This window comes from Acanthochromis polyacanthus, chromosome 10 (genome assembly GCF_021347895.1).
Source record: "Acanthochromis polyacanthus isolate Apoly-LR-REF ecotype Palm Island chromosome 10, KAUST_Apoly_ChrSc, whole genome shotgun sequence".
Lineage (NCBI taxonomy): Eukaryota > Metazoa > Chordata > Actinopteri > Pomacentridae > Acanthochromis > Acanthochromis polyacanthus.
This window is the reverse complement of record NC_067122.1, coordinates 36884276-38000857: the sequence shown is the minus strand read 5'-3', so window position 1 is coordinate 38000857 and position 1116582 is coordinate 36884276. Positions and strand designations below refer to the sequence as shown.

General features: G+C 39.9%; 3 protein-coding genes and 1 long non-coding RNA gene across 4 annotated transcripts; 3 read left to right on the top strand and 1 right to left on the bottom strand.

The window, feature by feature from the left end:
• Positions 1-364803: 364803 nt before the first annotated feature.
• Positions 364804-957675, top strand: il1rapl2 (interleukin 1 receptor accessory protein-like 2). The gene is given in 20 exon segments (XM_051954972.1): positions 364804-364921; positions 463388-463496; positions 702939-703108; positions 708407-708510; positions 753609-753795; positions 753888-754041; positions 845017-845091; positions 897038-897170; positions 908092-908237; positions 932327-932467; positions 933836-933896; positions 936621-936730; positions 946934-947077; positions 947171-947250; positions 947349-947375; positions 947378-947446; positions 947448-947468; positions 952869-952991; positions 955126-955365; positions 955813-957675. Coding segments are annotated over 19 exon segments (2172 nt in total). The 5' UTR covers positions 364804-364921; positions 463388-463408; the 3' UTR covers positions 955912-957675.
• Positions 957676-958524: 849 nt separating this feature from the next.
• Positions 958525-970774, bottom strand: LOC127535936 (uncharacterized). The gene is made up of 4 exons (XR_007944865.1): positions 969466-970774; positions 968698-968780; positions 959326-959496; positions 958525-959241 (listed from the first exon to the last, which is right to left on the bottom strand). It is a non-coding gene; the product is annotated as an uncharacterized LOC127535936 (long non-coding RNA).
• A 9712-nt stretch (positions 970775-980486) lies between these two features.
• Positions 980487-1000489, top strand: LOC110968583 (beta-1,3-galactosyltransferase 1-like). The gene is made up of 4 exons (XM_022218490.2): positions 980487-980967; positions 985533-985713; positions 992455-992706; positions 999546-1000489. The coding sequence occupies exons 1-4, from the start codon at positions 980942-980944 to the stop codon at positions 1000143-1000145; spliced, it is 1059 nt and encodes a 352-aa protein (XP_022074182.2). The 5' UTR covers positions 980487-980941; the 3' UTR covers positions 1000146-1000489.
• Positions 1000490-1015140: 14651 nt separating this feature from the next.
• On the top strand, positions 1015141-1115523 carry LOC110968584 (mitogen-activated protein kinase kinase kinase kinase 4-like). Its single transcript, XM_051954958.1, is given in 35 exon segments — positions 1015141-1015342; positions 1016399-1016464; positions 1030443-1030499; positions 1035627-1035752; positions 1035963-1036073; positions 1038395-1038485; positions 1038673-1038803; positions 1040860-1040914; positions 1041116-1041194; positions 1044972-1045144; positions 1049701-1049773; positions 1050324-1050447; positions 1051639-1051755; positions 1053091-1053225; positions 1059625-1059690; positions 1067247-1067567; positions 1068922-1069056; positions 1069170-1069248; positions 1069251-1069306; positions 1070817-1070868; positions 1070871-1070886; positions 1072866-1072939; positions 1085921-1086000; positions 1086294-1086388; positions 1088301-1088385; positions 1092635-1092802; positions 1094145-1094253; positions 1095246-1095401; positions 1095713-1095856; positions 1096223-1096357; positions 1096536-1096636; positions 1097609-1097758; positions 1106104-1106263; positions 1108941-1109080; positions 1110316-1115523. Coding segments are annotated over 35 exon segments (3801 nt in total). The 5' UTR covers positions 1015141-1015285; the 3' UTR covers positions 1110400-1115523.
• Positions 1115524-1116582: the final 1059 nt, after the last annotated feature.

Sequence of the window (1116582 nt, the reverse complement as noted above, 5' to 3'; positions counted from 1 at the left end):
GCTTCTTGAATAGTCTGAGCACTGGTGAAGATGACAGCATCATCAGCGTACATTTGAAATTCCACATTAGCAACATGAATTTGGCAAGTCATTAATATACATAGAGAATAACAGTGGGCCAAGTACTGAGCCCTGAGGAAATTCAACAGGGACGTCTAGAAAAGTTGATTTGATACCATTAATGCAAACATACTGTTTCCTGAATTCTCAATAAGATTTTATCCACTGAATAGTATCCAAGTAAAAGTTAATATCAGTTAATTTAGTCAGAAAAATTTCATGATTTACAGTGTAAAATGTCGTTCTCAAATCTAGCCAACGCAAGCCTTAGTGTCCAGAAGTTACACATTCAGATGTTTTTTTCTGTGGAAACAGGCCCGGGGTGGCTAATCGGGAGGACCAGGACAATTTCCAGTGGGCCGGTCTAATGTTTGGGCCGCGAGGGCCGGTGTTCAGTCATGGCACTGGGTTGATCATTATGCTGCTACCGATGTTCCTGGGCCGCCTCCACTGGCAGCTCTGTTTTTTTTTTGTTTTGTTTTTAGCAGACGCACCGTGACGTAACATGTCTGTGCACACGGTCAGAGATGTTTGAAAGATGGAAAACAGGAGAAAGGATGGTGCGGAGAAGGCAAGAGTTAAAAACAGGAAAGCTCTGGAAACAGACGCAGCCGAATGTGCAGAAATTGGAAACTTTTTCACTAAAGCTCGCGGTTTGAAACGACAAATGAGGCCGAGGAAACGGGTACAGACTTTGTTGAACTTTGCAAACCACCGTTCAAGTTAATCATCAAATCAATTAATTGTGTGCCATTGTGGCATAAAATATAATGTTATATAATTTAAATAATAGTATGATGCGACCACATAACTGGGAAACTTTGTCCTGCAGCCCCTCAGAGTCAGAAGAAAGATCCAGCACCAAGCAGCAGCCAAGAGCCACAAGTCCAGAGTGGGAGGTAGGATTGTTCATTGAGTGAATATTGAGTGAATATTATTAGAATGAATATAATGAAGAGTCTGGTCTATATGAGAAGTGTCCTGAGATGCAAGATGATTCAGCACTACATGAATGAAACTGACCTGACGGCTTTGTAAAAAGGGGAGGTTTGTGCTGAGAATTTTGACCATTTTAAAAATGTGATTAGTGTGAGAGGCAGAGCCAGCAGTGATGAGGGGATTACTGCAGTCAGTGTGGAAGGAACAGCAGAGCTGTTGAAACAGAGCGAACAAGCAAGCATTAGTTCCAGTACTTTCTATGCCCAAACGATAGTAGTGACCCATTTTATTTTTTATCATTAAAAGACAGTAAATCCATAAAGCCCACAATGGACAGGGAATAGGGTGAGATAAAAACATTTACTTTCATTACTGATGTCCAATTTTAATAAAGTTCATGCTACTTTTATAAAATGATGAAGGTGAATAAATTGTATTTCTGTGGCCTGTGATTGATTTCTGTCTTTTCTCCTGTCATCCAGATGTTCAGAGGGAGCTGATGCCACATCTGGTCCAGCTGATGGAAGGTCTTGAAGTTCTCTGACTGGCCTCGACTGAAGATTTGTCCTCTCACTGGATTTAAGGTTCAGATGCTCAGGGACAAACTCCACCATTGAGCCAACAAGGAAGCTTTAGGTTTATTAAATGTTGCTATGAAGCATGAAGACTAAACTCCCAACAAGGATACAAAATAAGTTGGACTTCTACATGAGAGCTTTTGTTATTCTTCATCTACGTCCTGAAAAGTTTGGTCAATAAAAAAGACAAAAACTAATATTTTCAGCTGAACTACAGACAGACTTTGTGATTTTTCTGCTCACATGTTGTGTTGTTGTAAACGTACTCTTTCAAATAAATAGCCTCCTAACCCCCTGGAAACCAGCATTTGTCCTGTTTTTGTGTCACTCGTTGGTGACCCTAGACAGCTGGTCATAATGTTTTTGAGCAACACACCATACTATGACGTTTTTACAGTGAAGGTTCTACTATGGAACCAGTTTGACATGTTCATGTGTTCTATGTGTGAAAACTCAGAAATTTCAGGTACCAGAAGGTGGTTTTCAACTTTCTTTGTGAACTTTCTGCTTAAACTTTAAACTAAGCCAGCCCTCTGGACTTCCGGTAAGCTGTGTTCCTATTGGCTGTCCAGGTGGCTGCTTGGTGTTATCAGGAACACCTGAGCAGCTCAGTGTCTTCCTGCTTTATGTCTGCAGTCAAACATTTCCTCTGCTTCTCTGCACTGAACCGGGTTTGACTCCGTTGCTTTAGTTTAAACTTTAGGCATTGGCTTGCAGCAGTAAAATCGTGTTTAGTGTGTTTCTTGGTGTGTTTAGGGCTTTGTACTGGATAGTTGTCTTGGTAAATGTGGTTCTTTAGCCACAGTTAGTGATGGTGAAATCGAAGCTTCATGAAGCAATGAACCACTTTGACACATCTGCTTCAACAATGACACATTGCTTCGAAGCATTTGACACAACCAGAAGAGTGACATCTGCTGGTCCTGTGTCAGAACTGGATCTAAGTGGAAAGAACTGAAAAAGCCTCAGGACTGCTTGTCTCACACTGCTTTGTACTTGTAATAAATGTTTTAAAACGGTATATATGTATGTTTGTGTGCATATGTGTAGTGTGTTTCTATGAATGCATGTGTGTTGTGTATGTGTGAATATATGCTTATGTATCTATGTGTGTTGTTTAATGTATGAAATGCAACTAGATATATCTAAACTAAATTCTAACTAAATGTATACTCTCCTTAACTTCTCTCAAAATGACAAATGGCAAATGCGCTAGCGTAATCTCCTCTTCTCAAAAACCTGCAGTTTAAGGAGTGAATCAGACCCCTATGCCTTTTAAGACCTGGACAGATTGAAATGTCCCACCCCTTCAAAGTTCACCCGAAGCACCACGACACGCGATGTGACGTAACGAGGCCTCACTCTCGATAGTCATGTGATTATGGGTGTGCTGAAGCAGGGATTGAAACACCGTCTCGGAACACTTCCGCTTCAAAAGCTCAGCACTGTGTCAAGCAAACTGGCTTGAGCATAACATCACTAGCCACAGTTAGCACATGGTGCTAACATGTGCAGTAATTAGTGGATTTGGTGCAGCTGAGTTGTGTCTTTATCTTGGCTGTAGTGAGTCTTTAGAGGTTTTTGGTCAGACACATTCTGTGTTCTTGTTTGTGAACCAACGTTGGTTGTCCAGAAGGTAAGAGTTCCTGTCCTGATTCTCTGTTTAAAGAGCTTCTCTGGTAGGCTGCAGGAGACTTTAGTGTTTGGGTTGTGCTAGTTTGGTTTTTGTACGGTTTCATTTGGACGACTATCTTGAGGCCCCTCCATGTGGTTTAGTGAGGTTTTCTGGAACAGTTCTACAAAGCAACCTGCAGCAGAAGAGACTTTGAGAGTTTTTAGGAAGTTCTGGAGACCAGACTTTGGAGCAGCAGAAACATTTGTCAGCAGTTTGAGCAGGAGAAGGTGAGCTTCAGAGTAGAAATGAGAAGGAAACCTTCTTGACCTGTGTGGTGAGATCTTGTACCAAGAGATTGAGCAGGTTGTGAAGAGTCTGTAGTTCTTTGGTCTGAGAGCACAAAGAGTCGATTCATGAAAGAAGAAAACAGGAGATATTGTTGGTTCTTCTGTCACTCTGCAGTTTCCTTAGACTGAATATCAAGTTTCTCCTTGTTATATGTATATAACAGCCTACAGAGAGAAATATTAAAAAATTATAATTGTGTTGTTTATTGTAAATGTCAATAAACTCTATCCTGTTCTAGCCTATATGTATGTATATATATATATATATATATATATATACACTAAATAATAATAAATTAATATTAATTCATAATTGATTAGTAATAAATAAATAGATTATAGCGTATCCAGTTTTCTATATATATCTATGCTTCTCTGTGTGCCCTGTCCTATGGTCCTTTCACAGGTTGCCTGGTTACAGACGCTGCTGCGCACGTTTAAAAATGTGTACACCCGAAACTCCACCACATCCAAAGACGCAAAAACGTTTATTAATTCCTCAGCCCCTCCACAGTCACACTGAAATCAGTTTTCTTAAAATGCCGACTACAAACCCGTGTGTTTTTTTTGGTCGTTTTTGGGCGTTGAAGTGATCTCGCCGGATCTTCTGCATTCACTCAGCTCGCACTGCAGTGTCAACGGGGATTGTATGGAAACTTACCTCCTTGTTATGACGTGACGAAGCGGTACATAAAGGCACACAACAATGAAGTGCTGAAGATCCCACTCTCTGAAAGGTGAATCATCTCCCTTGAACGCTAAAAACACTCATTGCAAAAATATATCTCTCTCTGATCGCTGTCTGCTCTCCTGCTCACTATCTCCCGCTCTCCTTCTCAAATAACCGGAAGTTTTGACCGGAATTATCCACCCACACCCTTCAGTTCGAACGCCATTGTTGTGCAAGGAGCCCATTTGCTTGATGTTTGATATTGCAAAAAAGGACATTGTGATGTTGTAAAGAATAGTGTTGGAGATTAGCCCTTTAACTGATGTTCTCATATTTGTGAAATTTAAGTTGTGATGGAACTGTTTCCTTGCAGAGGAAAAAGAGATGATAGTGTTGTTAGAAAGTGCGACACCTTTTATTTTATTTTTTTATTTTTTAAATTTAATATTTTTATTTCTTCTTTTATTTCATCTTTAAAGTTTGGATACCCTTGAACACTTATTTGAACCGAATATAGATTCTGATATTGTTGTAAAGAATAATGTTGGAGAAGTGCACTCACGTTGGAATAAATCTTCATTGTGAAGCAACCCTGACTTGCACTGAATTGGAAATATTTTAGAAAAACACACTGAATTACAAGACAAGGCTAGAATTAAATAATTTTAATAGTAATAGGTCGTGATCTAAAGTGGGCCAGTCTGAGGCATGAAAGTCCAGGGCTGAAAATGAGTCCCACTCCGGCCCTGTGTGGAAATATTCCCTTCCCTACAGTGGCTAACATGTCATTTTACACCTCTGCCTCCTCTAGATTGTGTTGTTATGCTGCAGTCTGAGTTGACTACTTATTTTGCTCATGATGTGTCATCATGTACAAGCACTCTAGAGGGGGTCTTGAAATATGATCGCTGCAGTCGTTTAGCTTGGCATGAAAACCTACTCAGCAAGAAGACTGTTAAAATGCTATTACAGATTATACCTCTACAATCAGACCAGGAACCAGCTGCTGATAGTATACTGACAGTCAATAGAAACTTTGAGGTAGAAATGTACGCAGAATTCTACTTGTAGGGGGGTTGTAATTATTCATTGTGGATTTACTGATGATCTAGTGCCCTGGTAGTTGAGATAATGATGAGTTGTCATTTTGTCATGATTCATTGCACATGGGTTGGTCACTTTGCAAAAGTGAACCAAATACACATCAAGCAATACTCAGTGAGTATCTGCACAATTTGAGAATGGGTTTTGAAGGCCTATATAAAGGCCCAAAAAAGGCCATCATTGTTAGTCCAGTGAACAGCATCATGCCGCTTCTATCACATGAACGTCTCCGGGCACTGGGTATGGTGGAGGCCGGTTTGAGCTACAGTGATGTAGCCAGGCGTATGGGCTGTTCCCAACCCACAATCAGAAGCCTGGTCCAAAGCATGCGCCGATGGATTGCTGCCTGCATCGAAGCAAATGGAGGCCGTACTCGGTACTGACTGTTGTGACTTTGTGTTTGGCAGGTGCCATTTTCTTTTGTGAAATTCTTTATTTTGAAATCATTCTTGAAACTTCAGATTTTTGTTTCCGTATGCCAATATGCTAAACAAATGATTCATATGAACAAAAACCAGTTTCGGGCTTCAAAATAAAAATTATGTTGAAAAATATGGTCTCAAAGTTTTTAATGACTGTCAGTGTACTACAATAAGTGCTGCTGGTTCTCGAGGACATATCTGAGCTTGCCACGGTACAACGGAATCAGAAGGACCAGGATTTGGATCATAAGTTAATTCATGGTTGCTAATTTTCCAACCTCTCTGGCTTTTAGGAGGTACTGAACAATGTTTGAGGAGGAGTTAGCTGGACTAACAGCATGGCAAATGGATTCAGGTGAGGCTGCAGTCACTAAAAGGCATAGCAGTCATGGAGTTACTGATGGATATGATTCGTTGTCTGTTGCATTGTATGTGTTTCAAGACAAGTTTTGTGGAAGTGAGCTTCATTAAACCTAATTTAGATAACCAATACACCCAAAGTGAACTGACAGTGCACTATCCCAGTATTGCAACTTTACATTTTTGTGTAAATGAGAGCATAACACGCATGGTTAACATTACCTGATCATCGTCGGCATGAGCTCAAAGCATCTGTGTTATCCTCTAAGTGTTGCTGACATGGGTGCAGACATTTATTTTACAGATATTTCCCTGAGCTCTACATTATTTGGGGCTTCCAGCTGTGAAAAGAAGCAAATGTTCACATATCCCATTGGAATCTTGTGCAGTCAGTCTCCACTGTCTGTACAGCAGCTCCAGGGCTTGTCCTGGAAATTACAACCTGACTAATGTTTGTTCTCCACTCTTTGGTGACAATACAGCCTGGCACACATTAAAACTGACCTCTTTGAATTATAGAAAGCCGATATGTCAGAACCTTTTTAGGTCGGATTGTTTTTCTCTGTGTCTTGAAAGGCCCCAGGGTGTCGTTGCTTTACTGTTCCTCATCTTCCGAATCAAAACAAGAGCAAACAATAGCGTGAACAGCTGCAGAGCCTGTAGCTGTTTGTTTATCATTTGTCTTCTGGGTTTGATTTTCTGACAAAATACTGCTTGAAAGCGGAGCTGTTTACCATTGAAGTTCTGGATGTCACTCTGTCTCACTAGCACACAAACGCAGCAGAGCAGACACAGCACAAAACAAGCAGTGGCACAAATCCAAGATGTGGATTACTGCGCCAAAAGAGAGAACGTCTGGTGATCTGTCCACCGAATTCAGCTAAAATCTGTATTTAGACAAGTGTGGAGTGGCTGCTGTGTGTGATGGAGCGTGGATTAGATGGCTCTGAGTGGAGTGTCGGTTGTGCTTTAGACAGGCTTCAGAGCTTTGCAGTGGTCTAGCTGGTGGCTCATCACAGCACTCGTGTATTAAAGCGTTTCTCAGTGCTGGGAAGCAGGTCAACATATTCCACTGTGACAGTACAGGGATGACAGAGGACTGTCAGATGATGTCAGCGGTCTACTGTAGGTATCGACCAATATGGGTTCTTTAGGGCTGATTGCGACTGGGTCAATATGTAATTGAGGGACTTTTGAAGTCCATGGGATATGTCTTGCATACATTTTTATTAAAAGTAAAAAAATAATGTTTTTTATGTTCATTATGATGATATGTTTAAGAATTCCATAATTATTTATTATGGAAACAACCACTTATTAAAAAAATGACTGGATATCACTAAAATCTCAACTAAATTTAATAACAACCACCTTCTGATTAGCTAAAAATAATCAAATGAGCTTATTATCTTATCTTATTCATAAAATGTTTTGATTATTCTTTTTATTAAGTTGAGATAATCTTGACAGATATTTCTTTTTGACAATATATCAATTTTTATATGGAAAATAACAAATTGTATCCGTGTCTGAGAAATTACTTTCAACTAAGTTACTCATTACACAAACACCTCTGAAAGAAGTGTGTTAATTCCAGATCACATGACCTGCACGACATGATGTCATTTCCCTCTGAACAAATGACTGGCCAGACTCCAAGGTTTTCTGAGTTATTTAATATAAAATAGTTTGTGAGTCAAGTGTGGATTTATGGCATGTCAACAGGTTTACTACAATATCTGTATAAATAACTTTCAATTTCAATTTTACTTCATTGTATAAACAATATTTTAGAAGAATATTTCTGTAAAAATGCCATGTGGTGTTTGGTCATAGTTGGCCATGCTGATTTCCCGTAATTACATATTGACCCGTCTATTGATAGTCAAGAAAAGCCAATAACTGATATTTGAAACTAATATACATTAAATGTATTGTTTTAACAGCATGTGGGAGCAGAGAACCTGTCATTCATAACTAGACTTCTTAAATAATAAGGGTGATTATAACTGAATATGTAAAATAGAAATAGGAGTGATTAAATTAGGATGATCCCCTCTGTTTATGTGGAATCCACTGAGATTGATCAATTTCTCTCCTGTAGTGATGTCTACTTTTCATCTCTGTTTACTTAATCCTTTATCGTTCTGTCACTTTTATTGCTCAGATTTTAGATTTTTATATTAGTTTTTGTTTCTCAGACTCTGTTTCAGGTCAATCTGTGGCTGCCTTCTGACTTAGCCGCTAGCCGTTAGCTTAGCCTTAGCCAATGTGAGAGAAGCCAATTTCCTCGTTTCCTCGCACACCTTGTGTTTCTTGTTCAGTTTTTGCAGATTCTGCTTGAGAAACATTTCTGAGACCACAGAGTGACACCACACTGAAAGAAGTACCTGAAGTAGTGCATTTAGTTTGCTAATAATCAGTCAATAAAAATACAGATAATGATAATCAGAAAAATGCCAAATATTGGCTACAATAATCAATCTATCCCCAGTCTACTGTTTACTGTCCATAAGTTTAAATATTTTCCCTGTAAATGTTGCTGATGTGCACATGTTTAACCACAGAGCCCCCTCATTTCACAAATGCCAATTGAACCCTTTAGTCAGGACGTAATGTAATCAGTCTCTTTTATTTTTGGACTCCATATGCCTCAAACACTGTTGCCAACTCCTCAGTAAGGAAAGTCGCTGTTGGCTGTCCTAAAAGTCGTTAGAAGTCACTAAATGATGTCATCGCCTAATTTGCATATTTCCCAGTTTGCATGTAATTGTAATCAACGTTGTAGGAGAGAGGAATAACGTTGTGGAAGAGACCAAAAAGTGAATATAAAACACCCAAAATATGTTTTTGTACTAGACGCTAAATGCTGTGGTTTATTTTAGCATGACAGTGAAGAAACATTTTCGTTTATATGGCTCCGTAAGTCTGGATGCGATCTGTAGTGACTGCGCATGCGCGATTCATCTGTCGCCTGGCTGCGGAGTGATGTGGGTCTCCCCTCCCCTCACTGGGACTGCTGCAGGGTTACTGGACTGACAGCCTGTGCTCTGGGAGGGGGAGAAGTAGAGTGCCTGTATAATCAGAGTGGCGACAACTGGGGATTTGACGCCATTTTGTTTCCATTCACTCAATATGGGACGCGCAGCGCGAGGTGCACATTCACGAAAACTAGCCATTTGTGGATTGCTTACTGATTTCAAGACATGTTTTGGACAAAATATTTTACTGGCTTGTTTTGTCTGGATGTCCAAGGTTGGGTTATGGCCGTTTTTTGTGGAATATTTTCATCTGTGACTAGTTATGAGCCTTCAAAGGTGAGTTGTGCTGCTTAGGTTGTTTGCTGTTTGTTGGACAAATGTGTTTATATTACCTGCGGTGGTAATCACATCTGAAAGTGGTTTATACCGACGGATTCATGAGAATCTAAGCTTTCCATGGGTGTATAATGTTTCTATCATCGCATTTGCAGCTTTGGTCAATTTAGCAAAATACATTTGTACATACGGGCCGCTGAAGTTTAACGGGTTACCCCTTTAAACTTCAGCGGCCCGTATTTCATGCATCTCCATGCATGAAAATGGTCAAAATCAAAATAACCACAACTGCCTAAAATCACATCAAACTTTTCTATTTGTCATTCACCCATACATCATAACATGAAAGTACATGGGACTAACCTGGCTCAAAAACGATGATGAAGTCGGTTTCCATCCCACTCTCCGGACTTTATTTTCCCACACTTTCCTTCTTTCACTATTACTGGGAAACCTAAACATGTGGAATCCCTTCTCTGACCGATTTGTGCACTCAAAGGCACAACAGCCCGTCATTTTTCTGGTATTTAGGGAGCAAAAAAAAGACCTAGAATTACACTCTGCGGTGTAAACAACGTTAAAAGGAAAACCCGGCGTTCATGAATTGGAAACAAAATGGCGCCTATAGATCACGTGACCAAAATTTTTTGGACCCGTCATGTCGCCACTCTGGTTATACAGGCACTCTAGGGAGAAGCTCACAGCAGCACCTGCTGCTTGTTGAAAACAGTAACTGCAGAATGAGCCGAGTTTTCCTATCAGAGTCTCCACAACGGCAGAAAAAGAATGACATTCTGCTCCGTGTCGGGTGGCCATGCTTGACTTATATCCTGTTTCTTGATGTGGTTCCTCAGCTGCATCGCTGCTTCAGTTAGAACATCCCTTGAGTTGGCATTCCTTGCTTCTTGCAGATCCTTCTTCATGTTGTGGACTTGTCTGGCAAGATCATCCATGGAAAGGCTGTCTGGATAAAGGAGAAGCTTGCCTTTTTCATCAGAGACAAAGTGCAATGTTCCTCCAAACTCATTTTCCAGCTTACGTTGAATGTGTTTCTTCACTGAGGGTTTGATCTTAACAAGATCATCTTTGATGCCGTAGCTATGCTTTTATGGATCTCTCTAGCTTAGATGTGAGGTGTGTCATGAGCAGTATTTCAGGATTAGGAAATAGATCATTTCTGATGTACAAGAAGAGATGGTCAGCTGATCATGAGACCACTGATAGCTGCGCAAGGTGTCGTGATTTCAAAGTAAGAGCCTGTACTAACAGTCTGTATATAAAATAATTGAATAAATCATAATAAATAAACTAATTGATAAACAACAGGCCGAATTCAGTATTCATTACAAACAAAAACATACGCAAACCTAAATAATTTCAAAAACATCAGCAGCAAAAATAAGTGCAAAGAGAAAAATAGAATAATCAATTAGTAAAAAATAAATTAAAAATGAATACAAAAATTTCATCTAATATCAAATATCCATTATTTTTCATTTTCAAATATTTATGTTTGTTGTTATTGTTCTTGTTGTTTCAACTAATACCGTAGTTCTATTATTAATATGCAAATTTTTATTATTTCATTTTATTTGTTTATTATTTTATTTTTATTAGTTGTAGCAACTGTAGTGGTTAATAAACATAAAAATAATAGCAACAAGAAAAGGACCAATTTTTATATTAGTATTATTAATGGACTACTAGTATTACTATTAATACTAATAATGAAAGAGTAATCAGAGTGTATTATTATTTTATCACATAATTGTATTTGAACATTATTAATAATTTCATTATATTTATGTTTAATATAAATTATATAATAATCTTTATTATTGGCAAAATTTTCTATTGTGATTATTGTGAGTATTTTGGTACTATTATTGGCTGTGAATACATTTTCTGTAATATACTGTTGTTGGACAATTGAACTGGATCAACAGGAAACACTTGTAGAAGTCTCAGATGAATGTGGATCTTTTTAAATTATGGATTTACGCTTCAAAAAATGGAGACAGACTTCAAATATCTGTTATATTCACACTGCAGCTTTATTACAGACAGTGCATGCTGAGATTCATCCATCCATCCATTCTCTATACACCGCTTTATCCTCACCAGGGTCATGGGGGGTGCTGGAGTCTATCCCAGCTGACTCGGGTGAAGGCAGGGGACACTCTGGACAGGTCACCAGTCTGTCACAGGGCTACATATACAGACAAACAATCACACTCACATTCATACCTACGGGCAATTTAGAGTCCTCAGTTAACCTCAGCATACTTTTGGACTGTGGGAGGAAGCCGGAGTACCCGGAGAAAACCCACGCATGCACAGGGAGAACATGCAAACTCCATGCAGAAAGATCCCAGGAAGAAAATCCAGTTTCGGGCTTCAAAATAGAAATTATGTTGAAAAATATGGTCTCAAAGTTTTTAATGACTGTCAGTGTACATAGCATGAGCAGTAACACTACTGAGAGTCTTGTGGTGGTACTACCTCTGTTTAAAAAAATGTTTTTTTTGTGTAACTGTTTCACTAAAAGAATACATTCTGCACCACTCCTTACAACGGTTATCCCACCCAAATAGTATGTTGATTTCATTCCGCTCAAAAGGCTATTTTCTGTTCAACTATATATAGTTTTAAAGGTATATTCTACCAACTACACAACTTCCTGAAAGTCAGTTAAAATCAGTGTCCTACCTCGTGGTCCAGATCGTACATTTCGGACACCTTTATGCTCACGTGCTCTCCGGTTTCTTCTTTCATGCATTCCATTACTAATCCAAAGCCGCCTTTTCCCAGGACTCTCACAAACGTGTATCCTTTTGGGACTGGGACCCACGACGGCTTTTTGGTCCTCTCAGGGGGAGATGATGAGAGTAAACATTGAAGGCACATTTTTATCTTGTTACAGAAGACTGAAAGGGAAACAGACACAAAAGAAAGCCATAATATATGCATGTCCTGTTAAACCATTGGTAATCTACCACACTGCTGTGATCTCAGTTTTCAATCAAATTTGTTAAATCTTGAACCAGTTATCACAAAACAACAGCAGTGAGTGTTACACCCTGTTCTGAATTGTGCTATAAGGCATATTGAACAGTACTGTAGCAAAATTACATGGATGCTTCCTCAGAAACTCCAAAGTGTTTACTTCATTAAACAGAGGAGTGGAATTACTGACCTCACAAAAGTTTGCTTATCTGGATTTTGTTGAAATGTGGATGTCTCCGAGTTTGGTGTTAAGCTGATCTCACTAAACTACTCAAACTAATAAATAACTCAACAAAATAAGATGAAAGGCTGATTCCACTCTGAGTGTGTTCGGCAGGAATTCTAGAATGCCTTTAAAAACAGTCAGAAAGCATTGTATATTTTTGAATATGTCATGTTAAATTACAAAAACTGGCGCTGTTTTTCTCATCTGTCTGCACTTAATAACCTATAATGACATGCTCTGATTAATGTTAGTATAAACTGCTGGAATCTCAAATTTGTTTGAATATTTTCTGCTCAACCATGTCTCATTTGCATGATTTTTATAGCACAAAATATGGATATTTAAACCTGTATTTGTGTTTATTTTTCATTGATATGAAGTACTTTCAGATAATTTAAAAACATAAAATGTTTAAATGACAGTATCTCAGGAACTAAAACAGATAAAAGCTGAATTTTTCACTATTATTTCTCATCTACTACAGGACAAGTAGATGAAATAATCTCTGATTATAGTTGAATTGAAATATGAAAAACAATTGAAGCTGTTATGGAAAGTCCCATCTTTGAGCACACATTACCCCAAAAAATTATTCGACCAGTGATGTTTTCTGCCACGTGTAGCTGCATGCCAGGATATTACAAAACAAACAGGATAATTTTTTAACATTAAATGCTTGTTCACAAAAATGAAAAGAAAATGTGACGAACTTCAGTAACTGATTGAGCAGATATGACAAGTTGTACCACAAAAAAAGAAAAATATTGCTGGATAGTGTAATCCCATTTCATTTTTGTATTCCATGTTGTAAGTTGGGGAAACAGAGTGAACTGTTACCTTACTTATTACACTTATTGAATTAATTTACTTAGTGGAAGAGAATTTACCTGAAGTCTTGCTCACATCAACACATCAGATTATCATTAAATACTCCAATATGAATATTTCCCAGGAGACAAATCCTGCTATCCCAACATATCTATGCATTTGGTCATGGTTATTCCAAGTTTGGGGCTTGAAAACCAAACTTTTTATCAACAAAAAAGTGTTTTTCTGCACTTTACAGGAGTAGTGGTTGGTTTTAATTATCCAGTTATGATCAAACCTGAACACATCACTTACCTACCACACTGTTGAAACCTTAGTTTTTCATAAAAATATGTTAATAACTGTAACCAACTACAAGACAACAACAAAACTGAGTGTTATATCTTGTTCTGACTCACATTTTTAAGTACAAATTGGACAGTATTGTTTAAAGAAAAAACAGATTTTAAAAATGACTTCTGAATGTTTCCTCTGCAACAGAACAGTGAAGTTCCTTAACTCAAAAATGCTTGCTGATTTTGTTGAAAGGTTGGCGTCGTTGAGTTTAATCTCAATGTCCTGCTAGTTTCAATGTAGTCCTGTTGTCCTGCTGAAATCTGTAAGACACTGTTCAGAACTGCCTGCACACTGAGATTTAAATGATGCAGAATTCTAGAATGTCTAATTCGGAACTATTTTTCAGAGGTGTTCCTTCCGCATAGAAACCATTGCATATCTTGACAACGGTACATCAGATTAGGTTCAGACTTGGTGGGAGTATTGCAGAGGTCCTGAGGAAGCGCAGTGTGGAGTTTGAAGCAGATTGAATGAACAGGGGTTGTTTTTTGGGCTCCTTAACCCCTTAAGCTTCAGTGTACCGCCGGCGGTACACCTACTAATTTGCATAGGAATTTCAGGAATGTCCGACGGCTGCAAACACGATTATACAAACACTATACGCCGATGGAAAGCTCAGATTCTCATGAATCCGCCGGTATAAACCACTTTCAGATGCGATTACCACAGCGGGTGAGAAAAACACATTTGTCCGACAAAAACAAATATTCATCCATCCGTTCTCTATACACGGTGTCGTTGTTTCTCTCTCTGGTGTCCATGATGTGCAGGTGAAGGAGAAAATGTCCGTGACACTGACTTTCTTTAAAAGTATTTTATTAAAAGAAAGAGCAGCATCAGTACAGACAGAACCTGCCTGGAAGGAGCCGGCCAATTGAATCCTCCTTGCTTGACAATAGCCAGCGATCACTTTTATAGGTTTTAACATGTAAATGAGTACAACATATGGTTCTTTATTGTCTAACACATGGGAAACAAGTGAGGAGTATCCCCAAACAAACCCCCTGTGTCTACAACAGCTGAAGAATCCCTAAATCAGTGTTTTGGACAGAAGAACCCTCATAAAAACACCTCCAACAGGGCTCTGTAAACAGGAGAACACTTTCCCATGGCATGGGTTGAATATAATGCAGGTTCCATCTGTGGTCAGAGACACCAGAGCAAACACTACATAAAACAAGCAACTCATATCAAATACTAGAACAAACAAAACAGATTCTATTCTACTAACTTATTAGGTAATACATGAACAGATCAGATACCACAGCGGCTTCAACGCACACAGCGCGACTCACATTTCCGGGTTTATTATTACACACAAAAAAAAAGATTCCACAAAAAACGGCCATAATCCAACCTTTTACATCCAGATGACACAAGCCAGTAAACTATTTTGTCCAAAACATGTCCTGAAGTCGGTATAAAATCCCCGAATCGGTCATTTTCAAGGAAATGCACCTCGCGATGCCCGTCCAATATTCCCTGTATTTTTCGTAATTTGTTTTATTTAAAAATAGAATATTAGCGATTTTTTGTACTGAAAACGGCTGGAATTGACTGAAGCTTAAAGGGTTAAATGCCTGCCGTGCTTCAGCATACGTTTCTGCAACAAAAGTGTTCCACCGAGGTTTGCCATGACAGGCATTTTCCTTATGTTTACCCAGGGGTCTGCCTGACTCAATTAAAGAGTTCAGAATGGCACCATACAGAATGAGCAGTTGCGTGCTATGATTTAAATCTTTGCAGTTTGCATCCCTGCACAAAATAGCATCTTTTCGTAGCTCAAGGCCATTCAAAAGCCGTTCAGTTCTCTGTGTATATATATCAACTCCTTCATGGGCATGATTGGACCAAACAGGCTCGTCTTCATGTATACTGTTTACAGGACCGCTGCATGAGGCATATTTAGGGATTACATCAACATTTAAGTGTATGGTGAAAGGCATATGAGCAAATGTGGCATGACCAGAGGCGTGCAGGGGCAAAATTTTGGCCCGGGAGAATTAGTACTATCGCGGCCCACAGACTCTTTTGCCTGCATGTGGCGATAGCTCAACAGGTTGAGCCTCCGCCTTTGGTGCGGTGGTTGTGATTTTGAGCCCAGCTTGTGGCATTTTGCTGCCGTTCTTCAACATTTTCTCGAAGTGCTGTCTTACCAACCATAGACATAATAAAGAGTAGATGCCGCTCGGGGTGCTGCACAGCGAGAAATACGGCCGCCATCTTAGTCCGGTCACCCGCTCCACTCAGCGCTGTTTGACAGCACATTTAATCCATCTTAACTCTGAATATTAAACTGATTTTCACGCGTTTTTTATTTTTATTTTTTTGCTGCAAACGTCATACATGTAGCTATGATACAGGACAAATGGTTCAGCATATTTTAATATTCATAGCGGGAATAATAGATAATAATAATAATAGGTAATAGAATATTCTGATATTAAGCTCGACTGTAGACAGGTATTTTGCAAACACTGTAAACACACACACACTAATATATGTTAGAGAAGCAGATAATGGTAGTAAAGTCAATTATTTTAATAATTTGAAGAGACAATATATGATTACACTATATATACAAATATAAACAAAATACTGACTAATGAACACATTAGTGAGTTTTCTGATATATTGATTATATTGATACTCCATACATGATTTATATATGTAGTATGATTTTCTCTGATATATAACTTTTATCTATTATAGCCTGTATATATGTGAATGATGTTGATACTCCATCTATGATTTATATATATTCATTTTCTCTGATATATAGCTTCTGTCTATTGTTTTATATAGAAATATGTGTTCATTAGTCAGTATTTTGTTTATATATGTATATATAGTGTAATCATATATTGTCTCTTCAAATAAAGCGGCCCACCGGGGTAAATCCCCGGTGTTCCCGATTACCCAGCATGCCATTGGGCATGACCATAGTCAATCTTCATATTTACAATGGAGGCATGACCATCCACAGTGCTCACACAGTGGTCAAGCCATGATGTAGTGTGCCAAGCATCACTCACATAAGTGTAGCTATTAATTGGAAGCGTTGCCTGGCTGGACAAAAATCAAACCACTATAATGACAGAACTGCTTCAAATGATTGCCAAACATGGATCTAGTGTCAGAAATGTCGGTATTCATATCCCCAATTATATATATGCATGAGCAGTCCATATCTTGCACAATCATGTGCAGAAAGGCTAATCTGTTTATGTACTCATCTTCATTTGGCTCTCATTGTCTTTGTCCCTCTCAGTGCCGTCGCTTCGTCTCATTCATGCTGTCCTGCTTGTTCACGCTTCCTCCTTCCTGCCTGGACCAACTCTGTCATGCTTCCCCTCTCTCTCCGTCTGTATGAGTGATGACCTTCTCCAGCATTGGATAGGAAGGAGGATAGAAGCCATCTAAACTCTGCTACGCCCCCATTACTCAACCAGACACCCCAGTGTCAATATACCTACACACACACACACACACACACACACACACACACACACACACACACACACACACACACACACACACACACACACACACACACACACACACACACACACACACACACACACACACACAAACCCTGCATCCCACTCAGCGTTAAACTGAGTCAGGAAGGCCGCAAAAAATTGACTGTCCAGGCAAAAATCCCCTCAGCTGGTTGAAACTATTTATTGCTCCAAACTAATTTTATGGTTTTTAGCTTTTCCAGCGGTCCAACTCAAACCACAAGAGGAGACCAGGAAGCCTTTTTTGCTCCCCTTGTCAGCATCCAGCCTGCAGCCAGCTGAGTAAATGCCCAATTTTCATGCTTGTAGCTTTTATGATGTCAAAAAAAAACAAAAAACAAACAAACAAAAAAAACGCCATCATTAGCCATTGTTAAATGGAATTGCACAATTTTTTACATCTAAAAAAATCAGTTAACTGGTCACAGGGACTCAGCCTGTACAAAGTTGCTCTGGAGGAGCTTGTAGACTGCAGCCTTTACACATAAAGTGTGGTAGAAATAGACTTTGAAAGACCAGTGTGTTTAAGAAGCAGGCAGGGTCCAACAAAAAGAGATGGATTTACATTATGTCTAGAGGACTCGGTGGTTCCGGGTTGCCATGGATGCACATGTATGTGCACATCAGCGACATTCACAGGCAAAATATTTCTGCATACAAATGCTTGAATCTGATTCAAAATGTATGTTAAAAATAGCCCTTTTATTGATTTAACTTGATAGAGTGAATATAAAACTTAACAAGGTCTGATCTGCTTTAAATGTGTCCATATATAGGATTGGTGGTGAAAGGACGCCACTAAATGTGGAGGAAATCTGATTATGAATGCATGGACCAGCTCTTTTATATTAAAGTGAATCATTTTACATTCTACATTATTAAAATATTCACAGGCATTAATGATTTTAGAGCTGAGAAATGAGCTGCTCTCATATTCTGCTAAAACCACACAAGGTACCCTGAAATTCTGATTCAAACCTGCCAGTTATCTTAATGTAACAGTTTATCTCAAGTTGGCTGATGTTTTGTTAAATAACGTTCAGTAAAAATGGGATGTAGTTTAAGCAGAGTATCAGACAAATTTACATTCAGTTGTGAAGCAGAATGATGTCTGCACCAGTTAGTTTGGAGTTATTGCACCTAATGGTATGAGTGAAGACCCATTTTAGTCATTGTTTAAATTGTTAAGACAGAATTGTAAAAAAAAAAAAAAAAGTATATTTTGAAGATAGGCTACCCTTGAATGATGAAACTCTTTGCCTTTGCTTAGTTCATTTTGACCATTAACAAAAAAATGTCAATTTCAAATCCCTTTATTTGTGTAAAAAGAATCTGTAATTTTAAATATTTTGCACTTTCCTAATTGAACTAGTATTGAACTAGTCATTTGGTCATTTTACCTAAAGTTGTATTTCTTGTTAGCAGACCTTTAGACCCACCAAGAAATGGGGGTCTGCAAGTCACTTTCCTTTTGTCTCTTTTTTGGTCTCCACCAGCTTCTGAGGCAAATATCTGTGAGCTTATTTGTTGGCTGTTTGGTGTTTGCACTTTTTTTTTTTGCTAGAGTGACTTGAACCAGTGAAGTTGTAAAAACCAAAACACTGAACTAAAAATGCTGAGTGGATCTGAACCTGTAGAGCAACATGATAAACATGATGTGAGGGTTTGTTCAGATTGATGCCTTACACTTTAAAGCTAACAACATGATCCATTATTAATATTTATAGAATAATTAGTGCAGCTTGAACATGGTGATTGAATGAGTTTTTAGGCCCCCAAGCTGAGCATTTTAAGCCAATGTTACCCTTTTCAAACATGAGAGGCATATTACTTCTTGAACATAAATCACATTAACAAATCCATGACAGAGAGAGAGCCAAAGGTATGCCTGATATTTACTGTATGCATGAGATTATAGAGCACATCAAGGGATGCATGAGGGGAGTTTTCTTACTACAACATGACAGATAAATATCATTATGTTCCAGGAGAATTTATTTTTCATGTTTTGGTGTTCTTCAAAGCAACAGATGGAATCAGATTGCAGCCTAAACTTTCCTGTTCTTCACTGTATGCATCAACATTGCATCAGTACACTGTAATCTTGCTTTTTTGCTAGTGTCACTCCATGTAGTTCAGATTTGTGCTTTACAGAGTAAATGTTACTAAGTCTGACACTGTATTATTGCTGTTTGTTTGGACTTTTACGGAAAAGCGACATTCAGAGATGAACCTGACACTTCAGATTAATGGAAAGCAGTGCATGTTTGAACCGAGCAAAAGAAATCTGGAGCACCAAAGCATTTCTAGCAGCCCACTTTGTCGTATATTTTACTTTTACTTTTTAATGCAGTCCATTTCAGCCTATTATGGCCCATTTTATGTTTCAGAGACAGATAAGTTCCTTAACAGCCCGCTACGCTGGATATATCTATATCTCATCTCTTCGTAATGTTTTATAACCATACATTCAGATTTACTCTCCATTTACCTCAAAAATACCACAAAATACATCTCCATCCACCGCACTGAGTGTGTGTGTGTGTGTGTGTGTGTGTGCGTGTGTGTGTGTGTGTGTGTGTGTGTGTGTGTGTGTGTGTGTGTGTGTGTGTGTGTGTGTGTGTGTGTGTGTGTGAGTGTCAGTGGAGGGAAAACACTGCCTATGTAAATGACTTCAGCGCTGGTCTCGGACAGCGTGCCAAGGATCCCATTCATTTTGGTCAGCGTTATGAATCCTTGATAAGGCTAATGAACGCCATAGCTCACTTATGCTAATCAGTCTCTTGAATTAGCCTGCCACTGGAGTGGCCTATTAGTGGAGATCACAGCATAATGGATGATATTAGGACTGCTGTGCCCTGAAGACTGTGTGAGAATGTGTGTATGAATGTGTCTTCTTAAAGTGTTTGCATCTTTGTGCATCTATATGTGTGTATTTGAGGGAACAGTGGGGCCAGTATTGGTTGTGCAGGCTGAGCATAGATAAATATTATGCCATTTTGTGTGTAATTGAGAGATTTTTTGTTTCAAAATTGGTCGTGATTCGGTTTTCTCACCACTGGATGGCAGTAGTGTATTTGAGGTGACTCAAAAGTCTCTCCATAGAATAAACCTCAGACTGTGAGATAACATATTCACACACATGAGCCAGACAGGACTCATTTCACCAGCAACAGTGTGATTAAAAAGATGACAACATATTCAAATATATTCAGACGGAGGCTCTGAGCTCACACTCTCCGTTAGCACTTGCAGAACTCACTTATTTGTCTCTTCGCCTCTTATTGCCTCCCTCTTGTAATTTACCTTCTCACCCCCCTCCTCCCTCAGCTGCTCTTCAAGTTCAAGCCAGGAAGCATCAAACTAAATTTTGAATCAATTGTTTGATCATTCCATACAACATCCCTGCTACGCCCAATTTAGCTGACACACACAAACACATGCACACAAACACACTGACACACACTTGTGTGGCCTATCCCTTATGTTACCTCTGGGATGTCGCTGACAAATGACAGCACTACTCATCTGCCAACCCTGAGTCTCCTGCTCGGCAGGATATGTGCGTATATGTGTGTGTTGCTGGAGGAGAAAAAAATCGTTGAGGGACATGGGGAGATGCAGGGAAGCATTGGCAAGATCCTCGCTTTCTGATTGGTTGAAGTGAACATCCTGCAGAGTTATGGATTTTTGACAGAAAAGATAGTTTGCTTCGACCATGTTGCTCAACAGACTATGAAAAACAGGTTATTTTTATTTTCTATCTGAGTACAAACCAAATATTTTTGCTGGTAAAATCTGTTGTTTGGCCATTTATGGATTTTCCCAATGGAGTGCAGGAACAGAGCAACACTACAGCACCTGGGAGGAGAAGAGGAGGAGGTAAAACTAAGAACGAGGGAGGCTAAAGCTGCCAGTAGCTGTACTTTGTAGGTAAATATGTCAGTTTTATCAGGGTAAACTCCCAGTACCTTCTTAAAATACATAAATATGTATGAACACCACATACGTTTGGTCAAAAAATGACTTTCAGACATTTTTTTGAAGTCTGTGACAGAAAACATTCAAGTTGGAATTAAATCAAAGCTCTGATAATCTGATCTGGGCCTCAGTTTCAGGACAGATGTTCCATTAAACCTGTTTGTCAGCACTAATCTTAGTGCTAGTCAAGGTCATTGTGGCAGAAGGGGAAGAAAGATCCTTCTCACCAGACGCATCTTCTAATTCTTGGTTGATCCCAGTTTTCTCATGCTGCATGGGATATGTAAACCCTCCTTTGTTGTGTGGATCAGTAACCAGATTTCCTGTCAGTCCTCTGAAATGGCTGCACAGGGATGTGTTATGAGGCACCCAGATCCTACTGGATGTCTGGGAGCTTAGATTGTATGATTCCAACAACCTTTCAAACTGATTTTGTCCTCTCGCATATGTGATCTCAGTCTTCCAGTCACCATCCAAGATCCATGACCACAGGATAGAGTTGGAACAGATTAATTGGTAAATTGCAAACTTCCCCTCAGGCTCTATTCCTCTAATTCCTCACATCCAAAGGTCAACTCACTGGTGAACAAGAGCTCCAGAGAGATCAGGACTTGCAGGTGGTTGGCTCTGAGATTTCAGCAGTGAGACTTTATTGTTTCAGAAAGAGAAGATGAGCTTGTAGGTAGAACGCCTTGAGGTGGGAGATACTCTGCATCCAGTGGGACGGACTGATCTTCTGATCCTCACGACAATAAGACCAGCCGCCTGATATTGTGTAGGTTAACTGAATGTTGGCACTGGATTCTTTGGGTCCTGTGGTCGGATCAGGCTTGTTTTGATGCATCCCTGAGATGCAATCAGATTGGGATCTGCAGTGTATGCTTTTTGTTGGGTTCTTTGGACCATTCCTGGGCCATTTTTGTTGTTTAGTGCAGCTCATTGTCTGCTGGGGAGGTGTGCCTGGTCTGCAGCAGTGTTTAGGTGTTTAGGTATGGGTCAAAGCAGCATCAACATGAACGCAGGCTCTAACTTTCCCAGGAGAACACTGAGTTGTAACAAGATAAATGTTGTTTGTAGTTGTTTTGTAGTCATTCACACCAATCACAGATCACTTCAAATGCAATAATCTTTGAGCACATCCTCCTTGAAATCAGTTGTGAAGATTCTAAAACCTTGAAAATGCCACATCCTCTTGTAGGTTAGCTTACACATCGTGTATACACCGAGCTGATTCTCCTGACTGTTTTTATTGTACCTTCTGTGCGACTTGTGTAACATTCACTTTTTGTTCTTTATTTCAATCCCACAACCTAACAGGTTTTAGTAATGTGCAAAGAAGCTATTGTCAATGTCCCACATCTCTAGAATCAGTTTGTTAAAAAGACTCTTTCAAATGATTTGTTCAGTTCTTGACCTTAGTGTCGTAGATCTACTCGCTGAACTGAAACATGGCTGAACGCTCTATATTCCAGACATGTCTGTTGCTTTGAAAAACATTTCAAACTCTGTTTATAAAAGTTTTTTTGATATTGCTATCAAATCAAATGTCATATTTTAATAATAATAATAACTTTATTTATATAGCACTTTCAAATCAAAGTGCTTCACAGAGCAAGCAACAGATAAAATACAATAAAATGATAACGGATAAAAACAATGGCCAAGAAGACACAATAACAATGACAATAAAACTGATAAGAACAATATCTAAGAAGACACAGTAACTCACAGTTAGGATTCATATGCAGCGGAGAACAAGTGGGCCTTCAGCTTTGCTTTGAACACCTCTACTGAGGAAGCTTGCTGAATGTCAGATGGAAGAGCGTTCTATAAAGACGGTGCATGGAAATAAAAAGGATGCACACTGACTGTCTTCTTTTTAACTCTTGGGACAGTCAGCAGATCCTTCCCCTGGGAGCGCAAGGACCTTGCTGGTTCATATGGGACTACCAGCTCCTGTAAATATGATGGCCCAGTGCCATTTACAGCTTTACATGTGAAAAGAAGAATAGAATAGAATAGAATAGAATAGAATAGAATAGATCAGAATAGATCAGAATATGCTTTATTGTCATTATGCAGTGTATAACGAAATTTGAAAGCTTCTCCTTTTCAGTGCAAGAAAATCTTAAGAAATAGTGTGAAACTAAGGCGTCACAGGAGTGCCAAATCAAAATATAAATAAATAAATAAATAAATAAATAAATGTGGAAATATAAAGAGAAATAAATAAATAAATAAATGTGGAAATATAAAGAGAGAGAAATAAATAAATAAATAAATAAATGTGGAAATATGAAGAGAAATAAATAAATAAATAAATAAATAATTGCTCTTTGCTTTTACCTTTTCTGTTTTTTCCTTTTATTTATTTATTTATTTATTTTGTTTTGTAAGAAGAATTAAAACTAAGAGACAGCAGAAAAAAGACAGAAGATCGGGAAAAAGGTGTTAAAGATATAAGATACAATAAAACTGAATTAAAATTACGTGATTAAAAGTGCAGACAACTTTAATTAAAGCATAGGCAGGTTAAACCACCTAGCTCAATTAAAAATAAACATTTCTTTTAAATGAGATTGTGATGATTAATAAGTGTTTATGTTCCATATATTATTAGTCAGAATGAAAAACAAGTTGAAACTAACAATGTCTCTGTTCAGCTTACCGAAGTGAACCGAAAACCCCAGGTGACCCAAAAGCCGCGATATGAGTCGAACTGTGAATTTAGTGATCCGTTCCACTCCACCTGTTACCCACAACACCTTTTCCTGCAACATCTGCCGAAGCGGTTAGGTGTCAAAGCATAATTCTGCCCTCAGTTTCCAGACTTTACTTCTTTCCCTCTGCCTCCTGCTCCGTCTCACAGCAGGACTCGGTGATTTTCAGTGGTTGCTAAAAGCTAAAATAAATAAAAATGATCACGTATGATCCCTTTCAAAAGCTACATGAGGAATATCATAGTCTTGTTTTGCCCGTGTGGAGCCCAGAAGAAGAAGAAGAGGAAGAAGAAAGACATTTGTGGAGTTTTTATGCATGTCAGCATTAAAATTTGACAACCTCTTTCATCATATTGCTCCTTTGATTAGCCACAATGAAAAAAAAACAGTTGACGCTTTTTAGCAGCTGGCTGTCAAGTCAGCAGGACACTTTAATGAATACTGGGAAACAGCTGCTTTCATTGAGGAGAATTTAAATGGATTTATGTGGAAATGCATTTAGCTGAGGAGTTTTGAGATAAAATGAAGTTCTGGGGTTGAATCCCAAAAGGTTCTGCTTGACTGTAGCCAGGTAGTAATGATGACGGAGGATGGGAGGCAGTGAAGTACTGCATCAAAAAACCTGAATCCTAATCCTCATCCTTGTAAAAAACAACAACAAACAAAACGACACCAGCTGATGTCAAATGAAGGAGTAAAAATAGGAGAAGCACTCAAAGCCGAGGCAGCCAAGACCAGGTAGAAGCAGATGCTTTAATTAGCAGACAGAGAAATGCCTTTAGCTCTGTGTGTCTGTTTGATGGCTTTAATTAGTTGAAGTGTAAGATGAAACAGAGGAAAATCAACAAAGTGGCATCTCCATAAAGGTTAACAACCGCCCACCTCCTTTGCGCTGCTCCTCTCCTCCTTTCTCTTTCTTCCCTCTCTGATCGTTTCTTCCTCAGTAAAGGAGGCAAAGAGGAAATGGGACACGGAATGAGAATGTAGCAGCAAAAGACGAACTAGAGGACAGAGTGACTGTTTTTTTATCAGAACGGTAGCATCAGCTTTATTAGCTCCACGCACACTCACACAGTCTGTTGTTCGAAGGCATACAAATTGAAGTCTGCCCTCCAGAAACAAGGGAGAGATTTAGTTTCAAGCCTGTGTCTCACTGTACAGATTACAGGTAGAAGCACAGAGATTACTGTGGAGCTAAAATTGAGTGTCTAGTTTCTGATGTCTCACCTGCGGCCTGAATCACGAAAGAGTTTTTTTTCTTTTTTCTCTTTTTCTACTCCACTCTGACTGTTTCTCAAATATTATTTAGGTGAGAGGAGAGGAGAGGAGGTGGGGGGGGGGGGGGGGGCGTGCGTGCGTGGTTTGTCCCGGGCAGACGAGCGGCGGCAGGTGTTAGCTGACCAGCTAGCGGGGAAGACCGGGTGAGAGCAGCCGGCGGACCCACACAGTTAAAAATGACAGCTCCGGTGCCTTTTTTGGCGCGGACCAGTGAGGCGGTAATTTCGGCAAAATTGTAGTGAGACGGTGGCCTATACCAGCGAGGCAGCCCGCCTCGTCGGTCATATAGGAGGGGAAACACTGCGATCGTGTAGATGCTGCTATTAAGTCAGTTTTACTTTGACCACACCATAGCACCTGCACGCAACCCGATGACGACATATTAAAGTTTGCTGCGATTGGCTAAAAACAAACCTGTCAGAGGCGGGACATACTGTTACATTGTCCAATCCGTGCCTCTTTCCTCCAAACGGATTTACATGGAGCGGTCCCAGATTGATATTGTGGAGTACTATCAAGTACTACACAATTATTAATCTGGCTATTGCCAGGTTAGGCATCCAGTGTACCACCACTATACTGCTTCCTGTCATTCTTTTCATTCCAATACAGCAGTTTTTCTTTATAAGTAATGTCTCTTCTCTTTTCTGGTTCATGTTAAATATTTCATTGTTTCAGGTACTGTCTTCTTGCTCTTTCTTGACTAAAACTGATTTATGTACAACTTTCTGACACTATAGCCGTATTCACACGGGATTAGTATTATTTCTGGACCAGTGGTGATTTGTAATAATCGCGGAGAATGTCAGTAATTAGTAAAGTAAAAATCATCGTATGATTGTAAAAAATATTGTCATAGTTATCTTTTAGCTTTACTGGAACATTAGATCAACTGATCCTTAAAATGTTCTTTGAAAGTAAGATTGAAATGTTTTTTTTAGGACAATAGAACTCAAAAAAATTTATTATTTTTATTTTATGTCTATATTTGGTAGGGACAGTGCACGTTAATAAATGCCCATTAGTTCAGAAATGGGCGTAAATATGCCGGATTATAGCGCAATGCTAATTTACATCCGCAGTCCCTAAGAAAAAAAGAACATAACAGTGATACATAAAACAATAAGTCACAATAAAAACACATTACAAAAAGTGCACAAAGAAAACATAACAGTGAAACATACAATAAAACATAGGACAATAGGTTGTAATAAAACGGCAATAAGTCACAATAAGAAGGCAATAAGTCACACTAAAAGGTCAGCAGATCTCAATAAAAGGACATTACAAAGTGTACACAAGGAAGCTATAAGTCAGTGGTCACAGGATTGGTTCACTTTCAGGCACTGCTTAAGGTGAGTTTTGAAGGTTGATAACGTGGGACACTCCCTTATGGAGAGATGAAGACTGTTCCAGATTTTACTGGCCTTCACAGAAAGAGCATTTTGTCCAAAGCAGTGTTTCTGTTTGGGACCCCACAGTCCCCTCTAAAGGAAGCTCTGGTCCTGAGACCACTGAGAGTCCTTCTTTTCATAAAGTTAGACATGGGGGGCGGGGCGAGTCCATGGAACACCTTGTAGATCAAACAAGCACATTTAAAAAATTTTAAATTCTCAAAGCTCAATAGGTTGTGCTTCTCTAGGAACACACCAACCCAGTCTCATGGCCAAATGTGAAATACCTACGTTTGTCCGCAGAATAAAACGTAACAGTCTCACAATAAAGGTCTGAAAATTGTAAAATGTTTACGTTTTTTCTCCCTATTATTTTCTATTGGCCTGACGACAGGTCATGTGACTGCTTGCTGTGGACCTCTCAAAATGAAAACATGGCGGCATTTCCTTTCATTCTCGGTGGAAAATGCATTATTTCAAGACAGTTTGGACTTAAAAAAGCATTTGGTGACATTTCTAGCGAAAAATATACATTGTAATTTCACAATATTCGTTCAGTTCTTGTGTATGATCTTTGGTTTGTTATTGCGATGAATCTTTCACGTCTCCGAACGGAATTGTTACACTGTTACGTTTTCCTGCATTGCTATGGTGGTTGCTAAGGACGCTTACACGGGCTCAACCAAATGGTGTAGGCCTATATGTTATTGTATTTATTCGTTACATTGTGTCGTTATCTGAGCTCTTAACGTATTTGTGTAGTTACTGACGATATCTATTATTAACCTTTCCTGCTGTCTGCTTCCTGACCGTGGTCGGGAAAACACAGGCTCCACACTTGTTGCAGCGGTGGCACAAACACACGCAAAAGACAGAGGCCATTTTGCCGAAGAGAGGGGCTCTTTATTAACTAACTGCACTGTTATCAGCAACATGCCATTGCTCACTACCTGCTCCGGTCACCGTCTTAGGCTACGTTTATACGAGGGCCATCTTAACAGAAAACGCAAAAGTGGCGTCTTGTCATTTCACGTTTAGACGAGCGGTTTTGAACAAAATCTGCGTATATACGGTGACTCTATAGTTTGTGGAATTCGATTGGATATGCATGCCAGGCAGCTGGGTGGCGCTGTGATAAAACTCCGCCATGTCTATGCACATGCGTACTATCTCCCTTTTCGGATCTCCGCCATGGTAAATGTTCATGAATGGAATCTGTACAGATTCCGCACGTTTGTTGGTACGACTCCTGTAGTGTACATAGAGCTGCCAGAGTTGCTTGAAGGTACGAAGGATGGAAATAATGACACATCTTTGTTTACTTCCTTGTACCGGCCGGCAAACCAAAGCACCGGCGCACGTATGTGACGTAATCGCGTACGCGACGTGGTCAGATCTCGGCAAAGTTTTGCGTTTTGCTGTTTAGACGGAAACGTAACGGCGGAGCGTTTTCTACTTTTCCACTCTGGAGGCCGTTTTCAAATTTTTGCATTTTTAAGCCCCCAAAACGCCGTCCTCGTATAAACGATAGGGTGTTTTGTTGAAATATTTTGACGTTTTTACCTGCAAGCGTCCTCGTGTAAACGGCCCCTTAGTCGTCTCTCCTCTACGTCTCTCATACACACACCGGGCTTCTACCTGCTCGCCCCGCTCGTGCACCCGCAGTGCGGCTCGTGCACCCGCACACACTCACTCGCATTCACTCACTAAGCTGCCTGAGCTACACTTGACAATCAGACACATCTCACAACACTATTCAATAAATAAACAACCTCAGAGGGATTTTAATGCCCCGGGGATTACAAATATATTCTTCCTTGGAATTCGGCACCCCCGTTTTTGAGACAATCCGGATGTTATTGCTCGCTCCCGACAAAAGCATCAGTTTTTTTTTAATATTTTGGATTTCGATTAATTAGATAATCAACAAATTGATGTAATTTCCTGGTGGATGTGTTTATGTATCCTATTAAATACTTTCTTCCCCATGAAATAAAGTACAATCCATACATCATGGTTCAGTGTTCATTGTTTGCTTTGTTCACTGACATAGTGCAATAAAGTTTTGTTTTTTTTAAACTATCCAGTACCGTAATGAATATTGAATGAATATGGCATCTCGTTTACATCTCTTATTAGGGAGCAAGAAATTTACTGACGTTGATTTATGATTCAAGACAAGCAGAGGACACACTGTGTGCCCCTTTAATGTCCAAAAGGCCAATTAAGGTCAAAATCTCACAGATTCTTTGACCAATTTGGACCAACCTGCACATGCTTGATTTGGGGTCCTAAAGTAATACTGGTGTACGTTTTCAGACCACCAGGACGTAGAAGGGCAAAATAGGAGCAAAAAAGACACTGGAACAGGGGCCTTTGTTAAAATGAATGAGAAACAGTGTGAGAACAACAATCAAAGTGCACTAAAGTGCATAAAGTCATAGAACAGGGTGTGCTGAATGCTCTGGGAGCAAGTCTGCTGGAGTGAAAACACCTTTGAAGGAGTCAAAGGTCACTAAATCTGAAGACTTCAAATGAAGGAGACATTTTGTGTAACATATCAAGTATCATAAAAGTCATTCCCAGTGGAATTCAAGTCTGATATTGTGTGGGACTATTCAGAGCAGTCACACGAAGCACTGTATCTGTTTTCAAGGGTCTAGCCCCATGGGAACCTGCTTTTTTCAGCAGTGAGGCCTACTAGTAGTGATGAAGCCTGAGGCCTTCAAACATGTAAAAAAAAATCCTGCTCAGTCATTTTTGGGTCTAGTGACACCAAATCGGACACACTCCTACTAGACCACCCCCTGACCTTCCATATTTTTTTTCAGAGAGTTAGCTCAAAAGGGGCCCAAGCACGGCCGTTTCTTACTCAACGATTAACCCTTTAATGTCCAAATGCTTCAAAACAGGCTAAAAAGGTCAAAATCTCACACATTCCTGAACCAATTTGGACCAAACTGCACAGGTTCTATATACAGAGGCTAATGTGAACGCTCATGCACATTTTCAGACCTCCAGGGGCACCGAAGAAGGAATGAGGGCCAAAAAAACACGTTTTTTCATAAATGTCCCTCTTTTGCTCTCATTTCTCTTCTGTAACACTCAGAGAGCTGAAACCTGGGATCTGGTACCTCTGAAACATCTAAAGTCTAAATCCACTGGAACTGTTTTGCTAGCCCCTCCCAAACCGGAAGTAGCTCCAGGAACAACCTAGAGACTTGTGCTTTAAATCAGTTGTTCACCAATGTCACCTGAATCACCCCTAAAAGTTTCAGCTCATTTGATGCAAAAAATATTAATTTATGGGGGTTCAATGTCCAAAAATGTGACATTTGACCCTGCGCCAGGGGTCACAGGAAGGTCATGGAGACACCAAACCACCACAGTTCAGCTCCAAATATAGCCTAGTATAACATACTAAAAGATCAGCCCCAGGGTCCCAGTAGAAAAATCTGACGACGTGTTCATGCAGGAAAATCAGGTCTTGTCACACTCGTAGACCCTGAGAGCCTTCTGCCAGTGGAATTAGACCCTCACCCTTATTTTTTACCTGAATGGGATGAAATCTCAACCACAAGTACTAGGGCCCCCGTGAGTCAGTATGTACAATATCAGCCTCCTAGGTCAACAGGGGGCCAGATGGTATCATGTTGAAGTTTGGAAGTGTGTCCCTTTAATGTCCAAAAGGCCTACAACGGCAAAATAGGAGCAAAATGTAAACTTAGACATTTTAACACAGGAATCCATAAAGATTAACTCGTTTTTGAAGCAGCTTCAAGCAGACGTTTGACAAACTGTAATTTTCTGCATTTCCATGTTGTCTTTATTGTTCATTCAAAGAGTTTGCTGTTTGGTTGCAGCACAATTTCCTTGCAGTCATTGTACAAGTGGAAAAGAATATTCCATCACTGAAAAATCTTTGTTTTATTCATCATAACATCTTAGCATTTAGTCATCATTTTATCATTAATTTTCTTTGGTGCACTTCACTGTGCTGCGCTGACTGACTCTGAAAAGAACACTTTGCCCACACACAAAACACAAACTAATTAAACCCTTTCTACTTTACTGGTAGCAGATGAAAAACTGTAAAAAGCTTTAATGTAGGGTGACCATACGTCCTCTTTTGCCCGGACATGTCCTCTTTTGAGAGACTGTCCGGCCTGTCCGGCCTGTCCGGCCGGCGTTTATAAAGTCCTTCAAATGTCCGGGTTTTTGATCTTGCCTAGCTTGAGCGCGTCACAGACCAATGTATTTATCATTCACGTTGAATGGTTCCTTTGGAAACACGCTCTGAGAGGCGGAGTTTGAGCCGAACCCCAGAACGTGCCTTCACAAATCAGTACAGAGGCGCTCCACGCTCCACTCTCACTGGCGTTCTGACAGGCAGGTAGGCAGACTGCAAGAGAGCACGAACAGAAAGAAAATGCTGAAACGCAAATGTCAATTCACTGATGAAATGCGAAAGAAGTACGCCTGTTTTCGTCTGGGTCGTGACAAATGGGAGGCAGAATGTACAGTCTGCAAAGCTGGAACTTATGTCTCCGTGGCTAATAAGGGTTCCAACGATCTGCAACACAAAACAGCTGTGTAGGGTGAGAGCTCAAGTGGAAAAGTCACCAAATACTTTGTGAGACCTGGCAAAAATGAAGACATGGTGAATGCAAGCGAGGGTGCTCTGGCATTTCACACAGTCAAACACCACAGCAGTTACAGGTCGATGGATTGCACTAGCAATTTAATGAAAAAGGCATTCCCAGATTCAGATACTGCAAAAAAATTCTCAAGTGCACGCACCAAAACAGAGGCCATTGTCAACAGCGTTATAGCGCCACACTCTGTTGAAATCGCACTGGAGTCGCTCAAAGAAATTGAGTACTGTGGCATTTCTACAGATGGGAGTAACCACGGGCCAACAAAAATATTCCCAATAATAATCCAGTTCTTTGACTGGAAGAAAGGTGGTGTACAATCAAAATTGATTGAGGTAAAAGACACACCTAATGAGACAGCAGACACAATTGCACAGTACTTGATTGATACATTAAAAAAAAAAACAATTTGTCAGAAAAATGCATTGCATTTACTGGTGACAATTGCAACACAAATTTCGGAGGAATCATACGTGATGAAGGAGGGAAGAATGTGTTTGCAAATCTGAAGAGGTTGCTGCAGAACAAAACTCTGGTGGGTGTGGGTTGCCCAGCACACATATTGAACAATTGTGTTCATCATGGTGCAGACACACTTAATGTGGAAATAGAGAATATCATGTTCAAAATCTACCAGTATTTCCACATTTACACAGTGCGCACTGAGAATTTGAAGGAGTACTGTGAGTTTGTTGACATCCAGTACAGAGTGCTCCTTTCCCACAGCAAGACACGATGGCTGTCATTATTCCCTGGAATTGAAAGGCTGCTGCAGATGTTTCCAGCATTGAAGTCATTCTTTCTGTCTCAGGAAAAACCACCTGTAACGATCAAGAGGTTTTTTGAAAATGACTTCAATGCTGGAAGTGAGATTTACCTCTGGCACATGCACTCACTCATGAGTGTGTTCCACTCCCACATTCTGGAAATGGAAAGGCAAGACAATTCCATTGTGGAAGTGAGGAACATCCTAGACAAAGTATACACTATGCTGGAGGAACGCATGAGAAACAGCTTCATGTCCTTGAAAGTGAAGGGACTACTGGCACAGAGGCGCAAAGATGGTCTTGGTCAAGAATGTGACAAGTTCTGTGCAGATGTACAAGGCCTGTACAGTGCATGCCTGCAGTACCTAGAGAAGTGGATGAAGCCCATGGAGGAATTCACCCAATTCATGTGGATGGATCTGAGTCAGGCACCAGATTGGAATGATGTTGAAGCCTGCATCAAGTACCTAGGAGAGAAGGGGGTGCCAATTGATGATACGAAGTGTTTTGATCAGGTCACCAATCTCAAGAAGTTCACTGAAAGCAGCAGTAGTGATGATGGAGAGTTCAAAGGCCTGCAAGTGCACAAGAAGTGGGCCACATATTTTCAGAAAGCCAAAAGCATAGGCTGTTACTTAGAACTACTGAAGATTGCACAGTTTGTCTTTGCCCTTCCTTCTCACAATGCAAATGTTGAGAGGGTTTTCTCATTGATGCAGAGCCAGTGGACCAAGGAAAGAAACAAGCTGTCTGTTGAGTCACTGAAGGGGCTGCTATTTGTGCAATATAATTTCCAAGAAATGTCTTGCAATGACTTTCACACCTACTTGATGAGCAATCCGAAAATGCTGAGAAAAATAAGCTCTTCAGCTAAATATGCTTGGACAGAAAAGGAAGACCAGGGAGACAAGGAACGAGACAAGGAAGGAGACCAGGGAGACAAGGAAGGAGACCAGGGAGACAAGGAAAGAGACTAGGGAGACAAGGAAGGAGACTAGGGAGACAAGGAAGGAGACTAGGGAGACAAGGAAGGAGACCAGGGAGACAAGGAAGGAGACCAGGGAGACAAGGAAGGAGACTAGGGAGACAAGGAAGGAGACTAGGGAGACAAGGAAGAAGACTAGGGAGACAAGGAAGGAGACAAGGAAGGAGACCAGGGAGACAAGGAAGGAGACTAGGGAGACAAGGAAGGAGACTAGGGAGACAAGGAAGGAGACCAGGGAGACAAGGAAGGAGACTAGGGAGACAAGGAAGGAGACCAGGGAGACAAGGAAAGAGACTAGGGAGACAAGGAAGGAGACTAGGGAGACAAGGAAGGAGACAAGGAAGGAGACCAGGGAGACAAGGAAGGAGACTAGGGAGACAAGGAAAGAGACTAGGGAGACAAGGAAGGAGACCAGGGAGACAAGGAAGGAGACCAGGGAGACAAGGAAGGAGACCAGGGAGACAAGGAAGGAGACCAGGGAGACAAGGAAAGAGACTAGGGAGACAAGGAAGGAGACTAGGGAGACAAGGAAGGAGACTAGGGAGACAAGGAAGGAGACAAGGAAGGAGACCAGGGAGACAAGGAAGGAGACTAGGGAGACAAGGAAGGAGACCAGGGAGACAAGGAAGGAGACCAGGGAGACAAGGAAAGAGACTAGGGAGACAAGGAAGGAAAATTTTTCGCGCGAAAGTGTGTCCTCTTTTCAGAGAAACAGAATATGGTCACCCTATTTAATCAAAGTTGTACTTTTTTTTTTCCATTTTGGGTCAAACACATATCAGGTATTGGTTGTAAACAGGTCCATTACAGTATGAGTGCTATTGCTTAAAGAACATGCTGTAATGGATGTTTTCAGTCACATGGAGGTTGTTTGTCCGATGTGTGTTGCTACCACTGAACATAAGACTCCTAACAAGCTAACTCTCTGAAAAAAAATATGGAAGGTCAGGGGGTGGTCTAGTAGGAGTGTGTCCGATTTGGTGTCACTAGACCCAAAAATGACTGAGCAGGATTTTTTTTTACATGTTTGAAGGCCTCAGGCTTCATCACTACTAGTAGGCCTCACTGCTGAAAAAAGCAGGTTCCCATGAGGCTAGACCCTTGAAAACAGATACAGTGCTTCATGTGACTGCTCTGAATAGTCCCACACAATATCAGACTTGAATTCCACTGGGAATGACTTTTATGATACTTGATATGTTGCAGAAAATGTCTCCTTCAGTTGAAGTCTTCAGATTTAGTGACCCTTGACTCCTTCAAAGGTGTTTTCACTCCAGCAGACTTGCTCCCAGAGCATTCAGCACACCCTGTTCTATGACTTTATGCACTTTAGTGCACTTTGATTGATGTTCTCACACTGTTTCTCATTCATTTTACATTTTACACCAGTATTGGTTTAGGACCCAATATCAAGCATGTGCAGGTTGGTCCAAATTGGTTTAAAGAATCTGTGAGATTTTGACCTTAATTGGCCTTTTGGACATTAAAGGGGCACACAGTGTGTCCTCTGCTTGAATCATAAATCAATGTCAGTAAATTTCTCGCTCCTTAATTAGAGATGTAAACGAGATGCCATATTCATTCAATATTCATTACGGTACTGGATAGTTTAAAAAAAACAAAACTTTATTGCACTATGTCAGTGAACAAAACAAACAATGAACACTGAACCATGATGTATGGATTGTACTTTATTTCATGGGGAAAAAAGTATTTAATAGGATACATAAACACATCCACCAGGAAATTACATCAATTTGTTGATTATCTAATTAATCGAAATCCAAAATATTAAAAAAAACTGATGCTTTTGTCGGGAGCGAGCAATAACATCCGGATTGTCTCAAAAACGGGGGTGCCGAATTCCAAGGAAGAATATATTTGTAATCCCCGGGGCATTAAAATCCGTCTGAGGTTGTTTATTTATTGAATAGTGTTGTGAGATGTGTCTGATTGTCAAGTGTAGCTCAGGCAGCTTAGTGTGTGAATGCGAGTGAGTGTGTGCGGGTGCACGAGCCGCGCTGCGGGTGCACGAGCGGGGCGAGCAGGTAGAAGGTGTATGAGAGATGTAGAGGAGAGACGACTAAGACGGCGACCGGGGCAGGTAGTGAGCAATGGCATGTTGCTGATAACAGTGCAGTTAGTTAATAAAGAGCCCCTCTCTTCGGCAAAACGGCCTTTGTCTTTTGCGTGTGTTTGTGCCACCGCTGCAACAAGTGTGGAGCCTGTGTTTTCCCGACCACGGTCAGGAAGCGGACAGCAGGAAAGGTTAATAATAGATATCGTCAGTAACTACACAAATACGTTAAGAGCTCAGATAACGACACAATGTAACGAATAAATACAATAACATATAGGCCTACGCCATTTGGTTGAGCCCCTGTAAGCGTCCTTAGCAACCACCATAGCAACGCAGGAAAACGTAACAGTGTAACAATTCCGTTTGGAGACGTGAAAGATTCATCGTAATAACAAACAAACCAAAGATCATACACAAGAACTGAACGAATATTGTGAAATTACAATGTATATTTTTCGCTAGAAATGTCACCAAATGCTTTTTTAAGTCCAAACTGTCTTGAAATAATGCATTTTCCACCGAGAATGAGAGGAAATGCCACCATGTTTTCATTTTGAGAGGTCCACAGCAAGCAGTCACATGACCTGTCGTCAGGCCAATAGAAAATAATAGGGAGAAAAAACGTAAAAATTTTTCAATTTTCAGACCTTTATTGTGAGACTGTTACGTTTTGTTCTGTGGACAAACGTAGGTATTTCACATTTGGCCATGAGACTGGGTTGAACACACACTTTGCATGCTGCTCATCGGGTTTTCTACAGGTTCCAGCTAAGGTTAAAAAAAAACACAGCAATTATTTTCTAAAAACTGATTTGTTTTGTTCTGAGTGACTGTGCAATCACACAAAAACGCAGATGCACAGACCGGCCAACTGTAAATGAACATGGTGATTTTCAGACCTTATCACAATGATTTTTAAAATGACAAATGAGCAGAACTAAAGGAAAGTTGTGGGTTCCCTTGGGTGGTGTCTCTTAAATGCTGAAAGACTTGTTATAAACAAAATAAGCAGTCAATGCCATGGCTGAGGATATTTTTTAAACCTTAAAACTGCAGATGATAATCTAAGAGATAAGACAAGATAAAACAATTCTTTATTACTCCACACGTCAGGGGAAATTTCCTGTGTTACAGCAGCAAAAAATCTTTCAAACACAGATTCAGACTTCTGGAGGTTCATACATAAGAAACTGAACATCTTTGGTTAGCGCAGGTGAGCCAGTGTGTTGGAGAAAGACAGTGAGTCCATATAGATGAAGCCTTGGTGTAGTTACATCTAAGGCATGAAGGGATCATTTTAATGGAAAAAATATTTAAATTTGTGGCTGTGATACACAAATATGAGTTTTTAGGGGTTAACACAATGACCAGAGACTATAAAAGATGATTTGTCACTTTAACCACAGGCTCAGTACTGTGTTTCCCTCCAAAACCTGATTGAAGTTATTCTTAAATGTTATGTTTTAATACTTCAAAAGTTGCACTAAAACAATCTTCTCAATGAGTTATTAGATAAAAGGTAATTTTTGAAATGACTCTGTAATTGCTGCATTCTGATGGGATGACTTTGGGTTTTTTGATGAGTCGTTGCACACAGACAGCCTTTGAATGCTCTGGAACGCAGCCAGAACATAAAGAATTTTTAATTATTGAGAGAAACCCCTGGGCGGTCACATTCATCACTATACAGAGGCATTTTGGAGGCGTTCTATCTGCAGAGCTCAAGGAACAGAATTCTTAAAATGTATGAAAGGGACTGGTAGAAAACTTAGCATAGCTGAGGCACAGAGCATCAATAAAAAAATAGGGAGCCGCAAGTTTTGATTGTATCATACTGATAGTATCACTGAAGAAAGATTGAAAATGGAGATTACTTTTGCTGATTAAACTGTGCTGGATTTAGAAGATCTAACAGAAAAAAACACTCTGGGAGAGAAAAAGTTTCACCGACACATCTAACCTTTGCAATAAAAAAAATCAACAACTCTTTCATTTGTTGTACTCTACCTGAAGCCTCGTTTTAATCAACTTTCATTTCAAAAACCAACATTTCCTTTGATGAGTGCAGATGTCAATTTTCACAGATAGATCAGGTTTACTGTCCAACTTTGGACCCGAAATCAACCTGTTCTCTTCTTCTTCTTCCCAGGGCATCAAATACCGCCACTGACATCTGAGAGATTTGCTCAAGGTGTCCTTTGTTGTTGATGCCAATATTCAATGCAGATAGACGGACAGGAGTTCTCATGAAGAGCTTGGAGGGGTGATGGTGCCGTAAATCACAAGACTTTCACTTAGCAGGCTAAAGTTTGTGTCCGGTATTATTTTATGGCTTCAGTCTCATTCTCACTTGTTCTTTATTTTTCTTTTAATACACAGTTTGGTTTAGTTTTAGAAAACATCATGGTTCAAAATAAAAGACAGCCTTTCACATGTTACAACACAAACTTCTTACCTGAAAAAGAACACCAGCTACTACACACTAATGATTTACTCCTGGTGTCCATTTCTAACATTCAGGGAATTCTGTGGTAAATTGAACAACCCTGCACAATGAAAAATGAAAATGAAAAGGGAATCTTTTACATGTGATGCCAGGATGCCCTGACAAAGCGGCTGTAGGTGGCGGATTGGGATTGGGCTCAGCGCTTAGTGCTACAAACAGGCTGGTTTCAGATGTCTTGGTGTTGATTCAAATCATTTTTTGTCGATATTTTTCTTTACAAAGAGAACTGAAGACAGGAGCTGAATGCAGTAATTCATCCAGGGTGTCAGTCCTATTCTATCCCAGGTGGTAGGGAGAGTTCCCACAACAATGGGGAGCATTACCTATGTGTTTTATTTATTCTATAAAGAAAATGTCTTAATCAGTCAATCTATATAAACAATATTCTGGGGAGATTTTTAAGGATGTTGTTGACATAACACATTATAGAATCTATAAAGCATTCCTTCAATGTTCTGCAGTATTACATGACAACAAAGGAAGGACATTTTTAGTGTAACATTCAGCTTTGAGAACGTTATACCATAACAGTTCGACAATGTTATCACCAAACACTTTTAGAACGTCGTTAGTGTTGCTACCTTTAAGAAGAACATTCTGGGAAATAAAAGAAAATTTTGTGAAATTTTGCAAAATGTTTGTGGAACAAAAAATTCTAGCTGAGCTGTTTAGTTCTTGTCTTAAAGCACGCAACAGAATATGAAATAAATGTTCAAAGTTGATTGAAATCACTGATCAGATTGACGTCGTCTGAGGAACTGGGTTTACTGTTGGTCCACTTTCCTTGATACAAGTGTGTTAGTGTATTGTTAGTTACTGAAGAACATGCGGCCAACTAAAACATACAAGTTGTATGGGGCCAATACTCCACAAACCACAGACAAACACTAGGTCCAAAGCATGGCTGCAGTATTTTAATGGCGGTGCACTTCAGTGGACGGATGTGGCTGAGGATCTGATACAGGTTACTGAGGAGAACAGAGGGTCCAATGACCTGAGGCCATGCTCAGACCAAATCCCCAGGCCACAGCCTCAAAGTCTCTTTTATCGATGCTGGACAGCTCCATGGGTGTGTGTGTGTGTGTGTGTTGTCTGCTCTTATATATATCCCTGTTTTTATTCCTCTATTCTATTTTCCTGTATTATCGACATTTTTCTACAGACTGAAACTCATATTTGAAGCAAATCTTGCACGCATTGTTAGTTCACTTTGTATTAAATTTCAGGGCAGTTGTCCAGCTCTGTATTTGTTTATTTATCGTTATGCTTTGATCTATGACAGTCTGAAGCAATTTGTGGCAAATAGAGATATGGTTTATGTGTGTATCTCTGTGTGTGTGTGTGTGTGTGTGTTTGGCCTGTGAGGCTAAGTGTGTGGATTTTACTGCTGCTTTATAGTCCATTACAAGCTCTTTACTGGAGCCTCATGGCCCCATTCTGTTCTTTTTATTCTGTATCTCTTTATGGCGTTAAGTAGCTAAATAATGATAGCAGAAGGGGCCTCAGTGCTGCACACTCAAAGACACAGGCAGGCAGTGTTTGGCAGGAGAGACAGCAGACAGCACTCAAACTGCCTTTCCATCCAGCTGTCACACTGTCCAAACCCAAAGTTTTGAAATGTCTGAATTAGGTTTGTTTCCATCCGTTTGCTAGATGCAGATAAATGAACTGCCTGAAATATGGGACAGAAAACAGAAAAGCCTTTCAAACACAGATTACTGCTCAAGTTGTTTTCATACCTTAGCGACAGCTAGCGTTGGTCATATTTTAAGCTGTCTAAAGATGACAAACTTTTCTGTTGCACCTTTGTACTGGCCATGCATCCATAAGTGAGGCTTTACACAGACAACCAATATATGTCCTTGAGATGTGCCTGAAAGTTGATGGAAGTTGATCTGCTGCAAATTTAATTTGGAAAATCACACACCTGCGTATAAAAAGCCTCATGCACATTGCATGCCAGGACAAATAACAAAACAAAACAAAACCAAGGGTTGTCTCCAGACCTCCAGAATAAAGCTGTGAAGAGGCACAGATCAGGGAGAGGATGAAACCATTTCTAAAGCTTTGAGCAGTCCCACAAGCTCAGTGAAAAATGGAAGAAGTTTGAAACCATCAGGGCTTTTCACCAAGTTGACTCTCCAACAAAACCAAGTAACCAAGAAAGAGAGTCCTTTGTCAAGGATGAGACCAAAATCCCAGTGGCCACTCTGACAGAGCTTCGCAAGCCTTCTGCAGCATCAATGTCAATCCCTTTGGTTGCCCACCTGTTTAATCCGACAGAAAAATCTGTAACATTCATAGGAAGCTGGTGCAATGCCTATAAACAGCAGCAAAATTATTAAATATTAACTCTTTGTTTAAAAAATAAAATAAACAACATTACATTACATTACATTACTGTATGGGGCAAAAAATAAATAATATGCATCAAGGTGGAAATGTCTGATATGTACGATGCAAAGGTAAGGCAAGTTTATTTGTATATCACAATTCATACACAAAGCAATTCAAGGTGCTTTACAACTGCAAAGAAATACATTCAGAAAAATGACATACATTAAAATCATAGAAATAAAACATTAGACACTAAGAACAGGAAAGTGTATTCAAAGACAAGAAAATAGATTGAGCATCTAGGGGAATGCTGCAGTAAACAACATGGTTTTCAGGCCTGATTTCAAAGAGCCAACAGTTTGAGCAGACCTCGGGTGTTCAGGAAGTTTGTCCACAGGTGAGGAGCATCAAAACTGAATGCTGCTTCACTAGTTTTGGCTCTGATTCTGGGAACACACAGTAAACCTGTCTCTAATGACCTGAGGGCTCTAGATGCTTCATATGGAGCTAGTAAGACCAGGATGGATTTTGATCCAAGACCATTCAGTGCTTTGTAGCTCAAGGCCCCATCCACACGAAGACAAACCGAGGTCTAAACGCATGTTTCTTGCCAAATCTGCGTATCATCCACACCAAGACGGCGTTTTGGGGGTCTGTAAACGATCATTTTTGAAACCAGGTTCCAGAGTGGAAAGATTTTGAAATGCCGTGTTTACTGGCTCTCCGCTACTTTTCAGATATGCTTGCGTCATAGTTTCGTATCTTCATTGACACGCATGCGCCACACGCGGCAACGACAACAACAATGGCGGCGTACAGTGTAGCAAATGTGCTGATGAAGCTAGTGACCCCACTATCCCCGTTGCAGCAAAATCTCCTTCTTCTCAATCACCACCGAGTTGAACAAACAATTATCGAGGACACATTACGACACTTTATGGATACACCCCAGAAAAGGACCCACTATTTTTTCTTCTGTTTGCGCGTGTTTCCGTCATATCGTTACAGCGCCCCTAGAGGTCTGGCATGTGTTTTACAGCGTTTCCATGCGTATCGAGTGCATTCATGTAGACGCACACATTTTCTGAGAAGCCTTCGTCTTTATGGCGATCGTTTTTGAAACTGTTAAGCATTTTGGCTTCGTGTGGATGGGGCCCAAGAGTCAGATTTTGAACTCTATCCTTTGATGAACAGGAAGCCAGAGTAGTGATGTAGGAGACACGACGTAAAGTATTTTATTATTGCACTCGTTATATAAACGGGGGGCACCACCTTACTTTGTAAGGAATTAATTAATTAAAATGAATTAAAAATTAATTAATTAAAATTTTGATCAGTTGATCAGTCTCATATCAAAAAGGCTGGAATTCTCAGTTAAATTGACCCACAGTTCTTCACAATGAAACACACAAGTCTTAATTTGGTCTAAAATGAAGCATTTATTTACTATTCTATTCATAATACCAGTGAACTATGTACAGTGAGAAATGTGACATACCGGGCTTTGCAAAAGTTCTGTTACACAGGTTCATGATCTTTAGATCTCACTGGTAAGCAATCGAAGACTCTAATACTTCTATGTTGGGTGTTCTTACAGTTATTACAAAAAATTCTAGAGAACAAATATGAAATGCTACTTTCCAGCTTCACTGTCACATTGCTGTTTTTGGAGATCTCATTCAAATGAGCTGTGGCACTGAGCCTATCTAATATCCACATCCTGGATTAAAGCCCAGCTACAGATGATCCACTCACTGGGCTGACCTCTTCTACAGTTGCCATCATTGAAAGCATGAAATTATGTCATTAAATCATGTGCACTTAACCACTTAAAGCATGATACACAGCTGGAAGATGGCCTTCTGCACGACCCATAACCTTATGGTTATTAATTGAAAGCTCTATCTGGGGGCCAATCTGCAGGCTTCAACTTTTATTGGTCAAATGTAGTAGCGGCTGTAGATGGGATGGAAAGAGGGCAGACAGCCAAGCAGTTGACAGGACGGATTTAATGTGACCAAGGTTATATTTCACATAAAAAATATTCCATCATTTATTTGATTGGTTTCAGGGAACGCTAATTTTTCTGCAGTTGAAAGACTTGTTGCAACAAGTCATCGCTTACAGGAACATGCCGTGAATCCACAAAGGCTGTTTCCTGTTGATTTTAAATGGAGCAGCTCCAGGTTTTGTCTGTGTGTGTCATTATGAAGCATCTGTTCAACAAACAAGAAACTAAGGGGAAGAGCAGCTATACTCTGCCTGGGCTGGGTGTAATCCATCAACACGCATCATGAACTGTGTGTGTGTGTGTGTGTGTGTGTGTGTGTGTGTGTGTGTGTGTGTGTGTGTGTGTGTGTGTGTGTGTGTGTGTGTGTGTGTGTGTGTGTCCTGGTGACGGTGGTGGTGTGTGCCACAGAAGTGATTAGGGAGTGTTTTCAGCTCTCAGACATGTCACGAAGGAGGGAAGTCAGTCCACGCTCCTGAACGCCCACACACATTCAGCGCAGCCCAGCACAGTTTGACCCTAGTCTGTTGTCATCAGGATAGGTTGCTAATTAAGAAGAGATTCTCTCACACTGACACGCACACACCCTGACAGCTTGTCGCTTGTCTACCCACCCGGGAGTCTCGTGAAGATCCTGGGTATGTATATGTGTGAGTCAGAGCACCGTTGTGTGACAATTTCTTCTCTTCTGTCAAAGAGCTGTCCCCTGCTGTGAAGGGCCAGAAAGGTGATTTGTCTCCCTCAACCGTGCTCAGTGTGAGACGACGTTAGTGTGTCTGCATGCTGCAACACATGCGCATGTATGTATTGCAGAGTGAAATTCACTTCAGTGATTACAACAGAACACTTTTTATTCTAGACTACAAAAATTCCTGAGATACTTGAACACGTTCTCACGATGCAGCAGCTCTCCCCAACTTAGAAAAAGCAGTTCATCAACAAAGAACTGTGACCTCAGACTTGGAGTTTGTTGACTCTCATCATGGCAGAACCACGCTGTCTGCAAAAAGCAGAGCTCTGAGGTCTCTAAATTGGAAACCCTCCTAATCTTGGTTGCATCTTGAGATCCTGTCTGTGAATGTCACAAACGACCAGGGATCTTGGTCATGAGGGACAGGAAAAAAGACTGTGAGATAGACAAGCCACTTGGGACAGCATGAGCAGTAATGTGGATGTTACAATGGACCATCAATCTATATTGCAACCCTCACCTATGATCATGGGCTCTGGGTAGTGACCGAAAGAATAAGATCACAGGTAAAAGTGGTTCATATGAGTATCTCTATAGCTGAGCTCAGGAAACTTCTAGACTCCTAGACAACTTCCTTTGGAGGTTTTCTGGGCATGTATGGTTGTGAGGAGACCCAAGGGCCAACCCAGAACTTAGTGGTGGGATTATATATCTCACCTGACCTGGGAACACCTGAGGATCTCCCAGGAGAAACTGGATAACAGACGTCTTGATTGGGTCTTCTTGAAACAATGGTCATTCAGCCTAATTATGTTTGCGGGGATGCCTTCAGTCCAGCATATAGTAGATACTGAAAGGTCGCATATAGCTAAGGGACATAATGAAGCATTTGGGAGCTAAAAAGCCAGAAATTTTTGATCATGCTAGCAGTAGGCAGTGCTAGATTGTTGGTTGTGTGGCCCACTACTCTGATCCAATATTCTTTTAAATATAATAGGATAAAGGTGAATTGCCACAAAATGTAATGGCTCCCAGAGGTTGAAACTTCCTACAACTCCTGCTTTTAGTAAAATATTGAATAGCTATATATAATATTATATAATATCCCAGTCATGTCGGTCATAGTTACTACTTCAAAAGAAGGGAACTAGACTCTTGTTGGTTCTCGAAGATGGTTCACCTCTCATCTATTCAGCTTCCTCAGTTCTTCCAGTGAGGACTCCCAGGTATTTGTTTTCAACTCCAAATCACATGGCTCACTGGCTGTTAACCACATAAGATTTTATATGGGATAGACTAAATTATAGTTTCACAAGTGCCAGGCACAGCACAGGAGAACCAGAACCTCCTTGGTCTGCAGCAGTGTCAACATTCTAGACAGAAAACAAAGATGGTTTGAGAGGGAAGTGAAGAAAGAGATCTGTGTTAATCTGGAACAGCAATCTCTAAATGGAGGAGGAGGTCTACAACACCACTTATCACCTTCCTATAAAGCAGTCCTGAACCCAGCAGTTTCAACACCACTATCATATTGAGCCCTGTGAGTTGAGGAACTGTGATATGATTTGAATCCTCAAATCACATGGCTTGGAGTGTTTTTTTTCCCCCAACAAATGTTACTAAGCTAGCATTGCCCTCTAACTACCACAGTGACTAATACAGCCTCACAGAATAGTTAGCATGATCTTAGCCTGCTAATCGTGTTTATTTGAGGTTTATGGACATCATTCTAGAAGTAGAACTATCACTAGGTTGACACAAAAACAGCTCCAAATGAATGCTAATGCTGCTTCATACTTATTTATCACAACATTTTCATATACGTGACTTAGTGTTGGTGAAACAGCTTTATTCTCTTGTTTCCCAGATGATAAAAAAACAAGTATATATCTCTTAAGGTGTTAAGATAGCACAGGTGTAAACATAAATTTGTTTTAGTTTCAGTGTGCCAATGGCCTTAACAAAAAATTGACATAGGCCTATTTTAATTACTCAGCTGTTTCCCAATTTATTTAACCCCCTAATTAATGAATCATTATACTAAGTCTTTATAATTAGTAATTTTATTTGGTTTATTTTAAGTCTAGTCGAAAAGTTTGTACAATTTAATCATCAATCATTTTCTTGTCTGAATTGTTTTCTTACACTGTAAATTGAAGCAATGTAAACATTAATGATACATTTATTTGAATAATAACATCATTATTCACTTCATAGATTTTCTAAAATGTCCTTTCTCTATCTGCCGTTCCTTCTAGGTGCCACCAAACTGAAAAAACAAAAACAGGCCAGAAGGTGAAAAAAGAGAAGACACAAAGAGATGAAGGATGAAGTGATGAAGAAATGATGAATGAGATAATCATCAGCAAATCCCACCACTTGTCGCCCCTCCTCCTCGCCTCTTTCTCATTCTGTCTCTTTGAGCAAATTAATGTCTTCCCCGTTCATATAATAAACTGTTGCACTGCTGTTCTGAGGCTCCTCATGGGAAAACACAAAGACAGGAAGAGGAAGGAAAATAATCTTTAAAAGGAGCTGAACTGACAAACAGATGAGAGAGAGTGTTTGAGTATGTAAGTGTGTAAAGAGACCGAATTAGAACTACAGAGACTGAATGAGCCTCATCCATATTAATAAACTGCAGGTCTGTCGCCTCACTCCTGGGACCAATGACTCCCCTCGCTCTAATAGATCACATGGCATCTTTGATCACATGGCTGTTTGTTTTCATAATTAACGCAAATTCAGCTCTGCCTGTGATATTTCAGCTTTATGATATTTGCTTGGCATTTTAACTTCATTACAGCGCCCTCTGTCTTTACTGGTGGACAATCAGGATGGGGCGTCCCAAAAGGAGTTCAATAATGCAGAGTCAAGTTAAGTCTTTTCTTTACTCCCATGCATCTAGTTGTTTCTCATAATGGCTTTAATATATGTTATTCTACAGAAAATGGCGTGGTAGTTGGCTCCAGTAGTTGCATGCTAAAAGTGTCAGCACCTGAAGGATTATTCTGATGGTTCATGTGATGTAATGTATCTGCAACAAGAGGAAACATCTGCCAATGTCCTTCCAGCAGAAATGAGCAAGTGTTTCAGATCTTTTACCTTCTCTTGAAAGCAATGACAGGTTCAGGTTTGGTGCCGCAACATTGGCACCAAAATAACCCAACCGCCCAAAAGACAGAGTGTCAGGGCCAAAAACAAGCACCGTGCATGACAATAAAAGATTCGATCCAATATAGTGTGTCATATTGTCTGTGAGGCCTTCTATAATGTGTCCAAACAGGAGTCCAGCATGCTCTTTCGGGCACAACAGGGTTGGGCGATTGGACAAATACATCAACTCTCAGTGACTGCCCATCAGCATTTGTTTGTTCGAGGTGACTTCTGTTTTTGAATTTTGCAAATTTAATACTTTCCATTTTTAGAAAATTCAGCTTCATAGTTAATTTACTGATAAAGTGCAATTCAAAGCATACTTTATTAAGAAGTGACATTTGGAGTTAGGTACATATGCAATAAGTTAGCAGCATGTTGCTACAACCAGACTGAAGTCCATGACAGAGATGATCGAGCAACTGTCACGCTGAGCTTAAAACTAAAGTCAACATGCAAAGAAAACAAGATGATGTGTTTGGTGACTATGTCTGGTAATTACAGTAAAAATAAGCTAAAACTCAGAATCATTGGAACATTATTAGTGATAAATGAAAGAACCTGAACAAACTAAAATGACTTTTCTTTAATGTCTGCACCAAATTTGACGATCCAGCCAATACTTTCATTACATTCTGGTCTGGACCTAACAGAAGAGCCAGACAGCTGATATCATCACCACCATCACACAGCTGTTTGTCATACTTGAAACCTTCCCAAACTCCAAGTCGCTGCTGGAATCTACTATAACTGTTGTATGTGGATCCAAGCTCAGTACAGCCGCTTCTATACAAAGGAATGAGCTGCCATAAACTTTATAGAGGCACTTCTCAGGAGGTAAGTGGTTGATATGCAGAGGATGTTTAGGCCAACTTTTCCATTTGCACCTCATGCGGAAAGCCTATGTAATACTGACAAGTTATTGTTGGATGTAGAGCAGCTGTGACAAAACTAAGTGGCTCCGAATTAGGGAGAGAAATTATGGACTTTGTGCGGGGGTTTTCACATTTATTAGAGTTCTGTCTGCGGATACATACAGGCTGTTATTTTCTCACCTTCGTGTTAGGAACATGGGACTGAAGCATTTTGGTTTAAATGTGCTAATATTCAATCTTACAAACAGTACAGAACATCATCAGCCCAACTGATACAAATGTTTTATCAGCCGGTACACCTTGCACCAAACCGCACCTGTTGATTACTTCAAAGGTCCATGAAACTCACATTATTCAATTTGTAGCTTGTGTATTAATGTGTTAAAACTCTGAAAAACTCCTTGCTGTAAATTGCTTAAATGTTAGTGGGTTTGTTTTTTTTTTCAATTTTAAAGGTGCATTATGCAAGATTGTAAACATAAATACAGCATTAATATATAATACTATACAGGGAATGACTATCAGCTATGTAAAGCTTTAGTAGGGTAATAGCAAAGAGTGACGCCACACTATCTCTATGTGTTTTGTAATTCGAGCTTCTCTGTTCTGTGTTTTGGCATCTAGTCCAACAATGTGTGCATGTTTTTGTGTTCGTGCACATGAGTCCTTCCCGTTGAAATTATGGTCCTCCATAAAAATGCTTTCAAATACACTGAAAAGTGTAGGATTATTACAGCTGAAACATACATTTGGAGGATTTTGCACCATGAAATTTCCACAGAGCTTATTCCAAATGACAAAGAAATAGGAGACGTGTGTGCATCCTGAATTTTAAACAGAGGTTTGGACAAAACAAAACAGTTTTATTTAAGATAAGGTCAAGACAATTTCACTGCTGTTGAGAAAACACACAAAGTGGTGATCAGCTGTTATTATTATTATTATGATCCACTTGAATGGCTCTCTCTAACCAGTGGTACACTTTTATTAATAAAGCAATCCTAGGTTTACTTCCACGTTATTTATGTGACTACACTTCCAAAACGTACAGCAATTACTGTTTACGTTCCATTGACTTATATTTAACGTGCCAACGGTGCTTTCTGAATTTTAAGCATTCTGCACCTGCTACCTGGAACTCACTGCAGAAGACCCTGAATCTGAAGGAACTCATCACCATTGGAACTTTTAAAAATTGTATAAAAGATCTTGCAGCAGCTGCTTTCACATTTGTTGTTTGAATGTACAGTGGGTACGGAAAGTATTCACACCCCTTGAAATTTTTCACTCTCTGTGTCATTGCAGCCATTTGCCATAATCAAAAAAGTTCATTTTATTTCTCATTAATGTACACTCAGCACCCCATCTTGACAGAAAAAACAGAAATGTAGAATTTTTTGCAAATTTTTAAAAAAAGAAAAACTGAAATATCACATGGTCAGAAGTATTCAGACCCTGTGCTCAGTATTGAGTAGAAGCACCCTTTTCAGTTAGTACAGCCATGAGTCTTCTTGGGAATGACGCAACAAGTTTTTCACACCTGGATTTGGGGATCCTCTGCCATTCTTCCTTGCAGATCCTCTCCAGTTCTGTCAGGTTAGATGGTGAATGTTGGTGGACAGCCATTTTGAGGTCTCTCCAGAGATGCTCAATTGGGTTTAGGTCAGGGCTCTGGCTGGGCCAGTCAAGAACGGTCACAGAGTTGTTCTGAAGCCACTCCTGTGCTTTAATCTTGTAGAGTGAGTTAGTGTTTGGGCTGCACAGTGGGGCAGTGGTTAGCACTTTTGCCTTGCAGCGACAAAATCCCTGGTTCACTTCCCGGCTTTCCCGGGATCTTTCTGCATAGAGTTTGCATGTTCTTCCTGTGCATGCGTGGGTTCTCCAGCTTCCTCCCACAGTCCAAAAATATGCTGAGGTTAATTGATCACTCCAAATTGCCCCTAGGTGTGAATGTGAGTGTGATTGTTTGTCTGTATATGTAGCCCTGTGACAGACTAGCGACCTGTCCAGGGTGTCCCCTGCCTTGGCCCAAGTCAGCTGGGATAGGCTCCAGCACCCCCTGCGACCCTAGTGAGGATAAAGCGGTGTATAGAAAATGGATGGAGTTAATGTTTTCTGTTTTTAATTGTTGCGCTTTCAGTGTTTCTCTGGCTGCTGTCTTGTCCAGGCTTCCCTTGAAAAAGACGTCATTGTATCTCAACGGGACCGACCCAATTAAATAAAAGCTAAATAAATTTCAAATAAATAAAATTATGGGAGGCTCACATCTACATATGAGCTCACAGTAGCTTCATAATAGCCTGCACTTCTAAGCCTGTTTGGATCTGCTTCAGTAAAATAGTGATGTAAAAATCAAAGTTACAACTAAATTTATGCAGAAATCTGCATGTCTTCAGGCCCATTTTTCTGCTCGACCAGCTGCAAATATAAATGCATAATAAAAAGTCTTCAAACAAGAACAGTATTTGCGTTCTAAACAAGCTGCTGCACCTTAAAGACAGTTAACTCACCTCGGTGTCTTTCTTCATTGACTTCATCACACCATCGAAATGTTAGCTTCAGTTTAAGCTGGAGTTGGTATACACTTCATTAGATGATTATCTAAACATCAAAAGGCTGGAAAATGCACACATCCCACTTTTTACAGTTTCAAATAAATGTATTTTTATCATATGATGGATGTTTTAACCAACACAGCTGTAACTTAAACATCATTAATGGCTGTGATATCTCAAATCAGGAGCAGGTCCACTGTTACAGTGTTTGCTGTTGTGACATAATTTAAGGTGGACATAGAAACACATGCTGCAGTGTTTATTCACATTCACAGCTGACCTTTATCCTCCGTACAACCTTTAGAATGAAATAAATCAAATCCCGGGTTTTCTTCTGAATTGGCTATTGTGGGTTATTTTAGAAATGATCCAGTTCTGAGATTTAGGGAGACTTTTAGACAGCAGGAGAAGAATGCCATCATCTTAGTAAGAATTTTCCCATCATTACTCATCATCCTTGCAAAACGCAATGAAAATGGAATCGGTTTTAGTAAGTTAACAAAATTAATATGCTAATAAATTTTGAAATTCTTTTGGTTGAAGCTTCTTACAAGCATCATTTCAACTTTTACAATATTTTCACATTAGGCTACATATGATAGCTTCACATTTTCTTTAAAATTCTGTAATATTTCTGTCTAAATATAAGTTAGAGATCTTTGTCATTTGCTCCTGTATGGTGTCAGCTCGCACTGATGCTGTTTCTCATGCAGCTGCTCTGATTGTTGGTTGTCTTCAACCTGCAGCTTGATTCAGCAGCATGAACAAGTGCACAAATGTACCTTCAAATATCCAGCAGCATCACTGTAATAGTCTATTGGGACTCCTAGTGTCTATTTAAGGTGTTCATTTAATATTCTATCAGTGTAATAGTCCCATAGAGAGTATTTGGTGTTCACTTCCTTCATTTACTTTAGTATCTTCATGAGCGATAAATTGGAAAAAAAATCCCACAGTAATCCCAGAGGTTTACACTAGGATAAGTAAATTATTTAGCATCCTGTTAAAATTCATAATAATGTTCAGAAACTTTTTAGATGAATTAATAAAGATCTCTTTTTACTAGTGTCATTATTCTGTTGTTCTTTCTATTGTTTTGTCTCTTGTTTGTCTTTTGTGTGTGTTATTGTGGGTCTTTGGCCTTGTACTCAAACACAGACATTTTCCCCAGGTACAGCATTTTTCCACATCCATCCATCCATCCAGCCATCTATTATCTATACACCGCTTATTCTTCATTATGGTCGAGGGGGTGAGGTGAGTCTATCCCAGCTGACTGAGGGTGAAGTCATAGACTGGTGACAGGTCAACAAACAATCACATTCACATCTACAGACAATTTAGAATTATCAGTTAACCTGAGTATACATTTGGACTGTGGGAGAAAGCTGTCGTACCCTCAGAAAACCCAGACATGCACAGGGAGAACATGCAAACTCCACACAAAAAGATCCCAGGCCCAAGCTGGGGCGTGAAGTGGGCATCTTTTAACTGCAAGGCGGCAGTGCTAACCACCGAACCACTATGCAGCCCATTTTCCACATTATTAAAAAAGATGAAAAAACAAAAAACATTGTTGTTTTCCAGAATATTTTCATGTAAAATGACCACAACGACTCTAACACTAAGCATGCTGGCTCACATCAACATCAGCCAAACACCATTTCATCTTGGACTTTAAACTGTGAATGCAGTTGATCAAATAATATTTGACACAGACGCAGAAGATTTTGCGTGCCAGTGAAATGTTGCAGCAGTGCCAAGTTATAAAGTTGATACTGCCAGTGCTAAACAAGTGTAAAGAAACTAGTGTGTGTGTATGTACACACACTAGTTTCTTTACATATACACTGAATGCCAATCAGCCACAACATTGTGACCACTGACAGATGAAATGAATAACTTAGATCATCTTGTTATAATGCAACGTTCTGCTGGGAAACCTTGAGTCCTGACATTCATGTGGATGTTTGACATGTATCACCCACCTGAACATTGCAAGTCAAGTAACCCCTCAGCCCCCATGGCAACAGCAGTCCTTGATGCCAGTTAATAATAAAAAAATAAAAAAATAAATACATTTTATTTGTAGTGCACTTTTCATTTAAGCAAAATCTCAAAGTGCTACACTGACGATATAAAACGGATAAAAACAAAACAATCAGATAAAATACCAATAAAAAATAAAACAGAAATTTCAGGGGCACATTTTATTACAAGCTTTGTTAAAAAGAAAGGTCTTTAGGCCTTTAATAAAAACATCCACTGTCTGTGGAGCTCTCAGGTGTTCAGGGAGGGAGGTCCATATGTGAGGGGTGGCTGAGGTGAAGGCTCTGTTTCCACCGGAGACACAGCCTTCTGGGCCGGTGGAGGAGGTGACAGTTATTGGTAGGGAGATTTCTTGTTGACCATTGATGACAGATGAGTTCTTTAAGGTAATCTGGAGCATTGCTGTAAATGCACTGATAGGTGAGAAGAGCGATTTTGTAGTGAATTCTGGACGATATGAGCAGCCAGTGGAGTGAATGGAGAAGGGGTGTGACATGGTGTTGCTTCTGCACTCTCATCAGGATCCTTGCAGCGCTGTTTTGAATTTACTGCAGCTTTTGCTCTTGCTAGGGATCCCTATGAGCAGTGTGATGCAATAGTCCAGCCTGGAGGAGACAAAGGCGTGGATGAACAACTTTTCCATTACCCTTGAAAGGAACGAGAGATTGGAAATGAGCCTGTAGCTGGTAAGGGCTTTTGGGTCTAGGGTGGGTTTTTGAGAAGTGGTTTAATGACAGCAGTGACAGCAGTTTCCACCCTCAGCAGCACAATGCACCCCGACACACCACAAAACCTGCTCATGTCTGGTCTGGGGAACACGACAGAGTTAAGGTGTTCACCCAGGTTCCACACTCCGCAGATTTAAATCTTCCTGAGCATCTGTGGGATGTTCCAGGATCAACCTGATCTAGGTAGGTCCCACCCTGCAACCCACAGGACCCATAGAATTCACTGCCACCATCCCGGTGCCACAGAACATCTCCAGAGGTCCTGTGTCCACGTCCCTCTGGGTCAGAGGAGTTTTAGCAGCATAAAGGAGACCAATACAAAATTAGGCAGGTGGTCATAATGCTATACCTGATTGGTGTATATATCTCTGTTTTACTTGTTCACACAGATAGGTCTATCAGAGTTTTCTTTTGAAATTTTGCTATTTTATGACATAAACACTGTGTTGTAATTGACAGGCCCAAACGTAGAGGAAAATGTCTGTTTAGCAAACCACCCATATTAATGTGGACAAGGCCTTTGCCTGAGCTTCTCCTGTCCACAGACAATCACCTGACACACCTGAGGTCCATCCACTGATCAATACATAAACTCCAGCTCGTCCCTCCACTCCTCTCTGGATAGTACTGGTGTTGTTGGTCAGACTTTGCTTGTAGTTTGCTTTCCAGTGTTTTTGCTCTCAGTCTAACTCGTTCAGTTGTCTCCTTGCCAACCCACTGCCACAACCAATGAGTAAAACTCAGTTTTTTTTCTTTTCTTTACAACAAAACCCTTTAACTATGCCACCAAGTCTATATGTTGTGCATTTGGGTCCAGAAATTGCTTTGATGGCTTCATGGCAGTTTGTACTTTACAGAACTTTCCAGTTTTGCCCACATTTTGTGACGTGTGCAGAAAATCAAAACTCTCAAAAGGAACCCAGGAGCCACAATTTCATACAGTTTATTCAATAATATTTCATGATTTATGTGCAGAAGCATCAATAAAATATGGAAAGATAATGGAGTTTTGCCTTTTTATATCTAAGATTCATTTGAATTGTATGTTTCTGTCATGTTCACAGAGATAACAATGAACCCACTCGAGAAATTTGGGTAAGACACTGAGCAAAAAGGCACAAAAGCATTTAAATTTTTACATAAAGCTGAGCTGAATTTTTGAGTCACATCTAGAATGTGAACAATAGTCTGCCGTCAAGCCACATTTGTAAGTATTTGTGTGTTTCAACAGCAGTGATATTGGTTCCTTTTAAAATTTTAATGGCAATAAAGCCGGAAACCGTGTTGGATGTGGAGAATATCATGTATTTGGATTAATTTGCATTTCAATCAATCTTATATTTGGGCATATAAAAGTGTCATCCACCTTTAAACGACACTGAAGCAGTGATTAGGAAGTATGTTAATTGAATTATACTGTACCAAGAATAGACTGCTTTGGCATCTCATTAGTGATGGTAAGGAATTCATGGCAGCTGCAGTTTAACTATCTGTTCTAATCCCATCAGTGTTTCTTTCCAAACAGTTTTTCAATACTATTTCGAGACTACATGTCACATCTGTCTCTCTTATGAGCTACTATCTATACATGGCTGGCAGCATCAGCTACACTACCTTTAACAGACAAACCAGTGACTATTCCACCACTTTTTCCTCCGTGAAGCATGATTCTTTGTCACAATTTCTCCCACAATTTACTCCTCTGCGTAAAAACAGCACAAAAAATAATGACTGCAGAAGGAAAAGAGTGAAAAGTATGAAGGTATTTCAGGTGCAAAATGTTTGAGCACCTGTAACATCGAATTTGTAGTTGTGTACATTGAATTCGTATGTGTATCAGCAAATATGATTTCCCACACTCTATGAGTTGTGTACTTGTAAAATAATTTCTTGTATGTGTCGATTTTTTTTCTTCCCACAAATACAACACAAAAATAGACATTCACAAAATCGTAATTCCAGGTGCACAAATCACATTTACAGGTGCACAAATCACATTTACAGGTGCACAAATCCTTCTCTACAAGTCACATATTTCAACACTGACACGCTCACATTTTGCACCTATTGTTGCAGCACACTAAGTGCAAAACATACTTGTGCACCTGTATTGTACGAAGTGAAGTTGAGGTGAGAATTTGAATATGTGCAAATCTGAATGTGAACTTGTGCAATAAGTATGTGCAGCCAGGTCACAGTGGAAGGCTACGACCCTGCGAGCGGTAAATGCTGCTCACGAAGGTGAGTTTTTAAGACACATAAATTACAAAACCGCATCACGAAGCCACAGAAATTAGCGTCCAGTTGTTTTTCCTCTAAGCGCAGCCAGACGTGTGCGTCTGTTTTCATGAAGACGTTGAGTTGAGAAATCAAAACGTGGACGTTATTATGCAATTTCGTTGTGTTATTAGCCATGTTTCCATGTCAGAGTTATTTGAGAGAGTGTAGGCTTTGATTTCAATATACTAAGAGGAATGGATAAGTTATTTGAGTCATTGGGAAATGCGCATTATAGAGATTCGAGCAGACCAGCCGTCCAAAACAAGAACTGTAACGATGACAACTATAGCCTAGTTTTAAAAGTGGCTCTAACTCAAGTTGATAACAGAGTCATAGCTGTTAGGATTTCGTCTGCACCATCGAGACTAGCAACATGTTGGCATGATGTATTAAACTGATTATTACTCTTTTCCTCCTCTGTCTACTAGAAAAATGACGGATCCAGGTGGGTGTAATGTGTGTAATAAAACTTAAAAGATATTAGCTTGCTAAAACAAAGAATTTGGAAATGCATTTTGAAAGTATTTCGGAGAGCATTTACGGTTTTTCAGGTACTCTTATTACTGTTAGTTCAATTCAGTTTTCAAACTTTCATCACCAGGACACAAGCATTGAAAATGCAGTGCGCTTGCTCTTGGCCTCAATCAGAGAAACAAGGGCTAGGACTTCAAGAGTCACCCCTCAAGTTTCAGGGATAACCCCAGGGTCTTCAGGAATCTCCTCTGGGATGTCTGAGATCACCCCAGGAACTTCTCGGATCACCCCTCAGGTTCCAGGGATAACCCCAGGTACTTCTGGGATCACCTCAGGGACTGCTGGAACCACACCTCGGATTTCTGGGGTCACCCCAGGGACTTCAGGGATTGCAGCCGGCAGACCAATAACACTACAGAATGAGATGCAGAGGTAAGTGACTGCTTACCAAACTTTGAATTGGAAAGAGTAATAATACAAAGATGCCTTGGCCTTCTCAGCAGCGAGTCATTATTTTTAAAGTTTGATATTTACAATTAAAGGAATATTACACCCTCAGAATGATATGCCTTCATTTTCTACCCACCCTCATGCTGAGTACATCTAATGAGCACTTTTTAAATGTGGCAAATGCAGCTGGAGATCCAGGGGTGTTTTCCCTTTCCACCAAGATTTGTATAGGCCTCATGGGGGTGAACAGTGCCCGAAACAAAAAAGGTCCATAAAAGTCCACAAAAACTTCGTAAAATGCTCGTCAAGTGTAATCCAAGTGTCCTGAGTGGCTAACTTCCATAATGTACTCCACATCATTTAGTGCAATTTTATAGCCTAAACAGTGCTACAGTGCATCTTCCCGAGGCGCGTCCATGCGCTCTGCCAGCACCACGGAAGCCACGGCAGACGGGAGCGCGCAGCTGTTAAGTGCCTACTCAGTGAGCTACACGAGAGCAAGGTTAATTTCTCCCTGAATTAAAAAAAACAAAAACGTTTTGTTATTCCTTTGCAATGTCTTCTACGATTGTATTTACAGAGTAAACCCACACTTGCTTTGTGTCCCATCTTGGCCATCCCAGTAAAAATGTCCTGGATACACCACTGCCATAGTGCAGTCAGACCTTGGTTGCCAGGTTCGCCAAATATCCAAGGTGGATAAGCCATGATCATATTATAGAGTGTGCCGTGATGTCTACCGTCCCAGATAGCAAACTATGGGTGAATCAATGTTGAATCTATGTTGAGACCTAACGTAGAAATTATACAGAAAGCGCAAGGTTGATAAAATGTTGAGTCAACGTTTGCTTTTCAACCATAAATCACACTTTACCCAGATAGCAAAAGATGTTAAATCAATGTTGAATTAGGGTTAAGAAGGTTGAATTGTGGTTACGGTTGAAGATTGATGGTTGGATCAACGTTGATTCAACAACATTTTGTCAACATTGAAGTTTGTGTTTAAAAGATGCCATTGAATCTACATTGTATTTTGGTTTAATTAAAATATTTGACAGGTCAATGTTTAATTAATGTTGAATCTGTTTGCAAACATGTAATCTATGTATGCAAACATTGACTCAACATTTTATCAACGTTGCGCTTTCTGTATAATTTCTATGTTAGGTCTCAACATAGATTCAACATTGATTCACCCATAGTTTGCTATCTGGGGTCTTATTAGTAGACCTCTTTAGACGTTCAGTGGATGCATTCATGAAAAAAGAAAATTATACTTTTTTATAAAAATGTTCTGTAGAGCACCTTTAATAACTGTCTACTCTCTTCATTAAAAGGTGCTTCCCCTCCATGTTCTCCAGCCATGGCCAGAAGCGAAAGAGGAAAGGAGGAGATCCACCCCATATCTCTGTGTGCAAGCACACAGAGATACAGTTCTGTCTGCTATCACAAAACACAGATAAAACCCCCAAAGATGAGGTAGCCCTCCTCTTAGCCGGACTGGGTCTAAGGGCTGTCAATATTCCAGACAATGTCAACCACGCAGATGTGAGTTTCACTTACAGCATAATGAATTATATTACTGTCAGCTGCTCTGACCAGAAACAGACCATACACCGGCCTAATAATGGCAGCTAGCCATAATGTTCCCTCTTTGCTTCTGTTAAGCTTTCAAATACACAACAAATCTGGATGCATAGTTTATTGTAACACAGTTATAGCACAGCAAAAAAAACAGTTGCAATCAGAGCAACATAAGCCTGTCTGTTAACAGGGACCACCCCTCACTCACCACGTGTATAAGTCAGTTAGCTGCTTATGACCCTGTCCATGGTCGACTTCCATTAAATTCCAGTTCTGTATTTCTTAATTTAACAGATCAGCAGAACACTGCTTCAAAATTATCCAAAAATGAGGAATCTTTGTGGTGGCTGGCTTCTCCAAGAAGCTTCAGGTAAGATTATTTTATATACATGTACCAAATGTTACCTTTACCAATGAGTATAATGTTGTAATTAGAACTTGACCCAATTACTTTAATTGACCACTAAAATGTTTGACCCAAAGTAAAAATGTGTATGCTACAAAGTAGTTTGTGTATATATTTATTATATGTGAAATTGTTTTACATGAATGTAAAATTGAATACGAACCTTCTCTTTTCAAAAGGCGGCAGTGGGCAACGCTGTGTAACCCCACTCTCACAGGGGTCAGAAGGCCACAAGGCAAAAATTTTGAAAACATCATCAAACAATGGAAAGAATGTTATCTACATAATTCCACTCCAAGAGAGAATTGACAGCACTCCGCTGCCCTATGGTGCTGAGGAGTTCCAACACATGCCCAAACATGCATGCATGACATGTGGGCAGTCAGTTCCCCTGCCGCTGCTACAGTTCCATATTGAGTCCTGTGATCATGTAAGTTGCTTATATAAAAATAATTACTACTACTATTACTAATAATAATTAATCATTGGTAGCAACAGCTTCCTCCACACACACACACACACACACACACACACACACACACACACACACACACACACACACACACACACACACACACACACACACATGTTTGTACTTCTATCTTAGTGAGGACATCCATAGGCGTAATGCATTTCCTAGAGCCTTACCCTAACCTTAACCATCACAACTGATTTCCTAAACTTAATCCTTACCCTAACCCTAACCAAACCTCAATTCATACCTGTTCTCTAAAAACAAGTCTTCACCCTCAAACATGGCTGTTTCAAAGTGAGGAAAAATGTCCAAAATGTCCTCACTTTGTAAAAATGTCCTCACTTTGATAGTTAAATGCAGAAAATGGTACTCACCATGTAGCAAGTACAAGAACACACACACACACACACACACACACACACACACACACACACACACACACACACACTATGTTTTTCTATCATTGTGGGGATCTACCATTGACTCCCATTCATATCTAACCCCTAACCCTTACCCTAACCCTAACCTTAACCAAACCCTAACCTAAACAATGGCTAACCCTAAAGAAACGTTTTTGCACTTTTACTTTTTTCAGTAACAACAACATGGCCAAGAAAACACTGTTTAAACTTGTGGGGCCCGAAAGATGTCCCCACAAGTGACATAGTTTTCGGATTTCCTACAGTTGTGAGGACATTTGGTCCCTACAATGTAGCAAATGCTAAAACACACACACACACACACACACACACACACACACACACAAATTAATCTTTATTATGTTGCAGTTGGATATATAAATTTTAATTCAGATGAAAATGGCTATTTTAAAAAGTATCACTGACGTTTTCCAATTTGTCTTGAAGAAAATCGACACTGACATGGACATTTTATCTGATGGAGAGGACTCTGAGAATGTCCCTCTGGTAAGTTATCACTGAAGTCTCAGTTTGATATTGCTGTATTTCATTGCACAAAAGTATTACTCACATTTCTGTGCATGTCACAGCTGCATGAAGATTTAAAAAGACACTCAGTTGTTATTATGGACAGTATTGCTTTGAAATAAATTTCATTCTAATAAATGAGTGGTGGATAACAATTGTTCTTGAAGAGGATGTGCCCTCGCAGTGATTTGTGTTGTGGTGCTAAACCAAAATCTATCTCAGTTTATTGTTTGATTGAGAGGTAAATCTTGAGGATATTTCTTAATTTCACCAATCTATCTGGCCATGTCAAACCACATGTTAATGTTTTGGCCTGCTGGCCTTTACCAGACCATTAAACTAACGTTAGAGATAGCATCATGTTTAGTATAATGTTGAACTTACAGGTTGTCATTATCAACAGCTAACAAGATGGATAACTGCCTGCACAACAGTTGTTGATAATAATCCTATTTAATGGTGATTATTATATCAGGTCTTTATATCAGTATAAAACAATCAATTATTAAACTCACTTATTTCCCCCCCCCCCCCCCCTTTTTTTAATTGTAGCCTGGTGGCCCCATATTTGCTGCCTGTTTAATTTTGTTTACAGCTCACGTGTTTTGGTGGTAAAATGACATTTGACTATAAAAATTGCGTGTGAATATTTTGTTGCCCAAACAAAAAAGCTTTTTGGTGCAAGAATTTAGCTCAAAATAGTGGTAATGATTACAGTAATTCCTGCAGCAACTCTTACTGGACATTTGTCATTTAGAGTTTAATTTAAACTTTAAATTGTGTTGTATTATAACCTTTTGTCTGATAGGGAACTTGTCAGATTTGTGGTAAGCAGGTCCCCATAACAGTCATTGAACTCGACGCAAGCACCTGTGGAGAAAGGTATAGCTCAAAGGATTTCTTTAAAAAAAAAGGTGAATAGTAATAAATGCATATTTAAAAAAGCAACAATATTAAAATAAGAAAAAATACAGGTCACTTGAAGTGGGGTAATATGATATTTGACTGTTATTAGACAATAATGGTAAAATGTCATATAATGGCTCTGACAGTGCATGATTATACAGGAGATGGGAACCACAAAACAATGTTAAACCATTCTACTTTGGTGTGCCCTTTTGTTTCCTTCTCTAATTGTGCTTAATTTCACCTGTCATCATTGAAAATGTTTCCACTGCTTCTAGGACCAGCACTGTTGCCTCTATTTCTGTTGATGGAACACTTGTTACTTCAGCTGCCCTGCAGATGGAGGACATGCCGTTATCCACACCTGATAACACAGATTTTGGTTTGCTTTTTTTTTTTTTAACCTGTTTGTTTTGTTTGAATTGCTAGAACAAACTTACTCATGACTATGGTATTTACCTTTACAGACTGGAAAAGCATTGTGGACCCAGAGCAAGCTGCAGATGAATACAAAAAACAATGTCTGCACAATAAAAAGGACTTAAAATTCAAATAAAAATTGACATCAGGGAGGACATAGAGGAGCAAGAAAGCACTATTCTCAACTTCTATAAGGCTCGTCAGACTGACTGGGCCAGGCCTTTTCAAGCAAAATTACAAGGTACTCTAATATCAACCAAGATTTCTCAAAATTGTAGATTCTGAGCTTGATATGATGTTTGTTGAGGCATACTGGAGAGGCGGCACCTATCTTCCTGTCTTTTAGTTAGTGTGCATTAGATCTATATTTGTATTTGAATTTTGGAAATCAACCATTGATGTTTTTTTTGGTTTGTTTTTTTGCAGGAGATGTAGCCATTGGAGATGGAGTGAACCGCCACTTCTTTAGCATGGTCATGCACAAGGTTCAGCATGGTTTCAAGACTGATTTTGCTAAGTTATTTATATTTCTTCCTTCCTCCATGCTGAAAGATGCTTTTACCATCGGATGATTGATAAGTAAAAAAACCTTAACAAAGCATGATGGAATCACATCAGCTGCAATTCCCATGAGCATGTTGAAATTCCAATACAACTACTGCGCACACCCTTTTCAGAACCGTGTCTTCTTTTTGATCTTAACAATGGGACCCTTATCTAACTATCTATGGTTTTATCTCTGTTTAGGAAATGCATGTGGTACTATGCTCTTCGAAGGCCAACTTGACCACCTAATCCCTTCCACGTCAAAAGTGTTGGCACAGAATGACTTCTTTGTCATGGCAGGAAGAATGATTGGACTTTCTTTTCTTCATGGAGTCCCTCGTCTCACAGGTGTTCGCCCAGCAGTGCTACATGTGCTGTTTGAAAATTCACCCCAGACAGCAACCATCAGCTTCAAGGATGTGGCAGATCTAGATATCAGGGAGACCATACAACTGGTAAGACCACCAGAGAAACATCATGCAGTTAATTCGTGTCATTTTTCATTGTTTGATCTCGATCTGCAGTTATGTTTGTCTCTAGATGTGTAAGATCTAGATGTTTATGTTTTGAGTTCAAACTTTGGGCTTTAATGCTTGCATTTAAAATGGCATGTATGTATCATAACTTCTTTTAAAATGTGACTAAATGTGATTGCCATGTTTTCTTTCTAATGCTTAGCTTGAAGATGGACAAGGTGAGAAGAGGGTTCTCACTGAGAATGAGCGGGCAGCTGTGAATAGTTTGGCACTGGCATGGGACCTTCCTGTACTTACACAAACCAACCACACCTGGCTCCTGCATAATCTTCTCCAGCATGCAGTAAGTCTATACGTATGTCTAGTTCACTTTTGAGAAGGGACTTTCTCAGGTGACAGCAAAAAGTGTGTTGATACACAACATAAACTGAAAAATGTCAACATTGTCAAGCACATTTAGACAAACAGTTCATATATATACATATAAAATTTATTTATATTATATTTTATGTCTCAGCAGCAGATAAAAGCACATACCTATGTCTAGATGGAAATTAAAAGAGAAAACAACATGGGCTTGACAAGTAAAGCTCCCTTCATTTTATCCCTCTTGCATCAAAGGTCCTTGGGTGAAACTTGTCCCAAATAAAGCAGCTGCGACAAGGGCTGAAAGATTCCTTGGTCTGGCCGGATGATGTTGGTTGCGTGTTTCCGAGACAGGCATCAGCAGGGTGCAGTGCAGAGGTATTCAACAAAATAAACAACTATATGTATTCCAAGGACAGTTGCTTGATTGACTTTGTTTTACTGCATGAGAATGAAAGAATGAACCCTGTGTAGATATGCCATACATATACAGTGGGTACAGGAAGTATTCAGACCTTCTTCATTTTTTCAGTTTTTCTTTGATTAATGTGTGTGAGTACTCTCTGTTCCTACTTTATTTTTTTCCTACAGGTCCATCTCCAAAAAATTCAGTGGCCTGAAGAAGGTCATGTTGAGGATGAGAATGGGGTCTCTGTGGAGACCAAGGGTCGGGTGATGGGATACTTGCGCCACTTTGTAACAGCAGGTGAGTAGTACCGATATTCTGTTAAATTGGAAAAAGTTTGCCTCTATTTACACACTTTTACAAGGACAATTGAGTAGGGTTGGGAATATTATCAAATTATTTTGATGAACAAATATTTTATATTAATGCAACTACTGATGTGACTCTCCACTTTTAGTTTCACAAGATGAGCTGAAGCAGCTGGTGAGGTTCTGGGTGGGATGGGAGATACCCATGGCAGACATGAAAGTGGAAGTGGTGCAAGCCGAACTTCCACCTCCTCAACCTGCTTCCAAATCCTTCGCCTGCCTGGCAGTTACAGCAGCTACGAAGTGTTCAGTAATCACCTGAAAGCCTGCATTGGAACATGTGAAACTGGTTTTGGACTGATATATAGCCCATTTTAGTTTATCTATGCATTTTCACGCTCTCTCTCTCTCTCTCTCTCTCTCTCTCTCTCTCACACACACACACACACACACGAAAACAGACACATAAAAAATAATCATAAGTTTCATGCTGTCCTCAGACATTCTTTGTCATTGAAGTTCAAATTAACATGGGCAAATGTTTCATAAGTGTCACTTTTTTCTTTAACTCTTTCACTTCACTCCCATTTAAAAAAACTCCACTTTCAAAGGTCCAGACCAGTAAAATGTTTCTGGCTGTCCTTAGACATTTTTTGTCATTGAAGTTCAAATAAACAAGGGCAAATGTTTCATAAATGTCACTTTTTTTATTTAACTCTCTTTCACTTCACTCCCATTTAAGAAAACTCCACTCTCAAAGGCCCAGACCAGTAAAACTCGCCACATGTCCAAGATTGGTGAATGATGGAATTCGATACAAAAAGGTGCTGACCCTTTCAATCTCCGCCCCCATCAATACAAAAATTGTGGTTTTAGTCTCAAAACTCTTGTAATATACATGGAGTTAAATCTTGCAAAGCAAAAGAAAACACATTTCTTTTTGATTGACGAACTGACGAAAATATAGGCCTAAAGTCAAGATGATTCATCCTGTGGTGGGTTTACATAATTCACCCACGGAACGTTGGTTGTTGTTGTGTTGGTTCCGCACGGACTGTTTTAGGGTGGTCGTACTTCCTGGTATCTGGCATTCATGTTTACTGAGTTTTTGGAGAGAGTTTTCTTTAATGTCAGTAAAGAAGTTAGCTCCTGTGTTTGACACTCTGCCTCCAACTCCTTTTCTTCGGCGCTACATTGGTGACCCCGACGTCAGTCCCATTGAAGATTCAGAGACTGAACCAAACTTTAAACAGAGCAGCATGGCAAATACCGCCATTCTGAAGCTACCGGAGTTTTGGGAGACATCCGCAGCTGCGTGGTTCGTGCAAGCAGTGGCTGAGTTCGCCCTCCGCGGTATTACGGACGATGCCACGCGCTTTTACCACGTTGTGTCAGCGCTCGGGAGCTCCACTGCAGCCAGGGCAGTAAGTTTCATCACAGCTCCCCCCGCTCAGGATAAATATACAGGGCTCAAAGCTTACCTCCTGAAGATTTTTGAACTGTCATGTTCGGAACGAGCCCGACGTCTCCTCGCTATTCAGGGCCTGGGGGACAGTCAGCCTTCTGAGCACATGGAGATGATGCTTAACCTGCTGGGTGCAGAGGAACCGAATTTCCTCTTCATAGAGCTGTTTCTTCGACACATGCCGCCACACGTCCAGACGGCGCTCGCTAATACGTCTATCACTGAGCCCTGCGCCCTGGCAGAGGAGGCTGACCGATTCTTCCTGGCGACCCAGCGCTTCGCCCCCGAAGTGCTGGCCCCGACGCGCAGCTATACGCCTCCACGCGCCAGCGTGCGCCCTGGCAAAAGTCACACTGCCACCGACAGCCGTGCCAGCGCAGGTTTGTGCTACTTCCACGCACGTGTTGGCGTCAAAGCTAAGAGGTTCCGTTCTCCTTGCAAATATGGTGCAGGGGGAAACGCCAAGGCCTGCGCTCAGTAGTGGCCGTGAGCGCAGGTCCGGCGAACCGGCTGCTTTTCATGAAAGACACTCTCTCCGGGCGCGGATTCCTTTGTGACACCGGCACCCAGAGGAGTGTGCTACCAGCTTCAGCAGACGACGCTGTCGGCAGGGCGCACGGCCCGCCTTTGAAGTCTGTCAATGACACCCCCATCCGGACGTACGGCATGAGGACTGTGGACTTATGTTTCAGGGGTCAGCGCTTTACATGGGACTTTGTTACGGCTGACGTCTCCTTTCCCCTCCTCGGCGCTGATTTTTTTGTGCGCCCACGGGTTGCTCGTTGATGTCAAGAATGGGCGCCTGGTGGACGCGCTGACCTTCTCCTCCTTTGAGTGTGTCCGTGACGAGGGGACATACGACGGTCTCTCCGGCTCACTCTCTGAAGGTGACAGGTACCAACCGCTGCTTGGTGAATTCCTCGGCCTGACTCGGCCCACCTTTTCCGCCGCCATGACTAGACACGGAGTTGAACACCACATCGATACCAAGGGGCCCCCCATCCACACTAGGGCCCTGCGGCTCAACCCGGAGAGGCTGGCGGCGGCCAAGTTGGAGTTTGCCAACATGGAGCGCCTTGGTATCATTCGTCGTTTGGACAGCCTGTGGGCCTCGCCACTCCACGTGGTCTCGAAGTCGGATGGTGGCTGGCGACCGTGCGGTGACTACCGCCGTATCAATGATGCCACCACGCCCGACTGATACCCGGTCCCCCACATTCAAGACTTCTCTGGGCATCTGGTGGGGAAGTTCCTGTTCTCCAAGGTGGACCTGGTACGGGGGTATCACCAAGTTCCCGTTCGCCCTGAGGACATCCCGAAGACGGCTGTGGTGACGCCTTTCGGGCTGTTCGAATTCCTGAGGATGCCTTTCGGTCTGAAAAATGCAGCCCAGTCGTTTCAGCGGCTGATGGACTCGGTGCTGAGGGACATGCTTTTCATTTTCGTCTACCTGGACGATATCCTCGTTGTCAGCTCCTCGGAGGAGGAGCACATGACATCTCCGGGACCTCTTCACGAGACTCGACCGGCAAGGCGTCATCATTAACCTGGCGAAGTGTGTTTTCGGGGTGCTGTCCATCCAGTTCCTCGGGCATCTCATCAACAAGGATGGGGCCGCCCTCCTCCCGTGGAAGGTGGAGGCTGTATCAGCTTTTCCCCACCCATGTTCAGCCCGGGGGCTCCGAGAGTTTCTTGAGATGGTCACGTTCTATCACCGGTTCATCCGCCAGGCAGCGAACGTCATGCGCCTACTGTACAAGGCCCTCGGGGACAAGAGCCCTAACCAGGACGTCGACTGGACAGCTGAGAGGATAAAGGCATTCGAGGATACAAAGACCGCGTTGTGCCAGGCCCCCATGTTGGTCCACTCGTCTCCCGGCGCCCCGGTCGTCCTCACGACCGATGCATCTGACTATGCCGTTGGCGCTGTGTTGGAGCAGTGGGTCGATGGTGCCTGGCAGCCACTCGCCTTTTTCAGTCGCCAGCTGATACCGAGAGAGCGTAAATACAGCACGTTTGACTGGGAGCTGCTCGGCGTCTGGCTGGCGGTCCGCCACTTTCACATCTTTCTGGAGGGCCGTGAGTTTATGGTTTTTGTCAATCACAAACCCCTCACGTTCTCCATGTCCAAGGTGGCCGAGCCGTGGTCCACCCGCCAACAGCGCCAGCTGTCGTTCATCTCTGAGTACACCACGGACATCCGTCACGTCTCTAGCAAGTCCAACGTGGTCGCAGACTGCCTCTCCAATGCGGTCGTCGGCGCAGTCCATGTAGAGCTCGACTACGCATGTATGGTGGCAGAGCAGGCCTCCGACCACGAGGTTCTGAGCCTCAGAGCTTCAGAAACGGGACTGCGCCTGGAGGAGGTCAGGGTCGGCCACTCGGGTCCCAGGTTGCAGCCCGATCTCACGAGGATTCGTGAAACTGTCACGTAAGTTTTAGTTTCAGTTTCGTGCGCACCAACACGATTTCGTCATGTTTTTCGTGCCGCTCACCACGGAATGCGCACCAATGTATTTTAAACGGCGGACTTTTCGTGCCACTCAGAACGTATTTCAAAAGAATGTGTATATTATATTTTTAATGTAAAACCGTGGCGAATCCAACGCTATATTTTGCATGACATCGTTCCTAAACATAACCCTAACCATAACCATAACCATAACCTAACCATAAGCCGGTGGTACACTTACCAATTTGCATAGGAATTTCAAGAATGTCCGGCGGCCGGCGGCCGCAAACGCGATCACACAAGCAGTATACGCCGATGGACAGCTTAGATCGTCATGAATCCGCCGGTATAAACCACTTTCAGATGTGATTACCACAGCGAAAAACATTTCGTGGTGAGCGGCACGAAAAACATGACGAAATCGTGTTGGTGTGCACGAAACCGAAACTAAAACTTACGTGACAGTTTCACGAATCCCCGTGAGACCGGGTTGCAGGTTGTGGTGTGACCTTTCTACTGGCCAGCCTAGGCCGCTGGTCCCCGTTGATTGGCGACGGACTGTTTTCGAGGCGGTGCACGGCCTCTCCCACCCTGGCAGGAAAGCATCGGTGAGGTTGGTGGCTCAGAAGTTCGCCTGGAGAGGGCTGAAGAAGGACGTGCGGGCTTGGGTCGCACCTGTGAATATGATTTGTGCACCTGTAAATGTGATTTGTGCACCTGGAATTACGATTTTGTGAATGTGTATTTTTGTATTATATTTGTGGTAAGAAAAAAATCGACACATACAAGAAATGATTTTACAAGTACACAACTCATTGAGTGTGGGAAATCATATTTGCTGATACACATATAAATTCAATGTACACAACTACAAATTCGATGTTTCAAGTGCTCAAACATTTTGCACCTGAAATACCTTCATAGAAAAGCACTGAATGCTGTTTTTTATTTTTATTTTAAGCTTTCACCACCTCACCTCTGCACCACTAACGACGAATCTAGTTTAATGTCACCTTCCAGGTCAAAGAAGGTGTTACTGGTGTTTTAGAGGCAGCAGAGCTTTAATGACCTTCTCACATAAGATTTCAACTTGTTTATCTGCCAGTGGAGACTGACTGTCTCTATTATTTCGTTCCATATGTTTTGTTATTATTCATACAAACAATCACAGCATTGTCAGCACCTCCTGCAGGGTGGAACTGAATCCTGTAACCTGCTGCTGTTAAGAATTCTCACAACAATTATCAGCTTCACTTAAATCCTAAACACTTTCAGACTCCTCTTCTTGATAGTCTCTCCATCCTTGGAAGGATGGGAGAGACCCTTGTTGCTATGGGGATGTGTTGCCATGACAAGCCAGTTGACCTTCTGATAACCTTAACCAATGATATGGTTTCCTACAGGGATGGACTATAACTTAACTAAGACCTAAGATAAGCGTATCTACAGGAAACAAAACAATTATTGTTGTTCATCCCATCAGCTGATCCTCAGTAGTTATGTACACATAAAAAGCTTATCAATAAGGGATGGATCAATGGTATAGTATTAGTAAATATATCAGAAATATTTTAGAATAAGACAAGGCTTTAATAATCCCACACGTGGGAAACCAGCTGAAACCAGGAAAACCTGGTTGATATTGTATGCAGTTGATATTGTACACTTTCTTCCATATATAAGTAATTCTCATATTGCATAGATTCATCTGGTTATGGGAAATAACAGCATTGCACATATCTAAATAATGAAAAACAATGATATTACACAGATTCTTTTATGAGCATAACTTTTGATATTGCACAGATTTAATCTGCATTGCAAAGATTTTTCCAAGTAGAAATGCACATAATAGTCACAATGCAGGGCTGCACAGTGGTTAGGCGGTTAACACTGTCGCCTTGCAGCTAGAAGATCTGCAGTTTGTGTCCCGGCCTTCCAGGGATCTTTCTGCATGAAGTTTACAGCAACTCTAAATTGTCCGTAGGTGTGAGTGTGAATGTAATTGTTTGTGTCTATGTGTAGCCCTGTGATAGACTGGTGACCTGTCCAGGCTGTCCCATGACTGGGATAGACTCCAGCCCCCAACGACCCTAATGAGGATTAAGCTGTGTATAGATAATGGATGGATGGATGGTCACAATGCAGAGATTTGAAAATGTTGATGTTGCACCAGAGAGAAATCTGTCAGTTTCTCCATGTGAGATGAACTGGGAGCAATTCTGGTTGTTTACGTCTCACGGCAGCAGAAGGAAGTTCCAGCAGTTGTTGTTAGACACATTTTGTTGTTGAACGTTATTTTTTTCTGATTGACTTCTAAATAAATGTTACACTTGGACAGGATTCAGTGCAATAAAAGAAAAAACAGCATACAGGATATAAGGCGCATTTTCGATGCAATATTTCAGAAGCAAGCTGTTCAGAGCTAAGCTCTCCTTATGAAAGGTCCTTATGAAAGGCCTACCTTACAGAGGTTATGGCGCACATGCTTGACATGAGTGCTCTTGGGCAGAATATGTAAATACAGCCATGGCCATAAGTTTGGACACAGCATGACTTACTATGTCTGTTTTGATGTCTATTACAGAACATAACTAATATTTTTTGACAGCACCAGTTTAATTAGTCAACAAATCAACAAGGGATATAATATTATCAATAAATTCCAACAATTGGAACAACTTTGTTCCCAAAACATAATATTAGAAGAAAATAACAAAAAAATGCAGTACTTTCACAACCGAATTTGGTAAGAATAACAAAATGACACCAAACTCTTTTGATGTTTTTTTAAAATATGAAACTTAATATAGTTCTCAGGAGTTGTGTACTGTATTGTAAGTGACAATTTTGTGGTATTTTCTGAGATTCACAAGCGTCATGGTACTTGTGTCCAAACTTATGGCCATGGCTGTATGACCTAGTGCAAATGTATAGACAGAGTCCTCTAAGCAGATTCATGTGGACTAGAAAAGTAATAATGTGCATGACACAAGTAAATATCATTAAGATTTACAATGGGCAGAATTTCTAGTATGAGGGCTCCTCTTCACATTCATTCAAGTCTGACTCACCAAATGTGAACTGTGGATACAAGGCCACCATTTCACATGACTCTCTGCTTCCCTTCTGCTATCTGCATGCTACTGTTTTCAAAATCAAGTTCACAACTGGAGACAACAACCTCCGGGCTGCAAACTACCGCATTGAAAATTTCACATTTTGCAAAGAATTTGGATCATACAGTAAGGCAGTGATGCAGGTTTTTCTTTTGGTGGATTAAACATTTTAGTTACAGTTCTCACCTTCATGCATTTAAATGTTCAACCAAAACAAGCCAGAGCATTTTTTTTTTTCGCTTTTTGAAGAATGACATGCAGCCAGCTGGCAAAACAAATCTATCATAACCCTGGTTATAAACACATCCATCGCTTATGCATCTATTCTCTGAAACAGGAGTAGCAGCATAATACAGCTAGCCGACAGTCTCTTGTTCTAGTTAGGACAGTAATGAGAATTTTATAAAGGGACATAATTAAGACAGCATCCAGAACATTGACAAACTGTTCTGATGCACCTCAGGGTGTAAGTATAATATTATATAAAAGATATCTGCTGGCGATAAGAACTCTGGTTTAACTAATGACTGAAATTATGTTGGCGGTGTTGCTGCAGGATTTAACAAGCATGTGGAAAAACTAAAAGAAGCTGTTTTCTGTGACTGCGCAAAGTATAATTTTAACAATTTAAATACCTCTCATTCTCTCGCTGGCAAAATTACATGTTTGATTCAGCCTGTCATCAAAAGTCCCACAAATGGAGATACTAAAATGCATCACCAGCATGAGTAAAAGCTATGAGCTCAGTCAGGTGAACTGAAAATCCGCTAAGTTGTAGTAAATGCATTTGCTTTCAGGTAATTATTGGCTTACATGTGTTTCCTAACATGGAAGATCAATGATTTTGAGAAACGTGTATCTCACCTGTGAGTCACTGAATCTGAAAATCCTGTTTCACACTGATGGCTTGTTAAAAACAGGAACTATTCTGAATTCCGCCCTGGTACGGCCACAGGCCGTCTTGTTTCTGTGGTGGACTTTAAGGGCCTTTGTATGGGGAGATGGCATGTGTAGGCCCAGCTACAGTAAGTTTGAGAGCCTTTCCAGAATCCCAGCTACTGGAGCTGAGACTTGCACTCTGCCTCCCGACCCGTCTGACTGGGCCACCACCCAGTTCCCTCCACCTTAAGCCAATAATTCGCAGCCATCATTACACCTGGAGAAGATGAATCCTACAACAACTCTGTCGGGGCAGCTGGGATTTAGTGTTCCCAGTTTGTCAAGCCTCTGTTAGCAGGTGACTAACTGAGAAGCTACGTGTCTTGTGTGTGTTCTATAGACACTGAGAGGTGGTGATTTTTCTTACTAAGTCTTGTGGGTAATGTGTGTTTTAACGCACCAGTTTTGTTTAGTTAATTCTGTGCACGAGTCACTAGTTTGTATTAGTTTCTGATGTTTGTGGTAGGTGTTGTATTGGGATTAGATTTGGCTAAGCATTTTAGTTGTGTTTAGCTAGTATAAAAACTCAGTTAGCCTTTGTTTGGTTTTATTTAGTTCTTGGATTTAGCAACATCGGGCTGCACAGTGGGGTAGTGGTTAGCACTTTCGCCTTGCAGCTAGAAGATCCCCTGTTCGCATCTCGGCTTTCCCGGGATCTTTCTGCATGGAGTTTACATGTTCTCCCTGTGCATGCTTGGGTTTTCTCGGGGTTCTCTGGCTTCTTCTCACAGCCTCAAAACACGCTGAGGTTAATTGATTATTCTAAATTGTCCGTAGGTGTGAATGTGATTGTTTGTCTCTATATGTCGTCCTGGGACAGACTGGCGACCTGTCCAGGGTGTCCCCAACCTTCACCCTAAGTCAGCTGGGATAGACTCTAGCCACCTATGACCCTGATGAGGATTAAGCGGAGTATAGATAATGGATGGATTCAACATCCACCAGCCCTGTTTTCTAGTTGTTTGACCACTTTTGTGTTGCTTGGGTAATTGAGCAATAAATTGTTTTACCGTACTAATTACATCTGGTTGTTGTTGTTACACTCAGCTGTGTTACACAGCTGAGCTCTCACGTGTAGACAACGAAGACACGATAGGCAAAGCTGTATTAATGATTTATTCACAAGAGCAACAGAGCAACAGAATACAAGAAGGCAGAAACAGGCACTGAGCTGAGCTAAACAAGGAGGGCCCTCTAGGGGTAAGGCAGAAAAGGAGAAGCCACCAGAATACAGCCAAGATATGAGAATTAAACTATACCGAGCCAGGTAATACTGGGAATGGGGAAGTAACCCAAAATGCACACACGCTGCAAAATGAACCAGGAGACAAGGAAAATCAAGAACTAAAGAATGCTATCAACGTTGCGAGGCTGAACGAAGCGCTAATGCTACTGTCAGCAGGCGGTAAGCTAGAAAATGCAACACTAACGCAGAACTGAGTGCGGAGATGGAGCAGGGAACTTAACTGGAGCATGACTGGGAAGGCAGGCGTAGGTGGTGTGTGGCAGGAATGGAGGCAGGTGCTGCAGACGGAGGAGCGTGGGAGTGAGGTTATCTAGGCGGCAGAGACGACGGAAGGCTGACGGAGGATCCAGGAGGTAGTTGAAAGCAGGCGGAGGTCCAGGACTACAGGAGCAGAGAAACAACTGTCAGCGGTAACGTAGTTCTAGGGAGCGCTAACGAGAATTGTTCAAGAGTCCCGCGAAGTGTAGCGAGGAGCGTCTGGCTTATATGCCGAAGTGAGTATTGGCAGCTGATCTTCTCCACCTGTTCGTTGTCACGGATTGGCTGCACCTGTCCTTACCACCACACACCATGCTCACACCCACCTGAGGAAGAGGAAGAAAAACAAACTGCCACTAACTGGTGTTAGATGTAGAGGGAAATAGAGGTAGGGTCATAACAAGCCCAGATTTATTTTCCTGTTGCTTTCTCTGTGTGTTTTACAGTGTTCCACACATCTCAAACTAGTGCTCAACAAAAACACAAACACAACTGAATCTACTGTATACTGTCCTTCATCCACACATTGACCTACATGTTGAACACATCTCTTTACAGAGACAAAGACTTTATTCTTGGCTCCAAACTGATGCCAACCTGAATCATCGGCGCCCCCGGTATGCTTCATGTGTGACGTCGTGCAGGGCATTCGGTCCGGAAGAAGACGGAAGCAATCAACCCGATTAGGGGTACAACGGATTCACAAAGTGTTTGACACCTTCAAGGCAACTCAAGGTGCAGGAAGGGAGACAGTGGTGGTGTCTTGTCTCGCGTTCTCTCTGACGCAACGAGTTTTAAAATAATCTCAGCCTGACAAGAAGATGAATAAATGTGTGTGTGGACGAGGAGCTCATTGTACTGAGATGTCATGATGTTCCACCACCTGGAGTTGGGAGAAAGATGGGAGAAAATGGTAATTGGGAGGCTGAAGACGTGACTTGGAAGGAAAAAAATAGTTGGATGGAAAAAAATGAGTTGACATTGGAGGGGGAAAAAAAAAGGAAAATGGCTTATCATTTCTGCTCCCTGCTCATCCCCCAACACTCACAGACCTTCACACATGGATATTTTGTAGCTGCAGTTGTCATCCTGCTGGTCATCATATGCCTAATTCAGAGGAACAACACAGGTCAGGAAACACACACTCCCCCACAGATGTAGCTCGACTTGTCATGCTGTGACGCAAGTCTGCTGATCGTAACATAACTAATCCTGCACAATGAAGCAGGTCAGCCAACACAAATGTATACGGAGAGAAAAGCAGGAGGAAGGCAGGAAAGTAGAACAGTGAGGTGATGCTTTTTGAGTGCATTCGTGCTTTGACTATCACATTTCAAAGAATCAAGACTACACAACCAAACACATTAGAGCTAATATTAAAGTTTTGCAATTCTCAAAAGCGAAACATTGAACTCCCCACCCCAGTGCAGCTTTTAAGTTATCAGCATTTTAAGCCATTTAGATGCTTAAACAGTTGGTAATATGTTTTTTTAAACCTTGTTAACATGTCTGTCCAACCCGGTCTCACGAAGAATCGTGAAACTGTCATGTAAATTTTTGTTTCGGTCTCGTGCGCACCAACACGATTTCGTCATGTTTTTCGTGCCGCTCACAACGAAATGTTTTTCGTGTTGCTCACAACGAAACCCGCTGTGGTAATCACATCTGAAAGTGGTTTATACCGGCGGATTCATGACAATCTAAGCTGTCCATCGGTGTATACTGTTTGTGTACTCACGTTTGCAGCCGTCGGACATTCTTAGAATCGCGTTTGCACCCTTTGGACATTCTTTAAATTCCTATGCAAATTGGTAAGTGTACCACCGGGTTATGGTTAGGGTTATGGTTAGGGATGATGTCATGCAAAATATAGCGTTGGATTCGCAACGGTTTCACATTAAAAATATAATATACCCATTCGTTTGAAATACGTTCTGAGTGGCACGAAAAGTCCGCCGTTTAAAATACATTGGTGCGCATTTCGATGGAAGCGGCACGAAAAACATGACGAAATCGTGTTGGTGCGCACGAAACCGAAACAAAAATTTACGTGACAGTTTCACGAATCCTCGTGAGATCGGGCTGGTCTGTCTGGTGCTTTTTGTTTGGTTGTTTGTTGGTTTGCGCTAAGACATTGAATGAAATAAGTAGTGAACACCATGAATGAGAGTTTCTACTTTAAAACTGCAGTGTTCATGTGACAAAGACACAGACCCAGACTTTCAACAATTCTAACAACTTGCAGGTCTGGCTTTGTGTATCATGATTCCCCTTCAGAAATGCTTTCTGGTGCTTTCATAATGTCCTCAAACTGGCAATTTATTTGATTTAGAAGTGTCTTTGGCTTTGCAGAGACCCGATAGCTGAGTGGTTAACATGCACACTACAAAGGTTCAAATGTCTTCAGTCAGTCCTCATCAATTCAATTCCAAGTGGCCAAGACCATCACTGCATGTTGAACATCCGTTTTCTTCTAAAATTAAAAATCCAAACCAAACTAAAACGCTTAAAGGTAAACACAGGTTGCTATAAACTCTCCCTGTTTTCTCTATCAAAGCTCATTGTTTTATTCATCCTTTAAAGAGGATGTATGATCATTTTTGTGGCCATTTATCTACTATTTTGACATCTGGGGTCAGAAGTCCAGGCTCCAGTCTGAACCCAGTGTTACCTCCATCAAAGTGACTTCTGTTTTACATTTCTGAATCTATTCCATGGGTTGCTTCCATCATCCACTGTCATACTTTGAAACAGATACAGGCTTGTATGGATGCATTTGAAAAGTTGACATTTTGAGTAAAGATTGAGAAAAACAAGTGAAATCTGATTGCTATTTTGTTTTCATCCCCTGGAGTTTCAAGAGACAGGAGTGAAACCAGTCTGTTTCAGAGGATGAAGTGGAAACGTGCATGAAGGGCCAGTCTATAATAAATATGGATTTTAAAAAAAAGGGAATCAAGCAAAGATACACTACCATTTAAAAGTTTGAGGTCTGTTAGAAATGTCCTTATTTTTGAAAGAAAAACAGTTTTTTCCATGAAGATAACATTAAATTGATCAGAAATACAGTCTAGATATTGTTAATGTCGTAAATGACTATTCTAGCTGGAAACAGCTGATTTTTAATGGAATATCTCCATAGGGGTACAGAGGAACATTTCCAGCAACCATCACTCCTGTGTTCTAATGCTACATTGTGTTAGCTAATGGTGTTGAAAGGCTGGTTGATGATTAGAAAATACTCGTGCAATTATGTTAGCACATGAATAAAAGTGCGAGTTTTCATGGAAATTCTGAAATTTTCTGGATGACCCCAAACTTTTGAAAGGTAGTGTAGGTCAGAAAGAAAATATCAATATTATCGAGCATCAACATTTAAATTTTGAGCAACATATTGTGAGCTTAAATATTTTATAATCTAACAAAAAACATCCTTTGCACTTTTTTTTGCATGTTTTCTAACTTAAATAATTCCAGATTTTTTTCATGCACTAGTTCTGTATTTTTGTGTTTTTCAGCCTCTCAAATATGCAAGGAGTGCTTTTTTTTTAAACAATCAACTTGCTTTTCAGACCTAGTAGAAGATGCAGATATCATGATGACAGTTGTCTGAATGGCTACACCCAGCCAGCGTACTGCATCACCCCATGAGCAGTTAGTTTGTCTTCGATTACATAACTGTTTCTGGATCTTTGGGTGCCCTGAGCATGAGTCATCATTTGCCTGGGGTTCAGTCTACTCTGGCTCCTGGTTTGCCCACAACTGAACTGCTGACATGCAGGAATGAGGCTGTGTAATGCTTGTTTTGCTCGATGCAGTGTCCTTGGCAGTAGGGTGCATCCACCCAGAGTAATGTCATTGTACCTCTTGCGACGGGCGATAAGACTCTGCAAGCTGTTGCAGCGCAAGAACGTTGTGCCACTCAATTACTGGGACTCATCACCCACCTTGAATGTGGTGCTTCTCATTAAAAGACCGAGGGGTCAACTGGCTGAACAGGAACATTTGTGTGACCCTTGTACGAGATACCACAGGAAGTGTGAAAGGGAAAGAGTAATTAATTAATAGAAAACTACTAGGGATCAAATTTAAAAAATACAGCAATTTACAGTATGCTACTATAGTTCTTGGAAGTCTAGGATAAGATATGCACGTATGCAAGCAATACAACTTATAATTGAACAGAAAAGCAATTACGGTAATTCAATTCAATTCAGTTTTACTCATATAGCACCAATTACAGTCAAATTATCTTAAGACGCTTTACAGAACCCACATGCCTGACCGCCAGAGCGAGCCCTAAGGCAACAGTGGCAAGGAAAACACCCTTTTAACAGGGAAAAAACCCCCAGCAGAACCCCGCTCTTTATATCGGGGGGGACCCATCTGCCTGCTGGTCGGCGGGTTGAGAGGGACAATTAAAGCACAGACAAATGAAAGGAAAAACATGAACCCCACAGTGAGGGGATCTGGTGGCCCTGTTAAGCTGTGAGAAAGATTTTACTGGCTTGGTTTGGGTCCACTCGTTCTCTTGGGGGGAAGTGTAAACGCAAATCAATACAAAGTAGGTCTGAGTGATCACCTTTATTCTAATGAAACATTTCTGTGCTGATTTGAGTGGTCTCTTCCAGGATGACACCACCTCCTTTCATAGGACGATGAGTATGATGATGAGTATGAAATTCATATGCTGTGACCGTCACAGACGCCAGACCTCAACCCAGCTGAACACATTTTGTGGTAGGCAACACTCTCCAACACCATCATCAAAACACCAGATCAAGGAATATCTTTGGGAAAAAATGGTGTTCATAATTCCAGAAGATTTCTAGACACTTGGAGACTCAGCTGAAGAGCACTGAACCTGCTTTGGCTGAAGAAAATAACCCTGTGTGTATGACACTTTATGTAGATCTAATTCATCACCTATCTAGTATATATACACGTATATATGGACAAAATTGTTGGTACCCCTCAGTTAAAGAAGGAAAAACCCACAATTCTCACTGAAATCACTTGAAACTCACAAAAGTAACAATAAATTAAAATTTATTGAAAATTAAATAATCAAAATCAGCCATCACTTTTGAATTGTTGATTAACATAATTATTTAAAAAAACAAACTAATGAAATAGGGCTGGACAAAAATGATGGTACCCATAACTTAATATTTTGTTGCACAACCTTTTGAGGCAATCACTGCAATTAAACGATTTCTGTATTTGTCAATGAGCGTTCTGCAGCTGTCAACAGGTATTTTGGCCCACTCCTCATGAGCAAACAGCTCCAGTTGTCTCAGGTTTGATGGGTGTCTTCTCCAAATGGCATGTTTCAGCTCCTTCCACATATGTTCAATGGGATTCAGATCTGGGCTCATAGAAGGCCACTTTAGAATAGTCCAACGCTTTTCTCTCAGCCATTTTTTATGAGTTTTTTTCAGCAGTGGTGTCCTCCTTGGTCGTCTCCCATGAAGTCCACTTTGGCTCAAACAACGACGAATGGTGCGATCTGACACTGATGTACCTTGGCCTTGGAGTTCACCTTTAATTTCTTTGGAGGTTGCTCTGGGCTCTTTGGATACAATTCCAACGATCCGTCTCTTCAATTTGTCATCAATTTTCCTCTTGCGGCCACGTCCAGGGAGGTTGGCTACTGTCCCATGAGTCTTGAACTTCTGAATAATATGAGTCACTGTTGTCACAGGAACTTCAAGCTGTTTAGAGATGGTCTTATAGCCTTTACCTTTAAGATGTTTGTCTGTAATTTTTTTTCGGATGTCCTGGGACAATTCTCTGCTTCGCTTTCTGTTGTCCATGTTCAGTGTGGTACACACCTTTTCACCCAACAGCAGGGTGACTACTTGTCTCCCTTTAAATAGGCAGACTGACTGATTATGAGTTTGGAAACACCTGTGATGTCAATTAAATGACACACCTGAGTTAATCATGTCACTCTGGTCAAATAGTTTTCAATCTTTTATAGAGGTACCATCATTTTTGTCCAGGCCTGTTTCATTAGTTTGTTTTTTTAAATAATTATGTTAATCAACAATTCAAAAGTGATGGCTGTTTTTGATTATTTAATTTTCAATAAATTTTTATTTATTGTTACTTTTGTGAGTTTCAAGTGATTTCAGTGAGAATTGTGGGGTTTTCCTTCTTTAACTGAGGGGTACCAACAATTTTGTCCACGTGTGTATGAATCTTCAATTGCAGCAAATGCAGGTTGCCAAAAAATATCACCAAATTTACATCCATCCATCCATTCTCTATACATCGCTCTATCCTCACTAGGGTCTTGGGGGTGCTGGAGCCTATCCCAGCTGACTCGGGCGAAGACAGGGGACACCCTGGACAGGTCGCCAGTCTGTCACAGGGCTACATATACAGACAAACATTCACACTCACATTCACACCTACGGGCAATTTAGAGTAACCAATTAACTTCAGCATAATTTTGGACTGTGGGAGGAAGCCGGAGTACCCGGAGAAAACCCACACATGCACAGGGAGAACATGCAAACTCCATGCAGAAAGATCCCGGGCTCAGGCCGGGACTTGAACCAGGGATCTTCTTGCTGCAAGGCAAGATCCAAATTTACATATATATTAGATATATACTAAACTTTTCTTTGACCATTAAGTTAATTTTGTCTGCAAGATGAAGTAGGTGACAAAAGATGGTATGACAGTGAGCTAGAGATGTTAATCATATTTTTTTGTTACATTTTTATATAAAATGCTGCTTCCAGAAGTATTCATGCTCCTAATAATATTCAGTAGCGAACTCTTTATTTGCTGTCAGAATAATGAAATGGTTCTTATAATTGCTAGCATGTGGAATCTTGTTCCACTGGGATATTGTGATGATCTCTTTAAGGTTGGTGAGTAATTGTAAATTCTAGGTGAGGTTTTGTGTGTCCGTCTTTGAGAAGTGAAGTCCCACTTGGTTGGCATCCATGAAGACTAGTTTGTCCAGTGTGCACGTTAAAATGACATTGGTGTCAGAAATTTGGAGCCTAAGTGTATATAAATGCAAAAATGCCAAAGATTTAAGATGTGGACTAATGAAAGATGTGCTGAGTCAAAGGGATGTTGTGGCACAGCAGCTGTTTTTCACTCAACAACAACAACAAAAAGGTTTGCATTGACATTTTCTTGTAAATGCTCAAACTTTACCATCCACTTCTAGGGTAACCTGGGTGTACAGGTGTAGGTTCATCTGGCATCACATGACTGTGGCTGGTTGATCAAAAACCTCTAGAACGACTGACAAACTGGCATTTTGGGACACCGTATTCAATCACCTTAATCTGTCCGTGTGTTGATTTATACAGTATTCTGCTTCTGCCATCTGCCTTACGTTTTGAGTGATGGTGACTTGTCCTGATCTTGCTCCCTCTTAAAGACATCAAACGCCCACTATTCATTTTTTTCCCCCTATGCAAATCATTTCCTTTTGTGATGCTGAAACCACTGCGCTGAAAGTCGAAGAAGGATTAATTGCTGTTATTTTCTTAGACCTCGACTCCTCTCTTTAGCTTCAATCTTTGCAGAACAGCAAGGAGTTTTCTTGCTCTGGGCACCTGGTATTTTTCAGTACATTTGGTAGTCAGATACAGGTTTTAATTTTATAATATTGCAATTTTTCACCAGAAATGCCACTCCTATTCTTCCAAAGCGTTCTATATCTGTGATGCGATAGTAGATGCAGCTGCATCTTCTTCAGTTTTGTTCTGGCTGTGGGATGGTTCTTCTGTCACCAAACTCTCTTCAGTTTATTTCCAGCTTCTGTTTGGCTCTTCTTCTCACATCACTTCTTCTCTGTCTGAATTGGACCACTATTCTCGAAAAACCAGAGCTGGCTATTCACTAAACTGGTTGCCTCCTTCCAAGCTAATTTAACCTCCTTTGGCCTTGGTGGCTTGTTTGTAGGGCAACGTCTTTGCTCTTGGCGAGGTTGCACTTCCCGCACAAGATCATCAGTTTCTCCCTGGGAGAAAAAAAAAGTTGGCAAAAAAAAGTGCACAAAAATTGGTCATGTTGCAGATTGCTGCTCCCTACTACATCTGTATTGGTGTTTTACATAAATTTATTGTGAACACAATGTTTATCTGCTCCTCCTTGAGTCTTTTACCTCAGTCGGCTTGGCTTTCTGTTCCTTAGCAGTCTCGTCTCTGGTGAATGTTCCAGTGCACCTATTTTGCATTTGAAAGCATGCTTTGGAGGGAAGCTGCCACACAGATTATGCTCTCTGGCACTGGCAGTTGAAACGAGGTCAGGGTTAATGACTGGGCGAGCAGCCTCACCAGAAGGTGCAAAACTGTGACACTGAAGACTGGGTGATACATGCCATCTCACATTTTCCACGGTTTTCCCCAGCCTCATTCAAGTATTTAAATTTCCCAAAACAACCAAATGCCTGATTTTAGCTGGAATGTTCCACTTTCAAAGAGTAAAGAAAAAAACTGACACACTCCTGCACCAGTAATGATAGTTACTGTTGTTGTACTGAAGATAATCCTGGATATAGACATTGCCTTTTATTATAGGTGCATGCAATAATAAAGCATTGCCAGTGTTTTTGAAGACCCAAACATTGAACATTCTACGTTACATCTAGATTTAAAAGAAGGTTGGGGATGCTTTAAAGAATTTAAATGTGAAACAGTGACTGTAATGTACAACAGTGGACATTGGCTAATAAGAAAGACTCAAAATAAACCCAAATGAGCACACATTTAATCACCATTAAGTCACAAAAACCAACTGCAAATGTACACTAAGGACACTTGCATTTTTCCTTGGCAACTGTAGAACTCTGTACACTGTTGTCTACATTAAAGCTAGAGTATTCAGGATTGTAGAAACCAGAAAGAGATAGCAGTTGCTTTTAAAATCCAGTTTACTGAGTACTGCAAGAGAACTAACCCACTACACAGAGTGAGCGAACTGTTATCCAAAAACACACAAGTAGGCTACAATACAGCATTTGCAAAATGATCAATTCAAAGCTAATATCGATAAAAGAGACACTTGTTTCAACTTCAAATCAATGCAGTCAAGTGGCTGATATACACGTAGAGAAGCACAACTTAATCAAAGAGGGTGGAGACTACAAAAAACACTGAAAGACACAAAAATGCACAAAAGGAAGGACTGTCCAGAATGAGAATCGTAGGTTTAGGTAGCGCTGGGAAATGTTAGTGCATTTTGTCATCATTCCAGTGTCCAGAGTGTCCAGACAGAAGGTATGTAATTACACAGATACATCGGCCACCCAATCATTTTATGTTGACCGAACGCACTGATCCAACAAGCTTTTCACAGGCTATATAACAAACTTTTTTCTTTTTACTATCAGAGTACTTCATTTATTGATTGCTTTTGAATACTTGTGGATTCCATTGCATACTCCAGCTTTAAAAGTGAGCTAAATTAAAACTACGGCCTGCATCACTTCCTTGGTAACAAAGTATATGTTATGGCATCTGCATCTAATGCCACGTAGTGACAGCTTCTCTTCCCTGTCTCTCTTTCCAGGTGGGCGTGAGCTTGGTGTGTGGCACTGTAAGCAGGTGCTGCTCATTGGTAATCACAGGCAGGTGGGAACAATCAACAACTACCACCTTCTCTACCATATAAGCTGGGCATTGCCATCACTCATCACCAAAGTGTTGTACAACTCAGTGTTTTCGCTCCTGGTTCTTTGTCCAGCTCCTCAGCCTACTGTCGTACTAACCCCTTTTTTCTGTTTCCCAGTTCGGATCCTGCCTGCCTGTGGTTCAGCTCCATTCACTGCCATCCATCTATTCTGGATTACGTCTGGTACGTCTTTCTGCCGCTCACCTCTGCAGCAACAGCTCGTCTCCGTCTCAGCTCCAGTCACACACCGGAATGCCATTCCTCCACTCATCTCTGCAGCTCCTGGTCATCTCTGCCACTGCTCCAGCCATATACCACCTCCTAACTGATTTAGTCTTTCCTACCACTGTGTTACAATGTTTGGGTTAATGACGGTTTTTCTCTGGTTTTCTTGCACAGCATACCTGTTATTTAGCCTCCCACCATTAGAGGTCCTCGTTGAGTTATTGGTACCTTTGTTCAGTTCAAGTATTTTTCCTGTAGTTTTATCTCTCTTGTAATGTTATTGTATTGCACCTTCATAATCCTCATTGGGGTCGTGGGGGGACTGGAGTCTATCCCAACTGATTTAGGGTGAAGGCAGGGGACACCCTGGACAGGTCACCAGTCTATCACATCGAGACAAACAAGCACACTCATGTTCACACCTACAGACAATTTAAAATCACCAATTAACCTCAGCTCGTTTTTGGACTGTGGGAGGAAGCTGGAGAACCAGAGAAAACCCACGCATGCACAGGGAGAACAAACTCCATGCGGAAAGATCCAAGACCGGGATGCAAACCAGGGATCTTCAACATACAAGGCAATGGTGCTTGAGGTGTTTTGCATACTGATATTACTTTGCTATGGACATTTGATCATGGTCCTGTTTTCAATTGCAGTTTTTACTCTTTCTTATATTGGATTTACAACATCGTCCACCACAAATTGTCAGAGTTTGCTGAGTTGTAATTGGTAGGGTAACAATCTCACTCAGTGCTGCCAACTAAATGTCAATTCAATTCAATTCAATTCAATTTTATTTATATAGCGTCAATTACAGTCAAATTGTCTCAAGACGCTTTACAGAACCCATATGCCTGACCCCCAGAGCAAGCCCAAAGGCAACAGTGGCAAGGAAAACACCCTTTTAACAGGGAAGAAACCTCGAGCAGAACCCGGCTCTATATAGGGGGGACCCATCTGCCTACTGGCCGGGCGGGTTGAGAAGGACAGAGGAGGGCAAGGGGGAGGGATGGGAGAAGAGGGAGGGGTGGGAAAGCAAGGAAAACACAACACACATTTGACACGTCAATTTTACTCTTAGCTTCATCTTACTGTTTGACATAATACACGTCATTCAATCTTTGCCCAGCGGATGTTGCCTCGAAAGCATGATATCTTGCTGTTGGGCTCTTGAGAAAAAAAAGTTGACTATAAAGAATTTTTAAAAAAAAGAAAATCTAATGAATTTACTTTATAGAAAAAAAAGTCTGTCAAAAGTGTTCAATTTCCATTTTGTTGTTCCACTTCTGGAAACAAACTTTAGTCACAGAGTGATGAATTTCCCTCCAATTAAAGTCAGGAAAAATGTGATCTCCACTTTCTGTCTTTCTTCTAACTCTTTTCTGATATTCATTCCTCTCATTTTCAACTTTTTCTCTTCTTTCCTTCCTGATCTTTTCTTTCTTCTCTTCCTCCTTCTCCAAACTAATTATGTCTGTATTAGACACACAGATTGGTGTCTGCTGAGCTGAGAGAAATAAGAAAAACAGATACCAGTAGAGAAGGAGAGAGAGAGAGGACAAACTGTAAAATGGAGACTAGTGGAGAAGTCAAAAGTGACAAAGTAAATGAGACAGATCAGCAAGCAGCTGGCCTCGACAAATCTCAACTCCTCCTGTCTCCAATGTGATAATTACGTCTACCTATGCACCTCTGTATCCGCTTATTTTCTTTCTCTCCTTCACTCCTGCTCCTCCACCAATCCTCTTAACAATGATTATCTATCGCTTAACCTGTCTTCTACCATTCGGTCTCTTAAAGGCTTTATTCTTTGTATTTCTTTCATACCATCATCATCCCTACATTCTTCCACCACGTTTCTATCTTCCTCACTTTCTCCCCACTGAGTGAGCCACAGAGAACAAGACACTCTGTTCTTGTTGTCCTGCCCTGGAAGCCGTAATGAAACTTTAATCTGTTGTGTTTGCTCAAACCCAGATTTGGGTGTAAGAAGGACACCATCAACATGTACAGTGGGTACGGAAAGTATTCAGACCCCTTGAAATTTTTCATTCTCTGTGTCTTGCAGCCATTTGCCAAAATCAAAAAAGTTCATTTTATTTCTCATTAATGTACACTCAGCACCCCATCTTGACAGAAAAAAACAGAAATGTAGAAATTTTTGCAAATTTATTAAAAAAGAAAAACTGAAATATCACACGGTCAGAAGTGTATAATATACAGTGTCTTGTGAAAGTATTCGGCCCCCTTGAACTTTTCAACCTTTCGCCACATTTCAGGCTTCAAACATAAAAATATAAAATTTTAATTTTTTGTCAAGAATCAACAACAATTGGGACACAATCGTGAAGTGGAATGAAATTTATTGGATATTTTATACTTTTTTTAACAAATAAAAAACTGAAAAGTGGGGTGTGCAATATTATTCGGCCCCTTTACTTTCAGTGCAGCAAACTCACTCCAGAAGTTCAGTGAGGATCTCTGAATGATCCAATGTTGTCCTAAATGACTGATGATGATAAATAGAATCCACCTGTGTGTAATCAAGTCTCCGTATAAATGCACCTGCTCTGTGATAGTCTCAGGGTTCTGTTTAAAGTGCAGAGAGCATCATGAAGACCAAGGAACACACCAGGCAGGTCCCAGATACTGTTGTGGAGAAGTTTAAAGCCGGATTTGGATACAAAAAGATTTCCCAAGCTTTAAACATCTCAAGGAGCACTGTGCAAGCAATCATATTGAAATGGAAGGAGCATCAGACCACTGCAAATCTACCAAGACCCGGCCGTCCCTCTAAACTTTCACCTCGAACAAGGAGAAGACTGATCAGAGATGCAGCCAAGAGGCCCATGATCACTCTGGATGAACTGCAGAGATCTACGGCTGAGGTGGGAGAGTCTGTCCATAGGACAACAATCAGTCGTACACTGCACAAATCTGGCCTTTATGGAAGAGTGGCAAGAAGAAAGCCATTTCTCAAAGATATCCATAAAATGTCTTGTTTAAAGTTTGCCACAAGCCACCTGGGAGACACACCAAACATGTGGAAGAAGGTGCTCTGGTCAGATGAAACCAAAATCGAACTTTTTGGCCACAATGCAAAACGATATGTTTGGCGTAAAAGCAACACAGCTCATCACCCTGAACACACCATCCCCACTGTCAAACATGGTGGTGGCAGCCTCATGGTTTGGGCCTGCTTTTCTTCAGCAGGGACAGGGAAGATGGTTCAAATTGATGGGAAGATGAATGGAGCCAAATACAGGACCATTCTGGAAGAAAACCTGTTGGAGTCTGCAAAAGACCTGAGACTGGGATGGAGATTTATCTTCCAACAGGACAATGATCCAAAACATAAAGCCAAATCTACAATGGAATGGTTCACAAATAAACGTATCCAGGTGTTAGAATGGCCAAGTCAAAGTCCAGACCTGAATCCAATCGAGAATCTGTGAGCAGAGCTGAAGACTGCTGTTCACAAACGCTCTCCATCCAAACTCACTGAGCTCGAGCTGTTTTGCAAGGAAGAATGGGCAAGAATTTAAGTCTCTGGATGTGCAAAACTGATAGAGACATACCCCAAGTGACTTGCAGCTGTAATTGCAGCAAAAGGTGGCGCTACAAAGTATTAATGCAAGGGGGCCGAATAATATTGCACGCCCCACTTTTCAGTTTTTTATTTGTTAAAAAAGTTTAAAATATCCAATAAATTTCATTCCACTTCATGATTGTGTCCCACTTGTTGTTGATTCTTGACAAAAAACTAAAATTTAATATCTTTATGTTTGAAGCCTGAAATGTGGCGAAAGGTTGAAAAGTTCAAGGGGGCCGAATACTTTCAAAAGGCACTGTATAATGGGGTGCCAATGATGGGTAACGGTTGGAGTGGAGCTCTGGAGGGAGTTTTAGCAGATGTTATTTGGCACTGAGGGCAACTTCTACAGAACTGAGCGCAAGCCAGGCCAGTGAAAATGATGTTCGATGCGTGATGTGGTTTTATGCTTTCCCAGGTGGCCAGCCCAGGGAACACAATGCCCCAGGATGAGTATTGTATCTCTAGCTGCTTGGGGAACCACCAGCTGCAACACTGACCCCTTGTGGTGATACAGCCGGCCATTTTGCAGAACATATTCATCTCTGTTGAAGTCTAGCTCATCTCCTGGCTTCTTTTCCTTCGCCTTCTGAAAGAGAGACACTAAAGATGGATCACTTTTCTGCATCTCAATGATATTAACTGGAATTTGAAATCCCACAGGTAGCTCTGGCTCAGTGTGGGTTAGTTGTTTCACCACTGTATGTTGGAACTTCTCCTGCCGCCGCTGTCTACGGGTTTTCCGAGACCTCACAGGTGTGGACTCCAGCTCCTCATTGTAGAAAGGCAGGGCACTGAGAGTCTCAGAGTGATCAATGGATTTTTTTGACTGTGCTCTGGTAACAGTGGCATTACATTTGCGACTTCGGACTAAATCCAATAAATCAAAGAGCACCAGAAGGTCTCGTCCCAGCACAACAGGAAAAGGTAAGTTATCGCCCACTGCAACATTTAACAGGTAAGTTTGTCCATCTACTTTTAGGTACATATCTGCTGTTGGACAGTCCTTCTCATCTCCATGTACACAACAGACAGGTATGGTGTCTCGGGTGTTAATTATGCTGGGGGGTACAAACTCCCTGTGAACCAGCCCGGTCTCACGGGGATTCGTGAAACTGTCACGTCAATTTTTGTTTCGGTTTCGTGCGCACCAACACGATGTCGTCATGTTTTTCGTGCCGCTCACCACAGAGTCTGATCACTTCCACAGTCAAGTAGGGCCTTGAGAGTAGTCCCATTAATTTCAATGTCTATTATTTTAATAGACTGATCTTTTTCCAGCTTAGGTTCCACATGATGGCGTGGTACAAAGCACATCAGAGTCATTTTGGCTGAATTTTTAGGGCACATGGGTTTAGTATGGCCTTCTATTCCACAAAGATAGCAGATTGGCTTTTTACCAGTGGATTTGAATGGCCTATTAGCTGGTTGGTTCTCTTCTATAGGGGGCTTACCAGTACCCATCGTTGACTGTTGGGCTGGTTTGCCTTTGCTGTTCTCCATGAGTTGTTGCTCCATGGTTGTCCCTTCCTCCGAGCAGCCACAAAGATATCAGCCAGCTTAGCAGCCTCCAGTGCTGACTCAGGGTCATGCTCTCGAATCCAAACCTGAAGCTCAGAGGAAAGCATTCTCAAATATTGCTCTAATATGATCATCTCACCAATTTCCTGGACAGTTTTCTCTTGTGGTTGAATCCACTTCACATAGAGTTCTTTGAGCCTTACATACAATTCCCTGGGGCTCTCATCAGGGTTAACCTCTAGTGAGCGAAATCTTTGCCTGTAGGTCTCAGGGTTAATGTTGTATTTCGCAAGAATGGCAGATTTTACCTGTTCATAGTCATGTGAGTCATCAATGTCCATATTCACATATGCACTTCTAGCTTTGCCGGTTAGCAGTGGGATTAAATGAAAAACCCAATCTGATTTCTGCCACCAGCAGGCTACAGAAATGCGTTCAAATGTGATGAGAAAATGTTCAATGTCATCACTGTCAGTTAATTTTTTCAATCTGGGCATATGGTGTGAGTGAATCTGACCTGCAGGAGCTGCCGTAGGACTGGTCATCCTGGTTTCAGCTTGGGCCTGAGAAGGTTGCCAGGTGGAGGATTGAACCCCCAAATCTGCTGGCTCAACGTCTGCTGACTGAGGGTCTACCACTGGAGATGTTTGCTTGTGGACTTCTGACTGAAGAAGTTGGAGCTGATGTTGCAGCGCTTTGGGTGTTCTCCAGGTACTCCAACTTCCTCCTACAGTCCAAAAAAGTGAGGTTAATTGGTAACTCTAAATTGCCTGTAGGTGTGAATGCGATTGTGATTGTTTATCTGTATATGTGCCCCTACATTAGGTTGGAGACCTGTCCAGGGTGTCCTCTGTCTTCGCCCTAAGTCACCTGGGATAGACTCCAGCTCCCCCATAACCCTATTAAATGGTGTATAGATAATGGAAGGATGGATGGATCTACAAGAGTTGTGGAGTTAAAAGACTGAACGAAAGCCCTGAGGAGTATTACACACGTGGACAAAATTGTTGGTACCCCTCAGTTAAAGAAGGAAAAACCCACAATTCTCACTGAAATCACTTGAAACTCACAAAAGTAACAATAAATAAAAATTTATTGAAAATTAAATAATCAAAATCAGCCATCACTTTTGAATTGTTGATTAACATAATTATTTTAAAAAACAAACTAATGAAATAGGGCTGGACAAAAATGATGGTACCCATAACTTAATATTTTGTTGCACAACCTTTTGAGGCAATCACTGCAATTAAACGATTTCTGTATTTGTCAATGAGCGTTCTGCAGCTGTCAACAGGTATTTTGGCCCACTCCTCATGAGCAAACAGCTCCAGTTGTCTCAGGTTTGATGGGTGTCTTCTCCAAATGGCATGTTTCAGCTCCTTCCACATATGTTCAATGGGATTCAGATCTGGGCTCATAGAAGGCCACTTTAGAATAGTCCAACGCTTTTCTCTCAGCCATTCTTGGGTGTTTTTGGCTGTGTGTTTTGGATCGTTGTCCTGTTGGAAGACCCATGACCTGCGACTGAGACCAAGCTTTCTGACACGAGGCAGCACATTTCTCTCCAGAATGCCTTGATAGTCTTCAGATTTCATCGTACCTTGCACACTTTCAAGACACCCTGTGCCAGATGCAGCAAAGCAGCCCCAAAACATTACTGAGCCTCCTCCATGTTTCACCGTAGGGACAGTGTTCTTTTCTTCGTATGCTTGGTTTTTGAAGTCTATGAACATAGAGTTGATGTGCCTTACCAAAAAGCTCCAGTTTGGTCTCATCTGTCCAAAGGACATTCTCCCAGAAGCTTTGTGGCTTGTCAACATGCATTTTTGCAAATTCCAGTCTTGCTTTTTTATGAGTTTTTTTCAGCAGTGGTGTCCTCCTTGGTCGTCTCCCATGAAGTCCACTTTGGCTCAAACAACGACGAATGGTGCGATCTGACACTGATGTACCTTGGCCTTGGAGTTCACCTTTAATTTCTTTGGAGGTTGCTCTGGGCTCTTTGGATACAATTCGAACGATCTGTCTCTTCAATTTGTCATCAATTTTCCTCTTGCGGCCACGTCCAGGGAGGTTGGCTACTGTCCCGTGGGTCTTGAACTTCTGAATAATATGAGCCACTGTTGTCACAGGAACTTCAAGCTGTTTAGAGATGGTCTTATAGCCTTTACCTTTAAGATGTTTGTCTATCATTTTTTTTCGGATGTCCTGGGACAATTCTCTCCTTCGCTTTCTGTTGTCCATGTTCAGTGTGGTACACACCTTTTCACCAAACAGCAGGGTGACTACTTGTCTCCCTTTAAATAGGCAGACTGACTGATTATGAGTTTGGAAACACCTGTGATGTCAATTAAATGACACACCTGAGTTAATCATGTCACTCTGGTCAAATAGTTTTCAATCTTTTATAGAGGTACCATCATTTTTGTCCAGGCCTGTTTCATTAGTTTGTTTTTTTAAATAATTATGTTAATCAACAATTCAAAAGTAATGGCTGTTTTTGATTATTTAATTGTCAATAAATTTTTATTTATTGTTACTTTTGTGAGTTTCAAGTGATTTCAGTGAGAATTGTGGGTTTTTCCTTCTTTAACTGAGGGGTACCAACAATTTTGTCCACGTGTGTATGTGCTGTACTGTAGTCAGTGAGAGCCTGTGGACAAAGCAGGCAGAGGTAGCAACATGATAGTCATGGTCTCCAGAAGATGAATATTACTGACTTTCAATCTAGTGCCACTAGTGTGTTTCACTTACTGTGCATGGTGCAGTCAGTATGTTCTTAGACTGACTGCATCACGGCAACATGTGTGAGCTGTAGCACTCACAAGAGACCACATGACTTCATGGTATTAACAGTGGAACCAGAGTTGCACACATTTTGTGACCACTGGTTGGTTTACATATATAATTTCTCTATGAACTGGAGCAGGGAAGAAAACATCACACTGTGTATGAGTCACCAGCAGAGATGATCCAACCTTTATGCAGTCCCTCCAGGAATTCGCGATGTTGCGATTGCGCGAATTCAACCAATCTCCGTGAATTTTGCGCAGCCTTGCAATTTTTGTCCAATCACCGCAACTTTCCCGCAATTTTGGCCCACCTCTGGTGAGTTCCACCAATCATAGCAGCTCCCAGCTCAAACGTAATGCACGTACGTCATTGAATTCACTTCCTTGTTTATGGTTTGAAGATGCAGACATGTGCGATACTAATGTCTCTCATGTGCGATACTAATGTCTTACCAATAAAACATATTGCTGAAGACCGTGATAAACAATTAATTCACTGATGTTCTTCACCAAAGTGGAGCTAAACTGCTTTACAACTGTGCAATATTGTGGTGGAATACAAAAAAAGAAAGAAGTCATCGATTGATACACACTTTAAAAAAAAAAAACACGAAACATATTAGAACGGCTGAAATGAGCGGACAACAGACCACACAAATCAACATGATGGGAACTATTGCATCCAGATCCTTTAGAGCACTGAAAGAATTAAGGTAAATTAGATTAATTATTCCACCAAAGAACACGGCGGAGTTATGTGACGATCAGCGTGTGTGAATCTTTCCTCTGTTACCAACATCACCCAAAAACGGACTCAGGGATTTGAATGAAATTTTCAGGGTCAGTCAGAAATGACACAAAGACCAAATGATTAGACTTCGGCAGTGATACGGCTTAAAGTTTGGCTCCACAGATTTGTTAAGGATTTCCCATTGAGGTAGCGGCACGGCATCTGATAGCAGCATGGTAACCATGGCAACAAGTGAACGCTACCTCAGCAGCCTGTTGACGATCACATCATTGTGATCCGACAACAAATCTACCACTGTGGACGTATCGGAAATGACACAAGGAACAACTGATTAAATTGTGGGGGTGTTTCTGAGTCTCATCAATTCCCGTTGCCCACTACATATTTAGGTTACGCGATTCGGTATGTACACATGCAGAACACACACCTGTGTTCAGCGCAAATTTTACACAAATTCTAACATAAGATGCTTTATTGTTTTTGTGCATACAAATAAATAACAGTCTGAATGCCTTCCATCAATTGTAAAAAGAAACACAAATAAATAAATTACAATTAGACATACATATAAACAGCATAATACCAGGTATTGTACTTATAAAGATAAAATAATGAGTCACCAGAATGCTGTAGTAAACATATATATTGAACTGAACTTTCACAGTGATCTGAAATCACTAGTTGTTTATTTGTGTCCATTTATATTTAATTTTATATATGACTGTGTAAACTGCCCTATTTGATATTTAGCAATTGCTCAAAAAATTGGCTGTGAATCTGACTCTGCTGAACGACAGACAGCTACAGGCTAAAAGCAGAGAGAACACCTCTGCTTCCACTTTTATGCCAAGTTAAAGATAATTAACTTCTGGAGAGTGGTGTTAATCCTCTCATCCAACTCTGTCAAAGAGTGCAGCATTTCTACAAATGTCACTATGTTCTGATTTCAGGCATTAGAGACTTATTAAACCCTGATTTTTAGCTGCTGGTAATGTGCGCCTTTTCTTCTCCCGTATCTGCTGCAGATCATTTAGACTGTATGCAGTGTGGTTTTAATAGTCAACTCTGATTACAACGTATTTTATGGAATCTGATGAACACCTTTATGGTAGAAGCATCTTAAAAGTAAACCAGCACCTCTCAAGACGGCAGGGTATTCACTGGTATATTGATGGTTATGGGACTGTAAAGCTGCTTAAGGGCCAGCAGCAGCAGACTGTGATTGCAGCAGGCAGCTCAGCTGTGATGTGTGTAATCATGAGAGTGGAAAACAAGGCGTTGGTGAGAAAAAAGAGCCGTCTGCTCAGTACTGCCTTCTCTGGAGGAGGGAAGCTTTTTAAGTCCAACTCTCAATCCTGTTGTCTGAACTCTTCCTTCACAGGCTGGTGGGTGTGTGAACGATACTATTACCTCCCTTTTCCCCTTTAGATTTAATCTCTTGTCTGGACTTATTGCATTTGCTTTTTGCATTTGTGAAGATGGCATTTCTGTCAGTATTCTATTATTTTATCTGAGCATGATAATACAAGAAGGAGGAAAGTAGTTGCTATGGCAGCAGAGATAAAAAGGCAAGATTTTCTGCTTAGGGTCTGAACTGATCTTACAAGCCAAGGCGCTACTCTGGAGATACATTTGATTATTTATAATACAAAGTACCACCATCCTGTGAAATTCATTTTGATTTAATGGTAACATTAGTGTGCCAGATTCCCTGAAGTCACTGTGATATTAACCAATAAGTGACAACAGTTAAGGCCTGAACAGCAGAAGTGGAAGTCTAAACGGGAATGACATCAAATCTGAAGATGCATAATTGTTTTTGTGCAACTTTAGAAAGCAAATTATCAAGTGAAAGTTAAGCTTTTTGCATGCTGTCAGTGTCTCTTATTGTAAAAGAGAAAAATCAGCTTGTTTGTATTCATATCTTGTGAATATCAATACGGCCTTTATTCTGTCATCTACTGTATAAAGAATTGATTCAGTGAATGCCATGTTTGAAGAAGCTTATATAAATGGTCCAATAAAAATGTGCTCATATTGCTGCCATGGTGTCTGTAAATCAGTCCTCTAATCAATATTAATGAGCCCACTTCAGGATTTGTCTCTTTTTAAAATCACCTGAGAGTCTTGACTGTCAGGTTTTTAGCTTTAGAAAAGCTGGGAACAAACCAAAGGACTTTAAAAATTCTGCCCAACTGTGCACAGGCTTGTCATCACACATTTATCAACTGACTGCTGCAGATTAAAAGGGGCCTCTTTTCAGATCAGACCTACAAAACTCATTAACCAGCTCTAACAGCTTGTCCCGATTTGTAAAAATGAATTATGTTTATTATACTGTTAAATAAAAGATGCAGGTCATCAACTCAATTTTTATAGAGCAGATTAAAGAAGGAGTAACATTTACTGCAGCGATTTACAGAGAAATAATAGGTATATGACTGATCAGATAAACTTTAATGGATGTTTGGATATAATCATAGCAGCCACTGCACAAGCAACAAATAAAACATAGATTAAAAAAAACATGACTCTGGTAATTATTAGTGTCAAACTATCCCACAATTGGTACCACAAGTTGGTATGTCATGTAAACTGTTTTAAGATGCTTGAACTGAGGCTTGAAAGTGCATATTTTTAAAAAGTTATTATCTCAAACTTCACTTCACACATTGCTCAATTTTGCTTTGTGTACTGACAAATGTATACTGGAGTCACATTCGCAATTATCACTTCACAACTTAACTTGACAAGCCTGCTCTTTGCTGGCACACAAAAACCTGTGAGCAACATTAACTGACCCACGGCTTGGATGGTTTAATGTCTGCTAGACACAACAGATTTGTATCTGGTCCAGTCAAACCAGTAGATGGTACGAGGATTCATCAACTGGGATTGTTGTTGATGAGGAGTGGAACGAAAAACTTTATATCTTTACATTGACGGTAAATCTCCAGTAGGCATTTTCTGGAAAGGGCAGACTGTACACTTTGGAAAACTGCAAGCAGTAAACACCTTTGCCTTGTTGCAATAGAGTGTCTCAAACATTGAAGATGTAACAATTCACGCCAAAGGTGTACTGCCGTGCTTTAAAGCAATCAGTGGGACTCATAGTGAATATAAGCAGCCACTTATCAACCTTATAGACTTTAGAAATGGAAGGTTTACCTTCAAACTGCATGTACAAAGTTATTGACCTGCAAACATTCACAATGCTGGAGTGTTTACAGACTCCCCATTCATTTCTGCCTTAAAAAAGAGATGGAAGACAGCTCATCCTTTATTACTCCTTCTGACCAACCAAAGACGTGGTTCAATGGTTGAGTGTTTTGTCCACTAATCTGAAGGCTGGAAGTTTGATCCTCAGCCCCTCCATGCACTGAAGTGTCCTTGGGCAAGAAACTGAAGCTCATGCTGCTCTCAGTGGAAGGCTTGAGGCTGGTGTGTGAGTGTGTGAATGAGAAACGCATTGTAAAGTGCTGTTTAGAAGCCTGATTGAAAACATGATTTACTGTTTACCGTAGAATAATATCCAAATGGTGACTGCAGTGCTCCACTGGGTAATTTAATGTGTTTTTTGGGAGATTTGGAGTGCTTACAAGGACTGTGAGTGTAAATTTTCATGGTCTCCTTTTTGCAAGGCATGTAAAGAGATAGTTATGACAACAGAACAATGACAGCCGCACCACTGGACCAAAGGAATACCAGAAAAACTCTCATCAAGACAGTATAATGTGGTATCATGAGAACCTTGACCTCTAACTGGTGATCTCACTGATCGTTTTTCACAGTTTTCTAAACAAAGATTCACATAAACATGCTAACACAATGATGTTAGATAAGAGTCATATGAAGAGTCTGTGTAATTAGTCAAAATGTTACAGATTTTGTTGTAAATGTCAATTTTCTGCAAAATCTTTTGCTGCAAACACATTGAGCTAATAAAAAAAGTTATCTCTATGCCAACGCAAGTTTTTCTAGGTTTTCTTTTGTTTCACTTATTTTGCACATAAGACCACATTGAACGAACAGCATATTTAGGATATTGCACTTGACAGCGTAAGTTCTAAGTGCAATGCAACAAAACTATAAACAAAGCATTTCTTAGTGTAATATTAGTAAAAAAATAATCTAGGCTTAAAGGGGAACTTCGGTTTTTTTCAACCTGGGGTCTGTTTCCATATGTCATTTCATGCATGTGAGTGATGGAGAAATGAATTTTCGACATAGCTCCAGTATTTAGTCAGGCAGGCAGCTTAGCAGCTCAGCTAGCGAAAAGTATGGGGCAACTTGCCCCCCCGCGTCAAAGTCCGCCCTAACGTGCTTTTTTCCCCACACTGACCGGCTCGGATAGTCTCAACGAGTGTCCCACAGCATACTAGAGATGAGAAGTGAACGAAAACCTCCACATTACTTGGCGATTGCTCTTTGTTATGGTCTGTATCCAAATCTTAGGACGCTAGAAAGCAAATCTCGTTCCGAAATCGTGCAAGCTCGCGCCAAAACACCGGTTTTGCCTGCCTGGCTAAATACTGGAGTTATGTCGAAAATTCATTTCTCCATCACTCACATGTATGAAATGACACATGGAAACAGACCCCAGGTTGAAAAAAACTGAAGTTCTGCTTTAAGTGCAGCATGATTCTTTTACCTATTAAAATGTGTTCCTAAATGCAACAATAGTATTTTCTCAAAAAGCTCGATGTCATCTTAGCAGAGAGCCTGTGTGTAGGAGCACTGAGCAGGATGTTGTGGTATTTGGGGGTGGAGGTGAGACTCTGTGTGATTGCCTATGTGGAGGTGGAGTTGGGGGTGTATGTATTTGCGCATAAGCACTAGTCCTACTTCAGGGTTGTGTGTATTACGTTGCCATTTTGTGGATAGTTTGCTGAATCATTTGCCTCAGAAGACAAAACTCTTCAGTGAGCTGTGCCGTGTTGGAGGTTATTTTGTTGAGATTCTTCATGTTTTGTGTTTTCCAGCACACTCCTCTTCACTTGTTGGTCTTCTCGGGCTGTGTTCTCTGCCAGAGGCCTCCTTTTGAATACCAAAGCTTAATATTCAGTGTATTTAAATTTTTGCCATGAATATTTCACTCATGCTTTAAATTTACTTAGATGTAACTTACCACCATTGCTTCCTCTAGAAAGTAAGGATATATAAAGTCCCTGCTAGTCCCCAAACAATGCAAAAATACTCTGTGCTACACAATGGCAAACTGTAATTTTGGAGTATTTCAGGCAAAAATGTTTGAACAGGAACCTTAGTGATGATAAAGAAAGCATATTTATCTTCCAGCATATCGAAACACCAAATGGACAAACTTGAATCATATTTTATATATTTTTTTGAAATAGAACAAGAGGAGAATACATGACCTACAAATAGAAACAAGCAATTCAGAGCAATGGGCTACAAGGGTAATAGTAGCATCAGCCACCATCAAAATGCTGGTAAAATATAGAAGTCGTTGACAGATTTTAAACACCACGAAATAATGTATTAATAGTAACAATACTACATTTTATTTGAAGGTGCCTTATATACACAATACATATTAAAAACGACAAAAAGAATAGAGACAGGGAAATTGGCATTAGATGGAATATGCAGTTTTGAACAGATGTGATTTGAGCTGTGATTTGAAATGGAGTGGATCGAACCTCAGCTCTGTTACTGTTTAATTATAGGAAGTTTCAAGTGAACCAGGTTTTTATTTCAGCAATGCAATCAGTGAGGGAGGTGGGCGGGAGAGTGGAGGAGGCTTTACCGGTGAGGTAGAGCTGGGTGTCATCTGCGCAGCGGTGGAGATGAATGGTGAATTTGCAGAAGATACTGCAGAGGGGAAGGAGGTACATGATGAAGATTTGCTGATGAATTGGAGTTGTTACCAGTCAGTGACTTTCCATCCATCCATCCATCCATCCATCCATCCATCCATCCATCATCTACACACCCACACCCACACACATCTTTTTTTCTCTGTACGGTTATGACAGGGCTGGAGTCTATCCCAGCTGATTTATACTGGAGATCTGTTCAGGTTGTCCACTGCCTTCACCCTATCTCTGGTATATAATCTGTGGTATATTCTATGTACAACACATCACTGATTTTTCTTGAAGTCAAATGCACTTGAATTAAAGTCCATTGATACTTCACAACTGAGGTAGACACTTAAACAGATGTGTCACAATCACAAGACGTATCTAGACTGAACAGAACCAGACAAGTATCAGAAGTCTAGTCCATATCGGTAATATTTACTGACTCAATGTGATGAGCTAGAGGAGCTGACATGCAGCAACGCCATTCTGCTGGTTCATACTTTGCCATGAATCTTCGACTGAAACGGCACCAAGAAAACAAAACTCCTAGTCAATATTGTATTGTTTTCTTTCAATACCTTGCATTGTAGTGTAACGCTTAGCTGAAACTCCACTTTGTTGTCTGTTCACGCTTAACAATCATATTTTGCTTTCAGTTGTACCTTGACCTGTGTGCCACAAATATGTATGAAGAAACAGATGTGAAATTACTACAAATGAATTAATACTTAGCTACTGTTGTTTTCATTTAACCACTATGAAAATAAAATCAATTTTGTTGATGTAGATGGAATTGTACCTACTGGCACCATGTCTGAGTGTTTGTGGAGAACTGTGTGTTTTTCTGTGTGTGTGTGGAGATATTTTGTAAAACAAAGCCTTTGTGGACAGAGTTTTTTAGAGAGAAATATCCGCATTAGTGAGGACACGGCCTGAGGAGTCTGCAGGTGGAAGAGGGGAAGAGCAGCTCAGAGAAGTAACTGGATGCCAGTCCATGTACTGCTTCAAAACGAAATGAAAGCATCTTAAAATCGATTCTGTGCTTCACTGGTAAGCAGTGAAGAGGGGCCGGTACAGGGGAGATGTGGTCTCTCTTTTTGGTACCACTGAGGAGTCTCACTGCTGCCTTTTGAACCAGCTGCAGGCGAGAAAGTGCTAACTGACTGAATCCTACGGAGAAAGGATTGAGGCAGTCAGAGAAAACTCGAGTAGGTAGGTGAGTGTGTTCAAGGCTCTTGATTCTTGATAATCTTCATTCCAACTTTTCAAAATCTATACAAGCTAAATTTATTTGCTTTTGACCAGTCTGGCCCTGATGTTGAATATAAAGCTGGGAGTTTGTGTTTCAATTCGTCCCAGAAGAGTTGATGAAGTTGAACCCAGAACTGCAGGTTCTTCCACACTAAGCATGTGCTTTTTTCTATTCAGTTTGATTTTTACTGATATGCTGCCAAAACAGAACATGACTCATCTCATGGCAGTTTACATAGTAAGGTGAAGACCTTACAGGATTTCAGAGAGAAACTGAAAGAAACAGTTTCCCCTTGAGCAGTAGTTGGAAAAAGGATCTTTTTCTTCCCCACCGTTGCCAAAAAGCCCCAGACAGAACCAGTCAGGGCGAAGATGAACTAAGATGAGCAGTGAGAAGCAACAAACAGTTCCTGGGACCAGAAACCACGGATCAGAATATGCAGCTCCAGAACCACCACCAACAGAAAGATACAGGGAGGAAGATGACAAAACCCAAACTACAGGAGAAAACACAGCCACAAGCAGCAACGTTTGAATGCACTTGTGTGCTCGTTTTTCATTTGTTTCCCCATCAAGGAATGGAGGAATTATGTGACGATCGCCGTGTGTCTGTCTGTCTGTTAGCAACATTGCTCAGGGAAGGTCAGAAATGACACAAGGACCAAGTGATTAGATTTTGGCAGTGATGCGGCTTAAAGTCTGGATCCACAGATTTGTTAAAGATTTCAGTATCATTGCGAGATAGCGGCACGGCATTACTGTAACTACAAGGAGTGAACGCTACGTCAGCTGCCTGCTGATGGTCACATGATTACGATCCCACTACAAATCCACCACTGTGGACTTCTCTGTTGGAAATGATGCAAGGAACAATTGAGTAAATTGTGGGGGTGTTTCTGAGTCCCATCAATTCCCGTCGCCACTACATAATTAGGTCAGTTAGATGCTTCTCTTGTAAAAAAAATGTAGTAATAATAATAATGACACACTGTCAGTCCAAAAACTTTAGTATTTAGCATGAAGATTTCAACAATTAACCTTTGGACTAAGAAATAATCTCCAGTTCACTGTTATCACTGAGTTGCACAAACACACCAATGCAATTAAAAATAAATCCTCATTGTTATGTAAATTTTTCTGTCAATCTGTCAATTTTTTGTGCTTTCTCGGAAAAAAGAATTCAGTGAGAAAACACCACAAACCTGAGACACAACTACAGTAATGCAGTTTTTTAAGATAATGACTCTCGCTGTGGTTTGCTGGAGTCCTAAAGCTTTAGAAATGGCTTTGTAACCCTTTCCAGACTGATAGATGTCATTTACTTTATTTCTCATCTGTTTTTGAATTTCTTTGGATTGCAGTATTTTGTTGCAGCTTTTGGAGGTCTTTTGGCTGATTTCATTTTGTCAGACAGGTTCTGTTTCAGTCATTTCTTGATTGAACAGGTCTGGAGATAATCAGGCTTGGGAGTGGTCAGCGAAAATGAACTTGCTTTCCAAAAAATGTGATTAATCACAGTTAATTCATGATTTAGCCGATGTCATTTACTTTTTTTTACACTGGGCCAGGTAGGTTTGCATAGCTTTTTCACTTAAAAATTAAATCATCAGTTAAAGATTGCATTTTGTGTTTACTTTGGTTGTCTTTGTGTAATATTTAAGTTTGTTTGAGGGTCATTGAAATAGGGGGAATATTAAAAAAAAAAGAATTTGAGAAGGGGGCAATACTTTATCATGGCACTGTACATAGTCCACAGCCTGAATGCTGAGCTGGAACAACAGGAAGGTTTACTGGTTCTTCACATAACGATGAGAACTAATAAGACGATGACATCAAAACTCACAGTCCAGAAAAACACACCAGATAAACTGGCAAGCAGCTGCATTGTAGTGCTGCAGTGACACTGGGTTTACTGTTGAAGTTGGGAGGCAAACATTGTGTGTGTCTTTGTGTGTAACTGTAGCAAGACCAGACACGAATCAATCCATGACCAGCACACCAGCTGGTCCTCCTCTCAAAGATAAGATGAAGATGATGAAAGAAAGGGAAAAAAATCAGGTAATATATCTAACTACGAATGGAAACCAAGACAACAGAAATAGCTCCATTTATTTCTTAACTGGGATTACAGGTACCTGCAAACATATGGTCATTTTGGAAGTCTGGAATCACCAAGTACCACTCTTTGGAGTAGCTGTTTGGCTCCTCAGCTGACAGCAGAGTAATGAGCACAAAAATCATCAGTGTCCTAAAGTTTGCATTTTTTGTTCTCTATTTCATTCAGAGTTTTCACTGTTCATTTAACTGCAGTGATTCCACAAAGCCAGCCTCACACGTGTATATGAACCAACTTGTGCAGAAAACTATGATCTGATAATCTGCTGATTAGGTAAGCTGGAAAGTGCAATAATCCATGACTTAAAAATAATGTGGAACAGGGTGTAGTGGGTTTTTTTTCAGCTTCACAGCCATGTTTTTCCTAGCTGCTGGAGAAAATTATTTACGCTTCTGTAGGTTAAAGATGAAAACATGATGTTATTTTTCTTCTTTAGTTTGTAAAATGGTGTTGAAATACTGAGAATTGTCTCTGTGGATTTAGATCATAATCGTTTTCTCCTGTTTCTTTTAATTCTAGATCATTCTCATTTGTGTTCCTAGCAAAAACTATTGAAATGGACTATAAAAGATCCAAGAGTAATGTGAACTGCTGCCCTATTTGTATGTTGTAGCGTCACGGAGATTACTGGTTACACCTTGATACAGGGTTGTAAAAAATGTGGGATAATAGTCACTTATCAGGTGAGGTTGTATGTTTGCCATCCTACTCTGGTAACACAAATGAGCAGGTTTCATTCCTTAGATTAGATGCACATAAGCTGAGAATATGTGAGACCACAGATGTGTTGCTTATCAGTGGCCAGAATAATGTAGTATTGATGAACCTGGTTCAACAGGTCAATCATCCTCCACCCACTGTTTAGTTTCCTTTTGCCCACTTTATGCTTTTTGCTTCCATTGTTCTGTCTTGGATATTGTATTTTCTTCGAAACTCTGATTTAGGGCCAGTATTCCAGAGCTTCTTCACTGCTGATGATGGGACTGATGTTTTCTGGCTGCTGTGTAATGAAGCTGCCAGCTGAGGCCATGTGAGACATGCTTTTCTCAAACTAGATATTCTGATATTTTTATCCACCTGGTGTCTCTGCCTCTCTAACCCTACCTAGAGTTGTTTGCTCAGATCTGTCAAAGACGTGCACACCTTTATTGTTTAGTGTTACTTTAAATCTAACAAGTAGCTCTAGTACCATTTTCAGATTAATTTTGATTGTATATGGTGATATAAAGAACAGATGAACTCGATCTAATTTGATGAGTTGAATCTGACCAGCATGTGAAAAAGTAAGAAAAGCTTTCACAGCACGACATTGTTAAATGTGAATAGCACAGCGGCTTAGTGATTAGCGCTGTCACCTCATATCAAGAATACAAAAACATCAGCTTAGCATGTTAGGAAGCTGCTATCAGTGCCGGCTGTACAGTTCCTAAGAGCTTTAGTAGAACACTAATGGACTTTTCTTTGTGTTTCTAGAAGACATTTCTCATTTGCGAGCTTCCGACATGACTTTTATGTCTTTAGCTCGTCCACTTTCTATCAAAACCACTTACTGTTGCGTCAACTAACTTTAAATTAAATTTGAGAAGCACAGACCTAACTGACCTTCTGACTCAGCATGAAGACCACATGATGGAAGGCAAGGACAAGACTTAAACCTGGAATCTTTGAATTGGGAGACAACTGCTTTCCCACTTGAAAGGTTAATGTTGCCTCTCGTGTTTGCATACAAATTGTATAAATGACCAGACATTTTCTGACTCCTGTTGCACATTATGAATCTAATTAGTTTCAAAATGCAGAAAGGCAAGTTACATGTATGCTTGTCACGGCCTCAAGTAACTGTGTGCCATCTTGTTCGCTGGATGGATTCCTTTTTGGCTTTGCATGGGGAAATTATATGTATGGGTTCAGCTGTGGCCGGTTTGAGAGCCTCTCTGCGGTAAGAAATAAACTATTACCTTCGGTGTATTGTAGCCCAGTAGTATGACAAGCACGGCAGGAATAGGTCACGTAACAATGCCATGCATCTTGACTTCTTTTACAGTGCGATCGGCGTGCAGTTACTGAAGCTGCTCAACATTTCATGTCTGTGCTCAGCAGAGTAATACCTGAAGGACAGGGTCAGAGCACCAGTAGGGAGAGGCCGACAGTGGAGTCCAAGATGGCCAGGTGTTAAAACAATAAATTACATAAGCGCTAGTCTATATGTGAAACATTGTCATTCACATTGCAATTTCAGATATTTGTAAGTTTTTTTTCCATGAAGTGTAAATATACTTTTTGTCGAACATCATCCTTCAGATCCTTTCCTGGGTATTTCAAATGAAGAAATAAAGGTCCACCTACCAGAGGTTACAAACAAGCAAGAACTGTGAAGAAGTGGAATCCACTTGATATTTCTTTTTTTTTTTTAACTTTCCTCCAAAACGGAGACAACTCCATCCCCCTCTGAGGAGCTGCAGCTCATTCAAGCAGGGCTTGGAAAGCGTACGCTGTCTTTTACATCGGATGTAACTCACGTAGAGGTGGGATTTTTCATTAACTGAAGCATACATATGTGGTTTAAGTAGTGTCTTAAGAATGTTGATTGCATGGCAGTGAGTTAATGCTGTTAAGTGAAAGCTATTTTTATTCATTAGTTAACAGTTTACTTGAGGCAGCATATCCAAAGATGAATGTTCTTGAGGACAGATGGCTTCTTTTCAAAGCAGCAGGTGCACTTCAAGTTAAAAAAAAGGATAAATCAAGAAAGTTACAGAACTTCATGGTTATCTACTATTGTTTTACTTGTTTTGAAGGTGGAAATGGGAGAAGGAAGATGTCTGCAATTGCTTTAGAGGCAGAAGGTTACACAGGTTCTGTCATCAGAAGAGCCTCAATTGGAGGAAAAATTTTGTTATATGTGGTGCCCCTCCAGGATGAGCTGGATTTATCACCTCTCCCGGCAGATGCACCGGAGTTTGCTCTAATGCCAAAAACAACATGCAAACAGTGCAAGGCATTGATGCCACTCCAGATGTTGGCACTGCACATTGATCAGTGCTCCAGCAAATCGGACCTGGAAGATGAGGTAAACTTGTTTTCTCCATTTCTTGCAAATATAGGGTTAACTTTTACAGCTTTGATCTCAGATGCTTAACAAAAGAGTTATATGTCATGGTGAGCTTTATGCCAAACCTTGGTATGTCTTTTCTTCTTCTTTGCTTAGGAGTCAGAAGTGGTGCTCTTGGATGAGGCAACATCTTCGAGCCCAACCCCAGAATCTAACTCAGATGTGCCACAGTCCTCCTCGAAACATTGCTTTCAGCAGGTGCAGTAATTCCATCAGATAACATTGAGAGGGGTTTCAGGGTGATATCAAATATTTATTAAGTATGCATCTGAAGTTATTAAGTTAGACATTTTAATAGTTTCTAGTGTATTATTCAGATTCATACTTCTAAAATGTTTTAAAAATGTTTATTGGAGCTCATATTCGGTTAATGATACTTTGTTGTATGTAAGCACAAATGTGATTGAGTTAGAACTTAGTAAGGAAAAGGGAAATTGAGAGGAAAAAGTTCATATTGAATCAACTGTTTATTATAGTGATTGGTTCTTTCTGACAAACTTACTCCTATTTGATACCCTAAAGTAGTTTATCACATTGCAGGACTGACATAATCTCTTCTGAACTTTATTGTGTCTGCACATAGGAAAGTGAGGTCAAATGTCCAATTTGCATGCAAACCTTTCCAGTGTCAGACATTGAGCTTCATGCAAGCCTCTGCAATGAAAGGTAATTTCTGTTAGATAATCTATTGTATCTCTTTATCTTAAGGTTGCTATGACAAAGGTTGCATAGGCAGCTCCTAGATGAATTTGCGTTACTAATGGAGCCTGTATCAGAGTGGCCAGATACTTGTTTGAGGTCCATTGTTGCATCAGTTCTTTTTCTTTCTTTTGTAGCAATGGTTGCTGGAATCGAGAGACGACTCTTCGAAGGAGAAAATGAAAGGGAAAAGTGCCAAAATACTCTCTCAACGATTTGGATGATGAACTTTTTAATTATGTTGCCCTAAACACTTTCAGTCACCAGTACTTTTTATCTGATCAGAACAATTGCCAGACTATTGATAGTATTGTCATTAACACAGTGGCTTTTATTTTGCATCAAATGTTTATGTATTTTGCAATTGATTTAAAGTACAATTACTGCATGGCAGTCATATGCCTCTACAATTGTAAATTAAGAAGGGCCATGGTGGTTGTTGTGAACACTGTATTATAGTGCTCTGACTTGATTTAACCAAGTCACATTTAAGGGAAAATGTGACCAGAAGAATCTATTTTTGGGGCTCGTATGCTTTCAGGTCACAGTGATGTTGACATCCTCTGACTATCTTAATCCAGTTCTTGCAATTTCTGATTCCTTGGAATTTCACTCAGAGTTGCAGGTGAAATATTTGCAGTGAGCATTGCCCAAGGAGGACCAGCACCAAGATTTCTGCAGGAGTGGTGTTACCACTATCTTGTCACTGGAAACCTTAAAACTGAGGGAACTCATGACAAGGAGTTGTCACCATTCATCAAAACAGTAGGTTTGGGAAATTGTTCAAGCAATCTCAAAACTACATTTTGTTTTTCCATCACTTTTGCACTCCTTTTATGTTTAATGTACAAATTAAGCCCAAATTTCAAAATGTTTTTTTTCTTGTATATCAAGTAAATGGCACACTTGCCCTTCATGTAAATGTACATGATACATATCTGTTAATATGCAAAGATGTATGACTGCAGATCTGTGTGGCTTTAAAATATTGTACACAGTTGAAAGCTTTATATTTTTGTTATTTTTGTCATTTCTTTAGCTCGAAGATGCATCTGACCTGTTCCCCTATGTAGAAGAAAGTCTGGAATGTGGCTACAGTGGTCCAATCAGCATTGACCATAAGGACCGGATAATAAGGTCTCATTGCATGTTGATGTATTTTTGATGTTTCTGATTGTCAACAATTTGGAAAATATCAAGTTTACTGTTGAGTCCATTGATAGCTATTGGATGACTAAATAGTGTAACTCAATGATCTCAGGCCCATGCAGTCTGTGTATTAATGTATTATTGAAGAAGGTGCCAAGTCCCAAAAATGTCCACTGATGTGTGTGTTGTGTATAATTACTGATCCTAATGATCAAGTGGCACCCTGTAAGGCGGTCACTGCCAGTGAGATAGGAATGTGTGTGTGAATGGATGAAGACTTGTGTGAAATGCTGAATTGTCAAGTAGACAAAAAGCACAGTGGTAAATCAGTCATTTTACAATCAAGTTTGGGTGCAATTTTTACATTTATAGTGCTGTGCAAAGGTTTTTGGATTTTATCATAATTTTTAAAGTTAAAATGCTTCAAAAAGACTTCTAAATCCTAAATTTAAAAAAATCAAACATCAAAATAATATTTAATATGGTCACCTGAAGCTTACAGTGCTGTGTAATATAATGTTTATTGTCACTAAATTTGATATATTTTACACTTTTTCATTTAGGGCTGTTGTTCTGCATATGACAACAAAACATATACCAATGCTGCAACAGATCCGTGAGGGCCTTAAAGCTCGTGTCCGGAGTTTCCGTTTGTTTTCAATTTATGTGTCATTGTTTAACAAAGCTTAAATGGGTTAGTCTAGTTCGATGCTATAATATAATGTTAGTATGACGTGATATGAAAATTTATTCCTGAGCTCCGCCTTCCTCTCATAGACCCCCATGTTATTCCAAAAAGCGCCGGTCGCTGCCGACCAATCAAGTTCGAGCTTCAGCTTTGTCATGCTGTCAATCAACAGTTACGCGCACAGCAAGCAAGCCCATGCAGAGGTGGGCGAGCTCCGCACTACGCAACCGCGCGCATATTTGTTTTGCTTGTGGAGGAGAGAGCATCAGGGATCAGCAACTTCCAGAAAAGTTACCAATCCCACGGCTTGTCAGGCCAAGAGACTGCAGGACGTTTTTTGGCTCGGGGTGCTCGCGTCGCTCCCCGACCACGGCCTCCATAGCCCACCTGACGGCTTCGTTTAGAGGCCTGACCCTCTGGAGGAAGATGTTGGGGTGTCTGGGACATACTCTTCGTCAGAGGAGTCATGCAATTGTAACCCTGAGAAAAATACAGTTGGTTTTACTGGTTATTGCACTGTTTGTTCGCTTGTTAAGTTTATGTACAATGTTTCCTATAAGAAAGTGATTGAGATGAACTGTGTTTTGGGGTGGTTGTCGTGACTCAGTTTAGCCACCAGAGGGCACTTGGTGTACAGGCAGCATGTAATTCTTCAGACAGGCGCATTGCATGCTGGGAAAGAGACACTTCGGCTAAGAATGTGGTAATGATATAGCGAAGATTGCTACGATTGAAATTTAAGATATTTTGGAGGATAAAACTGTTAGTTCTTTGAGTGCATGTATCTGCACGCTGTCATAAGGAAGTGTTGGACCACTGTGACCGGGGAACTTTGTTTTCTTTTGGTCGTATGGCCGAGGACTCCGATTGGTTTTTTTGTTGATGCTGGAATCCCATTCCAACACCTTTGATGCCATCCAGAGTTCCTGTTCAGCGTGAAGCAGGATCAGAAAGGATTTGGATTCGTCTTCTTCGTCACTTTCATCGTTTCGTTGTCATCGAGAGGGATACACGAGTGTAATCACACACTGAAACTTTACTCATTCGTCCTAGCAGATTCATGTTATTTTGGTATTAGGACAAGTTAGACTCAATACAGAATTCTAACGTAATTCCTTTATTATTTACTAAATGTACTAAATGTAGAAGAGTGGAAAACAGCAAAACAGGCAAGATGCTGCAGCACTCCGGGCACTCCTCTCAGGTACTGCGCATGTGCACAAATAAAGGGGCGAAATCAGAGGGAGGGACCAACAGTGTTTTGGGAGACGCTGCGATTCAAACTCCGGACACGAGCTTTAAGGTGTACAATCTGATCAAGGTCATGCAGCAAAAGCCAAACGAATGTCATGATCTTTTTGTGACAGGATGCGATGACAAGGTATGTTGAATTTATTTAAATTATTCCCATTTAATATTCTTGTCTTCAAAGGCTAAATGGTATTTAAATATCATTGATACACATTAATGATTTTAATATTTTCTAAAGGGGAAAAGTTCAATTATGCAGTCATCACTTCATAAGTTAAATCTGTACAATCCAATGCAATCAAATATAACTTTTATTTCAGAGAGAGGGTATTTTAACTCTGTGTTTAGTTTTGAGGGTGAAAACTGCAGAATGGGGGGGAGTAAACATCCTTATTCCTTTTTTAAAACGAGTATTAATATTTGCTTATCAGCAGAAGGGTGCAGCATCCAACAGAATCGCATCCCTTGCACCTGTAGTAATACCCCACTTTGGGTTTCTGTGTATGTGGAATATTTGGTTATGATCTTATTTGCTTTGATTCTTTGTTCACAGGTGGATTCGCATTATATCCTTTCACACATGGCCCCTGACATGAGTCCACATAGTTCAGGAAGGAGGAGTCCAAAATTCTGGAATACTTCCAAGATTTCCTTCTTGAACTTGAGGGTACGTAAATCATTTTACAGAAATTCTGGTCCTCAAAGGAAGTTGGATAAAGCCCCTTCTACTTGAAATATGGACTAAATGCCTGATGACTTGATATCCAGATTGCATAGCCTTTGTTAGATGAAAGGTATTATTTAGCAAATGATTTAAAATGGTCTTTGAACTTAACACTAACATGAAGAAAACATTTATGATCTGACAACCATACTGCTGGCCAGAAAATTTCAGTTTCATCAATAAGTTATTGTTTTGTTTTAGTTTCCCTATTTGCCTAATAAATATGTGTTTTGTTAAAAGATACAGCTTGTCTTAATAAAAAAGTCAAACAGTTCTGACTTAAGACTAAGACACTTATATTTTCTTTTTGTTTAAAGATGCACAACCAGAAGATGAGGATGAAGAAATTCCGTCTGTTCCTGCAGTGATGCAGTGGATGACTGGGCAGGCACACAAATATCTGTTTGTCTCTGAGAGAGAGCAGTTTAAAATAGCCATAAGATTTGACCACAACTGTGAGGAGCACATGCCAGGCCACACCATATGTTTTCCTATTGTTAGTGCCTGCACCAACACAGTTATGCTCCCGACAGCACATTTGGGGAATTATGAGTCCTTTAAGAGTAATGTGCTGACTGCCATGAAATTTGGGGCCAGCTTTGACAGGGTGTAATTTCTGGAAGGCCTGTTTTTTTTATTTTGTTGAAAAATGTTGGTTGTTTTACCAAGTTGATTTTGAATGGTCATTGTTATGACTACCTTTTCACCATGGCAATTGCCAGATTAAAATGTGTTGTATATACTGCACCGTATAAGTATTTTAGGCAGGTGTAAAGTTTACCAAGAATTGTGCAAGTGTTAAGGCAAATTAGGTGCCTTGTTTTCAGACAGGGTTATTAGTTTTAAAATCATACTAACTGTAAATCCCAGCAAATTCAAATAAAAGTCAAACTATTTCATGTGAATCACATGCAAATTTATTCTGGTCTGTTTCAAAAAATGGCATGCCACTTTGATCCAGCCTGCTTCTTTCATGACTGTCCACTAGATTTTAGAAACCACTGGCAACATTGAGAGCCTGCAAGTATATGTCTTGACCACAGCTGGATGACTCAGCATTCGGATTTATTTGTTGTAGTGCCAAAAGCCTTTTCTCTGACAGGGGGCATTGGATGTCTGGAACAACCACTCCATGTTCACTGGTGTCATCGTCACAAGGGGCACAAGGAGGCTGCTCTTCAGTTTGCTGGATCTGTAATGTCAAGTTTCATTCATAAATCAGAGGTACAATAACTGCAAGCAAGTGGAGTCATGTCTTTACTGAAATGCTCTATTATCTGAAAATTGTGATTTTATCTAAGGTCATTTGAGGGAGAATATTATGTATTATAAACTCGTTACAGAAGCAATGATGTTTCAGGCCTTTCACTTTGTTTTAAATAATTTTGCCGTCCAGCTTTAAAACCACAGTATCAGATTTCTTTTACAGTAGTTGCTCGAGGTACGGACCCGTACCCGTAGCCTGTGGCCTACGGATACGGCACTTTCCATTTGCCAATCAGATCCGCGAGATCTGGTCACGTGACTCCCGGTAGATGCTAGCGGTACGGACCCGTAGCATCGGTACTACAGGTACGGACCCTAAACCTGACCCTAACACTAACCCTAACCCTAACCTTTGCTTACCTTTCAACAGTTTGCAGTGGTTAGCAGCTTCTTGACTCGTGAGACTCGCGTACGGGTCTGTATCTGTCTGGCAAATGGAAAGTGCTGTATCCGTAGGCCACAGGCTACGGGTACGGGTCCGCGTCTGTAGACACTACCTTCTTTTACTGTAACTATCAAAAAAGGGGAAAAAAAAAGGCGTTTCACTTCATGGAAACTAGGATGCAGGTTTCAAACAAATTACACAAAAAAAAGTTTTTTAGACATACAAGTAGATTCGACTTCTCATCTTAACCTTTGTACCAATTAATGTATTTATTAATTTGTACATACCTCTACCAGGTCTGCTTCTGCCACAGGTGCTTGCAACATCCCTATCATCCAGAGTTGATTTGACATCAGATTTCCCTCGGTGCGCAAGGGGTGGCAGTTCCAGCTCTCTGTAAAGTGATGCAGATCTGATCGGAGTCGCGGTATAAAGACATATCCAACACAGTAGAGATGGACAGTATTGGATAGGTCTATAAACCCCTCTTCCTCCAAACTGTGGAGTACATTGTAGTACTGGTATGTTACACTCCAAAGGTCTCTCCATAGTCGTTCCACTCTTGGACAAAGAAAAAGGGACAGGATCGTATGAAAATGCTGTGCAGGCTTTCATTCACAGGATTTTTCCCAAAAATGCACACTTGTCACAAAACATCTAAACAGCCTAAAATATGATTTGAAAATGTTTATAGACATAGAAATTGATGATACTGATAATATATTTAGTTATATATTTAGTTACAAATTATAAGTTAAAAGCATTTAAATGTCGTCTGAAATAATCTAGTTGTGATATGCCAATTACTCCAGCACCATCCACACGCTGCAATGACCTCTCAACCCGTCTCCATGGAATGCGATGCCCCAGTGCTTGAAGAGCACTCTAAGTCTATAACCTGCATGAGGCATACGTGCTTTGATAGACCTAACTTTCTGATCCAGCACATCATCTGTAATGTCAGAATAACATTTCCTGACAGAAAGGTTATTGTCTTTCATTCTTCTGTACAACGTTGACCTGGAAATCCCATGGAGGTCAGACAAAGAAGTCAGGGGTAACCCAGTGCTATCTAGAAGAGTCTGGCTTTCTATGGATATCTGAGGTCGTCCCACACTGAACCTTAATTCAGTCACAGCTATATCATTAAACAGTGGTGGGATGACCCTCTGTGACAGATAGTTGCTAACAATGTCAGAAAGCTGCTGCAGACTACCGAATACACTCTCAGGAATGTCCATATATGATGCCCCAGCTCGAACAAACTGCAGCTCCTGAGCACAAACAAAGTGCAGGTATTCATAGTCTACAGGATGTCTGTTAAGGATAGAGGCCACTCTATCCCTCTCTCGATGCAGAAGGTGCCACTGCATGGGTTCCTGCAACACAAGAAAACAAACTTCAGATAGTATGCTTCTGAAACAACCAAAAGGATAGATGAACAAAATACATTGATTTCATTTATAATTCTCTAAATTCGAATGTACTTCCAGGATCATAAAGTTATGTGTAGGGATGAGAATCAAGAACAGGGCCCAGCTCAGAACAGTTTTCAAATGGGAACCACAATCAATGTAATTTTCCTTTGTGCTTAACAATACCCTTATAGATGACTATCATCATCTGAGTGCTGAGGATGATCTCAGGATGGAGATTGTGTTTTAAGTAAGAGTGAAAACAGCAGCAACATACTGAAACATTTGTCGACACAGCCCAGAATTCAACATCACTGGTAGAAATTGATGAGGAAGGTTGATTCAATACAGCAGGAAGATTTAATCAAACAACTGCAGAACTCGTATTCATTTTACTTGTTGATCAGTGCACAAAGGACTTGTTTTCTCCATAAAAATATCTACAAGGGAATTAGTTAAGAATTGAATTGATCAACAGAATCTACAATGGCAATTGTATACATAAAACCCAATCAATTCCCACCTCTACCTATACAGGGATCCCATGACAATACTATGATAAAATGCACATGAAAATGAAGGGAAAAGCCTACCTGACCCCGAGGTCCATCAGGATGGTTCTCCATCCTCCTGTGAAGACAAAGGAAATGATTCTACATGAGTAAAGAAAACACTGTCATAATAACAAAGAGTCTGTCATTAATTCAACATCAGGAGACCAAGTATATATACTGTTAAAACTCTAAAGGATAAAGATCTCTGAAAAATGCTCCTTTTATAAGTCTTACTAAATTTATCAGAGGAATGACTCAATAATCCACACACACACCTGATGGCTTGTTTTGATTATATATCTAATTAAAGTTACTTGATATATACATAAAAGGCCGAAATTTGTGAGATTGAGCCAACTGTCACCGAAGCCAGGACCGTAATGTGCTCGTCAGTCACTTATGATGGGTGCATAGCGGTAAGCTAGTAAGCTAGCTAGCCGTAAATTAAGAGCGTTCATGTCTGATAACGCGGTCTCCACTAGTTGGGGAAAACAGCCCAAGAAGAGCGACAAGTGTAACCTTAATAGCATCAATAAGACAGGAACGTTACGCAAAACATACCTGTTACGATCAATGATTGCCTCCTTCAGTCAACTCCTCGCGTCTCCCGTACCGCCATTAGAATGTGGGGACGGAGGTTGTCATTGCTTCTCTCTGAGGTGGAAGTTGTCATTCCGTCTCTCTGAGGGACACTGGCCAATCAGGAGGCTTCTTACAGTTTTCAGAGGAGGCCCTGCCCATGAAGGTTAGGACGAAGCGCAAACAAAACTTGAGAAGCGCAAACAAAACTTCTGGAAGCGCAAACGAAAGTTCAGGAAGCGTAAACGAATCTGTGTTTCATGAGAGCAAAATTTTGATTTGTAAATAAAACTCATGAATTTATGAAGATTCAGTTTTAATCACAAAACATATTTTTTGGATTTTTGAAATTCTAATTTTGTTTGCAAAGTTTTCTTTTGTTTTCAAATCTATTCTTTTTGATTGCATAATAAAGACACAAATTAGGCTCAATAGGTGAAAAGGTTTAAATTTTCATATAAACTTGACATTTCGTGACGTAATTTTTTGAAAAATCAGCGTCATTATCATAGTTTGGGCTTTGGTAACACTTTATAATAACTATACACTATTAAGAATTAGTTAAGCATTGGTTCAGCATAATTTAAGCATTAGTTAATCCTTAAATCCTCATGAACTCATCATGAATTCACCATTAGTAATGCATTACAAAGCATGAGTAAAGAAAGTTTTAAATGTTCAACTAACACATTATTAAGCATTAGTTAAACATTAGTAAAGTGCTTAATTCATCGTTAACTCATCATTTGTAACTAATTAGTTATACCTGCTTAATTAATCATAATTCATGATCTGTATGGCATTTATTATGCATTACTAAGCACTTAATAAATGTTTTGTTGCTCATTGATAATCTCAGTTGTTAATACTTTATAAAGGGTTAGCAACTGTGTTAGTATATGATTTACAAACACATATTCATACTCAATGAATAACTTATTAATGCGGTTACTACTCATTAGTTAAGTATATTCCGTGAGCCCATCTAAAGTGAGGACTATCTATGCTTTATAAAGCATTTATAAATGACACAGAAGCAAAGACATACAAAGTGTCAGTTTTATTGGTCCCAAACAATACAAGCTCTTTTAAATACACACTTTAAACAAATACAATCTATAAAATTTCAAGTAAACTTGACAAACATCTTCAAATAACAACAGTCTGTGATCATATAAAATAGAAAAATAAAATACAAGCTCTTTTAAATACACACTTTGCAATCCTTAACATTTCAAGTAAACTGGTGAACTATCCCTTTAGGGCACACACACACCAGAGGTAAGTGGCTGCCTGAATCAGGCAGCCACTTACCTGGCAAATTAAGCACGTATTAATTAAGCACGTATAACTAATTAGTTACAAATGATGAGTTAACGATGAATTAAGCACTTTACTAATGTGTAACTAATGCTTAATAATGTGTTAGTTGAACATTTAAAACTTTCTTTACTAATGCTTTGTAATGCATTACTAATGGTGAATTCATGATGAGTTCATGAGGATTTAAGGATTAACTAATGCTTAAATTATGTTGAACCAATGCTTAACTAATTCTTAATAGTGTATAGTTATTATAAAGTGTTACCTGGGCTTTTAATGGGGGCTGTTTCTAGCCTAGCCGCGCTAGACAACCCACGGCAACGAATTTAATTCTCTGCCAGGGAGGGTCTAGTTACCCTCCATAAGGCTCGAGGCTGGATTCTCCTAAAACTGGCCGGACCAATCACCATGAAGTGGAGAGTCAGAAGGCGGGAGTAACTAAGTGACGACAGAGGCGCGATGATTCTGACAGAAACAACCAGCGCACAATAAACAGTTATCTTTCAACTCGGCTTTGGCCACAGCCCTGAAAGATTTGAAGCTAAAATTCAACTTGAAAGATAAACAAAGGACGGCACTTAAGTGTTTCATTGAGAAGAAAGACGTATTTGGACTTATGCCGACGGGATATGGCAAATCCTTAATATACCAGTTGGCTCCGCGGCTCCGCTGGTTGGGAAGCTAATGGGACTTAGCCACAATCCGGCCGGTGCTCTCGGAACCATGTCAGCCTATTCGTTGCGTTGATTGGTTGTATACCTACCCAATTGCTGCAGAGGAATTTGATAGACAACCTTTTAGCCCTCCTCCCTCCCTGTCGAGCGTTCCTAGACCCTTGTGCCGTCAGAAACATGGGTGTAGCATGGCTAGGCTAGGCTGTTTCTGTTTTGATTTGGAAAATCACTTTCTTTCCATGTCATTGTTTGTTTAACTTCCGTCCTTTGTGTGCTTCTCAACCGTTCTTTTCATCTCTAATTTGCCGAATCGGTCCTTTGAGTGCTTTTAGTGCAGCATCTTCTCTTTCAGTTGGACTGTGTCCTTCTTGCTTTTGCTCACCACTGTTCTCTGCTCTTACTAAGGATTTTTTTTTCCTGCACATTGTACCTACACCTTGGACTGAGAGTTAACCTCTTCTGTTTTGTTCGACTGCCAGTTATTACAATTTTGCAGCAGCTTTGTGAGTAAAGCTTGGTTTTTAGGATCTGTACACCTGCTTCTCTGTTGGCCATTTGGTTCCTTTCTAAAACAGACTGAATGTAGTATTTGTTTAGAAATCATTCATTGTTTGACTGTATTTCTACATCTCATTTTAGATTGGTGCCATAGAGGAAAATCTCCAGTGTAAGTCAGAAGTTGTTTCACCTCTAAACATCACATTGATTTCTTTTGAATTTATTCTTCCTCCAGGTCCCACTATGACCTGTGATGAAGGATCTCACAGGGCCAACTGGAACCTAAACGGCACAATAATTTGCCTGAAGGAACTCTGCCCTCCAGGTCTCAACATGACCCATGATGAAGGAAAGACACCTCATGAAGGTTTACAGGGTCAGCTGCCTCCTAAACGACTCCCTGCAGCGTTACGTCAAACCTTTGGCGAATCAAACAAAAACTCTGACCCAAAGCTCAGTAAAGCTGCTCTCTGAATAAACTGTTCAGGAGCCTTCAATATGTGCATAAAGTGAAATATCTTTTCTTTTCACTCTTGTGGGATGAATCTACTGCACCTCCGTTTGTTAATAAAAAAAAAGAGTTATATACTGTGTGATCAATGTTTCTATACAAGGTTCTTTCTGTAACAGGCAGCTTTACTTGTTGGGAATGTAACGAGCTACAAAGTCCACACTGAAGGAGCCACAGCATAAATGTGTGGCTAGTCAGTGCTAACAACCATCAACCTCAGTAACAATATGTACAAAATTAATGAATGTTAGCATTAGGAGCAAGATTTCAAGATTTGGAAATTTGACTACTTGTGACCTAACTGTATGTCAGTGAAAGAAAATAACAAGAAGAGCTATAAGCCTCTTTAAAAAGCCTTTACAGCCTGTGTGGACAACCAACACGGTCTCACGGGGATTCGTGAAACTGTTACGTAAATTTTTTGTTTCTTTTTCGTGCGCACCAACACGATTTCGTCATGTTTTTCGTGCCGCTCACCACGAAATGTTTTTCGTGTTGCTCACAACGAAACCCGCTGTGGTAATCACAGCTGAAAGTGGTTTATACCAGCGGATTCATGACGATCTAAGCTGTCCATCGGCGTATACTGCTTGTGTGATCGCGTTTGCGGCCGCCGGCCGCCGGACATTCTTTAAATTCCTATGCAAATTGGTAAGTGTACCACCGGGTTATGGTTAGGTTATGGTTAGGTTATGGTTAGGGTTATGGTTAGGGTTATGGTTAGGGACGATGTCATGCAAAATATAGCGTTGGATTCGCCATGGCTTTACATTAAAAATATAATACACACATTCGTTTGAAATACATTCTGGGTGGCACGAAAAGTCCGCCGTTTAAAATACATTGGTGCGCATTTCGTGGTGAGCGGCACGAAAAACATGACGAAATCGTGTTGGTGCGCACGAAACCGAAACAAAAATTTACGTAACAGTTTCACGAATCCTCGTGAGATCGGGCTGGGACAACAGATAGGGAAAAGATTGTCACAAAAAAAGTGACTATTGTGTCAAATCAGCTTCTGTCTGATTTTGTTGCCCAACACCTGTGCACCGTGGAAACTGAAAACAAATGCTGGGATCTTCACTGCACCTACTGCCTCATTCTCAGAAACCACTGTTTAAAGTTCATTATTTGTCTTGTTGGCTAAGTAAATGTATAAAGAAAACAATGAGCTCACTGCAGTCAGTAAATATATTAGCAGTCATTTCTTCTACTGGAAGTCAGAGGACATCAGTTTCAGTGGGTTTAGAAGTGTGTAAAGGTTGTTGTGCCAAAAGACCTTTGTCCTCCAGAAACTTGGCTGTTTACAGAGTGAGGACAATGGCTTCGTATTTCAGCATAAAACAAATATTCAGACTTCACCAAAGAAGAAGGTAACAGTTACGCATCGCTCATTATTTACTTTAAGATGACAGACAAAAGGATGATCTAAAAACTGACTGCTGACCAAACAGAAAAGCAGCAAATCGGAATCAGCTGCCAAATGTTTTTACAATGCTTAAACTACTAAATTGAAGACATAAATTTTTAAGTCAGAAGTTGGTTTAAAACTACAGTTTGTTTAAAGAAGCACTGCAGAAAGCACTTTGGTTCACAGGTTTCACATCTCTCATGTAATCACACTCTTTTATGTTTTGATGACATTAGTTCTTTTTCTTGTTTCTACTCACAAAACTTACTTGGAAATGTGTATTCTATTTAACCAGCGCCTCATACAGTTATAGCCTCAACAAATACCGATGTTACACTAGAATTATTGCAATTATCATAGACTATGTCTACTCATACCTTCATTTTTCTTTTTTGTATTATGCTGATATTCGGTTTCAAGCTGTGTCTTGGTAGATTGTCTATTTCATCTTCTCAAATGCAAAAGTACAACTTTCTTCAAATTGATTCTTTTTTAAAAGTGGTGTCACAGATTCGTAGTGAGCAGGACACCTTAGAGAGTAAAAATCAACTTGTCAGTGCTCTTAAGTGGACAAATGATGTAATATTGACCACAAATAGGACAAAGCCAACCAACCCTGGGGCTTTTAAAGTTCATACATCATTCGTGATTTCTGGTCCTCTGCTGTTTAGTAAATTAGCTACTGGGCAAAGTAGAAAGGTTGTGCAGATGTTAAAGATATTGTGCTTACCCTATGTGTCTACATGCCCATTTCCAGGATGATATATTTCAGTCAAACACTAAAAATCATATTGTTGACAAATAAACTTTTATACAACAACAACTATTTGCAGTGGGATTGCAGCACATTAATTGTGACCCTGTGATTTTCTTTAGGTTTCCAGCTTTTATCTCTGGGACAAATGGGATTAAAGACAGAATAAATAAATAAATGAATGAATAAATAAATAAATGGCTGAAAAACATTGCAGCTGAACAAAAAATAATGTTACCTTTTATTTGCACTTTTCAATTATAGCATCATAATATCCATTTTATTGGTCTAAAAGACAAATTAGCGAGGGACACAGAGCAGGAAACTCTAATTAAATGTAGTTTATCTACTGCTAATTCATGTGCAAACCTCCTCCTTTAACCTTGAAAAACATTGTGTCATTTTTTAATGCATTTGTGTGTGTGTGTGTGTATGTGTATGTGTATGTGTGTGTGTGTGTGTGTGTGTGTGTCTGTGTGTGTGTATTGTGTATCAGAATCAACAAATCTCTACAAAACCTTTTAGTGCCAATACGGTTTAGAGAGGCTGAATAATTTAATTGCTTGCTTGTATCTCTGCAGAACAAAGTTCGAGTATGTGGCAGAAGCTTGTGTCTAAAGTAACTTCAAATAAAGAACAGAACAGTTTATTTCACTCAGTCTATTTCATCTGTCTTCAGGGATAATTAGGGGACGTTTTCTCAGACAGCTGCTGATACCATGGTGAAATATCTGTCCACAACATATTCTAATGTTAAATATGACTGTGGTGTTTTATAACAGATCAAAGATTTTCATTGTGGATGGATTTATACACTGTGAATATTTTGTCTTTGCTGTGTAGTGGACAAGGCTTGGCTTTCTTTGGAATGCCAATGAACCAGGTAACAAACCCTTGTTTTTTAGGTTGTGGACCTAGAGCCCACATAAAATTATCACCCCGTACACGTACCCGTACACAGAACGGGGAGCCCTCCCACTCTAAGGAAGAAACTCCATTAGTGTCAGAGGTGAATTACAGCAGGACCGCTGTGATTCACCCTCACTATGTACAGTCCTCTGGAGCAAACTGAGCTATATTCATCTCTTTTGAGCATTAGTGTGAATCTCAGACCTCCTGCAGAGGGATGAAGCTTCGTACAGGACAGTAACACTTTGGAGGAACACAGCTTAAAAGACACGATGACTCTCATGCAGTTGTGAATGTTCCTGATCCCCAGTTTATTCCTGTAATTTGTCCAGTTTGTTCATTGTTCGTTCGCTATCTACCCTCCTTTCACCATAATCCTCTTTCTTTAGCCTGTTAATCACATGTTCACCACACATGCACACACACACACACACACACACGCACACACGCACACACTACGCTTTTCTATCATTGTGGGGACATACCATTGACTCCCATTCATATCTAAACCCTAACCCTTACCCGAACCTTAACCAAACCCTAACCCTAACCAAAACAATGGCTAACCCTAAAGAAACGTTTTTGCACTTTTACTTTTTTCAGTAACAACAACATGGCCAAGAAAACACTGTTTAAACTTGTGAGGCCCGAAATGAGGTCCCCACAACTGTAGGAAAAGCTAACACACACACACACACACACACACACACACACACACACACACACACACACACACACACACACACACACACACACACAATATTTTTCACTGTGTATAGCTCACCTGTATTGTCTTAGTAGAATAATTAATAAAAGTTTTTCATTTAGACCAATTCATGGTCTCGTGCATTTCTTTGTGTGGAACTGAGGTCAATTTAATCAGATTTCTGGACTTTCAGATATCAGACTGATCAACTTAATTAAAATCAAAGGCCCCTTGAGATTTTGTTTAAATTAATGATTTCCTCAGACAAACTGAGGATGGTGCCCCTTTATTAACGAGTGCAAAAATAAGTATTTCCGCTACAGCTGCTTTAAAAAAAAATCCAGTTTTATTCTAATTGTTCTCCACATTACTCTGTTTTTTAAAATAATTTTCTGACCACTTATTCTGGTTGTTTCAATTTAGTTTAATGTTTAATATTTTTAATATAGTAAATTTTAAACTGCTAGTTTTTTTATGTGACACAAGAGCAAAGAATCTACTGATCAACTGAAGATAAGACAATTACTGTTTATTGTTTATTCATCATCCTTCTCACTTTTATTACTTGTAGCTTTTGCAATGCTTTTTTATGGTTTCACATCATGTGTGTTGTAGATCCCAGTATATGTACATTAATTAAAAACTACAATATAAATGCAACTAGTAACTTAACTAGACCATAAAACTGCAGTGAAACAACTTTGTATTTGTGTGTATTGAGCTGGCATTGACAAATATTGGAAGTTATGTTGCAGAGGCAACAAGACAAAGATTTTACCAGGAAGCCCTAGTACTTGCTTAATGTGTTTATTCATATGCATGTTATTAACTTCAGCTGTACTTATTATGCACTGAAGGTATTTATCCACAAGGACACTTTGGCAATATAGTTTACGTGATATTTTTGCTAACAACATATTCATATAAATACTAAATTGAGCTATCACTAAGAGGTGAGCACCAGATAAGTATCGATAGTGCAGTGTTGATGTTGGACATATGAATAAATTTGTCATTGAAAACAGTGTGCTTCTCTGCAATATTTTATTTTATTTTCAGGCCATTTGATATAAATAATCACCCTGTACACAAATTACTTGTGCATATTTCAGTTGAATGTTTTTAACCATTCCATCACGCATGGTTCATCCAGGTTCATCCATCCATCAATTTGTCTCCTGCTTGTCAGGGGTCCAGTTGAAGTGGCAGCAAGCTAAGCAGTCCATTCCAGATGTCTTCTTCCCTGGCAATGTTTCCTGTTCCTCCTGAGGCATCTTGATACATTCCAAGGCTAGATGAGATATATAATAATACCAGTGGGTTCTCTGTCTACCCAACGTCTTCTCCAAGCTCGACATCCGAGAAGACCTCCAGAGGAAGTTTCCCAGGATGCATCTTAATCCGATGTCTAAACCACTTCACCTGGCTCCTTTTTACACAAAGGAACAGCTCCTCCACTGCGAGCTCCCTCCAGATGTCTGAGATTCCAGATGTCTGAGCCACTTTATGGAGGAAACTCAATATGGCTGCTTGTATCTGTAATCTCATTCTTTCTGGAGTGAAGACAGAATCAAGTCTCTTCCCTACAGTGGACTGTTTACAACAGCGACATTACCACTGCTGTCCTTCTGTCCTTCTCACGCTCCATCTTCCCTTCACATATGAATAAGACCCTGAGGTACTTAAACTTCTTTGTTTCTCTTCTCTTCTCAGTGGGAACAATCCATTGGTTTCCTGCATAGAACAAAGACCTCAGGCTTAGAAATGCTACAAACTGCCCCAGTGCAGGCTTAACGTTGCGGTCTGACGAAGCCAACAGAATCACATCATCTGCAAACAGCGGAAACGTGACTCTGACGTTCCCAAACCAGACCCCCTTCTCACCTCGACTGTGCTTTGAGATCCATCCCTCAAAATTCAGACTATTTTAACTTTTAAAGACACTGAGAACGTTTTACATCTGTCTTTATGTCTGAGGATTTTATGGCTCATTTGTTCTATTTTTCTGTCGTGTGAAGTACTTTTTTAAAAGTGCTCCAAAAATATAGATAATTATTAATATTATCCAGGTTTCACCACAAAGTAATGACGGTGAGTAAAGTCTGGACTTGGAAATGTTCTTAACCTGTATTTAACCTTTTGCGTCTCGTCTGTGTAAAAGCTGGCTGACGAGTTCCCATCTGTTCATCATTCAGTATGAATTCTAACTTAGTGTACAGTCTCACTCTATTTCAATGAAGCTGTATGTTTGAACATCAGTCTGTTCTTCTGTCTTTAGCTTTTCTGTACAGTGAGATACAGGAGATCACCACGTTGAGTCTGAGGTCTCATGATCAATACATGAATGCTTCCAAAGCTATTGTCTGAAGTTTTTTTTAAAAAAATTGAGCGACTGCCCTAAAAACTGCTTTTTTATTTGTCTGCACATTCTCATCCACTTAACCTAAATAAATAAATAAAAAATTAATCTTCCCCATCTGGCACTTAAAAGAGCCAAATGAAATCACTTTCTAAAAAATTTGCTTTACCTCTCTTCTACGCTTTGGATAAACTTGTCTGCCAATTACTATGTGAATGTGCTGAACAAATCCTGCTTCTCTGTCTGCTGGGCTCTGTCCAAGGTTTCTCTGCATGCTTGTTTACTTCACTAATTTGCTGTTCAGTACTATTTTATTATGTAACAGCTGATGTCTTTTTAAAATATGGTAATCAATATAGTTTAGGCAATATTATTGTTTTTAAATAAAACTATATACTTATTTTGATGTGTCGGTATTTAAGAAGCATTTGGTTTTACAGATTCTATGAATGAAAAGTTAATTCTGGTGATTTTGTCAGTCTTGACTGCAGTTTCTGTTTTTCCCTTCATACTGTCAGTGAGCCATTGGTGCTCTTTAATTGCAGCAAAAATGATCAGAATGAAAAATATATTTGGCTTACAAAAAGACTGTCTACAAGTCTCCTTCCTGTATTTTAATTCTTAATTACCTCCGCCAGGAGGTTATGTAATCACCGGAGTTTGTTTGTCTGTCTGTCCGTCTGTGTGTGTGTGTGTGTGTGTGTGTGTGTGTGTGTCTGTGTGTGTGTGTCTGTGTGTGTGTGTGTGTGTGTGTGTCTGTCTGTCTGTCTGTCTGTCTGTTAACAGCATAACTCAAAAAGTCATGGACGGATTTTCACCAAATTTTTACAGGATATCCGGAAGAGCATGAGTAAGAATCGATTAGATTTCGGAGGTGATCCGAATCACCGTCTGGATCCAGGATTTTTTTGAAGGTCGAAGGACAATTGAGAGATGGCCGCCTGGCGTAAGAAATAGAGAATATATGAATGTTTACATTTGTGAATGACAAAAAGGAGAACTTCTTCACCATATTCTAATGTTTGTGAAACACTAGTTTAATGTTTTAGTGTGTTTTAAAACAACAAATTCTCTTCAGAAACTTTCGTGATCAATAGACTATTCAAACTGATATTTAACAGAAATTAAACTGACTAGGGTGAAAGCAGAATGCCTCTCAGCATGCATGTAGCTTCCTACCTGATGGACTTTTGAGCTAAATGTTGACTCAGTTATGACAGTAGATGCTCATATTCTGAAGCCTGAGTTGTGAGAATAATCTGGGACAAAGTGATGAAGTTTCATGATTTTGGGTCTACGTTTTTTTTCGCAGAACCAACACTTTAAGATTAGAAAAAACAAATGAGAAGAGTTGGAACAATTATGATATGGAGAGAAGAGGTGCTCAGAGCACCACAGTCGTTCTTTCAGCTACAGAAGCATGAGGCTCATTCCAGAATTGGAGTACATTTTATGTCAAATTTCAAATAATCCACGTACAAAACATTAAAACATGCAGTTTTGTGTAAGTTTACTTATCCTGAGACCAAATCTAAAAAAACTGGGAGAAAAGAATGCTTGAAAACATTTTTAAAATACCAAATACGTCTGGAGTTCCCCCTAAAATGCCATTTTTCTCTTGTCCCGCCCCTTTGATGACCAAATTGAATCTCAAAACAGTTAAAATGAAATTAAATTCTCTGTTTTTTGGTTTCATTTTTTTCACTGATGTCTCTTGTAATTGTGGGAACTCTTTTTTTTAAAATCAACATAATATTTTAAATAATAATTATGATGCTTGTCCCACAACAAACCTGTTAGCAAAACCTTTTTATCTGGTAGAAGAAGAAGAAAGCAGTGAATCACATGAAACACTGGAATCAACATCATCAAACAGTTTTCCTAAAGAATGGGCATATTTTCATAACATGGTCAGTCTTGATTGATTGTATCACTCTTCCACTTATTATCATGAAAAGACAAATTCTTGTTACTTTTTTCTTTACTACTTTCCATCAGTCAGTTTGCCCTCTTGGTCAGCAGTGATGGCTAGCTAAATATCTAGCTTCTACTCCTGAGAAAAAGCTAACATTAGCATGGATTAGCAACCATGTTACTGTGATTACAGTAGGGATAGCAAACAATAAATAAAACATGGAATAAAAATAGTACCATTGATGTGTAAGCTGAGCCAATCAAGCTTTTGGTAGTTTATTACCTATTATTGATCAATATGAAGCAGAAAATTGTAAAAGGTCTAATATTCAAAAATTTTGAAGCACAAATGTCTTCCAGTTCTGAAATGACTCACAACTATGTCATGTTCAGGTTCACCTGACATGCTCAAACTACAAGCTTAATCAAAAAGGAAAGTTTTCAGAGAGTATCCGCCTCCCGAACGCAAACAAGGAGCTTGTTCAGGAGAGAAGCCTGAATGTGAAAAGCTTGGCCTCTCATTTGACCTTTCCAGTAGCTGCTATCAACCATTTGGTGCTGGGAGGTTGGTGTGCACTGGGTCAGAGCTTATTTCCTTGTGAAGGCTACCTACTGACCTTTTGTGCTTCAGCAACAAGGAAGCTCCAGCTCTGTAACTTTGTCTGCAGCGGATATAGGAATGCGTCACATTGTGTAGATTAGCATCTGTTGCTTGTCGCTGCCTTGTGCCTGTGTTTTAGCAAACATCTGGCCATTTTCCTACAGGCCATGTTGTAAAGAACTGCCAGAAATGAATGAAAATGAGTTTCTCGTTCTTCAGCTACAGCTCTTCTAGAGCTGCCTGAAAAAAGCTGACGGATGTTTACAGGTTAGAGGCGTCCTGCACAGATCTGAGATCAACTGGTGAAGTTACTTTTAAAAATTGTCAGTGACAGGTCAGAGTGGTGGTATATTATATAATTATAACACCAAATACATCACGTATTAATGAAAAATCACAACAGACTGCAGTAAAACCATGTGCTGCTAACAAATGTGCAGTGATTGTAGCAATCAGATTACAGTAAATATAGAAAATTGGAATGATTGAAATGTTTCTTACCCCCTTTATTTTTACCCCCAGGTGATGTAAAACTCACTTTTCAATCATCAACAACTACTTAAACCTTGAAATGAAAATGTGGTAAAGATGCATTTAAAAGCAGCTCAGTTTCATCAAATCCCAAGTTGTTTCTCTGGGAGGATCTAATGTGCAGGAAACACGACCAAACACGAATGATACTCTGGCTAGCTGCCTGTCTCTATTTGGCCTTGAAGAAACAACAACCAGGGCCTTTGGTGCCAGAGTGTAAAGGCATTTTAGTCCTGCTGAAATGATGCGATGAACATTTGTGCATGTGTGCATAAACGTATTTGCAAGCCTACACGCAAGCGTCATATTTTCTTGTGATGCTTTTTACTTACAGATGCATGCGTGTGCTTGTGATCCATGTATGAGCATTAGTGCGAAGTGATGCTGGCAGAGACGGAGGACAGGTGATGCTGTTGTGTCATTTTAGGTAAACAGTCAAAAAACAGAGCAGATTTCCAAAGTTAACTCAGGCAGGAAATACTGAGGGTAAAATGAGGGGGCGGAAGACGAGATGCAATGAAAATGAAGGATAGAACCGGATAGGAAACTGTAGATGTTAGGAGAAAAAGCAGCTTTACGACCAGGAAGGATGAGGAGAACAAGAGGAAAGATGAATGGAGGAGACTAAATAAAAAGGACGTGGCAGGAGGTGTCACACGCAACACTTTGCTCGTGTCAGACCGAGGGTGAGCATCGAGTGTGTGAGACGAGAGGTTAAAGGTTGACAAGCTTATGATGTCATCAGGCGACATTTAGCTGACAGGGGCCACGCAACAGATGGGCCCGCCAATTGAGAATCAAAGTGTGTGCGTCCTCACCTGTGTCGGTGTGTGCGTGTGGAGCGTCTGGGACACCTTCAGGTTTCAGAAGTGATGTGACACTAATTGGTCCGAAAGGTTGCCGAGTTCAAGTTAAACGTTCATCACGTAAGCGCCATGTCGGCTTGCCATCACGGTCAAAGTTTCCCGTTGCCTTTCAGTCAGGTGAACTTTTTAAGCTTCTTTTAGGTGTCGACCCTTATGGAGTTCCTTCGTCAAGACAAGTACAGGGTGAGGAGGTCAAAGGACACAGCTGGAAGGAAGGGGAAGACTCGCACCGTAAAGAACGCTGTAAGGAACAGCTTCTGGATGTTTTCCAGTGGTGACTTTAGAGGTTTGGGTGCCCTGAGCAAAGTCAGACTCAAGGCCTCCCTCATGCCTTCTCCTCACGTATTAAGAATGCTGCCTAAAGCCCTATTTGCCTATTAGCCCTTATTTAGTTTAACCTGGTAATTTGTAATAACTGCAGAGGAGGTCGGTGATCTTACTCCCTTGCGAATATGCCGTGTCAGTATTTGGTAAAGTAAAAATTCAATGCAATTTCCATCAACTGTAGCAGTTCATTCACTGTTTGCACTATTTTGTACACTGTCATCTCCAGTGTGTAACCTGGGAACAGCAGTTTTTTGATTGTTTCTTCAGTTGATGCTTAACACTAAAGTTATATTTAGCCTCCATTTCCTTTATGATCACTCTATCTTCTTCTCTCTGGTGTCTTTACTTGTTTATCAACTATAAATGCAATTTGTTTCTCCCTGCAGTTTAATACAAACTTCCTCAAGATGGATTTTCACAACAACCAAACACTTCTGTTTTTATTGTGTTTATATTTAGTAATTTGAACATATGGAACCCCAGGTATGGAGACATAAAGCCTGGAAATGACTAGAAGAGAGGTTGAATGTGAATGCATTAGAAATTACCATTACAATACAGCACCACACAGGGCACATAGGGCAAAACAATCAAGCGCACCTGAAGTCATTAGCAAAGTCATTATGCTCTTAATTGATGTCAGTACACAGAACCTGAGAGGTCTCCTGCAGTGTTTGAGGAGAAACGATGTGGTTTGAATTAACAGTAAGTTCTGCTTCCCCAATGTCATATAGACAAACTGAAACAATGAGTTTAATTACGTGAACATACTTTAAGACCTCAGATGAACTTTCTGGAAAAACAGCAGCAGGACAGTGGTCAAAGGCCCTTATGCATTATCTTTTATCCTGTTTGACAACATAAGCAATCCAATTACTTAGCTAGCGTTGCCCAACATGTCCAAAGTGAAAGGTTGCTCATAAAATAGTCTGCCTATCTGTCTATCTGTCTATCTATCTGTCTATCATCTATCTGTTCATGTTGCTTATGTCTCTTACATCGTGTGCTACCTATGGAGAAAGTTAATCATGCTAGTGGTGTCAGCGGAAACGTTAGTCTGGAGCCCTGCTCATTAAATAATTCATAAAAATGTCAAATGAGTTTGAATCAAACTTTAAAAAAAGAAAAAGAAAAAATGAAAATGCATATTGCCCTTATTTCTTTTAACTGCATTGGAGTGAAAAACTAGTCTCATCAGAAGGTCTCGCGTTAGGATACATTATGCAGGGTCATAATTAACATAGTTGAAGAAAGAATAAACCTAGGATAGTATGCAAAATTGTCTTCTACATGCTACTGACAAATGTCATTTATGCCCTTCTAATGGTAACAAGAAAAGCACTCAGAGAGCGCAGTACTCTGCCAAGGCTGTTCAGTCGTAACATTTCTGACGGCTGAAAAAAAAATTGTGAGTAATCATGGCAACAGAGAATGTGGCCATTTAATATAGATGTATAAATGTATTTAATATAGATGAATCACTTGACCTAAATATGTAGCGGCAGCGGGAATTGATAGGACTTGGAAACACCTCCACAATTTAATCAATTGTTCCTTGTATCATTTCCAATGGATAAGTCCCGGTAAGTCTGCAGTGGTGGATTTGCAGTGACGCTATCTTCCAATGATACAGAAATGTTCAACAAATCCATGGATCCAAACTACAAGCTGCATCACTGCCAAAATCTAATCAATTCTACAATTCTACAAATCATTTAGCAGACACTTTTGTCCAAAGCGACGTACAACACAAGCAAGAATTCAGACATAAGGAAAAACCTGTAGTAAGTGCAAAAGTGCTTCAAGTGTGATTGGTCAAAGGTGTTGCCATCAAGTTACAGAAGAAGTGCCAATCACCCCCCTCCTTTTTTTTGTGCTAAATAAGTGCTGGGTTTTGGACCACCTGACTTATTCTACCCCTAAGGTGGAGTCGGATTAAGTGCCTAGGTGTTCTCTGAACAATTGAGTCTTCAATTGTCTCTTAAAAGTAGAAAGGGACTCAGCAGAACGCACAGAGTTTGGTAGATTGTTCCACTATTTGGGAACAACCGAGGAAAAGAGTCTGGCTAGAGATTTCGAGCCGTGCTGGGCTGGAAGCACCAGGCGTCTCTCACATGCAGAGCGAAGTGGGCATGAAGGGGAGTAGACCTGGATCAGGGAATCCAGGTAGGCTGGGGCAGTTCTTGTAAAAGTTTTGTAAGCCAGGAGGAGAGTTTTGAATTTGATTCTGGCTGCAACTGGAAGCCAGTGAAGGGAAATGAACAGGGTCCTTGTGTGACTTTTGACCTTCCCTGAAAATTTTATCCAAATCCGTCAGTCCGTTTTTGAGTAATGTTGCTGAAAGTCACATTACACACAAATAGACGATCAAACGTACGGCAATTGTCACATAAATTTACTCTGCCGTGTTCCTTAGCAGAGTAATAATAAAACTGTATTCAACACATCAGTTGCTAAGAATTGAAAGTGTGCAGTTGGGTTGGGAATATGAGCAGTCACACAATCGCAGAGGTTTTTAACTGTAAGGCTCAGTTGGGACAAGCATGGAAAGACTAATTTTTTTTAATGTTGTTACACTCCCTTCGCACATTGTCATTTAAAAAAAGCAACTAGTACATGCAAACTGCTTGAATATTTACATACAAAGCATCTTTCAGTTATTGAGTTATGTCCAAAGATGCTGCTCATTTTAAAGAATAAACTCATTTATCAGATTTATTTTGAGACTTTAAGCTTTGTTTAAGTTTATTGATAGTCTTTGGAAGTTAGAAGTCGTCTGTATGTGTCTTTGGGTCAAACTTTTCTAAATATGCTCACAAGTAATGCACAGAAAAATGTGGAACAATACAGGCATTCTCTCTCAGATGCTGCCAAACATACATCTTTGGGCCATTCAATAAAAAGGCTCGTGTCCTACTATTCCTGCTCGCTGTGAGAAGGGAATGGCTCAGTGGTTTGGAAACAAAATGATTCCCTAGAGTGATTAGAGGGTAAAACACTGTGGGATACTGCAAGGTAGAAAACTGAGAGACACATTTTGAATTTCACTGTGTTGCACATTTTGTTGGAATACAGTAATGGTAATAAAAGTCAATCTCATAGTCCATGAATGAACCCTATAGTACAGTCCTCTACTCTCATATTTGATTCTATTTTGCTTGGAAAAACTTTCAACCACTGACTGTATTACATTTCAATTCAGTAGTTCAGGGCTTGATAAAATGATTGGTTAAGCTCTACAGTACAAAATCAGAAGGACCAGTGGTTTAAACTTTGACAAAAACCAGGCCTGTGTTGAATACATGGCACCCTTATTTACATAATGCTGTACTTTCTTTCTAATGGAGCAACTTACTTTCTGTGTCAGGCCATGGCATAGCACTTACCAAAGGCAAAAATAGAAAAAGGAAGCTGAAACATTAGCAAATATTGCTTTTAATGGTTACCTGGGGTTCAGTGTACCGTATGATGACGTACAACTAAGAAATGGAAGAGGTACATTTGTCGTGAACGATCAAAAACACATCTTTTCCATAGGTGTATTGAAATTGTAAGTATTAGTGATAAAATGACTCCATGTAGAAACAGCTGAGTGTAACAGCTTCCATCAGCTGGGTGCAGAACAGTGTATATGAAATCACTGCTGTTACATTATTTGATGGACAGTGGAGCTGCAGCAAAAACGGAACAACATTAGCATTAAATTGAAAGCATTTTTGTGTCCGCCTAATGAATGTAGGTCCAATATTCACTCCCCTGTAGCCCTGTTCTGCATCCAAATACCCCTTTTGCCAGCTAATTGCTAATTTTGTCTGTTTGGTGCAGGGTATATAGCGTCAGTTCATCAGACATTTTGATTGCTGATCCAAGACAACAGACTTTGTGTTCAAACTGGGAATCGATATTTAAAGCATGATGTGAGCAGCACGTAAGAGTTCGATCAGTTAAATCCACACTGACACCAGCCTCAGTTCATCAGCTCTGTCCTCACAACCTGTCAGTCTGTCTGTCAGTGGAGGATCTCAAAGGTCAAACAAACTGTGTTCACACTTTTACTGCATTAGAGTAGTTTGAAGCAGGAAGACGTGTTTATATGTACGGATTCATTGCTTTTATTGGTTTTCTCTGTAAGCAACAGAATGTAGGGGTAGTAAAATCAGAAAGCTCACAGTTACCGTGCAGGTCATTAGAGGAGCAATTAAAAAGAGAGTGGGTTTATAGCACCAGATTTGCATGATTTAACCCCACTTTGTGTCCAAATTCACATCCCTTCTTCTCAGTTAAATGCCTTTCAAATGATTCATTGCAGCGAGGTGTACCACATCAAATTATACTGCATGAACTTCACCTTTTCAGCAGCGTTCGTTACAAATAAAAATAATACGGAATTGACAGAAAAATGAATCAGTTACTTCCTGCAAACAATTCTACATCCATTATTCTTGTTGGAATTACTTCTGAACTCCTTCTTGCATAAATTCATTAATATCTAGATTCATATCCTGTTAGACCTTTTAAGAGAGGTGAACTCAAAGCTCTTGATTCTCCAGTCAGTCTACGTTTCCACCCTCATCTATGGTCATGAGCTTTGGGTAATGACCAACAAAATAAGACCACAGGTACAGGTGGCCAATAAGAGTTTTCTCTGTAGGGTGGTTGGACTCAGCCTTAAAGATCAGGGGCCTCATTTATAAAACATTGCGTAGGATCCATACTAAAGTTTGCGTACGCCGAAAATACAAAAAGGGCGTATGCCCCTCGCCCCTGATTTATAAAACTTTGCGTAAGCACAGCTGCATGCAATTTCTTGATAAATCACACACCAGCTGGAAGATTGCACAGGTGGATCCACCTCACATTCCGCCCACAACACACCCACATTTTACCATGAATGGTCAATGCAAAGTAACTCATGAATGTATCTGTATATAAATAAGCTGCTGATCCTCGGCATTTTATGCAGCGCCGGCCGGCAGTCTTTTCACTGCTGTGCGTCAGGATGAATGAATCATGTGTTGATCCAGGCCACCCTGCCACTAAATTGGTTATGATCATGTCCGATGTACAAATAATTTGTAAACTGATTGAATGTACATTTTTTCGGTTCACATAGACAAATTCATTTTCACTCGGGGGTTGTGGTGTGAAGCATGTGGGCCTGCTTGCCTGTACAGGGCTGATTAATGGTTGGACGCTCATCCCATTCGGCCGCATATGGATAAATAAACAAAATTCTTTACTTTTTTTTTTTGCCTTTTTACTGTGATAGTTGCAGTGAAGAGTGACAGGAAATGGGGAGAAGAGTAGGGGAAAGACATGCATAAAAGTGCCGCGGGCAGGAATTGAACCCGAGCCACTGCATCGGAGACCACCCCTGCAAATGGGTCTTCTGCTTTCCCCGATGGCGGATACGGGTGCCGGGTGATCAGGAAACAATATTATTTAATAAAGATCACCGCACCGGCCCCAGATGTGGACTGGCCCTTCGGTCAAACGACCGAATGAAATAACGTTCAGTCCGCCCCTGTTAATATATGAACATAGTTCTGCAAATACAGTCGTAGACCGAATGACGCACTATATGAACATCTACAACAATGAGGGTTTATGATTATCCGGCTCTACAAGTCTAATATGTGATAACAATAAAGGTTTGAGATCAATCTGGTTTCAATTCGCCACTTCACCCTCCGGCACTGCCGTTCCCTCTGTCTCCAAAATGTGCTTAAGCAAGCATCAAAGTTGGCGCACCGGTGCGCACATTCTCACGCCAAGTTTGTTTTAGAAATCACAACGAACATAGCGTACGCCACTTTCTACGCAAAGTTCGTGATTTACGCCCTGTTTTGTGCGTAAGGAAGCATCAAGAATCAAGGTTGGCGCACCGGTGCGCACATTCTCACGCCAAGTTTGTTTTTATAAATCACAACCTTTGCGTAGAAAGTGGCATATGCCACTTTCTAGCCCTGTTTTGTGCGTACGCAAGCTTTATAAATGAGGCCCCAGGTGAGGAGGCTGAACATCCAGAGGAAGCTCAGAGCAGAATCGCTGCTGCCTGTTGAGATGGTTGGGGTATCTGATTACAATGACATGGGAGTGACTTCCTTTGGAGGTTTTCCAGGCATGTCCAATTGGATGGCAACCCAGGGAAGACCAAGAACTCGCTGGATGGATTATATATCTCATCTGACCTGGGAACATCTCAGAATCCTCCAACCTGACCCTGAAAAAGCAGTTATTGCAAAATGACATAAATACTGTTGGTGGCAAACTTCATCAGTTATGGGTAGCTAGCATGGGTTAATGCTAACAGTAAGAATCCAAGAGTTTGTCGAAAAGAGTTGGCTGTTTCCAAGCAATTCAGTTTCAATGGACAATTCTGTATAAGGGTGCATATGATGGTTACTTTTAATTATTTGATGTCAAGATCAGAAACAGAGAGTCAGGTAAGAGTAATGCCAAATTGCATCTTAGCTCTGACAGGGTGAATGTTGATGTCCTTAACAGGGATTTTTTGTTAGCATAAAATGTGAAATAATATAGTTAGCTAATGATATGCCCCTTGTCTCTTATTGTAGATAAGTGTAGCTGTACATACCATTTTTTGTAGCTGATAAAGTCTTCCAGCACACTGTTTAAACCAATCTTGACAATTTCTGCAAAGGTTAAGAAATACTAACTCTTGAGTTGCGGCTTTCATATTGGGATTTAGTAAAAAATCCGTTGTTTTTTCTTGTCTGTTATGAAAAATTGCTATCACAAATGCAGCGGTTTAAAAGTTTGGGGTCACATAAAATGTTCTTATTTTTGAAAAAAAAAGTATTTATTTTCAATGAAGATAACATTAAATGAATCCAAAATACAGTCTAGTCTAGAGATTGTTAATGTGGTAAATGACTATTCTAGCTGGAAATGGGTAATTTTTTATGGAATATCTGCATAGGGATACAGAGGTGGCTGGAGTCTATCCCAGCTGATTGAGGCAGGGACACTCTGGACAGGTCACCAGTCTATCGCAGGCCTACACATAGAGACAAACAATCACACTCACATTCACACCTACGGGCAATTTAGAATTATCAGTTAACCTCAGCATGATTTTGGACTGTAGGAGGAAGTCAGAGAACCCAGAGGAAACCCACGCATGTACAGAAAGAACTTGCAAACTCCATGCAGAAAGATCCCAGGAAGGCCAGTACGCAAACCAGGATCTTCTAGCTGCAAGGCGAAAGTGCTAACCACCGAACCACTGTGCAGCCCGTGTACATGTATGAGTTTTCTTAACTGTACTCTTACAGTGTGTTGGTAAACCAGTAAGGGCAAACATCCCACCTCATGTTGACCTCCGTGAATATGTATGACAACTAACATCATTTAAAATGAATGGGAATATGTTTGTGAAAATTCATCTTAATAGACACATGTGGGTTCAGTTTCCGCAGATCTTCCATTGACCTCGGTCAAGAAATACAAACTGTCTTCTTTGTGTTGTCAGAGTCATTCACATGGACAGAGATGTGAGATGACACACACACTGATTGGAGAGATGTTGGGATGAAAATGTGTCATGGCATGTAGATCAACTGTGACTCCCTGACTGCTTTGACACCTGTCACTTTCTTTCTTTTTTCATTCTTCCATTGATAGTTTCTTTCTTCACATAGCTGTCCTGCTCTGCTGGTCTCTATTTACAGTCCTCCTTCCTCTCTTTTATACTCTCCTCTTTCCTCAGACACCTGTCACTATCTTGTCTTTTAACTGTCCCTTCAGCCTACAGAACGTGTCCACTCTCCTCACTATCACTGTGTGTAGATGCACGTGTGTGATTAAACAGAGTGTGTGTGTGCAGCTGCACCAGAGTGTATTTGTGTCTGGTTGTGTCAGCCATCCTGTCTGTTGGAAATCATATTTCAGTCATTGAAGGCTGCATAGTAACTTCTTCACACTGAATCTGCAGGCTCGTCACTTCAGCAGCGTCTCACTCTTTCGCCTTGTAGACATGTCTGTCTCGCTTGGTTAAATCTGAAACCTGGTTTACAGTGTGTCTCTTCTGCACTCTGTCTTTCAATGACCTTCTGTATCTGTTTCCTTCTAGTGGCTGTGTGATTATTAGAGGCCTTTAACACATTGCAAACATGTGTATTGGCTAAATGTCACTTTTGGTCTTGGAAGATGACCAAATTTTACCACCTGCATACTTACCGAGTAATATAGAGACGTACAACAAAGACTCAATGCTGAAGTTAGATTTTATTTATTTTAATTATATTGAATCCAGATGGATAAACAACTTTCAGAGCCTGTTAATAGTTGCCTGTAGGTCAGTGTATACCACATATGAGGGTACTTCTTGGCCTCACTAGAAAACTAGAAACATGCTTCTTGTGTTATTTTTCAGCATAGTCTCCTTTAACTTCAATGCACTTAGCCTGCCCATGTTTAAGCACTGCTATCCCTTCACAGAAGAAGGTCACATCTTAAGCATCCAGATTCTCCTCAATAACATGGATGACTGCATCATCACTCTGAAAATGACCACCACACAAGTGGGATTTCAGTTCAGATGATGCAGGTGGGGTGATTGAGGTTCATGGGGCAACAGTTCAAACCTTCATTTGGTTGCTCCTGCCACCTGGTGCTTTGCGTATGGATGCATTTTCCTGGAGCAACAGCAGCCAGCTTAGAACTTTTCTCTCCTTCCTTCTTTGATTGCTTCATACAGTATGAGGCGTTATAGTATACAGTTATGCCCCGAAATGGAAGTTACACCCCTAGTTTCCTAACCTTGCCAGCAAGTTGATTTCTCGCGATATTTGTGAGTTCACAAATCTCTCAAGAAACCATCTTGCCCCGCTCCCGCATTCACTGTTCGTACAGAGCCAAGTTGGCACGGGCCAATCACGCAGCAGTATTCGTGTGTGGGGTGGGATATCCGGGTGTGAAGACGACACCAAGCGCCAGTAGATCAAAACAAACATGGCAACGGAGGACAACGATCGTGTAGATGCTGCTATTAAGTCAGTTTTAGCTGAATCTCCTATCGCTTCTTTGAAGGAAGAACAACGAGAGACGCTTTGCGCATTTCTGGATGGTAAAGATGTTTGTGCTTTTTTACCTACGGGTTTTGGTAAGAGTTTAATCTACCAATTGGCTCCGCTCGTTGTGAAGATCCCGCGACTGGCTTAAAACAAACCTGTCAGAGGCGGGACATATTGTTGCATTGTCCAATCCGTGCATCTTTCCTCCGAACGGATTTACATGGAGCGGTCCCAGATTGGTATTGTGGAGTACTATCAAGTACTGCACAATTATTAATCTGGCTATTGCCAGGTTACTAGTTTCCAGGTGAGACCAAGAACTTTTTGAAGCATCCTTGCAGTTGATGGTGCATGCACACTGTGGTCTGATACCTGCAGTTAATACCTATAGCTTATATTAACTACAATTACGAAAACTAAATATCTGCAGCAGATTTTCACCAAATGTGAGACATTTTTAGACATTAGTCTGCAATAAACTGCTTTCATAAGTTTGGCCACTAATGGAAAACATCCAGCAAAATTCTGTCAGTCATGAGAAGTTTGTCACTACTGGGAAACTTAGTTTACCACCACAATTCCTCAGGAAAGCTAAACTTCTCTCAAACCTTTGTGAACAAGCTTTCCACTTGTGGCAAACGTCTATTTTTTTGTTGCCATAAATACCATTCGTATGTCTTCCCACTGTAAAGAAGTTTGATTATATTATATAAATATAGCCATGATGGAATCAATAAAAAGAAACAACATGCAACTGAATAAGCTCAATGTCTTTGTAACTAACTGTTTTGAGTGCAACCAGCTGGTCAAAAAACAGCATTGAGCTGAAAAAACATTTTTTAGGACTTCCAAGAGACTGAAGGAAAGCTGAAAGGAAAGTGAACATTGAGGCATCTCTCCACTAAGCAGAAACTCGAGCAGTCGTTTGGCTAACATATGAAATTATCATTTTATGTCCTCCAGAGACTTGGCCCATTCATTTATGTCCTCTGTAGTGGACATTTGGTTTTGATTGATGTTTCTGACCTTGAGCTACCCTGTTAAATCCTGATGTGCTCCGTAGAGAACATCCTGGCATTTCCAATCAGGTCTTATGTAGGCCTCCTGACTGTGGAGAGTTTAATTTCTGTTCATGTTCAGTTTAATTTAGTTTCTTTACCCTCCTGTTAGGTTCATTTCTTAGGAACAGCGAAAATGTTCCTATGTCATGTTTAATTATCCAAAAGTGTCAGAAATCAAAAAATCCCAATAAAGGTGGTTTGTATCTCATCGTTACTCCATTATTAACTATTTACACACGTGGACAAAATTGTTGGTACCCCTCAGTTAAAGAAGGAAAAACCCACAATTCTCACTGAAATCACTTGAAACTCACAAAAGTAACAATAAATAAAAATGTATTGAAAATTAAATAATCAAAAACAGCCATTACTTTTGAATTGTTGATTAACATAATTATTTAAAAAAACAAACTAATGAAACAGGCCTGGACAAAAATGATGGTACCTCTATGAAAGATTGAAAACTATTTGACCAGAGTGACATGATTAACTCAGGTGTGTCATTTAATTGACATCACAGGTGTTTCCAAACTCATAATCAGTCAGTCTGCCTATTTAAAGGGAGACAAGTAGTCACCCTGCTGTTTGGTGAAAAGGTGTGTACCACACTGAACATGGACAACAGAAAGCAAAGGAGAGAATTGTCCCAGGACATCCGAAAAAAAAATGATAGACAAACATCTTAAAGGTAAAGGCTATAAGACCATCTCTAAACAGCTTGAAGTTCCTGTGACAACAGTGGCTCATATTATTCAGAAGTTCAAGACCCACGGGACAGTAGCCAACCTCCCTGGACGTGGCCGCAAGAGGAAAATTGATGACAAATTGAAGACACGGATCGTTGGAATTGTATCCAAAGAGCCCAGAGCAACCTCCAAAGAAATTAAAGGTGAACTCCAAGGCCAAGGTACATCAGTGTCAGATCGCACCATTCCTCGTTGTTTGAGCCAAAGTGGACTTCATGGGAGACGACCAAGGAGGACACCACTGCTGAAAAAAACTCATAAAAAAGCGAGACTGGAATTTGCAAAAATGCATGTTGACAAGCCACAAAGCTTCTGGGAGAATGTCCTTTGGACGGATGAGACCAAACTGGAGCTTTTTGGTAAGGCACATCAACTCTATGTTCATAGACTCAAAAACCAAGCGTACAAAGAAAAGAACACTGTCCCTACGGTGAAACATGGAGGAGGCTCAGTAATGTTTTGGGGCTGCTTTGCTGCATCTGGCACAGGGTGTCTTGAAAGTGTGCAAGGTACGATGAAATCTGAAGACTATCAAGGCATTCTGGAGAGAAATGTGCTGCCTAGTGTCAGAAAGCTTGGTCTCAGTCGCAGGTCATGGGTCTTCCAACAGGACAACGATCCAAAACACACAGCCAAAAACACCCAAGAATGGCTGAGAGAAAAGCGTTGGACTATTCTAAAGTGGCCTTCTATGAGCCCAGATCTGAATCCCATTGAACATATGTGGAAGGAGCTGAAACATGCCATTTGGAGAAGACACCCATCAAACCTGAGACAACTGGAGCTGTTTGCTCATGAGGAGTGGGCCAAAATACCTGTTGACAGCTGCAGAACGCTCATTGACAAATACAGAAATCGTTTAATTGCAGTGATTGCCTCAAAAGGTTGTGCAACAAAATATTAAGTTATGGGTACCATCATTTTTGTCCAGCCCTATTTCATTAGTTTGTTTTTTAAAATAATTATGTTAATCAACAATTCAAAAGTGATGGCTGATTTTGATGATTTAATTTTCAATAAATTTTTATTTATTGTTACTTTTGTGAGTTTCAAGTGATTTCAGTGAGAATTGTGGGTTTTTCCTTCTTTAACTGAGGGGTACCAACAATTTTGTCCACGTGTGTATATCAATATTTAGTGCAGAGGAGTTCTTCATCTCTCCAGTTCATGGTTCAATGAGGACAATTCATTTGCTTTTCAAAAAAAGGAATGTTAAAGCTATTTTTAATGTACATTGAAAAGCCCAAATACAAAATACAATAGTTTTACATGACATTGATTTTTTTAAACATTTATTTTACATTTAGATCTTTTTCTTTTCATGGAGTTGATACATTACCATAACTCACCTCTTCTGATCAGGGTGCTATTGCAATATGTGAAATGAACCATTTTCATTTTAGATGTTGATTACACTTATTAAACCAAGCAGAAGAAATTTCTTACTGAAAACACACAATGTTTAATTTAAAATGGGTCAATTTGACTGCTAACATAACAGGAGGGTTAAAGTTTCATTAGAAAAAGGATTGACATTCTTTTTTTCTTGTCAACCTATTTTGATTTCGTTTTTTTTGTTGTTGTTCTGTTGTCCACTACAGTGGTCATGCTGTAAAATCTAAAATAAAAATATTTTTATATTGTGAGTCGTTTTAGCTCCAAAAAGCAGGAAATCCCAAAAAAAGTTAAATTGAAAGATGCTGTTTTCCTCAGTCCTGAGGAGGATATTTATGCAATGTTTGTGCCACCTCGTGCCTGCAGCGTAAAGATGCATAATGTATGCATCATGTATGTTGAGATGTGTTCTGTTAGCATGTTTGAAATCTTCTGTCAGTCTTTGTTTCTGTGTTTGTAGCCTCCAATATCCACACAATCATGTCACAAACCCTCCAGCTCTTCACCATCCACTCACTTCAACACTGTTTTCAGCATCCGTCCATCCCACGCTGTCTGTCTTTGTTTGTCTTGTTGTCTTGATGAAGTTTTAGAATGTGATTCCTGTAGTTTAATGTCCGTGCCTTAGTTCCTCATTTCTTTTTCTGTCAATCTTTTTTTTTTTTTATCTTTCATCACAATCATAATGTGTAGAAAGTAGATGTCAGGAATTTTCTTTTTCCATATTACAAGATGTTATAGTTTGGTAAGTAAAAACAAAATGACTCTTCCTGTGCTGAAATTCCATTTTTAGAAAAAGTAAAACCACTGTAACTCTATTATGGAGTATTATTGTCTGTGCCGTTTCTGAGAACCTCTGTGACCAGCATTCTGAAGGGTGTGAAAGGTGATGACAATCTGCGACTCATGTTTGAAGAGAACCCCCACAGGACTACGACTACAACTCCGGCTAACATCCAGACTCTTTGATCTTGCTAGAGGAATATTCACAAAATAATAAGATCGCACTCTTGCTGCCAGGTATCTCTTTTATTTTTGAATCAGAGTCCAGTTAAAGATTCAATACACTTAAGTTGGTGAAAGACCGTGCAAGCAGATATATGCAGAGGAGACTGTGTGGACCCTCATGTTCTTTGGCAGATGATGAACTTTACATCATGCTGGTCTTTGTAGAAACACAATTTACCTCTAGCCAGAAATGCACTAGGAATGTGCAGAGAGGTTGTTGCTGCGATAAACACAAGTTTCCCAGACACTGATTCAACATAGTTCAAAACTAGAAGAAAAATTAAATGGAGATATCTCTTGAGAAAACCTTTTTGTCTAGGACTAGACCTAAAAAATGAGTGAGAAACTGAGCCTTAATTTTATATCGATTCTCACAAAAATACCCTCCAAGATGTCAATCATATTTCCTCTGAACAGCAGCTCTGAAGCTCAGTGTGATGATTCCAGCTGTGGCCATCTTGGCTTTACTTTCCTTAACTCCTGTTTAATCCAAAAATGAGTAAAGAGGTGGGGCAGAAGATGACATCCAAACATCTCTGGGCCATTGACTGTTCTGTGGCTATACAGCAATACCATTAATTATACATAACTTTAAGCCTTAATATAAATTAAATGCTGAGCTACACACTATTTCACCCGTTTCGAATGTGGAAATTGGTTTTGGAGACCAAAATCCTTTTTTGATGCCAGACTGTGAACATGTTTATGTCTGCTGTAAAGTTAGACATTTTAATGGGGATTGACTCATCTTTGAAGCCAGACTCAAGTGGACATTTGAGGATTTTTGGCACTTCTGCATTGTTCTTCTATATTAGCCCCACATATTGCTATTTTGTTCATTTTTGGGTGATCTGGTAGCCTAGCCATGCTCGATCCCATGTTTCTGACGGCACAAGGGTCTAAGGAAGCTCGACAGGGAGGGAGACGGGCTAAAAGGTTGTCTATCAAATCCCTCTGCAGCAATTGGGTAGGTATACAACCAATCAACGCAACGAATAGGCTGACGTGGTTCCGAGAGCACCGGCGGATTGTGGCTAAGTCCCATTAGCTTCCCAACCAGTGGAGCCGCGGAGCCAACTGGAAAATTAAGGATTTGCCATATCCCGTCGGCATAAGTCCAAATACGTCTTTCTTCTCAATGAAACACTTCAGTGCCGTCCTTTCTTTATCTTTCAAGTTGAATTTTAGCTTCAAATCTTTAAGGGCTGTGGCCAAAGCCGAGTCGAAAGATAACTGTTTATTGTGCGCCAGAATCGTCACGCCTCTGTTGTCACTTAGTTACGCCCGCCTTCTGACTCTACACTTCATGGTGATTGGTCCGGCCAGTTTTAGGAGAATCCAGCCTCGAGCCTTATGGAGGGTAACTAGACCCTCCCTGGCAGAGAATTAAATTTGTTGCCGTGGGTTGTCTAGCGCGGCTAGGCTAGTGATCTGGTGTACTGGTTTGATAAATCCCTTTTGTTTAATTTGCTGTACTTTGCCTACTTCTTGTCTTTTGCTTCTGTCTGCATTGTGCATAGTTTCTAAAATCTCATATTCTTGACCTTAAGATAAAAAAATGAGAAAATCCTGCATGCATTTTGGAACTACTCTCATGCTTAGAGGGGCTTGGGTCATGCAAACAACATATTGATGCTATGGAATCCAAGCTACAACATGAGTTCCATTTCAAAGCAACTTTTTCCTAAAATAATAATTACATAAGACAATTTAACTTTTGACTGTTTGTATTTGAATTGCAATAACGTATCACTTTGGAACACTTCAGCTTTGTAGAGCACTTTAAAATGTGATAATTTTTTTTTAGCAAAGGTAATGAGTTAAATGGATTGTTTTAATTTTTGTGTTTTTTAAGCTGATTTTTGTACATTTATTCACAAAGGCTGTCAAATCGAGGGATATCCTGGGGCAGTGCTTGCAACTTTTAATAAGTAAAATATGTACGTTGTGTCTGTGTGTAAAAGAGTATGAATTTTGATGTGACCTCCTCTCTGCAGGATCTGCTGTGTGCTTTGTGTTGGCCTCAGTGGTACCTCATGAAGACACGCTGCCATTGTGGTAAACCGCTCCTTGTTAACATTTAAAGTGTGTTGAGTGGCAGGTAAGGAGATGCAAACATGAAAATTAATCAACTAATCCACAGTGGAACAGTACTGCACCACATACAGCACAGTGAATGCACAACTGTTGTCTTTGCAGGCATTAAACATTAATTAACAATCCACTGGTTTATGATGTTTATTTCAATGTTTACTTGCCCTCTGGTACTGTGCGTACATGTGTTTTCCTACCAGGTCCTGAGGGAAATGACATCCTGACCCCGGCAGTGTGGGTGTCTTGCCCTGCCCACTGAATTATGAAAACCTTATACTTTCATAATGTCAGTGCAATGTGTTTGTAATGGACTGATTGACTGCTGTGACATTTGAGAAAAGTCTCGATGCGTGCCACTCCAGGCAGGTGAGAGCTGCTGAGTTAGAATCTGTGAAAGCAGGATAATATTAATTTATTTTAACCTGGATATGTCTGAGTTAACTTGATTAGAGGTGGACTGCGGCCTCTTTCTCTCTTTTCCTCTGCCTTCATTGCAGGTGCAGAGGTGTGTGTGTGTGTGTGTGTGTGTGTGTGTGTGTGTGTGTGTGTGTGTGTGTGTGTGTGTGTGTGTGTGTGTGTGTGTGTGTGTGTGTGTGTGTGCGTGTGTCAGTGATGGATGTATTGCAGATGGTCTAAGCTCCATCTAATTATGCTGTGGACACTGGAGGAAGTCCCGCACAGAGGTCGCTTAGGACATACAGAGAAAGAGAGAGTCTGCGAGTGGGCATGCTCCAGGTGCTTCTGTTAAATGTACTTTTTCTTAAACAGTCTGCAGTAGTTGGAAATGTCAGTGTAATCTACACACATTTACGCATCGAGGTTATTGCACACACGCCTTTAATGTATGCTGACTCATCTTCTTTCATTTTCAATAAATATTTGGAAAAGTCCACATATGAAGCCTGGTTAATCTTTATGGTGACCTTAAGCCACATACACCTACGTGTTAAAACACCGCAGTTGAGTAGCACTGGATAAAGTTCTCCTTCACTGCCAATATAAATATACTGTGTAATGCCGTTCTCCACAAAATGTAGTGTAAATGGTTAGGCTTTACATTTCAGTTAAGTAGCCTGCATCATGATAACATCATTCAACCTTGAGGTCCAAATGTTATGAAAATCACTTTTTATGGCAAATCTCATTTCAACGACAATGAGCCATCTGTTTAATGGCCACACACTCTGCTAAATGGACTAAATGTTGTCGTACAGTCCTCATAAACTTAACTTAAATGACTCTAACTCACAACAGGAAGGTAATGAGTGTATATCTACATAATGCTACCTTTAGTACCTTGACTTATATGCATATTGTTGTGTTGCAGTTTGCAACAATTGACATTGCTTTTATCAGTGTTACTCATATGGTGAGGTGTGAAGTGCTACAATTGAAAAGTCCATAAAACATCCACAAAAAGATGCAAAAGCTAAAAAAAATAAATCTACCTAGCAAACAGAAAGCAGAGTCATGACATAAACAAGTAACATGACCACATGAAGCCACAAAAAAAACCCAAAAAACCCCAAAAATGACCACATGGAGATTCAAAACAACCACAAATTAAATTCCTGCTTTCAGTTTGGATGTATTAACCTTCTGCTGTCAAATTTTGACTCATTGTGGGTTCAGTTTTTACTTTTTCAATTCCTGCACCTCTATGAAAGCAACACAGCTGTGGGGTATTTTGCAAACAGTTTACTTTTGCTGGTTTCTTAAAAATGAAGCATGTTGAATAAAGTGATTCTGATAAGATATGATTTTAATTGTAGATTTGGTGAATTGTCTAGGTCAAAAATACAGTTCAAGGAATAACAGAAAGCTGGTTAGTCTGTTTTTAGAGTTTCAGGCTCTGAAGAATGTTGTTATTTTGGCAGTGATTTTGTGAAAGATTTGCCTGCAGGTTTTGGGGTTCAGAGGGTTCAACCTGTGAAGACAGTGTTGGACACATTAACCATACAACCTTTTGATTTTACTTACACTGAACAATTAGTGAAATGAAAAACAGGGAGATTGGAAAAGTAGTAACCACCACACATCCATTTTGACTTTACAGGAGACTTAAAATGTAAAACTTCACCTCAAAAAAATCTAGTGATATAAAAAAACACCCCAAGAGTGCAATTTTAAGAGACAAATCTTTCATTTGAGGAAATATTAGAGTTGCACATAAAGAAAAAAATGACAACAAACAAAGCAAAATTGAAGGTTCTAACAGCTAGTAAAAATATAAAATATAACAGTCCCTGCTGCTTGGGTCAATCTACACATAAAAGACAACTTGTTGGTGGGACAAGAGGAAAAGTCTTGAACACCAACTGCATTTTGTATCAGTCCTACAGAAACACGCTGAAGTTCTACACTGTGCATATTTATGTGCTCGTTTTGTTTATACAAGTCTGGATATGATTAGTATTGGGACTCTGGATATTTTTCTATTCCTGTATTCCATCTTACTTCTTTGGAAAGGAAGCTGGTGTGTCTCCTGGGATCTTAACAAAAAACTTTCCACAGAACTTTTAACAGCCATAATTTAAATTAATGTTGCACTTTCTTTACACCCAGCAGTCCCAAGATAAAGGAGATAATCAAATCTCAGTGGTACGTTTTGGGACGTGACACAGTGGGAACTCCTCTATTAAAAATCTGATTCATGGTCATGCACGGTATAAGCAAAGTGGTGGAAGTAGACACCTTTTAAGTGCCTAGACAGGTCCCCCCCCCCCATCTAATCCTAAAGATAGTGAAGTGTACCTGAATCTTTCCTGTTTTGTGAACAGAAGGAAAGAGATTGCACAAAATGATCTGAAATAACTTAATTTTTAACTGGAATGTGGTTCAGAAAGACCAGTTGTAATGGCTGCAGCTTTCTTTATCTTTATATTATCTGTGGCTTTTGCACTAGACCTTTGTTTTTTTTAATGAATAACCCCTAAAACTCTGTTAGAAATAAGATAAGATAAGATAGACTTTATTAATCTCACAAAGGAGAAATTTAACATTACAGGGCTCTTAGAAACAAAAACAAAAAACAGGAGTGCAAAAGTCACGAAAGTGCAAGAACAAGATAATAAATATTGCACATAATAACAACTACACAGTAGTGTTATACAGTCTGATGGCAGTGGGGATGAAGGACCTGTGGTAGCGCTCCTTCTTGCACTGAGGGTGTCTGAGTCTCGTGCTAAAGGAGCTGCTCAGCTCCAGTACAGTCCGGTGCAGTGGGTGGGAGCTGTTGTCCATGATGGATGAGAGCTTGGTCAACATCCTCCTCTCACCCACATCCATCACAGAGTCCAGTGGGCAGCCCAGGACAGAGCTGGCCCTCTTGGTCAGCTTGTTCAGTCTCTTCATGTCCCGCTCTGTGCTGCCCGGGGCCCAGCAGACGACAGCGTAGAGGAAAGCAGAGGCTACCACAGTGTCGTAGAAAGTCCTTAGTAGAGGTCTGCACACTCCGAAGGACCTCAGCCTCCTCAGAAGGTGGAGGCGACTCTGGCCCTTCTTGTACAGAGCATCGGTGTTGTGGGACCAGTCCAGTTTATTGTTGAGGTGAACACCCAGGTACTTGAAACTGTCCCCTGTTTCAATGTCCTGCCCCTGGATGTTCACTGGTGGATGTGGGAGTGTCCTTCTCCTGAAGTCGACCACCATCTCCTTCGTCTTACTGGTGTTGAGGCACAGATGGTTGCGCTCACACCAGTCCACAAAGTCCATGATGACCGACCGATACTCCAGCTCGTTCCCCTCAGACACACGGCCCACAATGGCGGAGTCATCAGAGAATATTTGGAGATGGCAGCTGTCCGTGTTGTAGGTGAAGTCCGAGGTGTAGATGGTGAAGAGGAAGGGCGAGAGGACGGTGCCCTGGGGCGCCCCCGTGCTGCAGACTACCACCTCTGACTCACAGCCGCGCAGCCGCACGTACTGTGGATGGTCAGTGAGGTAGTCAGTGGTCCAGGCAGCGAGATGTCCATCCACTCCCGCGTCCACCAGCTTCCCCCGCAGCAGCGCCGGCCTGATGGTGTTGAAGGCGCTGGAGAAGTCAAAGAACATGACTCTCACAGCGCTGCCGGCGCTCTCCAGGTGAGTGAGCGCTCGCTGCAGCAGGTAGATGACAGCGTCTTCTACCCCCATGTTGGGCCTGTAGGCAAACTGCAGCGGGTCCAGGTCGGAGCTCACCACTGAGCGGAGGTAGTGGAGGAGGAGCCTCTCCATGGTCTTCATGAGGTGGGAGGTGAGGGCGACAGGTCTGTAGTGGGCCAGTTCCTTGGCGTGAGCTGTTTTAGGGACTGGGACCACACAGGAGGTTTTCCACAGGACGGGGACCCGCTCCAGGCTGAGGCTCAGGTTGTAGAGGTGGCAGAGGACCTCAAAGAGCTGGTCCGCACAGGTCCTCAGCAGCCTGGGGCTGATGCCATCTGGTCCAGCAGATTTCCTCTGCTTCAGTCGCCTCAGCTCTCTCCTCACCTGGTCCGGTGTGAAGGAGAGGGGGGAGTGAGGGGGGGGAGTGAGGTGGGCTGCAAGGGGTGGGAGTAGTTCGTGTGGGTGAGTTGGGGGCCGGTGAAGGTGTCGCAGGAAGGGGAGGGTCTGCTGGGCTGGGGATGTGTGAAGAGGGGGGAGCAGGAAAGGGGGCAGAGGGGGTGGGGGGAGAGTCAAATCTGTTAAAGTACCAGTTCCGCTCGTCCGCCCTGCGCTGGTCTCCATCAGCTGTCCCTCTGGCACTCTGTCCATGTCCAGAAATGTTCTTAAGTCCTCTCCACACGTCCCGCGCGTTGTTCTGAACCAGCTTCTCCTCCAGCCTCTTCCCATAGTCCTTCTTGGCCCTTCTGATCCGCCACTGGAGCTCACGCTGCACTCTCTTCTGCTCCTCTCTGTCCCCTGAGATGAAAACCCGTTTCTTCTGGTTCAGGAGGGCTTTGAGCTCAGGGGTGACCCAGGGGTGGTTGTTGGAGAAGCACCGTACCGTCCGAGTTGGCACAGTGCTGTCCACGCAGAAGTTGATGTAGTCTGTGATGCAGTGCGTGAGGCCATCGATGTCATCTCCATGAGGACTGTAGAGCACGCTCCAGTCTGTGGTCTGGAAACAGTCTCTGAGTCTCTCACTGGCCTCATCTGTCCATGCCTTCACAGTTCTCTTCTGCACAGGTCCTCTTCTCACCTTGGGTGTGTAGTGGGGGAGCAGATGAACCAGGTTGTGGTCCGAGCGGCCCAGTGGGGGGAGGGGGGCAGCGGTGTAGGCGCCTTTCACATTCACATACAGTAAGTCCAGTGTCTTGTCGCCCCGCGTGTGACACGTGACATACTGTGTGAAAGTAGGGAGAAAGGCAGAGAGGGAGGCGTGGTTGAAGTCTCCACTGATCAGGACGAGCGCCCGGAGATGGCGGCTCTGGGCTTCGCTCACGGCACTGTGGAGTCTTTCACACGCTGTCCCTGCATGAGCTGATGGTGGGATGTACACGCAAAACACAATCACGTGCGAGAACTCCCTCGGTAGATAATACAGCCGCAGCGCCACCGTAAGCATCTCCAAGTCCCGCGTGCACAGCTGTTCCTTCACATGCACGTTTGCTGGGTTACACCACCGCTCATTCACGTACACAGCCAATCCTCCCCCAGACTTTTTGCCGCTTCCCACCGCGTTCCGGTCCGCGCGCGCGAGTGTAAAACCGTTCAGGGAAACCACAGAGTCCGGTGTATGTCCATTCAGCCACGTCTCCGTGAAACACATGAGGCTACACTCACGATGCTCCTTCAGCCGCGTCAGCGTGGCCAGCTCCTCTACCTTGTTGGTGATGGAGAGGACGTTCCCCATGATGATAGAGGGAAAGTAAGTCCTGCGCTTTCGCCGTCCTCCTCTGCAGCCTCTTCTTTCCTCCGTATCTCCGCGGGGACATGGGGCCTCTCCGTGTAGAGAAAGGATGAGCTGTGGAGGCCGAGAAGGGTCTCAGTGTGTAGCGTCTTTGTTCCTCAGAGCGGCCGCCGCTGTGCCCAGAGGGCTTACCTGAAGCAAGTCCAAAAAGTGCAAAAAACAGCACAACTCCGAATAAAAGTGTGACAAAAGTGGGTTTCCTATATGCACGATTGCACAAAGCTTCACCCACTTTAAGGAAAAATAGGAAAAAGTGCCTATTTACAATAGAAAAAACGAAAAGTAAGAAAAAAGGGTTGAGAGCTCCCGTAACCAGTGGTGGGAGAAATATTTAGATTGAGTAACAAAATGCGGCAACACTCCACTGTGACTTAAAGTCCTGCATTTATACTTAATTAAGCATTTTTTGTTTGGTAAATCTCACTGCGATCAAGTCATTTTTGGAACCAGAGGTTCAGGAACCTCTGAACAAATTATATATATGCAACACACGCCCACATTTAGGGAAACATTCACAAATGCCATTAGAAATATGACCTAGCAAGGCTTTAAAGCCAGAGGAATGCATGTTTGAAGTGTCAAGCAGCATCTCAGCTCATTCCAAGAGTAGGATACATTGTACTGGGAATTACTATGAAAATGTGTAATGACCCTTCAGAGCCTCTCTTGTGATCTGGTGTCACGATCACTAACTCTGAACTGGACTAATGATGGTAAATATCTTGGCAGCTTAGACAGCAAAGTTCTATTAATGAAAATGCAGATATGCCAATGTCTTGGATGACAGTGATGACCGTTCAGCCTTTTCATAAACCTTACGATGTGGAGTGTGATGGCTGTCCTGTTCACTGAATTAAATCACATTGTGGTAGATGGCGTCCTGGGTATGTGGGAAATTTCCATAATCCAATGTGAACAGAATGCTGGATGGTATAATGCAGATTTTTTTTGTGTGTGTTTTAAAAGAAGAAATAAGGTTCGTTTTGACAGGAGACTTCAGGATGCTCAGCATGACTTTTGTAAAACAGTCTGCTGTCCATTTAGCATTTGTAAAGAACACTGGATGTTAAAAGAAAACTAAACTGGGAGGTCTGCAGGTAATTTAAAGCATCCTGCAGTCTGGAGAAGGCCTTGGTTAAGCTAAGGCTGATAGCAAAAAATGATGGTAAAAAAATGGTATCATCAACATAAAAAAGTGAATACATTTCTGAGTTGGGAAATGTTAATTGTGTCCACAGTAAAATGCAATGAAACTAACATTGATCATTGATAAACACCTTTATCAGCCATCTGGGATGGATATTTGGATCAGTTGTAAGGACAGTCATAAAAACTCACAGAAATTTCACAAAGTGCTGCGATCAACAGTGTCGAAAGCCCGGACAGATCTACAAAGAGTACTGATGCTGTTCTATGAGCAGGTCTAAAGCCTGACTGCTGAAGAACATTATTATTCTCCAAGAAATAACGTTACATTGATTATTCTAGTGTGTAAGATTCTGGACAGGACAGCTTTGATATACTGTAGGTCGACAGGTGTTTAGGTCAGAAGGTCACAACCTACAATTGAAGCACCTCAGCAGTTTTCCATATTCAAGGGATTTTGCCTAAAGTAATATTTAAGTTAATATGAATGATTCAGTACCAGGGGCACAGAGTTGGAGCAGTTGTCAGTCAAAGCTGACCTCACTAATCCATCTATCCATCTATCTATCTATCTATAGTTCATCAGTGGGTATGCGGAAGGTTTAATTGCAAAATGTGCATGTACAGTGTAAACTGTTGCCTTTGACTCATGGTGTAGATACAGTATCACATTAAAGACTAAAATAATGATTAAATTCTCCAGTTATACCCTTTCTGCTTGTATTATCATACCTATAGTAAATCAAGCAGTACCAAAGTTTCATCAGCAAAAGTACTCAAAGGATAAAAAGTTAAAGTATTTATATAGAAAAAAATACCTCGATAATTGTTTATATACTCTGCTTTTAGGAAATAATTGCCAACACTTAAGAATTTGAGTGCCGTTGCTATTTTATTCATCCACAGAATGTATTTATTCCATAGACATTACAATTAAGTTGATGCTTATATGTGAAACTCCTATTGCAAAAGCAGCAAAAATACTGTGGTATAAAATGCTGCTGACTGAAATCTAGTGAAGCACTTCACATTGAAATATGAAGTGCCCTATAATAATACTCTGTACAATACTTGGGTAAATGGACATACTTGCCTCCCACAACTGGCCAGCACAATAGTGAAAAGATGTCAGTCACATACAGGCTAGTTATGTACATTTCTTTTAAAGCTAACAATATTAGGACTGCCACTATTCAAATCAGTGAATCAATCTAACTGACCATTTCAGTTCATTTTATTTTTGAGCTCTATGAGAGTGTTTACAAGAACAGAAGAACAGATGAAAGCTATTGTCACTAATAAACAGAGGACACTTGGTTTTACCTTCCTGTCAGTGCATCTTCCAGAATCAATGTTGTATTTTTTCTGTGTGCTGCTGTGGTTTGCTATCAGAACTATGTCCAAACCACCTATTTTGTTTTGTTATAATCAGAGCTACTCCTGTAGTTTTGTGTTCTTGAGTCTTTGGAACATTTTACACTGAACTGAGTCACACTCTGCAGCAGAACTGTAGAGCTGAGTGCTGGATGCCAAAATGACTGACACCATGCTGCAGCATTTGTGTGGTGATACTGAAGAAAAGCATTTGTTGTAATCAATCAAAGCATTTCAGATAAAAAAGTCACCTATTAAACCTACAACAATCTAAAGCCAGCTGTGCCACACAAATACCCAACAACAGTCTTTGATTTTATATACGGCAAAAACAGTTTGAGGTGTTCTGAAACAGGCTGAAATTATAGACACTTGAAATTCATGAAACTAAAATGATGGAAAGAAGAAATCCATGCACATGATGTTGTCTACCATGCAGCTGTCCTCAGGGTCACCCTGGATGGCACCTTGTGTCAAGTTAATGGGAGTGTCAGTGAATGGAAGAGTGAAAATATCCTGTAGCAATGCATCATTTCTGCAGGTTTCATCATAATCTAATCACTGACACCTGACTTATCCTTCATGCATGACATCCACATCCAGCTTCTCAAAAATAACACCGATTTACATGAGAAACAAGAGAAACTATGTCAGCTCTGTGGAGGTTGTTCCTGTAAAAATAAAAAAATATGGACATATTACAGATAAACTGAGGTGTTGAGAGGGATGGTTGTACTTGTCTGGTTAATTTATCTTTAATAAGAAGTGTACTGCTCCTGGTGGCTCAACACCCTCTGTTTTTTCCCCCCTGGGTGAAAGTACTTTAATCTGTATCCAAGTACATTTACAGCTTAAACTCTGAAGGAACATTTGGGATTAGATGGTCATAAGAAATACAAATTCGACTCTGCAACTTTTAAATTCAAGTTAAGTGATTCTCAAGCGTAGCTTAGAGAGCAATTGCCCTAATTTCTCCTGCAACGAAAAAGCCAAGCTATTAATGGCTTAGCACAGATAAGCCCAAACGGTGTTAATAAAAGATTGGATAATGATTTTTAAAGAACGGTAAGGGGACAGCGCATAGGGCAGAAATAATTAATCACCTTGAATGGAGGGAGGGAGAAGAGATGCAGAGCAAAGAAAACCGTCGAGATATAGCAAAGGCAAGAGAGGAGGGGAAGAGTAGGGATGACGAGAGGAAGAGAGGGAGGAGAGGGTAAAAGGTTAGGAGAAGAGTGATTAGATGGGAAAAGATAATATTATATATAAAAGAGACTGACACCGAGCAGCAATAATTAATCACCAGGAGTGAATGAAAAGATAAGGACAAGGGGGGAGAAGACAGAAGCAAAGATGGAGTGTGGTGAAGAAAGTCGGAAAGTTGAGAAAGCAATTTGGATATTTTCTGTCAAGAGTAGTTTATAGAATGAGCTTAAAGGTCAGCATCACCAAAATTACAGAAAACCAAAAATAAAAGGCGCGACAGTGTGTCCTCGGTGCCCAGACGGTACTTTCGTGGCCATGTGATCGCGGTGATTAGACTGAGAGCAGCAGATGGAGTGAACCAGAGGGGAAAAGGTGATATAACAAACTGTTTTTTTTTTTTTTGGAAAATGTACATCACCACAGAAATTGTACAGATTCTGCAGTTCGAATAGAAATGTCATCCCCGCAGAGTTAACAAGGAGTGGATTAAGTACCCTCACAACCCTGACAGATGTACTCAGGTATGACCTCAGCTGTACTACCTGTTATGTTCCAAATAGGAGTGGATTATGACTGTACAACATTATGCTGTACAAACATAGTTCTTGTTTCAGTAACTTTTTTTTTATTTTTTAACAAGACCTACTGCAAGGGTCGGCAATTAAGTTTGGCCTCTGGCCAGATTTTTTCCAAGCCATTACATGGCGAGCCACAACCAAAACAATGGTTAATTTATTGAATTAATAGGGGAGGATGAAAATGATAGGCGCTTGTGAAATGACACAACAGACGTACTGAGACATTCAAGCTGGCTGATGTAGGTTAAATTTGCTGACTGGCCATTGGGGGCACTATTAATTATCTGCACGTTTGTTAAAAAACAACAACAACCACCCCACACACACATTTCCACGTGTTGCTATTAGCTGTGGAAAAAATGACACTATCAAAAAATCTAAAGAGAAAAGTTAGCAGTGAAAACAGGATCTTTCATGACGAATGGACAGAGAACTATGCATTCATCCTGGCCAGTTTTATTAATGCAAAGTCCACCTGCCTGATCTGTAACGAAGTTGTCTTGGTATGCAAAGAATACAATATTAGATGGCACCACGAAACGAAGCATGCTAACTTCAAGGTTGCGTTCCCTCAGAAGACAGAGGCACGAAAGCGCAAGATCGAAGCCCTGAAAAGTGCTTATGGACACAGCAACAGGATCTTGGTGCAAGGTCTCACATCCCAACAGAAGGTAACTAGCGCATCTCTAAAAGCGTCCTGGGTGCTCGCAAAGCACAACAAGCCATTTACTGACGCAGAGGTCTTCAAGGAGATGATGGTGACAGTTTTGGAGGAACTTGATGCCAACAAGTCGATGGATGGTGTGATCCAGTCAGTGAAACAGATGCCGCTCTCTGCCAGGTCAGCTGCCCGCCACATAGAAGCGCTGTCTGATGCGGTGCAGGGTGTAATTATTGACGGTGTCAGTCACGCAAACTACTTTTCCTTAGCCATTGATGAGAGCACTGACAACTCGGATGTAGCCCAGCTGTGCGTTTATGTGAGATATTTTGATGGGAAGGATTTCAAGTTCCCTTCCACCTACACGTGCGAGTCGTCCTTCTCAGCAATGAATGCAATAAAGACGCAATTGTGCAATGAATGTGGCTGGACATAATTCAGGGCTACTGTAAGCATGTCTGCTCTGTCGTTTCTGGGCCGATCCCGGCAGCCCACGGTCGAGTGGATTCAGCCTTTTTGCTCTGATTTGCTTCCGACAGTGCAATGCATTATCGGTTTATATTTGTTGTGCCATCACAGTCATATAAAGGCCTAAATAAGACGCAAGTTATGTTTGAAACTCGTGCTACTCACATTTCTGTACACCTATGTTTGATGTCTGGCCTGTTTGAAAGAAGTGTTTTAATTTTCATAATAATATGATGCCTATGACCGTTGTTTGAGTGACAACTTGTGTTTTAGAAACTATTGGAATTTCAGCACCAGGCGCTGTCCGCTGACGTCATTTGTTTTTGCATGTTGCGCGTCCACGCTGCACCTCACTGATGTGCTTATTCACCCTCATATCACAAATAAGAATTTAGATAGATTGAAATGTTTCTGTTCTGAAAAATGAAGTTTCCAAATAAAGAGCTTTTTGAGACTGTCAGTCCGATTTTTAAAAAGTCTAATTTATTTTGTTATTTTCATTCTCTAGTTCAAACAATCTCATGGGCCAGATGTTTTTGCTTTCGGACTTCTAATTGCCGACCTATGACCTACTGGTTCAGGTTTGGTCTCTTATTCCCCATTCTTGGGGTTGGCGAGCTCATTTCAAGCAATGATTGGTCAACTGTGCAAAAGGTGAAACAATGTGTAAGATTATATCTAACTCAAGCTTTGTTGTTGTTGTTGTTCATGACATGATTATTTGAGACTGTCTAGAAATGCAACTGCAATAATCCTGCATCTTCTTCCTCTTTGTGCTGGTCTCCTTTACACCACGCTTATCGATGTGGCCATTTGGAACAGGCATGAACCCTTTTGCCTGGTGACAACACACTGTATGAACTTTTTCCTTTAAGTGTAATGTGGAGCACATTCTGGTTTAACACTGCAGAGAACTGAGTAGTCAGTTACTTGGACTACTGGCAGTTCTGACAGATCATTGTGGGAAAGTAGGTTGTAAAGAGGCACCATGACAAAGACTTCTGTGACAGCAAATGCCACCACAGAATCAATTCTGTCATCTGAACAGGGTGGAGCTTCCTGCATCATTCATTTTTAGTTTTTGGTTCAAACATGTTTGACTGAATTCCACCAATATTACAACTAGCCAGTGTATATATAGTAGTTTTATAGTGTTTAAGCAGCACTGTAGATGAGCTGCAACAGTTGGGGAGGAGGAAGTGGAGAGCGAGGCAGAGACTTCACATCTGCACTTTGTAGAAGAAGCAACAATGCAGAATTAGACATTTTAAGGTAACAAGGGTATGTTTTCATGACAAAAGAACGTCAAATTATCCAATTTTGGCACAGAGACGAGCTTTTAGTGGTTAACAATCGACAATACAAGATGGATCTTTAAAAAACAGGTAGTGTGAGAGACTTAACAGATCTTTAGTCCATATTCTATTAATTTTATAGGCTACATTTCACTGAATACTCTACAAACTAATTTTTTACAGTGACGCTACCAAATCAATCACCTTCAGATACCAGTGAAGCCATTTTTTAGTGGTGACTGAGGACACTGTTGTCAATTCAACTGTGATATAAAGTCCAGCACATTGTTAAATATTAACCTAAAATGCTTTTATGGCTGCTAAATGTTGTACACAGTATTTGAATGGGGCTTTGTTTATACTGAACAGAAGTAAAAAAGACAGAATCATTGGGTAATAGTGATGTTTTCACTACCTGATGGATGTACTGAGATGAATTTGAGTGATAATATGACTGCTGAGTGTACAAAAAAATGAAATCACCGAGTTGGTACCACATTCTCAATAGCAGAATATGGTGTTGTTCTGATTTGTGGCCTATGTGGTGACTGCTGAATCCAGCACTATAGGATCTGATTTATTGCTCATTTTCAGATTTGCCTCATTTACAGAAACGCTGCAACATAATCAGGCTGTACTGTGTTGTAATCACATTCTTTTAACTGTTAAGATTATTTTTTGTATTCTTACCATAGAACTGATAGTAGAACGTTCTGTCTGCATTCAATCACACATATGAGAACATTATATTATTGCTGTATTTACGTTCTTTCATTCACTTAGAGAAGGAGAGTTGCACTGAGCCAAAGCTTTGTGGTGGAATGGATTTAGAAGATGTGAATTTTAGCAGATTACTAAGCGTTTCCTAAAATTTCTGCTTTTGGCTCCAATCTGATTGTCTGTTGGCAACACAAACCTGTAAGAAAAAGGACAAGCAGCACAAGCTGACAAGTCCCAGTTCTGGTGGTCTCCACATGGTATCATGTAGCCCTGATGTGTAGTTACCGTTTTAAGGAGGCACTGGCCAGCTGTGGAGTGTCCCAGGAGTCGGCTATTAGTGGGCCAGTCTTGGCCCAGTTTTTTCATTGTTATTCATTTTGCAGACTTGGTGGTGGCAGGCCTGCATGCTCTCCACTGTGTCCTGTTTAGTCCTTTCCTTTCTTTTAATTATATTACGAACTCTTTATGTTAAAATTCTATCCAATTGCAGATGTCATTTTTCCAATTAGGAAGTTAGACCTACAGGTCATTTTAATATCATTTGGCAGACATGACTTAGAGTGGCAGACAAAAGTTTTAAAACTCTGTTAGTGTTGCAGTTATGTGAGTAAAAGATGAACCAATTAATCTTTTTCAACACTTTACTAAATTATTTCTGTTTTGAACAATTTTAGAGTGAAACCATGCAGATGTTTGGCCACTCCAAGATATCTGAGCTCTGAGAAAACTTTAACGAAGGTCTTAGAGCTTAATCAGCTCATTAGAGCTGTTGCCTGTCCAGTAACCAGTAGGAGAGGCCAGGTATTGCAGATTTCAAAGTTCTATAAATATTACGACTCACCAGGGCTGGACTGGGAGTCAAATTTGGCCCGGGACTTTTTAGACTAGACCAGCACAGTTGTGCAATCGACAGCCCCCCCCCCAACAGCACTGAGATTTCTCAAAGAAATGTAAAGTAGCCTACTTTACAAATGAAATGCATTATTATTATTAATATTATCATTATTGCTACTACTACTACTACTACGACTATTATTATTATTATTACTATTACTACTAGGCTACTAATACTGCTACTACTATTATGTAGCACTACACTGTAGTCTTCTTTATCCATTCACACACACACACACACACACACACACACACACACACACACACACACACACACACACACACACACACACACACACACACACTTTAGACACCAGCTCATAGAGTTGATTACAATTCAGACCAAAAAAAAATCCTTTTTCATACATTTTACCTGTGAAACACACATTAAGGGTGCTTTCACACCTGTTAGTCCGTTAGAGTGGTTCGCTTGGACCCAAAAGTTGTTACAGTGTTGCTAATTTCAACTGGTTCGGTTCGCATTCACACCAGTGTTTTCGCAGTTAAACCAACTACGATGAATGTTATATCTCCCCCTAGTCGTTTGGCGGCGCTGTTCACAAAAATAATGACGTAGGTGAACACTGATTGGCGCAGCATGTGAAGAGGGAAAAATCCCAGAAGAAAACAACAGGCTGGTTTATTCGTAAACAATGAACTGTGTTCTCCTGTTCCTTCTTGTTGCCATATATTCGTATCATTGCTTTATGCAGCAAGCACAAATAATGCTGCTGTTGTTCCAGCATGAAGCTCACATTCGGTACGAGAACATTACACAGTCGTTTTTGGCACGGAGAAGATGCATTGCAAGACATTATCGTTATCCCAAAATTCCCCCTGCAGGTTGCTACGGCAGCTCCCGTACACCAAAAAGTCTGCTGCGCCATCAAGCCGGTCCGAATGGAGACAGGTTTGTGTTCTCACCAGGAGCGAACCGAACTGGAGTTCACATAGAAGCGGACCGAGACCACCTCTCGAAGGTGGTCTCGGTCCGGTTCTTTAGTCCGCACCAAAAACATCTCGTCTGCTTTCACACCAGCCGAAACGAAGCGTACTTGCTGGTGTTGCGGACTCCAGTCCGCTTTAAGCGGACCAAAAGGCGTATGTGTGAAAGCACCCTAAGACCATCGGGGAAAAAATATAATATGCAGATGGAAGAATATAAATCACATTTGAACATTTTGGCAGCTTAGTTTGAACAGCTACAGTCAGCGGATGCGTCCATGGAAACGACTCGAAAACACATGAGGACAAGACAAGTCAAAGGCTGTGTCCGAAATGGCATACTAACGTACTACATACTACATACTCAATGAGTATACACTGTATACTACGTACTATAAGTATGATTAGAATGCCGACCATTCACACTGTAGTATACTACTACGTTTCCCATAATGCATTTCAAACCTCCGACGACAAAAACCGGAAGTATGGCTATCAAATATCTCGGCTGAATGCCGGCTTCAGGTCGATTTTACGCTAACAAACAGTCGCATAATTAATGTGGCAATTTCAAGCCGGCACTCCTCATGCAGTTATTAGCCAGATTATGCGAATCGTTTCAATTGTAGCTGCAGGCTACTGGAGGTAGCTGCTACTTGTTCTGTATGCTAAGCGAGCTGCTGCAACTAGCTGCTAGCATTCAGTAGCACGTTGTGAGGCGTCTGACAAATTTAAAACGTTGGTCAGAAAACACCTATTTCTCAAATCTGTGGGGTGATTAGGATGACTACTTAACCACATAAAAAAAATAAAAATCGCCCCCGTCCGGCCACAGATCCCGCAGAGGCTTCCATTTCGGTGGGTAGCTCGCAAAGCATTATGGGGTGGTTGAGTTTGACTAGTGTGGTCACCGCGCATACTTAAAAATTTTCCGGAAATAGTATACATCCGGGTATTTGTCGCGTACTCAATCTTTTCATACTATCTAATGTGAACACACTACATACTTATTTTGACGTCACACTTAGTATGAGTAGTACGTTAGTATGCCATTTCAGAGACAGCCAAAGTCTTGTGTGTCGTTCAGGTCCTGTCGTCAGGGCAATGCTAACTAGCCAGAGTGCGCTTGAGTGTGTGACTTCTTTCAAGTTCATGCAATTCTATACCATGGCCGAATGAATTTGTTTTTGTTGTTGCACCCAATACGAGCTGCGTTTGTATTGCAGGAGACAGCTACATTTGGCTAACTAGCCAATTAGCTTCTAAGGCTACCGTGGATAGACCTTGGGCGTAGGCTAAGAGTTTACACCACCGACGCTAACAGCTTGATATTTCTCTACTAAAGGCAACATATTCATATTCTTTGCCTTTTTATTGTGATAGTCGCAGTGAAGTAGGGCTGCAGCTAACGAAGCCTCGAGTAATCGTCAAAGCATTAAACGGCATCAAAAGCGGACGTGAGCGCGCAATGCAACAGAAATCATCATCTGACCGGAGCGCGGAATACCGATGGACGTCGGTGCATATATTATGTATGCACGATGCAGCGCGGATGTCCGCATTTAGATACAGCTGTATAGTAAACGCTGACATCTGTTTTTACGATAGATCGCGGATGTCCGCGCTGCGTCATGCATACATAATACATGCACAATGCAGCGCCGATGTCCGTCCGTGTTCCGCGCTCTGGTCGGATGATGATTTCTGTTGCATTGCGTGCTCACTTCCACTTTTGATGCCGTTTAATGCTTTGACGATTACGCGAGGCTTCGTTAGCTGCAGCCCTACAGTGAAGAGTGACAGGAAATGGGGAGAAGAGTAGGGGGAAGACATGCAGCAAAGGGCTGCGGACAGGAGTCGAACCTGGGCCGCTGCGTCGGAGACCAGCCCCTGTACATGGGTCACCTGCTTAACCTGATGAGCTACACGGGTGCCGGGCGCCCAATAAACAAAATTATTTAATTAATACTAGCGCACCGGCCCAGATGTGGACCGGCCCTTCAGTCAAATGACCGAATGAAATAATGTTCAGTCCGCCCCTGCGACTCACCAAACCTTGTCCCAACAATCAGAAGCTGCGGTTTCCTCCAAGCAGCTGCCCAGGACTCTAAAAAATAAACTAATTGATGCCCACAATGATTGCTGCATCCTTTGAAAGCATTTTCAAGAAGTCATTGCCTTAATTCCTAGTTAAATTCATTATTGGCAGCTCACAGGAAAGGTGGAGGTGAAATTGAGGTCTGGAAAGCCAATAAAACTTGCACAGAGAACTGCTAGTAGAATTACCAGCAAAGCAAATCAAAACTCTGTCTGACTACAAAAGGCCTTCAAGAAGACTACAGACTCTGGAGTGATGGTGCACTTTTCTTCCAATGTGCTGCAAAAATCTGTGCAAATATGACCTTGTGTCATCAGAAGTTAACCTTTCCTGCAATCTCCTCACATAACTCAACATCAGGTGTTTGTAAATTAGGACCTGACAGATCTACAACTGTTAAGCTTAACGGTGGATTGATCCTGCTTTGAGCTGGTTAACATGGGGAGCATTTCACTGGTCGAGGGTAGAATAGATTCAGAATCAGAATCAGCATACAACGTACACAGCATACATGCAGTTTAGTTTCGGCTGTTGATGTCACTCTAGTAATAATAAAATGAATTTAGAAAAAAAATATGTTTACACATCTAGAAATGAATATATATACATAGTAGTTCAAAAAGACATTTGATTCTGTTAAGTACCACTAAATTCTGGAAACAAGCATCACATTGTCTGTAAAAAAAAAAAAAGCTGAAGATGAATAGAGGATGGTTTCTACAACTGGATAAAGATGTGCAATCCTCCTCAGAATCCACATTAGACCACTTAAAGAGATGCAAACTGAAGGTGTTACCATGGCCCTCAGTCCTTCAACATGAACACTGAAATTCTGTTAACAGACCTCTACAAAGCAGTGCATGCAAGACCACCCAAAAATCTAAAAATAACTTAAAATAATATAATATAAATAGATTTATAAATTTTAAATATACATTGTTTTTGCTCAACATTTTAGAAAAATTTGACATCTTATGGATTTCAGAAATCATATGATTGTTTACTTTTACATGACATTATGAACTTCCTGAATTTTCTAATGAAAAATAAATGCAATTTCAACAATATTATGCCTTAGTTTATCATTTCCACATCTGCATTACAACTTTTAGTCACAGGCATCCAGAATCGAATAACATACTATTTTACTTTATAATCAAGACCGCTTGTCAAGGTCTAGAATTTGTTTAAATTTACAGTTTTACATATTTACAATTTGCATTAGATGTCATCTCTGTAATTTTTACATTCCCGGACTAGACCCTCTGGCGGGCTGGTTTTTACCCACGGGCTGTATGTTTGACACCCCTGGTCAAGAGAGATAAAACTACAGCTGCCTTGTGTCTCCTGGACACACTGCTGACTGTACTGTAGTAAAACAGTATAGTCAGGCACAAATGTTTTACTCCACAGCAAAGAAATATGGATCCTACCGAGGACAAATTAATGCAGCACCCAAAATAGCAGCTATATACAAAGTAGACTGTTTTCCTTTTTACAGCTGCAATTTACACATCAATCATAATGCAGTTTCAATATGGAATGAAAGCATGAAATGGTGTTTGTGCTTAGCATGCTGCTTTATGCATTCTCCTTGATGTGGATGTATATGTGTGTTGTTTTCTATTCAGAGTCCCACTGTGGCAGAAACAAACAAGTTATTACTCCTGCTGCTTTCCTTCTCTGTAGCAAATCTTTAAAACAAATAGATGGAAATTTGAGTTTTATGTAGCAATCATTTATTTACACACACACACGCACACGCACACACACACACACACTGTGTTTTTCTATCATTGTGGGGACATATCATTGACTCCCATTCATATCTAACCCCTAACCCTTACCCTAACCCTAACCTTAACCCAGACCAAAACAATGCGTAACCCTAAAGAAACGTTTTTGCACTTTTACTTTTTTCAGTAACAACATGGCCAAGAAAACACTGTGAGGTCCCCACAAGTGACATTGTTTTCGGTTTTCCTACAGTTGTGGGGACATTTGGTCCCCACAAGTATAGCCAGCACCTGACCACAGTCACTCGTATTCTCGTAGTCTGAGCCTGTGTTGGGTGGTTTTGATACTATATAATAAATCTGAAAGCACAGAGGCAGCATGGTGGCCTGTAGTGATTAGAGTGTCAGTTCTGTAACTGGAAGGTTAAAGGTTCAGCTCTTCATGGCCTCCAGTCTACAGAAATATCCTCGGTCATCTAACATGCTCTAGCAGAGGCAGTTTTCTAATGGCCAGAGGAGCGCACTCCCTCCTCGATGAGAAAATCTGCACTGCGACTATAGAAAATGATACTGAAGAGGATGTCTGTACTCATGTGCTCCAAGATTTATGATTAAAATGTTTTCTTGAAAAAGTTTTTTTTGCTCAATTCATGAATATATGGTAGAATTTATCAGTTAGACCTCATACAATAGCGGTTTGCCACTGAGGTGGTGCAACACTTTGTTCTTTTTTCCTCACCTTGAAGATCGGGAGTTCACAAGGGTCAGAAGATGATGAACGGGATACAGAGGCAGAGGAGTTTTTTTTTTCAAGAAAAACAGTACAGTTTGCTGTTTTTTTTCTCAACTACAGCAACAAAGCAGCTTGAATTTGTAATGGTAGTACCCAATTGGCCACTTCCTGGTGTTCAGACCTGTCTGCTATGTTTGAATAGATTCTCAGTCATCCAGCTCATTGTAAGCGAGGAAACCTCAATACAAATCAACTGAAGTTCTCTTTTAAGTTTCTTGAAGACAGACAGAGGTGAAACCTAAAAGAAGCTCAGTTGCTTTTTTTGCTGAAGCGCCAAGGACTACTAGTCTGCTCTGCCAAAAACAGACAAAGCATGAATGATAAATTAAAAATGAGAATACAAAATTTCCATGAAAGACCTTGGGGGAACCTGTGGCCCCTCCAACTTTGCAATTCTGCTCCTGAATAATGCTTCCTCTAAAAACACGAGCAAAATAAAGCAAAACACTGATTCAGTCGATCTTTGGCTGCACTGATCACATCTACTGAACATATTCACAAAAACACATTTAATAGTAAGGTAGTCATGAAGTGATGAAGCCATCTTTGTATTACCTCAGTTTAAAACATCACTTTTTGTAAAAATACAGTATAAAGAACTGTGTTGGGCAGGATAGCTTTGCAGCAAGTGGTAGTTTCACTGCATTTCTGGGTGGTGGTGTTGTAGCACTGCTGAATCAAATGGCTCTACAACAGCAAAGTTTTTTTTTTTACTGATCAAGTAGTACAGCAACATCCAAACAAACTACACTTCCCCCCAAAATTCTAAAACGACATGAAAGGAAAGTAAAGATCAGTACATTACACCGCTGCCGTACATGGACCTATATGCATACAAATGGCAGCTTTCAAGTGGTTTGCAAACTTTTTCCATTAGAGCGTAAAACTTGTGGAAAATTATGCATCAACTTATATATGTTTTGTTTGGTTCCTTGAACATTTTCAGAAATTAAGCCATCACAAAAATCCCATGTCATTTTACTTTTCGCCATGAGAAAATTATGTACAACATGTCCCAAATGTTTGTTCTATCCACTGGACAACATGTTTGATTGTTTGTCACCAATATGGGTTCCACCTGGTCAATCAGGTCCTGTTTGGTTGTTTGTCTGGTCAAACTGTAGGGTCCCAGTATATAAACTTCTTGCTTGACCAAAATGCATTATACTCACAACCAAATGTTGGAAGTGTTGTTACTATGGCCAAAAGTAACAGTGGAAAGGCTACTGATTCAGAGTCTGAGATTCGTGCACAGGCAATTGGTATCTGAAATGCAGGAAAAGCTCATCAGCAGGTAGCTCAAGCTCTCTGCAGATGTATCCGCTGGGTGCAGAAGTGGTGGCAAAGGTACAACAAAGGAGGATACATAAAAGACTTGACTTGCTCAAGATGTCCATCGGGCCTAACTGCAAGAGCCAAGCATCTGATGAGAAAGGCCGAGGGTAAAAGACACCAGTCATGCTGGCGACTCAGACAGAGGCTGAAAAATCTTAGAGAAGATGTTTCTAAGAGCTCTGTGCATCGTTATTCAACAGGAACATTCGGGCTGAAAGCTTACAAGAGGCAATATACTCCACAAGTCACCAAACTACAAAAGGAGAAAAGACCGACTTTCGCAAAGAAGAACATAACTCTGACTCCAAAAGACTGGGAGAACTTGATTGTCTCCGATGAATGCCTTCTCTACTTTTTTCTGACACCCAACAGCCAAAAGAACCATGTCTATACAGATGATGGAGAAAAACGTCCATCTTCTGAGCAAATGAAGTCCAGTGCCCATAGTATGGTTTGAAGGGCTAACTGCTTCAGGTCTCTCAGAGCTGCACATTGTTCCTCTACGTACCACTGTTAATACAAAAAAAATTTTCCAAGAGCATTTTAGAAAGGTTCTACTTCCAGTTTTGGCCAGGAGGAAAAATATCTGGGCCTGTTGCTGAAGAGAAAGTGTTCAGCAGACATTTGGAATTGGTATTTATGCAAGATTTTTATGGATTGTGAACTTGTCTCTTATGTCAGGTGTTTTTCCTCAGGCTTTAAAAACTGCTGTGATTACGCCACTTTTAAAAAAGAGCAGCCTCGACAAGTTACAAATGAATACACACGTGGACAAAATTGTTGGTACCCCTCAGTTAAAGAAGGAAAAACCCACAATTCTCACTGAAATCACTTGAAACTCACAAAAGTAACAATAAATAAAAAATTCTTGAAAATTAAATAATCAAAATCAGCCATCACTTTTGAATTGTTGATTAACGTAATTATTTAAAAAAACAAACTAATGAAATAGGGCTGGACAAAAATGATGGTACCCATAACTTAATATTTTGTTGCACAACCTTTTGAGGCAATCACTGCAATTAAACGATTTCTGTATTTGTCAATGAGCGTTCTGCAGCTGTCAACAGGTATTTTGGCCCACTCCTCATGAGCAAACAGCTCCAGTTGTCTCAGGTTTGATGGGTGTCTTCTCCAAATGGCATGTTTCAGCTCCTTCCACATATGTTCAATGGGATTCAGATCTGGGCTCATAGAAGGCCACTTTAGAATAGTCCAACGCTTTTCTCTCAGCCATTCTTGGGTGTTTTTGGCTGTGTGTTTTGGATCGTTGTCCTGTTGGAAGACCCATGACCTGCGACTGAGACCAAGCTTTCTGACACTAGGCAGCACATTTCTCTCCAGAATGCCTTGATAGTCTTCAGATTTCATCGTACCTTGCACACTTTCAAGACACCCTGTGCCAGATGCAGCAAAGCAGCCCCAAAACATTACTGAGCCTCCTCCATGTTTCACCGTAGGGACAGTGTTCTTTTCTTCGTATGCTTGGTTTTTGAGTCTATGAACATAGAGTTGATGTGCCTTACCAAAAAGCTCCAGTTTGGTCTCATCTGTCCAAAGGACATTCTCCCAGAAGCTTTGTGGCTTGTCAACATGCATTTTTGCAAATTCCACTCTCGCTTTTTTATGAGTTTTTTTCAGCAGTGGTGTCCTCCTTGGTCGTCTCCCATGAAGTCCACTTTGGCTCAAACAACGACGAATGGTGCGATCTGACACTGATGTACCTTGGCCTTGGAGCTCACCTTTAATTTCTTTGGAGGTTGCTCTGGGCTCTTTGGATACAATTCCAACGATCCGTCTCTTCAATTTGTCATCAATTTTCCTCTTGCGGCCACGTCCAGGGAGGTTGGCTACTGTCCCGTGGGTCTTGAACTTCTGAATAATATGAGCCACTGTTGTCACAGGAACTTCAAGCTGTTTAGAGATGGTCTTATAGCCTTTACCTTTAAGATGTTTGTCTATAATTTTTTTTCGGATGTCCTGGGACAATTCTCTCCTTCGCTTTCTGTTGTCCATGTTCAGTGTGGTACACACCTTTTCACCAAACAGCAGGGTGACTACTTGTCTCCCTTTAAATAGGCAGACTGACTGATTATGAGTTTGGAAACACCTGTGATGTCAATTAAATGACACACCTGAGTTAATCATGTCACTCTGGTCAAATAGTTTTCAATCTTTTATAGAGGTACCATCATTTTTGTCCAGGCCTGTTTCATTAGTTTGTTTTTTTAAATAATTATGTTAATCAACAATTCAAAAGTAATGGCTGTTTTTGATTATTTAATTTTCAATAAATTTTTATTTATTGTTACTTTTGTGAGTTTCAAGTGATTTCAGTGAGAGTTGTGGGTTTTTCCTTCTTTAACTGAGGGGTACCAACAATTTTGTCCACATGTGTAGCTACAGACCAATCTCTAATCTCCCATTTTTAAGTAAGATCATTGAAAAAGCAGTTTTTCAACAGCTAAACAATTACTTAATAAAACAGCTTCAATGTTTTTCAGTCAGGTTTTCGATAGCACCACAGCACTGAGACGGCTCTCATCAAGGTAATTAATGACATCCGCTTAAACACAGACAGCGGCAGGATGTCGGTCCTAGTTCTGCTGGATCTGAGTGCTGCGTTTGACACAGTCGACCACAATATACTACTTACCCGACTGGAGAACGGGGTGGGACTATCCAGCACAGTACTCAACTGGTTCAAATCTTACCTAAAGAATAGGAATTACTTTGTGTCTATAGGTAACTTCAGATGACACGCAGATCTACATTACAATGTCCCCAGGAGACCATGGCCCTATACAGGTGCTGGGAAAGTGTATTGAACAGATAAATGAGTGGCTGTGTCAAAACTTTCTTCAGTTAAATAAAGACAAAACTGAGGTAATGGTTTTTGGAGCCAAGGAAGGGCGATTAAAGGTGAGCCTAGAGCTTCAGTCTTTACAGCTAAAAACTGCAGACCAGGCCAGAAATATGGGTGTGGTGATGGACTCAGAACTCAGTTTTGGAAAACACATTAAAGCAGTTACAAAGTCGGCTTACTATCACTTAAAAAAATATCTCAAGAATTAAAGGGCTGATGTCTCAGCAGGACCTGGAAAAGCTAGTCCATGCATTTATTTTCAGTCGGCTTGATTACTGTAACAGTATCTTTACAGGTCTACCTAAAAAAACACTCAAACAACTGCAGCAGATTCAAAACTCTGCTGCCCGAATCCTCACGAAAACCAAGAAAAGAGATCATATCACTCCAGTTTTAAAGTCCTTACACTGGCTTGCTGTCACTCAGAGGGTAGATTTTAAAGTCCTGCTGCTGGTCTACAAAGCTTTAAATGGTCTAGGACCAAAATACATCAGAGACCTCCTGACTCAGTATGAATCACCCAGACCACTCAGGTCATCTGGATCAGATCTTCTAGTAGTTCCTAGAGTAAAAACCAAACACGGAGAAGCTGCATTCAGCTTCTATGCCCCATATATATGGAACAGAATGGAACTGAATGGAACTGAAACTCTCAGCACATTTAAATCCATTCTTAAGACGTACCTGTTCTCAGCTGCTTTTGATTAAAGTATTTTAAATTATTTTAAACCTTATTTTATGACAGTTACTTTTAACAGTTATTTTAACTCTTATTTTATGACAGTTATTTTAAACAGCCCTTGTTTTCTGACTCTTGTTTTTGATCTTTTTACTGTTCTGTTTTTCTTTTAACAATTGCCCTTGTTTTCTGACTTCTGTTTTTGATCTCTTTACTGTTCTGAATTTTTTTTAAAAATGATTTCAGAAATGCTTTCTTTTGTTTTTCTTTTAATAATCGTCATCCTCTGTTCTTAATGTCTTTGTGAAGCACTTTGAATCGCCTCGTTGTTGAAATGTGCTATATAAATAAATTTGCCTTTCCTTGCCTTGCCTAAGATGGTGCCAAGCATCTACCTGGCTTTAAGTTAATAGAGATAACTGCTAGCTTTACTTAATGCACTTTGGAAGCAGTTTACCAACACTGATACAGAAGAAGACTGTATTTTTGCCACCCAGCAGCTAATTCAGGATAAACATACTTGAATCCTTAATAAAGTCACCAGTGAGTAGAGTAACAAATACTAATGAGAAGCAACTGTTTCATTAACTAGTTGTGTGTAATCTTCACAGACATCACTATCTTAATCTACTGACTAGAGTCTGATTCAGACAATACTTAGACATTATTTCTGAGTTTTCTATTTATTTTAATGACTGGGTTATTGTGGGATTTAAGGGCCTTTACTGTAAAGTGTCGCAAAGTAAATAATTAAAATCACTGGGTCGCTGCCAGATCTGGGTACAGTTGGGCTGCTGACTTTGCACTTTGACAGGGCTTTAACAGGCACAAAGCCAACTTCCACTTTCAACATTTAGAAAGATCTAGGAAATCAAACGAGGAAATGAAATGCTGAACTCATTATTCAAAACAAGCTTTTGTGGATCCCTTTGAACCCATGTAACTAAAAATACCAAAAAATGTCTGGTTTTTAGTAGTAGTATTTGTGAATAACCCATATCGACTCAAAATGCTTGTAAAATTAACTGTCACCTGCTGTTGGATCCATATGAAGAAAAGGTCAGTGTGAAAGAACAGCTAACATCCAGAAGGAATAAAACAGTGAGACAACTTCATCCACCATACTGACTTTAGGATGCATGCAGGGCTTTGATTTTTGTTTTCATAGTTACACTGTTTACATAGTTACATTCGTTACACCACATTATTGGTTCTAGATGTGTGTGGAGACTAGTCAGAATTGGAATAACCTATACTTTAAAAATAAAGTCATTATGTATTTATTTTCTCAAAAACTTAATGTTTCTGTAACAGAAGAGAAGTTTGACCTTGTTGTTAAAATGTGTCTGAATTAGCAGCTTATTGACAGGTCTTCATAAATACTTGACAGTGTTGGTTCCAGAGAGCAGCACCAGCTGTCTTTGTTTGGCATCATGTAGTTCTTGATACATCCTGACAGCTTTGTGCTCTGTTGTGGTGTTTTATTGAAAACGTCTTTTGGTATCAATTCCTTACAAATGTTTGACATTTCTCCAAAGTTGTGTTTTTGGGTTATTCCATCTTAAGTCATCAAATTTTCTGGAACAATTTCTCTTCGACCATCTTGGATTTGTCAGATTTTTTTCTTAAAAATCATGTACTATGGATATGTGGAATGAAATCTGTGAAATTCTAGCTTAATAGATCAAAGATTTTCCAAGATATATAGCCATAATTATTGGCACCCCTGGTTAAGATGTGTTTTTTTTCTAAGTAATATAGGACCACAATGGAAAAAAAGAGGAAAATCCAACCTTTAATTCAATTTATTCAGTGGGAAAAAAATCACACATTAAAAAAATAATTCTTTTACTTCAAATCATGTGTGCCACAATTATTAGCACCTCTAATTTTATTACTTTGTACAACCCCTTTTGCCAACAAAACAGCACCTAATCTTCTCCTATAATACATTTTGGATGTACTGCCAAATTCTCTGAAACGCCTTTGGAGACGGCTTATGGTAGAGAAATGAACATTCAATACATGAGCAACAGCTCTGGTTGACATTCCTGCTGTCAGCATGCCAATTGCACGCTCCCTCAAATCTTGCCACATCTGTGGCATTGTGCTGTGTGATAAAACTGCACCTTTCAGAGTGGCCTTTTATTGTGGGCAGTCTCAGGCACAGCTGTGCACTAATCATGGTGTCTAATCAGCATCTTGATATGGCACACCTGTGAGGTGGGATGGATTATCTCAGCAAAGGAAAAGTGCTCGCTATCACAGATTTAGACAGATTTGTGAAAAATATTTGAGAGAAATGGTGATATTGTGTATGTGGAAAAAGATTTAGATCTTTGAGTTCATCTCATAAAAAATGGGAGCAAAAACAAAAGTGTTGCGTTTATATTTTTGTTGAGTGTATGTTGATGGTTAATTTTATCTTCCACAGTGCATTCCAGAAAGAAACCACAAAGCTTAAAATTCTGTCACCAAAAAGGGTTTACTGAAAACTGAACACAAAATATTTTATTTTATTTTTATTTTATTAGTTTATTTGAACAGGGACAATGCACATTAATCAACATTTCTGTAAATGTACCAGTTTTAGCTATAAAGCTAGTTTCCAAATATGCGGAATTAATTGGTCGACTTTGTCAAAGTTGTGCCAAATTTGATTAGATTCAGCCAACAACTCTTAGGTCAGAGTGTTTTAAATTCTGTTTCTTGCCTCTGACTTCTGTGAGGCTGCATTTGGCAACAGGATGATCTGAACTTAATGCTCATGGCAGCATATAAACATGCTCACAGCATGCTATGCTAAAAAGCCGATCTTTTCCATATATGTTTTGGGTGTCTGTGTGCTATCACTTGCTCAGTAGTGCTAGTTTAAAGTACAGCTAAAACCAGCATCATTAGTTCTGCTAGTGTTGATATTTGGTCATAAACCGAAGGAATAAAGACTGATCATGGAACAGGATTGAAGGTCAGAGGATCACCAAGAGTATTACAACAAATCCATGAACATCTGTACCATGTTTCATTGTAATCCATCCAATATTATCAAGACATTTCTGTCAAAACCATGACATCAACCTGCTAGTAGTGGAAAGAAAGGGGATTGCCAAAGTAATTAAGATTCATCCACTGGGAACCTCAAATGGATGTGTGAATGTATGAATGTAAAATGCTCTGAATATGTCAGATGAGGCAACCTTTTCATCCTTAGAGCGGTGTAGTTTAAATATGTAGCTTTGGTTGTGTTTCGGCGTCAAATTTGAGGACAAATTTATTGACTATGAGAACATTTGATATGGGACATGAGAAGCATAGAGATTACATGATTTTCTTAAAAGCTTTGGGCAAAATTATTGGCTTATTTCAGCAGTTAATTATTTAAGTGACCCAACTTAAAGATTTAATGTGAGGCACGTTCACAATGATCCTACAGTTCGAACTTGCAACAGAAATTCAGTGCTTCCTTTAAACCGTATTAGACTTCTTAGATCCAAGCACTAATAGAGGCACCTCATTAAAATTTTCTCTTTATCTGTCAGTCTTCATTAACAGAGTTCTGCAGTTCTGTAGTGTCCTGTTCTGATCTTTCTGAAAACAAAATGTTTTTCTAAGTAGGGGGTTAGTTCGAACCTAAAATTCTTTTTTTTTTTTTGTCTGCCAGAACTTCTTTCCAGTGACAGTTTCTGCAGTCTCAAGCTTATTAATGGACACTTAAGTAGAGCAAGCAACATCAAGTGGGTTGATTGATGTCTATGATTTGATTCTCTTCATACTTCCCCTAACTGGAAACTTAGAATGAAAGGCAGAAAGGTCTTAAAACCACAAAATATACATTAGCATTGGGGTAAAGAACAAACACCAGCTTGCTAGAAAAACCAGCACAGCATTTAAAAGTTTGTCATACTTTCTGTGGAGACTGTTGCATGAAATAAGATAAATACATTTGTCAAAAGTTGTTTGTTTCATTTCTGCTTCTATTTTGTAAATGCTGGTCCTCATTTTGATTTTGGATCTAGGATCAGAGAAAGTGGAATCTGGATCTCCACTGTCTGCCAAAACGTTAACTGGTATGAAGCAGAACGTGAAGTAGAGTGAACATGAAGGACAAAAAACAATATTGAATTAAAAGTAAGTTTAATTGGCAAAATCTGTTTAACTATCATTGATTCAAAGTGTATCTATATGTAAAACTGCCACAAGGAGAATTTTTTTCCAGTGGAAGATCCTTCACTCCATTTTCAAATAAAGCTGGGTAAAAACATTCTAGTTAAAGGGGAACTTTGGTTTTTTTTCAACCTGGGGTCTGTTTTCATATGTCATTTCATGCATGTGAGTGATGGAGAAATGAATTTTTGACATAGCTCCAGTATTTAGCCAGGCAGGCAGCTTCGCAGCTCAGCTAGCGAAAAGTATGGGGCAACTTGACTTGACTCTGATATTGAAAAAACAACAACATATACATACTTTCAGTAATGGCTAAAACAGTCTTTTTGTATGGGGAAAAATGCAGCCACACAAATCTTTCTTATCAACAATTATGGGAGTTAATTCCAATATTTCTCAGCCATACATGCCCCTGAACTTGTGCACCACTTTAGGAGTAAAGCAGTGGACAAGACAAGAGACACCAACAGGAATGAGGGACGGTAATTACTTTGGTGTTCAAGGAGGAATATTCATGGGTTTGAGAATTTCCATAATGTGACCAGCATACTATCAACAATATACTATGATGTCACTCTCAGGTTTGAGAGACATGTATTCTGTGCACAATTCTGTGCAGAAGAGTAAAAAATAAAAACACAACTAAACTCTTAAAGGAAAGGTTTGAGGGGCACCAACACCTGGTGTCCACTTCTTTTTCTTTTTTTCTTTTTTTTGTCTGCATATCCGCTCACAAATGACACCAACCACCCATGGTGTCATTGCTTAAGCTTCATGCAATTTTTTTCTTATTTGTGACTGTGACTATGGTCATCTCCACCCGGGCTCTGGTCCTGCAGTGAGCCCGGTTGAAGTTCTGTTGGGGGCCTGGTTCAGGGTCAGGGTATGAGGTCATCAGCCTGGGTTGGCATGGTAACCCCTGTCACCCAGCAGAAGGCCATCAAACTCTCCTGTAATGTATTGTGGATACATCAGAGCATATTAAAGGAGGGAGACAAGAGAATTCTATTGTGAAAATCTTTATGCTGCTGACCATGCTGCAGTCTGTTGATCAGGTTAGACTCTCCATAAATCCTGGAGTCATGAACAGACCCAGACCACTTGGCCTCCACATTAGAAATGATGTATGCAGCATCACATATGATCTGGACAGTGCAGAGAATGACAGATGTTGAACTATGATGCAGTCTTTAACATTTAGAAACAGTAGTCAGTCTACCTGTAGCCTACCTGCACATTTATGCTGTGAATGGACTTCCTGTTCATGATGTGAGGGAGCTGTGATGGGGATGTGTGTGCATCTATGCAGCCAATCACACTGGGAAATCCTAAAAGAAATTAAAATGACTATTCCCAGTCTGAGGCTGCAGCACAATGTCATTAACAGAATATGATTTAAAATGAATTTAACAGATCTCTACATCATTCACCTGCAATCCCATGGATCCTCCTTGATGCTCTGACAGGTTTGTGTCCAGGAAAACCACAATGATGGTAAAAGTCGTTTCAGGACCAGGAAAACTTTTCTGACTGTCCTGCATACAGTTGTCTTACTGTAGTGCTCTGCATCTCCGACATTATATAAAAACTTTCATTTGCAAAGAACCACAGCGCAACACACAATATCTGCTGGATGTGAGAGCATGACTGCGGCTGGTAATGTAAATGTAAGGACGGATTATGTTGTTTATGTAGATTATGGACTTAAAACGATTACAAAACGGTACCGCTCAAACCGATAATTGTCCGGAAATGAGAGAACATTTATGCTTGGTCTGATAACAATCTACCGACGAATATTTAATTATCTGTGCAGTAATGCTGCTCCTTTATCCACTGGATCGTTAATAAAAGCTGTTCTACACCAAAACTCGCTCACTTACTGACTGAATGAATGAATGAGGAAATGAAACAGCGTGTGTGGTTGAAAGAGGGCGGAGACAGAGAGAAACTCGAGGTTTTCTCAGATAAACCTGCTGGTGAGCAGGTTAGAGTCATAGAGTCTGTTACTGCGGTAACTGACCGAGAGTTGAAGTTACCCATCTTTGTGAAACAGGCTAGAGTTACCCCGCATTCCCTGGTTAGAGTTACCTCGCTTTGTGAAACGGAAAACTCTGAGTTTCCCTCATTTCAGGGTTAACAAACTCAGAGTTTTCACTAAACCTGCTTCGTGAAATAGGCCCCTGGTGTCCACTTCTGTAAACAGATCAGAGGTGAAAGTTTCAAGTGGCATGTTCATGTTAGCGGCCTCATTTGAAATTGTAACTGACCTTTTCAAAGATTTACAGAAGTGAAGTAAATGTAAAGTGTTAAAGAAAAAGTAAGCACAGTAAACACATTGTGATATTTTAAGAGTCCTTTAGGTAATCCTTTAAGGACTTTGTGTGTGTGTTCAGCTTTTATTTAACATTAACCTTTGACTGCAGAAACAATCACAGTAGCCTGGATGTTTGATCACAGTTTCTCCCCCTTTTAATGTCCCAATATATCCAGCACAATGCAAAGAGAGAGAAAAAAAAACTCCTGCATGTGGTCTCTGCCTAGTTATGACATCATTATTACATGCACTGACAGATAAAAGATTATTCAGTCTAAGATGTGCATGTAGTGTCCAGTATATGACTTTTGTCTTCATTAATCTGAGTCAGTTCAGGCCATGGCTGCTGACACCATGATCAGGTGCCCACAAGAGCAAATTTTCATAGAGCCAGTAAAAACATGCATAGACATCACAGTACTTAAGTATGGCACACTGCTGCACACTTTACTGAAGCACTTACTGTCAAGCCACTGAAAATACACCCGTCTCCTGAAATAGTCTGTGAACAGAGTGTCTCTAAGGGCAGTTCACACTGTAGCCGGTGTGCTTCACGTCCTTCCTGGACTCCCTCTTCATTGGGGATAACTGAAAAAAAGCACAATTTATCTACTTTAGAATAAAGATTAGCCAAGATCAAACTCATTTCATACACAACACACTGACTAAACTGCTGCCAGCATAATGGGACTCAATGGGCAAAAGGTAGCAGAAACTGAACATTGAAAATTAATGGTGAAGAAACTCAGAGCACATTTCTCCAATGTTTTCTCTCATTTTTAACAAGGTAACAAGTGCCCATATTCATGACACCATTTGGTTTGAAAAATATTCCTCTTATGAATGTCCTTAATACAGTGAAAGAAAGCAGTGGGTGATTATACTTTAGTAATTTATCTGTGTCTACCGGCTGTCCTTTTAAAGTAGAAAAACTTTAAAATATTTGCTGCATGGCAGAAGTTAAAGTACCTCATTCAATATGAAACACCCGTCAGTCTTTTTAAACTGAACCTTTTGGTTTGTTGTTCACTTAGATTGAAACAAAGCTTATTATGAATAATGTAAGACCATCTACAGGCTGATTCTGTTCATTTATTTACAGCACAAATACAGAAAGAGTGACACATTTTACTGTCCTTGGTGTGGTGAAGAGGATCAATTCAACATCTCCTCACCAGCTTCCCAAAAGCCACTACAGTTGCCACTATAACCAAATGCTCAGATGTCTGCAGATGTGGTCCCCAGAGCCATTCAGTCCAACAAACGCCTTTCAGGAAGAAAACCATCCCCTTTCTCAGAGTCATAGAGAAATCCAATCCTAAACATGACACAAACACCAGACATTGTCACCTTCTCAACCAAGCAGGTGACCATGTGGGTACTAATAATGACGGGATAAGTATTAGTAAAGAAGCTTGCCAAATAGCTGGAGCTTGATCAGTGCAGGCACCTAGACTCGAGGACAAACCAGATGAATTAAGCTGCTGGGGCTTGACAGGATGATCCCTCTGCAAAACTCGCACTGGGTTTGGAATCATCGGAGCAGCAAAGAGGCCATATGTTCCACCACAGAAGTCACAGAGAGAGCAACCAGGTGGCTTTGGATAAAGATGGCAGGCCAGGGACTTATTGCTTCTGAGGTGCAAGTCGAGACTTGATCAACCCCAACTGGGTCACCTGGCTGATGGGATCTGATAAAGACCATCTGTGACCTCCAGAACATCACTGATGATGTATCCCACCACATCCAAAGAGAAACATCTTGAAACCTGAATGCATATACTGAATAAGCAGACTTTCTTTGAGTCTGTCACTAAAGGCCCTGTCACACTCTAGCATATAGAACCAGCGTCTGAGGAACGTATGGACTTTTTGGGGATACGCTGACATATGCTGAAACACGCTAGGGGTACGCTGGAATATGTTTCTACTACGCTGGGGTATGTCGGTGTACGCTGATGTACGCTGACGGGCAAAAATTTTTTTGAACATGCACAAAAAATTTTCAGCGTATGCCGACGTATGAATTTTACACTCCTCATACATTTCTCATACGCTGAACACGCTAGAGGTACGCTGAAGGTACGTTACTCATACGTCGAGTATGCTTCTCATACGTTGAAATTGAGTGGGTTAGGAAACCTAGCGTTAGAGGAGCGTATAATGAACGTGTGTCTGACGTGTGTCTAACGAATGGCTAACGTTATGATGGTAGTTCTAACGACAGTCTAACGTGCTCAACTTATGCCTAACGTGTTCTGAGCGTACAGCCAACTTATCCCATGCATATTACATGCGTATTTCCAGCGTATGGGGGGTATATAAAGTCTCACATTTCCAAATCTGTATCAGTTTGTACCAGCAGTTCAGAGATGGAGGTTGCTGTGTTGCAACATCACCAAGATTTGTTACAGATGGCAGTTGAGTATGCTAGACACAGAAGAAGAAGGCATAGAATGAGACGTGCAATCTGGGTGAAACCTTGGATTGGAAGGTAGCATCAATTTGGCCTTTATGACCAGCTTATGGTTGAATTGAGAAATGAAGATCAGAGAGCCTTCAGGAACTTCCTGCGCATGCCTCCAGAAATGTATGATGAACTGCTGGACAGGGTTGGTCCCAACATCACCAGCTGTGTACGCTCCTCATACGTTAGGCTGACGTTCCGCATATGTTTCTCATACATCGGAGGTACGCTGATATACGTTACTCATACGTCGTTAGACGTCCAACTCAAATACACATCACATCACATACGCTCACATACGCTGACATACGCTATGCGTATGCTACTCATACGCTACTCATACACTGACGGTACGCTAGGCTCACGTTACTCTAACGGTCATTAACCGAAAATCAACCCCATACACTGAAAAATTGTGCATATAAACAATTTTTCGAAATATTCGATACGTTCCTCAGACGCTGGCTCTATACACTAGAGTGTGACAGGGCCCTAACACAAACATGTCCTGGATGTCCTAACATCATGTTTGCCTTATGTTTTTGTTTCTGGCCTTTGGGAGCCTGTGTTCAGGATGCAGCGATGCTTGAAGAGGCACTCTGGTCTCACTGGTGCCACAAGCAAACCTCTGAAAGAGGTCAGCCAATAAGCATCCTCTCAGTTATGTTTAAGTTTAAATCTTGTGAGTTTTTTTGATAAACACTGTCAGCTACAAGATTCCGTCCTGGGAATTCTTCTGCGTGGAGTCTGCATGTTCTCTCTGTACATGAGTGGGTTTTCTCTGGGTACTTGGGCATGCTGATGTTAATTGATAACTTTAAATTGTCTGTAGGTGTGAATGTGAGTGTGATTGTTTGTATCCATGTGTAGCTCTGTGATAGACCGTTTACCTGTCCAGGTGTCCCCTGCCTTCACCCTAAGTCAGCTGGGATAGACTCCAGCCCCCCATGACCTTAATGAGGATTAAGTGGTGTATAGATAATGGATGAATGGATAATATTTTTAATGATTTTTGTCCATGGTATGACTGGACAGATGGATGGATCCAGGACTCTTTCTTTTGAATCACTCTTATTCTTAAACTCATGGATATTCATAAAATACTCAGGGCTGTAGTCTTGAGCAACAAAGCCTAACGATGCCACAGCTGCCGAGTGTGTGGGTGCAGGTAAAGATGATGATGGTTCTGTTAAGCTCTTAATTCAATTTTATTTTCATTGATAGATGCATAATTGGAGAGCTTTTACTTCTGTTGTTCCCATTGTTGCTACTTTAATCTCATACCTTTCTTCAGCAACAAATACTATTATGCTCAAATAAAGCTTATTTAAACTTCTGGAAATCCTCTAATGCAGATAAGAGTTATGTCTAAGTATTGCATTTGTTGGACTTTGTCGTTTATGTATTCAAATACTTCCAGTGGGTAGGATTTTCTTCACAATGCCATTTTTAGCCTTTATATATGTGCATTTATTGTATAATCACTTTGTTTTGTGTTGCCTCGTTGCATCCTCACATTGTTGCAATGAATGATGGGAGTTCTTTCTCCCAAAAGTTCAGTTTAGAAGTATCCAGAAACCAAAGACTTGCAGAGACTTGAGCTGATGTTGCTACCAATGGCAGCCATGCAAAAATAAAGTTTAATTGGTCAACTTTACTCAAGCAGTAACCTCTATGTGTGACCCTTCCCGCTGGTAGGAACACAAGCTTAAAATTAGACCTGTGTGTCCTAGCTGTGACATTAAGGGGAAATGCTCTGCAACGACTCCATGTGTTTCACTTTTCTTAGAGAGAAGACGTAGAAGGACAAGCTCAAACCTCACCAGCTGGCTGTCAACCCATAAATACACCTTTTGACGTCTGCCCCTGTCAAGACCTGCCCACAGGAGAGGCCCGAACTGTCACAGTGGAGCTGCAGTCCGGGAAGTGTTTTCCCGTCCATGTTTTACTGTAGGTATATGACGTGAGGAGAGATGAAACTTTAATGATCCCTGCGGGGAAATCGCATAAAAACAATGATCTCTGCACCATCAGGGAATCAAATCTCAGCTTCCAGCATGACAGTGAAGACGCTTAACAGCATGAAATGATCCAATGCTCTGCAGTGTTTTCTGTATTTTTGTCACCTTTTTTTTAATGGGCAGTCAAAGTTTGATAAAGTTTGTTGAGTTGCAAAATAATGCAAACTTGGATTACCATTGAAATTAGACATGGTACAAGTCAAAACATCAAACAGAAATGTACTTTTTTCATGTGTGGCCATGTAATTCAGAGTCTGTTCTGTTGTTTTTATGGGGGTTTTTTTGGGTGAGGAAACCTGCACAGACTTTCCTGTGGGTGGCACAAGCAGAAGGAAAACAAAGGAAACAGGTGTACCATGTAAGGGAAGAATAAAGAGTACACACAATGACACACACACACACACACACACACACACAAAAGCAAACAAAGAGGATGCATACGTGCACACGCCGCACATAAACCTAAATAGATTAGTTTACACGTTGTAGCCCACTGTAAGCCGCATTGTATAATCCATTCACTGAGAGGAAATGAGAGTCATCAATATTATATATTGGGCTTTTCCATTTTGCGTGTGCTTGTGTGTGCACATCTAGTCTCATATTGATTCAGACTGCAAGCTACAAACCAGTCAGCTAACATGCCTCTGAATAAAATAAATCTGGCCTTAGAGGCAAAGGCTCCTGACACAGAGCTGTCATATCCCCTTACTCTCCTTCTGTCTCACACACACAGTGATGTTCATCTACACACCAGTGTGATTGCGGCAGCGCCACTGAATGATTAATCGCACCTGAGTTGTGTGTTTGTGTGTGCAGACAGAGAGGCTAGATGAGATCAGATGAGGGAGACTGATGTGTGCTTGGTCTCTCAGCTCTTCTCATGACCCTCAACCTTTCTGAGAGGAAGATGGGAGACAGAACTGAAGCACAAACATGGACATAGGCATGACACCGTCCCTTAAACTAACTTGACTCATTGGTGAGATACTTTGGGGCCTTGCTTCCTTTGTTAAAGGTAGTGATGTGCAAAAGCTTTGAACAGGACTTTGCAGATGGGCATCATGTGTACATGTTATTGTTTCAGCGCTGTTGTCCTGCTGGCGTATCCTGAGCAGGAATCATCTCTACTGGTTGCAAGACATCCATTATCTAAAATAACAATGCCCATATTCACAGTTGAGCTATAACCTTGATCAATACAATTACTTTTGTTTGATGCTTGAATACTTTTAGAAGAATAGAATAAAAACTGCATGAATATGGTTTAAACAAAGTAAATCATTAACATGATAATGCACTTTCATTGTACCTCATCATAATATGTTAATTATGCAACAAAATTCGTCCATGTAGGTAAGGTCGACATTTTCTGGAAATCCCTTCAGCCAAAACTTGCTACACTCATGGTTTAATGATGAACCGGTGAAGAAATACTTTTCTCCTCAGGCTTTGAAATACAGTACACATGATGAACTTTCTAATGCTGTAAAACCTGCAGTTTGGTGCAATAGCGATAGATAGATAGATAGATAGATAGATAGATAGATCCTTTTAGAAGAACAATGAATAAATACTAAAAGATGCAAAGTTATAACAGACTTCCTGTACCTCTCAGATTTCCACATTGGTGCAATCAGTCTCTGACTGAAGGTGCTGCTATTGATCACCTTTAAGGCGTTGAGTGAAAGTGAAGGGTTGATCATTATTGAATCTCTTTTGTTCAAAGTTCTGGCCTCTGTCACCTTTCTGTGGCATGAATTTGAACAGGTGGTGAAGACATTCTTCTAGCTAAAAGTTCCTGTCCAAGTAATAACGTCACAGTCCAAATTCACCCTCACGTTGATGTTAAAGAAACCCCAAAGCTCTTCATTTATGGAAGAAAAGAAGTCTTGTTATACTCTATACTTTTTTAATAAAGAGGCTTGTTTTGCACACAGAACAAAGGCTGAACATCAACCTTTTTCCATATATCAGTATAAACATTGGTTCAAAAGGCACATTTTTCTGTCTGAAATCTCAAAACATCTTTCATGCATTTGAAGCTTCAAGCTTCATCCCCTTTGCTCTATTAGAGGTTGAAATGTCCAGTAAACATTCAAACTTTGTACTTAGAAAAGAATCTATGACAGTCTAAACTGGTGGAACTCATAAATAACATCTCCATGTGGTACTGATGTAATCCAGGTTGTGCTACATTTAACCAGTGTTAAAAAAAAACAAAACTTCAGATTTCTTGGGGAACTGCTGAATGCTCTGATGCGGTTTTGCTTTCCCACTGCAGTGTGTGAGGCCAATCTGAGTCTGTTTATAAGCGCATGGATGCCAACAGTTTCAAAGGAAGGGACTCACATGCTTGAAAAGACAGCTGGGACTGAGTAAGAAGAGATGATTGTTTTTAAGACTATGTTATTGGTACATACACAAATACCTATTAGAATACATTATCTTCCCTTGAATGGATTTCAATGCCTTTTAAAAATTTTCAGTGTCAATGTCATTGCCAGGGATGACAGAATGTTTCTGTGACATTAATTTTAAGAATTTCTCATTTTCTGGTCTTGTTCTTATGTACTGATTTTTATCTTCATTTTTACTGAATCTGTGCAGGGAGTCAGAGAAAGTCAGTGAGGTACAGCAACAGCAAAGTCACCTTTTAAAATCAGAACTCTGCAGCGTCGGAGTGGGTATGGACAATGCTCATAGGGAGACATGGAAAAGAAAAGGCAGAGGAGATGAATGATACACTAAAGAGAGAGAGGAAACAACAGTTTATTGATAGTGAGGAGGGCATCAGTTCTGACATAGACAGGCCTGACCCAGTACATGGCTCCCAACCTCTTATGCACTAACAGGATTTAAAGGTTTAATATGTAACATATCTGCATGTCTTAAAGCTTCTACATGTCTTGTGTACTGACATGATCTCAAATGCTTCCAATAATGTTCAAACCCTGAAAACTTTGTTATTTTAGTTTCATTTTGGTTGCCTATCACATGTAGTAGCTGGGCAAACACAGTAAACCCTGTATGTCAGAGAGCGTAGAAAGAAATCCACGAACTAGTTAACTTGCTGTTTTTTTCTTTCTATTGTGTGCATTGCTCATTTGTGATAGATCACTATTATTGTAGTGTGGTTGTTTTGTCCACAGATAACAGGACTGTGTTATCTTATCATTGAATTTACCACATAATGCAAGCTAAGAGTAGTTGAGTGGTCAACTTGTCTATTATTAAGCTAACAATTAACATTACCTGAGCTACCGTTATTTGCAGCTATGTTGTGAATCCATAAAAGATGAATAATGTGAATACACAGTTGTGAACAAAAGTTTACATACACTTGTAAAGACCATGTATATCATGGCAGTCTTGAGTTTCCAATGACTCCTGTAAGTAGGGTTGCCGTATTGATTCAATACGGGACGCTAATTGTTCTATATTTTCATAAATGTCCCATACACGACTGTCACACACGCATCAAAACTGCATAATAAACAAAATAAAACACAGGAAATATTAAGGGCAGCCAGTTTCATCTTCCTTAGACCTATGTAGTGAGGACCCGATGCGAGGTCCAGCAGGTCTGTTTGCCGGTTCTGCTGCGGATTTCCTGGTTACAGACGCTGCTGCTCCCGCGTGTTTAAAAATGTCTACACCCAAAACTCCACCATGTCCAAAGAAGCAAAAACGTTTTCAAAAGCACAGGCGTGAGTGGGAAGACTGGAACCCTGGCAATAGGTACAGGGCAAACTGTGTTTTCTGTTGCTCATAGGCTAGCTGAAGTAAGACAGCATCAGGAGACCAACATGTAAGAAACATGAGAACAGAGAGAACCCAACCAGCAGGTCACAGTTTACCATCATCTAATCTAAACCTGAAGTCCCTTTGGGAAGAGACATCAGTACATGGTTGTGAATTCACCAGAGGATGATTATAGTCAGACTAATGCGGCCATAGACTCTACAGTATTTTAGTGACTCAATAAATGCCTAAGTTGTTTAATAGGGCGAATTGCTGAATTCAGATTTGGGTAGCTTATTTTATGCTTATTTTTCTTGTTATAACCAGAAGTGTTGATGAGGCAAAAGTAGCAATCGTCTATATGATTCTTCGGCTCTTGCCACACCATAGGAATGCCAAATGCTAGTTTCTCCCTCTTTCCCTTGGTCCATTGTCTCAAATTTTCAATGCAAGGCTTGCACACTTTATGTGGTGCCCAAGACTTGTCCTGGTCTCCAAGTTTGACCTTAAAGTAAGCCAAGTAGGCTCGCTTCACAAAGTCACCAATATTCGCCCTTTGAGATGATACAGTAAAATTTCCACAGATATAACAAAATGCATCTGGAGTATTCACACACTTTCTACGAGCAGTAGCCATGCTTGACTTTCAATCTGAAACACAACAGGAAATTAAATTAATTCGGGTTTAAGCTGGCATTTTCCCAATTAAACATGATGGGTGTGGCAGCCACCGATACGACAAGTCCAAATGCCACAGAAAAAAAAGTGACGTGATAGGTAAAAACTGATGTCATTTCTGAAATCAGGACCCCAAAATTAGGTAAAAACAGGTGTTAGTTTTCAGTCAGCAGAAAAAAAGTTAAAATTTGTTGGGCAGTGTAAGTTAATACATTAACCATGTAAAGATAAGATTTAGATGGGAAAAATATCTGTAGAGAATTTCTTTGTCCAGTATTCTGCATTCAGTTGTTTGTTTTTGCAGAATCCAGAATTACACACTGGTTGGCCATTACATTTTATTAGTATGGTTTCACTGTTTAAAATGATGCCACATCTTTTTAGACAGAACCTGTGATCATAAAACAATACCAAACTCTTAGTTTTGTGTTAATAAAGCACTTAAAGCTTTAAGTATGACTAAATGCTTTTTTCAAAATTAAGTAAACCACTCCTTGGGTGGTTGTGGCCCCGCGTTTGGTAAAGTTGGAAAGATATTCACAGATTCAGACTTCCAGCATCAAAAACTCATGAGATATAGGTTGTCAAAACATAAACGATGCCTCTTTCCCATCGTTGTAAGGCAGATGTTGTGCTACAAGCCCAGTTTTATCAAAAGTAGCTGTCTTTCAAGTTGCAGTAATAACATTGGTGTCTATGAGCAGCCGGCTGTGAACAGGGACCACCTGCAAATTGCAAAACTGCTGCAACAGCGATGAGAGACACAAATATTCAATAACCTCACTCTGATACACTGTAGTGTCACCAGAATCACTGCAGCCTTCAACTGGCTCCAGTTGACACCAGTGTTATTCCTGCACCTTGATAGACAGCTACTTTGATAAAACTGGGCTTGTAGCACATTGTCTGCCTTACAACGATGGGAAAGAGGCATTGTTTATGTTTTGACAATGTATGTCTAATGAGTTATCAATGCCGGAAGTCTGTGAATGTCTTTTCAATTTTACTGAACTGTGACCCCCAGGAGTCGTGTTGGGTGTCCTTTATTTTCGTTTCTGAAAGGTGGCAACCCTACCTGTAAGTCTTAATTTTAAAACCATTGAAATGTGTGTCTTTGTCACACAAAAACAATCAGAAACCGTTGTTCTTTCACAGATTTATTATAGGTCTTCTGAAAATATGCCATAAATATACATACGTTAATGTTAATATTTAGTTAATAGTCCTGTAGCCATATTTTCACCTCAACTAGGTGCTTTTGGTAGCCATCCACAAGCTGCTGGTTGTATCTTTGACCACTCCTCTTCACAGAATTGATGCAGTTCAACCTAATTTGTTGGCTTTCTGACACAATCTTGTTTCTTAATCACAGTTTGCAGGTTCTTGATGGATTTTAAATCAAGGCTATGGCCAGATCAGTCTAAAACCTTTATTCTAGCCTCATTTAGCCATTTCTTTACCACTGTTGAAGTGCGTTTGTGGTCATTATATTGCTGAAAGATGGAACTGTGTCCCAGATTAAACCTTCTATTAGATGATTCTGGGTTTTCCTGAAGAATGTGGAGGTAATTCTCCTTCTTCTTTATTCCAGTTACTTTGTGTAAAGCATCAGTTCCACTGTCAGCAAAACAGCCCCAGAGCATAATGCTGCCGCCACCATGCTTGACAGTTACTTTGTTCATATTTTCTTGGGGTTAAAGGCCTCACCATCCCTCCTTCAAACATGTAACTTATAAATTCATAGCCCAGTTTTGGTTTCATCAGATCACATAATTTTCTTTCAAAAGGCCTTTTCTTTGTCCATGAGATCAGCAGCAAACTTCAGTCAAACTCTAAGGTGCTGCTTCTAAAGGAGGGCCTTCTTTCCAGCATAGCAGCCTATTAAAACACACTTGACTGTGAACGCTGACAACTGTGTTCTAGCAGCTTTTAATTCATTGCAGACCTACTTTTTGGTCATTCCTGGTTGACTCCTGACGAATTGTCTCAGAAGCAGGTGATAGCTTGTATTTTCTTACCTATTGTGGCAGTGACACAACTAACTTTATCATATTTCCAGAGGACCTATACCAAATGAAACAAAAGAAACAAAATACATGATTGTTTTTGTGACAACGACATAGTTAAATCATTTCATCATAAAAAATTAAGAGTTGTAGGAATCGATGAGCCCAGACTTCCGGTGGTGCGTTCTCCAGGATGGACGCCTAAAGAGTTGCTCTCTGACAGCAAGCTAAACCCCCCAAATTCAAAGTTTTTTTAAATAACAAGCTACCCAAATACACTTGGAAATGGAAGGGGGGGAAGGAAAAGGGCCGTGGGAGGCCACAAAGAAGAACTAAGAAGGACGATTTTGATCGGGAGATTAATGGTCATCTGTCCAGGACTTTACATTTACAACGAAGATGTCGCCAGGGCTGTCCTGCCAGTCCAGGACTCTTTAACTTGTTTATTGAACCACTAGCTTAATTAATAAGGCAGGAGACAGCCCTTGAGGGCATTATGATAGGAGGTACAGAACATAAAATATGCCTGTACGCAGATGACGTCCTGGTAGCTTTGAAATCACCAGCATCAAGTGTACCACTGCTTATGGATCTTTTAACAATGTATGGTACATTTTCAGGTTATACCCTTAATATGGAGAAAACTCAAGCTCTGGTCTTTAATTTTAATCCTGGTCAAGAACTTGAAAACAGGTACAATTTCAAATGGAACTCTGAAAGCATAAAATATTTTGGTGTGAATTTGACAAAGGATACAACTCACCTTTAAAATGAGAACTCTACAGTGGTTAACAAAAAGATAGGAGACGATTTTAACAGGTGGGGCTCTCTCCCCCTCGATTTCGGCAGCCGAATAATGACCATCAAAATTAATATCTTACCCCGGTTATTATATTTATTTCAGTCACTTCCAATTAAAATTCCAGATTCACAGTTTAAAGTATGGGACAAACAAATTTCAAGATTTATATGGGAGGGCAAAAAACTACGAATAAGATACCGTATTTTCACGACCAAAAGGCGCACTGTACCAAAAGGCGCAGTCTCAGTTATGTGTGCCATTACTGTATTTAACACACACATAAGGCGCACCTGATTATATGGCGAGGGTTTTATATACAGTCCACGCCCACACTTCCCCCTTTAACGTTCTCATGGTGTCCTCTACTACGTCGGCCTTACAACAACAACACACACACAAGCATACAAGTGTGCTTATTTAAAAATAGAGCGGGAGCAAAACTGAGTTTGGTTGTGCTTTATTTAAGTATTGATTACAAAGTACTAACATTTTTTTAATCATCAATAGTCGCGGGCATGGTAAAACACACGGATAAAACAAGCACACAAGTGTGCGTATTTAAAAATAGAGCGGGAGCAAAACTGAGTTTGGTATTCACATTTTTTTTTTTACCGGTAATCGTCATCAATCAAACCCATGGAAGTCCTCATCCTCTGTTTCTGAATTGAACAGCTGCGCTAAACCTCCATCAAACATGCCAGGTTCACTTTCTTCACTGTCAGAGTCACTTTCCGTGCCGTGCGGCTCCTCGGAAATGATGCCGGCTTTTGCGAAAGCTCGAACAACAGTGCCAGCAGACACGTTAGCCCAAGCATCTACAATCCATTCGCAAATTGTGGCGTAACTCGGCCGGCGCTGCCTTCCACTCTTAGTGAAACCGTGGTCTCCATCGGTCATCCATCGCTCCCATGCCACTCGCAGCCTTACTTTGAACGGCCGGTTCACACCGATGTCCAGCGGTAGGAGTTCCTTTGTCAGGCCTCCCGGAATGACAGCAAGCTCAGAGTTCATTTGCTTCACTTGTTTTTTCACATCAGCTGTGAGATGGGCACGCATAGAGTCACAGATCAACAGCGATGGTGATGTGTGGAAAAACCCACCTGGTCTACGTCCGTCTTACAACAACAACACACAGGACGCACTGCACCATAGGGCGTGCCGCACAATTTGAAGAAAATCTAAGACTTTTATGTGCGCCTTATAGTCGTGAAAATACGGTACAATACATTGCAGTTGCCGAAGGAGGAGGGGGGGGTGGCTCTCCCATGCTTGAGGGATTTTTATGTGGCAGCACAATTGGGACCTTTGATTTTCTGGTGCAGTCCTGAATATGAAGCCAACTGGAAATACATTGAATTATCGGTAGTAAGTAGACCTGTACAATCTCTTTTAGGCTGTCCTCATGTTTATAGGGACTTACCTGATCTCCAGAATCAATGGGTTTGTTTTTCATTGAATGTGTGGTTAGATTTTGTGAAGAAATTTCAGATTCAGAAAGAAATAAAAATATTGAGGTGGCCGGCGTACGACCCAGACTTTAAACCAGCATCCCTGGATTCCAAATATAGACAGTGGATAAGGTATGGAATAACATCATACTCCCCACTTGTGATAGATGGAAAATTGATGGACTTTCAGTCCATATCTGGAAAATATGGCCTAGGAAGACAGGATTTGTACAGACATACACAAATACAGCACTATTATCAAAGCAAGGTGAAAGGACAGGGTACAGAAGAACGATCTGGGGTCACACAAATGTTCATAGGAGCATATAACTCAAAGCCCTTTTGACGAATTACTGGGAATCTGTACTTGAGTATTTTATCGATGAGATCTGGCTCAACAGAGTATATTAAACAAAAATGGGAAAGAGAGCTAGGAATTGTAATCTCCCTGGAGGAATGGACAGCCATAATACACACTCAGATATCAACCACAAACTCACAGTATTGGAGAGACTTTTGTTGGAAGAATTTGGTAAGATTTTTTTATAACCCCTAAAATAAAATGCAAACAAACAGGCCTCTCAGCCCAATGCTGGAGACAATGTGGTCAAACGATGGCAGATCATACCCATATTTTTTGGTCCTGTTCTGCCTTGCAATCTTTCTGGTCCCAAGTACATGCTGCAACAAGGAGGATTCTGGGATTTCATATTGACTTTACTTGTGTATCATTTTATTTGGGGAATATATCAAGAGACCTGCAAAACAGAGATAGATATTTACTAAAGATCCTCATGGCAGCAAGCAAAAAGGCAATAACCAGGTGCTGGCTTCTCAGAGAACCTCCCACTCTGAACCTATGGAAAAATATAATGACTGACATACACAGTATGGAGTGTATAACTTTCAATTCGAAATTACAGAAAGAAAAGGGGAAAGACTACCGGGCTAAATGGCTTACGTACCTAGCTGACATAGAGTGTGATGGCTGAAATTGTTGTGGACTGTGAACAAAAATCACCCTGTGGCAAGCACCTCTCTGTTCTGTACATTGTGACTGAATGTTTCTATATGACCTCATGTCTATGTTGTTATATTATGAAAAGAAAAAATAAAGTATAAAAAAAAAGAGTTGTAGGAATCACTGAAGCTGACGGCCATGATATACATGGTCTTTATACAAACTTTTGTTCACAACTCTATGAGACTGAACAAGAATAAAACTTTAATATGTTACCTGGGATCATATTTTATGTCTTTTCATCACTCTTGTATCAGAGAAATAACTTAATAATAATCTTTTTGAACATTTTTAACTGTTTGGCCAAATTTGCCCGAATTCTAGTCCATAGGTTAAATTGTGACTCACATGCAGGAAATTATGTCTGAGAGAAGAAAGTTAAAGAAAATGATGTTTCAGTATAATCTGTCCAATATTTTGAAATCCAACAGACACAGTAACACAACACAGCACATTAAAGTGCATTTAGTAGAAGAGTCACCGTCAGACAGTGTCACTGCTTCATTATACTTAACCTGAAATGATTACTTCCAGCAGCTCATTGTTATGTAAAAGTTAGAGGTTAAAGGGAACTGTCAGGAAGCTGTAAACTACTGAGCTAATATTATTGAACAAGTGCTCACTAAAATAAGGCCAGTACATCAACCTGACCTTCACAGCCACAACACAGAAGCATCTGAAATTCTAAAAGAGTATTTGGAGTTTAATCTTTCTTTTCTCATTTTGTGTTATGAGCTACCTGGGACTTTGATCTCTTGTCCACGTGGCTCATGATTTTCTCTCTCACCTCTATATTTTACAAGTCCTATTTTTGCACAGTGCACTGTTGCATATTTAAGTACAAAGTGTAATTTTTAATTCATACCCTCCGAACATCAGCATTTTGTTGAACAGCTGCTGTGGAAATTAACATTGTTGTATTTTGTAGAGGAGACATTTGTTTTAAAATGTTAAACTGGCTTTTGCATGGGTCAGTAGTAGGTCTCAGTGTGCTACATTCAGCATGTTACATCTGCTTTGTGATTCAGTATTAATGTGGTCTTAAACACTTGAATCATTTATGCGTAATAACCTGAAATTCCCTACCAGTAATCTAAAAGGCGCACATGATGTGCATTAGAGGTACGAGAATTCCAGACGCTGCACAAGCTGAGAAGTCTAGATATAAACAACGCAATTTTAAAATTAAATAGGCAATGGAAATTTTCCTTGAGCTGAAAATTCAGGTCCTCGCTGATATAATCGCATTGCGTGCGAGGTCCAGCTTTCACTTCATGCTGACTAAACAAGCCTCATGCCAGACTTAAGGCTCTTCCTTCATGAAAAAAAGTAGATTCTTTAGTGCGCTGGACAAAATCACAACATCAATTTTATTTTTCATATTTCAGTGGTAAAATATTGATCCATAAACAAAAGGCACAGTTTATGCAGATTTAGTTGATAGTTACACACAATTCTCAAAATGCTAAACATACTGTATGTTCATGGATTCATAAAAAATGAAGAGAAAGTGCTGACAAGTGCAAACTAGAGTAATCCAAGGCTCAAGTCTTTTCGCAAAAAGTTAAAAAGTCTTTATTCACATTGCTATTTAATAGTTAACTGACAAAAACACAGACAATCCGTGATACGACCCATTCCCTCAGACAGTTATCTATCTAACTATCTATCTATCTATCTATCTATCTATGTTTGTGTGTCTATACATATATATATATATATATATATATATATATGTATATATCAATATGTCCTCAAATTCATACGACCGCATAGGTCGTTTGCACCGTGCACCGGAATACGACCTATGCGGTCGTATGAACGTTTGCGCCCCTACGGGGAAAACGAACGCATTACGGGATTTAATTCGTGAAACGGCTTTTCCATCGCGAAACGGCTTTTTTCTCACTTTTGCAACACGGGTTTAGGGTTATGGTTAAGGTTCGGGTTAGGGTTAGGGATAGGGACAGGGATAGTGTTAGATAAAAGTTTGTTCATGGTGACGTTTCAGCTGACACACCGGAGTGTCGATATTTACTCAACCGCTAGAGGTCGGAAACGTCAAAACGTAACATGCGGTCGTAATACGGGCATGTACAGACGACCTATGTGGTCGTTTTTCTTTTGAGGACAGGCTGATATATATATATATATATATATATACACAGTGCCCTCCATAATTATTGTCACTCCTGGTTAAGATGTGTTCTTTAGCTTCTAATAAATTCATTTTTTTCTAAATAATATAGAACCACAATGAAAAAAAGCAAAATCCAACCTTTAATTAAAATTCATTTATTCAGTGAGGAAAAAAATCACACATTAAGAAATAATTCTTTTACATCAAATCATGTGTGCCACAATTATTAGCAACCCTGATGTTAATACTTTGTACAACCCCCTTTTGCCAACAAAGCAGCACCTAATCTTCTCCTATAATACATTTTTCTACAATTTTCAGTGTGAGAGCAGACCTGCCAACCTTGGCGAAATATTTTGAGTACCACTTGTGTAGCTAGCTTAGCTACTTTATTCTATCTCACACACGCACGCGCAAGCACGCACACATGCACACACACACACACACACAGAGCTTGCGCTCATGTCGATAGGAAAAAAACTCTTGGCGCTTATTTCCCTGATATGACATCGTATTTTCAACGTGAAAGTAACGTTATTAACAGTACATATTTGCCAAAAGACACACACGTACACTCACTCGTGCACACAAACACACACACACACAGAGACACACACACCATTTTACCGTTTTAACCGCCAGCTGCAGCGGGTGGGGGCACAGGGAACAGGGAGAGAGGCGGAGGGAGGCAGACAGGAGAGAGCGGGCCAACAAGGGTTCGGCAGACTCGTTATTCTCCGCTACTCTATGATTGGTTGAAATTGCACCACTACACTGCTGCATCGTGTTGTCAGGCATGAGTATTGCACGTCCACATTTCTAACAGCACTCACAGATGTCTGCAGCTTTTTGAGTAGTTTAATGAGGCGGAGCGTACCAGCGTATTTTGATGTCAAACTGCGTACCTGCTACGCAAAATGCGTACAGGTTGGCAGGTCTGTGGGAGTATGCTTCTGCAATAAAAACTGAATTTATTTTAGGGCTTTCAACACATCTTAACCAGGGGTGCCAATAATTATGGAGGGCGCTGCGGATGTTCATTATAATTATTTTCTACATTGTAGATTGATACTGAAAACATCAAAACTATAAAAGAACACATATTTAATCATTTTGTAAACAAAAAAGTGTTAATTTTCAGTATTAATCTAGAATGTAGAAAATAATACAAATACACACGTGGACAAAATTGTTGGTACCTCTCAGTTAAAGAAGGAAAAACCCACAATTCTCACTGAAATCACTTGAAACTCACAAAAGTAACAATAAATAAAAATTTATTGAAAATTAAATAATCAAAATCAGCCATCACTTTTGAATTGTTGATTAACATAATTATTTAAAAAAACAAACTAATGAAATAGGGCTGGACAAAAATGATGGTACCCATAACTTAATATTTTGTTGCACAACCTTTTGAGGCAATCACTGCAATTAAACGATTTCTGTATTTGTCAATGAGCGTTCTGCAGCTGTCAACAGGTATTTTGGCCCACTCCTCATGAGCAAACAGCTCCAGTTGTCTCAGGTTTGATGGGTGTCTTCTCCAAATGGCATGTTTCAGCTCCTTCCACATATGTTCAATGGGATTCAGATCTGGGCTCATAGAAGGCCACTTTAGAATAGTCCAATGCTTTTCTCTCAGCCATTCTTGGGTGTTTTTGGCTGTGTGTTTTGGATCGTTGTCCTGTTGGAAGACCCATGACCTGCGACTGAGACCAAGCTTTCTGACACTAGGCAGCACATTTCTCTCCAGAATGCCTTGATAGTCTTCAGATTTCATCGTACCTTGCACACTTTCAAGACACCCTGTGCCAGATGCAGCAAAGCAGCCCCAAAACATTACTGAGCCTCCTCCATGTTTCACCGTAGGGACAGTGTTCTTTTCTTCGTATGCTTGGTTTTTGAGTCTATGAACATAGAGTTGATGTGCCTTACCAAAAAGCTCCAGTTTGGTCTCATCTGTCCAAAGGACATTCTCCCAGAAGCTTTGTGGCTTGTCAACATGCATTTTTGCAAATTCCACTCTCGCTTTTTTATGAGTTTTTTTCAGCAGTGGTGTCCTCCTTGGTCGTCTCCCATGAAGTCCACTTTGGCTCAAACAACGACGAATGGTGCGATCTGACACTGATGTACCTTGGCCTTGGAGTTCACCTTTAATTTCTTTGGAGGTTGCTCTGGGCTCTTTGGATACAATTCCAACGATCCGTCTCTTCAATTTGTCATCAATTTTCCTCTTGCGGCCACGTCCAGGGAGGTTGGCTACTGTCTCTGAATAATATGAGCCACTGTTGTCACAGGAACTTCAAGCTGTTTAGAGATGGTCTTATAGCCTTTACCTTTAAGATGTTTGTCTATCATTTTTTTTCGGATGTCCTGGGACAATTCTCTCCTTCGCTTTCTGTTGTCCATGTTCAGTGTGGTACACACCTTTTCACCAAACAGCAGGGTGACTACTTGTCTCCCTTTAAATAGGCAGACTGACTGATTATGAGTTTGGAAACACCTGTGATGTCAATTAAATGACACACCTGAGTTAATCATGTCACTCTGGTCAAATAGTTTTCAATCTTTTATAGAGGTACCATCATTTTTGTCCAGGCCTGTTTCATTAGTTTGTTTTTTTAAATAATTATGTTAATCAACAATTCAAAAGTAATGGCTGTTTTTGATTATTTAATTTTCAATAAATTTTTATTTATTGTTACTTTTGTGAGTTTCAAGTGATTTCAGTGAGAATTGTGGGTTTTTCCTTCTTTAACTGAGGGGTACCAACAATTTTGTCCACGTGTGTATATAAAAAGCATTGAATGAGAAGGTGTGTCCAAATTTTTGACTGGTAGTGTATATATTTTGTTTTTTAGTAGTTTTTATTTCCGTACCTAGTGGCCACACCGTACATTTATCACCTGCAGGTTTATTGTCTTCCTGCTCAGGTGTTTGCAATCATCCTTCATCCTCAAAAGACGAATGCTGTGTCCTGTGGATTCCACCCAGAAGAACACTGTTTGTGTTGTTACACTTTCTTTTTTTGAACCTTCATCTATCTTAACTCTGACCTCATTCCTTTATTTTTGCTTTACAGTTCCGTTACAGATTGAAATGTCAAATAAAAGTACAACTTTGTAATTAAAACAGAGTCTGTAACAGGTTAGATAAATGAGATTTGTCAATAATATCTTCATCATACTGAAAATAATCCTGGTTTTGATTTTAAAAAATGACAGCAGCTGGAGTTTAGTTTGTTGCTTCCTGCTGCTTGTAGGAGTCTTTCCTTTGAGTTTATGAAACATCAGACTGTTGCACAATCCATACCTACATCTCCAAAGTGAGAGCTGAGGAAGACATTTACACCACATGGCACACTGGCAGTTACTTCATTATTAATTAATAATATGTATGCAATTAATTATTTGGTGGTGCAGCGGTTAGCGCTGTCTCCTCACTTGAACTCACTTTGAACTAGATGTGTGGATGGTGTTTGAATGTTCTTCCTCTGCCTGAGTGAGTTTTCTCCAGATGAAACAAAGGTAAACACAAGCTTGGTGGGTTAATTGGTCATTCTAAACTTCATAGGTCCTCTACAGGATTAGGTGGCTAATGAATAGATAATTAATTATTGCCAACACAAACACAGGTTCAGTCAGTATCTAGCAGCATATGGTATTGTGTATTTGTCCTCATACAAAAAGACATTCACACGCTCTCACATTCTCACCTACAACCAACACAGAATCACCAGTTAACCTACCAAGCTTGTCTTTGAACTTTGACAGGAAGTCAGAGCCTCAGCCTTCAGCACCTCAGTCTGACCTCCGCAGTCACTACGCTGAAGTATCTCAGATTCCTGAAGGAGTGTTTGTGCTTTAATCTTTCTTTTTCCATTTTCTAAAGTCACATGCTCACTCTCATTTTACGTTACAAGCTCCCTGGGACTTTGATCTCTTGTCCACATGGCTCCTGCTTGTCTTTCTCACCTCTGCATTTTACAAGTCCAATTTGTGCTTTGCATACTGTTGCATATTTATGCACAAAATGTAATTTTTAATTTATGCCCTCAGAACACGAGCATTTTGCTCAACAGCTGCTGTAGAAATTAACATTGTCGTGTTTTGTAGATCCTTTATAAAGTTTAAAATTGGCTTTTGCGAGGGTCACTAGTAGGTCTCGGTCTGCTACATTCATCACGTTGCTTCTGCTTAGTGATAATTCAGTATTAATGTGGTTAACGCATTTGAATCGTCCATTCACATAAGCCTGAAACTCTGTGCTAACAGCCTGGGATGTGCACATACGCACAGCAGAGGTACAAAGAAAACACTCCTAATGGTGTTCATAGACAATGGTCGGCCAAGTTAATCAATTATTTTCTCTCCTTATCCACTCTGTGAGGATAAAAGAATCCATTCTGTGTAATGGCTGTGGCCAAGCCAAATAATTAGTGTGTGACTAATAGCTTTGTGTGGCCATAGTAGCTTAGAATCACTGACATGGTAATTATACATATTTCTATATATTGTAGAGCCTTAACTGTAAATAAATGTAGTTACTGTTTTGTTGGTAATATACAGCATAAACCGTATAGTATAACGTGCATTAAGAAGCTCCTTTTTGCGTGTGTTAAGGGCATAATTGAAAGTGTATCTTCCACTCAGAATGAAATATCTGCTCTGAGATATTTTCACTGCAAACCTGTTTCTATTTTACATTCATCTATCAATTTTTATATGCTTTTTTAAATCATGAGAAGTGATGTTACAGACCATTAGTGCGTGTTTTGAAAGAAGGCAAAGAAAATGTTTTCCCTGTGTTATCCACATGAAATCAGACACTGGATGATCTGTTTCTATTCAAACCAAATGACCAAAGTATAGATGTTAGCTGAAAGCTTCTTCTCCAGTCATTGCTTCATCCAAAATTCTACAATATTTTGCTGAAAAATAATCCCATCCTGCCTTATATTGGCTCAGATTCGAATTCACATCTCTGTCTCCTTTAGAATGTGCAGCTCTGTAAAGTGCCTGCCTCCTTCTCCACTCAATTATTATTCTCTTCACTGCAGCTTGGGCACACCAGCTCACCTGCAACTCTGTTTAAACATTATAACGTTTTTCTATATTACACAATTGCAAATTGTGGGGGTGTTTCTGAGTCCCATCAGTTCCCGCCGCCCGCTACGTGTTTAGATCACGTGATTTAGTATCCGTACATTACGTAAACATGCAGAACACACGCCTTGTTATGATCCTTGCTCTGGCCCCGGTCCTTCTCCCTCTTTCCTTCTCTCCATCTCAGTATCTGTCTGTCATCTGTCTCTCCCTTTTCTCTCTCTCTTGCTGTCTCTCTGCTCCTTGCATCTCTCAGCTGCCTGCTGATTACTGCAGTTAACAATCATTGCAGTAATCACTTCACTCAGCTCACCAGCTCACTATATAAGCCCGACTCATGCATTCATTCCCTGCCAGACCATAGACTGCAGAACCTCTTATGGACCTGTTCTCCTTGCTTTCCTCCAGACTGCAGTGACTTGCCCCCGCCTTCCCACCCCTTCCTGTCTGTTTCCCTACTGCCATAGTCCTGCTTACTTGCTCCATCTCCTGCCTGCCATTCCCAGAGTCTTATCTTGCCTGCTGCTGGTCCTGGTCCAGACCTTCTCTGAACCTCTTTTGCAGTGGCAGCTGGTGAATTTTTCTCTTGGGGGGGGCACACTTAATTTACCAAACCAAATAGCAGAGTCGGCAACACCGGAATACAAGAATTGATGTAAATTATGTTCACAGCCATTTGATGTGCTATTACTATGCACCACTATGAGGGTACACCTAAGCACTACTGCTGAGTCAAATAGACAATTAAATGCACGTAAATGTTACCAGCTAGTGAATTTGAATTTATCTCCCCAGTGTTTGATATGATTTGCTCCAGATAAGGTGTAATTGGTACACACAAACCCTTAAAATTTCCTTTTCTATAATTAAACAAATTAAGAATGTATAAATATGCAAATCTATTTTTTACTTCAAAAGTAAAAAGAAACAATTCATTTTTCCAGCTTCAAAGAGTGCCAAGTGCTTCTTCTGTCCAGCAAAATCTTTGGAACAACATATTTATATTTACATACTCAAACAAAAACAAATCCATACCTGTGAAACCAACAAACATTGGACATTTTGTTTAAAAAAACCTAACTATAAGGCTTAAAGCAGGCAGTGCTTCTGTGAGCTAACTTTTACATTAACAACCTTACATGACAATGAGAAAACAGCAAATCTGCATATTTAAGATCAAAGCAATAAAAATTTGTCACTTTGCCTGAAAAAACAAATACTGAAACCATTAGACATTATACTATGTATAACTGTGCATGTGACAAATAAAATCTTATCTTATCTTAGACTTTGAGCCCAAAGTGCTTCTGTCAACTAACATTAAATATTTACAATAAAAATAAAGAAAAACATTAATTCCTCAGATTTCAGAACATCTGAAAATCAACAGGCTTTCAGTCTAAAGTGCGGGTGGTCGTGGGGGAAGTGGGGCTGTGGGCCGGTGGGGCGCCGTGGGGGTCTGCTATGGCCCGTTCTGCTGCGCGGGCCTTGGGGCTCTGGCTGTGTCGGCGGGGGTCGCTCCGGGCTCCTGGGCTGGCTCCTGCGGGGGGGCTGTGTGGACCTCCTTGGGCTGGAGGAGACAGCTCCCTCCTTTTGGTGGAGGTTTTCATGCATGCCAGACTCACCACACCGGCACCTACCAAAACTCAATAGAGTTTGTTCCTCCGGTCGCTGAGTCAGTGGAGGTTGCTGGGTTAGTGTCTGTGGATCTCACTCTGCTTTATCTATCCTTCTTGTGGTCTCCTGACATCTTCATGATTGATCCAGTTGGGACTTTGTCGTATTAGGTGTTTGTGAAGGGTTTTAGATTTGTAACTGGTTTTAAGGTGGGAATTAAAGAGTACAAACAAATAAAATGCACCTTTTCTCTTAGAACACTGTCTATGCCTCACCTTTCTGTCTGTCCTGTGTTTGTTTTATGTTTCACTTGGGTGTGCACAGCCCTCAATGGCATAATGTAGGAAACAGCTTGAAATAAACATGATAGGTTAATTTGCCATGAGGGCAGGTGATGGTCACAGTCACAAAGAAGAAAAAAATTGCACATGAAGCTTAAGCAATGACACCATGGTTGGTTGGTGTCATTTTTGAGTGGACTTGCAGACAAAAAAAAAAAAATATATACATTTTAGTAACTCTCTGCAGGCCCTATTATCCATTTTGTTTGTTAAAAACATAGGGTATACATATACATGTAATTTTAAAAACATTTTATTAAAGGAAGAGCTGTGACTCTACATGATGTGAGACAGAGGGGGCGGCGCCCTATCGCCCTCTATTGACCAGCCGCCCCTGCTGTTTTGCCAGCCATCAGCTCCCACCATTCTCTGGATTTCCCAAGCCTGCTTTTCACCTTTCCCTATTCCTGTGAGTACCCGTTCTTAGCTTAGTTCTGGTAATTCAGCTTTAGTTTTTGTAGATTTCCATTGTTGAGTTTAGTAGTGAATTTTTGTTGAGTTTTTTTTTTTGAGTAGCTTGGTTTAGCCTCTCCCATTCAGTTGCCTGCCCCCCCCTCCATGTGTATCTGCATCCGGGTTCTGACACGCCTGTGCTCAGGGCAAGGTCATTTTGTTTGTTGGGTACATCGATATTATTATATTAAATGGACACATTCTATGTTGCAGAATGGACCACCCTGGTGGAGTACTGCTAAGCTGTCATCGGTACACTGCAGCTTCAAAGTTGAAATGCTCAGCCATGCTATTGGCTGCTTATTTTGTCCATGATGTGCAGATTAAAAAGACAATGTAGACACGGTGACAATGTTCAAACACAGCTTTTCATTGAAGGTGGTCACCACACTGGCAACGTGAGATCGACCATGTGTGGGAGTTTGTCTGTGTGAGTTTAAACTCACCATGAACCCTGTGCTGTCTGCTTTTTCCTTCTCACGTCAGTATGTTTAAAAATTAGATTCATTCAGTGTCATGTTAGGTTCAGGGGATCTCCTCTGATACGACTCATCAACATGTGTTACAAGTGTGGACAGCATCACTGGCTTTGTGTGTCCATTGAGAGCTGTTCAAAGTCGGCCTCAAATGTTGAATCACTTGAGTCAGTGTTGGTTTGGAATAATGGTTAGAAAGCCAAAACATGGGGAAAAAATCTGTGGGTGAGACCTCTGTTATCAGCTCCTCATCATTTTTCTGACTGTATTTTGTTGTCTGAGTACTTGCACTTGTTCAGTGATGATGGAATCACATCAAATTTAATCTTAAGAGAAACTAGATGATTTATTTAAATTTACTATATCTTTTACTTGATAAATTCATCATTGTCAGATTTTGCATTTGATGCCAGAGTGAAGGATGCAGAGAGCAGCTGTTTGTAGAAGAAAAAAATACAGAAAATCAAATTACAGTAGGAACAGATTTGTCAAACCTCCTCTATCTGTATTTGTGCAAAAATGTAAGATGTATATAGGATATGGTGATCACCCCTAATATGATTAGCACAGTACATATGCTCCTGTGATGTGTCGTAATGTTTGCAGTAATTACTTCACTGTAAATATAACGAGCCAAAACAGGGCCAACTGCCAGCAGCTGCAAAAGGCAAGTTAGTTGCTAATTATACATGCAAATCATAAAACACACATGCAGAGGTGTAACCGAATCTAGCAGATTTAATTAACTGAAGAAGTTTAAGAAGATAGACTATGAAGCATCCCCTCGTTTCGTGTATCCTAATACGTAGAAAAAGCTATTTGAAGGAATTATAGTGTGTTTCTCCAGATTAACACCTCTTAAACCCCACACAAAGGCATTGTTTCTGAATTAGTGATTCAGAATTGCGAGAGGCAAGTGTGTGACACTTGAAGATGTAAGCTGAAAGCTACATTATTACATCCTTTTGTGAGAGTGTCTTTGTGAAATTATTACATTGAGAAGCTGCAATTCTTTTAAAAGAGTAGTGTAATAAATGGTAATAACAGCACTGTTTCATAGTCAATTTAGAGTTGAAAGGTATGTTAAGGAGGTTTTATAGCAGTACAGCAGACTGAGCCATCAATCATTTTCTCAATCTCTGAACCTCAATGTCAAAAATGAAACATGTGGAACATTGCTTAAAATCAAACTCATTTAAAATAAGGAGACATGCAATGCAAATATATGCAACAACAGATGCATTTCCTGGCCATTCAGCTGTTAGCATGATTTAAATACCCTAAAAATCGCATCTTTTTTTTTACATAAATGTTCATACAACTCTGATTTGCTGTTTTACAAATATATATATTAAAATGCATCCATATTATTAGATTTTTGACTGCTTAGGAGAGCATAACAAGTTGTTATTTCAGCTCTTTACAACTAAACTGTATTCTCAGTTACGTTCTGAGGGGAAATGTATTTTCTGCTGCATTGTTTGTGACTTATCACAGACAAGTTTCAAATTAACTCACCTTCGACATTGCTTGATTACTTTACTGTTGCTCCTCTTTAGCCAACTAATCATATATTAGATGAAGCAGGACTCATCACACTGGTAACGACAGAAACTGAAAGAGAAGTTTCAAATATGTTGTGACGCAAACCTTAGCCCAACCGAATACTTTTAGTACTGAAACCAAACAAACAAGTGAAAACGTAAGATAAATGAATGAAAATTTAATTAAGTTCAATAATAAGAGAAATAGTCCGAAGTTAGGCAGAAATTGCTTTCAGCATTTGACATAGACAGTGAAAGGAAAGCGGTAACGTGATGATACTGTGGACCTGTACTATCAGCCTCCATCAACTTCTCCTAGCTCCTTACAAGGACTTTGTAGCCCATTAAAAATGGAAGCCTTTCCGACTGCATCACAGTCTCACCTTTTGAGAGGAAACAGATTTTCTGTCACAAAAGTAAATGAGAATGCAGTTTAGTTCTGTGGGAACATAATTTTTGGGAGACACTGTTAGACTAAAGTGTCTTTATAAAGTTGGCACAGCGTACATCTGTCAGCAATTTTGTCAACAAATGCATTTAAATAATTGCATGTCCGTGCTGTTTGACTGAACCAAACCTACGATTAGTCTTGTGTGATGCTGTGTTGTGCAAACCGAAACAATCAGCTGAAAGACATTAAAACACACCACAGAGGTGAGTCAGGTGATGCTTTTCTGTGGGTTCACCATTACAAGCAACTCATGCCACATTACTCATTTAATTAGCTATAAACATACACACATTGGTGCATGCAGCTCCACTGCTGTGCTTTTCTTCTTCACCAAACTGATTCTTACAGATCCTACCGAGCTCTCACTGGCTGCATGCATTTTTTCTTCACTGCTTTGATTTGTTCCTTGGCCTGGATTCCCTTCGAGTTAAGATTTAAAAAAAAAAAGGCAAACCATCTCATGCTCTAAGATCAAAGTCATTGTAAATATGAGCGTTTTGTGGGTGAAAAAAAAAGACCATGAGCTTTTGACATTTCATGACTGCAGTTAACCTCTGCGACTGGGTCATGAAACATTGAGGAAACGTTTTCAGCTCTCATTTGCTGTCAAATAATAAAACTAGAGATTAAAGCCTTCCGTTGAACACCAGCATTCTGCCAAGCCTTTTTTTTTATGTCCAATGACGCACCAGTGACTCACCCCAAAGCCCCATAGTCCTGGAGATGGAGCTGCACCAAAGGGCCTATGGTGTGACTCACATTTAAAACCACTAGGTTTGCTCTCAGAGCAGCACGACAGGGCTGATTGTCATGAGTCATTTGCGACACCAATATGCTTTTCTTTGAATGAAAGCATTAATTATAGAGTCTGACAAAAGCCTGTAGCATATTGTAAAGCCTACAACATGGCAGGCTAAATGCGTTTATGTAATCTCAATAACAGAAGGTTTGTTGAAATACGCATTTAAAAAAATGTCACCACTTCCTTCGCATACGCATAAACTAGGAAGATGTCCAAACCTGACCTACTTGAAGGCGAAGAGATATTTCCTCTCATGTTTGTGTACAGTGTGCATGCATAACAGAGAAAAGACATTTAAAAATTACATAAATGTTTAAGCTGTGGAGCTGAAATGTTCCCTGGAGAGGAAAAAAACCCAGGAGAGCACTCTTTTTTTAATTTATGTTTTATACTGTATTACACTTTTTCCTCAGTCGCTTTGATCAGAACTGAAATTCTCAAAACAGCTTGTTCAATCTTCACATCATTGTGTCACTTGTGCACATCAAAAAAGCAGTTTCTCATTTCTTTGAACAAGTTGCAAATGCTTTGGTACATCCATGCAAATGATTATGTACAATTCTCTGTTGTTTCCTACTTATTCAGTTGCTTTTGTGATGTTGATCAAAATGTATTGTAATGAGTCTCTGTTGTATAGCCTCACCCTCCACAACATTTAGGCATTAGTTCATCATGTCAGTCTTTACATGTAAAACGGTTGAACAAGTTGTCAGAATATGTCAAAGATATTTCTGTACAATTCCATTAGACTTTTTTTTCTAAATCTGTCCTGAACTGGTAAATTGCTCCCAGGTGAATCTTGAATTTCTCTACGAAGGGAAATGTGTGACGGGTTAGGGTTTTCTGAAATCACTCAAAGGCACAGGAGAAGATATTCTAGATGTGGATGAGAATTTGTGGCCCAACAGACAGGAATGTCAGGAAATGTAGGAAGACTGCACTGTAATTCCTACAGCACTGCATGTACACTTTTCCCTGAGGAGATTGTTCTATATGCACATTTCTACTTTTGTTTTTTTCTTTGTGCTATGCAGTGCTGTTTTCCTTTCTTTTTCTGTCAACAAATTACAACAGTAAAAGCACAAATGTGAATCTTGTCCAGTCTTTTGCATTCAATCTCCCACATACATTAAGGTGTAACTTACAATTTACAATAACTGTCATCAAAACTTTAGCCATAGTTTACATCAGAACATCCCTCCAGAGTACACTGTTATAATGATAACATGACTAAGCAATTTGACTGTCTTGTCCACACAATGACACAAGGACTGGTCATTCTGATGGCACTGACATGTTCACTGACACAGATATTTACTTTTGAGAGATGAACTAAGGATTTTGAGCAAGAGACTGGCTTTGGTAGGTAATTCATGATGTTCTAGTATTGGTAAAAAATTGTTTTGAGAAATACACTTACTGTTTTGCAAATGTCAAGGATGATTCAAGAAATGTAGCAAAGCAACTGAGAAAAATTGTAAGAGAAAAGCCATTTTGGATGGACTGTTTTCAGTTAAAGATGTACTACACCAAATTTATTCAAGAGGATCATTTTTTAAATTGCCAAGTGCAAAATGAACATGAGACAAGTTAAAAACACAAAACACAGTAAGCACATTTCTTTTCTTCTTTTTTTTTTTACAGCTCCAGATTGAGTCTCAACAAATTCAACATTTTTGAAGGCAAGGATCTTCCAGGATGGTTACATCTCTCCAGAGTCTTTGCTGCTGACCCCGACCAACCACAAGTGGGTGCTGCTTAAACACTTCAGTTAAAGTGTGACCTGAAAGCCACAAACTGTTGGATACAGTTTCTGGCGCATTTATGTTTTCTAGAAAGCATTTCTAGGGTTTAGGGATACTTTGTAAACCGTCCTTATAGCTTTACATTCCTCCTTACCTCTCTTCCACTGAGATGTAAATACCTTTATTATCTGCATGCATACTAATTCTGCAGTATCACTTTGTGCATTTTCTTTCATTTCACTTTGTCATTATGGGCTATTGAGTGTAGATTCAATATCTGTCTGACACAGTGGTTAGCTCTGTTGCCTCACAGCAACAAGGCCCCTGGGTTGAACCTCTCACAGTCCAAAGACATTCATGCTACATTATTTGATGATTTCACAGTGGCCCTAGGTGTGAGTGTTTGACTCTTTGTGTTAGTCCTATGATGGACGGAGGACCTGCCCAGGTGGTAATCTGCCTCTCACCCAGTGCTGTGCACAATGTTTAATTTTAATCTACAACAAAATGTTTGCAAATACTTAAATTACTACTAACAGAACAATGAAAGCACACTCTCAGGCTACCTGCAGTTACTGCACTTAGCAGGACTTTACATTATAAGTCTTTCTGTGTATTTTAGGATAAGATCTTTTACCACGTCATGATTCAACCCAAACATTGTTCTGTAGCTGCTTTGACATGCATGAAGAGTATTAACCTTGCTGATGTAGTAATAAACTGCCAATAAACCAATTTAGATAAACCTGTTGTTGCTACACAAAAGGCGGATAATGGTTTATTAGCTTATGATCTTAGAAAGGTCACCTACTTTTAAATAGTTTTTTTTATTCCTATAGAAGTGTCACAGTTTTTCAAAGGGCCAGACATCTGATCTGTTTTACCAGTCATATATAGATGTGCTTGACTTTTGATATATTTCTAGTTTGCTTGACAGTTTTAGTTTGAAACAGTCTAAAAATGTGGATATTTGATACAAAGGGTGATTTGGTTGCATTCTAGGAAATATTGGATTGAGCAGTTTTATAAGTTGAACCATGTCCAGAGTCAGGACATCTCTGCCACTGCTGCTTTGACCATCCTTTTAAAAATCTGTCCTTTCAGGAGTCCCCTTACACAGTGAAACTGCAATTCTAAATCAGTGGCTTAAGGTTGAAATTCAACTAATATAATCAATCACAGATGTCAGAAACATAATGACTGCTGAAGTGCTTTGGGCAAGCAGAAGCTGCATCTGAGGGTTGAGAAAACAAGCTGTTTGTTTGGCAGAAGAAATTGGCAACCTACAATATACTATCCCTATTCATGGCAAAATACCACAGAGTCACTATATCAATGGCTCAATGGATATTCATGAAGGCACAAGGCAGCCTTGGATAGCAGCCAGTCCCTGCTCCATCTTGGCTGTCAATAATGGTTTGTTGACTTCAAGCCGAATGTATGTCAGCGGCTTTCCTACACCTCAGGGGTCCAAAGACTGTAAGGCAGATCTCAGCATGTATTCACTGTCAACTTTAAGTTCCAGTCATTTTATTGTTACATGTGAAGAAACACTGAGGCAAAGGTTGAAAAGACGTTTAAAAAAAATTAAATGAAAATACAAGCTTTTAAAAACAGCAATAATAGATAATCGTTAATCGTCAAGCAAGTCGAAAGTAGTAAAGAGCAGTTTCAGTGGTAAAAATGTGCAAAATCTAAGTTGTGCAAATGAGCTTAGAGTGCAAATGCAGAATGGAATATGCAAATCCAACAGATTTGAATGTTGAGCACTTGGCCTGATGGGTTGTGGGACGTAACTGCCTCTGAATGGTGCAGAGATGCTGCATGCAGTTTTTACCCAGAGGCAACAGTGAGAAGAGAACACTAGGTGGGTGGTTGGAGTCTCTGATGTGTCTCTTAAGACAGCAGGTCAAATGTTGTGAAGGGAACAGAGATGTGCATCACTGATCTTGGTGCCAGTATGAACAGTCCGTTGCAGCAGATTGAAGTCCTTGGCAGTCAGGTTAACCAATCAGACTGTGATGCATCCAGGCAGTTGGCTCTGTATGTGCAGCAGCAGAGGTTCCCACCCCAAAGCCCTTCAATCTCCTCAGAGACAACTGTCTTTGCTGATTTCTTTCTTTCTTGAAGAAGTAGCTGGAGTTGAAGGACCAGGCAAGGGAGTCAGTGAGCTGGATACATGAGATCTTGAAGTGGTCCGTTGTCTCGACAGCTCAAATGGAAATTAGTTGTAGGAGGAAAAGCGACTGTTATTTGATGGCTGATGAGGATTTTCTTTGAGGGAGAGCAACACCCTTCACAGGATCCATCACTTTAGCACTAAATATTCATTGTCTATGTGAGATGCCTCCAATGCATTCTGATTGCGTGCCGAGAGACAGGGCATTGCATTGCTGCTCATTTGCATAAAGTTGAGGTCTTGGATCCTTTGTGCAAATGAGGAACATTGAGCATGGGCCCAATGCCTCATGAAAACTTTCAAAAAACTTTTAAACTAAATGTTGTTCATCTAAAATGAAGACAGATTCAGCAGCTTATTTCCTGCCTCAAATATTTTAAGGAAGTCATTTCATTAAACTGGTTTTGGTAATGAAAGAGGAAGTTTCTGAGCGATCTGCCATGTTGGTCTGGTTTGAAATCCAAGGGCAGGGAACCTCCAGTCCTTCCATCCATCCATCCATCCATCCATCCATCCATCCATCTATCCATCCATTCACCCACTGCTTAAGACTCATTAGGGTCACATAGCAGCTAGAGTCTATCCCAGCTGACTTAGGGCGACGGCAGGGGACACCTCGACCAGGATGATTTAGAATCATCATATTTGTGGACTGTGGGAGGCAGCTGTAGTACAAATACAAAACCCACGCATGCACAGGGAGAACATTCAAACTCTATGCAGAAAGATCCCAGGCCCAGGCCGGGACGTGGACCGAGGATCTTCTACCTGCAAGGTGACAGTGCTAACCACTGATCCTCAGTTTAATCAGATGCAGCCAATGTTTGCTTGGCTGTAGGGGTTGAATCATATGTTAATTTAGAGTTCAAGAGGAGCTGTCAGTGATCTGTTGTGATCCGCCCATCTGAAGTTGTGGACAGGTCACAGCATGTCACTATGGGCTGTAGTCATTGTGAAACTTCTACACATTCACAAGACATTTTCGGCTGCAATTAACAGTATTCAGTGGAATAACAAGTTATCTAGAACCTTTTTATATGCAAATTGTGACATGTTACATTAGAAAAACGTAATAGAAAGGGCAAAATTCTAAAAAGAACACTGCAATTTTGCAAAAAGATTTTTACACCTAAGGTGGTTGTTGTAAGAAGAGTTAGTGTCATGGCTCCTCCCACTCCTGCTCGGCACTCCAGCTCATCAGAGGCGGCTGCGGAAGAGCGCAGCTGAGCGCGATCAGTAATCAGCCGCAGTTAAAGCCTGGCTCTGCCAACAACTCTCTGCTGGATCATTGCTTACCACTCCCTGTCATACACACATCGCCTTTGGACTCTGTCAGACTTCCTCGCCTGCTCCGTCCTCCTCCCTGGAACGTACACTGTAAAAATCCCAACTACTTATTAGTTAGTTTAACATTTCTTTCTGAGTTAGGTGAGCAAATAGTTTTAAAACAGTGGTGTAGTGGTCCCTGGAGAAGTGGGTATACTCTTAATTTTCACCTTTTTTTTTTTAATTAGTCCAGAAAACCGCCCAATTTTAGAAACAGTGACATAGAAGACTACTCTATTCAATTTATTCAGTCATTTCTACTTGCCCACTATTATAAAATGATCATGACTTGATTAGGAGCAGTTTGTAGTTATTACTGGTCACACAAGCAAACTGGATTAATGTAACATGTATTCATCATGAGGCAAACATGGTGTTTCAGTTACTTTTGAACATTTATTTAAATAAAATACTTCAAATATGAAGTTGACAGTGCATCCTTGTTCATATTTAATCATGAATAAAACCTCAATATTGTTTTAGGTCGAATCTTAAACTACCTGTCCCCATTCTTGTGTTTTTACTTACTTTAAAATCAACTACCAGCCTAGAGGTTTTCCCACATTATCCCAATCTAGCTAGCTTCAGACTTACGTTAGAATAACGTTAGCCTTTCAAAACGTTAGTCAGACTCGGGCCGACACTCAGTTTAACCCGTTGCGCTTCAGCTACGCTTCAGTGTCCCGCCCGCGATACACTTTGAGATCTGCATAAGCAATTTGCTAAATGTCTGAAACTGCAAACACGATTATACAAACACTATACGCCGATGGAAAGCTTAGATTCTCAGGAATCCGCCGGTATAAACCACTTTCAGATGTGATTACCACAGCGGGTAATATAAACACATTTGTCCGACAAACATCGAATATCCATCCATCCGTTCTCTATACACGGCTTCAACGTACACAGCGCGACTCACATTTCCGGGTTCATTATTACACACAGATGAAAATATTCCACAAAAAACGGCCATAATCCAACCTTAGACATCCAGACGACACAAGCCAGTAAACTATTTTGTCCAAAACATGTCTTGAAGAAGGTATACGATCCACGAATAGGTCGTTTTCGAGGAAATGCACCTCGCGATGCGCGTCCAATATTCCCTGTATTTCTCGTCATATTTTTATTTACAAATAGAATATTAGCGATTTTTTTGTACTGAAAATGGCTGGAATTGGCTGCAGCTTTAACCACTGGCGACAAAATATCCTCTCCTTGAAATGTGCAGTCATGTTGCCAGTATTTTAAAACAATGATTCATTTGGAAACCACCTTAAAACTTATCTGAGAATTATATCGTTCATGAAAGTAGGTTCGCTCGATACGTGCCACTCACTTGAAAGGTGTTTATTCTGACTTTCTCGCATTTCCGCGCATCTTTCAAGCAGACCTGTCAATCAACTGGAGTGCCACAGAGGTGTTAGCAAAATTTTCCTCTGTATGACCCGCCCTACTCTGCCTCTGATTGGCTCATCCCTAAAGTTAACCAATCGAATCAGTGAAGATAGCATGTACCAGCCAATTACAGGCAGAGGAGGGTTGTTCATGGCTTCATCGTCGTTAAGCAAAAGAGGGCTGCCTGGCACACAGATATTACTGAATGATGCGCACCAGGGAGCATTAGAAGTGGGTATACGCAATGCTAACTGAAAAATAAGTGGGTATACGCCGTATACCCTGGACTACACCACTGTTTTAAAAAGAGTTGAGCTAACCCAAAATTTATAGTTTACAAGTCATTCGTGCAATGTAATAAAATTCTTAAGTTGAGTAAACTTCAGATAATGAGTTATGCATCCAAATGTGCAACTAAGGAGTGATGTCACTACTCCAAAGCCGCGACCACAGGACGCGCATGTGCAGTTCTTCTCATCAGCGCCCCTGGTACCCCAGAGGCAAGGCCTGCTGTCTCGGCCGGAGAACGCCCGCCGGCGGGCAGGGCAGGCGGGATTGCCCTTGCACCTGACGGACCCCCACCGTGCAGCTGGAGGGCCTGGGCGTGCGATCGAGGGGTTCGCCGCTGTCGCGCTGCGCTGCATCTGCAGCAGCGGTACGCGGTTTGGGAGACGGAAACTGAGCCGACAGAAAGGCATGGCGAGGACACCACTGCCCTGATTTCGCAAATTGGGCCCGAATATCCAGAGCACAGAAATTGCTATTTGGACCAGCCCCAAACATTAGTGTCCTGCTACGAGTAACAATTATGTATTTAAAATGCAACTCTGTCAAATATGACATGTTTTGAGATCTGAGAAAGGCGTCTCTGGTTTTTATTTTGGTTCATATGAGTCATGACTTCATGGCAAAGAAAATAATGGAGTAGAGAAAATGTGATGTACCGTTAAATGGCATCAGAGGGCTGCATAAATAATGTTTTGCCAGTAACTTTACTCATTATGTTGCTCATATTCAGCATACACCTATGGCCTAAATCTAAAGATGAATTCATCAGTATAACCGGTAGCTATATTCATGCATGCTCCATAGGAAAAAAAAATGCACAATGCAAATTTAAAATAAAATAAAATACCCCACATTACTCAAAAATTCCTCTCTGTTGTAAAGTTAAACAAATACGAAAGGACAAAGTATTGTAAGAGAGTAAAATGTTCTGTCTGTAATTCATATCTTTGTTGTTGTAAGCGTCAAGGGACCAGAAAAGAAGTTATTTTATTCATCGTATATTTTTTAAAATGAATTGGCCGAATAATCGGTAATCACAATTTTTTTCTGCCAAATATTGGAATCGGCATCGGTCTCAAAAAATCCATATCGGTCGGGCCCTAATGTATATTCCCTTTGTGGAGACCTTTGCATTGTGAAACACTTTTAATATTAATTCTGTTGGTGAACTGTGGAAACAGTTTTAACTTACTGGCTTTTAAATTACTATTTTTAGTTTGTTACATTTTAATCTGATGCCAAATACTGAAATTTGTGTCAAATTGAATTTTATTTAGGACTGAATTGTAATGGAACAGAGATCATGGGGGACACTGACACCATATTTTTCAGAACTACTGAATTCAGTCTGACGTGACAAACTGCATGCATGAAATACATTCTTGCTGTGTATGTTTTGTGTATTTTAGTGTGTTAATTGGCCACTGAATTGATAAAATTGCATCGTGTATTTTGAATGTTTTTCTTTTTTTTCTTACAGGTTTTGATAGAGACAACATTGAATAATGAAATTGTGTGAGAAAATGGGATTTTTTATTTTAGCATGTCAATAATTTTTTTATATATTTCTTTTAGACAACTGATGTGCTGGCCTACAGGAAGTCTACAGCTCTTCGAGGCCAACCTTTATTTCTGAAGGAGAGGCCTGATGGGTTTCTGAAGACGTGTGGTAAGATCCATTGTTACTAACCTTGCCAGCAAGTTGATTTCTCGCGATATTTGTGAGTTCACAAATCTCTCAAGAAACCATCTTGCTACGCTCCCGCATTCCAACACGGTCTCACGGGGATTCGTGAAACTGTTACGTAAATTTTTGTTTCGGTTTCGTGCGCACCAACACGATTTCGTCATGTTTTTCGTGCCGCTCACCACGAAATGTTTTTCGTGTTGCTCACAACGAAACCTGCTGTGGTAATCACATCTGAAAGTGGATTATACCGGCGGATTCATGACGATCTAAGCTGTCCATCGGCGTATACTGCTTGTGTGATCGTGTTTGCGGCCGCCGGCCGCCGGACATTCTTTAAATTCCTATGCAAATTGGTAAGTGTACCACCGGGTTATGGTTAGGTTATGGTTAGGTTATGGTTAGGGTTATGGTTAAGGTTATGGTTAGGGACGATGTCATGCAAAATATAGCGTTGGATTCGCCATGGTTTTACATTAAAAATATAATACACACATTCGTTTGAAATACGTTCTGGGTGGCACGAAAAGTCCGCCGTTTAAAATACATTGGTGTGCATTTCGTGGTGAGCGGCACGAAAAACATGACGAAATCGTGTTGGTGCGCACGAAACCGAAACAAAAATTTACGTAACAGTTTCACGAATCCTCGTGAGATCGGGCTGCGCATTCACTGTTCGTACAGAGCCAAGTTGGCACGGGCCAATCACCGGGTGTGATATCCGGGTGTGACGACGACACCAAGCGCCAGTAGATCAAAACAAACATGGCAACGGAGGACAACGATCGTGTAGATGCTGCTATTAAGTCAGTTTTAGCTGAATCTCCTATCGCTTCTTTGAAGGAAGAACAATGAGAGGCGCTTTGCGCATTTCTGGATGGTAAAGATGTTTGTGCTTTTTTACCTACGGGTTTTGGTAAGAGTTTAATCTACCAATTGGCTCCGCTCGTTGTGAAGATCCTGTGATTGGCTAAAAACAAACCTGTCAGAGGCGGGACATACTGTTGCATTGTCCAATCCGTGCCTCTTTCCTCCGAACGGATTTACATGGAGCGGTCCCAGATTGATATTGTGGAGTACTATCAAGTACTACACAATTATTAATCTGGCGATTGCCAGGTTACATTGTTACTGCCACCAAATTAACTGCGGTTTTAGACAGTATCATTTTGTTTACAGAACCTGATCATGTTGTTTTTGTTTTTTAATACTGTCAAAGGAATACAGACACTGATCTCTACAATATGAACAGTCTATACTGATGGAATGCCTCTTTTAAGCCTACTGTTGTTCTCAGGGAAGCTGCTTTGTGTAAAGTCCTTAGTATTTCTTATATTAGTTCATTTTATGTGGCTGTGATTCCAGTGATTTGAAATAATTTTAGCTGGCTCCCGAGTGAAACAGGTTTCTCAGTTTTGGCCCCTAGATCTCTCTGAAAGATGGCACACAGATGCCACCAAAAGGCTTGCACCCTTCTGTTAATGACAGAAAACCCAAAATGGTCACTGACATAACTTGAAACCTATTCTAGTAATAATAAATAAAAAGTTCATAGTTCATGAAAAGTTGACATTGCTTTGAAATCGTGCTTCCACAGAATTATTGAAAAACAACTATAACAATGAGACTTCTGCACTTGTCGACAGGTACTTGGACCCAATACTCATGAGCAAACTGCTCCAGGTATCTCAGGTTTGAAGGATTTCTTCTCCAGACTGCATGTTGCAGCTCTTTCCACAGATGTTTAACAGGTTTTAGGTGAAGGTTCAGGGAAAGTCACCTTAGAATAGTCCAGTGTTTTCTTCTGGTCCCTTCTTGGTTGTTTTCAGCTGCGCGCTTTGGCTGATTATCCTGCTTGAGGATCTGTGACCGGCGACTGAGAAGTTTTCTGACACTGGGCAGCACATTTGGCTCCAGAATGGCTTGATAGTCTTGGGATTACATCATAACTTGCACAGATTCATGACACCAGAAGCAACAATCTACAATCTCTTTTTCTTTGTAGACTTCATTGTCTCTGTAATCATGGAGCTGACATGACTTGCCAAAAATCTCCAGTTTTGTGTCCTCTGTCTAAAGGGCATTGTACCAAAAACTTTGTGGCTTTTCCGTATGCATTTTTATCCCCCGCCGGACCGTAGGCATGAAGGGGGATATTGGCGTGGGCACGTCCGTCCGTATGTCCGTACGTACGTACGTACGTACATCCGCACATCCGCATTTCGTTTCCGGAGCGTATCTCAAGAACTACTTGAGGGATTTCATTCATATTGCACCCCGGCCATCTCTATGTAGTATAGATGTGCCTTTTGGGGTGTATGACCTTGACCTGATTTTCAAGGTCATACTGAGGCACTTCAAATATTTTGTCGTTTCCGGAGCATATCTCAGAAACTACTTGCAGGATTTCATTCATATTGCGCACACTAAGCCTGTTGGTAATGTAGATGTGCCTGTTGGGGTGCGTGACCTTGACCTGATTATTTTTATTGTAGTGAAGATGTATCATTTTGTTGGTGTATCGTCCAGTATAGATTATTATTTCTTGCACTTCGAGGCACTATATATAAGGCGGGGGATGTTTTAAGCGGAGCGTGTTTTTTATTATAAGGAAGCAAACATTATGTTAGTGTTTGTGTTTTGTTTTTTATTTTGGAGGGGGTGGTCTAATAAACCATATTTTGCATATTTTGACTTTCTTATTCTTTTCTGCAGGACACTGACCTGGAGGAATTGTCTGTGAAAGGCTTGGAGCTAGGTATACTCACCGTTGTTGAAGATGATGTTGGAACCGTCACCTCTGCTCCAACTACAAGAAGCATTGCCTTGGTTATTGAGGAGCAGATTGTTCTAGATGACATCAGCGACTTCCCCACAGCATTTGCCCTTCTCTTTGGCCTTACATATGCTCTGAACTTGGACTATCCAAAGGAGCTGAAGTATACTTTTGAGGCAGTTCAGAAGGTCTTCATGAACCTCGGTACCCACTGCTCAGCCAGGGTCCAGGCCCTAAAGAACAGTTTGCTGAAATAGACTGTGATGATGTTTCTGATAATGGGCTACACTGGTAAGTTCTGACCAAAGTGGTCACTAACAGGTTAGTGTCAGAAAGGCGTTGTACAATATCCAGAATTGCATAATTGGAGTTATTGTTGTACACTGTTGTTTGTTGTAAAAACAATAATCAAAACATTTTAGTATTTGTTGAAGGATTTAAAAAAATTCTTGTGTTTTTTATTCCAAGTTGATATTGGCAGCTGCTGGTTTGTTTCCCCCTTTTGTTTCTTGAAAGGTCCAAGTAGGGGTAAATGTTACTGAGTAATACAATTTAATGTAAAATGTGTTTTGTTTTTTTAACTTATCCCATGAAGTGCCTGTCATGCACATAATAGTTTATTTTCTTACTCAGAGTCATCTATACTGTCCAGGCAAACTAGGTACAGCTCTTTGTTTTCTTTAATTTTTTAATTGGATTTTTGATTATTTAATTTGGTAATTGCTGATATTTGATCGTGTAAGAAGAAATTATATTTAACAACTTCATTATTTTTTAGTCCTCTTTTACAAGGTGGCATTTGTTGTGAATAATTCTATAAAAGTATATCATGCCCTTTGATGTGTTCATGTTAAGTAGCACTTGAAACATTTAATGTTCACTGCTAATGTTCAATTTCTGTCAATAAATGACATGATTTGGAAGGGGTATTTGAAATTTTAATTACAGTCTTCCCAACTAAAGAATGAGTAGTTGAGCCAACTTAAAAAAGTAAGGCAACCAGCTGCAAAGCATTTTTGAGTAAACTCAGTAAACAGGCTTGTGTTGAGTGAACCTACATCAAGAGGGTAGATCAAAGTTGAAATATTAAGTTAGGCTAACTTAAAACTATGGTTTAGAGTTATTCACACAGTTAAGTTGAGCCAACTTGTGAATATAAGTTGGAACTTTTTCAAATATATTTTTAACTTAACAACATGAGTTGTTTCAGCTCAAAGACGCGAGTAGACCTGACTAACCATCTTAAGTTCATTGAATTTAAGATTCTGCTTTGATTTACCCTCTCAGTTTAAGTTGACACAAAGTAGAAGCCCTTAGTTGAGTTTACTCAAAAAAGCTTTGCAGCTGGTTGCCTTACTTTTTTAAGTTCAGTCAACTTTTCTTTTTTTTAGAGTGTACGACTGCTCGTCTTTCTCCCTCCACTCCGCACACCCCTCCGCCTGCCTTAGGTTCTGCCCGTTCTGCCGCCTCAGTCACATCTCCGCCACCAGCTTCGTCAGCTCTGCCATTGCCCTGTCTCCAGATCTCCCAGACATTTTGTGAGTTTCCTCTCCCCCCCAACTTTAGTTTGGGGGGGGAGAGGAAACTTTTAGTCTTTTAGCCTTCATCGTGGCCCTAGGCCGTCACCCTTAGTTCTGTTTAGTTTACCCATTCTGTTAATTCCCCTGTGCCTCCCTCTTTGAGTGCTTTCTGTTTATTTTATATATATATTAAATAATTATTAATTCACCTGCCTGTCCGCCGCCTGCTGCTTGGGTTCACACACCTACTGTAGTTTGTGACAGTTAGTGCACATAATGGGTTTTTATGATTTTTTTTTTTTTTTTTAGACAAGTGTTTTGTTTTCTGCTTCTTCTACTCGTTTTTTTTGGAGCCATGTCTAAAGTAGTCTATACGGTCACACTCTACACAGCCTAGTTTATTTGGTCCAAAGAAACTAATAGAAACAGGTCGTTTCATTGAAGAAGTTCACTTCCCATTCACTTAAAAATTATATTGCAACATGGGTAGTGCAACCAGAAAAAAATGGAAAAAAACAAGAAAGGGGAAACAGCACTTCTTTCTCTTAATAAAAATAAAAGTGTACATGATATGAAAAGCCTCCTCCATAAAGAAGAAGCAAAGGTCCAGCTAAGCTCAGTAAAAACAGGTGGATTATTTTGCCTTGAAGTGAAATTTGTTGTTGACGTTTATTGTATCTATCCAGGCATTAGATTCAATTCAATTTAAGAATAAACTCTGCTACATAATTTGAATAAAATTTCTTTCTTTCCCATTTCAAACACAACATGAAGAGCTCCCACTTCAAAGTGAAAAAAGTAGACAAGAAATGAAAATGATGCACTTTTGTTTGCCCGCAGGATGAGTTCAGTTGATGAGTCAGACATCAGTGTTGAATGGTCTGTTGAACACCAGGTGCAAACTGCTGTGTGGCTCATACACTTGGCCTGATCAGTTGGTTCTGATTTTCCTTTTGTTCCTCCAACATTCAAACAAGATTACACAGTGAAGGATAGATTTTTCTGGACAAACAGGTTGATGAGCACAGGTTGAATACTGTTTGCTGGGGACTTTACTGTATGTAACTAAATTCTCTTAGAATTAAGGAAATTGTGGATAAAAGCATCACAAATATTTATTACAGTTACAATCGCATGAAAAACTCAGAGGATGCATGTCAAGATTTTGACTTTAATGTTCAGCAAAAGTCTTCATAGATTCTGTATTTATAAAAGCAGGACAGACCAACTGAATTTGAGAAATATTAGAAATGTGGCTTGAGCTAGAAAACTTGTTAGTTGTCCTGTGACTGTCAGTTTCTTTTTGACTTAAATCAAATAGAATCGACATGCTATTAGAAGATCAAGATCACCTGAATTTTTCTAATCTCAACTGAAAGACAAACTCCAGTTTTAGTGTAATAAGTGAAATATAAAGACAGTTAAACTTGGCCATAAATCTTGTGTATTTCTGGGACATCATGACTAAACATGCAAAAATGAAAGCTAATCAATATTACCTATTAATATTTTCCATTTTGCTGAACCCTCAACTAATCTGCTTCATCAGGACTGTGTATGTAGAACTCAAATACAATTTATTCCTGAGTGGTGCACAGAATTAAAGCTATTTTTGGAGCATTATTGTGCTTTCATTGCAAACAGTAGAAAAATGAGATGAGCCAGAAAATATCTTTAACTATGAAACTCATACACAACATTTATACTGTAACTATGCATACAAGATCCACTGTTTTCAACTTATGATTTACACTACTGCATGAAAAAGTACAACTGCATCTGCCCGTAAACTGAGCAATCAAAATGGAACAGTGCAGTAGCTCCTTGTTCTGTGTCCAAACTGCATTCACTATTTAAATTGCTTTAAAAACACACTGCCACATGACAAGAATGACTAATCCACTGCTGTGCGTCATTTCTGTTGTATGAAATTTGAGCTGCAATTGAGAATTTTTAGAACTTGCTCAATAAATCAGCATAGGCTGCAATTTACTCTCTAATTTACCCTTTAGATGAGATGGAAATAAAGATTTTTTATTTTTTTTTCAAATCTCAGTCAGGTGTGCTGATTGGAACAAGAACATGATTCAGATTCTGTGCAGAAACTGGATGAAGTTCTTCCTGGCTTGTGAAGCAGGGAGGCTAGTTATGGTGGGTTGGGGTTCTGGCTGTTCTAAGTAAATATGCTACGTAGCGAAATATCAATAAATTTACTCCAGAAAAGTCCACCTTTAACACAGTAACCAACATCTACTCAAGCCAGGTTGAAACAGATAAACTTTTATCTGTATTTGATCATTTTATTGTTAAACGTTGCATTTACCAGCACAACACAAATGTACTTTTGTTGGAGGGAAAACACTCACCTATAATGTCTGTAGTTCAGTCTAAGATCTTGTGTATTTTGAGTCAATTTTGATTGTCCTTAGTAGATAAATCAAATCTTCAAATGATAATTTCAAACCAAATCTGCCAGTTTGATGCAAGTGTTTGATGTGATTTCGGGTAGATTCAATTTATTTGTCAGATTGTACCAAAAGAATAGCTGCAGCAAAGAAATAAAATGAGACAAAAAGAAATTCTTTTGCCAGATATTGCCTGGGAAAAACAAAATAACACAAGTATTACACATGATACTACAGCCATGGCCATAAGTTTGGACACAAGTACCATGACGCTTGTGAATCTTAGAAAATACCACAAAATTGTCACTTACAATATAAATACCAGTCATAGCCATCAACCAAAATGAAATATATTTTCATTGTGGTATTTTCTAAGATTCACAAGCGTCATGGTACTTGTGTCCAAACTTATGGCCATGGCTGTATGTCTAGGTCTTTGGCCAGCTCCTCATAGCTGCCATATGTTCGGGAGATGCTGTGCTTCTTGGCAAACTCCTGTGCACTTTCCAGTTTGCGAGCTACCATGGCCACAACCTGATGTTCTTCAGGTGGAAGAGTTTTCAGAGCCACAGTGAAGTCATGGCTGATACTCCCAGCGCCGCAGATTACCCACCTGGTTGCCATGTTGGACAGAGACAGACTGATATACTGCCATAGACATATACACTATATGTCTATGTATACTGCCCCCTTATCTCATTTCACTTTTCTCACAGCCTCAACTCCTCTCCTCTTCAGTTCCTCCCATCAGATTCATGTACAGGGATGAAAAAAAAGATTTTGGACACCCCATGCATTTGTTAAATAATTCATTAAGAATCACTCTTAGATCTTCAAATGCAATTTGTTTTAGTACAGTTACGGCCAAAATACCAAATAAATCCCAAGAAAGGCATTGAAAACTTAAAATTGGTTGGTTCCTTAAAAATGCACAAGAAGTATTGGGTCATTTTGTGACCTGTGATCCACTAATGAAGGTCGTACTTTTTATTAGAACACACAATTTTTGTTGCCGTGCTTCGTGTCGGTATAAATCCAACACATTTAAAAGTTCATCAGAGATAAAAATGGGCAAAGCAAGGAAGATACAGATTCTCAGCTAGAAAGGGACCATTGCAGGAAGTGCAGATGCAGTCCTTCAGAAATTGGATACACTCTGCAGAAACACAGACGAACCAACAACTTGGAAGACAGACCGAGATCTGGGCATCAAAGGGTTTCCTCAGCAAGAAATTACCGCATCCTGATTCGCATGTGCAGGAAAAACCATCGAATGACATCACAGGAGCTTAAGCAGCCGTGGTCAAACCAAACTGGTGTCCAGTGTTCCACCCACACATTAGTATCAGTTATGTACTTGTAGTTATGTGACAATTGGCGTACAAGAATCCTTTCTTCTTTCCTTCCGTCTGTCAACAATACTTCAAAATGGACAAACAAATTTGGATGAAAATATCAGGGAAGGTCAGAAATGACATAAGGACCACCTCATTAGATTTTGGCAGTGATGCGGCTTATCGTCTGGATCCACGGATTTGTTTCAAATCGAGATAGCGGCACGGTGTCTGATAGCAGCACGGTGTCACTGTAACTATGACAACAAGTGAATACTACCTTGGCTGCCTGCTGATGATCACATGATTGTGATCGTACTACAAATCCACTGCTGAGGACTTATCGGAAATGATACAAGGAACAATTATTTAAACTGTGGGGATGTTTCCGAGTGCCATCCCGCCGTTCGCTACATATATAAATCAGGCGAGTCGGTATCTGTACATAACGTACACACGCCTGTGTTCAGTGCAAAGTCAGGGAATGAACAGTCGTGGCAAAGTACTGCACTCTGAGTTCTTTTCTTGTTTGTGTCTGTCTTATTCAACCACACCTTTTGAAACACAAAATAGATTTTTCTGCAAATATTTTATGATAATATTTGAGATTGTGTCAAATTTTAAGGGTGTCAGAAAACCTTTCTCCACCACTGTATGTCAAAATGTGTGAAAGAGAAGAGAAGGGAGACAGTGTGTGTTCGGGTTAGTGGGCCAACCTCATTTTCACTGAGTGCACAGGTTGAATGGTGTCAAACGATTGGTCACCCTATGACTGCCCCTAAGGCGAGTTCACAGACCGCACCCTCACACAGTGAAGGCTGCAGCCTCTCAGTAGTAGCAGTTCGGCTGTTCGCTGCTCAGCGCTCGCTTTCTTTCAGCCTGCTGACTTGTCACTCTCCACACAGCGCCGCCGCCTCTGCTCCCCTGCAGGGGAGATGAGGAGTTGTTTAGGCTCCTTTCAGCTTGTCCAAAGCCTCTTCAAACACCAAGGCTCGCCACTCGCTGCCTCCCTGCAGTCCCAGACGACAGCTGGCCTCTTTGCAGTTTCAGGTGAAGCTGCAGGGGATCAGGAAAGCACTGAGAGCCCAGCAGTGTCCGTCAGCCTCAAGAAAACTCACGGTAAATGTGAAAAAGAAATGGGGTTCATTTGGTCAGGGCAATGCACAACATTAACATGACCTAGACTCCGTTAGAGGGAATCTGACTTTGTTTTCAGCACCATGGTCGGGGAAGGCAAAAGGTCAAACTGCAGGAAAACAGTAATTTATTAAAACTTCTAGAATTGCTTAATTTCATTTCCGACCAACTAGGAAGGTTTGGTGACAAACTATTAAAGTTTACAGCCAAAAATAGACATATTAATGCACACAGAGATGGGATATTCTCTGTTTTCTTATCGATGCATATTTGTTGGTTCTCTAACTGGAAGCTGACAAATCGCTTTTGAGTGCATTTGCAACTAATGTGGAAGCGACCATGACAGCGGTACAAAATCTTGCCAATAAGCACATAAACTGCCAGAGTGTGGAAGATAGAGCCGAGGCTTAAAGCTTTGACCTGAATGTATTCTGGAGATAATACTGTAAATGTTGCATCATCTAATTTGCTCAATGTGCGTTTCTAAATGATGGATGTTGTACTAAAAATCACTGTTTTCGCCGAGATAAAAGACTCACAGGACCTACTGTTCCTCTAAGAAATGGAGAAAAACTCATAACTGCCAGTTCTGTTTCCTTTCCCACGGCTCGAATAGGTTACAAGTAATTGAACTGTTATATATTTTGGTATATTGTAAATAGCAGGATATCACGATTCAGAGACTGTCTCCCTGTCACTGCCTGTACATTCCTACACACTATTTCTCAGTCACTTTGAGACTTTTTTTTTAAATGCTCTAAACCTTAAGGAAAGACACAGTGGACAAAAACATTTAGTTTTTTTCCTGAATAGGTGAATTTTGAATTTTTTTTCCATTTAGACTAAAAGGAAACATTCCAAACACACACTTAGGCATTTGATTACATATTTTTGTATTGAACATGGATGCATTTAAATCATATCTAATGCGATAATACTTCATTTTTCCATTTACATTTGAAATTATGAGTACAAAACTTGTAAAACAAAAAATATTTGTCTTAATGTAAACACTCGATTGGGGAGGTTTCATGATGATATCTATAAGTTTATTTTTTAGCCGTTTCACTTGTAGCCTCTTCTTCAAGTACTGAGAGCAACTGTTTCAACAAATATTAGATGATGTTTAGACAGTATTCATCTCTAAAGCAGAAAGTGTTGTCTTTTGGACACTCCTAAATCACAAAAGTGTAAAAATAAATTGGTTTGTGCTACGAAAATGGGCACTCATCTTTAATAAATGTCCAGACCCTATTTGACAAAAGTGATAGATGAGGAGTCTTCTTTTAATTTAGCTTTTTTAGTGTCAGTTTAAAAGGGCACTCCTTAATTATTTCTCATCTACCACAAGTTCTTTGCAAACTTTCTGTACACAGTGAAGCAAATTATGGTATTACCAGCAAAATAGAACAAAACAGCCACTTATTTATGTGCTACAGTGCCGCGAAAAAGTGTTTGCCCCCTTCTTGAATTCTTGTTTTAAATATTTCCCCCACTTAAATGTTTAAGAGTGTCAAACAAATTTAAATATGAGATAAAGATAAACACTGAATGCAGTTTTTAAATGATGATTTCTTGTTTTAAAGGAAAAAAGCTTTTCAAACTTACTGGAGTTAATTCATGTTAAATCATGAATTAATTGTGGCTAATCACATTTTTAGGAAAGTGAGTTCACTTTCACTGACCACATCCAAGGCTGATCACCTCCAGACCTGTTCATTCAAGAAATCATTTAAATAGAACCTGTCTGACAAAAAGAAGTCGGCCAAAAGATGTCAAAAAGCTGCAACAAAATGCTGCGATCCAAAGAAATTTAAGAACATGTGGCAATGCTATGAGGGCTCAATGTGTTTTGGTTAGCTACTCAAGGACCGACAACGCCACCTGACGGAATTCCACCCCCAGGAAATCTGGTTAGAGGGAACCACCACTCCAATACAGACAAAAGGTCAAACAGGTACGAGCAACACTAGAGACAGACGTGACTCCAAAATATGCACAAAAATCAAATTTATTAATATGTTCTTTTTGTTAAAATGACAGTATTTAACTGGCTCAGCGGGCCGGAATCTGGCAGACACTGGACGAGATGCTGTGAGATCGCGAGATTCTGCGAGAGTGACAAAATTCAACATGGCGGCCCCCAGCTGCTAGATTAGAAGTAAACAAATCGCCGTTTTCTCGACTAATTTATATATTAAAAAAAAAACCTAACTAAGTAGCCTGCTCAAGATCGCAGAAGTAGTGCTAAAAGTGGAGGACCTCGAGAGATTTATCGACAACTACTTCGTCCGGTGCACTATGGAAGACCCAAACTCCGCTCTGGTCACCCAGAACTCAAACAAGAAGAAGAAAGTCGACTCCGTGACTGACACGCTAGACCTGCAGACCACGGATATCCAGGTAAGTGTCCTCGAATCTATTAATAAAAAACTCGATATCCTTGGTCTGCTTCACCAGGAGATTAAGGACCTGAAGGCAACCCGAGAGTTCACTCACCAGCAGATAGAGGACCTGCAGAGAGACAGCTCGGAACTCCGCCGTCACTTCAGAGGTGACTGCACTTAAAAAAGAGAACAAAACCCTGAAGGAGACCGTCCTGGACATTCAGTCGAGGAGTATGCGGGAAAACCTGATCTTCTCTGGCATCCCTGGGTCCACACTAGGGATGGTTCGATCCAATCCGCTGAATCGATATCGAGTTCGATCCAGGCCAAAATGACTGGATCGAGCGTCGGAGTTTTATATTAGAACTCGTTCGATCCGATCCATAAGCCCAGTCTGTCTCATATATCCTCATCTTCACTTTTCACGACATGCCGTAACACAGACGAGCTATTGCCATGGTTGCCATGTTCCCGTGTTTTCGTCACGTGAGCAGAGAGTGAACAGAAGCCGGCTTACAATATGCGAACGGAGGAGAAAAGTACAATAGCTGAGTGCAACGTTTGCAAAATGAGTGTCTCAAGGGGTGGCAGCAAAACCAGACATTTTAACACAACGCACTTAATAAAGCATCTGCAGAAGCATCATGAAAAGCAGTACGGAGACTTTTTACAGGCGAGTGCAAAACAAAAAGTGATCCACGGCAACCATTGTTGCAGGAAGCACTACAGAAGAGTACAAAACTCGCTCCAACGCCAAAATATAACAGAGAAAATTGTGGAGTTCATTTTTCTGGATGACCGACTACCTTGTGTGGTGGAAAATGTGGATTGTTGTAGTATTTTCGCGGGAGCGTGTGCGCCTTACATTTCACTCTGTGGCCGCTTGACAGCTTTTCTGTTGTACGTTTACTGTTTTTTTTTTTTTTTGCTGTTTTCTACTGTTTTTCTGGTTAATGTGATAGCGAACTGTGGACATGTTTTCGTGTTACATATGATTAGGTGACAGGTCTCTCCTCTTCTCATCCGCGCGTCCACCCACCGGTGTCTAAATGGCATCAGGGGAGATCCTACGCTGCTCTCAGCTTCACTCGCATGAGAACGTTAGGACAGGGTTTAATCCCCAGATATTGTTTATATTCCATCAGTATTGTACACGTGTCAATAAAATAATTGTTCACTGTGTTTTACATACAGTACAACATCAGCGGCTGCATGCAAAAGAAGAAAGACACTAGATTGCACTGTCACTGTTTACCCTTGTTTTTCTGTTTTTGTTTTGGTGCAGCAAATCAGGTGTATAGCCTAGATTTTTATTGTTTTGATTGTGTGTCTTGAGAAGCCATGTGCAACTTGGAGAGTACTACCTACATTGTTCATAAAATTATTTATTGCAGCCTTGCAATGCCATTGAGGTGTAATGTGGCTTTTCTGTTTATACACTGGGATTATTAAGTTTAAATATGTGCACCAAGTTGCAGTTTTATTTCAAACATTTGAATGGTGCAGCTGGGCCTGTTGTGTTTACAAACGCTGTTAAAAGCGATGTGAGCTTTAAGTTTTTGTTACATGTTTTCCTTCTTTCTTTAGGGGACCACAACAGGTGTTGTACAATGAACGTGGTGTTTTTAGATGTCAGTGTCAAGCAAATTCCATCCATGTATTATTAACAACTTTTAGAATGACAAAAAGAATCATATCGGTATCGGATCAGTATCGCCGTCGGAATCGGATGTGAAAAAGTGGTATCGAGCCATCCCTAGTCCACACCGGATAACCCAGAGTCCCTTGTTAAAAACTTCATGGTGTCAGCGCTTAACATCCCTACGGATACGGTCAAAAACATTAGCTAATACAGGCTAATACAGGCTAATACACAGCTAAGTACACAGCTCGCACTTTATTCAGCATTGCTTCTCTCTTGAGAAGCAACAAGAATCTCACAGCGAACCCAGACTGACGTGGATTACGGACCGAAGTCGAGGTTTGTGAGCGCTTTTCTGCGGGAGGACAAGGCGGCCTCCGATCACTTGTGTCTGGGCAGCCGGCCCGTCGTTCCGAGATACTAGCAAGTGCTAACTAGCAGCAAGATGCCTCCCGTTTCCATGAATGATTATCACAAATTCCTCCAGAAGATAACAGTCCTGGAAATGAAAATGCACCGATTGGAAGTGAAAATGGAGGTTAATGGACACTATGGAAATGAGACCACTCTACCGGTGATTCAAAGCAGTGGACAAGAGAAGGCCAACAGACAGCTAATTAGCACCACCGCCAAGGACGAGGAGGCCTGTCGAAACAGCCACATATCAGCCAGCAGTACTCCCTGGAACTTGCTTGGAGCAAAGCCAAAGCAGACCTCAGGTATGAATACAGCTGATATGGAAAGGCAGACTACAGGCAGAATCCAACACACAGAGATTAGTGACGAAACTGGTTGGCCGGCTCTGCCATCCTGTAGCAATATCTCTTCCACACCAATACAGAGAAGTAAAGAGCCCTGGACAGTGGCTACAACCAGGAATAAGAGTAAACAAAACCAAGAAACAGAGGTTCAGTTGGAGAACAGGTTTGCTGTACTGCAACAAGATTCTGACACCCCCCAAAAGAGTTCATCTCCTGAAAGAAGACTAAGGTATGGCACTAAAAGGCTGCAGAATGAGCTAACTGCTGAGCCATAAAGGTTGAGGAAAGAGCTTACTACTGGGCCTCAAACTCTGATAGTGGGTGACAGAGCTATGAATGATCTAAAGCATTTTTGTAGCAAAAAAAGCACCAAAGTGTTGTGCTTTAACAATGATACGGTGTCTGACATTTCTAAGAAAATTATGAGGATCACTGCTGAGCATCCCACAGCTAAATCCCTTGTCATACATATGGGAGCCCTCGACATAGAGAAGCAGCAGTCAGAAGTGCTGAAACAGGACTTCATGGATCTGCTGAACAGAGTCAGAGGTCTGAAACCTGTTGTTTATGTGAGCGGTCCACTACCTACAGTCCGGAGAGGAGATGAGAAATTTAGCAGGCTGATGCTGCTAAACAGATGGCTCAAAGCTACATGTGCTGCTCAATCAATAAACTTCATTGACAATTTCAACATCTTTGGGGAACGCAGACACCTCTTTAAGGCAAATGGAATTTTCCTTAACAGATCAGGACTGCTGCTACTGTGCTCAAACATTTTCTACTCCGTGCGTCAGACACCAGCCACAGTCAGAGATAAAAGCCAAGGACATTCAAAACAACAGATTGCACAGCACGCTGGAGAAGAACTGTTGCTGCTGGAGATAAGGAATGACCAAGGACAACAAGGAACCCAGGAAGAGCCCCCAACTACGTCACCACCTCCTGCCCCTCATCCAACAGATCAAAGACAACAAGAAACCCAGGAGGAGGCCTCAACTACGTCACCACCTCCTGCCCCTCATCCAACAGATCAAGGACAACAAGGGACCCAGAGAGAGGCCTCAACTACATCATCGCCTCCTGCCCCTCATCCAACAGATCAAGGGCAACAAGGGACCCAGAGAGAGGCCTCAACTGCATCACCACTTCCTCCCCTTCATCCAACAGATCAAGAACAACAAGGGACCCAGAGAGAGGCTTCAACTACACCATCGCCTCCTTCCCCTCATCCAACAGATCAAGGACAACAAGGGACTCAGAGAGAGGCCTCAACTACATCATCGCCTCCTGCCACTCATCCAACAGACCACTGTCCATCTTCACCCCCACAGCAAGAGGAAACCTCCCCTAACTCCTTACCCTCCCCAGCCAGTCTCTCTCCTTCCCCTACTCATCTGGATTTCACAGATGACATGAAAAGGCGTGTTAATGCTGGAACAAAACTGACACCACGCCGAAATCCCATATGCTTGCCAACTAGTCTTGTCTTTGAAAATTCAGTTGTTTCTGATGTCTGATATGTGCCAGGTCCAGGCTTCAAAGCTGATATTAATGTCATCAACCAGGAAAAGCCGGGGCCTTATGGAAATCAGGTAACCAGTATTTCTGTCCTAGTAGGCAACAGAAAAAGAAAGGTGGCTATGTCAAGACACAGAAAGAAAAAGCTCTTAAATATATTACATATTATTTGTGAACCACAAACATCTTCCGCTCACATGGCAGGCAAAACTCCTCAAACATTAACGATGGCTCTATTAAACATTAGATCTTTAGCTGGGAAGACATTTTTAATTAATGATTTTATTATTGAGCACAATCTTGATTTTATGTTTTTAACTAAAACTTGGTTAGACCAAAATAACAGTACAGCTGTTCTCATCGAGTCGACCCCTCCCAACTTCAGTTTTATCAGTGAGGCCAGGGTGCACAAGAGAGGGGGCGGTGTTGCAATTTTATTCAAAGAATCTTTTCAATATCAGCAGTTATCCTTTGAACATTTCTCCTCGTTTGAGTACATAGCCCTTCAACTGAAGTCCTCATCTCGAGTTGTGCTACTTAATGTTTACAGGCCTCCTAAATACTGTGCAAACTTTTTTGATGATTTTAGTGAACTGCTGTCTATGATCTGCATTGATTTTGACTGTGTAATTATTGCTGGTGACTTTAACATCCATATTGACAATCCTCAGGGCAGAGGGACTATAGATCTATGTAACACTCTTGACAACTTTGGGCTGGTTCAGCATGTAACAGAGGCCACACATGACAAAGGGCATACGTTAGACCTACTTATCTCCAAGGGTCTGAGTATTTCCAATGTTACAGTGTCTGACGTTGGTCTTTCTGATCATTCCTGTGTTTTCTTTGAGAGCACTGTCTCGGTGCAGTCAGCAACTTTCACGGAGGTAACCAAAAAACGGTGTATTACTGAAAACACCTCTGAAATATTTAACCAGGCTTTTTCTTCTACACCAGCTCTATCTGGGGCTTCAGTCGATGAGCTGATAGGTAGTTTTAATGCTAAAATTGTAAACATTATGGATGTCATTGCTCCAACTAAGGTGAAAGTTATCTCTGGTAAGAAAAAATCTCCATGGAGAAATGCCACACTGGTCAGAAATGGCAAAAGAGAGTGTAGGAAAGCTGAACGTAGATGGCGAAAATCAAAACTCCAGGTTCATTATGACATTTACAAAGAGAAACTGTGGACTTACAATTTACAACTTAGAAATGCAAGACAATCTTATTTCGCAGATATAATCACCAAAAACAGTCACAGTACATGAGCCTTATTTGCTACCGTGGACAGACTAACAAACCCTCGTGTGTCAGTAGCCCCTGAGCTGCATTCTACCAGGGCCTGCAACGACTTTGCATCATTCTTTATAGAGAAAATCCAAAACATTAGACAAACAGTTAGTGCCCCCACAGCAGGTTCAGGATATGCCCTGTGTCAGCGTAAAACCATTTTAAACACCATGACGCAATTTAATCCTATTAATCACAAAACCTGGAGGACATTATACATCAACTAAACTCCTCCTCCTGCTGTCTGGATATTCTGCCAACAAGGTTTCTCAAAAAAGTCTCCCAAGTACTGCTGGTGGATCTTTTATGGATTGTGAACTTGTCTCTTATGTCAGGTGTTTTTCCTCAGGCTTTAAAAACTGCTGTGATTACACCACTTTTAAAAAAGAGCAGCCTCGACAAGTTACAAATGAATAGCTACAGACCAATCTCTAATCTCCCATTTTAAAGTAAGATCATTGAAAAAGCAGTTTTTCAACAGCTAAACAATTACCTAATAAAAAATAACAGCTTCAATGTTTTTCAGTCAGGTTTTCGACAGCACCACAGCACTGAGACGGCTCTCATCAAGGTAATTAATGACATCCACTTAAACACAGACAGCGGCAGGATGTCGGTCCTAGTTCTGCTGGATCTGAGTGCTGCGTTTGACACAGTCGACCACAATATACTACTTAACCGACTGGAGAACTGGGTGGGACTATCCAGCACAGTACTCAACTGGTTCAAATCTTACCTAAAGAATAGGAATTACTTTGTGTCTATAGGTAACTTCACGTCTGAGCAGACAGTAATTACATGTGGAGTTCTCCAAGGTTCCATCCTGGGGCCTCTTCTGTTTAACATCTATATGCTCCCACTGGCTCAGATTATTGAAAACAATAATGTAAGTTACCATAGCTATGCAGATGACATGCAGATCTACATTACAATGTCCCCAGGAGACCATGGCCCTATACAGGTGCTGGGAAAGTGTATTGAACAGATAAATGAGTGGCTGTGTCAAAACTTTCTTCAGTTAAATAAAGACAAAACTGAGGTAATGGTTTTTGGAGCCAAGGAAGAGCGATTAAAGGTGAGCCTAGAGCTTCAGTCTTTACAGCTAAAAAACTGCAGACCAGGCCAGAAATATGGGTGTGGTGATGGACTCAGAACTCAGTTTTGGAAAACACATTAAAGCAGTTACAAAGTCAGCTTACTATCACTTAAAAAATATCTCAAGAATTAAAGGGCTGATGTCTCAGCAGGACCTGGAAAAGCTCGTCCATGCATTTATTTTCAGTCGGCTTGATTACTGTAACAGTATCTTTACAGGTCTACCTAAAAAAACACTCAAACAACTGCAGCAGATTCAAAATTCTGCTGCCCGAGTCCTCACTAAAACCAAGAAAAGAGATCATATCACTCCAGTTTTAAAGTCCTTACACTGGCTTCCTGTCACTCAGAGGGTAGATTTTAAAGTCCTGCTGCTGGTCTACAAAGCTTTAAATGGTCTAGGACCAAAATACATCAGAGACCTCCTGACTCAGTATGAACCACCCAGACCACTCAGGTCATCTGGATCAGATCTTCTAGTAGTTCCTAGAGTAAAAACCAAACACGGAGAAGCATCATTCAGCTTCTATGCCCCATATATATGGAACAAACTCCCAGAAAACTGTAGATCAGCTGAAACTCTCAGCACATTTAAATCCATTCTTAAGACGTACCTGTTCTCAGCTGCTTTTGATTAAAGTATTTTAAATTATTTTAAACCTTATTTTATGAGTTACTTTTAACAATTATTTTAACTCTTATTTTATGACAGTTATTTCAAACAGCCCTTATTTTCTGACTCTTGTTTTTGATCTTTTTACTGTTCTGTTTTTCTTTTAATAATTGCCCTTGTTTTCTGACTTCTGTTTTTGATCTTTTTACTGTTCTGACTTTTTTTTTAATGATTTCATAAATGTTTTCTTTTGTTTTTCTTTTAATAATCATCATCCTGTCTTTGTAAAGCACTTTGAATCGCCTCGTTGTTGAAATGTGCTATATAGATAAATTTGCCTTGCCTTGCCTTGCCTTGCCTTGCCTTGCCTTTCCACTGCATCCACCAGCTCGGACCCCGAGGAGGAAACCGTCCCCGTTCTATTATCTCAAAGTTCGAGCACTTCCAACAGAAAGTGCTCGTAAGGAGCAAAGGACGGGAGCTGAAAGGTACGTCTTACGGGATGAATGATCAGTTTCCCAGAGAAATAAATGAGAGGCGCAAAGTTTTATACCCCATCATGAAAGAACACAGGCAGAAAGGTAAACGGACTGCACTAGTTGTGGACAAACTATACATAGATGGGCAGCTATTTCGGGAATCTTCCATTACCCCCTGGCTCTTCTAATAATAATAATAATAATGATGTCTTAAATACTTAGTATACCACTTAGTAATTTAGTTTAGAAAAAAAAATCAAAATCACACTCCCCCTATCTAAACTCCCCACTGGAGAACCCCCTCCTCCCCCTTTACCCCTCTCCCCCTCTCACACACTCACCCCCCTCACTTTCACTTACACCCTATGTACCCCCCATGTTTATTGTGCTTGTATGTTTTATAATGTGTTTGTTGATAGTTTTTCAGGCAATGTTGTGCTATTGTATAATGCATATACAGATCCTGACTTGCTATGTACATCACTCTCCAACACTCACAGCTCTGAGACAGCAACAAACAGCTCACAAGGACATACACAGACAATATTCTATATTGCTACTTATTCAATGACTGAACTTCTCTCTCTATGTTCAAGTTAAATATCGTAGCCTGGAATGTTCATGGCATACGCTCACAAACAAAAAGAGTTAAAATTATGGATTATGTCTCCAAATTAAAAGCAGATATTTTGCTCCTCCAAGAAACACATTTACTACAATCAGAAGAAAAATCTCTATTAGATTGTAATTATAATATCATCTTTTCATCTTGTTATAACAGCAGACAAAGAGGGGTCTCCATTCTAATCCATAAGAGAGTACCATTCACTTTAAATAGCACAGTAACGGACTCAGAGGGCAGATATATTATTATCCAGGCAACAATCTTTAATAAATTATATTCAATTGTTAATCTGTATGCCCCAAATAATGATGATCCAGCCTTCTTTCACATGGTTTTCTCCCACTTAGCAGACTAATCTGCTAACTCAACAACCATTATCGGTGGCGACTTCAACATAGTATTAAACCCGTCACTAGATCGATCTAATAGTCCAATACATGCAAAACAACCACAATCAGCAAAAGTCAGGCAGGATTATATGAAAGATTTTGGACTAGAAGATGTCTGGAGACTCAAAAACCCAACAAAGAGGGACTATACTTTTTTCTCTCAGGTGCACCAAACATTTTCAGGAATTGACTTTTTCCTTTCAAATAACTCTATCGCACACAAAGCTACTACTAAAATTCCCCCAATCATTATCAGCGACCATGCACCAATATCTCTCAGCCTGCAAACAGATTCCATCCCTAAACCTCCTCTGACTTGGCGCCTAAACATCTCTCTACTCGAAGACCAGGAATTTGATCGAATAATAAGTGAGTGGGCAGACTTTCTAAAAAACAATGACTCCAACGATGTATCTCCATCTTTACTTTGGGAAACTGGAAAAGCCGTAATCAAAATAATATTGTGCTCCTCGTACAAGAAAAAAAGGATCAACAACTACAGGAAGAAACTGAGGAAAAAATTAAAGAACTTACCGAGAACTATGCAATAAATCCAAGTGATCAATTATGGTCTGAACTACAAAATGGTAAACTAAAACTCGATAATATCTTATCAAAGAAAACAGAGTTCTTATTACAACAGCTGAGATATAGTGATTTTGAAGACAACAATAAATCAGGAAAATTTCTTGCGAACCAACTCCAGCACAATAAAGAAAAATCCTTCATAACAGCAATTCAGGATCCCTCAGGAAAATACAATCAGTCACCCCAGGAAATTAACCAAACTTTCTATAATTTTTACCGAAGTTTATACTTATCAACAGTTAACCCAAACGAAGAAGATATTCATATCTTTCTTGACAATCTAAACTTGCCCGAATTAACGTCAGATTAAAGATATACACTAGATGCTCCATTGTCTATCAAAGAATTACAGAGTGCATTAGACAGTATGCCAGCAGGCAAGGCACCGGGTCCTGATGGTTTCCCTGCTGAATTTCTTAAACATTTCTGGTCAATGTTAGCACCGCTTTTCTTCAGGACAGTGACAGAGATTAAAAATAATGGTTATATAAGTTTGCACATGAATACAGCTGCAATTAAATTATTATTGAAACCAGACAAAGATCCTACACTACCCTCCAGCTATCGACCTCTGTCACTAATCAACACTGACATCAAAATTATCTCAAAAGCACTTGCCTCTAGGTTGGAGAAAATTATCCCGTCAATAATCCACTCTGATCAAACAGGTTTCATAAATGGCCGACACTCCACCAACAATATCAGAAGACTTCTAAATCTAATCTCTTTGACGCAACACCACAACAAAGAAGCTATCGTTATGTCACTGGATGCAGAAAAAGCCTTTGACAAAGTTAATTGGTCTTTTCTCCTCGCTGTTCTCTACAAATTTGGCTTCGGAGAGTCGTTTATCCAGTGGATATCGGCTCTGTACACCTCACCCAAGGCTACAGTCACCACTAATGGCATCAGTTCACAAAGTTTCAGTTTGCAAAGGGGAACGAGACAAGGATGTTCACTCTCTCCTTTATTGTTTGCGATCTTTATCGAACCATGAGCACCAGCTAATCAAAGAATTTCAGGACATGGGCAGAGAGAGGAGTCACCCACCTCCATCACCTTTTTGATGATAACATATTTAGGACATATACAAACTTACTCCAAACATTTGAAATAAGAAATGGAAACTTCCTCCACTACCTACAGGTAAAGAAGACGCTTACCATCACTTCAGTCTACTTCACAGCCAACTGACTTACAGCCACCTGAATTTGTCAAATACATTACGAAACTGTATCCAAGAAAAAAAAAGAACTTCTCAAAAATTTATAGTTTACTTTCTAAGACAGATTATTCACCTACCAACTCAAAAATGGGAAAAAGACTTATCCAAATCCTTTGACTCTGATTTTTGGACCCAGATCTGTGAAAACACATTTAAAATGACAAAAAAAAAACACCAACTTACAACTGATCCAATTTAAGGTTCTTCATAGAACGCATATAACCCAATATAAATTATATAAAATGGGCTTCTCACACTCAGACACATGTACTCAATGCACCCAAAACATGGCTGACACATATTTTCACGCTCTTTGGCTATGTGCACCCGTCTATCAATTCTGGGCACTAATCACACAGAAACTCTCCGATATTTTGGGCTGTGGGATTCCACATTCCCCGAACATTTGCCTAATTGGTGACCTAACGTTAACAGCCTTACCAAATATTCATATCCAACCCACACTTGCAGCTATCATCATTGCCAAAAAAAACAATTTTAGTAAACTGGAAAGATAAGAAAGCCCTCAACATCATCCATTGGCTGAACCTCCTCACAGAACACATTTCACTGGAGAGAATGTCTGCTACCTGGAAAAAACAATTGGACTCATTTAAAGAAAAATGGTCTCCATTTATTAATTCATTAAATATTAACCTATAGCTCCTGCTTGTATGTGTGTGTATGCCACTGCCCTCATAAAAAAATAATGTGATACCTGTTCTGTCTGTGCGTATGGTCTAACTTTCCTCTGCTTTTTTCAGTTTATTAACCCTCCAACTCTCAATGATTGATTGCACCATGGACTTCAAGGCCGTGTGAATTCACTGGTGGTGTCCTTTCCCTATGGTTCCCAGGGTTGCTCTCTGGCTCTGCGGAGTCGGGGTGGCTTGGGCCCCTCTCCCTGGGGGTGGGTGTCTCTGGTGTCTCCCCTATTGAGCTCTGGATCTGCTGGGTCTGCTGGGTCTGCACGCTTTCCCGGGGCCTCGGGGGTGTCGGCGGCTGATCTCTTCTGAGGCGCCTGGCTGGTCCTGGGGTTTGTGGTGGGTCGGTCCCTCCGTTGCTCCCCTGTCCCTTCCCGCTCCGCTTCCCTCTTCCTCCCACCTCTCCTGCCTGCCCGCTCCTCCTCGCCCCTCTCCGTCTCCTGGGGGGGCCTGGGGCCCTCTGCGGCCGGGGGGTCTGGCGTGGGGGCTGGGTGGTCTCTCTGGAGGGGTGGCTCTGGTTCATCTGGGCACAGGCCTTGATCCTGGCCTGTGCCCGGACGGGGGGTCTGGGTGGTCTCTCTAGAGGGGTGACTCTGGCTGGCAGCTGTCCCGTGTTGGGGCTATGGTGTCTGCCGGGGCACTGCTCTGATCTGCAGCTCCCAGGGGTTGTTGTGCTGGCTGGGCCAGTTGGTTCATGTGGGCCCTCCCTGGTCCCTTGCCTCTTGGCTCTGGGGGCTCTCTGCATCAGTACCAGTGGTCTTACTCACTGCTCTGTCCTCTTGGGCCGGATCCACACCAGACTGCCTCTTATTGTGCACTTCACATTTTTCACACCTCACTGTAAATAGCAACCTTTAGGCACATATAGGGACACAACAGTTAGGGCCCCGAGGGCAGGGGGGTGGGAACGATGGGCACTGTGGTGGGGCAGGTGGCAAGGCTATACGGTCCTGTCTCCCCCGCATCAGCCTTTTGCCTGCCTCCCCTGCTCTCCAATCTTTTTTTAATGCACCACACACACTCACCTTGGAGGTAGGTCTGGGTTGGCTGACGCCCCCACAGCCTCCCCACTTTTAATGCACCACATGACACTCAGTGTTACACTATCACAGTGCTGGGATAATGTTTCCTGTCAGGGATTGCGAAACGGAGTAATGGGTGGGTTTCACAGTTATGGCCTCGCTGGTGGGATCTGGCCCTCTCACGGCTATGGGGCGGCAGGGTGTACCATCATCTGTGTCGCTGTGGCTGGGGTCCCCGGGGCCGGGGGGTTGTGGCCTGTGGGGGTTCTACTGCGTGCCCAACGGGTCCCGGTTGGTGCGGTGGCTCTTGGTGGGCTGCGGGGTCTGGATTGGCTGTCATGGTGGGCACTGTGGCTGTGGCGTGGGCTAGTGGTGGCTCTGTCCTGGTGGGGGGGTCAGTTCGCGTCGTGGGACGTAGGGGCCTTGGGTGTGTTGTGCTCACCTGGGGGCTGGTGCGGAGGGGTATGCAGGGTGCCTCCCCGTTGGCGACGCCGGGCCCCACCGCTCTGTCCATTTTTGCCCTCTGGACACTCATTGGGACCCGACTCCAGTTCCCTCTGGCCGGCCTCCGGTGACTGGTTGCCGTCCCTTCGGTGGGGCGCTACACCCCTGTGTCTGGCTTCCTGGCTGCGTGGGGCCGTTGGCCCCCTTGGGGGTGGGGTGTGGGTGGGGTGTGGGGTGGTGGGGTGTGAGGTTCTGGTTGGGGCTGGGGGGGTGGGGTTGGGGCTTGGGTAGCGGGTGGGTCCTCTTGCCCCGGGCTGCCTGGGTCGGTTCTGGCGTGCTGGGGGTGTCGGTAGCTGCTCCCTGTTGTCCTCGGGGTCCGTGTGGTACAGGGTGGCCCCGGTTGCTCTCTGGGTGTGCCGCCCCGTGGCTTCTGCGGCCTGGGGGGGGGCACCTTGTCGACTTGGCCCTGCATTGCCGTAATGGCTGTTCCGGGCTTCGGGATCTTTCACACTTGCATGTGCATGTTTGTTTAGGTCCCACCAGCTCCGCTGTTGAGCAGTGATGGGACCCGCCAGAATGTGCTGAGACTCTCTCCAGAATCTAATCTCACACTAAACCCACTCTCCTTTTCTCTAGTATCTTCTTCTGGCCTATTCCACTCTATACTGACATGACAACCACAACTATGGTGTTTAGTACTGTCTGGTTATTTATTCATTTATTTATTCTTTTGTTTGTTAGGTTTTTCTGTTTTTTGTGTGTGTGTTTGTTTGTTTGTCTTATTGATTGGTAATTAATAGTCGGGAATAACAGAGCACCTGATATTCTTCAGATGTAATAGCACCGCTTGCTAGTCCCTGTCCCTGTCCATCCTGTCCACCCTTTGTTTCCCTTCACGTCACCACTTAGGTGTAGCACTACCCTCCCTGGCTCTTAACAGGGAACTGTAATAAAGAGTGTCAGCTTAGCTTTCAGGGAGGGCTGGTGATGGTCACACGCATGCACTAAATAATAAAATATTTGGCTGCAAGACTAAAATATGCATTAATTAAAGTGTTGACACCCCTTCCGTGGAGTTAAACAATGAGAATAAATGCAGACAAAAAAAAGACAATATTTCAATTTAAAAAACCTTAGTGGCGGTGTCACAAAACAACTCAATAGTCAGTGACAAAATAGATGTAGTCTTTTAGGACCTCCAGGGTGCAGCCACACATCTACACACTGAACTCAGGGCTGAGGGCTTACCAGACCGGGATGACTGACTGAAAGGGGAAAGGGGAGGGTCCGGTTTTCACCACACGTGAAAAAAAACAAAAACACTGATGGACACCCAAGTGCTCTACTGTACAGGGAGTGAGGGGACCACCACCTCGGGGGGAATCAGCCAGACACTCATCATACAGCCCAACAGCTCCTGTCCACAGAAAAAGAAAAACGGTTAGCCACAGGAACAGAGGTCTCTAGAACTACCCTAACACCACACTATACTGAACCCTGGAGGTCACCACCAAAGCTAATAAGGCCACCTGCTCACCTAGTCACCCAACAAATCAAGAACCACAAAAACAAAACAAAAAACAATCTTACAAATCACAAAGAAATAATAGCAGAACTAAACACAGAATCACAAAAAAGAAGAGTAAACAATAAACAGATCACAAGATCAGTGGAAAGTAATTCAAATTATAATTCTAATGCTAATAATTTTAATACAAACAATAACAACGGGCGTGCCAGGCGATGGGCACACGCACACCAAGATTGTCTTTAAAACACCATACAATAAGACCAATGCAGCAATTCCTGATGGGCAGAGAGCTTGCTGCAACGAACACGGAGACAGAACAGCAGCAGCTTGCTTCAATCGTAGAGCCACTCGTCAATAAAAACACAGCTCCTCAGGCATCAGGGGAAACAGCCGCAGAGAAACCGCACGATTACTCAAAAATCCAACGCGATGCATGGGTTATTCCCAGCTCCGAGGCCATGCACCCGGCTCCCAGCCTTCGGCCAGGATACGGGCTGACTTCTGCTAAAAGCAGAGAGCAGATTAGACACAGCACGAACGTCGCTTGGAGACGCAGTGACCGCAAACCACGCTGCTGAGATGACACTCCAGCGCCAGGTAGAGGACGCACGTGGAAAACGCCCAGCCCTCTCCCAGATATAACGCGGTATGGCACTGCCCAGTAAACCTGGTGCATCAGGATGATGACTCCCAGCCGCGCAAACCTGATCTAATACGCCTCTGTGGAGACAGACTGGGCCGTCCTACCACAAACAGATGAGAAATAAAGGAATTGACATCTATCAGTCTCGAAATGGTTACAAAGCAGTTTCTAAAGCTTTAGGACTCCAGTGAACCCAGAGAGAACCTTTATCCACAAATGGAGAAAACATGGAACCTTCCCAGGAGTGGACCAACGACCAAAATTACCCCAAGAGCACAGCAACAACTCATCCAGGAGGTCACAAAGGAACCTAGTACAACATCTAAAGAACTGCAGGCCGCTGTTGCCTCAGTTAAGGTCAGTAATCATCACTCAACAATAAGGAAGAGACTGGGCAAAAATGACATCTATGGCAGAGTTTCACAGTGAAAATCACTGCTGACCAAAAAGAACATAAAGACTTGTCTTATTTTTGCAAACAAGGATCTGAATGATCCTCAACAGTTTTGGAAGAATGTTCTATGGACTGATGTAATGAAAGTTAAAAGTAACAAAGCATTTCAGAAAAAGAACAACATACCAGCAGTCAGAAATGGTGGCGGTAGTGTGATGGTCTGGGGCTGCTTTGCTGCTTCAGTAATTGGACGACTTGCTGTGATTGATGGAACCATGAATTCTGCTCTCTACCAGAAAATCCTGAAGGAGAATGTTTGGCCAACAGTTCCTGACCTCAAGTTGGAGTGCACTTGGGTTCTGCAGCAGGACAATGATCCAAAACACACCAGCAAGTCGATTTCTAAATAGCTTAAAATAAAACAAAATGAAGGTTTTGGAGTGGCCTAGTCAAAGTCCAGACTTTAATCCGATTGAAATGCTGTTGCATGACCTTAAAAAGGCAGTTCATGCTGGCAAACTCTCCAGTGTTGCTGAATTAAAACAATTCTGCAAAGAAGAGTTGGCCAAAATATCTTCACAGAGATGTGAAAGACTCACTACTAGTTATAGAAAACAATTTATTTCAGTTGTTGCACTGAGCTACTTTTTCACACAGGGCCAAGTAGCTTTGAATAGGTTTTTTTCCCTTAATAAAGAAAATAATAATTTAAAACTACATTCTGTGTTTATTTAGGTTATCTTTGTCTTATATTAATGCTTGTTTGATGAAATAAAATACTTTTTCACAACACTGTACATGGTAGACAATACTCCAACCTGTGCATTAGAGAACCTTTCTCTAAAAGGATGATGAGCTTTAAGCAAAGTAAAAATCAATCTTCACTCATCTGAAACAACACTGTTAAGTCAATGTAAGTTTATATCAATGATAGACTGTGAATGACTGATGCATGAACACCTAACACACCTCATTATCTCTTAATCAGATCCATTTTTCTACTTTGCAGTTGCTAGTTTTTTTACTGAAAGCAAAGCTGCAAGGCACAAACTGCTAATATTTCCAATTTCACTATGTGCAAATCTCACTGCTTGGAGACTCCGCGGCCCATAAGGCAACACTCAGGCCAGTCAAAGCTGCCTTTAGTGTCAGTGACTGGGAATGTTTGTTTACAGTAATTACTTTAACATCTCAAAATTAACATAATTTATTGCTGTTAAAGTGCTACTCATAGCTCCCTTTACCTCCTGTTTACAGCCAACAGTGTCTTGTACTTGGCAGATGCTTGATGAAAGCTGAACAAAGAGGAGAATGACTGACTGGACTTTATCTCCGTCCGACTCATTATATCATAGCAGCCGTCCTCTTGCCATGTTAAGCCTTGCCATCTGCAGACCAGTCCAGAAATTGACTGGTGTTTTGAGTAAAGCTCGCTTGCAGTACTCTCGCTCAGTTAGCTGTGGTGTTTTTTTGTGTTTTTTTTTACTTATTTTTGGGTCTCCCTCATAGTGCTTCTGATGTTTTCCTTCAGCAATGCAGCAGGCATTCAATAAAACATCCCACTCTGAGGATACGTAGAGATTTATTGGTCCACATGGCCGGCTGATGGACGGAGGCAGAGATGGGGAGATCTCTGAATGTCAATTGACAGGAACACACATGCGCTCAAGAAGCTCCACGTGCATAATCGCCTTTTCGCTGTTTTCTCACACCAACACAGTCGTATTGTTGTTCTCCCCACTCCCACGCCATCGCTTGCATTGCACACACACCCACACACATATTGGACCCGTAGCTCAGGGAGCGAAAGGTGCTTGCGTTAACATTCCAATCTACATTCAAACGCCAGCAGCAATTTACTTTAATGTCACCAGCATCATTTTCCTTGCACAAGACACAATGTGGATGCCTCAGAAAGGGTGCACATGCATGCCACAAATTAATAAAGCGCCTCATTGTGTGTGTGTGTGTGTGTGTGTGTGTGGCCTTTGCAGTAATCCATTCTCCAATGCAGAGTATTTTTAATTAGTCAGGAAAGCCTGGAGAGGACGGGAGGATCACTGGGTCTTGGTCAATTTACAGCACTGACAGTGACATTAAACAAAGCCTCGACACACACACACACACACACACACACTGTGTATTCCTATCTTTTTGGGGACCTACCATTGACTCCCATTCATATCTAACCCCTAACCCTAACCCGAACCTTAACCCAGACCAAAACAATGCCTAACCCTAAAGAAACGTTTTTGCACTTTTACTTTTTTCAGTGACAACAACATGGCCAAGAAAACACTGTTTCCATTTGTGGGGGCCCAAATGAGGTCCTCACAAATGACATTTTTTTTGGTTTTCCTATGGTTGTGAGGACATTAGGTCCCCACAACCCCTATAATTACCCGTCCACACCGTCCACACCTACACACACACACACACACACACACACACACACACACACACACACACACACACACACACACACACACACACACACGAATGCACACACACGAATGCACACAGACAAGTAACAACCCGGTCTCACGGGGATTCGTGAAACTGTGACGTAAGTTTTTGTTTCGGTTTCGTGCGCACCAACACGATGTCGTCATGTTTTTCGTGCAGCTCACCACGAACGAAACCCGCTGTGGTAATCACATCTGAAAGTGGTTTATACCGGCGGATTCATGACGATCTAAGCAGCCGCCGCCGCAGCCGCCGGACATTCTTTAAATTCCTATGCGAATTCGTCGGATTCATGACGATCTAAGCTGTCCATCGGCGTTTGCTGAATCCGCCGGTATAAACCACTTTCAGATGTGATTACCACAGCGGGTTTCGTTCGTGATGAGCTGCACGAAAAACATGACGACATCGTGTTGGTGCGCACGAAACCGAAACAAAAACTTACGTCACAGTTTCACGAATCCCCGTGAGACCGGGTTGCAAGTAAATGCAATCTCTTGAGAACACTGTAATTACACACGTACACGCAAAATCAGCACACAAACGCACTCAGAAACCATTAGAAGCTGGTCATAACGGCTACAATCTAAGAGCTTTGTCCTCTTTCGCACTAGTGCTCACTAAATGTGTAAGTGTGTGTTGTTGTAATAGTTTATGTGCATCTTCAATAATCTGTACATTGACTTACAGACATAATAAAACACACCTTGTTTGCAGTTTGGGAGCTCAAGGCACTCTGGATTCATCCTGTTCGTTTTATTAAGGGATCTGTAACCATCACTTAGTGGAAAATATCTGTTTGCAGGAGCTGCTTTGTACCAAACGCCAACGAGGGAACATAGAACTGGGCTTTTAAGAGAACAGTTTTTGACTACAGGGCTCCACAGCGTATCACTCTTTACTCATAATGAGTAAGCCAAATGTCGTTTTCCATTATTAATACATTTGTTACACTCTGTTCACAATAAGCGTTGTCCCCCACTAATGTGTGCTTCGGTATTCAGGCAATTTAACACTCCTCAGAACAGGAACTGATGAACAAAATAGTCCGGCTGCTTTGTCAGGGGAGAAACTGTGGATGGAAAAAACAGAACAAACACACTAACAAGGACAAGGATGGGTTTCATATAATTTGCAATGAGCATTAGGCTGACAGGAAATGCTTTAAATTACACAAAAATGTCTGGTTTATGGACAGACAAACAGCATTAAGGATAGTCAGGGAACATGAAGTTTTAGATAGGAAGGTAGTGGCTTTTAAGGAACTAAGTTTGCAGTGGAGAAACAAAACTAACACAACAGTCTCCAAATTAGAATGTGTATTTTAGTTCCTTTATCTGTTTCCCAGCAAATATGTTTGTTTGCATGAAATTAAAAAGTAAACTGGATGAAGGTGAAGAAAAACTTGCTGCAAAGGGCAGACTGGTAACACAGGGCAGCCCCACTTTGATTCACCTAATCTGAATTGACACAATGTGTTTGTTAATCAATGAATCCTTAATTAAAAAGAAACACACACACGCTGTTAATTTGTATTGTTTGTGTTAGGTTAAAACGTAAAACAATGAAACTAATTGTCCAGTGTTTTCCTCCTGATGTTTGTGTGCACAGTAAAATTAGAAATTCTGAAATGAATTAATGAATTGATCACCTGATGCTTAAAGTCTGTTTTCATAATCAGAAATATTTAAAAGATTCCAACATGTTGCTATTCAATTAACCGAGTGTTATTATCTTTCTTTTATTGATCAATGCGGCTGCTAATTTCTAACAGACAGCCGCACATCAGAGCTGTTCAACTCAAAACTTCATATATTTAAACGTGATATTGAATTAAAGCCCATTTAGGTCTGGCACTGTCCCAAAATGCAGGATATCACTTTAATTTCTGGCCAAATCAAAGTGAAATTAATGTTACTGACTGAATATTCTCTGTGGTAAATACTGGTAGAACAATCAATTTTCTAATTTGCGTTCTATCAGCAGCAGTGTAAATGGACAAAGCATAAAATCACACTTATGTGTTTTCTGCATCACCAACTGAATCGTGGCATTGGAATACACACTGTGTGTGCTCGTGAAACAGTACAGCTTCATTCAGTGGATTACTAACATACATTTCAACTTGTTTGTAGATGTAGAACACATATTCCTTCAGCTGAGAATCTGTATCGCTCATAGGTGATCATCAGGAAGGGCTTTGATTAAAGGGAGACGCTTCTTACAGCCGATTTAAGCAGAAACTTTGAACATAACCTGCCATTAACCAGGTTGGCTTTGCAGCATCAGGTACCATGGTGATTTAGCCAGGTAATAAAAGAGAGCCACCTTCATGATACTGAAAACTCTGACTTTATACTCAACATACCTTGCTAACCTGCTGATCTCGCTTTGCGTTACAGCCCTCTGGATGCTTCAGCCATCTTTTATGTGCGGTCTGACTGCATTCTACCTGCACTGTCTTTATCCAAGAAGTCTACAGTTTTTGTACTACTCTCCCTAAGGCTAGCTTAGGCCAAAAGGGGGAATTGTGGGAAATGGTGTGTTTTATAGTTTGCTAAGAGTGCATATTAAAGAGTTGTATTGGTTCTGAGGAATAGAAAGGTCAAGAGCATCATTACCACGGTGTGACTGTAATGAAACAAAGAGAAGAAAAGTCCAGAATCTATAAGAAGGAGCTTATGCTTTATTTTTCTTATTACTCGTGTTTGAATGCAAGGATGATCAAGACATAAGGTGATTGATAATAAAAGACAGACAGTTTGATATAAGCCATAATCAGTAAAGAACATGAGCTTGTTGTGTGTGCAGTCTCTAATCTTGCTTTGCAGAGGTGAAGTCATTCGGGGCGGCTGTGGCTCAGGTGGTAGAGCGGGTCGTCCAATGATCGAATGGTTGGCGGTTCGATTCCCGCTCTCGCCTAGTCATGTGCTGCATGCCGAAGTTTCCTTGGGCAAGATTCTGAACCCCGAATTGCCTACCAGTGACTGTTCCACTGGTGTGTGAATGTATACTGACTGATGTTGCAGGTTGATTAGCAACCTGCACATTAGTGTGTGAATGTGTGTGTGTCTGGGTGAATGGGAGCAATTGTTGTAAAAGCGCTTTGAGTACTCTGATGAGTAGAAAAGCGCTATATAAGAGCAAGTCCATTCCTATGAGACCAATAATGACAAAACATCTGCTGTGACAGAGGAGAGCGGACCAGCACAGCACTGGAGGGGGCGGCCAGCAACGTGACCTGGATAGCTGCACACGTTGTTAGAGTATAAGAAGACTGGGCTAGGTACAGTTAGTGGTCTGATTCCATTCAAACTCACTGAACACTTGTTGTTGGTTAGGGACAGAGGATTCAGGCCCAGAGCTCTGTATCGCACATTCAATTTTGCTGTAATAAATACTCTTTTTGATTCTAAGAAGAAGTCTCCTGGCTACTCCATCAAAAGAATCGGGCGGAAATAGCCTCACACATAGTCTGTTTTGTGCTATTCATAGAATAGGCTGATTTCCAGCAGTATCAGTATTGCCTTCCAGTGGGCTGAAGGAAAGATAACCCCATTCGGTAATTCAAGAGATGTTCAGCTTTTATAACTGTGCAAAAAAAATTCATGAGCACCGAAACCAAGCACACAATGAAGCAATTAAGATTCTTCAGACAGCAAAGAAAGACATTCTTCTGAACATAAACGCCACGAGTCAGGAGTCTGCATTTGAGTCCACTGCCAGGGTATTCAGGACAGCATATTATGTGGCCAAAAACAATAAGCCATTCACTCACTTTAAGAGTCTGATTGAACTGCAGCAAGCTAATTCTACTGATTTAGGTCGTGTTTTGCACAGCAAAACTGTCTGTGTTGACATAATTGATTATGTATCTTCACAGATGAAGAAAGAACTGCTGAAGAAGATTAAAGAAAATAGGTGCAAAATCACAGTACTAGCTGATGAGTCAACCAGTGTAGGGCACAAGTCAACATTAATAGTGATTTTGAAAGCCAGTGTTGATGGATAGACAGAGCCCATTGCTTTTCCATTGGACTATATTGAGCTAGATAACCTGTCTGCAGCTCATATCAAAGAACAGCTTATGAACTGCTTGTTCAAGAGTGGCTTCACAACTGAATTGCTGCAGGAACTTCTCATAGCATTTTGCAGCGATGGGGACGGTGTGATGCTGGGAGTGAAGTCAGGTGTTGGAAAGCTGCTCCAGGATGACTTTCCATTCGTTGTTCTGTGGCACTGCCTTAATCACAGACTGGAGCTGGCTGTGGACCAGGCACTTGAGGCAACTGTAGGAACAAAAGACTTCCAGGCATTCCTTGATAGCCTATACTCACTGTATAGCCAGTCACCAAAAAACATGCAAGAGTTAAGTGAATGTGCTCACAACTTACACATCCAGCTCAGAAGAACTGGAAGTATTCAGTGTTCGCTGGGTTGCTTCTTCCTACAGGGCAGTCACTGCAGTGTGGCACTCTTATCCAGCACTGGCACAACATTTTTGTGAGGCATCAGAGGATGAGACAAGGGACAGCAGAGAGAGGGCTAAATTCGACGGTCTGCTGTCAAAGCTGTGCTGTGTAAACTTCTTAAAAGTCTTGCACTGATGGCAGATGTCCTGACTGAACTGAAGAACTTGTCAGAGTTTCTTCAGAACAGGAAGACCACATTTCCAAAAGCTCCTCGATATGGAGAAGCTGAGGTGAGGGCTTTGTGCCATGTCCTACATCTGGATGAAGAAGAAGCACACCTTGGATTCATTGAGTACAAGGCCAGTGGAGGAAGAAGCATTCCTAACAAGCTGAGCAAGTTGCTTGTGGCAGTGGATACGTTGTCAGCAAGTAATGCAGATTATGAGCAGGGGTTCAGTACCATGAACAATATCATCACTGAGTACAAGAGCAAACTGACCGTAAAGAATGCTGCAGACCTCCTCTTCATCAGCTCAGTTGGACCACTATGCATGCCTTATGTGAAGACCTGGCTGGGCAAAGGAAAAAAAGCAGCTTGCACAACAAGTGGTATGGCTCGCTGCCACTCAGAGGAGTATAACTACTTTAGGCCTCTTTGGAAATTCTTTTAGGTGATGTGTTTTGATGTTTAGTTCCATTTTGAGTGTTTGCTGATGACCTCATGTCTGTTCTTAGAGTCTTGTATTCTGGATGTTTATCAGTGTTAAATTGAAGCGAAAAGTTTACCATATTTTCAAGTGTTTTTAATTCCTACCTATTCCATTGGCCTACAGTTAAATATTAATGTTTTTATTTGTTTGCGTTTTGACTTTGCTATTTTAAAATGGATGAAGTTAAAGCGAGATGAGGGTTTTGGTAATGGTACCGGCAAGAATTTAAAACTACTTTCATCCCTGGCTGTAAGTAATTGTTGTGCTCCACCTGGAATACGCAGACATGGTCTATTGCTGGTGTAGTAACTGAGTTCCGCCCCAAGTTGGGATTTACTGAGAGTTGCCTGGAGTTTGTGAACGTTATCTGTCAGGGGAAAGACTACAAAACATTTACATTGTCGTGCAGTATTGATGAGAATATGATCATGATGCAAACAGCATCGCTGATTGTGTACATTTACAGGTAAGCAAGTGGTAAAATAAGCTACAATGTACATGTTAATGAGTCAAGCACTGAGGGTCACGGTGGATAAGGGAAAGCTGATCGTTTCTCCCTAAATTGTGTAGTCACGCAAAAGTGGGTTGTTCGAAGTACCATGCTAGCAGCTAAGCTAACATTTGAGCAGTGTTAAACTGACCCTGCAGTGATGCTTGAATAACACTGCTTAGTATAGTGTGGTAAATGACTATTCTAGCTGGAAACGGCTGATTTTAATGGAATATCTACACAGGGGTACAGAGGAACATTTCCACAACCATCACTCCTGTGTTCTAATGCTACATTGTGTTAGCTAATGGTGTTGAAAGGCTAAATAGGACATGCCCCGAGCCACTATTGCTCTCCCGCGGGGTTTCTTATTCTTCTTCCGCCTAAAACTTTGGCTCGCTACTCCTCCTAGGGCTTTCAGAAATCACACACAAATTATATATCAGCTCGTGCGGTTTTATCGGGAATCGATGACTATGACCTTTCTAAGACATTCATTCATATTTGGCAGAGTCATGAGCAAAAAACTGCATTGATTTTCACATACAAAATGACTGGGGAGACTCAATCACTCAGACTTAAAAGTCACCTGTTTTCACAACGCTACTGCTTCACCATACCTTCACCTACACACTTCATTTTAGTCTTAAAAACAAACCCCAAGTCTTTTCTTTTCAGGCATGTAAATATTGTAACGGTGGAATTTATGGTCCTGCAGTGTACAGTCGTGTGGTTTTTTTGGGTTAAATGGTAAATGGTCTGTATTTATATAGAGCTTTACTATACCTACAAAGTACCCAAAGCGCTTTACATGATACATCACATTCACCCATTCACACACTAATGGCGGAAGCTGCCATGCAAGGCACTAACCACGACCCATCAGGAGCAATGAGGGGTTAGGTGTCTTGCTCAGGGACACCTCGATATGAGCATGACGGGCCGAGGATCGAACCGGCAACCCTCCGGTTGCAAGACGGCCACTCTACCCACTAAGCCATGCCGCCCCATGGCTAAATCGCCATCCTGGCCAAACGGTACATACTACATGGACAATCCTTTCGCAGACTATAGTAAACAATCTCTATATTCATATGAGTCCGACATTATTCACCTGGCACATTGTTACGTGACGCGCCAGCCCTTAATTGACGTGGGAACCTCAATCGCGCCCCATAAGGCTCAATGCAAATTTAAGCCTCCTTCTTCTTCACACACAGTGATTTGAAAACTGACGTTTCTCGGTCATTCTTCACTCTACAGAAAAATTAAACATACCGACCTCTTCCGTGACTCATCCTGCCACTTACCAGCCGGTTATTTCTGTGCTAGCATTCACGGTTAGCCCGTCATTAGCGCCACAACACGACGTCGGGTGCTGCCGCTTAGAAACACTACACTGCCGTCTGTGTGCGCCCAGCCCGAGCCCCTCCCACGATTTCCGTGAGCGGGAATTGTCAAGTTGATGATTAGAAAACTGTTGTGCAGTTATGTTAGCACATGAATAAAAGTGTGAGTTTTCATGGAAAACATGAAATTGTCTGGGTGACCCCAAACCTTTGAACGGTCATGTACATTGTTGTGCAATGTTGATGAGAGTACGAGTGTGATGCAAACACTGTCGCTATGCCTTTGTATATTTACAGAACCCAACTGAAGTAAAAATAATGTCCAAAGCACACTGAGTGGCTCATTCAAGTGGGCTTCATAGACTTGCAATGGGTATAAAGATGGAAATGCTTGGATTGTCTCTACTCAGAGAACTTTTGGTGTTGCACTCACATGTAATCACAAATATTGATACAAGTAGTTCAGTCCTGCATCCCCAATGAGCAAAAGGCGGTGTATAGAAAATAGATGGATGGAAGTAGTTCAGTAAAAACAAAAGATAACTCAAGAAAGTCCGATCCAGCCTACTTTCTCACTTCTGCACATCCATTCAATCATTTTGTGTTCTGTCTGATTGCTGGATTGCCAGCTCACAACTTTCTTCCTTTTTTTTCTTCTCTTTTTAATGCAGAGCCTTTATTCTGATGCTGCAGTCACATCAAGCAACACCACAAATGACTCAATCTGTGATGGCTTTAATTTTCCGGATCGTGCATGCCAAAGAAAACATTTTATGCCCTCACGTCTCCACTGGTGCACATATAAAGCCAGATTGCACTTTAGTCCTTCCTGTTTAGTCAAATCTGTGCTCTATGTCACATTCCAGCAGCTATTACAAATGGTTAGCTGGCTTGTTATGGCCACACTGGTGGCATTAGGCATATGCAAGTTACCACTCTGTAATCGCCCAAGCAGAAGTAATGCAACAGCAGCCCGAAGTCAGCCAATCAGACATAATGTAACACTGGTGCCAAACATGTAGAGAAGAGTTCCCTGCAGATTTGTATTTGTTTACTTTAAAAAATATATATATATTTGAAATTCAGTAAGAGTTCATACTTCAACTTGTAACGCCAAAGTTACAAGCTTAGTTTGAAAACTTTGTCGACCTAAACGGAGATCTCACTTTTGGCGCTTGTATGTGTGTGTGTGTTCTCTGCCACATGCTGTGGGTTCCACTCCTGTTATTTCAGTGACCATTAGAGAAATGGTGACCACTTATACAGCAACGCACACACACACTTTCACACCAGGAAAGCCACATAAACATCCAGTACACGCACACAAACGTCCATGTTCGAGCAACACTTATGCATGAGTACACACACACACACACACACACACACACACACACACACACACACACACACACTCAGAACTAAATGTTGTGCATTTGCCTCTTTCAGTCAAGTCCTTCACTGCTGCTCTGCTCTGATCCACTTTTCTGTGACTGGAAGGTGACCAGTTTATGCAGAACACAGAGCCATAAGTGGAGCTACATGCAGCATGTTAACGGTATTTGATCCTGGGAAATGCATACATATAAAAACAAAGTTATGTTGAACCTCACTTGTTTTTTGCAATGAGACGGAATGAGATGCTGGTTTGTTGTTGAGTATTCTCTGATCTTTCACCCCTCAGATCTACCAATATAGGTCATAATGCTTTGCAAATCTGTTGTGATTTGCTTTATACTGTACATGACTGTACGTACAGATTAACAAGGCAGCAGTGAGCTTGTAGTTATTCAAGTGAAACACAAGCAAGCAAATGTAAATGTGTCACGATTTTTCCTCCCTGGTTAGATGTTCCTGCCCTTATCTCCCTCCTTGACCTTTCTTTTTTCGTGTCACGGTGTTCCAGTAACTATTTGAACTTGTGGTCAGTGGTCACCAACTGCTCTGAAGCAGCCCATTTTCTCACTCTAAAACATACATTTTTCTCTGTTTTATTTTTCAGTGCCCTTGCAGCAGTTTTTGTACAACTCACAAATAATAAACTACTGTTCCTCACTCAGTAATACATTTATTTATTTACACCGAGCAACCACAACAAAAAAAAACACTGACAGATGAAGTAAATGCTATTGATCATCTTGTGACAGTGCAATGGTTTTTGGTAAAACCTTGTGTTCTAACATTCATGTGGATGTTACTGTGACATGCATCACCCCCTCAGTAGTGTCCTCCCCCAGCAGGATAATGCCTCTCACCACACAACAAAAAATGTTTATGACCAGCTTGAGGAACACGACCAAGAGCCCAATGTGTTGACACAACCTCAACCTCCCCAGATCCTAATCTGACTTGATGCCACAACCATTTAGCAGTTTAATATTGGGGCTGATTGACACACATTCAGAGGAAAACATTCATTTATCAAACTATGAGGAAATCTAGATAGTTCTGATATAAATCTATGAACAAAATGCCACATTTGAGCTTCTACGAGGACCAGCGTCTACTAAACAGCCAATCAGAATCCAGCATGGAGCCACTGTCACACCTCATGATCACACTCTGCAGGTTTTGAGGTCTATTTGTTCATTCTGCTGCTTCAGTCTGGACTGGAAGATGTGATGCAATGCTATGACTTTCATTGTTTCTAGATGATTCGTTTCATTGATCCCTCAACTTTTAGTCCAGCAGCACCTTTTCTGCTTTTGAATCAAATGTCTCCACAACTATTGGATGGATTCCAGTGAAATATGGCTCAAACATTCACATCCCCTCAGAATTAATCATAATTACGAGCACTTTTGTAACTGTGTCACTTTTAATTTCCAATGCCATCAATTTAAATTTGAATCTTTCACCACTTTGGTTCATGCCCTGCAAATCTAATAAGCTTCTCTTTAGTTTCAGCTGTATTGTGTTGTTCTCTAATGTGCTCACTAGCAAACATGCTAACACCTTAAAACATTAGCATGCTTCATTGCACCGCTCTGCATGCTACCCAGATTTTATTTGGCCCATCTCATACATGTTGTATGGGCATGTTATTCATTTACAAGGTCTTTCTTCTTATCATACACTGTCAAGTCATTGAAAGAAATGCAACACATCCAGTACTCATTACCACACAGGTCTTGGCATGACCAGAAAACTGAATCTGTAACATGGATTTCTATTTTGGTGTTTGTCCAGTGTGAGTTTGGTTGGTTTTCTATGGCAGGTTTTATGTATGTATGTGTGAATTATATCCTTATCTTGTCCCAACAATAACCATGTCTCCAGCAAGACTTCTCATTCCCACTGTTGGGAAATAGGATTAGTGTTCGCACATCGACTATCTCTGGCAAGGGTCAACACACACACCAAGCAACTTGAGGCCAATATTGGTGAGCTAAGAGATCGCTGCAGGATGCGACTATTAATGTCTTCCATTTTTCTCTTGTTGCACAACCGTAGCTGATAGCGTTTACTCAAAAGTCAATAAATAGGTGCAGCCATTTAACCTTTGGACGTGCTTGGTCGTATACATGAGAAATTAGCTGCCTTGCCCCGCTGTGTGTTGTCTCCATTTCACATGCGAAATGCAAACTCCTCAAAAGAATAATCATAATGCGTGATGCAACAGTTTACGTAGGTGTGATCCTGAGCAGAAACCATTGATTACCTCAGAGGCTAGCACCACATTTGCACATCACATATATCTGAGAATAAAAATAAATCTTCTGTCAGCTGCTTTTAAATGTATGAAGACCAGCGAGAGCAGGAGTCTTGACGTAACGGAAGCAGGCATGTGACCTGAAGGGTTGAAACTTTGGACCAGATAGAAAAATGTGGGAGGGGAGAGGGAGTAATGATGGAGTTTCCTCTCATAAGTTACATATTTAACTGCCAAAACTTGAGTTTCTCGGTTCAGTTTCTCAGTTGCTAAAGGGGGAGGAGGGTAAATCGTCCTCCTTAGAGCTGTTCCTTCTGGCCAACTACACCACCTTAGTAATATTTGGCAGATTTTCCTACATTTTTCTGCATGTTTAGTTTGTTGTTCTAGCTGTTTCAACATTTTTCTAGCTTTAATGAGTTTGTTTAGCGTGCTATAACTGAGTAAAAGTGACATTGAGTAGAAAAAAACTCCAACTAAAGTCACAATTGGTGTGAAAGCTAATTTTTACAGCTACATTGTTTAACAGAAGTTTGGGGTCACTTAGAAATGTCTTTATTTTTGAAAGAAAAGCATTTTTAAAAAGAGGAAGATAGCATTAAATGAATCATAAATCCAATCTAGACATTGTTAATGAAATCCAGTGTAGACATTGTTAAAATGACTATTCTAGCTGGAATTGGCTGATTTTTAATGGACTATCTCCATAGGGGTACAGAGGAACATTTCCAGCAACCATCACTCCTGTGTTCTAATGCTACATTGTGTTAGCTAATGGTGTTGAAAGGCTCACTGATGATTAGAAAACCCTTGGGCAGTTATGTTAGCACATGGATAAAAGTGTGAGTTTTCATGGAAAACATGAAATTGTCTGAGGGACCCCAAAATTTTCATCGGCAGTGTATGTAAAACAATGGAGGGAATTGCACATAATTGTTTCCTGTTATCACTTCAACATAATAAAACACAGAAAAGATTTAATTATTCTTAATTAATGCTCAACAATTTAACAGCAAGACCGTATTCATAGTTTTTGTATGATTATTCTTATTTTTTTTATTTCATAGACTAAAAACCTTTTGGTTTGACATTTGAAACAGGAACTTGCTTTGGGCACTTTTACCAATTTCCAATTCTCTTATGTTGATGATTAAATAATCAATGATTAAATGGTGACTCAATAATGAAAAGCCAGACAACTTGTGGAGGAAATAAAAGTGAAAGGAAAGTGAAGATCCAATTATCTGTCATTGGGCATAAAGCATATGTAGAATAAACAGACATATATTACAAAATATATGACATCAAACAACTTACTCAAGGGGCAACACGGTCAGAAATTCTAAAATAATTATTTTTATCCAATGAAATCATACTCACCTTAAAAGATATACAAGTTTTCCCATTTCTATTGTGTTTTGTGGTTGGCTAGAAACTTGGAGGTGTAAAATATAAACTATTAGAACATTTATTATTTAGAACAATGACATTTAATTCAGAAATGCCTCTAGCCCCTCAGCTTTACAAGCCAGTAAGAATTGGACTTTTGGCTAAATAACATCTAATTAATTTCTATCCAGCTCAAACACAGAGACAGTTTTCTTCCTGAAGGGGGCGGGAGCAGCAGCACCTCACTGGTTTTCAGGGCTAAAGTTTAGGGAAGCTCTAAAACCAGGAATTATCTACAATTTTGGTAAAATGAACAATCTTTGTAGTATTTTGAACAGAAAACGCACCGTGTAACACAAACATGTGGCCTGCGGACCAAAACCAGCCCATCAGCGGGTCCAATCTGGCCCACTTTGTAAAGTACAAAAATTACAGAGGAGACATTCACTGCGAATTGTAAATTTCTAAAATTAAAAATTTGTAAATAATTTCTAGTTGTTTTGATCACAAAGTTAAATACTAGATTGCTTATTGTTCTTTTGTCATTTTTTTTAATATATTGCCTTGTTTTTGTGTCTTTTGCCTTTTTTTTGCCTGAGTTTGTCACATGCTTTTGTCATTTTGTTTCTCATTTTTGTCATTTTGTCTCATTTTTGTAATGTTTTGTATTTTTTTATCTGACTTTTGTCATTTTTCCCATGTTTTGTGAACTTTTGTTCTCGTTTTTGGCATTTTTATAATATTTTTATAATATTTTGTCTTGTTTTTGTAGTTTTCTATCTTTTTTTGCCTGACTTTTGTTGTTTCTCGTTTTTGTCATTTTGTTTTTTCTTTTTGTCTTGTGTTTTTTGTATCTTTTGTTTTGCTTTATTCATTGTTTTGTGTATTATTTGTCTTGTTTTGTGTTTTTTGTCTCCCTTGTGTTGTTTGTCTACTTTGTGTTGTTTTTTGCTTTTGTCATTTTATGTCTGGTTTGCGTCATTTGCATTTTTTTGTCTCATATTTGACATTTGTTCATTGCTTTGGCACTTTTTAACTTTTTAAAAAAAATGTTGACCCTTTTTTTGTTTCGTTTAATGTTATTTGTCTCATTTTATGCCATTTTGTGTCTCGTTTTTGTAATGTTTTGTCTTGTTCTTGTCTCATCTCATTTTTGTCTGACTTTTGTCATTTCAATTACGAACTAAAATACTATATCGTTCAGTTCCAGACACCTGTGACTAAATGTTTTGTTCCTTTGTAGAAATTACAGTGCCTTGTGAAAGTATTCGGCCCCCTTGAACTTTTCAACCTTTCGCCACAATTCAGGCTTCAAACATAAAGATATAAAATTTTAATTTTTTGTCAAGAATCAACAACAACTGGGACACAATCGTGAAGTGGAACGAAATTTATTGGATATTTTAAATTTTTTTAACAAATAAAAACCTGAAAAGTGGGGCGTGCAATATTATTCGGCCCCCTTGCATTAATACTTTGTAGCGCCACCTTTTGCTGCAATTACAGCTGCAAGTCGCTTGGGGTATGTCTCTATCAGTTTTGCACATCCAGAGACTGAAATTCTTGCCCATTCTTCCTTGCAAAACAGCTCGAGCTCAGTGAGGTTGGATGGAGAGCGTTTGTGAACAGCAGTCTTCAGCTCTGCCCACAGATTCTCGATTGGATTCAGGTCTGGACTTTGACTTGGCCATTCTAACACCTGGATACGTTTATTTGTGAACCATTCCATTGTAGATTTGGCTTTATGTTTTGGATCATTGTCCTGTTGGAAGATAAATCTCCGTCCCAGTCTCAGGTCTTTTGCAGACTCCAACAGGTTTTCTTCCAGAATGCTCCTGTATTTGGCTCCATTCATCTTCCCATCAATTTTAACCATCTTCCCTGTCCCTGCTGAAGAAAAGCAGGCCCAAACCATGAGGCTGCCACCACCATGTTTGACAGTGGGGATGGTGTGTTCAGGGTGATGAGCTGTGCTGCTTTTACGCCAAACATATCGTTTTGCATTGTGGCCAAAAAGTTCGATTTTGGTTTCATCTGACCAGAGCACCTTCTTCCACATGTTTGGTGTGTCTCCCAGGTGGCTTGTGGCAAACTTTAAACGAGACTTTTTATGGATATCTTTGAGAAATGGCTTTCTTCTTGCCACTCTTCCATAAAGGCCAGATTTGTGCAGTGTACGACTGATTGTTGTCCTATGGACAGACTCTCCCACCTCAGCTGTAGATCTCTGCAGTTCATCCAGAGTGATCATGGGCCTCTTGGCTGCATCTCTGATCAGTCTTCTCCTTGTTCGAGGTGAAAGTTTAGAGGGACGGCCGGGTCTTGGTAGATTTGCAGTGGTCTGATACTCCTTCCATTTCAATATGATTGCTTGCACAGTGCTCCTTGAGATGTTTAAAACTTGGGAAATCTTTTTGTATCCAAATCCGGCTTTAAACTTCTCCACAACAGTATCTGGGACCTGCCTGGTGTGTTCCTTGGTCTTCATGATGCTCTCTGCACTTTAAACAGAACCCTGAGACTATCACAGAGCAGGTGCATTTATACGGAGACTTGATTACACACAGGTGGATTCTATTTATCATCATCAGTCATTTAGGACAACATTGGATCATTCAGAGATCCTCACTGAACTTCTGGAGTGAGTTTGCTGCACTGAAAGTAAAGGGGCCGAATAATATTGCACACCCCACTTTTCAGGTTTTTATTTGTTAAAAAAGTATAAAATATCCAGTAAATTTCATTCCACTTCACGATTGTATCCCAATTGTTGTTGATTCTTGACAAAAAATTAAAATTTTATATCTTTATCTTTGAAGCCTGAAATGTGGCGAAAGGTTGAAAAGTTCAAGGGGGCCGAATACTTTCACAAGGCACTGTATGTGATCTGTAATGTGTAAGTGATAGAATGAAACACAATGTTGCTGAAATTGATTTTTTTTTTGTAAAAAATTTCAGGTTATTCATAATGTTTTGTAAAAAGATAATTCCTTAAATGTGAACATTTTCAAAATGTACTTTTTTGCACTGAAACAAAGGAAAAATATGGAGTTGTATTATGCTCTGATTTTAGTGGTTTGGTCAACTTGGGCTGAATTGGCCCCTGAACTGAAATGAGTTTGACACCTCTGGTATAACGTGATTGATATGCTGAAAAGAGACACAACACGGGACCTTCAAGTGTGTTTAGTAACCCATTAAAATAATTTAACTCTATTGTAAACAAAGCATTACTGTCCTGTTTTTGTGCTTTTTTTTTTCTGGGGTCAGAGCTTTTTTTAGTTTGTACCTGGAGGAAGAGATCTAAGGTGTGTGAGTCCAACATTCAGAGCCGACTGGACTCCAGCCTCCTCTGCCAGTGAGTTCTTTGTATTATCTGTCACATACTGCGCCTTGTTTCTTCTCCATTTCCTCCCACCATGAGTGTTTTTGTTCCTGTCGGCTCTGCATTGAACTCTCCTGTCTGCAACACACTGTTTTCTTGTTGTTGTTGTTTTTTTTTAAAGTAATGCATTGTGATTGTAGTTGTCAGTGGCACATTACGTGGTCATTACCACATACTGTGCAGTTTCAGAAAACCATCCATTTATTTTCTCAGGTGCATTGCCCAAGTGAGCTGATAATTTATTTTGTAACTTATCAGATGAGTCTGTGTAGTATTTTTAGCAGCCTCAGGAAGGCTATGTTCTTGCATTGCATCTCAACAGCTTCAGTATGTTTTCATGCATGAAAAGACAAGCATTAATGTGTAGAGAATTTGGGAGGAAGGTTGAAAGAGGTTGATCCAAGTATCCACACAAACATATGTCTGCTTTAGTGAGTGGTCAAATCAGTCATCTTCATCAGAGATTAGAGGTTCCAGAGACAAACAATGAGTCCTCTGTTCTCTGTAACACACTTGTCCTTAGGATGCAATAACGGGTGAAATGACCACATGCTAATCTGCACAAATCAGTTGATAGGTTCATTTAATTTATATTTAGTTTATCTATTCATTTTACCACATATACAGCTAAGAACAACCACCATCCCTGAGATTTAGGGCGACTCCAGTGTGGTAGCATCAGTTTTTCTGGTTTCACAGAAGTTCACAAAAGTTTCTGTTCTCCATTTTAACATACTTCTATGCTAAAAGAGTTATGCCATTTTCATATTATTATTAGAAATTAAAGAAAGGATAAAAACATGCAAAACCTTGAAAGTCAACTAAAAAAATATTTAAAGACTCTACTGGATTGTTGATGAAACAACTAAAAGCTCCTCTATGTCTATCAAAGTTACGTATTTCAAAATTTTTCCATGAACATATAATGAAATCTCTCTCTGACTTAAAAAGAGTTGCTTCCACTAGAAGTCCCCACACTTTCTTCATCCTACTCTGCCAACTGCATCTTTTGTACACCTACAAATCTGACCAAACATTGGTTGTAATATCGGATTAATCCAGTCAAACAGGATCAAACTGGAAACATTTTGAAGAAGTATAATGATACAGAAATCTCCCCCCTCAAGCTGACAGGATCGATTCCTCAGGTGTCATCTCAGTCGGTGTTTTTTAAAGTGCCATTGGTGGACTGCAGTTTCAAGGTAGAAATGTTCTGCCATGACTGTTTACTCTGCGCATGATATATCCGAAAGCTAGTCTGCTAATAGCACCGGGACGTGTTGACAGGCTGAAATGGTTTACATTGGAATAGGTCTTCAAACATGAAGATTTTATGAACACTGGGTTCATGCTGGGAGGAGGGAGCAGCTTATCCACATTTCACGAGGGTATAATGGAGGAAAAAGTTCTGTGGTGTGGTGCCACCCCTGATGTTCTCCTCAGCGTAACCCAATATCACGTATTCAAATTTTATGATTGGTTTAAAATGTCTATAAAGTCATGTGATTGATACACATGGTAAATGTGGGCATATGTCATGAATCCTGCCATTGTATTTCCATCCACTAGATGCCCTCTAACTGCCTTCCCCATTCATTCATTCATTCATTCATTCATTCATTCATTCATTCATTCATTCATTCAGTTGGTCGACCTTGCAGTAACTCCTGATCTCCAGATTCTCCACTTCCCTTCACGCGCCTGCTTCCCATTTCCTCATCATCTCCTTAGTATATTGGCAGCACTCCTTCCCCTGTTTTTTGTTCAACTTTTTTTTATGTCTTTCATGCTGTGGATTTTTCTTCTTGCCTGTTGTCTGTCTTCATCAAATCATATTTACTGCATCTGTCGTCCTTCTGCATTTGGGTCCTCCTTCCTGTGTTTTGAATACCAAACTATGACAGCATACAGGACACCTAACACCAGAGGGACTTGACCAGTTGCTGCCAGTCAGTGGAGTGCGTGGTACCGCCAACATTAAAAGGCATAGCATAGCATAGCAGTGTTATTGAGCCTGAGAAACACCTGTTTTCTTTGGCTGACCTGTTCTCACCCATAACATTTACCATAGTTTACCTGGATGTGAGACAGAGTTGAAGTGATGTGGCAGATGTGCTACAACACAACAGTCATTTTTGAGTTGGTTATGTTCGTGTGTGACCAGAGGGAACGTATTATCAGAATGTGGTACTTCCAAGTAGCAACAGTACATCAGTTTTATTAGGTTGCTACTTTTTCCTTTCCTGCATTTTGTGTTCACATCACATTTATTTTAATAAAAGTAATAGGTGCAGACATTTGATTGCACTTTTTTCTTTCCAAAAGAGTCTGATGTTGTCCTAAATTGGAGGCACATAAAGTTTGCAATTAGGGTGATGTACATTCAGCAGTGAAACAAAAGCATCTGACACACAAACAGTGCTGCTGCATCGCCCTCGAACTGTGTATTCCCCAATTTAAAGCTGAATGTAGAAAACAAAAAGCTAGTGTGGTCTTTGGATCAAAAAAATAATACAAAAAAGCCACAGAGAGGATGCAAACATAGGAAATGGATGAGTGCACTGCAGCCATAATTGGAGTTGTTTCATTGACAGATGTGAACTCCCAGCTGTCCCCTGGACTGAACATCAGGCAAACAAGCATTAGCAGACAACACACTGCTGGATCAATTACTGTATGAAGAGCTCCGAATGATGTTAGACAGCAGACAATTTATAGATCCTTACAGCTTCGCACGGATTGGGTATTTATTTTGCAGCCTTCGGTCTCACATCTTGCTCAAGTTTGAAGCGGAGGAGGAAGGGTTTTCTTTGCACTTTGTGATGCCTGTTGTGGATATAAATAAAGCTGTTTTTGCTTTGTTACACCAACCAGAACGGACATTAAAAAGACATTTATTGAATTAAATGGAATTTTTTTTTTTATCTGTCTGTCATCAGAAAAAGGTGAATAGAAACTAAACTAATTAGGCAACAAAAAGCACTTGAGGATTAGATAATACACTGTGATGCTGAAGCTGACATAACAAAGAACTTCAGGGTCAAGCCTGTGTTTACTTCACGGTCTAAAATACATTTCTCACTCTGTTTAGCAAAAATAAAACGACAGTAAATAAGCTTTTGTCCATAATCATTTAGATTTAAAAGTGGAGTTGAGAAATTTGGAAAAAGCTTGTTAATATTTGGCTCATAGAGCCATCTAATATAGCAGTCAGACTAATATTAAACAACCCGGTCTCACGGGGATTCGTGAAACTGTCACGTAAGTTTTAGTTTCGGTTTCGTGCGCACCAACACGATTTCATCATGTTTTTCGTGCCGCTCACCACGAAATGTTTTTCGCTGTGGTAATCACATCTGAAAGTGGTTTATACCGGCGGATTCATGACGATCTAAGCTGTCCATCGGCGTATACTGCTTGTGTGATCGCGTTTGCGGCCGCCGGCCGCCGGACATTCTTGAAATTCCTATGCAAATTGGTATGTGTACCACCGGCTTATGGTTAGGTTATGGTTAGGGTTATGGTTAGGGTTATGTTTAGGGACGATGTCATGCAAAATATAGCGTTGGATTCGCCACGGTTTTACATTAAAAATATAATATACACATTCTTTTGAAATACGTTCTGAGTGGCACGAAAAGTCCGCCGTTTAAAATACATTGGTGCGCATTTCGTGGTGAGCGGCACGAAAAACATGACGAAATCGTGTTGGTGCGCACGAAATCGAAACTAAAACCTACGTGACAGTTTCACGAATCCTCGTGAGATCGGGCTGTATTAAAACATAGTGCAATTTCTGAGTGAATTTCCAAAAAAAACATTTCCAAAAGAAATGAGGATTAATGCACAGTTTATTCACTGATATTCAAACAGTAACAGTTGGTGGTCTTCCTTCTGTCCATCTGTGTCTTGATTTTTTCAACAGTACAGTAGAGTTTTGTCTCCTGTGTGTTGGTGTAGTCTGTCTACTTTCCAGGTTTCTGTGTTGGAAAGGAGTTTGTGTAACTCAGCTTCTGAAATCTGCTTAACTGTATATTCACAACATTTTCAGGATCCAGTGTATGGCCATACTGGATGACATTTTCAATGAGACCCTGTGTTTTTTTCTTTTGACAGGTAACAGATGTTGATGTGGTGTCTAAGTGTGCTTTCTCCTTTGTACTGCTGAAATGAATGACAGAGGATTGAATGATGCATTTTTGTACTGTGTGGATGTCTACTACAGCTCATTACATGTGAGGCTTGAGTATATTTCATTTATTTATTTTCATCCCATCTGCTGCCTCTCACTTACCATTTCCTGTCTGGCTGGGAAATTTCTGAGCAGAGACCTCTAAGATGGAGCCAATATCCATCAATATTGTTACTGGTGAGTTAATCTTTTAAAGTGGACTTCTGCATATCATTAAAGGAGGCGGCATCTGGACAAACCTCTGTTGGGGAGGGCTTAAGTCCAGATGTCCCTCGCATAATTACATTTGCAGATAATTTTGTGGAAATCTATAACTCCAGAAATATAGTAATTTGGTGAACAGGATGTACCTAAGTGCATTACTGACAGACAAGTGATCAGAACGATTCCAAGTATGATCATGTGAATGACAGACGTACTACGAATTATCATATGGATACCAATCAGGAGGAATTAAAGACTGAAGGCAAGGCAAGATGTGGACTGACCATAAAGTCATTGAAAAGTTAATTTGTCCTGTGAAATGGATGTATATAAAATGGAGTTTTGTTCAGAATTGTGCGATGATTGTCTTTGTTGAATCTGATGTGAGTCCAGAGTTCCTTTGTGAGTGAGCGGAATGTCTTTGAAGCTGTTGCCCAGGTTCCTGAGCACCCCTTCAATGGTTCAGGAATTAGTCTGAATGTTTATTGGCAGCCATTTGGTCCCTTGTAGGTCTGATAGTGGCAGGGGGTTTAAACCTGTCTCTTGGCTGAGGCAGGCCTAATTTACATCCTGAAGGTCTGTGTAAGGGACTCTTTTAAAGTCTGATCTAGTGCTTTCCTGCTGATTCGTTACTTTGCACTTTGCACCCTCATACCAGATCTGGAAAACGTCTTGCTTGCAGTGTCTTGGTGTCTCAGCTCCACTGATCAATGCGAGCCTTGTCTGCAACCTGTGGCTGTGAAGGTGTTAAACCCAGAGCAGGAAAAGGACAGACAAAATCTGCTCTTGTCCTGTTCCACTGTGAAGTAATGACTGGTGGATCCTACATATGAAGGTAGTTCAAAAACTTCTTGGCCTCACCAGAAACATCACAAGAGAAAGACTGCTCTTGCTTTATTTTTCAACATAGTCTCCTTTAACGTCACTGCACTCGGTCCACTGATTTTCAAGCTTTGCTATCCCTTCATGAACAAAGGTCACATCTAGAGCCTGCAGATTCTCCTCAGCAGCATGGATAACTTCATCATCACTCTGAAAATGGCGACCACACAAGTAAGATTTCAGTTTGGATCACAGAAGTCAGACAGTGCAGGCTGAGTAAGGTTTATGGGATAATAGTTCAAAACTTCATTTAACTTCCTGTGCTTCTGATGCTTTGCTCCAAGTTTTCCTCTCTTTGCAACGAAATGATGATAAACATTTGAATGTTTGTGGACAACGATGTAAGGCTTTTTAGTCTGCAGTTATGTCCCAAAATGGGCATTATTCCTCTTGTTTTTGGGTGAGGCTGAGAACTTTTTGAGCTGTTTAAATTTTGTCATAGTCAGCCTGCAAAACATCGTCTCTTACACTCAAAGGGACACATATGAGAAGTCAGTACTGGCTAACCTCTGTCTAATATTCCAGTTATAGCTTGACAATCATATGAAGACACAGCAGATTTGTAAAGCCTTTGTCACATGTTAAAGTGGTGTGTGTGAGTGTGTCATTTGAGAAATACTTGACATCTGAAGAGTTTAAATGGTTTTACAATTTTTTTTTTCCCCAAACAGTAAAGCCAAAGTGTGAGTAATGGATGAAAGATTTAAATATCTATTGTAATTGGTCGAGGGTCTCTGTGGGGTGCTGTTGAAATGTGGGGTACCAGGGTCCTTGCTACGAGCCATCCAACCCACGTATAACCAACGAAGAGCTGTGTATTGTCTGCACAAAGCCCAACATGCTTCTTTAATCTTTAAAAGATGGGATGTCAAGATGAAGCTGGGGTCATGCTGGTGTCTCGTTTGTGAACCTCAGAGGTGTTTCTGAGTTTTTTTTGCAGATAATGTGGTTGTGTTAGCTGTATCAGACAATTGACTTTAGCACATTCTGGAGTGGTTTGCAGCTGAATGTGAAACAGCCACGGTGGGAGTCAGCACCTCCAAATCTATGGGCTATGGTTCTCTGCTGAAAATTGGTGGACTCTCCCTCTTGGTTGGGGGTGAGTTTCAGCCCCAAGCAAACAGTTTAAGAGTTTATCTTGGGATCTTATCTGTGACTGATGGGAAAGGGGAGCATGAAATGTCCAAATGGATTCATGCTGCATTAGCAGTAATGCAGGTGTTGTACTCAACCATTGTGATGAAGAGGTAACTGAACCAGAAGGAAAAGTTCTTGCTGTAAAAGTCAGTATACATTCCAGACCTCACCTACAACCATGAGGTCTGGGTAGTGACAGAAAGAACAAAACTGTGGATACCAGCAGCCAAATTGAGTTTCCACTGTGTTATGTTTGAAATGTTCATTGATGTGGTTATAATGTCCTGTTGGACTCTGTACATTGTGCACTGCAGTTTTACGGCAGTGAGGGAGGTTTGCGGCAGTTTGCTGCAGTTGAATTAAAACGCGTGTTAACACAGCTGGACGGTGTGGTTATTGTCTGTGGCAAACACAACACACTGTAGGGTGGTTGGGCTTGGACATCTGGAGGGATCTTGGAGTAGGTTACTACTCCCTTGTGTCAAAAGGAGGCTGCTGGGGGCACGCAGATACCTCCACTGGTTGAGCAGGCAATCCATAAACAGGGGTTATAGTCTTCGACACAGCGGAGTCTGTTTGATTCCAGCTCACGGCCCTTTACTGCAGGTCTTCCCCACATTCTTCTCCCCTACTTTCATGTTTGCATCTCAACTGAACCTGTTAAATAAAGCCAAAAAAGGGGGTAGGGGGGCTGCTTAGGTGGTTTGGACTTCTAATTTGAATGACTCCTGGGTGGCTTCCTCTGGGAGTTGTCATGCAATCAAGAGTGGGACTCATGTTAAAGCACCAAAAATCAAGTTCTGTGTCAATCAGCACCAGGGCTGAGCCAACCTTCATGTTGAGGAACATCACTAGTTACAAGAGGTCAATCTGCAGCTACTATAGAGAGAACATACAAGTTTTCACAGTGGAACAACCCGCAGTTTCCAAAACCAGACAGGCCACATTAGGTCAGGGACACAGCAGTAGCATGTTTGTCATTTTCTTCAACATTTACTCAGTTGTGCACTGGTAATTGGTTTTCCAAGGTCAGGGTGTCAAGGCAGAGTTCTACTGTAATGTCCTGAGGGAGAACATTCAGCATAAATGTCTTGAATGATGGTACAATGACGCACCAATGTACTGTATTGGCAATTACGCATGTTTTTTTTTTAACCACAATACCACAATCATCAAGCCCCACCTGCAATGCTTGCTAGATTTAGCTCTCTGAAACTCTTCTCTCTTTCACAAATTAATAATCAGGTTCAAAGGGCATTTTGACACACTTTAAAAGATTCAGAACTCATCGCAGGTAGTGCTTGAGGCTTCCACGGAGGGTTACAAGCATTACAAAATGCTGGGAGTGGTGTATTTTTCACTGCACAAGGAGACTATTTCAATGGAGATAGCAGCCAAACACAAACTGGGTACATTTTTTAAATTTTTATAGATACATGCTGAGAAGGTTTTAATCACCCCTTGTATCTAGTCATTTAAGACCCGCTTTTCAGGTGTACTATTTTAAAGGTTGAACATAAATGGCATTTCTGACCAATTTATGCATCAACATTAGCTTCATGGAGTTTGAAATAAGAATCTTTCTTTTGTCTGCTGTATTGTTTCAAAAAGTATTCGGAAGTTTGTGCAGCAATCGTCTCCTCTTAGAACAGTAAATTACATGTGTGCTGTATGAAATTAGAGAGCTTGACAGGGATAACTAAGGAGGTGAGTCTTGATAAATGGCCAGTCAAGGAGTAGATTACGTAGAATATAGGACTGACTCATCACCATCTCCTAATGATTTGACTTGTGATTTGAATAAAAAAAATGGATTTACATAATCCAGAAAAACCTAAACCAGGACTGGGCTAAAGACTTGGAAATGTAAACTCATTTCTAAGTATGTCGTCTGCATCTTATTCCCAGCTCTCTTTCCCTCAGTCGACCATTTTATTCTTTCAGTCTTTCTTTTCTGTTTGTTTCAAATTCCCCCTCTCTCCTCTCCCCTCTCATGCCCGCTATAATCCAGCCATCTAGGGATGCTCTGGACAATAAAACTGTCACGAGTCAATCTCACTCTGTAAAGCAGTGCTTCCTGCTTTACAGCCAATAGGGGAGGTTTGCTCTGCTCCCAGACTCTCTCACTGGATAAGCTCCAGGAAGTGTTTGGACGCCGTTTTGTATATCAAGTCCTGCTCTGGGAAATGGGCTTACAGTGCTCGACATGCAGTGCCAAGAACTCTGATGTGCACGAGATCACATCCACACACACACACACACATACATACACACACATACACACACATACACACACATGTTTGTACTTCTATCTTAGTGAGGACATCCATAAGTGTAATGCATTTCCTAGAGCCTTACCCTAACCTTAACTATCACAACTGATCGCCTAAACTTAATCCTTACCCTAACCCTAACCAAACCTCAATTCATACCTGTTCTCTAAAAACAAGTCTTCACCCTCAAACATGGCTGTTTCAAAGTGAGGACCGGCCAAAATGTCCTCACTTTGATAGTTAAATGCAGAAACTGGCCCTCACAATGTAGCAAGTACAAGAACACACACACACATACACACACACACACACACACACACACACACACACACACACACACACACACACACACACACTGAGATGTTTGCAGTTCATTATGACACAGACAAATGCCCACTTTCTCACATGCAAACTCACTTTGGACCACTTAGGCTAGAAAGCTACAGTGATTTACATGCACAATAAAACACATCAGGAAATCTGTGTTGAACAGTTCCATGGTAAAATGATGTATCTCTAATGTGTGTGTGTGTGTGTGTGTGTGTGTGTGTGTGTGTGTGTGTGTGTGTGTGTGTGTGTGTGATGGATGTGTCTCATTTTGTCTGTGAGCTGCTCCTTTTGGTACATCGAATCAAACAGCCTTATACACAACACAATGAGGACACCAGATACAGAGAACAACTGAAAGACGACCACAATGACACTAAGAGCAGTGACAAAAACAGCAAAATCATCATGTAAGGAAACAATGCAAGTACAAGACCGATGATGGCAACATGAACGAGATTCATGACAGTCCGCTCCCAAAGGATCCAGTGTATTTACATAAAGCCAATTTTCTCACATTACTTTTTGAGGAAACTGAATGCTCTGTACTTCTAAGGTTAGACAAACTTATCATATTCTCTCTGCATATGTTTGTGAAACAGAGCTGGAGCACATAATGTGCTGCATGGTCATTAGATTTAAAGGGATACTTCACTGATTTTACACATCAATGTCAGTTTATTTATCAGAAGAACAACTGTGGATTGAGCTGCAGACGGTCCCACAGATTAAACAGTGAGCAGAACAACACTCAAGACCTAAAATAATAGCCCCACATGGTGAGATTTCTGTTGCAGACCTGCTAACATGGACTCTTTTTCAAACAAAAATAATTTCCTACCTGGTCAAAAGCTTCCCTGTTGGATAGAAAATCCTGCATTTTAAAACCTAAATGCAGTTTGGTTGTTTAGAAAGCAGGCTGCAGGTTGTCGCTGTCAGGGCTCCCTCCTCACCCCCGTCCTTCCCACCTGACATCCCCAAATACCCCTTTTCCCATCTGTTTCCTCCCGCTCATGCTTCTCTCCCCTCTCCTGTTCCTCTGCCCTGCCTGTCTCCCATCCACTCCTCTGTCCTGTCTGTCTCCCATCTGCTCCCCTGCCCTGTCTCTTCCCTTGCAGCTCGGTGCCTGAGTGGAGTCTTGCTTCTCAGCTGACTCCACTCAGGCAATCAACCTCCTCCACGGCTCCTGGGCAGCTGACAATCATCATGCTAACGACTCACCCCTACAATAAGTACCGGCTCAGCCTTCCACTCCCTGCCAGAGTATTAAACAAGAACCACGCAGTTCGGTTTGCTCTCTAGCCCTCTACACGATCTGTTTTTGAGTTCCTGCCTTAATTTCTGACCTTGTTTTCTCCTGCCTCCCTCAGTTCAGCTGTCCGGGATCCCCCGCCATCCTCCTTCCCCTCCGGCTCTCCCTGACAAGCCTTCACCGGTTTCTCCTGCCTGGACCCCCCACTCCTGCCTGGACCCCCACTCCTGCCTGAACCCCCACTCCTGCCTGGACCCCCACTCCTGCCTGGACCCCACTCCTGCCTGGACCCCCACTCTCGCCTGGACCCCACTCCTGCCCGGAACCCCCCGCTCCTACACCCTGGTTTTCCCCCACCTAGCCACCATTTTCACCCCCAAACAATAAACCACTTGCATTCAGCCAGTCCTGGTAGTGTGGCTTTCTGCTCGGGTCCACCTGCTCAGTCCGTGACAGAATACTCTGGCCAACAAACGGACCCGGAGAGCCCACTACCGGGGTTTGGACCAACCCTCTCCCCTTCACAGCCCTCGCCGTCCTCGTAAACTGGAATCCCTCTGCTCTGCTCCTCGTCTGGTCACCCATCAGCCCCTGTGAGTAATTCTCCTTCTGTTAAATCCAGTCCAGCTCAGTACACCCCACTGTTAATTTTGTTGGAGCCACCCTGTTTAGTTCTCAGCCACCATGCCTAGCAAGACCACTCAGCCCCCACCTGATTCTATCACCTCCCGAGAGTTATGTGACTTTTTGTTAAACCGGTCCCTGGGTTTGGACCCCCCCAGCTATCAATCAGAACCAGTTCCCCCGCCGACTGTGGAGCCAATCGTCGAGCGACGAGGGTGCCATGCCAGGAGGCGCCGTGGCTCCCAGGATCCCGGTCCATCCAAGCCCCATTTCGACCCTCCACCTTTGGTTTGCACGGGGTCCATTCTCCAGTCCCCTGTTCCCCAGACCCTTAATCAGACCTCCATTCCCCTCAACCGGACCCGGATCCAGTCTTCAGCCCCCCAGAACCAGACCTCGACCCAGCCCTCCGGCCACCAGAACCAGCCCGCTGACCCCCAGAACCAGACCTCCGTTCCCCCCAAGCAGACCCAGTCCTCGGTACCCCCGAGCCAGGTGCCGACCCAGACTTCAGGTTCATCCTACGTGTTCTTCTTTTCATGTAAGGAGAACAGCATGTTTTTTTTATGCTGTAAACGACCTCTGGTGGGAATGGAAGGAGTCTGGCAGGGAGAGCACGGTAGCCTTGGCGCGCAGGTTAGCAGCCCAGAAGCCCGAGCTAACCTGCCGCCTACCTAAGGAGATACAGGACTTCCTGGACACTCCTCCCCGCACCCAGTCCCCGGCTCCTGTTCCGCCCCCGGAGGGGCTCCAGTCCCCCAGCTCCAGGCTCCGCCCCCGGAGGGGCTCCCGGCTCCGCCCCCGGAGGGGCTCCCGGCTCCGGCTCCGCCCCCGGAGGGGCTCCCGGCTCCGGTCGACGATGCTCCGCCCCCAGATTCAGTTCCCGCGGAGGTCGACGACGCTCCGCCCCCAGTTCCCGCGGAGGTCGACGACGCTCCGCCCCCAGTTCCCGCGGAGGTCGACGACGCTCCGCCCCCAGTTCCCGCGGAGGTCGACGACGCTCCGCCCCCAGTTCCCGCGGAGGTCGACGACGCTCCGCCCCCAGTTCCCGCGGAGGTCGACGACGCTCCGCCCCCAGTTCCCGCGGAGGTCGACGACGCTCCGCCCCCAGTTCCCGCGGAGGTCGACGACGCTCCGCCCCCAGTTCCCGCGGAGGTCGACGACGCTCCGCCCCCGCTCCCTGAGGAGGCCGTCGACGCCCCGCCTCCTCTCCCTGAGGAGGCCGTCGACGCCCCGCCTCCGCTCCCTGAGGAGGCCGTCGACGCCCCGCCTCCGCTCCCTGAGGAGGCCGTCGACGCCCCGCCTCCGCTCCCTGGAACCTCGGCAGCCTTAGAAAGGACTAAGGTCTTCCCCGAGTCCATGAAGAGGCTTTGCGCCTCCCATCCTGCGCCGCCCCCGGAGGGGCCCCTGGATCCTGCGCCGCCCCCGGAGGGGCCCCTGGATCCTGCGCCGCCCCCGGAGGGGCCCCCGGCCCAGTGTTCGGTCCTGCCCCCGAAGGACCCATCGGACCCGGCTCTGCCCCCAGTCCGGCCTCCAGCCCGGTCCCTCTGCCCTGTCCGGCCCCCGGAGCCGTCCGCCGGAGCGGCCCCTCTGCCCTGTCCGGCCCCCGGAGCCGTCCGCCGGAGCGGCCCCTCTGCCCTGTCCGGCCCCCGGAGCCGTCCGCCGGAGCGGCCCCGCCTGTCTGTCCGGTCCCGGAGCCGTCCGCCGGAGCGGCCCCGCCTGTCTGTCCGGTCCCTACCTGCCCAGTCCCTGGGCCGTCCGCCGGAGCGGCCCCTCTGCCCTGTCCGGCCCCGGGCCGTCCGCCGGAGCGGCCCCGCCTGTCTGTCTGGACCCCGGGCCGTCCTCGGAGGAGGACCCTCCGGCGAGTCCAGCTTCGGCCGGCCCCGCCTCCAGGCCTCCCTCTGAAGCGTGCCCTCCGCCCTGTCCAATCTCAACCCGTCCCGCCTTCTGGCCGTCCCCCAGAACGGGTCCTCCGGCTTGTCCTGCCTCGACCAGTCCGGTCCACGAAGCGGATCCTTAGGCCGGTCCGGCCTCGACCTGTCCCGCCTTCGGGCCGTCCCCCGAAGCGGACCCTCTGGCCCGTCTGGCCTTGGCCTCTACCGCCACCGGGCCGCCCACCGGAACGGACTCTCCGTCCTGCCCACCCACGGCCAGTCCGGCCCCCAGGCCGCCCACCGGAACGGACTCTCCGTCCTGCCCATCCACGGCTAGCCCGACCCCCCCAGGCCGCCCACCGGAACGGACTCTCCGCCCTGTCCATCCCCGGCCAGTCCGGCCCACGGTCCGTCCTCCGGAGCGGATCCTCCGGCCCACTCATCCCCAGCCAGTCCGGTCCACGGTCCGTCCTCCGGAGCGGACCCTCCGCCCTATCCATCCTCGGCCAGTTGAGCCTTCGGGCCGACCCCCAGAGCTACTGCCCTTCCCTTCACTCAGTTCAGTCCGGCCCTTCCCTTCCCTTCACTCAGTTCAGTCCGGCCCTTCCCTTCACTCAGTTCAGTCCGGCCCAGTTCGGTTTGCTCTCTAGTCCTCTACACGATCTGTTTTTGAGTTCCTGCCTTAATTTCTGACCTTGTTTTCTCCTGCCTCCCTCAGTTCAGCTGTCCGGGATCCCCCGCCATCCTCCTTCCCCGACAAGCCTTCACCGGTTTCTCCTGCCTGGACCCCCCACTCCTGCCTGGACCCCCCACTCCTGCCTGGACCCCCACTCCTGCCTGGACCCCCACTCCTACACCCTGGTTTTCCCCCACCTAGCCACCATTTTCACCCCCAAACAATAAACCACTTGCATTCAGCCAGTCCTGGTAGTGTGGCTTTCTGCTCGGGTCCACCTGCTCAGTCCGTGACAGTCGCGCTTCCCAAATTCCTCAAATTTTGCCCTTCTCAAAAGGGAAACTAGAGAAAAGAGAGTTTAATTCTCATTTTGAATGAATTCTGTCCAAATAAACATATATACTTCGCCTAATTTATCAGCTAAACATTTCGTGTGTGTGTGTGTGTGTGACCTCTGAGCTTGCATTGTGATAAAGGGGATCTTTTTAAACTTGAAAAAAATGTAGGGAAAAAGAAAACATACACTGGAAGTCATAGTGGCTCGGTGGTTAGCACTTTCACCTTGCAGCTAGAAGATCCCTGGTTTGCCTCTCGGCCTTCCCTGTATCTTTCTGCGTGGAGTTTGCATGTTCTCCCTGTGCATGCATGGGTTTTCTCCAAGTTCTCCAGCTTCCTCCCACAGTCCAAAAATATGCTGAGGTTAATTGGTAACTCTAAATTGTCCATGGGTGTGAATGTGATTGTTTGTCTCTCTATATAGCCCTATGATAGACTGGTGACTTGTCCAGGTGTCCCCTGCCTTCACCCAAAGTCATCTGCGATCGACTCCAGCCCCAGCGACCCTAGTGAGGATTAACCAGTGTATAGATAATGGATGGATGTTTAGAAATGGAATTTTTCTGACAGATCTGCTATAGCAGGAGGATTTTAAAGTCTGCTAAAATAAATCTGATAATATCAAAGGAAAACGTCTTTACGTGAACAGTCTTTTAAAAATAACCCCTTTGATGGTAATGGTCTAAAAGTCAGTGACTGATCAAATTTAAAGGCACAAAAGAAGAGTTTTTATTTCACTGCTTTCTTTTTCATATTCACTCCAGACACAAAGTCAGCTCTTCAAATGGTTTATCCTGGCACTGAAAGTCAGGATATCACAACCTCTGACTCTGCCTTTGGTGCATTTTGTGTTGCATTGTAGCCTGGGGAGATGAAACTAAACTGCAGTGCACAGAGAATTTTCAATAAAGGAATTTTTATATCAGGAAACCATCACATAACCTTTTCGATTAATCTTTTAACCCTTCACCCTTGAACCTCAGGCTGAAAACCACTGATGTCCAGTAAAGAAGTTCATCCTGGATGATATTCAGTATCCTGACTGCAGCCACTGGCAATCTGTCTGATGTTTAACTTTATCCTCTTATTTCGTTAGATGTGAAATGACTTGCTGAATACAATAATACAGTCCCATTCTGCAGTGCAGCCACTTTGCACGAAACACATGCTGCAGAGCTAACTGCTGAGTTTATGTTGTCAGTTCAGTGAAATGAAGACATTTATTCACCCATCTAACATCCTGATGTGTTAATGTGAGCACAGCATGCAGTGGCATAATGTGCAGTCCAATGTTTTTCAAGGCGATATGCAGTTTGGAGAAAAATCACTATTTTCAATTACAGAGGAACAGCTGAAAAAAAACCATGATGCACATGTTACAGTGTACTAATGCTGCTTTAAAGATCTGTCACTTATCAGCATCAAAACAACATGTATTTTCTTTATCATTTTCACATGTTCATGAGTCACTTTAATGTTGCATTTTGACACAGTTTACATTACAAATGCATCAGACTTTTCACAGCTCCACAACAAATGTGATGCTTCCGCCTGACTGTCAATTTCAGATGAAAAGAAATGAGTTGAAACAAAAATGAACCAGAGGAATGTTTTTAATAATTTACATACACAAGCAGGCACCAGTAATTCAAAAAGTTTTCCAAGTTTAATTGAACAAACTACGAAATGAATGCTGTTCCTGTCGTTCTCCCATTTGAAGCAGTGATGGACAGGTTTCTCTTAACAGCTGGACTGTTGAACTTGACTGCCAAATCAAACTTCAAAGAGAAAAAATGTCTGAAACAACAGGAGTCGTATAATGAGTCTCACATTAATTGCACCGTAATGTTTTAAAGGAATATCTTTTTTGCATTTCCACGGAGTGAAATAACTCAGAAAGAGGCGAAAACAAGGAAGAAACATTGGAGACAAAAAAATGGGAAACTGAAAAATTGCACTAAATTTAAGGCAGGAGGCAGGAACTAATTAGGTAGCAGGCAACAAAGGAAAACTGTGAGGATGAAACTTGAGTTTTTTCAAGGCATAATCTGAATCTAACAAATTCAATGCTGTAGTAAAATGACAGATATTTTGATACATGAGGCAGTAGTAATTAAACAGTTTCCTTAGGTTTCTGCAAAACAGACAGATTAGTTTTGTTTTAATCAGTTGAGAAACACATCAAACATACACTACTGTTCAAGCATTTGGGGTCGCATAAGTGTCCTTATTTTTGAAAGAAAAACATTTTTTTTCAACGAAGATAACATTAAATGAATCAGAAATACAGTCTAGCCATTGTTAATGTGGTAAATGACTATTCTAGCTGGAAACAGCTGATTTTTAATGGAATATCTCCATAGGGGTACAGAGGAACATTTCCAGCAGCCATCACTCCTGTGTTCTAATGCTACATTGTGTTAGCTAATGGTGTTGAAACGATAACTGACGGTTAGCACATGAATAAAAGCGGGAGTTTTCATGAAAATCATGAATTTGTCTGGGTGACCTCAAACTTTCAAACCTGTAGTTTGGTTCATGTAGAACAAGGAGAAAATGATACATTAGGCCATTTTACACAGCAGTAATTTATGGGACATTTTATGGCAGCACGAACCACAGAAACCACCTCTGTAGAACTGCTTTCATGATCGTATTTGGAGGATTAAAAAGTAGCTAGCTCTTGACGCTGTTTAGATACCTTTGGTGAAGACAAATCCTGACTAGTAGAAGTTGGAGACGGCTATGAATCTCATTTTTCTCATCAAGTTGGAGTCTTCTCCTCTCTAACATTGTCATTGACTTGTCAGGGTTTCAGAAGGTGAGCTCAAATGCAGGGAATGAACAGGTAGGCCGAGTGATAAGATTTAGAGGCTTTATTTGCCAAAAATATAATAATCAACACAGGATTCAGTTAGCAGACAGAGGCTAAGCGGAACTTCAGAGTGGTAGAAGACACGCTGCTGCTACTAGTGGCTAGGAAGACGAATGACAACCCGGACCTACGGTAAGTATTTCTCCGGTATGAACTGAAGCACTGTAAACCTAAACGAAACCAAAAGAATAACTAAAAGCGAAGCCGATGGCTGATAACTCTGAAGATTAAACTGAAAGTCACTCAAAATCAAAACTTAGCTCAAAATGCAAGCGAGAAGCAAGAATAAACTCAAAGCGCAGCTTAAGACTGGTACAACTCAGAACTAGACACTAAACTTGAGAGATAACAAGACGTAAATGAAAAACTCGAAAGACTCTGGATGCTCGGACTGGGTTCCAGCCATGAAGTAGTCTGGGGTTGACTGTGACGGAGGGGATGGCTGGTGTGGACGCTGGACGGAATGGTAGGTGGTTGCCGGGTGGCGTCAGAGGAATCCAAATGGAGGATGGAGAAAACCCAGGCGGCATTCAGAAGGTGCTGGCGATCAACAACTGCAGCAGAGAAGAGAGCGGAATTACTAGAGGCACACAAAGAGACTGGAACAAAGACTATAACACGAGAGTTAGTTACTAGTGGCTTTTCACGATCCAGCACAGGAGGACGAGTGGCGTCTGCTTTTGTGGTTGCGGTGGCGGAGGCTGATTGGCTGGGACCACACGTGCCTTCAATCCAGCAGCTGATCTTAATCAGCTGCAGCTGTTACTGCAGCCACAGAGTGCAAAACACCTTAAAAGGAAAAAAGGGGAGGGGAGAGACACTAGACAGACCTGTCAGCCGTCATTCTGACATGACTATGTAAAATCCACCATATATGCATACCAAACCATCCGTTGTTCAGTTTTATGTTCAACTGGAGTTTCAATCAGTAAATTCTCACAATGGAGATGAACATCAAAGCCATAGTTCATACAAACTTGCTGATTAGACTGTTCTTGTGATGTCATCCTGCGCCATCAAGACCCATGTAAAAAATTCTAATTGCGACATTTAAAATCCAAACTGGGGCAACTGACCAGGGGCCTCATTTATAAAACTTGCGTATGCACAAAACAGGGCTAGAAAGTGGCGTACGCCACTTTCTACGCAAAGGTTGGGATTTATAAAAACAAACTTGCCGTGAGAATGTGCGCACGGTGCGCCAACCTTGATTCTTGATGCTTGCTTACGCACAAAACAGGGCTAGAAAGTGGCGTAAATCACAACCTTTGCATAGAAAGTGGCGTACGCTGTGTACGTTGTGATTTCTACAAACAAACTTGGCGTGAGAATGTGCGCACCAATGCGCCAACTTTGATGCTTGCTTACGCACATTTTGGAGACAGAGGGAACGGCAGTGCCGGAGGGTGAAGTGGCGAATTGAAACCAGATTGATCTCAAATCTTTATTGTTATCACATATTAGACTTGTAGAGCCAGATAATCATAAACCCTCATTGTTGTAGATGTTCATATAGTGCACCATTCGGTCTATGACTGTATTTGCAAAACTATGTTCATATGTTAACAAGGGCGGATTGAACGTTATTTCATTCAGTCGTTTGACAGAAGAGCCAGTCCACATCTGGGCCGGTGTGCTGGTCTTCATTAAATAGTTTTGTTTACTGAGCACCTGGCGCCCGTATCGCTCATCGGGTTACGCAGGTGACCCATTTGTAGAGACTGGTCTCCGATGCAGCGGCCCGGGTTCGATTCCTGCCCGCGGCACTTTTATGCATGTCTTCCCCCTACTCTTCTCCCCATTTTCTGTCACTCTTCACTGCAACTATCACAGTAAAAAGGCAAAAAAAAGTAAATTATCTTGTTTATTTATCCATATGCGGCCGAATGGGATGAGCGTCCAACCATTAATCAGCCCTGTACAGGCACGCAGGCAAGCAGGCCCACATGCGTCACACCACAACCACGCTCAATGTAGGGAAAAGACTGCAGGCTGGCGCTGCGTAAAATGCCGCGGATCAGCGGCTTATTTATATACAGATACATTCATGAGTTACTTTGCATTGACCATTCATGGTAAAATGTGGGTGTGTTGTGGGCGGAATGTGAGGTGGATCCACCTGCGCAATCTTCCAGCTGGTGTCTGATTATAAAGGGGAAATTGCATACAGCTGTGCTTACGCACAGTTTTATGAATCAGGGGCGAAGGGCATACGCCCATTTCGGATTTTCGGCGTACGCAAACTTTCGTATGGATCCTACGCAATGTTTTATAAATGAGGCCCCAGAGGTTTTTAGGATCTTTTGTTTTACAGAACCATGATTTCTCGAGGGCTTTTCCTCTACTGCTACCATAAGGCAGCTATGTGTAGGTTGTTTTTTTTTGAAACTACCAGATGGATTACCTTAATTACCTCCATAGTATGAACACTTTGCCTTATAACCCTTTAACTATTTCATCAAGTGTCATCAACAGTCAGTTGGGAACAGCTTAGAACAGAGAGGGAGAAGGGAAGAGCTGCAGGAGGATGACTATACATTATATATATATATATATATATATTTTTTTTCCTTTTTCAAATTTCAGCCCAAATGCAGCTGGGTGGATACTGCACCCCGGTATTAAATTAAATGATAATAATGTTGAAATACTGCAGGATCTATAAGCTCCGTTAGCAATTCTGCTAAAGGTACTTTAGAAAGTAGGAATAACGTCGTGCTGTACATTCTGTCTCATGAATGGAAGCCATTGGTCTGAAGTGTATGTGTCTGATGCACTTTTACTTTGTAAATCCAAAACAGTGTATGAGGGGTAGAGCCTCTCTGTCATTCACAACAGGTGATGATAGTGACGTGGAAACTGAGTCCCAAATCATGGGCCAAAGTCTAAGACAAGACCGTGTTCAAATGTCCCAAAAGTTTCTTTAAAGATCTTCAAAATCACCAGGAGAAGCCAGCATTCAGAGGCAGCAGGATTTATTGTCGACAGAAAATACAGCAGTAGTTCTTAGCAGTGATAAAACCCCAAACAATGCTGAAAATCCTGAGCTGTGCAATGTCTTTATGCTGTAAGAGTTGGTCATTTCTTCACACTCATAGTGCGTAGTATTGGAGAGACCGTTTTGACACCATTATACTTTTCTAAATCTTTTGGTTATATCTTGACATCAGGTTATCGTATTTCACCCTGAGGTCTATGGAGTAACAGGAGTGCCAAATCAAAATATAAATAAATAAATAAATAAATAAATGTGGAAATATAAAGAGAAATAAATAATTAAATAAATAAATAAATGTGGAAATATAAAGAGAAATAAATAAATAAATAAATGTGAAAATATAAAGAGAAATAAATAAATAAATAAAAATGAAAATTTTGTCTTTGCTTTTACCTTTTCTGTTTTTCCTTTTATTTATTTATTTATTTCTCTTTATATTTCCACATTTATTTATTTAATTATTTATTTCTCTTTATATTTCCACATTTATTTAATTATTTAATTATTTCCCTTTATATTTCTTCAGTCCACCAAGAAAAGGAAAAATGCAAATCAGTTTGCTCTGGACAGGGATTCTGAACACAGGAGTCCTGCCTGACACCAGCTCCCAGCACGGCAGAGAGAGGCGTCGCAAAGTAGGCGTGTCGCCAAGCTCGCCTCACTTTGCGACACGCCTACTTTGCGACACGCCTCTCACTGGCAGTCACGGAGAAACACGCGAGATATGAGATTTGAATCTTCAACCATGGCCGGTCGTGTCCACACCGTAAGTTTTAGCATATTTCATGTAATAAATGTGAACGACTTGCTGCATGTTGTTGTTTCATAGCTATGGTGATAGGCGATATTATAGTATGTAATATTATTTCATTGAAGAAACAGAAGTACACCAGCCTGTTGCTGTGTAAACGTCACAAAAAGAATGACTGAACGTGGCAATGTGTGTTGTAATAGGGTGACCAAACGTCCTCTTTTGTCTGGATATGTGTACTATGTGTACCGAGGGTGTTTTATAAATTCGTGTAAATTCTCTACTGTGCTCAGTCCGTATGTTTCGGTGTTTGATATATGTTTTTTACATTATTTCATATTACGTATTTATGTATTTGTCAAGTAAGACTTGAAAAGAGAGCTATTATTTTGTTTTAAGTTGATATGCTAATACAGAAGAGGCATTATGTAACCGTATTTTCTTTAAATAACAGTGATCTTGCAAAGCAGCTGGTTCCAGGTCCCTGGATTGAAAAAACAGGCAAAGACATAGAGGTAACAGTGTTCAAGATTGCATTACTTCATTAGAAGATACAACTGCATTTATGGGAATCAAGTGTCCTCTGTTGCTGTGTCCCAAAAAGAGGGTGGCCTGCAGTGAATATTGTAACTATTTTGCTCAAAACTTTTTTAGTATTAATATACACCCCCATATAGTTAGTTAGTTAGTTAGTTAGTTTCAAGTTTATTTGTAAAAGGACAGCGTGCAGTTACATTAAAAAGATGGTTGCACCAGATTTAGCTGGTATAAACTGACTTGGCCCATCAAAGCAATATCATGATACCATGCTTTTTAAAATAAATTGTATTAGATAAATTTTGATATTTGTTCTACTATCGTGGTGCAGGGGCTTCTGAGACAGACACATGCAAATGACTGGCATTTTTATGATAAGCTTTCAAACATGGAACTTTCAAATTAGCTGAACATATTTTCAGTACCTTAACCTGTTTAATGTTTCTGACACAGTACGCCTGGTACCTCATTCTTAGTGATCCATTTGACTTCACTGTTGTAAGCTGAACCGATAATTTGATCATTACAGTTCCTGTAAGTTTGACAAACTAGTTTGGATATTTAAAGTAGCAGCAACATACATGTACATGAAGTTAATCATTGTGGATTTGTGGAATGTGTTCTTCCTATAAGGACGACATGCCAGTTCTGCGGAGATGGTGGTGTTCCGTTACTATGGAAAACCTAATCCTGGAAGAGTATGATTGATTTAACCTTTGTTAGATCAAAAAAAATCTAACAAAGGAGATTACTGTAGATTTCTTTGTTAGATAAAAATATTGTTATATTGTATCCCTAGCTGGCCGTTTCAGCATTATGACTATTTTTCTTAGCTTATTTTTTGTTTCTTCAGGCATGGGAGAAGGTTTGCCCATTTCACTAAGGAGGGAAAGGACATGATTTCTGGCCGTCTTTCACCTGTTTTCTGACTGAAGCGGAAAAGAACAGATGATGAAGACACAGATGTAAGAATATGTGACAACAACACAATGAGTGATATAATATGGCAACTTTACATGTATGTGTAATTAAGACCTTCTTCAAAGGACAGTGTTGTCACCAATAACAATAACAGGCAGCCTTGGTTTAAGGCCCCCTTGAATGGTCTCACTAGGAAGCACACCATAGTATTTGTCATGTTTGTCCTTTGTTTCATTTTATTAGTAAGTTTGAACCACCGGTCATAAGCCTGACACACAATAATAAACAGTTACATTAATATTATCAATCGTACATCGGCATTGCCGATCAGAGACCAAGGGCTATCTAGAAATAATATCAGAACTAACTGAGATCTAGACTGTAATAAAAAAAATCCCCACAGTTGAACAGAGACAGAGATGCATATTATAATAGATGATATTTGAAGACATATTAAGTGTTTTCTTTTTTCAAATTTCACTTATTGTCACCATGAACTTGTGAAACTCTTGCTGCTTGCATCAACAGCATCCTTTACAAACTGACAAAAAATGGACATTTGGAAGACCACCGACTATATCAATAAAGATTTAGTATAGTTTTGATATGTTTATCTTGGAATGTTCCATCTATTTAGAATCATGACTGGAAAGACAATGAGGGGCTGAAGGTTGGTGAAAAAGTTCACTTGTTTATTTGTCTTTTGGTTGATAGATTTCATTTTTCAAATTAGAATGTTGACAGGAGCATGTGCCAGTGGATGCAATGAGCTCTTAATCAACTTTGTTTCTCAGCAGAGCAACACATATTGAAAAGGTGATGAATGTAATTAACTTCAATTGTCATGGTTTTAAAGCTCTGGCTGACTATCATTCTTCATCAGTAAATGAATGTAGTTACCTGACTATGAAATTCAAAAGCAGTCTTATGTAAGTTGTTGACTGTTCTCATCATCCAACCAAATAAAGTCTGACGCAAAATGTTACACTTGTGATATAAATTATTTATTTACATTTACAGAAAAATGACCCCATCAAGACAATGTAGTAATAACTATTAGAAATAGAACCCAAGATACAGAAGCTGACCTCTCTGAGGCATTCCTCCAGAGACTTTAGATTTTTCATCCCACACACACTCATACCTCACCACTTTGTTGTGCTTTGAAGAGATCTATATTTGGTATTATTTGTTATTTAAAAGATGCTATTTCACTGATGTCTGACTGGGGAGTAATACAGACATTATTAATGAAGCTTCGTTTAAGGCAGTAACATTTTTCTAGATGTTCATGTGGCAATCATTGCACATATAAAGTGTGGCATTCATTGTACTTAATTTAATTTACATTTCATTTAGCATACTTTTGTATTGTGTGTGATTGGATTTTTACGGATATTTTATGTTAAATTTAGAGATTGTGTGTGTATTATTGTATTATCCAGCTTCAGTGGCTAACTCTGACCAGCAGAGGGCACGTTCGCTACACAGTAGAGTGGTGATAACAAAATCTCGCGTGTTTTCTGACGTGAACCAGATCACGAAATCAGCTGTTGCTAAAGTAGGCGTGTCGCAAAGTGACGTCACTTTGCGATACGCCTACTTTGCGACACGCCTCTCTCTTGCAGCCTGCAGACAGATACTGTTGGGAAAGAAGCCTGTGTGCGGTACGACTCCCCACCCTGAAAAGGAAGCCCCGCCCAGAGCAAACTGATTTGCATTTTTCTATTTCATGGTGTCAGGCCATTATGAAATAACCACCATGAAATAAAATGCAAATCAGTTTGCTTTCACTTGGTGGACTGAGCTGTCAATCAAATGGCTCTAGGCGGGGCTTCCTCGTCATTCCTGATCACGGGCATATGAAGAGTAGACACGACACGCCCCTCTGAGCGGCGTCCCGACGGAGACGCTAAGCTAGTGGGGGCAAAGTTTCAGTGTTTTCCACTGATGTGTACGGCACGAAAATTAAAACAAGAAGAATGCCGGCTCATTGTGCGGCATACAGTTGCACACTACATCGGACGATCAAGACAAGGAAACTTGGAATAACTTTCCACAGGTAAGAATAGTTTTGGGCTCGTTTTTTATTATTAAATCTTGTTGAGGGTCTATGAGAGCTAACTAGTTAGCCATTAGCAAAACACTAACATGAGCTAACAGCTGGACAACCAAATACCAGACGATTAATAGTAGCTGTAGTATAGCTGTACAAGCAGTACAGCCACATTTCTATTACATGTTAAATGTCACACAACAATTTGAGCCTGACAGCAGCAAAAACAAGAACTGTTGTGAACCTTCTTCTGAAGCATGTATTACCCTCACAAGCTTACATCACATCAGAACAATTGTCAAAACAACTAAACATATCTGTTTTAACATTTTATGTGTTTTGGTAGCATTATTTGGACTCTCACACAACATACGAGATGGTAAGCCATACTGAGCAACAGCTGACCTGAACAGTGGTGGATTTGTTGTTTGTAGCTGCTGCTGTGTAAACTATGAGCCTGCTAAATCCATCCACTCCTGCATGGATCACGATTTGCCGTATATAAAAGTCACAGTGAAAATATGAATAGAAATTTATAATTATAAGTAGTTACAGCAATGCTACAGTAATAAGGAACAAGGACAAATTATCTCAATAAATGCAACGTAAAGACAACCACAATTACAATAAGCAGAATTATTATTAATAATAATTATTATTTATTTATCTCTCTCTCTAGGCTGTTATATAGTTGCAGCAAACCCCTCTCTCCTCAGAGCTGCTTCCCACTTCTTCCTCAACCCATAGTCTTTGGGAAACCTACATGGAGTAAAGAAAAAGTAGACAGAGAAGTAAATAAGTATGTACACAACAACATATTTATAAAGAAATCATGCTAATAAATTAAGTACAAAGAACTGAATTAGCCAATATACTGTAGACCAAAGCTATTTAATTTGATAAGTATAACATTGTTTGGTAACATTTCAATTATCTGAAAGCAGTCCTAAAGAATTGCCTATAATCCCAATCATAAAATGGGTTTTGAGGAAGAACATAGATGCTAATCTGGATATATATGAGTTAGGCTTTATAACTACAATTGGTAGTATTGGTGGTATTAATAGTAATGCTACTACTAGTGGTAATACACCAACTACTGCTGCTGATACTGTCACTGCTACTACAACTTGTACCACTATTACACATGCTGATACTCCGTCTACGACTCTAACAGCTACTTATACTACTACTGCTGCTTGTACTTTTCGTATTACTGCTTGTACAGCTATACTACAGCTACTATTAATCGTCTGGTATTTGGTTGTCCAGCTGTTAGCTCATGTTAGTGTTTTGCTAATGGCTAACTAGTTAGCTCTCATAGACCCTCAACAAGATTTAATAATAAAAAACGAGCCCAAAACTATTCTTACCTGTGGAAAGTTATTCCAAGTTTCCTTGTCTTGATCGTCCGATGTAGTGTGCAACTGTATGCCGCACAATGAGCCGGCATTCTTCTTGTTTTAATTTTCGTGCCGTACACATCAATGGAAAACACTGAAACTTCGCCCCCACTCGCTTAGCGTCTCCGTCGGGACGCCGCTCAGAGGGGCGTGTCGTGTCTACTCTTCATATGCCCGTGATCAGGAACGACGAGGAAGCCCCGCCTAGAGCCATTTGATTGACAGCTCAGTCCACCAAGTGAAAGCAAACTGATTTGCATTTTATTTCTTGGTGGTTATTTCATAATGGCCTGACACCATTACGGAAGAGTATTAGGGCCACCCGTGAGAAAAAAAAATGAGAGGGGGTAGAATTTTTTTTTTCAGCATGAATTTTGAGAAAAAAGTCGAAATGTCGAGAATAAAGTCAAAATATAATGTCGAGAATAAAGTTGAAATATAATGTCGAGAATAAAGTTGAAATGTCGAGAATAAAGTTGAAATATGATGTCGAGAATAAAGTTGAAATAGGATGTCGAGAATAAAGTTGAAATGTCGAGAATAAAGTTGAAATAGGATGTCGAGAATAAAGTCGAAATGTCGAGAATAAAGTCAAAATATAATGTCAAGAATAAAGTTGAAATATAATGTCGAGAATAAAGTTGAAATGTCGAGAATAAAGTTGAAATGTCGAGAATAAAGTTGAAATATGATGTCGAGAATAAAGTTGAAATAGGATGTTGAGAATAAAGTCGAAATGTCGAGAATAAAGTGGAAATATAATGTCGAGAATAAAGTTGAAATAGGATGTCGAGAATAAAGTCGAAATGTCGAGAATAAAGTCAAAATATAATGTCGAGAATAAAGTTGAATTAGGATGTCGAGAATAAAGTCAACCTTTTGGAGGTCTGCAGCCAACTGCTCTCGCCTTTTGAGACTAACAACCAGCGCACTGCTTCTACAAAATGCCGTTCAGTCAGTTAGATGAACTAGTGAAATTATACTTCACACTTGGCTTTCGTAATAAAGAAATACTTTCTCTTTTAGCCCACAGACATACTGTAGTGATAAGTGTTAGAACTTTGAAGAGACTTTTCCGAAAACTGCGACTGTTCCGAAGGATAAACCACACACGGTTGGAAGAGGTGGCCTCATTCGTGCAAGCTGAAATAGCGGGTAATGGACAAATGCAAGGCTACCGATGGCTGCATCTGCGCGCAGTTCAGAGGGGATATGTTGTATCACAAGATACAATAAGACAGCTAATCAAGTTCTTTGATCCTGAAGGTGTGGAGCTCAGGCGGGCGTGCCGTTTGATAGATAGATAGATAGATAGATAGATAGATAGATACTTTATTAATCTCCAAAGAGAAATTCACAAAATGTTACAACTGGGTTTCGAACCCGCGCCACCCGCACCAAAAGCAACAGCTCAATGCACTGAACTATGAGAGACACAGGTATTACTGCAACAAAGGCCCCAACGTGCTGTGGAACATGGACTCGTATGATAAATTGAAGCCATATGGAATTGCCATTAATGGCTGTATTGACGGTTTTAGTCGCTATGTCGTATGGATGGAGGCATACAGAACAAACAATGACCCCAAAGTGATAGCCAATTACTTCATCACATCAATTTCTTCAAAGTTCTAACACTTATCACTACAGTATGTCTGTGGGCTAAAAGAGAAAGTATTTCTTTATTACTAAAGCCGAGTCTGAAGTATAATTTCACTAGTTCATCTAACTGACTGAACGGCATTTTGTAGAAGCAGTGCGCTGGTTGTTAGTCTCAAAAGGCGAGAGCAGTTGGCTGCAGACCTCCAAAAGGTTGACTTTATTCTCGACATCCTAATTCAACTTTATTCTCGACATTATATTTCGACTTTATTCTCGACATTGTATGTTGATTTTTTTCTCGACATTTCGACTTTATTCTCGACATCCTATTTCAACTTTATTCTCGACATTATATTTCCACTTTATTCTCGACATCTTATTTCAACTTTATTCTCGACATTATATTTCAACTTTATTCTCAACATTTCAACTTTATTCTCGACATTATATTTCAACTTTATTCTCGACATTATATTTTGACTTTATTCTCGACATTTCGACTTTTTTCTCAAAATTCATGCTGAAAAAAAAAATTCTACCGCCTCTCATTTTTTTTCTCACGGGTGGCCCTAATACTCTTCCGTACACCATGAAATAGAAAAATGCAAATCAGTTTGCTCTGGGCGGGGCTTCCTTTTCAGGGTGGGGAGTCGTACCCGCACACAGGCTTCTTTCCTGACGCCAGCTCCAACCACGGCTGAAGTGAAGCCGTGTCACCGTGGAGCTTCGGCTGATTCTGCCATCAGACACTGAAAGGACGCTGCTAATTCGATAAATTAATGTTTATTTTCTTATCAGTGGCAGAATAAGCCGAAGCTCAACGGTGACATGGCTTCACTTCAGCCGTGCTGGGAGCTGGTGTCAGGCAGGACTCCTGTGTTCAGAATCCCCGTCCAGAGCAAACTGATTTGCATTTTTCCTTTTCTTGGTGGACTGAGGAAATATAAAGGGAAATAATTAAATTATTAAATAAATGTGGAAATATAAAGAGAAATAAATAATTAAATACATAAATGTGGAAATATAAAGAGAAATAAATAAATAAATAAATAAAAGGAAAAAACAGAAAAGGTAAAAGCAAAGACAAAATTTTCATTTTTATTTATTTATTTATTTATTTATTTCTCTTTATATTTCCACATTTATTTATTTATTTATTCATTTATTTCTCTTTATATTTCCACATTTATTTATTTATTTAATTATTTATTTCTCTTTATATTTCCACATTTATTTATTTAATTATTTATTTCTCTTTATATTTCCACATTTATTTATTTATATTTTGATTTGGCACTCCTATTACTCCATAGAGGTCACACAGTGCAGAGGACAATAGGTTATCATGAGGTCATGCTTCACAGAGAGCATGTCCAGACATGTTCAGACTCAGCCTCAGCGCCCCTGCACATTTACACCTATTATTTTGTTACAATTTTAATGCTTATTATATTTTTTATGTATGGTTAGGTTTCTTATACATTTTAAACAGTTATATTGCCTTCAATGTACACCATTATGTTTTGAATATTCCATATTTCATTTTTCTACAAAGCATGTGACGTCTTTACTTTATGATTTTCCAGTTGTGTGTTTGTGTTATCCACACACAATACACAATACCATCAAAACATTAGTAATTAATAGAATAGTCCTCATTATATATTTGATACGCATGTCTTAACTCTATTCTTCAGTTTATTAGCATTTGCCGTAATCATATCATCTTTTACTTTTAGAAAACTGTACCCAAAAATATTACACTACAATAGAGGAGAAATAAACTTTTAAAACTATGATTAAACTTCAGTTGATGCAAAAAATGTTGGCCACAAAAGTAACAAGTCTTTTGCATGTCAGAGCAGAACCCTGTAAAAGTATTCAGTAAAAGTTCATCACGCACAGATGGAGAAATATTAAACTTCTGAGCTCATAGCTCATCACTTACCAGGTATGTTATGTTTGCTAGCAGCTGCCTACAGAGTTAATTACATTACACGAACACAGACCGATGATTAGAAGTGAATATTCCCCAACTGTTTGTTTAACTGGCTGTGTTCATCTATTAAGTCTGAAATTCAGAGCATCATCTGAACTGCCCATCAGAATTTCAATTTACTTTCAGAGCACAGAGCAGCAGGATTTAGTGATGTGGAGGCTGCAGACTCTTTATTTCCACTGTTTGCTACACTCTTAAAATCACACAGTAAAAATACTGTTAAAGTCCTGCATTCATTTTGTACTCAGAAGTGCAGAGTGGATAGAGGTGCTGATACTGGCCTACAATCTGTACAGAAAGATTTAATTGTCATCAGCCGCCACATTCAGAGCAAATCAGATCTCATTAGTTTGTTATAGCTGTCAAATGATGTCAATCATAGGTCTAATTTTTAATCTTCATAAATAGTTTGTATGTACAATTTCTGCCTGTCTCTTTTGCTGATGCACACGCACTACAAATCCCAGTTCAACCCCTGCAGATTTACACTAATGAGCAAATTCAGGTCTGCTAACATTCTTTAAACAAACTAATTCTACATCATTCCATGTTGCTATTTTGTTCTATTTATATATCATAAAATTTAGATTGTGTTTTAACTGACACTGAATTTTTAGATTGAGGCTGAAGCCGGCAGATTTCCACACACTTTCCTTTATTTTAGCAGACATTGTGGTAAAATAAAGCCAGTGGAGGGATGTTAGTGTTTCAACAGGGGGCACCAAAATGCAATCTGTAACTGCCTCAAATATCCACATTTTAAGAAAGCTGCGGCCCCTTTGATACAAGCTACCATCATGTCTGGCCTCGGGCTGATATGCTGCTTACAAACACTGTTTCTTCAATCAAAGCTGAGAGCGCCCCCCCTCCCATTTGCTTCTGTTTCCTTCAGCAAGTCGGATAAACCCTGCCGGCTGCAGAGCTGCTGTTGTGTATCTGACCGTGACCCCTGACCTCCCTGTAGAGCGCTCCTGCAGAGAGCGTCACTGATACTACAACACTTTCTGACTGCAAACAAATGTGACAGGAGAGGTTCTGTATTCTCAACAGCGATAATTTACATCTGTCATTTTTAAAACAAACACTCTGTCCTTTTTGCCTTTCTTTTTTTTTTTTTTTTACATATTTGATGAATGTCAGCATTAAATAAACATGTCTATCAGATGCAGAACATGCAGAAGAGAGAGGCAAGTATGAATTATTCACAGCAAACAGAAACCACCATCCGAAAATTAGATGTGAGAGCGTTTTTGTTCTGGTTCTCCTCCCCTCTTTACCTCTCTTTTTCTCTCTAATGCTTCCTCCCTCTCCACTGCTCTGTCTTTCTCTCTCTGTGTTTCTCTCTCAGCCCACTCTCTATCTTTGGAGTACCTGCCAAATTCTCTATGATATTTCCCTTTGAGAGGGATAAAGAGAGATGAGAGGGAGGGAGGGATGGATAGATGGATGGATGGAGGGAGATTTGAGGAGAGAGGGAGACGCAGAGGGACTGAGGAAAGGAGGTGATGGAGGGGTAGAGAGGAAGAGGAGGAGGAGGAGAGGGTGTAGGCAGGCAGAGGCACATCGACTGAGGGAAGTAGTGAATAAGGAAAGAAAAATGGAATGAGAAGGTTAGTTCCGGATATCTATCAGTACTTTTTATTACCTGGAAGGGACGAACAAAGACGAAGAAGAACAGAACTCGACCTCATCCCTCTTCTCTACTCTCATGCACATTTATGTGCATGAGAGTAGAGAAGAGGGATGTTCGTCACTTATTACATGCCCTTAAACTGGAATGTAATAAGTTACAGCTTGTTACATGTGACTGTACCAAAATTGAAACATTTATCAAAAAAAGAAACCCCTGCACTTTTTTCCATTTATGCTGTGCAATTTTTTACAGAGAATGCAAAAAAAAAAAAGCTTTTAAAAAAGCCAAATTTGGGTGAAACAGTGGGTGTAGAGACGTGGGCTAGAAGAACTGCAAACTGCAGACAGAGTTGGAGGTGAGTGAACTTCAGGTGAACTCCAGTTCAGCTGCACTGAAACCAACTGAATGTGATTCTAAAAAATGATGTCTGTTGTGTAATTACACTTTTTTTGTTTTATTTGCATTTTTAAACATTAGTTCTACTGTAATGTCGACTGCGGTAATTTCAACAATGATTCATATGAATTGAAAAGAAATCAGATTCAGAAAACTTTATTTGTCTCCAAGGGGCAATTAAAGAGGCACGGAGAGCAGGCAATGCAGCAATGGCATAAAAAATTGAGTGAAAAACAAGAAATTAGAGGTAAGCAATGTAAATAAATCAAATAGGGATACATACATATATATGTACAAAGGTAGAATAAGTAATATATTAGTAATAAAGATGGATTGAAAGAAAGAAAAAAGAAAAAATACACAACTTAGTAACATACTAGTGCAAATACAAATGAACAATGTAGGTTCAATATGCAATGAATCAAAAGCCAAACGCTCCATGATTGACTGGACACACAACTTGAATATTAACAGCAGTTTAATAGACCAATATCAGTTGTCTTTTTATGGTTCAGACTGGGCAGACTACAACTAACTAGTAATCCATAAGGTGTGTTGTCATCAAACAGTAGCTTCCAGGGCTGAAAGTGAAGCCCATGTGGAAGTGTCAGAAACTGCAGTTCCTTAAATGGCCACTTGAGGTTGGTTTCAAAAATGAGTCAAGTCTCACAGACCTGCATGTTAAAATAACCAACTTTACAGCTCAAGAAAATCTGTTTACAGTCTGGTATAGAAAGTGGTTTTGGTCACTTTAGTATTTTACTTTGTTCATGACAACAGCACAGGAGGTGAACCTTAATATGATTCATCTGTTTAAATTTTATTATGGCTGGAAGTTACACATAATAAAGGGCCAGACTGTTTTAAATGACCGGTGGGTATTGTTCATGATCTGTAGATGTTTCCATGGTCCACCTCAGCTCTATAGTCTCTACCTTTTTGCTCATTTTTGGATCCACTGGGAGTGAAGCTGGGCACTGCAAAGATGGCGACAGCTAGTACAATACACTGTGGTTCAAAACCACTGTTCAGTAAACCTCTGGGTGGCTTCATGGAGGGTTTGTTCATCTTTATATAGTCTATAGTCTGTAGTCTACTGCATATAATCCATCATTTTGGTCATTGTTAAACACAAAGGGTCTCAGATTATGAGGATGGCCTCTTGCGTTCAAAAGAATAAGCACATGTAAATTCTCAACTGGTCTCCTCCAGGGTGATATCACGGCTAATATGCAATGCTGGTCTACTTTAAGTTACCTTGAAACAACTTTCTTTCAGACAAATGTCACCCTAAATTCGACTTTAAAAAAAAAAATCTAACTCAGCAGTTTTGTTTCCTAAACCAAGCAAAACAAAAAATCAAAATGGAAAGTCAAAAATGAGGTGCACACAGGGCAGGTGGAAGTTTGGCAGTGACAGATGTCTCCACTGACTTTTCCACCTCCTTCCTCTCAGCAACACTCTGATCAACAGTCCTCTGAAAGTAATTACACAGATTCCATGTAAATACTGAAGGGCAACAATGACATAAATGTTAAAAAAGCAGAATTACATCCTTGCTGGTCCAATCACAAGATTTGCAGAGTAAATCTGGGTGAGGAAAGACCTTAACCCCCTCAGTGGTCAGTCGATCAGATTAAAGTTACATTGGGCTTTAATCTGGGTGACTGCATCACATCTGACACATCAAACTAAGATTATGCAATATTCTGAATTTGTTCAGAACTTCTGTCATCATTCTTGAACTTGGAATCAACACAATCTGAAATTCCGATTAATTGTCTCGCTTGTTCTGGAGCTGTAATATATTTAAGGTATGATGGAGGTTCCTTCCTGGCCACATCTGAATGTCTTATCAATATTAAAGCCTTTAGCAATATAAAAAAAATATTGAGGAAGACTATGAAAACAGGCTGAGCTGGTCCTCCTCTCTGACTGGCCCTGTGATGGCAGATTATTTATTGACAGAAGACTTTGGAGACGAGATCAGGAATGCGTGCTTCTATCCAGCACCTGTCCGACCAGACATATTGCATCTTAGGCAATTGGCGGGCTGCAGCAGCACATGTCCACCTCTGACCCGAGCTTGTTTAGGCTGTGAAATGAGTGACTGAGCACAACACTACATATTGTACAGGTAGACAGAAATCATAGTGGTGTGTATAAGACCAGTTCAAGCGTAGATTTATCCATTCGTCTTAGTTCTCTCTTCTTTTTGTGTCATTTCCCTTCGGTGGATTTTCATTTAAGCTCTGCAAGTGCAGCAACAAACCAAATGAAGGTGTCATTAGCAGTACCAGGACACACAGTTGTTATTTTTAAATGTATCTACACTGTAGACATGTTGTTGTCGCTGTTTTAGTCAGTAGAACTGCTCATATTCTATCCCTTTATCAAATATACCTCTGATCACGTTTGAATTTGCCTTCAGAAATACATCATAATGTGAAGTTTTAGGTTTTTATGAACTGTTTTTATGAACCTAAAGTGGCCATGAAAAGCGGGTGAACAGTGACAACTTTAACTGGAACATGAAGATGAAACGACATTACATTTGGCTCACATATCCAGCACATCCTCTCCTGACAAATCGGCCTCCATAGGATCATAAATGTTCTCCATTATGGATTTCTCATGAGTACTGTGTGCTGAAAACCATTTGTGTGTCTGAGCTGCTAATGATGAAGGATTTTGAGTCTGGGACACTGTGTATTTATTGCTCATCATTTCTCAGCCTATAGTGGTAGAATTGCTTGTTTCAAAAGAGATGAATACTAATAATCCATTCAAATATTAATTATTGTAATGGTTTTCTTTTTACAATGTTCTGCTTGCACCTGTGTGTTCTCACGGCCTCATTTTTCTATGGAAAATTGTATGCAATAGTTGTAAAGTCAGGTCCCTCCTGGGCAAACAGATATTAAAAATCCCCTGAAATGTGAATGCGCCAACACTTTTTATTTTATGAATGAACAGAACATTTTATAACCTTCCTGTAATGTAAAATAAAGGTGGAACATTTTTCCTTTTTTTTGAGGAGACACAGTAGATTCTTATGTGAAATGTTTCCACAGTGGCTATAAAGGGAGGATGTTGCCAACACAACATTTGGAGAAAGTTTTCAGAAAAAGTGGAGCATTCTGGCTATCATGTTCTCAGGACCTTTTGGGGATGTTTTTTTAGGAACAGATAGAATCTATGATGTGTTCCCACGATGTTCCACGATAAAGGAAAGCAAATGTCAGTGTAACAAGTCTGGAGAACATTGGAGCATTTGTCTAAAAATGCTCTGACGCCTTGATAGCAAAATGCTACCAAACATTTTTAGAACGTGTTTAGGTATCCAACCTTTAAGAATAACTAAACTAAAATAAAATAAACTTCCTGTTGAAGATAATAGTAGAACATTGCAGAACTTTCTCTGAATATTTTTAGAATAAAAAAATCAGCTGGCCACTCTACCAGCACTTAAGTATCCCAGTCTTGGCAGAGATCACATGTTCTACTGTTGCTTTAGGAATTCTTAGCCATGGTCACATTAAATTCTGAATCATTTTCGGGATGTTGTACACACAAAGCAGTCGTACGAAGAAACCAACTTTTGTTCACTTTCACTTTATGACTGACTGCATGGCATTTATCTCCAGATTTTCAGGTAAAGTTTCCTTCTGGTGACTGTTCCATGTAGACCTGGTTAGTGTGTGAAAACAATACACCTTACTTACGTCACTTAATGACCATTTTTCAAGGACAATTCAAGCTGTGAAAATTGCAAGCTGAAAGCACTTTAATATCTTTTTATAGCCAACCTTTGTTATGAAGGCATCAATTAGTTTCATTTTAGACCCATAGCCATCTGCCCGGTGGAGCCTGTAGTGGTAGACTGCAAGTGTGAAACTATCTCAGATTCATAAGAAAATGATTCTGTAACCTTTCCTGACAAGTCAGTTCAAGCCTAATTCAGAGACTTTACATGTAGAAGTTTGGTAGATGTCAAGTATACACCTGAAGTTTTGAAATAACTTTGAGGAAAGGCTAGTTTTTGTTGTCTCTTTGCTGCTTTTTTACGTGACACATCAACAAAATGTGTGATTTGAACGGATTAATAATAATTAAAAACACCAGAAACATACATGTTAAAGACTTTAAAAGAAAGAGTCTCAGACTTTGACATACAGTCTGAATACATACAGTTTGACATACGGTCTTTTATGGACCTTCTCGATAAAATGCAGTACAGTTTTTAAAATTTTGAATTTCCTTGTTTAAAAAAAACCTGAATCACAATAATTTATGTCACAGATAATTTCCCCTCCAGCTCCTAATGCTTCCCCTGAATTTACAGGTTTAAAATATGTTGCTTGGTGGCACTGTTTGTACTGCTGTACCAACTACAGTCTACTAATCTACAGTAGATGCCCCAGAGACAAAACAGTGCCTCAGGATTGGGACACGTGATTTACAGGAATAAATAACTTTACTTTCTGAGAATATTATGCCTGAGGACAGATGATGATGGATACTGGAGGGAAAGTTAAGTTTTGGATATTCATTACACACTTAGATAAAGAAGAAAGTCGAAGATGCAGAAGGTATCGCCGTGACATTGTGTCTAACTCTAACTCCAGTTCATATAACTCCTTTCTGCTGTTGTTATACTAACCTCACCTGCAATCTGCATTAGGAAGCAGGTTCATAGTCAGGATTAGTTTAGCCAGGTAACAAAAATATGTCCAAACAACTACAGTCATCCGAAGTGGTCACGCATGGCGTGACCAATCGCAAACATGGACATGTCCAGAGCTGCATATTTCTCACAAGATGAACAAAATAGAATCCCAAGCTATTATGAGGACTTTAAAAATATAATACAGGATAAAAGTAAAACAGTTGTTGCAGCTCGCGGGGGAAGGAAAGCTGTCAAAAACAATTACCCGCTGTGAATGCACTCGTTGCTCAACAGTATCTCTTTCCTATTATTAAGACACAAGGAGATATGACTATAATCACAGCTGTGTTTTCCATTAAATTACTGTGTTGCTTAGATGTATTCTGATGGTGTGGAAGACAGTTTTAACCTTTTCTTTTAGCCAGTGTAAAATGATCAAGGCAGCAAGTAGGGAACAAATATTACTGCATTTTTCAAACTGTTCGAAGGCTCACTGCAAATCTTAAGGTCAACAAGTACAAGACTTTAGGACTTTAATCAGTCTCCGATATATTCCGACACAAAGGCCAAAAGACAATGGAATAGCTTTAAAGTTTCTCACAGTCAAAAGCAAAAAATAAAGTTGGGAAAACTGAAGCACTTTCCACTAAGAGTCTATATCTCTTACCGTCAAGGAAATGAAAGTCTCCAAAAACTCCTCAGAAATCTTCTCACTGAGCTCCATAAGATCCTCTGGGAATGGTGATGCCATTTTCCAAGAGAACTTATTATTTGTGGTGCTTTAATATGCATTAACCTGTTTTCTGGAACACAACCTGCTCTAAATCAGCTACCATGGTGATTTACCCGAGTAAGACATGCACTACTGTCATATTCCTGAAACACCAAGTTAAACCTGAACTTACCTTTCTAACCCTAAATCCTGGCTCTTAGTAAAGGCCTCTGAATGCCAGTTTTCAGTCTTAGTGTTACGATCCAACCTCTAGGGTCAGCTGAATGAAACAAAATAACCAGATGTTATTTGGTTCAGGTAAATTAAGTTATTGCTCAGTAGCAAACTGAACATAAACGTGGTCAAACAAAGCAAAACAAGGCTGGTGGGTGCTGCCAAATTAAAGAACAAAATAAAACCAAACAAAGGCTAACAGAGTATCTAAATCTGGCTAAGTAAAACAACTATACTCCCTAGTCAAACTTTAACACAGAGGCAACACCCACCATCACAGAAACTAATACAAACAGTGAACAGAACTAACTAAACAAAACTGGTGTCTCTAAACACAGATATCTTACACACAAAAGCTATTTGTTATTCAAATAACAAATAGCTTTTCACGAATTTTGCAGACTGCTAACTGGAGCAATTGTCTCCACTAAGACTTGAGGTTCCACAGCGAATTAGCAGCCACCAACAGAAGCCCTAGATCAGGGGTCGGCAACCCGCGGCTCCGGAGCCGCATGCGGCTCTTTCAGCCCTCTGGAAAATAAATTGTTCTGCCTTTCAGGCGTGTTTCAATGCATTTTAATATAGACAATTTTATTGTGAAATTACCGCTCTTATTTTGACGTGTCACTCCACCGGATGGGCTGCTGGGGTACTATTACATGAGAGTGCAGAGTTGAAGCAGAGAGACAACACGGAGCTTCCGATTTCCACACGTTTCATGCCTTTTTTTGTTTTACTCCTGGAAAAGCAAGGCCTGCAAGGGCGTCAGTTTGTTTTTAAAAGTGGGGGGGGGGGAGGTGGAGACCACAGCCATTGTCAGATGGAAATGCACACCCTGGGTGGCGTGCTGGGTAATCGGGAGCACCGGGGATATCCCCGGTGGGCTGCTTTATTGTTGGGCCGCTCCAGTCATAAAATAATAATAATAATAATAATAATAATAATAATGCTTTAAATCATGGGTCTCAAACTCGCGGGCCAACTGCGACCCGTGGGACGATATTTTGTGGCCCTCTACTTGAGATCAAAGTTTAGCATTGGTGTGGCACGCCTGCTTTTCTCATATGCTTCTGTGTCGTTGGTAAGACAGCACTTTGAGAAAATGTTGAAGAACGGCGGCACAATGCCACAAGCTGGGCTGCTATAGCACTAATTCTCCCGGGCCGAAATTTTGCCCCTGCACGCCTCTGGTCGGAGCTTCCACTTGGCACGGACGCAAATTTAGCATCTGCACGTTTTTTTTTAACCTCACGAAGGTGTGCTGCATGTCTGTGCAACTCTCGGCCGAGTGCGGATGGTACGTTCAGGAGCGTCGGAATTTTCTATACTGCTGAAAATAACTGGGTTTACAACGGCTTACATGTGAAGAATTTGAATGTGTTGGAGACAAAATGACCCCTGACAAAAAGTGGGGGGGACACATCCCCACCGTCCCCCCCTAAACTGACGCCTATGAACGCCTGTAGTTTCACATCGTTTTGTAGTCAAGAATGGCAAGCCTGTATATTAAAGCTCCACTCCAAGAAAGACACATCTTGTCTTTGAGTCAAAAGTACTCATGATAGGGTAATACACGTTACTCGCAAGAACACGGCTCGATGTCCAGGCAGCAGGTCAGAGAGTCAGAGGAATGTCTTCTTGGAAAATAGGGCAGCGACTTACCGGAGAAAAGTTATTAGCTTAAGATAAATAGATAAATAGATTTTACAAGTTAAATAGACATTCGCAAAATATTGATTTCCAGCTAACGTTATGTAACATATGAGGTCCAGGAGCAAAAATGACATTAACCAAGTAAGATAAATTTTAGTGGAAGGACACGATTAAAAAAATGAATCTATCTAATTAGAGGCTGATTAACAAGGGCGTAGGGGTAAAAAGTGATATGTGCAGTGTTGTCCTGCGGCTCCCGGTGTTTTCTTTTCTGTGGGAAACGGGTCAAAATGGCTCTTTGAGTGTTAAAGGTTGCTGACCCCTGCCCAAGATTGTCCATAGTCACCCCTCAGTGACTACGAACCCAATGAGCCACACACACAAATATACACAGAGGCACCAGGGCGAACTGGTCACAAATACCAGCCACCTCGACTAAGCACTTGGTTGCAGTTTTATACTCATTTGTGGTGATTGCTGTGGTCTTCTGGGAGGAGGAGGAGTCATGGTGGTGGAACAATCCGATGTGTCGGGAGGTGGGGAGATCTAGGGCTGGAGTGCAGGTCCTCTACCCAGACTCATCAGCTGTGATGAGTTGCAGCTGGGGTTCCAGAAAGGCTCCCAAACCAGCCATAGTTGGGCCCACACATGCCATCTCCCTATACAAAGGTCCAGAAGGTATCCAGCCCAAGAACAAGACGTCCCACTATTGCCTGTGGCCATAACAGTTTGAGTTTCAGGTTGAGTTTCAAACCGCAGCTCGTCACAGGCTGCCACTGCTCTCCATCTGAGTTTCTGTGTAGTCTTAACTTAAATCTGCTTTTCTGGTGACCACCTGCTCTTTTTTGTCTTTTCCGTGACTGACTGACAAGCTGCTTTTTGATCAAGCAATCAGAACCGCTGTGACACACACCTGCCTTCAGCTGTCGGCCGCCAAACGTGTGATTGGGTGTCTCGCACCAAAACAGAGCGTGTTTGATCATGTTATGTAAATTTGGTAAAGCGTCTGCTTGTAGCATTACGACTCTCCTGTTACATAAATGGCTTCATTTAGAAGAGGAGGTCGAGACAGAGAGTGAAATGAGAGTGGGAAGCATAGGGAGCCAGCGAGTGTAGTGAGAGAAGAACGGATATATACACAGAAAAGAAAGCAGAGAGGTGATTTTCTGGAGAAATCCTAAACAAAGGGAAAGACGCTGTTAGTGTAAGAACTACTGCTGAAACATTTGATGCTTTGATGCAGATTTTCTTATTTGCAAAGCTCATTTTCCAAAGATGCTGCATCATTTGCATCTAATGAGTGCTCAGTTCAGTCATTTGTCGTGGTTTATTGAAAATAAGAACACCTGAGATGATGTTAGCACTGATAGTTAAGGCTACTGAAATGTCATGCAAAAGTGTGTTTTAAATTCAGTAAACACTGAGCAGCACTTACATGCCTGAAACTTTAATGCATTATTTGCAATTAAAATGAATTGCAGTAATGAAGCTGGGATGGTTACGACAATAACTTGTGGACATCTTTATACAAGCGTGGTCCTTCAAAATGAAAGCAGGATTTCAAGTATTCAGATTTTCTATGCACTTTCTCATAAGTGTATAGGTGCATTCCAATATCCATACCACCATGCTATATAGTATACTATACAGTATATAGTATACTATACCATACCATACTATGTAGTATACCACAAAAAGCTTTTTTATGACTCAATCCATAGTAAGGTAGTATGTCAAAAATAACAGGATGTCCTACTGCATTCGGTCACATTTTGTGGCGTGCAAGCATTCTTCTCTGACCACTCTGACAACCTCCAGTACAATATAACTCACTAACATCACAGTGTCTCACAGCAGTACAAACAAGCTCGAGCCACAGTTTATGGAGAAGTGTCAGTTCATTTTGCACTAAAAACAGATATGCTGTAAGAGCAGCATGGTCAAAGTCTAAGGTGCAATACTATGACAAAGTAGTATGTTCCATTTGTATCCATACTGCATGAAACATACTTTAAAGAGCAGCTGTAGTACAAAAGAAAAAGTATGTGATTTGGATCAGATCTGCTTGCACATAATGTACTTTCTGTGCTCCAGCTTAACCTCACCTCCTTCTTGCACTCGGCTTCCTTCTGTTCTCCAATGAAACTTCAGATTTCTATGCAACAAGTTATGACTCAGTGGTAGCTGTTCAGATGGCTGCCACATGGACACAAATTTCCTGAGGAGCAGGTCTGTTATTTGATTTCTATAGCCTTAGATTTCAACTGCGAGTTTTCCCCCTGCATTTTCTCACTAACTTTACATTTCTGACCTTAGTGTTTTAAAACTATTTTTGTGTGACCACTGGGGAAGTCAAATCAATGAAGTACATTTTTCACTAATTGGTATCTGTACAAGAATAAGCCCAATGCTTTAAATTCGCTTTAAAGTTTCTTAACAAATACAGAACTATCATTCAGTAAAATAAGCCACAGACACATATATACAGCACCAGGATATGGAAATGCTGTCCTAGCTGTTTCAGGCTTGATCAGTTGAACACATGTGCTTGCTGGATGCAATTAGGCATCCTATAAGACTTTGTCATGGTGTCCCTTTACAAACAAAATCTCTGCAATGCTCTCTGCTTGCCAACAGGGAACTGAACACCGTCTACAATCACTACAACTAAACAGTACATACTGTACCAGGTACCACAGCTAATGTACAACTTCGTATTATGTAGGAAAATGGTATCAAGTATTGGCAGATACTAAATATTAAATGCTTGGATTGGATTTGGAGCTCAAAAAATGAAAGAAACAAAAATCCGGGTATTTCTAATAACAGCATCAAAATTCCCTCAGCAGTGTAATACCAGATATGTCGTTGACATGATTTCCCTGCTACCTTGCAAGTAAACTTGTTTCACTTAGAGCGTCCCCTACGGATGAGTGCCCTCCCTTTAAATGAGTTTATCCACTCTGTTCTTTTGAGGTTTTTTTGTATTTACCTCCAGCTTGTACAACATTTTGAAAATGTTATATATAAGATATTGTGTGGAACAGCTCTGCAACATAAAGTAGCCTTGACTTGTATCTATTGCACAATGGTGTCCTGCTGGAGGAAAAACATCTTCATAGCTATTCATGTCAGTTTTATTTATAAAGCATCCATATGTCATCTCAAGGCACTTGGCACATGAAGACCTAACAAATGCAGAGCTTCCTTTGGATTCCCTTTAAGCAGCACTTGACCTTTAATAGGAAGAAACCTTCAGCAAACACTGGTTCAAGGAGGGCAGACATCTGTCTTACCCAGGTGGGGTGAGAGGAGAGAGAACAGGATAGCAGATAGAAGACAAACATTGCATAAGAGAACAATAAACACTGGGGAGGTTGCTGAGGTGAGTAACTGTAGATCAGAAACATGTAGCTCCACAGTCAGAGATACTTACAAGGAGGACAAAACACAAATTATAGGAGAGAGAATACTTAAATTTAGTGAGAATCAATAGATTTATAGAAAGAGAAAGAGAGGAGAGTAGAGGTGAGGCGCTCAGTGCATCATGGGAGTCCTACAGCACTCTAGACTTACAGAAGCATAACTAAAGGATGGGGCAGCATCACCTGAGCGAGTCCTAAGTATGAGCTTTATCATAGAGGAAAGTCTAATATTAAAAATAGAAAATGTGTCTGCCTCTCAAACACAACTGGGAGCTAATTCCACCGGAGAAGATCCTGATGGTTAAGATTTTGCCACATAATTTATGTTTTTGAAATCTGTTTGCCAACACCAAGCTACTAGCCATACTGCAGAGGCATTAAAACACCGGAGTGTAATCAACTGAACAACTGCTTATTAATGCAGATTTGTAAGAGTCTGACTTTCAAAAGTTACGTCATCTTCAATTAACTCTATTGCTACATTTTCAGTCCCATTTCGCTGCTATTTTTATTCAGGCTTCAATCAGAAACCTGCACACTGACTCTAAGGTCTTAAGGCTGTCCTAAGCCATTAAGGCTGGGTTATGCTTTCCAGATGAACAAGCTGCGCAGAAATGAGACGCTTGAAATCCGCTCATGAGACGGTGTGTGACTTTATGCTCCATGCGGTGTCTGCTCTCAAACTGCAGGAGGCAGTTTATCACAAACACACGTCTACCTGATCAATTCAAGTACTTAACTAGAGTAGAAAATGTTTGCCATTGCTTACACCACTTACAACATGGCATTTTACTGAACAGTTGCATTTCAGCAGTTAATTTCAATTTCACACCATGAATTGTTCAGAACCCGGTTGTCACGGTTGTCACGGTGATCTCTGTGCGATGAATCGTATAAATGTCAGAATTTCTGAACTTCTGCTGCTAGGACCTCCTGTTCTTCTGCCAGTTTTCCATGTGTCTCTGTCTGCGTAGCTAGAAAAATTCGGAGGTGTGCAACACGGAAATGTTCCGCTTGAGAAGGAGGGGGTGTGTCTTGTGCAAAGGCAGTCACAGATTATCATGGTCTTTTTAAACTCTTTCTCCAGTTTGGTCAGTGTTGCTTCAGTCAGATTCACAAAGTGTTCTGTTGTGTGTTGTTTATTCATGAGTAATTTGCTAAACTGCATAGGTTACTGCTGGAATCACTCCTTACTTTCCTTTACAAGTAACCCACCGCTGCTCAGTCATGGAAGAAATATTCCTTTAATGAGTTTATTCTTGGCAGCGGCAGCACTCACTTGCAGGGTATCAAAGGTTCATGTAAACAGCTTAAAACGAATAAGACCTTAACCAGAATATAGCCCAGAGCCAACTTACTCACTGCAAGTAATCATAGCTTCACTCAGTACTATTATTACTGTGTGTGTGTGTGTGTAGTGTGGACAGTTGTGTAATTAAATATAAAATTGACAGGAAAAATCTGTGTGGATCCCGGGAAAAAAATCTCCTCATGCAGGTTTCTAGAGGCCTTAATGTTGGATTGAAGTATTTGGATCTGTGACATTAAGAAATGTTCACAACTGAAAGGTTTCTAAGAACATAAAGCATGCTGAAGGAAATCCAACGCTGAGAGTACAAAACGGCACAGACTGGTTACACAAGCGTACAGCTGCTAAGTGGCTGTGCAAGCGAGGCGGAGAAAATCAAACGGCTTTGGATCAAAAGACAAAATATAATTTTTCCTCTGTCTCAGATCACTGTGTGTGTGTGTGTGTGTGTGTGTGTGTGTGTGTGTGTGTGTGTGTGTGTGTGTGTGTGTGTGTGTGTGTAGGTTTATCCACACATAGAAAACAGTGTGGGCTGCAAACACTCTGGGCAATTCCGCTTTTTTTTGTTTAGTTTTTTTTCTTTTTGGATCACGTTAGTATGCATGTTTGTGTGTGACAGAGAATGTGTGTGTAAGAGAAAGAAAGAGAGGTATTGCTAAGTGTGGGCGTATGCAGTGTTTTCCGAGCGTGTATGTGCATGCAAGTGAGTGTGTATGTGTGTGTTGTGGTAGTGGTGTGGGTGTGTGTCGGGGGGGGCGAACAGGTCTTTTCTAAATGAGGGGGAGACGGAGAGATCAGGAGAGAATTAGTCACACAAGCAGATCTCCTGTGCCTCCAGTATCCAGTATTTCCATCACCTGTCTCTTTTCCTTCCTCCCTTTTCCTCTACCAGTGTATTTATTCCATGATCAAGCTGCCGAGCCTTCTGTTTTCAGCCTTATTACACAATTAATCTGCTTTGAGGTTTATATATATATATATATATATATATAAGCCTAATTACATGGTCAAAACAATTTAGCTGTAACTATGCTCCAATTATGGGAAACCTGTTTAAGATGCATAGCTTTCTTCTGTATTAAACAGGTCAACGTACTACTGTATATTGCGCGAAGCAGCAGTTCCTATTAATCTCTTTCCGCTGCATTAAACATAAGCTACTGTTGCTGAGTCAAACAGGGAAGGGAAATATTGTGTTACAGTAGGTGGTTTATTAATGACAGCGGGGAGAATTGGTAGCAGTGCATCAAGGCTTCATGTGAATATAATCTATATATTTTTGTAGCTCAGGATAAACTGTGTTTCGAAGGCTTTGAATCTCGCTTTGTCAAGTTTACTATTTTGTTGTGACACTGGAGGCACTGTGCGTAGCTTTCTTCAGGTTGGAATACAGAGCCAATGGCAAATATATCTACTGCCATTGATAATATAAATATCAATATCAGTATTTCTTATGTCATTATTTCTACTTATATAAGAATCTTTGCCATACCATTGCTATACATTGATATATCGTCACTTTTCATATCTATAAGATTTATCTATTTTTTTGTTCAATATCTGAATATCTACACATGGAAGAATCAGTACTCCTGAATTTTTTTTGATTATTTTAATGTTCTACTGATGTTTCCGACACATTTGCACTATCCCATTTGCGGCTGTATCACTGAACATTTCCCCACTGTGATGTTATCTGAAACTAGTGTCCTGCCCAGTAGTTATGGTTGTAGTTGTGACGGAAAAATTGCTGTCTTTCCTCTTATCGAGGTATTTCTTCACAGCTGTTAGCTGAAGACATACCAGAATATCATGCAGGTTGCGTCTGTCCACTACAATCAATCAATCAATCAATCAATCAATCAATCAATCAATCAATCAATCAATCAATCAATCAAAGTTTATTTCTGTAGCCCTTTGCAACAGCCCAAATGGTGGCCAAAGTGCTTCACAGTAAAAAAAAAAAAAAAAAAGCAAGAACATAACTTAACAACAATACAGCAACTTAAAACAGGACAAACAATCACAATCACCCACCAAAACACAGCAGGTCAAGCAACCCCCCATGTCAACAGCAGTCCTTGATGCTAGTTGCCATCCTTGATGCTAGTTGCCACCCTCAGCAGGACAATGCACCCCGACCCTCCGCAAAAACTGCTCAGAAGTCAAGAGTGGCCTGGAGAACATGACAGAGTTAAAGTGTTCACCCAGGTTCCACACTCCCCAGAGCCAGATCTTGTTAAGCATGAGTGGGATGTGCCAGGATAAGCCTGATCTAGGTAAGTCCCACCCTGCAACCCACGGAATTCACTGCCACCATCCTGGTGCCACAGGACAATCCCAGAGGTCCTGTGTCCATGCCCCACTGGGTCAGAGGAGTTTTAGCAGCATGAAAGAGACCAACACAATGTTAGGAAAGTGGTCATAATGTTGTACCTTATTGGTGTATAGATGTATTATATCTGGGTTTTTCAGTCCAGTTAGTAGTATGTGTGCATGAAACCAGCAGAGATGCTACAAGCCACATTGTCAGACCCACAAATGACATGACTTCAAACTGACATAGCAATGGGAAAATTAGTTTATTGCAACAGGAGAGTAATGTTTAGCGGAGTCAAATGGAGACTTCATAAACATTACAGGTAATTTCCAAATATTAAGGGTAAGTTAGGGATATAAACAGGTGTCTGCATTACTAACTCATTAATATTAAATGTTTGAATTGTGGGACTTTGTGCTTTCAAACCATGTGGACTTGTCAAATTAGATTCAGAATGGGCCAAAGCCATTCAAAACACATGTCTTTTCTGCAAATACATGAGCTGGTGAGTCAGGAGAGTCGATCCATCGAGCACTGATCATCATTGGCCAATATCTGTTCTAAATAGTTTGACGGCTGTACTCCTGTTGCGTGACGTATTGCTCTTTTATTACTGTTTCCAGGTCTGAGCCAGAAACAGCAGTGCATGAATATGATGCACTGCTGTTTGAGTTGGAAAAAAAATGCCTTTTGATTGTCATTCTGCTGCTATACAGGCATTTGTTAGCACTATTCAATTATAGTACACCATTAAACTAAGCTTTTAAAAACCCCTGTAGCACACATTGTCCCAGACACCAATATTTTAGCATTTGTGAATAACAAAATATTCCATTTGGAGATTAAGCTTGGAGTTTGGATTTTTCAGTCGCAAATAAGTAACACTACTCAAGAACATCTGCATCAATTTATTATGAAACTTGTGTTGTAGATGTTGTCGTCTCGGACTTTGTGTTGGCTGTAATTTTTTTTATCTTCACTGGAAAGATATGTTTGTGAAACTTAAGGCTGTTTTCAATAACCAAACTGCCTGTTAACATGTCATACTTTTCACCTTTTACTTAAAATGCAATGCTGTTAAAAATGGGAAATTTAACAGGTAAATCATGCTACGTGATAATTTAAGGCTTCATAGGAACCCTGTGATCAGCGGTGGCTGCTTTTAATCACTGACTGATGGTCTGACTGGTGAATGGTAAGATATTAAAAGTGTTTAGTATGAGTGAAAGTTTTTTGCTCTTTGGTCTAATAATGAGCAAACTATTATACATGACGCACATATAGTTTGAAATAAGGTCAGACTGCTGCTTTTGCCAAAGCAGAACAAAGAAGAAAAGAAAATTACTTTATGACTGATGTTACATTTATAACCATGGCAACAATCTATCAGTATGGGGGTTTAACAGACCACAGAGGATTCAAGTTTTAATTCTAAATACCGTCAAGCTTGCCTTATGTAATTCTGAGCTAGTTGATGGAATACGAATATAAAACTATCAACACCTTTAGAAATCCTGTTGTGAAAAAAGTGGAATTGCATGCTGTGAACAAGCAAATTCAATTCTTATATATCTTCATTTATTTCTGGAGACTCTGCCTCTGTTTCTTAGAAGCTGCAGGGATGACAACTCCTTTTAAGCAACATTTGAAATGCAGGACTTTGATTTTTTAACAGAGTTGTGTGTTTGTACTTTTACTCAAGAAAAAGATCTGAATACTTCTTCCACCACCATATATACTGGTCAATAACGATAAACAGTACACTTTAAAGCTGCTGCACCAAAATCCCTGAGTGTAGTAAACTACATAAGATATTTATTTCGTTTTTTGTCCACACATTCATACAATGTTATTTAATCTATCTGCAGTGACAGTGTCTTGCTTTGACACATTAAAGATTCATTTTATTGAAACACCACTTTGATTGTGCTGCCTGAAAAACAACCAAACCTGTCACTCTGATCTGTATGCAAACCACCAGTGTGTTGTTTGGTGTGGCAAGGTTAAACCTGCACCAGGACGCCTTAAAGTGAGAAGAAAACCCCCCAAAAAAGCATGATGAAATTACAAGCAATCCAATTTGGTTTTGACTAGAATTCCTTCTGGTCCCCGCTGACTTGTTCTAACACTGCTAATGAATGCTAACAAGAGATTTCACTGCTGATGTGTCAAAAATCTGTCACAGGGGAACTGAGGGTTTTGGAGAGCTCTTAAAAGAGCTACAACCTGTGATCAGTGAATTAAATGCATTAAAGATGTTGAACCTGCCCTCGTGCTAAGATGAAGCTTGTGGAAATTAGAGTGGTAAAACGACAAGTCAATTGAAGCAAAGGCAGGAGATGAAATCACCGTCGACTGGTTCAAAAGAAAACGAGGATTAAACAGATAGACGTGGAGGATGGTTGGACAGAAGAGAAAGAAACAAAGAGAAAAAACAAGTACAAATGTACTGATTACATGAAATCATTGAGTAATGGATGAAGAAAGAAAAGAAATACAAATAGATTTTCAAAATGGTAGAGACGACAAAAGCGATAAAACAAATGGTGTGAAAGCGGTGTCTAGAAAATGAAAGCAGGTAGAAGACAAAGGATGATGACGAGAGGAAGGCAGAGGGAAAGGAGTGCTAAGTGGAGGACAAAATGAGGAGAACAGGTTGGATTAGAGAGGCCTGCATCAGGAGTGGATGTGAGCTTGGATGGAGGGATTGTTGGCTGACTATAGGTATTCGAGGAAGAGCGAAAGCCTTTAGAAGAGCTGTTAGGGGAGCTAAAAAGACATCCGTGCTAAGGAACAGAGGACGAGCAAGTGGGATGTAGTTCTTCAAAGCATATACTCTTTTGGGAGGTTTGTGAGTGTGTATGTACCATATGTCTGCACAGCTGCCATTTGAAGGCAAGGTGAGAAAGGGAGGCAACACTTTAAAATCTGTCTTATAGCACCAGTTTGTGCGGGCTTTAAAGATTTCTGTAAAAAGTAGGTAGTTACTCCTTGTAAAGTCTGTCTTCACTTGTTGATTTAATGCCGAAAAACTCATCTCTGTGTGTCAGGTACATATTTAGAGGTTGTTTTTTCATGAAAATAATCTCATTATTCTTTAAAATGGCTTGAACTCTACACTATTGTTTCCAGATCTTTGAATCTCTTAGCTTTCTCCACTCTTCATTCCCTGCTAGCTGCAGCTCAAACACACCAGCTCACCTACAACTCTGCTCAAAGACTGCGAAACTACCCTACACTACACAATGGCAAGCGGTAATATTAGAACAATTTGACCACATACATCAATGTCCCCAACCACTGGGCCATGGACCAGCACCGGGCCGTGGGTCAATTGGTAATGGGCCACACTGAGAGAATAAAAATGATTTGTTTTATATTTATGTCTGACGGTGTCTGCAGGGTGTTGTATTTTGAAAAATGACTAGAATGTCTTCCCATAGCTTCTGTCTGTGTTTGTTTCCCACATTTGAAGTTAAATGAAGCCATCAATCTGCCAAAATTAATTTAAAAAAATGTCTCTAGAGAGCGTCTTTTAAAAGAGGAAGAGACTTGATGCTGACACAGAAGTAAAAGCATGTAACTATTTAGTAATAACAAGTACTTTTATTTGTTTAGGACTCTTTAAAAAAATCATTATTACTCCACCAAGAAACGCGCCACAGTTGTGTGACGATCCATCTGTCTGTCTGTCTGTCTGTCTGTCTGTCTGTCTGTCTGTCTGTCTGTCTGTCTGTCTGTCTGTCTGTCTGCTAGCAACATTACTCAAGATTGGACAAATAGATTTATATGACATTTTTAGGGAGGGTCAAAAACAACACAAAGACAGCGTGATTAGATTGCAGCAGTGACTGTGGCTAACAGTCTGGATCCATGGACTTGTTAAAAATTTCTGTCTTGCCAGATCTATTAAAGATTGTATTTGTCCAAAATGATACGACTGAGCAGCCTTGGTGGAGTACTGCACTCTCTCTGAGTGTTTTCTTGCTGCTCATGTGCACGAGGACTGCTCCGTAGAGAACTGTCTTGCATAAATGTGGTCCGTGGTGCAAAAAAGGTTGGAGACCGTTGATATACACTATCGTTCAAAAGTTTGGGGTCACCCAGACAACTTCATGTTTTTCATAAAAACTCACACTTTCATTCATGTACTAACATAATTGAAAAACAAGGGTTTTCTAATCATCAGTTAGCCTTTCAACACCATTAGCTAACACAATGTAGCATTAGAACACAGGAGTGATGGTTGCTGGAAATGTTCCTCTGTACTCCTATGGAGATATTCCATCACAAATCAGCCATTTCCAGCTAGAATAGTCATTTACCACATTAACAACGTCTACAGTGTACTTCTGATTAATTTAATGTTGTCTTCATTGAAAAAACTGCTTTTCTTTCAAAAAAGTATGGACATTTCTAAGTGACCCCAAATTTTTGAACAAGAAAGTATGTTTGAATCTGAAACTGAAGCAACTAAACTTTGAAGAGGAATAATGATACAGAGAGCTCCACCCTGCAAGTTGACAGGATTTGTTCAGTGTATTTGTTACATATTTAAAAACTTCAGAAGTCTCCATTCTTGTATCCACCAGCTGAGCACTCCAGTTTCAAGGTGGAAATGCTCAGCTATGGCATAGACTGTTTATTTTGCCAATGACATTCCTCTCAGTGTATAAAATACACCATAATGACATGCTAACAAGATAAAAAAAAAAAAAAGTAACTTGATTGTCAGTGGACAGGGTCCATTTGTTACAAAAACAAACCATCTCACTTTTCTAATATCCACTCGGAAAAATAATGTGTCCCCTGCTTTTAGAGTAAAAGACACAAAAACATTTCTAAACACTCAACAATATTTTGAATACCAAAATGTTTGCCCCATTGTAATGCCAGCTAATGCAGCAGAGTAGTTATGTAATCCTTTGTAGGCAGTTGGGTGCAGCACAAACCTCACAAACCCAACATATAATCACTGATGTCTGTCTGACAAACAGATGTGATGCAACATAATTATTCATATAAAGTTTCTGTTCACCTGTTGACTACAAGTCCAACATTTACTTAGTTTTTAGCTCTGTTTTGGTCTCAACCATCTCCTGAGAAAAATATGTGGGTTAAAAAGGAGGCATGTTTATTACCTGTTGAAAACACTTGGAGGTGCAATATATTGTGATACTGTCTCCACAAAATGATGTTCCTATATGGCTAAACTATATTCTCGGCTGAGAAGAACAGACTTTTGCTTTGAAATGAACATAATTTGTTAACCTTGTAACATTAACCTGTAACATTGTTTGGAAGGCGGCCAGTTTGAAAGAGTGATAAAGTCCATGCTGATCTTGTCTAGTTCTTTCTGTGCTGTGTGTGTGTGTGTGTGTGTGTGTGTGTGTGTGTGTGTGTGTGTGTGTGTGTGTGTGTGTCCTCTGGTTTATCCTATCAACTATGCAAATAGGGCTGCGTCGCACCACCACCAGGATTAGATGCCGGAAGGACAGGTCGGTGCCAGGTTGGTTGGGAACACCAGGAAGGTTGCGATAAAAACGCGGGATGGTGATGTCATCTCCGAGTTGAAGGGTCAGAGGGTGTGGTAAGCCATATTACCCTGCTTTCAACCGACACACTTCGTTTAGTCTGTGATTTGAAGAATATAGCATTACAGGAGTGAGCCGCCACGTTTTCGTTAGCTGATTTTCTCTTGCTTACATTAAGATAGAGGTCTAAGAATTTGTTGTTCTTTTACCACCTTTTGTTTGGTAGGTCATTCTTCGGTAACAGATTAGTGGGGTTTGTTTGTTGTTTTTGCTTTTGCTCATTCTAGTTTTTAGTTACACATTATCATTGTTTTTGTTTGGAACCACATCCTGTGTTCACACATTTCTTGTAATTAAAACACTTAAACTTCTTGAGACGCGTGTGTAGCTGCTTGGGAATACTGGAAGGATAGTATCTTCATGTAACGTTCAATGACTCCTAGGCTGAGCATAATACGGATACTCAGAGAGAAGTATGAACGTCTTCATAGTTGTTTAGTCATTGTTATGCGCAAGTAGGGTGTAATGGTCGGTGGGTTTGGTATTTGTCCCGCCCCCTGTTGCATTGTGATTGGATGGTCGTGTAAAAAATGCAGCGTTTCACGCAAAGCTGAACAATTTTCAACTTTTGGCGACCTGGGAAAAACGTCGCACATGCAGAGCCTCATCACATTGTTTTCAGAATAGTGGAAACATGGTGTTCCCACCCCAAAAAAATGGTGGTAATGAAACAATAACTTGGTAAATACAGTATGGTTTCACAAACATAACATACATTAAGAGGATGATTGCAGAGCAGTGTAACATAATGTACCTGAGCTGATAATGATCTTTCTGCATACAGTATTCCTTGTTTGTAATGATGTTCACCAAAGCACCTTGCAAGACATTGTTTAGAAGATCACTAAACTGTTTGTTCTTTTAAAAAAAAAATCTGCAGTTATAATAATGATAGAAACTCTCAAAGCTGCTGAGCACATTTAGTACTCCCTCTATTAAATGCAGCTTCTGGGGGAATACAACAGAAACAGAGAAAACTTCAAGATTTTACCGGGCGGTCTTCATTTAGGCTAAAGATGAGCATCAATTAAATATGTGGAAGGAAGGAAATTAAATATTCTCACAACCACTTTGATACATGTCTTTGTGTGCACTGTTGGAAAGTCTTTTACTATAAGTGGGTTACCTCAGGATAGAATTAGAACAATGATAATCAAAGGTTACAGTTAATGATGTGACTTATTGTTGATGACTAAAAATCAGAAAGCATGATTAACTTCATGTCTCTGGGCATGAAAACTGAGTTACCTGTGTCCATTTGCTTCTCCCTCTGTCTCCATCTCTCTCTCTCAATCCTCCCACACATCCCAACGAGACACAATTAGTGTTCTACCAAATGCTGCTGTCACTAAGAATAAAAGCAGGAGGGCAGATAGCATCTCAGATGGGTACCTTTGTTTTGTGCGGGAGAGTCCACTTGACCTCAAAGTTACTAAAAAAGCAAAGAGAAGGAAACATTAATAGGATAATTAAGTGATTGTAAAAAAGTGATTTTTTTTGTGTGAAATGATCCACCATATTAATGGCTACTTAATTCTCTGGATACAAGGAGTCTCTCAGCTCTGTTCTGTGCCTCTTTCATTTAGATCACCAGTGGCCCACACAGTGCTGCTGCTTCCTTGTTCCTGGTATGTTCACGTTTGATCAAAGCCACAGAGAGCTCATGTGGGTTTCAGCACTGCAGGCAGAGAGCAGCAGGAATTGACACTACAAACTGAACAGGTTCTGGTTAGATCCAGTTAGGTTACATGATTAGTTCACTGATGTGATACTGAATATCAACAGGCACGGAGATACTGATGTGAAAGCCTTGATTGTTGTGGGTGTAAGTGCTTTGCAGTTTGCAATTTTCTTGGCCAGCTCTAATGCTAAAGTACTGCACCTCAGAGTTGATCAGAGTCTGTTAAATTCTTCATGTCTGTGAGTACACAATGATCTGAGGACATTTTGTCATCGTTCTACATCTGCAAGAGTCTGTGTAGTAAATGGTCCATGCAGCCACAATGCTAGAAGCACACTAGTGCTCAGTAGTAGTGCACATGCAGAATATGTCAGTGCAACCTATGGTGCATGTTTGGATCAGAGTCCTCCCAGCAGACTCCCTTGGACTGCAAAAGTAGTGAAAACAATAAAAGCACTCAGAGAGTACAGTACTCTGCCAAGGCTGCTCAGTCATTTTGTCATTTCCGACACCTGAAATCTTGAAAAAAAAATCGTGGCAGAAATCACAGCACCATGGAATGTGGTAATTTAATATAGATGTACCCGCAAAAAAAATGATCTTGCGTTGAGCACAAGCGTGTGTTTTCCATGTGTATGTTATGCACAGATACTGAATCGCGAGATCTAAATATGTAGCGGGCGGTGGGAACTGATGTGACTCAGAAACGCTCCCAAAATTTAATCAATTGTTCCTTGTATCATTTCTAATAGATAAGTACTGATAAGTCCGATTTGTAGTAGGATAGTAATCATGTGATCTTCAGCAGGCAGCTGATGTCATGTTTACTTGTTGTCATAGTTACAGTGACGCCATGCAGCTATCTCGCAATACAGAAATCATTACCATGTCCATGGATTCAGACTATAAGCCAGATCACTGTCAGAATCAAATCGATTGGTCTTTGTGTCATTTCTGACCTTTCCTGAAAATTTCAGCCAAATCCGTTCCTTGGCGGAGTAATAACAGCTGCACATCGCTGCAGCTGTCCATTTGCATCTCCACAAAGAAGTTGAATCAAAGGTCAAGGTGTTGTCAAACAGTTCCCACTTTTTAAATGTCTTAAAACTATGATGCAACTTTAGCTTTCATTTGTTGTTTTAAGGCTTAAAATAGACTCCTTTACTGGACTTCACTACATTCATGAGAGTATATGTCTGTCGTCTTGCCACTTTAATCAGTCTGCTATGTCTAAAATATCAGGCTGATAAGAGCATTTAGAGAAAAGTTACAAACTGTAAAATGAATTAAAGTCGCAGTAAAACTCAGTGAACTTGCTGAATCTGTAGTTTTGTCACTATGAGCAGTCATTTAATCCGTTGTTAATGTTAAAATGTTTATCAGTTAAGCTTTAACATTTCAGTCTTTTATCTAGAATCCAATGGAATTTGATAAATACTGAATTTTACTGTATATTTCCTCAGCTCACAATTAATAATATTTTCTTTGAAGTGCTCACACCTGTGTTCACACATTTTTGTCTGCTTGGTTTTTAATGTTTCTCATTTTCACACCATTTTGCACTTTTTTTTATTGATTGCAAAGCCTGTGATGTATTTCTTTTAAAGAAATGTGCCAAATGGATAATGCATCATTGTTATCCTTAAACCTGTATCTCCCTGCTCTGCCAGTCAGACTCTTCACCTCTCTTACTTTCTATCATCTTCATGCATACTAATATACACCGACCAGCCGCAACATTAAAACTACCTGCTTAATATGTAATAGGTCCCCCTCATGCTGCAGTATTTTTTCTGTCTTTATTTTTTATTTATTGGAGAGCACATGGGGACAATGCTTCATGATTGTCCTTAAGCCTGGATCTCCCTGTTCTCTTAATCAGGCCCTTGACCTTCTAACCCCTCATACTAGCTTTCTGCAAGGCGTGGTTGTTAAATAATGACAACTGGGCAAGTTAAACACATCTGGTATACTTGACGAGAGAGTGAGCTTATTAACTAACTTCTGAAATTTTCAGTCCATCCATCCATCCTCTATACACCGCTTTATCCTCATTAGGGTTGCGTGGGGGCTGGAGCCTATCCCAGCTGACTCGGGTGAAGGCAGGGGACACCCTGGACAGGTCACCAGTCTGTCACAGGGCTACATATACAGACACACAATCACACTCACATTCACACCTACGGGCAATTTAGAGTTACCAATTAACCTCAGCATATTTTTGGACTGTGGAAGGAAGCCGGAGAGTCCGGAGAAAACCCACGCATGCACAGGGAGAACATGCAAACTCCATGCAGAAAGATCCCGGGAAAGCCGGGACGCAAACCAGGGATCTTCTTGCTGCAAGGCAAAAGTGCTAACCTCTACGCTGCTGTGCAGCCCCGTTTCAGTCCACTTGAGTTTAAATATATTTGCAATAAAATAAAATGAATTCCAGCCTTGGCCTTATTATTTAGAGGCTCACCGTGTGTCAACTTCTTGCACTTTGATATTCAGCAAACAAACTACAGCACAAAATTACAGCATGCAAATTGTACTTTTTCCTCAGAATGTACAAAGAGCAGGGGAAAAAAAATCACAGACAGAGCATTTAATAAATATTTATAGGACCCGAAGATATAGAAGATTAGTGAGAAGTGTCCGGCTCAAGAAGTATGCAGTGAAATGTTTTACAGAAATGCATAGTAAGTTATTAAAATTAGCATGCATGCCTCTGCAAAAACCATCAGTACGTCATTCACTACCAGCTTTCAGAGTCGCTCTCAAGGGTGAAAGACTGAGACAGACACCCATTAAACAGTACCTGCACCCAGTCTTTAAAATTCTCGTCACTCTGCCAACTAATGGTGACATTGCTTCATACATGAGTTGTGTATTAGTGCCGTAATCTTAAAAAGCAGATAAATCCGATGGCTTTTTTATGTGTTGGTGCTTTTAAGCACCATTACTGCTGTGGCAGACTGAAACTGAACACATTTTCACAGACAGTGCAAAACAGAGATGCTAAGATGAATCACAGTCGGCAGTCGCCTCCACTGACAGATGAAGGAAAACTGTGGTAATGTGTAATTGGTTATGAGGAAAGCTTTGGGAAAAAGCTGACATTAACATGCAGCTTCTGTCTGACGTCCACAGCCTGGATATAAAAGAGCAGTGTGGAGAAGCTAATTAAACCCAACAGGAGTGACCTGCGGAGCTTCTGGTTTCAACCATCAAACTTCATGAAACATTTGAAACACAAAGTTTTTTTGGCTTTTTTTTGGTAGGGGACACAGCTCTCAGCTAGAAATCCATAAGAGGTAGTTAACTGCTCAACGCTGGCCTGAGTGGGCAGATTGCTTTGTATTTGGTGCTCCGTTTTTGTCACTAAACTTGTTTTAATAATGAAGATTTAGGAGAATATAATTAATTTTTGGAAGGCAGAGTTAAGTTGCATTTACTTTTACCAGCACAGAGCAGACGTCAGATAAAACTGGACTAAATTCTGTAGATAGGGTTAGGGTTAGAATAAAACCTGTAGTTTTGTAGTACTCAGTATTTTCAACATAGAGCAGGTTTGACAGAATTCTGGGCTTAGATACTTAATCAGTTTTTTCTGCTTCTTGGCATGTGAAAAAGATGTTTTTTATACACACTGGAGGACATTTCATGAATGAAATAAGCAGTCAGCACCATGGTGAAGTATTTCTACCTTGACACTGCATTGTACCAATGACAGTCTCAAAGCCTTCAGACTTCAAGGGTTTCATGAACCAATCCAGTCAGCTTGCAGGGTGGGACTTTTGTGTCATTATTCTTCTTCAGAATCTATCACTTTTTGGAAAATGTATGGCAGAATTTCACCTTTATTGCAACTTGCCAGTGTGCAATGAAAAGTAGTTTTGTAGTGTGAAAGCAGATCTGTGAGTGGGAAGAAGTAGTTGGGTCAACAATGGTAACAATGGTATTGATAGAAACCACCGTTTCAAAGTTTGGGGTCAGCCAGGCAATGTCATGTTTTCGATGAAAACTCACACTTTCATTCATGTGCTAACATAAATGTACAAAGGCTTTCTAATCATCAATGAGCCTTTCAACACCATTAGCTAACACAATGTAGCATTAGAACACAGGAGTGATGGTTGCTGGAAATGTTCCTCTGTACCCCTATGGAGATATTCTATTAAAAATCAGCCTTTTTCAGCTGGAAAAGTCATTTAACATATTGACAATGTCTATACCTTCGGGTCGCTAGTTCAACTGACCTGCACATCATGGACACCCATGCAGCCTGCACCCGGGCAGTGCACTCTAACCACACTCATGTTTATCCAGAATTTATATAACAATTACAGAGGAAAAAAAATGCTGTCTTGAACTACCTATTTAGTAGGAAAATATCATAAGAAAAAGCAACAAATTGCAGCTTGAACCAACATTGCTCCACAGCTAGAATAAGAACTCTGTCAATCTGACTGTTTGTTCCTGAATCAAGACACTGCTGCTGTTCTCCACCAAGTGGGAAAAAGATGGTTTGTTCAGTAAGTAATCTAAAACATGAGCTGCAGAGACGTGATGGGGTGACCTCAGTGAGAATTATATCCATTTTCACACGTCTTCTATACATTAAAACGTCGGGATGGTTCATAAGGTGCAAGTAGTCATTTAATAAGCAGTGTCAGGCCACTCTGAAAAAAATTAATTAGTATAAAACACCCTCTGCACAGTACATATGGCGGCCGGGTATGTCATGGAAAGAATACAGATGAAAGAGAGGGTATATGGGAGGAGAGTTGGATTAGAAAATATGTGAAGAGACACACACAGGTGCACACACACAGCTCCGCTTTCCTAATGAAATATAGTTTTGTAATTACCATTTTACATTTCCCACAAGTGAGCTCTTAATGGCACATCTCACGCCTCTCTTCTCTTTACACATTTTACAAAAAGCTTCGCTCGGACAAGCACAGTGGAGGAAATGAGGAAAGTGCTGGACAATCAATCAAAAAGAGAAAGAAACAGATCAGGAGTCAAAGTCTTACTAAGCTGCAGGAGCTGTGTGCGGTGAGGAAATAGATTTTTTTTTAAATGCCTCCTAAAATGAATCAATGGCAGCTTGAATAGAAAGACATTTAATAAAGCAGCTTCTTATCTGTGGAAGTTAAGAGGAGAGGTTTTAATAAGAGCCCCGGCTCCCTATTGTAAGTGAAATATCGCTCTCCGAGTGTGTGGAGCAGCGAGTAGGAGAAAGCATTCATGTGTGTGTTGAAGTGAAGTGCGAAGCCTGTGCAAACTAATTAATTTCCCGATACATGTGTGGGCATGTGATGGTGTAATCACTGAGCACATGCTGCACTGTACAGGAACTGTGACTGTACATAAGTGTTTGTGTGGCTCTCTGCTGCACTTTAACTTTGTGCTGCGTTGAACACATTCATGAAATTTCCCTCAATGTTAACACGTTCTGTACGTCTGCCTGCATCCACTGTATGCTTTTTGTTTGTGCATATCATGTTTCCATACATGTCCTTGTGCATAATGTACATTCTATCACCATGGTTCTGGATTTAGTTTAGGACTGTTTGCAGTTTTATTTTGAAATGATCTTTGCTCGTGAGTCATGTTTCGTTAATTTCAGCTGTTTTTGGTTACCCTGCTCTTCCTTTACAGTGTGTCAGGTGGTCTGTGTTTGAACCTTGTGCAGCTGGCATCCCATCTTCAACTTTGACTTTCCTTGAGTTGGATTTTTCCCTGTTTATTCTTGTTTTCTTGCTCACTGCATGCTCCCTGTGCCAGTTCCCTGCATACATGTGCTCTTCTCCATGTGTACTTCTTTAGTTTCTTGGTTACCTTTCGGCCTTACTTGTTTACTTCTTGGATTTTCCTGGACTTCTGCTTTTCCAGACTTTTCAGTTAAAGTTTCCTTCTCTGCCAGCCTTTGTGTCGCCCCCAGTAAGCTTTTTTTCAAGTTTACTTTTGTTTGCTCTACCTGCCTGTGAGTCTCCTGTGCCCTGCATTTGGGTACTTTCTTTTGAACCTCACAGCACACACATATGTGGCTCAGGCAATATTCTAATATTTAGAACTTCTCCTGGCTTGCAGAGAGACTCAGGAAACAGATTTACACAAGCAGCAAAGACATCTCTGCCATGGATATATGTGAAAGTTGATTTTTATGCAGATCACCACAAGCTAGAGCATAGTCTTCATATTTTACCAAAGGTATATTTGTCTAAAACTGTATACTAATGAATATTACACATTTCAACCAACAAAGACCACGTATGATGAACTTGCAAGATTAACTGCTTTCTGTACTCTCATGTTTGTTTTCATTACTCTGAAAAGGAACGCAGTGGAGTGACGTAACCATCGACGTACGTTTGTCCTTCCATCTGTTAATCTACCTGTTAGCAACATTAGTGACAAACAGATTTGGATTTTGATGAAATTTTCAGGGAAGGTCAGAAATGACGCAAGGACCAACTGATTCAATTTTGGCAGTGCTGTGGCTTTGCGGATTTGTTAAAAATTTCTTTATCATTGCCAGAAAGAGGCACAGCATCAGTGTAACTATGACAACAAGTAAACAATACATCAGCTGCTTGCTGATGATCACATGACTGCGATCCTAAGACAAATCCATCGCTGCAGACCCATCAGGGCTTATTCGTCAGAAATCATACGACTGAGCAGTTTTGGTGGAGTACTCACTCTCTGAGTGTTTTTCTTGTTACTCTTTTGTTCATTGTAATGTGCAAAATGTGTGAAGTGGAAAGCATATTTGTGCACTTTTTCATCTCTACTATTAGTCAAATGTGAAAAGTGCTCAGCCCAACGCCCACCTGTTTGTTCTGAGTTCATGCATCAAAGTATTTTTGAAGTTTTGGGGATCAAGCCGGTGAATCTGCGAACACTCACCTTGCTTGAGCACCCTTGAGCAAGAAACTGGACCGATCCTGATCTAAGCACCTACTCCTGCTAAGTTCATGAAGGCTTGTTTCTGTCCCACACTGTCAAATCATGAGGAGCATAAAGGCTCTTATGCAGCCATCTTGATCCCACAGCGGGGAAATTTACAGTGTACAGCAGCAAATAGAAGACTTGAAACAAAGCAAGAGTGCAGCACACAATGCACACAGTATATATATATATATATATATATATATATATATATGTACAAATAGAAATATTTTCTTCAGAAGAAGAAAAGAAAGCAATATTTACAGTAATTTTTTTAATGAAATTGCACAGCATCATTATTTACATTTTTTATTACACAGTTTGTAAGTGGGTGAACTGAACTACTGGGAGCAGGCTTGATTGTAAAGTCTGACTGCAGCAGGAAGGAAAGACCTGCGGTATCTCTCCTTTAGACACCGCAGGTCACTGAAGGAGCTGCCCAGTGATCTTACTGTTTCCTGCAGGAGGTGGGAGGTGTCCTCCATGATAGAAACAGCTTTGTCATCATCCTCCTGTCTCCCACCACCTCCATAGGATCAAGGGGGCAGCCCAGGACAGAACAGGCTTTCTTTACCAGTTTGTTTAGTCTCTTCCTCTCTGCAGCCGTGATGCTGCTGCTCCAGCAGACCACTCCATACATGATGGCTGATGCCACCACAGAGTCATAAAAGGTCTTCAGAAGTGCTCCCTGCATCCCGAAGGACCTCAGTTTTCTGAGCAGGTGGAGTCTGCTCTGACCTTTCTTGTAAAGTACGCTGGTGTTAGTAGTCCAGTCCAGTTTCTTGTTTAAGTGAACACCCAGGTACCTGTAGGAGTCCACAATCTCAATGTCCGTTCCCTGGATGTTCACTGGTGTAGGAGAAGTGTGTCTGTTCCTGCTAAAGTCCACCACCAGTTCCTTGGTTTTCACTGCATTGATCTGGAGGCAGTTCAGCAGGCACCAGTCCACAAAGTCCCGGTTAAGTTCTCTGTACTCCTCTTCATCTCCGTCCGTGATGAGGCCAACGATGGCAGTCGTCAGAGAACTTCTGAAGATGGCAGTTTGTGGTGTGATGGGAGAAGTCTGCAGTGTAAAGGATGAAAAGAAAGGGGGCAAGGACAGTCCCCTGTGGGGCCCCTGTACTGCAGACCACAGTGTCGGACACACAGTCCCCTGCCTTCAAAAACTGTGGCGGTTGGTGAGGTAATCCAGCAGCCACACTGTGAGGTGAGAGTCCACTCCAGTCTGCTCCAGCTTGTCCCCCAGAAGCGCAGGCTTGATGGTGTTGAAGGCACTGGAGAAATCATAAAACATGATTCTCACAGTGCTCTTTGTCTTCTCCGGGTGAGAGAGACATCTGTGCAGGAGGTAGGTCACTGCATCATCAACCCCGATGCCGGGCTGGTAGGCAAACTGCAGCGGGTCCAATGATGAGCTCACCAGGGGTCGCAGATGACAAAGGACCAACCTCTCCAGGGTCTTCATCAGGTGGGATGTTAGTGCCACCGTCCTGAAGTTGTTGAGGTCCTTGGGGTGCGATATCTTCAGCACCGGTCCCATGCAGGACATCTTCCACAGCTGTGGTACTCTCCCCAGCTTCAGGCTCAAGTTGAAAATATGTTCCACAATCCTGCTCAGCTGATCTGCGCAGGACTTGAGGAGCCTGGAGCTGATGCCATCCGGACCCGTAGCCTTCCTGATCTTCAATCTGCTCAGTTCTCTCTTCACCTGGGATGTTGAGATGAGTGTCCCTGGTCCCAGAGCTGGATGCTTCAGATCTGCAGTCGATGTTCCACCAACTGGTCTAGTCTCCACCATGTCCACTGTGGGATGCTGCTGCTGACCTTCCTCCAGCCCTCTGCTTCCAACTCCCCTTTTTCCACCAGTCAACTCTGCATCGCCGTCACTATACTTGTTATGCTAACTTACATACTGTTTGAATTTTACTGCTAGCTATATATGGAGTATGTTTAATGTCAGAGCCGTACATCATAAGAGTAAACTATGAGTCATTTTTCAATGTTAGCTTATACTTTGTTTGTGTCACATATCTTGTCATACATGTATCCAAATGTGTGTTGTGTTTTCCTTGCTTTCCCACCCCTCCCTCTTCTCCCATCCCTCCCCCTTGCCCTCCTCTGTCCTTCTCAACCCGCCCGGCCAGCAGGCAGATGGGTCCCCCCTATATAGAGCCAGGTTCTGCTCGAGGTTTCTTCCCTGTTAAAAGGGTGTTTTCCTTGCCACTGTCGCCTTTGGGCTTGCTCTGGGGGTCAGGCATATGGGTTCTGTAAAGCGTCTTGAGACGATTTCACTGTAATTGACGCTATATAAATAAAATTGAATTGAAATTGAATTGAATGTTGATAGAGACAAGCTGGGGCAGGGGGGCTGTGTGCTGGTTGTGAGTGTGGGGCCCTGTGGAGGAGGGGAGGTGTGATGGTAGGAGAACTGTGGAGCTGTAAGGAGGGGGGATGCAGCGGGGGTGGTGCAGTCAGCAGGGGGTGCAGACAGATGCAGTGGTGGCTGCTGCAGGGTGGACTGGTCCGGGGGAGGGGTGGCTGACTGTTCAAACCTGTTAAACAAGGTGTTCAGATCATTCACCCACTCCTGGTCCCATCTCAGTTCCGTCTTGGGATCTTTGTGGCCAGAGATGGTTTTCAGGCCCCTCCAGACCCCGCTGACATTGTTCTGCAGCAGCTGATCCTCCATCCTCTTCCTGTAGCTGCATTTCCCCTCTCTAATCTTCCTCCTCAGTTCTCTCTGTGCTGATCTCATCTCCTCCTTGTCTCCTGACCTAAAAGCCCTCCGTTTGTTCTTTAGGAGAGCCTTCATATCAGGAGTAATCCAGGGTTTGCTGATAGCGAAACAGCGTACAGTCCTGGTGGGCACAGTGTAATACACACAGAAGTTGATGTAGTCCGTAATGCAGTGAGTGAGGTTGTCGATGTCCTCCCCATGATCCTCATAGAACACTTCCCACATAGTCGTGTCGAAACAGTTTCTGAGAGCCTCCTCAGCTTCCTCGGACCATCTCTTGACCATGCGGGTGACAGCTGGCTGTCTGTGTACCAGAGGTTTGTACACAGGAAGGAGATGAACTAGGTTATGGTCAGATTTACCCAGTAGTGGAAGAGGAGATGATGTGTATGCTTCCTCGGTGTTGGTATAAAATGCACCGTTTCCCCTAGTCTGTATATCTGCAGAGGTTTATCTTTAAGTGACAACGTATGATCAATGTTGTGGTTATTTATTTGCACAACGTGTGCTGTTGTGACAGTTTCTCTGATTCCTCCTTTTAAAAAAAACCCATCTCACTCACTCAAACACTACAGCAGGGACATTGATAAAGTCTGTTAAGGATTACTGCTGAGGCCTTAGTAGAGGGTGGACACTGGGACCAAACCACTGATTCTCTACTAGCTTCAGGACATAAAAGGCAATTTAATTTCATTGGATCTATTCACATTTTAGCCATGTTTGATTTGGTTTATCGTGAAACCCAGTCTCCTAAAAATCTAATTTGTGTTGGACTAATGTGTATCAGTGTTGACATGAGACATTTTTTGTCAAACATAGCTGAAAGAATGATTCATACACCAATCACGCATAACATTCTGACCACTTACAGGTGAAGTGGATAACACTGATTATCTCTTCATCATGGCTTCAGTTAGTAGGTTGGATATATTAGGCAGCAAGTAAACATTTTGTCCTAAAAGTTGATGTGTTAGAAGCAGGAACAATGGGCAAGCATACGAATTTTAGCCAGTTTGACAAGGGCCAAATTGTGATGGCTCGAGGACTGTGTCAGAGCATCTCCAAAACAGCAGCTCTTGTGGGGAGTTTCTGCTATGCAGTGGTCAGTTTCTATCAAAAATGGTCCAAGAAAGGAACAGTGGTGAACCGGAAAAAGGGTCATGGTGCACGTGGGGAGTGAAGGCTGGCCTGTGTGGTCCGCTCCAACAGACGAGCTACTGTTGCTCAGAGTTAATGCTGGTTCTGATAGAAAGGTGTCAGAATACACAGAGCATCCCAGTTTGTTGTCTATGGAGCTGCATAGCTGCAGACCAGTCAGGGCGTCCATGCTGACCCCTGTGGACCACGAAAAACCAACAATGGACATGTGAGCATCACAACTGGACCATGAATCAGTGGAAGAAGATGGCATGGTCTGATGAATCACGGCTTCTTTTACATCATGTGGATCAGGGCCGTAGCCAGGATTTCGGAATAGGTGAGGTCCATGATGTGCGCGCAAAGCGCGCGGCAAAAGTTTTTCAATGTTTTTTAAAAATATTTATTTTTATATTTTTTTTTAGGCTATACAAGTCACACAAGATGTTTGTTGTTTAAATATCTTTTAATGATGTGAAATCAGCATTTTCCAAACAAAAATGTATATTTTTTTCAAAAAAACAAATCAACTTTTTACATCAAAGGCTAGCTGAATCCTCCTGTGACCAGAGGCATCCCACCGTCGAAGGATATTCTCCCGGTTCACCTCCACTTTCTGATGCACATGCATCATCGCCAGGCCTGTCAGTCTGTCGTTGGACATGGTAGATCTAAGCCATGTCTTAAGTCTTCGCATGGCTGAGAATGACCTCTCACAGACACAAGTTGTCACTGGCAAGGTTAGAAATATCTTCAACATACATTGTATGTTGTCTGATGAGCCAGGCGCTCATCAAAAAAAAAAAAAAAAAAAAAAGCGCCGGACGCGCTCTCCGCTGTGGATAAAAGTAATTAAACTCTTTGATCAGATGATCTGACAGGCCGAACTAGTGCCGAATTATCTAAAAAAATATATTGTGGTCACCTTGGTGTAGATGGGCGGGGATGTGGTCTACAAAGTGCTAATAATAAAAACACTAGTTTTTGAACGGGGTTTGGCCCGCTGCCAAGCGCGTCACAGGGCGCATTTGCGGGTACGTGCATCAGCTGATCAAACAGCTTTTCACCGCAACACGCACACAGGCACAAACAGAACACAAAGCCCATGGATGTTTACCACAATTTACAAGCACGTTTCACAGAGAGGTTTCAAGTTTTTATGAGTTTATGTTTTATTCAGTTGGGCATATTTGGCGAAAAAAAAAAACTCGGAAAAAACAGGTGAGGTCCGGACCTCGCTGACCTCATACCTGGCTACGGCCATGATGTGGATGGCTGGATGTGTGTGTGTGTGTGTGTGTGTGTGTGTGTGTGTGTGTGTGTGTGTGTGTGTGTGTGTGTGTGTGTGTGTGTGTGTGTGTGTGTGTGTGTGTCACTTACCTGAGGAACACATGGCACCAGGATGCACTATGGGAAGAAGACCAGCCTGTGAAGATAATGTGATGCCTTGGGCAATGTTCTGCTGGGAAACCTTGAGTCCTGCCGTCCATGGGGATGTTACTTTGATGCATAACACCTACCTAAGCATTGCTGCAGATCAGGTACACCCTTTCATGGAAACGGTATTCCCTGATGGCTGTGGTCTCTTTCAGCAGAATAATGCACTGTGCCACAAAGCCAAAATGGTTCAGAAATGGTTTGAGGAGCACAACAATGAGTTTGAGGTGTTGACCTGGTCTTCAAATTTCCCAAATCTCAACCCAATTGAGCATCGGTAGGATGTGCTGGACAAACAAGTTCATCCATTGAAGCCCTACTTTGTAACTTCCAGGACTTAAAGGATCTCCTGCTAACATCTTGGTACCATATACCACAGCATACCTTCAGAAGTCTAGTAGAGTCCATGCCTCCACGTGTCAGGGCTGTTTGTCAGCAAAAGGGGGAACAAGACAATACTAGGCAGGTGGTCAAAATGTTAAGCCTGATCAGTGTATTTTTGTAGTTAAAGTTAGTTTGTTAAAGACCTCATATTATGCACATTTGCAAGTTCACAGTTTTCTGTTTGGAATCTACTAGAATATGTTTACACAGTTAAACTTTAAAAAAAACAACACATATTTTTGGTGCTGTATATTGCTGCAGTCTTTCTATACCCTGACTCTGTTTTAGCTCCTGTCTCTTTAAGGCTTCCCTCCTGAAAAGCTCAGTCTGCTCTGACTGGTCAGCTGGATGTGTTGTAAAAATGTTCACCTGATGTCTCGATAGCATCTTAAAAAAAGTTTTTCAGATGTTGCATTAAGAACATTGGTATCATTGTGGAAGCATTTTGTAAAAGAGCATTCTATGATTTGTTCCCTCACTAACATCCCTACAACATCCTGAGGACATTACAGGAAGAATGTTCCACCTTTGTTACTACATCACATTACAGTAACATATAATGAAGCACAGTCTGTCATTTGAGGCCTCAACGACATATGAAAAATATTTTTTGAATCGGTTTGACAGCGTATGTCGTGTGTTATCGTTGAACATATTCTGTGTTCCATCCTACGAATGTTGACGTTAAAAAATTATATTGACTTCATAGAAACATTATGGGAAAGGAAAATATTCCTAAAAGGGGCTTTGAATAATTGATTAAAATGTTCCTTGAAAACATATGATCAAACTTGTAGGTAATGTTATCCAATGTTATACTAGCAGGAACCATGCTGAAGAAATTGGAGGCCTAATATGGACTCTTCAACATGTTTCAATTACACAAAGCTGTCACATTCACAGCTTGACAAAGTCAGCACAGTTGTGTATTATATACCTAGAAAGGGCTATAAAGAACCCACTGTAGTACATCGAGCCACTTTACTTTCATAAAACAAGTGTTGAGAGAGTGGAGCTGCTCTGTCTAAAGTGAGACATGTACACATTTTCCATTAAAATAAAGTCGTAACGCATAAATTCTGCATACTATTAACTGTTCCCAAAGAAGGGCCATTAATCTGCACATGTACCTCCTCAGGCACTTGATTATAAATGCAAAACCAGACATATAGAAAAAACGAAAAGCCCTGTGTGTGCGTTGTGTCAGTATGTGTTCCAAATTAATACTGTGTTCTCCTTGCAGCTTCAGGGCCAGCGAGTGTGTGCAAGAATGTTTTGTGAGATTGTTTTAATTCAGATGAAGCCTACACATACATGTGCAGTGTGAGGGTATGCTCATATTTTTAGCATGAATTAGAACAATGTTTCATCTACGTTGCTGCAGGATTAGCGCCAGAGAAGGAAGTGTGGTATGTTGGCGTGGGCTGAAGCGTGGCAGGGTTAGGGTTAGGGTTAGGGTTGTATAAGCCCACATCACATGTGGGCTTATACACTTGGTGGCATGTCATACATCTTCCTTTGAAGATTTTCTTTTAACTCCAACTCATTTAAAGTTTTAAAATGATTGCAACATCTCTTCAGTGGGGTCACCAGCTGTGGCTATCATCAAACTCTAATTCAGGTCAACTGTAATCCCTTATGGAGCCCCAAAGTATAACATGTATATACGGATTTGTCTGAATCTGATGAGGAGTTGGACTTTGCCCACTTTTAGTTTTACCTCTTCTCATGTGACTGCCAGAAAAGATGGCAGATCAATTACACTAATAGCTATGTTGTAGATGCAGGATGTTGTAGTAGAGAATGATTACACATTAAGTTAAGACAAAAGAAATGACATTTTTTACAGTGTAGAGTCAGATATACTGTTCTGTTGTTCCTATGAACAAAATTCATTCATGAGTGAAAACACAAACATTAAAGTGACTTTTTGGTAAGTGAATAAACTCCCGAAACTCCCTCTGTGTTAAAATTATATAGAATCTAGAATTGCCTTCCATGAAAACTTCCTTCTGCTTTAAAATGGCTTAACTATAATTCAATCTCACTCCTCCATGACACACTGCAGCTCCAACACACCAGCTCACCAAAACTCTATTCAAACACAGTAAAACTACTCTGGGTTAGATGTTTGTTATGAGACTGAGGTAAAACAGCCATATATTCAGATACATTCAGACCTGGAAACTCATTCTTCTTGTTGGGAAAGTTTATTAAGACAAAATCTACTCTGAAATCCTCCATCTGCTGCAACTTCAAACATACTGAAATATGAAAGTTTACACCTAAGCCAATGAATGCACTAGTTTAAATCAATGAAAACAGTTTTAACCAACAAATAAACCAGTCTAAACCAATTAAACCACTTTAAACCACCACATACACCAGTCTAAACCAATTAAACCCCTTTAAACCACCAAATACACCAGTTTACACTTCTTATGAAAGTCCCACTCTAAAGGTTGAAACCCTCAAAGTCTGAATCCTTGTGTTTGAGATCATCATCAATCTGCAGTTTGTTTCACATTTTCAAGTTATATCAAGCTATCTTACCTCAAGGTTGACATTTTTCTTTAAAAATGCAAAAATCTATGAGCTACTACATCAGCCTCTACATGTGTAAAAAATGCATTGGATGGTGTAGCAATTAATATATGAGTAATTCAACAAATGTGGGAATGATTCTTGTTTAAAATGATTTCAGCACTCTTTTTAGATAAAATGTGACACTTTTCAAATGCTTCCCTTCTGCATTTTTCTTTTCGTCTTCCTGTGGTTTGCTATAAAGTGTACACAGTGCGATCTCTCACCTCACTGGTCACTGCTGCTTTTAAAGGCACGTTTAAGGTCAGTCGGGAAGCTTAATAAATATGAAAGGGGGAGAAAAAAAACTAGAAAATGGATGACGAGGCAAAGTGAGCCGCTAGCTAAAACAGCAAGTCACCCTGCTGGACAGCTGAGCTAGCAATGAAAATAAAAACCACAGCTCGGTAGGGAGAGGGAGGGAGAGAGTTGGAAGGGTTCAAAATAAGCGAAAGGGGTAAGGAAAAGAGAGAGAGAGAGTCAGAGAGGAAGTGTGCATGTTAAAGAGAAAGAGGTGCACCTGAAGATGCTGACGGTGGAATAAAACTCCAGTTGATAGGTAAGTGGATTTCTGCACCTGACTATTCAGTAGAACAGAGTCCACACTGCAAAAAATGACAAATCACAGCAAGCCATGTAACCCAGCATTAGAGATATTTAGAATATTGTACACTATAATAGTTTATATATCATTTAATCTAAAACTCCCCTTCCCCCTTTGCTAGTTTTCTCAATTTATTGATTTTCAACACTGAATACCGATCAGTTTTATTTGGCTTATTAAACGTGAATTTCCAAATTAGCCTCTTTCACAGTTAATTTGAAATAAAACATGTATATTAAGTATTAATCCATTTTAAAATTACTCACATAATTAAACACAGTTGCAGATAGCTGGTGCTAGAAGTCATGCAATTAGTGAAATGAAAATAATGTGAATGTGTCTCAGACATTTGTACCTGGAACAGGGACGGCTGGTATAAATGGGCTAACAGGGCTAAGCCCTCCCAGGCCAACACAAAAAAGATGAGAAAATAATTTTTCAAATAACTTACAACAGATTGTTTTAAGTTTAGGTGAAAACAAAGGTAGCAACAGCACCAATCAGTCAAAAGAAAAACACAGAATATCACTAAATGGGCTTATTTTTTACAGCCCCAGCAGATACAGTCCGCTTTCATTCATTTCGTTCGTGTAAGTGATTGACAGGTGTCGTGTCCTGCCCCCGTGATTTACTGATCATTTGGGCTAACTTCAAGCAGCCCACAGGCCTTTGACGTAGCGAGAAAAGGTTAAGCTATGGCGGGCGTTAGCATGAACGAGGTGGATTATTTGCTTTCATGTCCATTTTCCTCAATGTCTTTGGAGAAAAGCTGGAAGTTAAGAGACTGGGATCACATCGGCCGTCGATGTGAGCTTCTTTTCAAATAAGGTAAGCCCATGTTGACCTGTTAAAGGACTGTGACACCTTGTTTTTGCTGAGGTCATCTGTTGTACTGAAGGCATGTTTTGCACTACATGTCGCCAAACAGTTGTAATAAGACAGTTGCAGCAGGCTATCTGTGGGTAGTAATGCAGTTGGAACACGTTTTGTAGTGGTGTGTGTGTGTGTGTGTGTGTGTGTGTGTGTGTGTGTGTGTGTGTGTGTGAGAGAGTGAGTGAGTGAGAGAGAATGTTGATGTAGAGCACTAAAAAAGTATAATGTACCTGTAATTGATGTAACTGTGTGTATCATAGGTGATGTTGCTTTTGCAGCTGTGTTAACCATTTAATCGATATTATGCATTTGTTAGCCCACCTAACAAATTTCACCACCAGCCGCCACTAGACCCAGTCACTGGTTAATCAGTACTCCTGGAACTACACCAAAAGACAAAAGAACACTAAGAGCAACTCTGTGAAAAGGTTATTGAGAAACATACACTATCGTTGAAAAGTCTGGGGTCACATAGAAATGTCATTATTTTTGAAAGAAAGGCAGTTTTTTCAAAGAAGATAACAGTAAATGAATCATCAGAAATTGGAACTACAGTACAGTCTAGACATTGTTAATGTGATGACTATTCTAGCTGGAAACGGCTGATTTTTAATGGAATATCTCCATAGGGGTACAGAGGAACATTTCCAGCAACCATCACTCCTGTGTTCTAATGCTACATTGTGTTAGCTAATGGTATTGAAAGGCTAATTGATGATTAGAAAACCCAATTACGTTAGCACACGAATAAAAGTATGAGTTTTCAAGGAAAACATGAAATTGCCTGGATGACCGCAAGTGTTTGAACGGTAGTATTATCAGGGGAAGGACACAATAAATTTAAAGTACAGGTAAATAACTAAATCCATGATGACAAAACAGAAGGAATATGGCATTTATGTGAGTCTACCTTGGGAATGCCGTCCCCCAAAAAACTGAGTGACTGTGCAAGAAAGAGAATAGTGAGGGTGGCCATCAAGACACCTATGATTCCTCTGAAGGAGTTACAACTATTCGAGACTGTGCATAGAACAGCTGTTACCTATTCTTTACCAGTTTAAGTTTCATGGGAAAGTGGTAAAGAGAAAACCACTGTTGGAGAAAGCTCTTAATTAATCTAGAGTTCACCAGAAGGCATGTGAGAGACTCAAGTCAACTAGATGGTGGTCTGATGAGACAAAAAAATATCTTTTTGTCCATCAGACTTGTGCAATAATTGGCAGACAACAAATACGGCACATCATCACAAACACACCATCTGTGAAGCACGGTGGTAGCAGCATCATGATGTGGGGATTTTTCTCACCAGCAGACCCTGGAAGGCTTGTAAAGGTAGAGGGTAAAATGAATGCAGCAGAGTAAAGGGAAATCCTGGAAGACCACTTGATGCAGTCTGCAAGAGAACTGTGAATTGGGAGAAGATTTATTTTCCAGCAAGACAATGAGCCAAAACTACATAGAAATGTTTTGAGAACAACAAGGTGTAAGTTCTGGAGTGGACGAGTCAGAGTCCGGACCTCAGTTCAACTGAGAATTTGTGGCTCAATTTTAAAAAAGCTGTTGACATAAGATCCCTGTGCAACCTGACAGAACCATAGCAATTTTGAAAAGAGGAATGAATGGGGTAAAATTTGACTGTCCAGATATACAAGGCTGATTGAGACACATCCTCACATGCTCAGTGCTGTACAGTAATTGCAGCCAAAAGTGCATCTAATTGTTGAAATACTGACTTGAAGGGGGTGAATATGCATGCAATCACTATATTGCATTTTATATTTTAATTATGGGCTGCACAGTGGCTTGGTGGTTAGCACTTTCACCTTGCAGCTAGAAGATCCCCAGTTTCCGTCCTGGCCTTTCCAGGATCTTTCTGCATGGAGTTTACAGGTTCTCACGGTGCATGTGTGGGTTTTTTTCTTTTCCGGCACTCCTGCTTCCTCTTACAGTCCAAAAACATGCTGAGGTTAATTAGGAATTCTAAATTGTCTGTAGGTGTGAATGCAAGTGTGATTATTTGTCTCCATGTGTAGCCCTGTGATTGACTGTTGACCTGTCCAGGGTGTCCCCTGCCTTCACCCAAAGTCAGCTGGATTAGAGTCCGCTCCACTGCGACCCTAATGAGGATTAAGCCACGTAAGTATAATGGATGAATACTTTAATTTACACACTTAGTTTGGTGAAATCAGTTTTCACTGTAACATTAAAGGATTTATTTTTTTTGCAAATTTGTGCAAAAAAATTAATTTTATTGACCACAATTAATTTTTGAAAAGAAATAGTAGGGGAAGACTCCCAATGGGGGTAAATAGCTTTTAGAGTCACTGTATATTAGCCAACTGAACCAACAGGGAATCTGAAAAGCACTAAATAATTCCAAATACAAACCACCTTATTCCTTCATAATTTGAATGTAGATCTTCAACAAAAGCCCATGAAAAGAAAGTTTTTAAGCCCTGGTCTTTTACCTGAAACCTGAAATGTCCAAAGTGATGTTTCAGTATAGTTTTTGAACTAAGATGAAACTGCAAGTTCCTCTGACTAGTACAGCTGGGTTACAGTGGATGATGCTGCAAGTTCCAAAGTTCTCTTTTTTTTTTCTTTTTTTTTTTACAGTGTATGCTTTTAGCTGTAAGTGGTGCAGGAGGCACTATCTCCGAATCATCAACTTTCTTACACGAGAGGGTTAGGAGAGCTAATGCAGACATGAGCAGAAAGGCATCTAAATATGGCTACAAATATACGAGCAAGCCCATGTGTGGTTAATATATTTTGACACTTAAAAAGAGTCGAGAGCCAACACACTTCACAATGCGGTATGAGAGGATAGCTTCTGTTACAAGAAACCTCTAAAGAAGTGGAACTGCAATTTACCTTGGATGAGTGGAGTTGTGTTGTGATTGGTGTGCTCATGCATTTCCTTGTTAAGTCAGATGAGATCTTTTTAGAAAAATGATATTAGCCAATACGTTTATATTTTATTCACAAGCCTTATGAATTAGGGGGAGTCTTTACATGCATGTCCAGTATTCCACACTCACTATGTCAGATCTAATTTGCAAAATGTGTAACCGGATGGTCTACAACATGCCAGACTTGGTCATTTTAATGGCTTGAATTGCACACATGTATCTACAATATGCATGAAAAAACAACAGGAAACTTTTTAACTTTTCTTTTCAACTAAAGTTTGAGACTCTTATTTGGTTGTATCTGTCAGTCTTCAGTTCTTTTAGCTTCGTTACACTCTCCACTGCACCAGACCACACTACAAAGAAACTGCTGTAAAACATTAGAATCCACCTTTACCCTTTTTTTCTCCAGAATAATTCCATGACTGACTTCAACCTTCTTGTGACCTAACAATGGGTCCTGGTGGAGTCTGTAAAAAGCTCTGGTGCAGAAGACTGAGCTGTTATCATCAAAGAAAGGAATGAACTTCAAACTCACAGAATACGTTGACACAGATCTAATGGCAGCATCATCTCAATGACTGAACACTGATTGTTCCATGGATCAGCGAGTAAAGACACAGAACAAATGTTGATTGTGAGTATACACTATACTATATACCCTGTATTAAAGCTTGTATGTAAAAAGTCTTAAGACATCTTGAACAAATCTTGAAGCATTAGATTTGCTGTATTCAATTAGTCTTGGTTTCATCTTTCGTCAATGAAAAGGTAGGGCCTACCAACCATATGGTAGCTTCTGAGTCTTGCTGGATTAGCTTAGCCTCAGCTACCCTGCAGTGTCCTTATTTCACCCAGCTGCTCCAGTGAACTGAAGGTTAATACTTCCATTCATGGTGGAAAATTGAGGTCGAAAATTCAGAATTTGAGCTAGAAGCATTCTACCTCTCACAACAAAGGCAAGTAAGGCAGTAAATTGATATTTGCAACATCAACAGAGTTTCATTGGATACATCAGTGAATGATAAATAACAGATATGAGGCTGACAGTGACAATATAATTGTGAAACCAGAGTTACCTGGAACACAGAAGCATCCAGAAGTCTGAAGTTCTCGGTGTTTACTGAAGTTTTGCTGTTTCCTTTGGAGAACAGTTGGTTTGTGAAGTTGAAGAAATAAAAATTCTCTTCTTGTATTGTTTTCTTGACTTTTATAATTGTTCTCGTGTCTTGACGCTAATATAGTCAGCAGCTGCATAATGTGACACTTTGTCAGCAATTATAGTGGCAGTGCAGTCCCTCTCAATGCACTCACCTCCTGCTCTGGTTCTTTTGGACCACTGAGGCAGCCAAGACCTGACAGCAACGCATGTTTGCTTAATTCTGATTCACCTTGACCAGCCTCATCTGTTTTGTTGTGAAGGGCCCACTCCTTATTCTGTGATTTTTGTTTTGACATTAAAAAGTTTCAGACAGTAAATTAGCTCTGAAGAGACTGGATGCATTGGTTAGATTGAACCAAAGAGCCTTTACATTTTTAGACCAACCACAGTAACCAAAGACAGGCCAGATGTGTTACCATGCTGATTCCGCCATTATTAAACCTAATCCTTTGAACCAATCTCTCCAACCCAGTCTTCACAAAATTACATTCCTATACAACTAAACTGCAACTGTGTTTTGATGGAAACACATTTTCTCCTGGATTGCATGTGTTTGTAAGGTATCGCAAGTACCTTTCTAATCAACATATCTTTGCCACGTATTTTACTGATTCATTGTTGCTCCTTTTCAGCCAACCAAGCATATATTCATTGAGGTAGGGCATGTCACCTCAAACATGTAGTGAAAGGGTAGTATTTTTACTCAAACTGACATTCAAATATGTAAAAGTATTTAACAGTGTGATATTTTCCTGAACCTAACCACAAAGTTTTTCATGTGTAAACCTAACCAGAAAGCAAATGAAGCAATGAAAGAGAACAAAGCGTCTGTTTCTAACTGGTTACACAGTTTTGTTTATTTCAAAAAGAAATTGGGATCCCTTCAAATTGTATTCAAAATTGCAGTTTAGTTGTATAGGATCAGAAGTTTGTGGAGACAGAATTGATCTCTCTTATTCCTTCAAGCTCCAAGGTTTTCTTTATTGCTGCGAATGGAAATTTGTTCAGCAGCAAGAGTTCAGCAAGAGTTTCTGGTCTGGTCAGTGTCACTTAGAACATTAAATGAAGTGTCAGAGGTCACCACAGTCACCCCCTGTGTCCTGACAATTCTCCATTCACTGAATTTGCTCTCAGGTTGTCCAGCAGGCAGCATTTAACCTTGAACGTGCCACCTTGGAATCCAAACCATCGTGTCTTCTGTTTTAGTCTGCTTATTTTATGACCAAATCACTTCATGTAGCTCATATTTAGCCCCGTGAAAGTTCTTCCCTTACCACGTGTACTCTGGGCTCACTTCTCTATTGATTTTTATCAGCTGGCTATTCCTCCATCCTGACTTTTGTGTATTTGTTTTTCAAGAAATCTCATTTCATTGGCTTGCCTAAGCTTCTACTGTGCCAATACAACCATGTGGCGCAATAGTTCCTGAAGCCATTTGATGGCTTCTTTGTTCCTTTGTAGGCTTGTCCATTTGTTTCAATAATTTTATGTTTTTTTTGTGGTCATCTACTCTGCACTGCTTGTGGGTACCAACATCTCATAACCACCACTGTACTCCTCCTTTATGTCACTGTATAGGAAACAAAACCTGTTTTTCTGGTGTAGACTTCTTCCCTCCAAGTTATGTTTTTACACTGATGAATTTCCAATTGTTAGCCCTTCCATAGTCTATGTCAACACACCATGAATATTTACACCACAATTCAAATCTCTAAGGTTAAACCTGTTGTGGTCAGCTCTGTTTCTTGCCTCAAACTCCTCACCACCTCTCCGCCTTATCGACAGTCGCTTACACACTTATTTAATGTGTCTGCTGCCATAGCAGCGGTTTCTTTGATCCTAACCTGATCCTAACATGTTTAAGTTACACCATTAAGTTAAACCATGTTTTACGTTTAACCCAGTTTTAAGTTAAAACATGTTTAAGTTGCATGTTTGGCTGATAGGAGTATTTGATGTCCTGTCGTGGATGAGTTTTATATATTGCCTATCCAGAATCTCCATGGCCTTAGTAGTTCCATATCCCTCATAGCTCCAGCTCTTCCAGATTCCTCACTCCAACCTCACTCTAAACACTTCTCCCCCGTGTTTCTTGAGATCACAGTCAAGGCTCATCTCTTTTTTAAGTCTTCCCTAGTTGTCAGGTGCACCTCCAAACCCCTGGAGTCAACCGGCTTGTACTGCCAGCCGAGCTGCTCATACCCTCTCCCCTCGCCAAGTTGATCATTAAAGTATCCTTAACACTGCCGAGTTATGTCTTATTGCATTTTGTCATCTTCAGTAAATTCTGTCACTTTTTTCTTTGTCTTACCTTTATGATAAATCGGTAACACTTTATAATAAGTGCACACTATAAAGCATTAGTAAATCATTAATAAAGTATTTGTAAATATCAACTCACTATTAATTGAACATTTACAAAGCATTCTTTGACATTAGTTAAGCATTTATAAGTACCTAAGTAGATGCCTTACTAAATATGTATAGGCACATATCTAGTCTCTTTATAAACATTAGTTAAGGGTTTTTTAATCCTTAATAAATTATTTAAAATGCATTCATAATTGATGACAAACTATTTATAAGAGCAGAATAACATATGTTGTTCATTATTTATAACACTTTTGCAAATCATATTGAGCCGAAAGTAAGTTTAAATAAATCATTAGTTAATAGTTAAATTATGATTTGTGAAGGATTTACAACGGACTTAACACTTCATTCGTGGTTAACAGAGCTACTGTTGTTGCTCCACTAGAGGTAAAATATATCACTTACTGTGCTGCAGAAGAGTTTCCAGGGGAGATGAACCATCTCACGGGTGTCTAGATAGCAAGCACCGCTTTCATGAAGTGAATAAAGGTTAAATCACTATTGTATGGTATCAATCAGTGATAGAAAGAAGCAATAGAAGTTGGAGGTTATTACTTTAAGCTTCTCTCATAAAGAAGAGAAGCTACAAAAGTAATACTTTTGCCCTGCTCATCTTTTTCTTAAGACGAGATATTGTGCATCTCTGTGTTAAGAAATCCATACGAGTGCACAGACACCAAGATGGAAGCATCAATGTGAAAACAGCTCCTACAGCAGAGGGACCAGAGTCCGATGTGTTGATCTATGGGGGCTATCAGCTTTGATGAAATCAGCCATGCAGTGTAGGCAAGTCAGAACAAAGGCAGGGTTACTGTAAAGACACAAGGACACACACATGCACACACAATGTGATAAGGGTATTTCCTAAATCCTATCCCAATGTACTTGTACGTCCCTCAAATATAGAGTATGCTCCCTAAATGGATTAAAGTGGTTTGGAGAAAGCGTGTGGGACCCTTCAGCTCCATTAGATTGGCTGAGATCACAATCTCTCACTTCTTTGGCATCTCGGAATAACCTCCTATCTGGACACACAAACACTCAGCTGCACATGACTTACCGCCTGTGTGACGACAAGGACAAAGACAGACAGCAAGTGAAAAAGGAGAGGAACGGGGAAGGGGGGCCCGAAGACTGTCACTAAACTCTGAGGATGTTCAAAATATTGTTGACATGATTGCGATGATTTGTGTGATATCAACTTTATCTTGTGTGCTTATATGAGTGGTATGCATGTCCCTATGTGTGCGTTTGTGCCTTCTTGAGTGTTTATCTGTGGGTGTGCACTTGTGTCTGCATGCGAGTGTGTTGATAGCACAGTAATGGGTTTTAGCGCAGTGCTGAAGAGGGTTTTTAAATGGAGTCAGAGGGAAGCAGGGAGGACAGGACAGACTGCTGATGTCAACACAGAGAGATGAGATAAAGTCTGTTTAGAGGTGGATGAGGAGGGAGGGAGGTAACAGCACAGGACTGGACCCACCGGAGAGGCTGCTGATGCCAAAGATAAGACTGAACTCTGGATGCTCAAATCTCATCAGCATCAGGAAGAGGCTGAATACCGGCTGATGGGCTCACTGAGTTACCGTCGCTGTGTCTCACTGCCTGGTTTCCTGAATACTAATAGAGATATTTGACTCACCAGTACACTGATTAGCTGGCTGCTCGATGGTGGCTCTTGTCAACCAAAAACTCTGTAAAGAGACACAAACAGAAACTCAAAAGTAAAACAGAACTCCGAGTGTCCTTTTGTCCTTGTACTAAAAAGTGGCAACATTTCACGTTTGAATGGATACTAGTAAAGAGATAATCAGAGATGAAAAGGGAGATTAAAACTATTTGAAATGCAAAGCACCTGTCTGTAGAGGCTGGTCAATTCAGTTTATGCAGTTGCATTGAAAACAAAAAAGTAAATAGAGTAATTCTATCCATTTTTCATTCTACCTAAACATCAGTTAAAAGAATTTTCTCACCAAAACCATAAATTTGCTTCTAGTACTTTGAATAAATCCTAGATATACATTCAAATGAGTGTTTCACCTAGCTAAAGCTAATGGACTGTAATATAAAAGACTTGCAATAAATCCTCCCTCTGTGAATTTTATGGTGTTTGCTTTTGTTACAGTTGTTATAATGAGGAGTTGACTGATCTATTGTCATACTGACTGAAATAACACAATCTGGCTATTTGCTTCTCTGTTTGAGTGGCTTCATGCAGATTATTAAAGCCTCCGTATCTTTCTAGTACAATTTCCAAAAGAAACAGCTTCATCCCTGGAGAAGCTTTGTTAACATTGTTGGTTCAGGGATCGATAAACCATTAAAAAACATAACAAAATGATGATGAAAAACAAAAGCTCATACTAAAGTATCAGACATTAAATTTTTAATTGTAGTTTTTCATTGTCTCAGTGTTTCTGTTTTAATAACTGACGAGAAAAGTACTCAGAGAGCGCAGCACTCCATCAAGGCTGCTCAATCGTATGATTTCTGACGAATGAAATCTTTAAAGAATCCGTGGTCTGCAGCGGTCGATTTGTAGCAGGATCACAATCATGTGATGATCAGCAGGCAGCTGACGTAGTGTTCACTTGTCATAGTTACAGTGACGCTGTGCTGCTGTCTTGCTATGATACAGAAATCTATAACATATCTGTGAATCCAGACTATAAGAAGCATCACTGCCAAAATCTAATCAGTTGATCCTTGTGTCATTTCTGACTTTACCTGAAAATTGCATCCAAATCCGCCAGTCCGTTTTTAAATAAAGCTGTGAACGGACAGACAGACAAATGTAGGCCGGTCATCACATAATTTTGCCATGTTCCTTGGCAGACTTAGCCTAGCCGCGCTAGACAACCCACAGCAACGAATTTAATTCTCTGCCAGGGAGGGTCTAGTTACCCTCCATAAGGCTCGAGGCTGGATGCTCCTAAAACTGGCCGGACCAATCACCATGAAGTGTAGAGTCAGAAGGCGGGCGTAACTAAGTGACGACAGAGGTGCGACGATTCTGACAGAAACAACCGGCGCACAATAAACAGTTATCTTTTGACTCGGCTTTGGCCACAGCCCTTAAAGATTTGAAGCTAAAATTCAACTTGAAAGATAAACAAAGGACGGCACTGAAGTGTTTCATTGAGAGAAAGACGTATTTGGACTTATGCCGTCGGGATATGGCAAATCCTTAATATACCAATTGGCTCCGCTGGTTGGGAAGCTAACGGGGCTTAGCCACAATCCGCCAACGCTCTAGGAACTACGTCAGCCTATTCGTTGTGCTGATTGATGGTATACCTACCCAGTTGCTGCAGAGTGATTTGAAAGACAACCTTTTAGCCCGCCTCCCTCCCTGTCGAGCGGTCCTAAACCCTTGCGTCTTCAGAATCAGAACATGGGTCTAGCACGGCTAGGCTATGGCAGAGTAATAATAACTACTAAAAGCACATAAAATATCTATCAATTTACATGGTAACTGTTAAAAAAACAAATTAAAATAGCATTCTTGTTAAAAATCTGGATTTTCATAAATGGAGATTAGCTCTTTTTATATAATTTGACCATGAAAATATTCTTCAAGTATTATGGAGTATTCTGAATAAAATATTATTATAAGAAAAATATGTATATTAAGAATTGAAAAACAGTAAATAATGTTTGAAATCTTTATGTATTTTCCATGTTTTTCTATCCATCCATTCTCTATACGCCGCTTTATCCTCATTAGGGTCTCAGGGGTGCTGGAGTCTATCCCAGCTGACTCGGGCGAAGGCAGGGGACACCCTGGACAGGTCACCAGTCTGTCACAGGGCTACATATACAGACACACAATCACACTCACACTCACACTCACACTTACGGGCAATTTAGAGTGATCAATTAACCTCAGCATATTTTTGGACTGTAGGAGGAAGCCGGAGTACCCGGAGAAAACCCACACATGCACAGGGAGAACATCTTGCTGCAAGGCAAAAGTGCTAACCGCTACTCCACTGTGCAGCCCCCATGTTTTGCTAAATTAAATAAAAATTACAGAAAAAATATTGATGTGCATATTTAGTGAAAAAAAAAAACCCAAATAAACATACAAAAATAACAGGGTAAATTTGTAGATAATGTCCACATCCAAAATTTGTATTTTTACTATTATTTTGTTATTCTTGAAAAACATTTGACTGTAAATATTAACTGTTTTTACTGTTCTTAAATTAGCAAAAAAAAAATTTACATAGTAAATAATTGTTAACTGTTATTTTACAGATTTATCTCACCAATCAAATATTAATTTACGTGTTAACAGTTTAAAAAAGCAGGTCAAAAGTGTAAATAATTTCCACATCAGAAATTTGAGTCACCATAAAGTTCCAGTCTTTAGATCTGATTAAAATGTCACAGATATTTAAAATAAACCTTGTTAATTTTTATGTATTTTTACAGTTTTTGGAAATTGTTTCACATATTAAATTTTTTTTTGAGGACTCTTACAGCTAGATTTTCATGGTATTTTTATTTTCATGCAGACAAGTCAACAGTCTGGTGTTCTGTTTCATTTCTCTCATGTCCACAAAATGACAAAAATTACTGTCAACACATGATGGTCCTTTTCTATAGAGAGTATAGTGCCCCAGTGTAATTACCTTTAGGAAGCTGAGTTCTGAGTCCAATCGCGCCTCACTAACCAGCCAGATGTCTCAAAAAGTTTCAAGTTTGGATCGACTTTCTCCAAGCAGCTAGAGGAGGGAGAGTTGCAAATGCAGTTTCCTTGTCATGCTTCCAGAAAGTTAAATAGCCGTTTTAGCATGCAACTAAATCACCTGCTGATCAACTCACTGTGAGACCGACTGACCAAAAGAGCTGCTTCTCTGACTGACTGACAAATTAGAAGGGAAACTCTTTGTACCGCTGTAACGCACCTTCTTTGTGTTTTTGGCTGCAGATTTAGAGCAAAACAGTGAGAGGAGAAAACAGCATTACACAACAGATCCTCTGCAGGGGAAAGAAAGTTGGAAAGTTTGCAAAGACCGCCTTCTCCTGAAGCCATCTGTCCCTGTGCAACCTTTTGTGCTGCACACTGTACTTGGCCTCTGTCACCGTACGCTGCCTATCTCCTCCCTCTATCACTCTGGCCCACTCTCCATTATCGCTCTCTCATTCTGTGCCCTCTGTCCAGCTCTCTCGCACTATTCCCTCTCAATTTCTCCCTCCTTCTCCACCTGTCCCATCCCCTTCTATATCTTCCACCGCTCACCTCTCCCCCCACTTCTTTTCTGTTTGCTTCTCTCTCTTTATATCCATAGGAAGACGTGTCAGTGTCCAAAATAGGGGGCTCTGACCCTGACTGTGATATTCAAAACACACTGAGGACATCACACATTTCATGTCCCTCCCTCTATGAAATATATTCTGAACTTTTGCTGCCATCTCTGCCTCCTAAAACACCCTCCCCTGTCTCTGTGCTGTTTCACTGTGTGGGTGGAAGGTCGACCAGCTATTATGTGGAACAGAGGAACTCAATATGATGCTGTTTTCAACGTCTGAACTTAAATCTGCAAGTTTCACCAAGAAACCCACTAAGATGACCACAGCTACGAGTGTTTTTAAAGTGGAGTTCAAGAGTTCAGCCATTGGTGGGTGACTATGAGGAGTTTTACAAAATTCTCTGATCTTTAAGACTTTCTAAAGTTTATAAGGCTTAAAATGAGGGAGTGTTAGAGTCTGAAATCCCCACAACTTTAGTGTTGGTACAGCCTGTGTTAGAACAGGAACAGGATGCATTAAAATTCTACTTGGACCAAAGAATCGCATTCCTTTTAAGTGAGATCAAATGAGTTTTGCTCAAATAAAGCACAAACTTACCCTCTGTTGTATCTTGGAACTACAGTATGTACACTACTGCTCTAAAGTTTGGGTTCATCCAGACAATTTCATCTTTTCCATAAAAACTCACACTTTCATTCATGTGCTAACATAATTGCACCAGGGTTTTCTAATCATCAATGATCCTTTCAAAACCATTAACTAACACGATGTAGCATTAGAACACAGGAGTGATGGTTGCTGGAAATGTTCCTCTGTACCCCTATGGAGATATTCTATTAAAAATCAGCCGTTTCCAGCGAGAATAATCATTTACCACATTAACAATGTCAAGACTGGATTTCTGATTCATTTAATGTTATCTTCACTGAAAAAATAAAATCTTTCAAAAATAAGAACATTTCTAAGTGATCCCAAACTTTTGAACAGCAGTGCACATACATAGGCTATGCGAGAGTTCTGACACTGATTCTACTTATTGAATTTGGTTCTTAACACTCAGGTATTCTGATTCTTTGGGTCAAAACAGGTTGCATGGTCATTTCCTGTCATTGGAAACTATTTTCATAATTCTCCTTTTACATGCAAAAACATTTCATTGTTCCAGCTTCAGACATTCTCCTTTTTCTTTATTATATTCTAATAATGCTGATCTTTTAAAATTATTTAAAGGTTTTTTTTTAAATTGATTGGACAAGACACACATTCTAAAGGTGTCCCTTTGGACTTCTAGAGATCAGCTGGATATCTTGAACTAAACTGGGTTAAAGCTAGATCCTGAAATACTTTTAAACTTAGTCAGCTCCTGTGTCTCAAAGATAAGAAAATACATCCAAAAGGCATTCAGGACAAATTTACAGGCGAGCCAGATGTTGAAAAAGTGCAGATCCTTCAGTTTTTGCAGGATGCAAATGTAGAATTTAGTCCTTTCATGTTTGTAAGAGCGAATCTGTAATAACAGAGCTGTGGTCACATTGAAACGCTGAACTCATCTGCCACCCTCTGTGACATAGAAAGGTGACAGTAAGAACAGGACCCAGTAATTTAAGCATATACAGCAATGGATGAAATTATTGGCACCCCTGTAATTTCTCAGAAAATATGCAATTTCTCCCAGAAATTGTTGCAATTACAAATGTTCTCCATGCTTGGTGTGACGCACATAGGCACACAACACAAAAGTTGAGTCAACGTTTATACATTCTAAATGGCTTCAGGTGGGATTTCTTTATTGCCAGCACCTATTACTGCCACAGTTGAGTTTAAACGAGCATCACATGCTTGAAATAAAAATGATTTTACAGTCTTAAAAGGGTGCCAGCAATTTTGTCTGGTCCATTTTTTGAGTTTTGTGCAAAATTATGTCAATTATGGCCTTTTTCTTCAGTTTTCTTTTCAGTGCACACCAAGGAAATAAACGTGTATACCAAAAACATTTGTGATTGCAACAATTTCTGGGAGAAATTGTGTATTTTCTGGAAAATTTCCAGGGGTGCCGATAGTTTCGTCCATGACTGTACACTCATACGTACAGTTCATTGAGACATTGTGACTTTTATTTGATCTGTGATTAGAACACCTACACACGTGGACAAAATTGTTGGTACCCCTCAGTTAAAGAAGGAAAAACCCACAATTCTCACTGAAATCACTTGAAACTCACAAAAGTAACAATAAATAAAAATTTATTGAAAATTACATAATCAAAATCAGCCATCACTTTTGAATTGTTGATTAACATAATTATTTAAAAAAACAAACTAATGAAATAGGGCTGGACAAAAATGATGGTACCCATAACTTAATATTTTGTTGCACAACCTTTTGAGGCAATCACTGCAATTAAACGATTCCTGTATTTGTCAATGAGCAATTCTGCAGCTGTCAACAGGTATTTTGGCCCACTCCTCATGAGCAAACAGCTCCAGTTGTCTCAGGTTTGATGGGTGTCTTCTCCAAATGGCATGTTTCAGCTCCTTCCACATATGTTCAATGGGATTCAGATCTGGGCTCATAGAAGGCCACTTTAGAATAGTCCAACGCTTTTCTCTCAGCCGTTCTTGGGTGTTTTTGGCGGTGTGTTTTGGATCGTTGTCCTGTTGGAAGACCCATGACCTGCGACTGAGACCAAGCTTTCTGACACTAGGCAGCACATTTCTCTCCAGAATGCCTTGATAGTCTTCAGATTTCATCGTACCTTGCACACTTTCAAGACACCCTGTGCCAGATGCAGCAAAGCAGCCCCAAAACATTACTGAGCCTCCTCCATGTTTCACCGTAGGGACAGTGTTCTTTTCTTCGTACGCTTGGTTTTTGAGTCTATGAACAGAGTTGATGTGCCTTACCAAAAAGCTCCAGTTTGGTCTCATCTGTCCAAAGGACATTCTCCCAGAAGCTTTGTGGCTTGTCAACATGCATTTTTGCAAATTCCAGTCTCGCTTTTTTATGAGTTTTTTTCAGCAGTGGTGTCCTCCTTGGTCGTCTCCCATGAAGTCCACTTTGGCTCAAACAGCGACGAATGGTGCGATCTGACACTGATGTACCTTGGCCTTGGAGTTCACCTTTAATTTCTTTGGAGGTTGCTCTGGGCTCTTTGGATACAATTCGAACCATCCGTCTCTTCAATTTGTCATCAATTTTCCTCTTGCGGCCACGTCCAGGGAGGTTGGCTACTGTCCCGTGGGTCTTGAACTTCTGAATAATATGAGCCACTGTTGTCACAGGAACTTCAAGCTGTTTAGAGATGGTCTTATAGCCTTTACCTTTAAGATGTTTGTCTATAATTTTTTTTCGGATGTCCTGGGACAATTCTCTCCTTCGCTTTCTGTTGTCCATGTTCAGTGTGGTACACACCTTTTCACCAAACAGCAGGGTGACTACTTGTCTCCCTTTAAATAGGCAGACTGACTGATTATGAGTTTGGAAACACCTGTGATGTCAATTAAATGACACACCTGAGTTAATCATGTCACTCTGGTCAAATAGTTTTCAATCTTTTATAGAGGTACCATCATTTTTGTCCAGGCCTGTTTCATTAGTTTGTTTTTTTTAAATAATTATGTTAATCAACAATTCAAAAGTAATGGCTGTTTTTGATTATTTAATTTTCAATAAATTTTTATTTATTGTTACTTTTGTGAGTTTCAAGTGATTTCAGTGAGAATTGTGGGTTTTTCCTTCTTTAACTGAGGGGCACCAACAATTTTGTCCACGTGTGTACTAAAATCAGTGTTTGTGAGAAAATATTGACCAGTTTGGGAAATCAGAGCAACACATCCATGTGTTTTTGTTAATTTATTGATAGTTATCAGCTGTATAATTCAACCAAACAGAGATGCATATATGTGACTAAGTGTATTCTCTTCTGGATTCGGTTTGGACTGAAGACACTTTGAATATTAAATGTAAATGAGACTATGGTTAGATTTTGCCATTTGCACCCGTTTTGAGTCAGTGAAGATCGATAAACAGGAAAACTACTCATAGACACATGGAGTCTGAGCGGTAGCTCGGTTGTGAGCGCAGCTATAAGATCTCTGGTTCGTGTTCCGGCCTGGGTCTGGGATCTTTCTGTGGAGGACATGCATGCTTTCATGTTCTTTCTGTGCAGTGTGGGTTTTCTCTGGGTGCTCCGGCTCCCTCCCACAGTCCAAGAACATACTGAGGGTAATTGGTGATTCTAAATTGCCTGTAGGTGTGAATGTGAGTGTGCATGGTTGTCTGTCTCCATGTGGCCCTGCGATAGACTATCTGCAGTTCAAGAGTAACCCTCCCTTTTGCTCTAAGTCAGCTGGGATAGACTGCAGCCTCCACACAACCCTACAGAGGGTTAAGTGGTGTGTAGATGATGGATGGACAAAGACAAGGTAGCTCTTGTTCTGGAAAAAAAAAAAAAAAAAGGAAAATGAAAGTAACTGTCCACACTAACAGAAAAAAAGAATATTGAACAGAATATTTTGAATAATAAAAGAGTTCTGTAAGATAAGTAGCTACAACAGGGTGTTCAATTTTAAAGATGCAAAACCCTATTTTCTACCTTGTAGAGTGAAATTTCAAATATCTTTCATGATAGATGCAGTCTTAGTAAAGACTAGTCAGTGAAACTCCTGCTGGTGCCTCGAAGATCTCCTATCAGTACATTCAGTCTCCATCACCATCATAAATTACCTTTTACTGAGGACACGCCCTGATCACTTCTTAATGTCCACAGTCATTAGCACTGTTAGTGTGGCTAATCAGTTAGCTGTACCCCAGATGTTCTGTGCATCCAGGGGTCATTTTGGCTCCAAACTATCTCCTCGAGTCTCTATCTGTTCTCTTTTAAACTGTGCCAAGTTTGGCCCACTTAGAATGTGTTAAATAGATCTTAGAGAGCCAGCCAAGTGTGGGTGCATGTGTGTGACTGTAGTAGACTGTGTGTGTCTACGTGTGCATACATTATACGTGCATATAGCTAAATGTAGGTGGATCCGTATTAACTAAAAGGTACATGATTGGCCACCTGCCCTGCAGAGCCTCTGGGGCACAGCCAGTCACATTAGCAGTTTGGTGTCCCTCCAGGAAGCAATGGGGCAGATGAATTGTTGTTTGACCTGACGGTTATTTAAAGAGGCAAAAGTGAGGAAATGACTTGGAAATCCACCAGCTATACAGTTCAAAAAGCAATAGGTGACTGTGCAGAACCACTCTGACAACATAAAGAAAAAAATCTGCCGCTGCAAATCACTGTGAAGTTTTGCCAGCAAGGATTTGACAGATGGTAGTGTGCAGGGGATGGCCAAGTTCAACATCCACTCAAATAAGCACAATATTTTCACAAAATGATTTATAATGTTACAGTAAAGCTTCAGTATCAAGTGCTGTGCAGGCTGGTTTGAATAAATATCGAGACCTAATTTAGGTTACAAAGAAAGAAGGAACCAGCTCTCAGTGAAAGAGGCAAGATTTAGATGATCCTCCCCTAAAAAAATGTATTGCTCAGTGACCCAGTGAAATGTTAGATAATAAAAGGTGTAAACTTACCCATTCTCCTCAAACATATCATGAACACAGATTTGCTGACACTGAAAACAAAGCTCCAATTAGAGGATGCAGAAGTCCAGATTTTTAGGGAGATTCACTCACATTTACACTACCATTCAAAAGTTTGGGGTCATCCAGACAATGTCAAAGGTTTTCATGAAAACTCACATTTTTATTCATGTGGTAACATAAATGCACAAAGGTTTTCCAATCATCAACGTAGCATTAGAGCACAGGAGTGATGGTTGCTGGAAATGTTCCTCTGTACTCCTATGGAGATATTCCATTAAAAATCAACTGTTTCCAGCTAGAATACTCACATTAACAATGTCTAGACTGTATCTCTATTTAATTTATTATTGTTTTTCACTGAAAAAATGGCTTTTTCTTTAAAATAAGGATATTTCTAAGTGACTCCAAACTTTTGAACAGTAGTATATGCTCAGCTCTTGCATGCGCAACCCCTTTCAGTCAATTCTTAGATCATTTTAATATGATAACATTTTTCCCAAAGAATATACAAGGAATAAGTTGTATATTTTTTCCCAACATTGAGTTTTCTACTATTAGTGTATGATTACACTAAAACATAACGCTAACAGACAGAATCAGTGAAACCCAGATGGGTGTATCAGAAATGTTGCAGAAATGAGTGCAGTCTTTGCTTTTATATTAGACAAAGCAGCCTTTTAAGATAAGAAATCTGATCATTCCTTATGATGACAACTCAATTTCCAGGTGCAGACAGACCAGGCTGAGCTGTAATTTCTGCATTATTGATGTTAACATCATTGAAACCACTTACATAGTTTGGCTTTTTGCAAAATACCGATAATGTGACAGAGTCAATACCAAAAGTAAAAGAATAAGTTTTTATCCATGTGTGGTCTAATGTGTGTCAATTGGGTATCATCTGCCAACTACTATATATACTATAGTCGAATCAGTGACATTGGATTTATTTCAGAAGTGTGTGTGTGTGTTAACATGTGTGAGGCTGTGCATAGCTTTCTATTAGTGCTGCTGCAGAGGTCCTACAAGATGAGATATCCAGAGCGTAAAATGAAATTTTCCTTGTTGTAACAGCTTTTAGTGACCATATAGAGAACTCACTGTTCAGTCCATGTGCTCTTTCTTCCAGTTGCTCAGCTGAAACAGCACCTCCAGGGTGTTTATCAAAGCTGCAGATGTATTGGTTGAAGTTCCACATCTGGGATTTCTGTTATCCATGAACACATGGAGGTTTTCCCAGTCTGCCATCAACAGGTCCCACTGCATCTATCACGTTTCCTCCAAAATATTTTGTTATAGAGGTGGTTTGGGTGTTTAGTCAACGGCACAGACAGCACTGAAAGATCCCAGACTAAATCGTCACAGCAAAGAGGCCTCAAGAGACTGATTAGTATAGCCTTTTAAAGAATTAGATTATAGACATATTACAGGTGGTAATGTGTTTCTCTGATCCTCTTCCACAACTACATGTTTCTACTTGTCAATGAAAAAATATAGTCCGGAGAGATGTGTGATGGATGTCTTTTACCTTCCAGTTCAGTAATGCAGATTATTCACATTCTGCATGTGTGTTTAAGTGTGAGAGAGATGGAGGGGGGAAGACAAGATGTAACAGAAAGTGGACTATAATCACTGCCTGGCATGCTGCATGCAATGTTTTTATAAGTTACATAGAACTTAGTTGGAATTCTGCTTTATCCCTTTTTGACCCAACTCAGCAAAACATGTGATAGTTCCTGTTAAGATTCTCCAAACTTGCGTGATCTGCACATCACCAGACCTGACAGCCAGTTTAGTAAAGCATGTTTCTTTCTGCCTCCATCCTCCAAGTCTCATCTTCATTTGATTTAGAGAATCATCTTGGGACTCTGCTTCCAGCAAGCACAGCCAACCATCAAAGAGAAATTTTTTACTCCTTTAATCGTTCAACGAGGTAATCTCCCATCTCATTGAGCTTTTGAGTTGAGAATCAGACTCGTACATGTAAACAAATTGATGTGCAGGTGAAAATAAAAGTGACTGGTGAGGCCAGTATGACAGGCTGTGATACAGTGAGTGAAAAAAGAATGTGGAAAAGGGACATAAATTAAGCAGACCAATGTCTTTTCAGTAGACAGCACAACTCATCAAAATCATGGTTGCAACTTAAATGGTTTACCTAAATGAAAAAAAAGATTCATCTTTTTCTTGTAATCATCTATATAATAAAATTGTGCCTTTTAGAGTTTACAGGGAACTACAAGCTGGAGCCCCCAACTGTTCTTCTCCAATGCTGCATCCAAAAAAAGTAAAAAAAAATAAAAGTAAAAAATTGGCACACGTACGCTATATGCAAAAGCCTGAAGGCAACAAAAGAAACTAAAGGCTCCTATTACTGTCTTCATTTACCGTGTTAACTCACACAATCACCATCAGCATTGTGCACAAAGCTGGTGTACATGCTTTCGCTGATATTAATCCATCAAGTAAACATTTGAACATATGGACTTTATGTGAATATATTTTTTTACACACTCCAGGTACATCCTGATATTTTGAAACTTTACTGGATTATGGCTTCCTACAATGTAATTTAATAAAAACCATTAATCCATCCATCATCTATACACAGCTTAATCCTCATTAAGGTCACAAGGGAGCTGGAGTCTGTCCCAGCTGACTTACGGTGAAGGCAGGGCACACCTGGACAGGTCCACAGTCTCCCAGAGCTTCATATAGAGACAAACAATCACACTCACATTCACACCTATGAACAATTTAACATTTCCAGTTAACCTGTTTTTAGACTAGATGGAGAAAATCCACACATGCACAGGGAGAACATACAAACTCCATGCAGAAAGATCCCAGTCCAGGATGTGAAATAGACCTTCTAGCTGCAAGGGAACAGTTCTAACCACTGACCCACTGTGCAGTCCTTGTTAAAAACTAATTACCGGGCTTTGCAAAAGTTCTGTTACACTCGGTTTCATGATCTTTAGAGACGTTTACATGTCGGAGTGAAAAATTCCATTAAATAAACTGAAAGTTCTACCTTATAGGCAGGTGTCAATAATACAAATTTTGTTCTCCGGTGAAGTTGTATCAAGATGGAAGTCAAAAGAGTTGAGATATCTGCTCTCCTTTGTGCTGAACATCAGCCGGATGACCGTCCAGAGTCGCGGAGAGGCTAAAGAATGGGGAAGATCCTTCAGGTCTTCACCATTCTTGAAAGATCACTGAAAGATCTTCACCATTCTTGAGCCTCTCCGCGACTCTGTGGACGGTCATCTGGCTGATGTTCAGCTGCTTGGCTCTGTCAGACTTGTTGTGGTCAGCATGAAGGAGAGCAGATATCTCAACTCTTTTGACTTCCATCTTGATACAACTTCACCGGAGAAAAAAATTGTATTCAGGACACCTGCCTATAAGGTAGAACTTTCAGTTTATTTAATGGAATTTTTCACTCCGACATGTAAACGTCTCTAAAGATCATGAACCCGTGTAACAGAACTTTTGCAAAGCCCGGTAATTAAAAAAGAATAATTAAAAATAAATTGGAATAATTTACATTAACATACAAGAGCTAGAAACACAAGGTTAAGGTTACATTGACACATTTAGCTTTTCTTTTTAAAGTTATTTTTAAAGGAAAATAATATCCGTCCAGATTTAGCACAGTTTCAGAAAAAATCTCTGTCCAAACAAACACATGAAAACACATACTGCATGACCACATACACTGCAGGTGTAAACATTAAGCAGGGCGTTGGTCGCTTAGGTGTAGAATGTACTACTGTAGAAAAAGTGCAATGGTAAGATCAGATATTTTTTAAGTGCACAGCAGCTGCTAGCACAGACAATAAAGTCAGTGGGTTTGATCCCCGCTCTGTCCTAGTCATGTGCTGTTGTGTCCTTGGGCAAGACACTTTACCCGCCTTGTCTCCAGTGCTCTCACACTGGTGTATGAATGTGTGTGAATGTTGGTGGTGGTCGGAGGGGCCGTAGGCGTGGATTGGCAGCCACGCTTCTGTCAGTCTGCCCCAGGGCAGCTGTGGCTACAAATGTAGCTTACCACCACCAGAGTGAGAATGTGTGAGTGAATGAATAATGGATCCATTGTGAAGTGCTTTGAGTGCCTAGAAAAGCGCTGTATAAATCTAATCCATTATTATTATTATTAATTAACCAACTGGAGTCAAGGCTGATGTATTTTATTCCTTCAGAAGACACATCTGGTTGTGGCAAATCAGAGAATGACCAACCCGGTCTCACGGGGATTCGTGAAACTGTCACGTAAGTTTTAGTTTCGGTTTCGTGCGCACCAACACGATTTCGTCATGTTTTTCGTGCCGCTCACTACGAAATGTTTTTCGCTGTGGTAATCACATCTGAAAGTGGTTTATACCGGCGGATTCATGACGATCTAAGCTGTCCATCGGCGTATACTGCTTGTGTGATTGCGTTTGCGGCCGCCGGACATTCTTGAAATTCCTATGCAAATTGGTAAGTGTACCACCGGCTTATGGTTAGGTTATGGTTAGGGTTATGGTTGGGGTTATGTTTAGGGACGATGTCATGCAAAATATAGCGTTGGATTCGCCACGGTTTTACATTAAAAATATAATATACACATTCTTTTGAAATACGTTCTGAGTGGCACGAAAAGTCCGCCGTTTAAAATACATTGCTGCGCATTTAGTGGTGAGCGGCACGAAAAACATGACGAAATCGTGTTGGTGCGCACGAAACCGAAACTAAAACTTACGTGACAGTTTCACGAATCCTCGTGAGATCGGGCTGGAATGACACATACAGTTTAGTCTCAATTAAAATGCAAACATAGGTATCGCCGTTTCCAAAAGATGCATTTGTTATAAAAGCCATAAAACACCTGAGTTGTGTGGACACAAGGTGAAAATATAGCAGAAGGGAGAAGTTTTAAAATAGGAATACATTAGTTTGGATGTAGCCTAAGAAGGGCCTGTCTCAGATACGTACTACACAAACCAGCACAGGGAACTATACTTTACTTTAGCCAGAGCTGCAGCTCCCCTCAGATGTATAATCTACCATGCTAGAGCCACATGTGTTCAAAAATTCTCATACACATTTTCTGGCCAGGAGCCAAACTGAGCTAGAAATAAAGAAGGGGTGTTCCTACATGATTCCTAAACGCTTCAATACCCCAAACAAAAACAAAGAGAAAAACACATGAAGAAATGCACACAAACATGAAAAAAGCAAACTGACACATGTGCACACTCACACAATCATGCTCCCTCAGCAAATCAGAAGTGACGCCTCCGCCTGTGCATGCCAGGAACATGCAGCGAGCGGCGGGAGAGCGAGAGAGGAGGATGGGGAGAGCGAGGTTACGTCTGTATGGGATGTGACATGCCCGCCAGTGCATGCCAAGATCATACAGTGCCCATTCCAAGCACAAAAGCACATATACAAGAGAAACAGGATCCAAGCAGTAGGACGTCTAAGTGAGTGGGATACTGAGGCAGAACCTATCTTTTCCTGCTTTCTGTGTGTATGTGTTTCCACTGAGACACACTAAGTAAAGCACTGACAGGTGTAAGAGTGTGTTAAAGCACACGGAGCACACTGACAAGTCCTCTTAAGGACAAAACAACGCATTTATTTGACAGAACAGAAGTCATTACTCTACAAGACAAAATAGAGGAACAGGAGAAGGAAATGGTTTGCAACTGAGCGTTGAATACACTACAACTTCCTGGTCTTTCAGGAAGAAATAAACCAATGCATCCATGGTAAACTAGGATTATCTGCATGTTCTTGTTCACATAAAGTGTCACATCCAATTTCATAAATGTTGTAAAGGACATGAATTGAAATTTTGAGGTTAAATAATTAGAAAAGAGAGATTCTAATGTATGCATAATAATAATAAAAGTACGAACTGTTTGAAATTTTATAGCCCGCAGGCTTAAATGTCACTGTTTGTGATTCAAAGCTTTTATTAACTGCTTAATCGGTACAGTAGAAACTGTAATATTGGACCTCAAGTGAGTGAAAGTTCCCTCAGCCATGACCTAGAAGAAAAAAAAAACCTCTCTGGCATCAACCCCTGTGGACCAGTCAGATATGTTTAAACAAAAAAAAAATTGCTTGTTTTTCCAAAATCAGACTGTGACAGCGTTAGAAAGGCATTGCAGCAGCAATATATTCTGGTTTCTCTAACCTGCAAATTCTGTTTTGTAAGACAGCACTGTGAATTCCAACTGAAAATAACTGTCATCAAGTCAATTGCACAAGATATTACAGTTTCTACATCATAACAGACAGCAGTTTTTCATCCGAGGGAAAGTGTTTTGCAGGAGGCTTCATAAACAAGACAGCTTAGTGGCTCCAAACCTTGTCATATGCAGGAACAAATGTGTCACTATATGCATAACAATGCAGATCATTAGCATCTCAGCAACTCAAAATCCTATTTAGTGGGAGTACATTTCTGCTTCTGGAAAAACAGTGGGCCTCCACTGTACAACTCTCTCTATATATAACGTAATGCAGGTAACGTTGACTGAACATTTTGTTCTCTTCCAGCAGCACAGGTCCACATATTCACATCTGGGAGCTGCTTGGAACAGCCAAAGTCTCCTATTGCTGCCTCTACACCAGCAGTTCACTGTTAATGATGGTTTCTAAGTGCTTTGCTCAAGGGTACTTTGATGGTAGATTCTGGGGAAGGGGAGGGATATTATCCAAAATGAGCCTGTTGGAGCAGCCACCTTTGGGTCGCAAATGTCTTTGAACTCTAAAAGTGTAATACTCAGCAAAACTGTTCAGGGATTTCAGACTGCTAGGGGTGGTCACTGCCATTTTTAAGAAAAGCATACAACCCTGTGCAGAAACAGTGTAAAGAGCAGCCTCTGTTCCCTTTAGCCTTTGAGCTACTATGTGGAATTTTTCATTTTGCACCAAGGCGCCTTCCTCCAAGGGTGCTCTGAAACAACTTTGATATTGCAAGATACGTAAAGAATGCATTTAACCTTGGAAACACAGTGAGTCACACCTTGGCATAAATAAAGCAATAACTATAAATAGTCGTTGGGATATTTGCCATCAGGTTGTTAGTGCACCTATACTGTATGTGTGCTACTCTACTTTCTGCATCTCCACTCATTATTGCAAGTTCAGTGCAAATTACCTGATTATGAACAGGTTTCTTTGTTAAGCAATGTTAACTTTCCATCCGCTATGTGTTTAATTTTTGTTCTCAGTGTAGGTACAACTGTATAATATAGAGTGTAACTTAAAGGACAAGTTCAACACATTTTTCATGTCTGTGCATTAAAGAGCCCATATTATACACATATGCAGCTTTATCATTTTTATTTTTGGGGTCTACTACAGTATGCTTCCATGTTTTCAAAACACACATTATTTTACTGCAGAATTTCCTCTCATATTCTGTCTGAAATGTTCTGTTTCTCCTGGAAAACCCAGTTTGCTTGGTCAGCTGGTCTGACGAAGGTGAGGACTTTGTTGGTTTCTACCGACTGTAAACTCAGATCTTTGAATTTAGGGATGTACTGTATGTCTGTATTTACTCCTAGAAGAAGCAGTTTTAGTGAGAAAATTAAGGTGGACTCCAGGAAAGCTGCTCATGCCTTGTTTGAGGTTGTGCAAAACTAGTCATGAGGCCAACGTTTTGCAAATATGCTACATGGTGACATGAATAGGGGACTTTTAATGTCAGGCGAGCAAGAAGCAGTGATATCTCTGGATGAGAATAACTCCCCTTTGGCTTTTTAAGTTTGTAGAACTACCACGTACACATGAAAAGAAAAAAAAATACACACTGAATGAAAGGGAAAAACCCAAAAGTATGATATAGGTTTATTCATTTGGAAGCTCCAGTAGAGATAGAGATACTGTTAGCCTAGCTTAGCATATAATATGGAAGCAGGTGGAAACAAGTAAAAAAAAAAAAACACCTACCAATACTTTTAAAGTTTAATGACTGTGGATTGTTTCTTTCCTCTCTCCCATCACCCCAACCAATCAAAGCAGGTAACTGCCCTCCCTGAACTTGGTTCTACTGAAGGCTTCTTTCTGCAAAAAGTACTTTTTTCTTCCCACTGTTGCCAATGAGCTGCTTAAAGTGACTCATTTGAATTTGTTGGGCTTCTCCCTATAATATAATAATGCAAGATCTTGACCTCTATGAGTGCCGTGTCCTGTGGTGGCTTATTACTCCACCAAGGAATGCAGTGGAGTTATGTAACGATCGGCGTATGTCTGTCTTTCTGTGTACAACATAACTCAAAAACAGAATAATGGATTTGGATGAAATTTTCAGGGAAGGTCAGAAATTACACAATGACCAAGTGATTAGATTTTGGCAGTGATGCAGCTTATAGTCTGGGTCCATGGATTGTTAAAGATGTCTCTTATGATGCAAGATACCGGCACAGCATCACTGTAACCATGACAACAAGTGAATGCCAAGTCAGCTGCCTGCTAAAGATCACATTGTTGTGATCCTACCAAAAATCCACTGCTGTGGACTTATCCATCCGAAATGATATGATTGAGCAGCCTTGGCAGAGTACTACGTTTTCTGAGTACTTTTCTTGTTTTGTGAATTGTTGCTATAATAATAAAGCTGATTTCAATTTACTATGGACTTGTTGTCACAGTAAAGTTACAAAAACTTAAACAGTGCCCGTGGACTGTATATAACAACCTGTACTGCAACCAGAGATCTATTCGAATGGATTTGAAGAAATTCTTTTTGCTTGTAGCTTGTTCTGAAACTACAATTTCAACATTTTATCTCAGTGAACAGTATGATTTAACAGGTAATTTAGTGGTGCTGGCCAGAATGTTCTTTCAGATTTAACAACCACTGCAGGAATTTGCATATGAATAGTGACATGTTGCAAGTGATACTGTGTGCAGTGCATTTGTCATTTGGTGTTTCATGGATTGTGGAAGGAGAAACAGAAATGCACATTATCTCATGCGGAATGACTGATGCAATTCTGAGAGGCATCCTCGAATCCGTTGCAAAACAACACAGTAGCGATGGCAGGTTTCTGTGACTGCAGCGGGAAACTGTCCAAACTGATAATTGCAGAGGTGGAAGATCTCTGCCACACAATCACATTGTTAAAGTGTTTATTCCAAACAGTTAACGCGAATCATCGCTGCGATTTCACGGTGTCTTGTTTTAAGGGATTCCTCTGCTAATCTCTGCTCTCGTACCAGAAAGATTCTCTTGCAATAACGTGCAAATATTTCCTTTTCAATCCAGTGGAAGTCAAACCGAAGTGGCTTTGCTGATGTGAGGATCCTCAGGTATGAGGGTGGCTGTGTGCCAGCGCTTAAATACAGGAAATAGAGGAACATTTTTAGTATTTGTCTGATATGACTGAAATTGCTCTGTCAGCTGTTGACTACAGTGGGAGCACACATAGAGGGCTGTTCGAACACCTTCCTACGCACGCACGCACGCACGCACGCACGCACGCACACACACACACACACACACACACACACACAAACTGCACACACAGAAAAATACACAGTGTTCAGCGTAGAGCTAATCAGCTGTCTAATCGTCTGTCAGTTCTCATATTCATCAGCAGGCTTTGGACATATGGCTCAGCTTTGATCAGGAGACTGTGTATTTTTGTACAAGTGTGTGGATTCTGACACCAGAACTCAAGCACAGAGACTGCAGAGAGGCAGAGGATGGCGTTAAAAAGGTTTAACCCTTTCGTGCATAAAAGCTGAGTGAGAATTTTTGTTGGTGTCTCTTACTACTCTCAAACAAGACTAAATCTTTTTTTAATCTATCATTTTAAGCAAAATGCATAGCTGTCTATTGTAATTGAACATCATAGGTTTAAATGCAGAAAAAACTAAACAAAACAAGTCTCGTCTGATGACATCAAGACAATCATTTTCTGTATGAAAACGTCTTTTTGTACCTGTATGTTTCTGTGAAATCAAATATTTTAACAGATATTCTACAGGGAGCAGGCATCCCTTCTATCACCATCTGCCATTTTGGATTTGTAATACAATTCTTCAGTTTGGCAAATAATGATACAGACGGTGATTATCTAGCAATGCAGAAGAGGTTCTGGAGATCACCCACTGCTGGTTTTGAGTAATTATTGCAAAACAAATATATAAATAAATAAAAAAAAGGTAGTAGGCATTGTAGAAGACACAAAACCACAGCAGCACCAAAGCATCGGAAGCTTTAAGCTGTCTCACCAAAAGCTGCATTACAAAACTGCATTTCACTGTTTAAAGATTAACCTTTTTCATGACATAACCGATGCTGAGGTTCAGCTTTAGTAAGATTTAGACACAAAAACAACATTAACTCACAGCAGGGAACAGGAAAGAACAATGGACTTTTTGTTCTGAATGCTTTGACGACTCAAGGATCCACTGCAACATTGTCACTCTACAATGAAATTTCAGACTTCCTCTTTCCTCCTATATTGTTCTCCTACATAATTACATGGTAAGGACCAATGCTCTTCTTCTTGGGGGGACAGTATCCAAGAATCTGCAATCTGAGGATTAAGCAAAGACAGAAAAATAGCAAACACACGTCATCTTTGTTTGCTGATAATAGAGGTTTTTAAAACATCATCAGCATGAACACTAATGCACAAGTAAACAGCTTCTCTCATTCAAATCCCTCACAGTTTGTATAGATTTTAAGGTTGTGCACATGGCAGCAGTCCAGGATATGACAAAGAGAATACAGAGGGTGCCAATCATTTGAATCTTACATTGTTTGTGTTATTCCAAATCACCATGGGTTATATGAAAGTGGTGTTGTCATTGCCAGGATCACTGAGAATCAACAGTTGCATCACGAAAAACAAGAACATCGCATCACACAACGTGATCCTAAAAAACCCAGGATTTTAATTGCATGCTCTTGTATCTCCAAACCAGCACTGCTCTCTACAATGTCTGCACATGGCAACTAGAATATAATTAAAGGTCATGTGTTAATTGCTGCTCTGCGACATGAACTGTGGTCTTGTGTATGATAGTCTAACAAGCTACCCATGAACACATGACATAAATTATATGGCCTGGAAATCCCAGTATAGAAATAATTCCCATGGTAGTTCTGTGTAGCAGATGATGCAAACTGGACTTTCATTTAGTATCCAGAAAGAATGCTCCACAGTGATGTCCTTATTCATAGTTTTCACTAGATGTGCAAGAAAGCAGAAAAAGGCTGACAGCTGGTCAAAGCTGACAGTGGCCCAGAGGTGTTAACCTCCATGTTTGTGAATGTGAAAGATGGCCAGAAGCTGAAAGTGGAGTCACATTGTTCAATAAACATTTGGCTGTCTTAGGAAAACCACTACATAAGCTATCAAGAGCATCCAAGGATCCAGTGACATGAAGTGGTGGCAACAGGCACAGATGTTTTGAAGGTGGGAAGAACTTCTTGCTTATGTGAACCTATCCCTGGAGATCAGAGCAGAAATGCAGCTCCTTTGTATTGAAAGAAGCTAATAAAGGTAGTTCAGACATTTGGTAGAGATGCCTTCTGGTTGCGTCCTCCAGAGGTCTTCATGACATGTTCAACTGGAAGGAGACACAAGGCTAGACCTTAGAGCACATTGGAGAGATTGTATATCTAATTCAGTGTGGGAACATCTCAAAATCCTCCCGGAGGAGCTGGTGATGATGTTAGAGGGGAGAAGTACACTTGGACTTCCTTGCTTTTAGTGCTGTCTCCACAGTGTAGTAGACAATGAATGGACATTTAAGTGTATGAAGAACTAGACTCTGTTGCACCAATCTAAGCTGTTGAGACAGTGTCTGCACTAATGCATTTTGGGTCTGTTCCTAAGACTTTGCCAGTCCGTTCTGCCATCATTACAGAGTAATGGATCAATTGACCCTAGAGTGAATGTTGTTTTAACTTTTTCTAGAAGTGTTTAATGATAACTGGTGCTTTCTTACTATGATGACATTGAAGGTAAGGAGTTGATCAGAAAGTTAAGACTGTGACGACAAAAATCAAAAGCTGTATCTGATTTAAATTTGGCCACCAGCTCTATCAAAGGAGTCTCCTTACGTAGTGACCAAAGCATTTCTGCATTCAGTTCCCTTTTATAGCCATGTCAACCACCACAGATGATAAGCATTTGCCTCTCTAACTGTGTCAAAATAATGACAATTCAACTTGAATTTCATTTTTGGGAAGAAGAAGAAATCCCTTGTGAGTAGGGCAGATGGGCAACAACCATTATGTTGTGGCAAGAAAAACCAACTACGCATGATTTCCTTGCTGTAACTAGTACATGGCACATTGGAGCATCTACACGTCCTTGATCTACAGTTCAGGTTGCTTGATTCAATTTCTGTCAGACATCTCAAGACACTACAGTAGAGATCTGCCTTAATAGTCCAACCTGGAGCCATAATTCATGATTAATGTTGACAAAAACAACAAGAATTCTCCTAGTGCGCTTGACTTTATTTGTCGTGTTCCATTTTGGAAACTGTGGGCTCTTCCACTGTGAAAAACGATTGTTTCTTCTCTAAAAGGTAGCCACAGACCATCATATCAGCACCAGCAGTGATCCTTAACATGAAGGAAAAATCATCCGTTGACACAGAATGTTGTGCTTTCTTCACTCCTCTAGTGTGAGGTTCAAGGAGAAATCCTAAATGAGCACCTAATAGGGATACACAACCTGTATGGGTACTCCTTCAAAACAAAAGAGTTCCCTGTCTCACCCAGAATCAAAGGGTGTAACTCCCATTTTGAGGCAAAACTATACTCTAAAGCCTTCTATCACTGTTTATGAAACTCAAGTGTTTGTTGTCATTTCATTGCAAGGAGAGGAGAACTTGAAACTGGTTGTTGATGCTGGATGAAAAGATTTTTCTCCACACAGCACAGGCTGTAGAAGCAGCCAAATGTAGCTTTTAACTTTACTCACCAAACCTGCACCATCTGACTTCTATCTGTTTTCCAAACTGAAACCCCACTTGTGTGACTCCTTTTTCAGTGTAGTGATGAAGTTATTCATGCTGTTGAGGGAACTCTCTAGGCTCAAGATGTGACCTTCTTCCATTAAGGGATAGTGAAAATTAAACATCAGCGGTGCATTGAAGTCAAAGGAGACTATGAAACATAATGCAAGAACAATCTTTCTCCCATGATGTTTTTCTGATGAAGTCAAGAACATTTTGATAGAGCATTGTACACTATTTGTGGAGAGTCAAATGCATGAATTCGCATCTGTGATGTATTCTCCCATGAACAAGAACAGTGGCCACTAGCAGGAGCACAAACGTCAAGTCCAGGCAAAATCAGCACCATGGACAGCGTCCTCTTCACTTACTGCAGCAACATACTGTGTGTGTGTGTGTGTGTGTGTGTGTGTGTAGGTGTGTGTGTGTGTGTGTGTGTGTGTGTGTGTGTGTGTGTGTGTGTGTGTGTGTGTGTGTGTGTGTGTATGTGTATGTGTGTGCGTGTGTGTGTGTGTGTGTGTGTGTGTGTAGGTGTGTGTGCGTGTGTGTGCACTCATTTGCGTATGTGTGTGTTTGTGTATGTGTGTGCGTAACATCTGGATTCAGACACATCTGTTTTTTAAACAGCTATGAAATGTGCTTTATTTTATTTAAGCTGGTCACTTGTCCATGATATCATTGTCATGCTTGCTCGTCTCAACACGCACTGTGACATCCACACACACATTCATATATGACACACTTTGTCCTGTCATTAGCAGGTTAGCTTGGCACTCTAAACTGGAAACTCTCATTACAGAATGACTGAACCACTAACCTCCAGCAGAACTTGATTGGGTATGTACGCTCAGAGGTCTGTGTCAGATGGATGCAGTGTGTGTGTCTGTGTGTCTGGGTGTATATGTGCATGAGCAGTGTGGGCACACTGGCCACTTTTCACAGAGCTCAGTGGTGGTTCAGTGCTCTAAGTGCTCATTAGGTGCAAAGCAGTAACGTGTGTGCAAGTGTTTGCGTGCATGTGAGAGAGCGTGAGCCACTTTTGGAGAGTGCAATTTAAGTCTTTCAAATGCCTGTTTACCCTTTAACCTCTGTTTCCTCCTTGCTGTCTTCCTCTGTATGTATCTGAAACTGTCTTGTCCCCTCCCCTCCTCTCTACCATCCTCTGCCTCTAACTGTAAACCCCTCTTCCCCTCCAACAGCTTCTCAGTTCACTAATTGGACAACCATCTCTAGAAATCTAATTATAATGTTCTAAAATCTAGGGAGAGACAGAAAGACACAGCAGTGTGTATGCATGCATGTATGTGTGTAGTCATACAGTCTGTTGAAGCTGCTTAGAGACGTATCTCAAAATTTCATTTCAGATTTTTCCATTATTAGGATGACGCTAGCCACATACTGTTAATTAACAAACGCTGAAGCTCTTGCACGAACTTTGGGCACAGCTTTGAAAAACAGAACTGGTACCAAATTGTTTCTCAAAACAAAACTTCTCATCATCCATCAAGCTTAATACAATATGAAGTGACAGGTTTACCACTTGAAATGCTTTAGTTTCCACACAGAAGAAAACAAAAGCTGCATTCTCATTTCTAACTGATGGCTGAGATGATGACTGTCACTTCCAGAGTTTATCAATTGTAGCTTCTTAATGCTACGTCCATGGGCTGGTTAGAAACAGCCTCCAGCAGTCTTTTTGGATGCATCCAGCTGTAAAAAAATTTCCATGTAAAATGTGCATTTTTATGGCTCATTACATGTTTTCATGCTGAAAGACTGAGGCTGAAGCTGCATGTCCCAGTCAAACATCCATAAGGCATGAAACTGAATTATTAAGGAGGAGCTTGGCTTTTGTAGTTCGAGGTTCTGCTAGTTAGACACAGACCTGTCATACAGTACAATAAAGAAAAAAACTCTTGGCTGCAGACCTTTGGGTCTGGTGTGTTGTGGGGTGAGATCTCCGTGGATCGGGGCTGTTCTGGTGCATCTCTTTAATGTTTGATTCCATTGCCTCTTTGTTGTGGTTCTCCAGTTGTTCCTGAATAGTTAATAGATCGCATTTTGTACTTTTTGCTGTTTGGGGAGGCCGCGTCCTTCAGAGAATGCTGTTGTAATTGGAAGAAGGAGGCTGTGCTTGGTGTGGAACAATGTTTAGGTGTCATAGTTTCCCAGCAGAGCACTGTATTGTAACAAGGCAATTAACAGTACTTACTTCCTCTGTTTGTGGTTTTATTCTGTCTGATCAGCATGTATAGCAACATAAAGTTTGGAACTAGCTTAATTGTTCATGATTTTTCATTAATGCAAGAGAAAAGACATTGAAAATCATAACTTGCAAACCAATAACTTTGTCATGGGAACACCAGTTCATAGAACATCCATCCATTATCTATACACCACTTAATCCTCATTACGGTCATGGGGGGCAGTATGTTTTTGGACTGTAAGAGGAAGCCAGAGTACTTGGACATGCAATGAGAGAACATGCAAACTCCACATAACTCTAAGAACCCAGGCCCAGGGCAGGATGTGAACCGGGGATCTTCTAGCTGCAAAACAACAGTGCTAACCACCGATCCACTGCGCAGCCCTCAAAAATCCAAATGAGGAGCCGGACAGAACGGCTACCATTAAAACAACCTCTGATTGTCTTGGCTCACACACTGCTTTAGTATCCAGACCTTCAAACAAATATAATAGGAAGTTAAAAAATGATTTTCTCTTTGGATTTGAAAGAAAATGTGTGGTGCGACGTTCTATCGCTGCAGGTGTAGAGAGATGTTGAGGTATAATGGCAGAAATAGTTACTGTAAAAAAAAAACTATTTAAAAACTTAGACATCATAAATAGTAAGTGCATTCTTCCTTATCTCTTTGTTCTCTTTATATGTCTTACAACAGTACATCAAATTGTTCTTTCCTGTTGACCCGTCACGTTTTTCATTAATGTATCTCACTGAAGCTAATTTTCCAAAACATTAATGTTGTCAGAGACATGCAGCTGCGTGGGTGAAGTCAAGCAGTGAACACAATTGGACACAGTTGTTGTTGCATTTTTCAGCTGTTTCAGGTCATTTGAAAAATGTGTCTGTTCAGTTGGTGTTGAAATCGTTGTACTGCAGGTCACATGGATGATGTTATTATTTGTACTTGGTGTTGCAGAGATTGGAATCCAAAAGGAGAGAGCAGGCTAGCTTGGGTCGGTTAGAATAATTCATGAGCTAGAGATTATGTTCTATGAAAGTGTTTTATTTATCAAAAATGTTGTCATGTGATCCTATTAAGATGATTAAGGAGACGTACAAACAGCACAGCAGACAATGACATGAGTCACATGTATGTGGTATTTTCATCAAAAGTAAGTGAATGAGTCATTTTACATGGAATTACAATAAACTAATTTAAAGCACAATAACAAACATCTACTCAAAGTAACTCAGGTTTAACTAAAGTCATCAACCCCCACACTGATGATAAGATGTCATGGAGGTCAATTAATCTCACTGGCTGTTGTCTCTTTTCACACTTCAAACAATATGTTGACATTTTGACAATCACCCATTTCACTCTAATGCTGGCTGACTGACTGATGCTCCTCTCATATCTGTGCTCTAAATATGAAGCTGCTTCTAAACATTTTGGGAAATACACTTGTTTGTTCCAACACATATGAATTATCCTACTTTGGGGCCTTTTCTACAGTTAATGCTGGCAGTAACATGAGAGGCTATCTGTATTTTGGATTTTGAACCAGTCTGTCCATTAAACAAGAACCAGAACATGATTAGATTAGCTTAGCTTATTAGGGAACAAACCAAAAAACTCTAAAATTCACAGTTTAACACAATGTGTGTAATTTAGTCCATATAAAACTTATTTGGAAGAGTGAAAACAACAATTTTAATCACAAAGACTGCAGCTGCAGCATTAAAACCACCTAAATCAAACCGTTTAGGTCCCATCTGACCATCTAAACAGTTAAAAGAGACAAAACAGGAGCTCTGTGGGTGTCCTGTGGATGTTGGATCCGTCTGGTTCCGTGGGTTGCTGGTTGGGGTCTCTTTGGTTAGGACTTGTTCCTGTGCATACTGTGAATGCTTGTTCCAGTTGAGATTTGGGGAGTTTGGAAACTGAGTTAAAACTTTGAGCTCTGTGTTGTCTTTCTCACATCAGTACTGAGCAGATTTTGGAACTGTATTTTGTTTTTTGTTCTGCTGGAGGACACTGCTGTCTCTGGGGATTGCTGTCGCCATTGGGGGGGATCTGCTGCAACAATGTTTTAGTGGGTGGTCCACGTTAAAGTAACTTTGTAATGAGACTATCGCTGTTATTCATTTCACATGTCAGCAGTTTGAATGTTGTGGCTGATCAGTCTAGAATTATTGTTTGGAACACCAGATGCTGCTTTCAGCTTCTGGCTCCCAATTAATGGACAGACATCAGAGTGGTATCAATCTTCAAAACTCTCTGCAAGAAAATCTGTAAACATATTTCCCAAAATGGCAGTTTAGTATTCCTTATAACATATAATCTCTACTGGGACTCGTAGAGCTAACCATTTTTGATAAACTCAAGTAATCATTCCTTTTCTCAAAAGAATTTCATATCTGTCCTCATCACTTTCTCCCATTAACTACACTGACTTCCACTTGGCACTGTGCAGTCCTACTAGATTTGCTGCTTCTGAGTTATGTTTTTCTTTTCTCCACTATGGGGATCCGCCACCGAATGCTAGTTGACACTCTGCCTGCTGGCTTTTATACACACTTCTGAGCTCTCCCTTGGACATTTTAACCAACAGCTGCTGATGAGATGTGGATTCCTTCCCCCAGATCTGTATAATTGGAGCCTTGAGAAGGAGAAAACATACTGAAGTGCATCCCTGCTGGAGGGCACAAAAGTTTCCATGCCGTCCTTCCTAGAGTACGCTCTCCAATGTTCACACCCAAAGCAACAGAATGAATAAATTACAACTGCTGACCAGGACTAACATTGGCTTCACTTCAGCAGTTTATTTTCAGGGAAAAATGGATTCTCTCTTAACTCTGAGCTGCAGGAGTTTGCGCTGATTCAGATGGTCTGTGACGCACAAATCAGGAGCCAAACAAAAGGAAGGGGATCTATGTTTTAATATCAAAAACAAAGAGGTGCACAGTCGCGCCTGTTGAATCACGACTCTGCTGTCTCGTACTGAAAAAGCTGCTTCTTCTCTGTGAGCCATTTTGCTCACTCTGGGAGTTTGCTTCGATCATTCTTGTGTCTGTGTACGTCCCCCTCAGGCAGAAGCAAATGGCATGCCATGCCTACTATCAGGACAGATAATAAAAATGAAAACCAAACATCCCGACTCTGCAGCCCCTCATTCATGCCAAACGGAGGAATGAATTCCCCTCCCAACACAGGAGAGAATACAAAATATAGAAGAGCCTGGTTTGCTCACCCATTAAAGGTTCATTCCCCTCATTCTCCATGGGCCTTCATGGCTGTTATTCCAGGTAAGGTGGTTCCAACATACTAATGCTCCAGACAGACATATCTACACTTCAGTTTGAAAGTAGACTCTAGACGCTGACTGAAAATGCAATGACTCCATCATCACTACAGACTGGGTGTCTCTCAGGTACCTGCCAACAATTGTCAGTGAGCTCGCCTGCTGAACACTCAACACCGAGGGCTGATTTCTGTGTGAAGCCACAGGTCTGCTCAGATTCCCCCAGAGACCAAGAGCTCAATTGTCACGCCAACCGAGTCATTTCAATTTTTGAAGAAAACCTTCACCGACAACCTGAAATGGGATGAAAATTTATCGCACAGAGTTCTTTCTCAAAGGAAAAAGTCTGTTCTCATTTACTCTGTTGTCTCAAAGGTGTCTCAGAGTTGGTAAAACCATCAACATACTATTTTAGCTACATCACACCAGCTATTACACTTAGAGGGGCCTGGACACCTCATTGCCTAATGACCACTTAGCTTGGTCATGCTAATGTTGTTTCATAAAATGGGAATGTTGGCCAGGTAGCATTTTCTTAAAATTTTGCACAATCTTCACACACAGTGGGTTAATCCTAGTGAGTTTGGTAATATATTTGTGGTTGAAATTTTCACCCATTTTGTCAATGTTCATAGAGAGTTAATCCTATTCACTGGTTTCCTCTAGAGCCACCAGCAGGTTGACATTTGCATTTTTCAGTGAACTATTGGATGGACTGCCACACAACTTGGTATAAGACAAGACAAGATAGCACAAGATAACATAAAATAAGAAATATAGATATGCATACACTACCATTCCAAAGATTGGATTACTTAGAAATGTCCTTATTTTTTTTGAAAGAAAAGCAGTTTTTTTTCCAATGAAGATAACATTAAATGAATCAGAAATCCAGTCCAGACATTGTTAATGTGGTAAATGACTATTCTAGCTGGAAACAGCTGATTTTTAATGGAATATCTCCATAGGGGTACAGAGGAACATTTCCAGCAACCATCACTCCTGTGTTCTAATGCTACATTGTGTTAGCTAATGGTGCTGAAAGGCTCATTGATGATTAGAAAACCCTTGTGCAATTATGCTAGCACATGAATAAAAGTGTGAATATTCATGAAAAACATGAAATTGCCTGGGTGACATCAAACATTTGAATGGTAGTTTATGTATACAGACATCAGTACAAAAATACATAACATAAACACAAAGTATTCATAACTACTGTTCATACTGTATGGATTATTTTTTATGTGGAAATTCAGATATTGCACACTTTCCTTTGAATGTAGAAAACAACACTATTGTGCAGAGCTATTCTATACATATAAATTTATTAGTATTACATGATGTTTCCAGGAGTAGAATCTTCTGCTATTTAAAAAAGGTTGTTGCTAGAGGTACGGACCCGTACCCGTAGCCTGTGGACTACGGATACGGCACTTGCCATTTGCCAATCAGATACGCGAGATCTGGTCACGTGACTCCCGGTAGACGCTAGCTGTACGGACCCGTAGCATCGGTACTACAGGTACGGACCCTAAACCTGACCCTAACACTAACCCTAACCTTAACCTTTGCTTACCTTTCAACAGTTTGCAGTGGTTAGCAGCTTCTTGACTCGCGAGACTCGCGTACGGGTCCGTATCTGTCTGGCAAATAGAAAGTGCCGTACCCGTAGCCTGTGGGCTACGGATACGGACCCGTATCCGTAGACACTACCTTAAAAAAATATAGACATAGATTCTTGTTAGTGTTTGACATGTACAAAGCATTCATATCACACAGGTTTAAATTCATTGATGTTGCACCACAGTGAAATATGACAGTTCTTCTGTGTGTGGTCTACTGGGAGCAGTGCTGGTTATAAAATATCCACCAGAGGACTGCTTTGGGATCAGGATCCCCTGGGTTCTGCAGGACCAGACATTATTATTTTCAACTTTAATGTGTGTGGGGCAGGAGTGGCTGCTCCAAAAATAAATAGTGTGTTTCAGAATTTAACGGTAACCAGAAGGAGGGAGTTAATAATTGGAGTCGAAAAGAAGATTAAAATAGGTTTTTACAACACAACTGGATAGCAGGCAAATCTGACATTTCCCAGTTGGAAAAGAACTGGAAACAAATGTCCAAAATTTTTATATAGAGTGGATACAAGAGGTGCACCACTGGGTTTAGGTGACACCTGCTCTGCTCCCCAGGTCAGTGTAAGCTCTTCCTCAAAGATCAAACACTTCTTCTTGCAAATGTTAACCGAGATGCTATTGAGAAAAGTTTTAAGTGTACCTATTGTACTAGAATAACCAATTCTTCTGGATGCATCAGTGTCAGATATACATCTCTTTATTAATACTAAACAGCAAAACAACATGTTTTCCTTGGTGGATAGAGGAAGACACAAAATCAACAAAACTCTGCTGTACAGATGTGAGTGGTTGAAAGTTTTGCAGCAGCAGACAGGAGTGGACACACACTGCGAGAGCATCTGTCCAGAAATCCGGATTAAGGAAACAGTTCCACACAGGGCTCTGGTTTATAATAACTGTAGCGATCAGATCACTTTCCATTTAACATACTCATCATCACAACACAAATTCAAGTTGTCCAGAACTTTATCAGTACATGCCAAAATAATGACATTACCAGTATGCTCAGCTGTGATTTGTGTTTAGTGCTCATTAGCGAATTTTAGTGTACCAACATGCTAGATTCAGATGGTGCTTAGTGTCCTTTGCTCTTACCAACAGTGAGATTACAGATCATTACTCAAAAGAAGTGTATGATACATTACCCTAAAAGTAATGCATGACATCACTTGTTCACTCACACGAGAAAGTAATTAATCTCACTAGTCCTTCTGATGCTGCTGCATTTTTCTGCTAAATCAGTTCATTAGCAGTTACCAGTAGAATCTTACATTTGTCCGGATATCAGCCCAGTTTAAATGAAGAAGCACATAAATATCTTTTATTTCATGCACTTTAAGTATTACCACAAAGCAAGTTGTTAAAAAATCATCCCAAAGAGAATATTACCGAAAAATCTAGTGGTGAAAACGAGGGTGAACTCTGCAGTTTGTCTAAGAAAATCAGGGTTCCACTGGTAGAAGGCGATACTCCAAATAAAAATATTAACTGTAGCTTATTAATTAGTAAGAGTAATGGGATTATTGAAAATAATTTATAAAATACATTTCCCAAAATATATAAAAACAGTAAGCAAAATAAAACTTCTCATAGTAGCTTGTGCAGTATAAAATAAGTGTTATCTTTAAAGTTTATCTGCTTTTTCTTGTCAGGCAAAAAGGCCAATATGTATGTAATGCAGAATTCAAAAATGTTAAAAAACAAACCAAAAAGAAACACAGAACACAAACACTGCATAATTAGTAACTATAGTGTATAATTAGCCATTCATTTCATTTATATGACTCGTATTTACCTCTTGATTTGTATTATTGGTAGTATTTTCTGACTTGTGCTCATCATAATGTATTCAACGACACATCTTTTGGATATCAGATACAAAAGGAAACATGGTATTAATCATCATTGTCTTCACATCTTCTGGCTTCATACATGGTGAAACATATTGCAGGCTTCATTGGCTACTACAAAAGCAGTGTTTTGTAGTACAGAATGAAGTAAATTCAAGCCCTTAAAAACCCTTAAACAAAACAGACTGCAAACGTTGAAAAGCGATTTTTACAACTTTAATCAACCGAGCCTCATTTACGTTTTGTCAGTTTTTAGAGAAAGGTAACACTGGGATGCTTTAGTGGACAGGCTGGATTTTTAGTATGAATGCTTCCTTCAGGGTAAAACATGATGATTTAGTCCACATAAGGTCTCAAATTTAGATGCCACTAACCGAAGGCATCCTCACCCTGTCCGCCCCTGTTAAAACAGTCTCCCTGCTCTTCCAGGGACGAGTTCCAGCACATTTTCCACACTGCTGAGTGGCTCATTGGCTGTCTGCTGCCTTCTATCTAGGAGCTGCGTGACACCAGGGTGAGGAAAAGGGCAGGAAGGATTGCCGGTGACCCCAAACATCAAGTTAACCATCTGTTCCAAAGCCTTCCATTTTGAGACGGCCCAGAGTCACCTGTCCATACCAACCGCCTCCGTACACAGGCCATCAGTCAGGATAACTGGCTTTAACAAGACTTGGCACACACACTCCTCCTCACTGCACAACAGAATTAACAAATCTTACCATCTGTTATTATTATATACATGCACATTTGCATTATTCCACAATACTTAGTGTCTGTGTCTGTTCAACCCCGTGTAGCTGCAGACTCTGGCACATTTTACCCTCAGACAGTTTCCAATGTGCATAATTCAGTCCAGGCATGGCAGTCTGTTCACTGTGACTTATTTTATGGGATGCTGGACCCATACACTAATGAATTCTCATTATACATCCTCCTAGAGCTACAGCTGTACTGTTTGCAAGACTGCCCAAATGCACATTTTTAATGAGACCTGGATGTAGAGTTATATATAGACTCATGTTTTTTGAATGTCTCACCTTTTTTGTCAGATGTGCAGGTTCAGGTTCTGTTGGTGCTGTTTCTCTGCACAAAGGTTAGTGAGGCAGATCCGATGACAGTTCGATGGCAGCAACCTAGATTAAAGAAAATTCATGTCAGTGGAAGGAGTGAATAGACACAGAATGCACTGAGATCGGTGGCAGTTAGACCAAACAGACAGGCAACATTTGGAGGCGATTAATATCTCAGACAATTATGTGGAAATGCAGCATGATTGCTTCATTTGACCTGTGATGTACCATGTTTGTTGAGAAGTCAGACAGCCACAAATACATTAATTTACACATTCATTTCTGAAGGAATTATGATAATAAGAGCTCATTTGAATATGAGGTGTCAGTGCAAAGGAACAGACTGGATGCTGTTATCCAGATAATATCTCTACATGATCAGAGGTAACGGCGGTGTTTAGACTGAATAAAGGAGGTATTTTAGCTCAAATCATAATGTTTCCCCTAACTTAACCAAACCTTAACCACATCTGTGTTACATTATAATAAATATATATATATATATATATATATATATATATATATATATATATATATATATATATATATATATATATTGGAACACTTCTTAGTGTTGCAAATAATTCCATTTAGATGACCTAGAATCAGAAAACGCAGAAAAGGTGGTCAGATATTATTCACAATAATGCCAAAAATAAGATTTGTAGTGAAGTTTTATTTGATCAACGGGTTTCAATGTGGAAATTAGCATCAAAAAACGATAAGACATTGTGTTAGTAAAGCTAAACATTAATCTTAATAACATTGCTTTCTGTACATTGCATCTTTTAAGCATTTATTTTTACAATTTTACTTGTCCAAATTTATAAATAAATACAATTTATTTATATTTGAAATTGCTGCAAATTTTTTGAGAAAATGCAGCTTGAGAACTGCTGATCCAGCTGTTTATTAGTCTGTAACTAGTCACCTGGAAGTCGTGGCTAAAACAAAAGAACTTACTGAGCTATTTAATGAAGTGAGCTTCTTAAAAAATGTCCATCCATCCATCTCCTATACACCACTTAATCCTCATTAAGGTCGTAGGGGACTGGGGTCTATCCCAGCTGACTTAAGGCAAAGACAGGGAACACCTGGACAGGGAACAGTCCATCACAGGACTACGCATAGACAAGCAAACAAACCCACACCTATTCATGATTGAGAGTTACCAATTAACCTCAGCATATTTTTGGACTGTGGGAGGAAGCTGAGGTACCCGGAGAAAACTCACGCATGCCGAGGGAGAACATGCAAACTCCATGAAGAAAGATTAGAGGAATGCTGAGACATGAACCAGGGATCTTCTATCTGCAAGGCGAAAGTGCTAACCACCAATCCATTGTGCAGCCTTCTTGAAATATATATTTTTTTAAAGTAGAAACAATTCAAAGTTATCATTAGCATCTCTAACATCTCTAATATGATGTCCTACCAGCTTTTGTCACATGTTTGGGTCATTTCCAGCCGTAGGAAGCCTGAAGGTGGAATAAAAAGCATCAAATTTACTTTAACACTAGGCTTGAATGTATTCTGGAGGGTGATTTGAAACAAAACTATATTGATTTGAGTGTAGATTTAAAAAAAAAACATCTCAAAAATATAATATCTGTGTGAATTTTTATATTCTGGTATAATTTTTTGATTATTTTCCCCATTTTTTGCCGTCATCATGGAACTGTGCTGTGTTCCCCTTTCCCCTGTATCACACCTTCAACCTTTTCTCCTTTTCATCCCCCAGATAATTTCTCTCCACGGCCAAAAGAGGGCAACAATGTGGCACTATTCACCACCGAGAACCACCAAAACCCAGCAGCACCACTTACATATCCTCACACTCTCCCTCCCACACCCTCTGTTCCTTATCTCCTTTTCTTATATTTCCTTCTTAAACCTCTATTATTTCTTTAAAAATACTTCCAGTATCTTTTTTTCTTCATTTATTCCTGTCAATAAAAATCTGAGTTTAGAGTCCAAGGGAGCAAAACAGACACACACACACACACACACACACACACACACACACACACACACACACACACACACACACACACACACACACACACACACACACACACACAGAGGGAGAGAGAGAGAGAGAGAGAAAATAAAACTTCAAAATACACCCACAACTCAATAAAAGAAAAATAATCTCGGCATCTGTGTCATTGTGTTTTTGCGGGGCTGTGTGCTGAAGGAACAGCGCCCTTCACATGGGGAATGAGAGCAGCTGTCTGTCCCATTCATCTTTATTGGTGTCTTATCTCCAACAGCACAATCAAACCCTTCTTTTATCAAGGACAGGAAACTATCTGGGATCTGGAGCCACGTGAAGGTTTGAATATCAAGACGCACAAGAAGGATATTTCTTTAATTTTCCTATCTTTGCGCACAGCTCCCTCTTCCTCCCCTTCTCTCTCTCTCTCTCTCTCTCTCTCTCTCTCCGGTTTCTCTGCGCTCTCTTGTGGACTCTCTTAAGGCACTTTGGATAAAAGCCTCCGCAAGGAATGGCAGATTTCATGTCTCTTATCTGTCCTTCTCTGGGCAGGTGGTGAAGTATCTGAGGGGAACGAATAAGGATCAGGAGATATTTTATGGGAATAATAAAAAACAAGAAACACGCGCATCAGCTCTCCAGTTGCCACCGAGCCAAAAGTGGGGGTTTCTCGTTTTCTGGTTAAACCACAGGAGCGGACACTTTCCTCCTCACATCCTCTGGTGTCTCCGTCGCTTTGGTCCGTTCTGTGGCTAAACGGCAAGGGGGAGACCCAGCTCACCCCCTCTTCTATCTCTTCTTCTCTCCCCTCCCATCTGTTTGGAGGACAACCCAAAAGAAGCGACTGAAGGCTCCGCGCATCCCTCTTCTCTCCCGCTGCTCGACGCGCTGCAGGAAGGTTTTCCAAAACTCATTTGAAGTGGACTTTTTCTTTTGTCTGTGATTTCAGCAGTAAAAGTGCAGTCCGGGGTATCGCTTCCAGGCAGGATAAAAGGAAGGTAAAGCAACTCTGACCTGTGAGGGACACGTTCCTGGAGAGGAGGGGAGGCACAGAAGGACGCAGAGAAGAGGAGATAAGAGAGGAGGGAGATGGAGAACACACGCGGTCTCTTATTTCGGGTACATTAGGAATAAAAAAGAAAAACAACAACCTTCTCTTGCATTATTGCATTTTAAAGAATCGGATTTGGACTGAGTTATTTTATTGATCAGCTGATTGTTTGCTCGATTGACTGTCGGACATCTTCACTCCGCAAACTTGGATTTAAGAGGAGAGCTGAACTCTGCACTGCAGCCTGCCTCGTTTGGCAAAAGACTCTCCAACTGGACTGATTAACTGATTAATCGATATATCGAAGACAGCAACCTGCAAAGTTAACTTAAATCATCATTAAGGTTCAGTTTACTGCTGATTTCTCTTTAAATATCCTGCAGTAAAACTTACAGTAAAGGTTATATACACCGAGAAATGTTTAACTCCACTTAGAGATCATAAAATATCAGATATTAACTGGAGATACACTGAAGCCACTGTAGGACTCTTACAGGGAACCGTAAGGGTGCAAAAAAGTACCATAAAGTAGTACAAGAACGAATACGGACTCGCGATTTCGTCAACAGCTGCTCTGTATGAATATTGTAAGAAATTAATCGAGATTATTTCAGTGCAAGTGCTTCTCGGGATTCCAGTTTGGAGATTGGAAGTTATTTTTGGCTGCGCGAAAGTAGAGCGACTCTTCCACACCACAGCCCGGACAGACTGAACACAGAGGTCTACCTGTGTGTCCCTGTCTCATATCCCGTCCTGAAAGACAGGGGAGAGAGAAAAGAAGAAGAAAAACTGACTGGAGGGATGCGTAACTGCGGTTAACTGGAGCAGACTTTAGCCTTCTACATGTTGGAGTAGGAGGGAGAGAAGAGGAGAGGGAGTCTCTGCCTCTCGCAGCCACAAAGGTTGTCTGTTAGAGGTTGTAAATCTCGTTTTTTGGGCAGAGAGGAGAAGGAGAAGCGACCTCTTAACCGCTGTTTGTTTACCCTTCTGTTCGCTTTGGAGAGGAGACGTTTATCTCCAGATCTGTTACGGAAGACAGAGTCAGAGGTGGGATTATTTCTCCAGTTTTTTTTTCTCCCTCAACTGGCCAAGATTCTGCCATCAGCGCCGCTCGGATTCAGGATTAGTTCATCCCAAACAGCAGGTAAGAGGATGCCACGCTCCGATTTTACGCGTGTGTGCGCGCATGTGTGGTGAGTTTACTTCATCTGCGTTTGATGCGGAGTAGGAGAGAGGAAGAGAGAGGAATAGTTCTCCTCTCCACTGGCAGTGTGCGTGAGCTTGGTCCGTGGGTGTGTGTTAGAGGTGAGAGACCGAGTGGCGGAGAGAGCGTTTTTACGCACGATAGATGGAGAGCGAGGGAGAGAGTGTGTGTCGTCTAATGGAATGTGTGTGTCTGCATTCGTGAGAATAGCAAAAACTTCGATTGACTGCCAGTGAAGTCTTTAACACTTTGATTTTTTGGGCTTTGAATTTATTCTAAGCTGCATTATTCTCTCATTAAACTGCGCTTGTCCATGAAAAAACATGAGTGCGCTAAAAGCTGGACATCCCCACTGAAATATGTTCCCCTCCAGGGAGCATCAGGGACGTTTAGTCAGAAATGTGGAGCATGATAAACATGTCTAAGTTGAAAACGCAGCCCATGTATGTTTCTTATTTTAAATTTGAGCTCGCTTTCCTCATGATGAGCCCCCTTTCCCTTTAATACCTTTACTCATGTTTGGACAACAGGCCACTGAGCTCAGACACATAAAAGCTCCTCGTCCTTCCTCCTGTGGAGTTACAGACAAGGAAAACAAAATAGTTGTCTCTGCAGTCGCTAGTTGTCATTTTGTGTCTACATGTTGCTCATTCCTGTGTCTTTGCATCTGTTTCTGAATGTTGAACATCAGCTTTTTACAGCTTTTTTCTGAATTTTCTGGTAGCTGTATGTCATAGTTGTTTTTTCTGGTAGTTGTGTGTGTTTGTAGTGATTTCACGTGTCATTGCTGGAATTTCTCATCTCTTTGTGGTCCATTCCCTTCTCTATGTAACACTTATAAATCCATCTTACCATTACTGGGTGTCCCTTAGTGATTGTATTGCATGTCTTTGTCATGATTTTGCATCCTGCTGTAGTTTTTTGGTGTCTTTTTGTTTGCAGTTTGACAGCTCTTTGTGTGTTTCATTTTTGTAGTGACTTTACGTTTCTTTGGGGTTGTTTTGTGTTTCTTTGCAGCCATTTGTCGATCATCACAGCTCGTTTCAGTCTCTTTATACCTGTATTGCATCTCTTTAGAGTTGTTTGGTGTCCCTTTGGGTTTACTTCATTTCTCTTTGCAGCTGTTTGAGTCTCTTTACAGCCGTTTTGCATCTCTTTAGAGTTGTTTGGCGTCTCTTTGTGTGTGCCTCATTTCTCTTTGCAGCTGTTTTGTGTTTCTTTGCAGCTCTTCTGAGTCTTTTTGCAGGTGTTTTGCATCTCTTTGTAATAATGATGGAGTTGTTTGGTGTCTCTTTGTGGTTATTTAATTTCTCTGTGGTTTTCTTGCACCTTGCTGTTGTCACATTATTTCTTTCTGCAGTTATTTTGCATCTCTGTGTAGTCATCCACGTGTCTTTGTAGTTATTTTGCATATCTTAGTTTGACTTTTGATCAAGATTGATTGTGTGGGTTTGTGTCCATTCAATAATTGTCTTAATCTGAAATTATCTGCTCTAATAGAATAATTGTGTACTCTTAACACAATGATTAACTCCCTAAAAATAGTGAAAATTCGGCACATTGTGAGTTCTTGTGAGTGTTCAAATCCCAACCCACACTCTACTGGATAAAAAAGTCCAAAAACAGTGGATTTACGCTCCAAGAATTCCCTTCAGCTGGTCCTGGGTAATGCACCTTTGGGTGAAAGAGTGCCGTTTAGGTTCCACTGTATAATTTTCCCATTTGTTCAAGTCTTCCCAAACACAGACGCCGTTTGTCTGACTGCTTTACAGCCCAGCAGGTGCTTTCTCTCGCTCCATCCCTCCCTCTCGCGTTCTCTCTCTGTGAACAGAGAAAGAGAGATTGTATGTGTGTGTTTGTGAGCCAGAGGGCACCGGCAGAAAGTGTGTGTTTATAGTGTTAACAGTGTGTGTGTTCGAGGAGGACAGAGTGGATGTGTGTCGCCTAATCGTAGAGTGTGTGTGGGGCTGTGCTACAATGCAGCAGAAGGGCATCCACACACACCCACCTGCACACACAGGGGAGGGATGCATGGGGTTTAATTATCTCGGCCGTTTAGCAACAAGGTGCACATCAATCGTCAGAACGGAGGGAGAGCGAGCACCCACCAGAGGCTGCAGGTGTGTGCTGATTTATTATGTGAAGCCGGCGTCGTATAGATCTGACCAGTGGGTGGATTAACTGGCAGCAGAGCGACTCCGTCACACTGACCAGCATCAGCCATCTATTACCCGGATGCAGGGGATGGGCCAGTGGTCGACATATTCAGATTCTTTACAGAAAAAGACGGCAAAAGAGGTAAAAGTCATGAATTTATAACATACTTTAGTAGTGATGCCTCAACATATAAACAGCATTTTGTTGTTCGAGGTGGAGCGAGTGATCTGTGTTTATAAGATGAAACTTTATTAACTCTGAAGGAAATTCTTCTGCTATATATTGCTCAGAAAACATAGTTACGTAACAGTAGAAATTGCAATACCAAGTAGAAAAGCAATAAGGTATAAGTATGATACATTACTGAAAATCAAAAAGTAAGTTAAGACAAGGCTCATATAGAAAAGTAAGAAGTAACACTGGCACGACGACAAATAATATAATACTGCACATGAAAATCTATCTATCTATCTATCTATCTATCTATCTATCTATCTATCTATCTATCTATCTATCTCCTTGTACCTATGTGTACAATGAAAATACAGCATATTCATCTTTAATATAGCATACTGGGCAGGTGGTGACCAACTTAGGGGTCAGGTCCCCTCCAAAGGGTCTTGAGATAAATCTGAGGGGTCGTAAGATGCTTCTACTTTGTTCTTTCTAACTAGAGATTTGTGCTAATTTTTTTGATGGCAAGCAACTCCCAGACACCTAAAATGCATCAAGAGGCCCCAACTAGACACTGCTGTTCCGTCAAGGTGATGTTTCGTAACCTGTAGGGCGAAATCTCCAAAGGGTTGCATGACAAATCCAAAGGGTCCCCAGATGATTAACAGTATAGGAAAAGTGAAAAATGCACAGCTGCTATGCATTTTTCTTTCCATTTGCAAATCTTTACATATCGATTGTGGATTAATGGAGAATTTTTACATCTTCAGGCCTCTCAGAGACCTTTATACAACACAGCCCCCAACACTGATTGAGCACATGTGCAGCTTGTGAGGAGTGGGTTGCCAGGGGTCACAAGGCAGTGCATTTCAAAATCTTAATCTAAAAAGTATGGAGTTCCTGTAGATGTCAAACAAATGATGTGGACTGAAGGATGTGAGAATTGCACTTCAGTAAAGTACTCGAGCCAATGTAATTAGTTACTCTCCATGACAGAGCGAGTCGAGAGAGATAAGAAAGAAGACGGGATGAAAGGAGAGATCAGGACTGATGTAGTCACAGCAGGCAGCAGTGAACAGAGAGGTGACAGAAAGTGGCAGAGAAGGAGGAAGGAGAAAACGAAGGGGAGAGGAGGAGCATCGTGCAGAGGGAGTTACTGCTGTTTTCTCCATTATAATTGCTCCGTGGTAAAACTAATTCATTTTGTCACCTGGTGCTCCTGTGATATATTGAAGCCCTGCTAAGCCAGTGAAAGAAACTCAACCGAATTTAAAGTTACAGAAGTTGTTTTAACCCCTGTATTGAGCAGAAAAATGTATATAGATAAATGGTTGTATTTATATAGCGCTTTTATCCAAAGCACTTTACATGATACGTCACATTCACCCATTCACACACAGACGGTGGAAGCTGCCATTCAAGGCGCTAACCACAACCCATCAGGAGCAATTAGGGGTTAGGTGTCTTGCTCAGGGACACCTCGACATGAGCACGATGGGCCGAGGATCAAACCGGCAACCTTCCAGTTACAAGACGGCCACTCTACCCACTGAGCCATGCCGCCCCAAGCGATAGATATTCTATCTATATATTCAACACCATGGTTTCGAGAAGCAACGAGCAAAGAGATAAAAAAAAAGTAAGAAGAGGAGAGTGGAATGGGAGAGGAGATATAGTGAAATAAGTAGGGAGGACAGATTTAGAGACACGAGGACAGGAGAGACGATAGGGGAGAGAGGCAGCCATAAATTGTGGAAGGGATGACGAGGCACGAAGAGGCGCTGAAAATATACGAGAGGAAGAAGACCGGCTGGGACGACAGCAGGATGGACGAGGGAGAGAGAGGCAGAGTCAGAGCCAGGATGCTGCTGAGGAGCTGTGAGCTGCATTACTGTACATCTGAAATACGGAAAATTCTGCCTGTTTGCACCAGTTATTCTAAGTCTGCTTTAGTTTATGGTCATTTAGAATATTTTAACCTAATTCCAGGAGCTTTCCTGAACAGCATTGGGGAGACATTTTCCTTCAAGAAAGGCTCACCAGTATTACTCACCGTTGGTTTACCCCTCCAGCCCTTGCATGAAATATGACACACTCTACGCCATGCTTAGTAAACAGAAGTGTGTGCAGTTTACTGACAGTCACCTCTAGCTGTTCTTTGGGACCACCACAGTGCAGCTTTAGATCAAACCTTGAAAAATCCCAGATTTGGTTGATAAAACTGTTTCGCTATTCTGAGCACATGTGTAAATTGCATGAGAAACTCCTTGCCCATTTTCTAAGGATATGAACTACATTTTCTATTAAAATATTGAGGAAACATTATTGTCGATTGCTCAGCTTTCGTGGATACGCAATAATAATACCAGAGCTATTAAAGGATTTGAAAACACTGTGCATTTATTTTCTGCTCATTTAATCCAACCATAAACTCTCCCCAACCTTTCCCTAACTGCTTCTATAGACCCCTTGCAGTGTTTACTAACACAAGGTATGCGCGCGCAGACCCGGTGCAGGAGCTCCTCCACATTCCACTTTAATTTAATGGGTGAGCCAGTGTCTGACGACTGGGGTGTCTCAGAGTTCCCTGAACAAGAACAGAAAGATAGCGTTTAGGAAATCTCACGTCTCGGCTTTGGCCGCATCAATGGACTCGCTTTGAGAAGGCGGTGGTGGCTGTTGTTTGGGGCTGCCGCCGCCGACAGCCGCCTCCTGCTGCCTGCCGGACACAGCCTCTTGCTGTTTGGATGCAGCAGATGGTGTGCTGTACTGTTGCTGCTGGCCTGGTTCCTTCAATGCGTTATCAGGCACTACTTTGACATACTGCACTGTCCTGCTAACCAACACGGTCTCACGGGGATTCGTGAAACTGTTACGTAAATTTTTTGTTTCTTTTTCGTGCGCACCAACACGATTTCGTCATGTTTTTCGTGCCGCTCACCACGAAATGTTTTTCGTGTTGCTCACAACGAAACCCGCTGTGGTAATCACAGCTGAAAGTGGTTTATACCAGCGGATTCATGACGATCTAAGCTGTCCATCGGCGTATACTGCTTGTGTGATCGCGTTTGCGGCCGCCGGCCGCCGGACATTCTTTAAATTCCTATGCAAATTGGTAAGTGTACCACCGGGTTATGGTTAGGTTATGGTTAGGTTATGGTTAGGGTTATGGTTAGGGTTATGGTTAGGGACGATGTCATGCAAAATATAGCGTTGGATTCGCCATGGTTTTACATTAAAAATATAATACACACATTCGTTTGAAATACGTTCTGGGTGGCACGAAAAGTCCGCCGTTTAAAATACATTGGTGCGCATTTCGTGGTGAGCGGCACGAAAAACATGACGAAATCGTGTTGGTGCGCACGAAACCGAAACAAAAATTTACGTAACAGTTTCACGAATCCTCGTGAGATCGGGCTGTGCTAACGGGCTCAGGGCTTCTCCGGTATATCAGCAGGAACTGTGATATCAACGTAACGACTGCTCCGGAGAACGCGGAAATCAGTATTAAGTAAACCAAATGTTTAGCCGTGGTAACAAAGCAAGTTCCACCTGGTCGCTGTCACAGCTGCCATATCATCTGCTTTACTACGATTCTGACAGCCGACAGCACAACAAGAAGGCATATTTAGCGTAATATGTGCTTGCAATATCACGCCTTGGCCAGGTAAACAGGCTTTGTTTTGAACCGGGTCTGCGCGCGCAGCTGCCTAATTAAGTATGCATACGTCATGTGAAAGGGGTCTATTCCCTTTGCCTTTGAGTGTGGGAGTCTAGTGCTATGTGTGCCCTCCATCCACCCCAACCACCTCCATGTGTGTCCTAGTCTATATCAGTGCTGGAGAATGATCTGGCTGCACCTCATTATGATTCTGCTCTGACTTGTTTGTTCACAATTTGCATCCCTGGCTTGAAGAAAGACAGTTTTCTTCACTGACAGTCGGCATCCTTATCAATCAATAGTCAACCAGATAATAACACCAGAACGACTAAATGGACATCATTCCATGTTCTGATCTAACTGCTTTGAAGACAGTCACATAACACAGCCTATGTTACACCACACTGGACACTCTAATGACATGAACAGTCAGTCTTTGACTCATAGCGACGCTGTGACAGCACATTTCAGCCTGTCCATGAGACGATTGTACTGTGGCTGGTAGGCATTAAACGCCACAGGACACTTTCTCATTGTGGCACTTTAGTAGCTACACACATCACAATGCTCCCTGCTTTACAAACATCTTTTTACAACTGACTTAAGCTCCTAGTAGACTATGGATTGAATTAGAATCATGACCTTTACCGTCACACTGGTCTTTGTCATGCTGCCCCTTAATTCCCATAATGCTCTGTGCTTTTCAACACTGAACTGCCAGTAGTCTGAGTGACTACATCCTCAGGTCACAGCAGTATTAAACACTAAGACACTCCACCTGGTGGTGCAACCAGGTGCTACAGCTAATCTACAATGCATTTTTGAGATATTCATGTTGTTTGTCTTCTGCCTTGTCGGTTAACACATATTGAATCGGTTACATTATTATTATTATTGGCAATCAATGAATTACTGATTAATCATTAACATTCCAACTTTAAACCATTCGCAATTTGCCCAGGATGCTCTATAAAATAGTGGTGGAGGTGAACACTGTCATCAAAAAGGCTAATTGACAGAGAAAACCATGCACGCCTGCTTTACTGCCTCATCTAAATCTTTGGCAAAACCTGCCATTTTCAGCATGTAGATTGCAGCTTGGAGATTTTTGTTGTCGTGAAAGGGATTCTGAAAATGGTAACTCTCAGATAGCAAAAGTGGAGGAGAAGCTTTGTGAAATCTGAGGCAGAAATGGCAGACTTTACCCACAGTTTGCATCCGGTGAGTCAGACTAAGCAGACGTAGATGCAGATCACAACAGTTGCCTCTGAATGTTTCACACTCGGTGACTGTGCAACATCTGAATGTAACAGAGGAAGTAATTCATGTAGTGCATAGAAACTGTGTGTGCTATATGCTGAGCAACATCATATGAGTTGATTAAAAGCTCGAGAACACCTACTGAATAGGCCTCTCCCTTCACTGTAAGGTTTTCTTTAAGACAGTTTTTAGTAATATATGTTATGTACATTATGGTTAACCCTTTCCATCCTGTAAGTCTCCTGGAACCAAGCTGTATCCGTCATTAAAATATTCACCATCATTTTTTTTCATGTTGGTGAGTGTGAGACATTTAGAAGTTCTACACAATTACAATTTAATGGAATTAGTTGCTAAACATAACACAGTGGGGTTCCAGCTTAAAAGCGGGTTGTTATTTGCTCCACATCTTGAAACCTGGTTTCTTTCTTTTCCTCTCTGAGGCTCTGCTGGTGGGTCTTCTGTTATACATAGAAACCTCTGATTAGTCATGTGCTACATTGGATGTGTGATACTATTATGACAAAATATCAAAGAGCAATTTTGATCAAAGTTGTATGCCATTCAATATAGGAATCCTTATACTTCTGTGAATTTAATGCCATGCATGCTGAAATGATCAAAGAGCCTTTATTTCTGTGTCATATGAAAGAACGCAATGGCAATCTGGCAAGAGGCAGAAATACATTCTAGCGCTTAATTACATTCTGAATATATGAAAACAGAAAGCTCATTTCATTGAGAGTGTCTGTAAGGGGCAAAGCTATACAAGTCCATTTTAACTTGTTCTTAAGTTGACCTTAAGGCAGGGATTTTCCATAAGGTATTTCACTCAGTCTTTTTAAAGCAGAATTTCTGCAGGTAACTCTGTCTCATTTGCATCATTATTTTGAAGATGCAGCTGTCTTTTCTGAGTCAAACTTTACTGGACTTTTTAATGGACAAAACCGCTTTGGGCTGCTTCATGTTTTTGTTCAGCATGTTTCCATATCATGACAGGTTAATCAAACCATTTTTTTAAGAGCATACACTGTGCAAAAGTGTGATTACATCATGCACTGTAAATTTAATAAACTGCTCAACATTACAGATAACGAGATCGGCATTACTCTCACACGTCTGTTAAAGACACCCTCTGGGAAAAATCAAGCTTTTTGTCTTGTTAACATGTCCATATGGTGTTTTTCAGTGCAAAGGGGAGACATCAATGAGAAGTTAACGCAATGGAGTTTTGCAAAACTCAAAGACATACATTTGGACTTCCTGGGTTTCATTTGTAATTAACATAATCAAACAATCCTGTGAATTTGCAGGGTCGGACTTTTGAGTTTCAAGCTCGTATCACTAAATTACTCCAATTATTCCTACTTTCAATTGTGCAATGTTTTAGTTTTACAGAGCTGAAGGTGAGCTGGTGTGCTTGAGCTGCAGTGAATGTGACGGGATGGTTGGACGGACAGACAGGGACGATGTAATCTGCATATTCTAAAGGAAACAACAGCATAAAGTTTAATCTGAGGATAGGAAGGCTGCAGTCTTACGAACTAAATATCAAAAAACACTTTGCTGAATTATTGATGGATTTGCTATTATATGGATTACTATATGGAGAATAATTGTTCAACCACATTCTCAAAATTCATCAGCTTTTATAGCAAACAGAAAGTCAGGCTTTAATATCGTTGAAGAGTATTACACCCTCTAAATCAAACCCTGCAATCAGTTTTCCTCCATATTAGAGGCTCTAAGTCCAACATTCCTTAGACAGAGAGCAACATCTTCTCACTGGAAAGTCATTCCTCAGGAAGGCCTCACAGTCCCTCCTTCAGCTGTGCAACAGACTCATCTCACATTACTGAAACACTGGTCAGAACCTGGAAGCTGGAATCGGGAGATTTGCTTAGTTTACATGAAATCAGCTGAAACTGTTGTTTGTCCAAATATCAAAAATGCCTGTCATCCACTATCTGGAACTTTGTTGTAGCTGTGATGTTCTCAAACAATCGAGATTCCAGTCAGTCCTAATAGCCCAGGAATATACCAAACCTCCAGACCTAGTAAGGGCTAAACAAGGGGATTGCATCATGCTGATTAGTCAGATGCTGGAGATGCTGCTGGGTGCATTTCGTCACCTTTGGTCAGCAGATTCACCTGTTTCCAGTTTGTTCAGCTAAGGGAGGCTTGCCCAGGGTGACTGTGGCTCAGGTGACACAGCGAGCTGCCCAATAATTGCAAGGTTGGTAGTTCAAGCCCCTGCCTTTCCACATGCCAAAGTGTCCTTAACCCAGAGCTGTGCTCAGGAACCTTGCATAGCAGCTCTGTTCAAAATGGTGTGTGAATGTGGAAACACACTGTCAAGAGCTTGTGACCGTATTCCTTCTAAATCTTAGTAAGATAGTGAATAAGCACGTTTTCTGTGTTCTCTATGATAAAAGACGTGTGCTCTCAGTCCTTGGAGTTTCTGATACCAGAAGTTTAAAATTCCCTTCACTAACATGACAATTTGAGCAGGAAGTCTAATCAGATTAACTACCGTATACCTGTGGTGAAAGTAGGAAGTTTTACTCTGTGTTTTTGTGTTCACAAGAAAAACAAGTTTCCTCATAATTAGACCAATTAGCTCAATAATTAGCAAAGTTTTTCATGCAAACATGTTTGAATTTGAATGTTGCATATCTGGCATTATTTTGAACTAAGCTTATAGTTACATTAATATGCAAATTTATGCAGCAGGGTGCTCTGAAAGCTAATCAGATCATTTCTCTACATGGAGTATCTGTGGTGTAAATATGAAATAAGAGGTATTTCTCTACAGAGTCACAAAGTAACAGATGTCAGCATGATGCATAATGCCCCATTTACCGTGTGCCATAGTGGCAGGGCATTTCAAAAAACACTTGTTAGGAAGATTTGGTTCAAATGTTTACTTCAGCTTTCAGAGAGGGGATCCAATTCTGTCCAGGAGCTCTGCCAAACTGCAACACATTCAGTGCTTCTACTGCTAGTAGTACTTCTACTGCTGCTACTAATACTGCAAGTACTGGTATTGCACATGGTTACGGTGCCTGCAGGTCAGTTCATATCTCTGTGGAGGTCAGCCTCAGCTCACATTGGAGCCCTGCAGCTGATAAGGATTCAGTGACTCAGTGTCTTGCTCACAGTCAGCAGGATAGGGGTCTGCTGACATGAGGGTTTGAATCAAGATCATCTGGCTGAAGGTTGGTGTGCTTCACATGATGACCTCCAAGTGTGGTGCATGTGAGTGATCTGATTTTGATTACCTAACCTCAACACAGACATGAAAAAAATGGTATTTTTTATGGATTTGGATAATATTTGTGGCTTTTTCAAGCCATCAGACTCCAGTATAAATGCAGACAGCCAAAGAGCAAAAGTCCTACAGCATCCCTGAAAGCAGACACCACCGTCCCTCGCAGCATCCGTCATCCTGTCAGTCACAGCATCTGGATTGCAACGATTAACTTTGCCTGTGTAAGACATTTTGGTCACTAGTCTCTTTCTGCCGTGTTGACAAAAGAGGCAATATGCTTTAATGAGACCGGATCCCGGAGTGAGACCACATTTTTCTTTTGTGTCTCGGGTACGAAAAGTTGAAGCAACCTTGGCATCGGTGCAGCACTGAAGTATTTTATTTTGCTGCTGTCTTTTATCACATTGCATTTGTTCTGGTGGAGCATAAACACTTTTCCTGCATTTAAACCCCCTTTGTCCTAATAAGATATAGACTTTCACCGTGAATGCTCAGTACAATAGAGATTTAGTCGTCACAGTGAGCGCTGTGCAAGCTTGACATTTGCTTTTTTCTGTGTGAAACAACTTGTAGTTAAACCTTAAAAGCACAAAACCTTTGCTAGCTGCAAGACATTTTAAAACACCGACAATAAATGTGAAGAAGTCCAAAAAACTCCATGTGTACTTTGAGTAAAAGTACTTAGAGAAGATGACTGTTATTATGTGTGTTACATCATCCCCCTTATTCTATTAATAGGATTATAGTTAAACAGGGTTGCAGCCGAAATAGAAAGCGTCTGTGTTTCTCTGTCACTTCATGAATTTCTGATGTTTCTCTGCCTAAATGAAACGAGGACCTCTGGGGTTAAACAGAGCTGCTGCATCACACGACACACTAATTTATCAATTACAATAATTAATGTGATGCTTGTTGACTGCCTGTGTTTGTGGTCACAGCATTACTCATGTGTGGGTTGGAGTGGACGGTGGGAGTTGCTTGGTGGGGCATCCAATGGGGAATTCAGTCCTCATCAAACAGAACCACACATCAGCAGTGATGGGAGCAGGGCCGGTCAAATCACAGGCCAGCTAATGTGGACTCAGCACAGTGTGCACAGGCTTAAAAGGCATTAATATCACAGGATATTTGCTTTCTTTCATTTTATGTCTTTCTTCAATTACAGAATATCGATTAAAAAATATAACACATTTTAACCAGACGTGCATCCTGTAGAATAAAGGAGTACTGACACATGATACTTTTAAAACAAGCAAGCCTTTGCACTCAGATGAATCAGCCAGTTGGTTCTTTGCTAACTAAAATATTTATTGCACTGCAATGAAATTTTGGACAGACTTTCCTTGTTCCCGAAGGATAAACCTTAATGAATTTAAAATATTTTTCTTCTTCTCATCTGGATGAAACATTTCATCCAATTCAGGTGTTATTTGTGCAAATCATTCCCATATATATGGACGAGTGGGAACTTCCTTCACCTTCTTGGCATTATCATTCATTCTGATAATTAATAAATAGAAAGTAAATCTGACAACATCTAACTGTCATGAGAATATTGAATGCATGTGAGATCTCTAGTAAACATAGCAACAATGTGGTTTTTAAACCAAACCATGATCTTTCTCTGTCTCTAAACAAGTTTTTTTTTCCTTTTTCGTAAAACTTAATCCAAACATCAATTGAAAACACCAGGACATAAGTGAAAAAACACATGAAATTACAGTATGGCTATTGTAAGTACAGATATTAGAATGCATCTTCCAGGTCTTCTTCCTTCAAGGGGTGTCCACAGCAGCAGCTCGGTTGGATTTAAAGCCACAGACACTGAAACAGCCTCCTTAGAACAGGTCTAAAACCAAGAGTAGAATCAGCAGCATTGTTGAATTAATAAATGTATGCGGCATTTGAACTACAATAAACATTCCGAAGCATGTGAGACTTATATTAACCTGTTAAAATCGGGTATAATATGAGATTTTTAAGTCTAAGAACAATCCAGAGCTGCACAGTGGCTTGGTGGTTATTACATTCGCCTTGCAGCTAGAAGATTCCCGTTTCACGTCCCGGCCTTTCTCAGATCTTTGCATGTTCTCTCTGTGCATGCATGGGTTTTCTCCAGGTACTCTGGCTTCCTCCCACAGTCCAAAAACATGCTGAGGTGTGAATGTGATTGTCTTTGTTTGTCTCTATGTGTAGCCCTGGTGACCTGTCCAGGGTGTCCTCTGCCTTCACCTTAAGCCAGTTGGGATAGACCCCAGCCTCCATAGGATCCTAATGAGGACTAAGCGGTATATAGATAATAGACGGATGGAATAATCCAAGTCTCTCAGGTGAAGCGTCTCTTGCAGACTAATGACTCCACCTACAACCTCCAAAGGTGGAATTTGAAACTCTGACTGCTTACTTTCGAGGAAAAAATATGTTTCTAAACAAACCTAAATGAGAATGCAGCTAACTGGTATAAAAAGGTAGTTTTTGTGAGACAGGTTTGCTTAATGCAACCACTTACTACTTTTGTAAGACATGTCAAGCCACGTAACAAATTCTGCTTACACTATAAAGCACACTTTTTCATTGCAGTTTTACAAAAGTTTGATTCAATTCTGGGACTACAGTAGCAGCTCTGCGATTATCTTACATTAAACATTACTGATGAGTCAATCTCTAGTTAACTAAATAAAATAATAATTAAAAAACAACTTCTACCAAGAACAGCTTTGTAAGTATCAATTATATGTGTCAGCATTTTGTAAAGGCTTTGACGCTTTCTTGCAGGACTGAATTCAATTTTGAGCATTCAGTATGGTGAGTCAAAAAGGCTTAATGCAAATACAATAGAGGGAAAAATACATGATCATGACACAAACAAACAGATGAATCATGCGTCATTTTAAAGGCGATTACGCCGCTTTTTAGGAACACAGCTGAAGACATGAGGTGCAGTTATCACAGCTCTTCAGTTCTGTTTCTTTTGTCTCTGCTCTCGTTCTCTCTCCCACTCGTTCTGTTTCTACCATTCCTCTTCCTGTACATTCCTCCGGGCTGTCAAATCTCTCGCTACACTCTCGTGCATGTGTGAGTGAAAAAACGTAAGAAACATATAGAATGAGACGTGTTTTGTTCCACTTTTATGCCGTTACGTGTCTATTTCTTCCCCCTTATCTAATCTTCTCCCCCTCTCCTCCACCTCCTCCTCACTGTGACTCTCCACTTCACCCTTCAGCACATCTACCAGTGTGCGTAGCCAATCCTAAGTTGACTTAACATGGTCTGACAGGCCAATCCCTATGGATTCTGATCAAATAGAGCAATAGTGTACACAGCGGCAACAGTGCAGCTGCAGCCCGCTAAAACAGCAGCCATAATATGGCAAAGATCAGCATCCTGCAGGACTGATTCGACACGTTTAGCTGCTGATTCCACTTTGTTACACACACAATTTTAAAGAAGAAGTGAGGCTGGTATTAAGCTCACAACATTTGTGTTTGAGCACAATGCAGAGCTTCACTACATGACTGTACTGTTCATGTTTTAACAGTAGGTTAATCATGCATACCTGACATTACTGCCAGCAATGTTCCAGAAATTACAACCAATTGTTAGACAGCAGAAACTGTATTTACATTGACAGTCAGTATTTATTTTGCTGTGGTTATGTAGTTGTCAGTGATGTCAAGGATGTTCAAACTAGAACCTGTTGAGCTACGATTTCAGAAAAAAAGGTGAAAAATTAGCAAACAGGGTTGTTGTGAATAGGCCTGTCACAACTATGACAGACGTGCCTGATGACAATTATTCGATCTGACTGCAATCAAGCCTCATAACTGTAAGAACCTTTTCCATTCACCTGCAGAAAAACAGCAAGATGAAACTAAAACAAGCATGTATCAGTCACCACATCCACACCATTTTCCATCATTTGCACTCTGTTCTTCTGCTGAGGTTTAATGACACCAATCTGGAGGCGCTGAACATCTAATATTTGACCAGCTGCATTTTGATGAGCATCTGTTGAAATTAAAGTCATGGATTTAGTTTGAAGCCCAAACGTCACAGCACCATTGTGAGCATATTCTGTTTTCAAGCCAAATGTAAAGCAGAGAACAATAACTTAGAGGAGGCCATTTGTTGAATTTGCAGCAACAAGCTGGCACTTAAAGATGCTAATACCTAAGCTCTAAACTAATACATGTCTAAAATTAATATAAAAACATTTTTTTATTGAATAGTTATTAGTTATTGCAAATATTTGTGCACCACTTAATTCCCAACAAAAATTGCATGAGCGTGATATCACCAGAGAAACCATATTATATATTAGGCCACTTTCAAAAGAAACATTGCTCTTCTCCAAATTTTAAATAAGTTAAAGTTTTACACATTCCACATAACTTGTTGCTAAGGTGAGAAAAACAAATACGAGGAAGTCTTTTTGTCGTTCCTGATAACTACGATGTAAGATATAAACAAGTAGGGCAACAGATGCAGGAGGAACTCAGAAAGACTGGAATTCAATCTTGTATTAAACCGTTCATGATTCTTTCAAGTGGAACAGCTGGTTGGATTTTCTTTCAGTTTTAATCAGACAAACAGGATTAATAAATTTCATTTACTCTCTGGTCTGCACTCCAAAGCAGCAGGTGGCAGTAATTCACCTACATGCTGGCTGTCAACTGAACTTAAGTCAAAAATCTGATATCATGGTGCTCCTGAAGGCACCTCCAGGAAGGGTATTCACATATCCATCCATCCATCCTCAATACAACACTTTGGCTGAATCCCAAACCGCCCCCTACACACTCCTCCTACACTACCGAGTGTCACTCCAAAAGAAGTCACACTCGCAGCTGTGGAGGGCACCTATTATTGAAGGGGGAGGGTATAAATACGATCGTCAGGAATGGGACGCCCTGTCGCCTCACCGGAAAACGGAAGACGTCATTGCCATGGTAACACAAAGACGCCTACTGTCATGGCTGTAGCGCTGCGGCACAGGTTGCAACTAACAAGGATCGCTGCTGCTTCCAGAAGACGAAAGCATCCCACTTTTTTTTCACTCACATGTTTTCCAATCCTATTATCTGGCATTTCAAATCCAACAAATGAATAAATGAACAAATGAATTCTGTCAGTTGTGTTCAAATTTTAAGGTGTCAGGGGGTGCACAATTAAATCAAACGTCAGCAGAGAAGAAGATTTGTTTCTTTTGTTTTATCTTTTTACACCACTCTTTGTGATGCTCTGTCAGTGTGAAAAAGGCGTGGGAGAAATAAAGAACGCATGTGGAACTTACATCGATATGTTGTTTCCTCCTCCATTTCGACGTTGCACTTTCTGAAAAAGTTGTCCAGAGTGAGCATCGATGCAGACTCGCTATTTAAGGGCTGAACAGTCCACTCCCCCTCCGCACTACGCGGTTTGGGACGGCCCTTAATATGGAGGACCCTCCGCGGGAACGCGCAAACGGAGGGGTAGTGTGTAGGGATAGTGTGTAGGGGGTGGTTTGGGATTCAGCCTTTATCCTCACTAGGGTCGCGGGGGGCTGGAGCCTATCCCAGCTGACTCGGGTGAAGGCAGGGGACACCCTGGACAGGTCGGTTTTAACTTATGTCTATGCTAGAGACTGTACTGTCATAAAATAATTTAATATGAACATCAATGTACTGTTTGACTGCAAGTGGGTTTACAAAGTACTGTCTCACTGGACTGCAGGAATCTAAAAGTTCTAGCACGCTTGAAAATGTTTAGTAACTAAAACAATGAAAAAGCACAACATGCTCCTTTGAATGTGGTACAGCACAACTTATTTTTGCACACAGGACTTTATATATCTGATGCTCAGTCATGTACATTCAACCAAACACTTGGGACTCCATGTTTAGAGGGGATGACAAAGGCACTGTTCAATTTTCACATCTTGTGCTTGCAGTCCCAAATCAAATCTAAAACTTTGTGTTTCCAGTTGGAAACATTATTTGTCTGCTGCAACATTCCCAGATAGCAAACTATGGGTGAATCAATGTTGAATCTATGTTGAGACCTAACGTAGAAATTATACAGAAAGCGCAAGGTTGATAAAATGTTGAGTCAACGTTTGCTTTTCAACCATAAATCACACTTTACCCAGATAGCAAAAGATGTTAAATCAATGTTGAATTAGGGTTAAGAAGGTTGAATTGTGGTTACGGTTGAAGACTGATGGTTGGATCAACGTTGATTCAACAACATTTTGTCAACATTGAAGTTTGTGTTTAAAAGATGCCTTTGAATCTACATTGTATTTTGGTTTAATTAAAATGTTTGACAGGTCAATGTTTAATTAATGTTGAATCTATGTTTGCAAACATGTAATCTATGTAAGCAAACGTTGACTCAACATTTTATCAATCTTGCGCTTTCTGTATAATTTCGACGTTAGGTCTCAACATAGATTCAACATTGATTCAACCATAGTTTGCTATCTGGGTTGTCAGATGCTGCAAACCCAATAATTCTAGATGAACTTAAGGATTATCATAATTTAGCGATTGTACATTCAAAATCCTGACTGAGGTCCATAAATTATGCCTCTGGAATAGACTTCTTAAACTCTACCAAAGTATGATATTGGATTTTTGACTTCTGAGCTGCTGATATTTTCATCTTGACCAACTGCAGATACAAATGTATGCAGTTTTTTTTTCAAACCTAGTTGCAGAGAATATCAGGTCTCTCCTGTAGAGGAATCAACATCTTATCATGCTTACTTTTAACATGATGGCTGTTTTTTATACATTCACCAAACTAACATGCAACATGCCATTTATTTATTTTTATGTAAAATTCCTTGAAGCTTTACCCTGACAAGTGTAATCTGCCTGCCAGTGTTCATTTTAAAGCCTTGTCTTCCTGTGTTCCTGCTTCTTTCCTTTCAGCAATATCTGAAGCTGGTTTCACTCTATGGAAGCACATTGGCTGCACCACTTGTGTTCAGTATACCGGCAGGTATTCTACCACGCTGCTGCTCAGTTTGACTGGTTTCTGTTCATTGCCTTCTTTTTTTTACCCTGCCACCAGTCCTCACATCATACAGAGATTTCTGTGTAGTGATAATGATCATGAGCCGGGCTGTGCTGGGCTCAGTTTGCATGCAGACCTTCCACAAGGTTGTACTTCTTGTCAGACTTCTTAGCTGTTTCAATGAGAGGTGTCACGGCACTACTCTGATCAAAGACAGCTACAACTATATTTAAATCAACAGGGATTATACGTGTCGCAGCTGGTTTGAAAAGCTTCAAATCAACAGTGGGGCAATTAAAGCCAACAGGCACGACACAGTCACAGCCTGTTAAGTGCCAATGTTAGTACATTTACTTATTCAGAAATCAAGCTCATTTGACAGTCTGTGTCAAGACACAAAATGCTCTTGCATGTAATTACTTTGAGCTTTGATGTACCTTTGATATATATTTTTAAAAATCTCACAATATAGAACGGCATTTCCCAAACTTTTTTATACTGATTTCCATTTTGTTTAACTTCCCGTAATGATTACTTTTGTTTAATAGATGAGAAGAAAAAAGGAGCAGCATATTTTGAAAACTCTGACTCCCTCCTGACTGTAATTCTCAATGAAAACATTCAGGAGTGCACCAACTCTCTGCGTAGATGTGTGTGGAGGCTTTAAAACGACAGGTTAACCTTTCTGTCCTCTGGGACTCTTCTTTTTCAGTCCCCTCAGCTCAAGAGAAAATAGAAAAGGTGTGTGTATGTGTGTGCCTGTGAAAATAAACAATGGAGGCTTCTTCCAGCCCCAAGTGTCCTGCTCTCGAGCTCTCTTTTCTCTCCCTCCTTGGCTCTCTCCTCCTCCTCGCTTTCCATTTATCTCCGTCAGCCTCTCTTCATAGCAGCCGTGGCTTTATTAATGGAGAGAAGAAGAGAGACGCAACACATTGCTCGTTTTACCGTGCTACAGTGCAAACTATCAAAGGGATTTATGAGAGATGTGGTTTACGTGACTTAAAATATGAAGAGTCATTGGATGATACTGAAAATTGCCTTCTTTTTAGCCGTTGTCACTTAATTTAAATATACGCTCGAGGCCGAGACAAGTTGTGATCTTAGAAAACAGCTGAAAAAAAAACTAAATCTGGGTAGCCACACTGTGTTGACTGCAGCTGGAACATTATAATGCTGAGCTGCACCTCCTTCTTGGCCACTGAGTCCACACTGGCACAAGCTCTGGTGACTCAGACAGTGCCACAGTCTGAATGGAGCTATAAGACTTGAGCTCAAATTGTCTCTTTTCTTGCCAGGAGGTGCTCTCTGTGTTCTGTTTGCCATTTCAGGATTTTTGGGGAGGATAATGTGTCGCAGATCAGAGCGTTACAGAAATGAAGATGTGTCTATGACCGTGCAAAACGTGATTATGGAGCTTTTTAAACAGGGAGCAGGGCCAGATCCAATGCAAAATGTTTGACTCTTTAGTCAGTGTTATCATAGCAGCATAAGAGAAGTATTAAAAGGGCCAAGCTGCCCTGCAGAGGAGGGGCTATGGAGGGATCCTTCCAGTGTCCACTGCATGTGTTCAGTGCCAGCTCATCTGCGCTGGTGCAAATGTTTGTAATTGCAGCAGTAATGACTTTTTCCTGATGTTTGAGTTGTTTTTGTGTCCACAGCCTACATCAGGATATGGATATAAGATAGAAGTCGACTGATCTCATATACATTACCTTTCAAAAGTTTGGGGTCATTTAGAAATGTCCTTATCTTTGAAAGGAAAGCATTTTTTTCAGTGAAAACAACATTAAATGCATCAGAAATACAGTCTAGACATTGTTAATGTGGTAAATGACTATTCTAGCTGGAAATGGCTGATTTTTAATGGAATATCTCCATAGGGGTACAGAGGAACATTTCCAGCAACCATCACTCCTGTGTTCTAATGCTACATTGTGTTAGCTAATGGTGTTGAAAGGCTAACTGATGATTAAAACACCCTTGTGCAGTTATGTGCATGGATAGGCAGAGCTAAGGCCAGGATGCAGCACCGGTGTCCCCTCAGAATAGTGATGGGGAAATGGGTTTGGTGGAACATTTGCACACAGACTTGGTCATTAAAATGGCTAATTCCCTGGTGGAAAAAACCCCAAAAACTAACAAATAACAACAAAAAACAAACTAGCAGAGCTTTTCAGTACGGTAGATTGTTCTCTGGAGGTTGTGATGTGAATTTTGAAAACAGTAATGCACTCTGGAATGTGTGGCCAGAGGCAGAATTATACGCACAGTCTACATTTGGTGAGTCAAAATAGTGGCCAGTCTGTTTATCAGACCATAACTCCGTCAAAGAACACAGCGAAGTTATGTGACTACCCTACATCTGTCTCTTTGTCTGACTGTGCACAATATTACTCTGAAACGGAATAATGGATTTGGATGAAATTTCCAGGGAAGGTCAGAAATGACACAAGGACCACCTGATTAGATTTTGCGGTGATGCTGTTCATAGTCTGGATCCATGGATTTGTTAAAGATTTCTGTATCATTTTGAAATGGCGACATGCTAAGTATGACAACAAGTGAACACTACATCAGCTGCCTGCTGATGATCACATGATTGCCGTCCTACTACAAATCAACTATTGCGGACTTTTTGGGACTTATTCGTCAGAAATCATACAATGATTGAGCAGCCTTGGCAGAGTAATGAGCTCTCTGAGTGCTTTTCTTGTTTAAAAATGTGTTACTTTGGCTCTGATGCAGCAGCTTCTTTCTATCTGTAGCCACACTGGGATTTTAAGGAATGTCTCACCCTCAACAACATCTTATTGGTTACAAGCCTATCAACACTGAAGATTAAATGTTGAAAAGGTCCCTTTCATTTAAACTATGAAAAAAAAAACATAATAAGCAAATGCATTTTAACAAAGTTTTGTGTTAAAGACACCAAGGTTTTCCTCTTTCCTACAAATAAGTTTTGGTTCTAAAAATGAGATAGCTCTTTATTGGCCCTGAAAATCAAATATGTTTTTCAACCACATAAAATAAGATTTGTCAGAAGAATAAATTTCTCTCAGCCTTTTCCCTTAAGAAGCATATAATTAGAGGAGATAATGTGTGTCAAGCAGATGTGTGTATTTAATTAATTTATAATCCATATGTTGTTGTAGAGTGGCTCACATCACCATCTCATAAGGAGAAAGTGCGTAAGTTTGCGTGGAGCTTTTAAACAGACATGTTTAAAAGCTCCACTTTCCTCCCACAGTCTAGTCAAAAGCAGATTTGGTGAACTAAACGACCCGTAGGCGTCTATATGTGCAGCCTTTTGACCGCTATGTGTCGGAACAGACTCCATTCTCCTGCAGCTCTGCACAGGATAAGCAGGTGGAAGTGATGGATGGATGGATGGATGGATGCAGGTTGTTGTAGACATATTTTTTTATACCCTCAGTTGGCATTTTATTGGGAACTCCCATGCAATTTAATGCAACCCCACAGCTCTGCCATAAATTATACTTTCATGAAGTTTATGCATTGTCTTTGACAGAAAGGTGATAATTCTAGTTCAGGATATGTGTTCCATTGAAACTTTGTAAGGCCAGAATTTTATTTCACATTGTTTTCAAGACATAGTTTAATAGTTTTTTGTGGTTTTCTGCATAAAATAAGGCTGCTTTGTGAAGATGATTATGTTTGTTTGGCAGTAATAATGAAAATCAATGTTCTGTTGTAGCTTCAGTGTGACTTCTCAGACTGAAATAAACAGCTTTAGAAAACAGCATTCATTTAAGCTAAAGTGATGTTATAAAACACATTAGCCTCCGCTGCATTATTATTAAAAATACATTAAGTTTTGAATTAATAAATGTTGTTTTCACAGACAGAAAGGATGAGACAATGAGAAAATAAATCATTGTTTAAAAGCAGTTTGAAGCTGTTGGTGTTTCCAGATTTAACAACTGTGGATCTGTTTTCTGTCATAATGAGTGTTTACTTGAGGTTACTTGAGATTGAATTAAGATGAAGTGGACAGGCTGTAGCTCTGCAAAACATGGCACAGATTGATTCAGGATTGTCTTATTAGAACTGTAAGTTCCTCCAAATGAATGCCAAGTCAATTTTACAGGCAGAGCATACAGCCAAGCAAACATGCAATTGGACATGAGTAGCTGCAAGGTACAGTAAAAATGTCTTTGATAAATTTCAAATTTTACTCCACATACAGCACACAGGGTTGTAGAAGAATAGACACATTGCTAAATACAAGTATCTGTACAGTAGTTATGTTGGAGGATCTGCTGAGCATATGACTATTTTTGGTAACTGCTTGTAGAAATTGCTACGTGGCTCACAGATCAGAGCAGCTCTCTGGTTTGGATCAGCATTAGACTTTGACTTATCAGTTTAAATTACTACAAAATATCTGGTTCTTTTATTAAAAATAATCAAGGGTACAAGTTTGTCCATGTAAAACTTTCATAATCAGGCATTTGTGGACTCTATTTTGACAAGGACAGTGGAGAGAAGGACATGAAATATGTGTGAGAGAGCAGGCGAACAACAAGCTGCAAATGGCCTCCAGCTGGGATTTCTGCCCACATATGCCCCCTGTTCATCGCATATGTGCCCATGTGGTATGTGCGCTAACCACTTGGCCATCAGGTTGCCCCGTGGAGAAGTTCACTCGAACTCTCAAGATACATTTTGGCACAAAAGCATCCAGTCACCAAGCTTGATCTGCCTCATAAGAGATAAGATTATGCTGTCTGTAGTTCAAGTCAGTTTGCTTTTAAACTGTGTCAGCTTTGATCAGATTTCTCTCGCACCCATCTGGGACTTGTTTCAGAAAATTAGAAATTGAGCAGTTTTCCCAATTCTCCAGTGGACTGTTCACCTCTCTGCCCTCTGGCCAACCAGCGGAGGACTGCCAGGATCTGTAAGGGCTTCTTTCCAGAGGCTATTAAACACCTCAACTCGCTTTCAATATAGACCATCAAGAGATTTTTGCTATCAAAAATGTTCTCTTTCACTCACCCAAACCTGTCTAGTTCTATGCTGTTGTTATTGTTTTCACACCATTAGCTACGTTAGAAAATGCTGCAGTTTGGTGTTAACGGCCAAAAGGAGTTTCAGGTGGAGGAGGTCAGTCATCTGGAGGGAGACTGGAGTAAAGTCGCTACTCTCTGATTAGGATGTTTTCAAGGCAACTAAGAGGGGACCTCTGGATAGTCCCAGAACTCGCTGGAGGGATAACACATCTCATCTGGCATGGGAACCCCACTGGATCCCCAGGAGCAGCATCAGATAAGATTACGCAGTCTGGTATAATTCAACTCACCTGTAAACTCTGCCAGTTTTGATCAGACTTCTCTCCCATCTTTTCTGGACTTTTTTTTTTTTGTAGAATTAAAGGAATCAAGCAGCTCTCCCCGCATCATCAGGGAATCCTCCCAGTCCTCCAGTGGACTGTTTACCCCTCTGCCCTCTGGCAAACAGTGATAGCAGCGTATGGTTCAAGACTGCCAGAATCTGTCAGGGCTTCTTCCCACAGGCCATTAAACTCCTCAACTCCCATTAAATACACACTCCCTACTAACACATAGACCTGACTAGTGCTATGCAGTTATTATTTTTACACTGTAAGCAACAACAACAAATGTTGGTGTTAGAGGCCAAAATGAGCTGTGGGTGGAAGACCTCATACATCTGGACGGTGAACGGAGTAGAGTTGCTGCTCTTTTGTATTAAAAGGAACCAAGTTTAGGCATCAGATTAGGATGTTTCTGGGTCAACTGAGAAGAAACTTTGGCTTAGACCCAGAACTCAGTGGAGGGATTACATACCTCATCTGGCCTGGGAATGCCTTGTGATTCCCCAGGAGGAACTGGGAAGTATTGCTGAGTAAGGGGGTGTTGGAGTTGGATGTTAACGGCCAAAATGAGTTTTGGGTGGAGGTGCTTTAACATATGGAGGGAGATTGGAGTACAGTTGCTGCTCTTTTGACCTGAAAGGAGCCAGCTGAGGTGATAGGAAGGATCCCAGGTGGCTTACTTTTGTTTTGTTTTTTCCATGCAATTGTGAGGAAATCTTGGGGTAGACCCAGAACTTGCTGGAGGGATCACATATTTCATTTGGCCTGGGAATGCCTTGTGATTCCCCTGGAGGAACTGGAAAGTGCTGCTGAGTTGGATGTTAGCGGCCAAAATGAGTTTTTGGTGGAGGTGCTTTAACATCTGCAGGGAGATCAGAGTAGAGTTGCTGCTCTTTTGTGTTGAAAGGAGCCAGCTGAGGTGGTAGGAAGGATGGCTCGGGAATGCTTTTGGGGGGTCCCCCAGGAGGAATTGGAAGGCATAGCTGAGTTGAGGGCATATCTCGCACACACACAACCCAACCCGAGATAAATATTAAAAAATGATGTCTGGATGGATGGAGTTAAACATGCTGGTAGCTCAGTGAGGTAGCATGTGGGCCCAAAGCTAAATGCTGCTCTTCAACAGGTAAAATGTTATCATGCTCAGTTCAGCTAAATTTTTGTAATTAGCACTAAACATAACGAGCATCCTAAATGTGTGTTTCTGCATTATAATATGGGATTTATATTGGTCCTCAGCACTTATCTCTAAACATGACAGTCTGGTGGGATGGGAACTGGTTATTCGGTAATCACATTTTCTTTGCTTAGACTTCATTTACCCTATTTTGTCTTCTCACTGGAACTCATTTTAAAAAGCAGAATACGTGCTACTGTGTGTGTGTTTGTGTCTGAGTGTGACACATTAAAACAAAGGCATGCAGGCGAAATGACGAGAGGCAGACTTAAGAAAGAGAATCTGGCAACTGAACCCATACCTGTTTATGTAAACATTAATCTTAGCTAAACTGCTGATAGATTGGCTTCACAAACACACACACACACAGGCGAGGTAATAGCTTCAATCCCACCTTTTCTCAATAGATATACTCCCATGAATACAACACACAGAGAGAAGCGAGGCCGCTTGTAATTAAGTTCTACATGTGCAAATCCGGTTGTGAAGCATTGCTTATGAGATCGGCTGTAAAATCACATCGCCCCAAAAGGGAAAGACTGCTTACTTAGCATTTAAATAGGTTCCTTCCCCCCATGCAACTCTGTGTGTGTGTGTGTGTGTGTTTGTGTGTGTGTGTGTGTGTGTGTGTGTACTTGTTTATCTATACCGGTGGGGACCCGGTGGGGACTTCAACCTGACTATGTGCTATATAGGTGGGGACTCGTCTCACGGTGGGGACCTAAAATGAGGTCCCCACGGGTGGCAACAGCTTTTTCTTGGCCATGTTGTTGTTACTGAAAAAAGTAAAAGTGCAAAAACGTTTCTTTAGGGTTAGGCATTGTTTTGGTTAAGGTTAGGGTTAGGGTTAGGGTTAGGGGTTAGATATGAATGGGAGTCAATGGTAAGTCCCCATGGGGATATAAGAACCAGACATGTGTGTGTGTGTGTGTGTGTGTGTGTGTGTGTGTGTGTGTGTGTGTGTGTGTGTGTGTGTGTGTGTGTGTGTGTGCAGCACAAATATCGCACAGCACTGTATTTCATTGTGTGTGTCCATCTTGTGAAAGAGGAGCGTGCACGTATGATTGAGAAGGTGTGTTTGCATGATAAGCGCTGCCATGTTGTATGTGTGTGTGGATCATAATGTACCATTTTAGTGTGTTCCCAGGTGGGTGTGAGAGTGTGCGATAACCATATTCTCTCATTGCAGTGTGTGCTACAAATCTTGGCCGCATATTATCTCTTAGGGTTCCCAGCGGAGCATTGTAATGTCAATAGAGCAGGTTTTAAAAGGGGTGCGGTGGGAATATTTGAGAAAATTAACTGTGTGTACGGGTGTGCGTGTGCTTCCTCTCCACATATGGCGACTCTAGAAAGTAGCGGGAAACTCATTTAAGCCTTCTAAAAGTTAATAGTCAAATTCATGGGAAGGGTTTTATGATTTAAGGTTAGGTAATTAATTCATGTCGATGAACAAAGCAAAGGGAAACATCATGTTGTTTGTTTTTTTAGCATCTGTGTATCAGAGTGTGTTTCCCACTGGGGATATTGCCAAGGCAGTCGACTTCACAGAGGCTTTGTTATTGAAATGAAACATCATGTCAACTTGTGTCCTGAAGCTCATCTAGTCTACTCATGCTTGGGGATTTGGCCTTGTGAAACGCAACAGTTGTTCTATTTTCTTCTGTCCGTGTTTATTTCACTGAGTCTGCAACACAAAATGAGTTGGCACTGCTCCCTCCTGGAGAGGAGGGAGCTTTGGAAATGGATTACCTAATGGGTTTCACCCTGTTGCACAGTCCTTACGCTTGTCAAGAAGTAAAAATTGTCCTATTTGACATTTTTCTTCAAATCTGAAGTCAATCAAAGCAATCTGTGCTCCCCTGAATCCGTCTGGCTTTTAGAATCACATGAAGATGAAGTTTCAGTGGTGAACATTGCAAGAAAAAAAAACAATTATTAACAGTATTTATGCATTACTTTTCCTTAAAAATTAGATAAAATGAGTGAAAATATCTCTAAGTTGATTTAGCTGAACTTGTTTGTTTTGTGCATTAGTCTGAAGTTTCCTAGTAGTGCAAGAAGTGGCCCTTTTCATAATTTCAGTCACATCAGGTGGCTTTTATTATGAAACTTATTACGTTTTCATGCTGTGAACCACCGAACAGATGTCTCACGACATTCGTTATTTATTGTTTTACTGCCTTATTGTGAATTTTTGTGCTTCACTTTTAAGATTTTGTCTCATTATCATTTTGTGTCTTTTTTTAAACACAGAATTCAGATGTTTGTGGCAATGAACTGTGTATCTCGCTTTAGAAGAAAGCTTTGAATCTCTTCAGATGGAGTTTGCCAAAAAATCGACAATCTCCTTCCACTGACAAGTCTGTGACATGAAGTTGAAATCTTTGGTGAATGCTAGAAAGTACTTCTTTTTGGTTTGAAGCGATAAGAGTTGCTTTCCTCTGTGATGTCAGGTTTGATGGTTGACTAAAACGCGGTGATGGTCTGTCCAATGCAGCCCTTCACCCTTTTTTAAATGTCATCAAAGCTGCCTGAATGTGGCACCATGATAATCCAGATCATCCTGAAAGAAAGATGGTGTGAGGTTTGCTTGCGACAGTCGTTGGTGTCATTGCTGCAGGTTAAGATGTTTTCACAGAGGAAGTTGACCACTGTTCATTTCCAGCAACAGTTGGCAAGTGTTGATCTGAGTGTTGTTGGTCCACTAATAGAGATGATTAAATTGAAATGAAGTCTTGTGGGTGTCGACTGATAATAACAGATATTTTTTACACATGAACATATTACTGCCGTTGTTTTTTTCTAGGTATGAAAAAAAATGTATATGTACACTTGCACAACCATAACAACTCTTAACCCTCAAACAGCAGCGTTGATGTAGGACTACATAACTGAATACCACAGTGATAAAAACAGAAGCATGCTGCGTTTCTTAAAATTTTTCTGCAGTTGTTTGTTTGGGTTTTTTTCTTTTCCTTTTTTAAACTGACAGTATGTCCGATGAAAAGTACAGAAAGCAATGTTGTAATTCCTAGTTTGTCCTCATGGTGGCACTGTTGTCCCTCTGATACCGTGTCCGAACCAGACAAACTGATACAGAAGTTTGTCTATTTGGCTTAGTAGTCACGTGTTCAATAAAATGATCTTTTAAGTAGAGCAACAACAAAAAAAGAGAGAAAAAATAAAATACAAACTAGGATTGTTTCGGTTAACTGCTTTGAAGCCAATAATCTTGGTTAAATAGTGTTATCATAAGGTGGCAGAATAAGCTATCATGAACTAAAGTTTTTATGCACTTTTTATAATAATAATAATAATAATAATAATAATGGATTAGATCTATATAGCGCTTTCTAGACACTCAAAGCGCTTCACAATGAATCCATTATCCATTCACTCACACATTCTCACTCTGGTGGTGGTAAGCTACATTTGTAGCCACAGCTGTCATGGGGCAGACTGATGGAAGCGTGGCTGTTAATACGTGCCTTTTAAAGACCATGTACATCATGGCAGTATTGAGATTCCTGTGACAGCAGCAACTCATAATTTTCTGCAGTGGAATGATTGAAACATGCATCTTTGTTATAAAAATAACAATCATGTATTTTGGTTCTTCCATAAATTTATAACCTTTTTTTTCTCAAAGTATGACAAAATCTGCTGGTTCAAAAACTCACATAAAGCAATTTGATTTAGAATTTTTTGTCTTTACAGTTGTATGTAAACTTTTCTTTATGGATGTACTTCAAGCATGACTGTCAAAAGAACTGTCCTGCTTAGTCATCCCATTCTGTACGACATATTCCTGGCTGAAACTATTGTTCTGCTATAGGGTAAAAGTCTTCTGGTTTGTTGAGTGGTCTCAATTTCAAGGGCTCTTATTTTGTAAGATTAATCATAATATGCTGCTAAAGCATTTCCATTTATTAATTATTCATTATTACACTCACTGTCCATCATGCTTTGATTGACAAATTGACTGATGGATATTTGATTCATGGACAAAGCTGCATGTCATAATACATTCCCCTGCAGAAGTAAATTAATGAATGTCAGAATCCAGAGAGAGGAGAATAAATAGGTGATATTTCAGCGATGACAACCTACACACCCTGTTAAGATCCTCACTGCAATGATAACGCTCATTTTACTGACATAATCTCAGAATAAATATGACACTGAAGTCACATTGCATTATCATGTCGGTCCTTGCTCTGTAAATGTCATGAAGAATGACCCTGCAGGTAGAAAAAAAAAACAATCTGACATCTTGCTCAGGTGCTTGAAGGATTTGTCTTTTTAGTTTTTAAAAGGATGTGCTGCAAAATACATGGTTGAACAACAGAATCATACAAATCTGGTATTCTTCACTCATCTCCACTCATGCATAACATACCATAGTGTTCAGTTTTGACATGTTACTAAGCCCTGATTGTTCTGCTCAACTATTTGTCCTTCCGATGATCCCCAGAAGGAGCCCGAACAAATCAGCTGAAAACATTAACTTTGTTTTTGACTGGAAATCTCCCCAACTTAATTGAAAGTAAAGTAAAAACATTCTTACAAAGGGAGAAGATGACATGATCACACTGACACTCTGCCAGTCCTTTTATCCCCTTCATTTATTTGAGTATGACATAAGATGTCAATAAGTAATAGGAAGTGGGAGAGCATCCATTTATTATTCATAAATGTCTCGTGTTATCAGAGAAGCATGCTGGGAAGTTGATTTACGACTGCTGAACATTATACGAGAAGAGAGGAGGAGATGACAGAGGAATCAGCGGTGGAGAGCAGAGATGGAGATGGAGGGATGTGCTGAAATTAATGTCATATTAAGTGACATTTTTTATAGGCTCCTTAAGTAAAAATGATATTTTAAAGGCTAACAGTGTGAAGTTGATGGGAGTATTCTATGGGTTTAAAAAAAAACAAGGCTTATAACAGAAAAAATAGACAGAAAATAACTTTAAAATGTTATTTGCTTTTGATTCTGGATGTTGTACATTTTAATTGGGGAACAAATGATTGGTCAGCATTGTCCATTACTGAGGAAAAATCCTGATAGCAATTTGTAGCCAAAATTGCTAATAAGATTTAGATAAGAGATCAAGATTAGAAGACAGATGAGATAACCTCTATGTAGCTTTAAGCCTCAGAAGGTAGAGCACAAAGAGTTTGTAGAAACAGGTGACAAAGTAAAGGACAAACCAAAAAAGAATGTCTTAGTAAGATGTTGTGCTTCATAAACTATTATTTCAATAGATGTTAGAGGCCAGAGTTTCAGCTTTTTCTTTTAATTAGTTATTCATTGATTTCACTCGTCTGTAGCAATCTGCACAAAGAAGTATGAAGCTGTTAATGCAGATAAGACACAATGTTTCAAGTGACCGGCGTTTACTGCATTTACTGTATCTCTATGCAAACCCCCAAAATATGCTTGATGGCCGATGTGCGTCAGTGAGCAAACCTAAGTCATCAGTCAGCGACAAAATGCTCAGAAGAGCTTTCCTGACTTCCACAGCTGGGAATACGTTCGCTCGACTCGACCGTTTCCACAATTACACCTTTAACCGGGGTGTCAAACATAAGGCCCGCGGGCCAAAGCCAGCCCTCCAGAGGGTCCAATCTGGCCTGCAGGATGACGTGACAAAGGGCAAACATTACAGAGAAGACAAAAATTATAAATTGTAAATTTGTAAAAGTAAAGATCCAGACAAGTTGTTTTGTTCATAAAGCAAAATACTATGTTGTTGAGTTCTAGATATACTATGATATGTAAGTTATAATGCACTTGTGTAAACGATAAAATGAGGTATAATATTGTTGAAATTGCCCTTATTTTTCTTCAGAAATTCCAGGTTTTCCATAATGTTTTGTCAAAAGATTATTCATTAAGTGTGAACATTTTCAGAATTTACTTGTACTTTTTTTGCACTAAAACAAAGGGGTAAGTTTGGAGTTGTTGTTATTTATAGGTGGTTATGCTATTATTTTACCCACTTGAGATCAAATTGGACTGTATGTGGCCCCTGAACTAAAATGACTTTAGCACTCCTGTCTTAAACTATTAAAGTCAGGAATTCAGTGCTGTTAATGAACATTACAGAGTTGCTGCGAACACCTTCTAATTTCATTTTCTTTTCAATTTTATATCCAAAACAGGTTAGATACTGTACAATCTGTGAAGCAAAACCTGTAGTAAATCTATGAGTTTTCATTGTTTGAGCCCTGATAAATGAAATTAGCCATGGATTTATTTTAAATGATTTCCATCTAAGAGTTATGAGACAGTACGGAATGTCTTTGGAAAGAGATGGAGGAAGGAAAGTGCATTTAGTTATAGTCACAGAGGGAAACGCTGCGAGGATCAAGGCTGCTGCTCGTGTGTGTGTGCAGGTGATAAATCATATCACCATTTAGACTCCTTTTTCTGTTCAGCTTCTTTTACCTGCCTCTTATTTCACTGCTCTCTCCCCTCCAGTGCTGACCCTGATCATCTTCTCATTTTTTTCTGTTAACCGTCTTCTCTCAATACATCCCACTCTCTTTTACCTACTTTCCACTCCTACTTTCTCGTACTCATTACTGTCAGTGTGTGACCTTAAATGACATAAAGGTCCAGCAAATAGATAGCTGGAGCACATATGCACCATACATGCAAAGAACATAGTTTAAAGTCTGACAGTTGTGTGAAAGTAGGTAACATGAATTTGTGTGTTCACAACTTGTATGTTTGTCTACTTATATTATGCGAGAGTGTGTATCAAGGACAACTTACACAACAATGCCAATTAAAAGTGCATTTGGTACGGCTGTGACCTCTGACCTCTGCATGATGCAGCCCACACTAATAAAAGAGGATTTGATCCACAGGCTGCAGGCGAGGATTTGAGAACTAGCTTGTCCTCATTTTCTTCTTCACAAGGTTAAATTCCATTTACTCAATTTTACATGTGGAAGTAGTTAGTGTTCTATGGCAAGATGTGTCGCTAGAATATGGTTGATGCAGCCATAAGGAAACTTACATTTTGCAGTACTAAAGTAGAATACTGTAGCTGAATAACCATTTTTGTGTACTATGTAGCTCAGTAAAAAAAACAAAAAACAAACATGTCACTGCAATACTCTGAAGGAGCAATGCAATGACCAGAGTAATCATTCTGTTTCACTACTTTGGAAAATGTTTGGCAGCAAGAAGTCTATAAATCAAGACTCATCTCATCTCATCTCATCTCATCTCATCTTGTTACTGTATCTTATCTAAAGAGAAGATAAAATAAGATAAGATGGAATACAAACAGTGGCTTGGTGGTTAGCACTTTCACCTTGGAGCTAGAAGATCCCCGGTTTGTGTCCCAGCCTTCCTGGAACCTGTCTGCATGGAATTTACATGCTCTGCTGTGCATGTGTGGGTTTTCTCCGGGTTCTCTGGCTTCCTCCCACAGTCCAAAACAAGCTCAGGTTAATCGGTAACTCTAAATTGACCGTAGGTGTGAATGGGAGTGTGACTGTCTGTATATGTAGCCCTGTGATAGACTGCCAGCCTGTCCAGGGTGTCTCATGCCTTCACCCTCAGTCAGCTGGGATAGGCTCCAGATCCTCTGTGACCCTGATGAGGATTAAATGCTGTATAGATAATGGTTGGATGGATGGATGAATACAAATACCAGACCACAGTTTCCAACTGCATTTTTCTGCTTTCTGGACTTCCCAAGTAAACATGATGATGAGAAATGATTAGATTTGGGTTTTTTTCTCCATGAAACCGGTCTGGACTTGTAGCTGTAGTCCAAGTGGTTTGGAGGCTGTGCAGCTTATAATATGTGTCCAGAGGATCCGTTAATTTCACACATCCCGTACATTATCTGTGTGAAACACACCGTGTTGCATGCTGATTCAGTTGTGGTGTGTTTCGAGCTGTGAACCGGTGCGTCTGCCCGCAGCTTATTTGTGTAAAGTAGACTTGACTTCAACTTTATGCAAATTTGGTGTGGCGATCGGAGGTCCGGCGTCTTGCTAAACTTTCATGAAATGTGTAAAGTTGCCATCGCTGAACTAAAACAAGGACAGATTCAGCAACTGTACAGCTTATTTCTCGTCTCAAATACTTTTTGCTGAACCATGTTGGTCTGACACATCTACTGAAACTCAGGCATTGTCATGTGACCACGTAGTGTCCCACAAGTGACACACCCACCAATGGGGCGATTTTCACATGCGTTGTGTTTACATGTGAGAAAAACGGATCCAATGGACATGTACCATTAATACGCTGTATTTTTAGCATCCTGCAAGCTAATTGCATTTTAGTTACAAATTGCTGTTTTTAGTGTCAACCAGCTCATTCATGTCAGTTGCTACTATGTCACGAAACTTTTCGCCCATGCTATCTCTGAGAAATAATTGTTATTTTTTTATTAGGTAAATACTCACTGACTGCAAATTTAATTAGTTTTCTACCAAAATATCTGATTTTGATGTACATTATCAACTGTCAGTGCCTAAAGCACTTGGTTGAAAAGGATAAGATCATGGTCTTGGTTTCATATTTAAAACGTTTCCCATGACTTGCAGCAGCAGTGTGTGACAGACAGCCCAGAAATCTCAAAGAACTGGAAGATTTTTGTTAGGAAGAATGGGCAAAGATACCTCCAACAAGAATTGACAGACTCTTAGCTGGCTACAAAAAGCATTTACAAGCTGTGATACTTGCCAAAGGAGGCAGTACAAGGTATTAGCTCTGCAGGGTGACCAAACTTTTTCAGACGCCATTGTTGTGTTTTCTGTTATTTTGAAAGTGTAAATGATGGAAATGAAATCTAACTTTTTTTTTTGACATTATGAGAATGTCTTATCTGTAATTTGATGCCTTTTGGGGATTTTTCCATCTTTCCTTGGCTTCTTTATGAACATTAATACAATTTTTTACCCGGGGTGCCCAAACCTTCGATCCCCACTGTATTGCCTACAACAAATGACAGAAGGAACCCAGGACGTGAAACCTCGAACTCTGACATAAAAATCCAGCATTCTGTAAATCCACTAACACTCTTGACCTTTGAACAAAGATGCCTCGGAACAGAATACAGGCAGCAATTATGTTGCCACCTCTCTGTAGCTGAGGAAAACTATTAAATAATAAATAACTGTTTGTAGGAGACAGACTTCACACTTGGATAAACTTTGTTGTGACACTTTCTGATGCAGTGACACCTTAAATCTGTGCACGAGGTTCTAAATGTGCAGGTATCTGCCATCTTAGACCAGTTATCAGTGGTAAAAATGACCTTATCATGGCTTGCACCATGGATGAGGACGTGCACACAACAAATCAAGGTGGTGTAAGTGTCATAATACTTTCTGAGTGTCCTTATGAACAAAATGTGAGGCTCAGTAGAGGAAACATTACCTCATTTTGCATTATGCTATTTTTCACTATGCCTCTGCCATTTATTTCAATTCAGGACGCCTTTGTGATTCAACTATATTGAAGGAATAAGCAACTGGATTACTGTAAAGTTTCCAAGTTTAGTTGGGAGTTTCTGATTCCTGAGTTAAAACAGAATTTGCATCATTAAATTGGAAGAGGAAACTACAGAAAAAAAAGTTGTAAAAGTGCACACAGCATTAAAGTACAAGGCGACTGCAAACTCAGGATAAACAATAATGGGGAGTTGTGCAGTGCTACTCTGGCTTTTCGTATTTTGTGCACTCCACAGGGGTGGTTTTGGGAATGAACCATTATGTGCAAATGGATTATGTGTGCTTTGTATTTATTAAACAGAGCCGTGCCCTGCAGGCCTGCTGGATGCACATCGTTACCTTTGCTCCTACTGTATGCCCTTTATGTTTCTAACTTCGGAGTGATGAAAATGAAATGTCTGAAGCCTCTACTCTCAGCAGGAGGTAGCCATCATTCTCTTCAGACTGCTTCCTGGTTGATAATGACAGAGCAGAAAGTACAGGCTGTCACTGTCTGATCCTCTCTCGCGAGCAAGAAGTGAAAATATAAAAAGCAACATGACTGAAAGGATAATTTGGGAAGATGTGTTTCTTTTTTTCTTCATGTGTGGAAAAATCATTTTTCATTGTCAGTGACTCCAGGACTTTTATTGCACTTTCTGAGACGTTATTATGACTTTTTTTTCAGTAGAAGTTTGAGTGTCGAATAGTTGGGTGTTTTTTGCCTCAGTTAAAAAAAAATAAATTCCTCTCCGTGTTTGTCAGTGTACAGTAGATAGTGACAGGAGGAACAGGGAGGAGAGAGAATGACAACACAGTGCTGGAAGAGGACAGGTCATTGGCTGTAAGTGCTAAAGAGGATCCTGCCTTGCCTGTTTGCTCACTGTGGCAGGGAGAAAATTACTAACATCCCCGCTACAAGTCTTCATTTGCTAAACAGATGCTGCTCAATGCCAAATGGGTCATTACGCCAACTAAACTGTGTGGGTGTGCGCTTGTGTTTATGTCTGTTCCGCCTTGATGTCCGTGTGTGTGTCACTGCTGCTTGTGTCATTTTGCAGACCGTGTGTGTGTGTGTGTGTGGATGTATTATGGATTAGTATGTTGTATTGATGAGGACATATGGTGTTTCCATATGGGAGTGTCATGGTTTGTGAAGTCTCAATACTGCGGCCGCTTGTCGATGTGTTTCTTCTGCTAATGTCTCCATTGTACTCTAGACTGCTGTTCATTTCTCCCTCGTATAATCAGAAGCTAACAGAGTCTTTCAGGGGATAAAACGAGCTCAGGGCTCTCCAAGTACCACAAAAATAAGGGGACACATTTTTTATTGACTTTTGGCATATTTCTCCATTAGCTAAGTGTTTTTATTACAGTAATTCAAACAATATCAAAAGAGAAATGTTATTATACCGAACAATAAACCAGTAGAGCTCATGGAAACAGTTCAGTCAAAGCCTCTTATTTAGTTTCACAGCCAGATCCATATGTACTTTGGACAGTGATACATTCTTTTTTGTCTCTACACCATCCCAATTGATTTGAAATGAAGAAGCCATCAAGACACAATTAAAACTTAGAAAGACAGCCATTTGTTTCACAGTCACTCCAGTTTCACCGGCTTAAAGTAACTTGACAAACTCACATCATTTTCAACATAACGATGAGCTTATTTTTCAAACTTGGATACAAATCCTTTGGATTCAAAGTCTGTAACCTATGGTCATCATCACCAAATGCTGAGTTTTCTCCTTTGAAATGCTTTGGCAGGATTTTACTGCAGCCTCCTTTAGTTGCTTCTCTTTATTCTTTCTTAGATCTTTCTGCCCTCAGTTTGGTCTTCAGTGACTGAAAAGCCGCTCAGTTGGGCTGAGATCAGGCCACTGACTTGGCCATTTAACAATATTCCATTTCTTTGCCTGAAGAAGCTCTTTGGTTCTGTTTGGTTTGTCCATTTGTACTGTGAAGCACCATTCTATCAGTTTTGCAGTGTTTGAGCGAATGTGAGCAAAAAGTATAGCTATATACACTTTAGAATTCATCAGCCCACTTCTACCTGCAGTCACATCACCGGTAAATACTGCCTTTGTGAGGCTTCACAGAGGAAGTGGTATGTCTTAGATTGCAAACCTTTCTCTCCCATCATTCTGGTGCAAGTTCATCTTGGTTTCAACTTTCCAAAGAATCTTTTCCCAGAAGTGTGTAGGCTATTTCAGACATTTTATACCAAAGTCTAGTCTGAGCCTTCTGTGCTAATGCACCACCAGTGATTTACATACTGAGATAAACCTTGTGTTTACACTCATAAAGGCATCTCTTGATTGTGTTCTTGACAGTGACACGTCTACCTCCTCAAAAGTTTTCTTGACTCGACCAGAAGTTGTTTCGCAGAAGTTTTTGTTCACAGAGGAAAGAATTTATCAATCATCCACTTTAAGTGTCTTCTGTAATCCTTCAGGCCTTTTGCTGCTGCTGATCCTACCACTGCATTCATTTTTAAAAAATATATCAAGAATTAATTTGGAAAAATGTTGATTTAGCCACTAATAGGTCTGGTTTAATTTATAAGGCTTATGATGGCCTGCTTCACTTCCATGGATTCTTCTTCACACTGCATGAAGTTCCCATAAGCAGCCAACAATGCAAATTCACAAAGACTGAAAAACACTTCAAATTCAGATGTTTCATCTTCTTAAACTCCATTTTCAGTCAAGTTTGAACCCCTAACAACTCATCTCTGTGTACTAAATTGACATACTTAGAAGTTTTATTTTTTCCATGAAAATATTCTCCATAATTGGGTTTAGATCTAACTCTACATTTCTTTCTTCTCCAATGTGCAGATCTATGAATTCCCCGCCTCTATTTCCACCCACCTCTCCCCATTAGCTGCAGCTTAGCAGGTCGGCTCACCTACAACCCTGCTCAAACTCTGTATTAAAATAATTCAGCCATGCAAGTTCCAATAATAAACCCATTCTGAAGCAAAAATAATAACACAGAAAGTCCTTGCAAAAGCACTGATTGCTTTTTCCACTTGTGATGTATTTTCCAACATCAGAAACAAAATCTTAACATGATAGGTCACAGAAGAGTTCTTAATTTTTCATAGAATAACAAGGAAATTTGTGACACCCATTAGACTGCTTTTCGGTCAATTGTGCGATTACTTTTGAGACTGTTAAAATTGAGGGATAAACGGTTCACACAATATTTTTGCTATAGCCCTTGAGTTGAAGCTGAAAGTCTACACTTCAATCACATGTTGATTGCTTCATTTAAAATCCACTGGGGTTGCCTAAAGAGGGAAAATAATGAAAATTTATGTTACTGTTGAAATACTTTTGGAGCTGACTGAAATAGAAATATCACTAGGTCTTTCTGTCTGCTATCACTGCCACCCTTCTTTAAAGTTCCAGTGCAAAATTACATATTGGATTCAAAAGTAAACTCCTTTGTATCTAAAACTGCCCACTTGTGATCGGATTCTTTAAGATGTGTTGCGTAGAACAGCTTGAACAGGGAAAACAGACAAAAAAACTCTTTGAACTTAGCAAATGGGGTGCTGTATCTGGAATAAGTTAATGACTGCTGACATCACTCCCTTCGATGTATGAAAGTAATTTCTTAATGCAATCCCACAAATACTTGTTCAGGTTAAATTCATTTGACAGACTTGTCAGTACAGAAATGACTTTATATTCTCAGAGTTTTGTGACATATTCATACCTGCAGGAAGAAAACAGACATTTTAATGAGAAATTGAATATTTTAGTTGGCTATCCCTAACCCTCATTAACTTTCACTGTGTGCTGCCCTCAAGCAGAACAGATCTGGTTGAGACCTGAGAGACATTCACTTGTTTCAGCAGCTGCCCATGACAGATTTCTTTGCAGTTTTGAACCTATGATCCTATAAAATCACAGTCAGCGGCATATATCAGTGTCAGTGCAGTGGCATTGCTATCATTGTTGTGCTTTGTGATTATGTTTGGCTGTCTGTCTGGACAGGTAGGGAGGAAATTCTCCACACTCAGACGCTATTTAGCTGGAAATTGCAAGAAGACTAAATGCTGACACTTTAAACCCAAAAATCAAGATTCTGTAACTTGAAGCCACAAGATTCAAATCTCTAAGAATAGATATTCCTTTCAAGGCTACAAAAAGGAGACGCACTATAAGGAAAGTAGAGGATGGGTATAGGAAGGATGAAAGAGATGCAGATAGCAAACAGAGACTCCTCCATTAAGTGAAGATTAAAATGTGTCTCTCAGCAGAGGTGGAAAAATGAATCATGGCTTTGTTGTGTCTGAACTTAGAAATAAAAGCAAGTTTGTGCTATACAGTCGAAGTTTTGTACATTTATGACGCATTTAGCAAAAAAAAAAAAAAAAAAAAACACAGTCAGAGTAGTCATAGAGGTAAAATTGACCTTGATTTATTGACCTGTGTGGGTAAGCTTTATGTCCTAATCTGCACACAGTATATATGCATGCTTATACTAAACATATACCTAACACAAATATATCTTTTGAAGCACACAGACACTTAGCCTGAACCACAGTCAACGTAAGAATAACCTGAGCATAGCATACACAAAATCACACACGCATGCACTCAGAAATACACATGGGATATTCTTACACTGCTACATTCCATACTATACCTGCAGATATACTCACATAATAAATCCACCTACACAAATGCATATATAGTATGAAGATGCCTACACACACACACACACACACACACACACACACACACACATTCGCCCAGGCCAGCACAGAGACCACTGTGGTCTTCGAGGCTCCGTACTGAATGTGATGTTATTAGAAGTGGCTTAATGGTGCCATATTGTGTCCCTTCTCAGCCACACAGACACTCACACACAGTTGAGCACACACACACACACACACAGACTCAAGACGCAAACCATGCACTTTCCCATGACCACAGCGCACACACACGTGCACACGCACACTGCCGGGATTCAGCAGTGTCTCTGATTTTATTTATTCAACAAGGAATACCCACATTCGGAAGCGACATGATTCTGTGAGGTAAATGTGCTAAATTTAGCCCTTTATTAAAAAATGATTATTGCTTGTGTCATCTTTTGACACTGGAAGAGTTTTCAAATAAATGCAGTATTAGGTGAATGCAGAGAAAATGATACAGAACCGTTCATCATGTACAGAATTCAAAGAAAAAACTGCATTTCATTTCCCAACGTAGCTGAATAGCTTTCATTGGTTTAGACTCAGATCTTGTTTACGCCGTTACATCCTTTAAAGTATATTCATCCCATGAAGTAAATGCTTATTCGTAGTAAGTGGCATGTGGCTGAACTGTTGGCATGACGAGATAATTTGGTGACTGACGTAGTTATAAAATAAATGGCAAGGTGAAAGTCTGGCTCATTGACTAAACTGAATGTGTCAAAAGATGGCCAGCTAGTTACCTGTCTGACTTGTCAACCTGACAGCTAACTCAGTGAAGAGAGAATGAACAAGATGATTTAATGTACATAGATGACTCAGCTTATGTAAGCCAGGTGACTTAATGACTGACTACCTGACAAGATGAGTGACTAATTGACTCTTTGACTTGTTAACAAGATAACTGACTTAGTGAAGCACAGCCATTTTTTGGTGTCTTACTGACTGCAGATGACAAGTTTGGAACAAGAAAACAAGATCTAGGTGACTGACCAGGTGATTGGATGACTGACTTGATGACTTAGAGACTAACTCAGGTGACAAGATAATTGTGTAGTTGACTACTGTAGAAAGAAAAACTTGCTAACTAAGCTCGCTGTCTGACTGGGATACAGGATGGATGAGAACTTAATTTGGGTGACAAGATGTCTGACTAGCTACCTGTCTGACTGGTTGACTAGATGACCGAGTGAGTGAAGAAAAAATCAATATGGTGACTTGAAGACTTAAAAAGTTGCATAGATGGCTCAGCTTAGGTGATCTAGATGACAGATTTACTGACAAACTGGTGAAATGAGTGGCAAGCTGACTACTTAAATTGTTAACAAGACGACTGACCAGAACTTATTACACTACTGTTCAAAGGTTTGCTTCTTTCAAAGATAAGGAAATTTCTAAGTGACCCCAAACTTTTGTAGGTGTCTTGATGACTGTCTAGAAAACCTGATGAATGAATAGATGTACTCGATTCGAAATGACCGGATATGTAACTACAAAACGCAATCATTAACCCAATCAATGTCTCACTAGATACTGTGAGGACTAGAAGTTTACACACTCACAAACTGACTAGATATCTTGGTGACTGACTGGATGACGGAAATACTGAGTGAACTATTTAAAAAAACTGACAAGATGACTTGATGACTAAACGAGTCACAGAATCACTAATAGGACAACTGATAGGATGACTTGTGGCCTAATTAGATGACTTTAAGACTGGGTAGATGACTTGGAGATTAACTACATGAATTTGAGATGGACTAGATGACTTGGAGATCAACTGGGTAGGTGACAGTACAACTAGATCACAGGATGAGGGTGATTTGTTGATGAGTGACAATGACTGACTGGATAACCTGATGATTGCTGAGGTGACAAGATGATTGAACAATTTTTACTGAGTAATTTAATGAATGACGAAATGACTTGATGACTAAAAGGGTGACAGGAGATGGAATAACTTTTAGAATGACTGGATGATGTTGAGACAACTAAGTCTCCAAGTCTAAGAGATGACTAAGGTAATCACAAGATGACTGACCTGATGAAGAAAGGACTGATTGAGCAACTTACAGACTGTTTAGATGACCGTGCGTGACTAGTTAAAACAAAGACTGATAAGTAAGCAAATGTGTATTAACTAGTCACATATACACCAGTCTTTATTTTAACTCATCAAATAATTGCTTTAAGTAGACTGAAGTGTGTGTAACTTGTTAAAACAAAGCCAGATTGGTTGACTCAGTGACTGTCCTGTCTGCTCGGTTAGAGTCATCTTACTGGTTAAGTGGTTTTCTGACTTGAGGTAATGAGAAATTCAAATGACCAAAAAGAAGGGAATAATGAAATCTCCGGATTGAAACTGGCTAAAAAAGCTTTGGGAACTGACTTTGTCGAGTGACTCATCGACTGTGTGTGTGTTTGTTTGTGTGTGTCCAGTCTGGTCTATAGTGAGGTAAATGTAAACTATATTCTGTAATCCAGGCTGACTAGCAAGCAAGTGATTGATGCTGTGCTGAATGCTGAGCAATAACCATCGATTAACGTCCTCCTTTGTTCTTTTTATTTTTTGCTCCGTCATGGGTGTAAATGTGTCCCATCCATGCCTCTCTGCCCTTGTATGTCTTCCTTTTACTCTCCAATTTATTTCTCTCTGCCTGCTTCTTGCATTGCGTCCCGCACTCACTAATCCCTTTTCTTTGGTTTGCTTGATGCTGTGTCTCCCCCTCTTCCTCCCCCCTCCTTGCCGAGCAGTGACCATTTTAAAGAAAAATCCATTTCTCTTTACCCAGATTATCACATTGCTCCTCTTAGTAATTGAACCAGGCTGCCAAGTCAATGGGATTGTATTGGAATACAATACCATGCTGAATGGAGCAGGGCTGGATCATGAATAGCCAGAGGTACCACTAAAACTGTCTGGCTGTTGTACTGTACTCTAAAAGACACATTAGTCACATTTTTAACAAGGCCACAGCTTAAAATAATTACTTCCTCCCCAAAAGAGAGGCTTCCCTGATCTCCTCGCCTTTTCAAGCTTTTCCTCTCCAGAAAAATAAAACAAATTGAAGCTGTTTCAGGTGATTTGGCCACATGCCCTCGCTATAGAAGGTACATTGTTTTACATGAAGATCCTCTTGAATACAAATCTGCTTTTTAACAAGAGCTTTCAGACGAGATAACAGGCTTCTGCTCTAAGAGAAGCCGTAGCAGCGGTTGTAAAAGTCACCCATGACTTTTACAGCAAAGTCATGGCCGTTTCTATAATAGGCTGATTTACTAGACATCCTTTTCAATAATTCCCACACACATTTGACTAAATACAGTATTTATCATGTAATATGAGGGTACATTAAAAAGTTCTTGGCCTCACCATAAAACATAACAGGAGAAAGGTTATTTCTGCATGATTTTCCAACATAGTCTCCTTGAACTCCGTTGAAGCTTCGCTGTACCTTAGCAGAAGTAGGTCACATATTGAGCCTCCAGATTCTCCACCCAAGATTTAGAAACATAACTCAGATGATGCAGGTCTGATGAGTAAGGTTCATGGAGTAACAGTTCAAAACCACATCTGGCCGCTTCTACCACCTGATGCTGTGTGGACGAACATGTTGTCCCAAGATTTCCTCTCCTTTTTTCTCTGATTGCTTTAAACGTTTGAGTTTTTGTTGCCACTCATGTAAGGCTTTATAGGATACAGTAATGCTCCAAATTGGGACTGAAACCCCTTGTTTCCTGGTGAGACCGACAACTTTTTGATGTGTCCTTGTAAATCTCATTTACTTGTCTCTCTGAAGTGGAACCTCCATGTAGGCATGGTAATTTTAGCTATTTTTCTTACATTTTCAGCCTTTTCTCCCTTTGCATGAGGGTGGCAAGTGTGCATTGTGTGTACTGGTGACTTTGTGTAGGCAGGGGTGTTTTCTTTTGCACCACAGGGACCAGGCTGAAAAACATCCAAGAGAGACCCTGAAAAGAAAGAAAGGAAAAAAAAAGGTGGTCATTTTCCAGCCTGTGTTTGTCACAGTTGCATGTAAGCAGCGACTTCGAACCAACTCAGCAGCTTCTAATTACTCTGACAGGAAAAAAAAATCTTTTCGTTCTTCAATCAATACTTCCTTTCTCTCCATTTGGCTTCCCCTCTGTCGTTGCTCTTTCTTTCTCTCTTCTCATCTTTTTCTCACCTTCATCACTCCTTCCCAGTTTCATCTTTTAACTTTTCTCTCTCATATGCTCCTCTGTCCATGTCTTCTCTGTGTTTCTCTTTGGCCTTGTCGTGCTGCAGCACTTGTCAACATTATTTGGACTGAAATCCTCCTTTTTTTTCTCCGCCATTTCTTTCCTCCTCCACCTCTGTACACTACTCCTGTCCCATTTTCACTCAATATTTTGTGATCTCATCCTCCCACTCTCCTGTCTTATACTTTTATACTTGGTTCTTTTGCTTTTTGAACCTTTAGCTATATTGCCACCGGTAGGAATTAAAAATGCATGCAGGGGAAATTTTAAGGGGCACGAGAGGAGAGGAGAGTACACTTGATAAAAATACAAAACACTCTTTGCTTTACTGTTTTTCTTCCTCCCTCCCTCCATTGGACTCTCTTGCTCTCACCTTTCTTATCGTCTTTTCCAGCATTTTCTTCTGAAATATTATGATGAGGAAGCCAAGAAAAAAAAAGACAATGAAGATACTAAATTAGAAGTTAATGCTTTCTCCGAATGCAGCTCAAAAAGATCCAGGAATCGAGACAAAATAACAATTTTATCAAGCTTTGATTTTGTGAGTTCTACATGCAGTGCTGACAGATCATCCAACAGTGTTTCCAACGCAAATCAGCAAGAGAATTTAAAGTGACATCTTCTTTCCCGTCTATATTTTACCAACAGAAATAAAAATATTCCAGCTGCTAAAAAAACAGTCCCATAGCACTCTTGTTGAATCCGACTCTCTAACTGAATGTCTGCAGATTTTGCTTTCACAGTATATGACAAATCCACGATCATGTCTGACAGGCCGAGGAGGCAGAAGCACTGCAGTTTGGAGAGGGAACCTAATTAATGTTCATAACCTGTAGCTGAAAGCAGCATAAGATATGAAATTTGGATTAAATCTGTATCTGGCACTGAGAGCTCTGTGAAGAAAAAACAAGGGAGTCCATTTCACCTTTTGTAGTTTTCCCCTGCTCTGCCACAGAGGATTGTCCCTACGAGAATTTGTATGATTGATTCGCAGTCAGTGCTAATTTAATCAGTTCAATTCATTGTAATTCGGGTCTTGGCAGTTTGTGTGCCAGGTCGCAAACTCATCAATTTTCTTCAAAAAATTTCGTATCTGTGTGTGGTACAAAAATAATCAAATAAAGACAATACTGAATTAGACTGAAATACTTTACAGACGCATTTAACATACCTGCTGAGCTAACTGAAGCGCCTTGCAGACATGCACAACTTTCTGTTGATCTGATTGCATCTGAATGTATCCGGCTCATGCCCAATGTTTGCTGTGGTAACTCTTCTATAAAAGCTGTGACTGCAGTCTCACTACGGCAGACCTACCTTCTGTATCACTTTCAACACCGCACACATCTGAACTGAAAGCCAAAAAGACATACAAATTTAAATCCTTCAAGTGGTGTGAAGTGATTTCCACAATTCAGTCCCAGTATTGGTTCTACAAACATCACAGAGAATACTGAAGACATTGTTCATGTGCCCAAATGACAAAACTCTTTCTCACTCACTTTGTCTTGCAGTCTTACACATTAATACAAAGTGAACTGTCCATAAAAATAAACTTTTGCTGGGATGATAACAACAGTGTGTAACAGGTCAGGTTATCCCTCATCAGTACCCCTGGGGTCCATATAACTTGTCATACTTTTTTATTTGTAATTTGGATTTTTCAGTCCCTTTAGGTTGTTGTCACCCACACAGTTGCCATCATATAAACCAAAGCTTAATTGATTCCAACCAGGTTTGTGGTGTGTAAATCAAAAAGTCATTTGGGGTATATGCAGACCTCAGCCAGACTGTGCATCTTTTATTTATGTATGTTTGTGTTTTGTTGCTCTTATGATGACTGCTTCAGTTGCATTGTGTTTCATTTCGATTCAGGAGTTCTTACACTAATATTGCAAGCAATACATATCAGTAATCATCAATAGTAATTTCATTGTTTCTTTCATATTTGTATCTATAGATGACACATGTTTTAAGAAAACATATATTGATAGTATATGGTCAGGTATAGAAATGTGAAACAGATGAAATACTACTGGGGTCCACAGCCAAGTATATGGATTAATAGGCCACATGTACTGATGAGGGTTAATGAGACTCACCAGTGATGGATGCAATCTGAGGAACTAACAGGAACTCAAGTATATTTTGTTGCTTCCAGTTGTTTGTAAAAATCTTTCTTTTGAGTTGAGTATCTGTAGCATCAGACAGCAGCAAGATCTATTTGAACATCTCTGAAGTGAGAGTATGGCTCGTGTTTACTCATTATTATATATTGTCTTTGGATTGTTTGTGTTCATTTTGTCATCTTTTCATTAGATTGCCATTTTCTTTTTATCCAACAACTTAGTAAGGATTATTAAGGATGTTTTTACCTTTGCATGTTTCAACTGTGTCTGCAGTCTTCCTCAGAAGCATCACCCGACGTGTTGACGACGTGTCTTTTATGAGGTGACTGGCCTGACAGATTCTGACAGATGTGACAGTTCAGTCACACTCCCCCGCCGTCGGATGGTCAACACGTCATCAACACGTCATCAACACGTCGAATGATGCAGTTGAAACATGTAAAGATAAGAACATCCTCAACAATCCTTACTAAGCTGTCGGATTGAAAGAAAACACTAATCTATACTGTTTTTATTAACAAGTTTTCAAAACCTTTAATCAATTCAGCAATCTCTGAAAGACCCCATTGGTAAACTGTTGAATTGAATTGAATTTATTTATTTGATAGGGACGATGCAGTTTAACATAGTTTCATTACTTAGCATGAATCTGATGTGCTGCACAGAGAGTTTATAGCAAATGCTAGTTTCCAACTCTTGTCCCTAGATGGGCCTTTAAATATAAAAGTCAGAATATATAACATCATAAAATAACAGAAAAGTTTACAAAAGAACAATAAAATACATGTTCACATAAAAACAAATAATTACACAAACCAGTTCAAAAAAAGTTAATAAAAAAAACATGGCAAACTAAGAATGATTACAGCTCTGATTTGCTTTTAGCCAGCACTTGACCTTTGCAGAGAAAGGTTTTAAATCTGTGATTAATTTGATATCGGTTGGTAATGAATTCCAGAGTTTAGAGCCTCTAAAAGAGAAAGCTGACTGTCCAAATGTTGCCATACAGCTGTTGTGGTAAATACACTGACAGTCATTAAAAACTTTGAGATCATATTTTTCAACATAATTTTTATTTTGAAGCCCGAAACTGGATTTTCTTCATATGAATCATTTGTTTAGCATATTGGCATACAGAAACAAAAATCTAAAGTTTCAAGAATGATTTCAAAATACAGAATTTGACAAAAGAAAACGGCACCTGCCAAACACAAAGTCACAACAGTCAATACTGAGTATGGCTTCCATTTGCTTCGATGCAGGCAGCAATCCATCGGCGCATGCTTTGGACCAGGCTTCTGATTGTGGGTTGGGAACAGCCCATACGCCTGGCTACATCACTGTAGCTCAAACCGGCCTCCACCATACCCAGTGCCCGGAGACGTTGTTCATGTGATAGACGTGGCATGATGCTGTTCACTGGACTAACAATGGTGGCCTTTTTTGGGCCTTTATATAGGCCTTCAAAGCCCATTCTCAAATTGTGCAGATACTCACTGAGTATTGCTTGGTGTGTATTTGGTTCACTTTTGCAAAGTGACCAACCCATGTGCAATGAATCATGACAAAATGACAACTCATCATTATCTCAACTACCAGGGCACCAGATCATCAGTAAATCCACAATGAATAATTACAACCCCCTACAAATAGAATTCTGCGTACATTTCTACCTCAAAGTTTCTATTGACTGTCAGTATATATTAGCAAAGTGTTACCTATGTTCCCGTGCCACTTGTGTTTCTGGTCAACTGGTAAATGAAAGTTCAATACTCACTCTTCTTTTTGCTGTGTTTTGACCTCCACCAACTCCTGTGGCTATTTAGCTGCTAAATGCTTCTCTATTTTCAGCGGCTAGCTGCTACCATCTTCTGCTTTTGGTGCTCAGCAGGTAGGAGCAAGTATTTAAGAGTGTTTAAATGGAGCCGACGGCTGTAAGCTGTGAGGCAACACTGATTGTAGTGGTGAAAGAAAGCCCAAATTGGTGCAGAGGAGCGTCATAAAAAGCAAGACAGTTAGCTAAAAGATGCTAAAACACTGTGCAGATATGTACCACAAAATTGGAAGCATTTTTTTCCAGATTTTTTTGGGAATAAAAAACTGCTCGCAATTAAGTCATACTTAATAAATGTGAGACGAAGAAGCAGGTATTGAAGAGTCCAGATGGCACGAGCTAGCCTGAAGCTCTTGTACAGGTTTATTGGGTTTTTCTTGTGATTATTCAACTCCTTCTTCCAGTTGGGTTGCACCATCTGACAGTATTTACTTATTTTTATTTTTTTTTAACCAGAATATCATGTTGTGGACATTTTCTGCTTGTCTGGCTCAACCTGGCAAATTGCATTAACCCAAAGCTCGGACACGGATGCCTCGTATATGCGGCCGTCCATCAGATGCATACTCAGCCCGCTTCATCTCTCCGTCCTCATCTGTCTCTTCTACATCCAGATGAGAAGACGATTGGCCATATGCTCCTCAGATGTAACCTCAGAGAGAGGAAGCGAGAGCGCAGAGGAGGCGTGATATCCAGGCAGAAGCTCCTCTCTGCTCTGTCGCCCTGGGGGGAAATAGTGTTCCACTCTCTTCCTCTCCTTTGGCCGAAAGAGTGAGAGATACTCAAGGAAGAGAAGTAAGACGAGGAAAAAGAAGGAAAGCAGCAGGAGGAGGAGGAGGAGGAGGTGTACAGTCTTGGCACACACTCCTCCCTTCTTCTCTCCTCCTGGCAGACAAGCTATCTGACACAACTGATTACTCATCTCATTACAGTCAGCGCTTAACCTCTGCGAGTGCGTGTGTCTTTGTGTGTATGAATGCTGCCATATACACGCTTAATTGTGTGAACATGCTTGCGTGCCTGCTCCTATGTGACCTTTTGTGCATGTTTGTGTGTCTGGCCTCAGTACATTCATTGGACTCCAGGAAATACTTGAGGATGTCATTTGATCAAATAGCATTAGATTTGACATATGTGGGTTTAGTGCGTTTAAGAGTGCATTTAGCTCTTGTGTTTTTGTATATGTAAGCACAGTTTATTCGTCATGTGTTCATAACATGCTAGCAGTAATGTCTTGAGGCTTGTCAGAGTTGTAGCAGCTCTTGGTGTGTGTCTTTGGGGTTGATTTGTTTCGCATGCCAAGTGAAGTGTCCTGAAGCTCATGATGCGCTGCAGTAAACGCAGCGCCTACAGTGTATTATGTGTTTGTGTTAGCGGAAAACTGTAAACTGTAAACAATAGAGATTAATGTTGCTGCAATAGGGGCACACTGACAGTCACCTTATGTGATGTAATCTAGTGCTGTGTACTTGGAATCAGGAAAGCAAGAGGAACTCTGAGGATGTTCAAGGAACTCTGCTTGCTTGAGGGGTTCCTGGAGGAACCTGTAAATGCTCAATTCAGAGAAGAGATTGCTTGAGGAACCTTAGTAAATGTTAAATGGTAAATGGTCTGTATTTATATAGCGCTCTACTATACCTGCAAGGTACCCAAAGCGCTTTACATGATATGTCACATTCACCCATTCACACACACATTTACACACTGATAGCGGAGTTGTTAGTGTTGCATATATATATATATATATATATATATATATATATATATATATATATATATATATACACACATGGACAAAATTGTTGGTACCCCTCAGTTAAAGAAGGAAAAACCCACAATTCTCACTGAAATCACTTGAAACTCACAAAAGTAACAATAAATAAAAATTTATTGAAAATTAAATAATCAAAATCAGCCATTACTTTTGAATTGTTGATTAACATAATTATTTAAAAAAACAAACTAATGAAATAGGGCTGGACAAAAATGATGGTACGCATAACTTAATATTTTGTTGCACAACCTTTTGAGGCAATCACTGCAATTAAACGATTTCTGTATTTGTCAATGAGCGTTCTGCAGCTGTCAACAGGTATTTTGGCCCACTCCTCATGAGCAAACAGCTCCAGTTGTTTCAGGTTTGATGGGTATCTTCTCCAAATGGCATGTTTCAGCTCCTTCCACATATGTTCAATGGGATTCAGATCTGGGCTCATAGAAGGCCACTTTAGAATAGTCCAACGCTTTTCTCTCAGCCATTCTTGGGTGTTTTTGGCTGTGTGTTTTGGATCGTTGTCCTGTTGGAAGACCCATGACCTGCGACTGAGACCAAGCTTTCTGACACGAGGCAGCACATTTCTCTCCAGAATGCCTTGATAGTCTTCAGATTTCATCGTACCTTGCACACTTTCAAGACACCCTGTGCCAGATGCAGCAAAGCAGCCCCAAAACATTACTGAGCCTCCTCCATGTTTCACCGTAGGGACAGTGTTCTTTTCTTCGTATGCTTGGTTTTTGAGTCTATGAACATAGAGTTGATGTGCCTTACCAAAAAGCTCCAGTTTGGTCTCATCTGTCCAAAGGACATTCTCCCAGAAGCTTTGTGGCTTGTCAACATGCATTTTTGCAAATTCCAGTCTGGCTTTTTTATGAGTTTTTTTCAGCAGTGGTGTCCTCCTTGGTCGTCTCCCATGAAGTCCACTTTGGCTCAAACAACGACGAATGGTGCGATCTGACACTGATGTACCTTGGCCTTGGAGTTCACCTTTAATTTCTTTGGAGGTTGCTCTGGGCTCTTTGGATACAATTCCAACGATCCGTCTCTTCAATTTGTCATCAATTTTCCTCTTGCGGCCACGTCCAGGGAGGTTGGCTACTGTCCCGTGGGTCTTGAACTTCTGAATAATATGAGCCACTGTTGTCACAGGAACTTCAAGCTGTTTAGAGATGGTCTTATAGCCTTTACCTTTAAGATGTTTGTCTATAATTTTTTTCGGATGTCCTGGGACAATTCTCTCCTTCGCTTTCTGTTGTCCATGTTCAGTGTGGTACACACCTTTTCACCCAACAGCAGGGTGACTACTTGTCTCCCTTTAAATAGGCAGACTGACTGATTATGAGTTTGGAAACACCTGTGATGTCAATTAAATGACACACCTGAGTTAATCATGTCACTCTGGTCAAATAGTTTTCAATCTTTTATAGAGGTACCATCATTTTTGTCCAGGCCTGTTTCATTAATTTGTTTTTTTAAATAATTATGTTAATCAACAATTCAAAAGTAATGGCTGTTTTTGATTATTTAATTTTCAATAAATTTTTATTTATTGTTACTTTTGTGAGTTTCAAGTGATTTCAGTGAGAATTGTGGGTTTTTCCTTCTTTAACTGAGGGGTACCAACAATTTTGTCCACGTGTGTAAATAAAATGAACAAGACATGCTGTTGATAGCATCTGTAATACAAATGATTTTATCCATTAACTGATTTATTGCTTTGTCCATACAATGTTAGAAAGTGTTACAAATAATACCTGTAATAATTTCCAACAGTGATAAATGCCTTGTTTTATTTTACAACAAAAAACACCAAAAGCATCTGTGTATAAGAAATCAGTGCATTGGATTTCCACATCTGCAAAGCTAGAAAATCACACATCAGAATTTTGCCTTGAAATTAAGAAAATAGCTGCAGATTACCAGTACTCTTTACTTCATTGTGTTAACTTGATCATTTGAATCAGTTTTTTAGACTTGTATTACTGATACGAAACATAATCAACACATAAATTAAAATGTGTTCGCAAAGAGTTCACTGGTTCTTCAAGGAAAATTTCCATGATAACCATATAGTTCAGTAATATGTTTAATGGTCCATTGTGTAACAGCGTGGGAGGTTCTGAATACAGGTCTTGGACTGAAATATTGCTGCTGCTTTCCTCCGGTTTTATAAGGAGTTGTTTCATAGCTTGTTAGCTTACCAGCGGCTAACTGGCTAGCAAACAATAGTTCAACGCCAACCTCTAATCAGTGATCCGGTGTCCGGACCGCGTTAGCTGGCGGAACGTTCATAATACTGATGTGGGACTGTTGTAGCTAGCGTATTCATAGTAGGATAACAGCAGGATGTTGAAGAAATAAAATTTACCATTATCAGGATCGCTGGTCTGCATGGCAGACTCTTAGCGCATCGCACTGCTTGAATGTCTGTGTATTTCAGGCCGATTTCAAAATAAAACTCAATTAAATTCTCGTCCGGGTGAGTGTCCTTCATTGTCGCTTCGCCATACGGACATGTCCCTTCCGGGGCTCGGTAGCAAAAAAAGATTTGATATATATATATATATATATATATATATATAATGAAAGTTGATATATATTGAATGAAAGTACAAATATATATTGAATGAAAGTCGATATATATTGAATGAAAATCGGAATATATTGAATGAAAATCTGAACATTATATATATATATATATATATCGACTTTCATTATATATATATATCAAGTTTCATTATATATATATCGACTTTCATTATATATATATTGACTTTCATTCAATATATAATTTCCTAAACGGCATGCCATATATATATATATATATATATATATATATGCAACAATAACAACAATGGCAGTAAACAGCAAGACTCCAAAATCAGTCATCCTCTCAATGAACCTCTGCTGCAGGGGTTCCTCAAGGAGCCATTTTGAGCTCAGTGGTTTCTCCAGAATGGCAATAGTGAGGAACCTCAAAAGGTTCCTTGAGGCTCTTTTGTTTCTAGGAGTGTTGTATATTCTTTATTTTGCACATTCTGTCTGTGTTGAAGTGATCTTGGTTTCTCTCATTGAACAAACCTGTATTGATCTTCCGATGGTGTGCCAAGTTGGGCTCAGGATACAACTGATCTAGTTTCTGCTAAGTTTTTTTAGTGCTCCATGCACTGCCCCGTGAGGAATATTCAGTTCAACCATGATCTGACTCTGAGCAAGCACCTCTTTGCTCAAACTAACAAGCAGACTTCTGGCACTTTGACTAAGTTCTGATTCCATTTTCCCACTACCACAATGTTACTTAGTCAGCAATGTTCTGCTGGAAACTTGAGGCAAACTAGATTTCTAACAGGTGAACAATAACTGCAAGTTGATTGTCTCTCCTTTACATATTTCGACAGTTACACACAAAGTCTACTTCAAGCTTGGCAGCTGGGCACCCAAGCAAGTGCAGGGATAAATTTGAAATAGTCTGGATGCACAAAAGCCATTCTTAAGGTCTTTTTTCCGTAGTTTAACCACTTCATGTGGCATGTACCACTGTTGATGCTAACATGCTTGTGACACTGAGAACTACTTTGTGGTCTTTGTGTAGCTGTGATGGTGCATCGCAGATACGTACAACAAAACAGCACATTTGCTTTCATCTTCCTTTTGAAGATAAGAGTTTTTGTAATATTGGTTCTTGAATGTTAAAGGTTTTTTGCATGTGGGTTCAGTGGTTAGCTCTGTTGGTTTGAACCTACTGGTCCATTTGTGACTTCTTTTGTAGGGTTTGCATGTTCTCTCTGTGCGACATGTAAGGATGTTATTGGTGTTTATGACTTGGCCGTGCGTGTGAGTGGTTGTCTCTTCCCTATATGTTCTCTGATTTTTCAGTTATTTGTCTATTTATTGCTTCATGACATTGTTAAAGAGAAAACTCTGAGAAGCCAATGAGCACAGAAAATAACTCTGAATTCAGTGTGTTGCTCTTGTTATTCTCAAACTGAAATAATGTGTCTGAGATTGATTTGTTCTTTTAATCCTTAATTGAATGACATGATGAACAATCCTGAGAACAAAATGCCAGTGTGAAGTAAATGACAGCACAAAGAAAATATTAAGACAGTTCGACCTATGACTGACTAAATTTGTCATGTTACCAGCTGGCTTAAGTGGTACCTCATCTGTCACAATACTTCAGCAACTTATGCCTTGGGTAGACTGTACATTAGAAATCATTATGTGTTTATTCAAGAAGCTTTGATGCACATGTTTTGAGTTTTGGGAAGCAAAGTACACAATCGCTACAGGTATATAAGTATAAAAAGACAAACTTGTCCTTCATCCCTCCTCTTCTGCAAATACTTCCCATCACTTGCTCTCAAATGCAGGAGAAATAAGCTAGTAAATTGGACAGTTTACAGTTTACATATTTTGTGCAGTAAAATGGCTAAAACGTAGCATGAGAAACATGATATCCTGATGTTGTGTCTACCCCTGGATGTGCAAATTGTTTTGTGTGGTGATGATATTCTGCCCTTTAGCTGAAATGGAGTCTCTCTCACCCCATCCTCTGTCTCTCGTTTTCCTCTGTCAGTTGCTCTGTGTCTTTTTCTCTCATCGTCGGCCAAAAAGTCACTTTTTACCTGGAGCCACACAACATAATAATCTGAACCTGACACAGAAGGCTCATGTGTGCATTTCTGAATTTGTGTCTCTTTGGCATTACCCAAGTGTGTGTGTTTGTGTGTAAATGTGTGTGCAGAGCTGGCAGAATTTAATTCAGGAAACCTAGCTGGCCTCCAATCCCAGTTGAACCAAATGTGAATTTCCCCTCAGCCTTCAGGAGACACAATTCTAATACCTCAGGATTGGCACCATGAGCTGAAGCTGGTCTTTTTTGGCTCCATCTGTCATGACAATGTACCCTGATCCCTGGAAAATCCCCATGGGTTCTCCCATATAGTCGTCTCCACCATCTTTTTCAGTTCAGTCACTAGGAGGCTGTACATTGACGTGATGTTACAGATAAAGGGAGGAGACAAATCTCCCCTGTTGTTCGTGGCTGGGGGAGACAGGGGTAAATGTTCAGCTTTATCAAATCTGACTGCTGGAGTCATGCAGGGAGCTGGGATAAAACACCTGCTAAACGCCCAGCTTGGACTGGATAGCAGTTGATTTGTATATTCATGCCATAACTGGGGGTTTTGGGTGAGAGGGCTGGTGGACCGTGGTGGTACATAAAGGAAAATGTAGACATGCACGAGTACATACAATGCAATGCAGGTGACCTCGTTTAACAGGCTGTGGGCTCTTTTTCAAAGTCCATATTTGTTGTTGGGAAAAATAAATCATTCACTTACTGTTTAGAGTTTATTATTATTCCTGACACAATAACACACACTTGCTATTCAGTTAGCACAGTCTTCTGCTGTCATAAGTCATTGCAGTGGGTGTTCAGGGTGGGCGGAGAGCTTCTACACTCACTACATCTCAGTCTCACACAGTATGTGCTATTTATCATATGCTGTCAGCACAGAGGATCGTCTTAGACTTGTATCACCAATGTTTCACAATGTGTTTGAATATTTTGAAACTATGAGTGACCCCTGTTCTTTCTTGCTTTGCATCATGGGAAAATAGCAACAAGACGTCAAAAATTAACAACTTAATAGATAATTTGTAACTAATTTCCAAATGAGTTTGTATAATCATTTTGTTAAAAGTTCAAATACACTTGTAAAGACCATGTATCATCATGCTGTCTTGAGTTTCCAGTGACTCCTACAACTTTTAACTTTTCACGCTGGCATCTTTGAAACACGTCTTTGTCACAAAAAATGAAAATATGTCGGAATTTGCTGGTAAAAAAAATCCACATGCAGCAATCCTAATATTTGGTTAAATATTTTGACTATTTTCACCTCAATTACATACTTTTGGTAGCCATCCACAAGCTTTGGGTTGTGTCTTTAATCACTCTTTTTAACAGAATTTGTTGGCTTTCTGACACAGTCAATTTCAGTTTCTTCAGTACAGTCCACAGGTTCTAGATTGGGTCAGAAAATTGGGGAGCGTTACAGGAGTCACTGCAAACTCAAGACTGCCATGACATACATAATCTTTACAAGTGTATGCAAACATTTGTTCACAACTGTATCTGCCGCTTCAGCAGGATGGATGCCAATTTAACCTGTTAAAACTCATATCTGTGTATCAAAATTAAATATTTAGATGTGTTTCCCATGAAAATATTTTTTACATGTTACTCTACACCATTGCTTCTTTCGCTGTCTTATACTCACAGCTGCTTGAACTCAGTAGCTAACCTACAGCTCTGTTAAAACTCTGTAAAACTAATCAAAATGCAAAGTTAGAATACTGGATTCATTCAGTCATACATTATAAACCAGAAACCAGCTCTCAAGAGGAATAAAATTATGGAAAGCTCCACTGTGCATGTAGATAGGATTGGTTCCCTAGGTTTGTGACGTATAAAACTGAAAGTTTGAGGAAGCATAGGAAAACACCATTCACATCCAGTTTTAACAAATTTTCACCAGATCAGTTCTGTAAGGATGCTTCTGGTGAAAGACCAAAAATAGCAATGAGCTGAACAAGTATTCAGAACATAATATATCTCATTCTTCTGTGCTATAGAACTCCACTATCGTCCAAGAGTATTAAAATCACCAGATGACATGCTCATCCTTTAAGATGAAAGTAGGTACTACGATTTATTTTTGAATGAATCCAACATTCCCCATCCTGCTGGCTGAAATTCTCACCATCTGACTAATTCTGGGGCCCAGAATTGTCTCCAAGAAATACACCACAGTGCCCAGCTATTTTAGTAGATTACTTAGCCTTGAATTAAAATGAATGTACAAGTTCTTGACCCATTTGAAAAGATTTACATATTCAGTAGGATCCAGTTGGCTTGAGGCTGAGAGCATTCTTGGGCAGGCAGAGGTTGTTTAGAAATGGACTAACACACTGTTGGCTTTGGTGTTTTCACAGGATTTTCTGACAGCAGCATACATGCAGAATATCAGCAGTGGAATTTGGGTTTTGGCAAGTGAAACTACAAAATAAATATATTTTTTGCCACCAAACTCACACTGGTTTCAAATTTGATTATCATTTTCATCCATGTGACACAAGTTCTGAATTGATAAGAATATTGATATACGCACTTGGGTCACCTTCAATTACTTTTATTGTGAGTTGTGCCAAATTTATTTTGCACTGTTTGCCCCTAGTCTTTCTTCTTGGGTTATATCCAAACAAGTCTACCACAGCCTGAGCAAGTAGTAAAAAAAGTAAGAAATATCATGCAAAATTGTGCTGCTGCCCATTCTGCATCTTTTTAGTGGAAAAAAAAAAGTAGACCTAATTCCTTAAAAATGCTATAATTGATCAGAGATCAGCTGCTACATAGAATATTTAAGAAGCAAATTATAAGTGCTAAATGGAGATGGCCTTTAACACACTGATCCTTTCTTCATTATTTGGAAAAGTACAGCCTATTTTATCACAGTTTTCTATAAATAAATGTACAAAAATGCAGTACATTTTTCAAAGACTCGTCCAACGAAATGGATGCTTGATTATAGGGTTCATTAGCAGCAGCTTCGAGCTATTTTAAGATGGATTATACACCTAATTTTGTCACTTTTCCAGTGTGAGTGTGCTACATTCTCCAGACCTGCTCAGAATCAGTATGTATTTAGGATTTGGGACATGGCTGCTGTGTTCTTCCTGTGGCTGGGTGGAGATTTGGATTTTTGATGGTTGGTTGGCTCGGTGCCTCCGCTGCTGCTCCTGAGAAGTGAAACCGCAACTGGGACTTCTCTTGAGAGTGTTTTTCTTAGCTCATAAGGGCAACCCTGAGTGGCTTTGTGCTTAACCAGTAATTGAGTTGTTCTAAGGCACCGGAAAAACATATTAGAGAGCTGGAATTATGTGGCATTCCCCTTGAAGTTCTGCTTGAGCAGCCCTTTGCCTTCATTTCTTTATCGATCGTCTTTTAACGCTCTGAAGAAGAATATTGACTGCTGAGTTAGCCTCCGATTTGTGTAGCTCAACACATAATGTGCATGTGCATTAGCTTGGATTGCATCTAAGTGTGTGTGTGCTGCTCTTGCATCCTTAATCAAACCAAATAAATTTTAAGAAAGGGCATAAAATGGCCGTCACAAAACTGTGCCGCATATAAAAGCTGCAGCCCTGCACAGAAATCAGCAAGACAGTGAGAGTGGAAAAAGCTTGGAAATGCTTCAGAGCACACTCTTGTTTGCTCGTTCCCTCCAAAACAAGTCAAACTCAGCAGTTCACAAGAGGTGGCATGTTCCTCTGTTGTGATTTCACTCCCTATTCTTCTCTCAGGTGTTTGAGAAATGCTTCAGATAAATATTGGATGAGCAAACGTCAGCACAACAGCTTCAAATGTTGCGGGGGGGTATTCAAACGCCAGCCTGCACCGGCAATTGGGGCATTTGTGATTTCTGATTCTCCATTTTAAAAGCAATAAATGGGGCTTTCCCTTGAAAGGACCACTCCTGCTTTAGTTTTTGGAGCACATGAAAGAAGAAGCGAGCCCTTCCAAAAACTGTCGTGCAAACTGTTTTTTGCTCCTTTGAATCTGATGGAGCTCACAGAGCGGGCTTTTTCAGCATCGAGTTTGTTGTTTTGTTGACAGAGAAATCAGAAAGAAATGGAAGATGAAAAATTTACTCTATGCTCATTTCTTCACTTTTCTGTATGCATATTTGAAAGGGTTGGCAAGAAAGTAACAGCAGAAGAAATGAAAAGAACACAAAGCAGGAAGGCTCAAAGAGGGATGATTAAAATGCCAGGACAGAGTGAGTAAAGAGCTGTTCAGATTTCTCTTCTGTGGTAAAGACAACTGTGACAGCTTTCAAAATAGGACTTAAGCTGAAGAGTTTCTAAAAAGCAATAGTGGAGACTTGCTGTTGCCACAGTTTACAATGATGCCAACTATACATACATATCTGCACAGTTTTTAGCTGCCTCAGTCTGTGATAACACGAGGCAGAAGAAAATGTTGCCTTTATTCAGTGGATTTTAGGTTTTCAGCATCTGTGTTAACATTATATAAATTTGTGAAGTTATGCATACAGGGTTAAGTGGGTGGCTGGTGAATAGAGAATTAAATAACATCTGTGCATTTAGCCTAGACTACCTTTGATTGTTCAAGTCATACTGAACACAATCAAACCTTTTTTATCTATTACAAAATGACTTATACAAGAAAACGCTTATAGCATTTAAGTCTGTGGAAAGTAGTAGCTATAATCAAGTCTCTAGTCTTTTTTGCCATTTATTTATTTGCTTTGCTGTTGCTCATTATCAGTCAACCAATTATATATTGAATGGAGTGGAATTTGTGACCCTGGTAACCCAGAAAATGGAGGAAAAGCTTCAAACATGTATTTTTAACCTAAACCATTATATCGTTCTAACCAAGTAGCTTCAATGCAGAAACTTAACTGAAGAAAAAATGACAACCAAAAGTAAACAACAAGTGCAAACAAAAGCTAGATCTAAGAATAAAGATCCTACATGGCACATAATTATCTCTGTGTCCTCGGTTAAAGTGCTGTACTGATGTAGGACCCACTGATGCTTCCTGTGTCCGTGTGTGCAGGCTCTGTTCATGCTACAATAACACTGCTCTGGTTTGCCAAGATGGTCACTTTGCTGCTTGTATTCAACACATAAATAGACAAAAAGAAAAAAAAAACACACACACAAGGCAGTTTTTTTCAGGATAGCATCTACTTACAGACTGGGCTGGACCACTGTGTCTGTGATTATACCTGAGATGTACCTAGCACAGTGGGTGGATATAGTAGGAGGGTCGAAGTTCTCCAGAAATTGTGTGCTGTATTGGTGCTCCATTAGTGTAAAGCATATACCAATTAAAGTCTGGCAGTTTGTTAATGATAAATCAACAGTATTGATGGCCAAGAATCTTCTCAAATGAAACTTTTGTTTTAGGCACTACTTGTTTTCCTGTGACATTCGCAGTCAGCATACTTGTAGTGCAAACGGTCATTCGCAGATTTAGATGGATGACGGAGTTAACATCACGCTTACTTTTGCAGACCTGGAAAGCATGAATTGACCGTTATGCCTCCATCCTTCTTGCATGGACTTTGTGACTCTTGCAACCTGGAGGACTTTCTTACATCAGTTTTGAGAAATTCCGTTAGTTTTAATCAAAAATCATATAAAACATGCAGCTTAGTTATAATATGAACTTATTTTACAGCAACAACGGCATTACAATCTGTGACAATAAATCACAGTACATCAGTGTGTCCATTCTGCTTATTGTGCTTAAGGTGGATTCAGACGTGTGACACTGGTCTATAAATTCAGCCGACATGTTGTGTTTCATATGTTCCCCAGAAGAAACACCACACGTCTCAGTCACCCTCACACAGTGTCAGGATGTCAAATAGGATTGTTTCTCCAGCAACTGCAGCGACCATTTCTTGGTGTGGCATCAGCTCCAGCGTTCCTTCGCCTTCACCTGTGGCAGCGACACTGCTGATGTGCAATGACGTGGGTTTTTTTTACATCCACTTTGATGTCAGACCATTTTTAAAAAAATCTATTTTGGCTACTGTGTGGGCTGGCTGCAACGCCGCTGTGTCAGTTTGTGGTTCTTACTGGTTTTGGAGGGCAAACCACTAAAAAATAAAATCTTTTGGTGTTCACCTAAGCAATCAACGCCCCAATCTTTTTGATTTACTGATTTATTTTTGTTGCTATTGTTTTGTGTTTTACAGCACAATTGTTTTTTTGGATAATAGATAACAAGAGGAGCATATTGAAAGTGATATAAAAAAAAAAGGAGCCACGCTGGAGTAAGTGGCTCATGTACATGGACTCAGTTTCATATTGACTGGAATACATTAAGGGAAGGTCTGCACAGTGGGGTAGTGGTTAGCACTTTCAAATCCCGGTCTGGGCCTGGGATCTTTCTGCATGGAGTTTGCATGTTCTCCCTGTGCATGCGTGGATTTTCTCCGGGTACTCCGGCTTCCTCCCACAGTCCAAAACTATGCTGAGGTTAATTGGTTACTCTAAATTGCCCGTAGGTGTGAATGTGATTGTTTGTCTGTATAGGTAGCCCTGTGACAGACTGGTGACCTGTCCAGGGTGTCCCCTGCCTTCACCTGGGTCAGCTGGGATAGGCTTCAGCACCCCCCGCGACCCTAGTGAGGATAAAGTGGTGTATAGAGAATGGATGGATGGATGGACATTAAGGGAAGGTGAACAGGACCTGGTGTTCACAGTTTTTTACATGTGGAGATTTTCTTTTTAAATTTTGTCAGCATGCTATGTTTCTGCATGAAAGCTACACAGTCTTTTATACACGAGGCCTCTGGAGAATAAAAGTCACTTCAGTACAGCTGGTTTTTGAGTGTAGGTATTCATCAATTTTGTATTACACTATGTCACCAATTTTCTTGGAACAGAGGCTGCTGCAGAACCAGGAGTGCAGATACTGTAAGTGCTTTTGGACTCAAATTGCATCAGGGTACAAACGTTTGAGAGGCAGACAATGGTGAAACAAATGTAGGAACATCATCTGTCTGAACTAAAGGTCAATGCAGTGTAATGAAAATGGACCCGTACTGTTATTTTCATGTTTTTGCATATCTGTGTTTGGCTTGGCTCTCGTCACATTAACACAGTGTGCAGGAATGTATGAGTATGGTAACTTCTCACGTCTAAGACTGAGCACACTTTCTCTGATCACATCCTATTGGCTTATGCTAATTTTTGCCGCACAAAAACAAAGTCAGTAATGAATAATTTCCCCAGACATTAGTCAGAGTTTCTCAGTCATATTTGTTTTGTTATTTCATCTTGGTTTAAGTGGAAGAACAGGAAGGATTGTTGTGTCAAGGGGGTTTGTTCTCATTTGTTCTGTACGGGATCACATCAGCGACTTGTGTTCCATGTGTAATGATCGAGACAAAGAGAGAGAAATGTATTGATGGTTTCAGACACTCAAGCATCTTGATAGAACATTAACAGGTTCAACATTCTGTCATGCTCAAGTGCAACTGGATTAAATTACGAGGTATGATCTTAATTACTGCATGTAAACATAATTATTGCATGTTTACACATACATACACTCACCAACCACACTTGATTTGCTTTCCAAATAGCCTCACTTCTTGGTGCCATTAATTCTTCGAGTTGTTGGAAACTTTCTTTTGAGGTTCTGGTTTGCATTGGCTTGATAATATGATACAGTTTTTGCAGATTTTGTCAGCTGTAAATTCATGCTGTGACCAAACTCATTGTCACATTCGTGGGAAGACTTTTGCTTCCTGACATTGTGTGGTAATTATCATGTTAGACATAGTCAATAGAAGATGGTCCATTTTGGCCAAAAAGTGATGCACATGGTAGGGATGAGTACTCAAACTGTAATGTTCAAACCATGATTGTTTGGTATTAAGGACTCTAAAATGTGCCAAGAAAACCATTATACCACCTCCTCCATCCTGGATTGGCGATACAAGGCATGTTGGATTCATGGATTCATTCTGTTGACATAACATTCTACCATCTGCAGCCTCAGCAGAGACGGAGATTCATCAGAGCATGTTTTTGAAGTCTTCAGCTGTCCAGTGTTGGTGAGTCTGTGTCCACTGCAGGCTCAGGTTTCTCCTCTTGGCTGCAAGGATTAGAGCATCATGTGGTCTTTTGCAGTTGGAGCTCAATGGCCTCAAAGTGTCGCATTTTTCAGAGATTTTTCCTACTCTCTACAGTTTTAAAGAGTGGTTAATGGAGTCATTTTGCCTGTGGATGCAGAATTCCAGCTCATATCCTACTTGAAGTAAACAACTCTCTTTTAATTGTTTTTTAATTATTATTATTTCCAAAGCAGTCCTAACTAAACTATCATATTAACTATCGTCACTTAGAAATGTGTTTCTGTACCCGAGCACAAATTTGACAAAGGTTGAATAAACATTTATGAATCCAACATTGAAGAAAAACTGCTTTCACCTGCTTTGCTCCTAATAGATGGAACAAACTTTAAGGACTTCCTTAACTCATTTTTTATTTTACCCTTACAGTTTAAGCTTCTGGTGAATGATTGGATGTTGATTCCACATTTTTTTGTAACTGTATACTTATTTCAATTATGTATTTTCAGGACACCATTGTAAATGAGAGCCTTGCTCTCAGTTTTTTTGCTTGATTTTTCCCTGATTATTAAAACCTCAAGCATCCAATAAATCAATCAGTTAAAACTGCTGCTCAGTTGATGCTTTTTTTTCTTTCTGAATATTCTCTAGCGACAGTTGTGCATGAACATCAGCAGATTCAGTTAGAGTGAATCTAAAGCACTTATTAAGCCAATGAATTAAGTTCAAATAATCACTCTATTGCTAAAAAAACATTTGTATGATCTTTGACGACTTCTCATTTGACTGACGGATCAGCTCAGTGGTCAAAAACAGCTTTTTTCCAGGTGAGACTTTAAGCATAAGTAAAGCCCTATCTCACTCTTAAACACTTTGAAAAAGTTGTCCATGCGTTTATCACGACACAGTTAAACGGTTTTTGTTACATGCTTGTGTCAAGCACCTGGTTTACAATGCAGAACCTCGTTTACTGTGTTAAGGTGAAAAAGGAAAGGTAACCACACAACTGAAGTACTGACCTCCCTTTACTGACATCCTGTCTGTTTCAGGATTGATTTTATTATTTATTTTATAACATTTCAAATGGGTTGGTGCTACCTAGCAGAAATCACAGCCCATTTAGAGCGCTGAGGTTGATTAACCAGGTGTTTTTGAATGTTTAAAAAAAAAAAAAATAGGTGGTGAGGCCTTCACAGAGGCCGCTGGTACTCTCTGGAAGAGCTTTTCTTTCCATGTGTGAATTTCTCAGACTACTTCTGATTTAATTTAAATTTGTCGTTTAGTCAGTGTATTTAGTTATTTGAACTTTGAATCGATTCCTGTTGCTTTTCAGTGTGCTTTTCTGATACCTTGACTTTAACATCAAAAACAGCATGTCAAGTGTCATGCCACTGAAAAGTTATCGAGATCACATTTTTTCCATTGTGATGTTTAATGAGTACATCAGCTGAAGGACCTGACCTGAAGTATATCTGTCTGATTTTACAGTGGAGAATTCTGCTCATACAAGCTGAACCAGTCATCAGACTACCATTCATGTCAGTGCTTTCCAAAACTGTGACAAAATACTGTTGCAAAATGAATCTATTGAATCATATAAAGTTTCTGAGGAAAGATAATTAGTGTTGGTTATTTTTTTTAAGTGAAACTAGATTTAGATTGGGGCTGCACCGTGGAGTAGTGGTTAGCACTTTCGCCTTGCAGCAAGAAGATCCTGGGTTCAAATCCCGGGGTGGGCCTGGGATCTTTCTGCATGGAGTTTGCATGTTGTCCCTGTGCATGTGTGGGTTTTCTCCAGGCACTCCGGCTTCCTTCCACAGTCCAAAAATATGCTGAGGTTAATTGGTTACTCTAAATTGCCCATAGGTGTTAAAGTGAGAGTAGCTGCTTGTCTGTATATGTAGCCCTGTGACAGACTGGCGACCTGTCCAGGGTGTCCCCTGCCTTGGCCCGAGTCAGCTGGGATAGACTCCAGCACCCCCCATGACCCTAATGAGGATAAAGTGGTGTATAGAGAATGGATGGATAGATTTAGATCGAGGCTGCACAGTGGTTTGGTGGATAGCATTTTCGCCTTGCAGCTAGAAGATTCCTGGTTCTGCATGGAGTTTGCATGTTCTCCATGTACATGCGTGGGTTTTCTCTGGGTTCTCTGGCTTCTTCCCACAGTCCAAAAACATGCTGACGTTAACTGATAACTCTAAATTGTCCGTAGGTGTGAATGTGAGTGTGATTCTTTGTCTCTATATGTAGCCCTGTAATAGACTGGTGACCTGTCCAGGGTGTCCCCTGCCTTCACCCTATGTCAGCTTGGATAGACTCCAGCCCCCCATGACCCTAATGAGGAATAAGTGGTGTAAAGATAATGAATGGATGGACAGATGGATTTAGAGTGCCAGGTGAGCGACAACAATAAAATCTCCATCAATCGCTGAACGCTCTCTCATTCCAGTTGTGGCGTCCTTGTTGTAATTCAAGCTGGTTTTTAACATGTTGTCAGTTAAAGTGACTGAATATTGCTTGCCAAAGAGAAAAATTTTAAAAGCAAGCAACTTTCTGAAAGGTTTGTGTTTGTTCTGTCAGACATAGATTTCACAATAATATCAGTGTGACAGACATACCAGCGTTAGCTATCTAAGATAAAAGCCACATCCAGCTGCTTCTGATTCAGAGTGCTGCCATCTTTTCAACAACTTCAGAATTCCTTAAACTTAAATGTAAAGTCGCAAAATAATCACCCAAACACTATAAGAGACCTTGTGCTTTTATGACAGAAACCTCTTTAATCTCTGCTTTATTTTTTTTTGTGTTCTTTGCACGTCTGCCTACACAAAAACTCTGCTGCATGCATCTTGTGTATATTTACACAAACTTTCTGAGAGGACTGTCTCCTTGCTGAATCGTGTCTGCATGCTTATTCCTGTGTGTGAGTGTCTGTGTGATGTGTGCGTATGTGTATGTTTGTCAGTGGTGGGTCGAATCAGCGTGGCTGGTGCTTTGTGTGGGTGGACAGGCAGACAGCACCCTGCTTCCAACCTGACAGCAAGTATCCAGAGAGAGAAGGAGGGAGATGGGGAAGAGGCAGGCATGGAGAGAGAGACCGAGATAGAAATACAGAGGGAGAATAGCGCTGGAATGCTGCATGTTTTTTTTATGGGCTGGAGAGTCTTTAATTCTAAAATGGCAACAGGAACTTTTATTTTACTCTTTTATATGTATGGTTTGTCAATATTTGGTTAAAAGCTTTAGTTTGGGGCTCAACTGGTTGAGCAAGTGACCCACAAAACAAGGGCTACTGTCAGCGGTCAAGGGTTTGAATCCAGCCCATAACCCTTTGCTGCAGGTCCTCCCCATCTTCCTGTCTCTTTCCATTGTCCTATATAGTAAAGGTCAAAAAATCTTTAGTTTGTTTTCTTAAAAAGTGGAATTTTTTTGATTGATACGAAGTTACTGTCAAAGAAACTTTACATTAAAGACTACTTGCATTGAAAATCAAAGTTTTTGCCTTGTTAACATGCCCATACAGTGTTTTTTTTAACATGTTAGAAGACGTGTGAAGAGCAAAATGAGCAGTTAATGTCGCAAGTATTTCCACTTTAAAGCTGCAGTGTACTGATGACAAACCTAAGGAACCAGTCCTGTCAACTTGGAGAGTGGAACTTTGTGTATTATTATTCTCAGAATTAGCTTTCCTTTTCAAGATAGATTGTATTAGAAATTAATATGGTGTATTGCAGAGTAGTTTATAATGTTTGAGCAGAGTCATAGGTGAGCTGGAGTGCTTGAGCTGCAGCTGGAGTGAAAAGGAGAGACTGAAGATCTTCATAGATGAGTGGCTCATAAAGAATAATCTCTACCTTTCATGGCAGGCTTTTATTGTGAAAACAAAGTGCAAGGATGCTAAACTGAGCGTGAAAAACATACAATAAAAACAGCAAAATGTGTTTAAAATATCAAAAGTAGTCATCATGGCCCCTGTGAGTATCACAGTTTAAAAGTGTAATGTCATTAATGTGTACTAATTTTAACTGTGTAATCTAATAAATAAAAATGCATCATAGCTTACTACTAGCTACTATTTCATACTGCATAGTATGTAACATATTGTGTTATACAGTATTTGAGTGCCTTTTTACATGGTAATACTTGACAAGGATCACAGTTTTATCAATGAATTGCTCTTTGACACCAACACATCATTAGGACGTGTATATCTGCGCCACTTGTCAGTCATCCCGGTCATGGGAATCCTGTATACTTGAATAGAAGGCAACTAGCCTTCTCTTTTTGGTCCATGAACATGTTTCACTTCTCATCCAAAACACTACTTTACTTCTAACAGACTGATGGGGGGCCTCAAATAACTATTTTTATTGTTAAAAAAAAACATGGCAAGTGGTTCTTTAATGACCCAAAACTGCCATGCCTCAAGGGGTGAATGGTTGTCAGACTGACTGGAGAGGGAAGACTTAGGTTATCAGTGGTGAAAACGTTCTGGAAAGAGATCTTGAGAACATCCTCAGATGAGTGACCCTTATTCTTTAGATGCAAGTTGACTGTGTGACTGAGTTTATACTGCTGATAACAGTTCAGATTGGTACTCCTTTCTTATGAGTCAATGAGATGTTTTCTACCACAACAATTTGCAGCTCATTTTAGGGTTTTGGATGAACTTTCTAGCACAGAGATGCCACAAGAACTGCCCCAGTCGAACCTCTTTCAGGTTTCAGTGCTGAGTAAAAGTACTTATCTGGGGTAGGCCCTGAAAAACTGCTATGAAGAGTGCTTCAGCGATTAACTAAATCTGCAGAGAACAGTGTCCTTGTCCAGTAGAAGTCTTTTCTTCTCGTAAAATTCATCATGAAGACTGACAAAAGTGACCTCCATTTCCTGCAGTTTAACATAACTGGTGTTGTAACTACTATTTGTCCTTCTTATGATAATATCTGACATAATGTTGTGGTTGGAGCTGTTAATTCTACTGATCCTGAGAAAGGAAGAAAGAGCAGTTTAGGGGGTTGTTTCCATCAACACTTACACCACTTCCTGTCCGTTCCTGCAGCAGAAAGCTGCTTAGTGGCTTTATTTAGTTGCTGCTGATTATAATTAGAGTGTGACTGTGTGAAGAAGTGACACACTGTAAAGTGTATTGTAGAAGCTACAGTAGCTACAGTGAAAAAGTGTGTAAGTGTGGACCAGTTACCATTCTTTGTTGCTGTAATTTGCATATTGGCTGTTGCTGTGACCTGTGGAGTAAAAACAGGGAAGGAGTGAGAGTGTATAGTTTGTTAAAGACAGGAAGGCAGTGGGAGGGAAAGATGGAAAGACAGATTGAAGAGGAGGACAGAGAGAGACGGAGGAAGAGATGCTGCATTCGGCCTTGACAGCCCATATTGTATCACTGTGATCCCAGCTTGACTCAGATTGATGGCATAATTACAATATGGATATGAGATATTTACATAAGGCAGCCACAAATATACTCAGCCAAATACTTCTCTGTGAACACATGACCCCCAGCTCTTCATAAAGCATGTTGTCGGAACATGAGTACTGGTTGAGAGACGCTCCCTGTTTACATAAAATCACTTACACTGAAATTTGTTTGGAGCCTTTGAAGAGGGGAGTGTAAGTGATCCTATAATTATACAGTATGTGTACATGAGATAAGCCTGTGGACTGTTTCTTTGGTTTCACCGGAACACTGTTTGGCATTTTCACCATCCCTGGCATTTTGCTGAGACGTTTTATGTCAAAAGATGGAAGGATGCTGTATGTCATTGATTTGTATGTTTTCATGTGCTGCCATTATGTCAACATGGTTTTCACTCTGGAGGAATTGTAAAAGCAAAAGTGGAGGAAATTTTCCAGCATCTTTTAAAAGCTCTGATTTTATGCCTCCAAGCAGGAAGGAGATGATTTAAAAATACTTTTTCTTTTTAACAAGCATTTCTAGGAGACAGGTGATGATTACATGTACTCTGGCAAAAATCCACAATGTTGAGGTTGACACCACATATGCTTGATTTCCCTTTTATTTAGAACAGCCACAAATTCATGAAATTACACCTGACCATGAACTGTTTTTGACCCTTGATGACAAGACACTCAGAACACAAAGGCCTACGTGTGCTTTCGGTTTGCGGAAAAAATGAAATATGTCAAATTTCTAAATGTCAAAGTTATCAGGGAAGGTTAGCGAGGGGCGGCGATAGCAGCATGTTATTCCTACAGTTTCAGACAGGTCCAGTGATATTTACGTACATGAACAAGCCTGTCTGAACCCGGTGTTTATTTTCGGTGAGGGTCATGGGGTACCATGAAAAAGAACAAACCCCATCACAACTCATTTCTGTCACTTTAACTTGTACAGACACATTAAATCATGCTTGAGGAAGTCACTGCTGATGTGGCTGCAGAAGAAGATGCTGCTGCCAAACCAGAGTACTGCAGTTCAGAATTATGCAATTGTTTCCCAAATTTGATTTTCCATTGCTAATCAGAGACTAATGGACAGCCCAACCGTCCTGTCCATAGCACTGGATTCAAATGGATGGATTCAACAGTCTCCAGCACGGCAGCTAATCCCCATTCCATCCTTATGGTCATTTATTTGGTTCGATGCAGGAAGTGTAACATCCTGAAAGCTCATTCAAATTTACAGGAGCAGTGAAAAAAAAATCTTGCATTTAATTTATTTATTATAATTTCATTCTAAAAAGAAGAATAATGTTCATAAACTCTATATTCATTACATGCTAAGTGAAATATTTCAAGCCGTTTTTGTTATATTTTTGGTGATTATGGCTTAAAGCTCATGATCCAAAGATCTATCAAAAAAGAATATACAGCAAAGAAATGTCTGCAACTTCTGCAAAGTATGTATATTTATGCACTTCAGCCCAGATTGCTTCGATAGTAGCCATCAGCTTGTCTGTGTTTTAGGATTGGGTGTTTCTCATCTTTATCTGGTACATGCCCCGTATGGGGTTCAGATCACTTGAGTTGGCTGGCCAATCATACACAGTAACATTATGGTCAAAGAACCATTTGGTAGCAGTTATGGCTCTATGGACAGGTGCTAAGTCCTGCTGGAAAAGTAAATCAACATCTCCATAAAGCTTGCCAGCAGAAGGAAGCATGAGGTGCTCTAAAATCTCCTGTTTGCCTTAACTTTGGACTTGATGAAACACAGTGGACCAACGGCATCTGGTGACATGTCATATTAAATCGCCACAGACTGGGGAAACTTTACACCGTTTTTTTTTTTAAACATCTTCGATTCTGTACCTCCACACTCTCCCTTGAGACTTTACGACCTTCATTTCCAAAAATAATGTGAAATTTACTGCCATTCTAAAAGAGGACTTTGACCCACTGACAAAAAGTCCAGTTCATTTTCTCTCTAGCCCAGTTAAGCTCTTCTTGTCTTTAGGAGAGTCTTGATATTAGGAATGTGACAGTTGTAGCTCTTTTCCTGAAGACATCCATGCTTTGCGGGCTACACAGTGGGGTAGTGGTTAGCACTTTTGCCTTGCAGCAAGAAGATCCCGGTTCAAATCCCGGCCTGGGATCTTTCTGCATGGAGTTTGCATGTTCTCCCTGTGCATGCGTGGGTTTTCTCCGGGCACTCCGGCTTCCTCCCACAGTCCAAAAATATTGGTTACTCTAAATTGTCCGTAGGTGTGAGTGTGAATGTGACTGTTTGTCTGTATATGTAGCCCTGTGACATCCCTGTGACCTGTCCAGGGTGTCCCCTGCCTTCACCCGAGTCAGCTGACATAGACTCCAGCACCCCCCATGACCCTAGTGAGGATAAAGCGGTGTATAGAGAATGGCTGGATCTATGTTTTGTGGCTCTTGACGCATTGACACCAGTCTCGGTCCCTGTGAAGCTCTCCCACATTCTTGAATTGACTTTTTTTTAAGGCTGTGGTCTTTCCTATTTCTTGGGCAGCTTTTCCTATCACACTTTCCCGCCTCCAAAAAACTAAGGCATATTTCACTTTACGTGCAATGAATTTCAGAATATATTACATTTTTGAGCTGCATCTGCACTTGTAGGGTTAGTTGATATTGTCTTCTATTTACTTCCCCCTAACGTTTTGCAAATTGCTCCTCATTTTCCTCAAAAAAATGTACTGAAAAGGAGCAAAAGAAGCTAATGGCTCACCAAGCTTGTTCCATTTTACTAATGGGTACTTAGGAACAGTTTGCTCTAAAACATCAGCCCCTGTCTATTATCTTCCTGCATACAATTACTTTAAAACGAAGGTTGAATAAAAATGCTGACACACAACTTTCTCAGTGTCGATAGCTTTCTTTTGTAGACTGTGATTCTTCCTCCGAGCACCAAGTGTCTTTTTTTGTCTGGAGTATCAGGAACTTCCGTTGGAGGCTTTTTAGTTTTCATCGCCACAAACTTACTCTTCCATGTTGTACCCTGTTGAGTCTCTGGTGCAGCTCTACAGGAGTGTCACTACAGATACCAGATGAGATTTAAAACGCTAAGAAATATGCTGTTCGGCTCAATCAGTGTTGTGTGAGCTTTAGTGTGAACTTCAGTGTAACTTGCACTGTTGAGTCGGTCATAAAAAGTAAATATTGAAAGACCAGAACCAAACATGTTCAACAAAAAATGTGCTTATCATTTTGATGACAAACATACTTTTTATGCACAAGCTGTATATCTTATACAACAACATAAAGACTTTATAGACTTCTGCACTGAATAGCAGTAACATATATATGTGGGACGGTGACATACTTACATTTAAAGGGTAACTCTTTCCTTTTGCCAGTAACATCCATGACAGGAGTGAAACCAACAATGTATCGATCCAACCAACAAGTTTTCTTTGTGTATCCAAATCCCCAGTGCCATAGAGCTCCACTGATGTCCAGAAACTGTTATGAACACATCAGTGAGCCCTGCTGTTGCACTGGGTGACATGTTTGTTCATTTTGTTCAGAAACAGCCTCACAAAGTAATAACAGTCACTAGAAAATGGCTTTTGGAAAGTGAAAGTGTAGCAGCGCTGCTGAACGTCTGGTCCTCTGATGCGATTCTAATAGTTTTTGGACTACAATGGAAGTCTATGGCACAGAGGAATACGCTGAAGCAGGCTTTGGATGTACACACAATACTTGTTTGCTGGAGCACGCATTGTTGGATTGGGAATTTGCGGACTATAAGAAAATTGTTAAAATTCACCAAAGTTTAAGGCTTACATGTTCCATAATTAAACTGCAGCAGGTTACGGTGACATGCATTTATTGTGTTTTTGTGATTGTCGGTTCAGATTTGCACATTTATACATCAGAAGGACACTAGGGCATGTGTCCATCTGCTTTGTCTGTGCATGTTGGCCAGTGGGCCTGGTGGACAGCCCTGCACACTGTGTGTGTGTGTGTGTGTGTGTGTGTGTGTGTGTGTGTGTGTGTGTGTGTGTGTCTGACCAGAAGAATGGTACTTAATCGATTCGATGGAGCCACTGCTCAACAAATGACTTTTCCCCTCTCCAACCTAACCTCATTTCTTCATCCTTTTTATTTCCTTCTTTCAATCCTTCTTCCTTTCTTTTGGCCCTTTTACTTTCTTTTACAACATTTCTTATCCCCCTCCCAACCACCCACCCATGTGAAGAAGCGCCCCGGTGCTCTCTGACGTGACGGGGGACGCTGTTAAATGTTAAATCAGTGGAGGTGTGAGGGAAAGGATGACTCTCTGCAGCAACCTTTCTTACCTGCTAAATGGTGCTGTTAAACAGCGTAATAGTGAGGAAATGGGATCTGCTGAGAGCAATTAGATCATTCACTGAACAGGTGGTGCTGCATTCATTAACACACACCCCGTGCAGTGCATGTATGTGTGCGTGCAGTTGTGCATGCGCCTTTCTGTCCTGCAATCTTGTATTTCCTGCACTGTCTGCAGAAGAAAACAGCAGGCACTGTGGTAGACACTTGTTTTTGCAGTTTGGTGCATTTCTAAAATGTAATATTCCTGTTCTGCCTTCCCAGTGTGAATAATTTGTAAATATTTATACTAATTTATTATTTAGTGTCCCTTTTCCCACCAAAACAGGGAGGCCACAGGAGACTGTTGTTCCCTGTGTGCTGACTGGAAGGCAGCTGCCTCCTCTGGTACCGTCAGCCCAGTATTAATAACCATGAGAAGTGCATTGAGCCTCATGTTTACACAAATTCTAGGCAACAGTCAGTTTGAATTGATTCATCGACTTGATTTCGTGATGCTCCCCACACGATTTATTCACTAATTTAAATTACAAAATTTGTAGTAGTAGTTCAACATGCAAAAAAAAAAAAGAAGTACTATCCAAACCTAGTCACATGTGAGTAGAGACTTTGAGAACTGACTGGGATAAAGAGGTAAAATGTTGCTTCTTCATGACTCAGTAAAAGGTGTAGTGGGAAAAAGTATGTTCTCACTGAGGCAATACAACATTCTTTTTTTTTTATAACTGCCAGAAAAGACTGTTTGTGCATTTTTTATCTCCAAAGTACGAACATTTGTTATATTGTATGAACAAATAAACACAATATGACTCCTATCTCTAATAATATAATCTTTTTTTTAAAGTCAAGTGCTTTAAATGTCTATCGAATTTAATCACAGCAGGTTTTTTTTTTAATGATTGTTAAGCATTGTAGTTTGAAATCAATTCGCTGTTTAAGCCTTCAATTCAAAGCTGCACCAATCAATACTTTTATATCTACAATAGTTTAAATGACTGTGTGCAGTCTGAAAGGACTCACTGGTAAAGACAAACTCAGACAAATGTTGACTGACTACACCTCAGTTGTACACTTGGTTTGAGCATTTTTGGCTAATTTCTGATGTTTTTTGTCCTTTGTTTTCAGCCAGAACAGCTTCCAACAGCTTGATTTGCTGTCCCTAAAACGCTAACAATAATCAGAATAATATAATCACCATCATTCCTTCCTCAGAAACTTAGAAGATTGTTTTCTGTTAGTGTGACTAACAATTACAGTGATAGTTCTTTCCCCTTTTTTAACAAATGTATTCTAAATATTTAAAAATATATATATAGTTCTTTCATGTTAAGAAAAAGGATCTGTCATGCAAATCTGTCATGCAGGCCCATCAAACAAGCTTCTGATTGCTCCCAAATTCATTCTGCAGCATGGCAGCGAGCCCAAACAACCAGCCAAAATTGTAAAATACTATCTTAAACTACAGGGGAGTTTTGCCACAGATCGTCTGGCCCCCACAAAGCCCTGATCTCAACATCATGGAGTCACTGTGGGATTGCATGAAGAGACAGAAGACATTAAGACAGAAAAACTGTGAGTCCACAGAAGAACTGTGACCAGTTCTCCAATTATTGTTAAAAACTGTGTACCAAAGACAACTGGTGCTGTTTAAAAGCAAACTGTGGTCACTTTAGCTGTTTATTGCAGCCTTTATGAATAAAACCTGATGGTATCTTTGAAAGCATCCTCACTTTCCTTGCATGTGTCAAGTGCACCAAAAGGAGTTCAACAGAAGTGGAAAAAAACAGCAGGCCGACTGAAATGTTGTAGATAAATGGAGCAGCAGTAAGAAGGACAGTGTATATTTCTTTAATTTTTTTTTGCGATTTACAAATGAAATGGATGATAATCCAAGCAAATTAAAAGACAGTTCACAAAATACTACAGCAAGTTTGGAGACACATTAATCTAAAATGTATGAAAAATGATAGTCCAATATTGCGCCATGTCATCCTTCTAATCACTCTTTCTTACTAAATTATTTATATAAAAAATAAAAACAAAACCAAAAAACCCCACTGGCTTCATTGAGAAATACTATATGAACACCAGCCTTAAGGGTTACAGTACACAGTGAAAAAGTGAGAAAAGCTGATGCTGAGACAAGCACAGGGAGGACTGGATGCACAAAAGATATAACTGCTTTATTGAAGGGGGATGCCAAACTGCACATGGGGCAGAAATCACTGAGAGCATCTGCCGGACAGGTTTGGCTTCATGCAAGGTCAGAATGTCCAGAGGAGAACACACATGGGAGACACCATGTGGAAAACATAACCAGTGTGTGTCCTCAGCACACATGTATTACAGCCGAGGCTCCCAGCGATCCAATCCAACACGGGAATTATGATCCATCCAGCACAGACCCAGGAATCAATTGACCAAAAATGTTTTTATTCTATCCCTTGCAGACACTGATTCACCCGGCAGCCTCACACACTCAACCTTGAAATGTGTCTTTGAAACCAACTATATGCTACGATCAACCACACACTCAGAAAATCACCTCAAACCAGTGTTTTCCTCCTAACAACCGTGCAGTGTTACCTCCCCACACTCCGACTGAAGCGTTTCACTCACTAAGGAATGCGATGTAAGTGATTTTGAATGTTATCACTGGTGTCAGATGGGCCAGTTTGAGAGTCTCAGAAATAGCTGCCATTCTTCCTCAATAATGTCTGGGATTTCCAGAGATTGGTGTGATAAGCAGTTGCAGCCCCGAGGGCACAGCTTCCCATGTTGATGAAGGATGTCAGAGAGAAAAGCTGGGCTCTTTCAAGTTAACAAGTATGCAAATAAAACATCCCGACAGTGACGAGCACAAAAAAAAGAGAGTTTAAAATAGGCCTACAGCTGTCAGACCTTGAAGTGAATGGACTCCAGCAGCTGGAGACGATGCCGGCCGCTGGTCCTGTCAGTTAATAAGAGGAGTATGAAATGAAGCTGATCCCGGACAGCAGAGCAGAGAGATGCTGCCTGGTCCTTCTGTAGCTACACGCCGATGATGTGGTCAGGAATTGGCATAAACTGCATAAACGGTTCCAACCTTCCCGCTGTCAGAAGCACAGACTGCCGGTGGGGTAATGATGTGGGAAATGTTTTTCTTGGCTCACGTTAAACCTGATTAGCACCAACAGTTGTGCTTGACTGTGCAACCTGGAAGTCCTCAAACATTAGTGCTGACCAGGTTTGTCCTCTTTTTGGCTGCAGACCTTTTTAAACTGCTTTTAAAGGACACTTCCAGCAGGTCAATCCATCATTGTCCTGTGACAGAAGTGGTTATGTCACTTCGCTAATATGACAATTACATGTCATAGTATGTAGCAGAGTCAAAAAGGCAATTATGGAGATGCTTGAAAAAAAATGGTTATATGTAAAGATATTTATTTTCATTTTTTGTTGAACATAGCAAGAGCATAATGGATACAACATTCTTTGGTAAAAGATGGGAAAACACTGCAAAAATTACACCTATGATTAAGGACAGGGGTTGGTAGATATGACCATACTACATTAAAGGCACCATGCAGAGTTGTTGACCATTTGTTGCTCTAAAAAGCATTTTTTTAGACATATGACTGGCTTAGCTTTGTAGTTTGTGTGCACAGAATGCCTATAATAAATGCCTATGTCGATGTTACATTTTTTTCATCAAAGGAACCTGCAAAAGTTCAAGGGAGTTGATTGCAAGTGACCAAATATAACTGTAGATTTGAAAATTTTTGGAAAAACATCAACGTTCTGCTAATTTGACATCAACATACACTGTATTACCATGATACATCCCGCACCAAATAATACTTTTGCAGCTTATTCTGGCATTAAATGATAATTTGCTTAGGAAAACTGACTTAAAAAAAACAGTGTTTCAATTTAAAAGAACATGATCATTTTGTCTCAGTTTGAATCCACTAGAAATTAATAGACCACAGTGCATTTACTGCCCAGTCACAATTAGCACTACAATGTCATTTGTCACATGCAAAAAATCTTCTCATCAGAGAAAGTCAGCCTGCAGTCATAGTCCAAATCAACAAGGTGGTCAACAGGGACTTCAGTAAAGCTGTGTGTATCCTGTGGTCTTAAACTGATCGCGCTCCGACTGAATTTTTCGTGCTCTAACTTTATAAAAGCCTGCTGAGTTGTAATAAGCTGGTTTGCTGCTCACACAAGCCACAGATGTTCCTGTGCTTATTTTGTGAGAGCTTGGTGCTGCTTGTGCAAGATTTAATCAAGGCACTCACATTAGAAGAGGCGTGCATAATTGCGCGGGGCTTGATGAGTGTGCACCACATCTCTCAAATTAGGGACTGCAGATGGAACGGTCATACCTTTCACGCCTGCTGCATTCGGGCGGATGGAGGGACTTCATCAACTAAAACATATACTTGAAGCATTTGTGAGTGACAGATGGTGGTCAGAGGCAGCACCTGAGCTGACTCAGTGCAGCCCACAGTTCATTTCTACCTCCACAAAACGTCAGCAGACAGGATGTGATTTGAGTGTACGGTACATGGTGTATCTGCAAATCTGTGTGGATTATATGTTCATGGTGCTAGTGATTATACTAATCAGTAATGCTTCATTCAGTTAAAGTTTCCCACATCACATTATCAGACTTACATAATCAAAGCATCATGTTTTTATGGGTTCTGCTGTAGACATTGAATCATTTTATAATATATGCATACTTATCAATTAACTTGAGGTCACCCCAGCTAATGCTTTCATAGTACACAAAGCTAAGGGTGTTTATAACGGACAAGCTTGACTCAATTTGCTATTTGCATGTCAAGTTTGGGGCTGGTTAGCACTTTCGCCTTGCAGCAAGAAGATCCCTGGTTCAAATCCCGGGGTGGGCCTGGGATCTTTCTGCATGGAGTTTGCATGTTCTCCCTGTGCATGCGTGGGTTTTCTCTGGGTACTCCGGCTTCCTCCCACAGTCCAAAAATATGCTGAGGTTAACTGATGACTCTAAATTGCCCGTAGGTGTGAATGCGAGTGTGATTGTTTGTCTGTATATGTAGCCCTGTGACAGACTGGTGACCTGTCCAGGGTGTCCCCTGCCTTTGCCCGAGTCAGCTGGGATAGACTCCAGCACCCCCTGCGACCCTAATGAGGATAAAGCGGTGTATAGAGGATGGATGGATGATGTCAAGTTTGGAATCAGATATGGATTTAGTGTTCTTCTTTTGATGAAGATGTGGATCTTTTGAGTTTTATTCAAATTTTAATCCTTTGGTTTTATTACTTTTAGCCTTAACCTCTCTTTCAAAAGATAGATGTAGTGACTGTGAAGTCAACCATGGGTTTGTGGAGGGCTGCTATGAAAATTTGAGTTTGGAATTTGGCTGGCATTAGATCTGATTAGAGAACCCAAGAACACTACACATGGTAATACAGAAGCCACCGGTCAGTTACAAGATAGCTCTACCTTGAAAAAATAGCCGGCTTTTTCATCTATTTTCCACTAAATGTGACAAGGATTCACAAAATGAGATTCATTCTGTACTGAAGGAGACTTTAAACTAGCAAATGAAACCATAAACTCATTAGGAAAATATTTCCCGTGGCGTGGTAGCAAATCAATTGAGATTTCTTCTCATACACTTTTATACAATATGACTCCTTTTTGCAAGCAGGACACATAGACTGCAGGGTTAAAACTGTTTTGCTTTGGCTTCACTTTTCAGACCAGGAGACCTCTTCCATCTTTTGTATGTAGTTTATAGTTTTATCATTTTATCATAGTCTTTGTCACTTACCTTTTGGTCTATGTTTTGTATTTCTGATATTCAGGTATTTCTCTCAATATTTTGAGGCATTAGCTGATGCCATTTTTGTGTACTTTACTACACGGTTCTAGATATTGCTCTCATCTTCACAACACACACACACACACACATCAACATATTTGGATCCCTACCTCTATCGTGTAATGATAAAATAAGTAAAATGCATAGGATGTATGAATGACGGCAAAATGTATCAGATGATAACACATTAAAGAAAATATAAACTTGTCCAACTAAAACTACTGTGTTGGTAAAAGTTTAAATACACATCAGAGGGAGAATTCACCACAGATGACGATGTTTGAGTCCCAAATCTGATGCACAGACAAATCTGATGAGCACTGTAATTATATTTTACAGCTCAAGTTATGAATTTATCAAAACATAATCTGCTAATTACTGTAGCAGATCACCTGACTGAACTTTACCACAAATATGCTAATGTAGATTTATATTTTTATTTTTTAAAAGGGAAAAAACATAATTCACAGATATTTGATAAGCATGTCCATGTGCACTACCAGTTTTTTATTTATTTTTTCTTTATATTCTACATTGCAGATTATTACTGAAGATAAACGATTTTTTGTTCACAGCATAATTTCATATGTATTCTTTTATAGTTTTGATGTCTTCAGTCATAATCTGCAATGTATAAAATTATCAAATAAAATCCATTGAATGAGAAGGTGTGTCCAAACTTTTGACTGGTCGTGTATGACATAACCAACGCTCCATTTATTGAAAAGGACTTCGAGCTTTTTTGACTGTTTATAGATTTTTCAAGGTTATAATTTTCTGAACTCAGTAGTGCACAAGAAAAGCTGCTAAGACTTATGTAAAATGAGAAATGATGCTTCACACATGCAGTGTTATCACAGTTGTAATTACCTTCAAAAAATGGAGGAGGAAGTGATTTTGGTTGGTATTAAATCAGGAACAGCTTCGCAGATTACAAGAAATCTGCATTGTTTCAAAAACAAAACAGCACTTACATAAAATGAGTCACATCTGATCTGCGGATCTATAATAATATGTTATTGTTGGAAATTAATAACAGCAGTGAGTCATTTGTTTGTTCCGTCGTCATTTTTCATTCAGCTGCTTTTGTTCCTTTTGTGCTGTTGCTGCTTTTTCGCTCATTTCGAGGGCCGCCTCAAACTTCCAGCCTTACTCTGGGTCACGCTCAGCAGCTGAATTGCAACTCTGAAGATTTTGTGGTGGAGAATTTGCAGCTCTGCTCAAGGACACTTTGGTGAAATAGATACTTGACAGAGGGACTTGAGTCCAGGTTGTCCATCTGAAAGAGCTGCTTTGCACAAAGAAATAAAATACAAGATGTTCTATTGTGCTTTGCTGCAGAAATGTGCTTTTCTCCTCTTAATTGTGCTGACAGAATTCTGGAAATATTTAGAAGTGGTATTGAAAGGTGCAGCCTAGAGCTCTATAAACTGGACAACAAGAGTACACCAGACTGAAACCAATCACACCTCCTCTTGCAGAGATTAAAAGGAAGGATATCAAATCTTTCATAATGATGACGAGGCGGCTTATGTTTCCATGTAAAACACAGACTCCCTCAGTAACCAAAACAGCATGACTCATGCAGTTTGGGAGAGACAGATAGTGTGACAGAATAGGGCTGGAGGCTGTCTTTAATATTGGATGTGTGGCTGAAGCGGCCTAATGGCTTAACACTGGTCTGTTTGGGACAAGAATAGCCCGCTATCTGTATGAGTGTGTGGGTGTCTGTGTGAGTGTGTTCGTGCATGTCTGTCCAAATGTTTGACTCAGAATTTAACCAGTTATTAAAATTTGCATATTTGTTTACAGTCATGACTTGAACTTTTAACCTATCGCCCAAAAAAGTCAAAAGTAGAGGCAACAGAATTTGGGAGGATTAACAGCTTGATTAGAGTCTTTCTTCTCTGAAATGTCACAAGAAAATAAAAATGACATGAAATGAGAAATGTAATTAGCAGCATGCGATAAGATGTCATGATTCTGCCCATCTTGCTTCTACACACAATATCCACATCTCACAGACATTTAAACAGACACAGAATGTGGACCCCAGGGTGATAACAGTGTGTTCTTGGGACCACAGAATGGAAAGCATTGACACACACACATCCCTACAAAGGCATATTTTTTTCGTCAACCTTTCTGAGTGCATGTAATGTGTGACACGATGCATTATACACACTGTGACCCTGCTTAGATCTCCCTCTGCTCTGCTGTTGGAATATCATTATCAGAGACAGACAGACAGAAAAGCAAAGTGACAGAGAGGATGAAAGATATGGGGGTTTGTAATGCTCTAACAGTGTTCGTTCTGTGCTGCACTCTCACTCGCTCTTTTTCGTGTGTGCATCAAAACCCAACGCATATACTTTGACCCTGAGCTAATATCCATTTCCTTCATCAACCCCTTTTCTCCTCATTTTATCTCATTATATGTTGTATAATTACTTTATAGGGCATTAGGGTTTGGCTTAAACACCTTTATCCCTCTTTTATCCCTGCTCCTCTACACACGTGCGCCATCAGCCTCCGTTTACATGCTTGAATTCATAGTGGATCAAACATCAAACAAGCTGCTGCTGCTGCTGCTTTCTTAGTAAGTGTGTCAGGGTTCATGTGTGAAAGAAGGAGTGAGACTGACCTTGTGTATGTATGTGACAGATCTGAGGCGGTGTAGAGGGGGGCGACAGAGAGGATAAGATAAAGAGAGCTCAGTGCTCAGCGATGAGGGGGCCTATGTGAGAATAAGAGTGCTAGATGAAGACTGCAGCCTCTATGAGCAAATCTCTGTGAAAGAAGGATGGCTTAATGTGCATGCACGAGCAATAAAACGACTTGTAGGGTCCTCAAGGTGAAGCCAAGCAGCAAGTTATGAAAATATGCATGATTAAATCATTACGGCTCCGTCTTTCTCTGCCCGTCTGGCGTTCTCAAAGCTTTTAAAACATCTTTCTTCAATCAATAAGCCATATGTTAGGATCAATGTCCCAGCTTGACCCTTAGTGAACTTATCCTGCTACATGTTCTTGGTGGATAATTGTCTCAACACCAAGTACAGTGTGGCTGCGCATGCACTACAACAGTAATAAGAGAAGTAACCTGAAGCGGATAGACACAGATCCATTTGTAAATCTTTATGTCCAGAGAGAATAGACACAAAACTCAAGCTTTTTAAAATGCCTCTCTGATCATTGATTTACCTCCTAAAAATTCATATTTGTGTATCAAAGTCACATACTTAGATTTTTTTTTCTTTAAACTAATCCCTTTCTGCCTTCAATTGGTTTAGATGCAACTCCAACCACTGGAGTATTTCAGCCATATTTGTTCGGACCTGATTCTAAAGTAGAACAGTGATACAGAAAGCCCCACCTGTTGGAGTTTTTCCTTAGGTTTTTTACAAATGAAACCACAGAAGCCTCTGCTTTTAAAACTATCATTGGTACGCTGCAGCATTAAGGTGGAAACGGTCGACCCTGAAGGGACCTTTTTTAAGATGGCAGCACAACAAATGTCTCTGTAAGGTGTCTGTCTGTTTTTAGTGTTTTTTAGTCCTTTTCTTTTGGATTTTAGTATATGTTTTTTAGACTCTTTCATCTGAGGCGTTTGGGATTAATTTGTATCAGTGGATTGGCAACTTGAATGGTGATACTTGGTGGATTTCAACTAGGCCTGTCTAGCGGCCAAGCCAACAGCCTTGCTGTAGCCACCATTTGCCTTGGGCTCCCTGCTGCCACCCATCCATCCACCATGCCAAGAAAGGCCAAGGTCCTGCTGCAGCCCATCCATCCACCAGGCCAGGCCCAGGTCCTGCTGCAGCTCATCCATCCACCAGGCCAGGCCCAGGTCCTGCACCAGCCCATCCATCCACCAGGCCTGGACCAGGTCCTGCTGCAGCTCATCCATCCACCAGGCCAGGCCCAGGTCCTGCTGCAGCTCATCCATCCACCAGGCCAGGCCCAGGTCCTGCACCAGCCCATCCATCCACCAGGCCAGGCCCAGGTCCTGCACCAGCCCATCCATCCACCAGGCCAGGCCCAGGTCCTGCTGCAGCTCATCCATCCACCAGGCCAGGCCCAGGTCCTGCACCAGCCCATCCATCCACCAGGCCTGGACCAGGTCCTGCTGCAGCTCATCCATCCACCAGGCCTGGACCAGGTCCTGCTGCAGCTCATCCATCCACCAGGCCAGGCCCAGGTCCTGCTGCAGCTCATCCATCCACCAGGCCAGGCCCAGGTCCTGCACGAGCCCATCCATCCACCAGGCCTGGACCAGGTCCTGCTGCAGCTCATCCATCCACCAGGCCAGGCCCAGGTCCTGCACCAGCCCATCCATCCACCAGGCCTGGACCAGGTCCTGCTGCAGCCCATCCATCCACCAGGCCAGGCCCAGGTCCTGCACCAGCCCATCCATCCACCAAGCCAGGCCCAGGTCCTGCTTCAGCCCATCCATCCACCGGGCCAAGCCAGGCCCAGGTCCTGCTGCAGCTCATCCATCCACCAGGCCCGGCTCAGGTCCTGCACCAGCTCATCCATCCACCAGGTCAGGCCCTCTAACTGGCGAAATTGCTAGCCTCCTGCATTTGGATCCTGTCAGCAGCTGGGTGCCAGGAGGTGGACTGAAACGTAACAGCTTGATGTGCTTCAAACGTCTTGTTATTGATTATTGTTGCTTTCCTTAACAATAGATCCTGAGACTGTAGCTCTTTTTTGCACTGTTTCTTATATTTTCACTTGCTTCTCATGGGTTGGTGTTGTCAAACCATGTTAGTGGGAGATACAGTCATGCCCCCCTTACACCTGTGGTACCTTCCAGGTCCGTGACCTCCACCTGGTCACTGGCTGTTGATCAATTGGCCCTACATCCGCTGCTGCCCTGCTGCCGATCAGGATTAATTCATGTAACTCTTCCTTTGATGTGTTTATCTGTCTTGCAAGACAGTTTTGTACACACAGAATTTTCACTCATTGCCTTGGTAAATTCCAATATTGATGACAGGGAGTCGATTTGTAATGTAAAACGAAAATGTTTTATCCTTCTTCTTCTTTTACTTTGCGGCAATGTTCAGCCTAATCCAGGCCCCTCTTTGATGAATATTAGTACCCCTGATTAATTCAGAGCCAGATCAGGTCTTGGCATATTTCATTTAAATGTCCGTAGTCTGCTTCCTAAAATTGATTTTGTTAAGGTTTGAGCACAGACAACTGAAACTGATATTCTTGTGTTGTCTGAAACTTGTTTGAGTAAATCTGTCTCAGATAAGGATATTTCTATCAGTGGTTACACTGTTTTCCGCTGTGATCGTCCCAGAAAAGGTGGTGGTGTTGCAATCTACATAAAAAACAAGTTTCATGCTACTCTCCTCTCCTCTGTATCAGTTAGCAAACAGTTTGAATGTTTGGCATTGAAACTTGAATTCCAACAGACACGGTCCCTTACAGTCATGGGCTGTTATAGGCCTCCCTCAGCCTGCAGTGAATCACTAAGCTCCTTAAATAACTGTGTCTTAGGGCTGAATTCTGGTAAGTTTTAGTGGGGGATCTAAATCTTGATTGGTTGTCATCAGTCTCAGATGGCCTGAAATCTATCTGTGACTCACTAAATTTAAGTCAATTAATAGACAGCCCAACTCGGCCTAACATTAAATATCCTTCGAGATCATCACTCCTTGACCTAGTAATAACAAATGCCCCCCAAAATTATACTGATGTTGGTGTTTTTGGGAATGATTTAAGTGACCATGTGCCATTGCAGTGGTCAGAAATACCAAACTCCCCAAAACGAAACCACGTATTTTACTCAAAGGAGACTTTAAACATTTTCATGGGCAGGCTTTTTTGCATGATCTGTCTAATTTTGAGTGGAAACAAATCTCCCTTTTTGATGATGTTGAGCTGGCCTGGAATTTCTTTCAAACTGAATTCTTGAAGCTAATCAATAAACATGCTTCCTTACGTAAGTTTAGGATAAAGGGGCGAAACAATCCCTGGTTTTCAACTGAAATTGGAAACCTCCTCAAAGAAAGAGATTATGTCTGGGCCAGAGCACAGGAAACTAAAAAAGAATCTGATTGGATCACTTTTCATCAGCTCCACAACAAATGTACCACCTTAATTAAGAAAGCTAAATCAGATTTTTATTTACCTGAAACCACCAAAAATCTAAGTGATCCCAAGAAATTTTGGAATGTTGTGAGATCTGCTTCGGGTGCTATGTCTTCTGATGAACTGCCAAATTTTTTGGTCAAAGATTCTGTAAACTTGACTGATAAATCTGACATGTTAAATTATTTTAATGAGCATTTTATCACCACAGGGCATCTGTTTGATTGTTTAAACAGTGATTTTAAGAACACTGTCTTAGATAATGAACCTGCTGTTGTAAGCCTTCCCCCTACTGAACGTTCTTTTCATTTTGAACCTTTGTCTATTTCTGAGGTCAGTAGTGCACTGAAAAAGTTGGTTCCAAAAAATCAGCTGGTCCTGATGGTTTGGATCCATTTTTTCTGATACTGGCTGCTGACTTCATTGCTGAGCCTTTAACTTGTATTTTTAATCTAAGCCTCAGGATCAACAAACTTCCTAAAGTTTGGAAATCCGCTTTTGTCCTCCCACTGCTAAAAGGAGGTGATCCCTCAGTTGTGAATAATTACAGGCCTATTTCCAAATTATGTATTCTCGCCAAATTATGTATTCTCGCCAAAGTATTTGAAAAATTGGTTTGTGATCAACTGAAGGAATTTTTAGAAGTCAACAACATTTTAGACCCCCTTCAGTCAGGTTTTAGGAAGCAGCACAGCACTACAACTACTGCTCTTAAAGTTTTAAATGATGTGTTTGAGGCATTTGACTCAAAAAGGTTTTGTGTTGCTCAGTTCCTCGTCCTATCTAAGGCATTTGATACTGTGGATCACAGTCTTCTGCTAGAAATTCTCCTCAAGATTGGCAACTCCAAACAAGCCGCCTCTTGGTTTGATGATTATTTGGCAAGTAGGACACAGTGTGTTCAAATGGCTGGAGTTAGTTCTACCTTTCTTGAGGCCACAAAAGGTGTACCTCAAGGCTCAGTCTTAGGACCCATTCTGTTTACAGTCTACATTAATGATCTGTGTGCAAACTTGCCAAATGTCTCATATTGTCTTTATGTGGATGCTTCTGTAATTTACTGCTGTTCACATACGATTGCACAGGCATTTGAATTCTTGCAGTCTGCCTTTGATGCCGTGCAGATTCATCTGGAGAAGTTGAAAATGGTTTTAAGTGCAGAAAAATCCAAACTGATGCATTTTTCAAATTTTTCTGTTCACTCTGAGGGTATCCCCTCAATTAGAACTGCCCATGGAAAAATTTTAGAGTTGGTCACCAGCTACAAGTACCTGGGATTAACTATTGATGAGGACCTTTCCTTTAAAGTCCATATCAAAAACTTGATATGGACTATCTCTAAATTAAAGGTGAAGCTCGGTTACAGCTATAGAAACAAGTCTTGTTTTTCCCTCAGAGCTCGGAAGCTTCTGATGTCAGCTACTTTTCTGCTGATACTTGATTATGGCGATGTTGTGTTTATGTGTGCTTCAACCAGTTGCCTACAGTCCTTGACTCTGGTCTACCACTGTGCTCTGAGGTTTGTCACTGGCTGTAGCCGCCTCACCCACCACTGTGAATTGTACGCTAAAGCTGGCATGCCTTCCTTGAATGTAAGGCGATATACACACTGGATGACTCTGGTTTACAATGCACTTCTTGGTGTGGGTCCCACTTATTTATGCACTCTTCTTCAGAGAACTAGAAGCTGTTATGCCCTATGATCTTATGACATTTTACATCTCTCTGTTCATTGTGTTCGAACTGAAATGGGTAAAAAGCTTTCAGTTACTCGGCTCCCTCTGCTTGGAATGCCCTCCAATCCAAATTGAAGTTGTCAAAATTTGTTTCATTGGAGGCTTTCTGCTCTATTTTAAGGTATTGACAATGTAAATCCTTTGAACAGTGCCTGTGTTCTTAAGTTATTATTGTAAATATGACTCCTGTATTTTATGTATCTAATTACTTGTATTTAATATTTTAATGTATGTTGTTATCTGTCTGTTTTGTTTACTTTGACGTTTGCTGCTGCCTCTCTTGGCCAGGTCACCCTTGCGAAAAGAGGTCTCGATCTCAATGGGTCATTTACCTGGTTAAATAAAGGTTAAATTAAAAAAAATTAAGAACATTTAATATAAACTACTGTTCAAAAATTTGGAGTTGCTTAGAAATGTCCTAATTTTTGAAAGAAAGCTTTTTTTCAATGAAAATGACATTAGATGAATTAGAAATACATACTAGACATTGTTAATGCCTGGGTGACCCCAAACATTTGAACAGCAGTGTAAAAGCATACTCTAATGCAGTCAGGCCATTCTCAAGTTATGAGACAACGCTGTGTAGATTAGTCTGACTGCACCTCATTATTATTCTGCTAAAGGGGCAAAAAAACAACAAAAAGCTCTTTGTGGCCCTCATCCAGAATGCCGTGACAGTGCCACTGCAAAATAGTGTTCGGGAAATCGTTTTAATGGAATATTTGCAAACAGTTAGGCGAACACTGTCATTGAAATCACAAATTCACCGAAAGAACCAAAGTAAGGCTACCTTACTGCACATCCATCGTAAAACTTGCCAGTTTTGTAGGTTGCTGCTTGGGGGTAGTTGTCGTTTTCCACAGTGACGAGGATAAATGACAGCTTATCCCCAAAGTCTCTATCTGGGAAGTCACAATGATCAAAACACCACGGGGGATTTCCAACCAAAGAGCACATCACAGATGAGTAGTTCAAGGACCATCAGAAAGTTCAAATTATGATGATTCTCTCTGTTTTTATACTTCCATGCTCTGATAAACGGTTCCATTTTGTAAAGACAACTTGCCTTTCAAACTCATCGGTGAGTTTTGGGGTTCAGAGGGTTAATGCATTTACATAACATGTGAAACCCCTTTTTCATTTAAAGGTAGGTGTTCTCATTTGCCAAGCCATCATTGTACAGATTAAAAGAACACATACACACAAATACACACAGACACAGACACACACAGCCTTTAGCAGTTGCATTAGGCCTCTGTTTTTCAGACTAAAAGGTTCAGAAAGTGGATCAAAAACAACCCCCGCATATCCTACTCTTCTATCTCTGTGATGCTACAGGGCCTGTGTGCAAGTGTAGGAAACGTCTTCAGCTCTTTTGTGTTGTGTTCATTTAACACACCCTTGGCCTGTCGTTTCAATTCCATCTTTTATTATATCTTCCTCGGATAGTTTTAGGCAAGTTAGTACAGGCTGTCTACTCCCACCTAAATTAAATATATGCTGTTCTCTCTAATTACCCATTTAAAAAGCTCAGTTAATTGTCAAATTAATCTTTGACATTGGTCTTGGTTGCTGAAGTGTTTCTTTAGCAGGACACTGAGTCTCCAGCAGCTAAAAGCCTATTCTGTAGCCGACTCTGACGTCAGTGTTCGGAGGAGGAAACCGATAATAGAAAGTATCCTGCAATGATTTTCTTTGTGTTTGTGTCTCAGACATGTAAGATTTTGAGTTTAAGCTCCACTAGGATTTCAATTCTCTCACTTTCTTTATATTTTGACTTTTCCAGAAAAACCTTACAATGCTTCCCACATATTACTGCCTCACACTGATTTTTCATGCTGTTGTCCATCAGACACCGTCTGCCCTACCACCTTTACATGAAGACAACAGCTCACTTTAGCATTTCTTTTGTAGTGTAACCTTATAGCTGTTATCCTCCTGTTGGACAGGAGGCTGGCTGTAGCCTGAGAGGTCAGGAAAAAGCAAATGTGCAAGTTTAGGTTATATTTGGCCTTACTGTGTTGTTTTTAAGTCTTCAGATGTTATGACTTGTATTTTTAGTATTTTCATTAGCAAATACGGCTAATTAATCACACATTTTTAAAATGGATTGTCTCATAATATTTGCTAAATAGCACTACACTGGTTTTAGGAAATGCTAAATGCACTGTAAATACAGATTTAGGACAACAACTTTACACATTATGACTAATTATCTTGTTTTACTGCTGGTTAAACATCCAGCTTCTAGCTTGTGCAATGATTGTTGAAATAAGAAAAAAAAAACAGTCAATGTAATTACCTTTTTTCAGTTTTGTAAGTTGGAGGCGCGGACTCCTACACAAGGAGCTCTTAAAACTTGGTTCCGAGAAAAAAATGCTCTTTCCTTTCACACTACATCTATCTCTTGCATATGTACATCAAGATCTCAAAGATATTTGACCCTAGATCATCTTACTGCAACCCCTGTCTCCAAACACTGTGTTCCTATAAAACTGAGCTTGAGTCTCAGGTTTGTTCTAATAGAAGAAACACACTTTCTCCTTGTATGGTAACAGTATGATGTGGTAAGAGATATTTCCATTTTCGAGGTGCCACAAGGTTGAAAAGGCTGTGGTGGCATACTGTATTTCTTTTTTGTCTGCATTTATTCTCATTGTTTAACTCCATGGAAGGGGTGTCAACATTTTATAAGATTAATGCATGTTTTAGTCTTGCAGCCAAATATTTTATGATTTAGTGCATGTGGTGGCATACTGTAAAGGCTGGGTTATGCTTTCTCACACGAATGAGCTGCACGGAAATCCGCGCGAGAGACCATGTGTGACTTTATACTCTGTGTGGCGTCTGTTCCCAAACTGTAGGGGGCAGTGTATCGCAAACACATGTCTACCTGGTCTACTCCAGTACTAAACTAGAGTAAAAGAAGTTTACCATTATTTACACCACTTACAACATGGCATTTTACCGATTAGTTGCATTTCAGCAGTTAGATTTGAAGTCACACCATGAATTGTTCATAACCCAGTTGTCACGGTGCTCTCTGTGTGATGAATCGTATAAGTGCCTGTATTTCTAGACGTCAGCTACGAGTAGGTCTTGGTCCTCTGCCATGTTTAATCGCACAGCTTCGTCCGCGTAGTCAGAAAAATGTGGAGGTGCACGATGCGGTAATTTTCCACATGAGAACAGCCGCTTGAGGAGGCATGAGTCCTAAAATGACGTAATTTGTCTGCACGGACCTGCACGGACCTCACGGATGCGGGAAGCATAAATCAAGCTTAAAGCTGCTGTCCGGAGTTTGAATCGCAGCGTCTCCCAAAACGCTATTGGTCCCACCGTCCCTCCCTCTGATTTCGCCCCTTTATTTGTGCACGCGCGCAGTACATGAGAGAAGTGCCCGGAGTGCTGCAGCATATGGCCTGTTTTGCTGTTTTCCCCTCTTCTACATTTAGTACATTTAGTAAATAATAAAGGAATTACGTTAGAATGCTGTATTGAGTCTAACTTGTCCTAATACCAAAATAACATGAATCTGCTAGGACGAACGAGTAAAGTTTCAATATGTGATTACACTCGTGTATCCCTCTCGATGACGTTGTTTATCAAACTTAGTGCATTTACGCGTGTATATGTGTTACATTGTTTATTTATTTCTATCTAGAGTTCAGAATTGCATGACTCCTCTGACAAAGAGCATGTCCCAGACGCCCCAACATCTTCCTCCAGAGGTCGGGCATCTAAATGAAGCCGTCAGGCGGGCTATGGAGGCCGTGGTCGGGGAGCGACGCGAGCACCCCGAGCCAAAAAACGTCCTGCAGTCTCTTGGCCTGACAAGCCGTGGGATTGGTAACTTTTCTGGAAGTTGCTGAGCCCTGATGCTCTCTCCTCCACAAGCAAAACAAATGTGCGCGCGGTTGCGTAGTGCGTAGCTCGCCCACCTCTGCATGGGCTTGCTTGCTGTGCGCGTAACCGTTGATTGACAGCATGACAAAGCTGAAGCTCGAACTTGATTGGTCGGCAGCGACCGGCGCTTTTTGGAATAACATGGGGGTCTATGAGAGGAAGGCGGAGCTCAGGAATAAATTTTCATATCGCGTTATACTAACTTTATATTATAGTATCGAACTAGACTAACACATTTAAGCTTTGTTAAAAAATGATACATAAATTGAAAACAAACGGAAACTCCGGACAGCAGCTTTAAGTCAGCTGGGATAGACTCCAGCCCCCTGCGATCCTCATGAGGATTAGGCAGTGTATAGATAATGGATGGATGAAAAGGAGCAACAGTTGAAAAGCAATAAATAGGAAAAGATAATTAGCTTAGTTAGAAAGGAATGTGATTTTAGGGAGGCAGGGCTCCTTATGATTGACTTCTGTGACTTTCTTTGAAATTTCAGTTTATGACAATGAAATACAGTGAACCCTCGCTATAACGCGGTTCACTTTTCACGGCTTCGCTGTTTCACGGATTTTTTTAGGGCAGTTTTTTTTATGCTTTTTTTAAACGGTGCATTGTGTTCTGCATCCTGATTGGCTAAGGAACTGACCAACGAGAACAGTCTCCGCGCCTCGTCTCCTCTGCCGTACAGGCCAGCGCTGCCTGCTGTGGAGCGCTGGATCATTTCTCTCCTTGGTCTCCATGTAGTGAGACACCCTGAAAGACGGAGCCGACAGAGCAGCCTTCTTTCCCCCCGCCGTCAACCGGACAGTGGACGTGGTCCCCAGCCGTCTCTGGCCACCGCAGCCGCGCTCCCCAGGAGAAGAGCGCAGGCGCGAGCCTTCCCCACCCCCGACTGCTCCAATTGATTCAGCGGCCCGCTCTCTGAGGCAAGAGTACCGCCGCGGCGTCCACCTGGCTGCAGCGCTCCCCCAAGTGCAGTATTGTATAATAACTGTAAAAAATAAAGCTGACTACTTCACGGATTTCACCTATCGCGGGTTCTTTTTGGAACATAACCCCCGTGATAAACGAGGGTTCACTGTAATTAAAAAAAAAGGCAAGTGATTGAGTTTAAAGTAAAATGAACAGTTTAAATAAAAAGAATGAAGCGATTATTACGTCTATCAGGTTATATTTTCACTGCCATGTGTTTTCCTGTCTTTAAACAAGTTTATTGTAAAACAAATAAGTTGTATTTCATGAAATTTGACAGATAAGTGAAGTAGAGGAAGAATTAAATACATTTTGGTGCAAATCTGGATCACTTTCTTGATAATCGACCATACATTGGCCTTGGCGAGGGTCTGCATTTTCTGAGTGCCCTTCAACAGCAGTTGCTTTCTATTGTCATATTTGGCTGCTGGATCTTATTGCCATGTCTTATGCTTTAACTGTGTTTTGAAATGAAGAGATTCTTAATCCTTACCGGCTGTGTGACTAAAGGGATGGGATACCATTTTTTTTCCTCCTCCTTGGTGGAGGAGGAAAAAGCAGCTAGTGCGTTAAAAGTGCGTTAAAAGACTGATTTGGTCATTAATTATTCTACTATTACACGTTTAAAACCAACATGAAGCTAGTACAGGTGCTAAGAAGGGAAATATGTCATTTCCATAAGAGTCACAGCTGTATCTTTTCCATTTGAAGAAATTGCTGTAAAATGTGATTCATATCTCTTGATTTTAAAATTGGCTTAAAGTATAAACAGACATCATTGCTGTGTATACAATGCTTTTTTAAAAATGTGCCTGTTATTGTTGTTTTACATTGAAAAAGAAGAGACAACCATTTTAGGGAAAAATGTCAGAAAGACTCGATTTGCTCTCAGCTGGCTGGAGGGGCTGTTCAGCGTCAGTGTCCATTCAGACTGACAGCTGCAGCAGGGGAAGGAAAAGAAGAAAAACACTAACTTACTGTAGCTGACAAGCTATGAGCAGACTGTTTGTTCAACTGCAGAGCATGAAACACAAACCTACTTGACCAAAGTGGCATTTGCAGGTGCATTTACATAACCTTTAATGTGCTGCAGCTAATTAGCTCAGCAGCCAACAGACTGGCATCAGCAGTGAACTTCTCTCTAGTGATTGTTTGCCTGGTGACTCCTTCAACAAGTTTAAGTGCAGGTGTTGGATAAGAAGGCTTTAATGTTTGTTGCTGTTCAAGGTCTGTTTTTAATTCTGCCAAGGAACATGGTGGAATTATATGACAATCGGCGTATGTTTGCTCATCTGTTTGTGTGTCTGTCCGTCTATCTGTCTGTTATGTTACTCAAAAATGGATTAATGGATCTGGATGAAATTTTCAGGGAAGGTCGGAAATGACACAAGGACCAAATGATTAGATTTTGGCAGTGATGCACCTTATAGTCTGGATCCACAAATTCCTTAAAGACTTCTGTATCATTGCAAGATAGCAGCACGACATCACTGTAACCATGACAACAAGTGAACACTACGTCAGCTGCCTGCTGATGATCACATGATTGGGATCCTACTACAAATTGACCGGTGTGGACTTAACTGGACTTATCTGTCAAAAATGATATCATTGATTAAATTGTGGGGGTGTTTCCAATTTCCCATCAATTCTTGCCACTACATATTTAGGTCACATGATTCAGTATCCGTACATAACGTACACATGCATGACACACGCCTGTGCTAAGCGCAAGGTCATTTTGTTTCTGGGTACATCTGTATTAAATGGACACATTCTATGTTGCTGTGATTTCTGCCACAACTTTTTTTTAAAGTTTTCAGCCATCAGAAATGATGCAATGACTGAATGTAAGCAGTTGTTTGCTCTTTTTCTGATGCTTTGATAACATTCCTGCATGAATTAAAAAAAAAACATCCAACCACTAAGTTTAAAATTGTATCATATGATCAGTTAACAGCAGGCAAGTTCTAAACATTATGCTGGAAACAAAATCTGCTGCTTAAACGGTTAAAGTCCTGAGAATGAGTGACTATTTTGTTGTTATTAGCACAACTGACGTTAGTTAAAATGTTATGCAGTGGGCAGTGGAGGTGAATAATATTTTATTGCACTGTTTTGACAAGGACATTTTTGTCCTTGGTGAACATGTTGATTTTTAATCTGACACTGTCCAAAAATACTAATACTTCAGAGTCAGTGTCATTAATTAATCACTGACATGTCTTAGACTGTGATACTCACAACATATTCCTTTTAAAATTTATTATATTTAAAACAATTCATTTTTGTGTGTTTTTTTTTTTTTTAACAAAAATATTTGTGGCATAGTCCAAACAAAGTAGTATATAAAGAGTTCAATACTGGAAAATGAATGAATATTTGATAGTTACGATCTAGACTAAAGTTAAAAAAAATGTTACTCAGTGACTTTGGAAAATAGCATAAATGAATATTTTTATAGCAATTTTTTGACTAGAATATCTTTGTCCTTAAGGTCCTCAGTGTGATTTTTTAAAAATGCTTTTATCCGACACTATCTGACGGACAATGTTGCCAATCACTGGTGTATACCAGATTGATAAAAATAAATGCATAAAAAAATCCCCTTAGCAGTCCTTAAATGAAAACTTTAAAGAATAAAAAAAAAGCAATGGCATCATGTAAATGAATTAGTGTTTAAAGGGTTGAAGTCCTGAAAATGAATCAGTATTTAGTAGATATTGAGACTCTCATTGGTTGTCAAATATTGACAACCAATGACAACCAAAAACTGAAAGTGTAAAATAATATTAATATGTAATATTTTCAGGGTGGACATTTTTGTCTTTAAAGCTGCTGTCCAGAGTTTGAATCGCAGCGTCTCCCAAAACACTGTTGGTCCCTCCCTCTGATTTCGCCCCTTTATTTGTGCACGCGCGCAGTACCTGAGAGGAGTGCCCGGAGTGCTGCAGCATCTCGCCTGTTTTGCTGTTTTCCACTCTTCTACATTTAGTACATTTAGTAAATAATAAAGGAATTACGTTAGAATTCTCTATTGAGTCTAACTTGTCCTAATACCAAAATAACATGAATCTGCTAGGACGAACGAGTAAAGTTTCAATATGTGATTACACTCGTGTATCCCTCTCGATGACGTTGTTTATCAAACTTAGTGCATTTACGCGTGTATATGTGTTACATTGTTTATTTATTTCTATCTAGAGTTCAGAATTGCATGACTCCTCTGACGAAGAGTATGTCCCAGACGCCCCAACATCTTCCTCCAGAGGTCGGGCATCTAAACGAAGCCATCAGGCGGGCTATGGAGGCCGTGGTCGGGGAGCGACGCGAGCACCCCGAGCCAAAAAACGTCCTGCAGTCTCTTGGCCTGACAAGCCGTGGGATTGGTAACTTTTCTGGAAGTCGCTGAGCCCTGATGCTCTCTCAGCTCCTCCACAAGCAAAACAAATGTGTGCGCGGTTGCGTAGTGCGTAGCTCGCCCACCTCTGCATGGGCTTGCTTGCTGTGCGCGTAACCGTTGATTGACAGCATGACAAAGCTGAAGCTCGAACTTGATTGGTCGGCAGCGACCGGCGCTTTTTGGAATAACATGGGGGTCTATGAGAGGAAGGCGGAGCTCAGGAATAAATTTTCATATCGCGTTATACTAACTTTATATTATAGTATCGAACTAGACTAACACATTTAAGCTTTGTTAAAAAATGATACATAAATTGAAAACAAACGGAAACTCCGGACAGCAGCTTTAAGGGCCTTGGTGTAACTTCTTGAAAGAGAAGTTGAATCCGTTCATTTTTCCACTTGGTTCCAGTTTTTGACAGAATTCAGCAGCTGCAGTGCCACATTTCAATAAAGCAGATATGATGCAGTGCACAAAGCGAAATAAATGAATAAAAAACATGTCCCTGAATGTCAGCTGGACTTTAAATTACCCGTCGTGTCATTTAGTCATAAACTAAGACAGAAAGAAAAGAACTCACTTCATTGTTGTAAAGTCAACAGAAAATGAAATGGTGCTTTTTAAAAGCCTCCGTGCATTGTTAAGAGAATAGTTGTTTTCATTAAACAGTGGGAACACAGCATTGCATTAGTATAAAAAGCAAATGTTCATTAACTCTTTTAGCTATTTAATTGCATAAAAGTGGAGTACTTTAGTTTCACCACACAGTAAAGTTTTTGACAACATTTTTAGCAGGCAAGCTAGTGCAACCGCTAATCATTCTAATGGCCTCGTTCCAATTAGAGGTTCAGCCGCAGTGGTCTGGTCCAGAGTATGGAGGCTTATTGGGACACTTCATGGAATTTAGCAATCATTAGCGCTATTAGATGCACCTGTGTGCTTCCTATTGTGACAGATGTGTCAAAATGTTTGCTGGGAGGAAGGTCTATTGTTTGTTTTTTGTGTGATTTATGGCTTTGACTTTTCCTCAACAAACGTGTTAAAGAAATTAGCCTCGATTCAAACATTCCTTAAGAAGCACACTTGTTTTTATTTGAAATCAGTACTTAGTTATGTAACGATCAGCCTTGGTTTGTCTGTCTGTTCGCAACATTACTCAAAAACGGAATAACAGATTTGGAGGAAATTTTCAAGGAAGGTCAGAAATGAAACCAGAACCAAGTGATTAGATTTTGGCAGTGACGCGACTGATAGTCTGGATCCACAGCTTTGTTAAAGATTTCTGTATCATTGTGACTTTGACTGTAACTTTGACAACAAGTGAACACTACGTCAGCTGCCTTATTCATCAGAAATCACTTTGCAGCCTTGGTGGAGTACTGTGCTTTTCTTTTTGTACAATTGGTGACTTTTCTAACCTAATCTGAAGTTTAAAAAAATGTGATAAATACGAACGGTGACAGGCAGGATGACTTGAAATACAACAGAGATGAGTAATTCCCAGCAGTGGCACTCGTCATCTTAATTTTTGGCTTTGTTCTCATTGTTTTCTCATCACATTTTTTATTATAAATCTTCAAAAACAAGTCCACAAGTGGCTCGTCTATCAACGCCATCCAAGCTTCTGTCATTAGCTGTCCAACTGTTCATGTGAATATAATGTTATTTCAATCAGGACTCAGGCTGACTGAAGTTTGAGTTCCCCTTTTTTGTCCTATGTATGAAGAAAAAACAATGAAGTGACTGCAGGCATGACTAATCTTCTTTGATCTTTCCCTTTTTCACTGTGTGTGTGTGTGTGTGTGTGTGTGTGTGTGTGTGTGTGTGTGTGTGTGTGTGTGTGTGTGTGTGTGTGTGCAACATGCATACACTACAGTCTGCACACAGAAAGCATGAAACAAGTGTGTTCTCTCAGTGTGATTTCACATGGTTGACTCAAAGGCTGTGAGTGTGTGTTTGTGTCAGTGCCTCTGCAGCCTTCGTATTCATGGCCTGTGGTTGGATCTAATTTAGTTCCATTATTTTGATTTTAATCAGTTGAAAAATAGATGTCTTTGAACCCCCGCCGAACCTGTGTTTGAGATCAATGTTAATATTTTTTTTCTGCTGTTCTTGCTGTCACTGTTGTAATAAAATGCTTTGTTTCTCTGTTTGTGCAGCATATTGACCCACACTCAGGTATGTTTAGAGGGGTTGCCCTGATTGTTTTTTTTTCTTTTCATTTCTGGCTTGTAAGGACTGTTAAAAGCAGACATTTTAACATTCATTCAGTCTGATCAGGTGTTGGTTCAGTGGAGGAAACATTGAATCCTGAACAGAGCTGTTTTTGTTGTTCTCTTCTATAAATTTAGCAGAAAATCCAAAATGAAAGCACCACCTTACTCCTGATCCTCACATCTAAATGCATTAACCTGACTAGCTAATGTCGGGAGCAATCTTTTGTATGTTTAGCACAGTAGGTACACATACTGTTCTGTTTCATTGCCCTCAGGCATTATTTTTCATTTTTAAATTTTAGCATAATATTTCTTACTGTATTCACTTCTACTGTACATTTTTAGCATGTACCCCACATGTAGTTTAACCCAGTGGTTGCCAACGTGCTGGTTGGGACGCACTAATGGGTCATGACACATTGAGCTGAGGTCACAATATGATTTCTTTAAGTGAAATACAATTTTTAATTGACAGGAAATTGCAGATTTTGGCCATAGTTGTTACAAAAGATGGAAAACCTGCTTCTCCAAGTGATACATGTCTATGTAGATTATCTGTCATTCAGGTCATGGTAATCCAAACTTCATCTCAAAAGATTATTAAAACGTACAAATTATATATGGAGATTACTTTGACTGATAGGCTGCACATTGGCAAAGTAGTTAGCATTTTTACCTCAGAGGGAGCAGATCCCCGATTTGCATCCCGGCCTGGACATGGGATCCTTCTGCATGGAGTTTGCATGTTCTCCCTGTGCATGAGTGGGCTTTCTCTGGATTCTCCGGCTTCCTCCCACAGTCCAATAACATGCTGAGGTTAACTGGTAACTCTAAATTGATGTGAATGTGAGTGTGATTGTTTGTCTGTACATGTAGCCCTGCGACAGACTGGTGACCTGTCCAGGGTGTCCCCTGCCTTCGCCTTAAGTCAGCTGGGATAGACTCCAGCCTCCCTTGACCCTAATGAGGATTAAGTGATGTATAAATAATAGAAGAATGGATGGACTTTAATGGCTACAAAAAACTAATGTCATGGCTGCTAGGTTGCTGGGTTCTTTTGTGCTGTCATTTTGCCTAACCCTAACCCTGTGTATGACCATGTGCAACATTTGTGTATTTCTCCAGCTCTGTGGATAGTCAGGGTCTCTTGCAAAGTTAATTTGGAAATCATGAGCTAAAAAAAATTAAGAACACCTGTTTTAGCTGAGCAAAAATATTTGTCTCCACCAGAAAAATGGAGATGCTGTCTTAATGCTTAAAAGATCCAAGATATATAAGACACCATCATGTTTTGTGGTAACAGAGCACTGAAAGGGCTGAATTAAAAAATGTACTTCACTAATCCAACTGAATAAAATACTCCCTGCTCATACTACCAACTTTTAGCTGAAGCTGATTATGTTGTCAGCTAAAAGAAAAACAGTCAATTCATATAAAATGTTGCTAACTAACACTAAGACTTAAATTAACAGTGGGCTGAAAATCAACTTTGTGGCTGCTGAAAATACAATGTTGCATCAACTGATTGCTTATGATGGCAACTATGAATCCCTCTATAACACCACTGAACATGGACTGTTGACGGAAGACTGTATTTGAACTTGAATATGTAATTCATGCTGGAGAGGCTCTCCAGATCCTCCACAAACATTCCTGCCACAACAGAATGACACACACAAAACACTATTGGACACTATAAAAATACTGGAAACCATTTTACACGCCCTCTCCCAGCCACTACAAAAGTCTTGCAGCACTCCTAATGTGGTTTGATTCAACCACTTGTAGAAGAAGATTGTTTTACTTTTTTTTTGTTGATTTTTTTAACTGCATGTGTGTTCGTTGTCTTGGTTTAAAACTTCACCGTGCTCTTCCGTGCAAATTAAGGGACACAGCAGTTATTGAAAAAGTGCTCTACAGAAAAGTCCAAATCTGAAGGGCAATGTCAAGATATCAAGAAAGTTTAATGCAGTGATGCCCACAGGCTGAGCTCAGAGTTGCATATTATGTCATGCATTGTTCAGTTGATATGACAATGTCACACTTGTCGCTTTTCCGTGAGAAACGTTCTGACTTTTGAACCGATTCCTACTTGAGAACCAGCACACATCTCATTAATATGTAGCAGAACTCTTGGTTCACGATAAAAATGGTAAAAAAAAAAAGTTTTTTCTTTTTTCTTTTTACAATGAATGTTGGTCAGAGGAAATTATGTTAGCTGGCAAACCTTGTATTGTTTACCTGCAATCTTTTAGCATCATATTTCCAGCATTTACTCCAATGCAACAGCAGCTTTGGATAAGATAAACTCACTGACATTGTCTCAGTTCATGTTTCAGGATCTGCTATGTTGTGATTTGCTGTGGAAATGGCTTTTCCTCAGTTCTGAACCTCTCTCTTATTATTATTTTTTCTTTCGATAGAGACACAAGGAATGGTTTTAATTTTGGTTTGCAAACTAGGATTAAAGCGATTCTCTGTTTGCAGAGGCTGCACAGTAGAGTGGTGGTTAGCACTTTTACCTTGAGGCTTGAAGATCCCTAGTTTTCGTCCCGGCCTTCCTAGGATCTTTCTGCATAGAGTTTGCATGTTCTCTCTGTGCATGCATGGGTTTTCTCTGGGTATTCCGGGTTCCTCCCACAGTCCAAAAACATCTGTCCATCCATTCTCTATACACCGCTTAGTCCTCATTTGGGTCGCAGGGTAGCTGGAGTCTATCCCAGCCGACTTAGGGCGAAGGCAGGGGAGACCCTAGACAGATAGTCAATTTATCGCAGACCTACATATAGCGAAAAACAATCACACTCACATTCACAGCTGCGAACAATTTAAAGTTACAAGTTAATCTTACAATGGTGTTGGACTGTTGGAGGAAGCCAAAGCAGCTGTAGAAAATCCACACATGCACAGGGAGGACATGCAAACTCCATGCAGAAAGATCCCAGTACGGTGGGGATGTGAATTAGGAATCTTCCTAGATGTAAGGTGAAAGTGTTAACCACCAATCCACTGTACATCCAAATTCAAAAACATGTTTGGGTTAATAGGTAGCTCTAAATTGTCCGTAGGTGTGAGTGGGGGAGTGTTCATTTGTGTAGCTCTGTGACAGACCTGTACAGGTTAACCTTCACCCTATTTGTCATATGTCAGCTGGGACAGACTCCAGCCCCCCTGTGACTCTACTGAGGACTAGATGGTGTATAGATAATGTATGGACGGATATGTTTACAGAAATTGCTATTTCTCATTTGTCCATAGATGCACAGGGAATTGTATTTGTCAAATACAAAATGTGTGACAACGCTCAGATGACCATGGATCATTTTAAGTTTGATTTAGTGGCAGAGTTTCTTCAAAACTACTTGTAATTAGCTTGTGAGGACGACAGAAGGATGAGCTCAACACACTAAAATGTCAGCGGTCATTGGAATGTTGTTGCTTACTTGTTGTTGACACGTTTAAACGAGAATCTGATCAACACTGTGCATGATATGTCATCTCTCACACTTTATTCCCTCTCTGTTCTGTTTCCTCAAGGTGCCAGTGGAGACCAGAGAGATGAAGACTTTATCCCTGCTCTTCCTCATCCTCCTCCTCACCTCAGGAGCCTGTGATGACGTCAAGTACATCTCCAAGAGGAACTCAGGTAGGATGAAGAGCCTTGGTGTGTGTTGTCTCTAGACGCACTCTGTTCCACTGAAAAGGAGCCTCAGAAGTTCCCAGGCTTTTTATTCTTTCTGAGCTTTCTGTCGACTTACTGATATTCCCTTTGTTTTTGTGTCTTTGTCACACTGCCATTCTTTTTCATTGCAAACACTCTTCTGCCTTCTCTCAATAATGCTACCTCTTGTCTTTTCTCATTCCACTCCTTCTCGCGCTCAAATATGCGCTCTCTCTCATTTTCCCGAGCAATTTTCTATGCTCTTGTCCCTTCTGATGCACTGACGTCTCTTAACTCGATGCAGTGGATATGCGCTTATACTTTGCTCCAGCCCGTCCTTTCTTTTCTTCACAATCACCACCTCTGCCTTTCTCAGATAACACTCCTCTCCAAACTCTATCTCGGAGCTCAGATGGCTGTCTCTCCATTTCCATGCCTCTCCTCTTTCTGCTGAGGGGGTGTAATGATCAGCCCGTCTGACTGCTGCTGTCATTGCTGCTGCCGCTGTGCTCATTTGTGCACCAGCAGGCCAGCTGATGACAGATCTGCTGATGGTCTTTTATTCATAATCGATTTGTTGTGTCTCACTGATCAGCTTGACAGAGAGAGTTTGATTGGGCTATTGATGTATGGGATGCGGCCTCGATAATGCTTTGTGTGATACTGTATAGTGAGTATGTGTGACATAGAGGTGAGCTTTACATTCCCTACTTGGCATTGGGATTCAGTTTTTTATCCCGTCTTTGTGCTTGAATAGAATATCTGATGTGCAGCTTTACATGCAGAGGATCTGTAATTACAAATATTTCCAACAGCATCTGTAATTTTATTGTCACACACCCCTGCCAAGAAAGTGAAAGTGATAAAAGCACAGAAAATTACTTAGCGATTTTTAGCAAACTCAGGTCATCTAATTATAACAATTCAGTTAGAATTGATTCCCCTGTAATGTAATACCATCTCACAGTGGTGCTTGCTTATAAGTGAAAGTGTTGGTCCTGGTTGTTTAATCGAGGGAATTTGAGGGCAACCATAACAATCCTTTAGGGATTCTTTGTAATTACACACACTCAGCATCTCCGAATTACATTACAGAGCTTCATGTAGCTCCTGTAAGAAGCTAAAGCTTGTATCTTCTGGCTGTGTATGATTACATCCTGCATGAGCACACTAATTGAAGAAAAACAGACTTTTTTTTCCCTGTTTCACATCAGAAATTCGTTTTTTTTCTCCATAGGTTCTTAATAGGATCCAGTTGAGAAAAGGCAATGACACAAATTTCACTGTGCAAGTTAGAATTTAGCAGCATTTGAATCAGAATCTATCCATCCATCCATCCATCCTCTATACACCACTTAATCCTCATCAGGGTCGCAGGGGTGCTGGAGCCTATCCCAGCACCCCTGGGTCTATCCCAGCTGACGTGGGGTGAAGGCAGGGGACACCCTGGACAGGTCACCAGTCTGTCACAGGGCTACACAGAGAGACAAACAATCACACTCACATTCACACCTACGGGCAATTTAGAGTAACCAATTTTCCTCAGCATATTTTTGGACTGTGGGAGGAAGCTGGAGAACCCGGAGAAAACCCATTCATATACAGGAAGAACATTCAAACTCCATGAAGACAGATTCCAGGAAAATCGAGACGTGAACTGGGGATCTTCTTCTAGCTGGAAGGCGAAAGCACTAACCACCACACCACTGTGCATCCTGAATCAGAAGCTTGGGATTTTTTTTTAACTGTTGTCAGTCAGATCTGATTAAACTACATCCACATTCTGGTAGGATGATTTTAAGCGTTTAATGTATTTCCAAAGTTCCAGAAAATTCCTTTAAGGGCTGCACAGTGCCTCAGCGGTTAGCACTTTCGCCTTGCAGCTAGAAGATCCCTGGTTTGTGGCCTGGGATCTTTCTGCATGGAGTTTGCATGTTCTCCGTGTGTATGCGGGGTTTTTCGCCACGGTCTCCAGCTTCCTCCCACATTCCAAATGCATGCTGAGGTTAATTGGTGATTCTAAATTGTCCGTAGGTGTGAATGTGAGTGTGACTGTTTTGTCTGTATATGTATCCCTGAGATCACCCTAAGTCAGCTGGGATAGACTCCAGCCCCCCGTGAACCTAATGAGGATTTATCGGTGTACAGATAATAGATGGATGAATTAAGATTCCTTTAGAGTTTTAGTTAGTTGAGAACACTGATGCTATTCCTTGCATCTGTATGTTAGGTTTGCAGCTGTAGCCAGCAGCTGATTAGCTTAGTTTGGCATTTAGCATGGAAATTGGAGAAAAATAATTAATTTAGCTCTGTCTAGGTAACACAACCCTTTTGGTAGCTGGGACAAGGAAGTTGTGAATCCTGAATAAGAAATCTACTCACCCACAACCCCTTGCAAAATAGAGAAATTCACACACTTTGGTTTTGCATGGCTTTGATGAAACTATATAAGAATATAGTGGATGTATTGTAAGAACTAGATATTTACCTGATGTTTGCCCTTGCACTTCAGAGTTTCTCCTGCTGATCTGTGCATTCCTGCTCAGCCTATATGAAGCCATTTTATTACAAATGTACAACTTAAGCCTTGATCACTATCCCCTGCGGAGGCAAACATGAACATCTGCAGACACCATGGAAGACTAGTTGTACCTTTTTTTCCCTTGGAGTCCACTCTGTTCCACACATGCAGCGAGTTATTTTTGCATATTCCGTACATGCGTGCTACTGCAGAGCATGCTAACTAGCTGGTGCCCTTGTAGCCCAGTTGCTGATGATTTGAAAAGTATAAATCCGGCCTGGTAGTTTAAGCTTTTAAAATAAAAAGAGTTATAATGAACCTTTTGTGTAAGTCCAGCAGTTCTGTCAAAAATGTACAGAAACCTCTTTTATAACGTGATCTGAAGGGTGGATACAATATTTTAATCGGACAAATTGGCAGCAAAGTGATGACTGTTGCTGCATGTAAATCTTCCAATGTATCCATGAATGTAACATGTTAATTTGTGAGCTTTAAAATGAATGCCAGAAGGTGTACTTTTTAAAACTTTTGTAAAGAAATAGACTAGTTCTTTCTCTCAGTTTGCACCCTTTGTGCTAAGCTAAGCTAACTAACTGCTGGCTTCACATCTACACATTTACTCGGCATGGAAGTGATAACAATCATCTCATCTTCATCACTGACTTTCCCAAGATCTCAGGCTTTAATACCAAAACATTGTTTGTGATCCAGATGTAACTTTTGAAAGATACTTCGTCCTGGTATTTTTGCCGCAGTGGTATAGTTTAAAAGCAAACATGAAGAGAGAGATGCAACAAAGACTGAACTGAACCAGGGACGTTGCAGTTCTATGCCTTCTGTTACCAGAGTGCCTAGAATATGAATGTTTAATGTTACAGAGAAACACTCCAAAAAGTTTAAGAGTCAAGTTTTTAGGGGCTTTAATATTTCACAGAAGACGCAAAAAAAAAGAAAAGAAGAAGAAGAAAAAAAAACATTTTAGCAAATTCATGACAATTCATGTACGAGTGGGTGTAAAAGTGCTTGTAGGGAAATCCTGACCTCTGCTCACTTTCTCTGAAACCAGGTCAAGAGTCGGGGTCATCTACATAACTGCAGCCCTGCAGCTGACAGAGATTCACTGATGAAGTTACAGTCATACATATCAAAATCTTCCAGGTTACGCAGACCCTCACACAAAGCTGATCCCATACATATTATATTGTAAAACACCCATGCTGCACTAATATGGAATTTTAATGGGAATAATCTGACAAACAGACAAAAAAAAAAAAAAAACAGGAGTGGAAAAACATGACTTTGTTGAATTTGTTCTTTCGTGCTTGCTGAGGGTGAGACTGCAGTGTTCGCTGCACTCACTCTTCACTCAGTCTCAGCTTTTACCTTTTTCTCTCTGCACGTCTGCGTCTCTGGCTCCAGTGTGCTGGTTGTGTGTGGGTGAGCTGGTGGGAGTTTCGGTTCGGTGTTTGGCAAGTGTGTGTGCGCGTACGCTCGCAGGCAAACCTGCATGTGTGAACGGTGTGCTTCTTGCCATACTGAACAGCGACTGCGTGTGTGTGGGAGCTGTACATATCCAGGTTTTAAGAGTACGTATGTGTGAACTCCCCGAGTGCGCTTCAGTGTATTCTCTCTGGATGTGCGCTCTCCTTGTGTGCATGTATGTGTGTGTGGGAGAGGTGTCCACAGAGCAATTATGTGATCAGAGCAGAGCCAAGCGGACATTTACGTGGGCGAGTGCTACAGTCGGCCAAAGATAGCCTGTTAGATCTTTTCTCTCTCGCTGCCTGTGTGTGCGTATAGCTGGACACCGTATGAATAGGAACTACCATTTCCTCTTGTCGCTCTGTCCCGCTGTGCTGCATTGCTTTGATGCAGCACCTGCCGCAGCTAAAGGGGACAAATTGTGATGAAACAGAGCAGAGAGCAGGGTGGTGGTATATAATCACTCACTTTGAAGAGTTTTTATACAGCTCAAGACGCAGAAAATAAATATTAATTGTAGAAAGAACACAGTGGCAGTTTGATCGTGTCTGATCCCTGTAGGGAAATCCTCACCCGTCTCCGTCACTTACTGTACATCATCAACGCTCATCACGTTCAGTCCTCGCTTTGACTACACTTGAGTAGAATTGATATTTGCTGACAGGAAGATTTTTCACACTGACAGTGTATTCAGAGAACGGCACATGAGAGTTTGATGGGCGTCTTTACGCCAGCCGAGAGTGCACAAACATGTTGGCAGCCATCCATCTTGGCAGCTCAGAGCAGAAGCTGCATTATGAGGAATGCATATTAGAATGCATTGTAAACAAGTTACAGAGTCAAATATACACAGAGCGGCGGATACATTATGAAGCAATCTGAGCTGGGAGAGTGCCGTAATTCAAAACTGAGGTCAGAGTAGAAACTAATGGAGTAATTTTGTATACAAAGCAAACACCTACATACTGCAGGTCACTAGCGACCTTCCACTTAAGGAATAATTAAACCATGTGTTAAAATCATATATTTTGCAACCTCTGCAGATTAAAAATAACAAATCCTGTGATATTTTCAGTACATTACCCATGTTTCCACTGTCTTACCCTGTACACAGCCAGCTGGAACTCCTCACACAGCGGCAACTACAGAACCCTAAATTAGTCAGCACAGTAATCCCTAATCAGAGTCACTTGCTCATGGTTATTGCAACATGGATATTCCACAAGTCGCACACAGCTCCACTATTTTCAGGTCAAGCATGCATGAACAGATGAGGTGACTGCAGGGTTTTCTTTTGGAGAAAAAAAAGCAAGAGGTTTCATAGCTTTCAGCCATAGCCACAGCAGCTATGTGACAATGTATTGAGATCTTCAGCATAAAAACCATCTGTGTCCGTTAATAGGAGCAGAAGTGACTATATGGCATTGAATCATTAATCTTTTAATCTTTTAAGGCTGTTATTGGATGTATTTTGACCACTGAGAATACTTTTCATTACCTTGTACATTAAGATCCTAAAAATCAGCAGTCTCAGGTCCAGATTTATTTGCAGAACCCTTGTTGTTAAAGAAAATGCTGCTCTGAACTAAGCTTGTTACCAGATGCTATGACATCATGCATGTCTCAAAGGCCATTTCTTGCTTTTCACATCAGTGTGTCTGCAAGGATCTGTGTGGCGTGAAAAATGTCTTCTGCACAAATAAATGTGGACCTCTCTGTGGGCAAACAGGAGCACTTCAGAGTTTGGAACAGTCTGTGTGCCAGAAAAAAAAAATCATGTGAAGCTATATGAAGAGATTCTCTCCTTTAGAATTCATCTTTTAAAAAGTTGGAAATAAAAAAATTGCTGTCAAACTTGGGTGGCCCCCTGTTTTGTACATCCATCCATCCATTAACTATACATCACTTAATGTTCATTAGTGTCGCGGTGGGCTGGAGTCTATCCCAGCTGACTTAGGGTGAAGGTAGGGGACACCCTGGACAGGTCACCAGTCTGTCACAGGGCTACATATAGAGACAAACAATCACACTTACATTCACACCTTTGGAAAATTTAGAATCACCAATTAACTTGAGCATGTTTTTGGACTGTTGGAGGAAGCCGGAGAACCTGGAGAAAACCCAGATGTGCACAGGGAGAACATGCAAATTCCATGCAGATCCCAGGACCAGGCCGGGATATGAACAGAGGATCTTCAGCAGTGCTAAACACTGAGTCACTGTGCAGCCCTGCTTTGTACATACCTTCTATCAATGCTGCTCCAATACAGTGCTGCGAAATTCTAAATTCCCCAGAAATCTTGTGCAGTGTCCGCTCTGCAAATCTCAGGAATAATCACTGATATGGTGGTACAGTCCAAACTATAGCTAGCTGCTATATCCTGTAAAAAAAAAGTGCAAGCCGTAGCCTTTCAGACATCTACAAGACTTCTGTGCATTGTTCTTGTATTCAGTGTGAGGGGCAAAGCAAATGCAGCAGACCTATGCAAACATTTAGATACTTACGTCCGCTGTTGGTTTTCACATTTCACCTGGATTAACACATGGATAAACTGGGACAGGCATTAAACCATAAACCATGAAGCCAAATTAAAGTCCTGAAAATGTGCCAAATAACAATACTGTGTTTAGACTTTAAAATAAAAGCAATCATTATCTGACACCAGAACGTTGCTGTAGACTGAGAATGAGACATTAAGAGATTAACTGAGAAAAATAAATTAACTACACAGGATATTATAGAGTCTTGAGTCACTAATAATCCAAGGTATGCATTAAAGGCTGATCATCAATCCTGTTGTGTTTTCTCAAACCTTTCACACTCTTAGAATGAAAATTATTCAGTGATAGAGACTCAGTGCATCTCACTTCATACTGCATTGTACATTCAATACATCATTTGGCGTTATTTGCTCCAGCCCTTCAGTCTTACCAACATCTGATCATTACAATTCAATCTATTCTTATTTATCTGAGAGACTCTGCTGTGAAAATCGTGTAAAGCTTTGTTCAATGAGGCACTAACACGAAATGGGGAGCTAAAAGCGGTCAAACAGTTACAGTCTACTAAAAATGATGAATATTTCAGTTCTGATGCAATGAAAATGAATGAGAAAATATCTTGTATACAGACCAACAACTGCAAAATTTGTATGATGTCAGCTACTTTTTTATTTAGTTATTTAATTCTTTCTAAGATGACATATAGATTTAGTAAATAATAATCCAGAAGTCAGTCAAAACAACTCTTATTATGTCACATTAGATTTTCTTTTTCTATTTTTAAAATGCTTTTTGTATTGTTGGCTTTGGAGCTACAAAATAAGTTCATTTGGCAATTCTATACATTGGAGAGCTGAGTTAATATACATGTTTTTGTGCATTTTGATATCCTAGCTACATTTCTAACTTCTTACCCTCATTTTTTAAAAATTTACAGTTATTTTCTATTTCCTGTTTTTACTTTCATGCTAAATATTTTCTTCACACTCATCAAATCTTACCTGACCTTATTTAAGAGTCTTTTCTTTGTTGATTTGATTTCATGTGGACCTCTATTTGCAAAATTCAACCCAGCAGACACAGTGAACTGTGAAATAAAAGTCACAGTGCAGCTAATGGCATTAGAGCATTTACATTTACACACAGGCAGAACAGTTTCTTACATTAGCTCGTTTTACTGAAAGTGCTAATGAGCTCGACAGTTGCAACACAAGCATGGCGGTGCTGGAAAGAATGCCTGGAAGTCTCACAGGCGCATTTCTGCATATCCATACTCACACATTCACACATGCTGGCCACACTCAGGCAGAATCACACTCACTCTTTGCACACACTCTCCCTCTTGTGTGTGTGTCTGTATACACACACAGCTGCAGAGGCGCTGACAACACCACATTTAGATGTACATATACTTACACACACATATGGCTTCAGTGTGTGAGCTGTCTCTCTGTAAGTTCTGTCTGTTGGTCAGCAGATCTTATTGGCTTTGTCCAGACAAAGTCAATAAATGAACCAAGATGGTGAGCAGAGAGATAATATCGACTCTGTTCTAGATTCCTACTGGTCTCATTGAACAAGAGAGGGAGGAAGAGACAAAAAACACAAAGAGAGTGGTTCTCTGTATACGTGTATGGGATAATTCATCATCTTGTTTGAGGAGTTAGATGTATTTCAATGTGTTCATCCATCCATACATCATCTATGCTCAACTTAATCGTCATTAAGGTCATGGGGGGCTGGAGTCTATCCCAGCTGACTTAAGGTGAAGGCAGAGGACACCCTGGACAGATCACCAGTCTATAATACAGCTACATATAATATATGACAATTAACATTCACACCTATGGACAATTTTAGAGTTACCAGTTAACCTCAGCATGTTTTTAGACTATGGGAAGAAGTCAGAAAACCTGGAGAAAACCCACACATGCACAGGGAGAACATGCAAACTCCATGCAGAACGATCCTAGGCCCAGGCCAGGATGCAAACTGGGGATCTTCTAGCTGTGAGGTGGCAGTGCTAACCACCGTTCCACTGTGCAGCCCCTCAATGTATTTATTCCAGTAAGAAATACACCAATAAACCACTACATTCTTACAATTTGCCCAATTTTATGTGTTGCAAAAACACCTCTGATCAACAGAGCTCCGGACTCCACAGACCTCTGAAGTTGTCCCACAGTATAAGCACTAAGAAGCTGGCCTCAGAGCCTTCAAATCCTACAATTCGCAACATGGAACCTACATGGATTTGACTTGTGTTTCCAGCACATCCCACAGATGCTCAATGAGACTGACATCTGTGGAATTTGAAGGCAAAATCATCCTGGATTCTTTGTCATGTTACTTAAACTATTTTTCCTGAACAATGTTTGCAATGTGATAGGGAGCATCATCCTACTGAAAAATACGACTGCAGTCTGGGAATATTGCTGTTATGAAGGGATGTCTGTGGTCTGCTGCAACGTTTAAGTCATTCCTTCATATCAAAGTAACATCCACATGAATGCAGGACTCAAAGTTTCCCAGTAGAACACTGTCCAGAGCATCACAGGGCCTCTGCTGCCTCGCCTTATTACCAAAATTATCGGTTCTATTCTGACAAGATCATCAATGTTTGGGCTATACAAATATACTTTGATTGATTGATTGATTGATTGATTGATTGATTGATTGATTGATTGATTGAATGTTATTCACTTCACTTCTCAGTTGTTTAAATGTTGCGGCTGCTCAGTGTATTGTGCTAAAAATCCTTCATATCATTTATTTTCCTTCTCTTACACTTTATCATTGTTATGTTCTGAGTCTCTTCCTCCTGCCCTTTCTTCTGTATCTTAACAGTCTTGTGGCTGGCCTTCCCATGATGCTGATTCAGGTATTTTGTCTCATATGTCTGCATCAGAGCAACTGAATGTCCTTCGATGTACATATGTATGTGTGCGTGTTTGTCTCTGTGTGTGTTTTCTGATGTAGCTAAAACCTGAGATCAGACAGCGATAAGATCTCAGTGTGATCTAATCGCACATTAATGCCTTAGCATGCAAAGCAGAGCAAAGATAACAGACTCTCATGTTTAGTGTGTGTACTTGTGTGATATGAGGAGAAAGAGGGATACTCTGTTTTGTGTGTGATGTACCTGCATTGTACGTAAGAAACAGAAGGGCAAAACACGCACACACACGCACACGTGCACGCACACACGCACGCATGCACGCACGCACACACACACACACACACACACACACACACACGCACACGCACACGCACACACGCACACACACACACCGTCCCTCTTTCTAACTGCACCCTGCAGCTAATTTTGCATTAGAAAGCATGTGAAGTTGAGCAGATTTCCAACTTCTGATGCAGACAAAATTTTCCACACTAAAACGTTGACGCACTGAATTTTCACGCTTGGCTGTGATCGACTTTGCTGCACAATGAACACGAATGTCAGACTCTGTAAAACAGTGACTTCTCTTCAAAATCACTTTCCTGGAAAAACCCACATAAACTTAAAAAATAAGCTAAATAATTCTATCACCGCTTTCTGATATGGTGCTATGTATAAATGGTTGATAAGCTGTAATGAATGATTTTATTAATGGTATTTTTTAAAAACATTGTTTAATTGTAATTTATAGATATATACAATTATAATTCAAAACAGCCAGAAAGTCCTCTTCCGGCACACACGTTTGTTGTATTTGAAATGAAATTTTAATGTAGAAGGGAGACCTCTCCACTGGACTATTGGGCTACTTATGCTTTGGAAAACAGCTGTGCAGAGTCTGTACCAAAATCCATGTATAAATGCTTTAACCCTTGAAGCCTGACAGACGCACTTTGTGTCCAAATTCACATCTCTTCATCTCAGCAGAAGCGTTCTCAAAGTGATTATTGCATTGAGGTGTGGCAAATATCAAATTTAACAGCACAATGCCAACTGCTTGTCTGTGCGATGAAATCTCGCAGACAAAAATATATTTGGAGTTTACATCAAATCACATCCTAGTTACAACTTGAATAAGGCTGCAAAGAAATGTTAATGTCCTTTCACAAGAACAAAAAGTCCATCTTAAAAACATTGACTTTTTTCTATGATATGAAGGCTAATGCAAAACCTAAACTGGAGAGCTTGGGCTGCTCTGAAAAAGTAAACATGATACAGGATAGAGAGATTTAAAGTAAAGTTAGCAAACTTACCCTCAAAACAGTCAGAAATAAACCCATCGTACATATAATAGCAGTGAAAATATCAACTAAAAGGCTACCAACATAGAAGAAAGCGCCAAAACACAAAGTAGCATCCTATTCTGGAGACCTAGAATGACTTCATCTTCCACTGACTGGCAATGCGAAGCAATGCGATTTTCATTGCCACTGCACTTATGTTTCTCAGCGTGCTGAGGGCAAAAAGCCAAATGACTTATTCACTATTCTGGAGAATGCAGACAGCGACAGAGAACAAGAAAATAGAGCAGGGAATGAGAGATATTCAACATTTATGAGCTCTTATTGTACTACAGCAGCTGGAGAGAGTCGCAGAGACAGTTTGGGTTTGCTTTGGCTGCTGAATGGTGCAGGTGAGTGATGTATCAAACAAGTTACATCATGATGCATTTGTTCAGTTAGTCTCAGTTGACTGTTTTCAGACACGTAAATGTACAAATATTTGCTAATTAGCTGAAGTATAGATAATGTAAGTGTCAAAAGTAGTGACTCGTAGGTTTAACAGTCTACATTTTCAGTATTTGCAGTCGTCTTCTACAGCTTCACACATCTTATTGTGCTTCAATGAAAAGAATTGACATCACAGCCTGAATGTCTGCTTTCTGCAAGAGACTAATGAGCAAAAAAATGAGCAGCAGCTCATTTCCACTGTGATCTGGCAAACAGGGCAGAGCGTCATCTGGATATGATATAATGTGGTGGTATTTTGAAGACGTTGTCAAAGTTCTTGCTTAACTCTTTAGCAAACTCAGTTGCAAGGTTCAGAGGTGTCCAGTCATACATAACTGCTAGTTTGCAGGTTTTTCTTGGTTGTCTCTTATCCCTAAATATCAAATATTTCATTTCCACTGAGTGCTGCCTGAACAAATTGGTTTACTGTAAGATATCAAAAAGGCAGAGAGTAAATGCATTGGAGGAACATAAAAGATGGACTTAAATCTGACTGGTCAACCACCACTGAAAGATGGTTTCTGAAGCATGCAAGCCTAATGCCAAAAAGGTACTTCTTCTACATGTAACTAAGTCAACAAACTGCCTGTAGAAGCTGAAATCTCTACAGTGTCTTCCAAAGTGCAGACGTTATTCTTGTTTTGGTGTTTTTAGCAGAAACTAAACGACTTCAGGTTCATTACCATCACCCTCACTGCTGGAGTAAACCGAGAATGCTGCAATCAGATTTGCAATGCACACAAAGAAGATGCATGTAAGTGGCTAAGTGGAAACAAACTCTTGCGTTGGATGTTCATTTTCAGCTGGATTTGAGGCACTTTAAATTACAACTAAATGGTTCATTATTCTTGAAGCCTGAGCTTGTAAGATTTGGCTTTGCAGCGTGGTAACCATGGATCTGTATAACTGTTCAGAAAAACAAAAAGATTCATTCAAAACGTAATATTTGGCAGAACCAGACCTATATTTTATATGATTGGAGATTGCGTTCTTGATGGATGAAGTCCTCAATTTAATTACCAATACAATAATGTAAAACTGCTTCCTCACAAGGAAAAGTCAAGACTTTCAAAAATCATACCTACATTAAAATGCATGAGTATTGTCAGAAAAATATAGTTGAACGGGTCAGAATGACATCAGTAGGATAAACAGGTCCTAATGCAAAACATATTGTCAGTTTTTGTAATAAATTCTTTTTTTTTTGTGAAGTAATAGAACCTATTATCTCATCCTCCCCGTCCAACAATTGTTAGAGTTAGATATGGTGTTTGTAAAATGGGATTCAACAATAAACAGCTTTTATGCCACAACTCAAATATGAACTCTTTGATGGATATTATTATATTACATCAAGTATCAAAAATGGAAATACTCAAGTACAAGTTTGTCTTTAAGTACAATAATTAAGTGCACCTAGTTATATACTAGTAAAATGATGGAAAATAGAATGATGAGAAATTACATAATTTTACAAACTGAAGGCTGTAGACGTGGAGTCAGGGGTCCGCATTGTAATACATTTGAAAATAAAGACAGTACAGTGTTTTATATTGATGCTTCACAGCTTCTTCAGTCACACAGCAACACCATTTGGACAAATCACACAAAGAGTTGCAGTACTTCATAATATTAAAATCAGTACTAGCAATAATGGAAGATTGTTAAGTTTGGCTACAACCACATCTGTCAGTCAAGGTGGCACTAACATGGAACACTCTTGAATTTAAATCTCGCCACCATGAAGACTTGATTCAATAAAATAAGAGAAACTCATCAACTCTGTTGTTGATGTTGCATTCCATCCTGAAAATGCTTCAGATCTCACTGCTTCACTCTCTACATGAGGCAACAGGTCTTCAGAGACCGGAACAACATGAAAACCAAATGTGTTATCTCCTCCCAAGTTAATAGAAGTGAAGGGGCTGTTTTCACAGCTTTCACCAACAAGGACATGATTTGTCTCTCAGGAGAAGATTTGTGGCAGAGTCTGTGTCTTTCTGTGCACCCCGTGGCACACCAAAGGGAAAAAGCTGCTTGGATTGGTGAAGACTGACCCCCTCTATAGCCACTGATGATGTATTTCCAAATCCCAGTTTGTTCTCCACGCTACCATAGATATAAAAAGCACATTGGAAGTGGCTAGAAAGGAATCAGTGCATTTTAATGTAGCACTTTGGTCTCATCTGGCTATTTAGGCAGTGTTAAGTTATGGTGATTCTCCTAAACGAACATTTTCCCATCATTTTTGGAAAGTACATGTATGTACCTTAAAGTTGGAAGTCTTGTCCCCCCACTGTACAGCCCAAACTGTATTTGAAACCTGCTGTACATCATACAGAACACTAGGAAAATGAAATATGAAAATGTTCACAGATTTTATTCCATAATTTGCTTTTTGTGTCAGTTGCAATCTACCTATGTTGAATTTCAATCCCGCATTATTTTTCTGCTGCTTGTTCCTGATGAATTCACTGCGCTAAAAGTCTTAACATTTGGAATCTTCTTTTTATTTACTTAATCTGTGTCTGTTTCCCATCTACAATGTTTCAGTTCGTACTCTGAAACTTTATCTCTGCAATGTCATTCTTCTGTCCCCTCAGTCTTTCTCGCAGCTTTTCCACTTTCTCTCTCATTGTGTAATCGGCTTTAGAGGCGCTGATCTGTTGGTACCAGGCAGTAATTTCATTTAGAGGGGACTGTGGAAGTCAAAAGACATAAAGATGGTCTACTGTTTGTTTCCTTATTGTCTCTGTCAAGTTGGAAAAATCAAAACTGAGAGTTGAAGAGTTGAACTCCACTTTGTCTCTCTCACTTTGCATCACTCTCATCGCCCCATCTCCGCTCACCTCCCTTCCACTCCCCTCCCCCGTTGTCACCCATGTCTCTATGTCTTTGCTGAGCTCCAAGGTCATATTAAAGATTCATCCATTCTCTGGTTGTGCAGTCAAATATTGATAAAGGCTGACACCGCTTTGACTCGGTACACCTAAAGGGATTCTATTCTGCATGCACACTCACACACACACACACAACCTTGACTACACTTATAGTGCACACAAACACCAATGTGGCTGCCGTATAAACAAGAGCGGGAGCAAACACAGGTATTAAAATACAGTGTAAACACACACTTGTTGGAACTTGGATTGCTAAACTGATTTGGTAAGATCGTCCTCTTTTTTACATCTTCATTTGGTCAGCCAAAAACAGGTAAATAAAAAAAAAAAATAAAGTATGTATTTATATAATTACCAAGCAAAAAGTAGAGTAATAGCTGCGGTAAAAGAAGAAAAAAATGTAAAAATAAATAAATAAATAAATAATACACTTCAGGCATGTCTGAAAACATCTACTTTGAAAAAGATTAAGTTTTTATTGGTTTTTACACAAAAATGGTCAATAACCTAGTTAAATATTCTTAAATTGACGTATAGATGGGTTTTTTTTAAAGCTCAACTGCTTCAGAAAAGCCTACTGTCAATGTGTTTGCAATGCAAGCTTCACATTTCCATGCTAGACCACCACCAGCTGCCACACTAGCTGTGAGGCCCACAGCAATTTTTGGAAATTTAATTCCAAAACTGTAAATTTGAGCATGAATAGCAGCTGTACAACGATGAGTCAGTAAACACCGGTGCTACTGAACCTTTTCTAAAAATTCTCCACTGTAACGCCATCAGATTTGATGACAGAAATGATGCACAGTGAGATTATTATCCATTTTGATCAGTACCAACATCGGCCTCATCTGTAAATTTGCCACGCTCAGCAACCTTGTGAAAATGGCAGCAGGTTGAATTTTTTTATTAGATACATGCTGAATGTGGCACTCCGGGGTGGAAAGGGTTAATTTCCACTGCACAATCAAAGTCAATTATGTGTTCTTCCTGAGATTTGGATTGGAGGTATGGACAAATGAGCTGAATTTGTGAAATGGTCAATTACTGAAATTGGAGACTTGTTTGAAGTAGATAAAATAAGAATATGTGAAAATTCAAAGCAACATTCAGTGCATTCAGGCCTTATTTTTCTGTAATTTACTGAACATTTTTTATGGAAAAACATGCTGGATCAATTTTTAATACAATATAAAATGTGCCTAGAGAACACAGAACAAAGTCTCACCTTCAATTGGGTATTTTGAGCATCAGTAATGTCTGTCTCATGTGCACATGACAGACTTTAAATGGCTTTCAAGCTTCTTTCCTGAATGCTTGTAATCCACTATACCGAGAAATTGAATGTATCAGTGGGCACAAATTTGCAATATCAGAAGTCATGAGCTTGTATGGATAAAATGACACAGCCCTTAAGTGGAAAGGGAAAACTTCTAGAGCACAACCACTGAAAACAGATTTTGTTTTTTCTGACGTTGGTGCCGGTTTGTGTCTGATTGTTTAACCAAAGATATTTACAAGTTCATCCAGTTTGCAATTTTAAATAAGAAAGAAAAAGGAGATTTCCTTTAAAGTGACATTTTTCTGTACTTAATAATACTTAAGAGGAGCAACATTTTCTTATCTGAGCAGTATCTCAAACTTTTGTTTTATTGCTTTCACACAAAGCTGCAACTTCTGTGGTTTTGTTGTTTTTTGGTTGGTTGATTGGTTGGTTGGTTGGTTGGTTGGTTGGATGGTTAGATTGATGGACGGATACGTTGTTCATACTTTGGGGAAATTCAGGCAGTGGTAGCTCCTACATATCAGATATTTTACAGGTAAGAAAAAGATCAAGCGATAATGTCTAATTGGAGAAAAATGCAATGTGCAGGTTCTAACAGTGGAATATGATGCATAAAAGGACTCAGATTGGTACTTCATATCCACCGTGGAGCCTAAAATATTCCCCCAAGGAGCCCCAGTGTTGCTCACCATCATCCCAGAGATAAAGTTCCACAGTCTGACAAACTGTAAGATAGTCTGAAATTCAGGAAGTAAGGGAGGAATCCACCTCCATCCTTTTTAGCTTGTTTCAAAGTATGAGGGTTTGGATGGTGTCAAATGTGCTCAAAAGGTTGAAGAACATAAATCAGACAAATCAGCCTGGTTCTTTCAAGTGAGAATAGCTCTGGTAGAGCATGTAGAGAATTGTTCAATTCAACATTTTTTTCTGGTAACTGCAGAGGGTCAAGTTCATCTGGTGGTCTCAGAAGTTCGCTGCAGTATCTTCATGATGCGTGATGTGTCGGCCACTGGTCTGTAGGCCTTTACAACTATGACAAGACTTGATGTTTTCCACAGATTCAGATTTGAAGACCCTCTGGAGCTGCACAGCCAGTTGAGCTGATGTGTGTGTTGTGAACACCGCATGGCAAATTCTCTGGAGTTGACTGATTATAGCCCGACTTCATAATATCACATATCACATATATGTGCATGTGTGCAGACCACATGTAAAACCACGATAAAGACAATTCTGGCAAACACTTGAGGTTTGTGTGTGAGAATGAGCAAGTGTGTGCAAAGTTGATAGTAATTAATTTTGACAGAGAGCCCAGGGGAAAGAGACTATATGCAGCCCCTATTAATTACCCCCTTAACACACACTTCGAAGAGTACACACAAACACACAATGTCACAGCAGATAAGAGTGTATAACACATACACAAATATGGTATCACTAACATTTTTCATAAGTTTGCTTCCTGCATCTTTTCCTCTTTTTCTTTAACTTTCTTTAACTGAACCTCTTCTCTTCTTGTCTCATTAATGATTTCTTTGCTTTATATCTTTTTGGATTTAAATTATAATACTATTTGCACCTTACAGACACACACACACACACACACACACACACACACACACACACACACACACACACACACACACACACACACACACACACACACACGAACACAGCCTCCCTCTGTTTGACCCCAATGTCTCCACGTCTTCATCTCAATCTGAAGTAACATAAATTTATTATAGAGTGATAAATTATAAAAACGTGACCCCACAGCCGGAACTCACACACCTCACATATGTACAGGCAGATATGTACATTAAGACCCCCTCCGCCACACACACACACACACACACACACACACACACACACACAAATAAACATAGACAAATAAAGATGCATAAGCACATTCGTGATGGCAGTACTAATAAATAAACAGATTACATTTGCAGTGGACAAATAAGGCTGGAAACAAATTATTGTTGGAACACCTGCCTTATGCAAAAACAACAACAACTAGCAGACTGTAGGAAGGAATACACACAAGCTCAGCATCTGAAAACCGACACTGACCTACAAAAATATACTGACAAAAAAACACCACACTTGTAGTGCATACAAATGTACACACATTCAAACGCACTGCTGTATGCAAGCTCGAATACATCTATCTATCTATCTATCTATCTATCTATCTATCTATCTCTCTCTCTCGCTCTATAAATGTATGTATATGTATATATATATATATATATATATATATATATATATATATATATATATATATATACACACACATACATATACACTGCTCAAAAAAATTAAAGGAACACTTTGAAAATACATCATATTTCAATACAGGGAAAAACAAACTGGATATTAGCATTATTATGGACTGCATAATGTGTTAGGAATGAAAAGTGCCACATTGTTTGATGGGAATGAAAATTATCAACCCCCCAGGAGGGCTAAATTCAAGACACCCCAAAATCAAAGTGAAAAACCGATGTGGCAGGCTAGTCCATCTTGCTGAAATTCCTTGGCAGCAACTCAGAATGGTATTCAGTAGTTTGTATGGCCTCCATGTGCTTGTATGCATGACTGATGATGCTGGGACAAGCTCTGAATGAGACAATGGATGGTGTCCTGGGGTATCTCCTCCCAGAACTGGACCAGGGCATCACTGAGCTCCTGGACAGTCTGAGGAGCAACCTGATGGTGTCAGATGGAACAAAACATAATGTTCCAAAGGTGTTCTATTGGATTCAGGTCAGGTGAGCATGGGGGCCAGCTAATGGTATCAGTTCCTTCATCCTCCAGGAACTGCATGAGTTCTCTTACCACATAAGACTGGGCATTGTCGTGCACCAGAAAGAATCCAGGACCACTGCACCAATGTAGGGTCTGACAGTGGGTCAAAGGATTTCATCCTGATACCTAATGGCAGTCAGAATGCCGTTGTCCAGCCTGTAGAGGTCTGTGCGTCCCTCCATGGATATGCCTCCCCACTCCATCACTGACCCACCACCAAACCGGTCACACTGAACAATGTCACAGGCAGCATAACGTTCTCCACGGCTTCTCCAGACCCTTTCATGTCTGTCACATGCGCTCAGGGTGAACCTGCTCTCATCTATGAAAAGCACAGGGCACCAGTGGTGGACTTGCAAATTCCTGTGTTGCCAGCCGAGCTCCACGGTGCCAGTCAGCGAGCACAGCGGGCACTAGAGGACGCTGGGCCCTCAGAACACTCTCATTACATCTCTTTCTGATTGTTTGATCAGAGACATTCACACCAGTGGTCTTCTGGAGGTCATTTTGTAGAGCTATTGCAGTGTTCATCCTGTTCCTCCTTGCACAAAGGAGCAGATACCTGCCCTGCTGATCGGTTGAGGACCTTCTACAGCCCTGTCAAGCTCTCCCAGACTAACTGCCTGTCTCCTGGAATCTCCTCCATGCGCTTGAGAATGTCCTGGGAGACACAGCAAACCTTCTGGCAATGACACGCATTGATGTGCCATCCTGGAGGAGTTGGACTGTCAGTGGAACCTCTGTAGGGTCCAGGCAGTGGCAGCTGGTGGTGAAATTTGTTGGGTGGACTAACAAATGCATAATACCAATTAAATGGTTAACACAGCTGCAAAAGCAACATCATCTATGATAAACACAGTTACATCAATTACAGGTACATTATACTTTTTTAGTGCTCTACATCAACACTCTCTCTCACTCACTCACTCTCTCACTCACACACACACACACACACCACTACAAAACGTGTTCCAACTGCAACAACTGCCCACAGATAGCCTGCTGCAACTGTCTTATTACAACTGTTTGGCGACATGTAGTGGAAAACACGCCTTCAGTACAACAGATGACCTCAGCAAAAACAAGGTGTCACAGTCCTTTAACAGGTCTATGTTTTTCTTTTGACTGATTGGTGCTGTTGCTACCTTTGTTTTCACCTAAACTTAAAACAATCTGTTGTAGATTATTTAAAAAATAATTTTCTCAACTTTTCTCACAAATGGGAGGGCTTAGCCCTGTTAGCCCATTTATACCAGCCGTCCCTGGGTCCAGGTATCGCCTCATGCTACCAGAAGTGACACTGACCCTAGCCAAATGCAAAACTAGTGAAAAACAGTCAGAAAACATTAGGAAGGAAAAAAACTGTCAGTGACCTTCACCTGTAAACTCATTCCTGTTTTGGGGGTCGCCTCATTGTTACCCCTCTCGTGCATCTGTTGTTAATTTTATGAACACCAAAGCAGCTGAAACTGACTAAAAAGCCCCTCAGTTACTTACTTGACCAGATCAGTATCCCACATGTTTCACTGATTTGATGCAATACTTAGATAAAAAAAAGTGTTCCTTTAATTTTTTTGAGCAGTGTATATATACTTACTCATATGAAGCCCACATGAATGATCCAAGGTAATCTGTGAGCTAAATGTAAACGGCTTTTTATGTTTGTTGTACTTTCATGCTGTTTTTGAGCGTATATTACAGAACTTACAAGCACACAGTGTAATTAACCCGTTTAATCCCACTGGCAACAATTGTTGCCGCTCATTTTTCTAGTAACTTTTACTCTCTCAAAAGTGTTGTTTTGGCTTTGGACAGCTAATGCAAGTTTTGAAATCAAAGAATAGGTTGCCTTCTGTAACTAGTGTGAATGGTCACATGACTAGGCCTCTTTACTTCCTGCCTATGCCTATGGAAGGAGATGTCTGCTTCAAACTTGTACAATAATAATTTATTTCAATACCTTTATTAACAGATATAACTGAGACATTTTATACATACATTTTTAAAAGGGTCTACTACTGATATATAATGAGAATTTTATGCCTGCATGCATCTGTTGATCACAAGAAGAGTAAACGTAAGCATGGTAACACTTGTTGCTGCTGGCATAATACATAGTCCAATACATACAGACATCGTCAATACATAGTCCATCCAATAAACCAGATTTTGTGACCTGTGGAGCAACAGCAGCAGACAGCATGAAACAAACTAAAGCAGACCCTGTTGATTTGTTCCCTCTCATATATCCTCTAACTCTAGGGGTGTTCACAAGATGATTCCATACACAAAACAGCTATCAGTTGCATGAAAGCTTTATGTACACTCATTGCCTGGCCATGATGTTAGTGTTCAGTAAATAGTCAATCTAAGCTACTGCCACAGTGTAAATTTATTTTGTTTTTGTAAGCTATGGTCAGTTCTTATTTTGTAATTCAAGCACTCGTAGCTCTACGGTTATTAAACCGTGTTATTAGACTGTGAAATGCAGAAATTGCAATGTTGTCAATTTTAGTTCTCTTCAGTATGCATTGCCATGGTATCTTTATGTATCTTATAAAGTTGTGAACACACTTATAACCATGCCTAGTTATGATATATTACACTTATTAGTGTTATTCTTCCTTAAAAAAAAGTGTAAACAGATCAAACTGAAGAATTTGTGTAAATTTAGACTATGCGGTTTCCCACCGGCAACAATTGTTGCCGAGTATAAAATCTAACTTTTCACTCATAAAGTCAACATGAAATGAAAAAATGTATGCATATTATATGCTAGGGAAGTCTAAAGAGTAAAATACATGCACTGATTTTGCAGGGAAAAATTTGGGATTTAACAGGTTAATGGTAATCACAAGACTAGTTTATTGCAATATGGGCTGATCAACTGAAAATATAAGCATCTATTATTTTGATCTATTTATGTACAACTGCAGAATGTAAGCTTTGGATTTCAGATTTACAGAGAATGTTTGTTCAATCATTTCCTTCACAAATGCCAAAACAACCTGATGTCAATACTGAACCCAGTGGCAAGTGTTGCAGAATATACATTATGAAGTGAACATTTTGTTTAAATTCGCAGCATTTTTATGATGCAAGGCAATTAAAACTTGACAAAACATTTGTTCTCTTTCTTACCATGAAGACTAAAATCCTGGCAGCATTTTATTCACCAACACAGTGATCCAGCAACTATGTGCACCTACAGAAGGCGGGAAAAGTAAGAAACAACCATGTTGCTTTGTAAGTACAAAGTAAACAACTACTGTTACTGTGGTGTTGGGATCTTAAATTGGTTTGCACTGGCAGTTTGCATAAAGCTTTCATCCTCATGATTCAGTATATACTTTGTCAATTTAGATTCAGAAGGAGCTGATGGTGTCCAAAATACAGTAGCAGAATTGTCACTCAGTGTTTATGTGAGCCGTTGAGCAGAGAGGTTAAACTAATCTGACTGTTTACTTCTGTAGGGCTTCAGTGAAGATGAGTAACAGATTATTTCTCACTGGCAAAGCACATGGTGCAAGGTGCAAAGGGCACAAAACTCTAAGTTGCTCTACGGTAAGGTTCAACATCTTTATTTGCCCTCAAGGAAAAAAATAGCTAAAAGTTGACAATTCTAGAGCTTTATTCTGAGCCCTCTTTTGGATGAGTTATGCCCTTTACGTTTAATGCAATTCACCTTTAAACCACTGTCATAAATGCAAACTGTGTCCTGACATCACATTTTCTCTCAAAAGTAACTTGTATCTGCAGGATTTGATGCTTTTCCCAGCAGTGTAAAATTTACATGGCACTGAAACCAAAACCTAAGTCATCCCATAAATAGTAACCACATATTTGCAGTAAAGAATTATGGATCGCTTTGAAATTAGGTTAAAGTTTCAGTTTGAAAGTTTTGGTGATATAATTCCTGTGCACACTTTATCTTCCCCAAACTCTGCCAGCCAATAATAAGCACATAGAACCAGCAAGGAGCACAGTGCCTTAACCAGCTATTAAAAAGTGGGAGAGAGACAAAAAGACAAGTCGGGGGAAAGAAAAACAAGAGAGGAAATGAAAAGGAAACACAAGACACAAAGAGAAAAGGAAAGAGATGAGGGAGCGGGGGGGAGTCGGTGGGGAAGAGCAGAAAGGGGAGAGAAAAAGAGCAAATCTAACACGTAGTCTTTGCTGTCAGCCAGTGTGTAATTAAGTTCTGCACTCTGTCACCATCGCTCTGTAGAACTGGTAATTTAGCTGGGCCTGAGCCAGGAGAGCAGATCAGAGGAGGGGAGAGCAGGGACAGACGGACAGGGGAGGGGAGGGGAGGCAACCATGGAAAGCCGAGAGGGGAGAAAGAGGCGAGGAGTTCGGAGAAATTATCGGAGGAGATGACTTGAGAACAGGGAGAGCAAATGGCGAAGGAAGAGCAATGCAGAAAGAGTGAAAAGAAAAAAAAATGGGGGGAAGAGGTGACAGCAGGGGAAGGGAAAAAGGAGAGGACAATGGGGAAAAGAGGAGAGGGGCGACGAGTACAAAGCAGCAGAAAATTGAATAGAAAACTAGATTTTCCAGCTGGCTTGTACAGACTACAAGTGTGTCAAAGCTGCCAGTTGGCTGTTCACATTCATTTAGCATTCGGAGTGTTGTCAGGTCAGACTACTTAGTGGCATCAGCTTAGGGAATTAGCAGATCTGACAATTTAAGTAGAAGAGAGTGAGTATTATTGCTTCTGAGTGTAGAAGCCAGCTTCAGCCTTCATACAGAGTTTGTATTTCTATAGACATCCCCGTCACAGCAGCAGGCTTCAATGAAATTAAAGAAATCTTGAACTGGTTTGCAACTATTCTGATGGAAAAATATATGACGTTTGCAGCTCTCTCTATACATACACTACGATTCAAAAGTCTGGGGTCACCCAGAAAATGTCATGTTTTCCATGAAATCTCACACTTTTATTCATGTGCTAACATAACTGCACAAGAGTTTTCTCATCATCAATGAGCCTTTCAACACCATTAGCTAACACAATGTAGCATTAGAACACAGGAGTGATGGTTGCTGGAAATGTTCCTCTGTACCCCTATTGAGATATTCCATTAAAAATCAGCTGTTTCCAGCTAGAATAATCATTTACCACATTAATAACGTCTAGACTGTATTTCTGTTTAATTTAATGTTATCTTCATTTTAAAAAATGCTTTTCTTTCAAAAACAAGAGCATTTCTGAGTGACCCCAAACTTTTGAACGGTAGCATATACAAAGAACAAACAAAAAAAAACACTTGTTTATTTTTCAATTGGAACAAAGACAACATTTTCTTTAATTACATCATAAAGTGCTTACCAGTAAAACACAATTACAAGAGATGCTTGTGCAACATATTAAATACCAAATACAGATACAGATAATTGGAAGAAGATTATACAACCAATTACTCTGTTATAAAAGAAGAAAGCATAAAATGCCACATTCTGTAAACCGTGACGCCACATTCAGAGGATAGAAAATCCTAGTTGAGAGATTTCCTGAGCTCACTAATGGTAAAGTGTGTCTCTTGTCCAAACAGCAGATCAAATCAGACCAATCGAAGGATAAACAGAAGGAGATAATGGGCCGTATATTCATGCCGCCGTGTTTTAGTCCCATTTATCTTCATTCCGTTGCTAATTTCATTGCCCCATTGTTTCTGTAATGGGTTCGATCACAGAAAAGTGATCACCGTAATAGACTGTCCAGAGAGAGGAGAAGAGAGAGTGAACGAAAGAGAAGATGCATTAGAACCAGACAGAAATCTGTAATGGTAAATGGCATCAAATTGAGAAAAAATATGAGGAAAAAGTGAGGGTGGTGAGAGGCAGAGTGCGAGAGGAGAGAGTGGCCATGGAAAAGAAGGAGAGAAAAAGCCGGTATCAGAGCTGTAGTTAAGCAACAGAGTAAATGGCTTTTCAATGTGCAAGTGTCTGGGGACGAGACAAAGAGAGAGAATAGTGGGCGAGATGTGACACTGATGACCCTGCTACCAAGCCTCTGACCTTGCATGCAAGTGTGTATGTGTGCGATTGTGTGTGTTTGTGTGCGTTTAAACACAGTGGGTGGGGGGTGCTGGTGGTAAGAGTGTGGCAGATTGACTCTGTGGGGAGTCTGAATGGACGAATGCACAAGTGGGACTGTGTGTGCGTGAAAATAAGTGTGAAAGCATTTGAATGAAGGGCAATTAAAGGATAGTGTGCGTGCCTGTGTTTAATATATACTGTGAGGCCACACTGCTGTGTAGCTGTATATTGACATTGTAATTACCAGAGAATAATGTAGCCCCTTTTGTTAGTGCATGAACACGTGTGTGTGTGTTTTTGGGCATGTTAGTATGTGCATCAAGTGTCTCGCTTGGGGAGACATGCTATTGACATTCTAATTAGACTGAATGATATACTCTCCCTATTAAGACCAAAGCAGAGCTAGACATGGTGGCTGCCGGGTATCACTGCATGTTCACTCCAGGTCCATGACTGTTTCTAAATCGCCAATGAGAGTGAGACATTTATCACAGATTAGACCGGCTTTTTAACTTTGTTTTCCTTAATTAAGTTATCACAGTGGAGTTGTACAGGAACAGTGTTGATTTTTTGGAAAATGTGTTCACCTTTTTCAGATACTTGCATGAAAAAAATCAATGCACTCTTATGCCTGTGCTTTAAGCATAAAGCACAAAAGGTTTAAGCTAAGCTAAGCTAATAGCCTCTAGGCTCCATACTTAACATAGAGACATCAGAGTGGTATTGATCCTCTTTTCTAACATCTCTACAGGTATTTAATCTTTCCACATCAAGGTAGAAGTAGAACCCGAAGGAAATTAGCTTAGCCTTTTTTACAGACTTAAAGAGCCGGACTCTAAGGCTTACAAATAACCCTTTCCTAGCACCTCTAAGACATAATTTAAGAATTTGTTTGGTCGTAAGTGATCTTCAAATGTGTTCGTAGCCATACTTTTTAAAACGTTTGTTTGGTTCCACTTCAAGTGTTTAAGCTAAGGTAATTGCTTCCCTCCTTTACTTCAATACTGAATGCACAGACATTAGAGTGACAGAACTTCTTTGTATCAAAAATTCAAACTTTACCCATGAAACAATGGGATCCAATATAACTCATAACTTAGAAACCTGAAGTGAAATCCCCAGGTTATGTTTTTGAAATGGGAAAATTAATAGTATGAATTAATAGTATTAATAAAGGCCTCGATGTGAGATTTCAGTGTACAGAAGCCAGTACAAGAGTGATTACTCCAGATGTGACATCAGAGCTTTGGCTCCTGAGTAAATGTATAAGTAAAAAAATAAGTATGCAACTCTAATTTTGAATGAAAAATGTGGTGTGTATGCATTATAGCATGATTCTCTTCCATGAAGCAACGTATAGTGCTACAGGACAGTTGTTCCTTCGTCTTGGGGTTCAGCCTGTATCTGTTTTGAACTTGTTCTCAGCCCATTTTTCATTTTTCTGACTACCAATTTTCCTCTTGTGGTCACATCCAGGGAGGTTGGCTATGGTCCCACAGACTATACACAATTGTGATCCCAGGAACATGACATTGCAAGTGGTCCTCCAGCCTTTATGCTGAGCACAGTTGGCAGTGATGCTCTTCCTTTATCCTTCTTTTCTTTCTCCATAGCTACTGTGGTTCACATAATGTTCCTGCTTCCCAGGTTTCTCAATTTAAGTAGAGTAAATGACCTTCAAAGACACTTGTGATACTTACTGAGAACAATCGTGTGCTCGAAATATCAATAAATAAATAAATGGTTTTTAGTGGATGTCACTAATTTCACCCAGATCAATTTGGGTTTTTGTAGAATTAGCAATAGTCTAGCTCTTTTCACAACTTCTTTGTTTGCTTCAGTGGCAAACCAAAGGCAAAAAGGACAGTTTTAACAGTTTTTGAGAAGAATGGGGCATTGGGATGTGAGGCTTGTTTAATACTACTTCCTATCTCTAACACAATGGGAGTGGAAAAAGCCCACTAGAGTTGAGGCAAACCTTTCTGTGTCTGCAAGGACTGTCTATGCAATGACGTCACAAGGACTGTATTGTACATGCTTTGCAACAGTGTTAATGAGCCAAAATATGAGCTACTGTGTATGTATGGTACAGATTTCTCCCAGGAGGCCTCACGGTATGTCTCTGTAGTGTTTCCAACTGTCTGTGTACTTCACCAGAGTATAATCAAGGCTTAAGAGTGCCAAAAATTCTGATCATGCCTGTTTCTAATGTTGCCTTCCTCTCTCGCTCTCTTTCTAACTCTTGTGTCTTCCTGTCTTTGCCCTCCCACTCTCTTTTTTTGTCCCCTCGTTCATTTTCAATAGAACTTGACAGGGAATCATTAGCTGCATAATGAAAAGCAGCAGACCAGTAATATATACCGTCACTGTCTATTACAGCCTCCTTAGCCTAAAGACCCTGAATGTAAATGAGGTTTGCATATTATGGTCTTTTAAAGTCAGAGTGGAGGGTATAAGTGCCACTGAAAGGATTTTGGGACACAGCACAGACGGTAATTGTTATTGCCTTCACAGTATGTGATGAAAAAAATCTCCTTGGTATATGCAATAGATAGTGTGCTGGTGTGAGAAAATGGTTTAATAATTATCAGCTCTTTTGTACACAAGTGATTGGATCTGAATGTGTTGGTGTTTCAAGGAGAAGGTCCTGTAAAGGCTCAGCGACTTAATTTTTCAGATGTTATGTAACAATTAGATTATTCTAGTTTGGTTGTTACATTCCAGATTTCAAATGTCTCCATAATTAAGTGACTTTCACTTTTCAAAGCTCAAGTTATTCAGGGTCTGAGAGGTCAAGAGCTTTGTAATGCTCTGGATTTGTTTGGCTGGCGCTCAAATCAGCTTGGCCTGTCAAAAACTCAAGTGCTCAACATTAGCTTTCTATCTAAAAACCTTTAACATCAAGTCCTTTTTTAATCTACATGACATATAAAAGAATGCAAGCAGCACAGTAGAAAACAGGCAAAGTGTAAGATAAACCTCAAATCTTGGCTGTAAGTCTTGAGTCTGTGACAATATACTGTCAAAATCTGTGAGTGCAAATGAGATTCATGCACAGGGATGAAGGTGAGCCGTCCACAACTCAATCAACCATGTATGCATATTATTTTTGCAAGTACTTTAATAGTACCCACATGCAGTATGCACTGTTTGTATAATGTCTGTCATGGTCCAAGGTATTTAAATTTAAGTTAAGTCCCCAAGAGCTAACAAGAATCCCTCTGCTGATGTTTGTGAGCATCTCAAAGTTTCTATCTGACACTATGACACAAGAGTAGTAGTGTACATGGAATGGAATCCTGCAATGAGTGCAAAGCAGATGAGAAAGGAGGTCCACAAAGGAATATAATACAGGCCCATCTCTACCCACAGGAGCAATATTGTCAACTGCAAGAAGTAAATTAAGCTTAGAGGAATCTGAAGGAATGCATGGCTGTGATCCCTTCAGTGCACAACTACCATTGTTGCCCTCCTGCTTGCAAATCCTTTACCTGCTTGTTTGCAAGAGTATTTTTCTTTTTTGTCAGAAAGTGCATGGACCTAGTCACCATTGTGTACCCAAATACAATTAGTGGAATGGGTCTTTCATCTTTAATAGGTAGGTGCAGTGATGCCAGTTGGAGAAGTCATAAGTCCCAAGTCAGATCCTGAACTTTGTGTTGTACTACAGTCAACATGTGGCCTTCATCAATCTAATCAAATTGCATACAATTTTATAATACTAAGCAGCGCACCAATTAGTTCTTCTAAACAGATAGTAGAGTCTGGGTTAAGGAGTATATCGTCCTTCAGCATTTAGTAAAATAAAAAAGAATGTTTTACCTTGACTGACTACACAGTGCAGTCCATGTAAAGCTATAAACTGTTGGTGGTTAAGTTTACATGAACTTTTTCTAAAGTTATAACATTTATGAGTCTCGTCTAAGTCATATTGCGAGTATAAACTGTGCAACAAGATTACAACTTATCAAGAAACACTTCATAAAAGAAATTCTGATTTTATATTTGTAGAATACTGTTTGCCTGTTTGTCAAGTAAGCACCAGTAAGTTTTCTTCCTCACAGTGCTTTCAGTTCCACCTACTCAGAGCATTTTGTCTTAGCAATTATGCTCTGAACACAGCTTTAAAACAAAGCTCTCCAAATAGACACAAGACCTACAATAAGTACAAAATGCAGTTGAACCTTTCAGGTTTCATCTTATGCATTCATTTTCAAACACACGGCAAAAGGTGCACCTGCAGCCTTTGTAGATGGTTGATTGATGACCTCAGTGAGAATATCCACATGTTTTCATTCTTGTATCTTTTAAAGTCCTTAGCAATGATAGCTGTGTTATGTGTATAGCTGTCTGTGTGCAAGGAGGATAAACATGGTCCTGCACACACAGAAACAGGACTGGACGAAGAGTTGGAACAGGTGGGGAATGGAACAGTAACAGAGGTATCAGCAGAAGCTATCATGCTCACTGTAGTGGAATACACAGACACATAGATTCATGGACACTGTGTGTGTGTGCAGATACACGCACAGATACACACTGAGCTGATTAAACTGGTGTCGGAGAACAAAAGATTGGAAAACTATTAGCTGAAATGTGATCTTAGTGTCTCCATGGACATTGCAATCTTTCTTTCTGTCTATAGTTCTAGGCTCCCACTTGGACTCTGTATGCACACACATGTACACGTTGACACACACCCACAGCCGTGCACAAACAAAATCTATTTTCTTGTCTGCGTCCCAGTATTACAGTGGTGTTATTGAGGAGCCAAGGGGCTCAGGGGGAAAGCGAGACTGAAGAGGTTGGTGGGTTGAGAGAGATTGAGAGCACATGTAAGAGAGCGAGAGAAGGCCAGACATGAGTAACCTCAGCTTTCTGAAGATGAAACTGAAGAGAGAACAACCTTCCAGCCATCACAATTGTTTCCAGCCAGCCAGTTAGGACTTGTTTAATGCAGAAAAAGATAACAAAAGGTGAACCATCAATGCTCTAAAATACATGAGAGTCCTCAGTATGAAGTGTCTGCGGTGCATATGGAGCAAACTATTCTTGAGGCAGGTATAAGAGCCAACTTTAAGAGCTAAATTCAGCTTGAGCAACTGGGAGTGAGACACTTCACTCCTCCATTCCAGGGTGTTATGAAACTTTCTTATTGTGTAACCGACTAAAAATAATTTTCTACAACATTCAGTCTGCTTTGAGCACCTTTTTTAATGACTGAAACAAACTGAACTAAGAACTTTGGCTTTTGATTTTATTGCTGGTTGTAATCTAGAGTGTATATGAATTCTGAAATTCTGAGAACATGAAACAGTTTCAGCAAAATAATTTCACCAGTTGACCTATTGATTAGTTTTATTGGTTTAGAGTTTTAGGACACATTCCTGCTATGTAATTAAAGTTTTATTGGTTTAGAATTTTAGGACACATTCCTGCTATGTAATTAAAGAACATTATCAAGTAGTGCCATGATGCCACAAACATGTTTGAAATTTTCTTTTGAATGCTTCTGTGTATATTGGGTTTCTCTATATAATATACAGTACCATTCAAAAATTTGGGGTCACCCAAGCAATTTCATGTTTTCCATGAAGATTTAAACTTTGATTCACGTGCTAACATATTTACACAAAAGTTTTCTAATCATCAGTTAGCCTTTCAACACCATTAGCTAACACAATGTAGCATTAGAACACAGGAGTGATGGTTGCTGGAAATGTTCCTCTGTACCCCTATGGAGATATTCCATTAAAAATCAGCTGTTTCCAGCTAGAATAGTCATTTACCACATTACCAATGTCTAGACTGTATTTCTGATTAATTTATTGTTGTCCTCATTAAAAAAAAATGCTTTTCTTTCAAAAATAAGAACATTTCTAAGTGACTCCAAACTTGAATGGATTGTAGTATTATTGCAATTTGTATTAAATTAATTACTGAATTAGCTTTAGAGTAGCTGAATCATCATGGTTATTAGGGGTCAGCTCATATGATTTGATTATAATGGCTCAGAATGATTCTTAGCAATAAAGGGATCATTAACACGTTTGGAACAAATACACATGTGCAGTAAAAATAACAATCCTTGAGCCAAAATCTAGAATGAAGCAAATTCCAACACTACACTTTGTTAAAATGCTAATTTATTTATTATGTTTCCTTCTAATTAAAGAGAACTTTTAAACATTTGTCCTTCACTGTTAATAGGTGACGACTCATCATGTGTAAACTTTAAAGGTGAGGATGGGACACTGCTCAAGGCCACAGAGTGTTGTCATTTCCAGGTTCTGCACATGTTCATGTTAGTGTTCTAGTGGCTGCTGCTTGGCACATGGACTTCACATTGCAATTCATTTTTACTTAGGGGTAAATCTCTTGAAAATGTCACAGTAATACATAATGGGGTGAGATGTGACAGAGAGAAATTATATCCTTCACAATCTTGGTTCAAGTATGTTCTTCTTCTAAATGAAATAATGCATGTGACACTGAAGGGGAAAAGCCCTCCTCACATTTGGGGAAAGCAGTGTCAGAAATAAGTGGGTCGAACTGGGCTGGTTCCATTTCAGCTTTTCCCTTTCCCATTGTCCCGTTAGGTTTGGATACACCGTCCAATATTTCCCTCCAAGATTGATGAACTCATCCTCAGAGGAGGAATGTGTAGCCAGGATTCTACTGGCACACACACACACACACACACACACACACACACACACACACACACACACACACACACACACACACACACACACACACACACACACACACACACACACACACACACACGTCTGGTTCTGCTATTCCCGTGGGGACCTAACATTGACTCCCATTCATATCTAACCCCTAAACCTTACCCTAACCCTAACTTTAACCCAGACCAAAACAATGCCTAACCCTAAAGAAACGTTTTTGCACTTTTACTTTTTTCAGTAACAACAACATGGCCAAGAAAACACTGTTTCCCCCCGTAAGGACCTCATTTGGTCCCCACCGTGACACAAGTCCCCACCGAGATAGCGTGGAGTCAAGTCAAATTCCCCACTGAGATAGCAGAAACAAGTACACACATACACACACACACAAACGTATAAATGTTTGCATTTGGACTCATGGTTGTCCGTCCAATCAAGTGAATCTAAAAAGGAGAGCCTCTTTGATCACTGCACAATTCAATCTGCTAAACCCGCCTGTATTTAGCTCAAGTGGCAGTTTCCTGAGAATCCCTGCTGTCTGTGTGTGGGGTGGACGTGTTTCACTGTGTGTGTGTTGAGCTGTTTCCTGGCTGTTTTCTTCTTCTGTGTGTCAGGCCCTTCCAGGCAGCATCAAAATGTTGCTGGTCTTCAGTTCTGATTACACACTTCCTTAATCAAGGCTTCAGATGCTCTTTGAACCACTTCTTTTCTCTGGGGGCAACACACACTCACATTGTCACACATGCAGACACACACATGCAGCTGGCAAGGCTATTTCTTTACAAGGTACCTGGCACTTTAATTTATATCTGGAACAGACAGACTCCTATTGGCTGGGAGCTCCGGTACACACATGCACATGTTCTTGAGCTGATCATCCACATGCATTTAAAGCTCTGACGCAAATGTGAATGATGCTAATTCAATGACACTTAATAGCACATTTAAACTGCGCTAATAACTATTTCTGCATTAACAACACATCCGATTAGACATGTAATGTGGTGGGATAGTAGTGACACACCCACAAAGAGTTATTTAATTTTTAGGGGCATCTTTTGGCTCACTGTTTTGAAAAAAAGCAATGACAACGGCACTACTGTCCAGGATCCAGTAGCAGATGTGCACAGCTAGTGAGCAGCAAGTAAGCATAGCATTTAGCTCTTTAATAGTAGGGCTGCAATTAATGATTGATTTAAATATCAAATAAATGGTAAGGTGTTTCATCTTAAAATGGCAAAAATTAAAGAAAAAAATAAACAAAAAGGCACTCAGAGAGCACAGTACTTCACCAAGGCTGCTCAGTCGTTGTATGATTTCTGACAGATAAGTCCTGATGAGTCTGCAGTGAGGGATTTGTAGTAGGATCGCAATCATGTGATCGTCAGCAGGCAGCTGATGTAGTGTTTTACTTGTTGTTACACATGTGGACAAAATTGTTGGTACCCCTCAGTTAAAGAAGGAAAAACCCACAATTCTCACTGAAATCACTTGAAACTCACAAAAGTAACAATAAATAAAAATTTATTGAAAATTAAATAATCAAAATCAGCCATCACTTTTGAATTGTTGATTAACATAATTATTTAAAAAAACAAACTAATGAAATAGGGCTGGACAAAAATGATGGTACCCATAACTTAATATTTTGTTGCACAACCTTTTGAGGCAATCACTGCAATTAAACGATTTCTATATTTGTCAATGAGCGTTCTGCAGCTGTCAACAGGTATTTTGGCCCACTCCTCATGAGCAAACAGCTCCAGTTGTCTCAGGTTTGATGGGTGTCTTCTCCAAATGGCATGTTTCAGCTCCTTCCACATATGTTCAATGGGATTCAGATCTGGGCTCATAGAAGGCCACTTTAGAATAGTCCAACGCTTTTCTCTCAGCCATTCTTGGGTGTTTTTGGCTGTGTGTTTTGGATCGTTGTCCTGTTGGAAGACCCATGACCTGCGACTGAGACCAAGCTTTCTGACACTAGGCAGCACATTTCTCTCCAGAATGCCTTGATAGTCTTCAGATTTCATCGTACCTTGCACACTTTCAAGACACCCTGTGCCAGATGCAGCAAAGCAGCCCCAAAACATTACTGAGCCTCCTCCATGTTTCACCGTAGGGACAGTGTTCTTTTCTTCGTATGCTTGGTTTTTGAGTCTATGAACATAGAGTTGATGTGCCTTACCAAAAAGCTCCAGTTTGGTCTCATCTGTCCAAAGGAATTCTCCCAGAAGCTTTGTGGCTTGTCAACATGCATTTTTGCAAATTCCAGTCTGGCTTTTTTATGAGTTTTTTTCAGCAGTGGTGTCCTCCTTGGTCGTCTCCCATGAAGTCCACTTTGGCTCAAACAACGACGAATGGTACGATCTGACACTGATGTACCTTGGCCTTGGAGTTCACCTTTAATTTCTTTGGAGGTTGCTCTGGGCTCTTTGGATACAATTCCAACGATCCGTCTCTTCAATTTGTCATCAATTTTCCTCTTGCGGCCACGTCCCGGGAGGTTGGCTACTGTCCCGTGGGTCTTGAACTTCTGAATAATATGAGCCACTGTTGTCACAGGAACTTCAAGCTGTTTAGAGATGGTCTTATAGCCTTTACCTTTAAGATGTTTGTCTATCATTTTTTTTCGGATGTCCTGGGACAATTCTCTCCTTCGCTTTCTGTTGTCCATGTTCAGTGTGGTACACACCTTTTCACCAAACAGCAGGGTGACTACTTGTCTCCCTTTAAATAGGCAGACTGACTGATTATGAGTTTGGAAACACCTGTGATGTCAATTAAATGACACACCTGAGTTAATCATGTCACTCTGGTCAAATAGTTTTCAATCTTTTATAGAGGTACCATCATTTTTGTCCAGGCCTGTTTCATTAGTTTGTTTTTTTAAATAATTATGTTAATCAACAATTCAAAAGTAATGGCTGTTTTTGATTATTTAATTTTCAATAAATTTTTATTTATTGTTACTTTTGTGAGTTTCAAGTGATTTCAGTGAGAATTGTGGGTTTTTCCTTCTTTAACTGAGGGGTACCAACAATTTTGTCCACGTGTGTATAGTTACAGTGACACTGTGCCGTTATCTCATATTGATACGGAAATCTTTAACAAAGTCGTGGATCCAGACTATAAGCCTCATCACTGCCAAAATCTAATCACTTGGTCCTTGTGTCATTTCTGACCTTCCCTGAAAATTTCATCAAATCCGTTATTCCGTTTTTGAGTAATGTTGCTAACAGACGAACAGACGGACGAACATATGCCGATCGTCACATAACTCTGCCACGTTCCTTGGCAGAGTAAAAAAATGGTGAATCTGTAGGGATGTCCCAATTCTGTATTTTTTGGTGCCAGTCCATTTCGAGTCATTTAATATTTAGTACCTGATACAATTTTCCTAGAGAGGGAGAGGGTGGGCAGTTCCATGTTGGCAAGCATAGCATTATTGGAGTTTGGCCTAGTAAAGGAACACCAAGACAGAGATTTCTATGTGGCTCATTGACCTCGGGCCAACAAACAAGAGATATATAATAAATTTGACTTAAGTAAGATAGGAGACCAACATCTGAGAGGAACATCTAATGGCTGCTCTTGTGACTTTTTTCATTGTTTTGTGTAAAATCATATATAACAAAGTGTTGGACATAGATATGTAGAGACATCGATCACACCAAAATCCACGATTGTTCCTGTCAAACAGTGTTTCCAAAAACCCAAGATGATATCCTCATATGTCTTGTTCTGAAAGTATACTGTCATAGTGGTAAAAAGAAAGCAAAACATGCTCAAATTTTAAAAGCAGCAATCAGATAATTCCTCCTTTGTTCACTTAAAAAAATAAGTGATTAACTTAATAGCTTAATTGTTGACACTCTACTTAAGATCAAAGACTTGCCTTGTGTAGATGATGAAGCATGGATGCCAGTGCTGCTCTGTGTCTGCTGCATTTTAGTCAAATCAACTTTTTAAGGCAACTGTATGTTTGTGCTGTTTACAGTTTTTGGCATTGTTGACAGTGTGTTCAAAAAATGTGATTGCATTGGGGTTATTTGTAGCTCACGTACACGGAATACGCTCAACAGAATAATAAAGCAGTAATGTTACAGATCCCATGTCTGAAAAGGGTTTTATAGTGCAAATTACATATTAGGATAATTTACAATTGCAATTTAATTTAGCAAACACTTTTTTTTCCAAAGTGACGTACATCTGAGAGTAGATATGACTCGAGGTAGGTAGGCGGGGCAGCGCTAATGAACTTGCCTAAAGGTCATCGCTGAACAACTGTATCCTGACTTATTTTCATACAAACTTTAGAAATCATTTCTCCTAAAAATTAGACCCTGATACATATATTTTGCATCATAAAATGCAGTTTTGTTAGAAATGTGATGCTGTTCAGCTCAGGTTGTCTCTGAACATAACAGCTTGTCTAAACAGGTGGTGTTTGGGCTCGTAATGGTTTGTGTTTCACTCATGCTTTATGTTGTAAACGCATCAAAATGTCTTTTTAGTCTTTTTTCTTACATTTCAGGCACATGGCTACAGTAATTGTGTAATGGGCTATGTGTGCTGCCAAAACACAGGTGACCTATGCAGTAATAGCGTGCCTGAATGCATCTTGTGTCATTGCTGACAGAGGGCTGAAGCTGCTGCTGCTGCTGTGCTGCTAATGTGCTGCTTTCACTGCACAGTCTGCCAGCATATCTGCTAAACAGTCACTGCCAACGTATTTCATTTGCTTCCTCTACAGTATCCACAACTGGCAATTAAAGTGTGATTGACATTCATGTAGCCATGTTTCAATGCATGCGGCTGAGATTAGGAAATGACTGCGGCCTCGGCAGCTGAAAGCAGAATTTCACAGTGAGATGGAAACTCAACTGAGTCGTCTTCAGGTGAGTTTTTTAAACTCAGACGGTAAAAACAAATCAGCTTCCTGAATGTATATAAAACGTCCAGCACAAAAGGAGAAGTAGTTTGATAGGTGTCTGCTTAATGTGACACAATTTGATGCTAGCTAAGGAAATCGACAGTTGTCACTTTATCATTTTCAAACTACAAAATCTATCAAAAAATACAGAGAATTAACTTCTTTGCATTACATATGACTCAGTATAAGTGGTAGTATGTGCAGTGTGTAAATTTATTGTTCTGTCACGAATTATCTGCAGTGCTGGGTCTCCGCTTGGTGGCTCCTGCGGGGGGGCTGTGTGGACCTCCTTGGGCTGGAGGGGACAGCTCCCTCCTTTTGGTGGAGGTTTTCATGCATGCCAGACTCACCACACCGGCACCTACCAAAACTCAATAGAGTGTGTTCCTCCGGTCGCTGAGTCAGTGGAGGTTGCTGGGTTAGTGTCTGTGGATCTCACTCTGCTTTATCTATCCTTCTTGTGGCCTCCTGACATCTTCATGATTGATCCAGTTGGGATTTTGTCGTATTTGGTGTTTGTGAAGGGTCTTAGATTTGTAACTGGTTTTAAGGTGTGAATTAAAGAGCACAAACAAATAAAATGCACCTTTTCTCTTAGAACACTGTCTATGCCTCACCTTTCTGTCTGTCCTGTGTTTGTTTTATGTTTCACTTGGGTGTGCACAGCCCTCAATGGCACAATGCAGGAAACAGCTTGAAATAAACATGATAGGTTAATTTGCCATGAGGGCAGGTGATGGTCACAGTCACAAAGAAGAAAAAAATTGCACATGAAGCTTAAGCAATGACACCATGGGTGGTTGGTGTCATTTTTGAGCGGACTTGCAGACAAAAAAAAAAAAAAAAATATCTGCAGTTGTTACAACATTTAATATACATCCTAATGTTAAGTGTATATCTGGAAAAACAGTCTTTACCCCTTGTGTGTTCTTACTCCTTGAATACGACCCTCTTTTCCCTTCTGACCATTTTTCAATTAAAAAACACTAATATCCCCAAGACTGCTTTGCCCTAGTTATTAGACAACCACACACACACAAACACACACACACATACATAGTTGCAGTTTATCTGAGTCCTGCGCTGCCTCCAGCACCATCTCCCACTCATGCCTTAATACACACACTGCTTGATTGTGTAACGACAATAAACAGCGTTTTAACTAAGCAGTGCACAGATTCTTCGTGTCTACCTATGTGTGTGTTTATTTTTTATTTACTTATTTGCACCTGTGTGTGTGTGTTTATCACACATGTCTTCTGGCGTGTTCCCTCTGTCTTTGTCTCAGGTTGGATGCTGCTGCTTATTGTCAGCGACATAGAGAAAGAAACATCTGTGCAAGAGACTGCTTTTGTGTCTTTGTGCCATTCTATGAGGGTATTTTTAGAATTTGCCTGTTTTTGTTGTTTTTGGGTAAGTTAATGTGTGTACCTCCATATCTCGTTCAGGAGAGTAGATCCATCAAATAATCATTGCAGTAGTTTGGTCTCCTGCTTAAGTGTCCTTCAGTAAGACAATGAACACCAGGATGTTCCTGATGGCCATGAGGTCCAAAGTTTTGCATGACAGCTTCATCGCCACTGGTGTGTTAATTTTGCTGACTCAATTTGTCAAGAGTTAAAAAGCGCTTAAAGTGATGTATATTGAGCTTGAATGCTTTGTCAGTGCCAGCTGATAAATAAAATGCAATACAATGGGAACGCAAAAAAAAAAAAAAAAAAAGACTACAGAGAGGCGAGAGGAGCTTATGTCGATGTTTGAAGCCAGCGACTGATCTTTTCCTCATCATTCAGCTAGATGAATCATCAACTCACCAAACTTGGCTGTTCATTTGGCGAGTCAATGAATTTACATCCCTCTCTCAGTAACCCACTGGAAATATATTTGAATTCAATTTTCATGAGAGTTGCTTTGCCAGCCCATGCTGTAGTACATAATGGTTCAGTTGCACCACGAAACCATACTGCTATGCACCGATCAGGCATAACATTCTGACCGCCTGCCTGAGATTGTGGTTGTCCCCCTTATGTCGTCAAAAATGCTCTGAACCATTGGGCCTGCACCAGAGGACATGTCATGGTATCCTATGGGGTCCGTCTACAAGTGGAATCGTTTCTGCAGTGGTTTGCGAGTGCAGGAGACCATTTAATGCTTTTCTGTAGAGTTTCAGCACCAGTGAAGTAAATCCTGTGAGTATTAATACCTAAAATAGCTAGAAAGCTGTAGTGAGAGTGAGTTTTCACAATACTTAAATGACTTCATCATTCTTCATTGTTCAATCCAGGTCACATTTGTTAAATTCATGATATCATTAGAAATTATTGTCATACACTGCTGGGAAGTACTGAAAAGTGTATCTAATGATGTAACGATGGATATTTCTAGGACATATTATCCCTCTTGGTTTTCCATCGTGCTTTTATACTTTGGCCATTCTAATTAAATATGTATTCAATTGCAATCCATCTGGTTTAAAACAGTCCTTAAAAAAAATCTTAAACAGAATTAAGTAATAAAGAGTTCAAAAATGTTCAGCTTGGGGAAAGGAAGTCAGTTTTTTATCCTCTTTTTTTGGGAAAGTAACACACACTCACATACATCAAGCAAATGCAAACACAGCTTCTCTGGATAAGAAGGTAAGCTAAATAGTTGGTGGAAAACTTACAAGTAGAAGCCTACAAACAGCACTCCATTCTGCTATCAGATCACAATAATGTGCGTATTGGAGTCACAAACCCTTTCACAGAGTAAAGTGACACATTCAGATTCAGTGAAACTATTTCTAATCATCGCTATATAGTCAGTTGCTTTCAAAACTCCGAAATCTGCCGCTGCTGTTTTCATTTCACAGTGAATGCTGCTTGGCAGATGAGACAGAAAGACAGAAATCCCACACTTTGGAGAAAGACTGATTGACTGCAGAAGGATTATTATATTCAATCTTTTCAAGTGCCAAACTGGATTCAGAACATTATGTCTTTTTTGCCAAACGATCTGCACAAATCTAATTAGCATCACAGAGGCAGACAACACTTGGGGTTTCTTTTTTCTCTTCTGTCTTTCAAAGTGTTTATTTGAAATAAACTGACGGTTTTCTGTCCGAATGAGTGATAAAGTAGACGGCAGAAAACTGTTTATTTCTCTATCTCGCCATCGCTCTCTCTGTCTTTCTCTGTAATGAGGTTCTTCTTAATTACATTTTAATGGGCTGGAAACAGCTGCTGCCGGTTTATATCTCGCTCCTCCTTCATCTGTCGCTCTGCTTTGTCTTTTCGCTAAGCCACCTCTTCTTGTGTCAGCTTACCTGCACTCTTGTGTCCTTACAACAGGGAGCATTTTACTGTATGATCCAGAAACCTAACATGTAACCAAGGAAATGTTTAAAAATGCTTCTCAACTTTTTCTTGACTGATTCTCAAGTCATGTGAATGAAGTTTTAGTGTCACATGACTTAGAACTTTCTACTGTTAAAGGAAAAAAAAAAAACAGCCTGCACAAGGAGACTGGAAAGATTGAGGAGCCATAAACAACGGAAAATCTGAGGAAAGTCCTGTGCTGGATAACAGTTTGTTTTGTTGTTTTATTGTTTTGGTATTTTCAGATACTTTTTGTTTTTGTTTATGCTAAAGAACAACTTTGTCAAGTTTAGAAAATGTCATTTTCTTGGTTTCATTTAAAACAAGAGCATGGTTTGGGTTGAAATACACGCATCCATTATCAGTTGCTGTTTTAAGTCATTTTCTGTTATTGACTTTCATTTTCTGTCATTTATTTTCATTTTCAGTTTGCACTTTGAGTCAGTCTGATTTGCTGTTTACTTTTGTTTTCAATCAGTTTTCCACTGCTTCTTTCTGTCTTTTTTTTTTTTTGCTAAATATCATTCAGTCAAACTCCAGAAAAGATTGTAGTTTGGGTAAAATGAATCTGTGCGATATAAACCCCAAAGCTACAGTTGTTTTCTGTCCTGCTCGGGTGTCTGCCTCATAAAAAAGTCCCCCTATTCAAAAAAATTGCAACTAACTATTTTACTATTTTTTTGTGAAATAATTTGTGTTGCACCATGGACCAACACACAGTAAACACTTTTTTGGTGAAACTGGGCTGAAATATGAATCACTGAGCCTCAGTCTGGAGCGGAAGTCAAGCAAGGTAAGTGAAAATGTTTGTTTTAAAATTCCCAATTTTTAACCTTGTTAGAATGTTGTTTTTTATTTGCTGGAAGACGCAACATGAGAGAAAATTAGTTGTCAGTAAGCTGAGCAGTTTCACCTTGAGTGTATCGATCAAAGTTTCAAAAACATGGATTTAGTCCACCTGAAAAAATATCCCAAAATTCAGTCAGTAGCAGCTTCACAACTGTAAGGTGTTACCCTCCAGTGCAGGAGCACATTAAGGTGGAAGGATTAGCTTGCCTTACTGGCCCCGGCTCCAAGGACACTTGATGAAAAAGCAACTCCCTTCTATTTGAAAACTTGTTATAGATGCCGGATGTTATTTAAGCTGAAGTTTGCTGCTAAGAAAACATTACTTTAAAAGTCTAGTCTACCCGACAAGAGCCTTTATCCATGGACCTGACCTAGGTGCACACAATTTGTTCTTTTACAAGTAGAGGCTATAAACACTTTAAGAAACCTTCAGGCAAGAAACAATAAAGCTTGGAAACCTTTACTTTAAAAGCAGATAATGTGCTTTATTTAATACTTGGAGAAGCTAACAGCATTAGGCAGTAAAACTCAATATAAAGATTTAAAAAAAAGAAAAAACAAAGCAACCTTGGGTTCTATGGATAAGAGACGCTTGGGAGAATTCTGAAATACAGTGTCTCACTGACCTTATCACTAGTCTAGAAAGAGATTAGAAAAACTAAAAAATACTGTTTTTGTATCTGCTTAAAAGTGTAGACCAGAGAGTGAATAAAAGCCTTAGGAGTCAGTGACACAGATGTTTATCTTTTTCTTAAAATTATCAAATTCAACTATATCAACATTGACCCAATAAATTCTATGTACATTTTAGCCACAGTACTTGCAATTCCCCCGTTAGTGGTTGTGCCACATAGTAACCTCAGCAATCCAAAAATGTTTTTAAATACAGCATAATTCTGGGAAAAGTTCCTTTCAACTGGAAAGGGTTAAAGGATGTTTAGTAAAACCCTTTTAGAGGAGACTGATATGTCCCTGTAATGGACGGTGTTTCCTGGAACCTGCTGTGTAATTTGTCTATATTATGAACTGATTGTTTTACAAAGAACTGAACAGTTTCTTTTGTAGTTGTAAATGACAAATTGTGAGACATAAAGTTGAGCTATGGCTGCAATTTGGATTCCTTATACCTAAACAGTCGTATTAAGTCATGTGTCCTCAGGCAACTGGTGGATAATTGGACATTTCTGCTGATACCTGTGGTGATGTTGATCTCTCTTTTGTGCAATGTGTCAAAGCTATGAAGGTTTTCGTACAGGACTTCATACCAGTGACTCAGGCTCTTATGATGGATGACCTGTTGCTGCTCAGGTGGAAAACAAAGATATTGGAGAGAATATCGTGGAGGACGGAGGGAAAGGGCCAGAGGTCACAAAGGTGACTGAGGGTTGTGGAGGATATTTTAGATGGGAAATCAATATTCACCACATTTTTTGGAAACGGTCCTTGTTATTAAATGATTCACGGATCTGTCAACTTCTCCCTAAACTGTCAGTGCCATGTTGTCAGTTTTACATTTTAAGGATTCTACCATGTGCTGGAAGCATCATTTAAGATTGTTATTTCAATTTGATATGGTTTCTGACGATTTATTCGCCCTGCAAATCTCTCATTCTAGCACATCTGAATACTTTGTAGGATTCAAATCTGTCAAATGGGTGGCCACTGAACTCATCTTTACATTGATGAAACCAGTTTGAGACCAGTTTTGGCAGTGTGATGCTGTGATAATTATCATGCTGGAAGTAGTCATTACAAATAATTGTCGCCTTAAAAGCATGGGCTGTGGCATTCAAACTGCGACTGACTGGTAAGCAGGCCAAGAAAACATCACCAGGTTGTGTCCATGGATTCATGCCAAATTCTGAAACTTCCATCTGCAGGCTCAGCAGAAATGGAAATTCATCAGCTGTCCATTTTGGTGAGACTGTTCTTCCACTGCAGCCTCAGATTTCTGCTGTTGGTTGACAGGAGTGGAAGCTGATATGGTCCTCTGCCATTCAGACACATCCGCCCCGAGGTCCAACATGTTTCTGGGATGCTTTTCTGCTCACTGTAGTTGTTAAAATTAATGATCAGAGTTAGTGTAGCCTTTCTGTCAGCTCCCACCAGTTGGGCCATTCTCCTCTGACCTCACTCCACCAACAAGGCATTTCTGTCCGCAGAACTGCTGCCCTCTGGATGCAGTTTTCTGAGAAAACTTCCCAAACTGTTGTGGTGGTGAAGATCCTAGAAGAGCAACAGTTTCAGAAACACCCAAAGCAGCTTCAGGTTTTTTTCTATTCTGCTGATTAATTTGAGCGTTAACTGTAGCTACAGACCTGCATTTGCATGATTTTATGCATTGCAGTGATTGGATATTGCAAGAATGAGCAGATGTACATGTGCTCCCAATAAAATGCGTGTGTTTCCATGATAAGGTGAGAACGCATTGGTTGCACTGGATCGTCTCAACAGGCCAATGTCTGCCATCTGGAGCGGGGAACGACTTCACAGCACATAGATTCAAATACAAAACCTCTACAGACACACCTGTGGGGTGAAATCTATAAAACTCTCTCTGATTAGAGACTGCCTTTGTTCTGCTGAAAGCGTTGGATGTCCACACATACTCTCTTTACCAAAGTTTATCTTGACTTAATCTCAGTCTTTCTTACAAACTCTCCATCTTCTCTCTTTATATCTCTGATCAGTGGGTTTTATTGTAAAGGAAGGACAAAAGCAGATGGACAGTAGCAAACACAGGGTAACACTGGCTGGATAATGGCCTTCATTTTGAGCAAAAGCAAGAGAGACCGTGAAGAAACAGGAAAGCATGTTTGTGTGTGTGCCAGAAAGAGAAAAATTGTTCGCTGCCTCTAACAGTCTGTTGTGATTGAACGTGAGCATACAGGTGTTTCTGGTCCAAGCAACCAACAAATCTACACACTGTACACACACAAACACACACCGTTAGCGAGTCTGACGGTCGTAATTAGGCGCTCCAGGAGAAAAGAAGACTCAACTGTCTGATGCTACACAGCAATTAGCCTGTATCGATCTACCAAAGGAGAGGGAGCGATAGAAAGAACTGGAAAGTGACAGAGCAGGAAGAAGACAACAGACATGCAAATTAGAAACAAATGGCAAACTAAAGAGAAATGAGGGGGTGACAAAGTGTGGTGCAAAGTGAATTCAAAAGCAGACAGAAAGAATACACACAGATTCCCAATAGGACGTATACAAAATCAGCTCACCACATTGTTAAGAGTTTAGTCCATTGTTGGCTCCTATTGTCTCTTTCAGCAGATTATCTCCAGTCAACAAACCACATCAAATCATTTCATACACACATGAAAACAAAAATTCTCTCTTTGATTCTCAAACTTCGACAACTTTTCCAAACTATTATCTCATCAGATTCAGTTTGCAGTGTGTTAAACACTCACACACAGGTTTGACATCTCGTCACCTTTATCTTGTTGTTGTTCATGTATTAAGAGAAGATTTCCCAATTAAATTCAATTATGCTTTTAATCCATCCCCGGTATGTGCCTTTAAAATGGACCGTGCAGACGCTTCACATAATTTTCCGTTGCCAGCGACGTGATAACCTTTGAGTGTCACTTTAAATGGACTAATCTTAAACTAAGCTGCTAATCTTAAAATGAGGGGATAATCTCTGACTGCCTGATAATCCAATATTAGGATTAACACTTCATGCCAATTCATGTGGAGGGGCCGGGTCACAGCTGACCGATAACTATGCTGTGTGAGTTTGGAGAGAAGGTGTGTGTGTGCGCATATGAATGGGTCAGTGCTGTTTCGTAGTGTGTGTGTGTATGTCATTGTTTCTGTGTGTGTGTGTGCGTCAAGGTGACTGTCTAGGGGTTAATAACTACTGACCCATAGAGGCGACCAAAAAAAAAAAGGGTTTAAAACACACTCACACACATACACTTATCAATACACACTCTCTGCTTGCACACACACACACTCTCAGGCTTGTTTAATTCCCATATTACCCGTTTCTCTTAAAGTCTCCCGGTTGTGGCCTGTCCAAATTGACTTTACACCATTCTCATCAAGGTTTAGCACAAAATTGTGTGACCAAAAACATCATAGTTCAGGCTGGCTTAGCGAATAGATTCTTTGACCTTCCTGAGTTTTCTTCATCTTTTCTTCATGTTGGGTTTTGATGAAGCAGAATACTTTTGATGAGAGAAAGTTTTCAGATATGTAAAGCTGCATGTGTGTGTTTTTTTTTCTTTTTTAAATAATTGCATTCCTGCACTACGTCTGTTGGTTTGATCAACCAGTCACAATGAACACCTGAATGGATTCTTTTTCTACTTAGAATGGATTTCCAGCATAATAGATGTCTAACTTACTAACAGAACAGGTTTCTTTCATGACTGTATTACGTTTTGTCCACTGACAATTACAATACCATGACCACATCCTCAGAAAACAAACACACAGCTTTAGTTTTACTTGTGCTTTACAAAGATACATTTTACAAGACTGCCATGTTTTGTTCTGCTTCTGTACTTGAACATGTGCCAAATTTCCAATGTGCCAATGATCTACAACAAAAAGTTCAAAAGGTCAGAATAAAGACCAGAAGCAGAAGAAAATTGTTAGCTTTACTTTGCCCAAAGTTCAAAGGACCTTAACAAACTAAACAAAATGTAAAAGTGATTCGTTTGTATTTTTACTGAGTGTTTTGTGCTGGAACAATGTTTTGCCAACTAGTAGCCAGACTTCCAAGAGTCTCTACAAGATGTCGGTAATGTCTCCATGATGACAAGATTTGAGGTTTGGATACAAACCAACAAGATGCCACATTTTTACAGACTCTATATAAAAATAGCTACAGCCATGTCACGGATTGGTTTGTAGGTGACCATTATGAAACCTAAATTTTGGAATGTAGTTGTCACCATCTGTTAAAACCTGATGTGAAAATCGAGATGTGGATCTCACTCAAGAAATTGAGAACACTACACACAGCAATATGGTAAGAATCTGTCAATCACAAGGTAGTCCCATATAAAAGCAGACTCTGCTGCATTGTTAATAATAGCATATTTTTTTCATAATTTTTAAAATAAGCATCATTCTCTATTGAAGCAGATACAAACTAGTGATTTAGACCATAAACATAACAGGAAATGTTTACTGATGTAATAAAGCAAATCCCATGGAGTTCTGTGCAAATGGACATCTTTCTGCAATCACAGGAGTCGCCCCCTGCTGGCTGTTAGAAATAATGCTATGTCCATCTCTTATACACACTCTGTGCAAGTTCATTAGTGTGCATTAAAAAAAGGCAGACTTTATAGTTTAGGTTAGAGCTTGCAGATTAATGCTTGTCCGAACTACCAGATTTTATGCTAAGCTAAGCTATTTAACTTCTGACTTTTAGCTGTGTTTAAACCATGTAATTGATTTGTGAATCTGAGTCTCTTTCAAATATCCCCTGCTTGGTGAAAAGGACTTAAACATGTCAATAAACTGTTAGCAGAATGACTGGAAATGCACCACTCTTTGTGAATGGTAAGTCCAGTTTTCTTGTAAAGCCGTTCCAGCTGTCGTCCTTGGGATTTCAGCTGACGGAGGGCAGGGGTGAACCAGGGTGCAGAGTGAGTGAAGGAGACAGATTTGGTTTATAGTGGAGCATGGGTGTCCAGGAGGGTATGGAGGTTTGTGTTGTAGTGGGAGACCAGGTCATCGGGTGAGCTGTCGGCACTTGTAGTGGGGAGGTTATTGATGCCAGATGAAAAAGTGTCAGTACTGATGTCCTTGATTTTACAGAAAGGGATAGTGCGGGGAGAAATTATTTTAGACAGAGAGAGGTTGACATTGAATGTGATGAGCTTATGATCTGTGTATGGGAGTGAGTGAGAATGGAAATCAGTGGGGGTGGTGCCAGAGCAGCAAACTAAATCCAGAGTATGACTTTTACAGTGAGTTGGAAAATTGATGTATTGTAGTAAACCAAAACTGTCTAAACAGGATGAAAAATCTTTGGTGAGAGTGTTATTGCAGTTATCCATGTGAATATTAAAGTCCCGAGGATTATTGCAGTATGAGATATAGATGAGAGATAAGTCGTGATAGATGAGAAGTCGGTAATAAAGTCCTTGATGTGTTTCGGTGGTAGGTAGATGGTAACAACGGATGTAGGAGACGATCCAGGCAGGAGAGAGGCAGTGCACTCGAAAAAGGAGAGCACAGGTGCAGCAGGCAGGGGCACGACTTTCCAACTCACGTTGTGCAGTATCGCGAGACCGCCTCCGCGACCACACATACGAGGCTTGGCGGTGTAAACAAACCCCGGTGGAGTTGAATCGTTGAGAGGAGAAAAGTCGTTTGGCTGTTGCCAAGTTTCGGTTAGGCACATAAAGTCCAGCTTATGGTCAACAAGGAGATCTTGAATGAAATGGCCTTTGCTACTAAGAGAGCGGATGTTTAGGAGACCAAAGCGAGCTGTGATGGTACTACTCTTAGCCACTGGGTTAGCCGACCTAGCCAGGCTGGCCAGGACGCTATGGTCAGCATTCTGACCAGTGACACGAGAGCAGTGGCGAATGGCAGACCAGACAGTCGGAATAGCAGTAGAGTCATTATAGTGAAACTTACGGCGGCATGCACGATGGATGTATCTCCGACGAGGCTGGAAAGCGATGTCTGGAGAGATGTCAAGCACCAGTGTTATATATGGAGCTGAGATGTGCTGCCGAAGTTTCAGGTTTCTGCTGCAGAGTACTGGAAAAGGGCTTCAGCTTGCATATGGACCAGGGATAAACAGAGCCAGAAGGCGGCGAACCGGTGTGTTGTCTGGCGAGAAATCCTCATGTCGATTCCCAATTAGGAAGCACGAGCCAGGGGGTCCCAGGTAAGAAATGGTCCAGGTTGCCGCAAAAGTGGATGGCAGCTAGAGACCGGTGGTGGTGGAGCATGTAGACCAGTAACTCCGTAATCCTTGGGTAGTTGTGCCACGCAAGCTCTACGCTCGGGCGTGAGCTGCACGCTCGTCCCGTCTGGGCTACCTGGTTGATCCTGCCAGGAGCATATGCTTGTCTCAAAGATTAAGCCATGCAAGTCTAAGTACACACAGCCGGTACAGGGAAACTGCGAATGGCTGGTAGCACAATAACAGTAACATAGCCTTGTTTATCTGCTGTGAATACAAGGTCAAGACTAAGGCTAACTGCCTTGCAGTAATGAAAACTCCCTAGTTGGAAAAAGGGATGTTTTTCTTCTTCTTCCTCTTCTTATGCCACCATTGTGTGAATGAAGTATTTGCAATGTGGGTAAAAACGCACACAGTGATAGCATCTAACTCTTGGCAAGAATGAGCATGTTTAAAAGATGTTAAACTGTTTCTTTAAAGTTTAAACCAAAAAATTGTTTGAATGAAGATGTTATTAATTATATTAAACATGCAAGTTCTATGAATTGAGAATCCACTTTTTGTCTAAAAATAAAATGATGAGAACTAAAGTGTTGGCCGTTGGTCTGCAATGGGACTGGTCAACAACTGAAGGTCAGGTTCCTATTAAAGTATGTTTGTAAATATTAGAATTTAATTTTTTCTTTTGTTTTTCATTTTTCTCATAGGCTAAAGTAAACCATCAGAAATCAGAATGAGGTTTTCTTATTGAGTGACTCCATGCTTGGACCTCATGCCTGTGTGTGCCTGTCTATGTGTGTTGAGAGCGTTGTGTTGTGTAGCATCAAAAGCACACACACACACACACACACACACACACACACACACACACACACACACACACACACACACACACACACACACACACACACACACACACAAACACACACACACACACAGGCTGCACACAAGCAGTGTAATTAGGTACATGCCATAGAACAAGCTTTTTCGTTTGGAACCCCAGAGTCCATTTAACACTGGAAATAGCTGCAGGTTAGGGAGCTAAAACACTGGCCCGTGTGTGTGTGTGTGTGTGTGTGTGTGTGTGTGTGTGTGTGTGTGTGTGTGTGTGTGTGTGTGTGTGTGTGTGTGTGTGTGTGTGTGAGTGCCAGTATCCACGTCAGTGTGTGAGACTGGTAGGTTTTTGTAGGTTTTGCCCCCCAGTCTAATTGAGTTTTCAAGGAGCTCTTATCCTTTAAAAGAATAGTGTGTGTTTGCGTGTGTGGGAGGCTTAGAGGTTACCGCTGCATGGTGGGCATCTATAGAAACAAACATGCAACTTTGGTGCTTTTCTACTTAGTTTTTATATTCTTGCAGATATGTTTTATTCATTTATTCATTTTTTATCCAAATAGTAATGAAATGATGTAGTAACAAAAACCTACAGAAAGAGAAGATAAAGACATCACTTTATTTCAGAATAGAAGTGACACAATTGAAGTAGATTACGATCATCTCTCCCTTCACCTCTCTGTCTTTTTCTTTCCTGTGTGCTCTCTTCATATATTTATGTTCTTCATATTTCAGGGAAACACAGCAAAATGTTATTTTTTCCATTTACTAACAATAGTTAGCATCTCCATTCCTTCATTTATCAGCGTATTTATCCCTTTATCTCTCTGGGATGCCATGTGATTCAAGAGCCATAAAACGGTTCCAGTATTTCATAACACATCTACATACTGGATAAATACACATGTACGTAATATGTACGCAACATACAGTAACACACACAATTAAATTGATAGAGAACCTTGATGTGGCCTGGTTATTTGGTGCAGTTATCCTACAGATTCGTGTGTCTGCTGTTGTTGGCTGCATGGTGATTTTGAATGTCACTCTGCTTCAGCAACAGGCACCTGCTCTACCTGAGACAAAATATATTGTGTGAATGTTTCACTGTGTAACAGTGTGTATTTCTGCTAGAAAGGTCACCATTCACCCCCAATTGGTTTTTTTTTCTGCTAAACTTCCCTCCAACTGTTTTCTAGTATCAGTTTGTGCCTCCTGTGTGTAATAACTGACACTAAACTAGACTCCATTCACTGATACTTGAGTCATCAGCTACCAAACATCACACACAGAGAAAAGTCTGTGAGCATTTTCCAGCAGTTTCTACCTTCAGCTGTGCTACATTTGACTGTGTTACAGTCTGAGTAAAAAGTGCTTTGTGTCGACCACTGCCACTTTAACTTCAAAAATGGTGTTTCTTTAACTATACAATAGTTAAAGAGATGTTGCTGTGCTTCACAAGTCCACATCTATTCTGTTTTCCATAACAGAGACTTTCTAAAATACAGCCAGCATTGCATATTGTTGGTGGCAGCCCTTTTAACATGTTATTATTTTTTGGCAGTGATGCAGCTCATCGTCTTGATCCGTGGATTTGTTAGAAACTTCTGTATAATTGCGACATAACGGTACAGCATCACTGTAACCATGACAACAAGTGAACACTATGTCAGCTACCTGCTGATGATCACATGATTGTGATCCTGCTACAAATCCACCGCTGCAGACATATCAGGACTTATCCGTCAGAAATCATACAAGGAATAACTGATTAAATTGTGGGGGTGTTTCAGAGTCCCATCAATTCCTGCAGCCCGCTACATATTTAGGTCACATGATTCGGTATCCGTACATAATGTACATAATATGCATAACATGCGCCTGTACTCAGCGCAAGGTTATTATCAGAAATGATGCAACGACTGAGCAGCCTTGGTGGAGTACTGCACTCTCTGGGTGCTTTTCTTGTTTTACATCATGTTTTGGCTTCTTGAAAAACAGAAATCAAGCTGAAAACACAAAACTGTCAAATTGTGATGCAACTGACATGAGCTAACAGTTCCTTGTATAAACTTTGCTTATCTTTCCTTGTGGATGCAGCAAAGGTGTAGCTGTTACTTTACTATTTTCTGGTTTACCTAGAATCTACTCTGATTCATACACGCACAGTAGATCAGTATCTATATGTTCTATGCATGCACAGTACAGCCGAGCAAGACAACTACTGCCTCTTTGCTGCCAATGGACGTCTTCAGATAGGTCTATGCAGACTATCACCTACACAGAAAGAATAACAATACTTTTACACATCCAGGAAATGCATATTGGCAACATCAACATTCATTTGAAGTCTCATTCCGTCTCACTTTCAAGTTCTTTTTTGGTCTCCACCAGCTCCTGCCTGTTTAGCCACAAAACGCTGCACTAGGCTCATCGGCTTGTCACTAATGTTGTGTGCTGTGTGTTGCTGGGCAGGTGGTTTGCAGTGAGTCATCAAACCTTAAAACAGCTGCTTTCATCTGGAAGTGAGGTTAATGAGAGAAAGGATGACCAAAACTGTAAAGGTGAGGAACCATAAAACCAAAACAATGAGCTGAAACACATTAAAACGCTCTACAAAGCTGAGAGGAACAGAAAACAGGGATGATAACTCTTTCACATTACACTCAGTCAGTGAATGCATGTTGGTTGTTTGGCCTCTCAGTTGTTTTCATCTTGGTTGTATTTTGTGGAAAATGTGGTCATTCAGAATCATAGCATAAGTACATGATCATCTTCCACAACAGCACTATAATGGAAAAAAGAAAGAAAGAAGCAACATCCTCTTTTTGACAGGATGCAGTGTGGTTTATTTAAAAACATAGTCATTGCTGTTGATGTCTCCGGTCAGCTAGACCTCTGTTTCATTCAACTGAAGCAGGCATAGGTATTGAAATTAGCATGACAATGACATAATGACGTATAAAAGTACTCCTTGCTGCGCCTTCAGATTGCTAATTAACCAACACCTACTAAAACCTGCATACTGCTGAAATTCATTGGTCAGTAGGTGAAATATATTTTTGTCCTCCTATTCCGTCCTCCACCTTTTATCTTAAATACGCAGAGCAGACATTTTCCTCGGTGATTCATTACCATGCTGTTGGATTATTATTGTATCAAATCAAAGTCTTTTCTAATCTCCTTTTAATTCAACCCCTATTGCTCACATTAAATCACACACACACACACACACACACACACACACACACACACACACACACACACACACACACACACACACACACACACACACACATGTTTGTACTTCTATCTTAGTGAGGACATCCATAGGCGTAATGCATTTCCTAGAGCCTTACCCTAACCTTAACCATCACAACTGATTGCCTAAACTTAATCCTTACCCTAACCCTAACCAAACCTCAATTCATACCTGTTCTCTAAAAACAAGTCTTCTCCCTCAAACATGGCTGTTTCAAAGTGAGGACCGGCCAAAATGTCCTCACTTTGTAAAAATGTCCTCACTTTGATAGTTAAATGCAGAAAATGGTACTCACCATGTAGCAAGTACAAGAACACACACACACACACACACACACCTCTCGCTGTAACCGATGAAAAACATATTAACTAACTAACGTCTACACCCCCGGTGGCTATTGATCAACAGCATTCAATTAATCTGATTAATTAGGCCGCCATGGCAACGCAGAGGAGCGGTCAGCGAGTCTCTGTAGCCGCTCAGAGGGTTGTTAATTCACACACCTGTGCACATAATTAGAGTTGGTTTAGATATCGCTCAGCATGCAAATATCAAACACAAATGTCCACATAAAAGAGATGTAACACAGAAAGAAATACAACAAAGAAACTGATCTCAGATAGAGAGAGAAAATATTTCTGTAAATTAAATAATTACTGGTAGCTGCTGTAATTCAGACTTTTAAAAAAGCTGGATCTGTCAACGCAGGCATTTGTGATTTATTTCATTGATTTGACACCCATTACAAATTGACACCATTAACAAGATATGGATGAACTACTAAGAGTTTGGGTGAGTGAGGTTAACTGGATTAATAAGCTGCAGTGTCTGACCTTGTAATGGCTCAGCTCACACTGTACGTTATCCACGCTAATGCCGTGCAGTCAGAGCCAAATACACATACATGGCTCTGGGAGATTCTAATTATGTTCACTACTGCAAACACTGACACGTTCTAAACGTGCCATGACTTTATTTCTTCTTTTCTGGACAGAGTTTTCAAGTGCATTTTATAGTTCTTCTCAGGTAAATCATTTTTTTTAATATCATAATATAAGTGTCAGTTTTGGCAACTAAGCAAACTCTGTTTCCTGAAGAAAACCATGAGATCCAGTTGAGAACTCCAGAAAAATGCCAGTTTTGCAAAATAAATATTTTAATGGTCAAAACACCCATGTTAGGACTAGCTACAGAAAACACTAAGAAACACAATAATGATAAAAATAACAAGAAAAGCACTCAGAGAGCACAGTACTTCACTGAGGGTGCTTCGGCCTTTGATCATTTCCGACGGTGAAAATCTTTTTAAAAACTGTGGCAGAAATCACATCACCATAAAATGTGGCCATTTAATATAGATGTATCCACAAATACAATGACCTTGAGCTGAGCACAGGCATGTTATTCATGTGTACGTTATGTATGGATACCGAATCACGTGACCTAAATATGTAGCAGGAATTGATGGGACTCGGAACCACCCTTACAATTTAATCAATTATTCCTAGTATAATTTCCAACGTATAAGTCCCGAGAAGTGCACAACGGTCAATTTGTAGTACGATTGTAATCATGTGATCATCAGCAGGCAGCTGACATAGTGTTCGCTTGTTGTCATAGTCAGCTGTGATGTTATCTCGCAATGATACAGAAACCGTTAACAAATCTGTGGATCCAGACGACAAGCCGCATCACTGCCAAAATGTAATCACTTGGTCCTTGTGTCATTTCTCACCTTCCCTGAAAATTTCATCCAAATCTGTTTTGGAATAATGTTGCAAACAGGCAGACAGACAGACGGACAAACCAATGCTGATCATCATATAACTCCACCAAGGCTCTCCTTTCTTAGCAGAGTAATAATATCAGTACTATCAGTCAGTCATAATAATCAATGTTCCTACAATAAACTATCAAAAGACAACCTCATTTATCATAAGAGCCAAATCAGAAACCACTGCAGCTATTTAAACCAATAACGAACAACCAATGGACTAATAACAACCACAAAACCTATAAAACACAATAATAAAATCGGAAAAAAAATAGAGAATAAGCTCTCTAAGACTGATTTCAAAAAGAGGGATCAGCATTAAAGTGTGAACTGTTTCATCATCACTCTGGGAAACATTGTGGCTGTTGTTCAAAGATCTTGGATGAAAGAATACAGCAAAGGATATGTGAACTTGGGGTACAAAAGAAAGAAAAGGCCTTTTTTTATATAGCTGTTAAATAGAGGTGTAGAAAGTAGACGGAATTTAAGGATTTAGGAATTAAAAAGCAACAATAAAAAGAAATGTGAAGTGAAAAGAAAGTTTTGTGACAAAGTACAGAAAAAAGTTGTGAAACTTCAAACAAAACTGCTTGAAAGAAGAATCCCACTCTGAGAAACTCATGTAAGCTGGGGGGAAATAAACGCAAACTGATTATAATAGCGAAGCCACAGAAGACAGACCATTAAGCTGCCTTCATGATTTTGAGTCTATCTCTCGCTTGTCTTGACAAGTTTATGACTTATGACAAACTGAACTGAACATTTGTCTGGTTGCTCTCAGCATGCTGCCTCTCTAATGGCCTGTAGTGTTCACCACTAGAATTACATTACATACAATGACATCATTTCATTTTTTCACTAAATGTACTGAATCAACTATGTGTGGTACCGTGTACAAAACAGGCTTATTGCATATAGCATAAGTGCCTATGCATATATTGCAATGCATTATTTAAATCTGTAATAATGTATCTGCGAACAAGAGAAAGCTCTAGTAGAACCAAAGCTTCCTGTTATCCTCTTTGTAGTCTATTGTTTGTCCTTCGTAAAGCATCATTTTACGCTGATGACATGCTGTTTTACGAGTGAAGCCTTGGCAATCTTCAAATATGTTTACTTTACACAATTATATTCGGAATTGTAATTAGATGGCTCATAGTTTCCTGTTAATGAGTCACAGTGTAAAAGAAAAGGATTCATTTGCTGCTAATCAGAACCTTGAAATGTCCCAGCAGTATTTGAAGAAACCTCCAGGTATCTTCAAGACCCTGCTATTGAAAATGAAGTTTCCTATCTTGTCCCCATATTGTTGTTTTTTTTTTTTTTTTAATTTGGACGTCATACCATGAGGAAAATAAGCAATCGACAACATGCCTGGGTATCTCTGCCTTGTAACAGTAGTGTTAATGACAGTCTCAAAACATAGATTCAGACTTCCAGAGCTTCATATAAACAAACGGAGGACATCGGTGCTTTCAGCTCTCAGGGTGGGATTCATGTGTTATTATTCTTCTTCGGAATCGTTGTCCAGTTCAAATACATATGGCTAAAACTCCAATATCACAACTTGCCATTATGAGACATAGATTAATGTCACAGTGTTTGAGCAGAGTTGTAGGTGAGCTGGTGTGCTCCAGTTGCAGTGAATGGGTAGGGGTGAGTGGAAAGAGAGGCAGGGACTTCATATCTGCACAATTTAAAGGAAGCAACAGTGCAAAGTTACATGTAAGCTATTTAATGTATGAAGGGGTTGTTTCCCTGGAAAATAACTTCTAAATATGTAACTTTGACACACAGAGATTAGTTTAATGACTTAAAAGAATGAGCTGAACCAGAATTTTACTTCCTGGTTGAATTTTTGAAAGCATTTGTAAGCCAAGTTGTTATGTCTTGTTATTTTCAGTCAAGAAACACTTCCAAACTGGATCCTTTCTTAGTGTTCCACTAGCTAGAACAAATTGTCCATTACATTGTTTCCTCACATACGGACTATTGTCATGCATTTTATTCATTTTCAACCCAAAAGCTGTAACAAGCTTACAATTAGTTCAACACTCAGCTGCCTGACTGCTAACAAAGACTCCACAGCAATTCTGATGACTCATCCGAGGTGGCCTCACTATGCATGGGCCTCTGTTAGTTTAGGATTAATTCACTTTTAAGCCATTACACAGCAGGGAAATGCTGTAAATCACAGAGTTACTGACCCCCTATAAGCCCACCAAGCCTCTCTGGTCATCAGGTCAAAGGCTTGTGGTTGTGCAGCGCTCAAAGTTCAAGCTCTCAGGTGGCTGAGGTTTTGCTGACCTGGTGCCCAGGTTATGAGCAGTCTCCCCCTGAGGCTCAGGTCAGCAAACTTTGTTTTAAATCTCAACGGCTATCAATGCTTTCTTTCCCTATTTAGTTCCCTCTTGTTTTTATTCCTTTAAAAAAGGCTTTGATCAAGTCCTTCATTCATACACTTTTGTCACTTGTATGGTGTGAAAGCAGGTACAAGGAAAAACCTATTGCTTGTTAAACCGACCAGCCAGCTCACAGTCACACTACAGAAGTCACTTTGCACTTAGAGGAGGGAAGATATTCACCTCAGCATCCATCCAAACTGTCTCCTATAGAAATTCTGTTCAAATGTTTATTTTTTGTTTTTTTGCCAAAGATGCTTTGAGGAGAACATCATTACTGACTGGATTACGTGAAATTCTTGCTTACAAGTCATAGGCAAACCGCAGAACTTTGAAACTGCAGACCCGAATTCTCAAGCAGACAACAAACAGAATGTTAAAGACTCATCAATACTGACACCTCGCAGTAGGATGGTGGTGTAAAGACAAAGCAGAAACCTTCACGGTCTCCATGTATAGACTTATACAAAAATACGAAGCCACTGAATAACATTGCAGATTTTGTGAATTGCCATTTTTGAAGGCCACGTGGCACTGTTTATGATTAAGATGGCTGTACTGTTAAAAACTATATCAAGTGGGCAACCAATACCCTGTCACTCCCTTCGCACTTTTATGATGTTTCTGAAAAATATCTCTCTGTCTCTCTCTCTCTCGCTCTCTCTCTCTGAAACCCTGGTGGTCTCCATGTAGAGACTCATTTAAAAATACAAAGACACTGAATAACATTAATTTATGGCATCTGCTGGCCAAAACACAACGATAACGCACGTTATGCAAAGTCTGTACTTGTATTGTTTGTGTCTTGGTGGTGATTTCCAAAAGCCATCATTGCAGAGCTGTTTAGACTTTATGCTTCTGTACATGTGTGTCTTTAGTGACAGTTTGGTTGTTGACAAAACCACTATTTGTTAGTTTCCAGTTTCACTCTCAGTGGTGCTCTGCATTAGTGTAACATCAAGGCACGGTTTTGGCAGGAAACAAACAAACAACAACAGCACAGTACAGGTATAGGCTTTAATGGATCTCAAAAACATTTTTTTTCTACCTATATTATTTCATTTTTTTAGCAGCAGAGGTAGCAGAGCGCAGCGAGAATGCTTGTTGCCATAAAATGAAATGTCACACTGTGGCATCAAAAGAGGTTTGGACATTGCAACCATCTACAAAAATGTAAGAAAGATCAGAAATCTGAAGAAAATGCAGTGAGCTGTGTGACACAGTCACCACACAGGTACAAGAAGTCATTAAAAGAGCAATTCTGTTCCGTGTCAAAAGGATGAGTGCACACACACGAGAAGGTAGGATGAGGTGGGAAGAAATCACAAACTAACACACACTTACAAAGTGACACAAACTATTTAAATGTAACTGCACCATGTGACTCAAAAGACCATGTCTGTGTCTGTCATATGCTTATACACAGGCACTAAAGCATGGCAGTTTTGTAATGCAGCCTCCAGCTATGAGAGGGGAAAATGAGTTAAACATCACAGAAAACTGTGAACCGAGTTTAACCTCCTACTGTTATTGGAGAAAGAACCAAAAAAGAGAAATCTGCAACTATTACTCCAGCTGAGAGAAATGAGAGAGAAAGACAAGAAAAGAAAATCTGAGAGAAAAAGAATAAATGGAAAGCAGGTGAGAATCAGAGGAAAGAGGGAAAGTGACAGATAGTGAACGCATCGATTGAGAAAAATGAATGGGAAGAGAAAGAAAAGAGCCGGAGGTGGTAGGTGTTCCTTGTGCACACGTAAAGACACATTCTCTTCAAAACCCGAGGTCATTTTGACACCCGGCGAGGTGTTATTCTGGCATATAAATCTGGGCAAAGAAAAGATATGAAAATATTGAGGTCACATTAGTGTCCTCCCTCAGGTGTTTCAGAGGAACAGAGATAAAGACAGAGAACGAAATGAAGCAAGACCCACATCAGGAAAATAGAGATGAAGGAAAAGCATAGAGGGAGAATATTTTCATTTGCTGAAGTTAAATTGCATTAAATACTTCTAGAATGTCTTCTGTCTTCTCTTTTTTAGTGTCTAACTCAGCATGGTAGCTGGAACCCCCCTTTTTGGGCAGTAAATGGTTCGTTCTTGCCAGTAAACAACATGAAAGACTAGTGCAGCTGGGTCAGTGGACTTTGCACAAGTTGGAGTGTGAGTTGTGCGTCACATTTACAGGATTTTTTGCAAATTATGGAATTTAGTCAAATTTATTGGCATTTTCCCTAAATGTGGTGTGAAAAGGCTGCCACATAATAACTGCTGAGCCTGTTGAAAGACAGAAAAATGTTCCTTACCACATTCTTTCATGCATGTTGTCCATCTTATCATCCTGAGTTTCTGCTTTGACTTGAGCTTCCTGCCAATGTGTTTCCCTGCAGTGTACCTTCGTGACGTTCTTGAATTTGCATCCAATATCCTGTCCAAACTTTCGTTTATATTCACCAATGCAGCCTCCATAATTCTCAAACAGAAAGGAGGTTAATGAAAAAACAAGAAACCCTACAAAAATAAACAACTCTAAACCAGAGAGATGCTGATTTACACCGAGTTAATATTGTCTCTGGACCTCAGTGTTTGGGGAAATTCCGTGGGTAATTTGCGGTGGGGTTTTTAACATTACAAATTACTACAGATCCCAAGGTAATACCAGCCCAATCCCAGTAGGGCTTTAGACAGAATCATGACTTTATTACGCTCCATGAATAACATCCAATGTAGTTTAAAAGACATTTGAATAACTAAATGTACTTCCATCTGCCTGTGCACATTAAATAGTGGCAAAAAAAAAAAAAGACTGAATGGAAACACACAGAAGCTTTTGCTACCAGGGAAAACAAAGTCCTTTTGAGTCACATCATTTTGTTTTTAATGGTTTTAACTGCCTCCTCTTTAGGGCACTTCTGTCTCAGGTTTGATATTTGCAGTGTGCATTTGCCTCCCTAATAGTTTGCCCAGTATTTGTATCATGCAACCTACTAGAAATAGCATTTGGATTATCCAGCTTTTTCTAAGAGAAGAGAAGCACAATGAAAATATGAAATGCAGACGTTGGGAATATTAATTTGTGACAAAAGGCCTTAAAAGTGTAGTGAAATTTGGCATGAAACATTTTTTTTAAAAAGTAGGGAAAAAAGAGTAGAACCAGGCTTTTAGCTTTTATTTGCTCATACATTTTGTCATTTTTTATGAAGTTATAATAATGTGTGCCCTTTCTCAGGTCTGCAAAAGTGAATTAACAGATGAATGCCAAAAGAAACAACAGCAGTGGTCTGATATTTGGTTGTATAGTTCTTTGATGCAATGACGGCATCAGTTCTACAAACCACTGACAGAACTAAATGTTAAGTATCTACTTTAGAAATGTGTTTTTTCAGGCCTTCAAAGCAGCTGCCTCGAGTTGATGTCAACCCTGTCTTAAATCTCCTCCTCAGCAGGTAAAATGCTCAGGCCAGTCTGAAAGCTTCCAGTTTTCACCACTGATGAAAGCTTTGGTTGACAAGCAGTGCATCTGGGGTCAGCGTCGTATTGCTTTGGCCAGCCACAGGGATTTCTTTGTACACAGCCAGACAAAGTGTCTCTGTAAACTTCTGAATCTGTCCTGCTGATGCCATCATCTGTTCCGTCGTCACTGAGGACCAGTGAGTTGGTTCCAGCAGCAGTCGAACATGTTTAGGTCCTGACAGTACCTCGTCCATGTTCCCCTGATGAGCTGGGTGCTTTGGATCGTGGCCACCTCTCGTCTTTCTCCACAGTGACTGTTGTTATGGCGTTCTTTACACCTTTAAGGATTCTTCTGTCATCAGCTGCAGCTGTTTTCCATGGGCAGCCTGTTCTCTCACCTTTTTTTTAAGTCCTCTAGTGGTTTCTTTTTTTCTTTCTTTCCAGAGCTTTAACTCACTGCAGTACTTGTGCTGTCAATCTTGATGACTTTTTCTTCTTGTTTCCTTACAGTTGAGCTGTGTTGTTTGTTTGTTTTTTTTGTCGTGTCAGTTTGCTGGTCTTCATTTTGGGTTTGCTGACTCCAGTTCTAATCTAAGCATCTTAAAATATTGTCTGAAATGAACTGTAGGTACCCAGTGGAGTTACACCTGTAGGTCAGCGGTGGGGACAGTCGACACAATGCAGCCATTTCTGTGACTTAGTAAATGCTTTTTTAGTCAATAGTCAAATCAAATTAAAAACTGTAAACATGCTTAAAGAGGACACTGTAAATAACCAATATTGCTGGTTAACTAACCAACTGACCCACAGTATTACTATTCATGAAGCTCTAGTTCATCTATAATTCAGGTAGATGGCTACTGGAGGAACTGTAGCATCCAAAGTCGCTGATATATACATTATGTCATGGTCCCATCTCTGCTACCTTTATGCTCCTATCAGCACAAATTCAGGGTTTCAGGAACACATCAGCTGTGTAACTCTTGCTAATTTTCAAATTCACATGTCAGCAGCTTTAGATGCTACGGTCTCACTCTTAACAGTATATCTGAATGATAATATTTTATATGAGGTTTATATATATATACCTTTATATTCATTTAGTTGATTCAAAAAAGCTCAATTCTGATAAAATGAACCAATTTACCATCTTGGGCTTATAATCAGTATATGATGTTTTATAATTACATTTGAATTATTTTGTCCTAAATTGTCCAGAAATAGTTCTGTGACATTCTAATAAGAAATACTATAAAAACTGATGTGTGTGTTTGCACAGTCCTAGTGACAACATCGATTTTGAATGACTGGACTGAATTCAATTTCATTTTTCCCTGTTGTGTTCATAAAATCTGTCCATATACTGACTTATAAACATCTGCCAATCTACTAAATCGCCTTTGTGGTATTTTGTGCTACAGCAGGAGCCCCTAGGTCGACATTTTACAACACACTGACACACACACTCATGCACTTACACTCAGACGAACTCACAAGGTGAAAACAATTACCAGCAATGCTCGTGCGGCTGGTAATTAATCAAACGGATGGAGTGATCACTGGGCGTAGTGAGTAGTTTTGGGCCTGTGGAACACAAGCAACTCAGATCCAAAAAGTTGGTTTATATAAAGTCCCAGAGTGAAATATAAACCTCGACAACCCGCTAAACGCAGTTTTAACTGGTCAAACGAACTGGAGGACAAAAAAACACATCAGTTAGCTCAAGTTACCAAAGCTCCCACATCTAGGCATTTCTTTTTCCCCCTACGCGTCATTTAACACCAAATTTATTTTGTTATGAAGTATTTTTACCAAGGGACCCATTCAAAAGGGCAGCCTCACCGCCCACTATGTCAGTTTAGCTTGTGTACGCCTGAGGCTAACTGAGACTGTCAAACTGGAAGCAGATTGTGGCCACATATTGTTGGAGTTAAGAGGCCAGCAGACACAGATGATAAGGGAGGTGGTGCGTAGCAGCAAGTGAAGGAGGAGAAATCACAGCTGAAGGGCTGGAAAAGTGACAACACAGTAACATTTTTACATTTAAAGCAGCTCAGCGCTTTCACAACTTCATACTGTTAATAGTGCTGTTGTTAGGCTTTTCAGAATGTCAACAACAGTGGAGCTAGTGTTCTATAGCAGGAAGGGATGACTGTAGACACAACAGAAGATAATATTGTTAAGAAGTAATGACATACTAGCAAACCATTAATGTTTTAAACATCCAGCAGACCTGGAGCAACATTAGCAGTAATTTAAAATGATTTTTTATTTATTTATTGACTAATTTATTTGTCAAATATGTACTCTGCTTTGAGCTTTTGTTGGGTTTCCACCTGCATTTGGGTAAAATATTCGATTTTTTTATCTGTGAAGTGCAACACTTTATCCACCAGCTACTTGCTAAATTGGTCTTTCTGCTGACCAGTGCAGGTACTGTGCAGCTGTAAGTTTGTAAGTGCATTTTCTTTCTAAAAGCAGATGCTAAAAGAAGAGAAAACAGGCTACTAATATCCAGAAATTTCACCTGTAGAACCAAGGGAGTGTTTTGGTAATTTGTCACCATGACCTAAGTCCGTCCATTGCGCACACTCATTTAATCTGTAGTTAATAACTACTAATAAACTGCAGCTTATCAACATGTAAAGTTGTTTGTAAAGGCATCTTATTTTAATTAAAAACACACCATTTGCAAAACTAGGAAAAATGGAACACTCAGTTAAAGAAATATGTACATCTGCTTTTGTGTAATAACAAGCCAAGTTTAAAATTGACTAAAATATATATATTGTATATATTTTGCACAGATACAATGCATTGTATATTGTGTGTCCCTTCTTCCCTGGGTTCAGTGTGAAGCACTGATATAGCAGTCTCCACTTCTACAGATCCATTAGAGCAGTGAAGAGAATATTTCAAACCTCTCTTGCATGCAGTATACAGTGTGCACTGAGAGTGTAACTGTGTGTATATGTAAAGGTTTACAGCATGTGATAGAGTCACGCACTTATATGGCTCACTGCATGCTGATGCTATTGCCCCTCTTACACAGTGAGGTTTAAAGTCAAAAACACCAAGACTGAAAAATATATATATTAAAGATTTATTCAGACAGCAGTCAACAAACTTTAGAGGCACTGAGTCAGTACAAAGTGCTTCAGCAGTTATGGAGGAAAAAACACAAATTGTGAAAAGTCAAGCAGTTGAATTCACACGAAATTTAGCTGTAAGTGAAACAGTGCATTGTACCTATTGCAACAATGGCTAACAGGTTGCAGTGACCAAAAAACTTAAAGCACTAATTACTAACACTGTTCGAATAACAACATTAACATTCATACAGACCGCATCATCATCTCAAAGTATTATGGTGATATTTTATTTTAAAGTAGCTGAAAAATGACTTTGGATCAAGTTAGCAGTTTCCTTACATTAAAATTAAGATTTTATAGAAACTGCTTACAGTCTCAGTAGATCATTTTCAGGCTTTGTAAAACAATGTGTTATCAGAGCACACCTAGTTGACTTATTCGAATATGAACAGCAAACTCTCAGCTGGTTTGTTAAGCATATGGTCTCGGCTGTAGAAATTTCCTTAAAACTCTTGGTAATGAGTGGAAGACCAGTAACCAGAAAGCAGAAGATGTTAGCAAATGTTGCACACCAGTTGTACAAATTAGCAATAGCTGGAATTATCTTTAGGAGTTTTGAAAGATCTAATGGATGGGCATGCTGATGTTGAGTGAACTGAACAATCTCCATGCATGATCTCTAATTTTAAACCTGCTTCATTGCATCAACTCATGTCAGATGCAGAGTTGGCAGCTTTTCACTGAAAACAGAGATGATGCTTTTCAGGAGAGGGAGCTGTGGGACATATGTTATCAGCAGGTGTTGTAACGGGATTGAAAACGGTATTACTTTGGATTCAGTGACGGCTGGGTGCTCCTGCAAAGACACATGATAGTGAATTCTTGTAATGACTGATTTCTGTAAGAGACACTGAACATCGACAGAACCTCTCTGCAGGTCAAAATGTGTTTGCAGCCATGTAGCATTACAGATACAGTAAGAGAATGGTGACTGTGGGAGGCCTGGAGATGTTGGTTTCCCCAACAACCCACTGATAGAACATTATTCTAATTGTTCTATGAGTACATTTCAACTCCAGATGTTAGTTCAGATCAAGAGTGGAAGTTAGGTGGACAAATTTGTCGATTTGAGATTTAAATGATTGAAAAGAGCCACACTGGTGAAAAAAAAAATCTGCTTAAAGGCTAATTCAATTGCCTGTTGAGTAATTTCTGTCTAGTGCTCGTAATTCAAGCGAATGCCTGTTGAATCTTGCCAGACCACAATGAGCTCACTGGAATTTGTGGTCAAAGAGCACGTGGCCAATTTGTATCCCTACTTTATTTCACTTAAAGAGGCAAAATGGTCTGTGTGGAGGTAACCTAATTCATCTGCAATTTAACATATTCTACCAGCTTGTCCCTCACACACACACCCCAGCACGCACAAACTCACAGCTCCAATATAAGATAAATTGGCTGCATATAAATTCATGGGGGAGACAATACATCTTTGTTTCACAATATTCTGACATGGATTGCACACACACACACACACACACACACACACACGCACACACACACACACACACGCACACAAGCATGATACCATTAATGTCTGCATAAACACACATACATACACACATACTGTAGACAGAATGATTAGTCCACTGCCAGATTTACACGCGATGCTAATTTGTTACATGGAGAATCGTAAGTTCAAGAATAGTGTGTGTGTGTCTGTGTGGTTTAAGCATCTTGATGAACATGTTTCAGGGCAACCCTTGACTTTCCTTTGAACCTTTGTTCACATACAACCCACATGTGTCCATCTGTAGCTTTAATTTGTCTTTGCATGAGCTTTGATAGTAGTTTAGAAGAAGTACTTCTCCTGCAAAAATCCAAGTATAGTTCCTTTGTTAGTCTGTCATATTGTTGGTGTTGCTGTGTAATTTCATCTGTACCAGCATGATAATTTCAGGTAAATGTGGCAGGACAGGTTAGTAATAAGATTTACATTTATGGAAAGACATTAACATGCGTTTCACAAAACATAATCGGGGGAAAAAGAGGATGTGGAGCTGAAAGAAGTGGGAAAGAAGTTAATCTGCCCAGCATGTTGCTGCAGAGTCAGGCTGCTAATCTGTTCTGTGAAATAAACCTGCAGTGGAAGCTGCTTTTTCTTTGTGGTTGTTAATACAAACATCACCATAACAGCCATAAGAAGTTAAAAAAAAAAAAGAAGAAAAAACAGATGTTTAGATTTGGGTCAGTTGTGATCTAAATGTACTTTATAAAGAGGAAATGGCAGCAGACGGATTTGGGGGTTTAAAATTTTAGGGAGCTGTATAATTAGCTATGCTAGCAGCACAGCTTTAGGGATTGGGTTGTCGGCTGGCTGGTCTGGCGATTAGGAGCAAACAGAAAACTCTCAGCAGCTTTTGGATGGACTGGAATGAATCCTTGTACAGACATTCATGGTTCCCAGGTGATGCATTCTAATGACCTCTGTTAACCTCAGACTTTTTGTCAAAAGGCAGTTTTACAGCAGCAGGTCAAGATCAGGTTTCCAGAGAAATATTTTAAAGTCTACAAGACAGATTGTTGGTTGATAGATTGGATTTTTTGTTATGTGGTCTGCAGCTTAGGAGATGAATCACAATAAACTCACACATTCATGGTCTCCAGATGATGAAACCTCATGACTTTGCCTGGTTGAGAAAGGCCAAAGACTCAGCAATTTCACATTAACACAGAACATTTTTCACTTTTCCAGAGAAGCATTTTCAAATCTGCTTGATGTATTGCCAACAAAATTTTGCACAGACATCCGTGGCCCCCAGATAAATCCTGGTGGGTTCATGTTCCTGTGGTGTCTTTCTAGCCTCACCATGAGGTTGGCATTTGAGAATTTAAAACATTCAAATCACTACTTGATGGACTGCCATTAACGCAATCCTCCTTAATGTGTTTGAAGGTCGTTTAGCATACAGATAAATATTAACAAGCAACCATACAATGGACGAACTACCTGTTTTGCAGCAAAATGTGACAGTCCTCTACTTTTAAATCTCAAGCCGTAAACATACCAAAAAACCTGTGAACAATAGTTCTATTACAACAAACAACCACTTCAATCCACTGCCAAGAAGGAACAAATGGATCAAAAAAAGTTTTAAAAGTCATACATTTTTCAAAGAATTGCTTGGGAAAAAAAATCCCCATTTAGTTTTAACTTGAAGTTACAAAAGTGAAAAAAATGGCCCTTTCCAAGTTTTCTGAGCCAAGAATGAAAGACGGCAGAGTGTGTCGTCGCAGGCAGTGGCAGCCAACTGCGCTGCTGAGGTTCTATACGTTTTCATCGGCCAACTTTTGCTGTGAAAACATACACAAAGACAGTGCTGGATCCGTGCGTGTCTGTGCATGTGTTTGTGTGCGCTTGAATGCACATTCAAAGGCGTGTGTGATTGTACGTTTGAGATGAGCGCTCATTTGTGTGTGTGTGTGTGTGTGTGTGTGTGTGTGTGTGTGTGTGTGTGTGTGTGTGTGTGTGTGTGTGTGTGTGTGTGTGTGTGTGTGTGTGTGTGTGTGTGTGTGTGTGTGTGTGTGCACTTGGATGCTGAACAATCAGCAGCATGGAAACAATGAAGCCCACTCATTCAGTTGTATCTTGTTGAAGTTTCTACCTGATGGCACCCTCACGCACGCACACACACACACACACACACACACACACACACACACACACACACACACACACACACACACACACACACACACACACACACACACACACACACACACACACACACACACACACACCCTTTCATAAATGGGAGAATGAACACATACACATAGATGTAACATGCCATGTACTGAGGCTATAGTCCAACCAGGCAAAGTGTGAGTTTGTGTGCTCAGTCGCACTCGGTCACATTTGGTCAGAGCTGAGTTCATCTAACAAGAGAATGGAAGATTTCTTTGTGGTGTGTATGTGTGTGTGTGTGTGTGTGTGTATACGCATGCTTGTGTGTGTGTGCGATTGTGTCTGGTGTGAAACACAATGCTTGGCTCGCAGCCTGACGATTTTAGTGGAAGCCCTGGATCCAGATCACACTCACGCTGCGAGTGAGAACAATTCTGCAAACACACACCCCCACACGGATACGCATGCAGCACACACATGCACACAAGCACATGTAACAATGTGGGAGGAACACTTTGTCTTTGTTTTACCCTTTTCTACTCTCACTACAGATCAGTGTTCATTTCTTCTTTGGGCCTGACTGAGCAGTGTATATAAGCAAGGTATTAAAATTACTGATGCTGGTCTCAACTGTAATACATCACACATTTTATATTGCATACAGTAGCTTTGTTTTAGCTTGAGGGCCCAATTAAAGTCGGGACAGAGCAAACAGAGTATTCTAAAGTACTAGAAAACCCCCTCTAGTCAATATTATCTTCTCAGGCATGCATCCAATTACAAAACAACCTCATTATCATTAACAGAAAAAAAAAGCCTGTGTATTAATTTGATAAATTGAACCCAGTACTTAATCTATCAAATCCCATAAGCTGCTGGAAATACCACATTCAGTCACCAGCAAAAGTCATCACAGAGAAAGAAAGTAATCTGTCTCATCATCAAGATTAGAACCAGCAGTTGCCTTCAGCTACACAATCCAACAGGTGGCGTGTTTCAGTGGATTTACTTCAGTTTATCATCAGTTCATCTTTTAGCAACTTGCTCCAGAGTTCTGCATCTGTAAGTTTCATGTGTCTGGGTAGTTTCAGATGAGGGTGTCAACAGATAATTTAATCTTATTCGTCTTTGAAAACAGTTGTCTTGATTCATTAGGAAGCAGTGATGTCATACCTTCATTTAATCATAATGAATCCATTCTTACTGTGCTCTGACAGATTTTATCTCGTAGAACTACTTTTGAACAGTGAAAGTCAAGGAATTCATGCTGTCTCAAAATATCTGTGTCTATCTCAACAAACCATTTTTCATACCATGCACTCCACTGCGACCTGTCAGTACTTATAAAGCATCTGGAGGTTGCTCAGATTGTTCTCTAAAGTACAGCTTGTAACTTTAACAACTGCTGAAGCCAGTGGAATTATATGATTTCTGTCTATTTCATATCAAAATATTTCATGGCTTGTAAAGTGTTCCCATATTCCTTTTAATTCTACTTCTATGTCTGCGATGAATGCTAGTGCTATTTGATTTGTTTCATTTGATGCTTGCAAAAACTCTTGAAGGAATGTCCACTGGGAATTCACAGTAGTAGGTGAAGGTCTGACAGTTGATCCTGATCTATTTTCTTGCTGTTACATTTTTTCTTGCTTGGTTCCTGGGCAACACTGAGATAAAGGTCAGACAAACTGATCCATCAAGGACAGATCATCTTAACAGAACAGCTATGTAGGCCAGTTGGTCAATCTACCACTATTGTCCAATTATTTTTTTTCTGTTTATGATGTCCAGATAATGTATCATATCTTAGGTTTCCTTCTAATGCCATTATTTTTTATTTTGACTGAAAGGTCTCAGCAACTGATGGAGTTCGTAGCCTCATCAGGATGAATTCTAATAACTTTGGTGTCTCCTTTACTTCACCTTTATCAGGTCACAAATCTTTGACTTCATGACCAAATATCTGCAAACAGATTCAAACCTGACACTCTGCCACAGATCCACTTTGTCTTCAGTGCTAATTAGCAGATGTTAATATATTAACACACTAAATTGAGATGTTAATATGGTAATCAACATCGGCTAAACAATTCCATATATTAGCATTGTTAACATGATAGCATGCTGACACTTGCATTCAGCTGACTGCACCGCTGAACCTAAGAACATTTTCACAAAAGCACCAGCATGCCCGTGGCCTCTTTATGTTGCTAATGTTCACATTAAAATTGTTCAGTATACATAAGAGCCTGTTATTTTACACCTCTCTATGTATATATATGCATAGCACTGCTATGAATAACACGGATCATTGTGTTACGCTGAAATGTCCTGCACACCTTGGATTCTGGCATTTATGGAGATGTGACTTTGACATGCATCATTGTTGCAGATCAAGAACACTTCCCGAGTACAATTTGCACTGTTGCATTATAAAAAATGCACCAGGACTGGCTTCCAAACTACCTTGTATCCCAAATTTGATTGGATAGGAACAAGCCAGATCAATGGAGGCCCCATCCTGTCTCCCACAGATGCCAACGTCCTGGTGCCAGACAGCACAGGACACCGACAGAGGTCACTGCCCGATAATTTCGAGCTGTTAATTAACAATGTTACACTGATGGTGTTGTATTGTGGCTGCAGCAGCGTGCAAGTGTAGAAGGAAAACAGTGTCATTTTAATGGTGCGTCTTGAAAACTCATGAAAAAAAGATCACACCCTTTCACCGTGAGCTCAAAAGAGGCTTCTGCCATGTACTGACTTAAGACACCCTACTGTTATCATGAGACAGTTTTACTCAAACACAACACTTTGATCATGTCTCACACAAATCACTGATTTTGAAGTAAACTTACTCTTGACTGACAAACTAAATCAAAATATGCTCCAGCGATGACAGACAAAAATAATAATAGTTAGAATCCACATGAATAAATAAATGTGATTTTTAGCTGTCACATTTGGCTCCCAAGCTCTAAACTATTAAATAAAGGTACTGGGGATTTTTTCCCCCTCTAACACACACATTTGCAGAAGAATGGACTACATTTTCAGTCTGTGTCCAGACAGGTATGTCAGTGTCTCTGTCTACATATGTCGTGTTATATCGTCTCTCTCTCTCTCTCTTTCTCTCTCTCTCAGTCTCTCTCTCTCTCTGTCTGTCTGTGAGTGTGCGTAGATAAAGCTGTCCTTTTCCTTGCAGACAGGTTCACCAATTACCTCTTCATCTCTCTCTCTCTGTCTATTCTGTCTTCTTCTCTCTCCCTCTACCTTTCCCTACCTTTCCCTCCGTTCAAACCAGCTAATTATCCCTATGTGTGTGTGTGTATATATATATATATATATGTGTGTGTGTGTGTGTCAGAGAGAGACATCCCATCTCCAAGAGTGAAGTGACCTTATTGGGTCCAGCAGTAGCCTTTTCTCTGTGGCCACACACACACACACACACACACACACACACACACACAGTACATGCACAAACACTGGACACATTTATTCAGCTGGTGTCACTGCAGGATCAATGCAAGATGCTAATTAGGAAAAACTGTTTTCACAACCAGCGGTGGCTCAAGGCTCATAGCCTCCTGATTACCTCACGCATACATTTACCAGCTCACTCATTCAAAATTAAACTAGAAAAAGCTCACAACAAAAGGTCATACGACTTGCCATACAAGGAACTGTGCTATTCTCAGCAGAAGTGCATTAAAGTGAACCTGTTTCATTCCGAAAGAAAAGAGTGGTATTTTTTCAGCAGGAGGTCACATTGACATTCTCTTCATCTTACTCACTGTGCTGAACTTGACAGAAAAACACCATCTGATGCGGTTCACCTTGTCATGAGCAAAGCACATGAACAAACAGAACAGTTAACTAGTGCTGTCTAGATGCTTTAAATAAAACAGACAGATGCAGGTGACAAAGTTCTGGATGAAGTGACAAAAAAGTAATTTTCTTTAATTGAAATGAACAAAGTAGTAAAGCCCCCTGAGTTAATTGCATCTTTGAAAACTGTGATAAAATGTATTTTTTAACCTATTTTTTTTACGTGAAAAGTTTATCAGACCAAGTGTCCTTTGCTGTCCAAAACATCTCTAGTTCAGTAAGTTCATGTATTTCACCAGTTGCAGAGCTGTTAACAAGAAGTCACTTAAATTCAGTGACATTGAACTGAAGTGCCAGAAACTGCAGTTCCCTAAATGACCACTTGAGGTTGATGCCAACAGCCAGTCAATCCTCACAGACCCTCGTTTTAAAATGTCCACCTTTACTGCAGTTTACAGCCTGATTCCAAATACTGCTCTGGTCTCTGTAGCTAATTTCACTATTAATGACAAATGTAACGTCGGTGAATTTTTATAGAACTCATCTGTTTAAATTGTATTAAATCATGATTAAGGGTGTGTTCATTTTAAGATAGTTGTTCGTGCTATCTTGTGCCCAGTTTAGATACATGTCCAGCTGCATTTATAATATGCAAATGCTCTTAACTTTATTGTGGCCAAATAATTGTAATTAAAGAAATGCTTGCAGTTTTTACCGTAATAACATTTCAGGTCACATGTAAAACTGCATGAATGCTTGAATGGATCCTTTAAAGTGACATGATCCCATAGGAAGAAATGAATTAGTTATAATCCAGGACACAGAGCAGGTAGAATAATGTAGATACATAAGAGTAATTGTAAAAGAAATACTTTGTTTTCTGTTCAGTCCAGACAAAAGCAGTTGTAAATGTATGTAGATACCTCAACAAGATAATACAGTACTACGGATGGTACTTACTATGTATAAATGTAATTATCTAATAACCAAATGACATGTAAACAGTATTGTTCGTCCATGACTGAATGAGTGTCAGCACTTTCTGTAGAGTTTCAAGTGTTTTGTCTCGTCCTACGACCAACCAACCAGTCAAAACTTGTCCTGCTAAGACTCTTCTTACTGACTGACATTTGGTCAGCCCCACTAACTCCAGTTCTAAGGTTTGACAAAGAACAAGGTCCACTTACTACCTTTAACCCCAGGCTTTCAAAGACATCTCTCAAATGATGGATCAAAGTTGAGCGGGGCCCAAATTACGTTGCTATTGTACTGTGAGAGTGGGTTCGATCAGACTTGCTGTCATCATCACAGCAGAAAAAATGTCATTTTTGATCTCAGGCAGAGAGTGAACACTTAAGTTTATGGCGTGTCTTTCTGCTCTGTGTTACCGCTGATGCTGACCATGTGTTGGATCAAAGCGTACTGTCTTAGATTAGTTTTTGTTGTTGCTGCTGCTGTTGTTTTAAAAATGCATCTCTGGGTGTGGTGTTTCAAAAGAGAAAAATAAATGACCTGAAATAAGTGAAATTATGCAAACAGCCAGAGGATTCCCACACCAGACAGTCAGAGGGTTTGTCAGTAATCTGGGTCAAGGGGTCGGATATCTTCTGTGTGCTAAGAAGGCAGAGTTAAACAGAAAGTGACGTTCAGTATTTGGCAGCTAAATGTCAGCGACTGAAAATATGCCCGGCAACACACACAAACACAAGACAGAAGTCACAGCATCTCCTCTCACCCTGTTCGTCTTCTCCCACCATCTCCGAGCTGCCACCATGTCCTCCTCATTAGATCATCTCCGTCTTTTTCTCTCTGTAAAGGTCACGGTGAATAAGTGCGTTCCGTAAATAAGTGCGGCATTAGCTGCCAGCAAGTAAATGCTCCTCTATCAGCATGTTTGCTGCAAAACCAAGACAGAGAGCGGGATGGAGGACAGAAGATGAGTGGGAGGGAAATGGTAGAAAAGAGACTGGCGTTTTCATTTTCTTGCAGAGACATACGGAAGATGGAAAGACGCTGTTATGTACAATAACCAGAGAGCACACATGCACACACCCTCAGTCACAGAGAGATACGGCATTTAGCAGCCATTGTCTTTTATAAGCAGAGTAAATCTAATTCATGGACGGGAGTGCGATGCCAAGCAATGTTAGTTTGTCATCCAAATGTCAGCTGTTGGATCGTTGTATGCAAATTGCCAGATCAGGAGGACAGACAGGCAGAAGGCGGTTTAATTCTCCGAAGGTCCGTCGTTCTGCTTGCAGGGTGGAAAAAATAAATTAAAAATTGAGAGGCTTAGTTACTGCAGGACACCAAGCTGCATGTTTATGTCCGACCCTTCTCAACCCCGGCGCAGCGCAACGAAGGGCCAAAGAGTGCCACAAATCAAACACACAACGGCGGCGAGACGGAGAGACAGAGCGGGTCACAAATCAAACACGCTCTATTGCGGGGACAGAGGGTCAGAGCGTGCTGCAAATCAAAGCGACTCCTTCAGCAGGACGGCGGGTGAAACAAATCAAGCCGACCCCATCTCATCTGCCGCTTGTCCGAAGAGTGGAAGATGAGGAGGAGAGTGTGTGTGTGTGTGTGTGTGTGTGTGTGTGTGTGGGGGGGGGTTAAAAAAAAGTTGCGCTATTGCTGCTGACATTACAGAGGCAGAACGAGTGTGAGAATGACTGACAGTGTGCCTGAAAATGATGAGCTCCACACGCACACATGCATGCGTTCATGTGTCTACACATTTCTTCATTATCGCCATTGCAGATGACTTGTTTGTTATGCCGTGTGTGTGCAGGATCATTGTGTGCACCTGCGTGTGTGTGGCTCGATTTTAATGGTATTCCAATTGGGAGGTAGCCATGCAGAACTGGTGAGTAAATGCCTGGAGATTCTCAACCCAACATGCTGTCGATTAAAAAGAGGGAAGGAGGAGAGAGCGTTTGTTGATTTGTCCATGAGGGCTGAAATTTTTCCACCCGTTTCCCTTTTCTCCCTTCTCATTTCCCTGGAAACCTCGCTTTGTGTGTGTGTGTGTGTGTGTGTGTGTGTGTGTGTGTGTGTGTGTGTGTGTGTAGGTGTGTGTGTGTGTGTAGGTGTGTTTGAATGTGTATTCACCTGTGAAATATCTCCTATGTATCCAACACCATGCTTGACAAGCTGTAGAGATAGCCTGTGGCTGCTGACCCTTTCCTTCCACAATGGTTAAAGCTGCTGAAACACGCACACACAGGTTAATACATTTTTATATGGAGAGAGAGATTGGTACCAGCAGCTACATCTTTCCAGAAACAGAAAATAGAAGGAGTGTAGAAAAGAGACAATATCAGCTCCTAAAATGTGAAAATTTCATGGTAATATAAATGCATTTTATGCGGCCTTGGAGTCTGTGTTGTGGACCAACAGATGATTTTCATGGCAGATGGGTTAAATTGTTGAATTGCAGGAAAAGCACTGGTCAAACTAATTTTATTAACAATATCTCAGGTTCATCAGCTGTCCCGGTCAGCCATGACACTGAGCCAGCATTCACACTTCCAGGACCAAGGAGCTATTTGTTACTCTGCCAAGGAACACGGCAGAGCTATATGATGATTGGTGTACGTTTGTGAATCTGTCTCTCCGTCTGCCTGTGCGCAGCATTACTCAAAAACAGACTAATGGATTCGGATTAAATTTTCACGGAAGGTCAGAAATGACATTTGGATCACCTCATTAAATTTTGGCAGTGATGCGACTAATAGTCTGGATCATTGCAAGATAGAGGCATGGTGTCACCGTAACAATGACAAGTGAACACTACGTCAGCTGCCTGCTGACGATCACGATTGCACAGACTCCTACTGCAAATTGACCACTGTGATCTTATCGAGACTTATCAGTTGGAAATTACACAACGACTGAGTAGCCTTGGCAGAGGACTGCACTCTGAATCCTTTTCTTGTTGTAAATGTCAACACTTACACCTGTTTTTCCAGGAATTTTCATATCAGAATGTCTGCTGGAAACAAAGTATATCAGATCATTTTCTGCTGCAGAAACTTGGGGGCTGTTTCACGGCCACTCAAACCTTGTTGTGTGTTCTGATTGCAAGATATGCTTCTGAAGAACCTCTTTCAGGACAATCTTTGAGTGAGAAAAAAAGTCTCACCTCCAGGTTTCGAGTGGCCCCGAAAAACTGCTGTGCAAAGCTCAGTGCTGATTGGCTAAACTTGGAGAAGACAAATTGTTGATTTGTTAAATTTGGAGAGGACAGCAATGCCATTACTTCTGCTCTCTTAATGACTTTGTTGAGTAGAGGTCTTTTGGTCTCAATGACCTTAAATTCACCACAGTGATTAACAAAGCAAACCTCCATTATTCAATTTGTATTTATTTTTCTAAACTCAAGTTAAATTCATGGTTGGATCCTGAACCAGCGTTGGTGCTGATATGTGTAAAATATCTGTTCAGACTCTGTCCAATCTGCAGAAAAAGACAGTTAAATCCATATTTTCTCTTGAAGGAGGTGCTGTAAGATTTATTTGGAAGTGTGACCCTTAAAGCAAAAATGTGACAATTAGCAACGCTGCTGTAAATCCAAGACTATTAAGACTCATCGAGTGCTCAAACAGGAGTTTACAATACTGTCACATATTATTTTATCTTCTGTTCAACAATTACATGTTGTGGATTAAAAATTAGGTACATGTGACTGGTTAAAGCAGCGTGTGCCAGATCTCATGTCTCTGAAAGAATGAAACACTATAGAGAAGAAAGATGGAGGGTGATATTACACCTTCTTGGAGGCTTCATTACCCACATTTGTAAAATAGCATTCTGTGTAAGTGTGTTTGTCTTTGGTTTGGTGTCACATCTTGACAAATCCCCTGTCATGTTATCCGATCAATACGCTGCATAATTGGTACAAATCATATCAATATAGAAGATTGAATCCAAATTACCGCATGACTGACTGACCCGAACAAGGATGCTGGAAACTTTTTTGCTGCTTGTGACCCAAATGGGGATTTTCTCGCTTAATTCTTTTGAGCATTTATTTCACTTCACAGTGTTTCAGTCAGTTTGCAATGCAAGAACAGGACAGACTTATTTACATGTTGTTTAGGCTTTCTTTGAACACCAGAAATGTTTTTTTCCCCAAAGCTCAGCTCATGCTGCAGCTTAAAACCAAGGCTACTGTGGAAATGAATTCAGTTTAATCATCATTTCAAGAGCGGTTACTCATCAGCTTTGTCTGAAATACATCTTATTAGTATGACTTCATAGTAAATCTCATGTAAGTAAAATGAACTTGGGCTTTTGATGATTTTAATTTATTGCCAAACTGATTTTGTAGCAGCACTTAAAGTTGAGGCTCTCTGCTTATTTGAATCTGCTAAAGACAAATAACTAGACCTTAAAAAAAACACAGTAATTTGTGCTGCCTCCAGCTGGATATTAATAAAACATTCTTTTCCAGATTTCATCATACTGTCTTATGTAGAGGAATACAAAATTACTTAATGAAATTGATGTTTTTCATGGGTTCTTTATTTATCCTCACTTTTAAAAAATACTTCCACGTAATGCATGAAGTGGAGAGCAGTGTAACTTTGCATTTCTGAATTAATCTCACCAAAATATATGATTACATCTCATCCTAAGAGTTCTCCAAGGAACTGTTTTGGGGGCTTTAGCAGCCAATTACTCAACCAAACCTAACCTCAAAAGAAACTTTCTGCTTAGTGCAGCTGGTACTTATCAGGCTGGGTTCTCTTGACTGCAGCCAAACAGGACAGAAGCTTAACAAGCGCAGGAGGAGCAGGATAAATACATTTTAATGGATGCAATGCACCTCAAACCAACAACAGCGACAATAAATGCTAAAGGATTATTAGCGATTTGTAAATCGGTAATGCACGAGCGAGCCAGAGTGCGTTAATCTAACATGAGCATTCCATATTTGACAAACCAACTCTTTGCAGCTTCCCCACAAACATACACAAACACCACAAACCTGCCAAGAACTGTGTGCATCACAGTGAGGACACATGATTCGCTGCCACGCTGTGACCATATGAGATGTAAATTATTAGTGAATAAACATCACTATTACCAGCATAGTGACATGGCTACTCTGCTGCAGACACTATTCTTGTTGTCTGTCACTCTACTATAGAAGCTGGAATTAGCTGCACTATAAATAAATAAAAAATTCTGCAATTTTGAGACAAAAGGACCATGCAGTTGGGGCGCTTTGTGTTGCACCTACAAAACATAGTTTTTGCTCGTACAGTATTTAGTTTAACTTCTCTGGGATTATGTACATAGAAGTCCCTTTCCTTACATTCATCCATCTTCTAGCCACTTATCTTGGCCAGGGTCATTGGTGAAACAGGAAGCAGAGCATTTTAAAACATATCCTCCATCTCTCAGCAGCTTCCGGGGGAGGTAGGAGGTGAAACCCCTCTAGTATATCCTGGGTCTGCCCCAGGATCTGCCCTCAGCCAGCAACACAGAACCACCTCCACGGACTCCGCTAAATAGGATGTAGCAGCGGCTCGATACTCCGGTCCTCCCATATTGCTCTTCTGTGGCACAGCTCTTCATTCTGTCCCACAGAGCAAGACCAGCCGCCCCGTGGAGCAACCTCGTCTCGGCTGCTGGTTTCTGCCATCTCATTTGTTCATGATTACCTGTGTTCCATAGATGAGGAGTGGAATCAAGATTGGCTGGGGAATTCTGTGTTGCATTGCGGTTTCTTCAGCTGCAAAGTGTGGTTGTTGAATTTGTTGCTTTTCAGGTTTCCTAAAATGTTTTTCTGTTGTTGTTGGTTTTAAAAATGTCTTTAATTCACAGGTTTGTTTCAGATGTCATGCTTGACTAAGATAACACTAGAGAAAGAAAAGCATATCCTGCTGCTCTACAAGCAGCACAAAAATATTTCACTGTAATGCAGTGGCGGCTGGTGGTGAAATTTGTTGGGTGGGCTAACAAATGCATAATACGGATTAAATGGTTAACACAGCTGCAAAAGCAACATCACCTATGATACACACAGTTACATCAATTACAGGTACATTATACTTTTTTAGTGCTCTACATCAACACTCTCTCTCACTCTCTCACTCACTCACTCACTCACTCACACACACACACACACACACACACACGCACGCACGCACGCACGCACGCACGCACGCACACACACACACACACACACACACACACACACACACACACACACACACACACACACACACACACACACACACACACACACACACACACACACCACTACAAAACGTGTTCCAACGGCAACGACTGCCCACAGATAGCCTGCTGCAACTGTCTTATTACAACTGTTTGGCGACATGTAGTGCAAAACACGCCTTCAGTACAACAGATGACCTCAGCAAAAACAAGGTGTCACAGTCCTTTAACAGGTCAACATGGGCCTACCTTATTTGAAAAGAAGCTCACATCGACGGCCGATGTGATCCCAGTCTCTTAAAGGGGAACTTCGTTTTTTTTTCAACCTGGGGTCTGTTTTCATATGTGATTTCATACATGTGAGTGATGGAGAAATGAATTTTCGACATAGCTCCAGTATTTAGCCAGGCAGGCAGCTTAGCAGCTCAGCTAGCGAAAAGTATGGGGCAACTTGCCCCCCCCACATCAAAGTCCACCCTAACGTGCTTTTTTCCCCACACTGACCTGCTCGGATAGTCTCATTGAGTGTCCCACAACATACTAGAGATGAGAAGTGAACGAAAACCTCCACATTACCTGGCGATCGCTCTTTGTTGTGGTTTGTATCCAAATCTCAGGACGCTAGAACGCAAATCTCGTTCCGAAATCGTGTGATAGTGTGGGAAAAAAAGCACATTAGGGCGGAATTTGACGCGGGGGGGCAAGTTGCCCCATACTTTTCGCTAGCTGAGCTGCGAAGCTGCCTGCCTGGCTAAATACTGGAGCTATGTTGAAAATTCATTTCTCCATCACTCACATGTATGAAATCACATATGAAAACAGACCCCAGGTTGAAAAAAAGCAAAGTTCCCCTTTAACTTCCAGCTTCTCCTCCAAAGACATTGAGGAAAATGGACATGAAAGCAAATAATCCACCTCGTTCATGCTAACGCCCGCCATAGCTTAACCTTTTCTCGCTACGTCAAAGGCCTGTGGGCTGCTTGAAGTTAGCCCAAACGATCAGTAAATCACGGGGGCGGGACATGACACCTGTCAATCACTTACAAGAACGAAATGAATGAAAGCGGACTGTATCTGCTGGGGCTGTAAAAAATAAGCCCATTTAGAGATATTCTATGTTTTTCTTTTGACTGATTGGTGCTGTTGCTACCTTTGTTTTCACCTAAGCTTAAAACAATCTGTTGTAAGTTATTTGAAAAATAATTTTCTCATCTTTTTGTGTTGGCCTGGGAGGGCTTAGCCCTGTTAGCCCATTTATACCAGCCATCCCTGCTGTAATGGCTGATAATCAACTGGTTACCAATTTTGGAGTAGGTCCCACTTCTAAAATCATTTATAGTTACTAAACCATAATATTGCCCATGTCATGCATCACATCCTGTATAAAAACCTCAGTCTTTAGTGGCACATTGTAGGAAATGTATTCATTTGCATTCTGAGAGTTACATGAGAAGCTCATTACATACTACTAGATGTGTGTAGCTCTGTAGAAAAAGACTCTGGAAGTGATTATTCTAGCTTAGAGACGAAGAGTGATAGTATGGGGAAGTAGCGAGTCAGGCTCTGTGCTAAAAATGAAAAATATGCCCAGCAACCATTTCAAAAGTCACTGATTAATACATTGTGTGTCCATTGTTCCATTGTCCAGCACAGAAAAAAAAATGTTGAAGCTTTGTGTCAAACAGCAATCAGCAGCTCAGTATAGCAACTTGGACTTAGGAACTAGGAATTTTGTCATTACTTTGATATCACTGTTGCCAGGAAACTAGAGCAGAGAAACAAACAAGTGACAAGTATTCCCCAAAACATCATTCTTTTTCTTTAACAACTAGTATTTTTCCTGTAGATGTTGAGGTTGTCAGAAAATATTTAGAACTAAATGCATTTTATGACCTTTGTGACATGGGAGGGATGGAAAGTGACTCATTTTCTGAGTTGCTTTATTTTGACATGCGTCTCCTAAAGGTTTTGAACATAAATAAAGCATTCACTTAGCAACCAGCTATCTGCTATGTAAATATATAGTGGAGTAATGGTATCCAAGTGAACTCACACTCCCTGTTTGGGTGTTATAATCCAAACTTCTCTGTCGTATTTTGGTAGTTATTGTATGTTAATGCATGTTAGTGCATGTGACTTCCTCAATCTGAAACTGTTGGTCCTTCTTGCACTTCTAAACACACTGTGACCTCCTCCTAAAATTCCTTACCATTGGCATAATTTATGGGTAATGACTGTATTTTTGCCCAGTGTGAGATTCTCTACTGGAGTTTTGAGGCTCTCGTCTGCTTCTCCGTCCCTATTCGTGTTGATTTTGGTCTGATCTTTAAGTGTCTATTTCCACACGAGTCTACTTCTGTCCTGGTGAAGTGAATATATCACTACCTTAATTGAAAACACTTCATTGGCTAATCACTGTATTTTACCACACCAGCGTGGGTTAATAGTTGAAGCTAGATTATCCTTTTGGGAAATACGGTGTTCACAAATTCTCTGAGTGCAAAAGAATCGTAAAGGGAGAGGGTAGATGTGGCCAACATGACCAAATGTATTGGTCTGACATGCTACTAGGTTGCACACAGAACCTTTAAAAGTTTAAATAAAACAGGTAAAATGGACTATTTAGGAATTAAGACATTTTAATGAAGACTGGAAAGTCTAAAAAGTGGATTATCTTAGTTATGTGAACTGTAATCCTTTACTTTTGGACTATCTTTTGGGTTATAGCATTGTGTGTAATACTGAAAGGCCTGTGACCAGGGCATCACTGCATAGTCAAAACCATTAAATCCAACAGGCGGCAGTATACAGCGCCCTCCATAATTATTGGCACCTCTGGTTAAGATGTGTTGAAAGCCTTAAAATAAATTCAATTTTTATTGCAGAAGCATACTCTCACACTGAAAATTGTAGTAAAATGTATTATAGGAGAGGATTAGGTGCTGTTTTGTTGGCAAAAGGGGGTTGTACAAAGTATTAACATCAGTCATGCTAATAATTGTGGCACACATGATTTGATGTAAAAGAATTAAAGAATTTTTAATGTGTGATTTATTCCCCACTGAATAAATGCACTTGAACTGAAGGTTGGATTTTCCTCTTTTTTTCATTATGGTCCTATATTATTTAGAAAAAAAACTGAATTTATTAGACGCGAAACAACACATCTTGACCAGAGGTGCCAATAATTGTGTAAATCTGTATATCTACTGTATTAAATCAAACAGGCTGCATGTTACGTACACATAAGCTTATTTTCTGAGCAGACTGTCATCCTGTGACTTAACAAACTGGGAGAAATGACAAATAACACATCTACTGTAATTGTTGGCGTCGGATGACTGCTACAATATCAATGTGCTCATTATTCCTCAAGACACAGTTGTGATAGAGTGAATTAGTATGCTCATCTTGTCTCTCCACTTGTGCTTCATCTTCCTGTTTCCAGCGCTGTCCATCTTTGTCTGGCTCTACCTTCGTCTCTTTCAATCCACCACCACCTCCCCCTCTCTCCCTTCTCTCCCCCTTCGGCCCCTCTCTCTCCTCCCCGCTGTTTGGTAAAGATGACTGAGTGTGAAGACATGATGGAATATTTCCTGTCATCATTATGAATTGGCCTCCGCACGGATCCGCACACATACACTGCTGCAGATGCACACACACGCATGTATACACACCTGGAGAGGCCCATGCATCATATCAAGGTCTCTTGAGTCAGTCTAACAGTGATGTCATTGATCTCGGTTGGCTATCAACGGGAAGACCGACACACACTGCGACTAAGCACAGCCGGGACATTTTCATGAGACGAGATCATGATAAGAGGTTTCTGTTATTATATGGAAGAGATTTTGCTGCATATACATAGTTATATACAAGATAGAGAAGTAGGTACTCCAACATAATAATCTGGTTTGAGCCATTTTTGGCAAGACAATAAAGCAATATCATGTTTTGTTTTTATTTCTGTCAACTATCCCATAAGACAGTCTGTTTTCATGTGAAAAATGTATGACTAGTTGAATGCGGGGGGAAACAAGATTAAATATTGTGTAAGAAATTCTGTCTCTTCACATTTTGCAGTTTAAAAAACAATGAATTTGTAACATTGAAGACGTCTTTCATAGAAATGTTTGCATCTGAATTTTTTGCCACTGAATTACATAGCAACAATTTAACACTGTCTCACTAAAGCTCAGCATTGATATTGTCCATTTAGTTCTGTCATTGTGCAACCTGTGTGTCAGGTGTTACCTACTGCCTAATCTAAGTAAAACAGGCAACAAAAGGTGATAAAGAGGTGGTACTCTCGCCGAAGTGCCACCATTTGTTGCTGGCCGTTTTCATGTAGTTAAACAATATTCATTTTTGACAGTTTGGTCAACATTTGTGCAATACTTCTCTCACTGAAATCGGGAATGCTCTTTTAACATGCATTTTTACATAGATTTTCTTTGCATAAAGTTACTTTAGCAATGCTGAATACATTATTTTTTAATGTCCATTTTGATCCTCAAATTTGCTCCAATGGTTGTTGTCTGTTAATATTATTTGATTGTCAATGTTGATCCAATATAGGGACATTCATATTAAAATCTGGGAATCTGAATTTCAAATTTGACCCTGATAGGTGTGAACAAGACGAATATAAATGATTTGAATAATTAAAATTCTGATTCTGAATTTGTGAAGATGGTGAAAAAAATGAGATCTTGAGGAATTGGATTTAGTAGCCAAAAAAAAAACCCAAAAACAAATAATTCAGTGGATTTCAAGTTTTAAAATGTTTTGAGACACATTTGCTTTCATAGTTGTTCTATCTGTAACAAACTGTCTATGTCTAGAATCTCAATCCTTAGTGCAAAAGTACTGCAGGTGAAAAAATAATAGTTGTTCTTCATACTTACAAAGAATTAGCCATGCTGCGTAAAAAATCGTATGACAGCACACCCTGTAAGAAATATTGTTTGAAGCAATTTGATTTATTTGATTTACTGTACATAGCATACACGTCAACCACTTGTATCACCCAACTGAAAACAATCCTTGTCAAGGTTGCAGCGTTTAGAAGTGTGATAGAAAGGAACATGTTCAACTGAAACTGCACTAAAAAGAGAATCAGTCACAGATGAAGATGTTTGCATGTCCCAAGTCTGATACCCAAAACAAGCGCTAAAGTTGTACTTCATATGAATATAATGGACCACCTGACTGAACTTTGACCATACATATAATGATTTTGTTTTATGTTTTTTAAAATGTTTATTCAATTTAATTTTATCTGTAACTATAAGCAATTTAATTGGGGGAATATCTGTTACATTTTTGGACAATCTGGTTAAGTTGGCATGTATGACAGAGAAACATATGTGAAGCTAAGACTGTTTATTGCCTTGTAAATATGAAAGAGCCATTACTAGTTGTAATGTTGCTACAGCAACAGTCTTAAATCACTTGTTAGCTAGTGGTTCAGTGGAGGAAATGATGGCAGTGCAAATGAAAGAAGCATTTTTTTTTTCAGTTTTCAAGATAGTTTTGATTCTATGTTTGAATTAAGTTGACAAAAAGAGAGGGGAAAAAAGCTAGGAAGTGAACTTTTTAAATGTTACTGCTTGTATATGAACTCCAGGATGCTAATAATGTCAGGATGCCAAGTGACCATGTGTTTGATCAAATGTGTGTCACCGCCTGAAGAGATACATGTCTGCTTAGGTAAAAAGCAAAGATTAGCTAAAATCCGGCATATGACATGTAGAGTAAACTCTGTGTTTCCTAGCACTTTAGAACATCATTTAAATGGGATTCTCCTCCAACAGTCAAGTCAAATCATCCAATATGGCTCCAATATGTCTGACACAGGGGGAGTGATGCTGCTTCAAAACTTTCTAAAAGAGTGATATGTTCTGACTCCTACCATCTGTTTCTGTCTAACTCTTCAGAAAAGTTGGACAGACTGAAATGTGCATCAGCTGGACTAAACAGGCAGGCTGGCGCTACATGAGAGAAATCCAATCTTCCTGATGGAGAAAAAGAACTCTTTTGTATGGCTCGTATGTGGCCGCATGCCCTTTTACTTCAGTGTCAGGTAATGCTGGCCGAGTTTCAACAATGAAAGCGTAGAAACCCATCATGCTTACATACTGATGAATGAATAACTCCAACAGCATGACATACTAATGAAATTTTGTCATTATATGCTTGACAAATACATCTATCATTATGGATTCCCTCAACTAAAGGATTTGGCTACAGAAATACAGAGAGAGGCTTTATATACTGCACGGGGGAGAAACTCGAATTATTCAGGCCAGTCTACGCTGCTGTTAAAGACTGGCTCTAAAAGCCACAACACAACAGCTCATTCACTCATGCATGCCCTGTTAGCCACAACATGCAAGCCCTTTGGCATGCAAGAACTGTAATACACACAGTTGTGATTTGAAGCAGAGGTCTTAGTTTAAAGAAAGCACAGTCTTGTCATGCAATATTGAGACATTTGCTTTCAGTGTTATTAGCTCAGGCTGGACACTGAAGGCAGTGATAGAAAAATAGTAATGTTTTTTTAATTGTATTATGAGAAAGGTTTTTTTTGCACTAAGTGGTTAAATCATTATTTCTTGAGTTGATTTGTTATAGGACCTTTGCATTTTGAATCAGACTCATAACTGTAATGCCATTTTGGTCATTTAGTATGCAGTCTTGTTTGTCTTCCCTCTGTGAAAACTACATTTTAATGCAGTGACTAAAAATGTGTAATACACGAATAACAAGTAATAAATGAGTAAAATGTGAATAAATGAATAAATGTATTTACTTAAGTGGCTTTTTGTTTGAGCAATGACAAATGTCCAACTTCAGCCATGAATGGGTTTTAGCAGCAAATATGACTGAATTGTCATATTGAAATGTCAGTTGTTGCTCACATTTGGTCATCTGCTGCAGTATCTCCTGTAAAAAAAAAAAAAAAAAGACACTTTTTACTGTCTACTTGCATTAGTGAAGATAAAAATAAAACTGTGTCAAAGAAGCATTGTCTGTTGTTAAGGTGGAGTTTGCCATTCAGCTCCTTTAAAATTGTGTGCAGTGGAAAAAATCAGGTGTTGGTCCACTGTCCTAGCTCTGGGGAAACTCTGGGATCCATACAACATTAATCCTGTGTATGCATTTATACACAAAAAACATACACATGATTAGTGCACAAAAAAGGTAGTGGAGATGGAGGTAAATCAGATACATGCTAACTGTCTGACCATGCTAACAAGCTGAATATCAACTTCCTTAGGGAGTATCCCACATTCACGTTAGAAGTCATCTATCATATAGCGTAGTAACACAGATGTGCTTTATCATTTCCCTTCTGGTGCTAAGTGTGCTATTTTCAGCATGACCTTGCAACCGGCTCTTTTCACACATATAGGTCTTGTATCACAATATGCTGAGTTTTACGGAGTCGAAAACTGCTCACAGCATTTTACTCACCGTGTTTCAATGAGTGGGTTCACTGACTCATGCATTGACTATTAGCCTCTAGCCAGAAGGCATGTTCAGATTTTTGACCCTTAGCCAAGAAATGCAACAGCCACTGGCTAGCATTTTAGAACACAGACATTGACTGGTTACACTGTCTTTTACAGGCCTCTATTTGTCTTACACATCCTCAGTACAGATTTTAGCTCATTCTCAGTCGTATTTCTCACTAAATAATTAGTTTCCTTACTAGTCTGCCTGCGCGTTGTTTGCCTTGTGTTGTTTGTCATGAAACATTTGACAGCAGATAAAATATTAATGTCCGCACTGTGCGTTGCATGCTTTACAGACCATTGGCATATTTCAAAACCATCTCTTTTAAAAGCAGCAGCACAGCTCTCTGCACAACATGACTTAAATGCATGACCAGTGTCACTTTCAATAGCAGCTTTATCTCAGTGTTTATGAGTAAAAAACAAACCAAAATAACAGCCCAACTAGCAAGTTCTACAATGATTCCAACTGTAGCATTGGTTGCTACATGTCGACTGGTTTCATGATCAACTTTTATCTTATACTGGATCCATTTTGGGGTTAAATGGATGCAGAGATGTGATTGTTTTACATTTATTAGTGGGGTGCGTTAAAAATACTCAAGGAGGGGATGATGAGTTTGAACTCAGCTGAATCTAAAATGCAACACTATTTTGTTTTCCACATCAGTTGGTCAGAAAACAGATGTTAAAAGTCAGAGTTATTGATGAACAGGGCTTGAGAGAACAAAAGGAAGCAGAGACACTGGGCAGAAAATAGAAATGCATGAGGTCAAGAAAACTCTTAAGGTTAGTGGTTGTGTTAGTGTCAATTATCACAACAGATCCATACACCTGTCTGATAAATAGTGTGGTTAATGGCTGGTGTGTGACCTTCCTGGAGAGCAGAATTGAGAGTACTTTATTCCTAGACATGAAGTTTGCATAGATATCTTCAGCACTTACACTTAGAGTGGTTACATTGTAATTTATTACCATTTTGACAGCAGAAAGAGATGTGAAAAGTGAAATGAAGGGTGCAGATGGGTTTCAGTTGCCAAAGAAAACTTTTGGTTTGTGTTGAGGTACATCAAAAGCATGTTGTGGTACCTTAGGAAATAGCTTACTTATACTCCGTGGCAACAGCTTTGTCTACGACTGCTCTTTCTTTTTTCAAATAATGCCATCCTCCAGAGAAGTAGCAGTAAATGTCTTCTGAGATAGAGATTGCTGGGGCAAACTATCAGATGGCCCACTGTGGAACTTGTCTGTCAAATGAGAAAGCTTAGAAACCCCCGGATAGAACCACACAGTATCTGAAGTCAGAGGCAGGAAGAAGCACATTTTCTGGTGCATGTTGACACAGGAAGGGCCAGTGGGGTTCTCAGGAAAGGCCAACAAGCCGCAAATTGATGGCAAGCCATTTCACCTCTCCATGAGTCAAGCACATTGGTGGCTCTGAGTTTGTTGCCATGGGAACGGGCACGTCAAGGCGTGCTATCGAGAGAAGGCAGCCCAGGAAATAGAAGGTATAACATAGTTTATCCAGGGTGGTGGAGGAAAGTGAACCCATTTAAAATCATGCGCAAAAGCGTTTAACATGGTGTTTTAGAAACATATTAAAACTACAACTCGTCATTTTGATGTGTGATATGGCTACCTTTATTTGCTCAGAAAATAACATTCTACAAATGCCCAAACAGCTATCAACATCCAAAACTTCTAAATAGAAAATATGTCAAGCAAAGAAGATCTTTTTTGGAATGACCATTTTTGCACATGCCCAGAGGGACAAAGCAACACATTGCACGGCACAAAATACCCCATATTCACTCGACAAAAGATTTTCTTAATGTTGTAATCTGTCAAGTGAAACATTCTGCCCTTTTGTGCTTCATTTGTACAATAGCTAATAGAGCTCAGCTGGAATTTTAGTTTTATACCTGTCTTAACATTTGTAATAAAGAATCCAGTTTTCCCGTTGGCTGGACGAAAATGACTTGGGGAAATAAAAAATCTCCTAGGTAGGAAACTGAAGGGAGAGTGACACAGTAGAGTTTGATTTCTCTGTCAAAACAGTAATAGTGTAGTGTCTGACACAAAAGTGAGAGAAATTGATGGGGAAAGGACAGGAAGGAAGGGTGACCTAACATGACCCAAAGCTTTTGGACTTTAAATTGGAGCAGAGAGCAGATGATGTATGTATTTGAGACAGGCACTGTAGAAGTCACACGGTCTGTCACTACAACAAGACTGTATGTCATTTTAAGGAAAGGTTTGACTGGAATGAGGAAACTGAAAGGTTTCAGAAACATCTTAATTTTTATTTTGTCGATTTAGTGTGTTGAACATTTGCACAACAGTCAAAATCATGTAGGTGCTGCTACTATTCTGCCTTTTTGAATCATCCAAAACACTACTTCTGTGATGTGTTGTAATGTCTTTATTTTAGCCTGTAGCCTGAAGTGACTTATTTTGTAAATTCTGAACTAGACTGAATTGAAATGACTTTAATTAATTAATTAGACCACTTATGTTTCTGAATTGCCTACACAGACACAAATGAACCTCTTATAGAGACAGAACCAAAATGTTAGCATGTAGACCTAAAGGAATCCTTTGGTGATATATCAGAAAGCAGTAAAGCAGTCTCTGCAACACTAACCCCTTTGTTCAGACATGGGTTTGTAACATTGTTGCTTCATCAGTCTGTTAAAGCATCAGAATTCAGACATGGGTTTATGGTAATGCTCTTCATGGCTTCTTACAGTCGAATCCACTACAATGGCAGAGAAAGACACGATACATGTGATATTTGTCATTTACATGAGAAGTTAAAGTAGATGCATACTCTATGATACACTAAACATGCAATACAATACAATAACTTCATTAATCCCCAAAGGGAAATTCAATTGTCTGGGGTCACATCTGCTTACTTTAGAATTAATTAGTTTAATTGCTGATGGTAAGAAAGATTTTCTGAATCTTTCTGTCCTGTAGCGCAGGGATAGGAGCCGTCCACCATGTTTCGTTGTTCATCAAGGCAGATATGGAGTGGATGATCCATGTTTGTCAGAATGGCCTCCATCTTGCTCAGTGCCCGTCTCTCCACCTCATCCTCCAATGTGTTCAGTCTGATTCCAACCACAGAGCCAGCTTTTTTAATCAGTTTGTTCAGACGCCTTGCATCCTTCTGTTTTATGCTGCCTCCCCAGCAGACTGCAGCATAAAACAGGACACTTGCTAGCACAGACTGATAAAACATCTGCAGCATCTTACTGCAGATGTCTAGTAATCGAAGTCGTCTGAGGCAAAAAAAAGTCGGCTCTGGCCCTTTTTGTAGATGAAGTCTATGTTTTTGGACCAGTCCAGCTTATTATCAAGGTGGACACCTAAATATTTATATGATGTCACCATCTCGATGTCCATGCCACAAGTGTTCTCTGACTGAAAAGGGGGTTTGGTTCTGCGGAAATCTATGATCATTTCCTTTGTCTTTGAGACATTGAGTAGCAGGCAGTTTTTGTGACTCCAGTCACTGAAGGCACTCATCACATGTCCATATTCAGCTTCATGTCCATTTCTGATACATGCCACGATAGTAGTGTATTTCTGAATGTGGCAGGACTCAGTGCTTTTATTTGAAGTCAGATGTATACAGAGTGAACAGGAATGGAGCCAGGACTGTTCCTTGTGGAGCCCCAGTACTGCTCATTAATGTCCCAGAAACACAGTTCCCCAGTTAAAAAAAGGACTAACAGCTCACCTGTCTGAAGTGAAGAAAAGTTTGCAGTGTGATATGCTGTTAGATCCTGGCCTATCCGGTCTCCTTGTCCAGGTTAATTTAGAATTACAAATAATTAATCAAGTGAACAGCAAATGTGTATCAGATTTAGATAGTTATACATACCAACAGTGGCAAAGCTTCCATGCAAGGTGCTATGAAGTTACCGCTGTTGTTCCACGTGCGTAAATAAATGCACCTTTCTCTCTTTGGAGATGACAGTATGGACCCTGCTGCTGTTTGATGCTGCAGGTATTAAATAAACCCAGAGGAAAGACTCTAACAAAGAGCTGGAAGTTCATCAACTGCGTGTGCGTGTAAATGAATGTGATGGCATGCTATTTGAACTTGTGCCGTAGTGGTGTTTCCAGGTCCAACATACTAAGATTGATTTGTAACTTTTGTAGAAAAAATTATCGGTGTACCCATTCACTCTTGAAGCTGGCAGGTTCAGTTATCATTGGTGTAATTGAAAAGTATATATTTAAAAGAGCCTTCAATGATTAAATGTTATTATTGAAACTGTAGCTAGAGTGGTAAATGTGTAAGCGGTGAAAACAAGGTGCACAGCACAACACTTCTGTAGTTCCTGTTTGAATGTGAAAACAGCTTTAACTATGAGCTATGAAATGAATATTTTACAGTCTGTGCTCCTTCTGGTAATGTGACTGATTGAGAACACGTTTCATCCATTTGTTACATGTCTTTTATTAAGTATACTATAGTTACAGTGCTGCTTGGCTGGTTCTGGTAAATATCGGACTGCATTTACTGGACTGTGGACGACTCACCAAAATATAGCAAATTGTATACACATCACTGACAGTGACCTTGTTTTTTTATGCAATATTTGTAGGAGGATCTCTATTTATTCCCCAGTGGGCGACAGTCGCTTTATAATCCAGATTTTAATCATTGATTTGTTGATGGTGGCTGAGTGAAGGTGTTTTTATAAGTTACGTACCTCTGCCAGCGTCCCTCTCACTCTCTCTAATGACTTTGACTGCAGTTTGTGCTGCTTTTCATTAAGTTTGAAAGACTTCACAAACAACACGTACATCCAAGCTTCTCTATAATTAGGGTCATAAACGCTCTGTTGAACCATGTAATTTTTCAAGCATTGTGTGACAGTTGCAGAGGGCATTTTGAGAACTGTTGCCCTCTCCTCTGCCTACCTATGTATTATTTAATATTCATGACTAAAGAGTATAAAAGAGAGGCATTTGACAAACTGAAGTTGTTGTGTTTCAGAGGGCAAAGCACCATAAATGTCTTTTTCCCTCATATAACAGGTGTCATCAGCACCTGCTGTATGAGTCACCCTGAAGACACCAAATACAAAATAATAGAAAGGTCTTTTCTCTTTTAGCCGCCACAGCACTTGCAGTGGAGGTAATTGGTGTTGAAAGTTGTTTACCCCTGTGAAGGTCTGCTTTCATGTTACACTGTGCTTTTCTGCTTGAGTGTAGGAAGAGGAAAGCTTTCCTGCTGCATGTTTTAATGCCAGTTGAGTAATCATCTCAGTTTGATGTGGATGCATATACTGTTCTTTGTTCATAGGTACAAAGTGGCATTTTACATTCAATTCTGGCAGAATTGTTTCTGATATAGATATAACAATGCAGCCATTTTTAGTGTTCTGTAGGCTGTTTGTTTTGGAGGGTCTGCAGTGGTTCCTGTGAATTTCTTCCTGTCTCTTTCTGCAAGCTGCCCTCTCAGTCTTCTTTAAGCCTCAGGCAGGAATCCATAAAAGCTGTTGTACCGTGTTTTGATAAACTATAAGTTTGCCGTCAGACATTGAGGGGCGCATGTGGGTTGAGGGTGGATGAGATAAGGAAATATTCAGATTTGCTCTTTGGTAGACTGCTTGATGCTGCCTGAAAGTACCAAAAAAAACAGTCATGTTTGGATCAGCAGCACACTGATACCCTGGCTGGGTTACACGGAAATACCTCATTTCGAGTTCAACATTTGGAACAGTAAAGCACTAGTTTACATTTACCATATACAAAGATCTATCATACTGTGATTTTGTGTTTTACTTGTGAAGTCATTGTGATTTATCCATCTGTCTACTAAAGCTGGCAAATGGTTAACAGGACATAGAATGGATCTCACATTTCTGCAGCATTTGATACCAAAGTAGAAATAAACAAGTATATTTTTTGAATGTTGTGAAAAGATGAAAGAATAATCCAAAACCCTTGAAGAGATCTGATGGATCTGTTATGTTGCGGAGACATTTCAATCCTGGTGGTAGTGGTGTCTTCTTGGATGACAATGCTCACATCCATTGGGAACATGGAGTCACTGAAAGATTTGATGAAAATGAAGAGAACCATGCTGTGGCCATTACAAACACCAAATGACTTAATATCTTTTGGAAGATTGGTGTTTTGTCACTCCTGTAGAGTTCCAGTGACTTGGGGAATCAAAGTGTGTTGACAGTGTTATGGTGACCCAACACCTTACTAAAACACATAAGGTTGTTTTTGCCTTTACCCTTAAGCTTCAGTGTACCGCCAGCGGTACACCTACTAATTTGCATAGGAATTTCAAGAATGTCCGACGGCTGCAAACGCGATTATACAAACACTATACGCCGATGGAAAGCTTAGATTCTCATGAATCCGCCGGTATAAACCACTTTCAGATGTGATTACCACAGCGGGTGAGAAAAACACATTTGTCCGACAAAAATGAATATTCATCCATCCGTTCTGTATACACGGCTTCAACGCACACAGCGCGACTCACATTTCCGGGTTTATTATTACACACAGAAAAAAAGATTCCACAAAAAACGGCCATAATCCAACCTTTTACATCCAGATGACACAAGCCAGTAAACTATTTTGTCCAAAACATGTCTTGAAGTCGGTATAAAATCCACGAATCGGTCGTTTTCAAGGAAATGCACCTCGCGATGCGTGTCCAATATTCCCCGTATTTATCGTCATTTTTTTAATTTAAAAATAGAATATTAGCGATTTTTTTGTACTGAAAATGGCTGGAATGGACTGCAGTTTAAAGGGTTAACTTTTCACCCGTCTGTATATAACACGAGAAAATATCCAGCACTGTGCAAATGTTTCTGGCACTCTATGTATGAATGTTTAGATTCTTACCCATCATGGAATGCTGACACGGAAGCATCACATCGGTAACAAATTCCCTTTGGAGCTTGACAACAAGCCCAAACATATAGCCGGAATTATTAGGGTGATCTTCAGGTGTAGGAAAAACAAGAAGTCTTCCAGCAGATGTCTTGCTTCCCTGCAGAACTCTGATCTCAACATCATGGAGTCAGTTTCATGTTCATTGATAATATAAATCCACAGAGGAACCATGCCAATATCTTGAAGTTGCTCAGAACAACTTACCTGCCAAATACAGCAGAATAGGTGCTGTTTTAAAAGCATGAAGAGATAAACAACTGTGCTACTGAAGTGAACTGGACACAGCAATGCATTTTAGCCTATGAAATCTGAATTAAAGAATACACTGTCAAAAATATTAATACTTCAATGAAGTGTCACCTTCGGAAATATGTACAAATCCGTGATTTTATGTTCAAGTATGAAGAAAAATATTTCAAAATTCAAAATAACAAATTTCTGTTTATGTGTATTCAATGAAGTACAAAACCTGAAGGCAGTGAGAGCTTTTTTCTTTTACAGTTTTGTTCCAGATGTTTTTTCTGACATGTCTTTCAATGGAACCCTGACCCCTGAGGGTTTTTAATGCAACATATAGATACTCACCTCTATAACATGCTCTTTTAGAGAGGTAAATGCCAAGGTGCACTTATCTAGATATCTAGATACAGTTCAGCTGCTAATGCTACATAGCAGTTACGTAGCATTATGGGGAACACAGGAAACACTCGTGAACAGTTACTAACTCTGATCTCACTTCTCCTTACAGATTTCCTTTTTGTCCTATTTTTCTTTCTGAGACTCTTTATATTATTGCCTTCCCCTAGCTGAAAGATATTTTTCACTCTCTATTACCATGTAAGTGAAACTGGCTGTTTTATCTCCTCCCCTCCTGAACCCTGAGACAGCTCCATTTTCGCGATGTGTTTACATCAAAAATAATACGCTACTTACTTGACACCTTTTCTCTTAATGTCTGTTAGCTGGAGGCTTGTATCAGAACCGATGAATGCGTACAGCAGATGTGTTGACTGTGGGATCACATCTGTAACCCTGGCAGTCTGAATAGTTGTGCACAGAGACGTGAATTTCTCCCCATTACAGTCTGACTCTGCACTCTCTCTGCTCTTCCTCTCTGGAGTGATGACTTGTGTCAAAGTCCCATCTGTGTTGTTTATTTTGTCATGTATGATGCTGAGTAGCGTTGACTGCTGTCTGTCTGTGGGCGACTCTCGTCCAAACCTCATGATGTCCTCACTAATGGATCCCTATCAGCTCCAGTCACATCACAGCAGACTGGCTGTGCACTTCAGCTCCAAACTTTTCCTCTGCCTGCTCCTCCAGGGGAGGCTACAGCTTGGTGCATGAATAAATCCACATACACAGAATAACCTCATGACAGCCTACCTAATGGCATTATGATCTGATACGTATCCCTGGGTTTAACCACAACGTCGCTATAATACTGTCTGAGCCTGCTTGTTGCTTGTGTTGCAGAACAGTAGCAGAACATGTGACTTTACTTTGTGCAATGCATCATAGAAGTTGGCAGAAGTGTCAATAATCCAATGATTATATAGCAACCCCAGTGTGAAGCAGAAAAAACACTCCTCCAATCACAGACAGGCAGTCACTCTGTTGTTGTCTATTTCCTATAAAATTGATAATCAACAATGAACAATAAATAGATGTCAGACTCTTACTAATAATAGTCATTTTATATCAGCTCGATGGTCATTTGGGCACCTGTAAAATTCCACACAAGGCAATGCAGGATTGTTAGCATGAAAGTAGTGCACATCAGTGGATAACATCACAATGTTGTTAGTTGAATTTATTCAAATATTTTGACCTTTTTTGTTTCTTTTCTTTAGTTTTTAGTCTGGCTACTTTGCTGGTGACTGTCCAGATAAATTCTGCAGTGATGAGGGTGAAGACAGAGTTGCAGTCTTTATTTCCTTTCTTTAAAGGCAGTCAACAGATTATGTAATATCCAAAAAGACATTTTACAGCTAAATACAGTAACTTAGCCACATCTGTCTGCACACACTGCACATTGGTTGTGGCTATGTGCTGTACCAGTTTACACAACAGCAATGCACCTACATCATACACAGGTTAAGAGTCGAATACTCGAAGAATCTAAGTTGAAACATGGATCTCTGACTGATGGTGAAAGCACTGACACCGTGGACATTATTTTTGGAGGGCAACACACTTCAACACTTAAATAAATTAACAGCCATTAAATGTAGAGCACTATATAGTCAATAGGAAGTGATTTTAGATACAGCTTTAGATTCAGTATTTGGCTTTCCACAAGTCAATGGTAAGCCATTTAGATTATTGCCAGTGTCATTTAAACACCTGTGCTCTTCCAATTATAGACCTGTCGGTTAAAATGACCATTATTTTTTTTAATCTTAATCCCAATTGAAGCCATCCATCTAACCATTCTCTATACACCGCTTTATCCTCACTAGGGTCGCGGGGGGTGCTGGAGTCTATCCCAGCTGACTCGGGCGAAGGCAGGGGACACCCTGGACAGGTCACCAGTCTGTCACAGGGCTACATATACAGACAAACAATCACACTCACATTCACACCTACGGACAATTTAGAGTTATCAATTAACCTCAGCATATTTTTGGACTGTGGGAGGAAGCCGGAGTACCCGGAGAAAACCCACACATGCACAGGGAGAACATGCAAACTCCATGCCGAAAGATCCCAGGCCCACGCCAGGATTTGAACTGGGGATCTTCTTGCTGCAAGGTGAAAGTGCTAACCACTACTCCACTGTGCAGCCCCAATTAAAGCCAATTCCTTTAAAATGACATTACTTTATGTTTAACTTGTGGGGTGTTCTAACATTTTTAAGAATATTTACACTTAACAAACTTACCAAATTAATCTAATGTTGACAAGGCTGAAGCCATTACATGTAGAGCGTTTCTTTAGCCTCTTTCTTACGCCAGAGCAAAGCAGAGTAGAAGTTCTGATTGATTTTTGTGAGTCTGTTATGGTTTGTAAAATGATATGCGTATTTGCCAGTTGACCCAGTATAACATTATACACAAAACTGTGGAAGTATGTAAGTCTATAGGTTTCTAAAGTGCATACCATGTATACTGTGAAAAGGCCTGTAGACCTGGATTTTAAAATGGAATTTCAACTCGCGGTCTTTTTGATATAGATACCAATACAGGAGATTGTTCCCTATTCTAATATAAGCCACAGTCGCCCCCCCTTCTTTTTTCACCAGCAGCATTGACTGCATTGATGTATCGTTCTCACAGATTCAGTTGTATGTCCCTTTGTTGAACCTTACAAAAAAGACATTTTCAGTTTTGTATTCTCATAAGCTTTACAGAAGCTGGTTTCCCCTGGGCTTTCATATAGCCATGTAAGCACTGTTCTTTATGTTACATTCACACTGTAGAGGAACAGGCATGCGGCATGTAAAAGTAATAATGTCTTCCATCCTTCTCATTGTGCTCCACTGGGTGTTGACTTGATGAAATGTAATATGGAGATCGCCTGAAGTGATTTATTACTGTTTCTTAAATTGTCGAACATGCACAAAAGATGCAGTCGTCATTTTCACCATAGTATATTTCATGTTGTCATTCACACTTATCAAAGCTGTGATGATGTTTTGATTCTTCACAGTGGAGAGAACATACCCTTAGTAATAAGATACAACCCCGTATGGTTTTCTCCCTGAGAGGATGTAATAGAGTTCACTGGCAGCCTGTAAAACCGTTGTCAGTGTGAGGACATTTTCTCACTGATTCAAAATCAAATCTCTGGGCTGCAAAGTTTTGATCAAACAGTAGTTTTTTTTCTTCTCTTCTGAAATGTTGACAGACAAAGTTAAATGAGCAGAGGTTTGGTGGAATTGCTAGTTTTTGATTCTATATGTAAGTTAAGGAACCACATGTTATCCAATATGGGTTTTTAATGTTTACTATCAGCTGATACAAGATACTATTTTCCCACATCATACACACTTGAAGTATTACTGATTATCTTACACTTTAGTACTGTAGCAAAATGAGGAGGCGGGTACTTCCTTGTTGACAACCAGAGTACCTTGTGGGGGTGGTAACTAGTAAAGTGGCACGATGATAAAGGCTTCTGTGAGACTTAATGACTTCAAATCATGAATCGTCCACAGCTAAACCACAGAAATAAATCATGAAGAGACAAAATGTAAAAACTGACTGTCCAAAGCATATTTAGTTATTTGTCTTTTAACTAAAGTTTCTGATTTTGGCAAATGACTCATACTATTGAAACCAACAGCCCACTTGAAATAATCTTCCTTAAGCATTAAGACCTTATAATGAAGTGCTGATCAACATACTGTACGCTTAAATTTAAACTTTTACTGATATTGCCTGAGTGGCCCTGGCATCAGAATTGCTCTCTTAGCAGTTTTTCAGGCAGAATATGACGAGCTGAACAGCCACATCACACACACAACCAGTGTTATGCATTTCTGTATTGTAACAGATCTGTACCTGCATGCATTTCAGTAATCTTATTATCATTTTTAATATTTGTAATGCAATGTTACTTTGACTTATTTGGATATCAGCTGTTGTTGACAGCTTCTCAATAATCACTACAAATTAAATGCCTCAAAATATAATTGAGAATGCAGTTTAGTTGTATAGATGAATGTAAAACAGGACTGAGTGGATTCTTTAGCTGGCACTCTGGTACCAGAGATTCCACAAATAAATTTGGTCTCGAACCAGAACTTCTTGTTCAGAAAACAGTTCAGTCTAAGAGGACTGAACTGGTCACCACTGCGAGCCTAGCCGTTAAAGGTCAGTAAACACTTCTGAACCAGAGTTATTAAATCATGACATTTGGAACAATTAGCAAATGCAAAACCACCTTCTTAATGTGTAATATTTGATGAGTAATTGATTACATTTTTTCAAGAAACTATTGTCAGTAGCATGTTTTCCTGAAAATGCTAAGGGAAAACTCAGCAACACAAAAGAAAAGTGAGAGATTCAACTCAAAAGGGAGGCAATGCGGTCACCTTTTGAATGAAATTATATGTCTTTGCCTGTGACATATTTGTTACATATTGCTGAAGTTCTCAAGTTTCCACCAGTACTCATCCCACTTTTAAAACTAAACATTTGCAGTGATCTGCTTGCAGAAGCTTGAAGGTCCCATGCCAGTGAAAGCTTACTGTTCTTAATGATTTTCCATCCAGCAGCTGTTCTCATACTATAGAAGAATCAGGACTCTGGATCAGGAATCTGGTGTCTTGGGATTGAGAAGTAGCTCAGTATGTACGCTGCACACATGAGCTTCTGCATGATCTGGCCTAATCTACAGGGGAACAATCTTTGATCAGTTTTGGAACAAGGAGCCAAGCATTTTGAATTCTTTTCATTTTCAGACACTATGTAAGGCATCGCCCCGCTCAGATCAAAAGCTAACCTCTGTGTGGGTTAGCCTGTGATCTGAGTGCATGACATATCGTACGCATGTGTGAAGCATAACATTAGGTAATTATGCAAATGAATCCCCTTTATATGGGAACCAATTACCCACCAAGCTGTCACCAGGAAAGAAGAAGAAAGTTTGAGAGGGAGGGATGGAGTAAATGGGTTAAAACAGAGGGAAAGAAGGTCAAAAAGAAAGTGGGGGGATGATGTGATGAAGCTGTATGGAGTAAAACAGTAAGAACAGAGCAATAGGAAGAATAAAGGAGGAGAGGGTGAACCGAAAGTGAAGGGGGAGGTAAAAAGAAAGATGGAGTGAATGGATTAATGATGACAGAAGAAAAGCGAGAGGAAGATGGACGTTTAAAGCAGAATAAAAGCAGAGAGTCCATGTTTTCTTGTCTCCTCCAGCTTGTTTGAATAACAGTATTGATCTGCTGAGACCACACTGGTGCTGTATTAGCTTTCTATGAACTAACCTTCACACACACACAAACACACACACACACACATGACAGCAGACATGTCATCAGTGCAGTACGTTTTTGAATATGTCACACCAATGAGGGTATTTATGTGTGAGTGTTTGTATGAGGCCCCAGAGAGTGTGTTAGATCCGAAAAAAACAGGTCAACCTGGAGGTCAAACTGATCTCCATCTGGTGAATGATACACTCCTGTGTCAGCGTTTACACACAAACATGAGAAACTACCTCATATTGAAAGACTTGTGTTTTATCATGGATATGTGTGTGTGTGTGTGTGTGTGTGTGTGTGTGTGTGTGTGTGTGTGTGTGTGTGTGTGTGTGTGTGTGTGTGTGTGTGTGTGTGTGTGTGTGTGTGTGTGTGTGTTGTACTTGCTAAATTGTGAGGACCATTTTCTGCATTTAACTATCAAAGTGAGGACATTTTGGCCGGTCCTCACTTTGAAACAGCCATGTTTGAGGGTGAAGACTTGTTTTTAGAGAACAGGTATGAATTGAGGTTTGGTTAGGGTTAGGGTAAGGATTCAGTTTAGGCAATCAGTTGTGATAGTTAAGGTTAGGGTAAGGCTCTTGGAAATGCATTACGCTTATAGATGTCCTCACTAAGATAGAAGTACAAACGTGTGTGTGTGTGTGCGTGTGTGCGTGTGTGTGTGACTGGATGAGGAGCATATTTGCAGTTGTTTCACCTGGGAGCGCTGAGGCGGACATTTCTTGCTCCCCAGAGAAAGAACCCTGATGATATTGGTGATCTCCTGACTTTTCATCCGGCACCACCAGCAGGTCAAACCTTTTTATTTACGTGGTGGAATAATGCAACATTTTCTCGATGTGGTTTATGTTCTCTACCAAAACTGTATAGATTGTCATGAGATTTGATGCAGAAATTCTTTTACCCTCCCCGAGATAAATGCTGATAACACTGGTGATCCCTTAACTTGTCATCTTCCATCATCAAGTTAAAATTAGAATCCGTCCAGTACTTGAGTTGTTGACTAGATTAATGGTATTTCTGTCAGCTTTAGTTGGTCTTTGTGTTTCAGCACTTTTGGGAAGTATATCTCATCTGGTGTCACCATGAAGTTCAGCAGATAAAGCAAAAGAAATTCAGAAAATAGCATCTTTAACTTTTTAAAAATATAAGCATTCACTGCAGATTTTTCCATAAAGTATTTCTATCAGCATTTTAAAGTATGACTGTGGAAAACTCGAGAAAATTTTAACGCTTGCTGGAGGTGTTTTTACATTTTTGGAGAAAGAGTTAATGCACATAATGGGAGATGGAAACACCTTTTGCAGCTGTTTCCATTTTTTCATGAAGTATGTCCAATACCAGCAAACATCACAGAATATTTAAAACTTCCCTGATTGAAAACAATTCCTGAAGACCTTTCATTTTTTCTCCCATAGATGCCCTAGGTTTTGCTTGTTTTTTTGTGTTCAAATTTTTTTTTTTTTAGCAGTTGGCAAACAACTGGTTTTGTTTCTGGCTTCTTTTGCTCCATTTATGACACCATGAAAAAAATGCTCCTAAGCAAGTTTTTTCGCAAACCAGCCTAATTTGCATCTTTTTTCTTTTTTTAAAGTCTTTTACAGCTTTTCAGTAGTTTGCTTAAGATTCACTTGACATTTGTATGGAAACAGGACTAATGTCTCAACAGCCATAATTCCTACTCCAGTTTCATATAATCAGATCTATCTCCACAGCTGGATTCACCCTGGAGAATGGTCTGACTGCATCCGTTATCATTCCGCTGTAGTGGGAGAAGTAAACCTCTGGCTTGTTTGTTTGACTGTAAACCAATCACATCATCTTGGGTGGGGCCAAGCCCAACATACTATCTGCATGGGGCCCCTTGAACATAGTGGGGAATTGTTGTAGTGGAACATCTGCACAAAAGTGTGTTATTTGGTGTTGATTACATCCAACTTGGTCTTTTAATTCTTTCCATCTGTTATTTGATTTGTACAGATAAGGTTAAGAAAGACCATTTGATTTAATGTTAGATTTACTGACTTATTTTATTTTAATTTGTTTTAATTTATCTTTAATTGCATGACAATGTTTAAATGTCTTAATTAGCTTTTTGACCACAAAAGTTTCATCACAGTATATCCTTAATCTACAGTACATGTGTGAAGCACTGATGTACTTCAAACAGGAATATGGCAGAGAGGATTGGTGTTTTTCTGAATTCAGACGTCTCCCACTTGAATCCCAGTCACCCTGACCCCTGCCTTGTCATTAACATGCCAAATATGACTCTCACAGCAGCCTGAGATGCAGAAAACAATAAAGACTACACTGTTGGTCTTGACTGTTTACTTGAATCCAGCAAAAATGCATCAAAATGAACACAGTCAACATTCCAGAATGAAGTGAAAATGCAACATTTGGCACTTGTAGTTGCAGATTCCTGCATGTAGTAGCTCAAAAATGCCTCACCGCCTGTTTATTTTATTAAAAAAAAAAAAAGATGAATACAGTGAAAGTATTGGGACTGAGCAAATATCTCATGGGTTTGTGGGTTTTTTCTGACAGAAAAACAGTGTAAATCCTGAGGGAAAATAGCATCTCACTAAAAGATTGACACAATTTCTTGTCAAAATATATATGTCTGTATTCTGATTCGCATAATGCTGCACACAGGCAGTATATGAAGAAATATATGTCAGACATCTCTCCAAGTTTTGTCAGCTTCACCCTCTCTGCAGTGATATGCCCTGGACACTCAGAACACACACACACACACACACACACACAAAGCAGTGAAACCACAGAACACACAGATCCAGACAGAAACACACATCTTCCTTTGTCTCTGCATACACACACACATATAAACACAGTGAGTCTAGTGGGAGGCTGGTTGACTGGTAGAGATTGTGTCAGGGCTGTCTTTGTCAATCAGGATCAAACTCCGCCCCCGAACCTCTGACCTCATCATCGTCGTGAGGCTGTCAGACAAGTCTGCTGAGACGGCAACTTTACTGAGGCGTGGACCTTGTGTGTGTGTGTGTGTGTGTGTGTGTGTGTGTGGGATGAGGTTCACATGAATCTGTGTGCATGAAATCACTGGTGTGAAACATGCAGATAGATAAGCATATACTTCACTCGTCTCCCTGTCCATCTCGCGCACACATATTTTAGCGTTGTGTCCTCACATTACTACATAAACAGCAGAGATGTACAATTTTGTAAATAATGATTCATTAGGACTGGCACGCTGTTTTCAGATTTTCTTTATTTCCCCTGGCACTTGCTTTATGACCTTTTATTAAAGTAATATGGATTCTAACTGAGACTAAAAATATTAATTTCCTTCTAGAGAAACCTGCCAAAAAGAGGAGCAACATTTAAACTGTCTTAATATGCAGTTTTGTCATCCTGCAGGAAATTAATCTGCTTTTCACACAGCTCATAGCTCGACTATGCAAAAAGATTATTAAAAACTCTGCATTTATAGAGACCAAAATGTTAAGGAAAATGGCCTGCCTCTGTTAAAAATGTGGCCAATCAGTCTGAGAATGAAACAAAGGTCTGTCAAATACAGTCAAGCCTGAAATTATTCATAGCCCGAGCAGTTTTGGACATGAACATTTGAACTTTTGTTCAAATGTAAATAAAAGCTGAGAAATAGTTTTTTCCACAATGATACTCTTGTACATTGTTATATAATCTTTGGGCAGGAGCCTTTGTCATTTTCAGTCCAAAAAAACTTGCTGGTTGAATAAAAGTCACTTAAGTCGAAAATTTGCCAGGTCGAATAATTTCGGGCTTGACACTAGCTTCATTTTTTAATAACGCCTACAGGGACCCCAACTGTTGGTTACCTCATCTCTTTGTTGTCTATTTCACTCTGAACAGAACCATCATTGAATAAATGTACATCACCCTGTATTGAAGGATATTTAAAATTTATACCATAAATCATTCTGAAAATATTTACTTAACCCTTAGATACACGAGTGATTGGACCCTAAACTCTTCCAAAAGTGGGTCAAAAATGACCCGTATAAGAATCAGTATGTTTTTGTACCATTTTTGTCATTTTGGTTAAGAATAATAGTTTGGATTATTGTTTGTTTTATATTTTTGTCCACACAAGAATGATTCCATGTTTGAAATCTGTTTATTTTTCACTTTATAACAGAGTTTGAACCTTTTGATAATTAAAAAAGAAGAATTTTACACAGAACAGCAATAGAAGAATGTCAATAGGCATTTTACTGATGCTTTTCCACACTTTTCCTCCAGCTGTTGCTTCTCTCTGTCCTTCCAGGTTTGTGTGCTTTGTCACTTCTTATATGAGATTATCAGTGACAAAGAGCGTGGGGTAGTAATACAAATATTACAATTTCTTTAAAAGTATAAATTGTAGCTGAAAATTTTCAATACAATGACACCAAAAACATGTTTTTTGAGAAATAGTGGGAATATGAAATGTAATAAACTTTTCATTGAAAAGATATTGCAAGAAAACAATCTCAGCGGATCATTTTTTCACCCACTTATGCATCTAAGGGTTAAGCAGAAAATCGAAGTAGAAGTGTGTTCATTTCTGAATAGATTTCTATACAATTATGCGTTGTTTTGCAAAGACTGGTGTTAGAAGGATTGCAAGTGTCAGCGCCTGACAGTAGACAGTAAGTACACAGCAAAAATGTTATTTCAATTCTTCTATTTCTTTGGTAGTTAAGCATCAAATAAAGGAGGTTTAGATAAACTAAGCTTTATCTCATGCATTTCGTTTCTGATACCAGATAAGACAAAAAAGGTAAATGACAACAGCACCACCAATGATCACAGTGAACCAAGCATGAAACAGAGTGACCTGAACTACTCTGAAAAAACTATAGAACTGGTTGTGGGGCTCTGTCTTGATTCTGATACCTTATAAAGCACAATCAAAAAGTTCCAAGATTGGACTTATTAAAATCAAAAACCAAACGTGATTTAAATTTTGGTGTTATCCCCACTAAAGTAATGTCTTTGTGCAATGACACACCGGTCTTAGTGCTCCTGCAACACTTGTAACGCATAGAAGTCAAATGACAAAATGCATAATGTAAAAAAAAACCTGTGACGAGTGTTAAAACTCCTAAACTGCATCAAAACAGCGACTCTGTAACTTGAACTTCAGTCTCAAGAAGCCAAATCTAGTAAATAGTGACGATTGTGTTGGCTAAAAAACACAATCATGTCGCTACGGCGCACAGTGAAATGAAAACTTTTGATGGCATGACACAATCTGCTATTTGAGGAACTGTCTATTTAACATACAACACTTTTAAATATTCAAATATGTTGTCTAGTCAGGTTGCTGGTTCCAGACTGGAAGTGACCTGAAGCACAAAAACTAATTCACTCTCAGCATATACAAAAACAATTCATAAAGAGAGTTTATGAACTGTCTTTATGGCAGCCGTGACCTTAAATTGGCATAGTCTGTCTTGTTGTATAATCAACTTGTCTGTAAAAACCTCATAAGATGTTTGACCATGTGAGAATTCTACAGAACTGATCCTATTAATTTTGTTGGTTTTTCTTTCTGGCTGCGTCTTGATTCTGTTGTCTGGAAATGGCTCTTCCCTCCACTCTCCCTCAGCTTTATTCTCTCCTACATTGCTCTGAGCTTACTTCACCTATTAAAATACATGACGCCACCATTCCGGATCACGGTGTCCTCTCATCTCTGTTGTCTCTGAACAACCTAAGGCCACAGAGCAGTGTTTAAACCACCATCTGACCTATTTTTAGCGGGATAATGTTTTGAGATATGAATAGCTAATGGGTAGCGTGCTAATCTGTGTTCCTCTCATGCCTCTTGGTGGCTGGTTGTTTAATGTTAGCTTGCTAGCATGCTATCTATTTTTGTTTGTATGGTTTGTAGGAGGCAAGCTGTCTTTTTAATGCTAGCATGAAACAGAAACACAAAACTGGGCCTGGTGTTCTGTTGTGCCCCCCAGGCAAAAACTCTGAGTCAGTGTGAGCCCTTTTTTTTTTCTTCCTCCAAACATCTCTGCATCAAATACCACGATACTCCGGCAAAATGTTACCTCTTAACGAGCACGTAAATTTCTCATTCCTCCTGATGAGCTTTGAACAAGCTGTCATCTGCAGTGATCTCACATTGCATTTTTCATTCCACTTTGTCTTTAGACAGGTTAAATGAGCTACCTTATTTCATAATTCAGTGCTCCAAAGGCCAAACTATGAGTAACTCCTTCAACCTACTTTCTAAAAGCATTGCAGCCCTAAAGGCCTTGTTATACTGGCAGTTTTATCCCCCTGCAATGAATGTGCTCAGTGGCCGAGCGTAGAGGAGGGTGACTGTGCTGGGCAGCTTTGATTAGCCAACAATAAATGAGTAGCTAGCTACTTGATGTCTCCCATGGATGAATAAGTGCATATAAATGTGAATCAGGGTGCTGAATTTGTAATCTTTATGAGCTTCCTTCAGCAGCAAATGTGGAAAATTAAGGTGTGATAACATAGTCTGCTATAAGGGGTTTAATGCTGACATCGTAGAAATCCACAGCTGCTTGCATGATCTTAGTTTTAGCAGTGCAGAAAGTGTTTGCTGGGCTTTTTTTGATGATGTAACTGTGTTGATGTTCGAAATGAGTGCAGCGCCAAGAAATCTGAGCGAGTTCCAGATGAATATGAGATCAAGCCTGACAAAGGGGACCCTGGTAAGGCTTTATGTCAGCTTGGCAAAGTGGGAAGAAGCCCAAATCTGAGTTTAATCAAATGACTTACCAAGTGATTCAGGTGACCTGTAGGACTCCAGCTGTCATGCAAAATTTACTGAGCATACTGTACTTAGTGAGTTCTTTGAAGGTGAAAGGGTTTGTACAAAGAGAGAGAAGATTGTCTGTTCAGTAGGGGCCCTTAGCTCAGTTTTGGCCCAGGGCAACCTCATGAGTTAATCCAGCCATGTTCACTGGAGAGGGTCTGGGCTGATAGATACAGTTTGTCTTGGAGCAGAAAGCCTCAGAGACAGAGCAGCATCGTGACCAGGCACTCATTACGTGATTAGCCCTAGAATGTGTAAGTAAGTAATCTAATTTTTAACATAATATCAAAATCAATAAAACATATTAATACAGCACTTTCCCACCATTCATCCTAATATCCACCAAATCTAATTAAGGTGATTGATGTATTTGGTCATGTATGTAATGAGAGTCAAGGATTTTGAGGTAAATCTAGATGGAACATTTTTCCTACCATTGTTATCAGAGTACAGAGGGAGGCCTGCTCCAGATACACCGTGGGACACACAGTGGGAACTACTGTACTGTACTTACTACATCTGTTTGCTGATCTCTGCTGCATCCTGCCTTTTATTATTTATCAACAGTGATATGATGGATGTCCTACTTTTACGACATCTGCAGATAAAGTCTGTAAAAGCTGCAATAATGTTGGATATTCTTTACATGCTTAGTACTGCTGTGGTTATATTTGTATCCTGTGATTTTGTTTTTATGATATATATAAAGCTTGGGTCAAGTCACACAAAATAATATTGATTTTTTTTTTTTCATATTTTAACATTTTGTTCTAATATTGAAAATAGGAGATCCAGGCCACGGACCGGAGTTGATTTTGAGACTGAATATGTCCAATTTGTGTCACTACTGTAGGGAGTCATTTCAGCAAATGCTGTGATGAGAAAAGTGTTCTTGGAAAATCAACATTAGAAATCCTCACTTGTGTGAATAGAAAACCTTCTACAGGAAACAGAAAATACAATGTTGCCACAGATATAGTGAACTGCATTGTGGGCTGGAACAGAAACCCTCTTATATATTTGTTCACATTTTGGAAAATGAAACTTGCCTGATTAGTGGTTTGGAGTTTCTTTTTCCTGTGCAGCAATAATATATTGACAGATATCACTGACATACTTTGAAAAAGGAACCAATTTTGGGTTCGCAACTGAACATGAAAAAATGAAATGATTAAAGTGTTATGCAGCCTCTGTGTTTATGGCTTGTAAACTTTTATATCTTAAGGAAGCAGTATGCTTAACTTTCTCTTGTGCACTCGTGTAATTCTTCCTTTGTTTTGTACCGTCTGGTTCTCTTGACACTTGCCTGGAACCTTCTCGCTTTAATGACCTTTCTCTCTGCACAGGGGACTATAGTTCTTAAACAACTTTTTAAACTCCTGCTATATTCTGTTTAGCTGAGAGCTCTCTTCAGTTCTCTTTACTTTCATAGTCACATTCATGTATCTATGTACACACATACACACACATACAGGCCTCCCTCTATACAGTAAGTCCTCTCATCCCCATGTGTGTTTCCCAAAAGACAGAATCGAGTAAAACTGTCAAATCCCAGAGACGCAGTGGTGTGCCAGGCTGGTCGGTGTAGAACTCCAGGGATATACGAGTGCACACACACAGACACACACATCAGGCCAGAGTGCCGAGGTAAGCGGGTATTTGACAGTAGACCTTCAGGGAGATAGAAGAGTTCTCGCTGTCCAGAGGGAGGAAGGGATGGCAAAGAGAGAGGAGGGGCAGGAAATGACAGAGAAGCAGGAAATGAAGGGATGAAGGCTAAAAGGAGGAAAGACTTTGTCCAATGATTACCCAATGATAGTGAAATTTTCTTCGTGCTTAGAGGCTGAAATCTGTTAGAACATTGTTTCTTCAGTATGCCGATGCTGTTGGTTCCATTGCCTTATCTTCTTTGTTTGACTCTGATGACTGTATTCTGAATTTTCATTAACTGGGCCCAGGTATTCAGCAGCATATTGTACAAACTGTAGCCCAAAAATCTTCAAGGGCCCTTGAAGGTAAAAGTCAAATAATTCTAAAATATATTGAAATTAAAGTTTGAATTAAAAAGAAATATCACTGTGCTGCAGTTCAAGGTTTCACTCATCGCTACATGGCATTGCAGTCACTTGTGCAGTTCAGAGAAAAAAGTTTTTTTTTCACATTTTTGCAGAGGGTGTCTCTAGTTGGTGATGTATGGAGGACAAAACTGATATTTAAACTCTCTGCATTCTTGAAATAGAACAATTTGAATAATGCATCCGGAGACCATGCATTTATTTTTATTTAGCACTAATTCACAGCAGATGTCATGTGATAGCACTTCACATAATAAAGTAAAGACCCTACAGAAATTAGGCAGAACCCAACAAATCCAAAGATTCTATTGGATTGGTAAACAGTGGTGAGGAAAAAAAAACTCCTTTAACAGGAAGAAAACCTGTGGCAGAACCAGGTTCAAGGAGGGCGGACATCGACCTCAACTGGTTGGGCTGAGGGGAAAGAAGAGAGAGAACAGGACAGCAGATAGAAAACAGACAACACTGAAGTGAACAGTACACATTTTAGAGGTTGGTGAGGTTAGTAAGTGCTGATCAGGGAGCTCAACAGCCAGAGGTAAAACCCAAACTACAGGGCAGATATATTAGTTTGAGAAAGCTAAACTCTAAGTCAATGGAAAATGTTTGCTTTTCATATCCTCAACCCCCTGCACCTCTGTTCTCCTAAAGAACCTTGTGAGTTTTGTACATTTCTGATTTTGATACAATGAGTTGGTGTCATGGACTCTCCTTAAAACCATTTATAGCATTATACTTGGTGAAACACACAAAACTCATACAAACAGTTGTGTGAAAGATGTAAAAATATTGCTTTTAAGACAAGTTCCATCCATGGCTACTTTCATATATATATATATATATATATATATATATATATATATATATATATACACACACACATATACACACATGGTCAGCAGCTGCTTGAAGTAAGCCTGACTGACAGATTTGCAGTTTTGGAAAGCTACAAACTCCAGTTCCAATGCTGAAAGGTTTGGACTTTCACAACTAAACCTTCCTGTCAGGAATCTGGGGTGAGGTGAGGTCATTCTATAAATAAAATCCTAGCTAAGGAGTACAACAGAGCAAAACAAAAGACCAAGAAATGACAATATGTCTGAGGTCACACCACTGGAAAGGTTATCTGTCCCCTCCAGGAATAATTGTTTTGTTGCTTGAAACGAAGGAACAGTATTTGGTCAGTCGAAACAGAAAGTGCAACAGAGTAATATGATGGTGTTCTATGGTACTGAAACATATTGCATCAGAATTGTTCTAGAAGGTACCTTGTGCATGTTAGTAATGATGTTTTTTTTTTCCAGATTTGTTCAAGGATTCATTTTGTACATTCAGGAAAAACACTGGATAATTGTATAGGATGTATATTTAACAGTATTTAATGTTTCTCAGTTTTGAACTAAGAACTTGAAAGAAAAAGTCATCCAGGAGGAAATGATTATACATTAAGAATCTGGGGTTAAATACATTACACCTACAACTTCAGGTACAACAGTACTGTCTAATATTTCATATCTGAGTAACTTTTCTCCTTCATTGCAAGATTTGGGTTTTAAAGAAGAAATCCTCTTGATATTTTTCATCAAGGGATGTTGAATAATGATCAATCGTTTCGTTTTTATTCAGTTTTGGCCTTCAAGATGTTTCTGATTGGACACCAACAGGTACAAAGCACATTAGAATTACCGCCTTAGTTTGTATGACTCTGATAAGTTGCAGTTTACATCCATCTTCACTTCTGCTCCACATTTATGGCGTTAAATAGTGTTTTTTTGCAGAACATTATGGCATCATGCTGAAGTTGACCTTTGACTTTTGTGATGGAAAAAGTCATCACTTCATCACTTTAGCACATGAATTCTGGATTTATGGACAAAAATGTGTTGTGTGATCATGGTGATCTTCACCTTTGACCAACAAAATCAGCGTTGGATTCCAGATAACTCTGTGGCAAATCTGAAGTAATTGCTTTGGTTACATCGCAATCATAAGAATGGGAGTAATGGGCATATGGACAACCCAAAAACACAATGCAAAAATAAAAATAATTATCCCTGACTGAAAAAAATGCCGTCGCTACACAGAGTGGAGTAATTAATATTAAAACACCAACAAAATTCTATCAAGTCGCTGCTTGTACGTACACAGCAGTACTCTGTTAATTAGAAACAAGTGGGAGTGGGAACTTGGAGAACATATTGAGAATGAAACAGAAAACAAACTAAATTAAAATGTCTGTGTCACTGCTAATACACATACTTGAAATGAATACCAATGGAATTATCAGCAGATGCTTTTTATACCCAAACAGACCTCCAAAAAAAGGCTAACTGGATCCTGCTGGAGGAAATATGAAGAACAATCTGAAACTTGATTGTTTTCTAGTCATTTATGGAGGTGACAAGGTCTCAGATTGAAGTTTTTCTTCAGAAAAATACTGTTTTGGAGATTTGCATGAAAATTGCAGTTTGAAATTGCAAGATTGTTAAACATTCATGCATTTTAGACACTCCTCTGGCAACACCAAAGAAATACAGAGTTGTACCGTCGAACAGCAATGACACAGCAGGATGACTTCTATTTAAAAACAATCTATAAAATGAAATGAAAGAAATGTCTCCAACTATTTAGAAACAAACAAAAACAATACCTTAATACAGTCTCATATTTAAATCATGCCATCATCTTCATTATAGTCTTAATTTTTCTTTATCATCTGTTTGTCTCACTTTTAGAAATTACTCCCTAGTTATTCTTTTACATTGCTGTGAGTGAATCAAAAGAATATATAAAAAGTCGCAATTTTCTCAGTTAAAAAAAACACTATGTAATAGCTTCTCAGCCTTTGCAGTGCTTAAAATAAGCATTAAATTAAACACACACATACATGCAGAAAAACTGCTTCAGTGGGAGAATATGTGTCATATAAAGAAGAGTGACTGATAAACAATGAGGTGCTGCTGTGGTTGGATGAAAGAAGGACTCAGAAAGAGGGTTCAAGGATAGAGACAGAGTCATGGGTGTGTGTGTGTGTGTGTGTGTGTGTGTGTGTGTGTGTGTGTGTGTGTGTGTGTGTGTGTGTGTGTGTGTGTTACACCCCCACAGTGTGTCAGGCTGCTGTCCTCCACCTGTGTCCTGAATATTAATGAGGAGCTCACTCTGTCTGAGCTGTTGCTTTAGTTGTTGCTTGCGCTGTTGTTTGCTCGTTCTTGTGTTTACACAACTGAACCCGGAGCCAAAGACCTGCCCGTGAAATTTATCATCGGTATTTACAACCGCACAATCTGTTTCCTTTGGTGGTTTTCTTAAATTAAGTGACTACTACCTTCTTTCTTCATAATTCTCTGTTTTAGACAGAGCGGTGTTCCCAGTTTGAGATGGTAATTTTAATGTTAAACTTTTAAAGCTCCTAGTTACACCTCAATGGAAGAAGCTGTTAGGCAAAGAGACCTTTGGGAACTAGAGTTTTCCTTTGAAAAAAAAAAAAACAACAACTTTTAAAACAGCTAATGCGAGCTACTTTGTAACTGATGATCAAACACAGTAAAAGGCAAGGATTCTTCAAGTGTTCCTCAGTTTGGGCAGATTTATTTTAATGAGCTATAATGTTTCAAAGGAGCCTTTGAATTTTCTAGATGTTACATTAAAAAAGTAGAAAGTCATGTCAGAATGTTGCTTTTCATACTTTTTTTTCTATATTTTCTTTCAGTGCAGTGTCCTCATAATTCATTATTGTACAATGAGGCACTGCTGGGATTGAGTCAAACTTTTAGCTCAATAGTCTCATGATTATACTGAGTGACATTGAATCCAAAGAGTGAAATTCTCACTAGAAGTTAATGGTTTTGTTAAAAGGTGGAAGAGGATGTTCATTTTGTCATTTTTAAAGACCTTCTCCTGTGAAAGTCCACAGTTTTACCTTGTTAACATGCCCATATGGTGTTTTTTTTATATGCTAGAAGACACATTGTGAATAAAATAAACCTTAAACTCCATGACTAAGTATTTCTAGCTTGAAAATGCAGTGATGGTGGTCTCAAAAACACTGATTCCAACTTCCAGGGTTTAAGATAGAACAACCTTAAGAAATCACTTTTGTTTGCTGGTGGGATGGAGGTTTGTATTTTATTATTCATCTTCACAATTGGTTTCCAGCTTGAACATGTATGGCAGAATTTCTCCAATATTGCAACTTGCCATTGTATAACGTAAAGTAATTTAACAAAGTCATAGGTGTGCTGGTGTGCTCAAGCTGCAACGCCTAAGAGAAGGAGGGATTCCATAGATCAGTATATTCTTAATTAAGCAAGTGTGCACTGACAGCTAAGCAGCCTTAAGAGGGACTCTTAAAATTTTAAGAAAGAAATATTTAAATGCAATAACTTCTAAATATGTAACTTTGGATTTTACAGATTTAATCAATCACCAGAGAGTGACGTAAACCCACCAGTTGCTGGCCAATTCAAAATACGAATAATCTTTATTAAAATTGCTGCAATTACAAATGGAAAAAAAAAATCAAAGGATTTTCAACTTTCTAACAGTTTGTGAAGAAATACAATTAATCAAAATCACTTCATTTTTATGTCTCATTTAAAAAGTCACACGAAATAATTAGTTTGCACCAGATCATGTAAAGATTCTTGTTATACAATGTGCTCGAACTACAGCGCTTCGTCGCTACGTCGGAACTGGTTACATGGAACTAGTTGGTGAGCAGAGTGAATGAATACGTCGTCACGTGGTGCTATAAGACGGCTTTGTTTACATTCGACTGTTGTACGTCACCTTGGATTGTGCTACATTTGCTAACTTTTTGTCCTTCATTATGACTACCAAGTGTAAGCCAGACTCTTCTGATGGCAGCAATTCGGACAAAAGGAGGTCATCTCCATGGAAGTGAAATTCTATTCTCTGGTTATTTATTGAACCTTCTTGGTCCTACTGTGGACCATAGCTCACACAAAATAACTAACTTTATTTTTTTTTAAATAAAGCAATAAATATTTCAACTGTTTCATGCTGCATAAAAGACACATTTGAGTTTTTTCTACTTATACTTTGTTCTGTTTTAATTGAGATGCAGGATTTCATACTGCAGTGAAAAATTAACCCACAGGATCCAATCACAGTCAGAAATGCTCTTAGAGTTCAGAGCATTAACTAAGCTGCCACTCCTCATCCAATCTAACCAGTGCATATTCTATATATTTAGAAAATAACACGACTGAAATGTAAAACATGATGCACATGATACCCAGTGGCTTTTAGGAAGTGGATGGAGAGAAAAACACTTAACCAAAGTACAAAAAGCAGCAGAAACATCTGCATAGAAATAGAGACTCCATTCAGTCCAGTCATCTCTGTCTTGAAACAAACCTCATAGCTCTTCTCTTCCTCACTCTTTCTTTCCTTCTATTTGCCGTTTAACCTCATAGCATTTTGCGATTTTTTTTCCCTGAAGACTTTATAGGTTCATAAACTCTGTCCCCACCACATCAAACCCACATACACACCAAGATACGCTGGCCTGGGCTGCAAATCTTTCACTCTTTATGGAGCTATCTATTCCTCTGTCCGATGCTGAGACTCTAACATCCCTCATCTCTGTGAGGAATGGATGAGAAGTTAACTTCCAGTGGGTGGAGGTGTAAGAGAGGTCAGTTGCATCGCTGTGTTGTTACAATTCACTACTGAAACAAGCATTACTCTTACAAAATGTGGGCCTGCTACTGTTTTATTACCTGCAGAGGGGTGAGCAGAAAACATACTGCACATGTGATATTTTGTCTCAATGGCCAAAAGGTGCAGTTTATGTGCAGCAACTAAAAGAGTGACATTTACTGAGTTGTTGATTCAGCTTCCATATTTGTTGCCATCTAAATGTCACATCTACTATTTATCTTATCATGAAATGTACTTGCTCTGCAGTTCTCTGAACCAGCAATGTAGTGATGAATGAAAATTTGGGGAAAACATTGGTTTCCAGTCATTTGTCAACATAAAGTAAACCATCACTGACATGAGCACACGTTATTCATTGTTCTGAGTCCACATCCTTCTATAGCTGGTTTAAAGAGTTTGTTCAAACAAATTACAGAGAAAAATATCTTCTCGTTTGCCTCTGGTGTAATCCAGTCAGGCAGATATTCATCTTATTTTAATAGGAAACTATGTCAGTAGGACAATTGTGCATGTTGTATAAAGGAACTATTTTGACTCCATTCAGTGTGTTTATATTCTGCAGTTAACTTTTTAAAACTGACTTTAAGCAGGATTTGAAGGAATCTTTAGGATGACAGCTTTTAGATTTTAGTGGTTGTTGTGGGGCTGCACAGTGGATTGGTGATTATCACTTTTGTCTTGCAGCGAGAAGATCACAGGTTCACGTCACGGCTTTCCCAGGATCTTTCTGCATGGAGTTTGCATGTTCTCCCTGTGCATGCATGGATTTTCTCTGGGTACTCCAGCTTCCTCCCACAGTCCAAAAATATGCTGAGGCCAATTGATTATTCTAAATTGCTGGTAGATGTGAATGTGAGTGTGATTGTCTGTCTCTATGTGTAGCCCTGTGACAGACTGGTGACCTGTCCAGGTGTCCCCTGCCTTCACCCCAAGCCAGCTGGGATAGAGTCCAGCCCCCATAGGACCCAAATGAGGATGAAACGATGCATAGATAATGGATGGTTGGTGTGGTGGCATGTGTTGTTTGTGGTTCAGCCCATATATCACGATCTGAATGTTATCATCAAGCAGCAGCAGGACATGTCACATGTCAACTGACAGTAACTCTGAGCAGCTTTGACATAGTTGTTGGAGAATGAGCAAAAAACCACTGAGACTGTTCTCAAAGACATAAAATTATAAACTGTAACACAGAGTTAGATGCATGAATTGTTTGCAGTGAGTCTCCTATGCATAGGTTGGTCATTTGAATCTCCTTCAGAAGTGATTTTAGTTTCCACCACTAAAAATGGAAACTTCTACAAGGAGATGAAATTATAGGGTATTATTGAAAATGAAAACATATATAACAAGAAAAGCACTCAGAGAGTGCAGTATTCTGCCGAGGCTACTCAGTCATTTCATCATTTCCGACGACTGAAACTTAGAAAAAACTGTGGCAGAAATCACGGCAATATAGGCTGTGGCCATTTCATACAGACGTACCCACAAACAAAATGACTTTGCGCTGAGCACAGATGTGTGTTATACATGTGTACGTTATGTACGGATATCGAATCGCATGATCTAAATATGTTGCAGGCAGCAGGAATTGATGGGACTCATAAACACTCCCACAATTTGATCAACTGTTCCTTGTGTGATTTCCAACGGATAAGTTCCAGTAAGGCCGCAGCGGTGGATTTGTAGTAGGATCAAAATCATGTGATCGTTAGCAGGCAGCTGAAATGGTGTTCACTTGTTTTCATAGTTACAGTGACGCCATGCCGCTATCTTGCAATGACACAGAATCTTTAACAAATCCGTGGATCCAGATTATAAGCTGCATCACTGCCAAAATCTAATCAGTTGGTCCTTGTCTCATTTCTGAACTTCCCTGAAAATTTCACCAACATCTGTTCGTCCGTTTTTGAGTCATGTTGTGAACGGACAGACCGACAAACAGATGGACAAACATACACCAATTGACACATAATTCCGCCTTTTTGGCAGAGTAAAAAGTCAGGGGACTGGAGACCTCTGCAGCCTTCTCCTTACTTACTTACTCCTTGAGTCTACCGGCTGAAGGCTACGTGAGGAATCACTAGCATGACACACCAACATATCTACCTGAATTATCAGTGATCGAATTGCATTGTCGGTAACAAAGAGACCCAGAAGGAATCAAATGTAGAGTGAAAAATATCTTTCTCTCGATTTGGGGCGGTATGTGTCTCTGAGTAGATATTTCATTTTCTCTCAGTCACTTTGCTTTCTCTTTGTACCATCAAATACAAAAATTGTGTTTGCTAAAAGAATTAAATAATTTTCTTGTGATTCTCAGAACAGCACAGGATGAGTCTTTAAAGTTTCAGCCATGTCTCAGTTCAGAAATCGTCTCACAGTTAGAGTTTTCATTGGAACTAAAGCAAATCCTACCACGGTAACATTAGATTTTTTTTTATTTTATTTGGTGCTATGTCTATGGTGCAATTACAAAAAACCTTTTATGTCAGACCACGTAAGTTGTTTTCCGTCGTTTTGCCACTTTCACATGCTGTTGGTGCTCAGTTGATTTGTTACAGCAATATTTCCAACAACACTTAAACGCAGCATAAGATGCATGGTCAGTGAGTTGTCTAGTCCAGATAGTGTGTGTGTGTGTGTGTGTGTGTGTGTGTGTGTGTGTGTGTGTGTGTGTGTGTGTGTGTGTGTGTGTGTGCGTGTCTGGGTGTTTTGTGGCAGCCATTAAACCACTCCAAAACAAGAAGAACTAGAACAGGCCAGAGGGTCTCTCTCTATCTTTTTGTTTCTATCTTTGCTCTCTCGCTCTCTTCTCTCCTCCATGTTTTATATGCTCTCTCTCTCTCTGTTCTGTATCTCCTCCCACTTCTCATTCATTCATTCATCCATCCATCCATCCATCCTCTCTACATCAACCTGCTCTCCCTCCACCCTCTAAGCTATTTCCAGAAGAGTGACACAAGACAAAACTGTCCGACTGAGTTCATGTATTTTTAGCGCACACATGCATACACACTCAGTCAATTGCAGCGAGGCCTTATGAGAAGCCTTTTAGTGAGTCTGACACAATTTCACCTCAAAGTCTCATAAAGCTCTGCACACGCTGCCTTCAAGTGCTGCAGGAAATATGATCACTGCATGAACATTGCAAGAAATATGCATAAATTTGAGCAAGAAGCTTAAAAATAACAGGAAATAATCATGCCTGAACACTTCTGTCACAGTGTTCTGGTGCATTAGGATTCTTTTAGTGGATGATGAAGGTTTTTTCGTCTTTTGCTGCTGGACAGATGTGCCCACACACGGCCTACGCCGCAATTGAAAAGTCCATCACCAGAGAATAGCAGCTCGGCTGGTGGTCGGCACCTTCAGATGGGATTATGTCACGAAGCTTCACAGATGATGTTTTATTCATTAACCGTGTTTTTAGCTGTCAAGGAAAAACCACACACATTCAAAGATGGTCCGAGGTATTTAAATGACCTGCACAATGTTTCAGTCTGAGGCAATTGACCTCACTGACTGCACACTGACTTCCAAAGTCAGGATGGATTATTTCCACCCAATAAAAGCTGCGTCTTAGCACACCTCCGCCCACCCCGTAACAACATTCAAAACCAAATTATGACAAACCTGAACAAGATAGATGGAAAATAGTTATTTTAATACTGGGGCATGTTTACACCTCGTCCCATTTACTGTTTATTTTCACCCCCGCCTTAAGCCTTGTTTGCATGGTAATAATATTTGGTGTATTTATGTATAACTGGGATATGAAAATTCACATGTAAACAGATTAGCCTGTGCAAGACTTTAGAGGAATATTAGCTTTTATGTGCAAAACTGAGTGCTTATGAACACACTCGCTGAACGTCACGCTCCACTGATGTTGTAAAGAAGTTTGTAGGTGCTTTCATGGCATGTGGGAGAAAGCAGTTCCTCAGTGGCTGAAAGCAGACCTTGTTGTTGTTCATGCAGCTTTTCCACAAACATGAAATCGCCATTTTGCCAGTCCACTTTCATTTAGTTGCTGTCGGTGATCCTGTCAGTGGTGTTTCATAACCACCTTTACATCCAAATTCACATCCTTTCTTCCTGTTAGAATCACTATTTAAGTATTTATTACAGTGAAGAGAAGCACATATCAAGCTAATCTATATGACTTGACCTGTCCAACAGTTCCAGTCGCTTGTCTGTGCGATTAGGTGATAAAAAATCAGATTAAATTTACACCACATCCAGTCATGCATGTCATTCCTCTTGTTTGAATTACCCATGAACTCATCATTGCACAGATATGATAATATCTAGAGATCTTAATATGTGAGCGACGCCTTGCATGTTCATATCCTATCACAGGAAAGAGCAGAAATGGAGCTTGGCACATATTTTACATATCAAAGTCATCATCGCCCATTTTCTTCTGGATTGAATCAGTTCACAGTGTTCTGGTGGTTAGCATTTTAGCCTTGCAGCTAGAAGATCCCCAGGTCACATCCCCACCTTCCAGGATCTTTCTGTATGGAGTTTGCATGCTCTCCCTGTGCATACGCGGGTTTTCTCTGGGTTCTCCAACTTCTTCCCACAGTCCAAAAACATGTTGAGGTTCATCGGTAATTCTAAATTGTCCATAGTTGTGAATGCGGGTATGAATGTTTGTCTCTATGTGTAGCCCTGCAGAATTTGTATTCCCACCTTTTTGCATGTATCTTGCTAAATGCAGGATTGCAGATTATTAATGCTGTTATTAAAATGAGTGTTTTTTTGTTTAGCCTCGCTTTAAATGCAGCTTTGGAGTTGCTATAACTGATGCCATTTATAAATTCATTTTGTCTCATTTCCAAGCTTTTAATTTGATACTCGTGTATATCATGTTGCTCCACCAGAAAGTGTTTTATCGTGTCTCGATCATATCTGCCATTTATCGTGCTTGAGAAATATGTATTTGACAATTTGTGAGCTTAAGGCATGACCATGACGTCAACCAAACTGCCTACTTGGCTGTTTTGATTTTACCCCGAAACTCAACATATAAGGATGCTGCTGCCTAAACTACTCGTTTTTAGAATTCTCCTGAGTGAATACACTTGAGCTGTAGAGAGTGTTGCTTCAACAAGATGAATTATGTGATTATTTGTTGATATGTGCCTGAATATTAAATATTTGGTGGTGATGGGTGACCTGTACAGGGTGTCCCCTGTCTTCACCCGAAGTCAGCTGGGATAGACTCCAGCCCCCCATGACCCTAATGAGCATGAAGCGGTGTATAGACAATGAATGGATGGATGGATGGATGGATGGATGAGCTGATGAGCTGGTGACCTGACTAAGAAACTCTTTGTAACCATGTAAGGAACTGCCACAGCTTCAATAGGAGAAATCTAAAGCATGATAGGCTTGACATAATAACATCATTATACACTTTTTGTTCACCTGATATACTCTTCTCAGGCTATCGCTGTATGTGATGTATGCTTGGCTCATCCTCCTGCACAAACCCACCAGCAGCCATCTGAAGCCCCAAACATTACAGACTGCCGGGGCCATCAGATTGCATTATGTACCGAGGCTTTATACCTGATGTTTTATTCACTAAAGGTGTTTTTGGCTGTCAGGGAAAAAACAACGAGAAGAGGAGGGCACACACCTGCATGCCTATCCTTAAAACCATAAAGGTAGACAAGATGTTCTTGCCCTCATCGACTTATTAGTGCCCACACATACAGAGTACAGCTGCTCTTTCACTTTAAAAATCATTTAAAATGCAAGCCGAAAGTGGACCTCGCCTTCCAAATGGAGCAAGTTGAAAAGTTGAGGATGCCAAATTGAAATAAGGAAAAGCACACACACACACACACACACGCACACGCACACACACAAACAGACTATGAAAGCAGCAGCAGCATGGAAACAAGTTTACGGCTCAGTGAGTGCAAAACATGATGTTTTTTGATTTCTAATAAAAAAAGTGTGGAACTTTGTCCAAACCAATCTGAGAAAAATTCCCTGTAGGTGGGACATGTTTGGATCAAAAGTATTCTTGTAGCCTGGCTGATATTTTGAAGTTTAGGAGTCAGCAGAGATCAGGCAGTAAGTGTTTGTATGGAGTGAGATGATGTGGAAAGCTGACAATAATTTCACTAAAATGATTAGTTGCTTTTTTGCATCTGTAGAGTGAAGCTTTGTGGCTGTAATGTTTCCATCAGAATGAACATTTTTTAGATGAAAAAATGTAAATGAAACCTGGATGACTGCTCGTTCAGTACTTGGAATAAATGGAACCAAAGGTGACAAAAACACATCATTCCCACCAGGTCATATGTCACTTGACTGTGATGAAGAATATTTCAACTTTATTATGAGTGATGTTCTGTGTTGTTCATTTATTATGTATTTATTCATTTTAGATGATAGTTTAGAGAGGTGTGCTCATATAATTATTGTTATTATTAGGGTAAATTTCTCACTCTGAGATATTACTACACTCAACAAAAATATAAACGCAACACTTTTGTTTTTGTTCCCATTTTTCATGAGATAAACTCAAAGATGTAAAACTTTTTCCACAAACACAATATCACCTTTTCTCTCAAATATTGTTCACAAATCTGTCTAAATCTGTGATAGTGAGCACTTCTCCTTTGCTGAGATAATCCATCCACCTCACAGGTGTGCCATATCAAGATGCTGATTAGACACCATGATTAGTGCACAGGTGTGCCTTAGACTGCCCACAATAAAAGGCCACTCTGAAAGGTGCAGTTTTATCACACAGCACAATGCCACAGATGTGGCAAGATTTGACGGAGCGTGCAATTGGCATGCTGACAGCAGGAATGTCAACCAGAGCTGTTGCTCGTGTATTGAATGTTCATTTCTCTACCATAAGCCGTCTCCAAAGGCGTTTCAGAGAATTTGGCAGTACATCCAACCAGCCTCACAACCGCAGACCACGTGTAACCACACCAGCCCAGGACCTCCACATTCAGTGAGGTTATGGTATGGGCAGGCATCTGTTATGGACGAAGAACACAGGTGCATTTTATTGATGGCATTTTGAATGCACAGAGATACCGTGACGAGATCCTGAGGCCCATTGTTGTGCCATACATCCAAGAACATCACCTCATGTTGCAGCACTTTTGTATGTTATTTACACTACTGTTCAAAAGTTTGCAGCCACTGAGAATGGTCTTTTAAAAAAAGCAGTTTTTTTCCAATGAAGATTACATTAAATTATTCAGAAATCCAGTCTAGACATTGTTAATGTGGTAAATGACTATTCTAGCTGCAAAGAACTGATTTTTAATGGAATATCTCCATAGGGGTACAGAGGAACATTTCCAGCAACCATCACTCCTGTGTTCTAATGCTACATTGTGTTAGCTAATGGTGTTGAAAGGCTCATTGATGATGAGAAAACCTTTGTGCAGTTATGTTAGCACATGAATGAAAGTGTGTTTTCATGGAAAACATGAGATTGTCTGGGTGACCCCAAACTTTTGAATGGTAGTGTACTTCTTTTGAGTCACTGCTATGTATTTAAAGATTTATAGTTTTGTACAAATTATCACCAGCATCTAATTTTTTTTTTGCATCAAAAGCTGAAAAATACTAAACAGTACATAACACTATTTAGAAAACTTATACAGTACTTGACAACAAAATGTGAACCACCTTACCAACAGACTGTCATTGATCTTGAATTAAGTTATTTTTTACTAAAATCTGAAAGTGTCATTGAATCTTAACCCTTTAAGTCCCAATGGTGATCGTCACATTTACTCCAGTGATCAAAGCCAGAAGCTGTAACAACATATTTTTATATTTCCAACAGTCCTTAAACTACTCATCTGTGATGTGATGTGATGTGCCGTCCCATCAGAAAACTTAACCAAATCTAATCTTCTCGTCATCATCCTTCCCCTAAAATGACTGCATTCCTTATAAGCGCTGTACTCACTCTGTTTTTATTGCATGACCACTTTGCTGCGGTTCTTAAAGTGCATTTTAGTAATAACAATATTACGTTTTCTTCATCACAGACATCATTGCTGGTCATGGGCTGTTTTTTTATTGAGTGATATCACTACTGTTAATGAAGTAAAACTTCTCAGTACTTCCTCCACCACTGCAGCTCCCAGCAGCAACAGTTAAAAATCCTCACCTTGTACATGCACAAACACTTTACGTCGTGAATATTTTAGGTCTTCTTTTCTGTCAAAGCCACACTCATTAAAATGTATTACTGTTATTCCTTTCCTGAGGCAAATGGACTCGACAGCCCTCGGCTAATGGAGAAGGTTTAGAGAGTGTGTGTGAGTGTTTCTGTCATGCAGACGCTCGTGGACATCCTGACCAACGCAACCTGATGCATGTATTCAAATGTGGCCTTTGGGCTGCAGTTTGGCCTTAGAGAGTGCGTATATTCACATGAGCTTGAAGCCAAAGAAAGAGAGAAAGTGTGGATTTTTTTTTTCTCCAAAATATGCAAATGTAGAATATGTACGTGCAAACAAGAGCTTGGGGTTTATATGCAGGAGCCGTCGCGTTGAGTTGGGTCACATTTGTTAGACTGTGTTTTGTGGCGTTTTTTTCCTCTTTTGGAATTGAGTCATGGTTGCTTTCACATAAAGTCCTTAACCATCATGGTGTGTTTAAATTTGCAATGCATTATGGGAGTTTTAGTTTGGGACTTAGTTTGGATTGGCAGCTTGGAGTGTTGCTCAAAGGCAGGCCTGTGAACCCATGTGAAACGGAGGAACCAGCATGTCGAGCGTCTTCGCTCATGTTAAACTGTGTGTGTGTGTGTGTGTGTGTGTGTGTGCGTGCGTGCGTGCGTGCGTGTGAGCTCCTGAGCAGCTCGTTCATGTTTGTGTCGAGCCGCCAAGTTTGCCCGCTTGTTTCAGAGCATCAAAGATTCTTTTCAGATGATTGTAGTGGCGTGTAGAGGCCTCGCTCGCAATAATTAGCATCGCAAATCTCCCGGCTTGTTTGGGAACATCAGCTCATTTTGCTGCTTTTAATTTACGAGGTCTTGCTTCTTCCTCCTCCTCCATTACCACATCTGTCTTTGAATTCGCTGGTGTCCAACTCAAAAACGCTGGGTTTGTTTAGATAATCGGATCATTTAGCTGTTTTAATTTCAAACCTCAAAATGAATTTATCCAGCCTTCTCTCTTCCTTTCTTCTATCGTGGCTTCCTCTTTCCCTCGGGGCTTTCTCTTCCTCCTTCTCCCTCTCTCTGTGTTTTCCTCTTAAATTTCAAAGCTTATTTATATAATTAACTCATTTAGCTGGTTTTATTTTAACTGCATTTGGAGACTCTTTCTTTCTCTCTCTCTCTCTCTCGCTCTCTCTCTTCCTCTAGCGGGATGTTTCCTCTGTCTCTTTCTTTTATGACTCACAGCTTTGTATCTGTTTTCTGTTGCACTATTTCTATCCTCTTTGCTTTCATTTTCCTGCCCCTGTCTCTCTCTGTGTCTGAATCTGCATCTTCAAGACAGTCTGTTTAGCCTTGATAGCGTCGAATTACGCACATTACGTACGTAACACTCATCCCTGTTGTCTCTCTTAATATGTCAGATGCATTTTTTGCAGCATCTCGGGGCAACGGCAGAAGTTTTTTGAGGTTAGGATTTCGATATGCAGAGTAGAGAGAGTGCACATAACAAATGCTAATCACATCGCTGTAATGTCCCCGTGGCCTGATTTTACTGAAGTAGAAAGACATTAGCAGGTAGAACAATGTGCTTAAAGGTGACATTCACCAATTTTAAACGTCAAGATCAGTTTATTGAAACTGAACTCAAATTTCAAAGCCTGGTTTCGGCATGAGTGTGATTATATTCCAGTTTTATCTACAGAATGAGAGCAAACTCTACACATCCAAACACTCCAGACTCTAAACTGTATCAGTTGAACATTTTTGGCAGGACACTATTAGTACTGTAAGTCGCCAACATGGCTTTCATCCACTGACCCCCTGGCTCTCTCTTTTGTACCAGTTTCAACAACTTGCAAAGTAATCTCTGTGTAAGTGTTTCTAAAATTCCAGGCCAAGGACTCAGTAGAAGTCTGTTAATATAATATCTGATTGCAGCATTTTTTCTTGCCTACAAGTACCTGAGATCTTTGGAAAAAAAATAAAAAGAAGAAGAATTCATAGAAATGTTTTCCTAGTGTCTGTATTTTAAGATACTTATTTTGTGAGTTAAACTTGTGCTTGTGTTGGGAATTTGGATTTTGTAAACTACTTGATGTCAGCGCACAAGAAAGTTTGATGAACAGTGAAGGAAAATGAGACCGCATTGTTGGGCAGAAAGTTTTCTTTTAAAAATCTTCCTGATGTCAGCTTGGATAAAAGCCTGGTTGTGTGTAAATTGTGCAACAAAGAGTTTTGTTCTCACTGCAGCACTTCAAGCCGCCATTATCACCTCAATGCAAAACATGTTGCTGTTAGCACCAGAATGACCTGCGACAGTCCTGATACCAGAAAACGGTGAAGCCATCCCAGAATACACCATTTTTCAAGACACTGAAAGTGCTTGAGTTTCCAAAAGTCCTAAAATGTTGCATATAATCGCTATAATTGCGCTTTGAGCTTGCAGTAATCTGTGAATGTAGCAGACAAATGAAAAATGCTGACAAATATAAATGAAACAAACATTTTTGTTGTTTAAATTCACACATATGTCTGTTCATCGATTCAGTCAAACAAAATGTATTTGAATTAAAGAAACTCTGTTTACTGTGTCAAATATTGTTAATTGACAAAAATGTGATTAATCACAATTAACTCATTACAAAGCCTCTAATTAATTAGATCTATTTTTTAATTGCGTCCGACCACAATTTAAAATTTATTTATAGTAATCAGTTGTTCAATATGCTATACTTATTTACACAAAAGGCGCCATCATTGAACCATCAATTGTGCCACCTAGAACAATTTACAGTGCATTTATATGCGATTTGTATGCAAAGGTCATGGTGTTAAGGATTAACTGTATATGATCTAACATACTTTGTGTTTGTTATTGAGATCATAGTGGGTGGTGGAGTGGTAATGGATTGTGTTACATTCAGAAGTGCTCCTAATGTTTCATTGCCCCCTTTCATGTACATGAAGGGAGCAAAATACCATGCAGGATTGCAGTGCAATGGAAAATATTGATTTTTTTCACATTACTGCTTGAAATAGAGAATATTGTCAGTTCTGTTAGAACTGTAGACCATCATTATTATCAGTCCTGCACATCTGAGCTTTTAGCAGTGTGAGCACCACGGACAGCTCCAGAGTTCAGCACATTGGACAGCAGCCCCCACACACTGTAGCAGAGCGGAGTAAAAGATCCACGGATGTATACAAAATACTTTTGACCAGCAGATTGAAAAGATGTGATGGCCTCATAACTTTAATAATCTAGCTTTAATTAAGGTTGTAAGCCATTCACAATGAGCTAAAACGTCTTGTGGCATCATCCCTCTACAGAGACTGCTGATGAACTGAGGAACATACTGCTCCAGTTCAACTAGTTTATATACACGGCTGGTTTTATCTTTATCATAGCAAATTGTAAAAATGTGTACAACAAGCACAAGAATTTGGGAAATATTGTTGCACATATGAGACCATTTTCAAGTGCATGAATTTACAAGTGTGGCTCAAACCTTTGAACATCTCCTTGCTGCACGAACTCTCCTCTTTAGTCCGTCTTTCAGGGCCATTTGTCAATCAGAGTAAAGTACGTACTGTGGAGTTGCTACTTCTGAGCAGCCCTGACAAACTGCAGTGTGTGGCTTCACAGTGAGTGGTTAAACTCAGAGAGGACAAATGTAAACTGAAAACCTGGAGAGCACAACCAGTTTAATTTATTCTGTCCTCTGATGTCCTCACTGAGTAGCACTTTTCTCCTCTGTATCATCACCACCAATAACATAGCATTGAGTAACTACTATTTGTTGTAGTTTTCTTACACTCTCAGTTGACACAGCAGTTGAAGCTGGTAAAATACACCGCATTGCAAAATGAAAGGCTGAAAGGACCAAGCAGGGGTTGTTCTTGTAAATGTTTGCACCATCTCAGGCTTGCTCCGAGTTCCTGGAAAGGAAAGCTGCCTTTGGTCACAGTTATTTCCATATTGTTCTGTTTGCTGTGTGGGTTAAGATCCACAGCTGTAAACTGTGTGTAGGAGTGAGTTTCAGTCATTATCACATGCGGGTACAAATCACTTTATACATCAAGCTTTATGTGTTTATTGATTTTATTGATTTTTGGTCCGGCTGTTACATATTTTGTTTTACTATGCTCTCTGATATGCAGCTTGGCTTTAGAAGTTTCATCTAATAGGAGCAAGACAGCACAAAACCACACTTTGCCAGAATCTTAATCCCACCAATCTGTGGACGCAGCCCCAGACCGCTAAACACAACAAACACTGTCCAAGCTGTGACACAGTAGTGAGCGCCTCATGGAGTCCAGAGCAGCTCAGGGAGAGGAGGCATTCTGGCTTGTCTTCAAGATTTCTATTCACTGTGTGCTCAAACAAAACCCACCTGAATGCATCATCAGGTCACTGTAGCTACGCACACGCTGAGGTCATGCATGTATTTGAGGTCAGGGTCACATGTGGCCCTAAGTGATGCAAACACACACGCAAGTCTACATATGGTACACACACACACACACACACACACACACAGAGACACAAATACACAGTCAAGTATTATCTTTCCCTCTCTCTCTCTCTCTCTCTCTCTCTCTCTCTCTCACACACACACACACACACACACACACACACACACACACACACACACACACACACACACACACACACACACACACACACACACACACACACACACACACACACACACACACACACACACACACCTATTGTCTGCATCCATTAGCTTTGCTTTGCTGCACTGACCCAGCATGGCCCAGACCTACTTTGTTGTTTTTTGTGTGTTTGTGTTTTGCTCTGCTTTCTAAGTAGAGCATATCTGAAGGTATGAGGCACTGTTGCTTCCTGCACGTGCTCAGAACCACCTCTCCTGGTTGGATTGTTGTCTGTTTGGATAAAGAACACGCTGTACCTGAAGGGGAGCATCGCTGTTTGCGTGTCTGTGCGTGTTGCTGGTGGCGACGTGGCTCTGAGAGTGGAGACAATCGCTCCAGGGTGAAGCTTTTCTTAACCTTGATTAAAGCTCACTCTGAGGCCGAGGCTGCTTTCTTCTAAGCAGGCTGCAGCTGACAAAAAAGAAAAAAAGAAGTCCATGTTCTTGTCTAAATGAGATGAGAACACAAAAACAGTGGCAGAATAAAGGTGGTCTGAAAGTTTGATTAGGTTGTTCCAGAGGTGGACACGTCGTATGTTGCCTCCATGTTCTTCAGCTGCTGGACACTTTGAGAGTAACTTCAGTCCTCAGGAGGCTCTTAAACATGGACTATTATTTTTTTTATTGCAACAGCTTGGGGAGTTTTTGTGCAGGAGGAAGGATTGTAAAGCTGCGGAGAGAACCATAATAACATGTACTTGTGTCAATTTTCCCGTCTGAAGTTCTAGCGTGATTTTTGGTAAGTTGTGAGAACCATTAAATTAGATATCTGTGGAGTTTTAATCCTTTCAACACTGGAACTCACCGATGGATTTGAAAGACATGTTCACTTTAAATTAAAAGAAAAAATCCACATTTTATTTTAGCTAGAAACAAGAATAAAGCCAGCAAGAATAACCAGACTTTCAACTTTCTGATGGCTTTTGAAGTTATCATGAGCTTACACACGTGGACAAAATTGTTGGTACCCCTCAGTTAAAGAAGGAAAAACCCACAATTCTCACTGAAATCACTTGAAACTCAAAAAAGTAACAATAAATAAAAATTTATTGAAAATTAAATAATCAAAAACAGCCATTACTTTTGAATTGTTGATTAACATAATTATTTAAAAAAACAAACTAATGAAACAGGCCTGGACAAAAATGATGATACCTCTATAAAAGATTGAAAACTATTTGACCAGAGTGACATGATTAACTCAGGTGTGTCATTTAATTGACATCACAGGTGTTTCCAAACTCATAATCAGTCAGTCTGCCTATTTAAAGGGTGACAAGTAGTCACCCTGCTGTTTGGTGAAAAGGTGTGTACCACACTGAACATGGACAACAGAAAGCGAAGGAGAGAATTGTCCCAGGACATCCGAAAAAAAATTATAGACAAACATCTTAAAGGTAAAGGCTATAAGAGCATCTCTAAACAGCTTGAAGTTCCTGTGACAACAGTGGCTCATATTATTCAGAAGTTCAAGACCCACGGGACAGTAGCCAACCTCCCTGGACGTGGCCGCAAGAGGAAAATTGATGACAAATTGAAGAGACGGATCGTTGGAATTGTATCCAAAGAGCCCAGAGCAACCTCCAAAGAAATTAAAGGTGAACTCCAAGGCCAAGGTACATCAGTGTCAGATCGCACCATTCGTCGTTGTTTGAGCCAAAGTGGACTTCATGGGAGACGACCAAGGAGGACACCACTGCTGAAAAAAACTCATAAAAAAGCCAGACTGGAATTTGCAAAAATGCATGTTGACAAGCCACAAAGCTTCTGGGAGAATGTCCTTTGGACAGATGAGACCAAACTGGAGCTTTTTGGTAAGGCACATCAACTCTATGTTCATAGACTCAAAAACCAAGCATACGAAGAAAAGAACACTGTCCCTACGGTGAAACATGGAGGAGGCTCAGTAATGTTTTGGGGCTGCTTTGCTGCATCTGGCACAGGGTGTCTTGAAAGTGTGCAAGGTACGATGAAATCTGAAGACTATCAAGGCATTCTGGAGAGAAATGTGCTGCCTAGTGTCAGAAAGCTTGGTCTCAGTCGCAGGTCATGGGTCTTCCAACAGGACAACGATCCAAAACACACAGCCAAAAACACCCAAGAATGGCTGAGAGAAAAGCGTTGGACTATTCTAAAGTGGCCTTCTATGAGCCCAGATCTGAATCCCATTGAACATATGTGGAAGGAGCTGAAACATGCCATTTGGAGAAGACACCCATCAAACCTGAGACAACTGGAGCTGTTTGCTCATGAGGAGTGGGCCAAAATACCTGTTGACAGCTGCAGAACGCTCATTGACAAATACAGAAATCGTTTAATTGCAGTGATTGCCTCAAAAGGTTGTGCAACAAAATATTAAGTTATGGGTACCATCATTTTTGTCCAGCCCTATTTCATTAGTTTGTTTTTTTAAATAATTATGTTAATCAACAATTCAAAAGTGATGGCTGATTTTGATTATTTAGTTTTCAATAAATTTTTATTTATTGTTACTTTTGTGAGTTTCAAGTGATTTCAGTGAGAATTGTGGGTTTTTCCTTCTTTAACTGAGGGGTACCAACAATTTTGTCCACGTGTGTAAGTGAGTCCGAACTTTTCAGCGGTAGTGTATGTGACAAACATTCAGGAACTACTCACCTGAACTGCAGGCTGTGTTTTCACAGAGACAAAAATAGAAACAACTTAGGCATGATTGCGAGCAACAACAGAGGAACAAGCCCTCAGCAAGCTGCTGGAGGATACATTCAGCTTGGTGACATATCTTTCTAGTGTTGCAGCATAGTGTGAAAAAATGCCTCATTTGTTGAAGTTGGAAATTTCTGTAGTATGCTTAGCTACTATTTTTCAAGTACCAGTAACACCTGTGGGCACTTTGGAGAAATATTGTACTTGTTGATTGCAGGTTTTCAATGTTATTAAAATCCAATATCAAAGAAACTCAACATTCTTATTCTTCTTCTTGTTATTATTATTATTGTTGTTGTTGTTATTCTTGTTATTATTATGTCATACAGACATTTTTGACTTCTTTTGACTTCAGATTGTGTAGTTTCATTTGACGTACAATGTTTTATATTACAGTGAAAAACGAGCCCACAGTGAGAGAAAACAGAAAAGGTTGCTGCCGGTTCATTCTGACAAGCTCAGTGTGTTTCTTTCATTCTTACTTTATTGTACAAAAAAACGTAAAAACCTGGAATCAACAAGAGCTGCCAGGTGATATCAATACTGGAGAACAAAGGTGTGCTACAAACTTTAGATGTCTTGGTTCCAGCGTTTTTAGTGTCTGTTATTGTCTCCTGCTCTGTAAAATCACCGCCTCCAGTTCAGCCCAGTTCTGCAAAAAGTTGCAGAAGTTTTATCATGTGATTGTTGGTCACAGCCGACTCACTACTGACTTCACAGATCAGGAGTACAGAATTCTTTGTTTTCATAGAATCTGGTTAGAGCTAATAATTAATTTTCAGATGGTTTTTAGAAAATCACCCAGAGAGGACAGAACTCCACCAAGGCTGCTCAGTTAGTGTTTCATTTCCAACGGCCGAAATTTAAAAAGAAAATTGTGGATTCAGACTACAAGCCACATCACTCCCAAAATCTAATCAACTGGTCCTTGTGTTATTAATGACCTTCCCTGAAAAGTTCATCCAAATCTGTTTATCCATTTTTGAGTAATGTTGCTAACAGACAGACAAACCAACACAGACGGTCCCATAACTCCACTGAGGTTCCACCTCCTTGGCGGAGTAACAAAGTGATCTCAATGAAATATCATGATTTTAAGCTTAGATCTCAAAAATTTTCCAGTTCAAGGACCATCAGGAAGTTTATCGTTTGATAAATTGGGTCCTTTTGGTACCTTTAAAAGAAAAAAAAAAAACCTTTCAAACCCTCTGAAACTGCTCTTAAAATAGCTGATTCACAAAATGGAGGCGAATGGACGATCCAAACACAGCATAAATAGAGTTCAGTTAACCGGCACCTGTAAAAGATCAGCCGGACCCTGTCTGGCCTCTGTGGTTTCAGTGATACACACTTTCACTTTATCTATCAATGCTGCGGTTAATGCAACGCTGCTCTGAGATGATTCTCATCTCCTGCAATCATACACCAGCTGATTGGATTATTAATGGTATGGATTAGTTTATAGCTGTAATCTGAATGCATTATTGATTCTGAAATAACTTTAATGAGAATAGTGCTATTGATTACTCAATAACCGTGACAGTGCCCATGGGAGGAATGCATTGATTGTGCGTGCATTGAGAGAAACACAGCACCACGTTTCGGCCACAAGACACAAACCAGAAATGTAGCAGATATAATAGCATGAAGTTTAATTGGAAAATGAATGTGAGTGTATCACACACACAGTCAGACTGAGTGGAAGTGGAGAAAATAGGTTGAACTTTGATCGAAACAGCTCTCATAGTTGCTTGTGTTCTTTCTCCAGATGATACAAGCGCAGCCCCACGGTGAGAAATTAAAACTCCTCACAGTGGAGCTGGGGATGTTTTAAGGTGTCTAATATTTTTAGTGTGAATTAATGTCCAGCCATTTCAGAGGTCCGCTCGAGTGAGGAGCCGAGAGCCGGACTCCACCAACACAATTAAAGTCAAGGAAGTAAAGAGTTGTGCCCCTTTTCTTCTCCCCTATGAGAACAAAACAACAATAACTGGTAAACTGGCACACACACACACACACACACACACACACACACACACACATAGAGAGAGAGAGTACCATACAGCTATTATTGTTCCCCGCTTTATTGTTACTTGACATTTATCTCTTCACTTTCTTCACTCTACTTTTATAGCGTTTCCCTTCCTCCTCCCTACCTCGCTCGCTGTTAATGTTGCTTTAGCTGGTGTTATTCCTGCATTCACATTCCTCGCAGTGCTTTACATTTACTACTGCCACAGAAATGAGGCTTCATTGAGTGAAACTGAAGGTTAAGTGAAGAAAGCGAAGGATTTGAAGGGGAAGCTGAGGGAGAAGAAGGGAAGAGAGTCAAGAAAATGAGGCTTAATAAGAGTGAGATGAGGTATAGCAGCATAGAAAGGGGTGAAGGGGAGAGGTTAGAGCAGGGGTGTCAAGATCCGTTCCTGGAGGGCCACTATCCTGCATGTTTTAGATGTTTCCCTCTTCCAACACAGCTGATTCAAATGATCAGGCTCATTATCAGGCTTCTGCTGAGCTTGATGATAAGCTGATCATTTGAATCAGGTGTGTTGGAAGAGGGAAACATCTAAAACATGCAGGATAGTGGCCCTCCAGGAACGGAGTTTGACACCCCTGGGTTAGAGGAGAGAAAAAAGGGGATGGAGCATAAAAGGAAAAAAAGCGTTAAAGTAGTCGTGGCGACCGTTCTAGCCCTAGGAAAAGATTAACATTTCATACACAGTACAGTCAATATAGTGAAATCCTTTGACAATGAAATACATCGATCCCTCTGTCATGACTGTATGAATGTAAGAAATATGTTTGCTAATGGTTTATTTGAAGCTGACAGGCTTTTCCGGCTCGAATCACTTTGAAATCCAATTAATTTCACAAATGCTCGTTGGGACTTCAGTCTAATCTGTGAGATTTCACTGAGACAAACACTTCAGGTCCCAGAAATGTGGAAGCACCAAACTCCCATCCAGCAGCTAGTTTGTCAGGAAAACATTCCTGCTGATCTAATTTTGAACATCACATCAACCGGTGTGTCTTTGCACACTTCAGCCAAACGAGCCCATGTTGTTTGAAGTCCGTCAATTATCTGCCTTTTCCTTTTTCCACAAGCAAGTGTGATTTGTGTTCATGCTGCACACAAGCATTCCACTGAAAGTAATGACTACCTTGCTGAGGATTTGTAGCTCCATTACTTTCTGCAGAATAATATAATAATGATACACTGGCCATGCAAAACAAATAGTTGCACACCATATTTTGCTGGACTGTCTTTAGCTTTGAGTATGGCACACACTTGCTGTGGCATCATTTCAGTGAGTCTCTGCAATGTTACAGCATTTATTTCTGCCCAGAGTTGGATTAATTTTTCACCAAGAGCTTATATTGATGATGGGAGAGTCAGACCGCTGCATTAAGTCTTCTCCAGAACATCCCAAAGATTCTCAGTGGGGCTGAGGTCTGGACTTCTGTGGAGGACAATGTGAAATGCTCTTACTTTCACTATTAAACATAAAAGATGTCACGGAGAGGAGTCCAGGTAACACCAGCATCGATGAAAACTGACAAGTTAATAACACTCACCTGGAGCTGGTTGAGACAGACTGATCAGCTGAGAGCTCATTGTTTGCTACTTTTGTGTTACTCTTAATGTGTGACAGTGATGTTACTGTGAGTTCTACTGTTGATTTCCTATATGATATGATTTTATCCAAACATTTATCGATCATCCAAGACTTTGTTCCGACCACATTTATTCCTCAAAGATGATGGTGCACCCCTCTCCTACCAGGTTTTAATAATGTGTTGGATGGTTCTTAACCGGATTTTAGAAATTTCAGAAACCTCCTTAGTTCTTTTCTTTGCTTGATGCAGGTCAATAATTTGACCCTTCTGAGACAGATTCACATCCTTTCCATGACCACAGGATACGTCTTCCAGCATGGTTGTTTAGGAAATGAGAAGCTCCTCACTGCATCAGCTATAGGGTTAAAGAAGTTGTTGCAGCTGAAACATATTCATCACTGCAGTAATTATCTAATGGAAGGCTCTTAGCTCTTTGCTTAGTTAAATCCAGGCGTTAATTTCTCTTTTTTTGGACAGGCAGTGTATGAATATGCCATAAATGACTGTTCAGTGTTTTTCTTTTGAAGACACAATGGTGATTAATAACGGAGCACTTTAGCCTCCTAAAGCCACCAAAGGTTGATAGGAAAAATACAAGGCATTTATGAGAAAGTATTGTGAGTACAGTGGGGGACAAACTGACAATAATAACTGCTATACAGACATAACAACAATATTGTAGCACACTGAAGGCTACTACCATCACTGAAGAAATGTATCATAAATAATACCAAAACCAGGGTTTTATTTTTAATGAAAATGTCAAGGATTATAGCGAACAGCAGAGACTGTGTTTGCAGAAGCCATTGGTCACGGCTCCATTTCAGTCAAGTGTAAATATTTATCATTTTTTGCATAATTCTCTGAGCCCCAGCAACATTTTTTTCTCTACTGTAAGCAAACAGTAAACATTCACCACCCTGGAACATGAATCACAATGTACTGCACACCATCTTCACAACATACAAAGCTGTTTTTGTTAGGTTCATAGTAAATAATGTTTGTTCAAAGATCACTTTCAAATGGAAAGTTTGTGCGGAAAAGTTATGTAGCAGCTGCAATTTCATGTTCTTTGTAATTAACTTAAAGCCAAATGCTGGTGGGAACCAAATAAGCTCGAGTAGTTTCAACATTAAATTTATAAAAAGTGTCACCATAATGACACTTTTTTCATGCCATTAAAAAAAATATGCTGCTATGTATTATAAGAAGAACAGAAATAGGAATTGGTTTAGCTATAAAACTCATTTTAAAAACAAAGTTACAAAGTCCTTTACAATAAAAAAAAAATTAAACGATTAATGAAAACAAATTCAGCAAGAAAAGCACTCAGAGAGCACAGTACTCCTCCAAGCATGCTCAGTCGTATCATTTCTGACGACGGCTGAAATCTTGACAAACGTTGTGGCAGAATTCAATGACTTTGCCCTGAGCAGAGGCGTGTGTTATGCATGCATGGATACTGAATCATGTGACCTCAATATGTAGCGTGCGGCGGGAATTGACGGGACCCATAAACACCCCAACAATTTAATTAATCTTTCCTTGTATAATTTCCAATAGGTCCACAGTGGTGGATTTGTATTAGGATCATAATCATGTGATCATCAGCAGACCGCTGACATAGTGTTCACTTGTTGTCATGGTTACAGTGACACCATGTCACTATCTTGCAATGAACCAGAAATCTTTAACAAATCCGTGGATCCAGACTATAAGCAGCATCACTGCCAAAATCTAATCAGTTGGTCCTTGTGTCATTTCTGACCTTACCTGACAATTTCATCCAAAGTCCATTTACAATCAATGTTGCGAATGGACAGACACACAGACAAACATTTGCCAGTCATCACATAACTCTGCCACGTTCCTTTATGGAGTAAAAAATATATAAGATCACGAACGTGTAACATAAACAAGATTAAATTAAGTCAAGTTTTTAGACAGCATATCTAAGAGAACAGCCTGTGTGTGTCCTCCAATGAAAGTATTATGAATAGCATCATGAAAGTAACTTAAAAAGACTAAATACTGCAGTTAAGACCCAGTAGAGTTATTTAGGTGTGATTTTGCCTGAGTAATCAACCAGTGAGTAATGTACATAATAGGGACTAAACCCTACATAAAATATATAAAATATTACTTTACTGGACTATTATTTGTTATAGAGAACAACCAATCTAACGCAATAATGTAACTAAAACTGCTAATATAAATATCGTGGCCCTATAATTTTGTTAATTATTGAGATCAACCTGAATAATTTAGAGGTAAATTATTATTACTTTTTTTTAATAATCTCATTTCCACTATCAGTATTGAGATCAAAGGCCACTATTAGTTAGAATGTACAAAATATACTTATTTGTCAGTGTATGTTCTCGATCATCCCCCTTTTTTTATCCTTTCGCTCATAATATTCATTAGAATGATATAAACACTGCCTATTTGTGCATTTTGTACTATTTTATATATTTGGGAGTCTTTATGAGAGTTCGAAGTGAACTTCTGTGAGTTTGAAAAGGACATTTTTGGCTGCAAATGTGGACTTCAGGCAACACTCTTTGTTCTGAAGTGGGCATTGTGAATTACAGTTGAATCAAAAGTTTGTTTATTTGAATTGGCTTGTTTCACCGATGATACATTGTTGTTTTTTTCCTTTTTTTTGTCACTAGTACACACTCACAAATAACACCTTTTTCTCTCTCTCTCTCCAGCTCATTATCCCTTTCTCCCCCTCTGCTTTGCTTTGGATAGAAATCGTGTGTCTTTCCTGTCAATACGGCATCTACCCACGCTCACCACTATATATAGGAACTGCCGCCTTCCCACAGTCCCCCTCCTCTCCTCCTCCACCTCTTCTATTCAGCTTCCCATCAAATGCGCTCATTTCACTTCAAAACAAACGTGGTGCGCTGGGGAGGAAAAGATGAAGGAAGAAGGGAGGAGGAAGGAAGGGAGGAAACAATGCAAATGGGAAAGGAGAGAAGAAAAAAAGGAATAAAGTGGAAAATAAGTCCTGAGTCAGAATGAGAGGAGATGCTTAGGGAGAGGCTAAGGAAGTGGGTGAGTTAGCGTGATAAAACACAACTCTCCTCTCCATCTTTTTATGTCTTTTCCTGGCTTCGTGCTCTGACATGATCATTCAGCAGTCACCTCAGACCTTCCTCCTTTTGGCTGCCTGCAGTGCTGCTGATCAGGGAACTATGTAAAACCAACCCTGTCTTTCTGTGTAGTCATTCTGCTGGCAGCCTCATGCAGATACAGTTTCAACAAAAGAAAGAGAAGAGCAGAGTTGTTGCACAGAAGAGCTTTTGGCAAGAGCTCCTCCTGCTGAAGTGTCCTCGAGCAAGTTACCAAAGCTCTTCCCACTACAGGATGTTCTGACCCTGAACTCCCTGCAGAGGTAGGCGAAAGGAAAGAGGAAAGAGGATTATTCTTTCTGAGGATAGCAAGAAAACACAACCTAATTTAATATTCGTTTGAAATCATTAAAACTGAAGACTTATCTGCTTTTAATTATGAATTAATTGCCCACAGAAGTTATCATGTGACTGAGGCTGTTTAAACCAACCAGTGGTGTCTCTGAGGTCCATTTAGCCATCTGTACGTAGTGAGTAACTGAATAAAACTGTGTGAGTGGGTCACAGTTGTGCAGAGGCTATTAAATAACTTCATTTTTACATTTGGACAGTTCTGTGATAACTACAATAAATAAAACTTATTTAGAAATTCTCTTTATTTCTTTTTGTGCATTTTTTGCTGCTGAAGTCAAGGTTCAAATCTTTCATGAAACTCGATATTAATACAAATATCTGAAGTACTTTAACTCCTCATTGACTGCCAAAGCTGTCAATGAATTAAATGAACAATGAATGGAAAATAAAAGCATTTCAAATGGTGAACTCCTGAGGCAAAGCCAATTTAATTCACCAAAATCACCTTCTTAAGTGGTTTACTCAGGCCAATTTTTTTGTGTCAAGTTCAATTAGAAGTCGACATTCAAATTCATACCTTTGAGCAAAACCAGGGTTTCATTACCATGATGACTTATGAAGGGAGCAAAGAGTTGGAGGGTCCAAATCGGAGTAAGCTATGAGAGTTAAAGCTGATTGAACTCATAAAAACTCACCTCAGTGTATCCAAGTTGGATATTTAGAAAATATTCCAAGAAAATAATCCTGTTCTCTCCGACGACGCAAACACTGAAGCTGCTCTAGGCTGCACAAGTTGAACAACTGGAGTAGTTTAATTCTGAAAAAGAATCACGCAAAAAAAAAGTTTCACTTATGATATGTTGTCCAGTAGATATATTAAAAAAAATGCTACATGAGCATGTTAACAATTAAAAAACACCTTGAAGGATCTTTAAACCTGCTCCCCAAAAGAAGGTTGCAAGCTTGGAGAGTCCATCTCAGGCTATCCTTGTGTAGACAGTCAACAATACAGAAAACTGAATAAAAGCACCACTACAACATTTTACTTCAGAAGGTGATAGTCCTCATAGCCATTTTGTTCTTAGGAGTCTATATTATTTACTTGGCATGGATACATTTAGATGTGTTCAGACATTTAGTCTGGAGCAGAGTTTCACTAACTGCAACTTTAGCCTGCAGTTTGTGTGAACAATGGCACCTCCTCTTGGCGACATTACTAACCCAAATTTAAACTCACAGACATGATCCACATTTTTTTTAGTGTGACTTAACATTTCCTAAGGGTATCACTATATTCAGTTTCCCCCAGCAGACACCAAATGAAATACATTCAAGACTCCCAACACCAGAACAGGCCATGACTCACTGTGTTTCTTTAGAATTAAAGTATTTTTTGAAACGGCTGTCTGTACATCACTTTGGTTATCTGTGTAGATCATCAGTTATCCAGGTTATGGCAATCCTAAACTTCATTAAAAAGCAAATGGACTTCTCTTTCCTGTTCTTAAAGATATTTATCCATGAAGCTTTTTCAGTTCCATGAAGCCTCAGATTAAAGACAAAGCATCTTCGAGAACCAAAACGAGAAATCCAGTTGCTTTTTTAACAAAGTTCTTAGGGTCAGTGTGTACTCTCACACAGGTGCTACTTATGTCTGACTCTTTTAAGTATGCCAATTTGACAAAATGCACGACTATTTTCTAACAAAGCTGAAAGAAACAAAACAGAAGTGATAATGGAGCTCTGCACCACCAAACTTCTGGTGTATAAATGCAGATCTGCTCTTCTGGGTGAACCAGTCAATCACATTGAAACATTCACCGAGGCTCAGTCGTCATTGTTTGCATAAACCTGATAATGCCCATCAGGGATACTTTCAGGATGGGTTCATGTATTTCCATATATAAACCATCCACCCAAAAAAAAATTTACAGGAAAAGAGAATTTAAATGTGCATCACAGCTGAAAACAACAACAACAAATGGACACATAAAAATACTTCAAAAGAAGAATGAACATTACAGTGACAGTGATATGCCTGATTGGATACCAGCAGTTAAATGTCAAGATGGGAACAAACACAACAAAATGCACAAATGTTAAATTGTGATCTGTTGTAGTCTATGTTTGAAGAGTACTTTCAGCCACATCTTAAATACTTCTTTTTCCCGAGCAGCTGTGTGGGACACGGAACTCAGAGTCAAAGTGCTGTTTGTTTCTGGTTACATTTTCATGTGTAAACTTAGAATCTGATTTCTATAATTAATGTGAGAACTTAAAGTGACCCCAGAAGTACAGTATGTTAACCTCTCTCAATAATGAATACACCAGGAGCTGTGTGAGTTTGTGTGTGCATGCATGTGTATGCTGAAGGATTTTCATGACTCTCTAACTGTGCTCACTTATGCTTGTATTTATATATTTTTACCTTCCACAAATCCAAATGTTGCTCTGTTAGCTGCAGGTAATAAGTCCTCGTATTGAGTCACATTCTGTAATCTATTTACTCATCTGGCAGATGCTGTTGTGTATAAAAGGAGCAGTGGAGAGTCAGATTTGAAGGTGGGATGTGGCATGAGTCTTTTCAATGAAGATAACATAAAATGAATCAGAAATCCAGTGTAGACATTGCTAATGTGGTAAATGACTATTCTAGCTGGAAACAGCTGATTTTTAATGGAATATCTCCATAGGGGTACAGAGGAACATTTTCAGCAACCATCACTCCTGTGTTTTAATCAAGGGCGTCAGTTTGTTTTTAAAAGTGGGGGGGATGGAGACCACAGCCATTGTCAGATGGAAATGCACACCCTGGGTGGCGTGCTGGGTAATCGGGAGCACCGGGGATATCCCCGGTGGGCCGCTTTATTGTTGGGCTGCTCCAGTCATAAAATAATAATAATAATAATAATAATAATAATAATAATAATAATAATAATAATAATAATAATAATGCTTTAAATCATGGGTCTCAAACTCGCGGGCCAACTGCGGCCCGTGGGACGATATTTTGTGGCCCTCTACTTGAGATCAAAGTTTGGCATTGGTGCGGCACGCCTGCTTTTCTCATATGCTTCTGTGTCGTTGGTAAGACAGCACTTTGAGAAAATGTTGAAGAACGGCGGCACAATGCCACAAGCTGGGCTCGAACTCACAACCACCGCACAAAAGGCAGACACTCAACCTGTTAAGCTATCGGTACATGCTGGTAGAGGGGTCTGTGGGCCGCTAAAGTACTAATTCTCCCGGGCCGAAATTTTGCCCCTGCACGCCTCTGGTCGGAGCTTCCACTTGGCACGGGCGCAAATTTAGCAGCTGCGCGTTTTTTTTAACCTCACGATGGTGTGCTGCATGTCTGTGCAACTCTCGGCCGAGTGCGGATGGTGCGTTCGGGAGTGTCGGAATTTTCTATACTGCTGAAAATAACTGGGTTTACAACGGCTTACATGTGAAGAATTTGAGTGTGTTGGAGACAAAATGACCCCTGACAAAAAGTGGGGGGGACACATCCCCACCGTCCCCCCCTAAACTGACGCCTATGGTTTTAATGCTACATTGTGTGAGCGAATCTGCTAATTGATGATTAGAAACCCTTGTGAAATCATGTCAGCACATGAATAAAAGTGTAACTTTTTATGGAAAACATGAAGTTGTCTGGGTGACCCCAAGCTTTTGAACAGTAGTGTATATCTTCTCAAGACTCTACATAGTAAGGTGAAAACCAAACAACAATTTAAGAGTTTAGTAGCTGCTTGACACCAGTCATTCCAGGTGAAATGACCAGATATTCCTTGGGGGTGTTGCTGCACCATCTTCAAATTAGTCCTAAATTTGTATGCCATTAGACAGTTACAAAAGTACTTTCTATGCAAAATTGTAGGCCTGTAGCTCAAATAGTTTCTGAGTTGTGGGGGTCTGAAATTTTAAGAATTTGGGCTATACAAAGCCTCGCCAGCATGCTAGGTTTGGGACCTTAAAAGTACTAGAAATACTGCACAGAAGTGTTCTAACACTTACACTTTTTGAAGGTAGTCACCTTTAACAACTAACATTTCAAAAAGAGCAAAACATACATAACACTACCATTGGAATGACTACTAGTACTGAAAAGCAAAAAAAGTGTAATGCCCTTTTTGTGTCACAAGGTCTAGTTTAGAGCCATACCTGTAGATATCATGACATGCTGACACCCATTTGCAATGCATACATGTAATTATAACATACACATACAAATTACATGTACTAACTTGAATTCAGGGAGCTCTGTAGTAGTTTATGGTTGATTAATTTAAAAATAACAATAATGTTGAATTTTACAGTATCAGTGCAGTGGGATTAAACATGTTAACTTTAATTGTACAATTTCATGTTACAAGCAAAATAACCTATACCTAAGTTATAACTTAGGTATACCTAAGTTATACCATTACACTTTTTGAAGGTAGCCACCTTTAACAACTAACATTTCAAAAAGAACAAAACATACATAATACTACCATTGGAATGACTACTAATACTTGTATCCCAATTTAAAGTACTGAAAAGCAAAAAACGATTTTGACATCACCCATGCCATTTTGAGTAAGAATATCTCAGTAACTACAAATATAACCCTGCTGCTTTTTTGTACAGTGATAGAAGACAGATGGAACTGTCTTGTAGAAAAAGTTGAGGTCTCTGGTACCTGTCCCACACTGAGATTTTTGCCACCAAAAATAGCCAATTAAAAATCTCGTCCAACTTTGGGAGCTCATATTTTCCAAACTGAGGTACCGAGAAAGCTCCAGTTTGCTAAGTTATCACACAAGTTTGTGTAGAATGGAACCCAGGGGTGTTAGAACACTTCTGTGCAGTATTTCTAGTACTTTTAAGGTCCCAAACCCCACTCGTGAGTAGGTATCTCTTAATTTTTAACATTTTTACCAAGCCCCCATGGCCTGCAGAGTGTAGGGAAACACCTGGGGATGTTTGTGGGGCACTAGCTACATGCAGAGGCCTTGTTTACCAACTCACAGCTCTCTGGTATGTCTAGAGGCTGAGAAATAACCACTTAAAGATGCAAAAAATGCTGGCAAGGCTTTTTATAGCCCAAATTCAGAAAATTTCAGACCCCCACAACTCAGAAACTATTTGAGCTACAGGCCTACAATTTTGCATAGAAAGTACTTTTGTGACTATCTAATGGCATGCAAATTTAGGACTAATTTGAAAATGGTGCGGCAACCACTATCTGGTGAAACCACACGGAATGACCCACATGATAAAAAGATTTTCTGCACCTGGATGTCTAATGCCATAATGTTTAACAGTAGTAGAAGTACAGTGGTTTACTCCCCATAGTGCATATTTAGCCTACTGTTGACCAACTGATTTTGAAATTCCTTCAATATGTACAGAAGACCCCTCAAAAATTCCTCAGAGGAACTGAGAATTGCACTACACAGATGCACCTGTATGCTGCTTTCCTGCTAACAATCCCACAATGCAATGAGCCACTATTTTATAGATGCCACAATAATCTTTTGCACAACTCACCAGCTGTCAGCAATGACGCAACATTACTATGTTAATGTGTGTCAAAATTTCAGTTTACAACTGACTAGCGAGTGAATTTTTGGAATATAATACCAAGCAAAAAAATTATTTTATGCCTAAACTGTATTTAAAAGATAGGAGCAACCACAGTGGTGTATCCAGTTTGCTGTTTCAAGTTTAACATCTGGATCTTTTGAAACCAGATGTAACAATGAGGAGTGGATCTGCTTGAGGATGCTACACAAGGTGACAAAATAGTGACCTGTCAATCAAAGCATAGCCCTGTCCTAAAGCAAACCCTGCATTAGCATTTGTTTTATTCAAAATGGGACCATAATTTACAAAATGAACGGCATGTTGTGTTCCAAAAGTCTACGAGTGATTTACACCAAAAACTCATTCGGAAGTAACAAACCAAGGAAGAAGTAGCTCAGTTTGCTCTTAGACTTCTTTACAATATGATTTCTTTTTGTATCCAGAGACCTGGTCAGGTGATGTGTGTGTGTGTGTGTGTGTGTGTGTGTGTGTGTGTGTGTGTGTGTGTGTGTGTGTGTGTGTGTGTGTGTGTGTGTGTGTGTGTGTCCCTTTGCCTACAAATATGTCTTTATTTTCTTTCAGAAAGCAGTCTTGTGAGAGGAGTGACGAATCAAAGAACGACATGTAATAGGGACAGTTAAGGTCCAACCAGACAGCAGATTTTAGAGCATGTATCATTGGCTCCTAAAGCTTCCAGAGTTTTAAAACTAACTGGATTTGTATTTCCAAAAGTTTCTCTTTAAGGATTGAAACGTATTAATGTGGGTATAACCACCATAGAAGGTTAGGAGTTTATGTCCAGTGTGTCCTTGTAGCTCCTGGGTTGAGCTGTGCAGTTCTATTTACCAGCATCACTGAAAAATTAGCATGTCAGCTGTCAAGAGCCCTGGGTTATAAACATTGTATACCGAGTATTTTTCTCTTCAAGTGGTTTTAAGTGCCATGAAAGAAAAAGACATGACGCATTAAGTGCTGCAATGTGCTCTGGAATGTCTCCTGAAAATGTCAATTGTGCCCTTAATGTATGTGCAGTGAGTGTGTAAATGTGGAAATGTCAGATAGCTAGAGTGAGCATTCTGAATGTGTGTTTTAAAGCCTTGATTTGCATGCCCTGTGCTGTGGTAGACGTAAATGTAGGGACAATACATGTGGACATAAATAAATAACCCCTCTGTACATGTGACCTCTTCCAATATTGAATGTATCAGAAACTATGGAACATGTAAGTCTCAGCTTTGACTGGCATTTAAGAAGAAGCTGTGGTTAAACCAGAGCACCTCCATACTCACCCACATGCATGCACAGGAAAAAAAAAAATGAGTGAAGTTCAACTGATCAAATATTAAGGGTAAAGCCTCTGAGAAACAACCTTGTCCGTAGAGTTGAATCTCAACAGGCACTGGAGCTACTTGAAAGGTTCTTTCGGATATTTTCTTATGATGCGATAAAACACCAGAATCAGCCTGATCCCTAATGATGCAGCTCTGCAACCAGTGGAGCTGAAGTGATGCTAAATGACATCATGTGTGCATCTTTGCATGTTGCTGTTGATCTGAGTCGTGTGATGAAAGCACTTAAATTGAATTCCAGATGCCCTGGGAATCTCAGACTAGTGTGACATTATTTGTTTAGCACACATGCTAAAATGATTACCATGTTTGTTTTCATGCGTAATACAAACCCTTTATGATGGGCTAAATTGTCATGAGTGAGATCAGATATATAACTCTGAACATATTGAGGTCAGTATGGTTTGTGTTAGGCTTCAGTGGGAGTTAAGAATAGAGAAGAAGATACTCAGTACTCAAAGAAAGGTTCAACATTTAAAATCAGCAAATGTCAGGAGATGTTTTAACATCATTTATTCGTCATTAAATTGTAATGATGCACTGTACTGGAAAGCAGTCTTTATAAGTTCAGTTTTTTAAAATCTATGGTGTTTCAGCAAGTAGCCAGATGAGATTTATGTATGATGTTATGAGAAACCTCAGAAAATTACATTCAATTTAAATATATAATCTATATAATATTCAAGTAAAATTACAAAGAAAAACAGTGTTCACTCTCTTCTTTTTTACTGGTATGAACCAGCCTTCCTTTCTTTTATTCTTTGTTCCTAAATGTAAAAGGAGCAAACACAGAGCCTTGTGGTACTCCATACATAGATTTGCACAGAAGAAGGCACAGCTTTTAAATTATTTAGTTTCTGTATTTGCAGTTGTGAACAAAAGTTTATACATGCTTGCAAATACCATGTATATCACAGCAGTGACCAAATCTACTTTGGAATATATATTTTTCAATCCTTTCAAACTGTAAAAACAAACAAAAAACTCCTCTCTTTCAAGTCATTGGTTGGTTGGTTTGTATGTTCTCACAAATGCTTATTTAATGAGTGAAATGGTCTCATTAAGACATGAAGTGTCCCCATTGGCTACATGTTAGGGTCGGCTGATATGGATTTTTCAGGGCTGATATCAGTGCCAATTATTACTAATCAAGGAGATTGATAATCCATATTTAGAACTGATATACATTTGTAGTAAAAAATAAAATAAAATCTTGGTGTCGAAATGTAGAACAACACAAACCTCAGTTTATTTGCCTTTATTTATTTATATTTTACATTTCTGACCAACAGACAACTTCAGCATTCATCATTCAGTGCTGATAGGCTGTTACTCTTCAAATGACTGGTATGACCCTTTTTTTTCTAAAATGGAATCATTGAAACATGCATTTTTGTCATAAATATATGCATTTGAATCAGATTTATTATAGCTCTACTGGAACTATGATGACATCTGCTGACTCATTTATCACTGTATTTTGAACAAATCCTTCACTCAGTGTTCCTTGAATTTTGGACACAACAGCGTTTTCTACAAACTTTTGGAAGAACACACATACAGCGCCCTCCATAATTATTGGCACCCTTGGTTAAGATGAGTTGAAAGCCTTAAAATAAATTTTATTTTTATTGCAGAAACATACTCTCACACTGAAAATTGTAGAAAAATGTATCATAGGAGAAGATTAGGTGCTGTTTTGTTGGCAAAAGGGGGTTGTACAAAGTATTAACATCAGGGTTGCTAATAATTGTGGCACATCTGATTTGATGTAAAAGAATTATTTCTTAATGTGTGATTTTTTTCCCCCACTGAATAAATGCACTTGAATTAAAGGTTGGATTTTGATCTTTTTTTTAATTTTGGCCCTATATTATTTAGAAAAAAAATGAATTTATTAGAAGCTAAAGAACACATCTTAACCAGGGGTGGCAATAATTATGGAGGGCGCTGTACTCTCTACCAGTACTGTAGAGACTTCTGTTTTTCCATTTGTCTGAATGCATTCAACTTGTGCATCAGATAGAAAGAATCTGTTAGTTGGACTAGCCAAAGAGTTTTTTCATCAGCTTATGACAGTTTCTGTTCATAATGTTCTTCTGACACTGTCAAAGCATTAAAACCATTCCACCAAGAGATCTAAATAAAAGTCAATTTGAAATAATTGGGAACAGGACTGTTTGAAACACAGACAGAAAACACAAATGAAATATGTCTCAGTGTGGTCAGACCACGACGACTTTTGATGATTTATTTATTTATTTTTTGTAATGTAACAACTCACTATAGAGCAGAGGGCAAATGAGATAAAACCTCCCACGTAACTCATCGGCTGCTGTAACAGCTATAATAACCACAGAGGTAGCCTGCCTCACAGGTATAACTGACATTTAAACACAGGCGAGACTGTATCACTGCCAGTGTGGTGCAGTCTTTGTTGTCTTAATATTCACAAATGAGGCTCGTTCCTTAGACGTACAGTTCCTGTGATCCACCCTGAGGTGAGCAGACGACCCAGATAACCTCGTGGCTGTAGGTTAGCCACATGGTCAGCTCTTCAAAAGGAAGGAAAGAAGGAAAGAGGGAGGTAGATTAAGGACAGAGAGACACTCATAGCATTTAAAAGATGTGCAGTGAGCCATGTCTCACAAAGCTTCACTGCATTCTCAGTTAGATTTTTACAGAGACATGCTTTCTCCAGAATTACATGTTTGTTATGTATGACAAATCAATTTCTAATCAATATATCATTAGCTGGGTTTCCATTACAGTTTTTCACAAAATAAAAGCGGTATTTCTAAAATTTCGACAAAGTATATTTGCGCTTTGAACGTGTTTCCATTGAAGGTTGTTCTAGGCAGAAGCATCGAAACTCTCATAAAATATCATCCCGCAAGATTTCACTGCAGGAAGACGGACACCCAAAACCTGTTTCTATCTCCTTATAACACTCTGCATTCCTCTGCTGTTTGCTGTCTAGTATGGCAGTGATGCTTTTCTCAAGAATAATGGCAAGAAAAGTCTTGGTCTCCTCTTCTGTCCACACGTACTGCGCCATGTTTACTCCGAGAGAACTGGTCATGTGACCAGGTACGTCACGTCCAGTGACATATAATTGCGGAAAGTGTTTTCATTGCGCTTTTGTGATATTTTTCAATATCGAAAAGTCTGAAAAACCACCTCATGAGAGCGTAAAAACTTTTTGCGATATTTTAGTCCTTTTTCGAAATTCAGGTGTTTCCCTTACAGGTTTTTTATTGCACTACTTACATTTTGCACATATCTAAGGGTAATGGAAAGCCACCTATTGACATTTATCTTATTCCTCTCCAATTGTTGGTGCTTTCAACCAGTAAATCATGTATTAAAGGAGGCACGACTCTGGTAATCCAGAAAATAACATGTTGTGAAAGGGTACCCAAACTATGTAAATCTGAAAATGTAGTTCTGGGGCTTAAACTTTATCAAACAAGAGAAAATTCAACTTAAATCTACAAATGCTGGTTTATCCTTGAACATAAACCCTGTCATCAGGGTGAAAGACTGATGATCCCACAACTCCTCAAACCTCCGAACACAAACTTTATGGGCCTTATATTACTGGGATAAAATTTTTTTTTTTCAAAACATACCTTAGAGTGCAATTCAGTTGTACAGGAATGTCAGTTTTAGGAATCACGGTTGGTACACTATGCTGCAAAAGTTTTCAGTAACTTCACTCCCAATGAAAGATTAGATCCAAACATCTGATGTGTCCAAAACTTTTGCAGAACGCTCCAGTTGACATGTATGTGGGATTTATTCAAGCAGAGATCTATATTTAACGATAAGCTCACAACAAAGCCTCTGGTTATCAATTCTAATCTGTCTTTTTTTTTGATGGTGGGTTATGATTGAGTACTCTTTAGCCCTTTAGCAAAAGCCATTTATCTGGGTCACAGAGAAAGCTGGAAATAAACAAAGGAAGAAACCGAAAAAAGAGCAATGAAAAACCAAATCCAAAATCTTTTTTTCTGAGTACCAGTGGCTCCACTTTTTATTTACCAGCAGTGAGACACAAGTGCACTATGGGGGCATGACAGTGCACTGTGACTTCATTGACCATCTCAGCCACAACCAGACATATTTGAAACCTCAGCTTTTGTCTTTAAAGTTGCATTCTTCCTACATTTTTCCATTGTTTATGGAGTGTTATGGCAAGTGAGTTAGCCAATTGCTGCTTACTGACACATTAGCAGACAATTAAAGTTGTGTTTTTCACTACCTGAGAAATAAAAGTGAACAGTTTATCTCTTTTTTTGTTCTGCTTTCTGCTAAATGCTACAAATACATTACTTACTGCTTGGTTCACTAACTCACAGTAAACAGAAGGTTAATGAGAGCAGAGCTTGTGGGAAATCAAAATGATGAGCTCAACTGCAGAACTGATTGAATAGTTTGCTGGAGGTTTGAGTTAACCTTTTGTAGTTACACAAACTAACTTGATCCTTTGTTAAACAAAACTATTTTTAATTACAGTCATCTATACTAACAAGAAGAAATAGAGAGAATTCAAAAATGTCCTCTGTGCGGTACGACACTGTTAGAATATCATGAATCTTAAACAAGAAGGAAACAAAAGTTCTAATATTCTCTATTTTTGCAAGAAATGAAGAAGACTGTATCAATAGTTACCAAACTATTCACGTTTTTTACGGTCTCTACAAACTCAGTGTTTTTTCCAACAATTATTTCAGCTTTAGAATTTCACCATGCTGAATGTATCGTCCAACAAGTTGTCGACAAGCTGCTCTGATGTGTACTGTTGTTGAGTCATGGTGCGTTTATTTTATTGCTAATGCAAGTTTCACTTTACTCTCAGTCTCTCTAAAGTGTTTTCATACTTGTTTCCTCTCAGCTCTGTGGATACACAGCCTGGAATTCAGCTGAAAAGTCACTAAATTTATGTCACGATTGTTGATCTCAGCTGAGTCAGTCATGACTCCATAGTTGTTCTGATTCTTTTCTTTTTCACTGAATCTGATTTTGATCAATTGTTACAATTTTAAGCTTATATTTGGTTCATTTTCCAGATGTCACGCACGATCCAGTACTTTTGTTTTTTTCATATATTTTTTGTTCATTTTTATAGGCAAATTCTCCCACTGTGGGATTAATAAAGGCTTATGGTATCGTGTTAATCAGAGGACCATTTGAAAGTTGAAAATCCAAAGAATCTTTCTGTTTTAATAGTTTCTAGCTGATAAACAGTGTAATTTTGGTGAGTTTTTAAAAAAAGAAAATATACCCTTTAAACCCAGGTTGGATAAGGTTATGTTGAGAATCGATGCCTTTTTAAATGTAACACAACTAATGTGCTAGTTCATCTTTTATAAGATACTTTGAAGCAATTTTTTCCAACTACCATGGTCTATGGGAAGTGTGGTCTTTAATTTTAAAACACAAATGTCATCATTCACCTTTAAGTGAAATGAAAAAGTTTTCATTTTTGTCCGCTGGACCTTGCTAATGGCAAGTACAACTCCCACCCTGGCATGATGATGCGGAATCCTGAACACACAATAAAGCAATCATCTTGCTTATTAGCATATATCCTGCAATTCCCGCAGCTAAAAGACTTATAGTTTGAACATTATTAGCCACAGCGGCTAGAACACCCACCTAAATGACCTCAAGTCCCACAGGAGCAGCACTGAAAGATCCATTTTGGTTCACCCTTTCATTTTTAAAAAAACACTGTGTTCAAATCGATGGTAATATTAAGACGCAGAGACACTGTTCGCTTCATTAATATGTGTCCTCCAGCTAAAATAATCCTGCAAGTCAAAATATTTCAAAGCACTGCACAGCTGCACCCGGACAGTGGGCTGATACAAGGTAGAATAGGAGTAAATGTGACAATAGAAAAGATGTTTGTGTGTTTTGGGAGGAATCACCTGAAGTAAAGTCTTGCAGGACAAACATGCAAACTGTACACGGAAAGAAAACGAGCCGTGAACACACAACTTGTTTGCTGCGAGGCACCACGATGCCGCCGTTTTGGGTTAATAAGTGATTCCAAATTAGCAGTAGGTGTGATTGACGGCCTGCGATAGACTGGCAACTTGTCGAGTGTGTGTCCCACCTCCTGTCTGATTAAAATAATAAGATTGTGTATAATAATCCGGTAACAATGAGGCAATAATCAGCAATATGGACCGGACCACTGTAGCTAAAACAATAGAACTCTAAAGCCCCTGTGGAGGCCAGAGTGAGATAAATAGACAGTAGAATGGGGTTGAGCAAGGATAGCGTTTCTGTGTGAGTGTGTGCACTTCTAGTCCTGCTGGGAAGGCTAATATATTTATTTAACACGGACAAGCTAATTGTTAGACTCCTTTGAAGCTTAATGAGATTAAAAGAGCAAAACATATTGAGCAAGATATTTCTCCTCCTCTTCATCTCTTCATCTCGCGGTCTTTTTCCTCTCTCTTTCATGGTATCTCGCTCTGCTACCCTTCTTGTTATCTCCCCCTTTTCTCTCGTCTTCCCTCCCCGCCCTCGTACTCAAGGGCTCCTCTTCTTTTATCCCCCCATTCTTCTCTTGTGCCCCTCCTGCCGTCCACTTGTGCCGGAGAAAGGCAGCGAGCATTTCTTTCATGTAAATGCTTAACTAATGCTGACCTTCTCTTTTGAGAACGTGTGCATGTGCAGGGGAAGCATGTATTTGTTACTCTGCGCGAGTATTTGCTCCCATGCGTGTGCTTTTCACTGTGTGGGTGCATCGGGAAAATGTGTGCCGGCTTCGATTGCTGCCGAGAATCACTCCTTGGAAACAGAGACAATAATCTCAGTCTCAGTCTCAGTCTCAGTCTCTCTCTCTCTCTCTCTCTCTCTCTCTTCCTTTCACTCACACACACATAGGACAAGCCCATTGTCTCTGTTCACAGTGTAATGAGGCAGAAATCAGAGTCAAGCTGTGAACTTACGAAAAAAGATGTAGATGAACGGAGGCCTTGCCAAGACGAGAAGGCCATCAAGCTGTTCTGTTTATTGCCGTCTCATCCCACTCACATATACACGGCTGTATTGTCAGTGAAATGGCTGTTAGTCTTTAAAGGCGCAATCTGGAGCGCCTTTGGATTGAAGTATTTCCCACTCGTATTTCTAATGAGTTTGGGTTGCGCACAGAAAATGAGCTTTTTGGAAACTTTCATGTCCATTGAGGCTAAAGCTGTCAGTTTAATACAAGTGTTTATACATGCTGCAGGCGCTAGGGAGCATTCCTGTGACAGGACGCACTTTAACAGCGTTTAGACTGTGATGATCAAAAGGCCTCATGAGCTAACATACACATTTTTTTTTTTAAAGCAGTAGTTGGATGCATTAGTTTATTAGAAATACCCAGACTTTATGCTCTTTGCATCAGTTTGTCTACTTATCATGACATACGATGCACAACTTGTATTGTTATTACTCACAGCAGTCTATAGAGGTAGGAATAGAGCTTGAAGCATGCATGTAAAATTCATTGACAGTCCTTATAAATATAAAACAGATACTTCAGTCTTCAGTGCAGCAGATCAGAAAATCAAAGGAATCCTTGTAGTGGGAGTGATTTAAAAGAGAAATTATATCAATAGGTTTTTGGAGAAGATTGAAGCCTACACTGAAATCTAAACCAATGATGATTTAAATCCATCTGTGGGGTATTACTGAGATCTTTTTTTTCATAGTTATGTCTATTTATAAAGAAGGAAATCTGAGTATTTATGATAATGAATTTGATTTTTGTACCATAGCTTACAGAAAATCACATTTTTCAAGTATCATTTTCTATGCAAACAACTTGTAGTTGTTGTTTACATGTCCCAGTTTGATTCCAATCCTTCTCTCTCCCTCTCTCTCTCTCTCTTAGTATTTTTTTTTTTTGCAGTATACACACTGCACATCTAATAAAAGCCAAATGCCAAAGTGAATTTAAAAAAAAAGTTGCTAATCCGCTTTAGTCAAACCCAGGTATTTCTGAATGAAAGGAAGCAAAAAGCAAAAATAGCTAAACACATACATATGTGTGTGGCATGACTAACACCTGTCAGAGTAAGTCATAGACACAATAATGGTTAGTTGTCTGCATCCAATTTGACTGTGAGACACTGCCTGTCCAAAAAAAGTTGCCACTTGGATTTAACTAAGCAATTAAGTAGAAATGACAAACAGCCTTCCATTGAATAATTACTGCAGTGATGAATACATTTCAGCTGCAACAACTTACTGAACCCTAGCTGATGCAGTGAGGAGCTTCTCATTTCTTAAACAGCCATGTTGGAAGATATATCCTGTTGTCATGGAAAGGATGTTAATCTGTCTCAGAAGGGTCAAATTACTGATCTGCATCAAGCAAAGAAAAGAACTAAGGAGATATCTGAAACTACTAAAATCAGGTTAAGAATCGTCCAACACATCATTAAAACCTGAAGGATAGTGGAGAATCATCATCTTCGATAAACAAATGTGGTCAATAATGTGGTCTGACGAGTCCAGATTTACCCTGTTCCAAAGTGAAGGGGGCATCCGGGTAAGAAGAGAGGCAGATGAAATGATGCACTCATCATGGCTGGTGCAGACATGTGGGGGTTAGGGTTATGATCTGGGCTTGCTGCAGTTGGTCAGGTCCAGGTTCAGCAACATTATGTGCCCCTTAAGAATGAAGTCAGCTGACTACCTAAGTACAGTAAAAAATACCAGGTCTTTCCATCAATGAAGTTTTCATTCCTGATGACACAAGTATATTCCAAGATAATGATGCCAGGATTCATGGGGTTCACATTGTGAATGAGTGGATCAGGAAGCATGAGACATCATTTTCACACATGGATTGGCCTCCACAGAGTCCAGACCTCAGCTAGATTGAGAATCTTTGGGATGTTCTGGAGAAGACTTTGCACAGCGTCCGACTCTCCCATCATCAATACAAGATCTTGGCAGAAAATAAATCCAATTATGGACAGAAATAAATGCTGTGACTTGCAGAAGCGTATCGAAACAATGCCACGGCAAATGTGTGCCATACTCAATAAAGCCGACTTTTTTTGGACTGGCCATGTACAAAGCTAACGCATTGCCGCCTATTCTACAGGCACTTTATTGGAGTCACAGTGTTTTACTGTTACCACAACAGATTTGTTAGCGGTCAGACAATGTTGATGGTAACATATGGCATGACCTGTGTTTAAACTGTGACCTAATGATTCTATGTAGAACTGGAGTCACGTATTGACCTGTTCAGAGTTTAGGATGACATGGGATTCAAACACTCTTGATATGCAGGTAATACTATGAAAATAATTCATGAACTTTTCTTTCTAACAGTAAGACACAAATACTTTTCTCTGTTGTCAGGGCAAAACACAGATCTGAAGGCCCAACGTAAAGTCTGTGATTGCAGCAGAATCAGAGACACACTTTCAAGAGAAGTGATTGCAAGTTATAAACAAACACTGATTCCATTTTCTTGCCACTCAACTCTCTATTTCTGCCTCACTTCCTCTTTCTATTTTGCCTGCATTTTTATAATAGTTGCTGAGGTGCCTGAGATTGTTAGATGTTTTGTCCAGTCTCGATCACAAGATGCATTGTAGCTCTTGTAAGCAAACAAACTGGCCATGTTTAGGTACTTCAGATATGCTTTCTTAAAATCCAACATACTGTTTACGTTGAAAAGATTCTATGCATTTATCACACTGGGTGCTTTCTAGCGCACAATAATTAAAATTCCAGTTCAGGTGGCTTGTTTCACTTTTTTGCTCGCTGTAAACACAATGATTTGTACAACATGCACGAGGAATGGACTGAAATGACTTACCCACTTTCTCAATCTCTCTTTCTGCCTCCAGACTGTGAAACAAAGTGCTTCATGACCCTCCACCAGACTGCACAAGCTGGATCAATACTCAGACCATGTGTGTGATCAATACCCAATCTGATTATAATTAATGTGGGATTGAGTGGGGTTCGAGTATACACGTACACACATACATGTAGTGAGATATGCAGGACCGTGTCACAGGTGATTTGGGGAGAAAAAAAGGTAGCGATGTGAGCTATGAGCAAATCTCTATTTCTTTTTTTTTAACCATTACTCCTATTCATGGCCCTCTCAGCCTGTGCACTGTTCAACTTCTTTTGTTCTTCAGTGCAAGAAGAGAGAACAAACAGGAAATGGTAATCATTGTACAGACAGAGGGATGAAAATACATACGCAGACACTCAATTCCTGAATTCTTTTTGTTACGGATAGCTGTAACAGTTTGTAGTTTATCTTTGCATCTTGTTACATCCTTCAAAAAGCTCTGACCTGGCAACAGAGCAAAACAAAGCATTTTAAGCCAACCTCCTCGATTGTCAAATTTATTTGGCAGATAAAACAAAGGTACAATTGTTGCCTTTGTAGAAATCTTCCACAGTTTTCCAACCCATCTGCCTCGCTGAAAATTAACTTCCTCTACTTGCAAGTTTCTAAACTAAATTCAATTTAATAGCATTTTTCACAAGACAAGTTCTTTAAGAAGAAGAAGTAAATGAAAAGCAAACAAAGGGGATAAAAGAGCTTACATATTTGTGATAATGGGATTACAGTGTGGCTAACCAGGATAAAGATTTGTGTAACTGTGAATATAACGATACCTTGGCTAGGAATAAGTGTTAGCGCAGCCTTAAATACAGTTTTGAAACAATTTAAAGAGATAAAGTTGTGTGTCATCAGCAAAACAAGAGACATTCAGAGAAGAACAACTTGAGCATGTGCACAGATCAGATCTGAACTGGATAAATCATGTGGCCACTTAGTAGTATGCAGACATAGATGGTTTGAGCACAGCCCCTTTAAAGACAGGCATATATTTGCTCAACCATGCTGTCAAACTTGACATGAGAACGAAGTGAAAGAAAGTTTACAGATTCATCACAAGAGTCTGGTACAATACAGAACATTTTCTCATCGTCCTTTAACCTTGAATGCTATAAGCTGTAGAATTTATGGATAATTTCATTCACTAAAACATAGGAAGAAGTCAGGTAGCACATTCGCCTTAGCTAGGCTGTTCACACATCTACTAGCCATAGGAATAACATAGAAACAACCAGATTATGTTCCATTTATCAGAGGTCATATTAACTAGGGGTAGTTAGAGATGAAAGTTCAGGTTTTCGACTGACCCCTATTGTGACACAAGACGATTGATTCATCTACAGAACTATTAGGCAGGATTTAGATTTATGTGTAAAAAATCTTTCTTTAACAAAATGTAAATTCTTCTTGTATTCATCTCACAATTACTAATTGAACTTCAAGTGTACGACTGATTCTGATTACAACTACAGATCGTCTGGACGAACAAGATTTAAGCGTGTCATATGTAGATATCCCGGTCACAATCATCGGGGTTGCACACATTTTAACATATGAGATATTACTATCAGCATGCAGTCATCTTTAGTTTTATATCTAAATGAAAATGTCCTAAAATCTGAAAATAAGACCACAGTTGTAATAAAATGGTACTTTTTAATTTGTAGTAATAAATAAAGTCATATATTATATTACTCCTCCCAGCTTGTAATATGCTCAGCAATATTGTCATTTTTCACATTTCCCTGAGTTTTTCAATGTATAATTTCTGTAAAGTTAAAAGGTCACTACTGCATATGAATAACTGGAGAATCTGCAGATGTATGAGACACATATTTGATGGTTCATAACTGGTTTAAATGGTTAATGTGCTTCATGCCTCTGGGAGAAGATAAAGGTCACGAGTGATTAAAGAATCATAGAACTAATCAATAAAGCATGGAGGGAAAGAGAGGGGAAGAATTAAAAACGGTAGAGAGCGGATGAGTGGGAGAGGTCATGATTCAGTCCTCAGGGAAGAATGAACTCTGACTCCTATGATAAATGTTACAGTACAAGCTTCCGTCAATTTTCGCCTAAAATTTCTACTGAAGATGTACGGAAAGTAAATTGAATGCTGTTCTTGAACTGATTGGAGTACAGGCATGGTTGGGGTCTCCTTTGAAAGCTGACAACCTGAATTTTCACCCAGTGCAGTCAGAATTACTATAGGTGCTACTGGCACAGAGTACTTTATGTTGGAACACACTGAATCAGGTTGAAATTTATTCTCGCCTAAATTTTTTCCCTAATAAAACACCTGAAAATAATTGTGGCAGCACTGTGACAGCTTGAAAACACAAAAAGGCAACAGCCTGGGGTCTTACATAGTTCAGGTCAAAATTTCAGAGCAATACTGCAAGAAATGAGTGTTTCACACATGTATTTGTACTGCTATGGCCAGGCGCTGTCAATTTTGGACACACTCTGTACACCCTCTGCACACCCTGGGCAAAAATGGTATATGTTCGTTTTTCAGCCCGTTTTCACATTACTTTCACTCCAAAAACTCATAAAGAACTCAAAAAAGGCACTTCAGAGCAGCTCCAGTGTGGATCAGACACAGAGACTGGACGGGACAGACAGAGAGGCTCCTGCTGCAGCCGGAGCAGGCGTAAACAAACCGTAACGTCATCCGTTGGTTTCAACGCCGAGAAAATGAAGCCCGGATTTTGCTACTTCCTGGTCGCCGTTTTGGATTTTTTGGAGCCAGTGACGTAAAAAGCGTCATCAAACAGACTGGACCGGAGAGCAACTAGGGGCAGGATTGGCTGAGGACTCTCTTATCCGTCCCACATTTTACCGCAGAGGCTTCTGTTGCTGTCCATCAAGTATAGCCACGCCCCCTGGCTCCGCCAACTTTAACGATTTATTTAAAATTCAGTATTGATTTATTGATCTCTCATTTTGACCATGAAAACTAACAGGAAAAAAATCCTGAGCTGTGGAACATCAGTCTATCAAATTTTATTTTTTCCAAAAATGAATTGGGGTCTATGGAGAAAAAGCTTTTTGGAGCCAACCCTAGCAGATGGTGTGATATTGCAAGTTTTTGACACTTCTGGGTGGACTTCAATTCTGGAGCCAGATGCTACGTCCACTATATATACAGTCTATGAGCCGGAGCCAAGGTGTGAAGAGTCACAGAACCCTGCTGGCAGAGGCTCTATTTATATCCTGCTATTCAGCAGGCTCATTGGCTATCAGCCCTGTCAGTCAAACGTTTCCTCCGACGTGATTTGCTCAGAATTTACTGACGAAATGAGGTAGGTCCAGATCGGTCAGTCTCGGCTACGATTGGCCGTTTAGGCCTCGGAGGCAGGCCAGAGTCACTTGATTGGTTGAAATGCGGTGTAAACATAAAAGGAAAGACTTCAGTCGCCATTTTGAGTGCAAGACCGCGTGGATCTCTGTATGCTGAATAAAAATATGGACAGAAATACAGTGAATATGAAACGCGCAAGCGCCACCATGCACCGCGTGTGCGCGCACGGAGCCGAGCTATTTGTGGATTATTTACTAATTTCAATACATGTTTTGGACAAAATATTACACGTGGTAGTTTTGTCTGGATGCCGAAGCTTGGATTCTGGACGGTTTTTGTGGATTATTTTCATCTTTGACCAGTAAAAGAGCGTCCAAAGGTGAGTTGTGCCCTTTAAATGTTTTATTGTTTGTTGGAGAAATGTGTTTATATTACCCGCTGTGGTAATCACATCTGAAAGTGGTTTATACCGGCGGATTCATGAGAATCTAAGCTTTCCATGGGTGTATAGTGTTTGTATAATCGCGTTTGCAGCTTCAGACATTTAACCCGTTAAGCTTCAGTGTACCGCCGGCGGTACACCTACTAATTTGCATAGGAATTTCAAGAATGTCCGACGGCTGCAAACGCGATTATACAAACACTATACGCCGATGGAAAGCTTAGATTCTCATGAATCCGCCGGTATAAACCACTTTCAGATGCGATTACCACAGCGGGTGAGAAAAACACATTTGTCCGACAAAAACGAATATTCATCCATCCGTTCTCTAGACACGGCTTCAACGCACACAGCGCGACTCACATTTCCGGGTTCATTATTACACACAAAAAAAAAAGATTCCACAAAAAACAGCCATAATCCAACCTTTTACATCCAGACAACACAAGCCAGTAAACTATTTTGTCCAAAACATTAGCCTAGCTTAGCTAGACTGTATTCCCGTTATAAGGGATATACGGGAATACGGTCTAGCCCTCCTCCATTGACACATTTTGACAGGTTTTCAAGCTCTGAGCAGATCAGACCGAACCAATCAGAGCACCAGAGGCGGGAGTTAACGATGCCTCATCTTCAGGGCCGAGTTGGCGACCGCAACAGAGCGAGGTTTCTCTCGTGCGCTTTCCTCTGTTTTGCACTGGCTGAATTTGTCCTTAAGACCTCAACAAGAAGCAGCTCTTAAAGCTTTTCTTTTTAAAAAGGATATATTTTTAATTCCGGCAGGCTGTACGATAGAATGCGTAATGCTGCCCTCCACTGTCCTCAGGACCCCTGTACGGCGAAGGAAGCTGTTAAAACTACAAAACATCATGGCGGAAAGGCAATTGTTAGGTCGCTTAGTGATTGCGTCTAGGCAACCAAAACATGTCCTGAAGTCGGTATAAAATCCCTGAATCGGTCGTTTTCAAGGAAATGCACCTCGCGATGCCCGTCCAATATTCCCCGTATTTTTCGTAATTTTTTTTATTTAAAAATAGAATATTAGCGATTTTTTTGTACTGAAAACGGCTGGAATTGACTGAAGCTTAAAGGGTTAAAGGCATTATGGAGGATGCTTTTGTTGTTTAATTTGTGTGATTCACATAAAATGAATATACTGACCTTTTGTGGACTTGTATGTATGGTTTCTAAAAAAAAAAAAAAAAAAAACTGTGGACATGGCAGGACCTGAAAAACATCAGCCAATCAATGCGCTCGGAACGAGGCGTTTGCTTTGCTCCCTTTCCTGTCAATCAAAAATCTTCCGGCTCAGGCCTAGTTACGTAGATTACGTACGCCTTGGACTTACGTGTTTTCTGTATGTGTTGCTTTGGTATAGCTTCGTAGTTAGCTGGCGACTTGTTTTGCTCATCTTTTTTGACATAATGGCAGATAAAGATCCAGGGGGACCCAGCCGTAAAAGAAAGGCATTTTTTTGAGGTCAGAGAAAATAAAAGACAACTGGATCGCGAGAATGCAAAAACAAAAGTGATTATTGGCGAGTCATTTGGGCGATGGCGTCAGCTCAAGCAACAAATGGACCTAAAGACAGATGCCTTGGTTGCTAAATTCCCTCTGGACAGGTAAAATGTATTATTGTATTATACTGCGGCTGTAGGCAACTTCACGAGTCCTACGCAAGTTTCTGGAGGGGGGCGTTTCTTCGTAAATGTTAAGAGGGGGGAGGTTAGATGGGGGTGAGGGAGAGGTTGTATGTGCGCATGCTACGTTCAAAGTCGTAGGAAATTAAATCTCCTCTAATGCCTTTAAGGAAATGCCTATGCAGATCTCAAAGCGTCCCGTGGGCGGGCCGGTGAAGCGCAACGGGTTTTAACGTGTGGTTATGTAATAGAAAACGGCAAAATAAAAAAATGAAGGGAAAAGCAACACATCAAGCAAATGAAGGTTGAATTCTTGCGTCTTTCTTCGGTGTTACAGTGTTTGATGACACACTCACATGCCTGCACACAGTCAAAGTCAGTGAAGCGCCTTGTCAAACTGTCGCTTTCTGCAGCTCGTCTTCTTTTTTTCCCACTTCGTTCCCTTTCTCTCTTAATCCATCTCCGTCTTTTCCTCATGTGCACATTCATTCTTTTCATCCTCACTTCTTCTCTTTTTTGTCTCCCAGAGGCTTATAAGTCGTTTCCTTCTCACCTCTTTCTTCCTCAACAGGAATGAATTGTTTCTTTTTTCTTACTGTCTAGTGTCAGTCTTCCTCATATTTACGGGAAAGTGCGTGTTAGACAAGAACAGATGATTTTTACATTCTCAGAGAGACAAATACAAGCCATGCAGGCATTGTCATTACTGCTTCTTGCAAGTCACACAGCTCGTTTTGAAACTTTCAAGAAAATGTTAACATGGATTACAATGTAAGACAATTCATGGTTGGCAAATTATCTTCTATTCCTTGCAACAGCCTAAAGTGATGGCTAATGTATTACACTTTTTGCTTCTTGCTGAGATCTTTTGATTTCAGGCAGTATTTACATTTACTGTGGCATTTTTCTAGGATTTTTTCACAAACAAAATACAATACTACATGTCTCAAAACTCTTTGTCACCCTTTTGCCAGCTACTGCCCAAATCACTGACAGACAAATAAACTGCTGCAGCCAATGAGACTGTTCCAATTGGACACACATAATGTCCATTGGGATTTAGAGGGTTCATCTCCTCCAGGAGTTGCATTAAATTGCATCAGCCCTTGAGGTAACAAAATGGTGGAAAGCCAATCAAATTTGGCAACTTGTGCCACATGTGTCTTGACATGGCTTTACACTCAGTCTAAATAGACAATATAGTGGACCAACTATTCTCAGCTTCATGAAAAAGTGATGCAAAGCCTCTGAGATACCTTGAGTGTGAACAGTTTTGAACTGGTGTAATTGAGAACAAAGTCTTCATAAGGTCTCAGAGACACTGACAGACATTTTGTTCGTGATCTGCACAACATTTAAGATTCTGTGGATGCAGCTGTTCCCTCTCTGTTCCTGTTTGGCCAGCTGAAGCCTTTTACATGGAGGTTCCTTCTTCTCCTTTGTGTGTAGGTTTCCTGTGTAGAGGCTTGTTATGCTTGGTATTGAGGTGAAGTCTGATTACAAATGTGTTTATAGCGGTTCTGAATGACCACACTTGAATTGAGTGCCGACCATGATAATCATACAGATCAGGCACACTTTCAGGTTGTTGTTGGATGCACAAAGTGTGACACAAGCAGGTCAATAAAGAATACCTAAACTTGTTGATCAAGTGTGAGAGGAGTGGGTTTTGAGACTGATTAAGAAACATGTACTTTACCTGAAGCATACATATCCCTTAAATTGGTATGAAGTTTACCTCTAAAGATTGACACCAACCCAGTCCTCACATGACTAAACCGATTCTCAAATACTTTCAAGGAAACGTGATTTTGTTTTAAAGAGAGAAAAGTCTAAAGAGGCATGAGGTGATTGGTGGGATAAATTCATGACCAGAGTTTCATCTAAAAGACTGGAGTTATCATACTGTGCTGGGAGAGATACCATCATTGAATTTTGTTTTCTTTTATGTCTTTGTTCACTTTCAGTTTTTAATGTCTTTCTGGTTAATTTTAGGCACAAAAGCTACACACTTCAATTTAGGTAACATCACACTCGTATATGTTAGAAGTTTGGTCAGGGTTAGGCACCAAAACGACTTGGTGAAGGTTGGGGAAATGTCATGGATAGGGTTCAAATATGACCCTTCCACTGCATGTTTAAGGCATCTCCTCCATTTTCTGGATTAACAGCCTGACAGGTTGGTTAGCTGTAAAAACATTGGCAAAGATATGTGAAGTAGAAATGTGATACATACTAAGCAAATATAATCTGTCAGAAAATATGTTCCCTTTAAATAGTAACTGAGACTGCAGTTTAGTTGTATATGAAAGCAATTTTATGGAGAGTGGTTTGTTGATACTAAGTTAACTGAATGACAGACCAAGTTTCTTTTGTTTGTAGTTTTAAAACAATCAGACATGCATTTGTTTTAGATGGAAATACAGGGTGACACAAAAAACAGGAACTTTTTAACAATCCAATAAAACCAAGAGTGATGGAAAAAAAAAATTTGATTCATAGTAATTGAAATCTTAAAACATGCCATTTAAGAAACAATGATGGAATTTTCATTTTTTAAAAATTACTTCCTGTAGATGGCGTCCTCCTGTACGAATGCATTCCTGAAATCTACATGGGGCTATCTCAAGAGTAAAGTGCACACGACTCGACCAAGAACTCTGGATGAGTTAAAACAGAGAATTCAGGATGAAATTCACAGTATCCCAGCTGAGATGTTGCAGCGGTCAATGAGGAATGTCAACAGCAGATTTCAGGAATGCATTTGTACAGGAGGACGCCATCTACAGGAAGTAATTTTTAAAAAATGAAAATTTCATCATTGTTTCTTTAATGGCATGTTTTAAGGTTTCAATTACTATAAATAAAATATTTTTCTTCCACCGCTCTTGGTTTTATTGGATTGATAAAAAGTTTCTGTTTTTTTGTGTCACCCTGTATTTCTTTCACAACTTGCATGTACATCTTCTGAAACTATGGCACATATTTGAGAGAATGAGAGGGGTATTAGGCCAAGGTGGATCTTTTCTCCACATATTATGTTGGATGACAGTGAGGTAGAAAACAGCTGATTTATTATTCTCATTGTGTGTAAGTGCAACGCATATCCTGACTTGACAGCAGACCTGTGGAAACCCTGACTGAGGCTGAATTATTGTTCGCATTTAGTGCCTTTATGCACCGACACTCACCAGAGATCTTTAAACTGCTGCTCATATGAGGAGACACTCAACAGTCAAGGTGCTAAAATGCTTATGTTCCAATCTCAGCTGGTGCATCTTGTGGTCTCCTGGGACTCAAGAGTAGCACACATACATTCACAGCTTATCAAACCCATTTACATCCCGTAAAATACGCTTCAATATGTAGCTGTCAACTTAAAATCAAAGCTGATTCTTCGTTTTGATTCGCTAGAAGCGAAGCATTATGAAAATGTGACAGTTCCTCTTGTTGTTTTTCTCTTTACCTCTTTCTTTCTCTTGTCTGTAATGTGCTGCGGTTCCTATCTGAGAACAAACAGCCTCCTTCATCAACTTCACGTCACATCTGTCAGCAGGGCCATTCATCTAACTGTGTTCCGTTTGTGTGTCTGAGCATTTATGTGTCCTTGTTTGTGATGTCTTAGGTGAGTCATTTTGGGTGTTTTCTGTGTCTGGATGTACATTGTGAGTCTTCAGAAGTGAATCAGTGTTTATAACGTGTGTGCATGTGTGTGTTTCATCTCTTAGCGTGTCATTGCAGCACTCTTTTGACAGACGTCACCTCACACAACAGGAAGATAGTAAAAAATTAAGCATCCTGATTGTTTGATTCAATTACACAGCTGATCATATGCAAAGCTCCGGGTGATATTTGTGTGTGCAGCGGAAATCAGCTGCGGTCTGACTGGAGAGAGAGACACTGAATACGCACATTTCTCAACGAGCATAAGGATGCATTCGCCCACTCTTACGTATTCACACATACAAATATACACATCCCACCCATACTGAAATGAGAGCATATACTTGTACGTGAGTAAAAATAAACACACAGTGTTTGTGGGTGGGATGTATATCTTAAAATCTATTTTGCGCTCCAAGTCAAAAGCTTCCAAAAACGACTTCCCAGCAACACATATAAGCAGCTCCTGGGGGATTACGTGCATGTGTGAACAATCTGGGTGTTCTTGAATGTGTATGTTTATACCATATCTGTATATGCATTTGTTCACTGATCTAATCCTCTAAAATCTGCCTGTTCGGTATTATCCATCATATATCTAGAAGCACATACTCTTACTCTGAGCTGAGGGAGAAAGCCTTTGATTCACTCATTCTTGTCTACATAAACACTTATCATGAGTTTGCCTCAGTTGCAGCATCGCCAAGTTCTCTTTAGTACAAACAGAGACATTTTAAATTGTGTTAGGAGCGATGTCATAAAATGTAATATCCGTACTCATAGAGGGCGATGTGATATTTTAAAAAATTGCACAATTACACAAGAAATGAAGACTGCTGGGCACTGTGACACCTTTATGTGGCACAGTGCTGCACTTGGTCCCAGTTTCATAAAAGTTTCTATTCACATGGGGTACGATGACTCTAGAAAAGATTAGATCTGAATGTTCTTCATTTTAAACAGCAAATAAGGGAATACAGAAAGAATGAATACAAAATGCATGGTAAAAGAGAGAAAATGCTGGGCAGCGAAGTTGCATAGATTTAAAAAAACAAACAGTATATCAGTTTATCCATCCAATTTTAGGCCATTTGTTACAGTCATGGTGGCCCAAACATCTACGCCACATGCTAGTCCCCCATTTCTTCTTGGGGGATCTGAAGACATTTCCAGTCGAGAATAGGGCATTTAATGACAAGACGATGTTCTCGGTTTTCTTCATGTTCTCTTCACAGTTGAATATTCACCCTGCCAAGAGGAGTTCTTGTTAGATGCTCAAATTAATTGGGCCTTCCATTTTGATCTCCCCCTCAGTGTTGGAGATCCACACCCAGTCCTTGAGGATAAATCTAGACATTGACAGGAATTCATTCCAGCTGTGTATATCTTGTAATCTCATTCTTTCTGGTAACTCCCTAAAGTTCATGACCACAGAGAACCTCTGGTCAGTTAACTTGTGTAACTCGATGGAAGCTGTGATTTTTTTCCAACAAAATGAGAACACGATTGATTTGTTTGCATCTAAAAAGAATTGAAGCTTTTTAAGTTGTCCTGTCAGAGCAGGTACTTAAATGTTCACAGCTTCTTTTGGTGCATCACCACGTTTTCTTCTCAACACATTTTCCCACCTCTCTATCTTAAAGTTTCTACTGCATTCAGACCTCTCAGTCCTGCTGTCATGAAACATGTCAGAACTAATCATGATCCCTGAATTCGTGCACAGACTTCTTCTGCAGTTGATGCATTTTAGATTGTGTGATTACACAGATTGTGTAATTTCCAAAAGCAATAAGGTTTTGAGTAACATTTTCTTCCTTATTGAACAGAAATCTTTTGCAACATACCTTGACTGGTAGAACTTTAACTTAAATCTACAGTGCACAACTGTTAGATTGCTTGACAAACACTGTTAACGCCTGGAACGCTTTGTTTTTTAGACTGTAATGCTTCCTATGATTGGCAAGTTTCTTTTTTTATCAAACCATCAGACACTTGCCGACTCTGTCTCCATGGCTATGGCTGCTCCTCTCTTCAGCTCTGGCAAACCAATGATTGCTGGTTAACATAAAATGCATGACTACCCACACACCAGTGTTGGAGAGTTGCCACAGAGCTTTGATTTTTAAATTTTGAAGTTTTACTTTCTGCTGGGAGGCAAAGCTCTCATTTTATCAGTTTACCTGCTTTTCAAAGATCACCTGTAGTGACCTCTGCATAGTGACCAAAAGTTTGAGATGGTGGATACAAGCAGCCAAAATGAATTTCCTTTGTATAAGTGGCTGGGCTTCACCTTAGCTACAGGGATAGAAATTCAGACATCCAGAGAGAGCTCCCACAGATCGAAAGTAGACATCTGAGAAGGTTTGGGGATCTGATCTGGATGCCTCCTGGGTGACTTCCTTTGGAGGTTTTCTTGGCCCGTTCAAATAGGAGACTTAAGGGTAGACCCAATAACTTGCTGGAGGGAGTTTATGTTTAATCTGATTGAGAACATGTTGAAATCTCCCTGCAAAAATTAAAAAATGTTGCTGTGGAGAGAAATGCCTGGAAAAATTTGCTTAGCCTGCTGTCACCATGACCCAACGCTAGATAAGTAGCAGATAACTGATGAATGGAGGGATGACAAGAAAAGATCAAAGTGTGAAATGATTGTTAAACACCTTCATCAACTGAATCTTTAAAGTACAGAAGTAGATTGATTTCCATGTGTGTGTCTATACTCAGCACAATGATAAAGATGTTAGAGGAACAATTAAAAAGTGCATGAAAGTCTGAACACATGCAGTCTGAAAATAAACTCTAAAGTCTGTTCTTTATTCATGAAGGATGGTTAGATGGAGAAAAACTGTAAGCAAAGGTTTTCTTCAATCCAGTGGTGTTTGTTTTTGTCAGTTACACAAGCAGCAGCAGCCAGATTTAGCCCCCAGTTTGACTGCTGTTCACTGGAGAAGTATTGCAGTTGTATAATCACAGCCAGGCCTTTTCAGCTGTATGAGTGTAGCTCTAGTGAAAATACGCACTCGACTGTACCTCGGCAAGGAACCTAACCGAGTCAAGGGCCTTCCTCATCAGCCTGCACTGCTGCTGCTCTCCTTTCTCCTTACTCTTACCAGCCTGCTGTACTGAACACAAGGGACCAGGAGAGCCCTTGCAGAAAACACAAAGGTTTCACACTTCATGTGAGACACAGTATTATTCTTCTTTCCTTTGACAGTGCTCTCGGCTTTATACTCATACTGCCATACAATACTGTACTGGAGCATGGTGCTGTAGTGTAGTGGATGTACAATGCTTACATTTCTTTTTGTTGTGAACCCTTGAGAAAGAGAATTTCTTGAGTGTATATTTTTTTTCTATAAACGTCAACACATCAAAACTTTACAATGTTGTTCTAAATCATATGTTCAAAAATTCAACATTAGCAATACTGGACTGCAATACTTTGTAATACAATTTGAAAATGTACAATTATTGTAGCCGTTACAAACACAAACTGAGATTTGAAACTTTGAAGTTCTGCTCTCATAATCTCTTGTGACAGCTCTGAATAAAGCTGAGAATGAACTCCAGACAAAGAAACAAGAAGAGAAACCAGCAATTTGTGTCTGTGTCGGGTCCAGAGTTGACTCTCTGTGAAAAGATGAGTCAAGGGTCTGAACAGTTGGGGCTGAGAGACAAGATCGGCAGGCGAAAAGAGAGAGAAATCTGAGAGCAGACATAAAGTGAGTCAGAGAAGGATGATATATGGGTCATGACTCCTTGGGTTTTCTGTGAATCTGTCTCTTCCTTTTCATTTCTCACATGACCTGAGCCGACTGGTTGCTTTCACCGGACTCAGCACTTGCTGACTGGATGGATGGATGGATGGCTAATTGACTGGCTAACTGATGAATGGGTGACTGATCTAGTATCTGTATTACTTTATTCTGGGTGAATGGAGAAGGTTGATGGATGATGGATTGATGAATTAATAGGGATGCAGAGATTAATGGAAGTGAAGATATGGACAACACGCATCAATAAATAACCCAACAGATTGAGTTAACATTGTGTCTACTGGCATCTAGCATCTGATAATATGTTTGTTAATCACGGATCAATGAAAGCCTCTAATTGAATCAACACCATTTATCGTAAGAGACTTGCAGTGTCATGTCTGCAGCTGGTGAGTGAACACCATTTACTAACATTGGCCATTTAATATTGTCTCTCCCAGCTTCTCTTGTTTATTTGCTACAGTTTTTTTTAATCCTCACAAGCCTCAACAGCATTGAAATTGAGTATTGTTTTGAGGCTAGCTGCTTCACGAGGATCAGCTGCAGAGGAAAGAAACAGGACTAACACCTTTTCTCAGCAGCACAAAAGCAGCAGCTGCAAGTTGTCCATCACTGTCTACACAGAATTCCTTCAGTCATGCTGCTGCTGTGTGCTCAGGGGAATTTGACAAAGCTCACAGCCGCATTCACATCATGTAAGGATAAAATAGAAAACAAAACACCTTCTGGAAAGATGCCTACTATATTTGTGCATGACTTTTGCGGTAAGGGTCATGGCAGGAAAAGATGTGGTAATCACGGCTGACAGAAAGCTGACGGTTCTCTCTGTGTCAGCTAGTTTAGGTTTTTTTTGTGTGATTTTAAGCTTGAAAATTAGCTTGAGATCATGCTTTACAAAATGATCTTGTGAACTTGTATGGGGTCCTATGTCATAATAAGTGGTGCACCTGTAATGTTTCTTGTGGAAAGCAGAAACCGCAAAGATGTCTGCAGGAAAGGCTTTGTAATCAGTTCGTAAGCAGGATTACCTACCTTGGAGTTGGTATTTCTTTCTCCTCTGAAAACAGCTCCAAAAGATGTTCTACAGGGGCAATTCTTGCGGTTGGAACAAGCATTCAAGTCAGTTCCTGCAGCAGAAAATGTTGCAAAATCTCAAGTTGGAATACTGGGTGTGTACAGAGCTGCTCTGATGTGGTCTTGACTGATAAAGAACACCGAATGCAGTCTTGTGCTCCCCTACACCCAGCCATGATGACAAATTACAAAAAAAATAAAGTAAGAAATGGTTAAGGGTTAGGGAAAGGTTGTGTTTGAGGTTTGATGTTCTGCATAATTATAAAATACACTAACGCAATATCATGGAATTGTATATAAATAGCACACCACTTCTTGCACATTTTGCATGTCATTTCTATACTTTTTAATGTTTAAATTAACATGTGAGATGGTTCAGATTAGAGTGGGAGGGTTACATGGCATGCAATGAAAAGCCAAATGCAAGAAATGCATTCCGGTTCAAAACACGTCTTTTCAGTATACCACGCCGAATACCCAAAGCCCTGCTTAATCAGTACAGAAGGTGTACACTTCTTCTTGCACGAGGCAGTAACCATGATCTGCAGAATTATCCAGTTTGAATATAATTCAAATGAATTACACAGCTGAAAATGCATCTGTCTCATACAGAGAAAGAGACTCAAATTCCAAATTACAAATCACAGTAATTTCCCTCGCTATTTGTTGATGTTCTCTCTTTTCCTTAAAGTTGTTTCAAAGTAAACACATACCCTCCAGCTCAGCCCTGCTGCTAGTTTACACAGGTACTATGATGACTCATGAGTTGGTTGATAAACCTGTGCTGTGTTTTTTGGCAGCAATGTGATACCACACCAAACATGTCTGTTGGGGCTTTTGTGTGTTCATGTAAATGACAGTGTAATGAATTGGCAGTTCTAAGGTGTGGGAAATTTGTAAAACATTTTGAAAGATGAATTTGTCATACTTGCTTCAGGTAACAGAGACATATTGGTGTGTCTGCCGACTGCAACTTCTTAGAATGACTGCTGTACATCTCTGTTAGTGCTGTCTGTTGTAGAGTACTTCTTGAATGGTTGGAGTGTCAGTACATGTCTTCACAATGTCAGAGTTCACTTCAAGTCTGCCTGGCACTTGGATAGAAGCTTGCTTTGCATCAGTATGTGGCTCTGGCTGGAGGAAGGGGGGATTAGTGGGAGGCTGAGAGGCCCTGACCTATATGAGGACTGCAGCCCAGTCTCCCATCTGCCCTTCACCATGAAGAGAAAAGAAAGCCAGGGAGGTGGAAAGACATAAAAAGGGATAGATCACTAGCAAGGCGCTGCACTCACTTCTATCACATCTACTTTCCTTTTCTTTACTCCCCACCTCCCACCATCTCTCCCTTGTTTGCCACTGCCCTCTTTCTCTCTGGGCGTCTCATCATCCTGCTTTATTATCAGGGTCTGCGAGTTCATCCAGACCGGCAGACGTAAGTGTATCAGCTTCTCATCAGGGGAATAAACACTGAGGTTTGTCCTCATGTGGCACTCAGGGATGACATACTGCTGAACCCTGGGTGACTCAGGCAGACGTCATTCCGTGGCTCTAAAATGAAATATACTACTAAAGAGAAAACACCATGCCAGAACGGTTGGCATCGCTGGATGTCAGTCAGCTGCATCGGCAAATTGCTTTCCATTTGCCTGAAGGTGATTTTGATACACAAGGGCAAGAAGGACAACATAATGGGGAAAATGTTTTAAGTAAGGTGGGACGTATTTTCACTGTGATTATACTCTTTGTTAAAGGGTACATAGCAGTGATAAAATGTCTGCTGGTGGGGCTGAGGACATTTATATGCCTTAATAGCATTTCTATAAATTAGATTTTTTTCTGTGTAGGACAAATCATGACATTGTACGATCTTTTTGGTATTTTCGTTATATGTCCATCACAGATTTTGTTTGCATACGGAGATAGAGATGGCAGCAAATGGAGGACATGGAAAGATGGAAGGACAAATTTGTGCAGAATGCAGCTAAAACCATTTTTAAAAAATTAGCAAAATCAGTTATGTGTAAATTGAAATTTAAGTTTTATTTTGGAATTCTCACCAAAAACCTGCTCAAAATTCTCGACAAAACAAACTTTCTCAGATGTTTTAGAACTCAGTTGCTTGGTTTGAGACCAAAACAAGACAACATCCCCACAATACCTTTGTGGTTCGTCTGCTGGAACTCACCACTGATCACAAGGGTCACCTGAAAAGCCTTGTCATTGTGGAGATACTCTTACCCAGTTGTCCAGCCTTAATGATATGACCCATGTTCAAGTTGGTCAGGTCTTTACACCTGCCCATTTCTCCTACATCCATCAGGTTGAGGAGAACATGGGTTGTCTTTTCACTTACCGGATATAATACAATAACACATTTCAGATCTTGATACGTGCAGTTGTTACGAGATAATCATCAGTAAGTCATTGTTCAGGGTCATCAGTGTGTGTTTGCATGTATACTAATCAGCCACAACATTACAACCACCTGATTTATCTTCTGTAGATGCTCCTCATGCTGGTGAAACAGCTCCCACTCATTAGTCCGTGGAGATTAGACCTCTGGAGGTGGTCCAGTAGTGTCTGGTACTGGATGCAGATTGACACCCTATGGATCAGACTAGGATCTAGGAAGTTTGGAGGCTGGTTCACTCCCTTAGCCTCTTTGTTGTATTTCCCAAGTTGTTTCTGAGCAGTTTTTGCAGTGTAGAGGGGTTCATTGTTCTGCTGGAGCATTCAGATGCTGTTAGGGTGGGAGGTCGTCATTGCGGGTGTACTCATGAACAATGTTTAGGTGGATGATACGTGTTAAAGTAACATCCATGAATGTCCAGACCACGGTTTCCCTGCAGAATGTTGCACTGTAACAATATGATGGATGTCATTCATTTCACCCGTCAGACAGCTCATTGTTGTGGCTGTATTTCGAAGACATTTGTATGAACTGATATAAAGATGCCTTCTCCAAACGTCAGCACATCGCACACAGCTTTCAACAGTACTGTGACCATAAAATGCCATTATCAGCATAATAAAGCTGGATTTCACTAGCAGGTTTCTTCCAACTACATCTAATACTAAAATTGCAGCTTGCAAGTGGAACTGCAAGACATAATATTTCGAACAATCCCAGCTCATAGATCTATCCACTTTGGTTCAGATTGCAGTGTTTTAACAACTATTTGATTAATTTCCTTGATATTTAGTGCAGCCATAGGATAAACTGTGATCTCCTGATTTTTGCCTAATGACATCATCAGGTCAGTTTTTAAACTTATGGAATTGTGCAAACTCTTCTTAAAATTATGCCCTGTAATCTTAACGAGCCATGTCCTCCATCTGACCTTAACCCATGATCCCATGGTATTATGTTGCTATGTTAATCTCCAAGGCCCTTATTGTACACATTTAATGTGGAGTCCCTGCAACACTCACATGTTCATATTCCAGTGGCACGCATATTATCTTTTTGTACAAGGCCTATTGAAGCCATGTCATCGGCAAATTGAAAAAGGCTGCACTGAGACTTTGGATCCAGAGTTCATTAAGCTACAGGGAAAATAAAAGTGTAGATAACAGGCATCCCTGTGGAGCTGCCTTTGCTAACAAGGCTTTGTGCTGACATACCGTAGACCCACTGAAACAGACCCTCTGTGCTTAAATGAACAGAAGGTCTCTGATTCAGACAATGAGGCATCTGTTAACAGCCGGGTCAGCCCATGTCTCAAGTAAAATGTCAGATTTCATTTGGTTTAAGTAAATTTTAAGAATAAAACTCAACCAATCATTGTAGGCCTTTGAAGATGTTACGAATAAACATGATTAAAACCATGTCAGTTGTGCAACAGAGCCTGTGATCTGCTTCATTCAAATGCTGTGAGAATATTTAAAGTATTTACATTTAGGTTTAAGGTTTCCTTGAAGTTCATCATGACAAACCACCTGAAAAGATGAGAGAAACAGCAAAAAGAAGAGATGGCAAAGCCTGATAGAAACTTTTTTTTAAATCTCTACTCAAAAATACTGTTATCTTGTTTACTAAAGCTTTTAATTTAGATGTTGGCCGTCTTGCCTCTGTGAAGCCTCCATTACACATTTTTAAATTAATTACTGAATCAATACAGAGAGAACAAAGGGAGAGAGGACAGATGGAAATAATGAAATAGTGAAGCATGGAGTGGAATAAAGGTAGCGAGACAGATAGAAAGAGCAGAGAAGATGAAAGCAAAATTTTCTCTTCCTGGACCACATAATGATGTTGTGTTACCTGACGTCAGACACTAGAAATCTGTACTGTTTAGTGCAAGGAAAACAAGATAATGACTGTGTGTTTGTCGTCTGCATCGATGGTGTCAACACTACTGAGAATGTTTTCTGATTATAAACAGTGATACATTCTGCAGCAAAAATAAATGTTAAAGCATTTTCCAGGCAACAAACTGAAAAATGTATGTGCATATTTTTGTGGCGGCATCACCAGTGGTGGTGTACGATGCACAAGCAGGAGGAAACATAGAGAAGTCCATTCAAAAGATGCAAAGCATTTCAGTTCATGAATTTGCGTTGCAAAGTGAGAACTTAGCACTTGAAGCAAATGCCCAGCAGGAACAGAGCAATGCTTAGAACATAAATGAACTTAATTAAATGACATCACATGAGTTTTTTTTTTTTTTTTTGCTGTTTTATGCAGTAAAGTAAGAACAAGAGCAAATCAGTCTGCATTTAATTAATATGGGTTACAGTTCTTACAGTGTCTGTTGTTCGCAGCTGCTTTATGCTGCATAAAAAGTTTCTCCTTCGCTTCATTAAACCCCTGCAGCCATTTGAAGGCAGCAGGACAGATATGTTAATAAATCTTCAGCGCACAATGCCATGTCGCACGGCCATGCTCTGTGTTCACGATCATTAAATCTCACACGAATGACACCAGGCAGCTACAGAATCACCACATACATATCAGACAGGTTGGTAATAACACGACATTCTGCTGTTTTCCGGGAGACATCAGATAGAACTCATTAATCCTGTGCATTACTGCTTCCTTTACAAAGTATATTGCAAAAACATGCTAGATGAAAGTATTTTGGTGGAGAGATGTGACAGATGAAGGTAGGAGATGAGGACAGAACTATGAATGCTGGTGTTGGCCATGGTGCAGCAAAGTGAGCAGATGGCTGATGGAGACTGTCTAACCTGGACAACCTGGATCAGGGAGAGGGTTCCAGGATCGGAGACCTCGAAGGAACAGTGACAAAACTACAATAAATGTAAAACAGGGTCTGGAGTGGCCTGGTGAGTGCAGGCAGATAAATCACTGGAAGAATGTACGTTGAAATTTAGTGTGAAGTCATGTTGACAATAACGGAAAACTCAACTTAACCAAAAGAATAAAGCAAGAAGAATAACCTGTACTCATTAAGAGGAATATGGACATAAAGCCAGTGAATAGACTTTTCTTACTGGAATTACGTATAACTTTCATCTATTGTAGCACATTTAAAACAACAGCAGTTCAGCCAACATGCTTTCCAGTAGAGAAAAACAATTATGAATATATCCAAAGTAGTTTAAATAAATTCACTGGACTTTAAGAAAGTTCTTTGAAGACGTTTCACCTCTCATCCAAGAGGCTTCTTCAGTTCTGGTGGTGGTTGGCGTTGCCTCAGCTTTTATACCTCTGTGAGGTGTGTCCAGGGCTGTTATTCCAACGACCAATACCAAAACTCATCTGACTACTCAACGATGGTCGTTGTGAGTATCGGTGGAGGTCGGTGAAATGCACAGATGTTACTGAGCCCTCGTGTGCTAATGGTGGTCATTAGCATGAGTCTGCTGAGTAGTTCTTTAGGGAGTTTTGAAAGGACCTGATTGTAAATTGGTGAAAGATGATGTCGCAGACCCCCCCCTGTTCAGAGATGGCTTCTCTACTTTGACATGGATGGCTTCTTTCACTCCTCTCTCAAACCATCTGTCCTCCCTGTCCAAAATCTGAACATTGGTGTCCTGAAATGAGTATCCTCCTTCCTTAAGGTGAAGGAAGACTGCCGAATCCTGTCCTGAGGAATTGGCTCTCCTGTGTTGAGCCATGCGCTTGTTAAGTGGCTGTTTGGTTTCCCCTATGTAGAGATCTGAGCATTCCTCGCTGCATTTAACTGCATACACCAGGTTGCTCTTCTGGCTGTGTGGTGTGGGGTCTTTTGGGTGGACCAGTCTTTGCCTTAGGGTGTTATTTGGCTTTAAAAAGACAGGAATCTGGTGTTTGTTGAAAATCCTCCTCAGTTTTTCAGACACATATGGAATCACTATAGTGTTGCGCCTGCTCTCCTTCTCTTCTGTCTTCACTGGGATGTTCTCCTTTCTGGATCTTGTGTGAGCCTTCACAAAGGTCCAGTCAGGGTATCCACAAGTTTTCAGTGCCCCTTTCAGGTGTTTGTGTTCTTTTTACTGGCCTTGGGTACTTGTGGGTAATTTGTCAGCCCTGTGTTGCAGGGTCCTGGTGACTCCTAGCTGGTGCTCCAGTGGATGGTGAGAGTCAAAAAGCAGGTACTGGTCTGTGTGTGTTGGTTTCCTGTGTACCCCAACACTCAGACTTCTGTCCTCTTCAATGCTGACCTCACAATCCAACTACTTTGGATAACCATGACCTGGATGAATGAGAACCTGCACCAATTATGAATATACATAACAAGAATTATATGTGTTACAAAATTACAAAACTAGCTTCAATGCTAAGTTCAGAACCTACATTATTCAACAAATAAATTATCTGAGTAATTCAAAAACTTAGCATAATATCCTACAAATCTTTACAAAACCCAACTAATTCAAAGATTCTCAGCATGTTTGCAGCAGACCGGACATCTTACGACAGTTAATTTTGGAAAATGCCTAATCATTTTGACACTAGATATTTTCTTCATTGAGTCTTGATTTCACTGGCATTTCCACTATGTATTAGTCTTTCCTTAAACATTTCTTCTCCTCTCTGTGCACCTCTGGGTTCTGTCCCGTCTTTCACCTAGAAAAAGCTCAGACCTAATTAGAGGTCTGGGTGAACATATTTGTGTTCGCAAGACTGTGTAAGCTTCTGTCTGTCTGGCCTGCTGGCCAAAAGTTCATTAAATTGGCGACTTTGTGTTCCCAGTTTGCATATTACCTACACACACACACACACACACACACACACACACACACACACACACTGTGTATTCCTATGTTTTTGGGGACCTACCATTGACTCCCATTCATATCTAACCCCTAACCCTAACCCTAACCTTAACCCAGACCAAAACAATGCCTAACCCTAAAGAAACGTTTTTGCACTTTTACTTTTTTCAGTAACAACAACATGGCCAAGAAAACACTGTTTCCCCCCGTGGGGACCTCATTTTTGGTCCCCACCGTGACACGAGTCCCCACCTATATAGCACATAGTCAGGTTGAAGTCCCCACCCGTATAGATAAACACGTACACACACACACACACACACACACACACACACACACACACACACACACAGTAACACAGCCAAAAGGACAGGCAGTATGATTATTTCAAGGTTACCTTGTAACATCTTAATGCTGCATGAAAAAGGGCATTTCACCTGAACTTAAAGTCATCATTATGATTAAACTCCTAACTGAGTTCCATGTGAGCGTGAACTGTGTCATAATTCTTGAAGTTTGTATTTAGAAGATGAATGCTCAGGAGACATGTTTGTTATAGGTCAGCTGCACTTTCTGCTTTCAGTTGAATAGCAGGCATTGAATTTCAAGCTAGTAGGCGTTTAAAGCATCATAGCAAGATGCACGAGTAATAATGAACTGACTCTGTAAGAAATATTTTAATGTCACAGAGAAAAATGCCAGAACTTTCAGCAGTTTCGTGGTCTAAAGATCATTGACAAACTAAAGATAGACGTCTTGCAGAAATTTAAAGTTGTGCCTTTAAAATGAAATAACTGAGAGATCTTGTCTGAACAAAGAAAAGTTCATCACTTCAGAAATTGGAAATTTCAGTGACTTCATGGAACTGAAGCTCAATAAAAAAAACATTATAGTGAAGAGGGTTTAAGTATCATGACTTTAGCACTTCTGCACTGTTGATCTAACTCCCTTATGCATTCAGAAGCCTTGAGGAGAACAGAATTATTTTCTTCATCTTGGTAACCTGAGAAATGTGCAGAAGCTGCAAAAATGAACAGTGGAAGCGAGGGAAAGTCACATCACCTCTTCATTCAAGTTGGGTCTACCGTCTATCACTTCCAGCCTCACCTGACTCAAGCAATCGTGTTGCTCTGCTGCCTTTACTTTATGAATTTTGGTGATTACAGTTCTAGTAATTTCGAACATCCTCGTCTCCTCACAGGGTTTGAAGAAGCTGTGCTGATGTGTAGTACTGCAGTAGTGTGTGTGTCTGTGTGTGAGCATACATACGTGATATCTGTCCATCGATTGTATAAGTGTGTCTTTGGCTGCAGAGGCTTATTCACCTGTGTATGAGTGTCCTTAAGCTTGCAAAGAGTCACTGTATGGATCATAATTACACAGACGTAGAGAGGAAACAGGGAAAGTGAGGATGAAGGAAAAAGAAAAAGAGAGGATGGACACCAGCATGGAAGTGAAAATGGGCAAAGAATGATGCATAACAAAAGACAACAAGGAAAGTACTCAGAGAGCCCGGTAGTCAGCCAAGACTGCTCGATCGCTGTATGATTTCCGATAGATAAGTCCACAAAAGGGGCTGCATAGTGGAGTGGTGGTTAGCCCTTTTGCCTTGCAACTAGAAGATTCCCAGTTTGCGTCCCGGCCTTCCCAGGAAGGCAGGGATGCTAAGTCACCCTAAGTCAGCTAGGATAGACTCCAGCACCCCCCATGCTCAATCCTGATCCTAATGAGGGTTGAGCGGTGTATAGATAATGGATGGATGGAAGTCCCGAAAAGTCTGCAGCGGTGGGTTTGTAGTAGGGTCGCAATCATGTGAGGCAGGTGAGGTAACGTCCACTTGTAGTCATGGTAACAGTGATATTGTGCCGCTTTTTCACAATGATATAGAAATCTTTAACAAATCCATGGATCCAGACTATAAGCTGCATCATAATCAATTGGTCCTTGTGCCATTTCTGACCATCCTTGAAAATTTCCTCCAAATCCATTAAACTGTTTTTGAGTAATGTTGCTAACAGACAAATAGACAGACAAACAGACCGACAAATGTACGCTGACCGTCACATAACTACACCGCATTCCTTGGCTGAGTAAAAATGCACAGGAAGAAAACAATAAAGGGAATAAAAGGAATTACAGAGGGAAGAAAAACAGAAGAGTTAAAGACCACCAGCTCCTAAATACTTGGTGTCGATGAAAGCTGAACTAAACAGGCTGCCGTCACTACTGAAAAAGAAATATATATATATATATATATATATATATATATATATATATGTATGTATAAAGTGAATGGAAACAGTAGAATTAAAAAAAAATCAAAGTTTTTCTTGTTTTGGACCTTTTCACAAGGGTTCATAGGAGATGGAAACACCACCAAGCTCTGTCGCAAACATTTAACTTACATGGCTGATCAGCTGTTTCTGCTTCTTTTGTTGCCTCCATCATGACACATGGCCAATAGCAGTTGACATAAAAGGATAATTACAGCTTCCCCCAATTAAAGAAATTGCTGAAGACTGCATTTTTCTCTTGTGGTTGACCAAAGTTGTATTTGTTTCTTCTTGCTTGATTTTTTAGTAAGGGAAAAAAACACTAGTTTTCCAACTTCTACTACTTCACTCCATCCCAAATCATGTCACCACAAAACAACGCTCTTACACAACTTAACTGCATTCTCGAATACATTTTAAAGAGAGCATAATTTAGTTTGGAAATTAACTTAATTTGTGAACTCTAAAGTAGTAGGAAAGGCAGCCAGTTTGAAAGAGTGACAGAGACAAAAGGGATTGTTGGTGGTATTAAAACTTAGGTGATGGACCAGAACGCATCAGTTCAGAATTAAGTTTAGTTTTCTGTTGCCACTATCACTTTGTTCATCACTTTAATGTATTAGAAGCTTAGTTAAGTTTAGGCACCAAAGTTACTTGGTTAGGGTTTGGGGAAAAAAATATCATCATTTGGGTTAAAATCCAACCTTTTCATTAAATGTTTGAAGCTTCTCCTCCATTTCCTAGATTACTGGGGTGATGAGTCCCTCCCCATCTAATATATGGTTAGTTGAATGATAAAGAGCAACAGTGAAGCAGTAACATAGATGGCAAAGATATGCTGATTAGAAACATATTTGCTGTGTGCTACAAACAAACAATCTGGCAGAAAATGTGTTTCCTTCAAAATGTAATGGAGAATACAGTCTAGTTGTATAGGAACGCAATTTTGTGGATACCGACAACACTATGCTGTCTAGTTAATGGACTCCAAAGCAGTGAATAAGCAGTAAATGGATACAAGCTTAATTCACATCTTCATTCAGATGTTTTATAAATAGTGTTTAAGGTAAACTTTTGAAAGAAGAAACAACACTTTTTTCCTCTTTGAGACACTGAAGTTGAATTCATTAGCAGTAAAAGACACTGTTGCTCCATTCAGTTCAGTCAGAGCTTTTGCTGCTGCAGCTTGACCTGGTTTGTCCTGACCTGCAGTTCATGGTGGTAAGTATTTTCTCAGCAAACTCTCAGATACATACAGTATTGCTGTGAATGGCAAGCGAGTTCACCGCCTTTGTGACTCTTGATTACTTGTACTATTCTTACAATAGATTTTAGCCTTTAGTGTCATCCCACAGCTGTCCCTCGACCCACACTGGCTGCAGTTCAACAAATCATAAATATCTCACTTTTGTTCACTTCCATTAAAACCTCTCATTTAAATTCCAAGCAGCAAGTCGATGAGGGATCCAACGTTCTTGTCTCTGATGTCTTCGGTTCACTCTGCCTGAAATGTTTCACATTTGCATTAAATGATGTGTTTGCTGAGAATCACTTATTCCCAGTTTCCGATTGCAAACTCACAAAGCAGCTAGCGATGCTGCCCGGCCTTGTCGTATCCAGACTGTAAAGACTGGACAAAAATGCTCTAAGCCCAAAGTGTGTGTCATAACCAATTTCACCTGAGTGACTTCAGAGTGAATGATTTCAACATTCACCTTCGCTGCCTTCATCTGCTGCGAGGGCTGATTGCTGACCGTAATGAACCCAAATATTTCTGCATTCGATGTCACTGTAAATGTGTTTTTTGAACTCTGCCACAGCAGTAATGGCAGCAGCAGACATAAATCAGCCTGGACAGATGGGTCCATATTACACACTGTGGAAGTTGCACTTTATTTGCTGAGTGTAGAGATTCATCATAGAATAGTCTCAATTTCAGATTTAAAATTGATTACTATGTTTTAATATGCATATTATCAGACTTATTTTCATTAGTATGCAATGAGGTTTTTACTCTCAGTTGAATATAGAGTAGAGTCGCTTGTATGATACACCTTTTTTGTTTTGGTAATTACAGACAGACTTAATTTCTCTAAACAGTTTACTTCCTGATGCCCTTTTTCTTATTTTGGTCATTACAACCTTAATTAGCTAATCTCAGTGGACTTTGTTTACTTCGGTTTAAACAATAAGATTTGCTTTAAATTCACGTCCAGCATTCAGAAGTGTTCAATTTGGTTTCCTGAATGGTACATAAATGGTAAAAGGGACTTAGAGTTGGGAACTGATGGATGAGGTAAAGCAGACTGGATGGGACTTTCTGATTTGATTTTCTCCGCCGTGCACATCTTAAATATTTGAATTTGCATTAACTCCACTGCATGCGGACCAAACATCGATATTCACTATTACAAATTCATATATTTAGCGTGCGAGTTGGAATTCATTACATCATCAGCCCAAGATAAACAGAGAAGGACGAGGAAGAGATTCACAGACCAGATCAAATACTTTATGCTCTAATGAGTTTTTCCTACACACACCGTCCCTCCCTGCAGATATCAGTTTGTAGTAATATGGTGTGAGATCAGTGTGTTTAATTTAGAATCAACACAGGAGGAGAGAAATAAAACCATAAGAAATAAGAGAAAAATCCAACACCGTCTATTTTTCTTGCTTTTTATTTTTCTACTGATATGAAATCTGTATTCTGCTGAAAATTAACAGCCAGAAAAGACTGAAGGCGAAATTACAGGTATTAAAATGTGCACATCTTTACTATACTGACACAAACAATAATCAAGTTTTCTACATGTTGTTACTGTACTGTATAGCATTTTAAGATGTAAACTGAAAACTGCCCATACTATTATGTGTATCCAAATGATTTAAAACACAGCAGACGTTTGCATTAAACTGCATTTGGTCACTAGGCTCCTTTTCAAGATTTCAGAATGAGAAAAAAAAAAAAAGTATTCTCCACCTTTGGGACATTATCACTTCAGTTTTTATTATCCTTCAGTGATGCATATATATTACCAAGCAAATTTGTAATTGCTTAAATGTAATTGCCACACAGATAACATAAGACCTTTGGAGCCCTTTCAGATGAGGTGGGACCCCAGAGCTTTGCCTGGTTCCCTGCTTAAGTTTGCAACTATTAGCTGTAGATCAAACACAATATGCACTGAATAGATGTTGTTTGTTGAGATGAACCCACAGATAATAATCACCAGACTCCAGTTCCTCTCAGCTCCACAGAGGTTTTCCATATTCAACTTGTGTCCTGGTTTTATGGCCTGTAACTTTGCTACTTTGATTCACACTCTCTGCCTCTATCATTATTGTTTCTGACCGTAAGCAGCTGTTTACAGTGATTGGGCGCTGACACTGGAAAGACAGTTGGTGAATATAGTGGCCTGTTTCCTTCAGGAGCTGGTGGAGACCAAAAACAAAGCTAAAAGAAGTCAATGTCATACCGAGTGATCACTCGACTTTAAAACCACAAATTTTAGATTTAATGTACTGTAGGCTGATGTTAACATAAATGGATTCCACAAAATAAAAAAAAATAAAAAAAACATCTCCTTTGTGATTCCGATTACATTAAGTTGTACCAGTAAACCTCAGTGACTAACACCCCTGATTTTGGCACGAGTTTGGTGGATCAAATCCTGGTTAGGGTGCAGTTGTCCAGTGAGGACCCCTAGGCAAGGTCCTTAGAGCCCTACAATTTCATGTTTCATTTACTCTAAAATGTATATTGCTTTGCATAAAAGCTAAATGAAGCTATAACTTTGTAGCCTTGATTGCATCACATAGTCTGTAGATTTGCTGTGAATCTCCTGTTTCTGATTCTAAACTGTTGATTGGGGAGGCTCCTGTACTGTCATGCCATGTTCCTTATTTCACTTTTGCTATGGTGTTTAATCATAGTTTCTAGAAGATGGATTAAAAGAGTTGTTGAGTAACTAGTCTGGCATTTAAACTGTGACTGACTGGCCTAAAGTAGTCCAAAATGTGCCAATAAAACATTCCTTACACACCTTTAAATCACAACCAGCAGCTGCATTGACTGTTGACACAAGACAGGATGGTTCCATGGTATTGATGCTATTGATACCAAACCATATTTAGTGTTAGTGGAAACAGAAATCCATCAGACCACCTGACATTTTTTTCATCTTCAGCTGTCAAGTATTGGTGAGTTTGTATCCAGTGCAGCCTCAGATTTCTGTTCCTGGCTGACTTGGATCTTCTGCTATTGTGGTTCATCCACGAGTGGTTGGATGAGTTAATGTAGCCTTTCCGTCAATGTCGGCAGAACTGCTGCTTGATGTATATTTTACTGTTTCTCCCATTATTCTGAGTACATTTTGAAGACTGCTGTGAAAATTCCAGGAGATCAGCAGTTTCAGAAAAACCCAAAGCAGCATGTCTGGCACCGACATACAAAGTCATTGACATCCCCGTTGTTTTCCATTCTAATGGATGACATGCACCATGGATGGGGGTCATTATGAAATCCTCAATGAAATAGCGATGTTTCTACGTCTTTATATGTGTATTTTAAAATACTGCATTAGACTAAGGTTCTGGAATTGGAAAATGTGGAAAAAAATTACAAAATTTTGCCTTAAAAATTTATGCTTTTGAGGTGGTTTTCCAACTTAAAAATAAAAAATATATTAACTTGCATAATGTAAGGTTGATACCAGTTCTCTGAATAAGTTACACTGAAAATTGAACTCACATGACTGATTGGCTGTTTCTAAAAAAATTACAAATTTTCCAACTGAAAGCGATTCACAAAGATTTTTGCTCCATTTTTCTCTCGTAGATGCAAAAGTTTGCTTTGCTTCTGTTTCATTTTTTTTTTAATGGTTGGTGAACAACTGTTTTTTTTCCCAGCTTCTTCTATTCCATTTACTTGAGCTATATGCAACTTAGCACTCTACTGCCACCTTCTTTTCAAACTTGTCTGAAGCATTTCAAAAGTTTGCCTCAATTTCTTTTGACAATCCTAAGGAAACAGGGCTACAAACAGAAAAAAAGAGAAATGGCAGTCAAAAAGACAGATGGGAAGTGAAAGAGGAGAAAAGCTCACCGCCTCTCAGTGATTTTCAGTTTCTCCTCAGCTGTATAATTTAGACCATCTGCCATGAGCCACATAGACAAACTCCTCAAAGACACTGCATGTGTGTATTTGTGTTTACCTAGCTAATGATGACAGCGGTGTGGTCATTTTTTTATTTTTTTTTTTACATTTGCATCTGAGTCTTCCCATACAACTATGTGACTTAATATTGTGAGCTCACAATGACTTTGATGTGGCACAAACACAGACACACATTCAAGGACAGTCACCACAAAAAACTAAACTCAAAGGCAGCAGCCCTGACTAGAGAGTGACACTGTATTTGTTTGATTTGATGAAGGCATTTTAATTTGACTGTACGTTCTCACACAGGGATAGTCGGCTTTAACAAGCTCAGATAATCACCTTGGCTCAACTTATTCCCAAACACGTTTGGTTTTAAAGGCGGTTTTGTGTTGCGCAGCTCCCTTGTTGAAAACAGGATTGGATGTGCTTTTTATTTAACAAAAAAAAAAGCCTGTTAATGAAAGCCTCCATAGCTCAGGTACTGATTCTGTTGGGAATCTTTTTGTGAGTTTATCTTTATAGGTAAGGTTTGACTAGGCTAGAAAATACTTTCCACCAGAACTCTACCATAAAACTTCAGATTTCACCGGTTTCCTCCTTCCAGCAAATATTTTGAAATTCCTATTTTTCAGCAAACAAAAATAAAAATCGCTCTGCAGCACATATTTTAAGCCCAGTGCAGTGCAGTGAAAGAAAGTAGTAGTAGAGTAAAAGTGTGCAACATATTTGTATACACGAGGGAGAGTGGGGTAAGATGAGTCAGTTTTTACTTTGAGGTGTCATTACAGTGGAGGCATGATAGTAATATCTAAAAATCAAACGTACGTATACTTCAGGGCATCCCTGGATATAATTGGTTTGGATCTAAAATAAACTGTTTTTAAAATATAAATTTTTAAAAAAAAAGTATTTTTCTTGTCTCAACTTGCAATAGGTAAGGGGTAAATGAAATGCTTGGAGAAAATATGTTGGGGTAAATTGTGCCATCAGTTATGTTGAAGTAAAATAGAAAATTTTGTACCTTATATAATGCTATATCAAAGCAAGACAAATTCAATGCCAAAGTTGTATTTAAAGATAAAAATATACACATTTAAAGCCAAAATCTTGTTCAAAATAGAACATTTTTCCTGTCATTTCTACAAACCTGGGCTCTTGTTCAACATATAGCTATAGATTTACAGTAATGTCAGTATTTACTAATAATCATAGGTGGGAGCCAATGGTGCAACTAACCCCACTGCCACCATTTAACAAAAGGCATTTTAGAGTTAACTTCAAGCAAACATTTCATCCTCACATTGTAGCTTACTAATGCACTAACACCTATGTGAAATGATTTCAGATGTCTCCAGAATTGTTTCGACACAACTCCCGTAAAATGAAAAACATGAAAAATTTACTTTGTACTTTAACTAGAATTTGGTGACCTCATACTCCATGTGTTCCTTCTGTTCACTGAGAGAGTGGAATGAATAACTCTTCAAAAAATATTTGGTCACACAACCAGTTTCTTCCATGGTTTTCTAGAAACAAGAGGTGGCTCAACTGACACACAGGCTCATCTTACCCCACTCTCCCCATTTGGTCATTGTAAACAGTGTATCAATTCACAAAAGGGTTGAAAGTATTTAGTTTTTTGAGCTCTCATTGTGAAAATAATGTGCAGCACATAGTAATTTCAACACATGCCTCTAGAGACAACAGAAAAGGTTAAAAAAAAAGTAGGATTTTGCTGTAGATGTGCACTCCTAACACAAACTAAGGATCTATTGTTGCTAGTTGGTATTATAAAATGGTTCATACTGACTGAATTGGAAAACTTTTGCTTTCAGTGGCTGTATAGTTTGTTGACCCCATAGATGCCATTCAAAACACATCAGCAGGAGTTTTCACACTGTGTGTATTTGTCCTGATGAGTGTTCAAGGTCTGAGTAATCCCAAAACCGATGGCATTTTAAAGTTCCACAGTGAGCTCTTGCTTTTATTAAAAGTAAACCCCGACTAAATCACAAGGAAGGATGTACAGATCAGTGTTTGTTTGTGGAATAAACACTCTGGTTTTAGATTCACAGACAGTGGTCCTCACTGCAAATACAAAGTGGCTTATATGTGTTTTTGATGCAAACAAACAAACAAAAAAGTACGAGTGATTATTTGCCAAATCACATTGTATGTATCCTTGTTGTCTAACAAATGTGATAAATGCATTTTCTTGCTCATAAAACACTCGCAAAACAAGCATTTTAAAGACACTCTCCTGTTAAAATCTGTGTTTCTACCTTCACACTGGTCCATATGATGGTTTCTATATGCTAGCAGACACATCATGAGGCAAAGAAGTTTGAAGATTTGAAAGGTTTCATTGGTAACAAACCTTAGAAGTCCTTCCTGCCAGGGTGCAGGGTGGGACTTTCTGAATCCTTATTCGTCTGGAAAACTGCAGTTTAAACATACAGTGAAGCCCCAAATTAGTCATACCCCTAGAAAATTTCAACTTAAAGTTCCTTAAAAATGTAAATACAAGCTGAGAAACTATTTTTTCCACAGTGATGACTCTTGTACATCATCTTATCTTTTGGGAAACACCTGTGTCATTTCCAATCAAAAAAAACAAACAAACTTGCTCGTTGAATAAAAGTAACTTTAAGTCAAAATTTGATGAATAATTTCGGGCTGTACTTTATTTTGCTGAATTACTTCAATATTACAACTTGCTGCTGTCCACTGTAGAGTAGTTTTACAGTGTTTGAAGTGAGCTGGTGTGCTGAGCTGCAGTGGGAGGGAAGGAATGGGCAGATAGAGGCAGGGACTTCACGACTGCACATTCTACAGACATTTATATAATACATAACTTTGATATACAATGATAAGTTTTTAAGGATTAAATCAGTAACTGGAAAGGAAACGTATGCTTCTTTGTGGAATATCACTTAAATGGATGGATATCTCATCACCTGCCAACACAGGCTCCACAAAATTCCCTTCCTATGCAACTAAACTGCATTCTCAGTTTGGCTCTAATGAAAAAAGCATTTTCTGTTGGATTATGTTTGCTTGTAACATATCCCAAATACATTTCTAATCAACATATTATCACCGCGTATTTTACAGCATCAGTTTCGCTTCCTTTCAGCCAGTCTATTATAAATTAGTTGAAGTTGAACTTCACCATGGTAACTCAGAAAATGAAGGAGAAGCTTCAAATGTGCAGTGAAATGCTCATATTCCATTCCAAAACATGACATATTTCCTGTATTCTAATTAAGTGATTTTGTTGCCTGATCTTGACAAGGCACAGTAGAATAACTACTCGGTTTTCGTGTCTAAACTAGGACTTTATCGTCCTTTCACATTGGCTGCCTTACCCACCATGTCCAAGGTCACATACTACATTTATTTTGAGACAAACATCTCTGAGAATGGGAATGTAGAGTTTGGTTTGCACTTCTATGCGCATGTGGACTTGTCCTTGTGCACATCCACAAGCACGAACAAAACAGAATCCCCACTCATGAAACATTTGGCATATAAGCAGTTAAAAACAGTCAATTAAGGATAAAGTCAAAATAGTTTAATTGCTCCAGTGAGAGGTGAACTACTTGTCCTGCTCGGTGTAGATAGAATAGTAAAGATTATTGTGCTGTAGGCAGTTTTCAGACATCACCTTATGAGAGCTCTGGGCTGTAGACTCTTGAATCTCAGGTACCTCAGCTTTTCCTGCTACTACTTAAGATGAACTTATGCATCTTGAGAATCAGCCGGTTAAATTAGGCATCAATAATTACGACGAGTCTAATTACCTTAAGCTCATTCATGCTTTCAGGCAACAATTTTTGCAAACGCACGGGTCACTTGATGCATCAGTGTGTTTCAAAGAAGCTTTTTTAAAACTTGTATCTGAGGGAAGGACGGATGGTGAATTGCTAAACATTCTCACTCACAGCTTAGACATTGACCCTCTTTGACTAAAATGAAAACCATTATGGTCCACAGTGGTGGATTCAGTCCCCTCTGCCTACTAACGTCACATCCCTCAAAATCATACACAAAGTATATCTGTGTCCCTCTTTTTCGTTTTCGTGCATCCACTCGGGCAGTGTTGTGTTGAGCAGATAGTGCAGTGTCAGCAGCAGTGACATGTTATTAGCTGGGAGAGGGGAGGCTTTTGACATGTGGCTATGTGAGCGTGTTTTCATTTGTTTGGCTTCCACTGTCGCTTGACACAAGACTGCTGACTCTTCATTAGGGATCCAATGTGTTTATGTGTGAGCGTGACAGACAACTGCAGGCCCTGTAATGGCAGAGCGACACAGAATCAATCATTAGGCATAATTAAAATGGACATAAGAGGGGAGAGGACAGGTACACAAATACATTCAGAGGAAGAAAGAAAGAGGGGAAGAGACAGAAAGATGGAGAGAAAAGTGAAAGAGAGGGATAATGGATGCTGAGCAATCATTACCACTTCTATAAATGTAAAGTACTGCAGTTTGAGTAGTGAGCTATCACCCATACTGATGTTAATGCTGCAGTCATGCTAATTTGATTGCACTGACAGCCATGACAGAGATGTGGATGCAGAGGACATTATCCATATGATAACTGACTCGGCTGACACCCAGCGGACTTATTAAAGTGCTCCCCATACAATTACGGGTGATAAGACAGTGAATATCAGGTTGATATTCTTTGCTGTGCCCTGACACGACTGACGCACACTTTAAATTAGGTCAGGAGAATCAGTGTAATACCTGTCGTTTTGCATAGACAGCCACTGCCAGGGCTAATGTTGCTGCTAAGTGGTGTTGTAACGCTCAGGTTATTATGGTGGCAGTCATGTCAGCGGCTGATGTTGGAGCCATTAGCAAAGTGCTTAACAGAATTAAAAGGGACAACAGGCAGCTTATTAAGGTCAGTCCAGGCACTTGTATCTGCGCGAGCTGTGATGGTCCGACTGCGTGGTGGATCCAAGAGGAAGAGATGCCAGGTATGGTTTATTCATTTAAAAAAATTACTTGGAGATAGTTGTGCTGTGAAAACATGTAGGCAGAGTGGATGTTCACTGTCTTTGCCAGATTTTCTTCTCATAATACAATTCAAAATAAAGAAACATTTTTAAAGAGTTCCTTCAATCTATTCAGCAATTTTTATGTGCCTGAGAGAAATAAACATTCAGTGCCATGGATGAACATTTCCATTTTGAAACTGCAGTATACTGGTGACAATCTCAAAAACTCAGATTGTGACCTCTGGGGTTTCATATGTAACAAACCTAAAAAACTAATTCAGTCAACCTGCAGGGTTGGACTTTCTGTGTTTTTCTTCTTCGTTAGAATTGGTTTCTCATTCGAACATGTTTGACTGAATTACTTGTCTTTGTTTACCAAAGAGAAGTTTTGCAGTGTTTAAGCAGAGTTGTGGGTGAGCTGGTGTGCTTGAGCTCCCGTGAGCGAGGAGGCGTGAGCGACGAGAGAGGAAAACACTTCATAGTTGTATTTTAAAGGAAGCAACACAGAGAGGGGGTTTAATCAAAGACTAGAGAACGCTTTGCAGGTTTAGTTTACACGAATCACAGAAATACTGTGCTCTAATATAGAAACAGTTGGTCTTTGGAGAGAGCTGTTGTAGGAGTGAGATTTGCCACATAATGAATCCTGAACAGTAAACAATTGGACAAGTCTGTAACATCAAAGATGGTGGTTGTATGATACATGTTCCTGTCCTCTGGCAAAAAGCCAGTCTTCTGCTTTTTAACAGCCAAACTGGAAAACATCCAGTCAGTTGTGTTTTTGCACTAAAGTAAAACTATTGTAAGCATTGTGGGCGTTTGGGTGCATAAAGGAATCACTCATCACGCGTTCTGGATCATCTCAAAAACTTTTACTGAGCTGTTCATGCAACACACCAAGTCCATTCTAGCGACCGCAACCCCTGCTACCTCAACAGCACCCCCTAGGCTCACTACCATTTCTTTAGAGCACGTGAAACCAACCCCAGAACCATAATAAAGAATAAACACATCTCTGACGTTACAGTATTTGTATTGACTGCATTCTAACATATCACACTGTTCGTAAACCTTGCACCTGGTGGCTCAGTCGATTGAGGGATTGTCATCTGGTTGCAGGTTTCTCATGTGCACCTTCTGAATGGTACAAGCTCAGCTGCAACAGCTTTCTGCAATCAGAGGAGCAATTTCTCCAGAAATTGCCAAAGTCACCAAACTTTCCAAGTATTTAGTAGATTTAATTGATAATTCTAGATATATAGACGCGTAACTTGTTGCTAAATGTCTTTAGATCAGTGCAGCAGTTATTCTTGTTTGTGATTTGAGCTCATGCATTTCTATGCAGTTTTCTTGGTGATCGTGGCAACAGAGTCTTCTTTCATTTTGGCAAGACGTTTTTTGTCTACTTTTGTATTGTTTTTAAAGAATCTTACTGTTATTGAACAGTCTTGAGGGATAGTAACTTGGCATTTCACCGCTCATATTGTATGTGACAAACAAAAACTATTCAATCCTAAATCTAGACCACTGTGCTGGCACACCGTAGGGGACAAAACACAAATCATGTATAGCAAACAAGTTTAATTGCAACAATCCTTCAGCCTGATTCACTTTTCCTTGACCGCATCATGAATTACACCCCAGAATGCAGTGTTTTGCTTGATTTTAAGTCAGAAAGTAAGCAGATGTTCCAGGTAGATGAATGAGTATCTGGAAGAAAGATGTACAGGAATGACTGGCATGAATGGCTGCCAGCAAACCTTTCTTGCCTCCTATTAGGCCTGTTTATAGTTTTATGGCATTTGTTTAGCTTTTAAAGTCTTGAACTCATCGCACAACAAGACTTCTAAAAGCAGAAACAACACTAACACTGTCATGTTTGTTACTTAACCAATTACTTGAAGACACGTCCACACCAACACTATTTGTCCCTGTCTTTTCTTTGTTTGTTTGTTACAGTATATGGAAACTTGTATCATTAAAAGATAATATCTCTCATATAAATCTTTTGATGGTTTTGGTGTTTACAGGATGTCTGTTGCTGTACTACTGCAGCTGCCTGAGGCCACGGGGCCGCACACATTAGGCCAGTGAACAGGTGTTTAATGGAGTCTGGACAAATACACTCAGACCTCTGCACTCACACCTATCTATCACACACAGCAACACACACACATACACACACACACACTCAGCAAACAGAGTGGAGAATGAGAGGGAGACCTGCCGGTGACATCTATCCATCATTTATCTCAGATACACACTGCAGCGAGGAAGGCTTGCACACACGCACACACACGCACGCACGCACGCACGCACGCACGCACGCACGCACGCACGCACGCACGCACGCACGCACGCACGCACACACACACACTTTACTGGTCAGCATTTGTGTGTCTCACAGAGGGAGGAGCAATAATGAACAGCAATATGGTCCGTCCCAAATTATCTCCCCCTGTCCACCCCATTAAAATGTCATAGGTCCGAGTGTTAATATCTCCCCGCTGTGGTTTAGCAGGATGACATTTCACGACTGTCCCTTAATTTTTTCCAAGTGCATACTAATGATCTTATTTTCGCAGCTATTTCTTTGAGTTATACTTGTTTATCTATAAGGAAAGTTCCAATTCCAGAAAGTTCAACAATACTTTTCAACTCTGAGCACACAATATACTGTTATATGCACTCATATGCTACTTTTTTCCATTAACTGAGCTGGAAAAAGTAAATATGACAATAATCAGGACTGAATGAAGTAGGAGATCTTGCTAGTGACAGATAGATGATAGAAAGATGACAACTGAAAATCATGAGATTGCACTTGCAGTACTTGATTACTGGATGAATGCCACCTAACTACAAGGAATAACTGTTGCTGCAAAATGTGAAAGGAACAATAGAATGTTTTATGTATAAACTGGCATCACTGGTGTTTGATTACACCAGCATTTAATACAGTGAAAGCTCACTGTGAAATAATTTAGCTCCAATGGTATGGAAGTGATCTGTAAATCTGCACAAATTCTTCACATTAGTTACTTTTGATCTGTGAATTTGTGCCAGTGGCAAACAGTCTGACAATGAGAGACTACAAAGGAACACAAAGCCAATAAGGTCATAGAGCCTATTATTGTGTCGCACCAAACACTCTTTATCTTCTCTGTCGGATTCAAATGTCTTGACAAAATAGGAAAGGTTTGCAGACAATTATGAGAAAGGAGCAGATGGTGCAAATACAACCCACTCCCAGGGTGTTGAATACTGATGTTATGTCAAAACCGCTGGTGTTTGTGAGATGCCCTCTACAAGGTGCCCTTCAATGTCACCTGCATCAGTATTTGACAAGAACAGACGTATAGCAGTGTTTTCCACCTTAAAAGAGCCTTACGCTGATGTTTGAAGGGTGAAGGCAGAGTACGTCACAGGACTTTCACCCAGCAAACCAAGACTTGTGTCTTTCTTATGTGAGTCTCATTTTTACTTGCAGTTCAGTTAAGTTTAGGCACTAAAACTACTTGGTTAAGATAAGGGAGAAAAATGATTTAGGTTAAAATACATACAAAGTAGCAATGATTACAAGGAAAACTTACAGTTACCTGAAACAACAGTGATGGCAGCTAGAGGTGGGCGGATTGATCCAGATATCGATAATATCGATACCAGTGTAGGTATTAATATCGGACGATACCAGTGTAATGAGATCGATACTTCAGTTTCAATTTCTCTTCTGTATGCCTGAACTGATGCGGTACGACTAGTGCTGTAGCAGGGACACACAATTAAATAATCAATAATCACAATCATTATTTTAGCTTCTAACCACAATACAAAAATGACTGACTGCAGCATTTAAAATTTTAAAATGCACTCCACTCTTAAAAGACGTAGTGCAGTTATATGCACTGTTTTCTTCACACATAGAAAACGTGGATGAAATCAGTCACTTTCATCTTGGACTAATCTGAAATGAGGACACTTTATCTCATTCTTTTAATAGTAATTTTTGCTCACACACCTGTCTGGAGCAGCATCAGTCTGCAATATGAGGCGTTGAGAGAACATTGATAAATGTAGTGTCTGTTGATAAGCAAATCTTCTGCTAGTGAGATGTTTCACCTCTATCCAGGTAGGAGCCAAAAACTGACAATGTCTGTCACACTAGTGTGACGACTGAAAAAGTTAGTCTGGAGTAACGGTATCAATATCGGTGATACTGGCCCCGGATTTACTTGGTATCGGACCGATACCAAATCTTGCAGTATCACACATCACTCATGACAGCAGCAGAGAAAATCTGGACCGATGGCATCTTTTTTCTGATGTTCTGGAATTTTAATCACTCAATATGACCTGTATGCTGGAATGCCAGGGTTCCTGTCAAAGTGGCCCAATGTGATGAGTTTGGAGTGGTATCGGATTCACAAAAATGTATTTTGAGTAGAATGCATTAACTACACAGTTTGCTAAGTGGCATTATGAAAGCTCTAAACCCGTTTCCCTCCTAAATAGCTCTTTATTTTATGAAATGATGTACACTCCTGAGAACAGAGTGCAACATTAAGCAAAAGGTGCAACTCAAACAAAACAGAAAGACACTAAGAGAGATATCTTTGCTGACTAGAGCTAGCATGTTCCCAGCTGTCCAGAAATCTATCTGCATTGGTGTGGACGAGGCCAGAGACGGGCTGAATACTGCACAGCCACTTTCTGGTGTGACCAGGCCTTCAGGCAAATGTCTATAGAACTGTATAAAGATAAAGTAGCAGAAGATCAGCACAGCATGTATTGAAGTGATGCAAAAGAAGCCGCTTTCATGGCAGCTGTGGTGGCAGCGAAGCTACCAGTGACTGACCTAAATATTTTGCAGAGGGAAGATTGTGTTTTTGAAGAACGTATTTGTGTTCCTGAATAAAGATGGAATGGGATTATGAGAAAAAAAACAGCAGAAGAGGGGCTGCCTTGTGTGAGGTCTGAGCTAAGATACTAAGCAGTGTGTTTACAAAGACAACATTGAGATTGGATGCAAGAAATGGTTACAGATTAAGCACTGTGTGTTCCTTATTATGAGGTAGACGGAAATGTGGATGAAATATAAGGTCAGACGAAACATCAGATAAAACCAACAGCACAATAACTGAAAAAATGTAATAGAGGAGAAAATGTTTCATCTGTTGAGGTGTAACATGAAATCCAAAATACACGAAATAATAGACTGAAATCTAGAATTGATGTAAACACATTGACAGTGGCATAAAGCTGTGATTTTACTGCTGGTTGGGAAAATGGGATACAGAAAGCTTAGCTGTAGCATCTTCCACAACACACAAATGTAAAGAATTATAATCTTTTTAATTCTTAGCATGATTACAGACATTAGAGCTATTAATGAGAGCAGAATAAATAAACAGCCACAGACTGACTTCAGGGCTGTCCAATCCAAGCAGAAGCCAGAATGCACAAACAAACACACGCCTGGAAACCACTGATAGCAATGATGGATGAAACACCTTTATTAACAAAAGTTGTTTCAGTGCAATAGCTGACTGCGGTATGTTTGCAGGCCTGCTAAAGATATGGTCCAATCAAACTTTCACATCAGGGGGCCTCATCTGACTGCTGAACCTGAAGAAACCGATGTTCTGGAGCTGTGTTGTTCCTCTTTTGTTCATAGAAAGTGGAAAGCCATAATGGCTGCGTACTGGCTTAGATAAAATCCACTCCAACATTCATCTGTTGTCATAGTTACAGTGATGCTGCGCAATGATACAGAAATCTTTAACAAATCCGTTTATCCAGACTATAAGCCACATCACTGCCAAAATCTGATCACTTGATCCTTGTGTCATTTCTGACCTTCCCTGAAAGTTTTGTCCAAATCTGTTTTTGAGTAATGTTGCGAACAGACAAACAGACAGACAGACAAATGTACACCGATTGTCACGTAACTATGCCGTGTTTCTTGGCGGAGTAATAAGATCATTTGCAATATCACGTACTATGACCTAAATTCTACAGTATGCAGTTGAATTACACTGATAGTTTGAGCTAATCCTGATATCATGTAAGGGGACGTTTAGCAGCACTCGGATTGAATTGTAATCAATTGTACCGGTGTACCTAATAAAATGGACACAAAGGAATACTCCTACATTTACCCAGTAAAACCTCAGTGTGTTAGTTTTCTACTTGTATGATGGGTTAATCAGTGAAATTTAGAATTACTTGTTACTTGATTTCCAGTGTTTGTGTTTGTGCTAAGCTAAGCTGTGGGTTTATATTGTATTTACCATCAATGCTTTTTGATATAATTCTGTGCAATCAAATAGAAAGTTTGCATTGCTTCCAAAAATATGGGTTTGGCACAGTTTGCAAATCTTTGCATCAGTTTCTGTCTTTCTGAAAGTGTTTTTTTAGTCACTGGCTGTGCTCACTTAATGCACAAGTTTTTTTTTTTTTTTTACCAGTTTAACCAGCCAGTATACTGATAAATCCTCTGATCAAGGCACAGGAAGCATTGGAAAAGTTATACGAGACAAGTCGGAATGATGTTTTTGATTTGAATAAAATATGCCCTAACACAAAACAGCCATATTCCTAATTTTATATTTAGGGAGAGTAAATAAGTCCAAATGGAAGTTATTTAGCCAATGATTAGAAGTGCAATAAATTATTAAGGGCCTGACATTGTTACTCACACAATCATGAGATCTATCTCGCCAGCTGCCTCTGAAATCAATGAAATGGCTGTTGCAATAAATCAGCATCAGTAAAAATGCCATTATAAATGGCCCAGGGTTAGCTTAAGAGATAAACATCACCAGCACATTATCTTGCAATTCTCTGGAGATTGTCTTCCCCATTCAAACAATGACAATGTTAATTAAACTAAACTCATTTGGAGAAAGAACTCTTTCTCAGTCTTCTTCTCTGTTTGCGTCTTTCCCTGTGTGTGTCTGTTTGAAAAGGAATAAATTGACTTTTAATCCTCTTGCTACAAAACAAATCAATGAGAAGATTAAATAACTTTTAACCCTTGTGCTTCACAAATTATGAAGCTATTCTCTGCCAAAGTTAATGTCAAAGGATATTGTAATATCATGCATCATAATGAGGATGGGCAAGATTTAATATATATATATATATATATATATATATATATATATATATATATATATATATATATATGATTAAAACAAGTAACCAGTAAGAAACTGGCTTTAAATATGATTATTCAGTGAAATTATAACTATACTTTAGAACATGTAATGATAAACAGGAAAAATCAACATTAATTCTTGACTAAGATAAGCAGAAAACTTACATAGACTTTCAAATTTTGCATCTCTTGATACCACTTTCTAATGAGACACCCAATAGGGATATCTACATTGTATGACATGTCATTTGTAGGAAAGTAATTGCTTTTAACTGGTCTATATATTATCAGTTGGTTACTTAAATGGTGAAAATTAAATAGTGGTACATTTATTTTTTTCAAATCCATGCTGACCTGTTTATGACTTCTAGGAAGCCACTGTCTTGGTCAGTCACAGCAGACATCAAATACACTTTCATGTATGTTAATGCAGCACAGCTTTATAACAACAAAAGAACTTTTGACCAAACTTAATGCAGACTTGTAGGTATTCACAATCTTCCACTGAAACTGTAGGTTTTTATTGCTAAGTGATATTAAAACCACAGATGGCTGCTAGGAAGCCAGGAAAATTTATCATTAACAAAACGTGTCAAACCACTGCTGGCCATGAGGCTTAAAACAACAGCGATTTATATCATGTTGAAAACACAGCCGCCAGGATGCCAGTGTTGGTTGTCTTTACCGCTTTAGACAGAAACATCCCTATAACTATCAGGTGGATGGGCATTTGTTCAGACACTCATGATCCCTACAGGATGAATTCCTATGACTTTAGCAGCTCCCTGGTTTTCCTTTAGTGCCACTACGAGGTTCTCATTTGGGGATTTCTGCAAAAGCTTTGAGAATTATTCAATTTGGTGCAGATATTCATGTTGCAATCAGGATATGTTGTAATGATCTCTTTTTTTTTCCTCTGGTGTCATCATCAGAATTAAAACTCAGGACGATGGAATCATTTGAATTAAGTGCATCCTCACAGGGCCATTAGCATCAATGTAGACTTGTTTTGATATGCACATTTTAATGTACCAATGTGTTGATTCTATATAATTATTTTAACCAGACCCAAGAAATGTAATAACTTTACTTTAGCCTCATTACACTGGCTCTGGGTATGTTTTAGGATAGAGGCTAAGAGTTTTCTGAGTAGTTTTGAGGCCTTTCATGGTCTCTCATATGCAAGATATATCCAAGAAATCCTCAGGATGAGGTCTTTAGTCTATCCCAGAGGCCCTGCTGATAGTCCCTTCTTAAAACAGACTTCAATCTGAGAGCCTTTCCTGATTTAATTTCCAGTTTTTGTGTCCATTGAAAGGTTTTTTTATTTCTTTCAGTATTGTTCCTGATACTTGTGTCTGTTTTATTTTGCTGCCTTGTGAAGCCCTTGGATTTTCAAAAGGGCTGTATAAAAATATTGGTATTAGTATTATCGTGTATGTATATTAAAACCCTGTTGAGACTGCTTCCTGATCTTAAAGAACAATGCTACACATTAGTATTCATCTAAGCAAGTCAACAAACTTCTGCCACTGGCCATAAACTCATCCAGCCCTTTTTCTAGCAGCCTCTTTGTTTGGTAAACTGTTGCTTTGGGATCCTCATTCAGGAGGAATTATTATTCGGCGTGTATGCAAAGCCGCCGTGGATAATAAAAGGAAAGAAAAGTGCCACAAAAACTATTATTGTGATCGATGCCGAGAATATTGCTCATCTGAGTCGTCTCAAAGTGTGGCCGGTCTGTCGGGACCTTAAAATCCAGCTGATAAATCTCAGCGAAACTGAGGAATTCTGACAGCCAAACAGTTTGAGCATTCTCTTCCACTGATAAATATACTGCAGCTGTTAGGACATTGGGAGCTGGAAGTGAGCGTGCGTGTGTCTGGAGGGCTTTAGCAGTGTAAGCCAGGTTTTGAGCCTGTCAATGTCTCTATAGCCTCTAATCCATGTGTGGAGTGAAGGGTGACCATCTCTCCCTTGCTTTCTCTCTCCTTTACTCAGTCTCTCTATCTCTACCAAAGCCTCTTTTCACCCCAATTTAACACCAATCGTCCCTTTCACAATGCTGCCCACAGCCCCAACGTAACCCCTGCATGCATGCACGCACACTCACACACCAGCTACAGCCCAACTCTCATTCCCTACAATGGTAGCAGCATCATTCTCCTCCTCTGTAATCGCTTTTTATTTCGACCATTTTCTCCCAATATTACTCTCTCTCCATTACTATCAATTTATCTCACTCTCTCTGTCAGTCATTGTTAGTCTTTTATTTGTCTCTCTATCAGGGGAATGATGAAGGAGTGAGTGAATAAAAGGAAAAGCAGAACGTGGTTTAGGGATAGGGGTAGTTTAGATGAATGCTGGGTCATTGTCATTAGAAGGAGCTGGATTGGAGAAATCAGGTACCCAAAGTCACTCCTGATTGTATTTTGTGTAAACGTTGTGAGCCTGTGGAGCTTGTGTAACTCATATAAAGGAAAGAACTGGGTTTCATTCCCTTACAGATGTGCGGTTTCAGATATAATCCTTTCTGGTTCGCTTCAAATCCACTCAGAAGAAGTGTTCCATGTGTGCAGTAGATCTGTATGCCACTACAAGTCAGATCAAAATGTTGGTAGCATCATGGCAGTACAACTGGAAAGGAAGCAGAAGTCCACACAGGACCTTGTGTTCACCTTGTGATGATGGAACTTACATCCCTCTGGACCTACCCTTCCAAGAAATGTAACAGTAGCTTCAAAGTTTGACTTCATTGTTACAATGAGATGTGGATTTCCGAGAGTTTTTGAGAACATTTCATTTTGCATCTTTTGTCTAAGAACAGCGAGGAACATCATTTACCACAAGAATGGATGAGGGTAGAAGTTTAAGGCTAATTTAGTTGTCCATATAAACACAGACATGACTTCTATCTTGAGATAGTAACACTGATTACCAATACCTTCGAAAATGTATGCCCTCAAAGATGAAAAAAATCACTTTAAAATGCGTTCAAATCTGATGCAGTAGAGGCCTAAATTTTAATCTGTAACTGTCTGCAGCTGTAGTATCCCCAATGAATACTGTTTAATGTTGGGAAACCCTTTAAAGCAAGACACAAACCCATCTGTAGGAAAAACTGCAGCAGTATAGCTACCAGGCAGGAGGTAATAAGGGGTAATAACAACAATGAGACTCATCTTGTAGAGAGGTTCTGATTTATAATCCAATTTTAAGGCCTTGATGTGAATTTTAGAACTAAATTAGGGTTATTTAATAAAGTCTGGAATATTTGGTACCTGAATTTGCTGCATTTATGAACCCTAAATATACCTGAAGTAGAAGTTTTGAAAAAGAAACCTCAACAAATTAAAACTGACTGTTCACATTTAGCAACTATGGTGCCTGATAATTCAATGCTACATATTTAGCAGTACTTTAATTTCAACTGGGATTAAATTTCACAGTTTCAATTAACAAACATCTTGGGTAATTATTTATGAGTGAGAAGGAACTACAAGAAGGAATGCTACATGTATAATAAATCATGAGTGGAAGAAAGTCAGTTCTGTGCAGAGTGAGACTGTCTGTATTATTAGTCTTCATCAGAATTGGTTTCTCTTTCTAACATGTATTTCTAAATTACTTCAATATTGTTACTATCTTTGTGTAGCATAGAGTAGTTTTACAGTGTTTGAACAGAGTTGTGGTGAGCTGGAGTGTTTGAGCTGCAGGAAACAGTGGGTGGAAAAAGAGGTGATGGCACTGAATCCACACAAAGGTGTAGAGTTAAATAAAAGCCATTTAGCCCTCCTGTCGTCCTGCAGGTCAAATTGACCCGTTTTAAAGTTTGAAAAATTTGGAATAAAAATATATATTTTCACATTGCACATTTAAAAAAAAAATTAGGAAATTTTTTTAACACTTTTTGGTGGAAAAAAAGACAAATTAAAAAAATGTTTAAGAACATTCAGAAAAAAAATCTACCAAAATCCTGTGAATTTCGCTGTAAAACTTGGGGATTTTTTATTTAAAAAGATAAAACTGTTGAGGGAAACTTTTCAGGAATTTTCCTCCTGAAGATTTTGAAAATTTTTATACATTTGAGAAAATTCTTTCTGAATTTTTGGGCTTTTTTCAGACAAGGCAACAACATTTTTTGGTAAGGACAACACGAGGATTAATAGCTTGAGAGGCTTATTTCCAGAGAAAAAAAAATCTTCTAAGCATGCACTTTTTATAAACAGAGACATGTTTTAAGTATTTAATTAATGCTGGGAGAGATATTTTTAATGTATTTAACCTGAATTATACAAAGATGTGATTTAGATATGAGATGCAGGTTAATGGAAGATGAAAGACTGAACTTGACGCAGACGCAATGTGAAGCTTTTAGAAGAACAGCTGACGATTATACAAGGCCCAACATAATGTGTCTCCCAAGAATGCTTCATCATATGAACATAAATTTCAGCTTCTACTTAGAGCCCCCGGGTTCTATGAAAAATGTAGCGTGTGTGTGTGTGCGTGCATGTGTATGTGTGTGAGAGAGAGAGAGTGTGCAGACCTTCCTACAGAATCTATGAATTGGAAAAATGAGGCGAGGTGTTAAGAGCATCACAGACGATTGCAGAGAAACTTTGTCTTCTATTTCAAACTTGTCTCCGTCTCCTTCAGGTTGCAGAGAGGAGGTATCTTTAGCAGTTTAGAGAGAGGAGTATTTAAAGAAAGACCGTATCGACGCACATAAGGGAGATATAGATGTAGAAGATTAAGCGAGCGAGACAGGAAGAGATGCTGTGAAGAAAACTGGATACAGAACAGGCGAGCAAGATGTAAAGGGGAGATGTTTTGTGTTTCAAAGTTGCCCTCTGTGTGCAGTTAGGAGGAAGCGACTCTTGATGCCTCCCACTCAGTTTGGCCTCGGGCCTCAGTATCTGTGTGAACATCCCCGTGTTCAAACCCAGTCAGATCACTCCCAGTGCTGCAGAGGACTGCGGGGTTTGGCTGGAGACACTGGGTGAGAACAACTCTCTGCGGTTAAAGTATCTGCGAGACGCTCCTCTTCTTTACAGGGAACAGGCTCTGGATGGAGCCCAAATGGAACTTTTCACTTGGTTAGTCACACTTTGTTGTGGTATAGCATGAATGTGCACGGATACACAGAGGAGGTTTAGGGCACAGGCTCTCACAGAGGGATGCTTTTGTGACTCCACGCCAGGTACTTTAACATACAAATGTAGCTACAGTTGAAATCGGACTTTTTAAAGCAGCAGGGCTCTTGGAGTTGAGTTTCCACTTGGTTAGCAAAGCTTCCTTCTGCATATAAAAAAGGTACAAGGACAGAAAGAAGGTTTCAGCTGCACAAAGCTACAGAGCAATGTGTGGCACTTTTCAGATCATTACAGACAGAACCCAGAATCAGAGCCATGAATGGCAGTTTCATGAGAACAAAGCTCCAAATGACAGCAGGAGGTATTGGGGACTCCATTCCATGAAAATGCAGACAGTGGATGTGTCTTTCTGTGGTTAGGGTGGGAGTACAGGGCAGCAACTGACCTATATTCTTTATCAATTATCGTTAATAAACTACGGATATTGTTTTGGTATGACAGTTAATGTTGTGTGTACATTTTTGTGATAAAATGTTTAAAATGTCTAAAATCTACATATATATGCTTATAAGTTTTCTTCCTACCTACTCCCTTTTTCAGGCATTCTATGCATATGTTATCATATTGGAATGTTTGTTCTTGTATTGTTATTGAAATCGCCTGAAAATGAATGAATAAAATAAAAAATATATATATATGCTTTTTGCAGTAGCATAAGAGTTGCTGAACAGTGGCTTGGTGGTTAGCAGTTTTCCTTTGCAGCTAGAAGATCCTCGGTTTACGCCCTGAGTGCATGAAGTTTGCATGTTCTCTCTGTGCATGTATGGGTTTTCTCCGGATACTCCAGTTTCTTCCCACAGTCCCAAAAAAAAAAAAAAAAACATGCTGAGGTTAACTGGTAACTCTAAATTGTCCATTGGTGTGAATGTGAGTGTGATTGCGTGACTCTATGTGTCGCCCTGTGATAGACTGGTGACCTGTCCAGGGTGTCCAGAAAATCAGGAGCAGCTACTTTCTGAACATCACTGATGAATCATTGCAGCTCAGGAGGTTGTAAAAGCTGTCATCAACAAGGAATTTGTGACAAAGCGGCAATGTAATGTTGTCATGGAGAAAGGTTTATATTTTGCCTTAAAAGGACAGTGCTTAAAAACAGTAACAATCTCTTTTTTAGGCCACTTGGAGGCAGCAGAGTCAGCTGTAAGCACAACAGTGACATGTACTGCCGATCCAAAAAAAAAAAAAAAAAATCTGTCTCAGAAGGGTCAAATTATTGATCTGCAACAAGTAAAGAAAACAACCAAACAGATGTCTGAAACTACTAAAATCAGGTTAAGAACTGTCCAACACATTATTTAAACCTGACTGGATAGTGGTGAACCATCATCTTCAAGGAACAAATGTGGTTGGAAGAATTTGTGATTTAGTGAAATCATATCACAAGAAATCAACAATAGAACTCATGGCTATGTTTAATAGTCAAAGTAAGAACTTTTCCACATGTGCAATGTGAAGAGAGTGGTTCAGGGAGCATCAGGCATCATTTTCACACACGGAATGTCCTCCACAGAGTCCAGACCTCAGCCCCACTGACAATCTTTGGGATGTTCTGGAAAATACTGTGCAGCGTCCGACTCTCTCATCATCCATATAAGATCTTGGTGAAAAATAAATGTGTCTCTGGATAGAAATAACTACTGTGACATTGCAGAAGCTTATCGAAATGATGCCTCAGTGAATGTGGCAAAGCTAAAGGCAACTAAATATTGGAAGGTGCCACTTTTTTTTGGACGGACAGTGTATTACCACCTCATGAACTTGTTGTGCTAATTATGCTGGCAGACATGTATAGTAACGTTAGCATTCTTTTGAAGGTGTGTTTTTAACCATCTAGACAATGTAAGTCCAATATTCAGTCTACTTTTAACTTATCTTTGGGCTCTTTAAGGAGCTGGTGCAGGTTCTTTAGCTGTTCGACGTTCTACCACGTTCTACCACGTTCTACTACGATGCTAAAATGCTGCATAGCTAGGAGATAATTCTTTGTCGGTTTATTATTAGCAACCTATTTTACATCACACACAGTAATTTCATTCATTAACCAGTGGCAATTATGCACTGTGGGGAGGAACAATGTCTTGCTAATTTATTTTTTCACCCTTTCTTGCTGTGGGCCAAATAGTCACTCAATCTTATTATTTGCTAATGCAGGTAAGACTTCCACACAGAAGTACATAATAAGGCTTTTAATGTGACCTTCAACTGATTGAGCTCCTCAAAGTAGGTTTCATCCCTACAGACTTGAAGAGTGAGGACAAGAACTTCAATGAACTCCAGCGCTAAACCGAAGTCATAACCAATTTACTTTATGAAAACATGTACAAACACATTACTCTCTTATGCATTTTTTCAATGGCAATAAAAATTTGCCAGAAAAACAGCCATTATGGGATGTAACCAGTGGTGGCTGGTGGTGAAATTTGTTAGGTGGGCTAACAAATGCATAATACGGATTAAATGGTTAACACAGCTGCAAAAGCAACATCACCTATGATACACACAGTTACATCAATTACAGGTACACTATACTTTTTAGTGCTCTCTCTCTCTCTCTCTCTCTCTCTCTCTCTCTCTCTCTCTCTCTCTCTCTCTCACTCACACACACACACACACACACACACACACACACACACACACACACACACACACACACACACACCGGTTGTCTCAGCTTACACAGCCACAAATCCACAATTCCTTGTTGAGTCCATGCAGTATCTCCTCCAAAAAGTAAGCATGGGAAACAGAAAAGTGAATTCTTAGCTATACTTGCCGTTAGCCAGTCCGTTCTGTCAAACCAAGAAACGCAAAACTTACGATTTTGTCGTTTGTCCCATTATTTGAACATCGTTTGGCCAACGTGATCCCAGTCTCTTAACTTCCAGCTTTTCCTCCAAAGACATTGAGGAAAATGGCCAAGAAAGCAAAAAATAATCCACCTCGTTCATGCTAACGCCCGCCATAGCTTAACTTTCTCTCCCTCCTTCCAAACTCTGCCACAAATGGCAGCACCGCTGCGTTAACTCGCTGTTATTGGTCAAAAGTCAGCGGCCTGTGGGCTGAGTGAAGTTAGCCCAAATGATCAGTAAATGACAGGGGCGGGACATGACACCTGTCAATCACTTACAAGAACGAAATGAATGAAAGCGGACTGTATCTGCTGGGGCTGTAAAAAATAAGCCCATTTAGAGATATTATATGTTTTTCTTTTGGCTGATTGGTGCCGTTGCTACCTTTGTTTTCACCTAAACTTAAAACAATCTGTTGTAAGTTATTTAAAAAATAATTTTCTCATCTTTTTTGTGTTGGCCTGGGAGGGCTTAGCCCCGTTAGCCCATTTATACCAGCCGTCCCTGAATGTAACTCTAGTTGTATGTGGCTGTCTAACAGGATTCACTGTTAGTTGTGTGTTGGTGGCCAGACTTTACTCTATGGACTCTGCATTTGATCCATTGTTAACTCAATTTTGCAATGTACCCAGCAGCTACATTTTGTTTTCATGTTAAACAAGTTGCAGATTCACCACAACTACAGACTGTAAGACAGAGAATGTTGGTCAGTGCAGTTTTAGGAGTCTGTACTTCCCAAAACTTCAGAATTGTTTGAGAAACCTGTGATGTTTTTACTCATTAACTGACTTCTTATGATATTTGCAATGGTGTAACTTTTAAAAACACCATTTTCAAGGATATCACTAGAATTATAATACAAACTCAAAGTCGAGCACATCTAAAACTAGAATTAGATTCGGACAAACAGAGCTTTTCTGTACACCATCAGAAGCACTGAAATTCCCACCAAAAAGTGCTGTTTGCCTCCAAAAAAAAAATGTATGATGAATTAGCGATGCATCACACCTCAGAGGAATTCATTACCTTTCAGCAAATAAGATTTCTGATCAAACTGGTGCTGTGTGGCAAAAGGATTGGTAGCAGTTTCATGTCACCTTGTCTCGAGTGAATGATGTCACCTCAGAAGTGTACATTCACTGTGCAGTATGAGAAAAAAAACGGCTTTTGTTCTCACATCTAGTAAACGAAGCTCCTACATCTTTGTGGCTTTCTGCTGTTTCCTACAAATGAACCACATGAGCAGGACTGAATAGGTCTAAAAGAGATAATCAATGCTGAGGACTTGCTGTTGAGTATTTAAATGTTAAATTAAATTAAATGACGTCTTCACTCAGCAAAATGTCGTTTCCTCAGGTGAGGAAATTTGACCACCGTGACATCTTTGATCAGTCAGCTCTTAGCCAACCAGCAGGAGATAGGAAGGAAGGAAGGAAGGAAGGAAGGAAGGAAGGAAGGAAGGAAGGAAGGAAGGAAGGAAGGAAGGAAGGAAGGAAGGAAGGAAGGAAGGAGCATCGAGACCCCTGGATGGTAATTGGGTTCTCACTGTCTGCAAAACCAAGGAAAAAGAAACCAACATAAATAGACAAACACTATAAAGAAAAAAAAACTTGTCTGTCTTTAAATGCTGTGAGAATAGATTTCTGAATGAAAAATGCTGCTTTGACGGTCACATATTGGGCCGACGTTAGCTGCAGCGCCCACTAGACGACGAATGTGTGTGTATGTGGCGTTGGATTGTGTGTGTGGCCTCTAATTGGCTACTGTAACTGGGTTTCCTGCAGTGATTCAAGCTGACTGCAGGGACAGTGATACACAATCGCAAGCGCAAATCCACACACACAATCACAGACGAAGCTACAATTAATGATGGCAATAATGTCAACACAGAGCCAAGGCCAGTAAAGAGAAAATGAGAGGAAAACAAGATGAGACGGGGAGGAAGAGGGGAGGAAAGGGAGAAAGAATTTAATGATTTGATCTTAAAGTGTCTCTTCCTCGACCTTTCTATTCGACGGAAAAGAAAGGTATACAGCAAAGAGGAAATGGGAAATAAAAATGAATGCCGTGAACCAGACAGCGATAATCTAAGGAACACTGTGCAAATATCACAGTCATCTTCTATCTCTAGACGACTTCATTATTAGGTTGCATCACTCTTCTTTTCTTGATAATATATTGACTTCTGCCGTCGACATTTCAGCAATCGAAATTTATCTCCCTATCATTTTCCATTAGCTTCACAGTGGGGATTTTCTCACATTTTCCATAACAATACAGCCTGTACTCACTGATGGATTTTTAAATATAAAAGCACACTAGTTCCTTAAAAAGTCTCATCCCACATCTTTCCACACAATTACACAGCGATACACTCGTATTTGAAATGTGCCAAAACTGTCTTTTAGGCGCTACTGGCACATTTTACATTTTACTATTCTGCAAGCTGCGACTCTCTCCAACGCACCAGAACTTTTCACAAGCTGCCGGCAGTCTTATACGCCCACTACAATTTGTAATAGCTACCACTGAGTAAATTACATTCCCCAGGGGTCAAGACATTACACTGCTTGGATCATTTGTTTCTGCTTTCACCTGCTTTGGTAATACACAAAGGAGTCAATTGATGATGAAACACTTTCAAATTCTACTCAAGCACAGCTAAATTCAGACAGGAAGCAGCCTAAGGTCAGTGTTATACTCTCTGCACCCGCCAGTATGTGAGGGTTGATGTGACGTAAATTTCGTCATCTTCCCAGTCCACAAGAATCCATGAAAACTCATTCTCATGCCCACAATTTGATGCCATGCAGCAACTACATTACAAAGGCAGCAGTGTGCATGTTTGGCAGTAGTGTTACGATCTACTATGCATCTATTGTGGACAAGAAAGTAGTATAAAAGCAGCAATGCCTGTGGATAGTATGCTAATATTAGCACTGCCTCTGACAGAGAAGGTGCTGCATGCTGCTACTCAAAAAATTCTTTTCATATTTGCATATTGTCGGGTTTTTCTCAGTGACGAGACAACCAACTCTTGACAGTGCATGGAATAAAAATGTCAAACCCCAAAAATCTGCTGGGTCATTTTAAAATTAACACTAGAGTCACTATTTTTAGCCAATCTGTCAGCATGTTGTTGTAGTCTGTTGGCCCATCCATTGTAAGGATGTGGTTGTCATTCTGTGTACATATTTATGGTGCCCTTAAAACATTGATCGCACAACCATTGGTGCAGAGTTCAGGAAGGTTGCAAAGGATACATCCCCCTCAAAATTTAGAACATGCCCCTCCAATAAGAACTTCTAAGATGGTGTCCTGGTAGCTGGTTGAGCAGGTGACTCACAGCAGTGCGATCAATCAATGGCATGATTTGCTTCATGCCACTCTTCCACCTCTCCACCTTATAACTGTTTCTAAATAAAGGCTGTAAAATGCCCCAAAATAATCTTGAAAGAGAACGAAACCTGTAAAAAAAACAAAATACTTTTATTTTGAAAAATTGCTGGAAATACATTACTAGTGAAAAGTTTGTGCACACCTTCTCATTCAATGGTTTTTATTGAATTATTTTCTACATTGTAGATTAATACTGAAGACATCAAAACTATAAAAGAATACATGTGGAATTACGTTGTCAACAAAAAGTGTCTTAATCTTCAGCATTAATCTACAATGTAGAAAATAATCCAAATAAATAAAAAAACACTGAATGAGAAGGTGTGTCTAAACTTTTGACTGGTAGTGTATGTTTGTGCCTGAAATTCTGTCTTCATTTACAAAAAATATTTCCACCAAAGTTGATGCAAGACAGACCAATAATTTATTTATTCTGCTCTGTGTTCATACAAAATCTATGCCCCTGAGCATTAACATAGCAACGCTTTGGTTTGTAACCAAATAACTGCAAAATTGATGACATGTGTTAAGTGCTAATTAGCCAAACTGTGATGGTGAACAAATGAAACATGACACCTGATAAATGTCCACATGTTGGCTGCTAACATAGCTGCAGATTCTTCGTTTTTAAGCTGTGAACATAACAGTAGAATTTCTTTATAATTAGTCCTAATTTAATGTTTTGCTGAAACACACTCTAATATGCTAGCTTTCTCATGAGATCAACAGGATAGTGGAATCAAATCTCCTTCCTTCTGGAGGAGAACCACTGCTGCAGCTCTAATGCAGCATCCTGCAGTATATACAGTATTAGTCTCCGCCAGTGTCTGCAATCCTTTAAATATCTAATTTTTTTTTTGGCTTTGTGTACAAACAAAGGCACAGAGAGCACACTCTCATTCATGAACACAAACACCCTCAGCTGACCTATTTACCTGATCAAAGCAAAGTGTGCTGACGAGGGAGGATTTATAGTGGACCTGGGGATTCAGCGAGCGTGGATGTGTTTAGGGTGAGTGGGTGCTAACTAAGCAGTGTTCCCTCTGCAGTTAGAGGACCAGACGGCTCCTCCATGTATATTTCATATACATGGAGGAGGGAGGGAGTGTGTATGTATTTGCACATGCACATCTTCACTTCACATATGTGAGGAGCTACACGATTTTGCTCTGTGAACGTGTTTGTACACAGGTTTTCACTGTCTTGTCCCCTAATGAAGCTGCATTTGCTGTCAGGCAACAAGTTGTGATTTGAAGCAGTAGTACTATGCTTAGGCCTGTGTGTGTGTGTGTGTGTGTGTGTGTGTGTGTGTGTGTGTGTGTGTGTGTGTGTGTGTGTGTGTGTGTGTGTGTGTGTGTGTGTGTGTGTGTGTAGTACATGGGTATCGATAAAAAGCTGTGACTTTTTGGATGTACAAGGTTGTCATCAGCCCCTAGCATTTCATGGGACTGAGCGGATTTTCTGCTTCTCATAAACCAATTAAGAGTGTAAAAGGGAAGTCCTCTTTTTCCTCTGCTTCATTTCTCTCTTCTCTTCTCTTCTCTTCTCTTCTCTTTTTTCTCACACCTAACAGTCACTCTATTGCTTTCCTTTCACTTTTTCTCCCATTTCTGTCTTCCATCTCCCCCTCTTCTACCCCATTTTCTTTCCTCTCTCTCTCTCTATCTCCTTCATTTCCCATCTATTCTCTCCTCCAGAATCCGTCCCCTCCTCTCCTTTCCCCATCTCTCTCCTCTCATGTGTTTTAGATTAATTTTATCTTCTCTGTATTATGTTGTACCCACAGGGGAGAGTGTGTGTGATAGTAATCTCAGCCGTCCGATTATATCTTGTTGCTCCGTGGCTGAACCATGAGATGGTTTATTGATATTTTGTAGGGGAAGATATTTTCTAAAGACGAGTGTGTCTTGATTTTATCCCTGATCTAACTAGGCAACTTGGGGATTAACAGCTCCTTTCAACTAAAACTTGCTGCAGGGCTCTTTGTTCAAAAAAAATTCCAGCACTTAAACTGTGAGTGGGTTTTCATTTTCCGAAAAATTTGTGAATTGCATACCAAGAGCTCTTAGGATGCAGTCAGTTTGAAGAGATAAAAGACTGTATTAGTTTGGAGTGCAATCAAGTTAAACTTTAAATAGTCCAAAGTAATTTGAGGTTTTACAGATGATAAATACAATCTATGCAGCCTTTATTTAGTGCTAATTAGGACATGTTTGCATAAGCTAAATTAAGTTGGTAAATACAGTCAGGATTATTATGTGCTCAACCTATTGCCATAAAAACGCATCATTCACAGCATTTTAGCAAGTTATTATTAACATTTAGCTCGAAGTGCAACATTGCTGAAGACTCATGTCTCATTTAAGTAACTGAAAATAACATTCATACTTTTGTAGTGAGGAGCTTTTGGTTATACAACTGATTTGCCATGGCTTTTCAAATTGAAACTTCATCCAAAGAACTAATCATGTTCTTTAGTGTGCTTTGTTCTGGACCAATGGAAAGACAACATTAGTGAGGAGAAGTACACTCGTGTTCAAAGAAAAACATCACCCCTTAAATTAACATACATATGCAGCCCGATCTCACGAGGATTCGTGAAACTGTCACGTAAATTTTTGTTTCGGTTTCGTGCGCACCAACACGATTTCGTCATGTTTTTCGTGCCGCTCACCACGAAATGCACACCAATGTATTTTAAACGGCGGACTTTTCGTGCCACTCAGAACGTATTTCAAAAGAATGTGTATATTATATTTTTAAAGTAAAACCGCGGCAAATCCAACGCTATATTTTGCATGACATCGTCCCTAAACATAACCCTAACCATAATCCTAACCATAACCTAGCCATAACCTAACCATAAGCCGGTGGTACACTTACCAATTTGCATAGGAATTTCAAGAATGTCCGGCGGCCGGCGGCCGCAAACGCAATCACACAAGCAGTATATGCCGATGGACAGCTTAGATCGTCATGAATCCGCCGGTATAAACCACTTTCAGATGTGATTACCACAGCGAAAAACATTTCGTGGTGAGCGGCACGAAAAACATGACGAAATCGTGTTGGTGCGCACGAAACTGAAACTAAAACTTACGTGACAGTTTCACGAATCCCCGTGAGACCGGGTTGACATATGTCATGATTTAACGTTGTATCAGCAGCTTATTTCAGCTTTATAAACACACTCTGCAGGAGGTGCACTTATCCTTTTCTTATGTCACAGCAGCACCTGGTTCATTTTCCATTGGTTTTCCATTTAAAATGTTAAACTGAAACAATTCAACAGCTTCAGATAAAATCTCCGGCATAAATGTCATGTTTATCAAAACAGTTGTGTAAATGTTACAAATGCTCATTGTGAAGTATTTCAAGGGCACCTATCATATATTATCTGGCTTTGCCTCACCTTTTATTCTGTAACAGTGAATAAAGTGTTAGAAATATGAAATTCTAAAGGTGGTATTCTTTCTTTGAACACCAGTGTGGAAGACAGAAGGGATAAAGAAAAGAATGAAAGCAAACTACATCAAATACCTGAGAATTTAGCAACTTCGTGGTAGATTTGAGATCTCGAAAGGCAGAGTCGGCGATTTATGGCACTTTTTGTCTAATTTAGTTGGAAGCAGCTGGTTTTCTGTTCTGTGTGTGTGCTGAGAGAAAATCCAGTTTTCCGACAGAACCCTGGCTCTATAAAGGGGAAGCAAAGAAAATGGCTTGAACTGATCTGTACAACATTATTCCAACATTTCTCATATTTTTCTATACAGGAGAAAAAGGTAAATTTGGCACATGCTCACTATCTACTCCACCATTGTTTGGGGTCACCCAGGCAATTTCATGTTTTCCATGAAAACTCACACTTTTATTCATTTGCTAACATAATTGCACAAGGATTTTCTAATCATCAATGAGCCTTTCAACACCATTAGCTAAGTGTAGCATTAGAACACAGGAGTGATGGTTGCTGGAAATGTTCCTCTGTACCCCTATGGAGATATTCCATTAAAAACCAGCTGTTTCCAATTAGAATAGTCATTTACCACATTTACAATGTCTAGACTGTATTTCTGAATGATTTAATGTTATCTTCATTGAAAAAAAGGAGGATTTTATTTCAAAAACAAGAACATTTCTAAGTGACCCCAAACTTTTGAATGATAGTGTACATAACAACAATCCTTCTCTGAAATCATAGACTCGGCCCTTAATCTGTCCTCAATTTGATTTTAGCAAAGAATTCTGGCTAAATGTTACATCTTATTCTGAACAGCTGCAGAGCTTTTCCAGTTTGAGAATCATACTTGAAGACCAGTGACACTTCAGTGAGCAGTGTGGTCATTTGATGCTACTTAAATGGTCAATTTGACATTTGCCTGTAGAGGATCGTCATAAGTTATCTGTAATAGTGTAACAGTGTAACTGTAACAGTGCAAAATCTGTTGACTGGCATTCCAGAACAATAATCATTGACATCTACAATATGCAAAAGATATTTGCTGAAGTGCAAAACTTTTCCTCTGCTAAAAAGTTTTTCTGGAATATACAGCATCCTTCACTTAAATTCTAATGCGCTCCAAATGTACCTCCTGAGTTCCTTAAGATGCATTTGATTGTGTTCTCCCTCCCACCACCTGGAACCACTGGGTTTGTTCCCAAATGTCCTCACATCCACCTGCTGTGCAGGAGGGAGGAAATGAGGCGCTCCCAAAGTAAAAGAGTTTGGCAAAACTAAACTTATCATATTTTTGACCTCAGCCTCGCCATGCCCCTTAATGCCCGGCCCCCTCTCTGCATCCTCGGCTCGCCATTTCAATCTGCTTCCTCTTAGCCTCAACACACACACACACACACACAGACGTGCACACAGGGGAGGAGGTGTCAGTCAAGATGGATGTTTAAGTTGGACCAACATCCCATATGGCAGCGTGTCCTTTATGTGTGTGTGGAGTGCTCGTCCCAGGGGCGGCGCCACAGAATTGGGCACCGTTCAGCTCCGCTACATCCAGTCTGCTACTGAGATGGTTAAAATATGCACACACACCCTCCACTGCAACACAGAACACACACTCACACATCTCCATCTCACTGCTCAACAGCTCTGGAAATGTTTTTGGAAAACATGCAACTCAGAATTGAAAAGCTGCCATAATTGTTAAACAACATCACATGTAAAACCGTTCTGATTAACGCTAACTTTAGCTTCCCTGACACTTTGCTCATTTGCTCAGATGAGACGGAGTTGCAACTTCCTGTGAGATTATTAGGAATGCAGAGTGAGCCAACATACCTTTTCATTTGCAGAACAGAGCAGGATACCTGCTTTTTAGACCCAAATACATCAAACTTCGAGAAATACGTGAAAATTGAGCCTTTTTCACCTGCTCCAGCGCACTATTTCCATCTGTTTCTTGTTTACACCTGCGGCTCTCATGATCTTAAGTGATAATGATGCATCCTTTTAACCTGACATCTGACACGATCTCCTCCTATTAGTTCATCCACTTCTTCATCTTTATATTCTGATTGCATTTTGTGTGTTTCTCCCAACAGCGTCCCAGAGTTCAGCGTTTCTAATTTCACTGCAGAATCCATCATTTTGCAGATCTGATGTTACACATTCATAAATTATTCAAAATATACTTGCTGTGTGTCAGCGCTGATTTGACAGCTTCCGCCTCGCATAGCCACACACACACACACACACATATACATGTTTGATTATCTATACCGGTGGGGACTTACCATTGACTCCCATTCATATCTAACCCCTAACCCTTACCCTAACCCTAACCTTAACCTTCACCAAAACAATGCCTAACCCTAAAGAAACGTTTTTGCACTTTTACATTTTTTAGTAACATTTTTTAGTCCCCACCATGAGACGAGTCTCCACCTATATAGCACATAGTCAGGTTGAAGTCCCCACCGGGTCCCCACTGGTATAGATAAACACGTACACACACACACACACACACACACACACACACACACACACACACACACACACACACACATACATTGAGTCTAAACCTTGATGACTTGGTCTTTTCCTATCTGATTGGAAGTGCAGTGTCTGCAACTCTTCCTCTGTCCTTCAGAAGCAAAAAGAGAATCGCTCTCTCGCGCCTTCCCTCTCTGCCTCCATATATCTCTTCAGCTCTTCTGCTTCTCATATTTCCGCTGCATCTTCCTCCACCGACAATTACTTTTTTTCCCTCCACTTCTTTCCTTAACTTGTACCTGGCAAAGTAAAAGTAACAGAGTTCTGTTGAAAATGTCAGGCTGCCTCTTTAATATAAGAGATGGATTTATTTTAGGGACAAGAAAAAAAAGTTATATAAGCCAGATTTTTTTTGTTTCATAGAAGCACCATGAAGGGACTCTTCCATGGTTTTGCACTGAAAATCACTTCATTAGAGCCTTGTATGCAAATAGTATTAATAATGATCTGAATTAACTTGTTTTTTATGTGTATGTACAGTAGTAGGTTTTTTAGTTACAATGAGACAGTGTGAAAGGGGCATTTATAACAATCAAGTTTGGAATCTGCAGCTCCATTGACAGGTTGCTTTCAGCTGCAGCAGGCAAACATTTCATACTGTAAACCTCTGACACACACTAAATAGCAGACACACAATGTTAGTGACCAGTCAGTGAACATGGCAGAATATTTAGATCCTGAAGAGCCAAATAGTACATTAGAGTGCTGGTACAGACCAAAAATAGAGGTAAAACAGAGAGAATATTGGAGTTTGCATCAAAAGTTTGTGTCCTGTGATGGAAAAGAGACCATCAGTCTCAGAATTTAGATTTTAGGTTTAATATCACACATTGTTACACACTTTCACATCTTAGGAGCTTGCTTAATGTTAGACACCAAATGTACACTACCGTTCAAAAGTTGGGGGTCACTTAGAAATGTCCTTATTGTTCAAAGAAAATCAATTTTTTCAAAAAATGATAACATTAAATGAATCAAAAATCCAGTCTAGTCATTGTTAATGTGGTAAATGTCTATTTTAGCTGGAAATGGCTGACTTTTAATGGAATATCTCCATAGGGGTACAGAGCAGTTTAGTTGTATAAGAACATAGTTTTGTGGAGAGAGCGTTTAGGATAGGTGACCTCTTGCTGTTACATTATTAAGTACATGTAAAATGTCTGAAAGTCTCAGAAGGATGGCTGTGTGTTACTGTTTTTCCTCTGAGATAGGGTGGCACTGGTCACCATGGTAACCAAGAAACTGAAGAAGCTTGTTGGAGATGTGAGAGGGTCTGTTTTTTCCCAAATGATAATTTTTTACAAACTTAGCTAGTCTTGGTTGCCAAATCTAAACAAACAATGACTACAAAGTAAAAAAATAATGATTTAAAATCCGTGACTGACGAATCCTCTGCATTTTAATATAGCGGAACCACATAGAACTTGAAACACGCTCTCCAAAATCTCAGTCATTTGAAAAGGAACTATTTTGTCATTTAGGTGGGAGGTCATCCTGAATTAACCATGTTGCTGCATTTATGTAATCCAAATTAGAATTTGTCCAAAAGTGAATGCTTACTAAATATGCAAGCTACCTAACGAGCTAATGAGCATTCCAGCTACTGAGCTAAATAAGACACTAATTACATGACTGAACTTTCACCAAAATCTTGAACAGACTTTATCCTTTTTGCGCCTTTTTTTTGTCCTACATATTTAACAGTAGTGATTTTTTCTGATTAAATACCTTACACAGAAAAAAAAGTTTAAATTCCTCGGTGTTGAACTGACAGCATTCAATATGGCCGTCAGTGACTCAACAGCTTAGCATAATAACATGTTTTCCACAAACCAAACTGCACCAAAACACTCTGATTGCACAACACTATCTCACTTGAGAGAAAGATCGAAATATTAAGAGCTTGAAAATGTTTTTTCTGTTCTTTTTCTTTTTTTTTTCAAACCAGGACCACTGGTGTCTGAAAGTGCTGCAGACGTGTAAAATGAAAAGGATGATGTTTTCCCCTGACAGGCATCATTTTTCGATCCATCTGAGCAACATTGTTGGCATAGAAATGGTGCTGACAGCTGAGATGAAGCTTTTTTCCACTGATTTCACTGTACTGAGCCTGAGTGAAATTAATGAGAGTATTTCTGATAAAACAAGACTTATAAAGAAGCCATTACCACATAAATGCCTATAGATCCTTGTACAAAAAACTGCTAATTAGTCGTGATGGATTGAAATCTAATATTTTTTTCTAATTTGAATAAAAATGTTTACTTCTACTTGTTGATTTTTTTATAGCTGCTCCTTCCACTTAACTTTTTTTTGAGTGTGTTTTCAAGAAATGTCTTTGGATAACTACAGTATGCACCATTCAAAGCTTACCATGAAGACAATCTGTCTCTCCCTGTCTTCTGCGCACCCTCTCTTTCCTCTTCACACTCTTTTTTCATCTTTTCATCTGTCTTTTTAGGTAAACACCTCCCTCTATCATCTGCCATTTCCTCTCTCCACTCCCCTTTGCTGAAAAGTCCTGAACCTCTCTTTTCCCTCCTCCAATTTCCATTTCTTTCATTGTCGCCTCTCTCCTCTCCATGCAGGACATTCTGTGACACATTGTGTCTGTTAATCAGCAGAGCATTGGACACCCATTCACAATTCACTCAGCCATTAGAACAGTCTATTTCTGACCAATGTGACACCCAGTATTACAGACCCCCTCAGCTGTCGGGCTACTCCTGCCTCCCTCTTCTGCATTATTCAGATTGACAGACACAGTGACAGCCATTTACAGCGGTGAGGCTGGGATCGAGGCTGAAGGTGCCAAAAAATACCCAAAAATGCTGAACAATTCAGTTCAAAACTCAAAGTAATTGGATGTTTTAATGCTTTTAGAGCTTTAGTCTGATTTGGATAATTGCTAGATTTCATTGTGTGTGTGTGTGTGTGTGTGTGTGTGTGTGTGTGTGTTTTGTGGGTTTTCTACATCAATCCAACTTTTTCTAAGACACTTCACAGTCCAGCTTTCATTTTCTGTTACTGCACAGCCTTGAGGACCAACCTTTTTTCCATTTGTTTGGTGCTCGTCAGTGGCTGAGAGGTCTGACCTGTAACTGAAAGAGGGGCGAGGTGACACTCTGATGTGTCTATTTGCTGCTCATGTGTACCTCTGATCATCTGAAAAACTTTTTTTTTTCAAAACAAAGCATTCTTACTGCAACTAGAAACATGAGCACATCAGCTTATATTTGCCAGAAAATACAGAACACACAAAACATAATCTCAATTTGTTTTTTTCTTTTCCCCTATGTCTGGAATACAATTTTATTAAAGTTTAAACCTTAAACAATCTGAAACCATGTTAGCTCACCACAGTCCTGCACAATGCTCACTGATGCACAAAATCCCTCTCAAACTAATGCATGTATGATGTTCTACCTACAGTGCATTACAGGAATGAGTATGCCCCCCCTCTTGACCACGGATAGGACATCTACACAGTCAACTGTACTGCCATGCTTTTTTCCTTTTTTTTTTTTTTTTAATTGTTTACACATTTCAGAGTTTTGCAGTTAGGTGCCATTTATAGCAGGTTTTCACTCCATTATGGTGAGTGGTTTTCACCAGGAAAGACTTTGGTGTGTTGGTTTTGTGAGGACACCCTTGATGTGGAAATACACGAATTGAAGAAAAATCTAAAGATATATCAACCTTTTTTCACAATTTTTCATAATATTCATTTATTTCACACAAAAGGGAGAACATTTATTGAATAGATTATTTAGTTTTCTTTCCTGCAACAATGTGCGTGTCTCAAATTGTTAGGTGTGATTTATTGTTGGAATATTGTGTTCTCCGCTGCATCGCTTTTTGACAAATCTTTGGTTAACGTGGCTTTTGAACTGGCACACATACAGAGCATGTCAGCAGTCAAAAATAAAATAAAAAATTGCATAAATACATCCACGATTTAATAGAATAGAGAACTAGTTGACAGCCTTGGTGCCTCTTGGGGAGACAGTGAATGAGTACCCAAGGTACATTATTACAATCCCATTGTGTTCTAAATGACACCTATTGACCTCTGCTGAGAGGCAATTCAAAGTTTAACAACATCAGTGTATCTGAATATATTAAAATATTTTTCACTTATATTGAAGCTCAACAGGAGAATTTCTTCCTGATAGATTATGTAGATGAAGTAGAGGCAAATCTGTTGTGACATAGCCAGTAAGTGAATGGATGCAAGATAGTGTATATTCTTACGCCATTAGAAAGTGTCTCTGACTTATATGTGGAGCATCAAGAGTTGTCTTTGTTAAAGAGAATTCTGGTTTGTTTCAGACTGCTGTGGCTGTTGTTGCTCTAAATGTCATATTAAGTTTAAGGAAATCTGCATTTATCAGAGAGCAACTAGCATGAGATCCTGGTAGTTTTCCAAAAAAAAAAAAAAAACGCTGGTTGGTTTTCACTTGAATCATTTTACACATTCATCTGTATCAATCGGCCAAAATATTTTTCCACCTGTATTAGCTTCAGTTTTTTACTCATTTTGTGGTTGTGTTTAGTCGCCAAAACTGCATTGTTAGGTTTAGAAAAATATCACATGTTGTTCAACACTTCTTATGTCTGAAGCCTGGTTTAGATTTGTCAACAAATTATTTGGCATTTGAAAAAAGGTCATGGTTAAAGTTCAAACTCGACCCTTTTACTACACGTTTGAAGCATCACCTCCATTTTCTGGCTTAAAAGGAGTGACACTGCAGCAGTAAAATATATGGAAAAGACATGTTGTTTTGAAAGCTAAATTCTTACATGAGTTATTTTCAACATTTGTATCAGTCGCATCGAACAGAAACTTTTCTAACTGTTTGAGCTTTTACTGAGCGTTCAGGATTCAGTCAAGCTTCTTGTGATCTTCTCTTCCAGTTGATTTTGGGGAAGCAAAGCATCATCTGTAGACCATCAGTGTGTACCAAAGCTGTAGATTAATGTATGATTCTTCTCATCTGTGGACACATTGAGATTTTCAAAGTCTGGCATCAAGTTGGTTCTGTTAGATAAGGTCAAAAATTCTCAGAAGATCTAATGTAGATGACAACAATTTACAGTAAATCAACTGCACTTTAATTCATTTACTTTTTTATGTTATTTATACTGTAATCTATTGCATACATCTTTTTTTCTCATTCCTTGTTCTTATTAGCTATTGTAGTCAATCAGATGAGCTCTTCTACTGTTCTGCTGTACAGTTTAATGTACTGATTACTCAACAATTTATGATCAAAATTTTCCTTATAAATTTTATTTCTTTTACAAAACATGCATTTGATAAAATGCTATAAACAAATTTGCTTGTTTACTTGCTAAAGAGTGCATAAGCAGCAGTTTGGACAGACGTGAAATGTTTACAAGTCATTGTATACAGAATATAATCATCATAACTAAATTATTGAAGGAGAAAACCATTCACTGTTATTTTTGGTAAAAATGACATTTGTACAGTTATGTAATCTTAATTTGCTTGTGGGCATGGTTTTGTTGTGGTCCTACATAAAGAAATAGTCAAAAAAGCAGTTTTTAATTTCGAAACCTGAGCACAAAGTTGAGGAGGTCTAGCTTGACGCATCCATAATATATGATTATTTGTTTATGTGACTACATTATATAATATATGTTTGTGTATGTGCTGACTGGTGGTAAACAGTAGTCTCCCAGAGCTCTGAATGTCCCGCTTAAAGAAATGTATAATGAAATGTTATAAATAAAAAATACACTGTACTAAAACGAGTGAACACACTGAGAGAGGCTTGGTGTGGCAGCAGAGAGCGAGCTGTGTGTGATTTATTGTGATGGCTGTAAACTGGTCTGAACATCTACTGGGAATATTGAGTAATTAGGGCAGAACTTCCTCTTCAGAGGAGAAACAGGTGCACATGCACACATGGAGGCATGCACACATGTGATACGCTCACACACACACATGCATCACACTAACACACACATGTTTGTTTTTCTATACCGGTGGGGACTTACCATTGACTCCCATTCATATCTAACTCCTAACCCTTACCCTAACCCTAACCTTAACCATCACCAAATCAATGCCTAACCCTAAACAAACGTTTTTGCACTTTTACATTTTTTATTAACAACAATATGGCCAAGAAAACGGTGTTGCCACCCGTGGGGACCTCATTTTTGGTCCCCACCGTAAGACAAGTCCCCACCTTTATAGCAAATAGTCAGGTCAAAGTCCCCACCGGAATAGCAGAAACAAGTACACACACACACACACACACACACACACACACACACACACACACACACACACACACACACACACACTATGTTTTTCTATCATTGTGGGGACATACCATTGACTCCCATTCATATCTAACCCCTAACCCTTACCCTAACCTTAACCAAACCCTAACCTTAACCCAGACCAAAACAATGGCTAACCCTAAAGAAACGTTTTTGCACTTTTACTTTTTTCAGTAACAACAACATGGCCAAGAAAACACTGTTGAAACTTGTGGGGACCGAAATGAGGTCCCCACAAGTGACATTGTTTTCGGTTTTCCTACAGTTGTGGGGACATTTGGTCCCCGCAAGTATAGCCAGCACCTGAGCACACATACACACACACACACACACACACGCATGCACACGCACGCACACGCACGCACGCTTGCACGTACGCACGCACGCACGCACGCACGTCCGCACGCACGCACGCACGCACGCACGCACGCACGCACGCACAGAAACTCAGTGAAAGTAGATGCATGATTCCACTTAAGACTGAAAAATCCAAACTAACAGTACAAGAGGGAAACAAAAGTAGCAAGAAAAAAGAAAGTAATAAAAAATTCATAATTAATGAATTCATAATTAAAAATGGAGGTTCCTTCATTATCAGTGTCAAGAGAAACTTTAGAAAAAAGTTTGGAATATAAATTTTATTAAAGAAAGCTTTTGAAAAATGGCAATCTGAGCTGGATTTTTTATATATATATATATATAAAACACCAGAATAACTACACGAGGTACATTTACTCAAGCACTGTACGTTGGTGCAATTTAGAGGTACATGCATTTTACTTGGTTATTTCCATTGTGTGATACCTCACTCTTCCACTCCACTACATTACAAAGGGAAAGGTTGCACTTTCTACTCCACTGCACCTTTAAGATGAAGATTCACTCAATGGATAATGTGACATGCAGCTAAAACACAGCACAAGAGATAAAGATTAAACATGTTTCCAGCCTTCCAAGCTTCTTACAAAAACCCATATCTAGTTGAGGTCATATTTCTGATGTCTTTGAGTTGTTAACAGCTCCACCAAACAATGATTTTTTTTCTGTAAAACGTCTGATATGGTTTGATTTTCAAATGTTGAAATAATCGAATATCTCACCAAAAGTTTGAGAAAAACTCCAAAATCTGGTAACAAATTTGACAACGCCTTTCCTTCTTTCCTATCCCATTCATTCTGTAATGACGCCTCACTTTTATCAGCTGTTCCTTTATGTAAAATTAGCTCCACTTGCAGCAGTTCTAACATGAACATGCTAAGGATGCTTAACTATTAATAATAAGGCAGCAAATTCTTACATACTTTTACTTCAGTAAAATATTCTTTCAGTACATTTACTTGCACTGGAGTACTTTTACTTCAATATATGCTTTGAATATTTGCCTTAAGTTCCTCTTTAATACTCAATGCAAATTTTAAGCTGCAATAAGTAGAGTTTTGGAGACTTGAAGCTGATATATTCTTACTTTTTCACCAAATATCTTCATATTTAAACATGTTGTCCATATGGAGCAATTAGCATTAGCATCCACTTCAAATTGTGCTAGTGTTCCCCCATTAAATTTAAGCCCAATACTCTGCTGCTAAAAGCTCCATTTTGTTCATCCTTTTTTTGCAAACATGGTTTTGTGTTTGGTCCATTATTAGCATAAAGACATTACCTATGGCAGCTTTAACCCATTAAGACCTAATGTAGTGTAAGTACCTGCATTTGTGCGCATTTGAGGGCACTTTAGGTCTTAAATGGGTTGAACTGGCTTAATGGTATGACAAAAAAATTCTGTTCATGTCTGTTTTCAACAGCATTTCAAGTGCAGCATAAATTCATGATCCGTCAGTAGCGAATCAACATCCTTGGTCACGTTACTCAAGTCAAATAAAGAATATCAGCTAAATATTTTATGTTTAGAGCCTTGAGCAATGTTTTCAAAGGAGAAGGTTCAAGCCAACAACCTGACAGAAACTGTGCCCTCAAGAAAAATATGCTGGAAACATCCCAAGAACAAAGTTAGCTCCTCAGTAACTGTCAGTCAACAAACAACTTGGTGGATATATTTGCTGGTACCTTCAAATCATCTGAGGTTCTGAGATGGAGTTCATCTCAAGTAAATGTAAAATGTAAAAAAGTGATAAGAAAGCAGCGCGAGAGTCAACGCAGGTAAATAAATCAGATACAGAATTATATGTCAGGCCGTTTGTTTTACCACCTCGTCCTCAAATAGAGGCGTTTTTACCCTCTGAGTGTCATTGAGTTTTCCTTTTGTCACCACACTCATCACCTCCATGGCGCCCCCTAATGCTGGACTCTGGCCAACAGCTTTCCTCACCAGCTTCTTTAACTGGATCGCTTGTCATACTAATTACATCAAGGGCATACGCAGACAAACAAACACGGTCCGTAATGAGCGCATGAGTTATTAAACATTTGTACTGTCAATTACATGCATCTCATTAAATAACAATGACAATTTGTGCAGCACTTCACTGAACAAAATGCTTGTGACAGCATAAGTGCTATTTATGGAGCAGTGCAATGATTTTATCTAAATGTGGAATAAATTAGCTGTCTGGGCTGCGAAGTGAATTTTCCATCTGGTGGAGAAGGACATGACAATGAGCAGCGAAAGGAGAGTCTTCTGTTCTGTCCTTTGCTTAGGTAAACGTAGAAAAGGTTTTATATAAAAATATTCCGTTGCAAGTAGAGTCCTGCAATCCAAGTCCTACTTGTGTAAAATTGTTGCATATACTTCAAGGTGTAATCCATAATATCCATCCATTATCTATACACAGCTTATCCCTCATCAGGGTCATGGGGGGCTGGAGTCCATCCCAGCTGACTGGTGACCTCTGGAAGGGTCACCAGTCTATCACAGGGCTACATATAGAGACAAGCAATCACATTCACACTTATGGAAAATTTAAAATCATCAGTTAACCTCAGCATGTTTTTGGACTGTGGGAGGAAGCCGGAGAACCTGGCGAAAACCCACACATGTACAGGGAGAATGTGTAAAACTGCATGCAATAAGATCCCAGACCAGGCCGGGACGCAAACTGAGGATCTTTTAGTTGCAAGGCGAAAGTGCTAACCAATACAAGTACCTGGAAGTATGTACTGATGGAGAAGCCCACATACGCACTACGTCAGCACTGAATGTGTGGGTTTTTGTGTATTAGAGGTGACTGTGGGGGTAGCAGCAGGTAATCAAGGTGACCGGACAAGGGTGAGGTTGCCAGGTTTGGTGGCACAGTATCCCCCTCCTGCATGTCCAGACTTCAGAAGAACTGGCAAAAACACACTCGCACAGCAAACCCACAGCCAGCGAACGCCTGCCAAATTTAGTTTTAAGGTACACTTGGTTCTGTGGACACATTTTCTTCCACAGTCATGACAAAAATGGATTGCATTTATGTAACGAGTTGCATCTGCAGAAGCTTTTCTCAACATTTAAACCAAAATGCCAACCTTTAAATAACATTTTCAAGTATGGTCAAATTCAGAATTGGTTTTGCAGCATTTCAGCATCTTGCAAGGACACTTGGTTTGAATCGCACAAACACACACTGCAGCAATTGCAGATTCCATCTTCCAGTGTTAAAATAAAGTCCTTGATATGCTCTGGCTCTGCTCAGCTAACCCCTCTTCCTCTTCCTCCGTCTCCAAATATTTCCATCCTTTTTTCTTCCATGCACTTTTCACCTCTTTTTGTCCTAAAGATAAATTCTGCTGCCTTCACCATGACCTTTATGGAGAGAGTACAACACATAGCTGCCTCTGAGGTTATTTCTCTCATTGTTATTGCTTTATTAAAGAAGCAGAGATTTACAGAAACCTTGGGGCTGAACGTGTACTTTCAGTAAGAATTCCCTGCTCCTCTTTCAGACTGTGTCTGAATGTGTCTTTAAAGGCCCTGACAGCTGGCATGTGCTGTATGTTTGCGTCGGATTAAGACATGCACCGTTCAGCAGTTTTACCATCAAACTGCACCATGGTTCATTTGAAATATTCAGCAGATAGGCAGGTAGAGAGGCTGAGAGACACAGGCAGAGGAGAGGGAGCTACAAAGTGATGGTGGAGAAGGAGCAATCGCTCGTTACAGTAGATGAAGTAAGAGGAAGATGCAGAGAACGGGCTTGAAACAGAAAGACAGATAAAGTGATGCTACCAGGAATCTATCAGCAGCACATGACAGATGGAGGAGTTCTTTATTCTACTCACTTTACATATAGCATGTACCTTTTACTCTATATGAGCTCTTCCTGTTCCAGAAGTTTGTAAGAAATGTTTTCCATTCCTTCTTTTTCTTTGTGCGTTTCCTATGACTCATCAACAGGCCAAACCTCATCCCTCTTTCATGCAATCGTCCAGTTAACCCGTCATGTATTAGCAGGTAGTATTCACATCAAGCATCAGAACGGCCATACACTGCAATTTCAGTGACCCTGGCATGGTTGTTGGTGCCAGGCATGCTAGCTTGAGGATTTCTGAAACTGTCGTGTTGAGAATCCCAGGAGAAAAAGAGTCTCTGGAGTTTACTCATCCAGTGTGCAGCAGACAGAAACACCTCCATGAGGCGAGAAGGTGGAGAAGAATTTCTATCAGGGCAGTCTCGATTTGCAAACCCGTTCTGCAGAATGTAAAGGTCCATACTATTATTCTGCTATAAGGGATAAAAGTTAAGGTATGTGTGTATTTCTTTACACCAGTCACAGTCATTATGGGCGACAGTAACAAATGACTAGCTATGGTGTTCCCTTAAAATATGCCAAAAAAAAAAAAATGCTTTATTGCATCATCCAGATTCTATGCAAAACTTGAAATTTTCAATGTTTGCTGCTCAGAGGTTGTTGTTTTTGTTGTTGTTGCTGTTGTTTTTGTTGTTGCTGCTGTGTCCTGTAGCCAAGAAAACTGTAACATGCAGATAAATAGAAAGGAAGGACAAAGCAATGTGAAATAAGCAGCCAATGGCAGGCTTATACCTGCATCCTGCATCCACAAACTTATAAGTCTCACCCACCTAATACAGTAGATGATTGGTTGGTTGACAAGGAGCAACAGTTGGACAGCAATACAATAAATGGAAAGCTATGATGGGTGAAATGTAATTCTGATACTCACGAATAAAAGTTATCCAGTAGAAAATGCATTTCCATAAAAAGATTAGCAAAAGTTAAAGCGTTCATTTGTAGTCACAGTTACAGCGACACCATGCCACTATCTCACATAACACAAAAATCTTAAACAAATCCGTGGATCCAGATTATGAGCCATATCATTGCCAAAATCTAATCACTTTATCCTTATTTCATTTCTGACCTTCTCTAAAAATTCCGTCCAAATCCGTTAGTCAGTGAGTAATTTTGCTAACAGACAGACAGACAGACAAACCAGTGCTGATCATCGCAGCACTGGTTTGTGTCACATTGTCGTATACTTTGGCCGAGTATTAAATTAGTTATTATGATTTCCTTAATAATCATTGTGAAACCAACACTGATGGAAATTCTTGTATTAAATAGTGCCAAAAGTCCCTTTTTGGAGCTGCAGATCATGTTTTAATGACTTTTCGAGTTGTGAAACTGCAGAAAAATATAATAGCCCTACAGGGAAAGGACTGGATAACCTACATAATCTTAGGAAATTTCAGTTTTTATCGGAAAGTTTCCTTCTTATGTATTAATTATTCTCCCCCAAACTCATCCTCCTTTACCTTTTTTCCAAACCTTGTCACACTCTTGCCCGTCTCGCTCCCTCTCTCAGTAGGGTGCTGTCAGCGAACAGGTGTGCAGCCACTTCTCTTTATTAATGACGGGCAGGAGGAAAGCAAAGGGGACCCTGTGTGTCGGAGTGTGTGTGTGTGTCGGTTACACACTAGAGAACTGACAAATGCCAGAACGACTGCTCTGTACGCTCCATCGATACGGTGACAAATGGAGCGAACCGGAGACGTGAACATATAAATACACACTACGAGACAAAGAAGCAGTCTGACAGAGGTCAGTGGTCTGGTTCGGCTTGGAGGACAGTTTTCTCACATTCACTCAAAGCTGAATTGTCTGTTGTTTTGATTGAGAATTGCACATGTGCAACCCGTCAAGTCTCAGTTGAGTTTGTGCAGTTTAGTCAGTTTAGTCAGTTTGAAGTTGTCTGTTAGTTTGTCTGTTAGTCGTCATAAAATATTGAATTTAGCTTGAGAATGTCTCATGACCTGAGTGAACAACGCTTAGTTAATGTTACGTAAGATTTTAGCTGTACTTTTCCTGTCCCTCAGATTGTGGAGGATCGTGGCCAAATTGGCCCTCGTTCTCATGAGGTGAGAGCAGCCAGAGAACCATCCTAAATTAGAGCCAAACTAAAAAAAAAAAAAAAATCTGAGGTGCTCTTGGAGTTCAAGCAACTCGAGGACAAGCCCTGGCATCGGCAGCAAGTGACCCGATCAGAGCTGGACCCTGAAGGGAGCTGGGTATAAACAGCATCATGCCTCCCTCCCCTTAAATCAGGCAACAGCAGTCATGAATCTGAGCCTCTTGCATGAGCATGAGTACAGATTCTACATGTCTCTGAGGAGAAACAAAACGCAAACTGGGTCACAGTGTCAACAAGACTGAAGATACAGGAGAGCAGTTAAATGATTTCAGTCTTTCTCAAGTCTTGCAGCTGAAATAAGAAGGTGTGTGGCATGGTAAACAAAAATAAACAGCAGACAAAGCTACAATCCAAAACATAAGGCGAGCCACAGAAGATATAAAACTTAAATGTATCTGATACAGTAAATGAAAAGCTGCACTGAGTTGTACCTACCCTCTGTTGATCATTTCTCAAAGCCATTAGATAATAAAGATAGAAAAAAAATAGAAAAAAACCCACTGTGAGATGCCACAGACTGTGTATTATATATATATACTATACAGTTTATGGGAGATGCCAACTGTTGGCACATCTCCTCTAAATGATTGGACTTGAAGGGACTTCTTTTGGCCCTGCTTTGGTTCAGTGCAAAAACAGGCTGCTGGAAGCACATTAACCAGACAACAGCCAAAAAATCATGATCATTTTACCCTCTGGGGTCTGCTCCATTTATTTTCTAGGACTTAATATATGAAATGTGTACAAATTCAGGTGAAAGTCACAAAAAGGTCATTGATCTTGTATTTTCAGCATAACATGAGCTATTTGAATGATGTACACTACCAGTCAAAAGTTTTTATGGCCACTCAGACACTCTTATTCATGTGCTAACATAACTGCACTAGGGTTTTCTAATCATCAATGAGCCTTTCAACACCATTAGCTAACACAATGTAGCATTAGAACACAGGAGTGATGGTTGCTGGAAATGTTCCTCTGTACCTCTATGGAAATATTCCATTAAAAATCAGCCGTTTCCAGCTAGAATAGTCATTTACCACATTAACAATGTCTACACTGGATTTATCATTCATTTAATGTGATCTTCACTGAAAAATGTTCTTTCTTCATGGATTTTACATGTTGTCCCTGTGCATGTGTTGGTTTTCTCCGGTTGCTCCGGCATCCTCCCACAGTCCAAAAACACACTGAGGTTTACTGATAACTATAAATTGTCCGTGTTTGTCTCTATATGTAGCCCTGTGACAGACTGATGACCTGTCCAGGTGTCCCCTGCCTTCACCCTAAGTCAGCCGTGACCCTAATGAGGATTAGGCGGTGTATAGATAATGGATGAGTGGAAAGACCTACATATCAAATACAATAGTTTTATGTGACAGAGATTTTTAAAGAATGTTATTTTACATTTTGAATTTTTTTGTTTTATGAACTGATGCTGATAAATTAATACTCTTCTGTTCAAGATCAAATTGACTTGCTGACTTAAAATCAACATGAGTGGGTCATGAGAATTTGTACTGAAAGTACACTTTATTCAAGCACTAATTTGGAACCTGAAATGTGTGCAAATATGTGAAATTAATCGTTTTCGTTTTATATGTTGATTATGCTTATTAAGCCAAGCAGATGAAGTTTGAAACTGAAAAAAATACTTCAAGCATTTTTTTAGATTGTTTTTACACTTTAAAATGGGGCAACTCAACCGCAAAATAATAGAAAAGTTAATCTAAATTGTTTTTTAAAAATAGCATCCATAAAAACTGTAAAATAGGCTGCAATTGTTAAGTTCTAATGGACATTTTCCTTGTGAATGGTGGCAATGTATAACCACTGTCGAATGTTTGATATCTACAGTTTTATTTATGACCACATTTCAATTTTAATTTTTTTTATATAGCCCCAATTATAATTCAAATTGTCTCAAAAATGCTTTACAGAACCCATATATATGCATGTAGTGGTTCTACACATATTCTGTTTTAAGTGTCTGAACCAAAAAAAACAATATTACCCTTTTCTCCTTATTTTGAGTTATGTAGGTGCACCCAGCACCTTCCTCATGGTGCTGCTTACAACAGCTCATAATAATGATAAAGACACTGGGGACCTTTCATTAACGGCCAGCAAGATCAGCAAGTAGTACAAACTATCATTATGTGAATAAACATGAAATATATCATCAGTTTTTCTGCCCATGAGCCAGTCCAGCCAGCCGAGATTAGCTTCGATTTTAATGATCAGCAAGAGGGAGGTAAATGTGATACAAACAGCACTGTAGTAAACACAGAGAAATACATACAATTAGGTGGAAATAGTAGACACTCGCACATCCGCAATTCAGATGCAGGTAATTGATTAAATTCTGGATGCAGCTTGTAGTTTTTCTTCTCATCGCCTTTGTCTTTCCCTTCTTTCATCTCCTCGTGCTTCTTCCGACCCAATTTTCGTGTTTCCATCAGATTCGTAAAACCGTTCTCCCTTACATCTCTCCATTGATCTGGTTGTATACACATCCTCCCACGTGTTGTCTAAATTGGCTGCATGTATTTACATTCCATTGAACATTTCTGAATGTTGTCTTCTCCCATTTCTGTTTGTTTCTCTCCCCTCCTTCATCCTTTGGCAGAATTTTGGGCATTTTCCCAACTTAATTCTGCTTCATTCTTTTTTTTTTTCAAGAATCTGTTCATTTGAATGACAAATAGTATGTCCAGTGTAGTCAGTGGTACTGCCTGACTCATACAAAAAAACTGATTGTCATTTTCACAATTTGTATTGGTACTGACTTGTTTTTCTTTCTGTCCTGAGACAAGGGCAGTGTCTTTACAGCATAAATGAAGCTCAAAAATGTGTTTACATGGCAGACAGACAAACTCTTAACATTGAGAAAAAGAAGATGTGTGTAAATTGTGCCAGGAGGTGTTTGGTTTAATGGAATATATTGTGTTATTTTTCAGAAACAGCACCATTTCCTCCAGGGTCAGTCATCTCCACCTTGATCTCGTTTATTATTTTAATTATATACCCAGATACCACATTTAATTTGACAATGATTTATATATGTTGCAAATGCTACAAACTACTTCTTCGTATCATCCTCTTCTTATCTTTGCCCTTTTTTTAACCTCTGTTTACACTGTCATTATTCAGTGAAAAGTAGCTGAATGAGGAAACATCGTCTATGTTATCTCTCCTGATACGAGCCTTTTTGTCCTTCCACAGGCGCTTCCTTTGTTTCTCCTCTTCATCCTCCATGTATACCTCCCTCTATCCATCCCTTCATCTATCCATATAAACTTCTACAGGAGTTATTATGGTTAATAGGAAGGCCAATGTGTTCTGCTTCCCAGGGAAATGGGACTCATTACTTTTCATTAAGTACTTCTTGACAAAACTACTCCCTCATCTTCTACGTTTCCTTCCCATTCTTTCCTTTTCCCCCTCTTCTTCCCAAACCATTCGTCTCTTTGCTCCCTTGCTCTACCTACTTCTCTTTGTGTTTCATGACCTGATTTGCAAATGCTAACAGCCAACCAAAGATGTTGTGGAAATTTCCAATACTCTGAGCTTTATTTCCACGAATCAGCTGCACATGGCACAAGCAGCGACTGTGTCAGGAGGCCCGTGGCGGGACTATAACTCAGTTGGAAATGGTCTTGATCCTCGCCTCCAACCGGACCGTTCAAATCACATTTTTCCTCCTCTGTAAGATGGTGCTGTCTGTTGCGGGACTCACTGACTGTTTGCTCCAAAGCAGTTCCACAACAAAAGCTTCTTCTGGGGGAAAAGTGATGTCGCTAGTTTACTAAAAATGGAAAACTCTATTCCACTCAGATGGAAGAGTCTGTTCTGTTTGATAAACCAGTTCATGATTTAGATAGAAGAGATGTACAGTACAGCTCCTGTTGGTATCTATTGAACACATGGTATGATATCAATGTTTCCAGCTAGAATGGAAACAGAGTGTGTGTCTGTGTGAGGTTTGACATCCACAACCCTCAGTAGTGAGAATAGCACAAAACACAAGCACACCTTGTAGTGGTTGACCTGTTTGTGGTTCACCAAATGACTAAAGTAGCAGAGCATCAGGGCAGAGAAATGGATAGAAAGAAAAGGAGATCGACTGTTTCACCAGATAATCTCTCTACAGCAGTTAACAGTGAGTTTATGCCTGCTTTCAATAATAATATGGGTCTTTGCATTTACACCTGGCAATGAAAAATGCTCTCATAATCTTGGTAGCACCCACAATTGTTTCATTATGTCTGTTAGTTTATGTCGCTCGCTGAGTTGGCAACAAATGTGGTTACTTTGGTTTTCATTTCCATCACTGAGCTAATTTAATGTCTAGTTCACAGTTTCTGCTCTAAAGGGGTTCAGAGGTGAACACATGTAGCACTTCGGCCACATTGCTGCTCATACTGAATGCAGAAGAAAACAAGAAGCTCCTGTAGATGTTTCTGAATGGCTTTGGCTTTCCAATTTTGAAAGGACATAGCAGCTGGTTGTAGATAGAGCTTTAGCTTAGTAACAGTGGGATTATTCCTTAGGAGGACCGACCATAGTGGGTGGACATAGCACAGGGTATCTGGAGAAGTTAGGGCTTCTTGCTGTATTTAGGCAGCAGCATTAAATGTCATGTACAAATCAAACCTTCTTCAAAGTCCACCAGCGAGTACTTTAATTACAATTTTTAATTATGAATTTTAAAGGGCGGCATGGCTCAGCAGGTAGAGTGGCCGTCTTGTAACTGGAAGGTTGCCGGTTCGATCCTCAGCCCCTCGTGCTCATGTCGAGGTGTCCCTGAGCAAGACATCTAACCCCTAATTGCTCCTGATGGGTCGTGGTTAGTGCCGTGCATGGCAGTTTCTGCCATCAGTGTGTGAATGGGTGAATGTGACGTATCATGTAAAGCACTTTGGATAAAAGCGCTATATAAATACTACCATTTAAAGGTGTGAATGATGGAGAATCCCCTAGCACAGTCAGTCCTGAAAACAAGCATTTCTTTTAACAGCACATGTACACTAAATACTGACAGAAATGCAGTTCAAATTTGATCCCCTCCAAATGTGTCCCGGCTCATCTGATGGCATATATTTCCATTTCCATTAACATGTCTTTTCCCATATTAAAATCACGTATTAATACTTGGTGTACAAAGGGTGTCTTAATTCAGTCCAATTTCAGCTGTACTGCAGGATAAAACTCAAAAGCACCACATTTGAAAAAGATCATATCAAATGTCACATGAAAATGAAACGAGGGGTTCATGAATTCACTGACAGACTGCACGTTTGCATCGTCTCTGCAATCAGTTTGGTTCATAAAACCTGATTGCGACAATGACTGAAACGTACTAAAACTGCATCTAATCATTTAGAATATGGCACTCTTTACTCCAGAACTACACATAACCATTTGAGGTTTATGTCATTTATACAATAAAGAACACATCGAAACTGCTCAGTCATGATTATTTCTGATAAACGCACAGAAGTCACAATGTCAGTCAGACTGAATAAATCAACTAAAATGGTTGTTCATATGCTGACAATTTAGAGCTTTTTCAAGTTGATAATCATTGTTTTTAATGCTCTGTCACAAATATATGTTCCCATTTGGACATCTAAATCCATTCTAGTTTGTAATCCAAATCTCATACAGTGCTGGTACACAGTGGCAGTAATACTGAAAGACCCAACAGCACTAGTTCATTTTGTTACATCTGTTTTTTGTCTCCATTTGTCTCTGACTCCCAGCACAGGCACAGGATTGTCTTCAAACCATCATAAAGTTAAAATAAAATACGTTCTCTCTGGTAGAGGTTCCTCTCCTTGCAGTTTTTTTTGTTTGTTTTACAGTTGTTTCAACATTCTTTCTGAAGTTTTTGCTTAATATTTGTAGAGTTTTGTGTTTTCAAGAAAATGAGCCAATGGAAACCCTGCTTCAAAACTGTTTTGTCTTATTCTGTTGTGCATCATCATGTATCGTGTACACTACCATTCAAAAGTTTGGGGTCACTCAGGCAAGTTAGTTTGTTAGTTACTTAGTTCGACAAATGAAAAAAAAACACTTCAGTACAATACAAAAAGAAAGATTTCCAAACTTTTCATCTTCTAATTTCATGTTTTCCATGAAAACTCACACTCTTATCCATGTGCTAACATAACTGCACAAGGGTTTTATAATCATCAGTTAGCCTTTCAACATTATTAGCAAACACAATGTAGCATTAGAACACAGGAGTGATGGTTGCTGGAAATGTTCCTCTGTACCCCATGTAGATAGTCAATTAAAAATCTGTCATTTCCTGCTAGAATAGTTATCTGTTTTTATTTCTGTGTACAGCACTTTACGGAAAGCGCTCTATAAATAAAGTTATTATTATTTACCACATTAACAATGTCTAGACTGTATTTTGGATTAATTTACTGTCATCTTCATTGAAAAAACTGCTTTTCTTTCAAAAATAAGGAGATTTCTAAGTGATCCCAAACTTTTGAATAGTAGTTTACATGACAATAAATCTTTGTACCAAACACAGTGATGTGCTCAATAAGAAAATAAATACTATGAATGTCTCATCAGAAGGTTTATACCTTTTGCATTTTCAGTGTTACACTAAAGATTGTCATAAAAGATCGATATAGTAAAATTTGTCTGCTACATAAACACGCAAGTGTATTTTTCCCCCAAAAATAAAGTATTTGGGAACTGATACAAACCTGGAAAAAATAAGATAAAGGGTTTCAGCATTGCATTAAGCATATAGTAGCAGGAGAGGCTGCACAGTGGTTCAATGGTTAGTTCTGTTGTCTTGCAGCTAGAAGATCCCGGGTTTGGGGTCCACGGTTCTTTCTACATGGAGTTTGTAAGTTCTCCCTGTGCATATGTGGGTTTTCTCCAGGTATTTCAGCTTCCTCCCACAGTCCAAAAACATGCTCAGGTTATCTGATAATTCTAAATTGTCCATTGATATGAATGTGAGTGTGTTGTTTGTCTTTACATGTAGCCCTGTGATAGACTGGTGACCTGTCCAGGGTGTCCCCTGCCTTCACCCTGAGTCAGCTGGGATAGACTCCAGCCCCTATATAACAGTTCAAGTTGGGCTGAACTCTCTGTCCGATCTCCCTCATACTCAGTCCTTTGTTGAGCACATGATCAGCCACTGCGGCCCTGATGTCACCTGAGACAACAGTCTTTCCTCATGCTTTACCTCCTCCTGCTCTTCCTCTTTAACTTCCAGCTTCACCATTAACCTCCATTTTCCTCCGATACCCAAAGCTCCTCTGTGGTCGTTTCATCTTCCAAAAAGCTCTGATTTCTAAGTCAACAACCAAGCAACTCATGTTTACACCTGTGAGGAGCGAGTGTTGCCAGTTGGTAAATAAAGCTTGGCAATGGGATCGGCGCTGCTTTCCAAAGGAACACAGGAGATTTTCATTGTGAATGTTGTGGCTAATGTGGAGAACTGTGAGTAGTGTTTAGCAAAAAGTGTGATTTGGAAATGAAAGTGTAAAGCAGACTTGGTTTAGAGATTTGGTAGATGAGTTTCAGGTTTCAGTGGTTGGGTTTGAAGTTCCAATTTTACTGTCTAAACAACTGTGGCAAACACTAGTTTGTTTTGTGGACTGGTGAAATGATAAACAGAGCCCGGACGCTTCTGGATCTTATAATTATTACAATAGCTTCAGTTGAAAAATGTAATGATTGCAGTGGTACATTATTTATGAATGTGTGTACACAGTTTGTGTGTTTAGTACTGTTTGGGAAATGGGGACCCATGTAGCTGCACTGCTCAGTTTACCTGCCTTTTGTAGCAGAACAATTGATCCACTTTTCAATGAATTTAGATATACTGAATATCTTTCGGCTAGGCACATGCAACAAGACCAGCTACTCCTGTGAGTAAAGATGATTTTGCAGAATCAACATCACAACGTATGCATTTTTGTGGCCACTTGCTGGCACAGATTTGTGATTTCACAATGGATCCGCAGAAGGAGAACTATGTCCAAGTCTTTTAGGGTCTCTGTCAACAGACTTGGGATGCACCGACCTTCATGTTGAAGATCAAGTGTTGCATCTATGATATGTCTATCTATGATTCAAGACCAAACAGCAGTTTTCTGTAGAAGAAGCTGCTGAAGACTGATGAAGTGGTGTAAAATTAGCACCAAGAGTGTGCTCTCTCTCTCTTATCATATGTGTCTACAAGGGTTTCCCAGCATTGTACAGCATTGATGGATGTACAACTACATAGTGTCACAATGAATAACTGAAACAGGAATCCAACACAGGGCACACCCCCTACAATGGTGCAAACACCTATTTGGAGATGTGTTCAACTTGTAGGTTATCTACTCCCCAATTTTAAACCAGACCAACATCGTGGTTTGTTTGGAAAATTTTGCATATTTTATATAAAACAATCAACAAAATGTATTTCAGAAAGCATTTAAGACAAGAAATAATCCATGAAGATGCTTTAGTTAGTTAGTAATTAGTTTAAAGATTTGTTTTTTTAACTTTCCAGAAGTGTTGAGTGGCAGTCAGATGCCCTTGACTTCCATAAACTAGCCGAGAACTCAACTTTTAGCAAACAAAGAGAGAGCAACCTTCTGTTGAAATGCATGACAACACAACCAGAATGCACTGTAGAGCTGCTTACAAAAACAAAACAAGAAAAGCACTCAGACAGTGCAGTACTCCACCAAGGAGTCAGAAATGCAGCATATTTTTGTTGAAATGTAGCATTTGTTTATTAGTTATTGATGGTCAGAAATTACACCAACATAGAATGTGCCCATTCAAAATAGATGTACCCACTAACAGAATGACATTGTGCTGAGCACAGGCATGTGTTATGTATGTGTACATTATGTAGAGATACCGAATCACGCAACCTAAATATGTAGCAGGTGGTGGGAATTGATGGGACTCAGAAACACTCCCACAATTTAATCAGTTGTTCCTTGTATCACTTCCGATGGATAAGTCCTGATAAGTCCACAGCAGTGGGTTTATAGTAGGATCACAATCATGTGATTATCAGCAGGCAGGTGATGTAGTGTTCACTTGTTGTCATAGTTACAGTGACGCCATGCTGTTATCTTGCAATGATACAGAAATCTTTAACAAATCCATGGATCCAGACTATAAGTCGCATCACTGCCAAAATCTAAGTTGGTCTTTGTGTCATTTCTGACCTTAGTGAAAATTTCATCTGAAATCCTTTGGTCTGTTTTTGAGTGATGTTGTACACAGACAGACAGACAGACAGACAGACCTACACTCACCGATGGTCACATAACTCCACCGCATTCCTTGGCGGAGTAATGAATGGGAAAAATAAAAGTGATAGATTCTATTACCACGGATCAGACCATCAACACAGAGTTCTACTGTAATGTTTTGAGGGAGAGCTTTCGGTTGCACCATCATGACAGCACACATGCTCATCGTGCACTGAAATTGTATAAGCTTTTTAGTCGTACAAACAGAATCATCACTCCTGGTCCATCCTAGTCATCAGAATCAGTTTCCTACAACTTCTTCGTCTTTTGTACTCGTCATGGATGGTGCTTATACATCCAGAATAGGACTTTCAGGTAGAGCTACAAGTGTGGCATTAGCACTGGGAGCAGTTCACTGATGCACAAGGTGACTACCTTATAGAGGAAGGTAGACAAACTTTAACTCAGGCACAGTTTAGCTTCATATAGCTGAAAAATTTGTACTTTTTGATTGCACCCCATACTATATTGGACTCTATGATGAATAGAGGTTATAGCTCCCGTCTCCTTCACCTCCCGGTATTTATGTACATATTTTATTAATTTAATATTATTCTTCCAGTCACCTCAGGGTCTTACTGTGTGCAAAACACTGTGTTATTATATGTTGTCATTGTTCAACAAAGCCCACCGTCCACTCACGCTCTCAATCATCAGCACAATACACAGGTCAAGCCAAACAGTGTTTTTGCTGCTGCAGTTTTGGTTTAATATATGTCACATGTTTCTCTCTTTTGTTCAACAATATTGTTTGAAAGAATAGTTGGAATGTGTGTGTGTGTGTCCGTGTGTGCGTTTCCTCATATGAGAGTGAATATATTTCAGTCTGTTTGGTAGCATTAGACAGAGGGCAGATTGTGGTCAACTCCATTTATTCAGGCCTGATGCAAGTGTGTGTGTGTGTGTGTGTGTGTGTGTGTGTGTGTGTGTGTGTGTGTGTGTGTGTGTGTGTGTGTGTGTGTGTGTGTGTGTGTGCGCGCGCGCGCTGTGGTGCTACAAGCCTTGTGTGTTGATAAATGCTGTTGTAACGCCATAGAAATGAATGAAGGCCATAACCCACACATGTATTACCATATTCATACAGCTCATAAAATAGATTGCTTTGGTGTGTGCGCGTGTATGTGGGTGGATATTACTCATGTTGTGGGGACCTAAATCTGTTTATGCAGTCACGTTATGGGGACGTGTCTTCCTTATGGGGACAAAAAGCAAATCCCTGTGACATAAATCATTAAATTTCTTTTAAGGATAGAGTGCGATTAAGGTTAGGCAAATTGTAATTGTGGTTAAGATGAGAATAAATCTCCAGATCTCCACCAAATGGATGCATGTCAACGTAAGGTACTCTAAAGTCATAGAAACATGACTCTGTATGTGTGTGTGTAGATTTCTAGTTTCTGCGGGAGTGCACCTTATTTTGAGGAGTCATTTTGCAAATGGCAAACACTCTTTCTCATGCTTCTCCTCACTCCCCTTCACACACACACGCGCGCACACACACACACACACACACACACACACACACACACGGATACAGTTTGTCCTCGAGGCATATATATAAAGCTCTATCTCGGCTAAAGCCTAGTCACATAAATGTGTTGGGAGAAAAAGAGTAACCATCAAGTTGGTCGTGTGCTGAAATTGAACATCAGCACAAACCACTGGCCCAAATGACTGTCACTCTCTCCTTCTCATCTGTTCCCTCACTTTCTTTCTCTGTTTTTTTGTTGTTGTTTCTCCTCTTCTTTCCCTCTATTCTTTTCCCTCTCACCAAGGGTGTAAATTGCCCTGCAGTGGTGATAGACTTGCGTGTGTGTGTGTGTGTGTGTGTGTGTGTGTGTGTGTGTGTGTGTGTGTGTGTGTGTGTGTGTGTGTGTGTGTGTGTGTGTGTGTCATTCTGTGTTTTTTCTTTTTGGTGCGTGTCTGTTTTCTTTTTTTCTTTCTTTCTGCATGTGTGTGTGTGTTTGTACTGCTTTGTGAATGTCAGGATCATTACCTGTGCTTGTGTGTGACTATGTGTGTGTATTTGTGTGTGTGTGTGGGGGGGGTCAGGTCAAGCTATTATTATGGCAGCAGCTGTAGTGGTATTGCAGGGGATTGTGGGAGGTGTGCAGACAGGCTGGAGGCTCTGAAGGGCTTTATGTTTGAGTGACATGCCTGAACTAAAAAAAAAAAATGCTGCATCTTGCACAAACTGCATAAGTCACACTCCTCCAGCTATTAAATAGAATAGAATATATGCACTTACTATTGTCACTATCACTCCTAAGCTACATTCATGTAATCTAATGGGGAGTCTGTTTGGAAAACTCCAATTTATGCAGTATATAAAAACACTTCTCAAACAAAATAATGATTCAACCTTTGGGCAATTTATGGCAGCATTTATCCATTTATTTTTTCTTTCTTTCTTTCTTTCAAGTTTCTTTCTTTAAAGTTTATTGGAAAAAGGACAGCGTGCAGTTACATTAAAAAGATGGCTGCACCAGATTTAGCATCATGCTTATAATTTCCTGGTGTCTATTTAGGTGATTTTTTTTCCCTGAAAACAAAAGTCAGTGTGAATGAAGTTCCACACTTCTTCTACTGCAACACATTCACATGTTTGATTCTGTGCTGGTTATTTCATTTTGTGGTTATTTACTTTTACTTCCTGGGTTTTTGTAATCACACTTGGCTGATTAGACGGAGCATGAAATAAATTGAACTTTTGTGGGAAAAAAATCTAAGCAAAAATTGATCCGCAAGCAGCATATTAACAGAGACAGTTCGACAAAATAAAAAGATGTGGCAACAAGCCAAGTTAAGAAGAAAATAGGATGTTTGGTTTAGCTGCTTTTAAATAATTCCAACATGTTAACCCAAAAGCAGAAAGAACAAATATTGTGTTATTACTGCAGAAAACATGCAGCCAGACAGATTTAATATACAGTCAATGAAAAAATATTTTTAGGGATTAAATGTAATGTTTAATCATATCCTCCACTTATTCTAAAAACCATTTAGTCCACTTCAGGGGAATGTAAGATTCCTCCCTGTTTTCAGCAGCTTCCTCCAGCTCTTCCTGAGGCATCCTGAGCTGCTCTCAGATCAGCTGAGAGATATAATCCCTGCAGCAAGTTCTGGGTCGGCCCTGAAGCCTCCATCCTGCTTCCCATACCTGGTAGACCAGAGCAGACACTGAGGCACCCGGGGGGCATCTTTATCACATTCTGAAAAAAACAGTTCCTCAAAGGTTTCCAAACTTCTCAAGCAATTTCAGAGAGTTAACCTACTAATGCTGTGGAGATCAGCTGCTTGTATTTGCCGATGTTGTTGTTTCTGTCTGTTTATCCAAAGTTCAGGACTGCAGATCAGGGTAGACTTACTGATAAATTGGGAACTTTACCTTTCGGCTCCCTCCTTACCTCTAAGGTACAACACAGCATTGCAACAGAAGCTGCACCAAATCTACAGTCATTGTTACTTTTCCTGTCCGTCACAAAAAAAAAAACAGCGAGATTGTATTACTGTATATCATCAAAACATAAAAATGAAAAAAAAATCACATCCTCTGATCTCATTTGAAACTGACTTAAAATAAATAATGAATAAATCTTTCATCAATCACAATATGTAAAAGTTTCATATCATGCCCCATTTGAAGTATTATGTTCAGCACCATGGACAGCGACACCATCAGAAGAGTTGGTCAGAACTGAGAGCTTCTCTTTAAATAGTAAGATAGTGTAGATTCACTACATCTATTCATGGTAAATATAGACTAATCATTATTTCCCCTCCAAATGTGCAGCCCTTTCCCGCTTGTTCACTAATTTAAAAACTTTTTCAGTTTACAGGAGTGACATTAGACATATGAGAATGCACACAGATGGCACAGTGTAAAGTTCCCATCCATCACCTAAAGACCTAGTATCAGTTCAACATGTTCAACAAATGTTAAAAAGGAGAAGAAATAAATGACAGTAACCTTGATAAAATTCCCAGTGCTTTGCTTTGCTATTACACCCATCCATTGCCGTCCCACACATCCCTATACAGTGCTATTAAAGCTCCTTGGCAAATAAACAGAATGTTTGAGGTATTCTATCCAAATAATTCTCCATTTTTTCCTCCTGGAAACAACATCTACTACAAAAAATACTCACTGTTTTTCAGTTCCTGTGTTTCCAGTCAAAACAAATCAGAAAAGCTGCGTTTTCTGCAAAAAAAAAAAACCTAACTTTTTAAAGCAATTTTGCAGCATCAGAAACACAATAATTGCTCTGATATGACAAATTAATCTGCTGTCATTGAAATCATATCCAAATACAGTTTTCTGCATTCACATATTTGTTCTTGAACAAAATCATATCATGCACAGGGGGAAAAAAATGACAACCCACTATTTGGGCCTGTGACTCTGTGTTTTTTTTTTATTTATTTTTGTGGCTGTGTGTCTAAATGTGTTTGTGTTTTGCCTAAAACTCTCTGCTCTTTTCCAAACTCTGAAACTTTGCCATTTATCCAGGGTTATTTTCATTCTGCTGTTTGGGAGCATCCGTATGCAGATAGAGCTGACGGGAATGATATATCTGCCCATGCTAACACCTCGCCCACACATTTAATATGTCTACAGATGCAGGCAGCTGCACTCCACTGTACACACTTACACTCTGAGCTTATATACACACACCCACACTCACAGATTAACACACATGCACAAGCACGTGTAGAGGCGAAGATGAATGAATTATCAGGAGTTTGCTTTGGTTATGGCTCGCAGCTACATATGGCCCCATTGTTCTAATGTGTTAGAGTGTGTATATGTGTGTGTCTGACCTGTGTTTAACATGGTCGGAAACAAAAGGCATTAGTCCACTAGACCAAGCTAATGTGATTTTCTATTAATGTGACGCCCTGGGTGCATCCTGTGTTGAATGGACTGCACTCACACCTTCACTTTGTGTCAGCTCATTAATTTACAACCACAAAGTCAACACTGAGCTATTTATTACTCACTTTTTTCTTCTTTTTTTTTTAAGCGCATGTTTTCGTTACCATTCAGATTTGTTATTTCGCTTCTTGCACACATGCTCAACTCATAAACCCACACACATTGTGCTAAAACACACACACTCAGCAAGCTTTTATGACTGTAGTCTGAGTATCTGTCAGCCTTGTCAGTGATTAAATGTCTGCTGTTAAATATGGTGTTTGTGTGTGCGTGTGCATGCATGTGTGTGTGTGTGTGTGTGTGTGTGTACTGTGGATAAGTACTAATTTGTGAAGGAGTGATCGTGTGTGTCGTAAATCTACTTGTGCTAGGTGTGTGTGAGTATCTACACAGTGATGCTAAATCTCTCCTGTCACTGTATGACTTAATGCATATTACTAAATCTATAAATGTAACCAATTAAGTGTGCAGCTGTAAATTTGAACCGCAAGCAGATGAAGTCTTTAAATCTTCAGTGGTGACTTACCTCAACTCAAACTGCACCTGACACGTTTTACAGAGCGCTAAAGCATGTTTACATTGACTTACAATGGTAGCCATAGTAACCGTCTGCATCTTGAGTCAAAAATCTAAAAGGCACAAGTGAAGCAAATTTAGTCGGCAATGGCTCAGTTCTATTAAAATCATCTGGACAGCACAATGCAAGGATGCAGAGACAAGTTTTCCTAATTGGAATGCTGTTATTTTTAATGTTAGCGGTTTCATCTGAGTTTGTCTTGTCAACATGTCAAATATTTGCGGCGAAAATGTCTGCTCTTGTCTTTTTATTCTTTTTATTTTGGAAGCAAGTTATGCTTTTAATGCAAATTTCATCGTAAAGATAACATTGGTTTCTCCTGTTTCATTCGCTATGTTATATTGCTCCTCACCCTGTTAGTAGAAATATATAAAATATACACAGTCTTCTACGTGTTTGTTAACAGTAAAGTGAAGCTAATATTTTTCAGATTTATATTGTAAATATATTTAATTTTATACAGATGCATACAGAAAACAACTATAGATATCCAAAAGCATGCTAAGCATTTATCTGAGTCAAATTTTAAAACTAATTCCGCTAAGTTTTTTTTCTGTTTTATTTGTTTCTGTTGTATCTATTAATATTTGCAAATCATATTTTTTAAAGTAATTTTTGGAGGTTTCTAGCCTTTATTACAGTTGAAAGTAGAGAGGAAGAGGGAGAGGGAGGACCATGGGGAGAAGAGTGAGGGAAGGACATGAGGCAAATGGTCATGGGTTGGACTCAAACCCATGACATTTTGCATTTTTGCATTGATTATTGGCCGCTAAGTTATTATTATAATTACGCACAGTGACAAGTTAAATGTTCTGTTTGCTCTACTGACTTTTCGAGGGCACTGCACACATAAGCTGGCAGCAAAATAGATTAAATGACAGTATTTTAACTTAATTGATAAAACATTGCATAGAAAATGAGTTTGGACGCAATCTATAGTTTTTATTCATCAGGAAAAGTCTAAATGGAATCTTGTTAGATTTTTCTGAAGCATAATATAGCAATAATCTAAAAAGAAATACTTTTCTAGCTTTTCTGGCTGACCTGTTCCACATCTGACTACACCCCAAAACAATGTTTGAATGGAAATTGGGTCTGAAGTTATATTGTTTCTTTTTAGAGATATTTTCAGATATTAATGCTTTTATTTTGACAGGGAAAAAAGAGATAAGGGGAGAAGGCCCATAAAGAAAAAGACATGACATGTGGGAGAGTGAAGAGGAAAAAATATCCAGAATGAAAATAACGAGAAAGTAAATCTTATTCACTACTAATTAATGTTAATAGTCAGGTTAAATGTGGCATCTGTGAAACATCAGTGAAGTTTTTGCATCAACAGCCTGACAAGAACTCTGCCAAATGTCTCAGGATGAAAATCTATCTGCACTTTGGAGTTTTCAGCCTATTTGTTTACATTTTCTCAAGTCTGTAATACAAGAACTCCTGCTGCTGCTTCGACCCTGAACAGCTCCTGTTCACACAATCACCTGGATTACTGCATAGAAAGTCAGTGGAGTGCTCTTTTCTGTGATTTCTTTGGCTTTATTCTCAGAGGCATCCAAGATCTTAACATCGCTGTGGGTTAGTGGTTTGAAGCTCAAACGGAATAACTGATGCGCGATCTAAAAAGATGACATCTGGAATGCATGCTAATAGTAAACTGTTTAATGTACAGTGCATTGTTCCACATGCTGCTTCTTTAGATCAAAACATGGCATGACATTTGTGATAAACCGTTTCAATCGAGTGCAAAAAAAAACAGACAATATTACAGCTGAAAAAAACCTGAAAGCTCTTTAATTTGGTTCCGAGCCTATTATCTGTTCATATTGAGATGACATACACACTAGTTCCTGCCAATATTGCATAATAAACAAGAGGAGACAATGAGGATGTGAGGCTGAGGAGGACTTCTGAGGCGGATCCAGAGGCTTCATAGCTGCAGGGGAGAGGATGTAATTCAGAGGGAAGGCCTCATGGCGAGAGCCTGGAGGGTGACAGTTAAAAGAGAGAACATCTATCTGAGCCTCAGACCATGAGGAGAACAAAGAAGCCAGAGGAAAAAGAAGAAGAAGTCAGAGAGGAAAGAAAAAAGAGAAGGAGCCAGGAGGGAGAGGAAGTCCATTTGGGACAGCTCCTTGTCATTTTCCATACTGACCTCTACGTCACACCAGCTCTGACTTGTCTTCCATCTACAACTTGTTTTCTGTTCCTTCCAGCTGACCTGGTCTCACCTCGACATCCCCGCAGCACATTTCCTCTCACTTCTTTTCCCTTTTCATGTGGTCTCGACCTCCTCCTCTTTCTTTATTACTCTGAATGTCTATTGTCACTTCTCTCTGTTATTATTACTCTTTTTATCTTTCAAGAAATATACCGCATTGAGAAAAGCAATGTGGGAAAAACAAAGTGGGCAAACATTTGGTTGTAAGAATAAAATCAAAACAAGGAAAATGAATTAAGTTTGTCTGTATTTCACCAGAAGTTCAATTCCAACTCCTACTTTTATATTTGTTAGAGGCACAAACAGTGGTAGTGACAGAAATATAAAAGAACATGTAGAACATTTTCTCTGTATAACTCTTTTAATCTTCTCTTCTATTGCCACTTCTGCCCCAAAACAAAAGAAAACTCACGAACACCTTTAAAATATAGATTCAGGCTTATATTGCCTTGAAGGTAAAGGAACATATTGCCAAATAAAACAAGATAAAATAATCTTCCTGTCACTCACATTTTCCCTCTTGCATTCTCTTTCCATCTTTCTCCCTGTCAGGCATTTCTCTATACCTTACAAAGCCAGTGTTATATCTTATATAAAGTCTTTTATAGTCGTTTTCATGAGTGATCATGTTTTGTTTTAAAAGCTATTTGGGTTTCTAATCTTCTTCTCTGTTTCTGTCAATGTTTCTTCCTCTTGGAGTTCAGAGCAGAGTGGTATTTGTACTGTGTTGGATATACGATATAGCCAGCGTCACATTCTTAATTTGTTTTTCTCTTTCATTCCTCTTCACAGTGGACGGCTGCATAGACTGGTCGGTGGATCTGAAGGAGTACCACGTTCTGGCCGGTGAGCCTGTCCGGGTCAAATGTGCCTTGTTCTACAGCTACATAAGAACCAACTACACCATGGCCACCAACGCCAAGCTGCGCCTCATCTGGTACAAGAACAAAGGAGATGCAGAGGTGAGCTCACTTGACATAGCTGCACACAGTCAGATTTGTTTGCTTGCGTGTTTGTATTTCTTTCAACAAATCACAGTCATTGTGGGTGGTGCTGAGCCCAGGATGTATGTTGGTTCCCCAACAAAATAGCACAGGAAGTCGAGCTCTGAAAAACAGCTGTGTCTCAGGAAAAAAAAAAAACAAGCACTGATGTTATTGCACGGTCTGAATCTTTGGCAGAATTTGGAAATTTCAGCTTGCATTAATTTTATTTAATTCAAGCAGCTTCATTTATCCCCTATGGCCCAGTTTCACTTTGGCTTCCATTTGAAGCAGCTTGTTGTAGTTTAAACAACACACAACAAAGTCTACACACCCCCACATATGCATATACACATACTCATCATGATAGAAAATTATATAAAATTCAGTGTTGCATTGCTGTCTATGAAGTATTTCAAAGACAAATGTCAGAAGGAATGAATTATTTGGATGTCGGTTAGTTTCAAACGCAGGTAAAGCAAAACAGCGCCTCAATGGCAGCAGAGAGCAACGACGTGACAAAGAGAGACTAAAATACTTATTGTTTTCTCAAGGATTTGTTGGTTCGAGAAAAAAAAATCACTACTCTTTGCTTTACTTCATTGATCTTATAACAGATTTACTGTTCAGACGCTGAAGGTTTTGTAGGTTGTTGCTCAGAGATTGTTGTTTTTGTTGTGGTTTTTTTTTCATAGTGAAGGGAATTTTTAAAATGGTAGCATGCAGATAGCAGAAGGAGAAGACAAAGCTGCATTAAATGTGCAACAGAAAGTCAGAGTTATACATGAAATCTACATCTGTTGAGTAAGATTACAGTTGATGAGAGTTTTAGGATCAGAGAGTTAAAGGAGGGAAGGTAGTCATAAAAACAAGAAGGTTGGTGGATAAAGAGGTTCAAGACTGTCACAAGAATATGTCTTATGTGGGGCAGATCAAATGACAGTTTCAATAAAAATATCACAATTGTGTTATTACTACTAAAATTAAGGGAAACATCCCAGCAGAATTATACTTTCTGCATCTGTGAAGGTCCATGTGACATGAATCTGAATAAATTCACAATACTTTGCGCCAACCTCTCCATGGATGTTCATGTGCAGTCCAAAGTTTCTGCATGCAGTGCCTCCACTACAGGGGCAATCATACACATAGACAGCAAATATGTACACTACTGTTCAAAGGGTTGGGGTCACCCAGAGAATTTCATGTTTTCCATGAAAACTCACACTTTTATTCATGTGCTAACATAACTGCACAAGAATTTTCTAATCATCAGTGAGCCTTTCAACAGCATTAGCTAACACAATGTAGCATTAGAACACAGGAGTGATGGTTGATGGAAATGTTCCTCTGTACCCCTATGGAGATATTCCATTAAAAATCAGCCGTTTCCAGCTAGAATAGTCATTTACCACATCAACAATGTCTACACTGTAATCCTGATTCATTTACTGTTATCTTCATTGAAAAAAATCATTTTCTTTCCAAAAATGGACATTTCTTAGTGACCCCAAACATTTGAACAGTAGTGTACATGCCAAACTATTGCACATGGATGGACTCCAAAACTACAAATTAGAAAAGCTGTCAAGTAACAACCGCTACAGTGCCTTGTGAAAGTATTCGCCCCCCTTGAACTTTTCAACCTTTCGCCACATTTCAGGCTTCAAGCATAAAGATATAAAATTTTATTTTTTGTCAAGAATCAACAACAATTGGGACACAATCGTGAAGTGGAATGAAATTTATTGGATATTTTAAACTTTTTTAACAAATAAAAAACTGAAAAGTGGGGTGTGCAATATTATTCGGCCCCTTTACTTTCAGTGCGGCAAACTCACTCCAGAAGTTCAGTGAGGATCTCTGAATGATCCAATGTTGTCCTAAATGACTGATGATGATAAATAGAATCCACCTGTGTGTAATCAAGTCTCCGTATAAATGCACCTGCTCTGTGATAGTCTCAGGGTTCTGTTTAAAGTGCAGAGAGCATCATGAAGACCAAGGAACACACCAGGCAGGTCCCAGATACTGTTGTGGAGAAGTTTAAAGCCGGATTTGGATACAAAAAGATTTCCCAAGCTTTAAACATCTCAAGGAGCACTGTGCAAGCAATCATATTGAAATGGAAGGAGTATCAGACCACTGCAGATCTACCAAGACCCGGCCGTCCCTCTAAACTTTCACCTGGAACAAGGAGAAGACTGATCAGAGATGCAGCCAAGAGGCCCATGATCACTCTGGATGAACTGCAGAGATCTACAGCTGAGGTGGGAGAGTCTGTCCATAGGACAACAATCAGTCGTACACTGCACAAATCTGGCCTTTATGGAAGAGTGGCAAGAAGAAAGCCATTTCTCAAAGATATCCATAAAAAGTCTCGTTTGAAGTTTGCCACAAGCCACCTGGGAGACACACCAAACATGTGGAAGAAGGTGCTCTGGTCACATGAAACCAAAATCGAACTTTTTGGCCACAATGCAAAACGATATGTTTGCCATAAAAGCAGCACAGCTCATCACCCTTAACACACCATCCCCACTGTCAAACATGGTGGTGGCAGCCTCATGGTTTGGGCCTGCTTTTCTTCAGCAGGGACAGGGAAGATGGTTAAAATTGATGGGAAGAGGAATGGAGCCAAATACAGGACCATTCTGGAAGAAAACCTGTTGGAGTCTGCAAAAGACCTGAGACTGGGATGGAGATTTATCTTCCAACAGGACAATGATCCAAAACATAAAGCCAAATCTGCAATGGAATGGTTCACAAATAAACGTATCCAGGTGTTAGAATGGCCAAGTCAAAGTCCAGACCTGAATCCAATCGAGAATCTGTGGGCAGAGCTGAAGACTGCTGTTCACAAACGCTCTCCATCCAACCTCACTGAGCTCGAGCTGTTTTGCAAGGAAGAATGGGCAAGAATTTCAGTCTCTCAATGTGCAAAACTGATAGAGACATACCCCAAGCGACTTGCAGCTGTAATTGCAGCAAAAGGTGGCGCTACAAAGTATTAATGCAAGGGGGCCGAATAATATTGCACACCCCACTTTTCAGGTTTTTATTTGTTAAAAAAGTTTAAAATATCCAATAAATTTTGTTCCACTTCACGATTGTGTCCCACTTGTTGATTCTTGACAAAAAATTAAAATTTTATACCTTTATGTTTGAAGCCTGAAATGTGGCGAAAGGTTGAAAAGTTCAAGGGGGCCGAATACTTTCACAAGGCACTGTACATGTCTATGATGTCTGCAGCTGCCTGTGTGTGCATCCACAAGGAAGTATATTTAAATCATAAACCATAACCTAACTATGTTTAATGAAGCTGAAGAGTGCTCATCCAGGATGTGTAGTTTGACTGACAGTTACATTTACAGTTGATCTTCATATCCATAACTCTGTTTTGGGAGAAATGTTAAAACTACAGTCTCAGTAAGTTACCTTGCAAACTGTGATGCAGGAAAAAATCTGACTAAAATGACCCTGTGTGTAAAAATGAAAGGACAGTACAACATTTCTCCTACACTCAGCAGCTAGAGTGATGCTCGTTCACCACATGACCGGTGCTGCCCCTGGTGGCAATTTCCGTTCTATTTACTGTCGTGTTTTCTTTTCCCTTGTCTCCCATTTGCTCCTGTTGGTGTCTGTCTTTGCTTGTCTGCGCACATTAATTTGAATATATTTCGTCGGCATTTACCTTGTGTTTCATGCCTTTGGGTGTTTTTGATTTGCTGTCTCCACCTTGATCAGTTTGAACCATGTCTCATTACCCAGTCAGCCCCTGTATGTTTGTATATAGCCCAGTCCTTTCCTGTGTCAGATTGTCTATTTATCTATTCACCTGCCTTTCTATCTAAGCATCCCATTGTCTCTGCATTGCTCCCTTGATTTCTCTTTTTGTTTAAATTTTGCTTCTGGACATCATTTGGACTCTATTATTGCAACCACAACTTCTTTTAAATTCCATAGATTTATTCATCCTGTATGTGTCCTAGTTCCTGCTTTTTGGTCACTTTTATTTGAACTCCTCAGGGCCATTTCTCCACAATACATTTCACAAATTAAACAGTCTAAATGGTCCTCTGCCTCGCTGTTAAAACATCAAATCAATTGTCATTGCTGGTGAAAGAGCTCAAGGGACATCTCAAGATAAAAACTTACATTATTTGTGAAGAGAGAAGACCTGACATTCAGTATTATTGTACTATTGTGTGTCTCATGTGGAGAATTCTGCAGATTTTACTGTGCAGATTCTCAGTCATCCAGGTCATGGTAATCCAAAGTGCTTCAATAGACGACAACTGGACTTCTTTGTGATGAGTGCTGATTTTTCACCTCTCATCCAAGAGGTTCACTGAACTCTGTATGACTTATGGGGACCTCTAGGTATTTATTCTCACCCCTAAATCACATGCCTCATGGCTCGTGGCCTGTTGACAACCCCAGACCTGTTAATGACTCAAATGTCATTCACACCTCAGAGCACGTGAGACATGAGCAACAACATGAGCCATGTGATTTAGGGCTGAGAATAAACACCTGAGACTAAATCAGTCAGGAAGCCTCATGGATGAGAGGTAAAACATCTTCAAGAACCAAAAACAAAAAAAGTCCAGTTATCAACAGATTCATCCATTTTCACTGCAAAAAAAGAGAGAGAGAATTCATTCTAGCGTGTTCACTTTTGTCATTTGCTAACTGGAAATCACTCCAGGTCTTTGATCAATATTGCCAGATAAAATGCACTTTGTTGTTCTAGAAAGTCACTTAAAAGTAAAGCTAGCAGCCTGGTTGCAGGACGACTTACAGCCGTCTTTACTTTCTTTGCACTTGTTTGTGTCTGGCTGAGTAATTGCCAACACATACAAAAGCAGAAGGACTGATAAATCATACTGTGCTCCCACATGCTCTAATAAAATAAAACCCCAAAACATCCACCTTTCTCAGCAGAGGGGATGATGTCTGAACAGTAAGGCAGCATTTAGGTAGATTAAAAATAGACTTTATGATCCATGTTATATATACCTCTGTAGCATTTACAGTGAAATACGGCACTTTTATTGAACCTTGGGTCCATTTAAATTAAGCAATTTGCTGTTTTTCTAAATATAATCATTCTCATTTTATTACCTTTGTCAATTCCAGATACAGAAAAACGTTTTATTCGAAATGAATGGTTCAATGTTTGTCATTTCCATAGCAGATTTGCAATAAATACACTTTTTATTTCTTTTATTAATGGAATCTATCATGCTGTATTCTTTGTATTGTCTCCTTTAGGAGCCCATCATCTTCTCAGGTCACAGGCTGAGTAAAGAAGACGACTCCATCTGGTTCAGATCTGCTGAATTAGAAGACAATGGATTCTATACATGCGTTCTAAGGTAACCCGAGTCCTCAATAACACATAAACTGAGTTCATTCTGACCAGTAACTTTGCAGAGCCATGCATCAACGCCCAAGTAAAATAGCTGCAACCTAGATTCTCCCAAGGAAGTCTGATTATTTCTGGTTCAGTTAGGTGCATTGTTGATAACGCTTTTTGAATATCACATAAATACAGCTCCTCTCCCCAAATGGGAGTTGGGTCAGAGTACACGGAACAAAACACAGACTTTATTTGGAAGTTTCACTCCCCGCCCCAAAGCATTTTCTTCCTAAACACTAAATAAACACTGAGAGGGTTTTACCAGCGCACGAACAAAACACTTTTGGCCCGACTCTGACCCGCAGTATGCAGTGCTCATGGAGTTGCCTCCGTATTGTTGATTTCATCACATGGGAACAACCCTGGAATAGATTTCTGGCTCTGAGTGTGTCTCTGCACAGGTGGTCCATTTACATTGCATGGCCAAGAGGCAGCTCTGTTGAATAAAAAGAATGTGGAGTTTTATTCAAAAGTTCTCAATATGCATTTATGGAAAATCTGCCCTCTGCCCTCAATAATCAATACTGCAAAACACAGATGAGTGAGATTTCCAACAAAAATGTACTCGCCATCAAAAATATGAGTTGCTATGTGTTTGGGCTACTAGTCAAAGTAAACTCGGAGCTTTTGTTCTCTTCTTTAACATTACTTCATTACGTTTGTTGAGGTCTGGTCAGAATAGCAAAAACATTTTTCTCAGGTGTGTTTGTGAGGACATGTGTGTTGTCGCTCTGCCAGTTCTGTGGGACGCTGCCAGTTTAGTAAATTGAATATTTACAATATGGCTGTTGGCACCACATCACAAACTGGCCTGAGTCCTGTGTGAGCCCTTTAGGGATGTGTGTGTTTGTGTATGGAAGCGTTTGATACTACAGTGGTCTGTGTGTGGGAGAGGAATAAAAAAACTTATGTGTACCGGTTGGCTTTGTAGCCTGGAACAAGGTATACAGTCTTGTTTACCTGCAGGTGGAAGCTGTGTGTGTTTCTGCATAATGAACTGAATTAAAATATGCTCTCCTGTAATGGTAGAAAACATAAATATTTTGTCAGCCAATAGCCACGGGCCTCATCTCAGTTCTTGCTTTTGAATAAGCATGCATCATGATTGATCTCTATGGCCAAGGTTATTTTAATAAATCACACTTACAAATTGCAGTCATTTTAAACCAGGGTGATTTATGTGATTATTTTGGTCAAACACAAGCATTTGAAAGTGCTGACTTGCACAAAAAGTTTTGGTTTTATTATTGTTGAACTTATACTGCCATTAAAAAGTTTGGAGTCACTTAGAAATGTCCTTATGTCTGAAAGAAAAGGTTTTTTTTTTAAATGAAGATAACATTAAATGAATCACAAGTGCAGTCTAGACATTGTTAATGTGGTAAATGACTATTCTAGCTGAAAACGGCAGATTTTTAATGGAATATCTCCATAGAGGTACAGAGGAACATTTCCAGCAACCATCACTCCTGTGTTCTAATGCTACATTGTGTTAGCTAATGCTGTTGAAAGGCTAACTGATGATTAGAAATCCCTTGTGCAGTTATGTTAGCATGTGAATAAAAGTGTGAGTTTTCACACTTTTGTCTGGGTGACCCCAAACTTTGAACGGTAGTGTATATCAGGAAAACCTGATATAAAGTAACTTTCCTGCTGTATGTGGTCATGATCTCTACAGCCAAGATTGTTTTAGTTAGTGATAGCATGAATAATCAAATGGAGCACAATTATGGAATAATGATTCCAAATCTCGCTTCTGTGACTGTCCTGTCCATGTATTAGACTGAACTAAAAGCACAATGGAAATGTACACTTACTGTACATTACTAATATTTCTCAAAATAAAGACATCCTTTATCGGTTGACAATATATTTTTCATGGAAATAGCTCTGTTGTGCTCAGTGGAATAGTGGTTAGCACTTTCGCCTTGCAGCAAGAAGATCCCGGTTTGAATCCCGGGGTGGGCCTGGGATCTTTCTGCATGGAGTTTGCATCTTCTCCCTGAGCATGCGTGGGTTTCCTCCGGGTACTCCGGCTTCCTCCCACAGTCCAAAAATATGCTGAGGTTAATTGGTTACTCTAAATTGCTCGTAGGTGTGATTGTGTGTCTGTATATGTAGCCCTGCGACAGACTGGCGACCTGTCCTGGGCAAGGGTGTCAGTTTGTTTTTAAAAGTGGGGGGGATGGAGACCACAGCACTTTGAGAAAATGTCGAAGAACAGTGGCAAAATGCCACAAACTGGCCTCGAACTCACAACCACCACACCAAAGGCAGAGGCTCAATCTGTTGAGCGACCAGCACATGCAGGTAGAGGGGTCTGTGGGCCGCTATAACACTAATTCTCCCGGGCCGAAATTTTGCCCCTGCACGCCTCTGGTCGGAGCTTCCACTTGGCACAGGTGCAAATTTAGCGTCTGCACGTTTTTTTTTAACCTCACGAAGGTGTGCTGCATGTCTGTGCAACTCTCGGCCGAGTGCGGATGGTGCGTTCAGGAGCGTCGGAATTTTCTATACTACTGAAAATAACTGGGTTTACAACGGCTTACATGTGAAGAATTTGAATGTGTTGGAGACAAAATGACCCCTGACAAAAAGTGGGGGGGACACATCCCCACCGTCCCCCCCTAAACTGACACCTATGGTCCTGGGTGTCCCCTGCCTTTACCCAAGTCAGCTGGGATAGACTCCAGTGACCCGAGTGAGGATAAAGCGGTGTATAGAGGATGGATGGATGGATAGCTCTGTTGTCATCATATCTAAATATGGAGCGATGTGATGTTATCATATGGTCATATATGATACACTACACACAACATTATTTTACGTGTATCACCATAATTATGGCAGTTTGATTTCCTAAAAATTGCACTCCTATAAAACTTAACTGTACTTTCAGTTAGGTTTTGACAGAACAGTATGCTGTAATAGGAAATATTTTCAGACATTTTCACTTTCAAAATGCGACAAAGTTCAGTTTTAGAAGGTGGTGTCTTTAGTAATTTTCATTTTTATTCACTGTTTGATTAAGCTTAGGAACCAAAACTACTTAGATTAAGGAAAATGTCACATCTTGGTTAATATAAAACCTTTGAAAAGATTTTCTGTTACCATCGAGATGAGTCCTGCTCCATCTAATATATGAGGAGTTGACTTGAACACTTGGAATGCAACACAGTAAATTGTAGTAGTAGTAAGATGGCAGAGTACATGTTTCCCTCAAAACAAAATTGCAGATATTTAGTTGTACATGAATGCATTGTTGAGAAACACAACTCTATCATGAGGTTTGTAACAATTAAGCATTTTTTCAGTTAAACTCGATCTTTGTGGAGCATCTTCATTAGTGGTAGAGCCTCAAATATCCATCAGAGATCAGACCCTGTGTCACACAAAGACTGAGGGTCATCTGATGATGGAAAGATGGCAAAATTGCAGAAGCGCAGTTTTGTTTTGTTTTTAAGAATTATATCCTTTCTGGATTGAGTTGAAGACAGGAATTGCAAGTTGCCAAAACTTTGAAAATATCTAAAATTCATCATGATACTCAGGGTGTTTCAATCTGTGTGGGGATGCCGTGAGATGTGGTTGAAAATCCCCTTTTTCCTGTGGTTTTCTGTTCTTAAAACATGCTCCAAGTCAAAAGCAAACCTGTACCTATAGTTTGGGCTTATTTTTGGTGTTTTGGCTTTCTGTAACAGCATAAATAGCACAGTGGGACTGCTGTGCTATTTATGTAGAAATACTGCTACAGTCAAAAGAAGCAGAAGACAATTTATAGAACATAAAGATTTGCCAAATATACAATGCCTGTCCAAAAAAACAGTCACCACCTGGATTTAACTAAGCAAATAGTAGTGGTTAGCACTTTCGCCTTGCAGCAAGAAGATCCCTGGTTCAAATCTCGGGGTGGGCCTGGGATCTTTCTGCATGGAGTTTGCATGTTCTCCCTGTGCATGCGTGGGTTTTCTCTGGGCGCTCCGGCTTCCTCCCACAGTCCAAAAATATGCTGAGGTTAATTGGTTACTCTAATTTGCCTGTAGGTGTGAATGTGAGTGTGATTGTTTGTCTGTATATGTAGCCCTGTGACAGACTGGCGACCTGTCCAGGGTGTCCCCTGCCTTCACCCGAGTCAGCTGGGATAGGCACCCTAGTGAGGATAAAGCGGTGTATAGAGAATGGATGGATGGATGATGCAGTGAGGAGCTTCTCATGTGATGCACTCAGCATGCCTAGTGTCTACCCACCTGTGGGGGTTGTGGTTATGATCTGGAGTTGGTCAGGTTCAGCAACATTATGTTCCCAAAGAATGAGTTCCATTGAGAATCTTTGGGATGTGCAGGAGAAAACACTGCACAATGATCCAACTATCCCATCATCAATATGATATATATGAAAAATTAATGCATCTCTGGACAGAAATAAATGCTGTGACATTGCAGAAGTTCATCGAAACTATGCCACAGCAAATGAGTACCAATGAGTACCATATTCAAAGCTAAAGGCAGTCCAACAAAATATTAGAGTGCAACTTTTTTTTTGGCAGGGCAGTGTATTTAGAAGAGAAAACAAAGGTAAAAAAGTAAAATTGTGACCAAAATTTAAAAAATAAATAAAAAAATACGTGACCAAATCTGCTGCCCTGTGTTGGCTTTAACAGCCCATATGGCACTTAGTTTGGCAATCAATCAGTTCTCCTGTTCAGTGAGGGTTTTTTGGCAACATCTCAGATGACGTGTAGAAACTGTTCACTAGCTTTGTAAATGTCTCACTGCTTGTGCTTTTCGCCTTTTTTTTTCACAATGTCACCATGTTCTCACCTCTCAGCAAGTTGTAATTAGCCGGTTTTATCCTTTAACAACAGAAGATGAGACGCTGCGGCTGCACCAGCACCAACAGAGCAGCTCTCCTCTTGTTTTTATGCCATAAATCACCATCTCTCCCCGTCGATACTTGATCCTGCTTGTCTTCCCTCCTCTGCATCAGATACCTTCACCACCTTCGCCAACTCCTGTTTCTCTCCCTTTGCACCTCTTTCTCCATCACCTTCCCCTCCCACTCATTTTTTCCTCCCTCCCACACCTAATCTGCTTTCCCTTCATCTCGCCGGCTGTCTCCATCCCCTGCACTTCTTTCTCCTCCACCTCTTGTTTTTCTTCTCTCTCTGTCTCTTTCTCGCTCTCTGCATCCTGTCCCTGTTCCATCTTCCTCCCATTCCCACTCCAGTTTCTCGCTGTCAGCGCCACCGATTCCCTCTCCCCCCTCTTCATCCTCCCTCCTTCTCCTCCTCCTCCTCCCCCTCCTCCGCTCTCCTCCCGCCTCCTTTTCCTGCCAGAGCTTGACACCTATCCTCCTTAACAAGCTCTCTCTCTGGCTCTCTCTCTCTGGCTCTCTCTCTTTCTGCCTTTGCCTCGCTCTCTCAGCGTGACAACCTAATTAGGGCTTGGTGTCTGTCATTGTCTCAGGGTCTCTTATTAACACACACATGCACAGAAAGGCTCAGCACCTCCTTTCCTAGTGGGGAGCCACCAACTGGATTATATTACTAGAAGCCTGTATCTAGAATGTGTACAGGAAAAGCCACGGGGAAACTGTACTTTCAAATGTGTTTATTCCCTTTTATCTGATGTATATCACTGCTGCTGTTACAGGGAAGTTGCCATATGTTGCCTTTAATTTGCGCTCAACCAGAAACAAAAGTCACTTTTTCCAGGTTAATTGCGCTTTACCTCCTGATACACACAGGAAGAAAAACATCGAGTTAATTTCAGTTGGACTGACAGCCCAACCTAAAGATGAAACGGGTGTGATTTTGTGGGAAAATATTTCGAAGAGCAGTTGGATACTTCATTTATCTCCATATGCCACCAAGGTTCCAAGATATATCCCCTCTCCAGTATGTCAGCTTCCCAGGAATTAGTGTGATGTTTCATCCTGACGCCAGCCCTGCCTTTAGATTTTGTAAATGGCAATAAATGGTCACCAGATTTGGATGTTATCAGTCCATTGGATGCACATATATGGGCCAGTAGGGACCTATTCCACTGTCTAGTAATCCAGAAAATACATTATCATCCATTCTGATCCTTCATGAACAGGAAGTAACCCTGAAAACATTGGCGACTTCTCAATCATGTGAATAAATGCATATAATCTAACATAATAATGCATATATATATATATATATATATATATGTCAGGGTAGAGACTGCGATTTGGTAGAATTGGAGTTTCTACCAGTAGAGTTTGCGATTGTAATCTCTACCAGTAGAGATGGAACTTTAAATCTGACCCCTGACCCTAACCTTAACTGACCCTGACCTTTTAATCTAACCCCTGCCCTGACCCCTGACCCGAACCTTAAAAGTCTAACCTTAGCCCTGACAAATCACTACTGGTAGGATTGGAGTTTCTACTGGTAGAGATTGCGATCGCAGTCTCTACTGGTAGAAACTCCAATTCTACCAAATCGCAGTCTCTACCCTGACATATATATATATATTTAACCCATGGCCCGGTCCTTATCTGAACTTCGCTGAGTGATTTTGATGCCTACACTGAAGCAAACACTGAGTGGAAAAAAAAAACAGAATTACAGCAAAAGTCAAAAGGACACAAAGGAGTCAAAACATAATATTTTAAAAATAGTTGTTAGTGAGTCTCCACTGACTTCGTAAGTGACACAATGCAGCTAAACCACCATTAATGGTCAAAACAGCAGACTTAATCCATTACAATATGAAGATCCCTACTAGTCTGAAGCTATGGGAATGATCTGCCATGTTAAGGGGAGATGTAATGGGAGAATAACATCTGAAAAAGGTGAAAATAATAACTTTTTACCCTTTAAGCTTCAGTCAATTCCAGCCGTTTTCAGTACAAAAAAAATCGCTAATATTCTATTTTTAAATAAAAAAAAAATTACGAAAAATACGGGGAATATTGGACGGGCATCGCGAGGTGCATTTCCTTGAAAACGACCGATTCGGGGATTTTATACCGACTTCAGGACATGTTTTGGACAAAATAGTTTACTGGCTTGTGTCATCTGGATGTAAAAGGTTGGATTATGGCCGTTTTTTGTGGAATCTTTTTTTTGTGTGTAATAATGAACCCGGAAATGTGAGTCGCACTGTGTGCGTTGAAGCCGTGTATAGAGAACGGATGGATGAATATTCGTTTTTGTCGGACAAATGTGTTTTTCTCACCCGCTGTGGTAATTGCATCTGAAAGTGGTTTATACTGGCGGATTCATGAGAATCTAAGCTTTCCATCGGCGTATAGTGTTTGTATAAGCGCGTTTGCAGCCTTCGGACATTCTTGAAACTCCTATGCAAATTAGTAGGTGTACCGCTGGCGGTACACTGAAGCTTAACGGGTTAACTGTTTGCTTACCATGCTTGAAATGTAATTAATAAATACAATCGATTCATATTCTGTAACAAAACCATCAGGATGGTCAAGGAAGCCGTAAAGTTTTAAATCTTCTCCTTATATCATTGTTTCATTTTGTAGTTTGCAAAACCAGGAGATGGCAAACCAAACAGAATGTGTCAGAACTTGTGCAGAAATCAACATGAGGAGTTTTTTTTTTTTTTATCATAAACTGCTCTCTGTAGAAAATTTCAACACCCCAAGGAATAAACTCAAGTTTTAGCCCAGAATGCATGATTAGCTGCTGTCAGTTTGCTCTCTGGTCAGGGACCTCAGTTTTAATTAGTTGGTAGATAGTTTTTCACAGAAATCGGTAAAGAAGAAACCTCCTCTTTCATGTCAGACATCCCACATTGCATTGCATGTTTATGACTGTTGAATGAATATTGCAACAGTTTGTCAATTTCTGTGATCGGTGCTTTGGTGATTAGTTTGACGGGTGTTCAGAATTTCAAACAGCTCACGAGAGAAGAAAATAAAAGAACTTTGATACTAGATATCATGTTGGTAGAAGACTATATTCATTATAAAGTGCAGCAGATAAATAATACTTACAGCATAAAGTATTTTTCAAATCACCATTTAGTGATGTAGGGTGATGCAATGGAACACTAATCTAACACACCTGGTGTAGTTTTCTTTTCGTTGCAGCTCCTTATTACTATTTCTCACTGGGATTCCTTGTGTTGTGTTTCGTAGAGCCAACAGATGCCCATTAGTGTATATACAAGATTTGGACATGCCGAGATGAACCATTTCTAAATTTACCTTTGAACAGTAATTTTACGGGTTTCCAACAGGTTGCTTAAAGCTCCCATGACATTGTGGTAGCTGCTGTAGATTTTTCATTGTTTGTAAAAGGCAGTCTCCATTCCCTGATAACACTTTCTCTGTTGCGCTGTCCATTTGTCCATTCATCTACAGCCCTCCCTGCTCTCCACCATCCATCACGCCATTCATCTTTTCAAGCCTCGTGCTTGTCAGTGGTGATATATGTGTGTGATGAGATGTCTGCGTCGTCTTTAGTGAATTAACAAGTCGTGACAGAGAGGGTCAAGGGGAAAAGGATGAACTCTTCTCTGGAACTTTCCTTTCTATACGTCTCTTGGTTCTTCCTTTTTCTTATCCTGCCTCCATTTTAGTGATGTGTCACACTTATACACATAGTAACATCTCTCAGATTGTGAGCCTGGGCTGTAATCTAATTTTCTTGGTACAGTTCAGTGCCACAGTCAGCCATTACAGCTGTGACTGCTCAGGCTAACTTCTCATCACATCTCAGAGAGAGAGACAGTTGCACGAAAAGAATAAGGGACTTTTGCTGCTTGTGAAACAGCAAATGTAATAAGTTGGTCTATACAGGTGTCCTTTCTCTTTTCTTTCAGACAATGATGACTGGTTTAATGTGACAGATTCTTCTCATGATTTCACACAGGAGCTAATCCCAATGCAGGGTATAAAACAAATTCTAAGAAGGAAAGTAAAATATCACAAGAACTACTTGTCTCAACTTGTTTTTAAGGGGGGAAACTCAAAGCTGAATTTTTAAATACATGCTAGAACTCCACTGGCCCAATGCGAGCTGATTGTCATGCATCGTGAGCCATGATCCTTTTCATGACCCCTACAAAGAGGTCTGGTTTCTTTAATTCACACAAAATGCCTTGGGTCTGCCCCGAGGTTTGGAGCTGGTTGCATGTTTGGTTTTCAACTTTTTCTGGAAGTGGGTATAAGTATATTAACAATCAAAAATAACTGTGAAAGCAATGTGACAGTGTGAAGGAGGTCGCTCGTGGTGACAGACATAGAGCAACTTATCGTACGCAGACCGAAGTGCTTTGCATGCAGGGTGAAATTCTTAAAATATAAAATATGACATTGAATAAATTATAAAACAGTGCAGAGAGGCTGAATAAATTCCATGCAAAGTTTATAAGATAAAAACAGCAAAAAAGGCAAAGATGAGAAAAGTAAAAAAAAAAAATCTACATATAAAATCTGCAATAAAATAGAAAAGAATGAATAAAAATTGTGAATTAAAGAGTAGACATGTTGAATGAAAGTACAGACAGTTTAGACTGACTCTACAAAGTAAAATTAAATAAGTTAAAGCAGTGGAAAAGATGCAGTTTTACTGTGTCTGATCCGAACTCTCGGCTGCACTATCTGACCAGTCCCTGGGCACAGACCATTGAGAGACTTGTAGACAATCAGTAGAGCCTTAAATTAAATTCTATATTTAACTGGAGGCCAGTGCAGAGATCTAAGAATCGGAACAGTGTGTTCCCTCTTCTAAATGTTTGTCATTATTCCAGCTGCAGCAGCATTTTGAACGAGTTGCAGATGTCTAATGATCTTACTGGAGAGGACAGTAAAGAGTACATTACAGTGGTCAGCTCTACAAGTAGTAAAAACATGAGCAGTTTCTGTAATTACTGCTGAGATTCTTGAGCCTGATGTACTTTTTCAGTGCCCTGAACTCAAGGTAAGCCTTAAGTGGCAGCCTTTTCCTCTTTACTACCTCGCGATAAAGACAAAGCAAGCCCATACAACTATAGTCGCTGGGGAGAGTGCTAGAAAGATCTGAGTGTCAGAGAATTATCACCCAAATCTGCAGCTTCTGTGGCTTCACTTTCACTATGTAGCTGACAGCCTCACAACTTCACTGCTGTGGTTCATTCTCCCAGCTGTTGCAGTGAAAAAGCTCTAAAAATGAGTATATACTTGCTCGTCACCAAGCAACAGACAGACTAAAGTAGTGACTGGTTGATTAACATAGAGCTAGTAGAGAAAACAACAGAGAAAAGGAATGATGAATATTAAAAACTTTAAATATTCAGATACTGCACCATATGTCTGCTAAATGTATCAATATCAGTGTAAAAGAGTGAAGTGTTCTGTTAGAATCAACTGGTACAATAAGGTCTTGATAAAGTATGGTTAATAAGAGCTTTGATGTGACAAGAAATAGATTCATTACAATTCCATTTTATTTATATAGCAGCTATTGCAATTCAGATTGTCTCAAGACACTTTACAGAACCATTTGGGTTCAGGCCATTTGGAAGAATTTTAAATGCTATTCTTGATTTTAGATGAAGCCAACAGAGAGAAGTTAATTTGGGTGAAATGTGATCTCTCTTGACTGGTTGCTGTCACAACTTGGGCTGGAGCATTTTGGATCAGCTGGAGATTTATCAGAGAATCTTTAGGACATCTTGATGATAAGGAACCACAGCAGTCCAGTCCAGAGGTTACAAATGTACAGACTATTTTTTGTAGCATTTCTTTGAGACAGGATGTTTCAGATTTTGACAATATTAGACTACCTAAATAATGAAGAAAGAAGGCTGTCCTACGGACTTTTTCATGTGTAAGTTCAAGGACATATCCTGGTAAAAAAAGTAGAGACCTAGGCAATGCCATCCAGAGAAAATATCTGGTTAGAAAGTATGTTTCTGAGGTGTTGAGGTGCCATACACCACATTTTACAGGTTATCCAGTTCTTTATGTCTTTAAGAACTGCCTTTTGTTTTTTGTTTGAGAAACTGGTTTATTTAATTAGTTTTACAGATCAATATAAATGGGTGTCATCTGCAACCATGGATGGATGGATGGATGGATGGATGGATGGATGGATGGATGGATGGATGGGTAGGTAGGTAATTGGATAGATGGACAGAAAGACAGACAGACAGACAGACAGACAGACGGATAGATAGATAGATAGATAGATAGATAGATAAATAGATAGATAGATAGATAGATAGATAGATACACACGTGGACAAAATTGTTGGTACCCCTCAGTTAAAGAAGGAAAAACCCACAATTCTCACTGAAATCACTTGAAACTCACAAAAGTAACAATAAATAAAAATTTATTGAAAATTAAATAATCAAAATCAGCCATCACTTTTGAATTCTTGATTAACGTAATTATTTAAAAAAACAAACTAATGAAATAGGGCTGGACAAAAATGATGGTACCCATAACTTAATATTTTGTTGCACAACCTTTTGAGGCAATCACTGCAATTAAACGATTTCTGTATTTGTCAATGAGCGTTCTGCAGCTGTCAACAGGTATTTTGGCCCACTCCTCATGAGCAAACAGCTCCAGTTGTCTCAGGTTTGATGGGTGTCTTCTCCAAATGGCATGTTTCAGCTCCTTCCACATATGTTCAATGGGATTCAGATCTGGGCTCATAGAAGGCCACTTTAGAATAGTCCAACGCTTTTCTCTCAGCCATTCTTGGGTGTTTTTGGCTGTGTGTTTTGGATCGTTGTCCTGTTGGAAGACCCATGACCTGTGACTGAGACCAAGCTTTCTGACACTAGGCAGCACATTTCTCTCCAGAATGCCTTGATAGTCTTCAGATTTCATTGTACCTTGCACACTTTCAAGACACCCTGTGCCAGATGCAGCAAAGCAGCCCCAAAACATTACTGAGCCTCCTCCATGTTTCACCGTAGGGACAGTGTTCTTTTCTTCGTATGCTTGGTTTTTGAGTCTATGAACATAGAGTTGATGTGCCTTACCAAAAAGCTCCAGTTTGGTCTCATCTGTCCAAAGGACATTCTCCCAGAAGCTTTGTGGCTTGTCAACATGCATTTTTGCAAATTCCAGTCTCGCTTTTTTATGAGTTTTTTTCAGCAGTGGTGTCCTCCTTGGTCGTCTCCCATGAAGTCCACTTTGGCTCAAACAACGACGAATGGTGCGATCTGACACTGATGTACCTTGGCCTTGGAGTTCACCTTTAATTTCTTTGGAGGTTGCTCTGGGCTCTTTGGATACAATTCGAACGACCCGTCTCTTCAATTTGTCATCAATTTTCCTCTTGCGGCCACGTCCAGGGAGGTTGGCTACTGTCCCGTGGGTCTTGAACTTCTGAATAATATGAGCCACTGTTGTCACAGGAACTTCAAGCTGTTTAGAGATGGTCTTATAGCCTTTACCTTTAAGATGTTTGCCTATAATTTTTTTTCGGATGTCCTGGGACAATTCTCTCCTTCGCTTTCTGTTGTCCATGTTCAGTGTGGTACACACCTTTTCACCAAACAGCAGGGTGACTACTTGTCTCCCTTTAAATAGGCAGACTGACTGATTATGAGTTTGGAAACACCTGTGATGTCAATTAAATGACACACCTGAGTTAATCATGTCACTCTGGTCAAATAGTTTTCAATCTTTTATAGAGGTATCATCATTTTTTTCCAGGCCTGTTTCATTAGTTTGTTTTTTTAAATAATTATGTTAATCAACAATTCAAAAGTAATGGCTGTTTTTGATTATTTAATTTTCAATAAATTTTTATTTATTGTTACTTTTGTGAGTTTCAAGTGATTTCAGTGAGAATTGTGGGTTTTTCCTTCTTTAACTGAGGGGTACCAACAATTTTGTCCACGTGTGTAGATAGATAGATAGATAGATAGATAGATAGATAGATAGATAGATAGATAGATAGATAGATAGATAGATAGATAGATAGATAGATAGATAGATAGATAGATAGATAGATAGATAGATAGATAGATAGATAGATAGATTCATCTCAGTGTCCTTGAGTTGGATGAGTGGGTTTAGCATGATGTGGTATTACACTCCTGTTTTCTATATTATATATTTAAATTATTGACAACCTAATGTCCTCAAATTAGTTGTGTTTCAATTTTTGTCATACCCGGTTTTTATCGATCTTTAGGGATTTACAATTAACTATCCAGTAGTTTACAATTTACAGATCTCACATTTCTTGTAGCAACAATCACGTACGTATAAAATGTTGTGTAAAACCAATTGTTTAACAGTTAGGTGGCCCAGTGTGACAGTTACAGAAGCGCACTACTGTCAGAGAGAAGCTCCGCTGAGAGCTCCCACATAACATAAGAAGATATTCACCAAATCAGAAAAACACGGACACTGTAATTTTACTTGCAAGGGTAACACAGCACAGTGTAACAAGACACATTAGTGCGAGCTACAAAGACTGCTCCCATACAAGGTTTATTTTATACACGAGCAGAAATGAAGACATGGCATAAGATAAGAAATAGCTCGAGTTACACAAAGGGGGTGTGCTAAGCTGAAAGAGTGGAAATATACTGGGATGTGGAGACTAGGGAGAGAGAGGGGGGGGGGAGATATGTGCAGATAGACGTGAGTGAGTGGTATTCTATAAAAATAGTCATGTAAAATACTATGCACACACAGTTAATGCTCTAAGGCTCGATTATGATAAATGTATTTACAAATTCAACTCTAACAACTATAAAAGGACAGATAATTCAGGTTCTATCAATAGTCTGTTATCTGTAGAAAATGCAATGGGCCAGTGGGACTGTCTTCTACAGAAAACAAGTGATGGCTCCTGCTTTGTTTGTGGTTGTAGCTGTAAAAATGAGTCTGTCATCTTCTTCCAGACACTCTGAATTTTTATATATATTCATGTCATATTGGATACACAGGGATCCGTCTCTTACCTGTTGATTTTCAATCCACTGCACATCCCCTGTGTGTGTTGTTGTGTGTGGGTTTGTATGAGCTACGAAGGAGGGCAACCTAGAGACAGTTATAAAACCAAAGGTGAACAAGCATTAAAAGTAGAGTGACATTCCCTCTCAAGAGACAATAACTGGAAAATAACATTGTCTTAGACATGAGGTAGGGAAAGGACAGAAGAAATGAATGCAGGTGGGTGGGAAAGAGTCAGGGAGAAGAGGGTAAAGACAAGCTCAAGGAGAAAGCAGTTAAATTGGAGGGGTGGGGAGAGAGGGTAAATAGACGAGGCCAAAAACAGAGGAAAGCTGATAGATGGAAATATACAGAGAGATGAGCGGAAGGCAGAAAGAGATGGAGAAATGAGTGGAGGAGGGAAGAAAAGCAAAAATCCATTTTCTCTGCAGGTATAAGGACCTCAGTAGGGGGAGAGGGCATGCAGCGACTGCCCAAGAACCCCCTCATAAACGCACTGTGATTGCGAAAACATTGCACCCGCACGCACGCACGTACACACACGGCACACACACGCACACACAGACATCACTTAGAAAGAAATTGATACACGCAGTGAGAGGTCTCAGTTTACTTTTGAGGCTGTAACGCTGCAAGAAGTCTTTGCACCAAACCTCCATCCTGCAACACTCGATTTTCTCTCAGAGTGAGACAGAAAAGGAATCAAAAAGTAGATGGATGGACTCGCACACACACACACACACATACATAGGCAAAGGTGAAGAATGAGAAAGTCGCATGATGGAGAGAAGAACTCTGAGTGAACAAAATAATAAGTGTTAGATAGTGAACAAGGTAGCGTGAGATGAGAGATTTCATGCCTCTGACTTTGCCCATTCTTCACTTCAACACATCGCATTAGATGCAAATGTAACATGTTCTCTGTGTGGTGAAAATGAGTAACTAGCCAGCTGAAATGCTGACTGGCTCCGGGAATAGTGAGCCTGTGGTTGATTGGCTGGGCAGTTGGGTGGATGAGTGGTTGTTTCATTGGTGACATGTTGGCAGAACGATTGGCTCAGGAGAATCAGCGGTTTGTCGGTTTCTCAACAGGATGAGAGGCAGATTGGCTACCTGGCTATTCGGTGAAATAACTGACAAGCTGGCCGCTGTTTGGAATGTCTGACTGCACGGTTGACTATTTGATTGGCAGTGAGGTTTGGTGTTTTTGCTGGCCGACTCTTTGTTGGCTGGTTGACTGTGTAGCTAATTGGCTGGGTTGGTGGCAAGACTGTCCCCAGCAGAAACACAACAGAACTGATTGCTTATTGAGATGTTTGTTGTAATCTCTCTGACCCAATAACCATTTCAGAAAGTCAAGAATCGTATTTTGGCAGGGGTTTCCATTGTGGCAAGCAGAGACAAAATGTAGTTGCATTTTGGGTCGGCAAACAACAAAAAGTATACTTTATAACAGGTCAGGAACTATATGAGCAGAGTCTGCAGCACTGAACATTACTAATTGGTTGAAGACAACTTATTGCAGCTATAAGTTGTGTACATCCACAAAAAAATCAAGCAGAGGCTGCCTTTTGCAGTGAAAACAAGAAAGGTATGCTGTTGGAAATCGTGAAAATAAGAAGCTGAAAGCAGAAATGGAAGAGAGACATGCATTGTGAACCAAGAATAAACACACAAAGCCACTCATGTTGTTACTACTTTGGATTTAGTTACTCTGGAGTTCTTAGGCTTCTTTCTTGATCTTTTGAATGTCTCTGTGGCATCAGTTCGGTACGTCCATTGCAGTTGCAATAATGTTTGTAGTTGTTTATTTTTGAGTCAAGATTGCATCACAACCACCGTTCCTTATACCTGCTAATCATTTATTCTCTTGCTCTTCTTCAGTTCTTCAGATTTGCTGGAAATGCAGACTAGAATGTCTAAAAAAGACCTTTAGTTCAGAGTTTTATCTCTACTTTAGTTCTTGTGCATCTTAAGAAGTTTAAGTTTTACTAAGTTGTACTCTACTAATTACTGTGTTTTTTAATATTTATCTTTACCAAATTATGTTAGGATAAATGTAAGTGCTGCCTGGATTATATTCAGTTAATAATTTTTGAGTTTAAGAACTCCAGAACCAAATGAAAAGAGCAGTGAGGTGATGTGGGTGGATGTTGGGTTCATGAAACACACTGGTTTGACACTGAAACAGGGTTTTCATCTGGAGTCTTGTGACTTTTCCATTAGGGATAAAGACTACAGCCCTTCTCTAACTGTAATCAACTATACATATATGATATATTACGAAAATGGATGTTCTAGGCCAGGGGTCGGCAACCTTTAACACTCAAAGAGCCATTTCGACCCATTTCCCACTGAAAAGAAAACACCGGGAGCTGCAAAATCCTTTTAGCATTTACAATGAAGACAACACTGCATATATCACTTGTTTTTTTTTTTTTTTACCTCTATGCCCCTGTTAATCAGTCATGATTAATTAATAACAAAGCCTCTAATTAGATAGATTCATTTTTTAAATTGTGTCCTTCCACTAATATTTATCTTACTTGGTTAATGTCATTTTTGCTCCTGGACCTCATATGTTGCGTAATGTTAGCTGGAAATCAATATTTTGCGAATGTCTATTTAACTTGTAAAATCTATTTATCTATTTATCTTAAGCTAATAACTTTTCTCCGGTAAGTCGCTGCCCTATTTTCCAAGACGACACTCCTCTGACTCTCTGACCTGCTGCCTGGACATCGAGCCGTGTTCTTGCGAGTAACGTGTATTACCCTATCACGAGTACTTTTGACTCAAAGACAAGACGTGTCTTTCTTGGAGTGGAGCTTTAATATACAGGCTTGCCATTCCTGAGTACAAAACGATGTGAAACTACAGGCGTTGTTTCTCCATCTTCTCTGCATCAACTTTGCGCTCTCATGTCCCAGCCAGGGGAAAACCCCAGCAGCACATCCAGTGGAGTGACACGTCAAAATAAGAGCGGTAATTTCACAATACAACTCTCTATATTAAAATGCATTGAAACGCACCTGAAAGGCAGAACAATTTATTTTCCAGAGTTACAGGGAGCCACAACAGAGGGCTGAAAGAGCCGCATGCGGCTCCGGAGCCGCGGGTTGCCGACCCCTGTTCAAGGCCAACGAATGAAATGCACTGTCAATGCACATTTTACTGGCATTTTAAGTTGTCAGCAAATATTTTACTGAAATCATAAAAATATAATTTCAGGAAGACAGCATTGAACTATCTAGACAGAAAGGGCACATGTTGACATTTTCGTGACAGGCAACTTTTTGTGGTCTGCAAAGACTTGATGGGACGATGATGGTGGGGGTTTCAGAGTGGATGTGATCTGTCTTACTTTAACAGTCAAAGACCTCAGTTGAATATCTGTCCCCCACCAAGTTAGTGTTGTCTTTTCTTGGAGGAGACTGTTACCCTTCAACCAAGTACTTTAGCTGCCTGTAATTCCACATGCCTTTGTCGTTGAGATCAGAAATGTTGGCGAACATTTTTTTATATGGTACATTCCTGCTCATGTCTGGGTTTCTGATGGTATGGCTAATGGGTGGTTGACTACACAAAATAAACTACAGTGTGTCTGCTGAAGTTTCACTATCATTACCGCTGCTCCCATTCCACTAAATACTTTCTTTTTGGTCTCACTGGTGAAGCCACCTAAACGGCTGGATTCTCATTTCCCATTTTTCTTTCCTTTATATGTTTACCTCCCTCCACTGCTCTTTCTCTCTCAGCTATTCCCCCGTGACATTTCCTAGTAAGCCGATCCACCTGTCTCTCTTTGCATTGGAGGATAAATCCTACACTCTGTGGATGCTCGCACACGGGAAATGCACACAAAGTTGTCACAAGGGTGTTTTCTAATGCCAGCCAAATGTTTAACCTTTCTCTTCATCAGATTAACAGGCTCCAAGCAGGAGATAAAGACAGCTAGTGGAAAGAGGAAGCGACAAAGAGATGTGAGGAGGGAGAGACAGAGTCGAGGTGAGAAAGACAATGGCAGCAACGAAGTAAAGTAGAGAGGAGAGCAAAATAGCAGCAGAGAAGGAGAGAACGGTCATTTGAAGTTTCTTTGGCAGTCCTCAGTGACTTGGCAGCCATTCAGTCGGTACCACTCCCTTGCCAGTGTGGGCTAACATGTGCCAGTGCATGCCAACTTGAGCCAATGGCTGATGCCCTGGCCAGCCTTTTGAAAAAAAGAAAAGTAAGCCTTAGTTTTGACACTTTGATGTTCAAGAGGTTTTAAGGTGCTCTGAAATACGATCTGACTTGGTCGAGATATGGAAGAAAGAGCTAAGACGTGGGAAAGGAGGGCAGAGGAGAGGAGCAAGTGCAAAAACTTGAGAGTCGAAGTGGTCTAGTGCTGGGAAAAATTGCTTTCTAAAAACAGAGGTGGTAGTTTGGTCGTCACAGCCCTCATGTAACTGTCCTTCAGAAAAACACTGACCAGCTTAGTCACTCATTAATGCTCAACGAACATGATTTCAGCCCTTGAAGAAGCATACAATTATCTTGAAATTATTCAATTGAGTCATTCTTTGTGGCCCAGTGGTGTTCTCCATTTAAATTTACTCATTTAACAGGTGCCTTTGTCCAAAGCAAAGTACAATAGAAGGATAATCCAAGATATTAAGGATGATCCCAATACAAATGACCGCGCAAGACCACTTGACACAAAAGATGCAGATCCATTTAGTAACACAGAAGTACACAGCACTGTTTTAAGAAAAGGGGCAGAATAATACGTTCTAAGTCAATAAACAGTTCAGAAGAGGTATGTCTTCATGTAGTTTTCAAGACAGAACAAGTTCAGTTAGGAAATGGAGAACAATATTGGAAACGAATTTGGAGATTTGCTATTTTATTTTTATAGCTGTTACTTCAACTTCTTGTGAGCTGTGAGTGAGAGTTAGCTGACAGGAGCTGTGTCTGTCTGGTTGAAGATGTAGGGATTTTTAAATTCTCTCAAAAACTGGAATTAACTGTCTCTATATGTAGACATAAGGGAAATAACAAGAGTTGAGCTACATCTTGGGTTTGCCAGAGATTTATTGCATCAACAAAAGAACACAAAAGCTGAGCCGCTTAAGCAAAACTGAGGTTTGAATGTTAAAACGCAAATGTTTCATATAGACATTAAAGCTACTACGTGTGTCATTCTAATCCTTCATTTTTGACAGTACATGCCAGTTTTTGCAGAAATTTCCTCCCAGAGTTTGCAGACAATTTAGAACTGAACATCTGTCTGCAACTTCATCCTGTCTACAACTCAAGCATGGAGCTTCATCCTGTCACATACATGGGAGAAAAGCCTCAGTGTCACAAAGGAAAATTCTCACAAAAACCCCCAGTGCCACTGTATTTCAGAGGTTTTCCTGGGCTTCCTGTTAGCCCAAACAGAAGTAGTTGTATACAGAGACGAGTGACCTGCGCAGTCAGATGACACCGGATCTTTCTCATGTTGTCTGGTGCAAAACAACATGACTACAGCATGACAGATGCAGCATGCTCAGTGAAAGTTTGCTGGTCATTAATCATGAAGCCCAGATTTATTGCAGACTTGTTGGAGATAATCAGTCTTGGACAACTGGCTGGGATCACCAGGAATTCAGTCTGACAGAGATGGAGTTGAATGCTATGTTCCATCATCTGAGGCAGATTGATACAGTGGGGTCATCTGAAGGGGAGGACAGATACAACTGGGTATCATCAGCATATTAATAGTAAAAGAACTCGTGTGAGCTTGCAAAACATAGAGACCATGAACTGTTACTTGCTGGACCCCAATGGAAAAGAGGAAATAAATGAATCCTTTGACTTACTATATTTGTACGTAGTGAAGTTTCTGTTCATTCTGAATGTTCAGAACATATTAAAACATCAGTATCTGTACAGCTACAGTAAAAAATTGTTTATGACAAATCTACTATGGTTAGGGTTCAGTTGTGTGATTGTAAACAGAAACGTAAACGTATTGGCTAAAAACAAAAATCTAATTGTAGCATACAATGTAACTCGCTATATTCAAGTTCTGGGATAATAATGGCAATGCTTTAGAACTTGCCTGAGAAGCATCAAGATTTCTCCAGTATCAAAACAATCCAAAGATAGTTGTCCATATTTCCAGTGGTACAGAGCTAAAATAACTGTTAATAGCTAATTATACAAATTGCATTTCCAAAATTAGCAACAGATATATAACCAGTCTCATGTTGCTACAAACAGTCGCTACTTAAGTTCCTGCTTTTTGGAAAACATTTCATTCTGTTCACATAAATGAAGATTTTAGTTGTTACGTTTTTAAAATTACTTTCTTGGGAGAAATAAACAACACTTTTACTGATGCTCGAGGTCATATCATTCATTAAATCATGGCAAAATTACCACTATGTATTTGCTGCAAGTTTATTAAGTGCAACACAAAATGAAGTGAGCAGTTTACTGGTCACACAAATCAGACAGACTTGATATTTTTGCTGTTTTATTTCCTATTTTGAATGAAGCTAGAAGGACAAAAAACAAGCCAGTGTTCGTGTAAATGAAATAATTACTTCTTTATTAACCAGCAATAAATAATGCATGAATCGAGGTTATGAATAATCAGACTAAAAAAATCTTAATTAAAGGTCTGTGATGACAGACAGCACAGAATGTGTGATGTACTACGTGCCCATCCACCACCCTGACCTCTACACCTTCACTTTCTGCCTAAATAGAAATCTTCCGGTACCGGTACTGAATGTTGGCAGTGGAGACAGCTTTTGAGGTTGTCAAATATGGTTGTAATATCCAGCAACATTGACCTGTCTTTATTGTGGTTTTGCTTTTATTCCAGGCTGCTGAAGATAATGATCTGTCATAGATTAAATAGGCACCAGCAGCTACAACACTGTCAACATTGAGTGTGCCATATTGATCAGTATAGTGTATTGAAATGCAGCAAGACTGAAAAATATCACCAAAGGCTAAGAGTCTCTGATCAGCAAGCTGTTTAATTTACTATTCCTCATATGTAAAAAGCAGGTAGCACCACAAAAATCATCATATTAGTCCTAGAGCTAAGTTATGTTACACATGAGATACAAGATACAGGTTTAATACTATTGCAGCTGGTATGAAATCTTTTTTGTTTCCCAGAAGCCCAAAATGCTGCCTTCAGGTGTCATTTAAGGTGATAGGCAATGGCTTGTTGACTTATGGGAATCATAAAGAGTCTCTTATGCCTAACATGACATTTAACCCAGCTTTAATTAACATTATAGTTAAGTGTCTGGACTGTCATTACTGCTCTGTAAATCCAAGAGATCAAACAAATGTGTTAAATGTATTTTCTTCCACATAAAAGGTGATTTTGAGCATTTTTAGTCTTGGACTGTTTACATTTATCTTTGCTAGTTTTCAGTCTTTTCCCTCCTGTATTTGCTGGCTCGTTGCATCTTTACTCTGAGCATTACCTCCACTTGTTGATCAGTAAAATATTGTGGCAATGTTGCATATCTGTAATAGAGGTCAAAAGCTCAGAATAAAATGACAGATTTTTTTGTGAAATATTATATATAAGCAATCAGATGTTGACCCTTTTTCAGAAAATACACTCCTGTGTGATTCCAAAACCTCTCTGCTTAGTTTATAACCTTCTCTGAAGTACACAGAACTGTACTGTGCATCACTTTGCAAACACACAGAGGCATCTTTATATCATTTGTAAGTCCCCATAAATATAAGAAGAAGTACATGGACTTGAATAGTCCAGCACATGGGTGACTTCACAGAAAACCAAGCTTGCATAATGTCATTTTATATACAGGCCTGGGGGTAAGTACACTCAGTACTACACAAGTAATTCACACAACACAAATGCACACTCAGGGGAGTCATCTTGTCCAGTTTTTCTCCATCACACACGTCGGCTTTCATGCTGGGTGACACAATCTAATCTCCACACCATTTAGTTTTAACGCCATCACTCATTTATAAGCTGCAGAAACTGGATAGTAGAATAAATATAGGCCACTGGACATTAATCATGTCATCACACTATCACTATCACCATGCAAAAATTATCGTCTTTATGTAATTAGATGTCCACTAATACAAGCACTACAAGCTCCACTGGTGACACTGGGGAACAAAATGAGCAAATGTTTCCAGGCCCCAGGGCTCAAGAATCATCATTAAGCAATCACTTTTTGAAAATTTAATTAATTGCAAGTGTGGTTTTTAATGCTGTATTCACCACTAGAACACATGAACTGAGTGGTTAGAGGCCCATTGTGTCTGTAGATGCCTCTGTTGTTTCAGTTCACACTGGATTTGTGGTTATGGTGACTAAATTAATCTGTGCCACAAACAGAACAAAATGTAAGCGTATGGACAGATGTAAGGTGCTTTAGTCAGGTTGATGCAAAATACAATTTAAAAAAAGAAAGTAGGACCAATAGGTTTCCTCTAAAGAGATGTCAATAATGGATGTCTGTTTTTTTGTTTGTTTTTTTTACTTTCACTAAATATGTCATGTCTAAGATTATTAATTCCCTTCATTAATCAGCGGCAAAGCCTTCATTTTTCATCAACCAGTTCTTATAATTCCCAACAAGCTTTCTGAGTGTCTCCACTTGGATTTTGCTCCAGTCCTCTTACTGTGATGATCTCCACATCTTGGGGGTTGAAGGCTTCTTCACCCCCACTCTGGTCTTCAGTTCCTAACGTGATCTTATGTTTCTCTGTTGACCATTCCTTGACTACTCTGACTGTATGTTCCTGCAGACTGCCTGATGATTTCTTTGACAGTTTTAATGTTTTCTTTTCTCGTGTGTCTTCTGCTTTAACAAGAGTACTTGGCCCATCGGCTAAAAAATGCCCATCGGCGAAAAAATGCAAGCATTACAAACATTACACTCCCAACAGCATACTTGACCGTGTGGATGATGTTCTTGGGGTTGAATGATTCTTTCTTTCTTTCTTTCTTTTTCCAAGTAAACACCATTCTATTTTCATCTCTTCTAGCCACAGAATTGATTACCAAGAGCTTTCTTCTTGATCCAGGTGAGCTTTTCTAAAGGCTTAGTGTCCTTTTTGTGTTCCTTTCTTGGAGCTAATGGAAATAATGGAGTGTCTGCTTGAGATGTTGCTTCCAGAACTGCTCAGGTTCATCAGGATAGCATTGGTGGAGACCTCTGAATTCTCTTTGATCTCTCAAACTATCATTCCAGTGCAGGGGCCACTTTTGTCTTCCTAACACGTTTTCAGATTCTTCACTATCCTCACCACTCCTTGCGCTTGTTGATTATGCTTCACCTTACACTGTGAGTCACAGAGACTTGAGAACATCTGAATATGATTTTATACTCTTTCCCATCTTGTGAGCAACCACAGTGCACAGCTCTTGCTCACTAATGGACCCTGATAAAAAAAGCTCATTAACCTTGTTGGTTTTAGTCATGACCGCTACATTAGCTGTCCATGCTGTTAGAAATACTTTTAAAGATGAAAGAAAATACCAGGACCATTTGGAATGGTATAGACACTGCATTTTCTTCAATATTAAAAAAAATGAATGATTTTAGACATGGAATTATTATTGAAGATGTATTAAATGCTTCAAATGTATCATTATTTTTTCTTTAACACGGTGTCTTACCATTTTTCTTTGGCACTTGTTTGTATCATTTTTAGCTAGAAAATAACTTTTCATCAAATAAAAATTCACAAAGTTGGCATGGCATAAATAAATTGGGGCTGAACTGTCGAAAGTAATGATTTAAATCTGTATAAACTGTCCATCAGGACAAAGGTAAGATTGCTGCTGATCAACACTGACATGTATTGATCCATTTTTCGCAGGTGGAGTTTGCTGGGGAAAAAAACCACAAACACACTCATGCATAGACCTGCCTTTTTATGTAATGTACTGACACTTGACCTAAAACATAGGAGGGTGTGAACTGGTAGCTGCGCTTAAGCATGACACTCGCAGTAGCTGGTGAATGCACAAAGGCCCAGTGGATGCATTGTAACACCACAAAACAAACACTAGGCAGGGTGTTTGCCACCTTAAATTATTTTTATATACCAGTGAATGGATGTGTTTGTGGCCTCCATAGAGTTAATGTAACTATCAAAATAGTAAAGAAAATTCCAATACATTTTTATACCTTTCAGATATTTTTAATCATAAAGTGGCTTCAAAGCACCTAAGTACTTGTAAAATAAAATTACCCACAGCTGCAGCCACTGTTTTTAATGAATGCCTGAAGTAGCTGTGATTTAGACACAGTAAACGTGTTTAATGTAGAGGATTATTAAAGTTCCGCCATTAACATATTTGTTGCCAGCATTTAATAGTAAATGTCCACATTATCTGAACAAAAAAAACTCCCTACAAGCAGAATCCAAGGTCTCATTAATGTAATAGAGCTTGTTGTAAGCTAATGCACAAATCCATATGTATAAGCGTATGTGTTCAGATACCTGCAAGCACAGAAATGTGTCCGTTCTTGTGTGTGTGAATGTCTCAGCATGTGTGTCTGCACTCTCTCCCTCTGCCTGTTAGTTAGATTGATAGTCAAATTAATCTGCAGCTCCGTCCAGGTATAAACACGCTGCCTGCTGGCCAGGATACATCCCCCTCTATTAACTCCATAATTCAAAGCACCCTCCAGCAGCCTGCCCTGATCATGGGAGGGTAATTGCAGCAAGGGTGAGCCTGATTTATTGACAGAGTGGATGTGGTTGATTACAAGTTGATTTGGAGATTCATTTGTGGCTCATTTTTGCATTTTATATGATTGGAATTTATGGGGGGGGGGGGGTTGTTTGCTTTTTTGATGAGGAACGGTCAACTGAGGGTTGTGGAGCTGTGGGAGTGATGCTGCCTTGCTTGGAGACACCTCAGAAGGGACTTTGTATGGTGGTCCCTTCCAATTAAAATCTGATTGTAACAATGGAAAAATATTTATTGTCTTAACACACACTGCCTGTCCAAGAAAAAACAAAAGTCACACACTCTAATATTTAATTGGACCGCCTTTAGTTCTGACAATGAGTCACATTCACTGTGGCATCGTTTCGATAAGCTTCTGTAATGTCACAACATTGATTCATGTTGATTCATTTTCTATCAAGATTCTATGGTGATGATGGGAGAGTCAGACCACTGCGCAATCTCCAGCACATCCCAAAGATTCTCAATAGTGCTGAGGTCTGGACTCTGTGGGGGCCAATCCATGTGTGAAAATAACATCTCATTCTCCCTGACCCACTCATTTTCAATATGAGCCCCATGAATCCTGCCATCATCATTTTGGAATATGCTCGAGTCATCAGGGAAGAAAAAGTCCATTGATGGAAAGACCTGGTCATTCAGTATATTCAGGGAATCAGCTGACCTCATTCTTTGGGAATATAATGTTTCTGAACCTGACCAACCGCAGATCATAACCTGTACCCTCACAGGCTGGTAGGAACTAGACATGACAAGTGCATCACTTCATCCAGCTCTCTTCTTACCCTGATGCCCCATCACTTTGGAACAGGGGAAATCTTGACTCATCAGACCACATAACTGTCCACATTTGTTCCTCGAAGATGATGGTTCTCCACTATCCTTCAGGTTTTAATAAAGTGTTGGACGGTTCTTATTTTAGTAGTTTCAGAAATCTCCTTAGTTCAATCAATCAATCAATCAATCAATCAATCAATCAGTCAAAGTTTATTTGTACAGCCCTTTAAAACAGCCCGAGGGGTGACCAAAGTGCTTCACAGTAAAAAAAAACAAGAAAATAACTTAAAAACAATCCAGTAACTTAAAACAGGACAAACAATCACACCCACACTCATATCTACAGGCAAATTTAGAATAATCAATTAATCTCAGCAAAGTTGTTTTTTTTTGTTGTTTTTTATTTGCTTGATACAGGTCAATAATTTAAATATTATAAATAAGAAGCTCCTCACTGCATCGGCTAGGGTTCAGTAAGTTGTTGCAGCTGAAATGTATTCATCACTGCAGTAATTATCCAATGGAAAGCTCTTACCTTAGTTCAATCCAAGTGCAATCTTTGTTTTGGACAGGTAGTGTATCTGCTGCCTCCTGGTACTCTCATGCACTAATTTCAACTCGAGCAGAGTCAGTCCATGTCAATTCAACAAATGCTTGTTGCACCACTTTCTCAGATCCTCCCAAAAATTTTTTTGGGCTTTATTTGGGTAATTTTATGAACAAATGCAAAGTATTATGGTTATAAACATACAGTATAAGCAGTAATGATCTAATCTAATACCCATAGTCAGTCCAAACTTAATCCTCGCCTATGATTTTAGGGTTTTAAACTACTAAAAAAAGCAATTTATACTCCTTTTACATGGTCAGAATTTTTTCCCCTTCCAAAACTTGTACCCTTCTGGTGAGAAAAGTATAGAAATGAATGAAAATAAAAAAATACTGGACTGTGGAATTTCCCAAAATATCCTTATTATTTCATGGGCGACTTTATTTTGGGTTTTTCATGCCTCTATTTTAGGACTTATTCTTGTGAAAAGACATTGAAAGAATGAATTTTCTTCTTTACTAATGAAAGTTGCATAAGGTAAAAGTTTTAAAACATTAAAATAAAGCTTATTTATTGATTTATAGGCTGTTGAACTCAGGTGTAGACCCAAAATAGCCTAACTTTAGGCATTAAAAAGTGCATGTGGGATACATGGTACGCGGTTCAAATTTTTTTTGGAGGAACTAGTATGTGTGAAGTATGTGTGAACTTACTTTCATATTTGTTTCTTGTGCCAAAGATGAGCAACTGCTGAATCAATTTACTATACATTTTGATCCTCGTTTTTGTTTTTAGGAACCATTTACATGACCAACTAAAGATGAAAGATGAATCTGAAGCATCAGCATCGTAGTATAAGTTACAAAGGGCATATCTGAAGTTAATTATTATATAGACATTGTTTTTTCTTTCATACAGTAACTGAATAAGAAGAAATGGCATCACTCCCAGACTGCATTCTCAGGACAGCCTCGGTATCGTATTTGACTTATCAGCTGAATTTGAAGATTTGCAAGTGAAATTCATGCACCCAAAAGGTCCCAGCAAGAAGTTCACATGGCCTAGAAAGGATGACGTAGTGTGGGTGCCTACAGCCCACATCCTCTGTCCAATCACTGCTCCTTCAACACGCCGTGGTGGACAGTACCACATATCTGGTGCAGATGATGGCCTGATTTCAGAGAAATTCAAGCAGTTCAAAGGACAGAAATAGTGGTGTGATAAGTTGGGGACAAATTACATGTTTTACATGGGACCTCAGGCAATATGACTCATTTTAACTGCAATATATTAGTTAGAATTCCTAAAAAAACGCCTATAAAACATAGTGCATTTCTTGGTTAAATTGGCCATGAAGGATTCAAGAAACAATGTTGATACTTCAGATATCAATTATTCGGATGTTTATTGTTATACTGACAAAGTTTCATGTTTCTACTCCATGTCCCACATTGGTTTCTGTGCCAATATATGTATGGTGTTTTTCAGTCTGTTTCATAAATAGGCATCGTTTTGAGGTCTAAGGAGACTAGCTAGCTCTTGGATATTTTTAGGTTAGAGAGAACTTTTAAGGTACTTTGAGATTTTTATAACATATGAACCTTGTTACTTATTAAATTTGGGAAAAAAATGCCTAAATTCTTGAAAAATGCCATTTTCGCCAAATTTTTAAATTGCCCTGTACCACAGAGAAATGGGTATATTCATTCCAAATTTTTTTTCCTGCTCTATTGTTAAGGTGTTTGAACCCTTCAGATCACTTGTGAGTCTATATCATCAGTCAGTTCCCAGTATTATCTTCCTAAATCAAGCCTTTCTACCTAACATATCAATTTCCGAGTGGAAAAATAGGGATTTAAATATTTTATAACTTAGCAAATAGCAATCATATGATGTTACAACTTTGCAAGTAATCTATTCTTATGTTGGGATAGTTAAAAAAAAAGTTTGGAGATGATCAGAGGAGGTCATGCAACAAAATTTCCTCAGATTTGTTGAAATGAGATGGAATGACTCAGCATTAACTTTTATCATAAGGACTAAAGCTGCTGGATAACCTAATCCAATTAGTAGCCTGTTAAAATGTGTCGTAATGAATGTGGTGCATCATCTCAATCCTAAACTGTAATATCCATTTTACAACGTGTAATGCAATTTGAAGTAGTTCTATTTGCTGCCTTTTCGGTTGATTTGTCAGGTGCGTTTCCAGCTGAAAGATGTTTCGACTCACACCTGAAATCTGTTTCAGCATGACAGCACATTCCTCATTTGTCTTAATAGATGCACACAGGGAGTCACAAAAACACATGCGTCCACACACCGGTAAGAGTGAAGTCCAATGTTTTATTCATAGCCGTCTTCAAATCCAAATAAAGGCGATCAACTGTACCCTTTCGTTGCCCCATTACAAAATAACAAGCAGCAGACAACGGACACACACAAACTTCCTGTGTGTGTGCACCAGACTTTCAGCTTAACGTGGAAACTTGTTGAGAACAAAAGGGTTGTGGATGTCAGGCGCTCACTTAGACATAGAAGGGCAGCCACCAATCTTTTCTTTCACCTTTTAAATCTCTTTTCTCACCTCATTCATTGCCCAGAAGACAGGATGCAGCGCTACTGTACAGACTTTACTGGCATTAAATTGTCAAGACGAGCCAAATTTATTGGTCAGGCATGTTTGTCACAACAAGTTTTTATGTTTTTTGCAAATGGAGGAAGTGTAACAAGTATTTTTTCACAAAAAGGGTTTTAAATACACATATAAACATGTCATTAAATGTTTCAAAATGTAATGTTTTTGTTTTCTTTTACATTAAAATGTCTCCACAACTGTTATGAATAATATCAAGGGAGTAGTTCAACATTTTTGGCAATACACTTTACTCTTTCAGAAGGTGCAGTGAGATGATAAATGTCTATCTCATGTCTACTTTTTAAATATGAAGCTTTCAGTAAGCAGTCAGGGAGTCACTAACTGTAAGGTTGGTGGTTGGAATTGTCTTCTACATGTTCACATGTCAAGGTGTTGGGAAAGACTCTGAACCCCTGAGTTGCTCTCAAAAGGAAGACCTTATATGCCAGCTCTGTAACCAAATATGTGTGAGTGTCAAGGGCAAACATTTTAAAGTCACATATCGTTAAATAATAATAATAATACATTTCCATTATGTTTCATGTGTGGTTTCTTAACATTTTGTTGAGAAAACAAAGACACTTACTACTACTCTTCGAGCTTCCCCTCAACTAGATGGCCTCCGTGCTTCAGAATCCAGCACAAATTTTATTCATCTTCTATGCAGAAAGTCTTCTAGCTTAAGTTTTGTATAACCTTGCCCTCTCACTGCTTTCCACATCAACTATCATGGATGAGCAGCTTCCTCTCTCAGTCCCAGTACTCGAAGAGCTTAAAATAGAGTAGATTACTTTTACTATTGATGGCAGTGTCACTACAACAATAGGAAAATCCTCAACGTAAGCACATTGGGGATGGTGGAAGCTTTAAGACCAATTTGAAACCATTAAACAAGGACTGGGTAGCTGCTGTGTTTTCATGTTGCCTGTGGTTCTCCAATTAAACCAACTGATTGAATGCAGTCTGTCATCAGTACATGTTAACCAGGAGTCCCTTCATCGCCATTATCAGCCTGTCACGCTGGACCACGAAAAGACTGATTTTAAGACTGTAATTTCATCCTAAAAACTCACCAAACACATGAGATTAACAACAACAGCTGAGCACAGAGAGAGTCTTCTTCCTGAATGGGGGTGAGGACAGCAGCTACATTCAAAACTACAGGAGTTGTACAGTCAGGCTAAAATAAACAATCTTTGCAGTATCATGACCTCAAAAATTGAAAAACACTAAGGACATGTGAGACTAGTATTATTCTGCTGAATGACGTGATGAACTTTAGCGCATGTTGTCAGTAAAGGCAGAAAATGCTAAATAAGACGACTCCATTCACCTTTCACTTTTACTGTCAGCCACAAAAGCAAATACGGATCCATGAAATGTCAAACTATCCTTTTAATAGTTGTAACTTTTTGTAGATTGCAAGACTATGCAAAGGCAAACCACACGAAAACAACTGGGTACATCTCCTGTTGATGAGCGACGTAATTCCTTTTAACTCTCCCTGACAAATAGTCTCTACTTTCCCCAGGATGCTTAACTGATCCTTTAGTGTCTCCAACCTAACAAGCTGATAGGTAACATTTTTATTTGTGCAGATGAAATAATCTTGTTATCATGTCTACATCAAACAGCAAGACTATTTCCTACAGATAGTAGCAAGCGCAAGTACATGTTGAAAACAAATGAGACTGCCAATAACGTGATCGTGCGTCCCATAAACAATCCCGATAAACACCGGTGCTGTTAATGCTGCTCTGTCGGCCCACAAAGCGTGCACATCTCAACAGAATGAAAGGCCCCGGGGCTATGAAATGCAAACACAACTCCAATAAGATCAAGATGAACCATAAAGACCTTCGCTGCACAATTCTAATCTGTAGCACTATATTGCCTCTGTAATTCAGTATTTCCGCATCTTTTCTCATTTCTCTGTTTCTTGCAGCTGTTTTCTTGTCTCCTTAATAAAGTCCTGTGCCCCATAAATTATTTCCATGCTCCTCCTGACAGATATTTACATTAGCAGCTGTCTCCAGGGCTCGATGTTCCATGAACATCACAGAGATTAAGCATGTTTTGGATGTGAATCTGTAGAAAATAATAAAAATATTACTGCAGTGCATTAGATGTATCTTATGTTAACTTTAAATGCCATGTACTTATATGCGTGTCGTATTAATTTTACACCATCTAACTGTTTTTCTTAACAAAGTTTATTGTGAATGTTACAAGAAAGTACTAAAAAATGTTTGTTTCCCCCAGATTTAAACATCTCATGATTTTCTTTATGATTCTTTATGTCGACAGTTCGAAATTTGCAACTTAAATTAATTCCCATTCTTCAACATGTGGCCGAGTGATTAGCAAGTGAGAAAACGGCAAAAGACAAAGATGTTGCATGATTTTTTTTTCCTGGTTGTTTGAATTTCAACTTTCTAGTTGTTGCAAGACCCGTTAAAGTACGGCGGCCCGCGGGCGGGCCGTTTTTTTATCGGTATACGCTTTTTTTAAATAGAAGGACACTGCAAACACGATTATACAAACACTATACACACATAGAAAGCTGAGATTCTCATGAATCCGCCGGTATAAACCACTTTCAGATGTGATTACCACAGCGGGTAATATAAACACATTTATCCAACAAACAACAAGTCATGTAAACGTGCACAGCTCACCTGTCGACGCAGTTTGGACGCTCGTTTCTGGTCATAAAAGAAGATAATCCACAAAAACCGGCCAGAACCCAAGCTTAGCCATCCAGAGGAAACAATCCAGTATAATACTTTGGCCAAAACATGTCTCGAAATAGGTAAAAAAATCCAGAAAACGATCGGCTCCGTGCGCGTGCACGCGGCGCGTGGTGGCGCTGTGCGTTTCATATTCACTGCATCTTTCTATTATAACTTTATCATACACGGTCCTATTTTCTTTGTTCGCGATTCAAAATGGATACTGGAGGCTTCTCGACCGCTTCAAACCGAACTTCAACCAATCAGGTGACTCGTTTCCGCCTACTTCGGCGATTTAGCCAACCATGGCCGAGTCTGACAGATATCGATTACATCACTTGATTGACTTGTTTCTCAGCAAATCACGCCGGAGGAAACGTTAGATTGACAGGCCTGGTAGCCAATGAGCTTGCTGAATGGCTTGACTATAAATCCCGCCTCTGCCAGCGGCTTTATATGATATTTCATTCGTGAGCTCCGGGCTCCACCTGCTGTTTCTCTGTATTCCTCTCAATCTGTGTGTGTGATCGACACTGAAGCCTATCTGAAGTGATTTTTTGAGTTCTTTATGAGTTTTTGGAATGAAAATGAAGTGGAAAATGAAGTGAAAATGAATTTATACCATTCTGTAGAGAGTGTGCACAGTGTATAAAGAGTGTATCCAACATTGACAGGGGCGGAGCATATCAGTACAAATACATGTGTGAAACACTCATTTCTTGTAGTATTGCTCTGAAATTTTGACCTGAACTATGTAAGACCCCAGGCTTTTGCAATATTGTGTTTTCAAGCTGTTGCAGTGCTGCCACACTGATTTTCAGGTGTTTTATTAGGGAAAAAATGTAGGCGAGAAAAAAAATTCATCCTAATTCAGTGTGTGCCAACATGAAATACTCTGTGCCAGTAGCACCTAGAGTAATTCTGACTGCACTGGGTGAAAATTCAGGTTGTCAGCTTTCAAATGAGACCCCAACCATGCATGTACTCCAAACAGTTCAAGAACAGCATTCAATTTACTTTCTGTACATCTTCAGTAGAAATTTCGGGCGGAAATTGACCAAACCTTAAAGGGTTAAAAATCTAGCAAGCTCTTCACGGGAAATCCATTTTTGAGTTGCGCTGAGAAACTAATGCAGAAATCAAGCTTAGAAGCAATGGCCTCTGGATGAAGAAAAGAAAATCCGGCTTAAAATTCTCAACTCTTCCCTTATTAAGATAATAATGAGTTTCGGGAGCAATTTTTATTTATGTGTTTATTTTACTTTATTTCTTTTGTGATCGCTGGTTATGGCAATATGAAACTGACTAAGATGTGAGCTACATCTCTTTAGTTTACATGAACTGTGAGACTGTGAGGTGGGTGGGTTTGGGTTGTTAAACTTACAAATGGTGCAGAAGCTTCAAAATTATGACCCCAAGATATGCTTTCAAAATGTGTTTCTAGCTACAGTTTTGTACAAGAAATTACACCACTTAAAGCACAATATCATTTGAAACCATAAGTGTGTATCATGAAAAGAAACACTTTTGTTCTTAAGTTTTGTTAGCCTTGCCGCGCTAGACCCAGGTCTGAAGACGCAAGGGTCTAGGAACTCTTGACAGGGACTGAGGCGGGCTAAAAGGTTGTCTTTCAAATCACTCTGCGGCAATTGGGTAGGTATACAACCAATCAGCGCAACGAATAGGCTGATGTAGTTCCTAGAGCGCCGGAAATCAGAGGATGCTGTAGTTCGGTGAAGCCTTATTTATACAGTCAATGGGTGAAGCTCAAGTATATTACAGACATGTTAACAGAAAGATTATTCAGAGTCTGTACTAATGGAGCTCAACGACTGTTGTCGTTTTTGTTGTCGACCCTGGCAGAGAATTAAATTCGTTGCCGTGGGTTGGCTAGCGCGGCTAGGCTAAAGTTTTGTAGTAAAAAGTTTTAATTTTAAGACCTAATCACATCTGTTTATATCATGCTTTGATCCAATTTGTATTTCTTATACAAATTACTTTATTGTTCAAGTTTTTGTATGACATTGTTGCACTATCAAGTACTAGTAAAAAAAAACAGCATTTCGTTTCAACCTGTATATTTTTGTAGTTACCTTGACAGAAATGGCAGTAAAAGGAATTTGATCTGATTTCGTGCGTAAATTGCTCTAATCTTCGTTGAACCGTGGACTACCTGTTGGCATGAATTTAAGTGAGTCTCCTAACACTGATCTGTAGTACACCTGTGAAATATAAACATTTCAGTATTCATGCAATTATTGAAGCTCTTCGTTTTTGTTCTTAACCCGTTTAATCCCACTGGCAACAATTGTTGCCACTCATTTTTCTAGTAACTTTTACTCTCTCAAAGTGTTGTTTTGGCTTTGGACAGCTAATGCAAGTTTTGAAATCAAAGAATAAGTTGTCTCCTGTAAATTGCATCAATGTCATGTAACTTGTGTGAATGGTCACATGACTAGGCCTCTTTACTTCCTGCCTACGCCTATGGAAGGAGATGTCTGCTTCAAACTTGTACAAGAAGAGTTTATTTAAATATCTTAAATAACAGATATAACTGAGACATTTTGTACATACATTTTTAAAAGGGTCGACTAGTGATCTATAATGAGAATTTTATGCCTGCATGCATCTTTTGATCATAAGAAGAGTAAACATAAGCATGGTAACATTTGTTGCCGCTAGCATAATACATAGTCCAATACATACAGACATCGTCAATACATAGTCCATCCAATAAACCAGATTTTGTGACCTATGGAGCAACAGCAGCAGACAGCATGAAACAAACTAAAGCAGACCCTGTTGATTTGTTCCCTCTCATATATCCTCTAACTCTAGGGGTGTTCACAAGATGATTCCATACACAAAACAGCTATCAGTTGCATGAAAGCTTTATTCTCATTGCCTGGCCATGATGTTAGTGTTCAGTAAATAGTCAATCTAAGCTACTGCCACAGTGCAAATTTATTTTGTTTTTGTAAGCTATGGTCAGTTCTTATTTTGTAATTCAAGCACTCGTAGCTCTACGGTTATTAAACCGTGTTATTAGACTGTGAAATGCAGAAATTGCAATTTTGTCAAATTTAGTTCTCTTCAGTATGCATTGCCATGGTATCTTTATGTATCTTATAAAGTTGTGAACACACTTATAACCATGCCTAGTTATGATATATTACACTTATTAGTGTTATTCTTGCTTTTTTAAAAAATGTGTAAATAGGTCAAACTGAAGAATTTCTGTAAATTCAGACTATGCGGTTTCCCACCGGCAACAATTGTTTCCGAGGATAAAACCCACATTTGCACTAACAAAACCAACATGAAATTAAAAAATGTGTATATATTATGTGTTAGGGAAGTATAAGGAGTAAAATACATGCACTGATTTTGCAGGGAAAAATTTGGGATTAAATGTGTCAGAGAGCAGCTGATTTGACTTAAATTTTACTGGAAATCTGCAGAAACAAGCTCTCCCAGATTGATTATTAAATCACTGCATATGTAAATAACTGCACATATGCTAAATGTTTATATCAGGAGAGAAACGATGAGAGGAAGCCTTCCAGTGAGCTATGGGCTCTGGAACCCGTCTGGTTGCTGGGTCTGGCCTGGGTCTAGCTTCGGGCATTGGTCTGGGTCTGGCTGCGGGTTCTGGCCTGTGTCTGTCCGTGGGCTCTGGCCTAGGTCAAGCTGTGGGTTGTGGCCTGGGCCTGGCAGCAGGCCCTGGACTGGGTCTGGCTGAAAGGTTCTGGCCCAAGTCTGGCCTTGGGTTCTGGCCTGGGTCTAGCTCTGGGTTGTGGCCTGGCCCTGGCCGCAAGTTCTGGCTCAGGTCTAACCGTGGGTTTTGGCTTGGGTCCATCTACGGGCTCTGGATTGGGTCTGGCTGTGAGTTCTTGCATGGGCCCAGGGTCCAGATCTGTCCCGGGTCTGTCCACAGGTTCTGGCCTGGGTCTGGCTGTGGGTTCTGGCCTGTGTGTGGCTGCAAGCTCTGCCTCAGGTCTGGCTATGGGTTCTAGCTTTGGTCCATCTATGGGCTCTGGCTTTTCATTACAAAGACATTGCAAGAAAATGACCTCACCGGGTCATTGTTGACCTGCTTATGCATTGAAGGATTAAAACAGTGACACGTAAAACTGTTTTGGTGGAATATTTGCATGCAGAGAGAGGACCTCTGTCATTAAACGTATAATCCAGCAAAGCTGCCTCATTGAACAATCCTAATCCTTGTAAAACTTTTTAGTGTGGTAGGTTGCTGCTCACAGGTTGTTGTTATTGTTTTTTCCAACTGTGAAGGAAATAGTAACACACAGGTAGCAAAATTAAGGACAAAGCCCAGTGAAATGATCAGTGGTTTTTATCTCTATAATACATCTGGTGAGTCAGACGATCTCTGGAAAGAGTCATGGTCTATTATTTCAGCCCGATCTCACGGGGATTCGTGAAACTGTCACGTAAGTTTTAGTTTCGGTTTCGTGTGCACCAACACGATTTCGTCATGTTTTTCGTGCCGCTCACCACGAAATGCGCACCAATGTATTTTAAACGGCGGACTTTTCGTGCCACTCAGAACGTATTTCAAAAGAATGTGTATATTATATTTTTAATGTAAAACCGTGGCGAATCCAACGCTATATTTTGCATGACATCGTCCCTAAACATAACCCTAACCATAACCCTAACCATAACCTAACCATAAGCCGGTGGTACACTTACCAATTTGCATAGGAATTTCAAGAATGTCCGGCGGCCGCAAACGCGATCACACAAGCAGTATACGCCGATGGACAGCTTAGATCGTCATGAATCCGCCGGTATAAACCACTTTCAGATGTGATTACCACAGCGAAAAACATTTCGTGGTGAGCGGCACGAAAAACATGACGAAATCGTGTTGGTGAGCACGAAACCGAAACTAAAACTTACGTGACAGTTTCACGAATCCCCGTGAGACCGGGTTGATTATTTTGCATACAGGCAGTCTTCTCGACCAAAATGTTGAATTGTTCCTTATACTATTCTTGGTTACATACAGTGGCTGAACCCAACACCTGACAGGAAAAAGTGCATTTAAAATAGAAACTTCACACTCTCCAAGAAAATCATGACAAATTACACCATCCAATTGAAAATGGATGATGTAATGATGGTGTCATAAACTGAGACACCCTAGAAGGAATGACTAAGATGCATGAGTTGGAAAGGAAACTCATTTATTGACTTGTGTTTAATAACATTTTTTAAGACGACAATTAAACTCCAACTCCATAGAAATACATTGGAACTGCTGTGATTTTTGGATACATCCAACAAATGTTTCAGATGTAATGGTGTGCTTTTATTTTCTGGTATACCTCAGCCTTTTATTCCTCCTCATATGCTTTTTCTTTCACTAATAATTCCCTGTGTTTCTTAGAATGTCTTTTCAGATGTGTGAGTTATACGATCAGGAGAACTTCAAGGTCTTGGGTATTCTTTCTACAGTGACAGTGCTCTTCCTCCTCCAAAAATCCCAAATATATTCAAAGTTGGATATTACTTGTTTGCCCTGCAGGTGAATGGGAATGGAAAAATGACTATCCACTGAATATGTAATTTCCTACATTGAGATAACTTCATTACTTCAGGTGCAAAGACCTTCAGTGCCATCAGTAGCATGCAGCACAGCAACAGAATGTGCCGCTCCAGCATTAAATGCTCAAGTGTCTTCAACTTCAGGAGCATTTTACCAACAAAAGCATTTAAATGCACTCCGCATAGCACCAGATATGAACGCACACCCACACACAGACACACGATTTGCATTCATAAGAGGTGCACAGCATGCACTAAATGCTTCTGACACAGCGTTTGCATCGCAGTCTAATTGAATCATCATGTTTATAGTGAGATATGCATAATACAGTCTTCTTTACATAGATTCTGTTTTTAACGTTTAGTGTTTGGCTTTTGGTTTGTGGGTTGGACAGGCAGAGGGGGAGAGAACCAGGACGAGGGCTGATGGAACGACAAGCAAGAGAAGCAACATGGGGAAGGGCGCAGCACAGAGGGAAACAAGACATGGCTGCTTCAGTTCTCCCATTTTCAGTTCATCTCATTTCTGTGTGCATCACTGGCATGCATGTGGCAGAACAGAATCATCAAGGCAACAAGATAAAGGAATGTTTTACCGCAAAATCCCTTTTCTGCTTTTCAGAGGGCTTTTGATATCAGTGCCTGTGTGAGGGAGGACGTAGATTCCTCTCAGTTCAGATGTTTCATCACATGGCAGCATTTAATAGTGGAAGTCTACCGCATGATCCACGTGTACTGTACATGAACACATATCAGTACAGAGTGGAATGGGCACTATTTCAAAGTGAAGAAATAAACACTATTTGCACAGGAATAGTTTTAGCTAGGCTTCTCATGTGATTTAGAAAGCCTTTACATCTGTGTTTTTGTAGCCAGATCATACCAGAAAGGCAAAGTCTGTTTTATTGAACTTTCCTGATGTTATCCGGAGACGTTATGTGAATACACTGTCACAAAATTACTGTTTCGGCCTATTAAATAGCCATCCATCTAATTATCCTTCAAGATTTTTCTCTTTTGTTGAGTTACTTTTCCATGAATGAATTTCTGTGTTGTATAACATCATGAACCTCCTGAATTTGCAGCCAACGTACTATCCAAACTGTTCATAATTGCCAGCACACAGCCTTTTTAAATTGCCAAACAGGAAAGAGGCAGAAGAAAAGCTCAAAGAAAACAAAAAACCTTGCTAAAATGCAGAAATACAATGCCAAATCACTAAGATGCTGAAATCCGTGGAAATGCCAAGAATTTGAATCATTGTTACAAATAACTACAGGTCCCAAGGTCTAATGGCACTGTGCAATTATGGTAAAAGTCATGGTTTGGCAAGTCAAGTGTGAAATCCAGAGCAGTGTTGCCAACTTAGCGATTTTCTCGCTAAATCTAGCGACTTTTCAAAGCTCCTAGCGACTTTTCTTTGTCAAAAGCGACTAGCGACAAATCTAGCAACTTTTTCTGCTGTTTTGGAGACTCTGATAAGAAAACTCGGCTCATTCCAGCCCAATCTCACGAGGATTCGTGAAACTGTCACGTAAATTTTTGTTTCGGTTTCGTGCGCACCAACACGATTTCGTCATGTTTTTCGTGCCGCTCACCACGAAATGCGCACCAATGTATTTTAAACGGCGGACTTTTCGTGCCACTCAGAACGTATTTCAAACGAATGGGTATATTATATTTTTAATGTAAAACCGTGGCGAATCCAACGCTATATTTTGCATGACATCGTCCCTAACCAAAACCCTAACCATAACCCTAACCATAACCTAACCATAACCCGGTGGTACACTTACCAATTTGCATAGGAATTTAAAGAATGTCCGATGGCCGCAAACGCGATCACACAAGCAGTATACGCCGATGGACAGCTTAGATCGCCATGAATCCGCCGGTATAAACCACATTCAGATGTGATTACCACAGCGGGTTTCGTTGTGAGCAACACGAAAAACATTTCGTGGTGAGCGGCACGAAAAACATGACGAAATCGTGTTGGTGCGCACGAAACCGAAACAAAAATTTACGTGACAGTTTCACGAATCCCTGTGAGACCGGGTTGCTCATTCTGCAGTTACTGTTTTCAACATGCAGCAGGTGCTGCTGTGAGCTTCTCCCCCTCCCAAAGCACAGGCTGTCAGTCCAGTAACCCCGCAGCAGTCTCAGGGGGAGGGAGGGGGAGACCCACATCACTCCGCGGCCAGACGGCAGATGAATCGCGCATGCGCAGTCCCTACAGATCCCATCCAGACTTACAGAGCCGTATAAACGAAAATGTTTCTTCACTGTCATGCTAAAATAAACCACAGCATTTAGCCTCTAGTACAAAAACATATTTTGGGAGTTTTATATTCACGTTTTGGTCTCTTCCACAACGTTATTCCTCTCTCCTACAACGTTGATTACAATTACATGCAAACTGGGAAATATGCAAATTAGGCGATGACGTCATTTAGCGACTTCTAGCGACTTTTAGGACAGCCAACAGCGACTTTCCTTACTGAGGAGTTGGCAACAGTGATCCAGAGTCAAGACCTAGGACACAAAAGAAGGCTTGAATGTCCAGCGTTTAGCTTAATTTGAGCAACTAAACATTTAAATAACATCAAAGCAGAAGTAACTGATCTTTTGAGCAGCTGTCAACACATCATTTACAAACTGTCACCTCATTAGGTTACAGTATCTAATGTGCAGCTTGTTTTGCTGTGTAAAATGTGTTGCTCATCTGTTCTGACAAAACAGATCCATTCCTTTTACTCAGTCTTCAGCTGTCTGTACAAATGGTGTTTGAGAACACATTTTACTCACTCTGTGCCCCTTTAAAGCCCACATGAAGTATATTTTTACACTTCAACATAAAAACGTAATCACTCACTCTGTGTATTGAGCTGTGAGTGCCGTCAAAATAAGAGATCAACCAGTTAGCAGGTGATTATCGTCATCATTTCATATTTTAGAAATGAAAGAAATTTATTTTAAAATGTGCTACTTTGGCTCTAGAACAGGCTCCTGTAGTCTCCACTCTGTATGTCCCTCCCAGAGCACAATCTGATTGGTTACATGGCACAAGAAATAGCCAATCAATACTTACGGCTATATGTTGATAATGTCAGCTGTAAAACAAATACACACAGATATCTCACAAACACTTGGTGTTGGAACTAGAATTACTCAAAATTTTGACACCAAGATTTTTGTTTCTAAATATATATGTGATTGGTATTCCTTCATTACTAATCAGTATCGACCCTAAAAATCATAATGGTGGATCCTGAGTGGAAATGCAAGTGGCCTACTGTTCCCTGAATGCATTCTGAGTAGAAACAGATGAAACTGCTGCTGATGTGCTGTTCTTGCTACATCTTCTGTGGTGAAACAGTGTTAGTCAAGAAATCTGTTTTGGACATCAAAATCAGGAACATACCATCAAAGCTTCCTCAGATGCACTGACAGTAGATCACTGACTAACAAGCATTAAAACACTAATTTATCTGTCCGTTTCATTTTATAAGTTGATGAAACCAGTCGTACATCATGTCCACAGACTCTTTTTTATTATGTTGTCTGTGCAGTAATCCAGGTCAAGCTAATCCTAAGAACTTCAGTAAAACTAATTTTCTGAATATTACCATCTGAAAAAAATTCTGAAGTTGCCTCTTGGATGAGAGATGAAACGTCTTCAAAATTCAAAATGTGAAGTGTAGTCGCTTTTTAATGAAGCTCTTAGGTTTTTAACAAATCGTGTTCTTTATTAATAGAAACAAAACTGATCAGTGAATATTTTTTTCTGTTGACAAAATTAACTTTAGCAGTGATATTGAGGACAAAAGGTCAAACAAATACGAAAGACTCATTAAAGATGGGTGATGTCTCTGTAAGAGACAGAGAGAAGCCAAATCAGTGGAGGAGAAAACAAGATGCTGCAGGCGGTAGATGGAGTGATGAGGAGCAGAGAACTGAGGGATGGATGGATAAAAAGCTTTCCAGGCCTCTGGTTCAATGCTCAGTGGTCTCGGTTAGGTCAATGACAAAAATCCCAGTGTCCCCTGTATGATACGCACAAACACACACACACATAGGCACACACACACATGCACGGCATTGATGGGATAAGTGGTTTAGATCCACTTAGATGAGAGGTTGTGGATCGGGGACAATGGGTGAGAGTGTGTGTTCGCCCGAGAGCAAAAACGAAAGCGAGATCAATGTGTGGTTTTTGTGTCTGGAGGTGAACTTGAGAGAACACACACATAATAAGGCCCATCCACACACACAGACACACACACACGCACACACACGAACAATTACAATCACCTTGAGCGGGTTTTAAGACTTTAAATCCAAAACGAGGTTGAAAACACATTGCGTCAGGCGCATCAAAACAGACTTCAAAGTTTGTTCTTTTTATTTCATTAGATAATTCGGCTGAAGGACACTCTGTCACACAGGTCATCATGACAGCAGGATGCAGAGTGAGATCCAACCTCCAATGCAGCGCCAGTACAGACAACAACGTCCACTTTCTCCACACAGTCTGCAGAGTCTACCTGACTTCCAGGTTATGACTTCAGCTCTGGTTTGTCAAACCTGCTTTGTCAAACTTCTGAAAGAAGTTTGAACAAACACTGGAGGAAGAAACCTTGTAGAACAGGCTGGTGGGAGTATTGGCTTGACAAATACCACATTAGAGTCCAAAAATAGAGAAAATTATGACATTTTATTGAATATTAGAGTTTGAGTCAACCCAGGTGTGAACCCAACATTGACATACACTGTGAAAAGAAATTATACTTGAGCTCTAGCTGAATTAAAGTCCTTGGGTTTTTTTGTTTGGTTTTTTTTTTGGTTTTTAAACAATCTCATTTAGCTTTCAGATTTGGAAATCTTTTAAGGATTCCACCAAGCTAAAATTACATTTTGTCCCTTTACTCTGGCATTTAATTTTGGTGGACGTGCAAAAATGAGGTTTACAAGTTTTATGTGCTGAAGCTCAACTGTTGTTTTCTTTGAATAGGATTGCAGAGTTAAGAGAAGGACTGGAAGGTACAAGTGCAATTGTAAAATCATGTTTTTTAAATTTATATTTAGGTAAAACAAACACGTAAGTTGGCATATTTGGAAACATTTCCTTTAAATCAAGTTGTAGCAACACAAAGTGTTAATTTGAGAGTAATCAAATCCTTGATTCTTGACATCTAACTTCACCAGTTCAAGCATTCCATTTAAGTTGGTCCAACACTTCTGCTTTTCGTGTGTTTCTTTGGCTGTTTGGCAGTGAGGTTGCTTACAGTGAGATTTTTAGAGATTATTCACAAAAATAGCTGCAGCTTGCTATTAGAAAAGGGTATGATAGACCCTTGGAGCCTGACAGACACACTTTTAAAACTCACATCTCTTCTTCTAGTCAAATTGCTCTTGAAGTATTTATTGCAGTGAGGCGGAGCACATATCAAATAACGCTGCATGACTTGACCTTTGTACCAGTGTTATTTGGTTGTCTGACAAAGTGTCGGTGAGAAAAATATCATTCTGAATTCCCATCAAATGCATTCATAGTTACAACCTGCATACATCTCCACACCCATTAAATTTGCTTGGTTTACTCATGAGTCCGTCATTGTATAGCTATGGTAATATCTACACAAGTTAATGACTACACAGTTAGACTTCAATTTCATGTCAGAAGAAAGAGTGGAACCAGTACGTTGTAATTATACTGGTTACATATTTGTACAAGCTGAAAGAATATTGGCATGAAGACAGATAAAACCTCTAAAAAGTAATGCTTTTGTTCATTTCTTCACCCATTTTCACACTCCTGCTTCTCAGTTGGAAAGGCCACAAAGTCTCTATCATTTCATCCCATAGGCCAGTGATTGCGGACATTTTTTGTGAATAAAATACTGCTGTTTATTTCCATTAGGCACCAAAGACATATATATGTCAAAATTAACAAATTTATGCAGATTAATGATCCTAGCCATGATTCATCTGATTAAATTTTTTTATGCAATTAATGCATCTGCAGCGCAGAATGACTCAAACGTTTCTGGCAACACATTTCGAGCAGTTTGTCCAAGTGGACTTGCCATCGCGCATGCGCAAATGGGCAGGTGATCCTTTAGTGGCAGAACCAAGCAACTCCGCATGGAAGACGGTGAACATTAGAAGGCGGCAAATACTTTTTCATGGCCCTGTATATTCTGTATCAGCCACAATGAGAAAACCGCTCTGTTAGTCTTGTGTAGGTTCTACTTGTGCTGCCAAAACAGCTCTGAACCATCAGGCCATGGACACTGGACCTCTGTGGTGTCTGGTGCCAGAGTATTAGCAGAAGATCCTTTGAGTCCTGGGTTGCAGGGCAACTTAGGGCCTCTATGGATCAGACTTGTTCCGGTGCTTCCTGTAGATGCTCAATCAGACTGGGATGAGGGGAGTCTGGAGGCCAGATTAATGCCTTGGGCTCTTTGTTGTGTTCCTTGAGCTCTTTTTGATCAGTTTTGGCATGGCATTGTCCTGCTAGACTGGGAGTGCTGCTGTCATGGTGGTGTTCTTGGTCTGCAACAATGTTTAGGTGGGTGGTACATGGGGAAATGACATCCACATGAATGCAGGACCCAAGGCTACCCAGCAGAGCATTGCACTGTAATTTAAAAAAAAAAAAAGATCTCAAAGGTTTAATGTTGTGACTGGTCCGTGTATTTAAAAGCTCCGCTGGTATGTGTGCAATGTTGGCCCATTAGTTATATAATACACAGTGTCTGGAGGAGTAAATCCATCATCATCATTGATCACAGAGGCTCTGGTAGACGGGTCCTGTTACCTCTCAAACTCTATGTAAGCATATCCATTTACAACTGACAACTAACATTATCCAAAAAGTGACAAAATGAGGGCTTAAAGCAGATCTGAAGCTGGGACTTGCTGCTTTTCAAATTCAACAAAGCCAACGATGTCTTTTAATGCCAGGAGCTCTCTGTTGCACTGACAGTTTGTGCTGAACAGGCTTTTTAAAGCACAGATGTAAATAATGCCATTAATGATGGCTGTCATGGCTCAATGGGACACTTCAATACAACAGAGCTATTGTTATTGTTAATAGTAATGTGCTTTTCTGACCATCAAATATCACGGCAGAATACGTTTACTGTGATTTGAACCACTTTGAACTGCACACATTGAAAATGCTCCTAATGTCCGTGCTGCTGCATACTATAAACTATTTTATAAGTTTCAACTCTAGTCAAAGCTCAACTTGTAGGTTCTAATTAAAGTGGCTTTACCCTTTGCTAAAATTCAGTTGTCATCTCTATTGACTGATGTGACAGATTTCTATATAAAGGAAATAACCACAATTAGCTGTTTTTTGTGTTTTGATTCATGGAGAATCACTAATAGCAAGGACTGATATTTTGTTTCTTAAAGTTAATCTCCTGCCCATCCAATATGCTGAATGCTAACATTGACTCTTTGTTCGAATAGACGGATCCTGACAGTTTTGTCTTCAACTAGGATGAGGACTAACTGCAGACAAAATATGTCACACACAATAACAGGAACTCTTTGTCTTCACATTGCCTGAAAGTGCTCCTTCACAGAATAATAATAATTTCAGATAAAGCAATGTTTTGTTTACGTATGTTTGAGGTTGTACAACCTGTAATTTCTTCTCCATGCCGATTCCTACAATGATGTCGGTGAAATGCTGTGGTGTCAGAGAGCCTATAATTTCACCAGAATACCCACACCAGTGCCAAAGGGTCTACTCAGTTATCTCACCATGAAAATAGCTCTCAGACTGTTTCACACAGTGTGTCACTTTTGGACAAATGGAGGAATGAGTCATGTCACTGTGATAGTTAACTATTGGGTGGATAAACAAATCTGCTCAAAACAAACCCACTCAGATTGATTCGAGGATGCTTGACCTTAGTTAGAAATACTGAATGTATGTGGTATTTTTGTGATGCTGAATAGTTTACATGAAGATCTAGAACTTTAGGTTTGATTTTTCATTTTTCTGTGTTCCCTCTTTTCTCAAGAACTCTGAGGCAGAAGTTTAAAAGCATTTCAATGTGTTTCAAGGGCAACGTTCACAACATTTTTCCTTTTTGTGTGTTTGTCATCTGTTCAGGAACTCTACATACTGCATGAAAGTGTCCATGTCAATGACGGTGGAGGAGAGCGACGAGGGGAAATGCTTCAGTAGCAAAATTCGCCACCTGGAGAAAGCCGAGATAACCCACAGCAAAATGATTAACTGCCCTGATATAGAAGACTATTTGGCTCCATACAAACAACCGCAGATGACCTGGTATAAGGTATGACGCAAACACAGAAAAGAACAAAAAGTTAGAAGAAGTCTTTTGTAGACGGTTGTAACCAAATCAATTCTGCCTGTATCTCTTGTCAGGAGTGTGAGCGAGTTGAATGGAGGAGCTCCATCACCGTTAACACCACACATATTTGGATTCCTGAGATAGAGGAGGGCGACGGGGGGAATTACACCTGTGAATTACAGTATGGATCCAGGCTGGTGCGACGGACAACACAACTCAAAGTCACAGGTAGGACATGGTACATGTATGGCTGGATGGCTGGAAGGTCCCGCAAAGCAAAAAAAAAAAATGAAGTGTTTGGTTTTGAGAGATGATGAATTTACAGAACATGGAAAAGGAGACAACATTTATTTTAAAGTATGCATTTAAGCAGAGTTTTGATGTACATTGGCAAGATCAGCACAGAAATACTATGTAGCGTTGAAGTATTAATGGATGGATGGATTCATGAAAATACATGTATTTGGATGAGGCTGAATAAATTTGGATGGGACAGGACACTGTACAGTAGAATGAGAAAGTATCGGATGTGCATGAACTACATAGAAGAGGATTGAACTCGCCAGAATGAGATCATGATTAAATGGCAAAGACTCTGTCACCTCTAGATACTAGCCTGGAACTACAAATAGCCTGGAGACTCTTGTCAGAGGACCTCAAGCTGGAAATACTGCAAAGTGACGATGCAGGGGTTAGGAGTTCAGTGATACAGTTTGTGGCCTGGCCTAATTTAGTCACAAATGTGAAATTTCTAAATCCGTCCTGACACCAACTGACTGCCAGTGCAGGGAGGATAAAATTGGGTGATGAGGTCATGTTTCCATGAATTTGTTGAGATTTAGTATTCGTGCAGTTCAGGGAAAGTGTAATTTCTGAATAAGTAAGCTATAGTTGTCAAAGCGTGGTGAACTTTCTGCAGAACAGCTGAGGAGAGAACATTACCCTTATATTTGCAGCCAAAGAATAAAAGAATATTAATACTGGATGAGCTGAATGGAATTAACTGGACCAAATAATACAACCCATGATTTACAGAGACAATTGGACATGCAGTACTTTTCCTGCCATCTGGGCATGTACCGATGTCAACTGTGTAAAAAGAAAACTGCAGTGGTCCTTAAAGTGAGCCTGGTGGTACACCACAAATGAATTCTTCAGTAGTGAATAGGGCATAGCCAGTAGCAATATAGATTATTCTATACTGGGTATAATGGTGGGGATGAAATGGGGTGGAACTGGCCTATAGTGTTGGTCAGGTGCTGTATTGGGTATTAGGTGCCCATTTAGTCAACAGACTGGCAGAATATGCTGGTAGGATGTGGGTATACACTATACACTATATTCAATAACTGATTTTAAAAAGTTGTCTAACTGATGATCATCGCTTATTCTTCTGGGGTAAACTGACTACCTCCAGAGAGACTGAGTGGACATAAAACATGGTAGCAAAATATACTCTGCCTGCTTTTAATCTGCATACTGTTCAACAGATGGATGCTACTGCAACACTTTTAAGGTTTTCTTGAATTCACAGTACATCTACACTGACACCATTTTGTGTATTTCAATTTGATCTATTTATCTTATTCTCAGATTAAACTTAGATGCCCTCCAGCTTCAGTGGCTTTTGACTTAACTTTGCCTCTGCAGTAGCATCTGCACTGTGCTGCTGTGAGTGTAAGAGGACTTCCATCTGTGTGAGTGTTTGGGTGAAGGGAATGCAGTCCTTGATTATGCCCACACTCGTGTTTTGCTGTTGTGCCATGTGCAGTATGCTGTTGGTGGCCATGAGCAATGATAACATACTTTTTTTATGGCACATATACTTAAACATGTAGCCCGCCTGTGCTTCACACATCCTGCATTATTTGCACTCACACTCAGATGAAAACACGCTGACTGATTTTCTCGACTGACATAATGTGATGTGATAAGCAGAGAGGGAGTGAAAGTGGATCCAGCTTGAACAATATCCCTTTAGAGTGTGCCCTATAACATTTATTGCTCAATTTCTCTTGCATTTTGGAATCCTACAGCTTCAGCTGTGGGATTCCACACGGAGCTGCGGTTCAGATGTACAGCTGGCTCTTGATATGAACAGGCACTGCTTCATTTTTCAAAGAATTATTTCCTACCACATTTCCTGAGCTCCCTTCATGTACTGCCCTCTCTCCTGTGGAGGAAGATAACATGGGAAATCACAGCCATTCTTCTACGTTTTCTCACTGTGCGTTTATTGCATAAGTGCTGTTAAAAGAGAGTTTCTCTCGGTTCCCATGGAGAATTGTCACATTGGAACATATCTTAACTTACACTTAACAATGCGGAGCACTGTCATTAGATACGATTCTTTTTCTCCAGCATGCAGGGCTAGAATACTGTAAAAAAAAAAAGAGAACTCAAAGGACAGGAGGAATGCCTTGTTCACAATGGAGCATGTGAAGGATACGAAGTAATAGAAGGTGTGCTGGAGAGAAGTTTCCTATAGTGTCTTTTTCTGTAAAATGAAGTACAGAAATGATGGAACGGGCCCATGAAGGATCACAATGTGAGATTTTTTTTTAAAGAATGACTTTTATGTTCCCTCAAAATATAGTTTGAGTCAGCTGGCTTTGAGTTTTGTGTTCCTTTGCATTATGTTTTGCATTTTCCCAATCGACATGAAGAGCTAGAATGTTGGTCCAATCTAGTCATATATGTCATAGCCCAAACAGTACAGTGAGAGGTATGTTAAATAGCTCTGCTAACTACCTCTAATTGGTTTCTGTCTAGCTGCATAGTACAGACCTGAGCTTGTCACAGCTGGAGGTGGGCTGACTGGTGCTAGTAGTGATCTCTTATGTAATACATAACGCTGTGTACTAATACATTTCAGCCTTTTTATGGATCAGAGGAAATTACAAAGTGCATAATAAGGTACTTGAAACTGTTTTAAGTGACTGAACAACTTCAAAGCAAGGAGATTAGTAAATTAGTTCAGAAAGAAACTATCCCCCTTTGACCCCTTTTGTCCTCCATTGCCAATCACCTGCTGAATGTCATCGACCTTTTAAATGACTGCTATCATTTGTTATTATTATTTTTCAGTATCTTCACCTCCTGTTTGCCTCAGTATGCAGTTATAACCTCAATAATGGTGCCGGAGGCATTTGGACTATGTTGCTGGACTGTAATCTAATAGATTTGTATGCTGCTATTTTTAGATGTTTGTTTCACTTTGTTCCCTCTTTTTTTTTAGTTTCAGTCACTGTTTGGTTAAGTTTAGGCACAATAGCTATTTGGTTCAGTTCAGGAAAAGATCATGGGTTCCATTTGTTGAGACAGACTTGTTTTATACCTAAATGAGGCAAAACAGACTTGCTATTCTGTATTGAACCAGTTGATCTACTACAAGCTTCGGCGTCATACTGGACTGGATGACACTGGAGGAGATTTCACATGATCACAAGAGGTCACCTGAACTGTTTTCTGTTTGTCATTGATCAGAATGCATGACATCTGGCCAGGTTGTGGGAACAATTTGCCCATCTTAAAGCACAGTTATGCAAGTGATGACAAGTGGTAAAGGTCAGTGTTTGGGCTAATAGCATTCAGAGCCTTGTACTGGCAAAATACTGTTGATGTAATGACTGCTCAAACTTAATGGCAACCTACTTAAAGTAAGAGATAAATACAGGGAAACTTTAAAGCTGTTGTAGGTGTAGATGATTTGAATTTTGTCAGCCAAAATTTTATTAAAAGACAGCATCAGCGGGTGGCCCTGAAGCTCAACAGGTTGAGGAGGCAACCAATATGCAAGGGCTATTGTCCAGGCAGCAGTCACGGGTTCCAATCTGAGCCATACACATTTACTGCATGTATTTCCTTCCCCCTACATTTTTTCTCTCCCTCTCCACTATGCACTATAATAAAGGCCAAAGAACCAACAAAATTACTTAAAAAAAGACACCTTCCGTGAAATCAAACATAGCCTATAAACCATGATAATATTTTCAACAATTTGTGCTTCTTTTTCACAATTAGTGAAGTGGAATACTGTACATGTCAAAGTGACGCCAAATAAAAATTCCACATATCAGAAGTCAGGAGGAGATTTTTGTATTCATGTTGTCGAAAATAAAAAATAGATTCAAGGGCAAAAAATACGCAAAATGTGTTTAAAAATATTATATTATATTACTCTGATAATGTAGAGTAAATTACCAGGTTTAGTAACTGTGATGCTCAGTTGTTTTCTCCCTGGACAAACCTCCATTATCATGAGGATACTGCACTGAAACACTCAGTTTGTTTCTTTGTAGAATTAACTTCAAAGTTTTATGTTTTATGTCAACTTTAATTGTGTGCTCTTTAGTTCCTGCCAGCTGTTACATATGTTTTTTTTCCTTATCAGATGAATTTCCTAAATGAGAAGGAAAGCTCCCTAACATATGGGGATAGACAAACTCAGTGATGCAGTGTAAGCATGAATGAACCGAGCTCGCAGTGTTTGTGTATATGTGTGTGTCATCTGGATGCCGCTCAGGCCAACTGCTGTGAGGCCAATTTATCTTGTCCTGTTTAGGAAGCCAGAATCTCTCTCTGACCCTTCTTACTGTTTCACCCTCTCTTTTCCGTCCTCTGCATCAATCTATATGTATATCGTTGGCTCTTTCAGTCTGTTTCTATACTAGCAGAGCTTCGGGCCAGTTCTCCTGCAATTCCAGGCCAACACCCATGACCTACAGCAAGCATGTATGTGTTTACGTGTGCATTCATTTACATGCGACTAGCTGCAGATTCATGTGAGATTTACCATGTCATGGTACTTCAGTATCTTAGGAGCAACATTTGCTGTTGTGAAGGATCCATCTGTCTCACTTGCTGGAATAAGGGTGTTTCTGGAGGTTCAGCTCAGTATCTGCTTCTGCTCACTTCCATAGTATATAATGTTCAGTGAAACTAACCCCCAAGACATCTGTCAGTGCATGCCAGGCCTTGGCGAAACATCTCTGTCCTTGATCCTGTCGGTAGCTCTGTCTCTTGGCAGCAGGATTTATCATCATGCTTTCAACATTAAATGGAGATTAAAGTGAAGACGCCGGCAGAGCCTCCAGATCAGCTGTTGGCTATGATGTTGATTCCAATAAAACACACTTAGCCCAAAAGTAGTGCTGGAAATAGATTGAGGAAAAAAGCTGATATTGGTGAGGAAATGCTGTAACGTAGCACTCTGTGTGCTTCATTCAAGGCCTCTCTCTGTTACTTTTTAAATATTTACCGCTTCTAATTAACCACTGTACCCGAGGGAAGTGTTCACTTTGTAAAGCTTGGAAATCTCTTGGTGTTTACAATGCCGCTCAGTTCTTAACCCTGGGATATCCTTGGTAGACTAATTGTGCAAAATTTGGGATTATTTTCTGTTATAGGGATTTATTAAAAAAAAAAAAACCTTGTCAAACCAGTTTTGTAGAAATAATATTTCCAAAGAACCTATTGTTTTCCCAATTACATGTTGAGCGTAATGTAACTGCTGACTGGATGATTCAATATTATTATTCAAATCACCATTACTACTATTTGAATGTAGGTTTTTTTTAATAGAAACATCATTTCTATGAAGTATATACAGTGGGTCCAATAAGTATTTGTACACCCTGCGATCTTGCAAGTTCTCCCACTTAGAAATCATGGAGGGGTCTGAAATTTTCATCGTAGGTGCATGTCCACTGTGAGAGACATAATATAAAAAAAAAAAAAATCCAGAAATCACAGTGTATGATTTTTAAACAATTTATTTGTATGATACTGCTGCAAATAAGTATTTGAACACCTGAGAAAATCAATGTTAACTCTAGGATGCATAGGTGGGGTCAAAATTGACCCCAGAGGTTGTTATTCCTTAATATCTTTAAGATTAAAAGTTTTGATATTTTCATATTCCAGGTATTCCTCATAAAACATGTTTGTGACATGATGCCATTTGCATTTTTATTCATTTTTCATTAATTTAAAAAAAATCAGTTTTTGTATCAGTACCCCACTCTTCCATGGGCGGGGTCAAAAATGACCCCAAGTATTTCCAATGGGATATTTCACTTAACATTGGTTCTTGACAACTGTGAGTGTAAATAAACATTTACTGTCCCTCATACAACTGATGTCAGCAGTCCCACCACCTAGGAGGTCATTTTTGCACAGCATTATACATGTAAGTATTATCTCCATTTATGAACTTATTTTTCATTGACAGAATATGTGAATATCTGTGAAATTTAGATAGAAGTGACAGTGGACTCGATGAGTAAGACCTAACTTACATAAGCTGGATCCAGTAATGAAGAAAAACTGTCTGTGAGGATGAGAAATGTACCAGACTGTTCAAGTAGCACCAGCAATTGTGAACCAGAACTAAAAGGAGACACTGTTGGCTCTGCTACTGACTAGTCAGTGTCCTTATTAGAAGAAAATTCAACAGACATTGCACGTGTCTTTGCTGGACATGTAGCTGTAGATACTGTACAGCAGCTGGGAGGCAAAATGCAGCCGAACAACCTAACTGCAAACATTTCACAAAATACAAGTTTACAGCAGCTGTGGAGTGAGAGTGCAGCACTAAATTCTGGTCTACAGAGCTTTCCTGATTAGAAATGCCTACTTTAGGTGATTATGTCATCTTTAGTGGACACAAAACTGACAATTTAAACAAATCACATCAGTCAGATCAATATTAGATTGTCATTTTTGATGTGAGGAGTCACCAAACAATTTCAAATGTATATAATGAGCTTTAAATGAGATGCACCGCAGTCAACAGGAGGAAAACTAAAACTGAATGTATAACAAAACCACATGCCATGTGTTTGTAGGAGGAGCTGAACGTACTATACACTCTGGAAAAAAAAAGTTTGGCCTAAAATAAAATAATGAAAGGAACAATGTTTTTGAGTTATGATAACTTCTAACGAAATTCTGTTTAACCAACAAGTGTCTGAGTCAGAGAAATTAGCTTTTTAAATCTTGAATCATCTGAGATCATCCAGGCACGTAGAAACCTTGGATCCAAGATGAAGAAATATCAAGTTACAGAGCCAATTCATTAAGTTGCCTCAACTTGAATTTAGTTAAATCAACTAAAAATTTTGAGTTGAAGTTACGCAACTCAAAATGTATTATATTAGGTAATATTAATTTAATGCAATTTCCAGCATTGTTATGACAGCCCTACCTGTCAAAATAGTGTTTGTAACTTTACAGGTTTATCCAAATCAGTAAAGTCCATCTTGTAACCATACATTTATTACTCTGTCAGGGAACAAGTTATGTAATGATCGGCCTACATTTGTCTGTCTGTCTGTCTGTCTGTTAGCAACATTACTCAAAAATGGAGTTACGGATTTGGATGAAATTTTTAGGGAAGGTCAGAAATGACACAAGGACCAAGTGATTAGATTTTGGCAGTGATATGGCTTATAGTCTGGATCCAAGGATTTGTTTAAGGTTTCTGTATCATTGTGAGATAGCAGCACAGCGGCACAGTGTCACTTTAACTATGACAACAAGTGAACACTACGTCAGCTACCTGCTGAAGATCACATGATTGCCATTCTACTACAAATCGACCGCTGTGGACTTATCGGGACTTATCCATCTCACATCATACAAGAAACAATTGATTAAATTATTTACCAGTCCCATCAATTCCCACCGCCTGCTACATATTTAGTTCATGCGATTTGGTATCCGTACATCATGTACACAAGCATAACACATGCCTGTGCTCACTGCCAGGTAATTTTTTATTAAAGATTTCATTCATCAGAAATGATACAACAACTGAGAAGCCTTGGTGGAGTATTGCGCTCTCTGAGTGTTTCTCTTGTTTATGTAGTTGATACAGGTCCTTAAGTAATTTTTTAAGGGCATAGCACTATATCTCTCTGCAAAGGACTACAGGTCTGTCCAGGTGCATCCTGTCTCTCAGCCACTGCCAGCTGACATAGAGTTCATCACTCCTCAGCCCTCTGCAGGATGAAGCAGACAGAATAGATGATGGATGAATCTGCTATTACCATCTCTATTGTAGTTGTACTAAATGTCAGAGTGGGGTCAATGATCCAAGGCAGAAGCTGCTTTAAAATCATTCACGCAAACATATCAGACTGATGATGCCATTTGGAGGAAACTTGCCGTCTTTCTATGAATACTGTAGTTAGCGTAATTAATTGTTCCATGATGATGTTCTTGTGTCTGCTGCTGTTTCAATGGTCCATCCTCATCTTGTCCCTATTAACATGCAGTTTGTTAGTAATGCAGTGTGATCTATGCAGTGATCGCAGAGTACAGAGTCATGTAATATTACAGTTGTAGCCTTGGGGATGCATCCATATGCACAAATACTTGGGGAAGTACGCACAGAGAAACAGATGAAGAACATACAGGATCCGTTGGCTAGAACAAAGCTGAGCAGGTCAGATCAGGGATAACTCGGGGTCAGTGGAAGAGAGCGAAAACAGAAAAATAGCCAAGACAAAGAGAGTTAGAAGACAACGAACAAGAAACAGTAAGACAGAAGAAGGTAGAAAAAAAGGAATTAATGAAGAAAAATACAATCTAGCGCTTGAAACTGTGCATTGTGCATCATGTATAAATAACTGGCATTACAGAACAGAAGTGGCAAGTTTAGGTCCCACAATGACAGCTGAGCTGAGAGCATTGGTTAAAAAAAGATGCATTTAGGAGCTCCAAAAATATAGGGAAGAGGAAGCAGATTACGTTTTTGCATTAATATATGTATGTAAAAAGAGGCAAAGGGCAGAAAACCTGAGAAAAAGGGATACATTTCAAAACCTGTGTCAAACTTGGCCACACACAGTCTTACAGAGCTGTTAGTAGGACTATGGAGTGTTGATCTTGTGATATTTGAAGTTTCACAAGGTGAGATAAACTAGATAATAATGATGTATGTAAAAGTAAATAAATTAATGAAAAAAGCAAACTCTAAATTGTCCGTAGGTGTGAATGTGAGTGTGTTGTGTGTCTCTATGTGTAGTCCTGTGATAGACCGGTAATCTGTCCAGGGTGTCCCCGACCTTCACTCTAATCCCTAAATTCCACATAACACGAAACCGCCGCGCCGCACCGCGCTCTTGAATCGTACTGCGCAGCACTTAGAACCCATTCTCTTCAATCAGACAATTTCCACTGCACGCGCTGCGGAGCGCCAGCGCCGCGTCTCTGAAGCGCCAGTGCTGGAGATTCGCTTCAGTTCTATTTTCTGCGCCGCCGCTTCAAAACCTCGTAAATTCACTGTCGTTGAGAAAGCACTAGACAGGAAGTTAAACCGGAACTTTCAAAATAAAACACAATGCACGACCTCTCGGACGGAAATTTTTTCCTATATGTTGTTATTCAGCCCGATCCTGTAGGGACCATGAGTGTCTGAACAAATGCCCATCCACCTGATAGTTATAGGGATGTTTCTGTCTAAAGCGGTAAAGACAACCAACACTGGCATCCTGGCGGCTGTGTTTTCAACCAGCCCGATCTCACGGGGATTCGTGAAACTGTCACGTAAGTTTTAGTTTCGGTTTCGTGCGCACCAACACGATTTCGTCATGTTTTTCGTGCCGCTCACCACGAAATGCACACCAATGTATTTTAAACGGCGGACTTTTCGTGCCACTCAGAACGTATTTCAAAAGAATGTGTATATTATATTTTTAATGTAAAACCGTTGCGAATCCAACGCTATATTTTGCATGACATCGTTCCTAAACATAACCCTAACCATAACCTAACCATAACCTAACCATAAGCCGGTGGTACACTTACCAATTTGCATAGGAATTTCAAGAATGTCCGGCGGCCGGCGGCCGCAAACGCGATCACACAAGCAGTATACGCCGATGGACAGCTTAGATCGTCATGAATCCGCCGGTATAAACCACTTTCAGATGTGATTACCACAGCGAAAAACATTTCGTGGTGAGCAGCACGAAAAACATGACGAAATCGTGTTGGTGCGCATGAAACCGAAACTAAAACTTACGTGACAGTTTCACGAATCCCCATGAGACCGGGTTGTGTTATTACACCTCCGAAGGCACAAGCATCAGGTCAACAGGATCCCAGATACAACACGACGCCATGGACAAGAGAAATTACCGTTTTTTTATATAGAATAGACCATACAAAATTAACTATTGGATAAAGAAAAGCACTCATTTGAGATCAAAACATAAATCATGTACTCAACCATGCTAGAAGTACTATAAATCACAGAGCAATGTGGCTGGGTCAAGCAGAGCGACCTTGTAGAAGCGAAATGAGGTGTGGTTTATTTATTTTCTGCTTATATCATGTGTTTTTATTGCGTGGTATCGCTATTCACACGAGAGCCTCTCTGAGGAGCAGCCCTCCCCATCCGGACGGCGCTCCGCTGCGCTGCGCTTGCAGTGTGCTTTGACTTTCGGAGCAAGACAGCGGCGCTTCATTCCATTGCGCGGCGCGATCGAGTTATGTGGAAATTCGGGGCCAGTCAGCTGGGATAGACTCCAGCCCCCCATGACCCTGATGAGGATTAAATGGTGGATACAGTGGGTACGGAAAGTATTCAGACCCCTTGAAATTTTTCACTCTCTGTTTCATTGCAGCCATTTGCCAAAATCAAAAAAGTTCATTTTATTTCTCATTAATGTACACTCAGCACCCCATCTTGATAGCCTAGCCGCGCTAGACAACCCACGGCAACGAATTTAATTCTCTGCCAGGGTGGGTCTAGTTACCCTCCATAAGGCTCGAGGCTGGATTCTCCTAAAACTGGCCGGACCAATCACCATGAAGTGTAGAGTCAGAAGGCGGGCGTAACGAAGTGACGACAGAGGCGCGACGATTCTGACAGAAACAACCGGCGCACAATAAACAGTTATCTTTCGACTCGGCTTTGGCCACAGCCCTTAAAGATTTGACGCTAAAATTCAACTTGAAAGATAAACAAAGGACAGCACTGAAGTGTTTCATTGAGAAGAAAGACGTATTTGGACTTATGCCAACGGGATATGGCAAATCCTTAATATACCAGTTGGCTCCGCGGCTCCGCTGGTTGGGAAGCTAATGGGACTTAGCCACAATCCACCGGTGCTCTCGGAACTATGTCAGCCTATTCGTTGTGCTGATTGGTTGTATACCTACCCAATTGCTGCAGAGGGATTTGATAGACAACCTTTTAGCCCGCCTCCCTCCCTGTCGAGCGTGCCTAGACCCTTGTGCCGTCAGAAACATGGGTGTAGCATGGCTAGGCTACCATCTTGACAGAAAAAAACAGAAATGTAGAAATTTTTGCAAATTTATTAAAAAAGAAAAACTGATACTGGATGGATGGATGGAATGAATAAATACAGTAAAACAGAAGAGAGATGCGGAACTGTTTCTTCATTCAAGCCACAAATGCTGTTTATACAACTTTTATTTTCACACATTTGGTGAATGCTTTAGGTTAAAATGATGACGTAATTAATTTTATTCTAATATGTAAATGTTTTTTTAATGATTGTGTCTTTGTAATTATGTACGACAAATCAAAAGCAATTGCATTGAAAATATGAAGCAACAATTAAAAAGACTACAAAAAAATAATTGGAAAATCACAAATTAAATGACAAAGATGAACAAAAAAAAATTAAAGGTCATAACAAACTATCCTCTGTTTTCCCTTTACTTTAATTCTCATTTTCACAATCAATCGAGGCACCAATGTTGTTGACTGAAATGATGAAAAAACTGGTTCTTGAAGGACGTGAAAGAGGTTTTTCATTAAAGGTTGTTTCTGAAGACAGACAGAGGCAAAAAACTAGAAACAGACTAAACTCTCTAATTTTGTTTTTATATCTGTCATGTCTCACAGTGAAGAGCTCCACCTGCCCTGAGCTGCCTTCAGGAGCAATCTGCTGCCTGCTGCACCACAGCGCTGCTATATATCTGTGTGTGTGTGTGTGTGTGTGTGTGTGTGTGTGTGTGTGTGTGTGTGTGTGTGTGTGTGTGTGTGTGTGTGTGTGTGTGTGTGTGTGTTTGCCTGGGAGCGTGCACGTACAAAGCATGATGTATCTGATGCTGAGTGTGTGCTTGTGTCTGTATGTGTGCAGTACAGAGAGAAAACCAAAATGTGTGGTCAGCTGTTGTAGCTGTAGACAATAAAAGCAAATCGAGGGCATCGCTGTGATGTGATCCACGTTTTTGGGATCACAACTGTTTTCTCACAAAATTGCCAAGAGTGTGTTGTTATTGGTTTTCAGCCGCCGAACCATGTTGATTTAAAATAAAAGTCGGCCTCGGAGAGACTGTAGGTTATAAATGACAGCACCAGAACTGAGAGACATTTTTCTAGAAGCCGACTCAAAGTCCCAAAGTCCACCTACTTCGACACTTTCACTTACGCTGCCTGATTTGACCTCTTAAATAACAGTGTGGGCCAATACAAACTGCAGCTCGCTGACAGCTCCCTCCTGTTCGTTTAGCTGCACAGCTCAACCTGCTACTTGCAAAGACTTTTACTTTCATAGGAGTCACACAGTTCTCAGCTCAGCTCCACCAGAGTAGCCAGATCAACCAAAGTAACTGTGAACACTTATATCGACCTGCATGGCTTTAAATCTCCACTGTAAAGGAAACACTATGACAGTGTCTGCAGTTTGTGTGACACTAAACAAATGTCATTTTCTATGTGATGGCAATTTGATATTTTTTGACCGAGATGATATTCTAATGGGAGCACTTCACTCTGCCCTATTAAACATTTTTAAATCATGTTAGTACATGCTGCTACAGTTCTTTTTATGATTGTGTATTAACCCTGTGAACCCCAAAACATGCTGCCAGGTTTGAAAGTCATGCTATCTTTTCAAAAATTGCCCACATGACACCATTTATTTAAGCTAGAGACTGTAAAAACCGAAACAATCACCAAATTTTTAATTTTCTGATGGTCTTAAATTAATCGTGTGTTACATACAGTTCTGTTTGGAATCCTAAGTAACTCTAAGCTTAAAAATGTGCTATTTTATTTCATATATTTCATCAAAAGATTTATATTCTACATGTCCTGTTTTAAACATTGAGCGACAATAAACTGGTTGCACTGGAATCTGTACAAAACCAAAAAATTCTGTACTCCACTGCTAAACTGAGAAGTCATGGGTGACTCAGCTGTAATCAGTAGTCACATGATAAAAATTCGGGAAATTTCAGTTGATCTGCAGGCTGTGTTTACACAGAGCAGATATGGAGCATAAATGGAAACAAAATCAGCCGCCCTTTTGCATTCAGCATCGGTAGCACCGACACTACTGTTCAAAAGTTTGGGGTCACCCAGACAATTTCATGTTTTCCCTGAAAACTCACACTTTTATTCATGTGCTAACATAACTGCACAAGGGTTTTCTAATCATCAGTTAGCCTTTCAACACCATTAGCTAACACAATGTAGCATTAGAACACAGGAGTGATGGTTGCTGGAAATGTTCCTCTGTACCCCTATGGAGATATTCCATTAAGAATTTCCAGCTAGAATAGTCATTTACCACATTAGCGATGTCTAGACTGGATTTCTAATTAATATTTATTTATTTATTTTATTAGTTTATTTGAACAGGGACAGTGCACATTAATCAACATTTCTGTAAATGTACCAGTTTTAGCTATAAAGCTAGTTTCCACCTGTAGTCCCAATGCTATCTTCATTGAATCAAAGCTGCTTTTCTTTCAAAAATAAGGACATTTCTAAGTGAAGCCAAACTTTTAAATGGTAGCATATTTGCACTTGTAAAATAAATAATTCTTGAAATTCAGATTTTTTTCTTTTCTGTAATTTCTAATTATACAGTTTCTTTCTGCACACCAGACATTTCTGAGTTCTCTCTCCTTCTAGTTATGGTTGTGTTGTTTCCATAGAGATACAGGACTTCATATTGCAGTGAAAAATCAGCCTCTAGTAAGGAAAAATATGACGGGAGACAAAGAAATGCCCAGAGACTGTGTGGGTCTCATTGGGTTAAAATAACGATTAAAGACGTCTTTAAACTTTATGCATTCCTTGAAGCGCTGTGGATTCATCAATACACTGCACACTTAGGGTACTGATATTTCAGAGCCACGATCAGGGCCGTAGATCGTTTTAACTTGTACAAATATCAGCCAGTTAGAGGATGAATGCAGACTAGACCCAATCTGTTACTGGGGGAAGAAGCAGGGGGACGCCAGGTTGAGAGGAAATTCAGTTCAATCATGTCATCTCACCAAATCCCTCACCAGTTTCAGAACTTCTACATGCATGTTCAGCGAAAACCAGCAGTTCGTGACCCTGTGAAAAATATGCAAACATGCCATGTGTTGTGGTTGTAAATAATGAATTTTGCCACCTACAGTTGTAAATAATGCATTACATCAGCTGCTACTTGATGAACTTATATCTTAACTCTGCTTTCTGGCCTGTTTATATGAACTTACAGTGTATCTCGTGTTTACATGCCACAAACAACCCCTGCACCCCATCTCAGAGCAAGTACAGGTGATGGCTGTTGCTACCGGCGACATGCTGTCTTTCTTTGCACAAGCAGAAATACTTTCTGCTCACTCAGTGTTTGCCTTACATCAAGCCACCTGGAGCGAATTACCATCTCTTTGAGTGACCTTGTATGCAATTGTGCCAGCTCTGCATGTCACATTTATCCTGAGCACATCTTTGCTCTGTGCTCTATGACTTACCTCACTCTTCTGTGCTGTCTTTCTGTGCTAATTATCTGAACTAATCCAGTTAACATTCATCTTCAGGATTTATTCATCTGCACTTACTTGTCTTGAACAGTTGCTATCTTTAAACCAGTCTCTTTCTGCTTTCCTTCTCTTTTCCTCTCTCTCTTTCCACCCATTGCCATTTTTCAAAAAAAAAAAAGAAAAGAAAAAGAAAGTCTCATCCATATTTCAGAGGCATTTCAAAGTAAAATGTGTGTTAGCAAAGTACACAGCATTCAGGCTAAATTTAACTGCTGAGGATTTCTGTATTGAGGTACATCTTTGTGTGAGAGAGAAGGACAACGAAGGAGAAACAAAGAAGGGGAGGTAATTTGCTGTTGTGCAAATGTTTGTTGCCTCAGTGAAGTAATGTTCACTCTAATGCAGTGTTACTTCCCCGTATCCCTCCTGTACACACACTTTGACACTCTGTGAAGGACACAGGACAGATTCCAAAACATTTCTCTTTAAAGATTATCTGTCTTCATCCGTCTGTCTTTTGTCCACCTGTGTCTCTGTCCTCGCGCTTCTCTTTTCTCCTCCATCCCTTTGTAAACTTCTTTCATTATTGCATTATTTCCTTCTCCTCCTTCTGCTCCATCTGTCTCTTCGCTCTTTGTATTTTGTGCATCTCGGTGCGTATTGTGTGTCCCTGCTAGTGTGTTTTCGTGCAAATGTGGTGAGGGCTCGTGACCCAGTTAGAGACTCACCTCCTAATTCATTGTGAAATTGGTTCTGTTCTCCAAAGACAGAGGAGCTTGATGAAGTTGGTACACACATGCACACACACTCACTATTAACATGACTTTGCAACTTAAATTGAAAGCGAGACGGAGGGATGGCAGCAGACAGAGGGGAAAGAGATAATCAAGAGGAAAAAAGCACGAATCTTCCGCGGATGTTTTGGTCTGATTGTGAGGAAGAAGCCATTTATTTTAAAGTTAGAGCTCGGGGCGTTTTCACTGTAACATGTAAAAGATGTATGATGCCAGTTTTAGTCTTCATCGTCTGGGTTTGCATCTCCACAACAATCCCTGCTGCTTGGGCTCAGGGCACCATTGTGTTTCTTTAAAAAGGTCCTGAGATCAAGGTACTGGGAGCTTCTTCACCTGGGAGTGATACAGATGACTGAATCTCGGAACATTTTCACTTCAATCAAATCCAAAATCTGAAAGGAAATTCTCCCCTACTGGTAAATGAAGAGGAAAACGATTTTTCTGCTTTCACTTTGAGGGGCTTCAAGGAGATTTCCTTCATGATAAACAAATCATTTTTTAATTTACTGCTCCGGGAAAATGCTGGTTTACAAAATGTGTAATTACTGTTTTAGAAATCGTGCAGAAAGGTTATTATATGAAATGATTTCTCATAAAGGTTTAATAGTACGCTTCACAGATGTTGTCAGTGGTGCTGTGTGTGACAAAAGAATCAGAACAATGAACTTGTTGGGAAATTCTGGGAACAGATTATGCGTGTTGATGTCAGAGAAATACTAAGTGATGCTTTTTTGTGATTACTAAGTTGTAAATACATATAGAATTATTGAATGGTCCCCCTGGGAGAAATAATTGTGATAATCAGTGGTCATGATGACATGAAACTGCACAAAAGTAGAAGAGGCAAAACTAAAAGGTTTGTGTGAAAATTCACACTGAATGTGCAAAAGATGGTTAAAGTTTAATAGAGAGAAAACATTTCTGTCAAATGTGATACAATCAGAACAGAACTGACAGGTACAGAGGTGTAAATACCAAAGTATGGTGAAAATAAATGTTATGAGTCATGGCAGGCATCAGAATTATTGTTACTGATAAAAAAAAAAAGATAAATTTTAGCATTGATGCAGTGTCTCAAAAATTGTAACCTACTGATGTATTGAGTCAATCGATGGCTATGATAGGTTTCAAAACAAGTGCCTTGATATGCTTTAATATCTGACTAATGTAAGAACACACTCAATGGCTCTTCTGTCTACTTACTCTGTAGTTTCATGTCTTATATCTTCTGCAGAAAAAATATAACAGTTCCAAGCAAACACTGACTGTTTCTCAAAGAAGCAAATGCAAAAGTTGAGGGACATTGCTCTGACACATATACCATCTTAGGGACGAGGCTGAATATTAAAAGGTTGGGATTTGGGTTATAATATAGACTGCCATTCAAAAGTTTGGGGTCACTTAGAAATGTCCTGACTTTTGAAATAAAAGCAGTTTTTCTTCAATGAAGATAACATTAAATGAATCAGAAATACAGTCTAGACATTGTTAATGTGGTAAATGACTATTGTAGCTGGAAACGGCTGATTTTTAATGGAATATCTCCATAGGGGTACAGAGGAACATTTCCAGCAACCACCACTCCTGTGTTCTAATGCTACATTGTGTTAGCTAATGGTGCTGAAAGGCTCATTGATGATTAGAAAACCCTTGTGTAATTATGTTAGCACATGAATAAAAGTGTGAGTTTTCAGGGAAAACATGAAATTGCCGGGATAACCCCAAACTTTTGAACTGTAGTGTACACTTGGCTATAGTCAGAAGACAGTGTTGATCATGGGACCATATCTAATCCTTCCAGCCTCCTCCCTCTGCTGACCTGTGGCTCTAAAATAATGTGATGAATTAGCTTCTTTACTTTCAACAAACAACACGTGATTTCCAGCTTCCTGCAGTGGGACGTTAGCCTAGCCGCGCTACACAACCCACGGCAACGAATTTAATTCTCTGCCAGGGTGGGTCTAGTTACCCTCCATAAGGCTTGAGGCTGGATTCTCCTAAAACTGGCCGGACCAATCACCATGAAGTGTAGAGTCAGAAGGCGGGCGTAACGAAGTGACGACAGAGGCGCGACGATTCTGACAGAAACAACCAGCGCACAATAAACAGTTATCTTTCGACTCGGCTTTGGCCACAGCCCTTAAAGATTTGAAGCTAAAATTCAACTTGAAAGATAAACAAAGGACGGCACTGAAGTGTTTCATTGAGAAGAAAGACGTATTTGGACTTATGCCGACGGGATATGGCAAATCCTTAATATACCAGTTGGCTCCGCGGCTCCGCTGGTTGGGAAGCTAATGGGATTTAGCCACAATCCACCGGCGCTCTCGGAACTACGTCAGCCTATTCGTTGCATTGATTGGTTGTATACCTACCCAATTGCTGCAGAGGGATTTGATAGACAACCTTTTAGCCCGCCTCCCTCCCTGTCGAGCGTGCCTAGACCCTTGTGCCTTCAGAACATGGGTCTAGCGTGGCTAGGCTAGTGGGACGTGCCACTTATGATTCGATTCTTGTCGTGCGCAAACAGACCATCACTCAGTCATGCACATGCAGCAGGTTTGAGCAGTTACTCTGTGTCAGAATCTAACTAGACGTCATGTAAGTAACATAGCGAACTCTGCTGAATATGTTTTCATAACCACTTGATGGTGTGCATTTGCATTTTCACCATAGACCTGCAGAAGTGGAACGGTGTCAAACAGATAATCCAACCTTGATGTAGAGTCTCATCCCTGGTAACAAGAGTTGGGTTTACAGCTACAACCGAAACCCAAATTGTCTGCCTTTGCAGCTGAAGAACTTGCACTCACCAAGACTGAAAAACACCCATCAGGGTAGTAGTGTGACCAAGAGCATCTTCATCATTTTCTGAGACATTCATGGTGCTGTGCACTCAGCTTGCCTCCACTGTAAGCAGTGAAGTTTAGAAATTTGGTGCAAATGAGCCAAACTATGATGCTATGATAATTCATTAATCCATCATTAAAAATGTGCCCAGTTTTTGGCGTCACCCACACAATTGCACCCACCTTGTTTGCAAAATGTGGCTCCCTGTGACTGATCACTATTACGACACAGTGCAGTAGGTCTATTGTGCGTTGCAGGTGGTATTTGATGCACTTACAGACCTAGACTTCCAGGGAGACTTCAGACTGGTGACTGTCTGACTGGTGGCCAAGTTTAAATCAGGCATTCCTGTTGATTTTTATTGGCGAACACTCTTTTTGATTGTACTCTGAGCGTACAGTTATATGGAGTTTTTTTGGCCCTTTGCTGAAAGACTCAAGCTTCTTTGAAATACTTTCTTAGATATTTCAGTGTAATCTTCTATATTTCAGACTAGCAAAGTGAACATAGTCTTTGCCCTGCAGAAAAACAAATTTATATTTTACAATATGCAGTGGTTATGTTTGCAATATGTAGTATATTGCCTGGAGAAACACTCTATGATACAAAGAACAAAATCACCCACTGTCAGTTTTCTTTACTTTTCATTTTTTCTCTTGACCTGCTGAGGTTGTAGCCCAAAACATTTTCTCTTCGTTTTTGAACACAACAGCCGTGGTTTATTTTGCACATTAAAAGTGCTGTTATACCTGAAAAGTCATTGTGGAAAAGGCAGTAACGCATTGTCATAGTCATGCAGCTATTAATGGGGATATGTTTTTGACAAATGTCCTCAAAATAACCTCAATAATAACTCCATAATGATGCAAATTTATGCTTGCAGCAGCAAAACCATAGAGTCCTTTTTAAAGGCAGCATGCTGTTGAAATTGTAAACAACATTGTAAGAGGCTGCAATGAACCATTATCGGTAATATTTATAGGACTATTTGGATTTGTTGCTGGATAGAACAGTATAAAAATAAAAGTGATGCTCGACTAAAAGGAAGAATAACAGAAAGTACAGATGGTGAACCCAGTTTCAACTCACAATATCCTTGAAGTGAAAAAACATGACAAATAAATGGGTATTCCCTTATCACACATTCTCTATGTCTCAGTTTTAATTTGATTCACTTTGTTTATAGAAAAAGAAAGATAAAGACAGACATAATGGTCAAATGTGGTTGGTGGACCTTAAGTTTGTTTTCTTAAATGTATTTTGATTTCCGTAAGCTGGTTTAAGTAGGTGGAATAGTATTTTAAAGACGTCATTTCTTGAAGTGATCACACTGAGAAAAGAAGTAAGTTGGTTAAAGTATCATTATTAGTCCCTTGTAATATATTTGTCTACAAGTTGGGAATCTGTGTAGACAACCAATGACAAAGTTAAAGAACCTAATGTAAATTAGTAAGTAAGATTTTCCCTTGTGCTTTCTTGGCTTTTACAGCTTTATTTAGGTTTGTCTCCTGTGGTTGAAGCAGCAAATACTTTTATAACTGATGCGTCCCTTTGTAAAGCTGCATCATTTTTTTTGTCCTCTGGAGCTCTTGATAAAGATACAAGGTAAAGACTCTTTTAAAACATTCAATCCAGTGGATGGATTGAATGTCATCAAAACAAATCAACTTATTTAGCTCATACAGGAAACATCCAGCCAATGTAATTGTTGTATTGACAAGGGTGCAGTGTCATGAAACTGGATTTTAACCTTCAACTGTCATTAACCTATCAGGAAAACTGATTTTTGTACAAAGACACACAATTTTATCAGTATTTTTGTTAGACCTGACTGGAGATAATCTGTAAATGCAGCTTTTACATCCCGGTGTCCATTGAGGTCGCAGTTACTTCTCTCTCTCCATTCATTGAGACAGGGGCTTGGTCTCATTGACCCAAAGTAAAGTACCGAGATGGCTGACTTGCCTATAACGACTTTGAACGAACCAAAACATTGGTCAAATTGGAAATTTTGACTAGATGATGGCACTAAATGAAAAGTCAGTGAATCACCAAAGTTCACAAGGACAACTTATATCTAACAGTTGTCAAGCTTTCTTTACTAAGTCAGAGATGTTTAGCTTCAAAGTGGTTCTGTAGGAAATGTTGGAGAGTTAGCTTCCTTGTGATAAATGACTGTCTGGGCTACAGAAAGAAAAATCACTTTAGTGCATCCAGTAGTTGTCAAAGTATTTTACTCAAACCATAAATATCAACCTAATAGTGGCAGAAGAAAACTCATAGGATCACTTTAGTCAGTAGGATTCATCTGGCAGTGAATGTAGATGTCTGCAGATTTTATGCAAGTCCATCAAATTGGTTTTAGATTTTGCAAGATGCACCACTGACGGACTGAAATTACTGTCAACAGAGTCATGCTGCGACCATAGCCAAAGATTACAACCTCAATGTAGAAGTTACTCCATAGAATGTGGAGGGACTACAGAGTCTTATTTAGGCCCAACCCTGTCTCTCAAATATTATGTTCTACACAACTAAAATGCATTCTAATTTATGTACTGAAAGAAATGCAATTTTGTTTTGAAACTAAGGCATTTCCTCACTGAAAACTAAGATTGGGTCAAAGTAAGAAAGACTTCCTGTTTGAAAAGTCCACATAAGGAGGTATACATAACATAAAAGGACCTAAGTCATCAACTTTACCCAGGAAATTGTGGTTCAAGTCACATGTGAGACCAAAAATGACATAGTTCAGTTTCATTTTTGCATGCTGTTGCATGCTAAGTGTAGGCCCTAATGCTAGGTGGTTAGGCTTGGGAAAACAGCACAGTTTGAGTTTAAATACATCATGTCTTAAGCTTCTCTATTTTCTAAGTTACCATGGCAGTGAAGATTTACATGAAAGGAGCCACACACAGAAGATATGTTGATTACAAATGCATTGGTGATACTTAACAAATTAATTTAATTATGGAGGAAATGTGTTTCCCTTAAAATGTAGCTGAAAATGCAGTTTAGTTGTAAAGAAATTTTAGTTTGGGACACAAGGTTGTCCGGCTACTTTCTCAGCAGCAACAAAATGACAACAAATATTTAAAATCTTATTTGCAAAACTATAAGATGTTTAGATTCGAGGTGACAATGAGAAAACTGTGTTTTATTTCAAATAGGGTGTTATGGATTAATTAAAATGGGCTGTAGCATTAAATTCACTGGTCAGTTTTTTGGAAATAATTTCCTACCCAACAAGTCCACCAATTCATGCAACCACACAGGTCATACGTAACGTGCACCGGAATACGACCCATGAGAGCGCATTTACGTTAGCGCCCCTTCGGGGAAAATGAACGCATTGCGGGATTTAATTCACGAAACGGCTTTTCCCTCGTGAAACAGCTTTTTTCCTCACTTTCCCAACATGAGTTTAGGGTTATGGTTAGGGATAGGGATAGGGATATGGATAGTGTTAGATAAAAGTTTGTTCATGGTGACGTTTCACCTGCGACACCGGAGTGTCGATATTTACTCAACCACTAGAGGTCGCATAACGTCAAAACGTAACACTCGGTCGTAATACGGGCATGTACAGACATGACCTATGTGGTCGTTTTTTGTTTGAGGACAGGCTCTCCTACCAGTTAACAGAGTGAGTCATCCAGTGAGAACACGGAGGAAAGAGAGAGAAGTAGGGTTTTTCTGGATATTTTTGGACGAAGTTTTATGTTGATATACAGCAACACTCCATGCATACGATACATCTCCCTCTGTCTGCCTTTCATTGAGACTGAGGCATCAGGCAAGTTGGGTTACAGTGATAAGTGAGATTCAGATGAAACCCAGAGATCATACCAGGCTTTTACTTTATATTTAGACATTAAAGTGTGTTCTTGTTGGTGTTTGTGGCATGTCTATAGTCCTGTATTATAGTACGTGCGTGCGAGCATGCGTGCATGCGTGCATGCGTGCATGCGTGCATGTGTGTGTGTGTGTGTGTGCATTGGGTCGAGGTGACTTGATATTCTTTGTTTTGTTTTTTTCACTTTAAACATGATTCACCATGATTCAACCACTGGTCTGGAAAATAAGAGAGTCAAGAGGTTGATTATGTATACACACATACTCACACACACATATACAAGTTTAGGAAGAAAGGCACAAACACACGTTTTGTTGGGTTTTTTTTTAACCTACATGCACACTTGTTTAGAAAAAGACCCAAAAGACCATCACATAAACTTTTCTCCCCCAGTGTCTCTCTCCCCCGTCGCTCATCCAAACACACACATCCACAAAAACCCAGTGGTCAAGTTAATTGCATTAGACAACCTTAAGATGCAGACCCTTCTGTCTCTCACACATCGATACCTCTGACTGAGAGGCGAATGAAGAAAAACAACAAAAAAGAACAAAACAGGGAGAAAAAAACTGAAGAGGGAAAAAAGGATGAAAAACAAGTTGAGGAGGAAAAAATAGTAGAGTGATTATGCAAATTAGTTTACGCCAGGTTACCCACACGGGGGCATTAATAACAAACTTTGTTTACTCAAGGTAGACTTTGACAAACTTTATCCATACAATTATTATCTGCAGCCAGCGCAGACCAGGACATTTCATCATCTGTTCCTCTCTCTCAGAGAAAACCAATATGCAGTGAATAAAATTAGTTTACCAAGCAGAGAGAGTTCATTCACACTATCTACTATACTTCAAAATAAAGTCTCATAAATTATCTACAAGGAAGTTGGAAGTATCCAAACAGTTTATATACTGTTCGTAGAGATATTTTTTCATAATGTCCTTGTGTTGGGGTGGATGGGTTATTTGCCTTTTTAAAAAATAGCCTATTTTGTGAATATCCAAAGATTATACTGCAATAACAAGTGCAATTAGGATGTTTCCAACCTTTAGGGTGAAGGTACCAAAGAGCATTAGCACACTTTAAATTGCATTAACTACCTGTACATAATTACTTCCATTCATTCTTACTCTGCACACTCAGTTATATACATACACTCAAATATTAAAATTATGAAGTGATGGCAGCCTGCTTATGCCACTTTCAGCCACTCTCTTCTCTGTTGCATGGACTGAGACGAGAAGACTGGTGTGACTCTCATGTCCTTGCATTAAATACACAGCTGGACATGTTTAGCTCTGCTCAGGGTAAAGATTTGAAGCAGGAGAAAACATTCAGCAACCTCTGCAGCTCACCTAATAACATGTTATGTCTCTTTTTCTCAACCTGATTTGGTTTAAGAGTGACATACATGCTAAAACTGATCATTAACAGCTAGACCCAACTTCCTACTGTCTTGTCTAGGTACAATCATGTCCATATGAAGACAAAATCTGATGCTGATCTAGTCAGTCTGGCACATCGAGAAGTCCACAAATTGCCATTATTACATTTCTGCTTGTATACAAAGAAAAGGAGCTAGATGCACGTGTTAACAGGGTTCTTTCTTTTGAAAAGCACAAGTCTTAATAATGACAATAACAATTACTGTTCTGCTCTAAGCATTGATAGTAAGCACAATACCACCCGATCTGGATGTCATCAGTCAATGTAATGGCCATTATCCCTGCAGATCCAACCTCGTCTCCTCAAAATTACTGTCCTGTACAACTAAACTGCATTCTGAAGCAGGTTTTATAGGAATCCTAACTTCTGCCAGATTACTTTTGTTTGTAGCATTATCAGCTCATATACATTTCTAATCAATGTATAATTGGCATGTATTTTACTGCTTCACTCTCAACCAATCATATATTAGATGAGGCGGGACTTGTCGTCCTGGTAACCCAGAAAATGGAGGAAACCTGTAGTGAAAAGTTTGCATTTAAGCCCAAACTATGAAGAGTCTCCTAACCTGAATCAACCAGATTTGGTGGCAAAACCGAACCAGAAAGTTAGTGAAAACTAAAAGTAAATGATAGAAAGCACACATGATTTCTAATCTAAATGCAGTTTAGCTGCTTAGGAATATATTTTTGTGTTGAGTGGGCTGACAGTTAATTCCCATACATGAGCTCTTCTACCTTCTTGTAGGCTCAGTACATGTTTATCATCCATTCTGATCATACATAAACAGAGTATAAGTGAATAAGGATATGTAAAATAAAACTGAACCCGGTACCAACTGAAAACAGAGGCAAATGCAGACTGAAAAACAGCAAGTATGAGGAAAACTCAAAACTAGAAGTCAAAATATAATAAATTAAAACAAGAAAAAAGAATGAACTGAGAAGGGACTCTAACTTAAGTGTCTGAGATGAAAGTCCGCTGACTTACAACTCCACAAGCCCTTCCAAACTCCATATTGTTGCTCTGCTGCCATTAAATGTGGTGATAACGTGCCTCCTGAGCCTACTAGACAGTGAAGGAGGTCCCTACTGGCCCATTTGTATGGGATATGCAGCCATTTATTGGACTGATGGCATCTAAAAGCAGGTGACAATAGAAGGATCCTGAAACTGAAGCAGTTAAATGATTTTCCTGTTGTGATATTTTAAAATGTCCTCCATGAAAAAGGCCTATAGTGAGCTTTAGAGATGTTTTCCCATGAAGCTAGACTAACCGCAAACTGAAATAAACAAGTTTGTTCCCATAATGTTCAGCCATTCCTTTAAAATGTGGTCATATTTTAGGTTAAAAAATTTAAAAACAAACTACAAAAGCATGAGTATATGCCCGAGAAATGTATGGGACAGCTTCAAAAGAAGAGTAAAGTGCATTCCGATGGGTTTATGGTCCAATTCATCACTAATGGGAAACCTCATTTATGCAAAGCTTCAAAGTGAGTTGGCCAACGCTCCCTGTGACTGGAACTGTCTGCTGACTCCATATTAGAGCTGCATTGTGATGGCAGATCATTTACTGACAGAAGCGTTTGGAAGCAAAAGTGAAAAAAGGCGATAAGCTCTTTTTCGGCTGTTGTCCACTTACATCAGAGAGCGAGAAAAAGCAGCAGCATACAGGCTTTTTCTGCTGCACATCTTTTGACACAGATAGCAGAAGAAAGGATAGGTCTGTCTAATGAATAGCATCAATTATTGCTGTGTTTCATTCAGGTGTTCCAGACCAGATCACTCTGACTGGGACACCTAAATAAAACAGAACCAGTGTTAATGTAATTAGTTCCACCTGCACTTTCACCCACTAAGAAAAGTCCAAGTATCTGCTGTGTAATAAGTCATCTTCTGTCTCTTTTCAGGTAGCAGAGAAGGAAACACTCTGTCCCTGTCCATAACATAACACCGAGTACTCATTAGTGAGTGATGGTCTACAGCAATCATTAACACACCAATGTGTAATACTTAAAAGCACAAGAACTGTACACTTCAAACACCAGCTCTTGCTACGTATGACTGTGGCAAGTATTCCATCCAGAATCATTAAGTGTAATCTTAAACCAAATAGCCGAATATTAAATCCATAAAAGTCTTCCAAACAGCAATTATTCATTCCCTTTTTTTCTCTAAAATCCATTATCCACAACCCAGAAATAATCATTCGTAAAAAATGGGGGAATGGAGGGAGCCTAAACTGCTTTTTTCTTCATATTTCAGACCTATTACAACTAACCTACAGCACTTTTTAATAGGTCCATTATTGAGTTTCAAATGGCCGTTACATCCTCTCCACCTTCCTACTGTTTTATTTCTTCCATTACCTCTCTGTCCTTGTCATTGCAACTTTCCATTTTACTCCCTTCATACTGTTAGTCTTTCTTTCTTGTCTTTGCTTTTCTCCCCAAATCTCTTTTCTGCTATTTCATATTTTGCCCGCTTCTCTCTTTGTTTTTGTCTTTTCTTCTGTTTGCCAATTATATCCTTCTTTTCTATTAGCTTGTTGCATCTTCACTTTTTGCCTCCTGACTTTTTTGAGCACAACTTCTGTCCTCTTTGTTTCAGCTCATCCTTCCCATCTCCTCTCTTTCACATCTATAACAAGCTGTTTGTCACATTTTTGGTGGGTTAAAAACAAGAACTTGTCTCTCTTTCTGTGGCTGCATGCTGTATGTGTGTGTTGAGAAGCAATCCTTTCAACTCTCTCATTTCTAGGCCACTGTACACTTGGTGTTGCAGATGAAGTAGGGAATAATGGACTGGACTTCTTTTTTGCTTCTTGAAGATATTTCACCTCTCATCCAAGAAGATTCCCCAGTTCTTAAGGTGTAAAAAGGTTGTGAAACTGTCTGGGAAGGAATCTCAGGACTGCAATATAAGTACCTCGTAAGTGGTATAGTAGACCCACTCATCTGTTTATGGATGTTTTTTCTAGTTTGACTTACACTGATCAGGCATAACATTATACCCAATAGCATGTTGGTCTCCTTTATGCTGCTAAAACTCCTCTGGCCCAGTAGGGCATGGACACAGGACCTCTGGGGATGGTCTATTACACCGAGATGGTGGCAGTGGATTCTGTGGGTTCTGTGGGTTGCAGGGTGAGACCTACCGAGATCAGGCTTTTCTTGGCACATCCCACAGATACTCAATAAGATTTGGATCTACAGAGTGTGGAACCCAGGGAAACATTTTAGCTCTGTTGTGTTTCCCGGGCCACTCAGAGCATTTTTTGCAGTGTGACGGGGTGCATCGTCCTCCCGAGGGTGGCAACTGGCATCGAAAACTGCTGTTGCCGTGGGGGCTTGGGGGGTTGCTTGACCTGCAATGTTTAGGTGGGTGGAACATGTCAAACATCCACGCAAATGTCAGGACTGTATTATAAGAAGATGATCAGTGTTAGTTGTCAGTGGTCATAATGTTGTGGCTGATCGGTGTAGATGGCTTCGTTTACGCCACACAGAACACGAACACTACTGACCTCAAAAAAGTGTGTTTTATCATTTTGATGCTGGTAGACCGCTGAGTTTTGCCTGAAGAACATGGTTTTCCTGTATTCATGCGATACACTTGTTTTTTCTCCCCCAAGTATACGTTTGTACACTCCTTGTTGCATTGGACTGCACACACACAGCATTCCTCATCGTGTGTGTCGATGTTTTATCTTTGGGGTGGACCTTTTTCTTTTCCCTCAGATGGTTGTTGAGTCTGAAGTAAACCAGGATGTTGTGTTTGAAGAAAGTCCTGCTAAGTTTCTCTGAGACACGAGCTGCATACAAGATTACAATGTTGTTCCACCTGTTCTTCTTTTCTTCACGGATTAAAGTCGTGTTTTTTCAGATCTTTTTGCTGACTTAATAAAGAAGTAGCCACAGATCTTTTTCTCAGTATATGTGTGCTCCTTTTCTTTTCTGTTTGTCCTGATAGGGACACGTTGTAAGGTTCTGATGACCTTCAGCTTATCTCACATTGGGTGAAGGGAGTCAAACACTATATATTGGTCTCTGTGTAATGTTGAGGTTTCCTTTCAAGTCCACACCAGTCAGTTAGAACTGAGAAACCCTGTTGGATGAGAAGTGAAAAATATTCAGTCTAGCATCACCATGACCTGTGTTGTGTCATGTGACAGATGTATAGGTTTGTGTACCCCTTGGTGCACTGGACTGCATATACAACATTGTTCAGCTTGTGTGTGGGTGTTTTATCTTTGGGATGAATCAGTTTTTGTCTCAGAGGCTTGTTGGGTTTGATGTATACCAGGATGTTTTGATTGTCCTTCTAAGTTTATCAGAGACACCAGCTACATACAAGATGACAGTGTTGTTCCACCTGTTCTTCTTTTCTTCTCAGTTTAAAGTTGTGTTTTTTCCCCCCAAGATATCTTTGCTATATAATTGAAAGCCCGGTTGGGATAGCCACAGATTTTAAGTGCTTTCTTAACAGGTGTGTGCTCCTTTTCTTTTCACTCTTCTGTTCTGATAACCCTCAACTAATGCCCCATTGAGTGGCGGATGGCAAACAGTAGATAGGAGTCTTTTTGAGTAAATTTCCTATAAAATTTCAATGTTGAGGCTTCCTTCCAAGTCCACAGCATTTAATTACAACTGAAGAAGTGTCTTGTCAAGGATTACTATGACTTGCATGATTGAGAATCCACACAGACAATAGGACCAAATATAACATTTTCACATATTCATTGAATATGAAAAGAAGTTAAGCTAAAACCACTGTGAACATAATTATGTTTGAAGATGGAAAACATCATTATTCCTACTTGTGTTTTTAATCTCAGTTTTGTTTTGTTTTTTTACTTTAAAATAAAACTGTATGTGTTTGAAATGTGTGATAGTCTGGTTCAAGCACACTGTGATTTATGATCCAAACAAAAGCATTAATATATGTGCAGGGAGCATATTGTTGTGAATATATAAGTATTTAAAATCCTATCATGTCTAATGATTGTGATTTTCCTGCTGCTGCACACCCACGCACACACAAATGTCACTCTCCCCCTCCTTCTCATAACATCTACAGTACTCTTACTAACTCATTTGTTTTTATCACAATAATTCAAAGTCACTGAGCAGATAATGATTCAATTATCTAACCACTGAAGCGCCCTCTTACCTTAAATATCTTCCTCAGATGGTTTGCGAGTGCGCTCATTCTTTATAAACAGTGAACTAAATTGCAACGGCTTTCTACTGTTAATCAATAAGTGGATACAGTGGAGCAATTGAAGATTAAGTGTTTTGCTCAAGAGCATTGAAGCAGAAGTTGGTGAACTTTGTCAAAATGGCAGAGAGCAGGAGGAAGGAAAGACGAGGTGTGATGGGAAAGTTATGCAAAGAAAATAGTCGAAGTAGACGCTGCAAAAAGAGAAAGCTAAATATAGACAGAAGAGGAAAGAAGTAATAGCGACAAAAGAGAAACTAAATTTATTATAAAGCATGTCAGTGTAACCTTTTAGCGACCTGAATATCTTTTGTCCTGTGTATAATCTGACTGAGAGTAATTTGTATCTCTGTAACAAGGGAGAGGGGACAGGAGTATCTTTCTGAGAAGGTTATTTCCACTTCAGCCAGACAAATTTATCATGAGTTCTCAGCCTGTGTGTTGGCAGTGCAGTGTCCCTCCATCTCTGTGTGTTTTCTTTATGTCGTTATTGTGTGATTGTGTGCATCAAACCTGATTTGGCCAGACACTCTGACCTACAGTGACTTCACTCCGCTCCTTTGCTTTGAATTTTAATGTCATCGCCTTCCCTACCAATCTTTCTGCCTTATCCCTCCTTATGTGACTCACTGAAACATTTCACCTGTGCTATTTTTTTATACCTCAACCTGAGCCCTCAGCCATGTTTTGTCTGTTTCGAACTGCAAAGATAACTCCACGTCTTTAGTGCTGCTTCAATTGATTTGAAGATGAGAAATACAATGAGCTTATTTGTTCAGAACTGTATTTTACGTCACTTACCCACCAGCATGCATTAAACTTTTTGCAACAGCCACTCTAAACAACTACCAAGAAGAAACTTTTGCTCTGTTTGTTTCATATCAGTCAATACAGGATTTCATGTAGAGCTGTGCATCATTGGATGAAGTACTTGAGCTCCAACAGTTGGAAAATAAAAGTTTGTATTTGCACTTTTCCATTACAGGCATAATAAATAAAACTGCATCAGGAACTCTCAGGAGCTTACCCCCTTTCTGCACAAGAACTGTTTATCACTGCTGGTGAGGATTTCAGATGAACTGTGATGCAATTATGCCATATGAAATCTGAAAACTCAGGGTGCTAAAACACAAAAGACAGACATAAAAAGGATGTGATCATTGTTTTCTTTCCTGGAAGGAATTCATAGCAATAGAAATAATTCTCCGAATGACACAAAAAAAAAGTTAGAAGGACAGGCCTCTTGCCACTTAATCTTGGTTTAAATGAGCAGTAATCATACGTAGGAATATGTAGAAATGTCTGCTGGTTTCAGAGATAATCAGACACGCTGTACTTAGTTCTGACACTGGACAGGTGCAAGGGGGTGGCAGTTTTTTAAGTTCTTGAAAATTTCAGAGATTTTAAATACATTTAGTTATACAACTGCAAGTTCTTGCCTACATAAACACGAGTTATCTTCAGTCCACATTTAGAAATTAATCATTATAGTTTTTCAGTTCAGTTCCAACTAGTTTTGACTCACCAGTGTATAAACACTTAATGAAGACTGACCATGTGCTTTTAGACAATTTATATTTACAATAATAAAAGTACATTTGGACGACTGACATCATATAAACACAATTTCGGGCCACTGAAGTCCCTAATTTTCACAAAAGTACCATTGAGAAAAACTTTGCTCAAAGTTTGAATCATATTGATTCAGTCTGCTCTTTAATCGTAGAAAAAAAATCAAGAGAACTTTTAATTAATTTCAGCGTAATTCGCCTTTAAGTGCTAAGTGAAAGGAAAGAGGTAGAGAGGAAAGAGAGCCGAGAGACGCAGCGAGAGAGCGAGGATGAAATGAAATGTGACACAGGTCCATTACACTGGACTTAATGAAGCCTGTTTGCCTTGATAACCACCCATTTCATTAACTGCTGCTACACAACACCCTGTTTGCCTCCGACACACATGCACATACCCCACCCTCCACCCGCTCTTTGCCCATTGTCTAGGACCGCGGAGTGAGACATTAGGTTAGATGAGAATGTGATTAATGAGGCTCCAATTAATTATACACAATTACAAGTACCTCTCACTACCTTTGTCTGGTTCTTTTTTCTCAGTCTGTCTGCCGCTCTCTCAAGTCTCTCTCGTTGTTCTTCTGTCTTTTAATAGAAGTACCATGATGGAGAAAGCCTTTTAATTGAAGCTACGTATAGCATTACATGAGACAATATATAATTAACTCCACATGTGAAACAAGAGACTCCTGTAGCTTTTTTTCAAATGTAATAAAACATGTCCTTGTAGTTAATTTGCAGTAATAGGGGCGTATTGACCACGTCTGTTCTTTACATTCCTTACTGATCACATGTAAATGCTGGAGTGCCTTTATTTATAGCAGGAATTAGAGACAATAGACAGCCTGTAGTGTTGTTCATAGTCAATAGAAAGACATTATTTTGTTGTTTTTGTGTTATGGTGCACTACATTTCCTGAACAATGTCAAATTATTACTACAATTTAGAGTCAATATGTGTAAACTGTGCAATCTTGCTCCTGCTTTGGTTTTGTGTAATCATGCTGCTTGCCCATCCGGTGTTATTTGGTTGATTAGTGCATGACTCAGACCATGTTGTCCCACTAAGAATGCTGTCTCGCTTTTTCCTTTCTTTCCTGTCTCTCGTCTATTTCTATCTGCCTTTCCACCTCTCTAGTGCTTGTTATTTAACAGGCTGTTGCATGACTCACAGCACATTGTTACAACGAGGCTGGTGCTATTTTTTACTGGGATGAGGTTCCTCGACATATAAATCATTAAACCAAGTAGACACACATAGACCAGTGTCTACGCCTCTTCTCACTCGTCCTCCTCTTTTGCTATCCACTCACTACTTCCATTCATCTTTTTTCTCTATCCTTCTATCAGCCTCCTTAGTCTAGACAGTGATAGAGTTCAATGAAGGGTAGATTGGCATTATGGGATATAGAGGAGACAATGAAGGGTGTATTCAGCAGCAGTACATCATCGTTAGAAAATCTCAAGCATCTTCATGCAGCTTCAATCAGATGACACAGGTTGATATTATGTTCAATAAAAAATGATTAAGGAGAATAGCCGTCGTTAATGTTTTAAAGAATGAGTGAACAGTAAGTCTTCCCACTTAATAGAGCTCCACAAATGAATAAGTATACAAATATTCCCACACTGTGACCCAGTTACTGTAGTTAAGCAGGTTAAAGCCCCCACACACTCTCGATCCACCCACACAGTTGTTCTTACTTAAAAACACAAATGTGAGTCTGTGGGCTTGTATAAATAGGTCTTTGACATTCAGTTCAAACAGTTTTTTCTCGATGTAGAACTAAACCTGAGAAACCCAAGAAATTTCATAATTCTCTTGTAGCAAACATTTCAGCAACAGTGGAAACAAAAAAACTCAGCTTTGGGAGGGCAGCCATCTGCCTTGCCTGGCAAGGGTCAAGGATAGAAAGAAGAAACAAACACAGCTCGAGGGATCAATAAGCAATTGGGAGGATGGTGAGGCCAGTAACTGCAGATCAGAAACATTCAGCTTTGGAGTCAGAAATATATGCAGAAATGACAAAACATAAACTACAGGAGAGAGAACACACAAAGTTAGTGACATGCAGTGGTGACATGTAAATGAATGGAGAATGAATTAGAGGAGAGTAAAGGAGAGGTGCTAAGTGCATCCTTTCATATACTCTTGTATATAATGTATACCAACAAAACTGTAGCCGTAAGGGGACACAAGCCAGTGTCTTATTGTGCCGGTCCCAAGTCTGGATAAATACAGAGGGTTGTGTCAGGTAGGGCATCTGACGTAAAACTTTGGCCAGATCAAACATGCGAATCAAATGTATGACTTCCATACCAGATCGGTCGAGGCCCGGGTTAACAACGACCGCCAACGGTGCTGTCGACCTACAGGGTGCCGGTGGAAAATGGACGACTGTTGGTCGAAGAAGGAGGGGAGGAAGGTGTGTTTGTAGGAAGAGAGAGAAGAGGAACACCAAGAGTCTAGGACTGAGAGTAGGGACTTTGAATGTTGGAACTATGGCAGGAAAAGGTAGAGAGCTGGTTGACATGATGCAGAGGAGGAAGGTGGACATACTGTGTGTCCAGGAGACCAGGTGGAAAGGTAGTAAAGCTAGAAGTTTAGGAGCAGGGTTCAAGTTGTTCTACCATGGTGTAGATCGGAAGAGAAGTGGAGTAGGAGTTATCTTGAAGGAGGAGTTTGTTAGGAATGTCCTGGAGGTAAAAAGAGTGTCAGATCGAGTGACGAGCCTGAAGCTAGAAATCGAAGGTGTGGTGTTCAATGTTGTTAGTGGGTATGCTCCACAGGTAGGATTTGAGCCAGAGGAGAAGAAGAAATTCTGGTTGGACCTTTATGAAGTGATGCAGAGCATCCCTAGAAGTGAGAGAGTTGTCATTGGTGCAGACTTCAATGGACATGTTGGTGCAGGAAACAGAGATGATGAGGAGGTCATGGGCAGGTTTGGTATCCAAGAGAGGAACGCAGAAGGACAGATGGTGGTTGACTTTGCAAAAAGGATGGAAATGGCTGTAGTGAATACTTTCTTCCAGAAGAGGCAGGAACATAGGGTGACCTATAAGAGTGGAGATAGGAGCACACAGGTAGACTACATCTTGTGTAGACGGTGTAATCTGAAGGAGATCAGTGACTGCAAAGTAGTGGTAGGTGAGAGTGTAGCCAGACAGCATAGGATGGTGGTGTGTAGGATGACCCTGGTGGTGAAGAAGATGAAGAGGGCAAAGGCAGAGCAGAGGACCAAATGGTGGAAGCTGAAAAAGGAAGAGTGTTGTATGACTTTCAGGAAAGAGTTGAGACAGGCTTTGAATGGTCAGGAGGTGCTTCCAGATGACTGGACAGCTACAGCAAATGTGATCAGAGAGACAGGTCGGAGAGTACTTGGTGTGTCATCTGGTAGGAAAGGAGATAAGGAGACTTGGTGGTGGAATGAGGAGGTGCAGGAGTGGATCCAGAGAAAGAGGTTAGCTAAGAAGAAGTGGGACACTGAAAGGACTGAAGAGAGTAGACAGGAGTACAGGGAGATGCAGCGTAAGGTGAAAGTAGAGGTGGCAAAGGCCAAACAAGGGGCTTACGATGACTTGTATGCTGGGTTGGACAGTAAGGAGGGAGAGACTGATCTGTACAGGTTGGCAAGGCAGAGAGACAGAGATGGGAAGGACGTTCAGCAGGTTAGGGTGATAAAGGATAAGGATGGAAGTGTGTTGACAGGTGCCAATAGTGTGATGGGAAGATGGAAAGAGTACTTTGAAGAGTTGATGAATGAGGAAAATGAGAGAGAACGAAGAGTAGAAGAGGTGACTGTTGTGGACCAGGAAGTAGCAAAGATTAGTAAGAATGAAGTGAGGAGGGCATTGAAGAGGATGAAGAGTGGAAAGGCACTTGGTCCTGATGATATACCTGTGGAGGTATGGAAGTGTCTTGGAGAGGTAGCAGTAGAGTTTCTGACTGGGTTGTTCAACAGGATCTTAGATAGTGAGAAGATGCCCGAGGAATGGAGGAGAAGTGTGCTGGTGCCCATCTTTTAGAACAAGGGAGATGTGCAGAGTTGTGGCAGCTACAGAGGAATAAAGTTGATGAGCCACACGATGAAGCTATGGGAAAGAGTAGTTGAAGCTAGACTAAGGGCAGAGGTGAACATCTGTGAGCAGCAGTATGGTTTCATGCCAAGAAAGAGTACAACAGATGCAATATTTGCTTTGAAGATGTTGATAGAGAAATACAGAGAAGGTCAGAGGGAGCTGCATTGTGTCTTTGTAGATCTGGAGAAAGCTTTTGACAGGGTGCCCAGAGAGGAACTGTGGTTTTGTATGAGGAAGTCTGGAGTGGCAGAGAAGTATATTAAAGTGGTGCAGGACATGTATGAGGACTGTAAGACAGTGGTGAGGTGTGCTGTAGGAGTAACAGAGGAGTTCAAGGTGGAGTGGGACTACATCAGGGATCAGCTCTGAACCCCTTCTTGTTTGCTATGGTGATGGACAGGATGACAGACGTGGTTAGACAGGAGTCTCCATGGACTATGATGTTTGCAGATGACATTGTGATCTGTAGTGAGAGCAGGGAACAGGTGGAGGAGAAGCTAGAGGCGTGGAGGTTTGCCCTGGAGAGGAGAGGAATGAAGGTTAGCCGCAGCAAGACGGAGTATCTGTGTGTGAATGAGAGGGACCCAACTGGAAGAGTGAGGGTACAGGGAGAAGAGATCAAGAAGGTGGAGGATTTTAAGTACTTAGGGTCAACAGTCCAGAGCAATGGAGAGTGTGGAAAAGAGGTGAAGAAGCGTGTACAGGCAGGCTGGAACAGCTGGAGAAAAGTGTCAGGTGTGATGTGTGATAGAAGAGTTTCAGCTAAAATGAAAGGAAAGCTTTACAAAACTGTGGTGAGACCAGCCATGTTGTTTGATCTGGAGACAGTGTCCCTGAGGAAAAGACAGGAGGCAGAGCTGGAGGTAGCAGACCTGAAGATACTGAGGTTCTCTTTGGGAGTGAGCAGGATGGATAGGATCAGGAATGAGTACATCAGAGGGACAGCACATGTTAGAGGCTTTGGAAATAAACTCAGAGAGGCCAGACTGAGATGGTTCGGACATGTCCAGAGGAGAGAGAGTGAATATATTGGTAGAAGGATGCTGAGTTTCCCACTGCCAGGCAGGAGGCCAAGAGGAAGACCAAAGAGGAGGTTTATGGATGTGGTTAAAGAGGACATGAAGGTAGTTGGTGTGAGAGAAGAGGATGCAGAAGACAGGGTTAGATGGAAGCAATTGATTCGCTGTGGCGACCCCTGAAGGGAAAAGCCGAAAGGAAAAGAAGAAGAAGAACAAAACAAATGTTTGGTTTTAGCCAGTCCTATCTATAAGCTTTAATGAAAAGAACAACTATTAAACCTGCAGTCTGAGAGCAAAAAGCTCTGCAAAGACAATATGGTATAATAAGGACTTCAAGGTATAATGGAGTTTGGGCATTAAGATTTTTGTATTTGAGAAGCGTGACAGTAAATTCTATTCTGGATTCTGTTTTTTTTTTTTTCTTTTTTTTCAAAGAAAGCATGTTGACAAGTCCCAACAAAAAATGCACAAATGTTGAATGAACACAATGAGCAAAATTATATATTAGTAACAAGTGTGATTTTCCCACTATGAATGGTCAACATATCTGCTAAGATAATGGTCTTTTGTTCCTGACTAACAGTATTCTCACAAATTTGTTAGTTTGTCAAGCTGTTAAAGTAGGACAACATCTCTCAGTTATTTTAGTATATTTATATATATATATACATTAGGTGGAAGACATCATACAATTCATGTCTTAACTCCACCTAACCTGAGATCAGAACAGCCAAGATTTTTAAAAAGAACCTCACAGTGAGTGAAGCAGCTTTTAAAAATCAAACAATAGTGGGTTAAGGTGGAGCAGGTAATCTTTTCATTATGTCGAAATGTCTTCGATTTGGTTTATTTCTTGTTGACCTTGGAAAGACAAACATCAGTTGAATATGTTCCAATTCTAACTGAACAAATGTGAAACATATTCTTGGCTAATAACTCTTATAACTATACTGACCGAGTCAAATTCAAGTCAGCCTGAGTCAAATTCAGTCAGGTTGGGGTATAACAGAAGCTAATGTGTTTGCATAACTCACAACTTCTCCAAATAACCATACATGTGAGCGATTCATTGGTGGCCATTACTTCTTCTCTAAAGAGTTTTTTTTTTTGTTTCTTTTTTTATCCATTCAGCAACAAGAATAGATTCTACATGACAATTCACAGATGAAGTTATTGACCACATTTCATCCATTCAATATCCAATCCAGCCTTTTCAACTTTAATATGAATGCTGGACCGTATTGTATTAAGTGTTGTATTCATAAAGTTCAAAATACCCTCAAAATGAATCACACAGTCTGAATTGTAAGTGAAAACATACAAGGAGCTGGTCATAAGCCCTGGCAGGTTGATTTGACCTCAGTATATTTTGGTTCCTTTCACTTCTGCTTTCTCTGCTGAAGTGGAAACTCTTGAGTTTTTGTATCAAACAGCTGATGCTATTTGAATGAGGCGATACAAAAAGACTTGGACTGGCGAAGTGTTTGCAGATTTTTGAACAAATTTGATTTGATATTAATATTAGAATAGTTTTGTATACTAACCTTTACTGTTAATGTTACTGACTTGCCTTTTTTGTTATTTTATGTTGTATGTAAGCTGCTGAACACTTAAATTTCCCTTGGGATTAATAATGTATGTATGTATGTATGTATGTATGTATGTATGTATCTATCTATCTATCTATCTATCTATCAAATGGAAGCAGCTTGTGGACTGATTTGCACCCTGTTAATATAAAAATATTTATTTCAGGGACCTCTGTTCCCGTGTTGTCCATCATAACCCATTTACCTTTTTGTAAATTTACGATTACCTTTATATTGAGCATATATACACATTTTGTGCTGTGAAATGGAAGAATTTTATGTGTGTGCATGTGTGTTTAGTCTGTGTTTCTTGTTCTGTCTGTCACTCCTCAGCATGATAAAATTTTATACTAGAAAGACGAATATGAGCAAAAGATGAGAAAATAGACAAATGGGAACAGACCAAAAGAGCGCGAGAGTATTTGTCTATAAATACTGTATGTGTGTGTGTTTGGTCTTTCACCTGCACTTATCCACATGTCGTTTTCTATCGTTATCCCAAACATAGAAGGTGAGAAATTCTGACATCTATTCGATAAACTGTCAGCACAATCAACATCAATATGTTAGAGCTTTGACGAGCATTGCAACAAACATAGCAGAGACAGAGGCAGCTGTTTACCTCACATGGCCACAGAAATATTCACTTGTAACCCATCAAAACACCAAAACAAAGTGTCGTGTGCTCAGGGCAGAAGTTCAACTGTTCCCAGACTTGATTTTTCTTTCAAACTGTTTTATTTATTTTAGTCTGCAATAGAAAGCACACCCTTTATCATTTTCTTCTATTAATTGAGCAATAAGAAGGTGGATTATTTGGGGTCTTGCTCACTTTGAGGGATCCAAACAGTTAACCTGAGGTCATACTCTGTCCTTTTGACACCTGCACTTGACTCTGAATTAAGAATTTGTGACAATTTTACTGCTTCTTTCTTGGGCTAGTTTTAGCGTTTCGTCACCCAACACTCTGTACACTGGATTTTTTTGAAAATTTAAAAATGTTAACATAATTTAATGTGAATTAGCTCATGCTTTGCTAATGTGACTGCTCAAAGTAATTTATATGAGCTGAGGACTGGAGCATCTATGGCCCCATGTACTGCCATGTAGATCCAAACAGGACTTTACCATTTTCATAATTACATCAATTCCAGTGGACAGTTTCTATTAAAAAATAAAATAGGCAACACAGAGGGAAGGAAGCCAAAATAAATCTGAGCTAACACGGGACTGATTCCATCCTCCCAATGGACAATCTGTGTAATCTCATCATTTCAACTGGGGTGAAAATGTTAAGAGTCCAAATTTAGATTTTTGGTTTGACCCAGTGCAGTTCCAGAAAGGAGCAGACTCAGTAGGACCAAAGAATCCACTGAATTATGTTTAAAGGGTAACTTAGCCTGGTTACCCTATGACCACTCACACCTAAAGAACGTCTTACAGCTGAATGATGCTCCAGTCTATTGCTCTTTAAAACCCATCTACAGCTGATGCATTTAGGTCAATTGTCCAGCTCAGTCTCAATCAATACAGCTGCCAACTCAGCCACTGTTGGTTAGACACACTTGGACAGATCTCTTTTCAAATTGCTCCATACTTTAGAAAGACTTCTGTAACTACATGCTTCACTGAATTCTGGATGACCACCAGGCATTTAAAACCTGGATTTTTGCTTGTGGGCAGTCAGAGAGAATGAATTAGAAAGCTACAAATAGAAAACTTGTTCAGAGTGATCAGGACATTGTCTTGTACTTCAGGAGGAGCTCTAAAATGACATCACAATTTTTCATATGACCTAGAGGACAGAATTATGCTTTTTTGTTTTTCCTGGTAAAAAAAATACCTGGAATAGAATTGCCACTGCAGTGAACATTACAGAGTGGAACAACTGACCTCCCAAGAGAAATCTGAGCATGAGTGGCTTTAGCAAATGCCTGAAAACAGCATATGCTTGGGTTCAAGGGGGCAAAACTCCTGTGGCCATCGAAATTACAACAGCAACACAGGAAAGTGTGAGTTGATATTTTTTATGGAGTCTGCAGGAAGGAGGTTGGGGTGGATGGATGGATCAAAAACACTGGACCATAAGAAGGGAGGCCGCAGTTTGCTTCCTGTTACTGACAGCCTGTTGGTTTTGCAAAACAATTACATCAATTATTCCTTTATCTTAACCTAGTGTTTAGTCCTCTAACCATGACAACAAAGGTCCCCTATACTAAGAAATATTTCTGTTTTTATGAACCCTAAACAAGCAGGTTTTATGCATAAATCTAAGTAAGAAACAATGGTCATGTTTATAGGTTTTTATTTTATTTTTGTATATTTAAACTATAAATCAACATATCAGTAACATCCCGATAAATTAATACCAATGTAAGGAACAACAGGCATGTTGACAGGTTAATGTTTAAGCTGACTACATTTGTTTATGCCAGATCAAGATCAGACAGACAAGATATTAGTATGAATATATTAAGCTAAATGCCGCACATGTCAATTGCCCTACACAGATTCTTTCATGAGCAGAAATACTGATATAAATGTATTAAGATGCTATCTATACTGCATCATTTTGGAAGGAAAATACTGATATTCCACAGATTCTTGAATAGTTTTTAAATGTACAAAAGATTGTTTGCGATCATCCAATTCAAAGCTTTATTCCTAGATAATTGTCAGCAATGGATATATTCATATTTCTTGGGTAGACCTAATTTCTTGTAATAAATTACTTCTTTTTGAAGGCATTTATTTATCATCATACATTAAATACATTGAAGTCAAAGCAATATAAGAAATCTTATTTTTCTGGCTTGTTGAGAGGTTGTCTGCTGCTCTGCTAGTGACACATGAGAAGTATTTTATTACTTTGAGTGTCTGAACTAAGGAAAGTATTTGGAAACATAAAAGGTGTTAAAGAATGTATCGATACTGAATCACAGTTACTATAAATACGCATTGTCACAGCTTCTGTACTGGCATAAAATGAATGTGATTACTCACTGGTATCCTGTGTTGTCAGTAAATACCAAAACATGTAAAAATCTAACTTTAAATCTGCATCAGTTATTCTACTAGAAGGAGTGCTCCTTCAATACACATGATAAAATTTAAAGCGTCTTATGATTCAAGACAGATGTAGACAGAACTGAGCACACAGCTACGCTCAAACAGACTTACATTCATTCAACATACTGTCCATCAGTGATACTATGAGTGTGTATACAGGCAGTGCAGGCTGTTAAACACCAGCTGTGCACACATCCAGCTGACAAACCAGCGAAATTTATTTGTTAATTATATTCATAGGGTCCATATACAAAACAAGCTCATGAAATATTGAACGACTTATATGAGGAAATTGTGTTAAATGCAGTTGTAGACACATACACACCCATGCAGACAATAAGTCACATGAGCATGTGACATTTTAGCAAATGGCCTGCAAGACTGTGTATGAATATACAAAGTGTCATGCGTGTTTAAGAGTGCGCTAAATCCAGCGTAGTAACAAACTGCATTAATAAGTGTCAGTGTAAAGAGCTAGCGGAGCCTCTGGCTTCATTTTACCATTCAGTTTGAATGAGGAAACAGTTTCCAAAGGTTACAGTCAGACAGCAGAATTCATGTCAGTATTATTAAGCATTTCCAACTGTATTAATGATTTTTTCTATGAATTTGGATGAGCAGCATCTCGCTTTCTCTCTGTTTTATTTCAGTAAAACCATAAACGCACACACATTTTCACACAAGCACACAGAGCATAGTACAGTTTGCTTTTATGTCACAACATAAAGAAACTTTTTTAATGCGATCACTGTAAGCTAGAGCCTCCGCTAAGTTAGATGAATGGTTTTTCCGTATAGGCTTGTCGGATTTGTAATGCCGAGATTTTGTAGCAATTTTGTTCAACTTGGACAATGTTGCGGGACATAATTTATGTCCACTGCCAAAGTTTAATGCAAATGCATGAGTTGACTCGAGTTCATTTTATGTGCATAGTCCAAAATCACAAACTTGCCTCAAAGGGATTTACAAACTGTACAGCAAACGAAACACAATGCTCAGCCACAGAGGCAGAATCTCTGCATTCTGTCTCAGTCAGTCACCACTTTAAAGGTGCAATATTTTTAAATGATTACATGCAGTGTGAAATGGGGTGCTTATATCGACAAACCCACGTAGAAACATAGACAGTGTGTAGACATAAACTAAGACACAAACATTTTCTAGTCTTTAATTTTACACTCCTGAAAACTTCTCCAGATTTACTCGAGCCATTCCAAGTTTCCCAGTACAGTTGTCTTCCCTTCTAAGGCAGTTTACCAACAATCCTACAATCCTTCTGTCCAAACAAGCTGCATAAAAACAGTAAGTCAGCGAGCGCTTTCGTGTTGTGACTGAGCCCGTGTATGAACCGCAGACACAAAAGCGAGACTGCAACTGTTTTTGCACTTCACATGAGCGGTTTTCACAGTTTTTCTTTTCTTAATCCTTCCAGATAGAATTACTTTCAACTCTCCTATCAAAACTATGAAAATAATGAGACAAATCAGGCAAAACTAAGAAGACAGACTCCAAATCTCTTGGAACATATACTGGGTAATTAGTCCAGGAATAAAAATAAAAAGCTTCTGTCCAAACTAGCCGAGCAGGAAATTCATTATTTGTGTTTAAAAAAACGAGTTTCCAAACTGGCAGCAAGAGACCGTTTCTTCACCAAACCTCAACAGTCCTAATTTCAGTCTTTGCTTGATGTCTTTCTTCTCCTTCTTCTGTTTTTGTCCATGTTTCTTTACCACATATCTGCTCTTCTCAGTGTTTTCGTCTCTTCCAACATTCCAACATCATATCTTCGACATTTCCTCTCCCCCGTTACCTTCACTTTTCTCTCCATCGTCATTTCCTCCCCTTCTGCATTATCCCCCTCTCTCCCTGCATCCCTCACCTCCTCCTCCATCTCATCCATCTCTTGCTGAGAGGCTGCGTCAGGGCAGATAAATGTTGGACAGATGTTATGTAGAAGTCTCGCCCTAGGTGGTATAACTAAATAAGAGTGTGTGTATTTGCCTCTGTGTGTGTGTCGCCTCGGGTGGCTTCAGCTAAATAAGAGGAGGAAAAAAAAATGCCTCAAGTTGTTTCCAGTACATGCCCCCTGCCAGCCCCGGCTCTCTGTGTGTGTCATTCAGAGGCTGTTTTCTAGTCAGTTGCTGCTCTTTAGCAGTGTGATGCTCTGATTATGAAAAAAATACATTACCATCTGTCTTCAGATGATGCTATGAAGTTATAAACTTCCATACAAATCTATCTTTCTCTTTGTTTCATTGTCTTGCTTTATTTCTCAGCACTTTTATCTTTTTTCCCACCAGGACAAAAAAAAATATAAGAAACATAAAAGGAGAGCAAAAAAGAGGAAGAGAAAAAGCTCTTCTCTGCCTCTCTTCTTCCTCCCACTTCTGTCTGGGCTGGTGTGTGTTTGCAGACTTGGTCACTTATTAGCATTTGGCACTGTAACTGTTCTATATTCAGCACATTAATATGATTAACATTGCTGAGGAGGAAACAGTCATGTAGAATAATGGAAATGGATTCAGTAAGTGGACTGGCTGGCTGGCTGAATGCCTCAGTCTATGACTGACAAGCTGAGAGAATGAGAGAGTGGCTCGCTACATCACTGAGTCATTGACCAGCTGTTTGTTGACTTGCTGACTAAGAGACTGAGTAACTGATAGACTAACCGACTGACTGCACTCTTATCTAAACACACACTGTCTGAGCTCTTTGGACTGATTTCTTTGCCCATGTTTATGTAGTGGTGGTTTGGGCTGATGTCAGAGAAAGTCCTGATTTGTTCTTAATGAATATGTCTGCTCTTCCTGTGTATTTTTCTTCAATGTAGTGTCTACAGATACGGACCCGTACCCGTAGCCTGTGGCCTACGGATACGGCACTTTACCTTACCATAAATATTAATGAGACGGACATGAATATTAATGAGTCGGCTGATGAACGCGCTTTGTGATTGGCTGGTAATCCGACGTACATAAATATTAATGAGCCGGTTTGGCAATCGGAGTGATGAAGGCGCTTCCGTGATTCGAGGTGAATGTGCGTGCCGAGCCTGTCATGTCAGTCATCTGCTGTTCTCTTTTCTATCATGCATAATGTCTTATAAATATCATTATCTGACTTTTTCACGGACAGCGATTTGGGGGTTGAAATCAGCACTACTATTAAAAATAGCAAAACTTTTTATTCACGTGACCCTGTTCTAATAAAGCACAAACAGCAAACAAAACAAATGGCAGAACTAACAGCCAGCAAACTACAAGTATTTTTTTACCTTCAAAAGTAGCGACAGACTATTACATATTAACAACCTAAACAAAACCCTGACGTATTTTCTACGTCTGTCAACACAGACACTGTCACAGTCACCTTAATGTGAGCGGACTCTGTTGAACGGCTAAGTTACATAACCACAAACAAATCTTACAATATCACAGTAAATCGAGTTTGTGGGTTTTTTTAATTCATGCCGAATTAAAGAGCTGCTCCTCACCATTCACCAGTGTTTGTTTCATATTCGACATCCTTAACTTTATCTTGTAAATTAGCGTCCAAAATTAAATGGGAACATTTGCAATGGAGTTCGTCAGCCGCTTCCACCACTGAACGCGGTAAACTAATTAAAGGAACTGGACTTCAAACAATTTAGACACGGCGTCTAAAAGCGTAAAAACTGCAATGTCTAAAGTGTGAGAGGAGACGGTGTATTTTTGGTTAAATTATACAATGTTCGCCATCAAAGTCATTCATATAAACCGCCTGTAATGTGCAGCAAATAGTAGTTAACCGGCGCCAGCTCTTCAGTGACCTTAACGGGTCCGTACCTCTAGTACAGATGCTACGGGTACGGGTCCGTACCTGTAGCATCAACCTTTCTTGAACATACACTCATTGACCAACATTTTGCTCATACAAGGTAATGCTTTAACTTTTTGTTATGACATAGACTCAGCATGGTGTTGAAAACATTCCTCAGAGATGTTGGTCCATATTGACATGATAGCATCATGCTGCTGCACATCCATGATGCCAATCTCCATTTCACCACCTCCCAAAGGTTTTCTATGAGATGTGGAGGCCATTGGAGTACAGTGAGCTCATCATCATGTTCAATACAACAGCTGAAGATGATTTGAGCTTGCAAAATGTTTTTTTTACAAGGCAGGATGGATCCATGCTTTCATGTTGCTTACGCCAAATTCTAATTATCTGAACACTGCAGCTGAAATCGAAACTCAACAGAACAAGGGATAGTTTTTCAATATTTTATTGTCCAATTTTGATGAATCCATGTGGATTGTAGCCTCAGTTTCCTGTTCTTAGCTGACAAGAGTGGCATCCAGTGTGGTCTTCTGCTGCTGTAGACCATCTACTCAAGGTTGGACGTGTTGTGCCTTCAGCGATGGTCTTTTGGTTGTAACGAGTGGTTATTTGAGTGACACTTTGCCTTTCTGTCATCTTGAACTATTCCCCTCTGAACTCTGGCATCAACAAGGCATTTTCACCCAGAGAACTAGATCATTTCTCCTTTTGGACCATTCTCTGTAAACCCTAGAACTGGTAAAGCATTAAAATCCCAGTAGATCAGCAGGTTCTGAAATAGTCAGACCAACCCGTTTGGCACCAACAGCCTCATTCAAAGTCACTTAAATCCCCTTTCTTCCTCATTCTGATACTCAGTTTGAACTTCAACAGGTCATCTTTACAGCATCTACATGGCAAAATGAATTCAGTTAATGTCATGTGATTGGCTGACTAGATATCTGAGTGAACAAGCAGTAAAATAGATGTACTAAAGTGATCGTATGTAAGTGTATGTTCAAAGTTGCTTTCTTTCCAGAGCCACAGGTTTGCACTTGATAACATATTCCTTCAACACTAGGAACACACATGCTGCAGTTTGTTATTGAATCAATCCCTCTTCCACCATTCTGCTGCTGTAAATACTCACCAGAGCATCAACTATGTATTAATGCACAGCAGAAAACAGTCCCCATGAAATCCACTGCTATTGTCTGCTTGATTGATATTTGCTGTTTATGGAAATCTTTTACTTAGAAAGGGTTTGGGAGATGGACGAAGACATTCATGGGATTTGTTTACTGATGCCACGACCACCATCATAAAACAGAGCTGAGAGATGAATCTTACTTATCAAAAGTTGTAGAATAAAAGACTGCACGCATAAAGATGTATGACTTTATTATGCTGTGTGTTTCATCTCTCCCCTGGTGTGTTGGGTCAGCACTGAAATCCTGATTTACAAATTATGCATTGTTTTCTATTTCACGTATGGCTTGGAGCAAGGTGAGATGAGCCCTACAGGTACACTATGACTTAATGAATCTCTAGATGAAAAACATAAAACTCATATATTTGTACAATGGTTTGGCCAACAACACAAGTAAAAAGCAGATTCCATGTCTCATATTACTAAAAATTATGTCTTTATGCAACGAAAGTGCATTTTCAGTTTTGTTGTCAGGAAAATGCATTTTCTTATGGAGTGCATTTTTGACGTATCGCAACTACGTTTCTAATCAAGATATCTCTGCCATTTATTGTATTGCTTTACTATTGCACTTTTTCTTATCCAACCAGTCATATGTTAGATGGATTAGGACTCATCGCCTTCAATTGGAGGAGAAGCTTCAACATATCATGAAAGTGATGAAGCCTGGTAGTCCCCTAAAAATTACATTTCTATACGACTAAACTGCATTCCTAAATCTGTTTTGAAAGCAACATATTTTCTACCAGATTACATTTATAACAGAAGTAAATTTATAATCAACTTATCTTTACCATTTGGTTGTGTTTTACTGCTTCACTTTTCCACTACCTAATCATATATTAGATGGGGAGGGACTTGTCACCCTGGTAACCCAAAAAATAGAGGAGATGCTTCAAACATACAGGGGAAAAGTTGCATTTTAACCTAAACCATGAAGTTTTCTTAACCCTGACCAAATCATTTTGGTGCTTACAATTAAAAAAAGCATCTAATATATAAAACTGATATTTTCCTAAACCTAACCACATAATTTTAGTGCCTGAACCAAACCAAAAAGCAAGTGAAAACTGAAAGTAAACAACATATCAACAAAATTTAATTCTCAGACTGATTCTCTTGTCCATTGAGGGGTGCGAACTCTGGTCTTCTGGGAGAAAGTCTGGTTACTGGTTTATGCCACCAACCATCTCTTTTGTAGGATTTTCAACCTGGCTGCCTTTCCCACCACATCAGTTGTCACAAATGACATCTATTTCCAAACAAAATTTATTTCCCTTCAAAATGCGTTTGTCAGTGCAGTTTTGTGGAGACGTGGTTGGTAGTTTTTGGCTAACCATACAGCAAGTCAACAAAACTGGATTCACATTGCTACAATCTTCACATCACCGTCCTACTTCCTGATGTGGAGTTTTTCAAACTAGAAGCTGTCTGTTATGACCTGAGAGGTCCCAGGTTCAATTCTCGGACGAGCCCACACTTGTTACAACCCAGCTGTCTGGGGTAGCCGGACAGCAACAAAAGAAAGCAAAACCAACACTGAGTTACAGATTGCTGGGCTGAAATTTATTTTGAAAGGAGCATGTTCACGATACAATACAAAAAGTGAGGGGGTTAAATGCAAATGGGTGCTACTGAGATAAAAGAATAAAACATAACCAAAAGCGAACTTTACTCACAAGTTGACATTATTGTACTGGAAGAAAATAAAAGATAATTATTGCAAAGAAAGCTCTTAACCAAAATACAGCTCAGTTGCACCCTTGACTGAACTAAGAACGAATTTTCAATCAGGATTTCTAAACACGCCAAAGAACCACTTGCTAGCATTTAGTGCCCATAACCCTTCAACTTCTGCTATGAACTGCCACCAAATGCTGCATGACCGAGCCTTTTGAACGCCACCTGGTACCGTGATTGGAGGCAGCAGTCTTTCCAGGACCAATCCAGATTTGGCTTAAGAGTCGAGGCAGACGAATACAACACAATACAGATTACCGAGGAGTAGGAGCACAGCTTCCCAGGGCCAAAACACCGTCCTTCTATACTTCAGTCTTACCTTTTCAGTAGAACATACAGTTCTGTTAAAATGAAATTGCATTTTTTTCTAAATGTATTTGAAACTACAGTTTAGTTCGACAGGGCTGCTCAGATTTGTCCATCACTTCCTGATATTTTCAGCTAGATGACTATTCAGTAAACACCTTTTCAATATGGCTCCAGTTGAATTGATTGAAACTAGTTAAATGGGGTTATAATGTCAAAAAATCTGAGTTAATACAGCTTTGAACTTGCATCTATCTTTCTCATACTTTTCCAGTCCATGCACTTCAGTTTAATATCAGGCACTGGCCTCTTTTTGTTGCAAAATTATTCACCACTATATCAATACCTTTTTGAAATTCATTCCGGGACTATCTTCATATGGCCTTCACACAGCCTTGAGATTCAGCCAGTAATGCAAAACACCACCGTGTGATTGATGAACTCTGGACAGTGTGTTAGCCGGCCTCTTTTTCTTGCCTGTCTCCATGTCTGCCATCACTGCAGAGCACAGAAAAATAAGCTGTTGTGTTTGGGAAAGTGACTGACAGCAGGCAGCAAACAGCCAGACGCCAGCTGAGATCTGATTCACTGAGATCAACAAACTCTGCCTCTGCTGCTGTAATGCGCTCTGTTCCATGCTGTCAGAGAGTGACAGCTTTACTGACTGACTGCCTGACAGATTGTCTGACTGAATGACCATTTAACTTCCTTTTCTCTGCTTTCTTGATCTTTTCTTCCTCCCTTTCTTTTCCCGTCTTTCCTTCTTGCTCTCGCGCTTTCTTTGAGCTACATTTAACCTTATTGCTCTGTGTAAACCGCCATCACACTGTCTATACTCCAAACAGTGTTAAGTAATAATGGAAAAGGCCTTTAGGGCAATCACACTTAATTTTGTAACACTAATTTCCCAATACGCCCCGACTAAGAAAAAAAATCTATTAATTTATCCACACACTCCAGGAAGGAAACACACACACACACACACACACACACACACACACACACACACACACACACACACACTGAGACTATAGTCACGGGAGAACACAAACACCCACATGGCATTTTACAAGTATGTCCACAAACATTGATGAAATATATGATTTCATTAATCCTCACAGACACTTAGCTAAGCACAATAATCAGTGTGCACATGAGCATGCAAACACACACACACACACACACACACACATACACACATCATGGTAATTGGCAGTGTGTTTGGGGCTATTATGAGTTAATTACTTTCTTTAACCTGATTCAGTCACTACTAAAGACAGAATCAACCACAGAGTGCAGTGTGTGTGTGTGTGTGTGTGTGTGTGTGTGTGTGTGTGTGTGTGTGTGTGTGTGTGTGTGTGTGTGTGTGTGTGTGTGTGTGTGTGTGTGTGTGTGTGTGTGTGCGCGCGCAAGTAATAAGAACTGAGTGCAAAAACTGTGAGCCTCTGCATCTATGTGTGCATTTTCCCTCGACACAGTAGCGTTGACCCCTATTAAAGTGTATTAATAGGCAAGCTAAATGTTCAGCATGAAAATCTAAGAGCTTACAGCCAAGATAATACTCTATTAACACCGAATGTGGGTGTGCACATACACATTTACACACGCAGGGTTATCTGGCCCGAGCTTCAGACTGAAATGGAGATTTCGCTTCTCATTTTCTTTTGCATTACCTTAGTTGTTATCCATTTCAATGCATTCCTATTTTCCTTCTCAGTTAAACTAAAAACCATTATTACATCCTTTATTTCAAAGCTCCCTTGATTATATATGAAGTGGGCTTTTTTTCACTACATGGAATTAGACTATCTGAAATGCTTTCAAAAATAGTCTGCATCAGGGGGAGTCAGATTATTCGCATTATGATGCTGTTGTACAGAGGGAGTTGTTTGCTCCTACACATGACATTTTATAAGATACGATCAAATATAGTGTTTTTACTGCATCCTGTGAATCATCAGTCGTCAGAGCACAATGTTCACGTGTTGAATGTCACCAGTGATTTATCTGCTACGAACCTATGTGACAGGTTTTTCATTTTATCCCCACTTAAAACACTACCCTATATTAGCCTGTACCTGAACTTCCATCCATCCATCCATTCTCTATACACCGCTTTATCCTCACTAGGGTCGCAGGGGGTGCTGGAGTCTATCCCAGCTGACTCAGGTGAAGGCAGGGGACACCCTGGACAGGTCGCCAGTCTGTCACAGGGCTACATATACAAACAAACAATCACACTCACACTCACACCTACGGACAATTTAGAGTCATCAATTAACCTCAGCATATTTTTGGACTGTGGAAGGAAGCTGGAGTGCCCGGAGAAAACCCACGCATGCACAGGGAGAACATGCAAACTCCATGCAGAAAGATCCCAGGCCCAAGCTGGGATTTGAACCAGGGATCTTCTTGCTGCAAGGTGAAAGTGCTAACCACTACTCCACTGTGCAGCCCGTACCTGAACTTAATATGTTTAATATTTTACAAATCATGATCAACACCTCTAGTATTTGACAGGACAGGACAGGTTCTTTATGCTATTTAAAGCTCATTACAACGATGTCTAAAGCAGGATGAAATAATAAAATGCCAAGATTATAGCATTTAAATAGAAACGCACTCAGAGAGCATAGTACTCTGTCAAAGCTGTTCTTTTCACCACATGGCTTTGTCAGAAATTTGTTTATTCGTAATTGATAATCAGTAGTGGTTAGCACTTTTGCCTTGCAGCAAGAAGATCCCCGGTTCAGATCCCGGGGTGGGCCTGGGATCTTTCTGCATGGAGTTTGCATGTTCTCCCTGTGCATGCGTGGGTTTTCTCCGGGCACTCCGGCTTCCTCCCGCAGTCTAAAAATATGCTGAGGTGAATTGATGACTCTAAATTGCCCGTAGGTGTGAATGTGAGTGTGATTGTTTGTTTGTATATGTAGCCCTCCGACAGACTGGCGACCTGTCCAGGGTGTCCCCTGCCTTCCCCCGAGTCAGCTGGGATAGGCTCCAGCACCCCCACAACCCTAGAGAGGATAAAGCGGTGTATAGAGAATTGATGGAGGGATAGAATGTGTCCATTTAATATAGATGTACCCATAAACAAAATGACCTTCCACTGAGCACAGACGTGTGCTATGCATGTGTACGTTATGGCCAGATACCAAATTGCATGATCTAAATATGTAGCGAGTGGTGGGAATTGATGGGACTCGGAAACACCCCCACAATTTAATCAGTTGCTCCTTGTATGATTTCTAACAGATAAGTCAAAATAAGTCTGCAGCTGTTGATTTGTAGTAGGATCAATTATGTGATTGTCAGCAGGCAGCTGACGTAGCGTTCATTTGTCGTCATAGTTACAGTAACACAGTGCCGCTATCTCACAATGATGCAGAAATCTTTAACAAATCGGTGGATCCAGACTATAAGCCACATGACTGCCAAAATCTAGTCACTTGATCCTTGTGTCATTTCTGGCCTTCCCTGCTCTGACCTTCTGACTTTCCCTGTAATTACAATGTATAGTATATAGTGCATGATTTAAGCTGTACACCGTGTTTTTTATCAGTCTGTTGCACAGTTGATTTGTTTATCCCTTAAATACCTCAACAACTTAACCTTGTTGGGACATTCATGGCTCCCAGAAGATGATCATTATAGTTTTATTGTTCTGTCACTACCAATTAGTTCAGATTTGTATTTAGATCCTGAAAAATATTGGATGCTTTGCACTGACATTCTATTTAGACAAGTTTTGATCCAGAGCGGCCATCAGATGAAAATTTATACTCCTCCAATACTTTGATTTATGGCCAAATACCTGCAAAACCTTCTCATCATCTTTGTGCTCAATAATGATATGTTGACGTTAATGCTACCAAACATGCAAAACACCAACATGTGTTAGCATTTTCATTGTTAGCATATTGCCACATTAGCATTTAGCTCAAAACATTGCCAATATGCCACTATGACATACAGCCTTGCAGACTGACAAGACTGGATTTAAATTGTTAAGCATGTTTGACAAATGAATTAGACCTTTGCAAATTCTAAATATTTTTTCCATCCTACACAAGGGCTGTAGTGACATTTGCAGCTCAGTCCCTCTATTTTTGCACTTTGATCTGACATAGTAGTAGAATTAGCTGTAGCACAGGACTGCAGGGTGTGAACTACCCCTGAATGTCCATGTAGCTCCAGGCTGATTCGGCCTAATAAGTCAGTCAGTCAGCCAGAGCCTGTTGGATATTCATCAGCCTTTCCAACACTGGGTCAGCCTCGGCCATGACTCTGACAAAATATTCAGTGAGAAAAAGTGATTTAGGAGTCTTGCTTGACGGCAGAGTTCAATCAGATGAAATTGGTGTGACAACATGCAAGTATGTATGATGTATCGCCTGATAAAGAAGGGAGCAGACAGGGTGATGGGTGGGTCAGTCATAAATTTGCTTTTTTGAGCTACACCATTGGGATATATTAAAGATCGCATTTTGAAATGTCAATCAGTTTGTAACCTGAATCCCTGTCCAGTTGATGGAATCTCAACAATGGCACACAAAGAAAAGCTGGAACATTAAAATTTCACCTAATGAGATAACTAGACTGATTAAAACCAGTATCACTACCTAGTCAGAAGCCTGTAAAAAAAAAAAAAAACAGTGGAAACCTGACAAAAGCTGCCTATGCTTCAAAGACCCAAATATACCATAATAAATCATGCATGCAAACCAATAGAAAATACAGTTTTTAGCTTGTAGTTCATTGTAGAGAGAAATAACAGTCGCCTGCATTAGGATCTTCTTTAACCTTGGCTGACTTCACAGACTAGACTGGCAACAGATCTTTATGTATTCATTGCATTGTCAATAAATTCTCCTGTATATCATCTGTTGCTGTGATATATAGAATCTAAAGAGAAATTCTGCACATTCCCCCGTTTAGTGTCTTCCATTAGCGTCACATCTACATTCTTAACATTCTGCCTCGTGAAGTTAAAACACTGCTGCAGTCAGTTGAAATACCTCTCACTTCTGAAGTAATTGAGTTATTTTGTGTATGCTGTCTCAAAAATCCTGCAGTGGGATGTTTCTTAAAGGTATGACAGCAACAAGCGTGTGCGAGGATCAAGACATCAGCAGGGAATAAGGAATATGTTGACACAGTTGCAGTGACTGCATACAGGCTCAATGAATAGAGTAAGACTTGTTCCTGTTCTTGGATTTAATGGTTGTCTTACATCCTTGTTGCATCACATGTTTGTTTTCTAATTGTCACCCTGATAGATTGTTTTTGTTCATGCTGTTACCACCTGTTCTCCCAGTTGTTTGCATTAGTTAACCTCATCAGAAAGTTTATCTTCATTATTAACATTGATTTTCTCTATCAAAGCAGATCCCATTTAGATTTAAATTTCACTAACTTTGAATCAGAAAGACTCTTCAATCTGAATCACATTTTGAAGTTATCGGATAATTTATTTCTGTTTATTTTACACAAATAGCTTCTCTAGTTTAGACAGTTACAGGTAGAAGCTAGTAGGGCTTTAAAGTCTCATATATTATATAATACAGTATATAATAGTTAAACGAGTGTCTCCAAGCTCAGACTGTGTTGCAGTTGATTCCAGTATAGAGCAGCATAATAACAGAAACCAGCCTTATCCAGTTCAGTGTTTGCGTGAGGGACTTTTCAAGCCAGTCTCTGCGTGGTGACGAACTTTGAACTACACTAAAGGTGTTAAATATCTTGGCAGTTAAGATAGGAAAAGCCTTGTAGATAAGGACGGAAGTATGTAGAGGCATATTCCAGTGATGTCCAGCCAACCTGCTCCTGTAACTCACAGTGGTGAGGGCGATAACTGTGCAGTAATTAATCGCAGTCCGCTGTGGTAGATGGAGTCCAAGAGTTTAATGGTGGTGGCAGCAGCATGAACACACAGGATCTCTCCGTACTCCAATGTGGACACTGTAGTGAATTGGAAGATGATTTTTTTATTCTGCTTTCATATGAGAGACTCTGTTGCTGTCTAAAGAATCCAATTGGAACCTTTAATTTCTAAGGAAAATGTTTTGCATGAGTCGAGAAGTTTTGTTAGGCAAACTCCTGGATATATTTTATATATATATATATATATATATATATATATATATATATATATATTTAATTTAGACACATTTGTAATGAGAATAATCCAAAGAAGGCCGAGACTGCAGTGTGGCTGATGGCATACAACATAGTGTCAACAGCACTGAAATATGCAATTCAGTGAGTTGGAAAATAAATTGAATATATATATGCAACGTAAAAAGCAACAGACCTAATGTTGAACCCTGAGGAACACCTTTAATAAATATTTAGGGCCTTTATTTTCTCACAATCAGCAACCCGAGTGTGAACTCTATCAGAGAGATACATTTTGGACCAGAGACATCAAAATTAAAGAAAAAACGTTATTTTAAATAATGTTTTGATCACTAGTATCAAACCTTCGACAGATATTGAAGATAAGATTGAATAAAACTTATTTTTTTCATGGAAATTCTTCTTCTTGCCTGTTATTGCTCTGTACAAAAAACTACATTACATACGTACGAATTTCAATCCCCGGTAGAAAAGCAATAGCACATACACTGCCGTTCAGAAGGTTGGGGTCACTTAAAAATCTCCTTATTTTTGAAAGAAAAGCACTTTTTTAATGAAGATAACATTGAATTAATCAGAAATACAGTCTAGACAATTTTAATGTGATAAATGACTGTTCTAGCTGGAAACGGCTGATTTTTTATGGAATATCTCCATAGAGGTACAGAGGAACATTTACAGCAACCATCACTCCTGTGTTCTAATGCTACATTGTGTTAGCTAATGGTGTTGAAAGGCTAACTGATGATTAGAAAACCCTTGTGCAATTATGTTAACACATGAATGTGAGTTTTCATGGAAAACATGAGATTGCTGGGGGGACCCCTAAATCCTGACAGGTATTGTAAGTAAGATACATTCATGAAAATATAATGTGCAAGCTAAATAGGACCAGAATATAAAGGTAAAAAGTAATACTGGCAATGATATGAGGTACTAAGTAATATCACACATGATACTGAAGTATTGCTCATGCAACTGGAGTATTGCAAAACTATAGTTAACAATTAGTGTGCTGACTGACAAAAGAACAAAGATATAACCAGTAATCTAAATAAAAAGAAGTGGTGAGTCTTCAGTGGTGTATAATGATAACCCAAATAATTTCAAATAAGTTTTTGGTATGTTGCTGTTTCACTAACACTGCTGAAATTGAGTGTTAATTTCTGTTTCTAAGTACCCAGTAAAACACGTAAATGTGTTCTTTAAATTAAAACGTGCTTCAAAGTCTTGCAAGCAAGCGACAAAATATCAAGAAAATAAAAGTCTGTGATTTCTGTGATAAATCTGCCTTGATTTTCAGTTAAGGCATTTAAATCTCTTTTAAATATGTACAGTACAACATCACAGACTGATATGAGACATTAAACCTGGTAATGAAAAGTACAGTCTAAACAAAAGTAGAGCAGGTATGTCAAAACTCAATGAAGACAGGCATGTGTTTTTGTGTTTGTGTGTGTAGTCTTTTTTCCCCTTCCTTATGAGTTGAACATCTTTGTTATCTGTTCCCCTGGTGGTGATGGAGGCACATTGTTGCCAAATGATCGCTCAGGCCCCCTCCACCTCCCTAATCTGCAATATGTTCAGTTTGGCATGTCTGCTAATATTTGATACCTCTGGGGCACCTCAAAGAGACACAAACACACACATACAAAGAGACACACACATATACACACCAATTTGCAATATGTTCCATTTGGCAGATTGCCTCAGAATTGGTATCTTTTGCACTCGTCCACTCGCAGACACACATTTGCTGTGCATTTCATTCATAAAAAAAAACAGGCCAGAGTTGTTTACATTCTCTGAAAAAGTGCTTTAGCCTGGCTCGCTGTAGAAACGATCGGCCAAATTGATTTATCTCACAGAATTTACTTCAGTTTTTCTATAATTTTAAGGTCTCTCTTGGAGAAAGAAAAGATCACTCACATCTTGGCTGCCTGTGCGAGGTAGGCAGAGACGGACAGGTGTAGCGTGCCATATGTTGACTCGGTTAAAAGGTCAGCCCTCTTGTGGTCTCATTATAGTATCCAGGTAGATTTTCCAGTCTCGCTGTTGCAGCTTGTAAAGCCAAGTCTCACACACTTTCACTCGCACATTATTTATATCGGCACAGTGTGTGTCTGGAGAGTTTATGCTGCATCTCACCATTCAAAGAAAGATGACTTTTTGTTTTGAAAGGCAGACAGAGTGGGGAAGAGAGATTATGACAAGCAGCCGAGGGACAGTTTGTGTGTGTGTGTGTGTGTGTGTGTGTGTGGGGGGGGGGTTGTATTTTTCACTGACAGGATCTATAAAGTGCACTCTCACCGCTGACTCAGCACGTCTGAACACATCAGCACACACTGCACCTCCAGGGCGAACAAACAATTATGCACAGACATAGCCGTGGCATGGCTCGGGTCGTCTTGCATATTGTCTTAAAATAAATTCAATACGCATCCGTAATCAAATCTATTTATTTCCAAAACAACGTTATTAAGAAGGCAATGACCCAGAAAACAATTCCATTTATGTGCTTGACAGAGCCAGTCTGACTCCCATTAGCTGAGTTTAGTCCCTGTTTTGGTCACTTTTGGTTTGGATCTCAACTGACTGGCCAAACCAAACCAGCCAACAGCAGGATTTGGAAATAATGAGCACATGTTGGGGAGAAGCAGTCGACATCAACCAGACTGCTGACAGTTTGGCAGTATTTTCCCAGCATTTAGTTTCTCATAAAATTCATTTTAATGTACCAGAAGGCATACAGTATGAAGGCAGACAATAAAAACCTGCTATAAACTTGTAACCACAAGTTGTAATTAAATTATTCATTCAGACATGATATAAATGAGCTGCTACACAGTTTTACTCACAAACTTAAAAGAGAAAGAATAAAAAGTGAGCATTATCTCATGAGGTTGGGGTTAGCTTTGACCAGATTGTGAATGACTTTGGCTCGGTTACACTCCAGCCAGGTTTGGCCTCTGTGTAGAGACAATACAAACACTGGTTGGGAGCCAGTAGCTCCAAAGACTGTGTCCCTGTGCCACCAGTATATCAGGCCATGGCAAAGTTTTACCTGCTCTCCCAGCCAGTAAAGTCAAGTCAAACTTTGTGTGGCACGTTTACAAGTAAACTCAACAATGTAAAAGGTAAAAGATAGACAGGAGGGACGCAACATGAGGCCTGAAACACACAACGCATGAAGCAAGAGCCCCGGTTTTGGATGTAGACACACAGTCTGAGCACTATCTTCGCTCTACAAACTGATGTAATATTAATCAGTTTTCAAATTCTCCATCCATCAAACAGCATCATACCTGTCATATAAAGTAATATGTATCTCCCTCACATACCGGTCATACATGCAGATGTGTAACCATCTTTCAGACCACAGTAAAAGTACTTCTAAGAACATTGTAAGAACAGCATATGCAGTACACTGCTTTTATGTATTTGGTGTTTTTTTTAATTGAATTGCCACTTGTGCAGTTTATTTAATATACAACATATAGTATATTGTCCACCTAATATCTCGTCATAACTTCAGGGGTTGGCTCAGCTTGAGGGGATCAAAGGAACATATCTTTTAACGTCATATAATTATGCCCTAAATGCCATCATACTCTGATTGAATTTAATGTTCAGGCATAAAAGCAGCAAAATTAATTGCACAATAGAAGTGGTTGAACTACTGCTATCAAATAAAGGTTCACCACTGAAGATTATGCACATTATCAGCAGCATCTGGTCAACAGGTGACAGTAGAATTACAGGTCGCATTTGACATTTTACATCCTGCTGACTCAAAACTGGCTGGAAGCTCTGAAATCACGAAATGTTGCATTTCTGTGAAAGACACAGGTTGTATATTCTGGTTTTTATGACAGTGAAAGTGCGGATTATAATTGTACTGAGTTAAGCTATAATTTCTCTGTGCAGCAAATTTCATGTGATTTATTGGAATATGTGAAACTGCATTTTCCCTAAGAAATAAAAAAAATATGATTAGACTATATGAGATAACTAGCACCTTAAAGTCTTAATTTAGTTACTAATGTTTTTGGATGCCCATGACCCGGATGGATGGATGGATGGATGGATGGATGGTTTACTGATTGTTTATTTGTGGCCACATAATGATTTTTAGACCTTTTAACTGATGTCATTCCAAATATGATTTTTATCCCTAAAGTCACTGCTACATGCAGTTGCACACTAGAAAATCTCATTCACTACTCTTTACCACACCTTTGGCTCTTATATATACCACCCAAACAATTTCATAATTGCACAAGGGTTTTCTAATCATCAATGCGCCTTTCAACACCATTAGCTAACACAATGTAGCATTAGAACACAGGAGTGATGGTTGCTGGAAATGTTCCTCTGTACCCCTATGGAGATATTCCATAAAAAATCAGCTGCTTCCAGCTAGAAAAGTCATTTACCACATTAGCAATGTTTAGACTGTTTTTATGATTCATTTAATGTTATCTTCATTGAAAAAAAAATGCTTTTCTTTCAAAAACTAAGGACATTTCTGACTCCAAACCTTTGAACTGCAGTGTATATATTTATTTCTCATTTGATAAAATGTTGAGTCTGTTAAACCTTATTAAGCTTGGAGATAAAGTCATCTTGCACAAGGTTGTACTTGCAAGTGAACTCACTGACTGCAGCCTAAAGGGCAGGAGACACACAAAGCAAGAACACAGAGTCCTGCTGCTCTGGCTAAGCACCAGCAGGCCTCTCAGACATCACGCTAGTCTCCAGACGTCCTGTCCTGGAGCTGTGGAGCAGCAGTGGAGCCGAGCCCCAGAGGTGAGGCTCAGTTTGGAGCTGATCCACTTAGACAAAATCCAGTGGGGAGGTTCTTTGGAGCTAATGGGATATTGGAATGATCCTCATCCAGCTGTCACTTCACTTTGTCAACTTCGTCATCATGCCTGTTCACCAGAGCATGGTGGAAATTCACACCTTAAAGCAAGATATCAAGTTGGATAAGAAACCATCTTTTGTCCTTGTGTGCCTCTCTCAAATTAGGAGCACATCAGAGCTGGTACCTACAGGCATTTGATACGAATCTTAAACAGTCCTGATACCAGCTTGTTTCCTTTAGGCAGAAGACCCTCTGAATGTGGTGCAACAAGTAAAGTTTGTTCCTGTTTATTCTGTTGTGGTTGTACTGAGTGAATCACTCTTCAAAGCCCTGTGGGGCAGTTTGGGGTTGACCAGTTAAAAAAAAACATGGACCAAGAGAAAGTAAAGCAGTAGTAGGTCAGGAATCATTGTCTCACGAAGTGCAGCAGATCATTACTGCAGGTTTGTTATCTGTATGAACACTGCTTCCAACATCACAAACAAAAAACAAGAATAAGGAGCTGCTCAGCACAATGACACATAGCAACAACTGGGATAACCTGATGCAGTGTTAGAATGGCACACCACTGATTCCATACCCACATGCCCATAAGAACCACTTTTTAAGCATGCGAACTGGAGTCCCTTTCTAGCAAAACAGGATGACTTTTTGAAAGGACCTGCATGCAATAACACCACAAAATAATTAACGAACAGAGCTCTTTTTATATACTATTTAAGATATTTGCTCAATTATGGATATTACAAAGAGGCGATTCTCTCTGTTGTGGATTATGTAAGTTCTTGGCCCATAATCCAGAACACTTGCACAGAAGCAACAATTAAAAATGATGTATTGCAACAAGTCTTTCGAGAGTAATGAGTGGAGCCTGGAGAGGGAATCTGAGGTAGAAAGTCGTTGCAGGTCAGTGGTTGATTGTGATGACTGAGGGAGCTAAACGTGGTGTCCGATGAAGTGAATGGAGGCTGAGCTTTGATGCTTGGAGATGGATGTCAAGTTAGAAACAGCTGGAAGCTGGAATCTGGAGGACAATGAAGGATTAGATTAGACTGGCAACAAAAACTCTTGGGAAGCCATGAACCAAGGCCAGAGTTTGGCAGAGATGACAACCAGGTAGAGCAATCTGGTGACTTTACAGGTGTGTCACAAAATTTCCAGCCAAGGATCAGGTAGCCTCCCCCGGTGAAAAATTTCACACCTGATTTTGATTTAGTTTTAGTGACTTAGTATAGCTTTAGTCACAAAAAACTAAAATCTTTTTAGCATAGTTTATGTCACTGACATTCTAGTTTCATTTAAGCACTTAAAGGTCGCAACTGTTGCGATCTTTGTATATGGTTACCATGGTTACATTATACCAGTCTGTGGCAAGGTTAATAGTAAAGTCTCATTGTCTATCCCTTTGCCCTGCAGTGATATAACAGACAGACTCTCCTTAGTAAATTTAGTTACTATTTCCAAATTCTGAGCCGCTATCTCTCATTTGGTGCACCTAAGTTTAGCACTAGCATTAGCAACTAAATGGACTCTGTAGTGAAGAGCAGCAGTTCAGTCAGTAGATCATTCACTCACTTTTCACAACTCCTGTTTCCTGGCAGGGTTTAGCCTGAGAAGAGAAGCTGAGGAAAAGGAAAGCATTTATGCAGTTATTTAACATCGCCTAGAGGAGGCTTAACATGAAGCACCGTCATCAATCCTGGAAGTGACTCATTTCTATTGATGGTAAAATGACGGATATCCGACTGAAAGTAATGTCAACATCCACGTCAACTGTATTAAATGGGCAGTGTTAGACTAACATCAGCTCACTTTTATATAAGTGTCGACTGCTGCTGCCTCCATATTCACCGTTTACCTCAACTGCTTAGTAGATGTAGATGAGTTTAGTCCAGGATTACTGCCTGATACGTTACATCATAGGCGTCAGTTTAGGGGGGGACGGTGGGGACGTGTCCCCCCACTTTTTGTCAGGGGTCATTTTGTCTCCGACACATTCAAATTCTTCACATGTAAGCCGTTGTAAACCCAGTTATTTTCAGCAGTATAGAAAATTCCGACGCTCCTGAACGCACCATCCGCACTCGGCCGAGAGTTGCACAGACATGCAGCACACCTTCGTGAGGTTAAAAAAAAACGTGCAGATGCAAAATTTGCGCCCGTGCCAAGTGGAAGCTCCGACCAGAGACGTGCAGGGGCAAAATTTCGGCCCGTAAGAATTAGTACTATAACGGCCCACAGACCCCTTAATCCTTATGTATCGATGGTGCAACAGGATGAGCCTCCGCCTTTGGTGCGGTGGTTGTGAGTTCGAACCCAGCTTGTAGCATTTTGCCACCGTTCTTCGACATTTTCTCAAAGTCCTGTGGTCTCCGTCCCCCCCACTTTTAAAAACAAACTGACGCCCTTGCGTTACATTACTAAATGTAAGGAGCTTCAGAATTACCAGCAGCTCAACAAATCAAACTGATAAATCGCCTGAATAAAGGACACTCTTAGCAGAAGTTGAAATTCTGACTGGGAGCTGCAGCATGTGATGTTGGAGGACACAGAAAAACACACTGATTATTTTATTTCCCTATTGATCCATTTCATCAGTGAAAGGGTAATATACTTCTTCATAGTTGCTCTATTTGAATATGACTTTTTGTTTGGTTTGAGTCCATGGTTGTCTGCCAGAAACTAGTGCCTTCCTTCTGGTTGAGATGAGCTTCTGCCTCAAGCTAAGCAATTTAAATATCTCCAGATCTTGATTACGAGTGATGGTGAAGTGGTCATTGAGGTGGACAAAAAGACCGGTGCAGTGTCGGTAGTGATGCTTGTGTTGTATAGCGAGCAGGAAGCTGAAGACATAAGGCTCTTGATTTACCAGCTGGTCTATGCTCCAGCCCTCACCTATGGCCATTAGGAGTGACTCAAAGAAAGAGGTCATGGGTACAAGCAGCTGGGCTCAGCCTTCGAGATGAGGTGAGGAGCTCAAACGTCTAGAGGGAACTTGGAATAGCTGCTCTTTTGCATTAGGAAGATCCAGTTGAGGTGGTTCAGGCATTGATCAGGATGCCTCCTGGGCTTCTTCTTTTGGATGTTTTCTGGGCACGTCCAACTAGGAGGAGACCTCAAGGTTGACTCAGAACTCGCTAGAGGGACTACATATCTCATGTGACCTGGCAACACCTTTGGATCCCTCAGGAGGGACTAGAAAGCATTGCTGTGAAGAAAAACCCCTGGAATGCCCTGATTTTGTTTTCATTTAATTTTTCATGGTGAAAAGTAGGTTTTTGTGACACTTTTCATAGACAAACTAATCCCTGCCTCTCCTAAGTAGCACACATACTGAGAAGACAAACACAGAACAAACTAAAGACAAGAGGAAGAGGGAGAAAAACAAAAGAAACTCAAAGGTAGAAGAAGGGAATAGCTGTACCACAACACCGTTGTCCTGAGGCTTCACCTTTATCTAAGTCTCCTGGCAGCTAGCTCTCAGCTAGAGCTATGCTAATGTTCAAACATCTCAGTCATTCAAAGAAAATTCTTTTACTTAGCTTTTGTTGCTGAGAGCTGAGGATTTCCAATATAGCTGCTAGAGTGTGTGTTGCATCACCTCAGTGCCTTTTATTAAAACACTTTCATAATTTCTGTCTGCTTGTAATGAATAATCTGACGTTCTTTTCGTCTGAGACTTGCCTCTGTCTTTTTTTTATATATATATATTAACTACTCTGTCCCTGTAGCCTCCTTCTCTCTCCGTCTATTTATTTCTTTCTCTGAGCACACTGATAAGTGAATATGAAACAGACATCATTATATTTTCCAATCCTTTACAAACACAAATCCCACACCCCTCGGCTAAGCAATGAATATTTTCTCAGCGTGTTTTACACTCCCCGTCTTTTAGGACACACACTCTTTGCAAGCAGGGAAGTTCATTCCACACACACAACATTCAATTCCATTATGAGGAGTAATCACAGCATTGTCTTCAGTCTCTCACTCCCCTCGGTACTGATTGTTTTAGAGGCATTATTTATGTCCACTTTATTTACATTCTTATAAAGTAGAACTTCTCTTGGGCATGTCTCAGCACTTTAAAAAAAAAACCTCAGCTACATTTTTCTCTAAGATTCAAAGTCTTCACCATGTTCCCCAGTATTTTGTGCCTTGAAACCAGATGTTGGGGGTGGTTGTGTCGTGCAATGGCTCAAAGGTTAGATAGTTTTGAGAGTGTACTGTACTTAATTCAAGCTCATTTACATTGAAGGTGGTGAAGGCAGCACACTGTGGCTTAGCTAATGACTTTACATACCAATTTTTCAGAAACGTCTGTTTAGGATTCCTGTGAAACGACTACAAGTCATGACCTCTTCTTGGACAATCTTTGTTTTTCAAAGCCCCATTTAGGAAGAAAAGTTTAGAGTTTTTGTTTTTCCCAAAACTTTAAAAGCTGATAAGAATTCCAGAGTATTTACTGACATGGTGGACAATGGTGATAGGTACAGTGTAATACACAACTATTTGATGGCTCTATAGTGCCCAAATATTCACCTTAACATCCTTTGACTTGTCCTCTAGTCCTATCAACAGGTCAGTCATCCTCCAGTCACTTCTCCATGAGGTTTAAATTTGTAATTTGTCCACGATAGAAACCTGGTCAGACTTAAAGTTCCTACAGTGGGACATCAAGATCATTTTCAAGCCTTCATAGTGCACATTTACCTATATTATCTATCTATAACTATAGTATATTACTTGGTATTTTCTGTTAAAGTCTTTTAAATTGTATCATGGTGCAGTGGTTAGGAGTGTTGTCTCACAGCAAGAAGGTTCTGGGCTTTAACCTGTTGGTTGGTTGAGTTCTTTTTTCAATGGAGTCTGCATGTTTGGGAATAAATGCACAGTAAGTTATTTAGTGATACTGCATGTACTGTTCTGCAATTTTGTGTAAGTGTTCGAGGTTGGCTGGCTCTTTGGGTTGTTCTTGTGATGAATCGGTGACCTGTCCACGGATGGATGGATGGATGGATGGATGGATGGATGGATGGATGGATGGATGGATGGATGGATAGATGATGGAAATTGTGCTGGAGGGAAACAGATGGATCTGAGCTATTTTTGTTAACAAACACCAAGAAACCATTGTGAATATAGAACAGATTAGAACACGTCTTAGTGGGTGATTTTTCATTGCTGCCTTCAGAATGTTGCTGTCTTTCTCAGCTATTGTGGTTGGATACTGAATGTTGATCTAGCTGGCAAAACTGCTGCATCCAATCCCCTTGTCGGAGAAAATAAAGCTGCGAGCATAAAGCAATGCTGGAATGAATTGAATTGAAAAGTCAGACTGATTTTATAAAACTACTAGTGTCAGTAAGTCTGTGACACTTGACAAGCACATCAGTACAAACACACCCACCCTCTTCTTTTTATAGTTACTTAATGGTAGTGATTTGTCTTTTATAATAGAAGGAGAAGATCAACTTTCTGAACTGACATTGAAGTAAAGCTGAGATTTAATCTAGAAATTGTACAGAACCTCATTTAAAACTAAAACAGACTCGAGTTAAAAGTGTCATAATGAAGATAAAAATAATAATCCACCCTTATAAAATTATTTTGTTCCCATCTGTCAACACACACATTGATATGCAGATATAAAGACAGCAGATAAGGTATTCAAAGACGATTCTAGTTGAATATATTTTACAACACACATTTCCACATAGTGCAGAACAAAACACTTCATACTTTATACCTGCTCATTTTTATATTTGACACCTTGGTGCGCCTGAAGCTCAGGTCGTCTCTGCTCAGGTTCACAGATCTATCTGTGCCTCTCAAAAAAAATCTGAAATAAATTAACCTGTAGTTTCTAGTCAACAACACATGAACAAGTCCACATGGCCACACAAAATACAAATTCCTGCCGTCAGAAAGGGTACAGCTGCCTTCTTATGTGTTTTTTTTTTTGTTGTTGTTGAAAACAGACAAGAAAATTATTCATATACAAAATTAGTCAAACATACAATATCACACAGTACTTAGTAACAATTAGTTACAGTTAAGGTTGTGAAAATATCCATCCATCATCTATACACCACTTATTCCTCATTAGGGTCACAGGGGGCTGGAGTCTATCCCAGCTGACTTAGGGTGAAGGCTGGGGATACACTGAACAGGTCACCAGTCTGTCACAGGACTACACACAGAGACAAACAATCACACTCACATTCACACCTACAGCCAATTTAGAATGACCAATTAACCTCAGCATACTTTTGTACTGTGGGAGGAAGCTGGAGTACCAGCAGAAAACCCACGAATTCCAATGGAGAAAATGCAAACTCCATGAAGAGTAGGAGGGCCGCCGTTGTGAGCATGGAAGCCTAGGATGTGAGCCCGGGTGGAGCCGCCGCAGGTCCAGATCTTGGTGGTAGTAGCAGATATTCCTCATTCAACCCCCAAACTAGAGTTTGTACTTTTTACTGTAAAGGTCACAGAAATACCACAAAACCTGCAGAAACCATGAAGTTGTGGTACTTTTTTTGTCAATACATGTCAGCTCACCTGTTGACCTTCATGAACAGTGTAGGGGATTTACAGATGACTTGATGGCTTGTTTTGATGTGACTATGCCAGCAATCTCTTGAAAGCGATCTCTAGGAGAATCAGTGCAGGAAGTGATGATATTATTAAGAGGGACCTGACAGTCATAAACTACATTACTGGTAAAATTTAGTGTAGACAAGAGTGGACAGATTACAAATAGGCATGAAAAGTTCAGCAAGAACACACCATATTACAGAAAAGAACTACATTCATGGCAGATACATGAGCATGCTAAATCAAAGTATTTTGGTGGTTAGACTCTGCAGCGTCACAGAGCCAAAGATGAGGACAGGACAGAGAAGGAAGATGCAAGATGAATAATCTGGAAGGAAGAGCAACAGAATTACAATAAATCTAAAGAACCTGGTATTGAGGGTGATTGGTTCGGCTGACAGATGGTGAGTAGTGACGCTGAAGTTGGGAGTTATGTGGTTTTGGCAGCATATGGGGAAAAAGTGATGAAGAGAAAAGAACAGCAGGGTTAACCCATATTCACCAAGAAGAACAGAGACAGAACTAGAGTGAACAGATCTCACATTTTTGAAGTTACACATCAATGTCATTGCTTTGCCTAAATTTAGGTAAAGTTACTGGAGTAGTTTGGGTTAAATGTTAACAAAATGAACATATCTTGTCTAATTCTTTGAATCACTTTTGGCTCCCCCCTACTGGAACTAAGAGTAACTGCACAATTAATTAATCAATTAGTTACTTTTTTAAGAATACATCACAAAGATAAGATAAAATAAACCTTTATTAATCCCACAGTGGAACTTTGCAGTTCTCCAGCAGCACATGTAGATAGTGCAATCGTGTATGAAACATCAGCAGAAAATACAAATAAACACAAGTTCTTCCATATATGGGCATTCAGTTATTGCACAGATTGCTCTGGATGTGGAAAATAACAAAAGTGTTCATGTAGATGGTGTTGCACAGAATTTTCCATGAGTAGAAAGACTGATATAAGAAACATTATTGCACAGATTCTTGTACGTGTAGAATATTTGACATTGCATAATTTGTCCTAATGCACAGGTTTGAATGTGTGAATGTTGCACCAAAGAAGTCTGAGAGTTTTTCAGTGTGGAATCTACCGGGAGTATCTCTGGCTGTAGACTGTAATCCTTTCTCTAAATGCTGAGATTAGTTTTTATCTCAAGTGTCAGAAACTTTTCTCATTCAAACTCCTCCATGGTTCCTCCTACTTTCTGGCAAATTAAGCATTATTGGTTAGTGTACAGATTAAAAAAGCTCATATACTGTGGAATAAAGAGACACTGACAAGGCACTGAAAGGCCCAATCAGCATTATGTGGACACCTTTGGCAAAGGGTTTGAATGTAAGAGACAGGCATGTATATCAAAGCATCCCTCTGTCCAGCTTCAACCATGACAACGTTTTTTTTCAACTTTAACTAAGTGGTTAATTTACATAAATATAATACCTAAAATGTTCATCTTACTTTATTTGCTTTGAGGAGATGGTTTATTGCATTTATGGATAATGTAAAAAAAAAAAAAAAAATTCAGGCTGCATCATGTCTACTCCTTAATATAGATTGACTTTCACAAATTAGCAGTATATAAATGTGAGGAGAAGAAGAAGAAGCAGAAAAGGAAGAAGCAGCAGAAGAAGTAAAGTAAAAAAAAAAAAGAATTGCAGTTTCCTGGAGGCATGGTTAAAATACTAAAAGCTGTGGCTAAAGCTGAGGTTACAGTGATTACAGATAACTGAATTTAGCGTATCAGCAAGTCATATTATTGTATATATACATGAATGAGGGCATATTAGAAGATTAATATTATAAAGAAATGATAAAGGGGAAACTACTGTTATGTCTGTGGCTGCACAAATGAGCAGTTCCTCTATGTGAGTATCTGTTCTACTCTTATAATATACCTGACTAGTCAAATAGACTTTTCAGCATCACCCGAGAACCAATTAATTTAAGGAATATGTGCAAACTTACTCTGATATATAACGAAAGAAACTTCTCCAACTCTTATCCAATTTGCCCAGATGGAAGCAGCTGCCACATCAGACTGTGAGAGATAACAGAATGTGTTGAAGCATGTTGAGCTTTTGTTTTAGTAAACCGTTCAAACTGCAAAGAGGCAAAAAAAAAAAGGGGGAAAAAAAAGCAGAAGAAATGACTCTTACACAGCACTCATCTCTTTTGGAGTCTATCCACGACACTCCTCTGAATATTTCATACGGCACTTTTTATACCTTTGTAAGCACTACTGGAGATGTGTCTTTGAGTGTGTGTGACTCATCTGCTGTATGATATGATGAAAACCGAGAGGACCAGTCTTCACTCTCCAGAACAAACTCTTTTGTCTTATTTCACTTGCAAACGCTGACACCGGACACTATTTACCATTGTTATGATCTTCTATAGTCCCTGACCCTCAGCAGTTAGAAATAGGAGGAAAAATCAAATCTAATCAGTTTATGTTTTGTTGAAAGTTTGGATGATCATAGAGAATTTATGTCCAAGACAAGCATACAAACAAGGAGCCTGACAAAAATGCACATAAAACCCACAGAGATGTGAAGCATCTGACAAGTGCTTTCAAGTCTCTCATTGCAAACTGAGTTTTTTGGGGTTGTTACAGTGAAATACGGTAAATTCCTCTTTTCAAGCTGAATACAGAGGGATCCCATAATGACGCATATTTCTGATGAAATAACAATTTTTTTCTCAAAACAATCTTTTTGTGTTCCAGAACACAAGCTACTTCTATCATGTTTTCAGTGTCATTCCAATATGCCACTGGTAAAGAAAAAAAAGCGTATCCAAAAAGACTCCCTGAAATCTGGTGAATAAGTTCTCTCGTTTATTTTAATGTGCCATGCATTCACACACAATGTGCAAACATTTTAACTATCTTATGGAACCCATCACTCAGCACTGGTTGATATCAGTTTGGCTGCGATTGCGAGGTTAGCTAGCATAATAGCTAAGAAAGGAGTGACGAGCAAGAAGAATGTTGAGATGTTTCGAAGAAACATGTTGAAGGGAGCTGGGAACACGAAACTTTAATTTCTAATCATTAGAATATCTTATTTAAAGACCCACTCCAGTGAAAATCAAGTTTGTTTTACTTTATCATGTTTGTTTGTTTTTTTTTATGTACATGTATGCTGGAAGTCCAAAACAGTCCAAGGCCTTCAACATCATGGCTGAGTATTTCCACCTTAAAACTGCAGATAACCATCTCAAAAACACAGATTCGGACTTCTGGGGTGTTATACATAACAAACTTAAGGAACTGATGCTGCCAACTTGCAAGGTTGGAGCTTTTTGTATCGTTATTCTTCCTCAGAATTGGTTTCATATATATCACACTGTTGCAGGCTGGGCTCAGTCTCCCCTTTTGGCCACCCATTCCCCTGCCGGCATGTTGCCGGTCTGTGGGGCTCTCTGCAGCTGTTATTCAGTGGATTGGTTGCAGCTGCGGGAGCCCCACACCTGTAGCACATTTCCATCTATGACTATTAAGACCGGCTTCACACGGCGGATTGTTCAGTTCAGTTCAAGGACATGCCCAAGAGGCACGAGTCCCGGAGAGCCCACCAGCCACCGGAGCAGCCAGCATTCTCCCCCCATCGTCCTCGTGTGAATGACTGGACCCCTGCCGCCCTAGCCAAGGGCGTGGACTTTTTCCCCTTCCCTGGATTGCCCTGACCGGCCAATGAGGGCCCCCCGGACTGCCGCTCTCTGGAGCCTGACCCCATTCCCCTCTATTCTGTTTGAGTGCTGGCGAGTGTATATAAGAGACTGCAATAAATTAAGTTTGATCTGCCTTCCGCCATACTGAGTGGTCTCCCAGGGGTTCCAAAAATTACCCACACTGTGACACACAATCACCATTTGTACTAGTTTCTACTATTACTAGTTTCTCTAATTCCAATATTACAACTTGTCGTCTTGTAGCGTTGAGTACTGTTACAGCTTTTTGACCAGAGTTGCAAACTCCAATTGTAATAGTTACATCTAGTTTTTCTACATTTTAAATTTGCCATAAAAAGTGTCATAAAATGCAACAACAGTAGTGTCCAGAATCCACTTTTATTGTATTTTTATACTATTTTTAGAACATCATGAGCCTATTTGAAAGTTTTTTTTTAAAAGTGATGATGACCACATTTCTTATAACACTACTGCAGTTCATTCTGGGTATTTGAGTTTGATGTTTTATGTTAGTATATTCCAAACACCTCACACAGTGGCCTTGTAAGTAGCAGCTTATAATGTGACCTCATATGTAAGATAAGATGCTCATTTAGGAAATACCACAGCAGGTCTTTTGCTCATTGTCAGAGCAAATGTCAGGATAATGAGCATGTGAAATGCTTCTGTCTTTTGATTGCTGGAAAGTCACAGAGGCCACAGCAACAATGTAGAGTTACATCTAAGCCATTTGAAGGCAGGAGTAGTTTATTTTCCCGGAAAAACATCCAGTATACACAACCGTTCAAAAATTTGAGGTCACTTAGAAATGTCATTTTTGAAAGAAAAGCATTTTTTTTCAATGAAGATAACATTAAATGAGTCCGAAATACAGTCTAGACATTTTAAATGTGGTAAATGACTATTCTATCTGGAAACAGCTGATTTTTAATGGAATATCTCCATAGGGGTACAGAGGAACATTTCCATCAACCATCACTCCTGTGTTCTAATGCTACATTATGTTAGCTAATGGTGTTGAAAGGCTAACTGATGATTAGAAAACCCTTGTAAAATTATGTTAGCACATGAATAAAAGTGTGAGTTTTCATGAAAACATGAGATTGTCTGAGTGACCCTAAACTTTTGAACGGTAGTGTATGTAACATTGAGATGAGTTTTGGGGGGTTTAGTCAATGACTGGAGAAGGATTCTGTTAAGTTTGTTCAGTAAAAGCATGTTGGAAATGACTTATTTTTCATTCAGTCAGCTTTTCTATTGTTTATCATGGGTCATATTATTATCGGTAGTGTTGCAGATTTTCCTCATGTTGTGCAGTTTGAACACAAACTGTAAGATCATCTGGACATGAGATTCTTCCTGTTGGTCGTTGGTGCTCCTTTATGTGCAGGATAACTTCCAGGACACCTGCTTATATTAAAGTCTGTGTGCTATAAATTTTGACCTTGTTGACACATCATTTAGACGGTTTGTTTCTGGCATTTAGTCCAAACCCACATGAAAGAATTGTTGGTGCTGCAGTGCTGGTATGGATCTGAACACACAGTAACAGACACACACACAGGTTTAATGAAAAGTACCCAGACATCAACAGCAGTAAACACAGCGAGAACCACTTGGACAGAGTTCAAACCCCCTCTGCACTGAGGTGTGTGCGTGTGTGTTTGTGTGTGTCTGTCTGTTTGTGTGTGTAGTTTCAGCAGATGGGGACAGCAGCAGGTCGTGTATTTGCTTGTTGGGGGGCCTCAGTGCTTCCTCGATGCTCTTCACAAAATGACCTCTGGAGTTTGGGTGCAGACATTCTGGAGAGCAGCCAGCCTAACAGCTCTCCATACATACATTACAGTGTTACTCCGAAACCCTTCCTGAAGTCACGATGCATCACTGGGGACAAAAAAAACCCTTTGAGTTTCAATTTAAGCTTCCATTGAGAGCCTTTAAAGTACCCCAGCAAACTTTTAAAGCTTTGACTAAGCAAAGAGCTGCTACCCAGTGAACACAGCGGAGCAACATAGTGGCTACCATTCCTGTTAGAACCAGGGATCTTCTAGGCACAAGGCAAAATGCTAACCACCACACCACTGTGCAGATCCTGCAAAAATATTAAATTAAAAAACAATAATTTGCATTAATATGTTTAATGGAAGTACAGCAACATATTACAACACTAGCACAGTAAAAAAAAATGTTATTTTCATTTATCAGTTTTGGAATAAAAAGCGCTCAGTATGATATGAATTTAGAACAGAAATGCTGGTCAGTACCAAATCAGTGCTGGCTACGTTGAGCAACAGCGGTGACTTAATTAAGAACACAGAGACATGAGCTGTTCCACAAGTGTTGCTTCTGCATAAGAACTCCCTACTTACAGCAGTGCACTATAAAGTGATAATAAATAGGGGAGAGGGAATGAGTAGACGATTTTCGGACACTGGCTGCATGTTTGAAGTTTCTCTTCCATTTTCTGAGTTACCAGTGTGACATATCCCACTCGATCAAACATATAATTGGTTGGCTGAAAGGTAGCAACCAGTGGCGACTGGTGAAAAATATTCTAGGTGGGGCTGTGCTATATCAGGTCAGTTTCAGTAATCATCCTGATACAACTGAACAGAAACGGCAGGATATCAGTGCTCTGTGAAATAATAATTATTTAATGCCAATATTAATAACTTGAGGCATTTTTGCACAAAACATGAACAACATCTTGTGTAACCACAATTTTGGCAATAAATTATATCTACTGCTGAGCACATGAAACAGTGCATTAGTGTTGAATTGACGACTCAAGTATTATGTTAAGTGTTAAGTACATTAAGAAATTAATACTAGAACAGAAAAATACTGTACAGTAATTTATGATAAAGCTAAATGTTACTAAAGCAGTACACATATGTACAGCTCCCTCTGTTCTATGTAGTAATGTCATGACGTTTTCTCGCTTATAAGAAAGACTTTCAGTGTGCCAAAACATGATTTGTCGGGATTTTTTTTCATTTAATGTTACATAAGCTAACTGACATAAGAGAAAATTAAAGGTTTAATATCAAAGCTATCTGTCTTACTGATTTCATTCTCCATAGCTGATGGCGTTTATCATGTATTTATAACCAGGTGGCTTCAGTATTGACTCAACTTATACATTCAGATCAATGCATCCAAACCCCTGACATTGATTTTAATGTTGAATATGTATGGTACTGAAATGTATCCCTCCTCAACATCCTTTATCTATGTCTGGGTGTGTGTTCTGGTATGGATTTCAAACACATATTTCATAATGACAGATGAATGCAGAATTGATGAGCACGAGTATTAAATGGAATGGATGTCGGAGGCATGTTTCTCGTTAGAACGTAAAGGTTTGAATAATTACCCATCGTGCATCACAGCAAGGTTGAAACTGGGCCAGGGGACAGAATCCATCGATCAGGAAATGTGTGTGTGTGTGTGTGTGTGTGTGTGTGTGTGTGTGTGTGTGTGTGTGTGTGTGTGTGTGTGTGTGTGTGTGTGTGTGTGTGTGTGTGTGTGTGTGTGTGTGTGTGTGTGTGTGTGTTTCAGTATTTGCTGCTGTGTGTTGTGTTGTTTGGCAGCCACCTCCATCCTCATTAGGTTTCTGTGAATGTGTGTGCACTTGTTTTGCTCATATTGTGGGGACAAAAACATCCTTTTGGGGATAAAAGGCAAGTCCAATTTTAACTCACAGAGTGTAAAGTTATGCAGGTAGTGTTCAGCTTCAGGTTAGTTTTCATGAAATTAATGCAAGTCAATGTAATGTCCTCTATGATGGAAATATCGCTGTGTGTGAGTGTTTGGCAGATTGTGTTGCTACGGCGTTTGTTTCTGGAAACGTCGTAATGCATGGAGCGAACTTCAGGAAGAGCTCATTGACATAACGTCAGTTTTGCTAAAAAGTCGCAAATTGCAGAAAATTGCAGCAACACGTCAAATGAGCCACCGACGGTGAGCGTTTACAATCGAGCATGCTTACACTTGAAAGACACAAATTAATTTAACCAAGAGGTGTGGGAGAAAAAGAGAGAGAGAGAGAGAAAAGACACGTCCTTATGATTCATCCAATGACAAGCTCTCCTCTCAGGAAATGAAGTGATATTTAATTCAGAGATTTCACAGCCTAATGATGGAAGATGAAGGTGTGTGTGTGAGTGTGTGTGTGCATGATGAGGGCGATATGTAAATGTACAGTTTAATGACTGAGTGTGACCTCCTATAAGTGTGTGTGTGTGTGTGTGTGTGTGTGTGTGTGTGTGTGTGTGTGTGTGTGTGTGTGTGTGTGTGTGTGTGTGTGTGTGAGAGAGAGAGGGAGAGAGAGAGAGAGAGAGAGAGGAGAGGGAGAGGGAGAGGGAGAGGGAGAGAGAGAGAGAGAGAGAGAGATTTTTTGTCACCATCTCGACTTCGCTCGATCATCTTCAGTGTTCATTGCTCTCCTGTTAATGCCTGTGTGTATAAATGAAAAATGCATTAATGACTGAATACGGCCGAGACAGTGACAGTGCATTGACTGATGACGGAATGAACAAGCTCATTATTAAAGGTCTTATCACCCCTCAGCAGATGCAGTCACACACACACACACACACACACACGCACACACACACACACACACTGCAAAAGAGAAAGACCTCACTCGTTGTTCAATGTCATATATGCATTTGTCATCATAATCAACACTTCGACCCAAACTCACCTTTTTTTTTAAACTTATACCACGACCTTTTGCAGGCCAAGGTTGCAAGAAGCACCAGCAGCTCTTCCTCTTTATCAATGTGCAGCCATGTCCTCACAAAAATTACGTTCCCGTACAACTGGTCTGCAATTCTGTTTTGAGGGGAAAGTATTTTCTCCCAGATTGTGTTGCTTCCCAGCTGTCGGTCCTTTTACAGTCAGGCGATCAGAAGGGGCAGAACTCATCACCTTGGTAACCTGGTAAACGGAGAAGAAGCTCCAAGCATGTTGTGAAAATGTTGAATTGAAACCCAAACTGGGTGGGGGTTTTTTTGTTTTTTTTTGCAAATGTAAGTAAGTTGTTCTGTTTTTTTTAAGGGTGAGATGTGATTTAAGAAATTAATCAGTTTAATTTGAGGTTTTGTAATTAATCCCATTTTTGTCAAATACCGATATTTCACACAAGTGTGGTTGACGGCTGAATTGATGAAAAGACATACGCGTGAACTTAAACAACAAAAATGTTTGTTTCATTCATTTTTATCTGCATTTTTCATCTGTCTACTACATTCACAGATTATTGCAAACTCAAAGTGAAATTCTAGCGATTATATTCAACATTTTAAGACTTTTTGTAAACTCAAGCACTTTCAATATCTTGAAAAGTGATCTATTACGGGATGGCTACACCGTTTACTGGTACCAGGACTTTCGTAGCTAACATTAGTTCTGATGCTAAGAGCAACATGTTTTGCATTGAAGTGATACCATCAGCATGAAGTGCTGTTTTGATCAGAAAACTCTTTGTTGCACGACACAACCACACTTTTATCCAAGCTGACATTAGGAAGATTTTTAAAAGAAAACTTCCCACCCAACAGTGCAGTTTCATCTTCCATCTCTGTTCACCAAACTTTCTTCTGACATCCCTCAGTTCATCCTGTGTATCTTCTTCGCAGTTGGCAAACAGACTTTAGGTTCATTACCGCCACCTACTGGGCTGGAGTGTTCATCAGTGTTACCGGTGTGCCAGAAATTAGGAAGCTGAGAAAGTTGGATTAAATGCATTATTTCTCTTAGCGCATTGTATTTTCTGCAATTTTTAAATCTAATTTAACACATTCAAATCCCAGTCTTAGTTTTTTTTCACCATGTTAAAATGTGCAAGTGTTTTTTTTAATTTGCTGGAAGACGCATCATGAGAAAAAGAGTCAATGTCACAGTTGAACAATTCTACCTTGAAAATACATGAAAAAAATAAAACAGTGAACAAACAAAGTGGCAACACAGTTTAGCGTACCTGACCACTGCTTTTGCTAGCCTGACTCACTGGATGTAGGATGATGGGATAAGCCAGTTCCTGTCAGCCTGCTTTCTCCCTCCACTAGCTTCTGTGTGACCATTTTCAAAATCCATTTTGCTCTGGGAAACACCAACAGCAACATCTGGGCAACAACCTACACACTGAAAAATTCAAATTTTGCTGAGGATCCCGATCGTGCTCGACTCGTTTTCTTTGGTTGATTGTTCTTTTTAGTCACCGTTCTCCTCACCGTTCTCGCCTCCTTGTGTGCAGATGTTCCACCACGGCAATTCTACACCTCATACCGAAGCTGCATCCTTCGCTTAGCAAAGCCCACGATGTTGGATTAGTTTAAAGAAATACAAAACCAAGCCACAGCATTTTCTTCATTCGAGATGCATTATTTTGTACAGAATGGGCTGGTTTAGGAAGACAACACTGTAGCCATCCACTGGACTGGACCAGTGAAGCTGGCAGTAGCTTCTATATGTTTTCAGAACACAAATATACCAGATTTAATTATTTCTTGAGAGTGGAAAATGGTTTCATCTCTCAAGTTTCTTCTTCTCCAATGATAAACTATCAGTTTTGACATAGAACTTAGTATAATATAATTCTCATATTACAGCCTCCAAGCTACCAAATCTCATTTCATTAGAAGTAGATAGGATCATGAAAGGGCCAATAAAAGCTAGGAAAATGCTCACTAGTGGAATGAAAATGCAGAATAAAATCAGGTTGCCAATTAGTCTCATTCTGTCTGACTTTATTTAAGGTACAATTATATTTTTTAAAGCAAAGTCTAACTCATATAGCTACTCGAGATAGTGCTGTCTCATTGGATAAGACTGAATTGGAAGGACAGGGGTTCAAGGCCCATCAGCACCACACTGAGCAGAGCCATTGTGTTTATTATACATACAAATTTGATAAATAATTTTCAATTATTTTCATTCTACATTTAAATTACTCATTTAAAATGTATAATTTTAAAAGTATAATGATACATTGGCTGCTACCTTAAATAAGGACTTTACTTCATTGGTTTTATTTACCACTGTAAGTGTCTGTTGGATTCAAGAAAGCATTCAGAAGTTGATGCACGTCTCTCTACTTCAGTGTCTTGACAGTAATTCCACCTGCTCGATGTGAGAGACGGAGAGAGAGAGAGAGAGAGAGAGAGAAAGCACTTTAGCCTACAGATAGCAGAAAGATAATTAGCTAAATCTCCATGGGTGGCTGAGCCCCCTCCAGCCCCGGCACTGGAAATAGTGTGTGTTCCCATCCATGCTGTCGGTGGGACCAGCAGCAGTTAGGTAAGAGTCCCTTATCTGATTTGAATCAACTAATTAGAATCACTAACTATACACTCTTTCTCTCTCTTACACTTACACTTACACACACACACACACACACACACACACACACACACACACACACACACACACACACACACACACACACACACACACACACACACACACACACACACACACACACACACACACACGTTGCTGTGGTGATGGATAAAACACAGAGTGGCAGTAACACAGCTGTGGTATTCTGGCTGCATGTATCTATATGCTGTTCACACTCCCATGCTCTTTCATTCTCTTTTTGTGCATCCATTTTCCTGCTCTCACAGTTTTTTTGGTGTCATTTGGAACTGGCCGTAGGGGTATTTCAGCCGGCAACATGGAGAGAGATCTCAGGGGTCACAGTCAAATGGATTTTTCATTGTTGTCCTCTGAAGAGCGTTTTAGCTTCCATTGAGACTCATGAAGCAGGCTGTGGGTTGTACTTAGTGCATTAGTGGCATTTCTGTCTGAAAACATTACATTCTGAACAAGAGAGTATGTTTCAGGATATATTCAATTCAATTCAATTCAATTCAATTTTATTTATATAGCGTCAATTACAGTCAAATCGTCTCAAGACGCTTTACAGAACCCATATGCCTGACCCATATATCTGAACCTTTTCATGGAGACAACATGTTAATGAAAATGGAAGACATGTTTCAAGTATCATCTCTCAAGAAGAGAGCTATTCTGCAAGTTATATGTATAACATATATGTATACACTCACTGGACATTTTATTAGGTACACCTTGCTAGTAAAAGGCTGGACCCCCTTTTACCTTGAAAACTGCCATAACTAACTCTTCATGGCATACTTTTAACAAGGTGTTGGAAACATTCCTCAGAGATTTTGGTCCATATTGACATGACAGCATCACACGGCTGATGCAGATTTGTTAGATGTACATCCAATGTACATCTCCCGTTCCACTACATCGTAAAGGTTCTTTTGGATTGAAATCTGGTGACTGTCGAGGTCATTGGAGTCCAGGGAACTTATTGTCATGTTCAACAAACCAGTTTGAGATGATTTGAGCTTTGTGACATGGAGCATTATCCTGTTGGAAGTAGCATCAGAAGATGGTCCACTGTGGTCATAAAGGGATGGACATGGTTAGCAGCAATGCTCAGGTAGGCTGTGGCATTTAAAAGATGCTCAGTTGGTACTAAGAGGCCCAAAGTGTGACAAGAAAAAATCCCTCACGCCAATACATCACCACCAGCAGCCTGACCCGTTGATACAAGGCAGGATGGATCCATGCTTTCATGTTGTTTGCGGCAAATTCTGACCATCTGAACGTTGCAGCTGAAAATCAGACTCATCAAACCAGGCAATGTTTTTCCAGCCTTCCAGTTTTGGTGAGTCTGTGTGAATTGTAGCCTCAGTTTCCTGTTCTTAGCTGATAGAAGTGACACCTGGTGTGGTCTTCTGCTGCTGTAGTGCATCTTCTTCAAAGTTGGACGTGTTGTGGTTCAGAGATGGTATTCTGCGTTCCTTGGTTGTAACCAGTGGTTATTTGAGTTACTATTGCCTTTCTGTCATCTCCAACCAGTCTGCCCATTCTCCTGTGACCTCTCACATGAACATTTACAGCATTTTCGTCCACACAGCTCACTGGATATTTTCTCTTTTTCAGGCCATTCTCTGTAAACCCTGGAGATGGTTGTGTGTGAAAATCCCTGTAGCTCAGCAGCTTCTGAAATACTCAGACCAGCCTGTTGGCACCAACCACCATGTCACGTTCAAAGTCACTTAAATCCATTTTCTTCCCCATTCTCATCCTCGGTTTGAACTTCAGCAAATTGCCTTGGTCACGTCTACAGACCGAAATCCTAGCCTAAAAGCTTTTTCTTTTTTCATTTAGTTCATCAGTCCTCTGAAGAAACTCAGAAATAGTGAGATACAGGGTACACTGGGATAAGACACCCCACTTCAGAACAATTATCTTCTCTTGTTTTTGTAAATACATATATTTTAAATATCAGTGTACTCTGTACACAAGACTTACACTTCAGTACACATTTACAGGGAAATTAAATCATATGGGAATACAGCTTTGTTATTATGAAAATAAACTTTAAATCTTAAAAAGGGCACATCTTCCCCCAATACTCGAGCCTAGAAGTTCCCATGGGGTATTTTGGTACATTCAGCTAATGCATAAGATTAACTTTATTTTCAATAAGTGGCATTTCTCTGACTTTAACTGCAACATAAATATCAAGAAAACACATACAGAAATCCACAAGTCCTGTTTGCCTTTTAAACACAAAGTAATAATTTTTTTTAACAGCTGGTTTGCTGTGATTAACTGTAGTAGATGATAGAATATACATAATTTATAAAAATCAAGGCTCGATTCTTGAAAAACATCCATGAGGGGTTCTTACCCCATATATCAGAGGAAAGTTTTCCCTCATAAGTCCTCTTCTGACACTTACACATACTCTAATATCTAACATACCCTTTAATATTTTATTTAAACTAATGGTTACTCTTCTGTATGATTCTTGTGTAAACAGCACAACACCAGAGGCTTATTTTGTTTTGTCAGAATAAATATAATTCAGCATACCTCAAAAACATTTTTTAATTTCCTCAGGTGAGTGAACTTAGTGAACTGTTTTTAAGGGCATTATCTTCCAAAAAAATGGAGCTTCATACCTTACATCACAAAATCTTAACACCAGTAATGGTTTCCACAAGGGTCCATGTGATATAACATTTTGCCATCCACCCATGTTCATGGGAGGTGACGGACTCCTGTTTGGATATCTGGATGTCGCCAAAGTTTTGAGACTGTACAACTGTCAGGTAACTTGACCTAGACATGGCCCTACCCTGGACTGTAGCATGCACAGAAATACACGTGAGGGAGCTGCTCTGACCTCTAGTCTACAGTTATCCATGGACATAGAAAGCATAAATTAAGCTGAAACAATGTCAGTTTCCAAACTATAATATACAACAAAAGTGAACTACATGGATTCATACATGGATTCATACTGTACAAGAACAAACAGAGACACATTTTTAATCCACTTGCCACTGGTGTGGATTAACTCAGTGATCAGATAGCAAGACCAGAGACTCCACTGACCAATAGCTAAAAAAGCCTCCCTTAAAATGCCACAGAAGATGCCACAGAAGACAACAGAAAGACGAGAACATGCTACTGACATGCTGGATGCTGGCATGTTGGTTAGGGTCATAGACAGACACTGGAATGTCCACAACTCCACCATCTGTCCTCTAAGAAATCCTTCCAAACAGCTTTGGATTGACATGTCCAACTACTTCTGCCGAAACATCCTTCAACTTCACCAACCCCTTTACAAAGAGTGGAACAGCATTCCAGAAGCAGGTGGCATTACACAAAGCAAATGACAGACATATTCATTACTGACTTGTGAATTCTTGATGATGACCCTTCTTTCCATCTGTCCATCGTCATTTACAATATAGTGTGTACTTGGTTGTTTCAGGGTGTCCATTGTGTTGCAGAGATACTTTTCCCCTATAGATAGATCTTATCACATTTTACATGTTTATATTTGTGTTCAGTATAGAACCATACTTCAACAGCAGTTTCAAACATTTAATTGTAAGTCTCATGATAACATTTTTCAGTAATCAGATCAACAATATTTAGAGAAAAGAGAGCAGACTGAAACTGTCGTGAAACACACATTTAATCCATTTGCATTAATCTTTGGGACCCTATTTGAATTATTTTTCTGCAAAATATACTCCTCTTAAACAAACCAAATGTTTTCTTTAGAGGACACTGCACTGTGAAATTCCATCCGTATGTGCTCATCTGTAAGCTTTAGCCAGTCAAATTTGTTCACCTGGTAGCTGTCACATCCCAGCTCATCAAGTGCTGTTCTCTTTCCTCTGCAGCCTCCTCCTCTGCCTCCAGAGCCCTTCATTTTTAATTTACGTCTTTAATCATTCAGCTCAATGTGCAGAGTTAAGGGAGAGCGCTTGTTTCCTCCATCAGGGTGTCCCTCCAGTGTGGCACAGCTCTGGAGCAGATGGTATCTGTGATAAGGATCTACAATGCATACACGTCCCCCATCTCAGCACTAGCACCAGGGTCACATTAAAGCCCATCGATCTCACACATTCCTGCATTGCACAGTTTGCTCCACCTTCAGGGCTCTGGATGTCTCCAATGAGCGACCGTGGTTGCATCAGAAATTCGCTGATGTATATTTCACGCATTGCCAGATCATCATAATGGCATTAGCATAAAGCTGGACTTGCATCATGTGCTGGGATTCAGCTGCCTTTTTCTAGCGAGGCTTTTCTTCAGTCGTGACAATGAGTCACCCTTTGCATCTTCTCCGTAGATCTTATACATCCAAGAATGCCTATGTTTGGAGTAATATTCAGAGGCTTGCATCATCCTTAAACAATTAATTAAATCCTATAAAAAATTGTGAAAATTTTGCAGTGGAATACCCAAAAATGTTCAAAAATGGTATAAATTGTTAAAAATGTATATATATATATATATATATATATATATATATATATATATATATATATATAGATAGATAGATAGATAGATAGATAGGATTTCTTAGAGGACAGATGGTGGAGTTGTGGACATTCCAGTGTCTGTCTATATATATATATATATATATATATATATATATATATATAATTTCAATACCACATACCAAAAATTGTTTACAGTCATAAATTGCACAAAAAAAAAAACAGTGTTTATGATCACAAAATTGTAAAACAATTCAGTTTTGTTTTTTGTTAATATATTTTTTACTTTTTTTTTGAGGGGTACCATGAATTTTTTATTTTTATTTTTTTCTGAGAGCACTTACATTCTGGTTGCATTGATAACGACTACTTGAATCCCATGCAGAAACCATTTTTGTTATAAATGAACAACATGCCACATTTCTGAACTTATCAGAGCCATCAGTTGGGGTCGATGGTGGGAACTCAGAGCTTTCACACCAGAGATTTGGTTCACATCCAGTCACATCTGCTGCTGGGAAAAGCAACAAAAGCACTTTGATTAAGGTGAGGAAAAGATCCTGGATTAAATGAAAATAAAGATATTGTTTCTCGAGTCACTGTGGATTTAATTTGTAACCAGCATCTTTTTCTACCTTAACTAAGTGTTGAGAGTGTTTGAAAACTATTGTACTGCAAGATTGGAAGTTATGGCAGGAGGAAATACATTGTCAGTGAACATGTTAGTGTTACATTCAGTATAAATGTATTTTTGACTTGTCAAATACATTATTTAATGTTTCCTCATGAAGTCGATAGAGAATGTAATCCATTCAAAATTGCATTTATATACTGCAGAATTCATTTGCCTTTCCAATTTAGAGGGACCAGAACATCAGGGTGGGATAATTAAAGTCATTTCTTTTTGAAAGACATTTGAAAGATGGACGCTTGCAAGTGGTAATTGATCTATGATCCGTATAGATCCAGTTTTGGAAGTACGTGAACCACAAACTTTATCCTTAATAGTGTCAAATACAGGTTTACTGCCACAGTTACTCCTTAAACTGGCTAGATGGACTCTCCAAGAGCATAGTCCTCCTTCAAGGCCAACAACCTTGATTGAGGACTGTTTCAACAGTTTCAAAGAGAGCCATCAGGATCTGCAGGAAATTTCGGCTGGCTTTGCTCCACCTCTCCACCAAGTTTTATGAAATTGGTTCTGGTAGCTTTTACACAATCCAATGGACAGACAAACAACTAGCACTTAAATCATACTTCCTGCTGGTGAGGAATACTTCTTTATGCTATCTGTGTTTAAAACACTTGATTGTCATGACAGTACTGGTAATTTTTTGAGGGAAGATTTATATTCAATATTCAAATAAGACATATGCCCATGTCTATAGTGTACATCGATTATGAACATCATACCAGTAGGAGTAGAGTTCCCAACAATTAAAAAAGATTGTATTAAATTTATATATCAACTCTTACATAATATGATATTATACATTATTAAAATGTGCATTCAACAGTGTTTCCATGAAGTGCATTATGACGTTTCACTGAATGAAAAGTTCACTTTAGTCCATATAATAGATTTTTAGCCTTTAAATAGTGCTTTGTCTCAGTCTATCTGGTTGTCATTGGTGTTAGTGACTCATAATGAAACATCAGCATTAATTATGTCATTATGATTCTGATGTCTGAGGTGTAAAACTGAACAAACTCACAAACATCACTGATGTCAATGCATCACATTCACGAAAGGAAACAGCTGACTCACAGTTCACACAGACACTGAACAGAGCACGAAAGGTCGTGTACATGCATGACGCACACGTAAAGTCATGCACAGAATGGAAATTCACACTAATGTATACAGACTCTACACAAGCACATTTACATATCAGTGGGTTCATTCAGATTTAGCCCGCATTTCCTTCCTAACTCTGAATGTACAAAGCACACACACATTGTCGCTCTCATTTAGATGACACAAAAGGTTGACAGATACACAATGATTCACGATTTACAGATGCACATTGCAGAGATTTCCAATTCTAATGCACTCACACACACAATGCTCAACTTAAACACTTTTTTATAGTGAGAACATTGTAACAATAACTAGCAATGAAGGGAGGAAGTTTATCAGAAACTTTCAAGCTCTTAAACAGGCATAAAGTTTGAAAATATTTTAAATATTTATATTTTTCAGTTTGAATAAATGTATAAAAAGACACATTTAATGTTGAAAAGGAGAAGAATATGAAAGAAAGTGAGGGTAAAAAGTGCTGAAAAGAGAGAATGTGAGAGACAGACTGTAACCGAATGATTTGTCGACTCTCCTTTATTATCCGTTTAATGTCAGAACTTCACTCACTTTTCATCAATGGCACACTGGCGTAATTAGAATAAGATTATGATATTATATGACTTTAATGAGAAAGATTATCTGGCTTTCCATCAGAATTGCACCCAGGCTTCCAAAAATAAAAATGATTAATGACGTTTCTTTTGCCAGTAATACATCAGTCTTACTGTAAATAGGGCACAATATACAAGTTTGACTGTAACAGCACTTAAAATAAATGCCCTACACTTCTCTGCCTTTTCTCTGCTCAGACATTTCAAAATCCCCTCAAAAGGTCAGATTAATTTGACTTATAGAACATAGTATCTGATTATGCAAACTGGACAGAAAGACAAAACGAACATGTTTTTATTGTTGCCTTTTAAGAAGAGCAAATCCTGACAGTTTGGGTTTGTCTAAACTGAAATGTCTGCTGGTTCAAATGATTCAGTAAAGTTTTGAGTTTGATGTACTTTAGCTGATTATTTCCTCTATCTTGTTGCTATTTTTCCATATTTCTCTTCCTCTTCATTTCAAATGGTAGCAGCTGTAGACAGTTGGCAAAATAAGATCCACCTATAAGCATGTATAGTTTGCTTGTATAATATAATAAATATCATATATCATATCATATATGAGACAATACTATGTCCATATATACACCAATCAGCCATAACATTAAATCCATCTGCCTGATATTGTAATACCAAGTCATATTTTACCATCTGGAGGTCTGGATAAATATCTTGAGCTCCTGGTCGTGCTCCTCAAGCTGTTCCTCAATAGTTTCTGTTGGATGTCAGGGTCTTCATCTGCAACAGTGTTTCGTTGGGTGGTAGGTGGACTCAAGGGTTCTCAAGAGAACATTTTATTGAACAAGATCCTCAGTGTTAGTCACTTGACCTGGCGGTGGTTTCAATCTTATTGCTGAACAGTGTGAACATTAATGCACCAGTAACTTTGACCTCATTAAACAAATGCATGAGTTACGACTGCATAATAAGTGCATATGAGTGTATAATTTGAGTATAAGTGCATTCATGTTTACTCTACAGTAAGCCTTCAATTATCATAGGCGCTAAATAGTAAATGTGATCAACTTTAACCTGGGAGACACAATCTAATAGAAATAATTTAAAAATGCACTGATGCATAGAAGTAACAATAACTTCCATTTGATTTGAGCAGATTAAAATTGTTTAAATACAAAAAGCTGCTGGCAACATTGAATATATTTCACTATTTTTATATATAAGGATCACACTGGTTTTGCACATAAAAATAAAGTGTTGACACTAGAGAATAAACTGTCGAAGCTATTTAAAGGTAAATGATAAAATCCTGATCTTTTTGGAGCTTTTGACAGCATCTTAACATGAGCAATCAGCAAACTGGACTTACTCATGTCTTTACATTTTGGGTGAATCCAGTTCTGAGTCCAATCAAAGACTTTTTTTTTTTTTCCCAAATGTTGTTTAACTTGAATCTGATACACAAAAACAACAGCTCCAGTCTATTAAATACAACACATCTTGTTTTTCACAGGCTACTTGATCAAAACACTGAAGATCCAACACTATTAGGCTGATAAAATTCAATTACTATGTGTGTGAGACTGCTGTGGTATGAACTGATGCTACTTTTTGCCTCATAAATCTTTTCTGGCAGAGTACAGACTGCAGAAAGCAACAAACCCAACAACAGCCAGGTTTTATTTTGGCTCGTTGTGAAGTTACTCATGAAATTACCTTTAATTAGTGACAGCTGATTGGAAGTAACACCAGTAATGTTTGTTGGTTCAAACAGTGATGAAATGAGAAGCTGCTTCCTGAATATTCTGTCCACTGATTGTGTTTGGTGATAAAGAGAAAGAATTTAAAAAGCAGATATGGTTAGCAAATTGATTTAGAACATTTTACTCGACCTGCATGTGAGAACAGATTCAGCCACCCATGTGACAAATAATTTCTCTCTTTCACACACTGTAATTCTGTCTTTCTCACTCTCATCAACTCTGAAATGCTTCATCGAGTAGACTGAGATGGACAGTAAAGTTCAGTAAAATAAAGATCTGGTTTGATCAGTTTTATTTCAGCCAATATTAATCCATTTAAATGTACAAAGACTGATTTTCTTTGAATCTCTATTAGCCACATAAGCTACTGACCACACAAGATGAAACCTATGATTCTGCCAAATCGAAGAAGGATACATTTATTGCTATTTAAACTAGTTTTTCTTTATTTGTAGGTGAAATGATATGTTATCGCTTCTTTTAAAAGTTGCATTGTGTTGCTTTAGAGGTGCTATGAGGAGGTACTGACCACTAGTAGTGCTTCAAGCTGTAGCCATGACTTTTGTCAACATTTCAATGACTGAGCAGCCTTTGGTTGAGTCCTGCACTCTCTGAGTCCTTTTCTTGTTTCTTTATTTAATATTGACAGTGCACATTAATGAACATCTATTTAGACAGCAGTAGACATAAATATGACAGATTATAGCAGCAATGTTTATTAACATCTGCAGTCCCTAGAAAAAAATGAAAAAAAGAACAGTGAAATGGAGGACAATAGGTTACAATAAAAGCACATTACAAAAAGTACGATGAATGAATTAATAATACAGGTCATGAGAGGACTTTGGAAGAGTTTAGAGAGAGTCATCAGCATGATAAAATGTCATGTATGTTGTCAAAGTTGTCGGTTTTGTCCTCTGCAGTCATACAGAACTCAGATTTATTTAATTAATTTTTTTTTTTTTTACTGTAAAACACATCTTAACTGTAGTGGCTCTTTTTTTTTTAAATAAAGGTGTTTTCAGGGTCGCTTATGCACATGTAAAAGTCTATAGCCAATACATTCTCCACCATTTCTATCCTATTCCACTGACTGACAGAAACACCAGCAAAATACAGACTGGTGAACAAGCAAACATTACTAAACAATGGAATATTTTTTCTCCAAAATCATCAGCTTTGCAAATATTTTATGAGGTGCGGAATTAATTCAGCACATTCATTATACCTCTGAGCTTTATTTTGTGAGAAGCACTGAATGTTTAAAAAAAACCACTTTGTATTTAGAAGAAAACTCCACAGGGAACTTTTCAACTACTCTTGATTGGTACAGTTTTTGTTTTCTTTCTCAGTTTTTTTTTTTACCGTGAACCAGACCTGACCCCTGTTTTTCCTTCTCTAGCATACTAATCAACAAATACAGAGCCACAGCGCTCACATCTCTCCAGCCTGAGTGCACAGCTTTCTGTGACAGCTCTAATGAGTTCACACTTTATACAAAATGTCTCTCAAATGAAAGATTTGCAAACTCTGTGTCTGTGACAAAATAAAACGTCCAACGTGTCAGGGGTCAGATGAAGCAGAAAGCATTTCTCTGGACGGAAAGCATCAAAAGGTCAGAATGAAGTGATCCCTGAAAGGCTGAGGTCGTTCCATTTGTGGCACAAAACATTATAGGTCAGGCAGCAGGAATAATTAACATCATGCTGAGAATATGGCAGCATAATTGTGAATGTTGTTTTAAATGTTAACAGATGTCCTCTGGTGTTAAAGTTTCTTTGGTCGTGACTCTTCGCTGTCTTGAGATTTCCAAATGAACTAAAAGGTCACATTTGGTTTGACACATTTGTTCCAGCTGTGGAGATAAAGACGGCAATGAGACGGTGTTTGTTTGAATCTACTTTAAAGCACCGGGTGAGCTGAAATTATCAGATCAGAATGATTCAGATAGTGTCAAAGTTTTTTTTAAAAATCACAGAAAAGTTTCTCAACTGACTTTCAGTGGTCTGAACTTTCTGCTGCTCACATTCGCTCACATCTGATCATGTGCTTTCACCCACACTCAGAGGTACCTTTAAGTTCACCAAAATGCCAGATTTACATCGGCAGTACTGATTGCAGAAGGAGATAAGCACTAAAACAAACTTTGAGGTCTGTCTGGTGATTATTGCTGACCCGATGTGCTGGTCCGCAATGAACTACATAACTGGAAAAGGTCAGATCTTATTTGAAACCCAAAGTGCAGCTGAAGCAGCAAAGACAGCCGCAGTGTGATTCTCTGTAATCACACACATTTATTATTTGACACAGATGGTTTGTTGGAGGCTACAGCAACATGTGGCTATGAAAGTGAATGTAGAATACAGACTAATACTTGAGCAATGGGTGTTTTCTAGCTGCAATCACCAACATGAAAGTTTTACCTTTGTTTAAGGTTTTAGATCGTAATACTTGAGATCCTAAATGTCCCTGTATATGCTGTAGAAATTTGTAATGGCTTGAGAATTGCCTAGTTTACAAGCCAGCGTTGTTGCTAGTATTACAGTTTGGTTTGTAACAGTACTGTAATATCCCTGGCATTGGAATGGACCTGTAATTGGCTCTTTGTCTTTCTGTTTCCATTGCGGTGTAGGAATTTTATCCAAACCAATGTACATCTGGGAGTAAATCCAACACAAGCAAGGATCTAGTCAGGAGAAAACAACTTGGATAAGTGCCATAAAACAGCATCTGATAGCTTTGAATGCACCATAACAGCAACAAATAGTAGTTAGTGGAGATAACTACTGTTCTATGAGCATGCAGGAAATAGAACAGTGGATGTTGTTGGTGTTAGGGAGAAGACTTCTACTCAATATGGACATTGAGAGAACAGAAAATTACAATTGTTGTCCTTTTTGAGTTTAATCAATTAGCATTGTCAGTAAGTCCATAAGAAAGAAATCCTAAAATATGATAGAATTAATAGCAGATCAAATTTTTGCATGTGATCTGAAGCAGTATGTGCCTATTGTGATACAGAGAACTACTTAGTCTGTTTGTATCAGTTTTTTTTCTAGCCCACGGTTCTGTTTTAATCAATCTCATTTCCAGCAGATTCTGTTTTCAGTTTTGCTAAACCAAATGTCTGCTATTTGCCCAGAACCAAACAATGATTTCACTTTTACTTTATTTTCCATTCTCCAAAGCAGAAAATGAAGCTCTCAACAGACCCAGGAGTTCTACTTTTTAGGCATTTTCAATCTCCCTTTCTATCTTTGCACATCTCCATTTCAGCATCAACTCAAACATCACACAATTACAAAACATTAGAATGGACTGCAAAATCCCTGTGTTGTTGTACTGCATGCCAAGCATTTGTCTCAGTCAAGCTTTGCATAATAGTCATGATTCCTCAGATGTAGGAGAAACACAAAGTCAAAAAGTACTTTTGGTTCCTGAAATCAGACGCTGTAAGTGAGCGAATCACTTCTTTCTTCCGCTAACTTATTGGCACTTTTCCTGCACACATGCAGACACAGACACAAACACACTTTCCACATCAAAAGCGTCCTGTAATTTCCAACACAAGCAATCATTATGAAAAGTTCAGCGATCTCAAAACTGTGTCTCTATGAAGCTGAGTGCTAGAAACAAACAGCAACCCCATCATTATCTTCTATTTGCTGCACACCTATTGATATTCAGATTTTAATTCAGGTTAACACAGACCCCAAGCACTAACATACACAATTTCCCTGCATCCACAGAAAGCTGGCTGTTGTTAAATAATGACATATGGTGCTGACGCTTCCAGCACTGTGACAGATTTTTTGTCATTTTATTGCCAGTAGGACAATGTCTAACCACAGGACAGATGGAAAAGTTGTCCAAATGGTAGAATTTAATGTTGTTTACAATGATAATACGAACATTGTATCAGAAAACAAGACACTTTATCTCACAAACTTATTGCAGACTTTGGCGAATGATTTTTTTTCAGGTGTGTCTGTTGATAAAGACATGGATGCATGTAGGAGAGACGCACTGCAGCACCACTTAATCACTATGACACAACTCCTACTGTGCCCCCTTCTCACTTTGACGCAGCCAAGTTCACGATGAGTCACCAAAACACCAGTCAGTTGCAGATAATACACCTGTGTGAACCCAGCAATGGTCACACTGGCTTTGCAATATGTTCTATCGTGAGCTGAACTTCAACATAGTAAACCTGAACTAAACTAACTCTTTTTCCTTATGGAGCAAAATGATGATAAAGTAGTGCCAAAGCAGGAAAGGAGGAGGTAAAGGAATAGAGGACAGAACGGGACAGTCGTAGTTCGAGGTGAAGGGTTGTCTCATTAATCTTAAAAGGGCACTGCAGAACCTTCAGGATGCAAATGAAACTATCAGTCTTGTCAGACAAACAGATAAAAGTTGGAATGATAGAGGGATTGACGGGGCTATTGGGGGGAAAAAGGCTGGAGTTAATATGTTTAAAGAAGAAGACAGAAGAAAAGGAAAGAAAAAACAAAACCTTGTAGAATTTTCTTGTCACATTGAAAAAGCCAGTGCATTTATTCCGACGGGAAACTGAAGTTTCATAAGAAGCCAGAGTTATTAAACAGTTGAAGGGGTGGAAGAATCATTTCCTCCTGACATGTACATGCAGTTTTGTTGTCGGTGTTCTGGTTCTTAATGTCTGATAGGAACAGAAAATCTGATTACAAGTGAACCGTTATTTGAAGAGCAAACATTGGGGGAACAGTGACTCCTTTTTGTCAGATCATGCACATATTTATCAGAGCACTTAAACCAGCAGCCTGGCTAATATTGTGTAGGTCTGTCTCTTATCACCATAGCAGCCCTGACCTGGGTCATGGACAGGTGAACGCAGAAGGTGACCTGTGATGTTTGAATTCATTTGGTAGTGGATCATTTGGTATGGGTGGGTTGTGGGGGTCTCCATGAATCAAACGGTCTTCCAGGATGCTTATTAGATATTGCATCTAGGGAGTTGAATCATGATGCTTTGGACTCTCTTGAGATGATGCAGAGTAGTTTTTGTGGCATGATGTTGTCCTGCTGACAAGGGGCCATCTATGTTGGAGACTCAATGGAACAATGTTTAGAGAGGGGCCACTTATTAAAGTTACACCCACATGAATGCTAGAACCCAAGGCTTCCCAGCATATGATACCATATTCTAGATCCACAGCCTATCAGAGCTACCCATATGCACAGAGTGTTAGGTGTTCAGAGAAAGATAAAGACGCTGACACATGACCACGACTGAATTGGATTCACTTTTAGGTGTTGAAATCAGGCCAAGAAACACGAAAAGACAAGATTTTAAAAGCTTTTAAAGGTAGCTGGATCTTTACAGGTTGGACTGAAGCTCTCAAACTTACTACCAGTTTCCTGAAGATACTGTCTACAAATGGTGGTACAGGAGGAACTCTGCAGCATTCAAGAGTCTTTTAAGGTGTTAATGCAGGATTGTGCTCCATCATATGCGTCCAAGGTCTCCACTGCTTGGCTAAACAAGAAAAAACTAAAAAATTACCAAATAATTTGAGATTAACAGTGACAAAACCAAAAAAAAAGACAATCTCAGTTTATATTTTGGTGACTGAAGGCCAAAAGTGTTATTTTGTGTAATTTATTTGTTATCCTCATTATAAAAATGGAGAATAAACAAGATCAGTTGCAAAAAATCTGTTGTTATAATGTTATAATTTAGTTTCCCAATAGTTTTACACATTAATAGTAGTCAAAACTCCCCATTTCCGTTGTAAAAGTTCAGGTTTGAAATTTAGTGGCATTATAGATTGTGTTTATTTCGTAATAGAATTAATTCTGAGTAGTACTGTTTGCCTAATAATTGTGCATGCAAGCTTTGAATTTAGAAATAAACCTCTGACACAGAACAAATTGCATGTGTTATAGGTCAGAGACAAATGTGAATACTGAAAGACATCAGAGGACTGTCAGACACAGGGAGGTGGAGAGTGAAAAGGTGTTGGACAGCAGAGAACTCCGGTGTTCGGAGTCCAGTGAGGTGAAATTGAAAGGTGCATCAGGTGGAATCACAGTGTTGCTGGTCATCAGAGTATAAAGTCAGCAAGTCAATGGGTTTGTCTGCACAGTGACAAGAAGAAATCATTAGGTGAGACAAGTTGTAGTCGGAGCTGCTTCTGTGGCATCTAGTGGATGTGACAGTTGATGAGGTCCAGTCTCTTTATATTTGGCTTTGCGATGCTGCGGGCCACTGATCAATTGATATGGCAAAGGTCAGCTGTCCCTCCTGGCGACTCCTAACAAAATAGTGTACTGTGGAGCTCTGCAGACACACTGCAACTGGGGTTTTCAGGTATCTATGAGCACGTTTTTCCACAAAAGCACTCAGTGTTGCTTTCAGGAATCTACTAAAGCCAGTCATACATACACTGTTTGTTATTTGTTTAACATTTACAGGAAATCTGCACAAATTGAGAAGTAAATTGATTTTTCTGTCGCTTCTTCTGTGTAAGAATTATTGTGTTATATGCATGATGGAGCACCGAACCAAAGCGTGTTATTTTGAAGCTAATAATCAACCTTCATCTTGTCTTTTCCTCTTCAGCCCTCCAGACCACTCAGCCTCCAAAGGTCCTTTTCCCCCCAGAGAGACAGGACACAGTGATAGAGATCACGCCTGGTAAGGAACAACTTCTCTCTGTGTTTTCTTTTTTTACTTTAAAGTGTTCAGAGGTCGTCAGTTTTACTGTAGATTTGTGTCTTCATCTGCGGTGCAAAGTGCTCACTGTGCTGCTGCTCCTTCATAGAACAGCATGTCCAATTGGGACACTTTGGTTGTCACAACAGATGTGATCAGTGCCACTGCAATGTGACCTTCAGGCATAAATGAACTTTTACTCTCAGGAAGTCCCCGCAGTAGAAACCTGCACCATGAGTCATAGTTCATTGTGCAACAATGCAGTGATTAAAGAATTTAAAAGCACTTTTTTTCTTTTATTTTGTGACACAAGTGTGAGCTGAAAGGTCCACCATGTCTCTGTGCAACCACCTGATTTACATTTGTTTACTCACTGTCACACAGACTTTGGCTGTGTGTAGTGGAGATGGTTTTGCTAAATGTGTGCCTCTGCTTGCTAATGATGTATCAACATTCAAACTTGTGGTCTTGTCAGACTTTCTTTGTATTTTTGAGGCAGTTCTTACTGACTCTATGTAGGCAAAACTCCTTAATGTACACGGACAGCTCCAATTATTGGCGACTGATTTCCTGTCCATGACAATCCCAGGGGTGAAGCTCTTTTCTCTGCTTTCCTTTAACGGATTATTGAAAATTGATGGCTTCAGTGTACATGCTAACTCTCCAGGTTCTCCTCTGTTTGTGGCAACTGGCTATTGTCTCTTGGCAAGAGATTGTTCTGTTTTGAAGAAATTAAACTTAGTGTTTGCTTCCAAGTGCTTTGAACAGAAAATGTTAGATCTACACTACCACTGAAAAGTTTGTGGTCATCCAGACAATTTCATGTTTTCCATGAAAACTCACACTTTTATTCATGTGCTAACATAACTGCACAAGGGTTTTCTAATCATCAATGAGCCTTTCAACACCATTAGCTAACACAATGTAGCATTAGAACACAGGAGTGATGGTTGCTGGAAATGTTTCTCTGTACCCCTATGGAGATATTCCATTACAAATCAGTCATTTACCACATTAACAATGTCTAGACTGTATTTCTGATTCATTTAATGTTATCTTCATTGAAGAAAACGTCTTTCTTTATAAAATAAGGACATTTCTATATGATCGCAAACTTTTGAATAGTAGTGTATATGAGGTAACATGAACATAAAGGTGGAGTGGACTGTCTTCATGTTGACAGTATCTCTTCAAAAATCCCAGACTCCACCTATATTTGTGTGGTAATACCAGAATCACAGCTGGCACACATGTCAGTCATGAAGGTGTTTCCCCTGCCAGTTTCCCAATATTGGTCTATGTTTGAGGTGTTGTGTGTTCTTGGCTGTTCCTCTTTTACGTTTCCCCTCCAATATCCTTTGTGATGAAACTGCTCTTCACTTCTGATATGTAACTACACACACTATATCAATCATTGTATGTATAACTGCTGTGCATTATAATAGAAGATATTTCTTTTATATGGTTGTATTATTCCAGTAAGGGCTCCCAATCTGCCTCATACTCAGATGTTCTTCAGGTGTTTGGGTTTGATAGCAGATGACTCTTGCGTTTATGAACGTGTGTATTTTAACTGGTCCAAATAAAGGCAAAGATTGTGGTTGAGGTCAATGAAAAGACAAACATTATTTGCAGGTCTGTAATGGAAGCGCCTGTCTCAGCTGCCCTATCCATCACCTTGACTTCCACATTTTCTTTCCACCTCCCTACATAAAGGGCACAGTACTTTCTACGTTGGCACTGAAGTCTGGCTTTTGCCATAAATCATGAGGTGTAGAAGTGTCCAATATTAATCTAAGACCTCATGATACTGGACCAACAGACCAGACTGTGTAGCCTAACTTTCTTTCCTATTGTTTTGCAATAGTTGTGTATTCTAAACATTGATTGTACACAAAAGATGGATGTATCCTCCAGATTGAAAAAGTGAAACCAACATGGAAAAGCCTTAAACCTGTATTCTTTCTAACAGCCAGCAGGGGGAAACATCTCTGGTTGCCAAGAGAACTTCAATTGTAAAGAAGTTTATGACAAAATAAGCCTTCTTTTCACTTCATTTGTTACTTCAGCAAACATTTTCATAACAAGCTTATGGTTTCAGTCGCTCATTTGAAGACTTTTTTTAAAGCAGCATGGTGTTTACTATGTAAATTGTGATCAATTTTAGAGTAAAACAGATGATAAAACATGTCACCATGCATTGTGTTCTTGAAGTTTTCTGTCAAATCCTTCGTTCTTTTGTTATGTCTGAATTCAAGGTTCAATATTTCAAGACCAAGATGGATCATGGCCAATTGACAAACTCAAGGCTTCACAACAGTAGTCCACAAAACAGTAGGTGACACTACATCCATCTTTTCGATACAGTCTGTGATTGGAAACCCCCTTTTGGATCAGTTGTTGTCACCTGATTAATGGTTCTGACTGTGGCCACTTCACCAAAATCACTGTTGTTTCTTAAAGCTCAGGAAAGAGACACTTTACCAAACAATGACGGGTCATTACTTCCATCTGTAGGACATCAGAGGTCAGGTTTGGCCCCAAAAGAGCAGCCCTAGTGCTGGTGGGGGTTCAGTGTCTTGGGTCAGATAATTGAAAGATGGTGGATCAGTGAGCGTTGTGCAGGCCTCCTGCTCTCTGTCAGAACAACTCTACCCGTTCCAGTCCTGCTGCGTTTTTGTTCCTTTATCTCCTCCAGTCAGAGATTAACAATGACTTATGAGCAGATATGTTCTCAATTCAATTTACTTTGTGCTCAAACATTTGCGGAGCCCACACAGGCCTCACTGCAGCGCTGCCTTATCTACTGATGAGGCCTCGAAGACAGTCAAAACTATGACAGCTTCAAATTGAGTCTTTTCCCTTTGATTCATCTTTACTGGATGCTTTCCAGATTGAGATTAAAGGTTGTTTGGATCGGCAAACTGCTGCACATCAGCCTCAGAAATCTCATTTTAGCGCCTTTGCCATTAAGGCAAGAGGAAATCAGACTTCTCTTATGTGAACAAAAACCTATAAGCTGCTCAGAGAGTGACTGGATGAAGACATCTATGAAGGAGAAAAGAATTAACCGTGAAAAAGACCTCATTAGGATTTTCTTGTGTACTAAACAGTGTGTGTTGTGTTCTGAGCTTGGCCTACCTTTCTTACCAGCTGTGTGTGTGTGTGTGTGTTTAAGTGCATAAGTGTGTGCATGCATGTGTGTGTCCTGCTGTTCAACGGTCTCTCTGACAGTGTCAGCGCTGTAGGCAGAGATGTGTTTGGATGTGTGTGTGTTTGTGTGTTTCCATTAACTCCAGATTGATGTAGTAACAAATAGGCCCTCAGGCCTCTGTACACTGATTGCAGCAGGGACACCTTTTAATGGGCACCGCAATCTCACCCCCAGCGCACACAAACACACACTTACAGACCGCACAGTAAGACACACACACGTAGACACACACACACACACACTCACAGAGCCACAGTGTGACCCCGCGGTGCATTTTTAATTATCATCTTGTTCTAACCTGGGGGAGATTTACATCAGCAACCACAGTTATGTTGTGCATTTTCTTCCTCTCCTCCTCTCTGCTGCACTCTTCCTCCTTTCACCTTTTTCTTCCTTTTCATGCTCTTTCGTTCTCTGTTAACCGTCTGTACTTTCTTTTCCCCTTCAGTCCTCATTTGTTTTATTGAGTTTTTTTCTAATCCTTCCATAATGCTTTGGGTTATGAACACAATTCATTACACTCTCTGTTATTATACGGACGTGGTCTGCAGGCAATAAGCGCACAAAAAGAGCTCATAATTAAAGATTGATTCATGATATAAAGAAAATTTTAAACAAATTAAAATCAGAGAGGGTAATGGTGCTTATCCTGGTGAATTCATTCTTCAACGCTGAGCACATCTGGGTTGTGTAGGTGTGGAATAAAATGGTTGGACATGGAAATACATCATCTAAATGTCACATACATTTATTGGAATTTTTACTGTGTTTTCAACTCAGCAATAAAATTAGTTTTGGTGCTGAAGGTGGAGTACAAGAAATATATTATCCTTTCTGCTTTCATGAACACATTTAGAGTTCAAATTTTTAGTAATCTTTTTTCTTATTACATTAATTTACTTAATTTTCACACTCTGTGATTAATCAGAAACACGTGAAGTGGAGAAGTAAAAAAGTGAAAAATCAAAGAATAGTTAACTGAGTAATTAGTTTTAAAAAATAAAAAAGCTTCCATTATTTTTCTGAGGATAAAGTAAGAAGAATAGAACTGACAAAGCAACCTGATAAATGTACAATAGAGAGTGAGAATTAATGAGAGCCCAGTGTGGTGAAAATGCACAGAAACTAAAGCAGGAGGACAAACTGTGATACGACTTAATTAATTAAACGCAGTTTCATTTTAATAAGTGGTCACGTCAAATGTTGCTTCCATTCATCATGAGCTCCACACAGTGTGAAGGTTCATCATTTACCTTCAGTAATTCAGCTCAGACCTAAATGTCAGTCATATTTAAAGTCAGCGAAGCTCAGCTAATTGCTCGATTGTCAAAAGTTCCCGTCACCGATCTATCCATCTTTCCTGCAGCTAAAAGAATCATCCAGTGTTTGATGGGACAGGGATTTTGGTGGGGTTAAACCAGATTTAGTTTATGGCCCCAAAACACACACTGCTCATAACTTAATAAGCACACACACAGACATAGAGGCACACAGAACAGAGATGGACAAATGAATTAACAGCTAAACTCTTGGTTTGCTTGAAAACTGTGTAAATTTCAAATATGGTAAAGTTTTATTCAGTTATTGAAGAATTAACAATTGCAAAGTATTGAAAGTGACAAATAATATCCCTCGAACAGTCGCTGTTAACTGCTGCATCATCAAGTCTTTGCAGCAGCTGCTCCAAAGCTTTGGAACAACCTTCTTCTTACAATAAAAAGTTCCTCCTACATGACATTTTCAAGAAAAGAAACAAAAGATGTACACATTTTCATTGGATGGGTTAATATATAATTGCAGGACTTTGACAGGTATTATAGTTGACATTTTGTAACATAGTTGACATTTTGCTGTTTTCAGGCCTAAATCAACATGGCCGCCTGTAACCAAACACCACATGACATTTTTACAGAAAGATTCTTCTAAATAGTATTTATACAATTGAGTAAACTTGAAATTGAAAGTGATTTATAAAGATATTGTAGATAAATCCACACCTGACTCACACACTACTTTATATTAAATAACTCAGAAAGCCTTGGAGTCTTGCCAGTCTTTTTTCAGGAGGAAATGACATCATGTGGAGCAGGTCATGTGATCTGGAATTAACACACTTCCTTCAGAGCTGTTTTTGTAATGGGGAACTGAGTGGAAAATGATTCCTGGGACACAGATACAAGTTGTTATTTTCCGTATAAAATCTGATATATTGCCAAAAAAAGAAATATCTATGATTATCTCAAATTAATAAAAAGAACACAATCAAAACTATTGTTGAATAAGCTCATTTTATTATTGTTTAGCTAATTAGAAGGTGGTTGTTGTTAAATTAAAATGGTTATTTAGTTGACATTGTAGTGATTTCCAATCATTTTTTATTAATAAGTGATTGTTTCCATAATAAATAATGATGGAATTTGTAAAGACGTGCTCATTATGAACATAAAAGCATTATTTTTTTACTTTTAATCAAAATATATGAAGATATATCCCATGGACTTCAGAAGTCCCTCAGATATATATTGGCCTGGTTTTTGGTTATTAATAATGGTCTGAATTTTTAATATTTGATTTATTTTACCTTAAACTTTCATCTTATAGCATGTTTTGCCTTGCTTTATGATCTTGTACAAATTTTGTTTATTTATTTCTTATTTATTTTTCCCTTGTTCCTCTATAAATCGATTGCTTTTCGCAGTTATTTGTGTTGCTGACTGGCTGTTAACATGTGCAACTCTTTGATAAACTCTGTCTGTTTTGAAATGTGTGACACAAACAAACTTGATTTGTTTTGAACTGAATATAGCCAACATACTTACACCACAGAGGCAGCAAATTTGCACAGAACACAATTTATCAGTAAAGACAACCACAAATGAACATTGGAGTGGATATAGGGGATGATATTAGAGGCTGTTTTACCTTAATATTGACTCTGTAGACTCTGAAGGAATCTCTATGTTTCTTCAGCAGCAGTGATATCAGCTCAAGAAAATATTCCAATAACACCACTCAAAAGATCACAAATAAGGTGAAAACATTACATCAAACACAAATTTATGGCTGAAAGAAAACATTGTTGGCTAGTTACCAAGCAAAGCTAACTTTTATAAACTGTAAATGGTGCTTCCATGCAATGACAAACATTTACACTAATATTAAGAAGACATTCATTACTTTGCAGCAAGCCTCCCTTGTTTAATATTGCAAGAAAACAATCACTGTGGGTATCTGGTGCTTACAGTTCTACTTAGCAAGCAGTGAGTTCTAATGGAAGAGTTTCAGAACCTGCATCTACATTTCATACTTATGCATTTATCTCTTCGTTGCCTAGCCTAGCCATGCTACACCCATGTTTCTGACAGCACAAGGGTCTAGGGAAGCTCGACAGGGAAGGAGGCGGGCTAAAAGGTTGTCTTTCAAATCCCTCTGCAGCAATTGGGTAGGTATACAACCAATCAACGCAATGAATAGGCTGACGTAGTTCCGAGAGCACTGGCGGATTGTGGCTAAGTCCCATTAGCTTCCCAACCAGCGGAGCCAACTGGTATATTAAGGATTTGCCATATCCCGTCGGCATAAGTCCAAATACGTCTTTCTTCTCAATGAAACACTTCAGTGCCGTCCTTTGTTTATCTTTCAATTTGAATTTTAGCTTCAAATCTTTAAGGGCTGTGGCCAAAGCCGAGTCGAAAGATAACTGTTTATTGTGCGCCGGTTGTTTCTGTCAGAATCGTCACGCCTCTGTCGTCACTTCGTTACGTCCGCCTTCTGACTCTACACTTCATGGTGATTGGTCCGGCCAGTTTTAGGAGAATCCAGCCTCGAGCCTTATGGAGGGTAACTAGACCCACCCTGGCAGAGAATTAAATTCGTTGCTGTGGGTTGTCTAGTGCGGCTAGGCTATTCGTTGCCAGCTTACCAGTTTAAAATGACCTGTGGCTGCACTCAAAACATGTTTTCTGTAAGAAAAACAAATGTTCAGTCACATTTAGCAAACACTGACATACATGTGATTCTAAGGCTTTGTTTTCTTCCAGTCCTAAGTTTCCTTTAGGTGAGTCTGTTTGTCCTTGAGTGTCCTTCTTTTCTTGTTACCTTTCTTCCTAAATCAACTCTTGTTTCTTTCTAGTTGCTTTTCTTCTTTGTCTTCCTCTGTACAATCGTATTTTAACAACTTTATCCAACACTACAGGCCTGTCAAGCTTGAGATTTTTCCACCTGTACAGGCATGTATGCATTCAAGGCCAAGGCTTTTAGGTTTCTGTAAAGTCCAAACAAGTTACACATCGAGATTTACTGAATTGCAGTTGAGAATTTTTTGAACTGCTCCAATAACATAATTGTCTCTGACTAGTTGTTATCAGAAGCTGTTAGTTCCTCCCTAAAGAAGTAAAAATTTAGTTTTTCAAATCTCACTCAGTGATTGTTTTTCTCTTTGTTTAGTTGTGTGACAGACTGGTGACCTGTCCAGAGTGTCCCCTGCCTTTACCATTAGTCAGCTGGATAGACTCCAGCCCCCCCAACCCTAATGAGGATTAAGCGGTGTATAGAGGATGGATGGATGGATGGATGGATGGAAGTCTCACTCGTGTCTGCTGATTGGGATAAGGACTCTTTTGTGTTTCAGAATTCTCTCAAGTGTCTCTTATCCACAGAGCCCAAGATTGTTGACCTTACAATTTGTGGAGTTGTTACTGAATGAAACTGGAGATTTGTTTGCAGGAGGATTTTTTTTTTTTTTAAAAGTCAAAGATTCTTTTAAATTGTGAGCAATGAATAGAAAAATCTAGAAACTTTGCATAAAGGAGCCACGCTAGAAGAAAGAAGTTCACTTGTAGCAGATTTTATGTGCAATTCTGCAAAATAAGAGCTAGAATATAAGTATACATGCAGTTATTTCAGCTTTTCCATGCACAGACATGAGGAGGCTGTTTTGGAACCGAGGAACTTTCCTGCCTTTGCCCTCAAGAACCATAAATGAAGATCACTTCCTGAAGAAACACGCTTCTCGATGTCAGACAGATGTTTTAATGACAACGATGAAGAAACCCTAAACGATACAGAGGCAGAACGTAAGCTAAAGCCTTCACTTTCCTCATAACAGGGATAATAGAGAGTCACTTACATGTAACGGGCAGAACAGCTCAGTACATCCACTCCAGCATAACATGGGTAACATCCAGAACAACAATGAATGAGCGATAATCCCGCCAACAGCGGGTTCTTATTCTCTCAATACCACCTGACCTGGCATAACCAGAGGCCCCTAACGGCCGGTGGTGATCTCTGCACTTCCTATAAGAACTAGTGTTCTTCCTTGAGCCTCTGCTGGTTGTTTGGCGATATCACTGTCACAAGAAATAGTTTGAGCACATTAATCTCTTATACTGCCTCATTTTTGAGCTGGTTTCACGCAAACATATAGTGACTTCCATCGACTGAACGTCCTGCTGCCTCTCAGCACCCATGAATGAGATGAAATAATCCGACTGTTGCAGCTCTTCTGGACTTTCACAAAATGTAACTGCACCGAATAGAAGATAAAAAGAGTCACTTTGCAGTTTGTGACGGTTTGTTTGTGGCCTTCAGAAAATATATTCACCGTTTTACAGCTTCTCCTTTTCCAATGATTGCATATGGCGGCGAGGCTTTTTGGGGCATCGCGTGATACTGCCAGAAGTCACCTCACAGCCTCCAGTGTCTGCACATAGCGTTGTGTAAAACCATGACATGTTATTTTACACTCGCTTCTTTGTGCATATTAAACAAAAGCTATTTTAATTAGTGACAGGCTTGTTGCTTTCTACTTTTTGCAGTCTTAGTTCTGAACGTCTTGCTGGACCTTCACATCAATCTTCTTACCAACTCTCTGCAAGAAAGTAAATTAGCATGTTGTTGAAATTCATTTACAACACTAAAATATAAAGCTGTTTAACATTTGCACATTTGCTGGTTTTAGCAGATGATATCACATCACCCTGGTCCTGCTCACTCCACTGGCTCTCTGTCCATTTTAGAACCAATTTTATCGATCACTATTAAAGTTCGTCAGTCTGGCCACAACTTACTTAACATATGAGCTTGTTTGCTGGTTGTCTTGAGGGGAACGAAGCTTCTGACAAAATCTACTTGTGCAATGAATTGTTTTTTGTGAAACCTTTAAAAAGGCACAGAAACAGTGATTTAGACTAAATTAAATGATTTAAAGGCTCGATTTGGTCAAGTTTTCCGACAAAACAGCACATCACGTTTCCAAAGTCAAGACTGAAATGGAAGAATGACTAATCAGCTGCGATCATTGTCCCTCAGCTTTGAAACAACCGGCCTGAATCAGTGCTTTCTTAAAGTCATCCATTAAACCCTTTTTTTCACTTGCTTTAATGTGACATTGATTATTTTTATTGTCTATTTTTACCATCAGAGCACTAACTTTAGTAACTTTATTTGCTCATTTTTGTCTTTTTTACATTTTATTTATTACTTAATTTTTGTATTTATTTACTACTACTAGTTTTTGATCATCTGTTTTCTTATTTTTTCAATTTATTTGTTCTGTTCATTCTCTTTACCCTATTTATTACTGTTATTATATTGTATTACTCCAAAAGGAACGTGGTGGAGTTATTTTACGATCAGCATCATTTGTCTGTCCGTTTGTCTGTCTGTCTGTCTGTTAGCAATATTATTCTAAACAGACTCACAATTTGGATGAAGGTTTTAGGGAAGGTCAGAATAATACAAAGATCAACTGATTAGATTTAGCCGGTGATGTGACTTATGTCTGGATCCACAGATTTGTTAAAGATTTCTGTATCATTGCCAGATAGCGGCACAGCGTTACCGTAACTATGGCACAAGTGAACGCTACGGTCACTGCCTACTAACGATCACTGATTTCAATCATCTTGCAGACTTATCTGCATTTCCGTTGGAAATGATACAGCGGCTGAGCAGCCTTGGTGGAGTACTGTGCTCTCTGAGTGCTTTCTCTGTTATTTTTAGCCTGGTTTTCATGGTATTAATCCTCCATTTGCTGCTATCCTACTTGTTCCTTTTCCATACTGGGATAGGGCATTTTGGTTCTTTATTGTTTTAGCTGTTGTTGTATTGATTTGCTTTTAAATCCTTCATGATAATTTAACAGTTTTGTTTTTGTTTTGTGTTTTTCACTTTGCCTCTCTGGTCTTTCCATTTTCTTCCGTTTGGACTGATCAGCCTTCTGTTGTTCAGTGGTCTTCCTTTTGTTTTCTTATTTGTGCAGTAAAGCACTTTGTAACTCTGTTTCTAAAGGCGGTTATTATATTATTATTATTATTATTACTAAATGAATATTATTATTACTTACTAAATGCCCTGTGTCAGTGTGTGTTAGTGATGTCTCTGTGCACACCAGAAGTATTAGACTCAGCTGTTGTGCTTATTCTCTGCCGACACACTGAGCGCCCTGGGAGATTAAGTAGCCTTCATGAAAATCACCTAAACACACACACAGGTGCACGAACACGTGTACACTGACACACATGTATATGAGGCAACATACTGTTCATTTTTGGCATTATGCAGATTAGATAGCTTCAAACATCGGAGCCATGCAAACCCTCTGGAGTTGAGACTATTTATCAAGTAGTTGACTGACAGAAGATGTATTTTTGATATCTGATTAATATTTGAAGTCTTCACACTCCCTGACATGGCATGTCAGTAAATGATTCCTGCATAAATTGAAGAAATAATATATTGATTTATTCATAATGGAAATTTTGATTAGCTGCAGACTGAGTTTCAACCCCGCATCCATACAAACAAGTTACTTTCAGAGTGGTATTAGATGCCAGTTTGAGGGTTGGCTGTGAAAGGCTGGATGAGATAAGGAGGCAGGGTTTCTGTCTTTTTCCTTCTCCCTCCCCTCTTGTCTCTCTTTTTTCCATCTGTCTCTGTCTTTTTCTTTCCCTATCGAATTTATCTCCCTCCGTCTGTCTCCGTGCGAGGTGTCAGCCTCTATCTCGCTTCCCTTCTATCTGTCCATCGTCCCTCCATCGCTCTCTGTATCTCTAACTGTCCTTTTGTCTTCCTCTTTGGGCTCATTCGGTCTTTCCATCCGCATGCTTTAAAATGGTGATGTGTCATGTCATTATTGCCTTTCAAACTGCCACAGAGAGATAATGTGAGGTGGGAGGGGAACAGCGCGAAATGAATGCAAGAAAGGTCTTTATATTTCACATTTTGATCCGTTAGAGAGAGAGTCTGGTGGCGCTTGCAGTTGTTAGTCATCCTCTGCTGTGTAATTCGGAGCAGAATAATGCAGTGCAGGAGCTCCAAACTGTCAAATTATCCGCAACCAAACCATGCGGTGATTTATTCTTTTATTTTTTGCTTCCACGGTTAAGGGTGATACAAACCTTATCTCTGTAATAAAACCTGAAAACTGGTGCTCAGAAATAAATGGAATTAAAGACGGATTAAGGGCGAGAGAGGAGCAGTATGAAATAGGCGAGGGGAAAGCAACAGTGAGAGAAAGAAGAGAAGAGTAGGCGAAGAATAAAGGAAAATACAGGAGAACGTAGAAGTAACAGCAAGACAAAGGAGGGGTGGGAAGACGGTGGGGCAAAATATGTAAAGAAGGGGGAAATGGGTGAAGAGAGCAAGAAATTCAGAAAAGCAAGCATAAAACTACACATAGTTTGAAACAGTAGTGGAGAAAAGAAAACAAATGACTAAGGGGAAGAAAAGAGGAAATAGGACCAATGGAATCAATTGAATCAAAAAGAAGAAGGAAATACAGAACACACAAGAAAGGAAAGAAGAAATGATTCATATTTCAGAGAGAGGAACATCATGTTTCTCACTGGTTTGTAGCTGAATGACCTTCAGCAATAGTTAGCAGATTCCAGCAGAGTAGCTAAATCAGGTTAAGTCGCCACTTGAATTTAACTAAGCAAACAGGTAAGATCCTTCCATTTGATAATTAGTGCAGTGATGAATACATTTCAGCTGCAACAACTTATTGAACCCTAGCTGATACAGTGTGGAGCTTCTCATTTCTGAAACAACCATGTTGGAAGACGTATCCTGTGGTCATGGAAAGGATGTTAATCTGTCTCAGAAGGGTCAAATTATTGGCCTACATCTAGCGAAGAAAACAACTAAGGAGATTTCTGAAGCTACTAAAATCAGACTAAGAACTGTCCAACGCATTATTAAAGCCTTAAAGCTCGTGTCCGGAGTTTGAATCGCAGCGTCTCCCAAAACACTGTTGGTCCCTCCCTCTGATTTCGCCCCTTTATTTGTGCACACGCGCAGTACATGAGAGGAGTGCCCGGAGTGCTGCAGCATCTTGCCTGTTTTGCTGTTTTCCACTCTTCTACATTTAGTACATTTAGTAAATAATAAAGGAATTATGTTAGAATGCTGTATTGAGTCTAACTTGTCCTAATACCAAAATAACATGAATCTGCTAGGACGAACGAGTAAAGTTTCAATATGTGATTACACTCGTGTATCCCTCTCGATGACGTTGTTTATCAAACTTAGTGCATTTACGCGTGTATATGTATTACATTGTTTATTTATTTCTATCTAGAGTTCAGAATTGCATGACTCCTCTGACGAAGAGTATGTCCCAGACGCCCCAACATCTTCCTCCAGAGGTCGGGCATCTAAACGAAGCCGTCAGGCGGGCTATGGAGGCCGTGGTCGGGGAGCGACACGAGCACCCCGAGCCAAAAAACGTCCTGCAGTCTCTTGGCCTGACAAGCCGTGGGATTGGTAACTTTTCTGGAAGTTGCTGATCCCTGATGCTCTCTCCTCCACAAGCAAAACAAATGTGCGTGCGGTTGCGTAGTGCGTAGCTCGCCCACCTCTGCATGGGCTTGCTTGCTGTGCGCGTAACCGTTGATTGACAGCATGACAAAGCGGAAGCTCGAACTTGATTGGTCGGCAGCGACAGGCGCTTTTTGGAATAACATGGGGGTCTGAGAGGAAGGCGGAGCTCAGGAATAAATTTTCATATTGCGTCATACTAACATTATATTATAGTATCGAACTAGACTAACACATTCAAGCTTTGTTAAACGATGATACATAAATTGAAAACAAACTGAAACTCTGGACACGGGCTTTAAGGATAGTGGTGAACCATCATCTTCAAGGAACAGATGTGGTCGGAAAAAGCTTTCAGATGATCGTACAAAATCAACAATAGAACTCATGGCTTTGTGTAATAGTGAAAGTAAGAGCATTTCCACACGCACAATGCAAAGGGAACTCAAAGGATTGGGACTAAACAGCTGTGTAGCTCTATGAAAACCACTGATCAGTAAGACTAATCAGAAAAAAAGGCTTCAGTTTGCTAGCATAAAGACTGGACTCTGGAGCAATGAAAGAAGGTCATGTGGTCTGATGAGTCCTAATTTCCCCTGTTCCAAAGTGATGGGGGCATCAGGGTAAGAAGAGAGGCAGATGAAGTGATGCACTCATCATGTCTAGTTCCTACCAGCCTGTGAGGGTACAGGCTATGATCTGTGGTTGGTCAGGTTCAGCAATGTTATGTTCTCAAAGAATGAGGTCAGCTGACTACCTGAATATACTGAATGACCAGGTCTTTACATCAATGGAGATTTTCTTCTCTGATGACGCGGACATGTTCCAAGATGACAATATCAGGATTCATGGGGTTCACATTGAGAATGAGTGGATCAGGGAGCATGAGACACCATTTTCACACATGGATTGTCCTCCACAGAGTCCAGACCTCAGCCTCACTGAGAATCTTTGGGATGTTCTGGAGAAGACTTTGCGCATCGGTCCGACTTTCAGAATCGTCAATATAAGATCTTGGTAGAAAATGAATCGAACTCTGGACAGGAATCAATGTTGTCACATTGCAGAAGCTTATCAAAGTGATGCCACAGCAAATGAGTGTCGTTCTCAGAGCTGAAGGTGGTCCAATTAAATATTAGAGTGTGCGACTCTTTCATCGACAGTGTAGTTTGTTGAAAGTAACTTTTTGCTAACTTTGTAATGTTTTTTTTTTTTCCAAGCAGGTTCTTAAAGAGTTATCGAACGATCTTGAACCTTAAAGACGTCCTATCACGCTTAATGTTAACTTTACAAGTGAAGCTACAGGGACGAGGACTAACCAGTGTGTTTGGTGAAGCTGAAGCTCTTCCAGATGGTGTTGCTGTGGTTTAAACTTTTAAAGCCAGACAAAATGCCTCAACCACTGATTTTCAATAACTGGATCACAACCGATCTGAATAGTGTTAGCTAACAGGCCACAAAGGTGTGATCCAACGAGAACGACTCATTCCTTCACCCCCACCACCACCCACCTGTCAGCACGAGAAGCTTCCAGGAGGTATTTGTCTGTCAACAGCTCAGGCTCACACCGAAATGTGTAATAACTATGTTGATTAACAGGGTGAAATATTTTGCTTTCATTAAAATGTCTGTAAAATTGTGAGAAGCTTGTGTTTTTTAGGAGCTAATGTTTCTTCAGGATTTGTTACTCTAGCAACTTCGAAAAAAACTGTACTAAAATTAAACAATGTCTGAAACTACAAACTGTAATGACAGAAAGAATCATATTTTTCACCTTTCAAAGCATCTTGAGCAACTTATCTGTGCTGTGCTGTTCCACTGGAAAACTTGAAATCTAAGCTTTAAATCATATGTCTTCAAAATCACTTTTATCGACATGTCTTTTTAAACATTCGGCAAAAATAACCCCTTTGCACAAATTGGATTTGATGAAGAACGAAAAGTTCTTTGCTACTAGGTGCAAGCATAAAGCTATTGGTGACTCAGCTGCCACAAACACTCAAGTACCAACAATTCAGGGACCTTTTAGCTAAACTGCTTTATGTGAAAAGAAATTCCAAATATTTTGTAATGTATTTATACTGTATTGGGAGCACTTTGGGGAACTGAGAAAATCTGCACCTGTGTGCCAGATTCACACCAAAATTTATAACACTTATGTTGGTCCATAGCATGAAATATTTTCTCTAGAAAGTCTGTAAAATTGGGATGCTTGTGTGTTTAGTGTAAACCTTAAAAATGTACTGAGCTTTGTGTGGCCGCTCTGCTACAAGACACTATATGTCAACAGTAGTCTGGCTGCTCATTAGGTGTAGATGCAACTGACTGCACATGTATGAAACAAGTCCCCTCTGTGCACTCCAGTGGACTAGAAAAGTAGTACAACACCAATAACCACATGTTTGTGATGTCTGCTGCTGTTGGTTTGTATTATGAAGGTCTAATTTGGACTTAGTTGCACTTTTAAAACAAAAGTCATATATGAGTCATATAATGTGGAAGCAGGCCAATAGGAAAGAATACGCCAATAAACGTAGGCATTCCACAAATTTACAGCTTTTATTGAGGAATTCAAGCATGTTTAGCTGTAGACTGGCATACACTAACGTTCAAAAGTTTGGGGTCACTTATAAATGTCCTTATTTTGGAAAAAAAAAGCAGTTTTTCAATGAAAATAACATTAAATGAATCAGAAATCCAGTCTAGACATTGTTAATGTGCTAAATGACTATTCTATCTGTAAACGGCTGATTTTTAATGGAATATCTCCATAGGGGTACAGAGGAACATTTCCAGCAACCATCACTCCTGTGTTCTAATGCTACATTGTGTTAGCTAACGGTGTTGAAAGGCTCACTGATGATTAGAAAAGCCTTGTGCAATTATGTTAGCACAGGAATAACAGCATGAGTTTTCATGGAAAACATGAAATTGCCTGGGTGACCCCAAACTTTTGACCAGAACTGTAGGCATTTCACAATGTTACAGGTTTTACTGAGGAATTAAAACGTATTATGCTGTGGATTGACATAGCTTTTTCACATTTTGTTGTGAGACTGCTTAACTGCCAGCTATCAAAACTAAACAGAAAAATTAGATAAAAGAGATATCGGTTCACATCATTTGATTGGTCAAACTTCATGTCATATCTGAGTTGTGAATATGACCAAGTTGCTTAGTGAGTGGTCAATTTAGTGTTACATAATATCAACAAAACTTGACTTTCATTTTCAGAAATCTAAACTCTAAAGTCTTATTGATAATTCCCTCCATATGGTTTCCAAACACTGGAAAAATACACAGTAGATGTCCTGGGACGTCAACGTTGTGTAACTTGGTTAACTATCGGACATGCTACATACACTTGTAAAAGTGTAGAAGAAAAAGGGGAGGAAAGAAGCGACCAAGAAGTAAGAAACTTTGATTTAGGAAGGTATAAAAGAAGGACACTCAAGGACAAACGCACACAAACACCTGCCAATAAGAGTATTATATTGTGAGAGTATCGGAGTCACCTCTTTATCACTGTCAACATGCACACACATTGTTCTTGTCTTCATCAATCTCTCTGTTCACTACACAACGCACACACACACACGAGACACAAAATATCATATTACATAAAATAGTACAAGGTGTTTAGCCTTTCCATCAGTGTCATAATGTGCAAACTCACAGTCGCACACAGACTCAGGATCACATCTGTCTTGATGCTCTGATATAAACAGGCTGCTGACAGACAAGAGAGAGAAAATAAAAGTTGTGAGAGAGGAGAAAGGGCATCAAAAGGATTGAGAAAATAATTGCGGGTGAACAGATGATCAATATGCCATGAAAGCGCAATAGAGAATGGATTTTGTCCTTTCTTTCCTTCAGTCATCTGGGGGACTCATGAATATGGTAAACAGCTTTTGTTTACAACCTTGATGGAGAAGGAGGGACTGATGGAGGGGAGATGAAGAGGGTGAGAAATGTGTGTGATGGGGGTGAGACGGTCACCTAAACAACCTGTTTCACTGCCTTCTTACAGGCAGGAATAACAGCAGCACGAAAAAGTGAGGTTTGAAGAAGTGGGCTGCAGGTCGCGGTTTTAAGTAGTTGGCAGGGAGGTCAGGATGATATTAGCAGGGAAATTGAACCAGTCGTATTACTGCTCAGGTCAAGCACTGGTTAAGCCTTTGAGCGGTGTGTACAAGCTGACAATGTAGCAACCATGCAAAGAGAGGTTATATGTGAATTAGATGACTGATAAATATTAAAGCTGGAAGAAGAAGAGTAGCTGGAAAAAAACAGATTTGTTCTGTACATGATAAAAGAGTCACAAACTGCTTTGATTTGTGACCTCACAAATCAATCCACCCAGTTTCACTTTACTATTAATTCTGCCTGTTAAAATTATAAGCTGCAAGAATAGCATTGCTGTAAATGATCAGAATAGAAAGTAGAGGTGGTCAATTTTTCTCGATTTTAGTAGCAGCCCTGAATTATATGAAATACCTCAGAATCTACTGCAGTCATCATCTTAAATTTCTCTGCCAAGGAACGCAGCAGAGTTATATGGCAATCGATGTTGGTTTATCTGTCCGTCCGTCTGCTGTCTCGCTGTCTGTTTGTCTGTGCACAACATTACTCAAAAATGGATTAACGCATTTGGATGAAATTTTCAGGGAAGGTCAGAAATGACACAAGGACCAAGTGATTAGATTTTGGCATTGAATGCGCTTATAATCTGGATCCAAGAATTTGTTAAAGATTCTGTGTCATTGCCAGATAGCGGCAGGACGTCACTGTAACTATGACAACAAGTGAACACTACATCAGCTGCCTGCTGACGATCACGTGATTGGGATCCTACTACAAACTGACTGCTGCGGACTGTATCGGGACTTATCCATCGGAAATGATTTGAGAAACAATTGATTAAATTGTGAGGGCGTTTCCAAGTCCTATCAAGTCCTGTTGCCTGCTTCATTTTTAGGCCACGCAATTCAGTATGCGTACATACCGTACACATGCATAACACACGCCTGCGCTCAGTGCAAGGACATTTTGTTTGTGGGTACATCGTATTTAATGGACACATTCTATGTTGCTGTGATTTCTGATCATCAGTAACTAATAAACTAATGCTGCATTTCTGACAATGTCATATGGGAATGAACAGCCTCGCAGAGCTTCTGCACGCTCTGAATCGCTTTTCTAGTTTCTGTGTGTGCTGATTCATGTGCCTTTTATTGTGCTCACGTGCACTTTAAAGTGGTTGACTCAAACAGGAAACCACTTGATGTTCTACAATCTTGTAGCATTTTTGCCTGTTTGGTCCTCAACAAGTAGCACTACAGTGAAGTGAGGAGGGAGCCATTTATCACTTTGATGACAGCAGCCTGCTAGCAAAGAAGTTGATGTGAGTGATGGAGAAGAGTGAATCAGAACTAGCAAAGTTGGGAGCCCGCAAAACCAAAAACAATTGATCTGATAGACTCTTTTGAATTGTGACAAACTGTAGTATGATTTTACTGAGGATCCAGCCCTGAAAGGAAAGCTTTTGTTAATTAGAAACAGTCATTTGAGACATTATTGATCTTCAAAATGTACTTAATGCGGCTTTAAAATAGTTAAGCCTAGGAGAAATCAATACAAAGACAGACTGTAGGTCTGTCTATCTATCTATCTATCTATCTATCTATCTATCTATCTATCTATCTGTCTATCATCTATCTGTCTATCTATCTATCTATCTATTCTAATCAATATTCTACCAACTTTTAAAGGAGAACTCCACAAATTTAATGAATATTGTCCATCCATGCTTCCATAGCACACACAGACGTATTGAGTTTAGGTGTGTTGTTGATAAAATATTTGTGTTTTGTACAGATTAAGTTTACAGCGGAGTCATGGTTATACTGCAGAAGGCTTCTATAAACAGTAAATTACATGACTTTGTCTTCTCCACAGGTGAAAGGGCCACCTTCAGGGATGAATGCTTGAATTCCAAGCGGTTATTAGTGGAATGTTCCTACTTATTTAAGGTTTAGTCAGAAGATGTGGCTTCAAAGCTTTGTTATAGAAATCTTCCCCCTCAGAGCTGCAGGCCTCAATACTGTTAACTCTGCATCTGATTCTGACCTCTGACTTGTGAATAAAGACAGTTTCCCACACTTTGATTTAATGGAAATCAAGTGTACCGGCTATTCCCACCATTTCTGAAGGAGGCCATGTGCGATATCCACAATTAATTATCACATAATTTGGTGCCTGGAGGCTGTAAATATTCATTAACTCACAAAAACATTCATTTGTATAAAGTCATGAGGGGATACTTTCCAGTTCTTTCCAGCCTCTTTCAAGTTTTTCTCTTTCTTGAATTGCATGGCTTAAAAATGCTTTAAGCTCCAAATTATTTCACAACAACATGATGCAATAATATATCTATGAGCATTATATGTTTGCCATGAACTTGAGAGGTTATGTTTCATCGTTCTGTGTGTTATTTTTAGCCAGATGTGGAAAAAAAATTCAAAAATATTATTGCTTTTAATCCCCAATCATATTTAACTTTTTCTTAAGTAGCTGCATGTTGACTCTCTCTAACTGCGCACTTAAACCTGTTATCTTTAAGTAATAGTCCAAAGATTATGATTCTCACAGATTTTTTTTTGTGACAATTGGGGTTTTAATAATGCATGTCGCTGACTTTTCTTCAAAGCAACAATTTATTTGATCTTTGAGATCACGAAATTACTCAAGGCATATTTACACCAGTTGTATATCTCTTTTTTTCCATAGTCAGTGACACAATTTTACATTTTCTTTACAGTAATACTGATAGAATAATGCTATTTTGTCGAAATGCCCAAGATCAGCTGTTTCACTCGATTGAAATCAGTCATTATGTCACATATGCTGGTGACTTCATAACTCGTCATGCAGATTAATGCACATTAAGAAAGGCAACTAAAATGTGTAAATACAAGGGCTGCAGTCCTACAAAGAAATCTTGCTCAACTTAACTCATACTCTTCAACCAATCAAACTGTTTCAGGGAAAATACAATCTGTTCATTATTTCTAGATGAACTAAAGCTGCCTCTGTAATGAACTCACCCTACTTGTTAGTCTCATTAGCCTAGCCATAAGTAAACCTAGAGGCAGTATTTGCAGCGCATTAAAAAATTTGAACCGGTTTATTTTCCAGTGAAATTATAATGAAAGATGTTGAACAGATCAGATGCCAATAGACATATGGTTTCTGAAAATTACCCAGTGATCATAGAACTAAAGAACTACTGAATATTGTAACACAAACGAGTGAGCTGCTGTTTTCATCTGATCTGCCATGTGGGTTGTTGAACTGTGACACACTAACTGCTGTGTGCAAAGTTGGCACTTGACTTTTTGGCCAGTTTATATTAAATGTAGCCACACTGATGACTTCCTTGTCATGGTGTCAGTTAGTTTGGAGTCTCCTCTGAATGTAGAAAACATAAAGTAACTTACATCTAGCAATCTCTACTATGTTAGGCCAGTTTGAAGTTTGTTCCTGTTCCTTAAAGTCATGAACAATCCTCAATGCTGTTGATGCTTTTCGTCTCCAACCAGTGACAATTTGCTTGGTTAAGAGCAAATGAACCAGTAACCCTGGAGATTACAGCCTGTAAATATCTTTAATCACCAGCCACACAAGTTGTGTTTTATATATTGAAAATATTAAGGATTAAAGCTTTGCAGCAATCAAAAGAAAATCAATCAGAAATGCTACTCCGCATGTGTGCAGAGATTGAATGTTGTTTTGTCTGTATGGTAGCTTAAAGTAAGAAAATGTGCATTAGGATGATCTGTTTGTGTGTCGGATACACAGAGTCTTAAAGGCCGCACAGTGACTCAGGACTGCGAAGGTGTGAAGACATTTGATTTACCGCAGAAGCAAAATGTCTCACAACTGTCATCACAATTTGATCCCAACACTGAAAACCTCTGATGCACAAAAGAATCTGCATTGTTCTCCTGGAGAACTGCCCACATTAAACGAGTGAGAAAGCGAAGACAACGACACAAAAATGCCTGAATACTTCATGTAAAATAACCAAACGTGTTCAAATTTGCAGAAATTTAGTCAGTGTTTGTGTATGATTTTATTCCTCATAGTAGGACTCTTACTGAGAAAATAATGTCTCAGGGAGATCTCATTTCCTGTTTATTCTTTTATTTACATGCTGGTCTCTCTTTGCCATTAAAATTATTTGCATATTTGGTGATTTTTGATTAAAAGTGGCTGCAATTATGTAATTTCACACAGCAGTCATTACATTTTCTTCCTCATTGCTTCATTTAAAAGCAGAACCAATCAATTTACGATGGCTCCGTTGTAGCCAGGATTCTCTAAAAAGCTTGTTTTCAGTGCTGCCAGGTTTAATTAGTTTGTTTTACACCATAATTCCCACTGATATGAATAATATTAGTATGACTCAAAGAGCATAAAATGTTTGGTCAAATGCTAGGAACAATAGAAATGAGTTCTGAGGCTGATAAAAGCGTTCCTCGCTGTTGGTACACTATCATCTCTGTGTCTCCATCACTGTCTAATTATTTCTCCTGCTGTATTTCCACTTCCTCTCTGTCTCCTTCAAACTCTCACTCTCTCCATGGGATAAGAATCCTGTGGAGCCACAATTGGATTTTTATTAAGACAAAATCCACTTTGAAAATCTACCTAAATCAGTGTGTGTGTGTCTATATGTGTGTGAATGAAGCTGGAAGGATTAATGACTGTGAGAGGGAGTGGGGCTGGTTCTCCATCATGCAGTGACATTGTACCTGGAGTGTAAGCCTTCGTGGACATTACAGATTATTTTTTAATGAGACTGGATGCTTTTAAGGTTTATTGTAGGTGTGTTTCTTTTTCCTGACTCTTTCTCTCAGTAGCATTGAATTGCAACATTTTTAAAATCCCAGATGTCATAACAGTACTCTTGTGGTTGATCACAGAGTCAATAAAGGTCAACACTAACATCATAAAGGTATAACTTTTAAAGCACATAGCGTGCATGATAAAGTTTAGTTAACTGGTAACTCTAAATTGTCTGTAGGTGTCCAGGGTGTCCCATGCCTTGACCCTAAGTTGCTGGGACAGACTCTGGGAGACAGGGCTGCTGGGGTTTTTGGTTCCTACCTAATGCATTTAAACCACCACCATGTTGCCACATTAGTTCGCTGCCACTTCCTAGATCTTTTTTGTGAAGTTTGAAGGTTTAATCTACGGGTTGATCTCAAACCTCTGACAGCAATTCTTGGCTTTCCTCTGCAGATGTTCGTCATCCAGATGGTTTTGTTGTTGACGTGATGATCGTGATGGCTAAAGTTCCTGCTTCCTTTTTACAGTCGTCTTTGGGATCAGATGTAAAGGTCCTTAATCTTTCCCTGGTCTTTTGCTGACTTTTATTTTGTCCATCTGCTCTAGTTTTAATATTAAGTGAACATCCTGAATTATCTGAATACATCCAGAACAGTTGCTCTGCCAGGCTGTGTTACACTGTTACATGAGGTGGTGTGGTCTAACCAACTATCAGTCCAAGAGCGACTGTATGGCCATAGATGGTATTTATCCAAAAAAATCTAAATTGCCATGCAACGATATTGAAGCAAAACATTGCAGCAGTGTCAAGTACATTTGATGTGAGAATTCAGTCTATGGAAACCTGCCACAACTGTATAAAGCAGCTGCTTACAGATCTAATTCACTGGCCATAAGTAAGAATCCTCTGAGCCAAAACATGTGCTTCCATCTTTGTTTGTGAAGGTCTTTCAAGTTACAGTCTCAGAACCAAGTGATTTCGACACGGTTGATCCAGCTGTGGAGGAAACATCCTAAATCCAGCTCATGTGCTGAATGCATACAAAAGCTTTCAAACATATTCAGATATATTTGTGTACAGCTACTCATTTGTATAAGACTCCGATAATCCTTGACTGCCCCAGGGAGTCTCTCATTTTCAGTGACTTTCTCTGGTTGTGGATGAATTCAGACCACCAGGTGCTAAACTCAAACTCCGACACAATTATTTATTCATTTAGAACAAGATTTCATTCACAGTAGAAGTTTTTATTCCTTAACAAAAGCCCATCCTCCTCTAATTTAAATTGGTTTAACACTTTTTCTTTCCTGTTGGCTCAGAAAAATGTCTGCTGTCTAATAGCTAATTTTAGCTATCAGATTTATCTTATACATGCACACTTTCTGTTTTATTGGTGCAGTAAAATCACATCTTCTTCTGTGCACAGATTCATTACAGTGTATGTAAGCCTATGGCTGCATTTAGAGGCCATGTGTGTGTTTGCTCACTCAGGGCAGCACTTCTTCTTTCTCTTTTTTTTTTTACCCCTCTTAACATTTTCACACCTTTAACAGCTGTGGGAGCAGGAGCAGGAGGACAGCAGTCGTAGAGGCATCTTAAGTGGACTAGTTTGTTTCTATCACTTTTAGATGTGTAATGGAGGTTAAGGGGTCTCTTTCACTCACTCTCCTGCTACAATAGACGACGATGCTCATCTTGCTGGCCTGAGGTTTTTATGACCTCGAGACAGCGATACACGGCAAGTTTCTGCACAACTTTGAAGGGCAGCAACACTCATCGTGGTGCCTCAATACCCCAGGCTTTGATGGTCATTTTGAGGAAGAAGCATAGTGCAGTTGATCATATCTGTGCCTGTTTTCAGAAAACTGAGACACAAATTTTCAAATTTAACTGCATACAGTGGAATGATTTCACTGACACTGTGTGTTTAATGTCTGATCTAACGTCCATAGTCCAGGACATAGAGACACTACAGCTGAGTACAGTAAATATAAACCATTTTGAACCATTAAATATCAACCTAAAACTTCCCCAGTTGATTGCTGCTATTACTTCTAATAAGACCATGCATTTTTGCATTATAAATTTTCTGAAACTTTATGTCTACAGATGCACATGTGATATAATCTAGTCAGTATGCTCTGATATGCATTAAAATCTGAGTCCACTGTGCAGCCCACATTAAGATAATCCCCTCTTAAAATTTCAAATGATCTGAAATAGTTCAAATATGCAAATGAAGTATTATAAATGTAAAATTTTCAATAAATGTTCAATATACAATGTGTAAAATACCACCTAATATGTATGTACATTGCCCTTATTTCAATTTATTTTATATTATATTATATAAAATCTTCATTAGTTTGAATGTTTTTGAAATGTAAATTCTTTGATTTTCTTTTTAAACAACTGATCACTTAATCAAGAAAATAATCTGAAAATTAATGGACAACAAAAATAATGATTAGTTGTGGCCCTACATGAGAAATACTAAGACTATATGGATGTGAGTCATATATGTAGTACACGGTCTGTAAAGAAAAGTTTATCTCTCTCCTTTTTACTGAGGAGCACTGAGGATGATATTTGCTACTCAAGCCACTTTTCTATTGTAGTTATTGTGTTGAATACTTTTCCTTTTTCTTGAATAACTGCATCTACAAAGTGGCCTCGACAGTGTACTCCTGTTAAATTGGTTTGATTAAGCACAATCATCCCCCAACTTTAACCATGCAGTCTTGGATTTAACCAGGGTTGAATCATTCTTATTCAAGGCTGTTTCCGTTCATCTGTTTCTGTGTCATGTTTTTTACTTATTTTGCCTGTTGAACCACCAAACCAGCTTGACTGACATACAGCCCAGCACACCATGTTCTTAAGACTACTCTTGCTCTTCTGCAAGATACTGAGGTGTATCTTTATAGAAGTCTAATTCCAGCTTTAGAAATAGTTATTTCAATCCAAACCACAATCTTTCCCCAGCACTGTCCAAGCAATTTTTGCTTGAAACCCAACAGAGCCTTATCAACAGCACAGGAAGAGCACAGGCCAGAATATTTGAACATTTTTTCAAGCCACAAGCAAAGGATGACGACCTGCTCATCAAAAAAGCCCGATCAAACAACATTTATATATAGTTTGTACATCCTGGAGAGTCATTACGAGCAATGTGTTTTGTTAATCGGTGGGTTAAGGCAGCTTGGAAAGAAAGAAAAACTAAAATCTCATCAAACCAATTACCCAAACTTTCTCTCCATTCTATCTGCACCTGCTCAACTGGGAACAGCTACAACAGCTACCGCCTGAAACCATTTACAAAATTAAAAGCGTCCAGTCACTTGAAGGCCTCCAGCTGTTCAAACCACAGATGACTCAAACAACTCGGGGACCAAATTAAGTTTTACGTGCATTCTTCTCTTCGGTTTACTTTGCTAACCGCTGGCTCTAAGCTGCAGAAGTAGAACACTCCTGGATGTTTCCAGACCCTGGGGTAACAGCTGTCAGTCAGCCATCACCTGCCACCCAGTTCTGTCATAAATCCCCCCCCCCCAACTCCCAAACACACACATGCTAAGACCACCGAGACCGAAACTATTAGCACTCTGAACCTCATGTGGGCTTACTTCTGCTTTTTATTTCCTCCACCCTTTCTTTTCATGATTCTTGGTTCTGTATTCAGCTCACAGCCGACCACCCCAAAGGCTAAAACCATCTGCTCATTTGTGTTTTTATTAATTTTTTTGTCCTTATTTCCAGTGGTCATCTAATAGGGTTGGACCTCTGACTTACAAACACACAGATATAATGTTTAAAGTGTGTCTTCTGGCTCGGTACATAGCCCAAAGTCAATCTATATATGAGATGGGCAATTTATTAAACACATCTCAATATAAGGCCACCTCTCCACTGTCTTCAACCTTTGTCACTTTTCTCTGCAAAGAAATCTCACCTAACTTTCTACGACAATAGAAACCTAACTCTAGCCATAAACTAAAATCTGCTCTACTGACAATTTTTATATTAACAACAGATCAAGTGACTGTGTGAAATGCATAAGAGGTCACTTGTGCAGAGCAGAGAACTACCTTGCAGTTTCTTATCATCAGTGTTTCAGTCAGTCTTCCAAAAATTCTGTTCCGCTACAACTAAACTGCATTTTCCAGTACATCTTGAGAGGAATATATTTTCTCCTAGTTTACATTTGACTGTGACAGTGCATTTAAATCCATGTTATTAACTTATTATCTATTACTTTATTTCTACTTTATTGTGTTACTGTTGCCCCTTTGCAGCCAGTCAGTCATATATTCGATGTGGTGAGTCACCCTGGTAACTCAAATGATAAAGGAGAGGCATCAAACATGTTGTGAAATGTTCATATTTGAACCAAAACCAACCCAACCACACAGTCCTAGTACATAAACCTAACTGTGAGTAAAACCAAAAAGTGAAACTAGCCCCCCATGTGACACAAATCCCAATCTCCTGGATACAAATTCAGCATTGGACTTGCCCTCACCTACTGTCCATCCTTCCTGATGCAAATTGTGTGATTCTTTGAAAGCTAAAACATCCTACGGCTATTTTTCAGGGAGACACTACATTTCTCAGGATTTCGTTATAAATATATATACACTATCATTCAAAAGTTTGGGGTCACGAGGGAAATTTCATGTTTTCCGTGAAAACTCACACTTTCGTTCATGTGCTACCATTATTGCACAAGGGTTTTCTAATCATCAATGAGCCTTTCAACACCATTAGCTAACACAATGTAGCATTAGAACGCAGGAGTGATGGTTGCTGGAAATGTTCCTCTGTACCCCTATGGAGATATTCCATTAAAAATCAGCTGTTTCCAGCTAGAATAGTCATTTACCACATTAACAATGTCTAGACTGTACAGTATTTATGATCAATTTCGTGTTATCATCATTGAAAAAAATTGCTTCTCTTTCAAAAATAAGTACATTTCTAAGTGGCCCCAAATTTGTGAACGGTTGAGTATATAGTGATAGAATATTTGGTAGACAGGGTTTCTGTGCCTCTAGTTGTAACATACAGCTGCTCACAGTGAGCTCTGATAAACCCACTGCTACTCTTTAACAGCCAAAAAGTTTTTGTTTTTTTTTTAAAAAAAAGGACTGAAAGTGTTCTACATAATTCATCAGACAGCGAGAAACATGACTCAAAAATTAATGCCGTTGTTGCTGTCTGACTGCTGGACATATTATAGCAGCATTATGAAGTTTACAGCTTGTTCTGCTGCCCCTAAGAAGTCAAAAGCAAAAGAAGACATGAATTAATCCAGCTTAAGCCTTCATAACCTCAAGTGTTTGTTAGGTGGATGTGGAGGGTTAAAGCACAGAAGTATATTCTTTACCCGTCTGGTAGTGTTTGGTGGTGTAGAATTACAACCAATGACTCCCTTAATACTACCCAAACATTATAACAACTAAATAAAAAACAAAGCAACATCTTTTTTACCATTTTAAAGAAACACAATTTTCTGTTTTGAAATGAATTCTCTTTATTCAGAGTTTGTGACTTGCTCAAATTGAAAGGCTTTCAAGTGTTTCAAGGACTTTTACCCAGAAGATGTGGGTTCATGACTCCTTTGGGACACTCACTGTCTTTGGGCAAGATACCGAACCCGAAGTTATTTCCAATGGCAGGCCAGTACCTTGCAGGGGCAGCTCTGTTGCCATCGATGTGTGAATGTGTGTGTGAATGGGTCAGTGAGAAATGCATTGCGAAGCATTTTGAGTACCACTAAGGTAGAAAAGCACCATGTAAGTGCAGATCACTGACCATTATTCTTAGGTTTAGAAGCTTTGGTTGACCCTTTTACAAAAATAACATTACATGTTAGAAGCTTAGTTGAGTTTTGGCACCAAAATTGGTCATAGTAAGAAAATAAAATATCACTTGACCCTTTCACATAAAGCATCTCTCCCATTTTCTGGGTTACCATAGTGACAAGTCCTCCTCCAGCTAATAAATAATTGGTTAGCTGAAAAAGACAGAGAGTAAAACAATACAGTTTATGCAAAGAAATACACTTGCAATCACCATTCAGTGTAATTTGGGAGAAAATGCAATTCCTTCGAAACATATTTAAGAATGCAGTTTAACTGTATAGGAATCTATGTTTTAGATTGTTTAAGGACAACTAGTATAATCTCTGAAGCTTCTCTCTTTTGTGTCATGGATTTAATGGCCTCTCAGCAACTCTATCTCCTGAAAACATTGTTCCTTTACAAGTAAACAGCGTTCTCAATTACATTTGGGAGGGAAGATGATTTTATTTGGAAATGAACATGACTACTCTGCCAAGGATTGCAGCGGAGTTATGTGGCGATAGGCGTGTGTTTGTCTGTCTGTCTGTCTGTCTTTTGGCAACATTACTCAAAAATAGACTAATGGTTTTGGATGAAATTTTCAGGGAAGGTCAGAAATGGCACAAGGACCAAGAGATTAGATTTTGGCAGTGATGCGGCTTACATTCTGGATCCACGGTTTGCTAAGGATTTCTGTATCATTGCAAGATAGTAGCATGACGTCAATGTAACCATGACAACAAGTGAGCACTACATCAGTTGCCTGCTGATGATCACATGACTGTAATCCTACTACAAATCCACCGCTGCGTACTTATCTGGGACTGGGACTTATCAGGACTTATCTGTCAGAAATGATACAAGGAAAGAGCACCCTTGGCAGAGTACTGTGCTCTCTGAGTGCTTTTCTTGTTTGTGACCTGTGACACGGCGGGAAAAGGCAACCAGTTCGAAAGAGTGAAAAAGTCCATGTTAGAAGAAAGATGGTGTGCATGGAGGCATAAACTCTTGGTCAGACTTTCCTCCAGAAGACCAGATTTGCATCACGTCATGGTCAAAACCATCAGTCTCGAAATTAAACTCTGTTTACTTTCAGTTTTCATTTGCTTTCTGGTTAGGTTTAGGAACAAAAACTCTGTTGTTTGGTTTAGTAAATATAATGCTTTGGGAAACACGTTAACATGTTGGAATCTTGGTTAAGTTTAGGGACCAACATTACTTTCCTAAGGCTGTGAAATATGACATGTTTTGGATTAAAAGCCAACTATTTCACTACGTTTGAAGTGTTTCCTCCATTTTCTGGGCTGCAAGGATGACAAGTTCCACCCTATTTCATACACAATTGGTTTGGCTGAAAAGGAGCAACAGTGAATCAGTAATACAAATACTGAAGATACGTTGATTAGAAATGTATCTGTGACACATTACAAGCAAACATAATCCAACAGAAAATATACGTCATTCAAAATGTGTCTGAGGATGCAGTTTTGCTGTGCAGGAACATACTTTTTTGGAGAATGGATTGAATCTCAGAGATGGTCTCTTGTGAAAATTAACCAGTTAATGATTTACCCACGTTAAAGAGACACTCAGTTACTTTAGATAACTGGGAGCTGACAGAAATTCTGCCGTGACAATCTGTATCAGCTCTGAATCTGTTGGATTTAAAACACTTCCCTTGTGACTGGTCATTTAATTAACCTCGTCAAGCATATCTGCTGTAATCTCCTATCTAATTTCATCTGTTAATTTAAAACTGTTCTTAACGAGGCCAGCCCCCCAGCCAGTCAAATGTCAGGTAGAGACGCAGAAAGGACTTGGTTAATTAGAGCTGTCAGAAAATGAACAAACAAGGACAAAGATGGAGGTTGGATTTCCCTTTATTACTTTCCGGGGAGCATTATTAATTCTATGGGAATCACCTCAGGAGGTGTGACGGAGAGAGCGTGTTTGTGGGGATGAATAAAGAAGAGGAGGAGGAGGTGAAGATGAGGAAGCGAGATAGAGTCAGTTATGGACAGAAAAAAATATTTAGTTTATTCAGAATAATCAAATGTGACTCTTTTCAACTTTGTGGCAGCTTCATTTCCTGTTAGACGGGAAATTGGGCCTCTAGCATTTCCAGGAGTGATTCTGCAACTCATATTAATCAAACAATACTCTGCAGGAGGATTGTAATGTCAAATGATATTGAAAACCTGCGAACTACTCTCTGAGGATTGTGCATCACTGTAAACAAGCTAAATATGAATATTCATTAATGAGAAATAACTTATTTTAGTTAGTTTCATGAACTTTTAGAATATTTCTCTTTTAAATCTTGCCAAAATATTCAGGAACAGTGATAATTTGACAATAAAGAGACTCCGTTTGTGTTGGACAGCAGCAACATTAAGCAGGAAAGTCTAACTGTGTCTATGTGTGAGTGTCTACACACGTGCATGAATATTTCAGTGTGTAAAATGGAATTAACAGGCTCAAATCCCATAAGAACAAACTTGCTAAAAGACACAGCAGAGGGTTACTGATGTGTGATTGTCGGTGGTTTGTGGGTTCGAGCAGTGTATCGCTGGTGGATTCTAATCCAAATGTACTCTGATAAAAGTCTGTTGAGGTTATTTTATGATGTTAATTTGTAATTATATTACAAATCGAAGCTGAAAGAAAAAGCATCACCTAAGATTCTTAATACTGATGCTGTGGCATGTCAGCAGCATTTTACTGCTGTTATCAGCCAGTAGTTTGATGTAATATGAACTAGATTTACCAATATCATTCTGAGGGATTGTTGGATGATTAGTGGGAATAGGGAAAAGGTGATCTGATTTACAAATTTGTAATTTATAAGTTTTCTCTAGTGTCCCAATTATTTTTGGATCCAACATGACACTACTTTTTGATAAGCCATCACAAGCTAAAAAGGCTAGTATTCTGCTGTGTATTAGAAACCTGTTCAGAATCATTATCTGCAAGTTATCAAGTAGCTACATCTACGAAACACACCAGTCAGGCACAACATCACAACCACCTTCTGTTGAGTCAGTCTTCCTTGTATCAGTCCAGTATTACCTCTTGGGGTGTTTATGGTGTCCAGTGGCAACAGATTCTTTGGATACTGTACTTTGGGGTTTCTGTAAATCATGTTTTTTCCAATGCATCTGCTTGAGATCTGGAAAATTTGGAGGCCATGTCAATACCTTGGGCTCTTGGTCGTGTTCCTCGAGCCCTTCCTGAGAAGTTTTCGTGGTGTGGAAGGATGTACTGTCTGATGAGGGCGACATATGCCATCTAGGAGAGCCAATACAGTAGGGTCAGGCAATCTTCTCTCTCACAAACATCAGCACTGCAAGTGTAAAATTCACCATATGTGCTATTGTAACAACATACATTGTTCTTTGAGGAAGCCCGACGAACTTAAGTTACAGTGGCGGTTCTAGCCTTATTGACTCCCTAGGCAAGTCAGTCTGTCGCGCCCAGTCACCGGTAAACACGCACCCCTCTCGCCTTTGCTGTTGACGGGGGGGGGGGACTGGAATATATACACTATCGGGCCGTCTTCGCCGTCTCCGCCGCAGCCGCGCACCCCCCCGCCACCTGTCGCGGGAGGGTGGCGGACGGTCTCGTCGGTCAGAGAGCAGAGGGCGCACCTCTGAGTCTTGACCTCAAGAGGGCGCCATTTGTTATGTAACGTAACACCATCAGAGTGTCAATGGATGCTTACTCAGCTGCGTGCTTATGAAGGGAATTGTATTTAATGATCCCCCCCCACCCCCCTTCATCATGCCGCCCCCTTGAGTTTGCCGCCCTAGGCGGCCGCCGAGTTGGCTTGTGCAAAAAACCGCCACTGTTGAGTTACATCCAGTAACTACCATTTGTCACTGTTTTGGTGTACTCTGAGTTACAATCATGGATGCAGCTGTCAGATTCTACACCGCAGTGGAAACAGAAAGGCCAAGAGGGTCAGATAGGGGCTCGTTCCTGTAAACATGTGGAAGGTACTGGGAAGCTACTTAATGTTTAGATAGTTGGGAAACCTACTATTTCGAATGTTACATATAATGGGCTAAGTATTTTCTAGATCACCTACATCCTCAGTTGAACAGATCATTCGATTCTACCCCTGTAGTTTAATGGCCTAGTTCCAGGTTCAGTATGGTGTGGATCAGTTTTTGTGTTTTTTGAAAGACCTGAAAAAGAACTTAGGCCATTATTCTAAGAGGTTGTCCATCCATCCATTCTCTATACATCGCTTTATCCTCACTCGGGTTGTGGGGGGTGCTGGAGCCTATCCCAGCTGACTCGGGCGAAGACAGGGTACAGGTTGCCAGTCTGTCGCAGGGCTACATATACAGACAAACAATCACACTCACATTCACACCTACGAACAATTTAGAGTTATCAATTAACCTCAGCATATTTTTGGACTGTGGGAGGAAGCCGGAGAAAACCCATGCAGGCACAGGGAGAACATGCAAACTCCATGCAGAAAGATCCTGGGCCCAGGCCGGGATTTGAACCAGGGATCTTCTTGCTGCAAGACGAAAGTGCTAACCACTACCCACTGTGCAGCCACTCTAAGAGGTTGTCGATATACCAAATTGTCTGGAGCCACAATCATTTATTAGGATTGTTACCAACAATACTCACCAAAAGTCATTTTAGATTTTGGTAATGTTTTCATGCAAAGAACAGAAGAAAAAGGTTCCTGGAAATTAGGCTCACCCGCTGCTCATTGATATCATTCTCATGTCATGTCTGTTTAACTGTGGAGCTGCGGGTCGGGAGTTGATTAGCTTAGCATAGAGGTAAATAGATATTGGCTCAATCCAAGTTTCTAAATCAATGTTGAAGATACTACAGCAGTACCTCCCCCTGAAACCACAGACAATCATTTTCAAACTTCAGTTTGCATCCTGATTAAACAAATACAATACAGTGTGTTAATTAGTGAGCTTCAACAATGTTAGTTTGCTTCCTGTCTTTACGCTAAGCTAATCGACTCACAAATCCAGCTGTACTGTCAATGCACACAAAAAGAGTGGTACTGATGTTCTCATCTAACTCACTCTCCTTTAGGACTCAGCTAAAACCACAGGAAATCAGTCAACCTGCATAGCACAAAACATATTCGATTACTTATAATTAGCTGGTCTTTATTAGAGAAACCCTTTGTTAAACAGGTTTGCACATTCAAAAGAAAGTCCTGATTTACAAAATAATAACAGTTACATCATGGCAGGAGATACAGTTTGAATGAGAAAATGATGCAGAGGGAAGTGCAGTCCAAAAACAGCACAGTAATGACCACTTGGCAACAAAGTCAGAAAGCAAATAATCAAAACAAAAAACTCAACAATTAGCACTGATATTCCCAAAACTGTAGTTGGCACAACAGATGAGGATTTGGAGGAACATCGCTGCTCTGTACACAGTTTCCCTAAAAATAGTAAATTAACATGTAATAATTTGTTAGAGGCAGGATATCTGTAAATAGACAAAAAAGGATGAACAGCCTCCCAGGTTACAGCTGAGCTGCCCGTTTAATCACACGTGGCTGTGTGTGTGTGTGTGTGTGTGTGTGTGTGTGTGTGTGTGTGTGTGTGTGTGTGTGTGTGTGTGTGTGTGTGTGTGTGTGTGCGCGCGTGGCCTGAGAGTGTGTGAACGTGCATGTGTGTATTGGAGTGTTTGTCCTCAGTGTGTGTGTGTGAGAGAGAGAGGCACCATCTGTGTTGCCATGTGCAGCTGCGTTCCCTTGGAGCCTAAGACCCAAAACTCAGCTGTTACCAAGACAACCCCCACACACCCCATACCTGGTGCACGCACGCGCACACACACACACACACACACACACACACACACACACACACACACACACAGTGTTCAAAATCACCTAAAGGCCTGACACTGTGTGTGCTTTTAAAACGAACAGATGGACAGAGATGTATCATTTCTGGTTAAGTGTGTGTGTGTGTGTGTGTGTGTGTGTGTGTGTGTGTGTGTGTGTGTGTGTGTGTGAGAGAGAGAGAGAGAGAGAGAGAGAGAGAGAGAGAGAAAAAAACAGGGAGTGACGAGCAGATGGACAGTGGATGTTTCAGTCCAAGATGACTTTCTCTTTCACTCAAGTGTGTGCTGAGAAGATGAGCTGTGAGCTCAGGCGCTCCTGAAATATGTATTTGGTTGATCCTCTATATGCTTTCAGTCATTTAATCTGCCACACACCTTCTGTGGTCAACTTTCCCATTAGTCCTGCTCATTTTAGGAAGAATTTCATCGTGTTGATTTAAATTTTCTGTTGTGACCTGAGGTATATTTAGCTTGGAGCCAGAGAGGCCTGATAATTATGTAGAGTTGTGACTGAGGGATGAAAGTGAAAAAAAATCATTCAGTTTCTGCATCGAAAATGTCTGCTGATTTGCTGGACACTTCCAAGACCTGGATGGACATTAAATTTTCCTGTATGAATCATCCGTACAAATGAGGAGGAAGTGAGCTAGAATAAGTTTTTTAAAAGTCTGGGGTGCACAAAGTCAAAAGCACTCTTCCAAGGCTGCTCAGTCAATGTATGATTTCCAACAAAAAAGTCCCAACAAGTCCACAGGATCACAATCATGTGGTCATCAGCAGGCAGCTGATGTAGTGTTCACTTGTTGTCATAGTTACAATGACGCCATGCCGCTATCTCACAATGATGCAGAAATCTTTAACAAATCAGTGGATCCAGACTATAAGCTGCATCACTGTCAAAATCTAATCACGTGGTTCTTGTCTCGTTTCTGACCTCCCCTGAAAATTTCATCCAAATCCGTTAGTCCAGTTTTGAGTAAAGAACTCTGCCATGTTCCTTGGTGGAGTAATAAAAAAACCCAAGTTGTAATAGACTGTTATTTACTTTGAGGGTGTGATCCTACTATAAACAGTAGACAATGATGTACTGTACTCCCCCGCAACAACTTGTTGAATATTGAATGCTGCCGTTTCATGTGTTTTTATAGTTAAAGGTGCAATATGCAAAATTTTAAACAACAAACAACTATCTGTTACCTAAAGTTGTAGTAGGGAGTTGTAATCTGAGCTTCTCTGCTCTGGCAGGTAGTCAGCACACTAAAACATAATATAGTCTAGCCTTCACAAAATTACATTTTTATGCAATTACACTGCCTTCTAAAAGTAAACATGTTTTCTGCTGGATTACATTTGTTTGTAATGTGTAACAAGTACGTCCAGTCACTGGTTTGTAACTCCAATCTGCCTCCTTAAGCAGACTTTGTTGCTTTTTCAAACTGACAGCCGTTCCAACTAAGTCACAGGTCACAAATTCTGTTTATTTGAAAACAATGTTCCTTTCAATCAATCAATCAATCAATCAATCAATCAATCAATCAATCAATCAATCAAAGTTTATTTGTATAGCCCTTTACAACAGCCCAAAGTTTGACCATAGTGCTTTACAGTGAAATACAAGACAATAGCTTGAAAACAATACAGTAACTTAAAACAGACAAACACTCACACTCACACCTGCAGGCAAATTTGAATAATCATTTAACCTCGGCACATTTTTGGACTGTGGGAGGAAATCGGAGTATCCGGAGGAAACCCACACATGCACAGGGAGAACATGCAAACTCCATGCAGAAAGATCCCAGAAAGGCCAGGACGTGAACTCGGAATCTTCTAGCTGCAAGGCGAAAGTGCTAACCACGAAGCCACTGCGCAGCCTGTAAAATGTACAATAAGGCAATAAAATAAACAACAATAAAACAGCTCTAAAATATAACATCTAAAAGAAATAAAAGTAATATAATGTCACCATGTAAGTAAGTTGGTAAAGAGACTTTATATTGTGGTGACATGGTTGCATATTAGTGTGTTTTAGTGCATGTGAGTCCCTCCCTTTGAAACTTAGTCCTCCTCACATTTATAAACACACTAAGACTGACCTCCCACAAAGCACTGGGGAAGTGAAAGTACAGTCTAGTGTTCAGTGCCTCAAAATCCAAAATAACACTTATTATTTCTTGTATTTTGTTTTTGATTATCTGTGAAACTTAAAGGAAGGTGGTGGTGTGGTGGATGTGGCTGTTTGCTTTGGTCTGAGATGCCGCTCCTGTGGTGACATCCAGAGGTTCTGAATGTCGTGTACAGTACCTTTAAATCTTTTGCTTCCATGGAAATTATTGGTAATAGTGCCTAATAACAATATGATCTGTATTCTTTTGGATATATTCTTCTGCTGGTAATGAGCTTAAAACATAACACTCAAGGCATGATTTCTGCTGACTTTGTGGTGTTCTATTCATACATTTTCGTAAGAAAAAGGTTTTTGTAATGCAAAAATATTGTAAATAATTATGTTTAGCAGCTCCTCTAAACTTGTAGCTGAGGTTGAGGCACCACATCTCTTCTGAACACTTCAAACAACATGAATATTTATTAATGAAATTTGCCATGTTCGTCTTGCTTTAGAAAAGATTGTTGCATGTTTTTGTGAGTTTTTTGTTTGCTTTTTTTGATTTCGATAGAGTAAGAACAGGGAAAAAAACTGTTTACAGTGGGGAAAATGCACCTGAAACCAGCAGCTCTGCCCACTTCAAACTCTATACTCATGCAGATGATGGTGGAAGGATCCTTGACATTCTCAGACATAGCTGTTATTGAAGGTATATAGTTTATACCTACTTATTTTTCAGTCAGCATTGCATGTGCCTACTTCTAACCCCTGTGATGTTTGTCATTCAGAAGTGTTTGTAGGGTTTGCACTCATTGCCTTTGTTGGTTGAGCTGATTAGGTTTAGTCGTGAGGGATAACCATTTCTGGCATTGGATTGGGCTTAATGTTAGCAGCACATGGGAAGTCTTTGCTCCTGAAAGTGGTTTCTAAACCTGTTGAGAGTTGTCAAACCAGGTTATGAAATCGGCAGAATTAGTAAACTAATCTCTGACAGAAGCACCGTGTTTGCCTCATCGTGAATACATCGTAGATTCATGCATTAGGCCTCTGTAAGGCAAGTAATATTTTCAAACCACCCCTTGACAAATAATATTAACATTATAATAGCAGCTGACACTATCTGCTGCAAATCAGCCGTCCCTGGGGACAGCTCACAAAGGAAACTACTGGCCCATAGATTTGCAATATGGGAGAATATTTGCTCATTTTTCTATGTGTGGATGGACTGAGGAATCGCTCATAATGCAGAATTAGGTATCAGCCTACAGTCTGTGGGGCAGTGTTGATGGCAAAATCTGCTCCTTTTCTGTGGCTAATGCTAATTTCATAATGACCCATCCTCCCTGAAATCCAGCAGCACACACTCAGAGACAAATACGACTAATACTGGCCCGTTTTTGGTTGAACTAAATATGCAGGAGAGGTCTTACATGTCGCTGTTTATAACACAGGACATTTATCCTTTGTTAGGAGAAATGGGAGGCAGAAATTAAGAGTATGCCCACCTCTGAAGTCACCACTACACCACTGGATGTATCTCAGAGATACACCAGAGAACAATCTTCTCCAAGGCTGCACTCAGTGGAGCGATGCAGTTTTCCTGATTATACTGGCCCCCTCTGACAAACTAAGAATAATGGACTCCCTCAGTGCTCGGTCACTGTGTTCACATGTTGTCTTGTAGGAGGTTTATCTGAGAACACCATTACAATTTCTGACTTTAATAGATAATTGATGATAATGTGCTCCTTTGGAAACCACTGCTGTTTGATTTTGATATCCCATTTTCCCCATAATGTAGATAAATTATTTCCTTTTTTTACTGTGTGTAAGCAGCCCCTCAATCCAGGGATTAGAAATGAGCTTTTAGCTGCATGTATTATGCATTGTGCCTGTCAAATAAACAAATAGAATTAACTATCCAGCAATTATGTTCTTCTTGTCATCCCAGCCATCCCACTACCTCCCAAATGTATCTAGTGAGCCCCTGGAGGTCCAGACCTCTAGGAGGAAAACCACTGGTATGTGACAAGAGTTTTTAGCAATATTTGACAATTGGTGCTCCTAAATTAAAGCCCGACTACTCTCTGGCTCGAGAGGAGCTGTCTGAACTTATTAGGACTTCTAGTGTTTTTCGAGCTGTGTGCAGTTCTTGCAGAATGTTTTTAACTCTGCAGCACAGAGGAAAGATTTAAGTGGAAAGGATCAGTGCGTTGGTTAAGTCAGTGTCACTGGAGCATGCTGCTGCCAGAATTAAACAATGTGCTTATGCAAGCCTTGTCTGCCTATGGCTGTCAGAAGTAGCTAGGTCCTTTGCTGCAACATCAGATGGGTCTGGAGAGAGCAGCACACAGAAGGTGGATGGAGAGGCTCAAGATTAAATAGAAGTCTGCTGCCGGCCTGTTATATGATAGGAGCATATACAATAAAGTCTCCTGTGCACCCAGGTATGCTACTCCCAGCTCCAGTTGGCTTACATTACATTTAGTCCATCCATGCTAACATGTTACTCATGCAGTTGTGAACAAAGCTCGTATTTGACCTCTTCTACCGATACACAAGCTGCTGCTCCCTGAGCTCTGTCCTCCATATATTATAAACGTGTAAACCTCCTGGTGTGAATCTGATTATCATCTACAATAACATGACCCTCTGACTGCACATCAGTTCTTCAGTGTGAGCCGAGATATCCACACACTGACATCTTTTTCAGATGCAAGTTTGATGATATCGTTGAAAAAGGTCCATTGAATGGCTTTAGGCCTTTTCACACTCCATTCAACAATTCCATGATTAGAATTCAGCACCAACTAACACTCTGTAGGCCTGCTTGTCTTCACATCAGGTGAGCTAGCACACATAAAATGACAGTTTAGTTTGTTGCTTCCAGCTGTATAGGACTATTTCCTCTGAGTTTGTTAAATATTTGGATCATAGGACAGCAGGACCTACATGATCATCTCCGAAGGGAAATCAACAGCAGCAAACAAGAAAAGGACTCAGAGAACCAATGCTTCTCAGTCGTTGTATGATTTCTTACAGATAAGTCCCAATAAGTCTGCAGTGATGGATTTTTAGTAGGATCACAATCATGTGATCGTCAGCAGGCAGCTGACGTACTTGTTGTCATAGTTACAGTGGCCACAATGTCCCAATGGATCTCTCAATGGATTTGGATGAAATTTTCAGGGACGTCAGAAACAACACAAGATCCGAGTGATTAGATTATGGCAGTGATGCAGCTTATAGTCTGGATCCACAGATTTGTTAAAGATTTCTGTATCATTGCGAGATAGCTGCACAGCGTCACTGTAACTATGATGACAAGTGAACACGACGCCAGCTGCCTGCTGACGATCACATGATTGTGTTCCTACTAAAAATCCACCGCTGTGGACCACACACTTTTTAAAGATTTCATCTGTTGGAAATCATACGACTGAGTAGCCTTGGCAGAGTACTGTGCTCTCCCTTTTTTGTTGTCACAATAATAGTTTCAGTTGAGATTCTCAAACTTACATGTTTAAAGCAAACATAAGATCGTCTTTTGTGAACGCAGGTGGAAAATACAAGCTTTAACACGCACAGAAATGACTGCACATGCTTAGTTTTTGTGGCGTCTATCCTAGTCTATAAGAAAAAGCTGGCATGATGAATGTAATTCACAGGTACAAGTGTACAGTTTGAGGAAAAAGACTGTTATTCTTGTTAATACGTAATGACACCAAGGTTAAGTTGCTCATACAGAGAGATAATTCTAATGACATTGCTTAAGGGACCAGTCTGTTAATAAACAAATGTCTTTTCCTTCTTTTCCTCAGTTTTTTGTGCAATTTTGCTTGAAGGATGCAACAGATTTGCAGTGAGACTGTTTTTGGTGCTTATCTCCACTTAAACAGAGGGAGACCTAACCTTACTGATTGGTTTATTTTTTATGTTTAATTTTTTTAGGACTTTATCAGTCATTCTGTTGCGTATGACCTCATGCCACTGTTTTCTGTTGTAGGTCTTTTAAGTTAAGTGCATTTTAAAAGCACCAATGTGCTGGGACACGAGCCTGCATGACACTAAATTCTACTCAAACTAAAATGCAATAATGTTCAAAGTCAGAAATACACAACATCATGATAAACTGTTTCAACTATTATATTAAATATTTTTGTTCTATTTTAATAGGCAAGGCTAAAAGAGTACGTCATGTTTGTGTCTGACGTGCACTCACAGCATGTCAGGACCTGCTGTGAGTGTGAGGAAAAAACTCAAATGTAATTATTTTGATGCTGCAAAGGGAGAGAGCAAAAGGAAGGGGAATTCAGTGAGGTTTGAGGTTTGCACTGTTTTTTGGAGGTCTAACATGTGTTTTAACTGTAGTGCATCTAGAATATATCTTTATATTGTTTTAGATGGCATCAGTATTGTTTTTGTTGGCAGATTTGGCATTATTAAATAATAATAATAAATAAGTAAACAAATAAATGTTTACTTGAAAAAACTGAAAATGAAATTATTCCAGAATCAACGGATAGTAAATGAGCTCCACAGTACTAAAGTGAATAAAAAAACTGCAATTTGTATGAAAGACAGGTATTTTTGTTTTACACAATATGTCAGTTACCTGGAATTTTCATAAAATAATGGAAATCATTTGGTGTTCAATAGACACAAATTACATTTCTAACAAGAAAAGCACTCAGAGAGCGCAGAAATCTTTAACAAATCCACTGATCCAGACTATAAGCCGCATCACGGCCAAAGTCTAATCAGGTGGTTCTTGTGTCATTTCTGACCTTCTCTGAAAATTTCATCCAAATCTGTTTTTGAGTAATGTTGCGCACAGACAGACAAATGTACGCCAATTGTCACATAATTCCGCCATTCCTTGGCAGAGTAATAATATTCTGAGAAGAACTTAGTTAATACTTTTTTCTGCAATGATGGTTGTTTTTTTTTAATCATAGTTACAGTTCAACAGTGTAAATTCTAGTCAGTCAATGGGTTCTTCCAGCCCAGATTTCCATAATTTCTCATGTTTGATCTCTGTGTTACAAAGTGAACATTTACACACGTGGACAAAATTGTTGGTACCCCTCAGTTAAAGAAGGAAAAACCCACAATTCTCACTGAAATCACTTGAAACTCACAAAAGTAACAATAAATAAAAATTTATTGAAAATTAAATAATCAAAAACAGCCATTACTTTTGAATTGTTGATTAACATAATTATTTAAAAAAACAAACTAATGAAACAGGCCTGGACAAAAATGATGGTACCTCTATAAAAGATTGAAAACTATTTGACCAGAGTGACATGATTAACTCAGGTGTGTCATTTAATTGACATCACAGGTGTTTCCAAACTCATAATCAGTCAGTCTGCCTATTTAAAGGGAGACAAGTAGTCACCCTGCTGTTTGGTGAAAAGGTGTGTACCACACTGAACATGGACAACAGAAAGCGAAGGAGAGAATTGTCCCAGGACATCCGAAAAAAAATTATAGACAAACATCTTAAAGGTAAAGGCTATAAGACCATCTCTAAACAGCTTGAAGTTCCTGTGACAACAGTGGCTCATATTATTCAGAAGTTCAAGACCCACGGGACAGTAGCCAACCTCCCTGGACGTGGCCGCAAGAGGAAAATTGATGACAAATTGAAGAGACGGATCGTTGGAATTGTATCCAAAGAGCCCAGAGCAACCTCCAAAGAAATTAAAGGTGAACTCCAAGGCCAAGGTACATCAGTGTCAGATCGCACCATTCGTCGTTGTTTGAGCCAAAGTGGACTTCATGGGAGACGACCAAGGAGGACACCACTGCTGAAAAAAACTCATAAAAAAGCGAGACTGGAATTTGCAAAAATGCATGTTGACAAGCCACAAAGCTTCTGGGAGAATGTCCTTTGGACAGATGAGACCAAACTGGAGCTTTTTGGTAAGGCACATCAACTCTATGTTCATAGACTCAAAAACCAAGCATACGAAGAAAAGAACACTGTCCCTACGGTGAAACATGGAGGAGGCTCAGTAATGTTTTGGGGCTGCTTTGCTGCATCTGGCACAGGGTGTCTTGAAAGTGTGCAAGGTACAATGAAATCTGAAGACTATCAAGGCATTCTGGAGAGAAATGTGCTGCCTAGTGTCAGAAAGCTTGGTCTCAGTCGCAGGTCATGGGTCTTCCAACAGGACAACGATCCAAAACACACTGCCAAAAACACCCAAGAATGGCTGAGAGAAAAGCGTTGGACTATTCTAAAGTGGCCTTCTATGAGCCCAGATCTGAATCCCATTGAACATATGTGGAAGGAGCTGAAACATGCCATTTGGAGAAGACACCCATCAAACCTGAGACAACTGGAGCTGTTTGCTCATGAGGAGTGGGCCAAAATACCTGTTGACAGCTGCAGAACGCTCATTGACAAATACAGAAATCGTTTAATTGCAGTGATTGCCTCAAAAGGTTGTGCAACAAAATATTAAGTTATGGGTACCATCATTTTTGTCCAGCCCTATTTCATTAGTTTGTTTTTTTAAATAATTATGTTAATCAACAATTCAAAAGTGATGGCTGATTTTGATTATTTAATTTTCAATAAATTTTTATTTATTGTTACTTTTGTGAGTTTCAAGTGATTTCAATGAGAATTGTGGGTTTTTCCTTCTTTAACTGAGGGGTACCAACAATTTTGTCCACGTGTGTAGAATCTGTCCATCTCTCACCCGGGAAATGTCAGATTATTCCCTCCTTTGTGTAATTTTACACAGTTTCGCAGTGCGTCCATCTTCGCCCTCAAAAACCTGCCATAGTACGAACTGCTAATTTAATCCTCGTATGAAAGTCTTCCCATAATTTGATCCAACAAGCTAATTGAAACTTATCAGCCTGTACGGAGACACACTGGCTCCCCCGACGCCTCTGAATTTCCAGGGAAAAGGGACGATTCAATTGAAAAACCTTTATTTAACGTTAATCTCTGTGTTAAGTAGGCCAAGGTTTAATGAAGGGGCTGAATCACAGATGACATGAAATATAAAAATATATGACATTCAAAGTCTGTAGCTCTGGGTCTATTAACTAAGGTCCTTTTTATGACATACGTGCTTGTCAAGGCAACTGATGTCAGGTCGTGTGTGTGTGTGTGTGTGTGTGTGTGTGTGTGTGTGTGTGTGTGTGTGTGTGTGTGTGTGTGTGTGTGTGTGTGTGTGTGTGTGTGTGTGTGTGTGTGTGTGTGTGTGTGTAAAACTAGTTTTCGGTGATTCATTTCCCTCGTTAAAGGTTGTCCTACTTCTCCTCTACAATTCTTCACCTGACTGCTATCTGCTGCTTTCTCATTTCCTTTCCTAATGCGGCCACTGTTTGGTTTGTCGTCCCCCAAAAATAATCATCTCATTATCTAAATGCTGTGCCAAAAGTAATGCATTTATTCAAATAGGCAAAGTAATGGGATTTTGTTACCTGTTACACGCTTTTGCAACAACCCATTATTTTTAGGAGAGTTAAAACACCTGGATTTGCTTATTCACGAGCACAATTGTCCATGCACTGTTTTACCATTTGGTACATATTTCACCATTTCGTACAATAAAGAAACCTTGAACCTTGAACCTTGAACCTTGAAAGCATCTTTTACAGGTTCTTGATGTATCTGTACTGCAACAATACATGGGGAAGGTTTCTACAGTATTAAAATAAGAAGAGAGAGCAAAGCAAAAAACAAAAAAACTGAGGAGGCATGGAGGGTGAAAAATAGCGATGAGAAAAAATCCTGACATGGAGGGGAAAAGGCAGGGAGACATGTAGAGGTGAGACAGAGTCTATTTTAGTGATGAGAAATGAAAAACAAGGAGAGAACAGGGAAGCCCAAAGAGTGACAAGTGAAACAGACTAATGATGTGAACAGTATTTCCTTTAACTGCAAGAGGAAGAAGCACAGAAGGAAGACTGTTTTTCTATGAATCTTTCCCTGTCCCCTCCTCTCACTTTTCATTCTTATAAAACTGCCATCACAGATCAGTTCCTGGTGGAATCTGGGATCATGCAAAGTCACGAAAAGTATCGACATAAATCATAACAGGTCATACTTTGGAAGCTGTACTGCTGATTGTGTGATGGTCACTGAGGAAAAGCCCAAAATCTAAAGACTGATAACCACAGCGGGGGTCTAACACAGTGAGACAGCAAGAGCAGACAAAAGGGCAAAAACAAGAAACAGTCCAAAGAAATCCAAAGACACACAATACATGAAAAACAGTGATCAGGAACATGCAGAGGGCACACACTAGAAATTACAGAATAACACAGCTGGAAGAGTCAACTATAGCACATAGACAGTCTGTTCAGTGAGTATGAGAAGAAATGAAGCACTGTCAAGAGCCAAGCTAACAGGAAGTAATAAAAACCAAATCCTCAAGTCATGTTGGCTACAAGCTGGTAAACAAGTTATTACCGATTCTAGCAACAATGGCACATTGAGAAAGGTGGGAAACACACCTCTGTTCCTCAGTATATTGGAAGAGTAACTGTACATTTATGTCAAAACATGGAAAAAAGCAAGGTTAGCGAGGTTAGCACAGTTTTGGCCACCACTGCACAAAACAGTTTAATAAAGAAACACTTTGAAGCCAAAAACTTGTTGAACCTTTTCTAAAAGTTTTTCTCTGCAAATAGAGTTTCTGAAAATCTTCTCCCTGGAAGCAGTTTTCCAAAAATACATTTTCCAGTCATCTAAAACTGCATTTGCATGTAGATGAAAAGCCAAAAGACATGGGAAAAGTTATGTTTTAAATAATAGTAGTGAAAGCAAAGCTCTGAAACAACAATCTACACAATAAAACGAGAAGTGACTATTTTATCGTCACATTGGAAACTGGTTTTAGACTCGGACTCAACTTTAACTGTCATTCTCACCATGTAACATGACGAGAACGAAACGCTAACAGGGTAAACAAAGAAAACCTATCTACAATTGCACAGTGTACACTCCTGTTCAAAAGTTTGGGGTCACCAGGAATTTTCAAAGTTTCCATGAAAACTCACACTTTTATTCATGTGCTAACATAACTGCACAAGGGTTTTCTAATCATCAGTTAGCCTTTCAACACCATTAGCTAACACAATGTAGCATTAAAACACAGGAGTGATGGTTGCTGGAAATGTTCCTCTGTACCCCTATGGAGATATTCCATTAAAAATCAGCCTTTTCCAGCTAGAATAGTCATTTACCATATGAACAATGTCTAGACTGTGCAGAGATGCAGCAGCTTAAGCTACAACAATTCACCAGATGTAAATAACATTAACTCTGTCAGTGTTGCAGCATCAAGGGCAGATGTGAAAGTGCAGCATGAGCTGAAAGTGTGTAGGTGCAATGTGTACTGTGGGGAGGAGCAGTTCAGTTCAGCAGCCTGACTGCATCCAGGTAGAAGATGCTTCTCAGTCTGGATGTTTTTGCCCGGATGCAGCGTGGTCTCCTTCCAGAGGGTGGCGGGCTGAACACTTCCTGTGCAGGGTGAGGTGTTCACGGAGGGTGAAGGTGGCTCTTTCATTGCATCTGGTGGTGTAGATGTCCCCGATGGATGGTAAGCTGCATCCAATGATTCTCTGTACAGACTTTACCACCCTCTGGAGCCTCCTTCTCTGCTACAGTGCAGCCCCCATACCACTCAGTAAGGCAAGAATGGCCACCCTTACATGCACACTTCTGTTTTGAATGTGATTTTGCAACAGCATACAGCACATGGATGTTGTACAGCAGGTACATTGAAAATTTTTTGAACGTTTTTGAATGTGTAATAAATGTTAAATTACACCAGCAATACACAGCTTTCATGTTTGCTTTTTTAACCACAATGTATTAAAAAATAGCATTTCTGTTGATAAATCATCTTGCTTCTTGGCTTCCATAATTATAAAAAGACAAAGGATTCTGGATGAACTAACATATCAGTGTAATTACAGTGACAACAGGAAACAAAAACTGGAGAATTGTGTCCAACAGATACAGGATTCATCAACATTAATGTGAAGTCTAGTTTCTGGTTATTAGGCCTAAAATTTGCTTTCCTTTTCCTCAACTATGCTTTGGTCTTGGCTAACTCTTGTGATGAGCATTTGGCTCTTAAATTCACTTGCTAGTCACTAACTTTGTCCATCTGCTGATTGAGTAATTTACAGTGAGCTTATCAGAGCTTTATTTTTTAATCAAAAACGGCTGCCTGCTGTGGAAGTCAGAGTGAACCCAACGGCTCAATGGTTAGCTTTTAAAACAAAACAGAGGAGCTGAAAGGCACTGAAATGCTCTAAAACGATAAATTTAACTGTAGATTAGGATGATAAGGATGATAATAGCTAGCTCTGTCTCAGAGAAATCCATCCTATACCACTAAATTGCATTCTACTGTACGTTTTATTTGCTGGATTACGTCTGTTTGTGACATATGACACGTGTTTTAAATCAGCATATCTTTACTGTGGGCACACCTTAACTACAGTCAACTCATACTGAATTTCCTTTCAGGGATCAATGAAGTCATTCTATTCTAGTCATTCTATTCTAATCATATAATAAATGGGTCAGGACTCATCACCCTGGTAACCCACAACATGGAAGAGAAGGTTCAAAGATGTTGTGAATTGACTGTATTTTACCCAAACTGGTACCAAGTTTCTACCATGTAGTTTTGATGTCAAAGTCTCGACCGAAGCTTGAAAGCTTCCTGAAACCGAACCAAACAGAGAGTGAAGACGAAACTTAAGACTAAGAATAGTTAGTTGTTATTCTTAGGAACTCACTATTCGTTCCACAAATCAAACACCAGTCTTCTTAGTCAGAGTCTAGTTGCTGATCTGCTCCCAGCTACTCATCTTTCCTGCCCAAATGCACTTTTTTGGTTTTTCTGCAAGGTTTTCCTGCTTTCTTATGAGTCTTAACTTGAAGTTAGAAAATTAGAATGAACTTTAGTGGTATAGGAAAGGGATTATTGGGAGACAGAATAGTAATTCACGTTATGGAGGAAATTTTAATTTGTTCACTCTGGCTGATAGGAACGAATCAAATATAGAAAACAGCTGTTTTGCAGGGATAATGTATTATGAACCTGTGATGGGAAACTCAAAACACAAGACTTTACAGGCAGAAGGAAACAGATGCTGATGTCTGATAACCAGCAGTTCCTCATGCTTGGATAGCAGCATTAAAAAAAGAACCAAGGGCGAAGCGCAGTCTGGACTGATGCTCATATTCATGCTGCTTCTTTATGTGCATCTGCGTGTTATGAATGAAGGGGAAACGCTGCATTGACGAGCAAAGACAAGTTCTGTCAGGCTGAAGGAAAGTAGCAAGGAGTGGAATCAGATTGGTGTGGACTTTGTAGTTATGCGACGCTGTTTGCAAACTCACAAAAGGACTGAGTTCTTTTTCTGTGTGGTCACACCGAAGGAAACGGCATCGAGGTGTGACCACAGTCAGCAGCAGCACCGTGGAATGATAATGCACCAGCATGAGAAAATCCCCTTCATTCATTTGTGTTGCTTTGATACTAATGACAACAACACGGCAGCAACTTTTTTTTAAAGACTTTTTGCACAACCACCCTGCTGCTGGAGCCATGAATAGAAGTGATGACTTAGCTGGATGAAATGCAGACAGAATTTTAGGGCTTGTATTTGTGATTGCGGGACACACACACACATCCCACACACACACAGTCACTCCCACCAACCTACACACACCCCGATCCCAGACAAGTGCAAACAAAGTTGATGATTTTAATCACCATAACATGCTGTGAACACAAACACACCCTCGGGGTGCTAATCAATTACTGCAGAGCTCGCATACACACACCTACTGACACACACAAACACACACACGCACAATCAAGCGAAAACAATTTCATTCTAATACAGATTTTCTTTTTTTGTTTGTTTTGTTTTCTGCAGTGTGTGTGCACAGACCTCCCTCCACACACAGTCAGGCTTATGCAGCTTTGGTGACCACTTCTTCTCTTAGCTTGTTAGAAATTATCATTTTAGACTGACAGAAGTCCAAGCCCTCTGTCTCCTCTTCCCCCGCTCCCACGTTTCCATCAATCAAAATAAATGATGCAATGACACCACATATAATGCAATCATCACACATTTCCATATGAAAACAGCTGCATTTTGCCATGACCAGCTGACAGAAAACCTCATGTTTATTCAACCTGTAACCACTTTTGATAAAAATTTGTTACCTTTTGCTGATTTAAATACTTTGAAAATGCTAATTAGGCACAAGGGCAAGGGCAACAGAACCATCTGCATTTCCTCCATAAAACTTTCAGCCACAGCGAATGTCTCAAATGCAAATGTGTTTAGTGTTAACCTTCAGTTCAAGCATCCTGCATGACGACAAAGAAACAGATATACGCTCGATGTTAACATTCATTGTTGGTTCTTGACTGTGCTGATGGAGCTATCATTATGATAATACTGAGGTCTATCATAATTATCTGCTAATTGACTGCCTAACGAGGTAGCACTCATTAGAATGCTCATTAATACTCCATCATCACCACTGATAGCTGTAATCACAGAGTGGTGGGGGTTTCAAGGTCTTACATGAGTGTGTGTGTGTGCATACTGTCTGCACTTATATGTGTGCTGGTGTGTGTTTGTGTTGCTGATATTGTTGATTTCTCTCTTTCAGCAGCACATATTAAAAGTAATGAATCACAGAACCCACCGCATAGTCCACTAAATAGTCCAGTTAATTAGTCATTGAGGTAACAGTCATTATGGTTCCCTCTGAGGTTCTACAGAGTGTGAATCTGCTGGTCCTCTCTGTAAAAGTGTGCAGAATGACTTTTTGCCCTGTGTTTTCTGTGTAAATTTGACAGCTGACTGTTTGTGTAGCAGCTTTTCACAGCAAATTATCACAGACTATACAGATTGCACAGATGTCACTTGCATAAAACTGCAAGGACAACAGTGTATGTGTTTGACAGACTCAGAATTCAAAAGAAATTCTAACTATGTCTGAAATTTTAATTTTTTTTCCTTCTTTCTTCACTTCTGTGGGTTTATGAAGCAGATTCATGAGTTTGTGGTATATGCATTTATTGTATATTTTTAACTTAAGTTAAACATCTTGTGTGAATGCATCTTTACTTCACAGACCAGTTTGGACTTTGAAAGTTCACAGGAGATGTGCATCAATTCTATCCATACTGCAATTCCCTGAATTCCCCCAAGGGGGTATCTATCTATCTATCTGTTACAATTTGAGTGTGGTAGAACTAGGGATGGCTCGATACCACTTTTTCACATCCAATACCGATATCAATACTGCAGCCTTCAGGATCGACCGATACCGATATGATTCTTTTTGTCATTCTAAAAGTTGTTAATAATACATGGATGTAATTTGCTTGATAGTGACATCTAAAAACACCACGTTCATTGTACAACACCTGTTGTGGTCCCCTAAAGAAAGAAGGAAAACATGTGACAAGAAGTTATGTGTAACTGCTGTGGCTTTATTACAACTTAAAGCTCACATCGCTTTTAACAGCGTTTGTAAACACAACAGGCCCAGCTGCACCATTCAAATGTTTGAAATAAAACTGCAACTTGGTGCACATATTTAAATTAAACTAAATAATCCCAGTGTATAAACAGAAAAGTCACATTACACCTCAATGGCATTGCAAGGCTGCAATAAATAATTTTATGAACAATGTAGGTAGTACTCTCTAAGTTGCACATGGCTTCTCAAGACACACAATCAAAACAATAAAAATCTAGGCTATACACCTGATTTGCTGCACCAAAACAAAAACAGAAAAACAAGGGTAAACAGTGACAGTGCAATCTAGTGTCTTTCTTCTTTTGCATGCAGCCGCTGATGTTGTACTGTATGTAAAACACAGTGAACAATTATTTTATTGACACGTGTACAATACTGATGGAATATAAACAATATCTGGGGATTAAACCCTGTCCTAACGGTCTCATGCGAGTGAAGCTGAGAGCAGCGTAGGATCTCCCCTGATGCCATTTAGACACCGGTGGGTGGACGTGCGGATGAGAAGAGGAGAGACCTGTCACCTAATCATATGTAACACGAAAACATGTCCACAGTTCGCTACTTAATCACATTTAACCCGAAAAACAGTAGAAAAAAAATAACAAAAAAAACAATAAACAATGCCTGGTGTGTTCCTTGGTCTTCATGATGCTCTCTGCACTTTAAACAGAACCCTGAGACTATCACCGAGCAGGTGCATTTATACGGAGACTTGATTACACACAGGTGGATTCTATTTATCATCATCAGTCATTTAGGACAACATTGGATCATTCAGAGATCCTCACTGAACTTCTGGAGTGAGTTTGCTGCACTGAAAGTAAAGGGGCCGAATAATATTGCACGCCCCACTTTTCAGGTTTTTATTTGTTAAAAAAGTATAAAATATCCAATAAATTTCGTTCCACTTCATGATTGTGTCCCAATTGTTGTTGATTCTTGACAAAAAATTAAAATTTTATGTCTTTATGTCTGAAGCCTGAAATGTGGCGAAAGGTTGAAAAGTTCAAGGGGCCGAATACTTTCACAAGGCACTGTATGTCTAAATGTTTGCTTTGTTAGCACAGGATTTCTTGATATTTTAAAACCTCTGACTGTGGTTGAGCACATGCTTTTGTTGGAAAGCGTGTACTAATCAAAGCACATCCAAAATCCAAAAGCGACTACTTCACTTACCCATTACATGATTAGTTATAAAGGTGTGGTTGACATAGAATCTCTTTAGTCAGTCTAATATGTGTTTATAGCACCATTTGTTTTCCAGGCATGCTTGCACTGCAGATGATCCACACTGGAGCAAAGTTTAGGCATTGGACCTAAAGTACCTATTATAATCCCTGTGGATGCACACATGGAAGGCTGAAGAAACCCTCGGCCACCTAAGTGTTGGAATCCATTTGGAAGGCTGTTCCACACAAGTGCAGTCAGTCACATCTACAGATTTTGTGCATCTACACCAGGACCAAGCATGTGCACCGCTATCCTAGTAGCATAGTCACTACACGGACACAAACTTTGAAATGCACATGACCATCTGTAGAGGGACTTTGCATCTCGCAAACTCAGAGACATAACCAAATTTACATCGGGTACTCATGGATTTGACGAGCACAAGACTTCACCTAGACTTCGGTAAATTGTTCGGAATGTTGTAGCTTGTGATTTGGCAGGTTAAACCCCAGTGTCTTTTTGTCTCTCATGATCCCATAAATTCTTACAGCACATCTCCATTTTATCTGCAGCACTGCCACCAAGAGTAATTATTTAATTTCAAGTGGAGCCAAGCAGGCAACTTGTTGTACACCCAGAGCAGTTTTACCCGATTGGAATGGTCAGTCCATTAAATGGCAATTATCCTTGTACACCATTCTCATACATATGAGCCAGCGGGGACCTCCTCCACAGTCTAGTAAATCCTGTAGCCAAGTAATTATCCCTTTTGATCACTCATGAACTTAAAGTAGTACCAGTAACATTGGCGACCATTTGGAATCATGTCAATAAGCGCATGGTGATGACTTCACTCTGGAGATCAGTAATATGGAGCTTTGCAATGTAGTAAACACAACAAAATGCAAACCATGACCATCTTTTGTCAACTTAAACCTAATCCAAAACCAAAACAGAAAACAGAAGAGTGAAAAGAAGAAAGAGAAACAAGAAAAAGAGTCAAAAAAGAGTGAAAACAAAAGTCAACAGGAGAATTAAGTCAAAGAATAACACTATAATAATAGACCAAAACAGGACTTGCACTAAAGTTTCTTCACTGAGATCATAGCCACACACTCCTCCAACCTCTAATTTCAGACTTTTGTTTCTCTTTGAAAGTGCAAAATTGCATCTCTGCCACCAATAAATGGGCTGATAACTACAACTGAGCCTAGTAGAAGGTAGGATAGGTCCCCCCGGGCCCATATCTTAGGAATAATTCTCTTTTTGAACGGTATGATAACTTCCAAAGCAGGTGCTAACTTCCTGCACTGGTTCTCTGGGGAGGCAGCAGCAAGACTGGGAAAGATAATTCACCAAACTTTTCCAGCTTTGTTTATTGACTGCTTCTTCTGCACACATTTCTTTGAGTTTCACTGAAACTCAAAGAAATGTGTATTTTGGTGTGTTTTCAGTTCGAAGTTTCAGCTGCAGAACAGAACAAACATGGTTTCTGTGTTGTGTGTTGCAGGTATGCCTCTCAGTCTGGACTGCAAGGCATTTTTCGGCTACAGCGGAGAAAACAGAAGACCCATCATCTACTGGATGAAAGGAGAAAAGTTTGTGGAAGAACTGGCAGGACATATTAAAGAAAGTGAAGTCAGGTAAATACACCAGTATCAACAGTAAAAATTGATTCAGTAACATACTGAGTATTACCCCTGATTACAGTCTGGAAACTAAGGAAATCACCAGAGATGTAAATTGAAAACGAACCAAAGTGGAGTAAATAATATTTCCTGAGATGCACAACCGCACTGCAAGACACTATCAATGACAGTCCCTCCAGTTTACAGGTTTCTATTGTTAATTAATTTCTATAAAGGCCCGACTCCAGCTGCACTCCTCACACTGTCAGGATCTAATTTGCTCTGTTATGATTTATGACTCGTTGAGGGTTCTCTGACAGGTTTCTTCTCAACTTTCCTAAAAAATTACAAATTCTAATAATAAAGTTAAATTGAATTCATTTTCTCCCCTGTTGGGACCAATTACATCGGACTCTATTGGGAAAAGCCTGATTGTCTGCGGGGCATCAAATATCATTAGACGAGTCTGCTGGATCGCCATGGTAACCATAAGAACATTTAGAACCTCGTAGTCTCCCTCGTGTACACAGTGGGAGGAATAAAGGAACAAAATGTATCAATGGAATAGTTCCTTAAATGTTTTACTTTATATCCTTTTATCTAAAAAATCTATACAAAGTTAAAAGGGAAACTTTTTCTTTGTGTTTTGGAGAAACAGCTTGTGCAGTTGGGCGGTGGAAAACAATAAGGCAAAATAAGAAACGAAAGATAAGTTGAAGTTTATTGATCCCTCACTGTGGGAATTCTAATGTTTCAGCAGCGAGATACAACTGAAGCCTAGAAAAAGCAAGACAAGAAATACAAAAGTACAAAATAGCTGAAAAGAAACATATAATAAAGACTATGTTCACCATTCACATGAATGTACATCTGGATATGTACAGAAATTACATTATAGCAATTTTAACTACAACTCTGGAGACATGCAAGGGACCAACAGGGAATCCTGTGTTGTTCTTTATTGTTTTGTTTTTTTTGTTTTTTTTTTTTCCAGAAACGTATACCAAAACTGCTGAAAATAGAGTACAGCACAGAGTTAATGGGTCAGACTGAGGTCATCAAAATATTTTTTCACTCTGCAAAGCAAGGAAAAGAGGGCATTAAAAAGTTGGAGATCACAAGAAGTACAGAGCGGCATCCCTGGTACACAGACAGCTACAAATTCAGTACAAATATCTTAAAACATGAAGTGTGGTGGTAGTCTTCTCTGTACGTAAATTTGGCTCTTTAGGGCCTTGAAAGTTCTCTTTGAAGCCGCAGACATGGGATGAGGTCTGCAAGACTAAAGCACACAAATCTGGCCTCCAAGTGTTAATACACATGTTGCAGACTTAACAGATTAAAATGTTGAATTCATTCCTTGAAGTAGCTTTTTGTGTTGCAAAGCCAACAAGCAGTCCTTTGTTTTTCAGATGTCTACAGTACATCATCTACTGTTCAGAGTAGGATCACAACCTCAAAGAAAATAATAGTTTCATACAACCTGGGTTTTTATTTCTCTCCATCATTTGAATTTTCATCATTTGAATCAGAAAAGCTTAGCTAGATCAATTAATGCTATTTTCAAAAGTGAAACTGTTCGTGAGTGCACCTGAAAAACTGTGAATGTGCACAAATACGGCAATCGCACTGGGTCAAATTATACTTTTACTGCCGCTCTTCATTCCCTCTTTTGGTTTGCTTTGCACTCTTTGTGATTGTCTGGTCTCTTGTAGCCTCTTTTATCAAGCTTCAGTATTTTTAATGACCCTCTCCAATGGTAATCAGCCTTGTTAACATGTCCATATGGAGTTTGTTTTATAGGCTAGAAGAAGTCATCACGAGAAAAATAAGCAGTCAGTGAGTATTTCCAGCCTGCAGGGTGGGTTTTGCTGTGTCATTAAACTTCCTCAGGATCAGTTTCTGGTTCAAACATGTATAGCTGCGTTACTACAGTTTAACAAGTTTACATTGTGTAGAAAGGAGTCCTGAGGAGGTGAGCTGGTGTGCTGAGGCGCAGCGATTAGAGGGATGGGTGCGTGGAGAAGGAGACGACAATTTTGTAGATTCACAAACAGTCACAGAAGGATTATTTTCATTGAAAAAACTTCAGAACACATAACTTTCAGTCACAGCGATGAGATTTTAGAGGTTGAATCAATGACCAGAGAGGGACTTTTAGGGACATAATAACAAATGGTAGGGCAGAGAAAAGCTTGCTTGGTTTTCTCTCTAAGTGCACCAGTTGCACGCTGCCAATGGCATCTTCGAAAGAATCTGGCACTGATAAATGCACCATCTGCAATGAGTACACTGTGCGTTTTATTGCTTTTTGTCTTCCCATGTTGTTGTTCAGTCTCCCCACACTCTGTCACTTCTGCTACCATGCTGTGTAAAACTCAAAGTGTTATAACATGGTATATTTGACACATAGACTGCTGTTCAAAAGTTTGATGTCACACAGGCAATTTCACGTTTTCCATGAAAAGTCACACTTTCATTCATGTGCTAACATAATTGCACAACGGTTTTCTAATCATCAGTGAGTCTTTCTACACCATTAGCTAACACAATGTAGCATTAGAACACAGGAGTGATGGTTGCTGGAAATGTTCCTCTGTACCCCTATGGAAATATTCTATTAAAAATCAGCCGTTTCCAGCAAGAATAGTCATTTACCACATTAGTAATGTCAAGACTGTATTTGTGATTCATTTAATGTTATCTTCATTGACAAAAACACTGTTTTTCTTTCCAAAATAAGGATATTTCTAAGTGACCCTAAACTTTTGAGCAGTAGTGTAGTTTTCTTCCAGTTTCCACCATCAGCTCTGTCTCTCTCACACTGACCTGGAAGTTGTCCATGCCATTATTATTAAACTCCAGACAAAATGTTCTGTCCTACTCGAAGAGCCATCGCATTTCATGTCATCAGCTAAGCGTACAAATAATAACGTGAATTTTACTCCCCCCCTAAAGGGAAATCCTTTTCCCTGCTTCCCGCCTCCGTCTGCAGGGAGGTCACAGGTCAGACTCAGCTATGCGACAGCAGCTCTGAATCTGGTAGAGCTTCACTGTTTCGCTGTAGGACACATCAGCAGGAGAGCCGCTTGCTGATCCAGGGCTTGAACCCAGATTCTTTGCCTCCAGGATGGTATCTGTGACTGCTAAGCCACTTACTACCCAGTGAAAGTGTTCACTCTCAGGAAAATAGCGTTGAAGATAAAGAGAGCAGCAGCATGCAGGAGTGGGAGTGTTTAAACTTGAAACTAATCATGCCCCGTGGTATTAAATTAACCTTTGCCTGATGAGTTCTCAGTCTTTCAGTCCAGTCCTCTGGCCACCTCTGAGCCAGCCACACTGCTATTCTAAATTCAACAATCACACTGCAGCAGGCAGACTCCTGCTGTGATGCACATTAATCTGTCCACTTGAAGCTCTCTCTGTCTGCCTTCTGCAGCTCTGGCCTGCAGGCTGTGTCCACGTCTGTTTGCTTAGTGTCCAGTACTGTCTTGTGAGCCTCAAGTGATAGTGTGAATACCTGTAATTACTGATGCTTGTTCACTTGGAGAATGTTAGAGAACTGTTGACTCTCTAACCTCATTACTACTACAGCATCAAGAGAGCCGTGAAGTTGGGTAAAGTGCAGAAGTTTCCGACTCTTTTCTCTGCACTCGACCATCAAGTGCTCTCCTTCTGAACCCTACATGCTCATCTGGAATCTTTAAATACATCTTGTGAATAATTCAAATGGTTTTAATCAAATATGCCTGAAAGAGAGATAAACATAGTAACTATAAGCAGTATCATCAGTTTCACTCCAGCTGTTGGAAGAGCAAAGATTCACTTTGGCTTCACATTTTTGCAAGTCAGCCATTGGAGTTCATGGTTCGTTCATGTGCAATGAATTCGTAACTACAATGTTTTCGCTTGGGCCGGTGCATGCTTCATGTTTTCACTTGAAGGCAGCACTGGCCCATATGTCTAGTGATGCGAAGACGCTTCTTTACCTGCTTGGAATTCACGTCAGCTGTCCAGGCCAACTCTAGCAGAGCCTCAGTCTTTTAATGTTGTTTTTAACAAGAAATTACATCTACACCAGTTAAGATTATCTGATGCTAATGTTTCCTCTCAAAGTTATTTAAAAGTACCAGGGTTGGTTTTATGTGGAGTATTTTCGTCACCTAAAAGTAGTTTGAGAGGAGGCTTCAGCATGGCAGTAGGAGAAATTCTTTAAAGGTAGCATGTTATACCTTTGGAGCCCTGTGAGAAACATGGCTGATTGTGAAAACAGAGAGGTAAAACCTGATATGTTTGAACAGGTTTGACCATAAACAAGAAGAGACTCCCAAACAAGTTCAAAAATACAGGCCACAAAAGGGCATTTCTGTGGGTTGCTTTGGCACATCACAGACCCAAACGTATGTAAGCACTGACAAAGTGGCTTTTCAATGATATGTCCCTTTAAACTACTTTTCTATAGGAAAACATGAATATGGTCAAGTTAAGTGCTGTGTCAATAAACATCCAAACCATTAGAATCACTCACAGCTGAAATGAATATTGTTGATTTTTAGATTTCAGTGCTGCATTAAAGATGTGGATATATGAGGCAGGAAGTGGACAGTTGGTTCAAGTATTCAACATCTTGGGATAAACCATGAATGGAAACAAATTAAGTTGTGTCAGGAAAGAAGAATGATTTGGTTGATTGTGTCAAAAAATAAAAGTCTGAGGAGGAGGCAAGCACTGAGATGACCAGATTATCCAATCTAGATGTTACGGGTATTGTTGTAGCACATTATTGCCTTACATTGTTCTTCCACCTCTTACTAGACTCAGTAGATTCATCATCGCGTATCCTCATCACTGATAAATACAGTTTGATCCTGATATTGTTGGTGACTTCTTGCCATGATGCGTGTAAAATCTGTGATGGATCTCTAACACTGGAAACCTACAAATGGAGCTTTGGAACATGTTTGTAATATCCCTTTCTAAATCTAACCAATTAGTTTGTAATTAACCAAAAACTGACTGAAGATACAATGAAACAGCAAGTGAAAGCCAAAGTCAAAATGAGACTTAAGCCAGAAAAGAGTACGAGTGATGAGACTTGATTTTAAATCTCATGAGACTTGATTTTAAATCTCATGGGAGCAAGTCTTCCATCCACTCCAACCTCCAGATGTGGACATTTGTTCCTCTTTGTAGTTGCAAAATTGCAGCTCCACTGCCATTAAATGAGGTGATAATGGAGCTCCATTAAAGGATATGATAACACGCTTACAGAGCATACCAGAGAGTAGAAGAAATCCCTACTGCCCCATACTGTATGGGAATGATGGGCTGATAATATCTAAAAACAGGACAAGACTGTGAAAATGAAGGAGATCATTGTGATTTTGAAGAATTATCACTTTAAGTGTCACTTTCATTGAGATGGTAACAAAGATTCCATGAGCTTGAGATGTGGAGATCTCACCAAGCTAGTACACTGGTGTAGTTTAGTAGGACTAAAGGAGTGAGTTTAATAGAAGATGTGAGGAGAGCTGTGGAGCTCTGAATAGGAGAGATTGAGGGAGGCAAGAGGAGAAAGAAAGGAGTTCTGAATCAGCTGGGGGAGGGAGGGAGGCAGGGGATGGAAAGAGTTATTGGAGGTGAGAAAATGGGTGAGGAGAAGATGTGTTTTAAATAGAGGGTTTTAGCAAGTCACTGCGTTTGACAGAGACCTCTGATGCTCTGTGCTGGTAGACATCAGAGTGATGGAAACACTGAAAACACAGATGAGAAGGACACATCCTTTCTTCAGGAACATTTCACATTTTTCATCTCATGACTGTTTCTGTAATATCATCCATCAAACCAAAAATCTTGTATTCAGGTTTCACTGCTTTCTTCTGATGCTAAAAGGAAAACAAATATTGAGAGGGGTACGAGTTCATTTCCCACAAGGATCAACCACGCTGAAAGTGTGTGTGTCAAACTTGTTTGCATGAAAGCACTTGGATAAAAAATACAGTACTTTTTCTATGGTGAATTACCAACAGAGTTGCATGAAAATACTCCACACGGTTGAACTGGTGTAGTTCAACTCCTGTGTGTTTTAGACTCTGACCAGTCTGGATTACTGTAGGTCAAACCAGCACGAACTGTACTGAGGAAGAATAACAATATTCTGAGTCCTGCCTCACTGATTTTCTGACACAAATGCTGATTCTGCACAGGATGTGCTCATTATTTCCAAAATCCTGCTGTCTACTGGTTTGGTTTGGCCAATTACTAGACATTCAAACCAACCAACCCCATATCACAGCTAACCTAAGCCGAGCTAAAGATCAGGGGTTTGTCTTACTCATACTTTTGTGTACTTTTTAGTAATCTGTTGCTGGTTTGCCTCATTCATTGATTTATTCTATTTTATTCTTTCTTCACTGTGCACATCCAATAGGTTTGATCATTTTTAGTTACATTTGCTCTTTATGATGTTTTTGTCAATTTAGAAGCCATTCTGTAGAAGAGCTTGCATCTCATCACCTGCTGCAAAACATTCATTAAGGAACCAATAGACAAGCTTTTTGCATTAGCTTACTACACTGAAGCAAATGTTGATTGTACATTTAAATGACTGCAGAATAGTGAAACATTAAGACTCAGCTTCAGGCACAAAGCACAACTGGAATAACTGTGAAAACTCCATTTGGCAAAAAAATAAGCAAAGATGGAGAGTGACAGAAACCAAAAGCCAAAAGTCGTTTGTGGCTACTTTAAATCCAGATTTTCATATTTTGGCTGCTTGTGTTTGGTTTGATACACAGCACAGTTTCAGTATCACAGACACTTCCTTATTCTGCTCAATACGGTGAAATCAAATTTCCCACTTTAATCCAGAAATATAATGCTGGCTGCAGACACAAGACCCTTCTTTATTCAAACAAGGCATTTCACACTGGTGTCGTCACCCATGTGACACTCCACAAGTCTGCCCAGGTTTGTCTCTGTTCACATTTCTTATTTTTTCCAGCCCTTTCTCCGTCTAAGACAATTTTGCTCTGAGGTTCAAGCGATGATCGCTCAAGTATTAAAAAAGCTGACAGTGAGTTCACTTCACAAGACGCTGGCTATGAAATAATCTTCCCCTCAGAACCCCTGGATGGATTTTAATCGAAGAGGATTGAGGTACATGAAATGGTCAATGCATCAGCGCAGCTCTGCCAAACTTCTCTCACAACCAGTGATCGTCCAGTCATAACTTATAAACTGTCAATCTGAAGCTCAGCGATACAGAGTATAGAAAGAGCTGAGAGGTTTTGTTTTTATTGACTTTAAAACTTATCTGTTAAGACTTGAAATTTTGTGAATTGACATTTTTGGCTACTGAGACACTATAACCTGCTTTTGTTGTATCCACTGAAAAATAAGGACTGGAAATTTAAAATATCAACACAAATATGAAGTACTAAATCTGCCACAGTTATGACCCCGTACTGTGCCGTGATAAAATGGAAACCTCGACTAATTAGCTAATATTCAACAACTGTAACAACATTGAATTTAAAATGAAACAGCATTGCAGGGCGATAGTCTATCATCCCCGACGCAGCGGCCTGGGTTCGATTCCAGCTCACAACCCTTTACTGCAGGTCTTCCTCCAATTCTTCTTCCTACTTTCCTGTCTGCCTCTCTACTAACCTGTCTAGTAAAGCCAACAAAAATTACTTTAAAAAAAATGAGCCAGCATTGTGTTACCAAACTGGATAGCTTCACTGAGGTGACATCTTGGTATCTGAACAGTTCTGAAAGTAACTAAAATCATTTACTTAACTACTGTGCTTAGTTACAACTCCAAAGTACATGTATTTCCATTGAATATTTCCGTTTTCTGCTACTTCACACTTCCATTTCACTACATCCATCCATCCATTCTCTATACACCACTTTATCCTCACTAGGGTTGCAGGGGGTGTTGGAATCTATCCCAGCTGACTCGGGCGAAGGCAGGGGACACCCTGGACAGGTCGGCAGTCTGTCACAGGGCTACTTCACTACATTCTAAAAGGAAATATTGTACTTTCTGCTCCATTACTTTTATCAGACAGCTTTAATAACTTTAAAGATGAAGGTTTGCAACAACTATTATAGGGGACAAGCTTTTAAAATAAAACACACTGTTAGAGTGGTGCTAGTGACTTTCAACCTTTCTAGCTTCTGATATCTACAAAAATATTGTTGTCCAGCTCACATTTCAGATGTCTACAAGTTGTTTACAGCTCAGTCTCTAAGCTTCTCACATGGCTTCATTTCAACACATGTTCAATTATCCAATATCTCACCAAGAATTTAGAGAAAAAGTGAAAACAGATTTGTGCATCAGAATTCCTTCCTTGCTCTCAACTTAATCGTGTTTGGATCCTCAGATTTATCTCCTGTCTCTGTACAGTGAACCCTCGTTTATCGCGGGGGTTACGTTCCAAAAAGAACCCGTGATAGGCGAAATCCGTGAAGTAGTCAGCTTTATTTTTTGCAGTTATTATACAATACTGCACTTGGGGGAGCGCTGCAGCTGCAGCCAGGTGGACGCCACGACGGTACTCTTGCCTCAGAGAGCGGGCCGGCTGAATCAATTGGAGGGGTCGGGGGTGGGGAAGGCTCGCGCTGGCGCTCTTCTCCTGGGGAGCGCGGCTGCGGCGGCCAGAGACGGCTGGGGACCACGTCCACTGTCCGGTTGACGGCGGGGGAAAAGAAGGCTGCTCTGTCGGCTCCGTCTTTCAGGGTGTCTCACTACATGGAGACCAAGGAGAGAAATGATCCAGCGCTCCACAGCAGGCAGCGCTGGCCTGTACGGCAGAGGAGACGAGGCGCGGACACTGTTCACGTTGGTCAGTCCCTTAGCCAATCAGGATGCAGAACACAATGAACTGTTTTTAAAAAAGCATAAAAAAACTGCACTAAAAAAATCCGTGAAACAGCGAAGCCGTGAAAGGTGAACCGCGTTATAGCGAGGGTTCACTGAATATAAAACTGGTTATAAAGTCGTCTAAACCTGCAGCAGCTACAACAGTAACCTGCTGCTGACACGCTGATGCTTCACTATTAATGATCTCAGATGTTATATACAAAAAATGATTCATCAGAGGGACCAAACCAGGATTCATGAATTATTTGTCACATGCTCACACATGATGTGCAGTGAAATTTACACAAATTTCACATTTACAGAAGAATGTGCAATACCAATAAAATATGACAAAGTACATTCTTTCAAAAATTATTTTTACAAAAGTCATGTCAATAATAAGGAGGTACCCTAGATAATAAGAATGATTCTAATAATATTATTAATAATTATAACAATAAAAATAGTAATGCTGATAATAATGTAACAGCAGCAGCAACAACAACAACAATGATAACATGAAAAGCACTCAGAGAGCACAGTACTCCACCAAGGCTGCTCAGTCGTTGTATGATTTCCAACGAATAAGTCCTGGTAAGTCCACAGTGGTCGATTTGTAGGAGGATCGCAATCATTTGATCATCAGCAGGCAGCTGATGTAGTGTTCATTTGTTGTCATAGTTACAGTGATTATGGTGCCGCTATCTGGCAATGACACAGAAATGTTTCACAAATCTGTGGATACAGACTATAAGCAGCATCACTGCCAAAATCTAATCAGTTGGACCTTGTGTCATTTCTGACCTTCCCTGAAAATTTCATCTAAATCCGTTGGTCTGTTCTTGAGTAATGCAGTGAATGGACAGACAGACAGACCAACAGACAGACAGACAGACAGACAAACATACGCTGATTGTCACTCCACTACATTCCTTGGCAGAGTAATTAGAAAAGCACTTAGAGAGCATAGTAGACTGGCAAGGCTGCTCATTCCTTGTATCATTTCCAACGGCTGAAATCTCTAAATAACTAAGTTTTTGTAAATCCAGACTATAAGCAGCATCACTGCCAAAATCTCATCACTTGGTCCTTGTGTCATTTCTGACCTTCCTTGAAAATTTCATCTAAATCTGTTAGTCCGTTTTTGAGTAATGTTGCTAACAGACAGACAGACAGACAGACCGACACTGATTGTCACATTACTCTGCCAAGGCTCCGCCTCCTTGTAATAATAATATTAAACATTATAATAATAATAAAATGCTTTTATTTAAATAAAAGTTCAGCAGTAACAGCAATGTCAATTGACTCCTGCATGAAAAATCCTGTTGAAGTACGAATCACACTAATAAATCCATCTGGATATTGACAGACCTCTCTGCTACTTTTAAGAAATCCACTAATAAAATCGTTCCAGTCATTTAAATATAAAACAAAATGTTAAAGAATTATGGATGAAATCGATATAATAAACATCCGTGATGTGTAATTAGGGTACTGGGTTCCACTTTTATAGCCACAGAATGCTAAAAATCTCCCAACATGCATTTCACCTGATCCATCTGTGCCCACTGCTCTGAATCTGCAAAGTCAGCACATCCAGTCTGATCTCAGATCTCACTGGTTGCGGCTCAGTCTGACCTTAAATCAGGCTTTAAGGTGAACATCGTGACCCAGACATCCGCTCAGCCTCCTCCTCCTGCTCCCCACAGGCTTTTAGTGGAGTGTGACCTCACCATGAGGAGAGAGGCTCTTTCCAGCTGTCGCCACTGTTTTCTACACATGCCTCCTCGATCCCTCTGTCCTCCTTTTTTTTTTAATCTGCCCTATATACTTCTCAGTGCCTCCCCTCCTTCCTCTCCTGCTTTAATGGAGCAGTCTGGAAGACACGGAACTCCTCTTGTCTCTAAGATTTACACATGTTTACTTCACTCCCTGATGAAATCTGGGAAAGAGGAAAATTCAAGATTTTGTTGTTTGTTTGTTGTTATGGAGTAAATTTAAGCAGACAAGACGTCCCTGCTGTTTATGACTGTTATCTGTGTTTCTTTCTATGTCCAGGATCCTGAGGGAGCATTTAGGGGAGAAGGAGGTGCAGCTTTCCTTAACCTTTGATGCTGTGGAGGAGGCCGACTTGGCCAACTACACCTGTTACGTGGAGAACCACATAGGGAAGCGAAGTGGGAGTGCCATACTGCAAAAGAAAGGTACTCTTTCTCTTTCATCTTCTTTTTCACTATTTTAAAATAGAGGGCAAAATCCTTGAACGTAGCAATAAAAACTGTCAGGTCATTATCTTCTGATTATTGTTGCCTTTCTTCAACCAATAAATCTGCAGGAGTGACAGCTACAATGACAAATTATCAGAAGCACTTTGTGGATAAATTGCTCATTAAAGCAACCAGCAGCATATGGTTCACATTTGTTATTTTGTCTGCATCACTCTGCTTGTCTGTGCGACTAAAAACCATCATCAACATCATCATAACCCAAAATGTAATTACCAAGCCCTTAAGCGAAAGACAACAGATTGACTATAAAAGATGGATGTAGCCTCCGGGTCTGAAGCCAACTAAGATGTGCCTTAAACCTGCATTCTGTTTAACAGCCACCAGGGGGCGACTCCTTTGGTTGCAAAATGAAGGTAATTATATAGAAGTCTATCAGAAAACTTCTACTTCTCTCTTGATTTTTTACCTCAGTCAACATTTTCCTTATAAATTTATGTTCCAAGTTTCTAGTTTAAAGATTTTGAATTCAGCATGATGTTCAGTTAGTAAAGTATGATCTCATGTTGTGTAAAATAGATGATGAAGCGGGGTAAATTTTCACATTCGGTTTCAAAGACCAAGATGACGAGAGCCAAATTCCAAACTTGAAGTTTCAAAACAGCAGTCCACTAAAGTGAAGGGTTTAGTTCAGGCAACTGGACTTATTCTTGTGATCTTGAAGACGTTTCACCTCTCATCCAAGAGGCTTCTTCAGTTCTAAAACTAGTTTGGAGAGTCCCAGGTATTTAACCACTAGAGATGTAGGTGGCGCTAAGGCTGATGGTATCTACTATCAGCAAGGTGATAAAGGACTAAAGAAATTGTTTCAACAATAGGTGTTGAATCTCAATGAGGTATTAATATGCTAATAGAGGGGGGCCTCATGAGAGTCGTTGACTTAACAGCCCACTGAGTAACCTCCTACCTATGACTCATCATCATGTGAGTCGTTAGGCTCACATGAGGAAAGGTGTGAAGAGTGGTTAAATCTTCTGAGGAGAGTTTTCAAGGCTGCCTTGTATGTGGCTGAGAGGTGGTGTCTGAGGCCTCTTTCTCTGTTCAGAGTGGGTTGCTCTAAATGAAGATAAATGGCCTCTTTTACTCCTCTCTCAAACCATCTGTCCTCTCTGTCTACAATATGTACATTTGAGTCCTGGAAGGAGTGGCCTTTCTCCTGTAAATGTACCCTTCACCTTAAGATGACCTGGATGACTGAGTACCTTCACAGACAGCAGTCCACTAACGACTGAGTGTCATCACTATTCATTTTTTTGTGCAGTTAATGGCAAAAACACAGTATATGCTTCACAAGGTAGGAGAGAGGATAGATAGGCCCTAAGATGGAGCCTTGAAGCATCTCTCATCTGCTTTGTGTTGTGAAAGAAATCCAACGCCCACACTAAGAAAGAGTTCATCCTCTGGAGGCTATATTAGTAGGTTGATGCTACGGGTACGGACTCGTACCCGTAGCATCTGTACTAGAGGTACGGACCCGTTAAGGTCACTGAAGAGCTGGCGCCGGTTAACTACTATTTGCTGCACATTACAGGCAGTTTATATGAATGACTTTGACGGCGAACATTGTATAATTTAACCAAAAATACACCGTCTCCTCTCACACTTTAGACATTGCAGTTTTTACACTTTTAGACGCCGTGTATGAATTGTTTGAAGTCCAGTTCCTATTAATTAGTTTACCGCGTTCAGTGGTGGAAGCGGCTGACGAACTCCATTCCAAATGTTCCCATTTAATTTCGGACGCTAATTTACAAGATAAAGTTAAGGATGTCGAATATGAAACAAACACTCGTGAATGGTGAAGAGCAGCTCTTTAATTCGGCATGAATTAAAAAACCCACAAACTCGATTTACTGTGATATTGTGAGATTTGTTTGTGGTGATGTAACTTAGCCATTCAACAGAGTTCGCTAACATTAAAGTGACTGACGTGCAGTGTCTGTGTTGACAGACGTAGAAAATACGTCAGGGTTTTGTTTAGGTTGTTAATATGTAATAGTCTGTCGCTGCTTTTGAAGGTAAAAAAATACTTGTAGTTTGCTGGCTGTTAGTTCCGCCATTTGTTTTGTTTGCTGTTTGTGCTTTATTAGAACAGGGTCACGTGAATAAAAAGTTTTGCTATTTTTAATAGTAGTGCTGATTTCAACCCCCAAATCGCTGTCCATGAAAAAGTCAGATAATGATATTTATAAGACATTATGCATGATAGAAAAGAGAATAGCAGATCACTGACATGACAGGCTCGGCACGCAGATTCACCTCGAATCACGGAAGCGCCTTCATCACTCGGATTACCAAGCCGGCTCATTAATATTTATGTACGTCGGATTACCAGCCAATCACAAAGCGCGTTCATCAGCCGGCTCATTAATATTCATGTCCGTCTCATTAATATTTATGGTAAGGTAAAGTGCCGTATCCGTAGGCCACAGGCTACGGGTACGGGTCCGTATCTGTAGACACTACCATATTAGTAAGATTGTGACTCTATCATCTATTGTAACACAGGGGAAAAAAAAAAAAAAAACATTACATAACAAACTCACAGGTGAGAACCAACACATCTCCTAAATCTGAACCTGTTACATATCAGAGGTCAGTGAACATTTGAACTTTATTTCTACTGGAATGTCCTAACTTGTAGGGCTGCAACTTATTAGTACTATGATAGTTTCATAATCTATTTAATACTGAACATATACTTGAATATTTGGAGTATGAATTGTTCCCTTGATTACATCCAGTACTCAGTGGTTTTTATTTAGCTATCAGCTTTTAAATAGCTTCTTTTTTCATGTTAGGGTAATTAACCATTAAGACAATTCAGATGCTTGCTGTGTATTTTTGTAATATGTGTGTGTGTTTATGTGGCACTGGGATTTCTGGTACTTAGCTTTGTTGTATTTTGGAGCAGAGTTGCAAAACCGAAATCCAGAGTACAGCTGGTAAAGAGACATATGTGGCAGTTAAAACTGATGGATTTTTTGACAGTCCACCAGCCCATGAAGTGGTGGCCTATAGGCTACACCACCATGGTTTCTTTGTGACAAGAGCCAGTGACAGATTGATGGCAGCATTTAATAGGCTCCTATACTTTCTGCGACAACATACTGAGGACAGGGTACTTGACTATACCAAGGCTTTGTCAACCCAAGGCTGGGCCAATGTTGACTCAATGGAGAAGCAACTGCTAGATGTTACTGGTGAGCTTCTTAACCATCATATCTGTTTCCAATTGTAACCAATCTGCCCTGCAGCAGAATTTCATATGCAGCAGTGCCCCCTACTGATTATACCATGGAAAGTGATGTTAAAGCAGAGGATTTTTGTATTGAATTTTAGTGTTGGTCAGGGCATGAGCGGAACCAAGTGCTGCTGCTTCTCCTGCTGGTTTTATTTCAGTGTTGTGGCTCAGACAGTACTTGTCTGTAAGAACTTAATTGTTTGACTTAGCTTTTTCTGTTGTGCGTTTGTGTATTGGTTATGTTGGGGAATTAGGGTTAGCTAGCTGTCTACCTGTGAAAATCTGAAAACTCATATGGAGGACAGTGTAATAACTACAGCTTAAAACATCTTCCTCCATGCTCAAGCCTGGCAGATCTACAGGCTTGCTTTAAAGTGGTGGAAGCCCCTTTTAAAAGTTTTGGTTCATCCAACTTTCCTCCAGTTGTCTTGTGTGAGTTCAGCCATGAACTTGGTCCATTTGTCCAGAGACTGAGGGAAGGTGGTTCATACTTTTGGACTTTTTCCAGTGACAGAGATACCTTCATGTCAGAGCATTCCAAGTCAGCACAACAAGCACAGGGATATTCCTTATCTAAACTAAACTAAACTAAACTAAACTAAACTAAACTAACTAATCAACAGTAAAAGTCATTGGCAACTATAGTCATTGATCTTTGTCAACAATGTTCATTGCATCCAACTTACTTGCTTTACATGAATCAAGAACAACACATTACCACTAATATCAGTGTGTTATGTAGCTAGAGCCAGCCTTTGATTGGTTTAGATAAGCATAAAGATTTAAAACAGAGTGAAACAGCCAGCACAACACACTCCAGTGTTAAAAAAAAAAAAAGCATTAACCGTATGTAGTTTGTTTATTCAGTTCTCAAATAAATGTAGAAATGTTACAAAACCCAGCTATTGGTCACCAGCATCACTTACATTTCTTCAGAACACAACATTCACGTAAACTTTTAAGGTGCCAAAAGATATATTTTTAAACTTTGGGCAAAACCCTTCTTTACCTTAAACTAAATTAATTCCTCCAAACTCTCGTTCAAGTAAATAGAGTGACGACATGATGTTGATCTTCTTATCTGTCACAAAGAAAAGCAGAAAAGTGAATTTCCCAAGTGTCAGACTTTAATGAAGCTAAACATTACAGGAATGATCCGTTTGACTGACACACCTATATCCTACGGTCAAAAAGATAGGCACTAATAAACAATAAGTCATGTTCTGGATTTAGAGCTTCCACAGTGTCGACTCCCAAAAGCAATTTTTCTCTTCTTCTTCCCCCAACTCTGGCTTGCTAAATATAAAACCATGTCTGCTCGAGTTACCTGGGACATATCCTATCTCTCTTTATGATTCTGTTAACAAGAAATACCCCTCCAGCTCGGGAACCGATGCTGCTTTTATGGCCTAGTGCGAGATGCAGAGGCTTAATTTTGAGTAGCTGCTTCTTAACAGCTGAATGAGATAAAGTAGTGGCACTTTAATTGTCTCAGAAGGAACAAGTCACAGTAATGGACTCTGTCTGACTGACAAGCGAGTTCCAGAAAGTGAAATAAAAGATTAAAAAAACACCACAGCAAAGAGCTCCACAGATGGAGACCAACATCAGAAAAGAAAAAAAGAAAAAAAAACAGGATCGCACAGTTACTGCTTTAAATATTCTGCTGAAAAATGCATGAGGGCACAACTCCTTTTGTAAAACATTTGCAGCAGTCCTGCGGTATCTTGCTTTTCATCTGATGAGCAGAGAGAAAGGGCCTGTTTGAGTCAGAGGCCAAGACCTGGAGAAAAAGGAGGAAACCTGGAGAGACAACAAGAAACGGAGAATAGTAAAGCAATGCTAGAGGAAGGAGGAGGAGATGAATCATCTCTGTTACCTCAAATCTTGTTGAAAAAGAGGGGTGCACTATATGAAATAAATGTATGTAATGCAAAAAAAATTAAAAAGCAGGGACAAGAGAGAATTGGTGGAAAAAAGATAAACAGGCAGAGAAACGGCGGGAGGCAGAACGAGGTAAGAAAATAGAGAACAAGGGAGAAGTAATAGATGCCGACAGAGATAAAGACGGGGAAGGTGAGGAGAGACAAAGTGGAGAGAAGAGGAGGACTAAAAACAGGTCTTTCTCTCTCCCCGCCTGACTCCTGCTGAATGCCTTGGGTGTCAAATCCATCTTACTATACTTAACTAGCACCCCAGGGAGCCTCACAAACAGGCTCACACAGACACACAACTCCAGAGGGGGTCAGGATGAGAGTTGTAGGGTCCTCATTACTTAACACCATAATTACCTACAAGAAGCTGCACACGTTTGAGGAAAAAGATTTCAAATCAGACAAGAGGCAGCTTTGGAGTGTTTCTGTAAATGTGTGTTGGATCAGACCAGACACATGCTGTATTAAGTGTATTATTGAAAAACACAGTCATATATGTGAGAAAATACACTCCACCATACATGCTTGTAAACACACAAGTAGAGAAACACAGAGAAACCTTGCTGGAGTTTGAACTTAATGCAGCAGCATTGTGCTTTCTGTGTGTGATCTCATTTGAAAGTAGCTGCACAACTTTCAAATGAGATCACTCAAAAAGTCTGGCAAAAAAACAGAGCCTTCCACTTAATCATTCATACCTGTGCCACATTTTGGTTTCTAGTGAAGTGTTATGCAACCAAAGAAATTCTGTATTCTTCACACTTTTATTCTTCATGAGTGGCAAGAGACAATAATAAATGTGAACTCTGCCCATTTTTTCATAGATTTTTACCAAAAACACCATGTCTGAGTGGCTAAAAGTTACATAAACAAGCATTACATTTCTACTCTGTCCAAAAGTACAATTGTTATACTTGCTAACTAGTTGCTTGAATGACTCCACTGGGATTTTGTTCCTCTATTCTCCCAAGTATGAAGGCTTCCTCTTTATCAATCTAGTCATCTGCCCCTCCATAGATTTTTTAATGGGATTCAGGTCTGACTACATGTTTTAGATCATTGTCTTGTTGGAAGCTCCAACATCGCCCACAGACAAATCATTCTTCAAACTATCCGATGTTTTCCTTCAGAATCTTGATGAAGTTCTGGTTTCTCTTGATGCTGTTTGCTTTGACCATGTTTTCTTGTCCGTTGACTGAAACCCACCACATTTGACCATGGGGATGGTGTTCCTGGTGTTAAAGGGGAACTTCGTTTTTTTTCAACCTGTGGTCTGTTTCCATATGTCATTTCATACATGTGAGTGATGGAGACATGAATTTTCGACATAGCTCCAGTATTTAGCCAGGCAGGCAGCTTAGCAGCTCAGCTACCAGCTCAGCTAGCGAAAAGTATGGGGCAAGAGGCCCCCCCGCGTCAAAGTCCTCCCTAACGTGCTTTTTTTCCTACACTGACCGGCTCAGATAGTCTCAACGAGTGTCCTACAACATAGTAGAGATGAGAAGTGAACGAAAACCTCCACATTACCTGGCGATCGCTCTTTGTTGTGGTCTGTATCCAAAGCTCAGGACGCTAGAAAGCAAATCTCGTTCCAAAATCGCGCGATAGCTCGTGAAATCAAGATTTGCTTTCTAGCGTCCTGAGCTTTGGATACAGACCACAACAAAGAGCGATCACCAGGTGATGTGGAGGTTTTCGTTCACTTCTCATCTCAAGTACGTTGAGGGACACTCATTGAGACTATCCGAGCCGGTCAGTGTGGGAAAAAAAGCACGTTAGGGAGGACTTTGACGCGGGGGGGCCTCTTGCCCCATACTTTTCGCTAGCTGAGCTGCTAGCTGAGCTGCTAAGCTGACTGCCTGGCTAAATACTGGAGCTATGTTGAAAATTCATTTCTCCATCGCTCACATGTATGAAATGACATATGAAAACAGACCACAGGTTGAAAAGAAAACGAAGTTCCCTTTTAAATAATTGTCTTTTCTTTGACCAAAGCAAAGCCACGTCACTGTGTTCAAACACCTCCATTGTGAGCTTTGGCAAAGGCTAGATGAGCTTTTGTGTTTTTGTGTTGGAGAAGAGTGTTTGTCTTCTGTGGAGACCAGCTTTGTTCAATGTCTGCTGGAGTGTCTGCTTTGACATAACTGCTCCCATTCATCAGTAGGGTCTTGGTGGCGACCCTTGGATTTGTCTCGGCCTCTACAATTCTTGCTGGCACAAATGTCGCTTTTGATGTCCTACCTCATCATTTGAGATACTTCACAGTGTGGATCTCCTCATACCTTTTGATTCTGCTTTGCATTGTGGTCACTGGCACTTTAAAAGTACATGAATATGACTTTGTACTCTTTTCCCATCTTGTGAGCCACTACAATGTGCAACTCCCTCTTAGTGATGGATCTTAATAGCAAGCTTATTAATCTTGCTGGTTTTAGCCATGACTTGCAGTTAAACAATACCTGTGTAGAGAACTACTGTATTAGCTGTTCTCATTTTATAGTGTATTAAAATGCTCCAGAACATGGACCATGTGAAAGGACACCCAAGCTGAATTCTTTCCAAATATCAAGTGGTATAACTAATTTTGGATCCTCTTTTGTCACTACTTTATGTAATTTTAAATAAAAACATTAACATACATCAAAAAGTTGGTATGTATTTGAATCATTTTGAACTAAATTGCAGTTGTTTTATCTGTGTCCAGCTCACAACACACAACACAACATGGTGCTGGCTTACAAGCCATGGTGCTCAGTCCATATCTCACCTGTCCCAAAGCTCAAAACGCTTTATTTAACTTCTCTGCTTCTCCTTATCTATATCTGCTCCTCCTGTAATCATGTTAGATTGAAAGGAAATGAGTGTGAGATAATAGCTTTTACAGGGATTCACCGCATTACTTGCATCAACAAAGGAGTGTTTTTTCTCTAAATCTCACCACCTGTGTGGCAGCTCCTGTATTTTTAACCTTTTAACACTTTGAAGAACATAATCAGAGAATGATTTCTATGCATTGTGCACAAACCCAGGGTTCATTCCTGATGTAACAGAAGCAGCACAGTCTGTAATTTCATTATTTGACCTGTCAGCTGCAGAGGGTATTACCTAAAAAGTTAGGGATTTTTTTTATTATTATTTGATTTTGTGGTTTTTACATGAATCAGAACCTAAACTTCAAAAGCAGGAATATTTGCAGGGATATTGTGATATAGTCAGGTCAGAGAGAGAGAGCCCAAATACAGGACACAGGACTCAGGAGACTGCTGGGTGGAATGAGAAAAAGTAATAGAATGAGAAAAGGTAACTTTAATAAAACTTACAGAACAAAAGGTGCCACAGAGTTCAGGCAGGACAGCACAACAAAAGGTTTAGCCAAAGTGAAGCTAAAAGATGAATCCAAAAGAGATAATGAATTTTTTTAAAAAGGCAGGAAAACTGAGTGGAAAATGGAAAGTGGAGGACAAATTCAGATAAAGAGATGAACTGACAAGTACAGAGGGACGAACATGAGGCTGAATACACCGGGGAGTCAGGGTAATTTAGAACAGGTGGAAAAATCACTAAGTCTCAGGGGCAGGAACAAGACGACAACAGGAAGTAAAGTCAATCAAGACACAAGAGGAAAGACTCATTCAAAAGAAACCAGGAAATAACTCAACTAAAATTCAATTTCTGTGTATATCACTGCGCATAATCGTTACTCTGCCTCGGCGGAGTTATGTGACAATCACTGTCTGTCTGTCTGTCTGTCTGTCAGTTAGCAACATCACTCAAAAACAGACTAACAGATTTAGATGAAATTTTCAGGGAAGGTCAGAAATGGCACAAGGACCAACTGATTAGATCTTTGCAGTGATGTGGCTTATAGTCTGGATCCAGAAATGTTTTAAAGATTTCAGCTGTTGGAAATGATACGACTAAGCAGCCTTGTTGGAGTATTATGCTCTCCAAATGCTTTTGTTGTTGTTAAATGTGACTAACTTGGATGAGAGCATCTCAGATATCAGCATGAAGCAATATCAGCAGATTACAGTCGAGCAAATATCTAACATTTATGAATCAATTAACTAGATGGATAAAAACGTGCAGCGTGTATCTGCACTAATAATCCATGCTTTCATATTAATAGTTGGTAGTCGTCCATATGTAATGTGATTTCCTTGCAGTGATGAACCCACAGAGAATTATCACCCAGCTCAGCTCTGCAGAGCACTGCAGCGTCTCTCAGCTCTGTTTTCATTCACTTATTTCATGTTCAGTTTATGCAGGCGACACATTTTTTGGTGCATAACAGATTCTGGACGCCAGCAACAATAAACTACACAAACACTCACACTGAGAGGTAAAAGGGGATTAGAAAACAGTGAAAACATGAATCATCCTCCTCCCTTATTTTACAATAACAATGAAATGCTAATGGTCATGAGCACTTCACTCTTCATGGATCATTTGGAGTCTACAGTTGCAAAACATTTTAATGTGAGTTCAACGTAATTTTCTCCAGGAAAATCTCTGGATAGAGAAAAACACATTTGTGCCTCCTTTGAGAACAAATGTTAACATTTTCAGTGGGAGGACTTGTAGGACATTATGAGATCAGTTTGAAAAGATGGTTTGATATCATCTAACCAACGCTGTGAGATTAATAACTATACACAATGTTATAGCATCCATCCATCCATTCTCTATACACCGCTTTATCCTCACTAGGGTCGCGGGGGGTGCTGGAGCCTATCCCAGCTGACTCGGGTGAAGGCAGGGGATACCCTGGACAGGTCGGCAGTCTGTCGCAGGACAATGTTATAATAGTGAATCTAAAAAAAAAAAATCTCAATAGGCTCCACAGAACAATGAATTATTGATGAACTACTGATGGTTTCAACTATAAATTTATGAACCCCATTAAATGTGCACAGGCACCTACATGCTGCTAACATCAGGTACACACACCAGAACATATTATTGTCAATATTGTCATATTTTTTGGGATCTATTTTGTAACTCTAACAAAATTACATGAGATTTGTAATTGCCACATAGTGTTGTGACTCAGTCTGGCCGCTGAAGGCCAGTGATGATCATTCAGCTTTGTCAAACCTGTAGACTAAAATCATTTCTGGATAAAAGTTGGAGTCTTCAAAAAGTTTTCAGGAAAGAGTCTTCAAGCAGTCTTCAGAGTCTGATGTAAAATAATCTTGATTCAATACAGAGGCTGTAAGAACAAACATGAGCAAAATCTTGAGATTTTTACAGACTCCACAAAGCCTTACATCAGCTTTTGTACCTTCTCCTAAACACTCCTCTTCCGTTCTGGAAGCCATAACCTATCGCCTTAAGACCCAATCAGGATGTATATGATGTAATCATATCAAAAGTTTCACCACCTCCTGTTTTATTTACTTCTGCGTAGCTCAGCATGACCAAGGTTTCATCTCACGAATGCAGACCAATAGCGGGCATGAACTTCCGGTCTCATGCCTTATCTGGGCTCCATTGGCTTCTGTTGGGTTGCTGCTTTCCACAGGATTGTTTAGTATATTTATAACTTCAGTTGACATGTTAGGTCATCTGAGCTTATCATTGTTTGCTCTTAATGTTGATTTACACATCCTATTCATCTAATTTTATCATTTGTTCAATCTTAAAATGCCACAACTATATCCTTTTTCTATTTAACCCTCTTGACCCACTGCAATTGCTTCAGGTTTATTGCTCCATTTTTACCCTCTACGTGATCATTCTTTTCTGTAATATAAAGTCCTGCAGCTCTATAGAAAGTGTAAAACCAGGGATGGAAGTAGAGGGAACTCAGAAAATGTCTTCTGTGCAGTATACCATATTACAATGCCATAAATTATACAAAAAAAAAAAAAAAACACCTGGTAAGATGAATGCTTTGTTTTTGGCAAATTCTTAATTGAGACGTCTAAAACAGAGTAATTTTCTTAAAATTTTTGCAAATTTAGGCTTGCATTTTGGTTCAATTTTGTAACGAGATGAGTAGTTCGAGGACCATCAGAAAGTGAACAATGTGATGATTTTTTTCCACTCTGAAAAAATGGTGTTATTTGGGTTTTTTGAAGATCTTCAGTGAGTTAACATTATTCTTTTCCACTCAGGATCAGTTGCTGTAATTTTAAAGCCTTGCTCCTATGATTGCCTGGTGCTGAGGGTGCTGATATTAAGAACAGTTAATGATAGATGCAGAACAGTTTTTCTTTTACATGTAGCCAATTTTTCCCCCTTCAGCAGACTGACGTGGGGAATAAGTGGCTCAGTCTGTTCTGGTTCGTGATCTTATATTCAGGTATTGGGTTTTTAAAAAGTAGGTCTAAATAGCTCATCTTCCTGCAATTAAGTGGATGATTTCATAATGCTTCTCTGATTTGGTTTTCCAGCCTAAAACTCAATAAATTGGCTCAGTTTTCTGTATTTTTCTGCTCAACTAAAGAATGTATGAATTTGACCTTAAAGCACATGAGTCTGTGTCTGAATGAAGAGAATTTCACCACAGAATTTTTAAACTGAAGTGGATTTAGAGAAATCATTGATCACAGATGCTTTTAGAAGTGGTGCATTCGCTCACTTTTGATGGAAAGTAGACACAGTATGTGCCTTTCTGGTTCAAATCCTATTGAAAGCCCCCAGAAGTTGCCAAATTAATCAAGATGTGATATTTCTGTTGGACAGTGATGTGCGGCTATAATCCTTAGATCTGAACCAACCATTGAATGAGCAAACTTACTTGTAGTTTCCACTTCTAATCTTGACGACTTAAAAGTTCACCAACCGGGCCGACTGTTCCTGAGCCTCCTGCCTGAAGCCCTGGAGTTAATGGGGTCACATTTGGGCACCGGAACACAACATGACAGCCTAAACAAAGCACAAGTTATCCTAAGTTAGCGCAAGTTATCAAAGCTTGACTTCATGCGCTGAGTGTGTGTGATTGAATTAGGGTGTGCTCTCACTCTGCAATGACCCAAGGTAATGGCCTGATGCATCTATCCTGCACACATGTACTCACACACACACACACACACACACACACACACACACACACACACACACACACACACACATCTACAGTACACACCATACACATCTACTTATTGTAACTGACAGAGCAGAAAGAGCCGCCTTCAGCCACCATGACGAGAGTCTTACTAGAAAGAAAAATGGAGGGAGGGACAGACAGAGGGAGCTGACAGGAGAGGAGATGGATTGAGAGAAAATGACAAACAGAGGGGCGCTGTGGAAAGACATGAACAAAGTTTCTCCGGATGTCACTCAGAGGTTTGTGCAGGGTTGTGAAGCTTCAAGTCCAGGCTCACCACAGGCTCTGGCGCAGTCCTTCTCGCTTCATTTGACTGTAATGAGGACTGATTTGCAATGTGGAAGGGAGACAAACCTCCAAATATCCCCTTCAATCTCCTTTAGAAAGTAAAAAATAGACTATTTTTTCTCTGCAAAGCATTTGTGAACACAGCACAAGATCTTAATCAGCAGTTGTCATGGAATTGTAGATGTTTAAAAAGGCATTTTGCAGACTCACACAGGTGGTTGGTCACTCAATTAAACCTCGGCACGGATCCAAGTTGGAGTTGTGTTGGGATCATGTGTTGTCGCCAAACTTCACAAACTTCCATCCATTAGCTATAAACCCTTATTCCTCAGTTGGGTCACAGCGGGGCTGGAGTCTATCCCAGCTGACTTAGGGTGAAGACAGGGGACACTGTGGACAGGTTTCCAGCCTATCACTGGGCTACATACGTAACTATGGACAATTTAGAGTTACCAATGAACCTCAGCATATTTTTGGATTGTACGAGGAAGCCGGAGAACTTGATGAAACCCACGTATGCACAGGGAGAACATGCAAACTCCATGCAGAAAGATCCCAGGCCCAGGCCGGGAAACGAACCAGAGATCTTCTAGCTGCAAAGTGACGGTGCTAACCACCAAGCCGCTTCACAAGCTCAATAATAATGATAACGATATGGATGAGAGTTGTCTCATCCTACCAGGAGAAACAAAACTACCAAGAGACTAGCAGAAAAACAGTTATGTGGCTGTAGCACAAATATCTCATATAATAGAACTGGTTATTGTTGTCATTGTCATAGAAACACAAAAGGCAGTTTAGCAGCTCTGGGTATAAAAGAACACAAAGCCATTACAATAAATATGCTAAAAAGGGATTATTGTAAAGAAGACAATTTAGGACATTGTGCAGTATGTCACAAGTGTTGAAGTGCTGAGTGTAAAGTGTCATTTTCTAACTGCATATAAGGGATGAATCTGGATTTCAGGTCCAACGTGGAAGTCAGTCACTTCAGTAAACATTTCCCTAATGAGTTTATAGCCTCCATTGCTAGTTTTAGGTATCAGTGAATACAGCATGATGTTGTAAATTATTGTCCATTTTTAAAGAAAATAGACAATAAAATAGAATATGTTGTACGACTGCCTCTTTATGTATGGTTTCAAAAAACCAAGATGACGACGGCCAAATCCCAAACATATGATTTTAAACTGGAAATCAATAGATGACGTCATGGTTGCTACATCCATCTTTTATAAACAATCTAAGGTCAAGCCTTTAGAGAATGCTTTGCCTTGTTGGTGAAAATGGTTACTCCATTGTTCTTAGAGTAATCTCTAGAACTTAGAGAAAAGTTAGGGTTTTGTAGTACTTGCAATTGTAGGTTGTGTTTCTTTTCTGCTTCTTGTGGCCTTTAAAGCCACAAATCTTCAAGCACGTCAGCATCCAGTGGTTGATCCAAACTGAAGGATGTGACAGATGTTGTGAGGCAAACTTTTAGGCTATTTTTTGCTTCATTATGCTAAATGCTGTTTTTGACACATTGCCTTGGCAGCAAATGCTAAAATATGCTTCCAGTAAAAGCGAGATGAATGAAATTAAAGGCAAACAAAGACAAGGAGGATGATATAGTAAAGCCTGTGAAATTCAACAAGGTGTCAGTGTCACTGTGTTTAGTTATGAAGACGAAGAAAGAGCACGACAGGGAGAAAAGAAACGTAGAAAAAAACCCTCTTATCACACTCCTTGCACACACACACCACCACCATTACATCTGCCTGCTCTGTTTTAATGCCTAATAAGTTAAAAAAAAAAAAAAAAAGCTTACTTAAAATTCAACTTTAAAATTCTGCTCCTATTTTCCCTTGCGCTGATATCAGGGGGGACGGCAGCAAGTGACTCATTACTAATGGAAAATATCTGAGAAAGATAGATGGAGGTGGGGGAGCAGTGACAGACTGATGGGGAAGAATTGGGGAGGAAGAGGAAGGAGGCAATGGGGATGGATGGAGGCAGGAGGAGTAGATGGGGAGAGGAGGCGAGGAGCTTTTTCTGTCTCATTACTAATGGAAGCAATCTGAGTTCGCTTTACTGTAGAGCAAATATTTGGCAATTAGTTAAATTTCACTATTTTTCTTTTCCCCTCCTCTTTGGACGGCCATTCTAGCTCTCCACCCCCAAACCCCGCTCTGTCGCCACCCCACCTCCTTCAACTACACAGTGTGTGAGTGGAGGTGGTGTAGCCGGAGACAGTAGAGTAGGAGAGACGTCTGCTGGTGGCATGTGGTAACTTCAGCTGGATTTTATACTGTCGGGTAAAAGAAAAGAAACAAAAAGAGGTGCAATGAATGAGTAAAACCTGTATTTGAATTATTGAAAAGATGTGGATCTCATTTTCATTTAGGTCCTACAAACACAAAACAACTGCAAACACAACTCTTTATAACGTACCGTACAATTCATTAACTTGCACATTTCTGCATACTGGAAGTATTTCTATTACTTTTTATGACTACACTTGCTGCTAATTTGACTTGCAACACTGACTATTTACTGACTTGCAACACTTTCCTAAACTATGCTAATATATTAATGTTTACTGTTATGCGATAAAACACCAAATTACTCAAATGTCAAAATCTACTTAGCAATAAAACTGTCTTTCATTCACAATTGCACAAACACAGACAGCCCCCAGACCTCAGCTACAGTATTGTTCAAGAAAAAATCAGCCACAAGATAATATAATAATTACAGCACAGAGAGCTGCTGAAGCAGTTGGATTATTTGTCGCGCAAATGAACTGAATGCTGAATGCAAATTGAAACCATGAAGAGGTTATTTTAAGAGGAGAAAGCAAAGATGACCTGAAGCAGCACATAGACGTAATAGACCCGAGGAATGGGGGGAAATTATTCCAGGCGGAAGGAGCTTTGTATTGGAATGACCTGCGTCTGACCCCTTTGAAAATTCTAGAGACGAAGAAAAAGGGATGTTGTGTGTATCTGAGTGGATATGAGGATCGACATGGGAACAGAAATGATTACATAAACTCATCTGAAAATGAACTGAAGCCCAATTGCCTTCTAGATTTAGGCTGCAATCAGTTAGGCAATGGTGAGTTTTATATAAACGCTTTAAAATAAATCTTCATAGGGAATTCAATGCAACATTAAAGCTATAAGTAATGACAATATCAGCATATTCAACAATAGGGAGAAATTCTTATCTTATTCTTCTTTTTCTGAATAAACAACAGAGCTTTTGTAGAAATCTCAAAGCAACGTTCGAGAATAAATCCAGTGTCTCAGATTTCTCAAAGATAATAATCCAGTCAAGGAGATTTTAGCAAATGTGTGCAGATACTTAAAAGTCTCCATTTTTAAACATTTACTTTAATAATACAACTACAAATTTTTTTACATTCGATGTTTGATTTAAATAAAAATGGTGAGCGTAAAAAGTATAGGATGTTTCATAAAGAAAAAAAACTAAATGGACAAAATAATCTGACTTCATGCATGGCAGCAATAAACAACACAAACTGCATGCATCCATCAGGTACAAAGATACCTCTAGAGAGGAGGCCACAACAGTTCAAGTATTGATCCAGGCAAAATGTGAAAATGTTGTTCACCTAATCATAAAAGCATGAAAGCTGGTTGCAAAAACACCCCATGGCAGCCAAATTACATATTTTTACACCATTTCTCCTGAAACAAACATGAAATGCAGACAAGATGATGTCTGAATTTATCATTTAATGGTCAAGGATTATAAAAATGACATCCCAGATAGCAAACTATGTGTGAATCAGTGTGGAATCTATGTTGAGACCTAACGTAGAAATTATACAGAAAGTGCAAGGTTGATAAAATGTTGAGTCAACATTTGCTTTTCAACCATAAATCACACTTTACCCAGATAGCAAAAGATGTTAAATCAATGTTGAATTAGGGTTAAGAAGGTTGAATTGTGGTTACGGTTGAAGATTGATGGTGGGATGAACGTTGATTCAACATTTTGTCAACATTGAAGTTTGTGTTTAAAAGATACCATTAAATCTACATTGTATTTTGGTTTAATTAAAATGTTTGACAGGTCAATGTTTAATTAATGTTGAATCTATGTTTGCAAACATGTAATCTATGTAAGCAAACGTTGACTCAACATTTTATCAACCTTGCGCTTTCTGTATAATTTCTACGTTAGGTCTCAACATAGATTCAACATTGATTCAACCATAGTTTGCTATCTGGGATACGCTGTCCCCATTAGCAGTTCATGGTGAATTAAGGATGTAGTGAGAAGAAAATTATATTATCCGAGAACCTTGGCCTGACTTCATCATATCATGTCTGTTGCTTCATGTTATATAGTTCTAATAGCTTCATCCTTCTGCTCTTCAACCTTGATCATACAGTTGATGTAACGAGAAGAAAAGCAATATTCAATATGACCATTTTAATTTAGCAAAATGTGCCACACATAGCTCAAAAACAGATTTCATAGATACGTTTGATTCTACATGTTCTAAACATCTTCCCCTCATCGTCTTGTTTTTATTGGCACTGATCCTCGATCCCCACCCCATCAGGCCTCACGCCTCAGCCGCTGACATCGGGTCATCACTGTTTGCCTCCCCATCCTCCATTCTCGTCATGGTCACGTCATCGCTGAATTCATAATCATCCGACATATTTTGGCTTTTTCAGTAGCTACTTTTAAACTAAAGCTGCGCTGCTTAACAGCTCAAACACTGAAGATACATCAGAAATCCTCAAAGAAACTACGCTAAATGGCATTAGCTAGTGGCTAGCTGGTGATTCATATATTTTAAATAAAATGCTTGATGCTAGTTAGAGTAAGCTAGTTCATTAGTCTACGTGACTGAAATGTAATTTCAATGTGAATTCAGGCCAGTGGAAATTCACTTCCTTTCAGTCTTCTCTGTTGATTGAACATGTTAGCTGGTTAGTTGTTTCTTTTAAACCCATCATACAGTTCACCATACGCTGCTTTAAGGAGGCTTTTTTGAAATTGTGTTTCCTGCAACCACAACTGAACAGTTCATGGATGGACTGGCTTGTCTTCTGTAATGAAATGTTTGGTTCAGGAAATGTGAGGCTAAAGACAAAATTTTATTATGGCAGAAAGTAAAATGGCTGCTTCTGTGGTACCTCCATTTCTGAACATGTCCAGGGCCCAAGTTTTACACTTTTATGAAAGAGTAAACTGCATTGAAGTTGGTGAAAGGATCCCTAAGCTTCCCTACGGATAAAAGAGAATTATCCCAGAAATGTTCAAGTGATGTGCAGTTCACTGGTTTTGACTATAGGTATCAAATCCTGAGGATACAAAATCAGTCTGACACAGATGTCTGTAGAGAAAAAGACATACATCCAGATCATAGAAAATGAGCAGATTCTGTGAAACACAGTAGACAGCAGCTGCAGATAACTCCAAAAATCCTCTCAACTCTTATTCTGTTAACAGTATTTTTTAATTAGCCCGTTGTTCCAACTATTGTATCACCAGAATGGGCTGTCAGTCAGAGATCTGCTTTCCATAACTTAATATCCTGGGATTTTAAATTGGACTCAAAGAACCATAAACATAATGATCACATCTTTTGGAAAAATCCTTGAAAACTTCTCATTTGTGGCCATTTGAAGATTAAAACTATGCTACCGTTCAAAAGTTTGGGGTCAACCAGACAATTTCATGTTTTCTGTAAAATCTCACACTTTTATCCATGTGCTGACATAACTGCACTAGGGTTTTCTAATCATCAATGAGCCTTTCAACACCATTAGCTAACACAATGTAGCATTAGAACACAGGAGTGATGGTTGCTGGAAATGTTCCTCTGTACCCCTATGGAGATATTCCATTAAAAATTAACCGTTTCCAGCTAGAATTTACCACATTAACAATGTCTAGACTGTATTTCTGAATGATTTATTGTTATCGTCATTGAAAAAACTGTGTTTCTTTCAAAAATAAGGACATTTGTAAGTGACCCCAAGCTTTTGAACGTTAGTTTATGTGATGCTGTAAAATACTTTTTTCCCATGCGATATAGAGGAAGTGGTGGAAAGTAATTACATATGCATAAGTACTTTTTACTCAGTTACAGTTATTTGTCAGCATTACAGATTAACAGGTCACAATATAATCCATTTATTAAATATGGTACAGATTAAGCTACCCAGCAGTAGTTAACTCCATCTGATGGAGGTGATTTTTTATCTTGTACTTACAAGAAAATTGTCTTTTGGGAGCACATTAATATGCTGTGTGCAAGAGATTTTAAAAAAATATGCATTTAAAAATCCCTCTTTGGAACTTTAGGAACTCTGCAGCAACTTGAACAGCTGTAACATAAAATATATTATCAGTCACCGGGAATAACAATTCAATAATCTTGCATATCATAATTTTACACTGATGGAAGTCAGTCTGTTGCATTATTAGCATTTTTACTTTGAGTGGATTTTGGTTGCAGGATTTTTGTCAAACTAACTATATATGGAATTCTACTATAGAACCCTTTAATATTTTACTTTTATTACTGTACAGTTCAGACTATTAGAAGTTCAGCCAGTGATTCAGATCATCACTTTAAGTTAAACAGAATAAGACTTCTATGAAATGTCAGCTGAACAGTAACTCATAAAAGTGTGTTCTTCCGATGTGACACCCAGACAGTTTGCAGACTGGATATTGTGATTACAAACTGTCACAAGGCATAAAACTGACAAGAGAACAAACAAAGTAACTGCTATGACTCTGCTAATTAATCCATTTCAGTGTCTGAGAGTCTGATCACTGCACTTTACCCAGAGATGTAATGTTTTTCCTCTCTCCCCTTCTCTTTTCGAGCCTTTGTCAGTGAAATGTTTAAACTGTGAACTGCATAAAAGCTCTTATTCTTCATGTCTATATGTGTAGTTGTCACCATATCAGATTTCCCAGCAATTATTGCAGCCAAAAGAATTCATGACGACAGTATTATTATGACATCTGTTGACAAATTGGAAAAAAAAATCATTGTCAGTGAAATTCATCTTTAGCTATGTTTTTTGTGTGTTTTATCTCATTTTTGGCAATGGGATTTGTTGATTTTTATGTTGGAGTGTCAATTAGATATTGTTAGATTATTTAAAAACAATAAGATATGTGCATTTTTTACATAATATCACAGATTTAGACAATACCGGTACATAACAACACCCCTAGTATGTACTGTAGATTGTATTAGGTTTCATTACATTAAAATTCATTGTCATTGCACTGAGTACTAAGACAACAAAATGCAGTTTAGCATTTAACCAGAAGTGCAGGAGCAGGAGTCCGATGCATTATTTACAGTGTAGTACATACAGTAAGGTACAGTATCAACAGTATACCAGGCATTGCAAAAGTTCTGTTACACGGTTTCATGATCTTTAGAGACGTTTACATGTCGGAGTGAAAAATTCCATGAAACAAACTGAAAGTTCTACCTTATAGGCAGGTGTCATTAATACAAATTTGTTCTCCGGTGAAGTTGTATCAAGATGGAAGTGAAAACAGTTGAGATATCTGCTCTCTTTCATGCTGGTCACAACAAGTCTGACAGAGCCAAGCAGCTGAACATCAGCCGGATGACCGTCCACAGAGTCGAGGAGAGGCTCAAGAATGGTGAAGATCTTTCAGGTGTTGAAAGGCTGATTGATGATTAGAAAACCCTTGTGCAGTTATGATAGCACATGAATACAAGTGTGAGTTTTCATGGAGAATGTGAAATTGCCTGAGTGTGCCCAGACTTTTGAACGATAGTGTAAATGTATACTATACATACTCATACTGTATATACTCAATTCTGATGCATCACCTGCCTGCTATGACATTAATCTGTAACTTATGTGTTCAAGGGGAGGAGAACATGCATTTTGTTGCGATAGATATAACAAAAGAATTTAATAAAAGCAGCGTAAAGATATATATTATAGACCCTCCAGAAAAACGCGGACAAAAATCCTTGATTATGTGAATAAATATGTGGGGTTTTTATGCCATTTTATGCGGGGAAATTGCGGAAAGTTGCAAAGTATGCGAATAGTTGTGAAATATGCAAAAATATGCGCGATTCACCTGCCGTCTGGCTGTGGAGGGATGTGTCCTCTAATCAGAGGAGGGGGAGAAGCTCACAGCAGCACCTGCTGCTTGTTGAAAACAGTAACTGCAGAATGATCCCAGTTTTCCTGTCAGTCTCCAAAACGACAGAAAAAGTCGCTAGATTTGTGGCTCGTCGCTTTTGACAAAAAAAGTCGCTAGGAGCTTTGAAAAGTCGCTAAATTTAGCGAGAAAGTCGCTAAGTTGGCAACACTGGCGCCGCGCTCCGCATCAGCTCGTGCTTCTAGTGTATGTGTGAATGAACTGATGACGTCAGGCCAGGTGTCACATAAAAACTCACAACTCCATTTATATTGGTCATAGTTTTCTCATTTTATGCGGAAATTGTGAAATCAAGCAGGACCCGCGTATTTCTCTTTTTTTTCGTGGAAATGTGAGATTCTTGCGGGAATTATGCACTGTTTTGCGGGGATTATGCGGCCTTTTGGGAAATAATTGACCCCCGCATAATCAGCGGCATTTTGGTGATTAATGCGGGAATTCATGCGATCGCATAATCGCATTTTTCTGGAGGGTCAAATATTTGATGACAGGATCAGATTCTCCTCCTTTTGGATAATTACGTCTGATGGTTGAGACAGGTGGCGTCATGCTCCCAGGTGGCAGCAAAAATCCGCTGACTGCTGCTTTACACTTGTGATGACACACTAACACTGCAGGGTCACACAAAACAACATGGAAGGAAGGGACAAAAGACCGCTGGGAGCTATTATGTTTATTGTTTTTGTTGTTTATATTGTGTTTTATAATATAATATGATGTATTACTGGGGGCTGCTGTTTAGTTTAAATCAATCTAATGATAAAAAGTCAAACAATCTGAAATTAAATGACTTGTCCTGTTTGAGACTGTTAAATTCACTGCAGGGACATTACGCAAGTTGCTCCTTGAAATGTGGTGAAGTGGCCGTATGTAGTATTTTATTAAAAGTGAAAGAATTTGCTTAATTTGCAAATTTCCAGTTTCCAAGCACTTCTAAAAAACCCATAAATATCTGTGAGAGGAAACTTAATGTTGCCCCATGTGACTGAGCAAAGACAAACATACCGTACATTAGACTTGAGTCCAGGTGGCAACCCCCAAGGATGAAGTGCATAAATGTCAAAAACTGCAGTTCCTCAAATGGCCACTTGAGGCTGCCTCCAAAAGTAAGTCAGTAGCCATAAACCACCATGTTAAAATGTCCAACTTTAACATTAACACTTTAACATAGAAATAAACGTATTTACAGCCTGGTACAGAAAACTATTTTGGTCTCAACAGCTACTTTTTGCATTCCTGACAACCACGCAGATGCTGAATTTTTATATAACTTACCCATTTATAATGTATCAGGGCTTAAAAATAATGCATAATTTACTGTGTGGCCACTTTGAAGGACAGGTGAGTTTGATATTTTGACCACAGTCAGAGCCATTCACTCATGCTCCACATTTTTGCTCATTTTTGGATTAGGCAGGAGTTTTGCACAGATGGCAACAGCTGAGGTATCACAGTGAACTCTTCAAGGGAACCTATGGGTGAAAAAACAGGGTTCATCCATGTTTACATACAGTTCATGCTACAAATTGTATTTGGAATCATTCTCAATCACGTTGTTTGAAATCCCAAAAGCCTCACAATTCAAAAACTTTGTAGTAAGAGTGTGTACACATGAAGAATGTGAGTTTCTTAAAATTTAATGAATTAGTAGAATATAACCTCCTCAAAACTATTTATAAAGTTCACCAAAAAATGTTACCAGACAACTTACTAAATAGATTAAAAAAGAGAAAGTAGGTACAAATTAAGAGGAACTCAAGTTTTTACAACATCAGAGTTTAGAACAAAACCAAAGGAAAGATGTATCTCAATCCAAGGAGTCAGTCTGTGGAACAATCTAGATGATAAAATTAAAACTTCCAAGTCCATTTTCATTGTTAAGAAAAGTCTAAAAGCTTCATTACTAAAAAAAAATTAAATATGATACTGCTGTGTAGCAGAAAATTTGCCTTCTGTTTTGCTGAATCTCTTGAAAGACAGCGTAACGTGGCAATGACTTGTCAGTGATTTTATGTTGATAGGGGGCAGATTTTATAAGTTTTGAACTTCCTTCTGCCACCCTTTCAAATATTTTTTTGTTGCATATGTATTTATGTTGTGTTTGTTTTTGGTGAATGGAATAAATGATTGAATTGAATTGAACTGAATTAAATTGAATTTTATGTCAACTATGGATGCACATACTTGTTGAGCCGCTGTATGCTGGACATTACTTTCACTATAAGAGTCCAGCGGGCAGAATGCTTCCAAGCTTTAAAAACAAAGTGGCGTGCATGTTAAGAGGTTTAATCTCTGTTCATTTATCGGAATAGCTGGTGACTAATTTACCATCAACTATCACTTTCCTCTCATCTAGACCAAACCTACACAAAACCGTTGAACCGCAAAATCAAAGTGAGGAAATGTGCTACTCAACTTGGGTACACCATGACACAAATCTTCCAGCAGCTCCGGGGTGCAAAGCTTTGTTCCCCACATAGGAGTTATACCTTTACCAAAAATTTCAAGGGCTAAGCTCCCGAATGACCTCAGGCCAATATTATCAACATCTCCATTGTGCAAATGCGTGAAACTTGGAGCTATGTGGGCTGCACCAACAGCACGGATAAGCTGTCGAGGTCCGAGCAGCCGTTTCACAATTCAGACCGTCATTTCATTCCACGCTGACATCAACGTTTGCCTCACTGAGCCTCAATTAAATGTTTAACTGGGATGTTCATTCAGTCGCCCACCTCTGACCCGAAGTCCAGAGAGAATTGCAAAGTAAATGAAACAGACAAGCATGAATTATTAGTCGCCTAATTAATTAGCCAGCTGGTGGTGGTGTTTTTTTATTTTTATTTTTTGAAATCCTGTTAAAATGTCTGACTCGTCTGGCTCTGTTGTTGTTTTTTAATGTGTGGGTTTTTGTCTTTTTGTGCAATTTTGTTCTGTGCTGTATTGGCAGCAGTGTGATGTAGACTCTGAATGATGCAGCTGTGATTCATCCCAAAAAAAACATTAAAAATCCGGCCAAATGAAAAGCCAATATCAGCAGTTCTGCGTATGTGTGTTTGTGTGATTTCAGTCTTCATTGTTGATTTAGAAAATGGCCAATCTGAAGGTAATTGAAGTTCACACTTTCAGTCAGATTGTTGTAGAGCGACTCAGATGTAAACAAAGCAGCTTACATCTGAATAAAGGCTGAATTCTGACATACTAGGAATAAAAATGTTCAATTGTTTTTACCTTAATAGCTGACAGAAATCTCATTAATTTCTTTTCTCATCCTTCTCTTCCTGTACAGATATGTATCGTCTGGAGTTGGCTGGTGGTCTCGGGGTCATTTTGCTGCTGCTGGGAGTCCTAACCGCACTTTATAAGTGTTACAACCTGGAGATCATGCTCTGCTACAGGAGACATTTTGGGAGTGATGAAACTGAAGATGGTGAGATGTTCTGAGGGCTCATTTCACACTGAAGCAGGATTCAGAGAAGCATCATTGATTTTGCAACAGAAAAAGCAAAGACCTACAAACATGGAGGACAGCAGCTAAATAAAGCACAGCCAAACATCGATGGTGTCAGCCTGTAACTACAGTCAGAGTTGTTGGGCTTGAAGTGCAATTCCAGTAGCAACCAGTGCTGTAAAAGTAGGATTATAGGAGCAACAGACATATGGACACTACCAGTCAAAGGTTTGGGCTCACTCAGACAATTTCGTGTTTTCCATGGAAACTCACACTTTTATTCATGTGCTAACATAATTGCACAAGGGTTTTCTAATCATCAATGAGCCTTTCAACACCATTAGCTAACACAATGTAGCATTAGAACAATTATTTACCACATTAACAATGTCTAGACTGTGTTTCTAAGTTAATGTTATCTTCATTGAAAAAAAACTGCTTTTCTTTCAAAAAAAAGGACATTTCTAAGTGACTCCAAACTTTTGAACGGTAGTATACGCAAACTGAGATCATCTCGCATCATCAAAACCAAACAGAAAGGTCTTACATGTTGTGTTATTATTGTGCATAGACTCAATAGGTAAAATAATGGGTGAAAATATATTATTAAGTTATGACAGGAGAATGCTGGTGACAAAAACAACAACACAAAACATGCACAACAGTCCTCAGTAAAGTCAAAGAAGGCAATTAATGTGAAAGAAAAACATTTCCTCTTTCATCCATTGATGGAGTGATGAGTTCCTTTGTGCGGCACTTCTCACAGGTAAAGCTGATACATCATTAAATGTTTAGAAAACTGAGACAGAAAACCACAAACATGTAAGGCTGTAATATTGATTGGAAGTATTGATTTCAAATTAGGATCCTTGGGCAGCCTGGTTTCCTAAGATGTGTACTCTCAGGCCCTAAAGATGAATCGCTGTTTTCCTTTAGCCTCATCAAGTGTGAATGTAGAAATTATTAGAAAGTGTCCTCATCTGGGAAATATGTTGACGCATTACGTACAGAGAGACTGCGAGCATTCACACTGTATGAAGTGCTGTAGCAGAATCACTACATGAGCTGAACAATACTGCACAGTGGATGACCAGAGGGACCCGGACAAGTTATTTGATGGAGCTCTCAGGAGACACGTAAGTTGTAGAAGGTCAGAGATGTAACTGCTCTGGTGATCAGCACAATCTCCAAGTTATTTCTGAAACTGAGAGGCAGCCAGTGAAGTGATGTGGAAGTGGAGTGAATGGACTTCCTTTGCATCACACTGCCTGATTCAGAGTCATTTTCTGTCTGATCTGTGCCTTCTGATGCTCACTGTACCCGTGTTCTGTCTGTCTCTCTCCACAGATAATAAGGAGTACGATGCCTATCTGTCCTACACTAAAGTGGACCTGGACTCTCTGGGCAGGTCAGATTCCTCAGCGTATGTATACACGGTGCTCTGCAAAGGTTTTAGCTTCAAGAACTTTCAAGTAACTTCATTCAGTTCAGTTCAATTCAATTCAAACACTTTATTTATCCCAGAGGGGCAATTAAAAAGGGCATAAAGAGCAGCATCAACATAGACATGAACAAAAACACACAGAACATCAGACAGTAAAACCGACACAAAGTTCTAAATTTAAAAAAAAACAAAGTTCTATAATTTAAAAACAAATTCTCCAATTTATAAAAATTCTAATTTAAAAACAAAGTTCTGTAATTCAAAAGCAAATGCCATAACTTTGAAAAAGTTCTATAATTTAAAGACAAAGTTAAATAATGTCGATTGTCGTGTCATCAGAGTGCTCTGTGCTTCACTCTAAGGTGTGCTAAGTACACTTAGTTGTGGCAAACGGAAGAAGACATTTTTTCTATCACTCTGGTGTAAAGTTTGGGATCGTTGTCATCCTGTAGATTGATCAGAAAGGATCAAAACAACAGCTTTTGTGCATTGCTGAATACATTAAAAACACTATTTTTTTCATCAATACTACTTCTTGAACACACTGACAGGAAAGGATTTGCTTTCGACATTAAAGATTTAATAGTATAGAAATATAGATTTTTATTGACAGTTTAGGAAACACAGAAAAAAAAAAACTGATGCCAATCTGATGTCTGGGTGTGGAGTATGGAGCTCAAGACATGACATGGTTGGCTTATCGTAGAGATAGCCAAATATTACCACCAGTGAGTTTAAAATAATCCATTTCTTGTGTCCTCTTTGTTTAACCATGTCAAGAAAAAAATTTATGTAGAGTCGTGTTGCCACAGTGAGGTTGCCAGGTTTGATAACATTGTGTCAGCACACAGATCTCAGTTTCCAAGTATTAAAATCAGATATCATCTAATTCATGCACAGATTGCAAAAACAGTCCCAAAGTCTTAATTAGTAAACTTTAGAGGCACTGACAGGTGTACTTTTGAACCACAACCTGGTTCCAGTTCCACACAAAATTGGTATTGTTCTTTTCATGCCACTCTTGAAAACAGAAGAAAAAACATATTTACCAGAATGTCATTTAAAACCAAATTAAGGTAAGCTAAGAGAACTATACAACTAATTTCCTATTGCAGTTCTTCACAGTAAAACTCAACACTGATCAACCACAACACTAAAACCAGTAATACTGCTTGTCTCGCTCCTGTCAAGGGTTCAGATATATTAGGCAGCCATAATTGTTAGTTTTTAAAGTAAATGTGTGATGTGTTGGGAGCAGGGAAGAAACGTATAGGTCTAAGGAACGAGAGCTGAAAGCCCTAATTCTACCGAGGATTGTGCACCACAGCTGGCTGCATATGAGTCTTTTTTTATCTGCAGACTTAGAATGGATACATGAATGTAAAAAGTGGACCATAGAGCAATGGAAGAAGGTGGACCGGTCTGATAAATTCCATTGTTTTTTTACATGATGTAAAAGGCCGGGTGCATGTTTACCTGGAAAGACATGGCAGCACAATGCACTATTGGAAGAAGGAAAGTTGGCAGAGGCAGTGTGATGCTCCAGACAATGTTCTGTTGGGAAATCTTGAGTCCTGCCTTCATGGGGATGTTACTTTGACACAAATCACCAACCTAAATATTCCTGCAGACCTTGTATGACAGTGGTGTTCCTTGATGACAGTGGCCTATGTCAGTAGGTTGATGCTTCCTGCCATGCTGCAAACATTGTTGAAGCATGGTTTGGAGAATATGACAAAGTTGCATAGTTCTCAGTCTGATAGAGATGGGATGTGCTGAAAAAACAAGTTGAATCCACAACTTTCAGGACTTGAAGGCACTGCTGCTAGCATCTTGGTAAAGGGAAACCAAGTACTTGCTTAAAGGGAATCCAGAGATTCTTAGGATTTGTTGCCTTTTCCTTTGTAAAATATGTAAGTTGTACACCTTCCCATGTGAAATGCTATGAGATGACATGTTGTGAATTGGACCTATAAATAAAATGGAAATGAATTTCATTGTATTGACACTGGGCTGCACTGTGGGTTGGTGGTTAGCACTGTTGCCTTGCAGCTGGAAGATCAGTGGTTCGCATCCCTGCCTTCCTAGGATCTTTCTGCATGGAGTTTGCATGTTCTCCCTGCGCTTGTGTGGGTTTTCTCTGTGTACTCCGGCTTCCTCCAACGGTCCAAAAACATACTGATGTTAATTGATGACTCTAAATTGTCCGTAGGTGTGAGTGTGAGTGTGATTGTGTGTCTGTATATGTAGTCCTGTGATAGACTGGTGGCCTGTCTAGTGTGTTCCCTGTCTTCATCCTCAGTCAGCTGGGATGGACTCCAGCCTCTCCATGACCCTAATGAAAATTAAGAGGTGGATAGATAATGGATGAATGGATGTATTGGTACCACAGGAACCCCTCAGTGGTCTGTAGTTGGTAGATAGGCTCATGTCTTTGCAGGTCAGAGCCAGTTTTCGCAGCACAAAGGAGAACTACACAATATTAGGTGGTTTTAATCTTGTGGCTTGTCGGTGCATTTTTGTGGGACAATTTCAAGTAAAACATGATCACATTTCATAAAAACATCACCCCAGAAGGCTGTAATTAACCCAATAAGCTCATTTTCAACCACCAACGAGAGATGATTTAGCAGTTTTTCCATCAGATTTTCCATTTGAAGCTATATTTGTTTGTCATTCTCCCAGCAGGACCAGCAGCGATGAGGAAACGTTTGCTTTGGAGATCTTGCCGGATGTTTTGGAGAAACACTATGGATACAAGCTGTTTATACCAGACAGAGATTTAATACCCAGCAGCAGTAAGTAGCATCAATACACACACACACACACACACACACACACACACACACACACACACACACACACACACACACAGCTTCTCTCTCTGGGTCACTGTAATCCCAATACCCAGAATTCATCACTCTGCCAGAATAAATAAGAATGTATGCGGATCTTCATCATATCACACTTACAGTCACACTCACACACATGTGTTTGTGTTAACTCTCCAGTGGACACCACACAAACACTCAAAACACACACACAGTGGGACAGAGTATCACAATGTCACTCTGAAAAAAACTAACCCACACAATCTGCTTCTTTCTCTGCCTCGCTCATGTCAAGATCTCACTTTTACGCCTACAGATACGACACATACTGTACAGCACGTATAGAGTGGTTATAGTGCGTGCACACACACACACACACAGACACACAGACACACACAGACACAGACACACAGACACACACACACACACACACACACACAGACACACACACACACACAGACACACACACACACACACACACACACACACACACACACACACACACACACACACACACACACACACACACAGACACACACACACACACACACACACACACACACACACTGTATATCATCATTTCTGAGGTGATGTGTCACTCTGTCCAACTGGAGGGGAAAATATGACTGTTATTGCTCTATCTGTCAGCGCTCTCACCTGTCACGCACACAGATGCACCCTGACACAATTGTATTGCTGATACATACTGAAAGTGGGAAACTCTGGCAGCCGTACAGATGTCAACACACACACCATCTATCTGTGCATCTGCCCCCTTCATTTTGCTAATGTTAATAATTTAGGGTGCTTTCAGACTGTCAGCATTTGCACTCTGCATTGTTTTCAATGTAAACAGTGGGGATTGACGGCAGCTGCTGCTCTTGTGGACGTCCACGGCTCTTTGCCATCAGACTTTGTGAATGTTCAACTTCTTCGGTGGCAATAACAACTGCAGCAACCAAGGAAACTCCTGTGAGGGAAGCCATGCAGGAATGAGTCAGCTCTTTGTAGGCAGGGGAACAGATCAATGGAGAGTAATGGGGCTGCAAAAACATCAGCTTCTAAGTCTGCTAAGTTACTCGGACTAAGATAATTAATGTTTATGATACTAGTTAGCAAAACTTGTCTGATTAGTCATGTCATATTTATGTAGCTTTCGGTCACAGAAGTTAAGCCAATATGGCATAAACTTAGACTTTTCTAATCCTGATTCCATCTACAAGAATGGAGTACTGGTGTCAGAAACCCGACCAGGCAGGCCTCAGAACATTGTTATTCCTCCTCTGTACAGTACGTGCTGCTTTGACTCAGCTTTGACCTACAGTAATCCATCTCAAACACAGAGGAGCTGAATCGCACCAGTCCAACCATGACAAGCAGAGATGAAGCAATGTGTAGTACTTTCACGTTGCTCTGCTAGTAATACACCATGAAAAAAAGTACTGTATCTTTTATCCAAGAGCTTTCATGCAAACAAGTTTGACACACACACTTTCAGCGTGGTTGATCCTTGTGGGAAATGAACTCGTACCCCTCTCAATATTTATATTTTCCTTTTAGCATCAGAAGAAAGCAGTGAAACCTGAATACAAGATTTTTTTTTGGTATGATGGATGATATTACAGAAACAGTCATGAGACGAAAAATGTTAAATGTTCCTGAAGAAATTCACCAAATGAAGAGTGTGATCTCTGGATGTGTCCTTCTCATCTGTGTTTTCAGCGTTTCCATCACTCTGATGTCTACCAGCACAGAGCATCAGAGGTCTCTGTCAAATGCAGTGACTTGCTAAAACCCTCTATTTAAAACACATCTTCTCCTCACCCATTTTCTCACCTCCAATAACTCTTTCCATTCCCAGCCTCCCTTCCTCCCCCAGCTGATTCAGAACTCCTTTCTTTCTCCTCTTGCTTCCCTCAATCTCCCCTAAAACACATCCAACACTCTCTTAGTGTCTGTTATTAAAACACACTCCTTCTGTCTCACTAAGTTAGACCTGAGGGCCACCTTGGTAAGATCTCCATTTATCAAGTTCATGTAATATTAAAGTGATTAAAGGCAGGAAATGAACAGGAAATCTTTTGAAAGTTGAAACAACTCACAATTAAAGCAGGCATTTCGACCTATATTTTCTTCAAAATCTGGTCATCTAAATGTTCACATCCTCTAAAATCTTAAATGCAGTTCAATTGCACTCTTGTCTTAAGCACATGTTCTACATAAATGATGGATGTAGCAACCAGGTCTGAAGAGTAAAGATGATGCTTAAGTGACTGAAACAAGCATTCTTTGTTATGACCAGCAGAGGGTGACTCCTTTGGTTGCGAAAAAAGTCCAATTGTATAGAAATCTATGACAAAAGTGACCCTACTTCTCAATTGATTTGTTACCTCAGTAAATAAATTTATGGTCTCAATTGTGAGTTTCATGTCTCCTTCAGTACATCATGGTGTTACTTTAGTAAATTATGGTCTCACACAGAGGAAGAAAGACAACGAAGCAGCATATTTTGTAGGCTTTTTTTACTATTTACCGTCATCAAGTTCTGAGTCAGGGCTGCACAGCGGCGTAGTGGTTAGCACTTTCGCCTTGCAGCAAGAAGATCCCGGTTCGAATCCCGGGTTGGGCCTGGGATCTTTCTGCATGGAGTTTGCATGTTCTCCCTGTGTATGCGTGGGTTTTCTCCGGGTACTCCGGCTTCCTCCCACAGTCCAAAAATATGCTGAGGTTAATTGATTATTCTAAATTGCCCGTAGGTGTGAATGTGAGTGTGCTTGTCTGTCTGTATATGTAGCCCTGTGACAGACTGGTGACCTGTCCAGGGTGTCCCCTGAGTCAGCTGGGATAGGCTCCAGCACCCCCCGCGACCCTAATGAGGATAAAGCGGTGTATAGAGGATGGATGGATGGATGGAAGTTCTGAGTCAGATCCAAGACTCTTGTTCAGTTTGAAAAGACCAAGATGTTGAATTCCAAACTCAAGACTTCAAGAAAGAAGTACACCAACCAATGTATTCCTCTTTCATGTGCAGTCTATGGTCATATTACCTCTATTTTAAGCTTAAACACTGCCCGAGAAGCACCCATACATTAGTATTAGTTGAATGAAGGAGAAAAATAATAATGACTACCATGGCAACACAGCAAACTGTAGCAATGAGTTGAAAAACATGAACCATCATTAGCTTCAAATGCATCTTTATGAGAGCGGTAGCTGTAATTGAAACATATTCACATTAAAACAGAAAATCAAGGGTCTTGCACTGTATGCTTTATGTTTTCCTGCACACTGTGTTCCACTCCAAATCTTACCTTAGCTACAGGGCCAGCTTCTTTTCAGCATCTGCATGCAGGTATTCTTAGTCTTATTCAAGGGTGTCAGTTTGTTTTTAAAAGTGGGGGGGATGGAGACCACAGCACTTTGAGAAAATGTCGAAGAACGGCGGCAAAATGCCACAAGCTGGGCTCCAACTCACAACCACCGCACCAAAGGCAGAGGCTCAAGCTATTGAACTATCGGTACATGCAGGTAGAGGGGTCTGTGGGCCGCTATAGTACTAATTCTCCCGGGCCGAAATTTTGCCCCTGCACGCCTCTGGTCGGAGCTTCCACTTGGCACAGGCGCAAATTTAGCATCTGCGCGTTTTTTTTTTTTGTTTTTTTTTTTAACCTCACGAAGGTGTGCTGCGTGTCTGTGCAACTCTCGGTGGAGTGCGGATGGTGCATTCAGGAGCGTCGGAATTTTCTATACTACTGAAAATAACTGGGTTTACAACGGCTTACATGTGAAGAATTTGAATGTGTTGGAGACAAAATGACCCCTGACAAAAAGTGGGGGGGACACGTCCCCACCGTCCCCCCCTAAACTGACGCCTATGGTCTTATTGTCTATCCTCAATATGGAGCCAGTTTGTTCTTGTGCAGTTCTGGAAATTCAAAAAACAGGAGCAGGATAAAATTTTTCATCCATCTCTCACTTCAAGCAGTATTCAATAATGACCAACAGCACCCACAAAGCTCACTTTGTGAACTTTGACTTGGCAAAATCACAGAAGAGACGCACGCAAAGGCTTTAATGGGAATTCACCATTTTATTGTAAACAGTGGAGGCAACAGGCCACTATTTAGAAAAGATGAATTGTTTGCGCTCTACAATTACATACATGTGGTTTTGCAATGGTTTTCTTACAGTAAATCGGGTAAAAGATGCATGTCTAAGAAACCCTCCTCTAGTTGTTTTAGAAGAGTGAGCTTTCAATCAAACACACACACTCTCATAAGATACACTTAACACTATAAAAAATAAAGTCAGTATGCAGGAGAGTGACTACAAGCATTGAGAATTGTTTGACGGGAAAAGGCAGTGATATTGTAAGGTAATATACAGATGGACACATGCACACACCCTCATCTATCACTTTTCTTCTCATCTTTGACCTTGCTAGCTGCAGGGACATGAATGAAGCATGTGGATGGGAAAGTAGGGAAGTTAATTTGTTTTTTTACAGCTGTCTGCGATGGGCACTCACAATACTCACAATTAAAATGCTCCAAACACATATCTACATTCGGCATGTACAGCATGCACACTTGCATCAATAGGAGAGCCAAATAAAGCTACAATAATCAGTAATTTTATACCAACAACCGATTATATGACTACTTGTATGTGAAAGGAGCCCTTCACAGGAAAGGTCCTGACTCTGCAGTTCTGCTCCACTCTAAGATATTTCATTCAGTAGTCAGTGAAAACTAAACTGAGCTTAGAGGAGAGTAAATATTGGACTTAGATACACCTGGTGATGACTGATGGCTGCAGGTGAATGCTAATGTCGCTCCATGTCTGCTGGATGTGGAAAAATAGTGTCTGCTAACATGTTTCTCACAAGAACATGTGTCTACAGCTACTTCAAGAGACCCTAGACATGCAAATGCTTCTGAAAACTGATTTGGTTGCTATTCAGGATACATCCACCCCAAAGCTTTGTCATTTTCAAATGAAAACAATCACTTCACAGTAATTTCAGAAATAATCTTCCTCCTTACTAATCTCTTTGGAAATCCACATCATATGACTGTTTGCGTACACGTCATATTCAGAGGAAACAGGAAGTAGAGAGTTGGTTGCTTCATCGTGACTGGTAAATGACGAATCAGAGGAGGACACAGAGTGACTGAACGTGGACATCTGCGTCATTTCTCCCATCAATGCTGCAAACTGAGTGTCTGAAAGTCTTTGCATGCATGTTGACAAGGCCTCAGATGCCATGTAAGACAACTCCACACATTAAGCCCTAGAACTGCAATTTTTCCAAACAAATAAACTTATAGTTTCGCCATACTTGTCATTCATTCCAGAATTGGAGGACATTTGGGCTTCAAAAATGTTTTGAAAAATATACCTTCTCTTTTCTAATTTTTATCATTTCTTGCACACATTCATCAATAATAGGTAATAAAGTATCAAAGGCTTGATTGGCTCAGCTTACACATTAATGGTAGCATTTTTATTCCATGTTTTATGTGCTGTTTGCTAACCCTACCCTAATCACAGTAACAGGGTTGCTAATCCATGCTAATGTTAGCTTTTTTTCAGGCGTGGAAGCTAGATATTTAGCTAGCTGTTACTGCTGACCAAGAGGACAAACTGACTGATGTGAAGAAGTTAAAAAAAAGGGAATTATATATATAAATATATATATATATATATATATATATATATGTAGACAACATACCATTATGAATGAGGCATTGTGGTGCTACAGGGACACTCCAGCCTACAAGGCAATTATTCAGATGTAAGAGAACATATTTGTTTTAGTGCAAGCTGAACAGAAATCACAAAGTTCTTCTTTCAGTTGAAAAATAAAAAGAAGCAAAAATGACCCTGAACGCTAGACTTGCAATAAATTTCCAATTTCCATTTTCTGTCAGAATGATTGCAAAACGACTATTTTGATTGATTTTCTTGTATTTCGTCTTGGTTGCAGCTCTAGTCAGCACCCAGAATATGGTGGATAATGATTTTTAAATTATCTCTAAAGAGAGAGAGAGTCACTCTGGTAGGAAATCAAACTGTGGACAGAGCAGTTAAAGTCAGACACTACCGGGACATGTTTAATCTTTCCAGATATTACAAATCCACTATTTATATACTGTTGCTATGGCACTAGTTACGGGTTAGCTGCTCTCTTATAAATTTGGTACGGTGACTGTGTTTTTCAGGGGCCTGAATGTGTAACACCAGGTGTTTAAAAACACAGTAAAACTGATTCAGTAGTCTGTGAGTGCATTGGTCAATTCAGGTGAAGTATCAGACTAATGCACAAAATAAAATATTGAGCCATTATCTCCTGTGTATTAGCATATTCTTACCAAACTCACAATTCTCCTTGTCCTAAAAACCTAAAAAAACCAAAAACAAACACACACACACACACACACACTCACACACAAAATTAGCACAGTGACTGAAATAACTTTATAATGTGGAAAGGACCAAACAAATGTGTTTTCTCTGTATTATTTAACATTTTCTCCTAAAATCCATGAATCATTTTATTTAAATGTGATTCAAAGTGAATAGCCGTGTTCTATGCAGTCTGCCCTTAGCTACAATTACGCCTGTTAGCAATACAACAGATGAAAAAGTCATACTGAAAACATCCTAAAAACAAATGTCCACCGAGTACATCGCAGCACGTAACTTTGTCTGAGCAGCGTTTGGTCCACAGGTTGCACAGTGTGGAAAACGCCCCAAATAAAAGAAACTGCTGTCTTTTCACTGCTTACCAAAGCCAGCGACAGAGCAGCACGGCGGCGCGACCTAAAATACACCATTCAATTATCCACTCCACTTAGCCCTCGGAAATGAACAAGAGAGCAGGAAATAAATAACGACGAGAGAAAGAGGTGGGGACGGGGTCATTGGTTTGTGTTATTTTATTAATTGATTTACATAATCCTCACAAATGGGGAGCGGGAAGAGGAGGCGTAGGGCAAGAGGGCGGCAGAGGGGAGGTGTGGAGAGAGTAGAAAGATAAAAAAGAATGATGGAAACCGGAGAAGAGAAAGAAAGAGAGTGAATTTGCGGATGTTCTGTACTATTTGTGCCTCTCAAATTGAGCGTGAAATTGCAATGTGTTGTTGGAGAGACTCTGTCATTAATTTAGTTAGCAAGTGAAGAGACGGGGAAGCAGAGAGACGCACGGAGGAGGCAAATCTGTTGTTCACAGTTTTCAGGCATTTTCAGTAACTACAAATTACAGAAATAATGAGCTATTTCAGTGTTGCTGAAATAAACTAAGAATATGGCAAGCAAATGACTAGAAATGATTCACTTTGGAGCGATTGTTGTCTCTTGGCTTGGCATGAAGGTCATATTAATGATACATACAGTAATTCCACCTCGGATTTACTCACTTTTCACATCTCATCACCTCCTCAAGTTTACATTTTCCTCCCTAAGTTCTAAGTAAGAGCTGATGGTGTCGTGTCAGCACAGCTTTGATCCCTGTATAAGAGCTGACTTCATTGTGTCGCGTCAGAGCCAAAAATCTTACACAAGCATTTCTGTCACTCTGCCGTACACTCCTGTCAGTCACCGCAGACATTCGTGGACAAAATGACTTGAGGGATGCTGCTAGAATGAGGAAGGCAGGTACTATATTAATTGATTAACCTCAGATGCTGCACTGGTAAATTGCCTCTTCTTTTTGAAGCTGTTGTAGCTTTTCAGGTAATCCAAGCATAAGGAAAACTTTGCTGGCATTTTGAGAATCAAGTGCAGAAGTATTCGAGGATTGGTTTGGAAAAGACATTATTTGATAATGGGATTGATTCCAGTCTCTGCATGTGAGCCCCTATGTAAGCTAGAGTCAGGAGGTGGTTAGCATAGCTTACCATTAAGAATAGAAGCAGGAAGAAGCAGCAAACCAATCTTGAAAGGGGTAGTAAACAACCCGTTCTCATTCCAGGGCATCAAATTCTGCCATTTGTCAAAGCTTCTGGTGTCTCAGAGATATGCATGAGACCCTATTTTGCTTCATTGCCATCAACGTCAACATTCAGTGTCAACAGATGTTTAATTTTTCTGTTATAAAAGTATCTGAAAAGATGGTTGGAGGTGGTGCAAATCACAGGACTTTCACTCAAGAGACAGAGGTATGCTTTGTGTGGCAGACTATTGTTTTGACTTAGTTTCATTTAATTGACTTTAAGCCTGGGCTGCACAGTCCTCAGTGGTTAGCACTGTTGCCTTGCAGCTAGAAGATCCCCAGTTCAGGCCCAGGCTATGCATGGAGTTTGTACATTCTCCATGTGCATGTATCTCCAGCTTCCTCCCACAGTCCAAAACATGCTGAGGTTAACTGGTGATTCTAAATTGTCCATTGGTGTGAATGTGAGTGTGATTGTTTGTCTGTATATGTAGCCCTGTGACAGACTGGTGTCCTGTCCAGGTGTTCCCTGCCTTCACCCTCAGTCAGCTGGGATAGAGTCCAACCTCTCCATGAGGATTAAGCGGTGTATAGATAATAGATGGATGGACTTTAACCCTTCATCAGGCGATTGATCATATTGGTAACGTCTGCACACATAAAATATAGCGTGGCTCCCGTCTCTCAATGAAGTTGAGAAGCATGTGGTTTTCATCCAGCCAATCAGCGAAGATTACTCTACTCTACAGCACACTGCAATGTGGCATTTGACCAATCAGCAGAGGCCTGTAATGTATCAAACTTTCTCTTTTTTCTCAAGTTGGAAAAAGACAGACTTGCAGCTCAGTCCTCTTCCATATTGGCCATTGAAATGTCAGAACTAACCATGGTTAGTTGCCGAAACTAGTAGTTATGCTAAGTGATGCTAAGTGATGATATACACATTTCTTTTATTGCTTTTGTTTGTTTTGTCTTTTTTTAACCACTACCGGACAAGGAACCCTATATGGTAACTTCATTGACCTTGAATTTCAACATGAAAATATTAATTTTTTTAAAAATGTCACAAATTTTAAAAGTCTTATGTCCTCGAATAACACTCCAGGGTTGAAATTTTGAATTTTAAGTATTTCAATGAGTTCCTTTTGAAGGGTTAAGCCTCATTTTCATTCACTGTGTGGTTAAGTTTAGGGAAGATCACAATTGAGTTGAAATACACCCTTTCACAACATTAACCACATGTGTCTAGGCAAAATTCTCATTTCTGAACACAAAATACCAACAGTGACAACACCAGCAGACATGTGTCAACAGTCTTGTGGTTTCTATTTTTTAACATTCAGACTCTAGGTGTATTGGTCTAACCTGCATGATAAAAAAATGACTAAAGGGCACCAACTGTATTCAAACTCATAGACTGCATATATGAGATGGATTGTTGTAAAGTCTTTCGTTGGCATTTGGGCTTCACCATCTTGGTCTGTTGAAACTAAATGTAACAAGCACAGCAGTGGATCTGACTGGAGAATCCATAGAAACTACAGACTTTGTCAATCAAAAGGTAACCGCACCCTAAAACCTTGCTTCCTTTATTGTGTGTTTTCTCTAAATGGGATCATTACAAAATTACAAAGGAGCTTTAAGGCACTTTTACATTGGCTTTCTGGACCCGGATGGCAACATCCATCTTTTCAGTGTGGTAAAATGTGATGTGAAGAGACCATGACAAAGTGACAAAATGTGACATGATTGGATATCCTAAAGGAGGCTGTGCAGGACTGTTTGGGCTCAGCAGATGCTGTAAAAAATAGTTTCAGTATTCTGATGCCTTTTTGTTAATCAATGAGCTTTAGAAATTTTGGTAGATTCCATGTTTTTTCTGAAACAATCTTTACTTGTCAGTTCATTTTAGATGTGTGTTTAACAGTGTTCTTTCAAGCAGCAGTGTTACGAGAAAAAAGTAACCTTATTACTTTCTTTTTGTGTTAGTTCTGTTGCGTCTCACCACAGTAAGCCTTTATAGCCATGACTGTAAGGAAAAAGAACAAAAGTCAAAGATACATAAATTATTGCAGTCTGTGTGTTTTCAATCCGAAAAAAAATGAAAAAGAGCATTGTTGACAGTAATAGGGTCTTGTTCTTAAACAAGTATAAAAACATATGACAAACCACAGTTAGTTCTTCACATTATTCTGACAGATTTGTGCTCTTCTCTCCATATGTGTCTCTCTCAGCCTACATTGAGGACTTGGCTCGCAGTGTGGAGCAGAGCAGACGTTTGATCATCGTTCTGACTCCAGAGTTTGTCGCCAAAAGAGGTTGGAGCATCTTCCAGATAGAGACACGCCTCCACTCCATGCTAGTTACCCGAGAGATCAATAGGTAAACTGGGAAGGCAACAGGACTGGAAACAAGGAGAGAAAAGGAGTTCTCTACTTGTAAATGTCTGTAACCTGTGCATTTCTGTGTCCAGGTGATCATGATAGAGTGTGCAGACCTGAAGAACGTCATCAACTACCAAGAGGTGGAAGCACTTAAACATACGATCAAGGTATAGAGAAAAAAGGATGAATGAATGGAGGGAAGAAGGTGAATTAAACGTGTCTAAAGCTGTAGAAAGTACAAAGAAATCATCTTCTTTCTTTACAGGTTTTATCCATAATCAAGTGGAGGGGGTACCTAAGAGCAACGAGCTGTCCTCTAAGTTTTGGAAACAGGTGGTCTATGAGATGCCTGCTAAACGCAGCAGAGACGCTGTCCAGACGCCAGGTATGTGGCTCATAAATAAAGGTTTTATTGTCATCATACGTTTTACCTGTCTGTAGCTTACATACATTATTTAATATTTTGTGTTATAATTTTCACCATAATGAACACACAGCACTGGATTTTTTATCCGTAAACCTTACACCAGAGTTTTTCTTCAACAGAAGAAGCCACAGAAATAGTTAAGCCATCATCAAGGGAAATCACCAGCATTTAATTATAAGATTTAACAATAATATTCCTTTTTTACTTGTTTTTGGGTTTATTTTTCAGCCTAATTGGCATTTTGTTCGTGAAATTGTTGAAAAGAAGAGGAAAATGAATCAGTTTCTGTTTTTTTTCCACAAGAGTACTAATAAAAGTGTTTGCCTTTACTGTACAGACGTTGCTCACTGTCACTCCCCCAACAGCCTGTTTTGTGACCCTGTTTTACACTTTTTACCACAAGCAATACCACAGTGAATAAATCTGCAATGAGTTGATGTACACTGAGGTCAAAAGAACACCCAAATTTTTCTTTTTTTTATTTTGAGATTATGCATGTTAATGTCTCAATGTACTCTAAATGAAAGCAGAGAACAAATAAACAATGAATTTAAAAAAAAAAAAAAAAAGCAATGTAGAAACCAACATGTATTCTAAACTTCTGACTCAAAGTGGCTTTGTCCAGATATAACAGCTGACACACTCGTGGCATTCTTTCCACAATGGAAATCAAATATTCTTCACAAAGTTCTTTCCAACTCTGTTGCAAGAGTTCCCATAAATGTGTGGCTCTTGCAGATTGCTTTCACTCTTCTGTCCAGTTCATCCCAAACCAGCTCCATGGGTTTTAAGTCTGGAGACTGTGCTGGACACTCCATGTTTTCAAGCTTACCATCTGGTTCTTTTTTCCTAAGGTGGTTCTGGCATACCTTGGACTGATGTGTTGGGTCATTATCTTGCTGTTACGGGTTCTGTGAGGCTCAGGTGCAGGAAATGAGGAAAGAGAACAATGAGGTTCCACCTACAAGGATTTAATCAACAGATACTGAACAATGCAGAAAACTACAAAAAGAGACCGGAAATATTTGCTGGAAATGGACGCTAATTAAATGCAACTCAACTAAACCGCTAAGAGAGTTCCCTTTGTTGACTAGTGGAATATAACAATATACTAGCCCAAAATAGGTATTACCTAGGTAGGAAAGTTACATCAAATCAGAATACTAGAACGAAGATCTAATAGTAACACACTGGAGAAACGAGAGCTAGGCAAAAACTGAAAGCAGCTCATGCTGAAAAGCTAAACAACAGTTCTGAACCCCCATAAGATTCCATCCATCCATCCATCCATTCTCTATACACCGCTTTATCCTCACTAGGGTCGCGGGGGTGTTGGAGCCTATCTCAGCTGACTCAGGCGAAGGCAGGGGACACCCTGGACAGGTCGCCAGTCTGTCACAGGGCAACATATACAGACAAACAATGCACACTCACATTCACACCTATGGGCAATTTAGAGTTTATCATTAACCTCAGCATATTTTTGGACTGTGGGAGGAAGCCAGAGTACCCGGAGAAAACCCACGCATGCACAGGGAGAACATGCAAACTCCATGCAGAAAGATCCCAGGACCAGGCCGGGATTTGAACCGGGGATCTTCTTGCTGTAAGGCAAATGTGCTAACCATTACTTCCACTGTGCAGCCCCCCCTATAAGAATCCAAAGGCTAAACTAACTCAAGAATGCAAGGTTTCAAACACCAAAACTACGATTTTCCCCAAACAAACACTCACTAGTCTGGAATGCGTATGTCTAGAACAGCATGAATGGCAGAGGTACAAGTGGCCAGGGCAGGCATGCAGATGGAGAGGGGATTTGGACACAGGAGGCTCAGGGTGGCTGACAGATGTTCAGGAGGCTGCGGCGGCAGACACGTAGTGATTTGGCATCTGAGGATGGAGGAGATTGACCAGGTGAATTCCAACTGTGTTGGAGAACCGGTTGCTAAAGGAATCCTTTGATCCAAGGAACAGCGGGAGCAGGAGGTCACTAGCAGGCAGGTTCCAGACTAGGAGGAACAGAGACAAAAGGTTACCAGAGGTTTTCAAGATTCAGAAGCAGAATGAACAGTGCAGAGACTGACTCTTGATTCTTCACAGTCCCACACGGAATGATGAGTAGAGTCAGACTTTATTGTAGAAAGACTGGCTTCTGATTGGACAAGCTCCCCCTTCTCCCGCTCTGCAGCTGCTGATTGCAGTTGAACACACCTGTCACCGCAGCCTCCATGTCAAAACACACCTGTAGAGACAGAAAAAGGAAGGGAGATGGAAAAGCCCTATCTAGAGCCTGCTTGAAGCAGGCCTAACACTTGCTGTAGGATGAACCCCTGACCAACTAGGAACATACCAGATGCATGGAGCTGCAGAATGCTGTAGTAGACGTTTTGGTTCAGGGTTCCTCTCACTCTGTACAAGTCACCGACCCTGGATCCAGCAAAACAGCCCCAGACCATCATGCTTCCTCCTCCAGTTGATGTCACATACTGAGGAACCATCCTTTCTCCTACCCAACACTGTACAAAATTCCTGATGAACCAAAGATTTAAAATTTTGATTCATCAGTCCATAATACCTTCTTCCTCTCTTCAGTAGTCTATTGACGATGTTTCATGGCCCAGGCAAGCCTCTGTTTCTTATTCTGACGTCTTAGCAGTGGCTTTCTTACCCCAGCTCTACCTGTCAAACCTGCAACTCCTCTTCAGTCTTCTCTTCACAGTTGAAATTGAGAATTCTTACTATGACCACTGTCAAGCTGTGCTTGAAGCTGCTGACTCTCAGAAACTTGTCTTCTGATTGTGTTATAGCTTTGGGTCTTCCAGAACTCTCCGTGTCAGACTTTCCTCCAGTTTCTGAGTGCCTTTTGATGGTGAAGAAAACTGTACTCATTGACACCTTGACTTTCTCTGCGATTTGTCTGAAGGAAAGACCTCCATTTTTAAGTGTTATGTTGATCTGTCTTTCTTCTATTGTTCACTGCCTTTTCCTTGCCATTTTTATAGCAACACACTACTTTTTGCAGGACAGTACTCTTCAAATAATGCTCTATGGATGTGGTGCCACGGTGTGTTCCAACACTACTACTTTATGCAGACAGAGGGGGTTGGAAGTAATCCAGAAAAGTTGGGACACCTGTAGGATTTGTTGGCACCAACTTTCAAGGACAGATCAACCTCCATTGCAGCAGAGCAGCTTTAAGTTGTTAACCCATTTATTGTTGACTGAAAAAGGATTTTTTGTAAAATTCTGAAATGTACATTATTTTTCAGTTTTGGGTAACCCTGTCTTTTTTTAACCTCTGGCAGTTCATCACTGACCTTTGTACCATTTCAAATTATTCATTGGACTTGAACTAGTTCAATTTTAATAAAAAAAAATTGGGCATTCTAAAATTTTTGACCAGTAATGTGTATTGCTATTTTCAAGAAAAACCTCAAGACGTCCATGTTTTGATTGGCTTTTTGCTTCTCTTAATGGTCCTAACATTTTATATTTATTCAATATTTATTCTTTGGAAAATGATCTTATAAATGATCTTACAAATACTATCTTGTTTTGTCTGTTTTAGTATTTTATTTTATTTTGATTAGAAATTAGATATATCTTCTTTTGTCCTGTGTTTGGCACATAATTTTGTTGTTGCCTGTCTGATAATATGTGCAGCACTTTGGTAGACTCTGCTTGTCTTTAATTTACTTTATAAATAAATTTAACTTGATTTTAAAAAGTGGATTGCGCAGTAGTTTGTTGGTTAACACTGTCGTGTAGCAGCTAGAAGATCCCCAGTTCATGTCCCTGCATGGAGCTTGCATGTTCTCCCTGTGCATGCGTGGGTTTTCTCCGGGTTGTCCGGCTTCCTCCCAGGGTCCAAAAACATGCTGAGGTTAATTGACAATTCTAAATTGCTTGTAGGTGTGAATCTGAGTGTGATTGTTTGTCTGCATATGTAGCCCTGTGACAGACTGGTGACCTATACAGAGTGTCCCCTGTCTTCACAGTCAGCTGGAATAGACTCCAGCCCCCCATGGCCCTAATGACGATTAAGTGGTGGACAGATAATGGATGGAAGAGTGATTTCAAAAACAATACATATTGTGTACAGTTCCAGGTTTAAAATTAAAAAGAAACTATATTCAGAGCCTGCCCAGGAGCCTAGAAACCATAATAAACCATAATATAATGGAAATGTACTCTCCCCTGAGGTGCATACATTCAGTGCAGACAGATGGCCTTTGAAATGTCTGCTAAACACAGGTAATGTATTAAAATTGGAATCACAGTGAGCCAACTGCGTACATGTTTACCATGTGCTAACACCTCAGGGGTGTATGCCCTGATTAGCAAATAAATGTTTTCCTGCTGCTTTGTACTGAAGAATAATCACTAAGTAACAAATACAGGATGAATTATACGACTGTAGTTATTAGGATGGTATCATCTAAATGTCCCTCAGTGCCGCAACAACTGATGTTATTTAATTCTTACAAGATAAAATATGTATTTATCAGATGAGGTGCTCTTTGTTGAATATGTGGACCGCACCACTGTTCATATTATGCTGCTTATTAAACACTAAATATGAATGATAATTGAAGTATCAAACTTTAAAGTAACGCAGCCACCAGAGGACACTGACTTTCAGACTTACTCAACCCCTAAAAAAGACAAAGCACACACAGAACACAACCCAAACTTCCAGGGTCTTGTGGATTTAAGTGGATAGACATTGACATCTGATAGAGTGCAGTTATTCATGCTCCGAAAGCCTAATACAAAACAATGAGGCGGAGAAGCGCCACTTCGATTTATGGGCCACCAAACACACTTCCACACTTTTTGAAAAATTGCACAAGAATGCTGAAGAATTCAAGCCATCCATCATGTTCAGCAACACTCACTGCATGGCAATCAGGTGTGTTCTGACCCCTCACTGCCACCACATTTCCCAACCTTGTAGGATGACATTTCACAGACTGCCTGAGTCAAAGTGACTTTTGTTTACCTGCCCCAGTTCACTGACAACTGGACACTATGAGTGGGAGTCAACCGAATACATAAAAATGAACAAACAAAGTGAACTTTGGAAAACTAGTTTGGATCAAAGGATGATTTCACCATTTTGGTATTATTTAAACGACTGGATTTAATCAGCAATTGAGGCTTTAGTGATATCTTAACAGAATTAGCTTTCTCTACACACATACTGTTCAAATTGTGAGCTGATACAAGCTGTGTCAAAAGAAATGTGACAACATTGCATTCCACCACTTCCAACATGAAAATAACATTAAATACAAGCGCAAAGTTTCTCCAGATCTGCACAGTGGAAACTGTAAAATAATACTTCTCTATTAACAGGTAATGGACTCTGGTGAACAAGGCCTCTTTGGTGACCTACAGACCACCGTCTCCACTATCGCCATGACAACCACCTCTGCCTCTCTGGCACCCCCTAATGAGAATCGCCACGGACATCATCAGGTCAGTAACAGCGAGTGGATTACTTCAAACTGATGTTATTACTTACAGGTTATACGTTTCTGAAACCAGTGGTGCCATTTGATTTAATTCCAGTGCGTTGTCATGCAAAAACACACTGTATTACAGACAGGTGTGGACATGAAATCAGGTTAAACCCATATGACCCACTACTACGCATCATACTCAGTCACTAATATTGCTTCACTTTGGTTGTTTTAAAGTTCCTCTCCATTCAGTGATTTAACTTCTAAAAACTCTTGTCTGCATATCAACATGTTTACATATTAGAGTTTTGTCCATGTAAATAATCTGATCTTGACCTAATTTGGCCTAAATGTAACTCTACCTCATTGCCTCCACTAAAATGTGCCTTCACCCTCAGTCAGCTGGGATGGACTCCAGCCACCTCACGACCCTAATGAGGATTAAGCAGAGTATAGATAATGGATGGATGGATGTTCGAACCAGAAGCTGAAAAAGACAAATTGTTATTTACCCTGCAAGTTGACAGGATTGGCTCCTTAGATTTGTTACATATGAAACCTCAAAAATCTGCGTCCATGTTTTTGTCAATGAACTACAGTTTCAAGGTGGAAATGCTCAACCATGGCTTTAGCTGCTTAGTTCATTCATAATGTTCTTTCTAGCATATGACAAACACCATATGGATAAATTAACCAGGTAAAAACCTGATTTTCATTCGACATGTCTTTATGGGTTTGATCACATGGAGTGTTTCACAGTGTTGTAACAAGCAGCCAGATTTTAGGATTTTAAAACCTGTGACCAAGGTTCATACCAGACTGTTTAGAGTAATCACTACATTTGCTAAGATAGTCAATCACTAAAAGTATTGCGGACTGTGTGACAGTGACAAAAACAACAACTTTATACTAGTGGACTTCCACAAAAATTGTTTATACTTTTCCATAGGGATGGAGAACATATTCAAGTGCTAGCAGATATTTAATTTCACATTATAATTAACATAACAGAGTTGAAGTTAAACAAAGTAAAGTATCTTTGACAGATCAGAGGGTTTGAGTTATCTCAGTCAGAACACACCCCACCACCACACCTCTACCTCCTCTACCAAGCTTGTCATCTGACCTAAATATTTACAGCAAACCAATGAAAAGTATGCAGTTAGCCAGGCAAAGAGTTTCGGTCAAACCTCTAAAGATACGTCACATTTCTTACCATGTTAACATGCCCTGGGTCCTTATATGCAAGAGGACAAATCATGAGGAAAATAATCTAGAAACTTCACTGTGATTTAGACTTACTTACTTAGAGTTTCATACGTAACACACTTACAGAATCAATCCTTTTAACTTACATTTTGGAACAGTTTGATTGGTTTCCAGAACAAACATGTAGGGCAAAATTATTCAAATTTTACAGCCTGCCATTGCCGTCGAGTAGTTTTACAGTGTTTTAGCAGAGCTGAAGGTGAGCTTGTGTGCTCCAGCTGCAGCAAGTGGAGAGATTTGAGTGGAGAGAGAGGCAGAGATTTTATAGATCTGCACATTGTAGAAGAAGAAAAAGTGTAGTTACATCTAAACCATTTGGAAAGCGATTATTTTACTGGACAAAACTTCTGAACATGTGACTTTGAACATAGAGGTGAGTTTTAGGGGTTAAACTGATGACCAGAGGACAGTTGAGTGCTTCTTTCAGTACACTATTAACATAATTATGAGAAAAGAAGTTTCTTGATGCCTGTGCACCTGTTTGATGGCCCATGTACAGGCTCCATTAAACAGATATTAATGCAGGTAAACTGGCTGCACTGTCTGTATTTCCACCTCTGTCTGAAACTATTCAAAAAAGATTCTGTTTGGACTACATAGATTGTTTATGGGGGTTAAAACTTGCCTCATTATTTTATCAGTTGGGGTCCAAGGATTACACTGTTTATGTCCATGCTGTAAAAGAAGGGAGGCGCCAGCATCATTATTTTTTTAACAGTTTACAGAGTTGATATTTTTCATCTTGCTTGTCTGCACAGTTCATCCAGTAACTAAAGAAAGTGTAAAAATCCATTCAAAGTATAGGCATTAACAACTTATTATGTTTATGGAACAATACCACACTGTGGTTATCAGAAGTTAATGCTTTTTTTTCCCCACAGGTTGCCTTGGCGACAGAGATCCCCGATTACAACCAGATGACCTTGCCACTGGGAGGGGGTCACACTGCCACAGCAGCCCAAATGCGACACTTCTGTCGCAGCTATGAGTTCCAGCTTCCCCCACAGCCCTCCTCCATGTCACCACCCCTCCCTCCCCCCTCCACAGTGCAGTTCTCCACTCTGGGCCCCGGGGGGCGCCATGTCTATTGCAACATCCCTATGACACTGCTGAATGGACAGGTGAGAGAACTAGACGGTGCTGCTCATGCCTTTGTTGCTCCTAGTTTCTAGCATCCATCTGCACAGTGTATCCTTTTCTTGTATTTCCATGCTGTTGTTTGCTTGCATGTACTCGGAGTTTAAACTCAATAAAAATGAAACCCCTCTTTTCTCCCCAGGGGTTCAGAGCAGTTCACTGGGGAACAAGAGGTCTGTTTGGATAAATATAGCAAGAAAATAGTATCTTTAGATTATCTACCCTGAAATATTTATTTATTCTAACAGACTGGGAAATATTTGCCATATGCAGTACAGTTGTGATATATAATACATGGTACAGTATTGGCATGAAATAGAACTGTGTACTGTAGAATGAAGCACCTGGTCTATTATTAGCTGTAGATTCTATCTAGTAGCGACACTGTGGGGAAGATTATGCTAATCTCTGTGGTACTGTGTGTTCCCCAGGTGCCTCAGAGCAGTACGCTTGGGAAGAAACCAGAACTCCACCTGAACAGCACCTTCGTACCACTCACCAGCAGAGAACTAAGCTCTGACATCTGGTAGATGGACTGATCAACTGGTGCTGGATTAGACACCAGCTCACAGACTGGTTTTCACTGGCTTTTGGTAGACTGGTTGGTTGACTGGTTTTTACTGGGGTTTATAGGATGTGTACAGACTTGGCGTTGGCCTGGCTTTCGAGAGAGACTGCCTACGGACTGCTTTTGGGCCACTTCGTTGTGTGCTGTGAAGAAATGACTCCTTAAGGACTGCATAAGGCTTGGCTTCACATTTGTTGGGTAAACTGGCCACAGACTGCTTAGAGACAGATTCAGATTATACTGCACTCTGGTTTTGGATCTACTGACTGGTTACAGACCGACCACAACTGGGATGTACAGGAAGATGAGCACTGGAAAGGAACAACATGTGTCCAGGTCACACTGATGGAGAAGTTACCTACCGGTCATGCTGGGTTTGGATACGTGGATTAAAGAACTACAAAAGTTAATGAAAAGGATACTGAATCGGTGGATATCTACAGACAGCTGTACTCTGATTGTCCAACGAGCTGAACAAGTTGAACGCTGGAGCACACCAAGATTTCTCCTAGATCTGCTCACACACCAGCTGTTGTGAAAACCAACGTAGCGCGATCTCAGACTGCCAGTCGATCTTCTTCCTGTCAGAGATCTCAGAATATCGATCTACCTGTTGACTAGGTGGCTTGTCCGACACAGGCATCAAGCAATGATTTTGGAATACCAGACCACCTTAAAACAACTAGTCAACCTCTAGAAATACTGCTCTGCAGCTAGCTACTTGGAAAACCAGCCAGATTATCACCTTGTAATGCAGTAACTGTCCAAGAAGTGAACTGGCCAAGAGATGAACTGTCAACTTTTACCATCAAGCTTAAAGCATTAAAGGACTTGGCTTTTTTGTATTTGCATGTCCACCCATTTAGATAAAAAAATAATCAAATAAACATAGATAAAAGAGTAAATGACACAATCATTTGTCGCAGCCTCTTTTAAAGCAGAGGCTAATAAACATTTTATGTTGATACGGTATATTTGTTTTTTGTCTGGACATGCCGTAATGATAAAAACTGATAAAGGGAAAAAAGGAGGTGTCCCTCCAAAAACATTGCTATTATTTATTTTTGTTCTGTTTTATCTTTTTAGAAGGTCAGTGAGACTTTTTACTGGGCTTTGTTTTTGCTGTCTGTTTGTTGCGATTATCTCTGTACAGCTTTCATAACTTATGTATAGACCTATACATGGCAGTGATTTGTTCCCTACAGTTTCTGTTGACAGCCACATTAAGTGTGCGTGCTCCAGAGCCTCTAACTGCTTTTGTTCTGTTATTCCTTTCATGGATGGATGGATGGATGGATGGATGGATGGATGGATTGGATTGGATTGGATGGATGTCTACTGGCAGTAGAACCCTTTTTCAACCTGACCACAACCAGTCAGCCAAAGGGGGGCTTCACCGCGTTAAAAGCTGTACTCCAAGCTGAATCAGACCACATTCTTCTTTGTGAGCTTTAAAAAACAAGATTATTACCGTAATATTTAAGCAACGTGGATAATGTTTTGAATTTACACAAAGGTACTGTCATTGTCTTATTAGAACCAATGAATTCTGAATATTTGAGATTGTTTGATACAATAAATAATTATTTGAGTTGTTATATTCGATGGCAATATACAGTATAGTGGTTGTCCTTTAGTTTCTGCTAATTTCTTTGACTATTCTTTGGATATATTGGTTGAAATAATTTAACTGAGAGCAAATAAAAATTATATGAGTTGTTTTATACATTTTGGATGCCTGTTGTCTCACATGTTCAACTGTTCTTTCTCTTTCTTCTGCTTTTCTCCCCCACTGCCACTACTTTATCTGTTCTCAATTTCTGTTTCTTGCTTAACCTGTTTTTTAATCTTCTTGTTTTTTTTTCAGCAGCTCTTGTCTAGTTGCTTCCTCTGTCATTTTACTCTGCTCACAGCAAGCCACACTTCTCCTTAGCATCTGCTTCCTCTATTTCCACAGTCTCTTTGTTTTCCTCATAATTCTGCTTACCATATTAATCACAATAATCTGAAGCTTCTGTTCAGTTTACTGGAAATGCACTCAGGTTCTTACATGCTGGGACCAGTTTCACACTCAACTAAGCTAATCTGAGCTCAGCTGAAGTGAGGGACAGCAAACTCAATAGGATTTAGTGTGGGACTGCCAGGAGCCCCAGTAAAGGGAAAAGACATCACCAAAAAGTAAAACAATCGGTTTGAAACGCTTATCGGCGTTATTTTTTATTTCAAAAATAGATGACTAAATGTGAAATCGTAAAAATCACTGAATCTCTAGTCAACAAGCACTATACAGTATGTAGCCTTGTGATTACGTCAAGTCAAACATAGTGTGCTTAGTAAACTGGGATGAAATTTACAAAATACAAAACAGCATTTGGAACTATAACTTGAATTTTAAGATTTTTCATGAGCAATGTTCATTTCTTATCAAGAACTGTGAGAGAATACTGGTACCACACTGGAAGCTGAGCAGTAAGTATGACAGATAGAACTGGTTAATTAGCTGATTATACTGACGGAAAACATGCAGAAAGAGCTAAAGTAGTTTGGCTCTTTCCAAATATCTAAGTTTACTGACAAGACACAAATAAATTTCAGTTCTAGGCCCCTCAAGGATATATCTGTGGTCTTTTATGAGCCTACCAGTTGGTTTTTCAATTGACCGATGCAATTTTGTCTTATTACACGGATGACACTCTCCTCTGTTACCCTGTCATAGAAATATGATCTTCTACAGACATAATGCTGTTAGTGGTTTGCTAACTGAACAGTTTTTATTTTCGCCTTGTTTTCATAGTAACAGTAGTCTTTGGTATGTGTTTAAAGCATTTAATATGTCTTTTCCTGTGTTACATTTATTGACTTTAACTGTTCAAACCTACACAATGTTTCAAAATGCAAGCTACTTTGATTCTAACAAATTTAAGACAATGTAAGCATTTCTGCTTTCTATACATTTTAGAGGAGCTTTGGTTGAGAAAAAGTGATTGGTAAATCAATATTTTTCAGTTTCTGGTGAACTGGAGCCAAGGATTGTACCTTTGTCTGCCATCCAGTCCACAATGATCTGAGCTCTTATGAACCATTCTGCACATAGTGAGTCCACTGGAAGGCAGTCCAACGTAGCTCATGTCCAACTACAAGTTAATCGCCAATTAGCTGATCTTGCTCCAGAGCAGGGTCCCGATATCATTATGTCACGCGAGGTATCGTGGTTCCTTGATTGTCTTCTCACTGGAGTTGTTGGATTGCTGAGCCAAAAGGTGAAGCTGATCATTTACTACTGATCCACAATCTGTGGGTAGCAACCAAAAGAATAAGTAAGGCCACAAATACAAGCTTTGGAAATGAATTTCATCCCAAAGGCGTCTGGACTCACCCTTAGAGATCAGGTTAGGACTTCAGTCCTTTGGGAGGGACTTTAGGTAGCTCAGGCATGTCATCCATGTACAAAGTTTTTGTTATGTCTCACTGGGAGGAGACCCGGGGTGCACTGGAGGGATTATGTGTCTCTGTTGTCTTGGGAAAGCCTCTACATCCCCCAGAAGAGCTAGAGGAGTGGGTGGGGCAGAGGCAGAATAGAAAATGAAGAAATGGATGGATGAATGTTTAATTGAAAATATATTAATATGAGTACTAAGTTGTGTTTTGCCTAAAATGCATGAAATGCTTTAAGTACTTTGTAAGTAAGTACCAAGTAAATAAAATGCCCATTTGTCTTGAGCACCACAAAAACACTGAAGCAAAAAACAACTAGTGTTTTACAAACATCCAATGAATATGAGTTAACCTTGTGATTTTACAAGGCCTCATTTATTTTTTCCTTATATTTGAACATATTTTCAAAAGCACCGGAGCTTTGTAGCAATATTAGATTCATGTGTTCATGTGTTATGTGTTATGAGATTGTGTGGCTCCCTTATGAGAGAGAGAGAGAGAGAGCAGCATGTGTGTGTGTGCGAGAGGGGGAGAGCGAGTTGTCCGAGCGACCGTGAATGCAGCGCGAGCGAGAGACAGTGTGTGGGGTCAGTAGAGGAAAAGAAAAGAGGTGTGTAGCTGCAGGGTTAGCATGCACGACTGTACGGTTCAGCCTGTTAATTGACAATAAAGACTGCAATGTTCTTTGATACGGCCGGGCTCCTGCGTTTTTGCCTCTACGGCTGCTGATGAAGTGAAGGGGGTTAACCATGAAGTAAGAGCAATAACTTCGACCCTGGAGAACTGTCCTCCCCTGTGCTTCCTGACCACGGTCGGGGGCCGAACAGGAACGGTTAACACTGGCGACCACGAAGGGACCCTCTCACGGTCATCATATCAGCAGTGGTGAGCACAGAGAGAAACGGTGAAATAAACCGGGACAAGTAAGCTAATCGAGAAGTCTTTGTTAGCTGCACCTGACCAGAAGCTAAGCTAAGATGGCGGCCCACAGTCAGCGCCACACGGTGGACATTGAAGTCACAAGTTATTCAAACCCCACTATGGCACTCACTGCAGTAAATGAAAATGTAGCGGAAATAAAAACGGACTATGTGAGTGGAGGAAATGAAAAATTTGGACATTTTAATCCGTTTATCTGAAATGACAAACCAGTAGCAATAAGGCCAGGAGTGACTGAAGCACCACATGAGCTCCCTCGGCCCAAGTTGTCAAACAAAAACCCCTTTATTGAGACTGATGAGGACATTTGCTGCTTTAATGACTGTGTAGCTGATTCATGGAGTGATAGTTCACATTTCCATGCACCTGGCCAGCCGATTCACGCCCCACCATTAGAACTGTACCATGCCACTACACCACTGGCTGCCACGGCTGCAATCCTCCACACCGACCCCTTCTTCCCTGCACATCGGGGCAGTTTCACTCAGAGCACACCCATCCCCACATGCTCAGGGCTGCACAGGCCATGCTGTAATTCACCAAAGGACAGTAACTATGGACATTTACCAGAGAAAGCACATACTGAGACTCTACAGTTAAAGAGCCCTTCCACGAAATGCAAGCAGCCAAAGTCATGTGCGCGACAACTCCACAGTGCACGTCACCAGCTTTCATCCGAAAGTGAGGAGGAATACGACCACAGAGAAAGAGTCCCTACACTACGTCCTGGTCAGTATGATGGCACCTCCCCCTGGAAAGAGTTTCTGCACAGGTTTGAGAGCTGTGCTGAAGCCAGTTACTGGTCAGAAAAGACAATGGCTGTCCAGTTAAAGTTCTGCCTGGTGGGTTCAGCTGGGGCGGTCATCCACAGAAACCCTCGGTCAGCACAGTAGGATTACCGCCGCCTGGTAGAGGAGATGGAGACTGCATACGGCCCCTCTTCAGAGCACGCAGCTGCGGTAGCCATTGAACTGAGACGGCGTGTCCGCAAAGCGGGTGAGGCTCTTCATGTCTTAAGAAATAACATATATGGGAAAGTGTCAGTGGCCTACAGCAACAGGACAGAGACTGAACAAGACGCCATAGGTGTTGAGGTTTTCACTAACGCTGTAGGTGACACAGAAATTGTGCAGAAACTGTTGGAACAGCGGCCCAATACATTAGCCCAGGCTTGTGACATCGCCTGCCGCCATGAAACCACCAAGCAGGCGGCATCATATGTCACCAGCACCATGCACGCAGGGGCACGCGAATGGAAACCCCGTGCTGCTATGATCAGAGAGGGAGCCGAGGTGGAGGGACCAGAGACTGCTGCCACACCCCCAACTGCCAGCTGGAAGCCTGGCCCTCATGACCTCCACAGCACACCACATAAATGGAAGAGGGATAAAGACCTTAAATGGGAGGTGGTACGCTGTCATAACTGTTTCGGCCTGGGTCACATGAGGAGAGATTGTCCCTCACCAAAGAATACCAGCAAAGCTAAAGACCACACAAGGCCACCTTTTGCTGAACACCCAGAGCCTGCTGTACTTCACCTTAAAGCTCACGGTCAGGAAATGAATATTCGCATGCAGGTGAATGAACTAGTAGTGTGTACTGTCTTGGACACTGGGGCTGGGAGAAGTGTGTTGCCTTTACACCACTATGAAACTATTCAACCAGATGTTCGCCCACCTCTACAACCATCAATCATAAAGACTCTACTTGGTGTCGGACCAGGTGAGATACCTGTTCTTGGTGAAGCTCATATCCCTGTACAAATCAACAACCGGCAGGTGAGCGTACATTTCCTGGTTGCTGATATAGCTTGTGATGAAGCTCTCCTAGACCACCCATTCCTTACCCAAGCCCATGTACGCCTTGATTTTGGAAAGCATTGCATTTTGCTGTTTGGAGAAGAAGTGCCATATTTCCAGTCACAAAACTAAGGCACGTGCGGTGACGGTGACCAGGACTGTGGTGCTGGAGGCCGGAGAGGAATACGTAGTACAAGGCCACACCCGTTTCAGAGACCAAATTAAAGAGGAGGTGATGCTGAGCCCCACCAAAGGCTTTGTAGAAAAACACAAGGTGTTGGTTGCATGGGTCGTGCTGGGAGCCCATCCCCATAGAGCTGTGCCACTCCGTATCTTCAATCCTGGAAACACTGCCGTGACCATCAAAAAGGGGGCCATTGCAGGGTTCCTCCAACCTGCTACGGTCCTACGGCCAACAGAGACAGTTCAGCCTGATCAGTCTGATAGTCGCACTCTTACTGTTCTCCAGCACCTGCAGGATCTCTATGCTCAGAGTTCCGTTGAGCTTAAACCCGGCGAGCAGCTCCAGCTGGCACAGCTGCTGTGCACCTATAGCGGTGTGTTCTCCACTGGTCCTACTGACCTTGGCCGCACCAACCTGGTGCAGCACGACATCATAACACGGCCAGATGCCCCAGTCAAGCAGCCTTCACACCGGATGGCATGGGAAAAACAACAGAGCGCTGACCAACAGATACAACAAAGCCTGGGGGCGGGCCTGGCCCGCAGCAGTCACAGCAGCTGGGCATCACCTATAGTAATGGTGCGTAAAAAGGATAGGATGCACCGTCTCTGCATAGACTATAGAGCCCTTAATGACTGCACCATTAAAGATGCATACCCACTCCCCGCATCCAAGACACACTGGACACACTCTCTACTGCCAAGTGGTTCAGTACACTGGACCTTGCCTCCGGCTACTGGCAAGTTGAACTGACACCCAGAGCGCGTAAAGCAGCAGCCTTCTGCACCAGAAATGGCTTGTTCGAGTGGAATGTCATGCCGTTTGGACTGTGCAATGCTCCGGCAACATTCCAGCGATTGATGGACCGTGTCTTGGTCAGTATGCAGTGGGAGACCTGCCTGGTGTACCTAGATGACATCATAGTCCTGGGCAGGGATGTGTCAGAAATGTTGGACAGGCTGGGTCAGGTTTTCAACAAACTCCACCAGGCCAATCTGAAACTAAAACCTGCAAAATGCTGCCTCTTCCGTCGCCAAGTCGCCTACTTGGGTCACATTGTCTCGGAGGATGGTGTGGCTACTGATCCTAGCAAAGTCCAAAAGGTGCAGGATTGGCCAACACCCACATCGCTCCAGGAGGTCTGCCGATTCATCGGTCTTGCATCTTACTATCGGCGGTTTGTGAAAGACTTTGCCTTCATAGCCGAGCCTCTTCATGGCCTCACAAAGAAACATGCCCGGTTTCAATGGACTGAGGAATGCCAGGCGGCGTTCGATGAACTCAAACACCTCCTAACCGCTGCACCAGTCCTGGGTTATCCACTTGACCAAGGCAGCATGATACTGGACACCGATGCGAGTGATGTTGGCATCGGTGCCGTACTCTCACAAGTTCAGCAGGGCCAAGAACGTGTGCTGGCCTATGGGAGTCGCAAACTTTCCAAATCTGAACAGAACTATTGCATCACACGGCGGGAGCTGCTAGCTGTAGTGGATTTCACATCGCACTTCAGACAGTACCTTCTGGGGCGAGCCTTCATCGTTCGCACCGACCACAGCAGCCTTCGGTGGTTAACTAAAATGAAGGAGACAGAGGGACAGCTTGCCAGGTGGCTGGAGAGACTCGGCGAGTACAACTTTGAAATTGTCCATCGCCCTGGCCAGTTGCACAGAAATGCAGATGGTCCCTCCAGGAGACCTTGCCGCCAGACCTGCCCATGCAAGCTGCCGGACCCCCGCCACCACCACCTGGTAAACGTCAGTCATCAGGGGGTACAGTGCGAGTTGGACTCTGGCATCAACCAGGCAATGCTGAGTCCAGTGGGGGTAGAGAGACATGCAGCCCCTGTACTGGAGGGTCCAGTGGGGGTAGATGAAGCTTCATCTGCTGACACTGACAACTTAAAGCGCCCAGAGCAAGTTTACCTGACTAAGACTAATGAAACTGAGCTTTTTGGCGGTTGGTCCCCAGAGGACCTCCGACAGGCCCAGGAAGCAGACCCAGACATTGCACCTGTCCTGATGTGGATAGAGGCAGGTGGAGAACGCCCCCCATGGGTGACAGTGTCGCCATGTAGTCCAGCCACAAAAACATACTGGAGCCAGTGGAAGCGGCTCTACATCTGGGAAGGAATACTGGTCAGACGTTTTTACTGCCTCAATGACACTCAGTTCTACCCACAAATTGTGCTGCCTTGTGTTTTCCGGCCTGATATTATGAAACAGATGCATGAAGGGCAGGTCGGTGGGCATTTTGGGGTAGAGCGCACCGTAGCACAGCTACAAACTCGATACTTCTGGTACCGGATGAGAGAGGATGTTGCTCTCTGGTGTGGAACATGTACCAGCTGTGCCTCCAAAGCCAGGCCCCGGAAGACACCACAAGCCCCCATGGGCACAATTCGGGTGGGAGCCCCCATGGAAAGGGTCGCCTTGGACATTATGGGACCACTTAATGAAACAGAGCACAAAAACAGATAAGTGCTAGTTATACAGGATTATTTCACCAAGTGGGTGGAAGCCTTTCCCCTGCCCAATGACCAGGCCGTAACAGTGGCGGAAGTGCTGGCCTCAAAGTGGGTGTGTCGTTATGGGGCGCCACGGATGTTGCACAGTGACCAAGGCCGAAACTTTGAGTCTGAAGTGTTTCAGAAAATGTGCACATTGTTTGGTATTGAGAAAATGCATACTACACCTTTCCGGCCTCAGTCTGATGACCAAGTTGAACGGTTCAATGCCACATTACAAAAGATCCTGGCCACAACAGCAGAGCGCTGCCACTGGGATTGGGACCTCATGATACCCTACGCTGTCATGGCCTACAGAGCAACAAAGCACAGTGTAACTGGCTTCTCTCCCAACTTCATGATGTTTGGCAGAGAAGTGAGTGAGCCAGTGGACTTGTTAGCAGGCCTGCCTCCAGATCCTGACATAACGCCTTCATGTCCCGAGTATGTTCAACAGCTCCGAGAGCGCCTGGAGCTGGCACATCGAATAGTCAGAGAAGCACTCGGGGAGTCAGTACAACGTGCCAAGAGACAATATGACAAGAACTGCTGCCACACACAGTACCACTTCGGGGATGCTGTGTGGTATCTCATCAAAGGCACACGAAAAGTCAAGAACAAAGTCAGAAAATTCCTGCCGGCATATGAGGGACCATTTTCATCCTGGGGCAGCTGGACGATCTGGTGTATCGCATCCAGAAAGGCCCCAAGACCAAAGCTAAAGTGGTTCATCACGACCAGCTGAAGCCCTATCACTGCCGGAATCCACTGGACAACATCTGGGCCATACAGCAGGCTCGGAGCTGGGCACCGATGGAGGTGTCACCACCAGCCTTGGACACTGATCCTGCAGACCCTGCCATGAGTCTGTCCCAGCTGTTCTCAGATGCGGACGCAGAAAGAGCCTCCAGCATCAGCTCGTCTGATCCAGCAGGGGATATTTCTGCAGTTGCTGTTTCCTCTGCCTCCCACTTTCCTCAAATGGACTCTTCTGACCCGAGAGAACCTCAGGATAGTGGGGGTGGTGTGGCGGAACAACTTCACCAGGGCCATCGTTCTCAAAGGCCGAGCCGCAAGCGGAGACCACCGGTAAAGTTTGGTGAGTGGGTGGCTCACTAAGGTAAGAGTTAATGGACTGTTTTCAGAGGTTAGAGGACAATGTTTTTTTAAAAAAAGAAAGAGAAAAGACAGCTGTTGCAGACTGTTTTGTGCTGTCAAAGTTCATTCCAGTTCATTTTACCTGTTCATATATATATTTATATTTTTTTTTTTTTTAAAGTTGAAGAATAGCTGTTAATTGTCATAGGCTGTGACCCAAACCATATTTTTGTTGAAGGTAATATTTTGAATTAGTACCGATAGTCTCAGTTAATATGCTCCTTATTGCTAATTTCAGGGTTAAAGGAGTTATAGCCTGTATGAGGGGTGTTACTAATGTTTGTCAGGATGATTTTGCTCCACTGGGAAAGATGCACACATGGGAATGGACTGCTGTCTCTTAACATTCTTGCTAGAAGCTGAACTTTTGCTGGTGCCTCACATGTAATGAACTGGACATCTACTGAATATACTGGACTCCTCATAAATGGACTAGAAGTAAATGAGGACTGTTTATCTGTATGTATATTCATTATGACGTATGTTACTGTTCTGGATTGGAATTCTGGCGTAATCTCCATCCAGAGTGGGGGTAGTGTTATGAGATTGTGTGGCTCCCTTATGAGAGAGAGAGAGAGAGAGCAGCGTGTGTGTGTGTGTGTGAGAGGGGGAGAGCGAGTTGTCCGAGCGACCGTGAATGCAGCGCGAGCGAGAGACAGTGTGTGGGGTAGGTAGAGGAAGAGAAAAGAGGTGTGTAGCTCATAGACTGTATATATAGTGGACGTAGCATCTGACTCCAGAATTGAAGCCAACCCGGAAGTGTCAAAAACTTGCAATATCACGCCGTCCGCTAAGGTTGGCTCCAAAAAGCTTTTTCTCCATAGACCCCAATTCATTTTTGGAAAAAATAAAATTCGATAAAATGATTTTTTACAGGGGCTGCTCAGTGGCGTAGTGGTTAGCACTTTCACCTTGCAGCAAGAAGATCCCCGGTTCAAATCCCAGGGTGGGCCTGGGATCTTTCTGCATGGAGTTTGCATGTTCTCCCTGAGCATGCGTGGGTTTCCTCTAGGCACTCCGGCTTCCTCCCACAGTCCAAAAATATGCTGATGTTAACTGAGTAGTCTAAATTGCCCGAAGGTGTGAGTGTGCTTGTTCGTCTGTATATGTAGCCCTGTGACAGACTGGTGACCTGTCCAGGGTGTCCCCTGCCTTTGCCCGAGTCAGCTGGGATAGGCTCCAGCACCCCCCGCGACCCTAATGAGGATAAAGCAGTGTATAGAGGATGGATGGATGGATGGATGGATTCTCTACAGCTCAGGATTTTTTCCCGTTAGTTTTGATCTTAAAATAAATCAATACTGAATTTTAAATAAATCATTAAAGTTGGCGGAGCCAAGGGGCGTGGCTATACTTGATAGACAGCAACAGAAGCCTCTGTGGTAAAATGTGGGAGGGATAAGAGAGTCCTCAGCCAATCCTGCCCCTAGTTGCTCTCCAGTCCAGTCTGTTTGATGATGCTTTTTACGTCACTGGCTCCAAAAAATCCCAAACGGCAACCAGGAAGTAGCAAAATCCGGGCTTCATTTTCTCGGCGTTGAAACCAACGGGTGACATCACGGTTAGTGTTAGCCGAACAGGAACGGTTAACATATGGTATATTAGACTATTTCTCCCAGAGATGGTGATGTCAGCATGTCAACCCACTGAAATATCCCAACAACTGCTGGATGGGTTCCCATGACATTTTGTATAGACGTTCATTTTCCCCAATCAATTGACTTTTTCTCTAGCAACATTGGCAGTTTAAAGATTTGTCATATCCAGGAAAATAGCTCAATATCTACTTCTAACATGACACTGTGTTTCGATGCAATCTGGAACAGATGTACATTTTTATTTCAGTGTGTCTGTGGCTGTGTTACAGAAATTTTGGCAAGTGACAAATACTGTTATCTCTCCCAAACATCATAGTTCTTATCAACTAAGCTACAAAATGAATGTGAAGAAAAAATGAACTGGATTACTATTGGTGACTTTGCTTTAACTTTTTGTTTGATTCGCTGTTTACTTTCGCTTTTACTTTCCAATTTATTTATTACTTTACTTTGTTAAGTTGAGGAACCAAAACTACTTGGTTGGGTTCTGGATGACGTCATGCTTTGGATTAAACTGCAACACTTTCCCAACAGCTTTTCCTCCAGTGGGTTGCCACAGTGATGTTATGAGACAAGTCTCATCCTGTCTCACAAAGTAAACAATCCACATGAAAATATGTTTCTTTCATGATGAAACTGAGAATACTGTTCAGTTACAGAGGAACAGAATTTTAAGGAGACAGGAGTCGAACATTCTGAAGAGTATATTTAAAGTATATTTCTATACTTCAGTTTTTAAGTTGTGATGGAACCTTCTGTGTACTTTCATGTGTTACACTTGGTAAATTAAGCTATAAGGTTATTTTTTTCAATAAAGGATGAATCTAAAATATAGAGTATGGTGGCAATGATTTTCCCTCATCACCTGGTTCGATGGACAGCATAAACATAACAGCAAAAATTAAACTCTTTTCAACAAGGGAAGAAGGCAATCATCCAAAACTGTAACTAGGTATACAGTATGTTCCTCTATGAACTGCTTTTCTCAGAGACATATCACATTTAAGGAAGTAACACCAATTGTAACCACAGAAAGATATATTGAGAAGTAGTAAATGTGAGAAATTATCAAATTGTGTACATTTCCACCAACAAATAAATTTAAATAATGGTTGACATGGTGATCTACCTGCGACAGACTGGTGACCTGTCCAGGGTGTCCCCTGCCTTCGCCTGTGTCAGCTGGAATACGCTCCAGCACCCCCCGCGACCCTAGTGAGGACAAAGCGGTGTATAGAGAATGGATGGATGGATGGTTATCTACATTAAAAAAAAAAAAATCTGCATTGGCTATACAGCTTTATATCCTTTTGCTTATCTCAGACATCACACAGAACAGAAGTAAGTGGACGGCCATCAATGTATTTATCATGAATTTCTCAAGGAAATTACACACTAGTCACATTTGTCTCTGAACATGAAAATTTCATGTTACGTTTGCTAAGTTTTACAAGTTTGTCTCTTTCTGGTCCGGTTAAAAGTGCTAACAGCAAAAAGTACACCTCTACACACCACCAACAAAACAACATACATAAACAAAATAAAGTGTGGCGAGTGCAGTAGCAGCTAGGAGGGCTGCAAAATATGGGAACAGCTTAGAGCCAGGGCTCTAATTACCCAGTAACTCATAAGCTGAGTTCAACAACGCCACCTTGGGGAGAGAGCCCCAAGTGTAACGAGCGGGGCTCAGAGAGCCGTACCGTGTCGTGTGAAAATAGAATGACCGAATCAATAATATTGCAAATTTTTGTTCTAGGTTCTTTACCGATTGGGTTGGCGCACCTTATCAGTGACGATTATAACAGAGGGCAGGAAAACAAGATGCCAGTGCAAAACAATCATTTAATTACAGGAATAGTTTCTTCATATGCCAATACACACTTCTAGATAACATTACCCAAACTAACAGCCGGCAAGGTGGAAGTCCAATAAAACCTATAGTTTCTGTGTTAAAATCCGTGGTTAAAATCCAGGGAGCCCGGGGTAAGGAGCACGCAGTTCAGCAGTTGCGGGATCCAGTCACCTTCTTCCTGGGCCTGGGCTCGTGTCCGGGGATACCACCTGCAAGACACAGACCCACTGCCAGTACGGAAGTCTCTCTCACCGCCCACCTTCCCACGAAGATGTACACCCGCCAGAATGTTACTGAAAAGCCCCAAAGGGATACTCATACGCTAGGCAGAGCTAACCGCCCTGCCGCTGTGAGCGTGTCGCATTGTCACGAAGCAAGAGATGTGTTGTTCCCTCCTGTACAAATAATCACTTTATTTAAACAACTAATTAAAATCAATTAAAACATGATAAAACAAGGGGAAAAGGGGTGCAAAGGGTCAGAGGTCTGCTTACCATGTGGCGGTGTGTCAACGGAGGGGAGGAACAGGGCCCAGGGAGCGGTCACCAAGTGAATACCACCACCGACGACACCACGTTCTGACCACAGGTACACAGCCTCTGGAACATAAAAAGGGAAACAGTGGAGAACACAGAATAAAGGAATAAGGAACAGAAACAAAAAGAACTAAACTAATAACCAAATCAAGAGAAATATTTTAACCAAGAATACAAATATTAAAAAAAATAAAAAAATAGAAATCAGAATAAAAACAACATAGGAAACAAATCAATACGAGTTGGACAATTAACCAATACAGGTCATAAAGCAAAACAAAAAAGACAACAAAACCCAAATTATTGTCCAACAAATAAAACTGTGTCACCACTGTGGGTATAGATAAAAAGACAAAGAGCAACAATTAAAATCAAGGAACTAAACAGTTAAAATAACCCAGTTTGTGGCTTGCTTGGTCCAAACCCGGCTGACACCGGAAGGAGGTAGGCCAGGCGAGTGAGGCAGAGAGATAGCAGCAGCTAGCCTCAGTTAGCCGTATAGCAGGACACAGATAAACGGCAGGTCGAAGCGAAGCACAGCGGTACACATGCAGTACACAAAGCAGCAAACAAAGCAGCAGCAAAGCAACAGCGGGTCCTTGGCGCCGCCACTCTGCACAGCAGCGTGGCGCACATATTCAGGCTGAATCCCAAACCGCCCCCTACGCACTCCCCCTCCACTACCGAGTGTCACTCCAAAAGAAGTCACACTCGCAGCTGTGGAGGGCACCTATTATTGAAGGGGGAGGGTATAAATACGATCGTCAGGAATGGGACGGCCTGTCGCCTCACCGGAAAACGGAAGACGTCATCACCATGGCAACACAAAGACGCCTACTGTGCATGGCTGTAGTGCTGTGGCACAGGCTGCAACTAACGAGGATCGCTGCTGCTTCCAGAAGACGAAAGCGTCTTCGTTTGTTAGCACTGCTGCATCAGCAAGAGGTAAATGTTGCATTGCAGTGTCATCTGTGTATTTCGTAAAAGTGACATAATGTGATGCTACAAAACTCCGTGAGGGAATACATTTAACTGTAAAATATGACTCCCGTCAGTTACACAAAACCTGAAATATCACATGAAATATGCGCATAGGCTGCATCACCAAGTTATTATCATGTCAGCTAATTACCATGATGCATAAAAAGTCTACCACGATTGCAACTGATCATGACAACCTGTGCTCACATAACGAAATGGTTTACTGTAAGTCATTTACATGATGATGACAAAATGTGAGAAGATGGAGTTACTGATCAAACTGATACTTCAATATCCACACAAAACAATAGTCTTTTCTCTTCCCAGGAAGGCACCATGCTGTATGTACAGCTTAATGCAGCTGTGCCTCTCCTGCGGCTGTACAGCAATCCAGAAGCCTGCCTGAAGAGAGATTTCAGAGTCACCCGACAGTCCGTTGCCCTTCTAATGACATTAATTCGGAGTCCTAGGGACCACGGCTGGGGTCAGGAGCTGGAGGTCCTGGCATTCCTGTACAGCCTGGCACATGGCCTTTCCCTCTCTGTGGTGGCTCGTGCGTTTGGGATGCCGAAGTTTACTGTGCACCGGGTCATCCACAGGGTTGCCAGTGAGATTAAGGCAAAGATGGGTGCCATGATCTCCTTGCCCTCAGTAGATGAGCTGGCAAATATTACATGTGGTTTCTGCCGGCTGGGACAAAGTCCAGTGTTTGGCAGGGTTGCTGGCGCTCTGGACAGATGCCACATCCACATTAAACCACCGGGCAATGAGCACCAAGGAGACTACCTGAACTATAAACTGTTCTACTCCATCCAGCTGCAAGCAGTTTGTGACACCACGGGGAGATTCCTTGACATATTTGTGGGCTATCCAGGGTCTGTCCATGATGCCAGGGTGCTTAGGAATAGCCCAATCTACACCCAGGCACTGTATCCCCCCTCCGGCTTCTGCCTGCTGGCAGATGGTGGCTATCCCTGTATTGAAACCCCAATTGCCATCATCACCCCTTACAAGATGCCCCTACATGGACGAGTCCAGGAGCGTTACAACCGCCACCACTCCAGGGCTCGTTTTGTAGTGGAACGAGCGTTTGGGGTGATGAAGGCAAGATGGAGGGCCTCATTTTTTAAAGCTTTGGAGGTCAGCCCTGCCTTTGCTCCAGACATAGTGGTGTGTTGTGCATTTCTGCACAACCTCTGCCTCACCACTAATGACCTCGTAGAGCTGGAGGAGAACGTCATCCCCAATGGTGAGGTCCATGGCCAGCAACACCCACCAGGAGGGCAAGAAACAAGTGGCCGTCACATCAGAGACAGGATGGCTGCTGCTCTGTCCACCCCTGTCGTCCTTCCACAGCACCTGCAGGAGCATGATTACCTGTAACCCCCCCCCCTTTTTGCGTTTTCATTGAGAAAATAAAACTTGAGTTCACAGAATGACTCGTGCATACAACTGTTTATTAACAAAAAACTGCTGGTCAACAACGAAAACATGATCATAACTAGGCCTCTACAAACATTGGGCAACTTAAACTTCATGTCAAACAAGAAAACATAAATCCAGAAGGGTGGCGCTACATCTTTTCCACCATTTTCTCAAAAGCCGTGATGAACCTCTCGTTCTGTGCTGTTATTTCTGCGTGCTGTTATTTCTGCTATGGTGTGTGGTGGAGAGTAGTGCCTCCGACTGTTCCGAGAAAACCTGACTTTTTTAAACTCTTTTCATAATGTACTTTGCAAAACAATACTTCGTGGTAACATCTAAAGTCTTCGAGAACCTCTTTGTGCCTTTTTTAAAAAGCCTTACACACTCAAGGATGACTACTCGTGAAAGTAAAGATTCCTCTAAAGGAGGCCGCAAATCACCGCCTCCTCCTAAACACACTGTGCCGTCTACAGCATCTGCAAATCTGGTTGAAGATGCTAGCTGCGCTCTGGATGCTAAGATGCTACAGAGTGTGATGAACTCCTTAAAGGAAGAAATATTTGCTAAAATGGATGGAGTAGCAGCTAGATTGCACATGGAAATTACGTCTGCAAATGACGAACTGAAAGCCTCGATTGAACCACTCCAGCGCTTGGTTGATGCGCATGAGGAAACCATCAAAGACCTTGAGCTAAGTGCTAACGACCATAGTGATCGGTTGAACGAGCTCGAAGCTAAAGTTAGCACGCTAACAGCCCAGGTGACCAGTTTGGATAGAAAGTGTAAAGAATTGGAAAGCAGGTCATGCAGGAATAATATCCGCTTAGTGGGGATTCCAGAGAACAGCGAGGGCCCCAAAGTTACGGACTTTGTTGCCAATATGCTACAGGAATCATTGGGTCTGAACAAAAAAACGCTACTTGACCGTGCCCACCGCACTCTTCGGGAAAAGCCTAAGCCTGCAGCTCCACCTCCGCCTTTCGTGGCGCGAGTGCATTTCTTCCACATTCGTAACATGATTCTGCAACGCGCGGGTGAGGCATCCCCACTTCTTCACAACGGTAAGAGGATTTCCATATTCCCGGACTTCACCTCCTTTGTTGCGAAGAAACAGGCCGCATTCGGGCCTGTTAAGCGCTCATTACGCTCCATTCCAGGGGTGAAGTACAGGCTGCTCTACCCAGCGACACTGAAGATAACATCGCCGGACGGAACATCACGACAGTTTGACGACCCTTCGCTGGCCACTGACTATATTGAACAGAACTTAAAGAAAGGTTGACTTCGCCTTGTGGACCAGCAGTAATATGGATCCATGGTGATGACCCTATTACAGTAGGTGGTGTCTCCTTGTGTTAACAATATATATTGCTTACTTTTACATGGATCATATAAGATGCTCTCTTTAGTGTTGTAATGCTTGTTACTGTTGGTAAATACACAGTTAAATACCCAAAATGTTGATTGACAGTTTTGTTATGTCAATATTTTTTCAGCTATGAATATGCTCTTTGCCCACATTATTTTATTGATACTATTTTTATTACATTACATGCTGTTCATTTTGCATTTCTAGAGCTATAGTTCTGTTTTGTTTTACTTTTTACATAACAAGGTACCAAAGATAGATGAAGATTTTTGTTGCTGTTTTATTTTTTCAATTTCTATTTTTGTTTTTCATTTATAAGCTACTGATTTTTATCCTGTGAATTACTATAGGTACATGTACCCAAATTAGTCAGGTTTCTCTCAGGTAGCCCTTCACAGTTCTGGTTGGAACTGCTATGGAACGTAGTGTTTTTTTTTATTTATTTCAGGGTTTGAGTGCATCCTCATTAGTGGATGCTTCCACTGGGCTGGGAGGGGTTTGTTTGTTTCATGTTTTATTTGTATCATTGCTGTTTTTTCTGTTTTTCTTTTGTAGTTTGTTTTTCAGGTGCATGTCTATTTACTGCTGCAATGAAAATGGTTCACTTTCTACTGGCTAAAATAACTTATTGTATAGTTGGCAACGGCTCATCCTAAGACAGACCCTGATCCCAGTGGTGTTGAGCTGAAGTTTGTTTCATGGAACTGTAAAGGCCTTAATTCTCCAGTGAAGCGCATAAAAGTGTTAAATCATCTTCGTCATTTAGAGGCTCAGGTAATTTTTTTGCAGGAAACCCACTTTAAACCCACAATTCATTCACAAATTAAAAGTAAATGGACTGGCCAAACCTTTAACTCTTCATTTCACAAAGAATCTAGAGGGGTTGCTATCCTAACTAATAAAACTATCCCTTTTAGTTGTTCTTCAGTAGTGTCCGATCCTAATGGTAGATATTTAATTGTTTCTGGGACCCTGGTACTTCACTACTCTTAGTAAATGTGTATGCCCCGAATTGGGATGATGTAGGATTTTTCAGACAGCTTTTTTCCAATATTCCAGACATGTCATCTCATTTACTTGTCATGGGAGGAGATTTAAATTGTTGGATGAGTCCACACTTAGACCGTTCTTCTACCAAAGCTGCAACAATTTCAAAGTCAACGAAAATCATTAAGGCCTTTATGGATGATTTTTCAATGGCAGTTTTTTAATCCTACTAGCAAAATCAACTCGTTTTTCTCTTCCGTGCATCACACATTTACACGGATCGATTATTTCTTATTAGATGATAGGTTTCTCCCAAATGTTTTTCCTACCTCATGCACATATGAACCTATCGTCATCTCTGACCATTCAACTGTTACAGTTAGTATTCAGTTTAGCAGCAATACTCAGTCACGTTCTCCTTGGCGTTTTAATACATGCTTATTGTCAGATGATAATTTAAAAAATATCATTTCAGAGCAAATTGATCTGTTTTTGAGCATTAATAAGACCCCTGAAATATCTGCATCTGTCTTATGGGAAACTTTAAAAGTGTATATCAGGGGACAGGTCATTTCTTATGTGAGTCATGAGAGGAAGGAAAAGAAAGATAAGATAGCCACTCTTACAAAACGTATTGCCCAACTGGATGCTGCCTACGCAATCTCTCCAAGTTCCGATATATATAAAGAGCGCCTTATAATACAATCTGAATTTAACATCTTAACTGCAGACCATGCTGTTAAACTATTACAGAAGACAGACAGTACGTATTTTGAACAGGGTGACAAAACAGAAAGGCTCTTGGCCCACCGGTTGCATCAAACCATTTCTTCACATCGAATACCTAAACTTTGTACATCAACAGGCATTTCAATAGACCCAGTAAAGATTAATAAGGAATTTAAAAATTACTATGAATCATTGTACTCCTCAGAAACCAATGCAGGTAGGACAGACTATGACCTTTTTTTTCTTCACTGGAAATTCCCCAGGTCACTCCAGACAAATTAGAAGAGCTAGAAAAACCAATAAGTATCACAGAATTGTCAGGAGCCATAAAGCAAATGCCTGCTGGTAAATGCCCAGGTCCAGACGGCTTCCCAGTCGAATTTTATAGACATTTTCAGGATAAATTATTCCCTGTTCTTATAGACATGTTCAGTGAATCATTTGCACTTTCTAAACTACCTCCTACACTTAATCAGGCGACGATTTCTCTAATTTTGAAGAAGGATAAAGCTGTTCCTAACTGTTCCTCTTATAGGCCAATTAGTTTGTTACACGTAGACTTTAAATTGTTATCAAAAATGCTTGCTATCCGTTTCAAAACTGTTTTGCCTTATATAATTTCTCCAGATCAAACAGGGTTTATTAAAAATAAATATTCATTCTTTAACTTGAGACGCCTGTTCAACACTATTTACAATCTCCCATCATCAACATTACCACAAGCAGTCATATCTATGGACGCAGAAAAGGCCTTTGATCGGGTAGAGTGGGGTTTTTTGTTTTACACATTACAACAATTCGGTTTTGGGACAAATTTTATTTCCTGGGTCAAACTCTTATATTCCACCCCTCTGGCTTCGGTTAGAACAAATAACAATCAGTCAGCATACTTTCCCCTACATCGCTCAACACGACAAGGTTGCCCACTTAACCCTCTGTTATTCACTTTAGCCATTGAACCTCTTTTGATTGCTCTCCGTAGAGATCCTCGTATCAAAGGGATTATTAGCTGCGGTCAAGAACAAAAAGTATCGCTGTATGCTGATGACCTTCTTCTGTACATTTCAGATTTTTCAACATCAATTCCCGCTGCTCTTTCTCTTCTTAATTCTTTTGGGTTTATATCAGGTTATAAACTTAATTTTAGTAAAAGTGAATTACTTCCTCTTAATAAGGCCGCTTGCGATTATCCGCGGCACACATTGCCATTTAAAATAACCAGTCATCACTTTAAATATCTTGGGGTGCAGGTAACTAAGAAACATAAGGATCTTGTTAGTCCAAATTTTACTCCCCTCATGACTCAAATTCAAAAAGATCTTGATCGTTGGTCCATACTGACACTATCACTGGCCGCTCGTGTAAATAGTGTTAAAATGAACATTCTCCCTAGATTTTTGTATTTTTTTCATCGCCTTCCAGTTTTTCTCACACAATCGTTTTTTTCAAAAACTAAACTCCATTATTTTAGATTTTATTCGGAACAAATAAACACCTAGATTGCGAAAACAGTTTTTGCAAAGACCAAAGAAATTAGGAGGGATGGGTTTACCCAATTTCCGTTTTTACTATTGGGCTGCCTCATTCAAAATAATACAACTTTGGTTAAATTCACAGTCACAATCATCATCCCCTGTGTGGTTAAAGATGGAAAGTGCTACTTGTGGAGCTGTATCTCTTACTGCTCTGATTCATTCACCCGCTAAACTTCCTGTCAAAGCTTATACTAAAAATGTGATGGTAAAAACATGTTTAAAAATCTGGAACCAATTTCAATGCAGCTTTGTTCTACAGACATACTCAATACTGGCTCCTATATCACCCAATCATGTATTTGCTCCTTCATTAATGGATCAGGTGTTTAAGGTTTGGTCTACAAAAGGAATACAGACATTTAAAGACCTCTATATTAAAAATACATTTGCATCTTTTCTACAGCTGTCTCAGAAATTCTCTATCCCTAAATCACATTTCTTTAGATATTTGCAGATACGCAGTTCTGTAGCAGAAAAGTTTCCCTCATTTCCTGCTTTGCCCCCTGACTCATCTTTAGATGCTTTTATTAAACCAGTCCCCACGTTAAAAGGCATGATCTCATATATATACTCTCAGATCCATATTCTCTCCGAATGGCCTCCTTGACTTCAATTAAGTGACTTTGGGAAGAAAATTTGGGAATGGTGTTTAGTGATGATTTGTTGAAAGACATTTTGGATAAAGTGCACAGTTCCTCAGTATACGCCAAACATGGCCTGATACAGTGCAAAATTTTGCATCGTTCACACTTAACAAAGGTTAGGCTTTCAAGGATGTATCAAAATGTAGAGTCAATTTGTGACCGGTGTCGCCAGGCTGATGCATCTTAGATTCATATGTTCTGGACATGTCCGGCCTTGTTGTCTTATTGGTCAAAAATTGTTGACACTTTCTCTCAGGTCATAGGCAAAGATATTGCCCCAAATTCTCTTATGGCACATTTTGGTGCAACTTCTAATATCACATTATTGTCCTCTACGGAGAGGTCCTTTGTAGCTTTTGGTAGCTTATTAGCTAGACGCTTAATCCTCCTAAAATGGAAATCTATAACACCACCGGATCACTGCCACTGGGTCAGAGATGTCCTTTACTTTGCCAGATTGGAGAAAATTAGACACTTGTCAAAGGGCTCAAAAGAAAAGTTCTCCAAGATTTGGAATCCCTTTTTGAATAAGTTGGGAAGCTGGCCTTCCCAGACAATCTTGAATAAGTACTTAATTTTCCTTCCAGTGGACCTAGCATAATTTCATCTACAAGTTGCTGCGCCTGAATTAATATGTTTGCTGTATTTTGTTGTTTATTTACCATTATCTTTGTGTCTTGTGAAATGTTAATGTCCTTGTTTTATTTGCTATTTTTCACTTTTTCTCTATGGGCTGTTAAACATGCTATTTACTAGTGAATATGCTTCCATTTCATTTTGAAGCTCATGTTTGTATTGTTTGTATTTTTTGCAAAAAGTTAAATAAATAAACCGATGGGGGAAAAAAAGCGACTAGCCACAAATCTAGTGACTTTTTCTGCAGTTTTGGAGACACTGACAGGAAAACTGGGATCATTCTGCAGTTATTGTCCTCAACAAGCAGCAGGTGCTGCTGTGAGCTTCTCCCCCTCCCAAAGCACAGGCTGTCAGTCCAGTAACCCCGCAGCACTCCCAGTGTCTGATTAGAGGACACATCACTCCACGGCCAGACGGCAGGTGAATCGCGCATATTTTTGTATTTTTCACAACTATTCGCATACTTTGCAACTTTCCGCAATTTCCCCGCATAAAATGGCATAAAAACTCCACATATTTATTCGCATAATCAAGGATTTTAGCCCACATAATCAAGGATTTTAGCTCGCATAGTCAAGGATTTTTGCCCGTGTTTTTCTGGAGGATCGAACATATGCAGCTACACAACACCAATCAAAGTAACACGCCGAATGTTTTAAACGCCGGTGACAGAGCAGGGTGAGCAACCGGAAGGAGTGTGTCTTCAGCCTCAGCAGGAGAGAGAGAGAGTACAGGGGGCCCTGTACAGGACACGCCCACCCTTTTATAGGGGGTGGGCATGTCCCGATTGGCCCACAGCCCAGCACTACCTGAGAGGACACAAAACGGGGCTTAGGCAGGCCTCGTCCTGCTCCAGTCGCCTCAGCAGGAGAGAGAGAGAGTACAGGGGCCCCTCTCAGCTTTCATAGTGGGTGGGCGTGTCCCAATTGGCCCACAGCCCAGCACTACCTGAGAGGACACAAAACTGGCCTTAAGCAAGACTCATCCTGCTACAAAAGGTACAGAACCTGCATTAAACAAATACCTGAGAAGCACATACACTACGGTTCAAAAGTTTAAGGTCACCCAGGCAATTTCATGTTTTCCATGAAAACTCACACTTTTATTCATGTGCTAACATAACTGCACAAGAGTTTTCTAATCATCAGTGAGCCTTTCAACACCATTAGCTAACACAATGTAGCATTAGAACACAGGAGTGGTGGTTGCTGGAAATGTTCCTCTGTACCCCTATGGAGATATTCCATTAAAAATCAGCCGTTTCCAGCTAGAATAGTCATTTACCACATTAACAATGTCTAGACTGTATTTCTGATTAATTTAATGTTATCTTCATTGAAAAAAAAACTGCCTTTCTTTTGGAAATAAGGACATTTCTAAGTGACCCCACACTTTTGCACAGTAGTGTATTTATTCCATTTACAAGAGTTTAGTTTTAATTAACTACATGTCTTCATACTAGAATATGTACTTGCACATTTACACAACATGGCTGGAAGAATGTGTTGATTTCAGTTTATTTTTCACGAGACAATGACAGAAACCTCATTTTTTCATTTTCTCCATTAGTCTGCTAATGCTTGCTGCTTAGGCACTCAACACTGCCTCTGCTCTGTTCCATATTAAAAGAATTACTCTGGTTGAGATCTGCACATAGATCTCTTATCAACACTGAAAGGCTTTTACTGAGAAGCATTTGCAAGAAGTGTTGCATTTCAGTCACAGAGGAAAGACTGGTGAGCTGCACCGACTATATGTGACCACCATCAAACCTTAAATGAGGTCACCCACAAGTGTCCCAAAGAGAAGTCTTAAAGGTGAGATTAAGGCTTAAAGTTGAGACTTTAAACTTTAAAACAGCTTATACCAGTGAGTTACATAAAAACTTGTGAGACCATAACTGTTTTTGCACCGGTGTGTAAACAAATTTATTTCTGCTGTGAAGTTGCACATTTAAACATTTAAATATGTTGGTGTCTCTGGGGATTTGCAGCCAGCATCAAGTGGTTGCTGGAGGAAATGCAGTTTTTGCAACCTCTGTAATAGTTTCATTTTTTGTTCTCAGATGTACTGTCGAAATTAAAGGCACTACAATAATTAGTGAGGAAATTACTATGCCTCTTTACACAGCTCAAGTTGTGTGGTGTTTTAACCAGTTTTCTATGGCATGTATTTCAACAGCATTATTTGAGGGTTTTTTTTTATTGAATACCAAAGAATACCTAGTATTTTTGAGTTTGTGTTGTCTTTGAACACAGAAAATGAGCTACAGTACATAAGAGAGAAAAAGTTTAAACAGGAGATACAGAGAGCAACTTGTTTTCCACCGAGCGTGTGCCAACAAAGGCTGGAATGTAGTCAGACTGCACGTTAAGTCTTCCTATCGATTGTTCTACTGAAAACGCAATCAGCATTATCTGCAAATCCTGTGAGGCATATACCACAGCAGCATCCACATTCAGATTGTTTACAGTCTATCAGCACATCATCAGATCTTATTTCTCTGGAGGAGTATCTGTCCATGCTTGCTCATGAGGAAGCCCGCTATGATTGTCTCAGTCATACAAACCACAAAGAAGTGGAACAGTCAGACATGCAGAAACATCGTCCTTGTCACTCGCTGTCTGTCTGTTGGAACAGAAGACAGTCAGCTTCAAAGCTTTCCTTTGCCTTTTGAAAATGCCGGAGAACTCTGTTTGCAAAGGGTAAGTGTAGATGTTTCTTTTATTTGAAATATACTGACATGCGAGGCTGAAACCTCACAGTTGTTTATAAATGTGAAAGCTTTGAAAACAGATTCTATGATTAGGAAATGGGTAGAGACAGTAAAGCTGACGTTATGGTTTGATGTATGTTTAAGCCTTTTTTAAATTTTTTAAAGCATTTTTACTTGGTTTCCACAACAGAGTAAAGCATATTAATATCAGTTCTACCAGCTACTAATTATATTAGTTTACATAAAATACAATCTTTAAGTTCATAAAGTAAAAATAAGCGTTTTTTTCTACTGATACAATTTTTGTTTGTATTATTACACTCAGTTTTTACATAATCACATTTTTTAAAAACTAAAAAAAAAAGTAAACTGATCTATTTTCCCACCAGTTCATATTGCGCAATTTGCATTTGGCATTCAGACACTAGTGACACATTGACTGAAAAGTTTGTGTAATACATATCTGTTAAACAAGCACATATTTTTTATCATGTGACCAAAATGTGGTTTTTGATAATAAGTGCAGCTACCTCATATAAACTGTAAAACATGAAAGCTGATAACATGCTCACACATGCCTCCTCCAAACTCTTCTTTACTAATATGTCTTCTTGAAAAGGTGCCACAACAACTGTAAAGGAATTTATGATAATGTGTTGCCATTCATCTTCATTTTTTGCTGTCTGTATTGCTTGTGTTTAAATATATTACTGACACAAAAGTTCTATAAAGTGACATGTTTTTATTCTAGTACATATTTCCACATCCCATTTCTTCCTCTGTATGTGAGTTAATGTTTTACGTGTTGCACAGTCAATTTTTAGCACCTGTTAGATCAGTGTTACTCACAGTATTGGTAAAAGTTTTAATCAATAACTAAGAGACACAGACAGATTATTTCCATTTTAGTCTGCTCACTGCAGACTATGAAAACCTCATTCAGTTTCTCACCAGGTTTCTCACAGCACAGTGATGTTCTTTGCGGATCTCTGTCTCACCACAAACCAGACAGACCTGACAAAAGAGCCATGTGACAGGAAAATGGCAAATTTACCAACATTATTTCAAAATGAACTAGAACAAAGGAAAGGAATGCAACTTATTTTCACACATTTTTCACAGAAAATTTAGCAAGTCACTGCTCACAGCCTGCTACTGACTAGATTAATAAATTAAGACAGGGAACTATGTAGAAATTTTAAAATATACTAGTATGGTAAATTATTGTATGGTCACACTGAGGAAAAAAAATGTTTTGATTATGACTGGGTTTGAATATCTTTGCCACTGGAACTAAATGCTGAGAGCAGACAGGGTTTCACAAGAAGTCTGACTGTAATTTGGTTTCTGAGACGTGACTTTTAACACTATCTCTTTTAGTAATGAAGACAGCTGGGATTTTTCACACAACTGTCCTCAGTACCAGGCTTTGCAAAAGTTCTGTTACACGGTTTCATGATCTTTAGAGACGTTTACATGTCGGAGTGAAAAATTCAATTAAACAAACTGAAAGTTCTACCTTACAGGCAGGTGTCATTAATACAAATTTGTTCTCCGGTGAAGTTGTATCAAGATGGAAGTGAAAACAGTTGAGATATCTGCTCTCCTTCATGCTGCCCACAACAAGTCTGACAGAGCCAAGCAGCTGAACATCAGCCGGATGACCGTCCACAGAGTCGAGGAGAGGCTCAAGAATGGTGAAGATCTTTTTAAATAGTTTTTGGCCTCCAAATTTGCACTTCAAAAAACAGCAAAAAAAAAAAAAAAGACAATGAAGAAGGAGAAACCCATGGGTTTCAATAGGGTCTTCACACCATTCGGTGCTCGGACCCTAATTAGCTCTGTGACAGCAGAACAATGTCAGAAGGCCGCACGGCTGCAGTCATCAGAAACAATGGTTATAAATCATGTGACTAAAATAGACAGAAAAGAAAACATGGAATCTAAAAGCTGTTTTTGGCAGTACAATGCCATAGCTATTGATGTAAAAACTTAAGTGATTTTGGTTATTATCATGAAAACCCTGGAAAATGGCTAGATATCATCCCTTAAATTAAACTCTTATGAGCTATTTTTGTTGTTATCATTATATTTGTCCAAACAAATATACCTTTAGTTGTACCAGGCATTAAAATGAACAAGAAATTGAAGAAAACAAGCGTGATCTATTCATTTTTTCATGACTGTAGATAATGTGGATGGATCTTGGACATGAATGAGTGGATTGAAAAATCATTTAATGGTTAACACTTGAAAGTCTCATTTTATAATTCGAAGAGATTTGTCTGAAATGCTTTGCCTAAAACATCAGAAATGTTCAGGCGAAGTATATCAGTTGATGATGCCTCCAGACATGCATGAATTACAGACTTTCAATAATTTATCATCAGTGACAAGAGAAAAATTTCAAGATTTACACTGTCTTAGAAATCTCTAACATCTCTCTTCAACCTCATGAGTTCTAATAACAGTCATGCAGATGTTGAGATTAAGGTAGAACCATAGACAATATATTAAAGATCTATGCAGCAACTTTCCCAGTGGTTTGCGGTGTACTGCTGTGCATTTGCACGTCACCGTTTTGGTTTTTAGAAACCAGGTGCAACATGCAAGTAGCAGATTTGAATTCACGGTGTTGCGATCGCGCGAATTTAAGTGAAATCAACCAATCTCCGCGAACTTTGTGCGGCCTTGCAATTTTGTCCAATCACCGCAACTTTCCCGCAATTTTGGCCCACCTCCTGTGAGTTCCACCAATTATAGCAGCTCCCAGCGCAAACATAATGGGCGTACGTCACCGAATTCACTTCCTTGTTTATGGTTTGAAGATGCAGACATGTGCGATACTAATGTCTCATCTACCAACAAAAATTACTGCTGAAGACCGTGATAAACAATTAATTCACTGATGTTCTTCACCAAAGTGAAGCTAAACTGTTTTACACCCGTGCAATATTGTGGTGGAATACAAAAAAAAAATCGTCGATTGATACACTTAAAAAAAAAAACACGAAACATATTAGAACGGCTGAAATGATCAGACAACAGACCAGACAAATCACCATGATGGAAACTATTGCATCCAAATGCGTTAGAGCACTGAAAGAATGAAGGTAAATTAGATTAATTATTCCACCAAAGAACACGGCGGAGTTATGTGACGATCAGTGGTCGTGAATCATTCCTCTGTTACCAACATCACTCAAAAACCGACTCAGGGATTTGAATGAAATTTTCAGGGTTGGTCAGAAATGACACAAAGACCAAGTGATTAGACTTCGGCAGTGATACGGCTTAAAGTTTGGATCCACAGATTTGTTAAGCGGCAACAAGTGAACGCTACCTCAGTGGCCTGGTGACGATCGTGATCCTACAACAAATCTACCACTGTGGACGTATCGGAAATGACACAAGGAACAACTGATTAAATTGTGGAGGTGTTTCTGAGTCCCATCAATTCCTGTCGCACGCTACATATTTAGGCCACGCGATTCGGTATGTACACATGCATAGTGGTGGTGTGCCCGCTTGTGGAAATGGTTTGGAACGTTAAATAATTAATTTCGGAATAAATGTTAACAACTACAGTGTTGAAACATGTTCTACAAGCTGGAAAAATTGCAGCTTTTTAGCAATTGTCACTGTCTCCCGCAATTTCATCACAACAAATAAGCTTAAAACATCGCAACTTTTATCGCAATTTTTTAGAGAAGCTGCCGCAAATTGAGGCATTCTCGGCTGCAACAATCACGAAAAACGCCTGCGAAATCCTGGAGGGATTGACTAGTGATTCAGTTCATGGAGTTATTAGCAGAATGTATCCTGCCACAAATCAAGAGAGAGGTTTTCTCATAGACTTCCGTAAAATTAAACTTCTCTTTGCAGCCAGGGGAGTCGCACCTGCTGGCTGTTAGAAGGACTGAACTCACATTTAAATTGGCTCATGCTGTTGTGGAGCTCAAAATAAGACTACAACACTAAATCCACGTATTCTAAAAATCGATGACCAGGTTAATTGCCCACAAGCTTAACTCTGAATTAGAAGATGACATTATCTCGAGTGTTGTTTGCACTGATTCCCAATTCTGAAGAAAAGCAGGACATACTGTGAAGCATTGCTGATCTCAACACAGGAGAATTAGAGGAAAATTAATGTACCAAAACATTTGTGATAAATTTCTCTCCACAGTGCACGGTGGAATGATTATGTCTAAGGTCACATGACAGTTGTTTTGTTCTTCTAAGACTTGCTGTGTTTGTTTTTGAAGCATGATGTAATTGAAATATGTTGCGTATTTGTTTGATGGGTGTATTTTGTATTTGGAAAGCACACAGAGTATTTGGAAACATGTTTCATTTGTCAGGTTTTGGTGAGAAATTAGCACAACCGCATACAGTCAATTATAGTTAATGAGGAGAGCCTCCATTTCTGTGAGAGGAAGAGGACAAAGTGCCTCCTGATTCCAAACCACCATACATCAGCAGCAGTTAAGTGCTTCTGGCATGCCATTAAGCGGCCTTTAAAGATGCCCACTTTCACTTTTCTGTTGGCAGTGAAAAGACTCCATGGACAAGAGTGAGACGATGGCTGTGTTTTTTAGCACTGATCCTCGTGATGACAACTTCACTGTTCATCTTCTACAATTCAAGCCTCCAAGTATCATGGCCTTTGAACCTTTGGACAGGCTCATGGTCGGGACAATCTTACAACAATGTGACTCATTCAGCTGGCAGTGTGAGTAAATTTTCTGGCCCCAGTGTCATCTTGAAGCAAAAGCAACTGTAATGACGAATGCATTAAAAAAATCTGTGCACGTATTGTGTCTGCAGCTTATCCCTGGGCTGATCTGAGGCTCTTTAGATGAGTCATCAGTAAAACATCACTAATGTTCTCTGTTTTCCTTCTTCCTGCTGCTGTAACCATCAAAATGTTCTTTAGAGAAGAAATGCATTTTGATGTTTCTTTTTAAGAAGTCATTCAGTGTCAAAATGCAACTGTTTGAAATTCAGGAAATCAAGTAAGACTTGCATTCAGCTAATTGCACATACAGCCAGCGAGCTGCCTCTTGCTAAATGCCAGTGTGGGAGATTTTCTCAGACAGTGTGTTCACGCAGAATGCAAAGCAAATTTCAGACACAGCAGGACTTTGAATACAAAGTTGATAGAAAGGCACAAATAATTAGAATACAAGGAACTTTATTTGCATTGCACCTTCCAAAAACAAGGTACAGTACTTCATAAAGAGAGAAGTAAAAGATAATAAATACTACACAATGATAATTGATAAAATGGACACCAAACATACTTTTAAACATAACACAGGACCACAATTATTCTGTGCTTTGTTCAGATCCTCACCGACATTTCAGTACCACAGAATAATTCCAATATTCAACCATCATAGTGTAAAAACACAGTTTTACTGCTGCTGTTTCTTATTAAAGTAACTACAAAGTTCAGATCTATGTCATAGTTTATTTGGCCATGCTCCACCTCTCCACCAAGTTTGATTAATTATGTAACAAATGGCACTGAAAACATATCTCTGCCTTGGCGAGAAATAATTTGATGCAGGGTCGCACTGACCAGATACAAAGCAGTTGTCAGTTGACATGAACTGGACATGTTTTGAATTTTTTTTTTTTTTTAAAAAGTGCCAAAAACGGATTGAGGCCTGCTAGATTTATGTCAACTTTTGCTTTCATCTGAGTCAAATAGTCACAAAGAAATTATGTCTTTCACAATTACATTTACACCTCTGCCTTATTGAATTTGTTCTGTGCATGGGCGTAACGGACGCGGGGTACGCGTGGGACATGTCCCCCGCACTTTCCACATCTGTCCCCTCTGTCCCCCGCACTTTTTTCAGCCGTTACAACAGCTAAACCCGTTATTAGCATCCAGTAACGTGTTTTCCCGAGCCGTCTTTGAATGCACCATGAGCGCATGCTAACGCAGGTGTTCCACAGGAGACGTGCTGCTGTGCTGAGCAGTGCTGAACGTGCGTCTGGAGTAATGTCTAGCAAACCAGCCAGAGCCAGCAAGAAGCAAAAAACTTTACACAGTTTTTTCCAAACAAACCGTGTAAGTTGTGTGACCTTGTTGGCTGCAAACAATGTTAGACTTGTTAGCTAAATGATGACAAGGTAAAACGTGGCAATATATCAATATGTTAAGCTAGTTAACAATAATTTAAATGTTGTTGCCTCCGTGATGTGCTCACAATTGCTCTCCATGTATTTAAGTCTTTTGGTCCCAAAAGAGGAGAGTCAGGGAGGAGAAAAAAGAATAGGCTATCTATGGTATAAAAGTGGTTAAATTTACAACTATTTTTACTGTTTCTCTTTCAAATTCTATCTCAGAATTTTGATTTTCAGATTTTTTAATGATTATTTCCATAACAAAGAGCAGAGTCAGGCAGGAGATGGACCAGAGGCGGAGGCCAGCAGTAATGTTGACCATGCAGGGTCTGCAGAGGTGAAAAAAATATATGTAAGTGGCTGAGAAACAAATATGTATCTATGGGTTAAAGTGATTTTGAGGTTAAATTCTACTGCAATTCTTACTCTTCCTAATGCCATTTCAGAATTTTTCTTACCACATTTTTTTGGATATGTTTATTGCCATAACAGAAAGAGCAGAGTCAGGGAGGAGATGGATCAGAGGCCAGCAGCAGGGACAAGGATGTAGGGTCTTTACAGGTAAGGAGAGATTATAACTTCCTGAAAATAAGATATCTATTGCAGGGAGAAACCAGGCAGTACTGATTATTTCATGTTCAGTGTTTGGCCCCTTTGGCTACTCGTCCAGTAGATGTTCAAGGGACATTGTTGTCAACTCAACGAGAGTTTGGCCACTAAAACTTTAGATTTTATAGTTTAAAGTTTTATACTTTATAGTTTAAAGAACTAGCCTAGTTGGTCCCCCGGTATTGTACTGTGGCTGTTAGGGATTGTGTGGTTCTTTAGCCGCTAAGGACGGTGCAATTAAATGTAAGAGAATGATAAATCGCTCTGAAAAATTTGTCCCCCTCACTTCTGAGATGGTGGTTACGCCCATGGTTCTGTGAGCTAGATTACAACCATCCAGTTGTTTTTTACCTTCTGAAACAGCTTTAAAGGACAAATTCAACTCATATAATGCAATTTTCCAAAATGTTATTGCATCCTTTACATTGTGGCTAATGTAGCATTAAAATGACTTGATTTAATTTTTAGGGTTTATAATAGCCCATCAAATAATACAACCCAGTCTCACGGGGATTCGTGAAACTGTGACGTAAGTTTTTGTTTCGGTTTCGTGCGCACCAACACGATGTCGTCATGTTTTTCGTGCAGCTCACCACGAACGAAACCGGCTGTGGTAATCACATCTGAAAGTGGTTTATACCGGCGGATTCATGACGATCTAAGCTGTCCATCGGCGTTTGCGGCCGCCGCTGCGGCCACCGGACATCCGGCCGCGGTGGCGGCCGCAAGCGCCGATGGACAGCTTAGATCGTCATGAATCCGCCGAATCTAAGCTGTCCATCGACGTTTGCGGCCGCCACTGCGGCTGGACGTCCGGCGGCCGCGGCGGCAGCCGCAAACGCCGATGGACAGCTTAGATCGTCATGAATCCGCCGGTATAAACCACTTTCAGATGTGATTACCACAGCCGGTTTCGTCATGGGTATCCGGATCGTCATGAATCCGCCGAATCTAAGCTGTCCATCGACGTTTGCGGCCGCCACTGCGGCCGGACGTCCGGCGGCCGCGGCGGCGGCCGCAAACGCCGATGGACAGCTTAGATCGTCATGAATCCGACGAATTTGCATAGGAATTTAAAGAATGTCCGGCGGCCGCAGTAGCGGCGGCGGCCGCAAACGCCGATGGACAGCGTAGATCGTCATGAGTCCGCCGGTATAAACCACTTTCAGATGTGATTACCACAGCCGGTTTCGTTCGTGGTGAGCTGCACGAAAAACATGACGACATCGTGTTGGTACGCACGAAACCGAAACAAAAACTTACGTCACAGTTTCACGAATCCCCGTGAGACCGTGTTGAATAATACACTGCCTGTCCAAAAAAAGTTGCAACCTGGATTTAACTGAGCAAATAGGTAAGAGTCTTGCATTGGATAATTACTGCAGTGATGAATACATTTCAGCTGCAACAACTTATTGAACCCTATATGCTTCTCATTTCTTAAACAACCATGTTGGAAGATGTATCCTGTGGTCATGGAAAGGATGTTCATCTGTCTCAGAAGGGTCAAATTATTGACCTGCATCAAGCAAAGAAAATAACTAAGGACATTTCTGAAACTACTAAAATCAGGCTAAGAACCGTCCAACACATTATTAAAACCTGAAGGATAGTGGAGAACCATCATCTTTGAGGATGAAATGTGATCTGAACAAACTTTTGGATGATCATGATTGAAGATCACTTAAACATTTGGTGAAATCGACGGTAGAAATCACGGCTAAGGTTAATAGTGAAAGTAAGAACATTTCCACATGTACTATGCAAAGGGAACTCAAAGGATTAGGACTTAACAGCTATAGCTCCAAGAAAGCCGCTCATCAGTGAGGCTAATCAGAAAAAAGACTTCAGTTTGCTCGGAAATATAAAGATTGAACCGTGGTCTGACTTACTCTGTTCCAAAGTGATGGGCATCATGGTAAGAGGAGACGCGGTTAAGTGATGCATTTATCATGCCTAGTGCTCACCATACAAGCCTGTAGGGGTTAGGGTTATGATCTGGGGTTGGTCAGATTCAGAAACAGAATATACTGAATGACCAGGTCTTTCTATCAGTGGAGTTTTTCTTCCTTGATGGCACAGGCATATTCCAAGATGACAATGGCAGGATTCATGAGGCTCGCATTGTGAATGAGTGGATCAGGGAGCATGAGATGTCATTTCCACACATGGATTGTCCTTCACAGAGTCCAGACCTCAGCTCCACTGAGAATCTTTGGGATGTTCTTGAGAAGACTTTGCGCATTGGTCCCAACTCTCCCATCATTAATATATGATCTTTGCAGTGAATGAATGCAATTCTGGACAGAAATAAATGCTGTGACATTGCAGATGTTTATCGAAATGATACCACAGAGAATGTGAGTCGTTCTCAGACCTAAAGACGGTCCAACAAAATATTAATGTGCACCTTTTTTTCTGGACAGGCAGTGTATATTCCAAAGCTTTACCAAGCAGAGTGTGCATTCACAGACCAGTTTTTGGCATCACACTTGTTTTCAGTCTCAATAGTTAAACAGCGAAACATTGGTGTTATGTGGATCCTTTGATTGGATTCATTGAGTAGCATGAGTGCAGTTTTTTGACCAGGTAAAGCTTGGATTGGTGTACTGGTTAAAACAGGGATTCAGTGAGTGACAGTAATCCATGGGTGGTGGTGTCAAAGTTCTTTGTAGATGCAAAGGATCTAATTTTAGAAATATTTCAACCATGGAAAAGAAGCTATACTAAACAGCAGACTTCATCCGGGTATTAAAATCAGATGTGTAAAGGGTGATTTTATACAAGTCAAAGTACTGGTTCTATGGGGGAAAGTTTGCTTGTACTTGTGTAAAAATGTCCTCAAACAGAAGTAAAAATGGTGTTATTGAAACGTACTTTGAGAATTTTTTTTTCACTGATCTCACCCTGTTTCATATTATTTAACTATTAGTAACGTCAAGCCTTGGTACATGATGAGTGTGCACATGTAGTTTCCATTTAATCTGATAGAACATTACAGATTAAAAAAAATAATGAGCAGCGTCATAATGCCACCTCAGCTGGTAACCAAGCTGACGTGTCTTCTGATAATGATTACTTTTGTTCCTTTAAGCTGGAAAAAGTCAATATAAACCGAGCTAAGATTCAGTGGTATTTAAATGTTCCTTCATATGACTTATACTCCTACACAGTAAGCAAACAATCTAACACTTACTAGACCACCAGGTTTACACAAACACTAAAAATGACCTGTTTGCCACTAATAATCTGTGAACCAAGCTCCTGACTATTATCATGAATAAATGTGAAATTCAGTGACTACAGCTAATTAACTTACCTGCTGCTAGCTCCATGTTTTCTGCAAAACAAAGCCAACACCGCATGACAAGGACGTGTTTCTTTTACTTGTGAGTGAATTGGTCCCTTGAATGTGGCTAAGATTTTCAATTTCACATTAAGCCTCAACCGAATTCATCCGCATTTCGGTCTTGCTGTGTGTCAGCTTTGTTAATCTTGACTGTCAGTGCTCGGCATTTGAATGAGTATGACTTGGTGTCTTTGACATCATGTCATTTTCTGGCATGACTGGCTTTTTAAATGTTGTATGTTTTAACTGGGGCAGTTTAAATGGTAGGAAAGTAAAATATCCCAAACCAGACATGCTTAACCCTTAGAGTTAGTAGAGTTATAATACTAGTTGCTCATTCCAAAGTTGTTTGTATGATAATAGAGACATTTGTTTGAACATCTTTTTTCCCAATTTTCTAAGTCATGCATATCCCATCATCCTGATTCTAACATTTCCAGATTCCAGACGATCTGCTCTACACATTTATGGAAAAATATCCCTCCTGTCATGTTTTTAAATGTTGGCATACTTGTCAAAACCAAGCAATTTGTAATGCAATGTAGTCTTTTCTCAATATGAAAGCTCACGTAAAAAATCTGCAAGTATTTTCATATCAAATGGTGAAAGATCTGGACAGGCTGTTCTGAAAAAGACAAACAAAACAAAAAGCATGTCTGTATGATATATTCCTTAGAAGATAAAAGCTTTAACATTAGGATAGTCAAATTACCCTGTAAATAGTCTCAGGCTCATAGGGGTAGGTAAATAAACAAACATAAAGGTTTTGAAATATACTCTAACGAGAGTAAGAACATCACATTTAATTTGCTACTTCCATGCATGATCAAGATTAAATTTGTTGTCTGCAGGAGGATACAACGCTTGCTAGAAAAGGAAGTCTCATTAGTAGAGTCCAGACCTGTGATAATAACTTCTGCTTATCTGGAATAAACACAGAAAGCAAAAAGAAGGAACAGAACTAAATATAACGCAGGGGAGGGGGGAGGGTTTGTAGTGTAGCTAACATCGCCGAAGAGGTGTCTGGAGTGATTTCAATGTTTTTTTTTAAATTGGAGGTGAAGCCTTTTCATGAGGCCCTGAAGCCTCCTTAAGGTGAGCAGAAAGTTTCCATTTGTGTTCTGCTTGGGGACAACTTTTCTCTTTAATCTTAGTAAAGAAGCACAACACACAGCATGTAAATATGACCACTTTAGAGTTCTGAGACATACTCAGACACACACTCGTATGTCTAGTTAATACAGCCCAGTAGACAAAAGGAGCACAAAACACTCACTTTGCTTTTGTCTGAACGCATCCTTAAAGATTTACAGCATGTCTTGGTGTTTAATGTGAAGCTACTGACTTCTCAAAAAACAACCTTATCTGCCTTTACAGGGTCCTCCACTGCAATACTTTGTGGCTTACCCACACCAGTACGAATTCATAGTGGATGAACCAATCAGATGTCTCAAAGAAAGCCCGTTTCTGGTTCTTATGGTCCCAGTCACACCCCACAACAGGGAGGCTCGTGACATAATCCGCAACACATGGGGCAAAGAAACTACGGTGCTGGGCCAGGAGGTCAGCCACTACTTCTTGCTGGGACTGTCCAAAGAAGAAGATGGGTTAGAAGACCTACAGGAACAAGTGAGTGGATTCATTGTTGAAGTTCATGTGTCCTTTTTTACCCCTTTGACCATCAGAGAAGAGAGGAAAAAGAGGGTTTGTTGGTGTGAACTCCAAGAACATTTCTGTTCTTCTTGCAGAATAAATAGTGATTTAGGTACAGCGTATGTTACACAAAGTTGACAAGATAGAGCAGAGCAGACACATGCAAAGGAGGGGACAGAGGGGGCTGAAGCACTTGCCCCTTGATGCCCAAAGTGCCCTTTTGTGAAAGTTGTTTTTTAAATTTTATTTAATTTTATTTCATTTTTTTAATTCTAAGGGTGTGTGTGTGTGTGTGTGTGTGTGTGTGTGTGTGTGTGTGTGTGTGTGTGTGTGTGTGTATGGCGTCAGAATCGATTCTAAAAGTGTGCGCAGCTGTCAACTGAACGTGTCACCGCGCGTGCTTTGACGCCTGTGCAGCAAACCGCGCCTGACACATAATGCAGTTTCCCCATTGACTTATAATGGCCTCCCGTTAAATGCGCACATTCACGTGTGATCATTGCTGCACGCCGGCAATCACACGACGCGGAGCGGCCACGCGTAACATTCATGCGTTTTTTACAAACACACGTATTAATGCTCACATGAAGATAATAGAACATTTCGGTCACGCGCTCACACATACGCAGAAATGACGTGCACGAACTCTGTCACGTGTAACAAGAAGCTGCGTGCATATGAAGCAGCACATGCACGCCTGTCTGTCACTGTTTGACAAATACTGTTACGCGCTCACACACGCGCGCGGTCGCAATTTGTGATTGTACACAATAGAAAGTTGATCTGCACCGTGCGCAGCCCTCCACGTAACATGAGCGCGTCGTGTAGTTGTTCGGTGTTCCATTTTCATCCAGCTGATGGCGCTATTGTTCCAAAACACGGGGATAAACTTACCCTGTTTTTACTATTATTATTATTATTATTATTATTATTATTATTATTATTATTATTTGAATTAGGTTCTCAGGCTTCACAGACCCGAGCCACTAGCCTGCAGTTCTTCTGATGTTTATTATTATTCCATAATTCATTTATTTATTTTTTAGTTGTGCAGACTTTAGTTGTGTAGACTCAGATGACTTTCAACAATGTGGCCTTTAAATGATTTGTGCCTCACTGCCCAGTCCCTCCAGAGGTGGAATTGTAACAGGTGGGTGGAGCTGATGCAGGAGTTGTGGTCCTGCAGTGAGCTCCATCTTGTGATTGATCAACTGTATCCTTTAATTAAAAAAATATATATATCCTAATGGGAATGCTTTCTTCCAGCTGACCCAATTCACAATGGAATGGGGTGTAACTGATGGCTGATAATTGTATAACAATGACTGAAGTTATAATTTATATTCTCTAGCCTTCAAGGTGACTGTAAAAGACTGAAGGTGGCTGGGGTTAGAGATTAGCCTCTACATTGGCACATCTGTCAAGATGCGAGGACCACAGAGAGCCATTTAACCATTTATTTCTTCTGCTTTGAATCTGATTGTCTCATAGATGATGATGGTGCAAAGGACACATGTAATAAATGGAAACAATAATTAACAAAAATAGGTGTTATCAAACACATCAAAACACATACAGTTAGTGAAGAGTCCACCTTAACTCACTCAAAAATGCATCTCAAGTACAAAGCAGCAGGAAGTCAGCAGGCAGCATGCTGTGGCAGACAAGAGGCAGAGCAGTGCAGGGCTGAGGCTTCTATCGCCTCAGGTGACTCCTGTTTGGCCAATGAAAGCAAGTACAGGTGACAGTGTTTTCTACAGTGACTGTTGGAAAAAACAATGGTAGTTGTTTTGCACACGTTTGACACTAGACAAGAATGTCCACCATTATTAAAATAAAAACCGAAGGAATATCTTTTGATATAAATGTCTCAATTTATTAACAATATTCATGGTCAAACTGTGTGTATGTTACTGTGCAACGTTGTGTCTGTGTGTTTCAATTAACCCATATCTGTGTTTCAATTATCCTAATTCTAATAATAAAACTGCATAACATGTCTATATAGACCCCAGCTAGCAAAAGTGAAGTGAGTAATTTAAAACGTGTTTTGATTTAAAGCAAGCTCTGAAGAGCAACTAGCTGTTTAAAACCAAGAAAGTGCTTGGACAGTGTGAAGGGCATATAAAACAATATTTATTGACAGAAATGATAGAATGGGGCCTGTGGGGGAAGAAAGCCGGTTTTGTGGTGGTTGGCAACACTGATCCTCCACGACAGCACTGGTGTTCCACTTGGACACTGTCCTCTGTCAGGCACAAGCTGTGAGGGAAACAAGACGGCAGTCACTGCACTTTTAGAATAATATTACTATTATTACTATACTATTATTAATAATATTACAGTGTTTCCCCTCCTATATGACCGACGAGGCGGGCCGCCTCGCTGGTATAGGCCACCGCCTCATTGCAATTTTGCCGACATTGCCGCCTCACTGGTCCGCGCCAAAAAAAAAAGTAATGCTAAATATTAGAAAGCATTGACACATAAGTCCGGTATATTCGCAGCTGAAATCAACAAGCCAGAATGGCAGCCTTTTCTCGCCGTGGCTGAAGTAGTGATGTGTCGTTTGCGAACAAAACGGCTCTTAGAGCCGGATCTTTCAAGTGACTGACGGGAGCCAGCTCCTTATTGGGAGCCATGTTGGGAGCAGGCGTAAACTAACCGTGACGTCACCCGTTGGTTTCAACGCCGAGAAAATGAAGCCCGGATTTTGCTACTTCCTGGTCGCCGTTTTGGATTTTTTGGAGCCAGTGACGTAAAAAGTGTCATCAAACAGGCTGGACCGGAGAGCAACTAGGGGCAGGATTGGCTGAGGACTCTCTTATCCCGCCCACGTTTTACCGCAGAAGCTTCTGTTGCTGTCTATCAAGTATAGCCACGCCCCCTGGCTCCGCCAACTTTAACGATTTATTTAAAATTCAGAACTGATTTATTTTAAGATCGGCCACCTGATCTCTCATTTTGACCATGAAAACTAACGGGAAAAAAATCCTGAGCTGTAGAACATCAGTCTATCAAATTTTATTTTTTCCAAAAATGATGTGGGGTCTATGGAGAAAAAGCTTTTTGGAGCCAACCCTAGCGGACGGCGTGATTTTGCAAGTTTTTGACACTTCCGGGTGGACTTCAATTCTGGAGCCAGATGCTACGGCCACTATATAGACAGTCTATGGTTGGGAGCCGTGTTGTTGTTTTTCTCTCTCTCACTTTTTCTTTCTCTTCAAGCCGGACGTGATTGGTCAATGTGTGTTTGCGCTGAGCAGAGGGGGGGGCGGCAGTTAAACTCACAGACGCAGCAGCGGTAGAACACGAACAGAGCAGGGGGGAGAGAGAGAAAGAGAGCCAGGGGCAACAAGACGAGACATCGATAGAAAGGTAAAGAAAATGATTGACACCAGGAAAATGAGTAAAATCTGGAACCATTTCAATTTGATTGATAATACAAAGGCAGAGTGTAGAGTCTGCAAGAAAAGACTATCCTACAGAGCCGGCTCCACAAACAACCTCCACAGGCATCTGAGAACTGTCCACCCATCAGTGCAATGGGTTGAATGTGGTATTAATGAAGGTGCCAGTCTGTACTGCAACTGTTGCTGCTGCTGCTTCTGCTGCAGTATCTACAGCATCATGTACTATGTCACCACAACCACCTAAACCTCCCACCCAGAGCTCTATGACACAGTTTTTGCAGAAGTCTGTGACCACAGCAAGACAGAACTCAATCGATGAAGAACTGGCAGAAATGATTGCCCTTGATTTTCAACCATTTTCAGTTGTGGAAGATAAAGGATTCTGGAAGTTTGTTCATGCACTAAATCCAATGTATGCAATTCCAAGCAGGAAAACACTTTCCCAAAAATCATCCCAGGCCTGTATGACAGAGAACATACATTACCGCAAGAGAGGGTTAAAAAAGCCACAGCAGTCTGTCTAATAACTGACAGCTGGACATCCCAAACCAATACATCCTTCTTGTCAGTTACGTGTCACTTTATTGAAAAATTTAAAATGGTGTCCTGTCTTCTGGATTGTTTTGAGTTCAGTGACAGACACACTGCTGAGAACTTAGCAGAAGAGCTGCTCAAAGTGGCAAAAGAGTGGGATGTGGAAAACAAAATAGTTTGCAGTGTTTTGTGTTGTTTCACTTTAAATTTGTTTAAAAGGAAAAAGCTGAATATTTGAATAGTTGTAAATTGAGTTGTAAATAGTTGTTCTTTGTATTTTATAATTTCTTTTTTACATTTTTGTGGAATGAATAAAAAAAGCATATTTATATAATAAACATATATAAATTAAAAAACCTCAAAGTGATGATTCTCATTTGCTCTGACATGCACTGTGAGCTGTAAGGTCTTATATAGACAGGTGTGTGCCTTTCCTAATCAAGTCCAATCAGTTTAATTAAACACAGCTGGACTCCAATAAAGAAGCAGAACCATCTGGAGGAGGATCAGAAGAAATGGACAGCATGTGAGCTAAATATGAATGTCGCTGCAAAGAGTCTGAATACTTCTGACCATGTGATATGTCAGTTTTTCTTTTTTAATAAATTTGCAAAAATTTCTACATTTCTGTTTTTTTCTGTCAAGATGGGGTGCTGAGTGTACATTAATGAGAAATAAAATGAACTTTTTTGATTTTGGCAAATGGCTGCAATGACAGAGAGTCATTGCCACTGTACCCACTGTAAATTAAACAAAAATTAAAAAAATAAATAAAAATTCAGATCTACTCTTGGTCGGTCACATCATCTACGCAGACATCCCTCAGTGCTCTGTCCAGATGTGCCCTGTAGCTCAGCGCTAGCGCCACTAGTCTCGGACTTCAACAACTGACGGTCCGGTGAGGAGGTTCTGCAGCCGGGCTCATTTGTGCACGGTGTACTTTTGCAAGATGACTGACGAAGTGAAATGAGCATCCTGTGTGTGTGTGTCTGACTCTACACACACCTCTCATCAGATATAGCCGCTAGTTAACCACACAGCGTGCTGAGAGGATAAAGTATGCCAGGCTTCTTTTTGTTTTTGTAGGTTTATTTTGACATGGACAAAGTGCATTAGAGAAATGTATTATTTTACTGTCAGTGAGCTGGAGTGTGTTTCCTGTTTCTGGAGGCAATGAGGCATAGGTTATGTTATTTCACTAAAACTGTGTACATGCATTTTCACATAATAAACTACTACAGTATAAATGCAACAACAATAATAATTAGAAGAATTTGAATTGTGACTTTGTCAACCTCTCATTTAAAGATATCAGTACTTGTTTATAACGTTTGTATATATACACAAATTAAATATAATATGCATAAATATGAAATATATACCTTTTATACCTTTGCTGTCTTGCACAAAGTGGACAGTCAAACTGAATAAAAGTACAAACACATTTAAATACATGATTTCTGTATCATTTAAATGTAGTGTGTTTGTTTTTTTACTTTATTATTAGACTACAAATAATAAAGGGCAGATTATGAATCAGCACCATGGAGCAAATCCATGTCTATACAGTATATGTCTTGAAAAGGTATGAAATTTAAAAGCAAGGACTCCAGGAAGGGTAGCCACAGTTCAACAGCCCAGTGTCTAATGGTGATCTAAATTCAACTTCATAATAATTTTCAGCATGGCTAAAGGTTGCTATACTGGGGTTTTGAATCACTGACCTCCTAATCAGTAGTCCAGAGACTGAACCATTGTGCCACTGCTTCCACGTTACATTTTTCATGAATATGGGTTGTTACAATTCAACCAGTTATATTGTAAGGTATGTTTTTGTATGGTGTTTCAAGTTTGTGCTCCATGTGCCCCCTTTTAACTTTGAGCACCTGCCCCTCCAAAGGTCTCTTCACTGCCCTGGAGCAGAAGAAGGATAGAAATGTCAAGTTATAGCTGCAGTCAAACAAAGTGCACTATTGAATCTGGAGTGCTTCAGTAGAAGAAATTGGACATCTTGTTTTGGCTCTGTAAGACAATTCCCTTCTCATACATGAGGTTTCCTCAGTATAAACTGACTGGTGGGGAGTCCCAGGAATTTATTCTCACCCTCCAGTCGCATGGCTCACGGCCCGTTTAAGACTCACAGTACTCGGGGCATGGATGGTTGTAAAACTGCCTAGGAAAGGGCTCAGGACTGTCTTATAAGTACCTGATAAGTGGTAATGTAGATCCTCACTTCTGTTTAGAGATGGCTATTCCACTTTAACAGAGATGGCTCCTTTAACTTCTCCCTAAAACTATCTGTCATCTCTGTCAAGAAGGTTGGCATTGGAGCCCATCTGTTCCTGTCTTCAATAGATTCCTACTATGAGGCTCTATAGATTCAGAGCTGGCTAAACTGGTTGATATGCATGCTGCATTATGAAGGCAAAGAAGAAATTGTTCAACTGGCTTTTACACTGGCTTGAAAGGCACAAAATATGTTGTTGTCTTTGTAGTTTCGGTATGATTTTGTCATGCACAGCTTTGGTTCACTATCATTGCTGCCTACTACTGTTTCCAGCAGCTGCTCAAAAAGGAAACTTTTAAAAGCCACAGCAAACAAACTACTCAACACTGAGCAGGAAACAGACAAAACTGGTGACAAAATGATGACAAGATAGCAAGGACAGTGTAGGTTTTAGCACTAATGAAGCAGATATTTCACGGAGAGGTTGGTGAAGATCTGAGCATAACACCAGAGTTTAAAGGTCAGTCATGCCACCTTTAAATGCAACTCTAAATAAATGCTAAAATTTGTTTTTATCTGCAGGGTATATAAGTAAAACCTGTCAATCAGGACTTTAAACTCAGTCTCCTGTCTTTCTTAAGGTATTGCAGGAAAGCCAGACTCATCATGACATTCTCCAGAGTGACTTCTTGGACAGCTACAATAATCTCACCATTAAAACTATGGTTATGTTCGAATGGCTCAGCACTCATTGTTCCAACACCTCTTATGCCATGAAGATCGACTCGGACATGTTCCTCAACGTCCAAAACCTCATCGACATGCTTCTGAAAGCCCCCAAACATCTCTACATGACAGGGATGATGGCCAGAGGTGCTCCTGTTCTTCGAGATCATACCTCAAAGTGGTTCCTACCTTATTCTGCCTTCCCCGAGTCAACGTATCCACCGTATGCTCTGGGAATGGGCTATGTGTTCTCTCTGGATTTACCCAAGAAGATACTGGAGGCATCTCCACATGTTAAAGCCGTGTACATTGAGGACGTGTATGTGGGACTGTGTATGAGACATGCAGGACTCACACTGACAGATCCTCCTCACGGTGGATTGTTTAGGACTACAGAGCCTTATTTGAAAAGCGGCTGCTACTGGACATCTGTCATTACAACAATACTGCAAAATTCTAAGCAGCTTTCGAATGTATGGGAAATATATCAGACTGAAGAACATAGCGGCTGTTGAACACTTCTGCCTTGCAAACAATGTACAGGCAGAAGTGTTTGCAAGTGTACCGCATGTGGTACACTTTGTAACTGTGTCGTCTAAGCTACACCCCATTAACATTGTACGTCATTGCCTGGATGATATTTTTTATCTGTTGGTGGCGATCTGGGACTTTGATACTGAAAGATTTAGACAGGAATACATTTTGTGGTTTGGAGAATGTGTTTATACTTTTGTCATTTGAAATAATTGCACAAGCAATTTTGAATGTACTTAGTAATGTAAACATTTTAGAACGGAGAACATTTGTCAGAACAGTTTTTGTAGTGCTGCAGCTTACAACGCATGACAAAGAAAGCAATGCTTACCAAACAAGAGTTGTCCAAAATCACAAGTTAGCACCTCCATCGGTTGTTTCAGTGTGAAAGACTGAAGCTGCCTGCACACAAAGAGATCTCAATATTTCACTTCTAAAGTACTTCTACCAGCTTGAAGAAATTCTTGGTACATTATGTCAGACTAGGCATAACAAAAATATTGAGCTAAAAAGTTTGCAATTCATACAGTGGCACATTTATTTGTCCACACAAAGACAAATAAAAGCATAATTAAATATGATGTAAGCAAGGACAATGTCAGTATTTTGAATAAGAAACTGTCACCATGTAATGTGAAATGAACTGTTTTGTGATTTTTTTTAAAATAAAATGCCAATAAAAACATTTGCACTGCACACAGATTATCTTTTGCACTCTTAAATACAGTGAGGTTGTGTTAATTACAGAACAATGGAAAGTGTCTAAAAGTTAGTAAAAAAGTAACCAGCAGTTGCATGTGGCTTTTATCTCAGATACAGTAACATTACTTGGTTGCTCCACCACCAAATATCTCACTATTACATACCTATCTGAGAGTTTTTATAGGTCTCTATCATGGTTCTTAGAAAATATGGGTGATCCTCCGACTTCTTTTCTGGTGCTGGAACAAGATAGCTACTTTTGGTTTTCCAGTGTAAAATCAAAACAGCTACTGGATGAATTGGAGTAAAATTTTGTTAAGAGTTCTTGTGAGAAATATGTTTAGAGTTAATTAAGTCAGTCTGCGAACTGCAAACAAATGGCATTACCAGTTTATGACCTTTAGATGGCTAATGTTAGCACTTGTTAAGGTAGAAGTTTATGTGTGCTAAAGTTAGCTCTAAGTACTATAAACTATCAAGCATCACTGCAGAATTGCAACCAGAGTCAAGGGCAAATGCATTTATACTAACTAAATGTTACTGTTAGAGGATGTTTATTCTTCTCTACCTACCTCGAGCAACTTTTAGTTTCACTCATTGTTTTCTCAAATTAGGAGAAAATCAAAATTTTGTCAAAAATTTGTGAAACAGGTTCAAATATTAAAGTAGTTTTTAGCTGTTAAATGACAAATTCATCTGTTTATGGCGTCTCATTGGGTATTTAGCTGACAGAAATCAGTTCAGCCTGCAGTCATTGAAAGCTGAATATTTTACGCAGCTATTATGTTAATAAAGCAGATCCATAATTAGAAATATAACTAAATTAGTTTATTGTGTATTTTATTTTGTCAGTGCAGATGTTTAATTAAGATGACAATCTAATCAGTGTATCTGTTTTCTATTATTATGATTATTTTTATTTCTGATATTTTCTAAGATAATGATAAAGACAATCAATTGATTTAACACATGATGGATTTTTTCCATCTCCTGTTTCGGAAACACAAGAATTCTTTTCAGCATGCAGTGTTGAATTCATGAGACCACGAAGTGATGTTGGTTTGCTTGAAAAAGCACACTGCTGAATCTTACATCTGGCCCTGAGGTTGTACAAGATAATGAGTCCATCATGCATTAGAGAAAGACTATATTGCAATATTTGTGAGTGAGTTTCAAACACGAGTGTTTCCCTTTTATGGCTGTCAATCTTAACACTTACACAAGCTTATGTTTTCTTGCACGAAGGTTGATACATTCTGTCCTAATTTGCATTTTTTACGAGTTCCAGTAAGCTGTTCCCTTAAAATGAAAGTGTGCTCAAGCAGCAATTGAATGTTTTAAGGCATTCTACAGTGAGACACATAACTTAAAAAAGATTTCTTGAAATATTTCTGTTTGCATGTGTTGGTCTTTTCAAAAACTAAAGCAGAACATGTGGCCAGTTTTCACATCCCATTTTAAACTTGCACGACAACCTGAAATGCCATGAAAAGTCAGTGTTTTTCAATTATACTACTAAAAGAGAAAGAGATGTTTGGATAGAAATCAAATTAAAAAAACAGAGTATTTCATGTAGGTTTGAAAATCACAGTGAATGTATGAAAACATAAAGAAAACTTCCTGACCTGCTTAATTTCATAGTGTTCCGGAAGCAGCCCTGTCTGCTGGTGTTTTTTTCTCATTTTCAGTCATCAGCCATTGTCCAAGCTTCATACAAACGTGAGCAGCAGCACTCTCTTGTGGCAACAGCTGACAGAGAAAGCAGACAGAGATCCAGCAGTCATGCAGTAAAACAGAGCATTTTAAGTGAAACATTACACAGGCTGTCGAATAAAGTGTGCAGTTGATAATTAACTCTTAATTCCTTTTAATAAAGACATGACAAATTACTTGCAGCAGGATGCAAAAACTAAATCTCGTGGGGTTCTTTTCATTGTCAGTTCATTTGGGCATTAATAAAAGTCTGCAAACTGCTGTCTGAGGCTCTTTTGTGAGAGAAATGCATATAAAAAGATGAAAGAATCCTGAAAAAATTTTATGTCATATGGGGATCTGTTGGTTTAGTGAGTAGCTACTTTTAACTACTTTAAAAGGTCTGAGATGAAACTGTTATGGCTGAAGTCAAAGAGCATTATTGCACACGAGGGCAGAGGTGTTGAGAACTGGAAGTGGACTTGAGAGTAGGGTAGAGTAGCATTCCACATACATTTGTCTTTAATTTGGATGATGCAACATCTTTCTTTGTCTCATGGTCCTTAAACTAACAATGTCTTGACAACATTCCAATCATACCGGCAAAAAGCAAGACTTGATTTTTTCTCTCGGTTCTGTCCTGTTGCTCTACTTTGAGACATTTAGCCAACATCTCCAAGTTTATGTATTTTTTAAAGCTTTACTCTTCACAGCTCTCCTCCAACACAGCTACTGTTGATGGATTCAAGTCCGCTCAGTCTCTGGTATTACTGTTAAGAACTAAATATGAGACTGCTTTCAGGTTTTTGGGAGTAGAATCAGCCCAGGTAACTGCACTGACACTAAGCCACTGGAATCCTGACCAGGGGAACTTGACCATCATTCATCATGTCCTGCAGTAGTCAAGCAACATGCCATGCTGGATTCAGGCCACTGCTGAGGTAAGCTTTTCTATCTACCTGGTGTCAGAGTGTCTTGTCCTTTCTTGCCAGTGATGTACTGCTCCATATCTCCACTCTCCAAGCCGTCTTGTTGAACTTTAGTTTACAGCTGTCAAAAGGCAGTTAGAGGAAACAGTGTGTATACTTCTACATCTTTTCTGAGGACGATTCTTCCCATTTATAGACTGATGTGAATCTACCATTAGACTCATTCCACAGACTAAAAGAATGTATATGTACTGTATATGCAGGTATCTCTGGCGGCGAAGCTGTCCGATCTCCATTTACTGGCTTCACCAACCTCCCCAGCATTTACTGTTTGTTTATCCATCGTTTGACTGTTTTCTGTCTACTATCCTTTTATCACCTCTATTGGCCTCACCCCTACCAGTCGAGGCAGGCTGCCCTCCCACAGCCTGGTTTGACTAGTTTCTTCCTGTTAAATGCAAGTTTTTCTTCCTGCTGTTGCCGAAGAGCTGCTGAAAGAGAATTATTTGGATTTCTCTCTGTAGTTTGCTATGTAAGATGCCTTGAAATGACGTGTGGTGAAATGGTGCTGGATTAAACAGAACTGTGGGTGATAAATTAAAGGAAAAACCAACATAAAGTTTCTAAGTAAGATGTTGGGTCACTGTGTGCTGCTAAAACATCTTCAATGTACCTTGGCTGTCATCTCTGTAACTCTACTGGAAGGATGGTGTTTAATAAGGTTAAGATCTGTCAACAGCTTTTACTTTTTGTAAAACCATTCAATGACCCCTCTTGCCCTATAGATGGGGGTATTGTCACTCATCGTGATAGAAATGTTTCATTACCTCCGCCAAGGAGCAGTGGCGTAGCACCAGATTCTGGGCCCTGTACACTCTTCATGTCAGCGGGCCCCTATCGATGCCAGTGCATGAAGCGTACAAGCAAAAAAAAAAAAAAAAAAAAAAGATTTATAAATAAACAAGCATAAATAGGGTTTTAAGCTACAATCAGATCAGATTATATTGAGAATGGTTCTTTAATTCACCACCTGAATTGATGCATTTGGCCTACTTGTGCTCAAATACTTATAAACATGAGGCTACATCTGGTTTGTGTACTAATGTTTTAATCCATTACAGTACACTCAAATTTTGATTTAAAAACATTTATTCTTGAACATGAATCAAATAAGATACTGTTCAGAAAAATATTAAGTTTCAATGTGAATAAAAAAATTGTGACAGGCCTTTGTAAAAAGCAGAAACCAATGTCATCTTATCAATAGAGCCTGCCATAGTACAGTAGTGAGAACAGAAGGCATGGGATGCAGAACAGAGCCTTTGTGCTGTCACTGTGAATCAGCCAGTCCCTCCTAATCTTCTCACGCCCATTGGCCGACTTAACATATTGAAGATAGTTAGGGAATGCTTTGCCTTCCTTGTCTTTGGGTGCCACTTTGGTCAGGTCTACACTTTCACCAGCCAGTCTGCAAACTATGGTCTCTCTCTGCTGAGCAGTTACCTTCTCTGGCCATAGTCCTGGGTCCTCTGACAACTCATCTGCATTTCCCTCACTTGGCCCTTCCTTTTCTCTCTCTCCAGCCTCCTCGATACTCTCAAACACATCTACAAGCATGAAACATACATGACTGATGTTAGCCTCAACCTGATTATAGTCTCACATGTAATAACATATCCTATTTGATAATAGCACTGGCTGCTGCTTGTTTCAGTTAAAACTGCAAGGGATGCACAATAATTTTTTTTAAACCGATCCTGATAACCAATAACTTTGTGCTTACAAAGGCCAATACCGATAACATACCTGGAGATAAGAAAGACAAGTGAGGACCTAAGATATATCATGACATCAATACTATACACAAAACTATAAACAGTTCTGACTTTAAATGAAGATATTCTATTAGCAAGCCTTTCAAACATTAGCTAAAAGATATCAAACAAAACTGTTTGATATCTCAAAGGAACATCTATTTAGATTTAGTGCATTACTTATTGATATAAACATAAAGGCCTCTAGAAGTGATGCTAATATTTTGCATCAGGATTTAAATACAAAGTGGCAAAAGTGCATTCCAGTTTAAAAAAAAACAACTTTAAAATGATTTTTGCTTGGCTGGTTCTACACATATGAATAACTTTTCACTAAAGTAAATGAGGTTCAGTTTTTTTTTTTTTTTTGAGTCTCAAGAAAGAGGGAGAGAGTGTGTGTGTTTGTGTGTGTGAGAAACAGAGAGGGGGGGAGAGAGAGAGAGAGAGAGAGAGAGAGAGAGAGAGAGAGAGAGAGTGAGTGAGTGAGAGAGAGAGAGAGTGTGTGTGTGTGACACCGTGCTGTCGGAGTTTCACTTTCAGCTCTGCTGTGTTAGTAGGCAATATCACACGCATTGAACCAAAAGGCTTACTTATTTAATACTTTTGGTAAACAACTCGCATTTAGGCAGCAATTCTACAAGTCAGCAGCTCTCTCTCTCTCTCCCTTGCGAACCAACATACCAACGTGGGCGGAGGGGCGCTTGAATACTTCAACGATCTCACCTTGTCTTTGCTCATCCCTATGCACTATCTCAGCCTCATCTTCAGGGCTGCCCACTGCTGCTCCAGCCGCTCCAGCTGCGCCAGCGCCACTGTTTGTTTCTGAAACTGGTTAATGTTGACAGCTAACGTTAGCTGGCCCATAATCGTCTCTACTTGTAGCAAGCAGCGTGGTTGGCAAACTAAGCTAAAGATTTAACGTTAGCATACAAACATCAGCAGCAGCTGTCTGGAGTGGACGTAACGTTAACTTTAATTGGATGCAGTTACGTAACAAGCAAACTCTGTTCACCTTTCGGAAAGAAAGTAGTCATGAGTTGCTTCCCCACATTTTGCCTTTTTTCCTTTTCTTCACGTTCTTTCCTTTTCTCATACCCTGATTTCTGTTTTTTGGGCAGCACGATGACCTCACGTCATTCAGTCTGGGCTCATTGATACACTTGTCGCCGGCGCTGTCTATCGGCGGACTAAACCATTTTGCGCCTCCAAGAGGGGGCCCCAGGATGTCCAATATGTTGATGTTATCAATATATTTTAAATAAATGATGACACCAATTAATTAGAGGGCCCAATTCCTTCCAAATATAAACATCACCAAAAAAAAAAAATCAGGATTTTCATGGGCCCTCTCCCTACTCGGGCCCTGGGTAGTCAGGTCCCTTTCCCCCCCCACTACGACGCCCATGCCAAGGAGGTTATGTGACACCCGACGTTTTGTGTCTGTCTGTCTGTTAGCAAGATAACTCCAAAACGCCTGGGCAGATTCACATGAAATTTTGAGGGGATGTAGACTATGGTAAGAGGAAGAGCTGATTTAATTTTGGTGGCAATCCGGAAAGGATCCTGGATTCTGGATCACTTTGAATTTTTTAGTATGTGGTTTAGTATGTGGTCCAAAATATGACAAAAACATCATAGGTTAGTGTGTCGTCCAGCAACTTGGAGCAAGGTGTCCAGATAGCTCAACTGGTTAAGAAGGTGATTCGTAAACAGAACTGTGTCAGAGACGCAGGTTTGATTCCAGCTCCTGATCCTTTACTGCATGGGTTTCCTCTCTATCCTTGGCAGAGGTCTGCACTCTCTGAGTGCTTTTCTAGTTGTAGGATAAAACTGTTCATGCAGAAGAACATTTTACTGATTTACAGGGATTGTTCTCTCTGAGGTGACCAGTGGCCTCAAACCAAACCAGCAAAATTACCCCAAAGGATAACAGCACCATCAAAGTTCTTTTACCTTGTTGCCCATCTGTAGCTACAAATGTCAGTTAAAGCCATTCTGAAGCCATGTGCTGGCCTTACTGAGTCATTTTCTGTTATTTTTTTTTCCTGTATATCTATGTATAATTACTTTTTAACCTGCTGGACATAAATGCTCTTTTTCACTAACTCTTTTTGGCCTCACTCACTCACAAAGTACTCATTCATGTAGTGTTATCTATTAGTTAGACTTAACCCTATTTAAGCAGTGAAGGTGAAAGGTCACTTCACTGTTTTACTGTCACTGTGCATAAGCAATCAAGGTCAGTTACCTCAAAATAAGTGTGTACTGAGAAAAACTGCCCTGAAAATTGTTATGGCTTACTCATGATAAGTTTTGTTTCATCCACTCAGGTGTAGGTAGAAAAGATTTCTGTTAACATCTCTCTGAAGAAGATTCCAACTACTGTAGCTCTCTGGTGATCTGACATGGGTGTTCCTACAATCACAAGCTGCTTTTAATTCTTCTACTCTCAGCTGCAGGATCAGCCTTCCTGAGCATCTGTGAGGCATCTTGTCAGCAGCTTTTCTTTTCGCTGTTGCTTTTCAGGGAGTATACCACTTAATATAATCCTTTTGTCCACAATTAGGAACACACATTTCATTTCAGTTCTGTTCACTGACATGGAGCTCAACACATGGGATAATCTGACATTAAAAAATGCATTGATGCAACCAAAGCAGTTTAAACTGAACTGAGTAATGGAGCATTTTGTCTGTGCTTCTTCAATGCTTACTACAGTCTTTTCAAATGTCTTGATTTTGACATCTGTTCTTTTAAACAAAGTATTTTTACTTTTTAATTTTGAACTTTAAATTTGAATAAAAGACGAATTAAAAATGGAATAAAATTTGCTTTGATCTGCCAGCTAAAATTAAGTCAGGTTGAGAAGAATGGCAACTTATCAGGAAGTTGTTGGATACATTCAAAATGGTGAAATATCTTTATGGATGGACTGCACAGTGGATTGGTGGTTAGCGCTGTTGCTTTGCAGCTAAACGATCCTCAGTTTGCGTCTGGGTCTGGGCCTGGCATCTTTCCACGTGGAGTTTGCATGTTCTCCCTGTGCATGCGTTGGTTTTCTCTAGATACTCCAGCTTCCTCCCACAGTCTAAAAACATGCTGAGGTTAATTAGTGATTCTAAGTTGTCCGTAGGTGTGGATGTGAGGGTGACTGTTTGTCTGTATATGTAGCCCTGTGACAGACTGGTGACCTGTCCAGGGTGTCTCCTGTCTTCACCCTAAGTCAGCTGGAATAGACTCCAGTCCTTCATGACCCTAATGAGGATTAAGTGGTGTACAAATAACAGACGGATTTTTATAGATGTTGATGTGCAGAGTAGCATGAAAAACTTCTAGTTTATGGAGGTTGTAAAAAATAATGCAAATTGTTACATATCTGTACAATGCAGAGCCTCCATTTTTTTCCAGTATTGGTAACATCTGTGGGGAAAAAAGTCGTACATATTGCTTTCAGATTTTACATTTATTTTACATTTTTTTCTAAAAAATAATTAATCAAGGTTAAAGTATGCTTTTGTTTTTGTCTTCTTTGTTGGTTTATGGCATTATAACTTTGTCATAGTACACAGAAGACATGTTTAATCTCTCTCTACTTCTAGCCATGGTTGTACTGTTTTCATAGAGTTACACACGTGGACAAAATTGTTGGTACCCCTCAGTTAAAGAAGGAAAAACCCACAATTCTCACTGAAATCACTTGAAACTCACAAAAGTAACAATAAATAAAAATTTATTGAAAATTAAATAATCAAAAACAGCCATTACTTTTGAATTGTTGATTAACATAATTATTTAAAAAAAACAAACTAATGAAACAGGCCTGGACAAAAATGATGGTACCTCTATAAAAGATTGAAAACTATTTGACCAGAGTGACATGATTAACTCAGGTGTGTCATTTAATTGACATCACAGGTGTTTCCAAACTCATAATCAGTCAGTCTGCCTATTTAAAGGGAGACAAGTAGTCACCCTGCTGTTTGGTGAAAAGGTGTGTACCACACTGAACATGGACAACAGAAAGCGAAGGAGAGAATTGTCCCAGGACATCCGAAAAAAAATGATAGACAAACATCTTAAAGGTAAAGGCTATAAGACCATCTCTGAACAGCTTGAAGTTCCTGTGACAACAGTGGCTCATATTATTCAGAAGTTCAAGACCCACGGGACAGTAGCCAACCTCCCTGGACGTGGCCGCAAGAGGAAAATTGATGACAAATTGAAGAGACGGATCGTTGGAATTGTATCCAAAGAGCCCAGAGCAACCTCCAAAGAAATTAAAGGTGAACTCCAAGGCCAAGGTACATCGGTGTCAGATCGCACCATTCGTCGTTGTTTGAGCCAAAGTGGACTTCATGGGAGACGACCAAGGAGGACACCACTGCTGAAAAAAACTCATAAAAAAGCCAGACTGGAATTTGCAAAAATGCATGTTGACAAGCCACAAAGCTTCTGGGAGAATGTCCTTTGGACAGATGAGACCAAACTGGAGCTTTTTGGTAAGGCACATCAACTCTATGTTCATAGACTCAAAAACCAAGCATACGAAGAAAAGAACACTGTCCCTACGGTGAAACATGGAGGAGGCTCAGTAATGTTTTGGGGCTGCTTTGCTGCATCTGGCACAGGGTGTCTTGAAAGTGTGCAAGGTACGATGAAATCTGAAGACTATCAAGGCATTCTGGAGAGAAATGTGCTGCCTAGTGTCAGAAAGCTTGGTCTCAGTCGCAGGTCATGGGTCTTCCAACAGGACAACGATCCAAAACACACAGCCAAAAACACCCAAGAATGGCTGAGAGAAAAGCGTTGGACTATTCTAAAGTGGCCTTCTATGAGCCCAGATCTGAATCCCATTGAACATATGTGGAAGGAGCTGAAACATGCCATTTGGAGAAGACACCCATCAAACCTGAGACAACTGGAGCTGTTTGCTCATGAGGAGTGGGCCAAAATACCTGTTGACAGCTGCAGAACGCTCATTGACAAATACAGAAATCGTTTAATTGCAGTGATTGCCTCAAAAGGTTGTGCAACAAAATATTAAGTTATGGGTACCATCATTTTTGTCCAGCCCTATTTCATTAGTTTGTTTTTTTAAATAATTATGTTAATCAACAATTCAAAAGTGATGGCTGATTTTGATTATTTAATTTTCAATAAATTTTGATTTATTGTTACTTTTGTGAGTTTCAAGTGATTTCAGTGAGAATTGTGGGTTTTTCCTTCTTTAACTGAGGGGTACCAACAATTTTGTCCACGTGTGTAAAGGACTTTATATTGCAATGAAAAATCTAACATCCAAAAATGCCTTAAAGAAACAAAAGCATGTCAGACACATGTCAGGGTCTGGTCTCAACTCTGTATACAGCTATCTCTGTAAAATATTACAATAAGACATGAAAAAGTAAACCTATGGTGAAATGAGTGTTGTTAAAAATTGTGTTTCTTGGATACTTGCCGCTGTCATTTTTAATGTCTTGATTATGCTTGCTTGTTATTTTTTATGCATGCTCTATAAAATAGGATAAAGTCTAATAAAAATGCAATAAAATGTGTTTTGATGTGCTAACCAAAATTAGAAATACTCTTTTCTTTGCCTGACAGGATCTGACAGCAGTATCTGACACACTTCTTATCGCTGCATCATTTGAGTGTGTGCAAGTGCACTCAGGAAATGATTTGGGTAAGTGGAATGTCAACTTCCCCTTAACAAAAAATACCTACTATGTTGACTGTTTGCAACACACACTAACACACACTGGCATGGGAAGTTAGAAATGATGTTGATATGGAGACAGACAGACAGACAGACAGCCTCTATCACTGTGGAATTTTCTTACTGGATTGTTTGACAGAATGTTGTCTTGTTTAGGTTGGATACACATCCACGAATCAGTGTGTTTGAGTGTGTTTGAGAGTGTGTGTGTGCAGGCAGCTGACCCTGGTGTGAACAGGGCCACTGTGTGCGACCACAGAGAGGCCATTCTTTACAAGCGACACGGCACACACACACAACACACACACACACACAGCGCACACTACCAACCATCCTCCCTCTAGCTGCCTTAATTTGTCACAATCACTAACACACACAAACGCACATACAGAGGGTGCAAGAGAGTCACTTGCCATCCCTCATTCTCCTACACAGAACTACAGCATAGTCTTGCTTTCTGTTTCTCTACAACACACACACACACACACACACACACACACACACACACACACACACACACACACACACACACACACACACACACACACACACACACACACACACTCGCTGACTGTGTCCCACCACATAATGACCCTTATTTCACCATCCTGACTGTGAGTCACTGGTTCACTTAGGAGACTGGAATGTCAAGCTCCATCACTGCAATACATTTTAACAACACAATTACATATGTAAAACAAACAAACACTAAATATATTTATTAGGACATATCCACCACTGCTCCAGGGCAATGCGTCCGTCCACACAGATCGGGTGGCAGAAACAGCCGAATGTGGCTTTGAACTGTATCTGTTTTCCAAACTGAAATCCCACTTGTGTAGTCACCATTTTCAGAGCGATGATGAATTCATACAAGCTGTTGAGGAAAACCTGGAGGCTCAAGATGTGACCTTCTTCTGTGGAGCTTGAAGAGAAAGTGCACCAAGTGTATTGAATTCAAATGAGACTATATTGAAAAATAATGCAAGAACAATCTTTCTCCTGAGAAGTTTTCCGGTGAAGCCAAGAACTTTTTGATGGACCCTCACAATAGAAAACATAGTGAAGGACTCCCAATTAAAATTAGCTGAAGAGCAGACATGAGATGCATGGATCAAACAACTCTCTAAAATAAGGTTAATTTCCAGTCATGACAGTGCATTAAAGTATGAAGTGCAGAAAAGCAAAACATGGACTTGAAAGTGGTTGAAGGTTCATCTAACTTCAGCTGAGAGGTTTTTCCTGGTCTCAGCTGCATGGCAATGAAACGCTGCTTAACCTAGTTTTATTCTAGTTATTGGGACGTCCAATAGGCATGATGTCCTCAAAGAAGCTGGCCGCACAGTGATTTAAAGTTGTAGGATTTTGAAATAAATTCTCTAAGAATTTTATAACTGTAGTAACAGTAACAGTAATCTGGTCATATTTCCTCGTTTGTGTCAGGACTTCTGCAGCAGCATGATGTGTATGGCAAGAAATGTATTTTATTTGATATAATTTGACAATACTTTATCTACACTATGAACATGAAACTCTTACCGGACAGTTTATTTTCCCCATAATTAGGTTTCATTCAGAAAAAACAGTTGACTTAAGTTTTAAGACACAATTCAACACTGCTAAAAGTGACACAAGCTAGTGTCGCAACTGTAAACTTTCGAATTTAAAAAGTTCAAGGTGTCAACCAACTTTATTTGTTAAGCATTTTGTTGTTTCAATTAATTTGCCACAATTTTAGAAAAGAGATGAAACAATAAAACTGTGTGGCCGTCATGAATGTTACAGCAATTTTCAGCTTGCATCGATTGAGTTGACAGATGCAGGCTAATTAGCTTAATAAGCTAACATAGCAGTGGGTATGGGCCAGTTATTGGAGAACCGTCTGCTGGGTTAAGAACAGTGTCTTCTTTCAGCCAAAGCCTGTTAGAAGCTGCTTAAAGTCTGGAGAAGGCTGATCACATTTGATTCACATAAATGCCTCCATAGTTTTTGGAGATGACATGTCCTAGGTCCTAAGACATCGCTGTCTAAATTTTTTAGGCAGTTAAAAATTACACTTTCTGGTTCTCTTGATTATGTATTGCCCTGGGGGAAAGAAATAACACTATTAACCCACTAAATCCCAAAATGACACCATTTATCAGAGCGAGACACTGAGAAATCAGAAAGAATTGGTGGATTATCAACTTTCCAGTGTTTCTTATGCTAGTCTTGTGTGACATAGATCATGGTTTCAAGGGAAAATTTAGCCAAATCTAAAAAAAGACATATTTTTCTTTTGCAGATGTTGGAAACAAAATAAATACAAAACTGTCTGCACTCCTCTGCACAACTGACATGCCACGATTGACTCAGCTGTGACCAATAGACAGGTGACAAAAACTCAGTGAATATTTGGCTGAACAGCAAACTATGTTTAAACAGAGCAGAGGAGACAACAAGAGGGACTAAGAGGGGGAAATGAAACACGCTTGAGCAATAAAATCTATACTGAGCATGGTTTAAAAATGGTAAACACAAGAACTAGTTGTTGGAAGATACATTCAGCATGGCGAAACAGCTGTCCAGAGATGATGCACAAAGTAGTATGAAAAACATCTGGTTTGTAGGGGTTAAAAAAGTGCAAATAATTTAATATGACTAAAATGCTGAGCTTCCTTTTACTTTCCAGTATTAATAACACAAGTGGATACGTGCCAAAATGTGCATACTGATTCTGGGTGTTTAAAATAAATAGTCAAAGAAATCAGTCTCAATGTGTTTGTCTTCTTTGATGATTTCTGCCACTATAATCTTGTTCACAGAAGACATTTTTGAGTTCTCTCTACTTCTAGGCTTGATTGTGCTGTTTCAGTAGAGGTACAGGACTTTATATTGGGGCATAAAATAAACAATGGATGGATATATGACAGTAACAAAAACAAAAAAGTCCATAAATTGCTCGGAGTTCAGAGATTAATCAGTAATACTTTATTGCTAAAGCAGGGAAAGCACAGGCGTAGTAACTGACATTAATGATTGAAACATGCTCCCCAGCAGGAATTAATATTGCTAATTACAGCTGTACTTTTCTTACTATCACATGTAAAAACATCTGCTGTGATTACCACTTAAAAAATACCACCTCAACTAAGTGGAAGTTGATGTTTCTAGCTTTTATGCTGCAAAATTTCAAAGATATGGCAAAATAACAGCTGCTAGCCAACAATATGCTTTTTATGTTGTTTATAGTGTTTATACTGTTCATATTGGCATTATTCTTTAGATTTATTTATCTTTTTTGTTATTTATTTGACACACTTTTATAACCTACAGCTCTCTATTTCTATTCTTAGTGTTAATATTATCATACTATATACCTATACTTCATATATTTTGCATGACTTGTGCATCTTGGATATTCATATGTCTTACATGCTTACACTGTTTATACTACATGTATTTTAGGACATTCAAACTGCCAGTATAGTTATTCCACGTTGTCATTTTACATTGTACTGCTTCTTTTGCACTTCTGGTTAGACTCTAAATTGTATTTTGTTGTCATAGTAATTGTACTCAATAAAGTTCAATGTAATCTAATATATTCTAATCTAATAATATATACACATGCAGTCACACTTTTAAATGTAACATCTGAGCTAATTGCAGCATTGACAAGTATATTTATTCCCCCAAAAAGTATTTACAAAGTAATTACTACGATTTTTTTTGTTACCACTTTTTAAAAATAAAAATGCATCCTGTAGAAACAGGCTATGAGTAAGTCAAAGGTTCTTCCTCATTTTTTCGGGTTTACAAAATGTCATTTTTTTCTGAGTTGCTCGAAGAAAAAAAATCTCTAGCCTAACTTACTAGCGTCAAGCATGAAATACTAACCAGAAATAGTGAGTTTGAATTTCACAGTTAGGCTCAGAAGTTGCAAGGTTATCATTTGGGTCTCAGACAGAATTATAAACCTTTTATTACTTTTATACAACGTAAATATAATAGAATATTTATATATAATTTATTATGAGCCGTGTTTGAGCTATTTTCAATAGAACAGTGAGACGCGCACATAAAATAAATCACAGCAGTGCACTCTAATTCTGAAAGGTCTTCCCGGATGCTACGTGTCGTTTCCGCAAGCTTAACGCTGCTAGCTAAAACTTCAGAATGGACCAGAGCGGAGGAAAAGCCGTTAGTTTGTAACGTCAGGGGAGAAAGTCCGACCGTCCATGTCTTCAACACAAACATCAACACGCTGACAAAAGTTAGTGGCAGCAATGTCGAGAGAAAACACCACCAGGAGCCTGGACAGCATAGACCTCGCCGCTTTACGAGTGAGTTCAGAGCCGCTGTCGTTCGTTTTTTAACCAAATGTTTGAGTAAACACTGTAGGATGTGGTGGGTGTTGCTTCAAACTTAACGGTAATTTTCTAGCAACAACTTCAATGAGGACTTTTTTTTCTTTACCTTGTGTAATGCTCGATACTCAGCGTGTTTACTGTTACGAAAAGTTGTGTTAAGTGTGTGTGTGTGTGTGTGTGTGTGTGTGTAATATATCGAGGGTTTTTCTCCTGTAACGCCGTGCTTTCTGTCTGCTCTCTGTCCTGTTTGGTTTAAGTTTACAAGCTGCAAACAGGATTTTCCCTTTTGGTGACTTGCTAAAAAGTTGACATGCAGCTATGCAACAAGTGGTCAACATCCAGACAGCGTGTTTAGAGTGTATTTATTGATAGAAAATGTCCCCAAAATGCAGCCTAATTCTAAGTTAGTAGTGTATTTGTTCTTTTCAAAGCTTATTTAACCTAATTTCTGACTTGACTTAACGTTTCGTAGTCTAATTGGTAGTATGACCCAAAAATGGAAATGCATTTTCTTTATGTGATATTATCTCTGTACTCGCCTCATATTCTGTGATTTTCGAGCCATTTTTTATTGTTCTTCTTTGCTCAAGTTCTTATCCACATATTCAGCCCCATTTCCTCAGTCCCCATCCAAGGATAACTCTGCATTGTTGCTCTCCGTCCACCCTTGGCAGCGAGCTTATAAAGCTGTTTGTCATAGTTTTACTTGGCATGAGCCGGTTGTATTGTGACTTTACTGAAATGTAAGATTGCCTGTAATGTTGTGCAGTCATATATTTAGCTGCACTGCACTGGATAAGGACTTGAGCTGCAATGACACAAAATGAGCTTTGAAAATCACTGGATATGTCCTTAATATTTCACTTTCAGGTCAGTGGCTACAGAAATATAAAGAGATAGAAAGTGCTATAACATACAAACTTTCTTTCATTACTCTTCCAAGTAAACTGATGAATGCAAAACTGAAAAAAGAGAAGTTACAAGCTGTTTTGTACGTATGTTTTCTTTACCATGTTCATTTCTTTCTAGGATCCAGCAGGCATCTTTGAGCTGGTTGAAGTGGTTGGCAATGGAACCTATGGTCAGGTGTACAAGGTAATTTTCTACCCATCTTTTCTGTGTCATTTGTTGCATGCGTGCAAGAAAACAAACACTACTGGAAATAGCGACACTGGTCCCAAAACCCCCCCACACATTTAAGTGCGAAGTGTTTCTATCTAATCATTGTTTGCATGGGAGTGAGCAGGATCATAAAAGTTGCCTGTAGTTGCTACACAAGCCTCACAAGCCATAAACTTCCACCTCCAGCCCTGACACACGCAGACGCATCGTTCATTTCAGTATCTGACGCGTCACTTCTGGTAAGATCTAGTGCTACTACTTCCAGTTAATTGGGATGAAAAAGAAGAAATTGCTGTCGACAGAAATATCCTGTAGCTCTTAGTTCACAGTTCACACACAGACACACACACACACAAACATCTTCAGCATCTTTTAAAGGCCCTGGGTGGGGCTCACTTCCTTATCGCAATATCTGTTTGTGTATGAGTGAGAATGAGCGGTTTGTGGTTGCAGGAGGTGTGTCGTCTTATTCGGGCTTGTGCAGCTGGTTGTGCCTTGCATTCAGATATTTTGGTTATGCTACAAACGCTGTGTTCCTGCACCTATGCGGCCCAGTTTCGATTTTTTGCTTTAAAAACGCAAGTCCTCTGGTGTGAATGATTGTGCAACAGGCGGCTCAGGCTGTTAATGAGAGGTCAGTTTTAGATGCTTTACGTTGGGTAAAAAGACTGGAAATAGCAAAGACAGAAGTTGTATCAGGATAGTTATATTACCTGCAACACAAGACATTCAGTGTGCAGCAAGAGCAAATTCAGCTATCAAAACATCATAATCTAGCTATGAACTAGTGTTGGGAATAAGCAGTCCTAGCAGTGTATTTTAGAGGTAAGGTGGAAGTTAAAAGTGTGGGATCAGAGAATGAATGAAGTCCATGGAAGGCTCTCGGAGGTGTGCGTGTCTGTGTGTGAATGTGTGAGACAGAACGTGGGTGTATGCCTTGATCGCCACTTGATTTCCTGAAAGAGGAAGCGTTGCAAAAGATGTTCAGGACAGTAAGGCCTGTGTTGCCCTTTACACAGGGTGCTTTTACACACGGGCAGAAAATTGCAAATTTCATCCTGTGACTCACAGTCATTGATGTTTTATCTAGAGGAAACTGCCAAATGTGGATGAGCAATTTCTTTTCAGGATGACTTACAGCAGTGATTTAAGGCAGCACAACCCACAGACCTCCATGTGTTTATATCTAAAGGCTTGTATCTGGGTTTGTTCAAATTATTCTGGGTGACATGTCACTGATTTAAATAAAAAAAGTTGCTGCATAAACATTGTTCACAAGCAGCTAATAAGCGCTAGTTTTGTTGTCCTTCAGTGTCTGTTCCTCTCAATTATTCTCTGGGCTTGCGCTAGCCGATCGCCACAGTGCCATTGGCGCATCGCCCCGACGGGTGGCGCAGTCAAAAAGCAACAAAAAAGGGTTCGACTTACTTTTTCTTCGAAACGTTCGAGCGATAATATAAGAAAACAAACTTTTTCTCTCGGCAGGCTTCGGAAATGGTCGGAGCCACCCGAATCTTGATCACCATCCAGCAAAAGGATGCGCCAATGGTGCCGTGGCGCATCGGCTAGCGCAAGCCCAGAAATTCTAATCATGTCATTTGTCTATTATGTGCATTTGGCATACTGGCAGTAGCACTTGGAATGCGCTCACTCTATCAGCGCTTTGTTCAGGTTTATGAGAATTGCTCTGGGCAAAGTAGTAATAATGGAACATAAAGCTAACAGGCAATCAATCAGAGTTTAAGGAGGACTGTGCTGATCTGTTTTCCCATGCTGACACTTTCTCGCAGTGTGTTTGCGTGAGTTAGTGTCATCATGGGAAACCAGGACAGGAACAGACCCTGTAGAACAATGACTTGTTCTACACACACACACACACACACACACACACCCACTCGCACATGCAGCCCCTTACAAAAACATTGACTTGTAGATTGACGTGAGTGCAGGAGATGCTGACAAAGCATTGAGGATTTTACTCTGTTTATTTATATGTGTTAATACATTGCATTTTAAGTGTGCAGTAATGTAAAATGACTGACACAGACTAAACAGTACAACAGAGGAAGTCTTTATATGAGCATTTCCTTAATATACCACAAATCTATAGTGACTTCATTAAAGAATTGCTTCTTTATATATGTACCACACACTTGTGTTTATCCAGACAGGGACTAAACAGACCAAAATGTTAGAAAATGGATGAACTGGGTCTGCAAGTAGTCGTCTTGTGTCTCCTTTTTGTTTGACCAAACCCAAAGATATTAATTTAGATTACATGATACGTGACATACAATGGTGGACACCCTATGCATTTGTGAAATGTTGCATTAAGAATCGCTCTTAGGTCTTCAAGTGCAATTCCTTTAGTACAGTCACAGCCAAAATACTAAACAAATCCTAAAAAAGACATTAAAAAGTTATTAGTTCAGTTAATTAATTTAGAAAAATTAAAGCAGTAATTCGAGAAGAATGGGACAAGATTACCTCTGTCCAGTGTGATAGGCTCTTGGGAAAGATGGCAGCCATAATTAGAGCTCTACTGCATGCTAATGGTGGGACTGCTAAATATTAATTTGATGATGTGATAGTTTATTTTTTGTTATTTGTTGACTTTGATACAGACAATATTGGGAACTGACATATTGAAACTGTCAAGAATTTAGTTTTGTCAGTTTTTCTTGTAAACAATAACCAAAAAAAATATAATTAACCAAGCTTGACATGTACGTCAGCGGGGTTACTGCATTCGCTTCGGTATCTGGCTGGCTGGGTAAGTATGTATGTCCGTTCAGATATCTCTGCAAGCGCTGAAGTCAGGATAATCAAACTTTGGCACTGAAGATCGGTCTAAGGTCCCCTGCTCAGTTGTGGAGTTAGAGGCCAGCAGATCAAGGTCAAGGTCACAGGGGTCACTTAGCACATTTCTTGCATGTTGCATCATTATCTGGCTGGCTGGGTAAGTATGTATGTGCGTATGTCCGTTCAGATATCTGGGCGTGGTTCTAACATCTACTGAGGGCTGGTCTAGTTTGTGTTTGTGTCTGTCTAATCCAACCACCCCTTTTGAAACAAAAAAAAACATTTTTTGGGTGTCCAAAAACTTATTTTCCATTTTTCACAATTTGCGCTTGAGAAAGTACTCCAGAGTCATCTTTTTACTTCTTCGTCAACCAATTGAGTTATTAATTGACTGGTTGTTCATCTCTAAATTCTGCTCTACTGTGCCTGGGTAATCAAAGACATGACACTCTGAGACAAATGCCCATGCATCCAATAGCTGTACCGGCTTCATCCAAGGGTTGTAGGAGTTGAAGTGTATCCCAGCTGACACGGGAGAGAGGTGACACACACCCTAGACATGCCACCAGTACATCACAGAGCCAACACAAAGAGACAGTCAAGCATGAACATTCACACTCACACCTACAACCAGTTTGGAATCACCAATTAACCTGGCATGCGTGTCTTTAGTGTGTAGGAGGAAACTGGAAAACCCATGCAGGCAAAGAGAGAACATGCAATGTCCTGATCAGAATAAATCTCTTGTGTTTATATTGTAGAATCACAACGTGATAATGCCCAGTGTTGAAGGAATTTTCCCATTTTTAGAGATGCTGAGATACTTTTTGTGCTATAGAATGCATCTGTTTAAAGATGCTACTACATCAAATACCCAGTTTTTCAGTTACAGCTAACTTTATGAACTATGTTTGTAGTTTATCAATTCATTTGTTCAAAGGCTGGCAGCAGAATAAATGACTAGAATGTCAAATCTGAGAAGTGGCTCCTCCACAAACAGCAGGTTCAGTTACGCAGGAATGGAAATGGAAGTGGAAGAAATGTCTAGAACTGCACATTTGTAGTGAGAAGTTCTTCTGTTTATTCAAAATAAACAAACTGATGGGAGGAAGACTAAGTGAGCACAGACAGCAGGTTAGCCATGACAGGATGTGGAAAATTCAAGAACACATGCTGCCAAGAATGAGGGAGTTTGAAGACGAAGAGGCAGAACAGGGAGGCGGAGCAGGAGTCACCATGACAGTGTTTATATGTGCAAAGTAATGTGCAGTTTGCTCTAGTCTCCTCTGTAAACCACAGTGATCCACCGTCTGTTGTTTGGTGAAATGGTTTGTAGTGCAACTCAGGTTATGTTGCCAATTAGTTCTGCTCTAAATTGAAGCCTTACAGTTGACCGGTGTCTAACATCAGGATTTGATTGTAGTGATTGCTACATTTCATCGTGACTCATGTTGCGCACCAATGTGGGCCGATTTTTTTTGATCCACTAATTGTCAGTTAGTAGTCTGATCTGTCAATCAAACTCCGGTGTCAGTGGGAACAGACACTGGAGGAAAGTGAGCCCCATTAAGCTCATTTTGATTTTAATTCGGTGGAACAGCCTCCTGGTCAGCACACAGGCTTCTCTGGCATGCTAACACAGACACAATTAGAAGAGATGCAGAGCAGAGAGGGCTGGGGACAATCAGGCCTTTTCATCCAAATAGCCCCAGGAACCGAGGAGTCAGGAACTACTCAGGAACTCAAGGAATCTTCAGGGCTCTTGCTTTTGTTTTCCACCATATCATAAGAACTGTGTTAAATTGAGAAGTTAGGGTGACAACTCATTAATGAGCCAGTGGGATCGATTTAGACATAATTTTTGCGAGAATCCAGACAAGAGTGTCGTCTCAATAGTCTCAATTGTTAGACTATGTAAAATAACTTATGTTTAACCCAACTGCAACATTCACTTCTGCAGACCGTATAGTTTTTGGCACACTGGAAAGCAGCGCCATGGTAGCAGGGACACTTTTGAGAACAATAACTGAAACTCTGGATCCAGGCTCCTGCAGTATTTATGTCAGTAAAGTACCTGCAGTCAAAAAGAGAAGTGGTTTGGTGTCAAGAAGACTAACTCAGTCACTCATATCCGCATAAACACGTCAAAACCCTTCACCTTATTACGTAAGCTTTATTCATTAATGACTGATAAGGCACATCCAACCGCTTTTCACATTCACCCAGGAGTAGAATCTAAGTGACCCAGGCCAGACACATCCGTACAAACATTAAACGATGTATTATGTGCAGTAGTAGTCACATGCTATTAGTATGCCCTCAGCAGTGTCATGGGCAGAAATATCTAACCCTGACTGTCAAAGGCCTTAGCTTCTTAGGGAAACAGCAATAATTCCTTACATGTTTTTGCATGTTTTGATGAGTTTTTTATTTTTATTTTTTTACAATAGTTTGTGCTGTTTTAAGGTCATGGAAATTGACCTCAAAATATTGTGAAAGAAAATAGATTTTTTTTCAGTCACAAAGCGAAAAGTTCCGTAGCCCTCCGTCAGGCAAGTGGTCATATTTGGTAACATCTGCAGACATTAAATACCACGTTGTTCCTGTGTCTCAGTGAGGTCGAGAAGCATGCGGTTTTCACGCAGCCAATCAGTGAAGATCACTGTATGTTACATACAGCACACTACACAGTGGCATTTGACAAATCAGCAGAGGCCTGGAACCTATCAAACTTTCTCTTTTCTCTGAAGTTGGAAAAAGATGGACTTGTGGTTCGATCCTCTTCCATATTTGCAGTCAAGATGTCACAACTAACCATGGTTAGTTGACAAAAATTACACATTTTACAGTTGAGTAGTTGTGCTAAGTGGTGATATATACATTTCTTGGAATTTGTTTTTAACCAACAGGCAAGGAACCATATATGGTAACTTCATTGACCTTGAATTTCAAATTGAAAATTAAACATTTTGAAAAATGTCACAAAAGTAAAGAAGTATGAGGTCCTCCAATAACACTCGACAGCTGAAAATTTTGAATTTCAAAGTATTTCAATAAGTGCCCTAGTACAGTAGGTTGCATATGGTAGTAATTTAAGCTGTTAAATAAACAAAGTTATTGAGATTGAGTATTGGACAGCATTAGAGCGCCGTGCATGCTTCTCTCACTCACTGTATACACATCGTACACACTCACACACACACACACACACACACACTGAGACACACAGGGCGTTTCCCTGTTTGCAAAAGGAACTTCCCTTCCCTGCAAGCCACTGCTGTAGAGTCATCTGTGTGTGTCTGTGTGTGTGTTGCAGTGTGAAAATGTCAAACTTCTCCAAAGCCTTAAACCTCTGATCACTGCTGATGCAACACAGTTCTTCCTTTAGTAACGCTGACTAAAGAGTGACCACTGTAGCTTAAGGCCTAAATTAAGACAGTGTAATTTCCAGTATGTAAATATGCTACTACTGTTATTATGACTATTTAGAATATTTTGCTTTGTCTGACCTGCATAGTTAAATCATACCAATGGAGGGAATCAAGTGTATCAGAACATATCTTTAGCATTCATTTGTTAACCTCTCAGGAACATTTTCATCAGAACTGTCAAAGGTTAAACCAGTGGCCATGCGTTCCTCAGTTTCTCTTCAGTATCTCTGGTGACACCGTGTTGAAACTAGAAAACAGCTGGTTGCAAAGCCATTCCCAGAGTGAATCACTTACACTTCCTCAAATCTTTCTGCTCTCACAGGCATGGCTTCCTGTTCTGTTATCCACATATCGTCACTCTTATCTTAGTCATGTGTGGATCTGCTGACCAAAATGTTAAAATATGTCCAAATGTGGGTTAAGACCAACCTACTAATATCTGGTGCAACCAGACTAACCACAACTCGACACTTCCTGCTGCCGCACAGCAAAAACTAATGGAAGGATTTATTCAACAAAAGATCAACAAGATAGTCTGTTTGTAGTAAAGTTATCAGTTTCTTTTTCATATTTAAAACTGGACAGCTCAATTGTGTAAAGTATTGTTTTAATACAGCATTACACATTATTTGAGATTTAAAATTAAGGTAATTTCAAAGCAGTGGTGGCTGAAGGTTTGAGCTGAGATGCAGAGGGAAGAATCATCCTCTATCTTAGTCTACAGATATACTGTTAATGCTTGTTTTAGTTGAATCAGATAGAGAATGGAAGAGAGAAAAAGGAAAAAGGGAGAGGAAAGTGAGAGATGACAAAGGAAGGAAGGCAAAGGTGCAAGAGAGGAGGGGAGGAAGGAAAAACAAAGGAGAGACAGATGAAAACTAGCGAGAGAAGAGGAAAGCATCCCCTCATGAGGGTTAGAACTGTATGGTTTGCACTGATTACCCCTGTGGATAGCCAAGGAGAGAGAATACGGGAAGTCTAATGGCTTGAACATGCATAGAAGGAACTGTTCTCCTCACTGTACTTTCTAAATGCCAAAACTATTATAAATACACAAGTGGTTCAGCACTGTACTTCATTACACCTTGAAGAATGGCAATATTTTGATTTTAAAAAAAAACAAAGAAAGATTTGTAGAAGTCATTGTAATAGAGTTTGACATACTCAGACTTTCAGTCCCTGAGAGCTTCAACATTGCCGAATCCTACAATCTCATAATGCAGCTTCCCTGCCTGATCGCTGCCTTTGTCTCTCAACCTCCACATCCCACGTTTATAATGCCGGCTTCTTGTGAAAATATGTAATGACTGTAATGCTACCATGTGGGGTATTTTTCATACGAGCTACACACAGAGCCACAGACCTTAGGACTTTATACTGGAGTATTTTTCTATAAATGCGTGATGTGAACATGCATTTTCACAGAGGAGTCCTTTTCTTATTCCAAGTTGTGCTAAACAGTATTTTTATGTTAACTATAAAACAGTAAACATCCTTGAGTTACGTGTTATTGTGAGTAACCTCCAGAAAATTATCACCCATCTTATCTAGGATCGGAGAGGCTGATAATCAGTTGACCCTTAGTACTCACAATCACACATACCATGCACAGAGCACAGTGGGAGTCACTTCAATTTCTCAGTTCTGCTCTTATAACAGCGGGATGAATAAGTTGTAGTTGAGCTTTTCGTAGTATTATGCTCAGTATAATGGAAAGCAGCGACTCTATAGTGCCAGCTAGTGAAGGTTCCATGTGAATAGGCTGTTGCTCCAGTCAAAAAAAGGACACACTCACACAGTCGGTTGCGTTTCCATCACTTTAGAGGACATTTCATTGACCTACATTTCCTGGAAAGTTGTCCTAGCCCTAAAGATAACCACTGCATGTCTAAACTTCACTAACCTACTCTAACCTAAGATTAAATTGGCTTTAGTCTAGCCTGGAACTAAGATTGATTTAATTATAAGGACTGACTTGTTGTCCCCAAAGGGGATCTGAGCCCCACAATGAGAACTGTTAAGTATAAACAACAAAAGCACTACAAGTACACACTGCTTTCTACTTTTCACTGACATTATCTCCTCTGTAGCCACTTATTTTCCTCAAAATTTCAAGACTAAAGAGTTTTTACTTGTCACATGCTCATACAGTATGTGCAGTAAAATGCAAAGTGACTGTTGTCAAGGCTGTGCAATAACAAGAGAAGGCATTATACAGGAATGATTTTTAAAAACACGAGAAAAAAACACGTCACAAACAATAGAACATTTGAAAAAAGGTCACATGTCAGTTTTTCATTTTGTCAACATATCCATATGATGTGGTTTTTATATGCCAGAAGAGCAAAAATAAGCAGTTAAAGCCATAGCTGAGCATTTCTACCTTCTCAAGAAACAGAAACACTAATTCAGACTTTCAAAATTTCCAATTTTTATTTCGAACATGCATGATAGAATCACTCCAGTACAACAAGTAGCCATTGTGTAGCGCAGAGTAGTTTTATAATGTTTGACTAGAGTCATGGATGAGCTCGTGTGCTTGAGCTGCAGTGAGCATGGAGAGAAAGCCATGGACCTTGTGGATTTAGAGTTACATCTTAGCTATTTTGAGGCGAGATTAGATTATTTTACAAAGTTTTCTAAATGTCTAACTTCAGTTCACAGAGATGAGCTTTTAGAGGTTTAATCACTAACTGGAGATGAACTTTAACCATTGCAACTAAATGACCTATATCTAGTACTAACCTGAATTGAAGACAAGAAAACATCAAACGAGTCTACTAGCAGTCATCTGAACATTACTTTGAAAGGTAGAAATATCCTTACAGCAATGTTTTAATGCCCTTTGTCCTCATAGCCATAGATGTGCACACACAGGTACAAGCATGCAGCCTTCGAATAGAAACATTCAGGTTGCACTGGAGAGTCCAGCACCGATGCAGTCCATCCAAGCATAAAGTACACATATGTAACCAACAGACTATTCTGTAGGGGACTCGTACAAAAAGGCAGCAGAGGGAGATGAGAGTGAGACACAGATTTACATAGAGAGAAGAGTGAGACAGGAAGTTAGAGACAGATGCAGTGAGAGTGCTTCTCTCATTTGTCCCCTGTGCTGTCTTCATTATAAATGTCTCTCCTGTATCTAATTAGCATATGCATGAATACATTACAGTAACCTTTTCACTGACACGGTATTTGTAGTGTTCCCGTGTTCTGGCACAGTGTATGTGTGAGTTTGCGTATCAGAGAGCGAGTGACAGCAACGTAGAAGGCATTTGTATCTGAATTTATTTAGGTTTGATTCCTATCACTTTGCATCGTAATGTGTGCGTGTGCGTGCGTGCGTGTGTGTGTGTGTGATTCATTGGACTCCACGGTCAGAAAGTGCACAAGCTTTCTCCAATTAATGCTGGTGGAGAGCAGAGAGCCCTTTCAGTGTGTGTGTGTGTGTGTGTGTGTGTGTGTGTGTGTGTGTGTGTGTGTGTGTGTGTGTGTGTGTGTGTGTGTGTGTGTGTGTGTGTGTGTGTGTGTGTGTGTGTGTGTGTGTGTGTGTGTGTGTGTGTGTGTGTGTGTACTTGTTTCTGCTATTCCGGTGGGGACTTTGACCTGACTATTTGCTATAAAGGTGGGGACTTGTCTTACGGTGGGGACCTAAAATGAGGTCCCCACAGGTGGCAACACCGTTTTCTTGGCCATATTGTTGTTAATAAAAATGTAAAAGTGCAAAAACGTTTGTTTAGGGTTAGGCATTGATTTGGTGATGGTTAAGGTTAGGGTAAGGGTTAGGAGTTAGATATGAATGGGAGTCAATGGTAAGTCCCCACCGGTATAGAAAAACAAACATGTGTGTGTGTGTGTGTGTGTGTGTGTGTGTGTGTGTGTGTGTGTGTGTGTGTGCCAGTGCTGCATATTGTTAATAAGTAGCTCACTTGAGAGTAGAACATTTCACATTTGTTAGTCGTGGTGGCAGCAAGCAGACACCATTGAGTCTGAGGGGACAGGAAGGCCATTTCCTTATTTATCACGGGCAGGCCGGTGGCTGCTTATATGCCACAATACTTTGCAATTATGGAGACAATGTCCTTTACTTGGGGACAGAATCAAGGCTGGAATGAAGAGGGGTCAGCGAGCCTCACAGAGCACAGCTCATATTCTGTATCCCAGTGTGATTTATACGAGAAGAATATCAGCTAATTAGTTACATGACAGCAAGTTTAATGGCTGCTGTCCAGGCAGCATTTTGGAATCTTTTCAGCATAAGGTCTGAAACATTTAAATGCTTGTTAAACTTGGGTTTGTTAAAAGGAGAACACTCTTTACTAAACAATGATTCAAATAATTCCCCCCAACACCCTCATACCATGAATTGATTTCAGGGCTTTCTACAGGGTTTTACAGTGAATTCCTACTATTCACAATCTTTTTGTGCTGCTGCCTCTCTCTCATTACTAGATGTTTCAGGTCTTTTAAAGAATAAGCACTAACAAATCAAAGTAGACACAAGTATTAGCTACATTTCTTCAGAGATGGATATTCTTCCTAGCAAGCAAATTGTTTTCTAACAGCTCTTTTTAAAATTGTGGTAGGCAAAAATTGGGGAAATATGCTGAAATGTCATTGTGGAATTTTTGCCCAATTCTACCAAATAATTCTGCCTTCTTCTGCTTTAGTAGCTACTGTACAGCAGTGTGATTTGGCCAAACTGTAATGGTACGGAATTACCATGCTTGTTTTAAGTAGCTCCATATGGATTAAGTTTCACCATTCAAAGACCTCCTCACGTGGAAAATCCATTTCTTTATTTGGTCACTGCATCCATATTGTGTTTTTATATGACAGATGATATATTGTGGGCGATGTAGGCAGTCAATGCAATGCATGCGTTTCCACCTTGAAACTCGGAGTATCCTGATGACAAAAAACACAGATTTAGACTTCTGGGGTTTCATATGAAACAAACACTAGGAACCAATCCTGTCACGTTGCAGAGTGAGGCTTGTTCTTCCTCTGAATCGGTTTCTGGTTCAAACATGTATGGCTGAAATATATGGTGCCATAATTGGGTCAAAAGTCACGTGCTCGTAACTCTCTCGCGCGCACGTAACACTCTCTCGCGCGTGCGAAACACGTACCCCGCGCGCGCGTAGCAATGTCTCCACGTGCAAAAATACACTGCACGTGCGAGGAGCCTCGTGACTCTTAAACTCCCTGTCAGAATCACTGGAGTAGACATGCTGGGCTTCTGGGCCGATTCCGGTCAGTCCACCTGTGTAACTGCCGTTAGCAATGGAGCTAACTAACGTCTAATCGCTGTACTAAAGGCTGACAGCCCTGCAATGGAGCACTGAGACCTCCCGTTTAGAGCCAGAAATACGTGGAGACACTCACCCACCGGCAGTTGGAGATCCGGGCTCGGTTCTGTGTGTGTTCGGCGGAGCTGCAGTCCATGGGCACAGCAGAACAGTGGCAGCAGCATCAAAGGGGCTCCAGCGGAATGTGTCATTTCCTCTCTTGTATATAGTGGCATCCCACGTGGGGGGTGAGTTCTTGCTGTCGCAGACAGCCAATCATAGGGAGGTTGTGGCGAGCACTGGTATCCGCCCACAAAGGGTCAAAAGTCTTCTCCCTGCGCATGTAGATCAGAGCTCCACGAGGCTCCTTGCGCACGCAGAGTGTTTTTTGCGCGTGGAGACATTGCTATGCGCGCGCGGGGTACGTGTTTTGCGCGCGCGAGAGAGAGTTACGCGCGCGTGACTTTTGACCCAATTATGGCACCATAGAAATACTCCAGTATTACAAATTGCCATTGTGTAGCGCAGAGTAGTTTTACAGTTTTTAAGCGTGTGTGAGCTGGTGTGTTTGAGCTGCAACAAATAGACAGAACTGCAGGCACATTGTAGAAGAAGCAACAATGTAGCTCCATCTAATTCATTTCAAGGCAGGAAGAGACTATTTCAGGGAAAAAACTGGAAGAGAGACTTAAGTATCCTTTAACAATGGACTGTGGCTGATGTGAAAAATCCGTCTTTGCTTGCTTTTGCCAGTACGTTTGTAGTTTTTAGCTCCGGAAGTTTCTCACTTCCTTCTGCACTTTCAGCACAAATTATGTATGATAAAATCTGTATACTGTAATATTTAATATTCTGTAAACTTCCCATTTGGTATTTACTGCGTTTTGCCAGGATATCCGGACATTTCCTATGTTTAAATCTTTTCCTCTTGAGTCACAAGCAAAAGCAGGTTTGGGTTGCAAGCCATAGCGTCACAAATGGATGGTATTTGCAATAAATTATGTAATACATGTTAAAGCAGTGCATGTTGAATAAAAGGTCAGTTTAATTCATTTTCCTGGTGTTATAATCAGAGGGAGATGGAATACTTGTGAATATAGCATACAGTACTATGAAATCCAACAATAAAATCGTATTAGCACACACACACAGCTGGATTTATGACTAATGTCTTGAGTCTAATTCTTGTAAACTCCTGAGGACTTCTCTGATGTGGAAACAGTTGATTTAGACACACAGGTTTCAACACCCTGCTGGTCTCCATCTCTGGCTATACAATGGAGAAATTATTCCTGGAAAGAGACTGAGTGTTTCTAAGGCTTTGTTGCAGAGAAAAAAAATAGCTACATATTTAAAATGAAGTGTTATTCTCAAGCTCTCCATTCATCTTAGTTGTACAGTTTTTCTCTACCTCGCTGTGTCTGTACCTGAGTATTAGCTGACTGATTGAGTGTAGTTGGATTTGTCATGCCCTCTGTTCTATTTCATACACACACACACACACACACACACACACACACACACACACACACACATACACACACACACACACACACACACACACACACACACACACACACACACACACACACACACACACACACACACGCTCAGAGCTCTGTCATACATCACAGCTTAAAGGCTTATAGAGTAGCTACTCTAGTATCTTGTCAGCTTTCTGACTCATGACAAGGTTTTCAATTTTCCCTTTTTCACCTGACTGCACTTTACAGCTCCGGTCCTCTTTGCTCGCTGACTCCCTCCCTCGCTCTTTCTCTTTCTCTCATCTTGCGTCATGTCTTGTTCTTTCTGACTGTGCCTCTTATAAGAAAATGAAATTAGTTAGACACAGGCCTGTTCTCAAGTATTGAAAACTATGTCACAATACAAGTATTCACTCAGAAGATTTTCTACTGTATCTGTGCGTATGTGTTGTAAGGGAGAATACCCATTGGGACTTTTGGGCTGCTTATACATTTCACTGTGGACCAGTTGTTTTAATCTGGGGATGTAATCATGCAATACTTAGTGCCTAATTTAATTATATTATATTAAATTGCCACCCATCTTTCTTAATTGTACAGTTACGCTCTTTTTGTCACTGCATCAATCCTGTTTTCTTGAGCACCCATGAATGTACTGCACATGAAATAATCCTGCTAAATTGATAGCATCACATTTTAAGATATTTAATTATATGTGGAAATGACAAGGGAAGTTTTTCTCATAGTCTAGTTCATCCAGGTTTGACAGCTCATTTTTCTCACCATCCACTCCACTCACTTTGCTTTGTATTTGTTTCCTTTGTGTCAAAATCTTTAAAAATATGCCAGTGGATCAGTGTGGACATGATTTGTTTGGAGTGGGCTGCTTGTTCTTTAAAGCCTGTCGTGACCTTAACTTGCTCTTTATGTGTGCCTCCAGGGTCGTCATGTCAAGACAGGTCAACTGGCAGCTATTAAAGTCATGGAGGTCACCGAGGTAAAAGTGCATCGCATTAAATCACACACACACACTCCCTTTCACTTTGTCCCTGTTCTCAGTTAATCCATTCCTCTTCTGTTACCCATCTTTTGTTAATACTAAGGAGAAGAGCTCATGAATGTTTTCAGATTTATATTTTTAATTCATCCTCCTCTGACATAATGTTTGTTTTACGGCTCAAAATGCTTCTCATTTAAGTTCCACTGTCCCCATACATAGCACTAGCTATTTTTCTTTACTCAAAATAACGGCTTCTCAAATGCATCCTGAATGTTCCAAAATATGTAAGTAGGCAACATTGAACAGCCTGAGCAACGACGTAAGCAGCAAGGCTACAGAACAAGCAGCTGTTTGCAGGAATGCATGAATGATCTGGGGAAGTAGAGGTAACATTGCAAACGGAGCATTCAGAGCAGACTGAAGCATGGACTTTTGGCTTTTAGGGAGACTTTTTAACACATTTCAGCACCATTATTGATCCAATAATGATACAAATGATGCAGTTTGTGCCTTTCTTATTCCCATTGTCTACATCATATTGAAGCTGTAAGGACATTCCAGCTTGTAGCAGATGTGAATATGTAGGGCAGAATCTGTATTGGATTTTGACAAAAAGTCAACAGGAGCTGAGGTTTGTTGCCTCCAGCTGTTTGTAGGAGTCTTTACTTGGTTATTAAGTCCCTACAGCATGAAACAGCTAGCAGGATCCATACGGGTGTCTTCAAAATGAGAGAGTTGGGTGCATTTATGCACAGCACAACAACAGTAATTTCACTTATTACTTATTCTTGTAAATTCTCTCTAACATGGAGATGGGATGGAGCAAGAGCCAACAATTGTGTGCTCTTCTTTAGCTCAGATAAGTGAGCTGTCACACGCCGAGTTACAGTTTCTAAGCAGCATCGAAATCATTTGTTACATAGTGGCTGTCCTCACTTTGAGTCCTGAGCTCCATGACAGCTGTTGGTATATTTTTATTTTACCGTTGATAAAGTCGTAGCTAGATTAACATTGCATATTGTCTAAATTTTCAATGCTTAGAAAGTCATACATATACTAGGCTGTTAGTTGTCAATACAGTTTGATAAGCTGCTATTAGTTTAGATTTAGAGTATTCTATACCTGAAAGCCGATTATGGAAATTAAACACGATAAGCCTTTACCATATGATCCACACATGCTAATCGTGCAGCTGAATGGCCTAGTTTTTCTTTCTATGAGGAAGTTTGCTCATAAACAGAAATTTACTCAAAATTGACTCAATTACGGGAATTTCCCATAAGCCTTGAGTCTTTGAAATGTCCAAAACTTGTAGTCTGAATTTAAACACTCACGGATCACCCAAAAAAAGTATCATGCCGCATGTCAAAGTAGTGAATGATTATTACAAAATAAGTAAGAATCAGATGGATTTCCAGAAATTATGAAATGTTTCGCAAGACAATCATTGTTCTTTTATAACTGTGCAGGCTGATAAAATGCAGTGTGCTCTGGGGCTTAGCAGTGGTGTTTATTTCCCTTTGAAATTGAGGTTGAAGACAGCCAGTTTTACAGGTTTAAATCATCCAGAGAAACAAAGAGAGAGGAATCAGTGCATCCATAAATATTTAAATTAAGTACAGAGAGAGAAGCAGTGTTACAAAATGGTCATGATCTTTACAGAAATGGGTTAATTAGTCACTTAGTTTTAAGGCACTAAGAAATGTTTATAAGGTATTTAGAAGTATTCCTCCCTTGTTCAAATTCTCTTTTATTGCAGCTATTCTCTGAGAGGTAACATTATCCCTATAAAAGATGGGACGCAAAATATAATCGGGCTGATGGTTACTTCTTTTAAACATTTTCCCTAGGAAACGATTAAAAAAATTGCAGCATTTTTAGACCTTTGCAGTAGTGAAAAGGTTTATAAACTCATTATAAGGCTAAATGTCTGGCTTTGTGGTGCGCTTCTTCTCTCTACTTTCCCAATTTAATTCTCCCTCCCCAATTCAGGCCATTGAAATGCTGGAACTATTGCAATTCATTTGACAACCTCTCCTCAAAAGACACACATGCAGCAAGGATCAAACAGGAATCTACTTTAATATACCGCCAGCCCAACAAAATTAAATTACAAGAAGAACTCTACAGTTCCCAGAGTTGCACCAATAATTCTTGTTTTGATCCAGAAGTAGTTTTTTTTTATTAGATTTCAGTCGAATTTTCGTGATATTAAACTTTGCTCACTTTACTGTTTTTAAGTTAGAATGTTGGATCATTTTGGCAATATAAAATATTAATAACTTATTGTACTGTAAATCAATTTAATGTTAAAAAAATCTCCCTGAAGCTATATTTTGAATATCAGCGGTTATGTTATGCTTACAATCTGGAGATGGATTAAAGACGCCTCCTTTAACACTTAGTTTGGGTGTAAATAGGCGGATGATTTGCCTTGCGGTGTTACAGCAGCACGTGGAGACAAACTCCTAAGATGTGAAAGTTTCAATACTTAATGATGGATGATGGATGTAAAGTAGCAGTGCAAGAATAACTGGTTTAACATGGGCTATGAATAGAATGTAAACCAGTGTTTGACCTCAGTCTGTTGTTTTTAAATGTGCTCTTTAAATAGATTGACTTGACTTTACGCATTTTATGTAAAATATAGCTCTGAAAATAAACTTACCATATTTCCTCAAATAAAAACTTGACAGTGGAATGTCTGACAGTGGCCAGCAGGGGTGGTTGTGTTTCACAACAAAAGCCTTGCTCACTAAAATGATAGGCCTTTTATTTTGAAATGGTTGTCCCTCTTACTGCAGCATCCAAACTGCTGTGTCAGGGAAGTTCTTGGTTTGTAGCACAGACTATATACAGAAGATGAATGTAGCAATCATGACATAATGCGTACTCTGCTTTATCAACTGTTTTACTCTAAATGGGAGCAATAATTTACTAAATGAACATTCCACTGTATTCAAGGAGACTTAAAACTAGCTATTGAAACCATAAACTCCTTGTGAATAATTTTACTAAAGCAACAAATCCAGTGAAAAGTAGGATCCTTCTCTTACTTCAGACTTCCTTTTGCATCCAGGAGTGTTGCCTCCTGCTGGACATTATTGCGAAGCAGGCTTAAGGCACGTTGTTTTCAGATCTGCATGCTTCATCGACTTTTTACATACCATCTGTGGTTTCAGTTGCAAAGGTTATGGACAAGAGCTCCAATGTTATGCATGTCCTAAAATACTGATTTTTTTTCTATAGTTCCAGTGTGCATTTTTTTGTTAATCTAGCTGCGAAATCATGGGTGCAACAGATTGCTGGATATATCAGCATCCCTTGTCAGCAAAAATGTGTTTATAGACCCATGATTTACTTTTTGTTACAGAAAAGCATCCCTGTTTTTTCTAATGTCTAAATCTGTCCTCAGCACAGTGTTAAAAGTGCAACTGAGTAACTTCGACAAAACAAATAGTAGTGGATTGAAATGAACCTTCATACTTAAATATTAGCAATTTAACTGATTTAATAAAAAGATTTAGAGTCAAAGGTCTGCCTCTAAAGCAAGTCTGCTTTAAATACAGGTAAACAAATAAATAAAGACTCTGGCAGTTGATTATGTGATTAATCAATGTAAAATTAAGTGGTGTAATTACATCATTTTTACATGTTTTTACATGCATGTCTTAAGAGAATGCAGCGTTTGTTTGTAGCGTGATCCACCCATTTGGTGTTTAGTGAAATATCTCATCAGCTACTGAAAGTTTTATGTGGTCATGAGAGGATGATCTAGGGCAAAGGCAGCGGTGCACATGCTCTTTCAAGTGGACTCTCGTGAACTAGAAAGGTAGTTTAATTCGCATCTGTTGTGTGTGCAAGGGAGGATAATCAAAGCTTAACTAAATACAGCTTCACAGGACTGCTTGCTTTGCTGTAGACTTTTAGTGTTTCCAAACATTGTCCGGCTTGTAATTTGATAGGATTTCCTCCATGTGATAGACAACTAAGTCTCTTATCTCTAAGACTCTTATCAGACAATGTTATAGAAAACTGTGATGGTGATTTTTCATATTTTTTGCACTAAATGATGAATTGATTGATAGAAGGACTTTTAAGCAGATTAATTAATGTGAAATCTTGTTAGAGACAGCCTTAGGAAATGAAACCAATGCAAATGTGGCTTAAGCAGTTTTTCTGCAGTTTATATGTCAGAATAAACTTCATCACAGATTGGTTTGCCTTTACACATTTCTCTACACTTCTTGTTTCTTTGCTGTTGAGTGGAGTCTGGGTCTTCTTTGTTTCAGACAAACTCTTTAGCAGGAAATGCTTGGCTATTATCTGCCTTCTCGCACAGACTGCAGTCACTGGCAGGAGGCTTTGTGTTTCAGATGGAGGTGAAAGTTCAAACTCTGCCTTGTCATTTTCTCCCATCCTGTCCTGTGGAGATTTAAAGGAGGGCACTGACTGGGAGAAGCTCTCTGTTGTTTCCTCTCTTCTGATTAACAACCACATCCAGCTTCTCCAACTCCACTCTCCTTCCTTCACCTCTCCTCTTCTCCCCTGCTCTCCTCCAGGCCACAGTAGATTTAGGGGTTCAGTGAATTGGAGAAGTCACAAGTCATTTCCGGGATTTATAGTGAGAAAACAGAATGCGCCGCAGTGTTTCCTCTGCTCCTGCTTTTTGTCCTTGCGTCTCATAACATCGAGCAACCTCAGTTGTTTTGTTGAGAGATGGGAGTTGTTGAATTAAGGTCCAGTAGCTGGGTGAAGGGTTGTCTGGAGGTTACGCAGCAGTCTGATCGGAGACACTATCTGTCTGGATGTGTTTGTAGTGTGTGGACTCCAGTAATACAAAATAAGTTTTGCAAAGTGACACCTTTACACCCTTTTTAGATAAACCTCAGTGTACGAACAAGATTCTGAAGCAGAAGGTTTACACTTGTATAATAGCCTCCATTACATCAAAGCTGCTCTAAGAAAAAAAATAAAATAGAAAAGTGTTTCCAACTTTGAAACATCGCATTCCTCCGCCATGTGTTGCCATTCAAGAATTACAAGAAATGCCTATTTAATCACATTAAGATTTTAATCATTTGCATGTAGTTTGACTCAATCTGTGTCTGCTCTTATGTTTAGGAGGAAGAAGAGGAGATAAAGCTCGAGATCAACATGTTGAAGAGTTATTCTCACCACAGAAACATCGCTACGTATTATGGTGCCTTTGTTAAGAAAGGCCCTGCTGGACAGGACCACCAACTCTGGGTTTGTAAACTACTCAGCCCTTTTATTGGTTACTGCTATTGGTTAATAAGCAAATAAATTAGTCATTTTTATTAAATAAGTGCTCCTCTTTGGGTATCCTCCTGTATGATTTATGCTTTTCATTTTGAGACCATAAGACAGTAAGATTTATAGTTATTTTAAGGCATCGCTGCATGTGTAATGGACATCTCTTTCTTGTTGCCCATCCAGTTAGTGATGGAGTACTGTGGAGCTGGCTCTGTGACAGATTTAGTGAAGAAGACCAAGGGAAACTGTTTGAAAGAAGACTGGATTGCTTACATCTGCCGAGAGGTGCTCAGGGTAAGATCAACGGGAAAAAACAAAACAATGCATAAGCACATCAGTCACACACAACATACATATAACTAAGATACAATGACTAATAACAACTAACTTTTATATATTCATCTGTCTGTCTAAAATCTGGTGCTTCTGAAGACATTCAGTCCTTCTCTTGAAATTCTCTACAAGTCATAGAGAGTGAAGGCATTTTTTCTGAAAGGCTGCACAAATACCAGTATCATATTGTTTTACTCCCTAAAATAGGTATCAGCATCCTCAAAAAATAAATTGTTGGTTGAGCTCTGGTATGTAAGCACAATTTCTAGGAGAAATTAAATTTTATGTCAGTCTATCCAATAGTTGGCGTAGTTGACCCAGAAGCCCTGACTGAATTGATTTAAGCTGCTGAGTGTTTTTTGGAGGTTCTTCAAAGTGTAAACTTTAGCTTTCACTTGACATTATCACTGCACTACACGGCATTTATCTCTGGTTGGATCTTTGTTACTGAACTGCTTAACGTGAGCCAAGTTTGCATCCACATTTCATGCACATTGCCACCCATTACTGTTGCACAAATATTAGGAGTTCAGCGGTTTGAGATAAACATTTCTTTAGTTGTGTCCTGTTTAAACCCTGCAGAGCTGTGTAATTAATTTGAGGAAGGTTAATGTCTTCTTATTGCATTACACAGATCTGATGACTTTATCTTCCACAACTTTTAATCGTGTCAGTGAAAGCTTCGGTCACATGCTTGATACACATCAATGTTAACCCTCTCACCCAAAACCTACCAGTGGGTTTAAAGGGCATGTTGTTGGCAAAAATGTAAAAACAAAAAGATTTTAAACTTTCCAGTGTTCTTGATTGTATTAATGAAATGTGATGTTGGGTTACGTCAGGAAAAACAGCCACATCTAAGCTGAAAATGAGTCATCTATATCACTTCATTGGAAATGTCTAATTCCCAAAAATCAGCTGTTTGCACGCTCAAATATCTGTCTAGAGCTGATGTGCAGAGTAGTGTGAAGAACATCCAGTTTGTAGAAGTTATAAAAAGTTTTTTTTTTACTAAAAAGAAAATAAAGAATAATGGTTTCATGGCAGAAATTGAAAATGCTCATGTCTAGCTTGTGTGTTTAGCTTTCCATTAAAGAAACTGGTGTTTTCTAATGAATTAATGATGATTTAACTGAAGGAGTTAACATCCAAACTGTACCAGTTGTTCAGATAGAGGACACCTAATATTTCCTATACAGAAAATAAAAATGACATAACTGTTGTTGCTGCACAAATCTGTAGTGTAAGTGTTTATGCACACGTCACTTTTGTTTCATTGCTTATGTGATCTCACATTTGAACTCTCCATCCTGAACTAACTGTGCATTCACAAATATACAGTATGATAATGTAACAGTAGTGTACAACAAGGTACAGGCCTTTTTTAATGTTCACTCAAACAAAGTTGCATTTTGCTTTAAGATGCAAACTGAAGGCATAATGATTTACTGCTGTTGTAGAAGAAACATAATGCTGCTCTACAAGGAGAGAAGAAGCCAAACTGACTGATGATTCTTTCTGTACAAGGAGTTCTTCTCTCTCATGTTGTCCCAGTGAGACTCCAAGGGGAATAATCGAAGTATTTTTTCATTTATATACTTAAAAGAGCCATTTAAAACACATGTCTGTGCGATGTTGTGGTTATCATTATGAGAGATCACAAGGTCCTGAGAAAGACTGTGGGATGCTTGCACTAATTTCTGCACTGGTGTTTGTGTTTGTGGCTCTACTAACAAACCTACACATTCACAAGCAGTATATCAGCAAAGCTCAAAAATGTCTGTCCTCGATGTTGTCATTATCAGAAGCGCAGGTGAATTTAGCAGATTTTTTTAAAAGTAAAAACTTGACAGACAAAGGACTCTGGACTGTCGCCAGTGTTTTCTGTGCTGCTGTCAGCCATGCTGACTCCCCATTGTTTCAACATCACAACATACACACACAGACACACACAGACACCACGGTGAAGTCATTGTCTGAAATAAGACTCACTTCCTCTGTTTATTTAACCTCCTTTGAAGAAGCGAGAGTACAAACACACACAGAGACGCACACACACTGAAACTGTGCCACTGAGTCGTGAGCCGCTGAAAAGCAAGGATATCCACAGTTGTGTTGGGAGGGAAAAGCAGTGCAACAAGCTTGAAATACATCCCCCTCTTTATTCAGTATTCCCTCAGACAAGACTCATGATGCAACTATTCTTTGAGGGCGTCTTCATATTTATAGTGGCGGTGGTCATCTGACTGTGTGCTTTTGTGTGTGTGTTATTTGTCTTCCAGGGCCTTTCCCATCTTCACTCCCATCATGTGATTCACCGAGACATAAAGGGCCAAAATGTTTTGCTCACAGAGAATGCTGAAGTCAAACTGGGTATGACACATTGACACATGCACTGTGGTTCCTCACGCACATGTGCATAACCCCGGGCAGAACTGCAGAACAATCGCACAGTCATGCACACATACATAAATCTCACAACCACAAAAACACTTCATAAATAGACAAAGGTCGTGGTTGTTTTCGTGCATGAAACTGTACTACATTTCTAATGTTTCAGTTGACTTTGGCGTGTCGGCTCAGCTGGATAAGACGATCGGCAGAAGGAACACTTTCATTGGTACTCCCTATTGGATGGCTCCAGAGGTCATCGCATGTGATGAAAATCCAGAAGCCACATATGACTACAGGGTACTCAGTTACACAGAAGCAGACATGTTTCTCACAAGTTTTTATGTGTTTGCAAAAATTGTTCGACAATTAAGGTAGTTCTAATGAGCGAGGGTGACCAAATTTGGAGAATTTTTTTGTTCTTTATTGCGAGCTATTGCAGACTGTATGTGATACTGCTAGACTATGAAAACAATGAAATGTCCATCCGTCCATTATCGATTCACCACTTAATCCTCATTAGCTGCAGGGGGCTGGAGTCTGTCCCAGCTGACTTTGGGTGAAGGCAAGGGACACCCTGGTCAGGTCACCAGTCTGTCACAGGACTACTTAGAGACAAACAATCACACTCACATTCACACCTACGGACAGCTTAGAGTCACCAGTTCACCTCAGCATGTTTTTGGACTGTGGGAGGAAGCTGGGGAACCCGGAGAAAATGCAGAGAAAACCCACACATGCACAGGGACAACATGTAAACTCTACACAGAAAGATTCCGGGGAGGCCAGGACGTGAACCGGGGATCTTCTAGCTACGAGAAAAAAAGTGCGAACCACCAAGCCACTGTGCAGCCAAACAAAGAAATGTGAACGATAATATCTTAATGTTGCGTTTAATCAACCACATAAAATAACAATTACAAGACAGGTTACAATGAACTGCTGCGTAGCTCGATTAATGTCTCATTCATGCTTGTCTTTTAGAGTACCTCATACCTGGAAAACTTCCAGATGTGGTTCAGTTGTTTACAGTTACAGGATGTCCATGCAGCCGGTGCAGTGAAAGCAGCGTGCCTCATTGGCGTAGAGGTTTTTACATTCTGTTAACACAGGATGTGTTCACACAGAATGCTGAGTTGCACAAGCATCGGGTTTGATAACAGTAACTGCAGCTATGCCAATAAAACGGAGGAATATAGACAGTACATGTCAAAAATTCCTTCAGGATGCAGTTGCATGCACGTAGTACAAGTGACATCTGTTTCTCAAGACACATGGTTATAATGTCTGTCGTGTAGACAATCGCCAAACTGTATGCAAGTCTTAGTTGTCTACAACCTAATTGCATTTCCTCATGATTTCCTGGGCTAGATGCAAAACAATGCAAGCCCTGCTTCTGTCTAAAAGGTGGTAATGCATCGCCATCTGAGAATTAGAGCATTAGAAAACATTAGAAAAGGTAATGGAAACGGCAAAATTTAAAACTACAAACATCCCCGATTTCTCAAAAAGGTTGATATTTAACTCAAATGACTGCCATAAGCTGTTACAAAAGAATAATTCAAACTTTTCTGATTGAAAATAGTGACAATCTTCTGTTGACGGTACATAGCCTAGCCTAATTCACAGTTTCTTTAATTCATACAACATTTCAAAAGTTTGTTACAAATTTACTTGATAATTATCCAGAAACACACAATGACAGTAACTAAGTATTTACACCTTTTCAACATCTAGCTAGAATACAACGTTGTGATGTGATTTGAACAGTTGGATTTCAATGAGCTCTGTCTCTGGGATGAATTTACACTTGACGCTTTGTGATACTTGGTTGTTATCCGATCCATCAAAAACTTGTGAAGTGACTAAAGCTACAGCTGTTTCTAAGTCTACATCACATATATTCAACAGACATATTTCCTAATACATTCATGAAAGAAATTATCACTGACAGAACATCTTTCAAACAAATCTGAAATCTCTTTTGTGATGCTCTGCAAACTTCTTCCAAAATCTTCATCAAAAGTTTCCATTCACTCTGACATCAGGATATATCATAGTTCGCAGAAACATCTTTAGCGTGTATGCTGTTCTGGAAGTAATTAGATATGAACTTTTGGAATCCAGTACATCATTGAAAAGGAATCAACTGATCCTTTTCGAGAATGCCAGAATTTTGACTTGATGAAGTTTACTTTTTGGAAACTGTTTCTGCAATTCCTGGATCTTTCTATGCACACACTGATTTACTATTTGAATATAAAGAAGGCATCCAGAGTTAACAGGAAATGAATAGAGCTCAAGCTAAGCTTTGTGTGTGCTTCACTCTTAACCTTTTCCTGTCTCTCCTTCTCAGAGCGACCTGTGGTCTTTAGGCATCACTGCTTTAGAGATGGCTGAAGGAGCTCCTCGTAAGTTTAAAATACATTCACACACATGCCTGATATGTGGAACTGGTCATTTTTCTGGTTATTCATTGTGTATATGTCCTCCTAGGTCTCCCTTTTCCTCTGCTTTTCATTGCTCTCATCCTCATCTTTTCATTTATTCCCCTCTGTCTTCTTTCTGTGCCTGGTTCACTCTCATGATGTCTCTCTCTCTCCCTCTTGCAGCGCTGTGTGACATGCATCCAATGAGAGCGCTGTTTTTGATTCCTCGAAACCCTCCACCTAAACTGAAATCAAAGAAATGGTAAGCCTGTGAACACACTCTCACACACAGCGGGATGTAGACATCAGTGTTTAGGTTTTCTCTACTGAAAATAGGGCTTCTAAGTCGTCTTTGTTGTGGGTTTCATGCATTGAACCATCAGACAAAAGATATTCCTGCACTCTATTCTCATGAGGAAACTGAAAGCTGAAAGTCATGGGCATGGCTAGACATGTTAAGATAAAACTTTCAAACCTGTGAGACTCTTGGCTCTTCGTTAAAGGTTGATGCTAGAGGTACGGACCCGTACCCGTAGCATCTGTACTGGAGGTACGGACCCGTTAAGGTCACTGAAGAGCTGGCGCCGGTTATTGCTGCACATTACAGGCAGTTTACATGAATGACTTTGACGACGAACATTGTATAATTTAACCAAAAATACACCGTCTCCTCTCACACTTTAGACATTGCAGTTTTTACGCTTTTAGACGCCGTGTCTAAATTGTTTGAAGTCCAGTTCCTATTAATTAGTTTACCGCGTTCAGTGGTGGAAGCGGCTGACGAACTCCATTGCAAATGTTCCCATTTAATTTCGGACGCTAATTTACAAGATAAAGTTAAGGATGTCGAATATGAAACAAACACTCGGGAATGGTGAGGAGCAGCTCTTTAATTCGGCATGAATTAAAAAAAACCCACAAACTCAATTTACTGTGATATTGTGAGATTTGTTTGTGGTGATGTAACTTAGCCATTCAACAGAGTCCGCTAACATTAAAGTGACTGACGTGCAGTGTCTGTGTTGACAGACGTAGAAAATACGTCAGGGTTTTGTTTAAGTTGTTAATATGTAATAGTCTGTCGCTGCTTTTGAAGGTAAAAAAAATATTTGTAGTTTGCTGGCTGTTAGTTCTGCCATTTGTTTTGCTTGCTGTTTGTGCTTTATTAGAACAGGGTCACGTGAATAAAAAGTTTTGTTATTTTTAATCGCTGTCCGTGAAAAAGTCAGATAGTGATGTCGGACTTTTCCACAGACAACGATGACCCCAGCACACTGATTGTAAAATATTTCTTGTAATTTTATTGGAACTTGATATGGAATGAATGGACTTTAGTACACTGTTAATACACAAAGATGACTGACATGACAGGCTCCGCAAGCAGATTCACCTCGAATCACGGAAGCGCCTTCATCAGCGTAGCCGGCTTATTAATATTCATGTCCGTCGGATTACCAGCCAATCACGAAGCGCGTTCATCAGCCGGCTCATTAACATTTATGAGAAGGGAAAGTGCCGTATCCGTAGGCCACAGGCTAGGGGTACGGGTCCGTATCTGTAGACACTACCTTCGTTAAAATGGACACACTGGAAGGTATATGTAGGTGATGCCATTTTTCATCTCAAACAGGGCTTGCTTATGAACCTCTTCCCTCTACTTCTCTTCCATATATAATAGATAAGTTCTTCAGTCTGAACTCTTTGTTGACCTCATGCTGTCTTTCATTCAGTATTAATGTAATCAGAAACACAATTTCATAGGACAGCTTTTAATAGCACTGAAGTCTTGGGTGCAGTGCTTCTTTTACCTCCAGGCCTCCCCAAAGGCTGTAAAATGAAGCAGCCACACATATTCCTCAGTACAGATAATACACCCGTCGGATTTTAGTGTCTCCTTTGATACTGCCTTAAAACTTCAACGTCAACTCTACATTTTGTACGGAATTTTCTGTGGTAATACTGCAAGATGTGATTGGTAGCTTGCAAGCTTTTGGTGAGTTGCAACACATATTTATGACTTTGGTGAATTTCGATGCTGTCATTATTTATATTTTATTTGTTTACTAAATGTGCTTGTTTTTAGATTTGTATTTTAGATATTTTACTAATGGACATGTCTTTTCATGTGATTTTGACTTCATATTAATTCACTCAAAATCTTATTTTGCGCTTCCTCTGAGTTTTATACTTTAGAAACACATTTGCTATTTAAATTGTTTTTAATTACGGTATGATTGTAAGCAAGACATTAAATATGTTTGCTGTGAGTTTCATGATAAGAAGTTTAGTCAATAAAATTACTTCAACCCACTTAACCAGAGTAAAACAGGTGTTGTCAGTTTGTTTGTGAGTAAGTGTGAAAATGCTACTCAGTTAAGGCACTTCCCATTTGTTAACTCAGGATTATTTATAGTCTGCTTTCAGCAAGCCTTTCGACCGCAGAGTGCTTTGCAGATGACGACTATCACACATCTGACTAAACATGAAAAAATGAGCAACTGTAATTTGGTATTGATGGGTGTTTGCCGTTCTGAAGTCATGAAACTTCAATTAGTGGTTGTGGATTTAAAGAATTGCTTTTACTCATTAAGGTTTCATTGATTGAGCAAAGCTTAATCATGTCAAGAATAACAGAGCACTTGTTATCAAACCTAGTTTCAAGGATCTCAATATTGTATTAATTAAAAACATGCTGAAACAGATATATTTACAGTGCACATTATACAATGTAGGAAGTCAGTGCAACAAAACGTGTACAAAATTTATATTTTTTCATGCTGTATATGTCCAACTTTACTTTTAATGACAGACTCAATCCTCCTCGGTGTGGATATCAGTGTGGAGGGGTTGGGTTGCTCAGCGTGTCTTTTTAAAATACCCTATAAGTGTTCTACTGGATTTCAAACAGGCAGCATTCTCGGTGTGTGGTGGTGTCTGTGGTTTGGATTGTTATCATGCTGGAATATTCCTCTTCTGTCAAGCTTCTGCTGACTGAAAGTCATCTTGTCAGCCAGTATTTTGGTATATCTGCATACATTCCTGGTCCATCTATAAATGTCTCACCAACACCTTTTTCACTCATGAAGCCCCATATCATCACCCTCCCACCTCCGTGCTTCACTGTCAGGACTATACATTCACTGTGTTAGTCCTGACCTGTGGCTGCATGCCAAACGTGGTGGCATCCAGTTGAGTTGAACCAGTTTAGCTCTTATCTGACCAAAGAATGTGATCCCAAAATTCAACAGGCTTATTTCATGTTCTTGAACAAAGTAACATCTTGCAGTTTTGTGCTGAAGCAAAGCTTAACTGTCTTGAAAACCTTCCTTAAAAATTGACGATATACAAATGTTCCACACATTGACTAGGATTGTTGTTGATAATCCCTGTGTCAAGTCTGTAGCACTTGCCTCTCTGTTTTTCTGAGCTGCATTGTGCAAGTAGTTCACTGTCTGTGACATCATCAGAACAGCCACTGCAGCTCTGATTAGTGGTACTGTGGCTCCTTATATACCTCTTGATTTCAGCTTTAACTGTATTTGGTCACCAACTTTCTTGTATCCTTTTCCATCTTTGTGAAATCTCACAATCCAATTTTTCATTTACTCTGGCAATTCTGCCATAATAGACATACCATGCAGATAGACACAGCCTATAGGTTCAAAAACTGCAAGAGTTCACAATTCATGTTATAAACATGTACAGGCAGTAAGGCTAATTGGAAATCATAGTATACTCAGTTTGTTTTTTACTAATCACAAATTGTCTAACTTGATTACAGGTGTTTGTTTTTCCTGTAGTATTTTCAATATAGTCCTTCGAAAGTATCGATTTTTGATTAAGAGGAAATCATCTATTTATCAACTTAGAACTAATGCAATTATTGAGTAGTTTACATTTAAGTCTTGTTACACAAGGGTGTACTTACTTTTGTTGCATGGTGTATACATATTTCATGTAGGTTTTTGCTAAACTGATTGTCCTATTCACATTTTTGTGTCCCCCGCCCTCTCTCTGCATTTCCTCTGTTTTTCTATAGGTCAAAGCGTTTCTTGTCATTCGTTGATAGCTGTCTGATCAAGAACCATCTGCATCGACCCACCACTGACACCCTGCTGAGACACGCCTTCATCAAAGACCTGGCTAATGAGAGACAAGTTCGCATCATGCTCAAAGATCACCTAGACAGAACCAGGAAGAAGCGAGAAAAAGGTGAGAAGAGAAGGATGCAATAAATGAACAATTTAGGAGTTAGGGAAACGACCAGAGTATTCTTCTGCGTGTTCTTCATTTCTTTCATTCGGGTCATCACCGCAGCTACTCTGACTCACATGATTTCATTGCATTGAGTCAGTAATTGTTCAGTTGTTGCTTTTGCAGATTAACTATTTAGGTGATAGGTTTATGGAGGATGGTGGATTTTGGCATTAGCTGGTGTCATGGTAGGGATTTTGAGCTGCTTTCAGGCTACTTTATACATTAAATAGTGCAATTAAAAGGGATAAGGACAAACAAAAATGGCCAGACATGTTTGAATGTAGACACAAAACATGAAACATCAGTCTATGTAACACAAAAGAATACAGAAAGCACAGAAAGCCTGTCCTGATTAAACAACCAAGTTTCTTGTAGATGGAGATCATCTCTGCACTGCATTGCTTAATTAATAGGATTTAGTTGCTTGAGCCACAATGAATTCTTTGAGTATCTGACATTATTTCAGGGACTTACAAATCAGTCACATTACAGAAATATGTTAGAATGAATCCTCCACCTTGTTTTACAAATTCACTCCATTACACGGTTTTCAGGCCAGTCATTGTGGAAAAAGAAACACCACACTGCTCACTTGAGCTGAGAAAGTGAGCCAGCTGTGCACCGACAGCACAGCAGCTGTTTGCTCAGACTGTCACAAACACTGCATTTCTACTAATTTATAGCAGGCTGTTTATGGAAATGTTTCAATTGGCTGCCAGTGTTACCCACAATTTACAAAACATCTTCTGCATATATTACACTTTGCTGTGTCTTATTTCATTTTGTCAAGATGATAATTTTGACACCGTTACTTTAGTGCTCTAACTTCAAAAAGAAAGCTTGTGGAAGGAAGCCCTGACTTACTTTTGGAGTTTTTCAGAGACATGCTGATATTTGTTCAAATATTGAATTTGAAGTTCACTTGAATAGGACGACAGAGAGAAAAACACACAAAAGAGACAAGGAAGTGATAGAGGAAGAATGTCGGGTCGGGCCAAAGGGAATCACCCAGCTGACCTTTCCTTTTCTTTTCTACTGCATTCACATGGAACAATGTTTTACATGACAGACACAGAAATGAAATGGAGAAAAAGGGGAACAAGAGTGATGGAAACAGACAAAAGACAACAAATTACGAATATGGAGAGGGAGGCAGGAGGGCTGAGAGAAATTTTCTGTGAGAATAATTTATCCTCATCCTTGCTCTGGATGACTTGCATGTGCTGAATGCGTGATGCCAATATGAGCTGTCGAAACTGTGAGAGAAGCAGCCAGGGGAGGGGGGAGAAGACAGGGATATTTATGACTTTGCTCTTCTTTTGTTCTCATGTTGGTATTCAGGCGGCGTAAGAAATGCTCATCTTGCCCATTAGGTTTATTCTTCTTCATTTGGACAACTGAAAGAGAGGCAGAGATAAGAGCAAAAAGAGAAAGCGAGAGAGACACAAACAGAGCAGAGAGACGAAGCTGAGGGGAAGGAAGGAGGAAACAGAATGACCATCTGGTTCTAATCTTCTGTTAGCTTATAAAAACGCACTAATGACTGGTAGACTTTCTGCATGCTGTATGTGTTGTGTGAGTGTGTGCATGTAGTGTGCTTAGGACCAGATTTGTGTGTTCCCCTGTGCCCCTCCGCAGTAATGAAATGCTGGTAATATTAGTGTGTGTGGGAAAAACTGACTGCTGCAGAAAAAAAAGACAAATCCAAGCTCCGGATATGATGCAAAAAGGATGTGTCTTTTTCAGCATACCCTTGAGTTTAGTTTGAGCAAACATGGTCTATGTTCTAGGACACAAATCACTAGAATAGAAATTCAAAAAAACAGTCCTACTTCTCACTCAGCAAACGCACACATTAACACTCAAGCTGCTTCTCCCCCCTGCAGCTTTGGCCCAAAAAGACACAACATGAGCCAAAACTTTAAAAAATGACATCACAGCAGCATAATAGGGATTTCCTCTGTCTGTTGGAAAAAGTAGATTTTGTCGGTTCTTCCTCCTTTCTTTTTGCTTTGAACAAACACACCTGTGATGCGTTACCTTTCAGCTTGTTAATGGCAACATGTGACGTGTCAAGTTAATGTTAAAGTTAACCCAAGCTACTTTCACAACATATGCCGGCCAAATGTTGTTATGCTAAGCCGGCTGGGCCCATCTTCGTGGCCTCCCTGGGATAGTGACTTTAGCGTAGAGGCCACAGTCAAAACTGCATAACAAAAGACTTTTCTTATACACATCAGTTTGTAAAACACATGGCTGTAAAAGGAAAGAACATTTGCTGGATCAGATTCAAAAATTGCTTTTGGAATAGTCTCTGTTTAAAAGATGCATGTGTTAATGCATCCCTTGGTGGAAGTGTGTGGGTCAGGATTGACAGGGCTGTTAGCTGTACTGCAGTATTAAAACTCAGCTCCATATGTCCCAAACAAAAAAAAGACTCTCATTTACTTTTTCGTTGAACAAGTTTGCCCAGACTGTACTTTCGTGTGGCTTTGATAATGACAAAATTGCTAGTGGCAGAAGACGATGAAGGGACGAGACGTCAGGCCCAGAGGAATTTTTAATGAAACGAGCTGGTTCTGAAAGCCAGAAACGCAGATGAGAATTCCCACCCTGGTGCTGACACATCAGAAGCCTTCACCCCAAGCACCACCCATGACCACAGCTCATTTCTGACAACAGCAAATGCGTCATTTTACAGTAGATAACCTGCTAGGTTCACACTCAGACATGGTGCAGCTGGTGTTAGCACTGACTCTTGGGTGGGACACATTATTTTACTGCTTTGCATCTGCTGTGTTAAGGGTATCTGCTGTTGCATGCTGACATATTTATATCCACACTTATATACAGTCAGGCCCAAAATACTCATATGGCATAAACAAGTGACAAACGTCAAAAGAAAAGACATTGTACTAAAGATGTTAATAATATATTTTCAGCAAATCTGTTTAACATTTTTACTAATAATGCTTTGTCCACAATTTTTTGCACCTCTTCAAATTGTTGCAGACTTTTGAGAACATGCAGCTTCCATACCATTCCAAGTGGTCCAAATGTTTCTGATATGTTCTATAGCATTCAAATATAGCATAAACTGAGAACAGCTGATGCAGTAGTTCTCCAGACAGAAGTCAGCTGCAAGTCATGAGTAAAACCAAAGAGCTTAGTAAGCTTGCTATTAGGTTCCATCAGTGAGACACATGAGACACGCTGCACATTGTGGCTGTTCACAAGACGGAGGAAGGCTCTAATGTCACATCCAGGCGTTCTCCGGGTCCAGTGACCACAGTGCAAAGCATAAGCAAAAACTACAAAAAGTTTCACACTGTCAAAAATCTCCAAGGGTGTGATAAGAAGCCAAAAGTGGCTCCCGTGCCGACAAGATTGTTTAGTGTGAGAGGCTGAGAGGAACCCAAGGATCAACACCAAGGCTATCTGAGCTGTTTTGATACCAATATCTCAATCAAACACTAAAGAAGGCTGGTCTCCAATAGGGCTGGACCCGAATATCCGAATATTCGGTCGTGATGGTGGTATCCAAATATCCTCCCTCGGACAATGTCGCACAATCGGTATTCGTCTCGTCAGTTCGTCTGTCCCCCCCATTGGACGTTACAATACAAACCTATCCGAATATTCAGCTTGTTCCTCCGTCTTAAACAGATATTTGTCTTTAATCAGGGCCAAATATCCGGAGCCCAGAAATAGTTATTCGGGCTAGTCCTAGTCTCCAAGGACGTCCACCAAGGAGGACTTCATTCCTCAGAGACAAGCACACAAAAGCTCATCTAACCTTTGCAAAAACTCAAGTTAGATGGGATAAAAATGGAGTTGTTTGGACACAGAGACGAAAGAAAGGACAACCTCTGACCTCCAAGAACACCATCCCTACAGTCAAACAGAATGGTGGGAATGTAGTTTTTTGGAAGTGTTTTCAGACAACCTTGTCAAAGTGGAAAGCAGACTACAGCAAGATTCTGAAGGATAACATCAGACAGTCTGCTGAAAAACTTATATTTTGGCATCATTGGACCTTTCAACAAAACAATGATCTTAACCATACAGCCAATATGGTCAAGAAATGCTCAAGAGAAAATTTAATCAAGGTGTAATAGACCAGCCCGAGTTCAGACCTGAATCCAATCAAAACTGAAGACCGAAGCCTTCGACCCTCAAACCCAGGGAAGACATGCAGAAAGCTTATTAGTGAATATACAAACTGAAGGCATTGCTATTGCTGACCAAATAAAAGTATACATAATTTAGGACTTGGTATTTTAGTAAAAAGAAAAGAAAAACAAAAATTGTTCATATTTTCAGTAGCATCTCTAACACAATGTGTCACTATCATTTGTCACTTGTTTATGTCATTTCCAGCAAGAAGAAACCTATTGGGGTGTCGCAATATTTGAAAGATGATAACTTTATACCCAGTTTTTTTTGGAAACCTAATAATAACCTAATAAATCACTGAATATCTTCTTCTCTCCTCTCTGTCTCTTTCCCAGAGGGTCCAGAGTATGAGTACAGTGGCAGTGAGGGGGAGGAGGATGAAGTCACAGAGGAAGAAGGAGAACCCAGGTAAAAGCCTTGACACGCCAGGCTTGATGATGTATGCTTGCAGAAAGAAGCTGGTCTCAGAATGGGTAATGGAAAGTTGCATCAGAAATAAAACTGGGCCACGCTAACTTTTAATGTGTTAATATGTGCAATGTGTGTTTCCCAGTGCAAAATAAGTGTTCCTTATGCATCACATTCATTCCAACAAACATACAGCAGCAACAAAACATGTCAACCACGATTTTTTTCATAAAGGTGTTGTTACTGTCATTACCAGTGTTTTGCATATAATTTACACTCATGTCATTGCTTAAGTGCTCATTACATTCATTGCTAATTAATCATGTAGAGACATGCATATATTTTTATGTCCATGGGCAGATGCACTGGCATCCCTGGATATCACTAACCAGATGGCTCTATGACCTGAACAGTTGCTCCCACAATGAGCTTTAAGTGTGTATTTGTGTAACTGTGCCCATTTTCTCTTAGTCCTCAAGAGTACTTGAGTACATAAAGCTCTCTGCTATTATAGCATAACCCCGTTTCCCTCTCTGTCTCTCTCTCTCAGCTCCATAGTGAATGTTCCCGGTGAATGGACGTTACGACGGGAGTTTCTCCGTTTACAGACTGAAGATCGTGAAGGAGGCAGAGAAGGAGGTCACGGAGGAGGTGGAGGTCAACAGAGACAACAAGTAGGTCTCCAGTTCTTATGTGATATTGTACACATCATTTCATATTGTAGTATAATACTTCTGATGCCATCAGTGCAAACAGAGCCCATGGAATTATCTCCAGGTTTATACAATCAGCGTATCATTTATTATGTTGTTTTCTTGGTTATAATTATTATTTGTTGATTAGCCAGTTGATGGGTTATCTACAGAAAATAAATCAGCAACTAGTTTTAAAGATGATAATAAATAACTGACTAAATAATTAACAAAATGAGATGGACACATGATGAAATAATTGTTTGTAGCAGCCCTATTTATTATTAGTTGGAGGAGCTGCAATAAAGCTGGAGTAGGCAGTAATATTTTTTGGCATCTTTGGGCAAAAAATGTATTGCTAATCTTTCAACATATTGCAATTCATGTAGTCTCAGAGAAAACTACACTCCTCCACTCTATATAAAGGATGGATTTAGCCTCCAGGTCCTGACTGAAACCTACACAGATTGTAACAGCTGTGCCTTCTCTTTTTGCTAAAAGAAGTCTGATTGTATGGAAGTCTAGGACAAAAATGGCCCTTTTTCTCACTTGTTATCTCAATAGACATTTTTCTAGTGAGTGTATAGTCTCAGTTGTTAATTTCAAGACTTCTTAAGTAGGGCATAGTGTCCGTTTTGTGAATGATGGACCCATTTAGAATTAAAACGAAACATAAAACAGGCTTTCTTGAGAGTGGGGCTACCTTGTGACCCACTTGTTGCTATCTAATCACTGTGCATAACATCCTGGAGTTCTTAGTCAGATCCACCCCCTGTCTGATTTCCAAAAGACAAGATGGCAATGGGCAAATAATCTTGCAAAAAGTAAGAAACATTTTGCGTAGAATAGGGCTCTGCTGCAAGATAGTCCGTGAGCTTTAGCTTGGAAAAGCTGGATGTGAAGCATTCTTCATATCAGTTTGGAAGTATGGGCATATTCTGAACTCAAATCCTGTTTCACACTTAGCAATTAGCCCACAGCCTTATTAAAACTTTAGGTAAAACTGCCTCGTATCAGGATGAGAACAACAGGCCTCTTGACCCTGGATCAAAGTCAAACACTTAAATTTTCTATTGCACAATTAAAAGTTAACCCAATACAGAGTGTAAAAAGCCTAAAGTATCAATCTCATAGTTTTGTTTCATTTTTGTTTATGTATAATTTCATGTCCAGGCATTACAGCAGCACAGGCAGCAGCTGGCGGAACAGGAACGATTAAAGCAGCAGTTTCTGGCTGACAGACAGAAGAGGATCCAGCAGCAACAAGAGCAGCGACAAAAGTTAGAAGATGTAAGTATGCTTTATTCTCTGACTTCCTGTTCACTCAGCTTTGGCAGGGCAGTAAATAATCAGAAAGATAAAATTAGTTTCAGTTCATCAGCTTTTACCGCCTTCATCTTAGCAAGAAGCCCTTCAGTGTTACTTTCCACCTGCTGAGTCACATCATTACTCTGCCTGCTGTAACAGCTTTAACAGCCTCAACACTGGAAACTGTTTTCTGTAGGAATATTATGCGAACCCACACAACTACTGTAACTGTTGTGTTTTGCTAACAATCTAAGATCTGTAGTTTAAGTGCAACTTGTACTTATCATTATATATTATTAAGTAAATGTCAAGATGAAGTATATCATCACACAACACAAAATTGTATGGGAAAATTACAGATATAGTCCATTTATGCTACTCACATACTCAAAAATAACTCTTTGAGTGAACTTCACTTACGTTGAATGCACTCATTTACTTAGTTTGGAACCGGCATGAGTTAATTTCATTTGTTAGGGCTCATTTAACTCATTTCATCAGGCTTCATCCAACCTTTTTCAATATTGTAGGTCAAACTTCATTCAGATTTGTCTAGTAAAGTTAAGTAAATCAAGGGAATCTAGTTTGAGTAGATCAAAGTATTCAAACTGAAATGCATGATGTCAAGAGAAAGCCATTTCATTTTGTGGAAATTCTTTCCATGATTTTTTCAAGTTCATTCAAAGCATGTTCATTTTAAGAATAGAATTTAAATAACTTAACCCTTAACGCCAAATGCAACCAGCTTGGTGTCAAGGGTGTAAGAAACACAATTCAAAAGGAATGAGTTGACAATAAAGTCTGTTTCTGAAAACACAGTACAGTGCAAGGCTGGAAGTTGTTAACAAACACAAAACGGCGTGTTCCAACATGTTTCAATAACACAATAAACAGTTAACTGCTTTGAGGTCTGACTGGTGCTCTTTGGGTGTCCTTTAGGCTCTGCACAAACACCTCGTCTCACTGGCATCTGATGCTTTATTGATGGGCACCGATGATGTTATTTGTGGTTTTATTTACCCACTGCCCTGCATAGCCTGTATCAATTTGTTGATTCCAGTCAGGTTGTTTTCTATTTGCTCCTGTGTAAAGGTAAACGAGAAACTCAGAGTTTTCTTTACCAGGTGGAGATGTATGATAGCAGTGACAGGTTTTTATAAAAATCCATCATCAGTTCCTTGGTTTATTAACATTGTACAGTCGGTTGCTTTGTGTGCATCATGGTGCAAGATCGTTGGTATCCTGTCGATATAAACTATCGTCATTGTTTGTAATCTCGACGTACATTTTGACTTTGTTATCTTTTGCTGTTTCCAGCAGCAAAGGCAGCATCTGACAGACTGTGCCTTTCAGTGGGCGGAGCTTCAGGAGATCTTCCTCGGGGAGGAGTCTGATCTCCATGACAACAGAATCTCACTGGATGAGAGAAACAGGAGGACTGACAAGAGACAGGTAAAGATGAACTTTTAACTTTTTGATGGTGGTGAGGAGCTGGAATCTTATCTCAAACTTTTTATATCATTAATTCCACATCCTTAAGTGTGATCATAAATACGGACAAGTCCAGAAGTAGGCCTGTATTTTCAGCCACACTAGTCATTAGGCTCTAGTGATGGTGCTGCTGGTCAGTTTGACTTTCAGTCTGTTGCTTTGCTCCAAATGTTGCTGACTTCAATGATCCCCCAAGATTTTTACAATGAGTGAGAACTTCAAGAAATGTTCACCTTTGTTACATCCAGAATCTCCACTTTGCTTCATGAAGATACTGAGAATAATTGGTCAAGTGCTACCACGTTCAGCATAAAAATGGCCAAATACTGCAAGCAGACATGTAACAACATTGATTCTTGCTTTTAGCTATAGGAGTTTCTGTAAGTCAACAGTCATTCTTCTTCTAACTCTGGTTTGGTTCCCAAAGGTTCATGAAGAGTAGATCTGGCTCCTCAGCTGTGAAATGCTGTACTGTGTTTAACACCTAGCTGCTACCTTTGTCAGCTGGTTAATATTGGATATGCAGTTTACACTGGTTGACAGTGTTTAGTTTTTTTACCTACTGAGATGGAAATGATGTTCATAAAGGCTATCAGAATGAAACAAAAATGAAGAACTATAGTGTAAGTAGCTGGCTGTCCTGCATGTTATTAACCTCATAGCCATTGACACAGGAACTGAAATTATGTTTCAAATGAGAATCTGACCTTTGCACCAAACCTGCCCTTAACAGACCTTGGATATAAATTAATAAAACATCTTTTAGTGAAGTTGCATAACATCTTTATTTACTGAAAACACAAGTTACCTGTCAGAAGAAATACTTTGTGGCAGGTGAGTGCATGAAACACTATGGCTGAATGTGTGTGAGAGGTTCTATCCATATTTGATGCAGCTTGTTTTCCTCAGAAACTCTGTAAGCTCAAAGTGTGTTTGATGCACACTGCACTGATGTTGCGGTTGTACTTGTCAGCTTTTGTCACCCGGGTGATAAAAACATTCCCTCCTTAATGCAGCGGGCCAGAAAAGAGTTTTTTAAGGGGAGATCTGTGAAGTTTCTCATGATGAACAGTTGAAAACAAAACTTTATGAGACACAAAGTGACCTGTTGACACATTTCCATCAACTTTAATTCCATTATAGTAGAAGAAACGGGTACTGCCTTTTCATTTTTTGCAGGTTTTACATCAAATAGCACTTTCAGTATAGGTTTCAGCTTGAGTGACATCTGGAGGAATTAAATATACATGAAAGAGGAGGTGCATATATGTGTGAGAAATTACCATTTCACTGCAGAGTGGAAAAGTTTCCTAAATTAGGTAGAGATTCAATAAGTTTCAGAAATCCTTTGTTTTGCTTTGTTTCTGCAGGTTTCTTTTAAAAGGGTTCTTTCACTTTCACAGAGTTGCAATAAAAGTATATTTTACTTTGTTAAAACTTAATTTACATCATCACATCTGTGAGGTAGTGTTACAAAGCAACTGCAGCTGTGTGCGTCTGTGTGTGTATATCCACACTTTTGACAAAGTATGCTGAGACAGGATGAAGTGTCTTTACCAATTTCAGCCATTATGTACAGAGCTCTTTTTACTACTTTAGAAATTCATTTTTTAGTCATTAATTTTAGCACGCGTTTAATGAATCTATTCCACACACCAGTGAATTCTAATAGGTGTACATTATCACCACAGAGCAGATTAGTGGCTGATTTTTTTTTTCCTGTAGAAGATACTGTATTTCAATGCTATTAATATCTGTCTGGTTATATTAAATTCTTGTGTGTGGCAGGGAGCTATGTGTACGTATTAGAATCTGATTACACAGATTTCCTAAAAGTCATTAAGTTCAGCATGCGTAATGAATCTATCTGATGCTTCATTAAGTTTTAATGCATCTGCGTTTAATTATGTGACAGGTTCAATGAGTGTGTGATGTGATGTCTTGTATTGATGAAGAACTCGTCTGGTGCAGTGGCTCCAATCATTTCGCACATTGATTGACTTGGCAAGTGTCACCTAATGTATTTCAGTGCAACGACTGTAGATTTTGCGTCTTTGCATCAAATGGGGAAAGTGAACCTTAAAGGGTGCAACTACACAACTTTACCGTGTTAAGCAAAACCTTCCTTAAGTGCTTTATCTCTTGAGTCAGTGAGAAGTGTCAGTGATAGTTCCCTGTGACAGACTGGCAACACATCTGTGGTCTACCTTGCCTTTTTTTCCTGGTGCATGCTGGGATAGACTAGAGTCTTCTGTAACCCTGAACAAGATAAGCTGGTAGATTCTCTTGTATTCCCTGCTTATATTTTATGATAAAACTAATACTTTCTACTTTAAACTAACCCATTTTGTTAATGTGTTGGACAGTCAGTTTGCCACTTATATTCTTGAAATACTTCTTGTGGATAAGCATGAAATTTTTGCCCATAGTTCCATTTATAGCACTACCCAAAGGTTGCGATACAGTGCCTTGTGAAAGTATTCGGCCCCCTTGAACTTTTCAACCTTTCGCCACATTTCAGGCTTCAAACATAAAGATAGAAAATTGTAATTTTTTGTCAAGAATCACCAACAAGTGGGACACAATCGTGAAGTGGAACGAAATTTATTGGATATTTTAAACTTTTTTAACAAATAAAAACCTGAAAAGTGGGGCGTGCAATATTATTCGGCCCCCTTGCATTAATGCTTTGTAGCGCCACCTTTTGCTGCAGTTACAGCTGCAAGTCGCTTGGGGTATGTCTCTATCAGTTTTGCACATCCAGAGACTGAAATTCTTGCCCATTCTTCCTTGCAAATCAGCTCGAGCTCAGTGAGGTTGGATGGAGAGCGTTTGTGAACAGCAGTCTTCAGCTCTGCCCACAGATTCTCCATTGGATTCAGGTCTGGACTTTGACTTGGCCATTCTAACACCTGGATACGTTTATTTGTGAACCATTCCATTGCAGATTTGGCTTTATGTTTTGGATCATTGTCCTGTTGGAAGATAAATCTCCGTCCCAGTCTCAGGTCTTTTGCAGACTCCAACAGGTTTTCTTCCAGAATGGTCCTGTATTTGGCTCCATTCATCTTCCCATCAATTTTAACCATCTTCCCTGTCCCTGCTGAAGAAAAGCAGGCCCAAACCAAGAGGCTGCCACCACCATGTTTGACAGTGGGGATGGTGTGTTCAGGGTGATGAGCTGTGTTGCTTTTACGCCAAACATATCGTTTTGCATTGTGGCCAAAAAGTTTGATTTTGGTTTCATCTGACCAGAGCACCTTCTTCCACATGTTTGGTGTGTCTCCCAGGTGGCTTGTGGCAAACTTCAAACGAGACTTTTTATGGATATCTTTGAGAAATAGCTTTCTTCTTGCCACTCTTCTATAAAGGTCAGATTTGTGCAGTGTACGACTGATTGTTGTCCTATGGACAGACTCTCCCACCTCAGCTGTAGATCTCTGCAGTTCATCCAGAGTGATCATGGGCCTCTTGGCTGCATCTCTGATCAGTCTTCTCCTTGTTCCAGGTGAAAGTTTAGAGGGACGGCCGGGTCTTGGTAGATTTGCAGTGGTCTGATACTTCTTCCATTTCAATATGATTGCTTGCACAGTGCTCCTTGAGATGTTTAAAGCTTGGGAAATCTTTTTGTATCCAAATCCGGCTTTAAACTTCTCCACAACAGTATCTGGGACCTGCCTGGTGTGTTCCTTGGTCTTCATGATGCTCACTGCACTTTAAACAGAACCCTGAGACTATCACAGAGCAGGTGCATTTATACGGAGACTTGATTACACACAGGTGGATTCTATTTATCATCATCAGTCATTTAGGACAACATTGGATCATTCAGAGATCCTCACTGAACTTCTGGAGTGAGTTTGCCGCACTGAAAGTAAAGGGGCCGAATAATATTGCACACCCCACTTTTCAGTTTTTTATTTGTTAAAAAAGTATAAAATATCCAATAAATTTCATTCCACTTCACGATTGTGTCCCAATTGTTGTTGATTCTTGACAAAAAATTAAAATTTTATATCTTTATGTTTGAAGCCTGAAATGTGGCGAAAGGTTGAAAAGTTCAAGGGGGGCGAATACTTTCACAAGGCACTGTATGTGGGTTAAACTTAGATTTTTTTACTGAAGCTTCTTCTCGACTGTCAAATGGCTTGCCATTGAACTTGGAACAAATATCCATGCTGCCCACAGGATGGTTACTATTGATTTTCGTGACATCCTGACTTTTCAGCTACTAACACCAGCAGGTCGAAGTCTTTATTTACTCTGTGTATTATATGAACATTCACTGGAGGAATCTGCACAAATTTTTGAATGGACAGTCATGGCTCCCCTGTGATATATAATAATGACTTTGTTGAACTTGTGACTTTACTCAGCACTGAAATGGACACCTCAGAATGAATAGTAGAAGCTTTGCTTTCTTTTTTACCTTGATTTATCTTACATTTAGTACTTATTTTCAACTGGAGTACCTGCTACATAGTCAGATATTTTCATTGTCCTTTTAGGGATGTTAGCATGCCGACATTTGCTTGTGCACCAATGGAGGTGCTCAGTATCATTCTGTGTTTGTAGTGGGCAACTACAATGGTTAAGCTTGTGTGTTTGAATATATGCAGGGTTGGGTGAAAGGGCCCATTTTCAGCAATGGTTTTGTTACTAAAATTACAAGCCAAAGGTCGACCATGGAAATTTACTGCAACAGTTACCTTGATTTCATTTATCTCTGCATCATTGAGAAAGCAGATTTTATTACTTCAGCTAAAACAGTGACTTGACATACACAAGACTGAAGATGATCGACTCTCATTTATAGCTCTACCCAAGCATGTTAGTAACTAAAGATGCAGATATTACAGTCTACCTGTAAAATGTGTATGAGACTATATCTGACTCTCCAGTGCTGACACAGTATTAAAGTAACATTAGCAACATTATGTTTTTTTCCTGCTTTGTCTGTCGGTGATTCAAATGTCCTGGTAGTCATTATGACCACTGTTTTCCTCTGATGTTAGCCACAATACCAGAGTTGACCAGATGAGCTTCCATTGATTAAACCTGTTTGTTTTTTGGTTTATGCAGAGTTTGTCTTGTAGTCTGTGTTGTTTTCAGAGCTGGTCATTATTAAGCTAGCTTGTGTTGCGGCTGTTGATGTCGCATTCTTCACATTTAATCCGTCCACGGGCTGTTATAGACAGCAGAGACTGTAGGTGAAGGTCTTGCTAAGGTCTTATTTACAATTCATTCACAAACTGGCATATAAATTACTTTGCATTCTAGCACTGGTACTTTCAAGCATAATGTGACTTTCAGATTCGTTCGTACCTTTTATCTGAAAATTACACATAACATTCCAACCTTTGTGTGAGGATAATATTGGTGTACTTAATTTTGAAGAGCTACAAATGTTGACCAAAGTGAAGGCTGTTGTGCACCCTGCAGTACTTCAGAATACATTTTCCACAAATCCTGTATCTTGTTGCAAAGAGTTTTTTTGTGACAACAGCTGACAGAGTTGTAGCTGGTGTGTAGAACCACTAAGATTGATTTTTGGTTTTTTTTTTAGCCCTGCAACATTTAAATTATGAGCTAACTGTCTTTACAGTCACAGTCATTGTTTTCAGTTGTAGATTGAGTATCCATATAAATGCTCTCCTTAGATTTTTGCTCAGAGGACAGTTTGTTTGCACAGACTTTGCCATGGAAGCTTTGTGATCACGTTTAAGCTGCCGTTTCAGCTTAAGCTCTGTTCAATGTGACCCTTCAGATCCAAGCCGAACAAACACAATTTAAAAGCAGTGGTGCAATCACTGCAAATATTCAAATAGAGTTGATTTAATTAACCACTGCAAATTTACAAAAAAAAAAAAATATCCAGTTGGGGCTATTTAGAAGTAGTTTTTTTTTTTCAAAAGAGATTTTAAATGAGGTCGTAATGAAATATTTAGAGTAGAGGGTGCTGGCTAAAAGCACCATGCCATCTTGCACACTCTGAATATTTTAGTTTCCACATCTCAGAATTCTCCTCAAGACCTTAGTGTACCCTAATTAAAGAAAGTGTGTGTGTGTGTGTGTGTGTGTGTGTGTGTGTGTGTGTGTGTGTGTGTGTGTGTGTGTGTGTGTGTGTGTGTGTGTGTGTGTGTGTGTGTGTGTGTGTTCGCGCGCTCATATTTTCTATTCTTGTGTACAGCTACAAGAATACAATAATGTGGAACTAGAGGATCTTAATTAGAATAAGGTGAAATTGTGTTGTCGGGGTTAGAAAAGAAAGAAGTAATTCTAACACTGTATATGAAACATTGTGGTGGATGTCTTGATTCAGTCACGTGGTTGTCAGTTCATATGATGTGTGTTGAACAGGACCAGACAGGCAGACAGCGGAGTGCTGATGTGTCGGTGAGGCCTCTGGACTCCACAACAGAGCAGGTAACAAACCTTCACTCTTTATTTTTTCACTTACTTGTCATTCTGTCCTCTATTTTTCATATAAGTGAGAGCAGGTGGAATTTCTGTTGAAATATTTTCAATGTGGACAGATTCCTAAAGTTGCTGATGGTTTTGGTCCATGACAACGCACGACATGAGAGTGCAGCGTGTTAAATGGGCTTGTGTGGAAACTGCTGACATATCAGCAGAATTTCTTTCTTTCTTTCTTTTTTTCTTTCTTTCTTTCCACACTGTTGTGTGTGTGTGTTTTTTTTTAAATATGGCTTCATTCTCTGCTGTATTTACAAGAAACAATATATGTCTTTCAGTTGACAAACTACAGTGTTTGTCATTTTTTGAGAGAAAGAAGATAGTAAACTCTTTTGGCTTCGGACTGAACAACACATTTAAAAATGTCATCGAGAGCTTTGGGACTTTAGAAGTGGCATTTTGCAGCATTTCCTGACATTTTATGAATCATTTTAATCGTTTAAACGTTTTAATGGACTATTGGAAACTACTATTGAAACTTCTAAGCTAGAAATGCTCCCACATCTGAGCTCAGGAAATAATTTTGTAAAGCTGAAGAGTGAATGCTTTGATCCAAATACTGAAATGTAAGAGAAATTGTTTGGATAGAGAGAGAGCAGTTTGCTACATGGACATATAGAATGTTAAAGTAATGCTGTGAAAGCAAGAGATTAAACTGGGGAGAGAACAAGAAAGGTTTGGCAGGCTTCACTCACATTTTAGCCTTCTTAATCATTGTAATTTCTTTTTATCAAGTCATTAAATATCTCCATCAGAGACACACAAACTCTGAATTCTACTCAAATCTATATGAAGCAAACACAAAGACAATGAAGTTTGTACAAACCTCCGCTGTGGTCTCATGTTGTTGATGCTGTGGAGGAGCTGAGTTCAAAACTTAAATGTAAGGCCAGATGCTGCATCGAAGATCTAATGGGCATACTGTCAACAGAATCAAAGACACACTTCTATGGACTTGGTTATGTGGCTGTTTTCTACTGCCTGCTATCGTACTGTATCACGTCCTGGTCACAACTCTCGTAAACAACTATAAAACTGTCATATCTTGGAGTTCAGCTTTGAAGGTTTCATGAGTTATTCCAATTTGTTTTTTAATGTCCACATATTCATGCTCTCTACCTGCATGATGAATTTGTTCCAGGACAATGAGTTGTCATGTTGTCAAGCCCAAAACCTCATTTGGATAATCCATTTTCTCAGTTACAGGAGCAAAAGTTTGGTGACTGTTTACAACGCAATTTAGATATCTAAAAGCGACACTCCTTCAGGCCTTTCCAAAGAGATATGGAGTAGCTGGGAAAAATATCCGCTTGAGAGCATGCTCCTTGCAGAAATATTTTGGCCATTAAAGTCTCAATGTGTGGGTCCTGTGCTATATTTTAATGTCACTTTTATGTGATATACACTGAACTTAATTATTGCTTAATGCTTAGGTAATAAGTTTGCCTACTCGATTGTAAACACGTAGTGAATTACTGTAAAGGTGACACTCACAGTCTGTAATAGCCAGTAATAGGTGATCCGAGTATTCACATATACAAATTAATATTTAGATACCACCACTACTGAATATTCGGATATTCGGGTTCAGCCCTAGAGTTTTCATGGAAAACATGAAATTGTCAAGGTGACCTCAAACTTTTGAATGGTAGTGTATGTGTATAGGCACATCTGTATCTTTACTGTCTTGTCTGTGTAAACTTGTATTACAGTGGTACTTGTATTGTTTTCTTTTCCTGTTTTTATCCTTTTTCTCTGTTTTAGCTGTTTAAAAGCCTCCTGTGGACAGGTCTACACATTAGACACTGTGCATCTGGTGCTAATTGTTTGTTGCACTTAGGGCTGAGTACCGAACTTCGGTTCTTTAATGGCACCGACCGAAATGTTTCGGTAGTACTAATGAGTATCGAAAAAAGCCTCGTCTTTCGGTTCCATGTTCCGGTACTTATCACGTGATTATGATAAAGCAAACCTGTGATTGGCTGTAACATTACACGTGATTGCGGCAAGCCGGAAAAAAGCATGCTGCCCGTTCACAGACCGGTTTCACGTTAGGTACATTGAATTTACTGCAGTTGTTTAGCATGTCGTCGAAGTGGGAAAAGATGCCTCTGAGGTCTAAAACGTGGCTCTACTTTTGTAAAATGGACGCTGTAACAGGAGAACCTGTCTGCGGCTCTGCTCAGCACAATAACCACGGCAGTTCGGCCAATGCAGACAAAGTCTTTTATTCACCACACCGTCTCAATGTAAATAAAACAGTCTCTCTTCCTTGCCCGGCGCTACACCGGACCTCGTCCGGTAAACAGTCTCAACGTCCGCCGGTTCTCCTCCGGTAAACAGTCTCAGCGTCAGCCGGATCTCCACAGGATCTCGTTCGATAAGCTGCCCGCTCCACCGGACCTCGTCCTGTCCGCTGTCCTCCGCTCGTCCGTTCCCCCGTCCTCTCTGTCCGTCTGTCTTTTGTCCTCTGCTTCAGTCTGTCACTGCCGAGAGAATCAGGTGAGTCTAATTGGTGCCAGCTGCGCTAATTAACCTGTCGCTGGTTCCAACCCACTCTCCTCCACACCTCTCCCCTCTGCAGCTGAGCTCTCCCACGCCCATCGCCACAGACGCCAATAGTGCGCGGTGCAGTATATGCCAAAGCGGGTGGTAAACTCCATCTAAGGCTAAATACCGGCACGAGACCGATAGTCGACAAGTACCTTAAGGGAAAGTTGACAAGAACTTTGAAGAGAGAGTTCAAGAGGGTGTGAAACCGTTAAGAGGTAAACGGGTGGGGTCCGCGCAGTCCGCCCGGGAGATTCAACTCGGCGGGCCAGGGGCGGCCGCTCGGTGCGGGAGGATCCCCTCGCGGGACCTCTCACCGGGTGCGGGCCGTCCCCCGCCTGGCGCATTTCCTCCGCGGCGGTGCGCCGCGACCGGCTCCGGGTCGGCCAGGAAGGGTCCGGGGCCGAAGGTGGCTCAGAATGTACTGAACTGTACATTGCTTGCAAATGTTCTTTTGCACTGGAAATCACTGGAAAATTAAACTCAAGATGTGAAAAGTAATGTGTAATGCAATTTTCATTCTGTTAGAGTATATATTGTAAAACTGGTATAGAAAAAAGTATCGTTTAGGAACCGGTATCGAAGTGAAGGTATCGGAATTGGTACCGGTATCGAAACTTTTAGATTGATACCCAGCCCTAGTTGCACTTGCAGTGCTATTATGTCCATTTGAATGAAATGAAAGCAAAATCAGAATCAAATCAAATCAGTTTAAAGTATATGTATGGAAATGATAATGGGAGTAGTTTATTCATGCTGTGAATGGCTGGGAAGTTGATCATTTTGAAGTTTTATTCCATATTTGTGTGAGACTTCAGTAAAGATTGAGCGAGACAACAGCGACATACACTGTACTATACACAGAGCGTCAGTGCTGACAAGCTGTTAAGCCAATGGTGATCACAGCATGTCATCACTTTAGTTTCATCACTTTTCCTCTCCGTTGCTCTCTCCTCTTCTGTTTCTGCTGATCCCAGCATGCCTTTCCTCTCTTGTTTCCTCTTTCCATCCATCCCTCCGTCCGTTGTTCGCAGCACGGAACATTTTCATGTTTAGCATCTCTCTTTACTTACCCAATTTTTTTTGAAAATGTTACTGTTTAATCTCAATAGGGGATTCAGACATCCAAATTTGCAAAACATGTTTCTTTTCGCTGTCACGTCTTTATTCTTCAAACATTTTCTCCTAACTACCTCCCCAAGTCCCACAACCTTCTGTTCTTCTTTTGTGCGTCCCTGTACTCGTGTTGTTGTCATTCTGTGGTGTAATGAGAGTTGCTCTTGATTTGTACTGCGTAGTCTGTAAATATTTTAGATTTAAAAGACAAAACAGGAGTGTGAGTCGGTCAATAAAAAGGGCTGGCGCCAGATTTACCTTGGATTTCGTTTTTAGAAAATGTTTCTCCCAAACAGACTGTGATTTTTCCCCATTTTGCTGCAGAACATTCCTCTAAAATGCCGTAATGCTTCACATAGATCTTGTGTCATGCTGTTGCTTGGTGAATATAGTTTTGTTTGGTTTGTATCGCATTAGAGTTGCTATTTGGTCTTAATAGTATGTACAACTTTCATGTTGTTAGTCAATTCCAGACTGGTAGATTTAAGTGTTTCTGTTGTTAATACTCCATAAGTTGCATTTTCTCTGTTCATCATGGAGGTATTAATGGTCATTGGGGTTCCTCTATGAGCTCTACAATTTAATTTTAGTTGGATACAATGGATTATTTGTTTCATTTTTAAAGGTTGTTTTTATAGTTTTAATGTGAGTGTGTGTCAATTTTACGTAATTTTGTGTTATATTTTATACTATTTTAAACTATTTGGGTATTGGTCAACAGTCACAGTCTTATTTTCTTAATCACTGTCTAAGTTACCAAACAGAGCAATCAGGTGTTCTCATTCAAGTCACCTTTCTTCAGGGATGACTTGGATAACGTGGAGTGTTTCCTAATGTCGCTGTGAGAATAAGACTTGTTCTCAGGGACCAAGGCAACTGATGTGTTACCGTGGCTGAATTGCAGTTTAGCTGAACAAGGTTAGCAAACTATGTTGAGTATTCTGACTCTGTGTGCCTCCTATTTTGTCCTCTCATTCTCAAGAAAACAGAATTTAATCTAGGAGTGTTTTCCTTCTGTGGCAGCATTGACAGAAACCTTATCTCAAGCAGCTGGCATGTGAAAGTTTTAGATGGACAGAATGATGATGTGTGTGTGTGTGTGTGTGTGTGTGTGTGTGTGTGTGTGTGTGTGTGTGTATATATGTATATATGTATATATATATATATATATATATATATACACCGGGCTTTGCAAAAGTTCTGTTACACGGTTTCATGATCTTTAGAGACGTTTACATGTCAGAGTGAAAAATTCCATTAAATAAACTCAAAGCTCTACCTTTTAGGCAGGTGTCATTAACACGAATTTGTTTTCCGGTGAAGTTGTATCAAGATGGAAGTCAAAAGAGTTGAGATATCTGCTCTCCTTCATGCTGGTCACAACAAGTCTGACAGAGCCAAGCAGCTGAACATCAGCCGGATGACCGTCTACAGAGTCGAGGAGAGGCTCAAGAATGGTGAAGATCTTTCAGTGATCTTTCAAGAATGGTGAAGACCTGAAAGATCTTCACCATTCTTTAGCCTCTCCGCGACTCTGGACGGTCATCCGGCTGATGTTCAGCATGAAGGAGAGCAGATATCTCAATTCTTTTGACTTCCATCTTGATACAACTTCACTGGAGAAAAAAAATTGTATTAATGACACCTGCCTATATGGTAGAACTTTCAGTTTATTTAATGGAATTTTTCACTCTGACATGTAAACGTCTCTAAAGATCATGAAACCGAGTGTAACAGAACTTTTGCAAAGCCCGGTGTGTATATATATATATATATATATATATATATATATATATGTATACTTGCACTTAAAGGTGCATAGATAGATAGATAGATATAGAAACTCAAAAGAAGGTCATATCTTAAACTTGGAGTACACTGAGGTACAGAGGTACATTTACAGTGGAGCTGAGTTAGTAAGTAAAGATATAGACACTTAAATAAACAAGAAAAGCACTCAGACAGCACAGTACAAATATAAAATGTTGCTCAAATTTGGCTCGATGAGTGAAGTATGATGTATACACACTGCAACAATGATTAATGCACTTTCAGATGTTTTCATGTGCAGCACGAGTTAAACTTAAAGTCCTCTGTGTGACTTTTTATTCATCCGACTCATCAGTTGTCTTTGGGTATAAGTTTCCCATCTCTGCTAGACATTTCATGTGACTTTCACCTTCCCTTTCACTATCATTGTGTTACTGTTTTCAAAATCTCCTCTAAGCAGCAACATACAAACCAAAAATGCGAAATGTTAAAGATTTGAAGTTTCCACTAAGACAAACATGGTTGTTTGGTTGAATTAGTCATTTTATTGCCAGTGCACACCTCACCTCTGTGCAAATATTCACCAAAACAATTTTCCCATCAGTATTACTATTTTTCAGTTCCACCATTGCAGCGTTCTGAGCTTCGCGTCACACAAGTTGATCGTTATTGGGCAAAAAAACATTAAACAAATATATATATACTGTATAATAGCAGAATGATGAAGTGCAGTCTCCATTTCTGAAGCGCTGCCACATCTGGCTGAGCGAGACTAGTCTGCAGTTTGTGCTGATCCTGACAAACTTGAAATAATTTTACAGTGTGACCAATATGCATGAATGCAAAATCTATGAAAAACCTCTCATTCTTTTTAAGGAATTCATCTCCCAGCCAATAAAAAATGTCTGTCGCCTCCGTTTGAAAACCAGTTTCAGCTGTAACCCAAAGAAAATCAGCTTTGAGATGTGTAAATGACAGTTGTGGGTCTTTATTTGTGCTTTTATTGCATTTCCTCTGGAGAAAGTTGTGCTTGCTAATCAGATTCCAAAGTCAGCAAGCCAAATCCAGATGCTGTCATATGTCCAAGCCTCACTGCCACCCTGGTAGCTGAATGTTTTCACATATGGGTCTATGTTTTACGCCAAACATGCAAATCAAGTCAGCTCCTTTTTTAAATGTTTGTCACAACTTGCTTAATGAACCAGTGTTTGCTTTATGCGGTTTCTGTGGCCTAGCAGTGGGTTGTCTTGTCCATGTCTTGTGGCCAAGCGTCCTTTTGTTGAGATAAAACATTTTCTTTTGACATCCTTAACTTTTCACACATGCTCAACATTCACTGGAGTTGCACCCAGACTGTGGTACAGTAACGTATTATTCTGACTCAGTCATACAAGCATTTAAGCAGATCCAACCTGTTAATGTCAGTAAAGCATTAGCTCTCATTGTCTCCTTCAGTTTCCCTTTAAATTTAAAAAGACTGACTGGTGGAAGTAATTATAACAATGTCTCCTGTGGTTTGTATCTAAGTGATTTTTTCATCTGAAGTACGATTTAATTATCAGTCTGTTCTATCATATCAAAATGATTAGATGATCCCAATGAAACACACTTCTTCTGAATATTGTACAAAATTAAATTTAATTAAAGAAATTAAATTAACAAAATTCTTCCGAGTGATGGTTTGCAATTAAGTGAAATTAACTGTTTCATACTTTAAATTAGGCATATGTTAACAATTTGTTCACATAAAATCATTTCTAAAATGTTGAATTAATTGGCACTTTAGAGACTAGGAGGCCCTGTGTGACAGTAATGCTATCTTATGTCTCTGTAAAGTAATTTTATTTACTAAACTCTCATATATATCAACAGGTAATATTACTATTGACAGCAGTTTCCCCTCAGGAATAGGCTTTTTTCCTGATTCCTTATGTAGTTGACTTACATTGTAATTGTTAGTTTGATTGTAAATGTTACCAAATGACTTTACAACACAGTACATCCTATTTCACATAAACACTTTCAGGCTGCGTCAGTTTGTCTGTCTGCTTTTCATGTTTGCTACATAGAGAGCCGTGGCTCCAAATCAGCTGCTTCAGCATAAGGCCCAGCACTCCCAGCCTCCGCTACAGCCGCAAGCCAAGCCCCAGCTTCTGGCCCAGCATCAGCAGCCCTCAGCGGGCAGGAGATCCCACCGCACCCTGCCCAAGGACCAAACCCAGCTTCTGTCGCTGCAGCACGACCACAGACACAGGGACAGAGAGAGGCAGAGGCAGAGAGAGACGACTGTGGCAGCTGTCCAGAAGCTAACAGCTAATAGTGGGAACCCTGCTGCTGCTGCTGCCGCTGCTGCCTCGCCCAGCCGCCCTGCAAACAGCCAGCGCTCAGCGGTAAACCCTGCCTTCCTCCTCCGTCTGCCACCTTTCAACACTTCCACACTGTCCGTCCTTCTGTCTGTCGTTCTAACTTTTTTGTCATTATTATTGAGTTTAATTATTGTATGTATTATCAGTTCTGTTATTTTTAGTCCATCCTTCCCCTTCCTTTCTCACAATTTGTCCACTTCATGACTTGCTGGACCTATTTTATCTGAAAGTCACAAGATGTGGCGGAAGTAAATTTAACCACTTAGTTCAAAACATAACGGAAACAAAAAGCTCAGTGTGGTAGTCACCTGTGGGAACATCCTGCCTGCAACAGCTTTTCATTTATTGACCTAAATGTGAGAAGTCTACTCACATATGGAGTTCATATTTGAAGCTGTGATGATTTTATCAGCCTCAGATATTTTTTGATGTAAATGCGCAATGACAGATGCAGATTTCTTGTGCAGGGTGACAGCTTGTGGTTTCTGCCCTCTGTTCTTATCACAGTAGCTAAACCGCATAAGGAATATCAACAGGAGTGTCACTTTCAGAAGTACGCATGTTCAAACAGCCGTCAGAAGGATGGCTGTGGTTTTTGAAAAAAACTGTGTTGCAGCATATTTTTCTCATGAATTACCATAGAAGTTTTTGACAGAACAGATTATGCAGGAGGCAGATGCTGATGTAGAAAACAGCATTAGTGAGAAAAGTAATATTCACACACTCCGGATCATTATATTGAGTCAAAAGAGAAGTTTAGAGTCCAGTGGAATCTTTGTGGGGTTCAAACATGGATATAACGGTTGTAAAAATAGGATTGCAGTCATTTCTTCCCACAAAATTTTATCTGAAACACTGAATCAGCAAACATCAGGCCTCCAAAGGTGATGTGTCACAGCTGCTTTGCATCAGTCTCCACAGTCTCACACATACCTTGTCATTGTTAGGTGACCTGTCTAACAATAGAAACGCTTCAGTATATTGTAGCATGGTACAGTTGTGTTTAAAGTAGTATGTGCTACTTGACCATACTGATAAAATCTGAAGTGATTTGAAGAAGATTTTTTAGAATGCAAAATTATGTTTTTTGTAGTGCTTATAAAGAGAAGTTATCTGCTTTATTTTTAATGTTAACATGGTGAACAAAAGAATAGATACTATTACTGGTGTAATGAAATGCCACTCAACAGCATCAGAAATTGGAGCTTCCACAAAAAAGTCATACACTTCAGTCAGCAATTATAAAACAGAAAATTAGGATTCTGACCTTCATTCTAACCTCATTTAGATTATTCGCTTAAATGATAGACTACATCAGCCTATATAAAGTTAAAGACACTCAGAAATGAGTCTGTCTTATGTGTGTTGTATGTTTTAGATGGACTTCCAGGAATCAAACTTAGCCAGGTTGCTTTTGGCTGCCGGCCTGCCCAGCCAGATGCACTCGAGGCTGGGCTCTGGAAGCAGCTCTAGTCCTTGTACCCCGGCCATGCAGAGAGCTCACTTTAGCCAGGTATACACGCTTTCATCACACTTGTGCACTATTTTTCAACTCCAGTGATTAAAAGTGTAAATGCCACTTGCTGTCACAAATGTCCATGAGCTGCCCTCTTTGTTGTTTCCCAGAATGCCAACCTTCGCTCCAGTCGAGATGCCCATCACAGCAGCTCTATGTCAGACATGGCCCTCTCGCCCTTGTCCCCATTTGCCCCCTGTCCCCAACTGACAGTGTCTTCTGGGACTCTGTGGAGACTCCACCTAAAGTGAGTATCGTCTGTTCTCTTAGCACCTGAATAACACCTCAGGTTACAGCCCCAACAGGTTTGGTGACTGACGGGCATGAATGAGGCATAAATTGAACTGATGTCTGTTTTGTTTTGGTGCCTGCCGTCAAAAGAGGAAGTTGTTGTTATTGTCATGCCAGTCACAGGGTGCAGACTGTATCACATGAGCATGGCATAATGTGTGCGCTGAGCATCTTGTATTCAGGTCATAGCGGGCTGAGGAAGTGGTACACTGTGGATGTGGAGGAAGTGTGCGTGTTTTACCTCAAGATCTGCTACGAAGTGCCCCTAACTAAACGCATATTTGTCCCAAACATGCCGCAGAAACACATCGTTCATTCTGCTCTCTCCAGCTAACACCACAGCTCCCCTGCTACGTGTTTTACAAAGACAATATGCTGTTATGTGTTTACCAACAGAACACCATATGGAGTTGATAAAACAACTAATAACTACTACAGAGAGAGGAGGGGAGCCCAATAAAGCTGTTTGTTTGCCGTGTTATGTTGTCGTGCTAACAGGAGGCCATATGGAGTCGATAGAGCAGTTAGTAACTCAATACTCTCTCTTGCGGTGTGGTGAATGAAGCCTAAACCAATGGGGTGGCAGTGAAAATGTTAACTTAAGGGGATCAACAACTCTAAAGTGTGACACAGCAAAGCCAGAAATGAGTGACTTTCCACTTTTTAATATCTGTTTCAAGCTGAATATGATCAAGCTTTGAGAACTTTTTTTTTCTTTACAAATCGCTTCTCAGGGTTTATAGTGCTCTCTCTAAAAACATTCTCATATGTGCACCACCAGTAGTAGGAAGCAAGCAGCAGACACCCAGCTCGCTGTGGGTGTGTTCAGCGGAGCTTCATGCAGGATGTGGGCAACTTGTCAGAAAGATGGTTGGTATTCCCACAGCTCTCTTCCTGCTCTGCCGGGTGTGTCTTCCTCTCTGTGACTGAATCATATGACCCAGGAGATGAGAGGGCAAAAGGTCAACCAGCTGGCTCTTAGGGATGAGAGTTAGAGAAGAATCCGATGTTGAAGATTTGCAGTTGAAAAAAACAATACCTTGCAACACTTGTATTGTTCAATCTTGGACTGATTTCATGATAGATGTTAAAATCAGTCTGAAAAGATTGAAAAATACCCCTGATTCATTATATTTCCACACTGCATGTAGGATTTGGACATGAATTTGATGCGTTTAGAGGAGTAACAGTGAAAAGTTAAGAAAAAAGCAACGCCAAGTGGTCTCATTAGATTCTCTGTAATAAATATCTCCCAATGGGTTATTAAAGATTTTATTGCACCGTGCTCCACAGCCTTTCAGGCACTGTAAATAACTTTCTATAACAGTTCAAACTCTGTTTGGCTGGATGTAAGATGCTTGTAAAGAGCTCTTTATGAAAAGTGAACAAGCAATGAAAGAGCTGAGATTATGATCCTTGTATGTTGTTATTTAGTCTGTAAACTGAGTTTCTTTTGTGTTTTCCAGGTTCCAGAACGCACTACCTCAAAGTTTTACTGCAGAGAACTGGTGATGGGACACAGCGGGCCGCTTCAAGGTAAAACCACCACTACTTGATATAATATACATACACTACCTTTTCACAGTTTTGGGGTCACCCAGAGACTTTCATGTTTTCCATGAAAGCTCACACTTTCATTCATGTGCTAACATAACTGCACAAAGGTTTTCTAATCATCAGTTAGCCTTTAACATAACTCCACAAAGGTTTTCTAATCATCAGTTAGCCTTTCAACACCATTAGCTAACACAATGTAGCATTAGCAACACAAGAGTGAATAGTTGCTGGGAAATGTTCCTCTGTACCCCTATGGAGATATTCCATTAAAAATCAGCCGTTTCCAGCTAGACATAGTCATTTACCACAAAACAATGTCCAGACTAGAATTCTGGTTAATGTTATCGTTCATTAAAAAAACAGCCTTTCTTTCAAAAATAAAGACATTTCTAAGTGTTCCAAACTTTGATCAGTAGTGTACATAGGGATGTCTTTAGAAACTGACATTTTTGTACAAAGTTGATACCAGATTTCTGGAAACTTGAGATTACTTCATTTTAGTATATAGTACCCATAAACTGTATATCAAAGATGAGCGTAAGTGACCACAGCATCGCATATTGGTTTGTGGACTACAGTGCAGAAACCACAAGTTTGGCATTTGGCTGTCACCATTTTTTATTTTTTATTTTTAAATTGGACATTGGGTGAATGTAAGTACTCAAGGATGCTACTCTTGGCGATCTGGTAGCCACCTTTAAATCACAAGGTAGCCCTGCTCAAAATAAAAGCTGCTATATTTAGTTTTAGAAGGGTGCTCTATTCATAAAGCCTTGAATCTGTAACCAGTAACTCACAAGTAAAATGTTTACCGAGATTAAAAAAAAAAAATCTGCTAAAAAGAAGAGTCATTTTCAAGTAGATTTAAAAAAAAAAATCGGACTGATTTTTGCAGTCAAACGAGTCACCCCCTGATGGCTGTTAAAAAGAATACACGTTTAAGTCGCTCCCACTTTGGTTTCACTTTTAAGACCCCTCAGAAGTCATCCAGCAGATATGTCTAAAGTGAAAAAACTCACTGTTCCTCCTAAAGACCAAACAACAGACGACCAAAGTTAGCATCTAGCCAGTGAACATACTGGAGTATTTAGCATCTGAAAAGCCAGATAGTTTCAGAGCAAAACTGAGAGTGAATATTGAACGTACCTTCAACTGATGGGTAGAAATGCAACACTCTAAATGAGTGCAAATGTTGCTCCCATAGCTCCTAGTGTACGTCAACTATTTTACACTAAATTAGACAACTTTATTTAATGATAATATGTCAGCCTTCTGTTAGAGGTTGTTGTAATAACCTCAAGTATTAAAACTTTTACTTATTTATTTATTTATTTGCTTAAAGTAAAATGTTTAAAAGTCTTATCACCTTATTTTTGTGCCTTGCTTAATATTCATTTCTTTTTTTTGAAATTTATTGCTCAAAATACACAGCTAGCTTTTGACTTCTTGAACTTAACCTGCATCAACTGAGCTGGTAGCCTAAAGCTTTGTATTTTTAAGATACAAAACATCTGTCTGTCCTTTAATTGGAAGCATTGGATGCCCCAATAACATTAGTCTTAAGTAGAATCAGAATGTACATATGTTATTTGTTATCCTTGCTATTGTAACCATGCTATAAGCAAGCAACTCTTTAACACAGTTATTCTTTCAGCTAGAGTGAACCTTATTTATTGTCAGGGCTTCTATCACTCTACAACCCCAGTATATCAGCACGCATCATTATAGAAGAGCCAGTCATGGTAGATCAGATTAGTTTAGCTTGGATAATTACTTTCAATTAAATGAAAATAATGTGAGGAAATTGGGTCATTTCAAGAGGCAGCGTGAAGGATATACTCAAGATTAGGACTCATAGATGTGTATAATGTTGAACACAATGCCACCTCCCCAGCTGAACCTCTTGATTTTTAACTCGTCATCTGTGACACTGTCTGCGTGTCTCTCTCTCCATCTAGTGGCAGTCCAGTGTCCATAACAGAAAAAAGTGGAAGATCTCATGGAATCTCCTCACCGAGCAGCAACCACCCAGGTCTGTACGCCTTAACTCAGAGCCTCACTTGTTTAGTCGTGCTGTTTTCTGTCTTATAAAAATTAATATAGACTGTCAAACTCTATAAAATGGAAGTTGTGTCACCTCTTGTAGGTCTCCCAAGTCAGCATTTGTTTTAATTAACTTGTTGCCTTGTTTATTACCTATTGAAACCAATGGAATTCTTCTTCTTATCATTATTATTATTATTATGATGTTACTTGTCTTATTTACTTTTCTTTTGACCCCCTAAGCATACACGAAAAAGCATGAAAATACACACACATCAGGACCGGTGAAAAATTTGATATTTTAGGGGAATGGCACACGTGTATGCCAAAATGGCTCACAGCGCCTCCTGGAATATTATGAAAATTCAGCTCCCAGACCGCGTTTCACCTGGAGCTACGAAACTTGATTCACATATATAACTGCTCAGGACGCACAAAAAAACCTCTTGCACCATTACCCATAATCCAACAGGAAGTCGTCCATTTTGAATTATGAGTCATATTTTGGAGAATTTGTGCACTGCATGTACTGACAATGCTTTTTTTGTTTGACATTTTTTGCACATTGTTTTTCACATCTTCAGAGTTTTCAGTATATTTAGTGCCTCTGCAAATAAATTCTGTGCTTAATGTTTTATGTTCAGCATATGATATGTGGTTATAATGTGACTGTAGCTGTTAGAACAACATCATTTCCTGCAAAGGATCAAAGAAAGTATTCGAGCTATTTTAGCCCTGCAGAAACTTTTTAGTCCTGTTAAATCAGAAGCACAAGTGTTCATACAACAAAGCAGTGTCCAGCATTCAGAATGTGGTGCAGTTGTAGATGATTCAGAGAAGTGCATACATGCATATATATATATATATATTATATATATTATATATTATATATATTAACTTTTGTTTATTTGATTTGATTTATTTGAATTTGAATGATTGTCTTTTTTCTTTTCTTTCAATTTGGGGCCAAATTAGAGATCCAATTACCCTAATGTTTGTAATTTTTGTATTGTGTAAGGAAAACCCACACTAACACGGAAAGAACATAGAATAAGCACGGAAACATATGGTGGTGTTTTATGTGGCTGTAGTGGTAAACACTGAGCATACATGCTGCCCTTTGAAGGAGAATAGGGGAGAGAAAGGCAAAAAGGGTTACCCTTTTGCGTCCTACCGCCTCACCTCTCCACTCACCCTGTTTACAGAGGGGTGAGTGGAGGAGTGAGGCTCCAGGAGGTGCATGGGAAAGTGAAGAAATGGGAGACGTTAGAAGGAAGGGAAAGAAAGGCAGAGGCAAAGCTACTGTGTTTCATCACACGAACATGAGGAGGCTCCACCTTCTGTCGCTGCACACTTGGTTTGTGTGAGCATCTCCAGCTGCCGTTCTTCTTCTTCCTTTTCTTCTTTCTCATTCTTTTCTTCCTTTTCCATCCTTTGCAGCTCTTTCTTCTCTTCTTTTCTTTTTTTTTTTGCTGCTTTCCTCTTCTCCTCTTTTTCTTTCAGTTTCTTCATTTCTTTTCTTTCTTTTGCATTGTCTCCTCCTGGAGTTCAGTGTTGATGACCTCCATGTTCTTCAGTCTTCTCTTGAGGGGTTTGTACTTTACCTCCATTTCTTTGGTAGCCTCTCGGAGATCTTGGTTCTTTATCTCTGTTTCATTAATTTGTTCTTGAGGTCTTCGTTTGTCTTTCCGAGTTTTTGTTCGCTCTTGGAGCATTTGTGTGTTGTCTCCCATTTCTTTGATAGTCTTTCTTGAGGCATTTATTCGTTACCTTGATTTCTTGTAGGCATTTAGGAGGCGTTTGTTCGGTACCTATCATTTCTTTGTTGTCATTTGGAGGCGTTGTTCATTACCTCCATTTCTCAGTGACTCTCCTGAGGGCGTTTGCTGTAGGCCTGAAGAAGGTCGTCCTGACTCGATTTTTTTTTTTGCTGTCGCTGTGGACTTGATTGAGCAGTTGCACATTTTCTGCTAGGAGATCACTCATTTGTTTCTCCATCTCTTCAGTTTGTCCTCCAGCTTAAATAATCTGGTCTTGGTAGGCACAGCCGCCATTCTTCTTTCTCAGTAGGACGACGCCTGCTATTCTAGTGGCCACCACGGTGAGGAGGGTTCCAACCCACCATGGCCCTCTTGCGTTGTTTCTTGTGCCATTTCATAGTGAATCAAATAAGTAGACATATATAAACAACAGATCGTTAAACTTCTGAGGATGTTTTGGGTTTTTAGTCGTTGCTGTTCTCGGACTGTCGGAGGTTCGTAGCTTTTTTTAGGTGGACATGCGTGGGACAGCCGAGCTGGCAAGGATGCGAGGACCTGACCAATGCTTCCTGCAGCTTTAATTTGTTTGTGGTTTCTTCAATACAATAAAAATGTAATTATATAGACAAACTTTTCGAGATGTAAAGTAACAGTGTTACTTCTGTGATGACTAGCCTGCAGTGACTCTGTTTTGTTTTCTATAAGTATCATGGGTACAGTTCAAATGTTGTTTTCACACGGATGTGGCACTGATGTGGTCATGCATGTGTGAGACTAAATGTTTCATATTTGCCTACACAGCCAACAAACATATGCCTAACCTGATAAAAGACACAGGCAACAAGGTGCATGCAGCTAGAGTTAGAAGTAGGTAAAGAGAAACCAGCTTCAGCATAGAACTGGTGCAAAAAGTTATATGCTAATTGAATCATTGAGAAAGTTTCACTTCAGTTCAGTTCTGTTAGCTCCTAAATACATTTCCCTCGTGTTTAAATAATGTACTGCGAACGACTGACGTGTCTTTATTTTCAGTTTACTGTCAGCTGTAGCTTAGTTGCATGATTAGCAGATGTAAAAACCACTTAAACACCTTGATGCCTATTTTCACATATTCACATCATACCACTTTCATGCAGACTGCAGCCAAGATAGCATGTCCATTCCCCCAATGCCTGTTTGTGCATATTCAATACGTACCTCGGAACCTTTTGCAAGCACTGGTTTCTCATAGAACTGGTCGGAGAAGGACCTAATTATTATATATATGTTATTATTTTTACATATCTGTTCTATGTGTAATAGAGAAATTAACAAATTCCACTGATTTATTATCAGCTGGAAAGCAAACCACACTTTTTATGTAATTGGAAATAAGTTCCGGAGTCAAAGCGTTAATTTAGGGGATGGCATTGGACTCTAGTATCGTCACAGTAACCAAGGCAAACTCAACATATCCAAGACACCAGAAAGAGAGAACAGTCACGATTAAAGACTCAACTTCTTGATAAAGTAATCTTAAAGGTTGTTGCTAGAGGTACGGACCCGTAGCCTGTGGACTACGGATACGGCACTTGCCATTTGCCAATCAGATATGCGAGATCTGGTAACGTAACTCCTGGTAGACGCTAGCAGTATGGACCCGTAGCATCGGTTACTATAGGTACGGAACCCTAAACCTGACCCTAACACTAACCTAACCTTAACCTTTGCTTACCTTTCAACAGTTTCCAGTGGTTAGCAGCTTCTTGACTCGCGAGACTCGCGTACGGGTCCGTATCTGTCTGGCAAATGGAAAGTGCCGTACCGTAGCCTGTGGGCTACGGATACGGGTCCGTATCTGTAGACACTACCAATCTAACCCTTAAGCTGCAGTCAATTCCAGCCGTTTTCAGTACAAAAATCAGCTAATATTCTATTCTTAAATAAAAAATTACGAAAATACGGGGATTATTGGCGGGCATCGCGAGGTGCATTTCCTTGAAAACGACGAATTCGGGGATTTTATATACGACTTCAGGACATGTTTTGGACAAAATAGTTTACTGGCTTGTGTCATCTGGATGTAAAGGTTGGATTATGGCGTTTTTTGTGGAATCTTTTTTCCTGTGTGTAATAAATGAACCCGGAAATGTGAGTCGCGCTGTGTGCGTTGAAGCCGTGTATAGAGAACGGATGGATGAATATTCGTTTTGTCGGACAAATGTGTTTTTCTCACCCGCTGTGGTAATCGCATCTGAAAGTGGTTTTATACGGCGGGATTCATGAGAATTAAGCTTTCCATCGGCGTATAGTGTTTGTATAATCGCGTTTGCAGCCGTCGGAATTCTTGAATTCCTATGCAAATTAGTAGGTGTACCGCCGGCGGTACACTGAAGCTTAAGGGGTTAAATGGCAAAAACCAGTCTTTCAGGGCTCCCAGAGTGCATCAAGATTCTTCAGTTTCATCTTCCAAGCCTTTCTTCCATTTTACCCCAGACATGCTCAATAGTGTTTCATGTCTGGTGACTGAGCTGGCCAATCCTGGAGCTCCTGGACCTTCTTTGCTTTCAGGAACTTTGATGTGGAGGCTGAAGTATGAGAAGGAACGCCCATTCTGCTGCAAAATTTCCCCTCTTATAGTTGGGATGTATGGGCAGCAGAATTTCTTGATACTTCAGGCTGTTGAGTTTCATCCACTCTGCAGAGGTCTCGTACACCCCTTACGGATGTACCCCTAACCATGATTTGTCTTTCACCAGACTTGACTGTTTTCTTGGTGAATCTTGGGTCAGCTTCTGCAGGGATTTGCGTTGATTGGGATGCAGTTCAATGGATTATTCATCAGAAAAATCAACCTTCTGCCACTTTTCATTGTCCATCCTTCCTGCAAGCTGTGGACCTTGACAAATGCAACATTGATTTTTTTGTTGTCTTATGTTTAGGCTGGTTTCTATGCACTAATTTGACCATGGAGAACACCACGTGAGAGAATTTTGGCAAACTGTTCTTGTAGATTACAGGGATTTCTGGCGACCAGTTCACGTGTAACTCTGTTGCAGTTTGAAAAAGGGCTGGCCCTGGACTGTCGAAGCAACAAATGCTCTTCCTCTAACAGGTGTCTGCCTGACCTGGGCTTGTCATAAACGTCACCAGTTCTTCAGATATCCTCTCTACTATACTCTCTACTCTCTGACATTTGGATACATTAAAGCTGTCTGCACCTCAGCAGCAGACTTGGTCTTCAGGTCTTGCTGAATCAGCACTTTGATCTGTGGTTGGATCTTTGGCATGCTGTCGGGGTCAGGTTGGGCTTCACATGAAGGTCTTGTGTTTCTTTTTATACACACCTGGGAATGTGTCAGTTACAGTATTTGTCACAGGTGAACTTCTAATCTGTGACTGGTTGAATCATTTTTTTTTTTCAAATTTATAGTTTATTGAAAAGCACATTTATAGTTTACATTCAAAGATACAATGGATATGTTTCCAGCAGTTTTGCTTTTCCATTTTATATAGAAGAACATAATATATAACTACCAAATGAGGAGCAAGGGAACCCATTCATTGACATATCATGACAAACAGTGGTATATGTGTTTACGTTAAGCAAAATCAGATCTTACAGGCTTTACATATTCTGTCCATTTGGACCACATTGAGTAAATTTGTCCAGTTGTAATTTGAGGGTAGATGAAATCTTCTCCATAATAAAAATGTCTTCACGACATCAATCCAACTCTCTATTGTTGGTCTTTCAGGTTTTGAGCCACTTTTCTTGTAATATTTTTTTACTCGCCGTCAACAGAATATTGATGAGTTTCTGTCTTTTTTGCCAATTGTTTGAAGGTCTACTTTACCCAGGTACATTGTAGTAAAAGATGGGAGAAAAACAATATTAAATATATTTTGCAAGTGCTGATGAATGTCCAACCAGTATTCTTGTATAACCGCAACATTCCCAAATATATGAAGTGGTTGGCTGTATTCTTGTTGCATCTCCCAGCAGGTATCTCCTATTCCCTGGTACCTTTTCTGGGCTGGTTGTAACAAAAATCTCATTGTGTTTTTCCCATTCGAAGTCACGCCAAATATTTCGACCCAGTCGTGAGTCCACTGAGTCTGACATATGTAAGTCCATTCCTCTTCCCGTAATATTAATTCTTCCTTCTGTTTCCCATTTCTTCTTTACGTAATATGTGTTCCCTCCTTTACCCACCAGGATGCTGTCATATAATTTAGATATGATTTTGGTAGGGGAAATTGGTTTTGTTATTGACATAAATGTTTGTAAAAATCTTCAACCTGTTGATTTTTTATGTTTGGTTAAAATAGTGTCTTATCTGTAAATATCTGAAGAAATCTTCAGAGTCCAGTCCATGCTTTTGTTTTAAACATTCAAATGATTGTAGTGCCCCTTTATGAACAAAGGAGTTGTAGTCTGTTAATCCTTTTGAAATCCAAAATTAAATCTATTGTCATATTTATTGGGGGTAAACTCGGAGTCATAAGCACACCATCTGTATATTTTTGTATCTCCCTCCAACTTACATAATTTAATAACTTCGTTCCATGACATGAGCATCGTGTTGGATATTGTGTCATCTTGAAAGTTAGTTTTCTGCTGCAATTTAATGTCGAATAATAAAGCTTTCAATGGAATATTCTTAATTGTTTGCCCTTCTAAGCTTTTCCATCCTGCCGTGTAAGTCGGTGAGCACGCGCAAACAAGTGGCCTCAGCTGGGCAGCATAGAAATATTCACGTAAACATGGAAGGTTTCTACCCCCACTGTCTTTTTTTAGTTGTAATGTTTTATATTGTATTCTGGGGCCTCTCCAAATGTATCTTGATATCATTCTATCCCACTCTACAAATTGTTTTTGCGGTATTGAAAATGGCAGACTTTGAAATAAATACAGCAGTTGAGGGAGAAGAGTCATCCTTATTGAGTCAATTCTAGAGTTAAGATCCAGAAACGGCACATTGTTCCATCTTTTCAAGTCTAATTGTAACTTGTTGTTTAAAGGTATATAATTAACCTCATACATTTTTGTTAGGTCTCTATGTAGTATGATACCTAAATACTTTACCGCCTCTGCATCCCAGCTCCATTTGTATTCATCTTTAATATTTTGGGGTGGGTTGTAGTTGAAAGTTAGTACCTGTGTCTTATTTACATTTATTTTATAGCCTGAAAAGGTACCGTATTCTTCAAGTGTTTTTATTATTATGGGTAGGGTCTGTGTAGGTTGGGTTATGGTCAAGAGTAAATCATCGGCAAACAAGGCAAGTTTTTGCTCTTCATTAGTAACTGTTACACCTTTGATATCTTTTCTTTGCCTTATCCACTGGCCTAACGGTTCAATATACAAAGTAAAAAGAAGAGCGGAAAGATTGCATCCCTGTCTGTTTCCCCTCTGTAAAGTTATTGACTCCGTGAGGTCTCCATTAATTTTTATTCTGGCAGATGGCTTGTTGTATAATCCAGAAATTATCTCAATTACTGATTTATGAAAATTGAATTTGTCAAGTACCTTGTACAAAAAGGTCCACCTCACGGAGTCAAAAGCCTTTTCCGCATCAACACTAATAATTAGGGTTTCTTGTTTCTGTTGAACGGCATGTTGTATTATTCTCAAGACTCTCCTAATATTATCCTGCGTTTGTCTGTGTTTTATAAAACCCGTTTGATCATTGTGTATTAGTGATGGTAGTATTGTTTCTAATCGTTTTGATAAAATAGATGTAAATAATTTGTAATCAATATTCAAAACACTTATTGGACGGTAATTACTGCATTCTAATCTATCTTTCCCTTCTTTTGGAATTATGGATATTATTGCTTCATTCCATGAATTTGGTGTTATTTTCTTTTCCTTCACCCAGTTAAATGTTTTGAGCAATGTTGGAATCAGGGTGGTCCCCATAGCCCTGTACCACTCAGGGCCAAAACCATCAGCCCCCGCCATCTTGCCAGTTTTTAACCTCTTAATGGCTGCTAGAATTTCCTCTTCAGTTATTGTAGCACAAAGCTTATCATTTTGTTCATTCTTTAATTTTGGTAAATCTAACTGTGCCAAAAAATAATCTATTTGTTCGTGATTATTCATCTGAGTTTGAGAGTACAAGCTTGTATAGTAGTTTTCAAAACATTGTTTTATTTTCTCATGTTCAATTTCAATTTTATTATTTAAGGGATTTTTTATTTTATATATTGTTCGTTCGCTTGCTGTTTCCTCAGTTTATATGAAAGTAGCTTCAAAGATCTCCCATCAGCTTCGTAGTATCGCTGTTTTGTTAATATAAGTTTTTTCTGTATTGCCAATGTATTAATATCGTCTATTTCCTTTTTTAATTTTTGTATGTCGGACTTTAATTCCTTTTTTAGGGTCTTAGAGTGCTCTTTTTGAAGTTCTAGCAATTTTTCTTCTAAACTTTCAAGCTTGTGTTGATTTTCTTTTTTCTGATAGGCGGATATGCTGATAATCTTACCTCTCATAACTGCTTTAAGTGTGTCCCATAAGGTCCCCGGAGAAACTTCATTATTATCGTTAAATATAAGAAATTCTTTAATGTTATCTTTTAGTTGCTCTTTAATTTTTGGGTGATTTAAAATGGTATTATTCATCCTCCAAAGTGTAGATCTTTTATTACTAGTAAGGTTAACATTGACAATGACCGGATTATGGTCCGAAATAGCACAGGGTCGAATATCACAACTCTTTACCAACGTTAGATCATTTTTGAACATAAAAATATAGTCTAATCTGGAGTAAACATTGTGTGGATGGGAATAGTGGGTATATTCTCTTTTTGTGGGGTTATTTTCTCTCCACACATCTATAATACCTAACTCTTCCATAAGATGTAGCATCTTTTTTCGGATCCCCTTACGATCCCCTTTACTATTTGTTGAGTCAAGTGTATTATTTAAAACAATGTTAAAATCTCCACCGCATAATAATGTTCCTTGACTTTTTGTTGATATCAGCTCTAAAATATGTCTGTAAAGAGACCAATCGCTCCCGGGAGGGATATAGACATTAAGTAAAGTAGTAAGATTACCTTCAATTTTTCCAGTTATCATAACATATCTGCCCTCCTTGTCTTTGTAGTCAAATAAGTGCTCATAGTTCAGTACCCCAGATATTAGGGTCGCCACGCCTCGCCGCCGTCCCGAGCTATGTGAAGAGCAAAACACATGTTTGAAACCCATTCTTTTCAACTTTAAGTGTTCATCGTCCGTGAGGTGGGTCTCTTGCATAAAAGCTATATCTGCTTTATCTTTCTTAAGATTAGACAGAGCTTTCCACCTCTTTACTGGATTGTGCAAGCCATTAATATTTACTGTAATAAGCTTTATATTTCTGCAACACATGTCTTATAGTTACAAACAATAATGCACAAGTGTTCCCTGCTCCTCAACATGAACAATAAACCCAGAACAAAAGATGAACTTACAAGATAAAAACAAAAGAACTAAAATTATGAAGAGTTGACTTCCAAGGTAGGGGTTTTTGAGGCAAACCCTCTTGGGCCTCTAAAGGCAAAGTCCACATCAGATGATGGGGGCCCTTATTAGCTGAGAACTATGCAGCAAGAGATTACACCCCCATCGAACCATACTTTACATTGTGTTTTACACCAAAAATAACATTATCCTTAAACTTTAATTATTTTACAAATAGAGAGTCATGAGTGTTATTTGAAAATATTGTAAAGAAAACCTCAGTCTCCAGAAGCCCCTGCAGTGTGTCTCCTGAAGGCTCTCAGCTTCTCTTTGTAGCTCTGGGTCTGCCTTGAAGTTACTGTTGTGCGCCCGTTTCCTCTGGCTACTCTGCTCCAGGTCAGCTCCTTCAACTGCTCCACGGTATTCTCCGGTGGCATGATAACGGCGACAGGAAAGCCTTTTCGGGACATGTCTCACTTGCTTCTCTGGCGGTGTGGTAGGTCTTTTCCCCATCAGCGTATTTCACCCTGAGCCTTGCGGGAAAGAGCGTTTGGAACTGGATCTGGTTATCTTTTAAAGTCTTACGAATGTCTGAGTATTCTCGTCTTTTTTTCAGGATAAGAGGAGGGTAATCGTTGTCAAGTGTTATGCGTTTTTCATTCCAGGTAATGCCTCTTTGTTGCCAAGCCTTACGGAGAATCCTTTCTTTTGTTTTGAGGCTCAAAAACCTCACCAGGATGGAACGGGGAGAGGCCCCACTAGGGGGTGGGGGGCCCAGGGATCGGTGTGCCCGTTCGATACCAATATCCTCTGTTTGGTCTATTTGTAAACCATCACGTAAAAGTTTTTCAACGAAACCAATGATAGTTGAGGCTTCTCGTTCCGATTCTTCGGGAACACCGTAAATCCTGATGTTCTGCCTCCTAGACTGGCTCTCAAATTCAGTTACCTTGTCCACTAGCTTCATGTGGGACCGCACGAGCTCAGTTACGACCTCTTCCACATTTAGCATCCTCTCCTCCGTCTTTTCAATCCTCTCCTCTGCTTCTTCTATCCTGTTGTTCACTTTCGCAATGTCTTCTTTGATGCTGCTAAGCTTTTCATTGTTTTCTTGGCGAAAGTCTCTCAGCTCTTTTAAGAGTTGCTCGCTTTCGGCCATGCTACAGGTTAGCTTGGCTGGTTGGTTAGTTAGCCAGTTAGCTTTGCGCTCGTGGAAATAGCCTTAGCAGCTAATGTAGCACTACTCAATTTCGGAGTATTTCACTCAAATGCTCTTCTGGACACTATATTTTGGTGTATTTCTCTCCCCCTCTATGTTGTCTTCGATAGGAATCTTCAATTTTCTTCGTTATAGAGGGGTGGCATATGAATTGCTTTGGTTCAATCGGGAGCTCCCTCACAGCACAGCCATCACGGTGATGTTCCCGGTCAAGTCCCTGGTTGAATCATTTAAAGACATGACAAGACTTTTGTCCTTGCAAAAACAGATGTCATGGACTTTACCAAGACGTGTAACGTCAGGACACTTTATGACGGGTTCAATTTGCACCCAGTTATTAATTTGAAAGCCCTTGACATTAAAATGAAACATTTTTGTGGAGAACTGATTGATTAGAAATAAAGTTATATGCCATTTAAGGTTACTATATCCCTTATGTGACAAGACTTTTGTCAGGGACTGTACAGTGCAGTGTGTTTTTATATTAGATTGTTTTTACTCATAAAAGCACGATTTACTGTTCTTAGTAACTCCAACCACCTGCCATTAAAAAAACTAGAATTGAGAATGACTGAAATACAAATGATGACCAGCCCTGTATGTCATCACACTACCTCCACATGCAATAATGAACTTACTGGTGTACAAAGCACAGCTTAGCCTAGCCGCGCTAGGCCCAGGTTTGAAGATGCAAGGGATCTTAGGAACTCTCGACTGGGAGGGAGGCGGGCTAAAAAGGTTGTCTTTCAAATCACTCTGCAGCAATTGGGTAGGTATACAACCAATCAGCGCAACGAATAGCCTGACGTAGTTCCTGGAGAGCTGGAAATCAGAGGATGCTGTAGTTCGGTGAAGCTTTATTTATACAGTCAATCGGTGAAGCTCAAGTATATTACAGAAATGTTAACAGAAAGATTATTCAGAGTCGGTGCTAATGGAGCTCAACGACTGTTGTCGTTTTTTTTGTCGACCCTGGCAGAGAATTAAATTTGTTGCCGTGAGTTGTCTAGCGCGGCTAGGCTAAAGCACAGCCACACAAACTGATGTATTCAGTGCCTACCCTCTCTACCTGTGTGTCTATAAAGAAAGAAAAAGCCAGTTAGATCTTTTTCAAAGCTCTGCCTTCTTGTCCTCTGCAGTTAGCACTAAGGAAGCTGCTCTTGTAGCTACTTGGGTTATATAGAGAGGAGAGAGGAAAATGGGGGAGAGCATGTTTAGTATTTCAAAGTTGCCCTCTGTGTGTAGTTGGAAGGAAACAACTTTTGATGCCTCCCACTCAGTTTGGCTGCCGGCCTCGCTCTTCTTTGTTTGGAGCAACAGATCAGAGTCTCGTACAGATCCGCTGTGGCAAAACGCCTTTATCTGCTCATTCTGTAGCTGAGAAAAAGGCGCTTACCTCTTTGAACTACGTTGTGATTGCAAAGAGTGTGTGTGGCAGTGATTATTGAATTTATGAATTGATAGTGATGCCTCGGTTAAAAGAGACTGTGATCGTGCAGTCGGTTGGGAACAAGGGATCGCTCGCTTCTGCCTTTCAGTAGCAGCACCGACTGTCCTGGTGTTTCTCAGGGATGAAGACTTTATTTGCCATCAACCCCTTTGATTCTTGTAGCAAAGATTTTTCTTCTTTGAGGCGATATTCTCTGCGTCTCCCACTATTGTCAGAAACTCGTTGTATGTGGTAGGAAACAGTGGCTCTTTACTGTTTTGTATCATAAGATGCTCAATTTTTGTACTAGAGTGCTGTCTTCAAACCAGTTTACTAGTAGCAATAGAGCACCGGATTCTGTTACCATCGAATAGGTAACTCTCAAGTTTGACATGTGACCCCAATCCATGAATCTGACTATTTGACAGCACATTAAAGCTAATCAATATTTCTACAATCATAGATAAAAAGCTGTTTGGAAAGAGGTTGATTTAAGGAACAACTTTACAAACAATTTTCACCCAACTCTGCAGTTACTCTCAGCTCAGTGGAGTTTATAACATTTTTTGTAAGCAAATTGTTTTTGACTGTACAGTCTGCATCTTCACTATTTAGATTCAGTTACTCTCATTAATATTGTTTTCAGCTGCAGCACACAAGTACACTGTACACAAGTGACAGTTTGCAAGTTTCTAATGAAGATAGTGGAGGATTCAGTTGCTAAAGAACCAGATAGATGCTAAAAGGAGATTGAATATTGGACTGTGTTGACTTTTTAGAAAACATTTTCAGATAATTTGTCTTATTTCCTAAGAGCATCTAAAACATCTTGAACAAACTGTGCAGAGAAGGGAATATGACAGGGTCTTGTCCAGTGGTTTGCTGTTCTCCTGAGAGCATGAGCCCCAATTTGCCTCAACAATCACAGTTTATGACTATAAAGCAATCAAAAACTAGTGGCCCTTTGCAGATGCAAGCAGAGGCTGCCAGCAATTGAAAATGGCTCATTATTCCAGGGTGATTATAGCTCTCAATGCTAATATCAGTCTGGGAGGTGTGCTTGCTTAACACCACGCAGCTGTTATTCTCAGTCTGCGTAACTGCTGCTAATATGAATGTGTTTGTGTGTTTCAGGCTACTTCAAGCTGGAGAGTCCTCTGCTTCAGCACCGTCTGCAACAGCACAGGAAGACAGATAACAGTGGGCACACACAAGTAAATAGTTTTTTTTGTGATATTTTTACACTATCTACAAACTTCATGTAAATCTGCATTATCTGACTCTCCAAACTGAATGTAAATAGACTCATGTTTTTGCCAGAAACACTGTAAAACTGTAAAATAGAACTTTTTAAGTTGGATACACGTGCACATAAATGTGTCCACATTACCCTTCTGAACTGATTTTTTATTTTATTTTTTTGAGATCTATTCAGTTCTGTAGTCTCACCTGTATCACATTAACTAAACATCTGTTTCATTTTCCTCACCTCTTTTAATCCATTCAGGGACTAAAACCTGCTCTGGGTCGACTTAACAAGGCCACAGAATACTCCTCCTCTAGTGACGAGGTTGGCAGCAGTGATGACGAAGACAGAAACAGGTGAAACCTTTGGTCTCGGTATAATTCTTGCCATGTCAGTGTTGTGTTGTTGAAAAACTCTCCGCTGCTCTTCCGTTTTCTAACCGTGCACGCTGCAAATTCTGCACCTCTATGGAAGCAACACAGCCACTGATAGAAGTAAAAAGAACTTTTGTGGTATGACACAGTTATAGTAGCTGGAAATGGCTTTTTTTTAATGGAATATCTCCTTAGGGGTACAGAGGAACATTTCCAGCAACCATCACTCCTGTGTTCTAATGCTACATTATGTTAGCTAATCGTGTTAAAAGGCTAACTGATGATTAGAAAACCCTTGTGCAGTTATGTTAGCACATGAATAAAAGTGTGAGTTTTCATGGAAACATGAAATTGTTGAGTTATGGTGCATTGATTTTATTCCCCAAACATGTTTTATTTTGCTCTCAGTTGCTCTGCTTTGTTCCCATGCCATCTGCTCTGTATAAACTCAACCTGCAGTTCAACTTAATATTCACTGCAATTTAGATCTTGTGACTGCTGGTTGCACTGAGTGGTGATTGTGCAAATACCCCTTCTGTTATGTAAATTCTGTATCTAGTGCGGCTACTCACACTGGTGTATGAATGTGTGTGAATGTTGGTGGTGGTCAGAGGGGCCGTAGGTGTGAATTGGCAGCCATCAGTCTGCCCCAGGGCAGCTGTGGCTACAAATGTAGCTTACCACCACCGAGAGTGAGAATGTGTGAGTGAATGAATAATGGATTCATTGTACGCGCTTTGAGTATACCTGAATCGAAAAGCGCTATATAAATCTCATCCATCATTATTATATTATTATTATTATTATTATCATCTAAACCGAAAAAGTCATTCTGTGTTTTGGTGCTGTTAATTTTTGATAAATTTAAAAATGAGGCATATAAATGAAGTGATTTTGCTGAAATATGGTAAATGCTAAATGGTCTGTATTTATATAGCGCTTTACTATACCTACAAGGTACCCAAAGCGCTTTACAAGATACGTCACATTCACCCATTCACACACACATTCACACACTGATGGTGGAAGCTGCCATGCAAGGTGCTAACCACGACCCATTACGAGCAATTAGGGGTTAGGTGTCTATCATATTTTCATCTTGAAGTTGATTAATTTTTCTGACAGCACCACCATAACCCAGTACGAGTTCTGTTTTGACAGTTTCTGTGTCTGTTAAATACTGCAATTTTGGCAGTTTGTAAAGATGACATGTCTTTTAAGCCCACCAGCAGGCTTTTGGGGTTCAGAAGGTTAACCGTAAAACTGTGAAAATCAAGCTGACTGGGACTAACAGCTGGGGTCTGCTGCACACAAAAGAACTGAGCAATTCTTTGAAGTGTTTCACAACACCCCAACTGTGAAACATGACCGGTTACAAGATTTCTTGTACAGATTGTGAAACCAATAATAGGAAAAAGAGTTGGAAAAATCTGTTCAAAGGTACTGTGTTTGTTCAGAATCCTTGGGCATGTACTGAGAATACATGCATGTTGAAATGTTTCTGCTAACTACCAAGTTAAACCAACAACACTTCTACAGATTTCATAAACTGCATGTCCAAAAAGCTGGATTAAAATCTTGTGACATAATTTATTCAACCAAGTAAAGCTCAAAACTCAAGCTAGATAAATTTTGAATGCATTTTACATTCTCCCAAACATGATACAGAACAGATTTGTATTTGTGCTGCAATGCTTTTGTGTCTGGGTAAGTGCATTCACAGTGTTCACCATCGTTTTCATCAGTGTTTTCTCATTAAGTTTCTCTGCTGAAAGTAAATCTGCCTTGTTTTTATTGCCACTGATTTCGTAGAAGTATTGATCTTGTTTCTAACCACTAAATGCAACACCTGCAGTCAGACTCTGCTCTAAAATCTGGACCTGTGTGTTTCAAGGTCTGGCCTGTCCAATGGCAAAGGGAAATACTTCAGAGGAATACCTGATGGCATTGTCCTGCAGCCTCACCACAATCTCAACCAGGTGCTCATTGCACACACACACACACACACACACACACACACACACACACACACACACACACACACACACACACACACACACACACACACACACACACACACACACACACACACACACAGTTGTTTTTCTATACCGGTGGGACTTACCATTGACTCCCATTCATATCTAACTCCTAACCCTTACCCTAACCCTAACCTTAACCATCACCAAATCAATGCCTAACCCTAAACAAACGTTTCTGCACTTTTACATTTTTTATTAACAACAATATGGCCAAGAAAACGGTGTTGCCACCCGTGGGGACCTCATTTTAGGTCCCCACCGTAAGACAAGTCCCCACCTTTATAGCAAATAGTCAGGTCAAAGTCCCCACCGGTATAGCAGAAACAAGTACACACACACACACACACACACACACACACACACACACACACACACACAGCAACAAACTGTGTGATCAGCCTGTAATGTAAAATTAAGAGCGCAACGGGAATATTTCCCTATCCAGATTGAGGTTGCAGCTATCGATTATTTTAGTAATCGAGTATTCAATCGATGGTTCTCACGAGTAATCGAATAATCTGATTCCGCACTTGACATGCACGTTACATCATCAAAAGCAGAAATGGACATTCTGTGCAACAGAAATAACCATTTTGGCAGAACACAGATGGACATCTGCAGTGTATCGTACATATATAGTATAGTGCAGGTGTATAGTACATGTATAGTATAGTACAGGTGTATAGTACATATATAGTATAGTACAGGTGTATAGTACATGTATAGTATAGTACAGGTGTATCGTACATGTATAGTATAGTACAGGTGTATAGTACATGTATAGTATAGTACAGGTGTATCGTACATGTATAGTATAGTACAGGTGTATAGTACATATATAGTATAGTACAGGTGTGTAGTACAGGTATATCATGCATATATAGTATAGTACAGGTGTATAGTACATATATAGTATAGTACAGGTGTGTAGTACAGGTATATCATGCATATATAGTATAGTACAGGTGTATAGTACATATATAGTATAGTACAGGTGTGTAGTACAGGTATATCATGCATATATAGTATAGTACAGGTGTATAGTACATATATAGTATAGTACAGGTGTATAGTACATGTATAGTATAGTACAGGTGTATCGTACATGTATAGTATAGTACAGGTGTATCGTACATGTATAGTATAGTACAGGTGTATCGTACATGTATAGTATAGTACAGGTATATAGTACATATATAGTATAGTACAGGTGTGTAGTACAGGTATATCATGCATATATAGTATAGTACAGGTGTATAGTACATGTATAGTATAGTACAGGTGTATAGTACATATATAGTATAGTACAGGTGTGTAGTACAGGTATATCATGCATATATAGTATAGTACAGGTGTATAGTACATATATAGTATAGTACAGGTGTATAGTACATGTATAGTATAGTACAGGTGTATCGTACATATATAGTATAGTACAGGTGTGTAGTACAGGTATATCATGCATATATAGTATAGTACAGGTGTATAGTACATATATAGTATAGTACAGGTGTGTAGTACAGGTATATCATACATATATAGTATAGTACAGGTGTATCGTACATATATAGTATAGTACAGGTGTGTAGTACAGGTATATCATACATGTATAGTATAGTACAGGTGTATAGTACATGTATAGTATAGTACAGGTGCATCATACATATATAGTATAGTACAGGTGTATCGTACATATATAGTATAGTACAGGTGTATAGTACAGGTATAGTATAGTACAGGTGCATCATACATAAATAGTATAGTACAGGTGTGTAGTACAGGTATATCATGCATATATAGTATAGTACAGGTGTATAGTACATGTATAGTATAGTACAGGTGCATCATACATATATAGTATAGTACAGGTGTATCGTACATATATAGTATAGTACAGGTGTATAGTACAGGTATATCATGCATATATAGTATAGTACAGGTGCATCATACATATATAGTATAGTACAGGTGTATAGTACATATATAGTATAGTACAGGTGTATAGTACATATATAGTATAGTACAGGTGCATCATACATATATAGTATAGTACAGGTGTATCGTACATATATAGTATAGTACAGGTGTATAGTACAGGTATATCATGCATATATAGTATAGTACAGGTGTATCGTACATATATAGTATAGTACAGGTGTATAGTACAGGTATAGTATAGTACAGGTGTATCGTACATATATAGTATAGTACAGGTGTATCATACATATATAGTATAGTACAGGTGTGTAGTACAGGTATATCATGCATATATAGTATAGTACAGGTGTATCGTACATATATAGTGTAGTACAGGTGTATAGTACGTATATAGTATAGTACAGGTGCATCATACATATATAGTATAGTACATGTATAGTATAGTACAGGGGTATTCAGCTAAACTTAAGCCATGGGAACCCCGCGTGTATTTAATTTGTGATGCAGAAAACTCATGAATATGTTTTTATGTTTGGTTTGTTGGTCCTGCTGCTACTGCAGCTGAACACAAATAAGAAAACTGATCAGTTTATTAGTATTTATTACAGAGAATATTCAATCTGTAACTTTATTTTCTCTTGGATTTGGCCACAAATTAAAATAACTTCCTTCATTATGAATCAGTCTCAAACCTACATGCATTTCAATACAATATCATGTTTGAATAGATTAAGCTTGATAGTTTTATTGTGCAGCTGTCTGTTATCAATAATCAGCTGCATTGATCTGTAATATAAATACATTAACACACGTTTAACAATTTTCTACCAGCATTCCTGTCTTACATCATTTCACAGCTTTTTACCATCATAAATTTAACAACCTTTGGCGATCGGTTCATTTTGTGCAGAAAACGAATCAAATGATCGTTAAACGGTCCTGTTTGTGTGGACGGGTTTGAAGTTTGAAGCAGAAAATCGGAGTTAACAAAGAAAGTTCAAAACCACTTTCATACCTGATAACTCTGAAGTTTTAGTTTTTGTCGAGCCGACTTAAACTAAGAAAGTCTGACTATGTCAAACTGTCTTCATAGTTCAGTCTCTGCTCTGTTTTTTAGTCTTCTGTAAACACTAGAAAAACTGCACCGGTTAAGAAAAAAAGCATCCCATCAAATTTAAAATCCCCTTATAAATCATTGATTATAGGTCCGGGTCTGTATCGGATGAAGTCTGGGTCCAGACTCAGACCTGGGCTCTAGAATGTAGTGGATGAAATGAAACCTCAATTCAGAGAATTTTGACTTGAAGAATTTTAGTAATCAAATTTCTTGAATAACTCGAGGAATCATTTCAGCTTAATTCAGATATTAGTTTGTTTTGTAGTTTATTCCGTTGTCAAGTTCAGATACTCATCTTTATGCTATGGAGGCTGTCAGTAAAATCCAACAGCAACATTCGTCTTGTCAGCACATTCATGTACTACTTTATAATTGCACTGCTAAAAGGTGGAGATACGAGACTTAAACTGTGTGGAACACTTTAGATATAGTGAAAGCAGTGGGCTAAATATGAAATTCCTAACAGGTCCACCAGGGTGCACAACAAGACTGAAAATTCACCTGATTGCTGCAAGGAATAGATTGTTTGATGGTGTGAAAGACGAGGGACGATACTTTGTAGGAAATTATATTAGCTAAAGTCTATTATTCAGTCTCTGTGATGAAGCTGCTTTTTCCACCATTCAAATAGGAACACTACACTTGATGACAACATGCAGTCATTGTTGTTGGGAAATATTTACATTCGAATCAAGTGGTTAGAATAAAACTCAAGAAGTAATGTAAGAACATCAGCAGATAAGTCAATTATTGGCATAAAAGTAGCATCCTCAACCAAACTTAACACCACACAGCAGATCCTGCAGTTACAAAAACCAACAACTGAGAAAAAAGACGGAGAAGTCCCAGATCCTGTAGTCCCCAAACGCTTCAGTATTTCTCAGTATTTCACACACCCTGCCTCTAAAATCCAGCAGCCTGTGAGACCAAATAGTAACTCTTATTAAATGGACTCCAGAGTTTGGACCGACTAGACACCACAGAACTTTAGAGCTCTAGAGTCTAAAAAGTCAAACTTGATACAGCCCTTTTAAAATCAAAAGCCATCAATCTGAATGATATTCAGATTTCCTGAAGCTTTGTTTTGCCACTGACAAAATAACTTAACTACTTTGTGTGACTGTTTTACAGATTTCTCGGTTGGGTTCAGATGATACCTACCTGCTCCCAGACCTGCTGCAGAAAACCTCTTCCTCCAGTCCTCTGCATAACGCACTGGGAAAGCAGCAGCGAACTCATGAACTCAGCTATTCTCGATCACCCTCAGCCCCCGGATCCCCCACACACCAGGAACTACATGTGAGTTTAATAGGACATGAGTGTAGCCTGACCTTCTCTACGACTTATTTGACTTCTTAATCCTCCCAGTTATCATTCAGTTTACACTACAGTAGAATTCATACAGAGAAATAATGTATTTCATGACCACCTCTGCAAAACGTTCATATTGATCCTAAATGTCAAACAGTATTCTACTATTAGGGATTGACTGCTCTGTGAACTAGACTTTTGTCTCAACCTTATCAATACACACTTTTGTGATAATACTGAATTTAATTGTATAATTAGTCTGAAAAAAATGTTGATAAATGTTCCGAAGCATATCAGCATTTCAGATGTTAGTCCATACTCAGAACATCCGTCTATTATCTATCTATCTCATTAGGGTCCCAGGGGGCTGGAGTCTGTCCCAGCTGACTTGGGGGACACCCTGGACAGGTCGCCAGTCTATCACAGGACTATATATACAAACAATCGCAGTCACATTTACACCTACGGACAATTTAGAATCATCAATTAACCTCTGCATGTTTTTAGAGCGACCTGTCTAGGGTGTCCCCTGCCTTTGTCCGAGTCAGCTGGGATAGGCTCCAGCACCCCCCCGCGATCCTAGTGAGGATAGAGCGGTGTATAGAGAATGGATGGATGGATGGATGTTTTTAGAGGACGCCAGAGAACTTGGAGAAAGCCCATGCTGCACACGGAGAACATGCAAACTCCACACATGCTGGGACCCAAAACAGGGATCTTCTGCTAACCCCGGAGTCACTGTGCATCTCTCTACCTAGAACAGTTTTGTTTCAAGAAATTAATGTGACTAGTTGCATTAGTTGCGTTTATCCACCAGAGGGAGGCAGTGACACAGTTTATGTAGTGTAGTTCAAGCAGTGATGTGATGTGTTGACGTGTGCTTGCTCGGCCAACCGTACATTTTACGCAGCCTGCTAAAATGTTTACAACAAACAGTTTATTCATAAAATTAAGAAGCTAAAAAACAGTGAATATAATAATGAAAATCTGAAGGTGTTTGTGTGTAAAATTTTTGCGCTATATTGTCATTTTGCGCTGCCGTTTGTATATATTTTTTAAATGTGTAAATATCTGTTTTTATTTTTATTTTTTCTATAGTTACTTTATTATTCTCTTTTCCTTATATCTAGAGTGACACCAACAGCCGAAACCAAATTCCTTGTGTGTTTTGTACATACTTGGCCTTTAAAGTTGATTCTGATTCTAAAAGGCTGTAGTCAGTGATCTCTAAAGCAATGAAAAATATTTTAGTGTATGGCGGTAAAACCTCAGGCAGTCAAAACACTTGTATAAAATCACTTTCTTTGCTGTTGTTGTTGTTGTTCATCAGGCTATCAGCAGTCCTACTGGTAAAGGCACACCTTCATCTTCTTCTTCCTCCTTCATGTCCTTCATTGATCCAAGATTGATCCCCATGTCAACGCCACCACAGAGCCCCAGTGAGTACATTTACACATTCATAACACATAAATTGAACTTCAGCCCTTTGGCGTGTCACCGGCCTCCCATTCAGGTAATATTATTTGTGTATCTTCTGACATCTGCAAGACAAAAGACCAGAAGCACCACAGAAGGAGGGCTGCTGTGTAGCTGGAGTTAGTTTGAGGATACTGACAGAAACTATTCGCAGTGAAATGTGATAAAATGCTGTATTAATTACACCTTTTGTAGTTAGCCCATTAGCAATGCTAGCTCCTGCATGTCATGTTCACCGCCCAACCTGTCGTTTCATGTGGCTTCCTGCATCAGGAAAGCAAATTTTGCCAGGTGCATTTTAGTAAACGAGGATAGTTGTCACATATAGAGATGATTATTAGACGCTGTGTCATTTAAATTTGTATATGTATTATGTAATTTGCATATGTATTACGGATGTCACAGGAGAAACATTTGTGGTTGGTACCAATACCACTAAAATCCTACAATTCAGTATCAATTGACCAGACATGATATCACGGCATATAAATTAATAATAAATATGAAAGAAATATTTTTGTTACCATCAATTATTTTCTTTGTTTATTTTGTTCACAATCCACTTTCTGTGGTGCCAAAGCATTTCTACTGCTGTTTCCACCTGTCCAATACATGAAAAAGGATCGCAAATTATAAATATGCCAGATTTAGTAAATGTATGAAAAATATCATGATGAAACTGTGAAATGCAAATACGTTTTTGAAATAAACATTACTGTTATAAAAGCTTACTCATGCAGTTTCCTTGTGATGATTTTTGGTGAGTTTTTTGTCATATTTTCTGAGCCTCAGAAAAGCTTGCGGTATCGAAAGACTGACAGTAACAGGAACATTGTAAACATTGTGACAGCTTGTTGTTGATATAAAGTCGCAGCTGAGCTTGAATTCTGTTTCCAGATCTGTTTGTCTTTGAGCTGCTTAGATCAGTCAGACTTTTTATTTTGTCTCAATGCAGCGGGCATCAAAGGTGAGCCATTTAAGCGAGAGAACCACAGAAAGGGCTCTGTGGTGAACGTGAACCCAACCAACATTCGACCACAGAGCGACACTCCAGAGATCCGCAAGTACAAAAAGAAGTTCAACGCTGAGGTTCTCTGTGCTGGACTATGGGGTTTGTAGTTTTATACTGTCATAAATATCTAATATGCATGTTGCTGATGTGTTCAGAACCTGACTAAAATGTACTGTTAGTATTTCTGTTAAATGTTTTGAACTGAACAATGATTTTTTTCAGTTTGTTTATTAACATTGTGGCATGGTACCAGTGGTCTTTTGTTTGCTGATAATTGGCAGACTCTATATTGTTTATTTTGGAATTCATACCAAGATACAAATCTATATACAAATCTAAAGATTCCACATCAATAAATGGATTCATGACACTATGTTAGAGCTGAATCACGTCTCTGTTCTGTTCTGCAGGTGTGAATCTGTTGGTGGGGACAGAAAATGGGCTCTGGTTGCTGGATCGGAGTGGTCAGGGGAAAGTCTACTCTCTCATCAGCAGACGGAGGTTTCAGCAGATGGACGTGCTGGAAGGACTCAACGTACTGATTACTATATCAGGTACATATACTCTGGATTTGAGCGTGCAAAAACACAATGACACAGAATGCAGGCATTCACACGCTCACTGTCTGGTTTGTCCTGTGCTGTGAAGCAGAGTGAACAGAGTATAATTTGGCTGCCAGCCTTGCTTGTCTCCAAATATCATATGATAATGTGAGGAGGACTGTTGTTTTTGTCCAAATAGAACAAGTATTTTAACTCTTATTCATTCCCCAGTGGTTTGAGCAAATGTATGTAACTGGTTTAATGTGAAGCAGGACATTACTTCATATTACTTCACCTCAGAGGACTGACTTTAACCTTTATGTCACTGAAGCAGGATTTACCTTTATTCTTACTCCATCCTTCTTTGTATGTCTGTAGGTAAAAAGAACAAGCTGCGTCTCTACTACCTATCCTGGCTAAGGAATAAAATCCTCCATAATGACCCCGAGGTGGAGAAGAGACAGGGCTGGACATCAGTAGGTGACCTTGAGGGCTGTGTCCACTACAAAGTGGGTAAGTACAGACTACAAAGGGCAGGATAAGTGTGCACCAGTTTTATTTTATTTCGTATGCTAAAAGTTGTAACCCACTGGTGTTGTTTTTTGCAGAGGTCTTAAAGAGCCACACATGCAGTCTATCAGAGTAAAGAGGGAAGTTTTTAATTCCTCTTTATCCATTTTGTTTTTTCCAGTGCGTTATGAGAAGATAAAGTTCTTGGTGATAGCACTAAAGAATGCTGTGGAGGTGTATGCCTGGGCCCCCAAACCATACCACAAGTTCATGGCCTTCAAGGTTGGTATCATTCAAAAGTAACACATAATGCGTAGTATCTTCTGAGATCTTTATCCTGGCTGTAAAGACATGATACTATATAATCTCAATAATACACGTTAGGTTATACAGCTTTCTTTTTAGCTGCAGGGCTCTGTGGATGAAGGTACTGAGTTGTCGATGGCCACCAATGAAATATCTGATATAGTAGATAGATTGCCACAATTTTTCATACAAACGTCTTTGATCCTAATGACATTTAGTAGGTCCGAATTTTCTGCTTATCCAGGACTTAAGGTATATCAAAAGGTCTGTGAGCCATGAACAGTAGTCATGTTAGCATTATAGTTGTAGTGAGAATCCGAAACTTAGACTGACAAAATCTGATCTAGATTTAACGATGCAGTGTAAAGCCTAACAAACAGAATCCGGCATGTCTCAGAGGTATAATTTGAACCTACTCATTCAGCTTTAACGTTGACTGGGTTGTTTGAAGCAGTCAAACCACCACTAACTGGTTAACCACACTGCCCTCTATTATCTTTTCTGTTCTTACGACATCATTGCATATCTGGGGCAAAACATTAGCAACAAAAATCGAATAGGGTCACTTCTGCAGCCAAACACTTGTAGATAGACACAGACATGACACATCCAGGCTACAAGCTTCATATACACACATTCTCTGCAGAGTTGTGTCCCATTTATTTGTCCTCTGTGGCCTGAGCTACTTTCTCTTCTGTGTTACGTAGTTAACCCTCTCTCCTTAGAAAAGGCCAAAAATATACCTTGTGGAAGTGATAGCAGGACAATCTTAGGATGCATATTTTTATATAACTCTTCTTCAAATTCTCAAAGTCATTTGCTGATTAATTCTTAATGGGGCAGTTCCAGTTAGGTTGCTGGTGTCACGGTTCCTTTTTACAATACATCTTTGGAGGTAATGATTGAAATGTTCAGTCTCTCTTATCTGATTTGATTGTGTGTCTCCAGTCGTTCAGGTCTCTGCCTCAAAAACCCCTGTCTGTTGACCTGACGGTGGAGGAAGGTCAAAGGTTAAAGGTCATCTACGGCTCTTTGTCTGGTTTTCACGCCATTGATGTAGACTCTGGAACACCATACGACCTCTACTTGCCTACACACGTAAGCATCCACTATAATTTGACTACTTTTTAAAGTGTGGCCTTTATTTATTTATGTTCTTTGCTTTTGGAATATATTTTTATTTAAATATAATTCAGCTCTCCCTTTGCCTCCTCATTTCCCCCTCTAAAGTAATCTTTCTTTCCCCCTAAACAAGAGTTAACAACTAAGACAGGTTTGTAAAAGAGAAGATAACCACTACCAATGACTGATAGTATCTGTGACATCCGAAAATCCTCTATTGTATCGTCAGAATTACAAGAGCAGTGTGCCTGTACCTCATAAGCAGGTCTGTGGCAGGTTCTAAAAGTTGTCATTTTGATAAACTGTATAAGGAACCTTGAGGAATATGTGCTGTTAGGCTCCATGTGCCACAAGAACACCTCTCGCTAGTTGAGACAGAATTTACTTGATCTCCAAAAGTTCTCTGTGTTATCTATCAAATCGGATCAGACTTTATGTTAAAGTATATCCTACAGATTCTCCAAAATATTGAGTTCTTGGGAGGTTTGAATTTGGGGCAACACCTTGGCATGTTCCTCAAATTCAATGTCAGCCAGTGTTTAAAGTGTGGCAGGGTATATTGTCATGTTAAATGAAGTCATTGCTATTGGTCACCATCAGTTTGATTGCCTTAAATATGTATAGATAGTCTCCAGTAATGTTTAGGTCAGTGGTACCTTTCAAGCTGACAGATCCAAGCGGGCTGTCAAACAGAACATTGCTTAGATCAGTGTTTTGCTGTGGTCCTGGTGTCGTCTTTTCCCTCGGTATACATACACATATCCCCGGCAACTGATGTCAGGTAAAAGAAAACCAAATCATCCGACTAGACCATGTTCTTTCATTGCTCCAAGTCCAGTTTCACCACTTGTGTGGCACATTCTTTAAACATCATAAAAATCTTGTTGTAATTTTACCCAAAAAGATAGCCTTTGTTGTTCTTGTGTATTGAAAAGTCATGGGTATCTAACATCCTGTCACTGGTTAGTAGTTTGACCTCCTTCAGGTTATTGTTAGTAGGTACTGAACACTACTGAAAAGGAACATTCCTTAAACTTTGCCATTAAGATTCTCTTGAACCAGTCATCTGGACAGAATGATTTGCCACTTAACCTTACATACCTTTTTGACTGTGTGGGGTAGCAGACAAAGTAAACCCACACAAAGGACTCGAACCTGAACCTGGAACCCTTTTGCTGTGAGCTGTGATCATGCCGCCCTTATCAAAAACTCTCTGGTCTGTAAATCTGCCCATTGCAGGCATACAAGAACGACAAAAGCCATCAGTTCACTTACCACCTAATAAATCCCAGACACTGATATGCACTGTTGCTATGCGATAATCAGTGTCTTTGCTTCTTCTCTCAGAGGTCATAATGTTTTAGTTCAAGACCCATATTGTGGTGCATCTTTTTATTGAAGAGAGTAACACATACTCAGAGATCCTTTAGTTAAGAGAAGTCTGATCTCTGAGGCTGCCCATGATACAGATGCTGTCCTCAGTGTCACTGGAGTTCTTTACTGAATCTGACTTTTATTTTACCTTTCCAGCTGTTGTCTTTCCAGTCACCTGTATCACCTCCCTCCTCTCAGTATCTCATGATGAACCTCCTGGTCCTCCTCCCACTCACTCTACAGATGTCAGTCACTGCTGTCCTGCTTTATTTATCCTGTTTTCCTGGTTCCACCTCCCTCTACTCTCCTCCCACACAGTCTATAGCTGTCAAACTCTATTTGCTGTCATCCCTCCTTTCTATTCTTCCTCCCACACTCTCACTCTGCCATCTAATGTAGCATTGTTCATTTGTTCATTTTCCCCTAATTTTTATCTTCTCTCTCTCTTTCTACATTTGCTAAATTATCACTGCTCTTTCTCTCTCTGTGTGTTTGGTCTGTGGGCAGGTAGAGCAGCTGCAGAGTTCTGTGACTCATGTTCAAATTTCTGTTCATACGTCGACAGTTTTCTGCCTCATGTGGTGCTGGAACTTAAATTTAAACTGTAGAAACTGATCTGATGAAGCTTGAGTCAGAAAAACTTGTGTGAGTGTGCTTATCTTCAATATGTGTTATAAGGTGGCTGCTTCCAGACAAACTAGATATTTTGAGGGGTATTTTGGCCGAATACTTGTTTCTGTTTTTCTCTGGATGAAGTAGGTATGTTTTAAATGGGTTTTGGACAGTTTTATGATGTATTCTGTAATATTCTTTAGAAATCAGCTTGGCCTAGAAATTCATAACCAAAAGCTTTCTTTACAGACTGGAGGTGTGCAGTTTGTGGAAAAAAAATATTAGACCACCTTTGTTTTCTTCAATTTCTTGTTCATTTTAATGTCTGGTACAACTAAAGGTACATTTTCTTGGACAAATACAATGATAACAACAAAAATAGCTCATAAGAGTTGAATTCAAGAGCTGATATCTAGACCTTTTCCATGGTTTTCTTGATAATAACCAAAATCACTTAAGTTCTTACATCAATAGCTACGTCATTGTACTGCCAAAAACAGCTTTTAGGCATTCCATGTTTTCTTTTCTGTCAGTTTTAGTCACATGATACACGCAGGAGTTAGTACTTGATTGAATAACCATTGTTTTTGCTCTCCACCAGCTTCTGCTTCTGCCGTTGTTCTGTCACAGCTGCCCTTTCCCGTTGCACAAATTCAAACAAATTTTCTTTTTTTTCCAGGTTTGTGTTTCTCTATTTTGTGTTTGACGATTTTCCTGATTTTTTCAATTGGATTTAGATCTGGTGATTGAGCAACCAAGGCATGGTTCCAATGTTCTGGTTCTCCATCCAGGCTTTAACTGACCTTGTCTTGTTGGAAAATCCAGTCATTGGAGGCAGGAAAAAGTTTTCCAGCTGATGGAAGAAGACTGTTTTCAGTAGCCCTGTACATGACCTGGTTCATTGGTCCTGTTCCACTCAGACTGAAACAACCCCAGATGGTCACTGATCCACCCCCATGTTTTACTGTAGGGGCATACAGTCTGGTTTGTAGGCTTCTCCAGGCTTCTCCGGGCTTCCTTCTAACCAGTAAGTTGTTGGAGTGGATATCAACTGAAAATTGGATTCATCCCTGAAGAGAACCTTAGCCCAATCATCAGCAGTCCAATCCTTGTGATCCCAGCAAAGAGTAGCCGGGCTTTCCTCTGCCTTTCCGTGATGAAGGGCTTCTTCCTGCCCTATGTGACTTCAGACCAGTTTCAACAAGTCGCCTTCCAACTGTCCTTGCCAAACAAGTCACATTTCTCCACGGTGTTCACTCATTTTTAAGGTGCCTGGAGGCCTGATGACGATTCCTGACATAGGAAGGGATGAGTGATGGTCATCTGGTGGGGTAGAAAGATGTTTCCTGCCTACCAGCTAGCAGTTTGGTAGAACCATGTTGGGCTTGTTTTTTCTTGGTGTAATGAACGGCTGTCTTGGAGATCTTCAGTTTTTTCGCTACCTGTCTCTCACTCATGCCAATTTCCAGCAGTGCCAAGATGGCTGCCTTTGTGGCTTCACGTAATTCTTTAGTTTTAGGCGTTATGTGAGAGCTGACAACTTCAGAGTTGTGCTACAGCTTGAATGTCAGCAGGAAACCACGCTAGGCCTTTGCATGTGCAGTGCTGCTGATGACATGAAATGACCTCTTATGTACCCTGGGAATACAATGAAACTGAAGCATGTCAAATAGGACATGAAGTATTATGGAATCAGCTGCAATTTTTTTGTTGTATTCATTGTATTCTTCAGGTAATATACCTTTCATGGTACCAGGCATTAATATGAACAAGAAATTGAAGAAAACAAAGGCCTAATAATTTTTTCCATGACTGTATTAATAGGATAAATATAAAATATTGGTGTTTTGCAGGTTAAACCAAGGCATCTCAGCCTGTGCTGCTTTTATATGTACTGTTCTTCTGTCATGTATTCTTTACACGTCCCCCAATTTCATGAATGTTAAATTACTGAAGTACTTAAACTGAAAAAGCAAATCTTTTCCTTCTTAATTCTTCTGAGGTAATTCATAAAACTTAACTAACTTAATCCTCCCACACCTCATTTTCATCTCTTGAGGGAAGCAAACTATAACTTGCAAGTTTTTGCACATACAGCATATGCAGAGCACTATTTGCTTTAAGTCCAATATTTACTCTCCCTTCAGCTCTGTTTTGCTCTTCACTAACTCCTGAGAAAGTATCTGGCGCTGTAGTGGGTTTAACAGAAGATAAATATGTTTGCTAAAGACTTCCTACTGGAAAGGAAAATGAGATCATGAGGGCTAAAGCTAAGCAGCTAACTAACAAAGACTGACTGAAGCTGTGGGCCATAAAACCACAACACTGAGCTGAAACCTAAAAAGATCCACACAGCTTAATGTGTCAAGTTTTAATTCATCTCTCAAAGTGAACTCTTTTATATTCCACATAGTTGTTTGTTACATTGCTAGTATTAAAATATAAATAAAGAACTTTTAATTAATACATTATTTTCTTCATAACATAAAATGAGAAGAAGTAATGGGCTGATAGAAGCTGCAGAGTCAAATGATAATTCTCATTTGTCACTGCTGGCGACACTGTTCACATACAAGGAGCTATGTGATAATTTAATCCAAGAGTATTGATTCCAAGCCTTCATTATTTACAAATTGGTATTGGTGAATAATCATCTCCGTTTGCCTTTGAATTTATTGTATTCTCTGCTGTGACGCAACAACAGTTTTAGTTTGCGCCATAAATTTATATGCTTCCAAAAGTAGCTCAAATCGACAAACTGACTCGTACTAAGTTGAAATTCCAGACCTATAACTTCAGTGTCCACTAAGGGATGATGGATATGTTTCTTTTCCAGGGCCAATGCCAATTATTAGTAATTAAGGACACCACTAACCAATATTTGGAACCGATTTGGAGGAAAAAAAATTAAACTCCTCGTGTCAGAAGTTTGTTGAAATTCCTTTGTTCTATTTAAGTTTTCATTTATCCTTTAATATTTAAAAACTTCTACCTGTGACATGTAGCCAATCAGATAGTACTGAGGGCGGGACCAGAGACGCACATTTTTAAATTTATTTATTGGAAATTGGTTCAAAAGAACAAACACCAAAAAAATCTATAAAGATTATTGGAAAATTGCTGAATGTTGAATTTGATTATCGATCATCTGCCAACTATAACATTTATGGCTTATCATGGTATTGATATTTTAGTATCCCATTTTGTCTTTCCATATCCATTATATTCCTAAATTAACAACTGGCATGTTAACTGAATAGACTCACCAACACACAGGCCAGCTGCATTTTGGTATTTTAAAATAGCATCCACAGTATTTCTGCAAACCTTAGGGTGTGTTGGTACCATTTTTGAAATTCATTCACAGGAATCAGACTCTGTCAAGCTTTAACAACTTCCGTGTGTCTAAAAAACTAGATTTTTTTTCTGTCTTCAAAAATCCTGCAAATGAATCTGTGTTTTTAAATGCGAAGCAAATCGCCCACTGCAAGTAGAATTACAGATACAGCAGGTCATTTTTTTTCCCCTCTCTCCTCTGCGGTATGTGGGCACGTAAAGCTCGCTGTAGCCTCTGGTGAGTCATATTCACATTGAGATTCTGACACATTCTGTTAAATATGTTTCAGCGAGAACTGGAGATGCTTGAAACTCAGGCTGGGAAGTATTCAAACTTCATTTTGATAACATTTGAGCTGCAGCCTGTTGTCTCATGTTGAGGACATAGGCGGTGTTTTAATATATATGCAGCAGTGTATAGTCAGAGTCATGTTGTTGTTGCTGGTTTATATGCTGCCAGCGTTTATACAGTACACGTGGTATTGAGTGGGTGGTTGGAGCAGGAAAGATGTTCTCTATCTTTAACTCATCTCATGGGATCACTGATAAAGATTGAGCTTGAAATGTGAGTTTTTAAGTCAAAGAAACAGATGTTTAAAAGCAACAAATGTAGTTTTGTATGCTGACTGATCACAGTTCTGTTTTCTAACCAGACATGTGTGAGATTGATGGATAACGTCAGCTTGTCCTCCATTCACATTCTTACCATCCTTCCATCACTAACTCTCTCACTCTAAAATGTGCTACTTCCTAGAGGCAGGGAGGAGCTGGAAAGACACATAAGCTCTAAAAATACATCCCTCCTGTCCTCCTTCTTTCGCGATCATTAACTCAGTGTGAGTCCTGACCTGCTCTCGCTCCTGTTGAATTTTTTTCCCCTCCTCCTCTGGTATAATAAGCAACTCTGCCCCCAGCTGCCTACTACACCGGTGCCTTATTCTGCTGCTGCTGCTGCTGCTTCTGCTGCTTCGATATCATTACTCCAGCCTCCTTCTACCCATTTTCTCTCCTCTCTCGCACAGCTTTCCTCCAGACACACTTTTAAACCCACTCACTTACACTTTCCTTGAGTGCTCTGGAGGACATTTCACACTCTGATACACTCATTTGCACACACACCTTCTCTTCTTCTGTGCACATCTTCCCACACACATCTACTGCATCGTCAGTACAACACATTCGCTCAAAACACTCATTTCTGTTTCCTTATTGGCGTTAAAAGCAACTCACCTTTTCACAAGTCAAACTCTCACTTGCACACACACACACACACACACACACACACTGCGCTCACCCACATAAAAAAGCACACACTCACAAGCACACACAAGCTTCTCACATTTTTGCCTGCGAACTATGTAACCATGCTGATTCCAAGGCAGAGGATTAAGATTGCGTTGCGTCTGTGGATGCCCGTTCTCATGCTCAGGATTGTTGTGGCTCAAACTCTGGTAACGTATTCATTTAGGTTTTAGTAACACAGCGCTGAACACTAAACTTTAGTCTTTCTTCATGGATGAGTTTTTCTGTCCAGGAGTCTCCTGTTAAAGGCAAGGAGAGCTTCATTCCTGGCAGTTTTATTTCTAACAAGTTGCTGATTTTTAGTGACGTAGACGTTGATTTGCTGTTGTTTGCATTCAGTTTTAGAGAGTGATCATGATTTTCTTTTAGATAACGGTTCCAGAACGGTTTGAGGTTTGATAACTGCTTTTGAGCTGTTAAGATGGTGTTTTAGAACTGTTAGATAAACGTTTTAGATGTGGTTAGAGAAGTGATTCTGAACTAAGTTGAGTTTATTTCCAGAACTGCTTTGATAGAATTAAATTAACTGTATCTGGTCTGGTTAGTTTAATGTTTCTGAACTGTTAGATCAATGTTTTAGATGTAGTTAGAGAAGTGATGGTGAGCTAATTTGAAAATGTTTACAAAGTACTTCAGTAAATGTTTTAGATGTGGTTAGAAAAATGCCGCTGAACAAAATTGAGGATATTGACAACTACTTCAGAAAATTGATTAAGTAACTAGTAAAGTGAGCTTTATCTGGGCTGGTTAGATAAATGTTCCTGAACCGTTCGACTGATTTATCTGATCTGTTGGTTCAGAAATATCTCAGGTCAGTGTTTTTGAACAGTTAGATAAATGTGCTGAGAAAGGTTTAAGAACTGGTTAGAAAAACATCTGAACTACTGAGAATGATTCAGAACTGTTTGATAACGTTTGTAAACCGTTCCATAAATGTTTTTGGACTGTCAGATAATATTTCCTGACTGCTAGGTAAATGTTTCAGATGTTGGGCAACTAATTAATTTGTTTTCAGAACTACTTTGATAAGTTTAGTTAGTTCAAGAATGTATCTGGATTAATCAGAGAAATGTTTCTGAACTGTTGGAGAAATGTTTGGGGCTGTTGCAGAGTTTCAGTTTGTGGTTGTTGGATGAAATTTGGTTAGATGCAAAAGACTTGATAATCTATGCAAATGTAAAGATATTTTCCATACAATAATTATCAGCAGGAGAATCTTACTGACTAATTTGGAGTTCTGATCAATTGCTGCACCACATGGCACTGAGACTGATAATGATTTGAGCTCCATGATTTAGTCAGAAAGCTGAGTTTTCTGATGAAATCTCCTCATTGTAAAAGGTTGCCTCTTTCTGCTCAGAGAGTCCTGTCACATTGGAATTCCCATCATATCCCTTCCCATCTGTCCCGCTTTGAACTCCTTTTCTGTTTCTTATCCTGATACGTCTAAGTGGATCATTCTAGGTCATCTCGTGTCTGAAGAGTTTAATGTGGTAACCCAAGAGTTGAATCCTATTCTTTAGTTTCTACCACTGTTGTCAGATGACCTTTAAATATAAGATTATAAAGTCAGCTCTCTGACAACTGGCAGGTCTTTGTGTCATGTTTGTAGCAGACATGTTGTGTTTTATGTGCAATTTGCATTATTGTTAGTGTATAAGTTTAAACCAAGTTTGTTTGTTGTGTTTGTGTTCCAGATCCAGGGTTCTATCCGTCCCCATGCCATCATCATTTTGCCAAACAAAGCTGGAACAGAGGTCCTGGTTTGCTATGAAGACGAGGGCGTCTACATCGACACCTACGGACGAATCACCAAGGACACGGTGCTGCAGTGGGGGGAGATGCCTGCATCTGTCGGTAACTGTGGACTGCTTCTATTATTATACAGTTGTCCCTCGACATATCACAGTTCACTTTTCACGGTCTCACTGTATCCTGGATTTTTGAATTGTATATATCTAATTTTGAATTGCGGGATTTTTCACTCTTTCGTGGGATTTATATTTTAATTATTTTTGCAGTGAAATGAGCATTTTCTAGCCTGAAACATCTAAAACAATATATTAAACATTAAACATCATATTAAATCAAAATAAAATGCGTAGCGTATACAGCGCTGGGCCCTGATTGGCTCAGCGGCCGTAGCATCAGTCTCCTCTGTCTCCTGTATAAAGCATACATTCAGCATCTGGCCTTGTCCATTTCACATCAAAGTCTGATCGCTGCGCATTTAAGAGTATAGAAAGTGTTTAAGAGCATAGGAAGTGTTTGTAAGAGTGTGTGAAAGGTTAATAAAGCCTTAAAATATATATAACTAATGAAACAAATATAAGGTTGTGTATTGCAGGGGGTTCTGGAACCTGACCCCGGCGATAGATGAGGGACCACTGTACACACACACACACACACCCACCCACACACACACACACACACACACACACACACACACACACACACACACACACACACACACACACACACACACACACACACATAAAGGTTATCGTCATCCACAGTTAGACGTTACTGTGAAGTTACTGCTGAATACCACTGCAGTGTTCTGCTGTCTGACTTGCTGGTTCTAGATCAGCAGCTGCCCTGAACACTGAGAACATGAACCAGATTCTGTGGAGACACATTTGGGACAAGATGGGCTAAAAATAAGAAGCTGGTCATTCTGTGTGTGTGTCTGTACCACATCTGTCTGTAAACACCAGACACACAGATGTGTTTCCACTGGTACTTCTGCTTCTCTGGTAGATCTATATCAGCGACTCCTCATCAGATCAGCTGACTAAATGGTTGAACAGTGTCTGAAGACACTGTATGAATGTTTAGCTTTCCAACATGATCAGGCAACACATCATGTGAGCTTGTTGTTCTCTAGTATTGTTCTTGAGCACAGGTTTTCAGAAAAGTTCCATGTATTCATCAGTAAAGTGAAAGACTTTCAGAAGGTACATTGTTATGTAGAGCTGCTGTGTGTATATATATATTTCATTATATGTGCGGCATCACATTTAGCGTTAAAAACAAGTTGGGTTTGTGTTTCCATCACAACCCCCCACCAGTCCCAGTATGAGCTTCATTCCACCACATCTGGTCATTTTACTCTTATTTCTCTGTTTAAATCTCAACGTGTTCAAGCCTTTCTAGAGCCAAGAGTCAAATAACTTCATTTCAGGTTCAAAGTCTAAATTTAGTGGGAACCTAAAATGTGCAGCTCAGTTATTATATTAGTAGAACAAAGAAGGAAAACAATCTTTTACCGTCATTTTTTTAAATTATTTAAATGCAGTTGTGTTTTTATTCTCTTTGGCATTCAGAGACGGGTGGATAATATCAACTATTTTTCTCTTTTAAATGTAGTTAATACCCTCCATCCATTATCTATCCACAACTTAATCCTCAATTGGGTTGCAGGGAGAAGAAGCAGAAGACAGACATCAATCCTCTTCTTTTCACTCCTCTGCTGTTCTCTCTTCAACTCTTTCTTTTTCTCCTCTTCTTTCTTTTCCCTCTTCTCATTGTTGTTTTTTTTTTTTTTTTTGGTGTTTTTTGGTGTTTGTGGGTTTTTTTTCCTTTGCTGAGATTCTCATATTTGGCTGCCAGCTCAACGCTCAGTTCATGTTCCACACAGGAGAGCTGTGGAAGAACTGTCTGGATGAGCTTGCTCTCTTTCTCTCTAACCTCTTTTGTCTATGGCCTCTTGTCTTCTGCTTCACGAGCCTTTTCTGCAGATGTTTGTTTGGCTCAAAACTCAGAGGCCACCTCCTCCTGTTAGATGAACCACCAGGTCTGCCACTCTTCATCCAGGAACATGAGGGTGTCCCTGCTGGCCTCTTTTTTTTTAGTTCTTCAGCCTCATTTTTCAAGTAGCACCTTGTTGCTCTCCTTGAGGCCCAAACTCTGCTCAGCATAGTGGATGTTTGAGTCCATCCCTTGTATTTTTTTCCCCACTCAGCTGGTGTCTGAATTCCAGCTCTTGGGCTTTGAGCCTCGGTCAGATGTTTCCTCTTTACCTTGAGGGTGACTTCCCTGAAGGCCAAGTGCTGCTTCAGGGACCAGTTCTGGGACCAGCTTCTGATGTTCATTTTTTGGGTCCACAAGGGCCTCTCTGGGGTTGTTGAGGTTGTACAGGTCAGGATGCTGCTGGTTCTGATGCTCCTGCACCTCTGCAGCTGAGCAGCTTCTTGTAGCTGAAGAAAGATGTGCTGGTATCAGAGAATTATGCAGTTCTCTTCTTGACTTATCTTTGTAGAAGGTTGGGTAGTAATTATGTTAGTCTTTTTAATTGAAACCTAGTTTGTTCATAGTGTTTGTCACTTTGTTCCCATGAAGAAACATCTCTGATGAAATCCACTGAGAATACCTGACTGGAATCTCACCTCTGCTCCTGTTTTTGTAATATATCATGATATCAGAGCCCAGTAGATGAACATTATTCCAGCATCAGGATTATCTGTAGGGAATAAAGTTCCTCTTTTATTTGCTCTCCTCTCATGCCTGTGTTCCTGCCTCCCTCTCTGTGCAGCCTACCTTCAGTCTAACCAAGTGATGGGCTGGGGAGAAAAGGCCATTGAGCTGCGGTCAGCCAACACTGGGAACCTGGAAGGAGTTTTCATGCACAAAAAGGCTCAGAAACTCAAGTTCCTGTGTGAAAGAAATGACAAGGTAGGGGAGACAATCTACATTTGTGTTGCCTACATCTGCAACATTCAATGCACTAATTTGATGCCCAACACTCTTTAACAACTGTAACGGAAGCATGTAACTTATTTTTTTGTTTGTTTGTTTTGTATTTATAATGAAGATTTTTCCAAAAGATAAGTGTAATAAATCTGGCTAATTTTAGCTACTTAATGTATAGGTTCATCATCATGCTATGAACTGTTCATTTCTGTTATTATCCCACTAGTTTCATGCTTTAAATTTTATTCGTCAGTGTCAAAAAATACGAAATTTCTAGTTCTGTGGTAAACTTTTGAAACAAAATTTGACATGTTGACATGTTTCAGAGAATCAAACCTTTCCTTCCAGCCTACTGTTCAAAAGTTCGGGGTCACTTAGAAAATGGAATGTTCAGTTCTGGCTTTTTTGCCAATAACCGATATGTTATCTCAGTTTCCGATTCCAGTATCAACCGATACCGATACATGTGGGCTGTTTAACTAATTTTAGGTAGCATCACATATCTCCTATCGTGGATTTAACACATCATGCCTTATTCTATTGTAATTCTAAATTGGATGTATTCTCAAATGCAACAAAGCTTTCCAAATGTAAACATTGTCTGTGCAAAATAAGAAAACTACTTCAACTAAGTTATGGAAAAAATGCCTTTTATTAAATTGTCTTAAACAACAGTTCAGACTGTCTCTCCCTCCCTCTATGAGCCAGTAAACACCAGCAAAATCCAGGCTTTATTTTAATGGTTTACATGATAGGCAAAAAAATTATAACGATATTGACCGATATTCCATTTTTATGCCAATATCGGTCCGATAATGTCTAGACATGTCCTTATATTTGAAAGAAAAGCAGTTCTTTCCTATGAAGAAAACGTTACATGAATCAGAAATCCAGTGTAGACATTGTTGATGTGGTAAATGACTATTCTACCTGTAAACGGCTGATTTTTAATGGAATATCTCCATAGAGGTACAGAGGAACATTTCCAGCAACCATCACTCCTGTGTTCTAATGACACATTGTGTTAGCTAATGGTGTTGGAAGGCTCACTGATGATTAGAAAACCCTTGTGCAGTTATGTTAGCACAGGAATAAAAGTGTGAGTTTTCATGTAAAACATGAAATTGCCTGGGTGACCCCAAACTTTTGAATGGTAGCATATTTATAGGAGTATCTGAGCTTTGAGTGCTCGTTCTAAAATCTCTGTCTCCTTCCAGGTGTTCTTTGCTTCAGTGCAGTCAGGAGGCAGCAGTCAGATTTACTTCATGACTCTCGGACAGAACTCGCTCTTCAACTGGTAACAACTGGAGCTGTTAACTCTGGCATGGACTGGTGAGGTCTGCCATCGTTAATCTGCCTGGTGACGCCTTTCAGGATTTCTTGCTGACTGATGGTGATCTTCATGAGTAACGGGCACCATACTAGGATCTACTCCTCCATCCACTCCTCAGTTTAATCTAGTTTTCATGTAAATGTGTAGATGTATACATGGTTGAGGAGAAAAGCTTGAATCCGTCACTCCATCCTTGACTACTGACACCTGATCACGGCTCCTTCAGCTGCAGCAGCACGCACATCTGGACCTAATATTCAGCGTAAAAGAGCTTCAGATTGCTGCCACCTCATCCGTCCACAGAGCAGTGCCAACGTCTGTAATGTGAAAGGCTCACTGAGCATTTTCACAAATGAAACAACTGAGTGTTTCTCATGGCTTCAGCACCAGTGTTTTCTGTGGCATTATATCCAGATCTACCTGAAGAAAAACTGGATTTGGATGACTGTGTTCCGTGTTCGACTCATCCCTCCTGGATCAGTTAACCGCTTTGGTTGTATCAGTTAAGGCGTCCATCATGTCGTCAGTCACATTTGCTTTAACAGTTCCCAGCTGTGATGTTTACTGGATCATCTGCTTCCTTTTGAAGTCATTCTACCTGGATTTTATTCTTCTGCACGGATCAGAGGAGTCATGTTGGTGTTTAAACGTCCTTCATTCACTCTGTCAGCATCATGTGTCAAAGACTCCAAGTAGAACAGCTACTTCATGTCATTCCACATTTTATCCCAATTTATGTCCCTTTAATCAGTTTCCGTATCCGAGAACAGTCTGTGATACCTCAGAACTGTTCAGTATTCCTGAAAGCCTTTAGTTGAGTTTAGTTTTAGCATTACTGCTATAATCAGGAGTTAATAAACCAAACAAATGATAATATTACAGCTACGAATTATGTTGTTAATTTCCATGAAGTAATACGTAAGAAGTATTTCCTTTTTTTTTGCTGGTTAAAACTTCAAGTCAGTATTATAACTTAAAAAGATCAGCACAATTTTAGGCTTTATTTGTAATTGCAAGCAGTAAGTCAGTCTCTCTTATTTGCTAATTGTGAAATTTTACACACACACATATATATGTGTGTGTGTGTGTGTATACAGTTGCAAGAAAAAGTAAGTGAACCCTTTGGGGAGGAGGTCCTCAGCTTAAGTCGGAGTTCCGTTCCTACAGATCGACTTAAGTCGATTTTCGCCGTAAGTCGGAACTTCAGTGAAAATGTAAACAAAGTCGTTACATGCATCACGTTATGATCAGTTCTTTGAAACAGTCATGAACACTGATGGCTTTCATGCATGTATGAGTCATTTTACAAGACGATAACAGAACATGTTCCAATGTTTTTAAAACTTGATCTAATAATGCTGATGTTCATCGGTGATTCACCCTGTTCCAAATGTTTCATTTTGTCTAATTTCACTTCCATAGAGATGGCTTCCTTTTCTTTGAAGCATCAGAAGAGTCTGATTTAGACTTGGGAGTCATAATGAAGGGCAAAAAGTTAACGAATGTGGCACAATCTGAGGTGGTGTACAACCAGAGAATGTAAACAAAGCCGTCTTATAGTGCTGATATATATATATATATATATATATATATATATATATATATATATATATTTCAGTGTATGTGCTGCATCACATTTAGCATTAAAAACAAGTTGGGTCCGTGTTTCCATCACAACCCCCTACCAGTCCCAGTATGAGTCGTCATTCCACCACATCTGGTCATTTTACTCTTATTTCTCTGTAATAAAGGACCTTGACAGCCTTTTACTTTGCTGTAGAAGCCTCAGTTTTGATGTACAGCATAAACAGTGGACAGCAGAGATATGAAACAAGCACAGCTCCACAGTAACACGCTTTTCTCTAGTTTTCCGTCCGTTTTGTACAGCAGCTTAGGATGTAAATAATCTTACAAGATGCACTGTTTTCTAAATATTTTTCTTAAATGAAAAGCCATGTATATGTACAGAATTCTAGGCTCATGAATGTGGAATTCAATCCCAAAACAGACTTCATGCTTGTCATTTCCATAACCTCTGAGTGTTAGAATAGGAGAAACTGACAGGGAATATGAAGGATCATGTTCCGGTTAAGATCAAATGTGAATTCTGTTTTTTGGTTGATTTTCAGAAGTCGGGTGTTTTGCACAGCGATCATCTTATTCATGTTTTCTGTTAAATATCCTACTTTGAAATGACAGCTGGTTCAAAGAGGAGACATTTGAAGCCATTCTGTAGTCAGTCTGCTGTCTGTTTGTCAGTATTTGTTACATTACCCAAATACAGGACGCACACCTGTACTGTAAAGAGTCGACTTGATGGATTCATCTCCTTTGTTTTTGTTTTTGAGCCTGCCTCTGAGAGGATGCAATGAGCTGGGCTGGAAAAAGCAGAAAACGCCCTGTTGTATAATACCTTTTCTCTTTTTCATGATACATTACTGTCATTTCCACAGTGAGCTTCAAAGCAGGAAACCAAAGATGAGAGCTTTGACGTGTTTGCTTCCAGTGTGAGATAATTCACGAATCACAACTGACTGAATTCAAACCTGTTAAAATGACGAGATCATCCAGCATGTCAGGACTGATGCTGAGTTTTATTAGAAGCATGTTGCTCCATGTATGCTTTAGCTTGTGCTAGGTTTAAAGGTAAAACAGAAGAAAAGAATTGGTTTTTACCTTCAAATGTGAATTTATCCATTCATTATATTCATTGTTTGTTTTCTAGCTGAATCTTCTAACTCTGTTTTGTTCCACATTATCCTCTACTTTGCTTTTACTCTTCAATTTTGCGCCAAATGTTTTATATTCAGTGATACTTTGAGTATTTGTTATAGACTTGAGAGAAATATTTACAGCTGGTTCTGTGAGAATATTTTAAACTGGAAATTGAACTTTGTGACTGTCTTATTGCTAAGTTTGTACCAAACGTCTCATTTGTTTCAGTGGGATCCCTGATACATCAGACCAGATAGCTTAACGTGGCTGCAGCGCATGAATTTACGAGCTTAGGGAACTAATTTTGACACCCTTTTCCACATAGCATTAAAACACGACGCAAGTTTACCTCATGTACGCTGACATAGATTTTGGACAAGGTAAACGCTGACACATAGCACCTTCAGTACATTTTTTACACCAGTTTCAGTGTGAACTCATTTTGATGTTCTGTCTCGTATGCGGAACTGGACGCTCTTATTTAGCCAGTGTGTTAGTTTGTGGTCAGTTTTGGTCTGCTGAACGGTGATCAGAAGGTTTGGTCGGGTTCCCAAACAAGAACCCGACCATTCCAGAGTCCAGATGGGACCAGACCAGAGCTGATCCTGAACCAGCACAGTGGTTTAAGCTTCTGGTATCATGTACAGAGACAGCATCCAGCAATTAGCCTGTATCTACTGCACTCATTTATCCAACACACTCTGTTGTTTAGTTAAATTCCCAGTTGAATTAGTTAATTCCTTACCAAATGAAACCGTTCATTTATCAGTTTCCTGCTTCGTATTGCAGATTTATCCTATTTAAAGCTGTGTTGTGTCTGTTTAAATCCCACCAGTCCTTCTGTGCAGTTAGATTACACTCATGTGGCCTATTTAATGTCTGATAGAAGCATATCCGGTTTAGAAACGCGTCCCTGCACCCTTCTACTATCACGTTTCAGGAAATCTGTTTATTTTCTACATTTATTTTACTATACTGATGTAAAACTGCCATCACATTTGTCTTTGATTCGGCAGCAGCTTTTTGTTTTTATCTGCATCGTCCTCCGTCCTGCTTCATCATGAATCAGCTCCTGACCGGTGTCCCGCCTAATGATGTGTTCCATATCAAGGTTAATCAGCGTTCCTGTGCTTCTTTAGAAACAGACTTTTGTCTCGGAGCGTTTGACTGTATCAGCGATGAGACGGAGAGACCGGTTGTCTTCCTCCTACACCTTCCACTGGTTAACATCATGATAGATTCTGTTTCAGGCCCGCTGTGACTCACATCTCCAACTCTCCCGCAAACCCTTTCTCTCAGCACGGCTCCTCTTACATTCATTCCCTCTGCGTCTTTTGCTCGACTTCTCTGCAGCATTTCTCACCTTTTTATGCCTCTTTGTTCCCGTTAATTTCCACTCTTTTATTTCCGTTGGTCACTGAGTTGCTTGAGTGTTGTGAAGGAAATTATGTTATTCGACTTATTTGGCTCCACACCGGAGAACATCGACTGATTTCTGATCCACTGTTTCTTCTACAAACATAAATGTGGCTGTTAAAAGTAACTTTAAATGAACCCAACTCTGCTTTTTTTATCTATTTGCTGAAGCAGGATGACGCACGATGCAGAAAAACCTCAAATATTCAATTAGATGCAAACTTTTCGATGGGAGGGTGTGATGTAGATTAAAAATAGGTTTTTCATTCAGCCAGAATTCAGTCTGCGAGTGAAGGAAGGATGGAGTAGAAGTAGGTAGCTGCTGGTTTGAGTCAAGTGTCAGTTAATAGAAGGAATATGAAGGTTTTGTTTGGATCTTTTAGACCATAACTGAAGGCCTAATTTATTTAAGTAGTGTAGAAATGATGATGATGGTTGGGTTGGAGAGAAAGAGAACGATGATATAAGTGAGAGTGATTGTACTGAACAGCTTTTTTATTAAGGTTAAATATTCACCTTTACACCAAATAGTATTAAAAATAACCCTCCTGCTTGAATATAAAGGCTGATAGTGATTTATAATAAACTGCTATCTTCTTTTGAAATGTGATCTTTTCCAAAAAACACTTGTAGTCGAACTTTAAACTTTAGTTACCCGCCTGTTAGCTGAAGGATTGCTGTAGGTTTCTGGTGTTGTTTGACACAAAAGACAAGTTGTGTTCCTGTATAAATTCTGAAGAGATTATATAAGACCAAATATTATATAGATGTCTATCTGAGAATATATATTTGCCCTCCTGTACCGTTTCTAAAGATGGTTCTTTTTGTGTTATTTTTGCACTGGACCTTTGTTTGATGCATCGTATACTGTAGCCCTCCTGCTTTGAGACGAGCACACACTAACTTGTGTTTCCGTGTAAAGAGGAAAAAGACAGTGAGACAATAAATAATGTTGAATCGAGTGGTGTGCTGCTGTGTTATTTGCTCCACATGTTGCAGTGATATGACTTTTTCCAAAATCCACCCACAACTTCATTTCAGACTCACAAATCAGCAGACATACACTAGCAGTCAAAAGTTTGGACACACCTTCTCTTTTAATGTTTTTCCTTTATCTTCATGACTATTTACATTAGAGATTCTCACTGAAGACGTCAAACCTATGAATGAACACATGGAATTATGTAGTAAGCGGAAAAAAAGTGTGAAATGAGTCAAAACATGTTCTATATTTTAGATTGTTCTAAATAGGCACCCTTTGATGACTGCTTTGTACTCTTGGCATTCTGTAGATGAGCTCCAAGAGGTAGTTCTTTCTCTCACAGTCAGGGGTGGACTGGGGCAAAAAATCAGCTCTGGCATGTTTGGCTCAGACCGGCCCACAACAATATCGGTTGACTGAATCAAGCGCTAATTTTTGAATGACAAAAAACTAACAGAGAGGTGGAATCTTCAGAATTCAAAATTCAAAAACATCGGAACACCAGTTAATCTTGAACACCGGCTATAGACATGTCACCAGCTACCCTGCTCAAGCCGGGACAAGCCGAGACAACAATGCTAATCAGCGTGCATGCACTATCCGGGCCTTATAATTGTTGTTGTTACGAATGTACGGCCGGTTGTAGCCTAAAATATTTAGCATAATTAATTTGTGCGCAACCGGTGTTCACCTGGGGTCACCTGAGCTAATGCCCCAGTATATGTGATACACTGAAAGGAATTGGTGTCTTTTCTCAGTGACATGTCAGTTTAGAGTAGTATGACACAACACAGTTCTGCTGCTGGTTTGAACATGAATGTCCTGTGAATTTTGATAAATTGCTGCATTTCAAATCCAATATGTTAAATACTGCTGGGCTGTTTTGGTAAAATTTTGATGTTTGTGTTATTTAAATAAGACAGTGTAGCTACAATGTGATCTAAACCTGCCAATACTGTATCAATATATTAATGTTATACTGCAACACTTCGGCATTCTGTTATCACCCGGCTTGGTGAACTTGTTAAATAACGTGCA

What these genes read in the sequence shown, in the direction of transcription:
- LOC110968583 (XM_022218490.2), top strand. Translation starts at nt 980,942, where the DNA reads ATGCCGGAGAACTCTGTTTGCAAAGG. An exon ending in GAGAACTCTGTTTGCAAAGG is followed by an intron (nt 980,968 to 985,532) that starts GTAAGTGTAGAT and finishes TTCTGTTGGCAG; the next exon opens with TGAAAAGACTCCATGGACAA. An exon ending in TGACTCATTCAGCTGGCAGT is followed by an intron (nt 985,714 to 992,454) that starts GTGAGTAAATTT and finishes CTGCCTTTACAG; the next exon opens with GGTCCTCCACTGCAATACTT.